Genomic DNA, 1130784 nt, shown 5'->3' on the forward strand with positions numbered 1-1130784 from the left:
AATTATGTGAAAAAGCAAAGGGCTGTGGCAGCTGGGCAAACGTGAACAGTTTGTACTTCAGTTTCCTTATCTGTTAACATCAGATAATATCAACTTTGTGGCTGCTGTAAGTATTACAAGCATTAGCATTTGTAAAAATTCTAGAGTGTCACCTGTAACACAGGGAATCCTATACAGATATCTGTAAGACTTGGTAAAAGCTGAAACAAACCCCTCTGCCTGCTTTTAGCAGTGAGAAAGCTTTGAGCCAGTTCATCCCCCTAACTTCAATTCCTCATTGGTGCCATGGGGATCCTTCTGTGGCCCCACAGGTGGAGCATTGTCTGAGACTGCACATGTGGGCTCATGCCTGGCACAGAATCAGCGGCTAATGAATACTAAGTACTACCTCGAGGTGAATGTTTTAAGTAGTCCCAGATCCCAGCAAGACAGAAAACAAGACTTCAGTAAACGGTGCCAGAGAAGCTCCTGCATATGGCAGCTCCGAATCACCAAGAAGAATGTGTGCCAGCCAGCACTTTAATTTTTACTTAGTTCACAGAATAAGAAGCCATGTGTGTGCTGAGCTCCCACCCAGGTTATTAGAGAGACATATGTAGCATATCAACACAGATTGGCAGGGTGGGAAAACAAGGAGGAAAGAGGGAATACCTGGTGAAAGGTATTTAAACAAGTGAGATGCATTTGGCTCCCACAGTCCTCAATAGCATGTATGCGGGAGTGTTAAAATCGCACAGAGACACCGCTACCATTTTTTTGTTTGAGAATCCGTGTGAATCAGCCGCTCAAAAAAGTAAGAGCGATGAGCCTTTCTATTTTAATAACGGGAAAACACACAAGAACATGAACTTCTGTAGAAAAACAATGCCGAGTTCCTGACATCAATTCTTAAATGCCTGAAGAGAGTAGGATGTTAACATACGTGGGATATTCCATCGTCTCTCTGCCGCACTGTGACAAGATGCGGGGAAGTGACACAATATAATATTCAGACACGAAGCAGAGCTTCTGAATCACACCCCTCTCCCTGTCTGAGTTCAATGCACCTGCTACACAAAATGCCCAGGGCTTGTCCTGGCTCCCCGTGGGCATAAATGTGACTATGATGTCAGGATGATCACCTTGTCTTCAGATGCAGATCCAGCACATGCAGCATGGAAGGGCGATGGATTCTGTCCAGTGCCTGGTGCCACCTAGTCCAACTATACAGATGTAGACAATGAATGAGTTATTCAATGAAATATCATTGGGTTCTTAAATACTTCCACATGGGGTACATGAGTATTCCAGAAGGAGAGTTTAGACCATCTCCATAAGAAAGTGGCTGTTGGAGATACTCGTGTTTGTCCTCTCAATATTTTCTTACTCCAATACGTCATAGCTCCTAGACAGAAGCCATCTTTTATGTCTTCTTGTCTTAAGGACCAGTTCATTCATTCAGTCATTTATTCACTCATTCACTAAACCTCCAAGGAACCATTGCTATGAACCAGGTACTGTATAGCAACAAGAGTTAAGATATGGCTACAATAGGATCTTTGCTCCTGAGATGCTCAAAAGTCTCTTCAAATATCACCTGTTTCATGAGGGGTGGTCACTGCTTCTTGTGAGTTCCCAGAACTCTTTGCACTGTCTCATTAGCTCTGTGTATGATGCACTTATCTCCTCTGCACCAGCCTATGAACTCTTGAGGGCAGAAGGAGGGGACAACTCAACTCTTCATTCTTGCCTAGCTCAGTGTGGGTCACTGGGCAGCCACTCCATTAGTGGGCATTGGGTAAGTAAATGGGAGAGTGTCTAGGTTCACAGTGATGTGTGAGCTTGCAGTGGTCCTGAATCCTGGAATTTCTCACCCAGAGTACCACATGGAACTATTCTCATCTCTTCGGCAATAGGAGGCATTTATACTCATCACAAGAACAAATCATACCATCACTGAGGAACTTCTTGGTGTTGGAAAGTCTGAGACACTGAGAACACAGTACCTGGCATTCCTCTACCAATCTGTCCTTTAGAAAGAGTCTAAATGTTTCTTTTCCCAGTGTGTTGGGGAGTTCTCCAGACTTCATTAAGACATCAGGGTTTTAGTGGCCAAAACAGAACAGATAGATGGTGTGTTACCCTTAACAACAGAGAGCAAAAGGCACCAGTGGGTGTTGAAGCAACCACGGGTCTTTTTAGCATTCAACACAGAGCCAGACACATAAATACACAAGTGATAAACAAGTAGCCAGCAGCCCAGTGTCGCGTACAAGCTTGTTGTACAGATCTGTGCAGGCCTACCAGCCATGGCGGCTTCCCTACAAAAGCGCACCCTCCCCAGTAAGACAGGCAGTTTCTCTGGCCAGAAAGCCTACCATGCATCGCCCCCAAAAGCAAATGCAAAAATCAATGCTTTCCTCTCTGGGATGACCTTTCCCAACCACTCTACCACGACAGAATTTCATCGTCACTGTCGGGCTCTGCGGACTGTGAATCAGGTCCAACCCAGATTAACATTCAGACAGAGGCCTGGGTGATGAATATTTTAATATAATGTTGACTGTTTACTCACATGAATGGAAAGAACTTGCATCTGCCAGTGCCACCTGTGCCATAGAATTGTAGCCCAAACAGCTGTATCCCCAGAGAGCCCAGCTGTGTGGAGGGAAGACAGGACAGGCTAAAGGGAGGGGCAAGTGGAAGCAAGGAAAAGAGAAGGAGGCAGAGTGAAGTGGCTAGTAGGAGGGATTAGGGCGAGGGAAGCGCAGACCAGAGAGATGGGAAGGAGGAACAACATAGAATGAGTAGGTAGGAGAAAGGGATAGGGATGTCAAGAAAAGGGTAGAGATGACAAGAATCCAAGAAGAGAGATTGTAGCAACTCCTGACTGAGTGAAGCTGGTGTCAGATGATGCCAGAGAACAGAATGAGTCGGACTCAAGCCTACAGATCTTTTCTGAGGAATGGGTGTCAGTTCCAGTTGCGGCTATTTATGGCCACTCCATTAAACGGAGTCCCTGATATATCTAATGTCCAGACCTTGTTGCCCAGGCTTTGGCTCAACTAGAAACCATTGCAACTGAAGCAAGGAGAAGGATGACCAACCCAGGAAAGTGGGCCCTGGAAAGGGTGATTCATTCTCTTTCTTCTCAGCAGTTCAGATTTGGGAAGGGTGCTAAAGGGACAGTTTTGGCTGGAAATGGAGGTATCACTCCTTCATTAAGTTTATTTTAATAAAAGGCCAGTAGATGGCTCCGTGAGTATGGACAGAGCCAGCTGCTCGCTGAGGAGCATCAATCAGAGAGGAAAGTGAGTCTCTTCTGATAGCCTGAGATTTATACCTCTCACCTCTTCTGGATGCCTGCCAAATCTATTAGCACGTGGATAACTCAGGTAAGCTGCTCTCCTTCCTTCCCTCCTCTTGAAGGGCCATGATTTTGTTTACTTGTTTATTTTGTAGCCTTTCTGTGTCCTCTTTACTTTTGTCCCTTTCTTGAGTTATACTTTGATTAAGGTTATATCTCTGACAGAATGTGGCTTTTGTACATGGTAGATCCATCAACCCTTTTTCTGGTCATATTCTAGACTCCATGGAACTCCAAGCTTCTCAGAGAGAGATGGTTATGTTTGAGGAAAAGAAAAGAATGGAAGTATCAGATACGGAAGGAAGGCAGGAAGGAAGGCAGGAAGGCTGGAAGGAAGGAAGGAAGGAAGGAAGGATGGAAGGAAAGAAGGAAAGGAGGGGGAGGGAGGGAGGGAGGGAGGGAAAGAAGGAAGGAGAGAGAAAGGCAGAAAGTCTGTACTTTTAGACTTCCCTCATCTGATACTTAGGGTAATTTCTTGTTTTTGCTTCCGGAGGAAATCTTGCTGTAAGCAATTCAACCTATCAGAAAGCACACCTGCATACCAGATGTGCACAGCTGTATGTAAATAACTGCTTGTCTACCTGCAGAACAACCTAAATGGGGGGGGACATGCAAATTATATCATCTAATGACTCTTGTAAATGGTAGAAGCACAGGCACCATTCAAAAGCAACAGATAAGACAAACTTGAACTTTCTCCAGTTGGGGTGGGGGGGGACTAAAGGAAAAAAATCTTTATGGATTTTTTTGGTAGCTCTGTCTTGCTTTGACCTCCAAAAACTTGATGAATTCTGTCTGTTCATTGATCAGGAAAACAAAGTTGGCTACAGAATGACTACAAGGAGGCCTGAGTATGGGCCTATGATCTGATTGTCATTCCTGGTCACCAGCCCACAGGAAGTGATGTTCCCTTATGAAATCTCTAAATAATTCATATAATCAACTATTAATTAAGTTGATCCTTTAAATGTCTGGGCCTAGAATTTGGATATAATTACATAGATGCCTTACTATAGTCGTAAGTGCATTGTTTTGAGGTCTGAATACTTCCACTGACTTGTGTGATCCTGAGACAATTACTGTACTGCTCTGAGGGTCTTTCTTCTCATCTGTGAAAATGAATAAATCATCATAGTTCAGTCTCCCTCACTGACAAGGAGGTAGAGAAGTCAAAAGGTGATATGCTGGAGGGATGTTGTGAAAGAAAGAGGAAAGAAATTAATAGTTGACTTCCTTCTGCGTAGAAGAAGCCTGTGGATCACAGAATGAAAATGTAGTTCTTTTAGTTGAAGTTGGAAAGATGGTACACACACACACACACACACACACACACACACACATACACACACACACACTCGTATAATTTCAGGTTTTTTTGAGAAATGGAAATGATGTTACAGGATTCTTAGAAAAAAATGCAAGACTCTGAATAGAAAGTGTTATTATACACTAAGCACAATCAAATACCAAGGACATCTGGTCTACCATCCCCATCTCTAGCCAGGGTTCTCAATATCAAGCAATTAACAAGAATAGCCAGAGCCTCAGAAAACTCAGGTCCCCCAGGGCAAAGAGACCACACTGAGAGAATGAGATTACCTGGTCTTCCCATGAATGTGCCATTTTAATTCTCAGCCCTTCCTGAGGAAATGCTGCTTGCATTTGGGCTTGTCCAGTACCACAATTTACATGGGGTTTAGGATAGCCATAGGTGACCATAGAACCTCCTAACCTTTCTCCAGACAGGATTCTAGTTTTGGTCCCACCTAACCTTACCTAAGGAACACAATAGTCAATCTTTATGTGAGCTGAGACAGAATACCTGGGGACCTGTGAATTATTCTCTCAGAAGTAGACTTGACTATGTAAGCAAAGGAGAAAGCAAGGACATTGAGCAGGAATTTGACTGGTTCTGAGTTCTATTCCTGCTCTGTCTTAGATGATCTTGGACTGTTACATTTTTCAGGGATGGCTCAGTATGCCCCAATATTGAGTAAGGCTAACTATATTACTTTCTTCCACAGTCATAATTTGGACACTGAGTATCTAAACCATTGTGAAGTTACCAGTAAATAACTTCAATACATTGAAGTTCTCAGGCTGTAATAACATGTACCACTACCTACCCTACGGGAGACTTTAAATTCATTTGCATGTTAGAATCCCATACACTGAAACAAATCCCTTTGTCTCAGGATTCCTTGGCTCCCAGCCTTTTGAGGCACTCTTTCAAAGTGTAGATGGACTTCCTTCATGACTACACTTGTTTTGCCTCACTGTGATAAAAAAAATACCCAGGATGATCAGTTTATAAGGAAATAAGCTTATGTGACTCAGAGTTGTAAGGGTTTCACTCCATGATTTCTTGTTCTCCTTGCCTTTGGACCCACAGCAAAGCAGCACACCACGGTGCGAGCTGCTCCTCACCTCATGACAGCTAGGAAGCAAAGCAAACGAAGGGCTGAGCTCCCAATCCCCTTTTCATGAGATACTCCCAGTGGCCTAACTTTCTCCACCTGGGTCCCCTATCCTAACCACTTCTCTATCTTCTACTATTGCCATTGAGTGGGGACCAAGCCTTTAATGCCTGAGCCTTGGAAGGGCACTTCAGATACAAAATACAACACTTAACCCACAATCCTCACCCCATTCAAGTTACCGGGGACTGGTAAATATATTCCCTCCCTATTCCCTGTCCCTTACCTGAAGTGCCAGTCTTTCATAGTGGCAGATAGAGTCTAGAATTTTTTTATCACATTGGTTTTCTTTACGTGACACATGCACCATCCCAGGCTGGAACTCTGGTGGCAGCTGGGGACCAACCATCTGAGCTCTGATCCAAGAAACTTTTTCAGCAAGACATGCCTGGCAGGCATTTAAAGCTTGTCCCAACTTACCCACAAAAACTGCCAAGGGCCTCCATGAAGCCCCTACCCAGCTCCCCTTAAATCAATTTCCCAGCCCAGCAGAGAAACCAGGCAGCATTGTATTAAATCTATTCCCCCCCATTGCCTCTTGCTGCACTCCCAAATCACATCTGGATTCTAGCTTCTCTTCCAGCCAATATTTAATCCTTGGTGGTAGTCCTTCTCAGAAATATAATTTCATCCTCTACTCTTTCTTCCCCATCAGATTTAGACCATTAAAGAATTTAAGCAAAACAAAATAAACAAGCCCCCCCCCAAAAAAAAAACCCCAGAAACAAACAGTCCTGGGAATTTCCAGTGTCTGATATCATATAACAACGTCTTTGTTCTGTAAATGATTTGTTCTCCAGACCAAATCCATCTCAGAGCCTCCCAGTGATGCACTGCGTGTTCCCAAGTTTTATAGATCTCTCATTTGCTGGCTGGTGCTTACAACAGCCTGGAAGTTCAGGCTTTTAAAAATCAATCTGCCTCTCTGCTTCCTTACACCTCACCTCACAGCTCCACAGAACAGTGGTCTGTGCACCAAAGGCTCCTGGAGATATTATTAGCGCTTACTTTTGGAATCACCCCTAAGCTTGCCAGTAAATGGCTCAAAGCTCCCACCCAAGACCCACATGAGCACACTCCCAGACATCAATGCAGTCTCTTTTCTTTTAAAAAGAAAAAAAACTTTAAACATATGTTTTATTTACAGTAATAAATCTCTTTTCCTATTAAACACTTATCAAGAAAAACTGATATATAGTCACACAGGCTATGAATTTTTCCAAAATTCATCACATACAATATTTATGTAACAAAAATTATCTGCTTAGCAAAGGAAATAAATAAATATAAAGGATACAGATGAGAGAATTATAATATTTATAACTTATTTTACACAGAGCTTTAATTGTTGGAGCTATAAACTTCATCACTAGCAACACAGCCTCTGGAGTAAGATTTCTACCTCTTTCAGAGGAACATTTACAGAATTGTAAATGAGAAGGTCAAAGAACCACAACTAGAATTTTGTGATTCTGTATACAATCAAGAAAAATAATATTAACAGGAAGAATTAAAGAGCACTTTAAATTGGTACCAAAAGAAGTATGCATATATATATATATATATATATATATATATACATATTTTTTTAACTCAGAGGCCTATTGCATACAAGCATAGCGCTAAATACTTTCCTGAACAACAATCACACAAGATCTTCAGTAGCAGACAGGACTACTACCATCCTCATTTTTCATATAGAGTTGAGCAATGAAGGAGTGAGCAACTTGCTTGAGATCATACACCAGGACTTAGTGCAGTCTGGTTAAGATTAGGCTGTCTAGCCCAGCACCTATGGCTCACAGGTATAATCTTAACTACTCTATAGTCTGAGGTCTTAGGATCACGTTTTGAAGTCAGCCCAGGCAAGGAAGTCTGTGAGACTCTTATTGCCAATTAAGCACCGAAAAGCTGGAACTGGAGCTGTGACTCAAATAGTAGAGTGCTAGCTTTGAGCAAAAAAAGCACAGGAACCATGCCAAGGCCCTGAGTTCAAGTCCCAATACCAACACACACACACACACACACAAACAAATTAATCTAAGTTTAAAACCCATAAATTTATCCACTACACAATTCTGCTTTCCTCAAAGAACATCTGGAAATAGTTGACTCAAATGGGGGTTCTTGTGTGTGTGTGTGTGTGTGTGGTATATGTGTATGGAGGGGTATATGTGTGTGAGGGTGTGTGTGTGTGTATGTGTGTGTGTGTGTGTGTGTGTTATATGTGTATGGGGTGTATGTGTGTGTGTGTTATATGTGTATGGGGTGTGTGTGTGTGTGTGTGTGTGTGTGAGACAGTATTGGGGCATAAACTATGAACTCAGAGCTTCTGTCTCAGCTTTTTTACTGAAGGATAGTGTTCTACCACTTGAGTCACATTTTTACTTCTAGCTTTTTGCTGGTTAGTTGGAGAAAAGAGTTTCATGACCTTTGATCCTCAGATCTCAGCCTCTTGAGTAGTTAGGATTACAGATGTGAGCCAGCAGTGCCCAGCATAGATAAGTGTTTGTCAGAAGTACTATATGTGTGTCTGGTAAATACTATGAAACTGGATCAATTGGAACCAGGGTCTTGAAGGCAATCAGATTGCTTGGGTGTGGTTGCCATCTGTCCTGACTTTCACCTTGCTTTCTTTTCCCCAGTAAGGATGCTTTGGGAAGGGACTGATTGAAAAGAAGGAGAAAATTAAATAAATATATTAAATAAATATATAAAAAATACAGAGAGAGGGGATGGGGAAATCATGTAGATGGGTTCAGAGAAAAGAGAAAAGTTCTAGAAGTTGCCAGAAGAAAAGAAAGCAGGCACTGCTTTCAGATCAGATGAGTGTACTTCAGAGTGACCTTGAATAGGATAAGCCAGATTACTAAACTTGGGTTCCTCATAAGAACAGTGGTGATAATATATGTTCCTCATGGAACTTTTGTGAGGGCAAAATACAAAATTGTATGTAAAATGCTTGGCACAGTGCCTGACATATGGTAAATACCCAATAAATGTTAGCTATTACTATTATTAAGTCTGAGCCATTGTAAATTCACAGTGCCTCGCTCAATTTTATTCCCTACAAATAAACATTATTATTCTAAATCCCTCAGCATACAAGATTCTCAGAACCAGTCCTTTTCTATCTTGGACAAGTGGAGAGCGATGATGTATCCAGAAGACTCTGCCTTGGGATTCTATTGGATCAGCAAATGTGATGCAAAGAGCTGGGAATGGAAGGTCTTTAGATTTCTTTTTTCTACCCTCAGTAGTGGTTCACACTTGTAATCCTAGCTCTTTGGGGAGGGCTGAGATTTTTAAGATCATAGTTAGATGCCAGCCCAGCCCTCCCGGCTCTGCTTCGCAAATGTCTACAAGACCCCTTCTCGATCAAGAGTTGGACATGGTGGTGCACATCTCTAACCTACATGTGGCACAAGGCAAATGATCAGGCAGGCAGGAAGCAAGACCCTATTTGAAAAAATAAGCGGCAAAAACCAGGGCTGGATGAGTTGGCCAGTGGGAAGAGCACCTGCTCCGAAAGCAGAAGACTTTGATTTACTGCCACCCACCTCAATCGATGTAATTAGTGACCAATCAGAGAGTGAAAGGCTCTATGGTTAGATGTATATCTTCCCCAACTTCTGCCTTCCCAGTCCTGCGTCCTCCTTGCTTTATTGTTCAGTCTCCAATAGAGACTAGGCCAGGGAGATGTGGAGCTAATGGCTTTTAATGAAGAAAAATGGATTTCTTTACAGTTAGATCTTCATTCCCAATGCCCTTTAGAGTTAGGAAATTTTCCAGTGATGTCAAAAGCCCAGTCCTTCCTATTCTCTGTCCCTCTTTAAGTCAGAGAACCCATCAGCAGAGCATGTTTTTGGTTGGCAGGTTGAGACAGAAGGAAAAAATCAGACACACGGAGCCCTACATGCCAAATGCACCAGTCTAATTTATTCAGACAAGTTTTCATCTGGGTATTTTCTATACTATCAAACTCTGTATCCTTCAGTGAAGACATTTGTCTTAGCTGAATAAAATCTCTTAATGGTTTAATAAAAAGCACTTAACTCAGTTTTCCTAGTTTTATGAGTGCCTTGAGGTCCTTTAGGAGAGCAAACATCTTTGCTGTGATCATTGAGGGAAACATAATTATTTTTCTGCCTTCTGATATATTATTTTCTGAAAGGAACAGTTCCAGAAGCTCATCATATGCTTGCAAACTCTCTGAAGCTCCATCAAAGGACAGCGAATTCTCAGAGATGAATTAAGTGGCGTCCCTTCTTCCTTCTACCACTGACCTACTGGTCCCTTCAAAGACATCCTCTGTATCTTTATTCCTGACTTTGCTGAAATAGCATCCAGGCCATTATCATCACCAATTTGTTCTGTTCAGAATAAATGGAGAAAAGAATCTGGAGGTCAGTTAGAACCAAGTGCCGAGAGCAAAAAGCTAAACAGGAAATTAGGTTAGTAAAAATTTCATGAGGACAAAAACAACTGAGGAAGGGAAAGAAAACTAAAGAGAGGGGGGAAAAGAGAGAGAGAGAGAGAAAGAGAGAGAGAGAGAGAGAGAGCCCTAGACAATCAGGGAGTAAGGAGTAAGACACAGACAGGAGGGAGGACCAGAAAGGGTAGAGTAGAGAAGCAAGGGGAAAAAATTCACTAAATAGAAACTGAGTTGCACACAGCACCTGAGCAGAGAAATCCTGTAGAAATCAGAAAGGAGGAGAGGAAAGAGCAGAAAATGAGGAAGGTAAAAAAGGTCACGTAGGTGGGGCAGGGCAGGAATAATCACTCACAGTGATTGCAGCTGGTTGGAATGGAGTTTCCTAAAGAGGCATTACGATAGTTTTCATTGGACCAGGAAGTAAATACCCTTGCCATATGCTCTGAACTCATTCCAACGCAGCCCACGCCCCACCTCCCATACTATTTTTCCTAAAATCTCTGTGCTTTTACCCTTGTGCCTGAGCCCACGTGACCAGTGTCCACTCCCAGACCCGCTCTGTGTTTTATCTGCAGTCACTCACTTTGTGTGTTCACCATCTGACTTGTCCGCCTCCCCCTGTATCCAGTCAGGCTTTTGAAGGCCAGCACAGTTGCCCATTCATGTGTCTGTTTACCACTAGCACTTGGCAGGGGGGCGGGGGAGGGGTTAGTTTATTGGAGATAAGGGTCTCATGGACTTTTCTACCCTGGCTGTCTTCAAATCACGATTCTCAGATGTTAGCTTCCTGTGTAGCTAGGATTACAGGCTTGAGCCATTGGCACCCATCAAGACAAGATACATTTTGATTTGGAAAATGAAATGGCAAATTTCCCCAGGAGAAGGTGTCAGGTGTAATCTCCATCAAGTGAGAACTTGCCTCTCCTGTATGTTAGTAATCAGATGTGGCCCATGGAACACAGGAAGCCTTGGGGGTGTCTTGGTGCTTGCCCCATAAGTTATAGAAACTAAGAAAACTTATTTATGGTGAGTTTAGCTCCTATAATCAATCATGAAGAGAGCTCAGGAATCTTAACTCCTTCATTTATTATATTATTCATGCCTGGTTAATTCATTCCTACATTCAACTAATAATTCTAAAGTACCAGTCTAGATGTTTGTCTTTTCACTGTATCTTCTCAGCATGCATTTATTTTCACAGGCTTGAGGTGCAAAGTGTTACTGTTCTTTGCTGAGTAAACTTTAATCAGCATATTCCTCATTAGCCTACAGTAACATATAAGCTTATGGTTCATGCAATTCATTTTATCTTTTTAAATTTAATAAGACACAAGCTGGATGGTCATTAAGGGTCTCCTGTTGTGCGTGCAAGAGCTGAAAACAAACATGGATAAAATTAGCTGTGCTTCATTATGCTCAGCAAGGAAAGTCGCATCCCTTCCAGCCCTCATAGTAAGGCGAGGTCTAGGGAGACCTGTTTCTACTTCCTCTGCTTTTCTCTGGCCATGTGACAGAAGTAATGTGACAGTTAAACAAGAAGTCAGTTAATCTGATCTTCTTAGAAGCTGATTTAGATAATCACAGTGCAACCTAATAGACTCCATTCATGCATTCTTTCACTAGACAAACACTTATTGATGTGCCCGAACCCATTCTTCTACCAAGTAATAGCACCCAAAGATGAAAGGAGAGAAAAACTTTATCTTCCTTTAAGCTACTGGGAGCTTACAGGTATAGAAAATGAACTGGCCACTAAATATTGGTGTGTATCTGGGATGGGGTCGGGGTAGAGTGGTAGAAAATATCCACAGGTTCACAGGAGAGTGATCACTCCTTCCATTCGCCAGTGGTCTTAGAACAGAGAAATGCCCATCAGAACAAACATGGCCCTTGTTCCCAATAGGAGGCTCTGGGATGATATATTTGAGATGGAAGAGCATGTTTGTTTCTAGGAAATGTTCCGTGCCAACTAGATTGCCAGGTTCCTGCCTGAGCCTTCCGAATAGAGGTTTAAACTGGGAGATGATTTCAAATCGTCATATTCTAATCAGAAAGATATGCTGTGTTGTAGAACATGTAGCCTAGAGCCGGTTCCTCCGCTTGATCAGCATCCTGTCCCAGAGCCACCCACCAGTGCCAAGTTTGGTCAGGCCTTACAGGGCCTACTTCTCACCGAACGGTGTGTGATACCCCAACAGCATGGACCATCCAAGGGTTGGAGGCTTCACCTCCTCTCCAAGCTACAAGAAGAGCCATTTCTCATTTGTGACGGAACACTCCCTGAATAAAGTCTAGGGAGGGAAAGGAGCACACTGAGTTTATCCTAGCGTCGAATCCCTAGAATTGACCTTTGATAACAGAATATTCCATTTCCCAGATTCTCCTTTCAAGGCTTAGTATTAGCACAGGGGTTAGGAAAACGTGACAGCATAGCCTCACCGTCCAGACACGGGCCTGGCACACTTAAATCTTGTCCAGGGATTTTTACATTGGTTTGGTCACCTCATCACCATTCATTTCTTCAGTCAGTAATCTTTTTAAGCAGGCATGTATTGAAACTTTACCTATGTACAGATACGCTAATGTGGTTGAAAGGATGCAAGGAAGAATGTCCCAATCTCCTTCTCCTAAACTGGATTTTCCTCTCACTGCTCCAGAAACAGGTCACAAACTCCGCCACCAACCCCGCGCCCTGCTCCGAGTTAAGACGGGTTAGTCCACCATGACAATGCAGAAAGCTTCCAGGTGACACTAGCAAGTCATTCCCTGGTAGTCATTAACATCAGAGCAGAAATTAATTTGTTCTGTCAGAGGAAAGCATCCTTAGGGTGACTAAGTATAGAAGCAAATAAATATGAATAAGAAATGGTCCCAGATATACCTCTGGTATAGGGTGGTGCATAGAGACTCAAAGAGCCCGAAAAAAAGAACTCAGGACATCAGGTATTTTGATAAAATAAGGAGATTTTTTTTAAGGGCAGTGTAATAGTGGCTTTGGAGAATATGTTCTGAGTTCAAATGTGGTGTCTTTAATTTACTAGCATTTGATTATTTTTTAACTTTTATGTTCTAATCGTAACAAGTAAAAGTTGTATGTGTTAATGCAGTAACAGTGAGATACACATACGTTTGTATATTGTATGTATGCCTGGGTCAAATTGGGGTAATTAGCATTTTCATCCTTGTATAGTTTCTTGGTGGTTGGAGGCTTCTAGTCCTCTCTTCCAGCTTTGCACACAACATATAATAGATGTGCAGTATTCCAGTGAGCTTCTCTGAGCTTCCTTCTAAAATTCTCATACAGGACTGTAGGAATCAAGTTACATAATGCCACATACTGAGCACAGTGCTAGGCACAATGTGAGCACGCAGTAAGCTTTCATCCAGTCTCTGTGACCCAGATGAAGATCACGCTGTGTGAGGCTATGAGGACCATGAGCAAACTTTGCTGCTCACATTCCTCACTCTCATCCTATGCTCCAGTGCTGGTATCGCCACCTTAACACCTGCAGGTCTGCAGAGCTCCTTCTTCAGTGATCACCGCTGTAGCATGCAACATAGCCTCCAGGGCCTGTCCAGCTTCTGCTTCTGCAATCAGAGAATGAAGTGAGGACCAACCCAGAGGCCTGTGGGCAGAGTCTTGAGGGTCGCCCTCAGTTCTGAGACTACTCTGAAGAGGTTGAGGAAGAAGGGTTCATGGAGACACTATCAGAGCCTCATGCACATGAGGCTGTGGTCTTCTTCCCACATAGCTAGTCTCACTACCCAATCTTGTTCTTTCCAAGGAACATGAAGACAGGAAATAGTAGTTATCTAAAAATCTCACCAGAGTCCTATTCCTGGAGATTTGAGGGGATATTTTTGTCAATGGTTGCATATCTTCCAAAATTAGCACTCCTCATTAAGTTGGCTGAGAAATGACTGGAAAATGTTGCTACCCACAGCAGCTGGGAGAGTTTTCAAGAGACCCTACCAGCCACAAAGCATACCAGCATATGTCCAGGTCTGTTTGGGGGTTCTTAAATCAAAATATCAAAGGCTGGGCTGGGAAGGTGGCTCAGTGGTAGAGCGCTTGCCTTGCATGCATGAGGCCCTGAGTTCGATTCCTTAGCACCACATAACCAGAAAAAAAAGCCAGAAGTGGTGCTATGGCTCAAGTGGTAGAGCGCTAGCCTTGAGCTGAAGAGCTGAGGGACAGCGCTCAGGCCCAGAGTTCAGGCCCATGACTGGACCCCCCTCCCCCCAAAAAAAAGAAAACTTAAAAAAAAATACCAGAAGCTGTGTACTTTATAAAGAAAAGATTTATCGGAATTCTGATTTTGATGGATGGAAAATCCAAGCAGTATGGCACCAACATTCACCATGGGCTGCCTTGGATGTATCACAACACCCTAGCAAAGAAGAAAGGGAAATGGCTGTGTGGAGATGAGGCAAGCATGTGGGGTGGTCTTTATAATTAACCTGGTTCTGCAAGACATCCATCCCTTCAAAGGTGCTGCCCCTGACTTCATTATATCCACTAGTCCTCACCTCTTAAAAGATTCACCACCTCAGCATCATCTCTCGAGGGATCAAGCATATGAACCATATCCAAACCGTAAGAAGAAAGACATCATGAGTCCTTAGAAACCCATGCTTCAGCTTTCTCCTCTGAATCCCTCATTTACAGGTTAGCATAGATAGGTTTTCTTTTAAATCTTTATTGAAATGGTGATGAGCAGGAGGTTGCAGTTATATAAGTAAGGTAATGAGTACATTTGTTTTAAAGTTCCCCCCTCCCTCATTTTCTCTCTCTTATCCCTCTCTAGTTCTCTCCCCCCAAAGTTGTAAAGTTCATTTCCAACTGTGTCTAGTGAGTATCTATGTTGCATTAGTTCATCTTTTGTCTGCTGTTTCTGTGATTTCCTTTCCCTTCCACAGATCAAATAAACTTATATACAAGACACAAGGTACAGAAAACTAAAAGAAACACAACAACAAAAAGAAAACTACATACAAGACATAATGAGAACCCTGATACGCTTCATTGTATATGATCTTATATGCTTAGCAATTGGGTTATTGAGATCTCCTGTTAAGAATATCATATACATATTCTAGTTATTACAAATGAGGGAAATCAAGCAACCTACTTTTCTTTGGATCTGGGTTACTTTGCTTAATATATTTTTTTTCCAGTTCTATTTCCTTATGATGGGAAAATGTCATTCTTTCTGATGAAAGTTCTAACTCCATTGTATCTTCTTGACCCATTCATCTACAGAGGGGCATCTGGGTTTGTTCCACATCTTATCTATGGTAAACAATGTTGTTATGAACATGGTTGTGCTGATAGCTTTGGTATAGGCTTGTTTGTGGTCATTTGAATAAATGTCCAGGAGTGGGATTAACATAGATAGTTGTTACTGTAGCTTTGTCCAGGACAGTGTATGCTATCGATCTGAATAACCCCATGAAAGATGGTGGCTGCCAGAGACCATGTGCCACAGGAGCTAACGGATCCATAGAGAATTTCCAGAGGTCACTAGGATTAAAACTCAGGAAGAGAGGAAGATAGAGTTTACTATACCCACTTAAATCCCACATGAGCAGTCTAAGCATTTTAGGATAGAGACACAAGTAAGTCAAGCTCCACCAAGGATCACTACCTTGTGGGTATGGGGAAACACTTACGCAGGTGCCCCACTCTCCTCCCCCCTGCCCAACCTTTTGAACTAGAGGCTAAATGGCAATGGAATGTTCCCAGGATAGGCAATTAGTGAAACAAGCAGAAAGAGCTTGGTAATTTTCCCAAGACCAACCCCCAGTCAGTGTTTGAATTGTGTCCCATTTCTCCTTCGTTCCATTGCGTTCTGCCTTCTTTCTAAATTCATCCAGCCAAATCTTACCCTACTTTGCTCCCCCTTTATCCCTCTCCCTCTTCCTCTCACACTAAAGCTGCCCCATCTGTGCACATGTATTGACAGTTAGTGTAGGTTTTCTCACCCAGAACAGTGCAGAAATGTGTATATAAATTAAACCAGGAGCTTCCAATTATCTGCTCTGAAGAGAAATGCCCCAAGAGTGAAAAACCCAAGAGAGCAATTCCACCTAACCCCAAACAGTTTATTTTTAGCTCCAGAATGAAATATGTGCCCCTCTATTTGCAGCATATTTAATTGCCCCGTTAGGCTGTGCTATCACAAAACTCCACTGCATTTGCATTTCTTGATCACCCAAGTGACACTAAGCCACCTAGAAGCAGGGTAGGTGGCAGGGGAAGCCAGCTGGAGATTAAATACTTGCTCTGCAAAACTCTACACCTGAATAACCTCTCACCACCTCTGGTGATGATCCATCAAAAGGCTGGAGGAGTTTACAGGAGAGAGTGAAACCCTCAGGGAGATGCAGGAGACTGCGAGCCTGTCAAAATTCCCTCCAAATCATACTTGGATAAGAACAGACTGTGTGTGGCATGTGTGTGACTCCGTGAGATCATCCTCCACCTAATCTCAAATACTTCCCTTTTTGCCTTCAGATCTTCTGTCTAAGCCCTGGCTGATTTCCATTGTGTTGTTCTTATGTGGTTTTTATTAGAGAGTGTGCTTCCCAGGGTAGAAAGCCGGGTCCCCAAGCGCTATGTATGTGTGGCCCTTTGTAAACAATACAAATGACAAAGAGTTGGCTAATGCCAGAGATAAGCAGTTGACATAAAAATCCACATGAAGATGACACCCTAATGAGAAGTAAAAGCACAACTCTCCACGTGGGTTACAGAAAGCAAACACTTCAAAAAGATAAATGTTACAACCCAGAAAATTTCATCAGCAAAAAAAAAAATATTCTAAGCAGGTTGCTGGGAGTATGTGTGGGACATATAAAAATGGCATCTCTCCTTTTACACAGGAGCTAGAAGAGAAAATGTTATTAGAAAGGACGACATATGTGTGCTTCACTGTGAATAAATATGCAATGTCTATATATAATATGCATAATAATAACGCCTCAAATCTATACGATGCTTTCCATCCCAGGAACTAAAAATGATCCATGGTTATTATTATCTCATTTATCCTTGCAGATTTTTTTTAAAGTTATATTTTGCCAGTGTATTACCAAAATATAAAAACATTTAAAAGCCATCTTTTGGCTCTTCTTTCCCACCTTTTCGTTAAACTCTCCTTAAAATGTAGTTAGGGGAAGGCACTGCAGTTCTATTAAAGGATCCTGCAATTTATTCATAGGCCTGGAGAGCAGATACCTCCCTGGTGTTGTTATGGGTCTCGGAAGAACAATAGTTACGAGTTGAGCTTCCAGTCTTCAAATTCCCCCAGAGGACCACCATTTAGAGTTTAGATAATATGTTTTATAAAACTTTCCAGAGGACAGGTTGCACACAAAGCTGTTACAACCTCCTAATGTCTTTGCAAGAACCGGTTAGCAGATAAATTAATCCAATTCCCAGCATGCCCAGAAGAGACTTTTGAATCAAGCTTACTGGTCTTTTTTTAGTTATTGTAAGGTCTGGTTTGGAGAGGATGGGTGGGGAGGAAGAAGAAAACGTGAATTGTTTCAGACAGCTCCCAGGACGATGGCCCAGTGTGCATCCTTCTGAGGCAGGTGCCATATGGGAGGTTTCCAAGCATCAGCAAGATACTGGGAATCGACAATCAGGATCTCATAGGAGTTAGACATCAGGGCAGGGAAGCAGGGTGAGGAACACTAAAGCCATCTACAGAATGGGTCCTCCCAAAATCAAACTAGAAATCCAGACAGTGTTGCAAGTTAGGGAAGCTCTTGGCCATGTATCCACTGAGTCCCAGCAGTCTTGTAAGCTAGACTTTAGAAAGTCCATTTCAGCCTTCACATTGCCAGTAGCAAGCCTGGAAGTTCATTGCCAGAAAAAGAGAAGGCTAAGCTCATGTTACAGACTTGTGAACTGCTGCTTGGAAAATCCATGTGTTTCCTGCCTCCACCCTGTCCCCTCATCATGGCTCTACGCCCCAGGCTGCTTCTACACCCCAGGAGACAGTGAAATGTCTATGAAGACCTCCCTCTTACCCTTCCCAATGGCTACAAATGGATTTGAGTGAGGACAGAGAAGCAGGTTTCCTGGCACAGGTGTATCTCGATGAGTGTGTGGCCAAGAGGCTGACAACCGCCATGGTATTCCCTCAGTCTCCCATCTGAGCCACATTTGGTCCTCTCCTCTGGCTCTTTTACTACCATAGACATCTTTACATCCTTGACTTTAATGTCTCTCTTTTACTGTAGGGATGGCTTTCTCCTTAAAATATCATTTTATTATAGGCCCATTGAAGTTTAGACAGGCAGCCAGATGCTCTGGAAGAATTGCCAGTTTAATCCTTAGATGATTTCAAATTTCTCGTTAAAGCTTGGATTCTCCTTCACAAGTCTGCGGATTGACAAATTGGGAAGGAGCAAGTTTCCTTTTTCTGATTCGAGCAAGGAACCGGAGAGCTTGGAAGCTCTACACTCTATTTAAAGTCATGAGGGGGACCTTCCTAAAGAAGGAGATTTGACTTTGGAGAGATGAATCTGAATCCAAAACATCATCAGAAGAAGGAAAAGAGTTCTAGAGCCAGAGTACACATGGGATGCCGCGTGTTCAAAGGCCCATCAGCAGCATCCAAGACCTGCATCTCTCTAGAACTGTATTTTTCATGTTGTGTAGCAGGAACTTCAAGGAATAGGAAACAAATCTAGAGAAGTATCCTGAGATTGACTAAGATTGTCAAGGACTCTGTTCCAAAGAGCTCGCTTTAATCCCTCTCACCCCACCCTGAAAGCTAGTACCCACTTAGCACACCGTGACACGAAATGCCTACCCAACTCACAGACGGCACCTGCTCACTCCCCAAACACTGAGATGAGGGAGATAATAAGCAAACACATACCCTGATCCTTCCATTTTTCCTTCGACAGAAGTGAGGAAGATCAAGCAAGAATACCAGATGGAAGATGGCCTGTATAATCTAAGAGTCAAGGGAGGGAAGTAGAGCCAGGGCTGAGGGGAAGGCGTGAGGAGTCAGGGGACCCTGAGGCTGGAATGGAACCTGATGCCTTTAGTGATGGAGCAGTGTTGGACCTCTACATGTCTCTGGGCATCTTGCCCTGCCACAGAATGATCAGCTTCACAGTGCTCTTACCTCAACCCCAGACCACTCATACATAACCAACACCGCGTGCTTGCACATGCACCGGGAATTACTCAGACTTAGATGTAACTAATTTAATCCTCACGGGTATCGGTGGTCAGTTCACCTATTCCTCCCTCTGTATAGATGAAAAGCCTGATGAAGAGGCCAACAGCTGGTGGTACTCTTTTGTATCAATGGCATCATTTTTGCCTGTCACTGATAGAGCTCACACAACACCACCTACATTCTATATCTTCTAGAAGTCTCCAGATATCTCACTGGCCTCACTCCAGGGCTGACCTGACTACAGAATGCCCACTCACACCAGTGGATCACCTCCCAAAGGTCCAACTCAGAGCCCACTGCTCTGAGTGCTCAAGTGATGCATCTTGTGGTAAACAACAGAAATTGATCTTCTCACGGTTGTGAAGGCTGTGAGTCCAGACTCAGCATCCTCGTAGGGTTGGTTTCCTTGGGGACATTCATCCCTGGCTGGCAGGCTACTGTTCTTTCCCTGGCTGGCAGGCTACTGTTCTTTTGCTGTGTTTCACATGGCCCCCGGTGTCTCTGGGCATCCTAATCTCCACTTATGGGCCTACTCCCAGCTGCTCCTTAAACTTAACCACCTCTTTGTAGACTTTATATCTGAATATGGTTGTATCCCAATGCCCTGGCGGTTGGGATTTCAACATATACATTCAGAGGAAGACACAATTCAGTCCCTAACAAATCTCTTCTCCCCATCGCCTCCACCGACCTGGTTCACAGTGAAACTTGCTCCCAAACACACATCTCTGAGAAGACTTCCTGATATGGAAGGCAGTGAAGAGAATTGGAAGCAAAAGAAGTCCACCAGTAGCCTGGGTCTTTCCCAAACTGGGGAATTTTTGTATGTGTGATTCCTAAAATGACAGCCCTCTGCCTCGCTGCCACAGAACAACTTGAACGCTGACAGCTCCAGGGAAGACCACAGAGATAAAAGCACACGGGCCAGCCGTAAATCTCCTCGTTTTAATGCACTTCATTAAAACCAGCGTTTTTTATTACAAAGACCTGCCAAAGTGAATATTAGACAGAAATGCATGTTAAGCTACCATTGATCTTTCTGGGTAGATTGTACATTAAAGAGTGTACATTCTCACTCTGTTAGCTGTTCATACATAAAAGGGAAGCAAGAATCAAAAGTGACCGGCTTCATCCCTCTAACATCGCTATGGCTACCCAGTGGGGTTGGGTGGGCAGAAGCAGGCCAGGGACAGGAATCAGCCAAAGCTCCTTCTCAAGGCTTTGCAGACTTTGGGGCACAGGGTTACTTTCTCTGCCCATTCCACTGTCTTTCCTCCATGACTGGAAAGCCACTACCAAGCCAATGTACTGGGACACTCTTTCCAACCTGGTTCTTCTGTTCCCTAGAGAATCTGAATTGTTCCCTTCCTTAGGAACAACAGTTCAATTGAAAGCTTGTCCTGAACAAGGTCTCTCCCATTAAAAGGGCAGTGTTGGTTCCAGGACATAGAGTGTTGCTAGGAGCCTGCTGCTGATTAGCATGTGCATGTATGTTCATGTTTGTGTCACTAATGTGGGAAAGAGTAGAAATCAGAAGCTTAACAAAAGCAAGAGGGAAACACATTTGGCAGCTGGGAAAGAAGCCGTCTGGAGAAATTGTGTGTCTGGGGTTTCCTGTAGCCTGTAATGGAGTTAGGGTTTCCCATCAGAGAGCCAGTCAGGTGATGATCCACGGTAGGATTCCTGTCTGCAGAGACATCACGACTCAAGAGGAGCGAGTGGAGCTTAAGTGCTAAAGGCTAATCCTACCCACATAATTTCTTCCAGGGCCACTGCTTATTTCAAAACAATTTCCTCTTCAATCACTGCAATATTCTCTACTTCTACTAGAAAGCCTTTTATCCTTATATGCCATCTTCTATTTCCATGTAACCTTCCACAGCCAGATGTCCCCACACACTGGATACAGCGATAGACTCGGGGTAAACCACAGCAGGTCCTGCCACTGCTAGTTTAGAAGGGCAGATGACAGAGTTGATTCGCCATCAGATGAACCTGTTAGGGATCAGAGAAGCAGGCACCCACGTGGAATTCAGACTACTTCTTACTCTCTTCCTTCACGATTTCACTCCTTCCTGACTTAGCAGTTCCTACAATCATTACAAATCCACGTTCCGTACAAATTCTTCAACAGGGCAACAAGTACACACTGATATGACCACTAGAACTGTTAAGAACCTCCAATAAAGATTTTTTTTTGTCAGTCGTGGGGCTGGAACTCTGGGTCTGGTCACTTTCCCTCAACTCTTCAGCTCAAGGCCAGCACTCTACCACTTTAGCCACAGCACTTTTCCAGTTTTCTGGTGATTTATTGGAGATAAGAGTCTCATGGACTTTCCTGCCCAGGCTGGCTTTGGACCGTGATCCTCAGATCTCAGCCTCCTGAGGATTATAGGCATGAGCCACCAGCGCCCGGCTCACAATAACGATTTTTATAATCTGTGAAGCAACAAGTGTGACAATTAGTACAGAAGTCCATCAATGATCTCATTGCTCAGAGAGATCTATTAACCACACTCTCCTCATGACTTGTAAGTCAGTTCTTCTATTTCACGAATTGTGGTATATTTATTGCCCGTGTCTCTTTGCCGTCTAATTCTGGGGTGCCAAACAAGAGCACTGAGCCTCCTGGCCTTGCCCATACAGCTGGGTCTTTGATCTACATCTTCCCACCGACCCAAATCCCTAGGGCACCTGATCATCTTTCTCTTCACTTTATCTAGCTTGGTGCAACATTCGGCAGCTCTAACTTTTTTTTTTTAATTGTGAAAATACTGGACAGAGGAGTTACAATTACATGGACAAGCTAATGAGTACATTTCTTATCAAGCATTGTTGCCTCCTCCTTTGTTTCCCCTTCCCATCCCTTCCAATCTCCCCTCCCCCCTTCCCACCCTCCCCCCGCCACACTCCAGCTCTAACTTCTTATTCGAGTATTGTCCTGAAGCACTGAGGTCCCATCTTGTGCCCCTCCCTGTGCCAAATGTTCAGCCAACAGAAATGCCAGACACAACATCCACATCAAGATCCAGAAGATGACGGGGAAGGACGTGAATACGCCATCACAAAGCACAGAGACTCACCCTGTGTTGGAAGGGAGTCTGAGAATACCCAGAGAGTCCAGGGAAGATGCATTCCTTCTGACTGCTGTGACATTGTTTTGGGCTGTTGTATTTCTCTTGCTCTGCTCTATCTACAAACGGTCGTCCTCTGCCGTTTCTTTGAGTGCTAATGACTTCATCCCCACTTTATTCATTGCCTTCTTTTTTCCCACTCCCTACACTTTATTTGATCCAGTCCACTCCCCAAAATCTGACTATCACATTTGTGCTACTGCCTCTTCAGGCTGAGCTCAGCTCCAGACTCATAAAACAGTTGCCTCATAGGTTTCTTAATAAATGTCTCCAATGCAACATACCAAACACTCCGTGCATTTGCTTTACTCCCTACCTTTCCAATTTACTTCTTCTCATAGTTGGTTTTCACATTAATCATACCACCATCCTGGTTATAAATCTCCCTGCCATCTTTGCCTTTCCCATTCCAGCTCATCTAGTGCTCGGTACTGTGTATTTTCCCTATAAACAGTCGCTGTTTTCATATTTCAAAATCACTCACCAGACAACAGCTGATGCCCTCATTCACCAGCTCGTGCTTGGATGGCTGCAGTAGTCTCCAGCTGATCTCTGCCTTCAGCCTCAGAATCCCTTCAGTCCAAGCCGTTCAACTACAGTGACACACATAAAAATATCGGTCTCAGATCTGTAGGTCTCTCCTTTTTAAAACCACTAGACAGATTCTATTTCTTCTAGGATCTTGAGTTCTTTCACTCCTTCTGTCTTCTGGAAGCACTCACAGTCTGATTCTGGACTACCTTCGTTTTATTATTTTCTACTCTTAGCAATCGGCTCCAAGGCCCAGTTTAGCCTCCTCATGTCCACTTTAGAGCTCCTCCCTGTCTTTCTGTGTCCTTTCCCACCACCTGGGGAGCCCTCCTACACTCCGAACTCAACTCCAGGCTTGGTGAATTTCTACTCATTCTTTGAGGTCCTGTCCTAAACTCTGCTGTGCTCTGGATCTTTTCTGACCCAATCTGACATCATTAGTTGTCTTCGGGGTTGTGTGGCAATAAGGCCCCTATGATAACTGTCCGGTTCGATGTCTCCTTGAAATCAGAGACTCTGCCTCATTTGTTAATGAAGCCCTCAGAAAACATCTCAGAAAACCAAATGCATATCTTATATCCATCCCTCTGTACTTTCACTCACAAGTCTCCCGACTCACAAAGCCCACGTTTGAGCACAAAGTCTTCCTGTATCAGTTGTAAGCAAAAACAAACAAAAAAATATAAGCAAGAGCATGAAGTCCTGAGTTCAAGCCCTAATATTGGTGCATGAGTGAGCACATGAGCATACAAACACACATACACACAAGATGAAAGAAGGATTCAGATCCAAATCTATACTTCCGTCCCATCCTTCCCCCTACACCAGGCATCCTCCGTCACTCAAACAGCAACAGCAAACTCACACACCATTGGAAGGAAGGAGAGTGGCCTACTCCCGCACCCCAGATCAAGCCACCCCAGCCAGCCCTCCAGTTGTTCCTTCTACCCTGCAGACTTCTCCCTTGGGCTTTGCACGTCTGCAGGCATGGAGCCGAACACGAACACGAGCTCTCTCTGCTGCTCTATCATCTTGCAAACTTGTATCTAATTTGCCATTCCCTCTCTCCCTAAGGACACATTTGCGTTAGTACTTTAAAGGCAAGCTCCTCTCTACGAAGCAGGCACGAATTCATTTTTCACTAGCATTCACATTATAGGAAATGCAGTGCTTTATATATTAACAAGTAATTTTCCTTGCCCAATGCAGTTCAAAATTCAATAAATGCTGTTTAAGCCTAATTCTCCCACTTGCATGTCAGACAGCAGCCTGGTAGGGATGGAGAGAGAATTCCCACCTATTTCCTTTTTCTCCTCCTTCGTACCCGCTGTACCTCCAGTGGGTGTGAATAGCAATATGATCCAGGTTACTACCACCCCAGGGTCAAGGTGGTATCTTCTCACCCCCACCCCAAAAGGCTCACAGCTGTCTCTCATGATTATCTCCCTCTGCAAACACTAGTGCCACAAACATCTCACCAACAGGCTGAAATCCTACTGAGAGTGAGGCAGCCTCTCTGGGTCAAGTATTACTTAATTCTTCTGTCCTCTTTCATAGAAACCCTTTATGATGTTGCTTACCCCTCAACTTCATTGAGTTACTGTTTGGCAAACCAGGTCAACTTTTCATTTGAACTTAGTTTTGAAGGGGTTAGGGGAAACAAGGGGATAAACTGTTCAATCTTTATCATACTTCCAAGGCTGACCTTTGCTGATGGAGCTGAGGGTGAAGAGTAGGGACAGGAGGAGGCTGCCTCTGATCCCAAATCAGGGGGAGTAGACCTTACCCTTTAGACAGACCATATTTGCCCAGTTCTGATTGCAAGACTCTACAGTTAGGAATAGGAATCTGGGCCTGCTCTCTGCCAGGAATAATAATTCAGTAAAATCTCAATTAAAACTATCTCATAAATCACATTTAATGTTGCCCTGATGGGTCAAATTTAATATGCCAGACTTATTAATCATTTGCCAGTCCCTGGCATCCTAGCCTCCTCCCTTCTGAGGATTCAGGAGTGAAGGCCTACTTTATCCCGCCTCTGCTACAATTTGATTAGGCCTCAGAGAGCAGCGGTCACGCATGTTTGGGACTGTGTCACGTCCTGAATGTGGAGCTTGGTGACTTGAGTACTATTAGAAACTCAAGAAAAGAGAAGAACGCAGATATCCAAATGACTCCTTTGTCTGTGGTGTGGAAGAACATACCAGATGGGGTGTGGGGGGGTGAGGGTATAATATAGAGATGAAGTCACAGGAACTCAAAGTACAGTTTAAAAGTTCAACAAGTTCTCCACAGGCTAAGACAATGACAGGTAGTCCTTCTGATGATGGTCTTTCTGAACATCAAGTATCTGGAAGAGATGACAATAAATAGACCTAAGAAAACTCAATGATGCAATGTCTTCCCATAGAGAACAAGCAAACACTGCCCAGTCCAGGAAAATATGGCCTATGATTGGAAGAGCTTAGTAAACTGATCAGAGCTTTGGGGCCAGGACTTCTTGCTCTGATAGTCAATAACCTCAAGCCTGGAACACTGGAGCCGAGCACACAGATCTGCTGGGGAAGTGGAGTTCCTGCAGGCTTCTCTAGTTGAAACAGAACACAGATGACCCCAGTGGGGAAAGTTAGATTTACCAACCTAGAATCAGGGGTGAGGACTGCTCCCTACGGCATCAGAGGATGCCAAGAGCCAGTCAGTGACTGTCAGAAAAGCTGAGGCTGAAGGATGATTGACTTTGAACAAGAGATGGTCTTGATTCCCAGCACTATGGCTGCTGGGCCAGCCACATCACTGCTCTGAGTCTCAGTTTTCCTACCTTATATAATGGAGTTTCTGACACTTAATTCACAGGATTGTTTTGAGGATTAAAGGAAAAGCATAGTAGATTGAGTGTCATACCTGCCTGTGTTATACTAAATGAACACATTAGCATAGTAATAAGAAGAACATTTCTGCAGAGCAAGACCACAGGTCAAAACTAAGTTCACAAGTACAGACCTAGGTCTAAGTTGGTAAAGCAGGGTTGGGGTATGAAAATGTGAGAGTCAAGCCAAGCACCAGGAGCTCACGCCTGTAATCCTAGCTACTCGGGAATCTGAGATCATGGTTCAAAGCCCATCTGGGCAAGAAAGCCTGTGAGACTCTTATCTCCAATAAACTACTAGAAAACCAGAAGTGGCGCTGTGGCTCAAGCAGAGCATTTGCCTTGAGCTGAAGAGCTCAGGGACAGCAGCCAAGCCCACAGTTCAAGCCCCACGAATGACAAAAAAAAAAAAAAAAGAAAGAACGAAAGAAGGAATTAAGGAAGGAAGGAAAGAAGGAAGGAAGGAAGGAAGGAAGGAAGGAAGGAAGGAAGGAAGGAAGGAAGGAAGGAAGGAAGGAAGGAAGGAAGGAAGGAAGGAAGGAAGGAAGGAAGAAAAAGAAAAGAAAAGACAATGTGAGAGTCAGCATAGAGATAGCTGTCTTAGCTATCCTACAAGCCAGTGCTTAGAAATGGATGGGGCTTAAAGAGCCAGAGGTAGGGGATATTGGAAGATTTTTCATACCAGGTATGAAAGGGGTTGGCAGAGATTGTAGGCAAGGTGGTACAGGGTGAGGGTGAGCTGGAGCTCCTGGATACTTCCCTTCCTTCAGACCTTCCCCCTTCCTTCTTCCTAGTTTCTTTGCATGTATATTTCTGGCCTATTAGTCTACTGGGCATTAGAGGCTTGATATTCGCAATCTTCCTGGAGCTGCACCTGCAGAGATGAAGAGACTAAGAAGGCCTCCCAAACTCCAAGGGAAAAAGCAAGGACCTTGGTACTCTTGAAAGATTCATTTAAGTAAATCTCATGTGGACCCTTGGCTGCTTCATAATCAATATGCATTTGTCCTCAAGTCTCATTTTATGCAGTTGACTGGCACAACAAAATAGCTGGCACTTGTCAAGAAGATATAATAGTCCAGGCACTAAACAAAACATTTCCAAGGGTTGTTTCTTTCAACTCCTCCCTAGCTAGGAGTTTCAAGAGTATTGTTTTCCTGGTTTATAGATCTGGAAACAGAGGTGAAAAGAAGTGAAGGGCCTTGCCCAAGATCTTACAGTAAATAACTAATAGAGCTGAGGTTTTCATCCAACAGCAGCCGAGCTGTGAAGGCTTGGGTACAACCAGATGTCCACACAGCTCCTGTGGGTCTCTTGCTCCTTCCTCCTTTCTCCATGATACCTTACTGCTATCTGGCACATGAGCCTGAGAATTTTGAAGTTTGATCTACCAGCCCATGTAAGCACTGAAGCAAATAACAGAGTGTGGCTTTCCAGACCTGCCTGGATTCAGTGCCTACATAGATAAACACAGAGCAGAATGATGTCTTTCAAGGCCAAAGCTCTCTCCTTCATCCCTAGCCAGAGATGCCACATCGTCTTTCCAGGAGCCAACTAATAGCTACAGCCTTGCATAATTTGCTTTGTTTTCAGTTTCCTTCCCATGTCACTAGAACAGAAGGCCAAATAAATAGGTCAACCGAGAAGGAAAATGACAATGAAAAATAAATGTTCTCTGGGATAATGTTTTCTGGCTAGTGCTAATGCAGAACTAAGGTCCTAGAAGGTCCTAAACAGTTGACATTTCTGCTCTAAAAAATGACCTCAGCTCATCTGACCTGAACTGACCTGAACCGTACAACCTTCCTCTTTCCAACATCTGCTCAGCCCATCACTAAGGGATGGTCCCAGCCACCATGTACCCAGGTGTTGGAACACCTCTGTTCAGGTGAAGCAGGCTCTCCAGCACTCCCTGATTTTCTCATTGCTTCTCCCTGCTTCTCCACTTCTTCTAGTCTTTTTAGTCAATTTCCCATCTTCTGGAGAGCTGGCAGTGTCTTCTACCTTTGTATCATCCACCATCTTTATAAATGGGCTTCTCATTCTTCTTCAGGATTGTTCACATTTTACTCAATACTTTAATTCTGGATATTGGATTTCTGAAATACTGTGGCTGCTAGGACAAAGGTTAACCTATGTCTATTTAACCTGCTGGACAAAATGGATTTGCCCCTCATTCAGAAGAGCTGAATTCAATGCAATTGGAGTTTATCTTGTCATCAAATAAGTCTTTTCCTTGATTATTCCCCTTTGAGTTCAAGCCTTTTTTATTAACTGCTGGGTAGGAAAGCTTTGTGAGAATCAAGGGACCAACTTTTCAGAATTAACAAGGCCATGCGATAACTACATATACTTTTTTTTTTTCCTGCTGGGCTTGAAGTCAGAGCCTGGGCACTGCCTCTGAGGTTTTGTTCTTGTTTTTGTTTTGTTTGTTTAAGGTTAGAGCTCTATAACTTGAGCCATAACTCTATTTCTAGTTTTTTTGATGGTTAATAGGAGATAAGAGTCTTATGGACTTTCCTACATGGACCGGCTAAAAACCATGATCCTCATATCTCAACCCCATCTGTAGTTATGATTACATGAACCACTACACCTGGCTACATGCACGCCAATAGTTATGATTCAAGAATGCTAAAGCAGGTCAGGCCAGAGAAGGGAAGGCATTTCCCCCTCTCTTGGTTTCCCCCAGCTCTCTTTCTCTCTACTTCTGATTATGTATCACCATTGGAGAGCATATGTTCCGTGATTATCTACCAACAACCTTCTTTTAAACAGAATCTCAATTTGGTTCAACTCTCTGGTGACAGTTTAGAAGGAGATTGGGCCTTATTACAGCCCCTGGTAGAGAAGGAAATATACAAATATCATAAACCAATAATAGTATATCTATTTTCTTTTGTAGGTAATTGTCATAGAAATGCACACATGACACAATCCTAGCCAATGAGCTATAGGACAAATTTATTGAACACTGTCACTTTTAAAGAATATAAAAGCGAGGACAGTTGGGTGCTGGTGGCTCAAGCCTGTAATCCTAGCTACTCAGGAGACTGAGATATGAGAATCATGGTTTGAAGCCAGCTTGGGCAGAAAAGTCCCCATGAGAATCTTATTTCCAATTAACCAGTCAAAAAACTAGAAGTAGCACTCAAGTGAGAGAGCACTAGCCTTGAACACAAAGAGACTAGGGGACAGTGCCCAGGTCCTAAATTCAAGCCTTACAATCAAAAAATGAAAATAAAAGGACTAAGCTTCTCTTGCTCACTTACACACTTGGACATTACCAAAGTAAGGGGGTAATAGCTGGAGCTGTGGCAACTATTTGGGGGTCAGGAGGAATCTAAACTGAGAACAAAAGTAGCATAAGAGGCCCATCAAGAGGACAGAACTAACCTCATTCATTGATGATGCATTACAGGGCTTAAACTGGTTTCATTCATGCTTTGACTGGGAACTATTGTGGAGGGATGGCAGAAAAAGAAAAGCTGAAGTTGTAACAAGCAGATACTTAGTAGAGTTAAAAGTTAAAACCAGAGGCTATGATCTCTCTCAACACAGAGGAGTTGGGAAATCCTGGTAGAGCCTCCAAGTGAGCTGTGTAAGTAAATCTAATGCTGTCCTCCCTGGGACTCTTGCTTTGAACTCCAGGCTCTCTGTGAAAATAAATATAAAACCTTTTAAGGCAGAGTTGTGCTTGTGCAATTCATCCAACACTGCCCTTCTGCCCTGGCTCCAATCTGAAAGTTGCTTTGGGCCTGCTCCCTGTGCTAATAAAAATAGAACCCAACTCTGCATTCTGCAGAAACAATTTCTAACACAGTCTATCACTATGTCAAAAAGTATAAAACTACTTTGTTGACCAAGCACGATTCTAATCCCTCCAAAACCCACAGCAGGTAGAATCTCCCACCCCTCCCCCCACATCCCTTTCAGCCATTGCTCAGCAGGTTCTCTGACCGCCTGTTTAGCTCTTGCGTCCAGGGTTCATTTTTGGAAGGAGTGGTGTGATGTGCATGTCATTGAACTCACGCTGTCAGTATGCATTAACTAATATTTAGGGCAGCCTGGAGAATATTCCCAACTTTAATCATCATTACAGTTCCAGAACTGGTTTCCAGCGAACCCAAATATTGAGACTGCTTGTTTTAGTGTAGAATCTAAATATACAAAACTAGCCCCAGATCAGCTCTCGGAGAGTCGTCTGCTGCCAGATAAGAACTCAGGAGAAGTCCTGTGTATGTTATTAAATTGTGCATAATGATAGTGTATGTCTAGAAACCAGTGTTCACGGATGAGTACATCTCTATCTCCCAGGCTATGACAGCTTGTTTGAACCAAGAAGCACATTTTGATTTTCTTTCCCCTTGCCCATTATCAAGATGTTTCCAGTGTATACACAGAATGCAAGGGGACAGACTCCCTGCCTTATTTCTTCCTTCTTTAAGTTCTTTCATTATACCCAGCATCAGGCCGCAACCCTTTTGTTATTGAGCTTACCATACACCAAATTAGTTGTGGATGGTTTCATGCAGTCTGCTTCAGGTAAGTGAATGAATCCATAAAGGACTGGGAGTGCGAAGGTTTTATAGGAAGATGTGACAAAGTCAGCTGGTCATTCTGTGACTACCTAGCATGTCTCAGGGCCTGGGATAGTGCTTTCCAGCAGGATCTCATTTAATTCTCTTTGTCATTCTACATAGTATGATTGCTAACTGCACCTTTCAGATCTAAAAATGAGGGTCTTAGAGTCCATGCAAGCGGCTTGCCAAGGTCATGCTGCTACTAATATGATAGGGTCTAGGGTTCAAATGATGCTCACTTCAATACCAAGTTCTCACTCTCCCTGGCATAGCTCCCTGCAAAGGACTGAGAAGGAAAAGCAAGGGTAAAGATGAAAAGAAGGCCCAGGTAAGGAAAAGAAAATAATAATTAGCAGAAATCAGAAGAGCATTAAAAATCCATAGAGAGCCACATGCTATTACCTCAGTCTGCGATCCTACCTACTCAGGAGACAGAGATCTGAGGATCATGGTTTGAAGCCAGCCTGGGCAGGAAAGCCTGTGAGACTTTTATCGCTAATTAACTAACAAAAAGCCAGATGTGAAGGTATGACTCAAGTGGTAGAGCACTAGCCTTCAGAAAAAAATATTTTAAGTTCAAAGACAATCCTCAGACCCTAAGTTTAAGCCCCAGGACCAGCATCCAAATTTTTTTTTTTAATTTTAAAAAAATCTGTAGAGGTAGGAAATATCCACTGAAAAAAAAATTTAAAGACAGAAAATTAGAAGTAGAAGCAGTAAGCACCTCAAAAATATGAAAAAGTTAGATTTGCCAAGATACGTTGCAGGAAGAATCTATGTAAAAAATGGACATACGAAAAGTTTGGGAAGGAAAATGTAAGGTAGATGTAGAAGCCAAATCTGATGGTTTATGCTGTTATCCCAGCTAGTCAGGAGGCTGAGATGGAGAAGGTCCTAGCTTAAGGCCAGCCCGGGCAAAATGTTTGTGATACCCCCTCCCCCCATCTCAACCAATAGCTGAATTCATTGGTATAGTGCTATCATCTCAATTACAGTAGGAAGTATAAACAAGAGGCTGTTTGTACTAGACTAACCCAAGTCGAGATTGACCCAGGCAAGAAATGAGACCATATCTCAAAAAGAATCATAGCCAAAAGGTGCTGAAAGCATGGCTCAAGTGGCAGAGTAATTGCCTAGCAAGTACGTAGCCTGGAGTCCAACCCCCAATTTCACCTTCTCTGCAAAAAGAGAAAAATGAAAACAAGACAGAAGTAGAAAATCCATCATCTGTCATTTGATGAGAAATCTCTCTTGTCATTTATTTGAGTCGAGAACCAAGAAAAGACTCTGTGACAGATCACGAGTTAGTGCAGGCATTAATATTACCTAATCTTGGCCAAAGCAAATCTAATATTTAAAATGGTAGACAGCCTCTCACCTCTCACAGTGATTCCTTAAATTTAAAGGTGAACCAGGGAAAATAAAACATTTTCCTGGGAGCAAAAAGCTGTCCCTCCTGTGAGGTAAATTACATCTTCCTGGACACTGAGCACTATAAATCTTAGTGCCAGCAAATTGTAACCACCGACTGCCATGCACCCCAACTAGAGGTCAGTGTCTAAAAGAGGCCCTGGATCACGATTCTCCAAAATTGCAGACCCCCAAAGTCTGCAAATCACTTCCTGGGGCTCACAGGTTACCTCATCCTTCCATTTGGGACCAGAGGAAAGTGATTCCTGAAGTTTTGAGTGATTTTTTTTACCCCAGTGAAGTGAAGGAAAACAAACTGAGCAGCAGAAATCATTCTTGGTTAGGAATGTCCCTGACTGCAGCCATGCGAGCCCATGTCCATGCGTGTGCACATGTATGTGTGTCCATGTGCACACATCATGTGTGTACATGTGTGTAGACATCAAGCATCTCCATGAGTGATGTGCATGTATGTGCATGCATGGATATGGATGGATAAAGCATTCTTTGTGTGAGTGTGTGCAGGTAAGTGCACACGTGTGAATGTGTGTGAAGGAGGAGTGTTCCTGTATGTATACAGCCCTGCTTTATCCCTTAAACATATTGCAAAGCCTTAGACTCAAGTCTCTGTAGAAGTTTGTCTAGAGTAGCAACCTTGAATAGAAAAGGGCTGAACTTGGAGTCAGAAAACCTAACCAGAGACTGTTGTAAATAAACACTTCCTCTTAAAAAAAAATTTTTATTGTAAAGATACTGTACAGAGGGGTTACAGTTACATGAGTTAGGTAATGAGTACATTTCCTATCTAGCATGCTTACCCCCACTTTGTTTTTCCCCTACTATTTCTTTCTTTCCCACCTCCCCAACTTCTCCCTATCCGCCCCCCTCTCTACCCCACCCCCAGAGTTGTAAAGTTCATTTTCAACATAGTGTCTTGTACATCTCATTGTTACAATGGGTCAACCTGTATCCTTGTTTCAGCACTTTGTTATTTCCCTTCCCCTCCCAAAGTTAGAAAAATGTATATACACGATGCAGGACACCTTCCTCTTAAGTCTCTTTTGTGCTACTCTAGACAGACAAGTTACCATGCTAATCTGAACTTCAGTCCACACCTACAAATGGCATAACAATCCTGCCCCGTTCTTGTGATGTTCAAATGCTCAAACATCTCTCATTGCTTTAGAGGCAAAGATGGAAAGTCATTAGGTGATAGACAAACTACTAACATTTCCTCAGGAGCCCAATATTTGCCTTCTCATGATCTAATATCTGGCTAGTAGAAGGAGAACCTCAGAGAATGGGGAAGTTCTCTGATAGGCCAAGGTCATGTCCTTCTCCATGGGAGCTAAGGCCATTCCATGGTCTTTGGGGATGACCACTTCCCAGGAAAGCACAGATACACATATATGTGCTCTTTTCGGTCCAATGGGTCTCTTGGGCTGGTTCTGATGCAAAACGAAAGTAGCTAGTGCAAAGCAGCTGAGAATATGACATACAAAGTACTGTTTCTTTATCCGAGTCCTGGCCTCTCTTGACACATATCATTTTTTTTTGTTTCTTTTTTAATTTTGTTAAATTGTCTTTAAGTAGTTGTACAATAGTTTCCATTTAATGAAGCAATTTATGAACACAATATATCTTGATCAATGTCACAACTTCAGACTTTCTCACTCACATCTCCCCTATCCACCCATTCCCTCACTCTCCTTCATTTTGTAGGATGTACATTGGATTCCGGACTGAATTCTCCCCCTCTTCTCCTCTCCCTGGTGTTTTATTTTGTCGAACTTTGCCTTTGTAAGGGACTACATTATTTGAGGTCTCCCTTGAATCTATTGTATCTCCCTTCATGCATTTGCATACACTTGCATACCACTCCATGTCCCTCAATAGACAATGGGGAAGAAAATGCGGTATACATACACAGCAATTTTATATATACAATTTTACTCATCCCTTAGAAAGAAATATATTACCCCATTTGTAAAGAAATGAAGAGATCTATGGGGGAAAAAGTTATGTTAAATGAAGTAAGTCAGGCCTAGAGAGACCAGGAATAATGCATGTTTGCCCTTATATGTGGAAGCTAGATTTCACTTAGAAACTTATAGGCATAGGTGATCTTGTTGCCCATTTCTAGGAGCCCTGAGCTAAGTGACCCTTCCTCCTTACCCATCTTCTGCCTCCCTTCCACACACCTGTGACAGGGCAAAAGCTCCTTACCCCTAGCTCAAGGGGGGAAAAAACAGATTAACCTTTCTGACACTACAGCAAATGTTAACAGTCCAACTTGCCTTTTATAATGCCAATCCAGCCACCAGTCAGTCACTGTCTGTTAGAAATACAGACAATATATGTCAAAACTCACCCACACATGCTGAATCGGAAAAGAACAGTTATTACTGCAAACTCTAGATACATTATTTATCAAATGAACTCTCTGCAGCAGGACTGCAATTCATTTCTACTCTCTTTCTCTGACTCTTGTGGTTCCATTTCAATAGGAGATGAAAGAAACCGTTTATCGAATCTTTCTGGACATTACTCATGCAGCAGAATCCCTGGCCAGGGTTTGAAGTCGGTGCTGTCTAGTGCTGAAATGAAGTGGGAGAAGACTCACCTCTGCCTGTGCAGCCTTCCCGGGGCCCCCCCTCTTCCTTTTGGAACTACAACTACGTCTCCCTTCAGCGCTCCATACTCTCTTGAGATGAGAACCTTCACTTAGAGTTAGGGCTCACAACTTTTTCAATCCATTTTCCATTATCACAAGGTGGGGGAATTTGTTCTTTGTGAGCCTGTTTTGTGTCAAGATTATCTCCCACTTGTCCTCACATTAAAGAAGAGAAGGAATGAATATCTGCGCTGGCTTAGGCTGATAGAAGCCTCAAGTGAAGACCATTAATTTTCAACAGCTTGTTGGCTCCAGGTTAGGAGTTTTGCTGGGTGGAAATGGTGGTGGCAACTGTGGTAGGAAGGTTGTGAGGAAAGGATGGTTGCGGATGTGGTGTAGTGGTGGTGGTGGTAGAGGTGGTGACAATGGTGTTGGGTGTAATGATTGTGGGTCTGGTGGTAGGTAGTAGGGTGCTGGTGATCATGTAGTAGTGTACTGTAATAGAATGTGACGGTATATATAATCTGTCTGAAGAGAATTTTCCTTAAAGACGAGGACAGTTTTTAAAAGCAAATACGGTCAATTCTATTTCAAGTCAGACTTCTAAGAACTTCTTTAAATTTCTGTTCCATCTGTGTACTCAAAGGAGAGTTTACACAATGGAAGCTTCGTTTCCAAGGGACTGCCTGGCAGGCTACGGTCCCTAAGTGCTTTCTTGACTTAGGGATTAGTTGTCCTAAACATCTCCCTAAAAGCCAAATCCTGCTTGCTTTTGACTCCAGGTGCAGCACAGATCCACATCTCCGGTCCACAGTGGCATCCTCCTCAAAGCCTGTTTATTAGGATTAGTTCATTTACCACCTTAATTATTATTTATTTAAGCTTGCATAGGTTTGGCGACCCCAGAAGGATCAAAGAGTCCTTGAAAGTCCTTGTATTTTTAAAATCTCATGCCATTGAAATATAATAATATCGCGATGCATGGATGGGTAGACGGATGGACAGATCAGTGGGTGAAAGAAGATACGATGTTGCCATTTTTCATCAAAATACATGGCATAAGATACCTGCAATAGTCAAGAAATTAGCTTGCACCTAAGCTCTTAGGCATTGAAAGAAAGAAGGAAGGTAATTAGACTACTCCTACTGTAAATCCTTGAGACTTGTTTGAGCTTTGCTCCAGAGTCTGTGCTAATCTCTTCATTTTCATCATCAGCCTAGCCTGTAGGTCGTAGTTCTCCATGCTAGAGATGAAGAAGCTAGGAGCAGAAACTGTGAGTCATTTGCAGTAGAGTCTCGTGATCAAAAATACTAGATTTGGACACAAACAGTAGACTCAAATCCTAACGGTTATTTGGCAGTTTCATGACATTTACTAAATTAGTTCCCGTCTCTAGATTTTAGTCTCCTCATCTAAAATGTGAGGGAATAACACTGAATTGTTTAAGGGGAGATTAAAGAAAGAAAACTTTTCTTGTACACAATCATTAGAAAGTATAATTAATGTGCCAGGCATTGGTGGTTGATGCCTGTAATACTAGCTACTTAGGAGGCTGAGATCTAGAGGAATGAGGCTCAAAGCTAAACCAGGAAGAATATGCCTGAGAGACTCCTATTTCCAGTTAACCAGCATAAAAGTCGTGCTAGAATCAAAGTAAGCAAAACTGCCAAGTGAGAGAGAGAGGCCCTAGTACCAGGAGACAAAAATTTATAATCAACAGGATATTGCTATAATTTTATGCACAACTACATGCATATCTGTGTTTCTTGCCCAAGACCAAAAATAAAGTACTCACTACATAGTAGCTCTTTTTTCTTTCCTTCCTTTTTTCCTGCTTAAGAGCTTCTGGCTTTGTAGTGGTGAAAACAGGTTTGATTACAGATCAGATTAGGAAGCCCATGAGCTCACACATGTTGCATGCAGCCCCAAAACTGACCTGTTCCTCTGGGCACAGAAAGCCAGCCTTGGGCTGGCCCCAAGGAGAAGGTGCCACATGCCCACTTGGATGACCAAACAGGCAGGCTGATTTGGTCAAATAGTTCACTCAGCCACAACTCAATGTCGTACCCCAACATCCATCTACCCATGAACCTTAACAACAGCCAGAAATGACACTACAGTCTCTCCTAGTGCTAGGATTGCTTTCTGTGAGAATGGAGTCCCTTCCAATGTACCCACATGGAGTTACTCATTTCTACCAGAAGTCAACTGTCCAAGCCTTCCCTAACCCCCAGGGGCCCACGCATGGCAGCTCTGGGGGTACATTTCTCTTCTGCTGCTCTACCCAAGTGCTAAAAATTAATTTCACTCTGACAGGGGAAAAGTTAATAGAAGTTTTATTTTTTAATATATGAGGAACCTTAACAGGATTTAAGCTTAATGCTTCAGAAATGGGAAGGAGTGCTGACAATTTATCTACCAGAATCTGCAGACTTTAGTAGGGAGCTAAAGAAATGGAAGAAGTATTGTTTTGGCAGCTAAAGGCAGGATCGAAATGCCCCCCCCCCCCACACACAGCTATTGGGAAAAATCCCAATAGTCTGACAACTCAAGAAATTGACTCATAAATCGCCCAGATCCTCAGTTTCCCCTTATTACTTTGACCTCCAGTTTTCTTTACTATTCAGGAAATATATCATTTCAATTTTTAAGCTATTACAGGGCTTGTCACTTAGAATCATAGAATTTTAGAGCTGATTTCTTCCAGCTATAATAATTTATGATACAAAGCAATGTGGAAGGAAAGTTTATAACAGAAAATTGTACTGAACACAAGTCATATGTTTTGTTCTAGACATGGCTCTTGGCTGTTTTCAAAAGCTAACTTTCAAAAATCACATATGCTAAACATTCTTTAGACCTAGTTGCCTGAACTATTTAATGATAGACTACATTTCACGAAGACCATTAGTTGATTTTACTTAAGAAGTCTTTCACCAGCTACTTACTAAGCATCTACTACATGTCAGGCACTGCTGTGGGCATGTAGGGATAGAGCTGTGGATAAGACAGTAAACGATTGTGGCTTTATGGTGGTCCATGCCTGTAATCTCAGCAGGACAGCAAGTTCAGTGGCTAGCCTGAACTGTATAGGTAGATCCTTTCCCAACACACCAAAGAGAAAAAGGATCTTTGCCTTTATAAAAGTTGCGTTCTTGTGAGGGAACATTTATTAACAAAATAAATGTAAGCTTTATAGCATATCACAAAGTGGTAAGTGCCACGAAAAACAACAAAGAAAAGAAGCAGAAAGAGCCATTGAGAGAGTCCATTTCATACAGCGGGGTCAGGAAGGGCCTTACAAAGAAGTGACATTGAACGAGGACTGTAAGGAAATGAGGGAATGAGCCATGCACTCTCCGGGAATGGAGCACCTGAGGCAGAGGCATCTGGAGCTGCTTAAAGCTGAGGTGGGACCTTGCCTGGTATATTCAAGCATCATCGGAAGAGTAACATGGCCAGCCAGGCAAGTAAGATGAGTGTTAAGTGAACACATGGGATGAAGCAAAAGATGGGACCGAGAAGAGACTACAGGCCTTAGAGCTGGTTTGAGTAGGGTGGCCAGGCACCTTGATTGCGTAAGACAGACCAGAATTAGGCCTGATATCCTAGAAGAATAGTAATAACGCACCTGTTCATTCTCAAATTGCCCCAGCTTGGATAAATAGACTATATGATGACTCTAACTTCTCTGAACACATGGGAACCATGGGAGTTGGAACAGAGTGATGGGACAGTGCTTCTCTTTGAGTGTTCTATTCGGAAGTTCTGACAAGGAGCGCAGGTGGGAGCAGTAGGGAAGCAAGCCCACATGTGACCCAGCTCAGAACGCTGCCTCTGTTCCTATCACCTTGTTCTTACACTTGTCTGGCTGGTGACTTCCAAACAACTCTGCTGCTGTTTCAGAGTCTTTCTGAGGTCTTCCTGGCCCAGCCCTACCATTCCAAATCCTCACAAAATTAAAGAGCGCCTTAATTAGGGTTCAAACTTATTACGATATTTACACATTTTATTTAGTTAATAGTCTCCATGCCAACTTCTGCGAGGCAGGGAAGATCTTCCCTGAATGGCAATATCTCTATTAATTGAAGTTCTAATGTAAGTTAGAGGCTATGAAAATGTTCTTTATTTTCCACTGAATATGCATGTTAATCCTAAGGAATATAATATTGGCCTTATTCTAACTGCCAGTGTAAAAAATCAAAATCCTCTCCAAGCTTGGCACAGATTCTGTGGACAGGGAATTTTAACAAATCCCAACAGGCTGATCAGTGGAGTGGCAGGAGGCAGGAAGAGCAGGCCTGGAGAATGCATTTCCAGGATGGCTTTTTCCCTGCATGTCCAGGATGACTGTGGCTGGAATCACTGGATATTTACCAGAGCACCTACAATGCCCTCCTCAGCACAGTGGCTTACGTGATGGCTCAGAGTTTCATAGAATGAAGAGGCTCCTCTCTGGGAACTTATCCAAAAATCACACAACAAAACTTGTTGAAGTGAATCTCAAAGTGCTGTCTGAATGCTTACATGTTCTTTTCCACCTTGTCGAGCATGTCTGCTTGGAGAACAGAGAATGTCTCCGCTCTATCACCTTGAGTCTAGACCAGCAGCTCTTTTGAGTTTTCTCTCTTCTCTCTGTACTCTGAATGAATGATTGTAATGATGGGAATTTTTCACATTGTGGCAGGAAAGATTGAGAACATTTGGAGGAGTGGGGAGATATTTAGGTTGGGTTCTGTACTTAAATCCTTTTATTTTTTAAAAAATCCTTTTAACTTAAAGACTTGTTCTTATTTCCATTACCAGCCTCAACAGAAAGATAAGTAGGATCATTTAGGAGATGGAGAAATCACACAACTGTCAGGTGGCTTCAACAATGATAAGTTTAAGTGCATACTTTTTCTCTTGGGAGGATGAGAAGAACCAGTAGCCAAGGTCTGGGGAAAGAGGTCCTGCTAACCTCTTCATCAATAATGCCTCCCTTTTGGGGGGATTAAATATAGCAAAACAAAAGTAATTTCATCTTTGGTCAAAAAAAAAGGTAAAGAAAAGAAAAGAAAAGGGCTGGGAAGGTGGCTTGGTGGTAGAGAGCTTGCCTTGCATGCATGAGGTCCTGGGTTCGATTCCTCAGCACTACATAGACAGAAAAAGCCAGAAGTGGCACTGTGGCTCAAGTGGTAGAGCGCTAGCCTTGAGCTGAAGAGCTGAGGGACAGCACTCAGGCCCAGAGTTCAGGCCCCACAACCAACAAAAAGATATAAGAAAAAACTTCAGTTCAGAGACCTGTCAAATTCTGGCTTTGACACAAATTTGCCATTTGTCCCAGAACTCACCTCACCCCTCCGGGATACTCTGTGACTTCATCTCTGCCCTCTTCCACAGCCTTCATATTTTGCCCATCATCCAGCCTAGCTAAACTTGACTCACGAAACACTTCACCAATTACCTGGATAAAGGGTTATTGGACGATTTTGCCCCAATAACAAGTACAATAAGGCACAATATTCTACAATAGTTATTACTACTTTTTTCCCTTCTCAGCCATTCCTTCTACTATGATCCAAAACACCATTACTTTCCCCCCTGGGCTATTATAGTTGCTCTGTTTTGTGTATGTCTATCATTCCTGGGACTTGAACTCAGGGCCTGGTCACTGTCCTTGAGCTTTTGCACTCAAGGTTAATGCTCTTCCATTTGAGCCACAACACCATTTCCAGCTTTTTGGTAGTTTTAGTGCATATAAGAGTCTCATGGACTTGGGTTCCCAAGCTGGCTTTGAACCGCGATCCTCAGATCTCAGCCTCCTGGGTAGCTAAGATTACAAGCATGAGCCACCAACACACAGCTACAATTGCTTATATAGCTACAGTTGCAACCAAACTATTTAGTTGTTCGACTTTCCTTCATCTCCCCTCACTTCTTACTAGTTCTCCTCATGGAACACAGGGTCATCTTTTTTTTTCATTATATTTTGGTAAAATATGCATGAGATAAAACTTACAGTTTAATCATTTGTAAGTGTAAAATTTGAGTGTTAAGTACTTTCACATCATCTGGTTCTATCACCACCTTCATGTCTACATTTTCATTATGCCAAATTGAATCTCTGTACCCATTAAACCACTTTTGTGATCAGCATAATGAATGACTGAATGGTTCCTCAACGTGATATCATGTGTCAAAGTTTCCTTCCTTTTAAAGCCTGAATAGTATTCCATTGTGCGTACCGCATTTTGCATATCCTTTTATCCAACAATAGACATTTGGATTGTTCCCACCTTGTGGCTGTTGTGATAAATGGTGGTACACAGGGTCATCTTTTAAAACTGGAACTCAGTCCTGTCACTCACCCTTTAAAGTTCTCCAGAGCTTAGTACTAATAATAAAATCCCAACTCACACTTCTTTCCCTTGTCCACTGCCTCTCACACCCAGTCCCCTCTTCTCTTACACATACAGACTTCTGACTTCTGATCAGACCTCAAGCACACCAAGCACCTTCTCGTGATAGCCTTTGCACTCTCTCTTTCCTCTAACTGGATGGCTCTCCCCCACAACGGGAACAAGATCCTTTCCTCCATCCACATCTTGGCTGGAACACTTCCTCCTTCCAGGGCCTTCTTAGCCGGGCGAGCTGCAGTCGGCCCATGCATCCATGCAGTCACCAAGTCTGTTCATGTCAGCTACACCCTCCTTTTAGATGTTGTCACTGGTGTGTGTTCTCTCTTCCCTCTCGAACATGGTGCAGGCTGTTTGGTTCCGTGCTGAATCCCAGATCTCAGGACAGTCCACAGGAGGTTCTCTGAATGAGACAAGTCGGAATATCTCATTTGACAGTCCAGGGTGGAAATATAACATAGTGGAGAACCTCTAGAGGAACCTCTGGATGCAAAAGGAACAGAAAGACAGGGGACACCAGACACATGATAGTAGCTTCCATTACATTCTCATCTCTCGTGTAGCTACTACTTCTCTCCCTTGGGCTGTCGCTTTGGCTGCAGCTGAGTGGGAACTGGAAACAGATAAATATAAGGCCTGGCAGAATCCATGGATTCAATCATGCTCAAGGTACATGTCCATGCTCTCCTATGTCAGGCTTTGGGCTCTCAGAGAGCTCAGAGATGGCAGGTGAGACCTCGCTGGGTACGGACAGAGCAATTCTTTACAGAGGTGTAACCTGAATCACTGTACCACATAATATATACAGAGAGAGAGCCCATTAGTCTATGTCTCACCGACGTTCAAAACGCCAAGTCATTTTTCAGGCTTGGCTTGATGTCTCCTTCATCAATAAGAGCTACCTCCCTGCCAAGCTGGGAACAGAGAGCTCTACCTGCTGCCGAGATAGGCAGGCCATAAAAGGCTGAGGAGAATGCCAGCGTTGTATGGGCTCCACATGTCCTCTCTCTTAGATGGGATGGCCTATCGGGAAATATGTCCTCCATCCTAGTTTCACAGTAACAAAATCTGCTGTTGGAGAGGCTCCCCTTCTAGAAGAAACATGGAGCGACAGAAGATCAGTCTATAGGTATGGCAGTATGGTTTCTAGATCACCTCTTTCATCTGACTAGGCGGTCTTGCAATGTCTTCAAACCTCTTTGGGACTGTACAAAAAGCAAATAATTAGGTCAATGATCTCTTCAGGGGAGGGATATGTTATCCCCACCCAGAGCCATTTGGATATTTATAGCATCATTCAAAGGTCATACAAAATGATCAATACAGGTAGATGACCACAGAAGCTCCCCTATCTGCTCCAGGTTCTGTCTCAGACCACAGGGTCACTGATGTGCTTTGGGGGGACACCAAGTGAACATTAGGAACTTTAAGCCTACATGTACATGCTTCCCGCTAGAAGGATCTGTGATTGTCAGCTTCCTCCCATGGCTTCCAGTTGATTCTGCTACTCCAAAGCTCAACCAGCACATGTAGGTCTCTGTGTGTCACATGTGATTTAGGCCTAGTCAGAAGTAGACAGACAAAGAATATGTTCGGCTAACCACAGGACAGTAAATCAGTGAAACTCCTACATGGCCCTGAGAGCAACACAGATAGAAGGCAAAATATGTGCCAGCCAGGGATGAGGATCTCACTTGGTTTAAGAAGGAAGGCGTGAAGAGACTTAGCACTGGTGGTGGTCAGTGGAGCTCTTCCATAGCTTCCAAACAACTTCTGTCACTGGTTGAGGAAGATGAATCCAGCAGACCATTTTCATTTCCCAGAGGAGAGCAATGAACGGCATGGTAGTGACACTAATAACAATTAGAACAAGCAACATTTACTGAGCCCTTACTACATACACACAGGCAGTGTGCAAAACGTTTCTCATGGATTATCTCATTAAATCCTCATAACAACGTTAAGCGGTAAATACATGATTAGTTCCGCATTATGTGTATTGGAATTAAATTTGGTGATATTAACTGAGGTATTTTCTTTTGAGCTCAGCACCTCTCCCTGATCATACAGAGCCAAAGCCTTCCTTGCCCCAGAAACCACACTCTTTGCCCACAAATAGGGAGGATACAAAATCAAGAACACACAACCGCCAATGGACAAAAAATAAAATAATGACACCAAATTAGGCGTTATCAATGTCACAGCAGAGCTTATCAGACTTGGAATCCCAAAAAGACTTAGTGTGAGTTGCTACTTCCTCCAGAAAAATATTTTCTAAATAACAAAAATCTGACTTTCCTTTGTAAGAGTTGAAAGTAGAAGGGATGGAACGTGCCAGCCTGTTAATGGTTTGAATATGAAATATCCGATGACCCCACCCCACCCCCACCCCCGCCAAGCAGGTTCTTAGTCCCAGCTAGTGGTGCTATTTTGAGAGGGTCTGGAATCTTTAGGGTCTAATTGGAGCAAGTAGGTTCCACCAAACAGGCCTTGAAGGTTCTTCCTGGTTTCCAATTCTTTCCTTACCTGCTCTTCCTGTCCACCATGAGGTAAATAACCCCCTCTTCCACATGCTCCTGCTGCCATGATATTTTTACTTCACCTTGGGACCCGAAGCACAGAAAGGAGTGTCACAGCAGAGACATGAATTCAAGAATTGTCAGAAACCCATGAACTAAAATAAATATTTCCTCCCTTGAGTTGTTTCTGTAGGTATTTGGTTAGGGCAAAAAAACAATAACTAATAAAATAGCCATGAACATGGGCTGAGTAGAAGGAAGAATTGGAAAAGGTACAAGTGCCTTTTCATGACTTCTTTCTTGCCATCTCACCTCTAAAATGAAAAGGATAGGGGAGAGAACTGAATAGTTCTCAGAGATCAAAGAAGGAGACAAACCCACTGCTGGTTTCTAAGAAGGAATCACAGCAGTCCCCTCCCTTCACCTCCCTCTAATCCCTACTTCTTTCAGAAGATAAGAAGAACCAAGTTAAGTCTGAGAAAATCCTGACCAGGAGCTCTGCATTTGTTTTCCAAGAAGCAGCTTGAGTAGATTTTGATCCTCTGGAGCACACACTCGCATATACACAGAATAAACGCAGACCATTTGCACTCATATGTCCAGGCCACCCATATCTTGAGTACCTGGGAACTCATAGGCACTGCAGGCTGACTTTCTCCTCTCTTCTCAGCTCACCATGAAGACCAGCTCCCTTTGCTTTGGGCACCAAAATGAGAAAATGAGGGGGGGTTGTTTTGTTTTGTTTTATTATTATTATATAAGTAATTCTGATTTATTGCAAGCTCTATTATATATACTAGAATATGCTATGTTAGAATACGTATCTATATTAAAAATTTAGATAAGCAAAGGGAATAACTAAGTTCTTATCATCTAGATATAGCCACAGTTATTAATTTTTGTGTATGTTCCTATCCATCTATAAATGTATGTGTGTGATTTATATGTTTACAGTAATGTCATTTCTAATTGTTTTTAAAATCAGATGGACAAAAGAAAAGAACCATAAATTAGAGCAACCTTTATTTCAGGAATTACTATAGTCTCAGAAAGCTAAAACATTGGGGGGAGGAGAATAGCCATTTCATGGATGGAAAAGTGTGCTTTGAAGAAGAAGAAATACATTTCAGGGCTTGGTGTAGACCCTGCCCATGGCTCCAGATGCCTCAGCTCTCTGGGTAGCTAAGATGTAATCTTCATCTACAGTGAGGGAACAAGGCTGCTGTTCGTATTGGTGTATGTACCATGCCTTCTTGCAGAAATTCTCTTCTCCAAATCAGAAAGACTCACAGGAAGGGCAAATGATTCATAAGCAAGTGAGAGACAGAACATTTTTAGACTCAGAAAATTTGGGATCAATATCCAAACCGCAGTCTTAGATATCAGCATAAAATTATTTGAGAAAACCAGACACATAGGAACCATGTGTTCCCCATAATGATTCGAATGAAATTATATAATCCAGAACATTCCAAAAGCAAGAGGTTATTTCAAGCAGCAGCATGCAGAGGCTACAGATGTACACTATGAAAACTCAATAAAGGAGAACATCTAATGAAAACAGATATAACAGAACTGCAACCACAGGTCATGCATGAATTATTAACCTCAGGGAGTTTTCTATCAGTTCTGGGAACTATGGATTGCATCTCTGCTTATACAATTTGGAAGATATTGGTTCTCTGTTTCATAAGAGAGAGCTCAAAGCAGGAAATGCAGTTATTTCTTCTTTAAATATATATTGTAATTACCAGTCAGCAATGACTAAATGTTATTATCCATCTGTCAGCTGTTCAGGGACAAGCCATGAGTAAACCTTAGGTTCATATTGTTTTCTCTAGCATAAGCCGTGGAGGGGTTGCAGCATGCACACACCTGTAAAGTGTTAGGAATTTATTGTTGAAATTTCTTTTGAGAGAGAGAGTGAGACCAGGAAAATGAAAACAATCCTTGAACAGGTTTACAGCATCTGTCCAGCATCTTTTGATGAATTCCTGCTACAAAAAGAATAGGATTTCAGCCCTTTTGTTTTACCCATAGTATCCTAAAGTGATGTAGTCCAACAGTCTCCCAGCTGGGGCTCATTTCAGCCATGTTGATCCTCCAAAGTCTTCAAAATTGCTTAATTCTTTCCCAACTTGGGGTCTATGTACCTACTCTTCCCTCTGTCAGAGCCATCCCTTCTTCTCTGTAAGGCTTTCTCATTTTCAAGTTTAACTGTCACCTCCTTGGTAAGACCTCCCTGAGCCTATTTTCTTAAGCAGCTTCTGCTAGTTCCACCGTGCTCCCTCATCCCAGCATCCTATTCTTCATCTCCAGGTCACTGATTGCAATTTAGAGGTGTTTGATTGTGGGTTTACATGCTAGGCTGCATCTCTCCGTGGCACCAGATAGCGGGGACTGTTGTATGTTTACCATGGTAAATTGCCATCTATTTGCAAGGTGTTGTTACTTCTTGGACATAGTATCTAGAGGGAAGATTGGGGTTAAGACTTCTGACACATTTGTAGGAGATCAGAGTCTAGGCAAATCTGCTTATAGACCAAAGGATAAGACTCCCAGTGGTGGGCAAGTAACATTTCCTCTCCCTCTATGACAGGTATACATATATATATATACACATACATATATATATTTAAGCATGCACTCAAATTCTTCCTGATTGATGCAAATCCTTAGATATTTAAGGTGTCCATTAAGTCTCAGTTAATGCATCTCCTTAAAACCCTTCCTTATCTTGTGGGTCTCCTTCTCCTTTTCACCAACTCCAGTTCAAAGGCTCATTTTACCACTTAATTCTATTCTGTAGACACCTTAGCTTTGCATGCTGTTTTATATTTCCTATCAGATTAAAAGTATTTTGATTGAGTTTCTGAATCCAATGTCCTTCAGAGCCCAGAGCCTCTCTGTCCTGAGAGATGTAACTTTAGTGGATACAGAGCTTCATGTCTATGGCCAAATGAGGCTTGCATTCTTCCATGGACTTATGGTTTCGTGAACACTCCAGTGTCAGACTCAAGTCACCTAGCAGTGTAGTCCTCTCTTACAGTCTTCTAGTGATGCTATGAACAAGATCAACCCTTCAATGGAGCACTTACAGAGACAGCAACTTTTCCTGAAGGTCCCAAAAGTTGCACAGGAAATCATACCACAAAGCAAAGAATACTCAGCCTCAGAATCCCCTCTCTGCTTTATTAATATTCCAGTCCTTTTCAACTACTTCATCATCAACCTCTCTTAAGAGCTCTCCGTTCTTTTGCTCCCATCTCTCCCTTCTTTTTTTCCTTCTGAGGAAGGCTCTGATAGGGAATTCCTTTATGAATGGAAGCTGAAGGATATAGTATTAGTGACTCACCCTCTATCCCAGCCGCTTCACAAGGCTTTTTAAAAGCTTCTTATTCCAGACTATAGCCTTACCTTTACATTATTGCCTTTTTACCATGGAGCCCAGCACAGAAGGTGACCAATAACTACTCTCCCAGCATTGACCGAAGGACCCAGCTGGCATGGGAATTCTGGGAGCATTAGTTTAATATGATAGAGAGAAAATTCAATGTCCATGCCTCTGATCTTCCTGCTGTATCAGAGAACAGTATCCTTCCCCAAAACCGCTAAGACTAGTGCCATCCAGAGGCAGGAAATCCATAGGTCAGATTAAAATAAAGTGGCAATAAAGTGACATACAAATATTTAGCTGTAAATGCAGATGGGACCTAACTTAATCAAGCAAAAGGGCATAGCTTTTCTATTACAGCAGAATGTAAAGGCTTTTTATTACTCTGGCAATTGGCAAAAAAAAAGTCAAATGACTTTATGGGGCCTTTTCTAAATTATCTTTATTAATGCATGTAATATTATTGAAAAATTATACTACAGAGTAAACATTCCATTGAGCTACAAGTTGCCTGCAGGAATGGGTTATAAATATACATGGGTGACTATCTTTACAACTCATTCTGCACTTATTACAGCCTTCTAAAACCAAATAACATCAAGCACTTGGAAAGGCATGACTATTCCACAACTAGTATACAAAATAGGTAAATTTTCAAAGTCTAGAAATGCATAAATTGTCTTTAAGTGGTATAACCTGTTGGGGAGTGGTTTGGGGTCCCCATTTCCTCAGGTCCCTCACATCTTTCTGACATGTTGACATTTGATTTTAGAATCCTGTTCTGGCTGATTTGAATAAATATGATCTGGGCAGTTGACCAGACTTTTCATTTTCACATTTATTATACTTTAATACTTGGAAACAGACTAGTTGATAGTGGAGGCATGCCAGTCACTCTGTGCATCTATCCCCATAGACAAAGGCATCTAGTCAGGGACTCCAGACACAGTCTCTCTTCACCTCTCAAGTCAACCATGAGACTACCCTGTCACTCTCCAACTTCCAATGATCCAGTCAATATAACTTTAAAACCCTAGGATCCAACACCAGGGTGTTCAGCCCATCCCTCTCCCAGTCTTCCTGGCTCTCCTCAGACATGACTTCCAGGGTCCTCCTCTTTTCTTCCCTTTCATCTTGTTTCTGCCTAAGTCTCCAACCACTTGGCTGATCTAAGTCAAACTGACAGCACATGTCGTGTCCTAATTTATAAGGCTAGTTTGCATGTCCTGCTGGTTGCTTTTCACAGTGAATTCTACAAATTGGTTGAAGATAGAAACAAGGGAAGGGGATGAGGAGCCATGGGAAAATAAGATGTAAAAAAAAAAAAAAGGGAGATCAATGAAGCAGACTCAGAGTGACTGTGCTGCTTACCTGGTATCTTCTTCCAGAACTCCCACTTGGAAGAAGGTAAATACACATCACAGCAGCCTGGAGAATTCACCACCATCCCATCTGACAGATGCCAGCTTTGCCCCTCTGTTCCTACAGCAGCTAGATCCGGCCTGGGAAGACTTCCAAAAACAAAATATGCCATGCTTCTACATAACTTCTCAATTCCATGTTTAGTAATTCACACTCTTCTTTCTTGCTTATCTACCTCCCTACCACCTCAGGTTTTAGATGTTTTAAAGTCTTTCCTGTGTTCTTCTCTTAATGATATGACATAGTGTATTTGGGAGGGGGTGCGTGCACTATGGGAGGAGTAGATATAGAGAATAATTTACTAGAAACCATCAACCAAGAAGATAAAACCAGAGCTTGGCCATACCCAGGGCAGTTTTAGGACTAGGTAGGTGGGTGCAGTGGTCTCTCTAATACAACTAGAGAGGCTCCTCTCAGGCCCCTCGCCCCAACAGCTCTTCCAATGGTCTGTGTGTTCCTGACTTCCTAGAATCTCTAAATTGGTTAATTTTTGTAAGTGTGTGTATCTAGCAGATAGACATATATGTAGGTATAAACATTCATCCGCTATGTTTATAATGTCTACCATGGTATTTCCTCCGCTGGCAGAATTATAACAAGTGTCTGAACACATTAACAACTCAAAAGTAGAACGAGATTGTATTTTCCAGAAAATCAGAAAAAAAAGTTGTCATTTAGCAGATCTTCTATTTATTCCCTTGCCAATGTGTGCTAATGCCCGCCGCCTACCGTATACTAAGAAGCATGTAACTTGCTGAGGGTACCGATATAACACAGAGATAGGTAAGATGTATGCACTAGCTTCCATTCTCAGCAGATGACTTATTGACTTGAGAAATGGAAACAACCACTAGAGTAATTCTGACCACTCCCGTTTTCCTATCCTTGCTTTCACAGTCGTATTCTCTGCCTTCCCTCTGGTGGCTGGCCTCTTCTCTAAAGCAGCCTCTGTTGTTTGAAGATGAGATCCCACCCTCTCTTGCCTACTCAGGACCTCAGTCCAGAAAAATACCCTCTCCGTTCCGCATCATCTAGTTCCATTTATTATTTTCACCTTGTCAAACCTCATGGTCCATTCTCAATCCCCATTTTATTGAGTTTACGTGAAGAAGCTTTTAACACCAATGACTCTTTCTACCTCATTGAAATATGATTTTTACTTATTAGCAGTGAATCTACTATCTCAATTCCCTTTTCACCTCAGTGGGTGCTGCCTCTCATTATTCTTTGCTGGTCGCTCACCACCACCTATCAATCAAATCTCTAAAGGTTGGTGTGCCAAAGGCACTAATCTTTAGAATACTTTTCTCTTCCTTTACTAGCTCCCCTCATTTCCATGAATATTCACTGGTGGATGATTATCTAAATTTGGATCCTCAACCTCAATTTATATCTCCCTTGAATTCCAGACTCACATAACCAACCTACTCCTCTATATGAGCTCCTGGTGTTCTGACAGTTATTTCAAACTTCAAAAGTTCCCAGATGAGTCTTTAATTTCTTCCTGTTCCAAACATGATCTGCCTCAATCTTTCTCCTTTAATGCAGTGCCACTTGTCTAGTTGTATAAACCAAATGTTTTGGTGCCATCTTATCCCTTTCTCCTTCTCTCTCACCTATTCTTAAATCTATCTCACCTACTCTATTAAATCTATCAGCAAACTTCATCAATTCTTTCCTCAAAATGTACCCTGAATCTGATCAAGACATACCTGCTCCTTCTCTGAGTCAAACCACCGCCATCCCTCATCTCTCATCTATCCCATTACAATAACCTCCTAACTACTCTTCCTACTTCTAATTTGCACCTCTCCCCTAGCAGTGAAGTCATTCTCCATAAACAACCAGACTGGGCTTTCAAATTTAAGAGGCTCCAATAGTTTCTTTTTTTCTGGTCCTGGGGCTTGAACTCTGGGCTTGGGTGCCATCCCTGCACTCTTCAGCTCAAGGCTAATGGTCTACCACTTGAGCCACACACCACTTCTGGTTTTCTGGTAGTTTATTGGAGATAAAAGTCTCATGGAGTTCCCTCCTGGGGTTGGATTTGAACCACAATCTTCAGATCTCAGCCTCCTGAGTAGCTAGAATTACAAGCAAGAGCCACCAGCATCTAGCTCCAATAGTTTCTTATCCTACACTAAGGAATACCTCAACTTTTATCATGACTTTCAAGGCTTTTTTTAGTTAGCCTTGCCTTCCAACAGCTCTCGGACCTTAACATGTACCACCCTCCCTTTTACTTATCCTCTGATAATTCTTAGCTATCCCAAATATTATTTCACCTCAGAGCCTTTGTTATTTTTTGTCTTGAATATATCACCTCTATATAACTAACTACTGGGCTTATCCCTCATTTCTTTCAAGTCTCTGCTTAAATATTTTCTATTAGAGACATCCTCAGACCCCCTAGCAGTTTTAGTTTCTTTTATAGTAATCATTATTTGATACATTCTATTTATAAGTTAATTTCCCCTCTTCTACTATTAGAATGTTAGTTCCTTGGGAGCGTTTATTCACTAAACTACCCCCATTGCCTAAAACATAGTAGACACTCAATCATGTTTTAAGTAAATGGGATTAAAAGCTCATGCTTGCTTTTAATGGGCTAAGAGAGAAAACAGAAATATAAAAATGCGATAAGGCAATTTATAAACAGCAACGAAAGAGAATTTTCTGGAAGAGGCACGCAATTACCACAGGCAGTTGAGGATCCTAGGAGAAAATTTCCTGGAAGAAAAGTACTACAGTCTTCAAATTAAGGAGGAACTAGCTAGGCGAGGTGAATGTGGTTGGGTAAAATCAGGAGAATAGGGAAGAATAATCAAGGACATTTTAAGGAAAAGAGTAGCAAAACCTGGTAGAAACCAGAACACACATACCATTTTCCTCAGCCTAAATCAAGAGGACAACTGCTACAAGATGAGGTTAGAAACCTAAATAGCATCACATCATAAAGTCAAATCTCCATTGTCAAGTTAGTAAGTTTGGAATAGGTGGAAGGAAGACATCTCAAGGTTGTAAGATGATGTGTGTCGCTTAGGAACCTAATAAACTTCTTTGGAGTTAATGTTATCAGGATACTAACCACTAAGCAAATGGTAGGAAGGTCATGGATCTATAGCTTGGTGGGAACTAACAAGGAGCAGTTACATTGCAGGAGGATGGAGTTTGATGTTTGCCAGATCTCCCTCGCTGGCAGTGTGGATGGTGGCTGGGTGGGAAGGAGTGCCGAATCTTCTGAAGACTCACATCTAATTTAGACAAAAGATCGTCACTGATCATGTTCAGGCAAAGAACGAGATTCTCAGGGTCAGTTGATATCCATGTGTTGTCATCATACAAGGTGGAGCGTACCTGGAGTCTCCACTGCTTCCAGTGCTCCACCTCACACCTGCTGTCTAAGACTGGTTTTGAGTGAGACCTCATCAGCTGCCAGACCCTTCCTGGGGAGCCAGTATGTGGATGGATTTTCTTAATGCAATCTGGCTGCATCCTGAGAGCTTCACATGCTGGCTGCCTGAGACCACACACTGAGACACTTTGCAAGAAAATTTAACAGAAGACAGATGGCAAATGTCATGGGGGCCTCACACAACTGAAAAGACAAAAGAGTAAAGAAAAAAAAAACAACAATGCATTGAGGAGCAGAGCTCCTGGAGCAGGCAAAGAAGGAGTCACTTCCTCCCTGACCCTTTACTGACCTTCTGCAGTAGCAACTATGGTCTCCATGACTCAATAGATGAACTTGAGGTTTATAGATTTATGGGTGATTTGCTCCGCATTTCTTCATTCTGAATACTCCTTGAGCTTATTACACCAGCTCAGAATGAACGCTCTAAATTTAGACCCAAACTCTTTTATGTTTCCAAGGGAACTGTAAATTACTTTGTGAACATACATACAACACAGCCAGCGAAATCTACTTGATGAAGCCCTCCCTTACAGTCAGTGTCAAAGGCATCTCATAAATTGTTGCCTTGTGCAGGCTCCTGGACAGTAGATGACAGCCTTAGACAGATTGCCTTTTCTTCTCCATACACCACTTCATAAGAGATTCAACTGGGAGTACCAGAGTTTAGAGGCCCTCATCTGCTACAGCTCAGAATCCCCCCAAATTCCAATATTGTACCCATGAAAGGGTGTATTGGACGAAGAGTAGCCAGCGATGCTACCTGCTGTGTATGATGACTTATCTAAACTGGTGGTGCTCAGCCTGCCCCCAAAACACCATGTCCTACCTGGGAGTGAAGATGAAGGAATCAATGATCTCAGAGGCAATATGAAATGTAGAATGATGTAAATGAGGTTGGGGATCATTTACAGCTGATTTCAACCATAAAAACACAGATTAGAAATAACAAGTGGCTCACTCGACATAGAAATTTCTTTCTCGTGTATCAGAAGTCCAGCTCTATTCAAGTCAGGGATAGTACTGTGGGCATATAGTATTAACATGATCTAAGGCTTCTCCTAGCTTCTGTCTATTCTTCTTAATGTAGATTCCATTGTCAAGCTTACTGCTGGCCCTTCTAAAAGTCCAGATATCATGGCCATGACCCAGTCAACAGGAAAGAGGAGAACAGAAGGGCAAAAAGAGGGTAATTCTCACTTAGTCACTTTCCTGTACATGCAGCTTTCCCAGCATCACCCATAATCCTTTGTTTATGTCTCAATGACTCTACTTTGATCACTTGGCTACTCCTAAGAAGAAAGACTGGCAAATCTAGTCCCAGTGCCTGTGCTAGAAGTGTTTGTTGTTCCTCCTCGGCCTGAGGTCTGGTCCTACTGCAAGAGAAGCTCCATCACCAGAGGAAGTCTTTCTGGCCACCTGGGAGGAAAGGTACCCACTCCAATGTGAGTAGTTTCATTCTGTTCCTTTCTAGAACCTACCTACATCACTAGAGAGGATGCTCCTTCAAACACCCTTTCCACCCCCTCTCTGTAGAAGGAAGAGAAGAGGAAAAGGGAATGTGTTGGCCACAGTAGCATCTTGGAACTTAAGCTTGTTCAGAACAGACTGTGTTCTTAAATCTATTTTTGTCTTTTCACCAACACCAAGCACATTGCACTGTACACATGGTAGGCATTTAATAATTCTTGTTAAATAAATACATCAGCAAAATGTCTATTGTTTCTCAGTACCACACAGTTGAGACAAAAACCTAAGTATTTTTTTAAATAACAAATCTACATGAAACATTTCCAAGGAAAAGATTCAGGCTTTAATGCTTCTCCCAATTGATTTATTTCTCCCTAAAGGTCCATTTGAGATAATCTCCAAAGGAAAAGGCAGAACTGAGAATGTCCAGTGGTGAATGTCACACAGATGATTATGTAGAATGCAGGTCCTGCAGGAAGTGTGAGCCATTCTAATCCTGGAATAGGTACTGCGATGGGAAAAGGCAGAGGATGAGTTCAGATACCTCCCTCAGTCCACATATATCCATGCAAAAATAATGATACTCAAATTGGACCCCAGAGGCACTTCAAAATGCTTGGAGTAGAATTAAAACACATTGTTTTTCTTCACATACAAAATGATTTTTTTACAACAAAATATGAAAGAAACCATTATCGCAATAGTCATTTTCCTCTAAGCAATGACATTTCACTGGGCCCTCTCCTCTACATACACATAAATTGCACCTACAGATGTTGAAAATAAAATAGAGAAAAAAGAGAAACAATTCTAATGATACACACGGTACTCTGCAGGTGTAAAGGCAAAACATTGAGCTGCCCAGAAGGAAGGTGGTTGGAGAGTGAAGAAAACATGGAACCAGGGGTCAGGAGGCCTACACTTTAATCTCAGCTCTCCCATGAAGAGTTGAGATTGTTTCCTCACATGTCAAACTTTGTAAAAAGTCTAAGGTAGTCCCCACTTGCTGCTTTATGAGTCTGCTATTTGGAGTCTGTATCCATTGAAAGTACAATTCTATGTATCTGCCTAGTTCACAGAAAAGGAAATGGAGCCAGCCAGGTTACCCATCTATCAACTCTTAGGTCCGGAGTTCATTTGGAAGCCTAAATTTAGAATCTCTGTGTTTAACCACTACATAATCTATCTGTCTACATTTAGAATCTGTACCTTTATCTATATGACTATTCTAAATATATTCTTCCATCTATAGCTATATCTATCTTGATGATTCACAGATCATATTTGCATGTTAAGGGCTCTGGAACATTTTTCTGCAAAGAAATCTATCGAGTTCTGTTTAATTCTAAGATTTTTACATTATATTTGACACAAGAACCTCCTTCAGACATTTTTCTTTCTTTGCTCAGCTTCTATTAACAAGCGATGTCATAGAATTATTCTTCTTCATATGATTTGCATCCTCTGGTTTACTGCCAGCCCAAGATGGCTTCTAAAAACCCAGAAACCATACCCCAGACCCAAACAATAGGAAAGAAGAGAATGGAAGGACGAAAAGAGTGCCATGAAAATATACTTCTAGGGAATTAACCAAAAATATTGAAAGATGAAGATTTCTGAAGGGTGAACATCTTGAACCCTAAGTTCATTTTCCTACTTTATTTAGACCAATATAAACAAACACAAGTAGAGGACTCAAAATCTAGAGGAGAGCTCTCCAAATTTTCATGTTTAAAGGGAGTTGGCAAATGTAGAAAACAGAATGGATTCTGTCGCTGAAAATCCAATTAGTTGTTTAAGTGATGGAGAATAGATGACAGACAGAAGAGTCAAATCAAACCAAGAATAAACTAAGAATTTCCACTTATGTAAAAATGAGAATAGTGTGATAGCTGGAACTTTATGGCTGAAACCCAATCAATAGCTGGAAGTTCATCCTATACTATATGACCGTCACACTGTAGTGTGTCTTTTACATGGCCAAAATAACTTTCTTAACCTTCCTGAGCCTCAGTTTCCTCATACATAAAATGGAGAGGATAATAATAGTTTCCACTTCTAGGGTTACTCAGAAAATTAAATCCAATGATATGGTTATAAGCAATATCAACTACAAAGCTGTCATCCTCAATAATAATAAACAGGATTTGAAACACAGCCACACTAGTTCACAGAAATTCTCTAAGCTCTGAATTTACCAGACTCATACCAAGAGTCAAGGACACTAGCCAAAAGAACTTCTGCAGAGATTCAGGAGTCCCCTGATCTTGAAAAAAAGTAAAAGGAAGGTCACTGAAGACAAGGGAGAAACAAGACCCAACCAAGCTTCTAGTGCTGAGAAAGAGATCATCTCCAAAAGTCCTCAGATACAAACTCATGTTTTGCACACAATAGCTCACTATTTGTACATAGTAACTGCACAAAAAAGTAGTTGAATCCACTACTTTCCACTTTGTGGTTTAGTGACAGAGGTAGAATTGTCTTCTCCTTAACCTTCCCCTTGACTATTTCCAAAAAAATGAAAGAAAGAGAAGATGTCTATGCACAAATACACAAAAAGAGATTTCTATGCACAAATACAGATATCAACTCAAAGTTCATTCTGCTATGGATGCATTTCTTGATATTGGGAAATGCAGAAAGAGAGAGACAGAGACAGAGAGAAAGGACAGAAGTCAAGGGAGGGAGGAAGGGAGGAAAGGAGGCAGGCAGGAAGGGAGGAAAGGAGGCAGGAAGGAAGGAAGGAAGGAAGGAAGGAAGGAAGGAAGGAAGGAAGGAAGGAAGGAAGGAAGGAAGGAAGGAAGGAAGGAAGGAAGGAAGGAAGGAAGGAAGGAAGGAAGAAAGGAAGTTACCAATACATATGCCCACAAAAACCATGATGAACACTTGATTCTTTTTTTCTTAAGTATCCTCTAAAGTAAAGCTCAATACCATAGCCCCAGCCCCATGAGACTTGAGACATGGCTAGTTCCGTGCTGAGTTTAAGATACATACCAGATTTTGAAATCTTAGTTTTACAATGAACCAAAATATCACACCGGTGGGGTTTATTTTGTACAGATTCTGAATCAAAAGATATTACTTTGGAAGCCAGGAGCCAGCAGCTCACACACCTATAATCCTAGCTACTCAGGAGGCTGAACTCTGAAGATTATAGTTCAAAGCCAGTCTGGGCAGAAAAGTCTGAGAGAATCCATCTCTGAGCCAGGCACTGGTGACTCAATCTGTAATCCTAAAATACTCAGGAGACTAAATCTGAGGGTTCAAAGATGACCTAGGCAGGAAAGTCCATGAGACTCGTATCTCCAATTAATCACAGAAGAAGTTGTAAGTGGTAAAGTATTAGCCTCTGATTAATCCGCTGGACTGAAGGTGTGGCTCAAGTAGTAGAGCATCAGCCATGAACAAAAAAAATAAAAGCCTGAGTATGAGCTCCTGAATTCATGCCCTGGTACTGGTACACACACACACACACACACACACACACACACATACACACACACACACACACACACACACACAGAGATGTGATTTTTGTAATGTAAAACGTATTATCAAAATGGATTTTACCTGTTAATTTTACCTACTTAGTATGGCTACAAGAAAATTTAAATTACACAAGTGTACTCAGTGGCTTGTGTTATATTATTGTGGACAGTGCTACTCTAAAGCAATGATTTCCAAATTGTGAGCTGTGATGTATTCATAGTACATGAAATCAACTTCATGGATTATAACCTGGTTTATTTGAAGAGAGTAGAATACATAGATTAGATTAGAATGCCTGGCATTTAGTCAAGGTAAGCATTAAGCTGTGAAGCTTTGGTTTCAATTATATCTATGTAATTACAGATATATTATTATGTCACTACATAAGTATATTTTTATGATCAATAGAGTGAAAGGGTTTGAACACACTTTTTCTAAATTATCCATGATGAAACAATACTGCCACACATCCCAGCGTTCCAGCATTAACTGTAAAGGCTATGATTTGTATCTGACGAGGGAGATTCAGAGTTGAGTCGGGTCAGTGCCATCACTTTCAAGTTCAGCCCGTGAACGCTGTGCAGCCTCTTCTGCTGTTACACTGATGTAGCTGAGAAAGGCAGCTGCTCTGCCTGTAAATCCATCTGAGCCACGCAAGTCTGGGGGCGGGCATAGAAAGCAGCTGCAGCTGCAACATCCCACCTGGAAGCTACTGGAGCTCAGGTAGATGACTCAGGGAGCAAACGCAGCATCCCTGTGCTGACCAGCCCCGGAGGCAAGCAGCAAAAAAGGCAGAGTAGACCTCAAGTTATTAAGTTTACCCTTGGAGGTATACTTTGTCCTTCAGCACATCCCTTCCTCTTCAGGGAATCCACAGCTCCAAATACTCTGGCTCTCAAGGTAATGTAATAAGAGAAAAGAAACCATTGTACTTTCCTGAAGGCTGTCTCGCTGATTGCAGAAGGCTCTGAAGTCAGCTTCTTTGAAGGACCCAAGGTCCTGCTCTAGGTTGATCTAAAGCCCAGGGACAGCACCTCCAGAAGCCATTGCTAAATAAACCTTGCCTGACAATGGCAAGTCTAGGGCTCACCAAGGACAGTGGTCTTGGAGCCATGAAAAACACGTTTACCAGGTTACTCCCAACTCTACCCCGGATCTATTCATGCCGATGCATTATTCTCACTCAATCCACTCTGAGGGACGATGGGCCAGTGGGGCTCTATGTTCCCAACATATGGAGATGCTGGACAAGTGCTAGTCTTTGCAAAGTCAAGGGCATTGGCAGTGTGGAGGAGTGATGCAAACGTATCTCATGGCTGCGAACTGCTATCATGGTCACGGAAGACCATTTTCACAGTGAGAACACCACTTCAGGACCCGACGTTGCAGATGTTGATGAACAACAATTCTATTCCATGCTCCAAAATTACCCAAGATACTTGTAGCAAATCAGTAAGAACAAACTATTCCCCTGGAGCCCCACAGAGCCCCTCCCTGGGCGGACATTACCAGTTGGGCTACCATTTTTTTTAGAGCACTGTCTTTGTGCTGGGTCATCCTGAATCAAATGTTGAATACCTATCATGTAGTAAATGCTTAAAGCAACCATGTGACATGAGTGCTATTATTACTTCCATTACTTCTGTTATTACAAAGGAGAAAAGGGAGGCTCAGAAAATGTATGACTAGGATACAATCACATGGCCAAAGTAATTGGACTAGACTCCAGGCCTATATAACTCCTACACTCCACATTTATGGCTTCAAGAGCTCTTAACAACAAAATTTTAGCAACTGGTTCTATAAGCTCAAGGTAAGATCTCAAAACAACAGTTCTGAGATCAGTTTATAGTGCATGGGATGAGAATTACTCTCAGAATCTCTCTTAAGGGTTAAGAACACATCTTCCCCAGATACAGGCAGCCTGGAAGATACCATACCCCTAAAAGAGGCTTTGAACTGATATTTGTTTGGTCTCCAAGCTCCTGAAGCTATTTCTGAGCAAACCTACTCTTCTAGCCAGTGGCTTCTGCTTTGCTGAGAGCTTGGTCAATGTCCCTTCCTAACACTTCAAAGCTTGTTTCTCTGGTGGAAAACAGTGTGAAGAATGGAGTCCGCAACTTTCCTTTCCCCTCCATTGCGGTCACTCTGTTTCTGGTTCCTGCCACATCTGTAGCTGCTGACATTTTCCTCCTGTAGAACCTCAGGTCTGTCTGCCTGGCTGAGGGTTGTGCTGTTCAGATTGTTTAGAAAAGACAGAGTTGGGGAAAGAAGCGGATCCTTTTCTCATGTAGGCCTTTCACTAACAGAACTGGCTCATTATTCTGATGGGAATCAAAAAAAATAGTGCCACCCCCAACAAAGCTACAGATCAGACATAATTTCTCACACGTGTTAATGAGGAGAACAGTGGAAAAGCTTGTCACCCTGTCAACACTTGTCGAAGCTCTACAACTGACAAGAGATGTGTGCTTGTTGTGGAGTAGCAGGAAAAATGCAAAAGTCATCTTGAGATGACTGTCTTGGGATCTGCCCAACTCCTCTCTGCTGTCTAGCCAAACCCAGCTTCTGATGGCCCAGCTGCCTGCCTTCTGACATGTATCCGGATTAGTCTTAGACCTGCCTTTCAGGCCTGCCCAACTCCAGGCAGAGTTATTAAGTAATACTTCCCCAAAGATAGAAATCCTGAGAAATTTGTTGGTTTAAAATATCAATTCCAAGTAGAGTGCTATCTCAATTACGGAAATAAACCCACTGGAAAAAAAATGGAATGAAATATAGCAAAATCAATGTCTCTCACTGAATCAGGGTATTTAAAAATACAACCTTTCTGTAGGTTATGGTTATTTTATAATGAATATGTATTGTTTTCCTAATCACAGGGAAAACATTTTCTTTAAACAATATGGACTTAACTGATGGAGTGCTAGGCAATTAGTGCAGGGATTATAACTCCTATGGTGTTTGGCTGGCATGCATGCACTTTGACCCCAGGACATGTGGGATTTCCATCGTGGTTCTGATGATGTGCTTCTTCTCTCCTTGATTTTGATCCTCTGGCTTATAATCCAGCCGTATGACTATCAGTTGATCAGGGCTGTACCCTGGATATGCTACATTATTCTCTGAAGTCATTTTCTGTTTCCCTAATCAAACATTTGAGACCAGAAAAATTATAAAGGATAAAAGTTTATTTGTTTCATACTTTTGGAGTCTGTTTTGCAGGTGTTTGCTTGCAATGATGTGGACCTCCTTGTTGCATCAGACTGAGCATGTGGACAGTTTCAGGTCTCTATTGTTGTTGTTGTTGTTGTTATGTCACTAACAACATCATGGGAATTTACTCTTGTGACCTAATCTGGTTCTATTTCTCAAAAGCCCCACTTCACTGGAGTGTGGGGATTGAATTTCCAATATATGGTCGTTTAGAGGACACATTCAAACCATATCACATTTGCCACCTCAGACTTTCCTAGCCTCAGTCTACAGACCTCGATGTTTGCCTCTAAGGCCTTCCACCCAGCTGCGAGAGCCGGCTGAGTAGCTTTAACTTCTGGGGCCCTTCTATTTCTTATAGTCTCATTTCAGACTTTGGATCACACAATGCAGGAACAAATCAGGAATAATTTAGGAATCCTTGTGATTGCTGAGGGACTGGGGTCTGGGTCTGCATTTTCATCTGCTTCACTCTGGGAAGTGAAGTCAGCGATTCCCTGAGGATTGTTGATCTCCTGCATGAAATAGTGGTGATTCTCTGTCATGGTGGGTCAAGAAGTACCACCACAAACACCACCAAGGGATTTGTCACTCAGAGTCCCCGAATGCCTTCAGTTCTGCTCACTGCAACAACAAATTTTGTAGCCAGTGGTGACACCCTCTCCTTTGCACCTCTTCTAACTCTGAGGCTGAGAGAACTCGGAGAAAGAAAAATGATTTCACACCTAGATTTCACAAAGACACCTGTGGAGAAATGGAAAATTCATGCTTATTTATTTTTGTCTTTTAATGTTGATGATATACATCAATTATTAGCCACTTTATAGTCTATTTTTTTAATACTAGAGATTGAACACAGGGCTTCATATATCCTACCCCTGAAGCCACACTCTCAGTCAGTTATGAAATACTTTCTCATGTACTCAATTCATGTACTCCCACTTCATAGATAAGGAAATTGAGACCCAGAATAGTCACATAACTGTTAAAGCTCCAGAACCCAATGAATGGAAATAGCAGGAGACAGACAGACACTGGATCTCCAAAACAGGAGTGCCCTGCCTATCAGGGTGACCCTTCTCCCAAATCTTTCCCAAGATCCGCCACTGGAGGGAACCATGTAAAACCCAACTCATAGCCACTAGCCTCCAAGTCCAAGAGCAAAGAAGGCCACAGACCACTCACTCCTCCTGAGAAGAGGCCAACAAATGTAAGAAAGACTGGCAGGACCTGACTAATCAGAGAAAGTAGCTTTTTCTGTGAAGATGGACAACTGGCAGGCAAAGACAATTAGGGGATATGGACAGTCTGACAGGTACCAAGATTAGTAATAAGAAACAATGTGACAGGCAGCAACCATCAAGAGAAAGGTGAGTGGGAAGGGTCTATGATCCTCCCTGTTTTTGTGAGATGTTAGCACAGAGGTAGGCAGGACATTTATTACCATAGCTATAACCTCTGCTGATGGCTGTGGGGCCAGTGTTTCCTGGTCCTCTCAGGACTCACTCCAGCAACTGTTTTCCCAGATATCAGTGCAGAGAGCAGGAAAGACAAGCAGGTAATCCTACTACATGTCACCTGAGTAGGCAAAGTGGGTGGAAACTACATGACATATACTGTACATGCATGAGAGAGAGAGAGAGAGAGAGAGAGAGAGAGGGAGGGAGGGAGGGAGGCACAGAAGTCAGGCAGGCTGTTCTTTGGGTTCTGTGCCAGGTGCTGAGACAAAAGATAATTAGTTTATAGACCCTGCCCTCTAGGGATATTTCCATTCAGGGACAATAAACTCCTCCGCAGATAACTGTTGTGATAAGTGTAGTAACAAATTCTACTGGAGTTGAGAGAGAGAAATAATTGTCACAAATTCTTTCTCACAAGATGGCTTCCCTCAGAAGTGGCACTGTGGCTCAAGTGGTAGAGCGCTTGCCTTGAGCTGAAGAGCTCAGGGACAGTGCCCAGGCCCAGAGTTCAAGCCCCATGACAAACACTCCCCCCCCAAAAAAAAAGATGGCTTGCCTACCCTCTGCCTCCATCCCTTCAAATACAAAGGAGACTTTGGCATGATCTGTTTGAGTCCTGACACTTCATCCAGAGCACTTTGATGTTTTATAAGCATCAAAAAGAACCTTGTGCTTCAATTTTTTCATCTATAAAATGGGGAGAATAACAATGATTTGATTCCTGTGAGGATGAAATGACCTAAAATAAATGTGCTTATACAGCTGTCTGACATGTGCCTCAACTCTGTACATGTCAGTAAAAAAAAAAAATCCCTGTTTCTTCATAGTGTAGTCTCTCATGCATATTGCATAGGTTGCAATGCACAACCTCTGGCTTCTGTAATTCTGGTAGGCTTAGCCTGAAGGTGAAGGGGATTTTTCCCTTCTTAATTAAATGCAGCTGGTTTGGGCAAACCCACACACCTGCCCAATGTCTCCAGTCTAGGAAAAGCACAGTTCTCTTATTACTTTGGAAGAAAAGCAATAAATATTCATTGTTGATTTAATACTGCCGACTCATCTTACAGATCGAAAGTTTGGATCATTGTAGGCCCATTTGTGGGTAGGAGCATGTCGGTATAATGTCCCAAAATAATCAAAGGACATGTCACTACCTATCTCCTAATTACCTTCAAACAGTGCCCCTGATAAATAAGGCATGGGAAATTGACAGTCCTTTGGGGAAACAGCTCACCTGCTTTCCATTTAGTGAAGAGAGCTGGTATCTTGCTGAGCAGAGGGAACATTATTATATAATTTCCCAGCAGGAATCTTGTTTGATAATGCAAACTAGGACCAAAAGGATAGCTTGTCCCATTAGGAACTCCCAGGAAAGGGTCAGGTTTTGAGTTGTTGCTAGAGAAATCTGAGATTCTAAAATCCCACCCTCCACCCCCAGCAGGAGAATTGCCAAGTAAATCCCTGGAGACAAAGAGAACAAGGTTTCCCTCTACCCTGACAGGCATGCACCTCACTCCAGGACCAGTTCTGGGACATGGAATCCATGTTAATGAGCTCACCAGCTGAGGTCTTAGCCAGCTACTCATTCAAACACCTGTAAGCATCCTGAAATTGCAAAAGGTAGGACACGGAAAGTATTTTATTTTGGAGACCACATTCTTTTTTATGTGACTGTATTTTTTTAATTCTCCCTGTGAGGAAAACAAACTAAAGATGGTATGAAGTAGATTCTTCTCTACATCATGAATTCCTCAATAGTGGAGATTACAATCAGCAAACTGGATTTCTCTAGCACCAACTTTATGGCTCATAAAAATGAGCCTTTGCTTACTCATCTGTAAAGTGGAGCACTATACTCACCTTACATGTGGTGCAAAACTGATACTCCTCTCACCACAAGGTGATATTTATGAAAACATCTTGAAAACCTTAATGAGCTCTACAAATGCCAGGTGTTCTGCTTCTTTAACTCATTTTAATGCTTTTCAAAAGTGGAAAGTAGAAAGATCAATATGAGAGAAAACGTTGGAACCTTTTCCAGGCCATGAATCTTATTCTCTGCTACAACACAAAACCACACTGAACCATGTCCACTGTTAGGTTAGTTGAAGGCTGTTGTTAAAATGAAAATGTCATGGTTATTTATGGTTTAAGGCCTACCTGTTTCCAAGTAGGTTTTTCAGCAGGCATTAATTTATTGCCAATACTGTGCCTTGTATTATTATGGCATTTCACTGACTGGGAGAAGGAGAAAACAGAGAGGAAGTGAGTTTTAAGAAGAGCTGGGGACAGCAGGACATGCCTGGAGTAAACATCTCTTCCCAGGAAGCCAGGTCAGGTTCCTGCATGCAATATATCTTCAGAGACAAATGCTGCACAGCTATAGTCTGCCAGGGAACTGGATGTGGGTGGTCTGGGGCTGGTAGAAGCTGAGACTTACTATCCATAAGTCCCAAAAGGGAAAGGGAATTGGATGAGAAGTTACAAGAACTTGCAATGAGAATGTGTCATATAGAAATAAGAAGCAGAACTCTCCAACTAAGGAGTACAGCCAGTCCCAAGAAACTTCCCCAGAGAGAGAGCCTGAACCTCACAATCCTCCATGCTATACTCAGGCTGGGACAAGAGCTATCTCCTTGCACTGGATGGGTAGCTTTAGGAAACTAGATGAGGGAGAAAAATGGACAGAGTGGGTAGAGAAGCAAAATGGAGGACTCTGGAATCACAGAGAAAGGATCGGGCAGAGAGGATCAGAAGACTAGGAGGGAATGAGAATGCTGGAAAAAGAGAACTGGGCATTATTTTTTTTCAGGTGTGCCTCCGTACACATGAAACAGTTTGAATTCTATCAGTGGGCATTTTTTAAACTCAAAACGGACTACACATGAATTCTTGGGACTCTCAAGGAGCACTTGGCTTACCAAAGCTTCAGCCATCCAGCCACACTTAGAGTTCACTCAGTGTGGTTTATCAGAAAGGCAGGTGCAGCTGGGTGCTGGTGGCTCACACCTATAATCCTAGCTTCAGAGGAGGCTGAGATCTGAGGATCACCGTTCAAAGCCAGCCCAGGCAGAAAAGTCCATGAAACTCTTATCTCCAATAAACCACCAGAAAACCTGAAGTAGCGCTGTGGCTCAACTGGTAGAGCATTCGCCTTGAGCTGAAAAGCACAGGGATAACACCCAAGCCCAGAGTTCAAGCCCCACGACCGACCAAAAAAAAAAAAAAAACAAAAAAACAAAAGAAGAAAGGCAAGTGCCTGTTAGCCAAATGGTCAATTGTTGGCTTTATTTAGATTGAAGACATTTGAAAATCTCATATTTTACAACTCATATCCTGAACCTAGCAGTGAATAAAATAAGATTTGAATTCCATCAGTACCCGCCTTTTAACAATAATGATCAAAGAAGATGCAGTATAACTTAATGGAGAGCAAAATGCATTTTGTTGAGAAAGAGAGAGGGAGAGAAAAGGAATTTAAGAAATTATGTACTCTTAAGAAAAACAATTCTCTAAACAAATGAGGATGACTAATCTGAGCCTTATCAACAAAGTAACTGCAAAACAAGATAAATGATAAGCAAAGAAAATCTTTTTATTTTTCAAGTTGTAGATGTCCAAAGGTTTCTGAATCATGCCGTGTCCTGGAAAAAAAAGATGACTTTCTCCTCACACACACAGATAGCAGCCAAGGTTTGTGGCATCTTAGCACTGTTCACTCGTGAACACAAACACCTAGTCTACCAGCCAGGAACCCTCTTAAACACAACCTTCCTTATTTGCCATTTACTTTGGCTGCTTTGTCACTGCCCCCTCCTTTCAAATTCTTTCTCATTCTTGAAAAGCCACCTTCTTCACTGGCTTTTCTAGAAGGTCTTGCAGTGGAGATGCTTCCTTCTGCCAGGCCTGGTGAAGTACTTCTTAAATTTATGATACAGTGCTCATTAGGGTCTGCTATGTATTCTTGCTCTATAGATACCCTTCTCAGTACACAGAAAGTTGCCTGAGAGGGCTGGGAAGGTGGCTCAGTGGTAGAGCGCTTGCCTTGCTTGCCAGAGGCCCTGGGTTCAATTCCTCAGCACCACATAAGCAAAAAGAAAAAAGCCGGAAGTGGTGCTGTGGCTCAAGTGGTAGATCGCTAGCCTTGAGCTGAAGAGCCGAGGGACAGCGCCCAGGCCCAGAGTTCAGGCCCCACGACCGGACCCAAAAAAAAAAAAAAAGTTGCCTGAGACCTGAGACTTCTCTAGCCTGACCTGACATCTCAGGAAAAAACACTAGTCCAATTCCTGGCACGCAACCTGTGTGTAATGAAATTTAATTAAGCCAACTGTGCTTTGGATACCAGCACTCTCAGATCTTGCTCAAATTTCAAGTAGAAAAGAATTATATTATTTCATGCATAAGAAGATGTAATCTACTGGCCTATAGTCTGGGTCAGGCTCTGAAACCCATACTTTATACAATGAAGGAAATGACTTCTTTAGATCACTAGAGGCAAACTTCAATAATTTGCCTCCAACATACTGGCCATCTGGAGAAATTAATGAATATCCAGCATCAAAGCAATTGTTTGGTTCCTACTAAAAGAATGGATCCCAAAATAGGTAGGTTGTATAATTTAAAACAGCATGAGTGTGATCATTTAGTGTTGTTAGGTTGGTCTTGTTTTTTGAGAAGATGAATTTATATAATATTCTGGATGTGAGAAATATTTTTTAAATTGATTACAAAGATTTGTTTCAAAAGGGTTTTAAGATCATAAAATCAAGCAATCAGACCCGTGGTTTTAATTATTAGAAGTACTAACCCTCATTTATAAAATGGCCTTTTATAAATTTGTAAATTGCATTGGCCTCTGAGACCCATTGGCTTATGGGTATTAAGCTCTAGATGCAACAATAAGATATGACCAGCCCCTCATCTAACAGGCACACATAAGGTATATACACATCATTTCCAGAATCTAATTTTAATTTAAGCTTTTGTAAAGACTAAAAATGGTCTCCCTAGAGGACAGATTTCCTTATATTTAGCCCCATGGCTCCAATTAATTCTACTAATACTGTACCCTTTGCCCTCTCTCCCCATCCACTCCTCACAACTTTTATCTGCGTTCAGTACCAGCACTCCCTCTAGTCTCAGACATCTCTTCTCCCATACTGAGCTCTGTTCCCCTTTAGGGTGCCTATTGAACTCAAAATGACAGATCTTCAATCTAATACATGCAAATGGACTCCCTTGCCTTGTTCTTCAGTTTCCCATGTATTATTCTAGTCATCTCAACTAGACCATAAGTCACATGAGGGCAGAGACCACTTCTTGTATTCTGAATCAATTTCTCAATCTTTTCTAAAGAGTGTCTTGAGGGTAGGAATAGAAACCATCCATTTGGACTACAGTCCGACCAGCAATTTCTTGCAGAGGAACTTTCTTTGCAGTTTATTACATGGAAAGAAGCAAAAGATGAAAGGTGATGTGACTCTTCAAGAAGAATAATTGAACAGTAAATGATGACATGCTGTTCTCCAAGCTGAAGGAACACAGATGAAAAAACAGATATTAATGATAGCAAAAGGTCAGACTCTTGGAAGAATTTTGACCAAAATAGTGGAGATTAATTAGTAATCCATTATTTATGTCCTATCTACTGCCAAAAGATAGGGGCGGCTGATGGAGGGAAGCTATGAAAACGCAAGTTACAATGTAGCTTGGCTCTAATTTATAGTGTGAGATTAGACAAATCATCCCCACACTTTAAGACTTATCTACAAAATAGAGATAATCCCATCAACTAAGTATTAAATGAGGCCACCTATAGAGTGTGTGTGTGTGTGTGTGTGTGTGTGTGTGTGTAAAACTGTCAAATGTTCTACACGTGGTAAGAATTCTCTGGAGTCTTATAAAAGGTGGATAAACTCTCACCTAAATGGGATTTCTATTTACCAAAATTTATGGAGATATCTAGATCATAGATCGTTACAAGTTTGGAGCTAAACTTTCTATCAGCGGACTTGCAATCGGCATAGCCACCCTAAAGGAAATAGGTGCTCACTGGGATCAAATTCACCCGATTTCTGCCAGTTGTGTTTAAAGGCGGATGATATCACATTCACTTCCAGTCATGAGACCTTTTATTATTCCTTTGCACGGTTCCCCTGATTGATATTCAAGACCCCATTTTCCAGATGAAGAAGAAGTTGCTCTGAAAGGTCAGGTCAATTAGAGTTCTCCAAGTTAGTACAAGAGAGAGCCAGAGGACAAGAACAGAAGCCAGATTCCACATCCTGGCCACTGTAGTTTGTCTAATCCACACTGACAGGAAGCCATGAACACACAGGGTTCACCTCACGGGCCAAGAATTCAATCGACCCCATCAGGTCCTGAACCAAAGGCTTCTTCCAGCAGATTCTCACATGGGGGCACATTAGAATATGGGCAGATCAGAGATGTTGGGCAGCCAGGATTAGTGGGCAGTGACCCCCCAGGCTGACCCAGCCTGCCAGGTCACACCTCTCTGTGTCCTTGCTGTCAGGGCTGGACCAGCCATGGAGTCCTGTCTGCTGGGATGTTTCTGCCCTCAGGTTCTTTTCAGAAATCTGACATGCCCAATAAAGGCCCCATGTCCATGGAGACAGCCAGCTATGCCTTTTCCCGGCAGCCCAGCCCGACTGCCCCCACTGACACAATGGGGCCAGCTGTAATCACATTACACCCTCATCGTTCATAATTACCCTCTTTCTCCAAGTGACAGAGCAGCATCCCAACGGCAGAGAAGGAACTATTTTTAAACTAATTCTAACGAAGACAAAAACGTACAGAAAGAGTGTCATTTCCCACAGATAGGCTTCTGGTTTATAGTCACCCCTAGGGACGGAGTAGGAAGTAAGGTTAGCAAAAGCTAGAAAATCCAAACAGAGCTCTGGCCACCAACCCTCCCCCCCACCCCCCACCAAGGGATCACCTTTCCTTACCCACTACCCACCTAACAATCTATGCTGTCATTTTCTACCATGGTCCACCTCCCCGTGAGGTCCCCATGGCCAGTTGTTTGTTTCTTCCTTCCCTCCTCTAGCTAGGAAAAAAGAAAGGGAAATAGGCTCAAGTGTCACTAGGTCTAAGTCACACCCCTGCCATCTGGCTGCTTCTAGTCTCCTTTGCCCACCTCAATTCTCTTCCCCCTACACCTGGCAGACCTGCGGGCCTAGTGTTCTCTCCTTACTCCTCTGTGTCTGTGAAACGTGATGGTTCACAGAATATTTTTCTGTAAATGCTCCTGTATGTGAAGCAATCAAGCCAGAGAAAAGCATGGAGAAGAGAGGAAAAGAAAGAAAATCCTGTTAGTACTTTAGCTGGGAGTGGGGGGGTAAGGGCTGTAGCTAAACTGGGGTGACTCAGGTTTCCCCATGGGACTCACTAGACAGGAGTAAGCACCTCATTAATTCAGCACCCTATCAGCCTTGAGAATGATCCTGTTATCCACAGTTTACAAATTGCCCGGAGATACCTCTGGTGCTGGCCATGATAATTATATTGATAAGGAGGCCTGAGTGGAGGAAATGAATCAATGGAACCACATGGATTTCCTGAGTATCAATCTATCGAATTACTGCAACTCTCTTGCACTCTCATTTGTAGGGTCATTAGCTATCTGTCTTGCTCACAACTGTTAGTGTATCATTAACCTGGGCTGTATGATCTAGCCCTCAGGGTTATATTTTCTCACCTCACCTGTAGAACTCTCACCTTCTCTCTCACCAGCCTGGTACTCATCTTATTTCCTTCCCGGTTTTCCTTTCTGTGCCTCCCTTCTCTGATTTCTCCTTCTTTTCCCGTCTTAGACTGCGTCAGTAGTGGTAACATAATGCCATGGATTGGAGACTGGGAAGTCTGAGATCAGAATGTTGACAGAGCCTGATAAGGACCTGCTTTTAGATACTAGATGGTGCCTTCTAGCCTGTGCTAGTGGGAGCCATGAGGAAGCTCTCTATAAGAACACTAATCCTCCTCTGCCCTGTGACCCAATCATCTCCCAAGTCCCCACCATCACCTTGGGGGTGAAGACTTCCACATATGAATTGGGAACACAAACATTCAAACCCCTTTCCCAGGCCACTAGTGTGTCTTTAACAGACTGTTGAGGTTACAGGCTTGGAGTCTTGTATGACATGTTTGATCTATAGGAAGACAGCGAGGGAAAGAAAAGAGCCCACCAGTCACTTTTTTTGTGTTTTTGTGTGTGTCTTGTTTTGTCAGACATAGGACTTGAACTCTGGGCCTGGTCATTGTCCCTGAGCTCTTCAGCTCAAAGTGAGCACTCTATTACTTGAGCCACAGCACAACTTCTGGTTTTCTGGTGGTTAATTGGAGGTAAGAGTCTCACAGAGTTTCTCCTGCCTGGGCTAGCTTTGACCTCAGCTTCTTGAGTAGCTAGGATTATAGGCTTGAGCCATCAGCTCCCAGCTTGAAGATGGAGGTTTGGCATCCCAGGCTTCGACCTGCATTCACTACTACCTTCACCAAAGAAAAAGAAAGCATCGACCTCATAGCAAGGTGAGACAAGGCTAGTACAGCACTCCTGGGGACTCCACACCAAGGCCAGACCTTCCTGGGAACTTCTACAGAACTACCCACCGCCATCACTGAAAAGTATGAATGAATGAGACCTCTTGCAGAACAGTTGGCATCCTTCAGTGTGTGGAAAGACAGGAAACAAAGGTAGAGATTAGAGTCAAAAACAAAAAAAGGAAGCTGTCAGGGGCACAGAAAGAAAAGCCATTATTAAGGACTAGATTTTAGCATATTCATTAAGTAGGCATTCAATAAAGCTTGGTTTTTTCCCTTCTCCTCCCTCTGCAGCAGGCTTGAGCTGGAAGAGCTTTCCCATCCTCTTGTTCTGCCTCCCCCAGAAAAGAAAATCTGAGAGGCAACACATCAGTGGCAAGGGCTTGTGGTTGAGCTGTGTAGGGGCAAAGCAGAGTTATCTAGGAGAAGGGAAGGAAGCCAGAGTGAATCATGCAAGACCCTGGCTCTCCATGTCTGCTAGCACAGTATAGCACTCTCCTGGGAAGAAGCACCTTTGCAAACTTCGTCCCAACTCTCTAAGGACAAGGCTTGCTGGTTTAGACTTATTCTTGGGACAAAGTAGGAGCTGAGCACTTATAAATAAAAAGCCATCAGACAGGCTTCCTCTCAGGAGAGAGACACTGAAACAATTTCTGAGGACAGAGCCTGGATTCACAGAGAAAACATTAAGCTAAAAGTCATCGCTGTCAGGAAGCCCTGAATCTGAACCCAGGAGAGGGGAGTGTTGAGATGGAAGGGCGCCGCTGTCTTCATGAGAACAGACCGTGGCCACTAATTAAAGCTGACTGAAAAATGGCCATGAAGATAGACTCTGGTCAGCAAGAACTTGGTTCTCTTCCGGCTCTTCTGCTCATTAAGCTGTGTAGTCTTGGTCAAGCTTCCTGGCCTTTCTTGAAGCTCATTTTCTTCATCTTACATAAAAGCAATAAAAAGAGGACGACTATTAGAACAAAATTGCCTTACGATCCTAGTGGTTATGCACAAGTCTGGTTGATGGATGCCCCCTCCTACTTGATTGAAAGCCCATTTTGATTGGTTATTACCCAAGCATTACTTGTGCCATAAATATCTTGACTCTTAATATCATTTCTCTATAATGTATAAGGTTGTTTCAAGGAATAAGTAAAGTAGTATGAGAGGAGTGCTTAACTCAGTCCATTTACTACAGGTAATTGTTATGGGTTGACTTGAATCCCCTAAATACATCTGGATTCAAGTCCTAACACTAAACCACAGAAGTTGGAAATAAATTCATTATAGATACAATGAGCTATATTAAAGTGAGGTCATACTGGATGAGGCAGGATCCTGAATTGGGTATGACTGTTGAGTTTGTAAAAGATGGCCCTGTGAAACTCCTAAAATCACAATAGATATCAAGACAAAGACTGCAGTGACAAATCTTAAAAACCCATGTCAAGGAATGCCAGCTATCACCAGAAGCTGGGAAAGATTCATAGAACAGATTCTCTCTCAAAGCACTCAGGAAAAGCCAACCCCAACAACCCTTTGATTTTAGACTCCTAACCTTCAGCACTCTGAGAGAATAAAGCTCTGTTGTGTGTAAACCATCAGTTGATGGCAATTTGTTAGTGGCGATGCTGCTATAGTAAGTAGATTCCTAAAACCCACAGAGACCATGAATTTATATAGTTTCAGGAAAGAAAAGACTTTAATATTCATTTTGGACCTATTCATCTCCTCTAACGCTTGACAAACCCTCTTGGGCATTCTCACTATGTAGAATTTCAGCATGTGTCTGAACTCCTTCAGTGACCAGTACTCATTACCTGTCATCCCACCACGGAGCGTTCACTACTAGAAAAGCTATTCTTTACAATGGGTCACGATCTCTTTCCTTGTATACTTCTGTCACTTGATGGAAGCTATGTCTGTGGGACCTTTGCTAGATAAGGACCTAAACACTTAGCATTTGACAGTGCTTCAAAAAATTAGATTCAGAACAAGCCATGTTCTTGTACATGTCAGAGTCGTAGCAAATGCCATCTCTTCCATGTAAAATGAACTTGTACTGTCTTAAAGAATAATCCATTAAGATCAATTTCTATTTTATCTCCTAATAGGCTAGATTATTCTCTAGTGATAAAGCTACCCCCCAATCTGCACTTCAAAAGCCAAAGGATTATTAATCTCTCCATTTTGCATTCTCCCTGACTCAGCAGGGAGACTCTGTGTACTGCAGCTACTCAGAGACACAGAGAGACACAGCAGTCCCCACCTTGAGTGAAGCCAAGTCACCATGGGAGGGAGGAGAGCTTTGGCAGGTGGCCAATTAAATGGACCAGCAGGGAGGGGGATACACATCACTTCCCCTCACTGCTCATTAGTCAGAACGAGTGATAGGGTCTCACCTGACCAAAAGGGAGCTGGACAATGTGTTCTTACTGTACGCCTAGGGACCAGGCCAGAAATGCTTGGCCATCTGCACTCACAGCTACCCTACCTTCTTTGTGACTTTCCCTGCTGCTTTGCTTCAGCAACACCAAGTAACTTGCAGCATCTCTAGCCCTCTCTGGACAGTTCATGTCTTGTCAGCCCTGGTCATTATCCCTTGCATTTTTATCTCCTTTTTGAGTTTCTCAAGGTCCAGGAGTAGGTTATTATCAATATTTAACATGCTGGTGCAATTGGAGTACAGTGACCGTAACATCCAAAAGATGCTGTCAGTGGTGTGCAGGGCTCCTCAGGACCTGGGGCCCAACAGTCTGACTTCATCTCCTCAACTGGCCCCTGCCGTGCTGCTGCTCAGGCTCCCCAGGCCCGCTCCTGCTTCAGAGACCCTACATGTGCTGTTCTCCGTGGCTGGGATGCTCATCCCTTGACATTTGCTCGGCTCATTGTCCCACTTCTGACAGATCTCTGCTTAGCTGTCATCTAGTCAGAGAAGGCTTTCCCAACCTCTCTCAGACCACCGTGCCTCCTTACCCTGTTAAGTCCTCTGCTCTCTTTTCTCTTCTTTTTCTCCACAGAAGTTATCCATTCCTGATACAAACACACAGAGACATATGCAACGTGGTCATATATTAAATATCATATAACGTGCATTAAATTCAAGTGTTTTTGGTATTTATTTTGTCCACTTTACCTTTTACCCTACCACATTCCACCCGGGTGAATGTAATTTCTATCAAAAAGGGCATGACGATAGAAGATTCTCAATAAATACCTATCAAATGAACTATTAACAAAGGAATGAAGATGCTTCTGAAATCTTTATATCCCTGGACCAAAATGCTAATTCCCTGCTTTCCATAGGAAGAGATTTCAAGCTCTTGCAAGCTACGAGCTACTCAGAAATAACAAATGATCTATGTAGGACAGAGCAGAACAAATCCTTGTTTATCCTTTTTATATTCAGATTTATAAAGCTTAAGTTGAAATAAGAAACTCAAATTGTTAACTGACTCATGGGACATTTAGTTATTGATTAAAATCTTAAGTATTTCTCATATCTAAAATTATAGACCTTTCTCTGTCTCCAGAGATTCAGGGTTCAGGTTTGGGACCAAAGTGTAGGGCTAGCATTTTCCCCTTCATTTTCCTGCCCCTTGTCTCCCTGCACATTTCTACCATTTATTTTGAGACCTATTTGTTGGTCATTCGTTCTGTGTAAAAATCTACATGAACTGTTACCAAATATTGTGTGCTGATTTTATAATTTCCATAAGGAAAGAAAAGCTCTTCAACAATACCAACAGGGATTGGAAAATATCAACAGGGTTGAGAAAAACATTTTAATTCAGTGAGAGAGATGGCATTCCTTTTTGTGTGTGTGAAAGGCTGACTATACAGCCTCTCTTGGGATGCTTTCAATGACATTAAGGCAGAGGTAACATCTCAAAAATGGGATGACGTGCAAAGCCTCAGATGAGAAAGGTCTTGGGATGAGCTTACCATTATACTTTGGTTCAGACACGTCAATCCACCAATCCCCAGGGTAGATTAACCTTATCAGATAGGACCAATGGATCTCCATCTCCATAGCATTCTAAGGACCTCACTCATCTTTATTCAAGGGCATGCTAAGGATTGGGATTTGCTGGTATCCACTAGCAGATAAGACATTTCACATGGTAGTCCTTGAACAGCTGAACCAGAATAATTAACCTACTTCTTTGCAAACCACATTTATTGTAGTTAATGAAAGATACTAGGTAAATATTATACAGATAATAACTCAATCATCACTCCTTTCTTACAAAGTAAGTGTCACCGTTATCTCTATTTTATAGATAGGGAACTGAAACCTGGTGAGATTAAGCGATCTTCACATAGCTAGAAAGTGAAGACGGTGAAGGTTGAGTCTAGGAAATATAGCTCTGGAGCCCATGGTCTCAACAGCTCTCATCTTCTCTGTTCCTCTGCATATTGGAAACAGGAACAGACCAGAGTCCAACATATAATGTAATATCTGAATAATAAGGCCTGGTTTTTATGCTAGTCATTCATTTAAGTTACTCCTAATTCAATCAGCCTTAGACATTGTCCAGAGATGAAATTGAAAGGAACAGTGAATAGCTTATGGCTAATGGAGAGGGAGTAAATGAGTTGGAGAAGGATTCAACCTTTGGCTCATTGAGCACTCATTATAACTCATCTGCTTATTTGTCCTTTTATGCATCTGCCCATCCATCCAGTCAACAACAATGTCCTAAGCACTGTCACTATCCTAGACACACAGTTACTATACCTATGTGGAAGATAAGACATTGACCCAATCCATTTAGTAGCCCAGGTGGAGAGAAGCAGGCTCAGGAAGTCCACAGTCACTGCTATAGGAAAGGGGCGCATGGAGGAGTTGGGGGTTAATTCTGCCTGTATTTTGGAGAGATGGGTGAGGGAAAGGACAAGAGAAAAGTGTGTCATGGAAGAAAGAACATTGGGCCCAACAAGTTTTCTAATCTCAGTGTTCCTGAGAAAAGCCCAGAATATACACAATTTCCATCAAAGACAGGGGAAAAAAATAAACACCCTTGGAGCATAGTAGGTAAGAACATCAGTTTGAGGATCGAGCCTACCTTCAAATCTCAACCTCTCTTGGCTTCCATTGTTTCCTTCTTCTCACGCTTACAATTGCTCTTGTTTGGTTCCTTAGTCCTTAATTTTCTAAGTTGCTCAAACTTTACCTTCAAAACCAAAGTGTCTAAGTTTCTCTTTTACATGGGGAATTAAAAGGAAATGTAACTTTTATAGAAACTAATTTTTATTACTATGGATTTATTATTCGCCATGGTTCTTGGTGACTAGGTAACCAACAGAGGAGCTAATTCATTATTTTAGCAATTTCAACAGAAACTCCGAGGAAAGGCACCCTGCAGCCACAGAGCACTGGAACTGTACTAATGAGAAGATTAGAACAAAGTTCAGCTCACACTGTCCTAGCTAATCACAAATGTACCCAAGGATAATTAACAGTCACAATTACCTGGAACTATATTATGTAGCCGGTTGGTTATTCTAAAGTCAAGCTGCACTAGATAGATGAGCTTAAAGGAGTTAATGAACAAGCTATTTTAAGTGGTTGATGGGGCCCCTTCATAATAAATAGCTGGGGATAGAGAAAAGAACATTTAAGACTCCATCATCCCCTTCGTCCCAATTCAGAAGTGAACGGAAGCCCAGAGCTCTCTTCAAAGGAGTAGACTATCCACAGAGACCCACTCCCAGCCCATTAGAGACTCTGTCCACCACGTTGAATAGACTCATGGCCAAAATGGCCTTATGCAGAAGCAGTATCCATTCGCCATGATTCATTCCTCTAGAGCAAAGTCTTGGGACTTTCTATCCGTGGCAGCCATTGCCTCTTCCCAATGGGGCCCTAGAGAATCTTTTTCTACCCATGCTTTCGTTTTGTAGGGTTGGAGAGAGGCTTGTGTCAAAGCACAGATCTCATAGGATGTCTCAACCCTTGATTTCTCTCGCAGAGTCCCACCACTCCACACTGCGTCCTGCAGGCTGCTGTTGAACGTGGCTCTGGCAGAGAGGATGGGAGCAGACGGGGAAACGGTGGTCCTGAAGAACATGCTCATTGGTGTCAACCTGATCCTTCTGGGCTCCATGCTTAAGCCCTCAGAGTGTCAGCTGGAGGTGACCACAGAAAGGGTCCAGAGACAGAGAGGAGAGGAAGAAGGAGGCGTTTCCAATTACAACACCACCAGGAAAGAGCAGCCCATGGTCTTCAACCATGTGTACAATATTAACGTGCCCCTGGAGAGCCTCTGCTCCTCAGGGCTGGAGGCATCTGCTGAGCAGGAGGTGAGTGCCGAAGACGAGACTCTGGCAGAGTACACAGGCCAGACCTCAGACCACGAGAGCCAGGTCACCTTCACCCACAAGATCAACCTCCCCAAAAAGGCCTGCCCGTGTGCCAGCTCAGTCCAGGTGCTACAGGAGCTGCTGAGCCGGATCGAGATGCTGGAGAGGGAGGTGTCACTGCTGCGGGACCAGTGTAACGCCAACTGCTGCCCGGAGAGCGCTGCCACAGGTAGAGTCCAGGGAGCTCACCACCCAGGTGGGAAGGAGAGGGTTGAGGAGAGAGGAAGAAGGACCCCGAGGGAGCAAAACCTAGCATCTCTTTACAAGCCCAAGGTGGGGGGAGGAATGTGGCCCAGTCTGCAGCTCTTTCTTCTTTAGTGAAGGTGTCTGTATCATCTAAATGCAGTCCTTCCCCGGGGATTCTGCTCAGGGATGCTTTACCCTGCTTAGCCAGTTTGAAATACATTAACCTGATTTGCGGGGGATGAGTCAGGTAATGGTACATCGGTTCAGCACGGCAACGTCGATGGCAAGCAGGGAATTCGATGTCTGTCTCCATTCATCTTTGAGTTTTACAGACTGCTGCACTGATATCTACTCATGTTCACCTGAGAGACGAGAGAACGCAAGCACTCTGTTGGCCTTAGACAGCCTTTTGCCCATCCGAATAAATGGTGACTGCTAAGATCTCCAAGGACCTGTGTCCGTCTTCTCCAGCAAGATGGAAGTTTTATCCTCTGCCCTCTTCAGAAACTTACACATATGTTCATGCATGGACACTCAAACACACATTCACATAAAACTACCCTTGTACTTAGAGTTCACCCCGCCTTCCCAGAACCTGTCTTCTAACTTTGTATACCCCCTGACTAGTAACACATATGAGTTACTGTCACTACCTCTCTGAAAGATAGGATTAAGTCTTCAGAACCCCGCTCCTGACTTCAGATCTGATCTATGGCTTCCTTACTTGTGACAGATCCCTTAGATCTAGGAAGTTCAGGGTTTTTGCTTATTGGCTTTTTAAATCAGAACAAGCATCCACCATATTATTTTGGATGCAAGTGTTCACTCTGTAGGGTGAAGGCTTCCTCTGAATGAAGTTTCAGCAGAGGCCGAATGGTCCACAACTCTGAAGTGATATCAGCCCTGGTCTTCCTCCGTCACAGCAAAATGAAGGGAAGTTGTTGAATAATGGGTTTTTTCTCAGTTTGTACACAAGCAAACTGAAGCTGAGAGGAGGTCTAGAAGTCCGGTCTCCCTGAGTGTGACCTGACAGTTACTTCTTAGTCTTTTCAATGGAGCTAGAAAGCAGGAGAAAATTCTAGATTTCTCTGGACAGGGTCTCCCTGCTGCTCAGGAAGGCAGGGTGGTTTCTGGAAGTGGTCTTTTTAACAAACCTCCCACTAGGATCCCTGGAAAATGGGGGAAATATCTCAGAGGATGAGCTTTCTGCAGCAAGGGTGGAGTCGTGTCTTTTCAGGCCATGAGTGCTACAGGAGCAGTAAAATTCACCAGACAGAACTTATTTAAACTTAACCTTCTCAGGGCCAAGGAGGAAGAAGGATGCTGAGCAAGTATTCAGTGTGTGTTTGTTTAGCAAGTTTGTTTAGACAGATAAACTAACCGCTGCAGCGACACTGCTGCCGTTAGAGCAGGGGGGAGACACACGTCGAAACTCGGAGGGACCACAGCAAACAGTAACCTTGATGGAACTTTCCTGAAGCCTCTGAAGTAACCTTGGTGTTGAGTTTTGACGAATCATCAGTCCATTGGTGGCAGGCAAAAGAGGAAAAAGGACTGGTTTGTAGCACGCACTGCCTTTCTCTGCCTCTCTGACCCAGAGCCGACCTACACCCCCTCTGATGCCAACACCTCTTTCCCAGAAGACTGTCCTTAGACTGAGCTCTTTGGCCTGCCCAGTGAGAGGAAAATGGCACTGGATCCCACATGCCCTTGGCCCATGAGGAAGTTGGATCCATGTTGATTCCAAGCACCCTGCAGGATGAACTCCAAGGCACTCTGAATGGGACTTCGCTTGATAAGCAACCTGACTTGGGTGACTTCCTTCCTTATCTCCCCTCCCCACTCCCAGTGTGTCCTAGGAACACCTTCTCAGTCACTTTTACCCGACTCTTCCTTTCAGGACTATGTCTGGGGAATCTAGCCTAAGACATGCTAAAGGCGAGCTCTTGGAAGACGAGGGATCCGATCTCTCCCCTCTCTGCCCTCAGACTGGGTGAACCTATTTATTAGCTCAAACCCATGACAACCTATGTTCAGCTGTACTGTCAGTCACACACACACACACCCGCTCAGAGGCTAAGAGGAGGCTTCTCCCCTGCCCCTCTCTAGCATCCACTGACCTTATTCTCTACCATTCCAGGACAACTGGACTATATTCCTCACTGCAGTGGTCATGGCAACTTTAGCTTGGAGTCCTGTGGCTGCATCTGCGATGAAGGCTGGGTTGGCAAGAATTGCTCAGAGCCCTACTGCCCGCTGGGCTGCTCCAGTCGGGGGGTGTGTGTTGATGGCCAGTGCATCTGTGACAGCGAATACAGTGGTGACGACTGCTCGGAGCTCCGGTGTCCCACGGACTGCAGTTCCCGGGGGCTCTGCGTGGACGGGGAGTGTGTTTGTGAAGAGCCCTACACCGGCGAGGACTGCAGGGAGCTAAGGTGCCCTGGAGACTGTTCGGGAAAGGGGAGATGTGCTAATGGCACCTGCCTGTGCCAGGAGGGCTATGCTGGCCATGACTGTGGGCAGCGGCGGTGTCTGAATGCCTGCAGCGGGCGAGGACACTGCCAGGAGGGGCTCTGTCTCTGTGAGGAGGGCTATGAAGGTCCTGACTGCTCTGCAGGTAGGAAGGGGATCTGACAAGGCCCGCACACTGGGTTTCTCCAGTTACTTGGTGGGGAGGGGAGGTCAATTTTAAGCAACATCATCCCCAATGGGGTCTTCACTTGCTTTCCAAGACAGTTGGCTGGGGGGATTTAAAGGGTGGATCAGAAAAGGTCAGCTGAGAGCTGCACCAAAGGCAGTGATAAGAATGGTGACAAGTCTCTTCTACCCTTGAGGTGGATGAAAGTGGGTGATGAGTCTATCTCCGGTTGCCAGTAACACAAAAACCAGACTGAGTCATAAAGGGAAAAGGTTTGATTTGGCTCACCGTGCTGGAAGCCCAGGTCAAGGAGCCACATCCCATGACAACCCTCTGCTTGACAGCCTTAGGACAGAGCAGGGAATCACCAGACAAGAGACAGAGAAAACACGTGCGTGTCTCCTCTCCTTCCCATAAATCCACCGGGACTCAGTCGTAGATTCCATATCAATCGTATTCCATTCACCTCATGATTTCATTGAATCCTGATTAATTCCCAAAGACTCCACCTCAAAACACAAGTCAGGTCAACCTTCAGTCTCTTAATAACTCACAAAGCCCCAGGGAAGCGCTCAAACCATACCCAGATGGAAGGGGTGACACTGATTAAGATGCATTACACTTGGAAACTGATAGATTGACTTGAAACCCCATGGTAAAACCACTTGAAGACTATCTATCTATACATTATATATGTGTGTGTGTATATGTGTGTGTATATAGCATATCCAAACTAGAGAGTGAGGTCTTGGGACCACCTGAGGGAAAACTATTCTCTCACTCACAGGGATTCCAAGAGTTCCACCAGGGACACCTCCTTCTATCCTTGGTACTTGAGCGATGATAGTTAGTCTCCAAGGCTCTCTGCTTAGCTTGGAGTTTACAGATCGCAAGGTGCTATTAATTTATGAAATTATCTAGTGTCCACAGCTGGAAAGCATTTATAGGCAAGGAATTAAATGCAAACAAGAATGAAATGCTAAAAACATTAAGCAGCCATTAACAATCTAACAGTTAATATAGAACACTAAAAGGATGTGACTCATTTTGTTCCCTGTGATTGTGGTGTAAACAGGAACTGACTTCATGTGTCGTCCACAGCATTGAAACTGATAGAACAGTGGTGTCCTATAATGGCACACTAAGGTGATATATCCAACAGTGGAGAGAGGGAGAGAGAGAGAGACAGTGTCAGAGAAACAGAGAGCAAGCAAGAGAGTACACTAAGGCTAGTTTTTTTCATCCCACATGAAAACAAATTTTGTTATTTCATTACTACGTATTCTCTTCTAAGTCAGTGAATATTGCTGATACATTTGTGCTTTAAAAGGTATAGATGAATTTAAACTTCAGAATGCCCCCAGGGAACTTTTAAAGGAAGAAATAACAACCAATAAGCAATGTTAAATATTTTAATGGTGCAAAACTAGGAATCTTCTAACGGAGAAATCTGGAAAGCCAGCTTTACCAGTCTTCTGTTTTCTGGCATCCTGTACATACAGATTTAAATTAACCTATTTTAAAAGATCAATGGCAATAATGAAATTAAAACAAAACAAAACAATAATCCACTCCTTTGGAAAAAATGTTTTCATGGGGTTTTTTTTCTTATATTAAATTGTTTTCTATATTCACTTATTTCATTTAGTCTCTCAGTTTTGCTTCTTGAATTGGAATACCTTTCCAAAAATATAGTCATTATACCAGTTGTACCAAAGCAAAAGTCAAGCCAAAGTTAAAACCCATTGTTTCTGAATTCAAAACCACCAGGTAGTCACTGCAGGGAAACAAGTCTGAAACCGAACCTTGTTCCCCCTCAGAGCCTGAGGTTCCATGAGGCCCCATTCAGAGGACGCTAAGGGTCAGCTTGGATCATAACTATGTTGATGCTCTCGCATAGCACATATGTTTCTTAATAGACTCAATGTTCCCAGGCCTGCATGGGGGTCATGCTCTTGACCTCTTTTCACAGGGATGGTTCCATTGGCAAAGAAAATATTGATCCCATGCAGGGTCCAAACCGAACTAGTGATAAACTCTCCTGGTCTCATCGGGAAAGACCCAGCAGCTGCCAGTCTAACTATAACCGGATCCAGCCCAAACAATGCACACATGTTACCACCAACACATTATGTCTGTGTTGCTTGAGGGAGACTTCTGCGGTCCCAGATAACTTACTTTCCTGGTTCCCCAAGTATGTGAAGGAGGATAGTTGCATAATCTCCATTTGTTTCTATGGCAACCCAGGAGCCATCTCTCATTACAGGAAGTACTGTTCTTAATGCCTGCCTTTAAAGCCAAATGCCAGAGGTCTCTTCTACAAAGTTATCTGGGTCATTATCTAAAGTGCTACTCTGCTTGCTTGCTCTTCCTGAAGAGGCTGTAGCAGAAAAGGCTGTTTACCTGCTGTTTGGCATTTCTGGCCAGGTGCACACAAGACAACACTTCTGCTCCCATTGCCCCCAGGAATACAGGGTGGGGATGAAGGGTCAGGAAAGTAATAACAAGGAGGGCCACAAAGTGAACTTCTCTATAGGTCATCATTTGCTCTTTGGCAAGGGCAGAAGAAAGAGCTGTCTGTAAGTGGATTTCTTAGCCACAGCACTTGAATGCACCTGAGACAGCATGTCAACTACATTTGACTCCTACCCTTGATCTTTGCTCACACTAGGCCAGGGGACAAAAATCTTTTTTTTTTTTTAAATTTTATTTTATTTTATTTGAGAACATACTGTACAGAGGGGTTACAATTACATGGGCAGGATAATGCATACATTTCTTACCAAGCATTGCAGCCTCCTCCTTTGTTTACCCTTCACCTCCCTTCCCAGCCTCCCCCCTACCCCCCACCCAATCATAACCCCCCCACACACACCGACATTGTAAAGATGGTTTTGACATGACATTTTGTACTTCTCATTGTTGCAACAGGTCCACCTGAATCCTTAAACGACTTGTTCAGGGGACAAAAATCTTAAGCTTTCTGCTTCCATCCTCTGCCCATCCAAGCTAAAGTGGGAAAAAATAACTCATAAATGTGAACACTTAAAACAAGCCTTAGAGGGCTGGGAAAGTGGCTCAGTGGTAGAGTACTTACCTAGCATGCAGGAAGCCCTGGGTTTGATTCCTTAGTACCACTTACACTGAAAAAGCCAGAAGTAATGCTAAGGCTCAAGTGGTAGAGTGCTAGCCTTAAGCAAAAAAAGCTCAGGGACAGTGCCCAGGCCTAGAGTTCAAGCCCCAGGACTGGCCAAAAAAAAAAAAAACCTTAGAAAAAAGTTACTTCTCATTTTGCAGATTTAAAAAGCAGCAGTTCACAAGGCCAGAGAGATTTTCCCAGAGTTAAATAGCTCATTAAGGGCAGAGTACAAATGAGAACCCTGGTAACCCACCAAAGTTTTAGCAGTCTTTAATCCTCTTCAAGATGCTAAGTTGAACAGAACTGAGAAATCAGATGGTAAAGCCTCCTTCACAAAGAAGTAGCCTTCTGATGTAAACTCTGAGCCCTGTCAAATAAGGAGAAATGAGGTACTTATACCTGGGTGAAGAAGCACAAGGAGCTCTCTCCATATCTGGTCCCAGCGGTGAGGTTGATGCGGGAGCTGGCCGGTGAGATCCTGAGTCATCGGGACAAAGGAACTCCCAGAGCAGGGTTTGGAAACAATTCAGAAAGCTGTTCCTTGAACTGCAGTCAGACTTGAGAATGCATCAAGGTCATCATCTGCTTGTATCAGGACTGCAGCCAGCCTTGACCTTTGGAACCTGAAACCACTCACTCTTGGGAACAAACCACAGCATGGAATAAGTTCCCCTGCTCTGACCCCACAAAGGCAATAGCGACACAAGACTTAAAAAGCAAACAGTATGGCCACTTTCTTCCAGCTACAGGGTCTTCCTTTTTAGCAGCTTATTCATCCCCAAGTTTCAAACCTGAAGTTCCAAAGAAAATCAGATTAAGAATGTTTTTTCCCCTCCATCAATGCAGTGAGCCATGACATCCATCTCTTTTATGGTTTGCTTTATAGTTCAATATCATTTCAGTTGATAATGGTTACTGGAAGCCAATGTGCACACTACTGCTAACTTACGTGGTGAGTGGTGATGGTCTCCATTGTGCTACTGCTCACAAATGACTCAGCTGCTGTTTTCTCCATCTATCGCCAAAGCAGTGTTCACCACCAGCTCCAGCCTCAGGCTAAGTTGTCAAGATAAAAACTTCATCTGCACTGCATTTTCACCTTAGAATGCTAAAATGTCCTGCTTAGATCACACTGCACTGCCTTTACTAGCTCTCTTTTCTGCAAGAAAGAATCAAAAAAGGATATTCTTAGAGGAGGTACCACAAGCCCCAAGACTCGGTGACTTGGGATTTGGAAGGGCCCCCTTGCCGTCACTGTGACAGAACTACCAAGGGAACTTAGGGGCCATGTGTTGAATCACAAGAGACAGACACTAGAAAAGTTTTTGTAATGGAGTAGTCTTAGCTCTGAGAATGAGCACCAGGCTAGAGAGGTCACCCTGTAAGATCTTCTGAAGTATTCTTGATGTTGTTTTCTTGGAAAGGCTGTGTACAGATAAAATTAAAGAAGACATCAAATGAGATGTGTAACTTGCTTTGCAAATTGTAAGAGTACGAACTCTAGACATAGACAATTTGGGTTTGAAACCAGTTCACTTTTTTTTTCTTTTTGTCCGTCATGGGGCTTGAAGTCAGAGCCTGGGCACTGTCCCTGAGCCTCTTTGGACTCAAGGCTAGCACTCTACCACTTGAACCAAAATGCCACTTCTGGCTTTTTCTGTGATTAATTGGAGGTAAAGAGTCTCACAGACTTTCTGCTTGGGCTGGCTTCAAACCACACACAATCCTCAGATCTCAGCCCCCTTGAGTAGCTAGGATTTACAGATGTGGGCCACCAGCACCCAGATGAAAACCAGTCCTGTTATGGCCCAATTCCCTAACTTTTGGTACATTCCTCAACATGAGCCTGAGTTTCCTTTTTTGTAAAGTTGAGATAATTCTGTCTGCTCAAATTACCTCCTAGGACTTCTTTGAAAGGATTTTTTTAACTCTATGTAGTTGACATGACTGACTATAAAATGTTATATGAGTGTAACTGGAATCTTTGTACATTAGCTAAAAGGCTTTAGAGTTGTTCTGCCTGGGTTCAAGTGCTAGCTTTTGTGTTTTCTCTGTGTGTGGTCCAGTTTCCTCATCTGTAAAATAGGAGTTATAATAATGCTTAGCCCGTCATGTTGGTGGAGGTCAAAAATGAGATTGTGCTAAATATTAGAAGGTTTTATAAATCTGCTCTTCTTCCTTTGGTCCAGGAATTCTTTTATACTCATTACACCAGCCACGTTATTACTGCAGTTCACGGCTTTAATAATGTCAGAATTACAAATGATACCATCGTAGACAATAGCATGTGAGGGTTTAATTATTCAAATTTCATTTATGCTTCTTTAGTTTTGTAAATTTCTGTAAATTTGATTTTTGTTTCATTTAATATTTGCCATTTTCAATCAAAGGAGGGAATCTAGACAAAGGAGGGAATTTAGACAATGACTGGCTTGAGGCAAAAACCATCAATGCAAATATCTAGCATTACAAGTATGTGCTGCTCATTTCTTGCCTGTGAATCTGGGATTAAAAACTCCTCACTTCTGCCTCTGCAGAGGATTTGAGGTTTCATAGATGAGTGAGACAAGGAGGTAGACACTCTTCACTCTCCAGATTCTGTGAAAAGCGCCTGGCCTAGGCCTGTTTATTTGTAAAGGTGAGAGGGTCAGATTTCCCAGAGGAGAAATTCAAAACCAAAGGCAACTCTTAAGCCTAACTGAAGCTTCCACTATATATACATGTATAAGTTAATTATGATCATTTAAATATTGCCCTGATCTTTGATTTAATGTACGAACAGGTCCAATTACAGACACACTGTAGTTAGCCTCCTAATTAGTCTTAAAGGTTCAATTATTCAGTGCCCACACTACTGGTGAATCTTCCCTTCCCAAGGGAACCATACACAGAAAGGCTGTTTGAATGTGGTTTAACCTTTGGTAACTCTGAGTAGCATTTGAGAAGTAAGACAGGGGAAAAAAGAAAAGCTCTCAAGAAGGCTTCTTGATCGTCATCTCCAAGGTCAAAGCTAATGAAAATTAGTTTAACACGTTTTCTTTCTTCAAAACTCAAATGACCTCTTTTTAAAAGAGGAAATGCTGTAATAAAGAATTACTAAAAGTCTTCATTAGACCAAGGTATGTAAGACTTAGTATTTTGGCTTTTTATAGTTTGCAAAATAACCAGGGATGAGCTTTGATTTGGACCATTTGCCAATTTCCATGGTGTAAATAGTTTGTGTCTGGACAACTTTAAAGTCCCAACATGACATCACTTAATATCAAGCTGGAAACAGCAGTGCCACTGAACACAATTATGAAGTGTTTTCACCAGAGAGTTATCACGAAGAAAAAAAAATTACCGTAAAGACTTAAGTCTCTTTAAAATGCACTAATTCATTTGCCAATCAGCTTTCGCAGTAAGGAGGCAGCCCCAGCATACCCTTCGCTCGTGGCATTCTAGAAATTAGGAGACTAAGCCCAGAAAAGACAAGAACCACAGAGCCCTGAGCCCAGCAGAACTCTAGCCATGGAAGAAGGAAAGAAATGTGAGGGAGAATGTTGAGTCCCGGCTGGGCAAGGCTGTCCTCTGAGCTCATGCTGTCTGTGTATTGCCTCCCGGTAGTTGCCCCTCCAGAGGACTTGCGAGTGGCTGGTATCAGCGACAGGTCCATTGAGCTGGAATGGGACGGGCCGATGGCAGTGACGGAATATGTGATCTCTTACCAGCCGACGGCCCTGGGGGGCCTCCAGCTCCAGCAGCGGGTGCCTGGAGATTGGAGTGGTGTCACCATCACGGAGCTGGAGCCAGGTCTCACCTACAACATCAGCGTCTACGCTGTCATTAGCAACATCCTCAGCCTTCCCATCACTGCCAAGGTGGCCACCCGTACGTACCATTTCCCCATCCTACTTCATCTCCCTTTTCTCCTACATGAGATCATGGGCATTCATGATAGTGGTGTCTTTTCTTCATTCTTCAAGGGTGCCTGCAATTGCTTGCTCTTCAGGGCAAGGGCTTCAGACGTGACCCACTTAGAAAAGGGTACATTATTGAAAAGGCACTTCTTATTAAAAGAGTTTCCAAATTCAGGCAGCTTTTATGAATTATAGAGCCAAAAGAACAAAGAGTAATTATTGAACACTGTGCTCGTTATAAACTCAATTCTGATTAGAAATCAAGTAAAGTATGAGACTTATATGGACTTTGAATCTAGTTAGGGACCCCAAAACTAGGAGATATGAAGTAGAGTGTGTAATTAAAAAAAACAGTATGTTACAGATGAAAGTATATAGCAGAATGAGAAAAAAAATTATTTATAACCATAGCTGACAGTTCTCATAAAGAGTTGACATAAATTTTTCTGGCTTTTTGTTTAGTTAAATATCTTGATGGTCTACTTTAGATAGCCTCAACATTGGTTGAGGCTCTAGAGCACAATTTAGAAAAATTCAATAGAGAGACAGAGAAAGACAGAGAGAAGAGAAACAAGGCATCCAAGCAAGCTAAAATATTCTCCACATAAAGTAGACAGTTTTTATTTTTTCATTTACAACAGGGAAATTTTTCTATCTATGTTGGGTATATTTTATCAAGAGAAAAAAATGTGAAATATTGATTACCAGTTATTAACACTGAATATGCTAAGACTAGAAAGAGTAGGAAAGTAGTGTTGCTCTTTTCTTTGTATACCTGTGAATTTTTAAGTCATTAGGAAGAGCCTGTACCACTCTAGAATTTTTTTGAATGCTGAGAAACTTCAGTGGAGAATTCTCCAGTGTTATGCCCTTGCCAATCCAAATACGCTGCAAATCCTGCATGCACACCGATGTTTGGGTGTCTTATCTGAGAAGCTTTTTACAGAAAAAGGGGGCTGCATCTGATAAAATTCTAGAAAGAATACATCGAAAACGGTGACATCTGAATGCCATAGAGATTTTAGCCAGAGACTGGAACAAGAAGTATAACCATGACAATATAAATTCTAAGAATTCAGAAAAGGCCCTGAGTCCACACATGGAATTTAACACAAAGAATGAGAGATTAGACATGTAGGTCTCAAATGACAGCAAGGTATTTTAGGGTAAGAAATACGACAAGAATCCTAAAACAGAAAAAAGTCAAGGTCCAAAGAATTGGCCTACAGGGCTTCGTGGAGGAGACAGAGGACTTGAACTGACTGAGCTTTGGGGATGTAAGAGAGGGACTAGCAGAGGACCCAGGATTTGCAGAAATCCTCTTGTCCTATTGCTTTTCAGGTGATCAAGTCTTGTGACAATATTGGACTCCTCCTCTGAATGCTGGCAATGTGAATGTGTCTTATAATGATCTCTGTGTAAATTTGGACCTTATTTGTTTGTTTGTTTGATTTGGTTTTAATTCCTCTGGTGCCTGAGAACTAGTTTTAACTATCCACGGTGATGAGGCTGCTTTTCCCACCTTGCTGGGAATGCGTCACCACCCTAAATGTCTGGCCTCCTCCCCTGGAGGCGCTAGACTCTGATCCACAGCAGCATACTGATGAGGTTCCCATCTCTTAGGGTGCTTGTTATGCCAATTCAGGGCATTCCCCCCTCCCCAAGCAAGCTCCCAGGTGACAAGGACAAAATCATGTAAATGCACCTGACACGCCTTCAAGTGGCTTCAGAATCAACCCCTCCTTCCAAGCAAGGAACAGGAAGAAACCTCCACATAGGAAAGAGAAGGATCTGTCTGATCGCCAATGGGAATAGCCCATGAGATACAGCTAAAGTGGGAGCAGGCTCCCTGGAGAACTGAGAAAAGTCACGCTGTCCTATTGCAGGGCTGGTAATTGGAACTTCATTAGGACATGCATACATCCACTTCACTAAACCTGTGCATGTGTTATGTGTATGTGTGGTTGGAGGGGTGGGGTGAAGGTTGGGATGAGCGAGCACAAAAGAGGAAGAGGAAGAGAGAAGATAAAGAAAAGGTGAGTGAGGACAGGAAGGGAGACTAATAGAGGAAAAACAAGAGGGAACTTGGAGAATGTGAAACGAGAAGGAAACGTCTCCTATCTACCATTGTCTTTTATGTATGCTTCTATTTTGCTTGTGTGGATGAAGCCGAAAATTGAGACCATCCCAGATGTAGTGATTAGAGATAAGCAAAACATTTTCAATATACAGGAAAAGCATCCTATTTTTATCCAGAAGTTGGCTTGTCCCACACCATTAGCCTGCCTTCTTTGCACCTCCTTTTTCCTGGGTGTAAAATAAGAACAATGCTGTTAGCCATCATTGCCTCCCAGAATTCCCACACAGCTTCTAAAGACAATATTTGAGTTCTCTGTAAGAGGCCTTTTATTCAATGCCAAGATTTACCCCCCATGGGTACCGAAAGAAAAGCCTGATTTCCTTATTTTAACATTAACATTTTTATGAAGTGCAAAAGTATTATATTTGTTAAGCGTGCACTTACGTTCATGCATCGCCTCAGGACTGAGTACCAGGGCCCCAGAGCAGGGATCCAGTTCTGTCTGTCCCTAGCAGGATGGACGTTGTCTTCCACACTTGACCACAACCACAGCACAGAGGAGGGAGTTCACAAGGCAGCACTAGGTGGCGCTCTCTGCCCCTGCCAGGGATGTCCATGACATTGTCACCCACATTGCTGTGTTCCAGATCTCTCCACCCCCCAAGGGCTACAGTTCAAGGCCATCACAGAAACCACCGTGGAAGTGCAGTGGGAGCCCTTCTCATTCTCCTTCGATGGGTGGGAGATCAGCTTCATTCCAAAGGTAACACTCCGGCTTGTTAGCCGGTTGATTTGATGTATTCATAACCCCAACTTGAAAGCAGGGGAAGCAAGGAAGACACTGCTCAATATCTCTTTACAAAGCCATTAAAGATACAAAAGGGCCTTTTGTGAGTTTCTGGGCAGTCAAATACTTCCCTCTCAAAGGCCTGAGAACTGACTGAAAAGAGTGACCCCAACATAGCAGCTGGCGGTGGGGACTGGTGATGTTGGAGGCAGCCTCCAAGTTCCAGCTCCCTGATGAGACAATGCTAGGGTTCAGAGAATCATGATTTCAGCTCATATGAAAACCAGATCCTGCGCCGAGAATGTGCCTTAGTGGTGGAGTGCTTGCCTAACATGCATGAAGCCCTGGGATCTATTCCTTAGTACCACATAAACAGAAAAAGCCGGAAATGGCACTGTGGCTCAAGGGTAGAGTGCTAGCCTTGAGTAAAAGAAGCTCAGGGACCGTGCCCAGGTTCTGAGTTCAAGCCCCATGACTGGCGAAGAAGAAGAAGGAAGAGGAGGAGGAGGAGGAAGAAGAAGAAGAGGAAGGAGGAGTGGAGGAGGATGGAGGAGGAGAAGAGAAGAAGGAGGAGGAGGAGGAAGAGGAGGAGGAGGAGGAGGAGGAAGATGAGTCCTTGAAAAGCATTGAGTCAGTCACATAGGAAGCCCACAACTTCATTCTTGCATGTGTACCAGGTCACGTATGTGGTTCCAATCTTTCAAGTCTAGAGACAGTACTCAAAACACCTTGGTTTTTTATTGAATTAGTCAAAATCAGTTAATAGCCTATTAGTTAAGCAATATTTCATATAAACAACATTGTTTAGTCTGTGGGTTTTAAAATATGCAAAGATTCCCCTCCACTCTTTTTTTTTTGTCAGTCATGGGGCTTGAACTCTGGGCCTGGGCGCTGTCCCTTAGCTCTTCAGCTCAAGGCGAGCGCTCTACCACTTGAGCCACAGCACCACTTGCAGTTTTCTGGAGGTTAATGGGAGATAAGAGTCTCATGGATACTTTCCTGCCCGGGCTGCCTTTGAAATTCGATCCTCCGATCTCAGCCGCCTGAGTAGCTAGGATGACAGGCGTGAGCCACTGGCTCCTGGCTTGCCCTCCACTCTTTGAAGCAGTATTTTAGTTAAGTAATCCTAAAATGGTTTCTAACTTGACACTTGGTAGTGGGAGTTCTCCAGAATTTGTTGACTTTCCTGATTCTCTTCCTAATTACCACTCACGGGGTAAGAGCTTCCGCCACTCTCCTCTCCTCCGTCTTCATCCTTCATCATCAAGAATATTTTTTTCAGTCATTCATCAAACTTGATGACAAGAGACTAACTAGACTGTAAGTTTGCCATTCTTTTACTCCAAAATTCTTACAGTCACGAACTGCTGGAGTTACAAAAGAGCTTCGAGATTACAGAGTATGACCACTCATTTTGCATTTAGTTTTGTTGCGTTTATAAAGACCAGCCACAGCAAACATAAATGATATATACTGAGATGGTGCCAGGCTAAGGGAAAAAAATCTTGAGTCTCAGTTGCCTTATTCCAGAGCTCCGTCCATTTACCTGGATGTCCTTACTCTCTTACGTCATGGCAAGCCTAACCAGAAACTCTGCAGGAGCATGAACAGATACTGTAGACTACATCTTGTCATAAGGCAACATGGCCAACAAAGAATGGCAGACAACTGGGTTTATACTAAGACACAGAATCATCATGTCATCATGCTAATCAGGAGGAAAACAAATATGCCAGCTTTTCCCAGCTTATATACAATAGGGAAACTTCTAAGTAAAAGGGGAGCTGGGCTGTGCACCCCAAGATCCAATACATAGTGACCTGGAATAAGTGTTCTGATGTGCAGGTTGAACGCACTGGGGACACACAACTAGACTCTTCTAAAAAGACAACAATCAATGCCCCCCAAAGATGATGAATATTCACCACAACTATCAAACCTTGCATCTTCGGCAAGAACCAAAGACTCATGACTAATTTTGATTACCAAAGAAAAGTCAAGCGAAGCCAAAGAAATGTTCTTGAAAATTAGTGCCTTTTGAGCCTGCTGGGAGTCAATCCTGGCCCCAGACACTCAGCTGTCAGCCAGCATGGAGGGAGAAAACATGGCGCCATGTTTAATTTCTAGTTCACCATCAGCGTGCTGCACCTTTATCTTTCTCTCATTGGATTTCTCTCCCAATAACTCTTTTTGCTTTATCCTCTTCTCCCACTCTCAGAACAATGAAGGAGGGGTAATTGCTCAGCTCCCCAGCGATGTTACCTCCTTTAACCAGACAGGATTGAAGCCAGGGGAGGAGTACATTGTCAATGTAGTGGCACTGAAGGAACAAGCCCGGAGCCCCCCAACCTCGGCCAGCGTCTCCACTGGTAAGTGCCTTCAGCCCTGCCTCCTAGAGCAGCCTACTAGGTCGCTTGCAAAACAAGAACTGCAGAACGGCCTATATGTCTTATAGAGAGACATAGGAGGGGTTAGCATTCCTCCCAGAGCTCATATGGAGTGGAGACCCAGCAATGACCCGCTGTAACAGATGCTTAGCTGACCATATCCCTCACTGTTCGCCCTGCAAGCACAGAAATTCCAGAGAGCATTCCGTGGGCAACATTCTCTGTTAAAGTTCCCGGTGTATGTTTTCTGATCATACTCATTAAGAGGCTCATTTGTCAACCTCCCAGTGTTCTAAACTATGGAACCAGCAAGGGCTGACTCATTCTCTCCCTGTATGAGATTTGGAAAAAAGTCAAACCTCAATCTGTTTTACAATAATAATAGCATCCTTCATCATTGAGTTGGTATGTGGATTAAATTAGATCAAGCATACTACAAGTCACTAGCATTGTGCTGAGAAAAGTAAGAATTTAACATTTGGTCCATCCATATATGCTCAGAAAAAAAAATGCTGAGAAGTAAAAGTAATAACTACATAGCCAGCGGGTAGAGTTGAGATGATCAGTACTTCATTCTCATCTTCGTCCGATGAAGATTCTATTTTATTTTATTACTTCTCAGGATTGATCGATGAACTGTGTCACATTACAGCTGAGTGTTTCCTTAGCTAACAAAGGATGTTCAACTCCAGGTCTGTAAATTAGCAATTGTGATGTATACATATGTGACCTCTGCAAGCATTTCTCAAAACTTATAAATAGCATCTAAGTAGCAAAACCTAAGACTGGTGAATATCAGTACAGCTTTATTTTTCATAAACAGAAATTAACACCCTAGGAAGCTAGTCTTAACTCTAAAACAAAGGATCAACTTGGCCAGGAAAGGGAACTACAATACTATGTAATGAGATGTTTATAGATCAGTGATTCAGGCTTTGTTACTGGGATTGAAACTATACAGCATTAGGTGCTGAGGCCGAAGCACACTCTAAAAACATTGGCTTAAAACTATTATGGCATTAGCTTATGTTTCCCTCAGACTGGAGTCCCATGCAGTGTTCCCTGACCCTAATTACTCCTTCTCTCATGATGCCAACTAGAGCAGCTCTGCTTTGTTTTATATTTTGTACAGCCATTTTAGATTTTGTGTTTAAAAAATGTTCATAGGTTGTTGATGGCTCACATCTGTCATCCTAGCTACTCAGGAGGCTAAGTTCTGAGGAGTGCAATTTGAAGAGAGTCAGGGAAGTCTATGAGATTTATTTCCAACTAACTAGCAAAAAAGCCAGAAGTAGAGATGTGGTTCAAGTGGTAGAACAATTGACCTTGAACAAAAAAGCCAAATGAGAGCCAACAGTCCTGAGTTCAATTCCCAGTACCAGAGCATAAGCATGTGTGCACGCACATACACACAGAGGAGTTTCATTAAGAAAGGATTTAAAAAACGTTTTTCTAATCCAAATGGCCCTAGAAGTGATCTGCAGGATTCTTCAGAAGGCCATCAGTAGAGCTCAGTGACCCAATGTGATGCTGGCATTTGACGATCTGATGTTTGGTAGCAAGCACAGCTTTTTCCACTTCTGAAATAGAAGTGGAAAACTTTCCTGTGGCTGATAGTAAAACAGCTAGAAAGACAAGACAGTTCACAAGAGGAGAAGAACCATTACAGTATTGAGAGGATGTAGAGAAGGGAGTCCAACCCTGTCTCAGTCTTACATTTAAGCCAATTTTTATATAAAATTTGAACTAATGTTCCATTTGTAGGCTCCTCGTGATTAAGACTAAAATCTTCTGATCTAGAAATTCACAGTAAAGCTAAGCAGATTACTTTTTTCAATTAAGAAAAATGGCCCTATTTTAATATTTTGGCATCACACATAAAGTCATGGAAAAGAAAAAAAGGAAAAAGAAGATGCGTTCCAATTTGCTTTTTGATAGGATTTGTTTAGGATTTGCCTCAATTGGAAGCAAACTGACTCTTTCTTTATTGTATCTGGGCATTACTACCAAGTAGCCAACCAGAGAGCAAAATCCAGGCTCCCAACCCTGTCTGCTGTTTGCAGAAAACGGCTGTTTAATTATTTCCTTCTGCTAAGGTCTGACCTACACCAATCCCCTCCTGGGAAGTTCTGTGTCCTCATCTGCACTCAGACTGGCTTCTTCCAAGCAGGCCATTTTATGAATGCAAACACAAGACCTCCTGCAGTTTTAGCCCTCTGTGCTACATAATCACATTCTAATATGGTCAATCCATTATGATTAGGGGTTTTTTTCCCCCTAAAGAGTTGAAGGACAAAAGCCTTATGTGGTCATTTGATTTTCCTTGATGCTTTTGTTGTTTGTTCTGCAAGAAGCTACAGTTCACTGAGATCTCCTTTCTCTTGGATGGAGAGACTCATCCATTCATTTACTCAACACTAATTAACTGAGTGTCTACTGTGTCTTAGCCATTATGCTTAAACCTTAGCTAGGAAGCTGTTCACCCATCTCATAATTAAATTAAATGCAATAAAAGAAAAAGGCCTGAGTTATCTAAAACCACTAAGTACAGAATGCTGAAAAGATAGCGTTTGGATGCTTCCTGTGAAATCACATGACTACCTCAAATTTGGAAAAACAGGACTTGCTTTTAACTCCAAACCAGATTGCACCAAAATGGTCTCACCATTTTACTGTGGCTGGTACAACAACCCAAATCCTAAGCTTCATAATAGAATTTCAAGCAATTTCTAGAAAGAGGGTGGAATAGAATTTCTAGAAAGAGGGTGGATTACCTAGGGAATGAGCCACCTTTGAAAAGACGAGGTTCTGAAAGTTGGCCTGGGGGCAGTCTTAAAGAAACCCCCACCCTGGAGACAGACTAGAAGGTGGTCCAGTGTTGACTGCTTATAAAACAAGTGTCACTCAGGATTCTCAGCTAGTCAAGAAAGGAAAATTACCTAAATTTAACTGAAGCAATAAAAGAATTTACTAGGAGGACATAGAGTGTCCCATGGAAACCCTAGTCAAGCCAGTAAGGCATTAAAAAAAATGGAATGTCATTAAATGAGTTACTGTGCATATCTTTCTAGAAGGTCCCTGTGGTCACTCATTTCTAATTCTCTCTTTATATCTGCTCCATGCTCCCTTCTTGCCCTCTTCAATTCTCTCCTCTGCTTTCCTCTTCTGTCTTCCTTTTCACCCTTTCCAGCCCAGATCAGGTGCTCCTTATTTCCACATTAATATAATAAAGAATGACCTCGCTCTACATGTCTAACACAGGCTAATTACAGAACCAGAGTCTCTGGACTACTTCCAAATCCTCAGAATAGTCACATGAATCAACTCCATCCAGATGGCTACTGTCACATAGCAAATACAAACATAGACTGAGCCTACACTTGCAGTAGGTAATAAGTATACTTTTCAAAAAAAAAAAAGTGTATATGAACCCTGCAGACATTTCATGAGTTGAGAAGACCGTTCTTCTTTCCCCTTACTTAGCTTTTCTTGTTCTAGTCTCTTTCTGCATGCCATCATTCTCTCCACCAATAATTCACTATGAATGGGACCCCCCAGGGTACTAGATCCCAGTATACAGACTCTTACAGATGAGCCCTATAAGAGGCTTCAAGGCCTCTTAGGCCTGCCATGCCCTCTGGCTCAGAATCATGTGAGCACCTGTGAGAGAAAATGACCTACAAGAAGCTGACCCAAGGCTGGGGCCCTTTATAATTCCTCTCCCTAGATGCTGTGCTTCATGCCAAAGATGCAAGTATCTGTTGGGTCTGGGCCTGTCTTGGCAGCTGGGTTGACTGGGCTGGAGGTATGGCTGGATAGGAACAACTTACAAATACCTTAGGCAACCAATACCCTTAGGACTCCTTAGACAGCCAAATTGGAGTCGCAGATGTTTAGCCTGGTCATCTTCTAGATCCTTCTTGAGGCTCCATGAAGGCAAGAGATGAGCAGCAGACATATGCCACCCACAGGCTGTGGTCCCATGAATACGTCCAAGAAAGTAATAGGTGTAGGCTCTCTAGTAAGCAAGTGTCAACATTCAAAAACAAAAGTGGCAGCGGAGGCCAGAGGCCTCTCAATCAACTCTACCCTCTTCTCTTCTTCTCGTGCAGTCATTGATGGGCCCACGCAGATCCTGGTTCGAGATGTCTCCGACACCGTGGCCTTTGTGGAGTGGACCCCACCTCGAGCCAGAGTCGATTTCATTCTCTTGAAATATGGCTTGGTGGGCGGGGAAGGTGGGAAGACCACATTCCGGCTCCAGCCTCCCCTGAGCCAGTACTCGGTGCAGGCCCTGCGGCCCGGCTCCCGCTACGAGGTGTCGGTCAGCGCGGTGCGAGGGACCAACGAGAGCAATGCTGCCACCACCCACTTCTCCACAGGTGAGGCCCAGGGCCGCTCCCAGGTGGTACCCTGGCGAGGGGAGTCTGGCGGGTGTGCAGGGATGTGTGCTGGACATCCATATCATAGAAGCTTCGATAAGGGCAAGAGGTCTGAGGGCCTCCTTCTGCTGTCAGTGGATTAGTAGAAAGAAAGGGCAGTGTGTTCCCGTAAGAAGTGCCAGCTCCTCAGCTCACATCGGTGACTTCATAGAAGTTTCTTCTTCCCCTGGGTCTCAGGTTTCCCCTCTATAAAGGACACGTTTGTCCTTTTATGTCCTTATGCATCCATACTGCCAGTGCAAATGGCAACCTTGTAGGAGTTCGGTGAAGCCACCTCTTCCTCAAGACTCTTTTCTGCTGTTTTAGGAATTCTCTGACTCTTTCATGGCCACAGGACCATGCTGGCATCATGAGCAGACAGATCTTCTGCCTGCAGTCCCGAGATTCATCCTGCCATTTTTCATCTTTAACAATAGAGCAACACACAGGAAGCAAATGGACTTCTATGAATGCATCCTGCCTGCGAGGATGACCTTGGTCCCTTCCTAAATACTCTCCAGCAGTTACACCAACAGTCAGGAAAGGCCAGAGGTCAGGATGACATACGTCCTGATTCTCTTAGCGCTCATCAATCTATCCAGCCAGTTGGCCCACCGGACAGACATCACCCAAAGTGTTGGCTTCTTGACACATAGGTCAGCAAGGGCTGTGATCAGATTGGTGATTGAGTCTCTGTTTAATGTAGATTGTCAGTTTGGGTTTCTTTGCCGTAGGGAGATTGTATGTCATAGAGAAATTTCTGTCAACCCCTTAGTTGTCCCAAGGATCAAAGAAAACCAATAGCATCTGTCAAATCTCAGAGCCAGCAACATCTGACAGAGTCAGGGAGAAGAATCACTAATGCATGGTGTCCTTCTTTTGGGTCATAGCTTCAGGGCCTACAGAATGGAGTCAGTCCAGGCATTTCGAGAAAGCTCAAAACTAGCATCCTTGCTCCATGCTGGTTTTGAATCATTGGTAACTAAGGCAAAGAAGAAGACAGAAGGACATCAAAATATCTCCTCAGTTGGGGCATGTGGCTTAGTGTGGTTTACTATGGCTTAGTGTTACAGCCAGATGGACTTGAAAATTGAAAGGGTAGACCTGAGCTAGTATGTCCATGTGAGACTACTTAGAGTGTGGAGGAACTGGTAGGGGTCAGAGCCCGTGGCCATGTGAGAGTGGACAGGCCATCATTTCGGCAAGTCCTTTTTCCCCAGTGAAAAAGAGAGGCGAAGGGTCTTACAATGGGACTGGTTGCACAAGGAAGTTTTTTACACTGGTAAGCTGGTGGGGTTTTATTCCACAGGAGTCCCTTCCACCCCTCGCAGGAGTTAGCCAGTGGAATTTTTCACTGCACACATCTTTCAATCTTCAAAGACTAAGGGTGCTCCTTGGGAAAAGGAACCAAATGCAGCCCATTTCTCTTCCCATCTTCTCCCTCACGTAATCAGAAGCTGTTTTACATGATGAAGTACGAGGAAGGAGGTCCTGTGATGGTCCCTTCTGGGTTTGAAAATTCAAGGTCAGCCCACATGTAACCCCCCCCACACACACACACTCACACTGCTTGCCTGGGATGCAGTATCTTCTATGGGCCACAAGTCCGGCCTTTCTTTCTTAATTTCAAGACAGTTTGTGTTTGAAAAGTGGTTTCTTTGTGCTCCACTCTGATAAGGAGTTTGAAGAGGCAAAAAAAGAGAGAGAGAGAGCGAGAAAGAGAAGAGGATTCTCAAGCAGAAGAATGCAAAGCAACTGCTTGATGTTCAGGGTTGAGGAGACAGAAACAGGATTGGCTAGTGGCCCAGGAAAATTCCAATCAAGACAATTACATTCCACCTCTTCTGAGCTCCCCTTGAGTTCCAATTCGCTGCTGCCTCATTCCCTGCTTCCCCATTGCCTGGTGGACTGGCAGCTGTTGGGTGATGTCCTTCTTAATGCAAGCCTTTGCCTGCACCTCAGACCTGTTCCCTCTGTTCCTGTAGGAGGAAGGAGAAGTAGGGGTGGGAAGAGAGAAGATGCATATGGCTTGGCAGATAGATGTCAAAGCCCAGGGTTAGCAGGTGCTGGTTGAATGATGAAAGGGTACCTAGGCCCTCACAGTAGGGCCCTCCGTCATTTCAGAACTGTGCTTAAATTCAAATTAACCAAAGTGCTTTTCCAGGTGATGGCTTCAACACTAGGAGAGCACTAATTGCACAGGCAATTAAAACAGAGATTTGCTTCCTGCGTGGTGAATGGGTTTGCCAAGGTCTTTGAGCTGCTCTGGAAAGGAAAAAGCCCTGATAAAAGCACAGCAAGGCCAATGATTGGAGCAAAGCCAGCCCAAGAAATCTGGAGGCCAAGTTCTAAACGCTTCCCCTCCTCCTGGGACTGGCTTGCTCCCCTGCAGTCTATGTGGGCATGCCCCTTAAGATACCTAAGTCAACCATCAGAATATGTGACCTGAGTGCCCCCAGACCTCTTTCTATCACTATGGGTTGAATGTGTCCTCTAAAATAGATGTTGAAGCTCTTGGTACATGTGAATGAATTTGGAAATAAGATCTTTGCAGATAGACAAATTAAGACGAGCTCATTAAGGAAAGCCCTAATCTAATATGACAGACTCCTTATCAAAAGGTGATGTCTGGACACAGAGACAGGACACAGAAGAATGAACATGAAAATGGAGGCAGAGGTACAAGCTAAGAAACATCAAAGATCGACAATTAGTCATTAAAAGCTAAAAGAAGGGTGTGTCACTGACTGGCTCTTAGTGCTTAGCAAGACACAATGCTTTCCTTTTAAGACATCCAGGTTGGGGTACCACCTATGACAGCCCCAAGAAGCAAACATGAACATCTAAGCTGCACAGGTTCAGCCCCACACACACACCCACACCCACTTGGCAGTGACTCCCTCCGGGACCCTTCAAGAAGAAAGAAGGCACAACTTCAACCCAGACAGCACGCTCCACCTCAGCCAACACTGGCTTGCAGACAGCAGAGGAGCTTCCTGTCCCCAAAAGACCAACCGTCTTCATCATACCTGTTTCTTATCCACCACACCTCACCTCAGCCGTCCTCAGAGCCCACCAGCGAAATACCAACAAGACTTTCCTAAAGGCCTGGCACAGCAAACAAAACAAAGATCTGATTATGTGCATGGGATTACTTAATGTGTGTTTACTGAGTATCAGCTGGGTGCCAAGCACTGAGACTGTAAAAGAAACCCGAGAGACAAGATCTTGGTTCACATGCATGATATTCCAATGGGGGAAATTAAACAACAAAACCAAGAAAGAAACAAAACATCAGACACTGATGTAATCTTAGTTTCTGAGAAGGCTAAGACCTGGAGGATTGTGGTTCAAAGCCAGCTTGGGCAGCCAGAGGCTGGAGGCATGATTCAAATGGTAGAAAGCCAGATAAACAAATGTGAGGCCCTGAGTTTAAACCCCAATGTCAGCAAAGAGAGGAAGGGAGGAAGGATGGAAGGGAGGAAGGAAGGAAGGAAGGAAGGAAGGAAGGAAGGAAGGAAAGAAGGAAGGAAGGAAGGAAGGAAGGAAGGAAGGAAGGAAAGAAGGAAGGGAGGGAGGGAGGGAGGGAGGGAGGGAGGGAGGAAAAAGGTAGGGAAAGAAAGAGAAAAAGAAGCATACAAGTTTAGGATTGAATAGTTTGGAAAAGCCTTCTGAGTAAATAACATTTTACTAAAAATCTGTATGACTTAGATCATGTGAGTATCTGGACAAGACTATTCTAGGCAAATTCAAGAGCCACAGCAAAGTTCCAGGGGTAGTAATTAACTGTCTTTTAAGAGAGTAAAAGGTCAGTACAATGGAGTGTAATGGATGAAAGTAGAAGTATGACAAGGTAATGGCTGCAAAGAAGTCAGGGAAAAGGTCTCTCAGAGACCTGAAGACCACAGACATGTTTTTGTTGCTGTTGTTATTTGTTATGCTGGTACTTACGCTGGTTCCTGTTTTCATTTTTTTGTTTTTTATTAGTCGTGGGGCTTGAACTCTGGGCCCGGACGCTGTCCCTCAGCTCTTCAGCTGAAGGCGAGCACTCTACCACTTTAGCCACAGCACCACTTCCAGTTTTCTAGTAGTTAATTGGAGATAAGAGTCTCACAGACTTTCCTGCCAAGGCTGGCTTTGAACTGCAATCCTCAGAGCTGAGCCTCCTGAGTAGCTAGGATTATAGACTTGAGCCACCGGTGCCTGGCTGGTACTGGGTTTTAAGCCTCAATACCTCAGGTTTACTGGGCTTAGTTGCTTAGCTGGTGTTCTACCATTTAGGCCTCATCTCCAGCCTGGTTTTTTGCTGGTTACTTTGAAGACATCATCTCACAGACTTTTCTGTCTGTGTTGGCTTTGAACTCAATCTTCCAGTATCCTGAGTAACTAGGATTATAGGAACGTGCCCTTTCCACAGACAAGTTTTAAGCAGAGGAAACCCTTGATTTAATCTCTGCTTTAGAGACTACATAAAAGCCATTATCAGAGTTCACAGTCCCAAGTCCTTCCACAGAAACCTCTCTTGCCATCTCCCTTCGCCTCACCCCTAGTCTGCCAACATGTTTCAGAGATCAGCTCAGTTCCTGCATATCAGAGGGCTTTCAGATGCCCTTCCTGGGGTATGGACTTCAAGACCCAGAAAGGTCAAGTGATTCCATCTCACCTGAGTTCTGAGGCTAAATTTTTCCAGTGTTCCTTCTAGGAACAACCTCTTGGATTACCGACATCAGAAGTGTCTAGATCTTTCCGTTTCCTCAGCATACAGGCCCTATGACCCAAATGCCAAAATCTATTGCTCTCTGTTGCCAAGACATGGAAGTCATTTGCTTGTTTTATTGTCTGGCTTTTGTTTTCTTCCAGTTACGAACAGCACCACCCATGGGTCTCAGCCTTAACCCTAACCCTAATCAGTTGGGTTTTCTTTCTCTAATTCAGTTCATGCCCCATACCTAGACCCACCCCAGTCCCTTTGCCCAGCCTCCCTTCATGCATGAGGACCAGGGGCTGTGCGTGAGGCAGGTCTCCTCTTCTCCAACATACCTCTGCACCCAAGCCTCTCTCTGTACCCAGCTGCTGAAAATAAACCACAACACTTGCCGAATGCACACTATCCGGCACGATAGCGTACATTGAGCGAAGCAATGTTTCTCAGAAAAGTGGGCTGCAGAGACATAAATCTGCTGAAAGATTCCCCCAGTTTGCATCATTAAACAGAACCACGTCCACCGGAAGCCTCTGCTTTCCGACTGATTCTCAGCCTTCTCCTCTTTACAAGAACAATACTTGTCTGGTATTGGCAAATTACCACAGTCCACTCCAGGGTTTGGGTTGATTTTTTTTTTCTGACTAAATGCCTGGTCCACTCCAAAGTGAAGTTGAACCCTCAAAGAGAAAACTATTTGGAAAAAAATTAAGTCACCATATTTTTCAGGGAAGTATGTTACAATCCTTGCAAGTAAGCCTGAGGTGATGGTCAGTCCTGTGGAAGAGACACAACTCTCCGGGGATTATAGGAAAGACTAACACCAGCAGTCCTCTCGTCACCACAGTCCATGGGCCTTAGAAACAAGCGACCAGGGTCCCATTGTCAGCTCTCATCGAGAGCCTTACAGACCACAGCCAGCCAGCACAGCACTTGGACATCTGTTTCCACACCCAGCACCATACCACCCACTTCACATGCATCTAATCTGTACAGCAACCTGGACTGGTAGCCATTAAGTCCTCAGGGGCAAAAGACATGTTCAGGGTCTCCTTACTGTGTCAGAGACCTGAGTCCAAAGCCCAGATTCTTTCAACCACATCACATCCTCTGGCACTACCTTAACTTTCCAACCTGCAAACCTTTATGTCTGTGCAAGGAAGGCCGGAGATGGGCACCTTGAAATCAAGTACCTTCTTTTTGCGTAGGGCTCAAATCTGCTATTGCACTTTGGGGTCATTCTTGGTTTTTTTTTCTACTGTAAAGGTGGCCTTTGCTTTGTTTCTAAGCTTATAACCTTAATTGGTTTGTTTTACCATTTCTAGAACATCATTAAGACTCTTGAGTGGTTCTGGAGACACTATTGATGTCCACCTCCCAAATAAAATCCTCTGGACTATTCAAAGAATTGATCATAGCAGACCAAAATGCTAAGGGACAGCCATGGGTTTCACTCACCTGTGGAGAAGAGGGTCAGACAGTATGGATTCTGACCACAAAGGTTCTTAAAAGTCGGTGTTGCACAAATATCCATTCCTGTGTGTGATGCTGATGTCTGTCTACTTGTAGAGATTGATGCCCCCAAGAACCTGAGAGTCAGTTCCCGAACAGCAACCAGCCTTGAACTTGAGTGGGATAACAGCGAGGCCGAGGTTCAGGAGTACAAGGTTGTGTACAGCACCTTGGCGGGCGAGCAATATCATGAGGTGCTGGTTCCTATAGGCCTGGGTCCTACCACCAGAACCACTCTCACAGGTGAGTAAGGTCTCTCTTGGGGGCATGATGGTTGTTGGGCCTCTATCCTCACAGCTCTCTTCCTAACTTGATCACCTACAACCAGCCCAAATCCTATTGATTTACTCTCTTAAGTACCTGTCTAATAGGTCTGCTACCTTCTACCATCAGGCCATTGCCTAAGCGAAGTTGCTCCCATTTCTTCCCTGGATCATCACCATCACTTCCCCTATGTTTTCTTCAGCTCTGTCTGATCCCATTCTTAACCCCATCAGAATGGAGCAATCAATTGAAAGAACATTACTGATTATGTCATTGTATTGGACAGACATTCTAGGGACTGCCATTGCTGTCAGGAAAAGCTCCGTCCCTCTGCCCTTCCTGGTTTTCCTTGCCTCCCCCGCGGCCTGCCTCCTCTTTAGCCACTGGTGCTCTCTGTATTCCCAGCCTCAGTTCTCTCCCCGTTTTTTAAAATTTTTCTCTTTTTTTTTGTTGGTTGTGGGGCTTGAACTCGGGGCCTGGGTGCTGTCCCTCAGCTCTTCAGCTCACGGGTAGGCTTTACCACTTAAGCCGCAGCACCACTTCCAGTTTTCTGATGGTTTATTGGAGATAAGAGTCTCACAGACTTTCCTGCCACAACTGGTTTTGAACCTCAATCCTTAGAAATGGTGTGCGTTTACAGTGACTGAGGCATAGACTGCAAGAATCCAGTCATAAGGAGAGGGGTTGGCTGTGCTTCGTATGCCCTCTAATAGTTCGAGTTAATTCTAGAAGGTAGTTGAGAGCCATTGAGGGATTTTGTGTTGTGTTATGTTTTGTTTTGAGATAGGGTCACACAACAAAACCAGGTTGTCCTTGAACTCACAATTTTGTAGCCTCCCAAGCCGCATCCCTCTTGAGGAAGGATTGGAAAGGAGTGATGAGATGATACATACAGAGAGAGGTAAATACGGACAAGGACAGAGGCAGGGAGGCAGGGAGTGCTCAAGAGCCTCTTTCTGGTGTGTGGATTGAAGTGGTATCCAAGGCCACAGTCATTTGCCCATCTGGGAAGCAGTCCTTGCTTTCTAAGGCTGTAGGACTCAGCCAGTGTCCCTTCATACTCATCCGAGAAAACCTTCCGGTCAGACCTCCCCAAAGCACGGGACCTACCCAGGCAGGGCACAGTCTCCAGACGGAGGAGGCCCTGTGCATTGTAGTTCTGGGTCAAGGACTGCCTACATGCTTGCAGAGACTTTGAGTAACTTCTGCCTTGTCTTCTTGCAAAAGCATTTGCTATCTTACTAGACAAAGGAGGCACAGTACGCAAGCGCAGCAATCATAAAGCTGTTTTCCTCCACAGCTGAGATCCCCGATCTCTTTGCCAAATTAAGCCAGTTAAAGTTGGTATCCAAACGGCCTTTTCTAGACAGACACACTCGGAAGTAGCTGGGAAGATATGCTGACCAAGCAGGTAACAGGAGTCAATTAGACATCGAAGGGGGCAAAACAGCTGGTGTTACACGACTTGCAGAGAGCTGGAGACATTCACAAAGATTAAAGCTAAAGAACCACTGAATAATACAAGAGGAAAGATCCCATCCCTGCCTACAGCCACAGGATGACTTGGCAATTAGCAGTTTTACAAAAAATGATGGCTATTGTGTTTGTTTATTTGTTTGTTTGGGGCATCAGCTATGCCTAGTCACGTCCTGATTATTATTCTCCACTGCCAGAAAGGAAAAGAAGATTCTCTATTCATTATCTGTCTTCCACCAGGCACTTTCACATAACTTCACATGTCATATTTAGTCTCATGGTTATTGTTAGCAAGACCATTTCACAGATGAAGAACCTGTGGCTCAGGAAGTCTAAAAATGTGTCCAAGTTCCCAAAATTAGCAGAGGGCACAGCTGTAATTAAAGGTACTTCTGAATCCCATCCTAAAGGCTCTCCTTCCTTCACTGCTTTGACGAAAGAGAAAAAACATTTAAAGAACATCCCATATTTAAATGCCACAGACAGATAAGGAAATGATTTCTGGACTTAAGTAGGTTGAACTTATGGAGCATATATTACATATATCATGTAACTTACATGAGAATTACACAGGAAAATAACCTGATTTAAAAAGAAATTGTAGCCATGTAAGAAAATCAAGTACAGGACATTAGTGACAGGGATTGTTTTCCCTCTTGCCACAGAGGAAAAAAAGAAAGGTCCATGTAGAAGAGAAAGAGGAAAGAGAGAGAAGTTTGACTATAGCTCAAAATATTTGTGTTTTCATACCAGGTGCAACTAGCTCACACCTGAATCTTAACTACTCAGGAGCCTGATTTGAGAATCAAGGTTCAAAGCCAACCTGGGCAGGAAAGGTCTGAGACTCTTATCTCCAATTAACTACCAAAAAGCTGAAAGTGGAGCTGTGGCTCAAGAAGTAGAGCACTACCCTTGAGGAAAAAAAAAGCTATAGCACCCAGGTTCTGAGCTCACGGCCCCAGTACTGGTGCATATACGTGTGCGCGCACACACAAATCGTATTTTCTCCATCTCTCCCCTGACTTGGACCTTACCATTCTTCTTCCTCCAAGGCCTTTGTGGGATGCTGAGAACCACAGTTTCATTCAAAGGCTGAGCTCTGTGCAGTGTGCTCAGAACTCAGCTTTTGACCTTGGATCCAGGTTCACCTGTGTCATTTAGGGTGCCTTGCCACCTTTCTAAGCCTCTGTTTCTTTGTCTGTAAAGAGGGGACTGGTCTCATTCTTCTCAGAGTCATGGAGGTTTTGAGGAGCTCAAGGCAATGCTGCTGACCCAGAGGGAGCTCAGCGGAGGAACGGGGTGAAGCAAAAGGGGATGTGGAGATGTGTGAGCCCAGGGATTATTTTAAACGACCTTCTGTGATCAGCATGGGACCCAAAGTGGATGTGGAAGCCAGCATCACTGAGGAGATGTTAGAGGCCTCTTCCCTTAGACCTACTGAGTCAGACCTGAGGTTCAGGGCCCCAGAAAATTCACGGACACATTCGTCGGTGAAAAACACTTCCTTCGAGCATGGGTTTTGTGGTCACCCTCCTCGGTTGTGAGATGTGCATCCTTAAGCAAATCTCTTAAATTCCCCGTGTGTCAGCTTCTTCTCCAGGGACCTACTTCTGCCTCCTAGGGTTGCTGTGCTAAGGAAATGAAGTCACACAGACAACTCTGACTCTTGACGAAGCAGAGAATGCAGCCTGGCCCACTCAGAGCACGCAATACCCACTGGATTTTTAAGAAATTTATTTATTGTCTCTCCAAGCCCCAACCGGGGCTCATGGCCTGTTGGTTTTTTTCCTGACATGCATTCAAGCCTCTCTTTCTCCCCATAGCTGACCTCTATCTTAAAGCAAAGCCACACCTGTCCTTCCTGTCCCTTACAGGTACCCTGTTTTCAATGCTACCCCTGGCTCTTTTGCTGTGAAATCCAGGTTCTTCCTATCTCTGGGAGCTTCGAGTCTTTCAGAGGACTCAGAGCATGCATGCCCCTCTGACCTCCCTGTACCAACCTCAGTCTTGGCCACACAGGACCCAGGCCAGGATCTAAAAATGCCATCAATTCTCTGCACACCATGCCCAGAGAATTCCCTCTGGACTATGAACTTGTTTCTCAACAACAGACTCAGTGACCGCAGTGATTTTTCACTCTGTTCTGCTCGCTTCTGTGTCCTTAATGATAAGGTTTTTTTGAGCCTTGGTCTCTTAGCCTGAATAAAGTCTGCTTGGCCTATGACCCATACAAAGTCCCCAAGGGGGTCCCAAGTGCCACCCGGCTTACAGGCTTGTCACGGCCCCTCCAGGTTAGACGTCGGCTCCATCCACCAGAGACTGGCAGCATACTCTGCCTCCTGACGGTGAGCCATGTATAAGACAGCTGCTGTAGGGGGGCAAGGAAGGGGGAGGAAAGGGGGGACCTTGGGTCTCTGGCTGGGATGTGGCCAAAGACATAGCCTCCCTGCCTGGGGCTGATGTAAATTGTGCACAGTACATTGGCCACCATTCCTAAAGTGACGCCTCTGATCTGTCTTCAGGAAGATGAATGTGACATGTGTTGCCAGGACTGTAGAAGGGTGCATCTTCTGCTGCCTGGACTCTCCCCACAAAGCTCCCTCGTGGACAGAGGACATGCTTGTGGATCTCTGTGACAAGGAAACAAGGATGAAGGAGCTGGCCCAATATGGTGCCTCATGAAGCACTTCCCAGGCAGATGCCTCCTTGTACACTGTACCTCTATCTGCTCATCAGAATAAACACCAGCCAACAGGGTCTCAAGACACTGGGACAGAGCATAGGACTGCAAGAAAACAAACAGAGGCAGCCACACAGGCCAAACTCACAGATGTGCTCATACACAAATACACACATGCTCACACGCAGGCACTCACATTCGCATACCCACACATACTCGCATGTACACACACTTACACATCTCTCATGGTGTGCCACACCACTCTCGTACACATTCATATGCATCATTCATGCATACGCACAAGTCCTCACACACCCCCATGTGGACACACACACACACACACACGGCTGGTGTTTGCAAGCACACCCCAATCAGATTAAATGATCAGCCATTTTCAAGGCCTCTGGTTGCTGCAGGACACGGGGCAGGACCACCTATCAAATCTCTCATTTTGTCCTCAGGGCCCACATGGGATCGAGTATTGGGAAAGTGAGTTCCTCATGGTACATCAGCCAGAGATGTGCTTGTCTCAGGCAGAATCTGATATTCCAGAGTGTGACTAGCAACTGCACATTGACCAGGGCGCTTCAAGTCCACTTCATCCTGCCTGCACTCCCCTGATGTGCCAATGGACAAACACCAAACCCAGAGCCAGGCCTCTGAGGCCCTGTGGACCTTCTCCTTGGGAGGAGGAGTCCAGATGCTGAGCCTGGGGACTCCTAGGCCAGACTGCTCTCAGTTTCCTTAGAGCAAAGTCACAGTGACCCCAAGTGGTCACTCTGGTAAGGTACTCTCTAAGATGGCATCTGTCAAGATGGCAGGAAAGTGGGCAGTGGGCTGCAAAGACCCAAGCAGAAAGGGAAAGAAAAAGCAGAGGGTTCTCCACAGCTCCCTACAGAGCTGAGGGGCCACCCCTCATTTATGCAGTAAGCCTAGAGGAACAGGAACCAAGAGGAAAGACAGGTAGGAATGTCTCAGCTTCTAACTTGGGCTTCTTCAGCAGGGAAGGCTTGTGTAAAGCCGGTTTGAAGCTTGTTTAAAATGAGGTGCTCTACAGTACAAAGGATGATCAGCCACATTCCTCATCAATCTCACTGGCAATAAGGAAATTCTATTTGAGAACTATCCATATTAGTATTATTTTTCTTTTCAACTATGGATTGACAATCCAGATGGGGTTAACTGCTTCCCTTGATCTCACACACACACACACAGAGGTGTCCTTGAAAGCCTAACCCATGGAACCCTGAAGAGGCACCTTCTTATCCGAAAAGAAGATCGTGGAGACCTGAGAACTTAGCTGTCCATTTAACAGGGCAGATGGGTGTTTGTCCGGTGTGACCTCAGAGGACTTTTGAGAGATTGTCTATAAATGTCTCTCCGTGTATGAGTCTTTAAATTCCACCACTGGGAAATTTGTCTATATGGAAGAGGTTGACTTTAGATCTTGGTTTCATGAATGATTTTGCCAAATCCACCTCTACATGTGCTGCCCAGATGAAGAGACTGACCTCAGACTCTGTGGAGTCAGTGTCTTCCATATTCTCCTCTCTGGGAAGGCATGTGTCCGGTGCCCTGGAGCAAACAACCTCCCTATCTCTGGCTTACTGAGACCCCTAGGAGATAAGCCTGGATTTAGAGTTGGAAGGGGAGTGAGTCCTTCTTTTGTCACTATGGTCCTTGCTGTAGAGGTGAAACTTTTCTCATTACCATTGCTTTCCAGCCCTCATTAACCTATTTGCCATGCCACATTTGGGCCACCAGGGATTTCCAGTTTCCCTTCCCCTTTCTTTTGTTAATCTTTGCTAGATTTAAAGATTCAACTCAAGTCCTTGCTCCGCTACACAGTCTACGCTGATCACATCCTGTCTGAAGAGGCTCTTGGCAGTAGAGAATCACTCCCAGATTCCAGTTTGCTTATTTACTCCAGTCCCTGAAGCCCACTTTTAAGAATCTTATGGACAGAGATCAGAAAGAACAAGGGACTTGGTTCTAATCTAGGCTTTATCCTAGAATAGCTTTGTGACTTCTGTCAAGGGGTAGATTTTTCTGAGCTTCTGTTTGCTCTGCTCCCAGAGTTGCAGGGAAGGTACATTAGGTAACATGCTTGGACGGCTAAGAGGCCATGCCTAACAACTGCCCTCTTTGCCATCAGTTGGTTAGATCAGATGGTCAAAACTTCATTTTGTACCCCCTCTTTTTACTAACCTTTTCTTGGCTATCCTTCTAGATTCTCTATTGCATAAAGTTCAGTGCTTGGTATGTCATGAGCATTCGATGAATAATTTATTTGTAGGGTGCAGATTCTACTTCATCCCCTAAAAAGGATCAGGTCTGTTCAGCAGACCAGATATCCACAGCCCACAGCTATGTGCCTGACACAAAAGAAACCCTCAATAATGTTTGTGGAGAGGAGGAGCTGATGCCTTCGGGATTCAAAGAATGGATGTATGACGAAGGGGTTGAAGAAAAGTGTCAGCCTCTAAGCTGAACAAAGGCTGTTCAGTAAGGGCTGGAGATGGTGATTTCCTACGGGATGGATTTTCAGACCTTCTGTTAAGAAAGGGAACAGCCATTTGTATGCTACCACTTGCAGGAGTTGGATGGCAATGTAAAAGGGGCCTTGATAAAGAGTAATGGTGTCTTTAAAGTGAGAAATCCCTGGGAGTACTCAGAATCTGATAGAGAAGTACACTAGCTATGCCTCAGATACATATTTCCAGCACAACTGCATTTTACCTGCCGGCCAAGAAGCAACAATTCACTTGTAGCACACGAAGAAAGCTGCTGGAAATCAAAGGGAAGCAGCAGGCGTAGCCCCATAACCAAGTCCCACTTCTCCATTCCATCCCCTAGACAGGAAATCCAGGAAGAGAGTGCTTTGAATTCTGCTCTGCCGTTTTTGGGGGGTGGGGAGGAGAAATGATTCTGTTGTAAATTATTGACCATTTCATTTAAGCTTCATAAATAAGAAACTCAAATGAAAATGTTACATGTTAGATCCGTTTGGCAACGTATAATTTCTGTCTTACTCCCTCGATCTGTCACCCTTTATCTACAGTGGAGAATTTCTGCTTCATTATAGGCAATTGAAGGTCTCAATCAGATGCCTGAGGGAGGCAGTTTATATCTCAATGGTAATCTAATTTCTCCAACCAAGGACGTACAGAAGACTCACTAAACATACAGACAGAAATAGATATGAGCTTTGAATAGCTCTGGAGGTGTTGCAATCTCTCAATCTAAGAACAGGCATTCAATTCAGCCAGGACACCCAGACTCCTCAAATTGATTGGTTCCCATCAGAGCCAACAGGCTAATCCTGTTCCAGCCAACCAGAGACTGTACACCGGGAGAACTTACACAGGATCACACTTCCAAAGATCACCGACAGGGTGACCTTACTAACTTTCTAAGACTATCAGCAAGTTCATGAACTGACCAGTTCATCTTGTTGATTTTGTACAGATGTCCTAAGTAGTAAAATTGGAATTCTCTAAAATATAAAATTAGGAGCAGACTCAGAAATCTAAACAGAGGATGTGAATAGGCATCTAAGAACTGTCTTCCCTCCTTTCTGACTTTCCAATCCATTCCTCCTCACACCACACACACACACACACACACACACACACACACACACTGAATAATGTTTGTCTCTTCATCTCCTGACAGATCTGGTACCTGGCACTGAGTATGGAGTTGGAATATCTGCTATCATGAACTCACAACAAAGTGTTCCAGCCACCATGAATGCCAGGACTGGTGAGTAGGAGAAGGGTAAAGAAGAAGACCAGGTAGACAGCAGGCCTCAGCATCCACAGAGGCATATTTTGCCAGGATCGGTCAGAAGGCAATGTCCCCTTCCCCTGTGAGCAGGGCCCTAGCAACCACCCCATGCCTAACATCTGACATCTGAGGTATAGAATGGTGTTCCACTTGGTCATAGATCTGTATTTCATTCCCCAGACCTGAAGGACTGTCCAAGGTATGCAGAACAGATGTAAAAAAACCCAATAATTGGTGCAGAAGCAAGCTGTATTTCTATCTACACCAGTCCCTATCAGGAAGAACGTGGCATCCTCAGCCTATATCACAAAACCCTCAAAAAGGTTGTCAAAGAGAAGGCTAGACTTGAACAAACAACCTACTAAATCCAAGGGCAGTAGAAGAATCCACTTGAGACCCTGTTGCTCTAGGTCCAAACGTTTTGCTTCCAAATCCTTGGTAAATTCTAAAGTCACTCTATTGGTTTAGGCATAAGCAGCCTGATCTGGGCTAGGTTGGGCTACAGATTTGGAATTAATACTTGTTTTCCCAAGGTTCAGTCTAGCATAGACAATCTCACGAGAGAAACACTGGACAAAACATGCAGCCTTCAGATGTAGATTCTCATGTGTCTCTGGTTACGAGCCAAAAGGACCTCTGGGACCAGGGCCGGAGAACCAAAGGAAATTACTGATGCCAGCTTTCCCCTGCTTGGTGGTGGCTCCCATTTTTCCCTCGTTGGGTTACTGAGATAGGCTGAGTGATGAAGAACATAGAGAGGTCAAGATTCAACAGCCAGCTTATTCCCAGAGGTGGATGTCTTCAAGTGGGGGGCAGTCTGCCTTTCTGGACACTGTCCATCTGTGTGGAAATCCAACTATCAGAGAAGGTGCTTAGCAAAATATGACAAGCTAGCACCCCTGGCTAGCAGGCTTGCTGATAGATTGAAAACACAGAGGGAGGTCCTAAAGTACTGAGCATCCTGCGGAACCTGTGTAAACTAGGGCACTTCTATTGATCCACAGAACTTGACAGTCCAAGAGATCTCATGGTGACAGCCTCCTCAGAGACATCCATCTCCCTCATCTGGACCAAGGCCAGCGGCCCAATCGACCACTACCGAATTACCTTTACTCCATCCTCTGGGATCGCCTCTGAAGTCACTGTGCCAAAGGACAGGACTTCATACACACTGACAGATCTAGAGCCAGGAGCAGAGTACATCATTTCTATCACCGCCGAGAGGGGCCGGCAGCAGAGCTTGGAGTCGACCGTAGATGCCTTCACAGGTATCAGGGTAGCAGAAATTCGAACCCAGGGGCAGGCATCAATGGATCTTAGTGTAAGAAAGCCATCTAGGTAACCCTCTTGCAAAGATCCATTTCCTTCAGAAAAAAAAAGATAATTAAAAGAGAGGTATAAAAAAAGAAGCGATGGAAGGTAAAATGGTACATACATTAAGAGGGGATGGCTGGAAGTGAAGCGGAGAGGTGAGCAAGGATGCTACATGCCCAAACATGTGTGTCTGCTTTCCCGTAGCCTGGACATCATAATTGATTCTGTCCATCTTTCCTTGCCAGCATTAAGTCAGTGGGTATTTTGAGGATCCGTGGCATCCTTATCAAATTCTCTCCAGGACCGAAGTTTTAAATCCTGGAGGAGTATTATGAATAACTTACAGAGTTATTTTGGTTCTGTCATGACTCATTTTCAGCATAGGTCTTGGGAAGAGTACAGTGGACGGGACTGGGGTGTGGAGAGGTAGGACCTCTGGCCCACTGCCTGGAGACATAGCTCTCGTAAGCAAAGAGAAACGATTCCTGCAGCCAAGTGGCTCGTCTCTCCCAATGGCTCACCATCTCACCTGCATTTCAGCAGCATCTGTCTTCTCCTCTGCTTTGCAGGCTTCCGCCCCATCTCCCACTTGCACTTTTCTCATGTGACTTCCTCCAGCGTCAACATCACCTGGAGTGACCCGTCTCCCCCGGCGGACAGGCTCATTCTGAACTACAGCCCCCGGGATGAGGAGGAGGAGATGATGGAGGTCTCCTTGGATGCTACTAAGAGGCATACTGTCCTGATGGGCCTGCAGCCAGCCACTGAGTATATTGTGAACCTGGTGGCTGTCCACGGCACAGTGACCTCTGAGCCCATTGTGGGCTCCATCACCACAGGTAAGGTTGGAAGACTTGACAGTGAAGGGCCAGTTTCACAGTAGCCCTTAACAATTCCATGAAATTTCAAAAGAGAAATACTCAAGCAGTAGGAAACTACCTCGATGGCTAGAGAGGAGACCCTGAACCATGCTGGAGCAGCTACTTTTTTCTCCTGCTGCATGACATGAGCAGCTGTCATTTGGAAAAGTCGAAGAGATCTGATATCCTGAGGAGGCAAAATGTAAGGGATGGATTGATCTAGAGGTCAGCCAGCCAAGGAGAAAGCCGTGGGAGAAGCCGATCTTCAAAGGAATCCCTAAACAATGAAGAGAAACCTGTTCCTATTCTGGGGAGCCATTTCTGACAGCCAAAAAGGGTCATGAGGCAAATGATGCTCCCTCAGCATTACACAGACCGGGCAAGCAGATGTGCAGGGATTTGGTGTTCAGAGACTGGGATTCATTGGCACATTGCTTGGAAAACCCAGGCACTCTGAGCCGAACAGAGTCATTTACACCACATCATCCACAGGTACAGCCCCTACGGTGGCGTGTTTGTGGGGGAGAACCAGTGTCTTCTGGTAGTTTCCTACAAACTGATGAGAACTCACAAACTGGACCAGTGGTTTAAACATTTGACTGATTCAACCTTGTGATTGCCTAGCAGGATTTAAAAAAAAAGTATACAGCTTAAATGAAATACAATTTAAGAAAGTAGATTTGTTCTAGACTTTTGCTCTGAAATCCCTTTATCGTCAATAGGCAGTTTTTCCAGATTGAACCCAAGGTGGCCACTAAAATATAAGAGATACCAGCAGGGTTGATTTTTCCCAGAGAAGTCAGCTTGAGGAAATATAACTATGCTGTTGCCAATTCAAGACAGAACAAACATATGGACTTAAAGGAAAGTTTCTAGCTGTCCTTCAGATATTTATTGCATAGACACTGATCTAGCCAGCTTGGCTTTGTGCTATTAAGGTGTTCATGAACATGCCTTTGCCCATACCTACAATGTTTCAGGTGAGCCATCAGACAACCTGACTGTGTCTTTAAGGATGTACCATTACATACCAGGGTTTGTCTGCCTCTGAGACACCATTTGCTACTGTCTAAAACGAGGGAAAGAAATTCCTTTTTCAAACTTTCTGTCTTTTTCCCACAACCATCTGGATCTTGTAGGAATTGATCCTCCCAAAGACATCACAATTAGCAATGTGACCAAGGACTCGCTAACTGTCTCCTGGAGCCCTCCAGCTGCATCTTTTGATTACTACCGAGTATCATATCGACCCACCCAAGGTAACAAAGTTCTTTGATTTCTCCAAGATGAATCAGACTTGAAACCGGGAGGAGATTATTATGGGAAAGCTATAACACCCTTGCCCACTGCTTTGCTCCTCTGTGGTGTGCTCCCTCTAAAAAAGAGTGAGTCACGGAGAGCTGCTAGGAAATCCTGCACTCACCAGATCTCTCAAAATAGGCTTGATGACGTCCACCCTGAAAGCTGGCCCTCTGTCAGCAGAGGTAACTGGTCTCCATTATCTAGGTCATTCCAGGAGAAACATACAGCCCTGAAAGGCTTTTCCAAGAGCCAGGGCTACGTGCACTCTCCTGAGAGAGTAAAGTCCAATAGTGGAATCTGGGGATGGCTAAAGACCCAACAGAGCCAGATGGAGCCTTGGGGGGGAAGCTCAGTGACGTGGTTCTAATTTGGCCACTCCAGCCAAGTTATGAGTCAGAGGAAGCTGGCTCAGACCTCACCTGAGTCCTGCCAGTTTGTACACGCGCCTGTGGCATGAATAAGGAAGGTGAAGGGTAGCTTAACTACAAATAGAGTTGGGACAGCTATATAGACCCACTCTAATGACCCACTCCATACCACCTTAACGAACAGGCCAGCTTCTTAGAAAAACCACATAAGAAGTAGCTTATTTCTCTGTGCTCCAAGAAGCCCATAGAATGAAAGGTAGTAACACTCAGCACCATCCCTTCAAACTCCAACATCCCCAGGGCATCAGCTACTTACGGTCCTTCCCACTGCGCGCTGAGCCCACACCCATCTGTGCTTTATGATACAATGCCCCATGTCTATCGAAGAGGCATGAACCAACTGCAGAGAGCGCTTGGGGGCTTTAACAGTGGATTCTGTTCTTCAGTGGGACGGCTGGACAGCTCAGTGGTGCCCAACACGGTGTCAGAATTCACCATCACCAGGTTGTACCCAGCTACCGAATATGAGATCAGCCTCAACAGCGTGCGAGGCAGGGAAGAGAGTGAGCGCATCTGCACCCTTGTGCACACAGGTATGCACAACTCCCTGTTGTCCATCAAGTCAAGGTACAGGCTGAGGACCCGAAATGGGTTTTGTGGTGTCTCTTCCCACAGATAGTTCTGCTTAGTAATAAGAATTTGGGAGTCATCCCCTAAGCATCTTGCTGGCTTGAGTTAGGAATTTTCATGGTGCCTCCAATATAAATAGTACCTGCGTTTCTTTCTGTTGTGGTTATTGTTTGGTTTTGTTTGTTTAACAGTTTTCAACAATACTAAGTTTGAACTTAGGGACTCTAACTCACTAGGCAGGCCTTCTACCATTTGGCTCATGCTTCCAGATCCGTTTTTCTTAATTATTTTTTTAAATAGGGTTGTGTTGTCTGTGACAAGTACTCTTGCTTTATGGTCCAGGGAGGAAGAAGGCGGTGGAGGTGAGGCTGCTCACAGCATGCAGAGCTGTCCTCATGGAAAGTCTCTGTTCTCCAGTGGACCAGTTGGATTATGGGATTCTGATCTCCTCTGCATTCACAGTCAGTTCCTATGTAATGAGCCAGAGAAAAGTGGGGAGGGGGGAGGAGTGACCAGCTCACACTATGAGAGAAAACAAGGAAGAGAAGGCCACCTCCCATGCCTTTCTCTGGGAAAGAGGCTCACAGCCTTTAAGAAGCTCTACTGTCCCTACCTCTTTAGGCTCTTTAGCAACACGATCATGCAGAATTAGCAAAGAGTTGATAGAGAACTAGAGAACACCTGGGCATCTTGATGTTGCTTCATTTCTCTGGATAATGCTGTTTCCTAGATGAGAGAAATGGGCCTTGGAATTCCTCACTACTTTTATAGATTTTTTTTCTCACAAACTCAAAACAGCATTTCTTGGGCAATGACCAAAAAATTCTTTCACAAACATAAAGATTTATTCTTCTAAAGACAACGCAGGGTATTCTGATCTTTCCTAGTTGCCATTTCAATCCATGACTATGGATAACCGTCAGTTGCATTGTTGTTGTATATGGTCTGGCTTCTACCCTTTATATTATCATGATCATCTAAGTATCTGGTCAATAAATGTTGACCACAGTCACATCTAGTAAGCCAAAAGAAGCTGCTTCCCACCTTCCTGAAAACCCTAGAAATTTACGTTACAAAAAAAAAAAAGCAGATGTTTTGTTATTGAAGACAATAGAATGGATTTTTACAGGCTTTCGCCCCCAAGTTAAAGAGTGGCAACTTGGGTCAAAATCTCCTTCCTTGCATTTTGGCCATAAGCAGAAAGACTCTCTTAAGCAGGTAGGCAATGGACACCAACCTAAGCTGCCTTTCGTTGAGTTTAGAAAGAGATATCAGGGCAATTTCTGATAGCTCTATTGTCTTCCCAAGTATCTCAGTTTGTTGTTGTTTGTTTATTGCATCTATAGATCTTGCAACTTTTAGAAATGAGTACTTCTTGAGGGCTTTATGCGTGCTTATAGGAATCAAGAAAACTCTTTTATTTTTGCCAGTCCTGGGGCTTAAACTCAGGGCCTGGACACTGTCCCTGAGTTTCTTTTGCTCAAGACTAGCTAGCATTCTACCACTTGAGCCACAGCGCCACTTCTGGCTTTTTCTGCTTATATGGTACTGAGGAATCAAACACAGGGCTTCATGCATGCTCGGCAAGCACTCTACCACTAAGCCACATTCCTAGCCCCCAACTCTTTTTTAGTAAAAGCTATATGTGAAGAACTCATTGAAGGCACAGCATAATTTTAAAATTGTAAAGTTATTTCCTGGGTGAGTATTACATATGATGAGAGCTATAGCAAGGAAAAAAGCAAAGTGACAACAGCAACAATAAAACCCCTCCACCTTCAATCAAAAACCAGGGGTAGATCAATAGCAGATCACCATTCCTCAGGGAATCTGGACGAAATTTAGGTTGGGCTCATATCTAAACTGTTATAATATCCATTTCTAAAATAAATCCCAATGTTATGAAAGGAAAGCATGTAATAAAGCAAAAGCCTATACCATAGGTAAGTAGAAACAGATGGTCTAATGACAAACAAACTCTGTTCCCCCATCAGACACTCTTGGCCTTCCTCAGCCTGTAAGGATCCCCTGAGCTCTCTCTGAACTGAAAAGGAAACGTACCCTGGACTGAGTGCAGAGTGAGCCTTGGGAGGAGTGAAGCAAGAATTCAATAGCAGCCACAATGCTGAAGCCACGCTGCATCCCATACCGTCATCCCACAAGGCCACACTGAGCTCCTTCTGAGTTCCTGGCCTGAGGCTCCAACCACTTACTGAAGTTCATCAACAGAGATCTTCCCACACCCCTGCGTTTATGAAGCTAACTATATAGGGCGACTTCTATATTTCTTTCTTTTCCAACTACACTTAAATATTTAAAGCAAAACAGAACCACTCCCCCATTGTCCCTGTCACAGTACTTTGTGTGTAAGCGGTTAATGGGGCAGGCGTGATGGCGCACGCTTTTAATCCCAGCTATAATCCTTGGTGTGTGGATGAAGGAGGATTGTGATCCAAGGCCTGCTGGGCAAAGTTAGCATGAGACCTTATCTGAGATACAAACCAAACGCTGAAGGACTGGGGTGAAAGGCTCACCGAGTAGAGCACTCACCTAGAAAGCAGGAGACCCTGAGTTCAATTTCCAGTATCACTAGTCTCCCATAGAAAGAAGTTAATTAATTAAAAGAAAGAGCAAGCAGCAACCGTGGAAAGAACTAGACAAGAAAGGGGGTGCTGGCACCAAAGGCAAGGCAGGGAGGGGCCTCCACTCACGTGACCAGTTCATCCACCCAGCCTCAAAGGCATCATCAGAAACTTGGGTGGTCTGGTGCACTTGCAGCCTGCCAGCCCTCTTACCTTTCCCTGCTGCTCTTCTGTTGCACTCCAGCCATGGACAATCCTGTGGGTCTGACTGCTACCAACATCACCCCTACAGAAGCTCTGCTGCAGTGGAAGGCTCCAGTGGGAGACGTGGAGAACTACGTCATCGTCCTCACATACTTTGCCGGTGAGTGCCTGCAGGCCTGGGACATCAGACAGATGGGGAACGTGGGGGCCGGAGCGTCAGACCAGGATGGTAGAGAAGAGAGACAAACTGGAAAATTTCCCTATCACATCCTTAACCTAAGGGTGGCTCGTGCCTGTAATCCTCCCTACTCTGGAGGTACAGATAGAGATGATCACACCTCGAGGCCAGCCTGGGGACAAAGTTAGCAAGTCACCATCTCAACGAATAAGCCAGATGTGGTAGCAAGTACCTTGTGGTCCCAACTACAGGAGAAGCTGTAGGTAGGAAGAGTAGGGCCTAAGACCGGCCTTGGGTAAAACCACAAAACGCTATCTGAAAATAACTGAAGCAAAAAGGGCTAGGCCATGGCTCAAACGGAAGAATGTCTGTACTCTTGAACTCGCTGAGTTCACACTGCAGTTCTACTACTACTACTAAAAATAATATTAATGCTATCAATAATAAACAACAATAATAATATCTCTGCAGTAAAAACTCTGTAAACTATCAATGATAAGAATTGTCTAAGCTGAATCTGAAAGGTGTAAGAATGCCATGGAGCAAACTGCCAAATAGAGATGTCACACCAGTAAGACAAAACTCAGAATTAACATTTGTCCCAAAGCAAATTTTTCTAAATATTTTCATAACAAAAGAAAAACCACCACCAACAACAACAAAATGAAACCATTACAGGTTTAAGACCAAGCTTGGGGTGGATAAATATATATGAACAGGTGATAAAGAATTCAGATTTGTTGAAGTTCTCTTAACCACATCAAACCTCAAGAGGCTGAACCAAGATGAAATCTTGAATTTCAATTTCAATGTCTTCTTCAGCATCTTTAGTGACCTTATACTGTTTGAAAATGAATAGAGGAGCCCAAAAGTAAAATGTGTTGCATACATCAGATCTTTAATCTTAGGAAATGCATTCCTCTGCTTAAATTAAGTATGAGAGTACAGGATTAATATGGGTAATAGCCAAGAATCTAGAGGACAAAGATACCAGAAAAGAGAAGGCAGGAAGATGTTTTTACTTCAAAAATGGAAGAGAAAGGCAATTCTGTAAGCTAGCTGCAAAGATTATACTATTGTCATATCTTGGAAAAGTGAGATCCAAAAGAGACTATCAAACAAAAGAGGAAAGAAATTAGTGATTACTACATACCAGCATAGCTGAAGTAAGAATAAGTTTTATCAAAACTACTTTGTAAATTTGTTTTTCTTATCTGTTAGCATATTTGTGTCTTAGCAAGCCATTAGAAAACTCTTTATCAGTTCATCCTTTGCTAAAATGGAAAAACACAATAGATTGTATTTGCACTTTGCTGGAACTATAACTGGCAAAACAGCTCTCCTCAACAAACAGATATCATTTACTCCGGATGCTTTAACTTCTCAGTGTTCATGCACACTCCATCCCAACTCTTACCTGCCCTGCACACATCATAACCCTGCACGTTTTAACTCTTGCTATGTCTTCTTAATCCTCTGTGTATTTGCACAAGCTCTCTCCTTCACCAAGAAAGTCTCTTCCTTCAGGGTCTCCCCGAAGAATCCATACTTCAATTGTTAGTTTCAATATTCTCTTCCAACACCTCCTTGATTCCCCTAAGAAAGCCCCACACCTGCTTCCAGGTAACATGCATATAGTTCCATCACAGTAGTTGGCTTTGACTTTCCATTCATTCAACAAATACTTTTTGACACCTCCCCATGGACTATATATGCTTTAAAGATTAAGAATGAGCAGCTCGATATGGTGATGTATGCCTGTAATCCCATCTACAACAGAGGCAGATATCAAGATTATTGTAGGTCAAAATATAGGAAAAAGTTAACAAGATTCCATCCCAACCAATAAGCCAGACATAGTAAATTACATCTGTAGTCTCAACTGTACAGAAAGTATAAATAGGAGGATTGCAGTCCAAGGCCAGTTTCAGGTAAAAAAAAAAAAATGTGAGAACCTATCTGAAAAATAACTAAAGCCACCAGGACTTGGGGGGTCAGAACTTAAAGTGGGCTAGCAGACTTGAGGCCCTACATTCAGACACCAGTACCAAGAGAGAGACAGAGAGACAGAGGCAGAGCTGTATATATTTTTCCAGTTAGTTTGGATCACTTTAACTTTCTTATGTGCCTTTTTATATGCTTAGACCACAATACACATGAAACATCAGGCCTTACTTAGCTTGAAGATGTGTCTAATAAACTTTGTTCAAGTCTGAGGTATGATCCAAATTTACTCTAATTGAGCAACAGAGGGCTTGGCTCTGATCTGATGAACAGTTTTATCAACAGCTTGAATGAATTCTGAGAAGACTTGTGTATACAACAAAATTGATTGACAGAGTCTAAATTCAAAAAAAATATTTTAATAAACTCAAACAGTAATCCAAAACTTAATCAACAAGGCAAAATGCCAAAGAAATAGAAGCAAAGCTCTGGGAACATCCCCCACCCCAACCCTGCCCCTAGGGAGCAAAAAGAAAATAAAGAAAAAATGGGGTGGTGACAAACAATGTCTTTGATTAACATTAATCTCAGCCTATGACAACAATAATAAGTAGATGTCCCAAACCCTATATGAATAAATGGCAAAAAGAAGCAAAGACCTGCCTGTTTTGCATCTTGATGGTTCTCACATTCCTCCAAGGTTTGCATTTCATCAGGGACACTGATAAATTGTCACGTTGCCAGACAAAAGAAGCCAGCATTGTGAAAAACTTTGGAACTATCATATAAATACTATGGGAGGTGGGAGCAGATTTTTTCTAATCTACAGGAGAGAACACTTGAATAGGAAGAGTGATAGGAAGGAAAAGGCTTTTGTTTTTTTTTCTAACTCCAGAGACCTGAACAGACAATATAAAGACAATTTAGATTCCATATAAGGGATATGTTTCATGAGATTTTAAAAAAGAAATGAGAGGAGAGATGCTTGTGTGGAATAAGATGCTAAACTCAATAACCTATAACTTCTGGGTTACAGGTTAGTAAACTTCCAGTGGATAGGTTAATAACCTAATAAAAGCGTCTAACACTGACGCCTGTAAAAATGCCTTTACGTTTGGTAGGCCTTGCCTCCATACTCATTCCTCTCCATACTCATTTCAGTTGCTGGGGAGACCATTTTGGTGGATGGAGTCAGTGAGGAGTTCCAGCTCGTCAACTTGCTTCCTCGCACAAACTATACGGTCACCATGTACGCCGCCAGTGGGCCCCTCACCAGTGGCACCATCAGCACCAACTTCTCCACCCGTGAGTACATGCTCTCTAGGCACCTGGTATCCCTGGAGACGTTCTGTGCATCCTCCAGATGAGTTGAGTGATAGGCTTTCAGCTTTGGACAGTGCAGCTCTGGGCCCTTCTTATTTTGGCTGACTGTGTCCCCAACCCAGTGGAACGGAGCTGTGTCAGTTTCTCCTTCAGTGCTGTCATTTGAACCAGGCCCAGAGAGACTAGTACTGCAAGGACATCTGAAAAGAAAAATCTGACCAAGATTAAGGTGCTGGATTTAGGACAGAGAGTTGCTGGGCTGGGTTATAATTAAGAGAGTAGCAGACAAAGGTAACATGTAGGGAGAAGTTTAAGCAGGCCTGGTGATTGGCTGGGGTCAGGGTCCTAGGCTTAGTCACACTAGAAGACAAAAAACCCAGAGGCCTACGTGAGGAAAGCAGGAGACATTCCCAGGAAGAAAATGGCACTGAACGATTATCTTCTAATCCAGGGGCATTTTTATGCACCTGTCCACACTAGAACTTGGGTCAATAGCCCTGGGGCCACAGAGGTGGGTGTGGGGCCCACTGTGCCTGAAATCAAGCAGGGACGTGCTGGAGAGAAGTACATCCTGGCATTTTTCTCCTGCCTGTAGTTTTGGACCCTCCTACCAACCTGACGGCCAGTGACATCACCAGGCAAAGCGCACTGATCTCCTGGCATCCTCCCAGGGCCGAGATTGAAAACTACATCTTGACATATAAATCCACCGATGGAAGCCGCAAAGTAAGCGTGAGCTGAAAGCCGAGAAAACCCGTATCTCTCCTGTGAGGCCATGTGGAAACTGACCAGCAGAATTACCCAGGGAAATTAAGGGGACGGAAGGAAGCAGTTCACAGAGAACCAATTACAGGTTTCCCATCTCAGATCCACAGCCTGCTGTGGAAGAGAACCCTTGTCTGCAAGCAGTAGATCCGAATGCTGCTCCTGGCTCTGCTATTGCTCTCTACTGAGCCCAGGTGGAACACAAACCCCCTGTGAACCTCCAATGTCTTCTCTAGAGAATCTACCCTGCAACTTCCCTACTGCAGTGGTGTTTCTATATTTTACCACTTCAACTCCATGGTATCATTGGCTCATTAACAGAGCCAAGCAAAGAGTTGGCTACCAAATTCACCAGGCTTTAATGTCCCCCAAAACACTAGAGACAACATGGACATCACCTACAGTAAAGAGATGATTCATTTTGTTTTTTGTTTATTTTTGTTGTTGTTGTTTTTCTTGCCATCAGTCAAAACCAACACTGGAGCACAGATTTTTGCCTTTGTCATTTTTTTGCTTTTGGTGGGATCTTTTTTAAAATGATGTCATTTGCAGAAGTCAAAAATCTTGAATAGATTTCAGCAGAGCTAATAATGGGAGTGGGGAGACCTCGGATTCTGCTTCTTCAGCTTCTTCCTTTGCTCTCAAACAGTCTGGAAACCTCTGGGTTCTGTAATCCAGGTATCTAAATGTATGCCGCGTGCATTTGTGAGATAGGGCCTGGCCTGGATCTCACGTGGGAGCTGTGCTCTCTGCTTCTTGGCACAGTTTTCTCCTTATCACGGGAAGGAGAGAGCTACTGTCGTGCTGACCTAGCTAGTCACAGTCCTGGGATTCCCTCCCCCCCTCTCCTCCGTGGCAGGTAGATCACTCCTCCTCCCCCTCTCTTGCTCTGGCTCTATCCAGGAGCTGATTGTGGATGCAGAAGACACTTGGATCCGATTGGAGGGCCTGTCAGAGAACACAGACTACACAGTGCTCCTGCAGGCAGCCCAGGACACCACCCGGAGCAGCCTCACCTCCACCGCCTTCACCACGGGTGAGGAGAGTCACAGCGCCCCCATGCCCTCTTGTGCATGGAATGGTGTTCAGCTCTGCTGAGGGAAACCTGGGCTAGGAGGAGTCTGTTACGGAAACACAGCTATCTCCTCTTTCCTTCTCCTTTTGCAAGGCTCTGCCTGAAAACCCTTGCTACCCAGGCACGCACAGAAATCAATAACCCAACTTCCTGGTCCTTCCCCAAACACATCCCCCTCCCCACCTCCTCCAAAACAACTAAGCACATCAAGTGAATTATCAGATCCCATCTTGCTCCCATGTTCCGCATGTGCTTCCCTCTCTCCCTCCTCTGCTGCCTATGCTCAGAGACTCGGCTAGTGAAAGCAGCAGAAGCAAACCCTCAATAGGAGATCTACTGCTCTTTTCTATACATAAAGCAGTTCTATCACACTGTAGCTGTAGCTCAGTTCCTAAACAGCTGATAGGGAAGGCCTAGGAAGGGCTCATTTCATACCTGATGAAACCAAGGTGTATAATGATCGAGGCCTTCCTGGGCTAGAGAGTGGCTGGTTCAGAATGTCAGCCAGGCCTTTCTGCTTCTACATCCAGCCATGCTTCCTGCCTCCTTCACCTAAGTCAGCAGAATACTCCAGCTCTGTGGTCTAAGCTATTAATATTCTGGTCCCCCCACCTCCCCACTCCCTCTGTAGTTAGACTTTGAATTGTCTCCTTGCTTCACATTCTAGGGGGAGCGGAGAACAAATAGCTTATCACTTCCCTAAAGATGCTTATCTGCAGCATACTATGGGAGTTGAATGCTTCTCTGGGCCCCAGAGCCTGACCTCCATCCCCAGAGCCAGGTCAGTAGGCTTCTAGCCTTATCCAGGTGCCTTCACCTCAGTGTTCTCATTCTAAATGATAGAGCAGGGCTCTGAGCAGATACCTCAATCCGTCCCCAAGTGGTTCTGTTAGGTAGTGACATTCTGAGTAAGTCCTCTTTCCTCTTCTTTATTATACTTCCCAAGACTTCATTCACAGTGTGCTTTCAAGGAGCATATTAATCAGAAGAAAAGAAAACAAACAGTCTACTGGAAAAATTAAAAATAACCAATATGAGAATTCAAGTGAAACTTTTAGGACTCTTAATCCTGTTTCTGGGGCTGATATCATTTACAATGTTTCAAAGGTGTCTTATTAAGGACTGAGTTGTTACCCTCTTCTTGTTCAAGCCTTTTTCCTGCACATTCACAGGTTAATTAAAGGATCCTTCGGGGTCCTCTTTCCGAAGATTCCACTTGAAAGAGCCACAGGTTGGAGAGTTTTCCACTGGATTAAAAATTCTTTTCATAGAAAGAACACAGATGACAGATACATTAACAGAGTTCCCAATTTGCATATTTATTAGGTCAAAGGAATCATTTCATCCTCTAGATGAATGGATTCCAGTGCTTGTAATATGAGCATAATATGAGCTTTACCTTCCCGTCCTGGTGGGGTAGTCTGAGTAGTATGTCAGGATGTCCCAAGGTTCTATGGGACCCCACAAGTTGGCTTCACTCCAGACCCACCTGGGCTGGAAGGTGTATGAGCTTCTGTGCCCTTCACTGCTACTATATCTCTGCTGTCTGTCTCTGTCTCTCTCTCTGTATCTCTCTCTTTTGATGACAGTACTGGGGCTTGAACTCAGGGTCTTGCACTCACATTGGGCTTTCTTGCTTGAGGCTAGAGCTCTACCACTTGAGCTCCTCCACTTCTGGCCTTTGGTTGGATTGCTGGAGATAAATCTCTTGTATTTTTCTTCAACTCAGGATCCTCCAATTTCAACCCAACCTCCTAAATATCTGGGATTTCAGATGCAAGCCACCAGCAACAATGCTTCTGGGAGAGCAACAGGGAGAGCTAGGGACTCCATAGGATCAAATAAGCCATGGTTAACAACTCACATGAAAACCTGAGTAGAGTCCTAGATAATGGCTTTGTTTCCTGGCCGGTGAGGACTGTAAAGACATGTTTAGGTTCATGTGTTTGTTTGTTTGTTTGTTTTTAACAAGACTACAAGTGACCTAATCTCCTAGGGTCTGACCAGTGTTAACTCAGAAAGGAGAAAACTGAAGGGCTCAATTTCCAAAGCAATGAATGTAGTAACAAACTGGACTGCTTGCTATGTAGCAGGGGTATCCAAAATCAGAAGTTTTTTGCAGGCTTACTGGAATACTCATATTGAAATGTAGGGCACAGATGTACACCAAACTCTACTGGCTTCCCCTTGGAGATTTATCAGTACCCACTGAAACAACCTGTTGCAGAATGAAAGATTCTGGGCAGAAAGAATGTACATGAAAGTACCTGGCATACAATAGACATGATAGACATTGATTCAAGAGTTAGATTCCAGCTTAGAGTTCAGAAAAGGAAATCTCTCATGGAACGAAGCTTAAGAAGAAGATCCTTAGTGCCCCTTGATAGGATGGCACAGGCAAGCTGCAGAATATCATGCCCCAAAGACCCCCAAATCCACCAGGTTCTCTCCACCCCCTGTTTGGATATTTCCCTTAATAAACAGGCCACATAATCCTTTGTCTGTTAATGAGTGATCATTACCTGTGCTGGTCCCTTACTCCTACTCTTTTTACCCCTGCCAGGGGCAAATTTTGTTAAGGATGAGGAGACTATGGGGGTATTAACTTCCTAAGGATGGAGTAAAAATGTTAGCAAGAAGGGAAAAGAGCAAAAATGAAGAGCAGAGTATCCTCACTTGTATTCTCCAGTGCAAGGCTCTACTGCTGCCAGCCTGGAGCCCGCAGGAATGAGTTCCTCCTGCTGAGCAAGTCTGAGAAACACCAAAAGCCTCTGCGACGGCAAACTAGGCCTGGTGTATTTAGAGGCTGATTTCTGTTTAGCAGCTAGTGAACCTTCCAACTTAGTGTTGGTACCTGAGATTTCCAGTTAACAGTGCCTGCTTGTCACTCTTCAGCCCATTTTTGCCTTCGTTTGGTATTCAGATAGGGTCTTGCTTGGGCTGGCCTTCGACCTTGATTTTCCAACTTCTATCTCCGAGTAGCCAGGATTCTACAGATGAGTACCACCAAGCCTGGTTGTTTCTTTGAGATAAGAATTTTGCTAACTTTTTGCCAGTTGGCCTTGAGTCACAATCCTATCTCTTCCTTCCCAAGTAGCTAGGATTGCAGGCGAGAGCCACCACACCCAACCCAGAAGGCTCTTACTCTTTTTTAAAAATATATTATTTTATTGTTATTAAGGTGTTGTGCAGAGGAGTTAACCATTTCATAAGTCAGATAATGAGTACCATTTCCTTTTTGGACAATGTCATCCCTTCCTTCACTTCCCAAGTGTCCTGCTCCCTTTTCTTGTAGGATCCTGTTCTTAAGATCAACTGAGCCCAGCTGCTTATTCTGTTTTTTATCCTTTATCTAATGGAACAACAGAGCTTAAATTTTGGCTTCAAAGTGGCCTCCTCCACTATCAGGCCCAGCCCTGATTTGGGTGGGCCAAGATAACATACTTGATTGGAGCAAATGCTAACCTAATGGTCTGAGAAATAGTCAGATATTAATATTAAAAAAGAGCTGACCTCAAAAACCTCCTTTTATAAGATGCATTCCTTTGTTTTCCTGCCACACAATATAAGCCCAGTTCAATCTTTCCATCCTGTTAGTAGCTTCCTGTCCTCTTGTCTCTGGTGTTTGCACAAAACTCTGAGGGGAATTAAATACAAGTAGTATGGAAGAGGAAAAAAATATGGATACATTATTTATAATTTACTGTCGCCTGAAATTTCATCCAAGGTCTACTTGTCTTTTAGAGACATGAATTTAAATGAGGAAACAAATATTCCCTGTAGAGCAACAGAGGCTTGGTGAAATGATCTTCTGAGGGATAGGTTTCATTGTCTCTTTTAATACCATAAAAAAAGCAAACAAGGCTCGTGCTAAAGCTCATCCTCAGAGACAGTGAACACTATAAAGTGGGTTGCCTTGACCTTAAGGTTAAGTGAGAGCAATCATTTGCAGAGGTATCCAAAGATGAGTAATGACAAGTGCCTTTAAGAAAAACACCTATGCTGGCTGGGAAGGTGGCTCAGTGGTAGAGCACTTGCCTTGCATGCATGAGGCCCTGGGTTCGATTCCTCAGCACCACATAAACAGAAAAAGCCGGAAGTCGGCGCTGTAGTTCAAGCAGAAGAGTGCTAGCCTTGAGCTGAAGAGCTTAGGGCCAGCACCCAGGCCCAGAATTCAGGCCCCACAACTGAAAAATAAAATAAAATTAAATAACATAAATAAACACCTATGCTCCAGACCTTGCTTTCCCACATTCACCTGCTCTGTGGGGCTTTTCAGGAAAATCCTAGGGTCTTTTCTAACACAAGCTTCATTTAGTTTTTCGAAGTTGTGGGAAATTAATGAAGTACAGATTTTGGAACAATAGGCAGTGACTCACAGAAATCTATAGAGCTATCAGAATTTCATTTGGAGGCTGAGTGTGGTGACAGACACCTTGATCTGAGCACAAGGAAAGGCAGAAGTAGGAGGGTTTCAAGTTCAAGGCCAGCCTGGACTACATTCCAGTTGTTGTCAACTACTGTCTACTCCTATGAGCATCACACGGTGCCTCACCAGATGCAGGGCTGAGGGCAATTCTGCTCACTACTTAGAAACAACTTGCATCTTTCTTTCATCAAATCCCGAAAAAGAGAGAGCCACCATCTTTCTTTACGACTTGGCTATGGAGAAGGAAGTAGTCACTAATCACACTGTTTGGAGAAACCATCCCTCCAACATGAATAGATGGATATGTGTGAGATCAGGGACTTGGATTAATCCTACTGCCTAGTTTTCTGCACATCACAGATGCTAATCTCCTCCAGGGTTCTCTATTTTTATTTCCTTTTGCCCCATCCCTTCTTCTACTTTGCATATGCAATCATTCTAAGGTGTCAAATGTGAAGTCTTCTGTTTGTGGTTTTGAAAAATGTGTTCTTGTAAAGTTGCTTTGAGTAGGAATATTTTAAATATATAAATGGTCTTGGATTATAGAGCTCATTCCTCTTACTCATTTTTTTTTTTACTCCACACTGGTTTTAGATCCATTCAAGTTTTCTGCACATAGACGCTCTTTTGCTTCCAGTTATTGCAAAATATGGAGCAATGTGCACCCCTGATCTTTTGCCATTCTCCCCCAAAGATGGGCAGCAGATTACTCCCAACTTTTCCCACCCCAAATAGCACTCCAACCAAATACCTTGAACATGTCCACATAGGGATATAATTTCATTTTTCTCTCTTAGTGAATCAATTTTTTACCAAAATCAAGTAGTAAATAGTCTATTTGTTTTCCATTGATTTGTGGTGCTTTATTATACATTAAGTTCCCATATGTACCTGAATCTGTCTCTGAACTCTACATCTCTTGTATTATTCCATGGTCTATTCAACTATTCTTTTTCAAGAAATACTTTGAGGTTTTATGTCTACAGCAATGATCTTACTGTGAATATCTTAATATATGGTAGAACAAGTGTCTCCCGTTTTCTTTTTCAACATTGTCTTACCTATTTGATGATCCTTAGTATCGTCTCGGTTTATCAAAATTAGATATAATGTTTTTCAAAAGAAATAGTAACTTGAATTTAGGTCGGAATTGTAATATACTTGAGAAGATTTGGTACCTTTATAACACTAACTAACTGTGTAGGTGCATTCTTTATCCAAAGCATTTATCCTTCGGAGGGATGTTTATTGTCGATGATGTCATTTTGGAGTTTTGTTTTAATTGTGTTATTTGTGTCTTTGGCACAGGGTTTAACTATAGTAGACCAGTTAGGGCCTCAAGCTTTCTTTCTGCTTCAACCCCCTGAGTGGAGTTCTGTGTGTGGGGTTTGGTTCCTTCACACCAGCTCCAATTGTCTTTATGGCTTCGAAGTCAAATTTAAACATTTTTTTCCCTATGACTTTTTTTTTTGTTCTTCGATAATTTATGACCATTTTATTGCTTTACGGTTTTATCTAATTTAAAAAAAATATTTTCTAGTTGCTTATTGCTGATGTAGAAAAACACTATTGATTTCTTTACATATTGATCCAGCATCTAGCAATCCTGCTGAACTGGCTTATTATTTCTAATTATCCATTATTCAGTTAATATTTAGGGGAGTGATTTATATCATCTGTAGACAATGGCAGATTGATTTCTATACTTCAAATTCTTCTACCTCTGGCTTATTTTTCTGTATCACATTAACAAGAATGTCCAGAGATGTGTTAAATAGTGACAGTGAGATTAGTTAACCTTGACTTCTTCCTCTACTTATGGAGAATGCAATTAAATTCCATGCAGCATAATCTTGGATAAATCTTCATCTAACAATATGAAGACAGCATATAATTGCCTAATCTTAAACAGGAATGTTAGCCACTTAAATTTGAAGTTTAAATGTTATCGAGGTATGGAATGTTTTTCTATTCCAACCGAAAGAGTTTGGGGAATAAACTTTATCAAGTGACTAAGTCATTTAGTTGTGAATTTTATCTTTTAGTTAACTGGTAAGGTGAATTGCATTAATAGTTTTTTAATACATTTATTCTCTGTCTTTGAAGACATTCCCACTGAATAGTGTTTGTATTTATTTGTTGGTGTGTTTATTTAAACTCAGGGTCTCCTCACTGGCTTGGCAAGTGCTCTTCCACTTGAGCTTCACCTGAGCCCTGTTTCCTTTTGCCTTTTACCCCCTTTGGAAATGAAGCTTCGTGGACTTTCCTGTCTCAGCTGGCTTTAAACTATGATCTTCTGGGTCTCAGCCTCCTGAGTAACTAGGATTACAGGTGTGAGCCTAATACCCTCTTAGATTTGGTTAACTCCTCTTGGATAAACTTTTTGGGGGAAGTACTAGGGTTTTAAGCTCAGTTGCTCTACTACTTAAACCATGTCTCCCATCCTTTTTTGCTTTATTCATTTCTAAATCAGAGTTCCTGCTTTTGCCCAAGATTGGAATACCCACATAGCTGAGATATATATGCCACTACTCCAGCTTATTGCTTGAGATGGGTTCTCCCTAACGTTCTCTGCCCAGGCTGGCCTTGAACCCAGGATTCTCTCTCTTTCTTCACTAGTCTGGAGTAACGTGTATGAGACACCATTCCTGGCCCCAGTTTAGACTTTCTATATATCTACAATTATAAATAAAATTGACCTGACAATATTTTTCTGCATTTGCCTCCTTATTGGGCTTTGAAATCCAGGCTTCACTAAGTTTGTTTTTTAAAAAATGAAGATAGGCAGTTTTTTTTATCTTTACCTTCTTCTAGGTTTTTGTTTTGTTTGTAGCTTTTTTAAGTAACTTGTTTAAAATAAGATATTTGGCCACATCTTTCTACTCTGTCTTAAAAATTATGTATCTACCCAAGTTTGGGTTTTCCAACAAGAGCTCTGACTCTACATGTCTCTAGGAATTTGTTTATCAGACTTTCAGAATTTAGTAGCATACAATTCTTCAGAAGATTTTGTTTCAAATCTCTGTTGTATCCAAAGCTCTTTCCCTTTTAGTTTTCTTCTTTCATCTTCTCTCATCAGTCTTGCCAGTGATATATTTCTCTTGTTAATATTTTCAAAGAACCAATTAATAGATTTAAGATCTACATTCATGTTTTTGCTGTAATTTATTTCTTAAATGTTATTATGGAATCTCTTTATAAAAATCTAAGTACCTTGACATAGTCTCAAACCTCTCAGGAGATCTAGCACTACCTCCCCCCCCTCCTCCATCAAAAAAAAAAACCCTCACTAGATTTTGGCTCTGGACTATTACAGATAAGCTTTCTCTTTTTCTGTTCTTTGATTATGTATAGCCTTTCATTTAACAAAGAAAAATTAAGGCATTTTTCCCAAGCAGTTAATTACTCTTATTTGCCACTCAATTTATTCATGCAGTTACTCGAACTTGTCAATAACTGGTTTTATAAGGCAAATATTCTAAAACCTCATATTCCTGAACATTTTTTTATTTTTTTAAATTCATTACTGATGAGGTTTTTAAATCAAACCCTTACCTTTGAATTACAGTTGATTATGTATAAAATATTAATTCAAATGTTCATTTCTATCATATTTTAAAATGTTCCATTGTCTTCCCAATACACTGCTGCCTTTGAGAATCTAATGCTAACTAGATTCTTATTCTGTGACTGATCTACTCTTCCTTTCTAGTAACTTTTTCTAATGATTTTCTTTTTCTCTCTGATAGTTTCATACTTCATTCAATGGCTTATATTTCATTTCTTTTTACCTTTAGTTTGACATTTCTTTAATCCTTGCCTTTTAAATTACTTTTTAAATTTTCAAAGCTTTATCTTTATTTCTGATACATTCATCTTCATTATTTTTATGCATTTCTCCTATTTTTGTGTTTTTCTTTTTAGGACATATTATAACTACATACCCTGGAATAAATGTACTATGTCTTACTTAGTTTTTAAAAATGTTTTCTCTGTATTCTTTCTTTTCATTTTCTCAGAGAGATCCTCAATCAAATCTTTATTCTTCATATCTACCACAGACTTAAACTATTATATAATCTATATGAAATATTACTGTTTACATTTTTTTGGTCGGTTGTGGGGCTTGAACTCTGAGCTTGGGCGCTCTCCCTGCAGTCTTCAGCTCTACCACTTGAGCCACAGCACCACTTCCGGTTTTCTAGTGGTTTATTGGAGATAAGAGTCTCACAGACTTTCCTGCCCGGGCTGGCTTTGAACCATGATCCTCAGATCTCAGCCTCCTGAGTAGCTAGGATTACAGGTGTGAGCCACCAGCTCCCGGCTTTGTTTACATTTTCTATTACATGTTCCAACCTTTTATTTTCTTATGGCCATAAGTTGAAGTTATCATGTTTAATTTAAATTCTGTTCTAATAATTCTCCATAAGATGTCATAATACTTATGGTCTTGCTTTCACCATACTCTACTCCTTGGTGAGTATTCTGTCTGTGAGCTCATGTACCTTTAGACTTGTCAGTTCTTCTTGCTGATAACAAATACAGTTGAGGAAGACCAAATACAGGTGAGTGACAATTTCCCTTGGGAAATATGGAGCCACAAACCTTCTTTTAATCTACTCTCTTTCTCCTATGATTCTGTTTGGTGTAGCTTTTGTTTATTTTAATAAGAATAGTTTTCACCTCACTGAACAAGTACAAAGTTTTCTTTCTGTTTTTATTTCCTGCCTTTAAATTCCAAGTCGATTCACCAGTGAAATCTCCTTGCTCACTGTAGGGTTTAACCCTAAATCAGTTTTAGAAATATAGTCCTCATACTTTTCAAGTTAATCCATCTCACTTTTGGTGACCTTTGGTGATTTTCAATGAATTGGTCCGTTTCATCTAAATTTTTTAATTTACATGGAACTTTTTGTACCACTCAATAGGACAGAGATGTGTGATCCACCTTTAGGGAGATGGTGAGTTGTGTCCCAAGTCATACAATCTACCATAGGTGATGATGTTACAGAACTAACTTCTCTATTGCTATAGGTGGAACTGGATCTGGCCCACTCTGAATGCTTTCATAAAACCTAATTTTGATTTCCCTTTCATGATGATAAGTGACAAGTAGAGTGCTCACATGCATCATAGGTCTACTGGTTAGCACTTACTTCAGGACTGACACTGTTCTAAATGCCAAGAGTGATCAGCAAGATGAGACAGATGACATCTCTTATAGTTAAAGGGTTCCGGCAGTGGAAAATAGAAAGGAAAGAGGCAATATCAAATAGTGATATCACTTTGTAAAAACTAAACAAGAGTATTGGAGTAAGTGCAGTCATGAAGCGCCAACTTTTATGACAGCTTTCATGTAAGAAGCCTTTCCTGATTGTGCCAGCCACTTCCTCTCTTGATCTAAGGTCTGGGTCTCCTAAGTAGGGTGGTCAGAAAAAAAAATAAAAAGCTCTTCTAAGCTGAGATGTATAAGCCGGGACGTAAATGATGTGAGTGAATACTCTGCAGAAGAGCGCCTCCGGGAGATGAAGCGTAATGACTGAATCTTCTGGGCATGTTCAATCCATTAGTAGAAAGCCAGTGCAGCCGAGGAACACTGAGCTGAGGGAGGAGGACCCAAGACAGAGTCAGCACACCCAGGACTTCAGAGACAATGGGAGACTCTGCTGCTGTGTTTTACTCTGACTGCAATGGAGAAACTGTTAGGTTTTTAAAAAGAGGTAGCCGAGTAAGAACAGCAGCACACACGTGGTATTCAGGTAAGAGGTAGGTTTAATCAGTAGACCTGCTGGGACCAGACCTGCTGGCACTCCACGCGGCTAGGAAAGGCCTAGGAAAGAGAGAGAGAAAAGAGCTTGAGAAGAGCTAGACAAGAGCAGAGAGAGAGGTAGCTGAGTAAGAACAGCAGCACGCACGTGGTATTCAGGTAAGGGGTAGGTTTAATCAGTAGACCTGCTGGGACCAGGCAAGGTTGGCACTCCACGTGGCTGGGAAAGGCCTGGGAATGAGAGAGAGCTGGGAAAGAGAGAGAGGAAAGAGAGAGAAAAGAGCTAGAAAAGAGCAGCGAGAGAGCAGAGAGAGAACAGAGAGAGCTAGAAAAGAGCAGCGAGAGAGCAGAGAGAGAGGTAGAGAGAGAGCAGAGAGAGAGAGCTAGAAAAGAGCAGAGAGAGAGACCGCTCTGGGCCTGGGCTAGGCCTTATCTAGGGTAAGGGTGGAGAAAGGTGTGGCCACATCAAATTCAGATGTGACCTCAGCGGATGCAGCGGATGCACATCTCCACCTCTTCCAGGTGTCCCAGTTGCCTAGGTAACACAGGTACTGGGTGGAGACTTTGCTGTGAGGAGGGTGGAGTCTGCTAGCCATCCAGGAACGGACCTTACATTCCAGCCTTTTAATAATCATGAAATAGGGCAAGGATTCTCTCTGGCTATTTCCTGCTGACAAGGGGCGTCGACAATAGGGGTAAAAGGCTGGAATTTGGTCCCCTCCCAGAGAAGGCTATGAGCAGCAGCTGTCCCTTGGTGGCGTTGAATCCTTAGATGAAGTCTAGAGAAGTCTCATGAGCATTGAGGGGCTGGAAAAAAAAAATACTAGACAGCAAATAAATGGCAAGAGGAAGGACTTGGGGCTGAAAATGTTGGTAGAAATGTCCCTAGCTACTTCTGACATCTGGCGACTAGGTAGAGAAGTCAGGTGACAAAGGCAAGAATATAAATCCTGTTCAGTTAATAGGTAGACAGGTATAGACATTGGATGGGTAGGATTCTTACATTGGAAGGCTTGGGGGCACATGCCAGATCAGATCACGACGCTATTAGATTGTAGTAACATCATAAAAAGATCACTTCCATTAAACAAGGAATATGAGGACAAGTGTAGCCAGAACCACCTCAGCAAGGTGTACACGTTGGAGATAGCGCCATGCCAAACCCTCCACCTGCCGTGCAGAATTAAGAGCCACACGTGAGTGTCCATGCCGGCAACTCCAGGCTGTGATCAACCTAACCTGCCACACCATTGGGCCTGCTGGTATAAGTTAATCCAAAGAATAAGACAGATGATGACCGAACATCCAGTTGCCACTCGAATGCTGTTAACTGATATTTGAGGGGAAGATTCTAGATCCTGTTGCACTTGTCACTGGGTAAAAGGCAGGTGGTCTGCCAAGTCCCAGGACCTTCTCCAGCAGCTCAGTAGAGAAGAAACACATCAAAGCTGCCTAGAGTTCTGGAATTCTCCATCCCATTACCTCCTTAAAAACCTGTTGCTACCTCTCCTGCATCCCCACACGACCTCATGAATGGAACCCTCTATTCCATCTCGTCCTCATAAAATTCACCCCCCACACTGCATTGAGAATGATCTTTCTAGAAAACCAAATGAGTTCAAGGTCCACCAAGAGCCTCTTCCTCCTGTTAGCTTCAGCAGAAAATTCAGCTCGTTCCATAGTATGAACCAATGCTGGGTGCCACATCCATTCAACCCTCTTCTTGCTTTGCAGCCCGTTAAATCTTCCCTCCTCCAGATGGACTGTGTTTCTGCACAAGCTGGAGCCGCCTTTCCCACCAGCTGTGGCTAACTGCTACGTCCGCTCCCCAAATCATATTCCCTTCCGATGAGCACTTTCCAAGCTCTACTTCATCCCAGACCCCACTTCCCAGCCCAACTCTGCCAGCCCTCAGCTTGGCTGTGTGCCCTCCATAATATAGTTCCATCCACCTATGCTCAACTCCACCTCAGAGCTCTTAGAACTCAAGACATACTTACCTGTTTCTCTACCAGAGTGTGAAATCTGAAAGGAGGGACTATATCGTTCTTTTCTTTATATTCCCATCTCCTAGTCCAGCATTGAGAAGCTAAAGGATGTTTCTCGTATGTTTTCTGAATGAATAGTAAGAGACTAAACAGGAAAATGAAACTGAAGATGCTGTAAGAAAAACTACCATGGTAGATTCAGTTCACGGGGGCTGAACTTGTAACTCTCCGTGGACACAGATTGTCCCCAACAATCTAATTGTGGGCTACTTTTCATATAAGGGTCATTCATTTTAACATAGAGGACTAGGTGAGAGTCAAACACAAATCCACTTCCGTGAGAGCAAAAACAATCAAAGTGGTAGTGGACAGAGGAAGTTGCCTGTGATTGTGTGGAGCAACCTCTGCATTTGGTGCAGGACCTGGTGAGGCGGTCCTCAAAGAAAAACATTGATATCATGGTTATAGTCCTCATGCTCAGGCCATTCAAGTGAGAAGCAGGTGGGTGCTCTCTAGAGCTGCTAAGTCTGACCACTTTAAAGACTGTACCCAAGGATGTAAAACAAGTAAAGACAGGGAAGGGGCTGGAAAGTCTCCTCTTCCACTCCCAGCTGGTGGGAGTCCATCTACTTGCACTGTGAGTCACGTAGCTAGCTGCAGTCCACTCGGCATTCAGCCTCCGATGCTCAACACACAAACCAATTTCTGAGCAATTCTTCCAGTCAGTGCCCTGGTCTTGTTGATCTCACAATTACATCTAGAAACACTTAACCATGAGACATTTAAGTGTACGATCACTTGGTGTGGATTTCCTTTTAACATGGTTGTTGCCACAGCCTGTACTTAAAAAAAAAAATATTTCTTCATCGGCCAAACTCAAGTTATAGTATCAAAGGGAAGAAAATATTTCTAGTCATGCTCTTGTTGGTAAAAATTTCTATTAGAAAAATTACTAGACGATCTGTGTTAGGATTAAGGATGACTTTTTTTTTTGGGGGGGGGAGGGTCCAGTCGTGGGCCCTGAACTCTGAGTCTGGGTGCTGTCCCTCAGCTGTTCAGCTCAAGGCTAGCGCTCTACCACTTGAGCCACAGCGCCACTTCCGGCTTTTTTCTTTTTTATTTATGTGGTGCTGAGGAATTGAACCCAAGGCCTCATGCATGCAAGGCAAGCGCTCTACCACTGAGCCACCTTCCCAGCCCCACGGATGACTTTTTGATGATGTTAAATCATATGCCATCCAGACAGCCATGACACCTGAAATCTCCTCTGACAATCTCCTAAAACATATGAAATTCAGAATGTACACACTGAACTCAAAGGGTGCAAATAAATATGTTCTTCATTGTTAGCCATCCGTCAAGAAGAAAGGAATGGTAAAAAGAGGAACACAAGGGTTGAACTCAAGGCCAGATATCCCTCTTCTTCCCACCACATTCCATCTAAATCTTGAGACCATTTGAGATATATCTACTGGCATAAAGAATGTGAAGGAAAAGGAGAGAGAAAGAAAGGGAAATGTGGAAGAAGGAAAGAGAAGACAGAGACAAAGAAACAGAGGTTGGTTCAGTTAATTTCCACCCAGTCATATGGATCTGGGCAGAGAAGGCAGACTGCAGGGCTCCTGGGCACTGTCTGCCAGTTCCACATCTTATCCTTTGTGAGAAGAGAAATACAACCCAAATAGTGGGATTCAATCCCAGCTGGTTCTTAGACTCATTTAAGGAACTTCGATAAGACACCCGATTTCTAGGCCCTACCCACTGGACATTCTATTCAGGAGATCTGTAGTGGGACACAGGGATCTGAATTTTGATAGAATCCTCCACTTGATCCTTATTAGTGATCCTCTGTTTTCTCTTGACTGGTGAGAGGCAGTGATTTGAGTAATTTGAGAGGGAGGGATTTGCCAGTGTGAGGCAAAACTTTGGCAATGTTGAGGAGTGGGCTGGAGAGGAGTTCTTTCATGGTAACTGTGACTTCTTCAAGTTCCCAGGATGTTCAAAACCCATTTGCTGATCCTTGTAGTCTGTAAAAAGCAAAAGGATTGTTGAATATCTTTCCACAAACGCCACTGACTAAATGACAGTAAATGGAATCAATAAACAACCAGATGGCCTTGCAATTTGCCAAGGGCAAAGACAAGTGCACCCAATCGTGCATCAGGCTAACGCACACTTGGTGAACATCTCCATCAACCCACTTACTTCAGGGGCTTAGAAGAAAGAAAGCTTCTCACAGGGCACCATCCGAGACCTTTGAACCCATGCAGCCTTCGGAACTCCTTAGACCACACATTTTTTTCTGAACTTGATCTTATTCCCATTTCCTGATTTTAAAGTGAACTCTCCTTTTATATGACAATTACTCAGATGGTATGTAGAGTTCTCCTTCTCCAGGGTAAGTCATCTCAACTTGCAATAGGTTTGGCTTTTATAAGGCAACTGGTATGTGTGAGCCTTTTTTTTTTTTTTTTTGGTCTCATCGTGGGGCCTGAACTCTGGGCCTGGGCGCTGTCCCTCAGCTCTTCAGCTCAAGGCTATATGTGTGAGCCTTTTAAATGTATCTATAACATAAATATTAACTCATCATCATTAATGTGAAGAGGGCCATAAAAAAAAATTTATTTCCCTGTTCTGAAAGTTTGCTTTCTTTTTCTGTATGTATTTCAATAACATGGATGTTTTCAAGCTGGGGTGTTGTGACAGACATCTAGGTTATTGGGAAGAAGTTTGGGGTTCTGACTCCTTTAAGATGTGGAGATGACTTGATGAAGAAAATCTTCCTCCAGGAGAATGGGGTACCCATGCATAAGGTAGGGGAGCACTGAAGACTAAATTATGTACAAATGTAAAGTGAGACACTCAGGCGGTGAGAGATTGGGGGAAAGGAGGTGTGTGTACAGGTGGATCCAGAGAGCAGGGTGCGGAGTAGCTAGGGCATGATGTCAGTGTTCCCAGACCACGACTGTCCTCTGAAATGAAAACAGTACCTTCAAGAAAGATCAGGAACTTCAGAGAGTTTTAGGGTGTGCCAGAGATGAAACTTAACAGCTTTCCTGCAGCTATGAAGGAAATCAGTTCATAGAGCCAGAACATACACTCTTTGTTTGGTGAGTTAACTATTGGAGGTCTGCGTGCCTATGCGTGCAATGTCAATTAATCCTTCACTGCATAGATGGATGAGGATAGATAGCCCAGATGATTTCCCTATCTTAGTGGAGACAACTAGAACATGTGACTTGGGATCTGAAACTTGAGTTCTGGAGACATGAGTAAGATCTTTCATGCAGTTTTGTGAAATGAGTCTCTGATCTGTACCAATCTGCCCTCATGGGAATTGAGTGAGGCAAGAAATGAAGGTTTTATGGAAACATAAAGTATGTGACCACACTTGAAGTAGGCAGTGTCTTTGCTCCAAACTACTGAGATGGTGCTACAGCAGCAAGTAGGGGACAGTCACTGCTGTCAGGCAGTACTTTGTCAGAAGGACCTTGGGTGAAGTCTACCACCTTCCATCAACTTCTGCCTAACAAAGAATGCTTCACTGGTGACCAGGGTGTAGGACACTAGTTCTGCCAGTAGGGGGCACTGTAGTGCCTGCCACCTAAAGCCCCTCCCCAGTGTCTCCGCTGCTGCCACAGTTCAGACACAGAACATCATCAACAGCGCCATGTTCTGTGTTGGCCCCAAAGATCATCATATTTCCAGAGCACCCAAATACCAGTCCTGGCACAGCCAGCTGTGCCTTTTACTTGTACCACAGGCCCTGAAGTCCCATCAGCCCCTCCAGTGGACTCTGCTGCTCTGCTTCCTGCTTAGCATTCAAATTTCAAATGTATCCCGAAGCTCAGCTCTTCAAGACACATGATTTAAGCTTCTCTTTCAGCTAATTAGATATTGTTCTACAAATTGGGCTGTTCTCTCTGAAAGATGAGCTGCAATTTGCTTCCCTTGCCCTCTCCTTAAACTTAAACTGAACTGTAAAACATGGCCGTTTGATTGTTTAGAACAATTGGGAGATTATTTTATACAGGGAATAGATATTCATCTTGGGGCTAATGCTGAGCTTGTTTTCCGGAATGACTGCCATAAATGAAGACCACAGAGGCTTTGCTGACAGGCCTTTTGTCAGATATAAGCAAAGGCCCTGGGTTCAATTCCCAGCATAGCATTCACAGGCACATATATCCATCCATACATATATATACATATGTGCACACATGTGTACATGAAAGGTGTATGCTGCAGTGATTTTCCAGCCAGTGTATCTGTCACCAACTCCTGAGTAAGCAAGCATCCCTAGAAGGATTGATACATCTTCACCTTGTAAAGGAGGAGACTTTCATTACACCGATTTTTGTTTCACTAATAAACACACCAATACTTAAGGAGGCCAAACTGTTTGCCTCCGGTCAAGAAAATATGTAAGTAGGCAAGCCAGCCTGTGAATCCAGCTCTTTGGTCCTCAGATTCCATAAAACTATCTATTGTCTGATAAATCTGGCATGGGGGGGAAGGGGGCTGGGAATGTGGCTTAGTGGTAGAGTGCTTGCCTAGCATACATGAAGCTCTGGGTTCGATTCCTCAGTACCACATAAACAGAAAAAAAAAAAAGCTGGAATTGGCACTGTGGCTCAAGTGGTAGAGTGCTAGCCTTGAACAAAGGAGGCTTAGGGACAGTGCCTAGGCCCAAGTTCAAGCCCCAGGACTGGCAAAAAAAAAAACCTGGCATCAGTTCACAAGGAAATATATGAGATAATGTAAAGTCAGCACACACTCACTGTTTAGATCCATCAAGAATTCGTTACAAGCTGGGCGCCAGTGGCTCACACTTATAATCCTAGTTACTCAGGAGGCTGAGATCTGAGGATTGTGGTTCAAAGCCAGCCTGGGCAAGAAAGTCCGTGAGACTCTTGTCTCCAATAAACCACTAGAAAACCAAAAGTGGCGCTGTGGCTCAAGTGGTAGATCGCTCGCCTTGAAATGAAGAGCTGAGGGACAGTGCCAAGTCCAGAGTTCAAGCCCCACAACCATCAACAACAGCAAAAAAGAATTCGTTACAGTGCTTGGTGATGTACCAACCCCAAGATTCTTTAAAACCTTCTGTGATCCAAGGGGCTCTAGAGACATGTAGTGGAAGGAAGGATCTTGTCTTGAACTTACTTCTTTTCCCGTACAGGGGGCCGAGTGTTCTCTCATCCTCAAGATTGTGCCCAACATTTGATGAATGGAGACACTCTGAGTGGGGTTTACACCATCTTCCTCAATGGAGAGCGAAGCCAGAAGTTGCAGGTGTACTGCGACATGACCACGGATGGGGGCGGCTGGATTGTAAGTAGGTGCCGCCGCTCTCCTCGCACGCCCACATCCCCAGGCGCCAGTCTGCCCAGCTCAGCACCGGTCCATCTGAATGTCATCACCCTGCCCGTCATCCTTCCTTCCATCCTCACTGCCTTCAGCAGCCCAGCAGCCCAATCATAGATGTCTCCAGAATGAAGCATATGGACATTGCAGTAGCCTGGCTCAGAGAAAGGCCCCAAGATGGCTTCTGCTTTCCCTCCTGCTCCTCCAAGGAGAGTGAATACATACAGGGATTGAGGAAAGGTAGTGGAGGCTCAGACAGGCCCAGAGATCCCTCCAGCTCAGGTCTCAACCTATCATAAGGCAGCAGAGGAGCCCTCCTGTGGGAGATGAATGTGATTGGAGAGCTGCCCGGAGAGGTGGGATAAAGGGCAGAGGTTCGTCTACAGGCTAGCTCTGTCCTTATCTTTCTCTGGACTGCTGGTTCTTCCCTAGAGCAGCTGTAGACTCCAGGGAGTAGCAATGACTAGGAAAAGAGAGCTACCCCTCGCTGACAAGCAACTCTCCTCCACCCCAGCCATGACAGGGCAGTGCAGAGTGAAAGAAAGGACCAATGCTCCAGCTGTCAAGAAGGCCGCTGTGTGAACGTCAGAGCTCCCCAACCTGAGCCTGAGGCAGCCCAGCAGGCTCCATGTGGGATGGAGACCCAACCCTCCGCCCGCCTGCACACATTTCCCCCTCCCGGATTTGGCCTGGTGCAGGGAGGGCTGTTTTTGAATTGTTCACTGGTGGCTGTGCTCCTGACAGCTACTCTTGGGACACATTGTCTTTGATGTTTCCTACATACCTGTGCCTCCTTCTTAAAATATAATTGGAAGTTGAAGCCGAGGCTGATGTATTGGAGGTTAGATGAAATTAGCACTTGAACAGCAGCCGAGATGTGAATGGTTGGCAGTCGCTTTGCCTGCAATAAAAGGGTGACAGCGGACAGTGACTGGGTGATTGGAAGTGGGTCCTGTTCCTTTGGTGAGGAACGCTTTCTGCTACTCTTTATGCTGCCGGAGACTAATTTGAGAGTCCAACTTATTTCCCCTGACGGGTTTGGGAGTCTAATCTGTATCTGAAATCCTCTTCTACATTGCAGGCTGCAAATTAGCATCAACATCACACCCCCTCAGCCTCTTCCCCAGGGGGCATTCTGCCCTTCCAGAGAAGGGCCGCCAGCACCCCTGCAGAAACTGCTCTGTAAATACCCAGCTCCGGTTGGGATATGCTCCTCATCTGGGTATCGTTGTTGTTGTTGGGACAGACCTGGTTACATCCAGTTTGTGTATTATCATTTCTTGTCCTGGGCATCTGTCCTCATGGTCTCCTTTCTCCTCACAGGTATTTCAAAGGCGACAAAATGGCCAGACTGACTTTTTCCGCAAATGGGCCGACTACCGTGCTGGCTTTGGGAACCTGGAAGATGAGTTCTGGCTAGGTAACGTCTGGTTTGTCTTTCCGTCGGCGGGTTGATCTGGCTTTTCTTTTTGCCCATCCCTTTTCTGTCCCCATCTGGGAATATCAGGGACCCGGTTTGCACTGAGCGGTTGACAGCTTGTGAATTGCTTGCAATACCTCTTGCTCTGTGTGGCTCCAGGATTGATCTGTTTTTATCTCATTCTGATGTTTTCCTCTTTGCTCTGTCTCTTCCCATCCTCATTAATAGTCTCGTATGCTGATGGGGCTTGATGTGAAGCAACTACAAAATCAGTGTGCTGCCTGGTAGGGAAGGGTTTCGGGGAGCAGCAGGAAGGCTGCACCTCTCTCAGAAGCCAGGCAACCAGCCAACCGGCCTGCAGGTCAGGCGACAAATGAGGCCAGTCACTGTGCTCAGTTCCTGGGAGAGTGTCATTATCTGACTTGGGAAGGAAAGGGGGGGAAATGACACTGGCATTAGAGGTGATGGGCAATTTCCTAGAGCTCTGACATGGCTGGAGGTTTAGATGGAGCACTGAGCTGGTGTGTGTAGGTAACCCAAGCCCGGCAGCAGTGGAGCCAATCCAGAAAGCAGTCAGTATGACCACCTGCACTGCCCTCTCCTTTTGTTTTCTTTTGTGTCAGTACTCAAGGCCTGGGCACTGTCCCTTAGCTTTTGTGCTCAAGGCTAGCACTCTACCATGGGAGTCACAGCTCCACGTGTGGCTTTTGGCTGGTTTGTCGGAGATAAGAGTCTCATGGAGGGGCTGGGGGGTTAGCCCAGCGGAAGGGCGCCCGCCCGGCACGTGCAAGGCCCTGGGTTCAGTCCTCAGCCCTGGGGAAAAAAAAAAAGAGTCTCATGGACTTTTCTGTCTGGGCTAGTGTCAAACTGTTATCCCCAAATCTCAGCCTCCTGAATAGCTAGAATTACAGGCCTGAGCCTGCAAGTACCAGCACCCAGCTTCCCTCTCCTTCTTAGTGAGACTTTCAAAGTAACTGATAAAAAGAGGTGGAGGGAAAGGCGAAATGATCATGCTCCAAATGCTCGCCTCTCGATACTACCCCCCCCCACACACACACCACCCTCTTATCTAAGTCTCATCGGCTTCTCCTGCACTCCCAGTAACAAACCTCTAACCAAGCTCCCTGCCAACAAGGCCTCTAACCACCCCATTACCCACCCAACCACTAGAATAATACTCCTCAGACTCCTGTAAAGCCATTTGATGACTTTGTACCATTACCAGGTGAATACCAAACCCTTGGCCAAGGTACAAGGCCTCTCTACTCCCACTACACCCAGCTCTCCACCATTAAGAACCTCACCTGCTTATCCTCTGCTGAAGTCCAAACATGGAGACACACTGATGTATCTCTGCAAGAAACGTTCTCCCAGCTAATTGTCCCCTTTCCCCCTCTCTATCAATAACCCACTTACATATACTCAGATTCTCAGATACGTATCTTCCTCCCCAGAACATATCTTAATCAGTTTTCTCAGCCTACTGCCTGTGGGGAAACTGGCCATAATCTTGTGGTCCAAAGCTTGGTCTAGTTGACTTTATCTCCCTCAACTGCACTGTGTAAACTTCTTTCAGGGCAGGAACTACATCGTATTCATCTTTTAAATACTGCTGTCTGTTGTAGTGCCCAGGGGATCATAGATAGCTGAGGCCAATCAATCATAAGAACTTCTTGAATTCTTACCAGATAAACAAACCTGTGTTTGTCAATGAAGCTAATAAAAATATAAGTGAAGGCCAGTTACAGTGGCTCATGCCAATAATGACAGGTATTCAGGAGACAGCAATCAGAAGGATTACGGTTTGAGACCAGCCCGGGAAAATAGCTAGGGAGACCCTCATCTCAGTAAATAAGCTGGGCATAGTGGTATATATCTGTCATCCTAGCTGTACAAGAAAAATAGTTAGAAGAACTGTGGTCCATGGCCAGTTCTGGACAAAAACCTAAGACCCTGTCCAAAAAAATAACTAAAGCAAAAATGGTTGGGAGGAGTATTAGTCAATTGGTATAGCACTTGCGTAGCAAATGCAAGGCCTGAGTTCAATCCCTGGATCCCTGGTTCTGCCAACACACACACACACACACACACACACACACACACACACACACACACCACAGAGCCAAGGTATCCATAAACAGACAAGACTTGCTTCCAAACTGAGTACCAATTTTACAATTTTTGTCGTATTTTGTAAAATATATCAGTGATCACCACTTATTTTTTTATTTAATTAAATCTATGTTTAATGAAATTTTATCTGACCAAAAATGAAAAAAACTAGTTATTATGTGCTATAAATCAAAAGATTGTCTCAAAAATAAAAGCAATGGAAAGAAAGCAATGGGAATATGATTAAACTACATTTTAACACATGGGCTCTAAGCCCACTGCTGTCTCTGCTGCTGCTGCTGCTGAATGAAAACAGAGATCAGAACGTGTCAGATGCTAAATAAGAACCAAGCTGACACTGAGAAGTAAGGTTGAGGTTAGAGTTACGGTTTCTCGTTCACATATTAAGGAAAACTGAAATAGACTTCCAGAAGTGCTTTTCTTGTTCATTGAAAGTTATTTAGTGGCTCATTCCCACATATTTCTCAGAACATCAGAGATACCACCCACACTGGGAAACACCCAGCCTAACCTATGAGCTACTGAGAAAAAGGCAGGTACCAAGGAGGGAAGACAGCTGACCCATGGTAGAGACAGTGAGGGATCTTGGGAGAATAGAAGAGGGATGGAGATAGTAAAGGAAGAAAGTCAAGAATCCTCCCTGTCCCCGGAGAAAAGGTACAAATCAGAACATGAGGTTAGGTTGGTTGAATAAAGACACATTATGGAACTTAAAAGAAAGTTGAAAAGAGAACTCTTGATGTTACAAGTAATACAGAGCCAGTAAGAGCTCTTGAACCGAGCTAAGTCTGGTCGTGTGTAGCTCAGAAGTAATACTCAAGTTTGGGATAACCTTATGACCCACGAAGCATGTCCTGTTGAAGTTTTAGAAACAGAACTGGAAATTAGGATTCTTGTTCAAGTAACAAATGATTTCCAATAATGATGGGAAATCCCAAGTGGCTTCCTGCAGGGAGCTCTTATTCAAATGAGTTATTCAGGGAGGTCCTCTGACTAGGAAGGTGGAAGATTAAATGGGTCTTGGCTGGAGATACAGTCTGCCCAAAGGCGTCTGGGAAGGAAGGCTGAAGTGACACCACTTGGTCAAGGTTATGAAAGGCTGTGAATTGCTGGCAGCTCTGCTCCTGGCAGGATGGATCCACCTGCTGATTAAAGGCCTCCAGACATGATTTCACCAGCAAGCATTCCATCTGCACAAGAGCAATCCAGGGCAGGCTATGGGTCAACAGCTTCAAGATAGCAGTCAACAGCCCTCCTTTTACAATCAAGGCAAAACTTCATGTGCTGAGAAGACTAACGAGGCCAAAAGATCTGGATGACCCCCTAGACAATCGTTTTACTTCTCTGGACACAGCTTCCTCTTCTACAAAACAAAGAGTGGGCCTACATAATCTCTAAATTCCCTTCCACTGTTGCGGTTTTCTTATTCTAAACTGTGGCCCACTCAGATACTAGAGCAAGGCAAGAAGAGCCAGGCTCACTAAACACAGAAACATCAGAAAGATCCCGATCCTCAGCAGCACAAGGAGATTTGTTCAAAGTTTAGGCAACCAGGACAGACTCGGAGTCTCAGAAAAGCAGGTTTGAAAATACATAAGAGAAAATATCACCAAGGGATGTCTGGGCTCTAGCACTCAAAACATAAGAGAAAATATCACCAAGGGATGTCTGGGCTCTAGCACTCAAACTCTGGACTTACAGGAGTTTGTACCTTATAAAATCTATTAGCCCACAGCCTGCTTAGGGGCCAGGCAGAAGACACCTGAGTAGGAATAACTTCACAGAAAGACCAGTAAAGATTATAAAGTGTGGTAGGTGCATCAGACAGAAAGCAATCAGAGTCACAAAGCAGAGGACAATACAGGTGCCCTTCAATTTATGTTAAAGGCTGCATCCCAATAAACCCATTATACACTGAAATGCTGTTAGGTTGAAAATGCATTTAACACACATAGCTTACCAAGCATCATACTTCGCAGTGCAGTACGGTGTAGAGTACAGTCATTTACACCTGTGCTTACGTGCTAGTTGTCACTCACAGGACCAGGAGAAGGTGTTGCCCAGTAATTGATAAACCAGGGAAAGATTAAAATTCAAAGTGCACTTTCTATGATGCACATAACCTTCAGACCATCTTAAAGTTGGAAATTCTTGAAGAAAGTTGAATCATGGAAGTCTCGAAATATCAGTATGCTCTGCCCTGGCTCTTGGAGCCTCCTGGAGGGAGACAAAAGGAAGATGAGTGGAATGAAAGAAGGAAGAAGAGTGGAATGAAAGGCAGAGTTTCCCCAGAGAATACTCAGAAGCGTAGGGGTGCCTGGATCCCTAGGATACCTGGAAGTTCTCCCCTGTGATCCTACTTCTTGCTTTCTTCCACTTACATCAAAGGATTCATACCCTTGTCTTGTTCTCAGGAGAGATGGTGAATAAAGTCAGGTAACCTGAGGCTCAGGGTCTATCAGTTACTGGATCAAGCCCAGATGTAAGGACCTAGAATGTCTGGTAGCACTCTTCAGCAGACTAGGGCTGGGCCTTTTTGCAGGAGAAACTTTGGACTCTGACAGAGTCTCTCTAAGAACAACCTGAGGTGGATTGAGAGCAAAGGCAAATCTAGATTACCTCTCCCTGGCTGCTCCTTCCCTTTAACATCTGTTTTTTCCCCCTCCCATTTCCAAAGCTGCTGGGGACCAGGCTCAGCACACGCTCTGCTCTTCTCCACAGGGCTGGATAACATACACAGGATCACATCCCAGGGCCGCTACGAGCTCCGTGTGGACATGCGGGATGGACAGGAGGCGGTCTTCGCCCACTATGACAAGTTCTCTGTGGAGGACAGCAGAAACCTGTACAAACTCCGCATAGGAGGCTACAACGGCACTGCAGGTACCTGCGGGTCCCGAGCAGACCCGAGGGTGGTGGGCATGAAGCAGGACAAGGAGCCCGTGTTCCAGGCACGAGCTATGCTGTGTTCCTCTGCTACCCAGGGAGGAGGGACAGGGAGCTGGGGATCCAATGGCTCTTGTCCTCCTCACCAGTCACGGGGACCTGACATCAATGTCTCAAGACTTCTGTTTGCTCATCTGGAAAATTGTAGTAACAGTATCTTTCCCCTTCACAGACTAGTCAGAAAAACAATGCAATCAGTGACATGCGACTGCCCTTAACGTTAAAAAATAAATGTGAAAACAAAGGGTTCCTTTTCTTATCTAAATGCAGTGAGAGCAGAACCATCTCCCCTCTGGGTAGAAATCTCTCTTGCAATGGCATCTAGGAAAACCATCTTTGGACTAAGGAAAATAATACAGATTGCCCATCTTCTGAGATGCTCCCTCAGCCCACCATCCTTACCGGGATCACCTCTACCGAGCAGAAGAGCGCCCCCTCTGTCAGCTCTTCGCAATCACGGTTCTCCGTCCATGCTGCTGCTGGGCTCTGCCCTTCTAGTTCTTGCATTCCCTTAAGACCCATTTCATAACGCCTCTTGTGCCAGATACTCTACTGTTTGGTACATGGCATTATTGGCCCTTTCACTACTCCAAATGGAGGGCTAAGTACTGGCGTTTAATTTTAGTAGCATTTCTGGTGCCTTCTTAGAATTAAGAAGAACTCCAAGGTGCTGCCCTTCCAATTACTGCAGCTGCTCAATTATTTCTTTTCTTGGCCAGGTATTGTTATTCCAAAGAGAAGACACACGCTTCTTTGCTATTGTTCATATTCGAGATCACTGGTAAAGGCAATCAGACAAGCCTGAGGCTCCCCAAGAAAAGGTCCAATTTGAGCATAAAATAGTCATTGAAATGGACGTATTAAACGAGATGTCAGACTGAATCATTGAGAAAATAACCGGATGCTATTCACTGCCTAGATTAGAGTTACACCTGAAGAAGAGCCATCCCTGTTTCACTGCAGGAATAGAAGAAGCAAGCTTTCCCCTGCTCCTCTTCTTTATTCTTCTCCCTTCAGGCCCACACTTTGTCTATCCTGGGCCCAGTCCCTGCTGCCTCTCTCTCTTCCAGCCTTATTCCCTGGCAGGGGGGGCCTGCCGAGGGAAGAACTGTTGGACTGTATTCAGCTTTCATGTGTCAGAGGCAAATCCTGCCAACAGGTTGGCTGATCATTAGAAATTAATTATGATTCATTCCTCACCTGGAATAGTGGGTCCATCTTCTTCAGAAGAGGAAAATCTGGGGTTATTTAGGCTGCCCCAAATCTAGCTAACCTCACTCAATGGTGGTTCTGGATAGAACCACTGAGAAGTAACTCTCTATGCAATAAATAGCACCCACTTCCCATGGAAGGGTGCTCAGTGAAGGGTGTCTGGGAGCTTGAGGAGGCCCGTGAAGGTGGCTCATTTGAATTGGATCCCAATTGGAGGGAGGAGAGTGTGACAGGCCAGCAAACCTATACAGAGAGTGAGCTCCGAGGGAATAGAAAGAGCTTGGAGGAGGAGGAGCCAAGTCCTAGACAGCCTGGACACCAAGGAGTAGAAGAAGTTGATCTTGACATAGTAGGCGTGGAGAGCCTTGCCAATCCGGAGGGTTATTGTGGAAGTGGAGTTTTAGGAACATCAGTTAGACAACCCCAAACAGGATAAAGTAAATCTGATAAAGAGCTGCGACCAGCTGGTGGCTGTGGTATTCATCCCAATAGAAGATAATAGGAGCCTTGGCCAGTGTCAGGATTAAGGGAAAGGTATAAATCTAGATGGTGGTCATGAGAGAAATGCATGATTTAGTTAATGCATTAAAGGTTTGAGAGGAATATATGAGGCAGAAAGGGGGAGGGGAACTACGAGGGGAAAGACATAGAGTTACCTGCGGATCATGTCTGTGACAGCAGCAAGCAACATCAAAGTCGAAGCTGGAGAAAATTGCTCCAGGAGAGTAAGAAGAATAAATTCTAGAATTCAGAAGAAGAAGCAGGATGGAGAAGATAGAGCTGTGGGCAGAGACAACATGAACAACTAAAAAGTAAAGAAAGGGTTACTAATTATGCCGGGAGATTAATCCAATAATTTTTTTCAGACAAAAGACATGAGTATGATTTAAGATAAAGAGGAAGTGAAAATGCTAAGAAATGGGAAGGGAAAAATAAGAGTAAGGATTCCTTCCTCTCTTGTCCAGGACCAGGAAAAGAGGACAAAGAATATGTTCCCCGTGATGAAGTTAATTCTAGACAGACACAAAACCTGAATCCTTTGAGGCTGGACAGACAAAATGAAGAGGGTAGTGGAGAGACAATACTATGCTGCTGAAACTACTTCCCGTTGGACGGGAAGGGGAGGCTTCCCTCTAAAATAAAGATGGTCCACTGGGTGTAGTGGCTCGTGCCTGTAATCCTAACTAATCAGGAAACTGAGCTCTGAGGGGTGCAGTTCAAAGCCAGGCTGGGCAGAAAAGTCCATGAGAATGTTGGCTCCAATGGGCTACCAAAAAGGCAGAAGTGGAGCTGTGTGGCTCGTGTGGTAGAGTGCTAGCCTTGAGAGAAAAAAAAAAAAAAGCTAAGCTCAGGGACAGAGCCCAAGCCCTGAGTTCAAGCCCCAAGACTGGTGTGTGCACGCAGAGAGAGCCCAAGAATAAACACATACATAAAGAAAGATGATCCAGTCAGGAGTCTTGTTGGGATGCATTAGAGACACCCAGTGGCCACTGTGGGTATAGCTCCAAAGCCCCTGACAATGCCCCTCCTGGGGAAATGAACCTCGGATGCAGCTAAGATAACGTTCATCCCATAAGTAGTATAAGTTCCCTTGGCAACATTCCTAACCACAAATCCTTACACATGAATGATGGTCAAATGGTCAATTTGTACGAAACCCTGCACAACGTCTCCAGCAGAAGTGCACCGGCCCCGGGTCCATCTGAGAGCACAAGTCCCCCTCGCTGAGCTCAGGGCAGCCTACACCACTTTTGGTGTAGCTGATTTCTCTTCGTCTCTTGAACTAAGATAGGCCTCTTTACATTCTCCTCCTACCAATGCTCATTCTTATCCACCATGTTTGTTTATTATTTACTTATTTATTTTTGTCGGTCTTGGGGCTTGAACTCTGGGCCTGGGCGCTGTCCCTGAGCTCTTCAGCTCAAGGTGAGCACTCTACCACTTGAGCCACAACGTCACTTCTGGTTTCCTAGTGGCTAATTGGAGATAAAAGCCTCATAGACTTGCCTGGTTTTGAAAGGCGAACCTCAGATCTCAGCCTCCTGAGTAGCTAGGATTGCAGGTGTGACTCACCAGCACCTGGCTCCACCATGTGCATTTAATGGTATTTTTCCTCAGTAGCCTGTCAGATGTTTGGCAGTCGTGATCACAGACTTGGTCTCCCCTCTCCAAGTCCACTGTTCCCCAAGATGCACGTCTCCTTTGGCCTGGCTATGATGTGTTCAGCATCTTGTTTCCTGTTGATGGAACCTCTACTTGGCTCCTTTCCTTCTTCACAAGGGCACCACGTTCTTAATGTGGGTTTGGAGATAGGGTTGGTGATGTTGGGTGAAAGCCAGGCTGTGCCCACAGTGGAGACCCCGAATGACCCAAGTCAGCATGGCTAGTTTCTGTCTCCAGGGGAGGAGAGAGGAACCATGAGTGTTCTGTGTTTCGTGGAGGGCCTGGGAAACATCTGAGGGTATTGAGAGTGGTTGTGTGCAACCTTGCTCTCAGCAAAAGGCTGGGGAAGAAGAGGTGGTTTGAAGAGAGCAGCATGTAGATATTGATCACACAGAGTAAAGCGAGGATACGGTCAGCGCAGCCAGGCCGAGGAGCTGAGCAGGACAGGGGTGTTAAGCAGAGGTCCTGGGTGCGGTCACCATATTCCCTGGGAGGGGATCCTGTGAACGCCGGATCTTTTACAATTCTGTCCCAGGTGGAACTCCCATGGATGTTCTTCTTTGCAGGAGACTCCCTCAGCTACCACCAGGGGCGCCCTTTCTCCACAGAGGACAGAGACAACGACGTGGCAGTCACCAACTGCGCCATGTCGTACAAAGGCGCTTGGTGGTATAAGAACTGCCACCGGACCAACCTCAACGGGAAGTATGGGGAGTCCCGGCACAGTCAGGTAGGTGCACAGAACCCTCAGCTTCATGCTGCAGTGTTCATGTGGGGCCTACATTTTCCTTTAAAAAAAAAAAAAAAAGTACTTTGAGAACAATCTATTCTAGAGAGAACAGCTGTACAAATGCTGTGGCACGCCCAGGACGGGGAGGAAGCCCAGGGAAAGAAGGGAAAACGCTTCCACTGGGAGGAAGACCTCAGCGGGAGAGGCCTTGGCCATCAGGAGTGTCCACTGCTATTTCTCATGGGAAGAGCTCATCAGTTCTGGGAAGTGCTTCACAGGCTGCTCCCCAAGGAGAAAACCAGGCCCCGGTTCAGAAATAGCCAAGTAAAGAGACTCTATTTCCCCAAAAGAATGCAAATCGATTCACAGACTAGGCCGGGTGACAGGGAGCCGGCTGGACCCACAGGGACTTTCCCATATTGAGCAGCAGAAGGCCAAATCCAGAAAAGCCCCTTATGTCAGACACCTCCAGATGATTGAACATTTCAGGTGAAAGCTATGCAAGTCTCCTCTTTCAGGAGCGAGAAATCAAACAGATGTCCTCTTCATTGGAGATTTTGAAATTCACCACTACTCCATTCCACAACTGAAGGCCAAAATAGGCAAAGCTGGTAACATGTTCCCAGTAAAGACTCAGATCCTGGGCTAGTTGAAGGAGAATACTGGGAAGGGACTAGGCTCCATTCTCCTTATTGGGAACTCAGCCACAAAACTACTCTTTAGTTGTCGGTAACTACGTTGGCATGTTGGATTTCATGCTCCAGTCATTCCCTTTCTTTTCAAGTAGAGAATTCTGCAGAGAGGGAGGGGTGATCTGACTTGTGCCTCTTTCTTGTACCCAGGGAATCAACTGGTACCATTGGAAAGGCCACGAGTTCTCCATCCCCTTTGTGGAAATGAAGATGCGACCCTACAACCACCGTGTCTCAGCAGGGAGGAAACGGCGGGCCTTACAGTTCTGAGCAGTGGGCAGCCGGGAACCAAACGATCTTTTCTGTCCTTTGTTTGTATTTTATAATATGAGACAAGCGGGGGAGGCAATAGTCATGTGCTTGGCAACATACATATTAAGAGTGTTGGAAGGAAGGCAGGGGCGTCGCAGAGATCATCAGCTGACTCCCATCCATCTGCTCATAGTTTCTGCTGCCGTGGAGCCTGGTTCTGGGACTGCCTTCTCCCTCCTCCACAGTCATCCCTAACTAACCCCTCCTTTCCCATCTAGGAGGAAAGGAGGGAAGCTGTGGACTGCTGAGGGTTATGGTGACAGGCACATGCCTTCCCGGTATTTGTGATCTCATCACAAGCCTTCGAGGGCCAGGTGATCAATCACACCAGCCCAGAGAAGAAACCTCAGCCACAGGACTTGGCCAACAACTTCCCATTAAAAAGGAGGAAGAGATCAACAACCCAAGTCCTTTGCGATGGGCCAAAGATTCTCATCCTCTGTGGTTCCTACCTTTTCCAACCCAACCCATCAGTCCTTCACCAAATTTTATTCACCCTTAGTTCCTATTGGGTTGAAATCTCATTCTCAAGGCAGATACTGTTTGATCCTGGTCTTGGGTTACACAGTGGCTACGTGACCTAGGGTTTCAGTCACTCTTCTAACTATCCGGCCAGTCAGTAACTCTCCTTGATGGTGAAAGGGGGGGAAATTACTTTTTTTTTTCTTTTAGCACTTTGGAGTCATGAATTGAGCAAGGGACAGAAAAGTAAGAAATTAGGGCACCTCCCATAGAAATGACAGTTCACGTAAGAAATAGATCCTCCCCAGTTGCAATTTCTGATCTGATTTATCATGGGTTTTGTTTTGTGACTTGCAAGCGGAAAGCCTTATTTCCATCGTCAGCCAGGCTCTCCTGATGCATAGGCCTTAGTGAGAGACAGAAGGTACAGTTAGATGAACAGCCAGCCGTTCTTCCAACTCGCAGTCCTAGGAGGAACTATAATGTCTGGGCTAGTTGTTTCGTTTCGCTTTATTTTGTTCTGATTCAGTGTGAAAGAGAAATGAGCCCTTTCTGAGGTGAGATCCTGAGAAACGTTTCTCCATCTTCTTATATTATTCAGCTTTGGAAAGGAAAAATGACAAGTGCCAGAGGAAATTACATCTAGGAATCCAAAGGTGAGAGGGAAGGGCGGTGGACCCGTCTCTCACAGGATGAGATGTGCTGTCTCCGCCAGCTTGATTGGATGGGTAAGCTCTGGAGAGCTAGGGACCTCAGCAGCTGGGACCTTTTGGCTCCTCCAAATCCAATGGCAGCTTCAGCCGCCCTTCCAGCATCTGCCCAAACCCATGTCCAAGTCTCCACCCCCCTCTCTGCTCTTGCCCCTTCCCCCAGGCCCAGTTCTGTATAGTGTGGGGTATCTTGGACCTTCAGTTACTGGTGAGTTGTCAAATTTTCTACAAGAAACCACTCTACATTCAAACCAAGCTTTGAAAGCCAGGATGAGACAGTCCCTTAAGCTATGTGTCATACGCTCTTAGTGCGGTGAGGATGGAGTCTGCTTGACATTTTCTGTAGGCACCCTCCCGTTAGCAGGCTCCACGGGCCTGGTGCTCTGCTACGGTGCTGTAATAGAAGTATGACCAGCATATTCAGAACAAGAAGATACAGAAGGCATTTTCATTTCTCAATTCACCATGAGCTTCAAGAAGCGAGGAGGAAGAAAGAGAAGTTTATTAATTGAATAAAATTTAACTAGAGAGTGGGCCAACCATGAAGAGTAGGAAATATACTGAATACATTACTTGAGAGCTGAGGTACAGGCCCAGAGCTGCAATTTTGCCAGCTACATGACTCTGGGTAGGTTGTTTTATCCCTCTGGACTTCAGTTTCTTTGCCTAGTGAAGGAAAGACTAGACCAGAATAAATTCGAACTTCCCTTTGGTTTTAACAGTCAATGATGCCAATCTATGGTGTAAAAATTAGAATAGAAATTGACATTGATGAGAGAGCATAATTAAATAATGAAAATTCTCCAGAAAGGAAGGAAGGTGAAAAGAAGGGAAGGGAAGAAAAGGAAAAGTCACACACACACACACACACACACACACACACACACACACATACACACACACACACACACACACACACACACACACACACTACAGAAAAAGATAACACCAAGAAGAGGCTGAACCGCTTGTGTCTATAAAAGCAGAGCCAGACCTAGGTGTGTCAGTACGGCCCATCTCATCAGAGGAACTGAAATGAAACAAGATTGTATGTCAACATTTCGGATGAAAGTCAAGAAATATCAGTAGAAATCAAAACCTGCCTTCCACTGGAATAGTTTCACCCTATGGAACATTTTTATAAATAGTATCAGAAACATTGCCTAGATTCATTTTAAAGAATTTTAAAGCAAGAAAGAGACTTCACAGATCAGTTCTTTTGACCCTCTATAAAATGATTCATAGATTCCTTTCATTAAGTACAGTGACTTTCTTGTGAGTTTTTTTTAAGCCAGTTTAGGAGACTGTGTTCTACTGTCTTTCCAAGGACAGTGATCAAGTTGACTTAAAGCTTCTGAACACGGTTTGTGTCTTCACTGAACTTCACTGAGAAGCTATTCCTGAGCTTCTTAACTAACTCCTTCTTATTTCATCCATTCAAGCACCTGTGCTTATCCAAGAGAATGTAGGAAGTTATAGTCAGAAAGTGCCCACCACAGTACCTGGGTTGCAGCTTAGTAGTAATGTGTTTGTCTAGCAGGTTTAAGGTGCTGGGTTCTAGCCTTAATACCATAAATAACTGAATAAATAAAGCACGCACCCTAAGCACATTGAATATTCCCATGATAGACTCAGAAGGAATAAAAGTGGAACCATCCCAGAAGGAAGCCTAATTTCAAACACATTAGGATAGATAATTACACCACAAGAAAAGAAAGGAAAGAAAAGAAAAGAAAAGCCAACAAGGACAGAAAACAACTACCAATGGTCGCAATAGATTTGTTGTTTGGAACCAAGAGCCAGGCAGTTCCTGCTCTTTGCATGCTCTGTCCTATAAAGATATGTTTTCCCAACATATTAAAATCATGTTTTCCATGGTTACTTCTGGAAGGTAAAGAGGTCAGATGTGAAGAAGTGGCCACAGGGATGACAAATGGGTGAAAATTGCTGGCTTTTATGAACAGCTGGAAGGGATTCTTGCTCAGAGTGACCACAAGGTGGCGCTCACAAAAATCTAGCCGCCCATGGAAAGGGGTGAACCATCACAGGGGTAGGAAACAGTGGAGTTTCCCTGCTCCCAAGATGGATTTGTAAAGTAGATTTATTTGTACAAGAATGGAAAGTGTAGAGAAAACATTCAAATCCACCTTACCCCTCACGAACAAGGCCCTAACTCCACTGCTGATACGGTGGTGGGATACCTGGCATTCTCTTTCCTTCCACATGGGAACCCAACAGCTCCCTGCAGGCTGCCCATTGACAAACTGGAAGAAGCCAGGCTGCCAGCGAGCTCTATGCCAAACCAAACAAACCTAAACACGTTCATGCTTTGAAAATCCAGTCTCCGAACAGAGCTGTAGATTAAGGGACAAAGGGTCATTATACAATCTTTTCAAAGAGCTCTTTTTAAAGCACCGGTAGGAAAAAAAAAAAAAAAAAAAAGTGTAGGAGCTACTCTTTATCCTCTTCTCTGGATAAAGAAAAATGCAACCCATGATAACAGTGGATGTACCAAGCTGAGAGGGTTGAAAGTGCTGGATTTGCCAAAGTCCCTAGAGCACAGGTTTTCCTTACTCTGTGTGTGTGTCTCTCTGTCTCTGTGTCTCTGTCTCTGTCTCTGTCTCTCTCTGTGTTTCTCTCTCTCTCTCTCTCTCTCTCTCTCTCTCTCTCTCTCTCTCTCTCTCTCTCTCTGCCCCCACTCAGAATTTTAGGAAAAGATCCAGCTACTTAGCCAGGTTATATGCTTTTCTACTGCTTGATTTCTTATTGCTAAGTTCTTAATCAAATTCTTGAGTTCCATTTCTTTCCTCCAGAGCTGAGGGAAGAGGAACCACTTTCCCCTTCGATTTGCATCTCACTGTCCACTTGGAAAACTTTGAAAAAGAAAACTCTAAAAAAAAAAAAACTAAACTCCTTTCCACTTCAATAGTTCAGCAGGAGGTGGGATCATTTGCCACTTGCTTCAAACTTGTCAAACTGTCAGAAGGGTCTTGGGGAGCTCGGAAGCCTAGCCTAACCCTTACCTAACATCCTGGGTGGTCCACTTCCATCCAGGTAACATGGATGAAATGGGGAAAGAGGACTGAGTCATGGGCTGGCTTCCGGGCTGTGCCTGTAACCTCTAGCTAGTCTGCAGGGGAGCTGTATTCCTGAAGCTCTTTCACCAATTGCTTCCCCAAACCTTTGCATCTTTCATAAACCACCCCTCACACATATGATAAAGTTTCCCTCAATGGCAGTGGAGCATTTTGAAAGCTATCAGACCAAATAAGAACTCAAAGACCAAATGAAAACTTCCAGAAGCTGTACAGGGTCAGCAGCGCTGCTGGGCTTTAAGATGATGTGTTGGTGTGGGTTCAGTTCCAACTGGGAAAAAAAAAATGGTTCCAGTTTGTTCTAATTTTATCCAAATCAGATTTGTGCAAGCCAGTGTCTGTGTTCTCCAAACCCTGAAAAACAGAAAGAAGGAAGAATTATATAAATGAAGCAATGGATCCTTATAGAGTAAAAGTAGGCTTTCTATAGCTTATCCTCCAGCACAAATATAAACCAGGCAAAAGAAGCATAATGAAGATAGCAGCACCCGATCCTTAAGTTCTAGCCTGCCCCAAAGCTGCATTCAATCCACATGGGGAAATAGGCAGACACCGAGGCCTTTGCACACCGCAGACACTGGGGGCTTCTTTGCTTGCTCAACTAATCCTGCCTGGATCTCACATTTTCTTCACCAGCATTTACAGCCTGATCTGACATCTCCAGCATTTCTGATTTCTTTTTCAAGGCCACTCCTTGTCTGAACCATGACTTCATTGCACCTGCAGAACTTCATTGTCCAAATGTCCTTGGCACAAACCATCTCTGGACACTATCACATTTTCTCCAAACAGGAAACCCTCTCTTTCCCCATGCTCAATAATGCTGGGTATCCAAATAACAATGCTATTACTCAGACAAACTCAGTCTCCTCTATTAACTTAATAAAACACAGTCCCATTGCCTGGGACTGTGCGGCTGGTCTAATGCTAAATTAGGAGGATCGTTATCTCTCTGTCACTGTGTTAACAACCTCCAAGGAAATCTTACATTGGTCTTTAACATCCTGTCATTTAACACTGGTCTGATCCACCCTGACTCTGGGCACACACGGGAAGCGCACCTTCGGAGACAAAGGGAACTAGAGATGGTCTAACTCCATCCATTCGTTTCATGCTCAAGTAAACCTAGGCCAAGATAGGTTAGGCAGCTTGCCCAAATAACAGAGCTGAGGTCAGGTCTGGCAGAGAATTTTTAAGATTTGTCCTTTCTTAAGCAAAGATTGAGGAAAATAGTACTCACTGTCTACCAGATCCTACTAAAGGCTTGGCACATTATTACTATATTCAATCCTCCCGACAATCTTGAGTGAACTGAACCCTTTCATAGACCTAGACATCAGACATAAGAAGGTTAAGTGGTAAGTCCCCAAGGCCTCTACTAAGGAGAGCTGCAATCTGAACCTCTTTGTGCAACCTGAGGCCTTTGAGTTTTCTACTTCATGAGGCCATTGTTTTACATTTATTTAGCCAGGTGGCCACCATCTTGTATTTGGCTACTATGCTTGAAACAGGACTCACAGTGCTCCTCTGTCTCCCTTCATTTTCTCAAGAGCTTTTGCTTTGCTTTTGCCACTATTCCAGGGATCCTGAGCCCCAATGGGGAGTTCATTCTGGAAGCTTTCTCCTTTCTTTTTAAATTTGGGGAGTGGCAGAGAGGAACCCCAGGTTTGGAGGAGAAGACAGGGACTGGGACACAGCTTTTGGGAACATGGTAGCCTCTTTCCCACCCAACACAGGAAGAATGGATATTCCAGAGTCATCCTTCTCCAACTAGAGCAGGAGCTATGCCAGGGGGTATAGAAGCAAGGAAGCTCAGAATAAATGTGGTACATATTCTGGAGCAGTCATTTCACTATAATGTTTGGGGAGAAAAAGTTATGTTATGGATGTATTCAAACTACTACAAATAGTAGGTAGCACAAGGATCTCCTGAATTTCTAGGCTAAGATATACAGACTACACAAACATTTGGGCTAGTCCTTTCCAAACTCCCAGAGATACAGATACTTCCAGAGTTCTCTGCAGGAGCACATCAGAGAAATGTTTGAGCAAAGAAAGCAGAAGAAAAGAGAAGAGAAATCCACTTTATTTGTTCCCTAGCTTCTTCCTCCGACTCCTTCCCCACCTGCTGTCCCCCCATAGCTGAGGGGGGGGACTTCAAACTCTGCACACTTCGGCCACCTTGAAGAATGTAGGAAGAAATCAATATCGTGGTGGCTTCAGATGCTAGGTCATAACTTCTCAAATGAACCCTTCTCTGTTAGTTGAGCAGTGTCAAGATGAAAAAGGGATAAATTGTCCCATGAGAGATCTCTACTTTGTTGTGACATAGGGCCAGGACAGTAGCAAAAGACATATGTTAAATACAGCACATACTAGGTTCCCATTAAAATGTCAGCTGACAGAGTCCTCCTGGTCTAACCCCTCTGTGCCCTAGAACTAGCACGGGGCTCACAGCTGTAGGGACAGCATCTGTATGAGTCTATTCTTACCACATATTCTTCCTTCCTCCCCCATTGACACACGGCGTCTGAGAATACCCTTACCTGGGGCTTTGGCAGCCGAAACTCGCCCCGGTGTTCTCTAGATTGTTATTTTATGAAATCATAAACGCCAAATCCTCCAGTCCCTCAGAATTTGAGTTTATCGTTTTAACCTTTAACAGCCTTTTCAGGTAAAATAACAAAGACCAATTTACTGACTTTGTAGCTACAATGTACTTGAAAAAACAAAGAGCACTTAACAGAAAATCTGGGGGGCTGGGGCGGGGAAAGACACAAAAGCAAGAAGGAAATGGAGTGCCTGCTCCTCAGGTGACACATGCTGTGATGAGCTAACACAGAATCACACCGAAGAAAGGAGAGGGAAAACCAGCCTGCCCATCCCTTCATGTAGCTCCAAGACTGGAATCTCCTCTGCCTGTTAACCATTGTTAACTAGTATTTTTAGTCCTGGTTGCTTTCAGCTTCTGTATAGTTCCTTTTTTAAAACACATTTTCTATGCGTTAATAAAAGATCCTGATGGAGTGCTGTGTGTTTTCTGAATCCTGTGGGCTATTCTGAAGGCCTTTACGTTTTTATTGTTATTATGAAGGTGATCTGCAGGGGGGTTACAGTTATATAAGTCATGAAATTGACAATTGACCCCTTCTCTTGCTTTCTCCCGGTTTTCCCCTCCCATCCCCACACACAAGGTGTACAGTTTTTCAATGTAGTATCCAGTGAGTACTACTGTTGCCTTTGCCTGAACCTCGGTCCCTCCATTTCTGGGCATGACTTTCTTAATGACTGGTCTGTTTGCGTGTTTTGGGGCACCCTCTCCTGAGCATTTACTAGCCTTCTTCTACCAACCTGTCTCCTCGGCATTATCCCTTTAGACAAGCTCTTCGCATTCCCAATGGCCTTGCTCTCCATGTCCCTCGTCCACCTTGTTCTTGTTCTCTCTCCAGACCCCTAACACTCCTGTATATCTCATAGTCTCGCTCCCTTTCCCTCACCATGCACCATTGAATTCTTCATCTCATCCTTTGCTTTTTACCATCCATCACTGAATGCACCATCTTATTTCTTGCTTTTGCCATCCCCAGTGGGAGGCAGCCTCTGCTGCTCCAGCATCACCCACATGTTGGTCTTGTCTATGCCTATGAGTCCTTGACTCCCCACTGAGATAGTAACTCACAGACGGCCTCCCTGCCTCCTTCCTGCCCTCTCTCTTGGCTCCCTCAACTATGGAGTGTCCAACAGAAGCCTTGTCTGCAAATCTCTAGTGCCACCTATGGATACTGGCTGAGAGTATTTGACAACCCCCAACTTGTTAAGCCTACCACGCCTCTGCTCAGTCAATGCCCTGCACGTGCCAGGCCCCATCACCCTGGTTTGGAGCTGCTCTAACGAATTCTCCGCTAGCCACTCTGATGGTAGTTCTCGTGAACACCTCTTCTCAGACTTAGCCACATGGGAAAACCTACTTGCTTTCTCTCCCAGCTGGTGCAGAAGGTGAGACCAACTTTAACCTCTAGGTTGCATCAGGTAGATTTCAGCAAGGGAATGGTTCCAAGAGGAGAGTCATTTCCAAGGGAAATTTCCATTTGGTTCCATTCCAGAAGCATACAGAGCTTCAAAGTATGGAGAGAACTGAGCCATAGATTGGGCTAAAATCCCATAAACCAAGATGAGCAGTTCCCCCTGCCTTGGGAAGGCCAACACGGCCAGGTGTTACGATGATGGAAACGATCAGAAGAGAATGAAGCAGGAGCAGTCTGAATAAGCATCAGCCTGCAGAAGCAGAGTCAGGAATACTTCCTATTCATCTCTGTTAGCTTCCGGGGGGCACCAAGCAAGGATTGTGAAATGCTCAAAGCCAGAGGAGGACTCTGTTCACGTCCTTTGTTAAATGGAGGAAGAGTAAATCATTTTAAGAAGGGATTGAAGCCTTTCTTTGAAGGGATTGTTTTTCCTGTGTGCCTCTCCCTTGCACCACAAAAACATGGGAAAACTCCCAGTGTCCAGCTCTATGATAATCTACCACCAAAGGTGCTGTGCACAAACAGAACCAACGAGACACTGTCTTACCCCTTTCCTTGGGCCTCAGACCCTTTCTTTCCTTGTTCCTTAGAAAAGAGGTTTCTCTGGGCTGTCAGACAAGGAAGACCCTTGTTGAGAACAGCCACCACATTTCCAGGCACTGTTTTGAAGAAACCACTCTGGATTACATGCATACCAGAGAAGTGACTACCAAAACAGAGATCGTCTCAACTTGAATGTTATCTAGAAAATGGAAACAGATACTAAAGAGATCTCATGGAATTGAGAGGACCTTCAGTAATTAGTGTTTATTCTGAGGGGGCTGGAAGCTAGCATTATGTTCTAACTTAAATGAGTATAAATCACCCATTGCTTAAGACCTCTGGGTGCATTTACAACCATCTGAACACAGATTTAATTATTGCTGTGTTGTGGGAACTAAGAATTGCCAGGGGTAAAATTAAAAGTGGATTATTAAGCAAGAGAAATGTTAGCAGCATTAGTAATCAGTGCAATTTTCCCCATCGTATCTTTTCTCCCACGATGCCCCATTGGCCCTGGAGACCTATGCTGTAGCAGTGGCCAATTTGCCAGTCAACAGTAAGACATTACCACAAAATGATAGCCCTCTTGGCCTGCATCTCTCCTCTGCTGTGACACGTACCATATACCCCATTACCCTGGCTCATAAATCCACACACAAATCCATCTCTGATTCCATTCATCCTTACCACCCACATTCAAAGAGCACCTACTACATACCACACCCAGTGATAGTTCCCGTTAATAGGAAGGTGACTTTAAAGTGCTGCCCTGCAGAAACTTGACATCTCTCTCTCTATTCCCTTATCCTATACTTTTACATGCCAGGAACATTGTTTGGGACTAGTTTGTGTTCAAGTTCTCTGGAGAAACAGAAATTGACACACAAGATTATAGCAGCTGAGTCTTACATTCTGCCAAAGACCCAGGAAAGTCACTAATATGGCTCAGTCCAGCTGTCAAGGGCTAAGAACCAGAGAAGCTGATATTATAAATCCAAGTCCCACAGTAAAATGCCAGTGTCCCAGCTCACCAGGCAGGCAAGAAGTAAGAGGCAAATTCCTCCTTTCTCAGCATTTCTTCTCTATTTCTATCCTCACTGGGATGACACCTTGCCCACCGGGGAAGGCAATGCCCTTTACCCAGCCTGCCAATCCAAATGCCTGTCTCCTCCAGGAACACCCCCCCCCCCACACACACACACAGAGACATAATGCATACTCTGGACATCCCGTGATTGGCAGGTGATAATCTAAACAGGAAAGCCTCCTTTCCGTGGGCTATCCTGCTGATGGGGACATCATACTCTAGAATAAAGATTCTGAAAATGATGGGTCAGTTCTCTTTTGGTCTCTTTCTTCTCCCACCCAATTTTTACCTGACTCTTCCCTCTCCAATCCAGATAGCCCACACATTGAGGAGGAAGGCCCCTTTGCTTCAAAGCTTTTAAAATAGTCTAGGGTAAAATTTCCAACTTATGTTTATGTGTTCCTGAGGAGCTGGAAAGAGATACACAGTGAAAGAGCTCAGTTAATTAGGATGAACGCTGTCATTTCAATATTGACATTTCTTTTTTAAACTCAAACACATTTCAAATGCTTCAAACACTAAGAAAAGTGGCATCCACAAGCTAACAGAACTTTCCCAAAGGACTGATTACTGTAGCATCCTTCTAGAGGGGAGGGGAGGATCCCCAGAGGTCCTGAAACTTTTAGATGTTGATGCCCTTTAATACTTCAAATAGAAATTACTATCATCAGCGATTACCACCAAGCATTTATTCGTAGCTTGTGTGAAATCTTTGGGTCTGTTCTTCACGACAAAACACTGACCTCTTTAAAGGCTGCTGAGAAACAGGTATAAATGACAAGAAATGCTGTTGCAATTAGAAAACTTTAGTATGCTAGCTGTACAGAAAAGGTAAAGATCCACGAGAACCAGTGAAAACCACAAAGTCGTGTATAGATTGTCAGTATTCCAGTATACCTGGCACACTTTTTATGGCTTTCACTCACTCACTTTTTCTGACTTTTCTTCTCCATAAATAAAATTCATGGAGTAATAACCAAAACTTGCATATATCCACAGCTACCCTACACAGATTTGCAACAATGACAACCTAGTTTGTCACTGAAAGGCAACTCGGTAGACCTATGGACAAGGAAGAGCAAGGGATCATTAAAGAAGTCATCGTGAAACTACCTGCTCTCATGACCTATCTCCAGCTCCTCACTTCGACCATTTAAAGATTTTGAGAGACAACCACATCCATTTTTCAGCCTACCCTCTTTTTTTAAATGACCTAAAAGCCAGGCGCTGGTGGCTAACGCCTATAATCCTAGCAACTAAGGAGGCTGAGATCTGAGAATCACAGTTCAAAGCCAGCCCAGGCAAGAAAGTCCATGAGACTCTTATCTCCAATTAAACACACACACACACACACACACACACACAAAAGTAGTGCTGTGGCTCAAAGTGGTAGAGCACTAGCCTTGAGTGAAGGAGCTCAGTGATCACTCCCAGCCCTGAGTTCAAGCCCCACTGCCCACCCCCAAAAAAGACCTGAACCTTAACTCAGTTTTAAATGCTCCTATAAAGCAGAGTTTCAAACCACCAGGGTTACAGACTTTTTTGGTGTGATATATCTTTGTTGAAGAGTTTTGTCCTGAGCACTGCAGAATATTAGCATCATTGTTGGTCTCTAGCCACTAAATTCTGATAGCATCTCCATCTCCCCACCAAGTTTTAACAGCTGAAGATGTCAATGCCTTATGTCCCCTGGGGACAAAATCACCCTCATTCGAAAAACACTGTTGCTGGGTGATTTGCCATAGAATGAAAAATAATTTCATTCTAGACTTCATGGAAACAACATGTTAAAACTCTTCAGCCAGTCCATCTCAGTCCAGAAAACAAAAGGATTCCTCCAATGAAGCATGACATCATTACGGTTTTCTATTAAATTTCTTCTTACACAGTTTATAAATGTTGGAAAAGCATCTGACTGTGTTTGGGTTTGGTTCATTTTCCCCCTGTTTTGGAATTACTCTGGTGTATTTTGAGGGTATGAGATTGGATTACAAACAGGCAATAGAATTTATAAGACGCGCTTACAGAGAAGGACTCTTAACTTACAATGGTTTCACTTGTCATGTCTCTCCAGGAATCAATTAAGTTGCAAATCAAGAGTCACTTGTAAATTAGACCTTTGGCTCTGTTGCTACACCTGGCAGACAAAAATGGATGATAGTGATGTTTGAGATCCTCAAATACCTCACAATCTCCAGTGTCCTGATGGATTTTTAAGAAAGTGAGCAAGGATAAGACTAGCACTGAAGGCAAAATGAAGCGTATTTTTGCTCCAAAATTCTTCCTGAGTGCCAGGTCCAAGATTCTGGACAGGTTTTTCTTAACTGTACAGCTTTTTCTTCACTTTAAGACAAACCATTTCTTAACTTTAAGAGAAGGGAGAAGAGTATGAAAAGAAAAAAGATCATTGTGTTTAATTATGTTGTTTAATTTCTGTGATTTTGAGAATTCCCCAAATTCCCTCCTTTTCTTTAGACAGAGAAAATGTTTGAAGTGATGTAAATCCTTTTAACTTATTTAAGACTTGTTTGATAGTTTATCCTGAAGAACATCTCACGTGCTTCTAAGGTAAGTGAGTATTCTGTTAGTTTGGATTGGAATGTTCTGTAGATGTCTGTTAGGTCTAGTTTGTTTACAATGTCTTTAAGTCTCCTTGGTGTTATTTTGACTGTTCTATCTGTTGTTGAAAATAGGGTACTGGATGGTACAATTAATGCTGTTGAATTGCATATTTCTCCCTGCAATTGTTCTAGTTTTTGATTCATTTATTTTGATTGGTCACTAAAAACATAGATGTTTATAATCATTCTATTTCCTTGCTAGATTGACCTTTTCATCACTCTAAGCTATCTTTATATCTAGAAGCAATTTTGTCTATGAGTGTATCTTGTCTAATATTAGTATAAACTGTAAGGTCCGCTCCTGGATGGTGAGCAGACTCCACCCTCCTCGCAGCAAAGTCTCCACCCAGTACCTGCGTTACCTAGGCAACTGGAACACCTGGAAGAGGTCACATCTGCATCCGCTGAGGTCACATCTGAATTTGATGTGGCCACACCTTTCTCCGCCCATACCCTACATAAGGCCTAGCCCAGGCCCAGACTCTCTCTTTTTTCTCGCTCTGTTCTTTTCTAGCTCTGGCTCTTCTTTTCTAGCTCTCTCTCTGCTCTAGCTCTTCCCTTTGTCTTTCCCAGCCACGTGGAGTGCCAACCTTGCCTGGTCCCAGCAGGTCTACTGGATAAACCTACCCCTTACCCGAATACCACGTGAGTGCTACTGTTCTTACCCCTCTCTCTGCTCTTTTCTAGCTCTTTCCTCTCTTTCCCAGCTCTCTCTCCTTTCCAGGCCTTTCCCAGCCACGTGGAGTGCCAACCTTGCCTGGTCCCAGCAGGTCCACTGAATAAACCTACCCCTTACCTGAAAACCACGTGCGTGCTGGTGCAGTTTTTACTCGGCTACCTCTTTTTAAAAAACCTAACATAAATGGTGCCGTGACTCGGATAAAGGCTTATAGTCAGGAAAGCTGGGATTTCTGTTTTTTTCCTCTTTTTTCTTTTTTTGTTCTTCCCTTTTTGCTCTGAGGAATACCCACAGTTCTGACGGCCTTTTGCGAACCAGTCTGTCTGCTGCAGACACAGCCCATCGACACCATTGCTGGTCTTCACATCCACGTCCACACCACTTCTCTACTCTGGTGAGTGAAACTACTCTACGGCTCTCTGTTACTCAGTCTCTGTCCAGACGTGGCGCCACGCCAGAGAGCTCCTACGGCCTTTAGCTGAAAGGCCGGTCACCTCTGAAGCCGAGGACGCTTGGCTTTGGGGGCTTGGCCATTTCTCTCTAGAGGGCTCTGGGGGAAGTCGGGACGCCGCTTCTGCCTGGTCAGCTCTCCCTCACTCACCAGACTGACTCTACTCATTTAATGGGGTGCTACGAATCACGCCTGAGCCGTGAAACCCCTTTGAAATGTCTCCTGCGCTCCCTGGAAAGCCAGAGAGCCTCATTTTTATGCCATTCTCAGAAGTACAGTTTTTGCTACTGCAATGGTAAATGATCAGAAGTCTGTTTACTTTCGGGCTCTCTTTGCTCTCTCTCTGCCATTCATGTCCAACTTTCCCTATCTCTCCCTTTCTCTTTTCTACATTTTGGCTTATGCCCTGAAGAGTGCGACGCAGGCTGGGTCCCAGGGACCGCCCTCTAGGTTCCCTCTCAAAGGCTAGCCAATGTAGGCTTGATTTATTTGTTCAGGCTTTCTTTGCATTTTTTCAGAAATTCGCCATCTTGAATTCGCCATCTTGGCCACGTGGTGGGTTAAGGGTTTGGCCCCATCTGGCCCTTAACCTTCCACTAAGTTTACTACTCCATCTATTCTAAGGTGCCTTGCTAACAAGTTGCTCTTTTCACAGGCCCTGGTAACAGAGGCCCAACCAGCTGAAATGCTTTGTTAGCAAAGATGTCTAAACGTTGTCGAAATTTTAGGTTTTAAGTTTTGCCTTTTTTGTTTTGTGTTGTGTATTCTACTACTGACTATGTGGTTCTAAAATACTGGGTATATCTGTGCTAAAATTCTCATCACATCTAATGAGTTTCATCATTTCAGAATATTTGTTGGCAATTCTTGATAAGAACCAGGTAAGCTCTACTTATTCTACTTGATCTCCTTGTTGCCTTAATTGGAAATAATAAAGGGCTTTTGTGGCAAAGATTTCAGTTCAAAGCCAGCTCGGGCTAAAAAATCTCTAAGACTCCGCCTCCCAGCTGAACTCTGCAAGTGGTACTATAACTCAAAGTGGTTCAGTGCTAGCCTTGAGCAGAAGTGCTCAGGGACAGTGCCCAGGCCTTGAGTTCAAACCTCCTTAAATAATAGTGGTACTATAACTCAAAGTGGTTCAGTGCTAGCCTTGAGCAGAAGTGCTCAGGGACAGTACCTAGGCCTTGAGTTCAAATCTTGAATACCAACTGGGACAAGCCATCCCAGCAATGAGCACCTAGACTCAGCCAGTCTGGGGAACAAGGGAACATGGAGAAGAGTAAGAGGAGATAATGTCACATCAGCTACTTTGTGCCTGCCCTTTCAAAATTAACCAGAGCCGGGAGGTCAGTGGAAGTAAGAAGCCTACCCAGCCAATGTCTATACCTGTGTAGCTATTAACTGAACAGGAATTTATATTCTTGCCTTTGTCCCCTGACTTCTCTACCTAGTAGCCAGATGTCAGAAGTAGCTAGGGACATTTCTAACAACATTTTCAGCCCAAGTCCTTCCTCTTGCCATTTATTTGCTGTTTAGTATTTTTTTTCCAGCCCCTCAATGCTCATGAGACTTCTCCAGACTTCACCTAAGGACTCACGCCACCAAGGGACAGCTGCTGCTCACTGCCTTCTCTGGGAGGGGACCAAATTCCAGCCTTTTACCCCCATTGTCGACGCCCCTTGTCAGCAGGAAGTAGCCAGAGAGAATCCGCGCCCTATTTCATGATTATTAAAAGGCTGGAATGTAAGGTCCGCTCCTGGATGGTGAGCAGACTCCACCCTCCTCGCAGCAAAGTCTCCACCCAGTACCTGCGTTACCTAGGCAACTGGAACACCTGGAAGAGGTCACATCTGCATCCGCTGAGGTCACATCTGAATTTGATGTGGCCACACCTTTCTCCGCCCATACCCTACATAAGGCCTAGCCCAGGCCCAGACTCTCTCTTTTTTCTCGCTCTGTTCTTTTCTAGCTCTGGCTCTTCTTTTCTAGCTCTCTCTCTGCTCTAGCTCTTCCCTTTGTCTTTCCCAGCCACGTGGAGTGCCAACCTTGCCTGGTCCCAGCAGGTCTACTGGATAAACCTACCCCTTACCCGAATACCACGTGAGTGCTACTGTTCTTACCCCTCTCTCTGCTCTTTTCTAGCTCTTTCCTCTCTTTCCCAGCTCTCTCTCCTTTCCAGGCCTTTCCCAGCCACGTGGAGTGCCAACCTTGCCTGGTCCCAGCAGGTCCACTGAATAAACCTACCCCTTACCTGAAAACCACGTGCGTGCTGGTGCAGTTTTTACTCGGCTACCTCTTTTTAAAAAACCTAACATAAACACTTGGCTCATTCATTTGCTTTACACCTATTTTATTCAGGGAATGTAAAGCATATACCTAGTAGACTTGTGTAATGTCTTCATCCATTTACTAATTTCTGTCTTTTGAATGGAGCAGTTAATCCTCTTCTATTTAATGTAATTAATGATAAGATAGATTTTACCTATGCATGTACATGAATGACTTATATCTTAATTTTGTTCCTCTATTCCTTCCTTACTGAGTTGTTTTTGGTAAAATAGATATTTTCTATGTACTATTTTAATTTAAATGTTTTCCTTTACTGTGTTTGGGGTTCTTTCCTTAATGGCAGACTTGGGGATTCAAATTAGTAGCCATGGCACCCCAACTTGGGTTACGAGAGGGAAAGGAACATGAAAAGAATTTATGAAGGAAAAAGAAAACCCAGGAGAATTGTGATGTCCTGAGAACCAGGTAAAAGACAATTCAAGGTGAGGGTCCCATTACTGACCCTGAAAGCAACAGTTTGGAGAACTGAAGAGGTGGTGCAGAACCTCATAGAGCAGATACCACTGCTAGAGGAATATAGGCCATCCATGCTCATGGGAGCCTAAAGGAAATCAGGTGCAAAAACAAACGGAGGGGTGCGGGAGGCTTAAGAGTCCTTGCCTAAGCTGGGCACTGATGGCTCAGGACTAATCCTAACTACTCAGGAGACTGAGATCTGAGGATCACAGTTCGAAGCCAGCCTGGGGTAGGAAGACTCTTATCTCCAATAAAGTACTCAGAAAAGTCTGGAAATGATGCTCTGGCTCAAGTGGTAGAGCTTTTGAACACAGAGAGGCTCAGGGACAGAGCCCAGGCCCTGAGTTCAAGCCCCAGGACTGTAAAAAAAAACAACCAACTTCCTGCCTCTTCAAAATGGACAATAGAATGGCCCTGAGCAGAGTTGAGGTGTGTTTTCAGTGGTCCGAGTCTTCCCCATCCCCCACCCACCATGAGCAGCAGTTACGTTCTGCTGCTAATCTTTTAGGCATTTTGCTTCACAGAACCTTCCATTTCAAAAAGACTGAAAGGCGTTATAAAAGGAAATCACAGACTACGTACTAATTCAGGAAAATCATGATTTGGAGTCTGCCTAAAACAGATGTGTTTTTGTTTTGGGATTTTTTTTTGTAGTAATGGAGTTTGAGTTCAGGCTGCTTGCTAAACAGGCTCTGCACCACTTGACCTATGCCCCAAGACCTTTCTTTGTTTTAGGTATTTCTCAGATAGTATCTTATAGTGTTTGTCCCGGGCCAGCCTCCAACAGTGAGCCTCCTTCCTGCATCTCCTGGGTCTCTGTGTCCACTATGTCCCATTTGTTTATTAAGATACAATCTCAATAAACTTTTGCCCAGGCTGACTATAATCCTCCCAGCCTTGCCTTCCCAAGTAGCTGGAATTCCTTGTTTGAGCCCTGAGATTGGATTTTAAAAATAAAGAAAAATAGTTCTTTTTTTAAGATATTATCATAGTTATCCAAGGTTTATACTATCTTGAGGCAATCAAGAATATTTGAATCATGTTTTCACATTATTCCCAATTTCCTGTGTAGGAACTGAGGCCAATGAAAAATATACTTAAGTTTTCCACAAGGAATAAACCCTGAAGTAGGAAAATCTTTTTAAAAAATATCATAATGCTCATTCATTCCTCTTCCAGGTTCCTCATTGCCATGCAGATATTGCCACCTGCCTTTAGACAGGTGTTTCTCAGTATTGATAATGTTAGAAGCAGGCAGGAGGGTGCATGGATGCATGTGTTGTAGCGTCATAGGATGCTTAAGGTCATCCTCAGCTTCTACCTCCTCTATGGAAGCACAATTTCCTTCCTTTCCATTGTTACAACCAAGAAATTCTCTTGGGGCAAAACCATACCTCCTTAAAAAATATTCTCTAAAACCGAGACCTGTAATGCCATCATTCAAGAGACAGAGGCAAGATAGTAGTGAGTTCAAGGCTAACCTGAACCACAAACATAAGGAGACCTTATCTCAACAAACAAAAAGGCCAGTCTCAGCTATCTAGCCAATCAGCAAAAAAAAATCTCATTCCAACCACAGTTACCAGTTCTGGAGTAAACACACATCCAGTTCATTCCAAAATACACACAATATCTTAAGTTGGTTTCAAAGAACGAACCTGTAGCCACTCGAGTTTTGTGGTGTGTGGATTGGAGCATTCTTTTTCTCTTCATGAAAAAATAAGAAGATTCTAAATTAAGCTGACATCATTTTTTCTTTCTCCTCACCGTTCCCCCACACACACTTTGGTTTATTCCCTGTTGACACTGTGTATGATTTCTGTCCCTTTTGTCTTGTATATAAGTTTATCTGATTTGGGGAAGGAAAGGGGAATCACAGAAACTGTGAGACAAGGGTGAACCAATTCAGCGGTTGTACTCACTAGATGCTATGTTGGAAATGAACTTTACAACTCAGAGGGGAGGGGTGTGGGTGGTGAAGGTGGGAGAAATGAGGGAGGGGGTAACACTGTCCAAAAAGAAATGTGCTCATTACCTTGCTTATGTAATTGTAACTCCTCTGTACATCACATTTACAATAATTTTTTGAAGAAAGAGAGAGAGCGAGAGAAAGAAAAGAAAAAGAAACAAAAAGAGGAGGAAGGAAGGAAGGAGGGAGGGAAGGAAGGAAGGAAGGAGCTGGGTTCTGATTACATTGTTGTTGCATCAAACGTGATCTGAATACATGAACACATCTTTTTTGTTTAAGCCAGTTCCTGGTGAGTTTTCTGTTATTTGATATTGTCAAAAGAAAGGCTTTAAACCAATTAAGTCTTAGGAGTTTAATTGAAGAAAGGAACATACTGAACCCTCAGAGATTCAGAGAGCTCTACTCCAAATGTGAGCAGCAGCATGTATGGACCAAGAACAGAGATACATTCCAGAAACAAATCAAAGCAATGGCAATAAACCATACCCAGAATAATTATAATTCTTACTCCCAGGAAAAATAAATAAATAAATGCTAGCTCAACTTAAGCATACCCAAGTACAGTGACTGTCTTGAGAAAAGGAACTTAAGTCACCAGCTGGATTAGACACGTTTGGTTGTTTTGGGGTTGTTTTTTTCATGAAACATCATTTTTACTACTGACAGACAAACTATGGAGCTTTTAGATTGGGTAGTTGGCAGACATTTCTTCAGAAATGAGCCAAGTGGGCCTGTCACTTCAAGGAAAAGAATCGACAGTATTTGTAGTCAGTGATAAAATCTGAGCTCTCAAGAGGAAATTAGAATGTTGAAAAACCAATCCACCACACTAAGCTTGACAGCTCTCTGTGCTGAAGAACTTTTCTGATGAGATCAGTATACTGCAAAAGAAAAAAAAAAATCTTGTCATTTTTTGATATTGTATAATAAATACGTCAAATTTGGAAGATCTGCATAACTCATTAAGTTGTTTCTTTCTCCTAAGTTGCTTGTCACTTTCTTGCTGATTTTAGGGGTTACTTTTTTATACACCCTACATAAGAAGCATTTGTCAGTGACATGCATTCCAAGTGTATTATTGTACCTTGTGCTTCCTTTCCACCTTCTTCATGGTAACTTTAATAAAAGCAAGTTCTGGGTTACAATGTACTCGGATGTACCAGTGTTTTCCTTGATGTCGGTCTTGTGTTTGGATCCTGAGACATGAATATATTCTTTCCCATGTAATTTTTGGCAAATTCATGTGTTTTGCTTTTTATATTATAAACTTTCAATCTACGTGAGGTTACTACTAGGTAGAATTATGTGAAATTGCCTATATTTTACTTCTTCTGACCTATAAAATGGCAATTCTACACAGTGCAGTACAACGCAAGATAGGATTCTAGGCCTCATTCTGAACCAGCTTTCCATATTTTTTCCCCCATATAAATAGTACGTCGTCCTGTTACAGCTTATTTGAAAGTCTATCCTTAGCCACTGATCTTCAATATGATCCTATTAATAATACTCTAGTGCAGTCTTCTTGTCAGTCAAAGTTCTACTACCATGCAATCTCAATTATTATGGTTTTAAAATAATTATTGATAGCTACAAGGCAAGAGCTCTCACCTTCTTTCGGATCAAGAGAGTTTGGCTATCTTTGACTCTCTGCACTTCCCAGTACATTTTCTAATCCACCAAGAAAAAAAAAGACAAGACACACTACTGGAATTTTTATTGGAATTGCATTGAATCTTCCAAAACATCACTTTGGAAGAAAATGCCTCTTTACAATGTTGGGTCTTCCAATCAATGAGTAGTCCTCAACTTATTATGTCTTCTTTAATGTCTCTCAATAAAGGATTATGATTTTCCTAAAAGAAGTTTTATATATCTTTTATTAGATTTACTGCCAGGTCCTTTTTGGGTATGCAGTTTGATTTTACAGTACTTACAAGCTAATAAGTCAGCCTATTATTGCTTCTTGTATGCTGGCAGAAGACAGGAGACTCCTGCAGAGATGAAATCTCTATTACTACTGGCACAACAAGCAGAATGTGCACTGGTTTTCCTCAACCCAAACTCCATGGTGGCCAGGGGGAGATGTTATGCACACAGTGAGTTTGCTTTACAGCCAATGGAAGCAGATCTTGGGAGATCCATTGTTCTACTGCCTGTGATCATCAGACTTGCCCTTCTCCCAGAGGAAGATAGCTCACCCTTCATGATGCTTCACTGCAAAAAACAACCATCTAATGTGGGCCAGTCAGGGGGCCTTGAATTCTTGTCAGGGCCTTGCATTCTCGGCATACCCACTGGGAAACATACCAATTGGAAAGGCTCAGTACTACACATCCTTCCTACTTTAAATTGCTGCTTTTGTAAATAGTACTTCACGTAATCTTGTGCTTCAAAATATCTCATAAATTACTGCAACAGTACTTCACATCATCTTATAAATTATTGCCTTTGTAACCATTTCCTTTTCTAAGTGTCTGTTGCTGATCTAGGGAAATACTGAATATCACATATTCTCTGTCCAGGCATGTTACAAAGTCATTAATCTTAATCATCTACCCTAAGAGTCTATGGATTTCTCCATATACAAAAATTATATTATCGAATCGTAAAATATCATCTCATCTATTCTAATCTTTACATTTTTTTTTCACTTTTTTATTGTGAAAATACCATACAGAGGGGTTACAAGTACATGAGCAAGGTAATGAGTACATTTCTTTTTTTTTTTTTCTGGTAACTTCTTTTTTTTTTTATTGTGAAAATACTGTACAGAGGGGTTACAATTACATGGGCAAGACAATAGGTACATTTCTTATCAAGCATTGTAGCCTCCTCCTTTGTTTCCCCTTCCCATCCATTCCCATCCTTCCCCCCCTCCCCCAATCCTCCCCCTTCCCCCCCGCCCCCCCCCCACCAAAGTTGTAAAGTTCGCTTTTGACATAACTACGTGTACATCTCATTGTTGCAATGGGTCCACCTGTATCCCTATTTAAACGATTTGTTTTATTCCTTTTTTTTCCTGCTTTATTTCATTGGCTAAAATCCATAAGAAAAGTGCCACAAAAATGATGAGATAGGATTCTTATCTCATTCTTATCTATTTACCTTAAAGAGAAAACTGGAAGTTTTACTCTTCTGAATTATATTTTTCTGACCCTCCTTTTTGGAAGATGCTCTTTATATACTAAATAATTCCTTCCTATTCCCAGGTTACTGGAAATTTATTATTAGAAAATACATTTTCCTGCACCTATCAAGAATATGACATAATTTCTTTTTTTTTATCTGATAACACTAAACTAAATTTAAATTTTCTATACTGAGACCTTGCATTCTTGAGATAAAATCAACTTCACAGTGATGGACTACCATTTTTATATTGTTAAATTTGATTAACATTTCTTTTTATTTACATTAACTTTAGGTATAAAATTGTCTCCAAGTGTTGCTTTAGTTTCAACTCACATATTTTGATTTGTAGTACTTTCACTACAATTCAGTTAAATATTTTGTAATTTCCATAAGCATTTTTATTTTGAACCAAAAATTATTGCAAGTGCTTTCCAATTCTAACTCAGTTACATTTTCTCATTGATTTCTAGCTTAATTGAATTGAACTCAGAAGACTCCATCTAAATTATTTAGTGCTTTAAATTTTGTTTAGGTTTGCTTTCATGGCTCAGAATACAATCACTTTTGGTAAATATTCTGTGTGTTTGAAAAATGCATATGTTACACTAATCAAGACAAGGATATATGTCCACCAAGCTCAATATTTCTATCATGTTGTTCAAAGATTCTATATTCCAGTTCATGATTTCATCTGCTTCTCAATTACTGGGAAAGCAATATTAAAATGACATATCCACTATAATTATGGGTCAGTCTATTTCTACCTGAAATCCTATAAATTCTTGTCAGAATATTTAAAGTCTTATTACTAAGACATACATAATTTTAAATTTTTTGTACATGTGGACTGAACTTACTATTTTATGAAACAAATATCTTTCTCTCCAGTCAGGATTTTGGCTTTGTTGATCTTAAAATAACTGTACCAGATTCCTTTTGGTTAGAGTTTGCCCAATATATCTTTATGCATTCTCTTTTTTGTATTCTTCCTATACCCTTAGATTTTGGATGTTTTTAAATAGATAGAAATAGCTAGATTTTTGTGTCTTATCTAGGCCATCTTTTTTCTCTTATCTATAACTTTAACTTCTATTTTTAGAATATTTCTAGATTGATAGAAGTGTGGAAAATTTACCACAGACAGTTCCTCTATATCTCACATCCATATTTATATCCCATTGACATCGTGCACAAATGCATGGTTTCTTATAACTCATGTACTAATGTGAATGCATTTTTGTCAACTCAAGTCAGATTTCTGTAGTTGTCACCTGATAGCCTTTTCCTCTGACAGGACCCCATCCAGGACCAAGCATTACATTTATTCACAACGTGTCATTGGACTTTTCTTGGCGGTAATGATTTTTCTGAATTCCCTTGTTTCTGACCCCCTTGACCGTTTGGAGGATTATTAGAATTATGGAAGGTCTCTCCTTTGGGGGGGGTGGGACATATTCCTTATGAGGAGAATAGGAAAGTTTTTATTAGGATGAAATGTCATAGGAACAAAGTATCATTTTTAATCTCGTCATCTTCGGGGAGCATACTGTCAACTATTATTAATGGTGAACTTACTCATTTGGCTAAAATAGTTCTTATCTGGTCTTCCCACTCTTCAGCTATGCCCACCCCTGTTCATAATATTCTTTGTCACTGTCTAGGCCCCACTTAGTTGGTGGTGATTTATGTATCATCTCCTTGAGGGCAAAGTCTCTACATAAATTATTTAGAATCTTTAAACAGAAGAAAATTGTCTTTTATCTCCCATTTATTCATTCATTCAATAATTTATTTATGCATTTACAAACTCATTTATACTTGTTTTATACTTTGAGTTATAAACCAATACTGGTTTTTTACTTTGCTGTTCATATTGCTGTGGCTTGGACACTGGGAACTCTCTTCACAGCTCTGTTTGATCTGCTTACACATGGAGAAGTTTTTCAGTTTGCATGTGTGTTGGTTTTGGTTTTTTTTTTTTTTGAATACTTGCTAGTTTGGGTTTGAATACATTTTGAACATTCCCTGGCGTTGAGATGTTTCAGATTTATCTTTTGAACTCTGGGCCTGGGCGCTGTCCCTGAGCTCTTTAGCTCAAGGTGAGCATTCTACCACTTGAGCCACAGTACCACTTCTGGTTTTCTAGTGGTTTATTGCAGATAAGAATCTCATGGACTTTCCTGCCCTGGCTTTGAACCGTGATCCTCAGATCTCAGTCTCCTGAGTATCTAGGATTATAGGCATGAGCCACTGGGGCCTGGCTTGAGATGTTTCAGATTTTTCTTGTGTACTTCATGTACTAGTCATGGAATCAGCCATTTCTTTATAAAGCTTAGTGGCACTTATCAGATAATGGTATTACTAAGTAAGATCTCAATGAAAGATGTGTTCATTATTACTGGGGTACTGCTCCTTTTAGGCACTTTGTGCTGACAAAGCAAAGAAATGGTGTGTCAATATTAACTCAAATGTACCTCTTTATCTAGATTAGGCGAAACCCAAGTTTCTACTAATGTCTCCAATGCTAATCTTTTACTATATGGATCATTTCAGCTTCATTTCTATGCTTATCTGAATATTTAGAGTCCACTAGTTTGTTAAGACTCCAACAACTTCATCTGTAATCTGCTTAATTATTCAGTTCCAGGATATATACACCATATTACCAGAATTGCTAACCTGCATCACCATGAGAATAGAGTGCTTACATTCAGTTACTTCTGCCTTTAATCTCACGAACTTCATTCATTTCCAAAGCTATTGAAGCCTCACCTTTATCTCCTACTCCCTTCAGTAGGGTCTTCCAAAATAATTTTGTGACACAGTGCCTGTTGTCAAAATTTGCATTCTTTCCTGAGATCTCCTTGGACTCCTAGATAAGTTTGTTCTAAGTTTGTTCTTAATCTTTGATTACAAGATTCTATTGTATCTGTTTTTAAAAAATAAAATAAAATAAACTTCCTATCTCAATGTCTGAATGTGTTTTTTAAAGGTTATCTGTCTATGTCCCTCTCTCTGGTTGCTTAAAAGACTTTTCTTCAATGCCATAAAATTTCATTCAAATATGCCTGTATGTGCATGCTTACTTTCTGCTTACTTTTCTTGGGATTTATGGGCACTGTTGACTAGATTTTCATCTTTAACAGTTGTCTAGAAATCTCAGCTGTTATCCCTTCACACGCTTTTCCTGCCTTGTTTTCTCATTCTATTTCCTACTTCTCTAGATAGCTTGCTTTTCTATTGTACTGTGTGTCTGTGCTGCATTCTGGAAGATACATTCACTGTATTAAGTTCTATATGTTTTCATAAAAACCTAAGGGTCTATGTCCGCCATTCTTTATATAGTTGGACTAATTTTTTCCACATGGATTGTACAGAATGGTTTTACTGCCCTACGAAATCCTCCTGCTTCTTCTGTTCAGCCCAGATTCCCTCTTCCTAATCCTCTGATGACTATTGACCTTTTTATTTTTACTGTCTAGGTGTTTATGATAGCTTCTTTTGCATATATATATATACATATATATATATGTATATATATATATGAGTCTACATGTCTTTTGTGGCTCAATAACTCACTTCTTTTTAGCATTAATGTATGCCGCAGTCCATGGAATAGAGGCACAAGTTAGCTTTTCCACTTGCCCACTTGTGGACATCTTTCTTATGTGTAGTGAATAGAAAGGACACTTACAAACTCTGAGAACTTTTTTGTGAGGCCGTACCTGTTCAGGATGAGTGAGTGAGTGCTGAATGATGCGGTAGACTGTGTTAGGCTTCGAAAGAAGCTGCCAAAGCCTTCACAAGCTCACCGGGCCGGTTCTCATTCCCACCAGCGAAGAATGAACGTCCTTGTCTCGCTAAATCATAGCCAGAATTTTATGTGCTTTGAATTTGTGTTTGTCGCTTGTTTTCCTTTTTTTCTTCTTCTTTTTTTAGATTTTGCCCACTTTGATATGGCGATAGTGGTGTCTCACTATTGCTTTAGTTTTGTGTTCCCAACTTATCATATGCTTATTTCTCAGCTATCTGTCATCTTTGTTCAGATTTTTGTCTATTTTGTAATTGACTTATTTTCTTGTTGGTGAACTTTATGTGCCCCATATATACTTTCACTGTCTTTTTTTACATTTAATGAAACCACTGGTACATTTCTATATTTCTTCATTTAATTTTGTGCATTTTATTGTACTTGTTCTGTTTCTTTTTCTCTCTTTTTGGCTTTTTAAAAAAATTGAGTGAAAACTTTCTCATATATTTTTCCTTTCTACTAGTTTGGAAATTACACACTCTTGTTCTTTTTGTGACTACCACAGACATTACAGCAGGCATACTAATTTATCAAAGTCTGAATTTATTGCCAGGCACCAGTGGCTCATACTTGTAATCCTAGTTACTCAGGAGATAGATATTAGAAGGATCAGATTTTGAGATCAACGAGGCAAAAGGTTCACAAGTCAGTCTCTTAACCAATAGCTGGGCCAAGATGCTGAGCACCTGTTATCCCAGATGCTCACGTGGCAGGGATCAGGATTGTTTCAGTTCCAAACCAGCTCAGACACAAAGGTTCATGAAACCCATCTCAACAGAATACTCTGGGTCTAGTGGAAAGTACTTGTCATCCAGCTATGGCAGCAGGCAAAAACAGGAAGATCACTGTTCAGGCCAGTGTGGATGAAAAGTGAGACTCCATCTTAAAAAATACCCAGATCGTAGGGGAGGGCGGGAGGAGGATGGGAAGGGATGGGAAGGGGAAACAAAGGAGGAGGCTACAATGCTTGATTAGAAGTGTACTCACTAACTTGCCCATGTAATTGTAGCCCTTCTGTACAGCATTTTCATAATTTAAAAAAAAAAAAACCAGAGCAAAAATGGCTGGAGGCATGGACCAAGAAGTAGAGTACTTGTCCAGCAAGCATGAAGTCCTGAGTTCAAACCTCAGCACTGAAAAGAAAAATTAAAGAATACTTTGGTAACACACATGTACTAACACTTTAGTACATGTAGCTTCCTCCTGGCTTCACTATTTTTGTTGTTATTGTTGTTTTTCAAGCTGTTCTTTCTCCTTCCACCTTTCAAGTTCTGGGATTACAAGTGTGGCTCACCAAACTAAGCTTGTATGCTATTTTAATTAAGCCACTTACTTCTATCTTGCTTGTAAGAAAAGTAAAAGCACAGAGTATTATTTATTTGGGGCAGCCAATGAATATGTAATGTTGTCCACGGATTCACCACTTGTCACTCTTTCCCTATGATTGGAGCTTTCTGTGATTACATTACTTCTTTGCTTGAAGATGATCCCTTAGGATTTTCTTAGAGAGGAATCTCTGGCATCAAGCTCTGATTTTCTGGAATGTTTCTATTTTGTTCTTGTTGAAATACACTTTGGGTACAGAATTCTAGATCAGTAGAGTTTTTTCTCCTTCTCCCAGAACATTAATCTTTGATTCCAAGATTCTATGGTTTCTGCTTTTTAAAAATAAATAAAATAACAAAACTTTCTATTTGAATGTCTTAATGTGTTTTTTAAAGGTTATCTGTCTATGTCCCTCTCTCTGGTTGCTTAAAAGACTTTTCTTTATTTTCAATGCCCTAAAATTTCATTCAAATATGCCTATGTGTGCATGCTTACTTTCTGCTTACTTTTCTTGGGATTTATGGGCACTGTTGACTAGATTTTCATCTTTAACAGTTGTCTAGAAATCTCAGCTGTTAACCCTTCACACGCTTTTCCTGCCTTGCTTTCTCATTCTATTTCCCATCTCTCTACATAGCTCGCTTTTCTATTGTTCTGTGTGTCTGTGCTACATTCTGGAAAATGAACTTGCTTGGCCAGTCTTTATTCACCTCTACCTAGTCTGATGTTGAACCAAGTCCTTGAGTTTTTAAAATTCTTTACTATAATTTTCATGCCTAAAACTTTATTGACAGGGCTGGGAAGGTGGCTCAGTGGTAGAGTGCTTGCCTTGCATGCATGAGGCCCTGGGTTCAATTCCTCAGCACCACATAAGCAGAAAAAGCCGGAAGTGGCGCTGTGGCTCAAGTGGTAGAGCGCTAGCCTTGAGCTGAAGACCTGAGAGACTGAGTTTGTTAAGTCAGCTTATTCTCTCACTATATATATTTTTTTTTTTTGTTTCCTACAGATATTTGCAGTTTTTCTTCAATCACAGTAAACATGTGTATTTTGGATTATTAGCTTGTTCATTAGGATAACAAAGTCTTCAGAGGTCCACTTCTGTCTATAAAGCTAGCCATTTTTCATTGTTTAAATGCTCTTTTTCCTTTTCTTTGTAGAATCCTTTGAGGCCTTGGATGAAAGTGGACTTCTTCAGAGAGGGTTTGAGCTTATTTTTACCAGATGCTTGGCATTGCCACTCTGGAACACTTTAAATTCTGACTTCAAGTGTTCTGACCAACCAGGCCACGTGAATTTGACTAGCACATCCACATGAAGGTCAGACCAAGATTTTAATGAGAAGAGGGATTGGGTTTGGTTTGCTTGTTTGTTTGTGTGTTTTCATTTTTAACCCACTTTAGCCTTTTGCTTAAGCAACTTGCTCTGAAATTAACTGTATGTGGAAGAAAGGCTTAGTGCTGAGTCACATTCACACATTTACACCATCTCTCTCTCTCTCTCTCTCTCTCTCTCTCATCCTCCCTCAGTCTCTCTCTTCTACTGTCTGTCTCTGTGTCTCAACTCTCCCCAAAATATGTCTGTTTGACTCTCTTGTTCCTTCTTTGTATGTAAATGTATGTGTTTCTTTCTCTCTTTGTCTCCCTCTCCCTCCTTTTCTTCCTCTCTCCCTCCCTCCCTCCCTTACACACACACACACACACACACATACACACACACACAGGTGCTTGTCCTTAAAATAAACAAAACAAAGATGAAAATTGAAAATCAAGTTCAGCAGTTTTTCAGCCTCAGCCCTCAGGGTAAAACTAGTTTGAGCTCAGCTTCTCTTTCCTGCTTCTTACATTTTCCTAGGTGTTACATTGATAAATCCTTGCTGCTATATTTTACCAGTGCTTCAATGCTTTGAAGACTTGTTAAGAATATGCATTAACTAGATTTTTTAATTGTTATTGGTGGGAAGATTGTTCCAGGTACATAGCCATTAAATGACCAGAAACAGAGCTATTCGTTTTCTAAATATGCAAGTTTGCAGAAAAGAGAGAAGTCAGAGCAAATTCCTACTAAACAAGAAAAAGCAGAGATCTGCAGTTTGATCTTTTCCAAAGGAACTTAAAGAAATACAATGATAATTGCCTTTCCACACACACACACACACACACACACACACACACACACACACACACACACACACACACACGAGAGAGAATTTTAGCCTGTGGAGATTAGAAGGGCTCAATGTCTGTTGGTAGGGCCCATTCAAGCTAGTTCTCTTTCTCTTAAGAGACAGATTTCATTAACTCAGCAAATATTTATAGTATACCTACATCCTGGGGATACAGCTGTGGAAAGAAAATTCCCATCTTTGTTGAATATGAACATAATAAATTTATGATGTAAATGTAAATGTTGCAAGGAGATTCATAGCAATGTCTTTTCAGTACCAGCTTCTACCCAGCAGAGGCATGTAGCACAGCTGGGATACAGCTATCAGTGAATGTCGTATTTCCTAGGGCCAAATCAGCAGGTGAAAAATATAATAGAATGAAAAGGTTTTATTTTCCCCTGAACAGCCAGTGCTTCACAGATGAACCATTATTTTTCTTTTCTCTGAGCTAAGTCTCCTTAAATCTCTGCCCTTTCCACACTGGGTATAATTGGAAGCTACAAGACTACTCAGTGTCCATTTGCATGAGAAATCCTGCTGCAGACAGTCGTGTTTGAGTTTTCTTTTGACAAAATCAGGTGTTCTTTCTTCCTTTCAAGTCTGTATCAAATCACTGTGCGAGGCCTCACACTTAAGCTTGGGAAGTAGCCAGGATGTTGCATATGCATTTGCAGTAAGTTTGAAAATGCCCAAACAAATTAAAAAGGATTTGGAGGTCTTGACCCTAATTTCAAGTTTTGACAATCTGCTTCTATCAGAATGCACATGGCAGAGACAGCCCAGAGCATGTCTGGTAGCTCAGGGCAGGGGCTCCCACCTTTTTACTTGCCCCATGAGCTCACATTTGCTCTTAGAGACCCCAGAAAGAAAAGGAGAGACATTCCTTCCCTGTGAAGGCTTGCCATCATGCTCTCTATGATGCACAGTAGAGAACAAACAGCATACAAGTGCAGGTGCCCTGTGATTACCATTATACAGATGACTTGGCCGGACAGAAAGGACAGAAGGCAGCATTTTGCAAAATGAGTTCCTCCACATCCCTCAGAATCTTCCCAGAGAGGGAAAAATGTAGCTGTTTATCTCTTCCTGGAGTCTGTTCAAGTGCGTTAACATACTACAGATTTTTGAGAAGTTATCTAAACAGGCTAGCTACTATTTTGCTATCAGACTATTTCCCAAACTTCCAAAATCATTTAGGATGGAGTTCCCACCCCCACCCCACCCCTGTCCCCATGACACTGAGCGTTCTATGGAGATCCTTTGGGACATGCCACAAACGAAACATAAACTCATTGTATCTGCGTTAAAAATGGTACGAGTATGAAACCTTGTATTTCCCTCACCCTTTCCAAACCCGTTATTATCTTTGAGGTTTTGATGGTTTTTGTTTGTTGGCATATGTCAGGGTTCTTTATTGCTATCTGTGTGGACAAAGCAGAAGGGGAACCATTAAAAGGCTCTAGAGGGTCAGAAAGACACTTAAATGGATAAGCTACCTCTGACACCCATAACCTCACTATGGGGGTCTATAGAGCTCCAGGGTTGTTTGTTTGTTTGTTTGTTTGTTTGTTCTATTTTCCTAGTTAAAATCCACCCTGGATGGGCCTGATCCATGAATATGAATCCTGTGGCTAAGCTCAAGCTATAAAAAAGACTGGAATGGTGACTTTTCTACAGAGCAGAAAAGACTAACAGAAAATGTCTCAAAGATAAAGTAGGGAAAGGGATTGAATGGGCAACCAAAAAGAATGACACGTGCACTCTTTCCTCAAACATGTTGCATATTCCAATTTCTTCATTTCACATTCAATTACAATGTGTTCTCCCATGCCCTATAATACATATTTTGCCTTCTGTCTAGGACACATGCCATAGAGAACTGAGGCCTCCCAGTCAGCTAGAGAGCATATTAATGTCATTAGCCAAACTTGCTGAAACCAGTAGCTCTGGTTGAAAAGTTCTGACACAACCTCCTGTGTGTATCTTACATATCTATTTAACCCTTCTTCCCCAGTAACCCTTCTGAGCATCATCTATGCATTTGTACTACATTTTCTGGGCCTGGGGTCTGTACTCTGGGCTTGGACACTGTTCCTAAATCTTTGTGTTCAAAGCTAGTGTTCTACCAAGTGAGCCACAGCTCCATGTTTGGCTTTTTCCTTTTTTGTGGTTTATTGGAGATAAGAGTCTCACAGACTTTGCTGCCTAGGCTGGCTTCAAACTGTGAGCCTCAGATCTCAGCTTCCTGAGTAACTAGGATTACAAGGCATAGGCCACTGGTGCCCAGAAATTTTTACTTTTTAAAAATTCTATTACCTTCTATTATTTCTGTGATTTGTAAACAAACAAATAAATAAAGTCTCATACCTGCTACTCATCCCAGCTACTCAGGAAGCTGAAGTAGGAGGTCTAAAAGTAGCAAAATTGATATTGGGAGTTGACCAGGCAACATATATAAGATCTTTTCTAAAAACACATGACATCTTACAGCAAACTAAAACAAAAATAAATACATGCACAATAAATACATAAATAAATGGAGGGCATGGTTCAAGTAAAGTTCAAGGCCCTGAGTTCAAACCCCAGTAGCTCCCTAAAATTAACTTAATTAATTAATAAATAGCCTGGGTTGGTGCTGTGAAGTCTGGCAATGTTTTCCTCAAATAATTCTTGGGATTCCCTGGGCATGTTCAGAGAACTTCTTAACTTCCAAGAAAAACTAAAGGGCTAGGGAACATTCTTCTTGTAGAAAGCTTTCTATCCAAATGAGCCATACATGAGAACCCTAAGCTGGGCTGGGGTCTCCTGGGAAGCACTAAAATTGGTGTGTAGTAGCAGCTATGATACTGATACGCCTGTGATGAGCCCAGCAACAAAACAAAACCAAGGCTTCAGAGGAGTGGGATGTGGACCTGACGTCATTCAAACAAACCTGTGCTAGAGGAGATGTCCACTGCAGAAGGCATAGCTGTAGGGCAAAGGAGAGGACTGACCAACGGGGTTTGACTAGCTCTGCTGTGCAAAGCATTCCTGGAAGAGCTGGAGAGAAGAGAAAGGGAGAGTTTCCATCTGCCTCAGTGGCCTGTCAGAGGCCAGGAGGCCAGCTAGAGGAATCCACAGCATTCAGGGTTGACTGAGGACCCCAGGCTGTCAGAGTTGCTGGCAGCGTCTCTGATTTCAACTGTGAGAAACTGATCCTCCCACTACGGTCAGCCCAAGAGACGTTTGGCACAAAGAAAAGCTCTGAGAGAGGGCCCAGAAATATTTAAGAAAAAAAAATCTCCTGGAAACAAGGGGACTTGTATCTGTCAATAGATGGATGGGCTCTGAGCTTTGGCACTTGCAGTACGACCATACATCTAATTTGAGTTCATGGTAACAGATAGGTAAGATGCAAACCTTTCAGGGAGAAGAACTGAGGTTTCTCATTTAAACGGAGGTACCTTGAGCACCCAGCAAGTAACAAGTATCACATGATTATTGGTATGGGTATGGGAATGGGTATGCATCCACTCTAGTTCTTAATTCCGTAATAGGGAGTGTGATAATGTAGCATATCTATTTGGCTTTTGAACCTACGTCCTTTGGCAGCCTAGACTCTTGGGTAATGAGGTAACTGGGAGCTTGAAGCCCACAGAGAGCTTCCAGAGAGGGGTAGGAAAGACCAAAGTTAAGATTAGAGATTGAGAAAAGGGCCGAAGGTTGAGCAGATCACTAAGGATGAAATCTGTCATGGGCTCATAATGGAGGCTCCATACAAATACCAAAGGACAGAGTCTGGGGCTTCTAGAGAGACTGCCAAGGGATGTCTAGACAGCATTTAGAAGCTCTGTGCTGCTTCCTGCGCACCTCGTGCTATGCATATTGTTCGTCTCTATGCTTTGTTATAAAGAGCAAACGTCATTAAAGTATTTCCCTGAGCTCTGTGAGCCAGTCGAGCAAATGAACTGAAACCATAGAGAAGGTCATGGAAACTGACTCGTGGTCAATGGGTCAGAACCTGGGGCTTTTGACTAGCATCTGAAGTGAGGTATCTCAGGGCTGAGAGACTTGAGCCTTCAACCTGTCATCTGATGCTCTCTCTAGGCAGTAGTGTAAAAATTACTTGAATTATAAGCCATCCTGCTGGTGTCTCCTCACAAATGATTTATGGAATTGCTTAGGGGTACATTCTGATGACTAGAGGTGCTGTGTCTTATTGAGTTTGAGAGTCAGGCAACATTCATTTTTTTCCCAATTCTTTAGGGAGGTAGTGCTATCACCTATGTCAAACATGAGCTTCAGGTGAAGTCTATTCTCTCTCTCTCCCTCTCTCCCTCTCTCTCTCTCTCTCTCCCTCTCTCTCTCTCTCTCTCTCTCTTTCTTTCTCTCTCTCTCTCGCTCTCTCTGTGCACATGCATAGTCTGCTGCTCTATCTGAAAAAGTCTTATCTGTTGAGAATTTCAGCTCATATAACTCTGCAACGATTGAATCATTTTCAAGTCTTTCCATGCATAGCTGATTTGGATAGAAGGTCCTTCACAAAAAGACTGTTCCTTACCTTGTGCCAGAGTATTTGGCCACATGGCTCATCCTTTTGCTATAAGCTTCGTGAAAGTGCAATTCATATCTACTCCATGTTTTTTTTCTTTGTTGGTTTATTTTCTTATTTTGTGATGCTAGGCAAGCATTCTACTATAAAGACCCAGCTGATGGGTAAATGAGAGGGGGGAGGAATGAAAGAGAGAGATTGGATCAGCCATTCAACATCATCAGAGGCTCCAATGATACTCAACACCAACTATTCTCATTACAGGAAAACTCTTACTTTATAGGTGAAAAGTTTTGAGGTTGTGCTGAGAAAGTAATTCATTGCTCTTTCCCTGGTCACTTTCAGATTCATATCCAATTTAAGGATTCACATTTTTAAAAAAAAACATAAAAATAACTAGTTTAAAGATTGGCCAAGGTCCACAAATCTCTAGACTTATTCTCACAAAGTCATCGTAGAAACCTAATGTTGTGTCTAAGTAATCTCCTGGGTGAAAACATAGATCCTTACTAGATGTAACTTGGAGCACTCATGACATTTAAGAATAGGTTGGGAGGTAGCCATCAAGAAATAACCGGTTTTATCTGACTGATTCTTGGTTTCCATGTTCATGCCAATCTGGCTTTTGAATACCATCTACTCAGTGGAACTGCCGTAATTAAAGTTATGCACAACTTCCTGCTAAGTAAAATCTGTGTCCCACCTTGCAGCTCTTATTTCACATAACATGTCTGTAGCTTTGGAGCATCATCTCCTCCAAAGTACCTTCTTCGGTAGCTTCTGTCCTTGCTACTCTTCACTTGCCCTCCTGACAATGACTCTGAATTTCAATTTCCAATCCCACCAACCAGCCCTTCTCAATTGGTTTCTGCAAGAGCATTATGACCTCGCACCTTAAATATTCATTGCATGTAATGAATGAATTCCAAATTTTAGGTGTACGAAATCGGAGTAGCTATCATCTTTGGTAAAGAATTGAGAAAACAATTGTGAAAATAATTTCCTAGTACTCAAAAGGCTGAGATCTGAGAATCGTGATTTGAATCCAGCCTGGGTAAAAAGACCCATGAGATTCTTCTCTCCAATTAAGGACAAAAAAACCAGAAGTGGAGCTGTGGTTCAAGTGGTAGACTACTAGCCTTGAGCAAAGAAGCTCAAGGACAGCACCCAGACCCTGGGTTCAAGCCCCAGACCAGCATACTTACACATACAGACACACACACACACACACACACGTGCACACACACACAGAGAGACACACACATACATGCACACAATGTCCTGTGAGATTTAATTTTTTCCAAGAACCCTTCTTGAGGTTGTTAACACTAGACTCAAAGAATAATCTATATTCTTGATTGTTTCATGAGTATCTCAAAAAATACACTTCCATGCTAAGTCTTATTACCTTCTGCTTCAATTATGTCTTATTGTTCGTAATTCTCTTAGGTTTTCCATTTTGAGAAAGATCATCATTATATTACCAATTCCTCATTGTACATTACTATGCATAACCTATTGATGTTCTACTGTGGAAGAGGAGATAGCTTACTCTTTCTCTCTATTCCCAATCTCTATCCCTCCATCCTACATAAAATTTAGAAGGTTGGTAACATAAACTTCTTATATCTGTTTATTGTGTCTCTGTCTTTCATATTTGTGCCTTTTCTCATGGACCTCACAATCCCTTATTTTGTAAGATGTTGATCAGAGTCACTGAGTCCCTGGGTGGTAATGTGGGCTTTGTGATGGGTTCTCACTGGATTTACACTGGGGAAACCCTCATGGCAATGTGCTTAGGTCATTTTTCTTGGGCTTGTCATATCTCCAGAGAGGGTTCTTCCAATCTCTCCCTTGAGTATTAAGATATGGTTGTCCAAATTCTAAGATTCTGGTGGAAGATGAAAACAGTCTTGACATGTAAATTTTCACTAATTTGTCATCCAGTGTGATACCATTCACATGGTATCTAACTTGACTTTTTAGGAAAATCACTTTCTAGTTCTCTATCAAAGTAGAAGTAGTCATCATCTTATACAGAAGGGGGAAATGATTTGGCAGTTTATAGTTTTCTTTAAAAAAATTGGACCAATCCTCCTGGTTTTATAACCTCCATTATTTCTAGTTCCAGAGTGCCCATAACTTCTGAAGCTGAGATTTTTGTGGGAGTAAGCTCAGGTGTAAATCAGCTCCCTTGTTTGTTTGCCTACTGCTTACTTCAAATTGCAGTTCCTCCAGTCGGCTAAATCAAGTTGTGTTCTTCCATCTACAGCCTTGATTCTGAAAATTTGTAATGGTTTTGCTACCTTTTATGTCTGTTCTTACTGCTTCTGTCTTTATACAATTCCTATTGTAATCCTTTTGATACGGTTTGATAAAGAGGAGCTATAATGCATGTGTTTAACTTTTTCCTTCAAATATCAGCCGCCACCAGTCTTTCAGTTGCATCTTTTGCCAACACTGCTTGCAAATGGGTTCTCCTCAAATATACTAAATTTGTTTTCTCTCTCTCTCTCTCTCTCTTTCACACACACACATACACATACACACACACGCACACGCACACACACACACACACACACACACCTCTGTGTTACTCTACCTGTCTAGACTGCTCTTCTCATGTCCTCTATCCCCATCTCTAATTGGAAAAGAACTTTGATCCAGACATCCCTACTCCCACTGGGACACTTCCAGGCCCTTCCAGGATCCCACACTCCCTCAAGACCTCCCTACCACCCTACCCCAGAATACATCTTCCTGGATGATAAATGCTTGTTTACTCCCCTGTCTCACCTACTGGAATGTAAAGACACACTGACAGCTCTCTCACAGGCTCTCTTCCTCCAGGGATGCCTCTGGCAAAGTGAGAAGGATTTTCACTAAGTGGGAAACCAGAGACTCTGTGAGTTGCTCCCCTAAGGCAATGTTCCAGGCCAACCATTAAACATGTTATTATTATTACTGTAAAAACATCTTTTCTTAGATTAGTCTTTAAAGTTAGATCAGCTGTTAACCGCTCAAGAAATTATGTATAGTGTTTAGTAGAGTCAAAGCGCTTCGGCATTCATCAATTAATTTTGATCATTTATCATCATTAGCTAGCTAATTAAATTTGAAACTGAACCTCCAGAGGAGGAGGACTAATTTAGGAATATTATTCCAGGTAGCTGGCCATGAGCTCCGCTCCTCCCTTCTTCACCTTCCATAAAAAATACTGAGCTCTGGAATGGAACTGGGCCAAGCGATGGTCCCAAGGGTTCTTCCTTCTTATTATGCAGTCCAAGCCCAGTGCTGGTCCTCTCTGGAGCTCATTCCACAAACAGTTACAGCAGAGTCCTCCGAAGTGTCCTAGTCAATGAAATTACATATTTTTTCCCAGTCTAGAATGAAAGGATATTTCTATCCTAAGTGCACACAAAATGTAGAGTTCCTCTAACCTTTACTTTTGCAATAAAAATGGAGGGGGGGGGGGGGGAAATCGTGACAGCTGTAAATTAAGCAAATTTTTAAGTTTTTTATTGTTATTATAAAGGTGATGTACAAAGGGCTTACAGTTCCGTCAGTCAGGTAAAGAGTTCATTCCCTCACTCTCTCCCAGTTTTCCCTCCCATCCCTGCATTTGTGTACCCTTTTGTCCCTCAATACTAAGCAAATCTTGCAGGGTTCAGAGGTTCAGGGATCAGAACTGGCTGCAGTGGGCTTAGTGTTTACATCTCTCTAAATTTATATATGGAAATCTTCATGCCCGATGTTATCATACTCTGAGGTAGGTCATTTGAAAGGGAAATATATTTGGAGCTCTTAAAATATGATGCGTGCCTTTATGGGAAGGTCCCTAGGGGGCTCTCTTCCTGTCTTCTGGCCCAGGAGAGGTCCACACTTAGACTCTCTGAGTCTTGGACTTTTTAGGCTCCAGAACTATAGAACACAAATCTCTGATGCATCGCTTTGACTAGCCTGGTACAATTCCTGTCTGCTTCTCAGTTTCAACTACAGGTCTAAGAAAAAAAAATTATCTCTATGTTTTTCATCTGACTGGAGTAGACAAGAGCCAATAGCAAGAAGAAGGCTGGAGAAGGGACTTTTGCAGCTCTGCAAGAACCTTGCAAGCAGTAAAAAGCCTTCATCATTCCAAAGAAGAACCTACACTTGGTGTTTACACGAAAATCACTGGAATGTTTGCCTCCAAACTCTCACCTATTTGACTATGCCTTGAAAAGGCTAAAACTAATTAAAATCCCATGATCAATAATAAATGTCTGTTGTTTATGAGACAGTCTATGACACTAGCCATAGACTGCTCAGGCTGACTGAGACAATGGTCTTTTCCAAGGGAGTGTGTAAAATGAAATGATAAGGTGGGAGACAGTCCTTTCCGAAGCTCTAGTTGGCGAACTTAGTATTCACACTAATATGGTACAGTCGGGTTCCTAGATTTCCCTTCCCTATGTGTCAGAGGTGTGACCTTTCACCTGCAATTTGTGGGGGTGCTCCACTTCTCAATACAAAAGAAAATGTAGACAAAAATTACCTGGTGTGTATTGCAGCCTACTCCTATGTGTTAAAATTATTATTATTAGAATATTAAATATTATTAAAATTATTAACCACCAAAGCAATCTCTTTTGCTTATCATAAGATGTTGCTTTCGTAGGTCATTAAAGAATCCTTTATCCCAAATGAACCAGAATGGCTTTTCTATTTGTGCCCTTAGGAAAAAAGAGAGGTACAGGTGTTCCAAGATGCACTGATTTTCCTAAAAATATAGATACCTTTACAGCATTCCTACTGAAGATTGCTCATCATAAAGCCTGATTGTGGTACTATTATTATTATTGCATAATATTAAGAATTATGAATAATAACAATTTTGGGGTATTTTTCATATATTATGTTAGAACTTCTATTTTGTAAAATATGTATTTTACCATCTGTACTTCTGTAAGTAATTAAGCTCTGAGAGAAAATAATTTTTCAAAGGTCACATAACCATTTGGTAATATAGTTAAGAGTCTAACTTTGGTTGTCTGATACCAGATTGGCTATAACACGGTAAATCTCAGTCACACTACATTTACTGAGATGCTTCTGAGTACAAATTTAGAAAAGAAAGAAGAAGAAGCAGAAGCAGAAGCGGAGGAGGAGGGAGTGGAGGAGGAAGAGGAAGAGGAGGAGGAGGAGGAGGAGGAGGAGAGGGAGGAGGAGGAGGAAAGTAAAAGTCTGATAGAAGAGTATATTTGAATCGAGGCCTCAATGACATTATCAAAGAACTATGATTCTTTCCCTTTTTCCTTTCTACTACCTGCTTTGTGTCAAATTCCAAGATGCTGTCCCAGTTCCAGACCTCAGATCACTTGCAGAGAACAAAATCTAAAGGTAGAAGAGGTATAACTTCTATAAAGTATCCCTTACTCAGTGAAAAGTCAACTCCCTCACGTGTCTCTTGAGCCACAATTTCATCACAAACTTTCACCTCAGCAATCAGGTGGTAAATTGGATTAGCTTAGTCCATTCAAGATTTAGTGCCCCTAGGGCTACAAAAGGTTTCAGCCACTGCAGAACAGGTAGATGAATAAGATCTGTTATCATAGAGGAGTTCTATATTTAATCTTTTGAGGAACCTCCATACAGCTCTTCAGAGTGGTTGAACCAGTTTACATTCCCCCAACAATGCAGTAGTGTTTCCTTTTGGCCACATCCTCTCCAGCATCTACTATTATTTGTTTTCTTGATAATAGCCATTCTAACTGAGGTGGGTTGGAATCTTAATGTGGTTTTGATTTGCATTTATTTTATGGCCGGAGATGTTGAACATTTCTTCATGTGTCGGTTGGCTATTCTTATTTCCTTCCCACAGAAGTCTCTTTTTAATTCTTTAGCCCACTTATTAATGGGGTGGTTGTTTCTTTTAGGGTTTGTTATTGGGGGGTTTAATTTTTTGAGTTCTAGGTATATTTCTGATATAAGGCCCTTGTCTCTTGAAGGGTTAGTGAAGATCTTCTCCCAATATCTGTGGGATTTCTATTTATCTTGCTAGCTGTGTCCTTTGCCATGCAGAAGCCCTGCAACTTAATGCAATCCCATTTATCCAGCCTTTCTTTGATATGTTGTGTTTCTGGATTCCTCAAAAGACTACACATAGAGCTCCCCTATGGCCCAGCAATCCCACTCCTGGGCATTTACCCAAATGATCACAAACAAGGCCATACTGAAGCTGCCAGCACAGCTATGTTCATTGCAGCATTATTCATCATAGCTAAGATATGGAACCAACCCAGATGTCCCTCGGTAAATGAATGGATCCAGAAAATGTGGTATAGATACACAATGGAATTCTATGCATCTATCAAAAAGAATAACATCATCCCATTTGCAAGGAAATGGAAAGACTTGGAAATAAAAATTGTATGAAGTGAGGTAAGCTAGACCCAAAGAAACATAGGGTCCATGGTTTCCCTTATTTGTAATAAGGGAAATAATAATTTTCAATAATTTATAATAACTTGCACACTTAAGACAGTCCTAGCAGAGGATTACAATAGCTCAATAGCTATGTACACATGACCATATAAAATGATGTTAATCTAAATGAACTCCAAGATATGGAAACAAGAGGGGTTTTTGTTGTTGTTGTTTTATATACTGTGTGAAGTAATTTCTTTTTTCTTTCATTTTTTTCCTTGTTTTGTCCCCTGTTATCATTGGTTTTTATTTGGGTACCCTATGTCGTATATATACGTTTATCTGATTTGGGGAAGGGAAAGGGAATGATAAAGTAGTGAGACAAAGGACAAAGAGTGAACCAATGCAACAGTGATACTCCCAAGACACTATGTGGGAAATGAACTTTATAACTTGGGGGAGCCCAAGGGGACGAAAAGTGGGAGAAAAACAGGAGAGGGGGTAACAATGTTAAACAAAGCAATGTACTGATTACCTTACTTATGTAACTGTAACCCCTCTGTACATCACCTTTACAACAAAATAAAATTAAATTTTAAAACACCATCATCAAAGAAGAAAGGATAAATACTTTAGGACTGACATCCAATGATAACTGCCACTCCTACCATTTAGTTTCTAAAACATCCTGCTATCAAATAATGAGACAAAGCATCTGATAATTGTATAACCATAAATGATATGAAAAACCGTGAAAGAAAGGCCAAATTCAGCACACTTAAACAAATGTAGTGCTAGAGGGAAGTCCACTGATGGAGAAGGAAGAAAACCATTCTCATCTCCATTGCTAACTGGCTAAGTGATACCTATCTTCCTAAACTTGATTTCCACCTTTTTTTTATCTCAGATAATCCTTCCTGTCTCACAGAAATTTTCTTTAATGTCAAATGACTTACTAAGTTGCCATTGCTATAATACGGAAGTCATTGTCCCACTGAATAAGTGGGAAGCAATTTTTTGAGCCACCATCTTACCGGGTGTGGCCCTCCATTTCCTTCCCCTCGTTGGCTCTCAGACAAACACAGGCTTACGTTATAGATTCTCTTCTCCTGGAACCTAGCCTTCAACAAAAGATGTCTGTCAGTCAAATATGAGTGGCTTTCCAGAATGCACCACAATGTCTATCTAACTATCTATCATCTATCTATATTTCTGATATAGATATAGATATAAAGCAATATAAAGCATGCCACATTATAGAATTCCTAGTTATCATTCTCCATTTCACTTCCTTCTCCCTGGTTGCATCCTGTGGACTGAGATTCACTCCCTGACTTTGAGTATTATCTCTTTGACTCACTGTGAGTTGCTGAATCAAATTTCACCACTAGATCCGTCTTTTTGCTCATCTCTTAATTTTTTTTAAATTTATTTAAACAGCTCTTGTCATTGCTTTACCTTCATCCCTATAACACACGTTTTGAACTGCTGGCCTGTAAAAGAGTATATGATAAAACCATCTACAGCTGAACTAACTGGAAGATGAGAGGTCATCTTGATCCTTACCATTCACAGAGAGATCTACAGAGCAGCAGCCATAAAATCATCAAAAACCCTGAAGAGAAATGCAAGTGTCCGGCCATTTCAGAAGTGCTGAGTAAGAGTCCACATGTCAATAAAATCGTAGGTGATTCACCAGCACACTGAACTTTGAGAGCAGCTGATCTAGACCTACGACATCATTTCACAGTCAAGTGACTTCTCTGAGATCCACTGCAAATGAGTGGTTAAACAAGTTTCTTGCTAACTGAACATGCAATGTATTACCTCTTAAATACCCTTGATTCACCTTTACACTCAACTATTTTATCCAGTTTTCATTTTGAAACAAGATGATGGGAATGCCAAGATTTGGCTTTCAAACTCATTCTCTTATACAACAAGTCATATCATTTTGATAACTTGGGTTCAAAGTCTTCTTGCTTTCATTTCATCAGGGTCTTCCTTGATTCAAATAATGGAGTGAATAGTTTGTCTTTTATGTGCTTCTACTCACCTTTTCCTTTCCCGCCCCTCTTTTAAGACTGTACAAATAATTATCAACTTGTATCTCTGTCCAGTATCTCTGCTAGTAACTTATTCAGAATTCCTATACCTGTATATATAAATGAAAATAATCTGAAGCTTTCTTTATATATAGTTTCTGGCTAAAATATTGAAATTTATGGCTGCCTCATAGATGAAGCTGGGGGTTAGAGTTGAGTGTAGGAACTATAGATCTCTTAAGAGAGACATATGGTGGGTTATATTCTATGACTCATCCATATTTTGAACATTTTTAACAAGGCTATCCTGTTTGTAGAACCATATGTTCCTAAAATCAAAAGCAGAATTGTTTCCTTAGATAAAAATATACTATCATGTTTGCAGCTTTGAGACTTCAGGTATTTCATGAAAAGACTGGATGAAGAAAGAAGGGGAAAAGAGCATGCCCCTCCAATCTCTGTTCCATCCCCTACTGCCCGCACCCTGAAGGATATAGTACTAAGCTGCAACAATATTCATCTACCTAAGAGGCCTCCATTAGTGTGCTTCTGAATCTTTTATTTAGTACCAGCAGCTAAGGGAACCTAGCCCAGAAGACCTGGGATAAATGGCAGTACATTCTTGAGATTTTTCCATTTTATTGCCTCAAAAGTAGAAAGAATTGGATGGCTCACGGTCACAGCCGGGCTGTCTGACAAGGCACATGTGGAAACTTCTGTGAATGACTCGCAGGCCTTCCGTGACCTGGAAAGAGGTAGTTATGATTTATGTGTGTGCCGCAAATGAAGGAGAAGACTAGCATCGGTCACTGTGTAGCAAGGGTCTCTATTGCTCTTGTCCTCAGAGGCTCCCTAGTTTAAAATTACTTCTTAACTTCAAGATCAGCCTCCTGGGTAATAAACAACCACAACAAACTGAATTACCCCCATTACCCCCTCCCTCTCCATTTGGTTTGTAAAGCCTACATTCCTGAAAAAAGCTAAAGAATATGCAGGAAGTCTGAAGTACCTTAAAACTTATTGCTCAATGACAATGTTTCCTTGTCCTGATAAATAGGCCAAGTAAGCAATTGTCTTAGAACATAGCCTGCAGACATTAATAAACAAAAGCTCTGCCCATATTATACATTTTCTTTTCCCTGACCTGAAATGTTGCCAGTAACTCACTGAAGTTTCCTCCTTCTGTTTCTGTGCTGCAGGAAAACAGAGGGCAGGAGACAATGCATCTGAGTCCATCTGTATTAGCTTGTCCAGGACTTAACCTTGCTCTGAATTTTTTTTTACAACTATTCAGAAAGTAGACAAGGTCCTCATCTGGGAGATGGGTTGTAAAGGGAGGTAGCAGCCACTGAGAGAGCAATCTCTGAATGGGATTGGACGCCCATCTTAATGCAGCACAGGAGAAAGCGAAGTTGGCATTGACCAGTCTCCTCGGCTCATCCAGACGTTCCAAGGCATGAGGGTGGGAGGAGAGGGGTGGAGGTAGGGAATTCAAAAACAACATTCACCATGACAGCCAGAAAATAAACACAACATTTATTAATGCACATTCTACTTTTATACAAATAACTCCAGAATTGTAAACTTATATTGTTTCCTCCATGCAGACTCATGAAAAATTTTCCTATACTCTGATACTAGAGAAGAATAAAACATCTTGAAAAATAGAAGAGGATGAGAAACATAGAAATTGTGTCAAAGTGATCTCAGAGCTGTCTGTAGACACAATGCTTAGGTCACTCTTCAAGCTCTGAGTTCAAACTACAGAGTGGCCCAAACTATAGACAAATTTGGGAGACTGAACCCTCTAAGAGATACATTTATGCATCCTTTTCTCATTCGTCAAACATTAAGGAATCCTTATTGTGTCCTAGTAGCTGACAACCAAGATATGAATAATTGTTTGTTCTCAATAATAGGGAATGATGATAAAATTAAGAAATGACATCTACCTCAGGCAATTACATAGACAAGGCACTATATATGTTTGTACATGTGTACCTGCATTTGTGAAATAACGCAGTATATACAGGAATCAAATGAGCCACTTTATTGCTGAAGAACAAACAGGGAGGTCGCCAGAAGATAAACCTGGAGACACGAGCAGGTTGTCTTCATTCATTGCATGTTATTTACTGAATACCACAGTCTGGGTAGTTTACAAAGAATAGAAGTTTATTTAGGTTGTGGTTCTGTGGAGGCTGAGAAGTCCAAGAGTGCGGAGACAACATCTGTTTAGCATCTGGTTAGGGCTTTCTAGCTGTCTTATAACATGGAAAGAGACATTACATAGTGAGGCAGAGAGCAAACAAGCCAGAGGGAGCTCACTCTTAGGGCAAAGATTGGTTATCCCAGGATAACCCATTATTCAATAATCCGTGAGTGGATTCAGCAGCTCATGAAGGCACAGCCCGCACGTCCTAATCATCTCTTAAAGGTCCCACATCCAAGCACCACTGACATATAAACTTAAGGAGTAAGTTTCCATGACACGAATTCTGGGAAACAAACATGCAAGCCATAGAACAAAGGTTTCGCCTCTTGAAAAGATACCATAGTCATGAGCATTCAATGCATCCTGTAAATAAAACTTAGAAGCCATGAATGGACATGACATATCTCTGTCAAACTTGACACTGACAAGCAAACGCTCTGCTGTCTATGTGTTGAAAAAGGGAGCAGAGGGAGAAAATGGAGCTTTATTGTGGTTAGAAGAGAAGTAATGGCGTTCCAAAGGGGCAGAGGTGCTAAGAGCTAAGGGAGGTAAGCATAAAGTTAAGAACTGTGTGGGAGGCAAAAGCTGACCACATTTGGTGGTAACTGAACAAGAAGGGAAATGTTCCGGATGACCCTCTCCTGTTTTTCGTAAGGGATTAGTAGATGATGGGGACACAAACCTACCCGAGGTGGATAAGTATTGGTATGAAGGCAGGGGTGGGCGGCTGAGGAGTAGGGATCTTCCTTCTGATTAAAACGTGAAAGAACCACCAGCCCTATTGATGTAGAGGGCAGAGGACGTGGAGGTTTTGAGAAGACACATCTCAATTAAGAAAAAAGGGTTAAAACCGCTTGGGGGACATTAGACAAGTATGTGTTAGCAAAGAGAAGAGGGCTGTTGGTCATCAACAGTCTCAAAAGAAAAAACAAATCCTCAGTTCCTTGGTAAAGAAAGATGGTAACCTGACTCGAACTCAGTATTTGTATCAGTAAGTTTAAGAGTCTTCCATTGACCGATGGCAGATTTCAAAGTGACCATGACTGGTACACCTGCTAAAACATTAATAGCATCATTTATTAATGCCAAGAGAGCTGCTTCTGCCAGAGCAAATAAAACATAAAGGTGTGAGCTTAGATATGAAACAGCGAGGCTCTGAGCAAGAATTGATGTTTCCGCTTAGCTGACTCCTGCTCACTCCGAGGCTGCTTCCCTTCATTTGCATTTCTGCTTTCTTCTCTCATTATGGTCACTATTTACTTGAGAGATGATAGAACCTCTGCTGAGGGTGGAGTATAATTAGCATATAAACAAGATTTTTGAAAGAGCTGGAACAGAGGGAGAGTTTCCAGCCTGCTAATGCCTAGAGACTTGACCCCAAAATAATCAAGGAAAAGTACTCTTGGGCAATCCCCGTCCAGCCGTGAAAGTGACCCTACTTTGCCTTGGACTGACCTGAGGCATGTCACCATTTAACTTGGCTGCATTTGCTCTACCACCAGCTCTCTCACTTGACTTTAATTCTCTAAATAAAGGCGCAAGCAAGTACATTGGACCTGAAAGAAATATGTATGTGGTATAGTGGAAAAAGGGAAGACCTAAAGACGTAGACAAACCTGGATCTGAATACTAACTATCCTGCTAAGCTTAATTTCCCTTGAACTCTGAATAATAAGAGCAGAAGTCACCATTGAAGGTAAGTTGGCAAGAGAACAACTTCTTTACATACATATACAGAATTTCTGCAATTCCTAGCCTCCCTGAGGTCAACCAATAAAATAGTGTGATCCCCAATCTCATATTCTGAGTTAAGAGAAATCTAGCGCTTCTTCCAGAATTTCTAAGATGGGTTCTGATGTTCTTCAAATGTCTACCCATTTCTTCCCCTCCTTTCAGTTTTCTTAGGGTTAAGTTTACCCCCTTCACCTTAGGCTTTCCCTTGGCATCAGTACAGAGCTTTTTCTGAAGGTTTGATAGCTTCAGGTCTAGAAAAGGAAAAAGGCTGAAGTTTAATATCACATATAAAGCCAAAAGAGGATTTGACCATCTTCATCTTCTAGAGCTTATTCTAGGGCTGCCTTGTACCTGGATCCCAGCCTCTCACTGTGGTCTTTCTGCTATTCTCTATTCTCTCAGAGTTCCAGATCCAGAAAATGGACATTTTTGTACCTGCATCTGCAAAGTGCTTTTAGATCCCTTTAACTCACATTTTTCTCCCTGGATTTTGCCTTCAATAATTATAAAGTACACTTTAATATGATTTTCTTTGAGCTCCCCCCTAAACGATATAAAGAATAATATGAAGCTTTGAAATAGAAATTGTCCTTGAATATGCCCAAATCATATTTCTGGTCACAGATCCATCTTCTATCACTAGTTCTGGCAAGTGGAAAGAAAATGAAAACAAAGTGATGCACTTCTGATCCATAACAAACTCTCAGGCAAGAGGTTCTAGTAGTGTTCCATTCTTTAAACACTTCAAACTCATAAAGTAACATTCAAAGATGTGTATTTCTATTCTCATCTTACAGAAGATGAGAGAAGATTAACGGCAATCTTCACAGAGAAGATTAAGATTAGAGAATTGAAATAATTTGCCCAGTTTCACAAAGAAATAGTTGAGTCAAGCCTAGAACTCTGTTTGGACTGCCGCTCTCTCTTGGAAACAAATTACTATATAAAAAGTACAACTACCTTCAGACCATCACACTGTAAGGAGGCCCAGTTATTACTGCGGAGGAAAGAACGTGGTAGACAACATTAAGAAATCAGACCTGGGAGGGAAGCGTGAGGTCTCCCAGCCTGTTGTCAGAACCAGCTGAGTGCAATGAGCAGCTGGTGTTGTCACAGGTGCAGGTGAGGGTTAGTTAGTGAAGTTTCCCTTTAAATGTAGGAACTCCTCGCGTAGGTGAAGAGTTCCTGCATTTAATCACAGAATAAGAATTTCTGGACAAGTCACAATGGTAAGAAAACTTGCTGGAGCTTTATTGAGTAAGTAAGCAAGCAGGCCAACTGACAAGCATCCAGACAAGCAGAAGGGCAAGGGCACACTCTACCAGAGTGTGGGTGCTCTCATGGGGTAGGAGGAGAGAGAGAAAGATAAAAAGAGAGAGGGGGAGGGAGGGAGCGGGAGAGGGAGAAAGAGAGAGAATCCCAGCTCTTTGGCTGCTAGAGGTATTTATAGGATAAAGGCAGGGAATCTGGCGTGAAAGTCATGCAAAGATGCGTGTTTTATCTTTGCTCTAATTACTCCGGGTGCTACTTTCTGAGTTTCTGTATGTTTGGGGCATTTCTTCCAGGTAGGACTGCATCCTGCCATAAAACAGATCCTCATCTTGATTCAAGGAAGGCGCTTAAGCGTTGGGGAAGCATTTCTTGGGAAGGCACACATCCTGTCAGACCAGTGTTAATTCTTGGGGTGAGGAAGACATCCCTCAGGAAGGAACACAACTTGTTATCCATCTTTGAAGCCAAGATGGCACTTCTGTGTGTCTATAAACCATATTTCTGAGTTGCCTTCACTACACCTCAGTTCCCTTAAGTTATCCTGACTCATTTTACCCTAAATGACTTTGGTCCCTTAATCCTGAGGGAATGAAAAGCTCCTGTCATTGTAGTAAGCCGACCAGACCTCATTTTCCCCTTGTCTATCCTGTGTCAGTGTCACATGCAACAACTACCTGGCCAAAACTTAATTCAGACGGTTAACTCTTCCTATTTTCAAATCTAAAAGGTTAGAGCCAGACCATTTCTCAAAGAAAAACTCCTAAAGAATCTACATAAGCAGTGCTAACAAGCAAGCAATCAAATGGCATAGCTCCTCTAGGAGCAGAAGGAACGCTCAAAGGTAGAGAAGATTCTGGTTGAGAATAGGCACAGACCACAGTTCTGAATAGCAATCAAGAATAGCAATAGTGCCGTTTAATGTCACCACTGCTACTACAGTGGTATATGTGGTTATAATGTGTGTGTGTGTGTGTGTGTGTTTACATGCTTATGCCTACAGACCCTGCCAGAAACTTCAGATGGTAGCCAATAAATGTCTTGTAATAGGGAAATTCCTAACTTCACAACACAGAGAGCCATTTCACTTCCAGTATTCCATAAGTTAAAGAAACAGCCTCATTCATGTATCTATTCATCTATTCATTCATGCAGAATGCATTCTTAAAAGCTTCATGCCAAGCACTGTTCTAGGTCCGGTGGGTTTCACCACAGAAAAGCTGTCATAGCCCTGCTCACAAGGAATATCAAGTGTGAGGCTAAGAAAACACATACAAAGGCAGTTCAAAAAGGTATGAAAGAAAAATAGAGTGACCAGGGATAGAGTATGATAGGGGTGGGAAAGCCAGACAGTGTCTTTTTCTAAAATCTTCTCTGGTGAAGTGACTGTTGGGTGTGGTGAGTCATACCTGTAATCCCAAGCTACTCAGGAGGCTGAGATCTGAACATCACAGTTCAAAGCCAGCCCAGGCAGGAAAGTCCATGAGACATTCATGGACTTGCCTCTCCCCTCTCAGCCCATTCTTTCTAGGTATCCAAAGATGGAATGGGAAGGATTGACCCTGCTCCCTATTTTCCCAGCTGCACACAGATACCAGGCAAGCCACCAAAGATAAGTACACACTGCCTGGTGTTGGCAGGGAAGCATGGCGTAAACATTCCATCATGGGCCCAAATGAAAAGCCTCCCACCTCCCTAGATCGCATGGCTTTTTCACTAACCTCTCCGATCCTTGCTCAGACCTCAGAAAACCCAGCTCCTGTCCCAGATCTTTGCACAGTCTCCAAACCCACAGGAAGGCTGTGTCCCTTGCTGCTATCTCTGAATAAACAATCATCTCCTGTAGAAGATGGAGTCTGACCTGTTTCCTTCCTTTCCTTTCCATTTTCCTAACATTTATCTCCAATTAAAACCAGCAAAACAAAAAACAAAAAAAACTGGAAGTGGAGCTTTGGCTCAAGTGATAGAATGCTAGCACTCATAATACCTAAAGGACAGTGCCTAGGTCCTGAGTTCAAGCCCCCATACTAGCATATAAAGAAAAAAGGAAGAAAGAAAAAGAAACATGACTTTTGAGCAAAGACTTGAATGAATTCAGGAAGTGAGCTCTATGGAGGAATGGAGGAAGAAAGGAAAGCGTCTGCAAAGGTCCTAAGAAAGAAACAGGCTTGGGTAATTCAAGGAAGATTAAGAGAGTGCTCATTTGGCTGGAGTGGCGAGGGACAGGGTGACAAGGGAGAGGTATGCAGGGACCACATGGTAGAGAGCCTCATCCACAGAGCTGAGAGTGGGTGAGATTCTAAGGTGCTGTTGGAAGGCATCCAAAAGCTTTGAGCAAGCAGCTCAGACTGCTGTGCGAAGACTAGACTCCAGAGGAGAAACTGTGGAAGCAGAGAAATGGGTTGAGAGGTTATTGCAATGGTGCAGATGAGCAATGATGGTAGCCTGAACCGGATAAGCTATGTGATGCATTTTGAAGGTAGAATACCTCAATTACATACTGATCATCGTTATTCGGGTCAAGTCCTCAGCTCTGAGATTTAGAATTATTTCTTACTTTTTGAACTGACGATTCAATGAGGTGAGATAAGTACTTCATCAATGCCCAGGAAGGTGACACTTGGCATTCCTCCAACTCTACTGCTGTAGTACAGAGATGCAGATCATCAGAACAGCACTGGGTCCAAAGGAAGTCTCCATGTACCAATGCACCACGCCTACCTTTCTCCTCCCCACCTCCATCCCCCACCCCAAAGCACTCACCTAGGTGGACAGATCCAGAACTCATCAGCCAACCATCTAGCTTACTGGATCCAAGCAGGAGATTGCTGCTGACCTCTTCTTTGAGGAATGAAGTCATTGAACTTTTTGGAGCCTGACATATAGTCTCTGACTTGTGGAGCTTATATTTAGGAAAGAGGAGCTAGAACAATAGTGTACAAGAAACTCAGACTCATTGAGGGAGGAAGGAACCTAGATTCGTAGTCATTTTCCTCCATGATTTAACATTAGGAAAACAGGAATAACCTTGGCCATATTCTGTTGCCAGGAAATGAGACAAAGGCACTAAAGACAAAATGGACAGTGTCTTTGGGGACCTAGGATCCTGACTGGGGTCTGAGGTGTGCAGGACTAGGCCATTCTGGTACAGCACATGTCTGGGGGCAGCAAGAGCCTCTAAAAGCCACTAGAAGCGACAGCCGGGCTTTGGGCACAATGCTTGAGATAGAAGCATGATTATAGACAGTTGTAACCTTGGAATCCAAGGCTGGTGTCCCCTAAGCCCAGCAAGGGTAGTCCAGACCTGAAAAGACATCCTGGGATTAATGAAGCATCGTCCACAGTGATGCCATGTGGCATTCAAGAAAGCAAGCAGTATTGGATGGATCCGACCCGCTTGGTTACCTACCTGACTCCCTTTGGACTGAGCCCCTGTTGGTCACAGACAACAAAAGTGAGAGTCTAGACTCTCACTACTTTCTCAGAAAAGTCAGCTGAAGAAAAGAATATTTCACCCACACTCTTCCCCCTGCCAAACAAATGTCCCTGTGCCCAGAATCCTACCACCAATGATGCTGTCTTATGCTTTATGGTTCTTGTGAAGGTCTTACGAGGCAGTGAGTTCAAGGCCAAGGAGCTCCCCTCAGCAAGAATCCTGGACCACACATGTCCTCAGCTGAAGAGAGCTTCCTATCCCAGGAAAAGTAGCAGGACCTCTCAGGCTCTGAGTAACTGATCAGGCCACTGTGTCTCCAGCAGCCCTGGTGAGATGAGCACTCATGGCTGTCCCAAGCAGGCTCTCCAGCCCCTCGCATATACTTTACAGAGAGAGCCCTACTTCTGATCGCAGGCAGCTCTCCACACAGTAGCAAAACCCTCTCTTTGGAGGTTTATGTTCCCAGATTTGCCTCTAGCTATCACCTCATTGTCCTGACACATAACCAGTGCCTCCATCGGGCAAAACACTACATTAAGGCTGTGGACACACCAAGATGAAAGTTCCCACTCTGTCCTCCACCAACCCCCATCCAACACTGGGGAGAAACAGTTCAAAATGGATAGATAAACTCACGATGACTTCCTTAAAGTCAGCCAGAATTACTCCAAGTTCTACCCCTTTCAAATGAGTCCCTTCATGTCCATTTTCATCACACACACACACACACCTACATATAGTAGTTCCAAGACCCCCAATTAATGCCTAAAACCTCATAGTATTGAAACATATATATATATATATATATATATATGCTTATTGTATATATCTGTGTATGCTCATATATTCTATGCTTTTCCTGTCTGTAAATATCCATGATGAAGCTTAATTTATAAGTTAAGCACAGTAAGAGATTAACAATAATTAAAAATAGGACAAGTCTAGCAGTGGGTTATAAATAAAAAGCCATGGGAAACTTATGGGAAAAAATAAAACGTATACATTGTTTATTTCTGGGATTTTCCATTTAAAATTTCCAGGCTGCCAGTGGCTATAATAACTAGAACCATGGAAAGAAAACAGAGGATAAAGGGAAAACACTGTACATATTACAACCATCCCATTGGTTCTATAGCACTGGGGAATCTTGACTAAAACAGACGTGGCAGGCAAGAAAACTGAGGAATATCTGTGAATGTAAAAGAAAGCTTGCCCTCAATAGAGGCTGCATGTCAAGGCAACAGGAACAGGTTTTCCCAAGCTTTGATGTTTTCTCCACGTGGGGGAATGCCCATGAATGTGACACTCTTGATCCTCTCCACCCTTGCCATTGTTTGTGTTAGGTCCTTGTGTTAGGAACTTGGGTCTTTTTGTTACGTGGTGGGTCCTGAGAGAGGTGAGGCTGAGCAGATGACTTCTTAGTTCAGTTGGAAGTACCCTTCAAAAGTGACTGTAGATGCAATCTCTTTGATTTCCTGTCCATACGATGAAGAACAGGTCATGAGGAGATGTAAGTAAGGGGGAAGCCCTTGCCAGCACCTCTGTAGTGCCATTGGATTTTCCACCTCCAAAACAGTGGGCTAAGTAAACCTCTTTCCTTTATGTTATTGTGTCTCGGGTATTTTGTTATGGTAGTGAAAGGCTGACCAATACAACCTCTCATTCACTTGGCTGGTAACAAGAGTTACACAGACTCTTCTTCTTGCTGTCTCCTGCTAGAGCATTGCTATTTATACCTATTTAGGTACCTAGTTAAATCATACCTGGAAAAATGTCCCTTCAGGCTATGTCAGATAGACAAGTCTACCCAAGTCGGTGCTCAATTAGTATCTCACCGTAATAAAGATATAATTTCTTCCCCATCTTTTCTGTCTTATTTCCTGTTCAGAACTGTGGTTGTAGAAAGAGACCCGGGGCCATCCCTTTATCTTGGCTTCACAGCCTTTGAAGTGTATCTGCCTAAGAAATAGCTCTTGATAAACTCCTAACAACCTGAGATGATGGACCTAAATCCAATCCTTCTTGATACTGAGGAGGATTATTATCCTTGGCTCTATCTTATGGGGGTTACAATGAGCAGATAAGAACATGCACATGAAGCATTCTATAAAATCCAGCCCAGCATATAAAAGAAAGGTGGCATTGTTCTTAGGGCTGTTATAAACCTATTGATATAAGTTCCCAAAAACTCACCCATCCAAGCACTCCACCCTAGTGTTTCTAGGAGTTTCTTGGAGCTGTCCTACACAAGCTCAGCCCAACTTCTGAGTAGCTACCAGCTGGCTCTTACAACATCTTCTTTTGCCCATTGGCTAGGCAGTCTGGCATTGTTATGGTCTGAATATAAAATATTCTCTACAGAAGGCTCATGTGTAGAATGTGTGGTGCTGACTTCAGAAGATTCTAGAAACTTTAGGAGGTAGAACCTAGCTACAGGAACTGGGTCATGGGATGGGGGTGGGCAGGGTCATTGGGAATGGGGGAAATCTGTATCCTTCCTGTCTACCATGAAGTGCACTGACTCCTCCACAGGCTCTTGCCACCATGTGCTCTGCCCAAGAAGAGCCAAGCTACCACGGACTAGACCTCTGTCACCATAAGCCTTTTAAAATAAATCTCTCCTCCTCTAAGTGTATATGCCAGATATTTTGGTCTAAGTGATGCAAACGTGGTGAATATGGCAAGTTACAGAGCACAGGCTCCTTCCGCAGTGGTGTTCCAGAGCGTCACCACCACTGAGCTGAAAGGCTCCTGCCTGATTTCTTGTGAAGTTGGCATGCACTTTTTGGGTTCTGTCTTGAAATTCATTCTTTCTCTCCCTCTCTACCCTCCCTTTCCTCCTCTTTTTCTCTCCCTCTCTCTCCCCCTACCTCTCTCTTTCTTTACCCCCACCTCCCAAGTACACAGGGTCAGGGTCAGGACAGCTCTGCCTGACGGGCCCTGGGCTCACACCATCACACTCCAAAGGCACGACCTCGTTTCCAAGCCAAATTGTAACGCTTGCTTCCTGCTTCTGAAAGATGAGAATTCGTCTAAGGCTCCCGAATCCCTGTCTCGCTCCCTGGAACAATGTGCAGAAAGGCCCAGCTATGCATGACTTCCAGTGGTAAATATAGTATACTTTACATTAAAAACAAAAATTAGTGGTTGGGCCAGGCCTTGGTGGCTCATGCCTGCAGGAGGCTGAGATCTGAGGGTTTAAAGCCAGCCAAGGCAGGAAAGCCTGTGGGACTTTTATCTCCAATTAACCAGCAGAAAGCCAGAAATGGAGCAGGAGTTCACGTAGTAGAGCACTAGCCTGAAGCAGAAAAGCTCAGGGAAAGTGCTCAGGACCTGAGTTCAAACCTCAGGCCCAGTGGAAAAGGAAGAGGAGGAGGAGGAGGAGGAGGAGGAGGAGGAGGAGGAGGAGGAGGAGGAGGAGGTGGAGGAGGAGGAGGAGGAGAAGGAGGAGGAGGAGGAGGAGGAGGAGGAGGAGGAGGAGGAGTGGTTAGAATTACTAGGCCTCAGGTCCCTCTAAAGCAGTTACAAAGATGCCCTTCATTCATTAAAAGGGCCTTTTTTCCTCTCCTCTCCTATCCTCTCCTCTGCTCTCTTCTCCTCTCCTCTCCTCTCCTCTCCTCTCTCCTCCCTTCTCCCTTCCCCGTTCCCCCTTCTCTCTCTCTCTCCCTCCCCCCCCTCTGTTCTTTCTCCACTTGAAAGGAGAAAGTGGAGTGAGAGGGATGAGATGTGGAGGAAAGCACCAGCAACTAACAGCCCCAGGGTATCTTTTGTATCCATTGCTCAAGCAGACAATGTTTTCTTTTTCAACAATCCTCAGAGAATGTGGAGCTTTGGTGGAAGGACAGCATTCCAGCATGGAGCAATCCCACCCTGCAGTAACCCTCTACTCAGAGGTCGTCAGAGTCTCTGTGGGTGAGGCCTTCCGGGGCATCTGATGGCAGGTGTCCCTGCAGCTGCCCCTCTCTCTCTCTTTCTGGAGAGAATCTGCTTCCTTCCCAGAGCAGCAATCCACTCACAGCTTCCACCTTCCACCAATGGGAAACTCCCTGCCCAGACATCCCATTCTGTCTGCTAGCTTCAGCCATCTGGTTTCCTTCTCTCCAGGTCATTTGCCAGGGAAAGGAGCAGGGAGGAAGACTGGGGAGTAGAAGGGTGTTTGGATCATGAAAAGTATCCCACAGGGCTTTGTTGTGTTTCTCCCCTTCCCTCCTCCAAAACAAGGGCCCGGCTAACAAAGCCTAGGAATTCCCCTTCACAGGAGAGTACTGTTCCTTCCAGACACAGCCAAGGATGTGTTTGCTTGGACCTCATGATCCATCAGCCCTCAGATGCCTCTGACACCTAAACTTCATCCTGGATGCTGGAGCCTGGCAAGTGCTGTCTCTGCAGATTCCTAAGGAGGGAGGCTATGAGCAAGCAGGATCTTGCTCTAGGCCAAGACAAGATCATACCTCCCACTTACTGCTGGAAGAAACCCAAGAGAGTCTAAGGGGACCCTAAGCTGGGTGGCATTGGGTATTATACTTTCTCCCCACAACCACCAGCTCCATTTTGGCTAAGACAGAATGTTAAATCATGAAAGTAACACAGAATAAATAGCAGCCCACAAACCTAGATATACAGGAAGCATTACAACTTCATGCACTTTCATTACGACGGATTCTGAGTCCCTCCCCCTCCTCCAGTCTGGAAAATCTGATTGGGTCATTACTGTCCACCCTGCCCAGTAGGGTTGTCTGGGGATGCTTATGCTGCACTGAAAATCTGACAAGGCCCTTGCAGCCTTGTGGCTGCCTTCTATATTCTGCCCCCACATGATCTCTCGAATGCCAACCTTTCTGAGACTTCCAACTTTAGGGAGGCCCTGTGAGTCTCCATTCCCCTTTGATCTGTCCTCCTAGAGATCTCCTTGCCTCATGAAATCTTGGCAAGTCCCCAAAGATATCTTTGAGGGACCCTGACCACTAAGTAAAGGTAATCTCTCCATCTCTCTCTTGTCTCCAAGTTCCTGGCCTCTCTCTTCCCATTTAACATTGTCTCTGCAATGAGTGTAGTCTATGAGCTCCAACTGGAAGCTAGCAGGACAATCCTACACGTATGATTACTTTGACAACAAGTGTTTTACATGTGTGAAGTTTTTTTGTTTTTGATTTTTGTTTTGTTTTTTTCTTTTTTGGGGGTGCTGGTCCTGGAGCTCTAACTTAGGGCCTGGACACTGTCCTCCAGCCTCTTTATACTCAAGGCTAACACTCTACCACTTGAGTCATAGCAATGCTTCCAGCTGTTTCTGAGAAGTTGGTTGGAGAAAAGATTCTCACAGACTTTCTTGTCCAGGCTATTTTTAAACCATGATCCTCAGATCCCAGCCTCATGAGTAGCTAGGATTACAAGTGTGAGCCACCAGAGCCCAGTGTATCTTACAGTTAAAAACAAAAATGTAATACTGAGAGATGTTACTTTCAACATTGAGTTCTGGCTTTTCTTGAAAATTTGGAAAATACGGGAAAGTAGATTCCTTCTGATGGAATTTGAGTGTTTACTCATTCTGCAGATGTTTATTGAGCATCTGTTATATACCAGGGGCAATTCTTGCTGGCTCTGGAGCTATGATGGTCAACAGTGGAATTTGCATTTGGTTTTATGTTGCAGAGAGAGAAAAGCACATGTCTGGGTGTTGGAGAGGGCAGGGGAGATGCGCAACCACATGGGAACCAACAAGGGATAAATAAGCAAGAACCTTTCAGATGGTGATAGGAATGCAAGGAAAACATTGTCAGTAAGCAGGTCCTGAAACAATGTGCAGGCTAGGGGATAGAGGAGAGGTGACCGGTGAAGAACATTCCCCACCAGGAGGAAGCATGGCCACTGGACCTGGAGCTCTGATCATTGAGCTGCAGTACTAAGCTCCCCTTTTCTAGGTCTTGTGGCGACATTAGTTTCTCAGTAAAATTTATCACCTGCCTATAGCACTGAATTAACTGTTTGAGAGAAGGTTACGTGTAGACTGTGATCTTGCCTCAGGAGCTTGAACCACCCCCAAAAAAACACCTCTAGAGAAGTAGTTAGAACAAGGTCAGAGATGGTTGGCAGAGCAATCTGAATCACAGCTGACTGGAGAAAGCCTAGGTGGCATGTAGAATGTGTGGGTATTTGTTGGACATTTTCAGAAAGACCAGAAGAGACTGCAAGTAGGGAGCTCAGGCTAGGGAGGATGGTGATAAATGGAGTTTAGAGACCTCTTGAAGGAGAAGTAGGTATGGATGGATAGATGGGATTTAGATCATACATAGAAGAGTGCAGTTGGATACCTAAACAAAAGATGGGGACTTCCTTCAAGAAGTTCCTTTGCTAAGGTATTCAAAGCTGAGATACTCAAGTTCCTGCAAACAAGTACCCGCAGGGCTGTGCGTCCCCTCCTACTTGGCTGTGCTTCCTGCCTCAGCACAGGAAGGAAAGTCCTCATGTGGCCACATTGCTTACTGAGAGGACCTGATAGGTCTTCCTGATGCAAGGCCAAGGGTGATGGTCAAGCCAGGAAAGGGAGAGCTCAGTCCAAATAAAGCCCTGGAAAAGGCTTAAGTCCATCCATTCACTCACTTATTCATTCATTCTACAGGCATAAGTGGATAGAGCTACCATAATAGCCTAAATGTTTGGGGGTACATCTGTGACCTGTATGCTCATGGAGCTCACATTCTAACAAGTGATGGCAAATAAATAATAAGACATTAATAATCAAGTCGATTGTTTGGCACTGTGGAAGATGCCGAATGCCTTTGGAAGACAATGCAGCATGAGACAGGTGAGTTCAGTAGTCCTGGGAAGAAGGCCAGCGACACTTTTAATAGGTGAGAATAAGGAGACATTTGAACAAAAATTGAAAGTCATGCAGAAGGACATCCAGGGCAGAGGGAGCAGCCATACTAAAGACTGAAGTGAGAGTATGTCTGGTGTGTCCCAAGGACAGCAGAGATGAGTGTCCAGGCTGTCAGAAGGAGCCCGGGAGAACGCAAGGACGAAGTGTCGGGGTTGCTGGGTAACGTCATGCGGGACCTCAGACACCGTCGAAGCCACAACTTGTAAGCTATTGCCAGAACTTGTAATCTACCATCAGCCAGGAACGAAATTGCTATGCGCTCCACTCCTCCAGGGCTTGTGCACTTTAATCTCTGTATTCCCCGCACCTGGCATACTATCCGACCCAGTAAATACTTGTTGGATGAATCACTGCAAATGAAGTGCAGTCATTAGGATGCCCCCACGCTGCGGGGCCAGCCCAGGATGCCATCTACCCTCTCCCACGCCCCCACAGCCCTTCCAGCCTGCTGGCACTCCTGGCACATTTCAGTCTCCATGTGGTCCCCACTCACAGGCGGACCCTCGCCCACCTGTGTGTGGGGGCAGGGGGGAGAACACCACAGGTATTTAGGAGAAGAAAGCACAAATTAGATCAGTTACCTCCAGATTCTGAAAACTAGCACTCCATTATTGTTTTGTCTACGTGTGTGGCTCTGTGTCAATCTCCTCCTCATTCACCCTCCCACAGAATCTATTTAACAAGCACCGAAGATCTCCTCAGGAAGGAATTCCTCTGCAAAGTCAAAACACGCACAAGCCACACTACATAGGCAAGGGAGGACAGGCATATTGAATTTTCACTTGAGACAGTACAAGTCAGCATTCTAAATCGGTCCCAGGGCCAGCGACTGAAAGAAGAAAGGAATGATTGGAACCCATCTGATCTCCTGTGCCCTTCTGCTACCATCCCAACCTCTGACAGGTCCTGCTTCATCCATCCTGAATTCCAGGGCCCTACCTAGCTGCTGGGGCTAACTCAGGCCAGGACATTCTTTAAAAACACCACCAACAACAACAAAAACTAACTTTAAACTTATTCTAACTACTACATAAAATTGCACATGTTAATGGGATACCATGTGACATTTTAACCACATATACATTGTACAATATCCAAAACAGATTAAACTTACCTCTCTCTTCCAGCATTCATTATCTTACTATGGTTTTTTTTTTAAAAGCATGGTTTTTTAAAGCATGCAAAATAATTTCAGCTTTCTCAACTGTAGAGTCCATAATTACATTTTAACTATCCCTATAGTCACCTTATTCTGCAACAGCAACCCGGAACGCCTCTTCCCATCTAATTGCATCCACTGATCAGCTTTCCCTCGCTCTCCCTTCCCCTCACTCTCCCCAACGTATGATAACAGGACCTTTTGGGCCATACAAAAAGCAGAGCTGTCATACCCATAGACTAGATATGGCTACCTAGAAACCTTGTAATGAAGCTTTGCAAATGCTGCTCAAATCATCAGGCCTCACCAAAATCAGTATTGGATTCTCCGTGTTGCATTAATGTCTTCTCTCCCTCACATTTACTAAAAGCACACTCGTATGCTCTCTGGCCTTCCCTAGGCATGGACATCACACCAGACTAAGAGCAGGCCAGCACCGGCTGCCCTGCAAGGCCGCAGAAACGGTGCGTCCAGAGTCAGAGAACAAACAATGGAAATGAACAGAAAAGTGCTCTAGAAAGGTAAATGTCTCACACAAACGTTATTCAGAGGTCAGCAGGGCCAGTGTGCTTCTTAAAATATACATCTGTTCACTACAAACCCCCATTTTATGCCTAGGGGAAAAAATCTAATGTCTGCCTTGAGATTTCTGCAAATTGCAAGGTAACCTTATTCCGTTCTCACCTATGGCTCCAATTTCCTGCCCTCACTGAGTTCTTATTCTCTGCTCTCCATAATTCTGGACCTTCTTCACCCAGCCCTATCCTCTCTCCTGAAAGCAATCATTTTTACAAGCACGGCACGTTAGCAGGATTCTTATTGACGGTTTGTAGGTCATGGGGAATGGGTTACATTTTCTCACCGCACAGCAAACAATCTAACATCTGATAGTAGCTGTCCTATTTCTTGAATATTCTCTAGGGATTTCTCACTGGCCATGCCTTAGTGTACAACATGAAGACACCCCTCTCTCTCTCTCTCTCTCTCTCTCTCTCTCTCTCTCTCTCTCTCTCTCTCTCTCTCTCTCTCTCTCCCCCCTCACTATCTTTTTCTTCTTCTTTTCTCATCCCCTCTTCCTCTCTCTCTCTCTTAGGAATTCTTTCCACATCACCCACAGTATCTCTTTCCACTGCTTTGCATAGCTGAAGCCCAGCTATGTGTGCAATAAACCAAAATCCTTCGGCTCCTTTAAAAGCACCAGTTTTCAAAGACAACTGCTCTACATAGATCCCTCTCCTTTATTTCACCAACCTTATGATACCTTAATTCCAATTCATTAGAAGTCAGAGGAAGAGACTTTCATTCCCTTTATAAGCTCAGTGGTTTGTAGCATTCTTTTATCCACTGTTCTTTGGGCTGTAAGCTTCCAACTACATTCATGATTAATACCTTCATGATTACTTCCTTACCTTGATATCTACCCACTGCCAAACAGCATCCACACCACTGTACCTAATTATAAGTAATTCAAAGCTGGGTGTTGGTAGCTCACACCTGTAATCCTAACTACTCAAGAGGCTGAGATCTGAGAATTGTGGTTCAAATCTAGCCTGGGTGAGAAAGTATTTGAGACTCTTACTGCCAATTAACCACCAGAAAACCAGAAGTGGTGCTGTGACTCCAAGTGGTAGAGCACTAGCCTTGAGCATAAGAGTTCAGGGACAGCGCCCAGGCTCTGAGTTCAAGCCAAATAAAAATGAATGAATGAATAAATAAATAAATAAATAAATAAATAAATAAACCAAAATTATTGCCATATAACGGCTGCTACAAATGCTTGTGCCACTGAATAGTCTGCACACAATTGGCTTAACTTTGGGTAATGGGCCTAAGGAAGTTAGGCACAACTTGGAGGTAACTATGAGACTACCACAGCTGCATGCACCTCTGCATGTTCTTCTGAAAGAGCTTATAGCTTGAATACCATGTTTCCAAAAGGTCATAACCACTGTCAGATGGCCAGTGAACTGGCCACACCAAGCTCTGTATCACCATCACCATCATAAGCCAAGGTGGCACAGTAACTTTAGCTTTAATTGGCAATTCGGGAAATAGAAGAGATCACGACAAGATCTAAATTTCCAAAATTAGCCACTATGGGAGCTGTGAAAAATCAACAGGAGTTAAGAACAGAGCAAACAAAATCTTCCTTTGTCAAGAGAGGGAGAGGTTTCTAAAATGTGCTTCAATAAGCGAAGGCCTGACAGCTGATGCCTAGCCCCCAGACATCAACAAAGCCGTTCGAAAGCCGAGACGTTCACTCCTGTAGTTCACATCTGAGAGTCTGGCTTATAATTTTAAAATATTAACCATAAGAACACAGATAAATCAGATATATAGGTTTATTATTTCCATTGGAGAAGGACTTAGCTTGTATAAAACATTTGCAACAAATGAACCCAAAGCTAAGGATGGATGGAAGCCCAGAGCCAATTAAAAGTAAATGGGAAAGCGATTTAAGTCTGAAAATTGAAGATAAGGATTGGCAATTATCCTGTCATCTAACCAAACACACAATTGCTATCGCTACTTCTCTGGGTGACTTGATGTATTTTTAATTATCATATCAAGCATTTGACTCTAGTTAGAAAAAAATGAAATTGACCATAAAAAAATCCAACACTTTCCCCAATCACTCAGAAGAAAAAATATTCATCTGTGCTCACACATGATCTCCACACAAAGACAGGATGGTGCAGCACCACTAAAAATCCTGTCGTAAATTATAAAGAAAGAACTCTCACCACTCCTGATGTGTGTTTACTTCATATTAACTCTCAGTTGAATGTGGAAACGTTTAGCCTTGCCTCATTTACATTGTCAATGGCCTTATGCCAGATTACATGAAAACAAATGAGAAAGAAGGTCCTGTAAAGATTCACTGAGCTGGGCACCAGTGGCTCAAGCCTGTAATCCGAGCTACTCGGGACACTGAGATCCAAGGATCCAAGTTCAAAGCCAGCTTAGACAAGAAAAGTCCATGAAACTCTTATCTCTAATTAAACACCAAAACCAAAACCAAAACAAACAAAAACAAAAAACCAGATGAGAAGCTGTGGTGCAAATGGTAGCGCTCCAGACTTAAGCAAAATATAAAAAGCTAAGGGCAGTACCTAGCCAAGTTCAAGCCTCAGTACAGCAAGCGCGCGCGCACACACACACACACACACACACACACACACACACACACACACACACACACACACACACACACACACACACACACACACACACACACACACACACACACACACACACACACACACACACACACACCCCAAAGTAACTCACCTAGCAGAAAACAACAATTACATTCAGATGTTTCTGTTCTGAACCAACATACATACACACACACACACACACATGTACACCCTTACTGAAGACAGTGTGAATATCTCTGTCACTTGTGGTGCCCAGGGCTGACAACTCCCAACCCTAAAATCCACCTTCATTTCTAGTACTTGTCAGGCCCCAGGGAAACACCTCCCCTCTCCTGCCTGTGTCCTCATGATGGAAGGCAGCGGCATTGAAATGCTGGGAGAGTCTGAGGATTTTTGTCCTGCAGACATTAAACCACAGGGAGAAAGGCTGAGCAGCACAAGTACTTAGGTGTAAGAGAAATGACAAATTAACTTGTCAAACCCTTCCTTCCAGTGTAGTATGATGCTTTTTCCATAAGGAAGTGCCAGGTGTCTATTTTCTTCCTTCTCTTTATATTCTAATCCAAGGCCTTGGAAAGATCCACAAATTATCATCGTTTTTATAACAGATGCTGGAAGCAGCTGAGGAGCCGTTGACAACATTGAACAAATCACATTACCCTGAATTTGTGTATGTGAGTGAAAGACAGTAACTTTTTTTTTTTTTACTGGTAACTCAAAGAATAAAGAAGACTAAAACTACAGATAACTTTTTTTTCTGGTAAAAATGCTTTAACTATGTAATTAAATTCTCAAAAAGTTAAATTGACACTCTGGTTTGTTGGGAGGTTTTGTTGTTTTTGCCTGGGGGGAGGGGAGTTGAATTTGGTTTTGAATTTGGAGCCTCACGCTTGCTATCTGCTAGTTCGGCTAGTGTTCTACCACTTGAGCCAGGCTTCCAGCCTGGCATGTTGCTGGCTATTTTGGAGCTGGAGTCTTGCAGACTTTTCTGGCCTGGCTGACTTCAAACTGCTATTGTCTGTAGCTCAACATCCTGAACAGCTAGGATTACAGGCGCACGCTACCAGAACCCTGTTAAGTTGAGTTTTATATAAAAACTGTATTTAAAACATTTTCATATAACACATACTCTTCCAGGAAGGTAAGGTGCACATACATTGATACATCTATTCCTCCCTTATTAAGTACAACTAAAAACCCTGGAATTGTATATAAAATAAAGACAAGAGGACCCTGAAAGTTAGAAGAATGGCAGACTTGTTAGCAACCTCAAAACCCAAGAAATGGTAGGGTGGTAAGTTTCCTGGGTTTTTTCTATGCCCATGTGTCCCAGATGAACAAACCAGCAACCCAGAAACACCAATGGGCTTAGATCAAAATGACCTCAGCAACAGCTTCTATTGCTCTAGCCAAAGGACTAGGAAAGGAGCAATTTCAAAAGACAGGAAATGTTTTACCCAGTAACCACCAAACCCAGGAGTCTTTTCAGGGCCAACCCTTCTCAGTCAAAATCTATCTCCTTTAAAAGTTGTTGCCTGTTCCTCCCTAAAAGGCCAGCTCAGAGAGAACTAGCCTTGATTCTTCAGTGGCACTATGACTTCCACAAAGGTCTTGGCATCTACCTCCCAGACACCAACAATTTCTCATGCTCTTGAAGTCCCTTAGGCTTTGGTCACAGGAGTAATATCACAGGAATAAATATCCATCTTGCAGTCAGCTGTGTGTTCTTGTCTGAGAGCTCTTGTCAGGTGGGCAGTGTGAATATTTCAGACACTCTTTGGTCATGTTAAGCTGAAACCCCTTTGTAAAACAATTTGGAGACAAAAAAAAGTATAAAATAAATTGTTGATGTAAAAAATAACTCAAAACTGAAAGAACAAATGAGTGCATGAGCAAATAACCATGCTATACCTTATATATTACATATAATGTTATTTTTTACTTTAGGACTTTTGAAAGAAACACAGAGAAAGTATAGCTCACAAAAAAGAGCACTATACAGCAAGAGCATAAACACAGAATAAGTTTGTGGTTGGAATCATGAATATTGTTAGCATATAGCTTTTGAGACTGGGTTAGGTCCTGCAGATTGCTCTTTGTGACTGATGGGAAAAGGTAGGATGTGAAATCTTCACATCCTTTCTAGCTGCCCAGAGAGGAATCCCAGTGTGAGTCCTACTTTTCACATATACAGAAAAATAAGGACACAAAGAGACATTGGAATCATCAAATGGCACATTACAGTTTTATGTGGTCTCAGCCCTGAGGTATTTATCCTCTAACTTAAAGTTTATTCGTTCCAAGTGTTTGTCTTTAGTAAGAGTTGGGTAGTTTAATACAACAAAAGGATAAGATACAGAAAAGAGGGTGGGTTTTAGCTGTGAGTGGCTTGATCCTTTGTGGCTATGCATTCTGTCAGCCTCTAAACCTACTTCCTGATCTCTAACGTATGATAACGCAACATCAACCCATGAAGTGAAGGTGAAAATTAATTAAGACAATGTATGTCAATTACAGAGTGTCATGACTGGCACGTAATAGGCCAATAAATTGTAACTGTCCCTGTCCTCATAATAGGCAATCGATGGATTATAAGCTTCAAAACACTTTCACGTGAGTATTTTTCTCTCTAAAACTGTATTCAGAGCCAGAGTTATAACTTCAGGTGGATACTTAAGAAAAGCATAATATGCATAAAAAATATTATGTGAGCTATTGGATCCTGCAGGGCTCTCAATAAATACTTGCCGACTGACAACTGTGTTGTTAGAGCATAAAAATCACATAGATGAAAAGTGATAGCAGCATCAAAAGGGACTTTGGAATTCACACAGGATAATGATTGCACTTTTTGTTTTTAAAAAATTGGAAATCATTTTTTGAACAATCAAGTTTTCTCTTACAAGCGTAAGTTTAGATGAACACTTAAGGCACTGCACCACGGTGTCCCAAATGCTGGGAAGTTCCAGCAAAATTGCTAGACTGAAGGGAAAGCTGTACAGGTGTCAAGGGCTATGTGTATTTAGGACTTCTGCAATCATTTCCTTCCAATACCCAGGGCTCAAGAGACCCAGCCTCACTATGCACACACAACCTAAGAGCCTACAAGAGCATGCCCTAGAACAATGGCATCCTTACAATGATCCCATGATCAGCTTTACCCTGTTCAGCTTCAGGGTACCACACTACACTCGGAAAAGCCATGATGGAGACACCAGAAGCCCTGGGCTAATATTGATAAGTAAACAGAATAGAGACCTGTCATGTTGGAGAAATGCCAAAGGATATGTAATATATGGGTATGTCTTCTTTGCCTAAAAGATTAAGGAAATATTTCCTAGAAGTAGTAACAACTGACCTAACCCTTAAAAGTGAACAGTCTGGCAGTTCATGTAGCTGCAACACTTTAAATACAGGCTCGAATAATGGAGTGAAATCAGGGAACTGTGGATAGTTCCATAAGAATTTGGACAATTATGAAGGATATGGTGTGTGTCTGTGGGCGTGCATTTGCATAATATAAATGTACCATAGTATCCTTGTTATATATCACCATTCAAGAAAAGTCCATGAGACTCTGATCTCAAAAAGTCAGAGGTGGAGGTGTGGTTCAAGTGGTAGAGCACCATCCTTGAACAAAAATAAAAAGCTAAGAATCAGTACCCAGACCCTGAGTTCAAGCCTCAGTACTGGCATGCGCACAAAAAAAAAAATTATAAAATAATTCTTTTTAACAGGTAGACCTGCTGCAACAATGAGAAGTACAAGTTGTCATGTCAAAAATGAACTTTACAACTTGGGCGAGGGGGTGGGGGGAGGATTGAGGATGGGGGGGAGGAGGGAGGATGGGAAGGGATGGAAAGGGGAAACAAAGGAGGAGGCTACAATGCTTGATAAGAAATGTACTCACTATCTTGCCCATGTAATTGTAACCCCTCTGTACAGTATTTTCACAATTAAAAAAAAAGAAAAAAATAATTCTTTTTAGACATCATTGAAATAACCCTGTGGTTGATTTAAAGTTACAACTTTACAATGTCATCCACTCAATTTCCAGTCCTAAATCTGTCACAGGGTGATTATATATCTATCCTCAGGTCAGATAATTTCTCTGGGCTTCTAATCCCTGTTCTATAAGATGGAGAAATGGACCAGATAACTTCCAAAGTCAGTTCTCATTTGACAGTTAATATGTGTGTCTTTCCTATTTTTAACTCAACACCTAGTTATCTCTGGTCTTTATCCTGACAGAGAACCAATCATATTGGGTTCAGAATGGCTAGTCTCAGAAGGCACAAGAGTAGATTGCTGGCCCAAACACCACTGCTGAGATGAAGTGTCCAGTAGCCCCAGCTGATCACTATCCTTGCCTCCAATTTTAGGCAACTATGTGCCAGATCCACAGTTGCTAAGACAAAGTAGTCATTTGAAAGTCGAGACCTCCCTTGCTCTTTGTGGTTACTTCCTGTCCGGAAACAGAACTCTGAGCTGCAGATGGAGCTTAAAATGACAAACACGTCTAAGAGAAGTTCTGAATTCAACCTGGCTTCACCTGCTGAGAGAGATGGGTCAACACCGGAGAGCCTCTTCTTTTTGTGGGGTTAGGCAGAAAGCACAGTTGGAATGAACTGCACCTGGCATCCCACTTCTGGATGAGCTAACCGTGGAGTGTTCCGGGGAATGTGAAGAGCACCCTGGAGTTGCTGGGTGGGCCCGCAGTAGTGGTTTGAGCCTCCATGGTTGGGGAGAAAGGAGCCCTTGAGTGTTCCAGCCAGTAGGCAACAGATGCAAGGGGGCACAGCTGTGCCAAAGGCCCTGGGGAGAAGCAGGGGCTGTCCTGGGCTAGCCCCTCCCCCCATACACACACCACGGCCTTCTGAAGCAGTGAACACACAGTGTGTGTGTGTGTGTGTGTTCATAAGAGATCATCCGACAGTGGATTTGAGCCCATTGTCCACTTCAGTTTTATCACCCATAAAATATCAGTAGGAATAGAATTAAATAGATTTAGTAGAGGCAATCACTCTAAAGTGTTGGGTGTGTTGATTGACACACTTTTTTTTTTTTGGGTCCGGTCGTGGGGCCTGAACTCTGGGCTTGGGTGCTGTCCCTCAGCTCTTCAGCTCAAGGCTAGCGCTCTACCACTTGAGCCACAGCGCCACTTCAGGCTTTTTTCCTTTTGTTTATGTGGTGCTGAGGAATCGAACCCAGGGTCTCATGCATGCAAGGCAAGCGCTCTACCACTGAGCCACCTTCCCAGCCCCGACACACTTTTTTATTATCTTTATGTATTTGTACAAAGAAGTTTCCATTCAACACATCAGTTTGTGAGTACAACGCGTCTTAATGCCACCCCTTCGATCACCCTCCCGACATCCCTTCAATTTATCAGGTCCATTTTCACATATGTATACTGAATATTATGACTGCATTCTCCTCCCTTTCCTCTCTCCATTTGCCTGTCCCCACCACACACCAATTGTTTTTCTAAGACTCTATTCCAGGGAAGTAATTGCATGACTATGCAACATGTAGGTCAGAAGATGCTATTTGTTGCAGTGTTTGTATAATAGCAATAAAAGGCTGGGATGTGAAAAAAAAGTAATCATGAAGATTAAGTTAGACAATGAAAGCAATAGAGTATCTTGCCTGGCACCTCCTGCTGTGGTGAGACATATTGGATCCTGACACAAAAAGGCATCTGTTGTAATGATCCGTAATAATGAGCCAGTAGTTACTTAACTTTTTACATTTTGTTCACTATGAATTGTCTATATTGATTGTTTTTACTTTTAAATATATTATAGTAGGGCTGGTGAGATAGTTCAGTGATAAACCACCTCGTGTAAGTGAGACCTTGGATTCAGCACTGTAAAACTGGGAGAAAACGAGGGAGAGGGCGACACTGTTCAAAAAGAAATATACTCATTACCTGGCTTATGTAACTGTCACCACTCTGCATATCATCTGTGCAAGAAACGTGAATTTTACAAATAGAATGTTTATATATAAAATGTTTATATTGGATTGCACATTGTAATGCACACCTGTAATCCCAAACTCAGTTTAAGGTCAGTCTAGACTTTCTACAGAGATTCTATCTCAACAAAGACTCTTCATTTGTACCACTTAAATTGTGTACATTTGCCTAAGAACTCAGTGAATATTAAGTGTTACCAATTTACCGCCACCACGAAATGACTGAGGGATACAATTCAGCACTTAATTACCTACTCATTATTAGGAGTCATTGCTCCAATCCCTTATGTCTTGTTTTCCCAGCTAATTTTTATACTTACTAGAATGCAGAACTTATGACTTATCTCTAGAATGGCTAAGTATGTAGAGGCTCAAGTAGGTACTTGCCCACTGATGGCTCATAGCCTAAGGTAGACTGTTTTCCACTCTCCGATTCCCTAATTGTTTCATGCATTTGAAGGCTTTGTTCCATGATCCTTGAGGGCAGGGTGACATCTGGCATTGACTCTGTGCCATAGCTGACACAAAGCTTGGGAGCACAGAATCAAAGTACTGGCAAGAGTATTTGAGCTCATCTAATCCCACCTGCTCAATTTACAAATAAGCCCTTTGCTGCCCAAAGAGGTTACATGATATGGCCAAAGCTGCTTTGGCCATATGTGTAAGTTGGGATGAAATTTCAGGTCTACTAGGTTCTTTACATTCCAGTACTTTGTTGATTTGGGGAGGCAGGGATGATCTCGCCCTGCCTTTTAGTGTCAGTTTAGGGTACATTATATAGGAAAAACTCAATAAATAGTATAGACCATTTACTTCTGGAACTTGAATTTTTATGTAAAGGGAGCATAGAGAATTATTGCCTGGAAAGGTATATGTGAACTTACCATCTCTCCGTGTATTCTAACTCAGAGTGGCAAAGTAATCAAAAAAAATTATATGGGATTTGAAGTTCAAATGGCTTCACTATTTCCTAGCTACATGATCATGAATGAAGAAAAACTTTTTGTTTAATTTGTCTTATTGACAATGGTTCCCACTACAAAAGGTACAAAAGGTTACATAAAACAAAATGTGCCAAAAGGGAGCTGGGCCCGACTGGTTCTCAGCTGTAATCCTAGCTGTCCAGGAGGCTGAGACCTGAGTATCACAGTTCAAAGTCAGCCAAGGAAGACTTTTTATTTCCAATTAACCAGCAAAAAGCCCAAAGTGGAAGTATGGCTCAAGTGGTAGAACACCAACCTTGCACACAAAAAAAATCAAGTGAAAGTGTAAGGCCCTGAATTCAAGCCCTAACCCTGGTGCAAGGAAAAGGAAAAACCATGAGATAGCAGACGGGCTGGAGGAATGACTGAGTTCAGTGGTAGAAAGCCTTCCTAGCAAGTACAAGGCCCTGAGTTCAAACTCAGTATCACCACACAAAGAGAAAAAAGATAGTAGACGACATAATAAATGTTCAATGGATATTAGTGGTCATCACTTCTAAAAGTAAGCTCTAATTGTTTGATGGGTTCTCAGGGCAGATGGGTAGATCACACATATGGGTCTATAATATGCACACATTTTTGTAGTGGAGGAAGCATGGATGATAATGTACCTAGTCCACGTAGCCTCATCTAAAACTCTTACAGAATTATTCTATGAGATCTCAGTCCTAGATGAGAGAGTTCCAGCATCCCTGCTCCTGAAATTTTACAGACTCTGCAAAACATCAGAAGTCCAGATCTGTGGACTCTCAAAAGTGATTTGTCATTAGCTCAAGAATATCTAACCGTAAGTCCAGTTTTAGTTTCACTTGAAAAAAAAACCAAAAAGCTATCTATATTATCAAAGACCCAATCAGTAAACAGAAACTAATATAATATGATACCTCAGTAAAGTCGATTGGCTTCAGAAACCAGTCCTTACACAATTGACTTCACACACGAAACCACATCTTTTTTATTCTCGTCTGCCCTTATCTCAGAGAAAACCACCAAGCCCAAACTTACATCGCTCAACAGGAAGATGGGAGGTAAGAGTATGTGTGCAAAGTATAAAAGTTAGAATTTAAGGTAAAGAACTACACCTGGATATTCCAAGTTTCTAATCAATAATACTTTGCATCTTAGCAATAGTTTTACTCAAAAAAATTAAAATTTTAAATTCTGACTCAAACCCTCCATTGGGCCACACAAAAGCTCTCTCAAAATTTAAGGTTTTCCCAGTGCAACACGGTGTCCTTAATTGGATCATGAAACAAAGAGTATTAGTAGATAAATTGGTGAAATCAATAAAGAATATAATAGGATTATATACCTACTCTGATTCTTAGTTTTGACCAATCCACCATTGGTTACATTGGCTGTTCACATAAGCTGCAAGAAGGGTAAGGTCTCTGAACTTATATTGGCAGCTTTTCTGTAAATCTAAATATATTCTGAAATTTTAAAAACAGAAAAAAATTGTAATCAAGGTTTAGTGGGGACTGTTTGTTTTTGTTTTGCCAAAGAACTTTTATTTGCTGGATGGGAGCAGGGATTATTATTTTCTCTCTCCCAGGGAAAAGTACGAAAAGAATAAATACTTCTAGCCTTTTGCTAGAAGTCAAGCAAAAGATGGTAGTCAACTCCTCTCCCCCTTAGCTTCCCAAGAGGTTAGGAAGGTAAAGAGAGTCAGGAATGAGATTGTAAAACTTCACCATGGAGAGCTCTCAAGCCTTACTGTGGGAGGAGAAAGAAAACAGAGAGGTAGAGACCTCAGCTCATGTCAGGAGCTAGATACATGGCATTTCCCTTTGCTCCCTCCCAGGACACTCCCACAAGCGGCTCCGTGGGCCCCCAGAAGCACTCACAGGAAGCCCCTCAGCAATTGTTCCCTGTCCTGTCAGGCAGGCATCCCTGTGTTCCCTGCCTCCTGAGCTACCCCATGGGTGGCTGAGCCGCCGGATGGTGAGCAGCCGTTTCTCCATCCCACTTCTAAAAGGACAGCCTGCACTCCTCTGGCTTCCTGCCAGACTCTGCCATCTCCGTCCTCATACCCCTTAAAGAATACCCCGCTCATCACTCTGTTGAGAGAAGGAGACAGAAAAAAGTGTCTCAGGCTTACTAGTTGAAAGTGCCTACCTCCATAGGCACTTGAATAGTCTGCCTCATTGTTCTGAGAAATCATCCAGAAGTCCAAGCAGTTAGAAATCATGTCAGTGGACATAAAGTATTCTCTCTCAGACAGCTTTGTCTACTCAAAGATGGCCACCTGGTCTGTGTTAGCTCACTGGTTTTCTTCAGAAGTGGTTGGAGTACCCATTGGGTGGGTGAGTTTGTCATACTTTTTGGTTTCACATCAGAACCTTCTTCCTATGTGTCAGGACTCCTTCCCATGAGGCAGAAGTGATTTCCTCTACAGAAGCTAACAATGATACACGGCTGCTTCAACAGCCTCCCTTGAAACTGGTGGGCAGGTTGTGACCCAAAATTAATTAACTAATTAATTTACTTATTTGCTGGAGCTTATTTAACAGAGCCTGGGTGCTATTCCTGAGCATTTTTTTTTCAAGGCTGGTACCCTTATCACTTGAGCCACAGCTCTACTTCTGGCTTTGGGGTGGTTAATTAGAGATAAGAGTCATGTGGACTTTCCTGCCCAGGCTGGCTTTGAACCACAATGCTCGGATCTCAGCCTCCTGAGTAGCTAACAGGTGTCAAGACAACAGTGGCTTAACCACACCTTAAATTCAAAACCAATGATAAAAAAATAAAAGCCGCAGCCACACCAAATCCATCTGGCAGTGGCGAAAGCTGTGTGCAGCTTACCAGCAACATTGGATTCAAGGGTAGTTTTCAACACTCACTGTCAGCAAGGTGTGGGGACACGCAGGAGCATCTGTGCCCAGCAGGAGCAATACTAGGGTCATCACCGCAAGCTGCGGTGTATTGTTCTTAGCTGTGCCACCCTTTGACCTCCTGGTAATTCTATGAGTTGGGGTCAGCTTCTCCAGCATGATCCCAGGGCCTCGGGTTCAGACAGGTCTTGCACTTTGGCTTAATACTCTACTGTTGCCTTCTTGCAATTCTCAGATATTGTGAACAAGACTTCTCACACTTTCATTTTTCTTCATTTGTGAAAATTGAGTCTCCTTTTCTGCTGTGAGCTAGCTAGGATGCTTTAGGTAAAGGAGTCTTAACTTTTTTATATACATGATGGTCTGGTAAAGCCTGGGAGAAAAAAATTAAATACACACAATAATATTCATAGGGAACAGATTATATAAAAATGGTTCCTTTTTTAAATATGTCATAACATAATGTGTGTATTTTTTGAATGAGTGCATTAAGTGACTCTAATGGCAGGACTAATAACTGCTGTTATTCAGAAGTGGTAATAAGCATAAACAACATTTGGAATGTGTGCAACAACTGAAATGTAATTTTGATATGTTATTAATTAGCCAAGGATTCTTTTGCTCAATTCAAAATAGAAAACATGAAGAGGCAAGCAATATCAACCAACCAAAGCTTTATTGGGCTTATGCTTGGACATAAAGCAGACAGCACAGAGCAAAGGGTTCTTGGATTGGCTCTCTAAGCTGTCAGACATAGTCTTAGACTTGCTGCTGACCCTGCACAGGAACACCTGGTAATGGCACATCAGCCAGGATTTTCCGGTCTGAGATTTGCTCTCAACCTCAAGTTGTACATTCTGCAGAGTGATTAGCTCATGTGTGATGAGTCCTTTGATACTGAACTCATGGAAAGACAGCAGTGGTCAGAGTGGTCAGAGTCAGACATTCTCTGCATATGGAGATAATGCAGGAACGACTCTGTGTTAGCTTGGGGAGAAGCCAGTAGTTCTAAGACCAAGCTATCTGTGGCCACATCTTGTGAACACAGCTTATATCAGAGTATAAAACCTTGGATGTGGAATCAGGGCCCGCTGTGTTCTGTCTCATACCCCTGCCCTCTTAAGAAATCACGGGCCAAAGTCTCCATCTTTTGTAACTATATCCTGCTACATCAGGGACTTTCATAACTATGTCAGGGAGAGTGAACTTACAGTTTCTTGGAGGCATATAACATTCTGGTGGCTGGTTTTAGGACCTATAGATTCCCCTGAAGACCAAATTTAGAAACCACTAAGAACCATCCATGTTGACTGACTGAGGACTGTTGTAACTTTACCGAAAGTTTAATAAAAGAACCAAAGATTAATAATAGTAGCAGTACAATAACTAGAAGTGGACTCAAGAAAGGAAGAAAACAAGTTATGGGAGGTTAGGGAGGACCTCAGGACCTCCCAGATGAAAGTGTCCACATAGCCAATTTACTTGGTCATATATAGCCTTGATGTTTACTTCCCCTTATCCGTTGTGTTTAGTCTGAGTACAGCAGGAGGTCTTGGTAAGTGCACCAACTCTTTCCTGTGTAGCTAAAAGGGAGTCTAAAGCTAGATGGTTATCAGAGCCATCTTGGCAAGGGAGTCTAAAGACTCAGTGAGATCAGTGATGGCTTCTCCGTCATTCTGAGCCAGACAAGCGATGTCCAGGCTAAGATTCTTTGGAATAGCTTAGTAATACATGAAGCTGCCCATTGAGGTCAAGCAACCTGTTCTTCCACTTAGATCTTGCCACAGGATAAATCATGGAGGAAATGTTAGTGCCAGTCACACCTATTTCCCTAGGTTCTAGCCTAATAGTGCATTACCCTGAAATTGTATTACCTATGCCCAAGTAAGCTAACACTTATTTAACAGGGAATAGAAAAGATGGAACTGGGGGGGTCCCCCTCAAAGAGCAATAACTTTGATGAGTGAATACAAAGGAATAGACAGCTCATGGGTGTCCCAAACCTGATGGGGAATTAGAGAATTGAATCTTTTAGAGTGTTGCCTAACTGAAAAAACTGTCATACAGTGTCCACCCTGGAGGCGGGGTGGGGGATGGGTAGATGAGCAACTACTTAACAGTTGCCTTCCCCACCCAGAGCAAACATTGGCTCTGACTATTAGCTTTTGAGTGCATGACTAGATGGGAGTTTGGACATCAGTAGAGAGTACAGGGCTGGTGCTCTGAGCTGGAATCAGAAGTCAGAGGTCAGAACTGAGGCATTTCCCCAGCTGCATGAAGCCTTTGACAGGTTCAACTGCAGCAGAGGCTACAGTCCCCCAAGGCTAGAGGCACCTGAACCTAGAGGTACCCAAGTAATTAAATGTAATTAGTGCCAGACACAATGAAACAGCTACAGGGATGAGTAAAGTCAATGGCAACCGAGTTGGCCGTCCCCTGGGGCTAAGTTGGACAATCAGTGCTACCAGCTTTCCAAAGACCACATGCCCAGTGCTGAAGGCATGGTGTACAGGACTTGTCAGATAGCCATATGGAAGTCCTGGCTGTCTGACCCTAAGGAACAGATGTCATACCCAGCAATTGTAAGGTTATTACCCAAAGTTGAAATTTTATTGGGGGGGGGGGATGATAGGCGAATTATCTATCTTTTGGTTTCTAATTATATGGATATGGGGAGAGGGGTAGCAGGCAGAGATAACAAAAGTAAGATAATTGTCTAAACCCAGCAGGTACAGAGGGAAAGCTTTCCAGGAGACTATGAAAAGCAACAATAGGAAGAGTCTGTGTTATCAGGATAAACATCAGTGATGTGATCACAGCACTATTCATCCATTTCTAGTCCTGACCACCTAAACCAGTAGTTGAGGTCTTCGAGCAGCACACAAGTCTATAAGGACAGACCTATAGATCTGAGGAAGAGATCAGTGAGTCTCAGAAGTCTCTACAATTTCCAAAGACTTTTAAAATCACAGCCAGTTTAAGGAAATGTAAAATATAGTCAAAGACTATTAAGGGGGGAAAAAGCATCCACCCGTTGCAGTTTAAGTAAGAAAAAACATGTCAAGAGCCCTAATTTAAACAAGTTGTTTTTCTAAAATATCAACCAAAACTGAAAGTTTATGATCTAGCACCCAGAACTCTGTCAGATACAGGTCCCTGATATAAACCAGGTACAAGGGCCAGCCATCGTTCTCATAAAAAAAAAAAAAGTAAACCCTATTGTCACAGTGGTTCGAACACAGTCCCACGTCGTCAGGATCTTAGAGGAGAAAATATCAACAACAACCACGGAGGATGTTCAGTGGAAAACATATGACCAGCCCTGTATGTGGTATGAACTTCATAACTGAGCAAGTGGAGATCTATACCAGCTGGGACAATTAGCTATTAGTAATGGGACTTCATTAATGGGAGATAATATATATGACAATATCCCTTTTCTTCCAAAGCCCACAGCAAGCCAACCAAATGGTAAATATTTCCCTTCCTCAACTCCCCAAAGCCTAATTCAGGATTCTTTATTCTAGCCTACACCAGCTCACCATAAATTTGGAGGGCACGTGATCAGAAAATGCCTTCCCAGCTACTCCTCCACTCCCTTCTTTTAAGGAGAAGGAGACTCGAGAGCCCCTTTGGGGAAAAGCAAATATTGATCTGCTCAACGCACTTGAGAAACCTAAGTGTAAAATCCATTTGCAGGTATCTTGAACTTTTTCCAGTTGCTTCATTCTCAGTAATTTCAAATGACTCCTACACATCTACTGGTCTATCTACTACATACACGAGGAAGAGGGTGTTTGAGATGGGGAGGTGATTTGCTCAGGGCCACAAAGAAAGATACCAGAAAAAAAAGACAAGAGGTTTCTTGCCTCTTAGCTCATTGGCCTTTCCCCTGACCGCACATCTGCTATGAGATCATAACAAAGGAAAGGCTGTATCTGAAAGGGAAGTTCATTCAAGCAGATGGACCAAAAACAAGAAACACCCCATCCCCACACCAATGCTAGAGAGCAGGTGTCTGCTAAGGTGTCAGCTCAAAGGGAAAGCAGATCGCCTCATTCTCTGCCTCCTCCTGGGCTGAATTTGTCCTCTCCCCTCCTGCTTCACACACACATAGTCTAGAATTTTCTTGGCCAGAGACCAGTGCAGTTAGTCTTTCCCCTTCCTGTCTGGGAGCTCCACTCATAACAACAGCAGCAGCAGGAAAAGGGCTTCATGAACACGAAAATAAACAAACTTGCTATTTTTAGCAAGGCTGCAGCTGTGAGAGCTTCATTCTTTGCTTTTCACTGCAGCATTCCAAGGGAGCAGACACAAGGGTGGAGGGGTTGGGTAGAGGGGGACTTAGGGGCCAGAAAACTGGGAGCCAAATTTTCTGTTGCTGGACCTAATTATAAGCAGACCACAGAAGCCAATGTCCAGGCTGTTCATCTCTGGAGTCTGCAGGTCTGGAAAATCTGGAGCATGTCCACCAGGAAGCCAGCCCTGCAATTGGACTATTTTCTGGCCATATATAGAAATAAACCATCTTTCTCCAACAGCCTCTGAGCACTGGGTTACATGGTGACTCCATTGGAGGAATGGAAGATGAACTGGGAGAGGTTTTCTCTTCCCTTGGGCTCCACACAGAACCTGTGCTCCTGTTCTCACAGGAAGGTAGATGTAGCATCTTTCAGCCTGTCACCCTGTGCAGAATAAATTTGTGACTTTTTTTTTGCTAGCCCAGCCCTTCCCAACAGCTGATAAGATCAGGAATCTGAGAAAGGTCAAATAAGCTCCAGTTCCCGCCTTCTGTCTTCCAGAAACAGAACTATGTGCTGTCAGAAGCGGGTACCCAGGGCTCACGAAGGAGGAGCAAAAGGTGCTTTCTTACAACCATCCCTGTGGCTTAGGAGAAGCGTCCCCCTGGACCGCGCTCAGAAGGGCCTTGTTAGCCTCGCTCCTTCCATACCCTGGCCCCAAGCCACTGTTCACCATTTCCGTTTCCCACTCATGGACTTTTTTTTTTCAAATTCTTTATTGTGATTAAGTGATTGCATAATTTCCCAAATTTCCCAATATTGTGGGATAGTAATGCTCAGTTAAAGTCACAAACACATTCTAACTTTCATGGGGCAAATTGTCTACCTTGGTCTATAACATCTATGAGTTCTCTGAGCTTTGCGATACAGTTATTTCTTCCACATTGGGTGATACGTACATTTGTTTTGCATAGCGTCCCACTCATTCCCTCCCTCCCATCGCTGCCATTGGGTTGCCTAGTTCATTTTGATCCATGTCCAGTGCAGCTGATGGGTCCCGCTGTTGTATGTTTTTCCCTGATTTCCTCTAGTTCTGTGTCGTCTTCCTGGTTTCCTCCAGTGTGCACATATATACCATTTATGTGATCACACTCATGGACTTTTGATGAACAGTCTAACCATACTTTCAGTCCTTCCTAGAGGCACAAAGTAGCAGACCCTAAGACAAAGGAAAAAAATCACATGCTTTGGGTGTTTATAAAGAACTAAGCACATAAGGAAAGCGTCACACTGGATCGTCCATGCTCAGAGAAGAGTCTAAAGCTCCCCAGAGCTGGCCTTCTAGCCTTGTCTTCATCCAATGACAAACACTTATACCAAGCAAGTTTTTGTCTGCCAGAGGCTGGCTCTGCCTAGAGCATGGAGACAGCTGCCCAGGGAACTTCCTTATTGTGTGACAGGTTCTACTTTGGGCAAGCATAGAGTCTTGTAGGTGGGAGCCAAGGAAAGGTGGTCAGCAGGGACCATGGCTGGGTTAGGAGTCAGGAAGACAAGAAATTGGGTGGGGTGTGAGTTTCTCCTCAAATGGTCCTCATATAAGGACAGCTCTCAAATAACATAGATAGAATATATAATTAAATTATACATATTTAACCCACATATCTGCGCATATATATGGGTTAAATAAAATATAAATATAAATAAAATATGAAATCTATAAATGTATAATGTATTGGTACATATTATATAATTTTATAGTTATATAAATATATTATGTATTTATTTAAATAAGTATATGTATTTTATTTATTTATATAAATTTATTTATTTATATAATATAGTATATCTTTATATGTTATATAATTTTATATTATATATTATAGAATATATATTATATATATGGAAAAAACTTAGCCCTGGCATTAAAACGTTAGCTTGTCTTCCATGGTCCAGTAACACCATATTGCCCAACAATATGGACCAAGCAAAACCAATGGCAGTTAAATCATAAGAGAATATCATAATGTCTATGAGTTGCCACTAGAATGTGAATTGCCTAGAATCTTAGGAAGTCATTAAAGCAAAAGGAAGAGAGGGATTCTAAATCCTCTTTCTAGGTATAGCCCCTTCTACAGCATCCATCAGAGGGTCAGGCAGGCTCTGTGTAAATCGATTTCGCGATGGGTATCTTGACACTGATCAAAGTATATTTTTAGTGCTCATTACTCACGTGTGAAGGCAGGAGCTTGAGTGTATAGTGTTTTTCAACCCACTGGAGTTTCTAATCCCAGTTCTCCAGTTTTTCTTCGTATAAATAAATGTTGCTAAAAGTACTAGATTTACTTTCTTTGAGAGTAGCTAGTTCAGTATCCGAACTCAGCAGTCACCTCAATTAACTACATACAAATTCTAATTCCCTAAGTCTATAATAACCCATACAAAGTGTTACACTGGTTATCTTTGGTTAACAAGATTATGGATATTTTGTTTCCCTCCTTCATAGTTTTCAGGAGAGAAAGAGAAAGAGAGTAACAGAGTGTGTGTGTGTGTGTGTGTGTGTGTGTGTGTGTGTGTGTGTGAGAGAGAGAGACAGACAGACAGACAGAGAGAGAGAGAGACAGAGACAGAGACAGAGACAGAGAGACAGAGAGACAGAGAGACAGAGAGAGAGGAGAGATCATGTTATTTTTAAAAATATTCTACCATAGTTATTTGTCCTCCACACTTTTATCACACTGTGCACAGAGACCTTTTATTCTTTTCCTTCACCTTTAGTGTTTTGTTTTTTTTGTTGGTTTTTTTTTTTTGGTGTTTTTGTTTGGTTTGGTGTGGTGTTTTTTTTGGGGGGGGGCTGTTTGTTTGTTTTTGCAGTACTGGGGTTTGAACTCAGAGTTTCACTGCTTGCTCGGTAGGAGCTCTACAGCTAAGCCATGCCTCCAGCCCAACTTTCTTCATTTGTATTTTCTACATTCTGGTCAACCCACCTTCATCAGCAAAGTTTCAGTTAGTGTTCTACTACTTATTTCTCTTTAATCTAATTGCAAATCTTAGCATTTCATTATAAGCAGTTTTTTACTCTCTGCTAAATATTTCTGTTAAATTATAAACTCCTAAAAGCCATACGATGTCATAATCTACCTAACACAGTGCAGAAATTATGTAGAGATTATAGTCAGAAATGCTCCTACTGGATAGGTAGTTGGATAACTGAATAAATGAGTTTCCTGGGTTTTCTTTATTAGTTTGCTGGTTGGACCACAGTTCTATGCAGTTTCACAAGTCACCACCAGATACTGTACTTTTCTAACTGTGTTGCACACAAGTTATGGAAATAGGTGTCAAGTGTATTTGAAGCCACAAGATACTAAGTAATATCTTCCTAAAACAATAATTCCCTACTCTTCATGGATTCTTTTGATGGGACAAAGGAAGAAGCATTCCCATAAGCCCCTGCTTTCTTTCTGTTCTTTTTCTTTTTCTTTTCTTTTTTTTTTTTTGGTGTGGGGGGGGGGAGGGTGTCGAATGCAGGGCCTGGGTGCTGTCTCTAAGCTTTTAACTCAAGGTTAGTGCCCTACCACTCTAAGCCACAGCTCTACTTCCAGTTTTCTGGTGGTTAATTGTGGAAGAGTCTCACAAACTGTCCTGTCTGGGCTGACTTTGAACCTTGATCCTCAGATCTCAGCTTCCTGAGTAGCTAGGATTACAGGTAAGTCGCCAGTGCCCAGCTGCCCTAGCTTTCATAAAAGTAGGAATTCCTAACAAGGCCAATATGATATTCCACTTCTAGTCTTTGCTTCTAGATACTTTCAAATGACCATTCCACTCACCCACCAAAACATGTTTTTGGAATGCACCATTGCATAATGCAAGTAGAAACTGCAGATCTAGGAGCCAGAACAGCTGCGTTCCAGTCCAGCTATGCAACCACTATGGGCAACCAGACTCTACAAGCCCTGGCTGTTCATTTACTCTACCCCTTAGCAATGCTTGCTCAAATAATATAATGAAAGTGTGAAGCAACTTTGTAAGTGGAAATTTTACAAAGCTTTGAGTGTTGTTATTGTTGTTTTATCCTCCCAAAATCGGATCATTTGATTAAGTCCCACAAATACCTCAAACCTCTCAGTTGATGAAGATGCATAGCAGTGTAGCTCTGAGTTCAGAAAATTGTCTGTTGAAATCTGACTCTAGAGTCAGTTACATCAGACTAGAGTCTCACTTGTTTTTGTTTAATGTTCTGCATGACATGGGTACTGAATACATATACTGAATTATTTAGTATTTATTGTAATCTCTGCTTGTCACTCATCACCCTTTGACAAGGTTTTTACATTTTTCAGTATCTGTTTCCATATCTATTAAATAGTTATGGGAAATACTTCATCGTATTGATAGTTATTTAAATGTATATTATGATATATGTGCAAGTATGATATTTGTAACGATATACATAAATGTATATGCATATAGGTAGACAGGACCTGACACATAGAAAAAAAATAAAGCAATAGTAAACATAGAGAGACTGTACATGTATTTCTACAACCTGGTTAATGAAGGCTACTCATTGTTTTATGATGTTTTTTTGTCTGCTTTCCTTTTACCTGTTATGAAAGAGCCAGCCTAGGGACAGGAAGTTTGCTTGTGGCAACACTCATGTACTGAGTCACTGAAGTAGTTAAGGAAGCAAGTTTCAAAGCTACATTTACTTAGTGGGCCCTTGGGGCAAAGGCTTGAACAATTTCAGCCTTCACAGAAACTTCTGCCAGCATCAAAGCACTGGGAAGGGCAAGCTGGGGTTTCCCAAGAGTATCTCAGACAAAGTGACCAGACATGTTCTACCTGGGCCATGTGAATGCTATAAGAAACCCACACAATGGGCTCGCTCAATAAATGGATAAGTAAATTTCTCCAGAGAAGAACGGATGACCAGGGAAAACACACAGAGAGCCCCAAGGAGAACTCTGTGGGGTTTTCTTCCCTCCCTGACACCCTGGCCATGGAAATGGAATCCAAAATCCCATTTGAGCAAAGTGGATTCTATGTCCCTACATTGGCCCCAAAGCCCTGAAGAGTCGTGGAGCCAAGTTGACAACAACCAGAATTAGTGCTGTAAAAAACAGCTTTAAAGACACAGCCCTGGGAGAGGGGGGAACTGCGAGCCACAAATAGAAAATGACACCTGAGTCCCAGAGGTAGGAAAGGGCCTTCCAAACAGCCACAGGCCCTTGTGTCCAAAGTGGAGAAGATGGGAGGGTATCCCCAGAATTTATAGGGACACTAAAGAAGGCACATGGCACATGGGACAAAAGGGCAAGGTGGGTGGGGATGGAAAAAGAAGACAGGTGGATTATTAGAGGAGAAATCCACGTTCCCCTAATGCCTGCATTGCCAGTTTGGACTTATGGCCATAAAAGCAACAGCTTCCCTGGCATCCGCAATGCAGCACTGAAGACATTTTAGATGTTGCGTTGAAAAGAACTTCCAAGAAGAGCATATTATTACTGTCGTTTTTAGAGGCGCTTACAAAGTTGGAATAATTTATGCTAGAATTAGATAGTTTGGGAGGGATGGTCCGACAGAAATCTAATTCACACACACACACACACACACACACACAGACAACGATATGAAAGCAAACATTCTGTTTGGAAGCCAAGATGAAGCAGTAAGGCTTAGTGAGGTAAAAGGAACAGTTCCACTGCTAATCTAAAGCAATGGCCACAGAGAATATAAAATTACAGGTGTAGTTGTTCCTGTTGACCATGGCTCATGTCCAAGCTTTGCGGAGACCACGATTCTCTGGGCCACAGGAACCTCAAAGTTCACACTGAAATCCCAACCACGTTGAACATTTCTCAGCTTCCTGCACTTTTCAGTTAGCCCCTGCCATTCACACAGTGATCCCAACCCTACTGGAACCCATTGACCTTCCCAGCTTTAGCCACCTCCGGGAGATTATCCATTTCATACATTTTTCACCTGCTACATGCAGTAGTAATCCTACCGACGTGTCCTGAACTTGCCTCATTTACGTCTCTGTCATTGCTTTATTTCCGGGTCAGAGAAGCAAGTCTGTGCTCATCTTATCCCGACTCACAGTCTCATCATTTCCTCTAAACAGCCACCTCCTATCAGCAGGCTTCTTCCTTCTAGTTATCCAGGGTGCTCCTCAGGGACTTTCTCTAGCCTTCCTTTCACCTTCTAGACCTTCACACAACATTCTAGCTAAGAAAACTCCTCAGTGGCTGGGAAGGTGGCTCAGTGGTAGAGCGCTTGCCTTGCATGCATGAGGCCCTGGGTTCGATTCCTCAGCACCACATAAGCAAAAAGAAAAAAAGCCGGAAGTGGTGCCATGGCTCAAGTGGTAGCGCACTAGCCTTGAGCTGAAGAGCTGAGGGACAGCACCCAGGCCCAGAGTTCAAGCCCCACAACCGGATCCCCCAAAAAGAAAAAGAAAAAGAAAACTCCTCAGGTGTAGATAGGAGTAAGATAACGTTCTCAATCTAACTTTTCCCACACCAGATGAAGGGGCTTGTTTTTGTACAGCACTCTATTCTCCTGGATGCAACCACATTTTACAAACACACACACACACACACACACACACACACACACACACACACACACACACACACACACACACGGAATGGCTTCTAGATTCCAAGTTTGTAAACCTACGTCTCCCACATGTAGTTCACACAAGTCAGGTGAAGCAGAACTGGCCGGGACTGCCATCAACCTGCCTGAAACACAGCCTCACCAAGACAGAAGAGCAGGTGAGCCCCTCTTGGGCTTCACAGCAGGCTAAAGTTCGAGATTTCATACTCCATTGGTTCTTCATAGGGAGGGAAGCAACATCTTTTGACCAAAACGCAACAGTATGAAACCAGAGCTCATCAGGTGCTAGTTAGTGGAGGGTGGTCACCCGAAACAGGGGTTTAAATTTCCAGTCTCAGTTCATGAATTTGCTATTTGGGACTTTTCTTTTCTTAATTACATGTTAATGCTCTGTTTCAGTCCATCTAGAGCCCACTAACCTCTTGACCACCTTCAAATAGTCTCAGTGAAACAAGAAAAATAATGAGGGTGAGGAAAAATATAATTGCACTGTGGTTGCCTAGAGCCATTCATGAGTTCACGGGAGATGGGATTTCACTGCCGAAGGAATAACGTGTTAGGTGGGTGTTCTGACCTGTGTTTTTACAGGAGATGCGTCATTCTTCCGGAATGAGGACATCCTGGCCAGATGCCGCTCCTTGCTGCTGTCATTCATCTTCTGAGCACGGTCCAGAACCTGAGACTGCAATCTTGGCAACTTAGTGGGAGTGAATCCACCATCTTGCCCGCCTACAAGTCCCTGGTTTCTCTGCTACAGAAGCTACTGGCTGTCAGTACCAGCTAGCCTTTTCTCCTGATGAACTGAGGTAGCAGAGCTACTACCCTGGAGATAAGCCTCTAGTTTCTTTTTTTTTCCTGCCGTCTCACAGCCGTAATTATGAAGCTCTGAGCTCAAGCTTCTCTCATTTAGCTTCTTCTTGGTTTCCCTTAAAAGTAGCTACACCCCTATCCCCTCTGCAAGAACCAGTCTACTATTGTTAAGCAACGTCATCTGGTTGCACAGATCTGCACATCACCCCTGCTCCAGGGGGGAACTCTTTCACAGAAGCCAATCCTGCTGAGATGATACTAAAAAACAAAGAATTACAACTGCTTGGAATCAAATCTGGGCTCCATTATTAGCTACGACCTTGAGGAAGTCACTCATCTTCCCCACAACTTCCCTTTCCTCATCTGCAAAGGAGGATCAGATCACACCTCATAGATGTATAAGAGTACAACAGTGGGACCCATCAGCTGCACTGGACATTGATCAAAATGAGCTAAGTAACTCAATGGCAGCCATGGGAGGGAGGGAACAAGTGGGAAAGAGGAAACCGCTGATGCTATGCAAAACAAAAGAAATGTACATATCACCCAATGTGGAAGAAATAACTGTATTGCAAGGCTCATAGAACTCATAAATGTTACAGACCATGATAGACAATTTGCCCCATGAAAGTTAGAATGTGTTTGTGACTTTAACTAAGCATCACTATCCCACAACACTGTGACATTTGGGAAATTATGCAATCACTTAATCACAGTAAAGAATTTGAAAAACAAAAGTGAGTAAGATACATTGTGCCTAAAGCTACAGGTGGAAAGAGACCTGTGTTCAAACCTTCTGGCCTGCATTCCAGGCTTCCTATCCTCCCTTCATACCTGTCTTCCTCTGCTCTGCTTAAGGTCCAGAATTTGGGAGGCACCACACAAGGAGGTTAAAAAAAGTGTCCTTATAGTTCAAGTTTTTCTCAGTGGAAACACTCTTCCCTTCCCAAGGATTCTCCATTAAGAGCCAGCCTTCTCGCACCCTACCGACCTATCTGACTACTTGCTAGCTACTTATTTATGGGACTCCTTTATCCCCCCCCCCTTTTAAATTTAAATCCAGTCTTAGTTCTTTCTAAGAAGCTCTCTTTAATATTCCTTTGAAAGAACTTTTTCCCCTCACCCCCACCCCTTTCCCTGACCATTCTTGGCATTTCTGGCTGGGGGGGCTAGCTTTTTTCTTTGGCCTTTGAAGTCAGAAACCGGTTAGCTTCTCCTGGATAAACAGGCGGGGATCTCTGGTTCCTAGGTTGGAACTGTTGGTTGCACCAGTCATTAATGCTCCCATGCAATGGCTGGAGAACATCATGGCTTAGACACAGCCGGAGGAGAGCAAGTCTCAGCCCAGCACCTGGCAGGTACTACCTGTGCCACTGCTAATTACACTCGAGATAGAATCCATGTCCATGTCATAGCAGGACCTCCCAAGATGACAAGGAGGAGGCCCCTGGGTACTGGACAGCCAGTCTGGCCATCACAGCCTTCCCCCACCTGCTGTAACCTTGGAGCGGGCACACCCGCCCCCCAGCCAGGACCATCAGAGCTTCGTGTGGTGTGAGTGCTATCTACAACGTTGGCACAGGCCTTTTCATATGCCAGTGGTCCAGCTGCTCAGAACCTGAGCCAAGAGATCTGAATTAAAAATATATTGAGAGCCAGGCACCGGTGGCTCACACCTGTAATCCTAACTACTCAGGGAGGCTGAGATCTGAGGCTGGAAGCCAGCCTGGGTAGAAAAGTCCCCTTGAGACTCTCATCTCCAATTAACTGCAAGTATGCAAGGAAGGAAGGAAGGGAGGGAGGGAGGGAGGGACAGCAGAGGGAGGGAGAGTAAGAGGGAGGAAGGAAGGGAGGGAAAGGGAGCGAAAAGAAAGGAAGGAAGGAAGGAAAGAAGGAAGGAAGGAAAAGAAGCAGAAGTGAAGCCATGGCTCAAAGTGGTAGAGGGCCCGCCTTGAGCAAAGAAAGCTCAGGGACAGCGCCCGCCGGAGTTCAAGCCCCATGACCAACCAAAAACTAAACCAAACAAAAAGACGGGGAGCCGCGGGGCCTGAGAGGAGATCACGCCCTGAGGACGCGTGGGAGCTGGAGCCGCCCCCCACCCGCACGGGGGTGCTGGATCTTCTCGATTTTTCCTTGGGGGGGGGGTGCACCCCTGGGCGCACACTGCAGTGCCCAGAGGGGGTGCCTCCTCCCTGGTCCTGGGACAGGTGCTGGGACAGGGGGACCTCTGCCCCACCAACCCCGGGCCCGGCCCCCTTCCCAAGCAGGCTGCGGTGAGACCCGAGGTTGCCCCGGGGCGGTTTCGCGTCGGGAATGCCCGGCGCGGGCGCTGCGTCCTGCAGGAGGCGCACGGGGCCGGGCCTGGCCGGGCCGGAGGGGTTGAGGACACGCCACGGCGGGAGGGGCGGGAGGGGCGGGAGGGGCGGGAGGGGGGGGCGGGAGGGGCGGGAGGGGGGCGGGCGGGGGCCTGGCCAGGAGACGGGGCGGGAGGCGCCCGGGCCGTGTGCGCCCGAGCCCGAGTCCCAGCGCGCCACGGCGGGGCGGCTGCGGGGTGGGCCGCTCGGGCCGGGGCGGGGAGGGGCGAGGCGGGCAGCCGGTGGGATCCCGCAGGTCGCGTCGGTGAGCGCGGGGGTCCGGCCGGGCTGCGGGCCGGGCGCAGCAACTCCGGGCCGCAGCCGCAGGTAGGCGCCGCGCGCGGAGCCCCGACAGCGTCCCCGGAGCCCGGGTCGCCCGCACCGATCCTGCGGGACGGCGCGGACCCACGCCTGCAGGAAGCCCTCCGGCCCGACCAAAGGTGAGTGTCAGCACGTTCTGCGGTTCTGGTCACTTCTCTCTGCCCCCCTCCCTCCTCCCCAATAACATTTCAGACTGCCTTCTCTTGAGAAGGAGACTTCCCACTCCTCCCTGGTGAGATCCGTCCCAGACAGACGTGCGATCCCGGGGTGCTCGGTAGACTCTCGGTGTGTAGCTTAACCCCTTAAGCCAGGGTTCCCCGCAGGCCATCTGCCTCTGGGCTGAGCCCACAGGAGCTCCTCTCCCCCAGAGTGCGGGCGTGGAGTCCTCAAATCCAGTGCACCACAGCTGGCACTTGGAAAGGGACGGATGGGTATTCTGTCTCTTACCAAGAAAAATAATACAAATAAATAAAAAGAATCAAGGCCCCAGACTTTCCCCAAAGCATCCTGGGCTCTGATGTTCTCATTGTGTAGAAACCCAAATAGTCAATGGAGCTAACAAACGATCCTAAATTTAAAAAAAAAAAAAAAAAAAACAAAACAAAGTTGGCTAGCGCCAAGGGTGGAGCGGGACCTGTCCACTGCTCCAGCCGCCAGGGGATCCACTGTGACACAGATAGGTTCTGAACCCTTTTTTTTTTCTTTTTGGACTGGCTAAATGGCTACTCTCAGGCTCCCTCCCTCACCTTGGGAGTAGAACAAGACCCGTTTCCCTAGGATTTTTGAGGGCTTTATGAAAATACTGTGGATTTTTATTTAAAACAAACACACAAAAGCTCTGGGACAGCAGAGTTAGGTAAAAGGTTGTTGTTAGCTAGTGTAAAAACCAGCCCTGCCTAACTCAAACCGAAGCAGAGACCAGTACTTGTCCCAATTTAATAATAATAATAATAATTAATAATATCCAAGCCAGTGGACCACTTTCTGCTGAAAGAGGAAACTTAACCATCTCAGAAGCACCTGCTTTCCAGAGCACTTGGAGGACATTCACCTATCTAAAGCTCATAAGAACCCAAAGCTTAATGTATGGAATCCTCAGCCTGAAATCCTATTGGTTAATGGAAGAGCCTTGATTTACATGGAGCAGGACTGAAAATAGCATTGGTTCTTATTCTTAACCTTCTTGCCCCTGGTGTGCAAGTTCTACCTAAAGAATTTGCCCAGGTCTCACTGGCCTTTAATGGGACTCAGCTCCATCAGCCACTTGGCTTGATGTGCCTGCCCCTTGTACAGTAATGAACTGGTAAGGTGGTTGTATCGGAAAATCTGATCCTCCTTTTATCTGAAATTCTTTCTATCCCTACTCTAGATGAAGTTCTGGGAAAGAGACATATTGCAAAGCAAATGTTTCTCCAGCCTTCACACCTTGTTAATTTTCAGCTTCTGGAATGAAAAAAAAAAGGGGGGGGGCTAACTTTTCCCTCAGGACTAAACTCAAGAGAACAACTACTAAACAGGAAATTCAGGCAGAGATTGTGAGGTTTGAGGTTTGGGGTCAGCCCATGCAAAAAACTAATAACACCCTGTTTCAATAATGGGTACCATTGCTTTAGGGTTGGTCACAGCTATGGTGGAAGGCTACAGCCACTCTCCCTGAAAAACAACAAAGACATAAAGAATTGGAGGCATGGTTCAAGTCGTAGGGCACCTGCCCTGAGTTCAAACCCTAGTACCACAAGAAAAGCACATTTATTGATTTTTTTTTCAAAGAAAGAGTATATCTAGCCCAGATAGTCCTTCAATATTACTTTTGCCTACTATAATCTGAAAAGGATAGGCCGGGGCCTTGGTGTTCAAGAGAATGAATACGATATTTTCTGCATGTGGAGAGTCCCAGTCTGGGAAAGAGATGCTACAGAAACAAACTATGGTTGAGAAGAGCAGTGAACATATGCAAATGAGGGAGCAGAACTTCCTCCCCCAGAAACAGCCTGCAAGTCAACACCTGAGAAGTGAAGCGTGAGCAAGGCCTTGAAAAGGATCAGGGTTCCCAGGGAAGGGGGGATTTTTAGACCAAGGGAAAAAACATGAAGTGGGTGACAGATTGGGGGAACAGCATGTACGGGGATTAAAGTGCTTTATCACCGAGGATAGCTCCCTCCTGCAGCAGTGGGAAGGCAGTTGGATTCTTTAAGCAGGGAAGGGCACAGTGAGATTTGTGTTTGGATTAAGAATTAATGAGAAATGGAGGCTGGCGAGGAAGAGATGAAAAGTGATGGCAATGAGGATCTCTACAGCAGCAGTAGAAACTGAGGAAAGGAGGGATGGGGTTTATAAAATAGACTTGAAAGCAGTTCGTGAGCAAGAGAATGTAAGGGAAGTAGAAAGAGGGCAGAGGTTGATTAGAAGGCGTACCATGGTGCCATGCATGGAAATCATAGCAGCTAAAAGAGACTAGATTGGAAAGCAGGCTGTGGGAGAAGGTGGCACTGTGCATGCTAGATGTATTTAATTTGGATAGGCCCAGGTGGAGTGGGTGATTGACAGTTGGATATACAGGTTGGGGACTCATCCAGGGATCAAGGTTGCTCCAGTTGAACCATCTCACCAGCTGTCCTTCAAAATATGGTTGAAGAGGCCTGGTAAGAATGACACCTTCACAATGAGGCTGAAAGGGCTTAACTCTGTCAGTGGTGGTGGCCTGTGGCTATTATTTTCATATCATCTGGAGAGACGGCTCTCAGACTTAAGGCTTTCCCAAGGTGTATGGCCTAGTAACTCCTAAATTGGTGGAGAGATTTCTGAGTTAATGGTGACACAGGTAACACATGACACAGGTAAATTTCTCTAAATGAGCTCATCTCTGGGACTCTCTTCCTTATGAAAGATGAGTATTTAGTTCAGTTATGAGATCTGCAAAGGTTTCTCAGAATGCATACTCAAATCTTTAGTCAGCACACCTGACTTTAGTCAGCCCTGACTTCATTAAAAGGAGGAGGATGACTTGCTCAGGAGAAATCCAGGCCCTTACTGAGTTGTTCTTTAAGTATTGATGCCAAGGCCACGTTCAGATCACAATATAATGTAACTTGCTAGGAAGAAAACAACCTTGAATTTGGTGCTAGACAAATGTTGGTTCGATTCCTGGCCTGTCACTTATGAGCTGCCCTTGAACAAGACTGTGACTCACTCAGCTTCATTTCCCTTGTGTTTGAAATGAGGAAAATTATTACTCACCAGGGCAATGGTTAGAATCAAACTTCAACTGAAAAAGAAAGAACATTTAATGTGTTATGTAAGACTCTATAAAATGTATGGGTTTATATTGTTATCATTATTATTATTAATGACCATTATTACTAATCTTACTCCGTGAAGCTACCCAAGTGGGCTGAGCAGGCACAGGATCTAGGCAGCATCATAGGCCCCAACTTGGGATTTTTTAATTGCCTGAAACATTTTAAGGCAGTAATGATGAAAATCTCCTTTGGTTGGATCAGTAGTGAGCATCAATTCTAGCCTTGTCCTTTTGTACTCCTTCTCTAAAGTGGTCAGATCTCAAAGAAATGAACATCCCACTGATACCCATGCACATGAACATCCTGCTGATACATACCCATGTACCGTGTTGTTCACTACACAAGGACTCTGGGGACATACGGGGACAGAACGCAGTCAGGACTCCACCTGCTAGGCCCGGGTGCATGCCACTTGCAGTGCAGTTAACTTAGGGGACTCTTTCTTTCTAACCCTCTTCAAGGTGCTGGTTAAGGTAGCAGTGGCCCTGAATCTGAGCATCAGTTGGTAACTTAGGTCTATTTTTGGCTTTTCCTTATCCCAGGGAAAAGTGATAGATTCCACCATAGTAGAACTTCACCTTTGTGCCTGCACCAAAAACTTTTAAGTGAACAGAGTTCTTTCTAGTCAAGTCTGACTGTTGGTGAAGAGGAAGTAACCACAGACTCAGAGACTTCAAATGGAAAAACACTTTTGAGATGAGTCAACCCCACCCTTCACTTCACAGACCAGCAAAGGAAAGTTCCGGGAGGGTAAGCAAATACCTTGATCACGCAGTGGTTAATAGAGAGATCAGAATCTGAGTTCCTTGTCTATCTGTTTAGAAATATACCATATTACCTCAGTCTCTAATACCGGACCTTCATGTGCACAGAACACATGTAGGCATTCAGATGTTGGCAAAGAGGAAATGAAAGGCTCTCACTCAAAGGTTGAATCTTTCCGCCGTGGCCTCAGGAGCAAACAGGTGCACAATGATCCTGAGGAGATGTAGATAGAGCTGCTCCTTTAGGACAATTTCCATGCAAGCCCCCATTGCCTCTGTTCCAGCAATTCAATCCTCATACTTTCCTCAGGAGTTCCAGATACCCCTTTAGAACATAGACCACACTTGGTGCCTTAATTACCTAAAACCCTTTCAATGTTTTGTCAAATTTGTCATGAAGATTGATGGGTATAGTAATCTCAGCACTGGGGCAGCTAAGTCTGGAGGACCTTAAGTTCAAGGCTATTCTGAGGGACTTAACAAGACCCTGTCTCAAAACAAAACAAACAAACCAAAAGCCTGTTTGGCCTCAGAGATTAAAAATGTACTGGAGACTAGCCTAAGTGTCAGCCTTACACCTCCAACACTCATCCATAACTCACTGTTTGATGTGAAAGGATTCAGGTGAACAATTGGACCTCGTCATGGGTGCAGTAAGAAAGATAAGGACAGGGGCAAGATAGACTTTTCTCCTCTCCAAACACCAAAGAGAAAGTCAACAGCAATATCGTCTAGGAGCTATATCCCAGGGCTGCAGACCAGCACAGGGGCCTGACAATTCCCCCACATCGGTCTGAACCATCTGAATAGGACATCATCAGGGACCCGAGTGGACACTAAATGCCACAGTACCAGAAGAAGGTGGCACAGAGCCCAAGTGAACGTCACAAAAACATCAGGAAACTTTCCCCAGGGGCAACTCCCAAGGGGCCACACATGGGCCAGATGCAATCTCCGCCCGCCCTCCCCACCCCCCCTGTAAGAGACTAGCACCCACAGTGTAAACAAGTTCCCTCCATGGAGTCTGTCTTTAAGAAATGAAAGAAAATCTAACCATTGTTATCAACTCTTGGCCAAATCAGAACTAAAAGGGTGTTGTTGTTTTTAATTGTATTTGATTGTAAAGATGCTGAGCAGAGGGGTTATGAGCAAGGTAATGAGTACATTTCTTCTAGAGCGTTGTTACCCCCTCCTCTGTGGTTCTCCCACGAACCCTTCCCTCCCCCACAGATTTGCCTGGGCTCTTAACTGTCTATTGCTTCTTCCTCAGTACCCATAAGGTGTTTTTCGGGATCCTTTTCTTTGATTTTTCTCCTTCTCCTCAAATACAACCCTCATTTCAAGATGAATAGGTTTAAGGAAAAACTATCAGCAATTTCTTTTAGGCTTCCAGGAAAATCATAGGAAAAAAATGGCAGAAGAGAGGGAATAAAGTATACGAATAGTGATGATCAGATAAATGCTTCTGTCTATATATTGTTTTGAGATGGGGGTCGTGGGTGCGGAGAGGGGTGTAGAGGCTGTGTCTGGGGGCAAGGGGACAAGCAAGGGAATGGGAGTTCCGTTAGCTTTGATATTAGGGGAGCAGAATGACACACTGGAGATGCTGTCTCTTAGCCTAAATGACAGAGACAATTGAATAAGAGAAGAGAACACTGCTCTTTAATCAGGAGTATACTTATTCTCTCCCAGACTCAAAGAAGATACTGAGGCTATCCCTTTCACCCTAGCTTTTTTTCTTGTTTGGATAGTTGTAGGGCTTGAACTGAGGGCCTGGGCACTGTCCCTTAGCTCTTTTGCTCAAGGCTAGTACTCTAATACTTTGAGCCACAGCACCACTTCCAGATTTCTAGTGTTTAATTAGAAATAAGTGTCTCAGGGCCTTTCCTACCTGGGCTGGCTTTGAACTATGATCCTCAGATCTCAACCTCCCGAGTACTAGGATTACGCCGGGTGTAATCTTAGCTTTTTATGTAATTCCACCAACAGGACAACATGCAGGCTTTCCCTCAGCCAGTGATCCCCCAGATACCCATGGCCTCGGTCGCAGCCTGCCTGCTTCCGTCAGCTACTCACACATTGCCTGAAACCACTCAGCAGCTAAGTGGGGTCAAGGTGACCTTCCCAGCGATTAGGAACCTGGAGGAAATAAAAGGCCCTGTAATCTTTCTGGGCTCCATCGATGTTCAGCATGCATGCTGTGTTCTTAATAGCCATTTATCTAACAGTGCTATGAAGAATTAAGGCATGCAAAGATGGTAGCCATTGCTGTTCCCCACCCCACCCTCACCAGGGTATCTTAAGAGTACAGTACACCGGGCACTGGGGGCGCATGCCTGTAATCCTAGATGCTCAGGAGGCTGAGATCTGAGGATCATGGCTCAAAGCCAGTTCAGGCAGGAAAGTCTGTGAATCTCTATAAACCACCAGAAAACTGGATGTGGTGCTGTGGCTCAAGTGGTAGAGCACTAGCCTTGCTTGAGCTGAAGAGCTGAGGGACAGTGCCCAGGCCAAGAGTTCAAGCCCCACGACCAACAAAATAATAATAATAATAATACAACATTGATTCTCCAGCATTATGCGAGGCAGAATATTCAAAACCATCAGCAAGCCAGGCATTGGTGGCTTACACCTGTAATCCTAGCTTCTCAGGAGGTAGAGATCTGATTTGAAGCTAGAGAAGTCCCCATGAGATTCTTACCTTCAATTAACCACTCAAAAACCAGTCATGGAGCTGTGTCTCAAAGTGGTAGAGCACTAGCTTTGAGCAAAAAATCTCAGGGACAGCGCTGAACTTCACCCTGACCAAAAAAAGAAAAAGCCCTTTTCTTGTTGATGGTGTCCACCCTCCCTCTCTCCCTGTATCTTCCACTCCTGACCTGGAACATTCCCTCCTGCCCCAAGGCCCACAATCTGCTGAGCAGCAGTTGCCAGCACAGTGCTAAAGGTGGCCTAGATTAAAACCTCCAGGCTCGTTGCGCAGGTGACCCACACCATCCCATAATGAAACATCCCCTGGGAGAGGGAGGCACATTTGCTCACAGTGCCACCTAGACACAGGCTGCTCATAGCTCTCCTAGTTTCCAAATTAGAAACTCAGATCCTGCGCTACGGGATGTTTGGACCAAAGCCTTCATTGGGTCAGGAAAAAAGAGCAATGCTCTGCAGGGCTCCGGAGGATACTGGCTGATTTCAAAATGGCTGTGTGCTTCCCCGTGTTGCACAGGGACATGACTGACCTCTGCGAGGAAGCTGGGTGTGGATCCTTTCGGTGGCTAGATGGCTTTCTAATTCCAGACATGGAAAAAACAAACCTCACTTCCAGACTGTCTGGGCCCAAGGAGAAGAACCGTCACGCACATGTGCCACACAGGGAAGAATGTCAGGTGTTTCTGACTGACATTTTCCAGGAATGAGATCTTAGGGATGTGAAAAATATCATTCCTTCAAAATGGGGCCTGAGTGGGAAGGAGAAAAAAACTTTTTTAAAAGTAAAGGACCAGTAATGTGGCCACTACTGTTTGGTAAAAGAGTGGAATGAATGAATACGTACACAGCAACATTTTGTTCTTCTCACATGATCAATAATGAGCAGTGTCGCCTTCTGTCTGCTGTACTACCTACTAGATTTCAAGGAAGGTTAGCATTATCTCCCATACTATCTTATAGAGGTGAAATTCTCATTTCACAGAGTTAATCATTTTAAAGTGAACAGTTCAGGGGGCATTTGGTACATTGGCAGAGTTACACAACCACCGCCTTTATCTGGTCCTAAAACATTTTCAGTGCCCCAGAATAAAACACATTAAGAAGTTTCCTCCTACTGCTTTCTCTGGGTACTTCCTGTCAAAGGAATCACACAGTTTGTGACCATTTGTGACAGACTTTGTTCACTTAGCATAGTGTTTTTTAAGGTTCATACAGGTTGTAACATGGATCAGTGATATTACATCATCTGCATGCATGGCGGTTTGTTCATATGTTGATGGACGTTTGAGTTGTGCCCAACTTCAGACTGTTGTAAATAGTGCTTCTGCAAACAGTATAAGGATTTCCTATTTCCAGTTCCTCTGGGTAGAGAGATATCTGGGGGTGAAATTACTGAATCGTATGATAAACCTACCTTTTATTTTTTGAGAAATTTCCAATGTTTTCAGCTGCTTTCCTTCTTACCATGTTTGTTGGATCAACATACTTATAAATTTTTATTTTTCATAAAGGTGCTGTTTCTATTTGATGCTTTTGATCTTACATTTTAATAAGGGACATTTTCTTGTTTCATAAGAAATATTAAACCCACTGTCCTAGAAATGGAAGTTGTTTAGACAGTTGAGACAAAAAAAAGCATTTGAAGTAAATTAAAAAGCTCTGTGTGTGTGTGTGCATGTGCACGTGTGCACGCGTGTGTGTTTGTGTATGTGGGGCATACTGGTAGCTTGATCTCAGGGCCTGGGGGTTGTCGCAGAGCTTTTTTGCACAAGACTGGCACTCTACCACTTTGGCCACACCTCCACCTCTGGCTTTTTGATGGTTAAAAGTTATTTCTCAGTGTGACTGAGAAGGAAATGACAGCCCACAACAGACACCTTTATGGTTGTGTGCTGGGCATAGTGCTGAGCATTTCACCTACTTCCTCTCATATAGCCCTCTTGAGGGCTCAGTGAAAAAGGTCCTAGTGAAAAAGATACCTGCCCTGTTTACAGATGAGGAAATGGAGCTTTCTACCAAGAGCCCTGTGCTTTCCAGGGCTCCTATGAAGAAACTGTCCCACAGAAAAGCCCTACAGTTGCCACCAGTGATAAAGAAGAAACTGTTCTATTTCTCAGGAACTTACAATCAGGCAAAGAGACAATTATAATACAAGGTTATAAGTGCTGTGACAGATGTGAAGACAGAAGAAGAACACTTGGCCCTACACTTGGTAACACACTTCCCAGACTCTATCATTTTTTCATAAGCTTTGGGCCTCTTGGTAAGGTCTAAACCTCCATCACAATCATTGTATTCCCAGGGTGCAGAATTTAGCTACCCGCTAAATATAAATTAATGAACACGTGACCTTCTCTAATGCTGACTATAGCAGCACTGTTATACGTCTTTCCAGCCGCTGTTATGTTCAGGTTCCATGTATTGGGACCTAGATTTCAACTCAACAGCTTTTACAAAACAGATGTGGCCCAGAGAAAGAAACAAGAACAGGCTGAAAATGGCCTTTATTCTTCTTCCTGCCTCTAAACAGCTCTGTATACGGGAGAAGAAAAGGCAGGAGGGGAGAAGGTTCAGCAGAGAGGCGGGAGGTGTTTTCAAGTGGCGGCATGCAGGTCTCATTTTCCTAAAGAGGAACCTGTGCAGTCACATGGGATCCTAAGCAAGAAATGACCTGGTAAAGTCTCTTTGCAAAATCATAATTTCTCTATTTCATCTCAAGGTCTTATGATTGCTTCAAAGATGTTTTGTTTATAACTACACAGCACCTAAGGCAATTCACTCAGCCAGCAGGGGAAAGAGAGTCCAGGCAAGTCTCACCTCTGTTTTCCAGGGTCAGTGAGATCTGGGCATATCACCTGCTCTTCTCTTTTTTGTTTTTGAACCCAGGCCCTCATGTATGCTCATCAGGCGCTGGCCACCTGAACGCCCAGCCCTATAGTTCTGTATTTTGTTTTTCCGGTTTTTCTTTTTGTTTTTTTTTTTAAGGCAGGGGTAAGCCTAGGGCACCTAAACATTCACAACTTACAGTTCATTAAAAAAGCAGATTAAAAATTACACGTGTTCAGAAATAAAAGGTTTGGAATATGGAATAAATATAACATTTCAACTTAGCTGCTTTTTAATCACAACTGTGAGTTTATGTTGTTGTTGTTGGGGTTTTCCTGAGATAGGGTCCCCTAACTTTGCATGTATTGTTACAATAACACATGCCTGGTTCCGAACTTGCAAGCCTTTTGCCTCTACCTCCCAAGTGACTGGGATTAAGGGTGTGCACTACAAATCAACTACCCTTGATCAGTCCCCTTAGCTCCTCTTGAAGGGAGAATTGTAGGAACTCTTAGGAGGCCTGGTAGCCTTGCTTCAAATGGCAGGAGCTTCCCCAGCATGATTTAGGTTGCATTTTTAACACATGCATTTCTTAAATACCTCTGTGCGTGCTTGATACTGCGCTAGAGTCATGGGGATTTTGTTTTTACAAAATAAAACAAAAAGCAAGCACAGACTCTACCCTCCACAACCTGCCACCACACAGGAGTCCCGCCCACCTCTCGGAGCTTGAAGAAGCAGCTTCTTTCCTGGGAGGGGTCTATCTGAGATCTCTACTCCCTGTGCTCCCATCTCTTTACCCACCACCAGGCTCAGGACTGTGCCATTTTGGAATTCATGGCATCAGTTTTCTCCCTTCTTGGCTGGCCCCCTGGTTGTCTACTCATTTACTTGAACCATGAGCTGCTGCTGCTCTGGGTTGCCACGCTTACTGAGCAAACCCCACCGGTTTCAAAGCCTTCGTATTCTGCCCAGGCCCCAGTCCCATTCCCCTATCCTGCCATCATCTTCCCTGCTTTCTCACTGTGATCTGAAGCTTGCAAAGGTGTGGATAGAGAGGAGAGCTTGAGATGCCAATGATGTTGAATATAGATTACCCTAGTGCTGAGGAGGAAACACGCAGCTCTCACAGAGACATCACTTCCATTTCTACTCCATCCCCCAAGACGATAGCCAGTCAGTCAACCAACATGCACTTACTAGCTTCTAGCGTGTGTCAACATGCACTTCCTAGCTTATAGTGTGTGTGCTAGACACAGGGGATATCCAGAAGGAAAGCTCTCAAATAGCTTTGGGTCTAGTGGGAATAGCAGCCATACTATCAGAAAACAACAATCTTCCACACATTGTCAGGGAGGTGAGGAAGTGGAAAAGGAAAGAGAGTTTCCGCCAGAATTATCTCTATCTAACACATAATTTCAAGGCGGGATAAAACTAGCAGTTCCTCTTTTCTAAGGGTCAATCTTGGCTATAGCTGCATCTGCAGTACTGACATAATGAGAAACAGCTTCCCATGATACACATGGGCTTCATCCCTGTGGTCCCTTCTGGGTCCTGTAGCTCCTCACCATTGGACCACTGCAGCGAACACAAGCCCAAATGCCCACAGGGAGACTAACAGGCCAAGCTAATATTCACTGAACGTTTACTCCGTGCCAAGCACTGTTTAACTATGTGATATAAACTAGTTTTCTGATTTCCCCAACCATGCTAGAATGCGTTGTCTATTCTCATCCTCCTTTTTCAGTTGAGGTCAAAAGATGGTAGTGGTGGGCTGGGAAGGTGGCTCAGTGGTAGAGTGCTTGCCTTGCATGCTCGAGGCCCTGGGTTCAATTCCTCAGCACCACATAAACAAAAAGAAAAAAGCCAGAAGTGGCACTGTGGCTCAAGAGGTAGAGTGCTAGCCTTGAGCTGAAGAGCTGAGGGACAGTGCCCAGGCCCAGAGTTCAGGTCCCATGACCAACAACAACAACAACAAAAAGATGGTAGTGGTGGGTCCAGGTTTTGATCCAAGCTGTTCCAGCTAAAAGCGAGCTCAGGGAGGGTCCAGTGTTGGAAGTGGAGAGCAGCAGGTGGCACAAATCCCAATACATTTATCCCTCAGCCTTCCCATATGCAAACCCTGATCCACAGATTGGTCCACATTTGCCCTTCTTGAGGAAAAAAATAATAATCTCATTTGGTTTGCATAAACCTTGTGCCAATGTTGCTTCACAACTAAGCTAACTTGGGGGTTGGGGAGGTTGTGAAGGACAGAGAGATCACTTTGAAGTAGAACTGTCTGTGGTTACCCAGGGCCTTGTGACAGAATTGAAATCAAGATTATCACCAGATTTAGGACTAGACACAGAGATGCACTGTGGTTGCCGTGGAGGCTGGGGAGAAGGGAGAAAACTGGCTGCTTACTCAACTTTCCTTAACATAATAATTGACCTTCTCCGTCAAACACAAAAAATAGCCCCTAAAAATCCTCAGGACTACTATGTCATCAATCACCCCTCGCCCTGGCCATGTCCCCGACATTCAAGTCATGACACCTTACAAGATATGGAGGGAGAGGGAATTTCCCAGCAGCAGCTCTCTTCCTCAGGCCACAGCCTTGAGAGATCCCTGCCATGTGCCTGGCTGCCCCCAGGAATGCCCTAGCAGCTAGAGTGACTGGCTGCCCAAGAGCCCAGGAAGGGTAGGAGGGAGGGGAACTGGTTGAGTGTTGTCACGGTAACAGGAGAGATTGGAAACCTCCGGATTCCAAGTGGAAACCTGGGACACTGGTACTCTCTTGAGAAGCCTAGACTCTTCTTTCTTTCCTGTTCTTGCTGCCTGAAGGTACTTACTCAAATCTCACCCTCCTGGAAGCCTTTCCTAGATTTCACAGTGAAATTAACAGCCCCATTTTTGCTTCCCCCATTTGTTTAAACTTCTTGTGGGACACTGAACTCATCCTGTATGGTTTTCTCCAATGCTCCACATTTCCCACCACAAAAAGACAATTCCTCCAGTTCACAGGGAAGGGGTGCCAATACCAGGCCTTGAACTGACATCCTGATCTCTGTCCCTCAAGGCTGGCATGCTACCACTTGAGCCACAGCTCTACATCTGGCTTTTTGCTGCCATGCTGCTTTGAACCACAATCATCAGCTCTCAGCCTCCCAAGTAGCTAGGGTTACAAGCATGAGACACCTGGCTGTGTAGTTCATTTTTGAATCCTTTACCCAGATAGCTGGCAGGCAGGTTTTAAATTTCTCACCATATAGCACTATCCCAGAAAGTCATAGAAAAGAAAGAAGGTCTTGGTGTGCCCAATAGGTATCAAAATTGTGGAATTGTGAATTATCAGCTGCTGTAGCACAAGGAGAGGGAAGGGCAAGTCTTGGCTTTCTTGGCCTCAATGGTGTCAATAGTCCAGGCTTAAAAATAGAAGGAGAAAGCCAGCAAAGGGAGCTCTCTCTTTGGGAAAAATCGGAGAGAGCTTTTTGCCTTGATAGTGGTGGTGTCCTCTTTGGCACGACAGCTGGAAATTATCAGATGAAGTGCCATCAATTCAAGCACAGAGAAGTGTCAAGAACATGGCCAGTCAAGGTAGTCTTACAGATGACATCATTATCATCATGATATGGCAAGCTATGAGGATGCCCACTGGGGCCCGCGGTCTTTGCCTGAAAGGTATGTCTACTCCAGAATGCCTAAGAATATCAGGCATGTGAACATGCTGTCCAGAGTAAAAGAGTTCTCCAAACTCAAGACTATCCAAATCCCAAATGGCAGATTGCTTTCCTGAGTATCCCTTTATCTGACGACAGGGCTTCCTGTGAATCAAGAAACAAGTGTGACAGAGTAGTAGGAGCCTTGGCTATTCAGAGGTAGAGGAACTGGCACATTATCTTGCTATATTAGCTGTGTGATCTTAGACAAGTCATTTAATTTTAGTGAACTTCAGAGTTTTCTAAGAAAACATTCATTCCATCATACAGCAAGTCATTCTCGAGACCAAAAGATGTCCCAGATCCTGGGTATGCCCTGATGGGAACAGACTCCAGGCAGAAAGGAAGAATAATGATTTAAAAAGAAATTACCCCAGTGCACAAGCTAACGGATGCTGGCAAGAGAGCACACAGCAGGTTCTCTGACCTTTAGAAAGGTCAAGAACATTTTCCTAAAGGAGCAAAGTTCCAGCTACGATTTTGAGGGTGAATAGTGAACGAGAGACTCCTTCCCGTGGTGGTGATTGTGGGCTGGGGCCAGTTGTGGATTTTAGATGGAGAAGGTTGTGTGAGACCTCCAAGCCAGGGGGGAACCATAACTCTCCAAACCTGAGAAGAGGGGGCTTTGTAAACTGTGGAAGTGGTTAGCTGTCAGTCACTGCTGCTGCTGTTCGGGTGTTAGCGCTGTGAAGAGTGCATTCCACAGACCTGGAACACTCTGTTCGGCCTGTCTGTCTGGGGCCACGAACCACAGTTGTTACAATTCTGAACAAATGTTTTGCTCTTTCAATTACTCACCTGTGAAATAGGATGAGAAATCCCTCCCCTATCCATTACAGTGGATGAACAGGAGAAATATTTGTAGGAGCCTTTAAAAAGAAAATTCCGATGAGTTCTAACTGCAGGGTCTTTTTCCAATCATAAATAACTGGAAGACTGGAGAAGCCATTACAGCAGCCCATTCCTCTATCCCCCACTCCCAAGGGATCAAGAGATAAATAGCAGTTTCCTTCTGATTGGTTTGGTGATATTTCATTTCAGATCGTAATCAGATTTTTGTCTTAGGGAGAAAGTGTGCTATTAACAAAAGAGTTTTATTGTAATTTCTGCAATTACTCTGCCAAGCTGGTTAGGGCAGATTGCCAGGGAGCCCCAAGGAAGGGGCTTAATCCTACCTAATCTCAAATTCTGGCAAGATGTCCCTGTGAAATGATGAGTGCGATTGGATGTGAGCATGTGATCACTGACTGAAACACTGATGCTACTAGGTGTCCTTGGCTCACAACATCTGGGATCTTCCCCCACCAGCATGGGGGACCAATGGGCAGCACAAGGCCCAGACACCCCTGCCACTTCCTGTCATTCCCTCCTACCCCGGAAAATCTAAACCTCATGGGTCTCTTCCTAATAATGCATGCATTCCAGCACTTGCTGATATTTAGTTTAGCATTTCATTACTAATTTGTTTTTTTTTTTTAAATTAAACTGTGCAGGATAAGAATTCACATGCATATTATCATTGTTTGACTTTCACAATGACGTTGGGTGGTGAGTAATGGCCCTGTTATTACTAGCTTCCCGTCTTAGAGATAAGGAGCCCGAGGCCTCTGAGATGGCGTGATTTGCTTTACCTCTGGCTAAGCAAAGCAAGACATACAGTGTTCTGGTTTCATGAGGAAACTCATCTAGAATAGGAACCGGGTCATATGATGATTTCTCCCCCACCAGGCCATGTGGATCACTTAACTAGCACTTCCTAAGATGAAATGCATGGGCCAATATGGGGGAAATCATTTGAATGGTCTATTAGGTTGATGGAAAGGAGCGTTATTAGCAGTAGGAGTTATTTCAAAGTATAAGGAAGGATAATTATTTTTATTACAGTGACTCAGTAAACAACCTAAGGTGGACTCGTGCACATTCTGTGCTGGAGGTAACCAGAAGGCAGCCACAAATGCAGGTACACCTCCCTCTGCTCTCATGAGCAGCCCCACTGCCTCCTGGAAATGGGTGGAATGCAGGTGTCAGAACTTGCTCCACAGGGTGGACATGCTTGGCTAGCCCTGGAAAACCTGGAGTCATTGAACGTCAACTTGAGCCAGGCAACGGGCCTCAGGTCACCACACAGCCAGGTGGAAGGACTGCCCTGGTAGGAGTCGGAGTGGGCTCCACTATCCATTCTAGGTTGAAGGCAAGGAGACCTCCATTACTGGAGCAAATTTTCCAAGAATATCAGTCTACTATGACCACTCAGTGGAATTGAAGATTAATTTTTGTAGCCATATTCCTCCATCTGCCTGGAATGGTACCAAGTATGTCTCTGAATATTCATGTAGTCCCTAATAGCTCAGGTGCACATTTGCATGCAGTATCTGCTTTGACCTAAAGACCCTGCAAGGAGGGATTCACGTGCAGCTGTTTGTGTTTGTTGGCTGACTTTGGAAAGCAAGTGCCTGTGGCCAACATTATTAGAATAGGACTAAAGGACTGAAGGAAAAGCTAGTCTCCCTTCAAGTTATGTCCCCAATTTGCTTCCAAAAACAGTCACACTTGATGTCATTTTCTAGATTTCTCCCCATTCATAGACGAAAAAACTGAGGCTCACTATAGCTGACTGATTTTCCCAAAGGTGTACACAAGTCACACTTGCTTCTCATACCGCAGTCTATTCAGTTTGTGGCTCTTAAGCCGACGATCCTTTAGCCAAGATTTTACTCAGATGAAACTTGCAAAGCATACATAAAGTAAGAGAAAGCCAAAGCCAAAACAGGAGGCGTAGGGCCCACAGACTCTTCGAGAAGGCTAATGCTTATCCCTGGTAGGCATGCATCTGATGATTTTCCTGGTTGTCAAATCAGTCCTGATCCCCAGGACCCTTCCCTGCCTTCTAACTAGCAGGGCGGTTAGGCTGTGCAGGCTGTTGTGTTCTATCGAAGTTGTCCCACCCCACATCCTATACCTTCAAGACCGTGATACCTCCACAGCTTGTCTGATAAGCAAGGTGTTCTGGACTGCAAAGGGGAGATAAAGAACAAGATTGGTGCCCAACTGATATAGCGTTAAGCCCTGAGGGCACACCATAGAGAGCCTAGAAACAAGGTCTCCAGTCTCCTCTCCCACTATCCTGTCCAGCTCCCAGTCACCCCAACAGCTTTCATGAAAGCATCTCAGAAAGCTGGCTCTCCAGGTGTGGACGGAGTAGAGGTGGGGGGATGAAGAGGAACTAAGGCATGTGTGTGTGTGTGTGTGTGTGTGTGTGTGTGTGTGTGTATTTACGGAGCACTCCCCTGCAATTCCCAGCTAAAGCAATTTCTTCCATCCATGCTGCCATATCACGTATTTACAGTATAGTTGACCCCATTATCTGAAGAGGATATTTCTGTTCCACAAATAAAGGGAAAGTTCCACTCTCGGCTGACTGCAGACACTGATGCTTTTTTCCTCCTCTAGGAGAAGAAAAGGTGTTTTTTGAAGAAGAAAACAAAGTTTTTATGAGCACTCATACTAGGATGTGGCTCGACTGGGCATGTACGGAAGTGTGAGCAATATCAGAGTGTGCACTCATAAATTGCGGTCAATGCCTGAAGCCTTGAATAGTGTTAAATCCTAATGTAACTGTGAAGACATAGATATACACACACATATGTGTATAATCACATGTATATGTATATTTTGCATATATGCACATAGATGTTATGATAAAGTTCAATATATAGATTAGTCACAGCAAATTATTGACAGTTAATATGTAGAATCGTTATAATAATCCGTTAATAAAATAATTACAAGAAATTTGGGGTTCTGCTGTGTGGGTCCAATATTAAGCTAAAATGAAGGTTATTTGAACATAAGCACTGCCACCATCAGCCATTGAAGCTGATACCCAGACAGGCCACTATTCAAGAATCTGGAAGGTGGTGGATACAGTGTAGATACAGTGTAAGATACCCTGCAGAAGGAGATGGTTCGTGTCCTGAGCCAGACAGAGTGGGCTAGAGCCAGATGGCAGTAGTACTCAGAATGGCGCACAATTGAAAACTTAAAAGTGGCTTACATATGGAATTTTTCCGTTATTTTTTATGGAAGGCAACTAGAACTACAGAAAGTCTAAACTTGGGTTAAGAGGGCACTCCTGTGCTTGACATCATCTTTAGGAAAGCATTTCAGTGATGGAGAAGATGTTGGTATATTTGAAGAGAGCAGGGAAAGGGTGAATGAAGCAGTAGGGTTGAGGGCTGTTCGTCTCTTTATAAGGTGTACTTGATGAGACTGAATGAATGTCATCTATATCAAAGAAAGAGGATGCTGAAATGATGCTTGACAGGCATACGAGGTAGATCAATAAGTATCAGCTCACTCACATACATGCTCTGCATCATCAACTATTACTTATCAAAATGTTTTTTAAGCCACCGTGAAATGTTACAAATGCAGATTTAAGCCTATGCAAGGAGGAGGAGAAAGTTTGTTCTCCTGTGTAGAAGTTGAGGCCCAAAGCCTCATGGCTCTGAAATACACACATCACATGGCACAATCCACAGAGATGAATTGCTACTGAAATGAGAATATTTCTGCTCACTCCCTGGAGGATTTGGCCTGTGCATTTTAAGCCATCCTATTCCCCCCCCCCCCCACACACACACACACACCAAAAAAAGCAGCATTTGACTTAATTGCCTTGAACTTTTATTAATGTTAAATGAGGGGAGGAAATGGAAAGGAAAATAGAACAATATCTATACTTCTTTCACATTGTATAATTGCATATTTTTGCCACTCCATTAGTTTCCAACAATTCCAGCCTGTAAACCTCTTCTCCACTACCACTGGGAAAAATAAGCCTGTCATTCTGTTGTTGCTGTTAAAGTTTGCAGAACTCTAAATGTCCTTCCCTGGTGTTAAAGAGAATTGTGCAACTTTTAATTTAAGGTTGAGTTTTAAATTGCCACCTGTGTGGAGACCCTGAATCACACAAGTGTTTGGTTGTCCTCTTGATTTTTTTTTCTAAAAAAAAAAACAAAAACAAAAAAAAAAAAAAACCCACCACCTTTCTCCTCCTAGAGGAGGAAAAAAGCATCAGTGTCTGCAGTCAGCCCAGAGTAGAACTTTCCCTTTATTTGTGGAACAGAAAAACACAGCCCCACCCCTCTGGCTTCTAGCTAACATGACTTCAGAGGCTTACACCTTCCAAAAATACAGCTTCACCTAGTCGTTTTACCACACCCACAAAAATTGGCTCCAAAAATCATTGACGAAACAGTTGGGAAGAGTGCAAATGAGAGTCAAGTAACCAAGACCATTTGCTGTAACCATGACTACAAGTTTTTATGAGCACTAATACTAGGATGTGGTTCGATGGGGCATATACGGAAGTGTATATATGTGTGCGCTCATAAATTCTGCCACACTGGAAATGTAGCTACGATGCATAAAATGAATGATCATGATGATGACAATTCATCATCAACACCATGGTGGGGGGAGGGAGGGGAGGGGGAGGGGGGGGGAGAGCTGCATCCGTGGGGGAGGGGAAAGGAAGCTCAGAGTTCTAAGTTTAGGTTAAATTCAGCTTTTTAATACAATCCCTGAGAATACCCCTCACTCGCATTTAGATTGCCATTTTTCCCTTGCTGGCGTCCTTTCACAGGTCTTGTCTGGTCTTCACAACAATCGTGAGAGACAGCCAGGATAGGTAATAACCTCATTTCTCAGACAAGGGAAGGGCTCAGAAAGCTTAACTGATTTTGTCCAAGGTCAAAAGCATGGAGGACAACTGAACTGGAACTAGAATGGGATCCTCGGCTTCCAAGTTTAATATTCTTTCCACCTCACTCCTCGGCTAGCATTTTGTACCGAACGTGGTGGGGGGGGCGGATATCTCGGTATATACTAATTCCTCGTGCAGACATCCCTCATCTTTATCATTCGTCTGATGAAGCAGGGACGAGGACCAGTCAATCAAACTAGAGGTTACAGCTGCTTTTAAAACACAGGCCTCCCTTTTGTCCTCATTTGATATTTTTCCACTGCTACGTGGCCTGCCCTGCGTGGATGATGGGCGCACAGAGAATGGGTAATGTGGTCCCTACTCTTGAGGGAGTTAGTGGGGTGAGGCTGCACGGGTCCAGTGCCCCCTGGGCCAGCTGGGTGAAGGGGACTAGTGACACGGGGAAGACAAGAGACTCAGAGAGAACTTGGGCTTTTTTTTTTTTGCCAATCCTGGGATTTGAACTCAGGGCCTAGGCACTGTCCCTGAGCTTCTTTTGCTCAAGGCTAGCACTCTACCATTTGAGCCACAGCACCACTCCTGGCTCTTTTTGTACATGTGGTACTGAGGAATGGAACCCAGGGCTGCATGCATGCTAGACAAGCAGTCTACCACTAAGCCACATTCCCAACCCAAAATTGGGATAATCCCAAGGGATTATGGCTATGTGGGAAGGTAGTATGGCCAAGTCTTAGGACTAGCTAAAGATTGAGAAACATATATAACAAAACAGCAGAGGCAGAAAGTCAATAAAAAGGAAATGTTCTGGGCGCTTTTGTCATCCTAGCTACTCGGGACACTGAGATCCGTGGACCACAGTTTGAAGCCAGATGGGGCAAGAAAGTCCATGAGACTCTCATCTCCCACTGACCACCTCAAAGGTCAGAAGTGCAGGTACAGCTCAAGTACTAGAGCACCAGGCTTCAGTGGAGAAGCTCAGGAACAGGGCCTGAGCCCTGAGTTCAAGCCCCAATACTGGCACACACACATAAAGAATTAAGAATATCTTCATGTTAAATATGGCTCCTGAATCATGCCAGTGAGCCCTCTGCCTACACAAAGGAGTTTTATGCCTTTTGGGCCCGGTCACCTCTTGTCATACATGCTGGTCATAAACTCTTCCGTCACGTTTCATCCTATTAAAATGTGAGCTCAGCCAGGTGCTGTTGGCTCACACCTGTAGTCCTAGCTACTCAGGAGACTGAGATCTGACGATCGTGGGGGAGGGGGCAGGTGAGCTCCTTGAGGTCACACTAGACATAGAGTCAGGGTGTGGCACACACAGCAGATGTCGCCAGTTAACAGATGAGGGATTGAGCGAGCGCCACAGAGTCCTAGAAGGAAAGATCCAAACACTGAACTCCTTGACCTCCTGAGGCTGGCGGCTGCCTAGCTGAGTGGCTCCAGCAGGATCCCTGTGTTGCGGACAAACCTCCTCCTGCCATTGAGTGGCTCCATGGTATTCACCAAACTCCTTATTCTCTGATGGCCTCCTTGTCTGCACACTGGGGCTAGAAAGGCCTACCTTTAGTTGTTGACTAAGTTGTCTGAAAAGCCTTGATCGCATACAGAATTGAGCCCTTAGTAAAAACCCAGCAAATGGTGGCTTTGGTTTCAACAGATCATTCCCTGTTTCTGTGAGAGGTGATAAGACATTCGCCAAGCTCTGTGTGGAAGCTTTGGCCTTCTGAAGTATCTAAGTCAAAGAGGCCGGTCAGAGGAAAACAACTGAGCATTCTCACTGAGGTGAAGAGGAGAAAGCAGATAGCAAAGAAAACAAGGATTCCCCAGAGAAATAAGACCCGGGAGGGCAGGTGCAGCAGGTGGAAATGAATGGAAATGCAGGCAGCAGGAAGACAGAGAGAGCCAAATGCGTCTACCCCGATTCCCTAGGAGAGGGAAACCTGCCCTTTAAACCCATTTAGTGAAAAAGTGATCATGGTTAGTACAAAGTAACTCATCAAAAGAATGCTCTTCCTTTCACACACTATGAAGTACATAGTAATATACACGGGGAGATTTTTCAAGACAATTGTGAGTACCCACTATGTGAAATTTCCTTATCTCACTTGCTCCACCCAAAAATGCATTCATCCATCCACTTAGCAAATTCTGCCTGCCCCCATTCTACCAGCCATTATGTCAGATTCTAAGGGTCGGATGATGCAGCAGCTGAGCAATATGCCAATCTCACTGTGAAGAGAAGATGCCGGAGTCAAAGGCCTTACATGAATGTATTCAAGCCCCATACCAAACTGGTGGTCAAAGCAAAATTCTTAACTCTAAGTTGTTTTTCACTTTATGAAAAAAGAAACAGTTGAATATTGCCTTAAAGATCTGAGAAAAACAAATATGAGGGGGTTGATGACTTGCTGACAGACCAAAGATATTGTATTGGATCCTCTTTAGCACGGTTGGAATTTTCAGGAAATCAAAGACTCATGCTTTCTAGTAATTCTGCCTAAGAGGAAGCCAAAAGGGACTCATTATTCTCAGAGTCTATAACATGAACCCTTCGGAGACTATGTAATGATGGACGAAAAGAGATAAAGGAAGGAAAGAGGGCAGGGGAAAGGGGAAAGAGGAATAAAGGAATTGAACATTCCAGACTTTCTGTTATTCCATAATAGAAAATTGAAGAAAAAAATGAAAACCCGTTAAGTGTTCTTATTGTTCTTTAAAGACACTGTAACTATTTTCTGGTACCATCTCTGAGAAGAAAGAGAGCATCTTTTACTTTCTCTGTATGCCTAGCATAGCTTAATTAATACTTGATTGATTGAAAGATTGACTCATTTAAACCTGAAGTGAAATGGAGCTTTTTAATTTTCTTTTCTGCTGAACCTGAAATAGAGCATACAGTAATTAGGAAAGAATTCCTTGCTCTCAGAAAGTCCCAGCTACATGGGTTCTTTGTAACCTAACAAGGTGATTATTTAGGAACTGATCAAACGCACCTCACTTCTTACTGCTTTTGTGATAAGGGGCTTTTCTTGATCATTGTTTCCCCCTCAGGTAGTTTTGTGGCTGGAGGGTTGGACTGGATAATGCTACGTGAGTGGGCAATTAGTATCCAAGTCCAGTCACCACTGTGACCAGTGGTCACTTTCTATGCCGTTCGCTGCTCCTGCTCTTCCTTTCCCAGTGACCTGCACTGACCGACTGATGTCTGCTTAAGATCTCACTGTTTTCAGAAGCCCTCGGTTAACTTCACGCATTCATGTGCAAGAGTCTGGGAATCCCAACAAAATCGACACACAGGGGCCCTATTCTCATGGACTTTGTATTGCAATTGACAAAGGCAGGCTTTAAGCATGTACACCACCATGACCAGGGCATTGTGAGAGAGTGAGGATTTTCAGAATGGAAAGAACTACTAAGGCAGTATGACAGAATGGCAAGGTAGAGGTTGACTGGGTTAGAAAAAGCCTATTGTTCAAGTTACCTTGAAGGAAATATGAATGGAAATGCACTTGGGCTGAGACCTGAATATTGTAAACTATTCATAACAAGACCTGAGAACAGATGTGCCAGGCAAAGAGATAAAAGAGGTTTTGAGCAAGTGTACAGCTACAAAGTAGGTGTTGCCAAGCCAGTGAGTCCAAAAAGAAGGCATTCAATACAAGGCTCGAAAAGGAAGCAGGGGGCAGATGATGGAGTGCCAGATGACGGCACCAGGGGAGGAGATGATGGAGGCCGTGTGAAGATGGTGGCACCGGAGGTAAGATGATGGAGGCAAGGGACAGATAACGGAGGTAAAGGACAGATGATAGAAACTGGGACCAGATCATGGAGACAGTGTGAAGATGATGGCACCAGGGGGCAGAAGATGGAGGGAGGAGGCAGATGATAGAGGCAGGGGAGGGTGCAGAAGGGGGCAGGCGATGGAGGCAAGGGTTAAACGACGGAAGCTGGAGACAAATGGTGTAACCTGGAGACAGATTATTGGACACTTGTAGGACATGAGAAGAACGTTAGATTTGTTCACATCTGGTGGTGGGAGGCATGGGGCATAAGCCGTTGGTGGGAACAACACGATCCGTTCATGTTGAGAGAAGGGAGTGGTGAGCTAGCCACAGAGATGGGGAGAAGTGGCCGGGTACGGAATGTGTCTTGGAGATTAAAGTGTATGCGACTAGCAGCTGGGACGGAGGTGCGGATAAGCAGGGGAGAGGTGCAAAGGTACATGGCCGTTCTTCTGCTCAGTCCAAGTGCTAAAAGAACCTATTCACTTGTTGAATATTTATTAGCACTTATTATATGGTAGGCACGAAGCTCGACCTTCAGGTCACACAGCACAGAGCCTGTAGTACATATAAAAAAACAAGTCAACAAGTATAAGAGAATGTGTGTGCGTATATACACACACACACACACAGACACACACACACACACACACACACACATGTATCCCTTTATAACTCTTTGTATTTTTGTAATATTTCAAAAGAAACAAACAATCATAATGAGATCAGGGATCTGGTAGTTAATTGCCTCTATGGACACTCAGAAAAGAAAGAAAGAAATTGATTCAGGGAGGTAATGCAGGAGACTGAGAGCTGGAAAGACCTCACAAGAAGGCTTGAATGACCAGGGCTCCTGCAGGTGAGTGGGGAGAGGAGAAAGGAGAGCACACAGCCCAGGCAGATGGAACTTTGCAAAGTGGCCATGGAAGAGAGCAGGAAGTTTGCGGGGGACTTGGGGAAAAGTGCAGGGGTGACAATGGTGGGAATAATTGAGTCCGGGATGATAGAAGAGCCAGATCACAAGATGCCTGTGCTGTTTGCTAAGGAGTTGAGATTATCATGGAAGTGATACACACACACACACACACACACACACACACACACACACACACACACACACACGATTACGCAGAGGGTGTAGGATCCCATTTAGATTTTAGACAGGTGAACTGAAGGCAGCAAGACTAGAGATCCATTTGAGGACTTGGACAATGGCTTTGACAAATGGGAGCAGCTCTACAGCTCAGGGTCCTAACTCTGCCTCTCTGCTCCCCACCCTCATTCCCACAGGGTCCAAACGCACCCACTCCACTAAGCCCTGCTGCACTTGCAAGGCTGACCCTGGTCCAGCGGCACTGCCTCCTTTCCTGTTCTGTTCCCCTGCAGAACCTCCACGCTTCCTGTTCCTGCCACCAGAGGGCCCTGTTCTTCACTCTTGCCTTCTGCCATCCCTCAAATAGCTCAGTCACCTGTGCCGAGGCCCCCTCATTATCTCTTTTAGAGCACTAAGGAACACCTGGGCTTGTGTTTGCGGTCTTCTCCCTGTACAATGGAAGCAGCTTTCATGTTCGTGACTGTATCTCAAGTGCCTAGGACAAGAACTGACACGTGTTAGGAACTCACTGAATATATTAGCAGAAGGAAAGGAGGAGGAGGAAGGGCAGAGGAAAGGACGGGATGGTACAGAAGTGATAGAGGACTCTTGGGTCCCATTCCACATGCTGAGGTCTGTGGAGAAGATGAAGAGATGTGTCTAACCTCTTACAATTCTGCCTCTGAGTGGTGCCTTTATGTATGTTTAATTCTGAAGTAGTGATAGATGAAATAAGTTTCAAACAGCCTCCTAACTGAAGTAAAAGTGGAGAAGAGGAGAAATACCTTTTAAAGGAGAACTACACAGTGAAAACCATGACTCCAGGAACCATCTTAAAGTTGAAAACGTTGCTTTCTACAAATTTATCATTAGCTGAGGAGGTAATGGATGTCTCTGGTGGCCAGTGTATCTGTTTGGAGCCAAATCGTCAGGGCTCACGGGATTTGCCAGGCTAGGTTCTACTGATTCACTTGATGTTCACACCACCATGTTGTTATCCATTCCATTTTAAAATTAGAAAACCAAGCCCCAGACAACTGACTAACTGAACAGTGGGTGTGTAGCAGAGCCAGCAATCTGACCACGGTATTGGATTCCAGAACCACAACTCTAAAGCACTGAGCGTCAACATCTTGAGCCAAAGCTGCACTCCAAGGCATTGCTGGACACAGCCCACTTTGGTTGTGAGCATTGCCAACATGAGCTTTTTTGATCACTTGTATTGATCAGGTTAGACTGACTGATAATAGCACAAAATCCCCAACTCTCAGTGGCCTCACCCGAAGAAGGCTAATTTCTCATTCATTTCACTGCTAGTTGTGTTGAGCAGGTTGGGGGGGGGGGGGGGCGACACTACTCTACACATCACTTGGAATTACCTTCATCTCTGCTCTCTCTGGACGTGTGGAGTCCTTACCTAGATCTGTCACATCTGGTCAGATGAGCAAGCTGAAAGAAGAGAGGATTTGGGTCCCCCACTTGATCCCATAGCCCCCATGGAAATGTAATAGGGCTGAGAAGGGTTGTCTGGACTGTCCCCAAAAGAAATTGAGCCTCTTGCAAAGCACCATCTAGATACTACATTTTAAGGACATTCATAGGGGAATCCTGCCAAAAATGTAAGCCAAGAGGGACAAGGTATTGGTTCCGACCTTGTCTTCCAGCTGAGTGACCTCCAGCAAAATTTCTACAGATTTCTCATCAATACATTAAGGGAACTCAACCAGGTAGCCCATCTCCAGCTTCTTCTAATCCAGAATGTCCATTATAATACAGAAACAGAGGTATCTTAGCCATTCCTCTATTGATGATCTATTTGTGCTTTTGTTCAAAATTGCAACTATAATTAGAACACCGATTCTTTGAGAAAACACTATTTTCCTTTGACAATCAATAGCTAGTTGTATATCATATTTTCATGTTCCAAGGTGGGAAAGAGTCCCCAATCCTTATTAGGATTAGTTATTTGAAGCAATTAATTAAATTAGGGGAACTATAGATACCTATTCTGGAATGCCAAGAGCCAGGGTTAAATAATAAACCTAATGTCCTACAAGCAGATTATTTTCCATGATCTCACAATGTTTGTACAGCACAATACTTACACTGATTAGAGGCCATCTGAGCATATCAGGTTAGCAAGGTAAACCCCAGCACAAAAATATATATCCAGAGCAGCAGAGTTAGTAGCTACCAAGGAGTTCCACCCTTTGCCCTCCTAGACATGGCCCATCAGACTTAGAAACCTGTGGTATTATCATCATCATAGGATTTTTGCAAGAAAGAGCAGTTTGAGAAGCTGAGACAAGGTTTAAATAGGCAGAATGGAGAGGCCTGGAGATGAATAAAGTTATAAAACACCAGGGGAGAAGGCTTGAGTCAGAGAGCGAGAAAAAGAGAAAGAGAGAGAGAGAGAGAGAGAGAGAGAGAGAGAGAGAGACAGACTATTTGATGGGATTATTTTGAGAAAAAATACATATAGAGAGAGAAAGAGTACATATTTTTAGATATAGATGGAACTAGAGTGAGAGAGGAGATACAGAAATAGAGCATATCTGAAGATATAGCTTATCTATGGATATATAGAAATGTCTGCATACATAGATATAGTTTGAATCTATCTATCTATACATATCTATAGATATCTATCATATAACATGCTTATGTTATATACAATATATGGCATATATAGATATTGTATTATTTATAATAGAGATAGGATATAGATATGTTATCTGTATATAGTATATATAGTATATGTAGTATATATATAATACAGCCCTCTACCTGATAGTTCTTCTGCCCATTCCTAGTGTCTCATTCTCTTGTCATCAATGTCACCTGACTACCATTTTCCACAAACAACTGAAATCATCTCCCATTTTCACCTCTCCAGTCTTTTCTCTCACTTAATAGCAGTGTTCCTTGACTATGTCTCTTCCTTGCTCAACCCCACAGCAATCACAACATACACCAGCTTTAACAGGCTTTCAAGGTGTCCTGTGGGTATGGGTGGGTACACCTGCTCCATGTCACCCCACACTCCTTCCCACCCACTGCTGTGGTCTGCCATGCTGTCCTTTTATGCTCTTTTTCAACAGAAGCAGTGGATCCATGGTTCATCTGACTACAACACCAATAAGTGCATTATTTTCCCATATCTCAACACTTAACAGTGAATAAGCAGTTAAACTCATTGCTTTACATGTAGAGACACTTCACCTGAAAAGGTACCTGTGGGTTGAGTGAAAGATGCCAAGCAAAGCATCTTGTTTGAAAATGCTTTAAAATAAGATCATCTTATGTTTCAAGCCTTTTTGGATCCCTCTGACAGTGCTTTTGCTGTTTTGTTATTCTGATAGTAGCTCAGTTATCTCTATGTAGAGCTTCCCTGACCTCCCTGATGGGTCCCTGTTACCTGTTGGCCTCTTTCAAGGCATCATGGGTATCATAAATAGCACTTATGTAACTGTTCTATATATCTATCCACATAGCCCTCTGATGAATGTCGCTTTCCACACTAGACTTTGAGCATGATCAGGACAAGGATCTGATCTGCTTTTTCCTAGTCAGTCCCCAGGACAGTTCCCAACAAGTAGTGGAGGCTCATAAATCATTTCCCAGTGAAAACATAGACATCTTGATCGTCTTTCCTCTTCATCACTTCCTCCTAATCCTATCCCGACAGAATGAGTTTCCCTTTCTGCTACTCTGCTCCCGAAGCCCTTTACACAGAACTGGGCTGCAGTACTCATAACACTGTGTTGCTATTTTTACTTCTCATCCTTACTAGACTGGGAGGGGCTCAGTCTTTGAATGCATAGGGCCAGACACTTTGTGAGTGTTGAGCAAATGTTTACGACAATGCATTGTGACTGTGCCCGCTCAGAAAGCAGCTCATGTTGTCGGATTGCTCAGAGAAATAATGCTGGTGGAGACTCCCCCACAGCAGGCCATTGTGGAACTGCGTGTGGAGTTAAACCCTTTCCCCAGCCTGTAATTCAGTCCCTCATTCAACCCAAGGCTCCTGTGCCCACAGTAGTGTGTTCCATTTGTTTTTACAATACTTCTTGAACCTAAAAGCCATCCAGAAACATTGAGTGTTAGTTACAAACCTAAGTTCCTATGCCTAACTTAAATCCACTGACTCCGGGTCTATAGGCATAGAGCCCAGAAATTTATACGTTTAGTTCCCAGAGTGACCCTTCCTGGCCAGTAGTCCATGCTGCTATCACCTCGGATCTGTAGGTAGAGGAGATACAGTGAGCAAGGCACAGTGGAAATATTTGAGATTTCCAAGGGGAAATCTTATCCTCCTCAATTTTAGAATAGTCCCGCCTACCTACCATGAGACTGGCAGGTGTGGTGGAAGAATCTCTAAATTCGAACACAGCCCTGACTCTCTCACTCCACCATTCGGTGCTCCCTGGGAGGTTGATCTTAAGATGTCCTTCATGGTCCTTACCCTTACTATCTCCAAAAGCAACCGTTTAGTACGACACAGACAGCACTCTAGAGCTCTGCACATGTCCTTTCATCAATACACAGAAGCAAGGAGAAGCTGATGCTAAGTGGAATGCTCACCCCTTTCTTGGCAAGCTCAGGAAGGTATGCTAGGCTGCAGCAGCAGGACACAACCCTGCAGCAACTCTTGGCTCTTCAGAGATTGGATCAGGCCTTCCTGAGGAATGACCTGCCTCAGTATATTCCCAGGAGTCCCAAAGGCTGGGAGGAAGGCTGGGGCCGGCAGACAGCTAGTCAATCTCTTCAAGCTTTACCTGTGAGCAAAATGAATCTCCAGACAAGGACTGATGTTGCTCTGTTACCCTTCTTCATGCTGTCACTGGGTGCAAGAGTCGAATATGGCCACAGACCTGCAGACAAACCACAAGCCAGAAAGTTTGTGGTGAAGCCCTTTTCATTTGACTGGGTGAGAGGCCTGTGGTTCTTTGGCCGTGACAAATAAAGTTGGAAATGAGGAACGGGTAGAACCAAAGCTCAAGGCTAGAATTAGTCTGTTGTTATTTGGAGATAACCCATTGTGTTATGGATTATGTGTAGGTAGTATATTAGTTTACAAAATGCATGAAATATACTGAGCCTTTCTAATCCTCACAACATCATTACGGGAAAAGCTTATTAGCTTCATTTTGTAGTGAAGAGTCAATAACTTGCCAAGGTCACGCAGGTTGATCGGGGCTCAAGGCTGGGTCTTCAGGCTCTGCGTCACTGTTCCGCTCCAACAACACACACACAGCAGAAAGATGCTTATGGGGAAAACAATGAGTGACTCTCGCTGGCAAAATACCACAGAGAATGGAAGGGAACTCTGCCCCTCTTTTTCTCATCACTCATCCCCACAACCACAGACAGACAGTGCAAGTTGATTGTCACCTATTGTTAGTTTTACAAGAATAATGAATTACATTCCAAACAGTGTCACTGATACTTGAAAGCCAACAAAAAGGCAGGGGCTCCCAGAGTGTATTTGAAGGCCCAGGACCCACTAACTTTTAATTCATACCGCCAAGGAGAGATTTGATTGTTTCCTGGAAATGCTAATAATGCAAAGCTCATAAATACTAATGAAACGTTATAGATTAGCAAAGCTTACCAAGTCACCTAGGGGAGGGGGCCTAGAAGAGAATTCTTAGATTAAAAAATATATATAAAGAATGCTTTTTAATCGAATTTTCCCCAGACTGGGTTCCCGAAATGTTAATGAATACTCTCTTTGGCTTTGTGGAGAGCCAACTCTAATAAGCACCTTTAGGAATGCAGAAGTGAGTTATTGACTTAGCCTGAAAAGAAAGCTATTTATTCAAAGGCTATTTTAGGCAAGGTGGGATGGATGAGTTTAAGACAAAGGTGGGAGGGGCAGGAGGGCCTGGGACATGGAGATAAACACATAATTCAAATGCATGCTTCTATTTCAACCAACTAAGCAATCTAAGTTGAAATTTGCTTATTATATTTGTCTTTTATGACCTGTTCCTTCAGTAATAATAACTCCCTTGGGGTACACAAGGCTCCACAACATCAGGAACTAAAACTTTGTTATAGTTTGCTGAATTCACAACACCTTCAACACAGAGTATGGCACATATAAGTGTATCCAATAAATGTTTGTTTAAATGCAATGAAATCCCTTTCCCCTGTATAACTAATGTAAGGCAATAAAAATGCTCTTTAAAAATGTTTCTAGTCAGGCACCAGTGGCTCACACCTGTAATCCTAGCTACTCAGGAGGCTGAGATCTGAGGATTGAGGTTCAAAGATAGTCCATACAGGAAAGCCCATGAGACTTTTATCTCCAATAAACCACCAGAAAACCAGAAGTGGAGCTCTGGCACTTTCAAGTGGTAGAGTGTTCTCCTTGAGCGGAAGAGCTGAGGGGCAGCACCCAGGCCCAGAGTTCAAGCCCCTGACAGACAAAAAAAAAAAAAAGTTTCTGACTGAAGAACTAAAGTAACTCCATTTTGAGGCAGTAGCCATTTTGTTGTTCACATTAAACTATGAGTGACCCAGAGCTTGCATAAATACCAGGAACTGACCTGTCTGTGCTGAAGATAACCAAAGCCTGCATAAACTCCAGGAACAGAATTGTTTATGTCGAAACTACTAGGTCATAAGTCACCCCCACTTCACAGGTGGTCAGTCAAGATAACCACCCTGGAATGTCCCTAGCCCCAAGCCAATCAGATTTGTACCCGTACCCCTAATCCCATTCACACATCTAGTTGCTGTAATTTTGTAGGTTTTGCCTGTGAAATTTCAGCTCAGGGCCTTCATTCTAGGCTCTGCTGTGTCGGTGTGTAGGACGAGGCCCGAGCTGCAGCCCGCCTGAATAAAGCCTTGCTTTTGCATTTTGGAACGTCTGACTCTCGGTGGTCTTCTTGGTGGTGGTCCTGCAATGTGAGCATTACAGTTGGGGGCTCTTCCGGGATCCCCCCCCCCCGAGACCCCCGAGACCCAGACCCCGAAGGTAAGAAAACAGCGCTGTTAAATTGTCTTGTACTGTCCTTTGTCTGTCTGTTTCACTTTCACTTTTCTTCTTGAGGACCACCGTTCCGACTTGTATTTCATGAAGGGTTGTCGAAGTGGACACACTTGTACGACAATCCTGGAGGAACTGGGAGATGTCCCAGAGCCTCCACTCGTGAGGGAATCCCACCTTGATACTTGTAGGGCACAAGTCGGTTTGGTTTTTGACTGGAACTGACCAGGAGGGCCTCCTGACGGAGGCTCAACCCACCTACCTTGATCTTGGGTCTGCTCCTTCTGTTCCTTCACAGAAGGCAGCAGATCAACTTGAGAGATCTCCATCTTGTAAGTCTTTTAAATATCAGACCTGTGTATATTGCCTTTTCTGTTTTATTGGAATTGTTTTACCTCTTGTTATTTTGTGGACTGAATGACTGATGAGACTGAAAGCCATGGGCAATGCCCCATCAGCCCCCTAGACTTAACCCTAGCTCACTGGAAGGAGGTTAAAGAGGTAGCTTGGAACCAGAGTGTGGCCATTAAGAAGGAAAAGTGTGTCATCTTGTGCAAGTCAGAATGGCCCACCTTTGGGGAAGCTAATTGGCCACCCGAGGGGAGCTTTGACATAGGTAAGATCAGAACTTTACAACGCCTAATCCACTCCCCCGTTTATGGCCACCCAGACCAGGTTCCTTATATAGTCACCTGGAGGGACCTCATTGACAGGGACACTCCAGCTTGGGTTAGGCCTTTCTTACCACCAACTCCCTCCTCCACTCCTTCCCCTACCCCAGTATTCGTTCAAAAGACACAGGGTAAAGAGAAAGAAGACCAGAGAGAAACCAAGAAGGAAAAGAATAAGTTGTATCTGCCTGTCCTCCAGGGAGGAAGCATGGAGGAGGAACTGTTTCCCCCTCCATACTCCCCACCCCAGTTAACTCTACCCAATGTACAAGAGGAGTACTCTGAGGAAGCTGTTCCAGCTGTAGCTGTGCCCTCCGCTCCGGAGGGTCCCACCCAGTCAACTTGCCAGTGCCGAGAAATTACACCTCCTCGTAATTCTGTTGCCCTTCCTCTTCGCCCTATAGGTCCTAAGGATGCAGATGGTCAACAACAGTTCTGATACTGGTCATTTGCTACTAGTGATCTTTACAATTGGTGTACCCAAAATGCCCCCTTTTCTGAGAGACCCCAGGATTTAATTCGCTTGTTTGAAACTATTTTTACCCACCAGCCCACTTGGGATGATTGTAGTAAGCTCTTGCAGGTCCTTTTCACCACTGAGAAGAGAGATCGAATCCGGGAAGCAGCCTGGAGACTTGTCCCTACCCCACCAGAGCACCCATCATGGATCCTGCCTTGATTGCTGCCTATTTTCCCAAGACCCAACCAACATGGGTCTACAATATGGCTGAAAGTAGGGAGCGGCTCATTGTCTATCACCAGGCTCTGTTGGCAGGTCTCAAGGTGGCGGTTTGCCAACCTTCCAATATGGCCAAAGTTTATGATGTTAGACAGGGAGAAAGTGAAAGCCCAGCAGCATATCTTGAGCTGTTCATGGAAGCCTTTAGTTAATATACCCCGTATGATCTTGAGACCCAGGAGTCTGCTCAGATGATTATATTTGCCTACATAAATCAGGCTGCACTGGACATAAAGCGAAAGTTGCAGGCTCTAGACAGACTTGGTGAAAAATCTGTTAGGGATATAGTAGCTGCGGCGGAAAAGGTTTACAATAAGAGAGAAACAGAAGGACAAAGACAGGAAAGGAACGACAGAGAACGTGAAATTGAGCGTGAAAAGAGAGACAGAGCCAAGGAAAAGAGTTTGGCTAGAATTCTGGAACAACACAAGAAGGACCTCAGGAAAATCCTGACCTCCGTGCAAGCAGGAGAGTTTAGTCAGTCTCCTCTCCAAGTAAAGAGCAGAGGCCCAAACCCCAATTAAGAGTGGGGAAAAATCAGTGTGCCTATTGCAAGGAGGAGGGGCATTGGATCAAGAATTGCCCAGAAATAGCCAGGAAAAAGGAGAAAGAACAGAAACTAGGATCAAGAGTGTTGTCAGCCTTAGAGTTGTCTGAGGACAGTGACTGAGGGAGTGGGGGCTCCGAACCCCTCCCTGAGCCTAGGGTAACATCGAAAGTGGAGGGGAATCCGGTCACATTCATGGTAGACACGGGCGCAGAAAATTCAGTATTGCTACTCCTGAGAGGGCCAATGTCCACTAAAACAACATGGGTACAAGGTGCGACTGGCACCAAACCCTATAAATGGACTACCCGAAGAACAGTGGACTTGGGAGTGGGCTGGTAACCCACTCATTTTTAGTCATTCCTGACTGCCCCTATCCATTGCTTGGGCAACAACAAAATGCAAGCTCAGATACAGTTCACAGTGAGGCTTCTGTGACAGACTCAAGAGGAAAACCCGTTTACTGATAACTAGTAAGCTAGAAGAGGAATATAGGCTATACCAGCACCCCAAGCCTGTGTCTCCAGAAAATGAGTGGCTACAGGCATTTCCCCAAGCATGGGCAGAAACTGGGGGAATGGGACTGGCAAAACATCGTTCCCCAATGTTCGTGGAACTCAAAGCTGGGGCCGACCCAGTAAAAGTTCGCCAGTACCCTATGTCACTAGAAGCAAAGAAAATTGTTAGATTTAGGAATCCTGAAGCCCATCCAGTCAGCCTGGAATACTCAACTGTTGCCTGTCAGAAAGCCAAATTCAAATGATTATAGACCAGTGCAAGACTTGAGAGAAGTCAACAAGAGAGTAATGGACATTCACCCAACAGTCCCAAACCCGTATACCCTGCTGAGCTCCCTGTCACCGGGCCATGTGTGGTATACTGTGTTGGATCTAAAGGATGCCTTCTTTAGCCTGCCCTTAGCCCCACAGAGCCAAAGCTACTTTGCATTCACTTGGCACGATCCTGAAATCAGGATAAGCAGTCAATTGACCTGGACCAGGCTGCCTCAAGGATTCAAGAACTTACCTACCATCTTTGACGAGGTGCTACATTAAGACCTGAGTGAGTACCGCTCTAAAAATCCTGAAATAAGTCTATTGCAATATGTGGATGACTTGTTAATAGCAGCTCCAGACCAAAATAGCTGTGTAAAGGGAACGGCTAAGCTCTTAAAGACTCTTGGCAACCTGGGCTATAGGGCCTCCGCTAAAAAGGCACAAATCTATAAACCTGAAGTCATCTACCTGGGCTTCATACTAAAGGAGGGCAAGCGCTGGCTGACGGATGCACGCAAAGAAACTGTGCTAAAAATCCCTGTGCCTAAGTCAGCCAGACAAGTCAGAGAGTTCCTGGGAACAGCAGGCTTTTGCCGGCTGCGGATACCTGGGTTCGCTGAGATGGCCAAGCCTCTATATGAAGCCACCAAAAATCTCCCAGAGTTTCATTGGACTGAGAGATGCAAAAAGCCTTTGAGGCAATCAAGAAAAGCCTTTTGGAGGCCCCTGCCTTGAGCTTACCTGACGTGAACCAGCCATTCACAATATTCGAGGCTGAAAGTAAAGGAATAGCAAAGGGAGTGTTCACCCAGCCAATTGGACCTTGGAAGCGACCAGTTGCTTATTTGTCAAAGAAATTAGACCCTGTTGCCGCTGGGTGGCCTCCGTGCCTAAGAATAATAGCCGCAGCAGCTCTCAGTAAAAGATGCTGATAAATTGACTCTGGGACAAAACCTGACTGTAGCCACCCCATACGCTCTAGAGGGGGTGCTAAGACAACCGCCCAACCAGTGGATGAGCAATGCCCTCATGGTCCATTACCAGACCTTGTTACTTAACCCCGCGCCGATCAGCTTTTGCGTACCTACAGCATTAAACCCAGCTACTCTGCTGCCGGATCCGGATCTGGAAGGGCCCCTGCATGACTGTGAGCAGATCCTGGCCCAAGCACATAGCCTCAGGCCAGACTTGCTGGACTCGCCGCTATCACATGCCGAGCATACCTGGTTCACCGATGGCAGCAGCTTCATTCAAGATGGAAAAAGATACGCGGGCTCGGTGGTCACCACGAACACTGAGATAGTGTAGCACTCCCCCAGGGAACATCTGCACAAAGAGCAGAACTAGTGGCACTAACAAAAGCCCTACAGATGGGAAAAGGAAAGAGACTAACTCTCTATACAAACAGCTGGTACCCTTTACCAACGTGCATGTCCACGGAGCCATCTACCAAGAGAGGAGGCTACTGACGGCTGAAGGAAAGGCCATTAAAAATAAACAGGAGATTTTAAGTCTTATCCAGGCCCTATGGAAACCAGCAAAAATCGCCATCAGGCACTGTCCTGGTCATCAAAAGGAAGTTGATTCAGTAACTAGAGGGAAGAATCTGGCCAACAAGGAAGCGGCCCTCCAGCTCAGAACTGAAGTATTGACTTAGTAGACCCAGGGCCACGAGCTTTGCCTTCTGTGCCTCAGTATTCCCAAGAAGAGTTGGAGTGGATAAAGAAAATTCCCATGGCCCACAAACCCTTGGACAGAGAAGAAAACAAAGACTGGTGGAGAACTTGTAAGGGGAAACTTACCTTGCCGCAAGGGCTGGGTAAGGGGATTCTTAAGAGAATCCATCGGGGCTCTTACCTGGGAACCCGAAGAATGCAGGACTTGCTCCAAAATGCAAAAGTGAAAATTAGACAAGGAAATCAACTTATTGAGGACATTGTTAAAAATTGTAAGGCCTGTCAGCTCACCAATGCCCCCAATCAGCCGGTTACAAAAGGAGCTCACCTCCACGGGGACAGGCCAGGTGTGTATTGGGAAGTAGACTTCACAGAAATTAAACCTGGAAAATTTGGATACAAATATTCGCTAGTTTTTGTAGACACCTTTTCAGGATGGGTTGAGGCCTACCCAACAAAGCATGAGACCGCAAACGTCGTGGCTAAGAAAATCCTGGAAGAAATCCTACCTAGGTATGGCTTCCCATCCACTACTGGGTCGGACAACAGACAGGCCTTCGTCTCAAAAGAAAGTCTGGGAATAGCCGCGGCACTGGGGACGGATTGGAAATTGCACTGTGCTTATAGACCCCAGAGTTCAGGGCAGGTAGAAAGAATGAATCAGACTCTAAAAGAGACCTTAACTAAATTGACCTTAGAGACTGGCACAGACTGGGTATTGCTCCTTCCTTTTGCTCTGTTTAGAGTAAGAAATTCTCCCTATCGGCTTGGCTTTACTCCTTTTGAAATAATGTACGGGCGCCCCCCGCCCATCATCCCTAGCCCTCAGACTGAATTGCTTGCTGATTTGGATGATGCTGAATTTCTGTGTAAGCTTGACTATTTACAGCTTGTGCATAAGAATGTGTGGCCCCAACTTAAAGCTCTATATGACTCTGCTTCTGTCCCTACCCCACATTTCTTCAGACCAGGGGACTGGGTATTCATCCGGAGGTATAACCCGAAATCCTTGGAACCACGGTGGTAGGGACCCTACGTGGTGCTACTGACTACACCCACCGCCCTCAAGGTGGATGGCATCGCCACCTTGGTCCATTACTCCCACACCAGACCAGCTGACCCCTTTGCCCTGGATGAAGACTACCATGGTGAAACATGGGAGGTCTCCAAGCATCCAACCCAGCCACTTCACCTTCGCCTCAAGAAAAGAATGTTAGACTAAATATTGTAATTGTCATCATAACCTCCTTATTGCCTTTTTCTCTGGCTACATTGAATAACCCCCACGTTCCCTATTTGTTGACCTGGTAATCGTTGGATGGAGAAACTATGGAAGTGATATTAATTCGACTCAAAAGGAATCCCCCCTAGGAGTATGGTTTCCTAACCTATATTTTGATTTAGGTAAAATGTTAGGGAATTCTGGAGGCAAGGACAGATACTGAGTGAGGGTGAGGGGATTTTATGTCTGCCCAGGACCTAGAGAAAAGCTGAGCCGGCAGGAATGCGGGGCATAGCCTGGTATTTCTGTAAACAATGGGGCTGAGACCTCCAACAATGGGCCACACAGGTGGGCCTCCAGCTCTAAAGAAAAGGAAGTAGCTAGCTTTGACCCATTCGTACCTAGTAACAATAGGTAATACCTGCTACCAAAAGGGTGAACCTCCTTGCTCCCTTGTAGAGATGTCCTTCACAGACAGAGGCAAGGAGTATACCAGGTGGATTTCAACACACGGCACAGGATGGGGTTTCAAAATATACAAAGGAGGATACCAGGCCCTACTGCAAGCAAGGTTGTTGGTGGCCCCCATTTCCAGATCAGTAGGACCTAACCCGGTACTAAGCATACCACCCATGACCATGCCTTCTGTTAAGCCAACCCTGGGCCTACCTCAGCCAGAACTCAGGGACCCTCTCTTAATTTCACCCTGGCCCCGGGTCCAAGCCACCACCCACGTATACTTTAGCTTCTTTACCTCATAATCAGAATCCCTTAGTAAATTTAATGCAGAAATCCTATATGATCTTAAACCACACTCAGCCTAACCTGACCAACTCTTGCTGGCTTTGCTATGATGTTGCTCCACCTTATTATGAAGGTATTGCTGTCTCTGACACTGTTTCCCAAGCAAATAAGAATGAGTCTTGCAGGTGGAAGTCGAAGGTGGGACTCACCTTAACTCGAATCACCAGCTCAGGTACTTGTGTTGGAAGACCAGGGGAAGAAATGGCCTCTTTATGTAACCATACTACTGACTATGAATCAGGAACTGACTATCGGCTGCCTCCACAAGATGCTTGGTGGGCTTGTTCCAAGGCGGGCTTAACCCCTCATGTACGCTCCACTGTCTTGAAGAATCTTAATGATTCCTGTGTGTTGGTATGACTGGGGCCCACCATAACATAGTATTCAGACCCAGATTTTCCTTTCCGCTTCTTTATCCATTTGGGAAGTGTCTTAACAGTGGGAAACAAATCTCTTTGCAGACCTCCCCACAATAACCTGGGATAAACGTTTAAGTCAGCCTGGGGAATAGCCAAGGATTGTGAGATTCAGAACCCCTCAGCTGCTTGCCAAATGAGTTCATTCCATGCTGAGGAGGAGGACGAGCAATACCTGTAAAATGCTCGCTCCTTAGAAGTCTGGAGCCAAACTCCCCAGGAAGAGCCAGGCCAGCACTGCCAAAAGTCCTGTGGTCTGTGTGTGGGGCAGGGGGGGGGGGGGGAGGGGAGAGATAACAGGACCCACTCCATAATGTTGTCATGCACATTCAAGGAGTTAGTAGGTTTAAAGTGCCTAGCGCCGTGCCTGGCATAGAAGTGCTTAATGAAAGGTAGCTCAGATTACTTCTTCTATGCTTTCAGCCTCTAGGGGGCACAGGGCACATTAGTCATTACCCATGTATACAATGTAAATATTGCCAGTGGAGTTGGGGCGCTCATGCCAGCCAACATGGATAAGACCTGTCTACAACATATTATTCAAAGATTTAAATCTCCAAGGGCCACCCCTGGGGTACCATGTATAACATACCCCCAGCAGGGCTTCACCATTATGCTCAAGTACAAGGGACAGAATCAAGCCTGAATCAACCTGAATTCTGGACCCAGAGTCCCCTGGTGTTTCTGTCCATCCTGTTATTTTATTAGAAAGGATAAAATTCCTCTAGACACTCAGGAGGCTGAGGCTGGAGGAACATGAGTTCAAGCCCGCCCTGGACAATATCATGAGATCCCATTTGAAGACAAAAAATAGATGAAGATGATTAGCAAAATATCAAATAGAATATTCCATAAACTACCATCCTTATCACCCTTAGTTCCTCCGCTTGTCCAATGTCTCTGGAAGAGCGATGCACCCTTGACACAGAAATCTAGTTGCTCACTAAGGCCTCGTCACTCCCGCCCTTTTGACCTCAACTTGGTCATCTTTCTGCGAGAGAGTTGGTCAGGATGATCTCTAATGTCTTCAGCCTACAAAGCATGGATATTTGGGTGGAAGAATGCATGTGGAGAGGCCGAGCAGTGAATCAGAACTGCTTAGTACCAGAACAAGTAACTGGGCCTCGCGGCACACGAAGCGCAGAATGCGCTCCCACGCATGCTGGGTTCAAAGTCGTTTCAAGGCTCCTTTCCCTGAGAGGAAAGGGAAAGATCTGGGAGTGTTTGCCAAAGACAAAGAGAACAGAGGAAAGGGAAGAAGTAGAAAGCAGAGAGAATTAGGCACAGAATTGGGGTGCCAGGAGAGACGATGCGGAAGAGGGAGGAGAGCCAGTGGGACACAAGGAAGAACAGGATGAGATACAACAAAAACTGGTAATCCCTTACGTTAACCTGCCGTCAGCTGTGAGACAGAGACCTTTCACCGGGCCCTCAACCTGAGCATTGGTTAGTGTTGAACAAGCTATGTTCATAGATCTCTTCCATGGGGAGTGTGTGTTCAAAACCTATCAGGTAAGCTTCAGCAGATAAAGGATTGACAAGTGCCACTTGGGCAGGTACAGGGTATAGGAAACCAACTGCTAACCAGAATGCTGGACGTACACACACTGACTCACTCATCTAACAACTGCTGATCACCTACTATGTGCCAGACCTGATACAATATTAATTCTTATGTCTTAAACCCAACACTGTGTGTGTACAGAGTTAGAACTAGTTACCACGTATTGATTAAATGCATTCATTTATTTTGTTGATTGAGTCTCAGTATGACTTCAGCAAACCCTGTGGAAATCTTCCATCCCTTCCCCTTCCTAAGCATAACACCTGTGGTGTTATGAAAATTCTAGACTAGCCCCTCTCCAATGTTCTTGAAATGTCTGTTTTAATCTCTTTAGGTGCCGTCGGTAGCATGCCCAAATCCAAAACAGAAAGAGGAATACATTCTAAGTGGTGAAGATGACAGGACTTGCTGGAGAGCTGAGAATCCTCTGGCCCCACAAGCACCATGGAGAAAATCAGCTTCTTCTTCAGCGCTATCTGGGACACCATCCTGATCAAACACCAAGAGGGAATCTTCAACACCATCTGCCTGGCAGTGCTCCTGGGACTGCCACTCCTGGTGATCCTCACCCTCCTCTTCATCTGTTGTCACTGCTGCTGGAGCCGGCCAGGCAAGAGTAGTCAACAGCCAGAGCGAAACAAAAAGAAGAAAAAGAAGAAGAAAGATGAGGAAGACCTCTGGATCTCCGCTCAGCCCAAGCTTCTTCAGATGGAGAAGAGGCCATCGCTGCCTGTCTAATGAAGCACGAAGTGTCCCAGAGACAAGAGAAGGAACGCCAGAAGTGACAGACTTCCACCCACTGACTACTCATCCAAAGAACCAATCTCATACTTGAGGGTCCCAATGGAGAGACAGAGGCACATGGCCAGTTCTTGCACTGTCTCAGCAGCTACGCACCCAGTAGCAATGCTCTGCTACAAATCCAGGCATGCCTTGCACTTTTCTCTTGCCTACTCCATGCACAAAAGCACAAAGAATACCGACCCATATACCTTATAGGACTACCAAGTATGCACACCTTCCCAATCACACATCTGCAAATTCAGACAACAGGCACGTGGGCAGGGTCATCAAATGGCCACTGAATATATACTTGAAGCAACGCGGTATGTTGAACACACTTGCAGAAATGAGAAGGCACGGCCAGATCTAGCCACAGAGACCCAATTCTGCAACCAAGCAAGGCCCGCATGCACTGTCTATACCAAATGCTACTCTGGATGCACAGGTGTGCTGTTTTGTTCCTATACCTACCTTTTACTGGAAACATGTTTAGACATTCCAGAAATCCATAGCACCCCTACTCTGGTATATATTGAATCAAACACACCAAATTCCTGTGTTTCTGACCTCTTACCTGTGCCTAGAAGTTTAAAATAAGATAGATGGAAATTCATTGGCAGCTCTTGGCTTGCAGCTCATGACAAGGTTCTCATTACCACCGACAGGTGCTTAATGGGTCTGAGATCAATCTGGGATGCTATCTCCTAACCACTCAACAAGATGTCCTTTTTCAAGCATGAGCAAACAGCAGTGACTGCTAAAAAAAAAAAAAAAAAAAAAAAACTATCTGTGGAATCCCATCCATCCGTTTCAGTGAGGCACAGTGGTGTACCTCTGCAGTGCAGGCACAGATTGACAGAGCAAGGAAGGCTGTACCTGAGCTAAGGTTCTTCCGTGTAACCAAAGGTTTTTCAGTCGAGAAGGAATTAAGATAATCACCAGGAGAGTCTCAAAGAAGGCACAGTGGAAATAATTCCCATCAGGTGGTAATGGTTCATGGTATGTTGCAGGTGGGATGCAAAAGAATTAGTTTAAGTAAAAGGAGGAAGCTATAAAAAACATTTACTACAGTTTTCAAGCTCAGGCAAGTGTCACACAGTAGGTACTTAAAACTGTGGTTGCTATTGGAAATAGGATAACGTTAAGGGTAAAGGTGTCATACTCCCCCAAGAGACCCCTCTCACCACCACCAATTGCTGCAGCAGATGAAACTAGTTATTAAGACCAGGGTTGAGTTGATACCTGTTCCCTGAAGTGTGTGAGGCCAGGTAAACAAGTTCTGCATTGAGCTGAGGAGAGCTTTTCCACACCAGACCAAGTTAATCCACTTCCATGATGGTCTGCTGGGCATTCTGGGCATAGTGTGGCCATGTTAGGAAGATGGGTAATTCCCAGCTTGGAAGTGAGTTGTTTCTAACAGTTGGCTTTCAGATCTGCTGGGGAGCTCTCTTGAAATAGTTTCCCGTGGAAGCTGTTCTAGACAAATCACTGTCTCATTAATAACATGGCTAAAAACTATGATATTTACAGTAGCAAAAAAACTTAAATTCATGTTAGGAGGTACTCTCCTTGCCATCTGACTCTCCAGGCCCTTGGAAGTGGGAAGTGTTTGGTGGTGACTTTCGCATCAAGGTCTTCTAACAGATACCATATGAATCATAATTTAGCCAATAGGTATTTTAGTGTCAGTCACAATCTCACCCTACATTTCCTAAACCCCTAAGGTACTCGGGCGCTCTACCCATAAACCCCTTGGCCAGAGAAAGAAGCCCTAATGCTGCACTTCCTTGTTACTTAGAGTGCTGCTTGTGGGGCATCTGGCTGTCCCCTGTTTGTCACGGGATGATCAGCCATCACCCCACATCTCAGGCCTCCTCACCAGGATGCGCCTCCCTTTCTATCCACCACCAGGAGTCCCCCACCTCCCCACCCCTGCCCAACTCCCACCCCAAAATGGATGGCTTTGGAAAGATGCAGAGGCTGATAACAGGGTAGAATGTCAATTGTGATCCGAGAGGGTGGATCTTCTGGATCAGGGACCATTCGAGTGACATGGTTTCCATGGCAACTGGCTGCTGGCTTGAATTAAGACCGCCATCAGCTGTCATTGCCGTGACAAGGCCTCTGTCTTCAGGCAGAGCGTTCCTCCTGTCCCCTCACTGAGTGGACGTGTGCCAGCTCCAGGGAGAAAATCCCCAGCAACTTCTCAGTTGCTCTCATAGCCTGGGATCCAGAAGAACCGATCCCAGGGGGACTCCATTTCCCAGCTGGGTCTCCTGGGCAGCTTTCCTGGAGTGTTAGCCTGGTTGGGGCATGGGCTGGTCTCTCACCCTGTGGCAGGGTAATGGGAGTGCAGAGTTAGAGGTAAAAGAGGGCCTTCCTCTTTCCTTATCTTTCTCAAATGTTTTTTTCTTGCTTGCTATTGTTTCTAACATATTTATAAGATGATTTTTTTGTTGTTGCTTTGTATGTCCCTCCCCCACAGTATAACCCCTGTTTGCACTGTATTTGATGTTGGTATAATTTGGGGAGGGGAAGGAAAAAGAACAAATTGTTTAAATAGGGATACAGGTGGACCCATTGCACCAATGAGATGTACAAGACGTTATGTCGGAAAACGAATTTTACAACTTTGGCATGGGGTGGGGTGGAGGGAGGGGCGGTAGAGATGGGAAGGGATGGGAAGGGGAAACAAAGGAGGAGGCAACAATGCTTGATAAGAAATGTACTCATTACCTTGCCCATGCAATTGTAACCCCCTGTACAGTATTTTCACAATAAAAAAAAAAAAAAGAGGGCCTTCCTCTTTCCCTCCCACTTTATTCCATCGTCCTCTCCAGACGCGTTTCCTCTTAGTTAATGGGGTACAAGAAAAGAGGTATTGTAAAGAAGGGCCTCCTGGACCACACAGGTCCAAGAGAAGAGGTTGCCCCCGCCTGGATATCTGGTCGACCTGTCACCTTCAGACCCAGCCAGAGCAAGTGTTCCTCTCCGTTGCTTAATGGGTCCTCCTTGTTTTCATTTCTTGGAAGGAGAAACCAAAGAACAGAAAGGGCCGTCTCTTTTTCAAGAATAATATATACGCGATCCAAGTTGAATAGTATTTGTCAGTATTTTTTTCTGAAAATTCAGAGACATACATACAAGAACAAGGTATTTAAATAAACCTTTTGAAAATGAAAGACTGTGTCTGGACCCCTGACTGTCAGTTAGTGCCTTCGCATTCGGGGTGACTGGGCCAGTCACCCCTCAGCAGGGACTCTCCCTCCCCAACACGGAGGCCCAGCCCTGCCCCAGCACTGCAGTTCCTCCTGGCAGGGTCAGCGAGCAGAGGACCAGGGACGCGGTTTTCTCAGGGCAAAGCCACCCCAGAGCCTGAAATCCTTAGAGGATCCCACGGCAGGAAAACACACTGATAATCCGCCCAATGAGGCCAGTGAAGGTCTTCTTATGGAAAACGGGAAGAGCAAACACCTGTGCAAAATCAGAGCTCTGGGGTGATACGCTGAGGAGGGAGGGAGCGAGAATCTATAGTAATCCCAGGCATACGGGGTGTGTATGTGTGTGTGTGTGTGTGTGTGTGTGTGTGTGTGTGTGTGTGTGTGTGCGTGTGTGCGTATGCGTGTGCATGTGTGTGTGTGTTTGTGTGTGTGTGTGTGTGTGTACCTATGTATAAATGTGCACCTTTGATGAAGTCAGCCACCGTTTCGCCTTGGTTGGGAAATGAAATGATTCAGACATCACTCCTGATTTCTCTCCTGCTGATGCTAAGCATGCTATTACAGCTCCAAAAGGACAGAAAGGTTCTCTATCTACGTTGTCCAAGATGGTGCTGTTAGCCACATGTGGCTGTTTAAATTCACTAAAATTGAATAGTTTTACAGTTACACCCGTCATATTGCAAGTGCTTAGTAGTCACCACCTCCCCTCCTGGACAGACAGGTGTATAATCTTCTGAGGAAAGCGGTCAGACACTATGCTGGCTATTTTAACGAGGGATTAGAAGGGAAGGCCCGCGCCATAGGTTCACATTTGGCCCTGTCTTCCCCCAAGGCAGGCTATTACTATAGTGCTGGCTGATTCCTGGATTCATATGCTCAAGGCAACCAGGAAACACAGGCTCCATTCAGTGTCCTATCCATTCCTCCAGAATATTCTAGAACTTTCCATTGCAGGGAAGGATGGAGCCCAGAAACCACCTGGGAAGGCAGCAGCTGCCCCACACCTGACAGAAGCCAGAGCCAAATGTCATCATCCCCGCTACCCAGACCCAGCCCACACTCACCAGAGCATTTCCACACCGGGCCCTTGTCCTTGGACCCACATAGCAGCCCAAAGGATTCCTCACCGGCTCTCTCATCTGTCACAGGCTAAAGGGTTTGTTTTTTCCCTCCAAATACCTTTGTGGACAATTGCACAACGTGACATTTGATTTAAGAATGGCAGCACACTGGTCGGGCACTGCGGTTCATGCCTATAATCCTAGCTACACAGGAAGTAAGGATCAGAGAATCGTTATTTGAGGCCACGCTGAGGGAAAAAAAATATTCTTGGGACACTCCCCCCCCCATCTCAAACAATAAAAAGTGCTCAATAAGTGGCAGGTGTTATTAAGAAGAAATAGAAGGAAAAAGTCACAATGAGTATTGTGTCCTAGAAATCAGAAGAGAATAAACTTTCCAAAAGAAAGCAACAGTTTATAGAGTCAAATGATGTAGACAGCCAAGCGGTGGTACCCACTGGAATCCCAGCTACTAGAGAGGTGGAGATCATAAGAATTGTGATTTGAGGGTAGCCTAGGCAAAAGTTAGTTAAATCTCATCTTTAACTAAACGTGGGTATAGTGGAACACATCTGTAATCCCAGCTACATGAGAGGGACAAATGGGAAGATCACAGTCTAAGGTTTCTGTATATGAAAAATAACAGAAGAAACAAGGCTAGTGTTGTGACTCAAGGGGTAACATTCTTGCCTATGAAACAGAAGTTTCTGAGTTCAAATCCAAATGCTGCCCCTTCCCCAAAAGATGCAGAAATAGCTCTAATGAAAGAGGACATCTTCTCGACTTTTTTTCTCTTTGGTCCATTTGTGAACCATAATAATACAGTTGACAATTTGCAGGAAATAAACGTTAAAGTTGGTTAGAGATAGATTCTATTAACAATAACAAAAGAGAACCATTTTGAATGAGATTATAAAGATTTAAGATCCAGGCCACTGTCTTCCATTCCAGAGGGCTTTATGATACATAAAGAATGCTTTCTATCTTCACAATTGATCCACCTTATACAGGAAGAAAACAAGACCCACGGAAGGGAAGCCTAGCGCACAGAAGCCTGGGAGGGACATGATTCTTCACCTTTGTGCAGACGCACCTCCTTGTGGTAGGAGAATTATTAAATGCAACCAGGACTCTTGCTCTGGCTGGTTAAGTCCCCAGTTGGCTCTTACAGATGGTGGGCAGGAAGCCTGTCTGCCACCTTAGCCTCCTCTAATTACACCTACTTTACTCGCTAACATAAAGATCTATTTTCATTGCATTTCCCTCTCTTAGGTAAAGTACTATTACAATACTATTAATTTGCTAATTTTATCCTGATAATTCCAGGCAGTCTCTCTTTTGTAGAATGGGCTTTTATGGGCTAGCCTGGGAACCTAACGTCTCTTCCAGGTAGTGCAATGTTGCCTGATCAACTACCAACTGCTAGCTGGCTGGAAGCTGAGCTGGACGCTGCCAGTTGACTCACCAGACGATGTCACCCATGAAGGAAGAAAAGTGGGAAAACCCATCCCCCAGAAATTCCCTGTAGGGAAGAAAGTAAAGTGGTGCTGAAGTTGAGAGGCTCCTGGTGAGACCATGCTGCCACCTGCTGGCCATGCCTAGGATAGCAAGCCTCTTGGACCTGGGTGGCAGGCCTCAGTGGTTACTGATCATCAGCTATTGACACAAACTCTCTCCTGATTCTCTTTGCTGCCCTGGTGGAGGGCTTAAGGTAATGAACTGAACTTTTTTTTTCCTAGTGGAAGACCCTTTCTTGTGACTGAATAAATTTTGCCGGGCGCTTTTCACCATTTACTTGTTACTTTGCTTTGGCCGTTCTGTTCCTTCATTTGCTTCTTCCACAACCCACACTTGGTCCCTTTTCCTTTGAATCACATTTGTTTGACTCTGTCTTTCTCCCAGCCTCCATAAGTACTTTCTAGCTGTAATAACCCTTGGATTCCTGAGAATTCTAGACTATAAAACAGAGCCCTGAACCTCATTTGATAGACAAACTGTGACCAGGCCCCACAGAACTGCTGCCAAAGCCACCCCGTTCCAAACTCTACTCTGCAATGACTGATGGGAACTTCCGCCTTCAAGGCTCATCACCCTCAGATCCTGGTGACTCCTCCTTAAGATTTCTTCTCTTGTCCTCCTCCCCTGAACCCCCATCTCTGCCACTGGCCAAGAAACTCATTACATCTTTCCTAAGCTATTAAAATGCCCCTAAGCTGATGTGTGAACTTCCATTCTTTCCCTAACCCCACTCCAATCTGCCCAGAGATGATATAGTTTAATGGGTGCAGGGCACAGCTGAATAGAAGTCATCATTTCTAATGTGCTGTAGCTCAGTAGGGCAACCATGGTTGACAATGATTAATTGTGCATTTCAAAGTAGTTAGGAGAGAGGATTTTGAATGTTCCCAACACAAAGATGTGATAAATGTCGGCGGTGATGGATATGCCAATTACCCTGATCTGATCATGACACACCACATACCCATCATCAAATGGCACACTACCCCATTAAATATATGCAATTATAAGATGGTAATTAAAAATAAAAATACCTCCTTTAGAATGTATTCACAATATTGCCACTAGACTGCTTCCAAGATCCATACTATGCCAAGGTTTTAAAACCTTGAGCGGGTGGCTCACGCCTTGAATCCTAGCTACTAGGGAGGCTGAGCTCTGAGAATTGTGGCTCAAAGCTAGCTGTGGAAGGAAAGTCCATGAGACTCTTATCTCTGACTAACTGCCAAAAAAGGCAGAAGTGGAGCTATGGCTCAAGCAGGAGAGCACTAGCCTTGACACAACAGCTCAGTGACAATGCTCAGGCCCTGAGTTCAAACCCCAGGATCGGCACCAAAGTAAACGCTCTGACCCTCCTCCACTGTTCAAATGCTTCCGTGTGGGCTGTGGCTTTCACCGCTGGCTGTGTGTTATCGTCTCCCGAGTCACTTTGAAAAGCTTAGTGTTCAGCCCTCACCTACGACCCACGGAAGCAGTATCAAGCAAGAGGACACATCAGAGCCCACACAACTCAGAGCCACTCAACTGGTCTGACAAAAGCAAGACCTGCGGCCTGAGACTTCTCCCCCAGGCTCTCCCGCCCACCGTCCCCTAAGCTCCGCATACGCCACTCTCTCCTGTCTTTACTCCTAAAAGCATTGGCTCCCAGGTAGGTCTGGTGACCCTTCTTCCATACCTAGTCCTGACTAGTCACTCCCCGCCCCCCAGGGCCCACCTCCCCAAATGCTCCCACAGCCCTGCTGATTCCATACTGTCTCCCCACAGTCCCGTGACACAGAGGGGCTGGTTTTGCTCACCGCTCCCTTGCTCGTGTCTGGCATGGTGCGGCGTATACACGTGTCGTACACAAGAGTACACAATGCTCTACCAATTTTTACCCAATGTTGGTCTGACTTCTGTCCCGGCTCCTCTGGGGCCTGGCTTACTGGTTATCCCTCCTCACTGAGCTCTTGTTTGCTTTGTGTTTTCCTAAATGGGAAGGCTTTCTTTCTGTAAGTTTGTAACCTGGCTCGAAGAAAAGCATTTGGCCTTCTCTGAAAAGCAGATGCACCCCAAAACACATTCCAGGGGCCCGTGCTCAGCCACCCGATGAGAGCAGCAGGGCTGTCACGTGGAGATGTTGTCAGGCACAGAGGTTCGGGCTTGGAATGGTTTCTTTGCAAGCAAATAAAACAAGCTTGGAAAATGAGTTGTCCAGACTTCCTCACCTGCACAGGAGGACCTTCAAAGGCCGGGGGAGTCTCCCACGCCATCTTCTCCCCCTGTGGCAGCATCCATACAGCAAGCAAGAAAATGCAAGAGGCAACTCAGTTTTGCCCACAAGTCTCCTTCAGGGGAGCACTGGAGAAACGCTGGGGTCAACGGATGTGGGGTGTGCACGCTGCAATCTGCGGTCACCAGAGTCCTTCAGAGCACAGACAGCATCACCCCTCTTTTAGAGCTGCTCAAGGCAAGGGCACCCCGCCAGCAGGAGGCCCCAGCCATGAAAGAGAGCCCAGCAATCCAACTTTTTTTTTTCTTTTGTCGGTCGTGGTCCTGGGCGCTGTCCCTCAGCTCTTCAGCTCAAGGCGAGCGCTCTACCACTTGAGCCACAACACCACTTCCGGTTTTCTGGTGGCTCATTGGATAAGAGTCTCACAGGCTTTCCTGCCCAGGCTGGCTTTGAACCTCAATCCTCAGATCTCAGCATCCTGAGTAGTTAGGATTTACAGGTGTGAGCCACTGGTGACCGGTTTACCAATACAACTTTTAAAGGGCACATCTGGCTCACGATCTGTAATCCTACTCAGAAGGCTGAGGATTGCGGCTCAAAGCCAGTCCGGGCTTGCAGATCCAAGAGGCTCTCAAGTCCAATTAACCAGCAAAAAGTCAAAAGTGAGGGTGTGGCTCAAGTAGTATAGCCAGCCTGGAGTGAAAGCAAACAAACAACTAAGCAAGAGCTTGAGGCAAAAAAAACAAAGTCATGGCAAGAAGCTTTGTTACAAACCAAGGCCACAGCCACCATGCTGCTTCCCCAGCCCTGGATCTGAGCCACTTTGCCAAGGCGGCAGATCCCGTCTAAAACACCCGGCACCACCCCTTCCTAGGACTAGCTCAAGAACTCTAAACTGCAGAGGGAAGAACTCTCATCAGCTGGAGGAGATGACTGGGTACTGACAAGCCACACTGAGGAGCCTTGAAGACACATGAGCGAATCCACTCAGGTTCAGGCCCTAATGCTGAACAAAACAACGAAACGTGCCTGGAGCCAGTGGCTCAAGCCTGTAATCGGTCTCAGGAAGCTGAGACCTGAGGATCGCTGTTCAAAGCCAGCCTGGGCAGGTAAGTCCATGAGACTCTTCTCTCCAATGAACCACCAGAAAACCAGAAGTGGTGCTGTGGCTCAAGTGGTAGAGCGCTAGCCTTGAGCTGAAGAGCTGAGGGACAGCGCCCAGGCCCAGAGTTCAAGCCCCACGACCGACAAAAATTAAAAAGAAAAATAGAGTGTGGATTGGCATTCACCTGGAAATCCAACCTGGAGAAAGCTAAGCAATAACCTACACCCCCAGTCCTGAAGGGGAGACATTCATCTTCCGTCCTACCCATGCACCCCTGCTGCGTCCCAAATACCGTAGTTTTCCATCGCCCAGGTGAGCCAGCACAGACAGCCAGCTGCCGCCGCAGTGAAGCAATGGCAGCTTCACCTGCGCTCAGGATCAATGCACAGTTCAAGTGCGCTTACCATGCAACAGAACACAAGGGAACGTTTTTAAATCAAGTGGTTTATTGGTGTGTTTGTTTTCTTGAATAGGAATTTTAAGTTACTTCAATGGTCACTGACTTGACTGTAGAAACCTTCCAAAATGATAGCAAACAATCTGCTACACCAAGAGTCCGGTCTAAGGGCCACGTGGTGCGTAGCTTAGAAAACCTAGGGGGTTGAGCAGGGTGGAACCCAAGGAAAGGCACGTGAAGGGGAGTCGGGGAAGAGGTTGAGTAGCAGAGCCAAATTATTTAAAGTCAATATGCACAGTAATTTATTTGCAACACATGAAGATGAAGATCTGGGAAGGTGAATATGTGAATGGCTGAGGGGTGGAGCAGTGGCCATAATAAGCAAGCCTCGGTTTCCAGCACGCTGAAGAGTAGCGGGAACTGAGCCTAAATGGGCGGCTCAGCCCCTCCATTCCTCCCATAATGCCAGCAATTAAAAGGGGACAGGATTTACACATTTCCCCTCAAAACCTACGGGGTTGGAACTGGAGCAATATGCATCAGGTTGCCTTAGCCCTGGCTCCTGAATATCTGGTTCTTCTTTCTAGAAGGATCGGTATTAGGCAAGCTTTATCTCTAAACACCAATTTCTAGAGCTTTCTAATTGATGAGGCGCTGAGTGATTGATATTTTTCCCCTAATCTAATCTGTCTACGGCTGGGAAACCTTGCAGGTCCAATATCGTCCCTTCATCCACCCATGCGGTGAAACGATGATGTTACTGATTTGCAGTGTGCCCCGCCCCCAGTAGAGATGGGTGAACTGCAACATGGGAGACCTCTAAGCTTCAACGCATGGCGACAGTGTGTTCTGTGGACAATCCCGCTCTCACAGAATCCAGAAGCTATGAGCCACCTCAGTCCCCAGTCGCCACCACCCCGCCCGCCCCAAGCTCACACCGCCCAGCCCCAACCCCAGCTGCTAGTCTCCTGCCAAGATTGCTCATAGGTATCTTCAGAACATTCTCATCTTTCCTCCCAGTGACCTCTTCTTTCTGCCAGAGAAACGATCTCGGCTGTAGCCATGAGGGCGGATTTTCAGTTCCACATAAGGGATGGAGAATTCATGTCCTTTCCACGGCTCCCAGTTCACCCCCTAGGAGAAAGAAAATGTTTCAAGTTAGAGTATAATAGAACCCTCATTTGCCAGGGAGACGTCTCTCTCTCCCTCTCTCTCCCTCCCCCGTCTCTCAGTATAAAACATCTCTCTTCATTGGTGTCTCTCTATATGCCCCCCCTCCTTTCTAGCCTCCTCGCTTCTTCCCCCATAGGATCCGGGACTTGACAATCACATGTGGAAGCACGCGCCCTCTGCTGGGCAGCTGGGTTCACACATGCTGAGAGGACCAGACGGGAAGCTGGGCTCATGAAGGGATCCCGGGATGTGGTGAGGCCAAAGCAGCCACCAAGTCAACACAGAGGTCAACCTGGCCAACAATCGGCAAAACAGTTTCCTCTCACTCTTTGCCTTTCCGAAAAATTAAAGGCAAAAATAAACGTATTAATTGGCCAATTGTGTAAAATCATTTTCAATTTAGACTGTTTAGATATTAGCTCTGGGGGTGACGAATAGGCGGCTCTAAACTAAATTTCATTTTATGTCTTTTGACTGGTGAGCGCAATAATATTTAATTCACTTAATAACCTTGCAACCTGGCCAATAAACAGCCCAAGTGACCAATTTTATGTATTTTAATTTGTGAGGTAAATAATAAACAAGAAGCTAAATGTCTTGCAGACTGTGAAGAGCTCATTAACCAGATGAATGTCTTTTATTAGCAAATACGGGGCTGGTTTAGGGCCTGCTGGCTGCGCATTCCAAATATTTGATCTCTGATCACCAGCGTCTCCGCGCCGTTCCTCACGCTACCACCATAATTCATGAGCTACCTTCCTTGGCGTCCCTAGGGGTGAGTTTCTTCTTCACTTTGAAAAAACTTACACAGATTTGGAGTCCTCATAGCCTGGTGAGGACCAGAGTAACCAAAAATGTACCTGGACATTGAAAGGGCTAACATCTACAATAGTATTGGTATAGGCTTCCTGAAGGCCAGGCTCAGGACCTACCATGGGAAAATCAAAACCCAGGGTGGATTTGTGGAGGGCAGAGGATGCAATTTCGAGAAGCTGGGAGAGGATGCCTGGTGGCTGATAGCATCAAGATGATATAGAGGACCGTGGAGGTTCAAGCAATTATGGATAGGAAAGCTTCAGAGCCAGGACAGAAGAAGAACCTGAGGGGCTCTCAACCGAGGGCATACACAGATACAGAGACAGGTCCAGCACAGAGTTCTGCACAGACTCGGGGTGGCACCAGCTAAAGTGGATCCGAGAATGGGTGTTTGAGCTAAGGCAGAAGAACTGCCTGTTTCCCTGATGAACATGGGACTAGAGAGAAATGATTGTCGTTTCATGAGGAGAACTGCTAGAAGCATGTCTGGCTATGGACTGAATGTGTCCTTCACTAAAAATGTATTTATAATTTGAGACCCTTGCCCACAATGAGACAGGCCTAAGAAGAAAGTCTTTGGTAGATAATAAATTTAGATGAAATCATGAGGACAGAACCCCCCCCATGAGACATAAGAAGAGGAAGAGAATTGTCTTCTCTCTCCCACTTTTTCCCGTCTTTCTCCCCCACTGCACCGCTATAGAGGATACAGCTAGATGTACAAGCTGCAAAATGATAGTAAGCCAGGAAGTAAGGGCCTACCAAGACTGAAATCTGCTGGCACTTTAATCATGGATTGTCAAGCCTCTAGAACTATGAGAAATATACATCTGCTGCTCGAATCCCTGGATCTGCGGGGTTTTGTTATAGCAGCCCAAGCTGATTACAACAGCATCGATGTAGGAACTGATCAAATGGATGTGTGTGACCCACAGCACTGGTCTCTATGTGGCAAGGGTCCACCCAATCGTTCCATTCATCTCCAGTCTTGGAATACAGAGCCTACCGAGCACCAGCAAATGGGCAGGGAGGGCCATGATGACTTCAGAGCTATAAAGCCTGGATCACCAGGTGTCACTAGAAGCCTCAGAAAGAGGAGCCACCAGACTCGCCTGGAGAGTACCCCTAAGGGAAGTGAATGTGGCCAGAGCTCGGGACAGAAAAGATGCTTGCCTGTCCCCTACCTCGCTATGCTTGGTCTCCCCGTATTTGCCATTGGGGTTGGCCAAGTGGCAGTTCTTATACCACCAGCCACCATGATGTGTCAGGGCACAGTTGCTGAGGGCAATATCGTTGTCTCTGTCAAAAGTTGTGAACTTCCATCCATTGTGGTAAGTGAGAGCATCCCCTGTGAGAGAGAAGAAAAGGGAGACGGTCAGCAAAGTCTTCCCAGAAGAGGACCTGTAGGGAAACATCTCGACGCGGAAGTGCCAAGGATCCACTCAGCTATGGCTCAGGCACTCACTGCTGCCTCAAAATGGCCAAAATGAGAGGATGGCACAGGATCTCTTGCTGATTTCTCCAGCAGCCTCAGCAACATTGTCACTTGGAAGTTTCTAATCACATCAAATGTCTGACCACCCCTCACACAAGCATTCCCTCTGTCTTCCTCCCTCTGCATGGCAATCCCTCTCCTCCCAACCAACCAAACCTAAACGCCCTGCTTTATATCCTTGCTTCCATCTTTCCTTCCCGAATCGCTCACACATCCGGCCTCTCTGCCTGCGGCCGCCACTCCTAACCTCTTCTCCTCTCTGTGGGGCTGTGTTAACCCAACAGCCTTCTTTCTCTCTGGCTTCTCTTCTTCCAGCCCTCTGGAGATCAAAGGCTGCATCCCATCCTCTCCATCCTAAATCCTACTTCTGACACGTGGAGGGGAATTGCACCTGCTGATTTTACAGGCTTGTTACTCCAAGGAACAATCTCTGATCCCACAGACCCACCAGGAACCTTCCAGGTCTGGAGTGAATAGCTCCTCCTTCTACAGTCAAACCCTCTCCTCCTAAGGACGAGGATTCTCCTCACTGAGCCTCCTAACACTTTGTCTCTCTGTGTTTCACACACACACACACACACACACACACACACACACACACACACACACTCCTCCTTTTCTCTCTCTCTCTCTCTCTCTCTCTCTCTCTCTCACACACACACACACACACACACACACACACCGAGCGTCTAGAGCCCTTCAGGGACATGTGTACAATTTAGTGCTTCATTACATCCTGTCTGGAATCTGCTTTAATTATTTTACTTGCACTGCACCTATTTCCCTCTCCCATTTGTCATCCCTTTGTAAGTTTACTTTCTCTTTCAGCTCGTCAAAGGCAATAAGGGCCCCTATCAATCATAAGCTTAATCAAGTTCAGTCCCTGCAATAATGGCGCTTACATTTATATCTACTCTCTGAGTTCATGGCTCATCTTCACACGAGTACTCTCACTGGACTCTCACAGGCCCATGAGAGGGCAGGGCAGCTCCCGGTTCCATGAGAAAATGAACTCATAGGGGTTAGACACTGACTGGGTACTTGTTAAAACAGGTTCCACGGTCCACAAATGGCAGAGCCAGAACTCAACTGATCCTGAGATTCTTAAGACACAAGCTTCTGAGAAACTGATTCACCTGTAGCTGCCTTAATCCAACAGGAGACTTCAATTACACTAGCAAAAGCAGGTCATCTCTAATAGCCTACACCAGTAGTTCCCTCATTGTGGTCTTGGGACCAGCAGCATTATAACACCAAAGAACTTGTTAGAATGGGAATTCTCAAGCTCACCTCTGCTCTACAGAACCAGAAAGTACATTCATGGTCAGGGGGTGGGGGGAGCCCTCTTAATGATTCTTATACATGCTGCAACTTTTTCACTCATTCAGAGAAATATATCCTGGACACCTGCTATGCGCTAGCACCTTGCTAGCCTCCGAACATATAAAAATCAGGAAGCAGCAGAAGCTGTGGACCAAGTGGTAGAGCACTAGCCTTGAGCAGAAAAATATTAAGAAACAGTGCCCAGGCCATGAGTTCAAGCCCCAATACCAGCACAAGAAAGGAAGAAAGAGAGAGAGAGGAAGGAAGGGAGGCAGGAAGGGAGAGAAGGGAGGGAGAGAAGGGAGAGAGGGAGGGGAAGGGAGGGAGGGAGAGAAAGGAGGGAGGAGAAGAAAGAAAGAAAGAAAGAAAGAAAGAAAGAAAGAAAGAAAGAAAGAAAGAAAGAAAGAAAGAAAGAAAGAAAGAAAGAAAGAGAGAAGAAAGAAAAGCAAGCAGAAGTCTTTGTTCTCAAAATTTAGTTGGGATGAATGGAGAGGGCAGATGAAGCGCTGGTAGGGCCTGGAGGTATAGCTCAGTGGTAGAATGTGTACTTTGCAAATGTGAGGCCCTAGATTCAATTCCTGTGCATGCTCCCATGCACGTGCATGTGTACACACACACACACACACACACACACATCGTAGCACTTCATGCTTAGGGAAGGTCTCAATTTCCGCCTCCAATTCTGTCATCCCAACAGCAGCTGATTTATGTCTCACGCAACAAAGGCAAGAGATGTGAGCACAGGGTCAGAGAGTCCTCCACTCTGACACACCAAAACAGCCTGTCCTCATTAGTTTTTCCAATCAAAAAAAGCATAGTCACTCTTCCACATATATTTCCTCCTCTCTCCAGACTGCTTGCAGATAGTTAACTACAGCTTGAAATAACACATAATGACTCCCCTCGTAACATCTTCTTAATGAACACAGCTCCTCTAACCAGCACTCCAAGTTCCCAGAGATGATTTCTAAGATCTAGGCAGAGACTTTTGGGGTTATCTAACCTTGAATACTGGTGAAAAAGAAAAATAAAGCAGGGCCCAGCCTATGTGGGACACTTTGTTTATTTTTTTTTGCAGATAGATTTCCTACCTAGTAAGAACTGAAGTCTTTCTAATGTTCAGAGTACAGATGATGACTATATGCACGAAGCAGGAAATAACTTTACTCAGGTCATGGCAGTATTCTGATTTATTTTCAAGCTTATCTTTCTAAGTAAGACAAAGTTAAGCCAGGTGTGGTAGTGCATACCTATAAATTTGCTCTGGGGATGCCCATGTCCTGGTTCTAATCAGAGTTTTAAAACCTTGCAGAGCTACACATGCCTAGTGACTTTTAACTGTTCACCTTCTATTTGAAGGCCTATCTGCTCCACCCCCACTCCTCTCCCCCTGCCCCTCCCACACATGAGCCTTTCCGCATACAGAAGAAAAGCTAAAATTCCTGATTCCACCACTGTAATTCAGGATTTAAAGTAGGAATGGCAGTACCCATGGGAAGACTAGATGGCTGCCTAAATGCTGTGTGATTTCAGTCTCCCAAGGCTTCCTATTAAAAAAAAGAAGAAGAAGCCATCCTCCACTGATTGGCCCTGTTGGCCTGAACAACTTTCAAATGGGAATTATTCCCTAACCACAGTTAAAATGTAAATTAAGTACCTGGGAGGAGGATCATATTAATTCATAAATATGTTGACTCCTTTTCATTCACTTTCCTATTAGCATCAGCTCATTTGTTGGATTGTGTGAAATAGACCCAGAAAAAGAAAAATTTAACAGTGATGAAAGGAAAGGGGAATGAACAGCCCGCAGCCCGCAAGACTGCCCTTGGGAAGTCCCAGAGAGGAGACCAAGAAGGGGGATGTATTCTTGGGGAGACACAGGGGCCAAAAGGACATACTAGCTCCATCAACTGTCCAGAAAAAGGGACGATAAATGGAGACTGAGTGTTTCTCAAGCCTGAGAAAGGCTGAGGCTACCTGATGAGTGTAGTTAAGAATAGAGAAGAGCTCTACTGATAGACACACACACACACACACACAAAAATTACACATCTCTGAGAAATTCTGTATTCGTCATTGGCAAGTCCAGATCAAGTGCCTGCACTCAGGTTCTGTTCGTAGTCATCTGCCGTCAGAGGTCTCTGAGTGGTTGATTTTGAGAAGCCGTCAAAAGTACATCCCGATCCCTTGCTTGCACGCAGCCCTTGCTCTCCCATAGGCTCCTGCAGACCCAGGGAGCTCTTCCCACCTGGGTGAGCCCTTCTTTCTGAGCCAACTCCAGCCTATGTCCTGTAGGGAGCTTCCTCCTGCCACCGACTCCTCAGTTTACCCTTCTCTACTCCCTGGCTCTTCCTTCACTTGCCTGACTGCAAAAGTTACCCCGCATACATTTTTTTAATGCCAGCCCTGGGGCTTGAACAAAAGGCCTGGGTGCTGACTCTGAGTTTTTCTTTTGTTTTTTTGTTTGTTTGTTCTCAAGGTTAGCACTCTACCACTTGAGCCCCAGTTCCGCTTTTGGCTTCTATTGGTTAATTGGAGAGAAGAGTCCCATAGATTTTCCTGCCTGGGCTGGATTGGAACTGTAATTCTCAGATCTCAGTCTCCTGAGTAGCTGGGATTCTCGGTGCAAGCCACCAGCTGGCTTGCCTTGTATTTTTATTCCTCTCTTTACATGTGAGTCTGAGAGAGAACGTGCCTTACCCAGTCAGCTGGTAGCATGTTCCCACAGATATTCCAAAGTCAGAATGGTCTTACTTTGTCTAAATACAGACTTTAAAATGTTAACATCAAAGCAATAAACTCATGACATCTCTTCTTAAATAAAATATTTCCTGGTATAACTCCAGCATTTTAGTCACGATGCTGAATTTTGCTCATTTCCTTCACAATGAACACAGTGTCAACTGGCTGAAATCCAATGAGCAGCTAATGGAGGCTAAAGATTCCCTGCTTTCAGCGAAAGTGTTCATTGCCGTGGTCGCGGCTGTATTAAGCTAATGAGACCTATAGTTCTTATTATTTGAATCAGCACTTTCATTTTCTGTCTTTAAATAGTCACGCGCACACACGCACACACACACACACACACACACACACACACACACACACACTGCTACACAAAGATGACAGCATTACTGAAGCCTAACAAAAATTTGAACACATCATGGAATGTGTCACAGACACTCACTTCCTCAGCTAATTTGTCAATCCTGAATCAATAGAGCATAATAGGAGCATGTGGTTGAGGAATGGTCATTAATTGTAACAACTTGGTTTACCCTCACCCTTGTCCAATAGAACCATTCTCTTCCACGGAACAATATTTTGATCCCCAGATACCTGGTAACCCAATCCTCGAACAACAAAAAGCAAGCGCACCGTGGGCGTGAGGACGCCCTCTTACCTGCTGTGCCCCTGTATTTCCCGACTGACAGCTTATATCGTTCCTTGCTGGAGGCCACTTGGAAGAAATCATACACAGCGTAGGCAGATTCATTGGAAGTCTGTAAATCCGCCCTCACCTCATACCGGGTAGGAGTGCCAGTGGTGAGATTGTGCAGCTTGTCAAGGCCTGAAAGCAAGCAATGGAATTTCAATAGCCTATCAATCTGTGTGTGTGTGTACATGCACGCAGGCATGCACACGTGCACATGCACATGTGCGCACACACACGTGCACTCGCCATTTGCTTCTGAGATTCATAGGGCCAAAAGTCACCTTAGCCTTTGTCTTTTCTGCTAATAAGAGTGAGGATTGCTAATTTCCTTGCCCATTTATTTGTTGGCACTGTTAACGCTAATGACCTCTATGGAAGGGCTCTGTAGAATAGCTCTGCCCACTGGCTCCATCTCTCTGAGACAGAAGCAACTCTATTTATCATCCACACATCTCACAAATAGAAGAGCAGATCAGCTACTCATTCTGAGCCCTGTAAAGAGATCTTGGTCTCAGGCAAACTGTAGATATCATCTACTCCATTAGACACTGAATGAGCAGATTTCATGTTCTGAATTTCGCATTTCCCAACTGATGCTTTTTTGGCTATTTCACTGTCTGAACATCTGCTCCAGAAGAGAGCAGAGGGAGAAGGGGAAAACTAATACCCACAAGGTCTGGCATTACTAGCAGAATCACAGGGGCTGCTAGAAAGTCATCCCAAGAAGAAGCCAGGATCCCAAATCAATGAACTCTTTCTATTACTGTGATTTGTTGTTGTTTTTAAAGAAAAAAAAACTAGGCCCCAGGCAGCCCTAATAGAGCTTAAATACAGACTAAAATCCTACTTCTTCACAGACCCAGAGTGCAATACGGCCTGCCCACGAACATAGCCACATTTACACAGTGTCACTGTTGCTTGGACATCTCTTGGAATGTTGTAGGCTTCCTCAAGCTGCCGGATCAGCTAGTCAAGAGGGCGAAGAGGAAGTTATCAGCCCTCACACCCAGCTCCTGATTCTTAGGTGTCATACCAAGCCAGAACTCTTTCATGGGATCCCCAAAGCCTTCCACATAGCTCCTCCAACGCTTGAAGAAATCCAGCTGCCCGGTGTTCCGTCTCTGGAAGACCTGAGAAAAGAAATGCAAACCTCACTCTGATCTTCTGATCAGATAACTAAGTAGAAGGGGAATAGTACCTGTATTTCCCAACGTGGTGCTGGGAGATAAGAGGAATCTGCATTACATTGACTTCCTCAAGTAGCTCATCTTCATTTTTTAGAAAGGATCTTAATCAGAGATTCAATATATTTGTCTACTATGACAATAAGTGATCTCTAGATGGTAAAACGTACCTAGTACTTCGCAGAGGATTTTTCCCTTAAGAAATTTCAATTATAGAGCACAGAAAAACTCAGGGAAATAGTTCCTAGTGATGGGTTCTAAAGGACAGAACAGACCAGACTTTTGCTAGTTCTGATCTGAAACCTTCAACAACTATTCAACTCAACTGGGACACGTTGTATTTATATGTTGTCTTTCCTCCCCTGCTCCCCCCAGAATTAGTTCACTTCACTTCTAACGTAACAAGCATTTAATATTTATAGAGAAAAAATTCATCCAACAAGTATTTGTTGTGTATCAACTATGCAAAAAGGCACAATACAAAATGATGTACAAAACCAATAAACCAGAAATGGTCTCTGCCCTTGTAGAGCTAATAGATCAGTAAACAAAATAGACAGACTGAGTAATCAAATAAAAGATGCAATTTAACCATGACAAAGGCTGTGAAGGAAATATACAATAGGATGTGAGAACATAAAACAGGAGAACCTAATCAAGGAGCCAGAAAAGCTCCCTTGGGGAAGTAGCTGAGAGATGCAGGATACGTAAGGGGGGGAAAAAACAACAACAAAGAGTCAGAAGCTAGGTGGTTGGGAATCTGGGTTTGGTTAGGAAGGAATGAGAAGGAAGGCTAAAAAAAACGAGCAAGGGTCAGTGCTGGTGGAGCTTTTTAGTAAGTATGGCTGAAGATGTTGGCCCATTGTAAGAGCAATGAGGGTTATTGATGGCTTCTAGGCTGGAAATGAAACTGTTCATATTTACATATTTCTGAGATCCATCTCTAATTTCAGTGTAAAGAACAGACTAGCCAGGAACAAGAGTGGAAGAGAGGGAACTAGTTAGGAGGCAACTTCAATGGACAGGTGACAGAGGACAGTAGTAGTTTGGATTACCTTACCCTAAGGACAGACAGAAGAAGACAGAAGGTAAACTTGACAGGCAGGATAATAGAACATGAGTGGAAAGAAAAGGGAATCAAACACAATTCTTCCCATTTGGCTTCAAAAACTGGATGACCATTCATTACCACGATCATTCAGAAAGGAGGTTCCAAGAAAGGATAGATTTCATTGTCATGAGCTCATTTGGAGACTTGGTGTGAATTCTTTGCATGTGAATGAAGATGTCACCTTGGCAACTGGATGCCAGGGCTGGAGTTCTGGAAAGACTTTTAAGGTGGGAGTGTATTCTCCAGAAGCCCAGAAGGTTTCCTTTTCAGCTTCCCTTGCAGCTACGTAGAAGCCATGTGATTACTCATAGCACCGAGAGTGTCGCTAGGAGGACAGGATAAACAGGTGAAGTCTTCCATGTTCTCTTCCATTACCACATGCCATCGTGAAGGCTACATGTTGAAATGGCAGAGCCACAGGATAGAAGCAGCCCTAAATCTCTGTGTCACCACTTAGAAGTGAAGTGGCTACCAAACCTACAATAGATATTGTCCACGTGAACAAAAAGGTTCACGTGTTAGATTGTTGCATTTGTACTGTATCATAACCCATTCCATCCCATTGAATATGGAGAGACACTGGAACAGACATGGAGAAATCAAATCAGGGGGAAGGATGAGGTAACATGGCAAGGAAATAGGAGTTAAGAAGTGAAAACAGAAAATGATCCAGGATCAAGACTTAGGTATATTTAATAGACATGTGTACAAGGATGATTTCATTGGGGAGAGAGAAGAAGCAACTAGAACTATAGGAAGAAAACTAGACGCTTGTAGAAGCAGAGAAGCCACTGAGAGACATAATGGTCAATAGTGTCAAATACTAATGAGAGGTGAGGGAATGAGAGAGCAAAACTGGTGCTAGAATTTATGCCGTGGGAATGACCAATGACTTTAGCAAGAGAAATGTAATATAATGTAAACATTAGGGAAATGGAAGGGAGAAGACACAAAAGGCTACCTGCCAGGCCTTGGTGGCTCACACCTACAATCCTAAGGGAGACTGGGATCTGAGAATCCCTGTTTAAAGCCAGCCTAGGCAGAAATGTCCAAGAGACTCTTATCTCCACTAAACCAGAAAAATAGCCAGAAGTGGAGGCATACTCAAGTGATAGAGCACCAGGCCTTGAGCAAAAAGGACAATTGAAAGAAAATATGAGACCCTGAGTTCAAGCCCCAGTACCAGCACAAAAAATAAATCAAATAATAAAATCAAATAGAGAAGCTGGTAATAAAATAATAAAATAGAGAAGCTGTTATTTCTCCTCAGAGCAAACTGGATTCTTTTATATGAAGTAAACTTGAAGAGTGCTTATGACCTGAAAACACTTGGGAACACTCCTGGAGTTGCCACATATAATTCCACTTGAGCATAAAAGCCAAGCTAAAGGCTGTCCTAACCAACCTCACAAGTGACTACCGCTTCCCAAAATCTAGACTTGCTTCTTTCTCTCTGCTTAGTTTCCTTTGTATTCATTCAAATACAGATTTCCCAGCATAAAACCTACTATCTCTGCTTTCTGTCAGCGTATGTCCTGAAGTAAAACACGTGATTTTGAATATGGCCAGGAAAAATTTCTAAATCTGTTTTTCTCTGGGAAGAGTGATAGAGGGAGAGAAGAGAAGAACAGAGAAGCCCACAGCCATGTAGAATCTCCCCTTGGGTGCTCACCTTTGACTCCCTCTGAAGCACCTGTCCAGCTGTGCTGGTCCAAGAAGTGCTGAACTATGGCACCAGTGAGTGGATGGGGGAAAGTTCTAGACTTTGAGACCAGCCACATACCCTCCCTGGCAGGAAGTGGTGAGTCAGTCTTTTGCTCCTGACCTTCGGTAAGTTTATTTTGAAACAGGAATGGAAGCGGGTAAGCAAAGTGGCTAGGAAGACTCAATGAGGTGATCCGTGTCCTATAAAAATGTCCTGTATGTGAGGAAGAGAGCTGCTGAGCAGAGTTTAGAAATAATCACGGAAAATCATTACACACTACATTAGCACTGCTGCTCTCGCCCGCCCTTCTTCTCAAGTGTCCACTGTTAACGCTGCCCTGTTCTTTTGGCTTCCTTCTTTCTTCTTCATTCATCTGCTATCATTCATTTATCAAGCATCTATTGAGTGCTGGCTCTAGGGTAAGTATATGGGATGCCATTTTACAGATGGGCAGTCCAGAAAAAGTAACCAGAGTTATACAACTAGTTATTTAGTGGCTGTGGAAGATCTTCTGACCTTTCAGTTAGAAAGTCTGAAAATACCAACTCTGCCAAGTCTATTTGCCAAATAGCACTTCTCTGACTTGAAGATTTATTTCCTAGCAATGTGCCTAGGCCACTCCTTTCCCGGGACTCTTTCTCTTATACGCTGTGGAATCCTAGGACAGATGGAGGACTGATATTTTTTGCTCCATATCTATCATGTCAAATCTTATTTCCACTCAAGGCCGAGCTTAAGTCCAAGCTCACCCTACTGAGGATGAGTGCATTACAAAGGCATTTGCTTTCTGTCTCTAGCCAATGAGCATAGTGCTCAAGCATAATAAGAGCTTTCCAGGTGATTAAAAAATAATAATAATGTTCCAGCTTAGCCAGAGAAGCTGATTCTGGTGCTCTTCACTGTAGACTTAACTAGCTATGTCCTTGGGTAAGTTAGTTAGCCTTAACAAGCTTCACTCATTTAAATAGATCAAGAGATTAATAATGGAGATGTCAGCTTGTTAATCTATCTCCCACTTCTATTCTCAGCCAAATATACAATCTCCTTAGACTAATACAAAGATTGAGAAGGTACATTAAATGCATATATGAAGATGCTACCATGAAACCCCCCCTTGAAGAGCTAATGTATGCTAATAAAGATCTATATTTTTAAAAAATTAAGTTTACCTGGGCACTACTGCCTCATACCTGTAATCCTAGCTTCTCAGGAGGCTGAGAGCTAAGAAGGGCAGTTCAAAACAAGCCAAGTCAGGAAATCTGTGAAATGCAATTAACCACCAAAAAGCAATAGTAAAACTGCAACTCAAGTGGTAGAGTGCTAACCTTGAGTGAAAAAGCTCAGGGAACATGTCCAAGACCTAAGTTCAAGCCCCAGTACCAGTACAAAAAACAAGTCTCTGCTGATTTAAGATGTCAATAGTCCCTTTGTGAAGGATATGATGGGCTTATATCAGGACTTCTACTGTGAGCTAGATCATTAAATCATAGTAAATCATAAAATAGTTACCCCAGAGTTTGTCACATATAGAAAACAATATGTTATTATTATATCTCAGAAAATATGAGTTTGTACTGTATTGTACCAAGGGACCATTTATACCTCTTGATAAGGCATCCTTAAATGAGCCATTCATAATCCAGTCTATTCTTATTTGGAGATGAAAACACTCAATAACACACTGTTTGAGAATAACAAAACCTCCTTACAAATACGTCTTAAGAGAAAAAAAAATTCTTTACATCTGGTTCTATACCCCGGAGTTGTCTATGCCGAATTTACTCAGTGTCTTGAATGACTAAATCAGGAGTAAAAAAAATCGTAAATTGCATTTAAATGCCTGTGGAAAGAGCCTCTAATGCAGCCCTTAAGACTTTCAAGATGGAAAGCAGCGATGGAAATATGTGAGACAGTTAAGTGTTCCCTGATGTTCTTTCCAGCCTCCCAGCGGCCTTGGTTGCCTCGGGGCAAAGCTCTTCTGCTTGTTCATCAGATTGAGCTCTGGCTGCCAGGACTGAGAAGAATTTCCTTAAAAGGATTTAAAAGCTCAAAAGAGGGGCTAGGCTTGGTGGCTCATAGCTGTAATCCTGGCAGATAGGAGGATCATGATTAGAGGCCAGCCAAAGCCACACACACACACACACACACACACACACACACACACACACACACACACACACACACACACACACACACACAAAGGGTGAGACAAATCTCAAAAAAAAAGAAAAGAAAAGAAACGAGTCTGGGGGAAAGAGGTAGACAGGATGGGGGACAAAGATGAAAGGGGAAACTGATCAAGACATACTGAACACACAGACCTGCTAATTTGAAACTGGGTTTCAATTAAGCTGGGTTTGGTGGTACATATCTAAAATCCTAGCTACAAAGGAGGCAGAGGTAGGAAGATCTTGATCCAAAGCCAGCCCCCTAGCAAAAGCCTCTTTCTGACAAATAAAAGCAAAATGGGGTAGGGGCATGACCTAAGTAGTAGAGTGCCTGCCTAGCAATCAAAAGTCCTCAAATTTACACCCTTGGACCACCACCAAAAACAGTCACACCTTTAGTCCTAACTACTCTGGAAGTTGACATTGAAACCAAGGTTCAAGGACAGCCTATTCAGAAAAGTTTGTGAGATCCCTTCCCAAAGAAGAGTTAGACCTGGTTTATCATAAGGAGATCATGCCCACGAGCATCCAGACAGGAAGTGAGACTCTTAACTCAAAAGCAGTCAACAAAAAACAGAGGCATGGCTCAGCAGTAAGAGCACTTGCTTAACAAACACAACAACTGGAGTTCAAACCATAGTACCACCCCCAAAAATAAAAAGCTCAAAAGAAGCAACGCATCATTAGTTATACTTCAGTAACAAAAGACTCTTCAGTCCAAAACAAAGAAACAAACATAGCAGGTGTCAATGACAGTTGTGGTGGTTTTCAAATGCTACATGTGTTCTGGAGAATGTGATCCTCAGGAGAATTCTACAGAGTCTAAAGAACAATTGAAAAAAAATAAAACAAAGTCCAAAAAACAAGACTTATGGTAGGGTGAGACTGCTGTTGGTTACGATGAGGAGTTGCATTCGCATTTATAAAACTGGGCTCTGGGTTTGACTCATGGTCATCTTCATGGGCAGATGGGCAGATAGATGTAGATGGCAAACTTCTAGGAAGCAGAGTAAGTTTTAGTCTGATTTGCTCACTGCTGGATCTTGAGCAAATAAAATAGGTCCTGACACATAGTAGGCACTGGGTATTTGTGTCATAAATCATGGGTTTCCCAGGTATATAAATCACTTTCTAAAGGTTGCCTTGGGTAAATGTCCCCTTCCCTGTGTGAGCTTGGTTTTTCGAGGGCGAGGCTAGACGGATACCAGCATCCTGGCAATGGTCAATTACAGGCACAATGGCAGGAAATTGGGCTTCGGGCCCAAAGGGACAGAATGCTTAGCGTTACAATGGTGCTGATGAAAAGCAGCAGGTACAGCGCACTGGGTCTGCTCAGGTGGAAGACCTCCCATGTCACGCTCTGCTCTGTTATTTTACAAATCAATTCGGAATTTCCCGCAGCCAAGCCAATGGCTGCCTTTCAGCCATCAGGTGCCACTGTGCAGATAATAAGTTTCTTCATTGCTGCTCATCAGATGGTATCATTTTACCCATGGCTGCTCAAGCATCTTTGGCTTCCCAAATCCCAGAGCAAATGTGTAAATGAGTAGAGCCTGAACAGCACAAAATTACACTCTCTTTCCCACAATGGGTTGCAAAGGCACAGCAGGTGAAGGCTGCCTGCCGGCCCTGGACAGGCGCGGAGCCCCTCTATCCGCAGGCACAGAGAGAAGCCGGAGGGAGATGGAAGGATCCGTTTGCAATAGTCAAAGGCAGCTCTTCATATAATTGGATCAGGCACCCAATCCAAGAAGATGCCACGTGGCTGAAGCAGACAACAGCCAAAGAGAAAGAAAAGGTTGGCGTAGCAGGACAATGGGAACATGCCTAACAGTCCCTCTTTCAGACATTAGTCTTTTCAATCAAACCTCCAAAGGTCTTATCCCTGTTCTGTGAAGCTAAGATGTAGAACCTCAGGTCAGAGACCTGAACCCTCAAAAAAAACAAACTACACATTTACCTTGGATGACCCAGGGAAGAACAATGAATTAGAAGGCTAGAGTCCTGAACGCTGCCGCTCAGTCAAGGGCCAGTGAGTGAAGCAGAACTAATAATCCTCTCTCGCTTGCCGTTGTGTGAGGCCCCTGCTTATGAAAGTGCTTTGAAGAGGGTAGAGGAGAAGCAGCAGTCATGTCGAGCATTATCAGAGGATGATGAGCCCTCAAGCCTGCATCATCACCAGCCCAGGTTCAACCAAACCTGTTCTATGACCGAGTCCTAAATTCCATCCTTATAGTGGGATAGGATCACTCTCAAACCAGCTGCAAGCCACCAAACCTCCTCTCCCACAGGCGGCTATGACCAGCTCCTTGTGTGCAGAAATAAGGACCTGCATGGATCCCCCCCACCCCCCAGGCTCTCTGGGACTCACAATCCAGCCGCCTCCATCCGTATCCATGTCACAGTACACCTGCATGGGCCGGCTGGCGTCGCCATTGAGGTAGATGGTGTAGAGGCCGCTGGCAGCGTTGCTGTTCTGCTGCACCTGGGTGCAGTCCGAGGGATGTGGGAAACGGGCATCAACTGGGAGCCAAGCAGAGGGACAATGTCATCAGAACAAAGGCGAGGAAGAGGGCGGGTAGGGCTTTTAGCCCGCTTTTCTATGTGTAGGGCTATTCTATGTGTAGGGCTATGTGTAGGGCTATGTGTAGGGCTTTTCTACGTGTAGGGCTATTTGTTTTGTTGGGAAACTATTTCATAACCTTCTCCTATTTCACTCCCTTCAGCTCTTCAGTCTCACTCACTCTGTCCACCTCCAACACTGCAAATCCCCAATCCACCACTCCCACCCCCAACTCAATCCTCCCACAACACACCTTATTCTCCAGTTCACCCTCCTCCTTAGAGATAAATTCCCTTTGAACCAATAACTTCATCTTCACTTGCCCAAGCCCCTAAAAACACTACCCTAAGTCTGCATCCACTTGCTCCTTCCTGGCTTCTCCAATGAGGATCCTCTAGTGCGCTGTCCCCTCAAGACTGGATCCTGTATTACCTGTGGAGAGGGTGGTGGACACACTCTTGCTCCGGCGATCGCCCTTAAAGGCAACCAAAGAGGCAGGGTAGGTGACGCCCTGCTCCAGGCCTTGCAACTCAAACCTCTGCTCGCCCCTTTGGAGCCTCACCTCCTGCCAACCAACAGAGAAGAAGATGGTGAGGGATTCAGTTTCTTTAGCAGAGCACTCCCTGATATGATGGACAGAGGCCTCCTAGGATTCACAAGGCAGCCCCAAGTCACAGTCCGTGCCAGATACTGCTGTGCTATGCAGATTCAGCACTGCCAAAAGGCACACACCCCGGCTGGCACCAGCCAGCTCTCCGGCCTTCACATGCTGACTATAGCCACAGATGCTAAAAAAGGGAGAGAGAACGAGTCATGGATTATCTGAGAGAGTGGGCAATAGTTGGTATTTTAATAAATCCTCATGAAACCTGCCTTATTTCCTCTCTAAGCTAACTCACCCGGCAGGACTGTCATAAACATTCACTGTCGTAGTGACTACATCCAAGCATCCTGCCTTTTTTGACTTCTCCTTTCTTTCTTCCTTGCTAAGGAAAAAGAATTATAATTTTCTACTCTAGAAAGTTTACAAAAAATATTCTGGCTTTCAGATTCAAGAAGAAAGTAAGACTCTGGAAATAAGGATTAAACCAATTCATTTAATCATTCACTAAATACATGTGTAGTAACACATATGTATTTTAGCCACTTGTAATCTTAGCCATTTGGAAAGATGGAGCAAAAGAATTACAAGCAGGAGGACTACAACTTAGTTAGAATGACAATATTGCATTTAAAAGGAATAGAGAGATGTAGCTCATTAGTAATTACTGAGCTTGTGCAACCCTCAGTTCACCTAGTACCAGGAAAAAAAAAAAAAGAATTACTGAATACCTACCATGAGCCAAATCTTCTCTAAGCATTTTACATCCAATGACAAACAACAAAAACAAAGCTTCTCAGACTTCCTGGAACTTACATTTATTGACCGACAATGAATTTTAAAAAATAGGGCCAGAGGTATAGTTTAGTGGTAGAACATTTTTTTTTTTTTTGCTACCGCTACAGTTTAATTCCCCAGAACCAAGAAAAGGAAAAACAAAGCACGACAAAACAGAGAAACAGGCTCTGGTAGCTCATGCCTGCGATCCAAACTATTCAGGAGACCAATATCTGAGATCAGTGTTGCAAGGCAGCCTGAGCAGGGAAGTCTGCAAGAATTTTTATCTTTAATTAACCACCAAAAAGTCAGAAGTGAAGCTGTGGCTCAGAGCACTAGTCTTGAGCACGAAACCAGTGGTCAACAAGGAACAGGAACAAAGGTTAGTCATTACCAAGAGCCATAGTGTTCATGAATGACTGTGTTTATCAATGCCGCTTGCTCCTAGCAAGTAATCGATAAGGATCAACAGATTGATTGGTAGCTTTCCATAAAGCCAGCAATCAAGCTGATCTGTCTGCGTCAGCTGCTTCACAGAGAGGTTGTAAAATTTTTTTTTAAATATTTTTTAAAGACACCAAGAGAAAGATCAGGAATATGTAGCACCTTCACTGTCCCATTTGGAAACTGATAGGTGAGAATGTAGCCATCGATCTGAGCAGTGGGGGACATCCAGGTCAGCACCCCGCCGGAGTGTGTGACACCAAACGGACGAAAGTTTCTGGGAGGGTCGATTTCTGCAAACAAAAAGTCAGGTAATTATTATTATTGAAATATGACAGAGACGGTGAGTGGTTTTCGGCCATCGGTTTCAGTTTTCTCCCTGGGTATCTTCTCATTTCTTTTCCTCTCTGCAACCAGAGTGAGTTCTGCTTTTCCTGCCTACAAAGCCACTGAGGACAAGATTCCCTAATCAGGGAATAGGACTGAGTGAGCCCTACAGGGAGAGGATTTGAAATCCTAAGACCCCGGAAAATTCCCAGAGAATGGTGAACACTGAGCAGGTAGGTTCTCAGAGATGATGGAGGCCTACAGTCACAAGAAAAAATTGGGAGCCATTGATCTTAAAAGTTCCTGCACACAGAACAGAAGGAGGACTGTGCAAACAGGTGCCTGGAGAAACAACAAAGGCCCAAACACTTACATCTAGACCTGGGGAAGAGGCAGGACTGTAAAGGTAATGAGATTGCTGGCCAACTGATGCCCTTCATCTCTAACAGAAATTAAGCTCACACAGAAATATAAATGTATATCTAAAGTATCTCAGTGAATGACCCGCGATGCATGGTGGGCATAGAAATAAGGAAGGACGGTACTTCTACAAAGAAAGATACTTGTACAAAGAAAGAAGTGTGGAGAGCTGAGTGCGGTGGCACAAACCTGTAATCCTAGCTTCTTAGTAAGTCGAGATCAGGAATCACAGTTCAAAGCTGGCCAGCATGAAAGTTCTCGATGGCGGGGTGTGGTGGTACACACCAGCCAGTCAAGATATGGGGAAAGCATTACTGGCAAGTGTCTGCCATGCCCAGTGATCCAGAGAAGCCCATTTAGGAGGATCACAGCCCCAGGCTTGCTTGGACAAAAAGTAAAATTCTGCCTCATAAAGATTCTACCACTGGACACTGGTGGCCCACACCTGGAATCCTAGCTACTCAAGAGCCTGAGAGCTGAAGATTCTGGTTCTAAGCCAGCCTGAGCAAGAAATGCCATGAGACTTCTATCTCCAATTGACCACCAAAAAAATACAACAACAACGGAAGTGGAGCTGTGGCTCAAAGAGGTAGAGTGCTAGCCTTAAGCAAAAAAATATTCAGGAACAATGCCTAGGCCCTGAGTTCAAGCCCAGTGACCACCGCCATCAACACCAAAAAAAAGGGCTAGAGATACTGCTCAAGTGGTAAGCACAAGACCCTGAGTCCAATCCCTAATACCACTAACAGAAAGAAAAGAAAAAAGAATGACGAGGAAGGAGATTTGAAGAAAAGAGCCATGCTTTTCTTGTAAATACTCCCCCAGAGAGTGTGCGTGGTGATAAGCACATGTACATAGACTAGGAAAATTAAAGCTCAACAGAAACACCAGTCACCCTGTAATAACTGGTCAGACGGCTTTCTTTTTTAACTGAATAAGATATGAATGGAAATTTCCATTTTGAAGAAACATTATCATAGAAGGCAATTTTAATTTAGAACTTCCCCAAAAGACATCTCCAGGCTATTTTCTACCCAGTAGCCTTTCAGCTGAGAACTGAATGAAAGTGTTTTAATAGAAATCAGACAACTGTTGTTTTAAATTAAGTTGTTTTGACGAATTTTTGACTTTCTGTACTATCAGCTTGGTTTTTCTAAAGTATAACATCTGGCACAGATCTTATTCTATTTCTCACATGGGGGAAAAAAGCCTGAATTTCCTTTCATAACCAAAGTGAATTTTTAACCATTTAAAAACCTTGAGTTGTGTCCTATCGTTTCCTTGCCTACTGGTTCCCTGGCCACGGACTGAACAATGTTTATCTTGGTCACTTTCGCATTTCTTTGAAGTCAAAAGATGAGCATTTCATTATTGCCTTTTTAAATGAGGAAAGTGATATGAACAAGGAAAGGAATGGAGAAATGGAGAAGAAAAGAAGGAAGGGAGTGAGAACAGAGGGAGGCACCGGCTACTGTTTGTCTCCAGAGAGTCAGATGGTGTTCTTGGGAGTGTGGACAGGGGAAAGAGGAGCTTTGTTTTTATGTGTGGAGGTTCGTTGGTTCATTACTGATACCAGGGTTTGAACTCAGGACCTCCCACTTGCTCTGGTTGCTTGACTGGTACTCTACAACCTGAGTCACATCTCTAACCTGGCCTTTAGATGATTTGGAGATGGAATCTTGTAGACTTTTCTGCCCAGGCTGTCTGTGAACTATGATCTTTCGGATTTCAATTTCCTGAATAGCTAAGATGACAGGCATACGCTACTGGTACCCAGGTTGTGTTTTCATTTTTGGATATTTTTGTTTAATTTGAAGGGTGTTTTTTTTTTTTCCATAAAACACATATTAATTCGGGAGTTACAAATCTGGCTAATTTTAACAATAATACCTATAAAGAAATTAAGGTGGGCTGGGAAGGTGGCTCAGTGGTAGAGCGCTTGCCTTGCATGCCTGAGGCCCTGGGTTTGATTCCTCAGCACCACATAAGCAAAAAGAAAAAAGCCAGAAGTGGTGCTGTGGCTCAAGTGATAGAGTGCTCGCCTTGAGCTGAAGAGCTGAGGGACAGTGCCCAGGCCCAGAGTTCAGGCCCCACGACCGGACCCAAAAAAAAAAAAAAAGAAATTAAGGTACTGCTAACTCCAGTGACCTCTGTTGGTGCAACTGACTCCAGAGGGAACAAACCATGGCCAGTGCCTCTAAAAAAAAAAAACCCACACATCTCCAGGCTGCACTGAGGCCTAACTGCTTGATACAAGCTGAGACCAGAAACCACATCATGCATAGAAAACATATGCCGCTGGACACCTTTGGTGACAGGCTGGCGGTGGCATAGAGAAACATGCTTCACCCACTACCCGCATCATGAAAGATGCTCTACTTTATTTCATTGCATTTGCCACCTCAGAGTGTTAGCTCAAGAAGGCAAATAAGCAACTACTTTGAGGAATGTCCTCGGGTGAAGCAACGACCCTCTCTGCTCCTCTCCCCACGTGAGTTATGAAGGGAGACTCACTCTTTTTTCTTTTTCGTTTTTGTCCATCACGGGGCTTGAACTGTGGGCTTGGGCGCTGTCCCTCAGCTCTTCAGCTCAAAGCGAGCGCTCACTTGAGCCACAGCACCACTTCCAATTTTCTTGTGGTTAATTGGACCTAAGAGTCTCACGGACGTTCCTACCTGGGCTGGCTTTGCTTTAAACCGTGATCCTCAGATCTCAGCCTCCTGAGTAGCTATGATTACAGGCGTGAGCCACCAGTGCCTGTCAAGACACACACTCTTGGTAAGTATAAAGACTTCTCACAGTACCTGTCAGGGCCTTAGTGTCAGCCTTCTTGCTCTCCCGGGCTCCCTTCTTGGCCCACACATGGACCATGTACTCCACGCCTGGCCTCAGGCCTGTGAGGACGGTGCTGCTCTGATCCTTTGGCACCGGAGCCTCCCTGGTCTCTCCATCAGCAGAGGTGTAGCGCACCATGTATCTGTCAATGTTGGCGCGCACTGGCTCCCAGGAGATGGTGGCTGTTGTCTCTGTCACTCGGTTAGTCACCAGATTTTTGGGGCTGTCAATTTCTTTTAGAAAGATTTAGGGAAAGTTGCCGTTAGAACCGAAAGAGGGTGTCTCATTATTGCATCTTCAGGAGCTCTCTACTTGAGTTAGTATTAATAACAGTGTAATTCCATTTAAAACAGGGTTTTCATGTCCCAGGAAACAAGCCATAGGGATATTGAAACTAGAAGGAACTGGGTCACCTCTTTGTTTATGAATATGGAAATTTTCTGTCCTTTTATAGTTCTTGTCAAAATAAGCAATTAAAATCTAGTGTTGGCCTTCAGTGGTAGAAGGTAGATCTCCCGTAGTAGATCTCCATGGTACTTAGCTATGTTCCACTAACTTTGAGAATTAAGGCATACCTTCTTTCCTTCTTGACATATAAGGGAAGAAAAATGGAAGCCCAAAGAAATGAAGATTCTTAGTAAAGTTGCTGTTGTTTTCTTATGTTCAAACCAAGGCTAGACCCTCTTTGCCTTGAAATTCATGCCTTCCACTTTCTCAAAGACTTTGCTCCTTTCATCCAGCCTCTCCCTCCTGCATCCCTAAGGCTCTTCTTCTCTATCATCAGCCCCAGAAAAGAAAGCTCTAGGCTCTGCCATTCCTCCCCATACCATCCTTTGCACCTTCCAAGTGTCAGGTTTAAGGGAAGGGTCTGCGTATCTTAATTTCACTCACCTCCCATTCACTAAATTCAGCCATGTTTGGCAGCTATCTATACCATACCATTAAATCTGCTAGACTAGGTCACTAGCCACTTCTGCATCCAGGCTCTTGACTAGGTAAAGAAGATCTACTTCCTCCTTGGTTTTCATGACTACACTCCTAATTCACTGGCTCTTCCTCCTCAGTCCTTTGTTAGTAATCTTTATATGTTGGAGTATCCAAAGTTCCCACTTCTCTCTCTTCATTTTTTCCTAGGAGATGTCACCGAGTCTATGGCTTGAAATGCCAACTAGATGTTCATTGTTCCACAGAAGTATCACTTCTGAGCCCCTGGCTTGGATCAACTATTGCGTATCCACACCGTGCCTGGACTGTGTTACACAATCATTAAATATTTATGAAATTAATAAATTATCAGCTAACCAAGGAATTTCAGAAGTATCTTAAATTTAAATATTTAACAGGTTTGACATTCCTTTTCAAACATATACCTCTCAGCCTCTTTACTTTCTTAAGAAATGAATCTGCAGGGCTGGGAATGTGGCTTAGTGGTAGAGTGCTTGCCTAGCATGCATGAAGCCCTGTGTTCGATTCCTCAGTGCCACATACAAAGAAAAGCCAGAAGTGGCGCTGTGGCTCAAGTGGTAGAGTGCCAGCCTTAAGCCAAGGAAGCTCAGGGACAGTGCTCAAGCCCTGAGTTCAAGCCCCAGGACTGAAAACAAAAAAGAAAATGAAACTACAGTCTTACACATGGCTCAGATCAGAAGCACAACCAAGACTTGATTCCTCATTTTCTTCTTGTCCCACATCTCTTCAATCAGCTATTATTATCATTTATGCCCCCAAAATATGGCCTCAGACAGCCTCTTCTTTTTTTTTTTTTTTTTTTTTTGTTGGTCAGTCATGGGGCTTGAACTCCGGGCCTGGGCACTGTCCCTCAGCTCTTCAGCTCAAGGTAAAAGCTCTATCCCTCGAGCCACAGCACCACTTCCAGTTTTCTGGTGGTTAACTGGAGATAAGAGTCTCTTGGAGGTTCCTGCCCGGGCTGGCTTTGAACCATGATGCTCGGATCTCAGCCTCCTGAGTAGCTAGGATTACAGGCGTGAGCCACCAGCGCCCCGCCTCAGACATCCTCTTCTATTTCCACTTCTATCCAAATCATTACCACTTCTCATCAGATTTGACAATGGCCGTTTCACTACCCTTCCCTCTTCTACCCTCTCACCTCTTCCACTTATTCTTGCTACTGTGAAGAGCAGTATTTTTATAAATTATTTTCGTGCAGCATATCACGCTTCTTAATAAATATGCTTTCTCTTTCCCGTATAGTCTTGTATGGCCTGACTCTCAACTGTGTTGCTCCAAAGTTACCAGCCTCTTCTTCAGTTCCTCAACCACCTCATGTGCCACGCCAGTGAGAGAGCACCACAGAAGCCTGCTCTATTCCCCCTCACACCCACCTTCCGCTTCCTCTATGAGCATGTTGTCCAATGGACAGCCCTGCAGTAATGTACGCTTTCTGTACTCTGCACTGTCCAGTTCAATAACCATTCACCACATGTGGTTGTTGACTGAAATACCATTGATCTGACTGGGGAAATGATTTATTTTACTTCATCAAAATTTAAATATGGCCATTTAATTTTACAGGACATTATAGCAGAAGTTACAGCTGGATACATGACCATCCATCTGAAAACCTCATTTCCCAACCTCCCTTGTCATGAGGCCTGGCACTGTGAGATCTGACAGTGAACTAGGGGAAGAATTGATGTGTGTAATATTTCAGTTGTGCTCTAACCTCTCCCTTGCCCCTTCTCATTGGGTAGAATGCAGAGAGGGTAGGTACTATGTAAATGAGTGCAACTCTATGTAAATGAGCAACAACCTACAAGGAGATGGGTTTCCTGTATCAGAGAGCTGCCATCAGGCCTAACCTAAAGGATTAGCCCTTCAGCTGTCCCGTTTCCAAAGAATAGGACTCATTACCTGTGGGAGCCTTTGTGTCAGCCTTCTTACTCTGTCGGGACCCTTTCTGGGCCCACACATGGACCGTGTACTCCACGCCTGGCCTCAGGCCGGTCAGGACAGTGCTGGTCTTCTCCTTCCTCACTGGAATCTCCCTGGTCTCTCCATCAGGAGAGGTGTAGCGCACCATGTACCTGTCGATGTCTGCCTGTACTGGGTCCCAGGAGATGGTGGCTGTGTTCTCTGTCACTTGGTTGGTCACCAGGTTTTTGGGGCTGTCAATGTCTACAAGGAAAAGTACTCATCAATTTGGGCTGTGAACAGGCCAAGGGCCATACTGCCTAAAGTGAGATTCTTTTATGGTTTATCTTTTTTTTTTCTTTGTAAAAAAAGTTGGTGGTACTGGGATTTGAACTCAAGACTTTGTGCTTGCTAGGCAGATAATCTACTGATGAGACAGACCTCTAGGCTTATTTTTGTACTGGTTATTTTGGGAATAGGGCCTCACTTCCTGCCCAGAAAAAAAAAATCACTTATTTTTCACTTCCTTCCATAGCTGGGATGAAAGGCACACACCACCCTACCCAACTATTGGTTGAGAAGGAGTCTCATATGTATGCCCAAACCAGCCTCAAGCTACAATCCTGATCTCAATCACCCAAGAAACTAAGATTGCAGGTGTGAGCCACTAGCTCCCAGCTTGTTTTAATTTTCTGCCTTTCATTTCCTCAGGTAGAAATCCCAAGAGACTAGAATTTGACAACTTAATCCCTGACCTCTATTAAAAACTGTAGAAGATATGTCTGAGGCAGTGAGCAGAGTTAGACACTGAAGTAGACCTGGACTCTGCCTAAAAGGAGTGCCCAATTTTGTGTTCACCACCAATGGACAATGAAGACTTCCAGCATATACTAGAAGATTCTGAAGCCCAGGTCCAAATGCAAGCTCCTAGAAGAAGAAGTGCCTGGAAAAACCTCCTCTTTTCTTCTGTGTTCCCAGTGCCCAGTAAAAGACAAGGCACAGGGCAAGTGCTCAGTACATATTATTAAGTAACCCAGCAAAAAGTAAGGCCTGTTTTCCTCTTCTTCAACAAGCATGGATTCCCTTGCCGGTTTGATAGTGGCATCACTGTACAAAAAGTGGGTAGATACCTCTTTTACACTCCTAAGAAAGCAACACAGGAGCTATCCTATCTCAGAACCCTGACTGACTTACACTTCATCATTCTACAGAGTGAACTATACTGTTTAAGTAACTTGTATCTGGAAGTTTCCATCCATGTCTATTCTTTTGCTACTTACTCATCTTACCTACAAAACTCTGCTCTGCATCTAGCCAAGTTATATCTCATTAATAGAATGAATCACCATTAAAGATTATAAAGTTGGTCTATGTACTATGACCCATTTGTAATAAATTAAACCACACACATACAACCACTATGGCACACGTAAAATCTATATTCATTTTAATAGTGTGTATTCATTGTAGAAAGGGGTTTCATCATAGTGTTTTACTTTGATCATAGTCACACCTTGAGTACTCTTTCTTTTGTAGAATATATATTATTAAGGTCAAACTTTTAATATATTATTAATAATGATGTGAGATTTTCTTTTCATGTTTTGCTCTACTCACAAACTCACTAAGGCACAATAAATACTGTCCAAAAGATTCACAGACTCTGAAGAGAAGCTGTAAATACAACTATCAAAAAGAGTTTAGGTGTGGGGATGTGAGGGAAAAAGTAGGAGAGAGTAAGGGAAGGGGTGATACTGTCCAAAACAGAAATGTACTCTTTATCTGACTTATGTAAATGTGACCCTTCTGTATATTATCTTTATAAAAACAATTTAAAATTTTTAAATAATTTTAAAAAACAAAACAGCTCAGACGCTAGGGTCTGACTATGAAGGAAGCTGGTCAAGGGGAAATGAAACAGACTGTGTAGAGTCAATGTATGAATTGACACTGTCCTGCCCTTCGATATCCCATCCATCTCCAACCATAGGAGGAAAACAAAATATACTCAGTGTAGACAGCATGGCAGGCATTACAGTCACAAAAACGATGTCCGTTACCTGTAGGGGCCTTGGTGCTGGCCTTCCTGCTCTCCCTGGCCCCCTTCTGGGCCCACACATCAAACTTGTACTCCACGCCTGGCCTCAGGCCTGTCAGGACGGTGCTCCTTTCATCCTTCCCAATCAGAAATTCCCTGGTCTCTCCATCCGCAGAGGTGTAGCGCACCACATACCTATCAATGTCGGCCTCCACAGGGTCCCAGGAGACAGTGGCACTGTTCTCTGTCACCTGCTTAGTCACCAGGTTTTTGGGGCTGTCAATGTCTACAAGGAAAAGTGCTGATCAATAAACACTTGTAACAGACACAAAAGAGAGGCTGTTTTACTTGGACTAAGATAGTTTCCTGTTCTTAAGATTTTTCCCATCTTGTATTTGGTTTTTTTATTGTTTCATGGGCATAGAGCTTGTCTCCACAATTGGATTCTTGGATGCCCATGAAGGCAGCTTGAGACAGTGGAATGAGCCACACAGAGTTGGGACTGGGTTCTAGTATTAGCCTGAGAGGAAGAGCTGAGGGGAAAAACGCATATTGGGCTCCAGTCATCAGATCATGAATTTTACTCCAGCTGTGTCACCGGCCTCAACTCACCTCTGACTACACCTTAGTTTTCTCATCTGTAAATGCGGGCCTTATAGATTAAACATATCTTACAGCTACCTTCATGTTTCTGAAGATCTCAGGAAGAAAACCCGACAAGTCTTTACTAACTTTGTGACTTGCAGAAATTATACACTTCACTATATTTGAGGACTTTGCCTGCGAAATGAGGAACCTTGGTTCCTGGTCTAAATGTCTCTGAGGACCAAGTAAATGAAGAAAAGAATCCTCCTTCATTGCTGACGGATATGCAGCACAGTGCACCCACTGTGTTGGGTAGAATGATCCAGAAACTCTACACCAAGATATCTATGTCTCCGTGAAAACTGACATGACATGCTCATCTCATCATTACTCACAATAGCAGAAGAGTGGCGGCAACTCAAGCTCATTCATTGAAAAATGGATAAACAAAAGTGTGTATCCAAAAACGAAATATTCATTTGCAGTAAAAGTAAGTATAGATCCACGCTAAAACATGGCTGAACCCAGAAAACATGCTTCCTGAAAGAAGTCAGTCACAAAATACATATATTGGGAGATGCCGGGTATAAAGTAATTTCCAGTACAGGAAATTAATACAGATAGACAGCAGTCATTATGGAAGCCTGGAAGTACTGAGCACAGGAGTCGCTGGGAATGGACATAAGGTTCTTGTTGCTGGTGAAAGAGACAGTGGTAATAGTTGTACAACTTGGGGTGGAGGCAGGCTCACCAGTAGTGCGCCAGCCTAGCAAATGTGACACTCTGAGTTCCATCCTAATCCTGAGCGAAAATGACAGGAGTCATTTTCACAACTGCTGAATGTGCTCTTGAAGTGGGCGAATTCTATTGTAGGTAACTATGTTTTCATACAGCTGTTCTTAAGAAATGAGGAAACCTAAGATGGAAAAGCTTTAACATTGAGAAGTTATTGTATATAATTGTAACCGTAGGATTTTTAAAGTGCAGTCTACAGTATTCAAAGTAGAATTTGTCTATCAATAAAGCATAAGCCCTCTTGACCTAACACATCACAGCAAAAGCCATTTCCCTACAGTACTTAGCTCATCAATCCTAACATACATGACTTCTTTAAACATTTTCCTTTTCAAAAGGAATATTTTGAGATTGTTCAGAAAGAAAATACAATCGGAAAAACAGTGGATGGATGTACCAAACACCAATAATCGTGTATGGGTGTGCCTGTAGTGGGGCTTAACCTCAAGACACTATGTTCTTGCTTCGTTTTTTTGTTCAAGGGTGGTACTCTACCACTTAAGTCACACTTCTACTCCTGGCTGGTTAAATGGAGATAAGAGTCTCTCTGATTTGTTTGCCTGAGCTGGCTTTGAACCTTCATTCTCAGATCTAAGCTTCCTGAACAGCTAGGATCACAGTTGTGAGCCACCAGCATTCTGCTACCATTATCTTCATGAGACAAAAATACAAGGCTGCTGCAGGAGCATGATGGTATGTCAATGGTCCCAGCACCGAGGACAATGAGGCAAAAAAAAAAATCAATTCTAGGTCAGCATGGACTACACAATGAGTTCCAGCCACTCTGGGATCTGTAGGAAGATGCTATCTCCAAAAATCCAGCAAAACAACAACTACGAGGCTAATAATATGAGATAATGTGCTCTCAGACATTGAGAGACCCAATGGGTACTATGACCAAAGTCTACCATCCCGCTCTTCCATTGATCATTGATTTCTGCCAAGGACCTAGTAGGAAAATTAAATATCTTCCCACAGGCTTACCATGACAGGTATTAACATTCTCAAAGGGCAAAGTTGTTTACCTGTGGGGGCCTTGGTGCTGGCCTTCCTGCTCTCTTGGATCCCTTTCTGGGCCCACACATCGAATTTGTACTCCACGCCTGGCCTCAGGCCTGTGAGGACGGTGCTGCTCTTCTCCTTGTCCACTGGAACCTCCCAGGTCTCTCCATCAGCAGAGGTGTAGCGCACCACATACCTGTCAATGTCAGCCTCCACCGGATCCCAGGAGACACTGGCGGTATTCTCTGTCACTTGATCAGTCACCAGATTTTTCGGGCCGTCAATGTCTAAAGGCAAAGAACTCGTCAATAAACAGGAGTAACAGGCACAAAAGAGTGAGGAGGTTTCCTGTGCTTACATTCTCCTGTCTCGTGCTTGGTTTGTGGTTGTTTCGTGCACAACTTCTTCATCTTCTGCTGGACTCTTGGCTCCTCAAGGAGGTGCACAAGACAGTGGAGTGAGTGAGTCTCACATCTGGAGTTAGAGGGGCTGGGGTCTAGTCTCAACCTGAGAGGCACAGTTGAGGGGTAGGAAGTAGCATATTTGTTGGACTCTAATCATCATGAATATCACTCTAGTTCAACCACTGGCTGACCACAGCCTTGGACAACTCAGCTGCTTCTGACTACACCTCAATTTCCTCATCTATAATATTTGCTGTAGATTAACACGACCTTAGAGGTACCTTAATGTTACTGAATATTTCACGAAGCAAACACCATGAATCATCAGCTAACTATATGAATTTCAGGAACCATGTATCTCTCTGTATTTGGGGATTATCGGCTATAAAATGGGAATATTACCTTTTTATTTTTTCAGTCCTGGGGCTTGAGCTCAGGGCCTGGGCTCTGTCCCTGAGCCTCTCTGTGCTCAAGGCTAGAGCTCTACCACTTGAGCCACAGCACCATTTCTGGATTTTTTCTGAGTAGTATATTGTAGATAAGAGCCTCATGGACTTTTCTACCCTGGCTGGCTTTGAACCATGATCCTCAGATCTCAGCCTCTTTTGAGTAGCTAGGATTACAGGCCTGAGCCAGCGGCACCTGGCTGTATGAACTCCTTTTGCACAGACTCAACAAACTCCTCTGAGCATCAATAAGTGAGGACTTTTTCATTGATGGGCATATAAAATTGTGCTATAGTTTTGAAAACATTCTGCAAAATTAGTTAGAATTATCAAATAATTCAGCAATTCCACTCTTAGCACATGCCTAAGGGAAATGATGACGTATATGCATGCAAAAACTTGAACACAGGAGATGGGAGAATAGTTAGGTGAGAGAGCACTTGTCCATCATGGGCCAGGTCCTGGGATGGCCCCTCAGTACACATATCCCCCCGAAAATAACCTTATACACAAATAGCACCATCACTATTCATAATAGAGAAAAAAGAAGCAACCCAAATGTCTAACAATTGATAAACAAACGTGCATTTCCACAATGAAATATTAATTCACAATAAAAATTAAGTCTTGATATAAGCTGCAGTATGGATAATCCCAGAAAATATGGTTCTAGAAAACATTATGCTTTATGGCAGAAGTCAGTCGTAAAGAGCCACACAGTGTATAATTCCATGTAAAGAAAATGTCCAGAGAAAAGAAACCCATGCAGACAGAATGTAGTTGTTAGCAGGGCTAGAGAGCGTGGGAAGGGGAGTATTCACTCCCATTACTAGTTCTTTTAGAGAGGGACACTGAGAATTATTGTACAGTTCTGTAAATATACTAAGCTAGCTCTATTGTACACTTTAAAGTACACATCCTTTGGGGGCTGCATTCAGGTTTCCAGGCTTGCTAAGCAGGTGCTCCATCACTTGAGCCATCACACCCGCAGCCCTTGTAAATAAATCCTAATGAGGTATAACAAAGGGGGAAACGGATGGAAAAGCCTGCAAATTATGAGCTGTTATTGTCTATAATTGTAAAAGTAGGATCCTCAGAATGGAACCACAGCACACAAAGAATGTATTCACTAAGAAAGCAATAAATCCTTTCCCTAAAATAATTAGGACACATATCCTACCATATATTTTTATGTCTTTTGTTACAAGACAGATATTCTGAGATTGACCAACAAAAGAAGTCCACGATTAGAACAGTGTGAAAATCACCATTAACTACATTGTTTTGTTTTGCTTCTTCTTGAGGCTGAAGATTCACCAGGGCCTTACACATGCTATGCAAGCACTCTACAGCTACATCTTCAGACTATCTTAAATCTTCATAAATGCCAAAATAAGAGGCTGAAAACGAGGACCTTATTATAAAATAATGTGTTAAAAGAATTGAGAGATCGGTGAGTACTATGACAATATACCATTTAGGTCATCTACAGTGATTGCGGTTTACCAGCACCAGAGAAGGAAACCCAAATTTGACCTCCTTTAGGCAAAGGTAATAAATACATGCTGCATTATAAAAGGAGAGTAACAATTACCTGTGGGGGCCTTGGTGGTGGCTTTCTTGCTCTCCCGGGTCCCTTTCTGGGCCCACACTTCGAATATGTAATCCACACCTGGTCTCATGCCTGTCAAGACGGTGCTGCTTTGATCCTTCCCAACCAGAAGTTCCCTGGTCTCTCCATCAACAGAGGTGTAGCGCACCACGTATCTGTCAATGTCAGCCTCTACCGGGTCCCAGGAGACGGTGGCAGAGTTCTCTGTCACCTGCTCAGTGACCAAGTTTTTCGGGCTGTCAATGTCTAAACAGATAAGTAGAAATCAGTAACGGGTATAAAAGACAGACTACTTTGCTCTGTGTCTGAGTGAATTCCTTTTTCTTATGGATTGCTCAATTTTATATGCTGTTATCAACTGTTTCATGAGCATAGACCTCATCTCCACATCTGGACTCCTGGACCCAGAAAGAGGCGGCACAAGACAATGAAAAGAGCACCAGAGCCAGAGAGTTACAGTAGCTGAGTTCTACTGTCAGCCTGACAGGGTCAGGAAGCCCCTTGGGCCACAATTCAGATGCCTCTGACTATATACCTCAGTTTCCTCATCTGTAATATGGGCCTTAGATTAATACTTTGTGCCACCTTTGGAAATAGTGTGATCTACTCAGAAATTCAAGTGATAACTACCAAATAATCAAGCAGTTCCACTCCAAGGCATCTAACTAAGAGAAATATTATCATTCATGCATTCAAAAACTTGTATACAAATACTCGTTATTATTAGCATTGTTATTTGTCCTTTGTTGTTCAACGAAGGACAAACAGACAAACAAATGCACCTATCCATACAATGAATTATCTATTCATAATAAACCTAACATGGATGATACAATGAAGCTGCAGCATGCATAAACTGAAAATATTTTTCTGCCTGAGCTGGCTTTGAACTCGTCAGCCATCCAAGTGCCTGGGATTACTGGTGTGTGCCATCACATTCACTGAAAGGTGGGTGAATGTCAAGCACACAATCATTGCAGCAGAATATATACTACTCAAAGGAGGATGTATTCAGCAAAAAGAAAAGAAAAGAAAAAAGTAGTAACCCTTCTTTTCATCTCTAAAGAAATCAAAAAACCACTTCCTCAGGCCAGGTGTTGGTGGCTCATGCCTCTGATCCTAGCTACTCAGGAGGCTGACATCTGATGACCGGGGTTCAAAGCCGGCCCAGGCAGGAAAGTCAATAAGACTCTTATTTCCAATTAACCACCAAAAGCCAAAAATGGCACTGTAGCTCAATGTGGTAGAGTGCTATCCTATAGCACAAAAGTTTAGGGACACCAACTGACCTTGAATTCAAACCCCAGGATTGGCATGCACACAAACACACACACACACACACACACACACACACACACAATTTCCTTGAACCACTTAACTTACACACAGTAACATCATGCATGGCTTCTTTATATCTCTTCCTTTTTAAGAGGAATATTTTGAAACTGACACTAAGAACATACCGAACAGAAGAACAGTTACTGATCACCATAAATCTCTATACGACGGAAGTACGAGGCCAATATTTGGGGTTAATGTGTTCAAGAAAACTGAGGATGGGTTGATGTGACCACTTCATCGGAACACAAGCCTTCATCTTGATTGTTTAATAAATCACTGATTTCTCTCAAGGTCAGGTAAGAAAATCAAATGCCATTCCATCAGTTTACCATGAATTAGTGTTGCCTTCCCCAAACAGATGTTCATTACCTGTGGGAGCCTTTGTGTTGGCCTTCCTGCTCTCCCTGGCCCCCTTCTGGGCCCACACATCGAACTTGTACTCCACTCCCGGCTTCAGGCCTGTCAGGACGGTGCTGGTCCTCTTCCCCACTGGAATCTCCTTGGTCTCTCCATCCGCAGAGGTGTAGCGCACCACATACCTATCAATGTCAGCCTCGACTGGGTCCCAGGACAGGGTGGCAGTGTTCTCTGTCACTTGCTTAGTCTTCAAGTTTTTGGGGCTGTCAATGTCTAAGAGAAAAAGTGCTGCTTCATCAGGTCTAGTATCAGGCACACAGAGAGACCATTCTCTTGAACTGAGAGAGTTTCTGCCCTTCAAATTCACCCATCTCGTACATTGTTTTTCAGTCATTTCATGGTCAGAGACCTTGTCATCATAACAAAACCCTTGGCTCCTCAGGGGATAGTACAGACAGCGGAACCAAAGCAGGAGTTACAGGGCCTAGGTTCTAGTGTCAGTCTAAGTGGCAGACATGAGGGGCAAGAAATGCTTCGGACTCTGATCACAAGACTTTGCCATAGCTTAGCTATGGCCTTGGACAAGTCAGCTACCTCAGTTTCCTCATCTGAAAACATGGTCATAAATTTCAAGGCACCTTTAAAAATAGTACAGTTGTACTCAAGAATTAAAGTTAGAATTACCAAATAATCAGAAAATTCTACCTCAAAACATATACCTAACAGAAATTATGACATTTGTATATACAAAACTTGCACACAAATGTTCTTAGCATTGTTATTCCTAATAGTCGAAGAGTGGAAATAACTTAAACAGTCAACATAGGACCAATGGATAAACAACTGTCCCTACCTATACAATGAAGTACTCATTCACAATAAAAGTAAGAGCTGACCCATGCTACAACAGGGATGAACTGGAACATACACTTCATGAAAGAAGTTGGTAACGAAAGGCCACATATTAGAGGATCCCACATAAAAGGAATGTCCAGAAAAGCAAAATTAATACAGACAGAGCAGTTGTTACTTATGGGAGGTACTGAGCATAGAGCATGACTGGGAATAGACACAAGGTTCTTTTTGTTGGCAAAATTTATCTAAATAAGGCAGACACCAGTGGCTCATGCCTATAACCGTAGCTACTCAGGAGGCTGAGATCCGAGGATCAGTTTGAAGCCAGCCAGGCAGAGAAGTCCATGAGAATCTTATCTCCAATTAACCAACAAAAGAACCAGAAGTGGGGCTATGGCTCAAATGGTAGATCACTTAGATCACTAGCATTGAGCAAAGAATCTCAAGGACAGTGCCAGGCCCGGAGTTCAAGATCCAGGATTCACACACTCACACACACACTAATTTTAGACATTGGTAATGGTTGTGCAAATGTGAATATAATGAAATTATTAAATTACACACTTTAAAGGGCAAATTAATTTTTTCCACTCTTGGGGATTGAACCCCAGGCCTAGAATATGTTTGGCAAGCACTCTATCCCTCGAACAATAACCCAGCCCTTATGTTTTTTTTCCTAAATTTTCCTGACTTCCAGCTCAAGATAGTCCTGTCTCTGCCTTCCAAGTAGATGGAATTACAAATATGCATAATTCAGCTAAAGGGTGAAGCCAAACACAGGATGTCCAGAGAAGACTATACTGCATTTGGCATACTCTGTTCTAAAGATAGCACAACATAACACACATGGCTTCTGTATCTCTTTTCCTTTACGAGAAGAATGCTTTGAAAGTTACTGCAGTGAAATGCACCATAGAAAAGCAGTGACCAGTCACCATGAATCTGTATAAGAGCCAAGTATGCGGCTGATATTTGGGAATACTGTGTTAAAGAACATGCAGGAATGGGATGGAATGACCACTTTACAACTGGCTTCGTACCCACCAGGAAAAGTCTAACAGATTATTGATTTTTGGTGTGGGTGAAGGTGAGAGGAGGAAAGTCACATCTTCCCATAAGCTTACCATGACAAGGTGTTGTTGCTTTCCCAAACTCTGATATTCATTACCTGTGGGAGCCTTTGTGTTGACTTTCCTGCTCTCCCTGGCCCCCTTCTGGGCCCACACATCGACCTTGTACTCCACGCCTGGCCTCAGGCCTGTCAGGACGGTGCTGCTCTTCTCTTTCCCCACTGGAACCTCCTTGGTCTCTCCATCGGCAGAGGTGTAACGCACCACATACTTATCAATGTCGGCCTCCACTGGGTCCCAGGAAACAGTGGCGGTGTTCTCCGTCACCTGCTTAGTCATCAAGTTTTTGGGGCTGTCAATGTCTGCAAGAGAAAATTCTGATCAGTAAATTCTAGTCACAGGCACAGTAGGGAGAGACCATTTTCTTGGACTGTCAGTGTTTCCTGTTCTTAGGGTTTGATTAGCTCATATTTGGTTTTCAGTTGTTTCATAGACTCCACAGCTGGAGTTTTGGCTCCCCAGGGAGGCAGCGCAGACAGTGGAATGAGCACCACAGCTGGAGTGAGAGGGCCTGGGTTCTAGTGTCAGCCTGACAGGCAGAGATGAGAGGAGGAGGCAGCGGAGACTTCAGTCATCAGGCCATGAATCTTACCCCAGCCTGCCATCGGTCAGTCCTGAGCAACTCAGCTGCCTCTCCCTGTGCTTCAGCCTCTTCACTTCCAAAATCTGCTATTACTTTGATTTTCAAGCTTTTTCAAACATTAATATTCCAGGAGTACATCTACCTGCATAATTTGCTGACTTGTTTTCTGACCTTGTGTGTGCTGCTTCACTTACTTCTATATTTATAAAATCAAGATGTTACAGCTATTGTACAGATCTCTGTGCTTAGATCTGTAACGCAATATAAAATGATGTAGAAAAAATTATGGCACAGAAACACCTGGGATGTAGAAATAGGAGGATCATGGATCCAGGCTGTCCCAGGCAAAAAGTGAAACCTATTAGAAAAATGATTAAAAGAGAAAAAGTGTTAGGTACCTTGATTTCAAATAAAGTACCACCAAAAAAGTAAGAATAATAAAATATTATAATTAAGAAAAGGGATTTTGTGCAAGTTGTGTTTGTTTTGTGTAATGTTCTATGCTTCAGAATGGAAGCAGGAGGATCTCAAGTTCAAGGCCAGCCTGGGCACCTAATGGGACTGTGTCACAAATAAGCAAACAAAAGTAGAAGAAGCATTTGAAAATGTTAAAGTATGCCAACCGTTGCATCTCTGAAGCCAAAGAATAGCCACTCTGTAATTCAAAATGCAATAAAGAGTAAACCATCTTCTATACCTCAATTTCTTCCCTACGGGGAAGATATACAAAACGGGGAGACATTACCAATTTATATCTTATAGAGTTGTTGTAGTCTACAAATGAATAGCGTGTCTCTTATGGCTATTCTCAGCCATGCCCAGTGACTATGAACTCTTTTCAGCAAAGCTATCAGTTTGATGTTTCACTCTACTACACACACCCAAGGTTACCAAAACTGTATTGCACGAAGAAAAATAGTATCGCTTCTTAAATCTAAATATTTTTTGCAAAACTCATTTCCCTAAACTTATTTGCTCAAAGGTCCTTTTATATATGTTCATTTAGGCTTTGACTCCAGGAAGCTTGGTATCTGTATTCCAACCCCTGGCCCACCAGCAAGGCTGGCTCAACAGTTCTATGACTCTGTGGCTAACCAACCATCTCCAGTCTATAAAACTAAGAAGAGTGAGGAAAGGGGTGGGTTGGGAGGGAAGAGTGAGAATGCTGAAAGGGGTGACATTGATCAAGATGCATTATGCTCATAAACTGCTTGGTTGAATGGCAAAGGAAAAAATAAAGCACGTAGTAATACTTCACAGAGGGAGAGAGAGAAAGAGAGAGAGAAAGAGACAGCAGTTAGAGAGGTCAGAGAGTTAGAATTATTTGAACAGAGCTACCCTGTGAGTCCTAGAAGCAGGACCCAATCCTTAAATAAGCGATTTTAGTAGGATCCTGTACAGAATTTGTGGTGTACAGAGTAGAAAAGAAATCTCAAGGGGGTGAGTAGCAATGTCAGTGAAAGGTGGGAGCTTACTGGCATCTAATGGGTAGACACCAAGGATATTGCTGAACATCCTACATGACCCAAGCTACACCTGGGCAACAAATAAATTATCCTACTCAACATGTCAACAGTGAAAAGGTGGAGAAATCCCTTCTAAAGGGTAGGGAACACTGAAGGTTGGTTTGTTGTTGTTTTTTTTAACACATGACTCAAATATCTAAGGGTTAACAGAAAAGCTGGTTGTTTGGTGCCAAGCAAGAGAAGCTATGGCATTGAAAAAAGCCTGTGCAGCCACCCACTGAATGGACAAAGGAGGCATGTCTGTTCTGCATGGACTAGATGTGAGCCAAGCACAGAAGAATCTAGGGTTGTCCTACCTAGAATCACCTAGTAACTCCATTAGTGGTGCTGGAGCACACCCTCTGGCGTCCTCTGGATAGAAGAAGGAGAACAAGAGACCGGGAGGGATAAGCATTTGCCCGCAAGATGATTGCAGTGAGAGATTCCCAGTGGGAAATAAGCACAAAAGTGCTCCAAAAGAGGAGCCAGCTCGAACATTCATCAGGCCCCATGACAGGCCATGCTAAAGTCAAGGAAGGCTTTCCACGATTCTTGGCCTGTCTGCCTTTAATCCCTGACTACTCTTCTCTTCTGACTGGTGGATTTTCCTCCATCTTGACCTTTCACCTACCTATCTTCCCTTCTAATCCCTCAAACTCTTTCCTCAGGACACCGGGCTTCTCCTCACATCTCTCCTCTGCTTGAGTCTAGCCACCCCTCAATGTGTGTTTCCCAGATGTGCCAAACACTAATGCATCCAACATTGCACTTAGCAAGCTGGAAGATTGGTGCTTAAAGTACAAAGAGGAAGGCCCAAGAGGCGTGAGTTCCCTTCCACAGCAGGCAGCTGGCATGCAAATGGACAACTGTAAATGAAGGGGGGCTCCTACCTAGAAATAGACATTTTTGTTACTTAAAAAATTGGCATTTGGGGAACTAGATCCTGGCTTAATTTTAGCTGACAAAACACTGCAATTATTTCTGTCTAAAAAATTCAGCCAAAAGGCAGAAGCAAGCACAAGCTTCATAGGAATGGCTTAAACTGGTGAGCAGTTTAAAAACAAAACGAAATACAAACAAACAAAGATTAATTTGGGAATACAATCCGCCAGTCTGACTCTCTCAGTCTAATAGCTGTTTGTGTTTTCATCCTATTTATTCTTTACCCAGGTGAAAATTTCAGTGTCTTCACAATCATGAGACAGAAGAATGGGGGACTAGACGCAATCACCGTCGATCAAACTTGGATACCACATTATGAGATATGAACTCTAAGAGAAACTATTCAAAGGAAGTGAGGGGTACATGATTTTTATGGAGGTCTCTGGTAAACAAAGTATCTTTGTCCGTCGAGGTCAAAATCAGAAAAACTCACCTAGACAGACCATAAGCTTAGCAATGGTGAAGTAATAGCGCATGCTCTGTTACCTGTGGGAGCCTTGGTATTGGCCTTCCTGCTCTCCTGGGTCCCTTTCTGGGCCCACACATGGACCTTGTACTCCATGCCTGGCCTCAGGCCTGTCAGGATGGTGCTGGTCTTCTCTTTCCCCACTGGAGCCTCCTTTGTTTCTCCATCAGCAGAGGTGTAGCTCACCACATACCTGTCGATGCTGGCCTGCACAGGCTCCCAGGAGACACTGATCGTATTCTCTGTCACCTGGTCAGTCACCAAGTTTTTGGGACTGTCAATATCTGAAAAGAAAATGTTTGGGAAATCCTAAGCTCTGACAGTGCGAGCCACACCCACTACCCCAGTGCCACAACTTCACTGTTATAATTCATGGCTTTCACCTCCCTAAAGTGTCTTCTTAGAAGGACGTGGCATATCAAGACTATCAATTGCATATCTGCTCTGATGTCAGTTAAGTAAGTAATTTGCCATTTTACCAAAAGTTATTTATTGGCAACACTCTAGAAGGATTATCACAAATAATGCCCAACCAGTTCCTAAACACATCTCGGCTGAGCCTGCTATAAACACTGTACCCATACCCATATTCTCCCTCTGGAGATCAAGTGATTTCATGAGCAGCTCGCAGCTGTCAAGGGAGGAATATCCCACTGAGGTCATTCCTGAAGCTCACTGGCAGTCTCACATCATTAAGATTCTAACTGCAAGCCAACCACCGGTGGCTCACGCTGGTAATCCTAGCTACTCAGGAGGCTGAGATCTGAGCATCGCAGTTCAAAGCCAGCCCGGGCAGAAAAGTCTGTGAGACTCTTATCCCCAACAAACCACCAGAAAACCAGAAGTGGCGCTGTGACACAAAGAGGTAGAGCACTAGCCTTGAGCAAAATAGTTCAGGGACAGTACCAGGCCCTGAGTTCAAGCCACACCACAGACCAAAACATTTAGGCCTTTGATATCCTATACACAATCCCCAAGCTCAAAATTCAATTCCAGTTAACCATCTCTGTCTAGTTACCTGTGGGGGCCTTGGTATTGGCCTTCTTGCTTTCTCTATCCCCTTTCTGAGCCCACACGTAGACTTTGTACTCCACGCCTGGCCTCAGGCCTGTGAGGATGGTGCTGCTCTTCTCCTTGTCCACTGGAACCTCCCTGGTCTCGCCGTCGATAGAGGTGTAGCTCACCACATACCTGTCAATGTCAGCCTCCACTGGATCCCAGGAGACACTGGCGGTGTTCTCTGTTACCCGGTCAGTCACCAGGTTGGCAGGGCTGTCAAGTTCTTGAAGAAAGATATAAAAGGAGAAGATAGCTGAAAGTTTCTGAAAGACTAGCACGAACACAGCCAAAATAAGGAACTCAATACATTTGAGTCAGCTATTATGCCAATGGTTGAGAGAACTTAAAGGTTTTCATTAAACAACTGGTCAAAAAGTCAATGAACTTAATGAGTAAAGTTTTCAGATCCAGCTCACTTTTAGAAGGACTCTGTGAACTTTACCCACAAGTTGCTTTTGGATTAAAAAGAACTTGTCTCTACATACTAATTTTTCCTCTAGCCTGGATTTATATAATATACTCCTAATTCCTTTTACCTGAAAGCAAATGTATTTCAATAATTGTTTCCATCTGCTCCAGTATGTTCTTTGGGAAAAAAATATCCTATGAGTAGGAGCTGTCACGTTATTTCTATGTAAAATATCATGTCTCTGGTGAGGAACCAGGAGAGTTTTAAATTAATGCTTGTGGCCTGACCTAGAAGAAAAATCTTACTTGTAGAATCTCCCTGAGTCTCTAGATGGGTAAACTGGGTTAGAGCATGGTCCCCACCATTCCTCACTTGGGACAGGCTGTGTAATGTAAGTCATTGTCTCCTCACCTCCACAAGGACGGAAACATCAGTACCGCCCACCTCCATCACCAGCTAGGGGGAATACTAAGTGACACTGCACAGTGCATGTTTATACGTTATTACCAAAGAGGTATGAATGATCATTTTCTCCTCAAAAGAGCAAACCCTTAGCAAGTCCAAACCCAAGCAACTTGGTAGATAGAAATGATGCCTTTATTACCATGTTTTAAAAATAATCTCCTTAGAGCCAGGCTCTAAGTGGCTCACGCCTGTAATCCTAGCTACTCAGGAGATTGAGATCTGAGGACCATGGTTCAAAGCCAGTCCAGACCAGAAAGTCTGTGAGATTCTTATCTCTAACGACTCAAAAAACAAACAAACAAAAAAAGCCAGAAGTGGAGCTGTGACTCAAGTGGTAGAGCTCTAGCTTTGACCAAAAAAAAATTGAAAAAGCTCAGGGACAGTGCCTAGGCCCTGAGTTCAGGCTCTAAGACCAATGTGTACACGCACATGTTTGCACACAACACCCATACACACACACACACACACACACACACACACACACATATACACAAACAAATTAAGTTTAAGTCAGTTCCTTGTAAAGCTGAACTTCCTGAGAAGCAAATGCATTTCAAACCTGCACACCTCCTCTTGCCAGGCATGGTAAACCAGCTCAGTACCATGTACAGCCACATGCAAAGACTGGTCTTAGAGAGTACGGAGTCAGCCAGACACCAGTTACTCCTAGTTACTCAGGAGGCTGAGATCTGAGGATCGTGGTTCTAAGCCAGCCTGGGCAGAAAAGTCTGTGAGACTCTTATTGTCAATAAACCACTCAGAAAGAGCTAGAAGTGCTGCCTTGGCTCAAGTGGTAGAGCTCTAGCCCTGAGCACAAAGAGGCTTAGAGACAGCACCCAGACCCTTGAGTTTAAGCCCCAGGATCAGTAAAAACAAACAAACAAACAAAAACAGAACACGCTTCACGTAAGGACAAATGACCTAGCTCCTGGGACTCTGAGCTGACAATAACACTCTAGCCTCAACCTACCTTACTGTACCACCTATCCATCTGCCCACCTGCCCACCATGAACAATACTTAAAAAGGTCTACCCTGCCCCATTAGTCTCCCTGAAATTTTTGCATATGCTACTTCCACTGCTAATGGCGGGAGTTCCATTCAGGTGTCACCTCCTCTGACAACCCGATGGGTATCTACTTATTAGGTCCCCACAGCGCCAAGAAAATTTGGTATTTGTAGTACATAACTCACTGTATTTTATGTTTTTCATGGTCTTCTCTAATCAGAGGACTATGAATACCATTGAAGTAGGGAGACCAGGTCTGGCCAGTGCCATCTTGGCCACATGATGGATGATAGGGTCTGGCATCTTGTCTTCATGGTGGGAGAAGGTAAAGCCCTCACCTCCCAGGTGATGGCCTTGCCTGAATCCCTGGAGGCAGAGGGGAGCCCTTGGCTGATAGGCTACTGAACCTGTCAGTCCGGTGCCTAGGACTGGGAGTTTCCTGTGCCCTGCCCCCATCCCAGACCCCATTTAGGCCCAGACCAGCACTGGGGGCCATTACACCATGCCACATGTCTCTGTGTTAGCGTCCTGTCTCCTGTCTTCTGGCCTCTCTACAGTCACCTGGCCTCCCACTTCAGCTCTCCATTGGAGCTGAATTGGTTGATTGGCATTGGTTTTGTTCTTTCTTTCCTCTCTGGCCTGTTTCCTAACTGTATAAAGTGTATTTGCAGACTGCAGACCTTTGTAGCAATTGGCTGCCTGCAGACAACTAGTGCTCCAATAAAGACTCCAAGGTTCGACCTCTCAAAATGTGGCTTCTCCGGGCTGGGAAGGTGGCTCAGTGGTAGAGCGCTTGCCTTGCATGCATGAGGCCCTGGGTTCCAATCCTCAGCACCACATCAGCAGAAAAAACCAGAAGTGGTGCTGTGGTTCAAATGGTAGAGTGCTAGCCTTGAGCTGAAGAGCTGAGGGACAGCGCCCAGGCCCAGAGTTCAAGCCCCATGACCGACAAAATAAAAATAAGAATGAAATGTGGCTTCTCCACTTTTCACTTTACAACACCATATAGACAAGGACCACGAACTTTGCCTTCATCCTCCCAGAGTTCAGCTCCATGCCTAACCACCTCCCCTCCAGTGGCAATACCGCACCCAAACTCACCACAACTCCCTCTTCCTTTAATCCAGCTCCCGCTGTCTGTTATTGTTCCTTTGTTTGTGGATACTGGGGATTGAACCCAAGTCCTTTGCCAATTGAGCTAGGTCTTTACCACTTTGTGCTTGCTTTTGAAACAGGATCACACTAACTCCCTATACTGACCTTGAACTCACGATCTTTCTGCCTCCAGAGTAGGTGGGATTCTAGCTACATACTCAAAAACAAGAAAATTAGAAAGTGTTACTTCGCTCTGATAGGGTTGAATTCCAGCTCAAATAAGTATCCCCTTGTATATGAAATAAAAAGTCTAGTTCTTTCCATTTGTGGTTAAAGGGGGGGGGGGGGGGGGGGGAAATCCATAATTGTGAAATCCAAAATTGCTTTTGCAAGTATCCTCTACCCCTGCACACAAAACTGCGATGCCAGCGACCTCAGATGCACCACATCCATCTTCTCCCTGCCCTGAAGGAGCCTGGCGTGTCTTCCTCTTCTGTTACCTGTGAGCGCTTTGGTGTCCGCCTTCTTGCTCCCCTGGTTGCCCCTCTCAGCCCACACAAAGACTTTGTACGCCTCTCCGGGCTTCAGGCCGGTCAAGACAGTGCTGCTCTGGTCCTTGGGTACCGCCTTTTCCTTGGCTTCCCCGTCTGGAGCGATGTAGCGTACCACATACTTGTCTATGTCAGCCCTCACGGGCTTCCAGGACACTGCCGCTGAGTCTTCTGTCACTTGATTAGTGACCACATTTGTTGGACCATCAATTTCTTCATAAAGAAACACAAGAGGAGAAAAAAATGGCGGGTCAACATCATGGATGCTTTAAATCTAATTTGTGTGACCTAATTCAGTAGTCTACATAATACAAGCTGGTAGGGGAGGTGGGGGTAACTGGCTTCCGTTTAAACCCTACATTGGGACACGCAATCCATTTTTGAATTACTTGAACCCATTAGGGGAAACTCTTAGATTGAACCCTGGGAAGGATAATTCCTTCAAAGTGTTTGCCTTAGGTACCCAGATTGAATTCCTGAAATTCCTCTTCCAATCAAAACTTCTAGCCAGGTTCTGGCAGCTTATGCCTATAATCTTAGCTACTCAAGAGGCTGAAATCTGAGGATCAGAAGTTTGAAGCCAGACTGGTAGGAAAGTCTGTGAGACTCTTATCTCCAATTAACCACCTGAAAACTGGAAGTGGACCTGTGGCTCAAAGTGGTAGAGTGCTAATCTCGAGCAAAAAAGCTCAGGGAAAGTGCCAAGGCCCTGAACTCAAGCCCTACAACCACCACCACCAACACCAACACCAACAAAATCCTTCTCCTGTAGCGTCCTTCCAAACTACAGTTTCTAGATCTGGCACTTTATAAAGTCCCTTTCTATTTCCAAAGAAAAATTTTCAAAGCATAGTTCATTTGTTTCACAACTCATTGTGCATCTATTACATGCCAGGGAATGTAATGCCATTTTGCAGTAATTAATAAAATCCATGCCAACCCAGGACAATATGCCAGTCATATCATAGATGTACATGTAGTTCCCAATAATACAGCCTCAGTTCTTGATCTTAGAAATCCATTGCTAACCCTTGGGGTTTTCAGACTTGATCAGCACTGAGCAGGTACTCAGTACCTGCCAGAGATTCCACTTTAGAGGGGCTCTGCATCTCTGGTTTTGTTTGTTTTGTTGTGCTTTTGTGGGTTTTTGTTGTGCCAGTCTTGGGACTTGAACTCAGGCCCTGGGCATGGTCCCTGAGCTTTTGTGTGGAAGGCTAGCACTCCACCACTTCAACCACAGCTCTACTTCTGGGCTTTTGGTGGTTAATTGAGATGATAAGAGTACTCATGGGGGCTGGGAATGTGGCTTAGTGGTAGAGTGCTTGCCTAGCATGCAGAAGCCCTGGGTTGGATTCTTCAGTAACACATAAACAGAAAAGGTGAGAAGTAGTGCTGTGGCTCAAGTGGTACAGTGTTAGCCTTGAGCAAAAGAAGCTCAGGGACAGTGCCCAGCCCTGAGTTCAAACCCCAGGACTGACAAAGAAAAAAAAAGAGTATTCATGTACTTTCCGATGCAGGCTGGCTTTAGAGTATGGTTCTCAGATCTCAGCGTCCTGATTAGCTAGGATTACAGCTGTGAGCCACCTATCCCAGCACATCTCTGATTTTTGTTCTTTTTTTCCATCTCCCTCACCCTCATCTCTGTCTTTCTGTCTCTCTCTGTCTCTCTCTCTACCCCCTCACCCCTGTTTTGTTTGAAGTTTGAGTTTGTTTTTTTTGTGTTTGTTTGTTTGGGAAGTGCAAGGGTTTAAATTCAGGACCTTGTGCTTGCTTGGCTTGCTTTCTCAGCTGGCATTTTACCACTTGAGCCATATCTCCACATTGCCTTTTACTAGTTATTATGGAGATGGAATGTCATGGACTTTTCTGCCCAGACTGGCCTCAAACCACAATCCTCTGTATCTCAGCTTCCTGAGTCACTAGAATTTCAGGCATGAGCAACTGGCCTTAGCTTTTTTGACATTTTTTGTTTGTTTTGTTTTTGTTTTTCCACAGGGTCTTGCTATGTAGCCAAGACTAACCTCAAACTCACATTCCCCTGCCTCACCTTCTGAAATGCTGAGGTTACTGGTATATGCCAACATGCCCAGCTGTCTACTTTAAAAAACAGCAACAACAACAACAAGCTGGGCGTGATAGCACAAGCCTGAAACCCAGCAGTTTAGAGGCTAAGGAAAGAGATCACTAGCTCAAGGCTGGGCTGGAGTATGGGCCAATATTCTTTCCTTTCTAGCACAGCACATAGTTCTGTGTTATACCACTGTATCCTAAGTACCACTATCATCAATCAGTTCTTATGAAGCCACTACTGATACTGATCATAGTTTGTAAGTAAACTGAAGTATGCTGTGAGAAGTTATTATAATCTGAAATCCAGCAGCAGTAGAATTTGAGAGACAAATGAGGAAAGAAAATGGTCCTGGCCTGTGGCCTCTGGAACACTGAGTATCCCTTGCTGATAAACGGCCACATTCTGTGAGGAGAATGAGCAGGCTCGTAGAGCATGTTCAGGAGAAAACATGCGTAACAATAAGGATTCCCTCCCTACCCTTTTGTCCTCTCTGCATAAGAAATAATTCTGCATTTTCTAAGGGAGGGATGTGGCGAGCCCTCCAAAGGCCCTCTCTCCATCTGGGGAAATTAGGAATGAACTGGGACTAGAAAAGTAAGACTACAAGAACATCCTCACTAACCGGGCATGGGTGGCTCACGCTTGTCATCCTAGCTACTCCAGACGCTGAGATCTGAGGAGCATGGTTTGAAGCCAGCCCAGGCAGGAAAGTCCATGAGACTTATCTCCAATAAACAACACAGAAAAAGTTGGAAGTGGTTCTGTGGCTCAAGTGGTAGAGCACTAGCCTTGAGCTGAAGAGCTGAGGGACGGTGCCCAGGTCCAGAGTTCAAGCCCCAGGACCAACCAAACCAAAAACAAAAACAAAAAAGGAAAAAGAGATGGTCTCTAAGTTCCTAAAAGATCTCTGCCCATTTCCAACAAAGGCATGAATATCCCTCCTCTATATTAGCCTAGTTCTCTCCTTTATTAATCATATTTTAGATTTGTAGCCCATCAACTCCTCAGAGCTGAGAAGCTGACTTGTAAGACAAAGTTCCCAATTCTCTCCTCTTTGGCCAGTGAGGAAAGCCACTCTCTCACAGTACTCTTCGCTCAGATGCTGGTTTATCCTTGGGATGGGCTTTCCTGGCCTGGGTTTGGTAAGAGTAGAGCCAGAAAAAAGGCTTCTTGGCTGTGAATAGGAACTAAATATAGAACATAGCATGCCAGAGTTGTAGGAGACTTGGGAGTTTAGCCCAGAAAGGAGTTGTGACTTCTCCAAGCTCACAGAGCCAATTAGATTCAGAGCAGCCTAGAACTTAGAGCTCTTTGCTCCTTTCCAATGCCCTTTCTCTTAACTGCTTCATTGCTTAAGCCATAAAGAGTCTCTTCACTGTTCTCCGTGGTCATTCTCAGCCTGTAACAAGGATAGTAGCCAAATGCTGAGGTACAAGAAAAGGAGAGCACAATATGATATGGCAGATTGCTAGAAAAGGTCACCTCTGTGAGACAAAACCTCCCCCTCTACCAAGAATGTCAGGGCCATTAAGTACTTTTTCCAGTAGCTGCAGTGGCCTGCCTCCAACTTCCTCTTCACCATACACCTGCAACTTCCTACTTTCCAGACGTTGGCAGCTCTGGTAGAACTTTCTCAAGCCATTCAAAGTCAGAGAGATTCAAGGCAAGATTTGTAAGATTTCGTAGGCCACCATTGAGTACCTATGTTAGAATACTAGTAAGCCTTGTTCAAAGAGATGGAAATTGCAAAACCTGATTATTCCACATTCATGGTGGTCACCTGTGAATTGATCTGTTGAGCAGTAGAAAAATGATGTCAAATGCAAACTCTACAGGGATATGAGGCTGAGGGTCATGATGGATCTACACCACCCATCTGAAGGTGAGTTCACAGAACAGGTCCCTCCTGTGCTTCTGCCTCTTGTGGTCATGTTTGCATAGACCTCCGTAGCCATCTTTCCATAATGGCCACAATGGAAAGTGACCAATCCCTCTTGCTGCTATTCTTCTCTGCTTCTACTTCTAGAAAAGTTCTTGATTTGGATTTGGATCCAAGTGGCAGCTCAGCCACTCATTTGTTCACCCTAAGTGTCTTAAACTTGGTAAGCATTCATTTTCCCATATGTAAAATGGCAATAACAATACTTAGGTTACTGGAGTTTTGGGGGCAAGAACTCCAGCTCCAAGAGATGCAAAAGAGAAAGCCTGGCACCCATCCCAATATGCCAATTAGAGAGATGAGTAGTAATAAAAGGCAAAGAAAGCAGATTTAATTGAATGTAGCCACGCTGGGAAGGACAGTTAGAGGAGTTCATTGTCCCCAAGCCAGTCTTCAAAAGGTACAGACATGCTTATGTAAGGAAGGGACAGGACACATGCATAGTTAAGCAGACTCAGTCAGATGGTGATATTCAGGATCTTTATCTCAGGATTGGTCAGGAAGGTCTGGTCACTGGGAAGAAAGTCACTGGTGCCTGGGGATGGAGGCAGATTTGACTCTTGTCAAAAGATGTTCATCCAACAGACCTGGTATTTCTGGAATCCAAGGAAACGGCAGGACAGAATGACTCAGAGCAAAAGAGAAAGATGAAAAATGGAGGCAGAGATGCTAAGTTTTTGTCCTGCTTTTTGTTATTTGTTGGACATTTGGCAAGCCCAAGTAGTGAGTCAGTGCTTTTAGCAAAAGCAATTTCTAAGAACTTGTTATGCTTGCAATACTATTATAAGGCCCAGAAGTTTCACAGCAGTTACTCAAATTATGGAGGTTGTTGTTATTTTTCACCCACAGTGTTCGGTTGGATGATTGTACATTAGTTCTGAACGTTGACAGTTCAACTTGGAACATGAAGGAGCCTGGAAAGGGACATGCTGGGTGGAGACCAGCTCATTGCCTCTTGGTTAGGGTCAGCCTTCCTTTCTTTTTCTTTTTGCAAAGGGTCTCACTGGGTAGCCCAGACTGGTCTTGAACTCTCCATCCTTCTCACTTGGGGTAGACAGATGGGGAAGGAAATGGGTGCAGGATCACATTTGGGTACATTCTGCCAAACATCCCAATTTAATAGTTCTAAATAGTTTCCTTTGAGAGTGCATTATTGCTTTATGGTTGATTCTGTCTTAAATACACTCTGCTAAAGATGCCTCTAGGTGTGACCACCCATGCATTCTTTGTGGGACCAAGGATTTGCCATCCATCTCCCCAACATTCCTGCCTCAGCCCTTCCAGTATGAGGAAGACAGGCCTGTACCACCAAGCCCTGGCTTGGTCTGCCATGTAAGGTGAAGTCTAGGCCCATCCCTTCTGAAGACATTCGCCAGCCTCAGCTCCCAGCTCTTGAACTTGACCCACTTCTGAAGCTGTGCCTTTCAAGGAGGCATTCCACACTTTAATGGATTGGAGGAGAATTTTCTGTTAGCCCTTTCTTTTCCATTGATATTAGGTTGATAAAAGAAAAATCCTGAGATATCCTCAATTAAATTACAAAGGCTGAAGGTTAGAGGGTAAGGGATGAGGGAAGTTGATCAGCTAACAGCTGCGGGCGAACAAAAATAAGACTGCGTCAGTTGGATGTATCTAGAAACCTTGACTCCAATTCCAGCTCCCTCACTTCAGGGACCACCATGCCCAATCTACTTATAAACTTTCAGCACTGTTAACCCGCCAGGAAGCGACAAGCACTTCTTATGGCTAGCCTTTCTAACTCAAAGCTTTCCCTGCTTGGCATAATCTCATGCCTTTTATCTACAATCAATGTAAAGAAATTATGCTTTCCTTCCCCAAACTGCCTAAAATTACCCTTGGCTCTAGGCCCCTCAGGCATATTTCCAATTGCCTAGCTGCTGGTAGTAGTTAGAGGAACTTGTCCAAGGACCAGCTCTGTCCTTCTGGCTAGCAGCTGTAACAGCTCAATAAACTTTTATTTACATATCCTTCTGTCTCAAGGGTTTTGATTTAACAAGTTCCACTGAGTGACTGGTTAAATGGAAAATCCTGAACTGTGTCCTTATCCCTGAATGTGCTTATACTATTCTTAAATTCCACTGCCTTTTTCCATCTTGTGAAATGCAAAAAAAGAAGAAAAAAAACCTTTGGAGAAAACAGACCCTGTTTTCTATTAAATTAATGAACAGTCTAGACAGGTTTGACAATATTTTTTTACCTTAGAAATTACAGTATCTTTTCATTTTATGTGAGTAGAACACACAGACTTATTTGCAGTCCAATAAAAATATCTCATCCAGCTTTGAGAATATATAATTTGACAATAAAAACACTTCCTGGGTGCTAGTATTTTACTTGGAATAATGTACTTGAAAGGTTAACTAGCAACTCAAGGCTGCATAGCAATTAAATGCTCTGGAAACTCACGTAGAGATGGCATCTCATATGGGCATTGAGGCTTCAGTTGAGAAGCCTGGGTATAGCAGAGCCCAGAAGGATGGATGACGTTATCACTGTGCAGCAGCTGAGATGGTGAGTTCAATTCTCACCCCATAGCATCCTCACTCATCCAACTAGCCATTTCTAGCACTGAGCTGTGAAGAACTAAATTACTTTTTTTTTTGTTTGGTCAATCCTGGGGCTTGAACTCATGGCCTGGGCACTGACCTTGAGCTTCTTTTGCTCAAGGCTAACACTCTACCACTTGAGCCACAGCACCTCTTCCAGCTTTTTCTGTATGTGTGGTACTGAGGAATCAAACCCAAGGCTTCATGCATGCTAGACAAGCACTCTACCACTGAGCCACATTCCCAGCCTAGACCTAAATCACTTTGAAAGACTGACTCAGATTCAAAGATCCCTCCTTCGCTGGCTCTAAGCATGAGACTCCACCTGTTCCACTGTAGTCTAGATTACAGCTCCATCCTGAGTAGGCAGGAGGCACAGATTTATTTCAAGAGGTTCACAATTCAACTTAAGCTAATTGAAGTCATAGGTATGCTTTCCGATTACTTTCTGATTGATCAATTACAAATTACTGATTTTCAGAATTTTGTCATAAATTTTCTCAATATGCAAATTCTAACTCTACCCACACCAGGGTCTTTAACATCTCCTGACATTTCACTGCAGACTGCCAGAGTGTAGACCTCAGGGGGGGAAAAATACAATTCCAATAAGAAACACCATTATAGTTCACTTGTCCCTAGGTAATTTGGAGTTGTGTGCCTAGCTCAAAGATAAAAAACAACTTAGAAGAATAACCCCATGATTGAAACAACTAAAATAAATAGAAATATGTCAGAATTCTGTCCTTTTCCTTAACTCTGAGGTCCTGGAGAAGATTTTCTATGGCAAGAGAGATTTGAAAAAGGAGTTTGCCTCCTCTCCTTTGACCCCCTCCCTGTGTAGCTGTCTCTATATGAAGGGACGAAAACGCCACGCATGAATGCCAGAATTTTACCCACACAAGAGTCAGCTATGAGAAATAAGAGAGTGCAAACATCGTTAAATATCCACAGTGCCACCAAGTAGCTCTTACCAGTCCTGCCGTTCAGGAGAATCGGCTTGCCTTCCAGCCCGCCTCTCATGGGAAAAACTGTGATCTTATAGTCTGTCCCAGGCTTCAGACCTAAAAACAAGCAGGGAGTGTGGATGCGAGGACAGGCTCCAGAGCCCTACAACCAGCCCTGTTCACCTTTGGATCTCTCTTGTGAGGGCGAGATGGGTACTATTCTCTCTGCACAAGACTAACAGTCTAGGCGGAGGAAGAGCTGCAGGGTTGGAACATGAGGGCTCGTGGAAGGGTTCCTGGTCAGGAGAGGGCTGGAACAGGTGGCATGAAGTCCAGGAACCTGCTGTCTCTGGCTGGGCCATCTAGCACTTACTTTCCAGATTTAGTCTTAGCCTCCATGATTTCCTGCTTCTAACAATCAATCTTCTCTCACTACTTTCTATCTCCTCATTGTAACTATTAGGAATAATCTTTCTAGATTCCCCTCCCCCCCTCTTTCCTTTTCCTTTGTCTCTTGCATGAAGTGTGAACGGTGGTTCTTCATAGCACTAATATCCAGGCTCCAGCGGCAAACGGGAAACAAACGCCAGCATGAGAGATGCTTGCTCTCAAGAAAGAATCGGAAGAGTGGAGAGCAGGAGGGTTTGCCATGAAGCCAGCCAGCCGCCAGGTCCCTCATTCACCCCAGCGCGCTCCACAGCCCTGTGCCTAACTGGGTATTCACCACTGCATGTTACTTCTCTTAAAGAGGTCCCTGAATATGCATAGACTTCCCAGAATCCCCTTTTCTGAATTCCAGCTCAGGCATCTGAGCCAGGTGATCCAGGGAGTCCCCACCTCAGGCCCAACATAACCTTACACACACACACACACACACACACACACACACACACACCTCCAAATGGAATGTCTGCACATCATCAAATCCATCCTAAGACAAGAGAGTGCACTGACTAGAGAGGACATTTTGGAATGTCTCAGTGGAGTGCTCTGGGATGTCTGGGAGTGTCTGAAGGCCTTCCAAGTAGGCTCCATATAGGACAGTTTTGGAGTTCAAGTGTGATTTCTAAGGCTTAGGACGCAGTGCACACCCCCACTACCCCAGCATCCACAGCAAGCCCCTCGCCTTCCCAGGGCTAGCTCTTACCCGTGATGTCATATCGACTCTTGGGGTCGCGGCTCTTGGGCACATTCACCTCGGCCACCTCCTGGCCTGTCAAGGGGCCATACTGCAGCTTGAAGTAGTCCACGTCCGTCAGGGGGTTCTCCCACTCCACGTCCAGGGAGGTCTCAGTCTCTTCTGTCACCCAGGCAGTGCCTACCACAGCGAGATCTAGGCAGGGGACACAGAGGGTAAGAGAAAGCCATGGAGAGCTGCGGTCCCACAGGTCTGAAACCGGCCATTGGGTGCCAAGTCAGCTGCTCTTCTTGACACTCTGAGAGCTGGTTTTGGCCCAGGACATAGTCCTTAACAAGGGACTTAGAGCTGCCCATATAGGAACTCTCTGTTAGTCTTCAGATTTTCCACAGAGGGTAGTCTGTCTTCCTAGGAAGCCTCTGTTCCTCCCCTTCTCCCCTGCAAGTCCTGGCAGGTTACGCTACCTTGCTAATTAAACTCTGGCCAAGTCTCTCAGGCCCGTATCCACACAGCCCAGCTCGAGGCCCAGCTAGTCTACACTACTGCTCCCCCTTTGGCTGGCTATGGAGTCCCCATCCTCAGAAGAGACTTCTAAGCCTTTCCACGTAAAGTTGAGGAAATGCATTTCAATTTCTTTTAGTATGTTTACGCTGTAACTAGTTCCTTCTTCCACTTTCCAAATTATAGCCCTTGACTCTCAAATTCTTCTATATGAATTAACCCAAGGCAAATCTATAAAGTAGGTGTTTTTGTTTTTCTTTTGACTGGTACCATGGCTTGAATTCAGGGCCTTGAATTTGCTTGGCTTGCTTGCTCAAAGCTGGAGCTCTACCACTTGAGCCATGCCTCCAGCACGGCTTTTGTGCTGATGAACTGGGGGTGGAGTCTCAAGGACTTTTCTCCCCAGGCTGGCTTCAAACTGCAATTCTCTGACAGCTAGGACTACAGCCATGAGCCACTGGCACTTAACTAAAGGGAGTGCATTTTAACTTGGTCTTTCTATGTATCCTTCCTGTGGTACTCATGCTGCTTTACCTTGTCCTAGAAGGAGTTACAAAAGGAGTTACCACATGACTTTGCTCACAGTAAAGTACTTAGGTTAAATGTTCGCTCTTCCTTCCACTTGGAAAGGAAGGGGTCACTGATAGTGCCTTAAGGGAAGAACCTTTGGAGGGTGACTGGGGTCTCTGGGGAGCACTTCAAATGCCACCGGCTAGATCTCAGACTGATAGAGCCTGTCCTTCAAGTCTGGATTAGGGAAGGTAAGTTCCTCAGATTCTCAGCCTTGCGTCGGTGGGTGGAGACCTTTTTATCCAATGCCAGTGGGCCATTTGTGGGACAGGGAGCACTCGCACAGGCAGGGTATGACTTGGTGATCTCCAGGCGCTTGCGATCTGAGCACCTTGTGGATAAAGAGCCTCTCAGAGCCATTCGTCTGTCCCCTCACCTCCAGCTTCCACCTGACAGAACCCTGGCTTCTGTTTTAGACTCTTCTCAAAGATGAAATTCAAGAGTAGAGTAGCAAAGGTGACTCAAGGATCGTGCAATGAGTCCTGCAAGGCTTCAGAGAACATGGAGGGATTCACAAATGAAAAGGCAAGGGCTTGGTAAGAATGCTCCGATTGGGCTGGGAAGGTGGCTCAGTGGTAGAGCGCTTGCCTTGCATGCATGAGGCCCTGAGTTCGATTCCTCAGCACCACATAAGCAAAAAGAAAAAAGCCGGAAGTGGAGCTGTGGCTCAAGTAGTAGAGCGCTAGCCTTGAGCTGAAGAGCTGAGGGACAGCGCCCAGGCCCAGAGTTCAGGCCCCACGACAGGACCCAAAAAAAAAAAAATCCTCAAAGAATGCTCCGATTATGGGGATGCATACTGCTTGGTCTGAGCTATCCTTGACGGGCAGGAAAGATTGTATTTAACGTGGCTAGGATTAGACAGAATGACAAGCTTCACACTAGAGAGGTTTTATAGGTCTTTCATCCAAGACATCAAGAAGAGTTGCTAAGACTCTCAGAACAGGTGTCCCTGTCTTCCCCTCAGAGATTGGACACTCGCCTATCTGTAGAAAGATGCAATCACCAACAAGAGCAGCTAACCTGGCCTGGTTCTCACCGCTGTTTGCTATTGTCCCATGGACACAAAGCATCTCACAGAATATTAGTATCAAGACAAAACAAGGCCATTCTAAGGCCTTATCTATCCCCAGACACAAACAGGATTACAGCTCACACAGGTGACAGAGCACCCCCACTTCTGACTCGAACACATGGCTTCTTCTTTCCAATCACAGCTCTAGCCTCCCTCTAGTGTGTCTTCTTGCTAGAAATGGTTCGTGAAGATCGCCAACCACAGAATTATCCCCATTTCTGAGAGCATCCGATCCAAAGCAAAACTGTGCTTTCCTTAAGCTTCTCCTGAATTATCTAGCCCAAGTCCGAAATCTATAACATGTCCTTTCTTTCACTCTGTTATTGCCATACCACGCCTTTTTCCACGTGTGCCTCTTCCCATACTGAAAGGAAGGGCATACCGACCCGGTTCAACTACGGGGCTTTTTCTAGCATTTTGGGCTGGAGGGTGCTGACAAAGGCAATCACAAATGGTGCCAAGCCTCCACTGCCAAGCCTCTTTTGACACTTTTCAACACTGTCCTATCCTAGCCCACCATTTTCTCACAATTAAAAAAAGACAGCCATATGTTTCTGCAGTGACCACTGTAAGTCCATATTCCACCCCCCCCCCCCCCCATCAGCCTCTTCCTCAAGGACTTTAGGCCAAAAAGGGGTCGATGTGGGGCATTTTTTTGTTTTTTTAATCATGTACCTGGCACATGGTAAGTCCTTAGCCACTAGATGTCTTCACACCCTTGAAAATTTAAGCTGTTTTAAGAGTTTTCATGGGGAAATAAGGATTTTCTAAGTTGTTACTTAGAAAATCCACCAAGCAGTTACTTCTAGGGGCAAGCTCCTAAAAGGAGGGGAAAATTGTTCATGCTGATATTGAACTCATAAACTTCCTGCTTCAATCTCCCAAGTGTCAGGACTACAGAGGTATGTCAACATGGCTCAAACTTTTTTGTTTGTTTGTTTTCACCTAAAGGCCTTCGGAACAATGTACAAAGAATGAATAAAATGGCATCACTTTGAATCATTCTTTTATTTATTTTTTCCTGATTCCAGGGACTTGGATTCAGGGGCCTTATACTTACTAACAGCTGGCACCCAGCATTTAGTTTTTTGTTCTGATTGACTAGAGATGGAGTCTTATAGAATGTTCAGCATGGAGCTAGCTTTAAACTCTGATCTTCAAAGTCTCAGTCTCTTGAATAACCAGGACTCTCATTATAAAACTATATGGTCTTGACAGCTACCTTTAAGTGAAAGTAAATAGATGATTTACTTTTGAACGCAGGCTAGCTAACCTCAAACTGAGTAAGCTTGGGAAAATGGCCACCTCTATGTCTTCATAAACAACTTTTCCCATCTGAGCCCTCTCTTCCCTGCGGAGAAGCATCTAATTGTTACAGATGGCTTCGGAAGCTTCCCACACATCCTGACCTGAATTTGCTGAATGGCCTTGGAGACTCGGTGAAGGGATAGGACACAGGCATATGCTTTGCTTGTGTGTGACAGTGGGGCCACCAAAGGGACACAGAAGGCCTCCTTGAGTCTCCATCTAGATGCTGGCCACCCTTGGCTTTGAGGACCCGTTAAGCAGGAAACAAGGAGAAGGGAGAGACAACTGGAGACTTCTCCAGAATCGAAGGTGGCTACAGCTCTGGCTTTCAAACCCCAAAGTGGGGCAACAGACCACGCTATACATAGAAGGGTATTTGGGGCCTCTCCTGGAGCCCTCTGGGCATCGGGCCCACCTTACCTGTGGTGGCCAGCAGATGCTGTGGACTGCTGGCTGTGTCTTTCTTCACGTTGCGCAGGGTGACGATGTACTTGGTGCCAGGCATCAAGCCGGGAATCTCGTAGGTGTGCTGCTCCTTGGGCACTTGGATCTGCTTGAGGGAGGGCTCCTCCCCCAGGGGATAGTAGCTGAGCAGGTAGTGGTCCACGTCACTGGTGGGCTCCCAGCTCACCAGCAGGGAATGCTCGGTGCTCTTGAGCAGCTGCAGGCCCTGAGGTGCCACCACTGCGTGCAGAAGAGAACAGGTGTGGAAAGGACAAGGTGTGGGGGGAGGGGGGGGACACTCCTAGCCTGTGAACTCAACCCCAGGATGGTAGGCCTGGGGGAGGAAGACTTAGGTAGGTATATGTGGACACCCTCCCAGGAGGAAGTTAGTAAGTTATAGTTAGGAGTTAATACCCCCACCACCCTGCATGCGTGCATGCACACACACAGCCATTAGATCCCCAGTCAAACCCATGGCCTTCACACCCCAGGTCCCCACACCAGCCGTGTGCACACACACACACACACACACACACACACACACACACACACACACGCACACAGAGCCATTAGATTCCCCAGTCAAACCCACGGCCTTCACACCCCAGGTCCCCACACCAGCCGTGCACACACACTCACACACACACACACACACACACACACACAGCCATTAGGCCTTCACACCCCAGGCCCCCACACCAGCCGTGCACACACACTCACACACACACACACACACACACACACACAGCCATTAGGCCTTCACACCCCAGGCCCCCACACCAGCCGTGCACACACACACACACACACACACACACACACACACATACACACACACACAGAGCCATTAGATCCCCAGTCAAACCCACGGCCTTCACACCCCAGACCCCCACACCAGCCATGCACACACACTCACACACACACACACACAGCCATTAGGCCTTCACACCCCAGGCCCCCACACCAGCCGTGCACACACACACACACACAGAGCCATTAGATCCCCAGTCAAGCCCACGGCCTTCACACCCCAGGCCCCCACACCAGCAGCAGCAGCCGCGTTAGCAAATCCGGCTGGACCCATGAGGCCACGCCCCACGGACGGAGGCCCAGAGACGTGCTCTAGGGGTCCCCACGTGCTCCTTGGTCGCCCCCCACCCAGCCTGGAGACCCGGGGGTGCCAGGCAGGTGCCCCAGGCGCATGCGCGCTGCGGCCTCACCCTGGGCGCAGTCGAGGCCCGTGAAGCCCGGCTCGCAGTAGCACTCGCCGGTGTCGCAGAAGCCGTGGCCGCTGCAGTCGCCGGGGCAGCGCCGCTCGCTGCAGTCCTCCGACGTGAAGTCGTCGTGGCACTGGCAGACGCCGCGCACGCACGCGCCGTGGCCGCTGCACGCGCCGGGGCAGGCCGGGTAGGCGCAGTCGGCGCCCGCGAAGGGCTCGTCGCACTCGCAGCGCCCGTCCACGCAGCGCCCGTGGCCGCTGCACGCCCCGGGGCACGCGGGCCGCTCGCAGGCCGCGCCCTCCCAGCCCGGCGCGCACTGGCAGCTGCACGTGTCCGGGAGGAAGCGCCCGTGGCCGCTGCAGTGGCGGCCCACGTCTGGGAAGGAGGGAGGAGGGAGGGAGGGAGGGAGGGGAGGAGGGAAGGGAGGAGGGAAGGAAGGAGGGAAGGAGAGAGGGAGGGAAGGAGGGAAGGAGAGAGGGAGGGAAGGAGAGAGGGAGGGAGGGAAGGAGGGAGGGAAGGAGGGAGAGAGAGGGAGGGAGGGAGGGAAGGAGGGAAGGAAGGAGGGAAGGAGAGAGGGAGGGAAGGAGGGAGGGAAGGAGGGAGGGAGGGACGGAGGGAGGAGGGAGGGGGAGGGAGGGAAGGAAGGAGGGAAGGAGAGAGGGAGGGAAGGAGGGAGGGAGGGAGAGAGGGAGGGAAGGAAGGAAGGAAGGAGGGAGAGAGGGAGGGAAGGAAGGAGGGAGGGAGGGAGGGAGAGAAGGAAGGAGGGAGGGAGGGAGGGAAAGAGGAAAAGGAGGGAGGGAGGGAAAGAGGGAGGGAGGGAAGGAAGGAGAAAGGGAGAGAAGGAAGGAGGGAAAGAGGGAGGGAGGGAAGGAGGGAGGAAGGAAAGAAGGAAGGAGGAAGGGAGGAAGGAAAGAAGGAGGGAGGGAGGGGAAGGGAGGGAGGGATGGAGAGAGGGAGGGAAGAAGGGAAGAAAGCAGGAAGGAAACAATAGGAAATGGTGGGTTTGGTTTTTTTTTTCCTTTCTTGAAAACTGGGCGGAGGGGGGCGGGGGTCAGGCCTGTAATCCTAGCCACTCAGGAAGCTGCCATCTGAGGATCATGGTTTGAAGCCAGCCCAGAGGCAGCAAAGTCTCAGAAACTCTTATTGCCAATTAACCAACATAAAAAGCTTGGCAATGGAGCTGTGGCTCGAGGGCTACAACACCACACCAGTCTTTTGTTTGTTTGTTTTTGTTGGCCGTGGGGCTTGAACTCTGGGCCTGGGCGCTGTCCCTCAGCTCTTCAGCTCAAGGCGAGCGCTCTACCACTTGAGCTACAGCCCCACTTCCGGTTTTCTGGTGGTTTATTGGAGATAGGAGTCTCACGGTCTCTCCTGCCCGGGCTGGCTTTGAACCGCGATCCTCAGATCTCAGCCTCCTGAGTAGCTAGGATTACAGGCGTGAGCCACCAGCGCCTGGCTTTGTTTGGTTTTTTTTTTAACTGTATTTTTTTTGTCTTTTCTTTTTTGGTACTGGGGATCGAACCCAGGACGTTGCACTTGCTAGGCAAACGCTTTGCCACTGAGCTACATCCCAGCCCGCCACACCAGTCTTGATCAGGAATGAAAAGCTTAAGGGAAGGCATCTGGTTTTTGTTGTTTTGTTTGTGCCTTATCCTGGCGCTGTCCCTGAGCTCTTTGTGTTCAAGGTAAGCCAGTGACCGCTTGAGACACTCCTCACTTAGGGCTTTTTGTGCTTAACTAGAGATCAGAGTCTGGTGGACTTTTCTGCCAGGGCTGCCTTCCAACTGATTCTCAGCTCTCCTCTGCCTCTGAGCAGCTAGGGTTATAGGAAGATTGGTGATTCCTGCGCTTGTTGGTTTTGTTTGTTTTTGTTTTTGGATGATGAGTAAGGGAAACTGGGTGTCTGAGCTTTTCTGCTGAACCAAAGCCTCTGACTTGTAAGATCTAATGTTTCTCCCTTCTCTGCCTAAAAAGCTGCACTGAATCCTTCTCCCGTTCCTTTCTTGGGCGAATCCCCAGCTTCCTTCCTGTGGGTGGTGGCAATTACTTAATGCTTTTCCATGAAAGGCTTTAAGTGCTCCATTTGGGCAGGAGGGGGAAGGGCTCCTAGGAAAGGTGGTTGAGATCCAGGCAGGTAGGAGTTTATCTTTTCCTACCGGCAGAGCTGGACCTAGCAAGGTCCTGTCCTTGAAGCCTGGAGAAGTGGACCTCCAGAAGCTAAAGAAGAGCTCGTCTGGATTATGGGCATAGGGCTGGACCAAGGCGTCTAACCAGGCCTCTTCCTGACCCTGTCCAGCAAGAGTCAGCTGAAGGGCAGCCACTCACTGAACGCCCTCTTCCGTCCTTTCTGCTTCTCAGAATGTACCTTCTTCCCTTCCGAGGGGTGTTTCCAAAGCTGGGGTCTGTCAGGGGATAGTTCCAGGCTGGTTTCTTCCTGGCAGTGTCCCTGGCACCTGCTTCTGTATCAGGCATTTAGGAAAGGTTCTTACTAATAGCAGTTCTTTCAGACAGAAACATCTGTGCCACCTGCCTCCGTCTGGGGAATTTAGGCTTTTAAAAGACACAAGAGCTCATAGAATTCACAAACTGTATAGACCATGATAATGACAGTTTGCCTTGTGAAAGTTAAATGTGTGTGTGACTCTAAGTATCACTATTCCACTGTGAAATAGGTGAAATTTATGTAATCACCTATCTCAATTAAAAGTGAGGGAAGGGAAGGGTTAAGAGAGATGGGTGACAGTGTTGTCAGACACTTTGTACTCATGTACTTGTAGAATGGGAACTTCTTTGTGCAACTACTTAAATATAATTAAAATAAATGAATAAATAAATTTTTTTAAAAGACACAAGAACTGGAGAGATGACCTCTAGAGGTAGAGTCTCTGCCTAGCTAAGCATAAAGCCCGAGTTTCAAACCCGGTACTGAGGGGGGTGGGGGCGGGGGGCAGAAGAAATGTCACTATTTGCAAAATCAAATAATCAAACTGTAGTCCTTTATGACTCATAAAAGTGATAGTTTCCTGAATATAAACTATGTACCAGGAATCCAATTATACCAACTCTAGTCTTCAAAACGGTATTGGTTGATAGAACGATTTCCCTTAGACAGATGAGGCACCTGAAGGAATCGGCCTAAAGTCAGATGTGGCCCTCTTTTTCCTCTGTGTCCACCAGCTCCCCTTTGAGTAGAAATAGTGTCCTCCACTAAATGACCCCCAGGACTGTTCCCAGAGCAGCAGTAACCACTAAGGCATTGCTGCCCAAGTTTCTAGCTGCCCTTGGAGCTGGTACCAATAATCAATTAGCAGGGATGCACCACCAGGCACAGAAAACCCAGAGTGAGTGGTGGGGGCAGACCAGAATCACAGAGTGTTCATAAGGAGCACCTGACACGTAACAGAGGCTCAGTACGTGTTTGCTGAATGAATACGCAATGGCAAGCTCACCTGCAGCCCCGAGGCAGCAGCGCTGAGCACTGCACTGCTCCCTCATCTCTGCCATCTCTTCCTCCAGCTTCTTCACCCGGGCCAGGAGGTCCTGGACACTGTCTGCCAAGTCACAGTCTTTCTGTGGTGTCTGAAGGCGAATGTTGTGCCTGAAGATGAAATTCTGTTCTTCCCCAGCCTCCCCCAGGGCCATGAGTGAGGCCCCATCATCGCTGAGGGACTGCGGGTCGGCCTCCACCTGGATCAGGGCAGACTTGGGAACATCGATCTTGTATGTGTGGCTCACAGTGACCTGCTGATCCTTGCTGCTGCAGCCCTGAGGCTCCGGGGTGGCTGGGGCAGAGGTCACCAGGAGCACAGAGCCCAGCAGGAGCCCCAAAGGGAAGCTGAGTGTCCCCTGGACACCCATCCGTGGAGAGAGGGGGAACAGATGCTCCACGAAGCCTAGACCCAAAGGGAAAAGACACAGAAGAAAACCATGAGACTTGTGGAGGGAGATGGGCATTTCTACCAGACTTTAACTGTCCACTGGAGGTTGAAAAAGGAGCAGAAAGAAGAGTCCATCCTTTATTTCCTGAGGATCCAAGCTCAGAATGCCCTGCCCTGCCACAGTCTATGCTTATACTGCTTGCTACACTACCCGGTTACCTTCTCCTCCCTTTCCAATCTAGGCTCGTCTGCACTTCATTTTTGTTTTTATTATTATCTATTTTGTCTGCACTTCCTTTTTATTTTTATTATTATCTTTAAGTAGTTGTACAAAGGAGTTGCCATTTGCCAGAGCAGTTTATGATACAGGATATCTTGATCAATGTCACCCCTTCCAACTTTCTCACCCATCCCTTCCCTACCCACCCTTCCTTCACTCCTTTCTAAGACCGGAACTGGAAGTCAGTACCTGATGCTTTAGCTCATTGGCTAGCGCGCTACCAACTGAGCCATGCCTTCTTAATTTTGTAGGATCTACATGGAGCAACCCTATTGTGTTGAAGGCCTACTGTCCAGGCTTTGGTCACACACGCACACCCACTCTCTCTAGTCTTTACAGCAGCCCTAATATTCTTTCTTCATAATACCAATAATTATTGAGATCAGTAACAATTGATTTCCCCTAGAGTGCTTGCTATAAAAGAAGCACTGTTCTAAGTGTTTCACATTTACTAATTCATACAATGCTGCATATGAACCTGGGGAACAGAAGACTTCCTTATGAATAAAAATAACTTATTCACCAAGGCCTCTTTACTGCCTCTCCCCCATCTCACCCCAGCTGGAAGCCTGCTCTTGCTCCTAAGCAGTTGGAGAGAACTAGTCCCTCCCTCTTGGTCTCCTGCTTTCGTCCCTCTTGTACACAGCTTTTCTCTTCATTAGACTGTAAGCTTCTGAGGGACAGGATCCAAGGTGGCTTCATCTGGGGGTCGTTGGGAGGCAGGAGCACAGAGTCACGGGCTGAGGGGTGCTGTCACTACCCTCAGACCCATCTCTGTAAAGGTGGCGGGCCAGGCATCCCAGGCCAGGCAGGCCTGAAATGCTGCTGCTCAGCCACCAGGAGGCAGCATCGTCACCACTGCCTCATTCCTCAGCCCAATTCCTTGGTTTCTTTCCCCTGCCCCTTGCTGATCACTGACAGTGAGGCCCTAAATTCAAACCCCAGGAACAGCAAGAAAATACATAATAAAATAATAGTAATGTAATAATATTAAATAGTAAATGTTAGTTGTCAGATTGCAGGACGTGCCAGGCATTGGTAAGGTGCATAGATCCTCATAACCACTGGTCAACAGTGCTGTGTGGCCAGGCGCCGGTGGCTCACGCTTGTAATCCTAGCTACTCAGGAGGCTGAGCTCAGAGGATCTCGGTTCAAAGCCAGCCTGGGCAGGAAAGTCCATGAGACTCTTATCTCCAATAAACCACCACTCAGAAAACTGGAAGTGGCGCTGTGGCTCAAGTGGTAGTGTCAAGTGTCCTTGAGTTGAAGAGCTGAGGGACAGCGCCCAGGCCCAGAGTTCAAGCCCCATGACTCACACACCACACACACACACACACACACACACACACACACACACACACACACACACACACAGTGCTGTGTGAAGCCACGGTTACTCTCCTCAGTGGGGAAGGAAACTCAGTCTTGAGAGGCAAAGCCTCTTACCAGGTGTTGCCCTACCAGGAAGTGGCAGAGTCAGAATTCCAACCCAGATCCATATGATCACAATCTGTGCTTGGTCTTCCTTAATAGGACCTTCTGATACAAAGCTACAGGCGTTTAAAGAAGAGGCTTGTCCCTAGCCATTCCCTTGTCTGTGCAGATTAACTATACACTGCACCCAAGTATGTGCCACTACCCAGAACTAAACAGAAATGCACCTATTTATTTTATTGAGACATAATATTTGTGCAGCAGTATCATATAATGCATGCATATCATGTGTAATGACCAAACCAAAGTATGAGCACTTCTGTCTCTTCAAACCTTAACCATTTTTGTGCTGGGACTTTCCTACTCTTCTTTCCAGTTACTCTGTGTGTGTGTGAATGTGAGAGAAACAGACAGACAGACAGACAGAGACAGGCATTCATATTACATTACTCCGTCTTGGCTCTTTCAGTCATCCACAGCATGGATTCTTGATAGGAATGATGTGCTGTAGCTTTTCTGTGTGCTACCTTGCACACGCTAACCTCGCACACTACAGATGGGACTGGGAAGGGTCGGGGACGTTTCTTATCATCTAGGGATTTGAACAGTGGACAATCAGTGTCCACGCCCTTTACAGAGAGTTGCGCTAGTGGAAGTTTAGGGTAACTAGGAGGTGGCACACAGAGTCCAGAGTCTGACTCTGACCAGGAGGAATTTACAGGTTCTTGGGGGACACCTCAGTGGGAGAGGCAAGACTAGATCAATGACAGACAAGGTTCTGTGGGATGGGGGGAGTGGGTGGGGGAGTTGGTGGGGGGAGTACAAGGAAACAGTTCATCAGGGGTACCCCACCCCACGGCAGGAAGAACTCACAAAGGGGCACCAGACTAGCAGCAGCAGCAGTTGCCATTGCCAGGCATTCAGTAAGATGATGGCAGTACAACGTTCCCCGCCCAGCAGTGGTGTCCATTTTCTCCTGTCCTTGACCACCACTCCTCACGAGCAGCATGGATGTGGCCGGAGGCCCACTGTGCCTGTCGGTGGATTCCAGCCTTCGCCTGCATGGATGTGGCCTAGAGGGGGACTGGTGTTCTGACAGGGCAAATGATTTGCCTTCAGAACAGTGATTCCAGGACCAAAGCAAGCAGAAAGCTTTGGGGCTCTGTGTGGGACTTTGGTGAGAGGATAGAGGAAGTGGGGGAGCTGGTGAAATTGCTATTTTAAAGAGTGCTTCCCAGGGCTGGGAAGGTGGCTCAGTGGGAGAGCACTTGCCTTGCATGCATGAGGCCCTGGGTTCGATTCCTCAGCACCGCATAAGCAGAAATAAAAAGTTGGAAGTGGTGCTGTGGCTCAAGAGGTAGAGCGCTAGCCTTGAGCTGAAGAGCTGAGGGACAGCGCCCAGGCCCAGAGTTCAGGCCCCAAGACCAACAACAACAACAACAACAAAAAGAGTGCTTTCCAATGAGAAGACAATCACACAGCCAATTTTCTACTTGTTATTCAAGCTGGGAACAGAGAGACAGAGACCCAGAGAGCATAGTGCTACTGATTATGCAACTAATGAACACAAGATCTCAGAAACAAACCCAGGTGTCCAGTCCCTGGCCTGGACCCCTGAACCCATGAGCAACCTCAGTCTCCAAAGCACAGTAGCATGAGTGTTTCCACTGTTCAAAATCCTCTTCCCTCGCAGCAACAGAGCCAGGAAAGCCCCAATTTCGCTGCCTTTTCCCACCACGGCTCACTCTCAGCCCATGGCTCATTATTCCTGAGACCACTCAGGAGCCGTGAGTGGTCTAAATGGAGTGCAGATGTTTCTTGAAGAAGTTCTTGAACACATGCAAAAAAAAAAGCCAGGGAGTATTGCCATAAACCACAGCAAGGCTGCCCAAAGCCCCGTTTCCCAGTGGTTGGTTTTGAAGCCACGGAAATGAGAAACCCCAGAAGCTCTTGTCGGAGACCTCCTGTCGCCTGGTCCCCTGAAAAGGAACGAGATGTCCCAGCTAATGCCAGCCCCTCCCGCTCCCCATGGCAAGCTCAGCTTTTCCAGGGCAGTAAGTGTGACTGCTCGAAAGATGAGATGGGGAATCCTCCATCGAAGACTTGTCAAGGGTAAAAGCAAACAAGAGAAGCTGCTGGCGCTCTCTCCCACATGAGGCCAGGGGAAAGCCTAGCTGTGTTTGGTAGCATTCAGAAGCGATGACTTCACCCACTGTTTTCTGTGCACCACCGTATACCGCAGCCAGCTCCCTGGGGAAGGGGAGGGGAGAGGCCTGCAAAGACACCGCGTTTCACCATTTCGCATGTCATACATTTCTCCACGAAGGAGTCACTTCCCATGGAAAGTAGGGGAGATGCTATAAGGAATCAAGGATCAATCATTCCCATATAGGAAAGGTGCATGCAAGAAAGCACCAGAAACCAGATGCCCCGGGAATCGTGTCTTTACCTCTGAGGGGTAGTGGATGAGAGGGGAGGGTGGGAGGCAGAGGAGGAACAAATGAATGCTTTTAGATGGATGATGCCTCTGCAGAGCTCCAGAGATGTCCTGAAGTCTCAGAGCTCTAAACTGGGGCCTCATTTCTTCTTGGTAGCTGTATCTATCCCTGTGGCTTTAATTCCCAGGCAAATGTTCACAGCTCCCAAATCTGCAGGAATCGCTAGGTGGCAATGGCTGTATCAATCCCCTCCTATCTTCAGCTTCCTAGCCCAGAATAGCATGGAATTCCGAGGTGAATTAAATATCAACCACACTACATTGTGTGTGTGTGTGTGTATGTGTGTGTGTGTGTTTACTAGATATAGGTACTTCAGCATTTTTAAAATCAACATTAGTCTTATTGAATCTTCAAAATGCTGAAAGCCAATGGAGAGCATTCTTGGTTACAAGTGCTCAGAGAGGTTAATTTGACTAAGGGCACACAGATAATAAGTAGTACAGCTGGGAGCGCATAGCAAGACTGTCCACTCTAGATCTGCGTTCTTCATCTCTATATTATGTGCTATATATGTGAGGAGGGGAAGAAAAAGTCCCTTCCCCATCACCAAAAATGTAGCTTTTTCTGCCATATGTCTTTTCAGAGAGAGCTTCTTCTGCAAATAAAGGAAACTCAAGGCCTACTGGGTAACCAGGAAAACATGAATGAATCAGAAACTAAACCCTGGGTCTGCACTTACTCCGAGCAGAGTCAAGATGAGCCTTGGAAAAAATGAAGCCTCAAGACCTTCTGTGCCCTGGGGCAGAGACTGGCCAGGCCTTGGTCAGGTTGAGGAGGGACTCTCCACCCCTGCGGCTGGATGACCTGTACGTCCCCTCATTCTCTCCAAAAAACAAGACATACCCTGAGTCAGACGGGGGAAAACATACCACTGCCATCAAAGACAGCAGCGGGAGCCAATTTCTAGCCACTGTTGCTGATCTATGTAGTTATATTCAGGACTGTCTCTGTTCCCTCATTACCTCATCCTGTCTTTTCCATGAACCGCAAGCAAATGAGAAAAACCGTATTATCATGAATTTCCAGTGGAGTCACTTAAGAAGATAGTCTGTCCCCAAAATGATAGGGTGGGCATCCCTGAACCATGAAGGAAAATGTCACAAATGTCACTGCCAAACTCTCTTCACGCTCTTGATCATGGTTCGCCAATGATCCATAACGTAGGCCCCGGTGACTCAGGGCCTTGTGACTTGAATATTTCATCCAGGAGAGTAAAGTGCTCGGAACGCTAAGCAAGCTTTCTAAACATGGCCCACCCTGCACTACATATCCCCTGCATGCCTTCTCCTCCATCTTCCCTCCTAGTTCAAGCCTCCCATCGGCCAAGTACCTCCATTTTATCCACAGCACTGAACCCTCTGCCAAGGCATTGCTCACAGACTGCAGACAGCAAGGTGTGCTCTCTGTGATAGGTTAAATATGGCCACACTTTGGGCATAGCTGTGTCAGTGAAGTCCATCTGATGAGCACCTAGGAAAGGCTTGTCATGACTCACCTCCAAGCAGTATCTCTTTTGCTGAAGATTGCTTTCCATGGAGGCTGCTGGCTCTCTGCCACAGGCAGGAAAGACAAAGCATATCCTCTGATCAGCCTCTCATTTCAACTGTCACTTTCTGAGGCTTGCCACCGGCTCGCTTTGTTTTGTTTCCTCAGCTGAATTTTAATTTGCCTTGCAAAGGTGTGACCTCCGATGGGTGAAAAGGGTAGTCCCTATCACTTTCTTAGCACTGATTGTGTACCAGGAAACACCTTAAAAGCTCCCTCTGAACCTGGGTGCTGATGGTTCGTGCCCATAATCCCAGCTTCTCAAGATGCTGAGGCCGAGGACACCGAGGGCCAAGGCCAGACTAAGCAGATAAGTTTACTAGACTCCCTTCCTGAAACAACCAGCCCAAAGTAAGCCTGGGGTATGGCTCAAGTGGTGGAATTCCAACCTGGCAAGTTCATGGCTCTGAATTCAAATCCTAGTACTGCTTAGAGGACAGGAGTCAGAAGTGGAGGAAAAACTGTCTAACATCAGGCAAATATCTACGTACTCCTAGGGAAGTGAATTACTTCCTCACAGAAACACCTCTCGTTAATGTTCATTGACCAGGTGCGGGTACAATGAGAAGAAAAATGGGATTCAGGACTTAAATCCAGGATCTATCTTTTTCCACGTCCAAGCAACTATCCCATCCCCAGAATGGCCAAGTATAGCTTGATAGAAGATTGAACCCTTTATGCTGCGGGTGTGAGAGAAATCCGATAAGCCAGCATCAGCTGAGTGGTTATGAAGAGACGCACCTCATGAAAACTTACTATTTCCTTCCTGAGCTTTAGCATGCGATTTCCCTCACATGCAAATAACTCCCAACATCCCAGCCTTCCGCTGAGGAGGACAGGCATTGCTAAGAGCCAAGGGGGTATGTTGCTCCCCTCATACTTGCTGGGCACAGATTAAGCCGGCAGCTGGCTGGCATGGTGTGAACGCACTGCGGTGGAATGGGGCAAAGCCTCGGGTCCCTCGGGGATGACAGGCTGAGCTCTCAGCACCGTCGGTTCACAGTCTGGTGGCTCCAAATGCCAATACATAACCGAAGCCAGGAGCTAATCACGTCTGCCGCCAGAGCCAAGAGGAACCAGGACTCTGGAATGAGTGCTGGGTACACAGGGGTTTCCTCGGGCCCCGGCACGATTTCCTCGGCATCTTCTCAGAAACAGACCTCCATCTACCCTACGTTTCTAACCACAGCATAGCACTGGAATGGAAACCCGAAGCTACAAGATGACTTGGAATCATCTACCCCATTCTTCCTGCTTTGGCCATTAGCTGCAGTCCACACACTTGGGGAGAGAGCAAGACTCCCAAGTTATGAGGGGATTTCCTACCCACCCCCCATTCCTGGGAAAAATGACACCACTGCTCACACTCTATTTCTTCCCCGGTCCCTTCCCCCAACACTATGGCCGGCACTGTGAATCTGTAAGTATGCTCCAGTGACAAGGGCGCTGAGTCTTCCCATGGACCCTTGCTCTGAGACCAGTGCTGGTGGCTCACACCTGGAGTCCTAGCTATTCAGGAGACTGAGATGTGAGGATCAGGTCTGAAGCCGTATAGGGGCAGAACAGTCTGTGAGGCTCTCATCTCCAATTAACCAGCAAAAGCTGGAATAGAAAGATGGCTCAAGAGGCAGAGTGCAGCCTTGAGGGAAAGAGCCAAGTAAAAGCACAAGGTCCTAAGGTCAGGTCCCAGTACCAGAGAAAGAAAAACAAACAAGGAATCCTATTCTCTGTCAGTGATCACATGCTATCTTAGGGACACCTTGGCTTCTCCAAGAACCCAGGGCCTTGGACATTATGGTTTACTTGTGTCAAGATATGGATAGTTTGCTACTTTTATACTGACACTATTCTTGTATAAGCAACTAAGTTTAGTGTGTGTCATTGAAACCCTGCCTCGTCTCGTTCATTCTTATCTCCTCCTTTCCCTAGATGTCTCCCAACTGCAGAAATTAATAAACCAAAAGCTAGTCTTCCAAAAATTAGTCTACCACATCTTTCCTGAGATGATTCTAAATGGTTTCTTTGAGGCATAAATGAGGATAATTATACAGAAACTTGGGAAAAAGAAGTGGACGTCTAACAACAGTAATTAAAATCGATACAATTAAACATCAAATAAACATTAAAACCCTTCAAGTGACTTTACAAACACCATCTTATTACACACAAAATCCAAGACAAGTTCAGGTAGCTCATGCCTATTACCCTAGCTATTCAGGAGGCTAAGATCTGAGGATCAGGGTTCAAAGGTAGCCCAGGTAGGAAAGTTCATAAGACTCTTATCACCAATAAACCACCAAAAAGCAGGAAGCAAGTGATAGAGTGCTAGGCTTAAGCAAAAAATATCTCAGGAAGAGTATCCATCCAGGTCCTGAGTTCAAGCCCCGGGACAAGCACAAGAAAGAATAAAACCCACCAAAAAAAACGCATTACAGTTTAATGACAACAACTGAAAGGAAAATTCTAGCTTGGAATTTTTTTTAAAAATGCGCAGATAAGAAATTTCAAAAGAAAAAAGAGGCTTTTGATACGGTAAAGAAGAAAAAAACAAGGAAAGAAAGAAATGAGAAAGACTTACTAGACTTAGAGGAAACACTTCTGGAAATTTACCGTTCCAGGTAGAAACTGCACGCTTGGTCCCCGACCCCAGACTGCCCTGAGCCAGGTAAAGGGATGGCTACATGTGGCCTGTGGGTCCAATACTCCTGGAGGGTGCCGTTCCTAGGTCCCGGGATGTATTTCCTAATTCACATTTATCCTGTGCTTTCTTGGCTTGGAATTTCAGGCTCAGAGCTGATCATCCTTACCTGTGCCTTCCTCCCGCTCACAGACCCTGGCACGCTCACCTGGGAGGCTGCTGGGCACGACTGCCAACCCTACTGCCTCCTTAAGCCGGTCTTCCGTGCAGCGGACCTTAGGGCTGGTCTGGCCCTCAGCTCCTCGTTCCTTGGCTTCCCTCCTTGGGTTTAAATCCTATGTAAGCTAGAGGAGGAGCCAGCCAATGAGGATTCCAGGATTTTCCTCCCTTCCCCACAGAGACTCTGCGAAGGATGAGCAATTCATTTTCTTATTCTAATGAGGAAAGAAAGAAGGGGGAGAAAAATACATTACCTCTTTCATTTTTACCCTGGTTATGCAGCAGCTAAAAATACCACAGGCTGTTTCCACTTAAATGGATCCAGAATAAGTATATTTAAGAAATGTGATTGTTTCCTAGCCAGAAGCTGAGTCTCAGGGTTTGAAAATACATATAGTAAGTCTCTGTGTCCTGTTCCAGGCATTCTGGGACCTATAGCTTATTAATTGGGGGGAGGGGCAGGGAGGGAGCAGTACTGGAGTTGACTACTACTGAGATAATAGGAAATGATCTTTAGTACAGAAAGAAATGAGCAGAGACCCTCCGAGACAGAACCTGCTCTGACCCGACCTGCTCCCTCCATGGTCTCACACCTGTGGGAGAGGCCAGCTCTGAGCAGGAAGAGCAGACCTGGGGCATCAGGACCCACACTGACAACACCCGGCCCAGTACCTCTCACCCACCAGATGCACAGGTAAGGAGAGCAGGGTCCGACAGGGCCAGCCTTTCCCTTTCACCATCAGAGGCTTTCTTCCTTTCCATGAACCAGAACTACTTCCAAGGATCACAAGCTGACATCTACGGCAACTCCCCTGCCATTGCTCTCCTGCCCTGCCAGAAACAGCTTCTGGAAGCAGACCCACCAGATCTGCAGGATGGCTTTCTAGTTCACCTGTGTGCCATCAAATGCCATTGGAGGGGAAAAGGAAAAGGCTGAGGACAGGACACCGTGGAGCTAGCCTCATTGGTTTGTGTCTGCTGTTGTTTGTGTTGCTGCTTTCTTTGTGTTGCTTTGGCTTGGGAATTTGGCCTTGTTTTTTGGGGGGGGGAAAGGAGGGTCTCACTGAGCCCAGGCTGGCCTCTCTCAACACCATCTCATACCCGTGAGTGGCAGGGTCCATCTCTTGCTCTCTTCACTGTTTCTTTTAAATCCTTTGTAGGCCAGGAAAGGAACCAACATGGACTCTGGTATGTTCCTTCCTTCTTGGCACAGACTCCATAAGCATTGAGCAATTCATTCTCTTGTTCTAAGAAGGAGAGAAAAACATATACATCTTCTTCATTATTTTTACTTGGATGACATTAAAGCTTAAAAATAGCTGTTTCCAGGGGCTGGGAAGGTGGCTCAGTGGTAGAGTGCTTGCCTCGCATGCATGAGGCCCTGGGTTCGATTCCTCAGCACCACATAAGCAAAAAGAAAAAACCCGGAAGTGGTGCTGTGGCTCAAGTGGTAGAGCGCTAGCCTTGAGCTGAAGAGCTGAGGGACAGTGCCCAGGCCCAGAGTTCAGGCTCCACGACCAGACCCACTCCCCCCCCCCAAAAAAAAATAGCTGTTTCCATTCAAATGACCCAAAACAAGGGTGCACACATGGCTCAAGCTTGCACAAAGACAGGAGAATGAGCCTCACATCTAGCTGTCTAAGGATAGGGCTCTGAGTTGTGCCAAAGGTGCTTGGAGAGAAGGAGAAATGATCAGAAGTCATGGCTCAGCTGGGCACCGGTAGCTCACGCCTGTAATCCTAGCTACTCAGGAAGCTGAGATTGGAGGATAATGGTTCAAAGCCAACCCAGGCAGGAAAGTCTGTGAGACTCTTCAATAAACGACTCATAAAAGGCCGAAAGTGGTGTTAGGACTCAAGTGGTAAGGTGCTAGCCTTGAGCACATATAAGCTCAGGGACAGAACCCAAGTCCTGAGTTCAAGCCCTGGGATTGACAAAAATAAAAATAAAAACAAAAAGAGATAGAATGGGACATTTGTGATATGAGACCAGTCCAGGCAGAAAAGTTCCAGAGACCCCTTTTCAACCCATAGCTGGGCACAGTAGTGCCCTGTCATCCCAAGTCCTTCCCCTTGGCTTCCGTATGCCTTCACACACCCCGATCATTCCTTGGATGAATTTGTACTTTCTGGCATAGCAGGGTACTCCAGGCTTACCTTTCATTTCTCTCGCAGCTCTAGAATCAGCCATTCATGAGAGGAGCTCTGTTTCCTGTTACTGAACAATATTCATGTTTAGATTCCGGCCCAACATGGAAAACATCACTCTACTGCCTCTCATTGGCCGGATTGGTCACATGTCCACAGACAGCTGCCAGAGGTGGCCTGTCTCTTAGTGGGTACAATGGTGTCCAAGTAAAGTTCAAGAGGGAAGAACAGGGCAGGATAGGGCAGGGCTGGGTGTGGAGCGCTAGCCTTGAGCTAAAAGGAAACCACAAAGGGGCAGTGCCCAGGCCCTGAGTTCAAGTCCCAACACCAAAAAAAAGTGAATTACTTTTAAGAAGAATAAGAATGTCTAGCTGGGATGTAACTTAGTGATAAAGTGCTTGCCTAGCATGCACAAGACCCTTGATTAGATTCCCCCCTCCCTCCCCATGAGACAGAGAAAGGAGAGGAGGAGAGAAAGGAGGAGGAGGAGGAAAAGGGAAAGAGAGAGAGAGAAAGGTTGCTTAAATTTATATAAATTTCTCATACCTTTAAATTGAATCTTCTAGGCACACAAATACCTTTTCTTTTTTTTCAGCTAATTTGAGGACTCGAAATAAGCCAAAGGAAAAAGAGTGAGGTCATATCTCAATCAACACCGCCCAGAGAAAGGAAATCACCATAAGATAGAAGACACACCGAGTTCAGAGGAAGCAAGAATTTAGAGCAACATGAACAAAGACGTGAGCCCCTTCCCCTGTGAAGGATGGAATTATGAAGTTTGGTAATGCAGGCGGAGGTGGGGTTCTTTGGATTTTCCATAGATTCTAGGATTAAGGTTTCAGCTGATGTTATTCATCTTCTGGGGAAGATGGGCTCAGCTGGCCCTACATTAAGGGACTTCTCAAAATCCCTCATTTAGAGACTTTTGGGGCTGGTCACTTGTGAGATGTGTCCGTGCTGAGGCTCCTTAACTTCTTAGAGAAGATGGACCTTGTTCTCCTGTATTGCCCTCACTGCCTATGCAAAGAATAAACTAAGTCACCTGAAATTCCATCATGACACTTCTTGCTCCCCTAAGATACCCAAGGACAAGGCAAATGCCCATACCTGACTTCAGCCACAGTGGCGGGAACTGCCCCATCTTCCTCCCCGACAGTCTTGCCCTTCTGATTGCCTAAGAGAACCTCCATTTTATTTCAGTATCTACTCATTTCCTGATCTCGGGCTTCAGGGAAATCAGAGCCCATTTTCTTTCTGCCCCAGAGAGTTGTTTCTGACTCATGTAAGTCAACAAGAATGATCCAATTGCCAGGCGCCAGTGGCTCACGCCTGTAATCCTAGCCACTCAGGAGGCTGAGATCTGAGGATCGAGGTTCAAAGCCAGCTCAGGCAGGCTCTTATTGGAGAATAAGTCACCAGAAAACTGGAAGTGGCGCTGTGACTCAAGTGGTAGAGCACTAGCCTTGAGCTGAAGAGCTGAGAGACAGCACCCAAGCCCCACAACCAACAACAACAAAAAAAAAAGAATGATCCAATTGCCCTTGCCAGTGGCCAATTCAAGCAGAAGATGTGGTATATTTGGAGTCAAGAAGATGTAAAGGACAGGGTGCTGGCAGAGATCTGAGAAAAAGTTCCTACACACACACACACACACACACACACACACACACACAAGCATGCACACACGTGTTCGTACACAACCCAATGAAGAGATTAATGTTGTCCCATCTGCACAGGATGACTGAAAGTGTCCCAGACACCTTGTAACTACCCAAAAGGAATGCTAGCCAAAGACCAAGAAAACACACTAAAGATGGCAGAGCAGAAAATGGAAGGAATTTGAGTTTTTGATGACATTGCTAATCTGCCGGGTGAAAACCAGTCCTCAAGTTTCCCAACTTCAGAAGTTTCGACTCAGGATTTTATTTCTTAGAACTGCAACCCTTTTAAGGGATTCAATAAAAAACTGACTAATTTCTTGGTAGCAAAAGTACTTATTGACATGCTGCTAAGATCATAAAGATATGTAAGGGGGGGGCTGGGAAGGTGGCTTAGTGGTAGAGTGCTTGCCTTGCATGTATGAGGCCCTGGGTTCAATTCCTCAGCCCCTAAACAGAAAAAGCTGGAAGTAGAACTATGGTCAAGTGGTAGAGTGCTAGCCTTGAGCTGAAGAGCTGAGGGACAGTGCCAAGGCTCAAAGTTCAGGCCCCAGGACCGACACACACACACACAAAAAGATACATAAGGGATTTCAGGAGGAAAGGGAGAGTCATAGCCAGGGATAGGCCATGATTCAGAGGCAGAGAGGTTCAAGTACAAACTGGACGATTATTCTAGTTTCATTGGGCTATCTGGTGGGGAGTCAGTGGTAAGTGTTTAAATGGTTTCAAAGAGGGTATGGACATGTCTGGGAAAGATAGGAGGAAATGTAGAAAGGAGTGGCATTGATCAAGATGCATTGTACTCATTCATAATCTGATTTGTTGAATTGAAACCCCTTTGTAAAACTATGTGTGGGGGGGGGGGGGGCATGGGGCTTGAACTCTGGGCCTGGGCACTGTCCCTCAGCTCTTCAACTCAAAGCTAGCTCTCTACCACTTGGAGTCACAGCGCCACTTCTGGTTTTCTGGTGGTTCATTGGCACTAAGAGTCTCACAGACTTTCCTGCCCAGGCGAGATTTGGACCACAATCCTCAGATCTCAGCTTCCTGAGTAGCTAGGATTACAGGTGTGAGCCACCGGCACCTGGCTACTTATTAGTTTTTTAATGGCCCCAGCTTTCTTGCAACTTCTTCCCTCCAGTATTTGCCTGATTCTTGAACTGAACTTTGTGATTTTTTTTTTTTAGTTAAGTGACCCTATGATTCTGAGTGGGCCTCCCATGACCTTTCAAGACAGCAGAGTCATGAACAAAGACAGAGGCATTGTTTTTAAGTCACTACTCCTCAGAGACATCTGCAATGCAACAATGGAAACCCCAACTAGGAAAATAGTTGAAGGTGAAACAAATTTCAGCTCATCACTTCGTGCAATAGTATTACCTCACTCTAGAATAACCCAGAAAAATATGGCTGGGTCAAGTGATGGTTGTTATTATATCATCTTCTTTTTATTTGAGACAAGTGTAGGTCTAAGGTCCTAAGAAATCATCCAAACTTGAAGGAGCCTGAATGAACTGGGTCTCATTCAGGGTCCTGCTGGAGCGAGTCTCTATTAGGGTTTAGTCTGTCTGAGCTAGTTGGAAGATACATCCTTCGCAGTTTGAATTAGGATGTAGCTGAACTTGAATACAAACCTGAACAGACCCCTTACCTATCAAGGTCTTTTGGCTTGCTTGCTCCCTCTCTCCCACCTTCATAAGCTTCATATTTATTCTTTGCCCATAGGATCATTCTCTCCACCTTGTTGCCTGGAAATCAGTTCTTAATGCAAAGCCTCTTCCAGTGCTTATGGGGAAGTGCCACCTATGCCTGTCGATGTGCAGTTGCCTGTAAAAATAAAAGAATATGCAATTCAGCAAAGGAGAAGGTTTATTACTCCCTTCAAGGCAATGAAAGACCTGGATTCTTCTTCCATCAATATTTTCTCCTCATGAGTCAATATTTTTTGATATCCACCTCACTAGAAGTCAATATCTTCTTATTAATCTATTTTGGCAGTAATAGTTGCTATGAGTGAATCACTGGAGGGCGTGGGGCGGGCAGGCCGGATCACAGGGAGCCGCCTGAGACCCGCACGGCGCACAGTTACCTTCAGGATGCTCTTCATGCATCATGTACCCAGAGTTGTTATTTCATAAAGATCATTATTTTCATTATAACAGCCATTTGCTGCTAGAGACCAAGGAGAAAATGCAGAAAAGTATATGTGAAAAATGGATGTAGCTTACAGAGATAACCACTGAATTCCACCCCCCTACAAAAGCCAGCCTGGGCAGGAAAGTCTGTGAGACTCTCATCTCCAAATAACCATGAAAACACCCAGAAGTAGAGGCGTGGCTCAGTAGCAGAGTATTAGCCTTGAGCAAAAAATAACTCAGAGACAGCACGCAGGTCCTGAGTTCAGACCCCCACTGGAGCATGCACACAGGTGTGTACATGAACACACAGCGTACGATCCCCCAAAAAGATTGAGCTATTTGTCTTTCTATTGTGAAGTCATACGAGTTCTTTAGATTTTCTGAACTCTTGATAGAAATAGGATTTCTGAGTACTATTCCATTATGTAGTTATAGCATATTTGTCTACCTATTCATCAATTTATGGAAACTTGAGTCCTTTTCAATTTGGGGCTATTACAAATAAGTCTACTTATGACTGCTTTAGCACAAAGCATGTGTAGATGTACATTTTCTTTATTGTGGATATTTACCTAGATTTAGAATTAGTTATAAGGACATATAGCAATTCTATTATGTTTAACTTTTAAAGAAACTGTCATTCTTCCAAAGTGTCAGTTACATGTTATATCCATATTCCAACATTCCCAATGCTTGTCTGCCTTTACCAGAGTCACTTTAGTGGATGTGAAGTGATTTCTTCTCATTCTCATTTGCCTTTCCATAAGATCAGTAATGCTAGGTGTCTTTGTATGTGCTGGTTGGGCATTTGTGTATCTTCTTTGGAGAAATGTATACTTAAATAATTTGTTTAAAAGAGTCATTGCTGGGTGTCAGTGGTTCATGCCTGTAATCCTAGCTACTTAGGAGACTGACATCTGAGGATCTTCATTCATAGCCAGGTTGGGCAGGAAAGTCTGTGAGACTCTCATCTCCAACTAACCATCAAAACATCCAGAAGTAGAGGTATGGTTCAGTAGCAGAGTATTAGCCTTGAACAAAAAATAGCTCAGAGACAGCACCCAGGTGCTGAGTTCAGACCCCCCACAGGAGGTGCACACAGGTGTGTACATGAACACACACACACACACACACACACACACACACACACACACACCAAAGATTGAGCTATTTGTCTTTCTATTGTGAAGTCATAAGGGTTCTTTAGATATTCTGAACTCTTGATAGAAATAGGATTTGCAGATACTTTCTTCCATTTTTTGGACTATCTTTTTCACTTTTGATAGTGTCCTTTGACATATAACATGTGTTTGTTTGTTTTTTAATTGTCCTTTGGTCCATTTCTTTTTTTCTTTTGCTATTTGCACTTTAAGTGTCATATATTAGAAACCACTGAATTGTCCAGAGTCACAAGATTCACAAGTTTTGTCCTAAGTTTTTAAAAATAGTTTTAGCTCTGACACGTAGGTCAACATCGCTGTGCTTGCCTAGGATATGGCTGTGATTTGTTTCTTCATTGATTGAACTAATTGGATCAGGGCTTTTTTGTTAATTAATTCTTGTATCATCCAACCAAAACAGATCTCCAGACTTTACAAACGTAAGCACAAAGACCTAGGGATCTCAGTCTTCCCAAAAGGAGCATTTCCAAACCTAGTGGCAAACGAGTCTTCCCTGTGATCTGCAAAGAAACCTGCCTTTGTGGCTGGTGGTGATGGAGCTTGAAGTATTGTTATAAGATGAATTGCATCACCCACTCTGGGTCACTGGACTCTTCTGTGAGGACAACTCATTTCTGCCGGAATGAACTCCTCCTATAGGATTTGAGTTGAGGTAGTCTCATCCTCAGAAGGAAGTGGGTGTGCATCCCCAGTTACAGCTTGGGAAGGAGGGGGAGTGGATGGGGAGTGGTTGGAGGCCCCTCCACTGCTGAGCCAGGGCTGCTGGGAAGGGAAGTTCAGCAGTGTGGGAAGCCAGCATGCATGGGCTTCCAAGCTCCACTGGAGTGCATCTCTTCCTAGTTCCACTCTCGGTGACATCACGTTGGTGGCTTAGAAATCACCTGCTGGGGCATATTTATTTACACCAGGGGAGTGGACAGAGCATGTCTTCACCCCCAAGAGGGCACACGACTGGAAATCCCTTGTTCCAGTGGTTCTGAGAAGAGTTTCCTCTATACCGAAGTGGCTTCAAGGATGGAGACACAAAGGCTAAAAGACACCCTGCCCCAAGACACACTGCAGCAAACGATAGGAGAATCCGACCTTTGTTCTTACCCACTGAGTTACGGTCTCCCAGCTCAAATGTTCTTCCTGAGGCCGCACTACTCATTCAAAAAGAAAAAAGAGCCAGGCATCAGTGGCTCATAGCTGTAATCCTAGCTACTCAGGATGCTGAGATCTGAAGATCATGGTTTGAAGCCAGCCCAAGCAAGGAAATCTATGAGACTCTGATCTCCAATGAACCACCAAATGGCCAGAAGTAGAGATGAGGCTCAAATGGTAGAGTGCTAACCTTTAGCAAAAAACCTCAGAGAAAGCACTCAGGCTCTAAGCTCAAGCCCTAGAACCAGTGTACACACACACACACACACACAAACACACACACACACACACAAGTTTGATTTTCCTTAATAGTCCATGTGTCGGGCCTCCCTTTGCTTTTAGTTGCTGCTTCCTTGGCGGGTAGGATTACAGCATGGCTATACTGTGGCGATTGTTTCAGCCACGAGGAATGATGTGGTCTCACTGTGGTCGCCCATCTGAGACATCTGTGGTGCTGGGAGATGAGTCACGCAGGGCCATCCCCTGTGTGACGGAAGGACAGGGTCCCCACAGGACACCCTTTGAAGTGTACATCCCTCCGCCCGCCTCCTCCCGTCTTCCTCCAGCTCCCTTGTCCCACATCTAGGCACAGCTGTCCCACAAGCTCCCTTGTCTCCAACCCATTTTGTCAAGCCCTGGTTGAGGAAAGGTTGAAAATTCATAGTGAACCTTCCTGGAATAGTTCAGATATTTCTGAATATACAAAAAAAAGTCCAGGGAAGAGTATTAAAAGTAAATCAAATATTATAAGCACTCTGAAAGTTCCTGTGTGTGATCTCTCCTCAGATTCCTCTATGAGAGAAACATTTTCTTGAAAATCTTATTCTCAGGCTGGGAAGGTGGCTCAGTGGTAGAGCGCTTGCTTTACATGCCTGAGGCCCTGGGTTCCATTCCTCAGCACCACATAAGCAAAAAGAAAAAAGCCAGAAGTGGCGCTGTGGCTCAAGTGGTAGAGCGCTAGCCTTGAGCTGAAGAGCTGAGGGACAGCGCCCAGGCCCAGAGTTCAGGCCCCACGACTGGACCCAAAAAAAACAAAAAAGAAAATGCGATTCTCACTCCAGTACAAGCCTTGATATTTTACATCTGTGTACATGCAAGTTTAAATGCAGTTCTTTGATAGACTCTTTGTCTTCATATATTCTTTTTTTAAAATTTGGAGAGTAACAAGCTTGAAATGATTGTCCTTGACACACTGAATTGATACTTAAATTTTGTATCCAGGGCTATCACATTGCAATAATGATTTTAAAGTGTTTGTGAGGTCATACTGTGCTGACTGGCTTGCATGGAACACAGCATGTTCTTGCATAACTGGGTATTTGTACTTCTCAATTAACTTTCTGGTATTTGAGTATGCAGATGTTTCTCATTTCAATTTAGTCAAGTTTATTATTCTTTCCCTTTATTGTTTGTTCTCTTGGTAGCTTATTTAAGAAAGATTTTCCTATCTTGAGGTTCTGAAGATAGTCATCTAGAAAGGCTTACATTTAATGCATTTAGATCTATTGTACATCTAGAATGTACTTTTATTTTTTTTGCCAGTACTGGGGCTTGATCTCTGGGCCTGGGCACTGTCCTGAGTGCTTTTTGCTCAAGGGTAGTACTCTACCACTTGAGTCACAGCACGACTTCTGGCTTTTTTGAGTAGTTTATTGGAGATAAGAGTCTCATGGCCCTTCCTGCCTGGGCTGGCTTCAAACAGCAATCCTCAGGTCTCTTCAAAACTATGATCCTCAGATCTCTGCCTCCTGAGTAGCTAGAATTACAGGCATGAGGCACCGGCACCCAGCCTAGAATGTATTTTTGTCCAGGATAAAGAAAGTGCACTGCCAGACACCAATGGCTCATGCCTGTAATCCTAGCTACTCAGAAGACTGAGATGTAAGGACCATGGTTCAAAGCCAGCCTGGGCAGAAAAGTCCATGAGATTTGAACTAAGCAGGCAAGGCACTGTGCCAGGTAAGAAGATACAAAATGGCCCGTGACACAAGTCTAGCTAATGAAGGAGTTCTGTGAGGCTTTAGGAAAAAAGAAACTTGGGAACAGATACAAAAGGACAAGGACACAGAGGTCTGCAGTTTTAGAAAATCTAGAGCTTCAGGAACTGCAAGAAATGAACATTGATGATCTAGCTGCCTACAGCTTTGAAGATGAAAGTGTTCCAAGGAACATCCTGCTCATCTAGGTACCTCCACAGCCAGAGGGTAAAGGAAACTCTTCCACCTCTATCTCAGGTCAATGCCTCTTTTTGGTGGGCGCTAACCAGGAGCCTACTTGGCAAAGGATTCTGGGAAATGTAGTTCTCTACCTTTCAGCCCCCAAGATAAAGGAAGAGTAGGGAAGGAATGACGAGTCAGCACAAAAGATTTCTATATATAAATTAAAAAAAAAAACATTCTAAGGGATCTAATCTTTACTGAGAACCCAATATACAATAGCACAATCAGCGCTTAAGTAAACGTAGGTCTTATCGTGAAAATCGGAGCTTTGAAGAAAGCTTTAGGTAGTAGCAGAAGCTAACTCCAGCCTTTGTCAATGATGTAATGAAAAAGAGCAAGAGCACATGGAGATGAGAACTCCTACATTTGTTCTCTTCTATTCAGCAAAATCTACACTGTGAGGCTAGACGTGAGACACTAATGGTTTTTAAGAAAAAGTAATATGACTCGGCTTTTAGGGCAAGAAGGGCATTTAGACAAAGACATGACGTGCAGTTTTAACTTCTTGACTTCGGGCAGTAACTTCTTTATCTCAGTATTTTTCAGTACCCTATGATGAGTGGATATTTCACACTTTCAGAATAAAAAAAAGTTCCAAGAAAGAAGATAGACAGTTCAAACTTGTAAGAATATTGAAGAGTTCCTCACGTATTTTGTGATTTGATATTTCTCTGACCTGGATGTTTTATCCTTCCCCTCACCTTTTCATTTTTGGCTTTCCATGTAGTCTTTTTATTTTTGTTGCTTTCCATGTAGGTGTAGATTTTCAATAGGAACTTCCCTTCACTAAAAGGCTACTCTCTCAGACCCGAGGCTCTGCTATCAGCTGTCCATCTCACGAGTATAGCATGGCTTTCTCACCAGATTGGATACCCCATGAGGACGGGTTAATGTGCTGTTTTCCCAGCACAGTAGCCACTACATAAAATATTGTTATTGTGGATTAATAATGGCTTTAAGACACATTAATCTGGAGACAGAACAATTAGTTAGAAGTCAGCTGAGTGCCTAAACTGAAGAGAAGGAAGAGTGATGAGATAAACAGTCACGGAGATGTTACAGAATAGGAATCTTAGAGCCTAGCAACTGTTAGGATCCATGTATAGAGTGTATTTTGGAGGTAGAATATTGGTAAGACTTGCTGATAGAGTAAACGTAGGAATGATAGGAAGAGAGTGAGATTCAGAAGGCTTCTAGAGTTTGGTCCTGAGGAGCGGACATACGATGATGATACAGTTCCCTAAAAGAGAGAACACAATTGTGGGGTGGGGGAGGTTTGAAGACCCCCAAATTTTGGATGAGGAGTAAGGAGAGATTGAAAGCATGGCTCAAGTGGTAGAGCCCTTGCTAGCATCCAAGTTTCAGGTTTTGTCATGGTTTTTCAGGAGGAAGGAAGGAGTAGGGAGAAATGTGTGGTGAATACCAGGTTCTGGTTTATGGTCATTCTCTTAAGCTGCAAGTACTAACGGTGGACCAATGCTTGGGGAGACATATGTTCAGGAGCTTCCACTGAGACCTCAGTGAGATAAGCATTTCTCAATGGAGATAGAGATGGGGCATAGTGGTGTAGGCTGAAGCTATCAGACTGAATTAGAGCATGTGTAAAATTAGAAAGATGAAAAGCCAACATCTGAACACTTGGGACATTGATTTTTTTTTTTTTTTTTTTGGATAAAGAGGTATCCTAATAGGATGTTGAGAGTAAGAATATCAGGAAATTCTACTCTTTTAAAAAAAAAAAATGAGCCATTCTTAGCAAAACAAGAGTTCTAAGCAGTAAGTCTACCTCAGAGTGGCAGAGGAGGAACCAGTTTTTGGAGGTCCTCTATACCCAGCCCCTCCATGAGCAGTGCTGACGATAAGCTATAAATGTAGATCCACTGGCTTTTATGAATGGAGCTTCCTGTCCCTGGAGAGGAATCGAGAAACAATGTGGGTCAGCCAAGGCTCCAGGGACCTAAGACTTGAAGAGAGAATATAGTGAGTGGCCTTTTAAGAATATATTTCTCTCTGGGCGCTGGTGGCTTACACCTGTAATCCTAGCTACTCAGGAGGACAGATCTAAGGATCGTGGTTCAAAGCCAGCCCAGGCAGAAAAGTCCCCAAGAGATTTTTGTCATTCAGAAACCAGAAGTGGAGCTGTGGCTTGAGCAAAAGAGCAAAAGAGTTCAGAGACAGTACCTAGGCCCTGAGTTCAAACCCCACAACCAAAGAGGAGAAGGATGGGAGGAGGAGGAGGAGGAGGAGGAGGAGGAGGAGAAGGAACATATTTCTCCCTAAAACAAGCACACACACACACACACACACACACACACACACACACACACACACACACACACACATGTATTTCTCAAGCCAGGCAGCAGTGGCTCATGCCTATGATCCTAGGAACTTAAGAGGCTAAGATCTGAGGGTTGCAGTGCAAAGCAAGCCCAGGCAGGAAAATCTCCGAGATTCTTATCTCCAATTAACTAGCAAAAAGCCAGAAGTGGAGGTGTGGCTTAAGTAGTAGAGTGCCAAGTAAAGCTTCAAGGTCTTGAATGAAAGCTCCAGTACCAGAAAAAAAAAAAATATATATATATATATATATATATATATATATATCATGAAAATATATGCCATCTAAACCAAATCACCACTAAGTTGAATAAAGTGGAGAATGAAACCTAGAATATCAAAGTCTGTCATTATTTTTGCTTGGTTCTTATAACCAGCCTCTTGGCAATGACAAAGGACAAACCGGCCCCCCCCCCTCCCCAAATCCCACTGGTCTAGCCAAGTCCAAAACCAACTGCAGCTCATCCAACCGCCATTACAACAAGCTCCTCTCATGGAACCTTGGCGCCACATGAACCACGGGGCTTTCAGTTTATGTTCCAGAAGGAGCCATCCAACAAGAGCAGAAAAATGTCTACCATTCCATTACAATGTTCCAGGAAAGAAAGAGAGAGAGAAAGAGAGAGAGAAAGAAGGAGAGATAGAGAAAGAAAGAAAGAAAGAAAGAAAGAAAGAAAGAAAGAAAGAAAGAAAGAAAGAAAGAAAGAAAGAAAGAAAGAAAGAAAGAAAGAAAGAAAGAAAGAAAGAAGGGAGGGAGGGAGGGAGGGAGGGAGGGAGGGAGGGAGGGAGGGAGGGAGGGAGGAAGGAAGGAAAGAAGGAAGGAAGGAAGGAAGGAAGGAAGGAAGGAAGGAAGGAAAGAAGAAAGAAAGAGAGAACGAGAGAGAGAGAGAGAGAGAGAGAGAGAGAGAATGGCCTCAGGCAAGCAGAAAGCAGACATCATGACTCTTAAAAATTGGCAGCCTTACCTTGTACCATGTCCCTGTGGTTTTGGGTGATGTTTAAAGCTAAGCTTCAGAAACAATTACAAATGAAGGATCTGGTTAAGCATAACCACAGCAGGAGACTGCGATGAATGACTCTTTGCAGAAGGCTTTGGCCTGCCTGGCGAGTGTGCGAGCTGTCTGGATGAAGCCACTCCGGCAGATGCCTTGGTGGCTGGCACGTGTCCGGGAGTGTGCACGCCACCGGAGGGTGCACCTCTCTGTGTGGACCCAGAGATGAGCAGTGACTCAGACCAGCCGAAAGATGATTAGTAACTGGCCCTGTGTTGATGAACGTCTGCACGAGACTGCGCTTGGCATAAACACTTAGCAGACACAGAGCGCATGGTTGCTTGCAGAAAGTCCTAACGTTCCAGCCACTGAATCAAGTCAAGGATGCAGAGACTCGGTTGAGGTAAGAGCCTAAGAATCCTGCTTAGGAAAGAAAAGGGAAGAAAGGACAAGGTCGACATGACTGATTATAAGGTTCTCCCATCAAAGCCTTGGCCAACTCGGTCCCTCTAGCCACCCCGTGAACTTCGGCTTGATTCTCTTCAGTGAAAGGTGACTTCATAGGCAGAACTGCACTAGAGAGGAGAGAAAGCACCCCAGCGGATCCGAGTGCGTGGCTCAGGCCTCTAGGCTTCCTCATGATGCTCCTTTCTCTTGGCCCAGTGGGGAGGCCAATGTGTTCTGTGGAATAAAAGAGGTAAAACCAGCCACGAGAAGGTCCCAGATGAAGTCCCAGGTGAGCGCAGCATTGAATCTTACCATGAGTTCTAAGGCTAATAGAATAGTATCAGGAGATAGAAGATATGCAGCCAAGAGGGGATCTCTGCAGAGCTGGCCAGTCCTGTCAGTCTCCAGCAAACACATAACCCTCTGAGGACCCTGCTAGGTGCTGCAACCTGGGATGAATTGGTTTCGAGCTCACAGAGCTCGTGTCTTCTAGGTAAGCAGACCATTACAAAAGTTTGTTCATGTAGTTAGGGCTGGAGGTAAGCCCAGGCCCTGGAGAAAATCTCACCCTAAATAAGACAGGTATATGTAGTTGGAGGGCAGAAAAAATATCTTTTTTGTGTGTACCAACATACTCATAGTACACACTCCATAGTCCCCATGTAATATTTTGCACATGCATAATAAAGGCTTTTTTAGTGATACAAAAATTAGTTACATTTTCTACTTTTTAACCACTTGTGTGTGTGTGTGTGTGTGTGTGTGTGTGTGTGTGTGTGTGTGTGTGTCCCAGTACTGGGGCTTGAACTCAGGGCCAGGAAGCTATCCTTAAACTTTTTCTGTTCAAGGCTAGTAGTCTACCAATTTGAGCCACAGCTCTACTTTTGGCTTTTTGCTGATTGATTGGAGATAACATCAAACTGGACACGAAAAAAATTGACATTTTATGACATGAGGCAATCCTTTAGGGAAGGATACTTGTGGTCTATAATTAGAGAGGGAAATCATTGTCATTACTATCATTACAGACTTTGAGTAGTCGCTGTACACTGGGAGCTGTAAGTTTAAAAAGTGCGAGTCCTTTAACCCTCAGGATGACCGCTGAGGTGAGCAGTGTTACAGGTGAGGACTCCTGCCATGAAACTTGCTCAAGATCGCCAGGCAGGGCTGGGAATGTGGCTTAGTAGTAGAGTGCTTGCCTAGCATGCATGAAGCCCTGGGTTTGATTCCTTAGTACCACATACACAGAAAAAACTGGAAGTGGTGCTGTGGCTCAAGTGGTATAGTGCTAACCTTGAACAAAAGAAACACAGGGACAGTGCCCAGGCCCTGAGTTCAAGTCCCAGGACTGGCAAAAAAAAAAAAAAAAAAAAAAAGATCACCAGGCAAGAAAATAGTGGGACTTAGGACCCAGCAATCCCACTTTTGGGCATTTATTCAAATGATCACAAACAAGACTACACTAAAGCTACCAGCAGGACTATGTTTATTGCAGCCTTATTTACCATAGCTAAGATATGGAACCAACCCAGATGCCCCTCACTAGATGAATGGATCAAGAAAATGTGGTATATATACACAATGGAATTCTATGCCTCCATCAGAAAGAATGACATTGCCCCATTTGTTAGGAAATGGAAAGACTTGGAAAAAATTATATTAAGTGAAGTAAGCCAGGCCCAAAGAAACATAGGCCCCATGGTTTCCCTTATTTGCAATAACCAGTATATGTCTGAGTCAAGCAGAAAAGGTCAGATAAGTTGATGTTAGGGAAATGAACCCTAAGATATGTATTCAAATGTTTTTTTCTTTCATGTGATATTTCTTTGTTGCTTTGTATGTCCCTCCCCCACGGTATAACCCCTGCTTTCACTATATTTGATGTTGGTATAATTTGTGGAGGGGAAGGGAAAAAACAAATCGTTTAAATAGGGATACAGGTGGACCCATTGCAACAATGAGGACGTACAAGTTGTTATGTAGAAAACGAACTTTACAACTTTGCGGGGGGGGGGGGGAGCGAGGGCTGGGGGGGGAGGATGGGATGGGAAGGGGATACAAAGGAGGAGGCTACAATGTTTGATAAGAAATGTACTCATTATCTTGCCCATGTAATTGTAACCCCTGTACAATATTTTCACAATTAAAAAAAAAAAAAGAAAACTAGGACTAAGTCTGCTTGAAAGCATGCAACTCCAACTGCATCCCATACTTGGGGCTGAAAAGTAGGGCAAGTGTGTCTTCCATTTTCACCCTAGTATATAGGCCAACCCCTTTTTAAGCTATGTAATTTCTACCAGTTCATTTTTCCCCCTAAGGCCTCTGTTTCCCTGTAGGGATCGCCAGATTTCAATTCAAAAAGGTTTGCTGAATGTCACTTTTGTCTCCCTTTCCATTCATTGGAAATAAACATATGACATTTTTTTTAAGTTAAAAAAAAATTAGAATGTGGAACTTATCATGTTCTCGACCAGATAGTAGGGTTAGGGACAAGTCGCGATCCTCCTCTACTCTGGCAACACTTGGTGAGGTAGGCCCAGGAGCCTGGAGAAAAGACTGCAATGTGAGAATTCGCTTTCTTGGTACCTGGTAAATACTCATGCATTGGTCTTGTCATCTGCAAATGGAGCAGGGGGGGGGGGGGGGTGCGGGGAGGGGGCCATTCCCACTTCCTTAAGGTACTCAGCAAGATTCACAAACCTGTGTCTGTGTGTGAGAGGTCTGGATTTTCCTAGAGGAAACAAAGATTGCCACAATTTATCCGCATAATATTGTTAGCAAGGACTAGGATCAGTTGTCTTTGATTCTTTGAATCAGAGCCTAGCCTGTTACTACAGAGGACTAACTAAATGAAAGGCTAACTAAATAAAGCAAGAGGAGAAAACAAAGAAGTCTGTGAGAGGATCATATGTGACCTGTGCCATCCCACGGAGAGTAATGTCCTCAGCACATGAGAAGCTACATGTTGCTCATCTTCATTACATCAGCTTTTCCAACTGGGTCACCATTCCCTCTCATTACTGCAAAACACCCCTCCCTTGCCAGAAACAGGCCCCTGCGTTTCCCTAGCACACGAGACAGGATTTACACAGAATCCTGTATTCGATCAGAGTGAGACACAACACAGCCTGACGTCAAACCTTCAAAGACTGACTTTCAAATGGATGACAAGTCTCGTGTCTACTTTGCTGATTAGTGTAATTTGTAAGATTATACCAAATATAATTCTTTCTACAACTATTTATTGAGTTCCTATTATGTGCCAGGGCTGTTTCTGTGAACTAGGGATAAACTCATGAGCAACACTGTCACCGTGATCATCATCACCACCACCACCATCACTGACATCCCTTCTCGTGCGGCATTGACATTCTAGAGAGAACAAGTTAGCATCACCTATAGAAAGAGATTAGTGAACTAGTGCCCTGTAACTCTATGGGAGGTGAATGAATTAATGAAAGTTTATATTCTTCATGTACATTTTAAGGAATATACCGTAGATTTCTCACTACTGTATAGGACAATAATGAGCACTGAGAAGACAGGACCTACAGCTTGAAACCTATAGAGATGGAGTAATTTAAGTCATTATCCTTGTATTTTTTTTCTCCTTTCTTCCAAATACCTATATCTGTATCTCTATATATATGTAGATATAGAGATATATCTACACAGATATATAAACATATCTATATATTGCTATATATCTATGTAGATATATAGCTATAGATCTATATAGACTTATTTATATATAGATAGATAGATATAGATAGATATCTAGATAGATATAGATCTAGATATCGATAGCTAGATCTATCTAGATAGATATATAGAGATTTATAGATAGATATAATGATATCCGAGATATCGAGTAATAGCTCACTATGAATTCCATCTAGAGAAGAGAAACAAAATCTCAAATAAAAACAAGCAGAACTGAGTTTTGTAACGTATTTGATCATAAGGGATCTATTACAGTCTAAGTCTGTACAGTGACAGTGAGAGAGTGGTATATGAGCCTACTCTCAGAGACAAGAGAGGAGGCAATCAGCAACAGAAGAGTATACTAATTCTGCTAGAAGGAATCATGTTGAGCGAGGTAAGCCAAGAACGAAGAGACAAACGGTACATGGTCTCCCTCATAAGTGGATGCTAAATCCAAAAGGTTAGGTGATACGACAAAACTAACAGGACTTAAGAAACAAAGAACTCCCGCTCATCTGGTTGAACCACTACTAAATATCCTCATGCTGCTGATCACAAATATGGTATATAACATGTGAACACTGTTATATATTACAGACTGTGGTAGACAATTTGCTCCAGGGAAGTTAGAATGAACTTGTGACTTTGAAATTATGTAATCATTTAATCACAATCAAAAAAAAAAAAAAAAAAGAACCTCGGGGAAGGGAGGGAGGGAGGGGATGGTAGGGGGAAAACAATGGAGGGGGTAACAATGTTCAAGAGGAAGTGTACTCATAACCTCACTCATGTAACTGTAACCCTCTGTATAGTAGCTTTACAATAAAAAAAAAAAAGAGTATACTAGTTCTTTAAGATAGCACAGAACAGAGATAAGAAAGACATCTAGAAATGCTGTGGTTGAGTTTTTGGTTTGGTTTGATTTTTTTTTTTTTTGCTGGTACTTGAGCTATTACTCACGGCCAGTATGATGACTCTTAACTTTTTCACTCAAAGAAGCACTGTACTACTTTTGCCACAGTTCAACTTTCAGCTTTTTGGTGGTTACTTGGAGATAAGCATCTCACAGACTTTCCAGTTTGGTCTGTCTACAAGCACAATCCTCAAATCTCAGCCTCCTTTTTTTTTTTTTTTTTTGCCTGTCCTGGGGCTTGAACTCTGGGCTTGAGCTGCCCTGAGTTACTTTTTGCTCAAGGAGGGCACTCTTCCACCTGAGCCACAGTGCCACAGCACCACTTCTGGCTTTTTTGAGTAGTTTATTGGACAGTCTCACGGGGACTTTTCTGCCCTGGCTGGCTTTCATCTGTGATCCTCCGATCTCAGCTTCCTGAGTAGCTAGGATTACAGGTGTGAGCCACCATTACCCAGGTTAGAAATGTAGTTTTTTTAATGTCCTTTTCTAAAATAGCAAGATGCAAATTCAGGTGGTTTTGAATAACAACTGATAACTAAGCAGGAGACGAGGCATGTCTAGGGATGTTTCTTTTACCCCGACTGAAGTTAGCATGGAGATTGGGGAGACACTGAAAGGTCACTGCAGATTTTATAGTCCCCAGGAGTCAACTGTGAAGATGTCTTTGACAGACATAAAATGTGAGGGGAACATTCTCTCTTTGCTCCTTCGCAGCCCCCCGGATGGGGCATGGCATAATGACATAGGACTCATTTCTGCTGCTCTGCGGCTCCTCGGTGGCCTTCAGGAGAGAGGACATCCGCCTTGGGCTGACTCATCATCAGGACTCATCCTGTGGCTTTGCAGATGTTTTCTACCCTTGGATTCCATTCTCTTATGGCTCTTGGACATATTTCTTGTCCCCATTGCTACCACAAGTGAGGCTCTTAAGCTAAATTACTAACATTGTGTGTTTTCATTAGGTGAGTTTAGAATTTGGAAAAACAAAAATCAGGAAAAAGGGGAACTGGGGGGGAGAACAAAAAAGGGAAAAATATAGAAGAAAGAAAAAAGCTGCTTTCCTATCCAATGTTCCCCCCTCCCCCCGCACCCCCCCCCCAAATGAAAATCCATTAAGGGCATTGCAAAAGAACATGGTGCGACCTTGTCCCAGTAACCACACAAAACATTGTGTTTCAGCCTGGGCCTCAGGCAGCTGCGAGGGGGCTGGGAAAGCACTGAGTCAGAGCCACAACATTTAAGTGTTGACTTCCCTGGGGTCAGAGGGAAGAGAAGCAGAAGTGAGCGTTCATGTTCCTGCAGAGACAGCAGGAAGAAGGCTGTTGCCATCCTCAGCCTCCACAGAGGCAAAGGATCAGGAACCCACAAGGCCAGGTAGATGGCGGACGCTCTCCTGAGCATTGCAGAGGACGCTTGGCTTTCCACTGATGATTAGGCTTTGTGAACATCACCCTCGTCACTGCCACACAGGGTTTGTTGGGTGCTGGCTCTGTGTCAGGCAACATGCTTGGTCCTTGAGACGTAGAGGCTCAGCCTCCCTCTGTCCTCTGCTTTTGTATCATGTACTTGGCTGTGTTCCAGGAAGGGGATGAAAGCCTCTTACTCTTCTGATTGTCCTCTCGATGATATTTTTGTTCCCTTCTATCTCTGACAGACACCAAGTATGTAGGTTATCCCTGCCATCATTGTAAGTGTGTTTTTTTACCATGCCTGACAAATAGAAGCCAACTTCCTTCTAAAGTACTAGGTTAGCAAAGTCCAAGAACAATAAAGAGAGATTTCTGTGGCAGTAAAGTCCTTGGCCATTCAGACTGACCATGTCTGGTTAAGACAAGATTGCAGGTAAGACTGGATAATTTCCATTCAAGAAATTTCTCTGAAGCCCAGCACTGGTGGTTTGGGTTTCCTATCCTAGCTACTCAAGAGGCTGAGGGCTGAGGATGGTGGTTCAAAGCCAAGTCAGGCAGGAAAGTCTGTGGGACTCTTATCCTCAAATACCTGAAAAAAACCTGAAAAGCAGAAGCAGTACAGTGCTAGCCTTGAGCAAAAACTGCTAAGGGACAGCACTAAATACTCATATGTGTACTCACACTTGCGCGCGCGCGCGCACACACACACACACGAAAAACTTTCAATACCTCTGAGATCTACTACACATGAGACACTCTGCTAGAAGACATAATATATTTCCTTAAAAAAAAACTTCAAATAAACCAATCAAGTACAATTCTAAAAGAGTTGTATGGGAATGTGTCTAATCTCCCCTTCCTTGACTTTGACTTAACTCTAATGTATGTATGCTTACTTTGCACATTTCTTTAGAAATGCAGAATAGCTTAGCCTGTGCACACAGATTATGAGTCACTCCTAAGAGAGTTAATTAGAAGAAGACAAACTTAGAATTGAGAGTTGAAAAAAAGAAGTAAAACAGCTGACATAAGAGGTGGAGGTGTTTACACTGAAAGCCTTGACAAAGCACAGGAATGTAGGTTAAGTAATTCCCCTCAAAATTCATCCACAAAGGTCAAAATGTGACCTTTTTTTTTTTAGAAAACAGAATCTTTTCAGATGTAATTAAGGTAAAAGTTGAGATAGTTCTTGATTAACAGGGACCCAAAATCCAAATGAGATTGTTCTAATAAGAGGAAGAAAAAGCTCTACATCGTACACAGAGAGGAATTCCGGGAGAAGATCAAGGAAAAGATTTGAGGCAGCCACAAGCCAAGGAAAAGCCAAGAATCCCCAAGATCTAGACATAGAAAAACGAAGGTTTTCTGTCAGAGCTTTTGGAGAGAGCATCCCCGTCCTGTTGATATGTTGATTTTGGTTAGCTGTCATCCAGAGCTGTGATAGTGTATTCCTGTTGTTTGAAGCCATCAAGTTTGAGGAATTTTTTTCAATGGTAGCTACAGGAAGCTAGTGAGAAAATGTAAGCCAAGCCCAGGCCTGAAGTGGTAGACATGCCTATAATCCTAGATACTCAGTCCAAGGCTAGCATAGGCAAAGTTACTACAAGACTGAATACTAGACTAAAAGCAAAAGGACCATGGGCATAGCTCAAGTAAATAGAGGGCTTAAGTGTGATCTCTGAGTCCTGCACCACCAAAAATAACTAATGAACTGAACAGTAAACCAGATTCTTAGAACTGAATTTACCTGAAAGAGCAAAGATTGCTTCCTTCATCAAAAAGAGAATTTGAAAGCTAGGTGACAGTGGCTACCATCTATAATCCTGCCTACTCAGTAGGCTGAGATCTGAGGATCCTGGTTCAAAGCCAGCCCAGGCAGGTGAATCTGCAAGACTCTCATCCCCAATAAATCACAGAAAAGCTGCAAGTGGAGCAGTAGTTCAAGTGGTAGAGTGCTAACCTTGAGCAAAAAGGAGCCCAGGGGCAGAACCCAGGCCCAGAGTTCAAGCCCCACAACTGGCAGAGAGTGGGGGGAGGGGGAGAAAGTTGAAGCTGGGTACCAGTGACTCATGTCTGTAATCCTAGCTACTCAGGAGGCTGAGATGTCAGGATCCCTGTTTAAAGCCAGCCCAGGAAGGAAAGTCCAATTAACCACCAAAAAGCCAGAAGTGGGACTATGGCTCAAGGAAGCGGGAGAGCTCTAGCCTTAGGCACCTAAATTCAGGGACAGTGCCCAGGTCCTGTGTTCAAGCCCCAAGCTCTAAGACTGGTACAAAAAAAGAAAAAGAGAAGTAAGTATTATATGCCACTACACGTAAGTACCCAGACCATAACTGAGATGAGGAACTCTGGAAGCTGGATAGAGAGTTAAGATTCATTTGCTGAGAAAATGAATGGAACGGAAGATCATCACCTTAAGCCAAGTGAGGCGCATGTTCTCTCTCATATAAGTGATTGGGGCCTTAAAAAAGACACACACATAAAGCTGGGACTCTTTTAGGGGGTGGCAGCCAGTAGGAAGGGCAGAACAAAAGGAGAGAGTGAAAGGGTAGCAGATAGGACTGAAATACTTCGTATGAATTTATAAGAATAGAACAATGAAACCCATTAAACTTGTTTTCTGTTACCAAAAAAAGGGGCGAGGAGGGAAGGAAGACCAAGAAGAAAGAGTTAAGAGGAGCAAAGTTGATCAAAATAAATCACAATGGAACTCCTTTGTACAATTGATGTATCTTCGTTAAAAGATTTAAAAATAATTAATAGAAAGTAACTAATCTGAAAAGAGCATCAGCGGCTGGGCGGGGCTGTACCTCATTGGCTGATCAGCGGCTGGGCGGGGCTGTACCTCATTGGCTGATCAGCGGCTGGGCTGTACCTCATTGGCTGAGTGAGACGGACCCAGACTCACTCGCAAGCTTACTCGTACTCTGAATTGTGAATAGCCTAAATCCCTTAGGCTAAGGGTGGAGGTCGAGCTAACACACTGTCTGGCCCATTTGAGGCTGGGTGAGGCCCATGCGTGGCCAGCCCTGGTTCTGGCCTATGCAGCCAACCTGCCTGCCACGTCCCAAATGTGGAAAATTGAGAATTCCACCTCCTCAAGTCAAGAGAGCATTGACTATATGGCTGGAAAGTGAGATTCAGAAGCACCGCTCGTATGTGTAGGCTTTGCAGCCAATCAAAACAAGTATGTACGCATTCCCTTAAAACTGCTAGAAGAAACCTTAACATTTAATAAATCCCCAGCAGTGGTTCTGTCCTGGTGAAAATGTGTTTTCAGGACTCTAAAACAACAACAAAAAAACCCTTACATGGGATTGTGTTCCTGCAGGACCTACCTCAGCCGTACCCCACCCCAACCTTGTCTCCACCCCGTGTCCCCTTGACTGACAGAGCCTGGTATGTGCCTTGCTAGTCTCCAAGGAGGCAGATTGACAAACCAGACTGCAGGATAAGTTAGAAAAAGGCTTTGGGAGGAAGACTCCTTGCAGGGGAAATTTGAGAGCTGAGTAATCCCAAGTGGCCAGAGGTGGTAGGAGACGGGAAAGAGGAGGTCGGCTGACCACGAAGATCACATTCACCAGTTTGGATTTTATGTTGTAACGGATGGAAAGCCACCCAAAATGATTCGCTTTCGTGGTTTGAAAAGTTGGCTCTGGCAGCAGGAAAGGGTAGATGTCGTCACTGAAGGAAATAGAAAAGAGTAGTTACGAGTCCTGGAACAGACAGGCCACGAGGACCTGAGCCAAGCAGCAGGAGTAGGAATGGAGACGTCTAAGGAGACAAATCAGAATGGAACGGACAAGATGTGGGCACTCCGTTGGGTGGGATACTTCTCACTTTCTGTGTCAGTACTGGGCTTACCGAACCCCAGACTCCTCTCTCCTCCACGTACCTGCATGCTCTTCACGCACAGCCCTCACCCCTGCTTTCCTTCCAGACGCCCCGAATGTCCTTTCTTCAGATACCTTCTCTCTGGCCCCTCATGTCTTTCAGTCTCTGTGCAAGCCCTTCTCTGCTGGCTTCTAAAACATCGTCTCCCTCCTCCCAGCTCTCTCCAGTGTCACCCTCCACAGTGCGGCTCCAGTCGCAAGGGCTTTGTCTGTTTGTGACTTTGGCTCTTCCGTTTCTCTCACTAGATTATGACAATGTAAGTTCCCAAAGGACAGAGGCTTTGTTCTGCCCACAGCCATGTCTTTCCCCTTCTAGAGCCATCCACAGCATGCAGCAGGAACTCTCAGTAGATAGTTGTTCAAGGAACAGATGGGTGCCCAGGGGCTCGGGAAGGAAGGTGGCGAGTAAGATGCTCTGGTTTCTGGATACAAATGCCCATGCAGGTGCAGGAGAGCTGGGAGCGGGCCGTGGCCAGGGCGGGCTTCCCGGGCCTGTCACCTATGCTTCACCAAGGACCAGGCGTTCAGAATCCCCATGCTTGGTTTAAGGTTCCCTTGCCACTGTCTTGAAAGTCTCTGAGGGTAAGGGGAGGATAAGGTCTCGCTGTATACCCTAGGCTGGTCTTGAACGTGCGATTCTCTTGCCTTAGCCTCTTGAATAGCAGGGATTATAAGCATGTGCCCTGGTGCTCAGCTCACTATCTTGAAATTCTTAATTGTATCCTTGAACTCATGTCTTGGGAGTGAAGTCCAGTGGCACAGTCCAGCATGCCCATGAGCAGAGGGGATGTGTATGCCACCTGTCTGGTGCGCCAACAGCACCGAGTCTCAGCTGACCTCCTGTGTGGGAGAGGTCATTAAGCCTCAAGGCTGATCTGTCTACAACCAAGTAGCCTGGCAGCCTCGGGCCACCGAACCCTGATTCCTACACAGAAAATGTCATGGCATCTGGGGAGGGGTCCCTGTTCTTTCAGTCCTGCTCTACTCATCACTACGCCAGTGGTCGGAGGTGTTGCTGACATGTGCACCTATCAGGAAGTGTAATATGCCAGGGTTGTGGTTCAAGTGGTAAAGTACCTGCCTCGCAAGTACAAGGCCTCAAGTTCAAATCCAAGAATCACAAAAAGAAAAAAAAGAATGCTACTCCATTAGTTTTATATGATAGTACCACCATTCTAGTAAGAATGAGATGCACGGGCAGGCATCCATTATAAAACAGGAATTGTGTAATGTCACTGATTCTGCGAACTATTTCAAGGGCCCTGTAGCTGCACTGTGCACTGCCACTGTACAATGTAGAGACAATTGGCAAAATTCACGCTAATGATTTAAAACTGAATTTTTCTTTATTGAGAATGGCACTGAATGGCAATAAAAGTCCAGGTAACAAGAGAGTCTGGGAGACAAAAAGGGGGAAGAATGTGTCACACTGCACTTTCTTTAGCAGAACTTTCATTTTGCACCCTACAAATTGTTATCATGTTTCCCTGGGACTCCTGCAAAGGAAGCAATCTAATCATCTCTTAACAGTGTGTGTGTGTGTATGTGTGTGTGCTGCAGTTTGTGTGAGGCAGAATGTGTGGCAATAGCAAGAGCTCGCTCGCACGTGGCATTCCTGCCATCTGGTGTCGCATCTGGTATACAGCACTTAGCTCCGAGGCTGGGAGGCAAGGCCTCTGTGTCTGCTCCCTGAGGTGTTAAGCCCACCTACACCCTGTGGCCAAACTAATAGACCAACTTTGCTAGGATTGAAATGAAGATAGATGTGCTTTGGGAACAGAGATTCCATCCACTTTCCATACACACCATTTCAGAGCCAGGGTTGAACATGTGCGTCTGCCTGCCTGTGTCCTTGTGCCTGTCTCCCTTCAGTTCCCCCTCCCCACCTTCGTACTCTTGAATGTCCAAGAGTGAGGTTCTTCGTGTTAGAGATGGAGCTGAAGGAAGAGTGAACAACATGGTAAACACTACTGAATGCTTACCCCTGCTCCCGTGGTGGCAGCTTGGACAGCTCAGTGTGTAAGGGTGACAGAGGAGACTGGCGGAGCAGGCACCAGAACAGTTCATAGTTTAAAATCAATGTCAACATCTGTGGGAGATCAGTATATATACATTACAAGGAAATGGGAAAGTTTATAAAAATAACCTGCTCATTCATCTTTAGTATTTGATTATATCTTTCTAATCTGTCTATCTATCCATCTATCTGACCTACCTGATCAACAGATAACAGGTATAGGGACGTCTATAGATCTATCTGTATTTTAAAAGTTGGAACCCATTCAATTTTTAACTATGACATGCCATTTTTTAAAATTCATTTAACTTCCTACTGTTGGACTTTCATTTGCTCTGACTATATATTAAAAAAAAAATCCCATGGTGTCGTCACACATAAACTCTATAGTTCTTCAATATTTACTTGAAATCAACTCTTCAAAGAGTCATAACTGGGTTAGCAGTATGAACTCTGGAAAAGCTTTTACTTTGTTAGAGTTGTGACTCAGTGGTAGAGCACCTGCCTAGCAAGCATGAGGCTGGGAATCAAGCCCCAGTACTGCCAAGAAGGAAAAAAAAAAGCTCTGCTAATTGCTTCAGTGCTAAGTTATATCTTCCAGCAAGCATATAAAGTTACCCATTCTCCACATCTATGACAGTATCCAATAATTTTAAATCTTTGCTGTACTCCTAGCTTAGAACTTTGTGTGTGTGTGTGTTGCATGACAGCACTGGGGCTGGAACTCAGTTCACTTGGCTTTTTTCTCAAGCTGATACTCTACCACTTGAGCTACAGCTCCACTCTGGCTTTTTGCTGGTCTCAAGTAAACCCTCCTGAGGTGCTGCCGATCTCCTACTCACACAAAGGAAGGAAGGTGCTTTGGGAGGAAAGTCTCACCCAGTTTTACGAAGCTAACATATTTAAAGAGGACCTGGAATCTTATCACCTCAAGAGATTCCTGTCCACAAGCATCATTCAATTATTTTAATCTCTTCGTAAAATGAAAAGCAGCTTAGTAAGAAACTAATGCTGTTTAAGATCTCCAACACCCTACATTGGATAGGAATCTGCTTTGTTCTCATAACTCCATATTGTGCCCATGGCCAAGTGACCACCCTCCCCCAGACCCTCCGATTCCCAGGAAAACTTCACCCCGATCTTATCTGAAGGCACAGGACTCTCGGCATCAGAAAGACACCACACCATAAATTCCCAAACAGTACAAATTCCCCCCAAAACCCTCTCACACTCCACTGTATTTAAACCCTAAAAGCCTCCGTGCTCCTCACTCCTTGTTTCCCACCTGCTAAGTGTTACTTGGAGTCCTTCTGCAGCAATGACTAAAGCCTGTTCTGGTCTGTTAAGGTCTCTGCCTTTTTTTCGCGCCTTTCGTCTGCTTGATCTTTCCCTAACACTCACAGCAGCATGATACCATGATAGCAAGACTGCACTGGAAGATAAAACAGAAAAACAAAATGTGCTATAGCCACGCAGAAGAATATTACTTGACCATAAAAACGAATGAAATACTGATGCATAGTACCACCTGGATGAACCTTAAAGACATTATAAGAAAAAACAAGCTAGTTTGCAAAAAACAAAGATCATATGATGCTTTTCATGTGAGTGGTCAACTTCATAGAGAAAGAAAGTAAAGTGGTGAGTGCCAGAAGCTGGGGACAGAGAGGAAAGGAGACACTCTGTTTAACACAATTTCAGTTTGGAAAGATTAAAAAATTCTAGAGATGGCCAGGCATAGTGGCACATGCCTGAAATCTCAGCACTGGAGGGGCTGGGGCAAGATTTTGGGTTTGAGGTGTTAATTCAAAAAACCAAAAAAGGGCTGGGAAGGTGGCCCTGGGTTCGATTCCTCAGCACTACATAAACAGAAAAAGCCAGAAGTGGTGCTGTGGCTCAAGTGGTAGAGCACTAGCCTTGAGCTGAAGAGCTGAGGGACAGCGCTCAAGCCCTGAGTTCAAGCCTCACGACCAACAACAACAAAATCCAAAACAAAATTCTGGAGATAGGGATGGTTACAACAATGTTTAAGTAGTTAGGACCACTGACACGTGTACTTTAAAAGTAGTTGATGGAAAGTTTTGTACATGTTATGCTTTGACAGTGTCCTCTGAAGTTAATGTGTTCGAACTTTGATTCCCAATGTAACAATGCTGAGAGGCTGAGACTCTTAAGAGGCAGTTGCATCATTCTCCAGTGGATCCCTTATCGCTTTTGTGGATGTGGGTTCTGTGGCTTGAGGGTGAGCTTGTTCTAGAAGTCTGTCTGCCTGCTTGCTCTCATTCTCTTTAACCCTGTGCCTGTGGTACGCCACGGGATAGTGCGGCAGGTCTTCACCAGAAGCAGGTCTCTTTTAGGACTGCAAGAAATGGGTCTTTGTTCTTTATAAATTACCCAGTATTTCATTCCAGCAGCACAAATGGACTAACAGCACGTATATCAGACCACAAGCTTTAAAAAAAAACAACTCCCAATGCTGTGTAGAGATGCTTTTAGGAGGCGGGTACAGTCATGAAAAAATGCAACCCCATCTACTCAGGAGATGTGGCAAAACTGCAAGCTGATTCCAAGTCATGGTCAGTCTGGTTACATGGACGCTAAGACAGTGAGGCAGCATCCCCGGGAGAAGAAAAATTTTAAAAATAAGATAAATGATGCAACTGAAGGCTTGGTTAGTCTTGCAGGGTGGACAGGGCCTGGAGGCCATGTCCCTTCCTCTGTGCCTTACCTTGCACACCCTTGCCTCCGTCTGCACACCTGTATCCTGCATGGGACCCTTCGTAATAAACAGGTAAGCAGGCATGAGTGCTGCACCAGCAGCTTCCCGGACATGAACACTGACACCCCCCAGGGCCAAGGACAGTCCTCCTTCATCTGCCACTACTGAGCCATCTTCAACAAGGCCAGCGGTTTGGGTCCACCTGACTTGTATGGCTTAAACCTGAGTCTTTCCAGCCACTCCTCAGGAAGGGCTGGCCCCAACCTCCGGCTGCTCTGGAGGCCTGTGATGCTGCTGGCCTTCCCATGTGATCTCGAAGGTGCTTTCTGGGTATAGAATCAGTCCTGATTCTAGCGGGAGGGGGAAATCGGCCGGCCGGAGAGCCTTCCCAGGCCGGAAGCCCGAGGCCAACAGAGCTGAAGCAAGAGACTCGGGGGAAACAGGGAACGAAAAGCACCGTAAACAACGTGAGGAGCGGTTCCGGCGGCGGAGCGCGAGGCCCGGAGGTGGAGAGCCCCGGGTGGCCGCGCAGGCCGGAGTCGGCGCTCACGGGCCTCCGCGGGGACCGGCTCGGAGCCAGGCCCGAGCCCCCCCGGCCCCCCCCCCCTCCCCGCCGCGCCCCGCCCTCCTCCCCCGCCGCGCCCCGCCCCGCCCTCCTCCCCCTCCCCTCCCCGCCCTCCTCCCCCTCCCCGCCCTCCTCCCCCTCCCCGCCCCGCCCTCCTCCCCCTCCCCGCCCCGCCCTCCTCCCCCTCCCCGCCCCGCCCTCCGCCGGCGCGGGAGGAGCCCGCCGCGCAGGCCCGGCCCCGCCCCCGCGGGGGCGCCCGCCCCGCCCTCCTCCCCCGGCCCCGCCCTCCTCCCCCTCCCGCGCCCCGCCCCGCCGCGCCCCGCCCTCCGCCGGCGCGGGAGGAGCCCGCCGCGCAGGCCCGGCCCCGCCCCCGCGGGGGCGCCCGCTCCTCGTCCCCCCGCCCGCTCCCCGGGCCCGGACGGCGCCCTCCCCACCTAGAGCCCCACACGGCTGGACCGCCCAGACAGCCCTGGACACACACACACGGCCGGGGCCGCCTTCACCCTCACGACGCCGGGCACCGCGCGGCGGAAAGGAGGCGGCTTCCCGGGGCAGCGGGCGGGGAGGGCGGCGAGGCAGGGCAGTGGGCGGGACGCGGACGGAAACGGACCGGGACAAAGGCCGGGCGGCGCCAGCCCGGCCCGCAGCCCCTCCCCGCCGTTGCCTTTGTGAAGGCCCCAGCCCCGAGAAGCCTCGCGAGAGCACACCACCTAACCCCTCCCTTCCCTCCCGCCGCCCTCCAGACCCCCACGGAGCTCGTTTGTCCGTCGCCCCGCCTCCTGCAGGCCAGGCCCCGCCCCCCACGCCCGGCTATTTCCGGCCGCGGTGTTTCATTTAGGCGGACAATATGGCGGCGTGTAGCGCTGGGCTCCGCTCCGAGGACTTGGCGGCAGGTCAGACCTATCGCTACCAACCTCGCCCTTGGAATTTGAATGCCCAAGTCCGTCAGATATCGCGAGAGTAAAAGCCATAACCGCCTCCTCCCTATGGGCTAAGGTTCCGTTCCTCACCCCGCCCCCTCGAGCTAGGCCCCGCCCCCTCACGCCCTTCCGTTTCCGGCGGCGGTGTCAATAAAGTGGCGGCGGTTGTGGGCAACATGGCGGCGTCCATGGCTGGTTCCCTGCTGCGTGCGTTCCGGCAGGTCAGGCCTGCGCTTCACCCTCCGCTCTGTGACCTGAGGGTCCCCTACCGTGCCCCTGTGTGCCATGGCGGGCCAGCCTCGGGGCGTCTCCCTCCGCCCGCCCTCCCCGCCGGCCCCGCTCGGGAGAGGCGAGGCCGTGTCGGGCTCTGCGGGCCTAGTTAGGAGGAGGAGGGATTTTAAACACGGTCGCGGTAGCTCACTGCGTGTGTGCATGCTAGGCGGAGAGATCCCTAGAGTGGGAAGATGGATGCGGAGAGGGAAGCTAACAGCTTCCTCTGCGCAGGAGGAGGTGGCGGAGCCGTCGACGTGAAGTGGATCTTAAGCACGGGCGCTGCACAGCAGAAATAGAGTGTGGACAGGATGCGTCCGCCCTTTCCCGACGTGCGGGTGGGGTCTGGGGATTGAGTTGGGGCAGGCACTGTAACACTTACTCCCGTGAGTCTCGCTCAACCCGTGGTATCTTTACCTCTGCTTCCCTAGTAGCTGGAGGCTTCCACTTCCAGCCGCCAGTAGCTTTGATTTAAACAGTCAAAAGCAGATACAATTATTTTTAACATGTTTAGCCAGATACATCCAGAATACTACACAACATATAATTAATACAAAAATGACTAGCAAATTTTACATTCTTTTGTCTTATACTTAATACATACGTCAGATTTGCCACCATGAACATGGAAAACCTAGTTCTATCAATACAACAAAGTTGCTTCAAGTTTTTAAGCTGAATGAAAGTCAAGAATTACTAGTTGTACTGGTGACATTTCGAGTGATTACTAGCCATATAGGTGGCGGATGGCTGCTGGGTTGGACAGAGCACATCTATAGTAACTAGATGTAAAGTAGATACAGGTGACGGTAAGTGCGTAGATGTAGGGGGGCTTGTGGAATTTTCTTCCAGTTGCTTGTAATTCATAATTAAGGAGAAACTGAAATTTATCCGCTGAGTGTGAGCAGGGATTTAAAAATGCCACCTGTAGTCCCTGCTGCTCAGGAAGGGTAAGTGTGTTTGTCCTCTGATAGGTTTCAGATTAAATCATTATGCATCCATTCAATACCATATTAATAAATACAATTTCTGGAAGGATATAAAGAAGTTACTAACAACAGATGCCTATGGCTGGTGCGTATCACTGGGCAGGTGAGGAGTGAGGGCAGAGGGAAACTTACCTGTTTGTTTTTTATACTTTAAAAAAATTTTTTTGACCCAGGTGATATTAGCTTAAGAAAAGTTAAACAATTATATTGGAAAGTTTTTGCTCTCCAGCATGTTATTCACATCATGTTATTAATACCACTCTAACAGGTAAAAGTTCTTTATTTTGAATTGGGAAGTCCGTTGTTTTGGGTGTTTTTATTTGCTGGTTTTTGGTACTTACCCACGCTGGTCTTAAACTCGAGGCCTTCCTGCCTCAGTCTCCCAAATGGTAGAATTTCAGATATGTGCCATAATGGAGAGTTATTTGAGTTAGTAGATTTAAAAGTTTTTAAGTTACTAGGTTATAAACCAGAGCCTGGGCCTGGCGATCCTTAACCTTCATAATTCTTGTCTCTATTTCTTAGGTGGCTCCTTCATCAGTTTCAGGACAATTTCGAGGCTACTACGTAGACTGGAAAATGTTTCGGGATGTAAAAAGACGGAAAATGGCCTATGAATATGCAGATGAGAGGCTTCGGATCAACTCACTCAGAAAGAATACCATCTTACCAAAAGATCTGCAGGTTTGCAAATCAAGTCCCTAATATGAAGTCGCTAGCACGGATCACTATTGATATTGTTATGTTGACTTAGCATGAATATAATTTTTGGAGAATAGGGTCAAATACTCCAAGTCAGCATAAGTCCATGAAATTGACATTGGTGAGTTTAGGATTAAAGATAACTGTATCACATCTCACTAGCCATTCAGCCATTTTAATAGTCCCTAGAAAGTACTGGTGAATGGTGACCACACTGAAATTGGAAGTTATTTTGACCCAAGTTTTCTCAACTTCATTCCAGTCATGCAGCTCTCGAGGCATTGGAAGACGTTGCTAATTTGTGGGGCCATTGGCCTAACCTGTCTTCCCTTAGTCCTTGAACTCCCTTACCCATGTGTGTTCCTCATAGACTCCTTTTCTTGTGTTTACTTGAATAATGGGGTACAAACCCCATTTGGTTTGCTGAAGGGTAAAGTCCTTGAATGTAAGTGGTGACATGGAACTCCTGCATTTGACACGCTTGTCAAGCATTTAATGTCATATTAGGATATCAAACATTTCTGGTAGCTTTTCTAGTCTGTTCCTTAAAGTTTACTGATGTAATTATATATTGCATATTAATTCTATTTTTAAAATGCATATTGCAATTTAATGGTATATTAATGAATCTAGCTCTTTCCTCCTTTAAGTATTGACTTAAACACCTTGAATAAATAAATAAATGTGACTTGTAATATTGGGGTTTCCCTTAGGAAGTTGCTGATCAAGAAATCGCTGCCCTTCCTCGAGATAGCTGCCCTGTAAGAATCAGAAATCGATGTGTTATGACGTCCCGACCTCGTGGTGTAAAGCGGCGCTGGAGGCTTAGTCGCGTTGTCTTCCGTCACTTAGCCGACCATGGGCAGCTTTCTGGGGTCCAGCGAGCAATATGGTAATCAGCTTCACAATCTACTGAGCTTTCAAGCGAGCTAGTACTGGCAAGAAGAGACTTTTCTAATAGACAAAACTCTAGTAGTTTTTTTTTTTGTTAGGGGTCCAGTATAGTTGTCTATTTTGATACTGTCTATAGTTATTTTTAAGTTTTAAAAGAAGAAACTTGGGTCTTTCATTCTGCCAATGAATTGTCCTTTCTCTTTGACTTTATGTACTATTGATTCCACATTGTTCTCATATGTAGTGCAAAGAATAGAATAAAAATACTTTCTGTGAAACTTTTGTTTACTGTACTTTTCTTTCAAGTGTTACCTTTTAGTAGCTTATAAGGGTTCTGCATTTTTAATCAGTATTATTTAATAGAACAGTGCTTTTGTATAGATACCCTATCTATAGCAATGTGTAATCTTGGACTGGCTTAGACAGTGACAGACAGGTAGTTTATCTAATGCTCTGCTTCTTAGTGTAATAGCTGAACAAAAGAACCACCATTTCTCTATCTTTAAGGGCCTTCAATGCAAGATGTGCCTCTTCAGTGTCTGATAATCTTTTCACACAGTAAAAGTGCTTTTGGTTTTCTTGGGGATTTTGCGGGGGATGGTGGAGGTTACTGGGTATTGAACTTAGGACTCTGCACTTTCTAGACTGGTGCTGTACCACTTGACTATACCACCAGGCCCTTTTTGTGTCGAGTAATATTTTGTTGTGAAGTAATTATCTCATTTTATACTTGGGCTGCAATCCTGCTTGTTATTGGGCATTACAAGCATATAACACTGTACCTGTCTTGGGCAGAAAAGTTTGAGACTTTATATGCAAAATGACCAGCATTAAACAGGGATGACTCCATTTTCAGCTGAGTTCAAACCCTACTAGTTGTTTTGTTGAAATAGTATTTGCTTTGTTTATAACTAATGAGTAAGAATACAAGGTCACTATCGTACTTTTCAACAGTGTGATCAGCCAATTAATGGAAAATATGTAGTAGTATAGATGAACATACTTACCAACATCAGGAAAATATTCCTGGAGTATGGTACCTTAACCTGAATCAAAAGATGGGATGAAGAAATTGGGAACAAAAGTACAAAGAAACAAAGTCATGATTCATCTGATGATGAAATCAGTTACTTCAATTAGAAATAAGCACTAGGCAAGAAAGGCCACTTCATGGAGGATTTAAAGTGATGTGAAGGAATTAAGACTTACAAGTATATTGTAGTTTTAAGGAATGACATCACCACTCCTACAGATAAGTGATAACCGTGTAGTTTATGACATGAAACGAAGATGACTGGCAAGATAGCCAGTTAGGAGGGTGGCTTTCTTTTTGGTGGTAGTGGCAACCAGGATTTAAACTCAGGCTGATGATCTAACACTTGAGCCATGGCTTCGGCCTGGCTTTTTATTTTGGATATGAAGTCTAGCAAACTTACCTGCCTCATGAGCCTACCCTCAAATCATGGTTCTCCAGACACCAGTTTTCTGAGTAACTAGGATTACAGGCTCATTGAGCCACCAGAACCCCATTTAGAAGTAAGGCTTTAAGAAGAGAGGGCAAAGTTTGAAAGTGTTAATTTAGGAAAATAGACAAGACTTTTGACTAGTAATTTAAGAGGTAGATGGTAGAGGACCACTCCAAGATAGAAAATATAGGAAATTGGACATTTAGGAATAACAATATATAATTGCAGAAGATATATATTGTAATTACCTTGCTAGAAAATGCTTTTTATATTTGCCTGCCCTTTACATAAAAATCTTAATCCTTGGAAATGGAGCTGGGGCACAAAGTGGTAGAGCGCTAGCCTTGTACAAGAGTTCAGGGGCAGTGCCAAAGCCCCACAAATGGGAGAGGTGGGGATTCTTAACCTCTAATGATACCAAATAGTCTTACCATAAAAGTGTTTCTTCAAATTTTGCTAACACTAGTGACTGCATTTTTGTGGTTTTTAGAATTTATCTCATTAGCAATAGCCATATACTCTGTTTTAGAGTTCCCTAGTCTGTTTTAATGCTTGCTTGGTACATATACTGCGGTTTTAAGTATTTGTGCCACTCCAAAATTCATGTTGTATTTCAATCCTCCATCAGTGCACTACAACTCGGACTGTTCATTTGTTAGGTCAAGACCTGACCTTCATAAATGGCTTGGTGGGGTGTTCATCCCTTTTGTGCCCTTCTGCCATATGCAGGATACTTCAAAAAGAGCACCATCTTAGAAAGCAAGCCGTTTATTAAATGTGCTTGGACTTCTGGCCTCCAGAATTGTGAGAAATGTTTCTACTTGTAAGGTACCTAGTCCAAGACACTTTGTCAATAGAAAAACCAAGATGAGTTGAATTTGTTTGAAACTTAAAATTGCTATGGTTTTTCAGCAAAAAAGCTGCAAGTGGAGGCATAGCTCAAGCAGTTACTTTTTTTGGTATGTAGCTCAGGCTGGTCTTGAACTCTCAATCTTCCTGCCTCAGCTTCAAGTACTATAGTAATTACAGGTAATTTCTGGCTCACATCTGAAATATATGTATTCCTATTTCTAAGGCTTTGTTAGTATGTACATCATTGTACTTGTACTTGTTCATTTCACTTTCTTAGCATATTAAAAAAAATCTTGGTTTGTGAATACCAAACTATATTCAGTTAGTCCTCCAAAATAGTTATGTGGCTATTTCTAACCTGCATAGTTCATCTTTTGCATAGTTCCTAGAATTTTGAGTCAGGGTAAGCAAACATGTAATTATGGACATTACCAAATAACTTTTCCATCTTTAAACTTTTTATTCTGTTGCCACGTACGTGTCCCTCCTTTCCCCACAGCTTCAAAACTACGTTCAGTATCTGAAACTCCTGGAGTCTTGCCAAAGAACAGTGTGGTTTTTTTTTTTTACTATTTTCTCAACAACATGAACATCCTTTTATGTTAAAGATCACATACATGTCTTTTTTAAGTGAACTATTCATAATCTTTGGAATCCCAACTTTTTGGAATTCTCAGTTTTTAGTTGTTACATTTTTTCTTGCAATATAAATATTCCTTCCAGGTTTGAATTCAAAAGTAGTTGTTGGTTGCAGTGGAATTCCTCTCATTTCTTCTAGTACTTGTATTAGTTTTAGATCTTTGATGTTTTGAATGTATCCTTGGCTTATCATTTAAATACCATCTTTTCCAGTTTTAAAAAGTGTGGCTCTTAACTGCATTCTAAATCTTCCAATATGTACTCTCTTCTGTTCCACTGGTTTATGTGCTAGCACTATAACTATAAAGGCATTATGTGTTTTAGTATTGTTATATATTGTAACATACAAAGATACTTGGCATTTCTTGTAAAGTTTCTATTGTTTCAATTCTATAATTGATTACTTAGTACACTGTAGTTTATAATACACACATTGCTTTAACATGGAATGGAATGTTCTATAACAACTTTCAAACACATTTGAATTTTATGCAAACTTTTGATTTTAATCTTATTCTTACATTAGTGGGAAGTGGTGTCAGTAACTCACCGGCATGCAACTACTGTTTTCCACTTCCTAGCTAAACAAAAATACATGTAATGTAGCATATTCCTTAGGCAAAATTTATTTAAATGAGACTGCCATATACCCAACCCCTTCTTAAAAAAATAACCAGGATACTAATGAAAGCATCTTTGGAGGAAGTGTTTAATAAGCACATTTTATTTAAATAAATCCTCCAGTAAGAAATGGAGAATTCACTGCCTTTACTTAGAAGGCTGTGTAAATACCATCTGCCCAATCTGTATATGCCAACATTCCATTATTGGAAACACCAGTATTTCCACATCAGTCCCAAAAGGACTTAAAAGTCTCAAAATTCTGGGTCTCCTTTGGCTTGCTTCTCTCTTGATTCCACCCAGGCTTTATTAATGGTGCGTTTCATATCATCATCTCCATCTTCATAAATTTTCTTTAGCACGTTCATTAATCCCTCACTAGGATCTGCTTCAGTGTCATAAGAAGGCTTTCTGTTAAAGAGAAAACACTACAATGGAGAAACCAAAGCATGGAAAGATACAATTTCAAGCTAACTAACAAGGGTTAAGGGACAAGAGAGAGCCAGAGTATACAAGCAATTCACAATTAGCACACAAATTTAGCTTAATGAAAATACATTCCTGTCATAACACAGTACAGGAAAAGAGTGGTCACCAAAATGTTAGACGGTAAATTACTTTTCTGACAATTTTTAATAGTATATATTTTCAAAGTTTTCAAACACTGGCTAATAAATTCATTGAATTTTAGTTGAATAAATAGCCAAATAGCCAATTACCTTTACATTCCTTTCTTGAAACAGGTCTTCATTATATAGCCCAGGCTGGCTTCTAACACAATTCTTCTGCCCCCAGTGGTGTAATTCGGGCCCATGCTACCATACCCTGCTAGCTTTTTATTTAATTAGTACTCATTTAACCCATCAATTGCTAGATTATATACTGGAAATATAGTAACACAGGGTCCTAGACTCAGGTACATCTGTCTAGATTTTAAATTTTAAAAGCCTAACTCTAGCCAACCACTTCCCAAGGGAAATCATAAGTATGAATAGCTACATTCCTCAATGCAGTATACCACCAACTAGCAGGAGAAAAAGCAAAACTGATATAGAAGTATCTGAATATTAAACATGTTAAGGAAAATAAACAGCCAGGTTTTTTTAAATACCTGTAATCCCACTATTCAAGTGACAGGCAAAATTCTCAAGTTCGAATCCCAGCCTGAGTTAGATACCTTGTTTTACTGTCTTTAAAAAAAAAAAAAAAGTCTCATATCTAAGGAATCTTAAATAAAAGAAAAACACACATGGATACAAGAACCTTTCAGGAACTCCTAAAACAAATTATTAAGGATGGGCAAAGTACACTATTTAAAAAAAAAAAAAAAAAAAGGCCAAGTATCTAGAAGCATCAGTGTATCCAGGTATGAGAAACCAGTACTCAAGAGCAGATTCCATGTATTTTAAAAATCAACTTGCTGGTTGGCACCCGTGATTCAAGTCTATAATCCTAGGTACTTGGGAGGCTGAGATTGAGAGGCTCAGTTTTCCAGGCTGGCCCAGGCAAAAAAGTCAGATGCCATCTCAATGGAAAAAGCTGAGTATAATGATACACATCTGTCATCTCGCTATGATTACAGTGAAAAATAGGATTGTAGTGCAGGCAGACTCAGGGAGACCCTTTCTCAGTAATAAATAGTGTAAAGAAGTTATGGTTCAGTAGATAGACTATCTGCCTAGCTAAGTACCAGGCCCTAGTTTAAACTCCAGTACTGGAGGGGAAAAGGACAAAGAAAGTTAAAAGCGGATATATAAGTCAATGAGACTAGTGGACATCAAGAGGCAGACGGTCAAATCAGACTGGGCAGCTCTTGTTATCCATAAAGTGAAACTATAACCTCAGCCAAAAATTAAAGACCTTTAAACAAATGAAAGTAAACTCACTCCTTCTCTTTGCACTCCTTTTCAACTTGAGTCAAGTAATCCCATCGTACATTTTCTGCTTTCTTTTTGCATAAAATAAGAACTGTATCCGTTTTGACCTGGATGTGGAGAACACCACACGGAGATTAGGCATCAACATTTAGAAAATAGTAACTATAAATTAATCAAGCTCCTAATGTGTGTAAGCCTTACTCTAAGCACTAGTAGTACTTTTAAAAAATTAAAGCAGAATCTGAAAATCATCAAAGGGGAAGACTTCAAAACCCGAATAATACCTTTCATCACTAATAAATACTATTAAGAGGAAGTGGGTAAGAGTTGTGGTTGGTAGAAAAAACTTCATTAGGAAGGCTTCTCAGAGACGAAATACAAACAAACAAGATCCAGGAGGAGGACATTCTAGAACAAACTATAAGCAGGTGGAGTGGTTCCAAGAGGCAAAAATTTTGGCATGTTTGAAGAAAAGGAGGACTGAGGTTCAGTTAATTTAGGAAAAGATAATACAGGGTGAAGTGTCTGGAAGGCAAGAAAGGAACATACATTTCTAGGAGTTAGAGTACTTCTTCAAATATGGAACTGTAGGTAAGACTTGCAATGAGAGGCAAGCAAATCAAAATAAATTTTAATATGATTTGTTACGTAATAGCAGTATAGCATAACTATATACTGACTCACTAAACTGCATTCATTCAAACTGAATAGAAAGGATTGACTAAATTAGTGAACAGCATGAATCATGAAAGTTGGACTGTTTGTATACCTTCTACAACTAAACTAAGCACTTTAAGATCTCCTTTATCTATCAAAAATGTACACAGAGAACAGGGCATTGGTGGCTCACACCTATAATCTTAGCTACTGACCTGAGAGGTTCAGAACCAGCTCAGACATTCAAATCTGCCTGACTCTTTATTTCCAATTAGCCAGCAAAAAGCCAGATACAAAAGCTTAAAGTTGTAGAGTACCAGCTATGAGTAAAAATGCCAAACACCTTGAATTCAAACCCCAGTACTGGCAGAAAATAAAAACCAGTACATAGTGTACCCAGTAATACCTACAATTTAAGTATTTCACAGTGCATATACTCTATTTCAGCATGTCATTCCAGTATATGAAATAAATACAATCATACAAATGTGAAAACAGAATCAGAGTTGATGAAGCTGAACTATTCTTATAACCTGTTATCATTCAGGTGCATTGGCAAACTCTTCGTAAAGATTAAGTATAAATATTCTAGGATCCTCGGGCTATAATGACCTGTTTGCAGCTTCTAAGCTTTTCCATTTCAATGTGAAAGCAGCCAAACACAACAGAATACATAAGAACGGTTTTCTGCCAGTAACATTGTTTATAAAACAGGCTGCAGTTTCTGATTCCTGATATACTGAAGAAATTCTAGTTCATCTCAATTCAGCCAGGTTCAATTTAATGAGATTTCAAAATATTATGACCCAAAAAATTATTTTAAAAAGTGAACACTCACTTTTCTTGAACTGCCTTCTACAGAGATGGGCTTCAAGAGGTTGTTCACAATCATGGAGTAACTCTTCCCGTTTAGATTCTTTACCAAAAGATCAAAGGCCCTACAACACAAAAGTGAATATATTATCTGTCAGGTTTTATGAAAGACACTAGTTCTGGAGAAAAGCCACTAGATCCATTTTTGCATGTTTTATCTGGCTATCCAGATTATTTTGACACCTTTTCAAAGAATGTATACAGCAAAATTAATTCTAAATTTAAGCAGAAATTTGAGAAACTACATAGAAGGGCCCCTAGAATAAGGTAATCTGATGGTAAGAACTCACCTATCTGTGAAATGCACCTGCACATTCTCAGTGGGAACCTGATGAACTCCAGTTAAGGTGATGTAAATTTTCACAAACTTATCTGACTGATCCCATCCTAGAAACAACAGCAAAGGTAGGACATGAAATAAGACTTGGACATTTTCTAAAAACAGCAAATTTAGGCTGGGATGTAGCTCAGTGACAAAGCTTAGCAAATGTAACATACCCCAGTACCCAAAAAGACAAAAACAAGTAAAACAAAAATAATAAAAACAGTAAAATATGAAAAACAGAAATGTTAAAACAAATTTCCTAGAGAATCTGAATCTCAAAACACTTAAGTACTATACCCAAAATGAGGCATCTGACCTAACAAAAAGTAGAACTTAAGATTCAATTTCACATTTCTGAACAGAAGGCCCTTGCTCTTTTTCTCAGGATAAAAGTATTAGAGTTACTTGTTTTATTTTTGCATACTGGGAAGAGAACCAAGACCATTTACATGCTAGGCAAGTAATCTACCACTGAACTACATACACTACCAGCCCTCTTTTAATGTTTCTTTTTTGTTTGTTTTAAAGGCAGGTTCTCTTCTATGAGCCCCACTGGCTGCAAACTTGTGATCTTCTTCCTTCATCCTCCCAGTGTTGGGACTATAGATGAAGCACTACTCTGGCTAAAGATTCTAATAATTAAGCTGGGCATGGCGGTACATACCTGTACTCACGGATACTCAGGGAACTAAGGTAGCTTAAAGCAAAACAAATGAAAACAACTTTTCATTAAAACCCGTGGACTAACCTACCAACATCTAATGAATGTAATTTCCACATATACTGGCAAATTCTAAGTCTCTAGCCTATAACAAGTTCTCTCAATATGGAAAATGCTAAAGTTTTACATCAGAAAGCATACATCAAGAGTTGTACCTTGGGGGAAGAGCTATTTCTGCTTTACAGAACTGGATGTACTCTCAAACTATAATAGTCTGTAGCCTACATGATTCTCTTGATATGTGAAGTACATTAACTTCACATAAAAGCATACAACATGGGGGGGGGGGTAATCTGTGCTTTGAAGATAAGAATTAGATGTAGGGAAGCAAGTCATACCGTAATTACTGATTTTCACCGTATATCCAGTCGTAATGGGTGCAACCACAGCAGCTGGCTTTTCATTGTCGACTTGTGGTTTCTTCGGTGACTTCTGTTGCATCTTGTTCTTTATTTCTGTCTCAATCTTAGATTTTTCAGTTGTAAGGGCATCACGTACTCTTTTCCTAGTGGATTTTTCCAGTAATGACTTTACTTCTTCTAGGTCTTTCTGCAGCTGTGTTAAAAAAGTGCATACATTAGGATAAATTAAAAATTAATAAGTTCATGTAATTTTCTAGGATTGAGTTGCAAATCTAATTAGTCTGTTGGATTTTAAGTAACTCAAGTTTTGTTTTGTTTTTAAAAGGAAAACTAATCATGAAGTGACAAGCCTATATCTTCCAGTTTCTTCTTTGTTTCAGAACATTTTGTTTTAACTGTAAGCCCTCTCTGTATATCACCTTTATAATGACAACAAAATCATTAAAAAAAAATAAATTAATGAGGAATGAATGCTTGCTTTCAGTGGCCAGTCCTCATTCACCTTCATTCACTATATACCAAATATACTACATAAAAAAGCTTAAATTTAATAATAATAGTAATAATAAAAATCTGCTCTTAAGAAAAAAGTCTCAAGTTGGGGATGTAGTGGCTCAAGTGGTAGAATGGCTACAAGTGGAAGGCCCTGACTTCAAACCCCCATACTACCCAAAACAAAGCAACAACAAAAATCTTGTTCAGGGCTGGGAAGGTAGCTCAGTGGTAGAACGCTTGCCTTGCATGCCTGAGGCCCTGGGTTCAATTCCTCAGCACCACATAAGCAAAAAGAAAAAAGCTGCAAGTGGCGCTGTGGCTCAAGTGGTAGAGAGCTAGCCTTGAGCTGAAGAGCTGAGGGACAGCGCCCAGGCCCAGAGTTCAGGCCCCACGACCGGACTCCCCCCCCAAAAAAATATTGTCCAGACATTGGTCAGTCTCAACAGTCAGGACTCTAGGACTTGCTTACATTAAGTGCCTGGCCACATAATTCAACACAAACACACACTTGGAAACTGATATTATGCTACAAAAGCCTACGTCTCATGGCAAAATATCACCTATATGTTGTCTTCTACTTTCTGGAGATTGAATCAACGTTTTAATGAAGTTCTATAGAGACACGGCTAGAAAATTAATGGGCTTAAATAATTTCCCCAATTGTCCTGATATGACTACAATAAATGAATAAAATGAATAGAATCTTCCCAAATAATTCACTCTGGCTTAACACTAGGTAATTTGGCTGGAGAACTAGTTTTACATCAAGTCAATGTTAGATTACTAAGTATAAGTCAAATGTTAGATTACTAAGTATAAAGGGAATTTGAGTCTTCAACATTTCTTAATGACCTATTCATTTACCAAAGATGCCTTCATTTCACCCACTTGTAACAGATAATATGGAATTAAAGCCCAGCTTCTGTATATGGGCTCCCAAGAAAAACTCATAGTACTACCCTACAAAAACTTTGACACTTACCTTTTGAGCAGAAAACCAAGATGTTTTCATTATAAGTAATTGTTGATGCTAATATTAACACATTACAAATATTAAAGTGCCAAATGACTTTGTTTCCAGAGTATGGATTTACTTAACAATACAAACAGAATTGTACCAAACCTAAATAAGTAGTTGTGCTTTTTGACTGGAGTAGGAATCTTTTTTTCTAGGCACTCATTCCCAGCACCTCTTTACTGTTAGTTTTGGCTTTAAAGAACGCTGGCAAGTTATCTACTGAACCAACTTACAGCAGAACAATTCCTTAGCTGTTTGCAGATCTGAAACCAAGCAAAGATTTGATCCCTTTGCTGCAGTTTCTGCAGACAAACTTGACCTAGAGTGGCCTTTTAACATCTACTTCTTCCTGTAATTTTCCTTGCCTTCTTGGCATGCATTTGTTTTCTGCATGTAAACAATGCATCTCCCTTTTATCCCTTTGGCATTTCCTGCTTATTCACAGGGGCCCTTGAAAACAAACTGCCTCAAAATGAGCAGAAGACCTGAAGAAACTTTTCAGGAGACACAAGCACATGAACAGATGATCAACATCTTTAGTCACATAGGGAAACACAACAGATGCACAGTAGTGGACTTCATATCCACTCCGATAGGATCATAGTCGAAACCCCCAAAGCACAGGAAGTAACAATGATGAGCACGTGGAGAAAGCAGACTCTTCATAAATTTTTTTTTTTTGGGGGGGGGGGAAGGAAGGGATGTCAGAAATGAGTTTAGGAACCATTAGCACTTACCATATGACCCAGCAATTCTACTCTTAGGAATATCCCAAGGAACTGAAACTGTGTCCCCTCCAAAAAAAACCCCAAAAACCTGTGTACACAAGTATTCACACTAGTATTTGTAATATGCAAAAACAGGCAAACGAATGTGCATCAGCTAATGAATAGAAAAACAAAATGTTCTGTATTCCTATGATGGAATATTATTTAACTATAAAGAATATGCTGATACATAGCACTCCATTAAGAGGGTTTGTCTGTTTCATAAAAAGGCCCCATATCGCATAATTTACTTCCACGAAACACGTGGAATAGCAAATTCAGAGACAAAGTAGACAAATTTGGGATTGCCAGGAGGGGCTGGAGTGAATGGAAGCGTGACTGTGTCAAGGACCCTGGATTTCTTTCTGGGATGAACACATGGTGGAACTTGGTGGTAGACCCACACCACCAAATACACCGAGAACCACTGAAGTGAGACGCTGAGTCCTATCGCCGAAAACCAAGTGTCTCTGGATGTGAGTCTTTTTTAAAAGTCCGTGACTTTAAAAGGACCCACTCTAAACGACTCATACGTACGGCTGCAAGCCATCTTCGCCTCTGGAAACGTAGCCTGGTGACATCCATTATTCATTCTTCTGCATTTAAAGCAGTCTTTTTTTAAAACTCCCTAGACATCCGGCAGGTCACTGGGTACAATCGTACACAGGCCCGAAAGAGAGCAACCCAAGTTATAAGTTCCATTTTGTAAAGAAGCAAACGAAGTCTCCAAGAGAAAGTTCATTTATTTCCTGGCTGAATAAAAAATAACAGCGTCCGTCCATTTCCTGCCCTTGATTGTAACTAACTTTCCGGCTACTGAAAAGGGGAGAAAAGCGCGTGTGCTGGAGGTGAGGCTGGGCGGCGGGGCGCGATGCCGGCCCGCGGGGCCCCGGGTTCCATCCCAGGGCCGCAGAGCCAGGGGAACCAAAGGGTGAAGGAACGCCCGGGGCCGGCTGCGTCCCCCGAGCACCGCTCCAACGGGGTCTCCGGTCAACGGTCTCAGGAAATGGCGACTAACCGCCCAGAGAGGCAAATTCACCTGCCCGGGGCAACACAGCCCCACACGGGGCAGCGGCTCCCCCACCAGGTGAGGCCCCGGTTTTCCGCGAGGCTGCCGGGCCCCCCGGCGGCAGGGGAGAGCGGGAAGGGCCCGGGAGAACGTGGCGGCGGCCGGCGCCCGCCGAGCCCCCGCCGGAGGCGCCCGCGTCGCGGCCCCCGCGGCCGCGGCAGGTGGACGGCGTGGAAGGCCGAAGGGGGACCCGAGCCGCGCGGGAAGCGGCGGGGCTGAGGCGCGCCGGACCCCTTACCTCCTCCAAAGCCGAAGCCATGGTCCGGGCGGGTCAGGCCGAAGGCGAACCCTGCGGCCGTGCACCGGATCGAACGGGAAAACGCCGCCCAGCGCGCGACCACCGCGAGCGGAGACCCCCCCGACCGCCGCCAGACGCAGCGCCCGCGCGCCTCGCGTACGCCCGGCCGTGCGCGAGCCCGCGGCCCGCCCTGCGCACGCGGCGCCTCTAGAACCTTCGCGAGGCCGCCGCCGCCGCCGCCCTCCCGCCCGCCTCGGCCCCGCCCCCGGCCCCGCCCCCGGCGCGGCCCCGCCCTCTCGCCGAACCTCCTAGCAACGCTCAACTCTCGCGAGCGAGCCAGCAGTTCGAGAAGACTGAGGCCGCTTCCTGCCCGCCCCACTAACTGTGCGTATCGTCCTTTGACCGCGTTTGCCCTGCTGCGCAGCCGCGGCGCGGAGCTGCTCCTGTAACCCAGCCCCGGAAATAACGTGCAGCTCTGCGGGGTCGGAATGGGGAGTGGTTAGGGAGTGGGCTGTTTCCGTCTTCTCCGACACCAGGCCGGCCGGGCAGCCATCTTAGGTTAGTCAGCCGCCGCGAGCGGAGGACAAAAAAAACCCCCAGAAAAGCCAGAGAACAAAGACAAATCGCGGGCGGGAGAGGAGGAGAGGCCTCGTTACAGTGAGGCGGGACGGGACGAGCATGGTACGGGCGGAGGATTCCTGAAGGAGACACTTTTAATTTCCAGTGGCTTTTGGCGCGCTGGAGGCGTCGCGCGCCGAGCGTCGCCGACGTGGTGGCGTCATCACCGGGCGGCGGTAAGAAGCGGGGGGGCTGCGTGGCCACGTGACGCGGCTCCGTAGCGCGACCCGGCTTAGCGCGGCTGACCTGCGGCTCCTCTCCCCGCGGCTGAAGTTTGGGCCCCGCCGTTCGCGAACTGTTGAAGCACGCGTCTCCAGCGCCGGCGCCCCCCCTTTAGGACCCTCCCGCGAGTCCAGTCCCCACCTGGGTTTGGATTCGATGTAAGTGCGCCTGTCGACTCTCGGAGGCAAGGTGGCGAAATCCTTGTTCTGGGGACCGGGCTCTGCCTTCCGGTTGCGAGCAGCGCCCGCTCCGCGCCGTCCCCGGCGACCCCCGCCGTTGAGAGGATTGCCTCTCCGGCGGCGTCGGGGCGGCCCCGAGCGCGACCGGAAGCGTCGACATGAGCCCCGCGAGCGGCCGCGGCGGCCGCCACCGGGCCTCGGAGCTCCCGCCCCGAGAGGCGATGAGCGTTCGCGAGCCCGCGGAGCCGCAGGCTGGCGGGCCATGATGGTGGCGGGGGAGTCGGAAGTCCCGTCCGGGCGGAAGCGACGAGCCCGTCCCGCCGCCGCCGCCGCCGCCGCCGGCGCTCCGCCTCACCCGGCGGCTCCGGGGAGAGAAGCCCGACCCGAGCCTCGCTCCTGTGGGTTTCGTGCCGTTTGAGCGAGGTCCCCGGCCCGCTGCCCTGCGGTCGGAGTATTCAAAATGAAAGTAGCCTCTGGCGGGGAGGGAGGGCAGTCCCCGGGAGGAGCCGCTAGGGGGCTCGGGAGGCGCCAGTATTGTTTTTCTGGCCTTAGACTCGGTAACTAGGTGGCCGTACGTTACGGAGAGGTTTCACTGAGCTCTGAACCGAACGCGTGTGCGGATCTTTCTTTGTGGAAAGTTTTAGGGTTTTTTTTTCCTTTTTTTTTTTTTTTGGCCGGTTGTGCGGCCAGGACTCCGGGCCACACTCTCCCTTTAAGATCTTCCGCTCAAGACCCGTGCTCTGCCACCTATTGGGCCACAGTTCCACTTCTGGGTTTTTGCTGGTTAATTGGAGATAAGTCTGGGGGGCAGTTTGCTGGAGGCTGTGTGTGTGTGCGTGTGTGTGTGTGTGTGTGTGTGCGCACACGTACGTACGTACTGGCTTCGAACTTCGAGCTTCCGATCCCACGCCTCCCGCCTAGCCTGGAGTCACGGGCATGAGCCACCGGCGCCCAGCTTCTTTGGTAGTTACACTTAAGGCCTAGGAGGGGATTTTCCAAAGTGATAAAAGTGTTACAAGTTTGGTGGAAGGCCGAGGCACCAGAATCACATGAGCCCATGAGTTGCAGACTAACCCGGGCAACGATAGTGAGCCACCCCTTAGTTCACGAAATAACTTAAGGGCTGTGGGTTTCGTTGAAGTTAGTTGAGCAGAAGAGATAAGAGGTGTCCACGGGGAAGTTAGAGATAATGAATATTAAAAGGGCCAAATGCAGGAATTTAAAAAGAACCAGGAGAAAAAAAATCTGAGCAAGTTCTGCCAGGTTTTTAGTTTTAAGTTACAAGAATAGTGAGACATATACAAGGGTTATCTGTAGTCGGCTTTATGTTAGATGTTAGAAGCTGTGAGCTCCGAATAGGTAGAGAATCAGAAAATTAAAGAAGACCTGATGTTTGGTATTTTGGGTTAGCTCCGGCCACTTGTCTCCATATTTTATAATGGTAAGACTCAACCATGTTTTGGGTAATAGACCCATCCTAAGCCCATTGTCTAATAATTAAGGGTTGCGGTTGGTAGATCACAGGAACACATGTGTTTTCCCAGCTCAGGAAATATAAACCCCCTTAGAAAAACCATTTGTTAGGCTTTTCTGTTTCTGCTGTATTTTAAGCAGGAGTTAACTTTTATTTGCCTTTTTTGGTTCCTGTGACTCCCTAGTTGTTTTTTTTTTTAAACTAAAACCTTTGCTAAACTTCCACCTGTGAGTTTGTGAAATTCTTTCATCTCTTTTGTCCTGGATATTTAGGTCCCCATGAATTGTGTGGAAATTGGGAAGCCAAGTTTTTTGCCTTCTCTACTATTGGAAAAATTCCATTTTAGCTTTTCCCTTTCCTTAGTAACAAATTATACCTCAGTTTGTTTTTAAGTGTCCAACTGATAGCCATAAACTTAAGTACTTAAGAGGGACAAATGCCCCCCCCCCCCCCCCCCCCCCCAGTGTGAACAGCACCTCATTCTTTTTAATTGCTTAGGCTGAGGAATTAGCCTCAGGGCCTATGTCCTATCTTACAGCAAATCTTGCTGGCTTATTTCAGAATATGAGGAATCAAAAAAGACTTCTCACATTCTCCACTGCTACTACCATTCTCCTTTCTAGCCTCTCCCCCCTTTAAACGCTGGTATTTTTGTTAGTCCTTAAGCCCATTGGGTGTTTTCTCATCTCCAAGACTACTATTGCTTTTTCCCTGCCTAAAAGTGACACCGGTCTGGCTTTTCTAGGCTGCTTTAGTTAAGGTTCAGAGAAGCAGAATCTGTAGGGGAGAGAATAAGAAATTGACTTACACAGTTGTAGGAATTAGCTAAGCAGGTCTAAAATTTGTAGGCCAGGTAGACAGAAATGGTATATCATAGGCAAACTGTCCCTTTGAACTGGCTAAAGCTTTTCTTCAGCAGAAGTCTGGGAGGGAAGTACACAAGCTAGATAGAAAGGAAGCCTCTGCTCTGCTAGCTGTTAAGACCTTCCAACTGATTGGGCCCAAGTGGATTATCCAGGATATCTTTCCCTTACTCAAAGTGACCCTGATTAGGGCTTTAATTATATGTGCAAAATTCCTTCACAGCTACATTTGTTTTTTGTTTTTTGTTTTTTTTTTTACTGAATAACTGGAGGTTTAGGCCAAGCTTACATATAAAAATACCATCCTACCAACTGTCTCAGTAATTTCATCCTCACCAGTTTCTGTCCTCCTCTTACCTGTTAAAGTAGTCTGTGGGCAGTTGTGGATGTTGTGTTGTGCTCAGTTCTTTCTCCCCCATATATTTATTAATGTCTGGAGAGACATTTTTGGTTGTCACAATTGGAAAAAAAAAAAACCAAAACACTACTAGCATTTAATAGGTAAGGTCCTTAGACTCTTAAACATCCTATAATGTACAGGGCAACTTTCCCCCCACCTACAATCCCTCCTCCCAATAATAGAACCATCTAGTCCAAAATTAGTACAGCTAAACTGTACTAGAAGTAAGTTTCAAAGATTTGTCTCCGTTTACCTCATTTTTAATCTTACTTAGAATGGAGATGACACAATAGGTAACCAGTAAATACTGATTTAACAACACAGATTACCTAATCTCTTTAGTTCATCCCTAAGTGATTCTTAACCATAGCAAGTTTAGGAAGCAAGCCCTAGATGTTAAGTAATGGCTTTAGATTCTTGATTGCAAATAACGGCTTCTATATTTTATCTGTAAGTTGGGGCTAGTTATTTAAATTCTCAGAGGCTTCTGTTTTCTTTCTTTTTTTTTTTTTTTTAAATTTTATTTTATTTTATTTGAGAACATACTGTACAGAGGGGTTACAATTACATGGTCAGGATAATGCATACATTTCTTACCAAGCATTGCAGCCTCCTCCTTTGTTTACCCTTCACCTCCCTTCCCAGCCTCCCCCCTCCTCCCCTCTGTTTTCTTTCTTATCTATATGGGGACTAGCATAGCTAATAACACTGCTAGGTTAGTAAATGTTCACATAAAAACACAATTACTAAAAATATGTCTTTGTACCATTTCAGGTTAAGAACTGAAAGAAGATGCACCTGGACTTTCCCCGGAGCCTTCTGCATTTTTAATCATCAGGTGGAATCTAGGGTTCTCTGGCCCTAAACCATATTTGTTTGACAAAAGTAGAAATTAGTTCTACCTTAGTGGACAAATTGTTGCCTACCATAACTGTCTCCCATTGAAGGCTTCTGTGACTGCTCTTTAAGCTACAAAACTCTGTGCTCAACTTTGTCTGACATCTGTCCTGTCGAGTGTTCATGATGCTGGGCCCTGAGGGAGGTGAAGGCTTTGTGGTCAAACTCCGTGGCTTGCCATGGTCCTGCTCAATTGAGGACGTGCAGAACTTTCTCTCCAACTGCACGATTCACAATGGGGTTGCAGGTGTCCATTTCATTTATACTAGAGAAGGCAGGCAGAGTGGTGAGGCTTTTGTTGAACTTGAATCACAAGATGATGTAAAATTGGCCCTGAAAAAAGACAGGGAAAGCATGGGCCACCGGTACATCGAGGTGTTCAAGTCACATAGAACCGAGATGGATTGGGTGTTGAAGCACAGCGGCCCAAACAGCGCTGACTGTGCCAACGATGGCTTCGTGCGGCTCCGGGGCCTCCCATTTGGATGCACAAAGGAAGAAATCATTCAGTTCTTCTCAGGGTTGGAAATCGTGCCAAATGGGATCACATTGCCAGTGAATGCTGAGGGCAAGATTACAGGGGAGGCCTTCGTGCAGTTTGCCTCACAGGAATTAGCTGAGAAGGCTCTAGGGAAACACAAGGAGAGAATAGGGCATCGCTATATTGAAGTGTTCAAGAGCAGTCAGGAGGAGGTTAGGTCCTACTCAGATATGCCTCTCAAGTTTATGTCTGCACAGCGGCCAGGGCCCTACGACCGGCCTGGCACAGCCCGGAGATACATGGGCATTGTGAAGCAGGCAGGCCTGGATCGGATGAGGTCCAGCGCCTACAGTGCAGGCTATGGGGGCTACGAGGAGTATAGTGGCCTCAGCGACAGCTATGGCTTCACCACCGACCTGTTTGGGAGAGACCTCAGCTACTGTCTCTCCGGAATGTATGACCATAGATATGGAGACGGCGAGTTCACCGTGCAGAGCACCACGGGCCACTGCGTCCACATGAGAGGGCTGCCCTACAAAGCCACCGAGAACGACATTTACAACTTCTTCTCTCCACTCAACCCCGTGAGAGTTCATATTGAGATTGGCCCAGATGGAAGAGTGACAGGAGAGGCTGACGTTGAGTTTGCTACCCATGAAGAAGCTGTGGCGGCGATGTCAAAAGACAGGGCCAACATGCAGCACAGATACATAGAACTCTTCCTGAATTCAACCACAGGGACCAGCAATGGGGTTTATAGCAGCCAGGTGATGCAGGAAATGGGTGTGTCTGCTGCCCAGGCCACCTATAGTGGCCTAGAGAGCCAATCAGTGAGTGGTTGCTATGGGACCGGCTACAGCGGTCAGGATAACATGGGAGGGTATGACTAGTTTTGTAGGAGCAGTTGAGTTAATTGAATTTTCACAGGCAGCCAGTTAGCAGTGAAAAGCAGTTTATACTAGAGGAAGCTGTGGGACCCATTTTACACCATGAGTTTGTGAAATATAGATTTAAAAATTACTTAGTGTTTTTTCATGCAAACTTTTCTTCTAGCATGTGATATTGAATAAACTAAAACTTTTTTCTTCCACTTTTCTTGATTAACATTTTTGCTAGTATACTTCAGAGTGCTGTTATCTGAGTTCAAGTAGTTGAAGTATGTGCAGGGTGGATCTTCACCCGCAGGAGCACAGTGGGGACGTGTACTTTTTGGAGATCTCAAAGGTGCTAGATCCCTAATCAACGAGCAGCAGTTCTCATGTTTGTTCATTCTAGTTTATACTTTCATTTAATATCTTTTAGGTTAGGTTAAGTTTTAAGTTTTTTAAAAGTTAGTTTTGAGAATTGAGACACAATACTAATACTGTAGGAATTGGTGAGGCCTTGACTTAAAGCTTTCTTTGTACTGTGATTTCCTTTTGGGTGTATTTTGCTAAGTGAAACTTGTTAAATTTTTTTGTTAACTGAATTTTTTTCTTAAAATAAAAAATTTTTCACAATGAAAAAATATGTATATGTATATATGCTATAAACATTAGGTCTGATTTTGTTACTCATATCCTCATCCACAGCTAGGCCTTAGACCTAATCATGTCAGAGCTGCCCATTTTTAAAATCGAAAAGCCTATGTTCTGAAGTCAGTTCTGTTTTTCCAGCACGCCTACCTAATCACTACATCAACACCGTAGTCCTTTGGCATCTCCCAGTTTCCCCTTTTTATTGGCCTGTACAGCTGGTTAATGATCATCAATGTTATTCTCTTAAACTTGGGGCCGTTCCCTGGGCCCTTGGCCATTTTATTACACTTTCCCAGCAAGGCCAGTCCTGCTTAAATTTTCCTAGACATGGTTGGTGACTGGCCATTCCCAGATCATTTTTCTCGTTGGCAGCATTTAAAACAGCTCAAATCTCCCATCCAATTGAGCAACAAAACACTCATGTGGCTTGTTTCTAGCTCTTGTCTGTAGCATCCCCTACATTACCCTGCAGCAGTTCTGAGTAATGGGATTGAATGGATCTGGAAGTCAGAAAAAAGCCGACTTTGCACCCTTGAGGTAAATGATAGAGGGCTGGGGGGATGTAGCTCATGGTAGAGTGCTTTCCCAGAAATGCATAAGGGTCTGGGTTCAATCTAGCACCACCACAAGAAAAGGAGCATCACCGTAAATAACTCATACCAGGGTTATTGTATGTAGTTCTAGTACCCCAAATAAATCTGAGTTTGAGCCTTTTCTGTAAAATTATACTTTCAAACAATGAAACAAACACAACTTTGCAATGAATGTGTTTGGAAAGTTTTAAAGGTGTGAGAATTGCTGTTTTCCCACAGCGAACAAACTAGATTCTATAAGCTTGGGATTATGTAGTTTTTTTCCATTTAAATACTTGTAATTTCTACTTTGTGACCCTGTCTAACGTCTGGATTTCCTTGCAAATAAACATTAAAAGATATGCTTCGAGTCTTCCTTTGGTAGTAAAAATTTCATTTCATGAAGGTAATTAGATACATAAACATGGCAAATATCTTACCTCCTTAGTTGAGAAAACTGGTGAGATGTTAAAACTTCCTGAGTATTTGAGCAGCTGGGTAATTTTATCCAACTTGGGGATGGAATATTAGAAGATCACACAACGTCAGAGATTGGCTAGTGTCCTATAGGGCAGTAAACTGACCTTTAGGATAATAGTTGAACCAAAAAGAAAGTAGGTTTACATTTCCACTTTAGAAAAACACAAGTTACAGTTTGAGATGAACAAAGTCTAATTCCCCCAGTCCTTGGGTGGATGTTTGAAGGTTATGCTACTCACCTTTTTGCCTTGTTTCTAAGTTTTCAATTTTCCTCTGGAAATGGAATGGTCTTTTGTACTTACTCTACCATGCTGGCATCCTACCTCCTCTAGTTACTCCTATCAAGCCCACTTGGGACCTGAACTCAATGGATATTTTCCACGTAATTTAAACCCATATTTTGGTAGTGGTCCTGGGAATGAGATTCAGGACCTTACACATTACTAGGCAGGTGATTTGCCACAGAGCTACCTTCAACCCAAGTGTTCTCCATGAATTTCTCATTACTTAAAATATACCACATGGGCCAAAGGTATCTGTGGTCTGGGTTTGAGCTACAAGCTGTGTTGTTTTTTTTTGTTGTTTTTTAAACAGGTCCTAATTTTGTTCCTAGTTTTTGTTTTGTTTGAGACAGTATCTTCCTATGGTAGCCCAGTCTCCCCTGGAACTCTGCAACCCAGGCTGGCCTTGAGCTCATCCTCTTGAATTTACCTCCCAAATGCTGCAATTGCAGGCAAGTACCATCAAAGACAGGCCAGGTGATGGTGGCTCATGCCTCCTAGCTAATCAAGAGACAGATCTGAGGACCATAGTTCAAAGCCACTTGCAGTAGAAAAGTCGAGACTGTTCTTTCCAACTGAACAGCAAAAAAGCTAGACTGAAGGTGTGGTTTAGATGGTAAAATGCCAGCCATGAGCAAAAGAGCAGAGGAAAAGCACAAGGCCCTGAGTTCAAGCGCTGATAGAGGCACGAAAGAAAGTGGGCAGAATAGGACTCTGCACACTGCCTCCAATCTCTGTAGAGCCCCTAGATTCTGTTCGGGTTAGTCTACCTATTAGTCATTTGAAGAGAGGACAGACAAATTTGGTAGTTGTGTACTCAGCAACAGACAAAGCTTGTTTTCAGAGCAAAAATGCAGATGAACACTATCTGGAAAGCAGAACAGAAATGATTATGGGAAGAGTTGCTCAGGTCCCTAGCATTCTAGTCTCTTGAGCCAGTACTTCTTCAGGCCCAACTATTTGGCTGTGCCCTGCTTCATGTTAATTTTTAATTTTTTGGCAGTACTGAGGTTTGAATTCAGGTTCTCATGGTTACTCAGCTGATGCACTACCACCTGAGCCATGTCTCCACTCTTTCTTTTTGCTGGTTAAAGTTGGAAGTCTAGTGGAGTCTTCTGCCTGGGCCATCTTTGAACCACAATCCTCTGGATCTTAGCCTCCTTAATAAAGTAGGACTACAGGGGCCAGTGAGCCACTGACACTGGCTAAAACTTAAGAAACTAGCTTGAGAAGGCTAATTACTTTTTTGATGGTACAGGGTTTGAACTCAGGGCCTCACACTTGGAGGTAGGTGCTTTGCCACTGAGTCATGAGGGCAATGGGGCGGTGCTGCACAGGATATCATTTTGTGGAATACATCCTAGAGCAAATGCTTTGTGTTTTCTAAATTGACTTGAGGCTGGACATGGTGGTACATGCCTATAATCCCAGTACTGGGGAGGCAGAGATACAATTCAGGGCTAAACAAGACCGTCTCCAAACAAACATGGCAACAACAAAACAAACTGAGTGGACTGGAGTCTAGTGTCAGATAAAAATTGTTATACATAAACACTAGGTTCAAATAATTCAGAATAAAGTCAATCTGAAGAAAACGAGACATTTTTGAACTTCAGAACAAATATTTATTACTACTTAATGGGACCAAAGGGGCAACACAAAGCATTGAAAATGCCACTGGCTCACAAAAACAGTCACCTTGTCACCTTCTTGGTTGCATTTATTTATTTTACAATGTTTCATTCACACATGAAAACAAGATAGTAATTCAAGTTCATAATGATTATAAAAGTAAACATTTGTTGGGACAATGTACAATAAATTGCACATTTCTTCACAAGCATTACATTTACATTTATAGAGTGTACTATGCATAATACATGGAATTAAGGTAACATCTAACTGGTCATTGTTTATAGAGGAAGAAGCTGATGACCAATGTTTCTTTTGCAGTCAATTAGCACTGTCAAGACTAATCAACTCCTTTATTACATTACCTGTTTTCATTACAGATGGTGTGGGAAAAATCATAAGTTTCATAATAGTACAGAATTTCTACTACCTCTTCAGCAAAGGAAAGGTAGGAGCTCGAATAAAGTGAGAACAACTGAGAAATCTTTCTCCTTATGTGAACTAAGAATCCATATATTATGTAAAATACCAAAAATAGAGAAACTGATGCAAAAGGCTATTGGGAACATGTTGGATTCTGGGACCATTTCCAGCTTTATTCTTGTGCTTTCAACACAAGTATCTTTTGATGCAGTTGTATTCTCACACATCAGGTTTCCCTATTTTATTCCATATAGCATATAGTTATTAGAAGTACAATTGGAAGAGAAATATTTTACATGTTAATCAATTGTCAGTGGAAAAGGAAAATATCAAAATAGTTTCTCCTCAATAATGCATTTTTCTTAAACTTTGTAGAATACAACTAAAGATAAACCAAGGATGGGGCATGTAAAAGGGATATATTGAAGATGTTTTTATTATCAAGTAAAAAACTCATTTGGAGGTAAGCTTGACATGTAGTTTTTAAGATGGAAATCGAGAAAGACATACAAGAGAGCAGACTGCAATCATTAAAATCCCATAAACACCTACTTTTCTCCTTACACATTAAAATCAGCATTGCCTGTTGAGATACAGCCCTCACTGGAGTCCTCATTTTTGTAGATTTTAAAACGTAAGGAAGTTGTTAAGGTAAAGGGCCTTGACTATGTCCTAGAAATGCCACTGAACAAAGAACAATGCTTTCAAACTGTTCTAGCTGACCATCAGCACAATGACTAGAGTTTTCTATCAAGTAGTGGGAAACAAGGCCACAGAGGTGTTGGTCTGGCCTTCTAGTTTTTATCACGTTTTGAAATTTCAGTGCATGGTATCTATGTATACAGAAGACTCTCTATACTCTATATAAAATTCCACCTTTCTCTCTCTCTCTCTCTCTCACACACACACACACACACTCACTTACAACTTTAAATCATACAATGGAATTCATTTGTTCTCTTATTTATTTGTAGTTGAACAACAGGATTATTTTAGAGTGTTTAAGGGTAATGTCTATAAATAAAACCAATTTCCATGTAATTAAAAGTGTTCTTTCCCAAATGTTAAAAAAACATATTTTAAATGTCCTCTCAACTCCTAAAAATCAGACAACCACATTAGTGTGTTGATGCACAAGGTTGGTAAGATAGTTAGCAGGCTTGATTTCAGCTAAAGGAAAGGAAAGCTCAATGACTTAAATCAGCTGACCATGTGGTTCTTTCCTAGGTGACTGATAGATACCTTTAAGGGTCTAACTTTATCTTCTGTGCCTTCTCTTCTATATTGTCCTCATTTTCTTCAGATAGGAAATGAAGCCAACTGGTTAATAACTGAAAAAATATTTGGAGAAAGTGGGGGTAGGAGTTAAAAATAAATAAATATTAATACATAGTAGGAAAGAATGGACAGTTTTAGAAATTGAAATATAATAAATATTATTAAATATCCCAAAATCAGTACAACGGTTTCTTTTCTACTTTGTCAGGTAAATTTAAGAAAACGAGTGAGGAAAAAAAGTACTAATTTAATAGCTGAGAGAGGGGGAGATATTTTTTTGTATGAAAAGAAATGTAACAGGCCTCTTTGACATTCCTAGGAATGTCATACCGAACATTAGGTAACTGAGAATATCTTTGCATTAAATTATATACAAATTGTGATATCCCCTGGGGATGAGGCCACCAGCAAACATACACACTGTGAAATCAGCTTAGTTCCTGTCAGCTTTAAAGAATGTGTTAAGTAAGCTTTTCAATAAGTAAAAGCTAATGAACTGAACTACTAGGCTGAGTTTTATTCACTTAATTCTACAGAATTTATGAAAGCAGAAATGATCACTTTTCAGATATTGTAAATACTAGAGTTTTAGAGGAATGTTTTATACAGTGTACATCTGAAGAAATGATAAAAAATATTAGCATGTTCAAAAATTTCCTAGATATTTGGCTGGTTGATATCTGACAGGTTTTCAAGAGAAGAGTTTTTCAGCCGGCTGTGGTGATGCATACCTGTAGTTTTAGTATTTGAGAAGCTGAGGTGGGAGGACTATTAGTTTGAGGCCAGCCTGGGCTCTACCTAGTGAAATCCTGTTCTCAAGGGAGGGGGAAATATATATACATATATATATATATATATATATATGTGAAATTAAAATAAAATAAGTATAAGGAGGAATTTTCAGACGCTAGACAATGAAGGACATGTGGTTTGGAAAACTGCTAGTATAATGTATTATATAAAGAAGCCTATTATATGTCATAAACCAAATTAAAATTTTTCTTCAGTCTTCATTACTGCTGCCAACCCAAGGCAATGCAGTAATGGGCAGTTTAGACACAGGACCGGTACATATACCCCTTTTATCTTTTTAAGAGTTAAAACTGAAGAACATAGGTTTTTCAAACTTGTGGAATGTATGCACCTGGTGATTTTATATAAAGGGGAAGGGGTGGGGTATGACACTGTCCACAGACAAGGGCTCAGCCTATAGCCATTCTATTGATCTCACTTGCCATTTAGGGAAAACAAGCTACATAGGCATTGTGTGGAATACATTTATTTTCAGAAGTTAAAAAGATCTTGTATGACTCTCTAAAGTTCATAACACAGAAATGCATCTTTAATTTAGCTTGCCATCTGAAAAGGTAACTTGCACAGGGCTTCTTGGAATCAAAGCATAAAGAACTAGGAAAGCTAACAGACTATACTATACAACTTACAGAAACAAGGTGTAATTTTCTAGCTATAATATTTTACAAAAAATATTAGCTTATCTAAACCACTATGTAGGGAATGTTAAAGTCAACAACAACACTTGGAATGCTGGGTTATTTTCCCTTTCAGTAAAAGGAAATGAATCTCATGATGAGAGGTATCTGAACAACAAAATCTACAGGGAAAGTATTATTGGACAAATAACATAGATCAAATAACTTTATCAGTCTTATGGACTGGAGATGAAATAAACACAGATGAACAGGATTTCACTCTGAGAACATAAAGATCATTGTAGGATCTATCATAAGCAACTTGTAGTACATACTCCTGGATCGGAGAAAACTCTTACTTGACTCTGTCTAAGAAGGTTACATATCATGTGACTTATGGCACAAAAGAGAAGCTCTCTAGCACTCAGTTTCAGATCCTTTGCAAACAATATGGTTTTGCAAACAATGAAGCTAAGAATGAATATCCCTAAGTGTTACTGTATACAATTCGGTTGGTGTGAATGAAATAGAGCTCTCCAAAACAGCTTAGAAAATGGAGAAATTATTATATAGGCATGTCAAATATAATTTAAAAATATTTCTAACAAATTTTGAACAGCAGCCTTACTTTTTCATAAGTATTTCTATAAAGGTTCTACATTTAGTCAAAAATGTTACAAATCTATTTTCTGTATCTTCTTCTATAGGTACCCAGGGTACATGTTTTTAGGGAGGTACAGAAATCAGGAAATGTTTTCTAATATTTGCTATGATGATGTAAAACTGACCTCAGTTTCCATTCCCATACTATGTTCTTAAATGAAGTTACAGAGCATTCATGTCTTCTTAGCAAGTCTGTCCACATCCAATAATTTGTCACTGTTTCTGTCTTCCAGCCTGAGCATAACAACTGAATCTGAACCATTCTAGACATTTCTGGGCAAGGTTCCCTAAGTATGTAACTCACAACATCCCCCATAGCCTTTACATTTGCCAGAAGTTACATCTGTGTTCTCATCTAGGCCTACTAGGAGTTTATAAGTCCCAGGTAAGGTTTCTGAATGGAACTACAACACCAGAGCCAAAACGGTTTTGTCTTATGTTCATCAAAATCTTGCTTCCGTACCCTCACCAGCCCCGCTATTCACAGTTCTTGGCACTTCATTTCCAGATGAACTCAACATAAAATGAACCAATTATCTTTGGGAACTTTCCAGTGCCTGGTCTGACTTTTCCTTCGGACAGGAGAATCACTATCTTGGGGACCATCTTCAAGATGAATCTTGACAGTGATCATGGCCAGCTCCATAATGTGCTTTATAAGAATAGATACATCCTGAAATGGTACAGGCTCAGGCTTGCCTTTCTTTTTCTTTTTCCTGTGACAGAGGTCTTCCTGTCAATTCACCTTTGGAATTATTAATAGATGCCTCTGTTTTTATGTAAGATAAACTTGTTATTAGTAATGATGTCTAAGTAGAAAGTATTTAGCGCTGAATTACTTATTTCTGACCGAACATCAGGCATATAAAATAATGTGTAATACTATGATGAATCTGAACATGGGCCTTCCACAAAGAAGCTGTAAAGTAAGTATTCAACATAAATCAGATCAACTTAAATAACCCCTTTGAAAAGTGTCATATATGAAAGAGAGCTATTGAAAGATTCTGGCTTGCTTTCTGGCCTTCTTTACGTTCCTTCAAAAGGACACCAGGAAGGATTTCCCTGGGTTTCCGCTGTGTGATGGCTGTGCTCTGTGCTGGCTGGGGCTGGAGCTATGAGCTCTCCTTGGGTGGCGGGGGTGGCAGCCTGCGGCGCTGGCTGCAGGGGCTGGGTGCCTGTGGCTGTTTTGATAGAGTTCAGGGTTTTGCTAAACCAAGAGTTTTTTGCAGCTTGAATTTCATTCATAAGGGCTCCTCTCTGATGTTCAAGTTCCTAATTAAAGAAAGAAAATAATTTGTTATATAAATGCCAATAGAAATAAAGCGCTCAGCCTCTGGAATCCTTCAATCCATGAAGTAGGTTTTCCTTCCTCCAAACCCAGGAGAGGCTGAATTGGCTTCTTAATAGAAGAAAAAAGTTTAGAATTGAAAGAGATGAGATTAGAACCTGTGCTTTCTCTAAGTATTGAAATGAAATCTCATTTTACTCTTTCTCTGTTCCCTGTCACTGAGGTCCCAAACAGTTTAGGTTTATGTTTAAAAACATCAATAACTATAGGGCTATGGGTAAGATGAATTTTCACTGTTAGTATAAGCATGAATGAGCTTCAGTCCCAAAGGCATGGGCTGTGTCCCCAAGAATGTTCAGGCCCAGTGCCGGCAGATAGCTGGTGTTCCCAGTGCAGTCAGGTGGATGCCAGGACAGACCACAGCAGGAGCTCAGATAAAAGAAAATGGAGAATAATGGTCCATCAGGAGCAAGGATTATTTTTCTCATTGGATTGTTCTGTAATATGGAGAGAAGAAGAGGAGGAGGAAGAGAAGGAACAGGAGGGAAGGGAGGGAGGAGGGAGGGAGGAAGGAAGGAAGGGAGGAGGGAAGGAAGGAAAGAAGAAAGGAGGAAGGGAAGGAGGAGGGAGGAGGAGAGAAGGAGGAGGAGGAGAAGGAGAAGAGGAGGAAGAGCAGGGAAGGGAGGGAGGGAGGGATGGAGGGAGGGAGAGAGGGAGGGATGAAGGGAAGGAGGGAGGAGGGAGGGAGGAAGAGAAAAGGAGAAGGAGGAGGAAGAGCAGGGAAGGGAGGGAGGAAGGAAAGAAGGGAGGGAAGGAGGGAGGAGGGAAGGAACGAAGGAAGGAAGGAAGGAAGGAAGGAAAAAGAGGAGGAGGAGGAGGGAGGGAGGGAGGGTAGGGAGAAGCGGGGAAAGGAGGAAGGGAGAGTGAGGAAGAACAGCCCTAAAAGATGAGCAGCAGGGAAAATCTTCATCTTATTTCCAGGATCAGCCACCAAAGGGACCAATTCCACAAGAAAGGACTTGAGCAACAACAACAACAAAAATCTCAGGGTAAACTAAAAAGCATATTCTTAAGTTCTCATAACTAGAGATAATTTAAAAAAAACATTAAGGAAAAACATGAAAAGAAAATAAGTAAAATCATGTGTTTCTATCAATGTTTACAAAGACATGATGGAAGTGTGGCTCTGCAGGGCACAGCAGTAGACAGAACATGCACCCAGCACACACAGCAACGTCGCAGGATGCACACCGAGGTCAGGGAATTCGAAAGTACCAGGCCATGCTGGACCACTAGCTGTTGATTTTTCCTTCTTGGACTTTTATCAAGTCACCAACCTGGATCTTGCACTTGGCTTCCACCAACTGCAGTTTGGTTTGTGCCAGTTCCAGCTCCATCTCCCTCAGCTGCTTCTTGAGCGAGTCCTTTTCATCGTCTGCTTCCATCCCCTGGTCCTCTCCACTTACAGCTGCTGGCTTCAAAGCACCCTCCTTGCTGAAGATGTCACTGCAGTGTTTGCATGCCATCATTTTACCCTAAAATATACAAAAGAGATAACCAACACCCAACTGTTTCATAGTTGAAATCACTTTCAGATACCATGGGTTTTAAAACTCTGATTACTGCCATACAATGTCTCATTTCTGAAGGTGTTTTCCGGTGCTGTGACAAAACTGGTTACAGTTTACAGATATTCCAATTATCCAAAACAAGGATTCATTTTTCATTAAGAATTTCTAGAAAGGTCTTAAGAGTATTAGAAGCTGAGCACCAGTGGCTCAGGCCTGTAAGCCTAGCTACTCAGAAGGTTGAGATCTGAGGATCATGGTTCAAAGGCAGCCAGGGCAGAAAAGTCCGTGTGAGACTCTTATCTCCAATAAACTACTCAGAAAAAGCCAGAAATGGAGCTGTGGTTCAAGTGCTGGAGTGCTAACCTTGAGCACAAAGAGGCTCAGAGATAGAGCCCAGGCCCTCTGTTCAAGTCCCAGGATTGAGGTGGGGGTTGGGAGAGGAGAGGGGAAAGCATTATAGCCTGTCTTTGAAATCTGTTTTAGAAATTTTGTTTTTTGTTATTTTTTTGGGGTCTGGTCGTGGGGCCTGAATTCTGGGCCTGAGCACTGTCCCTCAGCTCTTCAGCTCAAGGCTAGCGCGCTACCACTTGAGCCATAGTACTACTTCTGGCTTTTTTTTTCTGCTTATGTGGTGCTGAGGAATCAAACCCAGGGCTTCATGCATGCAAGGCAAGCGCTCTACCACTGAGCCACCTTCCCAGCCCCTTTGTCTTATTTTATTAAGTATTTTTATAATCTTTAAGTAGTTGTACAAAGGAGTTAGTTGCCCTTTAACAAAGCAGTTTATGTGTATAAATACATCTTGATCAATGTCACCCCTTTAACATTCTTCCCCATCCTTCTATTTGACTTTCTCCTTGCTCTTCTTAATTTTATAGGATATACATTGGATTCTTTTTTTTTTTTTTTTTGGTCATGGGGCTTGAACTCTTGGCCTGGGCGCTGTCTCTCAGCTCTTCAGCTCAAGTCTAATGCTCTATCATGTGAGCCACAGCACCACTTCCAGTTTTTGAGTGGTTTATTGGAGATAAGAGTTTCACAGGGCTGGGAAGGTGGCTCAGTGGTAGAGCGCTTGCCTTGCATGCTTGAGGAGCTGGGTTCAAGTGGTAGAGTGCTAGTCTTGAGCTGAAGAGCTGAGGGACAGCGTCCAGGCCCAGAGTTCAGGCCCCATGACCGGACCCCCCCCCCCCCAAAAAAAAAAGAAAGAGTTTCACAGACTTTTCTTCCAGGGCTGGCTTTGAACAGCGATCCTCAGATCTCAGCCTCCTGAGTAGCTAGAATTACTCTAGTCTTGAGCTGAAGAGCTGAGGGACAGCGCCCAGGCCCAGAGTTCAGGCCCTACGACTGAACCCCCCCCCCCCCCAAAAAAAGAAAGAGTTTCACAGACTTTTCTTCCAGAGCTGGCTTTGAACAGCGATCCTCAGATCTCAGCCTCCTGAGTAGCTAGAATTACCACTGGTGCCTGGCTGGATTCTTGACTGCATTTTCCCACTTCCCAGTCCTCTCTCTTCGTTCATCCACCCCTTGATCCCTTCCCACCCCTTTCAAGTACTCACTTCCTGGTGTTTTATTTTGCTGAACTTTTGACTTTACTTTTCTAAGAAACCATCCTATTTGAGTTCTCCCTTGTGAAATTGATATGTTCTAACAAGAAATGAAAAAAATACTTTTTCTAGCGTCAGAAAGATGTTCATAATTTCAGGTTTTAAATAAAAGTACTTACTGGATGCTAAGTCCAAAACTAAGCATTTTACATTCATAGTCTTATTTTCACTTTCAAAATTATCTTATGAAGCATGTAATGTTACCTCTATTTACCTGGAGTCCAAAGTTTAAATAACTTTTCAATGTCATTAAATTATATGCAAAATTGCCCAGACACATGGTATCAAACCTGTGTGTGGTCAGAGGAAGGGGGTCAGGTCTCAAGAATTGACTGAGCCCTTTCTAACGCATTTATAAGATTATTTCTTTGTTGCTTTGTATGTCCCTCCCCCACAGTGTAACCCCCGCTTTCACTATATTTGATGTCAGTATAACTTGTGGAGGAGATGGGGACAAACAAGTCGTTTAAGGATTCAGGTGGACCTGTTGCAACAATGAGAAGTACAAAATGTCATGTCAAAAAACGAGCTTTACAATGTCGGTGGGGGGGGGAGGGGGGGAAGGATTGGGTGGGGGGGAGGGGGGAGGCCGGGAAGGGAGGTAAAGGGTAAACAAAGGAGGAGGCTTGGTAAGAAATGTATGCATTATCCTGCCCATGTAATTGTAACCCCTCTGTACAGTATGATCTCAAATAAAATAAAATTAAATTAAAAAAAAAAAAAAAAAGAATTGACTGAGCCAACAGTGCTTCTTTTTTGAATTTTTTTCTTTTTTCTTGTTATTGTAAAGGTGATGTGCAGAGGGGTAACAGTTACATAAGTCAGGTATTGAGTACCTTTCTTATTGAACAGTGTTACCCTTTCCCTCCATTTCTCCTAGTTTTTCTCTCCTGTCCCCACCCACAAGTTACATCGTTCATTTTCAACCTAGTATCTACAGAATATCACTGCTGCATTTGTTTATCTTTTGACCCACCCTATCTATACCCCTTCTTATCCTCCCAAATACAAAAAGGTAAAGAAATCAAAACAGCAAGTGGGGGGGGACTCCCTCTTGTTCCCATTTCTTAGAGTTCATTTTGATAAATATCATTTTATATGATCATATGCACATAGATATTGAGACTTTGTGATCCTCTCCTAAGAATATCCTCCTTTGGTTTCACTGTGTGAATGTCTTCAGACTTGTATAATTTATGCTGTCCAAGTGTATATTTTGTCTTTTACTACCCTTTGTGTTTACTTGTAAATTTAAAGGCACATTCTAGTTTCCACAAATGAGGGAAACCATGCAACCTATGTTTCTTTGGGTCTGGCTTCTTAAGAATACCAGTCCTTGTGGGTTACTTTCACTTCTGAAAAAAAAGCAATCACTTTTTTCAAATAAGAGCAACAGAATAAGTTTTACCACCAGAGGGCAGCATATAATGAGTGCCACAGGTTTTCTTTGAAAACAAACCACTAAAGACTTGGCTTCCAGCCAAGTTCTGTATTGCCTGTGGTGTTCACTGTTCAAGAAAGTAATGGGATGACCTTCCTAAGCCCCACACTGAAGCCACATAAATTCAGACACCGTGAGATGTGAGCTGTCAGGTTCCCATCCAAATGCCATAAGGTTCAGAGGCCTCACTGACAATGCTGTTTAACTCCTAACCTACTTTCCCAGCACTTGATTTTGACAGCTCACACCACTGACATGCACATATCTGTGCCCATCAGAAAGATGGTCACAACCCAGGCACAAGAGAAATATATTACGCTTCATAATTTTTTCTTTAAAACAAAATGAGCAAGGAAATCCTTTTAAAATACTCAGGAGACCACATCTGGAAGAAATTAGTTCACAGAAGTTCATGCCTTACCTTTACAACCTCCAGCTCCTCTTTGCTGGCTGCTTGCTGTTTCTCTAGCCTAGTACTTAGCTGGGAACAGATCTAAGGCAAAAAAAAAAAAAAAGTTTCTTTACTAGAAAATGGAATGATTCTTGAAGTATGCAGGTATACATAACTGCTTATATATCATGAAGCTCTCCAGCACATCTGATCCTAGAAGACATTTTGTAAACAAACAGCACTACAACTACTGGTCATTTCTGCAACAAGCAGCAGAAAGCCTGTGTGACAAAGAAGTTTATCTGCAGGTGGCAGGCTCCCAGTGCCCATTAATGTCTAAACACCTCTTTTCCTGGTTACTCAAATTCAAAATGTCGGCAATCACTTTCCATTTCATATCTTGTCTGGAAAAAAATTTACAATCTTGTTTTCCTCTTCTGTTTTCACTGCTAGTTATTTTGGTTTGGGCCCTGTTTCATTGCACACTGACTCTACTATGAACCTCTTACTTGTCTGTAGATCTTCCCCCTTGGTTCTGCATTCCTCATGGTATGAGTAGTGCCAACATCATTTTCCTAGGCAGCCACTTTCCTGCTCAAAATGCTATCTAGAGCCAGGTGTGTAATGCATAATCTGTAATCCCAGCTACTTAGAAGATACAAATGGAAGGATCATAAGTTCAAGGCTAACTTGGGCAAAGTTAGTGAGACCCCAGCTCAAAAACAAAATAAAAACAGAAGGGCTGGAGGTGTGGCTTAAATGGACAACGATATTCTAGCATGCCATAAAGCCATGGTGTTCAAAACCCAGTACTACAAAATTAATTAAAAAATCCTATTTCAGGCCTGGTACCTATGGCTTACTTCGATAATCCTAGCTACTCAAATGGCTGAGATCTGAGGGCTGCAATTTAAAGCTAGCCTAGGAGCAAGGTGGGTGAGACTCTTATTTCCAATTAATCATCAAAAAGCTGAAAGTGAAGCTGTTGCTCACTCAAGTGTAGAGCACTAACCTTGAAGGAAAAGGACAATGCCACAGCTCTAAGGTCAAGCCACTGGACAGACACATGTACACAAAAACCGTCATATTACAAACAAATCCAAACTCTTCAGCCCAGCCCTGACATTTCCAGGCCCCAGTGTACCTATGCTTCTCTCTGTGTTTGAATCTTTAGTCAAACAAAAACATTTTTTGCTCATTGTGGCAATTCCCTCTTTTCACCTTTTCTATCCATCTCCATATACCCGGTCTCACCTAGCCTCTGAAGCACAGCTCCAATTTCTCATACATAGTAAGTTCCATTTCCGCTTACAGTTGCACAGGTATTACCCTCTGCATTAAAAGATAAGCTTCTAGAGAAGAGAGATGAGATCAACTCATCTTTCAGTCCCCTGAACAATCAAGCCTCACAAATAAAAAGAATTAAGTAAACATGTTACTACCATAAAAGACAGTAAGATGGTTCTAAAACCTTGTTTCTAAAAAAATATATCTTCCATGAGTACAAGAAATCCTTTTATTTGTTATTTGTGAGGACCAAACCCAGGCTTTGTACATATTAGTAAGTACTTTACTACTGATCCTTACAAAATCCTATATAAATCCTAATAAAATATATTATATAAAATACATAAAATAAAAAATACATAAAATATATGCATATTATGTTAACTAAATATACTTCCAAAAATAGTATGAATAATGTAGTTCATCCTGCTTATATGCATTATAAATATATTCATGTAACATTTATTTATATCAGAACAATGCATATCCAACATTCTAAGGGGTATTTCTAATTAGTGAGATTAAAAAAGGCTTATTTTCCTTGTACAATTTTTTTTCTTATTTTCTGCAAAAAAAAAAAAAAAATACCACTTCTAAGCAGGAAAAAAACACTTAAAAAGTTACACATCAGATTTCGATGTCCTTTGTGCAGCTGGTGATCTCAGGGAAATCCTCACTTAGATAACATGTCATAAGACACTTCAATTCAGGAAGCCTGGAATATGAATAACCTATTCTGGATCTCTTAGCAAGGAAGGGTCATGGCCATGTCTGGCCAATAGGAGGGACAGAAAGATACAACTGGAGCTGGAACATGTGTTTCGTAGGACCACCCTGCTGACAGAGCTAGAAACATCTTTAAGGAGAGAAAGCCCTCTGTCAAAAGTGCATTTTAAAGTTCATAGTAGAAAGCTTCTAGCTAGCACTGGCCTGCATAGGAAAAAGTATCTGCATTCGGTACTGTGAGAGCCAAGGGGAATCTGATCCACTGGCTACTGCCAGTTCATGCCAATTTCTCGGAGAGGCAAATACTGCCACTAGGAAAAGGATGTCAATGGTAATAATGTTTCCCACTTTAGAAATCGACCAAACATTGTAAATAACCAACAAATTATTTTGATAAATTTGACCTTTCAAGTCCAACCACTGCTTATTTCAAAGGAAGAGAATGACATACTATGTTTAGTATCTCTAAAAACTGCTCTTAAAAATTTAAAAACAAAGAAAAAAAAGAAGTAAAAAGTAATTTTTTTTGTTATTTTTATTTTTGTCAGCCATGGGGCCTCTGGGTCTCTGGGCGCTGTCCCGCAGCTCTTCAGGTCAAGGCTAGTACCCTACCACTAGAGCCACAGCACCACTTTCAGCTTTTTCTGATTATGTAGTGCTGAGGAATCGAACCCAGGACCTCATGCATGTGAGGCAAGCTCTCTACCACTGAGCCACCTTCCCAGCCCTAAAAAGTAATTTTTATAGCAACAAAATGCACAACAGCACATTACCTGTTTATACTCAGCAATAATAGCTGTTGTCTTCTTTATTTCATATTCTGCCTTCTCTAGCTGCTTCCTGAAGACTTCTTTTAGCTAGAAAAAGAAACAGGATTCAGGCAAAAATCTTCATAAATTTACACAAACATCTATATACAAAAGTCTCACTCAGTTTCCACCTACGATAACTGTAATTTGAAAAGCCAATAATGTATGTGTCTTTTCTGTACAGTAGAAGGAATACAAGCAGCCTATTATAAAACTGTTGTGCTTACTATCTAGTTGATAAACACACTGCTCCATTAGTCCATTCATAAGCCAGCATTATTATGAGTCTACAAAACTGCAAAACAGGGCTGGGAAGGTGGCTCAGTGGTAGAGCGCTTTGTATGCATGAGGCCCTGGGTTCCATTCCTCAGCACCACATAAGCAAAAAAAGAAAAAAGCCGGAAGTGGGGCTGTGGCTCAAGTGGTAGAGGGCTAGCCTTAAGCTGAAGAGCTGAGGGACAGTGCCCAGGCCCAGAGTTCAGGCCCCATGACCGGACCCCCCCCCCCAAAAAAAAAAAATTGCAAAACAATACTGAATGCTGGACTTTTTCTCTTGATGTGATTGAAAAACCATTTTAGGCCTTCTCTATACTGCCAGGGCTGTTACCTCTCTGAAGGGAGGGACAAGAGGCTTTGGAATCAGGAGAAGATGGGAGAAGCTTAGAGCTCTTGAGAACAGAAGATTCAGGAAGCGAGTTTAGAAGGAGCTGAATGACACATCATACAGGAACTTGTTACAGTCAGTGAGATGTGAAGTCATGAGTGTATTCTTAAAGTCAGCTATTTTTGTAACCCCACCACAGTAGAATTCTAGGTACAAAAAAGATGAAGAGATATAAAGTAAGGAATTTTATTCTTTTAGGTTGCTGACCAAGCAAATAATCAAATAAGCAAAAACCAACTGGTACTTCATTCTTTAGAAAGTGGATAAACACTAGAGATTATTGTGTTAAGTGAGATAAACCAAACTCACTTGGTAGGACAAATGTAGTAAGATAAACTGGTAAGGTTTTATTCATATGTAGAATCTAGATCTAAAAAAAGGCAGGGGGGTGGGGGGACCCCCGGGACCTGTGGCTCACACCTGTAATCCTAGTTACTCAGGAGGCTGAGATCTGAGGATCACGGTTCAAAGCCAGCCTGGGCAGGAAAGGCCATGAGACTCTTATCTCCAATATACCACCAGAAAACCAGAAGTGGCGCTGTGGCTCAAGTAGTAGAGCACTAGCCTTGACTTGAAGAGCTGAGGGACAGCGCCCAGGCCCAGAGTTCAAGCCCCATGCAAGGCAAGCGCTCTACCACTGAGCCACCTTCCCAGCCCAATGACCGGAAAAAAAAAAACAAAACACAAAAAACTGACATGATTGTATAAAAAGGATTATTTGGGCATAAGGACCAGTGGGTGGGGAGAGAGGGAAAATAAAAGTGTGACAAGAGAGTGATAATTGTAGAGCTACTTTACTTATATAAAAATAGCATAATAAGACCCATCAAAAATTGTTTTTAAACAAAAGGAGGGAATAAAGGGGAAAAATATTAAGAAAGAGTAAAGATAGGGCAAATTTGATAAAAAGTACTTCATATTTATTTCACAATTAAACTTTATTGTACAATTAATTTATATTAATATTTTTAAAAAGCTGGAGGAAAGCAGAACAACCATCAGAGGCAGATATGGAAGACATGCTTACTGCAGCTTGATCAGAAAGAAGCTATGAGGAGCTGGCTTTAAGGGTAGAAAAAGGGGCTAGGAGAAACAGAATACAAGTGACCTTCAGAATACGGAAAATATAGTAAAGTATACTGAGGGCAGAAACAAGTGTTGAGGAAGCACACTGTATCTTTTCCATGCCAGTAAATGTCCATAAAGTTTAAAAAAGAAAAGAAAAAACAGGAGCTGGGTGTGGGTGGCTCACGCCTATAATCTTAGCTACTAAGGAGGCTGAGATCTGAGAATCACGGTTCAAAGCTAGCCCCAGCAGGAAAGTCCATGAGACTCTCATCTCCAATAAACCACCAGAAAACCAGAAGTAGCTGTGGCTCAAGTGATAGAGTTCTCATCTTGAGCCGAAGAGCTAAGGGACAATGCCCAGGCCCAGAGTTCAAGTCCCAGGACCAAGAAAAACAAACAAAAAACTGGTAAAATTTTAAGGACATTAAAAATACAACAACAACAAAGAGCTACATTCTGCATGGCAACATTCATAATTACTGTTATTCTATACTGGCTAATTTACATATTGCCATTTTTTTTTGTTTTTTTTGGGGGGGTCCGGTTGTGGGGCCTGAAGTCTGGGCCTGGGCGCTGCCCCTCAGCTCTTCAGCTCAAGGCTAGAGCTCTACCACTTGAGCCACAGCGCCACCTCCGGCTTTTTTCATTTTGCTTATGTGGTGCTAAGGAATTGAACCCAGGGCCTCATGCATGCAAGGCAAGCGCTCTACCATTGAGCCATCTTCCCAGCCCCTATATTGCAATTTATCATTGGAATCTATCACATTTTTGAAAGTTTTTAACATCTGCTACATCTAAAATTTTTAAAGCAACTTAAGGGCACTGATTCATCTGTGCTTTGCATTCTTCAATTTAAGACATAAACAATGCCTACTCTATACTGATTTCTGGACAGACTTCCTACCCTTCCCTATATCCCTTCCTAAATTAGCTATCAGTCACTCAAGAGCTCATAGTTATCTCTAGAACCACAGGGCAGGTATCTATTTGGCAATAGCTGTGTCTTCATCTGGAATTCTAATGTGGTCCCTTGAAACCACAGGTAAAGACATAACAACAACCAAAGCCATCAGGAAACACAGGGAATTTACAAATTGAATAATTACCCCCTCCACAGTTACGTTTGAGTCAAATAAAACAAAAAACAAAGCCTTGAGCCACACTAAGTATCAGAGACTTTTTTGTTGTTGTGCCAGTCTTGGGAGTTGAACTTGGTTCTGTCCCTGAGAGGCTAGCGCTCTACCATTTGAGCCACAGCTTCACTTTCAACTTTTTGCTAGTTAACTGAAGATAAGAATCTCATGGAGTTTTTCTTCTTCTTCTTTTTTTTTTTTGCCTGGGTTGGCTTCAAACCATAATCCTCAGACCTCAGCCTCCTTAGTGGCTAGGATTACAGTCATGAGCCATTAGCATCCAGCCCAGAGACTTAAATTTTTAACACCCTAATGGGGGGGGAAAAAATCACAGAACATCTTTTATGAATCCTGGCAAGTGCTAAATAACACATCTCTCTTTGTGTGACTTCACTGGAACTTTTTTTCTGGTTGCTAGGATGAAGGTCTTTAAATTGCCTTATATTCCATTTTACATGTAGTATTACCGACCCCTCATTTTATAAGTAAAATTCAAACAAGTTCCTGACAGTAGACGTGTAAGCATTTGTCGGAGCCACAGTCTAATCCTCAGCACCCTGGTGGGATGCCCCGTGAAGAACAATGGGGAAGCAGCTTGGTTTTCCTCACTGAAGCTACAAGCCCCACCTCCTGAGGCAGGAAGTTCCCTGGGCTGCTCCTTTGCCAGGGTCTGTTTAGTCTGATTAGCTACACAATTCACACCAAAGTACAAGGCATCATGGGTCCCCAAAGGATTTCTTTGTGTGCCCCTGGGTGCAGGTCTGTAAGCACTGAGAGGAAGGCTGCCTCCCTCTCTTCTATGCATGAATCAGGAAACCTAAGCCTAACTACCTGAGGCAGGGGCCATGTGGTAAACCCCCACAGGCAGAGACTGCTTACTGTATGTAGGTTTTTAGTTTAGCAAGGCTCATAAACTACTTCAGAAAAGTCAGTTATCTTAGAGGAAATTTTAAGATTCGTCAAAACTCCTAGATTATAATTTCAAGTTACTACACTTAGTGAAAACTCATCACTTTTGCTAGATAGCTCAGTAAAGGTGAATCCCTAAGAAGTTTTCCAGGCACAATCACTGCTTCCTCTTCTAACACCTTGCAAAGGTAATGGCAAGACATAACATTTACTGCTTTTGCATGTCTCTTCATTCAAAATTAACTGATGTTACCTGTTTTATGGCATTAATCAACTCCTGATCTACATATAAGTGAACAGAAAAGCCCACATGTGCCTTCTACCTGGGCAGTCTCTTCCTCTTGCTTTCTCTTCTCCTCCTCAGTCTCCACCAGTCTCTGCTTGGTCAGGAGGAGCTCTTTATTCAGCACATCTGCCTTGTCTTCTGCCTGAAAGCCAAGACATAACATAGCCATAAAGAAGGTGATGAAAATGTGAGTATGCTTTCTCCAAAGTGAATCTCTGCAATTACCGCAAGTTCTGTTCCCTTCTAGATCACTGGGAGGAGTGGGGGTGGGGAGGGGAGGAGGTTGTTTCTTCTGTCCAGCTATGTGCTAGGTACTTGGTATACATTATTCCTAATCTTGATGACAACAATAATAATTTTACATTTAGAGAGATCAAATAAGCTGTCTTATTTGACACATTTAATATCACAAACATGATCTGAATTTAGATGTGAATGACATCTAAATCCATATTCTCTTCATACTTCTCAGAACTGCACTTAATCTGTGTTGGTGGATCTGGTGAGAGCTGGAGCCTCATAGACGCTTCTTACTGGTAGTAACTGGGGAGGATTTGAAGAGTACAAGTGGACAAGCTGGTCTAGGTAACAGATGGGAAAATTCAAGGACTAGATGGTCCACAAGGCTGATCACACAGGTCAGTGAATAGAATAAGCAGAAATGAAGACTAGGAACCTATGACATAAAGATGCAGGTGGGAAACTAAAATTTGGACCAAAAATCCAAGCAGAAAAGACTGCTTTGAGAATGGCCAGGAAGAACGCAAGAGAAAATCTTCTGGTTTTAACTTGAACATACAACCAGAATTAACTGAAAAATCACTTGTGTATATTTAATGTAGTTAACACAGCCTACTTTACACCCCCAGGCTCGGTTCATCTTTTGGGTTCCAGACTCACACTCATATGGCAGAATACAGGCTCTGAGTCCCACCTAGCAGCTGCTCAAGAACCAAATCACTGCCTCTTTTCTTTTTTTTTTTGTTTTTGGGTCCAGTCGTGGGGTCTGAACTCTGGGCCTGGGTGCTGTCCCTCAGCTCTTCAGCTCAAGGCTAGCGCTCTACCACTTGAGCCACAGCGCCACTTCCGGCTTTTTCTTTTTTGCTTATGTGGTGCTGAGGAATCGAACCCAGGGCCTCATGCATGCAAGGCAAGCACTCTACCACTAAGCCACCTTCCCAGCCCTCACTGCCTCTTTTCTAACACCCTGCAAAAAGTATCTAAACCAGCTCTGCTGTCCAGTCTCTCCTATTTCTCTTGATAGCACTGTAATGAGAAGTTACCATGAGTCTTACTTAATCCCTATGAGATAGACACTTTATACCAATACTTTTTATGCCAATATACCAAATAGGACTGCTTCTTAGTCCCTAACGTGCCTGTCAATACAACAATTCAATTCTTAACATGTCTCATATAGGGCTTCACATTTATTATACATGACAATGATTATTAATTTATTTTTGTGGCACAAGGGATTGTACTCAGGGTCTTGTGTTTTCTTAGCACCACTTGAGCTACACAATCAGCCATTTTGCTTTTAGCTTGTTTTTCAGATAGGGTCTCTGCTAATTGCCAGCAATGGCCTGTCTCCAGCTACCAAAGAATTAGGATTATAAGCCTGGACCACCACACTTGGCTTAGATGAGAATCCTTACTGGAATGAAAAAGTAGGTTTCTATAAATGTCAGAGTGGCTATTTGTGGTGACTAATATTCTTAGGTAAGCATGCTGGTAGCTCTTGGTCTAGAAAAGTACTGATAAAAAGAAGGGGACCAGAGAAGTTCAGAGATATGAAAAATGTATGTCACAAATGCTGCTTGTAAATGATCCAAGCATGTCACAGGCTTGCATTTTCCACCCTCTTCAAATGGCACAAGCCATCCTCTTGCAACCCATTTATCTAACAGGCAGCGCCTGTGGGGAATGCAGGGAACAACACAGTCCTTGCCCTTGAGGAAGTTGTCATAGTCTCATTTCTGTGTGGAGGATGACAAATTTACCTGATCTAAGTCATTCCGCAGAGCAATTTTGCTGGTTACCAGCTCGTGAGCGAGGTCATCATTCTCTTGTTCCAGCCTCATGCTGGCCTCCTGTAATCTTCGATTCTCCTTCTGCAGAATAAAGCAACAGCCAGAGGGCAGCATTAGTGTCAGCATACAGGAGCAGAAATGAACAAAGTACTGGTGAGGAAAATCAAGCAGCAACAACAAGGTGAACTTTCAAAGTGTAACAAGGCGAAGGCGAGTGGCACAGGAAGGCAGGTTGCTGCTGTCTGGGAAACAACAGTGAGTTTGGCTAGCAGTGCAGATGCAGGACAATTGCGGCACTCTATCCAGTGAAGCTAACAGTTGACGCCTAGGACCCCCCCTCCCCGCCCCCCAGACAGAACTTCATTAGAAAAAAATGTACCACAGACAGCAAATTTCCAAATGTACTCTCAATCCTTGTGGCTCCACCTCTGACTTCAAGAGTAACCTTAAGACAGAGCAGGGATGACAGCAGACATTTCTTCAGACTGTTTTGTCAATATCAGGATTCAAAATTATAAAGAATATTGAAGAACGTTAAATCCAGAATCAAAATACAGGGGTTTACCACTCTGCTATTAGCTGGTAAATTTTTAGTCCTTGAATAAGAATATATTTACTTTTCTGAACATCTATTTTTGTGTTGTTTAAAACAATAGTTCCTATAATAAATTTCTAAAGGTTTGTTTCATTTTGTTCAAGTGTCAGATTAAAAGAATTTTGGAAAATAAATTACCAAACTACACCCTCCCTCCAGGAAACTCCCAGGAACAATATGAAACAAAGTTATTAGATGAGCCCAGTACCAGTAGCTAGACTTGCAAACCTAGCTACTCAAGAGATGCTTATCTCCAATTAACCAGCAAGAAGCCAGAAATGGAGGAGTGGCTTAAATTGTAGTGTACTGGCCTTGAGAAAAAAAGCTAAGGGAGAGAGCAAGGTCCAGAATCCAAACAGTACTGGCAAAAAAAAAAAAAAAGAACCAAATGATTAATACATGGAGCAAGGTATATTCTTTAGACATGATGAAATTAGTATGCTTATATCTACTTTCAGAATAGTAATTTAGTATCTTCTCTACGAAAATATCAAAAGTGCTTTCTTTGCTACTACCAGTAGTTACTAGGATTGAAAAGAGCTGACAAGGAAAAACTTCAATGAGAAGACCTTCCGGCTTTTAGATTTACACTCCTACTTCTACACTCTGCAAAGGTGGCAAAACCAGACAGAGCCGATAAAAGACAAGACAAATACATGTTTCACACCTACTAGGTGGGGCAAAGTTAATTTTATCTTCTATAGAACTACCAAGAAAGGAGGATCAAATATCTCTTTTTGCCTTTGCTTTTAATAAAAAGGTCCAGAAAACAGATGGGAAGGGCAAAGCCTGAGACTTTCTTGGAGGCCAAGGATCCACAACCAGGAAAGGCCAACATAGGACTTCAAGGATGAACTTATATTTTGACTCTGCCTTTTCTTTTGGAAAAAAATAGTTCAGAAAAGTATGGGAATGTAAATGAAAGATGTCTACTAAAAAAATGGTAGAAACACTGGGGTGTGGCCTACTCAGCAAGTGGGAATTCCTGAGTTCAAACCCTGGTTTCACACACACACACACACACACACACACACTCCAAATCATTTCAATATTAAATATATATATATATATATATATGCAGTAAAATCCAATACACTGCTAAAATATCACAGAAAATAAATAAGAGGGAATATGACATCTTCTAGGAAAAAAAACTGGTAAGTCCTTTTATAACATATAAACAGATACTGTGAATAGTAGATTGTCTTTAGTATTGTTCTTTTTTAATGCATACATGTTTTCCACAGAAATACGTTTGTGACATGATTTTTTTTAATTTTGTTTTTTAAAAAAAAGGCAATTTAAGATTTTAAGTACAGTAGGAAGCATAAAATGTTAACATGAGCAAAAGATGCCTCTTCCTATTAGGTCCTGGTCAAACCAATCATCCTGACTTTCCCTTGTGACCAAGTCACAAAATTGCTGTCCTTACAGCAATTCTCCCAGCAAGCACTCTAGTGGGCTCCTCTTTAGGACCCCTGTAGTGATGGAGATCTGGCCACTCTCTTTCACGTCTTTCCTTAGACTTTTACATAAACGTACTGTTTACTTGGATTAAAAAAAAAAAAATCTGTCCTGTCAGGAATCCAGTTTCCAGCCCATCTGGAAAAAGAATGTACAAATTTGTGGGAGCAACTTAAGACTCACTGGATTCAGTTTCTTCAACCTACACAAGTTCTACTCTGCTATACAAGTATGAAAAATGATACATTAGAAAATAGGAATGCAACAGTCTATCTTTTCCCTCTTTGCCAAAGAAATGGATTTTTAGTGGGATCTAGAGAATTTTTGAACAACTTATGTACTTGCAGGAAATTTAAAAGCTCTAGAGTGAAGCTTTTTCTAGAAACTTTTTCAATAAAATTTCTTCTTGTCAGGAAAAAGGAGAATTACGCAGCACAACTTCAACATTATTTCACAATGCAGACTGCTAGGGTGGGGAAGAGATTTTTCTCATTTCTTGATAAAGCTCTTCAAGAGACCAAGATAAGATTACTTCAATACCAGTTCCAGAGTTAAGTGTCTTGCTTCTCTGAAAATGTATTCCCAGAACTCCAAGGTACAAAATGCTTCCTCAACTATTATTTACATTATGTTAATTTGGCGCAAATGAAATAGCTACCAGGGAAGGTAGCTCAGTGGTAGAGTGCTTGCCTTGCATACATGAGGCCCTGGGTTCGATTCCTCAGCACCACATAAGCAGAAAAAGCTGGAAGTGGCGCTGTGGCTCAAGTGGTAGAGCGCTAGCCTTGAGCTGAAGAGCTGAAGGATAGGGCCCAGGCCCAGAGTTCAGGGCTGATGACTGAAAAAAAAAAAAAAGAAGTAGCTACCAGTTTTTCAGGTTAGTTATAGGCTTCGAATTGAGTTAACCTCCAGGTGAAGCCATATGATGTTTGTGGGAAAGTACCTGAAGCAAGTACTGAAAAGCCTACCTACGCAGTGGTTTCATCAGTAACAAGAGCCTGATGGACTGTATATTACAGAAGCAAAATGTGAGTGTATACACTATGACCTCTCCTTACAACGACTGCCACAACCTGAACCCTTCCTCCCTGATGCACAGGGGTTGGAGTGCAGGTGGGAGAAATTAAGTGTCTGAGGGTCCTTAAAAAGCAGACTGACAGGGGCAAGCAGCTTTTGCTTTAGCTAGCAGCTTCAGTTTGGTGTCTGCAAAGCAAGCAGCCCAGTGGGAAGTATCAGACTCCACCCTGAACTCACAGACAAGGGAAAGCAAGTTACAGGGCCAAAAATGCAGTATCGTCCTCCAAAGTATAAGTCTGAGTGGGGAGGTATCCCTCCAGTACATTGAATGCTCTTGGGTGCTACAGGTTCTGAGATGGGGTTTTCTACACAGAACTTGTCCATACAGACCCAGGGATAATGGAGATTACAACTTAGCTGTCTTTCCCAAGGAGCCAACACTATTTTCAGAAGTAATTTAAGAAAAAGTTTGCCTTCCCACTAGAGAATAGAGTTAGGTGTGATGGGCTAGGAGAAGGAAGTCACCTTGCTTGGCTCATTTTGAAAGGTTGGCAAGGTACACCCATTGGTATAACCTCAGTCAGCAGAGATTTTTACAGAAAACAAGGGTGCCGAAAGATCAGAGCCTGTAAATAAAACAGGAAGACTATTTCCCTTTCTTTTCCAAAAAGATTATAGAGGCACTGGTAACATAAGCCTGAAAACTCCTACCATGCTGTCTGAAACCTACCTTCTCACATCGCTTGAACAAAATATATATCACACCTTTCCTTACCAGTCACCCTCCCCTACCCCCTGCACAGGAACTGGACAGCCAGGAAAGTTTGGTTAGTAACTTTTGGGAGGAGGATACTGCATTTTTTTTTTCAGAGACAGACACAGATACAGACATACACAGATTAAAACTTACCTCCTCAAAAGTCATAGACCAACTACCGTTTTCAATCATAGGTACAAAGACAATTGAAAAAAAAAAAGAAATATCCAATGAAATTGCACACCTACTAATACATTTATGAAATGGCAGTAACAAAAAGAGACATTTGTTAATGCGATTCTTTGTTTTTCCTTAGAATGCCACAGACGCTTAAGTTCTCTCTGTGACTACACACATTCAAAGGAAGAAAGTGTACTTGAGGGAGCCAGTGGGCAAGTCTCAACTCAGGAAAACTTATGCTCCAAACTCCTCCCTCTCTACCCTGCTATTTGCAGCTTGCATGACTGATGAAAATGCTGTGGGGGACTATTAGCAATAGTGTGAGTTGTTGATGCTGCATTATTAAAGCTGGGTAGAAGGAACTTCCTCCTATGACAAGGTTAGAAGCCTTGCAAAATAGTTCATTTTGCAAACAGGCAGAAGAATGAACTTGCTGTGCAGGAAAATGCAAAAGAAGACCTAATCTCAATTCACTTCTTCCTGGAGGCTGGGTGCAGCAGTTCAAGGGATTGTGTCATTTCTTCCAAGATGTGAAACCAGAGAAATGGAGTTGGCAGTTAAAAGAAAATAAACTCAGCTTTCAGGGAAAAAATGACGAGGAAGGAGGAGACTATAAACCATAGCTCAATATTTTGGGTGTGTTGTCTGCTGCTATGATGAATTCTTGGCACATGTTATAAAAGACATTCAAGGGTCAGGAAAAAATGTTTCGCTAAAAGACACAGTGCAATTTTATCAGCAACAACATTCTCAAATCTTACATGCTTTCTTTTGAGTCACTCTTAAATAAACTGATAATCAACATATTGAAAACTTTCACAGTATGTTTTTTTTAATCTACAAAGATAAATGCTTACAGATAACTGTTTAAATCTCTATTTTGTCTGAAAAATGAAAATTGAGGAAGAAATCTTCTTTTTCTCATCACATCCAATTTTACCTTTCCAGTGGAAATTTTTAAAAAATTTAGATGTTAAACTAAAAACCAAATCTTGTCAGTAATGTTGACACTTTGCAAATGAGACTGCAATTCTTTAAGCATTACAAAAACAATCATGGATTATACTTTAGCACAGGGGTTAGAGTAAGGATTTTTGGCTTTGCAGGCCACAAGTCCAAGTTGTACTCATTCTGCCATTGTTGTGCAAAACATTGATAGATGTCAACCAAAAGATGTGGCTGTTTTCCAATAAAACTTTATTCACCCCAAACAGTACTGAGCAGATTTGACTCATAGGCCATTGCTTGTGGATCTTTGCTCTAAGTTCTAGCACACAAACAAGATTTTAAAAAGATGAATGGCCTATAGATTATTAGAAACTTATTAGTGTCAGTTTTCTTTCAACAGGAGGAAAAAAATTTCTAAAAGCTAAAAGAACAGTTTGGAGAATTCTGAAGCTCATCAGTAAATACACTTAGAAATTTCTAATGTCTTTAACACTTCAATGGCCCCTCATATGTTAACTATAACCGAGTCAGTGAATCATCATCATCAGGAATTGTCTTTAGCGCCTTTGTTAGCTATATGCTTAAGAAGCCGCAGCAGGATTCCAGCTTGCATTAAAAAAAAAAAAAATCTTAGAACAATGAATTCATTGTTATCCAAGCTCAAAAACTAAGTGACATCCTGAAATTTATTGTTAAAGTATCATAGGCAGATAGAAATCATCCTTGTGTCCATTACTACTCATTAAAAGTACATTATTTCAAAAAGTAAATATTTCTGAAAGCCAACAAGGGTCTTTGTGAAGAAATAAAGTATAAGCTTATTTTCATTGGTAGAACAATATTTTCTTCCAAGATGGATTTACCTATATTGACTTCTATGCAAAAGGAAGGACCCAACACACAGTGCCTTGTTTGTTTCACAGGTAAGAAATTTAGTCAAGTCAAAGAATATAATAATTTCTCAAAATAACTTGATATGGAAGATGATACAGTATTGCTAAACTTGTAATTGTTTAAATATTTTTACTATGTATAATTAAATGGTATCTGCAAAAATTATGTAGATTTATAGGAATCTTTAAAGGAATCATCTTCTATGTGAATTACATTCTTATTTTATTTTTTGTGGTCCTGGGGATTAAATAAACTCAGGGCTTTCCTACGCAAGCCTTCCATATTGATTCACACACCTAGTCCTGGAATTAGATATGATTTTGTTTTTTAAAGTTGCTATGTCTAACCTACAGAAGGAAGTTGAACATTATACATTTAATTGTACTGAACATGGATAAGTTATTTCCATTAGAAATTTAGATATTTATAATATATCTGTGCCTCAAAACCAAGATTCTTTCTAGGATTTTCTCAGCAAGAACGGATTACCTTTATTGTGCTTTGGGAGATTCACCAAACTTAATTAGCTGTGTTTTTAAATCCATCAGTGTATGTTTTCTGAGAACAACAAAAAAGAAAATACCTTTTACGTATTCCACAGCCCACATTTCCCCCATTTGAACCTTGTTGGTAAATTTACAAACCGAAATACAAGCTAAATAGTAAAAGAACAGTAGAGGCTCTCAGCAGTCATGACGGTGTTCAGAAAGTTTCAAATACAAACTGAGGCTAAGACCAAATAAGTAACACAGTGGGCATATATATGTGCTACCTATCCCTATATGGTTATGTCTCCATGGGTATATACATATGTATCCCTAGGAACAACATATTCTACCTCAAACTTAATGAGAACCACTAAAAATAAATGTACCACTCACTTATATTGGTCTTTTCCCTAAAAATATGTATATACATAGGATCAATGATCACTAGTTAGCTAGAATTTTGACAAGAAAGTCTCTTTCTCACAAGGATGACTTCTACATAGTACTGCAGGTGTGACTTGGTGTTCACAAATGAGGGCTAGAGGCCAGTACCCCAAGAGCATTTTGCTTAGGGATTGTTTTGGGAAGAGTTAATTTATGTATGTATCACAAAACTATGCATGAAAGTCTCCAATTCAGTGGTTTCAGTATATTCCTAAAATTGTGCACCATCACCATTACATAATATAGAACATTCTCACCAGGCTTGCGGTGCGGGAATTGAAATTTATACCAACACTGCTACTTCTTTTTATTTGCAGTTTAAAACTGAAGTGTTAGTTACAGGAAGTGCAGTGATATAACCTGATATGACCTGTTTTAAAAAGAAACAAAAAACACATTTTTACACCAATGTAGCAAGAAGTGAAAGTCAACTCTTCATTGTTGGATTTTTACCTTCAACTCTATGCATGCCTTGAAATACAAGGAAAAGCATTAAACTGAAACACCTCTTAGAATATCTTATTATCTGATATTTATGAACGTTTAAAAACATTCAGTCTTTTTCTCTTGCCATATGGTATGCTATGCTAAGAGGCTAAGAGGGATTGCTATTGACCTGGGGCAAGTTTCTACCCAGTGCCCTCTGGAATCTTCCTATTATTTTTAAGTGTTCACATAAGATGGGTTCCCAGCCTCAAATGTAGGAATTTTAAAATGCTAATTCCTAAAAGAGATCTTATCCTTGAAATACTGGACTTAAAAGATACTAATGGTATTTTCTAAGACATGATGCTACTTTAATTAAACTAATTATACTTACCTTCTTAAACTAGATTATTCACCATCTGAAGGACTAAATCTATTGACAGTTGGAACTATGTGGTCAGTTGCTACCTTGAAAATGCAATTATAATTTGAATAACTTTGCCAAGTATATTATGAAGACAAATACCTAGACATTATCAAAAGAGTATGGAAAGTAGGCACTAGTGGCTCACGCCATAATCCTTAACTGCTTAGAAGGCTGAGATCTAAGGATTATAGTGTGAAGGCAGCCCAGGCCAGGACACTCTTATGTGAGACTCTTATCTCCAATTAACCACCAAAACACCGATGGAGACATGGTTCAAGTGGTAGAGTGCTTGCTCTCAGCAAAAAATGCTCAGAGTCAGCGCTCAGGCTCTAAGTTCCAACCCCTGTGAGACACACATACATACACATACACACAAGGGTATGAAATTTTCTTTTTTTTGGGGGGGGGGGGAGTCCGATCATGGGGCCTGAACTCTGGGCCTGGGCGCTGTCCCTCAGCTCTTCAGCTCAAGGCTAGCGCTCTACCACTTGAGCCACAGCGCCACTTCCGGCTTTTTTCTTTTTGCTTATGTGGTGCTGAGGAATCGAACCCAGGGCCTCGAGCATGCAAGGCAAGCACTCTACCACTGAGCCACCTTCCCAGCCCCCTGAAATGTTTTTTTTTTTTTAAAGTTAAGGTACTACACTTGCACACCATTATAATAACCCAAAAGAAGAAATAAATATAGAGCGTAAATATGCAAATAAGGGGCCACAACAGACTGGGCAGGCAAGGTGGTATGAGTCAGTAATCCCAGCACTCAGAAAGCTGGGTCAGGAGGATCACATCCTGAGAACCTGTCTCAAGAAAAAAAAAGTCACGACATGTGGTCTTAATATAAGTGCTTTTAAAAAAGCATACATCTTACTATTTATTTACACACGTCTACTTGACACTAAAAGGATTTAAGATATAAGTTACAGTTCAGTCCTAGCCCGTGTTTCTTTTTCTGTTTTGAGACAAGTTCTCTCTGTTTTACTCAGACCGGTCTGAGACTCCTGGACTCAAGTGATTTACTCACCTTGGCCTCCCCAGTAGCTGGGATTAGTGGCATGTATCACTGTTGTCAGCACTTGTCTGCTTAAATGTACTGATTTGGACTTGCACTTCCTTCTCTCTTATTTTAAAGCATTCTTCACAGATTTTACTCACTATCATGGTGGTATTAAGAACAGTAGACAATTTTTAAGAAAATCCTAATTTTTTTTTTTTTTTTGCTGGACATGGGGCTTGTACTTTGGGCCTGGGTGCTGTTCCTGAGCTCTTCAGCTCAAGGCTAGCCCTCTACCACTTGTGCCATGGTACCACTTTCAGCTTTTTCTGCTTATGTGGTACTAAGGAATGGAACTGCATGTTAAGCAAGCACTCTACCACTGAGCCTCATTCCCATCCCCTAAATAACAGTTTATCATTGCTATCTTCTAAAGCATCATGTTAGAAGACCTACCTTAAAATGGGACTTATTGAAGGATAAAGATAGATAAGACTTAAAACCTTATCTATGAGCATCCTGTATATTAATATTATTATCTACCATAGCTGTATGTATTATCAGTACTCAAACTAGTTTTGTGAAAAGTTCAGAAGCAATACTGATTGATGTTAGATTGGGCAGTAATTATGGCAGGATATCCTGATACACAGAGATGAACTAATATGCATGTATATGGGCCTTAAGGGCAGGGAATGTGACTTAGTGGTAGAGTGCTTGCCTAGTACTCAAGAAGCCTTGGATTTGATTCCTTAGCACCACATAAACAGAAAAAGCCAGAAGTGGCGCTGTAGCTCCAGTGGTAGGGTTGCTAGCCTTGAGCAAAAGAAGCTTAGGGGCAGTGCCCAGGTTCTTAGTTCAAGCCCCAGGACTGGCAAAAAAAGAAAGAAAAGAAAGAAAACAGAATTACAACCTGCTGAAGAAATACAATAATATTTCACTTAGAAAAAAGTAGGTTGGAAACACTATTTCCTAATACTGTATCCTAGGACTAGTGCTGCTAATTACAATTAAAAAGCTCTATCTTTGTAGATGACACTTTAAAAAAATACCAGGCATTTTTTAAATACCAAAATTAACTAAGATACTCAATTAAAATAATTTTGATTTTGAAACCACAAATGGTAGTTAAATGTGTTGTCGATAAAAGCTGTTTGTGGTAATAAATGTTGCAATAAACACCATTACTGTGCTTGATATAGCTTTGTGATTTTTATTTTTCCTTCTAAATAAGTTTGTATTTGTAACATTGCTACAGACCGAGGTAAGTCTGAAACATCCTTTTGTCAGGCTTGGAAGAGTTCCCCTTCTAAAAGTCTGTGGAAATGATAATGCACAGCTAAGACAATACTTTGCCATTTTCTTTTTTTTTCCTCATTTTTGAAAGTAGGAAGCCTCTTTCTTTCTCCCTCTCTTTTCTCCCAGCTTCTTATGATGAGTCCCAACACAAATGCAACAGCTGGAGTTACCTACAGATATACAAACTGAAAGAAAAGAAATATTATGGTTGGCTACTTAGTCTCCTGAAATGAAGACAAATCTGTCAGGATAGGATGATAAGTCAGTTTAAGTCATCAGGGTTGGACAGAGAACTCTGCTTCAAGGTAAAAACGGTACTTTGCTCTGACAGGCGTCCCCATACCTTGTATCTGTCCATTGGATCTTCCTGCTGCAGCTGACTCTCTCGCATTGTCTGGTATTCTTTTTCATATTTCTTCAGCTTTTTGGTTGGTACCTGAAGGGTTTGAAGAAAAGTATATTACACCAGACCATCACAGAGGAAAAATGTCTTTCAAACAGTTTCCTAGTTCAGTTTCTGGAATCCTAAAAGAACATTCTCAACTCACTGTTGGGGGGAAATATCTAAATTGAAGAGTAGAGCTTAGCAAACTTTCTAGTAGTATATATTTTAGGCTTTGTAACAATCATAGTCATTATCACACCATTCAGGCTCTATAGATATTTCACAAAAGTTGCCATGGATGATAATTAAGTGAACCAGTGTGGCTGTATTTCAACAAAAATTTACAGAAACAGAGTCATAGTTTGTCCATCTCTGTTCTGTAATACTGCTGATGTCCTAATTGTTCTTGTATATATGTTTAATAGTACCATTCATTTTAACTATCTTTAAGTATAATTCATTCAGTTTTCTATTACATTGAAAATAAGTATATTTTATACTTCAGAAATTGAACAATAAGTTAATATAACAAAAAAGAAATTGAAATTTGAAGAAACATAGGGTCACTACTGAATAATAAAAAACATGTTAACAACTCATTGATTTTTTTTTTGCTAAAATAAGGTCATTCTCAAAAGTTGTAGTTTATTCTCTCCTATGAAGAAAATAATCTTTCAAAATCTTAGAACTTTTTTTTTTTTTTGGGTCCGGTCGTGAGGCCTGAACTCTGGGCCTGGGCGCTGTCCCTCAGCTCTTCAGCTCAAGGCTAGCGCTCTACCACTTGAGCCACAGCGCCACTTCCAGCTTTTTTCTTTTTGCTTATGTGGTGCTGAGGAATCGAACCCACTGAGCCACCTTTCCAGCCCAAAATCTTAGAACTCTAAAAATGAACATCTAACCATAACACAATATAAAGGTCATAGAATTTGGCACTAGATGAACCCGAGTTTGAAAGTCCATTATTTGTTTATGGAGTTTGTATTCCCTTAACAAATAAGTATTTAGTCACTTAGTCACAGTGAATGGGCAAAGAAATTTCTACCTCATAAAAGAGGTTGAGGGAATTAAATAATGTAACATAGATAACATAGCTAAAATAAAGCCTATTTAAATTAGTAATTTAAAATTTTCAGAAAATTCAGGGAGAAAGTTAAACCATTTAGTTGCTGGGCACGGGTGGCTCACACCTGTAATCATAGCTACTCAGGAGGTTGAGATCTGAGGATCGAGGTTCAAAGCCAGTCCAGGCAGTAAAGTCCATAAAACTCTTATCTCCAATTAACCAACAGAAAAGCGGAAGTGGCACTGTGGCTCAAGTAGCAGGGCACTAGCCTTGAGCTGAAGAGCTCAGGGACAGCGCCCAGGCCCAAAGTTCAAGCCCCACAACCAACAAAACACACACACACAAGCACACGTGCGCACACATACACACGCACACGCACACACACACACACACACACACACACAAACATTTAGTCAAAATTAATGTATTATAAACCAGGTGCTGGTAGCTCATGCCTGTAAAACTAGCTACTTAGGAGGCTGAGACCCAAGGATCGTGGTGTGAAGTCAGCCTGGGCAAGGTGAAACTCTTATTTCCAGTTAACCATCAAAGAGCTGGAAGTAGAGCTGTAGCTTAAGTAATAGAGCATTAGCCTTGAGCAAAAAAGCTCAGGGAGAGCACTTAGGCACTTAGTTTGAGCCCCAGGACTGGTACAGGAATGCCTGCATGCGCATGTGCACACACATACACATATGCACACACAATCAATTAATGTATTATGTAATCCAATGTGTTTCATGTGACAGATCAAACTTTTACCTTTTCCTTGAACAACCGAAACAACAAAAAAAAATCCTTTTCCTCCTCCTGTAGTGCTGGGGGATCAAACCCAGGGCGTCATGCTTGCTAAGCAAGTGTTCCATTACTAGGCTATACTCCAGCCCTATGTGGTTTGTTTAAACATCAAAGTCTTTCCTTTACATTTAGATCCAAAGAAAGAGACTTGAAAGAAATGATTTTGTTGTTGTAACATTACAAACATGCTACTTTACTGACTTCTTGAGGCATCAGATGATGCAAATCATTTGCCCTCAGGTTGTTTCTTTCTCAGTTCAAAGCATGATATTTAGTAATTAAGTATATATTTGTGAAAGAGAGCTAAAGAGGATAGAAAATACCACATGATTATAATATATTTTAAAACTTTCTGAGAAGAGGATAGTTTCACTTCTATTAAACTTGTCCAATTTGTTAAAACAAAGACACCAGTATCACTCACTCTTCTTTATTACTTTGTCATTTTGTTTCAGGATTAGTGTGAAGAACTAGAATTATCTTCTTATCACAATTAGGAGGTCTCACAATCTTACTCCAAGCCTGAAAATGTAAACTACCCAACAACTACCCAAACCTGAAAATGTAAACTACCCAACAACTACCCAAACCTGAAAATGTAAACTACCCAACAACTACCCAAACCTGAAAATGTAAACTACCCAACAACTACCCAAACCTGAAAATGTAAACTACCCAACAACTACGTTATGAGAATATTCATCTGCTGGTGGGGAAACGTCCCCCAGTCAAACAGGAAGCGAAAGTATTTTCCGGGTGTAATTGAATTGTAAAGCCACTGCTGAATCCTGTCATGAGAAACACTAATCCTTGATTACTCCATCTCCAGAGACCTTCCACAGCACTCTGTGATCAACTAGAGTACAATAAAGGGCACCACCTGCCAACTGTGAGTCTTCTCAGATCAAGATAAACAAGAAACATACACAAGATCATGTGCTAAAGAAATGACATTTTTCTTGATTTTGATGTTGGTCTCAATTTTAATTTTATTTTCTCTCTATATATTCATCATATACTGGGGAAAAAAACAAATATAGACTCTAAAGGTCAAGCAGCAAATTGTTTGGCACTGAAATAGCACTGGAGCTCAGGAAAAAAGGAGGAAGTCTCAGAGTTCAAGTATGTAGCTATGCTTTACTCAGGAACAGAAGGAGGGGATGCAGTTAAAGGTATTGGCAACAAAGTCCATTCCAGCAGCCATTTTCCCATCAGATCAGACATATTTCAATATTTTTGTAACTGGACTACTACACTACTGGATACCAGGCAGGGTAATAGGTCCCTGTGGAACTAGTGTCCGAATAGCTCTAAAATGGATCCATTCATCAACAATGCAATTGCATATCGAAGCTTGTTTCTAGAGATTTCTTCTGAAACTGTATTTTAAAAAATCAAACTGTTATTGGGATTTTACATGTTTTTTTTTTCAAATCAAGTCTGCTATTTATGTTAAAATGTTCATTTCAAAAAAAAAAAACAAGGGGCTGGGAAGGTGGCTCAGTGGTAGAGTGCTTGCCTTGCATGCATGAGGCCCTGAGTTCGATTCCTCAGCACCACATAAGCAAAAAGAAAAAAGCTGGAAGTGGCCTGTGGCTCGAGTGGTAGAGTGCTAGCCTTGAGCTAAAGAGCTGAGGGACAGCGCCCAGGCCCAGAGTTCAGGCCTCTTTTTAAAAATAAAAACAAAAAACAAAAACCCTTACATATCCTGAATAAGCTAACCTTTCCCATCTGGTTGAGATTCTAGGATATTTGGCTTCATCTTGTTCAGAGAAACAGAGCAGGCTCCCAGAACAATATGTTGCTAGGAAACCTTCCAAGCTTATTTATCTTGTGCTGTGGGGTGATACTGAGCATCTACCTGTAATTGGCACAATGGGAAATGGGAAAAAGGATGAGGGAGAGAGTGGCAGGAGAACTGATATGAAACTCTTGTTATTTATGAAGTAATAAAAAGAAAACGAGAGACTTCTGTTTTTAAAACTGCATTTCAGGAGTAAATAAAAATTGTATTTTGTTTTAAAGAATGGAATCTAAAGCTAAATCAAAAATTTTCACACTGGAGAAGAAATAAAGATGGAGAAAAACCTTCTTGTATAAGCACTGTGCTAAAATTGCAGAAACTTGAATCCTGTTTTGGTTTCTGTAGTAATGCTAGCAAAAGGAAAGTATCTGCAGAGATCCTATAATCCTAACTACTCAGGAGGCTGAAATCTGAGGATTGTAGTTCAAAGCCATCGGAGGCAGGAAAGTCTGTGACTCTTTTTTTTATTTATTTCTATTTTTATTTATTTTATTTATTTTTTATTGTGAAAATACTGTACAGAGGGGTTACAATTACATGAGCAAGATAATGAGTACATTTCTTATCAAGCATTGTAGTTTCCTCCTTAGTTTCCCCTTCCCATCCCATCCCCCCCCCCCCCCCCCCCCCACCAAAGTTGTATGTCTCATTGTTGCTATGGGTCCACCTGAATCCCTATTTAAACGGATTTGTTTTTCCCTTCCCCTCCACGAGTCGGGTGACTCTTATCTCCAATTAACTACCAGAAAACAGGAAATGGTTTTGTGGCTCAAGGGGTGGAGTGCTAACCTTGCACTGAAGAGCTCAAGGACAGCACCCAGGCCCAGAGTTCAAGCCCCACAACCAACATAAATATATAAATAAATAAAACCTTTTCAATATGGAGTTTTAATTCAAAGAACAAAAGGTGACTAAAACTGTTTGAATTGAAACAATGCTTTATCTGAGTATCAGTACCAATATATTATTTTTCCCCTTAAATTAAATCAATGCATTTGAAAGTGTATACTTGAAGAGGCATTCAAGGGATCACAACTCCTCTTAAATGTTTACCTAATTTCGGTCCTGTGAACATTTTTTGCTTTTCCAGCACTTCCTATTTGGTTAATTTCAGGAAATGTCCTAAAAAATTCACAAGTGTTTTATGAGTACAAATGATAAGGAGTACTACTAAGAAACAGTATTTAAAAAAAAAAATCATACAGGGCAAGGGATAAGCTTAGTGAGTAGAGCACTTGCCTAGGATGTATTATCACCATTTAAAAAAAATAAGACCAACCAACCAAACAACTAGAAAATAAAAGTGGATATCTAGCCTTTGCAAGTTATACTGTAATGAGTATGCCAGCAATCATTCAAATAGCCAGCCTAGCTCTGACATACTGGAGTTGAAAGTTACATCTTTGGAAAATAATATTTTAAGTTAAAACCAATTGTTTTGAATAGTGAGTTCATGCTGTTCTTTGTCCTCTTATTTAAACTTGTACTAAAAATATGTTATACCGAAATAGTAAGTGTTGAAGGGACATTTGGTGACTATCTAATGAAATCTCTTTCTTTTCTAAATAGTACTAGAATTTGAACTCACTCCTGTACACTTGCTAAGAAGGCACTCAATCACTTGAACAAAAGGCACTAAAACTTTTTATTTTAGATGTTGTTCAGATAGTATCTCCTGTTTTGTGCTCAGACTAGACTAGCTCAGTTCTCCTATGTATTATTTCCAGGCCACCATGTCTGGCTCTTTCTGTTGAGATAGGAATATTATTTCAGATATTAGGTGAACCCAGGGAAATTACATGTCATTAAATGAGGAGAACCATTCTGACTTTACTTGGGAGTGAGATATGAGTACTGCAGAAGAAACAAAGAAATCTGATGTTGGCATGAAGGTAGTGGCAGAGTTTCCTTGGCCAAAGAATGAATGACACTTCTACAAGCTGGAAATGTACTCTCCTAGGAGCCTCTAAACCAGGAATATGGTCTGAACAATATGAGGAACACTCATATTCTTCTGACCTACACATCTATAAAGTAATATACATGTCTTTTTAGCTACAAACCTTGTAACTGTTATAGCATGATAGGAAAGTCAAATAATAACTATTAATTGGACTTATGAAATGTTTCAAACAAAACATAGCTCAAAGTCTTAACCCTTTGGTTGAAAGCAAGATTAAAAAAAAATACACCTACTCTTCATTTAACTGACAGTAAAATACTGTGACCTGCTAAGTTTTATGTTATAAATACAAAGAAACCAAACTACACACAACATATACTAGACAAAAATCACTTGGTCTGGTAGACATGCAGAGTCACATGGTTCTTTGCTGCTGTTGCTACCATATCAATAATAGCAACTGGCTGTGATATTTGTTAATTTGCCATCAGTTCTTCCTAAGGATCAGGACAAACAATATCCGCTGGGATCTTCATTATGGTTTTAAAAAAATGTATTCCTTTTTAAAAATGCCTGTTCAGATTCTCTAAAATGATTTCATGCCCAGCATTTTGAAGGTTAAACTCAGTCTGCTAAATCAAAAGGGCTTTTTCATCTATTTGCCCTATGATCGCACCCAGTAGGTTATAGTTCCAAATCACTTTATTAACTTTATTAACTCCACTTCTGGTAATAGCCTCACCTGCTATTTATGGATGAAAGTAAGCCTTATTCAGCTTAGAAACAATAGAGAAAAGAGTCTAATACATTTAAGAAAAAGTGGAAAGAGAATGATCAGGCAGTATTAAACAGTGACTTTCAATAAGAGGAAAAGAAAAAGCACAGTAATTACTTGTCTTAGCCTTTAACTAGTTGTGCTCAGTCAGATTTGGGAGAAAATAATTACAATAGCATACCAGTTAATTGTTCCTTATAGGAAACACTTGGGATCAGAAATGCTTTGGATTTTGGTATATTTGGTACATTGTGGTATATTTGCAAATATATAGAGAGATATCATGGGTACTCAAGACTAACCAGGAAATTCATTTATGATTCATATATAAACACATAACAGGTGATCTTATACAATATTTTGACTGAGACCTGTTGTATAAAATCAGGTGTGTGTGTGGGGGGGGGGGGGAGGATTGGGTAAGGGGGGCGGGGGGAGGATGGTAAGGGATGGGAAGGGGAAACAAAGGAGGAGGCTACAATGCTTGATAAGAAATGTACTCATTATCTTGCCCATGTAATTGTAACCCCTCTGTACAGTATTTTCACAATAAAAAACAAAAAAATAAAAAAAAATCAGGTGTGGAATTTTCCATTTCTGGCTCAAAGAGTTTTATAATCTGTAGCGTTTAAGATTTAGTTTTCAGAGTAGGGATGCTGAACATGTACATCTAACTTTCCATTTTGATCAGCAGTGATTGGCATTAAGAAAAATATGAGATTATTCATATCAAAAATTTCCCTAATAGTTACATAGTGATAACTTGGAAAAATGGAAAGTAATTCTCCTAATAACCCTATTAGGCAAGGTATTAAGAATTTATAAAAAGGAAAATATTTTTCCCAAGGTTATGCAGCTGATAAATAGAGTTAAGAAGCTCTCCTCTTTAACTGGTGTGCTCTACTATCTCTGGGACCAGAAACCTAAGCCAGAGCACTTAAGAAGCTGACAGTCATAACTAGACAGAGTATCAAATGTGTCTAATTACCACACAGCTTCTTAAAGTGCAATAGAAGGTGATCATAAAAGATATAAGGGTGATCAAGAAGAAAATTTTTGGGGTGGGTCGGAGAGGAAGAAGTTGTCAAAATGACTGAGTTAGGTAAGCTTCCTCATCCCATTAAAAAATCCAGCATTTCCTCTGTGCTCAGAATGAACATTGATTCAGCAGTTAATTATAAAAGCTCTTTGGGGGATGGGGAGGTGAGATGAAGAATCTGTTTCTCTTATTTATGTATGTATGTATGTATGTATGTATGTCAGTCGTGGGGCTTGAACTCTGGGCCTGGGCGCTGTCCCTCAGCTCTTCAGCTCAAGGCTAGCGCTCTACCACTTTAGCCACAGTGCTACTTGCAGCTTTTTCTGTTTATGTGGTGCTGAGGAATCGAACCCAGGGCCTCTACCACTGTGCCACCTTCCCAGCCCCTGCTTCTCTATTTTAGAAATTTAAAAATAATTGATGAATGCAAATGGTAGAAAGGCACTCATTGTTTATTTAAAACAAAAATAAAAAGACTGGTAGACCCAGGTTAATATTTTCCAAAGAGCCTACAAAATGAACACAATAGGCCAAAGATACTATTATGTATCACTCGTGTTCACTACAGAAAATTTCTAAGAATGAATATAAATTATTCCATTTAGTGCGCTAATCATTCAATGAAGTAAAAAGAGATATGAAGTAAAGTGTCACATTTCTTAGAAATTAAGGGGGATCAGGGCTTTCAAGGTAGTCACAGTGACAGCAAGAATTTATCAAGATCTGGACACAAAGTGGATCAGTGGTGACTCAAGTTCTAATAGTTTAGTAGTTATAAGGGACTTGGGAAGAATTACACAGAAATCAAAAAAAGACATCTAAGGAGAGAGATTTTCAATGGATATATGTGAAAATGAACTAGGAAAATGGAAAGGATGAATGATGAAAAGGGAGAGATTGATGAAGATACACTATAACTGACTGTTGAATTGAAACCCTTTGTATAACTACTCTAAAAGATATTAAAAATAAATAAAATGTAAAAAAAGAAAACAGTTTCCTTCTTATCTCATATATTCTTGCTTCATATTTTAAGAATATCGATATTGGTGCCTACTTTATTACAGTGCAGGAACATCACTTTTTACAAAATGAATATAGATGCATTGGAGGGATAGACTCAAATGACTTTTACTGATAGGCATTCGCAATCAAAGACAATCTGAAAATAATTAGTCTGTGCTCTAAAGTAGACCTTTTCTTTGGTGGTACTGGAGTTTTTGAGCACAGGGCCTTCTGTTTGCTAAGCAGGCATACTACCACTTAAACTACAATTCCAATACTTGTTTCTCTTTTTTGGTGCTGGTACTAAGACTTGAACTCAGGGCCTTGGCTCTGTCCCTAGCTTTTTTGCTCAAGGCTCGTGCTTTACCACACCTCAATTTCCACTTTTTGGTAGTTAATTGAAGATAAGAATTTCACAGATGTTCCTGCCTGGGCTGGCTTCAAACTATGATCCTCAGATTTTAGTCTCCTGAGTTGCTAAGATTATAGGTATCAGCCATGAGCATTTGGCCCAATCTTTTCTTTTATCTTTAGGTTATTTTCCTAGATAAGATCTAGCATTTTTTTTTTTTTTTGCCAAGAGCAGGCCTCGAACCATGATCCCCTTGCCAATTTTATGACCTCCCTCTTACTTGGGACCCTAAGTATATACCACCATACTCACTTGGGGCCAGCCTTGAACTGTGTTCCTCTCCATTTCTGCCTGCTGAGAACTTGAGATTATAGGTGTTAGCCACATGCTGTCTACACTGGATATCTTTTAGTTCCCTTTACACCTCCAGATCCTCTCTTGTTCAGGCTTCTGTCCAATAGATGTAGCAATTTCAATGTAAAATTCAGAATCAAAAGGTCTGAGATGTGGTCAGCCATGTCTATTTTTAAAATGCTCCTCAGGCAATTCTGATATGTAGTCCATTAGATAACCATTGCAGTAAAATGCTGAGCACTAGGATGGAAGAAGTCAGAACCACCCTAGAAAGGCTTTTGTGAATTGGCCTATAATAACCAGTTTTCAGGGGAATATTCTAACTTTCAAATAGTCCATTTATTTAAAGAAAGGTTAAAAGAGATTAAATTTAAAAGATTAGAAAGGACTGAATAATATTCTAAATTATTTCAACAATCTCTCTGAGCATTTTAGATATAAGGACAAATTTTAAAGGTACAATCATACTCGTCAAGAACAATTAATTGAGCAATACAAATTCTCTTTGATACTGTCAGTAAAGTAGCTTTGGAATTAAATAGGATTGCATCTGAAACATTTCTCCACCAAATACTACCTATATAACTTCATAAGCAATTTAAGCATCCTCTTCAAAACTTCAACCTCTCTCTAGGGTTCTGGGGTTGGAAATCAGGGTCTTGCTCTTGTTAGACAGGTACTCTACTACTTGAACTATACCACCAGTCCTTTTTTTTTAACTATTTTTTTCAGATAGGGTCTTGCATTTTTGCCTAGGGTTGGCCTTGGAAAATGGATTCTCCTACCATGTTTTTTGTGTAGCTGTAATGACACACATAACACCATGCCTTGTAGGTTGAGATGGGGCCTCATTAGCTGTTGGTCTGGCTAGCCTTGAATGACAATAGTCCTGATCAGCTGGGATTCAGTTGTGGTTAAACTCAGTCTACTTCTTGTATTTTGTAAACGTCTTCTTAAACTGAGCACAGAAGTGACAGTACAGGGCTAATCACTCAACATACAGTTTAAGCCTTACCAAGATGAACTAGGTGTTAACTACTATAACTACTTACCAAACAAGTCTAAGACTTACTTACAAGTCTAAGTAACAAGCATAGGCACCATAATAATGACAGATTCAAGATATGAAAGCTAAAGCTTAAATTGTAATATTTACATAACTATTACCTACAGTGTCTGTTGTCTAACGAGTGTTGGGCTCTTCAACCCAGTTGCTCGGTTAGCCTTATCAGTAGCTATTGCAACTAACTGGGCTACTCAACGATGTATATGCCATTAATACTTCACTAGAAGCTAATGAACCTCAGATACCATAATGCCTTTTAAAAAAACAAACTACAATGTTTAATAGGAAATGTACTCATTACCTTGCTCTTCTAACTGTATCCCCTCTGTACAGTATTTTTACAATAAAAACATATTTAAAAAATAAAAATAAATAAGTAAAAAAAACCAAACTGAACAATTTTACCCTGATTTTTTTCTTGGAAAACTAGAAAAAAGAAGGTGAAATCGTTTCAGGAGTGGATAAATCAGAAGTTTAATACTGGGCAAAGCCTGCTTAAAATTCCATAAAGTCTTAAAGTGGGGAGACTAAAATGATTACTTTCTCCCCTTCAGACTTCTGACAAAAAGCAATGAGGACATAAATCAGCCAGGAGATTTACAGCCAAAAGCCAATTAACTTACAATACTAGACTCAGTAAGCATGTTAACATTTCTTTAGTCCTATATCTTCTTAGCTTATTTCCTAAACTTTTCTTTCTATTCCTACAGTAACTCATAAGTATATAAGTAATGCTAAGCACTTTTCAAAGCAGCAATTGCAGCTGCTGTGGGATAATAACTATTCCTTCCATTGGTTTTTAAATTTATTTATATTTTGCACATGAAAGAAAGAGGGGGAAAAGACATTTAGCCCAATTTGGGCTAAATTATGAAAACTGATTCCTTTTCTCCCTGCAAAATCAAGAAACAATGATAGCTTAGTATACAATATTGGATGTTCTTCTTTTTTTTGGGGGGGGGGGGGAGAAGGGCTTAATAGCTACTATAATATTCCAAGTAAAATTCCAATTTTTTTTTTTGGGGGGTCTGGTCGTGGGCCCTGAACTCTGGGCCTGGTCGCTGTCACTCAGCTCTTCAGCTCAAGGATAGCACTCTACCACTTGAGCCACAGCGCCACTTCCGGCTTTTTTTTTTCTGCTTATGTGGTACTGAGGAATCGAACCTAGGGCCTCAAGCATGCAAGGCGAGCGCTCTACCACTGAGCCACCTTCCCAGCCCTCCAATTATTATTTTTTTTTGGTCAGTCGTGGGGCCTGAACTCTGGGCCTGGGCACTGTCCCTCAGCTCTTCAGCTCAAGGCTAGTGCTCTATCACTTGAGCCACAGTGTCACTTCTGGCCTTTTCTGCTTATATGGTGCTCAGGAATTGAACCCAAGGCCTCACGCATGCAAGGCAAACACTCTACCACTGAGCCACCTTCCCAGCCCCCTAAATTCCAATTCTTAATGAGTTTTAGGTCTGAAATTTATCAATTGAAAATTTTAGTATCATTTTTGGAGGATGACAGAATGACAAGAGCCAGAAATTAAAATCATAAGATAGTATGCATGGTATGAAACCTGACTACATACTGAATAGTACTGATCTGGTTCCAGGGATTGAACTAATCAGATATAGTTCTGAACATGGGTTACAGAAAGCCACTACAACTGGACATTCAGAGCAAGCTAATCAAGCTTATTTAAAACTAGACAATGAGACAGAGAGAAAGAATTATGGGGAGCCAAGTAGGACATTATTTTCTATTAGAATCCAATGAAACACTTACAACAGTGTTTTGTTTTTTTTTTCTTCCACAGGATGCTAAGAGATCTGAAGCAGTCCTTTTATGTTGGTTGTTATTGGCAATTAGATCAAGAGTAGATACATCTCTCATTAAAAATAGCCAGAGTAGACAGAACCCTACAGACATTTATGCTATATGTATATGTAAATCTGTCTTTATAGAGATTCAACTTTACAATATCAGACTACCTGAGAAGGAGAGTTAGAAAGACAGAAAACCTAATGTATCCCAGAAACTCTGAAATTTTTAAAAATCATGTATTCACCAGGGCGTGGGGCTCATAGATGTGATACTAGATACTCAGAAGTCTGAGCTTTGAGGATCATGGTTCAAAGCCAGCCGGGACAGGAAAGACCTTGAGACTCTTATCTCCAATTAAACACCAATTAAGCCCTAAGGGGAGCTGTGTCTCAAGTGGTGGCCTTAAGCACAGAAGCTCAGGGACAGTGCTCAGGCTCTGAATTCAAGCCCTAGGACCAGTTTTCTCTCTCTCTCTCTCTCTCTCTCTCACACACACACACACACACACACACACACAAAATCATCTATTCACTTACTCATTCCACAACTATTCACTGAATATTTACTATGTAACAGGCATAGTCATCCTGGAAGAAATGTACATCACCCCAAAGAGCTTCTTGTTTAGTGAAGGAAATAATTGCTTAAATAAACATTGCACTTACGGAGTAAGTTGGTGCTCTGAAGGAGAAGTAAAGGTGGAGGGTGATTATAGTGGCTCTTACTTTAGTTGCTCCTCTGAGGAATGACAAGGAAGCCCAGTTCAAATAAGTCAACCAGTAAACAGTGGGGAGAAAAGAGCTCCAGCACAGAGAACAAAACATGGCGGGAAACCAGCTCGGGGAAGGAAGGAAAGGAGGCATTATTGAGGGATTGTAGCCTAGATGTTGGTGCAGAGTGAGGGAAGAGTTTCTAGAGCTAAGGAAGTCTGAGAAGCAATCAGCCCCAAGTCCCAGGCAAGCTCTAAGGAACCAACCTCACAAAATGCCTGCTACCTTCTCCTTCACAGTTACCCTCCATTACTGAATATCTGTTGTGCAGCTGAGGATTTGGCTCAGAGACATTTGCCTAGCACAGACAAGGTTAAGCCCAGGGTGCTACACAGTGACCCCACCTATACTGAGAGAAAGACAAAGATGCCAGTCTCAGCTCTTAAGTAGCTTATAAATAATCTTACAATTTAGTCAAATCCACTAAATTCTACAAGAAAATTATTAGCATCATTTGTGGGAGTGTCAAGTCATGAAGATTACTCACTTTGATAAGGAATGGAGAAAGCAGGCAGACCTACAAATTGCTTTGTTTCTGAAATCTATGCTATAATTGTTTCTCATTTATTTGTTTGTTTACTTATTGTTATACACACACACACAGCTTCAAATTGAGTAAAAATGACAACAAGAAAAAGAATTGTCCTCAAAAATAATTATCCATCATTATTATCTAGAGCCAGACTTGGAAGGAACAGCAATATGAAATACACTGGGGAATGAACTTTTGAAAGACAATGATAGATATACAACAGTACTCTCCTCTCATGACAGCATGAGCCTAATATTTCTTATAGGACATTAATAATATATTAAAGTTTATAACAAGTTCCTTGATGAAAGAATTATAAACTATCTTTGTACTGAACACAGCACATGACTTAGTGCCTTGCACACAGCTGACATCTGTTGAGTTAACGAGCACATATATGCACTCCCAAATACTTCAGGGAACAGATTCAGCAGTGAGTCACAGGGACAGGAGGAACCAAAGTGTGACTTCCCAGAATCCAATAAATTTGATGCTTATGGTTCTCAGGGAGGTGGTAGAAACTGTTCAAAACTGCATGATTTCTGTTACCCTCATGCTGTCGTGTTTAGGGGAAAAAATTAGGTAAAAATTTTACAAATCCATCAAGATATTTAGGATAGACTTGAAGGAGGAGCTAGCGTGTAAGTACTGTCATGCAGAGATTTTGCTATTAACCATTCAAAAAAGTGTGTGTGGTGTGTGTGTGTGTGTGAGACAGAGAGAGAGAGAGAGAGAGAGAGAGAGAGAGTTTTTGCTTTTAGGGAGCTTACAGATACTAGTATCGCTTTGAAGATAGACATACATGGGTTTCTTCCACACTACCAGGTAGGAGTCATCTTTGATTATGCTTAGACAACAAGCCTAAACAGTGGTCAACTTCAAGAGTCCTAATTCAAGACTTAGGCTGCTTGACTTGGCAGAACTTTGTTTGTTTGTTTGTTTTGGGTCCAGTCATGGGGCCTGAACTCTGGGCCTGGGCACTGTCCCTCAGCTCTTCACCTCAAGGCTAGCGCTCCACCACTTGAGCCACAGCGCCACTTCAGGCTTTTTTCTTTTTGCTTATGTGGTGCTGAGGAATCGAACCCGGGCCTCATGCATGCAGGCAAGCACTCTAACACTGAGCCACCTTCCCAGCCCTTGGCAGAACTTTATATATGTAATCCATCCAAGGTCAGAAGACCCTGTATAGTATTTCTGGCCAGTCAAGTTTACAATAATGTCTGATGACCTTTATGCCAATTAGAAAACCTGCCTGTAGGAGAAGGTAACAATGCTCACTATGAAATGTACTCATTACCCTGCTCATGCAACTGTAACCCCGCTGTACAAGATTTTTATATTAAAAAATTACAATAAAGAAGAAATCCTTCCTGTAGATTTACATGCAAGTAGGTTAAATTTACAGTAATTATCTCCTAATTAAGTTTTTCAGTGCCAAGCAACTACCTATATTAGAGTGCTACCCCTATTTCATATTAGTGCTTCAAATTTTACTTAACAGTGTATAAAATGAGACAAATACAGTCAGTATGAGCTAGAGTATTTCATGCAAATTACAGACAGTATTACAGTAGAGCAAGACTGTGAGAGGCACAGAGGGACCAGGCATTCCACATGAAGGGAGCAGATCATTGTTTTTCTTTTTTGCTTTCTACTTTCCATAAAGGAAACAGAAGAAAACTTCCACAGGTCAATGCATGGAGTTTCAAAATATTGAGCCTACTAACTATGCCAAGCAATTATGTTTTTCTGGATGAGGAGCTAGATGACCTGGCATAATAGGCTGGAAAGACGTATTGGAGCCAGACTACAGGTGATCTAGGTTGTCATTTGGCAAAAGCACAAACCTATTCTGGAAGTGAACCTATTCAGTGAAGGTGATAGCTCTGAAGTAAAAGACGTACATGGCCTTAACAGGTGTTTGCATTCTTAATATGGGAAGCAATTTGGAAATATTAAAGAACCTAAAAATGACTAAATATTTTTGAATTGTTTCATAGCTTCTAGGATTATGGCAGAATATTTGACATTAGAATTGTCTTTTAAAAGGAAATCTTGTTATTGTAATGTTAAAAAGTTATTGAGCCTTTAAAACAGGGGCTGGGAATGTAGCTCAGTGGTACAGTATTTGCTTACCATGATTGTGGCCCTGGGTTCAATTCCCATTACTGCAAATAAATGGATGAATGAAAAAATAAAACAATAAAACAGAACATTAAAGGCTCCACCTGATTTAAAAATGTTAATCTGGTAATGGAGTGGGTGCTAAATTTAATATAGAAAAAGAAACAGGTAACAACTGAAAGAATATTTAGGAAGTTATAAAAAAACAAACCATGAGCAAAAGCCTTGGTGAAGACAATAGAAGAGGAAAGGAAGAAACCTAAAAAAAAAAAAGAGACCTCTGTAAAGAAAGTCTTTCCTGTTCTTGCCTAACTTCAGTTAGGACAAATGATCCTCTTGCTTGGAATTTGTCTACATGACTCATTTAATAAGCACATGTCTGTGATGAACTTTTCCTGGTGTACAAATTTTCCTAAACCCACTAGGATGCCTTAAGGGAAAAAAAAAATCCCTACTTAAACTTGGTATCTACTTCAGCCTAACACAATTTGGACTGAATAGTTGGTAGGTACCTAAAATATTTAATCAAATAAGAATATTCTAAGTGTGTCATGGTTGAAATGGAATCTGTTAATTACCTACACTGCTAGAATAAAAGAGGCAGATTAAAGCTCTGCCCATATATTTTCCCCCGGTGTGGGTGATAACATGGAACTGCAAAGTGGAGACACAGAAATCTACCTGACATAGGATAGTTTTGTCTCCTAAATGAGAATTTGCAATAACCAATTAAAATAAATGGTGATTTTTTTCCAGATACGCTAGAAAAAGTCCATAATTACCTTTGGTCTGTGGAGTAACTGCTAAAATAATGTATTAAGAATGAGATTAAGTTTTTTTTTTTTTTTTTTTAATACTAGGCACTTGCAATGTTCCTTAAATCAGAACTTGTTTCTTTAATTGTGGAGGGAAAACCATGAGAATAAAACACTATTCATGTTAAATTCTTAACACATACAGTGACGTCCCAGCCGGGCGCTGTTGGCTCACGCCTGTAATCCTAGCTACTCAGGAGGCTGAGATCTGAGGATCGCGGTTCAAAGCCAGCCCGGGCAGGAGAGACCGTGAGACTCCTATCTCCAATAAACCCTCAGAAAACCGGAAGTGGCGCTGTAGCTTAAGTGGTAGAGCGCTCGCCTTGAGCTGAAGAGCTGAGGGACAACGCCCAGGCCCAGAGTTCAAGCCCCATGACCGACAAAAAAAAAAAAAAAAAAAAAAAATACATTGAATCAAAAAAAAAAATACAAAATACATTGAATTATAGTGACATCCCTTTAAAAAAAAGAAAAAAGATTTCTCATTGTGGAAAAAAGGTGAATCAAATGATGCTCTAAAAACGTACTGGAAACAATGTTGCATCTTTTTTTTCTTAATGTGTAGGGCAAATGAAATGAAAATATATTTTAAATTATGCTTGGACACACCCAGGTAAAAGAAGGCCCACGAGACCAGCTTGTTGTATGCTTTGCCCTGAGGTCTAGGTTTCTGGGGAGATATACACACCAAATGGCTACTCTCCTGGGGGTAGGATAACATTTCTATTCCTATTTCTGTGCAAACTGCATTTCAGTTCTCACCTCCCTTCTGTTCAGCCAGTCTCTCCCATTTCCATGGGAACAGGAGTTGAAAGACCTCCCCAGCAGCTGTAAGTAAAGCTAACTCACAGACTGCAGCTGTTTGAATGTCAGTTGAGAGCTGCAAATGACAGTTTATAGCTGCTGTTAAAATTTTTAAATGATGTTTTCCCTAATAAATTCCCCACTGTAATAATTTACTAAGGAAAACTGACTATATTGCTAGTGCAAAACCTAGCCTGTCGCTGTCTTTCAACATTCCAATATCATTTATAATTTTCAAAGGCACACCTGCAGTAGAGATGCAGTAAAATGAGAGTACAGTTGTCAAGCCCTTCTGCTGTCACCAACCACCTCTAAACGGAGGACATGGAAAAGATGCTGAGATGCTAATTAAACTGAGAATGGATGGAGAAAGGGAAATACTATTTGATTATGTATCTATGTATGTGTGTGGTGTGTGTGTGTTTTAGGGGTCAGTAAAAACTGGGGCTTGAACTCCTGGGCCTGGAGCTCTTGTTCTACCTGAGCTCAGTGTCCACTTTTAGTTTTGTGTTGGTTAATGGATGTTAAGAATCTGGCAGATTTTTCTGCCCAGGCTGGCTGCAAAAGACAATCCTCAGATCTCACCTCCCGAGTAGCTTGGATTATCGGCATGAGCCTCCAGTACCAGGCTTTATTTAATCATATTTTATTACAAAAAAAAAAAAAAAAAACTATGCCAAAATTATCTCTACACTAAGGGCTGGAACATCAAGTCTGCTGACTTGGCAAAGATTAACACTTGAGCTTTTGAGTGAATTCTTTAAACATACAGTACTGTTATTCAAACAACTTGGTGCAGAGTTTGCATAAAGGTATCCCTGTATTTATTTAGCTATTGAACTTGAAACAAAGACTGGCAAGAACTTACTTAATCTATTCTATTTCTCCTGAACATCAAAGGGCTGTAGAAGACACATATAAAATGGTTTGTGAGGAAAATGTATTATAATATTTTAGCTCCAGGGCAAATATTCTCATTGATAACCTAAAATTAATGCCATCATTTGAAACATGAAAAAGTTGAAAAAGAAAAAAAATTCTTTTCATTTCACATGTCCATAACTCAATTTTATCTTTTTTTTTGGGGGGGGGTCCGGTCATGGGGCCTGAACTCTGGGCCTGTGCGCTGTCCCTCAAGCTCTTCAGCTCAAGGCTAGCACTCTACCACTTGAGACACAACACCACTTCCGGCTTTTTTGCTTATGTGGTGTTGAGGAATCAAACCCAGGGCCTCAGACATGCAAGGCAAGCGCTCTACCACTGAGCCACCTTCCCAGCCCTCAATTTTATCTTTAAGGTTTTTTTTTTTTTAAAACTCTTTTTAGAAGAAACCCAAATTGTTCTCTTTAACTTAGCTTCAACTCACACATGCCTCAGGCAAACACAAATTCTATTGAATTTCTAATACAATTCAGCAAAATGGTGTCAGGAACATTAGCTAACAAGATAAAGTATTCTAATAGACTTTTTAAAGTCTAAATGAGCTCATTCTTACCACAATTTCCAAGGTGATATTTCCAAGACAAAAATATGAGAATATGGAGGAGCACTAAATTAGGATATCTAGTTTTCACTGTTGACAAAAGAAAAGTCTAGGCCTGTTTATTTCAAGAAAACGTATATTATGTACCTACTTATCAACTAGTGCCAGCTACTGGTAATACCATTATTTATAATTAAGAACTAGTTTTTAACTACTAGATATTTATTTTAATATGGTATTATTTTTGATAAACTACTTTAGTCTTACAAAAGAAATAAAGTGGCTCCATTCTTCACTACAACAAACCTCTATGAATATGAAGGTTATCCAAAGACAGTTTTGGAAATGTCACTTACAATATAATGTAGTATAACATATAAGGCGCAGATTATCACTTGAAAAATGAAAGTGATCTCTTAGAATCTAGGATGGATTATAAACATGGGACCAAAGTAACTTGTAAATTATGAAATTTTCTAATTCTCAATGAAGCTTCTTCTGTATCTTTTTATGAACAAATTTCTACTAGCAAAATATACAAAATAATTTAGTGTTTAGAGCATTTTGTTGCTATAAAGTATGCAGGTAGGTTTCATTAATATACAGGTTCATTAACACTAAAGTTCATTAACAAAGATGGAAACTACTGGGAAACTGCAAGTTAAAGAACATTTCAATTTAATCCAACATGCTTTTTTCCTGCTAAAATTCATCATCTCTTTAGATTTGACATTTTTATCAATTTCATTTTCAGTACTATACTCTGTGCTAAAGACCAAAGACACTGGGCTAATGACAACTTTTTCCTTACCCAGCACACAAGACTTTTACAAAATGTTACAGTGTCATGGTTCTTAAGAAAATCTCACAAAAATGTTGAAATGATAAGTATATACAGTGTATTCAAAAAAAATTCTAATGTTTTCATAATTTTTCAATGTTAATGATTTTCTATAATTAATTGTAAGAGATTATACATACAGATACATAGAGACAAGACACAGTTAAGCTACAGTCCACTTTAAATGACTTACTTTATATCCTAGACTTCGTAAATGTAAGAATGCAGTTATTTGTTGTTGTAGTCTACAAGAGGTCTAAAGAGGTCTGAGTTCAATACCTAGACATTCTCAAAACTAAATAGTTTTGAATTTAGGAACTGAGAATTCCAATACATTTATAAAAATAATCTATGATAATGATAGGAAAATACTTACTAGAGAATTAAGAAAATGAAAAATCAGAACTATCAACCAATATTTCCTTTTGGTTTTTCTTGTTTTTATAAAGGCAAGGTACAGAGAGGTTACAGTTTTACAATTATCTCCCACTCATCTTTTAAGAAAGAAATCTATTAACAGAACCTTGAATTTGACTGGAAAGCATTTTTTCATTCAGGTACTATGTCATATTATCCCTTTTTGCTGACACAAGAGCCAGATTTATGTGGGATATATCTGGCTCTGGAATCTAGCTAATCCAGTTGAGGTGAAAGTTACACTAAACTTGACTTTGCTCTGTTCTCTATAAACACAGTTTTCATTATGTACTCATGCCACTCAAGAAAGAAGTAAGACTTCTGGATAAATTGTTCCACCTCACAGCCTGTTTTATCCACATAAGGTAAGGTTCTAGGTCTATATAGACATCAAACTTCTGATGCAGATTTGTGATATTATAAAAAATATAGTTCATTAATAATACACTTTTTCATCAGATGTGAGAGTGAAGTAAGTAACAACAATATAACTTCCAGGGCTTTGATACTGATGAAACCATCTTTGATTCCTACTCCAAGTGTTCCTATTAAGCCTTAAAAAAGTTTCTAAGCCAATCTGGGAGCCAGTGGCTCATGCCTATACCCAGGAGGCTAAGATTTTTGGATTGTGATTCGAAGCCAGCCCAAGCACAAAAGTCCCCTTAAGACTCTTATCTCCAACTAAAACAAACAAACAAAAAAAACAAAAAAAAAAAAACCAGAAATGGTGCTGTGGCTCAAGAGGTAGGACCCTAGCCTCAAGCACAAAGAGGCTCAGGGACAGTGCCCAGGCCCTTAGAGTTCAAGTCCCACAACCAACAAAAAGAAAAGTTTCTAAGCCAGGGGCTGGGAAGTTGGCTCAGTGGTAAAGCGCTTGCCTTGCATGCATGAGGCCCTGGGTTTGATTCCTCAGCACCACATAAGCAAAAAGAAAAAAGCCAGAAGTGGTGCTGTGGCTTGAGTGGTAGAGCGCTAGCCTTGAGCTGAAGAGCTGAGGGACAGCGCCCAGGCCCAGAGTTCAGGCCCCACGACCCGACCCAAAAAAAAAAAAAGTTTCTAAGCCAAAAAGGGATATAGAAATTAAATTCCTTGATTTTTCTCTAGATGAATGGATTGGGATTTCTGTGGACAATAGAGTGAACACTAAAGTGCTACTGAACCAGATGGCTCTAAATTCTTAAGAATAAAGTCCCAAGGCCTTAACACTTATGAGTCTTCCATATGCCATAATTAACCTAGATACATTATGGAATACGAAGTGGCGACTCCCAAGCATGAGTATCAATCATTAGTATGTCTCAGAATCATGTGGAAGGGTTGTTAAAACATTGACTACAGGACCCCATTTCCAGAATTTCTGATTCAGTAGGTCTGAGATGGAGGCCAAGAATTTCAAGGGGCTGTTGTTGCTCTGGATCTAGGGACAACTCTTGGAGCTCTGCTCTAGTTTCTTCCTTTAGAGTGAATTCCATGCATTTCATTTTTAAAGTTTGTCTTATTTTGTTTGTCTGACATATAGTTTTACTATGGTTTCCCACACTGGCCACAAACTCTTGTGTTCAAATGAGCCTCTTGTTTTAGCCTTTGGAGGAGCTGGGACTACATGTATGCCTCACCATGCCCAGCTTCTACAGTGTGTGTGTGTGTGTGTGTGCTAGTACCATGCCCAGCTTCCAGAAGGTGTGTGTGTGTGTGTATATGTGTGGTCTTTGATTTATGATTGTCCTGGGACTTGAATTCTAGGCCTAGGTGCTGTCCCTGAGCTTTTTTGTTCAAGGCTAGTTCTTTACCACTTTGAGCCACAGCTCTACTCATAGCTTTTTTGTTGATTAATTAGAGATAGACTTACAGACTTTCCTGTCCAGAGCTATCTTCAAGCTGAGATCTAGATCTCATCTTTCTGAGTAGTTAGGATTACAGTTATGAGCCACTGGCACCCAGCTGTACAGTATATTCTTAAGTACTCTTCAATCATCCTATTTTCCTTTGTATTAAAATCCAGGAAAAAAAGATTGTAGGTGACTGGTACTGAAGATGTGAGCACAACAACCATGCAAAAGGATAAATATACACACCCTTTATGGTGTGCCAGAGCACAGCAAAGGCAATTAGAGCATTCACATGGAGTAGTATTCTGACATGGGTGTGTCAGGGACCAAGGCGAATAAGAAAAGTATCTACATAATTCAGGAGAGAAGAAATGACAAGCCTTGTCATGTACCTGAGAACTCACCAAATAAGGACTCAGATTTCTCACTGTTCAGAAAAGGGAGTTATAATAATAGAGACCACATCAGGATTAGCTTTTGTGGTATTGGGCAGAAAGTAGAAGCAACAATATAAAGAGTCCAAAAGCCTATAGCTAGAAAAATACATGACATTTTCATGGGAGAGTACTTTAAAATTATACAACTCTTCCATTCCTAGTCAAATGATCAGAGAAAGAGCCAGCATTACCAGTAATGAAGCAAATTAAAATTATGCTCATTTGAGAATAGATCTTATGAGAAAAATCACTGAATCACCTGTATGATATTCCAGCAGGACATATATCCTAAGTCTAGTGATGAGGAACCAGCAGATGAACTCAAATACAGAGATATTTCACTAAGTAACTGGCTTGAACTCTTGAAATGTATTAACATTGAAAGTTCAAGAAAAATCAAGAAACTGTTCCAGATTGGTGACAGTTAACGTCTTACATTAAGAAGGACAAGTTCTAGATGTCATCTTGAGGTCCTCCCTTGTTTACTCATTCTACCCTGTGTACTACCTTGTTATCAATGATCCAGAACTTAGTGAGTTGAAGGGTTTTGAGCAAATATAGCTCACATCTTCCTACACTGGCAAATAACTACATACAAAAAAAACAAGAAACACCATCACTATTACCAACAAAAACAAAAAATATAGTAATAATATATTATTGTCTAATATATATAACATTATACAATGTATATGTACTATAATATACTATATATACAGTTATATGTACAATGATACATTATTGTATATAATAATAATTTAAATATTACTTTAATGGTTAAAAAAAAGCTAGTCTCAAAAATCAATGCTTAGATACAAACAGGAAGCAGACAAATATATTCAGCAAGAGGCCAGCACATACAGCCTTTCACTTCATATTTCTGTCACTTTATTTTAGGAGTAACCAGAAAGTAATAAAAACCAACACATGGAAAAAATGAAGTTAAATACTATTGGGGCCTTCTGGTATAAAATAGATATCATCTTTTTACTTTGTGCTGTTATTAGAAGACTGATAGCTAGTGGTAAATATCCATCTAAAGGGTCACTGGTTTATTTGGACTTAAGATGGCTGTTGCCTGCCAAACATCTGAATTTGATAAAAAAAAATCTTAATGTATAGAAATACCATAATGAATTCCTTTTATGCAAGTAAAATATGTTAATAAAAAAATCCTTAAAATCTTTCATTAAGAAATGAAACAGAGGGGCTGGGAAGGTGGCTCAGTGGTAGAGCGCTTGCCTTGCATGCCTGAGGCCCTGGGTTCAATTCCTCAGCACCACATAAGCAAAAAGAAAAAAGCCGGAAGTAGCGCTGTGGCTCAAGTGGTAGAGCACTAGCCTTGAGCTGAAGAGCTGAGGGACAGCGCCCAGGCCCAGAGTTCAGGCCCCACGACTGGACCCCCCCCCCCAAAAAAAAAGAAATGAAACAGAGTTAGAATGTTCTAAAAGAAAGTTAAGCTAAAACAATAATGGGAATATATTTAAAAAAGACATAAAGGCTATCTTGAAGGAACTTTAAATGACCAAATGAGGAACAGTATCAGTACAAAACACAAACCATAGAAAATATGTAACACTGAATAAAATAGATTATTACTATGTATAGATTACAAATAAAATATCACCTTACATGAAGAAGAAAAAGCACCAGGGGTTTTTCTAGATCTTTCCTAGTTTACCAAGGTACTCTGCATACTATGTTATATGGATACAAAACCTCCCTGTCTTTCCCCCTCTTTTCATGTATTCCATTGGCTGAGATGACTAATTCTAGTTTGGTACAACCTGGTCAAACACAAGACAATATTGATGGTTCCTTCCCTTATCTCCTTTGTAAAAACATGTAAGTCTTATCAGAGCCAAAGTAAGCTTTGATGAGTCTCAAGAACACTAGCTTCTATTGAACTTCAAAAGCCTCACAAAGCAAAACCTGAAAGATAAATGGTAAAAGCATAATATATTGAAAGTCATTAAAAAATCTTTCTTAGCCGGGCGCTGGTGGCTCACGCCTGTAATCCTAGCTACTCAGGAGGCTGAGATCTGAGGATCGCGGTTCAAAGCCAGCCTGGGCAGGAGAGAATGTGAGACTCCTATCTCCAATAAACCACCAGAAAACCAGAAGTGGCGCTGTAGCTCAAGTGGTAGAGCGCTCACCTTGAGCTGAAGAGCTGAGGGACAGTGCCCAGGCCCAGAGTTCAAGCCCCACGACCGACAAAAAAAAAAAAAAAAAAAAAAAGTCTTTCTTATTGAAAACCTTCAAAGTTAGACTTGTAACTAGAATACTAGAATTTCAATCTCACTGAAAGCAGCAAGGATTCTATATTTTACATTAGAATATATGCAAAAGATATCCCATCATCTTTCTATTACAAATTAAAGGGAAAATATTCATTACACAGGAAAAACAATTTTGTTGGATATACATATTCACTCCCATTACCCAGAACCTAGTCTGGAGAAGACACAAGTAAAGGATAAATGAACATTAAGAGCATTAAGAACATCTACATTACTCATTCTTGTTTAAAAGGAGGGAGCAAGGATGAGATGCTTTTTAAGTGTTTCTTGTTTGTAATAGTTCATGTTGGTTGCCAACTTGATTGGATTAGGCTGGGAAGCACCTAAAAAATTAGAAAAGCACACCTCTTGGTGTGTCTATGGCTGTTTCTAGAAAGGGTTAACTAAGTGGAGTAGACTCACCATGAACATGGGCTTATAATAAAAACTCTGGGTACAGCTGGTAATCCTAGCTACTCAGGAGGCTGAGCACTGAGGACTGCAGTTCCAAACCTGCCCAGACAGGAAGGTCCGTGAAACTCTTATCTCCAATACACTACCAAAAAAGCAAAAAAAATGGAACTGTGGCTCAAGAGGTAGAGTACTCTCCTTGAGCAAGAAGAAGCTAAAGGAAAGTATCCAAGCCCTAAAAAAGAGGACCAGCAAAAAACAAAACAAGAAACACAAAACCTCTGTCCATGCCAAAATAAATTTTGATTTAGATTTATATATTTTCCATTTAAATCTATAACCAGATATACATGACAACTACAGTTAATATAACATAACCAACTTTCACTCACATTTAGACATACTATACATCAAATCACATACAGTAAAAGTTAGATATAAAAGCTTACTATAGCTGGGCACTGGTAGTTCATTCCTGTCATACTAGTTACTAGGTTAAGATCTAAGGACTGTGATTTAAAAGCCAGCCTGGGCAAGAAGTCCAGTAAGCCACCAAAGAGTCAGAAGTAGAGCTGTGGCTCAAGTGGCTTAGCCTGCAGCCCTGAGTTCAAGCCACAGGACTGGAACACACACGTGTACACACACACACACACACACACACACACACACACACACAAACACAAACACACAGAACTTGTATTGTAAGTAATCCAATATAAATGGATTCTATTATGTTTCTATTTCTAGGTCTTAGCTCTTTGAGATACATTTTTCTCTTTGTCCTCAATACAAAAATAGAAGAAAATAAGTACCACTAAATTATTACTCAACAATAATGAAAACAAAATCATTAAATTCTGCTTTAAAATCAGTATGAATTAATCTATTTTCCAAGAGGTACAAGAAACTGCATTACAAGTGAGTGGTGCCATTTAAAGAAAGGTAGTCAGGAAAGGGATGTTCCTTCCATGAAGCCTAGAAGAACATCACCACCTCAGACTCAGATCTGTGGGTGCTGATCCACAGCTACTCTCAAACCCATGAAGACTGAAAAAAAAATTCCTATGGAATAAGTAAAAATGTAGATTTTACTTAAAAAATAAAAAGGAAGACAAGAGGACTACATCAAAATAGCTCTCTTTCGGCTGATTTCAAGAGTGTTTCAACAGCGAAATATAGAGGAAAAACTATCTAAGCTAGAAAGTATCTGCCTGCAGATGCACTGAGTTAGTTTTATTAACTAGAGAGGATTCAGAAAGGTACATCTTTAGGAGGCTCATTAAGAGGAAAGATTATGTACATAAAACATAACACAAATTTACACATAATAGGATGCAATAAACAAATATATAGTACAGGGAGTAAATGCTATATTGTAACTGAGCTAGATTTCTAGCAATATGAACACATTCTTTGCAACTGATAGATAGCTGTATAAAAACACATTTAATATTAATTTATGAATTGCTTTAAAAGAATCTTAAGTTTACTTTCACCTTTGCAGAAAATTATCTCCTTAAGGGCCATAAAGTAATGCTTATATTTCATAAAAGGGAAGAAATTTAATTTTATCTGAGAGTATTTTTCCCTGAAGAATTATGTACCTTTATTTGCTTTAGTATATAACAATAGGAAATCACCATAAACATCAGATACATTTGTGGAGAATACTTCATCAAAGTAGAAGACAATATGAAGGACAACACTGAAGACAGCTGATTAAAACACAAAGACACATTAACAATTAATAATTATTAGTGATTATATTAGTCTGCAGGGGCTTCCAGAACAAAGTACCACTGACTATGCAGCTTAAACAACAGAAATTTAAGCTGGGTGTTGGTGGCTCACACCTATAACCTTAGCTACTCAGGAGGCTGAATGCTGAGGGTTGTGGTTCAAAGCCAGGAAACTCTGTGAGATTCTTATTTCCAATCATCCACCAGAAATGCTGGAAGTGAAGCTGTGGCTCAAGTGGTAGAGCACTAGCTTTGAGCACAAAAGTTCAGGGAGAGTGCTCGGCCCCTGAGTTCAAGGCCCAGGACGAGCATTAAACAAAATAAAACACTTCTGCAAGATAGAGGTCCAAGATCAGCCACTTAAGAGCATTCTGACCTGAAAAAAATTCCTTAACTTCCAGAAACTCGGATTTCTGTATAGGTTTGTTAGGAAGAATAAATGAGATAATCCATAGAAGTGACTATGCCACCGTACCTAGTAAAGAGTTTACACTCAATGGCATTTAGAAAAGACTAGCTCCTATATCCTTAAGCTGCCAAGTTGTCAACAGGCCCAAGTCCTATTGGAAGCCACGTAGGTATTTCAGCTAAGAACTCTAACTGAATTTTGCTTTTGAGATGCTTCACTCCATGTGCCTGGCATAGATGATTCTAGCACTTAGTCTTAAAAGTCAACCCCAAGTACTTGAGTCTATCTTTATGCATTTACTACATTTAACCTAATAAGCACTATAGCTTAGCCTATCTGTCTTAAACATGCTCAGAATTTATATGAGCCTACAGTTAGGAAAAGTAGCACCTAATACAAGGCCTATTTCATAGTAAAGTGTTCCTGAAGGGATCAAAATTCAAAACTGGAAGTATGTTTCTATTGTGCAGTTTCTATATGTGTGTATATATATATATATATATATATCATAGATATTAGAGAGCTATAGATTAATAGAAACAAAGAGGACTATAAAGGCACAAAATCAACCTCCTCATTTTAAAATCAAGAAAACTAAGTCTAGCCTACAGATGCCTGCTGAGTGACTGATCTGGCATATGTATTTGTGTTTTTTTTTTCACTTTTAGTTCTGAGATTTTTCCAAAACATAATTATTTCATAATATGATATTAAATTATAAAGAACATTTACTATTATTCAAACTATGGTATCTTTGGATGAGAAGACTTTGCTTTCTACTTAAGGCCAAGCCTAACTGTATTTCTGGATCAGACAATGTACTCTATGAACCCTAGCACATAGCTGGTTCTCACTAAGGTTTCTTGAAATGAAGAATTACTATGCAAGGTAGCTCAAAAAACTATAAATGATATAGCTTAACCTGAACTGAATGTAATCTAAATTGAATGTAATATTTTAAACTCTACATTTTTAAATAAGTTTTTTATTGTGAAAATACTATACAGAGGGGTTTCAGTAACATGAGCAAGGTAATGAGTACATTTCTTATCAAGCATTGTTGCCTCCTCCTTTGTTTTTCCCCTACCCTCCCTTCCCTCCCACTTCTATAACTGTACTCCCCCCCTCCCCGCTCCCTGCCTAAATTGTAAAGTTCAATGTTGAACAGTGTCTTTCATATATTACTGTTACAATGGGTCAAACTGTATCCCTATTTAAACATTTTCTTTTTTCCCTTCCCCTCCCCAAATTATACTGACATCAAATACAGTGAAAACAGGGGTTATACCATGGGGGAGGAACATACAAAGGAACAAAAAAAAAATCACATGGTACCTTATAAATACGTTAGAAACAATAGCACACTTGTGTCCCTATCTTGGGGTTCATTTCACTTAATATTATCTTATCTGGTCAGATGTACATAGCTTTTGACCTCTTCTGCTTGTCCCAGACATATACTAATTATTGCAAGTAAGGGAAACCATAGGACCTATGTTTCTTTGGGCCTGGTTTACTTCACTAATATAATTTTTTCCAAGTGTTTCCATTTCCTAACAAATGGGGTGATATCATTCTTTCTGATGGAGGCACAGAATTCGTGTGTGTGTGTGTGTGTGTGTGTGTGTGTGTGTGTGTGTGTGTGTGTGTGTGTGTGTGTATGCCACATTTTCTTGATCCATTCATCTACTGAGGGGTATCTGGGTTGGTATTTTTACTGAATAAGATTTATTAAGTTATAACACTATAATTACTCCTACACCATCAATTGCTAAATGCTAGAAATCTCACTGAGGGAAATTTTATCAATTTCCACAACAGTATCTTACACATATATATTGCTGTAATTTTTTATATAGTGTGAAACACAAGTCAATATACACTTTTTTGCATAGGACTATCAAATGGCCCCAGAAACATCTGTCAAAAGACTATTTTTAGCCAAGTGCTGGTAGCTCATGTCTGCAATCCTAGCTACTCACAAGGCTGAGGTCTGAGGACCATGGTTCAAAAGCCAGAACAAGCAGGAAAACCTGTGAGACTCTTATCTCCAATTAACCACCAAAATGCCAGAAGTGGAGCTGTGGCTCAGTGGTAGAGTGCTAGCCTTTAACAAAAATGTTGAGGAGCAGTGCCTAGGCCCTGTGTTTAAGCCCCAGAACTAGACACACACACACACACACACACACACACACACACACACACACACACACACACACACACACACACACACACACACACACACACACACACACACACACACACACACACACACACACACCTATTTTTTCCTCCCATTAAATTTCCTTGGCAGCTTTGTAAAAGCTCAGTTGGCTAGGGATATAAGGGTTTATTTCTGAACTTGGTTTTGCTTCCATGTTCAATGTACTAATCTACCCTTATCTGGCAAAAATTATCATTTTGTTTTATCACCAGCATAACTGGAAATGAACTCATGACAATTACACATTACTGAAGAGAGTAACATGGGAGATAAACAAAAACAAAAACAAAAAAGTTTTATATTCATAGGCCAGGTAACACACACATACACATACACACACACACACACAATTTCATAGGGCAAAAAGTTCAAAACTGAAAAAAATTATAACCACAAAAATAAAGTGTTTTAACAAATTAGAGATTAGTACAGTCCTCAGAAGGCTGAGGAAGGAGGAGCTCAAGTTAGAGGCCAGCTTGGCTGACACGGAGAGACTGAATCTCAAAATAAAACAAAATTTTAAAAAATCCCATAGATTAGAAGAGATATCTTCATTTTTCTCCTTCAATATCAGTTTGTATACACATTCTAGTTTTGATGTGGTATATGAAGTCAATATTCGAGTTTATCCTATCTTGTTATTCTAATACCTTCTGACAGATGCTCTTGCTTTAATGATCATATATACTAACTACCACTTATCTAATCCTACATTCTAGTTGAAGAGAATATGTAAAATGGGAGGAGGTGGGTACATTTCTTCCAGCGAAAGAATTTTTACAAACCAATTCCCTCATTCCACTAGTGTAAACATGTTATTGGTTATATTAGATGGAAAGGCTTAAAAGCATTATCTTTATGTCTCCAGAAAAAATTTTCAATACTAAAAAACAGCCTAAGTATCTTAGTCAACTCAGGCTTCCTTAACAAAATGCCACAGATGCTTGAACAACAGTCATGTGCTCACTACAGTTCTGGAGGCTGAGAAGTCTAACACCGACTGCCAGTGACTGAGTTCTAGTCAGGATCCTGCTCTTGGTTTGAAGATGGATGCCTTCTTATTGCACTCTTTCACGGAAGGGAAAGAGAGGCTCTTCTACAAAGGACATGGACTGTATCACGGGACTCTACCATCATGACCTCATCTACACCTAATTATCTCCCAAAGGCCCACCCTCTAAAGGTCATATTGTAGTGCTAAGAGCTTCATCATATCCCTTTGCTTGTGGTGGTGGTGAACACACAAACATTTAATCTACATCAAGAGAATAACATTCATGGGAAATCAGCATATTATCTCTCCAATTATACTGACATCTCATATGTATTTGGTTTTATTCATGCTCTGCATAACAATGACAGGCCACAGGTACTACACAGTGGTCTCATGAGATTACATTGCCTAGTGATGGTGTAACTGTTTTACAGTAAGTACACTCTGGTGTTTGCATAATGACAAAATCACCTAAGGATATATTTCTAAGAACACAATTTCATCAATAAGCAACATATAACAATATTTATAAATCTGCACAAAGCACTTACATGTAAAAGCTAACATTATAAAACAAATATTTGTGACCCTGGATTACCAAAGTGCTTTTAGACATGACACCAAAAAGTAACTCATAGGGCTGGGAAGGTGGCTCAGTGGTAGAGCGCTTGCCTTGCATGCCTGAGGCCTTGGGTTCGATTCCTCAGCACCACATAAGCAAAAAGAAAAAAGCCGGAAGTGGTGCTGTGGCTCAAGTGGTAGAGCGCTAGCCTTGAGCTGAGAGCTGAGGGACAGCGCCCAGGCCCAGAGTTCAGGCCCCATGACCGGACCCAAAAAAACAAACAAACAAACAAACAAAAAAAAGTAACTCATAAAAGAAAAATACTAGTAAGTTAAAACTTTTGCTCTTTCGAAGACACCAATTAATAAAAAGAAATGCCATGGACTGGAAGAAAGTATTTATAAATCATATGTATAGCAAAAGACTTGCATTCAGAATATTGTAAACAAAGAATTCTCAGGATAACTTTTAGTTGTCTTAGCAGGTCAGCTAAATTTTAAAATAGGCAAATGCAGCTGAGCACCAATGGCTCACGCCTGTAATGCTAGCTACTTGGTAAGCAAAGCTCAGATGCACAGCAGTCTGGCTGGCCCACGCATTAACTCAAAATCCCTCAAATAAACAAAGCAAAATGGCTCAAGTGGTAGAGCACATGCCCAGCTAGCACAGTTATGAGGCCCTGAGTTCAACCCACAGTAACACACACACACACACACACACACACACACACACACACACACACACAAATGCTCTGAACAGAGATGTTCCCAAAGACTATATGTATCTGGTCAATAAAGTACTTAAATAGATGCTCAACATCATTACAAAATATAAATAAAAATATCAAAACCATTGGAATATCCGTGTTATTTAAGATAAGGAAAATCATAATCCTTATACATTGCTACTGGGGATATAAAGTATTACAGACAGAAAATAGTTTGGCAATTCGTTAAAAATTAAACATAAACTTAATACATGACTCACTCATTGTGTTCCTACGCAAAAGAAATAAAAAAATGTTCATACAAAAACTTCTGTGGGGAAGTTCAAAGGAATGCTACTCATAGCAGTAATAAAACAAACCAAAAAACAAGCAACATGTAAAAAGACCATCAGTTGTAAATGGGTAAACAAAATCTGAGCTACACATAGGATAGAATACGATTACACAACAAAAAGGAATAAATTACCCATCTACCATCACAGAGATCCATCTCAAAACTCATTATACTGACTGAAAGATAATAAAAATATTCAAAAAATCATTAACCTAAGTGAAAAAAGCCAGGTACAAAAGACCATACATGAGATAATATAACATTTATATAAATATTTCCAGAGAAGAGAAATGTATAGAGGCAAAGTGAATTGGGGCAATTGAATCTAGATTAAGGGTTGGAATGAGGAGTATCAACCAATGAGAGAACATTCTGGAAATTCACTGAGTAACAAAAACAGTTGAATTTTATGGTGTATAAATTATAAATATCCCCCACAGCATCCAGTCTCAGCTTATTCCTTTAGTAATAATCTTTCCTGAGTTTCAGCTGAGCTCAAGATCAGCTATTTCTGCAGCTTCTGTGGCCATATGAGTAAGTTCAACTGTACACAAAGGCCACATATGCCACTTCATATGCATGCCCCTAAAAGGGAAGTGGTTTGTACTCATTTCCTTTCTTTCCAGGCCAGGAGAGAGCAAGAGCCCTACTTCCTTTCTGGACTCTTAGATGAAAGCAGCTTGTGAGAAGGACATTGGTCTACTGGCCCCAGACCTTCCAACCCTGGACTATATGTGAGAAAGCCCTTTAGATTTTAAAGTAATACAATTACATTGTAGAAAATGAAGAATGAAACATCCCCAACATTTGTTAGCTACAGAGTATCTTAAGCAGCAAATATCTTTATGAACCATTTGCAGACCAGCAATAAAAATGTTCTTATCTAATTACAGAAAAATATATGCAACACCTTCTGTTGGCTTTCAATATTTAAGATCTGTTGTAGATAAATACATTAGAAAATCTCTTCTGGACACTAGTTTTTACCTAAAGCGTATGTATTTAAAGAATGCTCTAGAAAGTGACTAAAGCTTTGCCATTTGCTTCCATCTTTGGGGTGTTATAACCTAGTTTTTGAAGCAGTGTATCACTCACTAGCCACTTTTATTTCACAAAAGCACAGACACTACATGAAAATATGTCCTTTTTATTTTGGCTATAGTTACTCTGGTGAAAATTTAAGATAGTCAAATAATACTTTTAAAAAACTTGCACAAACAGCACATTTACAGATAAAAGCTAGGTATTTGTTTATTTTGCCACTGAGTAAAAAAAAAAAAAAGAAAAAAAAAGAACCTGAGCAAGAAACCACCTAGGGGAACTAGGAGTTAGAATATGCCTTTTCTCCACTACAGAAATTACAGGGTTAAGCTTCATAAAATTTCCAAAACGCAAAGGTCTGCTAAATGTACTTACCCTTTTAGAAAGATTGCATCTCAAAAAAAGATATGTTGTTCTTCAGGCAAAACAAGAGAAATTGCATGCCCTACTTGTCAGCACACATATATTAACTTCTATCTTTAGAAACACAGGTTTATTGCTGTTACCTTACCTGTGTTTCAGTCAAAACCTCCAGGGGGAACAGTTAAAATCCTTACTTTCAGTTAATATTTGATTACACAGTCTGACAAATAAGCATGTAAAGACTGGGCTATGCTGCATACCTTGACTTAGGTCCAAGGACACGCCTGGGCCCTCCATAACGAAGAGGCGGAAGATTTCTCAAGAAGTAGGCAGTAACTAAACTTTGAATACTGATGCTGCTTAATGAGGGTGGAAACAAGTTCTCAACAACAGAGGTCAGTAAAATGGTACATACTTCAATTGCTTTCAATAGTCTCTGGGTGAAAAAAAAATCTCAAAACATACAAAAAATACATATATCCCCAAATACAGTTATTGATAAAGGAATCCCTTCCTGACAATTTAGAAGAGGCAATATTTCAGTTATTTCCTCTTCTATTGATACATTTTTCCATATGGAATGAACTCATCTTGACAGACATAGCTGCCACTGTTCCAAATAGTTTCAGTGTGTCCGCTATAATTTAACTGGTTGTATCTTGCTCTTAAGTCACAAAACATTTCTAGATGTAGGCGTGGTCTTTTCTGAGAACACTAGAGTTTCTTGAGAACAAAAACCATGTATTTGGCTTTTTCTCATATTACCTATAACAAGGCATGATACATCCCCATTTTTATATAAATACAGTTTTAGCTTATATAAAAATAAAACAAGTATGCACTCTTTTGGGAAAATTTGAATTACTCTTTCAGGAGAATGGATGGGAGCTGTTCTTTCTACATTTTCTTGCCGGGTCCCTTTTGTAAGACAAATCTGAGACAATTGGCAAGGGAAGTGGTAAAATCTACAGAACACAACCCAAGCATCTGCCTCATTTGGATGTGAAGCATATGGCTTGTATCTCACCAACACCTGCCAGCCGAGGCCTTGTGCCTTGGACCAATCTTTTATGCTTTCCATTTTATTTAAACAATAAGTTCACAAAAACTTAAATGCTTACTCAAGTCATTTATACTTTGAATTTTCAAAGGCAAAAACCAAATCTTACCTATTTATTCCTTTGACCTACAAAGGCAAAACAAGCTGACAACAACAGGAGCTAATGTGAATAGCATTGCCAGAAAAAATATCAAGAGGAGGAAGTTCCCAAACCCTAAGTTCTGTATTACTTAGAGCCTGGTCAACACATCATAGAACTCCAGGGGGCAGGAAACTGGGGTATCTAGACTAAATAAACCCTGGTCTGGCCTCAGTTCACTCCATTCCGCATGGTCAGTACAAGCGCAGTCAGAGAGCTGTGAACACAAAGCTTCTCCTGCTCAGTCATGTGCAGCTTTGCAAAGCAAGGGAACTTTGACATTTCTACAATAAGTGACTATTCAATTCCATAATGAGAATGTCTGAATGGGCTATTTTCAACGTTTCGAAATGTAGTAAGACATACAATGCCATTACTAAGTAGATGATAGGCTCATGAAATATTCTAACAGTATCGTAAACACCGTCTCAGATTTTATAAGTTTTAGTGAAAAAATGCTAAAATATCCTTTCTTGGTGAATAAGATTCTATTGCATAGAAAGATAAGCTTAGAAAAGGTAGCAAAATTACTCAGCTCACTCAGATTTGCATTACATTTGCTATTCTAGCATTTCAGTACACATCCCCAAAACAGTGGGCACTCATTATTAATTATAAAAAGAAGCTAGAGACATGACTGAGTGATGAAGTAATTGCCTACCATGCGTGAGGCCTTGGGTTTCATTTCCATCACTGTAAAAAATAGGTTTCCTCCTTCTTTTTTGGGGGGAGGGAGTGATATTTAGTTCTTTGAGACAGGGTCCCGCTATTTGGCTCCAAGTAGTGGTCCTCCTGCCTCAGCTTCCGAGTCCTGGGATTATAGGCATGAATTACTATACCAAGCAAGGTTTATTTTCTTTTCTTTTTTGGGAGGTACTAGAATTTTTTCTTTTGGGAGGCCTTGGGCCTGTTAGACAGGTGCTCTACAATTTGAGCCATGCCTTTAACACTTTCTGTTTTTGGTTGTTTTCAGATATGTCTCCAGATTTTGAGCCAAGCCAGCCTTGGACTGAGATCTTTCCATCCCATATCTTGAATGTGTGGGACTACAAATGAATTCCATCAGCCCTGGCTTGTATGTTGAGATGGGCATTACTCTAATTTTTTACATAAGCTGGAAATGTTGGGGAACTAGAATAGAGCCAACATTGAATATTTTAAATGGCAATCAGTTGTGCCCTTTAAAGAGATTGATTTATGCTATATAAATTTCATGTTAAAAAATTGGGAAAAGAAAATCTGCAAGAATCTAATAAAGATAATACAGACAATAAAGAGAATTTAAAATTTCACTTATATGTCACTGTTTTGATGGCCAAAACTCTAATTATGTAGAGTATTAAACAAAAAAAAGACTCGAAAAAACAAAACAAAACAAAAAGAGCCAGGTGCCCGTGGTTTATGCCTGTAATCCTAGCTATTCAGGAAGCTGAGAGTTTAGGATTGCAGTTCAAAGCCAGCTCAGGCAGGAAAGTTTGTAAGACTCTTATCTCCAATTAATCACAGAAAAAGCCACAAAGTGGTGCTGTGGCCAGAAGTAGTAGAGTGCTAGCCTTGAGCAAAAGGAGCACAGGGATAGCACCTAGGCCCAGAAAAAAAAAAAGAATGGCTTTTGTTTTCTACCGTAAGACACAGTTCATAGAAAAATTAAATTCACCGAAACACCCAATCAATAGCATTCAACAACGGGATAAAATACGTATCTAACCTAATGGTATTTTAATCTAAGATTTTCCCCAATGCAAATGAATATTCAGTCAAATAGCTTTATTTTTCCCATCTATCCAAACTGTGACTGGACTGTACGTAACCATCAAACACTTTACTTATTGCCATATCCTTTTTGGAGCCCTGTTGGTTTGTTTGCGAAGGGGTCTTGTTATATAGACCAGTGTAGCTGGATTACAGGCATTGTCACCATACCTTATTCATGTACTCACATTAACAACCCTCTCTTACACCAAAGTAGTGTTTCAGCTAAGTATCTGGCATGACAACAGTTGTGCCTCATTTTCCTAGATAAAATATATTCGGATTTTTCCAGCCTTCTCGCCTATCCTCCCAATGTACCCTTCCCATCGCTGTGAGAGCTGTTCACTGAAAACACGAACTGATATGTAACAATCCTGAGTGACAGGTTTGACCTCATTTTTTAAATCTTTGATGAGTTCAAATCAATGAAAACTTGCACTACACATTTACAGGTGACATTAACACTTTAAATGGAAGATACATTTCCTTCCTTCTTTAATAAGAAGGAAGCTGAGCAGCCTATATCCGAGAAAGCAATTTGCATCTTTCAGGCAGTAGCAATAAAAGTGATCTTTTTATATGAATGAATCAAATTAATGTGATTGTGACAGTTCAGCTGGAGAGCTCTGTAATGAACACTTCAGGTCACATTTTAAAAATGAGAGGAGCTATCCTGATTCTTCACATTTGACGCATACTGTGTAGATGTGCTATCTCAAATTGTTAAAATTGCTGTTTGTCACTATCTGTCAGCAGTACAGTGATGGCCTTCACTTCTCCCAATTCCCCCATGCTAACTGTTAGGATATAATTATGGAAGAAAAATTATTTCAAGCTACTTTAGTGCACTTTCCTAGCAGGAGGATGCATGTGATCAAACAGCATGGCTAACTTGGACACATTTTTAACTCCTGCACCCAAAGAACAGCTGGGAAGAATAGGCACAAACTGTTACAAAATGCCCTACAGTGGAAGACCTATTTATAATTTTAGTATGATTGCAGTAGAGTCCTTCTGAATATGGACAGTGGAGTTCAGTTTTGTGAAACTGCCCATCCTCCCAGGACTTCTATGCTTCTGAGAACAGTGGAGGACCTGATCAGGAAGTCTCTGCTAGTACAGTGCTACAAAACAGAAAAACCAGGACCATAATTTAAACCCACGTAAGAGCTTTGTAGCAAGGTCACTGAAGAAAATTAGTATCCATTTTTGTTTGTTTCTTTGATTGTTTTGGTGATATTAGAGCTGGACCTCAAGGCCTTGTATTCTCATTCAGCTTTTTCCCTCTTGGCTAATACTATACTACCTGAGCCCTGCCTTTAGTTCCAACTTTCTGGAAGTTAATTGGATAAGAGAATTGCAGATTTGTCTGCTAGGGTTGACTTCGAGCCACAATCCTCACATCTTAGCCTCCTGAGTAGCTAGGATTATAGACAGACATGAGCCCCTGCTGGCAACTTCCAATTTTTTTTTAAAAAAAAATGTTTTTGTATTACTGGAGTTTGAAGTCAAGGCCCTGTATTTGCTAGTCAGGGAGGTATTCTGCCATATGTTCACGCTTCTAGCTTTTTTGCTTTAGTTATTTTTCAGACAGGGTATCATCCAGGTTTTTCCATGGGCTTAGCCTGAGACTTCAATCTTCTTAAGGGCTAGAATTACAGTTTGTCATGTCCATGAATGGGATGCTTATTGAGTGGGATAGGGTCTGTTAACTTTTAAACTAGGCTGGTTTTAAACTGCAGTCCTCTTGAGCTCTATCTCCCAAGTATCTAGCACTGCTGGTATGACTAACTAGGCCAAGCCTCATATGTCTCTAAAACTTAGCCATTATGGAAGAGAAGACTTCTTTGTAGAACTCTACAAGAACAATTATGCTATGGTTTATGTAGATAGATAGAAGCATCAATTCTATTTTGCTTCTTTCCTTTCTCCTTAGAAAGGATCACAAGAATCTCTTAACAAGTGTCTTTTGGAATAACTTTGTATTTCCTACATGATATATTGGATTTCATTCATTGCTTTATGGGAATCTGTATTTGGACAAGGTTATCCTAAGTATTTATTATTATTATATAGTTGTACAATAGGTTATAATGTCTACATCTCAGGTTATGACTATAATGCTTCTAGTCATGCTAAGCATTAAATTTACAACTGGCTTCTGTTTTGTGGTTTATGTTTATGAATATGTATTTTCTAAATTTCCCACAAAACACAATATTTTACTATTTAATGAGGGAAAAAACTGTAAGAAGAGACTTTAGGGAATAGACCTATTTGCAGGCTTCAATTTAAATAAACTGATAAAAGCAGCTATTATTTTTGTAGTATGTATTATGATCTTATATTATTTCCTCTATCAAAACCTTTACTATGGGCTGGGAAGGTGGCTCAGTGGTAGAGTGCTTGCCTTGCATGCATGAGGCCCTGGGTTCGATTCTTGAGCACCACATAAGCAAAAAAAGAAAAAAGCCAGAAGTGGCGCTGTGGCTCAAGTGGTAGAGCACTAGCCTTGAGCTGAAGAGCTGAGGGACAGCGCCCAGGCCCAGAGTTCAGGCCCACGACTGGACCCCCCCCCAAAACAAAACAAAACAAAACAAAAAAACCTTTATCTAGCTAGGTGTAAAGGTTCATGCTTGTGATATAAGCTACTTAGGAGACTGGAACAAGAGGATTGTGCAGGCATTTGATAAGACTCAGTTTCAAAAAAAAAGGCTAAAAAAAAATTGAGTGGGGATGCTAGTTTTACATGCACTAGACCCTGATTCAGTCCCCTAAACTGCAATATATGCATACATACACTTACATTTATTGATTTAGAAATGTCATTTACTTAGCATTGTACCCAAGTTTTTGTGACCAACTCCCACTCCATCCCTTCTTCCTGGCCTTCTCTCCAATTCCTGTCAGATGGAACAAGCTGAAATTCCAACATAGTGCTGCTTCTCTCTCCCATATGACTTTAAAAGTGCTGTTTCTTCTGCCTACAGCATTTTCCCTCTCGCAGAATCTGACAGATTGTTTTTGTTTAAAATCATGCTTAATAGTTTCTTCTTTTAAATAGGCACAGATATACATTACTGGTGAGTTAAGTAATTGATATAGATTTTATGGAGAGCATTTTAGTTTTACTTATCAAATTATAAATCTATACTTTTCAACACAGTAATTCTACTCCTACAGATTTAGCCTACAGATGTGTTCATGTGCTCCTGTGAAATGATGATACATAAGATTAATTACTGCATGGTAGTAGAGCTATGGTTCAAATGGTAGAGAGCCTTGAGCAAAAAAAGCTCAGGAACAGTGTCCAAGCTCAGAGCTCAAGCCCCAAGTCCAGCAAGTAAGAAAAGGAAAGAAAGAGAGAGAGATAGAGAGAAAGCGGGGGGGGGGGGGGGGGGAAGAGAGAGGGAAAGGAAAGGAAGGGAGGGGAAGGAGGGAAGGAAGAAAGGAAGGAAGTTAGGAAGGAAGGAAGGGTGAAAAGAAAAAAAGAAAAGTAAGATTAATTATTGCAGCATTACAACAGCAAAATATTAGAAACAACCTGAATACCCATATTTGGGAATTTATTAAACTTACAGAAATCTGAACAATGGAATAAATACTATTCAAATGAATAAATGGCAATCATGACAACATAAAACAACAAATGCTGGTGAAAATATGGTGAGAGGGAACTAATATGTTGTTGATGAGACTATAAACTGTATAACTATTAGGGAAATGAGTATAAAAAGTCCACAAAAAAACTGAAAGTAAATCTACCAGACATACTACTCTTAGACACATGTCTAAATGAATGTAAATCAATACACAAGAGAATACTCATGCTAATTGCAGTTTTGTTCACAATAGTCAAATTATAGAATCAGTCTAAGTGCCTATGAACTGATAAATGGATAAAGAAATGTGGTATAACCAGCTAATGCCAAAAAAATGGTTTTGTAATAAAATTACAGATTGCATCTAAAAAATGTATATCTACACAATGGAGTATTTTTTTAATCAAAAGTCTTTGATGCACAGAGGGTTTGCAGTTACATAAGTCAGAAAAAGAGTACATTTCTTTCTAAACAATGTCACCCCTTTCCTCACACTGTCTGCAAGTTTTTCCCTCCCATCCCCACCCACAAGTTATACAGTTCATTTTCAAAAGTGAGTCTAGAGAGTATCACTGCTATTTTTGTTCACCTTTTGTCCCTCCATTTCTGCACCTTCACCCTCCCAAACAGATAAAGTAACAAACAAGACAAAAGGAAAAGAAAATAAAAACAGCAACAAAAGGACAAAAAACTCATTTCCATTTCCTGGAGTTCATTTTGGTAAATATCAGATGCACATATCTATTATGCCTTTGTGATCCTGTCCTAATATCATCATTCGGTCTTATTCTGAGTGAATGCCTACAAACCTGTATAATTTATCATACCCCACTGTGTTTCTTTTTCTTTTACCATCAAGTGTGTTTACTTGTAATTTTATAGGCACATTCTAGGTACCACAAATGCAGGAAACCATGCAACCTTCCATGTTCCTGGATTGGAAGAACTACCACAGTAAAAATGGCAACACTGCCCAAAGCAATTTACAATTTAATACAATACCCATGAAAATCCCAACAACATTCTTCAATAAAATAGAGAAAGCAATCTAAAAATTCATATAGAATAATAGACTTCAAATAGAAAAAACAATCCTTAGCAGGAAAATATTGGTGGAGGAATATCAATACCAAACTTCAAACTCTATTATAAAGCCATAGCAATAAATGCAGCTTGGTACTGGCATAAGAATAGGTATGAGGACCAATGGAACAGAATAGAAGATATAGCAATAAACCCCCAGACCTCTAGCCACCTAATATTTGATAAAGCCCCTAAAACACAGGCTGTAAGAAAGATAGCCTCTTCAACAAAGAGTTCTGGCAAAACTGGCTATTCACATGCAGAAAACTGATGCTAGATACTTATATATCACCCAGTACCAGAATCAATTCCAAATGGATAAAAGACTTCAATGTAAGGCCAGACACCATGAAAATATTACAAGAAGGGATACGGGGAAAACTAGGACTCCTAAGCACAGGTTAAAATTTCCTAACTAATAATCCAGAATCACAACAAATCAAAGAAAGACTGGATAAATGGGACTACATCACACTGAAGTGTTTCTGAATGGCAAAGGACATAGCTAACAAGGGAAACAGAAAGCCCACAGAATGGGAGAACTTTTTTTTTATTGTGAAAATACTGTACAGAGGGGTTACAATTACATGGGCAAGATAATGAGTACATTTCTTATCAAGCATTGTAGCCTCCTCCTTTGTTTGCCCTTCCTGTCTCTTTCCATCCTCTCCCTGCCTCCCCACCCAATCCTCCCCCCCACCCCCACCAAAGTTGTAAAGTTCGTTTTCTACATAACAACTTGTACATCTCATTGTTGCAATGGGTCCACCTGTATCCCTATTTAAATGATTTGTTTTTCCCCTTCCCCTCCATAAATTATACCAACATCAAGTACAGTGAAAGCAGGAGTTATACTGTGGGGGAGGGACATACAAAGCAACAAAGAAATAATCTTATAAATGTGTTAGAAACAATCAAATGAAAGAAAAAAAACATTTGAATACATATCTTAGGGTTCATTTCCCTAACATCAACTTAACTGACCTTTTCTGTTTGACTTAGACATATACTGGTTATTGCAAATAAGGGAAACCATGGGACCTATGTTTCTTTGGGCCTGGCTTACTTCACTTAATATAATTTTTTCCAAGCCTTTCAATTTCCTAACAAATGGGGCAATGTCATTCTTTCTGATGGAGGCATAGAATTCCACTGTGTGTATATACCACATTTTCTTGATCCATTCATCTACTGAGGGGCATCTGGGTTGGTTCCATATCTTAGCTATGGTAAATAATGCTGCAATAAACATAGTCGTGCTGGTAGCTTTAGTGTGGTCTTGTTTGTAAACATTTGGGAAAATGCCCAAAAGTGGGATTGCTGGGTCATAGGGGAGCTCTATGTGGAGTCTTTTGAGGAACCTCCATACTGCTTTCCAAAGTGGTTGAACAAGTTTACACTCCCACCAACAATGCAGTAAGGTTCCCTTCTGTCCACATCCCCTTCAGCATGAGAGAACATTTTTTACCAGCTATCTATCAGATAAAGACTTTGTATCTAAAATATACTTATAGCTAACTAAGTTATAGCTATCTATCACAAGGACACCAAAAAATAAACCCTCAAAGGAACAACCACCCAATTAATAAATGGGCTAAATAGTTACAGAGAGACTTCACAAAAGAGGAAGTAAGACTGACCAATAGACACATGAAGAAATGTTTAACATCTCTGGCCATAAAAGAAATACAATCAAAACACAATGGAGTATTATTCAGCCATAAAGAATGAAATTATGTTATTTTCAGGAAAATGGATGGAACTGAAGACCATTATGTTAAGTGAAATAAAGCAGACTGAAAAAAACAAATGTCTCATATGAAGAATATATACCTTAAAAAATGAATGACTTGAGTGTATGATGGGGACTTGGGGAAGAGGTCTAGTGTGAGATGGAAGAGTGAGACAGAGACGATGGGGGGTAAATATGACTGAAGTGGTTTATATGTATTATGAAAATAAATTAATGAAGCCCGTTATTTAAAAAGATGGAAGAGATGAGAAAGTGTAATAAAGAGGGTGACTTTGATCAAAGTTCATTATATAGATATATATATAGATAGATAGATAGATATACATGTGGAAGAGTATCACAAGGACACCCCTTAGTACAATTAATATGTACAAAATACATTTCTTAATATATTTTAATGTTTGTTCTTTAATATATATTTTATATATATTTAATGTATCTGTTACATATATATATATATATATATATATATAAATAATACCCCCAAACAAAAATCAAATCAAATAAAACAAACAAAAGGGTTGGCAGAATGGCTCAAATGGGAAGGCACTTGCCAAGTGTGTACATGGCCCATTCAATTCCTACTAACGTCAAATTGTTGAGAATCTCTGGGTCATAAAGACAGACAAGCTAAGATAACAAGGACTGAAGGCATGGCTCAAGTGGTAGTCAATTTGCCTATGGATACTTTGTCCTTCCACAAAAAAGCAAACAGTTTGGGATAACATTGTTGGCTATACCAATTTCACTGGCAAGACTGTCTTTGGAAGGAACAGAAGAGTGACAACTTAAGGTTCTAAAAGAAAAGAAAGGAAAAAGACTAATAGTATCTTTGAATTAATAGTGTCTGATAAGCTGACTATAGTATCATTTTCTGATGACCAATCTGTGAATATAAAATTCTGTGAAGTAAACTATGTGTGTTGCTGAAATACACAGTGCTAGTATATTTTTCATAGCTGCCCTAACCACCATGATCACACAAAGGGACAATACCTTGCTGATATACAGTGATACAAAAGATTCCTTTCTCTTCCCCCAACCTCTGTGGTAAGTGTAGTTTCCTTCCTGTGCTGGAAGTGGTTTTGTATTTGCATTGGTCAATGGGACATTAAAAAAAAAAAAAAAAAAGAATTCTAGATCCAACACAAGGGCTTTTTTGGAGAAAAAAAAAAAAAAAGGGTGGGACATAGGGGGACTGGACCCAGGGCCTCTGAGCTAGACACCCAATAAGCCTAGGTTTTAAAGAGTATTCAAATGTTTCCACTGATACCCTCTGGGAACTTTCCAGCTCTGCCATGATCACATAATAATGAGAGCAAATCCAACAATACTCAGCTATATCCTTCTATGATCAACCAAACTCTCGCCACTCAAAGACTCGGGGGAAAGATTTATTGTTATGTACTACTGAGATTTATGGTTGTCTGCCATGCAGTCATGTTACAAAAAGAAAAATAAAAACACGTTGCCTGATTAATGTTCTCCATTTCTTCTAAAAGGAAATCTGATATCCTAGTCACATTGAACTCTTGTGGCTACTGAGCTACTCCCACAAATGAATTACATGAAAAAAAAAATTTGTTCCCAAACCTGTTTATGTTCATAATAAAAAGAACAAAAACAGAAAATGATTCACTGCTTCTATAAAAACTCTGTGGAATAGTTCATAAAGACTTGATAAATTGAGTAGTAAATTAAAAAGGCATTATGAATTTAATGATTAAATGACAGAAATTCTACCATCAAAAATTTTAAAAGCAAGTTTTTGCTATTAGATTGTTTCACAAATTTAATACTTTGCCCCTCTTAGACACAGAAAGCGGGAAAATAGGTTTTCAGAATAGCTATGGAAATAAAAGCGACAATGACCCTCTAACAAAGGTGATAAGAAAAAATATTTTAAATTAAAATAAATATTTACATTGTTAGTATGTATTTTTTTAATGTTTCTTCTCCTGAGCCAAACCTTTTTTTTTTTTTTTTTAACCAAACCACTATAGTCCTGACAGTCAGAGGTGAAGGCTTCTCTAGTGAAGGCTTCTCTAACAGGTATATGGAAAAAATAAATGACAACCTCCCTCCAGTCAAAATGGCTACTATCAAAAATACTAAAAACATAAAGCACTGGTGAGGATGGGGGAGGGGAGAGAAAATTAGTATTGTCATTATGAAAAGCATTATGGCAGTTCCTCAAAAAATTAAAAATAGAACTACTATATGAGCCAGCAGTCAGTGCGTATACATCCAAGGAAACGGAAATCAGGATGCTAAGGAGACATTTGCAGTGCCATATTCCTTGTAGCACTACTACACGAGCTAAAAAGAAGAAACATCATAAGTGTCTATCAATTGATGAATGGATAAATATAGAACATATATACAGTATTTTCAGCTTAAAAAAAGAAATTAGAAATTATGTTAAATGAAACAAACCAGGCACAGAAAGACAAATACCACTAATGATCGCACTAATATGTAGAATCTAAACAAGCTGACCTTAAAGAAGTTGAATAAATGGTAGTTACCAGAAGCTAAGGAGACTTCAGGATAGAGAAGAATGGGTGGTAAGTTACAATTAGGTAAAAGAAGTTCTGGGGGCTGGAAAGGTGGCTCAGTGGTAGAGCACTTGCCTTGCATGCATGAGGCCCTGGGTTTGATTCCTCAGCACCACATAAGCAAACAGAAAAAAGCTGGAAGTGGCACTGTGTCTCAAGTAGTAGAGCGCTAGCCTTGAGCTGAAAAGCTGAGGGACAGCACCCAGGCCTAGAGTTCAGGCCCCACGACCAGACCCAAAATAAAATAAAATAAAATAAGTCCTTCGTGCTGTTGACTAATAGGGTGATTACAGAGGATGATAATGTACTATGCTAAAACAAAAAAATCTGCTTGAGTTGGGTTTTGTTTTTAACATAAATAACCAATGTTTGCAGAGGTAGATACATTTAATCAATTTAAACATCAGACTATAACATGCACTGCAACATTACATTTCACTCCATCTATAGGTCCAATTTTTATGCTTTTATGATCAGTTAAATAATTCAATTTTTTTTTTTGGTCCGTCATGGGGATTGAACTCTGGGCTTGGGCGCTGTCCATCAGCTCAGCTCAAGGCAAGCATCCTACCACTTAAGCCATAGTGCCACTTCCAGTTTTCTTGTGGTTAACTGGTGATGAATCGCATGGACTTTTCTGCCTGGGCTGGCTTTGAATCATGATCCTCAGACCTCAGCCCCCTGAGTAGCTAGGATTATAGGTGTGAGCCATGGGTGCCCAGCTATATAGTTCAAAATTTTTAAACAAGGGGAAAAAGAATAGAGCTTCTATAATACTTCAGCCTGATAGGAATCCTATGGGCATTATCATGAGGGCTGCAGTGTTATTTTTGTTTTGTTTTGCTGAGAATGTGATTTCTAAACCAGCTTAAAGTCTTTGCATTGACTTTTAATTAAAAAAAATTTTTTTTGGTGCCCATCCTGGGGTTTGAACTCAGGGCTTAGGTGTCCTTGAGCTTTTGTGCTCAGGGCTAGCACTCTACCTCTTGAACCACAGCTTCACTTCTGTTTTTTTAGTGATTAGTTGGAGATAAGAGTCTCATGGACTTTCCTGCCCAGGCAGGATTCAGACCGTGATCTTCAGATCTCAGCTTCCTGAGTAGCTAGGATTACAGGCCTTAGCTACTGGCTACTTTGACTTTTAATAGTACAATAAGATTTCATGTTCAGTTTGGTCATTTGGCGAATGTTTTATGTAATACTGGCTTCTCTAACTAGTTAATAATCATTTAAATGTCTGTTAGCCAAACCTACAATCTGATTCACTAGGTTTTCGAAATACAATGGCATCATGTAAGTAATATCTGAACTACTTCATCTGGCTTAAAACTGCTGTATCATAGCCTGGCCTATAATTTCCCAGCCTCATTTCTTACCAGTTTGTCCTTGCTCATGGGGCTCAAACCACACTGACGCTCCTGCTCTGCCATATATCAAGTTCTACCGTTTAGGGCCTCTCAGGTTTCTTCTTCCTGAGATACTTTTTTCCTGATTCTCTCATAGATGTCATTTGGATCTCAAATGGCACCACTGGGCTCCTCATTGACTACCCAAGGTAAAGACGCCAATTGATCACCTGATGAATTTGATTACAACATTTAGTTTTAAGTCTCATTACTAGTATCACTAGCTAATATTTGTCTTACCTCTCCCTACTGTAAGGTTCACATAGTTATCATCTAATGTTTGTTCATACCTAGATTCCCAGTGCCAAAAAATGCAATAGCATAGGAGAAGATCAATGAAGATTTTGGGTTGATTATTAAAACTAAATAAAAGTATGGGTGACTAAAAGAAAGCAATACAAAAAACCAGACTGGTATTTTCAACCATTATGGAAAAGTCATGATTTTATTAAAGATTATTAAAAATTAACATGCTATATATCAGCTATCCTATAATATATTTTATGTCTTGAGGATTTAGTTACGAATCAACCTTACCCTTACCCCTTACTATCAGAAAGATTATCTTTTCTTGTTTTTTTTTTTTTTTTTGGGTCCAGTCATGGGGCCTGAACGCTGAGCCTGGGTGCTGTCCCTCAGCTCTTCAGCTCAAGGTTAGCGCTCTACCACTTGAGCCACAGCGCCACTTCTGGCTTTTTTCTTTTTGCTTATGTGGTGCTGAGGAATTGAACCCAGTGCCTCATGCATGTAAGGCAAGCGCTCTACCACTGAGCCACCTTCCCAGCCCAGATTATCTTTTCTTAATTTGAAGCAGTATTAATTTACTTATAAAGTCTTGCTGAAAGTTAATCTCCTTTAATTTCAGGATTTTGAATAGGGCTGGATATTTAGGTAAGAGTGTAGCCTAATATGTATAAGAACCTGTGTTTTATCCTCAGCAGCGGGCACACACACACACACACACACACACAGAAAGAGAGAGAGAGAGAGAAAGGAATAATAATAGTATGTGCATATTTCTTACTATGTGCTAGGTATTTTAAGTCATTGATATATATATATATATCTGCAAAAGATACTAACCTGATTTCACTATGACAGATGAAAAAAAAATGTATCTCAGAGCTAATGAGGGATGATGTGGGATTTGACCTAGGTAGTTTGGCTCCAGATCTGCTAGTAAGTTCTACTCTATACCACATCAACTCACAAGACACTTTTCAATCAGTTTCTCTCGGAAGGAATCTGGAGTTGTGATTTAGGGTGGCAACCTAACTCTCTGCATATGGAAGAACTGTAAGTCTGGTGCCACACAGCAGCAATATTCAGTCCTGGGGATGAGGCAGCTGAGGACTCAGGGACAGAAAGATAAATAAAGGAGATACAAAGAGAGAAGTTAATTAGATGGCAAGAGACAAGGAGAATGGCTGCCAGCATCAGACCAGCACCAGCTCTGCTCTCTAGCTGCAAGCCTGCTCCTGCATTTAAAGAAACACAACCTGCTGTCCACATGATAAATTCTCCTTTTTCTAGAAGATAGCATAAGATTTTTCTCCTCCCAATCTTAAGAACCTTAACTCATCAGGCTGATAAGCTAAATGAAAGAAGATTTGGTTCCCTGAACTAATCTGAAATTGATAAAATAATGCCAAAATATATATATGCTAAATAACAATGATAATTTTTTGAAACCAGTAACTATTTTTAATATGGATAAATTTTAATTGGTTTTATAATGCTTTAGTCTATTAATTTTGAAATGTATACTCCATGATGATTTAGAAATAACCATTGATTTTATTGATTGTCCCATCTCTGGTCTATGTAATTGCTCTGAATTTTGTTTTTAATTTGGCTTGCTTAATGAAGTCTATGTGCCAAAGCAATAAGGGGGAAGTACTTACAGAATGCTTATCCACACCCCCCATTTATAGAACAGAGAAGCTGTAGCTGCCAGAAACAGCTCCCTTCCTCGGCCCGCACAGTACTGCTATTTTGGTGTCTGTCAGTTAAGAATATCTATCCATTGCCCAGTATAGCCATGTGTCATCTGGTTAATTGGCTTTTGTTGCAAGACAATGTTCTTACTAGTGATCAATTCTTTTACAGAAACACTGATCTTACATTTCTATATGCCAAACATGATAAAAGCCAAGTGGATCTATCTTCCTTCCTTCCTTCCTTCCTTCCCTCCCTCCCTCCCTCCCTCCCTTCCTTCTTTCCTTTTTATTTTCCCCTCTATTTTCTTTTCTTGGGGATTAATAAATCCAGGACCTTTTGAATGCAAGGCAAGTACTTCTTACCATCTGAGTCATGCCTCATAGTTTCAAGCATTATATGTTGTTTTTTGAGCTAGAGTCTCACTAACTTTGCTTGGGTATTTAACGCTGCCCAAGTAGCTGGGATGACAAGTGTGCATCACCCCACCAGGCTCTCTATTGTATTCTTTTTTTTTTTTTTGTCGGTTGTGGGGCCTGAACTCTGGGCCTGGGCACTGTCCCTCAGCTCTTCAGCTCAAGGCTAGCACTCTACCACTTGAGCCATAGTGCCACTGTCAGCTTTTTCTGCTTATGTGGTGCTGAGGAATCGAACCCAGGGCCTCATGCATGCAAGGCAAGCACTCTACCACTGAGCCACCTTCCCAGCCCTCTATTGTGTTCTTGATACTCACATTTGCATCAAGTTAATACCAAGACAGCCTTCTAGTTTCATAAAGCAGGAAGCTTATACTAATTTTCAACTTTATCTCAATCATTACTCTTTATACACACAATTGTTTCTTCCTAAGTAATATGAATGTATCAACTATAAGTAATCAGCATGTGTGACTTTGTGTCTTTTTTTTTTTTTTGGTGCCTGACCCAAGGATTGAAATGAGGGCCTGGGCACTGTCTGTGTGCTATTCTGTTCAAGGCTGGCACTCTACTACTTGAGCCACAGCTCCACTTCTGGCTTTCTGCTGGTTAATTGAAGAGTCTCATGGACTTTCCTGCCCAGGCTGGCTTTGAACTGCGACCGTCAGATCTCAGCCTCCTCAGTATCTAGAATTATAGGCATGAGCAACTACTGCCTGGTTGGCTTAATTTCTTTATTCATGGTGTCACATTGTCAGGTATCTAAGTTCAAACACCTGTCAACTCTTTTTATCTTCATTTTCTATTTTTCCTAAAAGTGCTGGAGGCATGGCTCAAGTATAGAGCACTTGTCTAGTGAGTGTCTAGTGGAAGACTGGAAAAAAATTTTCCCAAGGGCATTATGGTCCGTGCCTACTCATCACTCTACACTATTGCTTTAGTAATGGATCCCATCTGTTTTGCAGATGGTTTGGCCCATATTCATTGCCTCCTTTTGGTTCCACATTGCCTTTTAGTCCTGAGTTCAGGCATAAGATTTTCTACACCATCTTTAGAGAAGAAAGCTTTAGTTTCCTGTAAGATTGCTATCCTCAGAGTGTGTTCCCTAATCAGAATAATGCACTAGAGTGACCCATACTCGTATACTTTCTCCTTTGTCATCCTCTCCTTCCCCATTAGTATCTTATCTACTCACCCCACTCTTTCCTTTAGACTTCCTCCAAACACTAAACAGTTCTTCCCCTGTGAGAAAGGGAGGGAATTAGCAAGAGCTTTCACTGTCCTAAGTATTTTATGTATGCTCTTACTTGCTACCCACAGTAATCTTTTGAGTTAGTATTCTTGTGTTCCTATTTCGCCAATGAGGAAACCGGAGCATAGTAAAACTAAGTCAGTCCCTGGCAAGTAGTGGTTTTAAAACTTGAACCAGGGACCATGTTACTGTTCAGTATTCCTCCATCCACCCTAGTTATCAATCTGTCAGTTTTTATACAAATAGTCCCCCTGTTCAGAAAAGTCCTACTTCTTCTGTCTGGCAAGCAACTAGTCAGCCTTTGAAGCCATAGCCATCACTCCTGCCTTATTTGGAGTATTAGTTCTCACTGTTTAACTCATGATCATTATTCTCCACTTGATTTCTATTCTACAATGGCAAATAGCATCCTCAAAACATTGCTTTTGCTTCTCTATCTTATGTCTTTGTAGAATGAATGGTACATTCTACTTATATCAGGCATATCATACTAAAGCAAAAATGTCTCTAATATTATATACTAGCCCTTCTGATATATATCCAGAAGCAATGTTTTCATTCTAGCTTTGTGTGTGTGCGCACGCACGCACGCCAATACTGGGGCTTGAACTCGGGGCCTTATGCTCTTCCTGTTTTTATCACCAAAGGCTGGTGCTCTAACACATGAGCCATAGCTCCACTTCCAGCTTTTTGCTGATTAATTGGAGATAAGATTCTCTTGAATGTTTCTTTCAGGGCTGGCTTTTAAATGAGATCTGAGGATCTCAGTAGCTAGGATTACAGGTGTAAGCCACCAGCACCCAGCGTCTTTACAGTTTTTTGTAGATATAAAGATGAAGTAACTCACCAGAATATAAACTGACGTTTAACCTGAAATATTTAAGCTCGCCAGAACATGCATTGATTAGGAGACGTGTTCACTATACATACATTAGATCATGTGCTTTTAAATTTAAATACATGTATTTCAAAGCCTCCTTTGTAACTCAATATATTTAACTGGTATAATATTTTTCCTTTATGTATACTAGTCAGGTACAAAAATAACTGAAATTGGTAATGTAGCATCTGTCACCTGTACTAATTGCTGAGGCAGGAGAATAGCTACAGCCTAGGAATTTTAGGATAGTCCAACACTTTAGAGAGACCTCTATGTCGAAGGAAAAAAAAAAAAAACTACCCACAAATATAACTGGAAATGTCAGCAAAGGTGGTAGACAGGAAAGTTAACTTGTCAAGAAGCCCTGACAGGAACCTTCAGAAATTCTTCTTAAATGCTTCTTATGTGAGCATCTCAAGTTAAATATAGAGATACTTTGTATGGCCTCAGCATGGTGTTGAACACCTGTATCCCAGCAATGAGAAGGCTGGGCAGGGGAATCTTGAGCTTGAGGCCAGCCTGGGCTATAGTTAAGCTCAAAACTGTAAAACTACATATTGAGACCCTGTCTCAATAACATCTGTGTCTCTGCTGTCAGTAAACAACTTAAAAAAAAAAAAACTAAGAAAAGTAATCTGTTAAGTTTAAGGGAAGGCAGGAAATACTATGTCCAATGAAATACATTTTTTTTTCTTTTTTCCCTGATACTTGGGCTTGAATCAGGGCTTATACTTTTACTCAGTTTCTTGTTTACTGCTGTTGCTCTACCAGTTGAGCCCTGCTCCAGCCTAGCTTTTTGCTTCTTAATTGATGATGGAGTCTGAGGGAATTTTGTCAGGGCTGGCTTTGAAGTGAGACCCTCTGGATCTCAGCTTCCTGAGAAGCTAGAATTATAAGTATAAGCCACTGACACACAGCTTGAAGTACCTTTCTAAATGTTTTTAGAGTAATCCTGAATCTTCACTGCACATGACAACTTTTATACTGCTACTAAAATTTTTAGTAAGTTATGCTAGTAGTGATTTCTTGCTTTTATCTGGTTTTCTTAGTAGATTCACTGCTACTCCAGGAATTATTTTTTAAGGTCTGGATGTTATTTATTGATGATAGTTAAAAATATGGAATGCTTTGTGAATTTGTGTGTCATCCTTACACAGGAGCTATACTATTTTTCCCTGAATTGGTACTATTTATTTGCTGCTGAAGTGAACAGTCTGGGTAATTTCTTATTTTTGTGGTATGGATGTCATGGAAAACATATGAAGTCGTAATTGGATTTCCTTATCCTTTTTGCTCATCTGTGATGTAAAGAAAGTTCTGATTTTTCTTACATCCTCTTTCATTTTAAGGTCAATAGTATATAGTTATATTTTTCAAAGTGTGAATCAAGACATTTCTGAAGTTAACTTAGTAGTTCACAACTAGACTTCAAACAATTAAATAGAGTAAACAGCAAAACTAAAAATATATCGCAATAGTAAATATTGCAATAAATTATCCTTCAATCTTGTTTTTTCACTCTTTAGTCTTCACTAAAGATATGAGAAAGTTACAGAGCTACAGATACATAAATTCAGTTCCTATGTCTTACAAACACTGAGAATTTTACTACTCAAGGAATTAAAGTGCCTTCTACTATGAAACAAAGTCCAATTACAGAAATATATATATACATATACATAATTAACCATGTACTTAGCTTCTAACCATCATCTAGAATAGTTAATATGAACTTGGAAAGTATTTCCTAAGTTAGCAATAGTGTCATTTGCTTCACAGTGCAGTAATAACTCAGACTGAGAAGCTATTTACTTTATACTGTTAAAAAAAAAATCCAAGAGGGGCTGGGAAGGTGGCTCAGTGGTAGAGCGCTTGCCTTGCATGCATGAGGCCCTGGGTTCGATTCCTCAGCACCACATAAACAGAAAAAAAGCCGGAAGTGGCGCTGTGGCTCAAGTGGTAGAGCGCTAGCCTTGAGCTGAAGAGCTGAGGGACAGTGCCCAGGCCCAGAGTTCAGGCCCCACAACCAGACCCAAAAAAAAAAAAAAAAAAAAAAATCCAAGAGTTTCTTTCACATGATTTAAAGGATTCTTCTCAAAGCCAAATTGAATACGGAACAAAAAAGTATATTTTGTCTTGGAACAATTTTATTAGAACTTTTCCAGATAAGCCAAAAGCAATTATCCCCAAGACTATTTTAAATTTCAAATCTGAAAAAGAAATCTAAATATTGTCAGAACATTGTGTAATGTAATGTTTCACCACCTAGACTATTTTAAAGTTTGGTATACATATCAATATTTTAGAACCCTTTCATACCTTGAAGGCTTTCTATATTAATGTCCAAATTCTATTATCCCACACTTATATGTATACTATATGCATACATTATCTACAAGTGATCACATTTCTTGGTAAGTACATCATTCATGTGGTCATCATCTATGTGTCTCCCTCGTTTTTCTCCCTTCCCACTCCTATTTGGTTTCTTCCATCTAATTCTTTAAAACTGAACCTATCAAACATCTTCAAAACTGAGGTGACGAACTGGGAAGGTGGCTCAGTGGTAGAGCGCTTGCCTTGCATGCCTGAGGCCCTGGGTTCGATTCCTCAGCACCATATAAGCAAAAAGAAAAAAGCTGGAAGTGGCGCTGTGGCTCAAGTGGTAGAGTGCTAGCCTTGAGTTGAAGAGCTGAGGGACAGCGCCCAGGCCCAGAGTTCAGGCCCCACGACCAGCCCCCCCCCCCCAAAAACAAACAAACAAACAAAAAAAAACTGAGGTGAATATTATGAATACCTAGTGTTCTTATTATAATTCAATACTTATCAATAGTCATATGTCATCTATATCATCAATCCCTCTACTAGCATCCCTTGAGTCTTTGCACACATTCCATCCATAATTATTCAATATTTATTTCTTTTTTTTTCAATATTTATTTCTAAATGATCACTTAAAAATAATCATGTTCTCATGCCTGTAATCCTAGCTACTCAGGAGGCTGAGATCTGAGGATCATGGTTCAAAGCCAACATGGGCAGGAAAGACCGTGAGACTCTTGTCTCTTTTTTTTTTTTTTGGGTCCGGTCATGGGGCCTGAACTCTGGGCCTGGGCGCTGTCCCTCAGCTCTTCAGCTCAAGGCTAGTGCTCTACCACTTGAGCCACAGCGCCACTTCCGGCTTTTTTCTGTTTGCTTATGTGGTGCTGAGGAATCGAACCCAGGGCCTCATGCATGCAAGGCAAGCACTCTACCACTGAGCCACCTTCCCAGCCCCGACTCTTGTCTCTTATAAACCACCAGAAAACCAGAAGTGGTGCTGTAGCTCAAGTGGTAGAGCGCTTACCTTGAGCTGAAGAGTTGAGGGACAGTGCCCAAGCCCAGAGTTCAAGCCCCATGATGGACAATAAATAAATAAATAAATGAAAAAATGTAAAAAATTTAATAATTCCCTTAATATCATAAAATCACTAATTAGTGGTGAAATTTCTCCCTATCTTACAGATGTTTTATGGCTCAAATTATCAGCTGAACAGGTTGATACATTTCATCTAGTTGATATGTCTTTTAAGTCTTTTTAAACTGATTTATGGGTTGACCTCTTGTTTTTTGTCATTGCAAGTTTTTGCTTGAAAAAAAAAATCCCAAACATGTGTCATATTGTTTTTCATGTTCCTCTGCCTTAAATAGAGAAACAGAGTTTCATACTGGTAAGGTTTGGCTGTTAGGATAAACCTTTTCATGCTGTTGCTGCAATTAGTCCTATTAAATATAATGAAGAAAAAGGTATTACACTATGGTGGGGGAAGTTTGCTTAGAAGGTATAGATGACTATCTTTAACTCATTAACCATCATACTGATGTTATATATAGAGAAAAAATAGTTGGAAGAACTTTATTTTTCTAGTATGCTAGGACATGCACAAGAAGACTCAGAGAATGGTAAAAAGCCTTTTTACAAATATTAAATGTAGATTACAATTATACTATAAGTTATTTCCAGAATAGTTCTTTCTGATAATAATTGAAAACCCTGTACTTTTAAATAGCTCAATTCACAAAGATGTTATCAATCACTGTTAGAAATATTCTACTTCAAAGAGACTGCACTGTTATGTTTGGAAATGTAAATAGTTTCATCTAATAAGCATATACACACAAACCAACAAAAGCTTGGGACAAAATGATATTCAGTACTATAAAAGTCCTTTCAATCATACTACATATGAAAATATTAGTCTAACATTTCAATTGTACTACTGATGTACAAGAGTCCTTAATTATGCAAGTAAGTCATTGAAAACCTGAGGACTTTGCTGTATCCTGTAACATAAGCCAATAGCAATCTTATTTTACTTCCAGGAAGCTTTGCTTCAACTGCTACAAGAGAATATCACATCAAAGAAGAAAACAATTCCAGTGTAGTGTGCAGGGCACCACCTACCATAGATTTGGGCTTGCTGATGGCCACCAGACTAGTAAGGAAGTCTTCATCGTGCAGCTGGCTGAAAACATGGGCATCATAGGCTACCATAATTGAGATTTCTTCCATCATCTTGCCAGCTGCTTTTCCACAGCAGCAGCTGCTCCTCCAGCTCCAGACCAGACTATCCAAGGAAAACTACTGCAGTTCAGTGCCAGTGCACACACCCACCTGCGTTGGAGGGGGTTGAGTGTCAAAAATCCAAAAAGAAAAATGTGAAAAAGCAGCTGCTACCACAGGCTTATCTATCCATTCACCCCCAGTAGAAAACTAAGGGAGGTCTCTTATCTATTCAGGAAGTATATGCTATAAACATCTTCTGCATTCTTGACACAGCAGATGGAAAAATTCAGTTCTTTGGAACTCTTCTTTAAACTTCAAAAAATAGAAATAAAGAGAAGTTTCTTAACTTAGATATATCCTATTATCAAGCACCCCTAAAGTCAAAACATAAAAAGTTGATTTATGTTATGTTCTTGAGATTATAAATTTTTGTAATAGTACATTTTCTTACTTCAGTATTGCTACATGAAGATTCTTATTGGAGAAAGTGGATTTCCTTAATGATCTTAGAGCTTATTTTTTCATATTCTTAGAAAATGAACAGAAGACAACCATTTTAATTTCTCAGAATTTACAGAATTCTCAGTGAAGTTAATCTCCTGAAGTATGAAAAAAATTATTTTTTCCTCTTAGAATTTCTGTTAAAAAATAAGTATCAAAATATAAAAAATGGAATAATTCATTTGGGCCAATAATATCAAGTAGTAATCACTTCCCTTTCTCACACTAAAAAGACAAGTACCTTAAACAGAATTTTATGTTATTATTCTATAAACGGTACAGGAGTCTTGCTTATAAACTGCCTCTCTGGATGAATGCTCTCTTCACCTTTTAAATTTAAGGCTGAAGGTTTCTTTTAGTTTTTCGATTAGCAGGCAAGAAATTGCTATAAACAATTTGCTGGTGCCCTACCTTCTGGAAGTGATTTAAAGGTACAATATGGCATGGTAAATAATAAACTATGTTTCAAGATAAAAAGTTTGGAAGCTGCCCACAAGTATCGTTTTTTCTCAGGCTGTCTGAATTGACAAGACATATTACGTATGCTAATTTTACTGAAAACACCAAGTAAAATAAAATTCCTTAATGTTTCAATATTCCTAGAATGTCCTTTAACCAATACTGTTAACTCCAATATTTCTTTATTCAATATTCCAAATTCCCTGTTTTCTTTTTTGTATATAGCTAACACTACAGTACTATGAAATATGCTTTCTGTTTAGGACCAGAAATCAATTTGGCAATGCACGTCTAAAATCAATAGAAACACAGCTGCTGAATGGAATTTTTAGTAAGTAGCAGGATTATGTTGTTTAAATTTGTTTGCTTTTCAGAAACTAAGTAAACAATACTCAGAATGATATGTATAGAATCTATTTTCTCATGTATTCCTAAAGTATCTTTATTTTCCATAGATTCACATGAGTGATTAACTAGTTAGTACCTTGTGCATTTAAATGTGATTAGGAGGCTTGTGCAACTTCTATAGTGTAGATTATAAGCCTTCCCACAGGGAAGGCAAGAAAACATCTATTGCTAATAAACAAGAATGTCTAATAGGCTTACTTTAAAAATGCAGTATTTTAAATAAATTCTCAAGATTAAGAAAGCTTAAGTTTGATCCTTGTTGACGCTAGTATTTTTACATCATTCCTCCCTCTACCATGAAGCTTTGGATTTAAAGTTATTGCATTAAAAAAATTCTACTACAATTTATTATTTCAAAGCTCACTACCCAAGTAAAAAGTAAATGATAATAGGAGTTAAAGCATTATAAGTCACACAGGCAGTTCATACCTTCAAGTTTCTTTTTATCTTTTAAAAGGTACTGTGAATTTCTTCAACTATTCACTAGCACCAGAAGATTTCAGATGCATTTTGCAGAGCAAAAGACGTAAAAGCAATTCCTCTCGCTTTCATAGTCTTCCTTTGGTACACTGACTCAGTGCTTTCACACACTGCTATCTGAACAAGGTGCACTGACAAAGACACCTGTTGTGAGAGGTAAACTTCCCATAATGCTTTACTCCCTGCTGGCAACCACCCAGGGGCAAACAAGAATTATGACCACATTTGAGCAGCTGCCTATGTGCCCAGGGAGAGTATATTGAAGGGAACAATAAGTAATCTTGGTTAAGAACACTTTAACCCAAGAAAAAAAAGCACCAGTGAAAACAACGGCAAGCAGTACCTAGCTGCATATTAAACTCATAAAATCTTTAAGACCTAAGAATATAAGTACAAAAACATTTTTAGAAACATAACTTAGGACTAAAAAGTTTTACATTTACATAAAGAGAAGCTGGCAATTTCAAGCCTTTAGAGTTTTACCAAAGCTTAAATATTTTTAAAAGTTTCTGAGTTACTACCTTTAAATGACTATTCTAACTCACTGAAGTGACTAGAACTAATAGTTCATTTCACTAACATTTTACTTTTAAATCCAAGAGATCCTCTATTTTAGCCATGTACATACATTTTCTTGAGCATTGTTTCACGTGCAATCTTAATTTTTTGTCATTTAAAAATACTTTTGAAGATACTTTCAGAATCTAAGAGGGAAAAATTCAAAGTTTTTTCTTTTTATAACTAAATATATGTATGTAGTTCGAACAAAAAAGTACGTTCTTTGAAAACTGTTGATCTCTTTAAAAAAATTGTATATGTGTTGACTTTTTCTTTGTTTCTAAATACCTTCTCTATAGCCTCAGAAATAACACCTATACCTCTTCAAACTTCAGCAGCTTTTGTACACTGTCTTGTTTACACTCCCTAGCAAGCAAGACATCCTTCCTATTCACCCCTGAATCTGGACTGAGACCCACTGATCTCTCAGAGTTGTTTACACCTGTGTTCCTGCAGTTCTCTACTTAACACCATGCAGCTGCACTGAAAGGATACACACACACACACAAAATTACCTGAGATCAAGATCAACAGGGTAGAGTGCACACACACACACACACACACACACACACACACACACACACACACGCACACACACGCACACACACAGAGAGAGAGAGAGAAAATTACCCGAGATCAAGATCAACAGGGTAGAGTGCAATACCCCTATATAGCCACAATTTACCGGAAGATTGTGTATTAAATGCATTTGGGCCTTCCCAGTAGCCAAATCGATGTCCCCAGCTGGAGCAGGAACTAGCTAGTCCTCTGTCCCAAGGCAAGTCATTTAACTTCCCTAGGTTTCAGTTTCCTCTTGGTCATGTAAATTGAGAAGGACAGACTTGATCAGTGGTTTTTCACCCATGTGACCTATTTCTTTCCACTTAATAGGTTGACTGGAGAATTGTGAATGTGAGAATCCCTTTTTAATCTGTATCAGAATAAAAATAAAGGGTAGCATTAGTTCTAGATAATAAGAAATAAAATTCTCCCAGATTGCTATGTGTCTCAAGAATGTATTCTACATTTTCTACTTGACATTTTCTAATATCACCTTTTTACATGAGTATTCAAAGTATATGAAACTATACTTTTCATTACTTACATTATCATTTATAGTCTTTGTATTTAGAGGCCAACCTAGCTATAAAATAATGTTTTTAAAGCTTTTCTAGATCTTTTAAGATAAGGCAATTTTTATAAATAAAATGCATGTAATGATTTTTAAATGATTTACTGAAAGAGTAACCTACTCCAGTTGGTAATTTTAGTCCAATCATCATCTTTCCTGGACGCGTGTGTGTGTGTGTGTGTGTGTGTGTGTGTGTGTGTGTGTGTGTGTGTGTGTGTGTGTGTGTGTGTGTGTGTGTGTGTGTGTGTGTGTGTGTGTGTGTGTGTGTGTGTGTGTGTGTGTGTGTGTGTGTGTGTTATTGGGCTTTGAACTCAAGTCTTCCACTTTCTAGTTAGGCATTCTACCTCCAAACCAGAAATGTTACTTTTTTAAACAAAAACATACTTGGTTTTGACTGGCTAAAACATACCCTGGTCTTCAGAAAGCATGTATTCTCAAGTGTCAAATTTACAAAGAGCTAAACATCAATCAAGAAAAGCCTATAGGTATAATTTGAGAGTGAATTATGTCTTTATTTCTATGTATAATTATAATTTTTGATCAATAAAATTTTATAAGAAATACAAAAATTCTGAATGAGATTTGGACATTTTTCATTGTCTGTGTTCTCTTCAAATGCAAGAAAAGTAAAACAGTTTCACTGTGGGAACAATGTTTTGTTATCCACCAAAACAGCAAGCACATTAAAAAAATGATCTCATCTCATTAAAACAATTATTTCAGAGAGAGGATGTGAAGAAGCTCTCCTCACCTCTCAGCTTCATCTTGTTGAACATTTTCATCATGACAGCCATAAAATAAGGACCAGTTTGTACAAGGACAAAGCAACCAAAACAGAAATAAAACCTAGAGGGCAAAAATGGTCTCAGGCAGAACTCTGAAGAAAGTCTGCTTCTTCTCCTTGATGAGCCTTACCTAATCATTCAAGAGCATACTTGCAAGTAGTCCAAAATAACTTAATATAAATGTTCATTAAGTGTTCATGAATCACAAAATGGTCATAGGGTCAACACAGAAATAAGGAACTATAAGGAAGACAAATTCTAAGTACTTTTTTTTTTTTTAATCACAGAGAACCAATATTTCAAGCAGGTTTTTAACTACACTTAAGAGTGTACATTATAGCTAGGTGCCAGTGGCTCATGCTTGTAATCCTAGCTACTCAGGAGGCTGAGATCTGAGGATCACAGTTAAAAGCCAGCCTGGGCATGAAAGTCCGTGAGACTTTTATCTCCAATAAACCACCAGAAAATCGGAAGTGGCGCTGTGGCTCAAGTGATAGAGTGCTTGCCTTGAGCTGAAGAGCTTAGGGACAGCACCCAGGCCCAGAGTTCAAGCCCCACGACTGACAAAAAAATAGAAAAAAAAAAGTATACATTACAAAAAGCTGGGGCTCTAAATGGGAGAACAAAAGATGCAAGATATGAATGAGAAACTCTAGAAGTAACAACAGAAGAATGCTTTTCAGAATATTTTGCATTTTGGAACAAGTTAATAACACCTACTCAGTTTTTACAATGAGAAAAGAACAAGTACAAAGATAAATGAAATCTTAGTTTTCTTTAAATTTGTGCAAAGGTAATGCAGAAAACCATTGTTGTAGTGCTGAATTCCAGCCTTTCAAGTTATTATCTTTTCTATCAGTGCTACCTATTGGTTGGCAAATTTAAAACCTCAGAAAACATGGATTAAAAAAAACTATCCACAACACTGAACTAAGAAAATGAAGTGGGACAAATCTTGGCTCAATAAGTACATTAGATAGCTTCCTGCCTCATTTGCATTCAGACAAAGAAGATTTGTAATTCTAACCATTCAGCTTTTCACCTCAATTATAACATGAAAATCCAAAACCAACATATTCAAATTGAATTTGGTCCTAGGCATTCACTGTTGATATCACACAAAATGAAGGTAATTTCAGACACATTCAGAAACATGGGGGTGTTTCACTTTTACCCTTTGTAGTGTAAAAATGAAGTCTACTTACAAATAACTTCATCTTAATTTCTAAAACATTCAATGATTACTTAGGATATCTTGTTAACAATCAAACCAAAGCATTCCACAGGTAAAATTATATTCCCTTTTTCTCCTGATCAGAAGGTAAAGAGTTAGGGTTTAACTGAAGAGCTCACTCACTCTCAAGTTCTCGCAGCCTGGTTGACTCCATTTCCATTGGATATCGATATTAGATAATATACAAGCAGATTAGACAGTCACCTGGCTACAGTCTTGCAGTTCAAATTTAATGAATTTGGCTGGGTGTGGTAGTACATGACTGTAATCTTAGCACTTGCAGGTGGAGGCAGGCACACCATGAGTTTGAGGCCAGTGTGGGCTAGATATTAAGTTCTAGACCAGCCTGAAATACAATATTTTGAAAAAAGAATCCTCCAATTTCTAAAAGCTTATAATGGATATATGAGAGAGGACTACAGAACAATAAAATTTTATTGTAATAATATTTTTTTATTAGAAATTATAGTAAACATATTATAAATTTAATATTTAATATTTGTTATAAATATATACTAAATGTTTTAAGTTAATATATTATGCAATATTTAATTATAACATTTATTATACATTTTATAATTATAATAGCAACTAGGAGTCTAATACTCCCATACATCAGGCATGTAATAATTTTTGTGCATTCCTATTTTAAAAAATACCAGCAACACTAGTTGTGATGATACATGCCTGTAATCTAAATATTCAGGAGGCTGGGGCAGGACTGAGAGTTCAAGGCCTGCCTAGCAAGACACCATGTCAAAAGAACAACAAAAAGGCTAATATCTTTAATCAGTAGTATATCCTAGACACAGAATTTAACTTAATCTTTAGAATACATTAAATTATCTCTTTTATAGATGAGCTAACTAAAGCGTAAAGACTTTCTATGATTTAACCCAATTCTAATAGCTAAAAATAGAACTACTATGATTAAAAAAAACAGGTGTTTCTGGCTCCTGCATACATGCCTTTCACCACTAAATGGTGACAAGAAAGGTACATATCTGAAGTTCAAACACTTGGGATATGGAGAGAAGAGGATCATGGGTCTGATACTGATAATGGGGTTGGGAAGCAATATCCAGTAACTTGCTGTCCTCACTAGCTTCTTGACTACAATGAAAACAGACCTGAATAAATTAACTCTTATTAAACTGGGCAACTGATACAGGAATAGGAAACAAAGAAAGCATTTGTTGTATGGTGATATTCATCTGTTGTAACCTGATCAACAAAAACATCATTACTATAGGTAATCATGTGGCAACAAATAATCTTTCTTTATAATTGCATTGCAAAGAGATTTTCCACTGTTCATTTGTACCTTACAGTCAAAAGAAATATCCTATGAGGTAGTTTAGAGTAGCAGCTTATCCTGAAGCTTAGACCTGCCAGTATACTTGTGATCCGTCTCATTTTAAAGACCATAAGGAATTTGAATTGGGGGCAAATGGGGCAGAAGAGAAGTAAAACACATTTCACATTGGCCCCAGGGGAGCTTCAATTACTCTATCTCTTTTAGTACAACACCAGGGGCTGGTTTTATTATCCCCATTTCAAGGAAGAAATTATATGCCTTAGTAGTGAAGTAACTTAAGGCTACACCAATAGTAAATTAGAGGTTTTGCAAAAACTGAAAAATGTGATTATAAAAGCTTAGGGATTCTTCCCCCCCCCTACTTTTACAACAGATTCATCATTCAATTCATTTCGTGTGTGTGTGTGTGCGCGCGCGCATGTGTGTGTGTGTGTGTGTGTGTGTGTTGGTCCTGGAACTTGAACTCAGGGTCTGGTCACTGTCCCTAACCTTTTTTGCTCCAGACTAGCTAAGGCTCTACCACTTGAACCACAGTTCTACTTACAGCTTTTTCTGAGTAATTTATTGAAGGTAAGAGTCTCATGAACTTTCCTACCTGGGATGGCTTCAAACTTCAGATCTCTGCCTCCTGAGTAGGTAGGATTATGGAATGTGAACCACCAGCACCTTGCTTCAATTCTCTTTTTAATAGTTCATTTCTTAAAACAGAAGCATTTAAATTTCCAAAGCTGTACTTTACATTTCTCTTCTCTTCACATTTTGCTATATTATATCATTTTTGTGCAAACATGAACTGAAAATACATGTTGTAATAATAGTGATATGTATAAGTATTTGCAAATATACATTTAAAAAAGAAAGACTGAGGCTAACTAACAATTTCCCTCCAAGTTACTAATGAGTTCAATACATAAATTAGTCTGTGCTATATAATATATATTGAAGTGGCTTTTTTTTTTTTTTGAGTCCGATCATGGGGCCTGAACTCTGGGCCTGGGCGCTGTCCCTCAGCTTTTCAGCTCAAGGCTAGCATTCTACCATTTGAGCCACAGGTGCCACTTCCGGCTTTTTTTTTTATATGCTTATGTGGTGCTGAGGAATCAAACCCAGGGCCTCATGCATGCAAGGCAAGCGCTCTACCACTGAGCCACCTTCCCAGCCCGAAGTGGCATTCTTTGAATGTCCTGTCCCATGGTTTTTCAGTGATGTCAATAATTTGCTTTATGTTCACTTTCTTTAAGACTCATAGTAAATTGTTTGACTGGCTTGTAATAAAATAATAAAATATAAAAGTGGCCATAGTAGCACTGGCAATTCCAAGAGCATTCTAATTTCACTCATTGGAATGACAGTTTATTTTTATGTTAAATCTAAAGTATTTTCTATAAGAACAAATACAGATGTAGGGGGAGGATAAAGAGGGGAAAAAGGGAAAATTATAAAGATTAAATGTTCAACATTAGCATATTGGCACATCTTTCTATTTACCCCCCAATTTCTTAAAAACATGTATCTCTTAAAAAATCATTATTGGCCAGTGCTGGTAGCTTATATCTATAATCTTGGCTACTCATGAGGCTGCCATCTAAGGATTGTGGTTCAAAGCTAATGTGGGTAGGAAAGTTCATGAGATTCTTATCTTTAATTAACTACCAAAAATCCAGAAGTAGAGCTGTGGCTAAAGTGATAAAGCTTTAGTCTTCAGCAAAAAAAAGCTGAAGATAGAACCCAGGTTCTGAGTTCAGCCACAATATCAAATTTTTAAAAAATCTTTTTTTCTTAAATTATTTGGCATACATTGCTTACGCTTCCCTCCTTCTCTTCTTTCCTTAATTCCTTTTCTTTCTTTCCTTCCTCTCTCCCTCCATCTTTTCCTATCACAGTGCTGAGTATCTAATTCAGGAGCTAGGCAAATGTTAGGCAAGTGCTCTACCACAGAACCACATCCTTAGCCCACATATGCACTTTAATCAGTTAACTGACTATATACCTCTTTAAACTCAACTATGGCTAGTCTACATTGTTCTCTTCACATATGAACTGGCATAAATAAGGTGTGATCACAGCATATATAGTCTTATAAACTATACTTATAGACTATACTATAGAATGCGAACTAGTCTATTATTTCTAGTAACAGTAGCTATCAGTACAAAAATTTTGTTAGGCTAATATCTTATTTAAGATCTTCCATTTAAAAAACATACCTCTGACATATGTTGCAAAATATTACCCCAGGAGTGCTCCCTATAAAAGAAAATAAGCCATAAATTTACCCACAGCAGCTTTGTGCGATATAATTTTAAGGCAGCCATTTTGTAAAGGAGCCTCATTGTAAGTTCTCTTTGCAAGCACAGTTTCACTTTTACTCTTTCAGCCTTCCCTAATATTAAATATGTAAACTGTTTATACTCTTTAATATTCTTACTATTTCTGTATAAGTCAACGTCAGCTTTTATACATCGTAAAATATAAAGACAGCAATATACAAATTTGCTCAAATTTTGTTTTTATTTCAGGGTAGTAAAATAGGAGAACAATAAAGAAACTAGGTCTGAGATTCAGATGATGACTGTTTTTTTCTGACAGAGTAGGAAGTAAACAGCAGCCAGTCTCAGTGATAGAAGACACTGCAACATGACAGCAGCACTCATCCTGTCTAACTACCCTCAGCTCAGATGAGTCTACTGAGGCACTTTTTTTTTTTGTCGGTTGTGGGGGGCTTGAACTCTGGGCGTAGGCACTGTCCCTCAGCTCTTCAGCTCAAGGCAAGCACTCTACCAATCGAGCCATAGTGCCACTTCTGGTTTTCTAGTGGTTTATTGGAGATAAAAGTCTCACAGACTTTCCTGCCCAGGCTGGCTTTCAACTGCGATCCTCATTTCTCAGTCTCCTGAGTAGCTAGGATTACAGGTGTGAGCCACTGGCACCCAGCCCTGAGGCACTTCTTGAACAAATAACCCAAAATAAAACTGTTAGAAGTAATATCAATTGCCTCAATTAAACATCTAAATAATACCCTCTTCTAATACCTTAGTATATACATCTTTTTTTTTTAAAGTACCTGAGTATTAAAGAGCCAATATTACAGCATTTTATATCCCATGAATGAGATGTTTCATTATTTAGCATAGGGTACTCTGTTAGAAAAGAAGAGCAGATGATGAACAGAGCAATATTGCTGAGATACTGAAGGAAACAGAGACATGTTCATGTTTTATGTACTGTTTTTTTTTTTTTTTTTTGCCACACACAATATATGCTAACTACAAAAATGCAGAAATCAGAATTCAAAATGAAATGGCTTCCTCTTGGTTTAAACCATCAATACACATATAGACATTTTCAATACATTAAACCCTGATGCCTTTACAAAGAATAGACCTATTAGTTATTTAGGCAGTTGCTAAGCAATGTCTCTTCTGAAGGGCTAAAGTGCATGAAATTAACAGGCTTCCAGAAAAGATAAGTTGAATGAAAAATCAAGTTCTGCAGAAAGGAAAAAAGCATCAATTTCCTAATTAGACTATACAAATTTTAGTGGCTTTAGCAATAGCAGTTAAGTATTTGGTTTTCCACTAGTACTAGGAGATGGAACTTTCACACAATATTTTAATTTCACTGAAATGGTGATTATTATACCTCGGTACTCAAAAAGCCTAATTAATCAGAATACTACAAATGAAATCAGATCTAATTACTACTACTAACCATGATACCCACACATCTCTTTCTCTAAGAGTATTTTCCTCAAAGATCCAGTTTCAGGATGACCTGGTTTGTCCTTTAAAAGATCTTACTGAGCCAGGCGCTGGTGGCTCACGCCTGTAATCCTAGCTACTCAGGAGGCTGAGATCTGAGGATCGCGGTTCAAAGCCAGCCTGGGCAGGAGAGACTGTGAGACTCCTATCTCCAATAAACCACCAGAAAACCGGAAGTGGTGCTGTAGCTCAAGTGGTAGAGCGCTCACCTTGAGCTGAAGAGCTGAGGGACAGCGCCCAGGCTCAGAGTTCAAGCCCCATGGCCGAACAAAAAAAAAAAAAAAGATCTTACTGAAACATGAAATTATAAGGCTAATAAGGCTAGTGCTTTATAATGCTATTTACAAACCACTAGGTCTCTAATCTTGACAAAGGCATTAAGAATACACAATGGGAAAATAAAAGACAGACCTGGTCTCTACAGTACATGGTACTGGGGAAACTAAATCTTCATGTATAAAAAAATAAAACCATATGATTAACTGTACCAAAACAAAAATTAAATTGAAATGAATTAAAGACTTATTATATGTAGAACGAAGTTCTGAAAGGAAACACAGGGGAGAGCTGATTCACTCCTTCCCCCATGATGACACAGAGCAAAAGTTAATAGGTGGAATATATTAAACAAAAAGCTCTGCATAGCAAAAGAAGCAATTAACTGAATGAAAAGGATACTGGGGAATGGGAGAAAATATTTGCAAGTCATATTGTCTATCTGAATAATCAAAATAGATAAGAAAGTCATAAGACAATAGCAAGCAAGCAAAGAAAATAATCAAAGGACTAAAATAACCATTTTCTCAAAGAAGACTCAATATTACAAGTCATCAAAGAAATGCAAGTCAAAACCAGAGTAGAATGATGACTGTCAAATTCCGAGGGTAGTTACTAGTCAACTGACACAAATCTCCAGTTTTAGTTTGTCCATGTTATGAGAACAGCATGGTGAGTATAACTAGTACTGTACTACTGTATTTTGAAATCTGCTAGGAGAGCAAATCCTAAGTGTTTTTAACACATGTACTTTTTTTTCTTTTTCTTAAGATAGGGTCTCTGTATATAGGTCAGGATTGACTGAAATTTACTATGTAGCCCAGGCTACAATTCCTGATTCTCCTACCTCTCTTATGAGTGCTACGATTGCAAGTATATACCATTATTAGGTTGGGCATTTGGTCATGCTCTCATCTCTCTCTCTTTACTGTTGTTATTATTTTAAATCTATACTAAACAAAATGATGCAGAAGTTATTGAATCCAGCTTTAGCAAATGAGTCAAAGAAAAGAACTACATTTGAGATGAATATAATGGAGGAGAAAATTATGCCTAGGTTGTAATCTTGTAACCAGAATTTATATTATTTTTGCAACCAGTATTCCAGGTGAGCTTAGATAGCAGCTTCTTATTTTATTTTAAAACAGCAGAATCAGGCTAAATGATAGGTCAAGTCTAATTTGATTTGACTCTTTTTTGAAGCATATTGCTATGTAAGAACTATCATTTGTGACATAATTAGTCAATCTCCTACCTTCTTTCCTGTTTTTTTTTTGTCGGTCGTGGGGCTTGAACTCTGGGCCTGGGCGTTGTCCCTCAGCTCTTCAACTCAAGGCGAGCGCTCTACCACTTGAGCTACAGCGCCACTTCCTCCTGTTTTATTTTTATGTGTATGTATATGGAGAGGAAGAGGTCCAGGCACAAGCTAGGCAAGCACAGTACCACCACTGAGCTACATCCTTAACCCTATTTAATCTTTAAACATGCTCAGATGGGATACATAGCCATATAATAGGATACTTTGCTTTTATATTATAATATGTAAATATATTAAAATAATTAATAATTATCAGCATAAACTCAGAACTTCATTATGAACTTCTTCTTATCTATGAAAAAGTAAAATACCATACCTCAGGCATGTCATTTCTTAAGAAATACCATTTTAATAAATGATATACATAAACATATGGCATTTTAATGACTTTTATTTTTTCTTTATGACCTATCAGAATTTTTATCAACAGGATGTAACAATAAGACAAATTTTCAAATATAATGAAAATATTGTATGAACTGCACATAACACACACACAAACATATATACAATAAGTACCATTAAACCTCAGTCTGTTTTCTTTCTTTTCAAAAGCCTTACTACATTGAACAATTTTCTAATTCTCAAGAGCTTGTATCTTTGCTTAGCAGGTACGGAAAATAAAGCCCACAGATGTGGAATACTTGCTTCAGGATTCTCTAAAATCACAGGTGGAATTTGGACTCATTTAGAGTCCCCATGAGGTCCTCTAACTCAGTCATTTCCATCACAGGCCCTAATCACAGAGCTGTTCAGTGGCAAAATTCAGATGGGAATCAGCCCTTGTGACTCTTAAGTAACAGCTCTAAGGGAAGCAAAAGCACAACTTGACTAAGGCCTAAAGGACACAGCTTATTCCTAGTGTTCCAAAGCTAAACCCTAGGAGCTAAATAAGGTGGGAAAAGTTTTTCTGGAGGTTTTCAGACTAAAGGTATCAGAGTGTCTACAAAGCTGCCTTGGTTCTTACTTGCTATAGATCCCAGGACATAGATCCAGAAATGGATCTATGAACTAGGCCCAATGGTAAGTTTCTCTCCCTATACTTAAAATGAAATCAGGCTTCCCTGTAAAACATGACTTTCTATGATAGTACAGAAAAGGAAAAGGGATTATTTTAAAAAACATTTAAAATTTAAAAGAGGAAAAGCACTTACATTCAGTCTACTGTAGCTATAATTCTTTTTAAGTTAGTAAGCTTTATTTCAAATTCACTGGTACAATCTGTAAGAAGATCACTCATTTCCTGGCTGCTTAGGTCAGGTAAGGCTTCCTCTCCTAGTGTTTTCAGAATCACAGCATACATCTATGATATTCTGTAACCTTAACACATATGTTATAAGAAACCTGGAAGTTTGTTGTTTGTTTTGCTGACAAATAATTCATTTATGAAATAAAAATTTTAAAAAACATGAGGCCAATGGTATTAATGTGACAAAACAAAGATTTCTGTATTTAAGAGGCAGAAATCTGTTAAATAAGCTCACTGTGCCATCTGTTTACAATACTAATAGATGTGCTGCAGATGTATTTGCATTGGATTTACCATAGACAACCTACTACATGACCTTTGGTACAGTCATGGGGTCTCATTTCCACACATTTATTTTTTGTGACTATATTGTGCAGCAGCACACCAGACACATCTGTGATTGTCAGAACACAAGTTAAATCTATACTTAGTGTAGAAGTATTATTTAGAAGAGAGACATGCCTGGAAAACAAATCCTCAAGGTGAAAGAGCACCAAGCATGACTTCAGGGTGAACTCTACCATTTCTTCCTCTCCTTCGGCAAAGCTCAAGACTTTGAGCACAGTCTAGCAGAGCAGGTTTGGCTTTTGGAGGAAAACACCTTTAAGTTGAGACCTGAAGTGCTGCTCTTAGGGGCTCACTTCACACAGCTCACTTTTAAGTTCCTCACAATTCTGAAATCTGAACTTACCCAAGTTAACTTTCTTCTGAACCAGTAGCACAAGATAAAACTCACTCAGTAAAAGATGTAGTTTAACTATGTAAAAAGATTACTAGTCTTCAATAAAACAAGCCTTTCTTTTGAGTAGCACTCTTATCATATGATGCAAGTTATTACTTTTCTATAACTTAAATACTAATCAGTGATAAGGCCACTTATGTTTTGGCACACAGCTTTGCTACTCTAAAAGCCTCAACTTACAACAGAATTATCAAAAATATAATAGCATTCCTTTCAGAAATATCTCATTTTAAGCAAAACATTTATTTTCACTTGTTAAAAAAATAACCAAGTTCTGTTAAAAGTGATCAATAGTTTCTTCTAAACAAGTTGATTATCAAAATACAATAGAAACCTGGCTCACACCTATAATGCTAGCTACTTAGGAGGCTGAAATCGAGGTTCCCAATAGGTGGGCTTTCTACTGATCTTGCTAGCTATGTCCTTTGCTGTGCAGAAGCTCTGCAGTTTAGTGCAATCCCATTTGTCCAAACTTTCTTTGATTTATTGTGTTTCTGGGTCTTTATTAAGAAAATTTCGGCTTGTGCCAAAGAGCCCTAGAGTTTCTCCTATTCCTTCCTGTAATGTTTTAAGGGTGTCTGTTTTTACTTAAAGGTCTTTGATCCATTTGGACTCAAGACACAACTGTTTCTGTTGTGAAGTTTTCCATTCAGAGCTTGAAGTAATGGAAACCACAGGAGTGATTCCTACTTGTCAACCCTATGCTCTTTGTAGACTCCAACAGGTGTTTTCTGGGTTTCTCAGGGTTAAGTAAGTTCTAGTATGGAAACTTAAAAGATAAACTATTTTTACTCAGAACAAAGTTAAGAAAATTCTAGAAAATCTAAAGTAGTGAAAAAATGCTGTCATTTGCTTATACTGTAATGATCAGAAATTTCTGTAATAACAATTTACAGTCTAGGTAATCGGAGAAGAATTTTAAAAGGTAAGGGCTTATTCCTTAAGATACTCTTAAGATAGAGTATTGTTTTGTAATATAGACTGGCCAGAAATTTGCTATTTACCTAGAATAGCCTTGTACTCCCATCATCTTTACCTCCTGAGTTTTATGATTATAGGTGTGTACATACTATACCACACTCATTGAGAAAGGCAGGTTTTTAAAAATGTAGTTCCTTGAAATCCTTTAGTGGCTCCAAGGCTATTTTACACTATCTCTTTCTCTCTCATATGTATTGGAAATCCTATTCTTGTTTCTGAGTTGTATGTCTCTCTCCCTTCAGGTCAATTTGGCCTGCCTGGAAAAAAATATATGTATATAAATTGTATTGTTCCTCGGGCATGGGGGCTGTCCCTGATTTATTTTTTTGGCTCAAGGCTATCACTTAAGCCACCGATCCACTTCTGGCTTTTTGGTAGTTGACTGAAGATAAGGATCTCTTGGATTTGTCTGCCTGGGCTGGCTTTGAACCATGATCCTCAGATTTTAGCCTCCCCAGTAGCTAGGATTACAGGCATGAGCAACTGGCACCCAGGTGAAAATATTTTTTTTACCAGCTTTATTAAAACCTTAACTTTAAAATTTAAGCTAACATGAAAATTAAACACTTAAGACAAAACAATAATGGAATCATATAATATGCTCAGCAGGGTTTGCTATGTACAGAACTCTTTCTTTGGTGAGGCACACTAAGAGGAATACTGGCGAAACTTTTAATCTAGTGAGGCAGAATCAAAGAATATTATTCTTAAGCTCCTCTCTCCCCTCATATACAAACTAGTCTCCTCAATGCCAAATTGTGTTGTTAGCATTATCTACCTTTGACTGGACATTCTCTATATCATATCACCTTTCTTAAACAACTGAAAATATGTGTATATTGCTTTTTCCTCTTAAAATGTCACCTTCTTGAGGTGAGCACAATAAAACTACTATTGTTTATTAGTCCACATTGGAATTATAGAACAAACAAGAGAAGTTGAACTCAAAGAACAGTTAATGAAAAACTGATCACAAGTATTTCTGTGTAAATGTGAGAGAAAGTGTGTGTGTGTGTGTGAGAGAGAGAGAGAGAGAGATTGTATATGAGACAGAGAGTTTGTGTATGAGAGAGAAACAGGCAGAGACAGAAAGAGAGAGGTTGGAATGGAAGGATAGGTGACAATTACTGTAAGGTTTCACATGAAAATAGAATAAAAAAAGCAAATCCTTTGGCTAGGTCTTAAAGGAACTTATTGAAATCAGTTTAACCAGTTTAACCACCTGAAAAGTACAGGCAATTTCCAACTGCCCAGGATTAGGTAGATAAGCAATGGCATAGTTAGTTCCTTATTCCCTTGGCAGCAATAATATGCTGACCATTGTCTTCCTATATAGAAATTAACTAAAATATTTGTATCCTTTCCCCATCAATACACATAAAACACACATATTAAAAAAATTCATGACTTAGCTTCTACTTATTAATCACAATTATACATAGCTTCTTCTGACTCAAGACATCTTTGTCTGACTTTATTCTTGTTAAGCATTTGATTTCAATTCCTATCAATCCTACCTTAGATTTTAAATTTCCTAAGAAAGCATATGATTAGTCTACTGTATAGGTATCATCAGTTAAAGAAGTACTTGTAGGGCTGGGAAGGTGGCTCAGTGGTAGAGCACTTGCCTTGCATGCATGAGGCCCTGGGTTCAATTCCTCAGCACCACATAAGCAGGAAAAAAAAAAGCCGGAAGTGGCTCTGTGGCTCAAGTCGTAGAGTGCTAGCCTTGAGCTGAAGAGCTGAGGGACAGTGCCCAGGCCCAGAGTGCTAGCCTTGAGCTGCTAGCTCAAGGCTAGCTAGAGTGCTAGCCTTGAGCTGAAGAGCTGAGGGACAGTGCCCAGGCCCAGAGTTCACACCCATGACTGGACTCAAAAAAAAAAAAAAAAAAAAGCACTTGTACAGGCTATCCATTAGGCCAGCCTTCAAATAGCCTGGTTAAATGTTTACTAAGATATGACTAGGACAGAGTGTTCAACAGTACAGAACATGACTAACTGTACATAGTTTCATAGAAAGGAGGTTCTCAGCAAAGTACAATAGGTGGAATCCCTCAGAAGGGGTCTTCATGTGTACAGATTCTCCTAGGTTTTTCTTACCTAATGTATTAGTTAAGTTTTCCTCAATTCTGATGTCCAATATCATGCTAATTTTACCCATGTCTACTGTTACCAAGAGCACTGTAAAATAGATTGCTCATTTTAATACAACTGAGGAATTTCTTCTTGTTTAAATGTAATGACAACCAAAATAAATAGCCATAAATGGCATTGCAAAAGAAATGTAAGAATTGTGCACATCCAGCTAGAAATTCTCGAAAACAGCTATATCAAACAGTTCCATCTGCTATTTCATTAAGAGTTTAAAGTGATTAATATATCTACTTTATAAAGGGATCATCCATTTATAGGAATAGAGCCTTAGGGAGTTTAGGAAAAATTAAACCTTACTGATAATTAATTACATTTTTGCCACCTAAGACCGCATAGACAAAGTCTTTTTTTTTTTAAAGCACTTATAACAATTTAGAACTGAATTTAGGTTGGCTCATAATCCATATGAAACTAAGTTTTATTAGCAACTTATAGAATAAGAAAAAAATCAGACATCAACAGCTCCATCATTCAAGGGAAGAGGTACACTAGATTCAGAGGTTAAACTCCTACCACTTAAGGCTTTCAATCAGGGCACAGCTGTACACCTCAGCCTGGCCTAGCACCTGCACGCGTTGCTCAATGCTTTAGTGATTATGGCATCTGTGTCACTGGGCCTAGCCATATGTCACTGGGATTAAAGAGGAGGATTTTCCTCAGGCCAGAATATGATCCTCTAATGTGTCTGTGAGTCATACACCCAATGGTTCCTATGTGAAATATTCTTAATTCTTACAAAATTATAAACTCTGCCAACGCTAATGATAACCTGATTTTTTTTAGAGCACACAAATTAAAGAAAATATTCTTCAAACAAAAAGGATATACAGGTAAGATCCTTATATAACAAACATTATAAAATCAAAAAAGTTTCAATTGTCAAATAGTGGCCAGTATGTTATGGGCACATTACAGGTGTAGTTAAAGAAATTCCCTTTAATGACTATCCAGAAAATATACTCTACAATAAGTACTTTTCTGAATAACCTGACCCATACCATATTACTTGTAGAATTCGTCATATTTTCATCTAAGGAGTGAGTAAAAGAATACTGAACAAAAGCAGGGGCGCCGGTGGCTCACGCCTGTAATCTTAGCTACTCAGGAGGCCTCAGAGATCTGAGGATCGTGGTTCGAACCCAGCCCAGGCAGGAAATTCCATGAGACTCTTATCTCCAATAAAACACTAGAAGACCAGAAGTGGCACTGTGGCTCAAGCAGTAGAACGCTCGCCTTGAGCTGAAGAGTGCAGGGGCAGCGCTCAAGCTCAGAGTTCAAGCCCACAACTGACCAAAAAAGAAAAAAAAAAAAAAGAACACTGAACAATACAATACGCTAGCAGCTGTACTGGGTATTCACACATGGATCTGAATTTAACTCAATTCCTCCTCAAAAGAGAAAATCAAGAAAGTCCAAAAATGCAAATAAAAAATAAGAAAATTATGAAAAATATATCTGACCAAAAATTCAGAAGGAATGTTCTGATTTCTATGTGTCCTGCCAGAGATATGCACATCTTCCAACAATTTCTCTCTCAAAATTGTTTATCCTGGAGACTCTATGACATACATCTATCATCAAATGTATGAAAACAAGGTTATTTGTCAGTTTTGATTTATGCTTATTTTGTAACCCACGGTACAGCATCATATGTAATGTTAAAATAGGCAAGTAGGAAGAGGTAATAAAGGTTGACATTAACTGTTTTGTATTAGGGATGCTGCTAGTAGGTAGGAAACAGAGTCTGTAGGAGGTATCTGTAAAAGGAATTACATGGTCAGACAGAGGGAGATTGAAGGTTATTGTTAATGGGAAATAGGAAGAAACTACATTCTTTAACTCATCTCATATCAGGCTCATTTAAACTTTCTCACATCAGAATCTCTGCCATGTGGCTTGATCATTAACAAAAAGAGAAATCAATGAAATGAATGAGAATAAAAATGTGTTCTTGATATCACCTTGAAAGAAGGTTAACACTTTTAGTGTGTAAGTAACTGTATAAATAGTTAAACCACAGAATCTTCACAATTAAAAAAATAAAATTTTAGTTTTAAAGCAATAGACATTTGTTTGTTTATGGTACGGGGATTGAATGCTCAAGGTCTCCAACTTGCTAAGCAAGCACTATAGCACTTGAGCCACACACCATCCCTTTTTGCCTTATTTTTCAGATAGGATCTCCCACCAACTTTGCCAGGGCCAGTGTCCTGCCTCTTTCTCACGACAGTTGGGATTACAAAACATGTGCTATCACATGGGCTTCTTTATTTTTTGATGGTCATGGGGCTTGAACTCAGAGTTTGGGCACTGTCCCTGAGCTTTTTCACTTAAGGCTAGTGCTCTACAACTTTGAGACACAGCTCCACGTTGAGTTTTCTGGGGGTTAATTGGAAATAAGAGTCTCATAGACTTTAGTGCCTGAGCTGGCTTTGAGCCATGATAACTCAGATCTCAGCCTCCTAAGTAGCTAGGATTATAGACATGACCCACTGGCGCCTGGTGATGTGTTTTTGAGATAGGGTCTCAGCAACTTTTGTTTGGGCTAGCCTCAGACTATGATATTCCAGTTTCCTCTCAAGTAGCTGGGTTTACAGTTATATGCCACTAAGCCTGGCCCTTACAATTTTTGATTATGCAACTTTCAGATTTTAGAAGAGTTTGTTGGGGGGGTTCTGAACCATGTACTCATATACAATTCCAAAGTTGCATCATCAACAACATATAGCTTCCAAGGTCACTTTGGGTGCAGATATTCAGCTAGTGAATAAAGTATGGAAGATGTGTAAGATTTTTTTTTTTAATATTCAGACCTAAGAAATAAATGTAAATTACTTTAACTCTCAAGTCTTTCCCTAGAGTCAGTCATAAGACTATTCCTGAGTATAAGGAGCTGGAAAACAGAGCCTAGCTATGTCAACCAAAAAGTTAAAAAAGATATTTGCAGGTACTAAACTTTTACTGGGCTAAGTAAGTAAGATGGAAAAGGGTGTGGCAGCTGCTGAGGGTCCAGACAGTAAGTACTTTTCCACAAGCTTAGCTCTAACTGGGAGGCCTGAGTAGAAATCCTCATTAGCAACCAACAGGGTTCCAAAACACTCTGATTGTTTGATCACTGGCTCTTCATCCCTGTGGATATGGTACTGTTAATTAATTAGTTAATAGATTAAATGATTTATTTTTGTGCTGGTTCTGGGGCTTGAACTCAAGGCCTCATTTTATGGGTTGGTCAGACTGCATGGTGATATTTAGTCATTCAATGAACACTGGACCTCTGGCTACTAGCCAGGCATTACATTAAAAATAACAATAACAAAAATTCTGCTTTCATGAAGCTTGCTTTCTCATTTGCTCTTTTTTTTTGTTTTAAAATCTAATAGGATGATTTAAAATATTTCACATTCCAGTGTTAAGCTAGCATTTAATCAGAAAGTAGTTCCAATAAGCATTCTAGAAACTAGTGTTATTTCCCCTAAAAGGTTTTATATGACAAGTATTAAAAATTATCTTCTGTTATTGAAATTAGAGTTTAATATATGTTATCTAAAATATCTGGATGATATTTACCTCCCTTATGGTAAAATCCTAAGATCCAGTAAACTCTTCACCCTTGATCTTTCAAAATGGTTCTCAGGGCTAGAGTCAGGTCTTGAATTTATTTTGAAGAACTTTTTGTTTTCCTTTTAATGGTCCTGGGTCTTGAACCCAGGGTTTGAAGTTTTTTAGGCAGTGGAACACTGCTTCAGCCACAAATCCAGTCCTTTCTCTTTTGCTGGGGCCAGTCTCAGACCTTGATCTTCCTACCTCCATCCCTCAAGTGGCTGAGACCAGATGTATGCACTAACACTTCTGGCTAGCTAGCTTGTTTGCTAGCCTTGAATCACGCAGCACTATGCCTGACTCTAGAGTTTAGTGGATTTAAATTGTCCTAATGATTATAAAACAAACAATTGTGTCTTCATAATGTTGCATCTGCTAACAACTGAGGAAGTTTGTGTTAGCATCTAGAGCAATTCACTGAGTTTATTAAACAGATGTATAACTTGCTTTTTTTTTTTTTTTTTACTATTTACTAATGATTTTCTTTAAATGTTTCTCCTCTCTCTCTCTCTCTCTCTCTCTCTCTCACACACACACACACACACACACACACACAAAGAAACTAGAAGTTGGGGGCACTTGTCTGATACATGTGAGGTCCTAGATTCAATCCTCAACACTACAAAATAATAATAATGATGATAATAATAATGATGATGATGATAGAAGGAAAACAGATTTGGTGAACAATTAGTTAATCTATCCAACAGTGTCTTTCTCAGATAATGCTTCATTTTCAAATTCATGACAATCTTGTATTTTAGGAATATGAATTTAAATAAATGTTCTATTTATTACAATGAATTTCTACTACTTAACAAATTTGCCTGTCAATGAGATTTACACTGGCTTATTCAATAATGATTTCAACTACATAAAGTACTATAAAAACGCAATAGTTTTAATGTGACATATAGCAAAACTGTATCTATTTGTATTACCTACTTGTCAAACAATATTTCTAAAACAACTCTGATTTCCTTTCAACATCACGTCTTGACTTCCTCAGCTCAGAAGATCTCTCAAGAATCTGAGTCTCAAATCAGATGCTTGGAAATAACCATTTATATTTTACTTATTTTCAAGCCACCAAACCAGTTTATTAGTTACATGTATCCTCTGATCAAGGGTGCACTCTATCACTTTAGCCACCACTCTACTTCTGACTTTTTTGGTGGTTAAATGTAGATAAAAGTTTCTTTCATAGACTTTCCTGCTCAGATTGGCTTTGAACCATGATCCTTAAATCTCAGCCTCCTGAGTAGACAAGATTAGAGGTATTAAAGGCATCCAGCTTGTATCCTTCTTTTAAGATATACCTTAAATCTATGAATTTCTTCCAATTCTCTTTAATCCAAGCCTCTAGATAACATCCACCTGTAGCACGGTGTTCTTCTTTTATATTCTATCTGTTCTTTCTCACTGGAGTCAGGTAATCTTCTGAAAAACCTTCAAAAGATTTACACTGTATTTAAGATGAAATTCAAATTTCTAACTAAGGCCTTTGAGGTCCTGGCTTCATTTCCACCTTTATTTTTCTCTATCTGTATCTGTCTATTTGCTCTTTGTAAAAGGTCAAATGCCTTCCTGACTAAGGGCCTTGCAGAACAGTATTTCTTGTTTAGATAGTTTTTATATATTGATATATATGACTCCAACTCAACTCATACATGTACAGCACAATAGCTAGCAGTAAATAGTGAACAGCATGAAGAAACTGGAAGTTCTTTGCCTCAAGTAAGATTGTTCTTTAATATATCAAAGAAAAATACAAATTTATTTTTGGGCTTCTTCTCCATTCAAAAACATAAATTGTTTTATGTCCTATTTGTTATCATTTGACCTGCTTCTTTCACTTGTTGGTATGTCCTGGAGTGGTCAGGGCTAAGGTGAAACAAGCAAGACCCTGCTGGTTATAAGAATGGTGCCTTAAACTTTATACCATGCAAAAAAAGAGAAACTGTAACTCCTCTATCTAGTATCTTCACAATAAAAAATTAAGACAGAAAAGAATGCTCTTTATAGATTTGCTCTATAAGAAAAGTTATTTTCAAATAAATTAAAACCCATGGTTACAAATACATAGGGAGATCTTCCATGAGAAAACATGATAAGATAAAGAAATGTACTAGCCGGGCGCCAGTGGCTCATGTCTATAATCCTAGCTACTCATGAGGCTGAGATCTGAGGATCATGGTTCAAAACCAGCTGGGGCAGGAAAGTCCATGAGACTCTTAACACTAATTAACCACTAGAAAACCAGAAGTGGCACTGTAGCTCAAGTGGTAGAGCACTTGAACCGAAGAGCTCAGGGACAGCGCCCAGGCCCAGAGTTCAAGCCCCACAACTGACAAAAAAAAAAAAAGAAAGAAAAGAAAAAGAAATTCACTGTTATTTCATTAAAACCATGATTTGTGAAGGGTAGAATCAAATTGTATTCATCCATTCTGAGAGGATGGAAATTGTCCAATACCATATATAAGTAAATGAGCTGGAATATAGCTTAGAATCATCATCATCGCCATCATCATTAAGTAGCTGCACAAAGGAGTTATAATTCCATAAGAGCTTAGAATTTTCCAAAGCAAATACTTTTCCTCCTTGGGTAACTACAAACAAATCACCGTTCTTCCTATCTATAGAGCATAACAGTTCTTTATTGCCTTCCCCCTCTTGCAGTGTCTTCACCCCCATCTGTCTCTACTTTCTTTTCTACTAAAATCCATTATCCACTCTGACAACCACTCTTGCCCAACTAGCCTCATGATCCTGAGGTATGCTAAAGTCAGCAGCTACTAACTCTGGAGTAATGGCTGTTAATATTCAGAAATTATTTGATGCATATGCTAGGTCACTGATAGCTTAAAACCGTCCAGAGAGGGAGTATTTATACCACAGAAATTGGCAAAAGAAAATTTCTCAAAAATCAAGCAAATCAAGCATACCTCCTTTCCTTTCTTTTGTCTCCCACAGTCTAATGATATACCACAGCTCTGGCCTCACTGTACTTCATTAACCCCAATTAAACTCATATATCCTTATTATATCTCTTCTAAGTATTTACCTCATTTTGTAAATTTGTTTATAAATATGATTATGTAATTAATATCTTCCCCACAGTACTGTAAACCCCATAAGTTCAGAGAGCATATCTGCTTTTTTCACAATCTCAGTCTCTGAATTTCATACAGTACCTGGCATATAGCAGATACTTAGTTGAGACATTAGAATTCATTGCGTTTTGTTTTTCTTTGGCAGTTAAAGATTCATCTTTCCTATTTCCCATTCCATCCATTTTAGCCTCATGTCTTCTCCTTGCCCATACTTACTCTCTGGCTTGTTGGCTATCTCTTCCATTTCCCATCCTTTCCTTATAATCTTTTCAAACAATTGCTTCATCTCATTTCTCCACTTAATTATCTCATGTTTACTCTTATAATTGCTGGTTGTTATACAGCACCACTCCACTGAAACAGCTCCCCCTAAAGACTATCAGAACTTTTTAGTACCTTACATGACTTCTAGGAATCACTGACATGATGCATTTCTTCCCATCTTCTTAGTCTTGCCAACTTCTATTACTCAGCCCTTTAAAAAAAATCTATGAATATATCTATTCTCAGCCCTTTTCTCTGTTCACTCTGCACACTCCTTTATCAAAATGCCCTCACTTTTGGCTCAGTTCTTACTTCATATCCACTTATCTGTTGGATATTGATATTTACTTGGGTATGAGTTTGTGAACATGAACCACAAACTTAACATACTCAAAACTGAACTCATTAAGTCCTATTCATGCAATTTGTTTTTGTTTGATTCCTTTCTCAGTGTGATTACTGTCAAGTTGCCTAAGGAACACTGTTGAGTGTCATTACTGGATTGCTTCCTCTGCCCTAATACTCATATTTAATTACTAAGATCTCTTGATTATGACTCTTGCATATCTTATATCTCTCTTTCTTTCTCTTTCTCTCTCTCTCACACACACACAAGCCTGTAGTTATACCTAGATAATGAAGCATATTTAGTATGTCACCAACATCTCATTTTATACTTTCAATCAATTTTCCACACAGCAGCCAGAATCATTTTTTCAAAAAATACAAATCTGATCATTTTCATCTCCAATTCCAAATCCAGATTGCTGCCTCTTTCTCCTTACACCTTAATATCAATCATGACTATATTTAGGTCTTGAACATTCCATGTTTTTCTCATCTATGCTTATCTTCTGCATGGAGCATCCTTTCCCATGCCTAGATACAATATGAATTAAAAAGTCTTCAGGTTTCATCCTAGTCTTTACCTCCTCTTACAGAGTTCCTCAGTAAATGCTTTTCTTTTTTGAAGTTTTCTTTGAAATTAATGATAGACTAGGTAGTTCTAATTTTGCTCAAATTATTTTAGTAATACTAGGTCAATCTATGTTTTTATCATTCACAGATATGACACCTATTTTAATTATAAAGAATAATATTGGGCTGGGAAGGTGGCTCAGTGGTAGAGTGCTTGCCTTGTATGCATGAGGCCCTGGGTTCGATTCCTCAGCAACACATAAGCAGAAAAAGCCAGAAGTAGCACTATGGCTCAAGTGGTAGAGCGCTAGCTTGAGCTGAAGAGCTCAGGGATAGTGCTCAGGCCCAGAGTTCAGGCCCTACAATTGACAATAAATAAATAAATAAAAATAAATTTTAAAAAGCATATTGAGCGAAATCATATATGATTTCTAATATATCTAATATCTGAACTTCTTGAACAGTAAGAATTACAATTCCACCAATTCAACCTAATATAAATACTGAACGCGTAGACAAAAGGAAATCTGATGAAAATTATTTTTAAAAAGTTCAAATGTAATTTGAAAAATGTTCAAATTTGCATGTGACATTACTTGTAACACATGATGAAATCTTCAGGATATACCCAGGTGCCAACCACCTGCATCTCCATCCCATCATGATTACTGCCAACCTGGTTTAATGTGTCATCATCTGTGAAAGGGAATACTATTTGATCTCCCTAATGGTCTTACTCATTCTTATCTAAACAACATCATCATCTTCTAAAAATCTAGACTCTTCCACTCAAAATCCTTCAAGGGTTCCTACCTTCAATGCTTTTAGTGAGCATTCTAACATCTATTCTTACTATTCTTATTTCTTTCAATTCAGGCACACTGTTCCTTAACCTACCAAACCTGAACTGGTCTCAGAGCCTTTGGCAGTTTCCATTTTGTTCAAGCAGTTGCCTTTGCTTGGAAGGTTTTTTCCAGTCATCTCTATGAGTTATCCTGTGTCTCATTCATTTCTTCTTTTCTTTAAAAAATACCTTTAGCACTCATTTTCTGAGTAAGGGCTACCAAACTAATAACAATCATAACCTTTCTCCCCCCAAAAATTTATTTATTATTGTTTTTCTATAGATTTTATTTCCCACAATTATTTATCACCTTCTAAGATATTAAATTACTTATTATGTTGTTTATTGTCTCTCTTCTTCTGCAAAAATGTACGTGTGGGTCTGTTTAGGAGACAAATTTAGATTTATGCCATGGGTAAGAAGAACTCCTAATATATTCCGGACATACAAGAACTATTATCAGTAAATTAGTTTCAAATATTTTAAAAGTATGCTTTCTAACCTAATACCAAAACTTCATATTTTCAATTTAAATTCAGTTAAAGCATTTTTAAGTCATATATATGATATGTGCTAGTGTATATGAAGACATTTGGCACATGTGGGAAGGAAATAGAATAAGACTCAAACTTTTTCATATCCCTTAGATAAAGGAAAGCATTGCATTGGCTAAACAGGCTTTTCTTGCTCTGTCCTAAATAATCTTTAAACAGATGGCAAAGCAAAATACCAAGTCTGCTGTCATGGAAACCACTATTATAGCAGCCCATTCTGGAGCCCCCATCTAGAAGATAAATGTTTGTCACCCGATTGTTACAGTCGGGACCTGCCACCTTTCACCCTAAATTATACTAGAAGGTATAGCAGGCTCTACATCTTTGAATGAGGAAAAAGGGCGAGATTACTTCATATACTTCACCTTAAACACAGTAAGATAGGAGTTGAATACTCTTGTGTTATTCTGTATTAAAGCTATACCTTTAACATACATAAATAAGTTCAAGATCTTACTTTAATATTGCAAGCCTGCTCCATCAATCTCCTGGCATTCTCCTCTGCCCTGTACCTCTTTGGAAGTTGAACTCTGAAAAACTTCAAAGCACCTTCAAAATCAGCCTGCAGAAGATCTTCCTTTGAAGTCTGCAAAACAATCACCAATAACCATCAGTACATTTTGGCCTGCATTCAGAACAAATACATTACAAACATAAATTCTATTTTCCTGAATATACTTTTATAGCTAAGATCTAATTAGTTTCAAAAATGTTTAGAAGGTATTTATAATATTCCTAATATTTAAAACATATTTCTATAATCTAAAAAGAATTATTTTCGATTCTAGAAAGAATCGAAAAGTTAATTAGCACACTGGCATTTAATTTATACTACCTGAAAATTATCACGGCGGATCTTGCAAAATTTACCAAATTATGGCTCTGAGAAAAAAAACAAGGCCTACAGGAAAAGAAAAAGATACAGTTCTCAGCCTGGCACAATGGCTCAAGCCTGTATTTCTAGCTACTTGAGAGGAAAAGATTGAGGGATTGTAGTTCAAGGTCAGTCTGGGTATAAAAGTTCACAAGAATCCATTTCAACCAATGGCTGGGTGCAGCAGCTCATCTGTTATTCCCAGAAACACTAGGAAAATCACAGCCCAGGCCAGCCTAGGCATAAAGTGAAATTCTACCTCAAGAAGTAGATCATCTATCTAGAAAACTTGATGACTTAAGTTCAATCCCTAGTACCACTATCACCAGAGAGAGAGAGAGAGAGAGAGAATAGACTTAAACTAATTTCTGACTTTTGCTTGATTATCATTTTAAGGGTTATAACAAATTTAACTGAATAAAACATATAATCAAAGCCCAGCAGAGTTACATGGGAAGAGAGCTTTTCAACCAAGAACAGAAATAGCTGTGAAAAAAAATAAAAAAATTGACCCAACATCTTAATGAATGCTTATGAAAAGTAAATGAAGCAAACAATTTAACTATTAAAACAATTTAACTTTTAAAAATCAAAACCACTATTTGCAAAATACATTTCCTTGATAAATAACAACCATATGGAAATAAGTGCATAGAAACAAAAAGATGAAAAGTACAAAGCAAAATGTTTACCTGAGTAGTGGGAGAGTAGAACAATAAATATTCTAAGAAGTATAAACAAAATTTGGCAAGTACCCTGATATATAATATAGATTTAGGAAGAATAGGCACAAAGCAATCAAATGAATTACAGTAGATTCATGGAATCTTTAGGTACACTGACTCCAAGGAGACTAATTACTGTTGAAGAAAACTCACACATTCTCAGATTTCAGTACTGTACTATGGATGCTTGATTTGTTTTTCTTATAATACCACCCAATGTCTGCTGAAAACATGCTGCCTTCCAACAAACCAGAAAATTCCTCTTTACCACTGAAGCACCTGAACTTTTACTATGCTTTTTGGGCATCATTTATATTCTGGAAGGCAAATATAATTCTACTTTCATAGAATTAAGAACAGGGAAATACTCAGTGGATCACAGAATAATTTACATACAACTGATGATACACACAGGACTGACCAAAAGCTTCTCTGTATCAAATGAGCTGCATAATAAACACATGAAAATATAGTTTCTGTTTCCTGAATTTTATTTATTATTTTTTTACCTCAACCAGACCCATGTGTAAATAGATTTGCAAATGAAGTGAGCTTAATATGTTTTAAAATTGTTTCTTAATTGTCAAAAACATCACTAACTTGAAAAGTATGGCCTCTAGAAATTACAGAACTATGCACTAGTTCAAAATGTTACTTTATTTAGATTTCAATGTAAAGCTGTTAATACTAAAGATGGCATTTAAAAAAATAGGAAATCAGAAAATTTCTGATTACAATAAGTTCTTAATTCTTGTCATCATCACCCTGGTCCAAGCCATTGTCATTACTTAGATTGAGCCATGACAGTAACTGCTGAATTGGTATCCTTGCTTCTGCCCTTGCTCTCTGAATGTACTGTACTTGTCTTCTTCTTTTTTTCTTTTTCTTTTTGTCAGTCATGGGGCTTGAACTCAGGGCCTGGGTACTGTCAATGAGCTATTTTGCTCAAGGCTAGTGCTCTCCACTTTGAGCCACAGCTCCCCTTCTGGTTTTCAGGTGGTTAGTTGGAGATGAGTCTCAGGGACTTTTTGCCTGGGCTGGCTTCAAACTGCAATCCTAAGATCTCCGTCTCCTGAGCACCTAGAATTATAAGCATGAGACACCAGTACCTGTCCCAGAAACTGTCTTAGATCACCTCACCCTTCCGTATAAAGTCCTCCAATGGTCCCCAGCTTGCTCAGAGTAAAACCCAAAATTCTTCCCAGTACTCCCATGGCCTTCTATGACCTAAGATCCTTGAGATCCCTCCAATTTCCCTTCCAACAACCTCTCCTCCTTTAACTCATTCCTAACTGAAGGTTAGTAACCTTGATGTTTTCTGTCTTCTCAGGAATCTTTACAGGGATAGCAACCTTTTTATGATCCAGACTTCAGTTCAAATGTAGAATGTGAGGGAGGCCTTTTTTAAGAACTTAAATTATTCCCCCCAGATTATCACCCAACACAGAAGCCATGAAAACCAAAATCCAAAAACTTCAGTGTATCTCAGATTTATTTCTTCACTAATAAATGTATATAAAAAACTCCTATAATATTAATAGTATAAATAATATTTATATTAAATATTATTAGTATAATATATTAGATATTATTACAATAAGTAATATTTAACATTTAATATAAATATTATTGATACTTATATAAATATATAAATGCTGGAGAGAATGTTTAGCATGCTAACAACTCACCTTACTTTAGCTGGATGCAGCAGCTACTGGAAACAATAAAAGTTTGAAGGAAGCTCTCTAATTGGAATAGCAACTGCTGAATCACTGGGAAAGTATCCAACTACCAGACATACCACATGCCTCACCTTCCTTTTCCACATGAAGTGCCAGTTCTAATGGTTATCAGTCTGTTAACTGTTTGGAAAATTCAAGATGGGCTGCTTATCAAGTTTATCAGGACATAATATTAGCCTTCACTCCCCCAATTTACTGTCCTTACTGCCAAGGCATTCCAATTTCAAAGGCCTCTGAGAGCACTTCAATTTTCAGGGCATCACTTCAAGTTACTTAGAAAGGTTGTAGTGGTTGGGAATCTCTTGCCTGGAGGCTGAAACTTGATTATCTAATTTTAAAATTCTTCCTAAGGCTTGATTTCAAGCCCAACCTTTGAGCTTACACAAAAGCAGAAAGGTTGTAATCAGCAATGAAACCTCAGGCACCCTCACACACTGGAACTCTATTGTAGTCAAGTTTGGCCATATATACAGACATACTACTTGGAAGAGATTACACTTTCTGAAGAAGTGCTAAACAGTTCTCCCCAATAGGGTGACACTGAAGTCACCTCTGTCCAGATACAGACGTTGTTGTTGTTGGTGCTCCTGATTACATGGCTGCCCAACTCAAGCAGATCATCAAGCAGGGAAGCCCAGGTATACAAAGTATGGAAACTGTATCTTATTTAGTTCTGTAACTAGTTCAACATCTAGATAGTATTCAAGCAAGGCTATAAAGATTGGAATAAATTCACTCCAATTTCAACTCTAGTTAACACATAGTGTTATGTAAGTTTTCCCATTTTTAATGGAAACATTGTCAATCTCAAGTGTTCAAGAATCAAGTAAGTTAAAATAGACAACTGAATTCTGTGAATGCCAAATATTAAGGATGATAGCTTGGTAAACTGCTTCTATGTTGCTGAATTATGCTTAAATACTGATATTTTTAATGTTAACAATGTTCTGATGTCACTGACATTTAATTCCATAAGGAAGGCAGTCTAAATGATAAGAATTCACATTCTTTTCAAAGAATCCCATATAACAAATTTCATTTTAAACAAGCAAACAAAAAAGAACACCAGTAAGAAAAAGTCATGGTATTTTAGAAGATAGGATGAAGTCCTACTTTGATTCTGGTGGGCTTTTCCCTCTAATTTTCTATCTTTTAGAAACTTCCATAATCACTCAGTATCACCTCAAAAACCTTTTTAATGCTATAAGCAGATTATAAGCTTATAATGATAACTCTCAATTTTCTGACAACTGTATCTGAAAGGTTTTCTCTCTATGAAGAAAAGATGAACAGTTCTTGCTCTGCCAATATTTGGAAGAATGCTTCACTAAGAACTCACCAAAAAGCAGTTTTGTGTTATTTTGCTCTACATTTTTTTTACTTATTTTTATTGGTACTAGACATTGAACTCAAGGCCTTACTCATGTTCAGCCTATGTCCTGCTAATAATCTACCTCACAACCATTTTAAAAGGAATATGTTCTTTTAAAATCATAATTTAAAATCATAATCATATACATATATGGGTATATCTATATGGAGAGTTCACATATGATTTTCCAGATTATGTATTTATGCTCCCCAAAAGAAAAGTATTTTTTGAAAAACCTAAGATATAAGTCTTATCATTGATACTCAGCTAACTTTCACATTAGTTTGTCTTTTTTCCTATATTCTTATACACATACTTTATAAAAACATCTTACTAACATTTAAAAAAAAATTGAATCACTGGGAAATTTGTTAAATGCTTTATAAATGACAAATATTATTATAACACTATTAGTCCAAAACATTAGCAATGTTTTCTATGACAAGAAAATGTATTTTCACCCAGAGTTACCAGTCCTCACACGGATTATAAGGATTATAATTTAACTGTTATAATGAAGTTCATAACTGCACAAATACTTTCTCTGATTATTAAGACAGGCTGAGAATATAATTTTGTGCTTATAACACTCAAGATTGAAAACTGTGTCCTTAAACTGGGCATGGTTGCTCACACTTACAATACTAGACACTCAAGAGGATGAGATAGGAAAGAGCCTAGTTTGAGGCCAGTTTCAGGGATTGGGGCGGGGGTTAGGATCATGAGACCCTCTTCTCAACCAACAGCTGGGCACAATAGTGCATGCCTGTCATCCCCCTATATGGGAGGCTGAGATCAAGATTCTTTTATTTATTTTTTTTCCTTTTTGTACTAGGGATTGAACTCAGAGCTTTGCATATATTGGGAATGTGCTCTATTACCTAAGCCACACTCCCCAGCTCTATCATCTTATAAATAAGAACTATTAAGGGATAATTACAAATTAGTCTCTATCAACATCTATCTTTTGATCCCCAAATGTTCTGACAAATCTTTTTTTTGCGGGGGGAGGTTGGTCATGGGGCTTAGACTCTGGGCCTGGGTGCTGACCCAAAACTCTTCAGCTCAAGGCAAGTACTCTACCACTTGGGCCACAGTGCCACTTCCAGTTTTCTGATAGTTATTTGGAGATAAGAGTCTCACGGAATTTCCTGCTTGCACTGGCTTTGAACCATGATCCTCAGATCTCAGCCTCCTGAGTAGCTAGGAATACAGGCTGAGCCACTGGCGTCTGGCTTTGACAAATCATTTTAAAAGATATAAAACATGTTTACTAATTACTTTCTCAAAGGTAACATGGTTTATTCCTTTATTTGAAGGGAATTATATAAGGAGATTACAAAATTTAAAAAATTTAAACAAGTCTCTCCTTTCAAGGAGGTAAGAAGAAATATTCAGAGAGAAAAGTAATATTAAGTATCCTCTACGTTTGTCATGGTAAAGTTGACTGGTACATTATAATAGACACCAGAATAAATTTAGTCCATAAATTTATAAAGGCTCTGCTTCAAGCATTATCAAATAGTATGAAGCCCAAATTTCTACAGAGAAAGTTAAGAAGGTGATTTTGGACTTATTTTAATATACAAATGGTTTTGGAATTTTAAGGGGAATTAGAAATACATATAATAAGCCCTATATTGGGAATTTTAACTTCTTTTAAAAGTTGTAATCTCTCTTCAATGGGCAATCTTTCTAGCTGTTAGTAACATAGATCAAAAGAATAGACCTACTTTCCTTCTGTTATTTCACCTCTGCTTAAAATTAATGTTCTTGAAAAATCCACAAATTAAAAATAGGATATAATGTGATAGCTTAAGAAGTTAATCAAAATGAAACCTTACAAAGGCCAATAAAAGTTAGCTGGAACATCTATTGGATATATTAATATATATATATATATATATACATATATATATATATATATATATATATGCATATGTCAACCCTACTTTTCCTGGATGTCCTTGAGACTCATTGTGGAAAGTACCTAAAGTATCAGTACTGAAACTAATTTTAATATGTAATTATCTGCTAATAGCTTCTTGTGTCATATGGTAGCAAAAGGAAAAAATCCACAAAACAAAGAGGAGAGCATGACTGTGAACAGAGAAAAACCTTTTCTTCCTTTTCCAAAGTTCACACATTTTAGGAGTAAGCACTCTTGTCATGTGACACTAACACCATTTCCAAAGTGTTTTCCCACTGAAAAATTCAGTGCAAAGGTTTATCACATTTTAAAGTGACTTTTTTTTTTTTTTAAAGAAGCAGGGTAAGTAGAAATAGTTCTAACAGCTAAGTGTTAGCTCTAAACTTCTCAGTAGTTTTAGATGACAAATCTTTCCTTAAGGGTCTCTAATAAAAAATAAATTCTTGGGGTTGGGAAGGTGGCTCAGTGGTAGAGCTCTTGCCTTGCATGCATGAGGCCCTGGATTCCATTCCTCAGCAACACGTAAGCAGAAAAAAAAAAAAAGCCGGAAGTGGCGCTGTGGCTCAAGTGGTAGAGCACTAGCCTTGAGCTGAAGAGCTGAGGGACAGTGCCCAGGCCCAGAGTTTAGGCCCTACGACCGGACCCAAAAAATAAAAATAAAAAAAATTAAATAAATTCTTTTAGGGGATCATGTGAAAGAAAATGTAAATGTGATTCTTTTTTTCCCCTTCACTATTTTTAATTCAAATGGCCTTTTCTTCCTGTTATAGTGTTCAATAGGATTTTTCTTTACTTAAAATGCCTTTTTGGAGGCCTAAGGGTCATTTGGAAGAATAGTCTTTAGAAAAGGGAGACTACTTAGTTGATATCTAAGATGTTTTCTTCTCCTGCTTTGGTATTTTAATTTCATCAAAGAAACATGTTTGGTGAGTTGCCCATGGAATTGATACCTTGTATTAATATATACTACAAAGTACTGTACTTGATTTGTTAAGGGGAAACAGTTCTTACTGGCAAGTTGCAAAAGTTCTAAATATGCAGCCTCTGTTCAGTCAGTGGTCTCTTTCCAAGTAGGAATAACAGAGGCCTTATGTTCTAGTGGATTGATGGTACCTCTGTGAATCAGGGAATAATAAAGCAAGCTCAGAGTTCAAATCTGAAAATCTGCCTTGACAAACTGTTATTATTATTTTGGTTTTTAAAACTTGTCTTGTAATTTAAAAACTGAATAGGATTTTTAAAATAAAGAAGTATATTCATATGTTAAATGTGTTTGTGTTAAAAATATGATCTAAAAGAAGCCAAGTGTCAGTAGCTCATGCCTGTAATCCTCATTACTCAGGAGGCTGGGATCAGAGAACCACAGTTTGAAGCCAGCCCAGACAGGAAAGTCTGTGAGACTCGTATCTCCACTAAATTACAAAAAATCCAGAAGTGCAGCTGTTGCTCAAGTGGTAGAACATTAGCCTTGAGCACAAAAGCTCAGGAACAGTGACCGGGTTCAAACCAGAACCAGCAAAAAAAAAATAAAATTTGATTTAAGAGTCACAGAGACATGTCTTCTACATCCATGCATATCCTCTTGACTGGAAACGGAAAGGTAATAATACTACATTCAAGGAGATTCCTCTTAGGACCACTTGTTCAGATTAGACATTGCACATTATTAGCCAGTCCAATAACACAAGGTAAACAACTGTACTTCTTTCTACCTGGTATATGCCCAACTTGGAGCAATAACTCACTGGACAGTAGAGTAGATCCCAATCAACTATCATATTGCTATTTTAAGGGCATGTGATTTCTCAAAATACAGAGTACCCTGAGTCTATCAATCATCTTTTAAGTATAACTGTGTATAACAATTAGAGATTTCTAAATGGCCTCATAGAACAATTCAACATATGGTTTGTACATGTAATGTAAATGACGTTATTACCTACTCTGTGAATATTAGAAAGTTCAAAACAACATGAGGGATACATTATCTTACATGTCTAAAGAGCAATCACACAGACTTGTACAACTACAACATACAGATATATATGGCCTCCCCAAGGGCTCAAGCTTGTGAACCCAACTCCTTGTGGATTTCATTGCTAATTTAATTTTTTTTCTAGTTAGAAGCAATTTGAACTCATCCCAATGCCAATTTGAGTATTCTTAGTTATCAATTTGTGCATTCCTCCAAAACACTGAGAATGTAAATGTCAAGAAGATACTACTGTACAAGATGATTGAAAAGATACCAGTAGATGCTCTGAGCCACAAAGTTAAGTGGTGTTGAAGCCATGGAAATATATTACACTAAATCAGATTCCTCAGCAATATAAATACTATGTTGAACTCTATTTTAGTAGAGTCAAAATTCTTGAGCTTCTAAAGAACCAAAAAAATCCTTTCTAATAGAACTGTGACTCTTCAATTTTCTCCTTTATTAATTACAAATATGATTTAGAGAAGCATGATTTTTGTCCAGGCATTAAAACATACACATTATGTTTTTTTAAATTCTTAGTTAAATAAAAAAAAAACTATTTCTTAAAAATGTCTCCCTGTAACTGTATGCTATTACATACTGTAGCCACTGCATCTAGCTTTATCTTGAAATGATAAACAGACTTTCTTAAGGGTGGGAAATTCCTTCCATACATGGCTAACTTACATGTCTGTCATGGTTATTCAGAAGAGAATTATTCAGAAGAGATTACATTAGCATGCAAATGAATACATAAAGATGGCATTAGTTATAAAGATGACTATAAACAGAAATGAACTATAGTGGAGGAAGATGTGTGAGAGATAAGTTAAATTCAGTCAAGTAAATGCTGTACTATGAGTCTAAGAGAATCGTGAGGAAACAATGTGGAAAGGTATTTTTTTAAAAACAAAATCCTACTCTATAAAACAGAGAATGTCAAATTGTTTTTTTAACCTATTACCAAAAAATGGTACAGGGCTACTGTAGACCAATTATATCACAGAATAGTTGCTAGGTATAGTTCTCAAACCACTAACGAGAAACCTTGCCACAGTGATTGTGGGTATTCACTTTTAACCCTTTGTAGGAAATGAGGAAGGATGATTTTTCTCTTATTCAGGAAATCATGTAACAAGGGAGCCAGGCTTCCCAGACTTACAACACAGACCCAGCATCTTTGATCTGTTTTATAGATACATTGTTAAATCATTTCCAGTGAGAAATCTATGATTTCCTACCTAAGAATATTTAGGTAGTAACGTTCCGCCCCAATCTAATTGGCAAATTAAAGAGGGGAGGTTAGAAAGCAAGCCACACATAGTCTATAGAAGTGGCTATATTTGTTGTAAAATTTAACCCTTTGGAGACATAAATGACAGACTGTCTACATTAAGCACTTGGATATTCTGCTTTCTTGCTGAGTCTAGACAGCCAGAAAAAAAATTTTTTTCCCTCTGCCACAGAGATAATGTCACTAATGTGACTCTAGGCTTGAGAAAAGGGCCATAATTTTCTCCAGCCAATTAAGGAGTGGCATGGACTAGGCTCCAAGCAGCCGCACAGCAGTGGCCACTCAGTCCTTCCTTCTCCATAGAAAGGGGAGAAAGAGAAGAAAACAGATCACAAGCCTCCTCCAGGGCTACATTCTCACAGATTCTCTACAAATGAAGTTCAATGAAAAACATCTCACCGCCAGAAGTCGAGGTACAAACAGCCGATGCCCCATCCCCAGAAGTTCCAGCACTCGACATGCATACTCATTCACCAGCTTGCTCCTCTCGTCGTGCATGTCCTGGGACTTTTTGACAGGAGGTGTGAGCTTAGCAGCTGGGGCTGGGCAGGGCACCCCTTCTTCCATGAGCAATAAGTAGGTATCCAGAATGAGAAAACTGGATCTGTTATCCACAATCTTAACTGCGGTGGAGGGAAGCCAGGCTTACGTCTCCCCAGGAGGATGTACGAAACAGTCTGTGGTGGGAATTGTCAGCTAATGTCGCCACGAGAAAAACATTTTGACTAAATTATCCACTATGCAAGAGCCCTAAAGTCGGCTCAAAAAAAAAAAAATCAAATGCTGGTCTAAATAAAAAAGCAGCAAAAACATTCAAATGGCAAAAAAAGATAGAAGCCAAGAGTGATGCACCAGAGTTCAGATACATGTGTGAAAACAGACAACCATCTCAGAAGCATCTAGCATGTGAGCGTGTGTGCGTGTGTGTGCGTGTGCGTGTGTGTGTGTGTGTGTGTGTGTGTATGCGTGCAGGCAGCAGCAGTATCCAGGAAGACAGGGCAGTTGTGAAGCTGCAAGGAGAAAAGGATGAGCTCATTGCAATCCTTGATTCCTGACAAGCAGCCCTGCTGCTGCTGCTGCTGCTGCTGCTACTGCCGTGCTGCGTGCTGCCTCTTGCTGTGAATCAGTAATGAAGGGGTAAGAAAGGAAGGGGAGGGAAGAGGAGGAGGAGGTAGGTGAATGAGCATGCAGAGTGTGTCTCGGGGGAAAATGCTGTAATAAGAAGCCAATGGTGAGCCATTGGACAGATGCGCTTCCTCTTCCCAGTCCACCTTCAATCAGTGTTAGTCTGACAGCTCATGCTGTTGAATCCTAAACCCACAGACAGATGAACTAGCTTCTAACATGTGATGTCACAGAAAAAATCACATAGCATCCAAAAGGCTGCCCTGATTCACTCTTGCTTTCTAACAAGGAGAACATATAAAAGTCTCATTTTGTTTTGTATGTTTAAAATGGGAAGCTCCAATCCTTGTCAAATAACAGAATCTCTACCAAACATAGGTGGTAGGGTAGATGAAATACTCAGTATTTCACGTTGAACTCGTCTGTTGAACAGACGAGGAAAGCTGAGCATCTAAGAAGTGACACGCCCTCAAGGTGATATTCTTGAGCACTGGTAATGACTTTTCACACCATCATGGTGTACAGAAGCATTTCAGCATGCCAGGAAGGCTGCCCGGAAAGGAAGACTTTTATAAACATAAAATATGCTAAAACATAAAAATCTACAGTATATTATTAATAATGTACATGTCAGAAACTACTGAAGTTGAGATTCTCAAAGCAAAAATAACTTCTTTGATAAGCAGTTAGCTTTTTAAAACATTCTCTTGACAATCGGTGATGGAATAGATCCTTCCTTAATAAGGCTGATAACATTAAGAATTATGCACAGTTTAAATTTTATACTCTTCATGTTTGCTTTATTAATTTCTTTGATGTGAATAATCAGTTGTAGATTGGTTTCATAAATACCACACTAATATCTTTATACTAGGCTTCAGCATGGTACCAAAAAAATAGGTCTAAGAGGGCTGGGAAGGTGGCTCAGTGGTAGAGCGCTTGCCTTGCATGCATGAGGTCCTGGGTTCGATTCTTCAGCACCACATAAGCAAAAAGAAAAAAAAAGCCAGAAGTGGCGCTGTGGCTCAAGTGGTAGAGTGCTAGCCTTGAGCTGAAGAGCTAAGGGACAGTGCCCAGGCCCAGAGTTCAGGCCCCACAACCGGACCCCCCCCCCCCCCCAAAAAAAAAGGTCTAAGAGGTCAGAGCACAATTTTTCTGAGTCTTAGTTCCCTACTCTTACATAAAAAGCTACAAATCTGCCGGGCGCTGGTGGCTCACGCCTGTAATCCTAGCTACTCAGAAGGCTGAGATCTGAGGATCGCGGTTCAAAGCCAGCCCGGGCAGGAGAGACCGTGAGACTCCTATCTCCAATAAACCACCAGAAAACCGGAAGTGGCGCTGTAGCTCAAGTGGTAGAGCGCTCGCTTTGAGCTGAAGAACTGAGGGACAGCGCCCAGGCCCAGAGTTCAAGCCCCACGACCGGCAAAAAAAAAAAAGCTACAAATCTATACGTAATCAAATAGAAATATATTGGCATATCTCTATAATCATAAAGAAACCAATTAATTATGGAATTGAGGCTAAAGTGAAAGAAATAGGAAGGAAGATACCACCTCCTTTACCAAAATAGTATTTGATTTCTCTGTCTAAAATTTCAGGAGGAAAAAAAATACCTTAAAAGCTTATACATTTAAATAATCATTTAGTTAAATGTGATATGTGTGTTTGTATATATATTATATATAGTATATATGTGTATATATACTATATATGATAATATATACTATATATAGTATATGTGTGTATGCTATATATAATATGCATTACTACATATTACATATATATTATATATGTATATTACACACAGATAGCATACATATATGCATAGCAACAGTACCTCTATCTTTAGCCTATTTCAATATGGAAGTTCTGCTTTAGATTTTGTTTGGGAAGACTGTACTACCGGTAGGTGAGAGCGACAAACACTACCACAGACACTCCATGTTGAAGAGTAAGATAGCATTTGGCTTGCAAGAAAAAAAGAGTTCAGTGATTCATTAGCTTACTATTTTTTTGACAATATACTATTTATGTAGTTAGTGTTGTTTCTGAGGCTTGAACTAAGCGACTGAGTACTATCCTTGAGCTTTTTTGCTCAAGGCTAGTTAGTATTCCACCACTGGAGCCACAGCTCTACTTCCAGCTTTTTTTTTTTCGGGTGGTTAATTAAAGATAAGGGTCTAAGGACTTTCCTACTTGGGCTGGCTTTATACGATGATCCTCAGATCTCAGCATCCTTGAGTAGCTAGGATTATAGGTATGAGCTGTCAGCAATCAGCAATGATGTAATTTTTAAGTGGTTAAGAAAATGTTTTAATCTGACTTGTTTTCAAAAACACTTGCAGAAACACTACTTTTCTTATATAAACTAGAATCTAACAACTTCTTGTCCAAAAGGATCCTGGTAAAAAAGAAGCAAAAATGAGTCAAATAATTTTATAATTTGGCTCTGTTTTTCTTAAAAATAATAATATTAGATGAGTTACCCTCATCTCAATATTTCTTCTTTCTCCCAAGCCCTAGATAGTTCATTTGTCACGGACGAGATATAGCAATAAATTACAAAATAAAAATGTGTGTTGGTTCTGGGACTTAACTCAGAGCCAGGGCATTATCTCTTAGCTTCTATTCAAAGTGAGTGTTCTACCATTTGAACCATATCTCCATTTCCAACTTTTTGCTGGTTAATTGGAGATAAAATCTCAAGGACTTTTCTGGCAGGGCTGGCTTCAAATCTCAATCCTAACAAAGACAGGTTGACAAGTGGAAAACTAACAGAAGTTTAATACATGCAGCACGAAGACATGAGGAAATAAGTAATAAGTAACTCAAAGGAGTAATAAGAACTTGAACTTATACATCATCTTTAACAAACTTTGCAGGGAAATGACAGACAAAAGAAAAGGACTTTGAGATGTTTGGGTGACAAATTGTAGATCACCTTACAGAGTTATTTTCCCGTCTTTAGTTACACGTATTAGCTATTTGACATGGGTAAGTTACTTAGATACTCTCTTAGCCTTTGTAAAATGATAACACCACCTTACTTGGCTAAGAGGCTCTGAAATTTTAATAAGCTGTGTATATAAACAAATCTCTCATACCACCTATCATATAGCTAGTACTCAATAACTAGTTTTTCTTCATTTATACCATATATGAGATTAGGAATACATAAAACTATACTGTGCGCATCTAAGCAGTGATAAAACTCATTCCTAGGAGACCATCTACCTTTTTGGTTCACTCTTAAGATACAGATACATTGTACATGGGTACAACAAAGCATCCATGCTTTTTTTTTTTTTTTTTTTTAAGCTAGGCAAGGTACAAGTGCAATAACACAATTCCCTAGTTATTTTTTCTCTCTTCCTTGCACCACTTCTCTCTTTTTCTTTTTTTTGTCAGTCATGGGGCTTGAACTCAGGGTCTAGGTGCTGTCTCTCTTTTTCTTTCTTTTGTCAGTCATGGGTCTTGAACTCAGGGTCTAGGTACTGTCCCTGAGCCTGAGCTCTTTTTGCTATAGGCTAGTGCTCTACCACTTTGAACCACAGCTCCACTTCTGGCTTTTTGGTGGTTAAAGAGTCTCATAGACTTTCCTGCCAAGGCTGACTTTGAACCACAATCCTTAGATCAGTGTCTAGGATTACAGGAGTGAGGCACAAGCAGCCAGGTCCTAGTTATTTCTTTTTTGACTGATAAATGCTTAATAACTTGACACGTTTGTATGATCCAAAAAATGAGCCAGAAAGCCAAGTTAAAAAAATACTGTATATTTTCACTCATATGTAGCAGCTAGACCAAGCTATGCATATTCATGGACATATACCTACATATATATCCATTTTGTATGTAACTACATATAGAGATAGATAGATAGATAGATAGATAGAGCTATAAAGACAGAACATGAATTTAACTAAGGAGCTACTTAGAAGTAGATGAGAAAGGGAAAATTGAATAGTAGAGGGCAAATAATTTTGAGATATAGTTTGGATGATGATGAATACAGTTGAAAGATAATTTACAACTATGAAAATTAACAAGGAAACCCATTGAAACTGTTTTGGAAAGGAAAGAAGGGAGGAAGGATAAAGAGAGAGTGGTAGAGGAGGTAAGACTGAACTTAACATATTGTAAAAAATGTGTGGAAATATAGTAATAATGAAATCCTCCTCTGCATAACTAATATAAGCTAATAACAAGTAAGTCAGATAGAAGTGACAACGAATAGTATCAGTCTCTTGTAAAATACTGAATTGACAGCTTTCTACCATTCAGTTTCTTAATTCTGCCTAATACTATGTTACATGCCTCTGACATAAATAGACCAGATACAGCTTCCAACTTTATAGATTATTCAAGCTACTTGACAAAAAGACTAAATGAAAGTGCAATGAGATTGAACTTAATAAGTCATATTACAGGAAAATGGGTTTCACTAATTTATATTTGGAACTCATACATCAGTGGTAGGAAGTCAAAGAAATAAAAAGGATTCCTAAAAAAATAGTTGTCAAGCCCAGTGCCCAGTGGCTCACACCTGTAATCCTAGCTATTCAGGAGGCTGAAATCTGAGAATCAAGGTTCAAAGCCAGCCTGCGCAGGAAATTCCAGAGTCTCTTATCTCCAATAAACTATTCAAAAAAACTGGAAGTGGTGCTATAGCTCAAGTGGTAGAGTGCTTGCCTTGAGCAAAAGAAGCTCAGGGACAACATCCAGGCCCTGGGTTCAAGTCTCAGGACCAACAAAAACAAACAAAAAACAAACCTGTACAGTTTACCTAGGTGTTTTTTTAAATTTCGTTTTGTTGTTAACTGAGCAATGCCCTGACATCTTATGAAACTTAAGGTCTAACTATTGAAGAAAGGTTTTATTTTGTTGTTTTTACATAAAAGAACATTCCTCTACCCAAAATAATTTAATCATATTCTGAACAGTCTTGGTAGCATAACTGGCACCTGTTCTTGTGGCCAGATCACAATGCAATGCCTTGACTAATGTCAGAGCTTCCTCTATTGCCTCTTTGAAATGTGGTCATTTTGACTATGCTTCCATAACTGCATTGACAAGTAGCTCTAGAGGCTCCTGTTTGTTTCATTGTTGTAATTGTTAGAAAAGTACTATACATAGAAAGTCAGAAATCTGACATTTCTCGTCAGTAGGCTTAGTCATGTATAAATACTTTAAGTGCTTTATTGAGGCATGATTGGTATGCTTAAAGATATAAATATAAAGATATATTTAATGCATATGTGTATTTGGACATAAAATACATATAATGCATATAAATCTACAACTATTATCACTATCAGTATTATAAATTTATTAACCACCTCAAATATTTTCTCTTGTCTCCTTTGACTATTCTTCATTTGTAGTTGGAGCACTTAATATTCTACCATACTTATATGGTTTATATATACTTATGTATACTTTATATATATATCTTATATGTTTATGCTTTTTTTTGAGGGGTGGAGTTCGGTCGTGGGGCCTGAGCTCTGGGTCTGGGTGCCGTCCCTCAGCTCTTCAGCTCAAGGCTAGCACTCTACCACTTGAGCCACAGCGCCACTTCCGGCTTTTTTTTTTCTTTTTGCTTATGTGGTGCTGGGGAATTGAACCCAGGGCCTCAGGCATGCAAGGCAAGTGTTCTACCACTGAGCCACCTTCCCAGCCCCCATGTTTATGTTTTTTATAACAACATTGGATAAATAGAATTTTTTCTCCATGTGACATTAATGATTTGAAAAAAAGGCTTTATTTTCCTCTCTTAAGATAACCATCACTGATTCTGACTCTCTTATATACTGTTGTTCAGAATCCTGCCTGGTGTGCTAAGGACACACTTGTTTAGATGTCTTTCCATATAATATTGCTGTCCACACTGAATAAAACTAGATATGAAAAAACAATTGGACCTTAAGACTCTAGAAAATATCAACTTCTAATGGCATGTTTATCCTATTGATGAAAAGATTGAAGCAGCACATAAGTGACTACTCCCCCAGTCATAAAACTTGCAAGAGGCAGAGCCAGGAAGCCAGGATCTCAGAGCACAGATGCACAGCAGGGAATCCAGCATTTCCTGCACTGCAGTTTGCTATCTTCAGTGAATGGTGCTCATAAAGAAATACTCTTATTAGAAGGACCCTATGCTTCACCATTTTATCTGCACAGAATTGGTCCAGAGCCTGTGCCTACCATCTGCTTGGAAAGAATCTAAGATTCTTAGATTTGAGTTGAGAGGAGTATTGACAGCCTTCCTCAGAATACCCACTTTTAAATATATACTTGTGATAATAAAGCACATCTGCTTCTGAGTTTTTAAGTGGTAAGTACTCTCTTTTTCAAACTGTCTGAGGAGCTTCACCCTTAGCAATTCAGTCCACAGTCCACATAAGAGCTGCTTTCTTGAAACCATTTTGTGACACAGGCTTGAAATGGAATACTACCTTGACTTTTCATCTTCATTCCTGGACAGTAAGTATAAAGCTCTTATTTATTTTCAAGCTTGAGCAGAAGGCACAAACATATGTTAGTAGAAGCTTATTCTTTAAATTTCAAATGGGTCATATTAAAGATATGGCATGTAGGATTAGGCTTTGATCCTCTCAGCTAGACTAGCATTGTGTTGTTTATTTATTTACTTGTGTGTGTTTTGTCATTGTTAAAAATACTGAAGCTAGCCAGGTGCTGGTGGCTCATGCATATAATACTAGTTACTCAGGAGGCTGAGTTCTGAGGATCATGGTTCAAAGTCAGCCCACCAGGAAAATCCATGAGACTCTCATCTCCAATTAACCTCCAGAAATCTGGAACTTTACTATGGTTCAAAGTAGTAGAGCACTACCCTTGAGAAAAAGAGCTCAGGGACAGCACCCAGGCCCTGAGTTAAAACCCCATGATCAACAAAATAAATAAATAAACAAATAAATAAATGACACTAAAAGTGATAAGTTGTGAATTGCTTCTGCCTTCTATGAGCCAACTCCAATTCTTTACTAATTTGCAGTTTCCATCATCTTCGTGTTACACAGAATGCTAGATGCAGTTTAACAGCTGTCACTATGAAAAACATTTTTTTAGTGAGGAGCAATATGGGTCAATATGTGTTAGCAAGTGCATTTATTTCTAAAAAAATGACTATGTCAGGATGAGGACCTTTCTTTAAAATGAACAAGTTATGTTCTATAACTAAGGTGGTAAAAGATACTAAGGAATAATCAACTTAAGCTAGTGTATAGAAACATTGTCACCTAATTAAGAATATACTAAGGGAGTAATGCATTTTGGTTTCTAAAAGAAATGTTAGAGAACACAACAAAAAAGCAAAACCTTATGCTCAAAGAGAAGCATCTGCACCATGGTGGCCTTATTCACAGCTGCCCTCCTTCTTAATTAATATATAATAATCCAATTATGAGTTCAACCTCCTCCTGAACTTCCAACCTGTACATCTATCCTCTTATTGAGTTCCTGAAGTGTCATATACACCTTACCTCAACATGCCCTAAATCACCATTTCATCTCCAATAAAGTTCCTCCTCTTTTATTTCTTATCCTGGCTAATTGTCTCCTGCATCTACCTAGTTACCCAAGTAGACACCTAGGTACCAGTTAGTATGCTCCTTTTATATCCACCTATACCTACTTCACCATTCAAGTCTAGTTAATTCAATTCCTTATTATCTCTCAAAACTATTACTTTTTCTATTACAATTCTGATTCTGAAATCAGTCCTGAAGATGACATTCTAATATCGCTACCATTTACAATATTCAAGTTACTTGAAGTTAATTATACACATATCAGATAATTGTGTATCTTCTTTTGTTCATTTTTTCATCTATTATTCTTTGCGGGGAGGGGGGTTGGGGCAGCTCTGGGACTTGAACTCTGGGCCTGGGTACTGTCCCTGAGCTTTTTTGCTCAAGGCTAGTACTCTACCACTTGAGTCACTCCACTTCTGGCTTTTCAGTGGTTAATTGGAGATGAGATTCTCATGGACTTACCTGCCTAGGCTGGATTCAAACCATGATCGTCAGATGTCAGCCTCCTGAGAAGCTAGGACTATACCCATGAGCCAATGAAGCCTGACTTCATCTATTCTTGTGCCTTCCTTCTAATTCATTTGCCTTTTCTTAATCTGCTAAGACTCAACTCTCAGATCTTACTCCCTGCAGTAACCATTTTCTTAGCCCCCCTGAGCTTGGGAAATGTAGCTTTCTTGTTTGCTTTGTTTTAAACATGCTGCCTTTCCCATAGGTTTGCACCTGAATGAGCGGCCTCACAATCAATGCTTAGGATTATTCCCTCTTGTTTGGGTCATAGGTACCATATTTGTCCCCCAAACTCAGCAGAGGCAGTTACTTGACATAATAGTGTCTATTCTCATAAATATCTGCTGAGATAGTTCAGCTTTCAAAACAGATAACACAACTATTATCAGTGGAAAGTCAGATGACCCTTTTCTGGTTAATAGCTACAACTCATTGTTGGTAGAGCTACTTTTGCTTTCTCTCTCTTTCTTCAGCATTCCAATTCCTAAAGAGAAGCTATACCTAAATGACTCAGATGGTTACTGGTAAGTACTCTGTGGTCTAGATTTGTGGATACAGAACATCATTAAGTGACCTTAAGAATTGCATGCCAAAATGGGCAACAGACCTCCTCATTCTTTAGTTTTTGTGTATCAACTAACATTTAAATTGTTGTCAGGCTTAATTTGTAAATATTAATATGTCTGTCTAAAGAACTACAGGAGCTAACCTCAGAGGGTTAAGTTCCATTGCAATGCTCTAACCAATGAAGTAGGGAAAAGGAGGCACAGGTCCTGCAGGATAAACAGCTCACTCAGCACTTAGTCTTCCTGACACTGTCCTCAGCTACCTCCCTATAAATCCCCTTATATGTAAATTCCAAAAGATTTTTTGGAGGGAGGTAATAGTTCCACTCCCCACTATATCATCTAAAGCACTAGCCCTTGAACAAACCAGATATTCTTCCCACCAATTCTCAGCTAATGAATATTAGCTTCTGAGTGGAAAGTCACTTGACTTGAATCTGGTTTAAATATTGGTACTTTAATATGTTTGAGGTATGTATGTATGTATGTCCTTTAGGACAATGCATCTACTTTCACCTCCTTTCAATGTATATTCCACATATCAAAATGATGTCTCAAAACTGTAGACCAGATAAATTTTCACTTGCTTGAAAGTTAATGGCTTCACACTGTACCCAAATGCAAACAATGCATTACTGCTTATGTCTCTGCTGATCTGGAGATCATACTGACCCAGCCATAGTGGTTTTCTTGGACATATAAAACCTGTTTCACCTCAGGACTTTTTTTTAATTGTCAAGGTGATGTACAGAGGGGTTACAATTACATAGTAAGGTAATAAGCACATTTCTTATCCAACTTGTTAACCCCTCCCTCATTTTCTGTACTTATTATTGCCTGTGATCTTCATATAACTGGATCTACTACATCATTCAACTCCAATTCCATTTGGTTCCATTTGGTTCTCATAACACCATGTTCATTGGAGGGTAGCAACAAAGTAAATTCTCCTGTATTATTTCTTTCAAGACTCTTTTCACTACTTGAAATTGTCTAATTTTTTAGTACATGTGGAAAATATTAGGACAGGATCAGAGTCAAAAGAAGTGATAGCCTTAAGAAACCATTACTGACAAGAAAAAGAAACAAGCACAAGATTCTGGTCATTCATTCATTTTTATCTTAAAATACTGTAATTTTTCAAGACTTTTGAATTTCTTTCAAAGTTGCACTAACGTGCAACTTGAAATACATAGTGCTGCCGGGCGCCCGTGGCTCACGCCTGTAATCCTAGCTACTCAAGAGGCTGAGATCTGAGGATTGAGGTTCAAAGCCAGCCCAGGCACGAAAGTCCATGAGACTCTTAGATCCAATAAACCACTAGAAAACCGGAAGTGGTGCTGTGGCTCAAGTGGTAGAGTGCTTGCCTTGAGCTGAAGAGCTAAGGGACAGCGCCCAAGCCCAGAGTTCAAGCCCCACAACTGACAAAAAAAGAAAAAAAAATACATAGTGCTTTTTCTCTCCCTCAAAGAGGAACACAATACAAAACCTGTGGGTTTGCTGAGGAATAAATCGAGTTACTACTGTGTAGCAGAAGGTAAGTGAGCTTGAACTCTAACCTTTGCCCTTTGCAGTTACTATATGTTATAGCAAGAAAGTTATTCAATTTCATAAAGAAACTGACTAAAAAAAACAGTGTTATTAAAGATGAGGGAATTTGGATTGGAGGCATGGGACAATTACAGATTAATCAAGAAAGCTGGGCAAGCCCTGATTTGTAGCAAAAGATAAAGAAATGTAAAAATACCTTAAAATGCATTCTTTGCTTTTTCCCCCGAGCGAGCCCATTTTTATATACATAAAATAAACAGACTACAGTCTACCTAAATTAGTTTAGCCAGTTAAATGTAGTAATTGTGTAATAATACCATAATTAATAGCAAATAATAAGTTTCCAAAGGTTATTACTAATCTATAATCACCCTCCACTTTGCATCTTGTCACAGAGGAACAGCTTTGATTTTATACTAAATGGTCCATCCATGGTATGTGAGTTTTTACCAGAGGCCTTCAAAAAGGCTCTGGCCACTAATAGACTAGAACCTTCAAAACTATGAGCAAAAATAAAACTTTAGGATTGTACCTCAAGGAACCTTGCTTGGTGGCCAATGCTTGACTCAGTGACATTCTTCATCTGCTCTTTTAAAAATATATTTATTGTTATTATTATTGGTTGTGGGACTTGAATTTAATCTTGACCTTGGTGATTGCTAGACAGGGGCTCCACCATTCAGGAGACCCAGGATTCTAGTCCTCATCTGCTCAATTTTTAACCTTTGTAGTATGTTACTATGTCAGGTAGAAGAGTTCCCACTGCCTATACATGTTCCCGTACATGTTGGTAGTCGCTTTTCCTACTTCCTACCACATCAAGAGGGATCTTAAACTGCTGCTATAAATGAAAAAAAAAGATGTCTGTCTGAGTTAAGGTATAGTAAATATAGTAAGTTTACAACAGAATGTTAAAGGTGAAAGTCATCAAATGCCTTGTTATTCACATAAAAGGATAAAATACCAAACTTGTAAAGATTTTGTATCTTTCAAGTATAAGCAGAGAATTAAGTCACTAATTTCATACTTAGGATTAATAACTTTATGCGTGGTTCTAGGCTCAATCCTAAGGCCTTGTACTCAATAAAGATGTAAGTAAGTGCAATTCTTCTCCCAACCCTTGAGAAGGGGTCTCACCACAATACTCAGGCTGGCCTGAGTTCATGTCTTCCCAAGTAGCTGGAATCACAGACATGTGCTTGAAGGCCTGCTGTTGTTAATGGTATTTTAATATCTTACATATTGAGACTGAGCCTCAATAGTGAAGTTATTCAGTGCAGAACTGACAAAGAAGGACAACAAATTTATTTGGATTCTTTATCTTGAACTTCCACACATCCTTACCCATGTCTACTAGATCCACAATAAATCTCTACTGTGATGCAAGCTCCCACTTCATGAAGAAGTATAGAACTGCCTCAACCAGAAGTAACACATGAAGAAAACAGTTTCGCGGAGCTTTCTTTACATTCTCTGAACAGGAGCTAAGCAAAGTAGGTATTTAAAAGCACTTATTTAGCAAGTAAGGTGTAATACTGTTGTACTGTGCTATCTAAACTCAATCTTCAATACTTAATAGCTGTCAGTAAGGTGAGTAGAGGGGAAAAAGTAGGATATTAACATTGTCTGAGGCTGTTCTTATCACTGACAATTTTAACGGGGAGGTTTTAAAGAGTATGATTACTGAAATAAAACCTTTTTTGTAAGCATAATCTATGGAAAAAGATTTGCATTTCCTTTATAAACAATTAACGGATATTAACCAAAAGCAGGAATAGGATGGCTTCTCTAATATAAAACTTGAAAACAAAGCACAGACCTTTAATGAAAAAAATCAGCACTACTTCAACATTGCTTTTGGTGGGTACCATTTACTTAAGTAGCACAATAGGAAGAAGAATGAGGTTAATTTTTTTATCCTTTTCTGTTCTACAATAATTTTTGGAATCTAGTGCTCTATTCACCAATTCTGGAGATAGAGATATTTGCAGAACATGCAAAAATGCCCTTTCAACTTGTAGAGATCCAGCCAGGCATGATTACAGCCATCTCGAGTAATAGGGCATTTTGCCTGCCAATTAGCCCTGGCATACATTTCAAACACTTACAGGGTAAACAAAGTCATTTTGTCAGCTAAGTATTAAGTGCTGGCCACTACTGCCTGGAATCTATACTAATTGACATTGGGTTACATATTAACAATATTTTTTGAAACAGTCCAGGTTGGCAGCAACTTATGATTTTCTAGTTAGTATATAAACCTCCTCTGCCTCATGATATGGGAATCATCTAGTTCTGCTCTCACCCAAAATATATTACTCTCTCAAAATTCCTAATGAGTAGCACTTTGTGCAATCCTAGATCTCTGTTTAGTCTTTTGACATCTTCCATATTTTGGGTTTTTTTTGGTGCTGTTCCCTGGGCTTGAACTCTGGACTTGGATACTGCTCCTGAGCTTTTTTGCTCAAGGTTAGTGCTCTACCACTTGATCCACAGTTCCACTTCCAACTTTCTGGTGGTTAACTGGAGATAAGAGGCTCATGGGCTTTCCTGCCTGGACTGGCTTCAAACCATGATCCTCAGATCTCAGCCTCCTGAGTAGTTAGAATTACAGGGCTTGAGCCACTGGTACCTGACACCTTCTACTTTTGGTAGCTGGTTCCCATACACTGGGACCAGATTTTTCCCAAACACTATTCTAATGAATAAAAAGTAAGCCTCAGACTATTCTTAAGACATTAATAGTGTATTTGGAGAATGTAAAGACAAACACGAGCAGCTTTTAAATAACAACAACCAAAGACAATATATTAGTGCCCATACAACTGATAGATGGGGAAATTTCACTAGATGTTTGTTTTAAATAGAAACAATCCAGAATACCTTTTAAAGGATTTGGGTTTATGTTACAATATACAAGCCAGGTAGGCTCTGTATTACACAAAGAAAACTTAAGTTGATATGTGAGATAAAGATGCTTTCAGAATGTAGTGCTACAGTTTAGCTCTAAATGAACCCAGTATAATACTCAAGGACACAATGTATAGATGTGCAGATCATAGTCTATATGAATGATGCCCCTAGGAGTTGTGTTATATACAAGTTAACAGGATTACAAAAAAATAATGCTAATGAAAAAACAAAGGCCTCTGAAGATTTTATATTGGGTCAGCAAAGATACAAAATTGAAACGCGTTATTACACAAATTAGGAACTGCTTTTTTTGGAAAGCGAATTGATGATTTCAAAGATGAGAGTTTAATGGAAAACTGCAGAAGATTTAAGGAGTCTTATGTTTTTAGAAGAGGAAGAGGAGGAGGAGAAGCTCTCCAGAGAAGGCAAAGAAGTAAAAGACCTAAAGAACTGTGGAAACCCAGATGGAACCATATGTACAATGATTTTTTTCCCCTGATCAGTCTAACAAGAAGGTTGTCACTAAGTGGGAGGATAACCATGAAAACTTCTGTTTTTATATTCAATCATATGCTGTTTTTTTTTCTCAGAAGCTTCAATTCCTTAAAAAAGCAAGATTAATATTTTACTTTGCTCAGTTTCTACAATTTAGTGCCTATGCTTCTATTTCCTCTAGTTACTGAAATTTCAAGTTGTAAAAGCAACTGTTTTATGAAAAGAATACTTTTCACTTAGTATATTTTTTTTCCAAGTTTTTCCATTTCCTTACAAAAGGGGCAATGTCATTATTTCTGAAGAAAGCACAGAATTCCATTGTGTATATATACCATATTTTCTTGATCCATTCATCCACTGAGGGGCATCTAGGCTGATTCCATATCTGAGCAGTGGTAAACAATGATGCAATGAACATGGTTGTGCTGGTGGCTTTAGTGTGGCCTGGTTTGTTGTCAATTGGATAAATGCCCAGCAGTAGGATTTCTGGGTCATAGGGAAGCTCTATGTTTAGTCTTTTGAGGAACCTCCATATTGCTTTCCAGAGTAGGAGAGAATGAGGGATAGGGTGACACTGTTCAAAAGGAAATGTACTCATTACTTGACTTATTAACTGTAACTCCTCTGTACATCACCTTTACAATAAAGTTTTTTTTTTTTTTTTTTAGGTCCGGTCGTGGGGCCTGAACTCTGGGCCTGGGCGCTGTCCCTCAGCTCTTCAGCTCAAGGCTAGCGCTCTACCACTTGAGCCACAACGCTACTTCCGGCTTTCTTTTTTGCTTATGTGGTGCTGAAGAATAGAACCCAGGGCCTCTGGCATGCAAGGCAAGTGCTCTACCACTGAGCCACCTTCCCAGCCCCTACAATAAAGTTTTAAAAATTAAAAAAAGAATATGTTTAATGTGCAAAGGGCTATTCAGGTAATCTCTATCTTCTCTAGTAAGTTTGGATAATTTGTGTTAAGAGATTTGTTCATATTATTTATCAAATTTATTACCATAAAACTTTATTCCTTCTTTATCCTTTTATCCTTTTTAATTTCTTCTTCTTAATATCGATAATTTGTAAATTTCTAAATTTTCCCCAAGTCTGTGATTTTATTATGTAGATAATCTACCATCTTGATAATGTTTTCTTCTTTGAGCCACTTTGAAATTGTTTTTTCCTTTTAAGATTTCTTTTCTATTGAACAGTTTTTCCATTGTTGCCTTATTAGCTCTCTTTGTTTTATTACAGTGATTGCTTACTTTCACATTTTTGATAATTCAAATCTACTACAGATGAGTTCATTTAGCTTTTGTATGCTATATAGTATTTACTGTAGTTTTTGATAGATATCTGTCTTTTTTACTTTGTTTCATGCTTTAAGATGCTGCTTCACTAACTTTATTGTTTCTAAGGAGAAATCTGTCACATTTATCTTTATTCTTTTTATGTATTTTCTTTTTATCCCACTGGTTTTGAACAGTGTAATTATGATATGCTGTAATGTAATTTTTTCATGTTTCTCTTATTTGGAAACCACCATCCTTCTTGGATCTATATATTTAGAGTTTTCACCAAATTTGGTAAAACACTAGCCATTGTTTCTTCAAAAACATGTCATCCTCCTTACTTCTTCCTTCAGGTTCTCCAGTTGTACCCATTAAAGATTTTGAAGCATCTCACAGTTCACTGATTCTCTTGTTTTTCTTTTAAAATTCATTTTCTTTTTGTACTTAGTTTGGAGTAGTTTTAATTCCTCTGACTTCAAGTTCACAATCTTTTGTTTTGCAATGTTTTATCCACCTTGATCCTATCTAATGAATTTCTTAGTTCTACATGACAGTATAATTTCTGTCTCTTGAGGTTAAATTTGGTTCTTTTTTAGGTCTTTTTTACTCTACTTAGCTTTTTGAACATATGGAATAAGGTTATCATTATAGTATCAATGTCTGTATCTACTAATTATAATATTAGGATCAATTTGATTGGTTGATTGTTCTCTTCACTAGGAAGTAAAATCTGCTTTAAACACACAGATGAAAATGTGATCTAAAAGACAATAAGTTAAGGATTAATGATCCCAACCAGGGATGATTCTCCTCTAGAGACATTTGGCATTGTCTAGAGACATTCCTTGTTACAATTGGAGAGGTGCTACTAACATCTAGTAGGTAGAGGTCAAGAGTATTGTTAAATATCCTATAATACATAGGATAATCACCCACAACAAAGAATCAACTGGCTGCATAAGTCAACAGAAGAGATTAGGAAACCCTGTATAGAACAATAGTATGCAAGGCCAATAGGTTTGCTGATGATCTCATAGAATTAAACTGTATATGTCTGGCCTACCTCCCATCTTTATGTACATAATGTATCATAAAAAAAGAAATGTGGCATGGCCATTTAATTCTTCAAATGTTGCTTGACTCCTTTGTAAAGGGGTTATATCCCCATAATAAACTCATCATAAGTTGAAAGGATCTCTATCATTCACAATTTTATATTATTCACAATTAGGATTTCTCAGCCCCAACACTAAATGAGTCACAATGCAAAGATTAAATTAAGAATATTGCCTATCAGTGTCTCCTTCTCTTTTCCCACCTTTTAAATCACCCACAATTTGTTAGAATGTGCCCTGCCTTTCTGCTTGTCTGTGTTTTTTTTCTTTTAAATTTCTTTTTTATGTATATTTTATTGTAAAGATACTGTACAGAGGGGCTATATAATGAGTATATTTCCTATCAAGCATTGTTATCCCCTCCTTTATCTGTTTGTCTGCTTTCTTACTTACTCAATAAAGCTCTACCAAGTTTTCATACCATAAAGAAAGAGAATATTGCCTATCACTCAAGTTTGTAGTTTTAGCTAGCTTTGTGCATATGATAATATAAAATAATGTTTATTGAAATGAGCTCCAAGAGATGGAAACAAGAGGGTTTGTTATTTTTCTTTTTGTTTTGTGTTTTTTTCTCCTTTGTTGCTGTTTTTTATTTCTGTACTTTTTGTCTTGTATGTAAGTTTATCTGTTTTGAGGAGGGTAAGGAGGAGCAGAGAAATGGTGACACAAAGGGTGAACAAATGCAGCAGTGATATTCTCTAGAAACTATGTTGAAAATGAATGATACAACTTGTTGGGAGTAATGGGTAGAGAAGGAAAAAGTAGGAGAAAACGAGAGTAGAGGTGACACTATTCAAAAAGAAATGTATTCGCTACTTGACTTATATAACTGTAACATCTGTACATCACCTTTACAAAAAAATAAAGAAAATGAACAAAAAGGAGAAGAGATGGACCACTACAAATAAACAAAAATAAAAAAGCAAAAGTTAACTCTATCTAGAAGAAATCTTTTGATCTGTTTACTCAGAAGGGCCTGGAAACAAACGATCTGTTGTCTAAAACAACACTGACCTGATCAATTCCCAAAAGAAATAAAAAGCAAACATAGAAGAAAAGTCCATATTTTATCACTAAAGAAATTTAGGGGTGTGTGAGTGTGTGTGTGTGTGTGTGTGTGTGTGTGTGTGTGTGTGTGTGTGTGTGTGTGTGTGTGTGTGTGTGTGTGTGTGTGTGTGTGTGTGTTTTAATGGCGATAAAATTCCTGGTCTTGTACATACTAAGTAAATACTCTTAACAATGAACTACATTCCCAGCTTATAGGCTTCCAAATCTACAAAGAGCAAATGCTGAAAGCTGTTCAGCATCCTATATGGTATATTCTCTAATTCCATCTTTAAATATTTCCACAGAGTACAATGGATTGTAGTGTAGTTCCTAGAGATAGGAACTTAAAGACAGCTAGATGTGCTAGCCAAGAAATCTCTTCTGCTGCTATAGCAGGGAGTCCTGAAACTCCTATGGACCACTAACTGTGACATGTTTTGCAATCTTCTTTTATTTGAATGGCAACTTCTACAGCAGCTATATTGTTCCTAATACTTTTGTACACTGGGTATGAAATAAGCAGATAGCTTATCACTGGATGATAAAAAAAAATGTGTACTATCCAGATGCTCTTGATGTAAACAGATGCAGCCTAGGAATAAAAGAGGTTGCAGATATTGTATGTCCAGCCTGATAGACTGTGACAGATTATAATAGGTCTCTAAAATACATCTTTGCTTCCTCACATAGTTCTCTTGCAGCTCAGTGTGGCTATAGACCAATGGAACATGAATCAAAGCATGATATTCAACTTCCTTACCATTTGCCTAAAAAGAAATGGGTTGTCATCACTGTTCCTTGAAATTTACCTCCCTGCTAGATTGGAACCTGGATGAGACAATGATTTAGCTTAAACATGTACATGAGGACAATATCCTTGGTGACAATGGATCAAAAACACATACTAACTCAGTGTCAGAATGATCTCATGGAACTAAATCACTAGTTTTTCTGGACACATCTTCACTTCTCTGAACTGGTATTTGTTAGAGAAATTTGCTATTTTATTCATAACATCATGTTTTATGGTTTCTTTTATTTATTCTTTATCTTTGAAAAATAGAAATAAAAATCGTATCACTCAGGGTTACAAACACCACAAATAAATGACTTTGTCAAAATTAAATTCCCTCAAAGGAAAACAACAAAAGACAAAAGAGCAAGCAAGCTCACAGAGTTACAGTTATTGTATATGCAGTAAAGCAAGCTTCTAAGTCTATTCTCAACATATATAAACCAAATATTAAATAAATTAGTTTATGCTTCAGTTGAATTTCTTCTGACTGGTTATACTATTGATTTTCACAGTAAGCCATCAACACTATAATGAGTAAAAGTAGTCTACTTTATACTGGAAAGAAATACCAGTAACTTTTACAGCTAACAAGGGTCTTAAAAATTATTGAGCAGTGACATTCTCTGACAAAAGTCTTTTGGTAATATTTCCCTATGATTAGTTCATACACAGTGATTGATCAGAGTAAAATGGAGTGTGGCTAGAGCATTAGACACTAGTCAAGGATGACTTCATACATCTGAGATGATGAAAAACAGCAGATCAGCAGCATTCAGCAGTCAAGTCTTTTTCTAGCCAGTCAAAAGCAAAGAATATTTTAATTATATGACCATTTCTGACAGCATGTTCATTTTTCTTAGACTAGATTCAATAATTTGTTGATATAATGACTAAGATTCTCTGACTCTGCTTCTGTTATAATCAACCAATGGCACATTTTAATTGGGACAAATATTGTCAGGGGTGCAAGTCTTCAAACTATTTGGATAAAAATCTTTTTCTCTCATAGTATAGTATCAATATCGATTTATAAAGTAAAGGCTAATTTGAAAGGTTTTCCTCCAGTACAATGTGGAAAAAGCATGGGATTCTCTCTCTCTCTCCCTCTCTCTCTCTCTCTCTTTCTCTCTCTTTGTGTGTGTGAAGGGGGAGGTGGCTTGAAATCAAAGCCTGGGCACTGTGCCTAAGCTCTTTTGCTCAAGGCTAGCACTCTACCACTTTGAGACACAGTGCCACTTCGAGCTTTCTGCTGGCTAATTAAAAATAAGAGTCTCACAAACTTTCCTGCCTGGGCTGGCTTTGCAGATCTCAGCCTTCTGAGTAGCAAGTATTACAGGTGTGAGCCATCAATGCCTGGCTTAACCATGGAATTTTGAATGTGAGTGAGTAGTAAGAAGGATAATAATTTCTTCTTCCTGGAATAGTGAGAAGGTTTAAAACACACACACACATACATAGTGATAACTGTACAACAATGCACTGGAAGACCATGGAGCAGAACGCTTTTTAAGTATTTAAGTCAAAATGGTATATTTCATGTTTGAAATTCATGTTCCATATTATACTGCCATAGAATGAAAAAAAATAAAGTGAGAGAGACTAGTTTAAAAGTGCTTAAAACAGTAACAGGCAAATTTATACAGACATGTTTGTACATTTTAGGCACTTATAAGTAGCACATGTATTATTATTAATTTGCTTATTAACTTTAAAACGCATTTAGGAGCTCCTCAACAACTTTTTTTGTTAAGCCAGGTACATTGGTTCAGGTCTATCATTCTAACTGCTCGGGTGGATGCAATCCTCAGATTTTAGTTCAAAGCTAGCCAGGACAGACAAATCCTTGAGACTCTTGTCTCTAATTAATTAGTAAAAAGACAAATGTGGATGTATAGCTCAAGTGGTAAAGTGCTAGCTGTTGTGAAAAACTGAGCAAAAGTGTAAGATCCAGAGTATTATATAAATCTTTAAATTCTTCTTCAGCAATGCAGACAAAGATAAACTTAGGCAAGTATTTAAACAAATGTGCTAATTGTAAGATTTTTATCTATTTATTAAGGGACAGAGATAGTCATATAAGACATACATATAATAGAAGCCAATAGCTCTCATACTTGTAATCCTAGTTTCTCCTGAGGTTGAAATCCAAAAGATCTCAGTTCCAAGCTAGCCTGTGCAGGCAAATCTCAGACTCTGTCTCCAAAATAACTAGCAAAAAGCTGCACTGGAGATGTGGCTCAAGTGGTAGAGCATCAGCCTAACAAGTAACCTAACCAGCAAGCTAAGTAAGTCATGCCAAATTCAAATCCTAGCACTGACACACATATATACATTCATACATCTACACACTTACACTAAAAACTACATACACTCGTGTCTATACTCACACATATATACATATGGCAGTCAGAATAGATTGTCAGTCTGAATGGCAGAAATTTAAAGCCTTAGAAATCATATTTTCTTGCCCTTTTATAAAAAAGGAAATTAAGTGCTAGACAATTTGATTAATCTGTGGTTTCATATGAAAGTGAGTCGGAAGATAATTAAAGCCCTTTATTACCTAGGTCTGTGAATTACCCTCAAATGCACCATAGCAAAAGACCTGCTTCAAATATTTCCCTTCATATTTCTTTTGCATTTCACCTTGCCTGAAATTTCCTGTTCTCAATTCAGTTGTTATCTTCAGCCATTCTTTCTAGTTCCCCTAGACTCTGTCTTTAGAGTACCAAAGTTCCCTTTTTAAAATCCAGGAGACAGAATTAGAACTACCTATTTGTCTGCCTCCTCTATTAAACCCAACACAACTTATGGACACTGAACGTATGCAAAACTAAGACCTGACAATACAGTAGGTCCTCTCAGAATGTTGATAAAAGAAACTAATTACCATCACTGACCTCTCCAAAGGGAAGCAGGAAAGACAGGCACAAGGGCATAGGTGAGACGTTAGCCTTGCACTGAAAGCTTAACATTTTTTAAAAAAGGTTAAAAATAGAGACATTTTTAAGTAAAAGGTTGAAAACTCAAATGAGTTTATGCTGAGTACGTATTTTGATCACAAAAATAGGGCAAGAAGGAAATTGAATTTTTATTATTCTGTCCCTATCAAATGACCTCATGCTTCTTAGGATAGTACTTAGAATATCTTAGGATACTACTTAGAGTATAGTGTGTTTATTCAACCATCCTTTCTTCTTGGCATTTTGAACTGTGTCATAAGAAATAAATATTGAGACATTGCTTCAACAAACATATAATTTAATATATGAATGGTACTCAGAAGACTTTTTACTGATATAAATCCCTAATTCATAAATCAATTATTTCTGAAACTTTGAAATTTCTTAAATATCTTGAAATAGAAGCTCTGTATTTATATTTGTTGGCTTGTTTTAGCACTTACTAGCCTGTATCTTAAATCTAATATACCATGAAAGTGAGGATACAACTGAGCAAAGTTAAAAAACAATTCAAACAACCAATGATGCTGGGAGATGAAACCAAAATAAAAGGATACCCACCTCACAGAATTAAAAATGCTGTGTACCATTATACAGTATTTCCATATCAAGGAGCAGTGCATTACTGCCACCATCTGGAAAGCAGGTATTACTTCACAAAAGAACAAAGTATCCTAACAATGTTAATTTTTCTTTTTTTGTTTGTTTTCAGGTCTTCTGACTTATGATCTGAGCTCCAACTGCATTCTCAACTTCAGCCCTTCTTATGTCACACAACAAAGTACCCAACAATCAAGTTGGTGTATAAATCACTAGGGAAAACTAAAACACCACTTTCTAGTTTCAAAATATGTTGTTCTCCACTGTCTCTCCTCTCTGTAAGTTATTCAAAGTCCTGCACAGAGTGACAGGTAGATCCCCTCTCTCTAGAGTTAGTTCTTTTCAATACTAGAAGAAAGGAAAACGAAAATTATCCTTTGGAAGGTTAAAGCAACAAATAATCACTCCAGTGCTAAGTTATAACCTTTTGTTTGGTTTTTGAGGGTCAAATAAAGTGATTGAGTCTAGAGACTGTTTATGTTGTTATTCGCTACTAATCCTATTTCTCCACTCCTCTTTGGCCATTTGAAGATAGCAATGGTGGATGAATTATGCCTTATGGTTATAGTTTGGATACAGAAGACTTCTCAAAGGGATTATTCCTTATTATCTTTCTTTTCCTCTCTTTTGGAAGAGTTATGTTTCCCTGTGCCTGTCCCACCACTGTATTTTGGAAGTATGAAATTTCATTTTCATCTTTAGAAGGCCTGACACTTTGGTTTGCCCTGACCCTCTGAAGTGGGTTTCAATAGGATTATGTGATTGTATATTTGAATAATGGTGCAGGCTGGCAGGGAATTAAAACGTTGCCACTCAGGAATAAGCAAGACCAATGTCCTGTCCTTTGGATTAAAAGTGGATGTTGCTGGGCATGCATGGCTCACACCTGTAATACTAGCTACTCAGGAGGCTGAGACCTGAGGATCATAATTCAAAGCCAGCCCAGGCAGAGAAGTACTGGCCAGACTCTTAGCTCCAATTAACCACTCAAAAACCAGAAGTGGAGCTGTGGCTCAAAGTGGTAGGGTACTAGCTTTGAGTAAACGAGCTCAGGGACAGACTAGGCCCTGAGTTCAAGCCCCACAATAAACCAAAGAAAAAAGTGTTTGTTTTTGCTTAGGGAACTTTACCCATGAGAGCAAAGAGAAATGGATAGCTTGCTATTAGGCCACACAGTCTTTCTTGTTTTCCCCAGATGACAAAACAACACTTAGTATTAGGTACTAAGGCTCATGCATTGCTGATGGGGATGTGATGGTGCAGCTTCTTTCAAAAACTGTGATAGTTTTTTTTTTTGGGGGGGGGGGAGGGGTCAGGTCATGGGGCCTGAACTCTGGGCCTGGGCGCTGTCCCTCAGCTCTTCAGCTCAAGGCCAGTGCTCTACCACTTGAGCCACAGCGCCACTTCCAGGTTTTTTCTTTTTGCTTATGTGGTGCTGAGGAATCGAACCCAGGGTCTCAGGCATGCAAGACAAGCGCTCTACCACTGAGCCACCTTCCCAGCCCTGTGGTAGTTTCTTGAAAAGATAACTATCGGTTTTTATATATGATCCACCAATTCTAATTGTAGGCTTATATATACATATATATATATATATATTTATATACATACATACATACTAAAGAGAATTGAAAAATATATATGCACAAAGTAGTAGCTCATGCCTGTAATACTAGCTTTTCAGGAGACTGAGATGTGAGGATTACGGTTTAAAGGCAGCTCCTGCAGGAAAGTCCATGAGACTCTTATCTCCAATTAACACCAGAAAACCAGAAGTAGCACTGTGGCTCAAGTGGTAGAGCAATCCCCTTGAACTGAAAAGCTCAGGACATTGCCCAATCCCAGAGTTCAAGCCCCATAACCAACAACAACAACAACAAAAAAGATGTGATTTGATATTACTACAACTACAGCAAATCACTCTTATAGCTGCCTTTTATGTGATTTCTAGCCCAACATCGGTAGATCTAGGAAATGCAGGCAACTTTAAAGCAAACTGAGTAACAGGGACACTCATTACATATCTGTGCTATTTTTAAAAATTACAAATTCATCACCAAGACAAAAGGCTTTAGGCAGTCTTGGATTTGGTTTACTTAACATTCACGTGGGTAGTGGCCACTAGATTAGTACCGAAAACACAGAAAATGCTCAAAAAAGCTAGTTCTCTTTCTGAGACCCTCATCGCAAGAGATAACTTATAATAATCTAATAGAGACTTCAGAAAATCCCACTATAGCTTTACTAAAAATTAGTTATGTTAGGTTCAGAATCAGAAGCACTTTAAACTTGCCCAAAATTGTTTATTTTTATATAAGCATACATATGTATTATTTTACCTGGCACAGTAGATTAAAAGCTAGAAGTCAGTTACTGTTAAATATTTTGTAGATTCTTTTGGCTAGGTAGCAGCTATCAGATCAATGAAGTTCACTTCAATTTGTCCTTATTGGTACTGTCTCTATGAGGAAACTGTGTAAGGATTTATACCAGATAGAGATATAAACATAGCCTACTACAGTGAGAAGGCTTTCTTTCTATCTTATCTAGCTAAACTTTCTAAGATGATGTTTGAAGAGTATCCAGGCATTGCTAGAGAAGGTATATTCTCTGGTAGAACAGCCTTTGTTCATGTGATATGAAGCTTAAAACACTAATAAGTAAATGATAATAAGACAAAAAAAGTCACTATGTCAATTAAGAAGATAAGCAAAATGTTCAGTATTGAGCTGACACAAAGTAAAGACTTGAACTTGATATCCAGAGAGACTGTCTTGAATTAGCCAAAGACAGACTAAGCATTTGTTGAGAATACATGAGCTACCAGAGATATTTTGGAAAAGATTTAATATCTGAGAGTAAAAAAGAAAATTGAACATGATAGAAAAAATAAGAACTTTGTTGGACTACCTTACTCATGATTCTATATTACTTTTAGTCTAACTTATATAAGACTCTGCTTAAAGCAGTACAGTCTTAAGAAATTACACAATAATAATAATAAAAAAACTGTTACCCTACCCCTGCTGAGAGGACATATTAGAAATTGTTTTGGTTTTGAAGTTTTTGAATAACAAGAAAATAAATTCATGGTCAAGATTCATGGCTTAAGACATATAAGCAAATGTTTGTGTTATTTTATTTAAAATGTTTACAAATATTTTCCTGACTTCTACAAATAGCTTTGGCTTAACATCTGCTCATATATAAACACAAAATGATATAATAATTTAACTTTGTAACCAGTAATGAGGAACAGTACCCTATTTTTTGAGCTTCAGAGGAATCTTCTGAGAATCAGGTATATTTAAATGTATCTATAGTTAAGTCTTAAGGTGCGCCAAAGGCATCAAGAGGCCCACCCAAGATAGCTCAGAGATTCTAGAGAATGATGAACAATCTAAGAACACATTCTGAGTTACTTCATGATTGCCAAGAGTAAGTATAATAATGACAGCTAACAATTATTAGTCAGTAACATTTTCAAGATACTACATTAAGAACTTTTATGTATTAGCTTACTTATTATAGCAATTTTAATTTATAGTAATAAATTAATATTTATTATTGTCTCAAACTTATATTCTGAACACTGAGCAATTTATCTAAGATCATGCAGTAGAGCTGAAATTAGAACTAAATCTGTCTGACCACTATGTTTACTGAGGAAAGACAAGGCTGTGTCATTTTATAAACAAAACAATTATAATGGCCAACAGCAGAAAGTCATCTTTAACTGGGTAATTTCACTAGCCCAGTAGCAAATGTCTTACTGTTGCCCCATTGTGAAAGCTGTATTGATATGTTGATATAAAATCCAACAAGGTAATTATAATTGAATTGTATCATAAATTGTATCATAAATTTCTAGCCATCAGAGAAAGAACTGCAAACTGAAATGTGTAGCGAGTTCTTTAGTCTTTAGAAGGCTTTAAAAGCTTTATAAATAATGAAAGTTTACGTTTAGGTATGTCTAGGGATGCAACTATGGTAAAAAGCATTTTAAGAAAACTATTTGGCTGAACAAGTTTACACTCCCACCAACAATGCGCAAACTTGTTCAACCACTTTGGAAAGTAGTATGGAGGTTCCTCAAAAGACTCCACATAGAGCTCCCCTATGACCCAGCATTTACCCAAATGATCACAAACAAGACCATACTAAAGCTACTAGCACAACTATGTTTATTGTGGCATTATTTACCATAGCTAAGATATGGAACCAACCCAGATGCCCCCTCAGTAGATGAATGGATTAAGGAAATGTGATACACACACACACACACACACACACACACACACACACACACACACACACACACACACACACACACACACACACACACACACACACACACACACACACACACACACACACACACACACACACACACACACACACACACACACTGGAATTCTATGCCTCCAGAAAGAATGACATTGCCCCATTTGTTAGGAAATGGAAAGACTTGGAAAAAGTTATATTAAGTGAAGTAAGCCAGGCCCAAAGAAACATTGGTCCTATGGTTTCCCTTATTTGCAATAACTATATATGTCTGAGACAAGCAGAAACGGTCAGGTAAGTTGATGTTAGGCAAAATGAACCCCAAGATAAGGACTCAAATGGTTTTTCTTTCTTGCGATTGTTTCTAACATATTTATAAGGTGATTTTTTTGCTGCTTTGTATGTCCCTCCCCCTTGTTTTCACTGTATTTGATATTGGTATAATTTGGGGAGGGGAAGGGAAAAAACAAATTGTTTAAATAGGGATACAGGTGGACCTTTCATTGCAACAATGAAAGGTACCAGATGCTATGTCGAACAATGAACTTTACAACTTTGGTGGAGTGGGGCGGGGAAGGGGATGGTAAGGGGAAACAAAGGAGGAGGCAACAATGCTTGATAGGAAATGTACTCATTACTTTGCTCATGTAATTGTAAACCCTCTGTACAGTATTTTCACAATTGAAAAACTTATTAATAATAATAAAAAAAGAAAAAAAGAAAACAATTTGGCTTCATTTAAGCAGAAAGCAGATTTTAATGTTTCCTCTAATATCCAACTACAGTAAAAATGAAAGCATATGACATGTTATGGGAAGAAGTACCATAATAGCAAAATTATGGATTTTTAAGAGTAATAAACAACTTTCAAATAAACAGCAATAAAAAAAGAACTGGACAGAGAGCTTTAGGTTTTCTCAGAGAAGTCCTCTTCTTCTGTATTTACTAACCTAGAATGAGTCAAAGGTTATATATAGAACTACTCTAGTTCTAAGGACAAAGAAGTAAGGTAGTCAAAGGACAAACTTACCTTTAGGAGAGCCAAGGCTACATGAAAGATTATGTTCAAACCCTGAAACACAAAAAGAGTGAAAATCAACAGCCATATCTATCTCTGTATATCTTTAATAAAATTCCTAAATCCTTTCATCTTTACATACACTATTAAGTAAACCATGAGATTTTTTTTTTTTTTTTTTTGGTTGGTTATGGGGCTTGAACTCTGGGCCTGAGCACTGTCCCTCAGCACTTCAGCAAGCGCTCTACCACTTGAGTTACAATGCCACTTCTGGTTTTCTGAGTGTTTGTTGGATATAAGAGTTTCACGGACCTTCCTGCCCAGGCTGGCTTTGAACCGCGATCCTCAGATCTCAGCCTCCTCAGTAGCTAGGATTACAGGCGTGAGCCACCGGCACCCAGCAACTACGAGATTTTTTTTAAAAAGGTATTTTCCTTCTCAGAAGTACTTACTGAAAATTTTAGATGCTATTTAATTAACATTCACACGAAGCTACTGTCATTTACAATGGCTTTGCTTTCCTGTGTTTAGTTTTGAGTTATTTCCCTGTGTCTGTGACCTGTAAAAGTTATTTGTTAAATAACAAAATAACTTAAAAAATGTAAAGTTATTCTGGACAGCCGGATTATGCAGTTTAACTGCAGTGGCAGACGAAACAAAGCAAGATGGAGTTCATAACAAGTAGGTAGAATTTTAAGTATCCCACAGGATTTACACTACTGTTCATGTTTTACTGCTTGTTTTAGTGCAAAACTATAGGCAGCAACTAGGAACTATTGGTCAGGCTTTGTTTTTCTTTTCTTTTCTGAAAACCAGAACCACTCTGGTGAAGCCATACTGGAACTGATGTTTGAAGTCTAGGTTCAGCCCAGTGATTCTCAAGAGATGCTGAGCTATTAAATTAAAAAGATATGGAATTTCACACATACAAGACAACAGAATGAAAAATAAGGTTGCCATGGAGTAGGCTGTTTCCTTGATAATGCAAGTCATTATCCATGAGAATATCTTTCAAGTCTGAGTTGACATTATGCATAGGTGTATGACCTATTGAATGTGTCATCCTTTATCTTTGTCATAAACATAATCTATCTGCCTACTGAACATAGAGCTATACCAAATGTACTTTTGCAAAGAACTTTAGATTTCTGCATCCATGATCAAAGGTGATGTTTAGGACTAGAAACTTAATAAGCATTCCTGTTATGGCTTGCTAATGGGAATTTTTACATTTAACTACCAAACATGGCAAGATAGATGAACAATAAAAATATCGATTGGTAGAAATATAAGCTAAACACTTTGGTTTTGGTCAGCTAATTCTTTAGGAAACCAAAGCAACAGAAAGTACAATCAGGATAGACAACAAAAACAGATTGACTTAGTTTCCATTACCATATCAACTGATGATTCTAGACAAGTTATTATCATAATCACCAATTAGAAAAATAAGTACGATTATTTTAGTTTAAGAAAAAGTTGTGTTACAATTAAGCAAACTTTGTTTTCCTAATCTGAGTCTGGATTCTCACCCATTGGCTTTTGCCTAGTTGCTAAAAGTGTGGGATAAGATGAAAAAGACCCTGCTCCCTGCTCTGTCCACACTATATCACTACTACTAGACTGTCACCAGGACTAAAATCAACATGTATCTGGTTCTTGCTTTTCTAATCCATCTATTTTATGCTTTCTGCCATAGCCACGAGGACAAGCACATACCACTACACCTGGCTTTTTTCTTGATATAGAATATTGTAAACATTTGGCTTGGGCTGGCTTTGAACCACATAATCCTTATCTCCCATCTCCTAAGTAGTTAGGATAAAATGAGTGAGCCAATAGCACCAACTTATTAAAAACTTCTTTTATTCAATTATCATAACTCAGCTTTGGGGGAAAATAAAGCCTTCACATAACCTTAAATAAGTAGAATGGAGTGTTCGGTGTCTACTTAAGTAGAAAAATATTTTCAAACCTCTAAATTGTTGGAAATCAGTGAAAAATGGTTACTTTATCAACAAATCTATCTTCAGTTAATTTTTTGGCCAATATTAGGGGGCTTGAACTCAGGGCTTTGCTCAACTGGTGCTCTACCAACATAAGCCATATCCCCAGTCTAACTTTTTGGAGATGATTCATGTAGAGTTTCTTCTAGGGCTAGCTTCAAACTACAATTCTCCATTACTTAAGAGTCCTGGGTAGCATGAATTATAAGCATGAACCACAAGTGCCAAATAAATCTATCTATATTTTAATTACATTAATTTTAATGTATTGTGATTCCCAAAGAAATGAATATTTATAACTAACATATCTGATAAAACTTTTATTTAAAATATAATTAAGAGGTTATATTATAAAAACTTCCCTTACACCCAGGTGCCTGTGGCTCACGCCTATAATCCTAGCTGATACTCAGGAAGCTAAGATCTGAGGATCACAGTTCGAAGTCAGCGTAGGCAGAAAAGTGACTCTTTTCGCCGATAAATCACTCAAATCTCAGAAGTGGCAGTGTAGCTTAAGTGGTAGACCACTCACCTTGAGTACAAAGAGGCTCAGGGACAGCACCCAGGCCCTGAGATCAAGTCCTACAATTGACAAAAACAACAACAACAACAACAACAAAAACCTTCCAGGAGCTGAGCGCCTGTAATCCTAGCTACTCAGGAGGCTGAGATCTGAGGATCGTGGTTCAAAGCCAGCCCAGGCAGAAAAGTCCATGAGACTCTTATCTCCAATAAACCACCAGAAAACCAGAAGTAGCACTGTGGCTCAAGTGGTAAAGCACTTGCCTTGAGCTGAAGAGTGCAGAGACAGTGCCCAAGCCCAGAGTATAATAATAAGGCAGAATAAATAAGATCAAATATTCATGAGATATTTTCTTTGTGACAAGTTATGAGTTTTTTATATTACCCCACAAGAACCATAAAATTCCATTTCATAAAATAGTAATTAAAATTTATAGAAATGAGCCAGACATAATAGAGCACTTGAAGGATTGTGAGTTCAAGGCTAGTCTGGACTAAAATATCAAGACCTTATCTAAGAAAGAAAAAGAAAAACATTCTCAGGGAGAATTTTCAAAACCAACATGGTTCATAAGTACAGATTTAAATACTCTATACTCTAAACCACTAAGTTAAAGAGAATGGTCCAATGCCTAAGTAAATGCCATAATTTGGACCTTAAAAGACCCAAAGGTTCATGTGATAGAGGCCTGCTCCCCAAGAACTAATACCAATGAAGCATTTAAGAGGTGCGGCCTAGTGGGAGCTCTTCAGGACACTAGGGGCATTTCTCTGGAGAGAACTATAGGCTACTATCTTCTTGCCCTCTTGCTTTCTTTCACTTGCCAGACATGAGGTGGGCCATGTTCTTCCCAGTACATCCCTACTATGATATGCTGCCAATTGTAATAGGTCCAAAGCAATAGGTGAATCAGTCAAAGACTAAAACCACTAACCCTTCAAGCCAAAATAAACCTTTTATGTTTATAAGCTGTTGATCGGTCAGGTATTTCTTTTAGTAATAGAAAATGAATAAATGAATTATTTGAATAGTATTTAATGTGTTCTCTAATTCCTAGAGGATGAAAAGGATTCTTTCTATTTAGAGGCAAGCACATTTTCAGGGCAAAGTAGAATGGTAATGCATAGGAAGCTTTGACTAAAACCAAATTCTATTATTTGTCTCCATATTGAAAACAAACATGAAAAAAATAGCTGACGCCTTGTAGGATAGGAAGCAATAACAACTCAGTATGCTGTAGAAAAAGATCACCACCTCCCTCCAATGACAATAGACTGAGATTAGCTCTATGTGCATAAAGTAGTTCTTTAACTGATTTGGATGCTGCTGTTTCAGAATTTAGTCACATTCCGGCAACATCTTTGCCTTAAAGAACACCTACAGATAATTGCCCTCAATTGAATAATTGCTCCAAAGTTCAGATCATAATATTCCTGAGTAGGCCAAGAACTGAGCCCCCGTAATCCTGCATAAAATAAAGGATGACAGTAGTCACACTGAACATTTCAGCTCTGATGAGTAGGCAATCAAGAGTTCAGAGAGCTGACAGATTATGTGAGAAGCTGTCAAAAACTATGCTGACAGCACCTAGAACAACTGCTGAAAAGGTACCATCAAGAAGTGCCAAATCGGGACCGGGAAGGTGGCTCAGTGGTAGAGTGCTTGTCTTGCATTCACGAGGCCTTGGGTTCAATTCCTCAGTACCACATAAGCAGAGGAAAAAACAGAAGTGGTGCTGTAGCTCAAGTGGTAGAGCACTAGCCTTGAGCCCAGTCCCAGAGTTCAGGCCCCACGACCGACAAAATAAAAAAATAATAAAAAAAGAAGTGCTAAATGTGTGTCAGTACTTGGGTCTTTAGAAAGCAAAACAAAAGGGAAGTGCATAGTATGTGGAAAGGAAAACATACCAAGGCGGTAAGAAGTGAAAAAATCCAAAGTAGCCACAATAGATTAAGCAGGATACATGAAGACAGAGGAAGTGGTGTGTTATCACTTTCACCCATGTAAAATATGACATACTACCCCAGAAAGAAGTATGGCCAAATGAGACAGCATATGGAAAAGATACCAAATGAGGTTTAGTGGTTCTAGGTATAATCCTAGCTACTTGAGAGATGGAGATTGGGGGCTCACAATTTGAGGCAGGCCAGGGTTTAAAGAAGTTCATGAGGCTTTTTACCAAAATGGCTGGATAGTGGTATGTGCCTGTTATTCCAGGGTCATGGTAAGCACAAGTAAAACAGCTAAAGCCATTCCTGGCATAACAAGACCTTTGAAAATAATCACTGCAAAAGAGGGGAGAGGTATGGTTGGAGTGGTAGAGCACCTGCCTAGCAAGCATGAGGCCCCAAGTTAAATCCTTAGTACCATAAAAGAGGCGTGCAGTTAGCATCCATTTGATAAATGTCAGCATTTATTATTAGATTCCTATTACTTATTGCCTTCCATTTTTAGCACTTTTTTCCACTCAGTCCACTCAACAACTTTAGTATATAGAGGGAGTATCACCATGCTGTTTTCTGGGCAGGCATGGAGAGACTGACAGCTTTCATGTCCCATCTTTAGAATGTTCATTCTTGAAAGCCAGCTAGTATGTAAAAAATAATCCTTATACCTTCATGTTCTAAGAAGCCAGACAACAACAGGCCTCAGAGGGCCAGAGGATGTCAACCCATAGAGAAAAAGATCTAGGGTTATCGAGGTACTAGATATGGGAGTTAAGGCACCTTGGAGGTGAGTTGGGTAGTCTAGCTGATGCCACATCAATCAAAGATAAGTTATACAGCTAAGACTTTGCCAAATTTCTGACTCACAAGGAACAAAACATACGGCTGACATTTTTTTAAAGCCTTAATTTTGAACATGGCAGCAAAGGTGGCCTTACTATATCCTAATTTGTAGTCTTTTGTAGGATTGCTGAATCATAGGGTAGTTCCATGCTTCATTTTTTGAGGACGCTCTATACTGCTTTCCAGAGTGGTTGAACTAGTTTACATTCCTACCAAGAATATGTTAGGGGTTCCTTTTTGCCCATATCTCCACCAGTATCTGTTATTGTTTGTATTTTGGATGATGTTTTGATTTGCATTTCCCTTATGGCCAATGAAGTTGAGCATTTCTTCATATGTCTGGTGGACATTTTTATTTCTTCTAAGACATCTATTTAGGTCTTTTGCCCATCTATTAATTGGGTTGTTGATTCTTTGAAGCTTTAGTTTCTGAAGCTCTCTATTCTAGATATTAGGCCTCTATTCACCATGGCCAAGGTATAGAATCAGACCAGATGCCCCTTAATAGACAAATGGATCAAGAAAATGTATATATGTATATATATAAACATATATATATATGTATATATATATACACACACACACACAATGGAATTTTACTCATCAGTTAGAAAGAATGTTATTACATCATTTGCAAAGCAACAGAAAGCCTTAGGAAAAAAACCATTAAGTAAAGACAATCCCAGAGAGACAAAGGATATGTTTTCTCTCATATGTGGAAGCTAGAATTAACATACAAATATATAAGCACACATGTCAGAGTATTATTCACAAGCATTAACCAAAATACAGTCAATTCAATGGAGGATTCAAATGATGTAAATTTTTAGATAGTGAATTCACAGCCCAACAAAATGAACATCAGGAACTGGGTATTCAAAAAGAGGAAAGTAAAACCAAGGGGAAGAGAGGAAGATGAGGGAAATACAATCATAAAACTCAATGCATATTTTATAAAGTTAAGAAAACTGAGGTAAGAGGTAAGGCTGAGAGAGATGGCGAGAATGAAAGAGGTAACACTGAGCTTATATACTACTTCATTGAATAGCAACTCCTTTGTACAACTACTTACAGGTAAAACTAAAATTTTTAAAAAATTTAAAATGTAATCTTGAAATAATTTTAGATTTAGGGAAAAAAACCCGTTGAAACAGTTTTAAAATTTCCTACATAACTTTTACTTCGTTCTACCAAATGTAAGCATCTTATGTAAGTAGGAATTAGTTCTACATGTTGTCAAATGCCCCTTACCTACTATCCTTTTTCTGGTGAAGGGTGTGATCCTGAATTTAATTGCTGTATCTCTCTATAACCACATAAATATAAAGAGGCAAGTACTAGGTCCTTTTAAGTGTAGACTTTAGACTGGGTGTGGTAACATGCCCATAATTCTAGCTACTTAGGAGGATTGAATTCAGGCCAGTTCAAGCAAAAAAGCTGGTTGTGGTAGCATGGTACTGTCATCCCATCTACACATGAGACATAAATAGAACAACAGTCTAGGTTAGTCCAGGAAAAAGTAAGACACAAAGTGTAAATGGCTGGGGGTATTAATCAAGGTAAAGTACTAGCAATAAGCAAACAAGCTGAGCAAGAGTACCAGATCCCGAGTTCATGTCCTAGTGTCAACATCAAAACAAACAAACCACTCATTCTTTTAGACTGGCTAAACAGTGAAATTCCATGGATAATCAGTATGGATGCCAACGAAATCCTAGCTACTCAGGAGGCTGAGATCTAAGGATTTGCTCAGGCAGCAAAGTCTTTATCTCCAATTAACTATCAAAAAGTGGAGCTGTAGCTCCAGGGGTGGAGTGCTAGCTCAGGGACAGAACCTAGGCCTAGAGTTTAAGCCGTAGGCCCGAACAACAAAAAAAGTAGTGTTTGGGTTTGAGAAATTTTTCTAGATGTCCACTAGAGGGCGATACTGTAACATTGAAAATCAAGTAACAGCTTTTTTTTTTTTTTTTTTTTTTTTAAGGATTTCACAGGTTTTCATAGTAAGCATTTTACTTATGACGCTGCTCCCTTATATCCCCAACTACTTTACAAATACAATATAAAATATGTCCAGAAAAAATGAAACTATCTTCTCCTTCCTTAGTTTTCTGTATATTTTCCTTTTTTAAAATAGAGCTACTTTATTAACTATTTGCTCATATATAAGCAGTGAATAAAAAAGAATTTAAGAATGAAGAAATGAGTAATAGATACACAAGGGATTGCATATTCACCCTGCTGTGAGAATTTCATTGGTAGTTCCCACTCCCCCACAATCCCAGCTTCCTTACGAGTAGCATGGATATGGAGAAGTTCAAAACAAAATACAACAAACAGTTCCTTCTCAGGGAATTTTCTCAGACCTTATTCTATGATGTTCTCTCTATTTAGAACAACATTCTTCCTCATTTAGCTACTCCTCCCCAGGGTCCTCTAGGTCTGAGCTTAGATTCAAATGCCTTTGAGGAGGCTTTCTGACTTCCACTCAATGTGCAATTTGTAACTATTGTAGTGTCCTGTACATTGTATGTAAGCAGAACTTGAGTCTTTACTGATATGTTCTCAGCATGTAGACACCTTCTGGAACTGATGCTTAATGATAGATGAATGAATGTATGCAATAAAGAGAGTTGTCAGGAACAAGAAAATGTGCCTCAATGAGAAGTAAACCATGAAAGGCTGCTCAAAGCATTTTATTCCTATAATCTTTGATACTGACTACATACTGTTTGCTTGCTGAGCCTTCTTTTCAGAGGCTTTAAAACCTTTAAGAAATGGTTTGCTTAGAAGTAGGCAATATATCCAGCAAGACCTAAGACCTGCCCAGATCAACACACCAGTAATAATAAATACTGTAATGGTCGCCATCACCCCCAGGTTTGTATCCTATTAGGAAACCAGAATATGTGTAGTCATCTCTAGGGACACTTTCCACTCTCCTTCTTCTCCCTCTCCCTTCCCCTCCCCTCCCTCTCTATCTCAGTATAAATGAAAAAAAGTATCTCTGCAGAAGAGTAGGGGTACCTGTATTCTTAAGAACTTTGAAGATATTTCTATCCTGAATCCAGATGGATAGCTTAGCATTGACAATAATTTGCAAGCCAACTGTACATAGTTTTAATAATACTGAAATCTAATCTAATTAATCTTGGTGGGGCCTAGGGCCTTCAGGGGCTTCTAATATGTGGTCAAGCTGGGAATCACTTCACAGTGCCTCTAACAAGTATATCTTAAAATTCTTAAGGTCTCCTTTGTAGTTATTTCCTTGTGTGTGTGTGTGTGTGTGTGTGTGTGCACACGCGTGAGCGCATGTGTGTGCATGCACGTGTGTATGTGTGTGCATGCACATACCAGTTCTGGGGGCCTGAACTCAGGACCTGAGTACTGTCTCAGCCTTTTCCCCTCAAAGTTGATGTTCTACCACTTAAGCCATAGCTCCACTTCCAGCTTTTCTGTTGGTTTATTGAAGAGTCTCATGGACTCCCCTTCTTAGGATGGCTTTGAACTTTGATTTTCAGATCTCAGCCTCCAGAATAGCTAAGATTACATGCATAAGCTACCAGCACTCAGCTCGGATTTATCTCTTAACATTTAAAAGGCTTCAAAAATCATTTGGGATGTAATTGTAACCCCTCTGTACAGTATGTTCTCAAATAAAATAAAATAAAATTAAAAAAAAAATCATTTGGGCTGTCTAAGGTCAAGCTTAAGAATGTGTTACTAAATTAAAAGTGAATTGTAATTACTTAAGAAGTATAGAGCTTACTTGAAAACGATAGAAGTAAGCAATTTGTTTTAAAAATAAGCTTTATATTAATTTATCTGTGCGCAGAACATAGAATCTTCTAGAAATTGAAGGAGAACTAATGAGAATATTAAATAATCTCTCAGGGACAGATAGGGACAGTTAGTACAGATCACATAATGTTATCAAAATGTAACATCCTTAATTATTCGATAAATCTTTCAAACATATTCACATAGGTACTAATTCACTAAGGAAAGAGGATTGGACTTTTCCAGAGAGAGGAGATTAGTACATCATATTTTATTTCTATTACTTACAAAATCTTAAGTTAATTAAAACATCAAGATAATATTACAATCATACATTTAAAATAAATATATAAATTATCAGAAAGTTTTTAACAAAAACATGAAAGTTGAGATACACTACAGGTATGCTGTATTTTAATGTAGCCCCATCAGATCATTTGTCAACAAAAAATTGTTAAGTGATCATCTGGAATCATCTGAAAATATGTAAGCTATGACAAATTTCAAAATGTCTTCAGTGTTTGTGTACACAGGTGTATTTCTATTTTGATAGAAAGGAATTAATTGGTTACTTGAAAATTCATAGACAATGCACTGACATAAATTCAGCTTAATAAAAATACAAACGAATGATTTAAAGTGGTGTGTGTGTGTGTGTGTGTGTGTGTGTGTGTGTGTGTGTGTGTTCCTCTCTCTGCAGTCTTGGGTATTAAACCCAGGGCCTCATGCATTCTAGGCAAGCATTCCATCACTGAGCTTTATCTATCTGTAGCCCTAAATGTGATTAAAATTTGACAGATTACTAGTTAGACTAGGTGGCTATAATGAAAGCTAAATAAGAAAAAATTCAAATCAGAATATTAAATTTATGAAATTGGTGGTAAGAGATTTCAGAGAAAACAGTCTATCAATATTATTTCTTTACTAACCATCTTTTGAAAACTGAGCTAAGGATATGGCTCAAGTGCTAGAGTGTCTGCCCAGCAAACATGAGGCCCTGAGTTTAAAAAGAAAAAAAGAGCTAGGTTTTGGTGAATTATGCCTATAATCCCAGGTACTTGGGAAGTTAAGGATTCAACAGCTGTGGTTTGAGGTCAGACGAAGCAGAAGTTGGAGAGACCACCCCTCTACCCATAAATGGGACAAATGCATGACATAGGTGCATCCGTATCATCTCAAGGACATGGAAGTCAGGCTGTGACTAAGAAGGTTAGGCCATCCCAGGCAGAAAAGTCTATATAACTCTGTCTCCACAAAAGGAAGCAGGAAATGGTGATAGTGTGTGCCAGTCAGGAAGATGATACCCTATCATAAAAATAATCAGTGAAAAACAGGGCTGGAGGCATGACATCTAAGTATTGACCAGCCTAGCCCAGGGACTTAAGTTCAATTCCCAATACTACCAAAATTATCTCTTGAAAATCAATTATTTGTTCATGAACTGCAAATATGTCCTTAAACTTGAGTGCAAAAACATATTCTTTAATTTCTCAGAAACCACATTCATTACTAGACGTAATCACGTAGTGTTTTTGAAACTAGTAATAATTACATCAATCTCAGCATTTCACAAAACTAAAAATGTTTATAAAACACAACAGAAAAAACACAATCTCTTAACTGTAACAAAATATTCTGTTGAGCAATTGATTGTCCTTGAATACTAATTACATTTACAAATTGGCAGTGGTCTGATTTTTACAGCTTTATAATGTTTGCACTCAAGCAATAGGAACAACTGTAACTATAATTTAAGAGTATAGATTTTTTTCTACTTATTCATTCAGCATAGAAAATAAAGTCTACAGCCTCTTCTCAGGTAGCCATAATTATTACTTTCTCTCTCCTACCCTCCCTTTCAGAAAGTGAAAGGTAAATAAACTTCTAGTTATTATTTCAATTAAGCAATAAAATATATGCAGTAAACTATTTTATTTCAGTAATTAACTATCACTGAACATAACATCCATATCAGATTTAATTTAGAAAATTGTTTCTGCCCATTAAGATTTTTTTCTAAGCAATAAATCTTGTTTTAATAAATGTATGTATTCTTTTCTTTTTTGTTTTTTGTTTAGGTGGGAAACCAGGACTTTAACATAGTACCTGATGCTTTGGCCCACTGCCTAGCCAACTGAACCATGCCTCCGAAACCTGGGATTAGTTATTTATTTTCTTCTCTCTCTCTCTTTTTAATGTGCTCCTGAGTATAATCTAATTTCCTGTCTAATTTCTTTCAGGATGGACATTGAACTTCGGCGACTAAGCTGAATGACCTTTTCTGTATGAACATTTCTATGACTGACTGTAACTAAAGGATTCCTTTTCAGAGAATATTGTGGACAGACACGATATACTGTACTCTGAAAATAGGAGTTTGAATGGAATCTAGTTATCAGGGAAAAATAACTGAACATTCAATTCACACACCAAAAAAGTGAAGCCAAGTAATTGCTGTAGTTTATATACTAAGTTACTGTAGCTAAAAGAAAAAGAACTGAGCAAACAGCTGGGGGGCAGAGGCTCATGCCTATAATCCTAGCTACTCAGGAGGCTGAGATCTAAGGATCATGGTTCAAAGCCAGCCCAGACAGAAAAGGCTGTGAAACTCTTATCTCCAATAAGCCACCAGAAAACCAGAAGTGGCAATGTGGCTCAAGTGGTAGAACACTAGCCTTGAGCTGAAGAGCTCAGTGACAGCTCTGAGGCCTAGAGTTCAAGCCCCACAACTGACAATAGATAAATAGATAAATACATACATACATAAATAAGAACTGAGCAACAAATTACCAGTCAAGTTCATTAAGTATTATTCCTCCAAAAAAAAAGAAACACACACACACACACACACACACACACACACACAAAGATATTATTCCTCTTTCTCAATCTTCAAACTACAGATGCAGGGCTTTGTGTAGTAATGTTTACCACTATCCTAGACAGGGTGAAATGTATCAATAATACTTAAGCATTTTGAGTTAATTAGCTTTTATCTTGAATTACCCAAGTTCACAAGTTAAACTTCCATCAGCTATCTTTGAGAAGTAGTGCCTATCTAGTCTACCCTTTCAACACATTCATTAATAGTCACCTTGCAATTCCATGCTGAAAGCTCTTCACTGAACTGGGATGAAAGCGTGCATGTACAATATGGCCACTAATATGAGTCCTACTGGCTTTTTTTTAAAGGTACTCTCACAGAAAGCCTCAATGTAGATACACATACATCTCTTATCACTGAGATTTCTCCTACTCACCTCAGCTCTCAGATCTAAATGTCACTTATTCAAGAGAGACTATTCTTGAAATCTAATCTAAAATAGGTTTCCTTATTTTAAAAAGTCTTGAAGAAACTTGGACTTCTCTTTATAGTATTTATTATAATGAATAATCATATGAATTTTTTGCATCTATTCATTAATCTATATATTCATTAGGCAGTTCACCCCAGGCCAAAGACAATGTCTATTAATTATAGTATTTCTTACAATTATTTCAATGTCAACATAAATTAAGTATTCAATATTCATCATTAAATAATGATTTGAATGAACAAGTAAAATGATATTCCTTCCAGTGAATAACTCTGGTCTCTTAGATGGTGGTGAGCTATTAGCTATTTTCTAGAGACAATCCTGACTTCAAAACAATTTGGAAGCATATGTGGCTCTTTTTCCTGGCATACTTTTAACTGCTGTAAGGACTAGTATCTCTCTTGTCATGTCTGGAATTAGTCATCCACTTTTACACTCTTTTCAATTCCTTTAAAAGGAAATTACCCATAAGTATTCAAACTTTTAATCGCCTAACCGTTAAAAGTCTAGTTATCCTGATAATACAAGCAATACACATATATTATACAGATTTTTTGGCTTACATATAATAAATGACATCATAGAACTAGCTACCAAAGGAAACTTAATCTAAAACATTTATGTGCATTGAACAATGTGTTACCTTCCTTCTATAATATCACAGATATGTAACACTGTTAAGAAAATTTGATGCTATGTCACATAACTCCTTTTTAATTTTTTTCTTTTTTTATTGTCAAGGTGATGTACAAAGGGGTTGCAGTTACTTAAGTAAGGTAATAAGTACATTTCTTATTTTAAACAGTCATAGGGCTTGAAGTCTTAGGGCCTGGGCACTGTCCCTACGCTCTTTTTGTTCAAGGTTAGCGCTCTATCACTTTGAGCCACAGTACCACTTCTGGTTTTTGAATGATTAATTAAGAGTCCCATAAGGACTTTATGCCTGGGCTGGCTTCAAACCTCTATCCTCAGATCTCAGCCTCCTGAGTATCTAGGTTTGTAAACTTGAGCCACTGACAGCCAGCTCTCTTTGTTTTTGAAGTACTGGTATTTGAACTCAGAGCCTTGCTATTGCTCAGTAGTTACTGTGCTGTTTGAACTAGGCCAAACCCTATCTCACATACTCTTGAAGGTACAAGTAATGAAAAAGATAAAAGACACAAGAATAAAATCCATAAATAATTCATGTCTGCATTTATTCTTAATATTTCATTTTAATGGAAATATTATAACTGATACTACAACACTCCTTTTGGCTATCTATGATATATATGTCTAAAAACAGTTTCAGTGACTTCTCACTAATATCTGCTTAGCACAATAGAGTATGCTAAACTCCTGAAGTACAAAGAGTCCTGTTTGTAAAGAGGAAAAGCCACACAAATGTGTTACTTCTCTTTGGATACTTGAGCATGTGAGGAAAAAACTACTTATAACTAAGACAACTATGACTCTATTTTGTAGTAAGTATATATTTATAATTTTCTACTATATAATTTCTACCACACACACACACACACACACACACACACACACACACACTATTACGAGGGCTTGCACTGAGGACTCGGAGCTTTGAGCTCCCCCTCAGCTAGCTTGCTCACAGCTGGCACTCTACCATTCTCTAGCTTAGCTTTTGGCTGGTTATATGGAGATAGAGTCTCATGGAGTTTTCTACTCCAGTTAGCTTTGAACTGTGATCCTGATTTTTTTATAGCTTCCTGAATAGCTATAATTATAGGTGTGGGGCACTGGCACCCAGCTAAATTTTATATGTATTTTAACGAAGGATATACAACTTCAAAGGATTTGGGGGCCATATGACAATTATTATGTCAAGACCACAAAAATATTCATTCATTATGTAAACAGTGAAAGAGTGGAGCTGATTTGGAGTTACTTGTTATTATGATCTTATCTCTAAATTATGACTATTCTCAGCATGCTATTACACTGAACTATAAGAAACTACTGATATTTAATTACTTTTGACTAATAAAAATAGAAAACTCCAATGGTTCAATATCACACAAGAGTCTATCATATCTGATGACCACAATTTGCTTCCTTCCAAAACTGTGTATTAGTTTGATGTTTACAATCAAGGGCCATGACTGGCTTACAAAAGATAAATGTTAGATAAAGACTCAGTCTTTGCCTATATGTATACCATGAGCACAAATGAACATCCAAAGTTCCATAATTTGACAGAAAGAAAAGTGGTAACAGAATACCTTTGCTTCAGAGCAGACCCAGATGAGTCCTGTGAGCCACATATAGTACTGACTGAAGCTCCAGATAAGAAAGAAGTAATGAGAAGAGCTAGAGACATTCATGACCCTCAAAACAAAATTGAGCAAATTATTTGTCCTACAGCAAATAACTGGGTTGATATATAACAAAATCATTCAAATATACTATTCATGTTAAGTGTAAAGTATTTTAAGCTATTGATTATGGACTTTAATGAGTTAAAGAAATAGACTAACCAAAGGAAAAAAAATGGGATCAACCATAAAGAATTCACTAACAAGCTACACATCTCTTTTTCAAAAATGTATTCATAAATACTTTACAAAAAAGTGCTAATTTGATCAAAGGAGTGGTCTTATATTTTCAAGAGATTTTAATCTTCATATTTATAGGATACTATTTGTCATCATATGTCATTTTCTAATATAGATGAAACATCTGAATAAGCTCTAAATATTTTGTAATTAAAACCACAGACCTCACTGATTCTGTTTCACAAATGCTAACTCTAAAAGGTTCACCTTGTTCTTCTCCTAAATCTTCATGACATAAAATATGTTTGTTTTTAATCATAATTTGTCCTGCTGCCTCACTGCTGTGAAAAAGGCTGAGCCAGATACTATTGCTAAGGAAGTTTAGCTGTTAAAATATGCATCTGTTCTCTGTCAGTTTGACTATGTTGATAGACCCATGATAACATCTGAACAAAAAAAAAATTAAACACATCACACCACGGTTTTATGTCCCCAGAATTAACACTAAAACACAGCAATCACCAAAACGTATTTCCTGGGACATTTCTCTCAAGTTTTGTGTTCTCTGAATCCATTACCTTGGACTATTACCTACTTCCTAGAATTTGTCAAACTAATGAATTCGAAGAAATGAAATGGGTGTACTATCTCATTCCTTCCCATCTCACTCCTCTCTCTTCCACAGAAAGGGCAATACCCATACTGTTTAATAAGTCCCATTAAGCCTTAAAGTTATATTCCAAGAATTCCTTGCTGCAATTGCTGTGCAATTGATTAAAATGATCAAAAGCATAGATACATTAGTCTGAATACATCACTATGTATACATATCTTTAACCTTTAGGAAATGAAGTATATTGGTTAAACATGCAGGTTACTAGAGCATAAAAATTTACTAACATCTGAACATCTGTAACACCTTAAAATCTAAATGTTAACTTCACAGATTTAGATTAACTATTTCTTACATATGATGCCTGTAACATAAACAACATGAGAAAAACAGATCTTAGGGTGTAAATTTTTATGTTTAACAAGTACTGGTTAGATTTGTACATTGAAAAAAGTTTGACCTTTTAAAGTATAAAAATTTAGTAGCTTTCAATATATTTACAACCATCACTACTATGTAAATAGCAAATACCTTGACTCTGCCCCTGAAATGGCTATACCTGCTACACCTGTAAGCTGTCACTCCCAATTTTCTTCCATTACTAGTTCTGTTAACTACATATCTACTTTTTGTTTCTTGATTTGCATCGTCTGGACATTTCCTAAGAATAAAACCATATAATAATTTTTGTGTCTAGCTTCTTTCATGTAGAATAACACATTCAAGATACATCCATGTAGTATTTATCTTGACATCATTTTTTATGACTAAATAAAATTCTATTATATGGATGTACCACATATTGTTTAGTTGTTGACTAATGAACACTTGAGGTTTTATGACCATTTATGTGCAACTTTTCACGTGTGATTATATGTTCTTAGTTCACCTGGATGATCATACACCATTTACCAGTTTAACTGAAAGTAAACATCTAAATAAGCCCACATGGGTCAAATTACTGGGCCATATATTGTGTTATATGGTAGTTCTACATTGAACTTTTTCATACAGTTCAATAATTTGGTACAGCTATAACATATGTGTAATTTCTACGATATCAGGGAATAGCACATACTGACATTACTCCACTTGCCTGTAATGAGTCATTACATATATTTCTACATTTAACTTTTCTGGGAAACTTACACACCCATTTTCCAAACTGACTGCACCATTTTACATTCCAGCCAACAATTTATGAAGGTTCCAGTTTCTCTACATTCTATTACCAATTTTTGTCTATCTTATTTATTATGGCCAGTGGCCTTGAAAGTATATCTCATTCAAGTTTGGACTTGATGACTAATAATATTAAACATATTTTCATGGTTTTATTGGCTATTTGTGTATATTCTTTGGAAAAATGACTATTAAGATCACTTGTCCATACTCATTACCTGACTTATGCAACTATAACCCCTTTGTATATTACCTTTACAATAAAAATGTTTTAAAAATTATTTGTCCATTTTTACAATGAGTTGAGTTTATCTTTTAATTGTTTACCTTCCCTTCCCTCCCCTCTCCTTCCTTCCCCTTCCCTTCTCTTCTCTTCTTTCATGTGTGGGTCTCACACATGCCATACAGGTACTCTAACTCTGAGCTACACCCTAAGATCTGTTTTTCTCATGTTGTTTATGTTACAGGCATCATATGTAAGAAATAGTTAATCTAAATCTGTGAAGTTACATTTAGATTTTAAGGTTTTACAGTTTTATGTCACAAATTTAAGGCCTCTGCTCCATTTTGAATTAATTCTTGTATATAGTATTAAGGCAGGGTATATATATATATATATATATATATATATATATATATATTTGTATTCTTTTATATTTCTCTCTATATAGTTATCCCAGAGTCATTAGCTTGAAAGACTATTTCCTTATTGAATTATATTAGCACTCTTGTGGAAAATCAGTTGCCAACAAAACATGCATTTATTTCTGAACTTTCAATTACTTTCCATGGATCTATAGTTGCACACCTATGCCACTGCCTTACCTCAGTTTTGATTATTATAGTTTTGTAGTAGGTTTTGAAATTGCTTATGAAAACTGTCTACAGATTACACTGGTAATAAACAAGGCTTTAGAAATCTAGCTCACTCTGTACATCCTTCAAGACTCACTGGTATCACATCAACTAACACAACTGAACTGTATCTTTCTGACTAGACTTTTAAGAGTTTCTTCTGATATTAAGAAGGAGATTCTCCCAGAATAATATTTGTAAAATTTTTCATGCAATTCATTACTAGACAGAATAAAAAACAATCATGTTGCTTTCTTAATAAACAAGATCTGGAACAAGAATTAGAGTAAACAAGCCTGGTTTCTAAAGGTGATCTGCTTTCCTTCCAGAGCCTGAAAATTTAGTGTTTCAAGACTGACTCCATAGTATTTGAATATGTTCAACACTTTTAATTTCAACCCACCATCAATGAAGTTGTTTATTTTTCAAATTGAAAGCTTATTATTAAAGTATAGTTTGATCCAATTTAATGAGAAAATTTAACATTTTCTGATATTACATACACTTTCATCCTTTCTCAGTTACTTGTTACCACTAGAAAATGACATTTTAAATAAGTTTTCAGGGTAAGGGATTCCAAACACTGAAAATGCACTATTTTTTCTCTGTATTAGAAAATTCTTAGTCATATAGTAATGGAATGTCTGCAGTTACATATAATTACATGTCTGTAATCCTAGTACTTTGTAGGCAGAAGCAGAATGATCACAAGTTGGAAGTTATATAACAAATTCAGGGTTAGCCTGAGTTACATGGCAAACCGTGCCTCAACAAAAACAAGGTCTGGGATGTAGCCTAGTAGTAGGATGTTTGATTGGCATATACAAGGCTGTGGGTACAATCCTCAACACCACAAAAAATGTACATAGACAAATACTCTTGCCTACTTGTCAATTAGTAAACTAAGAGAACTAGTCTATAGCAGTATGTGCCTACTTAACTTCTCTGGGATATTAGGAAAACTAAATCAATTAGTAAGAAACATACTACTAACTTCACAAAAAATATACTACTAGAAGCTTTAATTGCTTTATATAAGAAACAACTAAGTAACTTAAGAAACAACTACCCGATATGACCCAACCTACATCCAATAGGTCAGTGAAGCAAAAGGGAATTGTCCTATTCAACTAGGGAAATTTTTCTGGCCTTACTCCTCAGAAAAGAAGAGCAAAATAAGCTATGCTTCTAGTACATGTTCAAGAGGGAAAATGTCAAGTGGACTTGTACAAAATAAGAGCTTTTTAATGCTCAAATGAGACAACCCAAAAAGCAGGAGACCAGAAGGTCCCATTATGCCTCTTTTTAAACTAACGCAATCAGAAATTCTAGTACTGACATCCAGATACCATTAGTTGATAGCAATTTTAGTACTGGTATGTTGAGATATAATTAAGAGGACCTGGATAAATGATGAAAAGGTCAAACCATTGTTTGGTTAAAATATTAAAACAATGGATGCTTATAACAAACTACCTGAAAAGGGCAGCTGGAACTGAAAACTAGGAGTATGGGGAGAAGCAATTTAACATGAAGAAATCCTGCTATATCAGTGAAAGGGCACCTGGGACATTAGGTCAACAGTTTTGGAATGAGACACTGAAACTTACGCTGAAAATTGTTAAGACTGTAACCTTAAAATGAGACCAAATACTAAGGATGTCTTAGGAGAGACAAAGCTATCTGTTTACTTCCAAATTGGCCAACTTTAAGAGGCATATAAAAGGTAACACCCTGTCTGGAGTAGAACAAGGTATGCAGCTTTTAGTACAGCGTATAAACTAGAAACCTAATAAATAAAGCCTTCCAGTATCATGTCCTCAAATTTCTGAGACTTAGAAAGAGAAGCCTAAGAATTTAAAATTAGTTATGTATAAAACAGGACAGAAAAGTAAGTAACTAACATAATGTTTCATTTTCAAGCCAATTTTGAGTTAATACTATGATAGTTTTACTTCTCTTTTGTAATATAATTTATAAATTAGAGAGGCATTTTCACTAATAATTGCAACAGAAAGTATTGAAAGATCTAGGTGTTTGAGGCTGTAATCCTAGCTACTCAAGAGACTGAGACCTGGATGATGGTAATTTGAAGGCATCCTAGGCAGAAAAGTCTGTGAAATTCCATCTCCAATTAGCCAGCAAAAAGCTGAGTAGGAGGTCAAAACTGGACAGAGGGCAGTGGATCAAGTGGTAAAGGACTAGCTGTGGGCAAGAAAACTAAAAGTAATAAACTTTCTATTCAAACCCCTATATTGGTGAAAAATAAAGTATTAAAAGGTGTTCTCATAACCCAACATACAGATAGATAATGGGAGTATTCAAATACTTCATATAGTTCTGCAGATAATCATTAACATAAAAGTTGTGCATTGCCCTTATTCAAAAGTACAGCATGAAAATGATTTGGGAAAAAAGAAAATGATTTGGAACAATAGCAATCATTTCAACTCTCAGAAGACAACTCCTACATCCACTCTAGAAATGTTTTGATGTATCATATCCTCAATGCCCCTTCTCAGGGGCATTGTCGCTGAGACATTGCCTCCATGTGCAGCTCCTGTTAAAGAGGGTTTCATTCATGTCACTCACGCTAGTCTGATTCCCTAAACAACATAGTAGACAAGAGATGGAAAGTGGCCTAAGGTGACCTCATCTGTGACTTTATGGCTATTCAGGCTTATTTAAAAATTTGTGTAGTATCAATCAGATTCAGTTTTTTTTTAATTGTGAAAATACTGTACAGAGGGGTTACAATTACATGGGCAAGATAATGAATATATTTCTTATCAAGCATTGTAGCCTCCTTTGTTTCCCCTTCCCATCCCATCCTCTCCCCGCCCCCCCCACCGAACCCCCCTCCCCCCACCTACCAAAGTTCTAAAGTTCGTTTTCGACATAACGACTTGTACTCTCATTGTTGCAATGGGGCCACCTGTATCCCTATTTAAAACAGGGAAACAGATTCCGTTTTATCTAAAGGATACATAAGAACAGTGCTAAGTACTGGTGGTATTAGAGTTAAAATATCATACGGATCTTTCTGAAATATTTTAGGGCCTGCACAAAACAAAGCAATGAAGTAGGTTATGGAAAGAGGAGAATACCTGATTCATAGACAGCAATTGCCTGTAGTTACTTTGGCGACTGTCCTTCCTGAGGAAATTAGCTAATCTTTGTTGGATTTCCTATCTTATAATAAACACTACTGTATTTGAGCTACTATATCTAGGCTTCTGTTTCTTAAAATATTTTAACTAGAGTAAAAGGAATTTGCAAAAGTATGCAGTTATTGCTTTTCTTGTAAAACTCAAGAGGTAAGTTATTTTTCAGCCTGTAGAATTTAAATAAAGATGATAAAAAATTTTATCTACTAATTCTTTATTCATTGGATATTTTGTATGTACCTACCACAAGTTAAATATTGGTACACAAAAGACACAGTTTTCATTTTGAACTTTGTATCGTAAACAGGCATTTGGAAAGCAATACAAAGTAAAAAAAATATATAGCTAAGATACCCACTAACCACAGGGTATTATCAGAGAAAGCAAAGGATGGATCCACTTAATAATGGGCAGTGAAGGAAAACTTAAGAGGAATTAGTTTTTACCCTCAAACAGGAATCAGTGTCAGGTAAAGAATGGAGAACATTGGCTGGGATGTAGCTCAGTAGCAAAGTGCTTCCCTAACAAGTACAATGTCCTAGGCTTGATACCCAGTACTAAAGGAGGAAAGACAAAAAAAAAACAAAACAGTTAAAAATAGAAAAAAATGTAAAGAAAAGAATAAAGAACCCATTCTAGACAGAAGGGAAAAAAACATTAAAATGTTTTCAACTTAAAAAACTCTTATGTGTCTGGAATCTGAAAGGCCAGACATAAAGACCAGCAAGGAAGACTGATAAGGATATCGTGAAGAAAAAAGGACAATATTATCATTAAGTAAAACAATGTGAACACATTTAGTAGGAAGCTACTGAAGGGATCTAGCAATGAAGGGCATAACTTGAGATGTGCTTTATAAAATTTGCTCTGGATGCTCTGAAGACCAGTGAGATACAAGGCCAGGTGGACAGACTATCTAGGTTACTGATAGGAGATAAGGCAGACTTAGAGAAAGGAGAAAATTTCAGGCCTATTTTGGAGAATTATAAACTAATGAGTATAAAAGTCTTTTCCAAATACGTACAGCTATAAATTGTTCAGAGGCATACATGTAAAAAAAACAGAAAGGAACTCATGGGAGCAATAAATACTGTATTCTATAGAATGGATCTTTTGAAGGAAGTTTACAGAGTATGCATATAAAGTTTCTAATAATGTTGGCATTGCTTTGTTTCTTAGCTAGATAGATACATAGAAGTTCAATGTATATCTTAATGCTCTAAATAATCAGTTATGAATTTAAGAGGATGCTTAGCTATCTAATTTGATTTTTGCAGATACAGTTTAACTGCTCTGAGGGTTTCTGCAGCAAAAAAAATTAAAAGTAACTTCAGCTATTCCTTTTTCCTTTTTTATGGAACTCATGGTCGTGGGCATGATAGAATCTAACAGCCCTTTTAGTTTTTCCAGTAGCAACTTGCTACCTGGCCTCCCACTTGCAATCCTCCTGCATCCGCATCCTACATAGCTGGGAATGCAGGCTGCATGCCACCAGGCTTGGCCAGTTATTCTAATTCTTTAGGAACTGGAATATTTTTATTAGAACAAAAATGACAAAAATATCTGTCAATCTATAACAACATCAGTATTCCTTGTTCTAGTTGTGAGAACTAAATACACAACTAATACTCTGGGATATTAAACATGTCAAACTTTTTTGAATCTTCATATATTCCTGGAAAAAATCATGGGCCAAGTGGTAGAGAGCCTGCTTAGAAAACATGAGGCTCTGGGCTCGGAAGTTGGCTCAGTGGTAGAGAGCTTGCCTTGCATGCCTGAGGCTCTGGGTTCGATTCCTCAGCATCACATAAGAAAAAAACTGGAAGTGGCGCTGTGGCTCAAGTGGTAGAGCGCAAGCCTTGAGCTGAAGAGCTGAGGGACAGCGCTCAGGCCCCATGACCAGGCTCTGAGTTCAATATCCAGTGCTATCAGATAGTTACATAGATAGATAAGGTTCTGATTTTACTCAAGTAAAATATCAGTTTTTAGCAATAATAATTTTGCCTTATTTAAAAGGATTAAAAATAAAATTCTACTTTCCTGTTACTCATCTTTCACAATTATTCCACTGTATAGTTGTTTTTTTTTAATAGTACTTGAGTTTGAACTCAGGTCCTCATGCTCACTTGGCTTCCTTGCTAGGCTTGCCCTCTACCACTTGAGCCATGCCTCTAATCAAATTTTATGCTGGTTACTTTGGAAAAAGACTTTCATGAACTTTTCTATATGGGCTGGCTTTGAAATGTGCTAGGTGTTAGACTCCTGAGTAGCTATGATTACAGACATGAGTTACTGTGCCCAGAGCATTATATAGATCTATCTATCTATCTATCTATCTATCTATCTATCTATCTATCTATCTATCTATCTATCTATCTATCTATCTATCTATCTATCTCTGTATCTATATCTGCACACATATATGTATAGTTCTCTTTAATATTACATATAAAATCTTTTTAATATGTATAGCATATTTTCTCCTATTCTTAGATTGTCTCTTTACTTGGTTGATTGTTTTCTGTGCTGTACAGAAGCTTTTTATCTTGATGTAAATGCATTTGATGATTTTGCTTTTTTTTTCCCCTGTACTTCTGGGGTCCTATCCAAAAAACCACTGCCTGTACCAATCTCTTGAAGCATACACCCTGAGTTATTTCTCTACTGATTTTAAGTTTTACATTAAGATCTTTGATCCACTGTGATTTTTATAAAAAACAGAATGAGAGAGAACAGTCATATTTTAATCATCTACATATGGATATGCAGGTTTTCCAGAACTATTATTGAAGAAGGTGGATGTTTTTTCTTGAATATGTTTTTGATACCTTTGTTAGAATTAGTTGGCTGTAAAGGGTGAGATTTATGGATCCTTTATTCTGTTTCATTGCCTAGTATGTCTCTTTTGATGCTAATGCAATGCAGTTTCCATTATTATGGCTCTGTTGTACATATTAAAATCAGGTATTACAAACATTTAGCATTATTCTTTTTGATTGACTGCTTTGGCTATTCAGAGTTTTGTGCTTCCATGTAAATTTTAGGATTTCTTTTCTAGTTTTGTGAAGAAAGCAGTATTTTTTTTTTTTTTTTGTCGGTCGTGGGGCTTGAACTCTGGGCCTGGGCGCTGTCCCTCAGCTCTTCAGGTCAAGGCGAGCGCTCTACCACTTGAGCTACAGCGCCACTTCCGGTTTTCTGGTGGTTTATTGGAGATAGGAGTCTCACAGTCTCTCCTGCCCGGGCTGGCTTTGAACCGCGATCCTCAGATCTCAGCCTCCTGAGTAGCTAGGATTACAGGCGTGAGCCACCAGCGCCCGGCTAAGAAAGCAGTATTTTGATGGGAACTAAAATCTGTAGGCTACTTTGGGTAGTTAGATACTTAATAATATCTATTCTTTTTTTTTTTTTTTGCCAGTCCTGGGGCACTGGGCACTCAGGGCCTGTGCACTATCCCTGGGCTTCTTTTGCTCAAGGCTAGCACTCTACCACTTGAGCTACAGTGCCCCTTCTGAATTCTTCTGTTTATGTGGTACTGAGAAATCAAACACAGGGTTTCATGCATGCTAGGCAAGCACTCTACCACTAAGCCACATTCCCAGCCCCAATAATACCTATTCTTATATCCCATGAATAAGAGGAGCCATTTGATCTTCAATTTCATCAGTTTAATAATTCTCACTGAAAAAGTCTTTTTCTTAATTTTATTACTAGGATTTGTTGTTTGTTTGACTGATCTGTTAGCTATTGTGGTTTATTTATTTATTAATTTTTTATTTTTATTTTTTGGTCGTGAATTCTGGGTCTGGGTGCTGTCCCTCAGCTCTTTTACCTCAGAGCTAGCACTCTACCACTTGAGCCACAGAGTCACTTCCGACTTTTTTTTCCTGCTTATATGGTGCTGAGGAATCGAACCCAGGGCCTCATGCATGCAAGGCAAGCACTCTACCACTGAGCCAACTTCCCAGCCCAGCTATTGTGGTTCATATAAAATTTTAGAGAGAAAGTTTTTCTAGTCCTGAATGTTGCTGTTGCTCAAGTTCAAAGTGGCCTATGAACTTCTTTATTAACTAAAGCATTTTTTCTATTCTTATGGACAAATACTACGCTCAGAGTTTTCTGAAACATTTATGTTTGTCAGCATTCTAATGAGGTTTTTTAATTTATATTTTTTATTTAACCTATTCTCTCTCTCTCTGTATGTATGTATGTATGTATGTATGTATGTATGTATGTATGTATGTATGTGTATTGATGGGGTGGGAGTGTGGAGGATATACTAGGGACAAAAGGGGAGAATGTTATGTAATGAATCTATCCTTCAAATAAATTCAGAACACTTCCTTGAAAGGGGAATTATACATGATGGTATTTTATCAGATAATGTAGAGCCATCATTTTCCCATCATCTTGAAAAGGAAGGAGGAACAGGGAATATGTTCTAATTTAAAGGGTCAATGATTTCTTTAAATTTCAGAAATTATCAAGTTACTATATAAAGCTGAATATATTTGGTACTCTAAAAATTGAACTATCTAAGAACTGAACTGACACAAGCTGTCAGTTACCCTGACAAGATTAAGAAGAATACTGGAGTTTTCTTTACATCTTTTGTAAGTAGGTGAAAAGAATGGAGGGGGCAAAACATACTTGAAGAATTATATGAGACACCACTGGGAAAAGAGATAGAATAAAAATTTCCATTAAGACATTGGCTAAAATTTTGCTTTTAACAAAGAAGTAATCTTATTAGAGTGGCAAGTAGTGAGGTGATTAAAAAGTCAGTTAAATGAAAGAAACTGAAAAGTAATTAAAAGGCCAGACAGATGGATAGAGCTAACTGCAGAGAAATATTTATTGGATATGAATCCTTCCACAAAACATGAAAGATAAATATTGTTAGCCTCATTTTAAAAAATCAAGCGCCGTGGCTTGTGCTTGTAACCATAGCTACTCAGGAGGCTGAGATCTAAGAATTGTGGTTTGAAGCCAATCCCAGCAGGAAAGTCCATGAGACTCAACTCCAATTACACACACACACACACACACACACACACACACACACACACACACACACACACACACACACACACACACACACACACACACACACACACACACACACACACACACACACACACAGAATTGGAGCTGTGGCTTAAGTAGTAGAGTTCTAGCCTTGAGCAGCAAAAAAGAAAGAAGGAAAAGAAGAAAACAAGAGAGAAGGAAGGAAACAGAGGGAAGGAAGGAAACAGAAGGAGGGAGGGAGAGAAGGAAGGAAGGAAGGAGGGAGGGAGGCGCACACACACACACACTAAGACCTATATAGATCATCTCAAAATGTCCAATAGTTTAACTCCAACATTATACTGCTCTATGTTGCTTCTTCTAACACTCAATACTTGACTGGAATTTCCTCATAAGGGTTATTTCTCTCATATAAGCACAAAAGTGATTCAGTTTTTAGGTCAAGTCCATAGGCTCAATCTAAATGATACGTGAGAAGTCATGTCAATCTCTTCAATATCCAAATGAGTTTCACTTTGTTGTATATTCATGAACTATAATCTGATCCAGAACCTACTATCAAAAACAAAAACAAATCACAAGACAAACCTATTCTGAATTAAAATGCCTTAAAAGATAAGTTTTATATTGGCTGTTTCCATAACTTGGTTATTGTGAATAGTGTAGCAATGAACAAGGGTAGGGAAGTAAAAAAGGTAAATCTCTGTAATGCTATTTGGCACTTTTACTTAAGCTCAATGTATGTACATTCTAAACCAGCAATCACATTCCTAGTTGTATAGCCACAGAAGTGCATTTCTATGCTCACCAAAGTTTAAGATCATTCATCTCAGCACTATACATAGCAGCCTGGAAACAATTTAAATGCCTATCATAATCAGAATGAAAGAATAGAGTACAGTAATATAGTCCCAGAAGGGGAAAATGGATGAAAATTTCACACATAACAAAGGGTAAAAAGTTAGACAAATTTCATATTTATGATTACATTTAAATAAAAGTGAAAGTCAGGATAGTGATGACTCTTCTGAGAAATAATGGGAGAGAAGGGTTTGTGAAATGCAGATAATGCTCTGATTTTCTTTGATCTGGGTGCTAGTCACATTAGCATATTTACTTTATGAAAAATATCAAGTGCTATGTTAATTTGTATACTTTTAAACTTTTTATATTTCAGTGAAAACTTTCAAAGAGTGCAGTATTTTGTTTTTGGTAGATTAACAGCATAATACACCATAAATGTTAATATGTCAGTATCTCTTACCTCTCTACACTGAGCTTGACAATAAAACAGGATTTCAAAAGTAATTTTTCATTTAATTTATTGGCTAAAAGATAATCTACAAAGAATGGCATTCATTCATTATATAATAAGAAAATATATTTTCTAATTCTAATTTCGAATCTTCTTGCCATCCATTTTCAGCTTAAACAGAGGAATTAACCCAGCCACCATATATTCAGGCTTAAGGAAACATTTTAAATAAAACTACTAATAAGTACTAGTAAGTACTAATAAGTAATAGGGCTTAATAAGTACAAGAATCCACTGTCAAAGTAAAATTATTCAATTTCTGTTAAGGCTATTTCATATTCTTACTATGAGGATGCATGGACAAATCTTTTAAAGTAGGTAGTTTGAAAAAGTATGACCTGGTGATATGTCTTCTAAGAGTAAAGTGTCAAATGAAATCCTTTCCTTTTCATTTTACAATAGGATCTCTGAGAAAAATATTTTGCAGATTAATATTTTGTCAGAATGATAAATTTCAAAATATCAACATTTTCCATCTGAGAATTTCCTATCCTTTCATTTGTAACTGAAAGTCAATCCATAACCATTAAGATTTGAACTGTTTCTTAAAAAGAGACAATATGACAGAAACAAACACCCAGTAGATGATCTATTTAAGACAATGTTACCATTTCCTCTATTAGAATATTTTACCACATATGAAAGAATAGCTTTTGATATAAATATTTTATTAACTACAAGAAAAAAAGGGGCAAAGAGAAAACATAGGCAGGAAGTCAAAGTTTATTCAAAATTTCCTTTGCAAAATAATCCTTGACAAAGATGAGTTAGTGGAAAGAGCAAACATCCTGACGCATACTACAATACTGTTCCTAATTAAGTTGATTCTGAAAAGTTACTTTACTCTGTTACTTCCCTGGAAATCATTATGCTCTGATTATAACCTACCCTGTGTTTTGGAAATCTATGCAACTTCCTTAAACAGCTACAGAGTACAGGTTTAAGCACCAGTATAGGGATTTTATTAATTTTAATGAATCATGGACTCTTTCTCCCACTATGACAAGTTATAGGAAGGCTTACAAATGTATGAAATTTCCATCCATACATCCTGCTGATTATCTTAGCAACTGACATTAGAAGTTAAAGTATTATTACCACATAAAATTTCCTTAGAAATTATGAGTGTAAGGTTCCAAAAGGGCCATAAACCGGTACAGATGTATCACCATTCAAACAGAGACAACATTAAGAAATCATCACTTCAGTGAACTAGACTAGAGCAACAATACTCAGTGTGTGACTAAGAATATTAATTTTATTCCTTTTTTCTACAATGAATTCCATAGAACTAATTTAGTGTGAAATTAAACAATCTCTTTCAGAAAATAATCTGTGAACCATGCTAATATATTTGCAAGCTAATACTACATATAATGCAAACACTGTTAAAATGCCACATTCCCACTGTCTTATTTTCATGAAATACTAACTCTAACTTAATATGTAATAAATGGTGTCCATGAATACTTACTTATCAAAACTAACTTTTAGGGCTGGGAAGGTGGCTCAGTGGTAGAGCGCTTGCCTTGCATGCATGAGGCCCTGAGTTCGATTCCTCAGCACCACATAAGCAGGGGGGAAAAAAAAAGCTGGAAGTGGCAATGTGGTTCACAAGTGGTAGAGTGCTAGCCTTGAGCTGAAGAGCTGAGGGACAGCGCCCAGGCCAGAGTTCAGGCCCCACGACCGGAACCCCCCCCCCAAAAAAAAAAAAAAAAAAAAAAAAACTAACTTTTAGTATTAGCCTATTTTAAGAATACCAGACTCAAATAAGGAAGTGAATTTATTTTTTTACTTTAAAGAGTATAATTCTAGGGTTGGGAAGGTGGCTCAGTGGTAGAATGCTTGCCTAGCATGCATGAGGCCCTGGGTTCAATTCCTCAGTACCACATAAGCAGAAAAAAGCTGGAAGTGGCGCTGTGGCTCAAGTGGTAGAATGCTGGCTTTGACCTGAAGAGCTGAGGGACAGCGCCCAGGCCCAGTGTTCAAGCCCCATGACCAACAACAACAACAAAAGTATAAAATTCTAAATAGAGGAGAGAAGAGCAATTCAAAATACCAATTGGGCTAATCAGGCAAAGTAGAAGTTTAGTACAAATGCCTCAATTTGCTTTAAGCATAATGTGATCATACCATGTTGAATAAGTTTTAGCTCTTAATTTTCCCTCTGGGTTACATTTAGAATGGAATTTTATAAGCTAATTTGTAAGTAAAATGAACAGAATCAATGTATTATCAATCAGCTTCTCTCCCTGTTATATATTCCAGATTCAAGACCCTTTTATGAGCCTAGAAAGTAACTCAAACCTTTTTTTAAATCAAAGTATGTTACAAATGATTTAAATTCTCACTTGCTTACAAAATGTTCTGCAACCTTTAGGTCCTACATAATGACTAGCAAGAGCCCACAAAGCTTAAACACAAATGGTTTCTTTTGTGGCAGGCTGAGAAATAACACTGTTCTTCTTTATACACCTTATACTTTACCTTTTCAAATATTACTTTTGTATTCACATTTCTAATGTCTAAAGAAGGTAATTTAAATGGTAAGTTTTATTTGTTTATTCATTTAGTTATTTAATTATGTAGCTAGCAATATTAGTGTTTGCATTTAGGGTCTTTTGCTTATTAGACAAGTGCTCTACTACTTGAGACACACCTCAGTTGGTTTCACTTTAGTTGTTTCTTAATTAGGGTTCTAAACTTGTGCTTCTTCAACCTCTTCACCATACAGATGCATCACTCCTTGGACACAAGCATGCACTTCCAGGCCATCTTGGTTTTCTGAGATACAGTCTTGTTAACTTTATTTGCCAGAGATAGTCACAAAACACAATTCTTCCATCTCTACCTCCCACATAGCTGGGACTGAAAATTTATCACCTCACCCAGCTAGTCTTTTCTTTTATGGGACAGAAATATTCGTAAAGTTTATTAATTTAAAGCTGATTAAGGTTAAGTGGATAATCATATGTATAAGCTTAAAATGAATTATTCTAGCTGAATAAAGCTATATTTTATGTATATTTACGCTTCCATTAAATATATAACTTCTCATCTAGTAACTTTCATATCACATTGTCACACAATGATGGGCAATAGAAGATATGTATATGAATAGTATTAATTATTACTTTACAAGAGTAAAGAAGGGTGGGTAAACTACAGTTCAATGGTGAAATATATGTTTAACATGAGAACATGAGAACAAAGAACATGAAATAAACAAATAGGAGCAGCTAAAGAATTCTGAAAATTTCAAAAAAACTTTTATATTAGTGAGGATGGCTTAATATCATATGAACAAAGACAATGAAAAAAACAGTATTTTAAGGACACACTGTTTTCTATTTTGCCTTAGGTATGAAATAAAAGGTAGGAGTCACTGTACCTCACAAAGCAGTAAATCAATGATGTGGAACACCATGCAGAGTGGGAACTTGGCAGTAAAAAGAGTGAGGAACCATTGTGATGCATACATATGAGCTTCCAGATTCAGATCACTAAAATGACTGTGAAGGTCCGGTAGCTGTTCCTAAAAGTCAAAGTGAAAAGTATTATTTCTTCCCACAACTGCAATTTATAGCACATTGTCTGATATCACCTTACCTGTAGTCCGCCACTGGCTACATTACAATGCAAATGATGAGAGGAGACGGGACTAGAGCATATGCCAGACAGTTGAGGAAAACAAAAACTTTTTGTGAACAAGAAAGAAACGAAGTTAGCTTTAGCTTGCTTGGCTATTTTTCATTTTGGGGGATATGCATCCTTTGACAGAATTGACCAGTAGTTTGATGAACATCTTGATTCAAGCAGCAAGTCAGAATAGCACTGCTTACATAGCAAGAAAACAATGTATCTTCTTTTTGGACACTATCTAATATCAATGTTATCTGAGATCTATGACACCATTTTAGTATATTTGTGAGTATATGAAAAATTTCAAAGAATATGCAACTATTAAAAAATCTATCCTCAGCACATTAAAAATGGCAAAGTAAAATGATACAAAGGTATAATACATGAAACTACCTCCTGAAAATGCCTTTATACTAGCTTTATTCTTTTCCCAAGTTAAAAAGATAACTGTCGAAAGTGGCGCTGTAGCTCAAGTGGTAGAGCGCTCGCCTTGAGTTGAAGAGCTGAGGGACAGCGCCCAGGCCCAGAGTTCAAGCCCCAGGACCGACAAAAAAAAAAAAAAAAAAAAAAAGATAACTGCCTTTCAAAAGAATGAAAGGCAAAGTACAATGGATGAACATAGCTATGCCTACAAGGGAAGCTATTCATAAGCTAATGTTTGCTTGTTTTTTTATAAAAGACCACAAAAACCAAATCATTTCTTATACAAGATGATCACAAGAAGACATTGAAATATACCCTTCTAGTGCTTTTTTTTTTTGGGGGGGCCCGGTCGTGGGGCCTGAACTCTTGGCTTGCGCGCTGTCCCTCAATTCTTCAGCTCAAGGCTAGCGCTCTACCACTTGAGCCACAGTGCCACTTCCAGCTTTTTTCTTTTTGCTTATGTGGTGCTGAGGAATCGAACCCAGGGCCTCATGCATGCAAGGCAAGCGCTCTACCACTGAGCCACCTTCCCAGCCCCCCTTCTAGTGCTTTAAGTGGGTGTTCAAATGGTCATCAAGCTAACAGACTAAGAAGACTAATAGAAAAATGTGGTTGGGTTTCTTCATATCGCACTTTTACTTCATTTATTAGACATACTTAATTTGACTTTCAAAGCCATCAGAAATACTGACCTTTGATGAAACATGACCTTTTGTGAAAGAAAGGTGAAAGGAGTGTTATGATTTGGATTTGAAATGCTCCTACATAAAGGCTTATGTTCTGAATGCCTTGTCTTCAGCTGCTGGTGCTACTGAGAGGTGGTTGGATCATAAGTCATTGATGATACCTCAGCAATTAATGAGCTCATGGAGTATAAGAAAGAAGAATATAGGCCAGGCACAGGTGGCTCACACCTGTAATCCCAGCTACTCAGGAGGCTGAGATCTGAGGATTGTGGTTTAAAGCCAGCCTGAGCAGGAAAGTCAGACTTATCTCCAATAAACTACTCAGAATAAGATGGAAGTGGAGCTGTGACTCAAAGTGATAGAGGGCTAGCCTTGAGTGCAAAAGCTCAGAGACAACACCCAGGTCCTGAGTTCGAGCCCCACCACCAACATAAAAAAAAAAAAAGAATGTGGTTGGAGAAAGTGACTAGAAATGTATCATTTAAGGGTATATTCTGCCCCTTTCTGTCTCTATGCTTCCTGATTGCCCTGAGGTAACAGCTTCCTGTCACAAGCTCCTGCCACTTTGATGTTCTGCTTAACTTTACATACAAAGCAATGGAGCCAGCTTACCTTGGAATGGAACCTGTGAAAAATCAGCAAAAATAAGTCCTCTCTGCCTTATATTGGTAATCATGGGTATTTTGTTACAATGATGATTAACATAGAAAATATTTTATATATTTATAAATACTTTATATATTTATATGGTAAAGTTCAATCTTTAGAAAGGAACCTACTGTGTGAGTGCGTGTGCGTGTGCGTGTGTGTGTGTGTCCTGGGCACTGACCCTGAGCTTTTCTGCTCAAGGCTAGACTCTACCACTTGAGGCACAGCTCCACTTCTGGATTTTTGGTAGTTAACTGGAGATGAGAGTCTCACAGAGTTTCCTGCCCAGGGTGCTAGGATTACAGGCATGAGCCATGGCACCCGGTTAGGAACCTATTGCTTTTAATTGTTTCAGCTACCCGATTCTTCTGTAGAATTATTTTCCTCCCCACTTGTTATTGTGCTTATGATTCATTTTACATACTTCACCATTTCTTCTACATATTTAAAGTCTTCTATCCTTCTACATTTCATCTCCACAATAGATTAGCACTTTAATCTCACTCTGAACACTTAGTTTTCAACTCCAGTTCTCCCCATCTTTTGGTCTCTAATATTTACCTCCCTCATTAGTTAGCTGATAGCTATCTAAAGGATTTCTCAACAAGTCATGACAATGAACTTCTACCAGCATCTTCCACTCCATTGATGTGCTAATTTTCTTCTCAAATCTTTTTACTTTTTCCCAATAAAGATGATAAAATCATATATTTCCTTCACATTTATTTTGGGTTCTAACAATCCTTTCAAAAAGTTCATGTAAGAGCGCTAGCCTTGAGCTGAAGGAAGAGCTGAGGGACAGCACCCAGGCCCAGAGTTCAGGCCCCACGACCGGACCCCCCCCCAAAAAAAATTCATATAAATATGTTAAGTAGATATACTGTAAATTTAAGATTTCTACCTTTGGCAAAACTTTAAAACTAACCGATAATTCCTTCTGAAAGCTCTAGTCAATAATTTTGCCCTTCCTGTCTTTTTTACTATGCAATATTAAAGAATATGTTTCTCATGTCTATATATTTATAAAAACATTATGAAATCATCAATAATGTGGGATTAAAAAGCTATGTAGAAAAATTTATGTCTCTCAATTATGTATTTTAGGTGTTCTTAAAAAATTGTCTAATTAATCTTTCTGTCTTTTCCAAGTGGCCTCTTGAATTCAAATATGGTAATGGTGTTAATCAGCATGAAAAATATCTTAGCATTTTAATTTTTATTTGGTATCTTCATTTTTCTACAAATAATACTGGTAGAATATTAATTCTAATTTACTATATTTTCACTTCATGTTGCATTGAAGTTGGACATTTAAAATATGAAACTAGTTTTACAAGTCAAATTGATATACACATATATTCTGATATTCAGTATAGATACCAGCCAGAAACCATCTATTTACCTTTTCTTCTGCATTTGATGAAACTTAAAAAGGTTGTTATAGCTCATCAACCTTATGAGGCTTATTCAATAACTCAATAAGTCCCTGGATGATAAAAGTTCTTAATTTTGATTTACCTGCATTAGTCTCTCCAACTGGTAGAATTTGCAATGAAGATCTTCAAAGTTGTTTTTATAGAGGTCTCGTAAACCATAGTCATACATGATTTTCACCAAAACACAGAAAGCTTGTTCCTCTGGCATCTATGGGAAAATATATAAATATATACATACAATCATGAATGAGTAGCATTGAGCCAGAATGTCAATGAAGTCCCATTTTGTTATTAGACCTCTGCATAAATAGATAAAGGCTTGCTGTGAATAAAACCTTTAGACCAAGACTTCTGTAGCAATACATGGGTAAAATTTGTGCTCAAAATCTTGAGTGTTCACTTGCTTAAGAGGATATGATGAACTGTAATTCTATGTATACTATGTCAGCATCATCTATTTATTAGGCTATATATATATATATATATTTTGGGGGGGGTCTGGTCATGGGGCCTGAACTCTGGGCCTGAGCGCTGTCCCTCAGCTCTTCAGCTCAAGGCTAGAGGTCTACCACTTGAGCCACAGCGCCACTTCCGGCTTCTTTCTTTTTGCTTATGTGGTGCTGAGGAATCGAACCCAGGGCCTCAGGCATGCAAGGCAAGCACTCTACCACTGAGCCAACTTCCCAGCCCTAGGCTATATTTTTTAAAACAGTAATATAACCACATGATTTAAAAAGCCAAAGGATATCCTAACACACTCTTCACTCATACCTGCCTCTTTAGGTATTTCCTACACCTCAAGATTACTCTTTGCAATTTCCCCTATGACCTGCCAAAGGAACTAAATTTCTTAGATTATTTTGTTCCTTTTTCTATGCAAAAGATAATATTCTCTCTATATAGAGATCAGTATGTATATATACATACACTTATGTATCTATGTCTATATAGTTACCTTGTTTTTTTCCCCTTAATAAGTTAAAATTATTTCCCTTTGGGTATATAAAGCAGTTAAAAAGTATTCTACTATATGAATATACCGAAGTTCATTTTCTCAGTTTCCTATTAATGGGCACTTGGGATGTTACTTTTTAAAATATCATCAAGAGCTGAAAAAACAACCTTGTTTATGCATCATATTTACCAAGGCAGGGATGGTGTTGAGACATTCCCAAAAGTGGGACTGGTAGCACAAATGATGAATGCAGCTTTAATTTTGAATGACAATATGATACTGCACTCCCAGACTCTTCTGGATATTACTATTCTTTTTCAATTAAAAAAAGTTTTTAAGAAAGGATTTTATGAGTTTCTATCACTAAGATTTAAGAAAAATATATTAACCCTCTAAGAGATATTTTATCTGAATAGCGAAGTATGAACCCAAAAGAATGACTTTCTAAGCTGTGGTATCAAAAGGCTCAAAGAATGTAAATATTCTAGAAATTACATAATCAGACAAAAAGTGATTGCACAAGTTCAGTGTCTGAGGATTAAATATTAAGTACTTAAGCAGATTTCACTCCTGTTGTTTTCATTCTCTAAATATTGTTTATTTCTTCTTTCTTTAAGGATGTCTCAAAATGTTTGGCCTATGTCCTTAGCTATTCAAGTCCACTGGCATTTTTCAGTTGCTATTTACTTATTTAGAATACAAAACATGTCCTTAAATCCTTTAAAATTTCTGTCTTTAGTGCCTCAAGTTGAAGCTGACTTTCACTTTTCTGACTTATTTGTCTTACCACAAAATTGGAAGCCTTAGTCATTTTTTTTAGATCTGTTATCAAGTGGCTATTCAAAAAGAAACTGGCAGTCAGTTAGAGAAACCAAGTCACTCAATCTCTTTCTTTCTAAGTGAAGGACAATTCATTGAATATTTTACTACCTGGGAATTAAAGAAATAATAAGCTTTTATTTTAATGACTATGATTTAAAAAAAAACCCTGAAACAAATAAACAGTTGAAGAGCCTGTGGTCTTCCTACATAGAGAACATAGCTAAGATGAGGGATGGACAAAGGAAGAAACCTCCTCAAAGGATGAGTATAGGTCACTGCCTTAATGAGGACATAGAAGTCCTGTCTAGGCAAGGTAGGCTATAGTATGATATTGCTATTGCTAGCACACAAGTAGAGGAATGGCTAGATCAGGATAAATTATTCAAAATCATTACATGGTAATGACAAATGGACACAATGCTCATTTTTAGGTATGAAGTTTACATGACATCTCTGTCTCTCTTCAACTTCCTTTTCATACACAGAAAACAAATCATTTCAAAGTTTAAACTGATGATCCCAGTCCAGAATCTTTATTATCAAAATAATAATCTTCATTATCAAAAAACAGATTTGCATTTGTGAAAAGGAGGTGGTCTTGGGAATTAGTATTCTTTATATTTATCTCCAGTAATATACTAACGTTTATGATTTTTAGTTAATAAACTCCCATGAAGATTTTTTTTAAACACTAGTAATAAAATGAGTAAGAAGCCAGGCACTGGCTCAAGCCTATAATCCTAGCTACTTAGGAGACTAAGAGGAGGATCGTGGTTCAAAGTGAGCCTGGGCAGGAAAGTCCGTAAGACTCTCATCTCCAATTAACTACCAAAAATGCTGGAAGTGGACTTGTGGCTCAAGTAGTAGAGTGCTAGCCTTAAGCAGAAAAGCTAGGAACAGTGCCCAGACTCTGAGGTTCAAGTTCCAGGACTGGCACACATACACATACACAAAATAGGATGAGAAATATGAACAGTCTTCTGGAAAGCAGAGATGCAGCTTTCTCTTTCTAGTTTAAGGATCAGTGAAATCTATTTAGTGAAAGATCTTTTTAATGTTAAATTATTTAGATACATGTTCTTCAACAAAGTAGTGTTTACAACTTTCATGACAGCATTTCTCTGTGTCTCTGAGAAGAATTCTCACCACTTCCACCTTTTCATAAGTCAAATATTGATAAAGCACCGTTTTCCAGGTTTTCCCTTTAACTAAGGTGGTTGCCGCTGCCTCTGTAATCTCACTAATCTTTAACAGTTCTCATAAATTTTACTTAAATAAAAAATTCTTTGTTGTCTTCTTTAAAATGAGTTTCTTGACATCTCTGAATCTCCAAACTATTACCATTTGTTTATATTATGTCTATTATAGTTATTTGTATGCTTCTAACCTCTATTTTATGTTGCTTTCTGCTACAGATATTAACATAGAGACTTCAAAAATATCAAGTATTAAGTATTTGCTAAAAACTTGAACTACACTGGCATTATGCAATAAAGGCATCAATAATGTAATCATTTGATAACTGCCATGACCACAAGACAAAAATGCAGAAAGTACCAGTAGTATCAGTAGTTTCATAAACACTTACCAAGTACTGGCTGGACATAAGAGGTAGCTAAGCTAAGTGCACCAATATTATCACTTAATATCTGATGGTATTAAAATGAAGAATACAAAAATTTTTTGTCTTACCTATACTTTGAATTAGTTAACAAGCCTGTCTTTAATTACCATAAAGAAAATCAATCAACAACTAAAACCTAACACCTACTTATACTATTAGATCTCATTTTACTGCATGCAGGCTCACTACTTGGTAAGTATTGTGGTGCCTGCCTGTGATTTTTTAAAAAAAGAACATGAATGTAACTATTTCACCTGCTATAATGATTAATGTTTTACTGAACAACAAGATCTAATTTATCATTGATATATTATCCTTAAGTATATTAAAATAAATAACTTAATAGTGTATTTTAAATAAGGTATTAAGTCATAGGAACAGGGTAGGTCTTCAGTAATTAAAATTCATTTTCTTGTGCACCACTCTTGGGGCCTGAATTTGGGGCATGGGCACTATTCCTGATCTTTTGTGCCCAAGGTTAGTGTTCTACCAATGGAGCCACAACTTCACTTCAGACCTAATTGGAGGTAAGAGTTTCATGGATTTTCCTGTCCAGACTGGAGGGGAAAGGAGAGGAAGGGAAGGGAGGGAGAGGAGGGAAAAAAATGAAAGACCCAACCTGATGTCCCACATTTAATTTTAAAGGCAGTTGAAAACTGTAATGGTGGTAAGTAGTCCCTGCTATATTATCCTCCCCTTGTAAATGGGTAAGTTTCTTATTGTAAGTGGATATAACAGCATCTGTTGTGTAATCCTTTTACAATTTAAACTACTAAGCACAAAGCTATTGTTAAAGAATCTGGAAATTTCTAAGCACTGAAGAAGCTTATTAACTTTTAAACCCTGACTTAGAAAAACCAGAAAATTCAAAACTTGGGTTTTGAACACACTCTCATTTTTTTTTTTTTTGGTCCAGTCGTGGGGCCTGAACTCCGGGCCTGGGCGCTGTCCCTCAGCTCTTCAGCTCAAGGCTAGCGGTCTACCACTCACTTGAGCCACAGCGCCACTTCTGGCTTTTTTTTTTTCTTTTTGCTTATGTGGTGCTGAGGAATCGAACCCAGGGCCTCAGGCATGCAAGGCAAGCGCTCTACCACTGAGCCACCTTCCCAGCCCCACACTCTCATTTTTAGTGTCCCTTTTTTCTCTCTTTAAAGTATGTGAAATATAAATGACCATGCATGCTGAATGGACAGCATCTTGAAAGCAGCTGCTCTGACAGTGATTAATATGAAGCCGCCAAAGGATGTCTGGCAGCAAAAAGAAGCAATAGCTTATGTAACGGATAAGAAATTAGCCAGAAAGATCCTAGCAACATATCTTGCTGGCACCTGAGGTAGTGCATTTGATGAAAATTTTAAGCTAGCCTATATTCTACCAGTGAAACGATGCAGGGAAAAAATCTGAGGAAAAAAAATGCCCAGTTAAATTCTGTTATTCAGACTGGACACTGATAGGTTAATGCAATAGGCTGAGTAACAGAATTTTCATGCATGATACTAATTAAAATTAGACTATAGTAGCTTTTTATTAACACTATGCTGACTCTTTAAGGATTCTGAAGGCATATCTACATTTCAGATTATTTTTATATGCCATACCAACTGTGCAATTCTATTAATTTAGAAAGTATGAGAGACTGGACTGATATTTTTTCTTTTCTTTGTCTTGTGTGGGTTCAGGAGGTTTGAACTCAGGGCCTGGGCAGTCTCTGAGGCTTTTGCTCAAGGCTACACTCTATCACTTGAGCCACAACTCCACTTCCAGCTTTTTTGATGCTTAATTGGAGGTTAACAGTCTCACAAACTTTCCTGCCCAGGCTGGGTATGAACCAAGTAGCTAGGATTACAGGTGTGAGCCAACTGTGCCCATGGATTTAGTATTTTGTACATCTTGTAACACATCTTGTACATCCTGTAGAAGCTATTTTATTGGAAAAGCTCACAAAGGCTGGTTTGTCAAGTGACCCTTATTACTATAAGGTAGATAACAAAAAACAATATTTGAATTTTTTAATTCTTAAAAAAATTTTAATACTGTACAGAGGGGTTACAGTTACATGAGCAGATAATGAGTACATTTCCTATCAAGCATTGTTACCTCCTCCTTTGTTTTACCCCTATCATCCCTTCCACCTCCACAACTATACTCCCCCGCCACCTAAATTGTAAAATTCGTTTTTCAACATAGTGTCTTGTGCATCTCATTGTTACAATAGGTCAACCTGTATCCCTATTTAAGCATTTTGTTTTTTTCCCTTCCCTTCCCCAAATTAGAGAAGTGTATATACAAGATGCAGGCTACCGTCATCAAATACAGTGGAAATGGGGAGGAACAAACAAAGAAACAAACAAAAAAAAAATCACATGGTACATTACAAATACATTAGAAACAATAGCAACAAAGAAAAAAACACTTTTGTCCCTATCTTGGGGTTCATGTTGCTTAACATCATCTTATCTGGTCATATGTACATAGCTTTTGACCTTTTCTGTTTGTCCCAGATATATAGGAGTTATTGCAAATAAGGGAAACCATGGGACCTATGTTTCTTTGGGCCTGGCTTACTTCACTTAATATAATTTTTTCTATTTGAGTTTCTAGCTATTTGACTCACTGTCTCAATTTAAGGGATGGGATATGGTATGTTTTCCAAAAATTGTGAATTTGCAATTCAATGAACCTCTCAGAAATCTCAAAGGAACAGATGTGGGGGGAAAGGAACCTTAATACACTGTTGTGGAAATGCAAACTGGTACAACCACTGTGGAAGACAGTTTGGAAAATCCTCCAAAAAATTAAATGTAGAAGTACCCTATGATCAGAGATACCATTCCTGAGTGTTTATCCAAAATATTAAAGGTCAGAATACAGTAAAGATATTTGTACATTCATATGTGAGTATGTATACACACACATACATGTGTAAATACATATGCACATATATGTGTATATATATATATTACATCAAGAAGACTGATATTATGTTATTTGCAAGGAAATGGAATGACCTAGAAAAAAAGTCATGCTAAGTGAACTAAGTAAACTAAGTTTCAGAAAGACAAAGGATGAATTTTTTCTCATATGTGAAAGTTAGATATAAATTATAAAAATGTATGTAAACATGTACACGGTATTATGCATATATAAAACATTAACTAACGTATGCATATGCAGAAAAGAATTCTTATGGTGTAATTCCTTTGAACGAAGACCTCACAGATGAACAAAATGAATACCAAGAAGCTGAAACTTGTGGTTTCGGGGGGGCAGGTGAAGTCAAGAAGAGAGGGTAGATGAATGAAGAAAGGAATGTTGGGCAAATGTAGTCATAATGTTCAATGTACATATGTAAAAATGGAACTATAAACATTGAGAGGATGGGATAGGGTTAGGAGAGATAGGGGAATTATGAAAAGGAATGACATCGATCAAGATGAACTATACTCATAAACTTACACATTAAATAGTAACCCATTTCTGAACCTACTTAAAGATAATAAAAAAGATAAAAAAAATCTCAAAACATATTTTTCAGATAAATTCTTTAATCACAATATTGTAATCAATATATAATCATATTAATATTGAGTACATTTAAATTGATATATTTAACTAATCAATTTATAATATCTTACTATAAACATATAAAATTAAAACAGTACTTTATTATAATGTATTAATAAGGGACAGGTAAAAATCTTTGAATATATATTCAAAGATTACTTTTTTCCAAACAAAGTCCTTAACATGTCATCATCTTCTCATCAGCATGGTTATAAAACTTTTTCAGAAGAAAATGGCTCTGTGCCTTGATGAACACACTCATGAGACGGCTTAAAGTACCCAGTCTCCTGCAGTAAGGACCTGACCATTTCTTGATTCTAGGTGGATTTGACAGTAGAAAACCTCCTGAGAACTTGTGATAAAAAGTGTTTGCTAATCACAGGGTGTCCCAAGAAGATGAGATTTGAAAATATCAAAGAAATGTACAAGACACTATGTTGAAAATGAACCTAATATATCTTCAGGCTCAGGGGAGGAGTTGGGGAGGTGGGGAGGGAAGGAAGGTAGGGGAAAAACAAAGGAGGGGGTAACAATGCTCTATAGGAAACATACTCATTACCTTACTCGTGTAATTGTAACCCCTCTGTACAGTATCTTTACAATAGTATATATAAAGAAAATATCAAAGAAAGAAAATAATGAGAAGATAGAGGTAACTATAAGTAGGTGATAACACAGCAGAGGAAGAAATCAATATCAAAGTGAGATGAAATGAATAATCTCAGTAGAACCATCATATATTTCTATCAGAACAACCAAGTCATCAAAATTAGGATGGTAAGTCTACTAAATGCTCTTCATTCTCAGAATGCCAAACCCAATTTTAATTTTAAGTTTATCAAGCCTGTCTTCTACATTTAACACTATGCACTGTTTTCACTCTACTGAAAAACTGAACTTTAAGGGTTCCACTTCATCAGCCACTGAAATGCTTAGTTTATCCTTCTTACTTGATCTAATCTACTCAAAAGATTTCTGCTTTGATTCTTCCCTGAAAACTAGTCTCCAAAACTCAACTGGCTGCTGGATAGCTCTATTTAGATGCCTCAGAAATACCTCAAATTTAAAACAAAATTTACCAACAACCTCTGAACTTCTTCCATACAATCTCAATGGATACATTTTCTACCTCAGCTAAAAATACCAGTACATTCAGCCAGCCACCAAAACTAGAAAACTAGACCTTTGACCATTCTTTTCCTAATCAATCCACAAAACCAACCTGTTGTTGAATATTTACTAATTATGATTTTCTTCTGGCTCTCAATCTCTCTCGGATTGATTTTTTTTTGTTGCTGTTGTTGGTTGTGGGGCCTGAACTCTGGATCTGGACACTGTCTCTCAGCTCTTCAGCTAAAGGCTAGCGCTCTACCACTTGAGCCACAGCGCCACTTCCGGCTTTTTCTGCTTATGTTGTGCTGGGGAATCGAACCTAGGACCTCATTTATGCAAGGCAAGCGCTCTACCACTGAGCCACCTTCCCAGCCTCTCAGATTGATTTTTTTTTTTTAACCATTTTGCAGTATTGGAGTTAGAATTGAGAGCCTCGTGTTCACTCAACTTGCTTGCTTAACTTTGTTTGTTTAGGTAGCACTGTACCACTTGAACCATGCCTCCAGTCCTGATTTTTGCTGGTTATTTTGGAGGCAGTGTTGGATGAGGTTTTCTGCCTGGAATGGCTTTGGCTTTGAACTACAATTCTCTGGGTCTCAGGCTCCTGAGCTAGCATGGGTACCTTGTTTAGATTGGTATTTCCTAATAGTCTCTCTGATTTTTGTTTTAATTCCCCTCTCTACACAAGTACGACAAGAAATTATCTAAAAAGAATCTATCATTATATTACTCCATTACTTCAAACTAATCAATGACTTCTCATTTGCTCTAGAAGAAAGTCACATTTTTACATGACTACACAAGTTCCATATTGTGGCCCCTGCTTATCCTACCACACCACAGCACTCCTGGATATAGTTCCTAAGCCAACTGTAATTTCATAAGCTCCCTTTGTATACAGTTCCCTTTTATTTCCATACATTGTCTTTTGTTTCTTTTGTCTAGAATTCTTTGCTATTTGTTCTCCCTCTTGTTCTCCCCAAACAAGTTATTTATACCTTGGCAAAACAGCCACTGGCTCCCGAAAATTTTTTCTGAAAGTTCTGGCAAAAGTGGGTTAAATAATTCTATTATCTTACTCAGTGTTTTTTCTTGGCTTCACAAACTGTAAGTGCTCTAGTAAGCATGTATTATTTTTGTCATCAGAAAAATCAATAGAGACACAGAAGAGGAAAAAATAATAAGTTTGTACGTACATTATCTGTGGCCCATCTGGGATTTTAAAGTGTTTGAGAACACAAATTTTAAATGATTCATATTTATAATCCCACTTCTAGCCAGGGCCTCACAACTGATGCTCAGTAAGTGTTCAGTTAAATGAAGGGGACTGTCAAGAAAGGCAGTATATAAAAATAAATCATAGAAAATGTAAAAGACCTCTTTGTCACAGTACACTGCTTCATAGTGGACCAAGTCTGTATATCTGGGCAGTTACATTGACTTCATTATTCTACATTGTTTTAGTTAAAAATAAGTCCAAACAAGTAATTTTTTTTTCTGGGCAGTAAAATTATTTCTATTGAAAAACTGTCCTGTCCTTGACATCAGAACTTTTGCTTTATCACCCAAGGTACACTTTGAAACAGATATGCCATATGTAATTTTCATCAGGTAAATGGGAAATTGGAAGGAAGAACACATCCAAGTAGAAAATAAATTTAGTAGCACCATGCTATTTATCATGTGGAAAATTACTTACATGCAGCAGTAGTACAGCAGCAAGAAAAGATTGTCCTTGACAGTACCCTATATCTTCATCATACACGGAGTAGGCCTAGAGAAAGAAAGTGAAAGGAAATATTGTAAATGCAGAGTTTAACATAAGTATTAGCTACATCCGGTTGCTACAGTGACTGTGGGATCTCTATCATGTTTTCAAACTTTTGCAATTGGTATGCATGTACCCTTAGCACCTTAGGATTACTCAAAGAGATAGTATGCATACAGTGACTGAAAATTCTAGATATTCCATTATTAGAGATTCATATTTAGAATTTGAAAATAAATAAAAGCTCAGATCAATAAAAGTAATTTTAAAAGATTATGGTTTGAGATCAGATGTATGAGCTATGGAGCAAGGGAAAGGGGTAGAGCAGAGTAAGAAAATTGTGATACAATAAAAATGGAAAGTCTTAAAGCTTCCAAAATATAGTTTAGACTGGCTATTTTGAGATAGGCATTTAGAAGTTCAAAGGACCTAAACCACTACCCTGTTTTCCATAAGGCATAAAGAGTAAAAATGGCTCCTTCCATCTATCCTGATGGACAAGGCAGAAACATTGAGTATTTCCTTGTACTTTTTGCAGATCTATGAGAACGTATCATATTACTACATACCTCACAACTATAAGTGCTAAATTATTAATAACATCACCTTCAGACTCCAAAGTTTCCCAGGTAGGGTGGTAGTCAATGGAACCATCAAATCCATACCAGACTCCATGCAATCAACTTTGAGAGCCTAAAGAACCTGGAATTTTTACTCTTTTTTAAAAAGTATATGTTAATAGATTATAATATAACTAATTTTACCCTAACTTCAAGGAATTCATAATTACATGTATTACTCAACTCCAGAAAAGAGTTTGGTATCTTAGAACTGCCACTCTTCTTGGCCTCGGTATCTATCTATTTACATGAATTTTAATTTTGTAAATCCTTTCAGGTCTTCGATTAAATAATCATCACTCAATCAAAATACAGTCATGGCACTATTGTTCTCTTTTATCTTTTTCATTGCTAATGATGACATTATCACAGTTTCCTATAATGAGAGAAAAATAGATCACCAGAATCATTAATAAATTTGAAATAAATTTCCAGAGCCTTATCTAATATAAAAACTGAAGGATCAGTTAGCATCCCCTACTAATTTATTTTTTAGCTCAATGCAGCTACATTTCTGATGGCTAGCTCATGAACGTGGGTGAGGTATGGAAGAATACAGAAAGACTAGAGAATAGAAAGAAAGAATAGAGAAAAACTGAAATAAGGGAGAATGGTTTAATCATCTTTACTTATAGCATTTCCAATAATAATGTACTCTGTTGTTTCTTTTCCAATAAACTCAGTACTCTGAGATTTGTGATGAGAGAGCACAGTGTAAGAGTGACAAACATATTCTCAAAGCTTGTTCTACCGCATTAAAGATACACATTGAGGATGTCTTAAAAGTGTGAGTCTCTGGGCTGGAAAGGTGGCTCAGTGGTAGAGTGCTTCCCTTGCATGCATGAGGCCCTGGGTTTGATTCCTCAGTACCACATAAGCAGGAAAAGCCAGAAGTGGTGCTGTGGCTCAACTGCTAAAGCACTAGCCTTGAGCTGAAGAGCTGAGAGATGGTACCCAAGCCCAGAGTTCAGACCCCACGACCAACCAGAAAACCCCAAAAACTGTGAGTCTCCAAAGTTCATCATGCTTGTTAATCAAATCTACATCATTACGACAATGTTTGATCCTTTTTTTTTTCCCCAGTCATGGGGCCTAAACTTTGGGCCACTGCGCTGTCCCTAAGCTCTTCAGTTCAAGGCTAGCACTCTACCACTTGAGCCACAATGCCATTTCTGGGTTTTTCTGCTTATGTGGTGCTGAGGAATTGAACCTAGGGCCTCATGCATGCGAGGCAAGCACTCTACCACTGAGCCACCTTCCCAGCCCATTTGATTCATTTTTGCAAATATATTTAACATTTTCTGGAAATGGTGCCATTATTTTTGTATCATTTCTGTTACAAGAGAAGTCCAATAAAAATAAAGGCTTATGATATCTCAGTGACTCTTTAGCCTATTCTCTAAATAGAGAGTTGAAGATAAACGTGAAAATCAGCAGCATTAATTTTCTACTTGTTTTATGTTTTGAAGATAGGTTAGAGGAAAAAATGACTTTTCAAGCCTACACTATTGATAGCATAACTTACTATTGGGATTCACTAAACAGTTAAAAATTTGTCAATAGCAAGCTCTCCAAAACACTGTTATGCTTTAAATGGTTTTTGTCAAACACAATCTTCTCCTGTTAAAAAAAACTGCATCTCTTTATACCCTGCTTTTCCCAGCCTGCATTTCACAGATCCTCTAGCTAGATGCTTGTTTGGTCTGACTTTTAAAAACTGTCTGGGCATGACTTCTGGTAATGAAGCACAAGCTTCTATTGGATCAACCTCCTCCTGGTAACGAATTTAAATGGACAAATAGAGAACACAAGCACCGAAGAAATGAACAAAAGTATGCAGAAACTAGAAGGGAAATGCACTGAAAAGAGAATGGAAGCCAAGCGCCAGTGGCTCATGCCTGTCAGCCTAGCTACTCAGGAGGCTGAGATCTGAGGATTGCAGTTCCAAGCCAGCCAGGGCAGGAAGGTCCGTGAAACTCTTATCTCCAATAAAGCACCAGACAACCGGAAGTGGCGCATTAGCTCAAATGGTAGAGCACTAGTCTTGGCTGAAGAGCTGAGGGACAGCACCCAGGCCGAGTTCAAGCCCCATGACCAAAAAAGAATGGAAGTATGTAAAATTTTTATTCATTATACCTTTTGCCTATGGTCAGGCTTCAGTGATACGTGGTGAAATAGTCCCAATGTAGAAATGTACTCATTACCTTGCTCTTATAACTGTAACCCCTCTGCACAGTATTTTCACAATAAAAAAACTTATTTAAAAAAAACAAAAACCTATAGCCTTACTAGCTTAAAGGACTGGAAGGCAAACATAGGCATCTGTAATATCTAGAAAGTGATAGTGGAATTTTAGATAAAAAAGCAACAAAAGGTAAAAATGTATACTTTATGATCCTATTTACAGAAAGTTCTGTAATAAGGCAAACTAATATATACTTTTAAGAAATCAAATCAGACATTGCTCTGGAAAACAATCAGTTTGACAGCAAAGACATAGAACATTTCCATGTCTCAGATGACAAGAGACACACATTTGTCAAAATAATAAAAATAGCCTTCTTCCTATTTGTACATTGCATTGAAAGTATACTTTATTTACCAAAATAACTGTTAACAAACACAGAACTCTGACCAATAATAGATATGTTGAAGTATTCAGGCATTGTATATGGACATTTGTAACTTACTTTGAAATGGCTTAAGATATTAAAATTGATTAACTGAAAAATTGGATAGGCAAACTGATGGATAGCTATAAAATTAACAGAAAGTGGAATATATATGGAAGGTTTATGGATTTTCACTGTACAATTCTTTCAACATTTCCATATATGTAAATTGTCACAATAACCCTTGTGGGAGAAATCTGTGACTATACCCTGCCAGTATCTTCCATTTTGGATTTTAGGTTACTTTTCTGGGCATATTCACTGATGTACTTTATAGCTTCATGCATCAACGTAATATTTACTGAATATCTATTGTGTGTCAAACAATGTGCTTCATAAGGCAGCTATGAAGGTGAAAGGATAGTTTCTGCCCCTCAACTCAGAGTCTTCTGGAAGAGGGTCATATGTATAATGAAAATGTTCATAGTGAAAAAAGTATTGAGGAATATATGGAAGATCAGAAGGCATAAGTGGGGAACCAGGAGAGTTCAAGGCAAGGAGGGCACTGTAAACAAGTCATAGCTGTCTTAGAGGGTGCCAGCAACAGTATGCTGCAGGCCAAGCACATCTACAAAGGCATTAGAAAAGTCTGACATATTAATCATATACCAGACTCTGTGCATGTTAACATTCTATATTCTCATTTAATCCCCAAAAATTCTACTAATAAAAAGAGTGAGGTTTGAAAAGGATTTAGTATCTTAGATAATGTCACAAAGCTAGTAGGTGGTAGAGCCTGGAATTATACCCAAACTGAATACAGAAACTAAATTTTTAGCACCTTTATTATATCATCTAACACTCTCTGTGCAGAATTATTATTTTTAGATATTTATATGTTTGTGTTTATAGAAGATGGAAGGGGCCATATTCTGATCAGCCTATGATTCAAAGAACAATAAACGTAGGATTCTAAATCCTCAAGAAGAAATCATAATCTGATTCTTTTCACTCCAGTGTTTTGGGTTTAGCTAGGAGGATGTTTTATTTTATTGTGGTAATGAATTTTGAAGTAGGGTCTTGTTAGGCAGGTAAGTGCTTTTCTGCTGAATCACTTCTAGCCCCATTTTGTGTTAGGTTTTTGTTTTTTGTTTTGTTTTTTTTATATAGGTTCTTACTTCTTGCCTGGGTATGTGCCTGGCTCATGGTCCACCTATATGAGGCTTCCAATCAGAGCTAGGATAACAGGTACAGATTACTGTACCAAGCTCTCAGTTGAGAAAGTACCTTGTAAATTTTTCTGCCAAGTTGGCCTTAAACTGCAATCCTCCCAAGTAACTAAGATTATGAAAGTGAGTCACCAGGGTGAAGAAGAATTTATCTGTATAATACATTTATTACCATGTTGACCACAGACTAAAATTTAGGCATGACAACAGACAATTTATAAGCCTTAGTCTTGCTGGTACTAACATTTATATATACCATGTAAGGCTATCCTTAATAAATATGGAAGACAGTTGACAGCTACATTCGACCCAAATACTTTATTTTTTGGTACCAGGGATTAAAGCCATGGCAAATATTTATTCAATCTTCTTTCTTATACAACCTTCTTTCCTCTCAATTACTTTCCCACATACCAATCTTTAGTAGGCTGGTACAGTTAATACAGAATGATGTATTTTTTCATTGGACCTAGGAATGGCACCATGCATACTATAACATTTACAGAGAAAGATGAGGGACTTGATTCAAGGAAGAATAAAAGAGAAATCAAAAGATGTTCTCAAGCCAGATGCTGAGGCTGCTATAGCGCATACAATGTAGGTCAGACTTAACAATAGATCCTCATTTGGCTTCCTGGCACTTTGAAAGTAACTGACAGAAGTGCTAATTCACTGGTTTTGATCAACAGTAAAAACTAGTTTTAACTGTGATATATAAATGTTTCTACAAATTCTAATCCAGATATTAAGCTGTCACAATGAACTTTTCAGTACAAATCTAAGGACAATGCTGAAAACGTACAGCAGTAACTCAGAGCTCCTTACTTTGATGAGAGCTTTGCATTTATATAAGTCAATTTACCATTTATTAGACAGACAAAACATCTCACCTGTCACTTATACTGAAGCAGGCCATAACAAATTAAGTGAGCTATTCATTGTATTATTATTCTTGGCACCAATAGTCCGTACGTGAGATATGTTAGAGAAACAGATAAAGTATGCTTTAAGTATGAAATATGTGAAACCTATTTAAAAATGAGATCTGTTCTCATACATTCTGTAAAACAAACAAAAAAGTATATGAAGGAAAAACTATTTTTAGGTAATAATACAATAATCTGAATGAGAAGAGGTTCAGAGGAACAAAAATTACAAGAAACTGGTTGTTTTAAAAAACATAATAAAGGTAAACTTTAAACAAAGATTTTTATATAGCATTTAATTCTAGCTTCTTGGGAGACAGTGATTGGGAAGAGTTCATTTTGAGTCCAGAAAAGTTAATTTAATAACAAAGTTGGAAATGATGGCCCCTAACTGACACCCCAGCCATACAGGATGCAAAAAGAAGGATTGCAATGAAAACTGGCCTGGTCTAAAAACAAAATTAGAACATATCTGAAAATTAACGAAAAGCCAACAGTGCTGGAGTATGGATCAACTGGTAGGGTATATGTCTAGCAAGTGCAAGGCCCTAAATTCAAATCCTAGTTCCACAAACAAAAACTTGTTTCAGTCCTGGGGCTTCAATTCAGGGCCTGGATACTATCCCTGAGCTTTTATGCTCAAGGTCAGATACCCCACAATGGACAAATGGATCAAAAACTGTGTATGTACACAATGGAATTTTACTCATCTGTTAGCAAGAATGATATTGTACAATTTGTAAAGAAATGAAAGACCTGGAAGAAATTATGTTAAGTGAAGTGAGTCAGGCCCAGAGAAACAACAGATGTATGTTTTCTCTTATATGTGGAAGCTAAATTTAGCTTATAAACTTTTAAGTAAATACATTAGGTGGTATACATGTACATGCAAATTTATTAACTGAAATAGTGTAGATTCAAGGGAGATAGCAAATACTGTAATTCCTTAGAAAGGCAAAATCAAAGTTGAGTAAAACAGAACACCAGGAAGTAGGTACCCAAAATGGATAGGGTGGGGATAGACAAAGAGGAGAATGCAGTTGAAGAATCTGATGTGTATTCTACAAAATTAAGAAGAGTGAGGAAATGAGTGGGTAGGGAAGAGGTGGATGAGAACGATAAAGGGGTGACAGGATAAGTTGCATTCATACACTGTTAAATAGTTTCTACTTCATGCAACTACTTAAAAATTTAAATAAAGTTTCTGAACTTCGAAAAAAAAAGAAGAGAGGAAGAAAAATGTTCTTGAAAACAAGACGTGATCAACAGCTTCAGATGTTGCTGACATATCAGTAAGAAGACAGATTTGACCATTAGTTTCTACCTGGAATATATTTTTGTTTTAATCACACTCTTCAGATCATTGATACAGCTAATGATGAAAAAGAGTTCATGAAGGTATAGGAGGGGAGGTATTGGCTATAGCAAATACAAATAAATATTTATGAAAGACTTTACAAAGAAGAATTTTATCGCAAACATAAAGGTAATAACAGTCATAACATAAACTCATATGAGAATAAAATGTCTATCACATACATAGTAAAGTGCTAGATAAATGGTAGGAATTACATTCTGGTATCTAGAAGAATCAAATATCCCATGTATTTATCATTAGGGGAAAACACGGGAGTATTTGGATGGAGTCTCCTCACTACTCATATTTTTATGGATTCTGAGATCCAGTCCTTACTGAGAGGGATATGTTTGCTACAGATGCCTTAGAAACACCAGCTTACCCCAATGTACCAATGTCAATCAAAGACTTTTTCATATCTGAAATTGCATTGGTTCACATTTTGAATATTATCTTAAGAAGTAAATGGCAGAGATATAAATTTTTTAAAAAGTAATTAAGCTTTCTCAAGCACAGAGAAGATAGCCTGATATGGTGTATTAGAACCTCTCCAAGTTAACAAAGCCGTTAGTGTAATGAAGTGGGTGGCTAAGTGTGGAAACTCAGTGTATGACAAGATGTAGAGAAGTCCATACTTTGTGACATATTGGCACAGGGTGTTAGTTAGAGCCTAACAGCAGTAAGGAGAATCTGCAAGCAAGGGGAATAGTAGCAGTAATTGGAGACTGGTAACATGAAGATGTTGCTCAAATGAATGAATATATTAAGGATGACAGACACTAAAATTACTCCTCTGATGCCCGGAACAGAATTAAAAGTATTGTTATGAATCTGCAAGTTTTTAGCACACGTAGGTGGACATAAAAACAAATAGGGCAAGAGCAACAGTGAACAAAAAGGCAGAACAAGACCTCTGAGAATTTTCTCCTCTCTATATAGCAGACAATATGGCAACAATTGTTGAATCAACATTTTTTTAAAGAACTTTTTAAAGTTACCAACAGCTTGCACTAGAGTCTGGGGAGTATTTATTCCAGAAAACCAACTGAATCTTGGTAAGTTCAGGGACTTGGGAAAGGGATGTAGCTCAGTGGTAGAGTGCTTGTATAGCATGCTCAAGGCCCTAAATTCCATCCCAAGCTTGACAAGAAAATAATAAACACACACACACACACACACACACACACACACACACACACACACACACACACACACACACACAAAACCCTAGTCATTTTTGGCATTTTTGACTTGCTTGAAAGTTCCATCTCTTACCCTTTGGGTCTGTGATAACCTTGAAAAGTAATGGCCTGCATTTACAGTGACAACAAGCAGTCTGGCAGCTGTCAGGGAGCAAAACAGGGTTAGAGCTCCTGCTAAGTCTCATTCCCAGAGAATTATTTGACCTGTCTGATGGTTCCAGGGAACAATCTGCATGCATCGCTTACCCAGTATGAAGTCTTTTCCCCAGGGGTATTTGTCAAAAATACTTACAAGCAATTGTTTAGTTCTGTGGCTGGCTTATATAGTGGAAAAAGAATTGGGGCAAACAATATACTAATCAAAAAGCTTTCATTAAAAAGAATATTTCAGAAATTCTCAGAGATATTTCTGAGAGATATATCTAGAGAAAGATGCTTGTCTTTATAGGGCTGTGCAAATGTTCAAGGTTCCTGCATTCTAAGGAAGATCTGAGAAGGTCCTAAGCCTTCACTTCTGGCTTTCCTTGAAACTGTTCCTAGGAGGAAGTGAAGGCAAACAGAGCATACAACTGTCCAGATGAAAAATGGAAAGTCATTTCTAAATACACTACAGAGCTTCTAGACAAAGAATGAGAGACTTACTGGCTCCAAGACTCAGGAAAATCTATTTAATAATTTGCTGATCACCAAGCAAAGATTTAAGTTACTACATCTGACAGATACAGACTCTACCAAATTAGTTTACAAAAGTCACTAACCAAACAATCATCTAAAACAAACAACATCAGGTGAAACCACAAAGACAAAATATAGATTAACAATTCTAGGGACTAAGAGCAAGAGTGATAGAAAGTGACTTCCAATAGGTACAGAGTTTCTTTTTGAAATATTCTAGAGCCAGGCGCCAGTGGCTCAAACCTGTAATCCCAGCAACTCAGGAGGCTGAGACCTGAGCATCACGGTTCAAAGCCAGACCGGGCAAGAAAGTCCTTGAAACTCTTATCTCCAATTAACCACCAGAAAACTGGAAGTGGTGCTGTGGCTCAAGTAGTAGAACACTTGCCTTGAGCTGAAGAGCTGAGGAACAAGCGCTCAGGCCCAGAGCTCAAGCCCCACAACCGAAAAAAAAATTCTAGAATTAAATAGAGGTATCAGTTGTACAACTTCATCAATATAAAATCCACCAAACTGAACATTTTCTTGGGACTAGAATTCAGTATCTGACACTTTCACTCACTGGTTGGCACTCTAACAACTGAGTCATGCCTCCAGCTGCTGAATTGTACTTTTAAAATGATGCATGTTATTATGTTGTGAACTATATCAGAATAAAAAAGAAAAAACATGGACTCAAATGTATGTTTATAACACACATGCAAATACCTCTGTCTGTGTGTGTGTATTCCCTTGCTCTGTCCCATAAGACTATTTGCAAACAAAGACACTCAATAACAATGATGGATGTAGCTTTCACATCTTGGTTTCTTACTATTAAAGGAACAAGGACATTTGGAGAAATGGTAAGTTCTAGAGATGGGACAAAGAAATGAGCATGGAATTTTATGTTTTTCAGCCAAAATGGAAGGCCATGCTCCAAGAATGATAGGCTTATATCAAAAGGACACAACCACAAGCTTGAAGCCCTCCAGCTGGACAGTTTTGGGGACAATTTGAGCACCAAAACAAATGACAGTGAAAGAATATACAAGAATACAAAATATAACAAGAATATAAAAAAATGACTAGTCTATAATCTCCAGACGTGTCAAAGCCATGAAAGGGAAAGAAAGAACAGTTATTCCAGACCGAAAGAAATCTAGAAGACATGATAACTAAATGAAATGAGTGATTTTGAACATTTTCTATAAATAACAATATTTAAACTATCCATGAAACTTGAATGATGTCTAAAGCTTACGTAGTAGCTAATATATGCACATTGATATACTGATTAGGATGTTTCAGTTACATGAGAGAATATCTTTGCTTACCAGAAAAAAATTGAAGTATTTGGGAGATGATGACACATCCTGCTGGCAAATCACTCTCAAAATAGTTCAGTAAAACTAAATTCTGTACCTGAAATTCTCCTGTAAGTCGAAAATTATTAAAAAATATATGCAACATATACATGCATATACACATATACATATGTATATCTACAATTTTCATAGTATAATTTTGGTTGAATCTAATAATAAAACCTGGATTTAGAAAAGGTTATTAAGGTTCTTATAAGCTGGTAACCAGGAGATTCACTGATATAAAATAACCTAAACATTGAAGTCAAATGTAGATAGCTAGATGGACTCACAAATACTCACTCAGAAAGCAATTTTCTTATCTAACATAGGTGCTAAAGTTCCTAGATATAAGTTTATCTTTATATAACACATTTTTAAAGTCTCTTGACAACCATTTAGAAGTATACTGACATATTCTTTTAAAAGAAATATAAAAACATTAACATATAACTAGAATCCATACCTTTAAAGATTTTTTGATGTTCCCATCACAAATGAACTACTACTTAATTATTCAGAACTCAGTTTATATTTTTAGGTGATTAAGGACATGATAGAGGATACCACTCACAAACTATGAAGTGAAAAAAGCAAGAGCCTTTTCTTTAAGGTGTTTACTCTGGTTTATGAATATTAAGTACTCTACAGAGAAGTAAATGTCAGAAATAGAGACATCCCCTACAGTGTATGTGAATTAAAATTTATATTAAGACAAGCATCAACTGAATAAAGACCTCATGCTTAACTTTGGCTGATGTCTTCCAATTGGTCTTGCCAAACTTCCACTCAAAGCACAGATTTCAACATTCCACTAAACCTTCCTTCCTTCCTTTTCCCCATTGGGACAGAACTGGATTGTAGTCTAATGGCTCTTTTAGTGTTTCTCCAACTCTTTCCCTATTTTCTCTTACTGGTATTTTCTTACTAATACTTTCTTATATATCTGAACTTGTATTTGTTATAGGCTTCCCATGGGACCTGAATTAACAGTCCATAGGTAAGAAAAGAGTATGTATGCCACTCAGTATGACTGAGATAAAGGAGTTACCCTTCCCACTCAAAGACTGAACAGAACAAAAAACTTGCATAAAATATCATTTGTAATAATAATCTAAACTTTATAAAGTAATTTTAAAATAGCCTTTCTCACATATATTCAAGATGGTATTATGAGATAGATAGGTAGATAGACCTTTTTGTATATGATGTGAGCAGCAAAAATCTACTTAATAAAAAATCCCTGATACAATTTTATTAAACATAGTGCTCATCTTTTACATGAGAGCTCAGTCCTGTTTTAATCTGTAAAATACTGTGGCAGAGTGGGTAGGAAAAGCTTCAGAGAGAAGATGGGCAACTAAGATTTAGACAGATGGGAAAGAGGAGGAGGACAATGCAAATTCATTCTTCCTGGGGGAGAAAGCAGGAAGAGGTCCACTTAAGGGGGAGGATTCAAAAAACACAGAAAGAAATCTGACTTACAAGGAGGCTTCAACAATATAAAGATATTGTCAACTTTGTAATAATTAGTAAGCAGGATATTTATCTCCATAATTCTATGACATACATAATTTGTTCAGGAATAACCATGAGTTTGTCTAGAATATATAAGCCATTTAACTCTAGCACAGAAACAGGTTTAAATTTTTAAAAATCTTAAGTTCAAAAGGAAACAAGCACATAACAGAAATCCATTTATATGTGCCCCAAAATATTATTAAAATGTACATAGCAACAATATTCTTTATGTTTTTGGGGTTTTGTTTTTTTTTTTTGTCAGTCATGGGGTTTGAACTCTGGGCCTGGGCACTGTCCCTGCGCTCTTCAGCTCAAGGCAAGTACTCTACCGCTTGAGTCACAGTGCACTTTAGGTTTTCTAGTGGTTTATTGGAGATAAGAGTCTCACCACGTTTACTGCCCAGGCTGGCTTTGAACCACGATCCTCAGATCTTAGCCTCCTGAGTAGCTAGGATTACAAGCATGAGCCACCAGCGCCTGGCAGCAACAACAGTCTTAATACCTAAAAGTAAAAAATAATTCATCTGCCTACCAAGGAGAGAATGCATCCTATATTATGAAACATTCCATAGTAGAATTTTATTTAGCAGTGCAAATAATAAATTATTGTTCTCTGCAATAAAATATCTTTTATGCAAAGATCCCTTGTGTTCTGTTTTAGAAATAAATTCTATTTTCTTCCTCAAAGAGCAACACTATTTTTTCTTAAAGGAGTGACTCTAACCAAACCCTTAGAATGTATACCAATCCTTTCACTCTAATTTTATCTATCATAATCCTCTTCATAAATGCACTTTCCTACTTCTTTACCCTAGTAATAATATAGCCATTTCAAATTAGCTTTTCAGCTAAAGGACTGTGGGCTCACATAAACATCAAGGCAATTTCAGGAAATTCTTCTGGGACCAAGAATATTGGGGGAAAAAGTTTAAATCTCTTCAGACATTCCCAAGAGCATAATAAATCACTCACTATGTCTAGGACTGTAGCCTCACTCATCTCACCTTTTCATTATTACAGCCTCAGAAGAAGATATGTATTTAAAAGAAAACCACATCTCCTCAGGTGATTATGACTCACAGGATATCAATGCTATTAATATGTATATTAAAGAGGACAAATAACCAACAAAATAATCCTTCCCATATGACCATATTGATGCTAACAGATATAAAAATGAGTTTGAAGTCATATAAACAAAGACTGAGCATGAAGTTAAATCCCTAACACACAGAGAGAGGTGGGAGAAAATGGAGAGGAGGGGAGAGAGGGAGTTTTCCAATTTCAAGTTAAAATTCCTTATATGTGTGTAGCACACTCGTATGGTTCTGAACAGTTAAACAAAATTCTCCTTGTCAATGAAGTATGTTCTTGCCTTGTTGAAGATAAAATTATGCTTGAACAATTCTAAAATGGCTAGTGTAAAATGATTTAAAATAAGAAAATGAAATAAAATTATTACTCTGAGAGATTAAGATTCATCAGTATGAAAACCGTGTAGTGCCTCTCTCCTACTGCAGACAAGAGATCAATGCACATTCTCCTCTACTCTTAAAAATGTGAAATAGTCACCAATACCTTCAGTGCTGAGGAGACCATCATGAAAAACTGACCAATTATATTTCCTCCCTAGCACTAAACAATGTCTTATAGAAGATAAACTTTTGAGAAAACTAGACAACATTTCAAACAATGACGTGAAGATGTCAGCGTCCCTCACTATAAGCACAGTAGAATCTCTAGTAAATATATCAGATTCTTTTAGTTGAGATACTGGAAGGGTTCTAATTTCTAAGTAACAAAAAGAACAGTGAAAAAAGGGTCAAAGGATAGGGCTAGGATATAACTTAGTGGTAGGAGGCATGGTTAGTGTTACATGGCTATAGGTTCAAATCCCAGGTCACAAATAAGGGGAGGGAGGTTCAAAGGGATCTCTTATACCTTACATGCCATAAAAACAAGTGCACTCCAAGAAAAAAAGAAACATAACCAGAGACTTTATAATTTTTCATGAACAGGTCTATCATCTGTTAAAAATGATCACCATGATTTGAAACTGCTCTACATCTATTTGCCTTGACTCCATAAGTGTTATTGTATATGAGGTATACTTGTACCTCATTAACACTGTCCCTTAAACTTGAAAAGGTCTAGAAATTTTATTCTTTTGGTTTTTACATTGAGAACTATGATCCATACACAATTGATTTTTTCATGAGTGACAAGTCAAAGGTCATTATTTTCATGACTTTAAACTTGACTGGTATTTCTTAAATATTAAGCATAGGAGGAAAAAAGTAAACTAGACCTTCTTACAACTAATAGCTTCTGTACATAAAAGATCCCACTGAGAAAATCAACACAGAAAAAAATTCCGCAACAAATACATTATAAAAACAATTCACCAGGCACCACTGGCTCACACCTGTAACCATTGCTATTCAGGAAGTTGAGATCTAAGAATTGCAGTTCGAAGCCAGCCTGGGCAGCCTGGGATACTCATCTCCAATTCACCACTCAAAAAACAGAAATGAGGCTGTAGCTCAAAGTGGTAGAGCACCACCTTTGAGAAAAAGAGCATAGCACAGCACCCAGGCCCTGAGTTCAAGACTCACAATTGACACCCCTCCAAAAAAAGATTTATACAAGAATACAGAAAAATAAATAAATTAGAATTAGTAAGAGAAAACACAAGTGTAAAACTGAATAGAGGGTAGTTTTGTCATGAAAAAGGATACCCTAATTTCCAAGAAGCATGGAAGTACCCCTACACAACTTCCAAAAATGATTACACTTTAGAAGTTTACCAAGTGTTGATGAAAAAGCTAGAACTCTTATTAGTTGAAATGTAAAGAAAAAAAACTTGAAAATCTGTATGACAGTATCTACAGAAGGAAAATATAGTGTATACATAAGAGAAATACATTTATATGTGCTCCAAAATATTAATATAAAAGTATATATAGCAACAATATTCAAAATACCTAAAAGTAAAAAATAAGTCAAATAAGTCAAATGTCTACCAAGAAGAGAATGTATCCTGTATTATGATATAGTCAATAGTAGAATTTTATTTAGCCGTAAAACAATATTGTTATCTGCAATAAAAATAATTGAATCCATAGTCAATACAAACTAACCTCACGAATTCATAAAATAATAAATAATACTGAAGTTTCATATTATATAATTACATTCTTTAATTTCACTCTTTTTTTTTTTTTTTGGTTAGTTGTGGCGCCTGAACTCTGGGCCTGGGTGTTGTGCTTCAGCTATTAAGCTCAAGGCTAGTGCTCTACCTCTTGAGCTATAGCGTCACTTCTGGCTTTTTCTGCTTATGTGAGGAATCGAACCCTGGGCCTCATGCATGCAAGGCAAGCACTCTACTATTGAGCCACCTTCCCAGCTCTAATTTCATTCTTAAAAGTCCAGAAAGAGACAATATGAATGCAGATAATACATAAGAGAACAGTGGTTTGGTTTGTAGAAAGTAACAACCAGCAGAGAAAATAAAGTGAGATATCTAGGCACAAATTCACTGAGCTATGTACCTTGATTATTTGTGCACTTTATTACATGGGTATTAGATATTATATGATCATAAATTTCCAATGGTGGCAGTAAAGTATAAAATGATTTTGAAGAGACTATCATAAATACAAGGGCTTTAATCCAAAAATACTCTACATTCTCAGTTGGCCCTAGTGGCTCACGCCTATAATCCTAGCTACTCAGGAGGCTAAAATCTAAGTATTGCGGTTCAAAGCCAGCCCAGGCAGGAAAGTCCATTAGACTCTTATCTCCAATAAACCACCAGAAAACCAGAATGATGCTGTGGCTCTAATGGTAAAGTACTAACCTTGAGCTGAAAAGCCGAGGGACAGCACCCAGGTCCAGAGTTCAAGCCCCATGACTCACACACACACACACACACACACACACACACACACACACACACACACACACACACACACACACACACACACACACACACACACACACACACACACACACATTCTACAATATTACAAGTGATTGTAATAAGATAAAATATGTAAGTATGATATTCAATTTGTAATTATTATTAGATATCTCCAGTTTGACTTAAAAACTTTTAAAGAAAAGAAAAATCTTTAAAATCCTTAAGCACTAAAGAGATCATCATGCCAAATCCCCTCAAGAAGTTTAAATCAGCCAGGTGCTGTTGGCTCACACCTGTAATTCTAGCTACTCAGGAGGCTGAGATCTGAGGATCAAAGTTCAAAGCCAGCCTGGGCAGGAAAGTCCATGAGACTCTTATCTCCAATAAACCACCAGAAAACTGGAAGTGGTGCTGTGGCTCAAGCTGTAGAACGCTCACCTTGAGCTGAAGAGCTGAGGGACAGCGCCTAAACCCAGAGTTCAAGCCCCATGACTGACAAAAAAAAAGGAAGTTTAAATCATCATTTACAAAAGAAGATAAACCTGCATGCATGCTGAAATTAAAATAACTTCTTTCAAGAATTTTGAGTAAAATCATCAAAGATGTACTCTTTCTTCATCTGTCTTCTCAGTATATATGCATTTTTTGTCCCTGGAAAACTGTAACTCAAACATTTATTTTTCCAGCAGTGAGTAACTCCAAATGCACTTGTGAAGACAACACTTCAGATGTTTATATGTAGATGGAATATAAAGTCATTTTCTTTGCTGCATTTTAGTATTCAATTTCACAAAAATATTTTATCATTGTGTGGTTCAAATGGTACAATGGCTGCACTGGGCCATGAGTTGAACTCTATAACCATCAAAATGTATTTTATGCCCCCTGCGTTTATGATGCTGATACTATTTGATGCTATTTGACATTTTTTTTGGGAGGGTCCGGTCGTGGGGCCTGAACTCTGGGCCTGGGCACTGTCCCTCAGCTCTTCAGCTCAAGGCTAGCGCTCTACCACTTGAGCCATAGCACCACTTCTGGCTTTTTTCTTTTTGCTTATGTGGTACTGAGGAATTGAACCCAGGGCCTCAGGCATGCAAGGCAAGCGCTCTACCACTGAGCCACCTTCCCAGCCCTTGATGCTACTTGAATAGCAACCCTAGCACAGAAAAAAGTCAGAAGTCAAAATAGCCAAAAAATTCATTTAAAAAATACTATCACCTCAAAGAAATTCTTCTTTATAATAATAAACACCCTATCTAGAAAACAATATAAATTACATGATTGTATTTCATCATTTTAAAATCTCATATCTCATTTGCATTCTTCAAAATTATAAAACAGCTTCATTATTACCATTAAAGAGAAGCTGAAATGCTCTAGATTTTATAATAGATTCAATCTTGTTTGGGTGAAAATATTTTATAAACAGGAACTAAGTTTGTTTTTGTCTTCCTACAAACCATTGTACTTTCAAATTATTAACCTGAACAAAGGTATTGATCTCTCTCTAATATGCTTAATCACCCCCATTAAATTCACAGCAGTAAACTCTTTTTCAAAAATGACTTGTGCTAATCAGAAAATCATTAAAAATTGTGCATAAATCAAACTGCATACCAGAAATCACTTTAATCTATATTATTGCAAATATTTTGGCTGATTACTATGACTGAGTCTTAACATGGAGATGTATATTTAAAGTGAATGACTACAGAGGCAGCATTTGATACAAACAGACCCAAATATAACAAAAAGGCAAATTAAGAGTCTCCAACTCAGAGTTTAATGACCTTTGTATTGATAGCTACAGCTACTACTTGATATAGGGCTTAACTTTTTTTTTTTTTTTTTCAGTCATGGGGCTTGAACTCTGGGCTTGGGCACTGTCCCTGCTCTTCAGCTCAAGGCAAGTGCTCTACTGCTTGAACCACAGCACCACTTCCAGTTTTCTAGTGGTTCACTGGACTTTCTCACGGACTTTCCTGCCTGGGCTGGCTTTGAATTGTGATCCTCAGATCTCAGCCTCCTGAGTAGCTGGATTACAAGCATGAGCCACTGGCGCCCGGTTGAGGACTTAACTCTTAAATACTGTATTTGTCTGTAATGTCTTTGAAGAAAAAAACATCTAAGCAATATTTTAGAATTACAGAAATTAGAACTGGTCAGAAATCAGTCTTATGAGTTCCCACATCTTTATTGAGGAGGCAATCTAAAATGTGGTTGTTTTTCCAAAGTGTTATATTTGCTACTCTCCAAAATCTGCTTCCACTTGGTGGTAGACTCAAAAATTAGAACCAGGGAGGTTCCTCAAAAGACTCCACATAGAGCTCCCCTATGACCCAGCAATCCCACTTTTGGGCATTTACCCAAATGATCACAAACAAAACCATACTAAAGCTACAAGCACAACTATGTTTATCACAGCATTATTTACCATAGCTAAGATGCCCCTCAGTAGATGAATGGATTAAGAAAATATGGTATATTTATACAATGAAATTCTATGCCTTCATCAGAAAGAATGACATTTGTTAGGAAATGAAAGACTTGGAAAAAATTATAGTAAGTGAAGCCAGGCCCAAAGAAACATAGGTCCCATGGGTTTCCCTTATATGCAATAACTAGTATAAGTCTAGTACAAACAGAAAAAGTCAAAAGCTATGTACATATGACCATATAAGATGATGTTAAGTGAAATGAACCCCAAGATAGGGACACAAATGGTTTCTTCTTCATTGCTATTGTTTATTTTTTTAATTGTGAAAATACAGTACAGAGGGGTTACAATTACATGGGCAAGATAATGAGTACATTTATCAAGCATTGTTGATTGCTATTGTTTTTAACGTATTTAAAATGTACTGTGATTTTTTTTTTATGTTTCTCTTGTATGTTCTTCCTCCAAGGTATAACCACTGTTTTCACTGTATTTGATGTTGGTGGCCTGTATCTTGCATATACATTTTTCTAATTTGGGGAGGGGAAAGAAAATAACAAAATGCTGAAATAAGGAAACAGCTTGAACCATTGTAATGAGATGTTCAAGACACTATGTTGAAAACAAACTTTACAACTTGGCGGAAAGGGGGGGTGGGGGGTGTGGAGGGGAAGTTTGGGAGGCGGAGGAAGAGAGAAGGGATGGTAAGGGAAAAACAAAGGAGGAAGTAACAATGCTCGATAGGAAATGTACTCATTACCTTACTCATATAACTGTAACCCCTCTGTACAGTATTTTTACAATAAAAATATAATAAATAAAAATAATATAAATATAAATAATATAAATAAAAAACATAAAAAATCAGATCTAGGTCTCTAGCCCAGTCCTTTCAACTGTGCCAGCCTGTCTCACAATTTAAAATACATTTTACATAGCACATAAATTAGAAAAGAGCTAAATAGAAGAGATGGTATAATATTTTTCCCTCTCTGAATGATCCTCTCAAAATATATTGACCTACCTAATAAGAAAGATATTGAGGGAAAAGAGAAGGACTGTATGGTTTGATTAGTGGAAAATGTTCACCTATTAATTTTTGCCTATGAATTTTATTAGTATATTTTCATTTCAACTCTTCCCATACAAATTTATGTCAACAGAAGAGGCTTTGAATTATTTCAATTTCCTCCCAACTCTGAAAAGGATATTAAGAGGTGAAACTGAAATTGACAGGGCCATTAAAACTTGACAGTAAGTTTTTAACAGTGTTCCTCTAATCTGACAGTTCATATCATTTTTCATTTCACCACTGCCATAGAAAACTTTTCACCTACAAAGTCAGATAGTTGCATGCTTGAAACCCAGGTTGGTTTCAAAACTTACTGTAATTGAAATTCTTCTATCAGTTTCTGCTTGATTTGAAAGCATAATATATTCTATCTTTACCATAGGTTCTACTGATAAAAAATTATCAAAAAATGAGGAAATATATGTGAAAGCAAAATATATGTGAAAGCACTGTCTAAATATAAAATTATTACAATAGATGGGAGGGACTATATGGTTTAAAAAGGTTTGTAATTGTGTTTCTGGTTTAACATATGTAATTCTTAATGTAAACCATTAGATGCATTTCCTTTAAAATCAGAAATAAGACAAAAAAAATGTCTTACCATTGCTTCACTTTCACACTATACTTGAATTTGTGGTCAGTGTGATAAGACAAGAAAAGAATAAGGTTTGGGGGGGGGGGGGAACCGGAGAGGGTGGGGAGATGGGAAGGAATGGTAAGGGGAAACAAAGGAGGAGGCAACAGTGCTTGATAAGAAATGTACTCATGACCTTGCCCATGTAATTGTAACCCCTCTGTATGGTATTTTCACAATAAAAAAAGAATAAGGCTTGGTAAAGAAAATGCAGGACCATCCTTATTTATAGACTTTAGGACAAAGTGGTAGATATAAGACCAAAGTATTATTAGTATTTATTTGGTTCTGTTTAGTAATTCCAGCAATTCACACTGGATCCAAAATCAATGGAAAGTGGCTACAGAATCTTGAGAAAAATATTTAATCCTATATTTCTTAAAATTATAAAATTCTATTTGTGAATCATATAAACAACAACTAATGTTTTCTGGTCTAATCACCAATCTAAGTTAGTATAACAGAAAGAGAAATCATTAAGTATAAATGGTAGAATCCTAGAAAATTTTCCAATAGTGAGAGAGAGGGAGAGAGAGGGAGAGAAAGTAAGAGAGAGATCTGCTGACCTATATTATCAAAGACTATAGTAAAATTATTTTATGTATAAAAATAATATATAAATGTATTGAAGATCAAACTCAGGCTTTGTGTATGCTAGGAAAGCACTCTTCCATTAAGCTACATAGCTAGCAACTCTAAAATAATGAAGTAATTTAATTCTATATATTCTTTACTCAGAAAGGGTAAAGTTGAGGTCTAAAATTCTAAAATCCTAAATCAGGTCATGAGGATTGCAGTTTAATACTATCTCAGGCAAAGGAATTTTCAAAACCCTGTCTTAAAAGAAAAACCTGGGTGTAGTGATCAGTGTGTCACCTGGTTGTGGCATGAAGTCTAAATAAGAGGTCTGCAGTCTAGGCTGCCCTGGGCAAAAAACAAGACTTATTCTTAAAAATATCCACGTCAGCCAGGCACTGGTGACTCATGCCTGTAATCCTAAATCAGCCTCAGCAGGAATGTCTGTTAGACTTTTCTCCAATTAACTGCCCAAAAGCCAGAAGTCGAGCTGTGACTCAAGTGGCAAAGCACTAACTAGTCTTGAATGAAGAAGAAACAGCCTCCAGACTCTGAGTTGAAGCCTAAGTATCAACATGTGTATGCATGGGTGCACATGCATGCACATATGTGCACACAGACCAGAAAGGACTAGAGCTGAGGCTGAAGGGGTAGAGCATCTGTCTAACAAGGAGGAAGTCCTGAGTTCAAATCCTAGACCCTGCAAGAACAATATGTTATTCTAATACTGTAAGCTAGATCCATCTATATAAACTTAGAAACAATCAGCTTCCTTATGATTTTTCATATAATCCAAAAGCTGAGTTTACGTTGAATTAAAAAATGGTAGAAAAAATCTTAATATAACTTTTCCCTTTAATGAGCATATATACGTATATGCTTGTAACCTTCTTTGTAATGTTCCACGTTGTTGTGCTTTTTTGTATTGCGGACTATTGGGGAATTGAACTCACAGCTTCACACTTATTAGACAAGTGTCTACTATTTGAACCACGCCCCCAGTAATTAAACATTTTTAGCTTGATTTTTCCAACAGGGTTTCATACTTTTTCCTAAGCCAGCCTCAGACTGAGATCCTCCTGTCTGCTACCTCCTAGGTAGATGGGACTAAAGATATAAACCACCATTCCTGGTTTTGCTTTTTTTTTTTTTTTTGTCATTATTGGGCTTGAACTCTGGGTCTGGACGCTCTCCTCAGCTCTTCAGCTCAAGGAAAGCACTCTACTACTTGAACCACAGCACCACTTCCAGTATTCTAGTGGTTTATTGAAGATAAGATTGTTTCTAACACATTTATAAGATTATTTCCTTGTTGCTTTGTATGTCCCTCCCTCACTGTATAACCCCTGCTTTCACTGTATTTGATGTCGGTATAATTTGTGGAGGGGAAGGGGAAAAACAAATCGTTTAAATAGGGATGCAGGTGGACCCATTGAAACATTGAGGGGTACAAGTAGTTATGTCGAAAACGAACTTTACAATTTTCGGGGGTGGGGAGCAGGGGGAGGATGGGAAGGAATGGGAAGGGGAAACAAAGGAGGAGGCTACAATGCTTGATAAGAAATGTACTCATTATCTTGCCCATGTAATTGTAGCTCCACTGTACAGTATTTTCACAATTAAAAAAAATAAAATTAAAAAAAGAGTCTCACGGACTTTCCTGCCCAGGCTGGCTTTGAACCACGATCCTCAGATCTCAGCCTCCTGAGTAGCTAGGATGACAGGTGTGAGCCACCAGCACCCAGCCTGGTTTTGCATTTTTTAAAAAACTCAATGATATATCATCTTCCAGAGACTGCTTTATGCTCAGATTTTAAGTTATTGATGTGTTTCTACATCTAAATAATATATACATGTACTTAAGATCAAATTCAGGCTTTGTGCATGCTGGAAGGGCCCTCTGCCAATAGTTACATAGCCAGCACCTCTAAAATAGATTTCCAATCCGTTATCTATTTATAATACTCAAAACCTATTAGATTATAAAACGAGAAGCAAGGGGAGGAAGTGGGAAGAGGGCAAGACTGCCACCTTAAAAGAAGCATTTTAATGAAAGATGTGCCATTTGCAAAATTAAACAACTGTACTTTGTTAGCATATGTAGGCGAGTGCTTTTACGGGTGTTTTAATTTTTAAACAGTAAATATAAAATGAAATAGATTTTTGAGCATACTTCAGACTACCTATTGGCACATTTTTACTACTCCTTAAAAAACTAAACTTGAGTCAGGAGCTTATGCCTCAGGCTTGTAATCCTTACTAGTCAGAAGGCTCAGATTCAGAAAATCTTGATTTGAAGCCAGCCTGGAGGAGGAAAGTCTGTGAGACTCGATCTCAAAAAGCAGGGCTTCTAGACACAGGTGGCCCAAGAATCCTTGTTACTCAGGAGGCTGACCTCAGGGTCACAGTTTAAAGCCAGATGGGGCAGGAAAGTCTGTGAGTCTCTTATTTAATTCTCTAACAAAAAGCCAAAAGTATAGTTGTGGTTCAAATGTTTGAGGCACTAGCCTTGAGTAAAAACGCTCAGGGACAGGACCTAAGTCCAGATTTCAAGACTTTAAGACTGGCACACACACATACACAAAAAAGTGGTAGAGGCGCTGAGAAGGTGGCTCAGTGGTAGAGCACTTGCCTTGCATGTCTGAGGCCCTGGGTTCAATTCCTCAGCACCACATAAGCAAAAAGAAAAAAAAAAGCTGGAAGTGGTGCTGTGGCTCAAGTGGTAGAGCACTAGCCTTGAGCTGAAGCGCTGAGGGACAGCGCCTAGGCCCACAGTTCAGGCCCCACGACCGGAAAAAAAAAAAAAAAAAAGTGGTAGAGTACCAGCTGAGTAAGTAAGCTCAAAGCCCTGACTTCAAACTCTGGTATAGCAAATAAAAAAACAAAAAGGTTACTTTGAATAATTATTTAAATAATTCAATAATTTAATAAATATAAATAAAAAAGATTTTATTGGCTATTTGGGTACTGATCACCTAAGATAAAGCAGCAAATAGTTGTACTGTTTGCTTTCTCTACATTATGATAGAATGTTTGTATGGTTCATTATTTATTAACAATCTCTTCTAGAATTGTAAGAAAAGAATGAGCATTCATTCCTACATTGCTGATCTAACTTTTTGAGAAGCTAATAACTTGTTGGCTAGTCTTTTGACAGTTGACAGAATCTTTTGTATCTAAAAAAGTATTGCAAATCAAGAAGCAGTTTTTTTTCTATGAGTACTAATAACCTGAGAGAAGATTCAAAATAACATGAAAACTGCACAAAGATGTATCAAGTGACACAAATCAGAGTATATGGACAGTATCAGAAAACCTGCTGGTATTCAACAGCAGGCCCCACAAGGATTCGAACACATGCCTCTTGTCCAAAAACTAAGATAAATGCCACATTATCTTTACATAGGATCCGTCATCTGGGACTCCTCAACATTTGCAACCTGGCCTGAGAGGACCTTATTGTCTTCTTCTGTTAGCAGGAGAGCAAACTTAGGCTACAGTATGTCATGCCTCCTTTGAAAAAGTCAGAAAAGCCAGATACCAGTGGCTAATGCCTATAATCCTAGCTACTTGGGAGGCTGAGATCTGAGGATTACAGTTCAAAACCAGTCCAGGCAGGACAGTCCATGAGACTCTTATCTCCAAAAGCCCACCAGAAAACTATAAGTGACACTGTGGCTCAAGTGGTAGAGCACCAGCTTTGAGCTGAAGAGCTCAGAGACAGCACCAGGCCCACAGTTCAATCCCCTCAACCAACAACAACAACAACAAAACAGAAAAAGAAAACGGCAGAAAAAAGGCCACAAGGCAGGCTCTGATAGTGCATGAGCAAGACAAAAATACAGAATAGTTCTAGAAAGACATGAAGACAGAAAGAAAACCTAAAAAATTTTAAGATGTGTTCCAAAAATATAGCACTAGAAATCAGCTAGAAAAAGTGAGGCTGAGGCTACTACCTTGCAGATCTTGTAGAGTGATTCCTGACCATCTCCACCAGTATCTTTGAAGTAATCATGTGCAGGAAATGTCCGGTGAATATCTCGAGTAATAACACTCTCCTGGGCTGAGTCCTAAAAGAAAAAGCAAATCTGACTTAGTTATCAACGTAAACTTTCTTTTCAATTATGAAAAATAACAGTTCTACATTGTAATAATTTCAAACAGCACAAAAATATATAACTGAAAAAAAAAAAACTTCCCTTCTAATCCAGACTCACAGACTACTCCCCAGGGATAAGTGCCATCAATAAATTTTATGACCTCACAGCAAAGATATATGTGTATATATCTATGTTTACATGAAAGGGAAAGGAGGGAGGAAATTTATTTATATAAATTTCCATCGAAACAAACTCTCTGACCCTTTCAATTAATAAAGTTATAGCATATTTCTTTACTAAATCATACAAATTATTTTATTCTCTTTAGAAGTGGTTATGAAAAAGAATGACATAATCTGAATATAAACATATCAAGATTTATTTAATATTCTATTGATCATATCTTTTACATTTTATTCTCTTTAAACAGTAACATAAGGAACATTTTTATACATATGTCTTCCAAATATGTTCAAGAATAGATTCCTGCAAGCAAAACTACAAGGACATGATGAACATATGCATTTTCAAGTTTTGATAGAAATTTTCTAGTTGTCACACCAAAATATACTTTAATATACTTTATATACCTTATTATTTTTGGAAATATAAGTGAAAAACTCAGACCAAAACCATTTAAATAATAAAAAGATGCTGCGTATGGTGACTCACACTTGTAACCCTAGCTACTCAGGAGGTTAGCAAGACCCTTATCTCAATCAATAAAAGCTGAACACAATGATACAATCTTGTCATCATAACTACAGAAAAAGAATAACCAAGTATTGTGGTCCAGACTGGCCAGGGCATAAAAATATGCCCTACTTGAGAGGTAACTAAAGCAAAGAAAGCTCAAGCGTTAGAGTGATTGACTGCTTACGCAAGCACAAGCCCTTTAATTCAAACTTCATTATTCACTCCTCCAAAAAGAATAAAAATACTATCTTCTCCGCCCCTCCTTCCAACTAGGTTAATTATCCAGTCTACAAAACAGAAAGCTATAAGCTACTTTATTAATGTGACATATACTTTAAACATAAATTCTGAGGTCTTTCTAAGACAGATTCAGGAACCAAAGTCTCAATTTAAGTTATAAACCTTATTAAAATGATTACTTATTCACTTGATTTAATTTTATTCCTGGAAATGTTTATTTGTATCTAAATGCTAAGAAAATAGGATAGAACTACTTTGAGCCACTCTGAAGATGGAAATATTTTGTACAATTCATTGAAGCATCAAAGACTACTAATTGCAAATTAAAAGTATTGTTCAATGTCTTGCTTCTGTTCAAACTGAACAAATTCCAACTTATAGGCTCAAATGAAGAAAGAAAGATGTTTAATATATGAGTTACTTTAGTGAGTGCTGCTTTCTTTTCTCTTTGCAGCTAAGTATACAAGAAGAAGCAGGCAGCTGACTAGCACTCAGTTAAGCCAATACTTTCTCTTGCTGCTTTTTTCATTTGATTCTTACTTCAAGCTGGGTGATAATTAGATCTTATATCATGCAGAGGAAGAAAAGAAGCAAACTGAAAAGTTCTAAATAATCTAGCAAATATAGAATATATAAATCAGTTTAGGAGAAATTCTGATGGTTTGTAACAATGGAATACTAATGCTGAACAACAAGGGAGCATTCAACAATTTTTAAATACCTTAAGTAATAGATACAGAGAAAAATTTGTCAAGGTAAATACATTTTGATAAAGAAAATTTGGGTTTGAGGGTTGTCTAAAGCATTCCATACTGTATCAATCCTGTACTGTATACATTCCACAAATACGTGAGTCAAAAAATCACCAATCAGAAGTGGCTCTGTGACTCAAGCACAAAAAGGCTCAGAGACAGCACTCAGACCTTAAATTCAAGCCCCACCCAGGCGCCGGTGGCTCACGCCTGTAATCCTAGCTACTCAGGAGGCTGAGATCTGTGGATCGTGGTTCAAAGCCAGCTGGGCAGGAAAGTCCGTGAAACCAGAAAACCAGAAGTGGCACTGTAGCTCAAGTGGTAGAGCACTAGGTTTGAGCTGAAGAGCTGAGGGACAGCGATCAGGCCCAGAGTTCAAGCCCCACGACTGACCAAAAAAAAAAATTCAAGCCCCATACCAGACCAAAAAAAAAAAAATCACCAAACTACTATTTCTCTTTTTTCTAAAGGACAAAGCAATATTCTCTTCAAAATAATTCCTTTCTCTTCAGAATTATTCTGATTATATTGATCAATTTTTAGAAAAAATAAAATGAACACCAAGGACAAAAACAAGTCTAACAAATCACCATCTAAGTATCTGTAAGGAGCTTCCTATGAAAAATACTTATTTGGGGCTCAGCTTGGTGACACAATCCTGTAATTCCACTTACTCTGGAGGCAGAAAGCAAAGAACACCTGTCTGAGACTAGCCTAGGCAAAAGCACTAGACCCTATCTGAAAGGAAAACTAAAAGATAAAAGGTCTGGACTGTGACTCAGGTGGTAAAAATGCTGGCCTAGCCAACTCAAAACCCTGAGATTAATCCTCAATCCTACTAAAAAGTGTGTGTGTGTGTGTGTGTGTGTGTGTGTGCGCGCGCGTGCGTGTGTGTGTGTGTGTGTGCGCGCGCGCGCGCCTTTCCCAGAACAATCAAAACTGAGAAAACTGAGATAGGTTTTCTGAGAACCCTCCCATAAGTAAGACTTCCCTAAGTCTTGGCAGTTCTCTCCATGAGAAGAGACAGTTATTCCTTCCTGGGCATCTCTTTCATCAATGCCCAGTATGAAAACTTAACCTGTAAATTACTCCTTAGTAGTTAGATGTCTCAGTCTGCTCCTCAGAGCTCAATACAGTGGTTTAATACTTTGTAGCCAGGCAAACTCACTGGGTCAATTTACCATTTTTCATTTAATATCTACAGGATATCAGACTATTAAATTTTGTTAAACATCAGTTTCCTTATTTTTAAAATGGAATATCAAATGAATAGCCTTATTAGAATAAAATAATGTATATAAATTGTTCAGTACATTACCTAGTATAAACTGAATACTCATTATTTCACTGTTCAAATTTTTTGTTAAATTAACATTTCAGACATTTTGTAGTACTTAAAATATACAAGTATAATACAGCTGGGGCACTGGTAGCTCACACTTGTAATCCTAGTTACTCAGGAATGTGAGATCTGAGGACTGCAGTTGGAAACGAGCCCACAGGCAGGAAAGTTCATGATATTCTCATCTCTAACTAATCACCAAAGAAATCCAGAAGTGTCTCAAGTAGTAGAGCACTACCCTTGAACAAAACAAAACAAAATAGCTCAGAGACAGGGCCCAGGCCCTAAATGAGAAAAAAAGAATAATTGTTTTTCTTTTCTTTTCTTTTTGTAATTGCTATCATAAAGGTGATGTATAGAAGGGCAGAGAGGTTATAGTTACATAAGTCAGGTAAAGAGTACATTTCTTTTTGGACAATATGTAATTATTTTCTTTGTGTATTAGAAACATTATGATTATTTAGCCAATTATCTAGATTCTGTGGAATCACGATGTACATATGTACACAAGCACGCGCGCGCACGCGCGCGCACACACACACACACACACACACATACACACACACACACACACACTCCCTGTTCTCAATTACCAATTGTGGTTCTTATATGTCCTAAACTATCGTTGCTTCTAATATAAGTAAAAGTGAGAAATTACTTGAATAAAGTACTATTTTTATCAACTTATCAGGCTCTGACTCCAGACTTTCACATTCCCTATATCCCACAGAGAAAAGATCTGCACAAATATACTCAGAAGGCGGATGAAAAGAACAAGGGAAGATAGCCACTACATTTGCCAGAGCACACATTTCCATCATTACTTTAGAATTTAGCTTCTAAGGATCAGAGAAGAGCTGAAGACGAGGTTATGAAAAAGTCAAATGCCACTGTCACAACTGCATATCTGCATCACCATCAAGAATGTAACTTATAGGCAAAGTTCTTGAGATCATACTTTCTCCTGCCATAGCAAGTTCAGTCATACTCAACAGCTCCCTTTAGACAATAAAGTAATGAAAATCTGTAACACAGATTGAAAAGTTGAATTTTTCCCACATATTCTGGAACCTATTACCATGTAGAAACAAAGTCACAATTCTCTTAAATATCTAAAACAATTAAAAAAACTAAACCTTCCTTGAAAAAAATGACTATAATCTCTAGTGGACAAAATCCATGGTCCAACAGAGGATATAATTGATTTGCTGCTGTTCGGTTTTAAATCAACTCTAAAAGGTATGTTAAGGAGCTTAATTGTTTTTTGATCATTTTACATTTCAAGCTAGCTGTCAAGAGTATCACAGGAGTTATACCAGTACAACTATGACATGTTTGTAATTCTCTTAATTCCTACTAGAAGAGAATCATCAGTGACTTGCTTGTAGTGAAAAAGAAATGAATGCAACATTCAAGTGTCAACAAGTATTAGGAAGACAGATTTGGAAGACCATAGCCTGTTATTTTTATGAAACCATTTCTGGGATGTCAGAAAGGAGAAAGGTATTTTGGTGAGAATTATTACTATTTTACTATATGACCTTAGCTACAGCAGAAGTATAAAATATTCTGACAAATGAACACCTTGTCTCTACCTTGACTTGACATATTTTTAAATGTGTAACAGTACCTTTTCTTATTAATCTTTATCTTCAGATCCACAAAGCATAAGCTGAATTTTAACTTTTAACTACCACAAACAATTCAACTTCGTAAATATCATGCCAACTGTTAAAGTCATGGAAATGCCGATGTAGATCATCGGTAGCCACAAAAGGCAGATAAATGACTCAAACCTAAACTTTTTTTTTCAAACTTAGAATATGCCTTCTCTTCTTACTCCATGGGGATCTTCCTTTAGTTCTATGTTGGATGATAAAACATCACAAACTGGTATGCTTACATGCCCCTGAAAGCAGATGGGCTTGCAGTGATGGGTCTCAGTCGTCCACTTTGATGTTTGCCAAATGTCCAGAAAGCCACAGATGAAAGGAGAAAATTTTTAAGTTTATTCTAGTTTCAAATGTACTACTAAAATTATGACAGAAAAAGTGTAATAAAAAATGGATCACTACAAAATTCATTACTTGAATATAAGAATTCTTAACATAGGATATATGGAGACACATAAATAAACCTCAAATAAATCATATTATGTAAAGTTGCTTCCCAGGAACTGCGCACACTTGCTGCCAAATGTCCCAGAATCAAAGCCTAACATAGAGGTCTTATTCTGTCTTTAAGTGAAGCCACATTCTGTCTCTATGTGAAAAGACATCTTGAGAGAAGGGGCAACAATGGGCATTAAAGGCAGGAAAAGAGTGGAGGTGGTGTATTTACAGGCTAGTCAACATTCATACCTTGGTCCTGAAGAAGTACTGGGAGAGGAGTGGAAGCACATGAGTTGAACTAAACATTTCTTTGGTACTAGAAGACTAGGAAGCACTGCAGAGTATGGAATAGCCTGGATTTCCCAGAGATATCATTGAAGCTAGGTCAAATTCCATAAGATGAATATTTGGGGGTTATTTTTAGACTCTATCTACCTAGTAAATTCACTTATGCCATATTTAAATATGCCTCATTTTTAGGGGTGCTGCTCAGAACTCACATCAATAGTCAGTAAACTATTAGGAGTGGCTTATCTTGTTTGAGCTTTTGAGCTTAGCTTATCTTGTTCAACATGATGATCCCAAGTTCCATTCATCATTTTCTTCAAAATGACATAACTTTGCTTTTCTTTATGATGGAGTAATATTCCAAGTATGTATATATGTATGGATTTGTCAATGCTTGCTTTTATTTCCTGATCTATTAGAGCCCTATTTATCATTGCCTATGCCTACATCTCCAAATGTTTCCCTGATGTCTTCTTGTAATAGTTTCAAGTCTTATATTCATATTTTTATTTATTTTGAATTGATTTTTATACAGAGTAAGAAACAGGGGTCTAGGGGCTGGGAAGGTGGCCTTACATGCATGAGGCCCTGGGTTCAATTCCTCAGCACCACATAAGCAAAAAGAAAAAAAAAGCCGGAAGTGGTGCTGTGGCTCAAGTGGTAGAGCTCTAGTTTTGAGCTGAAGAGCTGAGGGACAGCGCCCAGGCCCAGAGTTCAGGCCCCACGACTGGACCCCCCCCCCCCAAAAAAAGAAACAGGGGTCTGGTTTCAGCCTTCTATATGTGGATTCCACAGAACCATTTAGGATTCTGTGTCTTCTCTCACACATGTTTTTGGGACATTTGCTAAGAATCAGATGACTATAGTTATATGGGCTTATTCCTGGGGTCACCATTTTTTTTTTTAGTACTTAATGAAAATTAGGCTCTATTATAGAAGTAGAGGCAAAGGTCTCTACCCCTATGGATACCCCTATAGTATGCTTTGTTAAAGTGGCGAGGACATTAAATAAATAATTATTCAATGTTGGTTGGATAGTATACTCTCGTTAAAGTGGAGAGGACATTAAATAAATAATTTTTCAATGTTGGTTGGCTAAAATGACAGTTAGGTTAAGGGTGGTATTGCTTCTCTAAATAAATATATAAATATTTAAAGAATGATAATTTAGTCAGGATATAGGTGTGCAAAGGCCCTGGGATGGCAATATACATATCCTCTATGTTGTTCTCTTGTAGTATTCACATCTATTTACAATATGATCCTGTTAATTACAAATAGAAAAACAAATCGTCATTGCATTCCATCTGAATCACATCCTATATGCAGAGCTGCACTGTTCTTTAAGCTTCAGAGCTTCTGTCTAATTTCTTCTGCCTAGATGGCCCTATTTTCCACATTTTTCCCTACTGAAATTCTGTTCACACATTAAGGCTCAGTAGCCTTTTACCATAGTGCTTTTCTAGAGATCTCAGGTAAAAATATTTTCTTTCTTTATTCTCCAATAATATCAAGTTATATATATGTATATGTATGTATGTATAAAACTTATTACACATTGCCTTGAACTAAGACATATTTTACCACCACCAACTAAAGGAATACCTCTTGCCTAGTAGAGATGGACTCTTATAGTAACCTATATGTAAAGGGGTTTGAATAAATGGTTATATGAAAGAATAACAGTGAAGTGAGACTGAAAGGCAGAAAAAGAAGCAAGGAAAGAAGGGAGGGAGGGAGGAACTAAGGATGTAGCTCATTGGTAGAATGTTTAGGATGTGCAAGGAATGGGTTTGATCACCAACACTATAAAAACAAATGAAGAATTTATATTAGTGCTTCAGTAGAAGATGGGACATGCCCATCTGACCAAAGAATGAAAGCTAGGATGGATAATTTTTCCTTTGCTGAGCTTATATCTACTCAATGAAATGCCTCAAACTGTATCCCGAAGAAGAGAGTTTACAAAAACCACCATAAGACAGAAATTTGTCTGATGAGACCTCTATCATAGCCAATGTCATGATTCACATTATTTTCCTTCACAAGAACAAATAGCCTTATTGTTTAAAATCCTACTTTGTCAGTAAATAACTACTTCACTTGGATACAACTTTGGAGCAGGTTAGCATTGTGAATGTCCTGATATACTGGAAAGAAGTATAAGATCAAAGAAGCCTTTTCACAGATTTATAACATGAATATTCTGTTCAAACTTACATTTAACTCAACTTAAGTCAAAACCATTTATAAAGATGGTAAATGGTTACAATTGATACATGTAACCAATAAAAACAACTATGTTCCAAGGTAGTATTTTCTAAATGTCAATTAAGGCTATGATATTGTGGCAAGATCATAATGCAAATGATGGATCCCTCAGACAAAAATGAGATAGTGTAAACCAGAAAGCTTCAACCAATGCAGTGAAATCTGAATGCCAAAGGGAGAGTCTGAGTGATGGCTGATTTTGATTCTTAGAAAAGAACATAGGTGGAGCACTATGAATTGGAGGAACAATAAAGAAGAAAACCTCTGCTTCTGGCACTATACCAAGGTCTGCAGCCACAGCATGTTAGGGAGAAAATGGAAAGGGTATACAGTAAGAGGAGTAAAAGAGAGCTATGCCTCTAAACTTCGAACAGCTATTTCAACACTCCTAACGCACTGCTACCTTTAAAGAAAATCAGGAAACTTGGTCACAAGGAAAATGTAGGAAAAAAATGACATCAAGAGGAAGCACAACAGTATTTCATGAACAGAAGAATTCTTGTTAACTTACTATTCTGTTTTACTGATTTAACTTTAAGAATCAGTCCTTATGAGGAATATATATTCAATTCACTATGTTCAACTATTGTGTGGATGTTGTCATATAGTCTTATAATTCTGTAAGGATTAAAATCTCTGTGATTTGCTCAAACTTTAGGGATGTCAGATAAAATGTTGCACAGGCAATACATTTCTATTAGCTAAATTTGGAAATCCTGTCCACATTACTAATATTATGGTCTTGCAAAAAACAGTAAACTCCTCAGTATTTTCATACACATTTTAAATCTTGTTCTAGTTGCTTTTACATATTTTTGTCTGAAAGGTACCATATTTGATGTTAAATGAATAACAGTTGACTTCTAAACAAGCTGTATTAAATTTTCGTAATAAAATGAACAAGCACTAGTTAAAAGCCACAGATAAGTGCTGTAAGTAGAATCAGAAAGATATGATCTAAAAGTGTAGGAGGAAATTGAGGGCATCTTGATATCAATGGACAGACAGCATCATTAGTAAGAATACCAAGCCCGTGAGGCACAGGAAAACTGAATTGATGAGCTGAAAAACAAGATCAAATTAAGATATAGCAGACTGGTCTGAGGTCCCCTAAGACAGGAGGCAAGGAACAAAGATTCTTCTCAGTGAATAAACAGCTAAAAACATTTACTACATCAACACTGCAATGTAATCAAATGTCAAAAACAGATCAAATAGCATCAGATGTTTTTATTTGCCAAAAATATCTTCAAGATTAGCATAATGACATAAAACTACATCTGAGACCTCTGAATTGTACTGTGTCTTATTAAAGGACAGTTTATTTTTCTGGTATGTATATTATACATATGTGAAGCAGTATAAGGCATCACTTGAAAGTCTTAGAGGATGTGATGGGCTTGGCGACAAGCAACTCATGTACAATTCAGAAAAAAAAGCATAAATTATATATTTTCAACAATTATTTCAATTAAAAATAAATTCATGTTAGCATCTACACTTAAATATTCTTAATTATTTGTCTGAATGGTTTAAAAATTTTATTATAATTTTACAAACTAGCAAGCACTACATGATCTGATTATAATGATGGATATTTGAACAAATAGTTTTTTTAAGTTATAAATTACTCAATTAAAACTGCTGTATACAGTCAAAGAGAAAATTTGCAAGTGAAATAGAACTTTATTACACTAAAGAAACTATTCTCTTCAAGAAAGTTAAGGCATGACTCAAAATTCAGCCTCTTTTAGTAGGTGAAGGGTCTTAAAATCAGAAAATTGACTGTATTTAAAATGTATGCTGCCAGGTGCCTGCAATCCTAGCTACTCAGGAGTTTGAGATCTGAGATCTCGGTTTAAAGTCAGCCCCGGCAGGAAAGTCTGTGAGATTCTAAACCACCAGAAAACTGGAGGTGGCTCTGTGGCTCAAGTGGTAGAGTGCTAGCCTTGAGCTAAAGAGCTGAGGGACAGCAACCCAGGCCCAACAGTTCAAGTCCCATGGCTGACAAAAGAAAAATGTAGACTAATAAGTGACTTTTTATATAGAATTAGTGCTACATAAAGGGAAACATAATACAAACCATACATAATTTAATTTACCCTATAAATTTTGTTTTTGAGACAGGCTCTCCCTATGTGTCTCATGATGGCTTTAAATGCGTATTACTCCTTCCTTAGTCTCCCCTAAATGCTAATTACAGATATGCATTATCACATCTGGCCAAAATTAATTTTAATAACATTTTATTTAACACAATGTATCTGAAATGTCTGCTATCCCTGTAATCATCACTAAAACCTCCTATTCTGTAATCTCTTTCTCATAATGTTTTGAAATATAGTATAAAAATTGTTAGACCACTTATTAATTCAGACTTGCCTTATTTTAAGTGCTTGAGAGTAGTAGCTACTTATACTGGACAGTAAAATTCTAGCTTTTAACGAAAAAGTGACATCCTATGCTTTCAGTCCTTTTGTCATAAATTTTGTTCTTGAAGTGATACAAAACAAAGTCTTTCAATTACAGGAGCAAAAGTAGGCAAGAGGAGAGAATACAAATGAAGTTTGTGGTTTTTTTTTTGGTCAGTCATGGGCCTGAACTCTGTCTCTCAACTCTTCAGTTCAAGGCTAGCCCCCTACCAGTTGAGCCACAGTACCACTTCTGGTCTTTTCTGCTTATGTGGTGCTGAAGTTCATTGAACCAAGGGCCTCATGCATGCAAATTCTATCACCAAGCCACTTTCCCAGCTCAAAATGAAATTCTTAAAACACGTCTCAAGCCTTCTGACTAAACAAAACTAAGAACTGCTCAGCTTTGGCTCCTTCCTTCCTTCCTTCCTTCCTTCCTTCCTTCCTTCCTTCCTTCCTTCCTTCCTTCCTTCCTTCCTTCCTTCCTTCCTTCTTTCCCTCCCTCCCTCCCTCCCTTCCTTCCTTTCCTTCCTTCCTTCCTTCCCTCCTTCCTTCCTTCTTTCTTTTATTGTGAAAATACCATACAGAGGGGTTACAATTACATGGACAAGATAATGAGTACATTTCTTATCAAGCATTGTAGCCTCCTCCTTTGTTTCCTCTTCCCATCTCTCCCACTCCCCCTGCCAAAGTTGTAAAGTACATTTTTTGACATAACGATTTGTACATCTCATTGTTGCAATGGGTCCACCTGTATCCCTATTTAAATGATTTGTTTTTTTTCTCTTACCCTCCACAAATTATACCAACATCAAATACAGTGAAAGCAGGGTGATTTCTTTGTTGCTTTGTTTGTCCCTCCCCTGCTTTCTTCCATTATTTCTGTGGTATACCGAGACTTTTTTCTTTTTTGGGGTGAGGAGGGAAGATACTGGAGTTTAAACTCAGGGCCCCAAGCTTGCTGGGCAGGTACTCAACCACTTGATCCACACCCTGAGCCCTTTTTACTTCAGTCATTTTTCAGATATATCTTATTTCTCTTGCCTAGGTGGGTCAGGACTGCAATTTTTCTGCTTGTTGCCTCCTGCATGGCAGGTGGGGTGACAAGTACATGTCACCATGTCCAGCTTTCTCTGTTGGGATGATCTTGTTAACATTTCGTCTAGGTTGGCCTTCAACTGAAATTCTCCCAATGCCCCAATCATACTAGAATTAAAAGCAAGAGCCACCACACCCCAAGGTTTCTTACAAAGTGACTGAGCCCACTCTTAAGAATAATATTTCTTAGACATGTTTATATGGGATAAAATGAACAAAGGTTATTTTATGACACTGGACTAATAGAGAACCATTCAAAGCACAAATAGGAGAATGGTTTAACAACACATATGAGTGCACAGGTCTCACAAATAACATTTACTCTAGAGATTACCAAAACATTGAAGCAATTTTATTAAATTCAGTATTGACAAGGCAGTGAAATGATTATATTGATACTATTTTATTTTTCCATTTCAGCAGCAAGAATACTTAAAAGCTAGGCTGGGAAGGTGGCTCAGTGGTAGTAGAGTGCTTGCCTCATAGGCATGAGGCCCAGGGTTCAATTCCTCAGCACCACATAAGCAGAAAAGGCTAGAAGTGGCGCTATGGCTCAGGTGGTAGAGTGTTAGCTTTGAGCTGAAGGGCTGAGGGACGGTGCCCAGGCCCAGAGTTCAGGCCCCACGACCAACAAGAAAAAAAAAAAGAATACTTAAAAGCTAATGAATCCAAGTTTAATCTGGAACTCTGTGCCCCATCGTCCCATTCCAACTCTTAATCTTTAGGCACATAGAAGATCAGTAAAAAAGGACCTTTCATAATGGAGTGGTCTTTTCAGAAAGTACAATAGTGAGAAAACATGTGCTTTAAAGTTATCTACATATATTATTTTAAAAATTACTTAATGTTTTAAGCTTTGTTTTGCTTAATTCCTCTGCTATCCTAGCCAAATAATGATGCTAATTTTAAGTGTTAAAATTGTTTTAAGATTATCACTGCCACTTGTTTTTTTTTCTTTTCCTTTTTTCAAAATTGATTTATTTTTTATTGTGAGAATACTATACAGAGGAGTTACTGTTACATGGGCAAGATAACAAGTACATTTCTTATCAAGCATTGTGGCCTCCTCTTTGTTTCCCCTTCCCATCCCTTCCCATACTCCCCCTCCTCCCCTCACTCTCTCCTCCCTCCCCCCACCTAAGTTGTAAAGTTCGTTTTTTGACATAATGACTTGTACATCTCATTGTCTCTGCCACTTGTAATGGTGCATACACACAAAGAATTCAATTCGTGGTAGGTATGATTAAATATGGACTTCTTTTAGCTTTTTCTACAGTCTAAGGCCAATAATTCTAACACCCAGAAGTTAGCTGGACAACTTCTGGAGCCCTCTGATCCTACTCAACAGCCACATCATACCCAAAACATCTAAGATGTCATGGTGAACATGATTGAAGGTGAGCAAATACATTGCCATACCTGGTACTTTTCTGTGAAATCTCTATTAGTTGTTCATAACTGTAACTCACTACTCAGTGAGAAAAGGGCCAGGACAAGATATGCCCTTCGAAACATATCCCCAGTGACCTACTTCCTTCAACTATGCCTCACCTGCAGCACAGCCCATTAAAGCATGAATTCATCAATGGATTAAAACCACTGATGTGGTCAGAGATCTCAAGATACAAACACTTCTTGATGGCCAGTTCTGAACATGGCAGAATTGGAACAAAGCCTTAACCTATGAACCTTTGGGAGGAAAATTCATTTCCAAATGGAAAGTCAAAAATGTCTTGGATATCACTACCTCCAAACACATTGGAATTTCAAATAGCCTTGAAAGTGCTCACTTCACAGAAGATGGGCAGGAAAGAAAAGAGTATTTGACTTCTAGGAAAGGAAATTTTAAGGCAACTGTGAGATTGATTTGTTAAAAAGGGGTTCTAAAATAGATGTTTGGAATAAAGATGCAACAATATAACTTCAACCAAACATGACTATTAAGTGCAATCCCTTAAAATGACCATTGGACGAGGTGCTGCTGGTTAACTAGACGACATGAAACCTTCATTAAGTAGAATGGTCATTTTTCTTTATGGTCATTTTTCTTTAATTTTTAATTTTTTTCTATTTCTTTATAGAAGCACTTAGGAAATATAAGAGGAAAGTTTCTGAAGAAAGAAATTTTCCTGACTCTATAAATAGAAGCTGATATAAATACCTTTTGTGTGTAGAGTTAGAGATTTACATAACTTGAGGATCTTAATAATGTATACAATAATGATATTATAGTTTGCATTGCTACTTTTGGTTATAAAAAGAAAAAAAACAACCTGAAGTAAAGCACATGTGATTTTTTTAAACAATGAAACACCACAGATTGGAAATGGTTGAATTAAAGAAAAAGCTTTAGCAAATAAGAATTAGTTTGTATTCCATGCTATCTCTAAAGAAACTCTTGTTTGTAAACTTGAGAATTCTACATTTAATACTCCATTGAAACTGTTCATTAAGGTTATAATCCTTGCACTATTAAACACAAAAGATATTTTTCAGTCTTCACATCCTGCAAAGTACACAGGGCTTGACAAAGCTAATCAGTTCCTCCTTCTTGAGTCTTCTGTGAGCTCCTAAGAACCTCTTGCCTGATTTTCTTCTCAGCTCTTTCTAGCTTTTCAGTCTCCATTGCTAGCAACTCTTCTTTATATAATTCTCATGAATTCTTATCTGCTTCACCTACTTCTGAACCAATACTCTCGTGCACATAAAGGAAGCCTCAGTTTTAAGGTCTTCAACAATGGTTTTCAAATATCTCCAGCCTCTGAAGTACATTTTAAATCATCTGAGTCTTTTTAACTAGTTGTCTTACAAGTGCCCCAAACTCAGTGTTCAAAAAAAAAAACCCAACAAAACCCCATTTTTTCTTCTATGCATTCTTTTCCAAGTCTGGGTTCATCATATATGCATCCTCTTCCTGATTTAGTGCCAGATCAATTTTAAGCCTTTCTTTTTGCCATTATTGATCTTCAAAATCCGTCATCATTTCTACCTATCTCTTTTCTCTAATTTCAGGAAAAGAACTTCCTTTCCTGAGAATATCATAAATTTATGCTTTTGTCTTAAAAGAGAGATGTTTATATATAATTCTGTACCAAGAAATTCACCTATTTAAAAGGTACAATTAAATAGCTTAGTGCTATTCAGAGAGCTATGTCACTACAAAGACTTGTAGGTTTAAAATACTTCTTTATAGCTTATCCTTGCACCATAAGTCATCATCCCCCACAATTAACCCATCCTTTGTAGTCTTTGGTAGCCTTTACTTTCAGCCTCTAAAAATTTGCCTGTTTATTCTCAACATTTCATATATTCAGAATACAATATGTGGTTTTGTGATTATTTACAAAATAATGTTTTCAAAATTCATCCATGTTGTAACATATATCAGTATTTCGTTATTCTTTATATTGCTCAATTATAGATTCTCCTTTGTGTGGCTATCACACAATATATTTATCTATTTAGAATAATATATATATCTGGAATGTTTCCACATTTTGGCTATGACCATCTGCGTAAAAGTTTTTGTATGGCTGGGCTTTTGATTCATAGGAATGAAATTTCTGGGGCCAACTAGAAACAAAATGTTTAACCTTTTGAAAAACTGTTAAGACTTTTTCTAAAGCAGGTATAGTATTTTCATATACCAAATAGTAGTATATGAGGGTCCTAATTTTCCCATAAGGTAATCAAATTTTGACTATTTGATTATAGCCATATTTGTGGGTATAAACTGATATCTCAATTGTGATTTTGATTTGTATTTTTCTAGTGGCAATTAACACTAAGCACTACTTCCTGTATAAGTGGTATTTATGTATCTTCTTTGGAAAAATATATATTAATATACTGTTAGCTGGGTTTCTTTTTATTCTTGATTGGATATAAAGCCCTTATCAGATATATGATTTGTAAAATTTTTCTCCTATATTTTGGGGTATCTTTTCATTTTCTTGATGGCTTCCTTGAATTCACAAAGGAAAATTTAAATTTGATAAAGACCAATGATCTAGTTTTGGTTTTTACTTTTGATTTCATGCAAAATAAATCACTCTGAAACCCACAGAAATTAAAATTTACCACCATTACACACACACACACACACACACACACACACACAATTATAAAGGCGATGTACAGAGGGTTGCAGTAACATAAGTCAAGTAAGGAGTACATTTCTTTTTTGAACAATGTTACTCCCCTCCCTCATTTTTTCCCAGTTTATCCCCTCCCTTTCTTCTTTCCCCCAAGTTGTTTAGTTCATTTCCAACACAGTGTCTAGTGATCATCACTACTGAATTAGTTCACACTTTGTCCCACAGTTTCAATGCTTCCCCTTCTCTTCCCCAAATCATACATACAAGACAAAGGGTACAGAAATAAAAACAGTGACAAAAAGAAAAAAATTGAAAAAAAGAACCACAAACAGTAGAATAAAAAAACCTCTTGTTTCCATTTCTTGGAGTTCATTTCAATAAGCATCATTTTATATGATCATGTACATGAGCCCTTGTTATCTTCTCCTGATAATATCCTCTTTTGGTCGCTATGAATGTTTAGTAAGGTCCTGTTTAAGTTATCATTTTCAAGTGTAACTTTCTGTTTTTACTATCCATTGGGTTTACTTATTACAAATGAGGGAAAACATGTAGACTACCATCATGCTATATTATAGTTACATCTTCATAAATATATGCTATTCCTCTGCCTAAAAAATGTTCTTTGACTCTTAAGACTGTTGAATTTGTTATTATGTTATTACTCCAATTTGCATAGCATGTAGAAAGTATGTTAAATCTAAAAAGACTAAGCAAATATATTTGAGAAATCAAATTCCTTTTTTATTCCCTGAATAATGAATGACTCAAAGGACTCATATATGTATTTTTAACCAGATAGTTAATATTGAAAAATCTCAAATGTATTATGTCTAAAAACTATGTAACAAAAGTAAAACAATTTCAAATCCTAAGAAAACTTATATTGACCTCAAAAATTATCTTACTTTTCTAAGTCCTTCTTACAAGTTTTTGAAGATCATATTGATCTGTGGCATCTCTTTGAACAAAACAATGAGAAAAGAAGAAGAAATTACCTCAGTAAATACAAAATATCTCTACAAAAAGGTATTTAGTTGAAAGGGTTACTAAATTATTGACTGTGTATTTTCATTTCACCACATCAATGATTTTTCTAGATATCACTTTCCAATGGATTTGCTTGTTTATATAGTGTTAAAATGAACATTTTACAATTATTTTCCTTAATTTATAAGCTTATTATTTAGAAGAAGCAGAACTTAAAAAACATCATATTGTAAGTATTCAATATACAAATGAAGCAGCCTCTGCTTCCGTACTTGTTTCTGATTTTTTTTAAAAAAACGCACAGTACAAGGAACAAAACTAGTCAAATATGCAAGTGTGAATAATTTTAAATTTCTCTATTATTTTATTCTTCATTCCACAATATTTAAACATATAAAAGAATGGTATTGTTATTTAAGCTGTTTCCAGCTGTAAAATGTTTTCTTCCACATTTAATAAAGTGTTGGCAATTGAAAGAAGACAAGATCAGTATGATTGGTTAATTAAGATTTCAAAGAAACTGCTACTCCCTAGAGAGGTGGCTAATTTCTCATTTATAAGCCCATTTATAACTCTAGCTCTGAGAAATGGTCCTAATAAAATTCACAGTTAAGTAGACTTTCAAATGCACTCTAGTCATTAACATTTAGACTGCCTGCGGCTAGAAAAATATTAATATTTGATGCCATGGCATTTTAATTTTATAAATCTGTTTTAGAGTCTTACCAAACAGCTTGCTTTATGTGTTAAATAGATTAAACTGAGATTGTAGTAGCTTGTTTAGAATGACTTCAAAATAGAATATAGTTAGTCAAATACATTTTATGATTAGATTACTAGCTACATTCCCTGTAATAAATGCAGAATACTGTTTTTAAAACAAAGAAAAATTATCAGAAGGTCAATGCTAAATCTATAATGGTGCTGTTGATCATAGTAATAAAAACATAGCACAAAACAGTCACTGTTGTATATACTTTATCATAATGAAACTCTAAAAAGAAATTCCAATACTCTGAACTTGTGCACTTAGGGACCATGAATGTATGTATGCTTTTGCATTAACCATATTCTTTATCAGTTTTCATTCTTGGAGATAGGTATGCTATTTAACAAGTTAAATTTTCTACATAACTTTTACAGATCAATGAGAAAATATGTAACATCAACATCAAGGCTGGATTAATTCAGATGGGCTGAAGATGGAACTTAGTGGTAAAATGCTTCCCTAGGCCATGTGTAAGTCCCTAAGTTTAAATTTACATCATCAAGGAGCCAATCAACATTAAATCTGTCAGGTGAGTTTGTACATAACCATACTTTATGAATATAAAGGACATATACAAATAGGAAAACATTGTATGATAAATCATTTGTAAATACTGTGATCAAATAAATACCTGTTAAATATAGACTTCACTATAGATCTCAACGTAAACATGAAGTTGTTACACTTGGTTGCCAAGAACAAAAATTCCAAGAGTAGATCTGTTTTCAACAGTTTCCCAAATATGAAATTTACATACAAGACTAAGCTTAAAATTTCTACTTTTCATAACTTACTAGGGCTATTTAAGTATATAAATTCAAGGATAAAGTTTTCTTTTAGCTTGTCTTACTTCCTCCTCCTATTCATAGGGGAAACTCAAAACTTCCCACAGTAATTCCTATAGACAGAGTTGTTAACTAATTAGAAGAATCAGACCAAAGACTGAAAGGATAACTATTACCATTTAAAAAATCTGAACTTTACCAACATCTGTACTAACATCTGCAACCTACTTAGGACTATATTAAATGTAAAGTGAATTGATAGAAAAAATAGAAAGACAAGTGATGCCATAAAATATTAATGGAAGAATCTGGATGGTACATATGAGTATTCACTAAAAATCCTTAAAATTTTTTGACATGCTTGACAATTCTTTAGCAAAATACTGGAGGTGCTTAGCACAACATAATCTACTCATAGGCCCTTATCCAAAAGAATAATATACATCCACAAATCATTTGTATAAGAACGTATTTAGCAGCTGTGATCATTAGAAATAGCTTACAGGTCCTTCGTTGGGTGAATGTGTAGAAAAATACTTATCTCCATATGATGACCACTCAGAATGAAAGTAAAAAAGCAGAAGAAAATGGTGATCAGAAAATGAAAGAGGGAGACAACAACAAAAATGTCAAACAGTATCAAAAGTTCAAAAATCATCTAATTTAGAAACAGATCATCTTACTTAAACACCTTGAAATATAGCTAAAATGTCATCCAGGCTACATTCCCTTCACTCTAGTAAAAAGTTCGATTTCTTCGACATAAACAATGAAGTTTGAATCGTAAATTATTTTCATTAGTTTGTCCCCTTAAGTACTAGCAAAAATAAAACATGATCAATAATTAAATAATATAACTACTAACCAGCTGTTGATAATAACATCTAACAGATGGTATTTTACAAAAGAGAAGATTTTGATAGATTTGTCTGAATTCTAGAAAAAGAAGAGAAGGACAAAACAAGCATCATATAAATTATCCAGGCAAAAAGTTACCCCATCTGTAGAGGAAGATACTGATTAAAGAGGTATACAGAATAAAATACCAGTAGTCTAGCAGGATAAGAAAGCAAAGGCCAACTACAAAATGCTGAAATAAAGAAACAGTGATAAAGTGAACAAAAGGTCCCGGCTCATCTAACAGGAATATCTTATAGTTTAGAGATATCAAGCTGGAAGAAATTATATAACATTTTTCTAAGTAACAAAAATCCCTTATCAGTTTACTATCTAGTTGTCTTTCATATGGAAAACCATTATTGATACAATAGAAACATGGGCAATACACTTGGAAAAAATGGAACTACCAATACCTCTTTTCTGTTGTAAGATTCTAATCTTCCAGACCTCAAGCTGGAGCCTCACATGCTTCCTAGGCTTGTTTGCTTACAACCAGCACTCTATGGTATACCACTTGACTAGTGCCTCCAGTCTGACATTTCACAGCTTAAGTGGAGATGGAGTCTTGCAAACTTTTTCTGCACAGGCTAACTTTGAAGCAGGAGTAAACCACTAGTGCCTCGCTTTACATCTTTCGAACATTATATCAATAGCAAGAGAGAAATTTCCTTACAATTTACACCATTAAAGAATTCAAAACTTCTGAGATCTAAAAAGGTTACTTTCATTAATTAAAATCAATATGAGCTTTCAAACATAGATTAATGGAAAATATATGACATTTTAAAGTTTCTCTTTAAAATTATGATGTAGAAAATTAGAAATAATACAGTGCCATCATTTTTATACAGCAATATCTACTCTGTAATAGATGGCAGGAAATAAATGGTTATTTGCCTAAAGTCAAACATTAAGCCAGAATAATGCCAATGAGAAAAATATTTAAATCTTTGGAATTTATAATTACAGAATACTTGTAAAGAAGAACAAAATTATTAACTTCAAGTTCTAGACTAGTAACAGAAAGGTCTTGGGGAAGCTGCTATAATGCAGATAAAGTTGCCTATAATTACCATGTCTCTCATGTATATGTTAATCAGTATTCCCAGCTTTGAAGGCTGGCTACTCAGAGACATTTCGTTTTTTAACCATTTAAAACATTCCCTTGATATTGTTGCTCATATTATTTCACAGAGGAAACAAAAAATAAAATTCTGGACCCTAAAATAAATTTCAGTTAATGTACTATTCACTACTGAGAGTTTTAATTAGTCTCTATTAGAGCTAGTTTTGCATTAATCGTTGCTCCATTAAGCACTTTCTCTTAGCACATTTCATTTGTGTATCAGTGTTATATTATGACATAGAAGATAAAATAAGCTTGAAACCAGTAAAAAGCCATTTCTTATGATTTCTACCTACATCTTCAACATTTCAGGAACAAGGAAAAAAAATTGAATCATTGTGAGGCAAAAAATAAACTATAAGCAAATAGGCATAATATATTATGGAAATTTTAAATCCCAGTTCTTTGAGAAAGAAATACAAAATTTGACATTCAAAGTGCTTGGGGATGTGCTTCAGTGGTAGAGTGCTTGCCAAATATGTGTAAAGTCCTGGGTTTGAGCCCTAGAAGCAGGAGAATTGTGTGAGCATTTGAGCACACACATAAAAAGGAAGGAGAGGAGGAAGAAAAAGAGGAAGGGAAGGAAAAAGAAAGGGAGGAAGGGAAGAAAGAAGGAAAGGAGGGAGGGAGAGAGAAAGGGAAAGAATGCCTTGATATTTAGTATTTTTTTCACAACTTCTGTATTTCATAAAAACAAACATCTCTTACATAATCACAACACAATTACAAACCAGAAAACGATCAGCTACTTTTAACATATAAGCTTGAGATTCAAAGCAGCAATATCTTTGAAGCCGGTTTCAATGTCAAATTAAAAGTTGAACACAGATGGATCACACTATAATCCTCACTACTAAGGAGGATGAGCTCTGAGGACTATGTTTCTATTCAGCCCAGGCAGGAAAATTCTGGGAGACTCTCAGCTCCAGTTAAGTATCCAGAAAAACTGGAAGTAGAGCTGTGGCTCAGGTGGTAAAGTGCTAGCCTTGAGCAAAAACACTCAGGGCCAGCTCCCAACCCTCAGTTCAAGCCCTAGGACAGGCATAAACAACCAAAGAAAGTCAGATTGTGGCAAGATTGATAAATAAGGTACAAGGAAATTAAGAATAATAAATACTGGTAGCGTCAGCTTCAGGAATCACAACAGATCGAGGGAATAAAGATTCAAATATCAAAGTAGCACGTTCATCACCTCCATTCTCCTTTTAGCTGTCAAAGAAATGAAAAGAACAAAGACAGAAGAGGTCAAATATGACCTGTTCCAGAAAGAAGGACCCTCAGGTCACTTGTCTCTGTTTTAGAATAACAAAACCCATCTTAGACATATTTTAGAAGTAAGTTCTCTTTAAACATATAGTCTCAGTGTTTAGAAACTTAGCAATATGAGTAGAGGTTGCTTAGTTACTAGGTGTCTAGATAGGGTACCTAGTATAAACATAAAATGACTCCAGCCTTTTCTGTGTTTTGTTCTTATCCCTAGAGTGTAGCTGGTCTTCAAGGTCTCAGGTATGTCACATGTCCACAATAAGAGAAATAGGAATACCAAGATAGGGACACAAGTGGGTTTTTTTTTCTTGCTTGCTATTGTTTCTAATGTATTTATAAGGTATCATGTGATTTTTTTTGTTGTTGTTGTTGTTGCTTTGTATGTCCCTCCCCCACAGTATAACCCCAGTTTTCACTGTATTTGATGTTGGTATAATTTGGGGAGGGGAAGGTAAAAAACAAAATGTTTAAATAGGGATACAGGTGGACCCATTGCAACAATGAGACGTACAAGTGGTTATGTCGAAAACGAACTTTACAACTTTGGTAGGGCAGGGGAGGAGGGTTGGGTTGGGGGTTGGGATGTGGGGGATGTTGGGATGGGATGGGATGGGAAGGGGAAACAAAGGAGGAGGCTACAATGCTTGATAAGAAATGTACTCATTAGGGGCTGGGAAGGTGGCTCAGTGGTAGAGCATTTAATGTGTTCTCTGGGGTTTGAGCTCAGGACCTGGGCACTGTCCCTGACTTTTTTGCTCAAGGCTAGTGCTCAATCACTTTTGCTACATTTCCACTTCTGACTTTTTTTTAGTGGTTAACTGGAGATAGGAGTTTCAAACTTCCCTGCCTGGACTGGCTTCAAATCATATCATCAGATCTCAGCCTTCTGAGTTGCTAGGATTACAGGCATGAGTTACCAGTGCCCAAATCAACCGTCTCTTAAGATAGTTTCCAACTAATGTATAACAGATCCTATGGAGAGCTCAAAAAGTATAATCTTTTAGAAAGACTAAGATAAAGTCCAGTAAAACCAACACCAGGGAACAGGTACATCCAAAAGGAGGGGTGAGTCCAAGAGGAGGGGGTAGACAAATGAAAGGGGAAAGGGGAGAGAATATAGTCAAGAATTCATTGTATATAACTACAAATGAAGAAAGGGAAGGGAAGGGGTGGGTAGAAGGGGGTGAGAATATTCAAGGGGATAACATTGATCAAGATTCGTTGTATCCATAAACTGCTTTGCACAACTACTTAAATAAAAATAAAAAGGAAGTGTCCCAGTTACACATAACTTTTTTTTTTTGGGGGGGGGGGGGGAGAGAGGGTTAGCAGACACACATATCTACACATTTATCTAAAAAAAAGGTTAGGCAGTGTGGTGTTTACTCTGAGTAACCACATGTCCAGATGAAAATGTTACTACCATGACAAAAAACTAAACATAGAGCTTCCCTATGACCAATAATTCTACTCCTGGGCATTTATCCAATTGACCACAAACCGAGCCATACTAAAGCTACCAGAACAACCATGTTAACTGCAGCATTGTTTACCAGAGCCAAGATATAAAATCAACCCAAATGCCAATCAGTGGATGAATGATGGATCAAGAAAATGAGGTATATGTACACAATAGAATTCTATGTTGCCATCAGAAAGAATCATATTGCCCCATTTATAAGGATATAGAAAGACTTGGAAAAAATTATATTAAGCAAAGTAGACCAGACTCAAAGAAACATAGGTTGCATGTTTTCCCTATTCACAGTAATTAGAATGTTACTATAAATCTACAAGTAAAAACATGGATGGTAAAAGACAACAAATTACACTTGGTAATGACAACTTAAACATGGCTGTAAGCATTCACACAGTGAGACCAAAGGAGGATAGTCTCAAGAGAGGATCACAAATGTTCAGTAGATATGCACGTGACCATATAAAATGATGTTTACTAAAATGAACTCCAAAATGGACACCAGGGTTTTTTTGTTATTTTACTTTTTGTTCTTGTTTTTTGTTTTCCCCCTTTGTCACTGGTTTTGATTTTTGTACTCTTTGTCTTGTATGTAAGTTTATTTGTTTTGGGAAGGGTAAGGGGGGACACAGAAATGGTGGGACAAAGGGTGAACTAATGCAGCAGTGATACTCACTAAACAACATGTTGACAATTAACTATACAACTTGTGGTGAGAGGGACTTAAAAGCAACAAACTCTTTACCATATTTTTTCTTAAAGTGAACAGTTCTAATTAGGTTTCTATCAGTTTCGTCTCCCTATCTTTCTCCCAACCACGGAAGCTTCCCTGAATTACTAAACAATTTATATCCAAGTTTCTGATACAAAGAAATTCACATGCAAGGAAATAAACCTAAGGTAGAATTTCTCCAGCTTGCACTTATAAAATACAGATTTGTTTAGTATTTAAAATTTAACTTCAATGTGCTAGGATAATTCCAAACATTGTCAAGTCCAGACAATGAATGTCTTAAAAATATTATGACATTCAGCTTAATATTAGCATACATAAAGAAATTCAGGGGAGAACAAAAGAGAAAATAGAAACTAAGAAATGCTACAGGCCACAAGAGAAAGACATTACTATAGTTGAAACTAAATAAAAGTGAAGGCAATTAACCAGGAACCAATAAAACAAAAACTCTTGGAATACAGTTAGAGATTATTAAAATTAAAGAAACAAAAAATGTCTAATGTGCACAAATGATATAATGTGTGTCAATGCACAGTTTGACATAGTCATTAAATGAAGTGTAAGAAAGAAGATATGGGGAAAATCTTATGTTTCATTACATGTGTCTCAAGAATGGAAAATATAAGCGGGGTTAGGAAAATAATAGTCTGTCTTCAGTTGCTATAACAAAATACCTGAAGATGGCTGTTATGTAAAGAGGCTTATTTAGCAATATGGAGACTGAAAATCCAAGTTTGGGGAGCCCCATAGGTTCAGCCTCTAGTATGGAAGTATGGCATCACAATGACAGGTACATGTGTCCAAGAGATGACAGTGGGAGAGAGGAGGCCAGAGAGATTCAAGGATCAGGCCTTTTTTTTTTTTTTTAAAAAATAACAATCGTTTTCACAAGAACTAACAAGGGTTATTTAACCACAAGAACTATAATTCCTTCCCAGGGTTATGCCCTATGGCCTGTTGGCCTCATCCCTTACAGGTTCCCTCATCTCTTATTACCACTATAGTGAGGAAGTAGAAGACCACTCAAACCATAGTACATTCCCAGCTCCTTTATGTTCGAGTTGCTTGTCAATAACCTCAGGTTCAGTCTCACCAATTGTTTTGCTGTCTTTAGCTGTTTTTGTATTACAAAAAATAGAAATAAGTGATACTTATCAAGATTGGGTTGGCCCCATCCCAATAAAACCCGTCACCTTCTAATATTCCCTCTCTAATCATCTACCAAAACACTAATCACCTACTAAATGTAACCTCTCTTCAAAGCACTGCCTATAGACTGTACAACAAGGTCCCTCTGCCCTTTCAAGTAGAATCACTAACTAAAGCTGTAGCAATATTTGATATTCTATGGGAAAATAAATGTAATTATCTAAGTGATAAATGTTTATAAAATGGTAAATTTTGTGAAGAAGAGTTATATTATTTTGAAGGAACTGGAAAGCATCTAATCCTTGTCATATGTCCAAAGCAGCTTACCTTGTTTCAGTTCTACAACTTTTAAAGCAAGTTTTATGTTTTGGGGATCAAGATAATTCTAAATACATTAATTAAGATATTTTTCTCCCATAATTTCACAAAAATTTAGCTGAAATTCTAGAGCTGAAATTTTTTTTCGAGGACTTAATTCAGGGTCTCCTTGCTAAGCAGGCACTCCAGTTCTCCAGCTACTCCATCGATCTTTTTGTTTTGGTTATTATTTGAGAAAGAGTCTTAAAATATCTGGGATGGTCTGGCCTGCAGTTATGCCGCTTCCTTGTGTTGCTGGGATGACAGGTGCGTGCTACTATGCCAAACCATTTTTGTCATGGGGCCTTACAATTTTTTTTTGAGGGGAATGTGTGTAGGCTGGACTCAAATTGTAATGTCCTAGTCTCTCCTTCAAGACTAAAGCTTAAGTCACTATGTATGGCTTGAAGTTAACATTTCTAAACAGCAAAAGGTTTTCCAGGGCACCTAGGCTACTTGAAATCAAACCTACCAGGGCACCTAGGCTACTTGAAATCAAACCTAAGTCCCTAAATTACATTTGCTTCCCCAGCTAGGATGTGACTTAATTTAAAAAGCAGAAAAAGCATGTTAAATGGCAGAACAGGAGAGTGATTACAAAAATCAGAATTAGACACAGATAAATTTTACCCTTACAAGCTTCCCTGCCGGAAGTGTAACTCTAGACTAGATACTGTCTGTTCTATGCCTCACTATCATCACCTGTAAAATGGTGATACTAACAATAGTATATCATGGGTCTCTATGAGAATTAAACAAGTCAATACATGTAAAGTGCAGGAGAGAATAGTTGACTTGTCTACAAATGTTAACACATACAGAAGGGCTCAATAATTAGTTTCTAGTTGGCTGATCATAATATATGTGACAACCCTAACAACAAATACATCCAAGGAGGGGAAATAAGTGAGAAAAAAATTTTCATGTGGGTACTTACTAACCTTCTGTTTTTATTTTTCAGAAAAATAATGAAACAATAATTGTTAAATATTATGCAAGAGATTATAAAGATCATCTTTGTACTTTATGCAAAATAATACTCCATCAAGTAAAAATAATCACATATGACATACATTTCTAGGAAGCAAATGGAGTTGAGTGCTTAGCCATCTGAACTCTGATGTCTGCCATTTACTACTACAGGTACAGTTTTATACAAGCTGGAAATATCTCAAAGGGAGGCTACTGAATATGATAAAAATTCTGAAAATACCATAATGTTTTTGGTTGAGGTACTTTTTCTACTGATAGATCTGATAACAGCACTTATTTGTGATTTAAAACTAATATGTGGCTAGAATTAAATCTATAGCTTTGCTTTTCCTGTTTATTCATTTCTGTACAACTGAAGAGTCAAGAATAGAAAAGTATATTCTGTGTCATTGAGGACCCTAGCATTAGGGAAGAATCAAATTAAGTTTAATTATTTGCCTGCATTTTACTGTGAAAACAATTATTACACAGTTCTATCTTTTCAATGTGCTTCTGAATAATGAATTGTAGAGCCAAAAATCAACTGAGTCCATTTCTGGAAATCTAGGATCATCATCCTGACAATTATAGTGTTTATTGTATACCTTTGCTCTAATGTTTTGCATAGCTGACTTGTTTAGTACTACATGGTATATCATCTGAAACTGGAGGCATGACTGAAGTAGTAGAATGCTGTCCTTGAGCAAAAAGGCCATAAGCTCAAAACTTGATATGGCAGACATTTGCATGCATGCACCCGCTCACACACGCACACATGTGCACACGCGCATGTGCGCGCACGCGCACACACATATACACACACACACACACACACACACACACACACACTGTATATTATCCAGACATGTACAGATGAGGAAATACATGCACTGAGATGTTAAATGTTTTAGATCACATTAGAATAGGGGCAGGATTTGAATCCTGGTAGTTTGACTCTAAAGTCTTGGCTCTCTCTATTAGTACCATATATTTTATATCCATATGGTAGCCAAAAGACAAAAGCAAAACCTTTTTAAATTCATACCTAATTTACATACTTGTGCACAGTGAATTTTTTTCACTGGAGCCATTATATAAAACCAAGCATACATTTTTAAACTCACTATAACCCGTGATTCAATGTACCACACAATGTCAAAATACTCTAAAATGCTCCAATATATGGTCAACTTATTTCTGGTAAAAAGCCAGGGAGTCAATATTTTAGGCTTGTGGCCATATAATCTCTGTTGAAGCTATTAATTTCTGGCTTTGCAGCATAAAAATAGTCATTTATAAATGATCATTTCAAACTTTATCAGAAAGCAAAGGGCAAATAGATTGGACGTTCGGGGGCCTTAAATTAAGATAAAATTCACATGCAAAAGAACTCTATTATGGTGAAATTAAACTAAGAGGACTATTTAAAGTTGCTTTACATAATTTATTCAGTTTAAAGCAGTGGTTCTCAACCAGCAGCAATGTGCTACCCAGGGCAATGTCTGAGACATTTTTGGTTCTCATAATTAGGTTAATGCTACTGGCATCTAGTCAAGAGAAGCCAAATGTGCTGCTACATACCTCACAGATCCTTTCCATGATGTGCCCTCACCACAGACCCCAAAACAATGGGTTCACAATTTACAAAACTGTAACCCAAAATAAACCTTTTCTTTTCATAAGTTCATTCTCTTAATTTGTTTCAGTAACAGAAAATTCGCTAAATGTATTGGCAAAATGACACCTTCAAAAATAAGCTGACTTTGTCCACCTCTGCAAATACTTCCAAACTTCTTGAGCCACCCTCAGCTAAAAACTTTCTCAAAGAAGCTATATTTTGATCCAACAATGAAAAGAGACACACATTCTTATCTCCAATAAACTACCAACCCCCCCCCAAAACAAAAAAGAAAAACAAAAAAAAACCCACCACAATAAATCAGAAGTGGAACTGTAGGTCAAGTGCTAGCCTTGAGCAAAAGAAGCAAAAGAGTTCAAGGTCAGCACCCAGGCCCTGAATCCAAGCCCCATGACCAACTAACTAAATAACTAAATAAATAATATTAAAGTTGTGTTAAACACACATACTTTACAAAAATCTGCTTCCTTTGAAAATTAGGATATAAAAATGGTAGAATCCAATTTTTTTAATTCCACAAAAGGAAGGGACATTCTACATTTTTCTTTAACCAGGCAGTACAAAAATTGAATGGGTATGTGCATCATTTATAGAGCACATATTCTGAAGACTGACCACAGAAAACTGAGGAGACAAAAAGGACTCAGTTGCTTTAACAACTCTTGCCCATGACCATCAATGGACAAAAGGGTGTTACTTACAAAGTTGTTAAAAGCAATGAAATCAGGGCTACCTCTTCCACTTATTCCCCAGTAAGACATGTTCCTGTGTACCCTGCCCAGGGAGAAAAAGGGCAATTAGTACTGATAAAATCCTACCTTTCTCAAAAAAAATTTAAACTACTTTGTACTTACTTTAACCTCATAACATAAACTGTCACAGCAACTCATTCAACTGTCACCCACATGTAAGTTTGTATTCTATTTTTAGTTGAACTTCATCTAAGTCATAAAAGAACTGGAAAAATACAAAAGTTCAGTTGGAATGGCAGTTCTGAAATCATTATAGTGTGATGAAGAAGCAAGGAAAGGCAACTCATTACTTCAAAGAAAACAATGAACTGGCTGGCCAGATTGCTGGCTTTTAAATTAAAGAACCAGCTTAAGGAATAGCAAAGTAAAATTTCAGTGTCTCTATATATTCTAGAACTTAATACTTTCTTTGATTTAAAACTTATCACCCTGTATTTTCAAAGAGAATTGTTCTAAAATATAAAATAAGCTTTCAATACTTAAATAGTTCCTTTTCCCTATTGAAAGGAAAAATTGCCAGGAACTGGTGGCTTGTACCTATAATCCTCGGTACTCAGGAGGCTGAGATCCACAGGATCACAATTCAAAGCCAACCTGCACAGCCCCCCTCAAAAACAAAGTCCTTCAGATCATCATCTCCAAAACAAATAACAAAAAGTAAGGCTGGAGGTGTGGCTCAAGCAGCAAGGGTGCCAGCCATCGGACAAGCCAAGTAACAGCCCAAGGCCCTAAGTTTAAACCCTAATACTGACAAAATAAAAATAAAAAATGAAGAGGAAACTAAATTACAGATAATGAAACACTATTAGGCAATAATGAAGATTCCGTACTAACTTGTGTCAAAAGCAAATAATAATATTTCTCTTGAATTACATTTAAAAATTTTTTCTTTAAGTAGTTGTACAATGGGATTACCATTCAACATGTTTCTATAATGCATCTTGAGTGCTACCATCCCTTTCATAATTCTCCCAAACTCTCCCAACCCAACGCCTCCCTTAAATTTTCTTAGTCCCATAAGATATGCACTGAATATTATTGACTGCATTCTCCCCCTTTCCCCTCCTCATTTGTCTACCTCCTTCCCCTTGACCTCTCCTCTGTACATCTCAGCTTCCTAGTATTCATTTACTTGGGCTATGAGTTTTTCTAATGAGTTATGTCATTTGAATTTTCCTCTGACCATACCACACTTTGGTTACTACACTTTGTATGCACTTGTATACAAACCTGTATGTGTTTATTTGTATACTGGTAAATTAGATCCAACTTCCACCTAAGAAAGAAAACCTTTGTCCTTTGTCTCTCTGAGCCTGACTTATTCACTTAACCTATTTTTTACAGGTCCATGCATATGTTTGCAAATGGTAATATCATTTATCCTAGTGGATGAATAAAATTCCATGATGGCTATATACCACATTTTCTGGATCCATTTGTACACTAAAGGGCATCTGGACTATTTCCATTTCTTGGCTATAGTGGATAGTGTAGTAATGAACATGGTTGTGCAAGTGGCTTTACTGCATTCTGATTTGTAATATTTTAGATAAATGCCTAACAGCGGTATTGATGGATCATAGAGTAGTTCTATGCTTTCAATTGTACATCTCATTCTAAAAGATGTTTTCTCTTCTAACCAATGCTTTATGCTATTATCTAAAAGCAATAATTAGCTTGACTTAAAAGTTACTATTAACTCTACTACTGTTTATTTTGATGAAAATCAGTTTTTGTGAATAAGCAAAAGCATAATTCTTCCCACATGAAGAAAAATCCTATTCTTTCTACTTAATTTATCATTCTCAGTCATCTTGGAAATAAAAAGCACATATTTCTGTTTCCCTTTCCCTTTTCACAAAATTCTGCACAAACTGAAGAAAGGGGGAGGGCAAGAAGGAAGGGAGGGAGAGAGGTATGTGGAGAGAGAGAGAAAAGGAGAGAAAAGAGAAAGAAAACAAAATTAAAAGGTATTTTGCTTTGGATTTTTTTAAAATTTTCAGATTGTTCCTTTAAGGAAAGTGATTTAAACACTAACAAAACAAAAGGGCATGGGCTGGGAATATAGCTTAGGGGTAGAGTCCTTGCCTAGCATGCATGAGGCCCTGGCTTTGATTCCTTTGTACCACATAAACAAAAAATAAATAAATAAAATTAGTTAAAAAACAGAAGGGTCAGCCATTAAATTTCCAGATTGTTTTTACCCACACACTGCAATTAATTTTGAACATATTCTCCAAGTGCAAAACCTTACCAATAATTAAAATTCTAAAGAAATGATATTCGTACATGGGAAAAAGTATCAAAATAAAAACCCAAGGTAAACAGCCCAAGTACAAGTGGTTCATGCCTTTAATCTCTGTTATCCAAGAGGTTGAGATCTGAGGATCATGGTTTGAAACTAGCGTGGGCACTAAAGTCCATGAGATTCTTACTTTCAATTAACCACAAAAAAAAAAAAAAAAAAAAAAGCAAAACAAAAAGCCAGAAGTGGATCTGTGGCTCAAGTGGTAGAGTACTCACCTTGAGCAAAAAAAAACGTTAAAAGACGTGTGCCCAAGTCCTGCGTTCAAAACCCACTGTTCTCCCACACACACCCAAAAAATCTACATAAAATAAGGATATAAAGATAAGTTTCCTACACAAAGCACATATCTACTTTAGCATTTATGAAGTTCACTAACATGGTACCATAATGATCCTTTAATAAATATTAACTCAGTGTCTTATATATGGTTAGAGACTGTCATAAAGAACAAAAAAATTGAAAAACAATTCTGAGAAGCAATTCTGAAAAATGAAAGTCTGTTGTCAGTATTGTTCATAATTAAAATAATTTTTCATTTCAGATTAATCCTTAATATTTTTAGGATTAAACTATTCTGAAACTATGAAAATGTAACTTTCAGGGAGGAAAAAGGTTGAAAAAATTGGGGAATTGGAGGTTGTAAAACGAAAGTCATGGAAGATTCAAGATGTTCCAATTGAACTAAGTACTTCAGTTCTCTGATCAGGCACTGACTGCATTTTCTAGCGTTCTCCCATAATAGCAACTACCTAGATTTGACAAACTTCCTCTGTAAACTCAGTAACTAGGCATCTTACTATGCTGGCTGCTATGTAACTCCTGCAGTTTATGGCAAAAGCAATCATTGCTGATTTAGTCCCTGAACTCTGCAGTTCTGAGAGATGCTAATTATCTAGGTTTGCCAAGTTCCAGGCCCTCTCGATCATACCTAATTTCTAAGGTACAGAGAGGAGATTTTCTTCAAATAAATTTCACCCCAAAATGCCATGTGAAAAATGGAAAATAATGGATGGGGTACGTTTATTCTAAGTGTACCATATACATCTATGGAATTATCACAACGGAACTCTCTTATACTGTTAATGAATGCTATTCTAAAAAGTTAAATAGAAAAAAATTATTAAGTACTCTAAGAAATCTAAATGGGGCTCTCATGGAATTTGTATATGATTATGTTTACTTTGACATATGTGTAATTGAAGAAAGAAGCAGCACACATAACAACTCATGATAAGTAATGCAAATATCAATTTAGAAAATTCAAGGTCTAATGAAATAGAATAATGCTACCTGTAACAGTTGTAAGTTCAGAGTGAATAAACAGTGTGCATTTTTATCAGGAAAGTGGCACTTTAATATCCCAAAGTCCAAAGGACAGTGACAAGTATGAATGATTTTATTTAAGACACAGCAATCACATGACCCTCAACATTTGAACACCTACAATCAGAACACCATTTAAACCAAATGTGTAATCTACTAAAATACGTAAGGTATAATCTCCTAAAAACATGGCATTTTATTTAGACATCTAAAAGCTTTAGCTTTCATTTACACACACATACACACACACACACACATCCAAAAAGATTTACAAAACTAAATACAACTGAGTTCTATGGGCAATTATGCTTAATTCTTTGTGCTTATTTCTTTCTTAAGTTTTAAATGATTTAATCTTTAATGAATATTCTTTCAATTGGTATGATTTTCCAACTTTACTGTCCAACCTATTTCCTATCTCTTGGTATTTTGTACATTTTCTGAAGTAGTTTCTCAACTTCATTTTCTTTATGTAACTTTATTACATGGTTTTATGATTAAACAATTTCTACAAACTAATTTTAATTCCCTGCATGTTAAAAGAACACACATATGAATCTATAAAAAATATTGTGTTTGTTTCATTTTCTAATATCCCTCAAAATGTTTATTTTAGCTGTTTCCTTTTTGTCTTTACCCTTTTCTTTAATTATCTCTATAGCCTTCTGTTCTTTTTTCTTTTTGGTTGGTTGTGGGGCTTGAACTCTGGGCCTGGACGCTGTCCCTGAGCTCTTCAGCTCAAGGCTAATGCTCTACCAATTAAGCTACAGTGCCACTTCCAGTTTTCTGGTGATTAATTGGAGATAAGAGTCTCAGGACTTTCCTTGCCCAGGCTGGCTTTGAACCATGATCCTCAAATCTCAGCCTATTGAGTAGCTAGTGTTACAGTCATGAGCCACTGGCACTCAGCCCTTCTGTTCATTTTTAAGAATAGACCAAAAATCTAAGTGGAAGCTGAGTAAAATGGATAGAGCTATTGACAATGGTGTTCACTGGAGAATGGTCCAACTAAGATATTTCTTTGAGAAAAATCTATAATCTTTCTTAGATTTCTTAAAGAAAAATATTCCAACCTCTTTTCTCAACTATATATGCTTCATGATCAATATGTAGAAGGCAACTGGAAAACTAGAAGTCTTAATATTCAACATTCAAAACTTTCATTTACCATCTCTAATTTCAATAGAGTACCCAACTTCTCCATTTGCCTTCCACTGTGGTGTCCAAAGTCCTGACAACCTTATTCTTCCTCCTACAGTGGTATAAAACTAAAATCATTTATACTTTCAGTTTTCTGCCAAATAGGAGAGGCACTGTAACTGAGCTATGTAGTAAGGATGACATTTGGAAAGCAACATTTTTTTTTTTGGGGGGGGGGGGGGGGGTCCAGTCGTGGGCCTGAACTCTGGGCCTGTGCGCTGTCCCTCAGTTCTTCAGCTCAAGGCAAGCGCTCTACCACTTGAGCCACAGCGCCACTTCTGGCTTTTTTTTTCTGTTTATGTGGTGCTGAGGAATCGAACCCAGGGCCTCATGCATGCAAGGCAAGTGCTCTACCACTGAGCCACCTTCGCAGCCCAGCAACAGATTCTTAAATAGACATTAAACTGAATTTTCCTGTGTATTATCCCCTAATATTGCCAGTGTTTTCTGTGCACTGGTGGCTCATACCTGTAATCCTACCTACTCTGGAAGCTGATATCTGAGGATCACAATTCAAAACCAGCATGGGCAGGAAATCCCATTAAACACCAAAAAACTAGAGGTGAAGCTGTATCTCAAGTGGCAGAGCACTGGTCTTGAGCACAAAAGTTCAAGCACAGCACCTAGGTCCTGAATTCAAGCCCTAAAAAAACTGGTACACACACAAACAAAAAAGTTGCCAGTGTTCTGAGTATTGGGGGACAGTAGTATATAAATCTAGGTTTTTGTCACTTTCCACACCACACACCTATACCACTTATCTAGACTACCTAGGTCTTATAAAGCATCTTATCTCCCTTTTTTTTTTTTTTTGCTGTCATAAATTTCTGTATTTAAACCCTTTTCTTAGAGATTATTATAAATCATTCATATCTGCTGGGAAGGTGGCTCAGTGGTAGAGCGCTTGCCTTGCATGCCTGAGGCCCTGGGTTCGATTCCTCAGCACCACATAAGCAAAAAGAAAAAAGCTGAAGTGGCGCTGTGGCTCAAGTGGTAGAGCGCTCGCCTTGAGCTGAGGGACAGTGTCCAGGCCCAGAGTTCAGGCCTCATGACTGGACCAAAAAAAACCAAACAAACAAACAAATAAATCATTCATATCTGAGTTGTGTTCATGTGTTTAATCTGACATGGTTAAGCACAAATGCTTATTCTTTTGGCTATATTTCAAAATGAATCTAAAGCAAAGAATGTACGAAATCAATTTTCAATACCTAATTTTTCATAAACTTCTTCTAATAATGTTCAAGCCACAAAGAAGTGAAAAAATCCAATCAGTTGATTATTTCTCCAAAATAAAACCAATAAACTCCTATGACTGATATTTTACCATGATCTAAAATGAACAGATGTTGTGGTAAAGTTTAAAATATGACTAAGTAATCTGTTAAATTATAATATATCATATTTGGAAAATGCTTTTTATTAGGCACTATTTCAGGAAATCTAGAACCACTTAAAATTCTTTAACAGAAAAAACTTTGTTAATTTCACTTTGTTCTCTAGATTAAAACACTTTTATATATTTTTCAAGACAATGTTTCCTTATATTGTCCAGTTTGGTCTCAAACTCAAGATTGTCCTGCCTCCTAATTCTACAACCTGAGTACTGGGATTGTAGGTGCACCCCATCACAACTAAGATTTAAACACTTGCAAAGTCAGATGGCTAAAGGATAAGAAGAGTCTGATTTATATCATTTTAATTTTGAATACAAAGTTTATCACAATAATCTAATGATATTACAAAATACTTACCAAAGTTTTGAAAAGGAATACTTTTAAAAATACAAAAATCAAATAGGATACAAAGTTATTTTATGTTCTTTCTATGTCAGTGGAAAATGACAAGCAAGAAAAATAAAAAATAGTTTAAACATTTTTGATGTTATTAGATAATTACTTCAGATCAATACTATTTTCTTCCTAATAATTAAAATTCAGCCTGCGTCAGTTGCTATGACAACACTACTTCAGAGAACAATAAATTCCTCAAGTTCTGCTATGAAGGATGCTTTTGGCCGTAAGTCTTTATATTGAGAAAAGGGAGAGAAATATGTAATTTTCTAGTTCATAACCATCTAATCAATACTTGGAATATCTTTGCAATTTATAGCAAGACTTCTGCCCTCATAGTCCTGAGGACTGGGGATTTTTATTTGGCTTTCATTTCCTTATCCCTTTAATAAATGAAAACATTCTCAATAAGAACTCTTGCAGTAGGGCTCACCTCAGGCAGATTGGCTCCAACTATAAATAGTAAAATCTGCCATCTGCCTTTCTATTCTTGTGTTGAATGTAGAGCTGGCATTGTGTTCACACATCACTGGTGCCAGGGCTGATACTGTATAGCCAGCAGCAAAAGAAAATAATAGTGCAAGACAGAGATAATGAAGTGAAGAACAAAATGGTACTACTATAATTAACTGCTGTTTTGATATTCACTACAATAAAGCATACACAATGGTCCTGAAAGCTAAAGCCACAGTTCATGTTAGCCTACTAAATAGGTTTGAAATCAAATTGGTGTTAAAGCCCAGTGATTTTACATCACTGAAGATTAATTAACATGTAAAGAACTGAAGCACAATTGATGATATGTAATGCTCACATTAAAAAGACATTTTTATAAAAGAGATTCAATAAGTGTACAATCTATTCTTTATACTACTGCTATTTTAAGTGGGATTTCTTTCTATAATCATTTGTATTTTCCTAATCTGTTTTAAAGAGATAAGCTTGCTGCAATACTTCTATAACCAGCAGTGAAGAAACACACTATTTTCTATGTTTGACCCTTTTATATTCTCTTAATTTTGGAACCTAAGCAAACTTTAATTTCATATACAGCTCCTAGTATTGTTTGGACAGGTCTTTTGAATCCTCACCTATTGTAAGGGACTATTTTCCTCTTTGTAGTTTTGCTTTTACATATAGCTGACCTGTTTTAAGTAGACAGTGACTATTAAAGCTTTCATTTGTCGGATGAAATAGAAGAGAACACATAGAATACTACTGTCATATTACACACTACTATGTCAGTGATTACTGAAGCTGGTCACATACACAATTATGTTATGGATGCCAAGAGGCTCCGTTTAGTCCTAGAGAATACTTTTATTTCACAGAGGGTACAAAGTGAATGCCATCTCCTTGAACTGTGCAACATGGAGACAATAAATGTAGACTTAATGTCCACAATAAGATGAGAACAGAGAGGACAGATAGTTTTATGATGTGATTGCCAACCCTGGCCATACATTAGAAACATCTAGGGAATTATTTAAAAATACTTTTGCCTGTGCCTTACCCTATGACAGCTAAATAAAATCACAGATTGCATGGGGTGTAAAAAAGTTAAACTCATACAAGAGGAAGAAAAGGTTATGGCAGAGTAATTCGAAGAATATAAATTTTTGATTAGGTATGAAGAATAAGTTCTGAAATGACAAAATAAACAATAAAAGGTATTATCAGTATGGTGAACACAGTTCATAACAAAGAATTTTATTCCTGAAATGCTAAGATATGTGCAAAAATGCACACCTCTTCTTGTTAAATTGTTTTTACTAAAAATTGCTTTTAATTGACACATTAATACATAATGGTCTTATTTTTTAGCCAATTGAAAATGTTCTACATTTCTGAGTTTTAATTTCTAGTATGTGAACTATAAATAAAATTCATACAAACAAAAACTCTTAAGAGTCTTCAACAATTTTTAAGGCATAAAACAGTCTTGAGACCAAGAGCACTGCTGCAACAGACATATAAATTAGATTTTCAGTGCCCAGACTGCAAATTTGGATCCAATCAAAAAACCTGTCAGAAAGAATTGTGATTAAAGAGCAGAGTGTGATTGGAAATGCCCTATGAAAACAAAGAAGGAAAATAATTCTGATCTGGAAGCCAAGGCTATCTAATGTACAAGAACTAGGAAAAGTAAATGACAGGTAAGGACAAGAAGCAAAATACTTTCACTACTTTCCTAGGAGTGGAGTTTCTGTTTTCACCTTCTTATGCTCAGGATTTGGCTACTTAGAATTTACTTTGCAAATCATGACTGGTACTGAAACATTTAAACAAGTGATAGTATTTAACTCATGATAAACACCAGCAAATTTATGAGCTACGATTTACAGCAAATTGCTCTCCCCTATCTCAGGGTCTTCAGTTGCTATACTAGTCTTTCAAGATCAAGCTTCTTTTAGATAGTATTCTTAATTATTTATAATTTATTGAATTTTAAATTTAAAAACATTAGGTTTCATTACGCCATTTCATACATGCATACTGTGCTCATTAATCATATCCACTCACATCCCCATCACCCTCTTGTATCTACCTGCACCCCTCCAAAATAGTCTCCATTCTAGTCTTTCTCTCTTGCTCTGTCTTTAATCAGATGTCACACATGACAGAAAAGGTGAGATTTTTCTGAGTCTGGCTTATCTTTCTTAAGATGATTTCTTGTTCCATGCCTATACCTGCAAAGTACATAGTTTTGCTCTTTGTTATCACAGCGGTAGAGTACTAGCAAGGGTGAAGCTCTGAGTTCAAACTGTGATATAGCAAAAGAAAGGGAGGCAGGGAGGGAGGGAGGAAGGGAGGGAGGGAGGGAGGGAGGGAGGGAAGGTGGAAGGAACTTTGAGTTTACAAGCTGTTGTTACTTGCTACTTTTCTAGGAAATGCTACTGACATGTGTTGATTAATGTAGAAAATAATTTCAAAACTTTACAAGCCCTACAACTGGACAAAAACCAAAATCAAAACACAATAAAACCTTACCTATTCTGACAAACATATATTTCATGTATGTATAGGTTTATATTTATTATTCTCTGAGCAGACAACAATGCCTAGAAACAATGTTCTAGAAATAAGTAGGTTTAACACCACTGTCTCTGTGGTTCCTCAATTTTCCAGGTGAGCTACAAAAATTCAAGGAACTAAAATTCTGATTTGCCTGGCTAAGTCACTATGTATTCTTGGTGGAATATACACATGCAAATGCAAAGATTAGAGGAAGACTACAGACTTATCTGTGGTCATTACATTCTGAAAAAACACAGGCTAATATACTTTGCAAGAGGACAAGTTTTAGAATTCTCAGTGCACTTCCACAAAGGGCACCAAGATGATATATTAGAGCAGAGCAACTGTCAAGTCACAGTAAGAACACACTCCATGTTCTGTACCTATGTCCACTCTGTTACTCAATAAATAACCAAAATTTTAGGCAAGAAACAGAATCCAAATCATGATAAAAAATTGAAAACAAAGCTGAATTTTTGGCTACCAGACATTTTATTAAAGCAACACAATTTCTAGTGTAGTCTTACCAACTTTTTGTGTATGTATTTATTCTCTGTATGTCTCCATTTTAGGACAAAATGGGCTAATTTGAAATTATATAAAGTGTTAGAAAAGACATAATAAGTTCAGCAACCAAACTGGAAACCATAAAAGTGATATTACTACCACTACAACTGTCCCTAAGGAAAATAGCAATTATTAACTATCACTATGAACAAAATAGTAAGACAGAAATGTTATGTCCCCAATGGTAAGTCTTATCTCCTAATAAGCCTACTTGAACGATGGACAAATACTATGAAGAAATTCCTTGCTTTTCCTAACTAATTAGAATTAAAATTGGTTTATTTTTCATTAAAAAATCATCCAAAACACTTCACAATATGATTAGTTGTGTAAAGAAGTCATACACTACTGAAAAATGTCCACCAGGAGAGAAATTAACCAGCCAGGAGAGAAATTAGACAATTTGATGGAGAGTCAGGAAATTTAATCAAATGGAAAAAGCATGCTCTGTGTACTTACCATTACTCCAGTGGCCAAGACAAAAAAAAAAAAAAAGAGCTTGAAATTTTAATTTCTCCTAGGTGGAAATTATACCTTAATTTACTTTAGTTTCAGTGTTCTAAATTTGTGTTTCTTCACACAGGTTTACTTTAATTATAAATGTTTAGCCTCACATGAGTGCCCTAGATTCTTCTATAATCAAAGAAATTGCAAATTTATCAGCAGCTATTTTTCATTGAAAACATACTTTTCTGCCTACATGTTTTGTTGGTAAAAAAAAAATAGAACCAATTCTCTTTTATGATGTAGCCACCTGTATTATGTAAGCATATTTAATTCTTGAGTCAATGCTTTAAAGTCTAAAATATCCTTCGTTCAACAAATTCTTCTACATGAGTGAAACAACGTGGTAGCAATGCTCTAAGTACTTATGTAAATAAGAAATGTTTCATCAGATTAGGAATCAAGTACTCTACCTCTTAATTCCCTAAGAAAATGTCTACTAGCAAAAAAAAATCAGTTTTAACATCAAATGTTCATCATGATTCAGATTCTCTTTCTTTCCTAAAATTTTGATCATTCACTGATTAAGAAAGGGGATATGTATACAGAATATGGAGTATAACCTTACTGTGGCTTGATAATCAACCAACTTAGTGCACTTAAAAATCAGTTAATTAGTATCTTAAGATAAATGATCTGATTATCAACGATCAGCTACATACTTAATACATGTGTGTACATACATCTTAGATATAATTTTATGTCTTTGTTACATACAACAAAAAAGTATGATACAATAATTGTAGACAGATCCTGAATTCATTTAATGAGAATGTTTCCAGGTGTGGGACAACTGACCTTGGATTCATTTTTGTTTGTATGCTTTGTGAATGATAAGGCAAAACTCAGAAGTCCCACAAAGTTCTTCTCAAACTGAAATTAGTCTCTAAAACCACATGTCCATATGTCCTCAAACTTTTCTGTGCTTTCAGTCAAAATCAATTTGATTACAATTTGATTCAAAGGAACAAAATCCACTTAGGTTAAGAAAGTGACATACTGAAAAGATACAGGACTATTTCTTAAAATCCAAAGTCAAGAAGGAATTATCATGTCTGTGATGGTTTATTCACATAAAAGGTACTTTCTAATTCCTTCTTTTATTCATTTATCCTTTCAGTCAATGAAAATATTGAGTGCCTGCTACATGCCACAGTTTGTTTTAAGTTGCTGAGAATAAGACAATGAAAAACTGATTAAAAGAAAGTCATTGTTTCATGAAGCTTATATAATAACATGAAAAGATATGTAAGTGGAAAAAATATAAGAAACATGAGGGTAAAAATACCTTTCAATTTATCTAGAGCAGGGCATGTGTATAAAAGGAAGAAGAGGAGCTAAATTGAAGTAAGTCTTGCAAATAAGGATTAGTTTAAGCAACAATGAAACCCCAGTGGAAGATTTTTTAAACAGGGTAAGAGACTTATCAGAAAAGTTCTTAAGGAATCAGATCTAGAAGGTGAATGGGAGAAACAGCTTATAAAGATCAATGGCAATAATCCCTAGATTCTTTGTTAGAGAACCTATTGGGAAGAGCCTTTGATCTTTCAAATGGAGGAAATACATTTGAGGATATTATGTAAATAGAATGGGTGTGACTTTGATGGTTGGATATGTAAAATTTTGAGTTATTGAAAGTGACTGATGATACAAACTGTATTATAGAGGTAGGAAGGTAGAGAGAATGGCTATCATTCCACTTCAAGAATAAACTTGAGGCAATAGCTAGAAATGCAGTTTTGAAGCACACAGAAATACAGATTTGAGAATTACTGTGTGGTATGGCAATGAAAGATTTTCAAGCCAAGGAGAGAGGAGAAAGAAAGAGGGAGGACAAAGGAAAAGAGGGAAGAACAGAGAAGAGAAGGAAGAAGGGATGGAGGGAAGGAGGAAGGCTAGATGGAGACTGGATATTGAAGGATGTCTGAAGTTACAATTTGAAAAAGTATAATTGATTTGTCAGTCGGAGAAAAACCGAAGGGGTGACACTGATCAAGCTGCACTCTACTCATAGTCTACTTACAGAATTGTGACCTCTTTGTACAACTACCTAATAATATTTTTAATGGGGAAAAAAATGAGAAATCTCAATTTAATGAATCTTGCTAATTAAGGAAAAGAGAAGAAAGAAAAGGGGTAGAGATTAAGGTATTATATATATAGATATAAATATACATAAAGGTGAAATGAAATAAAGGAGAGGCAAAAATAATGTTCCTAATTTGTAAAATGTCATGTAACTAGACAACATGCATATCCTTTCTTCAGCTAGGATAGAGAATGAGGTTTGAAATGAGGTTTGTCTCACTCAGTAGTACCCAATGGGATAGTTTTGATTACAGAGATTTCTAAACTAAGAACTACTACTCAAACATAGGCATTAAACCTAAAATAAAGGTCTCTGAGCAAAAGGTTTTCATCGTTATTCTTCAGGCCTTAATTACTTTACTCCAATACTCTGAGACTAGCTATTTTTACTTAGAGATCTTCTAGCCAGAGATGCTCTAATTACCTTGCCCCGAATAGACTGTGCTCAGCCCTATTTATACAGTGCTTCAAACACTTAAAATTATACCATCTTTTAAAATGATGGTAAATACAACATGACTCCAATTTAATTAAATGCAAAAGCTGGGTTTTTATTCCTAGCAAAATGAACACAACTAAACAAGACTCCAATATTGTACAGAAATAATTAAATAGGCATTGTTTTTATATGAGTGCTACAATTCATTAGAGTCATATAATGTGGTTATGTAATTATTTCCAGAATGAGAATAAAATAGGTTTTCAAATATAAATATGTCACGTTTGTTTGGAAAGGACAATTATTTTCATGATATATATCCTTGGTCTAGATATGTCTCATGGATCCATTGCTATGAATAATTTTTCTGAGGAATGATGTAACAATTTCTCTAGCATACCCCAGGGAAAACATCTCTCTCAAATAGAATACACAATTGCAAATGACATGCCAATTCATCAAATGCCCTCAGCTCTTAAATACATTTTCTCTGGCTAAGGTATCATTTCATTTTAAATAAAGAGTCAATTATTCCAAAGGGAACAAAGGGAAAAAAAAGTGAAAAGCCATAGTAATGTGTAAGAAAATAACAAAGTAAATTGCATAACTATATCAGTACAGAAAAAAATAGGACCTAGGAAGCTAGAGGCCCTGAGTTCAAATGTCTTACTGCCTCTTCTCACTCCTCCCCCCAAGATCAAAGACTATGAAACAAAAGTACATATCAGGGGGCTGGAACTATACTTCAATGATAGAGCACAAGCCTATCATGCACAAGGCACTTGGCTCAAGCCCTAGGGCCACCACCACCACCACCACAAGTACTTAATAGATTTTCTAAATTACAAAACTATATTAAAAAAGATATTCACTACGAGTTGGTAGAATTTAGAATTAAGCAATTAATAGATAAGCAATCTCAGGTCTTGTTTTAAGAGCAGCATACTAAATAGCTGCAAGTTCAGTTAATCTTATTGATTAATTTGTTGGAATCACCCAATAATAATGGGAGAACACTGAAACAAAGATTATAAAACATAATTTGATAAAAAAAACTCATCAATTAGCATATCTAATGTGTAAATACTGCACACATGTTTATGGAAGTCTGTGCAATTTCTATAAATATATGCAGCTGTATTTACATATATATTCATATTATTTCACTTCAAAGCTAAATGATTACTTTCTTAAATTTCTCAGCTACTCTATTACAAAAGACTCAAATCAAAATGTTCAAATATTTTAAAACTGAAATTATTTCATTTTGTCAAGGACAATTTAGAACTTTAAAATCATGAAATGGGTTTTCTAAATGTGATGAAAGAATATCTAGGAAACTAACACAAGCTTGACATAAACCAAGCTAGCTTCTGGGTGATACTGCGGCAATCACTGTGTATAGTTCTGACCTTTGAGACCAAAATCAGTAGGTAAAATTAATTTGAAAGCAATCACTGTCAAAGATACTGACATTATAACCTGTAACTCCCTGTTGTTAATAGAGATACCTAACAATGGATGAAATGGATAGTCAGTTTTTTAGTTAATCAGATCAATACCCAACCTAAAAAGGATTCTTGGAATCTTTTGTTCAAATGACAAGGCTGCTTCTCTTTCTAAGCTGTCTTTGTTGGACTAACACACAGAGAGAAAACTAGCAAGAGAATCTGCAAGTAGCTGCCAATGACAAAAGGGCAAAGAGTAGGAGGGAGAAGCAAAAGGAACATTATCAGAGAACCAGAAATCAGTTTATCAGAAAGAACTGGAGGATTAAAAAAGAAAAAAAGGCAATAGAACTTATATAGCACAGAAAGACCAGGAAAGCAAATAGACAAAGGAGTTACGGAGGAGTATGGGAAGAGAAAGATTTACATAAACAAAATGCAGCAATAAGAAAGAAAAGGTGCAAGGCAGTGGAACACAATATAGTGTTCTTAAGGATATGAATTCCATCAGGCACTCATGCTTGTAATTCTAGCTAATTCAGGAGGCTGAGATCTGAGAAACATGGTTTGAATCAGCCTGAGCAATAAAGTCTGTGAGACTCCAATTAAACACCAAAAAATCAGAAATAGAGCTGCGTCTCAAGTGGTAGAGCACTAGCCTTGAGCAAAAATGCTCAAGGAAAGTGCCCAGTCTCTGAGTTCAAGCCTAAAGACCAGCATTCACGTTCACATGTGCGTGTGTGCATGCGCGTGCGCTCGCGCGCACACACAGACAGAATATAAATTCCAACTTCAAATTCCACATCAAGTTCTTCAATATACCTGATAAAATGAAGAAATTATAAGTAGGTAATTGTGATATGGTATATATGTGATGGAATATTTTAGTAAAGACAATTATGCAAAATTAGAAGTCACTATAATCAGATTGGGCATAGCTCAAGTAGTAGAGCACTTCTTGCTGAATAACACAAACTGTTACTATATTCATATTCAAACAGAATTCAAATAAAGCTAATAAGAGCAGTATAGAAACTTTTGTTTGTTATAATCTTTGGCTCATATTACTTTTGATTGTATGATACATATGGATAGAATAATAAAATCAGTTTCTACAATGTATGGTATAGAGTTTGTATGTATAGCAGGAAGAGGAGTTATAAAATTTATACATAATAGCTAAGATACAAAATGAATATATAATTTCATTCTTTTCCTACAACTTAAATAACATTTTGTTCTTCAGTATCCATTTCCTCTAGTAGCAACAAAAACAGGCAAGGTTGGGTTCAGTTACAAATTTACTACTTGAAAATGATCAGTCTAACCTAGTTTAAAACAATCTCTTTTAGGAAAATAATCACTAAATTAAAAATCTAACTTCTATAAGAAATCTCTCTATTCCTCTTCCTTTCTTGAAACAGCAACTAGGTACAAAGAAGTCCAGGGACTGCATTGTCTTATGGTCATGGTAGAGAAGAGATGGATGCTGGAAAGTTAGGTGTCTTCATATATTGTTACATGTGATTAAAAGCCCTAATTCTTGTATACTAGACCTGTTGTTTTTGGTAACCACTGCTGATGACCTTGAATATAGCTGTAGTTTCTGGTTGGGTTCAGGTACTGTGGCCCCATGCTCTGATGCTAGGCTGTGGCCAGTCTTATAGATTTCTCTATGCCTAGAAGTTAAATGCAATGGTCTGAATGTCCCATCCCAGCCTTCCATGAAAAGTTCTTTGCTTTGTGTTGGTATTAAGTGGTTGGACCTGTTAAGAGGTGATCAAGTCCCTCATTAATGACTAATGCCATAGCAATCAGTTACTACAATGGCAGTCTCCTGATAGAATGTTCAGTGATCTCCTCTTTCTCATTCCTTTTTACTTTCACCATGTGATGTCTTCTGTTATGTTATAACACTTTGTTAAAGGCTCTCACTATATGCAACCCTTCAACTTGGACTTCCCAGACTCCAGAACCATTTGTTCATAATTTACCCACTCTGTGGTATTCTGCCAGCTTCTTCAGACATTCCTCTTTTCACATTCTTGTTGAACACAAATGTTTGTTAACCCCATCACAATCATTATCAACAAATCCTTGCCTCCTGAGGTCAGCCACTGAACAGACAGAGGTAGAGAAATGAAGACACTGGCCAATAGCTCTTCTCAACAGTAGAAAATCCAACTTCTGGTGTAGCACGAATTACCCACGTCACCTTCAGTTTTGTTTGCACTGTGATTAGAGTAAAATTGTATATATATTTTCAATTTTTGTTCTTAATAAAAACTTGAGTGAGGCTGTTTTCGATTTACAGATAAGGAACTAGAGGAAGGAAATTGTGCAAAAATATAAGGTATTCAAGAATATAGAATTCAATGTCATTGTTCTGGTAGGTTAAAAAGGGAAAGGGACTAGAAGATTTACATGCAATTAAATCTCTTTGTATTGAGTTTTGTTCTATGTGCATTTTACCTTAAAACAATTTGATTTTAAATTAAACAACATAAAACACAACAATGCCCTCGACAAGGAACAATGAGCCCTATGATTTAGGCTTTATGGCTATGAACTGTATAATAATGAATGTCAATGATTCTATAGGAGGGAAGAGTGTACCCTGAGACAATAGAAAGTCGGAATACTTGGAACAAAGGCTTACTGCTTTACTATCCCCCAAAGAACCAAGCATATCATCAAAACTAAACAAAGCTTTACTCTGACATATTTCTACTCGATTAGTTTCTAAGACTAGAAGGTGAACAATGATATTTCACACTATACATTTCAAAGGGAAGCAATGTTCCAAACACTGACAACATGGAAAGGTTCCATGGACCACACTAACAGTCATTCAAACTTTATAACCTTCTCTGAGCCATCCAGTCAGTTCTTCTAACTAGGAATTCAAGGGGTAGATAAATGATAGAGGGCCAGGCCATTTACTTACCAAAGGTGGGGCTTTTGTGTTTTGTTTTTGTTTATTTGCAGTGTGTTGAAGATTGAACCAAAGCCTTGCACATATTAGACAATTACTCAACCACTGAGCTAAATCATCAGTTGTTGGTTTTTTTAGACTGAGTCTCTTTGTGTAGCCCAAGCTGGCCTTGAACTCACTGTATACTTTATGCTGTCTTGGAACACCCCATACCCCTACCTCGGCCTCCCAAGTGCTAGGATTATAGGTCTTTGGGCATGAGTGGCAACAAATGTACTGTCTCTGAAGAAATTAAGCATCCCTCGATAGACAGGACTTAACAAAAACACACCACCCTTGGCTTCCCCACTTTGACTAGTTTGTGTACACACCAAAACCCCCTCTCCATTAGTTTAGCAGTGGAATGGTCTCCTAAAATGGCATTCTAAAAGACAAAAGTTTTGGTGGTTACAAATTGTTTTGACTGAACAATCTGAAAGCTCACATTAATAATGAACAGAGGAAATAAATTAGCCTTATTACAACTAATCATCTAAATGGGAGAGCAAAGAATCCAGTGATTAAGATCTTGAAACCAGATATTAACAGGCTAAAATCTCCAGAGAATAATTTTATCTCACATGGAAAATCACTAAACCTCTTGAAAATTTTAACTACTTTATAAAAAAAATTACCTCAGAGGCTCTTTTCCCCTAACAAAACAACAAAAACAGTAATTCACTTGAGAATGGGATGAATATAGTGTCAAGATCTACCAACCAGCTCTATACTGCTTAAAATAGCAGCAAAATAGAACAAATTTCCTTCCCTGCCATGTTTTTATCTTGCAAGCAACAGTATCTATTGGCCCAAGGGAAAGCAGTACATCAACACAAAAGCCGCCTGGCTGAAGGTGGTTGTGGCTTTATCTGCAGGAGTCCATCAACAGACATAAGCCCACTTAATTCTACAAAAACCCTTCCAAGCCACCAACAGAGTATTATTTTCAAAAGGTAGGAAACAGATCAATGCCATTTTCTCTCTAAAAAAAAAATTATACACAGGGAATGTTCTAAATATATACTCTCAAAAATACTAGACTCCTTGAAGAAAAGTCACAAAAAAGAAATGTATGTCCTTGAAAAATAATACCTAACTATAAAATGGAAACTGTCAAGAAGGATGTAAATTCAAATATAAATGTGAGACATTAAATCTTGAGATTACATGTCAACTTCAAGGGGGCAATGTTGTGAGACAGGGGGTAGACAGAATATAGCTCATTTGAGGAACTAAAATCTCTGTTCTTAGAAGAACAAAAACATTCCCTCTTCACCCTCCCACTGGTTCATTTGTTAAAATATTTATTGAATGAACTCCTATTATATGTAGCTGTCTTGTACCACAATGGAAGCATCATCACCTTTTTCTAATTCCATAGGTCGAACACAAGAAATCTATTTATCCTATCAAAGATCCTTGGGATACCTACATGACAGAAAATTTCTTTGTAAAACAACTAGGAAAAAAAACTGCAAAAATGAATAAACTTTCTCTGAGGAGAATTTTCAAAACCACAAAATAATTGGCTTTTTCCTGTTTTCTTTTCTCATTACCTGTGAATTTTCAAAATGTGTACATTTTATAATTCAATAGGTCTGAATTCTGATTTGGGTCTTTCTGAATTAAAATGAAGGGATCAGCAAGGCTGCATTCTTTCTGGAAGTTCTCTGAAGAAACTCTTTTCTTTCCTTTGCTAGCTTTTGGAGTGCCTACAATCTTTTCTCAACACCTTTCTCTTCTGTCTTTTAAGAAAGCATGAGATGAGTCTTCTCATAGCACCTCTCTGACTCTCTTGCTTTCCTCTTCTATTTTTATCAGCCTGTGTTATTATTAAGCACCACCACTATGTGCCATATTCAGAGGCTCCACGGACTAGTACATGAAAATTTGGGGGCAAATGTCATACTACTTATTGTGATACATTAAACAAATATTTAAAGATTTTAAACTATGTACAGCATGGAGGAAGCCACTATGATGTCCTTTCCTAAGATTTATATCTGCTAAGGTATATAAGAAAAGTGTATAAAATCCTACTATCAGGGAAACATGCATTCTAAAATTCTTCCTTTTAGGAAGTAGACAAGAAAAAAACGAGAATATTTTTAGTTCAAAAGCTTAAAGGGAACATAACATATGTAGCAGGCATATAAAGCAGAAAGAGCAGGTAAGATCTGAACAGACAGAGATGAACATATTTAGCTAAGAACAAAGTAACATTTCAGGTTTTCAAGAAACTGGGGAACAATAAAATATAGGAGAACATAATTAACAATTATCATTTATTGTGGAATGAAGACTACCCATTTGACGAAGAATTGAGAATTTCAAGGAGAAATGAATGATTCAAACATAGCAGAGATAAGGGAACAAAAAGACAGAAGAGGTCACTGGAGTTTTAATCAGCGGGTCTTTGGTTATCTTCAAATAAGCCCTCATGGTCAAGTGCTGGTGACAAGAGACAGATTGGAACATTTACAGCATGGGCTAGAAGCATGATCTATAAATAACTTATTTGATAAATGTGTGACTATAGAAAACAAAATGAAAAGAAGACCAAGAAAATAGTGAGATAAAAGTTTGGGGGGGTATACAAATGAAATTGGGCAGATCAAGATAAAAGTAACAAAATCAAAGACAAAGGTTAAAAATCTTAATACCCAAGGAATAAATAATATTGTAATGAAGTTGCTGATAATATCAATTAAGAACTCACATTCTGAAATTTAAGTTATCAGGGAAAATAATGAGGCAGAATTTACCTGATACTTCATTTAACAAATGGACTACTGGGCTATTTCCACTATAATATTATCTGTCTTTATGCTTAACTGACACACATGTAATGTTTCCAGTGAGATTCCAGAAATAAAATTATTAAATCTGTCAGGATAAACTAAGAACTCTTAAATACTCTACCAGTAATGCAATCAACACAACTTAAAAATAGCTTTATTTTTCTTAAGTTTTATTAATGGTTTCCTACATAAGAAAAAAATACATCAACTATTCCAATTCTTAACATATTACTGTTCATATCTCCCTTAAATTTCAAGCAATAAAATATATATTTAGAGAGCACCAGAACTAAATAATTTAAACACACATAATTTAAATATGAATCCAAGTTGAAAGTTTATTTCAGTATGATTCTTTCTGAAAACAGGCTACCCTAAGATCTGTTAAAATGTAATAGTGTCTTTGTCCTTTTTCCCCTCCTGATAACATAGTTCTATGCTTCTATGAATATAATTAAATATCTAATTTCACAGTAAGAAAATATATTGGTCTTGAACTCAGAGAACTACTGCATGTTCCAAATTAGATTCCTATCTGTTGCTATATCTCCAAGGAGATATGAAATAATACTAGCACCAAGGGAACTATAAGGACAAAGATAGTATTAAAAATAAAACCTACATGGTCAGAAAATAACATGGCTATTGAATGAATCAGGAAAAGCTTCCAAATGTAGGTACAAGTATGCATTGGTGGGAAAGGACTGCATATGAGACTATAGAGATGGTTCATAAAACAAGTAGAGCAGATATTGAAGTTTTGTTTTAATTCAGTTCTCCTCTAAAAAGTTAGTTATAAATAACATCTCTGGCTCTGAAGAGGTGAAAATGTTTACAAATCAAGGAGCAGAGACCACTAGCAACCTACAGTTCAAGCATCTCTAGCAGTTCACAGTTTCACCATTATAGGCCATGCTGAGAAAGCACTGAAGGAATGCTTTCCTGCATCCCCTATCAGGTGATTCAGACAATCTGAGTAGTCTAAGATTAGTTGAGCTTTGTGAATGGAAAAGTACCTCTCACTGCTAGAGAGGATGATGATAATGAAGGCCCAGAATTAGTGAACAATTTTGACAAGGATTCTAAGAATGAAGCAAATTAAATTGAGACCGCTTCTGAAGAAGATGAAAACTGAAGAAGCTACTTTCATATCATAATGCTTTTAAAAATCCCTTTATGGACCTGGTAAAATCTAGATCACTAAGATATGTAAGCCTAAAGTCCTTGTATACTGAATGTCTTTCCTGCTTTTTCTCATAGGCAATCATTATTGCAGCTAAATAAGCTGAAAAAGCCTATGAATAAAGTTTGAAAGAAAATTTAATAATGTGTAATATCATTCATTGATTGATTCATTCATTCATTCTGCCAGTTCTGGGCCTGGGTGCTGTCCCTGAGCTTTTGTGCTCAAGACTAGTGCTCTACCACTCAAGCTTTTTGTAGTTAATTGGAGATAAGAAACTCAAAAACTTTTCTACCTAGGCTAACTTTGAATCCAGATCCCCAGATCTCAGCTTCCTGAGTAGCTAGTATTAGATTACAGAAGTTACACCAGCACCTGACTCTCATATTTTTTAATGTAAAATGTGGTGAGGAATAAATGCATGTGTATTATATTTTACTAGCGCTCTTTCTCTCTCCTTTTTCTCTTCCAGCTTTCATTTCTTGTCCTGTACTTAGGATCATTGTTAATTTCTATCATTTACAATAAACTGGTATAATCAAAAGATTTTTGGAAATATGTAATAAAAACACCAAAAATAGTAAGCAAAGAATCAAAATACATTATTAGAGAAAATGATTCAACCACAATGAAAGACTGTTTAGAGATAGGGGAAAAAAGAAAACAAACATAAACAAACTAAAAAGCAAGCAATAGTAAGACCATACCTATCAAAAACTGGGGCTGGGGGCATGGCTCAAGTGATAGAGCACCTGCCTGGTGAGCGTGAGGACTTGAGTACAAACCCTAGTATCATTTTAAAAAATCACTTTAAATACAAGGTAATTACTTTTAACAAATTACCTTATGTTAAACTTTTAAGTAAATGACACAAATGACTGAATGGATTTTTTTAAGTTCCAAATCAGGTTATTAATAAACTAGAATAATAAACTGGACAACAGTCACCTCAAAAAGGCCATTTGGCTCAATATTTTTACTACAAAGATAAATATATGTTAACTGATACTGTGAATTGTTTGTTGCCTTCTCTCCTTTTCTTTTAGACAGAAATAATTGCTGTATGGTCACAAAGCATTGTGGATGTTGCATATCCTTCTCACATAGTACTTAACTATACTTGGTCATGACGGTCTTCAAAACTATCTTTGCACTAACTCCCATGGGTATTGCAGTGGCAGAATAAACCCATTCAGAGAAAGCAGAAAGGAACTTGCTTTTTAAGGACAGAACAGAAAAGGAGTGATGTAATCACTCACTGCCATCCAGCCCTGTCCTTGGTTATAGTCCACTTTAATTCCATTAATTCTGTAATCCATTTTTGAGCACACTACTGTTTGCTTACAATTTTTGAATTACAAAATAATATGCAAATTAGAAAATAAATTCGATAATAACTTTAAGAAGATGATGGATTAATCCTAAATAAAGCTTTTAAATCACTTTGGCTGACATTACACAGTTTGCTGAGCCCTGTATTCTAAATAACACCCACTGCTTCTGGTAAGATTTTTTTAATAACTGTAACCTCTGAATAACCCTTTTGTTTTAAATAATTTGTATGGAATCAAGTATATATTACATAAATATCACCCACATTCTCAAAACAGTAGGATGCGGCAGGTGAAGGAAAAACTTGAAAGTTAAGAGATAACTTTTTAAAACTCACTTTGAATGACATATTTTTAGAATTTAACTACTTTCTTAAACTAAAATGAGAAACTACTCATTAGTTATCTGAATTATTGTTTTGAAATGCAAGAGCCAGCTCTATTTTATATATGGAATAGGCTAGTCTTGAGACATTTGCTAAATATAAATGAATGTAATATTAGAGAAAAGAGGAGAGGAGAGAGGAGGTGAGAGGAGGGGGGGCAAAAGAGGGGAAGAGAGGGGGAGAGAAAGGAAGAGGGGAAGAGAGAGAAGGACAGAGAGAGTGAATCCTGGTAGCAATGTTAAAGAGGCCTTCTGCCACTGACAGACTGAACTTATGACAAGAAAACACAGTCATCTACTTTCACAAGACCTTGAAAGATCTTAAGGAAATGAAAAGTCCAAGGAAATACTCGTTCACATCTCTTACCCAGGTTCCTCACAATAAAGGAATTGAGTGTTCAAATGTTGTAAAGTCCCATAAATTATGTTGCTGCTGAAGACAGAGATAGATAGGAATTGAAACATCAAGATTTGAGTAATGAAAGCGCTAGGTAAGAGAAAAGACAAATTATCTTCTCAAAATTTTCTTCACAGATATCATGAATATAATAAATCCCTGTTTATCCAAGCACAATTTCCCTTTGCTTCATCTTTTAATTTGTGGTTCTGGAGGTACTCATAGATTAAAGTGGTATTTATAAGAGTTACACAGTAGCTGCAAGGCTTTTGCAAAGAATTCATTAATTATAGTTTATCTTTTATTTTAATAATTTATACAAAATTAGAAGCAAATTAACCTGAAATTCTACTTTTTAAAATATTTATAATTTTTAATTTCTATTTGTATACAATATACTCCTATTTTATAAAATATTGACGCTATTCAATTGGTTGAAAACTGCTCTAAAATTTACTATGAAGTCTCATTAACAAAATTAACACGATTAAAATTTCTATAGTATAGGCCTAGTTAACTAATTTTTAGAGCTTTTAGTGAATTCAGTAAATAGTATATATCCTTTAATAATGAATTTAGGTTCCTAAATTTTAGAAAATTGTTTTAGGCAAGAACTTTTCTTACATGGAAGATTAGGAACTTAGTTGAAAATTTCCTCTGAAAAGTATTATGAATAGCTGAGAAATTTAAAAATGACTCATTTCTAGGGTCACTCTGCTACACCATTGGAACCCGAAGTAGAATTCACATCTCGTATCTCTTAGTGATTTCAATTAGTTTTACAGTAGTCATTCCTTGTTCTAAGATAAATCAGAAGCAAACAGGTGAAAAATGTCTAAAGACTTATCAGTCTTAATATTACCTAAAGTTTTTTGTGGCTTACTTTCAAATTCAATAAGCCCATTATACTTGTAAAAGTAGAACAGATCCTCATGCTGATCCATGTGTTTTTAATTGTTTGATATACTAATGCAAGATATGAAACTAAGGTACTATACCAATGACATTTTTAAAGAATTGAACTTTTAAAAACATATATACAATTCCAAGGTGACATTATGAATCACTTTAAAAATATAGTCATTATAAATGAAAATATAGGTAATATTTTCCAAACACAGTCCAATCAATAATTCAACATATGTAAAAGAATGAAAGAAGAAAAGAACAAGGACTGACTCATGTTCAAATGTCTGTGTAGACATGTGTGGCTTATGTGAATTCCTGGGTTAAATTCCCAGTACAGTAAACATGCGCGCACAAGTGTACACACACACACACACACACACACACACACACACACACACACACACACACACACACACACACACACACACACACACTCAGGAATCCTGATTATCCTGATACCTATGACTCAAGTTATATCTCTAGCTATAAGTATTAGCAATTTATCAGAAATCCAACATCCAGGCCTAACTCAGACCTCTTCACCTGAATTACCAAGCTGTTTAGCTGATCAGTATCCATGTTAAACTTTAAACACAACTAATTTAAGCAGATATATCTCAACTTGTAGGTGGCAAATTTATTGACTATAAATGTTTATTATATATAAAACATACATGTCTTGCCCGATATTTCACATATTATTTCACTCTATTAGCACACTAAAGTAGATATTACTCTCCCTGCTTTTACAGATGACAAAATTATGAGCTAGACACATTAAGGAAAATGACCACCATGGTCAAAAGCTACTAAACGGTCAATCCTGGACAAAAATTCATATTATTTCAGTTATACACTACTTCTTTACATGCTGGCTTAGTGAAACAAGTAATAGTTTGACTTGTTAGTTGTCAGGCCTATTTTAAGAACTATTAACTATGTTATTATCATAACATTTTCTATGGAATTCTCTTTGATTAATCAAAGTGTTTCTATTATGCTGGCTTTGGAGGTAGAGTTAGACACACAAAGTTTCAAAAGCACTGATAATCCTGGTTGAAGATATAAAGCAGCTCATGGCTAGGAGAATGATTCAATGTTAACAGATCAAAAATGTAAGATAATACTTTTTAAATACATAATTTCCAAGAAAAATGTCAAAGAAATACATTAAGTTCAATGTAATATTATTAACTACCTAATATATGCTGTGATTTTATCAGGCACTAAGTATATAACGTTAATTTTAACAATATATTGCTTGAGTCTAGGACTATATATGGAAGACAAACATGTAAATATAAAACAAGCACTATGTTTGTAAGCACTATGTTTGCCCAAAATGCCAAAGCAACAACCAATTCTACATTTCACAAGGAGAAAAATAGGGTTAAAAAAAGTCCAGGAAGGGGGCTGGGAACGTGGCCTAGTGGTAGAGCACTCACCTAGCATGCATGAGGCCCTGTGTTCAATTCTTCAGCACTACATACACAGAAAACGCCGGAAGTGGCGCCGTGGCTCAAGTGGTAGAGTGCTAAGTCTTGATTAGAAGCTCAGGGACAGTGTCCTGGCCCTGAGTTCAAGCCCCAGGACTGGCCAAAAGAAAAATAAAAAGTCCAGGAAAATATTGGCCTCTCGAGGAAAGAATTAACCTCTGATCATTCTGGCTCTCACTGTAAAACAAGGAATCAGAAAATACTAATAATTTCTAGGAATTAGTAATTTCTAGGAATCTATTAACATTCTACCCTTGGAACCTAAGAGTGGAATGGCCTACTTCCATCCTCATCCTATTGACTAGTTGAGCTGGTATATTGTTTAAATATGTACAGCAAAAGGTATCTTATTGGCTTTAAGAGAAAGTTCTAATGATTCTCAGATTTAGAATCATATAAATTATATTCACCAAATTACAGTTACTTCAAGGCATCTCTAAGAATCCACAGTCTGTTCAGAAACTACCTATAAACACTGCTTTTATCTTTAGTATAGCTGCATCAACTAAATACTCTTGATATCCTGGATAACATTGTTCTTAAATGCTGAGTGCCTTGAAACTTTCATAGCACATTTCATATACCAAAAAGTAAAAGTCCAATTAAATAGGTTATAGATTTTCACAAACACTGACTTGCTAAAATGGCTCTCTTGGAAATTAAATTAACAGACCATTTGATCTTCAACAAGTAAATATTTTAGTCATGACTACTTTTTAGAAACAAGGCAAAAACTCAATCTCATGGTTAGTTTTAGAGTTCTTGTACAGACTGAATAAAAATTTTAAATTCTCTGTCCTAATATTCTTATCAGAACTAGAAAGGAAAAGGTAACTAGGTTACTCTATACAAAAAAGAAACCAATAATATTCATATTCTGTCATTCGCTGGTAAATCTATAATTAAGAAACAATCTGCTAGAAATGTAGGTAAATAATCTAGAATTTCAAGTAGTATAAAGTAGAATAGTTCTTTAAATCAAGATTTATTATAAAGCAGCCATACATCTTTGAACTTTCTGGGCATTACTAAAGATACTACAAAGCTAACTCTTACTATGTAAAGTGATATAATCTAAAATACTGTTCTATGGTTTGACCCTAAGTATGACAAGGTTTCATTGTATTCACTTGTTTCTCTACCACTGGTCACAAAAATCCTTATAAGTTCAACTGAATCAACATGAGTTAAACTGAAACAGTGATTAGGGTTAAGACTTGTTTCTCTTATTCATAAATTTGATAGTGAAAACAGAGATATTAACTTTTCATTCTAGTTTAAAATATTATTGTGTAGTAGAGTCAACAGTAGACATGACACTATCATCTTTGGAAAGGCCTGCTTAGCCTTTTGCCGGCATCTGCAAACTTGAATTTCAGGACCACTCCCACCATCCCATAGTAACTAAATGCTTCTACAGGCAATATGACTTATGCTAAATACCCACTCCCCTGAGAGTTTAGAATTGTGGTACATACTAAGAAAAGGGTGATGAATTCTTGATAAAAAAAAAAACAACCCTAGACTTCTCTGCACAAACAAATTTCTCTGATAATACACAACTCAGTGATGGAGAAATTGGGCAAATCAATGGGGAGAGACCCTTAGAAGTTTGTGACTGGTTCCTTCCAGACTTCACCCGTGTTCCTTTTCTTGTTATTGATTTTACTTTTTATCATTTTACTGGAATAAACATGGCAATGAAGACTATATACTGATTCTTGTGGGTCCTTCTAGCAAGTTACCAAACTAGAGTAGTTTGGAACCCTCAATGCAATTACACTTTTAAAAACCTTTTCCAACCTTGAAAAACAGGGGTAATAATCCACTTCAACCACAGAAAATCTTTACCTCATCCTTTGCTCTCATGTGTTTTCATACCTATGTTCTATAGACTCTTCTTGTTTATCACTTTCTTTCCCTTCCCACTAGAACCACCTCCTAGTATTTTTTCCTGTTGCTACTCCTTTATCACTTCAAGCTTAAATTATGACAATGGCCTCAGTCTGATTTGGCTTCCAAAACAAGATCACAGAATAAGTAGCGGAAACAAAAACTTATTTCTAACACCTCCAGAGGTTAGAAGTCTGAGATTTTAAAATGTTAGTTAATTTGACTCCTAATGAGGATTCTCTTCCATCCTGTCTTAATGACAGGATGCTGTCCTCATATGGTGAAGAAAGAGAGCTGTGATATCTATTCCTCTAGTAAGATACCAGCCAGCCCTATTACTTAAATGCCCTAACCCCACGGCCTCATTTAACCCCTTACATTTCCTACTGGTATCAACTCTAATATAGTCACATTTATAGCTAAGGCTTCAATATATGAATTAGCGAGGGTAGTAGAAACTTTTGTGCATCATGTTTCTGTGTTCTATAACAAATTCTGCTTTCTACAAGTAGATCAAGCTTTCTAAGGGGCTATCACAGTCAACCAAGATAGAGAGTCTAACATTTAGGGGATATAGAACAACTATTTTATCTGCTTGCCAGAAACAATATCTAACACCTGTATTGGGTTTAAAAGAATGGAGGCTAAAAGAATTAGTTTTTTTTTCCATTAACATGTAATTCTGATTTGGATATGGTAAAATCATTTCAAAAATATAGCTGCCAAGGACTAAATTTCAATTAATACCTATGTTTTTGTTTAATTTGGTAAAATTTCTACTATATGGATGAAGGTATACATCAATGCAATAATCCCAGTCAATTTAAAAGACTTTCAGCACCATGACAGCTAAGTGCTAAGTAGTACTGAATTCAATTACAAAACTATATAAAAACAAACAGCCAGGCACCAGTGGCTCATGCCTGTAATCCTAGCTACTTAAGAGGCTGAGATCTGAGAATCATGGTTTGAAGCCTGGAAAGGAAAGCCCATGAGATGCGTATCTCCAATTAATCACAAAAAAAGCGAGAAGTAGTGCTGTAGCTTAAGTGGTAGAGCAATAGCCTTGAACAAAAAGGCTCAGGAACAGTTGAAATGTCCTTTCATCAAAACATAATCAGTATCAGTAACTCAAGAATTTTTTTCTTTTTTTTTTTTGGTCGGTCATGGGGCTTGAACTCTGGGCTTGGGTACTCTCCCTGCACTCTTCAGCTCAAGACAAGCACTCTACCGCTTGAGCCACAGTGCCACTTCCAGTTTTCTAGTGGTTTTATGGGAGATAAGAGTCTCACGAACTTTCCTGCCTGGGCTGGCTTTGAACTGTGATCCTCAGATATCAGCCTCCTGAGTAGGTAGGATTAGACACGTGAGCCACCAGTGCCCAGCCAAGAATTTTTTAAATAAATGTTAGTCACAGATATGCCACTATGCTAAACAAAATGAACTCTAAGATAAGGAAATGAAAGGTTTTACTTTGTTGTTGCTGTTTTTAAATGTACTAGGTGAAGTTATTTTGTTTTTCTTGCATTTTTTTCTTTTCCCCTCTATAAGTTTATCCCTTGTTGTCACTGTATCTGATTTTGGTACTTGTGTATAGTATATATGTTAATCTTAATTAGGAAAAGGAAGGCAAACAACAAAATGGTGAGCCAAAGGGCAAACCAATGCAACAGCAATATGTTGGAAAAAAATTTTACAATGGGGGGAGGAAAGTGAATAGAAAGCAAGTGAAGGGGTAACAATGCTTGACAAGAAATGTCCTTATTGGCTTACTCATGTAACTGTAACCCCTCTGTACAGCACCTTTACAATAAAATAACTAAAAAAGAAAAGAAAAATGCCAAACACATAGAAAAGTAACCCCTGCTTTCACTGTAATTGATATTGGTATAATTTGTGGAGAGGAAGGGAAAAAACAGATAGTTTAAATAGGGATACAGGTGGATCCATTGCAACAATGAGATGGACAAGTCGTTATGTCATACAAGTCGTTATGTCGAAAACCAACTTTACAACTTTGGTGGGGGGGTAGGGTTGGGTGGGGGGTGAGGGGAGGATGGAATTTCGGGAAGGGGAAACAAAGGAGGAGGCTACAATGCTTGATAAGAAATGTACTCATTATCTTGCCCATGTAATTGCAACCCCTCTGTACAGTGTTTTCACAATAAAAAAAAGAACAGAAATAAAATGGAGACTAAAAGAACAATAAGTAAAAGAAATGTACTCTCTACCTTACAAATGTAATTGTAACCACTCTGTACATCACCTTGACAATAAAATTAAATTAAAAAAATAAATGTTGGTCATAGATAAGCCACTATGCTAATTTGTTATTTTAAAAAATAGCTTATTATACAATGTCAGCATTCTTAACTATTAAATTGGAAATGAGATTACTATAGAGGCAAAATCCAATTTCTAAGGTTAATTAACACAGCTGAGGCATAATACCAATTAAATCATGAATTAAAGCTATGTATAAGTGTAAGGACTGTTCTGTATATTACCTTCCAAAATGCTCCTGAATTTGAGGTGCCAGATTGCAATATATTGAATCAGACTCATTACTTCTGAAAAATTAATTCAGTATGGAGATCTTTGTTTATTGAAGGAGGCTTTGCCATTTACTTCTCTGATAATAAGCAAACTAATACGGATGGTGCATACATATTTTCTATACACTGAAATTATAGGGATTAGAAAGTAAAGGAGACTGATGTAAGCACTGACACTCGAGTCATCTTCTGGTTTATGACAGAGAAGTGAGAAGGTGGATCACTATGAAAAGTTAAAAAGATGCCTACTTTATGGTACAGGGGATGCTGAGTCAGGGCAGTAAGAAAGTGCCTGACAAATGTATAGTGGTTCTGTGCTAGTGATAAAAGAATCAGAATAGACAAGCATCTAGCCAGAGTAAAAAGATGATCACAAATACCTAGACATACTCAGGATATCATAGGAAACTTTGCACTTTAAAATCTGTATAAACTCTTCCCACCCATACTTCTCTTTTGTTTAAACACTATTTCCTTCTACTCTTAATGGGATAGAGATCTATTTGGAGTAAGAATCCCCAATAAAGGCAAGAGTCATTTCAGGAGATAGAATGAATGAAATTGTGTTTCCTTTTACTATTGGTCTATTGAGCAATTCTGACATTCCTGTTTTGTTCCAGTCCAACATCTTTAGAAAACAGTATATATTAGTTTCTAACTAAAATTGATACAGTCAGTACTTTAAGACTAACTTGGAATACAGTATAAGTGAGGCAGAGAGCTTATGCTTTTAGTAGCTCCTCCCCAGAACAAGAGGTATTTCTGGCTAAGTTTCATATACTTACTTTTAAATTTCTAAGTTTAGAGAAATCACGCAGAGCTTATTAAAATTTCATATTTCCACACACAGGTGTTCTCAATTAGGGGACCTTGAGAACAGGAACCTCTAACAAGCAGTACTACTGCTTGTTTGTACTAGTTTATACTTCTGAGAAATGCTGGGTTCATGGTTTCAAGGATTAATTCAAATTAGAGAAAAAATATGATTTACTATAAAGTAGTAATTCTGTTGCTGAAAAGATACTTTCTGATATTTAACAATTATATAATCCATTTTATCATCAATATATTACTATATATAAATGAAAATTTTTCAGCCCAGTATTTGGGTTCATACATCAAAGCAACTCTTACCCAGCACTTACTTACTTTCCTAGCACTAACTCTTACTTTAGCACTTTGTGATTTGACTGTTACAGTATCACAGCTGTATTTTGAGGCTTTTACACATGTAGTTGCTTTTCTGATTTCAGTCCTGCTCTTCTCATTGTTTGCACATCAATATTCTCTATGAATTCTTCCATTTCTTCCAAATTCAAGAAATAAATACCAAAACAACATTGAGATTTCACTTCATCACAGTTAGAATAGCATTATCAAGAAAAGTAATAATAACAGTTTCTGTTGAGGTTGTGGCCAAAAGGCAATGCTACTACACTCTTGGTAAAAATGTAAGTTTGTTCAACCAACTCTGGAAAGCATTATGGAGGCTCCTCAAAAGTCTAAACATAGAGCTCTCCTATGACCCAGCAATTCCACTCCTAGGCATTTATCTAATTGACCTAGCCATACTAAACCTAGTCATACTAAACCTACTCACACAACCATGTTCATTACAGCACTGTAATAGGCAAGGTATGGAATCAACCCAGGTGACCCTCAGTGGCCAAAAGGATCAAGAAAATGGAGTGAATATACAAATGGAATTCTATGCTTCCATAAGAATGATATTGCCCCATTTGTAAGGAAATGGAAAGATCTGGAAAAAATTATATTAAGTGAAGTAAGATCAAAGAAAAATAGGTTACATGTTTTCCCTCATTTGTAGTAATTAGAATGAGCCTATAAATCTACAAGTAAACACAATCAATGGACAGTAAAAGACAAAAAGTTACACTTGTACGTGATAACTTAAATAGGAGTGTAAACATTCACACAGTGGGACCAAAGGAGGATATTCTTAGGAGAGAATCACAAAAGCTAAATAGCTATGTACTGTACATATGACCATATAAAATGTTTATCAAAATGAACTCCGACAAATGGAAACAAGAGGTTTTTTATAGTTTACTTTTTGTGATTTTTTTGTTTTGTTGTTTTTCCCCTTTAGTCACTCTTTTTTGATTTCTGTACTTTTTGTCTTGTATGTTTTAGGGAGGGTAAGTAGAAGCATAGAAATAGTGGAACAATAAACTAATTCAGCAGTGATACTAAGACACTATGTTGAAAATGAGCTATACAACTTGGTGGGAAGGGGTTGGGAAGGGAAAAAAACTGAGAGAAAATGCGGGAAGAGGTAACACTGTTCAAAAAGAAATATACTCATTACCTGACCTATGTAACTGTAACCCCTCTGTGTATCACCTTTACAACAAAAATAAGCAAACAAATAAGATTTTTTTATTCTGTCCAGCCATAAGAATGATAAAAACCCATGTGTCTATCTGTGTGTGTGCATGTGTGTGTGCACACATGTGTGTGTGTGCACATGCACATTCATTAAGAGGTTTTAGATGAGATAACCTGAGACCGGATAAACTAGATGTAAGGCAAAACTATCGCTTGCTGTTGCTAACATTTATTGGCATCTCCTATATGTCAAGAGATTGTGATAGATCATTTATAGTAATTATCTCAAGTGCGGAAAACAGGCCCAGTTATAAGTAAAGCAAGGACCAGAGAGCTTAGGTGACATGTAGTATCATACAAGTGATAAAACAGAATGAAAATGTAAAGCCAGTTCTGAGTCTATATTAAATGAAACGGTGTTTCACTCTCTTTCAGGACATATCATGAAATAATAGAAAATATAAAAGGAAAGAATGAGAACTAATCTTAACACATTAGGTAGAATTAGAGGAGGGTAAGAGATTATACTAAAACTGTGACAATTAAAGGAAACAAGAATGAATTTAGAAGAAATCCTTCTTGTCAAATCCATTATGCTGCTTCCATTTGCACCATCATTGTTACCTCAAAAACAATAGGGATTTAGGCTTTCCATGAGAAACTAGGAAAAAATGTCTGAATAAATGACAAATGATTATAAATAACAGTTTCAACTGATTTTCCAAAATAAGACCTAGTTGAAGAATAGTTCATAGGTAACAGCCATGCAAATGTTCATATTAAAGTTAGGGTGAGACTTCAAACTCTACTATAGAGCCATAGTAACAAAGACAGCTTGATACCGGCACAAAAACAGACCTGAAGACCAATGGAATAGAATAGAAAGATCCAGAAATAAAACCACACCCTTACAGTCAGCTGATATTTGACAAAGGAACCAAAGACATAGAATGGAAGAAACACAGCCTTTTCAACTGGTGCTGGGAAAACTGTGAGGCCACATACAGAAAACTAAAAGTGGACCCCAGCCTGTCACCATGCACTAACATCAACTCAAAATGGATTAAAGACCTCAACATCAAACCTGAAACTCTGAAACTACTGCAGGACAGAGTAGGAGAGACACTTGATCTTATAGGCACAGGCAGGAACTTCCTGAACAGAGTTCCAGGGTCACACAAATTGGAGAGAGAGAGACTCGACAAATGGGACTACTTTAAAATAAAAACTTGCTGCCAGCTAAAGATATAGCAACCAAGCTAGAAAGACAGCCAACTAAATGAGAAAAAAATATTTACCAGCAATATATCAGACAAGAGGCTAATATCCAGTATATTCAGGGAACTCAAGAAACTAATCTCTCCCAAACCCAACAAACCAATTACTAAATAGGTAAGATTACTAAAGAGAGACTTCTCAGATGAAGAGATAAAAATGGCAAAGAAACACATGAGGAAATGTTCACCATCCCTGGTTGTAAAGAAAATGCAAATAAAGACAACACTGAGATACCATCTTACCCCAGTCAGAATGGCCCACATCCTAAATTCAGTCAATGACGAATGCTGGAGGGGATGCGGAGAAAGAGGAACCCTATTACACTGCTGGTGGGAATGTACACTTACACAACCACTTTGGAAAGCAGTGTAGAGGATCCTCAGAAAGCTAAATATTGACCTCCCCTATGACCCAGCCATACCACTCCTAGGCATCTATCCTGAACAACAGGAACCAGAATACAAGGACACATAAACCTCCATGTTCATTGCAGAACTGTTTATAATAGCCAGGATATGGAAACAACCCAGATGCCCTACTATAGATGAATGGATCCAAAAATTGTGATACCTATGTACAATGGAATATTATGCAGCCATTAAAAAGGACAAAATAAAAAAAAAAAGAAAGGACAAAATAATGGCATTCACAGGAAATGGATGGAACTAGAAGAAATCATTTTGAGTGAGGTAAGCCAAGAGCAAAGAGACAAACAGCACATGGTGAATGCTAAATCCAAAACATAGGGGCTGGGAAGGCAGCTCAGTGGTAGAGTGCTTGCCTTGCATGCATGAGGCCCTGGGTTCCATTCCTCAGCACCACATAAGCAGAAAAAGCCGGAAGTGGCACTATGGCTCAAGGGGTAGAGTGCTAGCCTTGAGCTGAAGAGCTGAGGGACAGCGCCCAGGCCCAGAGTTTAGGCCCATGACTGGCAAAAAAAAAAAAAAAGAAAGAAAGAACAAAACATAAGGAGATACGACAAAGTAAACAATACTCAAGAAACAAAGGACCTCCACTCATCTGGTCGAATCATTACTAAATGACTCCATGCTGCTGACATATATATTATACATGTCACATCGGAGGGAAACTAGGAGGAGGACACAGAAACAGGAAAACGGGAAAACATACAACAGTGGGACCTATCAGCTGCCCTGGTCATTGATCAAAACAAACTAAGCAATTCAATGGCAGCGATGGGAAGGAGGGCATGAGCGGGAAAGAGAGAACAGCTGGCACTAAGCAAAAGGAAAGAAATGTACGTATCACCCGATGTAGAAGAAATAACTGTATTGTCAAAGCTCATCAGACTCATAAACTTTATAGACCATGACAAAGACAATTTTCCCCATGAAGGTTAGAATGTGTTTGTGACTTTAACTTAGCATCCGACAATACTGTGAAATTTGTGTAATCACTTAATCACAATAAAAAAATTGCTATAAAAATAATGTTAGGGTGAGCCTGCTGCTGAAAGAGCCAGATACTCTAACGGCAACATTAACAGAAATATACAGTCTAAACATGGTAATGACTAGTCTCACTACAAGGGCAAACTTTTTGTCCTCCTCTTTAAAAATGTCCTTCATGATATAACCATCCAAATAGCTCCAGCACACACCTAACTATGAAGTCTCCATCTTCCTATGTTCATACAGACATTAACAGGTTAGAAGTTTAGCATTATAGCTATTCAAAAGTAACAAAGGTCATGCATGTTCTAGTAGGGAAGAGCAATCTTAATGAGGAGAGATTTACAAACTAAATCATATGGAATTTTAGTCTTCCATTTCAATGTGTTCTTTATAACTGTTATCTTCTTTCTGGTGTTTATCGCAATCTGAATTTGTTTTCATTTGGTATCTTAATCTGGAATACATTTTGTTTACTTTTACTTGGATGCACGCCCTATGAGAAGACAGCTTTTCTCTCATGTTCACCACATTCCAAGTACATTAGTGAATTTCACCTAAGTGTTCATTGAACATTTGATGAAGGGATACAAAAGCAAAGTATTGAAATAGTACGTCTAATATGGGAAGCAGTAACAATAGTTTTTATATACCAGAAAAAGTATAGCAAAAGGGACATTTCTGTGTCTTTACAGTGATCAGCACAACCAAACGGTGCATGTCAAGAATTCTAATTTTGGTTACAATGAGCAAATATCTTCTAAGTCACAGAACTATCCAACAAGTGAAGGGATTATCCTATTTGATATGAAAGGAATCTTCAGTATAGAAGGCAGTCCACACACTTATCTAAAGCTTCTATGATTCACAGCACATAAAGAATAAAACTATACATGGAAATTAAAAGAAAATAGTTATTCAAAAAAGAGAATGAAAAAGAATCATACAATTGCACCTGAATAAAACAGTAAGAAAGAAGAACAGGTCCTCATAGTATTTTTGGAAGAATATTTATTCAATGTATAAGGCTGCAAATTGGAAATCTAAATAAACACTGGTCCCAATGATGGTCAAATGAAAAAAAAAAAAAAAAACAGATGACCAATTTAAAGAAGAAGAGTTGACAAAACTGACTATTATATTTCTTCAGGTCAACTTTTATGAAAGTCAAAATAGGAGGTCTGTCTTGCTAGATACATGTGACCACAGTAAATGTCTTAAGACTAAACTAAGAGAGCTCTATTTTGGAACACTCAACAAAAGCATGATAGCTCAATCTTTGAGATTAGATGGGCTTTCTGTGAAAATATTTAAAGAGACCAATGAATTAGTAATGGAAACATTATAGTAAATTCTAACTTTTGAAAGATTATTTTTGAAAAGTCATCCACTCTTTCATTTATCCTTGGGCATAAATGCACTTAAATAAAAACCCCAAAGGTCATTTCATTAGCTTTCTTTTTCAAAGTCTCCAGTAAAAGGCATTCTTGAAAAATCTTTTTGCAAAACAGTTCCAAAAATAAAGATGTCTGTTTTAAAGCCTTTCTATATTTTAACAGAAATTGCTCAGAAATATCTTCTGACTCGTCCAAAATATTTATCTGGATTATATCAAATTACATGTTGTAAGCCATACCGTGATGCAAAACCATAATTAAGATATGATTCATGAAATTCAAATTATGACTTAGTATTTTAAAGCTTGTATATTCAGTTATACATTTAAACTTTTTGTGGTACTGGACTTAGAGCTCAGTGCTAGGTAAAAGCTGTACCACTTGAGCTGAACCCCTAAGCCCTATTCTGCTTTATTTTTTGGATAAGATCTTACAATTTTGTCTAAATGCTTGTAAACTATGATTCTTCCCAAAAGTCTAAAGAAAGATTTATCCAGATACATACCAAGAATAGCTACAACTGTTGAATAAGAATTGTGAAAGAATCCAATTAAAGTGGATAGCTTATATTAAATGATAGATATAACTTATATTAAATGATAGTTATAGTAATCTTTCAACTTTCCCAAAACAATCTCCATATCTTCCTCATTTGTACAATAGAAATTTAAAAGATAATCAGACTGTGATAATATTTTCAGCTGTGTTGAAGTAGAGAACTACTGGGAAGAAACTTAAAAGACATGATTAATTCCAACAATTAAATTCAACTCAGGACAACAATGAAAAAGCTTACTATATACAGAGCAATTAACAAATAGTGAGTAGTCATCATACACAAACCATCTGGAATGACTAAGAGACATAAAAGATTTAACAAGCAGAAGTAGTTCTGTTAGTATGTCTGTTTCTAAGGTATTCACACTATAATATGAATCCCCTCAAAGCAGTAAACCATTCTTGTTTCCCAGGCTTAGGGAAATACTATGTATCAAAGTCTAACCTGGCATCTCTGGTCCTTAGCAGCTGAAATCTTGATGTCAACAAACATTTCAAAGACATAGTGCTTGTTTTGTTTTGCTTAGAAAAGAACCTCCTCATCTCCCTGATAAGTGGATGCTAAATCCAAAATATTAGATGATACGACAAAATTAACAGGACTTAAGAAACGAAGAACTCCCACTCATCTGGTCGAACCACTACTAAATATCCCCATGCTGCTGATCACATGTTTGGTGTATATGTGTGCACCGTTATATGTTATAGACTGTGATAGACAATTTGCTCCAGGAAAGTTAGAATGAACTTGTGACTTTAAATGAGCATCATTATTCCACAATACTGTGAAATTTCGGAAATTATGTAATCACTTAATCACAATTAAAAAAAAAAAAAAAAAGAACCTCGGGAAAGGTAGGGAGGGAAGGGATGGTAGGGGGAAAACAATGGAGGGGGTAACAATGCTCAATAGGAAGTGTACTCATTACCTTGCTCATGTAACTATAACCCTCTGTATAGTATCTTTACAATAAAAAATACAAAAATAAAACTAAAAAAAAAAGAAAAGAACCTCCTCCAATCTTGACAGCATATCACATATGCAATAGAGGCAGAATGTGATGGAAATAAATTCAAAGCCTTTCTCAAAGTGTAGCACATATAATGTACAATGAAATGGATAATACTGAGGATAGCACTCATAGAGAGAAAACAGAACTGACATAATTCAGTGTCTTAAAATAATACATGGCCTTAAATAAGAACACAGCAACATGAAATAACTGAGAAACTATAAAAGTGAGAAATTATCTGAGCTGAAAGATTTTTGAAATAATAAATTTACAACAATCTTAGTTAAATTTAGTGTAGGAAAGAAAAATGTCATTAGGAAAAAAAACATCTCTGAGCTGATGGCTCACACCTGTAATCCTAGCTACTCAGGCTGAGATCTGAGAAGCATGGTTCAAAGCCAGCCCAGGCAGTAAAGTCCATGAGAGTTTTATCTCTAATTAACCATCACAAAACCAGAAGTGGCACTGTGCTTCAAAATGGCAGAGCACTAGCCTTGAGCAAAAGAGCTCAGGGACAGCCCCAAGACCCTGAGTTTAAGCCTCACAACCAGAAAAACAAAGAAAAAGAATATAAAATTGGATAGTTTTATTCATAATATTTTGTAAAGCGTACTCAATAACATATTTAAAGTATAATTACATTTTAATTGTCTACTTTTAGAAAAGTCCTACTCAACTGAGTAGAAGAAAATTAAAAGAAACCCAGAAACAATAATTATTACCATACCTACTTATATTTGGTAAGAGAACAATAATTGCTTTATTCTCTCTCTCTCTCTCTCTCTCTCTCTCTCTGTGTGTGTGTGTGTGTGTTCAGTCCTGGGTCTTGAACTCAGGGCATACACATTGTCCCTAAGCTTTTTGCTCAAGGTTAGTGCTCTACCACTTGTGCCAGAGCTCTACTTCCAGCTTTTTTTCTTTTTGTTAATTGTAGGTAAGAGTCCCAGCGACTTTCCTATTGGGGAAGGCTTGGAAACGTGACAATTTACTATCTCTTAATATACAGTTTAATACAGGTTGACCCATTGCAACAATGAGATGTACAAGACGCTATGTCAAAAAACGAACTTTACAATTTAGGCGGTGGTGGGGTGGTGTAGTTGAGGAGGTGGGAGGGAGGAGATGGTGGGGGAAAAACAAAGGAGGAGGCAACAATGCTTGATTAGAAATGTACTCATTACCTTGCTCATGTAACGGTAACCCCTCTGTACAGTATTTTCAAAATAAAAACTTATTAAAAATGAATTGTTATATTCATCTTTTTTTTGAGACAAGATCATGTCCTCCTCAGACTCCAGAGTAGCTGGAACTCCAGGCATCCTCCATCACAAGCAGCTGCCAATTTTTTCTCCATTGCTGGAGTCTGAACTCAGGGCCTAGAGCTTCCTTTGCAGGAGCTAAACCAATTTTGCCATGCCCCAGAATTTTTTTTTCATTTACTTATTTTTAATAGTATTGTGTGTTCTGTTGGAATTTCCCTAGAGGGCAATGTTCCTAGTTATGGTTTCCTCATAGGCGGGTTGACAGGTACATGCCATCACAGCCAACCGTTTCATTGTTCCAGATAGTAACCTCCTTGGCCCAATTGGCCTTGAATGAAAATTTCACTATCTGCCTCTCAAGTAGCTCAAGTGGATCAAATGTGATCCACTGTGCCTAGCTCTATTTATGTTTTAAGGATAACATTTAATAGACAAATTATTAAGGTACTACACTTGAGCTTAGCCAAAAGGCCGAGAAGCAATTTATTAAGGTACAAATGATGGCTCTATTCACTTCAATGACTTACAACAATAGTGTATATAATCATATATAAATGTTTGCTTTAATTCTAATGGATAAAATGAAGTGTATTATCAAGATAACTGTGAAGTTTATTCATATTTTCATTAATATACTAAAGTAAAAGAAATCAAAACTTTATGATAAGTTAGACTAAAACAATAATGCTGACCAATGCAAAAAGTAATGTAATAGATAACATGTCAAACACCTGTGATTAACTGAATCAACAAAATTATTTTATACTACTTGATTTTAGGTAAAAAGCAATTGTGGCTCATTTTAATTGCTTTATATTTCTCTAATGAGCTGACACTATGAAAAATAATAAAAAATACTTGCTGCTATAATAAATCTTAGCCATGAATGTAACTAAATCCATTTATTTTCTAGCTTATAAATTACCAAGACCTTACTACATAATGATATGCATAATTTAAATTCTCTTAAGTGATAAATATTTTTTAATTGCACACAAGTTTGGCTCCTAATACTTCTATATTTGTCTCTATTACTTGAATTAAGAGAATAGTAAGTTTTATGTGCAAAAAAAAATCTGCAAATGCTTCAAATAAATAGCATAAATTAAGTAATCATGAAACTGTTGTAGGCAGGTGTGGGTAGCTCACACCTACAATCCTAGCTACTCAGGAGGCTGAGATCTGAGGATCACAGTTTGAAGCTAGCCTAGGAAGGAAAGTCAATGAGACTCTTACCTACAATTAGCCACCAAAAAGCCAGGAGGGAGATGTGGCACAAGTGGTAGAGCACTAGCCTTAAGCAAAAAAGCTGAGGGACAGTGCCTAGTTCCTGAGTTGAAGTGCCAGGACCAACACACACACAAAAAGTGTCACAGTTAACTTTAAATATTTAAGAGAATAAAGTCATCTTCTAGTAATTCAGTAGAATCATTTATATTTGATATAAATATAAATGAAACTAAGAAACTGTGCACTGATAGCTCATGCCTGTAATCCTAGCTAGTCAGGAGGCTTAGATCTGAGAATTTTGGTTTGATGCCAGGCTACACATCAAAGTTCATGATAATCTTTGTCTACAATTAATGGCCAAAAAGTCGGAAGTGGAGCTGTGGCTCAAGTGATAGAGTATTCACTAACCTAGAGCAAAAAGACTAAGGGACAGTTCCTAGGCCCTGAGTTCAGCCCTAACACAGGCATGTGCAAGCATGTGCAAGCATGTGCACCCGCACACACATGCACACACACACACATAAAACCCCAATAATCAAAGAAGCTGATATAGAGTTTTACTATAGAGCAAAATAAAATCAGTTAAATTATAAGTAAAATTATCAATGCAATCATACAGTTGGAGAACTGAGAGAAAAATTCCGATATCCAGGAAAAGGGAGTTAACATAGCAGTTGGACCCTATATCCCCAATGCAAGGTAACACTTTTGTTGTTAAAGATGTGAAAAGTACAAGAAAGTACCCTCAGTGTTGCATCAAAAATTCTACAGTGACTGAAATGCATTTCAGATTCAGTAAATAACACTACAAATTGCTTATGTTAAAGCAAAAATATTTCAAGAGCACCTAACACTCCAAGTAGAAGGTCATCGAGTTTTGCTGAATAATCTATATGAAATAAGTATTGTAGAAATAATAAAGAAAACTATATTAAACCACCTTAATAAGAAATGATAGTTAAATATTATTGGCTAAAGCTATTTATAATTTTAACAAAAGCCATTTTATGAAATATCATAAATATTTTTAAATGATAAGCACTCACTTTAGCAAGACACTAATTTTCCTGATTATAAAAGAAATAAATGTTCATTGTAAGAAGGCTTAAACTGAACAGTAATAAAAAAACCAAAGAAAATCTTTATTAATTTTAGTATTTTCAAATAAACCTATAGAGCTGGGAATGTGACTGAAGTTGGAGAGTGCCTACCTAGCAAACATGAGACACTTTAAATCCTAGTTTCACTCAAAAATAACAAAAATGCAGGCTATCATCATGGTAAGTATCAGACAGAAAATGTCATATCATAAAATAAAGTTATGATTATTTATAATTATTAGAAAAACTAGTCCTGGATGATTTCTATTTAAGAAAAATATTGAAAGGGCAATCCTTTTTTTCCTCTTCTGACAATTTTATTTTTCTTAATACCTATACATTTAGCTATATTTCAATGCATTGTTTAGTTTCTCATAATTTTCTTAATCCTAAAATGTCTACATGCCCTGGAATAACTCATCAGAGCACAGAATTGACCTATTAATATATGAATAGTGATAGTCCTCAGGAAGTTTTTATCAGCAGACTTCCTATGTGTTAATCATCTTTTGTGAACTTTACTTGCATTCAGTTGTATCTTTTTCACATCTGATAATAATAGTAAGGCTGAGGTTGATTAGAGAATTCTCTTTCAAGTCAATATCTTTTCTTTTTGAACTCATAAAAATTATAGTATCTTCAGAGAAAACCAGTTTATTAATCATTTTTCTCTTAAATAATACTTATATATGAAAAATCATGCAAATTTTATTTTAATGAATGAGGAAACTTTGACTGCAAAGAAAAATGGTAAGATATTCCTGCGCAAACCTTTCTTAATATGGCCATCCTAACAAGAAAAAGAATGTTTCAGTGTATTTGGTGTACTAAAGGAAGTTATTCCATAACCTTATCTGACCATCTCATCTCAACATCTGTTTGCTAGGTATTTCAAATGATATCTTCATGAATAACTATTTATGGGAAATAAGCTTTCAGAAATTATAGAACTCTTCTATATTTTAAAACTCTGAAGTTAAATCTAAAATTTGAGTTGAAACAGATTCAAGAATAATAAAAATGTTACTTCTCCAGACCCAAAGAAACATACACTGCATGATTTCCCTCACTTGTAATAACTAGGACATGTCTAGGATATTCTTAGCAGAGGATCACAATGGCTCAATAGCAATATGGATATGACCATATAAAATGCTTATTGAAATGAACTCCAAGAAACAGAAGCAAGAGTTTGGTTTTTGTTTTGTTTTGGTTTGGTTTTTTTGGGTCTGGTCGTGGGGCCTGAACTCTGAACTCTGGGCCTGGGCGCTGTCCCTCAGCTCTTCAGCTCAAGGCTAGCATTCTACCACTTGAACCACAGAGCCACTTCCAGCTTTTTTCTTTTTACTTATGTGGTGCTGAGGAATTGAACCCAGGGCCTCAGGCATGCAAGGCAAGCACTCTACCACTAAGCCACCTTCCCAGCCCCGTAAGAGGTTTTTTTTAATTGCATGGTTTGCAGTTATTTCTTTTTTCATTTTTTTCCCCTTTGGTTTATGCCCTGTGGTCACTGTTTATTTCTGTTCCCTTTGTCTTGTACATAAGTTTATCAGATTTCCAACATTCTTTCTTAAGGAGCCATGTTGAGCACATAGATTACTAAAGTTCATTTAGTTCTCAAATCTAGCTGAATAGATAGGAATAAGTCCCTCATTTTATCGATACAAAAACTGAGCCTTTGAAACATTCAGTATTTTACTTATAGCCCAATAGTTTATGGAAGCCAGGATTTCAGTTCAGGTTTCATTAATTTGTAGGTTACAAAGTCTCTAAACACTGTATAAACTTCAAAACGCTTATAAACTTCAAAACAGCTACATAAATATAGCATCCTTGTGCAATAATATATAACGTTAGGTTGAGTGTCATTTATAAGCAAACTAAATAATTAATATAGAATGGAGTATAATGCCAGCAAAATTACTTATGCTTCTTACAAAAAGAATAGGTTCAAAGTAAGTATTTACCTTGTTATAGAAATACAAATTAAATTATGTAAAAGTAAAGTTAAGTGGTTTGTCAGTTATATATGAAATGCTGTAGAAAATGAAAAACCTAGACCTAAACTAGAACTATGATAAAGCCTTTCTTTTCCAACCTTCCCCTTCAAAAAATTCCTTTCAGAAAGAAATTCTAACATCTTAAAAAAGTTATTCAAGGAAACATTAACAAAAATGAATAAAAGCAACATCAAGAATATACTATGCCCCAGAAGTTCATTCTGATTATAAACTAAGCTGCTAAGTTTTGGCTTAACTGATTGCTATTTTAATTAAATAAATTCACAAGATCAAAGAAAAAGATATCACATGGGAAGAAATGAAGCCAAAGTTAGAGTGAAAAAAAGAAATACAACAAAAACTCGGAAAAATCTTATAGGGAAAAGTCAAACAGAAGTACACAGGCTTGAAGGTTTTTGTCTATTAAAAAATAAATAAAGCCGGGCACCGGTGGCTCACGCCTGTAATCCTAGCTACTCAGGAGGCTGAGATCTGAGAATCGCGGTTCAAAGCCAGCCAGGGCAGGAAAGACCGTGAGACTCCTATCTCCAATAAACCACTAGAAAACCGGAAGTGGCGCTGTAGCTCAAGTGGTAGAGCGCTCGCCTTGAGCTGAAGAGCTGAGGGACAGCGCCCAGGCCCAGAGTTCAAGCTCCATGACCGACAAAAAAATAAATAAATAAATAAGGCAGTGCGAAAGGGTAAAGACTACAGCCTTTGGCTCCAGGCCGAACGAGTGTGCCAGCTTCCTCAATCTCTGTCACTACAGGGTTGAGGGAACTTCAGTAAATTTTTTCTTTACTTTCCTTATCTCTAGACTGGGAATAATAATGTAACCTCAAAGGGCTGTAGTGAGGATTAAAAACTATAACATACATAAAACTTCATATTGTTATTTTTTATGTAGAAAGACCAGAAGAGTAAAATGCAATAATCATGGCTTCTAGCTTTCTGTTTAGAGCACCTACTGGGTTTTTTTTCTATATATATTTATATTCTAAAGAAAAGAAAAAAATTGAATTCCTAAGGGATATGTATAATATTGAACATTTTATTAATGTTATGTGAAAAGTTAGCAATATTCTTTCCTTGAACTAGTCTGCATTGAAAAGGTGCATTTCAACTCATTCAAAATACCCTTGCAAATGGGGCAAGAATTAATACAAACTCCAGCTACTGAAGGCCAACACATTTAGACTTGATTACCAAATACACCCTTACTTCTACTTAGTGTTTCAGTAAGCTGAAGCAAAGTCTGATATTGATATACAGAATACTATTTTGATTACCAAATACACCCTTACTTCTACTTAGTGTTTCAGTAAGCTGAAGCAAAGTCTGATATTGATATACAGAATACTATTTTATTCTTTATTTTAAACCTTTCTTACATGTTTAAAAAATATACAGGGGCTCATTCAGAGCAACTTCAATAAAATGACAACACTTTTACTAATGGACCTCTGAAGTAAAACCACAAACAATGGTTGGTTTCTAGGTTGAAGAGTCATAGGCACATTTCATTAGATGCATTTTATAAAACAAAGAAATCCTAAATGCTGAGAAGAAAAATACTCAGTGGTTTGATACAAATCTTTTGGTTAGGAAACTTAAGGTAAAAAAGTAAAGAGATCATGTTTTCTATTGTTTACACTTGCCTCACTAGTGATTTCCCAAATATCACGTGATTACATCTATACCCCTGGAAATTTATGACATAATTTCAGGTAACACACTAAAAAATAATTTATTCTTTGCATGTGGAAACAGATTATTACAAAACAAAATACTGACCACCCTTACCTGCATTTGATAAATAAGTATATTTTTAGCATCACTAAGAATGCAGCTTGTCTAGTATAAATATCTAAATAACTACATAAAAGTATTATCCTTTTAAAATAAGTTTTTGTATTTATGTTTTCAAAGTTACCAACTTAAACAACATTGATCTATATATTCTACTAAGAAAACACAAGGTATAGATCACAGTTCACATTTTCTTTGCTGTAAAAAATATACTATGTGCAAAGCCTATCACACAAATAACTAGTAGACAAAACAGTAAGCTATAATAAACTTAACACCAAAAGTTAATTTTTCACATTTAAAAATTTATAAAAGGACATTCCAAGTAGCATTAAGAGTGATATGTCATTACTAGGTATGTATCCTACATCTGCATTAGAATTACTTGTGGGTTTTATCAATAAAAAGAAAGCTTCACTATAGCAAAAAAGATACCTTAGGCACATGAACTAATTTCAAAGAAACAAAATAAAAATACTTCCAAAATACATCAAAAATATTTAACACAATCTTCCAAATAGTTACTAACTGGCTTACTGGAAGAAATAAATTATTTAACACTATAAATGCCTTATACTGTAGAGTCTTTCATTAACTAAAATACTTCTGGAATAAGGTACCACAGGATTCAGATAAAGAAAAATGTAAAGGAAAAAATAGCAGGCTGCTAGGAATAGGGGTAAAGTAAATGTCCTTTTACTCAGAAGAAACAAAAATACTATTGTTTTGTTTGTAACAGAAAAGTTGTGATGCAGAGATTATAAAACCATAATAAAAAGGACTGTGTGGCAAATAATACAATGCTTACTGTGTAACCTCCATGAGGAAACTACTAAGGACTATAGAATAGTGGGTCTAAAAGTACTCTTTGAAACAAAATATTATACATGGCCACATACGTTGTATGTACATCGGACATTTTTATAATTTCTGCCAATAATCTCTGCAACAAACACAAAGAGTGAAAGACATGGGAAAGAGACAAAATGAAAGACAAAGACAGAGGCAGAGTACAGTTAGAGAAAGGAGACAGAGAGGGACTTCTCCTGTTCTATAGAAGACTGGAAATACTTTTTTCATCCTCAGTGCTGAATTTTCCCTATTGCTACACATATATATTCACATGCTATGTTTCTCTCATGAAATTACCCTCTTTTTATGCTTTCCCTTAGGTTATTCATGAAAAGGAGAAAAGAAAAACCCCAGATATCTTTAGTCTTGTTCTTCATTTCATAATCAACTATTCACATAAGTAGTTCCCTGGTGGTAAATTTCCAGATGAATCAAGAATACAATTCTAAACCACTGTCAGATTACATTTGATTTAGTACGTAGTTCTCTTCAGATGGAGCAGGAATTGGCCCGTTTCCTAGGTTTGGGGTCTCGTGCTTCTCGATCCTTCACACATATACAAGATGTGCACATTGTCTCAGAAAGTCTTCGGAGGCCTAATCGGAAAACGCTGTTGGAGAGGCTGTATATTACACAGTTACAAAAACTGTTACTTATTGCAAGCCAAGTGGTTAAGAAAGATAGTGTTGGATTGTCCAAGACACGAGAGCTTTCTAGAAGAAAGTAGATAATATATGGGAGCCAAAGCATGTAAAATACACTGGTTATCCTAAATAAAACCATGGCATAGCGACGGTCAGGGCTATGTCCTGTCTCTCTAGAAGCTTCTACCTCATGGCTAGGAAATCTAGCCCTTCGATCATTTATCTCTTTGGTATGTTGACGGCAAATTTTGAAAATGTGGAAATAAGTGAAGCAGACAACAAAGGCAGCAGGAGCATAGAGTAAACAAACAATAAAGCCAGTAAAATAGGCACTGGTGAGCCAAGATGTGGCACACCATTCAAAAATGTCACCGTGGTAACCAGGTTTCCCCCAGCCAAAAAAAGAAGGCAAGAAAATTAGGCAGGAGTAGATCCAGATCAAAATAATACAAATTCTCAGGCGACAAGGGGTGACCAGTTGATTGTAGGAAAGAGGTTTGGTTATTGCAAGATAGCGATCCACACTGATACAAGCAAGGCATGCCATAGAAACACTCTTTAGAACTGAAATGATATATCCAAAAACCTGGCAAGTCAATGACTCATGGACACCTGTAGAGTAGTGAAGAAGAGAAAGAGTAGGAACCAAGCAGCTAACTCCAACGAAGAGATCAGCATATGCCATTGTCTGTATGAAATAGCTGGTAGTATAATGATGCAACAGTGGAGCACAATGAAAGACAAAAATAACTGTTAAATTCCCAGCAATGATTAGAAATGTCAGCAAGACAATAACAACTGTCTCAAAGATGCAGACATCCTCAGCACCGTAGTGACCAAATCCAAGTGGGCAAGCATGACGCTCAGATATATTCACGATGCTGCTGCTGGTGTTCAGGATCTGCCATTCAGTCCACCTGGATTCATTCATGGCTTGGAATTAAAGGAACGTGTAGTCTTGGCTCCAGCAAGCAAGTGCCCTTTCCAGCATCTGCTAGACTCTGCACTTGGGTGTCTTAGAACCTGCTTCAGTAGACAGTGTCAGGGCTTCTGTTACAGCTGAGCGTCCCAGAGTATGCTCAGGTCTCTTCGTCAGCCTTAGCTCACCAGTGACACATCTCAGCTTTGAGGGATAAGGGAGGAGGGTAAGCTACAAAGGTGAAAAGAGGTCTCTGATTAGCTCCCTCCAGTGCTTCCAAGCAACTTCTATTTTTTTTTTTTTTTGCAGACATGAGGCCCTTCTATAGAAAATGATTTACCATGTTGTATAAACTATTAAGTCTGAAAAAATAAACTGCTAAGAGAATAAAGATCTATTTCTCCTAAGAGGGGTAGTTTTTTAGGAATCAACTAGAAAGGAGGAGAAAAAAATTGTCTTAAATTGTCTCAGGATGCCTGCTTCATCTATGACAAAAAATTCACATTTTTAGAATTTAAATAACTAAGATCTCAGCTTTGGTTGGAAAGCTAACAGAAAGTTCATGTGGCAAAGAGTGTCCTTGAGCTCAGTTCAAGTCTGATGTTGATAGGTCAACATTATGATCCATTCTCACTTATTTTCTTAAAGGTAAGAAAAACAATTCTATCAAAGCTAATTGCAAAAGACTCATTTCTGGATGGACACAAAGGAGCAGAACAGAAGTAAAAGACAGATTCTAGTTTTCCCTCTAATGCTCATGAGAAAAAAATATCTCTAGTAGAGAAGATAACATACAATGGATTAGTGGATTAATACCCAAAAATGTGATAAATTTCTGAAATTTTAATCCTGCATTCATTTTGTAAGCAATTAGGTTAAAATAGCTTTAGTCCATTACTAACAGTACTACTAATAGCATTATAATTTATACTTCTTCCCATTCCAAATGAAATCTTTTAACATCTTTAACTAATATCATTAGCCTGATATGCCACCCTCCTTATAATGGAGCATAATAAAAAACATATAGTTCAAAGTAATTTCTCACCTTTGCAACTATATTCATATTTCACATATATGCAAATATAAATGAAACTTAGACAATAGAAACTTTCCTATATACTGAGCTTCTTTCACCAGGCATATTATCATTATTTATTACTACTGTCATTATTTCTAGTAGGCTCCATAACCTATTTTGCTATATTTTCTATTTCTATTAGATGATTAACACATTAAATCACTACTTCAGTTAAGTCTTCTGAAAGTGAAAAATTACCTTGTTTATTATATTTGCAGTTATGTAGCAGCCATATGTTAAGAAAATGTCTCTTCTAATTCTGTATTCTATTTTGAACAGGTATTCAATTAAAACAGGGGCCATTAGGTAGGTTGTGAGATGGTCTTGTTTTTAAAATACCTCAAAACATCAAGATGAGTTTATATCCTCGAGTCTGAAATACTGAAATGCTGGCAGGATAGTCCATCCAAAAGGCTTCCAAGGTCATTGTGGCTTCAGGTTAACATTTGCAAAAGTCTTTTGTAAAGTACAGGCATTTCCAGAGTTTCCTGTCAGTCTTTGTTGTCACAGCTTTTGAAGAAATAGCATGCACTAGAAATAAAAATTTCCTTCAGAAACAATGCAGTAGCTTAATAGAAAGCATTTTTCTGAAAGTTATTTTCTCATGCACCACAACATCATTCAGGGGAGTCCGTCTTCTTTTATAACAGCTACAAGATATTCTTCCTTGTATATTCTTAGTTTCACTTATCACAAAATAGTTCTCTTGTTACAGTAATAAGGTAATGTTTCTCACCTACATTCACTCTTATCAGCTGCTAGGCTAGGCTGTTTGATTCAGAAGTCCGATTTACTGTGATGCAGTTATCAGACGCTGTCAGTAGCTTCTTCACAATTTCTCAGTATTACTGACTCCACCTGAGCCGGAGCCCTGCTGCTCCTCCTCCTCCTCATCCAGAGCTGATGCAGAAGAACTCACCATCAGAAAGGTGACTCGGTCCTCCTGCCCCAATCAACAGCACAGCCAATGGCTACTGCAGCTGAAAACTGTCACTAGGTAACAGTTGCCAGGCACATGCAGGCTTATAGACTTACTCAGCAAGCTCCGATCAAGATCGACAAAAGAAAACAATAGAACTGACCACTCCTTGTAATATGTTAAAGGCATTTATAAACTTATAGAGGTATTCCCACTAACCATTTATAAGGATTACTTCCTGTGAACAGAACAGAAAAAGAAAATCTGGCATACAACTTTAAACCCCATAAAGAATCACAAGGTACTATGATACTAAAAGTCAGCAGTAATCTAATGCTCATTGGCAGAAAAAACTTATTAATTATTAAATATCAGCTAAGTCTTCATCAACTCAAGTCATATAACTATTTTTCTCTATAAAATATATTTATATTTTGATAAATAAAATTTAAAAGTCATCTAGTAATCTTTCCATTTAGTTCCTTCCAAATCCCCACAAAATTGATGTGCTTAAAATATTTACTATTTAGAAAGGAAACACTGGAACTAAAACCACTATATTAAAATCTGTTCAGAAAAATATCTGAGATTAAAGATGATTTAAGAAGAGCACAGGTACCAGAAAACAGTCAAAAGACTGCTTAAGCTACTTCCACACAAATGTGCAAAAAGAATCAAAGGACCTAAGAATTTTGCCATACAATGCTTGAGCTACACCAATACAAGTTTGAAGAAAGCAAAATCCAATCAAATATTTGATACATACCAAAAACATTTTTGCTTATTTTGACTTACATTATTTGTCGATTTAACTATTTCTCAGGTAGGGAACACATTTTGTATGTGCTAGTCCTGGTGCTTGAATACACATCTGGGTGCTGTCCTTGTTTTCACTCAAGACTAGTGTTCTACCACTTGAGCCATAGTTCCACTTCGAGCTTTTGAATAGTTACTTGGAGATAAGAGTATCATGGGCCTTACTGCCAGGCTAGCTTCAAATCAGAACCCACAGATCTTAAGACTCCTGAGTAGCTAAAATTACAGGTATAAGCTACCAATGCTCAGATTAAAACTTTTCTTAAACATGACTTGTGGCAGATAAATGAAGAGTATTAGATGGGGAAAATGCACTCAAGTCAATTTATAGCATACAAAATTAAAAACATAGGTCCCATGGTCTCCCTTATTTGCAATAACTAGTATATGTCTGAGACAAGCAGACGGTCAAAGAAGTTGATGTTAGGCAAAATGAACCCCAAGATAAGGACTCAAATGGTTTTTCTTTCTTGCGAGTGTTTCTAACATATTTATAAGATATTTCTTTTGTTGCTTTGTATGTCCCTCTCCCATGATATAACCCCTGTTTTCATTGTATTTGACGTTGGTATAATTTGTGGAGGGGAAGGGAAAAAACAAATTGTTTAAATAGGGATACAGGTGGACCCATTACAACAATGAGATATACAAGACGTTATCTCATAAAACAAACTTTACAACTTTGGCAGGGGTGGGGGGTGTGGAGAGGGAGCCGCAGGGGGACCTGGGGGAGGGGAGATGGGAAGGGATGGTAAGGGGAAACAAAGGAGGAGGCAACAATGCTTGATAAGAAATGTACTCATTACCTTGCCCATGTAATTGTAACCCCTCTATACGGTATTTTCACAATAAAAATAAATAAATAAATAAAAATTTTTTAAATGAGGGAAAAAAATTAAAGTGCAGGAAGAAGTGAGTTGGGAAGGATGGATGAGAATATTGACAGGGGTGTCACTGGTCAATATGCATTATATTCATAAACTGCTTTGCAAAATGGCAATAAAAAATATGTATGACAAAAAAGTAACTTAGAACTAATTTTAAAATTATTTCAGAATTAAAATAAATCCAGAAACTTAAGAAGAAAACTAGTATTTGGCATGCTTGTGTAAAGGCAGTATCTATAATGCACTATGTACAAAAGCACTGTTATATGCTTGTATATACTTTTCTACATAAAAATCTTAAATCTAATAAGTAGGCCCTACTAAAAGAAAAAGTGGGTAGTAGAAAGCTTAGTAAGGCTTTCCTACAATTATAGGAGTTGAGAAACGAGCAAGAAACACTGTATCTTCTCTTTTTACTGATTATTTCCAATCAAAGATATGTATTACAGCCAGGCACCAGTGGTTCATGCCTATAATCCTAGCTACTCAGGAGGATGAGATCTACTGGAGGTAACATTCTTATCTTCAATAAACTACACCCCCCCACACAAAAAAAAAGAGGCTAGGAGTGGAGCTCTAGCTCAAGTGGTAAAGTGGTGACTTTGAGCAAAAGAAGCTCAAAGACAGCACCCAGGCCCTGAATCCAAATTCCAGGACCAGCACACACACACATGTACACACACACACACACACAAAACCACTGCCCCACAAAGTATTAAGAATTACTTCAGACTTCAAAAAGCTTATACTTCTTCCCATTTTCTACAGTTTTTCAGGAAGATTATGTCACTGGGGTTTATGTGAAATATAGAATGGTAAGTACAGTTCTCATTTCCAGAAATATTTATAAGATACATCTTAGAATGAATACTTTATTTAAAGTTTGAAAGTAAATATTTAAATTTAATGCAAAAAAGCTAAAAAAATTCTATTTTACAGAGTAGCAATTTGACAAAGAAAAATACCTAAAAGCATTCAAATCAAGCAAGATCAACTCTAACATTCTCTAGTACAACAATAAATTTTCAATATAAGTTACATTAGAAAGAACCCACATCGTAAATAAAGAAAAACTAAATACTGAGTTTTACTACCAAACAATGACCCAAACAAACATAGGTTGCATGCTTTCCCTCATTGTAGTAATTAGAATGTGCTTGTAATAATCTACAAATAAATACAATGTATGGTAAAAGACAAAAAAAAGAAAGAACCTAAACTTGAACATAATAAAACAGGATTCTAAACATTCATATAACTGAGACCAAAGGAGGGTAGTCTTAGGAGAGGATCACAAAGGCTCAATTGTGCATATTATCATATAAAATGTTTATCGAAATGAATTCCAAGAAAGGGGCACAACAGGTGTTTTGTTATTTTACTTGTTTTTATTTTTCCTCCTTGTCACTCTTGATTTTTTGTACATTTTGTCTGGCATGTAAGTTTATTTGTTTGGGGGAGGATAAAGGGGAGCACAGAAATGGTGGGACAAAGAATAAACTAATGCAACAGTGATACTCACTAGACAGTACGTTGAAAATTAACCATACAACTTGTGGGGGAGAGGGGTCAGGAGGAGAAAAAAAAAACTGGAAGAAAATGAGGGAAGAAGTGACACTTCAAAAAGAAATATACTTATTATTTAACTTATGCAACTGTAACCACTCTGTACATCACTTTTACAATAAAAAAAATTGAAAACTTGTGATATCAATGACTACAACTACCTCAAGTAACCCGAATTTAAATCATTCTAAAAATATAGACGTACACATTTTAAAAGGCGCTTGGAATAAAAGTATTTCTAAAGTTAGGGGAATTGAAAAAAAAACTTCATTTAAAGGAATTAAAAGGGGCTGGGAAGGTGGCTCAGTGCCTGAGGCCTTGGGTTCGATTCCTCAGCACCACATAAGCAAAAAGAAAAAAGCCGGAAGTGGTGCTGTGGCTCAAGTGGTAGAGTGCTAGCCTTGAGCTGAAGAGCTGAGGGACAGTGCCCAGGCCCAGAGTTCAGGCCCCACGACCGGACCCAAAAAAAAAAAAAGGAATTAAAACACAAAATGATCTGTTTTGACATTTTATTTCTACAAAATATGACTAGAAATTATTTGAGTCTAAAAATACTAAAAATAATCCATAATTGCAAAGGGTCGCAAAAGCTATATAATGCTAGAAGCATTATATAAGCAGTGCCTTTGATCAACTAAGCCTCCTTCTTTCTTTCTACAAAATTAACCTATAAAAAGATTTATTACTTCTAATAATGTAGTTTTCTTCCTTCCTTCCTCCCTTCCCCTTCCTTCCCCTCTCTCCCTCCCTCCCTTCTTTCCTTCTGTTAACAACTAACTTTAGCCTTTTACTTTCTTCTCATCTATTCATTTTTCTACTTGGATTATTAGGGGAACTAATTTATGTTGTGAAGATCTAATAACAAAAGCGCACTAGTGCCATGTATTTACATAGCTCATTACATACAGTAGTCTTTGTTGATACTAAGCATCATTCTCCTCATTTGAGGGGTCATTAGTTGTTTCATTATCATTCTTTTCATAAATATTATGAACTAATTCTCCTTTATTTCAACTTAGGAATGCTATCAGAAAATATCTAAGAAAAGTCATTATTTGAGATTCTCAGATTGTTTCACATTTACTCCTAATAGTAAACTATATAATTTTATTAGATATACCACAAATATCTGAGTTATTTAAATCACAGGTATATTTTATATATTATTGTGATATTTAATGCTGACAGATTAAAAGCTATTTTTTCCCTAAAAATAAGAACAAGATTGTTACCACACCTATGCACTCTGTACTAGAGGTCTCAATCAGTATACTAGGTAAGAAAAAGTAAAAGCCATTAAAGAAAAGGAAGAAATGACTATGTACATAAGGAATACTTAAAAAAGAAATAAAAAATACTATTCAAGAGAACTAAGTTAGAATTTAGTTCTACTTGTTAGAACAAGGAGTAAACTAATATTTTATTTTTTCAGAATACAGGTTCAATACACAAGAGTCATTAATTTCTCACACAAGGAGTCAAATTATAAAATAAACCATTTGTCGTAAATTAATAAAGTAGTGTAAATTTAGCAAAAGGTTTAAGAACATTACCCTGAAAATTGTCACACTGTTGAGACGAATTTAAAAGTCCTAAGTAAATGGAAAAACATTTCATCTTTATAGAAGGTACAATATTGTTAAGGTTATGTCAGTTTTGTCTAATTTTTCTTCTTTTTTAATTTTTGTTGTAAAGGTGATATACAGATGGGGTACAGTTACTTGTCTAACTTTATCAATAGATTCTTGGATGTTTCAATTAAAATCCAGACCACTATTTTTATAGAACAAGTTTCGAATTCAAAAATCTGTATGTAAACATAAAGAATTTTGTATAGCTAAGAAAATCCTAGAGAAGAACAAAAACAAAGTTAGAAAACGGACATATAACCTCATTGCAAGACTTGCTATAAAGTCATCGTAGTTAAAACTGATACCAGCATAGACAAATGGAAGGATGAAAAGAATAAAGGCTATAAAAATAAAACCCAGAATTGTACAGGCAACTAAATTTCAACAAAAAATTCATTTATAAAAGAAAATACTATAGAAGGATATATTCATGACCTGAGTAGACAAAAATTACTATAACAATGTTACTATAATAATGTTTAAAATTCTTTAAAAAGTCATCATTAATAAAATTAACAAGCCAGTAGATTAGAAGAAGGTATTAACAAATAAATGTCAAACAAAAGACTGATATCACAAATACATAACTCACTCTTATGATTTGTTAATAAAATTCTGTTTTTACATCTAAAACAGCCAGGTACTGGTAATCCTAGCTACTCAGGAGTCTGAGATCTGTGGATCATGGTATGAAACCAGCCCAGGCAGGAAATTCCATGTGACTCTTATCTACAATTAACCACCTAAGAACCATAAATGGAGTTGTGGCTCAAAGTCGTAGAGCAAAAACATTCAAGAACAAGCAGCCATGCCATGAGTTCAAACCCCACAGTAGACAAAAAATTAAAAAAAATTAAAATCTAAAACAGTAGTCCCATAGACAATGGGAGTAAAATACAGGTTTTGGTATTTGGGTGAGGGACAGGGAAAGTTATCAATGTTCTATTGTCTAATAGAGTAACAAAAGATAATGAAAATGTAACAAAAGATAATGATACTATTATTATGCACTATTATTCAAAAAATTAGAAAAAGTATGTTGAATGTTTTACTACAAAGAAATGATAAATGTTTCAGGAGCTAGACATGTTTGTACTGAATTTGAACATTATACAGCATATACATTCATCAAAACATCACATAGTACCCTCATAAATATGTAAAACTTTCACATGTCAACCAAGAATAAAAACAGGGAAAAAAGGAGAAAGAAAGGAATTCAGGGAGGGAGAAAAGAAAGATATACTTCCTATTCTGCCTTCATAAACTAAGAATTCTGAACCTAATTTAATGTTTAAACAATAAGCTGCAACCTTCATTGTTAGAGCATTCTCTTCTTATATATATATTCAAGTACACACACACATACACACACACACACACAGGGTGTGTGTATCTGTGTGTGCTTTAATTTCTACAAGTAACCAGGTACTTAAAGTAATAATATATATCAACCAATATTTCTAGCTTTATTTGTATAACAGACGTTTTAAGAGTTTAGAAGCTACATATCAAGGGGCTGGGAAGGTGGCTCAGTGGTAGACCGCTTGCCTTGCATGCCAGAGGCCCTGGGTTTGATTCCTCAGTACCACATAAGAAAAAAACCGGAAGTGACGCTGTGGCTCAAGTAGTAGAGCACTAGCCTTGAGCTGAAGAGCTGAGGGACAGCACCCAGGCCCAGAGTTCAGGCCCCACGACCGCACCAAAAAAAAAAAAACCAAAAACAAAATAAACAAAAAAACAAAAACAAAAACAAAGAAGCTACATATCAAAAATTAAGCTAAGAATTTTTCTCAGAATAAATAAAAGCTCTGTTTGATAAGTAAGAGTCACAGTTCAGTCCTAGGTGGTCAGTAATTTCTAGATAAGTGTGGTATATTTTAGAATGTTTTAGCACTATGAAATACTTGAATTTTAAAATAACAAGAAAAAAAGAAACATCAAGATTTCTTAAACTTACCATTGCTATGAGTTTCTCTTAATTTGTGCAGTAATACATCTGAAAATTAAAGATTTTTATCAACTAAATCCTATAAAAATGAGTATTATATCATGGAATGTTTTTCAAAACAGTCATTTACCTTCAAATTTTGTATAGTGGAAACAGAGGAAAAACTTTAACCGCCCCCTCCCCTCAAAAAACCTCCCATATTAGAAGCAAGGCTCAAGTTGTAGAAACACTTGCCTAGCACTAAGTTCAAATTATAGTAAGACAAAAAAAGAAAAAAAAAAATCTCGAAAAGTCTGCTAAAACTGTGATGAAAACAGAAGAGTACAATCAGATTTTAGATAATAGATTCACATTAAAGAAAATAAATGTTAATTTGAATTCATTTATAATTGAAAGGGATTTTTCCCTTATAAATGAAAATTGCTATTTTTTAAGGTATCTTATTGTTATGGCAACTGAAGTACTAAAAATAATAAAAGAAATATCAAAGTTGTTATAGCAACTAGAATTTTAAAAAGCCATGAAATGTAGAATAATCAAACCTTAACTTGGCTTGTAATGCAACATCTATGACTCAGTTTTTGAAAGAAAACTTGGGATACTCATGCTCAAATCTTTATGAGTTGTATCTAGAATCTAAATTTAAAAAAAAACAACAAAAATTTCATAATGACAGTTCAAATATCTTTTTTCTTTTACTTAAATTCCTCATCATTCTATATACATTTGATAATGTAGCTGCGGCAACTTGTAAGTTTCTGAACTCCATGAAAAGCAAGAAATGATCACTCAATGAATAGCTGTTCAACTGAATTCAACTTTCTGATTGTGTGAAATCTGGGCTGGGAAGGTGGCTTAGTGGTAGAGCACTTGCTTTGCATGCCTGAGGCCCTGGGTTCGATTCCTCAGCACCACATAAGCAAAATGAGAAAAAAGCCAGAAGTGGCGGTAGAGCGCTAGCTTTGCATGCCTGAGGCCCTGGGTTCGATTCCTCAGCACCACATAAGCAAAAAGAGAAAAAAGCCAAAAGTGGTGCTGTGGCTCAAGTGGTAGAGCGCTAGCCTTGAGCTGAAGAGCTGAGGGACAGTGCCCAGGCCCAGAGTTCATGCCCCACTACCGGACCTTCCCCACCCCAAAATAAATGAGAGTCAGCTGATTGTGTGAAATCTATGTTTTTAGCCTTCAAACCAGTGACCTTCGGTCTTTATTGCTCTGCTCTAGAATACACCTTTATTTCTACAATATTCTAAATACTTTATTAGAAGCAGAATGATAACCTGGTTTATATTGTATAACAAAGTATTGTTATGTAATGTTGATGGCAACATTTGTTGAAGCATTTACCATCTTGTTAAAGCCAACTAGTTTTAATTTGTTGGAGAAGAAAATATAAAGAAGCCTCTTGTTTCCATTTCTTGGAGTGCATTACAATAGGCATTGTTTTTTATGGTCGTATGCACATAGCTATTGAGCCATTGTGATACTCTCCTAAGAATGTCCTACTTTGTTCTCAGTGATGCTTACAGTATTGTTTAATTATCATGTCCAAGGAGAATTATGTGTCTTTTACTATCCATTGAATTAACTTGCAGATTTATAGACATATTCTAGTTATTACAAATGAGAGAAATCATGCAGCCTACCTTTCTTTGGGTCTGGATTACTTTGCTTAATATAATTCTCCATTGTCACTATTTTTTATTTCTATACCCTTTGTCTTGTATATAAGTTCATCTGATTTGGGGAAAGGAAGAGGAATCATAGAAATGGTTAGACAAAGGGTGAACCAATTCAACAGTGATACTTACTAGACACTATGTTGGGAATGAACTTTACAACTTGTGAGGGAATGGGAGGGGGGGAATAAGAGAAAATGTGTAACATTGTTCAAAAAGAAATATATTCATTACATTAATTATGTAACTGTAATCCCTCTGTACATCACCTTTACAATGAAATTTAAATTTTAAAAACTGAATATAAAGAGATTTAATATGTAAATGTTACATCAAGTGAAGTATATGAGACCTATCACCACATCACACATCAAGTTTTTCTAGGGAACTAGAAAAGTAGTTTAAACCAGGCATTAGTGGCTCACGCCTATAATTATAACTACTCAGGAGGCTGAGATCTGAGGATCATGGTTCAAAGCCAGCCCAGGCAGGAAAGTTCATTTAATTTCATCTTGTTTATAGAGTCATCAGTTATGGATGCTCAGTACATATTTTTGAAAGGACAATATTTTTATTGCCCCAATACCTTTCCATCAAAGAATACTACTTTACAAATAGACATTACTGACTTCATATGTATGTGTATGGCATATTCAAGATATCAAGTAACAAGATGAAGTGTCAACAGAAAGGAATAACTTTATTTTTATTTGTATATAAGATACTGTACAGAAGGGTTACAGTTACATGAGTAAGGTAATGAGTACATTTCCTATTGTTACCTCCTTTGCCATCTTTTCCTTCACTCTCCACCTCCCCAATTACTCCCCCCCCCCAAAAGGCCAAGTTGTAAAGTTTGTTTTCAACATAGTGTCTTGTATATCTCATTGTTACAATGGGTCAACCTGTATCCTTATTTCAGCATTTTGTTACTTCCTTCCCCTCCCCAAAAGAGAAAAAAACATATACACAAGATACAAGACACCAGAATCAAGTAAGTGAAAACAGGGGTTATACCATGGGGGAAAAACATACAAAAGAAACAAAAAAAAATCACATGGTAAATTATAAGTACATTAAACAACAGCAAGAAAAATAAAACCTCTTGTGTCCCTATTTTGGGGTTCATTTCACTTAGCATTATCTTACATAGTCATATGTACATAGCTTTTCACCTTTTCTGCTTGTCCTAGATATATACTAGTTATTGCAAATAAGGGAAACCATGGGACCTATGTTTCTTTGGGCCTGGCTTACTTCACTTATATGTTTTTTCCAAGTCTCTCCATCTCCTAACAAATGGGGTGGTGTCATTCTTTCTGATGGAGGCATAGAATTCACACACACACACACACACACACACACACACACACACACACAGAACACATTTCTTGATCCATTCATCTACTGAGGGGCATCTGGGTTGGTTCCATATCTTAGCTATGGTAAATAATGCTGTGATAAACATAGTTGTGCTGGTAGCTTTAATATGGCCTTGTTTGTGATCATTTGGGTAAATGCCCAAAAGAGAGATTGCTGGGTCATAGGAGAGCTCTACGTGGAGTCTTTTGAAGAACCTCCATACTGCTTTCCAAAGTGAACAAGTTTACACTCCCACCAACAATGCAGTAGGCTAGTGAAGATCTCCTCCAGGAATAACTTTTTAACACTTGAACCAGAGATACACTAACCAGATAATTAAAAATCTGTTTCAGGAAACTAAAATAACTTTCTGGGTAATTTCATCAAAAACATTTGAGCCAGGCATCAGTGGCTCAAGCTTGTAATCCTAGCTACTTAGGAGGCTGAGATCTGAGGATCATGGTTCAGAGCCAGCCCAGGCAGGAAAGTCCGTGAGACTCTTTTCTCCAATAAACCACCAGAAAACTGGAAATGGAGCTGTGGCTCAAGTGGTAGCCTTGAGCTGAAGAGCTGAGGGACAGAGCCCAGGCCCAGAGTTCAAGTATCATGACCGACAAAAAAAAAAAAAAAGAGCATATTAACAATCTTTATTACAAGACTATAAGGCTTCCTGAGAATACCTTTGTTTTGAAAATCCCTGGTGACTAGCAAAGTGTTTGGGACATGATAAGGGTAAAAAAAATAACCGCTACCTAAATCAAGGTGACTTTTATATGTTCATTCTCTGCTACCAACATTACTGTTACAAAACTGGAGCCTAATCTAGAATAAACAACAGAATTTTTTGAAAACATGAAAACCTGAAGCGGCTTAAGCTAAGAATATAAAGCTTTTTTAAAGAGAAAGCTAAAAATATTATACTTTCTCATCATTCTTGGGTCATGTTATGGGAAAATGAGGGGGGGAAATGACAATCAAATGATTTGACCTACATCTGCCAGCACAACTTTTGCACCAGGCAGTTTCAAAGCTAAGTGGTTAAAGTGATTAGCCAGCACAGGGAACAACTCAGAACACTGAACCTTGGACAGAAATCACTTTTAAGAGACAGAAATTGAGAAAAAAAAAAGAATAAACTTATTATGTTGTTTTTAAGGCATGCCTAAAAGAAGCATGAACATTGCTAAAGTGGCAGAGGCCCAGGAAGAAAGTGCCTCTATTCAAAAAGATATGGGATCAAAGAAGAAAATTTGATTTAAAATGGAACTAGAAGGTTAAAATTGGGATCAGCAATTACTTTGGGTAATTTTGGGCCCACTAAACAGCACAATGCAATAAGATTAAGAAGTCAAGATATAGAACTTCAAAAAAAATGGATGTTTACATATATAACATAACCACATGCATACATATTCATATAGATTTTTAAAAATCCTACTAATCTAACATCTCCACAATGCCAACTTCAATCCTATATTACAGTTTTTCATATGGACTAAAGTTTGGTTACTGTGGGTCTGCAACATGTGTCACAAAATATTACCATTCTCTGCTCTTGCCATTTATTTTATTTTGCTAAATTTGAATGGTGAAATAGCCAGGTATACAACCATTTTATTTGTGATTTACATCAATAAACTATTAGCTTATTACTTACTATTATTTAATTATTTAAATAAAAAATTTGAAGAAAAAAATATAACTTGGTTCCAAGAAGTTTCTTAAAAGCAGATTATTATAAAATTTAAATGTCCTGGGCTGGGAAGCTGGCTCAGTGGTAGAGCGCTTGCCTTGCATGCCTGAGGCCCTGGGTTCGATTCCTCAGCACCACATAAGCAAAAAGAAAAAAGCCAGAAGTGGCGCTGTGACTCAAGTGGTAGAGCGCTAGCCTTGAGCTGAAGAGCTGAGGGACAGCGCCCAGGCCCAGAGTTCAGGCCCCACGACCGGACCCAAAAAAAAAAAAAAAAAATTTTTAAATGTCCTAAAAAGACAGCAGAATTAAATGGGCATTAAATATCAGTACATTATTATTAACAGTATTATCATTTACAATAAGGAAAACATGCACTTAAAATTTTATTCAATAACAAAATTTCTATAGTTGCTTATGGAATAATAAGATAAATCAGCTTTGGGTTCTTTTCTTCTTTTATTGTGTATGAAGCACTTGTAGTGCTTCATACACAATATTATATTGATACCACAGATCAGGGAAACACTGGGAGGAGTGACAGCTAAAGAGGGAAAGGTCAGGTCAAATATACAAAGCCTTAAAGATGACATCACAATGTAGGTGAAGGAACTTTTAGATGTTTAAAGTAAATGAAGTGAGTCAGGTATTAGAGCAGAGATAAGGGATCTAAGATGCAGTAGTGAATACCATGGCCAAGCCTTGATGAGAAATACTGGTTACTAGAGATATTATAGCAAAAGAAGTCTGGGATGTTGCTCAAGTGGTAAGGGACCTGTTTAGCATGTGAAAGGCTCTTAGTCAATGCCTAGTACAAGAAGAGAAGAAGGAAAAGGAAGAAGAAAAGACAGAAGATGAGGAAGAGAAGGAAAGGATGATGATAATAATGATCTAAGTTGGATAAAAGAGATTTAGGAAATAAAAATCAGAAGATTCCACATGCTAGATGAAATGAAATGAAACTGGGAGTCATTCATACTAAATCTGAAACTAAGTCATAACTGGAACTTCTGAGAAAGAGAGCTAATAGTCAAATTCTTAAACAGGCTAGTTTTAATCCACATGATAGGAAGTATCTCTGCTTCAATCTTCATAAGAAAAGTAACTTCAGAACAATCAATTCATTTTTGTTCTTTGTATTTTCTTCAGCTCTTTTCCATCTATAGAGCTAATCTCCTCTGTTCAGATCATCAGAACACTCATTCTATTTTATGGAGTGAGAAGTTGTCCAATTATAGAACCAAATAAAAGCCAATGAATATTTATTTACTGTGTTGTAATTCTGTCTTTTGATAAGTTTCAACTCCTGTTTTTTAAGCAGTCTTCACAGGCAAGTGAAGGTATGCTTAAGATGTATTTGTGATTTAAAAAAAGCTTTATAAAAATTTTGAAAACCATTGATCTATCTACTGTAACTTTATACTTATAAATTTGATAATACTAATTATTTAAATGTTTACATATGCAGAAAACAATCTGGGTACCAAAAGGTAGATGCAAAAATATAAGGGATTTTGATGATAGTAATAGGTTAGAATGACATTTTGCTTAATAACTCCTTTTATAAATGTACCGCCCAAGCTGAATGTCATTATGGGACTATTTATAATTTAGAGCTTTCTGTCAAGATGATTTTATGCCCTGACATGGCATTGAGTAGGCTGAGAACAGTTGTATGCCCTAAAGGGAAATGAAATTATTTGTGTTGCTCAAGAGTAAAGGTATTAAAAAGGCAGGCTTTCTTACAGAACTTCATGAATATGATGGCTGACTATAACACAAAATAAAAATTATACCATCTGAGCAGTAACACATATAATAGGTATTTAGCCAATAACATTGCTTCCAAGTAGAATGAATCTTAGTTATAAATACAACTCTAATTCTTAGAAGTTCCAAATAAACTATGGAAATATGGTAGTAATATAATTTTAATCTGTGTATAAAACAGGTGATAAAAAGCATGTTAGAAATTTTCAAAAGAAGCCATTTATCCATTAGTTCAAAAATGTTATTGTACCTATGAATTTTATAGAATGGATTTTTCACAGAATTGGTTTAATAAATATGAACAGAGTCAAGACAAAGAGTCACTTCTTAGGTAATATGAGCATTACTACACTTTAAACACTGGTCTCATTCCCATTGTTAAGAAAAGACAGAAAATAGGACACAGACTAAAATATGATGTTCTTGTTTTGGTTTACCTTAAGTCTATCAGAATAACAACTATGAGGTTATATCTAATTTGATTCTTTTATTTTGGGAGCTTTCATGAGAATACAAATTTGTAGAGAATTCTAGAAAATCTGTGGCAAATACTATTCATGTCTCAGCCAAATACCCCTAGAAAAGAGAAGATAAACCACTAGCCCACCTATTTATGGAATGACAGAGAGGAAGTAAAAGCTTTTCCTAGTCCTCATTGCCTGTCTCATGTGAAGACAATAACCATCTAAAGAAAAGGTAACAAAGTAGTTTTTTTTTTTATTAAAGTCCTTGAAACCCTGAAAGTTTCACATATACAAGGATGCCTAGTAACCAATGTAGTATGAATGTTATAAACATGAGGTTTGAAACAGATTATTGAAAAACTAGTTGCAGAAAACTACTAAAGAAGGGCAATATACTTCACTACCTATTGGTTATGTAGGTCAATTTTTATGTATAGTAAACATCATATGAAAAACTGAATATGACAAAAATATTCCTAATGTTGTGATATACATGGCAAATAATATTCAGTACATAACAATGTTCCACACCAACTAAATCAACTATTAGAAAGCAGAAAGTTCTATTAATTGCAACTAGGAGGACTTATCCATTCTATTCAAAGTGCTTAATAATAATCCTATGGTTTAGTTCTATAAAAATTCTGACTCCAATAAAAACTGAAATTTTATGACAACAAAAATAATGCCAATAAAATGTTCACCATGCATTGAATATGTGCCATAAATGATGGTAGACACAGGTCAATCATTTGTGTTAAAGATTAGAATTTAGTCTATTATCTTGTGGATGTGTATGCATCCATGAGCAAACCTGTGAATGTTAATAAGATCAAGATATGAATCATGACCTTGTCTTTTTAAAGCGTGTTCATAGCACTTGAGCTACACCCCTAGGTCTACAATATATGCTTCTTTTTACTTCACAGTATCAATAATACACTTTACAGTATAATTTCTAGATGATCACTGCATCGCATGTGGTTAAATTACCATCCTTTACCAGCATCCTATTTTCTATATAGGAAATAAAAAGACAAATGTTGCCCAGCATTGATTTAAAATATGGCCATTGTTAGAGTGCAAATAGCTGAATGGCCTTATAATGTTTGAAAAATATATAGTGATAATATCCCTAAATTTTAATGTTATGTCTGTATTTATCATGTTATCAAAAGCATTTAATAGCTAAGGAAATATTAAAAAGTTAGATTATTGGAAAAAGTAGAGTCTGGATTTTACTCATTTTAAAAGAATGGAAAAGTACAACGCCTAAAATCTATAAACAAATGTCTTGCTAATCCTAAAGACACCAAATCTCAGAATGATGCACTTAAAGATTAGTACTGTCAGATGTAGTGAGTCTTCTCCTCAAACAACACTACTAAAGATAGAAATTTTATCAGACAACATTACTAAAGATAGAAATCTTATCTTTTCTCTAGCCACAGGTTTTTATATCCTATATTCTCAGTAAAAATTGTCCATATTTTCCTTCCTTCATCATGCATTAAATTTACTCTTGAAAGCCTACCGTATGATATACTTTCTTTGTGAATTTCTTTGGTCATGGTTCAAATACATTCTTTTCTTATAAACTGTGCTGACACTTCTTATTTCTCAGATCTTTTGTTTTATGTCCTATATATTCCAAAGTAATGTTTTCCCCCTCATTTTTGAAAAAGAAGGTTAACTCCAAAGATATATTACATAAATGAGAAGTAAGGTAACAAGAGAGGAAAATAGCATTTTGCAGGTATGTAAAATCTTTTTAAATACAGAAATTTATATAGATAAAAGAAAGACAAAGCTATTCTCAAGGGGAACCCAAACTACCTTACAGAAGGGAGATCAGATATACTCCATTCTCTTGACCATATAGCTCAGGTTTTTCTAATTGTTGTATATGGTTGGTTTTTGTTTGCTTTTGGCCAGAGAGAGCTATGCTGGAAACAAAAAAACTCACTGAAGCAGTAAGCACAGCTGACAAGCTTTGCCTTAACCACAAGACTGAAGTCAACCTATAAATTCTGTCCCTCTAAAAATTTCTGTCTCAGGAAATAAGCTGTGTGAGGGGGCAAAGCAGGCAGTCTCTCCTCTATCCAGCTAAATTGCTAAGAGCACCATCCAACCAAGTGTGCAAATAGAAGTAAAACTGACCCTGAGGCTTTCAGCAAACCAGGATGACCAAAGATCTTTATACTTGATTCCAATCCAGTGATCAGGTTGAAGCCACTAAGTAACTGGATCTCTAGCCCAAGACAAAGGGTGGACACTGGAACAAGCCACCTGGCTACAGCTCAAAATACACCACCCAACCCAGTTGTATATGTATAATTGACCCAAGCAATTAATGTTTCACTGTACAACTGAAACAAAGCTGAAGTGAAAATGGGAGAGGCTCACTACAAACAAGCTAGAGCCACCACTAAATCCTCAAGACAGAGAAGCATGATTATGTAACTAATTTAAGGTTATTTCATATAACTTCCATTGGGTCTGTATTTACTCATCAGTAAGAAGGAGTATAATTATTATTGGCCTATCTCATATAGCTAAAACTTAAAAGTGCATGAAAATATTATAAACTATAAAGAGTTATGAAATATAATTATTTTCTTATTAAGAATTTCTCTTCTTCCTCTTAAGAAAGTTGGTTAAATGCTTAAAACACTTCCTCAAATCTTGATTCTTATTAATTAGACACCAAGAGCCGGTGTAAGATAATTCTTACTAAAAGGCGGAAACATTTATAACATATAACTCTCAAATTTGAAAAAATCAAAATTTCAATGCAAAGTGAAAAATACAGTCCTCCTGTCCAAAAACATTAGGAAGTTAGAGACAGAAACAGCAAACATGGATCTTTCTAAGTATGGAATCAAGGTATCTGCATGTTACTAGGTCAGGAAATCAATATTGGAGGAAGGACATACTGCCATCAGAAATTATGGGGACACAAAAGCAATGGACCAACATCTTCAAAATTCTGAAAACAAAAACTATCTACACATCCCTGAAAATATCCTCTAAGACCAAGTACCAGTGGCTCACACAATCCTACTCAGGAGGCTAAGATCTGAGAATTAAGGTTTGAAGATAGCCCAGGCTTTTGGAAAAGTAACCACTGAAAAGCCAAAAGGGAGGGAGGGAGGGAAAGAGGGAAGAAGGGAAGGAGGGAGAGAGGGAGAGAGAGACAGAGAGACAGACAGAGAGAGAGAGAGAGAGAGAGAGAGAGAGAGAGTGTGTATCTTAAAAATAAAGGCCAGCTGGGCACCGGTGGTTCATGCCTGTAATCTTAGCTACTCAGGAAGCTAAGATCTGAGAGTCCAGGCTCGAAGTCAGCTCAGGCAGAAAAGTCCCCATGAGACTCTTATTTCCAATTAACCACTCAAAAACAGGGAATGACAATGGCTCAAGTGGTAGAGTGCTAGCCTTGAGCACAAAGAAGCTCCCATGCCATAAATTCAAGCCCCACAACTGATTAAAAACAAAAAATAAAATAAAGGCCAACACACACATACACACATACACATACACACACACACACACACAAAACTTTCAAATAAAGCTCAGAAAAATTATCCTCAATAGACCCGAACCATAAAAAAGTTAACATTACTATTATTAAAATTATTAACTTTTTTGATCTTAAGGAATGATGATAAAAAATAATCAGATATTGGATCTTGTTCTTCCTTCTGTCATCAGAAGGATTTTTAAAAAATTCCTCCTCTTGGAACATGGAGAACCTGCTGTAGGAAAGGGGAGCATGTGAATAAATGGATATGTGAAGATCACTGAAAAAGCCATTTTTGTTGTTCAGACAAAAGATGCTCTAAAACTGCATCAGTAGCAAACAAAATGGAGACAGCTCTTTGAATCCCAATTATAACATAAAACCTAAGAGCTTTCCAAATCTATTGGACTACAAAGTATTTTGCTGGCTTGTGATGATATCAAAGATGAAGTATGAGTTAATCTTCATATTATTCTGCAATATTTTCCCTAGAAATACATTAATTTCTTTACTTTCATAAAGAAATTTGATAAGCTTCAGTCCACAAACCTGGATCCATATTGGACACTCAAATAAAACTAAGAAGCATAAAAGATGAAAGGAATATGACAAGTGTTAATTGACAGTGAGTTTATAAATGCTCTTGCATATTTAGAAAATTTTATTCCTAATATCTTGCATGTGTACATGTGTGTGTATGTAGGCACACATGTGCACTGTTCCTGAGGTCTGGGTGCTGTCCCTGAGCTTTTGTGGCCAAGGCTAGTGCTCTACTATTTGAGGTATACCTCCACTTCCAGGTTTTTGGTGGTTAACTGGTGATCAAAGTCTCATGAATCTTCCTTCCCGAGCTGGCTTCAAACTGTGATTCTCAGATCTCAGCCTTTTGAGTAGCTAGGATTATACGTATGGGCCATCACTGCCTCGCTCCATACTTCTGACATCTTGAGCAATGAGATACATTTATAAGACATTTCTACCAATTAAATTTGTAATATTCAGCCTACTGTTCAATCTAAACTGGTCTACAGTACATTCAAGAATCCTATCACTACATTTATATCAATGATCAAATAAACCAAGAATACCACTTAAACTCATTTTCTTCTCAGGAATGATTTGTAAATAGTAATGTAAATAAAAACTTCATTTGAGTTAGTATGGTTCATCTCCATAGCAAAGGCACTTGACAGATTGTCTTAGAGGACTGTTTATCACAGTAACTTCCTACGACATTTTCACCCATTTCAAAAAAAGGTACTTGTGGAGGTCATTACAGAATACATTTTAATGACTTCTTCTATCCATATAACCTTAAAAGAGGAAATGCAAACAAGGCTTATCTTCCTGGGAAATAAAATCTTTTATGGTTTTATACGTGACTGGTTGCACAAGAACAAAGATTAATGGAAGCAAAATTTAATTCTTGCCTTGAGTTCTATTAAAAAAACATGTTCCTTGGGTTCCTAAAAATCTTTATGCATTTTGAGAGTTAAAGAAGAGGCCTGAATCAAAAAATGAAAGCAGACAACTAAACCCAAGAGAGAAATATCATTCAAAAGAATCACCTTCTGCTTCTTTGAACCTGACTTTCCTTTCTATTTTTTCTTCAAGTAAAAAAGAAAATATTTATGTTATGTGACTCAGATGTTACATAAAAACAAAACTTAAAAACGTAATCTATTTAATGACACCTTGCTATGTAGCCCAAGCCTCGAACTTGAGACCTTCCTGCTTCAGCTTCCCATGGGCTATGCACCACCAAACCAAACTTACATAATATAAGTTATTTTGGTTTGAATTATATTATCTCATACATCAATCTTTCCACAACAATCAAAAATTATACTATGAACTCTATTACAATGACAGCAAAATATTTAACTATGTTATAGTATATAGTAAGATACATATGACTCTTTAATATATTTACCTTTCTTAAAATGAAGATAAACCAGAAATAACCACATGAATTCACTCAATAAACAATCATTCATAAAATATTTCAGTAAGTGTGGAATCAATACTTACTTCATTTTAACCAAATCCACAGAAAAAAACTAATACATCTTAAATGTTGAGCTGGCCTATCTAGCTAGTTATTTACAAATTTAAAAGCAATAAGGAAATGATAATTGAATATGGAGCAAAGCAAGTCAGCATACATCAAATCCCAAATACTTGAGAGGCAGACATTAGAAAGATCCTAGATCAATGTCAGGTCAGCAAACTGTTAGCAAGACTTCATCTCAACCAATGAGGCTTTAAAAGAGAAGTGCATGTGCTATCATAGCTACTCAAAGGCACAGGTGGGAAGATCACAATCAAGGTCAGCCCCAGGAAAAAATGAAAGACCTTATCAGAAAAATAACTAAAGCCAACAAACACCGAGGGCATGCTTACACATGTAAAGTTTACTTACATTACTTACACAGTAAAGTTCAGGCTTAACAAGAATAAGGCCCTGAGTTCAAATGCCAATAAACACTAAAAATGTGAACAAACCAAGAATCTATTATTAAGAAGTGCTTTAGCAATTAAATCAAGATTTGAAGAAAAGTATGGACTTGGTACTTTAGATTATATTCTAAGTTTAAATACTATGTAGAGTCAAAATGATATAATATTAGTATACATTTTACTTCCATATTTATATATGACTAAACACATCTTGGAGTTCCTTTTAACAGCATGGAATCCTTAAACATGTTTCTCTCAGTTTTCAAACATGATTTACTATTGCAAGCATTCATAAGAGATTGTCTCTATAAAAACAGAAGGAAAGCACAGCCATGATTTAACTGTAACTCATTTCAAAGTATTAATATGCCATCAGAGGAACTCAACATCTAAGAATTACATAGTGACTTAAGACACCATTGAAGCATGATCAAACTGAATAGAAATGGGCAACGGAGAATATTTCCTCTTATGAACTAAGATTATTCAATATAGAGTTCCATTTTAAAAATCAATAGAAATAATATCAAGTACTTTACTGAATCTGAGCATTTGGAGCCATATAAAAGTAGTGTCCAATTTGAGTTTGCTGAAAACATCATTTTGGAGAGATACAAAACTTTCACCTTCTGCTACATTTGCTCTAAGCATTGGTGAGCAACCCAGAGATAGGCAAAGGCATGCCAGTTATATGTTGTGATACCCTGGCATTCAAAAGCTCATTTCTGAAAAGCCAAAAAGTCCCCTTTTAGTGTTTAGACTCTGAAAGTACTATTTACTGATGGAAACTTTGAGAAGCCTGTTGTATCACAATATTTAGAAGAAATATTCTCCAAGCAATGTTCAATAGAAAACATTTTTAAGAAAGGTTAGAAAACAGATAAATGATCAGTAACTCCAGTTTCTACTTCCAATTCTAATACATATTCTACATCTTACCTCTGATTGGTTACTTAAATTCTTAGAATTCTAAATTAAAATGTGATTTGGAATCAATATAATCACAAAAAATAACTATAAATCAACTCTTAATAATATTGAATAATAGACAATACTACTTCAAAAAAGACAAACATCCAAGTAAATTATACAAATTAACACAAAAATCACAAACCTACTCAAAGAAACGCCTAAATAAACATAAACCTGAAATTCAAAACTTGAACTAAAACTATGACTAAGGGACTATTGTTAAAGATACTATCATGTTTCTATCCAACATATCACATACAAAACAGTCAGTGACATTTCCAGGTTAACAACTTTTCTTCCCTTGTTTAAAGAAAGTACAGATTTAATAGAACTGCATCTGCCTATTAAAAAGCAATTATAACATCATTCACAGCATTGCCTTTACAAAGTGTGCCACAAAGTTTATAAACATTAAATTACATTTGTAGTGTATCCTTGTGCACAGGATATATCATCCTAGTCTACAACTGGTTTGTCATAATATCACAGGAGAAACAACTCCCAAGAGGACATAATTGAAATTCATTTCAATCATAATATGAGCCTGAAAGGGGGTGAAAGAGATACAAGGCAGAGTAATAGCCCATACTTACTGTATCTTTCAGTTCTTCCTTTCTAATTCATCCAAATACTTGTCCATTTATAAATTCATGAACATTTGTATATGTATTGACATGTATTATCAAAAAGTACAAGATAAAATTGATACAAGCAACACGATTATAAGGTTTTCATTCGTAGTACATAACCAGTTATGATTGGCAAATTAAGAAAGACTTCATGTAGATAATAATTAGCATACAATCAAAGTAGCCTGGGAAGGAGTATTATGTAATTTATAGGTAATGCACACATTCTTGTAAAATTAAAACTCTCTCATACAGTAATCATTCATCCAGATAGTTATGTTAGCCATTTTCCTCTCTTCAACGTAATTTAAATAATAAATTTACTAGTAGTTAAATTTTTTACCATGTTTTTTCATGATAAATATATATGTGTGTATGTTTATTTATATTTAAATATTTCACATATTTAAATATTGTCTACAAGGATTATTTCTAAGAAGCATGGTTTTGTTATGGGATTTTTTTTTTTTGGTCCGGTCATGGGGCTTGAACTCTGGGCCTGGACGCTGTCCCTCAGCTCTTCAGCTCAAGGCTAGCACTCTACCACTTGAGCCACAGTGCCACTTCCTGCTTTTTTCTTTTTGCTTATGTGGTACTGAGGAATCGAACCCAGGGCCTCAGGCATGCAAGGCAAGCGCTCTACCACTGAGCCACCTTCCCAGCCCCTTGTTATGGGATTTTTAAAAGTATGAAAAAAATAGCAAAATAATAAATTAAAACCAAAATATTCTAATTCCAAATTATTGTTTTATAACTGAAAAGTCTATTAAATATAAAAATCAAGTCTGTTTTAAAGCAGCTTTAATATAAAAATACTTATATTGTTCCCTATACCTGGGACATACACAGTTAAATATGTTGTTAGATGCTGAAATGCAAGTAGCCAAGTCTCTATATAGTTCCTTTCTATAAAACAGCAAGAGCAGGCAGGTGATGAGCAGTTTCCTTTTTAATTAGAGTCATTTCCTGATTAATGAGTCCCAGAACACTTAATGCAAGAATGCACCATGCCTCTGGGACTAAACGTTTCCCCAAGATTAAGCTCAATCTATTTTCTGCTCAAATGGGAAAAGTCTTTTCATGGATAAACTGTATGTAGTTCAATATGAAAGATAAATCATCAGCCTCAATAGAAGACAGTATGTGTATTATCTAGAAAATTCCTTCAAATCTTTACTTTAAGGTTCTGATATATTTTACTCAGAAAATAATTATTTGATAATAGTGATTAATAAAGAGCTGTTACTCTTTGGATTTTTGTTTTATTTGGTTGTTTGGTTGGTTTGATTTGTGTCTGCATGTGTGGGGTGGTGGGAACTGAAATCAAAGCTTTAGTACATGCTACTCAAGTGCTTCACTACTGAGCTACATCTTCAGTCCTCAATTACCCTTTTGAATGAAAGGTGAGATTCACAGTACTGAAGGAAATTGATATTTTGTAAGCATACCAAATCACCCCAGAAAATGCTTGAAATTTGAAATCCATCAAAGTAAAGATCTAAAGACTCTGAGAAAGCTCCAGTAATTTAATTGATTAATAGCTATGAAGAAACAAACCTTACAGTGCCTAAATACTAAGTAGACAAATAGGTAGAAAAATTAAAATAAGCCTTCAATCCAAAACTTTCATTGTACTTATTCACACAAGAATTGAAGATTCAAAATTAAATGAAAATTGCTCCTTTCACATCATTTTTGCAGGTATTAGAAGAAAGCTTCATGATGCTGTCTTCAAAAAATTAGTCATCATTAAAAGATTAAGCAGTTTCATAAACATGTCAGAGATCAGCTTCTCAAAGGGTAGAAGTGATTGAATTCTTCTGACATCAGTAATAATTAAATCTCTTAGGGAAGAAAGTATGCCTACCCAGAATATTCTAATGAGGAATAAAAAAGTTCTGAACAACTTTCACCTATCTCTTAACCACACCTATTAGGAATAAAAATATTCTTATGTAAAAACTGATGTCAACTGTGTGCTTCATGGAAACATTACTGTGAATTTAAATAAGTAAAATTTAATACAGAAGGGAAAAGTAACTAAGGATTTTGACTACATTATTATTTAGTTGCAGCATATTAAATTGACCATACTTAATTCAAATCTAATGCATAAAATAATTTTTTATTTGTCAAAACATAATTTTGTAAAATCTAAAAAACGATCACTCAGGATCAAATAATATCCTAATATGGTATTTATATGTCATCTTTTTGAAGAACTGAATTTTTCTAAGACAAAAACAACCTTAAGTTGACTTAATGGCTTGAGTGTTTTATTATGTGATTTGATGGAAAGAGGAACCAGTATCTAGAAAATAAATTTTTGATAGGTAAAGAACTACAGACTATTTTGAGTATGTGTTTGCATCTTTACATTAACAATAACAAATCTAGTTCTTAAGTAATAAGTAAAATAAACTAAATAAAGAAGAAAACAAAACTAAAGTGTAAAATGTAACTTTTTAGTGACTAGTTCTATCACTATGATTCTACTCACTGAATATGAAGAAAAAAGTGACACCTCAGTTAAACAGGAATGATCTATAATTTTAAGTTTCCTACAAAAAAATTTAAAAAAAATCAAAACTTCTACCCAAATCTTTCAGATACAAGGCAATAGCTAATTAATTTCTCTTTTAATGTTTTTTCCTTTTGTTGCCTTTTTGAGGAGGTTTTTTTTTTTTGGGGGGGGGGGGGGCGGTTGTTACTGAATTGTTTTGTTTTTAATCATGGGGCACTGATCCATAGTTTAGTTTACTTAGTCATTCAACATATACTTATTAAGTGCTAGTGATGGACACTAGGGAAACAGGAGTACAAGATAACACAGCTTACTATTGTATCAGCTTAAAAATAAATCCTGCAACTAAAAAGGGGATTAATCTGAGAAAGGCAGAGAGAACACAAAATCCTGCAAACACAAGACTACAAATAACAGAAATCATTTGCAGGACAATTGAGAAAGGAGAGCAGCTCATATAGACAATGAAGGATATAATGGAGTGACAAGGAAAAATAGACTGTAAAGAGATATAGAAACAGAATTTTAAAAGATAGAAAATAAAAACAGAATAAAAAAGAAAGAAATTAATAAAACAATCAAACAAAAAGCTGAAAAGCAGAACAATCACTAAACATCAACATTCCTGTGTGAAATACTGGTGTTAGTGAAGGAAAGTAGATTTTGATACTTGACTCAAAAATATCTTCTGGCTATAGCCTTCTTCACTAAGTAATAAAAAACACATCTAAACATGACTTTGAATGGAAAAATCAAATAAAAATCAAAAGTCCAAAAAACTCATCATACCATGTTCCAATAAAAATAAATATACTCTTAGAAATATGTTCTAAAGCCAACAAAGATACTATGAAATTGGGATCTAAGAGTATAATCCCAGGCTTTTAAATTTTTTGAGATTTAAGCAAAGTATTACTTTCCTTCTGTCTTTAATTCTATACTTGTAAATTTAACTATACCTGTGTAACTGTACAAATGAACATCAAATCTTGGGGAGAAAGCCAGGTACTAGTGGCTCGTGCCTGTAATCTTTGCTACTCATGACATTGAGATCTGAGAAACATGGTTCATACCCAGCTCAGGCAGGCAAATCTGAGAGAGGCTCCATCCCACCAAAGCCACTCAGCCCCATGGCGGGAACCCCAGAGCTACTAGGGATGCCCACAGAACACCAAAGCAGAAGACCTGCAGGGTACTGGTGCTGATTCCGAGAGCCCAAACAGAGGCAAACCCCAGCGATCACCCCTCGGGCGGAGGCCAGAGGCCCATCTGGAAGGACCCAACAGCATCAACTGAGGCCGAAACAGAGGAGAAACATGCAGAGCCACCACCGCCCAGCACAGCTCACAACCACCTCAACTGAACTCTGATTGCAATGGCAACCAATAATCTACATCACACAGAAACAACAACTAGCTCCAGGGTGAGTACCCCGCGGGGGACAGCGTATCCCTCAAGGGAGATCAGAGCTGGCGGGAATCCCTAGACCCTGTCCCAGACCCCCTACCCTAATACCTGGACCACAGGACCCATTAAAACTGGGAACTGTTAGAGAGCTCCACCAGCCTGTGGAGCACACTTAGCTGGCCAGGTTAGAGCAAGAGCACCCCGGGAAGGGAGCTTAAACGCCCAAGCCAGGAACAGTGTCCTTTGGTCATGACACCCAACAGTGGAAGAAATTTGAACTGTGTACTCCAGGCTGCGTAACCTAGGCGGGATACACAGCAGAACAGGTCCAACCGGCGTGCCCCAAGCCTGGGGCCGGGACCAGGCCTGGGGATCTGGTGCCTGAGCAACACAACCAACTCCTCCCAACTGAAGTCAGAAGCTGAGCGTACGCCTCAGCAGAGGGGAGAAAAACAGGAAACTGCACCCCCTGGGAATCACGCCTGTGACAGCAAAAGACCTGGGGGTTCAGGACAAGAGAAGCCCAAACCCCATCAGAACCCAACCCATATATTCTAGGCTGGGAATTGGACAACACAGGCCCCCAGCACCTGATAATAGTCAGGAGCTCAGGCTGGTAAGGTGGCTCAGCAGTAGAGTACTTGTCTTGGGTGCATGAGGCCCTGGATCTGATTCCTCAGCACCACATAAGCTTAGAAAGGGCCAGAAGTGGTGCTGTGGCTCAAATGGTAGGGTGCCAGTCTTGAGCTGAAGAGCTGAGGGACAGCGTCCAAGCCCAGAGTTCAAGCCCACAACCGGCCAAAAAAAACCACACCAGGAGCCCATAGCAGACTCCAGCATCTGGAAGAGTGCATCCCCACATACGATCTTGCCAAGAGCACCTGTAGGAGCAAACAGGAGCAGTCTAGGCTGTTCAACCCTTCTAAAGGCTCGAACTGCCAGTGATCTACAGCAGAGAGCCGAGAATCCTATGTGGGTCAGACCAGCAGCTGGAGGTCTGCCCCCAACAGAACCGAAATCTCTACCAGCTAGGTGATACGACCAAATTAACAGGACTTAAGAAACAAAGGACTTCCACTCATCTGGTCAAATCACTACTAAATAACCCCATGCTGCTGATCACATGTATGGTATATATGTGTACACATATATAGCCAGGAAGACAACACAGAACTAGAGGGAATCAGGGAAAAACATGTAACAGCGGGACCCATCAGATGCACTGGACATTGACCAAAATGAACTAAGCAACTTAATGGCAGTGATGGGAGGGAGGGAACAAGTGGGAAAGAGCGAACAGCTGATGTTATGCAAAACAAAAGAAATGTACATATCACCCAATGTGGAAGAAATAACTGTATCGCAAAGCTCTAGAACTCATAAATGTTATACACGTGATAGATAATTTGCTCCAGGAAAGTTAGAATATGTTTGTGACTTTAACTGAGCATCACTATCTCACAATACTGTGAAATTTGGGAAATTATGTAACCACTTAATCACAATAAAAAAATTTGAAAAACAAAAAAATCCAACACAGAAACAACTAATGATCCAACAATTCCACTCCTGGCATTTACCCAAAAGATTACGAACCAGGATACAGCAACCAGCACAACAATGTTTGCTGCAGCACTATTCACCGTAGCCTGATGCCCCGCAATGGATGAATGAATCGAAAAAATGTGATGTCTATACATAATGGAATTTTACTCATTAATTAGAAAGAATAATACTGTGCCATTTGAAAGAACTAGAAAGATCTGGAAAAAATTACATTAAGTGAAGTAAGTCAGGCCCAGAGAGACAAAAGATCCATGTTTTCCCTTACAGGTAGAAGCCAGATTTAGCTTATTAACTCATAAGTAAATACATTATATGATCAGCAAGTATATACAAATGTATTCATTGAAATAGGGTAAATTCAAGGAAGATCTCAAATAGCGTAATTCCTTAAAAGTCAAAATAAAACTCAGCAAAATAAAATAATAGGAAACAAGTGCTCGAAATGGGTGGGATAGAGTCAAGGGAAAAAAGTAGAGGAATACAGGGGAGAAGAGGGTGAAAATGCAGACAAGAATCCAATGTATACCCTATAAAATTAAGAAAATGGAGGGGTAGGTAGGGAAGGATAGGTGAGGATTTTAAAAGGAGTAATACTGATCAAGATACACTGAATTCATAAACTGCTTCGGTAAATGGCAATGCCTTTGGATAACTACTTAGATAATAAACAACTTAAAGCAAAAACTGAGTTCTCACATTCACATATATAGTTCTTTTTCATGTAGATGTCACTATAAATATCAGAGAAAAATGAAAGACCAGGGTGAAGAGGATCAACTAAATTTGATTTAAAAAATTATGTTATAGAAAAAGAATTATAGGCAAAGATGTAATTGTGTAATAGGAAACCACTATTCTTATTCTGTAAGAAAAAATAAAAGGTACATTTTAAATTTTTTTTATTTTTATTGAGATTCCACCTCTCCCCAATTAGAATGACCACTATCAAGAAAACTAACAATAACAAATGCTGGTGGGGATGAAGCCAAAAGGGAACTCTATTACACTGCTGGTGTGAATGTAAACTGGTTCAAGCAATCTAGTAAGCAGTATAGAGGTCTCTTAAAAGATTAAACATAGAGCTACCCTATGACCCAGCAATCCCACTCCTGGGCATTTATCCAATACAACATCAGCAAAGCCACAGTAAAGGTACCATCACAAACATTTTCATTGCAGCACTGTTTACCATAGCCAAGATATGGAATCAACCTAGATGCACATCAGTGATGAATGGATAAAGAAAATGTGGTATATATACACAATGAAATTCTACTCGTACATTTTCTTATAGTATCTCTAGCACTACTTTTTTTCTTTAATAAAAATAACTCTAGTATCTGCATTTTAAGCTATTAAGAATACAACGCAATTCTCTTTATTCTTATCCATCTCATTCATTCAACTCATTCATTCATTTTGGGTAGTAAATTCTATAAGCTATAAATTTTCTCAAAAATTTTTTTAGTTTTCAGTTAGATATCAGATCAAATAAGTACAAATAGTACAGACTCAAATGGAATAACTTTATTCTATCAAAAAGTCTCATTTCCTACCACTAGACAAGGTGATAACAGAGAATACAATAGCAACACTGACTCTCAATAAAAATTAGTGTTATTGGCTAACAAACTGCATATAATTTTTTAAGTAAACCATGTAAAGAATAATCATGTAATTTACCACATTTACTGGTCATTTACTAGTAAATTTATCAGTGAAAATTTATCAAATAAAAAATTATATAAGTGATAGTATGACTTGATATTTCAACCCCATGTTCACTAATGTCAATCAATTTTAAGAAAAACACCTAATTGAAACATTTTGTCTGGAGAATTTACAGGATTATAATTATAGTACATACTAGAGACTTTTTTTAGCTAGATGTTTTATTAAAAGCCATCTGCTACAATACTACACTGGAGAACAGAGACAAGACAGGCTTTACTCTGAGTAGTACCAATCATCTGACAAGAATAAACACAATGAGGCTTTCTCTATCCATGTAGTGCTGAAGAAAACAGGGGACTTGTAGAATCTGAAAACAGGTTACTCTTGCTGTTTCATATTTATCATTCCAAAAAGGATTTCTGGCAGTAAATACCAAAGTAATAGCTCAAACTAGTAACCATTTTGTTTTGTGATACTGGTTTAAGCAAATGTTCTCTGTACTTCATAAAACTCCGTCACTTACAAATTTATACTTTTTTAATCAGAAAATAATTTATTTAGTTGATTTTAAAATTTAATGCTCAAAAATTTGAAATTTAAAAAAATTAATGCTCATTACCAATCTGGCACAATAACGTTACAAACAATAGGCATTTAAACATTTTAGACACTAATACTATTACGTAGAATAACATTGTATCATCCCATGATGACCAATGAAGTATTCACTTACAATATCACTCTGATATAACATTTTTTTTGGGGGGGGGGTCCGTTCTTGGGGCCTGAACTCTGGGCCTGGGCGCTGTCCCTCAGCTCTTCAGCTCAAGGCTAGCGCTCTACCACTTGAGCCACAGCGCCACTTCCGGCTTTTTTCTTTTTGCTTATGTGGTGCTGAGGAATCGAACCCAAGGCCTCAGGCATGCAAGGCAAGCGCTCTACCACTGAGCCACCTTCCCAGCCCGATATAACATATTTTTTGAGAGTTTTCATTATATATATTTGTTCCAACTAAAATAACTAGCAACATCCTTTCTATTTAAAAAGAGAATGAGCACTGATCCATGACAGTGGATGTAGGAAGGGAAAAAAAAAAATCAGACTCATTTTACTCTCTAAGGATCTCTTCTTAACACAGGCTAAGTCACTAAATGATAGCTGAGTTATATAAGCCACTTCTTTTATTTCACCACTTGATACATGTCTATAAACTATACCCAACCTGTTGGCCACAGGTTCACTAACTACTTAAAAACTTTAGAATGTAAATTGTGTCTTCAGGTTTTAATCTAGCATACTCCTACTACAGAATTAAATGACTATTTTTCAGAGAATACAAGTCTTAAGTAAGTTTTCAAGAAATATATCCTGTTCCTTTTTTCCTATGTAAACTGAGGCAGGATTTCTATTAAGCAACTCTGTTCAAGCTGAACCATTTCATTAACTAAATTTGAAATCTTACCATTCCCTTAGTAAGAAAAGTCAATTGGTCCAAAGGAAAGACTAACTGCTGCTTGGCCATGACTGTTAAGTGCCAAATAATCAGGCACCTCTTACTGAAAACCTTCTGGGCATCCATACTCTTCCCACTGAGAGATGGTAAATTCAGATGTACTTGCCACCAAAGGATATAAATATACTCTTGGCTACAAGTACTTGCTGTCTTATTTCTACTCCTAAGTGAGAAGAAGAAAGTCATTTTTAGAAATAATGACATTATTCATCTTATTATTTTTGGCTATGATGCAAGGAAGACAATGAAATTAAATATACCATCATAGTTCCTGTCACAGTAATGTTAGGACTAGAATGCTTGAATAAAAGTGCATACCCGAGTGACACAAGTCTAGCAATGGAAGGTCCTAAGTTCAAACTTCAGTACCTCAAAAATAGACTGTAGGTAGGTACGCAGGCTGAGTACAAGATTATATATGTTTTGAATAAGTTATTTCATAATAGATGTCACTACTGTCTACATTAAAAGGCAAAATAACAGGGGGAAAGTAACTACCTACTATTCAATATCCTTCCTTTCTTCATTTAAAATAAAAACACTAAATTTGAGAGTAAATAAGAATATCTTTTTAAAATACTTCCTTTCTTTCCGCAGAGTTAGTAGGTATATGAGAGAATTCGGATCAAACGATATAGGTGGTACTGCTACTGGGGGCTTAAAGGAAAGTTTTTTAATAGTGATAGGCTTGGTTTAGATATATACAAGACATGTCTATTTTTTTGTCCAGACTCATGGGAAGTAAATTCCAAATCTTTTAAATTTCCTAGATAATACAAATATCTTTGTTATTCATGGTGTACCTCTTCACACCAACCACATCTGATATTATATGACTGGGTTCAGACATATCCAAGACCTGTCTGATTTGTACAGGCTCATGAGGTAACTTCTAAATATTTTTAATTTCCAGGATAATACAAGTGTCTTTGTTATTCATAGTAGGCCACTCCAAGCCAATCACTTCTGATATTACATGCTAATAAGGTGATTCATAGTGGTCCCCTACATAGTTTATTGCCCTAATGAGTAAACTCAGAATAAGGGATAGTAAAGACACAGAGATGAATTATTTGATTAAAGGGTTGGGGCTCTGATGTATGTGATATCAGCCAAATCCCAGGAAAGCAAAAAAGGAGTCCAGAGATTTGAGTCCAACCAGGTGCATGATGACACAATCAATAATGACTATACAACTAAAATTCTGGATGTTGAGATGTAGTGGGTTTCCTGCATTAATGATATTCCATATGAGTATATTACCACGCATTAATACCCATCATATTGGAACTCCCTCAGCATCTTATTTTACCTTATACATCTTTTCTTTTAGCTGGTATTATTTCATAGTCTTATGCAATTAGGAAACAAAACAAAACTGTAATCATACTTTTCTGAGTTCTATGAGTCATTCCAGCAAACTGGATCTTCAAATATGTAGCAGGCTGGTCTGAAACCAGAATGACTCTAAAGGACTCAAACTTGTGGGAAGTTGCACAAGTCTTAGCAGTCTGTACTGTACCTTTAGCCTCAAGTTTGGCTACTTTACATACTATTGTTCTTTCCTTTTTTCTTTTCCAAATATAATGCTCAATGTAGAACAACACCTTATGACAAAGTGGCAAACAAATGCCAGGTTTGTCTGACAGTTTACTCAGAGAAATTTAACATGAAACAAATATTCCAATAAGAATTTAATGCAAGACTTATGGTACTTAAACACTAAAATGCTGAAAGAACAGAAGACTGGAAATAGGCTTTCCACCACAGTTAAATATCAGAGAACAAGGAGTCTGATGTTGTCACTCAAGACAGAAAACTGCAGAGAACAGGAACCACAGAATAAAGGCAAGTGATTGGGAATAAAATGCCCAGTGGAAGATGCAAAACTTTAGAATCTGAGCTCATTCCTAACAGGAAAAAAAAATCATCACTGGCATAAAGTAACTCAGCCAGCACTCCAGAAGGAAATTCTGAGTTAGAATCATTAGCCTCCAACTATGATCCATGTATTTCACTCAATGAAAAAAATTATTTTGCTATTCTATATCTTCTTGATCTAAAAGTTTTCTGATAGATTTTTGTGTACTCAAAGCTACCATGTTGTCTGGTACAAATGGTAAATATCACATTTATGAACACACATTGCATCATTAGGAGTTCATACATAATATTGGGAACGATATTCTCTATACCTTTCTCAAAGTTTTGAAATCTTTTTTTTTTTTTTGGTCATGGGCGCTGGCCCTCAGCTCATCAGCTCATGGTGAGTGCTCTACCACTTGAGCCACAATGCCACTTTTGGTTTTCTGGTGGTTTATTGGAGATGAGAGTTTCACAGACTTTCCTGCTCAGGCTGGCTTTGAACAGCAATCCCCAGATCTCAGCCTCCTGAGTAGCTAGGATTACAGGTGTGAGCCATCAGCACCCAGCAAAATTTGAAATCTTAAAAATGAGTCATCTCTCTGCTCTTTTCTAGCTCCTCTCTAGCTCTTCTCTTTTCCAGCTATTTTCTCTCTTTTCTAGTTCTCTCTTAGCTCTTTTCCCCAGCTCCCTCTCTTTCTCTCTCTTTCCCAGCTCTCTCCTTCCCAGGCCTTTCCCCACCGCATGGAGGACCAAGATGGCCTGGTGCCAGCCTGAACGATGAATAAACCTACCCCTTACCTGAATATCACATGCATGGTGCTGTTCTTACTCGTCTATCTCTTTTTAAAAACCTAACATAAATGGTGCCGTGACTCGGATAAAGGGCTTAAAGTCAAGATAGGTGGGATTCCTCTTGGTTTTTTTCCCCTCTTTTTTCTTGTTTGTTTTTACCTTTTTGCTCTGAGGAATACCCACAGTTCTGACAGTCTTTTGCGAACCCATCTGTCTGCTGCAGAATCAGAGCATCAATACCATTGCTGGCCTTCACATCCACGTCCACACCACTTCTCTACTCTGGTGAGTGAAACTACTCTCTAAGGCTCTCCGTTGCTCAGTCTCTGTTCAGATGTGGCGCCACGCCAGAGAGCTCCTACGGCCTTTAGTTGAAAGGCCGGTCACCTCTGAAGCTGAGGACGCTTGGTTTTGGGGGCTTGGCCATTTCTTTTTAGAGGGCTCTGGGGGAAGTTGGGATGCTGCTTCTGCCTGGTCAGGTCTCCTTCACTCACCAGACTGACTCTCCTACTCATTTAATGGGGTGCTACAAGTCATGCCGGAACCGTGAAACCTCTTTGAAATGCCTCCTGCGCTCCCTGGAAAGCCAGAGCACCTCATTTTTATGCCATTCTCAGATGTAGACAGTTTTTGCTACTGCAATGGTAAATGGTCAGAAGTCTGTTTACTTTCGGGCTCTCTTTGCTCTCTCTCTGCCATTCATGTCCAACTTTCCCTATCTCTCCCTTTCTCTTTACTACATTTTGGCTTGTTCCCTGAAGAGTATGACACAGGCTGGGTCCCGGGGACGCCCCTCTAGATTCCCTCTCAAAGGCTAGCCAATGTAGGCTTGGTCTATTTGTTCAGGGTTTCTTTGCATTCTTTCAGAAATTCGCCATGTTGAATTCGCCATCTTGGCCAGATGGTGGGTTAAGGATTTGGCCCCATCTGACCCTTACCTCCCACCAAGCTTACTACTCCATCCAGCTATTCTAAGGTGCCTTGCTAACAAGTTGCTCTTTTCACAGGCCCTAGTAACTGAGGCCCAACCATCTGATGTGCTTTGTTAGCAAAGATGTCTAAACGTTGTCAAAATTTTAGGTTTTGAGTTTTGCCTTTTGTGTTTTGTGTTGTGTATTCTACTGACTACGTGGTTCTAAAATACTGGGCATATAGATGCTAAAATTCCTATCACATCTAATGAGTTTTGTCATTGCAGAATATTTGTTGGTCAGTTCTTGATAAGGAGCAGGTAAGCTCTACTTATTCTACTTGATCTCCTTGTTCTTTAATTGGAAATAATAAAGGGCTTTTGTGGCAAAAATTGCAGTTCAAAGCCAGCCTGGGCTGAAAAATCTCTAAGACTCCATCTCCCAACTAACCTACAAAGAGCCAGGCTGGAAGCATGGCTCAAGACTCTTATCTCTAACCAGCTGAACTCTGCAAGTGGTACTATAACTCAAAGTGGTTCAGTGCTGGCCTTGAGCAGAAGTGCTCAGGGACAATGCCCAGGCCTTGAGTTCAATCCTCCTTGAATACCAACTGGGACAGGCCATCCCAGCAACGAGCACCTAGACTCAGCCAATCTGGGGAACAAGGGAACACGGACAGGAGTAAGAGGAGATGATGTCACATCAGCTACTTTGTGCCTGCCCTTTCAAAATTAACCAGAGCCGGGAGGTCAGTAGAAGTAAGAAGCCTGCCCATCCAATGTCTATACCTGTCTACCTATTAACTGAACAGGAATTTATATTCTTGCCTTTTGTCACCTGACTTCTCTACCTAGTCGCCAGATGTCAGAAGTGGCTAGGGACATTTCTAGCCCCAAGTCCTTCCTCTTGCCATTTATTTGCTCTCTAGTATTTTTTTTTTCCAGCCCCTCAATGCTCATGAGACTTCTCCAGACTTCATCTAACGACTCACGCTACCAAGAGACCGCTGCTGCTCACTGCCTTCTCTGGGAGGGGACCAAATTCCAGCCTTTTACCCCTATTGTCGATGCCCCTTTTCAGCAGGAAGTAGCCAGAGAGAATCCTTGCCCTATTTCATGATTATTAAAAGGCTGGAATGTAAGGTCCACTCCTGGATGGCTAGCAGACTCCACCCTCCTCACAGCAAAGTCTCCACCCAGTACCTGCGTTACCTAGGCAACTGGGACACCTGGAAGAGGTCACATCTGCATCCGCTGAGGTCACATCTGAATTTGATATGGCCACACTTTTCTCTGCCCATACCCTAGATAAGGCCTAGCCCAGGCCCAGACGCCCTCTCTCTGCTCTTTTCTAGCTCTTCTCTAGCTCTTCTCTAGCTATTTTCTCTCTTTTCTAGTTCTCTCTTAGCTCTTTTCCCCCAGCTCTCTCTCTTTCTCTCTCTTTCCCAGCTCTCTCTTTCCCAGGCCTTTCCCCAGCATGTAGAGGACCAAGATGGCCTCGTGCCAGCCTGAACGATGAATAAACCTACCCCTTACCTGAAAAAAAAATGAGTCAACAAACCTCTCAGTAAAAGAACAAATATAAACAGCTATCAAAAGTACATTGCTAGTGATATGGAAAAGGGATCTAATGTCCAGTTACGATATCTGGATATGTTTGACCAGACATCCCATCAATAAAAAGTATATATGTATATATGTATATTTGTAGATATATGAGTTTACATAAACATGTATTTTATTATGCATCAGAGCTACTTTATTAAAATATTAAAAATACCTTATAAAGCAAAGAAATTTATATGGATTATAAAGAAATAAAAATGAGAAAACAGCTTCAAAAAACAGTACAAATATTCAATACTCAGTATGGATCCCCTATGTTGTATAAATTTTCTAATCAGATAAATGTCACATAACATAAAATTCATTTAAAAGTTTACAATGCATTGGCATTTATTATATTCACAATGTCATATAAACATCACTACTATCTAATTGCAAAGTATTTCAATCATGCCCAAAAAAAATGCCACACCTAGTAACAGTGACTCCCTCTTTATTACTCAGCAATTATTAGTGTACCTCTATCTCTACACAGTTGCCTTTTTATTTTTCTGTACTAGTCTATGTAAATGAAATAACAAAATATTTGTCATTATTTTGTGTACCAGTTTGTGAAATAGCATTCTGAAAACATTCTAAATCAGTTTTTGTTTGATTTTTGGTCAGTCGTGGGGCTTGAATTCTAGTCCTGGCCACTGTCCTTGAGCTCTTCAGCTCAAGGCCAGTGCTCTACCACCACTTGAGCGACAGCATCACTTCTAGTTTTCTGGTGGTTTACTGGAGATAAGAATCTCACAGACTTAAAACGAAAAAAGCTGGAAGTGGCACTGTTGCTCAAGTGGTAGAGTGCTAGCCTTGAGCTGAAGAGCTGAGATACAGCGCCCAGGCCCAGAGTTCAGGCCCCACAACCGGACCCTACCCCCCCCCCCCCAAAAAAAAGAATCTCATAGACTTTCCTGCCTGGGCTGGCTTTGAACTGCAATCCTCAGGTCTCAGCCTCCTGAGTAGCTAGGATTACAAGAGTGAGCCACCAGTGCCGAGGCTAAATCAGTTTTTAACTCATAATTTTTATCATTTCTAAACATTATGTACAAAACCCTATGGACACAAATAAAAGTATATCTTTTCAGCTCTAATTATCAATATGTTATCAAAATTAGAATAGAGTGTCAGCCACTTTCAACAGACATTTTTTCTTGAGGGAGTGGTATTAGGTATTAAATCTATGGCCTCACATGTGTTCTACCAATGAGCTACATCCCAGCTTCTCTTAAGTATTCTTATGACTAAATTAGAACTTATATTTTTATACTAGTGTTTGAACTCAGGACACCTCATACTTGCTAGACAGGACCTCTACCACTCATCTACATCTCTAGCCCTGCTAATTCATTGGTTATTTCTGAAATATGATCTTAGTTCCTGCCCAGGCACATGCCTAACACACAATTTTAGGTTTCTCATTGTTACTGGGATGATAGATGCATGCTACTGTGCTCAACTTCTCTGGGTTGAGCTGGAATGTTCTGAACTTTTCTACCTGGGCTGGCCTAGAAACCATGATCTTCACAATCTCAGCTTCTCCCATAGCTTGGGATAACAGGTACATAATCACCCACGTACGAAGTGAAAAAGGGTCTTACAAACTTTTCTGCCTAGGCTAGCTTTGAATCACCATCTGCTCCATTCTTAACCACCTGAGTTGGCTGGGAATATTAACAATAGTTTTAACAATCAATTCCAAATTCCCCTTAATTCTCTGTACAGGTTGTAAATATATCTGAAATTTTCTTATTTCAGATTAAGTATAAATATATGTGTTTTTATGGTAAGACACTCATGTAATTTTCTTTCTTCCTTCCTTCCTTTCTAAAGAACAGAGCTTTATCTTTATAAATAACAGAGCTTTATTTAGCACACGGTTCTGGAAACTGAGAAGTCCAAGATCATAGCATCATCTTCTCAATACCTGGTGAAAATACTCTTTTTTTTTTTTTTTTTAAATTTTATTTTATTTTATTTGAGAACATACTGTACAGAGGGGTTACAATTACATGGTCAGGATAATGCATACATTTCTTACCAAGCATTGCAGCCTCCTCCTTTGTTTACCCTTCACCTCCCTTCCCAGCCTCCCCCCTCTCCCCCACCCAATCATACCCCCCTTCCCCCCCCTCCGACATTGTAAAGCTGGTTTTGACATGACATTTTGTACTTCTCATTGTTGCAACAGGTCCCTGGTGAAAATACTCTTAAAGCATTGTATAACCATGTAGTTTTCAATGACCAAGCAACATAGTAATGTTTAACAAACATTACTTTCAAATATCCTTTTCTTCATGAATTTATTTCCAAAAGTAATTGCTCTATCATGGTTATTTAAAATAATCTCATTTATCAGCAGACACATTTTGAGAAAAATAAAAAATATTATTCTTTAAAATCTATTAATCAGAAAAGATTAAGAAATTAAAAGCTAAAGACCCACATGAAACTGCACAGGTAATATGCCTCCAATGGCCAACCTGGGCTAGCCAAAGGCAGACCCCACGAACCCTCAGCTCTTAGCCAGCAGGAACAGCACCAAAAGACAAAGTCTAGACAGAACCCAAGTGTTTGGCTAGATGGACAAATGCATGGGCCAAGTGAAATGCAACACAGAACCAGTTTGACTGTCAGCAAGGTGCCAGGAAAGAGGAAGAGGCACAGCAAAATGAAGTAAGACTAAGTGTACAGTGACTACAGCCACAGCAGGGATCAGAATGGCCTGGAGAGGGTATGGAAGCTGGAAAGCGGGTATGTTGAAGGCCAGGACAGAGTCAAAACAGCCCAATCTTCCTGCCCCCAAAAGAAAGGCGTTCACTCCAGAATGGAGATCTTCAGAAACTGCTTTCTAGATGCTAAACTCCCTCAAATAAGGGGTCTGAGTAAGGAGTCTGATAAGGGATGGGAATGGGAAGTTGGTGTCTTTGTAGAGAACTGAGGCCCCCAGGAAGCCAAGGACTAGACAATCAAATGATCAGAGTATAAATCAGCCTTTCATCTTTTCTACCACTCTGCTTTGATATTTTATTTAATTTTCCTTTAATGTCTTAGTAAAATTTCTTTTGAAAATTTAAAAAGTAAATAAAAGGAAGAAATTAGCAGGTAAAATCTAAAAGAGATAGCTAACCATCTATTTGGACATAAGCAAAGCAATTTACATTGGAAATGAGGTCTCCTGAAAGCATAAGATCTGGCCAGCTATCCACATAATTTAAATGTAAAGAACAGAAAACTTATTTCACTTAAAAATTATGGTAGAATAACTGAACAATTCTAACTAGAAGTCTTAACTAAAAAGTTCATTAAAAAGTTAGAAAACACTTGTATTATATTATAAATATAGTTGTCCCATGGCAGTTGTAGAGGACTGATTTCAGAACCCCTTCCATAGATGCTCAGTCCATAAATAAAATAGCAGTTATTAACATATCCTATGTACTTTAAAACATCTCTAGATTGCTTATCATCTCTAATCAAATATGAATATTACATAATAGCTGCTTACTGTATTATGTAGGAATAATGCTAAGAAAATTAATATACAGGTTCAGTACAAGCACAATACTTTATATATACTTAATCTGCAGTTCCTTGAATCCACTGATTAAAAGAACTCAGGACACAAAGGAATACTATGCTAATTTGGTAAACAGAAATTATTAAGCCACTGGAATTAAAAGAATAAAACAGAGGCATAAAGTGTTCACTTTTAACTAGGCACTGTTTACCATTATCCAACAAGTGTTTGGAATAACACTTGCAGATGTATTGACTATATAATAGCAATGTATTTTAAAGATATTCAAAGAATTTGCAACTTTATAGGAGCTTTGAAAATCAGAATTTATTAGTCCATGAAAGTAATATAATAAAAAGTTTCCTACCTTCGTGATAAGAATTCGGTATCTATCCAGCATTGCCTGGTTGTCATGACAGCATGCTAGTAACTGCCATACTTCTGCCCTCAGCGCTTCGGGAACACCACTCTTCACCAAACTGGATAGCCCTTTCGGTCGGGAACCAAGGTTACTGTGCCTAAGGAAAGAAGAAAACAAACCATTCACATTTTCATTTGCCACTCCTGAACTGTTACTGCTATAGAAAGCATATTTATTCATTTATATAAAAGTATAAACCTGGATCAGGAGAAAAATGATGAGGGGCATGAAACAAAAATAGTGCTTTAATGTCAACAATGTCTTGACTTTTTTCTGTGTACCATCTTGTTTATTGGTGAGCTACATTATTCCATCTTTGAAAAAATATTTTTCATATTCTCATTTACTCTTTAAATTCATCCTATGAACTTATTCATTACCATGAATGTGTTATAAAATTCAAGCTGACATTTCAAGGCATAAATATAGCCACTTGAATCCCTGAATATGTAATGTAAGAATGTAGGGCAACCTGGCTAGTGAGGTGTCAGGAAATGGTTTTGGAAGCACATAACAGATCTATCAGACCTTGATAGCATCTGCTTCTCTAAGGTCAGAATGAGTTGGTGAAATAAGTGCAAAAAGCAAGCTCCGCAGTGTAGAAGGCATGGAGAATAGATACTTCTGTTTCCTGTCCAACCTATGTCCTGACTCAAAGCTCACTGAGAAGCCCTACAATTGACCACCTAATTTGGAATTCTTTGTTTCACCATAAACCTAAATATGAAGGACCTTCCTGATTTAATTTATCTAAGATGACTTTTTTCTTTGGTTGGTCGTGGGGCTTGAACTCTGGGCCTGGGATCCCTCAGCTCTTCAGCTCAAGATTAACACTCTACCACTTGAGCCACAGCACCACTTCCGGCTTTCTTGTGGTTTATTGGAATAAGAGTCTCCTGGACTTTCCTGCCCGGGCTGGCTTTGAACTTTGATCCTCAGATCTCAGCCTCCTAAGTAGCTAGGATTACAGGCGTGAGCCACCAGTACCCGGCCTAAGATGAATTTTTTTTTTTTTAATAAGAAGAGTTCATTATTATTTCCATTTTGGATTTGTCTTGCTAATTTATTTTGACTTCAGGCACTCCCTAAGAGAAAAACACAAATGTTCTGATCATTACCAGAACCTCTGTAACTATCTTGCTGGAGAAGCAACACATACTTACTAGCCTTATTCCTTCTCAAGGGTGTTTAGAATCAGAACAAGGGCAAATATATCCTGTCTTAAAGTCAATGATTACATTGTAAGAATGCCACTACGTTAACTTGCCATCTGATAAAAAAAAATTCAATTAGAGTTCCCAGGCTTATGAATGGAATTCTACTCACTTTTCCAAGTTGTCTAGCTTAAACCTAAAACAATGCTCTATGACTTTTTGTTCAGACAGTACTTTATTCTTTTGTTCACTTTTGATCTGAGAGCTGACCCTGGTGCGACTATCTGCACTTCAAACCTTGATGATACATCCTACTATGTTATAATACCTCAGGTTCTGAAATCAAATGTTAAGCCTGAATAAAAGTCATGGAATCCACAAAATTGAACTCTCACATAATTGTCTTAATTATACACACTCTTTCATCTCCAGTCTAGATCTGAACTGTGACAGTCCTTTCTGCAAAAAAAAAAAATTGTTCAATATTTTCTTTCCCCCATACTTCTATAAATAGGTATCTTTAAGAAAAACTATAATAACTTAAATTCAGGCAAACTCATCACATTACTATTTTAAATAACTTTAAGATTTATGTCCATTCTGCTTTCAGGTAGCTAAACTTAGATTTAGGTGTTAAGAGAACCTAAGCTGATAGTGTTGACATGCTTAAACCAAACTGAAGTAGGAAGATGTAGCCCTCACAGAACTTACCATGATTAAAGAATATAATTACATTCCTAAGTGACAAAAGTACATTTCAAAAATAATATGTGTATGTTATTTTAAATATACATATACACACTATTTTGAAACATGTTTTTAAACACGTACTAGGAAAAATACGGAAGAACATGCTCCAAAGTATCCCTTTTATTTTGATTTACTGCCTGAAATATTTGCAATGATTTTAAATTCTTTTATAGTCATAAAGTCAAAGTTTCAATTCTTTCAATTTCTCTTATAGATTTGAATTAAAATACAATTGTAGTTTGGAAAAATTAACTAAACAAAATAGATAAATATGTTACGCAAACTAAGGAAAAAAGTGGGGCAAGCACTGTGGTACATTCCTGTTAAGTCCAGCACTCAAGAGGCAAAGGTAGGAGGATCTCAAGTTGAGGCTAGCTCAGCCTTCAGAGCAAGTTCTACGTCACAAAGAACTATGTAGCAAACTTCTGTTTCAACAACCACTCAAAAAAAAAAAACAAGTAGAGAAAGAGTATTACTTATTCCTGAGAATTATAGCTGAATAAAGCATTAGATATTTGGAATTCCCTTAAGTTGCCTGTTCTCCACAACCCAATGAGTTTAATATTATTAAAAATAGTATATGTCACATGAGAGTATCTGTTATGAAATTTGTTATTGCTTAGTCTTTGTTGTAATTTAATGTTTGCTTCTGAGTAACCTTTTGGAAAGAAAAACATGGTTGAAAATACTTCAAACTGTACTTAGTACAGAATGTGAATTAAGTAAAAGCAACAGTATAAGTGTGCAAAGTATTCCCTTTGAAGTTAAAGACAAGATGTTCCAAATTATGACCCCCATTACTGTACAAATATTATACTGTAAAAATTTAAAGGAAACTCAAAGTAATTCATATTACATGTTGTACTGAGATCAGTAAGTCATTGCTGTGATTATAATAGGTAACTTCAGGTAAAAGAAAACTTTGTTAAGCAAAAAAACTTTATTAAGCTTCACATAAGAATTGATTATACTGTCTTTTACACTGCACATAAAATTTCTCAAAACTGTATACACATTATCTCTTTTCTTTCCCTCACTCACTTCTTAACCCAGTTCATCATGGCTTCTCCATTTCTTTTTGAAAAGTTCGCTTGAAGTAATCTGTGACTTCTCTTCATTCCACTGAGTTCAAGTGGCATTTTTCAATCCCCTTGAAGAACTGACTACTCTTTTACTTGAACTTTCACTATTTCCCTCTGCTCCAATGACAAAGCAGTCCTTCTTTATGCCTCTTCATAAACTCAGTCCTCAGTTCTCATGGTTTCTCAATTACCTCTTTCAGATCTTGCCTACAGTGATCTAATTCTTTTACTTTTGTTTGTAGGCACTATTACTTCTATCCCTTATAGTCTGAGCTCTAGAGGCTCAAAAGCACCAGAAAAATCATCATTTCCTAGTCTGGATTCATATGGTTCTCACTAAGTCTGAATTGTTTTCTATACTATTATCCCACCTTCAATAATTGTGGACACAATATACAAACTGAAAATCTAGGCGTTATTCTCCTCATTACTCTCTCCTCCGTATAGTCCATTACTAATCCATCACCAAGTCAAACAAGTCTCATTTTTCCAAACTCTCCAAAGTTGCACTCCTATCCCTCAACTGCAACTAACTGTATCTACCACAGACCTCTGTAATGAAATTCCAGCATCCATTTGTCCTATTACAATATATCTCCAACACAGCAGGCAGAATAATGTGAACAATCAGTTTGATTAAATAAATATTCAGCAGGCTCAACGTTTGTATAATCATCTCCCTAACATTTTGAAAGTGGAAGATATATATAGGCATACATATGCATATATCTCTTAAAATTAATACTCAACTGACACCAATAAACATTTTACCAAGATATAACTCAATTCAATCAATATTCAGCTTCTAGCCGATCCTCATTTATTTGTTTACCCAGGAATAATGAAAATACCTTTTCTTTGCTCTTGAAAACCTAGATGTAATTTATCTTTACAACCTGATGTTAAACAATACACATGGCTCACATGACACTATTGATTAAAAGTCTTAATTTACTGAAAAGCAATTCTGTATGTAATATCTTCTTAACAGGACTAAGCAAATTCCTATGACCAAAGAAAATAATTTGTTTAGTGAAATAATTGCCCCCAACATTTCCAATAAAAAATATATGTACATAGGGCCATTGCTTTAATAAAACATTAACTGCAGCTATCAGAAACCTGGAAATAGAAGACTTGCTATGGAATATAGTGATTTCTGCCCTAGAAACAAGATAGATACCTAATACTATCAATTAAAAGTCGCACATAAACCAAATATCTACTAATTATTTGGTAATCATCTAGTTTTTGTAATGCACGAACACAAATTCAGAATCTGTTTGTTCTTTACTTGTATATTCTAAGTACCTAAGACATACATCTGGCACATAGAAGGCATTCAATATATTTTTGATAAATGGATGAATGCATTTATAAAGTGAAACAAATATGACCAACTATTAAGATTAGACAGAAAAGAATGTTTTTTAAATAATCAAAAGCTGTTATTATTTATCTAGCTGATTTCCTATGTTTTAGAAGGGGATTTTCTTGAAGTTACAATAGGCACATAGAACTCTTTTGTGTTTTCAAATCTGTCTACTTGTGGAGAAAATTTCAAAGGAAGTAATATTTTAAACAAAAGCAGTAGAAATCAAGAGATGAGAAAATCATTGAATGTGACCACTGAGAGGTTGACAATGAAATAGGACAATTTTAATAAAGATACAGTGAAAGTAGGTGGCTAGAAGATATAGAACAACAGTCTGACCATTCAAAAGTTTTCTCTGAAAGCGAAAAAATTAGAACAGAAATTACAAAATGGAGTAGCATCAAGTAAAGCTGGAATTTTCCTTACCCAAAGTGAAACTGGTATGTAAAATTTATACACATAATTAAAAGCATAGTAAAGGAATTGCCTAGCATATGCAAGCCCTAGCATTATCACTCTTATGTTCAACAAAGTAATCTTGCTACCACTTTGTTCAATTTCTAAGTTCTTCATCACAAATTCTCCCTCTCTCCTGTTCTTCCTTTTTCATCATGCTTCTTCCATCTCACTCACTTTCTCTCAATTTCTTTGATAAGCTTTTACTCCTATTTCTTTTTTTATTGTGAAAATACCATACAGAGGGGTTACAATTACATCAGCAAGGTAATGAGTGTATTTCTTATCAAACATTGTTGCCTCCTCCTTTGTTTCCCCTTACTATCCCTTCCCATTTCCCCCCACCGCGCACACACATGCATACACAGACAAAATAAATAGAAAAAGGCTGAAGTGGTGTTGTGGCTCAAGGGGTAGAGCACTAGTCTTGAGCTGAAGAGCTGAGGGACAGTACTCATTCCCAGAGTTCAAGCCCCACGACTGACCAAAAAAAAAAAAAAAAGATGTTTGTATCTACTTGACTTCTCAGTGGACTTGCTAACTACGTTTCTTTGAGTGGCAAAATGAAATTTTAGCTGGCACAGATGGCTCGGACTTGTAATCCTAGCTACTCAGTAGTCTGAGATACCTGAGAATCATGATTCAAATCCAGTTAAGGAAGTAAAATTTGTGAGACTCTTACCTCCAATTAACTACCCAAAAGAGCAAGAAGTAGAGCTATGGTTTAAATGGTGGAGTACTAGCATTAAGCATGCCTGGTGCGTGCATGAACGCACACATGCACACACACACACACACAGAAATTTCATATTCCCTTATATTTGGAAGAGCTTTATCATCATTATAAATTTTCTTATCTCCAATTAAGCATAATTGGATGTAATCCCTAGGTATAAGAAGGCATACCTAAATAATTAGTTTGCTTTTGTTTTTTGCCTTTTAACAAAGAAGTTTATGTGTATAAGGCATCTTGGTCTATGTTATCAACTTCAAAATCTTCACCACCTTCCACCCATTCCTTCCCTTCTATTTCTCAATTCTGTGGTATACACAGGAATTCTTGACTGCACTCTCTCTACTTCCCTGCTTCATTCTTCTATCAGGGCAAAAAAGAAAAAATTAAATATATAACCTAAAATATAGAGAAGTAAGGGAAAGGCGGGTTGGGAGGAGTTGGTAAGAGTGTTGAAAGGGTGACAGTGATCAAGATGCACTGTATTTATAATCTGCTTTGGTGAATGGCAAGTCCTTTGTACAACTACTTAGATATTAAAAGTATTTTTTAAAGAAATTAGCTTATTTTTTAAACTAGGAGCAAAGGGGAAGAAAAGAAACTCTGAAAAGATATTCCATTCCTAAGAGACCAAGAGAGCCTGTATGCATAAGAAAACATAGAATACCTTCACTTGAAAAGTGGAATCCCAAAAGGTTAAGTGACTTGTCCAAACTAGCACTTGTAGCAAGTTAGTGCTACAACTGGCACTCAAACCCAGTTGTTCTGGTTTTTTTTTTTTTAAGAAAGTTTTCCTCCAGAAAATCATAACCCCTTACCATAGATGTCTTAACTGACTAAAGTACCCTAGTCACTGAAAGTTAATTATAGACAAGAAGTTCTCATCCAAAGAAAATTATGTTCCATAATTAATATAGAGAATATCTTTAAGTTTTGTGGGAGTTAAATTGGGATATAACATATTAATTGGAGGTACTGCTCTATTTTGCTATACTAAAAAATGTGTTAGATAAGTAGAAAGTAAGCACCCAATTTTCAATAGTAATAGATCCATCTAGAAGAAAACTCTTGTTCTCCAAAGTAATTGACATGGGAGAATTTATACCACTTTGTAACTAGAAATTATGGGGAAATAAATCCTGATATAAAGAAGAGTTGCTACAAGAAAAAATGGTCCGTATTTCTATGATGTTCTTCAGCTTCCCATAGCAAATAACCTAAGGAGAAGGAAAACATACAATAGAAGACAAACTATGCTATAAAAGTATATACTATCATAATGTCTACTTCCACATACTACATCTACATGGCTGGACCATAAAAATTTGTCATCAGTTCTCTCTCCTATGCAAAATTGAGAGCTACAAAAAAGAAGAAGGTAACATGAGTGCAAAACAATGACCATTTGAAAAGATAATCCAATGGAAAGGGGAAGGGCAAAAAATTGGTTTTAAAAGAAAGGAGAGAATGAGACAAAGAGCAGTGGAAGGCTGAGTTGATCAAATGAAACCCCTTTGTATAATTATTATACACTAGTAAAAGAAATAGTATGCCTTCAAAGTAAAGACACAAGAAATTAGGTAGACAAGTTGTTGGTTGTTTGAACTACTGATGTCCCTTAAAAGCAAATAAAATAAAATTTTCTTTGTTAAAAAGATTAAATCAAGCCAAATGAGGTAGCTCACACCTGTAACCTAGATAGCTGGGAGGCTGAGATCAGGAGAACTGTCTTTTATTAGGGTTTATGAATTATAAAAAACCAACTTAAAAAATTGTGTATGGTGGCATGTGTCTATCATTCCTGCTATGTGGAAATATAAACAGAAGAATTATGATTCCAGGCTAGCTTAAGAAAAAAATGACATGACATGACATAAAAAAATCCACTTAGGGCTATCATGCATGAAGCCCAAATTCAATTCCTCAGTACCACATAAATAGAAAAAGTTGGAAGTGGTGCTGTGGCTCAAGTGGTATAGTACTAACCTTGAGCAAAAGAAACTCAGAGACAGTGCCCAGGTCCTGAGTTCAAGCCCCAGGACTGGCAAAAAAATTATCAATTTATAAAAAATTGGGTATGGTGCCTATCATTCCTACTATGTGGAAGCTTAAACAGGAGAATTATGGTTCCAGGATAAGAAAAAAGTGAGACTATATTTAGAAAAATAATAAAAGCAAGAAGAACTGGAGACATGGTTTAAGTGGGTAGAGCACCTGCCTAACAAAAGCAAAGCCCTATGTTCAAATCCTACTTCTGCACCTCCAGCCAGAAAAAAAGGAAAAGATACAGTTAGCACTGAGCAGGAGGATATATAGCTATAATTTCAGCTACTTGGGAGGCAGAGATAAGAGGACTATGATTCAAGGCCAGAAGGACAAAAACTCAAAAAAACATTGTCTCAAGCTGGATATGGTGGTACACACCTATAATGTCGGCTACTTGGGAAGCAGAGGTGAGAGTATCTTACTAGACTGGGCAAAAATGTGAGATTATGTATCAAACAATATTAAAAGAAAAAGAGTTGGAGGTGTAGTTCCAGTGGTAGAGTTTCTGTGTAGCAAGCAAGAGGAACTGAGTCCATGCTCCAGTACTGTTTAAAAAAAAAAAAAAAAAAAAAACTCAGAAAGTGAAGGTGTGGCTATAGTAGTAAAGTACTAGCTATGAACAATAAAAGCTCAAGGACAGCATCCAAGCCCTGAGTAGAGCCCCAGGCCTGGCACAAATACATTAATAAATGTAGCTGACCCCTTCTTCCTCTCAGGATGAATCCCTAAAAAGCAATAAACTCAACGTTTAGCTCTAATAAACCTAGACTCCAAGTTTTACAATGAGAAAGCACCAGCTTTCTAATCCTTGAAAATGTAACTATATAAGTACTAAATTATAATTCAGGAATCTCTTAGGATGTATACAAAATACTAACATAATGAAAGTCATTTATCTCTCAAGATGATAAAGGAAGTTTTAATTATTCTTTCTTCCTCTTTACTCAACAAAACATGTAAAATTCTGCCTGTAGTCTCTCTTGGACTACCTGGATGCATGAGATTGGATATGCACACATAATAATCAACTGTGTCTTCTATACCTATACTTGTAATTGATGGGCTTTTTGTTGGCAAGGCTTTATTTTACCAACACATGACATCAGGATTATCTCTTTAAAAACTTATAAATACAAGCAGAGAGCTTGCCAGAGTAAGTATAATCAGAGTACCTTTTAAAAAAAAATTCCAGATAAGATGTCCCAAAAAATAGTCAGGCGCCAGTGGTTCATGCCTATAATCCTAGCTATTCAGGAGGCTGAGATCTGGGGATCACAGTTCAAAGCCAGCCCGAGCAGGAAAAGTCTGTGAGACCCTTATCTCCAAAAAACCACTCAGAAAACGGGAAGTGGCACTGTGGCTCAAGTGGTAGAGCACTAGCCTTGAGCTAAAGAGCTGAGGGAGAGCACCCAGACACAGAGTTCAAGCCCCATGACCAACAACAACAAAAACAAAAAAAAGATATCCCAAAATGTAAAGTAATAATTTTAGGCAAAGAACATACTGAGTTACAGTGTACAATTAGTGGCAAAGTAAGTAATTCAAAGAGTAATTTTCAATTCTACAGCACCTTGTAGTGATAATAGATTTGGTAAGGAAAGAAATATATTCCCTTTAGAAATAGGTATTTAAATATGTTGACAATGCAGCTCAAAACTGGCAAATGTAATAATAAGGATATATATCTTCTAAAAGTAAGTTAAATAAGACTATAATAGACAAATATGAACTTCAGTATAAATTATATTTAAATTTTTATGTTTTTAAATTATATTAAGATAAATATTAATTTTAAAGTAAAACTTGTATTTTACTTAAAACACATAGAATTTAATTAAAATAATAAGCTAGTTATAAATATATAAATATAAAATTCTAACAAGAAAATAATATTTTACCATCGTCCTAGCAATTCTCCCCAAGAATATAAGATCTTCTCAGGACAATCCTTAGAAACATCACCTGTTCCACTTGAGAGTTCATTATCACTTTCTGTAGAAGAAACACAATACAAACACTGTATATTACATTACATATTACAGTAGGTAATTTAAAATATCAATATTTTTAAATCAAGCAATATTTTATATTACTGTGTCCACTGAAATAACTGAACTTTTCTTTAATATAATTTATTTTTAATAACTAAATACTTTTAAAGAAATTTTAAAAAATTCACATCCACAGATTACATTTCATTAAATGGTAATGTTTATAATAAACAACTTTATCCAAAGAAAACAATATTAAAAGCCAGTGGATGGGGCTGGGAAGGTGACTCAGTGGTAGAGCGCTTGCCTTGCATGCATGAGGCCCTGGGTTTGATTCCTCAGCACCACATAAGCAGAAAAAAAAAAGCTGGAAGTGATGCTATGTCTCAAGTGGTAGAGTGCTAGCCTTGAGCTAAAGAGCTGAGGGACAGTGCCCAGGCCCAGAGTTCAGGCCCATGACAGGACCAAAAAATAAATAAAAATAAAAATAAAAGCCAGTGGTGTTAACCATTGGGCAAAGTAAGAAGTCATAGACCCCATTCCTCATTTCAACTGTGTTATCCTTTCCCCCTTCTACATGTGGACATATCACCAGATACAGACAATTCCCTTGGACAAGAAATCAAAATAAATCATCCAGCTTCCCTAGCATTCCAAGATGTTGCTTGGAAAAGCCATTCAGTTTCAGTTCACTAGAGGAAAGGGCATGGCTTGACCTCATGAGAGTTTCATATAAACAAGGAAATCTTGGTGGTACCTGCCAGCTGTAGCACCAGATCAGAGAAAAAAGCCAAGCTTTCACCATATCAGAAAGGTTAAGTTGGTTATCTTTAGAACCATGGTGAGAACAATCTAACTTGAGCACTTAAGATTACTAGAATCTACAACCAGCCTCAGAATCACCCAACAATTCTGGGAGGTCCTGGTATGCAAGGTCCTAAAAATCCAAGGAGATACCCATCTCTGTTCATTTTGTTGTTACTGGTGGTGGTGTTGTTTTAAAGAGGGTTATAGGGACTGGAACTGCTTTGATCTAGCAGGTCAATATCCCCTCAACTCTGACAAAAGCTCATCCCATGGGTCTATCTACCCACACAAGACAGCAACATACACAATCTAAAAATATAAAAAGTAAATACCTAATAGCTGTCCAGATCAGTGACTATAGCTATAACCTAAGCTGTAGCAGCACTGCCTAATGGTAGATTCTACACAAAAGAATTGTCTGGCTAGGGAATACATTTTATAACCAAGCTGTTAAGAAGCAATCACACTGCCCAGCCAAAGTAGGTCTACCTGATAATTAAAGCCCAGCCAGTGGTCTCATCAGTTAAGTGGAGCCCAACTAGTACTGCCATCTGATACCTGAGCAAAGGCTTCAGGCCAGTAAGCCAGAGAATTCATATCAAGTACTACAGTATTGCCAGTGACACATCCAAAATCACAAGACAGGCTAAACAGTAAAACTTTATCCTTGCAAAAGAACCTATGTAAAGATCTGAAGAGAGATTATCCCATCAAATGCAAAGGAAACACAAGGACATGAGGATTATGACGAATAAAAGAATTGTGACACCTCCAAAATAAATAATACATCTTCAATAACAGATATGAAGACCTATGAAATGGATTAACAAAGAATTCAAAATGATACTCATAAGGAACCTCACTGAACTATAAGGAAATATGGATAGAAAACAATGAAATGGAAATGTATGAAAAGTGAAGAATAATGACCAAAAAACAGGTGCAACTGAAAAGAATGAGACACCGTAAGAGATAAAACCTTCACATAAAAAAGTTGCAGAAAGAAAAGCACTAGAAAGCATATTTAAAGAAACAATGGCTAGGCAAGACATAGTGACACATGCATGTATTTAGAAGGTAGAGATTTGATATTTTAAATCACCTAATCAGAGAAGTAAAAAGACAAAATGAAAAAGAGTGACAAAAACCTGTAGATGGTATCAGGAACAGTTGAAATCTTCACATAATGGAATTGAAGAAGAAAGAACACCATAAACCATGTGTAAAGAAATAAGGGTGGGAGAGGAAGTATTCACACATGTCCAGCTTCTCAGAAGGTAGAAAAAGTAGAATTACCATTCTACTTGGTGGTAGAAGTAGGATTACAGGGACAAATACAGCTAGAATACTCAATGTGCATATGTGACAAAGAAAGTGGGAAATGTGAAGTAAGTCTAGGGGAAAGAAACATGATGATGGGAGAATGATGAAATGGGTAATTCTGATCAAGAAGCACTAAACACTTAGATGTTTAATCTTTTAAGGAACCTCCATACTGCTTTCCAGAGTGGTTGTACCAGTTTACATTCACACCAACAGTATAAGAGTGTTCCTTTTTGGCCACATCCCCGTTAGCATTTGTTATTGTAGTTTTCCTGATAATGGCCATTCTACCTGGAATGAGGTGGTATCTCAATGTTGTTTTGATTTGTATTTCTTTTATGGCCAGAGATGTTGAACACTTCCTCATATGTCTATTTGCCATTTTTACTTCTTCCTCTGAGAAGTCTCTCTTTAAGTCTTTAGATCCGTTATTGACTAGGTTATTGAGTTTTTGAAGGTTGCCCACTCCCTCCACTCCTCTTCAACATAGTGCTGGAATTCCTAGCAAGAGGAAGAAGGCAAGGGAAAAACATAAAGGGAATCTAAATATGGAAAGAAGTAAAGCTATTCCTCTTTGCAGGCAATATGATCCTGTATTTAAGAAACCCTATGGAGTCCTCACCCAAGCTACTTGAGTTAATCCAAAACTTTGGCAAAGTAGCAGGGTGTAAAAACTTACCCAAAAAATCAGTAGCTTTCCTGTATAACAAGAAGAGTGAGTCTGAAATCAGGAAAGCAACTCCATTTGTAATTGTCTCAAAAAAAAATTTTAAGACCTAGGAATTAACCAAAGATCTGAAAGACCTCTACTTTGAAAACTTTAAAATTCTGGAAAAAGAAATTAAAGCAGACTTAAGGAAACTGAAAAACCTCTTGGATAGAAAGAATTAACATTATAAAAATTGCAATTCTACCCAAAGCAAAATACAAATTCAATGTAATACCCATCAAAATTCCAACAACTTTCTTCAAGGTAAAAGAGAAATCAATCCAAAAATTCATATGGAATAATAAAAGGCCCAGAATAGTAAAAACAATCTTTAGCAGGGAAAACAATGCTGGAAGAATATCAATACCAAACATCAAACCATAGTAATAAAAAGAGGTTGGTACTGGCACAAAGATAGACCTGAGGACCAAAGGAACAGAAGACCCAGAAATAAGCCCCCAAACGTAACAGCCATCTAATATTCAATAAAGGGGCCAAAAACACAGGTTAGAAGAAAAGCAGCCTCTTCAACAAAATGGTGTTGGCAAAATTACATTCAGAAAACTGAAGGTAGATACTCATTTATCACCCTATACCAGAATCAATTCTAAATGGATCTAAGACATGAATGTAAGCCCAGATAGGGGGAAACTCTAGGCCTTCTAGGCACAGGTTGAAACCTCCCAAGAAAAGATCCAGAATCACAACAAATCAAAGAAAGACTGGATAAATGGGATTGCACCAAACTGAAGAGCTTCTGCATGGCAAAGGACATAGCTGGCAAAATAAATTGTAAGCCTATAGAAGCCTACAGAACAGCAGAAGATTTTCACTAGCTATGCATCAGACAAGGCATCTACAAAATTTTTATGAAAACATTCTGATCACATTCTCTATGTAGGCATTTGATAGCTGCAGCATTAATGCTTTATATGTCTTTTCCCCTCTCCTGGAATCCAAGCTCTCTGAATGCTGAAGCTGAGTCTTATTAATCTATATAGAAGGCTTTTAACATAACAATATTCAAGTGGGGAAGTAAACTAGAAGGATTTCTTTTGATTTCATTCAAAAGTAAAGTGGAAGGATTTCAATATTATTGTTTTAAGTTTTAGATTATGTTCATAAGCTTAGTAAAAGGAAAAAAATTAGAGAGAGAAAGATGAAGACTCATAGGGATGGTGACTGAACAGAAGAACATTTCCTCTTTTAACTATACCAGCAGCAAAGGGAAAGTTTGAAGATGATTTTCTTAAAAAAAGGTTAAAAAGACTTCCATATTAATAGTCTCAAGTTCTTATATCCAAGTTTAGAGTTAAAAGAGCTCCCTGAAAGACTATCTTAATTTACATCATAGGATTGAGGGGACAATGATAACTTCATTCTCTTTTCATGAGCATTGTTCCTCATCTACTGTAGTTCCTCTACAGTATATCAGTCCATTTCAAAAAGGAGAATTAACCAGAATGCTCCAGAGAGCATCAATCCATTCAGCAGGTCTCCTACTTTCTTCCATTTAAACATCTGTTAAATGCAAGCAACCTAACTCCCATGACAATGTATAAATTAACTGAAAGTATATATAAAGCACTAAACAGTGCCTAAGGCACACAGGGGTATTCAATCAGTAGCTGCTGTTATTTTTACTCCTGTTATTTTTATTATTCAAGTCTTCATTTTCTGGCTTCATTTTCAAAGTCACTAGAAAACTATTTCAAGTTTTTTTTTATTCCAGGTTAATGTTGTTTCTTATTATCCACTGATTTTGAATATTTAAGAGCAACATCTAATTGTATAAATATACAATTGTATAAGTATAAGAGTATATTTTTACATCAAACAAAATAAACATTCATGCTATTTCAATTAAACTAATTTAAGGTTCCTGTCTTAAACTTTTGCCACTCCTTGCTCTAAAACCCTATTAGCAAGGTTTTTTTCATCGTACTAATAAAAGAAAAACTTCAGAAGTAGAATGAATCAAAATTATAAAATATACATATATACACACATACAAAGATAAACATATATGTACAATTGTTTTTAAAATAAGGTTAAACATAAACATAGGATCAAATAAATATAAAATGTCTTTGTTTTCTTTTTCTTGAGAACCCCTGAGAAAGGGTTTTGCTAAGAAGCATGACCTGGCCTTTAGTTCTCCTGTCTCAGACTACTGAGTATTGAGAATATATGGATTTTTCTTAACTAAATACTCATTAAAGGATTGAAAAATAAAGCAGAGATGAAATGTGATTATGTTTTCACAGCAATCATATTTTTTCTATGTTTTATTCTTTATAGTAAAAGAACTTTCTCTTAATTTTACCCTTCTGTGTATGTAACTGCTTGCTGATAATAATACACACAAGTTCAGGTTTCCAGAAACTCTCTTCCAACCATACAGCAGGTAGGGGAAAAACCCAAATTTTATTAATCCTGCAAAAGCTCAAAGAACACAGATCTGCGAAGTTAACAACACTACCTGTTAATGCATAATAGCATAAAAATATTTCAAAATCAATAATGTCATTTGGACAGCTAAAAATGTTTTTTTTATTTTTACATGTACTTAGAATATATTGTTCAAATAGACACTGATGTAGTTGTCCATATGTCATATATATATCCTATATATGCCATGTATCTATATATCCATATCTGCATATATCATTTGTTAACTAAAGTTAACACAAGGATCATCTTTAATTTCTGAAATATTAATAACATTCCCTACCATCAAAGACAAATGATTATTTATATATAGAGAAAAAGAAAATACTTAAGGTAGAAAAACCATTGCTTGAATAATTTCTTCCCCAAATAAATAATCATTATCATTCTAAATCTACTTACAAATCTCCAATTAATAAGCCCTGTAGGTGCCAAGTAATAAAAACATATCATTAAGTGTTGAAACAAGTCAATGATACTCAAGAGAACTACAAGCCAGTACACCATAACTAGAGGACAATTAACAATATTATGCAAACTGTTTTCTTTTTTTTATTTTTATTGTGAAAATACTGTACAGAGGGGTTACAATTACATGGGCAAGATAATGAGTACATTTCTTATCAAGCATTGTAGCCTCCTCCTTTGTTTCCCCTTCCCATCCCTTCCCAGCCTCCCCCCGCCCTCCCACCCAATCATCCCCCCCACACACACACCAAAGTTGTAAAGTTCGTTTTCAACATGGCAACTTGTACTTCTCATTGTTGCAACGGGTCCACCTGTATCCTTATTTAAACAACTTGTTTTTCCCCTTCCCCTCCATAAATTATATTGACATCAAATACAGTGAAAGCAGGGGTTATACTGTGGGGGAGGGACATACAAAGCAACAAAGAAATAATCTTATAAATGTGTTAGAAACAAATGCATGAAAGAAAAAAAAAACATTTAAATACATATCTTAGGGTTCATTTTCCTAACATCACCTTATCTGACCTTTTCAGCTTGACTCATACATATACTAGATATTGCAAATAAGGGAAACCATGGGACCTATGTTTCTTTGGGCTTGGCTTACTTCACTTAATATAATTTTTTCCTTGGCGCAGGCCGAAATTTTCTTAATAGAGACCCAGAAACACAACAAATCAAAGAAAGGTTGGACAAATGGGATTGCATGAAGTTGCAGAGCTTCTGTATGGCAAAAGACATAGCTAGCAAGATCAATAGAAAGCCTACGGATTGGGAGAAAATCTTCACTAGCCATACAACAGACAAGGGTCTCATATCTAAAATATACTCGGAAATCAAAAAATTAAATCCCCCAACAACAAATCCTCAAAGAAACAACTGCCCAATAAATAAGTGGGCTAAAGACTTAAAGAGAAACTTCTCTGAAGAAGAAAGAAGGATGGACAATAGACACATGAAGAAATGCTCAACCTCCCTAGCCATAAAAGAAATGCAAATCAAAACAACATTAAGATACCACCTCACCCCAGTTAGAATGGCAAAAATCAAGAACTCTAATAACAACAGATGCTGGAGAGGATGTGGACAGAAGGGGACCTTACTTCTTTGTTGGTGGGAGTGTAAACTTGTTCAACCTCTTTGGAAAGTAGTATGGAGGTTTCTCAAAAGACGCCACATAGAGCTCCCCTATGACCCAGCAATCCCACTTTTGGGCATTTACCCAAATGTTTACAAACAAGACCACACTAAAGCTACCAGCACAACTATGTTTATTGCAGCACAGCATTATTTACCATAGCTAAGATATGGAACCAAACCCAGATGTCCCTCAGTAGATGAATGGATCAAGAAAATGTGGTATATATACACAATGGAATTCTATGCCTCCATCAGAAATAATGACATTGCCCCATTTGTTAGGAAATGGGAAGACTTAGAAAAAATTATATTAAGTGAAGTAAGCCAACTGTTTTCTTAATTAAGAGGCTAGCATATTAATTCTAAAATTTCCAAAATCTTTATTTGAATTTATTGTCTATGACTCCCTTTTCAAATATATTGAAAAATATGAAGTAAAGAAGAATCTGGTATATTAATAGATTATAAACACAGACATATGGTTTACTTTTTTTTCTTTGAGAAGTTGCACAAACGAGTTGCCATTTAACAAAATATGAATACAACGTATCTTGATCAATGTCACCCCTTTCAACATTCTTGCCCATTCCTCCCTCTTCTTAGTTTTGTAGGATATACAATAGATTCTTTTTGTTTTTTCACCATTGGTCATGGATCCTGAACTCAGGGGCTGGTCACTGTCCTTGTCACTAGGCTTTTTTGCTCAGGACTAGTGCTCTACCACTTTGAGCCACAGGTCCACTTCTGGTGGTTAACTTAGATAAGAGTTTCACAGACTTTCCTGCCCAATCTATATTTTCTTGATCCATTGGTCCATTGAGGGGCATCTGACCTGATTTCATACGTTGGCTATGGTGAATAGTGATACAATAAACATGGCCATGCTGGTGACTTTACTCCATCCTCATTTGTAATCTTGTGGGTAAATGCCCAGGCAAGGAATTGCTAGATCAAGGGGTAGTTCTATGTTTACTTTTTTTGAGGAACCTCTATACTACTTTCTAGAAGGGTTGAACAACTTTACACTCCTGCCAACAGTGTACTCGGGCTCTCTTCTGGCCATACCCTTGCCAGCATCTGTGAGCATTTGTTCCCTTGAAAACGGCTATTCTGAGGTGAGATAGATTCTCAGCGTTGTTTTGACTTGCATTTACTTAATGGCCTGCAGACCGATGGAACAGAATAGAAGGCCCAGAAATAAACCTACAGACCTACAGCCATTTCACGTTTGATAAAGGAGACAAAAACCTTGGCTGGAAGAAAGACAGTCTCTTCAACAAATGGTACTGGCAAATGGTACTGGATGTCCACATGCAGAAAAAGAAACTAGATCCCTATACATCACCTTGCACCAGCATCAACTCAAAATGAATCAAAGACCTCCATGTAAAACTGGAAACCATGAAACTATTACAGAAAAGAGTAGGAGAAACATTAGGTCTCATGGGCACAGGTAGAAAATTTCTGAGTAAAGATCCAGAAGTACAGCAAATCAAAGAAAGAACTGATAAAAGGGACTACAACAAACTAAAAAGATTCTCATGACAAGGGACATTGCCAACAAACAAGAAAGACAGCCTATAGAATGGGAGAAGATCTTTGCCGTGATTACATCAGACAATGGCCTAATAATCCAGAATAAACACTCAAAACAACAACCCAATTAGTAAATGGGCTAATGAGCTAAAGAGAGTCTTCTCAATAGACATGAGAGGAAAGATATTATTTGGCTCCCATTTTCAGAGGTTTTAGTCAATCATGGAAGGAAAGGCAGATCTAAACTGCCATACAACCATTCTTAGATACAAGAATTCTGAAGAAATGGATTTTGCCAAACTATAGACCTTCTACTACTACTTATGGGAATGAAAGGCCAGAGGCCAAAGAAGTATCACTTTACCCTATGGAGGACAAATTTAAAATACAATAATCCCACACATGGAAATGCTCAATAACACCTACCTTGTTCTCATGGAGAACATCCCCAGGGGCCACTCAGAAACTAGTTTCAAGTACAACATGCTTTTAGGCACTTCAAACTACTGATAAACTGTATGCCCTCTGGTTTTCACCACAGATCATTGTCCAGAACATTTAAACTTAAGTTCGTTGAAGTATGGTTAAGATGCCTTAAGCAAACTAGGTACTAGGTTCTTACACTTGTACTTCTACCTACTCAGGAAGCTGAGATCTGCAGGACTGCAGTTCAAAGCCAGCCTCAGAAGAAAAGTCTGAAAGACGCCCCCCATCTCCAAATAAACAGCAAAAATGCAAGCTGGAAGTGTGGCTAAAGGGGTAAAGTGCCAACCTATCAAGCAAGCCAAGCAAGCACAAGGTCCTAAGTTCAACCCCAGTACACACATATACATACACATACACACACACAAACACACACACACACACACTTTTTCTCTTGTAATACAACTACTGAGGTCAGGCAGTTGTGCAAAGAACCAAATAAATATTTTTGACTCTGTCACATTTTCTTCCTTCTGCGTCTTTGGGCAGGACATAGCAGTGGTTATTTTTAAAGCCCTTTGCAAATGTATAAACTATTCTTAGCTCAGAAGCTACACTTTCAACTTTGGTACCCTTTCAAATTAACTGTTCATTCTGTTTGCTATAAAAATGTAAAAATGGGGGCTGGGGAGGTGGCTCAGTGGTAGAGCGCTTGCCTTGCATGCATGAGACCCTGGGTTCGATTCCTCAGCACCACATAAGCAAAAAGAAAAAAGCTGGAAGTGGTGCTGTGGCTCAAGTGGTAGAGTGCTAGCCTTGAGCTAAAGAGCTGAGGGACAGCGCCTAGGCCCAGAGTTCAGGCCCCATGACCAGACCCCCCCCAAAAAAAAAAAAATGTAAAAATGCCAGGTGCTAGTGGTTCACACCTATAATCCTAGCTAGTCAGGAGACTGAGATCTGAGGATCAAGGTTTGAAGCCAGCCCAGGCAGGAAATTATGTGAGATGCGTATCCCAATTAATCACAAAAAAAGTCAAATGTGGTGCTCTGGCTCAAGGGCAGAAGTGCTAGCTTTTAACAAAAGGAGCCCAAGAACAGAGCCCAGATCTCGAGTTCAAGCTCCAGAAAGAAACATGGAAGAATATTTTAAGTGCTCAATAATGCACTTTTAAGGAGCAATTATTATCATTAAAAGAACTCACAACATGATAAAATATAGAACTACACACTTTACAATGTAAACATAATAGAAATTATTCTCACGTGCCTTAACCAATTTGGAATTAGATTTCATTCTACCAAATTTAAAAATCATATTACTTAAAACAAAGTAGATTTTCTACATTTAAGAACAGAATAATAAAATACCCAAGCATAAAAATGTTGCTTCAGGAACTAATTAAAATGTATATATGTCTAACTAAAAGGTCAATTCATCCTTAAGATGACATGTAAGTTTTATTGGCATAAGACATGCAAGCTTGAAATCTGATGTTAATATACTTTTCAGAATACTGAAGATTTTTCACTCTTGAAATATATAATAGTTAAATACATACTTAAAAATTCATGTATGATTATGTATATAATAAAGTTAGGCCTTACCATAATGTATTCACAAATCTAACATTTTTTATTTTACTTTTTTTTTTTTTTTTTGGTCCGGTCGTGGGGCCTGAACTCTGGGCCTGGGTGCTGTCCCTCAACTCTTCAGCTCAAGGCTAGCGCTCTACCACTTGAGCCACAGCACCACTTCTGGCTTTTTTCTTTTTTTGCTTATGTGGTGTTGAGGAATCAAACCCAGGGCCTCAGGCATGCAAGGCAAGCACTTTACCACTGAGCCACCTTCCCAGCCCCTTTATTTTACTTTTATAATAATACAAACCACACAGGAGGAAACTAATATTAACTGACCATCACACATTTGGTACTTTATTTTTCCTAGATCAAATGCAATCAATACAGTCATATTTCATAATACTCCTTAACTGCCACAATAACTTTAAATGTTTATTCCTACATGAAATATAAACAATTTTAAAGGTAATTTTTATAAAACCAAAATATAGTAGATATATAAATTTTTACTAAATGACTAGAATTAATCATATACAAATATGCAGTCCTCCAGGGCAAGTTAACCCAACAATGAGCTCTGGAATACAGCAATTAAAGACAAGTATGACTCAGTGATCTGCTCCTGTCAATTATTTCCCTAAAATCAGTGACCTTCTATTTCCAAGGCAAACACCTAAATATAGGCTTTACCTCTTCAAATCAGATGCATATATCATATTATTCAGTTCTTAGCTTCACTTTTCATAGCTTACTTCCAGCTAAATCCCCCTGCCTTAAACCTCTGTTCATGCCATGTCCTAATTCAAATCTCTGACGATTCTCCATTGTTTTACATAACTGAAGCCCACACTTTTCCATGGTGCTATTCAGACTTTCCACCATCTACTCTCAGCTACACTGTCTCATAGCCACACTTCAGAGATTCTGTGCTTCTCAATCAGATTTCAACCTATCTAATTAAAGAATTATTGAATCAAATGTCAAAATGCTATCCTTTCTACTTTTTTTTGTCTTTCCTGAGATCTCCTATTTCCCTAAAGAAGAAAGTCCACGAAGAGCTCTAAGCTAGAAGGGGATTCTGTCAGAATCCTCTAAGTTATAAAAGGTCCTAAAAGCTTAGAAAAGACCATAGCCCTGACCAAACCTTTGACTGCAGCCTCATGAGACCCTGAAGAGAGGATCCGCACTAACCATGTCATACTGTTGATCCATAGGAACTGTAAAGTAATAAACAGAACTTGATATGCAGCAACAGAAAACAAATACACAGGGGGCTGGGAAGATGGCTCAGTGATAGAGCGCTTGCCTTGCATGCCTGAGGCCCTGGGTTCGATTCCTCAGCACCACATAAGCAAAAAGAAAAAAGCCGGAAGTGGCACTGTGGCTCAAGCAGTAGAGCGCTAGCCTTGAACTGAAGAGCTGAGGGACAGAGTTCAGGCCCCACGACCGGACCAAAAAAAAAAAAAATTATCCAGCTGAGCAGGGTGTTGGTGGCTCATGCCTATAATCGTAGCTACTCAGAAGGTTGAGATCTGAGGATCGAGGTTCAAAGCCAGACCAGCCAGGAAAGTCCGGGAGACGCTTATCTCCAACAAAACACCAGAAAACTGGAAGTGGCACTGTGGCTCAAGTGGTAGAGCGCTCATCTTGAGATGAAGAGCTGAGGGACAGCACCCAGGCCCAGAGTTCAAGCCTCACAACCAATAACAACAACAACAAAAAAAGTATCTAGCGGGTAAGGAAACAGTATTTAACATGCCTAAAAAATTTATCTAGCATATTTCCTCATCTCTAAAATGAATATATCTAGTAGTATTATAAGTCTGTTGTGAGGAATAAATGAGTCAATAAAGGTCGATAATTTAACCCCTGACACCAAGTATGGGGTAATCAAAAGCAGTGGCCAGGTAGGAGATTTTTTTTTTTTTACAAATGCAGATCAAACAACCCAAACCTCCCCCCCCCAAAAAAAAAAATTAAAATAAGGTTTGTATGAAATCTCCAAGTAATATATGAGCACATTTTTAAGTCTGAGAAGTAATTCCTTTTATCAGTACCTACACAACTAAGTGCTATATAATTTTCTTTTAAAGAAAAAACAAAGCTCATTTCTTTATCTTCCTTCCACCTGAATATAAAAAAATTCTCATTTGCAAGGTTATTCTACAGTAAATGCTGTTTGTGGCTGCCTTCTCTCTAATAAAGAACAAAGACATCTGTGTTTATTACTCTAGTTAACAGAAGTTAATAGTGGACAGTAAATATGAAATCAAAGCAGATATTCACAGTGTTTTAAGCTGGGGATTCAGGAATCTGAGACAGAAGAATCACAAGTTCCAAACCAGCATGAGATAATATTGTCAATAAAGAAAACCTGCTTTAAAAGAGAGAAGGAAGGAAAGAAAATGGGAGAGGGGAGGCTAGGAGAAAACATTTGAGCCAGTCCAAATAAAAAAAAAAAAAAACAGGAATACAGATGATGATAAAACCAAAATGTACAAACAACTATTAAGCTTATTTAATGTAACTGTGAAACAAAACTCAAAATTATTTAGACATGTCATAAAGGACAACATATAGCATTTGCTAATTGTTATCTTCAAAGAGGCTTTTTGAAGGTTTACTATCCATGTTACAAATAACTAAAGACAAGTATGAAGTCAACAAACAGAAAGGCAGTATAAATTCATGTTTTTATAATTTGTGGAGGGGAAGGGAAAAAACAAATTGTTTAAATAGGGATACAGGTGGACCCATTGCAACAATGAGATGTACAAGTCATGTCCAAAACGAACTTTACAACTTTGGTGGGGGTGAGGGGAGAAGGGTTGGGTGGAGGTTGGGAGAAGGATGGGGTTTCGGGAATGGGAAACAAAGGAGGAGGCTACAATGCTTGATGAGAAATGTACTCATTATCTTGCCCATGTAATTGTAACCCCTCTGTACAGTATTTTCACAATAAAAAATAAATAAAATAGTAATAATTTAAAAAAAAAGAAATACCAGTATATATGGAGTTTCAATAGCAGGTCCAATACAGAACAAGTAGAAATATATTTCAATACCAGGAATCCCTGCAGATAAAGACTAAACTTTCTGCTAAGATTCCTTGTCTTCAAATTAATACCTTTTAACACACCTGATTTGAAAAATATGCTTTGTTTCATTTTAGATCTTCACTTTAGGTCTTCCAAAAAAATTAAGTGTAATTTTAGTCATTTTAAGTCTGTACTCCCCTTTTAGTTAAATTACAGGCTAAGTAAGACAATTTAGAATGACTTGAACTTCTAGTTTTGCTTTGACAGGCAAATTGCTAAAAATAATTAAATAAAAGAATACTCCAATTCCCCCAGCACGAAAACATTTCTATGCCACCTCCAGTTCTAACTTTTGATGTTTGCATTGACAGAAATGTCAATTACAGAACTAATAATAAAGTATATTGAAAATGTATGACTGCCTATCTGTAAAAGAAAAGAAATTGTTACTTCCTACTCTGATTTTTGTAACTTTTTTTACAAGGTGATGGCTAATAGATTTTTCAAAAAACAAGGCAATATCTCAAATAGCGGAAAACTGTCAAGAATGGAAGTGAAAAAAATTAAAGAAAAACAAATCTGACGTCTTGTTCATTAGACTGCATATAAAAATAAGAAATTGAGTTTTCAGGTTTTTAATGTAATTCCAGAAAAAAAATCTTTATTTTTTTTTTAATCTGTGGGGTGACAGTTTAAAACATGTACAATGTGAGGGAAATGTCTGGAAGTCAGAGAGGAAAGTACAGGGCCCTACTGACCTTGCAAGTTTTCACCAAGTCTTAAACTGTTCTTTAAAAATGCATAAAACAAAACAAGAAAAGACCACAAAATGCCGCTGAATAAAAATGAAACAAACCTAAGATCACTCATAAAGCCACAAAGTAGGGGTTTTGTTTCCTTCCCATCTCCCCTCTCATTTCTAAAATAAAAACACAGTATTATTCCTAGCTTTATTTTTTTCTTCTAGCAATTTATTATGAATATATTTCTTTAACTTGTAAATGAGAAATATTTCATCACATTTCTTTCTCCCACCTTAGGTTCCTAGAATGGTAGCCTTAAACATTTTAAAGACTTGATTGAATAAGGAGACAAATTCCTTTTCATCATAATCTGATTCCATTGAGTTTTTCCATGTATAATGGATTATACTTAGAAGTTCTGTTCTGAAGATTTTCCTAACTCCTTCCTTCCCTCCTTCCTTCCTTCTCTCCATTCTTCCCTCCCTCATTCTTCTTTCCCATCTCATCTAAAGCAGGGTATGCTGCTGTGGGTGCCATCTTTATGCTTTTCTTATGCTTCCTAGAACTTAATAATGTTGAGACTATAAAAATAACTTCATTTATTATCCATTATTTGTTATCATTCATTTCTTATTCATAATTATTAATGGAGCAGGCAAGATCTCATTGAGAAAGTAGCATTTAAGTAAGGACGGAAAGAGGAGAGAATTAGTTAATCTGGGAAAAGAGATCCAGGCCAAGGGAATAGTAGTACAAAAGCCTAGAAGCAGGAATACACTCAGTGGGTTTGAAGAACAGGAAAAGAAGGGTAGAACTTGTGAGGCAGAGTGGTAGAAAATGAAGTGAGGAGGTAAAAACTAGATAGAAAAATTGTCTATGGCCTTTATAACAATTATGGTTAATGAACTATGAATAACTGAAATAAAAAGCTACCAATTTCTTAAGAAATAATAAAATATAAATAACTTCAAAAGAATTGTATTCAAAAGAATACAGACTACAGGAGAAAAAAAAGCAGAAAACTGCTTTAGAGGTATCCAAGCAGAAATGGAGGTATGCAGACATAAAAAAAGAATCTAACCTCAGAAAGAGGTTAGATTTTTAGATTCCTAGATTTAGAGCTAAAAGATACCACTAGCTGACAAGAGAAGTATGAAGGCATAATTAGATAATCGGATTCCAGCCATTTACACTATTTGGGGGAAAATCTCTTTATATAATACAAAAGTAAAAGAAAGTAAAAGAAAACCACTTAGAATACAAAATTCTGAAGACATTATCCCCATCATTCATCCTGTCCAGCATGAGTTAGAGTCCTGTCTTGTCTCCCCTGAGTGGGTGGGAGCAGAATACTGGACATGGAGACAGCATGCCACACTATCAATTTTAAGATTTTATGAAGATCCACTCATTCTTCTTTGTTAAAATTGCAGCCAACTTTGGCTTTCCCACCCAGGATTATAATCTCAGGCCATCTGCAATACCAAACCAGACTCAAAGAAACATAGGTTGCATGAGTTCCCTCATTTGTAATAATTAGAATGTGCTTTTAAATCTGTATGTAAACCCAGTGGACAGTAAAAGACAAAAAAGTTACACTTGGACATGATAAATTAAACAGGACTCTAAACATTCACACAGTGAGACAGAAGGACAATATCCTTAGAAGAGGATCACAAGGGCTCAACAGATAAGTGCCTATGATCATGTAAAATGATGCTTATCAAAATGAACTCCCAGAATGAGGTTTTTTATTTTACTTTTTGTGATTCTTCTGTTTCTTTCCCCCCTCTTGTCACTGTTTTTGATTTCTGATCTTCGTCTGGATTTAAGTTTATCTGATTTGGGAAGGTGAAGGAGAAGCACATAAATGGAGGGACAAAGGGTAAACTTAATACAGCCGTGATACACTGGACACTATGTTAGAAATGAACTATACAAAGTGGGGGGAGGGCACAGGTGAGAAAAAAAACTAGTAGAAAATGAAAGAGAGGGTATCATTGTTCAAAAAGAAATGTACTCATTACCTGACTTGCATAACTGTATCCCCTCTGTACATCACCTTTACAATAAAACTAAAAATAAAAATGAATAAAATCAACTTGAAAAAGCCAAAAATTCAACACTACTTTTTCTATTAGTGCTCCAGAAATTTTTTTTCCATATTCTGCTCCAAATTAAGCGAGAATTATCCAGTTCCAAAAGAAAACTGTTGTTTTTTACATCACAACGACAAAGCAGTAGAGCCAATGAGCAGAAGAGGAGCTACCTCAGGGACTGAAACAGCAGCATCTCCACTCAGATGAACCTCTACAAGGTTTAGTAGTTTTTCTTGAATAAATGTGTCTCAATTTGTTGCTTGATTCTGGTTATTTTCCAAAGTCTTGAAATGGTTCCTTCTGACAATTTTATGCACTTTTATTTTACTTTGTGATAAGTGGATTTGCTAAATTTCTCACTCAGCCACTCTGCATTAAATACATTTTAAAAATAATCTGCCCAAGTAACCTACTAAAAAATGCCAGAGAAAATATTTTGAATCATTTCTAAATATAGAAACTGCCACTACATTGAAATTACTATTTTCTTTTTGCTGTTAACAGCCCTTTGTTGAAAAGACTTACTCAGGTGGACTTAAGTGGAAAAAGCATTCTAAGCAATGAGCATTTGTAAAGAAAGACACAGAAGTATGTCAGGAAAGTGTGTAGTTAAGAGTTTGGTGGGTGAACACTTCTCTATTTTTAGCTCTTTCTGTTCAACTACAAAGACACTAAAATCTTTTATAATACCCCAAAAATGCCCTCTTTGGTCAGAATAGTGTAGCATTTTTAGTTCAATCTCCTCATCAAATTTCTTTTTTTTTTTTTTTTTTTTTGCCGGTCATGGTGCCTGAACTCTGGGTCTGGGCGCTGTCCCTCAGCTCTTCAGCTCAAGGCTAGCGCTCTACCACTGGAGCCACAGCGCCACTTCCGGCTTTTTCTGTTTATGTGGTGCTGAGGAATCGAACCCAGGGCCTCATGCTTGCAAGGCATGCACTCTACCGCTGAGCTACCTTCCCAGCCCTCCTCATCAAATTTCTTAAAATAATAATTCAAAAACTATTGGTTCACACCTGTAATCCTAACTACTCAGAAGGCTGAGATCTTTGGATAAGCTCAGAGCCAGCTGAGGCAGGAAAATCAATGAGATTCTTATCTCCAATTAATCCATAAAAAAAAAAACATACCATGTGGCTCAAGTGGCAGAGCACTAGCCTTCAGCACAAAGTTCAGTGACAGCACCCATGCCCTGAGTTCAAGCCCAAGGACCAGCCAAAAAAAAAAAAAAAGAAAGAACCTAGAGCCAAATTTTGGTTCTCCTCTAAGATTTAAAAAACTTTTTTTTGTTTGTACATTTTTTTATTGTAAAAATGCTATGCAGAGGGGTTACAGTTACATGAGCAAGGTAATAAGCATATTTGCTATTTTTTTCTAATGCTTTTCTTACACATTTTATGATTGTAGTAGTTGGTATTTCTAAATATTTTGCTGATTAATAAGAAAAATCTGTGGGACATTTGTTTTGCCATTTGCTTCTAAATGTATCAGTTTGTTACAAGTTTGTTTTATATAAGTAAATATCTGTACAATTTTCAAATCTTAAACCTCTAAAGTAATTATCACTGAGTCATAAAATACCTTTCCATACCTCGAATGATAATTAGTAATTTCTCATGAAAAACTCGGGAAATTAACTTAAGGTTTGCCTGTTATCTAAAACATTATTCTGGTTTCCTTGAGATTTTTTTTATAACTTGGCCTTCAAAGAAGTATGTATGGCTTTTGGCAGATACAATCTAATTATCTTATACAAAATATTTTTGTTAATACACTTATTTATATGCTTGGCATCACCCTCGAAAATGCTTAAAAATATGATGAAAGAGCCCTAAATAATGTTGCTTAGAAGATAGTCCTTCATATTACTTATCCATCTTATATTGAATTACAATTTTAGACAGAGGAATATCTAAAATATGAATGTTATCTGGGAGTACAATACGCAGACTATACTTAGAAAGATAATGTAAAAAATATTACCTTTAAAGAGACATATCAATTCAGTGCTTCAAAGAATACCTCCCTTTTGTGTGTTATAAATATCATGAACTTTACAGTAAAAATGTCATAGGCTTCTGTATATCATATTTAATTCATTAATTACCCTTATGACCACAAATGATTTACTGGAGGGTCATGAACAAAAAAGTCCATGAGACTTCATCTCCAAGATAAGTAACACAAAGCAAGGCTACAAGTAGCTTACACTGTAAAACAGCAGCCAGCAAGCAAGAGAAGTAAGTATGAAGACCTAAGTTCAAACCCTAGTTCTAACAAAAAAAAAAAAAAGGAAAGAAAATAAGAACAATACTTCAAATAATCTAATGTTTTGCATAAATAAATGAAAACAACAAGAACAAATTAAAAGTTAACAGAAGAAAACAAAGTAAAAATAAGAAATAGTTTGATATCAATAAAATCAAGTAATGGCTATTGAAAAGATACAAATAAAATTCTTGAACACATTAGATACAGAAGAAATATGCCTCAATATAAGAAGTCAAATATGAGGGCTGGGATGTAGCTCAGTGGCAAAATGCTTGCCTAGCAAGTACAACATCCTGGGCTCAATCCCCAGTACCAAAAAGAAAAGACTCCCCCAAAAAATACAATTAAAAAAGAAGTCAAATATAACAAATTCAAAGCTAATAGCATACTTTATGGAAATAATTTGAATGATTTACCTCTAAGATCTGAAATAAGACAAAGATATCTAACTCCTATTCAACACAGACGCCTAGCAAGAGTAATCAAAGAGAAGAAGGGAAGGGAAGAGAGAAGGTGAGTGGAGGGGGAGGTGGGAGGGGAGGAGAGAGAAGAGAAGACAATACGAGAGAAGAGGAGGAAAGGGGAATTCTAAAAATACTTGAATCTGAATTTTTCATTAAATATTTCCAAAATACTTGAAATAAAATAGGCAGCAAACCAGCAAAGTGATTCTGTCAAAATGAAATAGTTGCATAAGTGGCAGTGGAAACTACGCAACCAAAGAACCCAATAACTAAATTCACTTCTGCATGTAGTAGAATCTAATCTAAGTGGCAAAGACTAGGAATAAACACCTGGCCATATAGTGTGTCCAGAGACAAACACACATACATGCACATCACGCTTTAAAGATTTATAACATGTTTCTAAATAGAAAAATCTGAATTAATTCAACTTCTTACCTTCTTCTGCTTCATCCTCCTGAGGTGACAGTGGACCCCCTCCACTAGTAGGAGTAACAGGTTCTTCCTTGTCAGACTCTCGCTGCAGGCTCACCACCTCATATATTGCATCTCCAGCACTGGAATGTCCTTTTCCCTCAGACTAAGAAAGATATAACCATGTGTGTAAATATAAGAAATCTAAAGATAGCATTTCAATGGTTCATTAAAAATATCTGAAATGGCTGAGTGCAGTGGGCCAAACCTATAATTATAATCTTAGCTAACTGGGAAGCAAAGACTGAGGGATTGTGGTTCAAGGCCACTCAAATTCTTTCAACTCTTTCCCAATTCAAAGCCACAGACTATTCTTTTCTCTCTGCCCATAGAGCATTTCTCTTTAACTTTCTCTATCTATCTTAGATCCTTACCTCAAATATTACTTCTACAAATTGGTTTTTTAGAACCCACCTCTCCATCTACAAGGTAAGTTCCTTATGTGTTTGAGTCTCACAAAATCCTGACTTTTACCACAATAAAATTGCATATTTATTTTTATATTTACTTGTTTAATATCTGCTTAATCCACAAGACAGTTAATTCATTAAACAAATCATGTGGTATGTGACACAAAATAAATATATATCGAAGGACTAGCCAGAAAAACATGGATTTGGGAGTCAAATACATCTGAGTTTGAAATAAAATTTTACTATCTATTAGGTATTCCACATTGGCCAACTTACTATTGGTAAGTTATAGTATTTGTAATAAAATAAAACTAATGCTTCTTTCAAATTGTTAAGTTAGATACAATACTGTGTGTGTGTGTGTGTGTGTGTGTGTGTACATGTGTGTGTGTGCGTGCACGCATGCGTGCGAGCACACGTGCCAGTCCTGGGGCTTGAACTGAAGGCAGCCTGGGTGGTGTCCTTGAGCTTTATGCTCAAGGGTAACAAACACTGTACCACTAGAACAGCAGCTCTACTTCCAGCTTTTTGGTGATTAATTGGAGACGAGCATTTGGACTGTCTTGCCCAGACTGGCCTCTATCTGTGATCCTCAGATCTCAGTCTCCTGAGTAGCTAGGATTATAGGCATGAGTCCCCAGGGCCCAGTTATATATAATACTTTGGATATTGACCAAAGTACCTTGTACAAATTTATTAGTGTTAGGTTATAATATCATACTAGGATTTAAAGTAAAAGGATCTAAAGGACTTAACAGGCATGTGTAGAGAGTATTCTGTAGTATCTATCTGTATTATGATATATTTAAGTTATAAAATATGACTAATTACTGTTTTTAAGAATTCTGAAGTCAGTCCAAACATCAAATATATCTTTTACAGTATGGGTTGGTTAAATTATAAAGTTTCCTCACACTAAAATAAACTCTAAACGTTTTTCGTATGGTATCAAACTTTTTCCAGTATCATCAAATCCAAAGTACAATAAGCTGATGTCTCTGTATATAAATCCTCTGAAGCCATTGGTCTAAATGCTAGTTACAAATATGTAATTAACCGTGGAGGGCAGAGATGATCTTAACCTCAACTATCTACTAGTCAGAATCTTTAGGGTATAATATAGAAATCTGAAAGTTTTTTGAAGAATCACCAGCAATTCTAACACAAACCTGAATTAAGGACAATTGTTTATAAGACCTCTTGTTTTTTAAAATTTTATTTTATTGTAAAGATGCGGTACAGAGGGGTTACAATTACATGAGTAAGGTAATGAGTATATTTCTTGTCAAGCATTGTTACCCCCTCCTTTGTTGTTCTGCTATCCATAAGACCTCTTGCTTTTAATAAAAATGTCTATGCAAACCCTATAACAGAATATACACAATTACGTAAGGAAAAGATATGTCCATTATAGAGATAGGCAAATGCTACGGAGAAGTTTAAGTCAGCAAAAAATTTTCTGGAATGTTATAAGAACACTATAGCTTGTGGGGGGGGGGGGGGGGGTATTCTTTTTTTGTCAGTCATGAGGCTTGAACCCTGGGCCTGGGCACTGTCCTTGGGCTCTTCAGATCAAGGTTAGTGCTCTACCACTTAAGCCATAGCACAGAAAGTCTCACGGACTTTCCTACTTGGGCTGGCTTCAAACCTCAATCCTCAGATTCCAGTCTCGTGAGTAGCTAGGATTACAGGCACGAGCCACTGGCACCCAGCTATTTTTATCTTTTATAAATTGAAATTTTATTTTAAGTATTCAGTTACTATTGGTTATATATTGAGTCAAAACATATATTTTATGCTTTATAATAAAATATATTTTCATTTTACGCTTTTTAATGTTAACAATTTACTTTAAAAAAGACGTTTTCTCCAACTTAAAGAATGATGAAGCTGGTGTCAGTGTCTCATGCCTGTAATCCTAGCTACTCAGGAGGCTGAGAGCTGAGGATTTCAATTCCAAGTCAGACATGGCAAAAAGTCCTTCTGAGCCTCTTATCTCAAATTAACCACCCAAAACCTGGAAGTGGTGCTGTGGCTCAAGTGGAAGAGTACTAGCCTTGAGCACAAAGAGGCTCAGGGACATAGCCCAGGCCCCGAGTTTAAGCCTCACAACCAGGGAGGGGGTAGAGGAAAGACTGTTGAAGCACCCAAAATAAAGAATATCTTTTAAGACAGATATCTCCTTCTAAAGGGATACTTTTCTTTTCCATGTAAAGGGACTACTTGGCTAGGGAATACATGTTAGACTTAATTTACTGGACAAGAATATTAACTTTTGCTGAATCTTGGTTTTCCTAAATAACAAAGACTTTTATTCTTCGTGGGAAATATATAGAAAGTTCTTTACATTCAGATCATCAAGCAAAGTTCTTCACTTCTCATCACTGCTTTTAGGATGTTCTTTCCATTACCTCATTTTAAGTAACTGAAGCTCTGAGGGGTTGGCTGGAGCTTATATTAGCAGTGCTTGGTTCAAATGGTAGCTGTCAAACCTTACCACCACCACCACTACCACACATACACACACAGGCACTAAGTTGCTGCTGTTGCTTCCCTGAGGTTCAACCAAACAGCCAAATCAGGCCTGTGAAGTCAGGAAGAAGGTAGGGTATGGATCAGAGCTGAAATCACACTACCTGCAGTACAAGAGTACCCCAGGATACAGGAAGATAGTGACGGGAATCTGTGTTTGCCCAGCAATCAAAGTGCCCTGCTCTGAACCATTCTGTCAGTGTTGCAGCAGTTTGGTCAATGGACTTTAAAGTGATGTCCTAGAGTACAACCAGGATCTCTTTCAAGTTGTACAGAGATCTACCAAGACCGCTGCTGTTATTCCTGTGGCCCCTGAGACAGGCTTGGTTGTGATCATTACTACCACTGTGCCTAAAGTCCTATCACAAGTTGTAGTGGCTGCAACCTTAGCACTGTCACGTCTGCAAATCCTGTAAGTGCTGTGAAATCAATAGTTATTTCAATGACCCAACTGCACTGTCATGACAATGGGTAGAGACCCAAATCCAGCCACCATAACTCCTACAGATACTGGGAGCCTTGGATATAACTTGGGAACTTCCTCATGTGGAGGCTTGCCCTCACCACTTTCATAGAGATCAACAAATCCCAAGCTGCATATGTGTTGGTTGCCAAGAAGAATTTGCTTCATGGCCACAGCTGTCATGGATGAACTCAGACTCCAAAACTGATCCAAAGGTCCCCACCACACTGCACTCTGTAAGAAACAATTCTCTCATTGATGACAGCTAGGAAAGACAAGCCAAGTATACCTGTGCAGACTGTCATGCTAGGACAGAACGTCTGTAATGAGCAATCAGGGATATTGTGTTTATGAGTGGGCTCACCGTTTTTTCCAGCAGCGAATTATAAGCAGCAATCCTCTCACAAACACCTCCATCAGGCTGGGCAGTCTAGGACTTCTGTACCCTGCATGACCATTCTGTATTGCAGCATAAATCCCAGTAAAGCCTTTTGGGGATAATTTCATTACCTGTTCTTGATTTCTCTCAGGTAGACTGGGCTGCGCTGGCTACACTGAGTTAGTAACACCACTGATGGACTGTTATCCCCAAGAACACCTAGCAGCCAGAGAACTGCATAAGAGCTGCCAGGGGCTACTGTGAGCTGAAAACTCCAGGTGTTGAGAGCACCTAGGAAGGCTGCCAAAAATAGCTGGGAAATCTGTTAACATTAGCTACTGAGAGCCACTGGCACTCAGAGCTTGATGTTCTAACACCAAGGGAGCTTTCTTTGGGATTTCAGATTTTTTGTGATTTCTATCCAGAGCAAAAGGACCCTAAGCCATTAATAACAATAGATGGAGATAGCAAGAATAAACTTGACATTTTAACATTAATCCTATACTTAGCACAGAGCTTCCTGTTGGAAGCAAAGGTGTAAGAACAGGAGCTACTTTCTTCTCCAGCCCAACTCCTTTTCTCCTGACAAAGATTAAAACAGTAACTCAGTACTGAAGGTAAAGTCATAAGATATTCTGAGAACAGGTAAGATTACAGCCTTTGTTTTTTGATTTTATTATTTTTGTTGTAAAGGTGATACACAGAGGGGTCACAGTTACATAGGTCATGTAATGAGTACATTTCTTTTTCAACAGTGTCACCTCTTCCCTCATTTTCTCCCAGTTTTTTCCATCCTGACCCTTTCCCCCCACAAGTTATATAGTTCATTTTCAACGTAGTGTCCCACCATTTATGTCCTTCCCCTTACGCTCCCCAAAACAGACAAACTTGCATACAAGATGAAAAGTACAGAAATCAAAAACAGCGACAAAAGGGGAAAAACAAAAAGGAAAACCTACAAAAAGTAAAATAAAAACCTTATTTCCATTTCTTGGAATTCATTTCAATAACATCATTTTATATGATCATATGCACATAGCTACTGAGCCTTTGTGATCCTCTCCTAAGAATATCCTCCTTTGGTCTCACTGTGTGAATGAGTCCTGTTTAATTTAGCATGTCGAAATATAGGTTTTTGTCTTTTAGCATTCATTGTGTTTACTTGTAGATTTATGGACACATTCTAACTATTACAAATGAGGGAAGGCATGCAACATGTTTCTTTGGGTCTGGCTTACTTCATTAAATATAATTTTTTCCAAGTCTTAGATTATAGCCTTTATCATGACTATAACCTGCCCTTTTCTGACAGGAGTCTCCACTCTTCAAACAATTCTTTGCCTAAAACCAAAAGACTGAAAGATACCAAGTGGAAAACATATTTGTCAAGGAAAAGGCTTCTCATTTAGTTTCTTTTTGGCATTATGATTCCTCTCAATTCATACTAGCTTACCTTACTCTCTTGTTTTTGAGAATTCTCAACTCTGAATCAAATTCTTCTCCTAGGCAGTCACAATAAGGCAACAGAAAGTGCTATATATGTGCTACTTCTTGTTACTGTTTTATAATCACTTGATATATCATTTGGGGACATTAAACAGTCTAGCCCATGGTACTACATGCAAGAAATATCATGCTTCTTTGCAAGAAGCAAAAGTGGCTTATGATCTTATTCCAAGGTCACTGAAAATCTTTCTAAACAATTATAACTGTAGGCATATAATAGCAAGCATTCAATCCTAACAAAACCTCAAGCTTGTCAATATCTTAGGACTTTTAAATTAGCTGTTCTTTTTATTTTATTTTTTCATCCATGGGCTTGAACTCTGGGCTTGGGTGCTGTCCCTGAGCTCTTTAGCTCAAGGCTGGCACCCTACCACTTGAGCCACAGAACCACTTCCAGTTTTCTGCTGGTTTATTGAAGATAACAGTCTCACGGACTTTCCTGCCCAGATTGGCTTTGAACTGCCATCCTCAAATGTCAACCTCCTGAGTAGCTAGGTTTACAGGCATGATCCACCAGCAGAAGTAGCTGTTCTTTTAACATATATATACATATATATATATATAAACATATATATATATAAACATATATATATATATATATATATATATATATATATGGTAGATTTCTTCAAAGCATTTAGTCATCAAGCATTTGAAAATTGCTCAAGGAGAGAACTTTCCTTGACTACCCAGAAATCATTATCCTATCATCGCCCATTGTCTATTTTCCTACCTAATCAATCCTTTCCACATATCCTTCTTGTGTGAGAGAAAGCAAACTCCATAACGCAAGGATCTCTTTTGTGGCATTCACCACTATACACTCCAATTACTACAAGATAATCTGGCACAAAATAAACATTAATAAATGTTCATTGAATAAATGAAGGAGAAAATGAGCAAACAACCCATGTTGGGGATATTATCACCATCTTAACATGAAAAAACTGAAATAAATACAACTACCAAATGGCAGAAAAGGATACTAGCCTCATACCTAGTAGAAGAATCCATTATTTTAGCTTGCCTTTCTATGTCACTCTACAGTCTAAAAATTGATCATAAAATCAACTACACTCACCTACAAAATTATTTCAGTAATAAGGTTGTTTTTCATTTCAGAAAAAGCTTCCAGACATTCTGCTAATGATTCTTACAGTTTAAAACCAGTTTTTCAAGGATGGATATAATGAGAAGAAACCGGCTAACTCAATCAGGGGTATCTTGAGCTCAAAATATCCATGCAGAACATAAAGTACCCAATTAAAAAAAAAATAACATGCAACCTGTGAAGATACATGCCATCAAATTAATAAGCAACGTTTCCCTTTCCCTATGAATTTCCCTGATTCCAATTGATCCAGGAAGCAAATTTAAGTTTATAAACTAAATTTACACTAATAAAATTAAGTTTATAAATTATCAATTATAAATTAAGTTTATCCTTGCTGGTTGAACAACAAAACTTTTACTTTATTTTAAAACCCAGTGTCATTTAGAGTCCTGGAAATGATGCTGTGGCTCAAGTGGTAGAGTGCTTGCCCTGAGCAGAAGAGCTCAGGGACAACACTCAGGCCCAGAGTTCAAGACCCATGACCAACAACAACAACAAAAAAAACTCAGATCCTTGCTTCTGAGCCCAGCTTCACAGCAATATTGTGTCTTGGCATTGTGGTACATACTTGTAATCTTAGTTACTCAAGAGGCTGAAGCAGGAAGATGTTAAGTTTGAGGCCAGGCTAAGACAATTTAGTAAGAACATGTCTCAAAGTCCTAAAAATAAAAAAAAATTACAAAAAAAACACAGATATTACCCTATATGTCAATATATATTCTACTTTCAACTTCTATAGGAAACAGCCACATCTTTAAAGGGAAGCTTTACACTACAGCCTATGTCATTCTGCTGCTGAGGTTCTGGACTGTTTAAATCTTCCTCATGCATATTATTTTTCTTTGGTATTGAATATATACATCATTTTATAATGGTGATTTTTATGTACTTCCTTATTACTATGAAGTAATACAAGAGATCCTTTGCAGAAAAGATCATATTTTAAACAGTATACCTTTACTATGGACACTATCATACTACAGATTCTAGAAATACCCTGTATGTGAATTAAATTGATTGAAGAAATTGTGAAATTACTTGTGCTGATCAATTTTCTTTTTTTTGGGGTCCGGTCATGGAGCCTGAATTCTGGGCCTGGGCACTATCCCTCAGCTCTTCAACTCAAGGCTAGCACTCTACCACCTGAGCCATACCGCCACTTCCAGCTTTTTTTTCTTTTTGCTTATGTGGTGCTGAGGAATCGAACCCAGGGCCTCAGGCATGCAAGGCAAGCACTCTACCACTGAGCCACCTTCCTAGCCCATTCTGATCAATTTTCATGCAGCTCAATAATCCAACTATTATAGAATTTTGGAGATAAAATCTCAGTAATACTTTTAACCCACACTTTTATAATGAGTAAACTGTATTATGGAGATAAATTCTGTTAGGACTTATTTCTTATTATCTATTGAGAACCAGTTTCATCTGAAATATTTATGCTATATGCAAACTCAAAAAATGTATTTCATCTGTTAAACTCAAAATATATGACATTCACCACATATAAGTGGGAGTATTTGATTCCTTTTCAATCAGATATAAAATTCACAATGTCTTTTTAGGACAGATGCTCTAATAAATAAACACAATTTATTATTAGAATTGAAACACGTTTTTTCAGAAAATGTGTTCATCATGACATTAGATGTGCTAAAGAAAATTATTTCAATTATTTAAACCTAATTCTAGAACATCAGCTATTTCAATGTATGTCAATTTGCATTAAAATATGCTATGCTGCCCTCGAAATATCTTGACTTTCCTAATGTTAATGTACATAACATTGTTTAAATTATCTTTAAAATGAACACCATATAAGCATTTTTCACTTGTAACCATGGATGAGGTTGTGTATATTTGCATCTAATTGTCCAGAAAAAGAAAGAATCCAGAATCAGCCATTTCCCCTGCTGCTGCCTCACTTATCCACCTGAGAATGGAACTGTTTAACAGGAACTTCACCTAACCAACTACATCTCCTATTTTTCTGACACTCATGATTCTCTATAATACTCTGTAATTCTTTTTCTTTTTTTTTTTTTTTTTGGTCGGCTGTGGGGCTTGAACTCTGGGCCTGGGCACTGTCCCTCAGCTCTTCAGCTCAAGGCGAGCGCTCTACCACTTGAGCTACAGTGCCACTTCCGGTTTTCTGGTGGTTTATTGGAGATAGGAGTCTCACGGTCTCTCCTGCCCGGGCTGGCTTTGAACTGCGATCCTCAGATCTCAGCCTCCTGAGTAGCTAGGATTACAGGCATGAGCCACCAGGGCCCGGCTGTAATTCTTTTTCTAAATATAACTGGGTTCACTGAGATAAATTTTGCATACTCCAAGTTCCTGTCTCTGTATGTCCATTCCTTCAAGCCTAAGACAACTTTGTGTTCATCAATTTTTACATTTTAGCATCCACAACAAGTGGAAAGAATTTTTACAAAGAGCAACATATTTCATGAAAAAACAGATCTCAAATGATGAACATTTAATTTTATTAATGTTAAATATTAACATTTAATTTAATGTCATCATGAAATAATGATTATGTTGCTCCTTTTCTCATTATACCTAAACAGACCTCTTGTCACATACACTTTCAATGGTGGTAAGTCTACTGTTTTTATTTGTTAAATTTTCAAATAAAAGAATCAAGAAATTAGATTAGTAAGTTACAGCTCACTTGGGGCTACTTGGCAGTGCTTTCCTTAAGCTCCTCAAAAGAAACAGAAGACAGAAGAATGCTGATATTTAATTAAAGAATCCCAAATCAATGTCTTTGTCATCTTGTTTTACTTAAAATGGATATGCTGCTTTTGAAACATAAGCTATAAGAATTTTAATCCATAAGCTCACAATATTTAAAGTTAATTTCCCAGAATCAATATTTTTCATTCATGACAATTCCAGACGTTTATGTTGAAGGCCTGAATTAAATCATCTATTCTTACATAAATATCTGAAGGAAATGCTGTATTATTCAGTTACATTACAACGGGGGGGGGGGGGGGGGGAGTGTTGTACTAAGACACAATCACAATTTTAGCATATGGTACTCTAAGGTGCAGCACTTTGGTTAGTACTGGACATAAAAGTAGAAACAAATGTTCATTCTCACCCTCCCTTTGCTCCTTTTTTCCAAAGGCAAGCCATAGTCAACCTTCCCCAGAAGTAGGTTATAAACTTTTCATTCTGAAGTTATCCTCCTCTTGTCCATAAGAAAGGAATGCCTATATCCTTGACAACACAGATGCCAAAACAAATCTGAATAAAACTTACTAAGCTCCTCCAGTTTATTATCTGATTACACTTCTTTTGTCAAATCACACTTCCACATGACTGTCCAGTCTCAAATCTAGCACAAAAACGCGATTTTCTGTCTCTTTGGGTGTTCATTTATGAAAGCTGCCATATCACATAAAACTTGTATGAAATATATCTTTATATCTTTCTATTGTTAATGCAATTTCTGTTACAAGAGCCTCCACCATTACTCTGGCAATGGGTGAGAGAAGCAATCTTTTCTCCCCTGTAACCCACCTTAATACAATACAGTGTGTACCTTAAAAGAAGCTGGTAGCACCCAATTGTTCCTGATGCCTTATCATTATTTTGGGCTAAACATCAACAGAATATAGAATTGTTCTATAATTAAATTATAGAACAAAACAACATGAACTAATAAAAAAAAAAACCTTACCACTAAAATAAAATGTTAATACTGCATATGTGTACCCAATATCCTTTTTGTAACCCAATCAGTCCTAAATAAACTACAATCAGATTTCTGTCCCACTGTTCCTCTGAAATTGTCCATGCCTTATAGTTTTACCATTGTAGTTCCTTCTTATATACACTAATAGACCTACCTGAAGTAACTATACTGTAGGAATGCTCTCCAGTTAGAAGCTATTTCCTCTCTAATGGTCCCTTCCTCTAAATCTCCTGATTTTAACCCCAGATCTGTGCTTATTCATCTATATTTGTTTGGTTCAATCTTCATTCTCTGTCAATCTTTTAAATCTATTCATTCCCAAGACTGCATCCTCAGCCATGCTCTCTTCTTAAACATTTGGGTTCTAAGTGTTTTCATTTATGTTTCAAGCATTGATCTTTTTTTTTTTTTTTTTTTTTTTGCCAGTCCTGGGGCTTGAACTCAGAGCATAGGCACTGCCCCAGAGCTTCTTCTGATCAAGGCTAGCACTCTACCCCACACTTGAGCCACAGCACTACTCCCAGCTCTTTCTGTTTATGTGGTACTGAGGAATCGAACCCAGGACTTTATGCATGCTAGACAAACATTCTACCAGTAAGCCACATTCCCAGCCTACATTTATCATTTTTAAAATCATTATTTCCCAAGGTTAGGATCAAAATACCCAACTGCCTACAAAAATCTCTACCTAGGAGTACCACAGGAAATTAAATTCAACACATACAAAATTATTCCATCCATTACCCCAAAACTTTTCTCCTTGACATTCTACTTTAATCAAGATAAATTCGATAATCACCTAGTCACCTACAATAATCCTACCTTTAGTTCTCACTTGGCCTTAGCCTGAAAGTGAACATAAAATCTGGTTGGTTTTTACTTTCCAAAAGCCTCTCCCTGTCATCTTTTCCATCAGCCCTTGTCCAACTGCCCTTTTTTCAAGCCATCATAATGTCATATCTTGACTGCACAGTCTTCTTACTGTTTTCATAGTGACTTTTATCAATTATTAATTTAGTGTCATTCACACTTTAAAAGCCTTTAGTAATTCCTCTCCACCTGAGAAAAAAAAAGTCTTCTAAATTCCTGAGTATGGTTATGATTCGAGAGTAATGCTTGGAGAATATATAATTTCCTACACAGTATTACAACAGAATTCTATTAATTTATTCTATTAGTTTATCCAATTACTGTCTCTCACTAAACAACCTTTCTGTATCAACACACTTTAAAAACCTTGGCTTTTTCCTAGGTTCAAATCCTAGCACTGAGAAAATATCATTAAAAAAAAAGAAATAGTAAAATTTTATTAGCATTTACCAAGGGACAGTCACTGTTCTATTTCCAAGGTTAGCATTTATTCCTTATTATAAGTCTTTGGGTAACATAATAACCTTTTCAGAAATGAAAAATACCTTGCCTAAAATTATACAGTTAGAAAATACACAGCAGAGGTAAACAAGGGAACAAACTGAAAAGGTATGGCCAGGAACAGTGAACCTATAATCCTATATACTTTAAAGGAAGAGATCAGGGAATCTCCATTAGGGAATCTCCAAAATTCCAAGCCTCTACAGCAAGGTATGTTGACAAACACATCAGTCTTTCTAAGCTACTGGGAAGCATGATGGCTGGGTGTAGTGGTATATGCCTATTAACTCATCCAAAAGGCACAAACAGGAGGAATACAATCTATGTTTACTGGGGTAGGAAGTGATACCCTATCTCAAAATAACTAAAACAAAAAAAGGGACTAAAGAAGGTAGCTATAGTAGCAGAAGATCTGCTTAGCAAACATTAAGCACAGTATGGAAAAAAAAAACACAAATAAACGGTAAAAAAAAAAATAAACAGATAAACTGAGTGGTCTAATACGAATCCAAGTTCAGTGTGATCAGTAAGTGCTACTTCTACAATTTGTATATGTTGTTACTGTTGCATTAACATCTAGCATTTTAACAGTCTTACCACTACATATTTTACTTACGTTCAGAAAACATAATGCTATTACACATTTGTGCAACATAATTTTATGCTGATGGCACTCAATAAAGGTTTAAGAAACTTAACTAAGTATTGAAAATTACTTCTAAATGAATGTTTCTATGTCAGCAAAATAAAAAATAAATGAAAGTCTTTGGCTTTTCTTCCTCAATACAGGGACACGTAGTGTAAAGCAGAAATGACCTCTTGAGTTCTCTACCAAGACCTCTAATAAAATCTAGCCAAAAGAAAAAGTCTCATTAAACCTATTAACAAAGAAGATATTATGACTGATAAAAGTTATTAAGGCCTACTTCATATGGCCAATGGCATTTTTACGGTACCAAAGATTTATGCCAGTGGAATGAACATTTAATAGTAAAATACCAAAAATTCACTAGTAGCTTTTAAGTAGAAAACTTTTCGGCAAATAGTTTCCAAATAATCCCATATAAGCAGAGAATGCTTCCTCAATCAGTATAAAATATCATTTGATTTTAGCATCTTAGAACCTGTTTTCTTACAGAAATAAGAATAGGTCAATGAGAAGTACAAGTTGTTATGTCGAAAACGAACTTTACAACTTTAGGGGGGGGATGGGGAGGACTGGGGGGGGCGGGGGGAGGATGGGAAGGGATGGGAAGGGGAAACAAAGGAGAAGGCTACAATGCTTGATAAGAAATGTACTCATTATCTTGCCCATGTACTTGTAACCCCTCTGTATAGTATTTTCACAATAAAAAAATAAATAAAAATTTAAAAAAAGAATAGGTAAACTGCCAATGTTTACAATGTTTTAAGTCCTTATATTTCCATTATAAACATTTCAGACACAATGCAACAAATTTAAATAGTGATGTCAACAAGGTTGGTGTAAGGAAAGGTAAGTTGCCTCTACATCATCTTTATAGTAACAATAATTTTTTTAAATATAGTAACAATTTTTTAAAATCTTTAAGTTTTTAAGGCAAAAAACTTGCAATGTGAAATTGTCCAAAATCATTTTCCATTTACTGCAAGCTTTTTTTGTACCAGTAGTAGGGCTTGAATTGAGGGCCTCATGCTCTTACTTGTCTTCTTCACTCATAGCTGAGGCGCTACCACTTAAGCCATAATTCTACTTTTGCCTTTTTAGTGGTTAACTGGAGGTAATAGTCTCATGGACTTTTCTATCCAGGCTGGCTTCTTATATTAATCATCAAATCTCAAACCTCCTGATTAGCTAGGATTACAGATGTGAGTCACCAGGGCTCACCTACATTTTTTCTTTAAAGCATTAAGGTTTAAACTCAGGACCTTACGCTTGCTAGTACATTACCACTCAAGCCATACTCTTAACCCTTTATGTTTTGGTTGTTTTTCAGAGAGGGTCCCACTGTTCTGTCCAGGGCTGACTTAGACTACGATTTTCCTACTCTTCCTTTTAAAACAACTGGTACTTCATGAATGCACCATTATACCCATCTGTAGTATTTCTGGTCAGGACAGGTAGGCTTCATATTTGGACCAGCCAGTTATCTATTTTCCACAACTTACATAATTTGTCTTTAATACAAATTATAGTACTAAAGTAAGATACCATCTTCTTTATATTTAAGATAAATTTAAGTCTGCTTCACATTTAATACAGCTAAACATTACAAAAGAATCCAATTTAATCCTCTAAGTTCATATGAAACAATCTTAGGTAGTATTTTGTTTATGTTTTATTGCTAAAAAAGTTTCATGGTGCTTACCAAAGGCACTCAACATTACCAGTTTCAAAAACATAAAAATAATAGTAATAACTTTATTTACATGTATATACACATATATGGAAAGAAGGGAAGGAGATGAGAAAAGAGAGAAGGTAGGAAGATTACTCAATCTAATGAGCTTGTGAAAAGCTGGTTTTTTTTTAATCTTCTCAAGGAGATAAAATCCCCATCGTAATAACTGACTAGAAGAATGACAACCTATTTCCTATTCAGTTCCTTTACCTTTAGGCACCATTAAATAATACTTTGCCTAAAAATGATGAATTCTTTAATAACAATAACAACTTAAACTAGAAAAAAAAGGAAAGCAAGATAGAGGAATGGATAGGAAGAAGAGAAGGCAAAATAATCTCTTAAAACAGAAAAGACGCTCAGGAGACTACAGCTTTAAATGTTGTTCATATAATAAACATTACAATATGCTGTAAAACCAATCCACAGAGTAATAAAATCTGACTCAAAGCAATGGATATAATAATTTTATGAAATATGAATCTGTGATATGAAGCCTGAGTCAAGATAACTTTTTTAATATAAAAATGGTAAGTGGCTTCTATATTTGCTCAGTGCATTAGAGCATTGTATTGCACATGCTTAGTTATAAAACAGCAAGTATTTTAAAACCTGAGAGTGGTAATACTAACAAAAACAGATTTCCATCATTTTAAATAGACCATTTTGCCATTATTTTATAAAACTGAGACAATGAGAATTCAAATCATTTTTCACTGTTACCATCTTTTACTAGAAAAAAAATTACATATTTTACCTAAAATGCTGCCTAACTTGATGCCAAAAAACTCTACTTTTTCTCATTTAATATGAAAATAATTTAATACTGATACTGAGACAAGATATTGATACAATGTAGATTACCTATTATTGCAAGCAGAAACAACTATGATAATTAGGTATTCCTTGAGATTTTGTTCATATTTTAACTGTATAATCATCTAATATTTTTCTGTTTTGTTTTTTTGGTTTCAAATAATTGCAGATGAAACCAAGAAATGTCATTTATATACATAATCAATATTTCCATTAGGTATATTCATATTTAAAGGTACAATGCAGGTTTTTGTACATAGTCATTATATTAGCTGAGGGGTTTTTTAACTGTGTATCACTGACTTATTTTTCACTTTTTGACTTTGAGTATCACTTAATTCTTTGAGAAAATTAAACTTTTTATGTTGTTACTCAAGGAATGACTTTAGCATGAAAAATGAAAGGTAGGAAGGAAAATATGTCATTATAGTTTACATAAACAAAATGGTCCTACCTGTTTCAATCTCATGAAGAAAGTCTCTGTGAAAGTTTTCCTGCTGAAATACCAAAACCTCTCATTTGCAGGGTACACACGAACTACAGTCTCCAAGAGAAAGCGAACAGGCTCCACCACTTCTGTGACTACCATATCCACTGCCACAGTCATGTACACTCGTTTATCTGCAGTAGAAAGTTTCTGGGGTTTATGTTGGATTTATTGTTCCTCGATCATTTAATAAAACAGCAGTTATTTACAATCAGATTGCCTCCAATATATTTATTTTTAGATATTTTAATTATTACCTTGTTAGTATGTTTTCAGACACTAATGATCCTAATCTTAATCACAGCTCCAAATCTCTCCAAATCAGATCCTTAAAATAATTTAAAATCCAGAGTTTTAGAGTAAAACACAGCTTGTGTTTTTAATTTATTGCCATTAATTAACTAATTTATTTTTTATATGTTTTTAGTCCTGGGTATTAAACACAAAGCCTTGTACAAGGCTCTACCACTGTGCTACACCCCAGCCCAATTTTGTGTGTGTGTATATGGTCTGTGTGTGTCAATGGCCTGACTAGAGCTTTTAGAGAACAGCAGTGCAGTGTTATCAGCTTAACTTCTATTACTATTTAACGTGTCCATTCAGCTACTTCATTCAATCTAGAATCTATGTCAATATATAGTGGTTTTCTACAGTTTCCCATTAAGATGAGTTGATATATGAATTTTATGAACCTGCTTGATATTCATTGGAAATTTTGGATCTATGATACTTCATAATTTTTCATTAGTTTTTATGTATTTTTTAAAACTTTATTTTGTCTGGCACTTTTTAGTTCTTAGTTAAAGAAAATACAAACTAAGACTACCATTAGAAAAAACTTCCAATTATGTTTTTTGTGTGGATATGTGCCAATACTGGGGCTTAAACTCAAGGCTGAGAGCTGTCTCTCAGGATTTTTTTGTTTCAGGCTGGTACTTTATCACTTGATCCACAGCTCCACTTCTACTTTTGAGTGGTTAATTGGAGGTAAGGGTCTCACAGACTTTCTTTCCTGGGCTGGCTTCAAACTGCAATCCTCAATTCCTTTGTGGCTAAGATTACATCACCTGGCTCAATAGTTTTTCTTTTTCCAGACACTACATATCAATCATAATTATCATATTTCTATTGTTATCAAATTCAACATAATTCAACATATCTTTAAGTATTACCCCTGTCAACACAAGAGAATCTAAAATACTGTAGACATTGTAACTAACCTAGAGGACCCTGAAGAGGTAAAAGAAAGTAACACCAGACATAGAATGTCATATTCAACTGCCTCAATGCCTAAACTTCTTCAGTAAAAAATTAAATTTTATTTGGCTTATAAATTATCTGAGTAATGCATATTTTTAAAAGAAATTGAAAAAAATTGGAAACTGTAAAGTTCATAACAACATGTTTAGGTACCACACAAAATGATCTTAAACTTAACACATACTTTGGATCTGAATACTGTTGTAATATAGTATAAAAAAGGCTATTTTAATTGAATAAAAAAAAGAATTATTTTCTATTTAAAGATAAAATATGTATTAAAATATAAAACAGAAATATGTATAACAATAAAATCAGATAAAAGCTACTTTTATAATTTAGTCTTTAATATTTCTAACTTTATTCTTTAAACTTTTTTTTTTTTTTTTTGGTTCGGTTGTGGGGCCAGAAATCTGGGCCTGGGCACTGTCCTCAGCTCTTCAGCTCAAGGCTAGTGCTCTACCACTTGAACCACAGCACCACTTCCGGTTTTTTGCTTTTTGCTTATGTGGTGCTGAAGAATCGAACCTAGGGCCTCAGGCATGCAAGGCAAGTGCTCTACCACTGAGCCACCTTCCTAGCCCCTCTTTAAACTTTTTAAATGGCTTATTTTTCTCTTTTTTGTGTTTTCTATCTAGTGATTACAAAGAAGAAACTTGTAAGCCCATCTCTAGAAATAAACTACTTAGAAATCAGATTGCTAAAATATAAAAAGGTAGATTTTATATAATAATTTTTTCTCTTTCAATCCTTAATTTTACGTAGCCTCACACATGATCTCTTTTAGGAAAATAACAAATGTTTATCATTTTCCTTATCTTCATTAATATATTTCCATTTTAGTAACAAATTATTCCTGTCTTTAGCCAAAAGCCTATTTAGAAACTAAGCTATGTAAAATTAAAGATAAAGAAAATTGATCCATTATATTCTAAATATAAATATTAGACTAATGACAAAGTATTTGTAGTAAGACTATAATCCATCCAATAAAACTTTAAATATTTATGTTTAAAAGCAGATGATACAGAGGCAAAAACATTGGTAATAGATACTAGATAAATTAGGAAAAAATGAAAGCTGATTATTTTACATTTATAAATTTCTATGTAGGGGCTGGGAAGGTGGCTCACTGGTAGAGCACTTGCCTTGCATGCATGAGGCCTGGGTTCGATTCCTCAACACCACATAAGCAGAAAAAAAAAAGCTGGAAGTGGCGCTGTGGCTCAAGTGGTAGAGCGCTAGCCTTGAGCTGAAGAGCTGAGGGACAGCACCCAGGCCCAGAGTTCAGGCCCCACAACCGGACGCAAAAAAATAAATAAATTTCTATGTAACATTACCTGTTAAATAAAAAGATAAGTAACAAGGGAAAAGCATTTCTATTTCTAGAATCCCAAAAATCAAAAGCTAGAATAAATGAGGAATATAAATAATCTATATTTTTAAAGTTAAAACAATAAAGATATGTATCTAGAATGAGTTTGCTTTCACCTTTCATATTCTTCTATCATTCCCACCCAAATAAAACAACTCTATAATAAAACACAAAGCCCAATGCCTTCTACATAATCCAATAAAAATCACTTAACATCTTCTGGGAGAATTCTTTTGAATGATAGGGTTTTCTTCCATAGAAGCACAAAGTATGAAAAAGACCTTCACATTCTAAGTAAGAATATCTTCATCTTAAATAAACATCTGAATTTTTAACAATTTTAAGAATTCACCTTTCGGGGTTTCTTCATTAAGTGCCAGAAATATTGGTGCATTAGGGTTCCACATGCCAGTGATAACATAAGCTCTTCCATCATAGCTCTTTCCCATGGATTCCTACATAAGTTCAAACAAGAATCACTGAGAATATATACATAAAATCACTATTTTAAATTATAGCTTTAAGTGATTCATTTTGTTAAGATTCAAATTTACAGCAAAAGCAGGGCTTTAATTTTTGTTGTAATTTTTCTTTTCCTAACAAAGCATTTCTTTAAGCATTAAATTCTCCTACAGCCTTCTTTAATCAGTTTCTATACACAAACATACACTTCTTGGATAGAAGAAAGCATACCCATACACACTGGACAACAACACTGTGATTGTTATGAAGTTATATTGGGAGTGGCACTGTGGCTCAAGTTGTAGAGCACTCGCCTTGAGCTGAAGAGCTCAGGGACAGTAACTGGGCCCTGAGTTCAAGTCCCACGACCAACCAAAAAAAAAAAATGTCATGAACTTATATTAAACTTGACATTTTCCTGAAGGCTGCAACCAATCTCTATTAAAAACTATAGTACAGAATTAATTGAAGGTAGTTAGACTGAAAGTCTAATCATAAAAAGAGTAGTATTTTCCTTTAATGTTCTAGTTTTTAATATATTCTTAAAATATTAATTTACTCTACAGTAATACAATATCTTCAAACTTATTATCTATGATCATATATTTGTAAAGTTTCATAAATTATCATAAATCAGTATTAGGAGATTAATTCTGGTTTGAAGTTACATAGTTTATTAGCTTCATCACTCTACCCTTAATATTCCTTCATCTTTTCTCTCCTACTCCTTCATTTCCTCTATTTTAAACTTTCACAAAGTCCTTAATTCTTACTAAGAATTAAGTGCATGCATGCGCTAAGAAATTAGCAATTCTCATGGGGAAAAGAAGGCCACATATAGCTGTGCATATGTCTATAGGGAGAAAGGAATAGAGGATGTCCAATGACAGAACATCTTGAAAGTATACAAATATGTATATATGGAAAAGAACAGTATCTCTCTGTACACAGTAGTTTTACAATAAAAAAGTATTTTAACAAAAGAACAGTATCTGCAGAACTCAATTTTCTCATGCTATGAAGAGTACTAAAAAGATCAGACTAAAACAGAAAAAAAAATCTTCCATATTTTTATTATTATTATCCCTTCACAGATGGGTCTCCAAATTACTATAAGATTATGTCAGTCATTTGGTAATTATTATGTATATTTTAATATATTAGCAAGGATTTACTAATTAAATTTTGTAGCTTGAGTTCAGTGATCCTGAATTTCAAAAATAAAGTAATTCAAGACCATTTGCAAAGGAAGTCTACTCAGTATCTATGTATCAATCAATCTATCCAAACACATATATTTATAAACTTCCTTTCTTTCTCTCACCTCTTTCCAATCCCTCCCTCTCTCCCTTTCTTCTCCTCTCTCCCTATCACCCCCTTCTACCTCCCCTGAACAGGAATGTGCTCTGATCCAAAAGATCCCAATCTCTGGACCAGAAATTTTGTTCTGTTTTGAGTTCAAAAAGATGAGCTAAACTAATAATGATCTCTCTTTGAATTAATACCAAGGAATGTGGTAGCTAGCAGAAAAAGCTGAAAGGTTTTAGTGATGAGTTAGGCTGTAACAGGACACATATAAAAGAGAGTTATGAATTATTACATCAGAAAAGTGTTTTAAAAAATAGCATGTAGGAACAGAGTGGTGGCTCATACCCATATTCCCAGCTACAGAGTAAGTGAAGGAGGAGCACATGTTGAAGGTCAAATGGAGCAAAGTCAACAAACCCCCGGGTCAAACTAAAATAAACTAAAGGGCAAAGGAGGTGACTCAACTGGCAGAGCACTTGTCTGGCTTATAGGGGACCCTGAGTTTAATCACTATGCCACAAACACACGCACACATAGTGTAGGAACTAGATGTGGTAGTTCACACTTATAATCCAGCCTTCAGGAAGCTAAAGAAGGAAGATCTCAAGATTAGAATTGTAAATAAAGCAGACAATAAACAAATACACTTGTAGAAATTAAGGGAGAGCACATGTTGAAAAGCAAAAAGAAGGGAATCAAAGAAGAAAGGATAGCGACTGCACAAGAACAAAACCAGTAGAAGAAAAACAGATTTTATCACATGTGTAAGGATTAAATACTGTTTCACAAAACTTTTGCTTCAGTTTTTATAGATATGCACATACATTGTGAGTATACTGGATTACAATTTAAAATCTATGTTGTAACTATGGATTCAGTTTCTAGCATATCATCAATAAATAATCCATGAACATAAATTTTAAATTATTTTCCAGAAGAAAGAAACCAAACTCTAAGTTTTTTGCTTTTCTTGGTGTTTTGCCATTAGTTTCTTAGGTATCAATAGGTATAGGTTAAATATGATTATTTTCACTAGGTATAATGGTGCAAGCCTGTAAGAGGATCATGAGTTCAAGGAACTAGTGAATTAAAGGTAAGCATGAGTTATACAGGCTAAAAACAAAAGAAAAAAAAAACTATTTCCTTATTCCTACACTGTAAGTTCCTTGACCAAAACTATTCTCATTTTGGAAGAAATCTGACTGTTATTAGTACTGAAAAAAATACCAGTTTTTATTTGTATGAATTTATGTAGATGATTATACCAAGTGTGTATGTATACATAAGCATAACAAAACTATCTATTTAACCAAAAAAAGCTTCATTTATATGTATAGCTTATGAAGATCTTAAACACTTATAGATTTATTAAACTAAAAAGTCTCAATGCACCTTGCCTATTAGAAAATATTCACAAAAAGGAAAAGTCAGTACTGCTTAAAAACTGTTCAAGCTGGGAGCTAGTGGCTAACACCTATAATCCTAGCTACTCAGGAGGCTGAGAGCTAAGGATCAGAGTTCAAAGACTAGGCAGGAAAAGTCCATGAGACTCTTATCTCCAATAAAGTACTCAGAAAAAGCCAGAAGTAGCACTGTGGTTCAAGTATTAGAGTGCTAGCCATGAGCACAGAGCAGTATAGACAGAGTCCAGTCCCTGAGTTCAAGCCCCTAGACTGGGGCTTGAAAAAAAAAAAAACTATTCAAACAGGGTTGGGAGCTGTGACTCATGCCTTATAATACTAGCTACTCAGAAGGTACATATCAGGAGGATCCTGGTTTGAAGCCAAGCAGTGCAAAAACAAGTTTGTGAGAACCCATCTAATCCAATACAAAAACGGCTTACAATGGTGCAAGCTATGTGAAAAAAGTACACATTAAGAAGATCAGACCAGGCCAATGCAAGCCAAAAGCAAGACCCTATTTGAAAAACAATAAAAACAAAAAGAGCTGGAGGACATAAGTGGAAGAATCCCTGATTTGTCTTTTATATATATTATATTAATTGGGGAAGGGAACAACAAAATGGTGAGACAAAGGACAAAGGGTGAACCAATGCAACAGCAACACTCAGACAATATGTTGAAAATAAACTTTACAACTTGGGGAGGGGGGTGAGAAAGAGGAAAAGTGGGAGAAAAATGAGGGAGGGGTAAAATGTTCAACAAGAAATATACTCATTATCTTACATATGTAGCTGTATCCCCTCTGTACATTACTTTGACAATAAAATTAAATTTAATAAAAGAAAACAAAAGAAAAACAGGACTAGAGATTCAGTTCAGTGGTAGAGTATTTATTTGTTAAGCCAACACAAGCCCTTAGATTTGATCTGTAGCACTGAGGGAAAAAAGTTCAAAATAAAGATATCACAAATTATCTTTATATATGCATTTTCAGACTATCCAAATAAGTAAAGTAGCAGAAAATTTGTGTCAGTTTGCCATGACCAGCTGCCTGGGTCAAAGGAATATTAGTATTAATTTCTCTAGATGGCAGAACGAAGACTAATTAGAGAAAATTACAAGAAATATTTCACCTGATTAGAAAGAAATAACCTTGTAGTAATCATATATGGTCTACAAGCTCCAATATATGGTAATGAGTTCCTTTTTATTAGATATTTTAATATGTGGTCATTGACCCTTGACTAAAATTATGTCAGGAAGATTAACAACACTTGGTTTTAACAAATCACAACTGTTGATGATAACAAGTACAAACATCTGCCCAATTATTTGTTGTTCAGGTAAGCCCACTTTTCAGAAGCACAAAGGCTGACAAGGCCTTTCATTTTAATGGCACTAAGAAGGAAGAATGCTCCGCTAGCTAGACAAGGGGGCATAAAAATTCAGTTTTATGGCTAAATCTCTGCCAGTGGTGCAACTCTATTTGTTAAACTCTGATGAAAGACCATAATTAGGACCCAATATCTTTTGAAGTTTTTATGTCTCAGTGCCCCTCAAATACTTCCTTGTACTTGCAATTTTCAAAACTCCAAAACGCAAGTGGCGCTGAAGCTCAAGTGGTAGAGCGCTCGCCTTGAGCTGAAGAGCTGAGGGACAACGCCCAGGCCCAGAGTTCAAGCCCCACGACCGACAAAAAAAAAAAAAAAACTATATAGAGCACTCAAAACTCCAAAACACTATGTTTTGCCTTATATAAAATCACATTCATGACTGATAGGTTGTACAGACAGGTGAAGAGAAAGGGATTTTTAAAAAACGTATTTACCTTTTTATATTCAATATAATTGGTTATCTTCATCTGACCTATCTAGGCAGCTTTGTCTACATTTCCATGGCTCACTGTACACTAGAAAGAGCATTTTAACTCATTGCTGTGGTCACATACTTAAAAGGTTTCCAATGGGGCTGAGAAGGTGGCTCAGTGTACAATGCTTTCCTTGCATGCATGAGGCCCTGGCTTTGATTCCTCAGCACACATAAGCAAAAAAGAAAAAAGCTGGACATGGTGCTGTGGCTCAAGTGGTAGAGCACTAGCCTTGAGCTGAAGAGCTGAGGGACAGCACCCAGACCCAGAGTTCAGGCCCCACAACCGGACCCAAAAAAAAAAAAGGTTTCCAACAAAAGACTGAACCCAAAGATGCTAAGAATTGTTTTACTTATGTGTAAACCCCAGCAATTCACCCAATGCTCAGCACATACACAAGCACCTAAAAAATATACAGCATCCCAATAAAACTTTAAAAAATCACTGCTGATATTACTAATTCAAAAAATAAAACCTGACACAGGTGTATAAAACTAATATTTACAAATCATTATTAGAAAGAACAAAATATGCAGTGCCCATTACTACTAAACATAAAAATCTGTTTACTAAATAAGGAACTTTATACTTACTGTATTTCTTATAACATTTCTAATTCACAAAATAAATGTCACTAACTAAAAAGAATCAGAAAATATTTCTGTCTAAAGTTAAGATTCTTGCTGAGTGCTAGTTGAATATAAGCCTAGCTATTACAGAAGCTTGAGATCTGAGGACTCCATTTCAAAACCAGCCCAGGAAGTAAAGTCCATGAGACTCTTCCCTCCAATTAACCACCAAAAATCCAGAAGTAGAACTGTGACCCAAGTGGTAAAGTGCTAGTCTTGAGCAAAGAAATTCAAGCACAAAGCCCAGGCTCTGAGTTCAAACCCGAAGACCAACATAAAATAAAAAAAAAAAATTTAAGCCAAGGTTTTTGCTACTTTTATACCAAATACCAACCCCTGAAAATGTGTTAATCTTTATTGGTATTCCTTAAAGAAATATAGTAAATATACTTTACGAAGGGCAAATAATCAAGGTAAGATTTTTTTTTAAAGAAATGCTTAAAACATCATAGGATTCAAATTAACTATATTTAAACAATCAGTACATTTTAATCAAACAAAGATACTGCATTCACTTAAAAAATATTTGTTACAACTGTACATTTGGTATTTTAAAGAAAAGATATAACATACCTAAAAGAAGTAATTCTGATAACTTGACAAAATTATAAAAGTATACTTTAAAAATATAACTACATCTGCATTTAGTTAAGGTGCTTAAGATTGTCATTACCATATCCAGTAAATGCATATCACTGTTCTTCACATTTCGACCTGGACTTAATAACATTCCAAAACATCTGAAAATAATGAGAAGAAAAAAGGAGAAATCAGGTATCAAGAATACAAAAAAAGCCTTGTTTATAATAGTCATACAATCTGAGCTTTGTACTTATAAATAGCTTTTTGAGAGGAACATCAGAAATAAAAATTCCTCAAGATATACAATAAAATCACATAAAAATAATGAAGTCATAAAAAAATCTCAAAACCTTTATTTTACACATAAAGAATTACAGAATCAGAAACTACCCTAAAAATGGATACAAACTGTATAGTAATGAGATATAAATCAGTTTCTAGGGAGATAAGAGATTTTAGTTGCCTTGAAACTGCTATGGTCAAGACCAATTAAGCCAGTTGTAAAACAAAAGTAAGTTTTTGAAAATAACAAAGCACTATACTTCTTTGCAGACTATCAGAAGCCCCTGACCCTCAACAGTCATATAATATAATATTATATTCTCTGTTTTGTTTATAAATTAGAGAGACTTCATTATTAAATGTGCTCTTATACTAGTGAGGATTTTAACCAAAATATCATTCATATACTCTTATCTACATACTGTATGTAGATAATGCTAGAAAAGCTTCAGGAATCCTACCAACACTACTGCTCTTGTAAAGGATTTTCATAAGCTCTAAAATGCAATTAAACTAAAATTTTTATATTTTCTAGGCTATTGTTAACTAACATTTACAGGTAAGGAAAGTCTAGAGTTAAACAATTCACTCAAATTCATAATCTTATTAAACAGATCTTTAATTCAAGCAAAGTAAATCTATCAGGACATCCATCTTCCAACGAGGTATACCATTTAATAGGGTTTTCAATCTATCTTCCCAAAATGTGATATGCTAGGAAGTGTCTTATAGAAGAGATAGACAATGTAACTAAATTAAACAAAGTTTTTTGGTTTTTGTTTTTTTTTAATTTTCAAACTAGTGGCAGACCTCCAGTCATCTGGTTTTTCTTGTTTTCCAACCACCTAATTTCCTAGAAGTATGGTCTTTTCCCACATGAAAAAGTAAGTGATTGGTCCTAACCAAATGTGAGCTTAAAAAGTTGTTTTAAAAAAAAATACTTCCTGTGGGCTGGGAAGGTGGCTCAGTGGTAGAGTGCTTGCCTTGCATGCATGAGGCCCTGGGTTCCATTCCTCAGCACCACATAAGCAGAAAAAGCCAGAAGTGGCATTGTGGCTCAAGTGGTAGAGTGCTAGCCTTGAGCTGAAGAGCTGAGGGACAGCGCCCAGGCCCAGAGTTCAGGCCCCACAACCGGACCCCCCCCCAAAAAAAAAAAATACTTTCTGTAACTACCTGAGGATGCCTTATTCAATGTTCCCTTGTGGTATCCAAAAGAAATCATGAATATAGTAAAAAAAAAAAAAAAAAGTTGATAAATTACAAGGATAATTTTGAAAATGTATCCTATGCCAATGGAAAAATATAACCTAGTACACAGAATTACTATATTCTAATATTGATAATTTTAATGATTATTCCATACTGCAGACAATGAATAGTCTGTACAAATTAATAATCGATCACACATTTCACTGTACTATTTCTTCTATTTCATCTACTCTTGTCTTAAACTCTTGCTAAGTAACAATAAAAGATTGAATTTTTCACATATGAAAACTGGTCTCAACCGTGAAAATGAGGAAAGATATTTCATACTTTCTTATAATATTGTGCTCCACCTTGCACTGCTCACAGATTTTTAAAGAAATTTTTATCTATCAAAAGGATGTTTTTACATTACGAAACTACTATTCTCATTGTAATAAATTAATAAATATCAAAATAGTATACGTTAAAAATGAATTTTGTTACTTTTCTCAGGTTCCTTGTTTCATAAAATTTCTTAAACACTTCTGGGTAAATGGTTAAGTATATTTTTTTACCAATGTAATCCATTGCTAGGAGCTGTGGGAACCCTCCTAGCTGCAGGAGATTTGACAATGTGTTTGAAGTATGAATGATAATAGCGGAAAACCCTGGTTGAATGGGGTTTTTTCCATCCTGTGTCTAAAAACACAGGATTATGACTATTTGATCTTTATATTGATTCTTGTCAAAAGACAGAGTTCCTATATATACTTATCTTAGTGAGGACATTTCTAGATGCCTTGCCAAAACTGCTTAAGTGCTTCCTGATTTTTTTTTAATCTCCTGTACCTTGGAATGTCTATTTTCCTATAACTCCTCTTAAGTATGTCCTGGGCTAATTTGAATTTATAATAGCAGAGGTTAGGAGAGAGGTTAAGCAGAGCTTAACATTATGTCAGTTAAACTCATTCCTCACCCCAAGGTGGTAACTGGAGTGGTAATTGAAATATTAATTATTTAATAAACAATATTCTGAGATATCACTGAATTTCTTCATCAATCACTCTGGATCTGCTGGTCAGAACCAACAAAGAGTCTTAAAGCTTTGGATTTTCCATAAATGAAAATACTCGTCACCATAATTTGATACAAAACTCCTTTCCTAGAGTTCCAACCAGAAGTGAAATCTTAGAAAGCACGTAGCCCTTCTTTTTTTCAGGACACTTTTATTTTTCACGTAGCCCTTCTTGACATGTTTTTTCTTCTAGAAAACAGGACAGTCACAGTATACAAACTTTAGCTCTTCCAGATCAAAATTACCTAATTTTTTTACTATCAAGTTATTAGTCATTTTCAAAGTACTTCATTAAAACACATCAGGCTTCCTATGGAGACCAGAAATATTTATTAGGAATATGTGTCAGAAATAGATATTATTACTAACACAAACAGCAGATGTGAATAATAAGTAGCTCAATCTTCTCTTAATATCTCCTTGAGTAAAACAGGAAAGCAAACTGCTATCCTACCTGTTTTCTCAAGGAATTCAGTCTGATGGGGAAAGAAAACAAGCAAGAAGGTAATTGCAGTAAGATTAGTAAGTTCTCTAATATCTAGAAATACAGAATGTCAGCAAAGCAGAAAGGCATTCAACATTATAATACAATAAATAGATACCTGACTCCAAATTGAAATCAAGCTTCCTAAGAATATTTCATGCTGTTAATTAAATGTTTTAATTAATAACAAATTAATTTCATATTTATAATTTAATGTTTTAACTAAATCAGCTACTACTACATAATTATATAACCCTCATTAACACAAATGATAAAACTGGGTTTTTAAGAGAAAGTAATTTGCCCCAAACCACAAGATATTAAATTATGGAACTAAGATTCAAGTCCATGTCTATGATTACAAATCTATATCATCTTTTACATCTACCCTGTCACCTCTCTAGATAAACAATGGAAAAGACTATAAACTCCTTCTAAGAATCAACTCAAGGCACAACCTTCAAATCACCACCACATTTCCCAAGTATGAATATGTTCATTATACTAATGCAAAGCTGAAACAAAAAAACACTTGGGATGAAAGTACACTGTAAACTGAAAAGGAGTTAGCAATTATAAATTGTTACAACTATCACTACCATTCAGAAGAAAAAGTTCTACCCTCCATAATCTTTAGTGAGTTCTTACTCAAAATAGTGCTTTAAACAATTCTCATACCAAGATATGATTCATAACAAACACCAAAAAATCAGTATCTAAGATTGCTCTAGCAATATTAGAGCAATTGTAGGAAAAAAAGTGAGAATACTAGATCTATTAATGTCCTGCAATAAATAACATTAGCATAATTTGCTTGACTTTAGTCCCTCAAAGCACTATGAATTCTTTTTACTACCATGAAGACTATAGAAAGCACCAATGAAGTGGGGAAAAAAAGGAAAAAAGAAAGGGAAAGAGAGAGGTAGGGTAAGCGGGCCTGGCATCAATATGACCAATTAACAAGTAAAAACCATAGTCTCTTACTAGACAAAGATTTTGTAGTAAAACTGAAATGTATGCCAGCACAGTGGGATATGCCTTTAATATCAGCTCTCAGGAAGGTGGAACATAAGTATTGTATGTTTATGGCCAGCCTGGGGTACATGATGACAGCCTATCTCAAACAACAAAAAATAAATAAATAAAACCACAAAATCCAGAAAATGAGACTACATGACAAAAGGGGGTAAATATAACTAAAAAAAAAGAAATCTATAATTCGGGTAAAGATTTTCAGAATTATGTATAAAATACTACAACTAAACATTTCATTGATATCCCATTCTTACCCTAACGAGGCTCAAACCAAAAATAGTTAAGAAAGTCTATCATAAAAGCCATTAAGGCTTTCTGAAGTTTTCTCCTTCCTTAAGGATATCAAATAGAGAAAGAAACATATCATCATACACAAGTATTTCTCATTATAAACTACAGTGCAGAACTCTAAAAATAACAATACAATTTGAAACTATCCATGGTGATTATATAGTCAAAGGAAGAAATTATGATTGTTCTGTGACCTCTAAAATTTTTGGTCAAAACTTATCAACTCCACCAAGAATGATGGTTCAAGGCTGTAATCCCAAAGACTCAGGAGACAGAGACAGAAGGATCATTGCTCAAGACAAGCCTGGAAAAAAGTTAGCAAGAACCATCGCAACAATGTGATGTACAAGACACTATGTTGAAAAACGAACTTTACAATTTAGGCAGCAGGGAGGTGGAGGGGGAAGTGTAGTTGTGGAGGTGGAAGGGAAGGGATAGTAGTGGGAAAACAAAGGAGGAGGCAACAATGCTTGATAAGAAATATACTCATTACCTTGCTCATGTAAATGTAACCCCTCTGTACAGTATTTTCACAATTAAAAAAAACTTATTTTTTTTTAAAAAAAAGAAAGAACCCTATCTAAACTGGTACATCCCTGTCATCCCAAAACTCAGAAGGTGGTATAAAAGGATTATTGACCAAAGCTGGCCCTGAAAAAAGGCACAAGACCTTATCAGAAAAAGAAACTAACTGCAAAGGGATTAGAGGTATGGTTCAAGTGGCAAAGTACTCGCTTAGCAAGTACAAGAACCAGAGTTCAGTCTCCAGTACCATAGGAGGAAAAAATAAAATAAAATTTTAGTTATAAAAATGTATAGGGGAATTTTTAAAAGCAAGACATTGACTGAGTCCTCTGCCTCATTGAAAATACTTAGAAGCATTAAAAATTATTTTCCTTGAAATTTTTAATTAATAATGGTTTCCGACACATTTACTGCCTTCTCATATACAAAATAAGCATCTTTTCTATGTCTTGAATAGTTACTGTCCTTTCTAAGTTTCAAACGGCTTCTAACAGTTTGTCCTTAGCATTTTCAATGTTGTATGCTATCTACAAGAGCTCTTGTAATCAGATGTTTCAACAGTCACCTCCTCAGGGACCTTTTTTTTAATTATAAGTATTTTATTTATGTTGACAAGTTCATCTTCCCCAAGCTCCTCTTAACTGCATATCAAGATTCCACTGAACAGGAACATTCCATTGAGTGTCAACACTACCACAGTAATCTATTTCTTCTCTAATCCTACGTCCTACACAAATCCTGAAATGTTATTTCTATAGTGAAATAAAAGTTTTGCTATGCTACACATATGCTATTCATTGTTACTTCCTGCCCTGGTGTCTGGATATTTTCAATTATAAGCTTTATGTTATATTACTTTCAAATTCAGTGAAGGAAACTGCATCACCTCTGTGTAAAATTTCCTTTCAATGTGATAAAAATGCTACCAAAATTGATTGTACTTTTTTATTACAGCCCTCAATCCAAAGTAAAAGTTAAGTTGCTCCAATTCAACCTTAAACAGTTTTCTATTCTTAGTGATATTTAAACAAAAAGATGTTGGAATGCTTTTATTATATTTTTATAATCGTCATACTTTTCCAGAGTGGTTCATATCACTGCTACAATGAAGGCCTATGTCTCATCCTATCTTCATTTTGTTCTTTAATTTCCAAATCTACTAATATCACTAAGATCATAAGCAGTCTCATTTTCAGCACTTGTTAGTCAATTTTCTTTCAATTATCATTTCTGCCAAGTATCACCTAGCTTCAATGCTGGTAGACAAGGAAGTCACACAATTCATTTTGCTGCGTGTGAGCTAACAGGGGACCATAACCAATCACCAACAGACTTGAAAGAAGCAACATGACTGGTTGCTGATCATGTATTTATATTATGACTAATGGACCGAAAATCTAACAGTAAAGTTTATGCTTTATTAACTATAATAATACCATGACCAAAAACTATACCTTAAAGTCAGAAGAATGGTTTTAACAAAGCCATTGTAACATAAATTCATGCATATCATAACTATGCCAAATAAGGATTGCCTATATGTATACCAAAGTTCTAAATAAATATAGCAAAGATTTTGTCTTCCTATAGTGGCAGTCTATTCTCATTCAATAAAATCACCAATAATCCAAAAAACATCATGATTATAGTGGTATAAGTACCACTGGTGGTACTAGGTGTTAATAGATACAACTAGTAATAGTAGCAAGCATTTTAAGCATTTACTCTGTCACTTATTGCAAATATGTCACAATGATTAATTGACTTTAGCCTCTCAACAGGCTTTAAGAGGTAAGTTTAGTTGTAAACTTTAAAATAATAAACTTTAATAATAATAAACTTAAAAAATTAGAAACTAAAGCTCAGAGAAGTTAAACAACTTGATCAATGTCACTGTAGAACTAGGATTCAATTCAAATCCAGATAAGAGGACTTCACATTTCTTGATCTTAACATTTTCACTCTCCTATCTTCAGAGCCCTCAGTAATGGGAAGGAGTCTTTTTTTTTTTTTTTTGGGGGGGGGAGGGGTCCAGTTGTGGGGCTTGAACTCTGGGCCTGGGCGCTGTCCTTCAGCTCTTCAGCTCAAGGCTAGCGCTCTACCACTTGAGCCACAGCACCACTTCCGGCTTTTTTCTTTTTGCTTATGTGGTGCTGAGGAATCGAACCCAGGCCTCAGGCATGCAAGGCAAGTGCTCTACTACTGAGCCACCTTCCCAGCCCAGGGAAGGAGTCTTTCTACTCTTGTTTATTCTTCTCAGGAAGCAAGGTGTATAAACTGGTTACTTCTGCATTCGGCAGACAGAAAGTGTTATTTGTTCTTGAGTTGGATAGCTTTGTTTTACTTCAACAAAATACCAGACCTAATTGACTTGACAAGGGAAATGTTTATTGTGGCTCATAGTTTCAGAAGTTCCATGGTCACTTGACCCTGTTGCTTTGGATCTGTGAAGCACAGTACATAGAATACAGTTCATTCATGGCAGCCAGAAAACAAAGAGATCTGACTGTCTTCCACTAGGCTCCACTTCCTAAAGGTTCCATTAACCTCCCAAGAATGTCACAACAAATTCCTTAACATATGAACCTTTGGAAGGACATTATCAAAACCATCACATTCACCAAAGATTTCCTAGAACACCAGGACAAATTACAGTAAGTCTGCCTTATTTTTAGATTTATTACATAAAGTTTTGACCAAGTAAGGTTAAAAAATAATAAATATCAAAAGAAACTTTGGCTAGGCACAGTGTCATATACCTGTAATACCAGTTACATAGTAGGAGGCAGAGATGTCATGGTTCCAGGCCAGCAGGAAGGGGGAAAAGCTAGCAAGATCCCATCTTGATGAACAAGCCAGGCAGGCTTGAGGGCATGAACCTCTAATAAGTGCTGCAGAAGAATGCTAATAAGTGCTACAGAAGAATGCTGTAAATAGGAGATCTGATCCAGGCAAAGATACAAGACCATATTAAAAAAAAAAAACTGAAAAAGGCTGAGGGCTTAAGTATTAAAGTTGAAACCATAGTACTACTAAAATCAAAATACAAATTTGAAAAATAAAAATTTCCCACAAGTACATAACACAGCTCAGTTTATATGCCCTACATTTCATTAAAATTTGCCTCTCAAAAAGCAAATGACAGTTGAGTGCTGGTGACTCCCATCTGTAATGTTAGCTAAGGAAGCTGAGATCTGAGGATCACAGTTTGAAGCCAGCCCAGACAGAAAAGTACAAAAGACTCTTAGCTCCAATTAAGTAGCGAAAGGTGGTAAATCACCAATCTTAAGCAAAGAAGCTAGGTGAGGCCAAGCATGGGTGGCTCACATCTACAATCCTAGCTACTCAGGAAGATCACATTTCAAAGCCAGACTGGGAGGAGGGAAAGTCTGTGAGACATTTAACTCCATTAAACTACCAAAAAAGCTTGAAGCACTAATCTTGAGCAAAAGAAGCTCAGGGACAGCAACCAGGCCCTGAGTTCAAGTCCCAGGACCAAAAAAAATAAAAGACAAAAAAAGCAAAGTGAGAACATGAGGCCCTGAGTTCAAGCCCCAATACCAATACCAAAGTTAAAAAATTGAAAAATTTTTAAAAAGAAAATGGTACCCCCAAAAGTAGCTAAAATTATGTGCTTCATTTAAGTGATAAAGTGTAATGTTTAGATTTGTTGAAAGGTAGCAATTAAAGTATACAAGTATAATTTTTGTCACAGGAATGTAACCTATTCTGTATGCTTTTATGTTATAAATGATCAGACCTACTGCCTACTGCGTGTTCCATATAGAATCTGAATAAATTTTAAGAGTTTGAAACTCTACACATCCTAAGCAGTCACATATTTTACTCAACCAGAAATCTCCTTGTAACTACATACTCACAGATACCAATGTTCTGCTCTAGTAGGAAAAAATACTGTAAAATTAATGGCTACTATTTCCTAAAATTGACTCTCAGTGCAGAGAATTTAACTAACAGGAAAGCAACAAAAAAGAGATTATATTTTAGGTCATTTTTTTATTTCAAAAATACAACTACCTTCATACCATTTTTGGCCAATATTGCTTCTATTTATTTCTATGTTACCAACTGATCAAAATTTGAAATATGGAATCATAACTTAAAAACAAAATGATAATTTAGCTATTGTCATACGAAAATAAACCAATAAATTTTACAACCCAACATGGTTTAATGACTAATAATTTATTTCTAAATCAATACTTTGCTTTTCCATTCAATTAGAAAAAAATCAATATTATTAAAATGTTCATAGTAGCCTATAGTAGTCTATAGATTCATTGTCATCTCTATTAAAATGATATTCTGTACAAAATAAAAATAAATCTTAAATATAAAAAGATCTCTAAAAGATCAAGCACTCTTAAGTGCCAAAGGCATTATACTATTTTAAAATATATATAAAAATATAACCAAAACAATGGTATTAATCTAAAAACAGACAGATCAATGGAACAGAATGGAGACAAGAAATAAAATCACACATCTATAATCAATTGATTTTCAACCAAGGTGTCCAGAATATCTATTGAGAAAATGGCAATTGGTCTCTTCAATAAATTAGACTGTCTTTTACTGTTTACAAATAGTGAAACAAAATGAATTAACACTTGAAATTTAACACCTGAAAATATGATATACAAGAATAAAACACATGAGAAACACATCATGACACTGAATTGGGCTCAGCTATTCTTAACGGGATCTCAATAGTACAAGTGACAAAAAGTATAAACAAACAAATGACAGTATAGCAAAGTGACTAAGGATGTAGTTCAGTGGCAGAGTGCTTGCCTTGCACGTATGAGGCCTTGGGTTCAATTGTTGGGGGGAGAAGAACCTTTGTACAACTACTAAAAGAAAAAAAAGAGAAAAAGAGAATGTGAGGAAGAGAAAGAAAGAGAGAAAACAAAATTAGTTACATCAAACTAAAAACTACAGGAAAACAACAAAGCAAGAAAACAGGTTACAGAATGGGAGAAGATATAGGCAAGCTATACCTGTGGTAAAGTATAATATCCAGATTTCTGTTCCTTAAGACTCCATGTCCAATTAATCAACAAAATGCTATAGGCATGACTCAAATGGTAGAGTACCAGTTATGGGCAAAAAAGCCAAGTGAGAGTATGAGGCCCTGGTTCAAGCCCAGTACTAGCACACACACACATACACAATGTAGAGGATTTTAAAATCTGATAGCATATACTTCCAAGTTGTTATTTAAGACAGAAAGAGAAATAGCCACCTGGGAGAAGAACAAACAAAAAAGATATATATCTGCAGGCCCGCAATACATGATATAAAAGAAAGAAAATAGTCATCATATCTAAGCAAAAGGGAAGCAGTGTGCCCAGGTGAAAAGCAAACTATAGAAAAGTAAGGTTACATTCAGGGAGAAAAAACATTGACACTAAAAGGAACTGTGCTGATGATAGACTATGAGTTCCAGAGTAAGGATGGAATGGCTAAGGACGATGAGTGGAGATAAGAGATAGGAGTCAAGTGAGGAGAAATACAGAGTCATACAAGGATGACTGTATGATGGAAAAACAGAAATCCTGGACCTTTTACAAACCTGAGGGAAATAGGCAAAACAGTTTATTTCAGTGAAACTGTAAGTTGGAGGTAAAAAGAAGAATCTTTACAGGAGTACATAGAGTTCTAGATTACTCTACTTTCCTTCAGTTTTGGCCAACTAAGGTATTCAAATCAACCAAAGAGCAACATTACCAGAGAAATTTGGACATCTAGTCATCTTCTCACTACTACTGAGAGGAAGAAAGGAGGAAGAAGAGCGGAGTACACTGGTGTGGATGAGGTATTACTTAAAGTACATTAGGAAAAAATAGTCATCTCTATGCCTAAAGATACTCTCAGTTGATATGTTGCAAATTTCTAAACCTAAATATATATTTATTATCATTAACTCATAATTTCATCTCACAAATCTTACTGTTCTGAAAATAATGTCCAAAAGAGCTGACACTTAATAAAAGGCCTTCAATTAGGTAAATATTTCCTTAAGTCAATAAAAGCTATGCCTAGACAAGTACAGAATACAAAGAGGGAATCAGTGACTTTCAAACACTATTTGAGCGAAAAATTACTAATAGCAAACTGCCTCTGTGCTGAAGCAGGACCAGGACCACCATATATTCTGACTTGCTATGAGGATGCCTCACATGCCTCAGGATATAGTTGCACTTATGCTTATGTTTTTCTACAGTAAACTGATAAGAGACATGATAAGCAAAAGGAAAAGGCACGAGGAATGAAATCAGGAGGAAAAAACCCAGAAGAGCTTTTCTCAGTGGAGTCACACAGGATATACTTAATGCTATCCGCAACAAATTTTTTTTTTTTTTTGGGGGGGGGGGTGGGTCCGGTCGTAGGGCCTGAACTCTGGACCTGAGCGCTGTCCCTCAGCTCTTCAGCTCAAGGCTAGCGCTCTACCACTTGAGCCACAGCGCCACTTCCAGCTTTTTCTTTTTGCTTATGTGGTGCTGAGGAATCGAACCCAGGGCCTCATACATGCAAGGCAAGCGCTCTACCACTGAGCCACCTTCCCAGCCCCAACAAGTTTTGACAATATATATTATTTTCCTTCTACTATAAAAGCCCATAGAGATTCAGTGAACCAGGTTTATACTGGGGACTCATCATATAGGTACTCTTCACCATAGCTCCAACCGAAGTTCCATACACCTATTAGGAAAGCATTTATTCTTCATAAATCACATTGCTTATACAAACAGTTCTGAAAATGAGAGAAAAACTCTCAAAATCCAACTTTGCAGAGGCCAGTTACCTTACAAGAAATAACAAGCAGTTATGCTGTGTAGTATTGTTTCTTCTCTATCACACCACTTGGACATATAACTTAAAATTTTAATATGACTTAGGCAGCTGGAAATGTGGCTTCGTGGTAGAGTGCTTGTCTAGCATGCATGAAGCATGAAGCCCTGGGTTCGATTCCTGAGTACCACATAAACAGAAAAGGCCAGAAGTGGAGCTGTGGGTCAAGTGAGAGAACACTAGACTAGTACAGAGGCGCTCAGGTACAAGGCCCAGGCCCAGAGTTCAAGCCCCAGGATTGGAAAAAAAATTAAACATAGAACAGTATTATCTCTGTACAAAATAACAGGTTCCTAGAAGTTCAATTCCATTTCCAACAACTAAATTAGCCTAAGTTTTGGACCATTATCAAAGAAGTTTTCTACAGTATAGAATAGTGAAATAACTCACTCTAAACATATAAACCTTAAATGAAACATGAAAATAACAATTAGAAAAATAGTCTGAGAATAAAAACAATAAATATAGACTAGGAGCTCAGGACTAGTAGCTCAAACCTGTAAACCCACCAATGCGACAGGCAGACAGGAGGATCATAGATCCAAGCCAGTCTAGGAAAAAAGGTTGAATCCTGCCTAAAAACAAACTGGATCTTACCCATGTAATTGTAACCCCTCTGTACAGTATTTTCACAATAAAAAAAAAAAAACTGGGTATAGAGGATTACGCTTTTAATCCTAGCTACTCAGGAGGCTGAGATAGGAGGATAATATTTCAAGGCTAGTGCTGGCAAAAGCAGAAGATCCTATCAAAAAAAAAAAAAAAACTGTAAAGCAAAAAGGCTGGAGATCCAAATGACAGAACACTTTCTTCAAGGGTGACACTCTGAAGTCATCCCAAAACGACCAAAAAAGGGAAAAAAAGATTATTAAACTTTGTAAACTATTGTGATAACAGAAAAATCAGCATAAAGCATAAGATTTCATTTATAAGAAAGATTTTTTTTGAACTTTTGTTAATTAGTTGCCCTGAAGTACTACATAAAAACAATATTTTAGGAAGTGACGCTGTGGCTCAAGTGGTAGAGTGCTTACCTTGAGCTGAATAGCTGAGGGCCAACACCCAGACCCAGAGTTCAAGCCCCATGACTGACCAAAAACAAAACAAAACAAAACAAAATTCAGGTCTTCTTCCTTCTTTCAAACAATCCAAAAACTTTTAAAAGTGTGCGTGTGACGGCAGGGGGGCGGGGGTGCGGGAGGATCTATATCTATGCTGCCATCCTAAGGACAAACTAAGCAACACATACTAGTAAAATAATTATATTTAGAGGTATTTTTTTGTAAGTGTACCAGTCCTAGGGCTTGAACTCAGGGTCTTGGTCCTATCTCTAAGCTTTTGTGTTCAAGCCTAGTACTTGAACCACTTGAACCACAGCTCCACTTCCAGCTTTTTGGGGTTAATTGAATATGAGTCTCATGGAATTTCCTTCCAGGTAACTGTAATCCCAGAAAAATAATGACTAGTTAATATCCTTAGATACTAATTCAATTAGATACTGTCATAGTTACGTCAATCAGGAAAAAGAACATAAAATAATTTGAACAAAGAAAGTTTACTATGAAGAATTAACTATAATGGGAGAATATTAAGAAAAAAAAAAGTATCCCAAGGAAGAGCAAGCATAGGAAGGGTGGGAGTGAGAATCTATTTTCTAGAGCTGGCACTCAGATCTCCCTATAGGGAGCCTGACTGTAGCTATAGAAATTTGCTGGAATGTCCAGTCAAAGTTAAGGCACAGGAAGCCCAGTTTGGCAAGCATGTAAGCAAAGGTAATCAGGGCTCCCACGAACCAGCTCACTAACAAGACAGAAAGAAGCCTATGGTGCAACATATCTATGTTGGGAGGGTTACAAGTGAGACTCACAGAACCAGAACCAAAACTCTGAGCTTGCAGAGGAACTGCGTGCAAAGGTAGAATGCAGCATCACTGGCCCCAGACCTTGTGCAAAGAACAAGACAGCACACAGGAGCCAGAAAAAGAATTCTCTCCTTTCTGCAGTGTCCCTCCAGCTCCCTCTAGTGTCACAACTGAATACTGCTTTGAAAGAAAAGTAAAATCAGAGGTAAGTAGATTTGTAGTCAAGAAGCAATGATAACTGATACACCGAATATTGATATACAGATATACATGATATGCAGAATATTGCTGAAATATCTCTCTTTTTTAGGAATTTTTTTCACTTTTTTTGGTTGGTCGTGGGGCTTGAACTCTGGGCCTGAGCGCTATCCCTCAGCTCTTCAGCTCAAGGCTAGCGCTCTACCACTTGAGCTACAACACCACTTCCTGAAATACCTCTATCTTTTATAATTACTCAGCATCCAGGTTACAAATATAAATTTCTTAAAGCAATGAACTACTACTACAATATGCAAAAGTACTACTACTTACAAAGATTCAATAAAAGCTCTAACAGATTTGCAGATTATACCAATGTTGATTTCCAAAGTGTGAATAATGCAATGTAGTTACATATGATGTTGCCAATGGGGAAAGCTGGAGGAAGTGTATGTAGAACCTCTTGGTACAATTCCAAGTTCCTGTGAGTCTGTAATTATTTTAAACTAAAAATGTTTTTTAAGACAACTATTGTTTTTGTTGTTATTGTTATTGTTGGTGATGGTGGTAGTGATGTTTGTTTTTGCTTTGGGTTTTTTTTCTTTGGGGGGAAAGGGAGACACAGAAATGGAGGGAGGGAGGATGAACAAATGCAACTATGCTATTTAGTATACACTATGCGGAAAATGACCTATGTAACCTGTGGGCAGGGATGGGAGGGGAAAACTGGGGGCAAGCAAAGGAAAGAGTGACACTGCCAAAAAATGTACTCATTACCTGGCTTATGAAATGATAACCTCCCTCCATATGTAGTCTTAGTAATAACAAAATTACATTTTTTAAAAGAATTGTCTTTCTAAGAGCTGAAGACACGACTCAAATGGTAAAGTACCAGCTGGGTAAGAATTTTTTTGCTGAAAAGTTTTGGCCAAGTGTCCTGGTTTTGGTTGATTGCTCAGATAAAACTGTTAGCCCCTCTCAAACTAACCAATCATACACAATTGTGCACAAAAGTTCTGAACAATCATAACAAAGGACAGTAATATGTTAAAGATAAAAACTGAGTGCTCTGCTTACCCAGCAAGCTTGCTTACTTGACTTCTTGTCAGTAGCATATCCTTCTGCAGAAGTAAACTTTACTTTGCCAATTAAAAAAGCTGGGCTGGAGGTATGGCCCAAGTAGTAAAGTGCCAATCAAGCAAGCAAACTAAACAAGCATGAAAACTTAGTACCAAACAATGAGAAAAAAATGGCACCTCGTGCTTTGTTTTTATCTGTAAGATTAAACAAAACAACAGACTATAACTGCATGATGTGTAAAAAAAAAAAAAAAGCTCTGGAGTGTAACAGTAGAGAGTTAAGTGATCAGATGAAATCGAGAAATACTGGGTATTATTAGAAGCATCTACTTCAATACTAGGGTTCTGTGGCTTGGTAGACTAACAGATAGGAAACTTCAAAAAATATTAAGAATTCAGCACATTCTAAACAGACAAGACTGGATATACTCTTCTCAATGCTGTAACTGGAATCTACATTAAATATAGCCACATTGTCTGAGCTACTGCTCTGGGGATCAGAAACCCCTGCACTCTTCTATGTACAATCCCAAAATGCCTCTTTTTAGTGGCTCAGTAGGTAGCTGCCAGAAGAGAGGTTAGTTTAAAGGGGAAGAACTTCAACAATAATCCACTGAAACTTTATTCAGTAAAAAGAACAGTCTGCAGTTCAGAGGAAAGTAGAATACATTTCCAGTGCTTTCTTGGGGAGGACCTTTGACCCACCTGTCAGCATCAGAACTTGTAAATCCATAGCTATGGAAAAAAACTCACAAAGCCATGTGGCTGGTTTTTTTGAGATTTTTAACTCTGGATGACAAGACCATGTCATCCAGATTTTCAGTGAATTAACTGTGTCTAAGTAGTTTATTTAACCAACTACAGCATTTTAAGTGAAAAAAATGAAGTACAATGAAAAGTCACATAATAGTGCTGAGAGTCACAATATGCCTTCTGAAACACAAAAATAATGTCAATACAAGTTTTTGGTAAGGTTTGGGAATGAGCTACTTACCTTTCAATGGCTAGTTCTTTGTTAGAAAGTTGCTGCACTGTAATCACAACTTTCTTCTCTATTCCTTGCTTTAACTTGAAATAAAATTTATCTCTATCCTTAGGCACTGGACTGAAACATTAAAAAGAACAAGAATTACCAATACAGTAATACAATAAAATAATAACATGATCCAGGATTCGAATACAACAAAGTATGTAAACAACAGCACTCTTGAGATGTACTGAACTCATCTTCCCACAAGTAGCAAACTATTTATAGTAAGCAATATAACTTCTACTTACTTTTGAGTTGGATTTATAGGAGTCTTACATTTTATCTCCTAACCAAGATTAAAATAAAGATCTAAAATATGACAATTTCAGTTAATATCAAATTTTAACTAATTTTAATATATTACATATTTAATTTTTTAAGACAATCACATTTCTGATTTAGCTCTTGGTGTAACCAGGAGCACCCAAAACAAAGTGAAACCCAAGGCAAACACAGAAAGAACAACTTACTTTCAGACACGTAAAATTTGAGATGATTCTGATACATCCAAATAAACAATGGATAAAGATACAGATCACAGAAAGTTAGTCAAAATCTAGCCAAAGCCAAACAAACTATTCCTAAAACAAAATATTAATTAAAACAACAAACATAATTTGAACCTCTACTTATGGCACTGGTTAAAGATTTGAGAACCAGACTTCTGTTTTTTTTGGACGCGACCTATGTCCATCCATTGCTATTGACGGTGACTGGAAATATTAGTGTGTAAATAAGTTGTGTTTAGTCAAATGACCTCTGCAGGCACACTCAGAATGAGGTTGTGATCCATGGCAACATAAGAGCATTTCACTGCTTTCAAGGCTTCTTAGGAAGAATTCCCGAAGGCTTCTTAGGAAGAATTCCCGATTCTTATAGCCGGTAGGCCCAATGAGATGTTTCACTTATCTCATTGAACTAAAGAAAAGTAGCTTATCAGGAAAGAAAAACATTCTGAGCAACTTGTTTGCCCAGACACCATTTCTTTATCTGTAAAAATAAAGATAAAACACCTATACAGTGCCAGGTGCTGCTGGCTCGTGTATATAATCATAGCTACTCAGGAGGCTGAGATCTCATGATTTCAAGCAAGCCCAGACAGGAAAGTCTATAACTCTTATTTCCGGGCTGGGAAGGTGGCTCAGTGGTAGAGCGCTTGCCTTGCGTGCCTGAGGCCCTGGGTTCGATTCCTCAGCAGCACCACATAAGCAAAAAGAAAAAAAGCCAGAAGTGGCGCTGTGGCTCAAGTGGTAGAGCGCTAGCCTTGAGCTGAAGAGCTGAGGGACAGCGCCCAGGCCCAGAGTTCAGGCCCCACGACCCGACCCCCCCAAAAAAAACTCTTACTTCCAATGAACCAGCAAAAAGTCAGCAGTAAAGCTATAGCTCAAGTGGCAGAGCATTAGTCTTGAACAAAAACATTAGGGAACAGTATCCAGGTCTGAGTTCAAAATTCAAGCCCTAGTACCCACACCAAAAACAAAGCCAAAAAAACAACCTGCCCAGCAATTTTTGTTAAAATTAAAGACACAAATAAGGCATATAAATGATCACTGAATAGTATGTTTCCTATTCATTGTTTTTGAACTAGAGAAAAAATACACTTCTTTATTTTTGAGTTAATGTTTATATGTAATGAGGGAGATTCATTGTGATATTTCTATACATGCACAAAGGGTAAATTCCTCCAACTATATTCCTATTCTACTTCTCTCCCTCTCCCTTTTTCAAAAAGTGTTTGTTGGGTTCCACTATGCTTTTCTCACTGATCTCCTCCCAGATAGTCCCACTTTTATATCATGTCACAATACCATTACTATCATCAGCAGCAGCAGCAGCAGCAGCATTTTAACCCTATACTCCACTAATGAAAAAGAACTTCAAAAATTTGGCTAAGTTTCACTTATCTCATTGAACTAAAGAAAAATATTTTAAACAGGTATTTTTGGTGCCAGAACTGGGGCTGAACTCAAGGCCTAGGCACTATCCTTTAGCTGGTACTTTATTACTTGAGCCACAGCTCCACTTCCATCTTTTTACTGGTCAATTGGAAACAAGAGTCACACAGACTTTCCTGCCCAGGCTAGCTTTAAACTGCAATCCTGGGATCTCAGCATCCTGAGTCCCTAGGATTATAAGCATGATTAACCAGTGCCTGGCCTAAACAATTATTTTAATTAAGAAAATTTTACTAAAGCAAAAAGAATTGGAGGTATGGTTAAAGTGCCAAGCAAGTTTAAGACCCTAGTTCAAATTCTAGAAAACCAAGAAAAAAGAACTTATTAATAGATATCACTATAAAGAAAATGGAAATTAATATAATGGAATTAAGGGGAAATAATATATTAATTAAAAAAGTCATAAAATTAAAAGAAAATGTATTTATAAAGTGAACAAAAAAAATCCTGTTAGAAATAAAGGGGACAAAATGTTAAGTGATTCTCTATGGCTGGCAAGTTTACATCTATTATACTTTTACCATTTTACTAAATGTTATATAACAATATCAATATATTTTAATCACTAAGAGAGCAATTTAAATATCTGAAAATCATGATAACAGTGTAACAATCAATCACCAGTCAAACATTTACTTACATTGAAAGCTTTATGTCAACACTTCAAGAAACTGTGTTAGTCATATTATATTTTAGGTACAAAATTCTTTCCAAATAACCTCACCTAAAATTTCCTTTTCCATCATCTTCTTTTACCTCCAAAGAAACACTGAAGGTAAACACATCACTGTCAGGGGTTGGAATAATCGAGTCTTTAACATCAGACACTTGTCTAGAAGAACGTTTGAAGGCTGTACAGAAACTATATAAAATTCTGCTTACCTAAAAAAATAAAAGTTGGAATATTATTAGACACAGATTTTTAACTGCATTTTGATATCCTTCTCTCCTAATTTGAGTCTTTAACTTTCATTACAGTATATATAAGCATTTATTGTTTAACTATTACATAATAAAATTTTCATCACTTATGCATTAAAGAAGAGTAGGTATACAACTGCGTATGATAAATGTAGACCACCCTAACACTGTGTTATTATACCTAAAAACTAAAGTCAATGTGAAGTTCAAGAAGGAAAGTAATGCTAAAGTATTCCTCAAAAGGTAATTCAATTTCATAGAATTTTTTACTTGGGGGAAATTAGTAATAGGACATGATTTCACAGGAATGATGCTCAAGTATGTTTGTTTTTAAATACATACTTGTAGTACAAAAGTAGATAACATTAGTATAAACACTAGAATTCAGAAGAGAACTAACATTTAGAAGTTGCAAGTATGATCTAGGCATCCTGAGAATCAAGGGAAACAAGTGTGTTGAGGTCCAGTCCAGAGAGACAATAACCATGACTGAACTCTCCCATCACAAAAATGCATGAGACAGTGGGTGCTGGTGGTTCATGTCTGTAATCCTAGCTACTCAGGAGACAGAGCTGAGGATCATGGTTTGAAGCCAGCCTGGGCACAAAAGTCTCTAAGACTCATCTCCAATACTATTCAGAAAAAGCCAGAAGTGGCACTGTGGCTCAAGTGATAGAATGCTAGCCTTGAGCATAAAGAGGCTCCAGTATAGTACCTAGGCACTGAGTAAAAGCCCTAGGACTGGGGGGGTGAGGTGGGGGTGGTGGCATGAGAAGGATCAGGAAAACAATAGTACCAAGGGGATCCTTTCACTAATGTACAAAATTTTCTTTGAAAAGGATCTCAGCTAGTATCTAATGAAAAAAAAAAACTAAGATTTCCTTGAAAGACACTACTTAGATTTAGAATATATTTATATAAATATAAGTTGTCAGGAAAAACTTACTCTCTAGAGCAAAGAATATTTTAGTCATAATACTTTCTCCCCAATATAGAAAGCCGGGATCTCTATGGTTCCATAGACTGAATGGGTTAGCCTTCCCTTAGAGATTGTACATGTTATTTACTGCCATCAGTCAATAGTGCACAGCCTTTTATCTACAAGTTGCATTTCTATAATGTTACTTCAGTTGATTTTCCATGATAACCTTATAAAGTAGGCCTAAGCAATATCTGGAATATGTCTTGAAAATTAGTAAAGTGGTGATAAATCAAAACTCTTGATTGAAGGCTTTGTAAGGAGCTGCTCTGTAAGGTTATTCAGTTTCCTGCTGTCGATGAACTCCTTTCAAGGAGTTATAAAAACTCAAGCACAATCAATGTATATATATATATATATATGTATGTATATATATATATACATACATATATATATATATGCTAGACTATATGTGTTTAAGTAAGTTCATATTGAGGAACTACAGCATTACTAGAAAATATTTAACTTAAAAAGTGATCTTTCAGATATTTGTTTCTTTCAACTCTAGCATTTAAACATGATAATAAAGATGAACTAATTTAAGTTCACAAAAGAGGCTTCCAAATATACTGTGCTGCTGGACGCTGGTGGCTCACACATATAATTCTAGCTACTTAGGAGGCTGGGATCTTAGGATCCCAGTTTGAAGCCAGACAGGACAGGAAAGTCTATGAGACTCTTATTAACCACCAAAATGCTGAAAGTGGAGTTGTTGCTTAAGTGATAGAACACCAGTCTTTAGTGAAAAAGCTACAGGAAAATGCCTCAGGCCTGAATTCAAGTCCCAGTACTGACATCAAAGTTATAATAACAATTATACTGTAAAATATTGTAATGAATGGATCCTAAGAGAACTACTAAAATGAGGTTAACATCTACATCTTCCCAATGAGTACTCATAAATCAGAGTTTAGCTCATCTTCAATTTCTCTTTTTAATTCCCTCAATTCTAGAGGGCTACATAATGAGCTACAGAACAAAAACAAATTCTAATTTTAGTAATAAACATATATGACAATAACATGGTTTAAAGACATTCAAGCATTTTTCATCAATGTTGTAGTGACACAAAAGTACTAAAATATTCTCACAATGAATAGTGAAATGCTCAGTCTAGTTTATTAGTATTGGATCAATCTAGTGCTACTATGTAGAACACAGAAATGGAACTTAGATTCTAAATATAAATATAGAATTTACATCCCAAATATTAATGTTTGCACACACACATATATACACATATATACATACATATGATTCATACATTTCCCCTAAAGTGGCAATTCAGGTGTGAGCTTGAAGCACAAAGACCCCAAATTTCTTGGCCTAGCCAAGACTTAAATAATGAAATTAATGGTGAAACAAGAGGGTAAATAAAGGTCCTATTTTCATTATTTCATATAGGGAAGTACAGTAAAGAGATTTCTCTGAGTACTGAATATTAACAAATCTTTCACTTTTGAATCAAAATATCATTAGATGTATTTTATTAATCTGGGAACACATGTTTTATAACTTGCATGAAATAAAACTGCCTTAAATAATAGAATTTGCGGGGCTGGGGATGTAGCTCTGTGGTAGCATGCTTTCCTAGCATGCAAGAGGTCCTAGCATCACCAAAGGTAGTGAGAGTAGAATCTACTCAAGTATGGGGATTTTATGTTACTATTTTTGTTTTATTCATACATTCTGATATGAACATTTTCCTGTGTATACATAGTCTATCACATTGAAAATAAGTAATTCTCTATCTTACACAGCCATGCTTTCATCCATTAAGAGATAAGCCTAAACTACACAGCATTTCCAATGACAGATTAATGCTTTGTTAAATTAAGTGATTACTAGTTTTCTTAAAAAGAAAATTTTGAACAATCTCATAGAAATGTTCCTATCAGACTAATTCAAGTTCCAACTTGTAGTGGCACCATATTTATATCACAACATACATAAAAATAGAAAAATATTTTACTGTTACCCCATTATAACCTAACAAAGCAAAAACAAAAAGCAACAAAGGATTTATATTAATATGCATTTAAGACATACATAAAGTCACTCATTTGGTAAGTTTTTGAGTACCTTCTGTGTACAAAGTATTACTTAGGTGCTAGAGATTACAGAAAAGAATGTGAGACCTATATTCAACAAATATAACCTAAATGTGTTGTGAGTAGATAAGAAATCATTAGTAAAGTCAAAAGCAGAAATATTTTCCATGAGCTGAAAAGTTTTTAGATGAAGCCCAATGTTAAGTGTTAGGAAGAACATGTTAGGAAGAAAACAGAATCCAAGAACATGCTATAAATATGACATTGAATATTTCATCCAAAACACAGTAAATAAGGATTTACTTTTAGTCATTTGGCCATGTCCTACTTCCCACCCAAAATAAAATGTTTTAAAATAAAATAATTATATAGTCAACTTCCTTATTTTTCCATATAAGTGAATGAGTACCTTGACATAGTTTGGTATAAATTAATAGGCGCAAATAGAGTCAAACAATATTTATTCTTATTCCCCATCTCTTTTCTAATCCTTTCAATTTCTTTGTGTAAGAAATAACAGCAAAAATGGGCACCAATGGCTCATGCTGGTAATCCTAGCTACTCAGGAGGCCAAGATCTGAGGATCATAGTTAGAAGCCAGCCCAGAAGAAAAGTCTATGAAACATGTATCTTCAATTAACTACCAAAACAACTGGAAGTGGAGTGTGGCTTAAGATGTAGAATGTTAGCCTAGAGCACAAAAGATGAGAGTTTAAACTCTAGGACCAGCACAAAAAAAAGAGAGAGAGAGAGAGAGAGAGAGAGAGAGAAGAGAAGAGAAGACATGGGCTGGGAAGGTGGCTCAGTGGTAGAGCGCTTGCCTTGCATGCCTGAGGCCCTGGGTTCGATTCCTAAGCACTACATAAGCAAAAAGAAAAAAGCCGGAAGTGGCACTGTGGCTCAAGTGGTAGAGCGCTAGCCTTGAGCTGAAGAGCTGAGGGACAGCGCCCAGGCCCAGAGTTCAGGCCCCATGACTGGGCCAAAAAAAAAAAAAAAAAGAGAAGACATACACAGCACACTTACAACACCAGAAGACCACACCAAAGAAAGTAAAAGAATTTAACAAATTCTAAAAAGATGTCAAGGCTTTAGGAATTTCTTCTTGAAAGGTTGTTTGTGAGGTTGAACCAGAGTAGTATTATTGAAAAATAAATTTAAAATCAGCCTGTACCCTTCTCTCTTTCTGAAAACAATATCCAACAGTGTACTGCAGTTCACAACAGCCATCCAACTACATATCATATGTTTAGCAAGTTGCTATTTCCACAAAAGAGATTAAAAATCCTTTTTAAATTCTATAGTGTAAGAATAGGCTGAAATGACAATACAAAGAATGGCAAGGTAAATTTCAGAAAAATGACTATAGATGTCTATGATTCTTGAGACCAATTGGATAATCAACTACACAAAGAAAATTTAAAATACATATGATGTCAAATACTTCAAAACATATCATATTAAAATACATAGAGGCAAAAAAATCTAAACAGCACTTTCTTTGCAGAGGGAAAGGTTTATTGACCGTAATAATATAGTACAATTCTTTTCCCCAGAAAACAGAACCTATAGGAATACTAATAAACACAAAATTGTGTATCTGGATGCATTTGCCGCTGTTGTTTATAAAAAGGTGGGAAGGAAACACATATAAATATGTGAAAGAGAAATATACCAAAATCTTAACTGTAATACAACTTCAATCACCTATTATTTTCTTCTTTATTTCAGTATCTTCCAAATTCTCCAAGTATATCACATGGTGAAAGTTCAAGTAATGTTATTAAATAACAAAGGTATTTATTTAAAATAAATAGAGCTGGCTTTTCCACAAGAAATCCTTTCTATTAACATTGGTTTATGATCATCTTCTCTTTCAGAAACATCATATTATCAAGAAGAAACAAATGTGGAAAAAACCATTCTATGAAAATAGGTATGTGCTAGTAGATATGATGGTAAATACCTATAAGCCAGCTACTCAGTAGGCAGGAAAATCATGAGTTCACGGTCAGCCTGGGCAAAAGTTGGCAAGTATCTTTCTTTTTTTTTTTTATCTGTGTCAGTGTTTGGGGCTTGCACACTGGGCCTGAGTACTGTCACTGAGCTTTTGTAGTCAAGGCTAGAACTCTACCACCTAAGCTACAGCTCCACTTCCAACTTTTTGGTAGTTAGTTGGAGATAAAAGTCTCACTCTCACAGCTTTGCTACCAACAGCAATCCTCAGATCTCAGCCTCCTGAGTAGTTAGAATGACAGTCGTGAGCCACCAGCACCTAGGGACCAGGCTCTATCTTAAAAACAAAAGAATTAGCCAGGTGCTGGTGGCTCAAGCCATACAGCCAAATATCCTATCATGCTATAATCCTAGCTACTCAGCAGGAGAGGATTCAGGTTTGAAGGCAGCCCAGGCAGGAAAGTCCACAGTAGACTCTTATCTTCAATCAACCATCAAATGGCCAGAAGTAGATCTATGGAGCAAGTGGTAAAATGCTAGCCTTGAGTACAAAAGCTCAGTGACAGCTCAGGGATAATGCTCAAGCCCTGAGTTCAAGCACCAGGACTGGAATTGGAAGGGGAAAAAAAAAAGGACTAGCAGTTTGGGTCAAGTGGTAGCTTGCCTACTATGTGTAACACCCGATTTTCAATCCTCAATATTAAAGAAAGAAGAGAGGAATAAGGGAAGGAAGGAGGGAGTAGCATGTGCTAAACCTTTCTCAAATACATTACTCACTAAATCTTATAAAAATCAGCTTCAAGAAAATACTAACAAGCAAACTTCCTATATACCTTCTAAAATAAGGTATTTAGCTAAAATACCATCTCAATTTTAGAAATATTTTTGCATGCTAAAAAAGATTTTCTTTTATATAATAGCATACTGGCAAGCCAAAAAAAAAAAAAATGCTGCATTAAGAATTAAGATCTTATGTCAGTATAACATGTGGAGGAGATGGGGACAAACAAGTCGTTTAAGGATTCAGGTGGACCTGTTGCAACAATGAGAAGTACAAAAAGTCATGTCAAAACCAGCTTTACAATGTCGGTAGGGGGGGGGAAGGGGGGTATGATTGGGTGGGAGGGAGGGGGGAGGCTGGGAAGGGAGGTGAAGGGTAAACAAAGGAGGAGGCTGCAATGCTTGGTAAGAAATGTATGCATTATCCTGCCCATGTAATTGTAACCCCTCTGTACAGTATGTTCTCAAATAAAATAAAATAAAATTAAAAAAAAAAAAAAAAAAGAATTAAGATCTTAGCTACTCAGGAGGCTGAGATTTGAGGATCTCTGTTCAAAGCCAGCCCAGACATTCTCTTATCTCCAATTAACCAGCAAAAAGCAGAACTGGAGCTGTGGCTCAAGGGATAGAACACTAGCCTTGAGTAAAAGAAGCTCAAAGAGAGCACCCAAGCTCCCCCAAAAATTAGATCTTACTGGTGGAGATGTGGGTCATTGGGAGCTATCAGGAGGCTCTGAATTCAAACTCACCATTAGTTCTCCCTCACAAAAAAAAATGTTCAGCTAGGAGCTGTTGGCTCATTCTTCTAATCCTAGCTACTCAGGAGAGTCTGAGACCTGGAGGATCATAATTCAAAGGCAGCTTGGGCAGAAAATACCTCAAGACTCCATTTACCAATTAAGCAGCAAAAAGGAAGGCTGGAGGCATGTCTTAACTAGTAAAGTACCAGCTATGTTGAAGCAAGCTGATCTAGAGTGTGAGAGCCTGAATTCAAGTCCTAGTATTCATATTCTCTCTCTCTCTCTCTCTCTCTCTCTCTCTCTCTCTCTCTCACACACACACACACACACACACACACACACACACACACACACACACACACACACACACAATCTTGTCAGGAATGATGGCATGTGTTATCTTGACCTCAGGATATTGAAGTGGAATGATCCTAAGCTCAAGGCTAGTTTGGGCTACACAGCAAAAATAAAACCACTGACATTTATCATCAAATACTTCAAAATGAATATAACAACCAGAGGGGGAAAAAATAACAAGCTTGTAAAATACAAAACTGAGAGTTCCTTGTATTGATAATTACTTTTAAAACATCAAGGTCTTCTTGGAAGAACTGTTATTTTAGCTTATAGAATTAAAATTATAGAATCAATTAAGCCTCTTTAAAGTATCTTTTCAAAGTTTGTGTGATATATCTGTAAATATATAACAAACAGTGTTTCATCTCTGGCCTTCTTTTTTTCCACTGATTCGGTATTTTTTGTCTTGCAATACTTCAGCAGAAGCCTGCCACATCACTCTTTCTACAAAGGTCACTGACATTAAGATTTACTTCTCATTGGATAGTCCAACTCTTGTCACACATTAAAGAGACCCAGTCCAGAGCACTTGTGTGTGTGTGTGTGTCTTTGTTTAATTCGTAACAAAGCCTGACAGACAGGTGTAAATAGTAAGTCCTTTTTTCCAATCCAGAACTCATTGCTGAGTAGGAGATTGTGGTACATGTGAGAAGGAATATGATTCCTACAACAGTTGGCACTGTGGGAGTTTGTTAACTCACACAGGTTGGCTCTGAGAATATAGTTGATGTAAAAGATAGACAGACAGAGAGAGAGAGAGAGGAGAGAGAGAGAGAAGAGAGAAGAGAGAGAGGAGAGAGAGAGGAGAGAGAGAGAGAGAGGGGAGAGAGAGGAGAGGGAGAGAGGGAGAGAGAGAGAGAGAGAGAGAGCACCCCAATCCAACAAGATCCTACAGAATAATAACCAAGGTAATGAGTCAAGTATGTCCTGAGGCTACAATGGGAAGCCCTAATCCTTGCATCACAGAAAGCCATTACCCTCCCTGGGCCTCTCTTTCTACAATAGCTGGTGCCTTCTGCTTGAAGGGTTTTAGAGTGAAATAGGAATATCACAGTGATAGCTGGTAGTAGCAGTAATGTTGTTACTCCAACTTGACAAAGCATCTTCTTGCCTATAATGGAAAAAATTCTTCAGATATCATCCATGGATTCTGTTTTTTAAAAAAAAGAGGAAAACAATAAAATTAATGGCATTACTACACAGTATGTTCCTAAGTGATAAGAATGTTTATCATTGAGTTCCTTAACTATCAGTGCCAGCTGCTTGTGCTTCAAATACTAAGGACTACAGTTGTCTCTTTACTACAAGAAAGGAACCTCTGGATATCAGATAACCAGAGTTACTTCAGACTAATTACAAGTATAATTATATCTTGAATGAAGATAGAGGAAGGTTGACAGCTTCTCTAAAAGGTCCAAGTAAACCACAATGTAGCTGGAATGTAAAATATATAGCTGACAAATACATTTATAAAATATAAGTGTGCACAAAAATAGACACTTGTAGTTTGTAATAAGAAAGTTGTTTCTGATAAAAAAAAAAAAGGGCTATGTAGCTCTTCAGCAATGAAAACTTCAGTTTGAAACCTAGTTCAATAATCAATTCTCTTAACCTCAGGAAAAACCTGATTATCACTCAAACCAGAAAAAATACATTTGAGAATAACTAGAAAGGTATCAGTAATATGGCTGGACAATGGGCATAAAGTGGGAGTGCTCTAAACAAAGAGAAACATAAGGTCATTTTTATATATAAATACTACTCACGCCATGAGATGTGTGACTCTCATGCAACTGTTTAATCCAATGTCTAGTATAAACTCTCTACTGATACTGGTTACCCTTCATTGAGAAATAATGTCTGATGGCCACTTTCACTAATTTCTTCTATGTATCTCACCACCAGTGCCCCACAACAGAATACTTTCAAATAATGTATTAGAAACAAATTATATATGTGGAAACTACTTTCTCACAATCTAGAATGTACCAAATATGCTCTCCAGAAATATAATACTATTCCATACTATATCCAAAACAACAAAGCCACAAATTTCTAAATTTGTTCTAATGCTTACTCAGGGCTAAAGCAACAAGTAGATTCTATGATCCCAAAAAGAAAATTTCATACCATTACATTTAGAGAAAATGCTTGTAGCAAGGTCCCTTTGGATTTCATTCTAAAGCAGTTTCTCTCTTCAAGAAACAGGTTCTTCAGTTCTTCAAAGTTCATTTCCCTGCTGTTGGGCTCCAATAATCCAGTAGCCATATAGGTGTGTTAAATGATGGCTGCCAACATGAAATGCCAGGACTCTACCATCTGCTTCCCCACCTCTGTAGTAGAGTTTGCATGGACCAGAAAAAGCCCCCCTCATTCATAATACACACATACCTCTTTCAACATACTTAGATCCATTCCTACTGTGTACCAGGCACAATAGCAGCACACTTAATACTTATTTACTGTCCTATCTATCACACCTTTTTTAATAAATCAGTATATACAAAGAAATCTAAGTGCTGGGATAAAAGTGTTTAGATTAAAACCTTCCTTAAAAATAAGACGAACTTTTCACACAAATATGAATCCTGGCATAGAATTCCTATGGCTACAATTTCAATTGTGTGCCTACAGATGTTCAGTTTAGCATTAAACAAACTAGACACCAGGATAAAATCACTGACACATCCATTATGCTTGAATCATACCTGGTATCAGGCTCATAGAGATCTACATTTCTAAGAATTCTCATTTTATAAGCAAAAGTAAACTTTCAAGACTCCTGCTAATACAACGGTTTATTCACATTTCAATGGAAATTTAAGAATAAACATCGCTTCTAGCATTTTTTAGGGACAACTTATATTTTTAAAAGCAAACATACATGAAATCTTGTCCATCTAAACTAACTTATTAATGCCTTTGGTCAAGTGTTTGAAGTACTAAACTTCTATTAGTAAGTTGGTTTTTTTTGTTGTTTTTTGTTTTCTTTTTTGTCGTGGGGCTTGAACTCTGGGCTTGGGCGTTGTCCTTGTGCTCTTCAGCTCAAGGCGAGTGCTCTACCACTTGAGCCACAGCACCACTTTAAACCTCTAATAGTACAACTTATTTTTATACTTGGGAGAAATTCAATGAATACAGAAAGGAAGGATATTACTCATGTATTTAATACCTACTTGATTCTATTCTGTTGAAACTATTTCTTCAACATAAAAATAAACCACATTAATAATTGCTAAAAACTTACTGCCATCTTCAAAGGACTACAAATCAATAGCCCTGTTCTATAGGCATATTTATATTTTTAATTAGGCAAGTTTTCCAAGCAAAATCCAGTCTCCAAGTGATAACCAGTAAGCACATGTGAAAACCACAAAGATCTGTGAAATAATATTGGTGAAATATCTAAGTGAAACCAATATGCAACTATCAAGTACATGAAAGAAACAATATTTTTACAAGCACTTTCCTAAAACCACACGGACTAATCTACTTGAGTAAAAGTATATGAGGTATGACAATATTCATCCTTTCTGACCATAAACAATTATTACTATCATAGTCAGGGAGAACAGTTCATTTGGTAGTGTTTTTCTACTATATCAGCAAAACTTTACGTATGCCCTAACTAAAATATTTTAATGCATGCACATATCAGATTTACCCTTCCATTTTAAGATCTATGCCATTACAAATATTAACTTTGTCTTTAGAAACACTTTTCAGGTTCATATAATGTATTCATATGACAGAGAACAGAAGAATTCAAGATTACCCTAATCCATCTCTAGAGAAAATTGCTACACGATATTATACTTACTGCTTCTTTAATTTCACAGGAAAAAATATGTATCTGAAATTCTTCTGAACCATGGGAACTCTCTGTAAATGCAAAGCAATTGCTCTCCGTTGTTCCATCATGCCCACGTGCGCAGAATAACACCTTATAGATTGGAAAAGATGCTATCTCCAAATTGTTTGATTGGTTTATAATTCTGAAGAACAGTGGCAAAAAAAATGGTAAAATATTATCAAAGACAAATAGCTTTACTATGCTAATATATGACATATAAACAAAAGTATCTTTTTTAAAAAAAATCACAAGCAAAAAAAAAAAAAAATCACAAGCATAAGTACAAAGAAATCTAGAAAGCAAATTATTTTTGTATTGTTGAAAATGTTAAAAAACACACATCTTATCTTCTGTTGTCAATTTCTTTATTATTGAATTTAAGATCCAACTCTGACTCAAAATAACTGGAGCAAAATTGGCAAAATGCATTGTCACTCAACCCTAAAGTCAGGTCTTACTCTGCTCAAAGGAATGTTAGTATAGAATAGCACAGATCATTCCCACATTTGTGGAAAGTCTATTTCCAGAGCAGTATCTATGAATTTATTTATCCCTATTATTATTATTATTTGAGACATCTTTCATCTTACTAAAATTCATATGGTCCGAGGATAGACACAACAACAGAATAGGAGTTGAAAGGAGTTTCTGAAATTTAGAAACAAATAATTCTCTGAGTATCCTTGTACACATTCTATGTGCCTTGGACTGATCTAAGCATTGAAGACCCCTTCAAGATCTCAAACTCAGGCTGGGAAGTTGGCTCAGTGGTAGAGCACTTGCCTTGCATGCATGAGGCCCTGGGTTCAATTCCTCAGCACCATATAAGCAAAAAGAAAAAAGCCGGAAGTGGCGCTGTGACTCAAGTGGTAGAGTGCTAGCCTTGAGGTGAAGAGCTGAGGGACAAGCACTCAGGCCCAGAGTTCAGGCCCCACGACCGGACTCAAAAAAAAAAAAAGATCTCTAACTCCTTGTTTGGCAAATGGATTCTAAATAGATAACATTAAGATATGTTTTTATATAAGAAGTATTTATATAAAATACTTTCCTGAAAAGCTCAAAGCATTTTTTTCAAAACTTTGTAAATTTATCTTGCTATTACTTTTGTACTTTTAAGTTAGCTATCATTCTCTAGATTTTGAACCACTATTACATAAGCTAACTACAAGTTATATGCTCCTTCAGAACAGAAAAGTATCAGTTACAAGAATGTTTTTATTAATTTTTTCTGGTCCTGTGGCTTGAACTCTGGATTTCTGCACTGTCCCTGAACTCCTTTTGCTCAAGGCTAGCACTCTACCACTTGAGCCACAGCACCACTTCCAGTTTTTTCTGAGTAATTTATTGGAGATAATTGTCTCATAGGCTTTCCTACCTGACTGGCTTCAAGCTGTGATCCTCAGATCTCAGCCTCCTGAGCAGCTAGGATTACATGCATGAGCCACCAGCACTAGCTACAAGAACATATTTTTATTTCCACTAATACTCTCCTAAGGCTAACTCTGCAAATACCCTCTTGTAACTAGAAACATAGTCTATAAGCATAATGTTTACTTTATATGTGTAGAGTCTAAATGAATTCTTCTATCTGATTTATTATATATCACCCTCACCACCACTCAAAAATTTAATATATGCCTAAAGAAAAAATATTAGATTTACCTCACAGAACCTTCTGGGACATTTGGCACATACAAAGTAACAGGAAAAGGGTTCTGACTGGAAGATTTCATGGTTGCCATTGCCCGTAAAGCTTCTACTTCATTACGTGGGGACGAAACTTTCATATATCCTAAATAGGTCAGTTTATTAAATAAGACACTATCTTCTTCTGGTAGCCCACTTGGAGAAGATGGTCTGGGTGTAGGTATTTCTGAAATAAAAATAAAAAGAATAAAAACACTCAAAAGTTAATAAAAAAAACTACACAGGTTATTTTTTGCCAAATGCTCAAAAAGAAATGAAACATTTCAAACAAAATTTAGATTTTTCTGTATCTTCATTTCTTCTATTGTTAATACTAAGGCTTAATTCAAAATTCCAGAGTTGGTCATGTTTTAATTTTAAAACTCTTCAAATATTACTTTATTCAACTAATTTCTTTTAAGGAAAGAAAAACTTCAGGCCTTATATGTAACAAAAAAAATGGAATTCAAGTGATTCAATTACAACAAAAGGAAACTATACTAAAGACAGTGTAATTAATGGAAAATAATAGAAATCAAAAGTAAAGTCAGTGAAGATACCATTGGGTACAGATTGTTTCCATAGCTCCACATGTACAAACCAGTCAGCTTCCTAACCACAAGTAAACAATACTAAAATATGGATAACAACAAAAGCCAAGTACATAATTTCTTCTTTACTGGCTTGCTGGCTTCTATGAACTATTTAAGTGTTCAAATGTAATTCTTTTTCTTCTAGTTGTTTCTAATTGAATGACTCTGTTATCTTCACCCAATTCTACTTCTTCCCCATAATAAATTTAAGAGGAAAATAAACTTAAATTCTAGTTATAACATGAAGCAGAGGTCCAATTTACGATTATAGAGTATCTATTTGCATGGTAGTATAACATTATCCCTGCCCCTACCTGAAACACATATTCATCTATCTCCACACCTATACAAAATTAGGCATAGCTGTCTCACTTTAATTACATTCTTGGAGCATCTTCAAATTCTTAGTTATCAGGATTCTATTTTAAAAGATTTTTACAAGTAAATCACAATAGCCATTTATCAAAGTTCCCCAGTCCAAATCCTAGATATATATTAAAATAACCTCACCACCAATTTATCTCATGGTATTCTCACTTTTGAGTCCAATGTACTAAATCATCAAAAGGAGAAATAAAATTCTACAAATTAAACTGAGCATTTTGACACACATCGATAATCCCAACATTCAGGAAACTAAGGAAGAATGATCATGAGTTTAAGGCCAGCCTAGACACAAAATAAGTTCAAAATCATACTGAAAGACAAGGTGAGACTTTGTCTTTAAAAAAGCCAATGAATAAATGGGTAAATAAACTGAACCATTTTAAGTTATAACTGGCCAATCAATATATGGAAAAATGTCAAAACAACCTGGGTGAGATTTCATCTCACCCAGTCAGATTGATTATCATCAAGAACAAATAAAAATAAATACTGGTAAGGAGGATAAAAAGAGGAAAAGGAACCCTTATATACAATTGAGGAGAACGCAAATTTGTGCAGTCACCATGAAAATGGAAATAAGGATGAACATGGGTAATGCGGGTAAAATGGGACATTAAAAAGTATTCAATCAGACTGGGAATGTGGCTGAAGTGGTAGAGCACACTCTTGAGCAAAAGAAGCTCAGGGACAGTGTCCAGACCCTGATTTCAAGTCCCATGACTGGCAAAAAGAAAAAATATTACTCAATCAGCCAGCCACCAGAAGCTCCTGCCTGTAATCCTAGCACTCAGGAGGCTAAGATCTGATGATCTCAGTTCAAAGCTAGCTCAGGCAGGAAAGTCCTTAAAACTCTCATGTCCAATTAACCACCAAAAAGCCAGAAGTGAAGCTGTGATTCAAGTGGTAGAGCACTAGCCTAGAGCACAAAAGCTCAAGGACAGTACTCAGGCCCTGAGTTCAAGCCCCAGGACCAGCATAAAAATAACAGACAAATAAATAAATAAATAAATAAATAAAACCACTCAATCAAAAAGGCAAGAAAATAGAAGAGAAACAAAATAGAAGCCAGAAGGAATAATGAGGAAACAAGGTGTAAAGTACCTACATCCATCTAAACTTTTTTTAAAAGCACATGGCCAGAGGTTGAGGGGCATAGATCAATGGTAGTTTGATTGCCTACCACGTGTGAGGCCTTAGGCTCAATCCCCAGCACCACAAAAAAAAGTTGTTAAATAGAGGAGTTATAAGCATTTTTTTAAACGCCAAATGACAAATATTTTAAACTTTGTGGGTCAAGAGGCAAATCTAGGTTATTCTCTAGGTATTAATCCAATAAGAAAAAAACTTGTACAGATTATTTTAAAGAAAAGCAAAACTTTATAATCTCAAATTTGAATATTAGTGCAACTTTCCTGTGTCACAAAGTATTATTCTTTTTTTGATGTATTTTCAACCATTTAAAAATGTGGAAGAAAAACCAGCTAGTATCCTCTAAGCTACTCAGGAAGCAGAGACCAGGCATATTTCAGTTCTAGGGAAGTTCAGGCAAAAAGTTTACAAGACCCTATCTCATAGTACAGCTGGTCATGGTGGCACACCTTGTCATCCCAGCTACATGGGAGGCTAATGGAGAAGAGTACAGTTCCATTCCAGGCCCAACAAAAAGTTGTGAAAGACTCCATGTCAACAGAAAATTAGGGGTTGAGAGTAGGGCATCCTTGCTATTGGTTAGAAGTGTAAGTAAACAGGAAGACTGTGGTACAGACAAACCAGCCAGGGCAAAACAAACAAACACCAAGACTTTATCTCAAAAAGTAACCACAGAAAGCTGGGCAGAAAAGTTTCGTTCTATCTCCAAAATAATCAGCAAAAAGCAAGGCTGAAGTTATGGCTCAGAGATAAAGTGCTAGTCAAGCAAGTGTGAAGTCACGAGTTCAAGCTCTATTAGTATCAAAAATAGTAGTAGTTATAATAACAATTAGAGCAAAAAGGGCTAGAAATGAGGCCGAAGAAAAAGTACCTGCCTAGTGATCACAAAACCCTCAGCACAAACCACAATATTATACACAAAAGAAAGGTAAGAACCATCCTTAACTGCAAGCCGTATCAAAACAAATAGCAGGATTTAGCCCATAGAGTATAGTTTGTTGACCATGCCTAAACAGTAAAAGACTGAAAGTTATCTACAAAACACACTTAAAAGGCACAATATGTTAAAAAGTTATTTTAACAGAAAAATATAAGTCAGCACTATAAAAAAAACTAGAGGAATTATATCAATATCAGGAAAGATAGGACGCAAAACAAGAAACATTTAACAAGAGAAAGGAGATATTTCACAATAATAAAATCATCAATTCATTGAGAAAACACAATTCTAGAAGAGTTAAGGCAAGATTGCAGATTAGAAGTATCTGCTATTTTCACTCTGTGAATGAGAATACAATGTGTCACAGAATAAAGCAGATTCTGGAGAGAAGAAGGAGGTGACAGGGAGGTAAAAAACTTCAGGGAAATATTCTCAACTGGAGAAAAGAAAGTACTCTGAGTAGCTTCTGGCTCCTACTATTAGATGGGAAATGAAAGATTACAAGATAAAATCAGATGGTCCTGCCTACAAACCACCAACCTAGCTCCAAGAAAAGCCCAAACAATCTGCAAGATTGTTAATTCCACTACAGGGATTTGTGAGGCATTGACTACCCCAGAGGAGTGTTTAGCCTTGGTGAAGAAAGGGATCTTGTGGCTCCTCTTTTGTGGAAAGAAACAGGAAGTTGCCATCTTGAGCCTGGGGCTAAGGAGTAACCATGGCTACATGACTCACAGGACATTTTCTATAGAATCTGGATGTAAGTTAGTCAAAAAAGATGGTTAAGAAGAAGGGAAGAAAGAAGTGCTTGACAATTTCCCTAAGGGAATCTCAAAGGCCGAAACACTGTCAGCTTAGTTTGATACCATAGGCTTAGGAAGGGAGGCTGGGGATTTCCTGCCAGGACAAACAGCAGAAACACAGAAGCTACTGTTGTTATCCATGGAGAACTGAAATGGCAACTCATAAGACCAGGCAGAGGCCACTATTTAGAAGCAGTTGAAACCCCAATAGGCAACACTCCAAACATCTGGTAGAGAAAGAAAGATCTCAGGGATGCCTTGTTGGGTCACAGAGCAAAGGCATTAACAGGCATCAGGGACTCTGAAGGGAGAGTTGAGGGGGAGGAAGTTCTCCAGTGGCTCTACCTTCGCAGGCTAGGAGAGAACTGCTTAAGTCTGAGGCAAGGGTAGACATGAACCTTTGAAGGAAATGTTCTGTTAAGTACTCACTATCCAGGGCCTGCTTCCTGGCTCTCTGTGCTGATAGCCTTCCCATCCAGCTCTACAAAATAGTGGGGTGTTCTTGCATCCCACCCAAGGAAAACAAAAAAAATCTGACCATGTTTAATATATCTATTTGTACTTGTTACTGCTATCTTGATTTCTTTCCTGTGTATCATTTAATTTTTAGTTTTTACTTTTCAGTGTAGGACATGTACCCCCTGTTCCTTCACTTTTCAATTTTGCTTCTCTCTTCTTTTCCTCCAAAGTCATCATATTTGTACCACAACACCTTCCTTTCAATATTTAATTTTGATTCATATTTCATACCCTTTTGATGAACCTTCCACATATATACTTTACTTCTCTCCACAAGTAGAGCAGGTTTTTTTTCTTGCTCATATTTCCTTCTATACCTGTTGCCCTATCACTAATCATTCCTTGTTACGTACATTTTTTCTTAGTAATTAGATTGCCCAAACATCCTTTCTTTTTTCTCTGGAGTTTTGTTGTTGTGTATTAGTTACTTTGAGTTTTTATATTTGCTTTGTTTTTGCTTTTCTTTCACCTTTCTTTTTTACTTTTTTGCTTGTATATGTGTGTATGCTTATTCAATTCTCTTCATTTCAGTCATCCTACCTCAACAAAATTAGCTCAATTTTTCTATTTTATTCTACTTTCTCATTCATCTCCTATTAAGCTTGGTCTTCCCACCTCTTCCTTCCCAATACAACCACACACCTAGATTATTCATTAGTGTCCCCACTGTCTTCTTTCTATTACTATCCTGTTTAACTAAGGTCTTCCTAGACCTACATCTTTGCTTCTATATTCATCTAAATATATTGGAGCAGTAGTAATGACTAGTCTTCATTAGAGATTGCCACAAACCCAAGATTGTTATTTATCAATTGCAATAGTTCTTCTAGCCAAGAAAATATAATTTTAAAACAATATACTTTATTGTCAGAACTTCAAAATACATCAGCAAAACTAAGAGAGTTTGAGATGTTAGCAGAAACAAACAACTGGACCAACCAAGTTAAAGTAATATTTGTTATATATAGGTTGTCTTTCTTATGGGTTAGAACTAAAAATTCTAGAAAGAATATAAAGCAACTACCTGAAAACACATTATGTAAAAAAAAAGAAAAAAGAAAAGAAAACATAAAAGCTGGTCATGATGGCACAGAGCTATAATCCTATCAACTTAGGAGGCAGAAGGATCAGGAGTCAAGGCCATCCCAGTAAAGTAAACCAGACCTTATCCCAAAAATAAAATAAAACAAAAGAGCTGGGGGCATAGCCTAAGTGATAGACGGGAGTGAGGGAAGAGAAAGCAAACCTTGAAGAAGAGTTGCTGAAGAATCAATGAGAGTACTGAGTATTGATGGGTTGTTGCTGATTTTTTTTGAGGGGGAAAGTGTTTTCATTTCGTTTGTGAATTTCATTTTTTTCTAACCTTTGTATTCTAGCTTTAAACTAAGGATGGCCACAGTTGCCAAAACACAATAAAGACCAAAATGGTAAGGAAAAGCTAATCTTTCTGGCCAAAGGACAGGTAAAGTTCATGCAAACCACTGTGGAAATTGCAGTTTGTTGTTGTTGTTGCTGTTTCCTCTCCCAGTCATACTGCAATAGTGTGGTAGTAGCAAAAGCACTTAAAATCTGGGAGAGAAAGGCTTTTCTCAATGGCTAGAATATCAGGCAAAGAACAAGTTTGCAACAAAAACAGAAAAGGAAACTTCCAATATTTTCTCTCTTTTCTCTCATTACTTGTCCTTCAACTTGGTACAGGATAAAGTAATTCTGCCAAAAACACAAAGTGAAACATGGCTTTAAGAGAGAAATCTTCATTCTATCAGAGGAAAAAAGAAACAGGGCCCAAGGGCGCAATGAGTAAATCAGAAAGTCCTGGAGAAGAAAAAGAGGAAAAAGACAATCCCTTCAGTCTGTCTGTAAACTAACGTAAGTCATGGACTTGCTACCATGCTATACATGTATGTAGCAGAGTAAAGAAGTATAGCAAAAGGAGTTAAAAAGTGAATTGAAACAGAAAGGAGGATAGAACTTGTAATCTAGACATCATCAGGTAGATTATATGTTAAAAACAACATGCTTCAGAGAATTGGGAGGAAGGACAGTATTAGAATTTGAATTCAAGGGCTAGTGCTTCATAGAGAGGCATTCTACCACTTGAACTATGTCCCTAGTCCTTTTTTGCCTTTGTGGTTTTTTTTTTTTTTAATATGGTCCTGTATTTCTACCTGGGGCCAGCCTTGGAATACCATACTCTCACTTAGGATGCCCTGAATAGCTGGAGTTAGAGAGGCACACCACCCTGACTGCCTTGTTTGTTAAGACAGGGTTTCAACTTTTTGCCTGGAACAATGATCCTTTTTATCTCTACCTCCCAAGTATCTGGAATTACAGATGTGAGCCACCATACCTAGCCCTCTTCTGGAAACCTCCTTAACTGGAAACTTTCTCAAATATAAAATTTTTGTCTGGGAAACAATCCAATTATTCAATAAACAGAAAACAGAAAAGGAAAAGGGAAAATAATAAACTTAAATAAATAGCTTGAAGCATAGCTGAAGCAATAGAGCGCCTGCCTAGCATGCATGAAGCCAAGTTTAACCCTCAGTACCACCAAAAATAAATAAAATAAAATAAAATTAATAATTTTCAGTTGCTCATCTTAAAATATGTACTATCAGTTTTTTCTAAGAGTTGAATATAATACCTGTGTTAGATGGATCCAAAATTAACTGAAGAGATGGCTTATTTGATTGGCTGGCTGTAACATCTCCAAATGAATGGTCTGAAATCTCATTGGAACTTTGACAATCAACAAGAAGACTACTTTGTCCTTTCTCAGAATCCCTCAAAATCTCTTCCATAGCTTTTTCCAATTGTTCATCACCATTAGAAACTATCTGTAGACAGAAACATAATTCTATTTCAGTCCTATTATAATTTGGGATATTAATTCTGTAAAACTGTTATAATTTCTTCTAGAAAAATTTGTTTCTACAAAAAAATTAAAAATATGTTTATTGAATACTAAGAACTAATGTGCTTATATCACATATAAGAAATTTAAATTCCAAATAATAAAACCCACTAAATGAGAAGATTATTAGTTTCACAAAACGATTCTTTATAAATACTTTGGGTAACTTCCAACTACATTTGGTAAGAGATTTTATTTAAAGAGATTGCTTTTTCTTTTATACCTTTCATTTGGGGAGGAATGCACCGTAAAAGTTATATGATCTTAAAATTACATGCTATTAAGGAGAAAATGGGTAAATTTAAACAGGATAATTTATAAATGCCTTTTAAAAGACAGTACAAACAGTTTATGATTTTTTTATAAATTCTTTGCTAGCTACCAAGGAGAATATTATAAATTTGTTTAAATATAAGTTGACTTCTATTTTTTTCTTAAAAGCAGGTGAAGCATAAAGCCTAAGTAAATAAATGAATTCTTAAAAACAATAATGCTGGGCTAGGAATGTGGCTTAGTGGTAGAGTGCTTGCTGAGCATACATGAAGCCCTGGGTTCCTTTCATTCCTCAGCACCACATAAACAGAAAAAGCCAGAAGTAGCACTGTGGCTCAAGAGGTAGAGCCCTAGCCTTGAGCAAAAGAAGCTCAGGAACAGTACCCAGGCTGAGTTCAAGCCTCAGGACTGACAAAAAGTAAAAATAAAAATAAAAATATAGGGCTGGGAAGATGGCTCAGTGGTAGAGCGCTTGCCTTGCATGCTCGAGGCCCTGAGTTCGATTCCTCAGCACCACATAAGCAAAAAAGAAAAAAGCCGGAAGTGGTGCTGTGGCTCAAGTGGTAGAGCGCTAGCCTTGAGCTGAAGAGCTGAGGGACAGTGTCCAGGCCCAGAGTTCAGGCCCCACGACCGGACCCAAAAAAAATAAAAAATAAAAATAAATAAAAATAAAAATATAGCTATCCAAAAGTTAAGCCACTGATAAGTCTGAAGGATAAAACAATATATTATCAGAATAATGTAATGGATATTCAATTATCTCATTTTTGTACTAATTTCATTATTAGACATATATTAAGGCATCTTTGCTGCTATTCTTAATACTAAGCAAACGCCAGAAAAAATACATAGCACTGCTAACTTACTCCATCCCTGCTTACAGAGAGAATTACGCCTCATACACATATACCTGTGTTTGATTGCTTTCTTTCCTTTGAGGTAGGAAAACTAATCCAAAAAGAAAAGAAAAATGACCAGATCCAAATGAAAAGAGCTGATAAATATATGATATATACTTTCAAAATATTTACACAAGTTTACTGTTAAATCACCTAGTAGAATGTTACAGCTGATTAAAACAAATTTCATAATGGAAACCATCTCTAAAGAAAAAGAAATCAACTTTTATGTAATTGACTTTTAAAACCCGAAGACAGAAACAATTGGATCAATTAAATTTTTATGATTTAACCATTGAGTTTAATTTGCAAACTACCTTTTCTATTTTCCCTTTAATTTCTTCCTTCTGAAATATCAAATTACAGGGTAAATAACCAAAAGCAAAATCTTTAAAACATTCAAATCAAGTAAATAACTTCTAGATAAAGCAAACACTGATTTTTATTTCCTCTCAAGGTTAGTAATTGAGAAAAACCTTAAATTTTTATATACCACCCAAGATAATCTTCAAATAGTTTTAAAGAGAAAAAAAGAGTGAATTAAAATAATGTCATATTAGAACAGAAATAAATACCTTCAGTTGAGGTTTTTCATCATCTTTTGTAGAAGTATCATCAGCATGCTGAGGAACCAAAACAAATTCTTCACTGTTCAGTGTAGCCACAGAATCAGATGACCCACTAACCTTCTGCAATGAAGCTCTGACCTCCATTTCAATTCTTCAAGCTTCTCTTCCCACATCCACCTAGGAAAAACGCAGGGAATAAAAAAACACTATTAGACAAAAACATAAACTACTTAAAATTATAAACTAATGTACTTTTTAAAATGGTTCATGTTGAAGAATATTGCTGGAAAATCATCTCAAATTTAGAGAGGTTACTTTCCTGGACTGCTCCACATAATGGAAATATACTCTCTTTACTCCTGAGTTTATAGACTAAAAGAACCATATTGTTCCCTCAAAACAAACACAAATCTTCTCATTTTCTCAACTAAACAGACTTACCTATAATTCTCTATTTCCCTGAGAGATAGTTTTTGTTCTTTTTAATAAACTTAAGAAATAATAAACACATTACAGAAACACCTAAAAATTCACACAAAAACAAATTACCTTCAGCTTAACATGGTGGTACACACCTATAGTCCCAATATTCTAGAGGCTTGAAGACCACTTAAGTGATCCAGAAACTTAAGGTAGGAGTTTGACAGAGGAAAACTGTGGTTCAAAAACAAATCTATCATTTTGATTACTTTGTTAATTAAATACAAATGCTTTCAAAAACATATCTCTCCAATATTTATCACCTTTACATGTTTTTCCTGGGTCACTGAGCTTAGCTAATACAGAATTCAACAATCCACAATTTTTTTCTTTCCCAGACACATTAATACCAGCTCATAAAAAAGAAAATTTTTCATTCTATCCTAATCCAGCTAAGTTTCGGTAATCAAATACATTATAATTCTGTTTCTGGATAAATCCATACGCTCACAGAAACTTAACACTATCATTTCCTATAGTTCATATATTACCACTTATATATTACTAATATTTACTTTACAAATATATAACTCATTACCTGACTTAACATAACTATAATCCCTCTGTGCATCACCTTTACAACAAAATATAAATGTCTAAAAAAGAAATGTACTACATAACCAAGAATGTATTGTTCCAGGATACCATGACTTAATAAGGAAGCCAGGTGGCCTACTATTCTGAAGTTTACATACAAAGTGAGAGGAAAAAAGAGGTAAGGAAAAGTGTTGATTCCAAAAGAACTCCCAGGATGAGGAATAAAACAGGCTATAGTGATAAAGAGAACCTAAGGTAAGTGTAGAATAATCTTAACGTGGGTAGTAGGAAAGAACTTGCTAAGAAGGAAATATATGAGCTAAAACCTGGAAGACAAAAGGCACTAAGTATTAAATTGAAAAATAAGCAAAAGGGTAATGTGATAGAAAAGCAGAATAAACAGGTGAGCTAAACAACACAGGACTCTGAACATCACAAGAAATTCACACACAAAATTCTCCCAGAAATTTTCTTTTTCTAATTGGGGTTACTCGGCTTTATTGCCACATACAAATCTGGCTGCAATATTTAATGTGAACACTAGGTGGCACTAACACCATTAATCTTGGAAAACAAATCATTTACTCCCAAATTACACATTCAAACATTACTTTCCAACTTTTAAAAATCAAAACTCCCAAGAATGCCAAAACAAAGAAAAGAATTATCTCCTCATGGTCTGTCCAATATTTATTTATGTTACTCATACTAATGTCCTGTTTTAAGAAACCCTTGGAAGTAGATCCATCTATTTTCTAAAGATTTTTCCACTTCACGTGTGTTTCCCAAACTGCAGAATGTGTTAACAACCATGTCTTTACACATCTAGGCTGTACTGTAATGCCTTGCACTTGCTAAGTAAATTGTCACTTAATGTCTGCAGCCATTTTTGCTTTAGTTATTTTTCTACTAGGTTCTCACTTTTTGCCTAGGCTAGCATGGGCCATGATCTTCCTATTCACATTTCCCACATAACTGGAATGGTAGGCATGGGCCAAGGTTCTTAAAAAAATTTTATTGTTAATTTGTTTCCTCAAGCTGGCCTCAAACTATGATCCTCCCAATCGCAGCCTGTCCAGTAGCTACAAATACAAGTGTAAGCTACTATGCCAAGCTGCTGTGAATCTTTTATTGTCAAAATACCATAGCTTTTTATATCCAATCCTCTCCAAATCCTTTTCAGGTCGTTGTTCTTCCATCTGAGTTCCAAATGTTGGAAATCACTTGCCACACATACTAAGTAATGTCTCTAATCATGGATTAAAATAGCATATATGTATATATTTTACCAGTCTCCCATGTTCTATACCAACTCAAATGCTTTCTCTTAATTCATGACTTAGACTCCACCTGTCTACTTCACATTCCCAAGTAAAGATATTATCAGAGGCTGGACACTGGTGGCTCATAACAATAATCCTAGCTACTCAGAAAGCTGAGATCAGAGGCTCATGGTTCAAAGTCAGCCTAGGCAGCCTACCTCTGATTAACCACCAGAAAACTGTAAATAGAGCTGTGGCTCAAAGTGGTAGAGAGCTAACCTTGAGCAAGAGATTGGGGACAGCGCCCAAGTCCTAAGTTTACACCCATGACTGAACTAGTGAAAAAAAAAAAAAAAATATATATATATATATATACACATATATATATATAACCAAAACAGAATTTTTAATGTCTCTTAGAAACTTGTTTTCCAAGCTCCCCATTTGAGTAAATAACCCCATCTTCCACTAAGTTACTCAAACAAGAAATCTGGATGTCACCTTTGAGTTACCTCTTCTTTTTTGTTCTTCCATTCATTAGCAAGTCATAGCAAGCCCCATATCCAAATAAATCCTCTATCTATTCATTTTCCATCATGTCCTCTACTACTATCTACTGCAGAAGTCTCCTAACTATCTCCTACCAGTCTTATCCTCCTCAATCTACTCTTTACCCATCTGTCCAAGGAACTTTTTAAAAGACAGATTACCTTAAACTTCAGACTAAAACCTCTACACTCTAATTCAAATAAAACCCAAACTGGAATAACTAGGACCATTATACTTTTACCCCTGCCACATTCTAATTATAGCTCCTTAATCACAGCAATTTTTCCCCTTTCAGATCTTAGCTCTTACCTCATACCTTCAAAACTGATTCCTTCAAGATTCGGTTCATTCATGCTTTCAATACATATTCACTGAGTCCCTACTATGTACTAGAAGTGACACACCTGAATAAACACAGCTGTCTGTCTTCCTAAAGCTAATAACATCCTAACAGAACACAAAATTAGAATTACATCCTGCAATAAGTACTACAAAAAACTTATTTGATATTTGGCTGAATAAAAATGAATTAGCCATGGAAAGAATTGCAAGAAAAACTTTAACAGAAGTAACAGTAAATGCACAAGTCTAGATAGGAGAAAAGACTTATTGAGAAACAGAAAAGAGGTCATGGTAGCTAGATCATAAAGGATAACACAAGATGAGATATAAAAGGGACAGAAGCAAATGTCAAAACTATCTAAATAAATTACTTTCTTGCCCAAAAACTCTGTTTACTCTACCATGAACTACATTTCAACCCCTATAGTTTCTGTAGCTACAGAAAAGTGAAGCTCTCCATTATCCTCTTCAACTATGTAATCTAAACAAGACCAGCAATCCAGTAAGCCTCCACTGGTACCCAAGAAGATAATAGCATCAACACAACAGAGGAAGGAAGGAAGGGAGGGAGGGAGGGAGGGAGGGAGGGAAAGAAAGAGAGAGGGGGGGGAGAGAGGGAATGGAGGGAAGGGGAGGGAGGGAGGGAAAGGAGGGAGGGGGAGGGAGGGGGAGGGAAGGAGGGAAAGGAGGGAGGGGGAAGGAGAGGGAGGGAGGAAGGGAAGGGAGGGAGGGAAGGGAAGGAAGGAAGAAATTACTTTCAACTTTACATTTTCCATTAAAATCTATAAGCAAAGATATTATATCTGTCTTTGACACTCAGAGTCTTACTAGCACACAGAAAAGTTCTGTGATATGCCTGTTTTAATAGCTGTTAATACATCAAAAGAAACTGGAAGAGATTGAGTATCTCTTCTTTGAAATGCTTACAACCAGGAATGCCTCAGACAATAGACTTTTTTTCTGATTTTCAAGATGTCTTTGGTACTGGACACAAATGTAAATATTCACATGTATTTCTTATATACGTAGTCTTATAGTAACTTTATACATTATCTTTATTGCGACTGTGTTATGATTGAGCCCTATCACATGACATGTGGAATTTTCCACTTGGAGAATCATGTTGGCCCTTAAAAAGATTCTGTTTGGAGCATTTTCAGATTTTCAGATTACAGATGCTCAACTTGTACATAACACACAAAAGCTCTGGACACATATTAAGTATTTGTGACCAGGTATGTGTATGTGAATCTATAACTGCCTACTTCTAAAGATTAGTAGGAATGGGGCTGGGAAGATGGCTCAGTGGTAGAACGCTTGCCTTGCATGCCTGAGGCCCTGGGTTCAGTTCTTCAGCACCACATAAGCAAAAAGAAAAAATCCGGAAGTGGCGCTGTGGCTCAAGTGGTAGAGCACTAGCCTAGAGCTGAAGAGCTGAGGGACAGCGCCCAGGCCCAGAGTTCAGGCCCCACGACTGGACCAAAAAAAAAAAAAAAAAGATTAGTAGGAATTTTAAAAGACAGAGATCCACATAAAAGAACTAGAATTAACTGCAGTTGTTTTAGTCAAAATATTCCATGCATATCCTATGAAACAAGGAAAATTGAGGGGAGGAATAGGGAAGAAATGGGAGAATGATACAGTAGTGATATTGATCAAGATGCATTGTATTTAAAAACCTTTGTACAACTAATGATAATAAAAATATAATTTAAAAACAATTCAAAATCATGAAAAAACTTCAAATTCACAAGATTTTAAGAAAAAATATTCCCTTTGATTTGATGCAAGTAACAGAAAAAAATTTAAAGACTATTTTTCTAAAAAAATTCAACAGATGCTTATGAGGAAAGTTATAGAATGTGGGGAGAAATGTTTTAAAGCCCTTTTTTAAGAAAAAGAGAAAAGATCAGGAAATGGAAATATGGGGATTTTTGGTTGTTGGTAGTGTGGTGGTGGTGTTTGTTTTTGCTTTTTTGTTGTTGTTCTTGCTGTTACCTTTTCTGTCCTTTGAGGGGGATGCGGGCGCACAAAAATGAGGGGAAGAAGGGTGAACAAATGCAGTCATGGTATTCAGTAGACACTCTGTGGAAAATGAACTATGCAAAGTGTGGGCAGAGGGGCTGGGAAGGTGGCTCAGCGGTAGAGCACTTGCCTTGCAAAGTGTGGGCAGAGATATGAGGAGAAACTGATGGAAAGCAAAGGAAGAAGTGACATTGTCCAAAGACAAATGTACTCATTATCTGATAAGCATAACCCTCTGTATAATACCTTAATAATAAGAATAATAACTTTAACAGAGAAAAGACTTTTCAACTTCTACTACACAAGGTTGCAACTAACTTAGGCAGCCTAGAACAAACAAAAACTCAAGTACAGAGGGATGGTTCAAGTTAGGATACCTCCTTATTAAGTACAAGGCCCTGACTTCAAATCTTATTACCATAAAAAATAAGAAAAAAATCAAAGTAAAAATTGATCAAGTACTGGCTTTTATCTACTTCATTTTACAATATTCACAAGATAAATGAAAACCATAAACACTATTAGAAAGCAGAGATTTATGATTTCAACAAAGTCTACTAGCTTATTAATCATTTCTATTGAAAATCCTACCTCAAGGATTATTTTTAGGTGCTTTCTGGTGCTTAAAACAGGCAAAGCATGATAAGCAGTTGTTAACACTACTTCCCACCACCAACAAATTCCAAATCTCCTTATCTCCCATTCTGCTTTTCAGTAAGAGTATTCATAAGAGGAGCATATATTTCTATGATCAAGGAAACTTGAAAAAGCAATATCCAAGCAAGCTATCTTCAGAAGAAGTCATAAGCCAGTATAGTCTGAACAAGCAACGCCAGAAGTACTGCATCCATACTCTTTCTCCCTAGTTCTACCATATTCTCCTAAATAAAAAGTCCATCTACCTTTGTATTTGTCACTAAAATTATGCTTATCCAGATCTCTGAAGGCCTTGTCAAAACACAAAATTACAACAATTAAAATCCTTTATTAGCTTTATTTCCACCCTGGAACTGAATGACATTTAATTCCAAGAAATAAGTATTCCTTATATTTTTTATTGTCAAAGTGATGTACAGAGGGGTTACAGTTACATAAATAAGGTAGTAATGGGCTGGGAAGGTGGCTCAGTGGTAGAGTGCTTGCCTTGCACGCATGAGGCCCTGGGTTCAAGTCCTCAGCACCACATATGCAGAAAAAGCCACAAGGGACGCTGTGGCTCAAGTGGTAGAGTGCTAGCTAGCCTTGAGCTGAAGAGCTGAGGGACAGGGCCCAGGCCCAGAGTTCAGGCCCCACAACCAGCAAAAACAAAAAAGGTAGTGATTACATTTCTTGTCTAACTTGTTTCCCCTTCCCCTTCATTTTTCTCCCTCTTTCCCTCTTCCCCCAACCCCCCTCCAAGTTGTGCAGATCATTTCCAACATACTGCCTTGTAGAATCACTGTTGCATAGGTTCCCCCTTTGTCATTTGGCTCACCATTTTGTTGTTCCTCTTCCCTTCCCTAGTTCAGATAAACACATATGTAATACCCAGAGTGCCAAAATGGAATGCAGTGACAACAGGGGATAAACTGTACGGGGGGAAAAATACAAAAGAAAAAAATTACATAGTACACTGAGAACAGCAACAACAAAGAAAAACCTCTTGTGTCCATGTCTTGGAGCTCATTTCGCTTAGCATCATCTTATATGGTCATATGCACATAACTACTGAGCTAAGATTATCCTAGATGTATACTAATTATTACAAATAAGGGAGACCATGGGACCTATGTTTCTTTGAGTCTGGCTTACTTCACTTAATATGATTTCTTCCAAGTCCTTCCATTTCCTTACAAATGGGGTGGTGTCATTCTTTCTGATGGAAGCACAGAATTCCATTGTGTATGTGTATGTATACACATATAAACATATATATACATATATATATTACATTATCTCAATCCATTCACCATTCATCTACTGAGGGGCATCTGGATTTGTTCCATATCTTTTGTCAGTAGTGGGGCTTGAACTCTAGGTCTGGGCACTGTCCTGAGCTCTTCTGTGAGCAACAGTGCCACTTCCAGTTTTCTCATGGTTAATTAGAGATAAGAGTCTCATGGACGGGGCTGGGAAGGTGGCTCAGTGGCAGAGAGCTTGCCTTGCATGCCTGAGGCCCTGAGTTCGATTCCTCAGCACCACATAAGCAAAAAGAAAAAAGCTGGAAGTGGCACTGTGGCTCAAGTGATAGAGCGCTAGCCTTGAGCTGAAGAGCTGAGGGAAGTGCCCAGGCCCAGAGTTCAGGCCCACGACAGGACCCAAAAAAAAAAAAAAGTCCCATGGACTTCCTGCCCCAGACTCGCTTTGAACTGCAGATGGCAGCTTCTTGAGTAGCTAGGATTACAGGTGTGAGCCACTCATGCCAGCATTATTTTTTTTAGCAAGGTCTTGATTTTAAGACATTCTCAACTTCATACAACCATCATCATTATCTAATTTCAAAGCAAACTCTGTACCCACTATCAATCACTCCCCATTTTCCATTTCCCCATTCCATTTCCCCAATCACTGGCCATCACCTATTTATTGTCTATTTTCTTGTTGCTTTTATTTTTACAACTTTCTAACCATTCCTCACTATTCAGGATACTCTGCGTAGTGAAAACTTACCCACCAAGTGGGCAGGTAACTAACAGAAAAAAAAAAAAAAAAAAACCTCAGCCTTTTCCCTGGAGACAGCAGAAAGCCATCAGGTCAATTTCCTAAATCAATCCATGAGGTATAAGAGTTCCACTCTGAAAGACTCAAACTTTAGAATTAATTAAAGTCTGTTTTTGTATATTTATCACCACTATCATTACTACCAGGAAACAAAGAGTGGTTACTGATGATTGAGTGTTTAATAACCAGTATGATGAAAGAGGTACCAAGCTAATAAGTGTTGACTCAAGCCATACACTGAGAATGCCTATTTTTATATCAGACAAACAAGGTCTTTTTATATTGATAAGTGGTACAAGCCACACTGAAGTTCTCTTAGTCAAAAGCCTCTATATACCAAACAGCATAAAATCTAATATATAAAGCAAAAACTGTTCAAAATACAATGACAAATTAACAGATGCACAATTCAAGAAGAAGGCAACCATCAACAAAGCAAGTACTTAAGACATGAGAATATAAAATGTGGGGTTAATTTTTTTTAGTTTAACTTTTTGGTACTAGCTTTAACTCAGGGCCTGGGTATTTGCCCTTAGCTTTTTCACTCAGGGCTGGTGATCTACCACTGACACCCCTCCATTTCTGCCTTTTTGCTGATCACCTGGAAATATGAGTGGAGTTACATTAACATTTCTGCCATGGCTTGCTTTGAACTGTAATCCTCAAATCTCAGTTTCCTGAATAGTTAGGATTACAACTGTGAGCCACTGACACCTGGCTGGAGTCCATTTTTATGGTAAATAGATATGTACCTAAATCGAGAACAAAGCATTCTAGCCAAGCATAAAGATTCACTTCTGAAAGAATCAAATAACAGAACATAAAAATATCTTCAAAAAGACTGGTAATTTTTAAAACAAGAGAAATTTTTAATGTATTTCACCAAAAAAAAAAATAAAACCAAGTATCAACTACAGTTTACATCAAGTAGAAGGAATCAACTAGTTCCTTTACAGTTTAACACTTCCCAAACTGGACTAGAATATATGTTCTGTCCCATGCACTGCTGTATCCTCAAAACACAAAAAACACTAAAGTAATACATACTGAATGAAAAACAATAGGCACTGTGGCAACAAAGACACCAAAGCTATAGTTACAGACTCCTTTAAATATAAAAATGAAAATACTTCATATCAGAACATAGCCCATTTTGAACTGAAGTATTACAGTTATAAAATCTGTAACAACTTCAGAAAAGCAGCAGCCCTCTAAGATTTATTAAGCATAAAATGTACTGTTAGTCATAAATGAGTACTCTCACAAATTTCTTAGTTTTGTGCTTTGTAACTATATATACTCATCCTGCCTTCCTTATACCAACTGCAATAATCTATATCTAAATAACAAGGAAGGTTTCCTGTTCTTTTACATCAACATTATCTGCCCTAGCAGAAAAAAGCCACGTCTCAGGTCTCATGTACAGCCAAGTACATCAAGTAAAACCCCTATCCTTATCACTACTAAGGACATCTAAAGACTTTCTGTCCAAGAACATAGAAAACAAGTGACTAAAACTCCCTCCCCAGGAAACTTGGAATCTCTAGAATGAAACTCAACCAGCTATACAATTTAGCTAAGCTTAAAGGCAACATGTATTATCTACAGATTTCATACTTTTTCTGCTATCAGTGGATAAAGCATTCTACTATTAAATATCTCATTTCTAAATATTTCCTAAAATATATTACTTATGAAAATAGAAGCTAGCTAGGCACTGGTGGCTCACACCTACTGTTACACCTACTCAGGAGGCTGAGATCTGAGGATGTCAGATCAAGGCCCGTCTGGGCAAGAAAGTCCATGAGACTCTTATCTCCAATAAACCACTAGAAAACTCGAAGTGGTGCTGTGGCTCAAGTGGTAGAGCACTCGCCTTGAGCTGAAGAGCTGAGGGACAGCGCCCAGGCCCAGAGTTCAAGCCTCACAACCCACCAAAAAAAAAAAAAAAAAAAAAGAAGCTAATCAGAATTATTGCTATTAAGCAAGCCTTCCAGATATAAAATATTCTAATTCAATACTTCTTTTAGTCAGCTATTATCTCATCCATTTATAACACAGTATCAACAAAATATGTATCTAAGAAAAACCTCATGAGAAATACAGAACAAAGAATTCAAGTAAACTTCAATAAAGAACATAAAAACTCTAACAAATACAAATAACGATATATAACATAACAGGAGAGCAGAACTCAGAAAAACATTATGTAACTACATATTGTAAAGATTTAAGTTCTCCCCAAATGGATTTACAAATTCACAATTTTAAACACAAGTTTTGTAAAACTTGAAAAAATATTCTAAGCTTTAGGTGGTTAACAATACAAGCCCCAAAACCAAACTGCCTGCACTTGAATCCTAATTCCTCAGCTTAATGTGTTCTACATTTCACTTTTGCACCAATGAAAACAGTATGACTTGAGCACCACTCGGCTGTTACAATGACTGAAAGTGTTCACATTATATACCCACTAAGCATCAATGAGTACCTACATCTGAAAGAAACTGTGAGGAGACTTTTTAAAACTGGGGCATTGGGTACATATTATCAGAGAAAAGAAGAATTAACTGAAATTATGCAATGCTGGTATAAGAAAATACAGTCAAGTCAAAGAAACAGGATAGAAAATTCAAGAGCTTACTATAAATTAGTTTGGTATAAAATAAAGGTAGCATGATTCAAAACACTGATAAAAGAACAGTACTGTGATTTAATGAAAGTATTCCCTCCAAAATTCACACTGAAAACTTAATTGTCCATGCAACAGTATTTGAAGAGTATGGCCTTTGGAATCTGTGCACTTAGAATGTCATCCCCTTCCACCCTCCTCAGAGAATGCAGCAACGAGGACATCTTGAATCACACAATGCCCTCATTAATACCATGAGTGCCCAGGCCTTGAGTTCAGACTTTCCAACCTAGAAACAATGAGAAAAAAAGTTCCTATTGCTTACAAATACCCCTACAAAGGCATATGTATATGTACACATCTACATCTATATTATGAACATGTATATATAGATTACCTAATCTCATGTATTTTGTAACAGCAGTATTAAATACTAAAACATACAAGTTTATTCACAACACTGAAGAAAACAAGAATTATTCAATAAATCAGTTGTATGGAACAAACAGCTATTAAGGGGAAGACAAATTTAAACTTGTCTCTACATGAAACCATATATTCAAAAAAATTTTAAATGATTTTTGGCTTTTTCTTAAATGACTAGGATGAAAAGAATGAAAACTATTTCGAACTTTCACATGGGGAAGAACAAAGGGAGGAAATAATAAAGAAAACTGTAATTAAGACTTGTGCATATCAAAAAACATCATGAGGTTGGTACCAATGGCTCATGCCTGTAATCCTAGCTACTCAGGAGGCTGAGACCTGAGAATCACTGTTCAAAGCCAGCCCAGACAGAAAAGTCCCCTTGAGACTCTTATCTCTAATAAACCACTCAAAAACTAGAAGTGGAGCTGTGGCTCAAAGTGATAGAACGCTAGCTTTGAGCAAAAAAGGATCACAGTTTGAAGCCAGCCAGGGCGGGCAAAGTCCTTGAGACTTTTTTTCTCCAATAAAATTACTCAGAAGAGCAAGAAATGGCTCTGTGGCTCAAGTGGTAGAGCACTAGCCTTAAGCAAAAGAAACTCAGGGACAACACCCAGACCTAGAGTTGAAGCCCCAGGACTGGCAAAAAACAAACAAACAAAAAAAAAAAAACACCTCTACTTCAATGGACACTAAAGAACTGGAAGAGACATGCTTTGAGATTAATGAGATAATTACAGTTTAGTGTGAATCAAGAATAATAGTAGGCCAGAAAACAACATTTAAAATATTTTTCAGAAAGCCAACTAAGACATTAGGCTACACAAATGAAATAGACAAAGCTAAATTCTATGTCTATAATGTGTCTCCACATGTATGCAGAAAGGTGTGCAAATATTTCATCTAATAAATATGTTAGAAAATTATAATGTTTTCTACAAGTCTTACTGAAATCAATCAATTTTTTAAAAGGTAGTTTCTCTAGGAACAGAAATGATTTTTTAGGAGACACAACAGTTTACAAAACACTTGCACGATAGTATTATGAGCTACTAAGGAAACTGATCATCCTTAGTTGATCTATTAAAGAATAATTTATAGCCAGGTGCTGGTGGCTCATGCCTATAATCCTAGCTACTCAAGAAGCTGAGATCTAAGGATTGAAGCAGCCTGGGCAAAAGAAAGTCCACAAAACTGTTATCTCCAATTAACAAGCAAGAAGCTACAAGCAGAGGTGTGGCTCAAGTGGTAAACTACCAGCCTTGAAGGAAAAAGCCAAGTGAGAGTGCAAGGCCCTAAGTTCAAGGCCCAGTACTTACACAAAATAACAATAATAATTAATGATAAAACTTAATTGATCATACAAGAAGTAAACAAAAAATATTCCACTGAAGAAAACAAAGAGAAAGAAAGAAAGAGAGAGAGAGAGAGAGAGAGAGAGAGAAAGAAAGAAAGAAAGAAAGAAAGAAAGAAAGAAAGAAAGAAAGAAAGAAAGAAAGAAAGAAAGAAAGAAAGAAATAAGAAAAGAAGGAAGGAAGGGAGGAAGGGAGGAAGGGAGAAAGGGAGGAAGGGAAGGAGAGAAGGAAGGAAGGAAGGGAGGAAGGAAGGAAGGAAGGAAGGAAGGAAGGAAGGAAGGAAGGAAGGAAGGAAGGAAGGAAGGAAGGAAGGAAGGAAGGAAGGAAGGAAGGAAGGAAGGAAGGAAGGAGAAGAGCAGAGCAGAACCAGGTATAAGAGGTTCATGCTTGTAGTCTACTCAGGAAGGCTGAAATCTGGACAATGGCCATTCAAGACTAGCCTAGCAGAAAAGTTTTCTAGCCTCTATCTCCAAAAACACTCACCCAAAGCAGGGATGCTCAAATGGTAAAGTGCCAGCCTAGGAAGCATAAGCTCTTGAGTTCAAACCTCATTATGGGAGGGGGGGGGGGGGGGAACACATCAACTACTGTAAACTGACATTACAAGAATAAATAAATAAATAGATAAATAAATAAATAAAATAAACTCCAAAGCTTCTCATAAGATATCAAAGGAGAATTCAAACACTAAATAGGATTCCTCAAGGTAGAAAATAAAACCAGCAGCAAGTTAATTGAAATAAAAGGTAATGTCTTACTTTAGAACTCATGCATAATGGCATACACCACTAATCCCAGCATTTGGGAGGCTGGAGAATGTTCCAGAACATCTTGAGCTACATAGGAAAATTATTGTCCAGGGTAAAAACAGCACTGTATTTCAAGGGCAAGTGGTGTATCTCAGCAGCATACTGCCTGCTAATAAAACATGATGCCCTGAGTAAACAGATCCCTGTATAAAAATCTTCAAAAAAGTGTAAAATATTTATTGTCTATCAGTTTTATCGTAAGTGAAAATGTGCTAAGAATTCTAAGTTTCTATGTATGCTACTTTATTTCTCTAAAAGAAACTGGAATAAGTTATGAGAGTTGAAAATCTGAATAAACATCAAACTCTTTGCTAACAGTCTTCATAAATACATACCTACATAAAAGTTCCCTAAGAAACTCTACTGTAACTTCAGATTACAGTGAGCATGTGTTACACTGTGTAGTTGTTTTGTTATATATTTGTCACCGGGCACAGTAAATTCTAAAAGCTGTAATTTGCAAATCTAAAATGAGAACTGAGCTGTCTGATCCTATTGACACTCGTTTCACAACAGACAATAAAAAAAAGAATCACCTGTCACTTTTGATTAGGGGTTTTATGATGTCCAGGCAAGAGACTTTCTAACTTAGTCACCTCAAAAGAGCAAATCAAAGCAGGGCACTACTGGCTCACAACTGTAATCTTAGCTACTCAAGCAGGATGAAAGCTGAGGATCCTGGTTTGAAGCCAGCCAGGGCAGGGAAGTACATGAGATTCTTAACTACAACTAACCACCAAAAAGCCATAAGTGAGGTTGTGGCTCAAGTGAATGAGTACCAATCTTGAGCCAAAAAGCTAAGGGACAATGAACAGGCTCTGAGTTCAAGCCCCAGTACTGGCAGGTATGCATGCGTGCGCACGTGCACACACACACAAAGCAAATGACTCCATTAACCATTCAAAGTCTAGAAATAATCTCCTAAAAGCAATATTTTTCTTTCCAGGATACATGGGACAGATGTCATCTAAAACAATCAAAATAGTGATCTTTTTATCTTGAGTCCAAATTAATGCTTCTTTTATATTAGTTGGCAAAAAATAAATAACAGAGCCAGGCACTGGTGGCTCATATCATACCTGTAATCCTAGCTGAGGATCATGGTTTGAAGCCAGGTGATGCAAGAAAGTCCATGGGATTCTTATGCCCAATTAACCACCAAAATGCCAGAATGAGAGCTGTAGGTCAAGTGGTAGAGTTCTAGTCTTGAGCAAATAAGCTCAGGGACAGCACTCAGGCCCTGAGTTCAAGTCCCAGGACTGGCACTAAATAAATGAATACATACATACATGTATATTCTATTGTACATTTTTATTTTACATTAAATTATTACAAGTAAATATTTAAGCTGCTATTGTAAACGTGTTTTATTTTTTTGCAGTACTAAGAATTGAACTCATATATGCATTCTGGCTGCATAAGCACAATAGCACTAAACTACCACTCACTGATTTTACTTTTTTTTTTTTTTTTTGGCCCATCCTGGGACTAGCGCTCAAGGCCTGGGAGCTGTCCCCTGAACTTTTTTTGTCAAAGCTAGCTTTCTACCACTTGAGTCACAGCTCTACTTCTGGCTTGTTGATGGTTAGTAAGAGGTAAGAATCTCCAAGGCTTTACTGCCAGGCTGGCTTCAAATCACCATCCTCAGATCTCAGCCTCCTGAGTAGCTAGGATCACAGATATAAGCCACTGATGCCCAACTTAAACTTTTACGGGAAAAAGTAGACTTGAATGTAGAGTAAGTACTCAGTTCTGCTACCTGTCCATGTCAGAAAAATCTAGATAACTTGTTTTGCCAACCCAAGAAAATACTGTTGACCTGCATTTTAGACTTCTCTATAATAATCATCATTTGCTAAGTAGCTATGTATTTATAATACTTCTAAAGACTACTAGGTATCTATTATTATCTTATAGATACCAAAACAGGAAGAGAATGGTTAAGTACTTTGACCGCGGTGATACGTGAGCAGATAGCTGAGGCCAAACTCCAAAGCAATCCACCAGATTCCAAAGGGTCTACTCTTTCCACCAAGGAATAATGCCTCTCCAAAGGGAAAAAGGAAAAAGTATACAATTGTAATAGCTAACATTTATGGGTTATTTTTATACAAACATTTTATATTTCATTTCAGTTAACTCTTATGTGACTGAAAGCCAGCAGGAGTATTTTTTTAAGTGAAAAGTGAAGAAATAGAGAAGGTTAAATGAGAAGGTTAAGTAGAAAAGGTTAAACAGAGAAGTTTAAATGTCCAAGGTAGATCGTTTCTTCAAATTTGAAGAAAAATGCCACAGTTATGCATCATAAACATACTAATACACACACTTTCATAAACAATACTGTTACCATTTATTAAGCTTATTATATGGAAGAGACTGTGCTATATACTTTTATTTATCATGGAATCCCTCAAATAACAAATAAACCAACTCTAGAGTTTCAGAAGTCCAACAAATATTATTTTTCAACTAAAGTAGACTTTGTCATTTTCATTTTTGTAAGATAGTTTAAGAAAAAATATTCTATATCCAAAAGACAAACTTCTCCACCAACATCTTAGAAATAGCAATTTATAGCTAGGTGCCAGTGGCTCACGCATATAAGCGTTGAGGTCTCAGGATCATTGTTCAAAACCAGCCCAGGCAGGAAAAGTCCAATTAACCACCAAAAAAATGTAAGTGGAGCTGTGGCTCAAGTGGTAGAGTGCTAGCTCCAAAATCAGCACTATATACATTATATAGTATATTATTTATATAATATACTAAATAATATGTTATTTATATATACTCTGTATATAGAGTAATATATATTTGATATAGTATATATATATATATATATATATTCTCTACTCTCTGTCACAATTATGTGATCTTCCCCCAAGTGTAAAAATATCTAAATTTGTTAACTCTAGTTGCTCATTAGTAAATATATAATCAGAAGCCAGTAGTTATTACTGTTAGCAGTTACTATTTTACTATTTGTCAGCTGCTCTGCCAGAAGCTTTGTAGTCACTAGTTTATTTAACTATTATTTTATTAATTTAAACATAAATATATAGGCTCTTCAAGCCTGGTGGATTATTGGATCTCTTTAAAAATTAACTATTAATGGAAATTAAAGAAGACTTAAATAACTCATTCAAAAACCAGAGTCATGAGGAAACAGAAAGGAGATGGGAACTCAAGTCCACTTCAAAGGGTCAAACTTTTTCTATCTTCAAAGTGTGGAATTTATTATAAGAGATGGAGCTAGACTTCTAGAAGAAAGGAAGGAAGAAAGCAAAGCATCCCTATACTGAATTTTAAAACTGGAATAATCTTGGAAGTGAGAAATTAGTTATTTCTATCTTTGAATTAAGAAACATTTAAACTGGTCTTTTAAAATCCAAGAATATAGAAGAGTAGACAAAAACTAAAAATCTATATAAATGACTGAGAAAATGGAGTAACTATGATGCATTATAACTTCTAAAAAACGATCTCAAAAGTAGATGAAATCCTTCTTCTAAACATACCAAACAACTTTTTTAATGGTTCTGAGGTTTACAAATGACTCATGCTTATGTACTCATGTACATGCTCATGTACTCTACCACAGAGCCACACCTAAGCCCTTTTTTAGTTATTTTTAAGATACAGTCTCACTTCCCACCTGAGCACACACGCCACACCATGCTCTTTTCCACCAAAGAGTCTTGTGAATTTTTCTGCTAGGCTGACCTCAGATCACAATTCACCCAATCTCAGCCTCCCAAGCAGCAAAGTTTGCAGGCATGAGATACTAAACCCTGGATCTAAAGAATTTTTTAATGTGCCTATTACAGATTAACTCATTCAAATATTTACTAGAAGTCTACTGTCTACTTAACATTATAAAATGGGAATTTATACATAAACATATAGGCTCTTCAAGCCTGGTGGATCATTGGATCTCTTTAAAAATAAAAACAGGGCTGAGAAGGTGGCTCAGTGGAAGAGTGCTTGCCTTGCATGCATGAGGCCCTGGGTTCCATTCCTTAGCACCACATAAGCAGAAAAAGCTGGAAGTGGCACTGTGGCTCAAGTGGTAGAGCGCTAGCCTTGAGCTGAAGAGCTGAGGGACAGCACCCAAGCCCAGAATTCAGGCCCCATGACCAACAAAAAAAAATAGTTAATTACTTACTATTAAAATTAAAAACAATCATGTTGGCATTTCCAAGTCAGATTCCTCAACTCCCAGATATGTTATTTAGCCTGACAAGAGTAAATTCTTTCTCTTAGCTTCTTACTGAATGAAAATACAAAATAAAAATGAGGGTATTTCCCAAAATATCAGTATTAAAGTTACAGCACTAGCTTGATGTGACATATCCACAAATAAAAACATTTATCTGAAGGAAGCTAAACAGAAATTCCTAATAATGGATTTCTTAAATTATACTGCATACTTCAGTGCTGCTGTTTACTCTGTTAAAGGTAATCACTGTATTTTTCGCTAGCACATTAATTGAAGAGGGTGCAAGTATGTGTTTCACTTAAGACTGTCTTTAAAACAAGCAATAAAAATAATTTTACTAAATCTCAATGTATGAATACAAATCTTTTTTAAACGGAATGTGATAAAATAGGAACACACATTATTTTTACTGAACATCTGAGTACAGTAATTTCCCAAAGAAAAAGCACTTCTGCAATTATTTGTTATAAGCTTAACTAAGCACCTTCTTATAGAATATCCATTATTCTTGAAAGAACAACTAGCCAGCTATGGTTATAAGTACATCAATATGTATAAGACCTTTTTGAAAGTAAACAAAGAAAATAACTGAAAATAGTAGTTGCCAATGAAAAACATAGCTTACATACAAAAATTAGCTTAACTGCTTCTCCCTAAAGATTTTCAGATGAGACTGATAATAATGCTAACAAATGTGACCTTCTTATATTGTAATATACTCACATTAGGATGATCTACATAATTCAGTAAAACAATGCTTTCTAAATTCAGTAAACCAATATATTTTTTAAATTAGCAGTATTACAAACTATATCCAAGATATACAATGTATAAATAATATAAGACAAAGTAGTGCATTTGAATTATAACAAGGTATAAGGAATTCACTAACATATGTCAGATTTCACATGGCAACTAACCATGAATAAACTTCCAATTGGTATCAAAAATTGTCTTCAAAAGCTATTAAAATACAATCCCTCCATAAGCAATCAATAAAGCCAGCTTTTCCTTACACACCTCAACCTACTTTAATAGAACAAGTGCAGTAGCAAATATGAAAACATCTCTTCTATGAAGCCAGACATCAAAGAGTTTGTGAAATATAAAGTAACACTCTCTTCCCACTAAATTGTTTTGTTTGGGACATAGTTACATCTAATTTTAAAATGTTATTTATGTTCACTGTTTATGTCTGTGCATGTGTGCGTGTGCACGCATGAACATGTGTGCATGTATGTGTGTTAGTCTTGGGGCTAGCTTTTGAGCTTTTGTTCTTAAACCTAGCTAGCTCTCTAGCACCTGAGCCACAGCTCCACTTCAGCCTTTTTAACTGGAGATGAAAGTCTCATGGATGTTCCTGTACTGGCTGGGTCTGAACCATGATGTTCAGATCTCAGGGTCAGGAGTAGCTAGGATGACAAGCATAAGCCTGTTATTTTTAAGTGAATATATATGCATTTTAATTCCTATTATGGTAAGGATCCCCATATACATGTCCAACAATTTACCGTTGTTCATGCATTTCCATTTGCTTTCCTCCACCATCTAGCCACATCCATAGGCTTCAAATCCTCTAAGTTTCAGTTCAATAGCTTTTTTTTTTCACACTCTCCTATTTTTTTGTTATTAAAAGGAATTTAATAACCTTAATTAAAAATTCTTAACAGCAATTCCATCACAGGCCTTGTCAACTGGAAGCAACTCCATGGGGTGGCATCCTTTGGGATGTGATCAAACCCAGTCTGGGACATGAACAGCCACATGGCAAGGAGCTACCTGGAAGTTACTTCAATACAATATCAAAGTCTCCTATTTTTTTTACAGCAAATGATCACCTCCTACTGATTTGCCAATGTACTCTATCTGAACTTTTCTCAAGATTAACAATTTTCTATATAATTTAATCTTCTTTGAGAGACTATTACCTAACTCAATATAGTAAACATAAAATGAAGTTTTGAAATGAAGTCATAAATTTTACAATGTATATACCTTATTACAAAGAACAATAAGAATATAAATGAGTTTTTGAAACTTAAGAATGTGTAGACCATAGCTAAGATATGGAACCAACCCAGATGCCCCTCACTAGATGAATGGATCAAGAAAATATGGTATATATACACAATGGAATTCTATGCCTCCATCAGAAAGAATGACATTGCCCCATTTGTTAGGAAATGGAAAGACTTGGAAAAAATTCTATTAAGTGAAGTAAGCCAGGCCCAAAGAAACATAGGTCCCATGGTTTCCCTTATTTGCAATAACCAGTATATGTCTGAGTCAAGCAGAAAAGGTCAGTTAGGTTGATGTTAGAGAAATGAACCCTAAGATATGTATTCAAATGTTTTTTTCTTTCATGCGATTGTTTCTAACACATTTATAAGATTATGTCTTTGTTGCTTTGTATGGCCCTCCCCCACGGTATAACCCCTGCTTTCACTGTATTTGATGTCGGTATAATCTGTGGAGGGGAAGGGGAAAAACAAATGGTTTAAATAGGGATACAGGTGGACCCGTTGCAACAATGAGATGTACAATCGTTGTGTCCAAAACTAACTTTACAACTTTGGTAGGGGGGGGGGGAGAAGGATTGGGTGGGGGAGGATGGAAAGGGATGGGAAGGGGAAACAAAAGGAGGAGGCTACAATGCTTGATAAGAAATGTACTCATTATCTTGCCCATGTAATTGTAACCCCTCTGTACAGTATTTTTACAGTTTAAAAAAAAAAGAATGTGTAGAAAATTTTAATCACAGATTTAGAAGCCACAAGGCTCAACTTCAGATCTAAATCATAACTCTACAGTGTTTTTCTCAAAGTTCTTTGATATTAAGAAGTAAAGCAGGGGCTGGGAAGGTGGCTCAGTGGTAGAACACTTGCCTTGCATGCATGAGTTTGATTCCTGGGTTTGATTCCTCAGCACCACATAAGCAAAAAGAAAAAAGCCAGAAGTGGTGCTGTGGCTCAAGTGGTAGAGCGCTAGCCTTGAGCTGAAGAGCTGAGGGACAGCGCCCAGGCCCAGAGTTCAGGCCCCACGACCAGACACAAAAAAAAAAAAAAGAAGTAAAGCAAACTACATTTAAAAAATAATCTCCATAAAAGCAAACAACCAGAATCAGAGGCCAAGAACATACCCAAAAGCATATTTGAATCTGCCCGCTGATGGCACCATTTCTGCTCTACTATATCTGCTGGGTACAAATGCATTAGCTTATACCAACAACAGTCAAGATGCAACACTTAAAAATACAATCTCTGTTCCTTCTTCAATAAAATGAGATTTTAGTTATTATTTCTATCCATAACCAAATGGACTTTATGGAGTTCAATTTTCTTGATCTTACAAGCTTCCAGTCCAAACTTGAAGATATTTAACTGATAGATCTAAGTTATATACTCATGCTCTAGCTGATAAAGGAGTTAGTAACAAAGTGTCTACCAATTTCAACTTCTCCAGCAAAAAAGAAGGATCTGTCTCACAACTGGTAGATTTTCCCAAAATAGCAGTATCCCCCTTTATTTCCTTCCTACTACTACCCTAGTTAAGGAAGATCTTTATATTAGTCTTTCTTTAAATTGGTTATAGGATCCAAAGATTCTCCTCTAAATCAATTTTAGTATATGTGCTGCCGAAGCGAACACTCTCCTCTAATCAATAGAAAAATATTGGTGCAGTAGCAATGATTGGTCTTTGCAAAAACTTGCCACAAACACAAGGGCTATCACTTTAAATAGCCTGAAAACCAAGCATCCTCACCCTAGTGAAATAGTCCCATACAGTGTCTTGAGCACTGAAATCCGTTTGTCAATGAAAACCAATCCTACCAATACATACACAACCATCCAGTTATCACTCCATCCTAATAAAGCTGCAAGAAACTGCCAACAGAATGTATACAGGATACTGAGATATGTAAATCACAGCAGAAGATCACAAAATTCATGAAGAAAGCAAAAACCAATAATGCCACAATAAAGGGCTTAAATGAGAGTGAAGAGAAAGAAATCCCAAACAATTAGCTCAATGCCACAACAAGAGTAGTTAATGAAATAAAGGAGATGTTTAAAAAACTCAAAAAGGATCTGAACAACAATAGAATACAAAGACTTGGATGAACTAGGGAAAAAATTCAATGTAGGATATGACAAAGGAATTCAATAAAGGGATAGAACCTTGAAAAAAAGTCAATTTGGGATTCTGGAAATGAAAAGCTCAATTGTCTACATTTTTAAAAAAAAAAGTCAGGGCTGGGAAGGTGGCTCAGTGGTAGAGTGCTTGCTTTGCATGCCTGAGGCCCTGGGTTCGATTCCTAAGCACCACATAAACAAAAAGAAAAAAGCTGGAAGTGGCGCTGTGGCTCAAGTGGTAGAGCACTAGCCTTGAGCTGAAGAGCTGAGGGACAGAGCCCAGGCCCAGAGGTCAGGCCCCATGGCTGGACCCAAAAAAAAATAAATTTAAATTTTAAAAAATCAATAGAAAGCCTAGGTAAAGTGTATCAAGAGGTTGAAGATAAAGTAAATTAGATCAATCATCAAAGATACTGACAATACACCTAGAAGACTCTAAGGAGACTTACAAGACCACTCAGACTTCATCAAAAGATCAAATGTATGAATTATGAGTGAAGTAAGGAGACTGAGTCTAGGCTTTCCCTAGATAAACGGCCCTTGCTTTCCTGATGGTTTCTCTAGAGGGTTTGCTTTTCTGTTAGGTTTAAGTGTCCTCATCTGGTTTGTTTTGCTTCTGTATAATACTTTTTAAGGTTTAGCTCCCAACACCTTGTGTGGTTCTGGCCTATAAAAGGCTTTGTACCCGCTGTTTTCAGAGCTGCTCATCTTTGAGACAAGAGTCCACCAGCAGTCCTCCAGCACTCCAATAATTTGGCCTCTTAAGTGGCAGCTTCTCAGCTTCTCAAGAATGAGTTTCCTTACAACATGAGATGGAGAAGGAAGAAGTAGTCAAAACTAAAGGCATTAATAACCTTTTTTAGGCAGAAAACATCCCTAACCTAACAAAGTGTAATCTGTGTGAAGAGGGTTAGTAAACAAGAAACAGACAAGATCAGAGAATAAACACCCCTAGATATATCACAGTAAAAAGACTACACATAAAGAATAAAGAAATAATATTGAAAGCTGCAAAAGAGAATGGACAAGTAACTTACAATTGAAAGCTTATTAGAATAACAGCAGATTTTATGATATACACTAAAGGCAAGGAGGGCATGAAAACATAACTCAAGTCCCCAGACTACCCAGAAAAACTGTCTATCAAAACTTACGAAGACACCAGGCACCAGTGGCTCACGCCTGTAATCCTAGCTACTCAGGAGGCTGAGATCTGAGGATAGGGGTTCAAAGCCAGCCAGGGCAGAAAAGTCTGCAAGATACTTATCTACAATTAACCACCAGAAAACCGGAAGTGGCACTGTGACTCAAGTGGTAAAGCTTTCACCTTGAGCTGACGAGCTTGAGGCCCAGAATTCAAGCTCTATGACCAAAAAAAAAAAAAAAACAACTGATGAAGAAAGCCAGGCAATGGTGGCTCACTCCTGTAATCCCAGTCAGGAGACTGAGATCTGAGGACCATGATTCGCAGCCCTCCTGGACAGGGAAGTCCACAAGACATATCCAATATACCACCAAAAAGATGGAAGTGCCATCCTTGAAAAAAGCTAAGGAACAGCACCCAGGCCCTATGTTCAAGCCTCAGTATCCTCACAAAAAAAAAAAAAAAGAAATAAAATTTTTCCATGATAAACAAAATCAAATGAAATTCATGACTATTAAAAACCAAACGCCATCACAAACACAAATTTCATAAAGACAAGAGAAAACTTTCAAACTAGCAATCTAATTTGTAAACCAAATAATTTGCTGCCACTCATCTCAAAGATCATAGTACTGTAAACTGATGGCTACTTAGTTTTGCTAGTTAATTGTAGATGAAATATAGCAGACTTTTCTGCCCAGACTAGCTATGGATCATAATCCTCAGAGTCCCAGCCTCCTGGGACTGGATCACCTGCTTCTGGCTTAGTTATTGGAATTTAAGAATAACAGGTATTGTACTACATCTCCTCTACATTCATTAACATATTCAAAATAAGTAACACCAAGCACTTAAGTACTACTATCCCAGTTTTAAAGATAACCTCCTCAATTATCACACAGCCAAGATTCAAACCCAGAGTAGAACAATTTCTGAATTATAAAGAAAACACTTTTATCTCTCAAAAAAAACATATAGTTCAATGCAAGAATGGACATTCCAAGATGCTCTGAGAACACTTATGAATGCTTGCTAACAGTTTATTCTTTCAAACTAATAGGTATACTGACACCTCAACTACATGCTATGCAGAGTAAAAAGATGGCCTGGTTCATGGCTCTCTAAAAATATTTATCCAAGTAGTCAAGAACTGTAATGTCTTTTATAGACAACAAACTTTTGGCCACAATTATATAACAAACACTATACTGAAAGCTAGTCACAGTAGCACACAAGTTTAATCCCATATTTGAGATTACAACAGGTAGATTCTGAGTTCAAAGCTGGCCTGAGGCACTGAGTTCTTCCATTCTCTTAAATAAATAATGTAAATAAATACTACATGTTAGAAATATGATTTACAAGAACCACTGAGGTCACAACTAAAGATAAGAAAACAAAGAACAAAAAAAAAATTTGTCCTGCTGAAAAAGAAAAAAAATTGTTATAAACATACTCTCCAAGAACCACCTGAGTACAGCTGAAAACATGAAAACAAAGAACTGTCTCAGCAAGGTAAAATTTACTTCTGTACATAAGGGTGTAACATTAGCCAAAATCCCAAGCAAGCAAACACAGACAGCAGACAGGATGCACACTTTTTAACCTTAATATGATAGGCCTTGACTCTCTGCTCAAATTGGCTAAGCTCAAATTCAAAATCCACTCAAGATTGATTAATTTGAAGAGGGTTCCATGTATTTACATAACCCTTAAAAGACTATAAAATAAGATTAACAATTTTTTTTTTGGGGGGGGGGTCCGGTCATGGGGCCTGAACTCTGGGCCTGGGTGCTGTCCCTCAGCTCTTCAGCTCAAGGCTAGTGCTCTACCACTTGAGCCACAGAGCCACTTCCGGCTTTTTTCTTTTTGCTTATGTGGTGCTGAGGAATCGAATCCAGGGCCTCATGCATGCAAGGCAAGTGCTCTACCACTGAGCCACCTTCCCAACCCAAGATTAACAATCTTAATTACTCACACCCTCAGCTATTGTTTTTGAACAACCTTAGTTGTGTCTTCATTACTCAAACCCTCTGCTACTTTGTTTACTTGCTGATACTGTCTTAGCAGAATAGCATAAAGAGCCAAGCTAGGAGGCCAAAGCAGGAACATTAAGAAAAATAATTCTCACAAGGCTGACAAAAAAGAAGTAACCTACTTTTATAGAAAAGGTGGCTTTTCTCACAGCACACTAAGCTATGTCCAGTACTGTATGAAATCAATAGTTCTACATATGCCATTTATATATATGTTTGTGTGTATATATGAAAATTAAATAGGTTATTCAAAATCTTTGGAAAAAAATCATTTCAAGTATACAGTTCAGTAACTAAACTAAGTATACCTTATCTAGTTTTCATCCTATTTTATATAGAAAATCTTTCTAACACAAATACTCTAATACTTCAAAAATATATGGCTGTGGTTAATTTTAGATGTGACTAGGCTAAGGAAAAGAGCAACTGAATCAATGGACTGAGACATGAAGACCATCTCTCCCCTAATGAGGGCAGCTACAATTCAACTAGTTGAAGGCCAAGATAAGGCAGAGGAAAAACAAATTCTCATTCTTTCATTCTGTTATTCTCCCTCTGTTCTTTTTTATCTCTCTTCCTTTCTCTTCTGGAGCTAAGATACCCATACCCTACCTTAAACATTAGAACCTCACGGTATCAAGTTTTCAGCCTCAAACCTAGCCATAATATTCTGCTTCCCAGGTTCTACAGCTAAAAGAAATCCTCAGCCTCCTAATGAGCTAAGCCAATTCCTATAAAAAAAAAAAATCCCTTCTCCTATCTATCTACTTATCTATGTAAATATCTATCTCTGTTGGCTCTGTTTCTCTGGGTGAGAAACAGCTGTGAATAACATCCAGCTCTGGGACCATATAAGGCCCAGGAAATCATTTAAAACATGACGGACACACATTATCAAATGAAATACCTCATCTGCCTAGATTGGTAATTCTGTATACCAAAAATGACTTTATAAATATCTAAATGGGACGTTGGCAGATAGAAATAAAAATAAGCTCAGCTACGTGCTGGTAGCTCACACCTGTAATCCTAACTACTTAGGAGGCTGAGATCTGAGGATCACAGTTCAAAGCCAGCCCAGGCAGGAAAGTCCGTGAGACTCTTATCTCCAATAAACCACTAGAGAACCGAAAGTGGCCCTGTGGCTCAAGTGGTAGAGCACTAGCCTTGAGCTGAAGAGCTGAGGGAAAGTGCCCAGACCCATAGTTCAAGCCCCACAACCAACAAAAAATAAAATAAAATAAAATAAAAAAATAAGCAAGCTCTTAGAGAAATACCTAAAGGGCTTTCATTATAAGGAATTTCTCTGTAAGTTTCTGCAGTTTCAGGGAGATGAACAGCTACCACTGAGTCAAGATAGGAAAGCATATACTGTATTTATAAACTGCTTTATTGAATGGCAACTCCTTTGTACAACTAATTGAAGATAATTAAAATATTTTCAAAAATTAAAAATATAGGTAAACATACAGTAACAAATTCCCATGTATCTAAAACATCCCTCCTCCCTTCTTTAAAGTCAACCCTGGAATTTCAGGTAGTGGTACCTTTTACACATAAGGCACATCCTTGGTACTCCATCCTTGCTAGTCTGAACCCATTTCCTTAATATGACTGTTAGCTCTTGTCTCTCATGTCTGCTTCTCTAGCACAAAATTCATATACTTCCTCAATAAATGTATGTGGAATAAAACAATGGCAGAAGGAAACCAAATGCATAAGAAGTCATAGTTATCACACTCCATAAAATAAAAATGACCTTTCATATTTCTAATATGAATTAACGTTCTTCTGAAAATGCACACTCAGGAAATCCAAATTCAAAGAGAAGTCGTAAAAAAGTAGAAAGTACCAATCATGTGGCAAGAAATTAAGCATTTTATTGACATACCCTATAAAATATCTTTTTAGCTCAAGAAGAAAAAAAGGAAGGGACTACGTTACGTTTTACTCAGGCAACTATAAACTTTTGTTCAACCTAAATACAAAAAGTTGACATTGAGCCAAGGGCCAGTGGTTCACACTTGTAATTCTAGTTAGTAAGGACATTAAGATCTGAGAATCAAAGTTTAAAGCCAGCCCAGAAAGGAAAGTCCTTGAGACTCTTAAGCTCCAATTGACCAGCAAAATCCCGGAAGTGGAACCAAGGCTCAAGTGGTAGGGTGCTAGCCCTGAGAAAAAAAGCTCAGGGACAGGGCCCAAGCCTGAGTTCAAGCTCCAAGACTGGCATAAAAGTATTTTTTTTTTTTACATTTAGAGAATGTCTGTTAAAATGGATTAAAAAGCCAAACATAATAGCTAAAACCATAAAATTCCAAGAAGAAAACACACAGAGCAAAACTCCTTGTGTTCACACTAGAAATGGGGATGGTGACTATCAATAAAAACTCAGGTAACAAAAGCAAAAAGAAAGAAATGAAGACAACAGAACTAAATAGCACCTACCTAGCAAAGAAAATATTATATAAATAAGTGGCATACAATGGATTAGAAGAAAATATGTGCAAACTAAATATACCAATCAGAGCTAATAAATAAAATATTTAAAAAGCACACATAACTTAAAAGCCAAAAAAAAGCCAGGCACTGATGACTCACACCTGTGATCCTAGCTATTCAGGAGGCTGAAATCTAAGGATTGCAGTTCGAAGCCAGCCCGGGCAAAAAAGTCCATGAGACTCTTATTGCCAAAAAACTACTCAGAAAAAGCCAGAAGTGGCACTATGGCTCAAGTGAAAAGTGTTAGCCATGGGGGGGAGGGGGGGAGGATGGTAGGGGAAAAACAAAGGAGGAGGCAACAATGATTGATAAGAAATGTACTCATTACCTTGCTCATGTAACTGCAACCCCTCTGTACAGTATTTTCACCACAAAAAACTGATTTAAAAAAAAATGCTAACCTTGAGCACAAAAAGCCTCAAGGACAGCACCCAAGGCCCGGAGTTCAAACCAAGACTGGCAAAAAAAAAAGGAAAAAAACAAACAACTCAATAATAAAATGGACAAAGAATCTGAATATATACTTTTCCAAAGAAGACATATCAATGGCTAACAGGTATGAAAATGTTCAATAATCACTAATCATCAGGGAAAGGCAAATAAAAACTAAAATGAGCTACCACTTCACACTTATTAGGATAGCTATATTATCAAAAAGCTAAGTGTTGACAAAGCTATGGAGAAAAGGGAACCTCTGTACACTGTTGGTGGCAATGAAAATTGCTACAGACATGAATCCCTCTAGTGGGTAATAAAATCAGAACTTCCTAGACATCTGCATTCAAATTCTACAGAATTATTCACAAATATCCTAGAAGTGGAAAACACTACCAAAGCATATCAACAGATGAAATGGGTAAAAAAAAATTGATTTGGGTATTGGGGGGAAGACATAAATTAGTTTTTTTAAGTAGCTCTTTTCCTTATTATCCTAGTTACTAGTGAGACTGAGAATTTTTTTTTTTCTGCAGCATCTTCTCCATGCTAGCATTCCCAAGCCTCTATTGCCAAGGGTGAAGGGACGGGTATGAAGACTTGAACTTAAGGCTTTGTGCTCTCCTTAGATTTATGCTCTACCCTCTGAGCCACAGCTCCACTTCTAGCTTTTTGGTGAGTAAGAAAGAGGTAAGAATCTCACAAACTTCCTGGCCTGGACTGGCTTTAAACTATGTTCCTCAGATCTCAGTATCTTGAGTAGCCATGATTCCAGGCATGAAACCACTGTTGCCTGGCTCCTTTCATTATTATTTTTCATACAAACTGTAAAAAACCTTTAGACAAGGCAGGGAAGGTGGCTCAGTGGTAGAGTGCTTGCCTTGCATGCATGATCTAGGTTCCATTCCTCAGCACCACATAAGCAGAGAAAGCCAGAAGTGGCACTGTGGCTCAAGTGGTAGAGCGATAGCCTTGAGCTGAAGAGCTGAGGGACAGCGCCCAAGCCCAGAGTTCAGGCCCCAGGACCAACCAAAAAGAAAAAAAAAAAACTTTAGACAAAATACACATTCTCTGAGTCTCAAAAGAGCACTAGATTAAGAAACTAAGATGGCCAGGCACCAGTGGCTCACGCCTATAATCCTAGCTACTCAGGTGGCTAAGATCTGAGGATCAGGGTTCAAAGCCAGCCCAGCAGGAAAGTCTAGGAGACTCTTATCTCCAATTAAGCACCAGAAACCAGAAGTGGTACTGTGGCTCATGTGGTAGAGCACTCACCTTGTGCTGAAGAGCTGAAAGGCAGCCGAGTTCAAGCCCCACAACAGACCAAAAAAAAAAGGGAAAAAAAAGAAACTAAGATCTTGTGTTTGATTTATATTGTAAGTACAATCAAGCTATTTGCATTTTACGCACTATCTTTTCCCCATCCCTTTGACAACAACAATTTCTAAGAGTTACTATGTTTACTTTCTTCTAAGTGAAATTCTAAAAAGTTGAAAAATGTCTAAGCTTTCTCCTTAGATCAAAATCTCAGTGGAATATAATAAAGTTAGCACATACCAAAGACAGTGGAATGCATATTCAGAATGAGAAGTAAATAACTGATCAACTAATTTCTCTAATCTATCATTAGATTATCCTTAAAAATTATCAAATACCTTCAAATGGTAGAAATGGCCAATTTATTTTTGTGCCACCAACTGCAACAGAACCAATCTGTTTTATCTACCAAAACTTTTGGTAATGTTGACAAGAAATATAAACGTCACATTAAATGTAATCTTAAAAATTTAAGAGGCCAAGGTTCAATGAAAAATGGGCCCACATAATTCATGCAGAAATTTTTTTTTTGTAGTTTTACTAGTTTGGGCAAATAGATTGTCCTAGGATCCAAATATAGTATCTAATTCTATTTTCCTGTTAACTTTACCAGGAAGCTTGGTTACTATTATAGATATGAGAATATTAAGGGCAAAGAAGATATTCAATTACCATTCAGAATAACTTGATAAAATAACTCAGTAATGGATCTTTGCATAGCAAGTCTGGGGAAAAAAACAAATAACAACATTAATTCAAACCATGACTATGGATAACAGGGAAAATGTAAGACTAGAATTTAAAAATAAAAGACTATATATAGTTCATGAAAGAAGAGCTCTGGGGAAATACAATGATAAATGAATGAGGGAGGTCTGGTGGCAAATAGCTGCTGAACAACAAAAGAACTCTAGAAGAACCTCAGAAAGAATACTGTCTGTCAGCATATGAACAGGCTTCCTCCAATAGTTGATTTTTCACTAAAGTAGAAATGAAATATAATCATAGTTTTATATTAAGATAAATTTACAAAGAAATATACTATTTTAAGAAACACTTAAGCCAGATGTAGTGGTGCTAAGAGAGGAAGGGAGAGGGAAGGGGAGGGAAGGGAAAAGGAGGGAGGAAAGGGGGTGAGGGAGAGACAGAACAAGCATATAACCATCCTCATAACTAATTTATACCATATTATTAATAGAGGGTTTCAAAACAACAAATACAAGTTCTTGAGGGGGAAGGGTGGTATTGGGGTTTGGACCTGGGCCTTGCACTTGCTAGGCTAGTGTGCTACCACTTTAACCATGCCTCCAGCCCAGCTTTTGCTGGTTATTTTGGAGATGGAGTATAGTTGGCTTTTCTGCCCAGGCTAGCTTTGAACTTAGATCCTCTGATCTCACACCCCTGAGTAGCTAGGATTACAGGAATGTGCCACTAGCACCTAGCCAAACACAACATCTTTAACACAGATAAACATTTCCTGATTTATCAAAAGTTGGAGTTATGTGTCTCTTTAACCTTACAAGTGAAAAACACAGGCTTGTATTTGTTTTTAAATGACTCATTTACTCTAGTATTAAAAACTGAAATAGTTTGTTCTTTTTTTTTGGGGGGGGGGGGGGGGGAAGAGTCCAATCGTGGGGCCTGAACTCTGGGCCTGGGAACTGTCCCTCAGCTCTTCAGATCAAGGCTAGTGCTCTAACATTTGAGCCACAGCACCACTTCTGGCTTTTTTCTTTTTGCTTATGTGGTGCTGAGGAATCGAACCCAGGGCCTCATGCATGCAAGGCAAGCGCTCCACCACTGAGCACCTTCCCAGCCCCGAGGCTTGTATCTTTTCTAAAACACTGTTTAACATTTTCATCTCCTGTAGTAAAAGTCTGATTTGAGGACATAAAATGGGTGTAAGAAAAGGCTGAGTAATGCTTCACTGGTATACGAATAAAAGCCATATTTTCCTTTTAAAATGTGATTCTTTCCTAGAAATATGACATACCAAAAAAACCTTTTGGGTTTGAATGACTTTCACATTTGTGAATACTTTACATGGCATTTGCTTTTGGTCACTTGACAAATGTCACCACAAATTTCAGCTCCTATTCTGTGTATATACAGTCATACTCACACATAATTTTATACCTCTGAAAAATGATCATAGAGATTGAAGTCACCAACATATTTTATGCCACAAAAAACTGTAGTACAGTTTTAAAAAATTAATGAATCCTAAGGACCTTAATTTGTGAAATCTAAAATGTCTCAAAAAGAGAAGAAAAAAAGGAACTATAGTGACTTGATTAGCTACTTGAGTCAACTTATGTGAGGTTATCTGGGGCATGCTTCATCTAAACCTAAACTCTTATCATGCTACTTGGAGTGTGCTACCTTGTGGAAAAAGTTTATAGAAGTCTGCTGAAACTTTTTTTTTTTTTTTGGGGGGGAGGGGGGAGTCCGGTCATGGAGTCTGAACTCTGGGCCTGGGCGCTGTCCCTTAGCTCTTCAGCTCAAGGCTAGCACTCTACCACTTGAGCCACAGTGCCACTTCCGACTTTTTTCTTTTTGCTTATGTGGTGCTGAGGAATCGAACCCAGGGCCTCATGCATGCAAGGCAAGCACTCTACCACTGAGCGACCTTCCCAGCCCTACTGAAACTTTCTGAAATGAGATGACAATGTAGTTTACATATCAAAAGCTTAAAAAAATGAAGCAAATAGTGTGACAATGGCACAATTCCTAATGTAGAACCAAGGCTCTTCCCAAAACTCTTGACTTTTACCAACCAAGTAGTTATATACTACGGCAACTTTATGACTAAGATTTCCAAAACTTTTTACAAACTTCAGTGATGAGCTATTAAAGTGGTGGGTGGGGTGTGCATGCGCGTGTGTTTTCACATGGACAACACTTTGTTACCTTTGCAGAAATGGCAAGACAAAGAGAAGCAAGGCTTATAAAATTAACTGTATATCACTTTACTTAGAAGTGTGAAATCTCAGCCAGGTCCGGTGGCTCAAACCTGTAATCCTAGCTACTCAGGAGGCTGACATCTGAGGATCCCAGTTCAAAGCCTGTCTGGGCTGGAAAGTCTGTAAGATTCTGATCTCCAATAAGTCACTCAGAAAACCAGAAGTAGCACGGTGGCTCAAGTGGTAAAGTGCTAGCTTTGAGCTGAAGGACAGCATTTAGGCCCAGAGTTCAAGCCCCATGACCAACAACAACAAAAAAAAGTGTAAAGTCTGTACAAATATAAACGAGAATTGCTTCAGTAAGATTAACAGAAACAACTTACTCTCAGCTTCATTTCTGCCTCCCAATTCTTCTGTGGAATAAGATTAAGTTCCAGTTCTATCCAGTATTTTAGAACATCTTCAATATTGTAGGATATCAAATACATAAATACTAAAATTCCAGAAAGTTCTTGGAGTTAAGATTCCATCAGGGCTGGGAAAGTGACTCAGTGGTAGAGTGCTTGCCTTGCATGCATGAGGCTCTGGGTTCAATTCCTCAGCACCACATAAGCAAAAAGAAAAAAGCCGGAAGTGGCGCTATGGCTCAAGTGGTAGAGCGCTAACCTTCAGCTGAAGAGCTGAGGGACAGCACCTAAGCCCTAAGCCCCACGACCGGACTCAAAAAATAAAAAGTAAAAGATTCCATCAATTCCTTACAAATGGATGTGCTTCACAACACTAAATTCTGAAGCTAGTCACCTTAGCTATGAATCAGCATGAACTGACTTTCTGTCTGAACCAGACCTGCCCAAGAAAATTAAGACCCACTCATTTAGAAATGACATTCTAAAAAAAAATCATTGAAAAGACTCAAAACTGTTTCCTGCTCTGCTAATTTGATGCTGTCTACAGGCTTGTAGTATTTTCTGCTGCAAAGTTACAAGTGTGGGCTAAATTTGTTGTGTGATTTTTGTTGAAACTGTTGTTTATACTATTACTCATTAGTTGTATGTAAAATTAATTTAAGGGATTAAAATCTAGCATTTTCAAATAAAATTTTAAAAATATATCAAAGTGGGTTATAGGCAATAACGTAATAAATGTTTTAACAACTAGCGATGGAGGGGCAATTGTACCATTTGCTGATTTCTCTAGTGTAACTTCTCTCACTATGACCAGTTTCAAACTACACCTTGTTATCACTGAACATGGGACTAGGGGAGAAGAGATATGCACAACTGCTCTTTCAAGTGAGCCTAAGACTACTCAACAGAGACCTATAAAGATAAGGAATATTTCTCAACAGTCTTTTCTTCCAATTTTTTGTGTGTACACATGTGCATGTGAGCATGTGTATTTGTGTGCTGAAGCAAAACACAAAATGCATTTCTTACTGTAACTCACAAAAGTTTAAAAAATATTTAGCTGAACAATCATCTCGTAATACCTTTCATAAGCTTATTCTTAGTTAGCTCTTCATCACAATCACTATTTCTCTTCAAAAATAAGTGCAGGGGCTGGGAAGGTGGCTCAGTGGTAGAGTGCTTGCCTTGCATGCCAGAGGCCCTGGGTTTGATTCCTCAGCACCACATAAGAAAAAAGCCGGAAGTGGCGCTGTGGCTCAAGTGGCAGAGCGCTAGCCTTGAGCTGAAGAGCAGAGGGACAGCGCCCAGGCCCAGAGTTCAGGCCCGACGACCGGACCAAAAAAACAAAAAAACAAAAATAAGTGCAACAGATGCTTATTTATATCACCGGAAACAAATCAATTTCAAGGAGTAGGAATTTCGTCTAGTAAGGCTCTCATCCTGTGTTTAACTCTATGCCTAGTAGCAATGGGAAACAGAGTGTCCATAATTAGAAGAAGAAAGGAAATCTAAGTGATTCTGATAGTTGTATCCATACCCTACTCTACTGCACGGTATAAAGAAGAAGTACAGTAGAAGTGAAGTTTTGGTAGCAGTGAGGGCAGGTACAGTGGCTCATGCCTATATAATCCTAGCTAGCTACTCAGGAAGTATCTAGAAGACCATGGTTCAAGACCAGCCCAAGACTCTATCTCATAAAAATCTGGATGTGGTAATGTGACAGCTATGTGCAAGAATCATGGTTAAGGCATAAATGTAAGATCCTATTCAAAAACTTACTAAAGCACAGGCACTGGTGGCTCACGCCTACAATCCTAGCTATTCAGGAGGCTGAGATCTGACAATCACAGTTCAAAGCCAGCCCAGGCAGGAAAGTCCATGAGACTCTTACCTCCAATAAACCACTAGAAAACCAGAAGTGGCGCTGTGGCTCAAGTGGTAGAGCATTCGCATTGAGCTGGGACAGTGCCCAGGCCCAGAGTTCAAGCCCCAGGAATGACAAAAAAAAAAAAAAATCAAACAAAAACTTACTAAAGTAAAATGGGCTTAGGGACATAGCTCAAACAGCAGAGCATCAGCCCGGCAAGTGAAAAGCCCTGAGTTCAAATACTACTACCACACTTAAGAAAAAAAAGTAATTTTTCAGCTGAGTATGGTAATACACATCTATAATTCCAACATTAAGGAGGCTGAGGCAGGATAATTATGAGTTGGAGTTAAAGACCAGCATGGGCTACATAGACCTTGTTTCAAAAAAAAAAAAAAAAAATATTCCATTGTTGATGTTTCTCAAATTCCCCAACACACTAGCATGTACCTGTCAATGAGACCTTTGTTAATAAGAATACCCTACCTACCTACAGACTGTTTTTGCAATAAATTAGAGCCATGTAGTATTTGTTGAATTGTGAATAGGCAAGAAGAAATAACGGTTCAGCAAACAGTTGTCAAACCTGACATTAAGAAAATCAGGCTTTGGGTAAAAAATAAGTTTGTTTGTTTTTGCTTTTTATTTAAGCATACTAAAGTGAGTGAGGAGCAAAGAAGTATCTTGAATATATTCTTGGCTATACTATATCTATCACAACAACACAGACTGAAACTAGATTTTTTTTTTCATGAGTATTTTTATAAAGAATTGTGTTTTCTATTTTTATTGTTATTTAGAAAACAAAAGGGCTCATTATTGCAAGTACACTAATTAACTGTAGCCAAAATCTAACTATAAATCAACTGAATATATGCCCAAAAATTTCCCAGGAAAATCCCAAAAATTTACACTAAAAAAAAACACCAAATGATAACCAAAAAAAAAAAAAAGGAATGAATATGAACTTGCTATACTCAAGCAACTGTGGTATGTTGTTATTTGAGAAATAACAATATGAAAAGAAAGTAAATGAAGTATAAAAAAAGAATGTTGAGACACAAGTTCTGCTGAATTCCATTAACTCTTCCTTATTAGGGTCTACTGATGTCCACATACTTATGCCCAATTCAAATAATAACTACAAAGTTAAAAATATTCCCCAGGGATGGCACAGGGTGGCACAGGCCTATAATCCCAGCTACTTTGGAGACAGAGGTAGAAGATGGAGATCCAAGGCTGGCTGAGGCAAAAGACATATCTGAAATGCAAACTAAAAGGGAAAAGAGTGGGAGCAGAGCTCCCATTTGCCTAGCAAGTGTGAGGCCCTAAGAATCCCCAATACTGAAGGGGAAAAAAAGGAAAAAAATTATTCCCTTCTTTGAAAAGCTAGAAACCAATCAATATCATTCTCCATAATCTAAATATACAAATACACATGATAACATTTTAAAAAACTGAGGATGTCCTAACAACACAGGCTCAGGTCTAACCTTTCTCTGCTTCCATTCAGCCATGAAAATGTGCATAAGAAAATCTCCATAAAGAAATCTGAGTTGTCTTTCCTTAGACCCCAGAACTGACCCATTTATATAAGTTAAGAGTTACAAGCAGGAGGCAACTAATTAAATCTTATGAGACTAAGAAAAAAAGAGCACTGGGTTTGGAATCCCACAGGTTACAGTATCCATTTTAACTCCCAAACCCCCTTTTCCACTCAATACACTTAAATAATAACAATTCTACTTAAATACAGTAGTAGGCTGGAATATAGTCTCAGTTTTACACTCCCAATATACAATTTTGCTACTTAGCTACTACTCTCTTCAAAGTCATTAGGTTAAAGTCTCCTTGTCTCTCCCACAACAGAATTCCTTGACTACTCCAAAAAAAAAAAAAAAATGGATACAAGAACTTAAATACATTTTGTTTTATTTTGTTTTGAAGAGTTAGCAAGGGAACCCAGGAATCCACCCATGTGAGGCAAGCACTCTTCCTGAGCTCTATCTCAGGACTTTCAACTTTAATGCAATATCATCTAAGAGTTCAAATAAATATACCATAATTAAGCAATTTCAAGTCTGAGTTAAGGCAAAAAAAAGAAAACCTTAAGTACAAGTTTTTAAAGGTCACCAACTTAGAATTGGTGAGCTAAAAAGCATAAAACTCCTGCTTCATATGAAAACAAATAATAACCTCAAATTAAGAAAAAATAATTATCTGAACTGTGAAATAATTCTCAAACATATGAACATTCTCCAAAGATCACAATAGTAATATACAGAAATTTCCATTGAATAATTCTGGCAAAGAAAAAAAAGAAACTTTATGCATTTACAATCATACCTTTTCTGGTCGGTTTTTATGTTTACTGTTTACATCAATAGTACTGGGACCTACTACCTTCTTTCCAGCTCTAAATTACAATGTAATCTACATATATGTTTACAGATAAGCCCTTCACTACTATTTCTCTCAGTTGATTTAGTAATAAAATAATGCTCAGTCACATCTTTGTTCAATGTTCAAAGGGGGGGGTCATTGTGATATTTCCAAATATGTATACATGGTGCCCATCAATCTTACCCCCTTCTTATGCTAGATCACATCTTGAATTGCCTTGGTAAAAATACCAGCCTAACTCAGTCTTCACTTCTGGAACAAGTGAATTTTTAGTATAATCTGATGATAATGTACACATTAAACTCATCTAGCCTTTCTTCTTTGTAATCTCATTTTCAGTTTTATGTGTAATGCTCTACTAAGATAAGAAATCATGGGCCATTTTTCCAGGACTAGTAGCTTGTGGACCAATTGTTTTTCACGGGCAAAATTCAGTTCCCAGAAGACCACAGACTTCATGTCCCTATCATCTGACATCTTCACTAATGAATATTCTATAGAAGTGCAACAGACACTACATGTAAACACTACTTTGAGTAACGTCAAAAGGCCCTCATGAAATTGTGTTTTCTTAACTGTCACAATTATTTACGTCCTAGCATATGTAAGAAAGTTTGAATGTGTTTTTTTTTTTTAATTCCTAAACCTTACTGAGCAAAAAAAAAAAAAAAAAATGTGAACCTTTAAATCAGTTCCCGAACATCCCCGAAATCTGTCAAGCAAGCAAACGGGCTCCTTAACTATTAATGTCATGGGGTTAGCATTTCAGTTTACACGAAACCATCAGTCCTGCCAAGTGCCCAGTTAAATGTCAGTTCGTTTTCTACGATAGATAGATCTGAGAAGTTCTGGGGAAGATACCCAAGCTCCCGCACGCACACACTGGCCCGGGATGGGACCGGGGCCCCGTCAGTTACTCCCGGCCACTCGCGCGGGCCGGTGGCCCCTTTCCACGAGCTGACGCACTGCACAGCTGGCGACCAGTGCAAAGTACTAGCCCGGTCGCAGAAACTTTGACTCAGTAATCGGGACGCCCCACACTCCCAACCTGGGGCCGGGCGGGGAGCGAGGAGGAGGGGAGGGGGCGGGAAGGCCACCGCCCAGGCAGTCAACTTTAACGCGGGGCGTTCTCGGCAGGTAGAGATCTGCCCAAGACACGGCCCGTCCCAGACTGCGAAACCACAAGCATCCGCAGCGGCGGAGCAGAAGTGCCCGGCGTAGGAGACACACCGGGTCACCGAAGCCGCACGAGGGTAAGAAAACACGGCAGCCTCACGCCCCCCCCCCCCGCGCGCCCCGCCTCCGGACGCGGGCCCGCGGGGACGGCGAACTCCGCAGCCGCCGCACGGCCGCGGGCGGCGGCGGTGTCAGGAGGGCACAGCCCGAGGCGCGGGCCGCCCGGCCGCCACCCCGCCCCCAGGTGAGGGGCGCCGCGCCCGCCCGGGCCGCGAACAGCCGCCACCGGAGACCGCCGCGGCGTCCGGGCGGCGGCCGACAGTTCCGAAGGCGCCCGGTATCCTCCTCCCACGGTCCTCCGCATCCCGGTCCCGGGTCGGGCCCCCGCCTCAACCGCGCTCCAGGACCAGCCTGGACGCCAGTACCCCGCGGCCGACGCACACGGACCGCCGCTCCCGGCCGCCGGGCCGCCCCGGGCCCCTCAGGAGGGCCGCCCCCGCCTCACCTCACGTCTCCGCGGACGCTGCCGGAACAACAACTCTGTCAGGCGCCAGGCGTCCTACCCGCCGCTCGGCGCTCGGCGGCCGGGCCCGTCCCGTTCACTCCGCCGCCTCAGAGCCCAGGGAGGGCGGAGGGAGCGGGGCGGAGGGAACCCGGAGGGGAGGGGAGGGAGAGACCGCCCGGCAGGAAGAGGCGAGGGTGGGGGCGGGCTGAGGAGGAGGAGGAGGAGGAGGGGAATCGGGAGCGCGCGCGTCTGGGCCTCTTGGCGCGGCGTGCGCGTTCACGAGGGCAAAGGCGCCTTTCCCCCGCCCGCCGCCGCGGCCGCGGCGCGTGCGCGCGTGCGCGCGAGCACCGCCCCGCCTGGCAGGATTGGCCCGAGAGCATCCAGAGTGCTAGAACCGAACCTGCCGGAGCCTGAGTTGAATGAACCCGGACGCGCGCGCGAAGGAGCGGGAGAGTCCAGCTCCTGGGAAGCAGCTCCCAGGGAGCCCGCGCCCGCCAGCCAGCTCCAGCCAAGTGGACTGAAGTCCCGCGGAGCAGTCGCTGAGTTTCTGAGCGCTCCGTTTGGGAAGGTGGTTTCCTGGCTCAGAAAACCTGGTTTACATGTTTTCCGATCTCAGGGCCGGGTCGTGATCCGGGGAGTCACCTCCAAGAACAGGAACTTTTCCCCTTTATCCCTTTCTGCCCTTCTTTCAAGCTGTGGCGCCTAGTGAGCACTCTGAAGAGACTGAAGACGAGGGAAATGCATGGGGAAAGAGGAGATAAAGCTGAGCGATATTGTGCAGTTACATGGAGACACGGTACCCTCGTGTGCATCTTTTTCTCCTTTGGTACCATCTAGGTAGCTCTTTTTGCTACCAGTAGTGTACTGATGATTCTTGAACTGTGAATATCTTTCTTCCTAGATCCTCTGGCTGTACATTATCTGATATTCCTTAGCACTCCATTCTGTAGGTTTCTGACACCTTATGTATTTGACCTGATCGGTGTTCATCTGTGCAACTTTTTATTGAAGACCTGCTTCGTTCGTTGTTTTTTGTCTTCTGTAATGGAACAGGCCTGATTCAGGAAGTATTCAATAAATGCATGAATACAGTACAGCACAGGTTCATTGTGTCCAGTGACTTGTGCTCTGAGATGACTTCTTTCATTTAAAATTCTTTCTTCCAGCTCCCTTAATTTCCCTGCTCTGTTTTCTCCATCTGTGTCTAAAAGTTAACTCTGAGAGGACATTTGTCCAAAGGTTCCTTTTTCCTAATGGTAATGTCAAGAGATGCACATCTACTTTGTGTCTCCCCTACCTTTCTGGGTGCTTTATTAAACTCTGTATCCCCAGAGGCTTTCTACCCCTGGGCCTGACTCAGTGAGTACTGGAAGTTCTGATGGTATTAATGATTAGAATGACACATCTGTTGACTTCCTGACATATACAAGGTCTATTTATAAATATGAAATAAGAAGATATTGAGACTCTACTAAGTAAAACATCAGTAAAGTTACACTGGGAACCATGAGTATGTCAATACATGGAAAAACCATACTTTCTGTCTTCTGATATCTAAATGGAGTGAAAGTTTTAGACAAAAAGAACAATATTGTAGTAATTTATTGGCATTCCATATGAAACTTTGGCAGAAAAAGAAGAAAGACAAAATGAATTTTTATAATAGAGTACTAATTCAGCCCAGGATTCCCTGAATTCAAATCTCAGCACCACCATAAAAGAAGTAGGAGAAGAAACTGGGAGGCCTAAGTCCAGATCTAATATGGAAACACGTTTTGTTTGTCATGCCTTATACTTATTTTAAAAGTCAAAGCTAAAAATTAGAAGATTTCATATGTATTTTGGAATTCTCAGCGCTCTCTGTCTCTATATTCCCTATCATTCCTTACACTGTTCCATTTCACTGACTTAGGTCTGGATCTTACAAGTTATAATATCAAAAACTGTAAACAGGTTAAATACTAAATAATGAAAGAGTATAGATTATAATATTTTATGGTGTGGAATATCATACTGCTTTTATAATAGGTGATACTGATTGATTCCTGAGCAGACATTTCTAACCCCCGCGTTTCTAACCCCAAGAATTCAAAAGATCAATTTACAGCTCCAAATGTGGGTCCCATTGATGTATGATAATCAGCGTAATATTCTCACCCGACTCTCGGTGTTTGTGGGTCTAAATCAGTCTATCTATACAGAAGACTGGAACTTATGTTTGTTAAGCACTGTCACTGCGGCTGGTGTAATTCAGGGAGCAGTCACTTTGTCCCATGAAGGAAGTCATCCTAACAGGATACATGAAGAGCACAATTTCAACATAAGCTTTCCTCTGTAAATTTTTTTTTTTTTTTTTTGGTTGGTCATGGGGTTTGAACTCTGGGTTTGGGTGCTGTCCCTCAGTTCTTCAGCTCAAGGCTAGTGCTCTACCGCTTGAGCCACAGCGCCATTTCTGGTTTTTCTCGTGGTTTTTTTGTTTGTTTGTTTGTTTTGTTGGTCATGGGGCTTGAACTCTGGGCTTGGGCGTTGTCCCTCAGCTCTTCAGCTCAAGGCGAGCGCTCTACCACTTGAGCTACAGCGCCACTTCGGGTTTTCTGGTGGTTTTTGGAGATAGGAGTCTCACGGTCTCTCCTGCCCGGTCTCTCCTGCCCGGTCTCTCCTGCCCGGGCTGGCTTTGAACGCGATCCTCAGATCTCAGCCTCCTGAGTAGCTAGGATTACAGGCGTGAGCCACCAGCGCCCAGCTTCTCGTGGTTTATTGGAGATAAGTCTTATGGAGTTTCCTGCCCGGGCTGACTTTGAAGTGTGATCCCCAGATCTCAGCCTCCTGAGTAGCTAGGATTACAGGCTTGAGCCTCCAGCGCCCGGCACATTTTTGTTTTTGTTTTCCTCTGTAAATTTTCTTAGCTATTTGAAGAAGTCTATTAAGGCCAGGCACAGTGACTCATACCTATAATCTGTCTACTCTAAAGGACGATTGCAGTTTGAGGCCAGCCCAGAGAAAAAGTTAGCAAGACCCAGCTTAATTAGTAAGCCAAGTAGTAGGGTGCACACTTATAACCCTTACTACTATGGAAGCTGTGAATAAGAATATCACAGTCTGAAGCCAATCCCAAGAGAAAAAGACAATAGATAGAATTTTTTAAATGCATCACAAAGGCTCAATAGCTATGTGTATGTGATGATATAAAGTGATGTTTATCAAAAAGAACTCGGAGAAATGAAAACGACTTTTTTTATTTTACTTTTTGTGATTTTAACCTTTTTTCTGTTTTTCCCCTTTTGTTGCTATTTTTTATTTCTGTACCTTTTGTGTGTAAGTTTGTCTGATTTGGGGGGCATAAGGGGAAACACAGAAATGGTGGGGAAAGGGTGGACTAATTCAGCAGTGATACTAGACACTATGTTGAAAATGAACTATAAAACTTAGGGGAGTTGGGTGGAGTTGGGAGGGGAAAAAAAAGAGAAAATGAGGGAAGAGATGAAACTGTTCAAAAAGAAATGTACTCATTACCTGATTTATATAACAGCAGCCCCTCTGTACATCACCTTTAAAATTTAAAAAAATAAGAATTTAAAAAATGCAGAATCCTACCTGAAAAATAACTAAAACAGAAAAGGGCTGGGAGTGTGTCTAAGTAGTCGAGCACCTGTCTAGCCAAAGCTCTAGTTCCGAGAGAGGGGGGGTTGGAGAGAGAGAGGGAATTTAGTTTCACTTTTTATATAGTATATAGTTCTAAAAGGCAATGATTCTTTTATGGCACTCAATAAAATCCGGACTTTAGGATACTATACAGAAAAAACTACCAAGTTCCTTGGCCCCCAAATTCAGCGTATGAGTTGCACAAATACTAATGTTGATTCTGTATGTTACTTTTTTTTTGGAGTGGAGAACAAGTACTAAGGCTTGAACTCAGGGCTTGGGAACTGTCTGTTAGCTTTTCTGAACAAGGCTGATGATCCACCATTTGAGCCACATCTCCACTTTCAGCTTTCTGGTGTTTAGTTGGAGATAAGAGTCTCATGGGCTCTCCTGCCTTGGCTGGCTTTGAACCATGATCTCAGAACTCAGCTTCCTGAGTAGCTAGGATTACAGTCATGAACCACTGGTGCTGGGCTGTATGTTCATTATTTTTAACATCTTATTGAAGTTACATACAATTCACTGAATGTATTTGAAGTGTAAAATTTTGCATAGTTTGATATATGTATATACCTGTGAAAACATCACCCACAATTGATAAATAACATGGCCAACATCCAAAAAGTCTCCTATGTCCCTTTATCGACTCTGCCTCATCTCCTGCATCTTCAAACTTCCACTGATCTGCTGTCACTATAGATTAGATTGCATTTAAAGTTTTCTATAAATGGAGACTTACATGATGTGCTTCTTGTGTTGCCTTCTGCATTCAGTGTAATTATGCTTTTTATTTCAAGATTCATCTATGAAGTCACACATATCAATGGTCTGTTTCACTTCAGTCTTCTAAGTCTCACAGCAGGAATCCAGGTCCAAGGCACAGGAGCCACTGGGCTCTGCCATCTACTTGGTTTCAGCTCCCTCTAATACTCTTCCTTTGTTTTACCTTCTCTAGAACCAGCGAATTTCCCTTTCTTGCTTACAAGCTTGGGAAACAATATATTCCTTCAACTTTTAAAGTTATTGAAGCATTTTTATAGTTTTGGAAAAGTAAGGAATCATCTCATCAGCTTACTTTACCATATTAATCTAAATTTGTATTAATTTTCTAATAGTGTAAAGGAATTCTTTTTGGAAAGAACTTAATTTGTTACAATGTAAAGAAATTATAGGCAGGGAAGTAGCCTGCCTCACTGTGGATGTGGAATCAGCCATTTTAGCAGAGTTCTTTCTTTCTGTTGTTTTCCCAACATCAGTATGATCAAGCATAGCTTTGGCAGTAAACCCCCAAAGCCCTTGAAGTACTTACCACAGACGTAAATTCTAGGTTTTGAACATAAAATGAATGTTCCTCAAATACATATGTTTTGCAGAAAAGCAGCTTCAAAAAATTACATATGCTTTCATGATAAAGGGAAGAAAATTACCACTTTCTTCATCTGAGTCAAGGGAAATCCACATTCTTTCCCCTATGCCCAGACTCTACTTCAAGACATATTTTTAGTCCCTTTTCCCTTTACCACATGAAAACTGAAAATTTGAAAAAAAAAAATTCTGGCCAAGTTCTGTGACAGTCTATCACATCTTCAAACAAATGACCACCTGGACCATATAGCAAGACCTTGTCTCAAAAAAAAACTTAAATATAAAAGTTAAAATGCTTGAGAATGTGTCAAAAGATTCATAATACTTTGTGTAACATTTCTCTAATTTCAGGAAGATTCTTAGTATTCTTTAATTATTTCATTTATTGAAAATAACAGTATCTTATTGGAAAAATAGTTTATGTCAATAGATTGTGACATTAGTATGTATGTGTATCATTGCTAGTAATTTCAAACCTTATACCAAAATCTAAGTTTAGGGATTATTTTTACTCAGAATTATTTACTAGAGGTATGATTATATTCAAAGTATTTTATTTCATAAGGCAGATAGTAAGCAAATAGATCTTCATTGATTCTCTGTGCCTTTTAGTATATCCTAAGTTGAATAATATTTTTTGTGTTCTGTGTGCCAGTCCTGGGGCTTGAACTTGGCCTGGGCACTGTACCTGAGCTGCTTTTGCTCAAGGCTAGAACTCTATCACTTGAACCACAGCTCCATATATATATATATATGAGATAAGAGATAAGAGTCTCATGGTCTTTCCTGCCCAAGCTGGCTTTGCATCACGATCCTCAGATCTCAGCCTCCTGAGTAGTTAGGACTACAGTGAGCCACCTGCACCAAACATGTAATCATTTTTAATTGAATACTGCCATCAATTTATTTTTCACTTTGAAGATCTACCCTTCACTCTTGCTTTTGTAGAGTTGTATCTCTTTATTGTGTCCTCAAAACACCTAGAACATAAATTTTATAGAGCCTATAACATTTTTTACAGTTTAAATTTGCCATGACTCTCTCCAATAGATGATGAGTTCCCTGAACCCAAAATCATGTCTTTTTTCTAGTACCTAGGCACTCATAAATGTTTATTTTATTAATGGTAGAATGAATATTTGCATTCATAAATTTACATTAGAAGTTACTGTGCCATTATTCTCAGTGAGAATTTAGATAATATAACAGATTACTTAGCTCCCTTATTCTTGACAAAGATTTAGTTTTCTTTGGTAACAAAAATCCTCTCTAGGGCTGGGAAGGTGGCTCAGTGGTAGAGCGCTTGCCTTGCATGCCTGAGGCCCTGGGTTCGATTCCCCAGCACCACATAAGCAAAAAGAAAAAAGCCGGAAGTGGCGCTGTGGCTCAAGTGGTAGAGTGCTAGCCTTGAGCTGAAGAGCTGAGGGACAGCGCCCAGGCCCAGAGTTCAGGCCCCATGACCGGACCCAAAAAAAAAAAAATAAAATCCTCTCTACATAGAGAAAGCAAACATTTAGAAAACTACTCATTTCTAACTAGTACTACCAAAAACAAGGGGGAGGAAGGGGAGGGAAAGGGGCAAAATTATGTTGCTTGCAAGAAAATAGAACTGGAGATCATAATGCTGAGGTAGATAAACCAAAATTAGAGAAAAAATGTGGAATATTTATCCTTGTGTGGAATCTAGGCCTAATAATAGTAATAGTAATATAAAAATAAGGTAGCATTTCGAGGACAACCATAGAAGGGGAAGGAAGAGAGAGATGATGAGGGAGTATGAGCAAAATGCATTATATGTATGAACAAAAACATCATAATAAACCCCAATAAAAACAATAAAAAAAAAGTAACATAGTTAGGGTCAACTTGTTCCAAGTACATTATATGCATATATGTAAATATCATTTTTAAAGGGGGAATGAAGAATGAATATGATCAAAGTATATAGTATACAGATATTGAAATGCATTGTACATTTTGTAAAATTAATATAGTGCTAATAAAAAGTGAAAATACAGCTGGGCACCTGTGGGATCACACCTGCAATCCTAGCTACTCAACAGGCTGAGCTCTGAGGTTCACAGTTAAAAGCCAGCCTGGGCAGGAAAGTCTGTGAGATTCTTATTTCCAATCAAGTCCCAAAAAATAAAAAATAAATTTAAAACAAATCTGGAAATGGAGCTCTGGCTCAAGCAGTAGAGCCCTACCCTTGTACATAAACAGCTCAGAGACAGTGCCCAGGCCCTGAATTCAAGCCCCAAATACCCAGAAAGTTAAAACTACAGTACAGCTAAATATCAAATGATTAATTTACTATTATTTATTAATAGTCCATGTTCAAGTTAACTATTTTATTAGAGATATATTTAAGTCTCTATGCTAGAGATGCCTAAACATCTATCTTCTTTTTCCACTTTAGTAACAGATCCCCAAATTTATTCAGGATTAAAAGGTGCATAGATAAGAGTATAATTTCTGGATTCCCTTGTAGACATAAGCATATATTCTTGCATATAAGAAGTAACTGGGAATTTTTCTTCAAAGACAAAATGAGGCTCCTTTTACTCCCTTTCTTGTCCCCTACCTCCTGGAGCACAGATGTGGTGTTCTAATCAGAAGACATGGTCCAGCCCCATAATAGTGGAATGGTGAGGTAAAAGTTTAAGTCCCCAATGAGTTTGTAGAACCTCTACCCACAATTGAAATACTAACTTCCAAACTACTTTCATACAAGATGAAAAGTTGTATATTTAATCTATTATTATTTACTTTGTTATTTGTTTTGTGTGTTTGTGGTATTGAGGCTTGAATTCAGGACCTTGCCTACATTATGTTTTCTATTACAGTACAGCATCCCCAGCTCTATTTTGGGTTTCATTCATTGAAATTGAACTTAACTATCTCCTGTCCTCAAACACCCATAAGCCCTATCTGAAGAGCATATTCCTTCCTTCTTAAATTATTCACATGCTCTTAGTAGTGAAAGTTAAAATTGTTTAATAATGATGTAATTCCTTTAAACTTCAAAATTCTTACTTGAGAAAAGAATGATAGCTAATGGAAGTTTATATGAAAATTTTACGAATTATTTTATCTTAATAATCATTGAAAGGTTTCTTAAATATACTTGGTTTGAGAATCTTTTTTTACTGAAAATATGCTTCATTTTTCTTTTTAAAAGTTTATTTTTAAAATGAAAGTACTAAGCTTCACAGTTTGTTTGCAACTTCTTATTGTAGAAAATTTAAAGCACACAAAAACAGTGCACTGAACTACCATATACCTATCACCCAGTTTTAAAATAACAATTCATGGCCAGTTTCCATTTATCTGAACTCCCACTTACTATCTCCAAATTCCATTTTATTTTGGAGCAAGTCCCAGATGTCATATCAGTTTATCCATATATATTTCAGCATACTATTCTGCATTTTTGTCTGCCTTAGGAAGATTTAATTTTTTATTCAATGTTTTTATTTTTATAATAAAAATAGTGGTAAAAATAATGGATTTCTATATATTTTCATGTATGTAAAACATGCTTTTATTTTGGTTTTTGGGAGGTGGAATCAAACATTTATTTTGTAAAGTTTGAGTACACTTCATTTATTTTAGGATTCTATTGTAGTGATTAGTGAATGGATCTAATGAAGAAATTGTAGACTTTTATTTTACAAATTTGGACTTGCGATGCTTTTCTCCTACTTGGACTTGTATTTGCAAGTTTTGAAAGGTCATCATCAACTGTACAGTTGATGGTGGAAAATCTGTGTATTCATTATTTGAGCTTGTGTGACTTGTGAGATATAGTCAAAACACAACTGCACTCTTGAAAGTAATTCTGTGGGGGTTTTTTCCCCTGCTCTAAGGCAGAAATTCCAGAAAGTCTCATGACTACTCTGCTTACTGTAGGAAGTAAAAAAATAAAAAATCTATTAAAAAATCACAGAGTTGGGGATTTAACTCAGTGGAAGAGTATTTGCAAATGCAAGGGCCTGAGTTTGGTCCTCAGCTCTGGGGGGGGGGGGCGGGGCGGGGCAGGGGGGGAATCACATAAATTCGACCTCAATTTGATATTTAGAAAGGGAAGCTTTAGAGAAAAGTAATGTGATAGGCTTTTTATCTCTTTCCTGTTAAGTGCTCCCTCCTAAGTGGCTGCTATTAGTAACTCTAGGTTGGAAGGCAGGGTGGGAAAAGAAGAAAAGGGAACAGAAAAGTCTTCACTGCAACCTCTTATTGTGACATGGCTTTGTGCTGTCTGGAAATCATACATATTAAACCTGATTCTTTTTCATATGGAGGATTTTGTGAATTTCTCAGAAAGTCACAGGGTTGGCCACTCAAGCTGTAACTCCTCCACTTTTGTGATACAGGCCATATACTTTCTTCCTCTGGATGCTACTTCTCCCTTACCCTTAGGTTTTTTGGGATAACCATCATGTACTGGTCTTTCTGTTACAGCCCAATTGATATCTCACAAAGTTCTCTTGGTCAGGAGTCAAAGAGAACACCAGATTGGCTTTCTCCCTAGAGTGGTGCATATGTGGTACATAGGAAGCACTATATTTGACAAACTCTGAAGAGGTAGCTGATGCTAATGCAATGGGCTATATCCTCTCTAATACTAAAGAATCCACAAGGCTTTCTTTCTGGTCCTCTAAATTTTCCTAGGGGAAAACAAGCATGTGCTTTTAAAAATACTATTCTTTTCATTGTACTTCTTAGTTTCCTAAGAAGCCCAACTCAGAAAGCCCATTATGAAGGGGCAAACACATTCTCTTTCTTCATATTAATGAGAAAGCAATAGAGCTTTACCTAAAAGAACATAATGTCATAAATGCACTCTCAATTTCCACTCTCTGACATTTGTGGTTTTTAAGAGCCACCTAACTAGTGGAAACTTGTTTTGAAATTTCTTTTCAGTGGCCTGGCACTTCACTCAGAATATCACACCTGTTGCACTCAGCCAAAATTTTCTGCGTAACTTTCTGTTACATTTCTGACAGGTTTAGATCAAATAGCCACATTTCTCTGGGCCATATTTAACAAAGAGAAGATTATAACCATTTCTCAATAAATTAGAACCTTTTCTAATTAGAACCTTATATTAGAATAAAAAGAATATAATTGGTTATAATAATCACAAAGTAAAATTTAGTATTTTTCTCTTTCGAGAGAATGAGAGGATTGTGGTTGGAGGTCAGCCCAGGCTCAAAAGTTCATGAGACCCTTTCTCAGACCATAACTGGTTACAATGATATCCTCCTGGCACCTTAGGCTATGTTGAAGGCTGAGGTCAGGAGGATTGAGGTGCTAGGTGCTAGGTGCTAGACTAGCCTGGGTAAACAAGTCAGTGAGACTAGTGTCCAGAGAAGGAAAGTTACATATAGTGACACCATATCTGTGATCACAGCAAGGACAGGAAGCATAACAGTAAGAAAGTCATGGCTCAAGCACTCAGACCCTTCTAGACGAAGTTCCAGCACTACTAGGCCAGCCTAGCAAGTGGGAGGCACTGATTTCAGACCCCTCAGTACACAGAAAAAAAAAAGAAAGGGAAAAGAAAGAGATGAGATAAATTTAGAAACAAAGGGGGATAGAACTGATAGAAGTAAGAGAATATGATGAGGGTTATATCTGTTTCCCAGAAACAGGAACGGTTATTTCAGCCTTCATAGCAGGAGAGCAGATAAGATGTAAGTAGGTGAGTAGAAAAGCGGTGACAGACTAGGAACATTCTCTTCTTTTCCTACATGCAATAAAAAGCAGTGTCATCAGCTGAGATGGAGAAGGGAAGAAGAATTTTAAGAAGAATGGTGTGGAAGCATCAAATGAGTAGGGACATGCAAAGAATTACTGGGAATCAAGATTCCCAGTAGGTCATAATTGTGACACACACACACACACACACACACACACGCCTGTCCTAAGGCCCTGGGTGCTATCTTTGAGCTTCTTTGGCTTAAGCTAGTGCTCTGCCATTTGAGCCACAGCTCCACTCACAGCTTTTTTTTTGCTAGTTTAGTGGAGATAAGAGTATCACAGAATTTCCTGCCCAGGCTAACTTTGAAGTATGATCCTCAGATCTCAGCCTCCTGAATAGCTAGGATTATTGGTGTGAGCCACTGATGCCTAGCTTTGAAGTCATAATTTTAAATTGTGTCCAGTCAGCTTGACAATTTGGTTTTCCCCAGGGGTTTATATGCAGGCACTGAATTAGAGGAAGTTGTATTTCACCAGCAGATTTGCTATTTTACCAATCAGTGGCCAAATAGAGAAAGGCAAGGGTATTGAGCTTATGAGCTACAAACCATCTCATGAAAGAGTGTGTCTATCACAGATGGCTCTACTTTTGACATCTAGCTATTCTTCAGTTTCAGTCACTTTTAGAAGCAGATGGACCAAGGCTTTTGTATGTTCATTCATTCACTCCTATTACTGAAAACAACTGCCACGTTTTGGCTCAGTTGGGAGGACATGAGAATTACTATTCTGCTTTCTACCCTTGAGAGGTTTTCAACAGTAGGGCAGATGAGACATGCACAAAAATAGTCCTGAAAAACAGACCATATGAGAGTGACAGCACTGAGACAAATAAATGCTATCATTACACAGAGAAGGGATCGTGACTCAAAGGAGAGCAGAATTTTGGAAGATAAAGAATAGAATAAGAAATTATTCTAAGTAGAAGGAATAACATGAGAAAAATATTGACTATAAGAAGGAAAAATGAGCCAAGCACTGGAAATACACACCTGTAAATCTAGCAACTCAGGATGGTGACCTCTTAAGGTTCATTGTTTTAGTCCAATCCAGGTAGAAAAGTTCACTAGACTCCATCTCCAAAATGACCAGCAAAAGGCAAAGCTGGAGTTGTGGCTCAAGTCATAGAGCACCAGCTTGGAGTTCAAACCTAAGTGTCATCAAAAAAAGAAAATGGGAGAAAAGAGTAAGATATTTTAGAGATCATTTGATGGCAATAACAAAAAACAAAACAACCAAATTTAGATGAAATAGTATTTATTTTATTTATTTATTGCTATACAGTGGATCTAACCTAGGGCTTAGACATGTTGGGCCAGGTTTTTATCACAAAGCTATATACCCAGCTTTTAGGTTTTGAGATAGGTCTCATTATGTATCTCAGCCTGTCCTCTAAATCTTCCTGCATCCCTCTCAAGTTCTGGGATTATAGTCATGTATTACTATGTTTGGTAATATTTATTAATAATAATAATTTCTCATAGATTCAAGGACTAGCAGGAAGTATATCTAAGCTCCACAGTAGAAACTGGAAAGTTTTCTTTCTGGAGATACATTTTCTCTCCTTTCTATTTTTCACAATTTTTTTTCTCTCTCTCCCTAAGCTGGTGTGTTAGTTCAGATCCTCTGAGTAAACATATATATATATTTCAGACTATATTTACAGGATAATTTGACCCAGTTTGACCAAATATCCACATTCAAATTAGCTATTTCTAGGGAATATGAGGTAATACCATACTAACATGAAAACTAAGCCTATTGTATAGAAGAATTTAACAATAATGTCTAGTGGTGCACTGGGAGCTCACACCTATAATCCTAGTTACTCAGTAAATTGGGAGCTGAGGATTGCAGTTCAAAGCTAGCCCACGTGTCCATGAGACTCTTAGCTCCAATAAACTACTCAGAAAGAGCTGAAAGTGGACCTGTGGCTCAAGTGGTAGAGAGCTAGCCTTGAGTGCAAAAGAAGTCCAAGAATAGCACCCAGACCCTGAGTTCAAGCCCCAGGACCAGCACCAAAAAGGGGAGAGGGTGGTAGGGGAGGGGACAGCTGATGAGTGGATCAAAAAAAGTGGTAGTTGGGGCTGGGAATGTGGCTCAGTGGTAGAGCACTTGCCTTGCATGCTCGAGGCCCTGGGTTCGATTCCTCAGCACCACATAAGAAAAAAGCCGGAAGTGGTGCTGTGGCTCAAGTGGTAGAGTGCTAGCCTTGGGCTGAAGAGCTGAGGGACAGCGCCCAGGCCCAGAGTTTAGGCCCCATGACTGGACCCCCAAAAAAAAAAAAAAGTGGTAGTTATACACAATGGTATTTTACATAGCCATTAAAAAGAATAATATTGAAATGGAAACAGATTTTTTAAAAGGAGAGACTATTATGTCATTTGCAGGGAAATGGATGAACCTAGGACAAATCATGTTAAATGAGGTAAGCCAAGCTCAAGAAAGACCAATGGCATATGCTCTCTTTCATATGTGGAAGCTAGATCTAAAGTACACCAGGACATGATAAATTATACAAGACTCTAAGCATTCACATACAATGAGACCAAAGGAAGGTACTCAGGACAGGAACACAAAGGCACAGTGCCTCTGTGCCTCTGATCCTATAAAATAAAATTTATCCAAATAGGAAAAATTAATAATGTCTAGTTTATTGAGGAAGATAAACATAAGGCTTATAAAAGGAGTATCAGCACTAGGAAAATATTATTTAAGGGCTGGGAAGGTGGCTCAGTGGTAGAGCTCTTGCCTTGCATGCCTGAGGCCCTGGGTTCGATTCCTCAGCACCACATAAGCAAAATGAAAAAAGCCAGAAGTGGCACTGTGGCTCAAGTGGTAGAGTGCTAGCCTTGAGCTGAAGAGCTGAGGGACAGCACCCAGGCCCAGAGTTCAGGCCCCACAACCAGACCAAAAAAAAAAAAAAATATGTGTGTGTGTGTGTGTGTGTGTGTGTGTGTGTGTATTATTTAAGTTGGAATGAAAAAAACCTGGGTTTAAATCTCAGATTTTCCATATACTCTAAAAAGAATGGAGCAATAATAAGTATGAAACCCATTGAAAATGATCAGGCCTTTTGCAAAACCAAAAGATTAAGGGACAAATATAAGGGTCTTATTTTATAACAATCTCTCAACAGTGAATCACAGAGGAATTAAGCTTTACCATAAGATTTTATGGGAACAGACCAGATGTTTTATGGGATTCAAGCCAAAGTGATATGTCAGCAATTTGATCCAGATTTAGATGTGTGGCTTTTCTGGTGTCAGCTAGACTTCTTTATGCACCAGTAATCAATTTCAGGTTGTGAAGAGGTTTGGCTTTGGGGACTTAGCAACCTGACTTGAGGGAATGGGGATGAGTATACTGTATATATCTCATCCTCCAGCAGGCTAGACCTGGCTTTTTCATGTGGACTGGCAAGGGTCTAAGATCAGGATGGAAGGATGAACTATCTCTTGCAATCTACACTCAAAATTGGTACAATGTCACTTCTACCACATTACATAGACAAAGGCATGTCATCACAAGGCCCACACTCAAGGAACTGAGAAGTTGCTTGATATATATATGCCAATAAAATTGGGAGAGCGTGAGGGAAGGGGTGATATTACCTGACCTATATAATTATAATCCTTCTATATAAAAGCTTTGTAAAAACAATAAAAAAATGTTAAATGTCCATAACATTTTGCACTTAGTAGGTGCTCATTGAGTGCTGGTTGAAGAGCTAAGAAGACTTTTGATGTTAGTAGATATTCATTTCACTGTAACCAATGGGTAAATTTCATCCTTCATCTGCTGTGATCTAGAAATCTCAAACTATACATTATCATCTTTGATTTCAGAACAGTAAATGATGGATGCAAAAAGACACCCAAATGAGAGCCAGAATGATCTGGCTTCAAAAAGGCTCATTTTCTGTTCCTGAGATAGGGTCTCCCTTTGTCATGATCCTCCTTCATCAGCCTCCTGAGTACTAGGATAGCACATGTGAGCCACCATTCCTGACCTCAAAACAGCTCTTCTGAGGAGATCCAGAACACACTGAGGAGCCTTACAAGTTAACTCACAAGCCGAGTTGAAGGCCAGGCATCCATCACTATAGGCACAAAAAGCCTTCCAGGCTTTTTTCTTTTTTGACACTTTCTTCAAATTTTTGAAACTTTTCTAAGATGTAAATGGCATTAAGCACCATGATGGGACTAACAAAAGAAAGACTTAAATGGTGAAGTATATCAAGTGTACTTCTTCATATAGGTATTTTACTTTAAAACTACTGACACAACCAAAATAGTGACTACATCTAGAGCTGTAAATTTTCTTGTGTCTCTATAATTTCTCTCCACTGCCTTTCCTTGTATGGCCTTGTCCTAGGAAACCACTGTTTGCTTTCTATAATGATATATTTACATGCTCTAGAATTTTTTTTTGTAGTTGTTGTGGGGCTTGAACTCTAGGCCTGGATGCTGGTGGCTCACACCTGTAATCCTAGCTACTCAAGAGGTTGAGATCTGAGGATCACGGTTCAAAGCCAGCCCGGGCAGGAAAGTCTGTGAGACTCTTATCTTCAATAAACCACTAGAAAACTGGAAATGGTACTGGGACTCAAGCAGTAGAGCACTAGCCTTGAACTGAAGAGCTGAGGGACAGTGCCCAGGCCCAGAGTTCAGGCCCCACAACCGACAAAAAAAAAAAAGAAGAAAAAAAAAAGAAAGGAAGGAAGGAAGAGAAGGAGGGAAAGAGGGAATGAGGGAGGAAGGAAAGAAGGTTAAATGTAATCAAAGAACAGCCACTGTGTATGTATTTTCATCTATTAGGAGAAAATTAAGCTAAGCAGTTGGCGCCCTATTTAGAACAGATGAGGGTTAAAAAAAAAAAACAGAAGAGTGATATTAATGAATAAAAGATTTAATAATGTTCTGCATTGTAATGTAAAGTTCTAGAATGGCTCAGAAGAACCAAGTTGGGCCTATAATATAAAGTTCTAACTCCATTGTATACCAGGCATATGTTATTGAAAATAGTTTTTTTTCTCCGTATTGACCCTGCACCGAAAACTGTTTGGCCTGAAGTTCTGTATGTGTATAAATAAGTAAATAAATAACTTTTGTCTTTTTCTTCTATTTACAGAACATATAAACTATAATAATCCAATGATAGTCTTTCAGTTTTTTTTTATAATGTCAAAGCTCCCTCTCTATAATCTATGCCCTAGAATTAGGAGTGGAAAGTCCACCCAGAACTCTCAAAACTTCCCTGTGTAATCATTCTGGACCAAAGCATGTGATATGGGAATTGCATTTTGGGGATATTCAGATCAATAGACTACCAGGAGAGGGAGGAGGATGTGGTTTATTATATGTGGTTCAAACAATTCACAGCAGAAAAATGAAGTTGTCTTTTGACTGGGCAGAAAAATCCCTTCCCAAGCAGGAGGAGAGCACAGATGGGTAATCTTGTAAGGATGTAGCACAAGCTCTTTCAATTTCATTCTTCCCAATGTACTAAGAAAAGCAATCCTAAACAAGGACAGGAGCAGCATTTAAGGAAGGAAGGCTTCCATAGAGTAGAAAGCTGAACTGCATTTTAGATTAATAAAAATTTTCACAACCTGTCTAGCAAAACCAATAGAAATCTGGCTAAGAGTTTAGAGAACTGAAGCATTCGTAAGTGAATATATTTTGCCCAAAGAAAATACTGAACATATGGTCTGGCACCTGATTTGGCAATAGGAAACAATATCTGAAATTGGGACTCTAGAAAAAGAAAGGCCATCTGGTCACTTGAAGCATAGCAGGCAGCATAGGAGAAGGTTCTACAGTATGAGAAGAATGAGCAAGGAAAGTGTAAGTACATACAATGAGATTAGACAGATGTCTAATGTCATCAACTTTGATGCCAGCAGCTAAAAACAGAGCTAAGATAGGGACACCAATAAAAATCATGAACAGCTCCTCCTTTCTCTCCGGTGTGACTGATATTAACAGCCTCCAGCAGCAACACCCAGAAAGTAGGCTGTACAACTAGGTGAAGATTGATTTTAAAGTATATAAGAGATAAGGGTCAGCAGAAAAGCGCTTAGGAAATAGGTAGCAAACACTGGTACAGAAATACTGATTATACTCCCCCAAACTCCTATTTTGTGACAAATGTCAGTATCATAACTTATTTCATAAGTTATATGTTCTACCAATAAAAAAGGCAAACGTTTTCATTTATTACTTATTTATTACAGAGATTTTTGGTGCAGGTCCAGGGGCTTGAACTCAGGACCTGGGAGCTGTCCCTGACCTTTTTTGCTCAACACTAGGGCTCCACCATTTGAAGTGGAGCCACACCTCCGCTTCTAGCATTCTGGAGGTTAATTGGAGATAGAATCTCATGGACTTTCTTGCCCAGGCTGACTTTCAAGGGTGATCCTCAGATCTCAGCCCCCTGTGTAGCTAGGATTATAGGTGTTAGTTGTTGGCAGAAATCTAATTTTTAAAGGGAGATCATATATTTAGTATCTTTAAGTTTAAGAGAAAACTGAATAAATAAATTGCATTCAGTTATTACCTGCTTAATTCTTTTTTATATAAAGTAAAAATTCCCAAACATCTATATTCAAAATAAGTAGTTCAATTTGAATACACATTTCTTGACATAAATGAAAATAAAACTTGAAAAACATCTAAGGATTTCTTTTTTCTTTTTTAAATCTTTTTTATTTTTTTTTTATGGGTCATGGGGCTTGAACTCTGGGCCTGGGCGCTGTCCCTCAGCTCTTCAGCTCAAGGCGAGCGTTCTACCACTTGAGCTACAGCGCCACTACATCTAAGAATTTCTTGAGAAAAGAATAAAAGAGTGATTCAGAAAGATTATTAGAGAAGAAATAATTTAAATCATTGCACACATGCAATCATAGCACTCCAAGACTGAGACAGAACAATCACAGAGGAAGCCAGCCTGAGCTATATCCTGAAATTCTGGAAGAAGAGAGGGTGGAGGGAAGAGGAGGAGGAAGAAAAAGAAGAGGAAATAAAGAGGGGGTGAAGGTGGGAAGGAAGGATGGAAGGAAGGAAGGAAGGAAGGAAGGAAGGAAGGAAGGAAGGGAGGGAGGGAGGGAGGGAGGGAGGGAGGGAGGGAGAAAAGAAAAGCAAGAAGAGGAGGAGGGGGAAGGAGGAGGAGAGGAGGAAGAGGAGAATGACTACAAGGAGGAGGACAACAGTCCCAGGGAGGAGGAGGACAGCAGCAGGAGCTAGAATCAGTAGCCCTCACCTTTATTTTTTTTTGGTTGTGGGGCTTGAACTCTGGGCCTGGGCGCTGTCCCTCAGCTCTTCAGCTCAAGGCGAGCGCTCTACCACTTGAGCTACAGCGCCACTTCCGATTTTCTAGTGTTTTATTGGAGATAAGAGTTTCACGGACTTTCCTGCCCAGGCTGGCTTTGAACCGCGATCCTCAGATCTCAGCCTCCTGAGTAGCTAGGATTACAGGCGTGAGCCACCAGCGCCCGGCTAGTAGCCCTCACCTTTAATCCTAACTTCCTGAGAGGTAGTGATCAGGAGATTCACAGTTCATGTCAGCCCAGGCAAAAAGTTAGTGAAATTCCATCTTGCCAATAAAAAGCTGAGCCTGGTAGTATGCTACTTGTCATTCCAGCTAAGCGGAAAGTATAAGTAGGAGGATCCGTTAGGATAGCCCAAGCATAAATCTGAAATCCTATATCAAAACAAAATGTTTTTGAAAGAAAAAGGGCTGAGGCTCAGCTAGCAAAGTGTCTGCAAAGCCCCTAGTTCACTTAGTACCAGCAAAAGAAAATGAAAGAGAATGGAATAGGAGGTGGATATATTCAGGATGATTGCTTTATGGGAGGGGAAAAAACTTACATATGCTCCAAAGACCTATAGTAAGTGGGTTTTTGTGTTTTTGTTTGGATTTTGTTTGTTGGTTTGAGTTTGGTTCTGATTTGTTTTGCAGAGCTGGGGATGAAAGCATCAGGCATATAACTACTGAGTTATATCCCATACCAAGTGGGTTTTTGAGTTCACCACTTCCATTTCCTTGACTTGAACAATTACTCTCGAGATTAACAGGATGTTATTATAATATCATATGCTGTATATATAATATACAGCATGACAATAGATTATGTACTTTAATGTCACATAATAATTATATAACTATGTGATGAGAATAATCCTATACTTAGGTTGTAAAACTTCAGTTATTCTGACCTTTATTTATTATACAGGTTTATTTCATTTCTATTATTATCCCAGAGAAAAATGTTTTGTCTCTTATTTTTACTATTTATCTAGAAGAATGGTTATTTGAAGGCCATAGTATCTGCCAAGAAGAAATGGATTTTAATGGAAGCCTTTTATCTAGGACAAACTTTAAGTAGAGCAGTAATGGACAATGTGTTCTGCACTATTACTCTTCATCTTTCACTCTCACATTAATTGTGGTCAAGTAATTAGAGTTAAGAATTTCAAATCAAGGATTTTGTTTTGTTTACTTGCTACTCACTTCTCCTACAGGATGACCTTGAACAAACCCAGGGTGACCTGAATTACAAAATGGATATGTCTATAATTAATCAAAGATTTAGTTTTTACCAATAGATGGTCAAGAACAAAGCACTGGAACAAGAATTCTGATTTTGCCTTTTGTAATGTAGTCAGAGGCCTTGGTAATGTCACTTAAATTTTCATATGCTGTATTATAGTATTATAATATATACTATGATAATAAAGTATTTATTATATACTATAATGTTATCACATATATGTATATATAATTCAAAACCCCTCTTAAAGAATGGAGTTTTCTGAATGGTACAAGAAAATGTGGTATATATACACAATGGAATTCTATGCCTCCATCAGAAAGAATGATATTTTGTACCATTCATTACGAAATGGAAAGAATTGGAAAAATAATATTAAGCAAAGTAATACAGACACAAAGAAACATAGGTCACATGATCTCCCTCTAGTAACTAGAATGTGCCTATAAATCTACAAGTGAACACACTGGATGATAAAAAGAAAAAAAGAAAATATACTGACCATTGGGGCTGGGAAGGTGGCTCAGTGGTAGAGCGCTTGCCTTGCATTCCTGAGGCCCTGGGTTCGATTCCTCAGCAACACATAAGCAAAAAAAAAAAAAGAAAAAGAAAATATACTGACCATGATAGTGATTGTTCTTGGACGAGGATTATATAGGAGCGATAGCAATGTGCATATGACCATATAAAATAATATATATCAAAATGAACTCCAGCCAGTGGAAATGTGATTTTCCTTCTGTGTTGTTGTTTTTGTTTTCATCTCCCTTTGTCTTGTTTGTTTATCTGTTTTTGGAAAGGGGGACACAGAAATGGTGGGACAAAGGTGAACAAATGCAGCAGTGATACTCACTAGACACTGTGTTGAAACTGAACTGTACAACTTGTGAGTGAGAATGGGAAGGAAAAACGGGGAGAGAGCAAGGGTGACATTGCTAAAAAAGAAATGTACAATTTATCTGACTTATGTAAATGTAACTCCTCTGTACATCGCCATTACAATAGCAGTAAAGAAATTTAACATAATGTCTGGTTAGTACCACTGCTGCATGTTCTATACTTTTTAAATATGCTTTTGCATCATTTTTTGAAATCCATAGTACGCGTATTCATTTATAGATTGAGGAAATGGAGATGTTAGACCTGGGATGTTCTCCTGGGTGTTTTGGTTTGGTTGTTTGTTTGTTTAACTTATGATGTTGAAGATAAGACACCATATAAGGGATAGATATTAGTAGACGAATAAAAGTGATAGAATTTTTAAGTGATATATTTGTTATAAAAATAATTGCCTCCATTAGAAGCAAAGAGAGGAGAATGCTTGACAAATACACCATATTTACTTTTTTAAATTACCAAGTGCCTACAGACTAGAAAAGTACTCAAAGCACCCTGTGAAAGGGCTCCTTTGTTCCTTTAATCTCTTTAAATAGTGTCTGGATAATCTCATAACAACTCTCTGGAGCTGTGAATTTATAGATTAAAAACTGCTGATGTAGAACAGCTATGCAATTAATCATGATACCAGAAATACAAACAGACAGACAAGATGCTTAATTTGGCAGCTCCGTAATTTGCTCTGGAGTAGAAAGAAAAGAAAAATCTCAAGCCTACTCTTTTACAGAAATTCCTTCATTTCTCAACTTTCACTGTCTAAACCTAAATAGAATTCCTTTCTATTTTAAATCTCTAGAAAATGAAATCTGGATTTACACACCATTTTTTTGTCTCTTATCCATCAACACTTTAGTTGAAAACAAACCACACTGCTTGTTAGTTTCAAGTGGGAGAAGCACTTAGGACTTTTATTCACACTTATTCAGCACATATTTATCACAAAAGTTTGGATTAGAGCTGGGCGCCAGTGGCTCTTGCCTATAATCCTAGCTACTCAGAGGAGGCTGAGATTTGAGGACTAAGGTTTGAAGCCGGCTTAGGCAGGAAAGACCATGAGACTCTTTTTTTTTTTGGGGGGGGGGGTCCAGTTGTGGGGCCTGAACTCTGGCCTGGGCACTGTCCCTCAGCTCTTCAGCTCAAGGCTAGCACTCTATCACTTGAGCCACAGCACCTCTTCCGGCTTTTTTCCTTTTTGCTTATGTGGTGCTGAGGAATCCAACCCAGGGCCTCATGCATGCAAGGCAAGTGCTCTACCACTGAGCCACCTTCCCAGCCCTCCATGAGACTTTTATCTCTAAACAGCCAAAAAACTGGAAGTGGAGTTATGGCTCAAGGGATAGAACAGTAGCATTGACAATAAAGCTCAGGGAAAGCTCCTGGCCCTGAGTTCAAGTCCCAGATTAGCCAAAAAAAATGTTTGAATTGGAGCAAATGATCTGAAGAAGTGGTGCTGCCCCATGATTCTCTGCTGACCTTGATAATTTCAAGTTATTTTCCTAGGCAATATAATATAGTACTAAATATAATTATGTAAATATTAAAGAAAAATATGTCATGTAATTATTAAAAACTATATGATCCATCTTGCCTGAAATAAATACTCAAAAATACTTTTCCCTGGCCTGTTTTTGCTGCTTCAGTAGGATCCTACAGAGTAGATAATTCATAAACAATAGAAATTTCTTGCTTGAGGCTAGATAGTTATAAGGTCGAGAGACTGGTAGGTTCATTGTGAGAGACTGGTAGGTTCATTGTCTGGTGAGCATACAGTTTCTACTTCCAATGTGGTGCCTTGAACACTTCATCCTCTGAGGGAGAAAACAGAGTTCTCACATGGTAAAAGACAGAAGGGTTAAGCAGATGAATTCCCTCTGTCAAGCCCATTTTATTTTATTTATTTATTTATTTTGTCGGTCGTGGGGCTTGAACTCTGGGCCTGGGCACTGTCCCTCAGCTCTTCAGCTCAAGGCGAGCGCTCTACCACTTGAGCTACAGCGCCACTTCCGGTTTTCTGGTGGTTTATTGGAGATAGGAGTCTCAGGGTCTTTCTTGCCCGGGCTGGCTTTGAACCGCGATCCTCAGATCTCAGCCTCCTGAGTAGCTAGGATTACAGGCGTGAGCCACCAGCGCCCGGCTGTCAAGCCCATTTTAAAAGGACATCCACTCCCCCGGCTGTCAAGCCCATTTTAAAAGGACATCCACTCCCTCCTATGAGAGAAAAATCCTCAGGACTCATCGCCAAACAAAAGCATCACGGGACAGAGGCCCTGCCTCCAAACAGTACAACATTGGCAATTGAAGGCTCTTCTATTACATTTTGGGTGAGATCTTTCCTTCCCTTCCTTCCTTCCTTCCTTCCTTCCTTCCTTCCTTCCTTCCTTCCTTCCTTCCTTCCTTCCTTCCTTCCTTCCTTCCTTCCTTCCTTCCTTCCTTTCCTTCTTTTTCTTTTTTTTGTCAGTCGTGGGGCCTGAACTCTGGGCCTGAGTGCTGTCCCTCAGCTCTTCAGCTCAAGGCTAGCACTCTACCATTTGAGCCACAGCGCCACTTCCAGGGTGAGATCTTTCTACCTTAAAATTCATGACTTCAATTTGGGGAGCTTTTCTTAAGTTAATGTATCAAGCTTCCTGAAAGTTTTCTGGTTTCTCTCCATGCCTCCTATGAATTAGATGTTGAAACTCTTGAAGTGGTTTTCTGGATTTTCCTTTTTCCTTTCTTATGTTCTAGTTTTTGGTCTTTTTTGCTTTACTCTCTGAAAGATAACCTGAACCTGATCTTTCAACTCTTCTGTGAGTTTCTCATTCATATACAAATTCAGTTGGAAAGAATATTTCTTTTCTTTTCTTTTCTTTTCTTTTTTCTTTGGGTCCAGTCGTGGGGCCTGAACTCTGGGCCTGGGCACTGTCCCTCAGCTCTTCAGCTCAAGGCTAGCACTCTACCACTTGAGTCACAGTGCCACTTCTCGGTTTTTTCTTTTTCTTTTCTTTTTTTTTTTTTTCCTTATGTGGTGCTGAGGAATTGAACCCAGGGCCTCAGGCATGCAAGGCAAGCGCTCTACCACTGAGCCAACTTCCTAGCCCTGGAAAGAATATTTCTTATTTGAATTGTTTATAAATAGCATCTTGTTTCACTCATTTAATAGCTTCTCTCTGTATTTGAAACTTTATTTTCTTCTAAGTTTGAGGGCCTAGTGCTTGCTTGGCTTGTTTGGTCAGCTAACACTTTACCACTTGAGTCATGCTTACAGCTAGGATTTTTCTGGTTAATTGGAGAGGAAGTTTCAATAACTTTTTATGTCTGAGGTGGCTGGGAACTGTGATTCTCTAGATCTCAGTCCCCTAGGTAGCTAGAATTGCAGGTATGAACCACTCAGTTTCAAATTTCTTTTTCTTTCTTTCTTTCTTTCTTTTCTTTCCTTTCTGTCTCTGTCTGTCCATCTGTCTTTCTGTCTTTCTTAATTTCTTTCTGTCTTTCTGTCTTTCTATCTTTCTGTCTTTCTTTCTGTCTTTCTTTCTTCTGTCGGTCAGGGGCCTTGAACTCTGGGCCTGGGCACTATCCCCTGAGCTCTTCAGCTCAAGGCATATGCTCTACCATTTGAGCCACAGCACCACTTCCAGTTTTCTGGTGGTGGTTAATTGTAGATAAGTGTCTCATGGAGTTTCTTGCCTGGGCTGGCTTTGAACCACAATCCTCAGAACTCAGCCTCCTGAGAGCTAGGATTACAGGTGTGAGCCACTGGCGCCTGGTTCAAATTTCCTTCTTGTGTTTATTCATTTGGTTGGTTTTTCATTTTTCTATCATAGGATTTCTTCTGTCTTCTCATTTGCTTGTTTGTTCATATTTAAGAATAGAACACTGAAGGTGGCTGCTGGTGGTTCATACCTATAATCCTAGCTACTCAGAAGGCTGAGGATTTGTGCTCAAAACCAGCCCAGACAGGAAAGTCCTTGAGACACTTAGCTCCAATTAAGCAATAAAAACCCAGAAGTAAAGCTGTGGCTCAAGTGGTAGAGTGCTAGCTTTGAGTAAAATATCCCAGGAACAACATCCAGGTACTGAGTTAAAGCCCTAGGACCTGTATGTGCGTACACACACACACACACACACACAGAATAGAACTTTAAAAACTGATTGAAAATCTGAATATAGATGTCTTAGTTCATTTCAAGTTTCTATAGCAGAATACTAAAACTAAGTAGCCTTATAAATACCAAAAATTTGTTTCTCATAATTCTAGCGGCTAAGAGAAGTCTAAGATCAAAATGCTAGCAAGATGTAGTACCTGATGGTTTAGTATAATATTTATTTTTTGGTTCATAGCTAGTGCTTTCTGCTGTATCCTCATATGATAGAAGGAACAAGGTAGCTCCCTAGCCCACCCCCACTTTTTTTTTGTTAGTCATGGAGCTTGACTCAAGCTTTTGTACTCAAGGCTAGCTAGCACTCTACCACTTTGAGCCACAGCTCCATTTCCAGTTTTCTGGTAATTAATTGGAGATAAGAGTCTCAAGGACTTTCCTGCCCAGGCTGGCTTTGAACCATGATCTCAGATTTCATCCTCCAGAGTAGTAGGATTTCAGTTCTGAGCCACCACCACCTGGCTTGCTAAAGCTCCCTTTAACAAATTTTTTTATGAGAAAACTCATCCCAAACAGAAGGCTCTATCCTTGCTACTCAATCACTTCCCCAAAGCCCTGACTCAATTAATGAGTAGATTTCAACATATAAATGTCAAGGGAGAAACATTGAGAACCATAGCAATATGTCATCTCAGAATTAAACTGTAAGATGATATGCTGGATCATTTTCTGAGAAATCCCTGAATTGGTATTTTTAGCTTTTCTGTTGGATTTGTTTGCGGCCCAGTGAAAAAAAAACAACTTCAGATTTCTTACCTAAAAGGTCTAGAATTGGTTGCCAGTGTCTTGGAAGACAATATGGTAAGAAGACTCAGGACTCAGTACTCAGCAATCAGTACTCAGGATACACTCACATGCCCCCATGCTTAGAACAGAGCTACCTTTTCAACTCTGATGACCCCTAGCCCAAGAACACTATGTTGTAGTTACTCCAAAAAATGTGTGTGTGTGTGTGTGTGTGTGTGTGTGTGTGTGTCTCGCTGGGTGCCGTGACTGACACCTGTATTCCTAGCTATTCAGGAGGCTGAGATCTGAGGATCATGGTTCAAAGCCAGCCTGGGCAGGAAAGTCCATGAGACTCTTATCTCCAACTAACCACCAGAAAACCAGAAGTGGCGCTATGTCTCAAGTGGTAGAGTGCTAGCCTTAAGCTGAAGAGCTGAAGGACAGCACTCAGACCCAATTCAAGCCCCACAAACAAAAAAAACTTCAGTATTTTGTGGAGGCAAAAGATAATTAACAGCATGGTGTAGGAAACAAGGCTGAACGACCAACTTCTTGCTAGCTTTTGCAAATCTTTAAAAATAATCTTCTAATTTCCATTTCCATTGCTATCTCATTGTCCTAGTCCTCTCAGGCCATTTAAGAATTTCTGCAACACAGGTTAGTTTAGTTGTTGCATGCACAAGTTCCTGAATTCAGTTCCCAATTCTGCAAACAAAAGATTTTTTTTTAAAAAACAGTATGGTTTTTTTTTGTTGTTGTTGTTTTTTTTGGGTCCGGTCGTGGGGCGCTGTCCCTCAGCTCTTCAGCTCAAGGGTAGTGCTCTACCACTTGAGCCACAGCGCCACTTCCGGCTTTTTTCTTTTTGCTTATGTGGTGCCGAGGAATCGAACCCAGGACCTCAGGCATGCAAGGCAAGCGCACTACCACTGAGCCACCTTCCCAGCCCAAAACAGTATGTTTTAGTAGAGTTTCAGGAGTGAGAAAAATTAAGTGCACATGTTTTCTTTACTAAGAATCCCGAACTTGCTAATTTACTTATTTGTTTTTACTAGGAGACTAGTGGATCAAAAGAATTTAATCAAAACCAGAGTTATCAGGAAGAACACATCAAAGGCTAACATACCCCCTCCTCTTATTTCAGCAGGCCCTTATAAAGAGAAAAAATAGTGGATTGCTACTCCACATAAAAATGGGCATCCAGCTGGGCATCAGTGGCTCACACCTGTAATCCTAGCTACTCAGGAAGCTGAGACTGAGGATCATAGTTCGAATCCAGCCTGGGCAGAAAAGTCCCTGTGAAACTCTTCTCTCCAATTAGCTACTCAAAAACCAGAAGTGGTGCTGTGGCTCAAAGCCGTAGAGCGTTAGCCTTGAGCAAAAGAGCTCAGGGGCAGCAATCAGGTCCAGAGTTCAAGCCCCATCACCGACAAAAAAGAAAAAAAAGGCATCCATTAAAATATGGGTAAAGTAGAGCACGTCTCTAGTCAGTGGACTATTTCCTTCCACAGAATTGATTTTGATTGTATTATTAGTAAAAATTAATTTAATTTTAATTAAATTAATTAAGGTAATTTTTACTAATAATTTTTTGTTTCCAGAAAAAATGTGCAGAATACTTCTCAAATACTTCCATATTTATTTCTTCAAAGTTTCTCCTATTATTACCATCATTATACTTGATAAAATGATATTCATATATATTGAAATCATACTTTACAGTGTATACTCTGTGTTGGCCAATTTGGCGGTTTTTGAAAATAATTCATAATTTCATTCATCTAGCATTACAGTCTCACAATAAATGGTTTCACTACCATAAGAATCCAATTTGTTCCACCTATTCATTTTCTCCTTTTTTCCTACCCAAACCACTGGCAGTCACTGACTTCCTACTATCTCTGTAGCTTTGCATTTTGAAGAACATCATATTATTGGAATTATATGTAACCTTATCTGACTAATTTTCTTCATCTAAGAGTGTACATTCAAGTTTCCTTCATGTGTTTTCATGGTTTAATAGCTCATTTCTTTTATCACTGAATAACAATCCCTTGTATGAATATACCATTCTGTTTATTCATTTACCTGTTGAAGAAAACCATGCATGGTTATTTCCATTTTTGACAATCATGAATAATGCTACTGTCCATTTTCAAGTATTAGTTTTTGTGTTAACATAAGTTTTCCAACTCATCTGAGTAAGTATCAAGCTGTGTTTTCAGAATCACATGGTAAGACTGATTTTCTTTCTCCCTGCCTTCCTTCTTCTCTCCCTTTTTTCCTCCCTCCCTTCTTTCTCTCCCTCTCTCTTTTTCCTTCCTTCCCTCCTTCCCTTCCTTCTCTCTCTCTCTCTCTCTTTCTCTCTCTCTCTCTCTCCATCTCAACAAATAGGTGGATATGGTAGAATGCATCTGTTCTCCCAGATATGTGGGAAGCATAAATAGGAGGATCATGGTGGAGGCCAGCCAGGCATACACATGAGACCTTGTTTAAAAAGTAACTAAAGCATAAAGGGCTGAGGAGTAGCTCAAATAGTAGACTGTCTAGCCAGTGTGAGACCCTAACTTCAATCTACAGCTCTACAGTTACCACACACACACACACTCACACACACACACACACACACACACACACACACACACACCCCAAAACACCTGCCAAACTGTCTTCCAAGATGGCTGTGCCATTTTTGTAATGAGTGAGAATTCCTGTTGACCCACACGATTTCCAGCATTTGGTGTTGTGTTTTCTATTTTATTCATTTTAATATGCATTAGTGTACCATTTTTGTTTTAACTTGCAATCCCTCATGATATATGATATTGAATTTCTTTTCATATGCTTGCATTCCACATATTTTCTTTGGTTTCGAGTTATTTAAATTGTTCTCATTTTTGTTCATGGTACTAGGACTTAGAATTCAGTATTTAACACTTGGTAAGTAGGCATTCTATTATAGAGGCATGCTTTCAGCCCTTTTTGCTCATTTTTAGAGAAGATTTGTTTTCTTATTGATGAATCTTAAGAGGTGGGGTTAAGAAAATGAGAATATATTTGAAGTACTCAAATTAGAACATTAACTCTCAAAATAAACCGGAACTGTTATGCTGAAATTCTGAGAAAAGATTATGAGGGGACAGTGGCATTCTACTAAATCAGAAAAAAAAAACTGAAAAACAAACTCTAGTAGAATACATGCAGTACTGCTTGAAGAAATATAAGAAGGAACCAAAGTTGGAGAAGGTATGAAATTTTAATTTTCAAGATAAGTTAAGTACCTATGTAACTGTAACCCCTCTGTACATCACCTTTACAATCTTTTTTTCAGGATAGGTTAATTAAAGAGCTAAGTAGAAGACAAGGAACATGGCTTAATGGTAGAGTGCTTCCATGAAGCCATGGGTTCAATTCCTCAGTACCACATAAACAGAAAAAGCCAGAAGTACAGCTGTGGCTCAAGTGCTAAAGTGGTGGCCTTGAGCAAAAAGAAGCTCAGGGGCAGTGCCCAGGCCCAGAGTTCAAGCCCCACGACTGTCAAAAATAAAAAAATAAAAGAGCCAACTGAAAACAACTAAAAGACCCAATAAGTAATTACTTAATGTTGTCAGCACTCATCTAGAAGGAGAGTTTCATGTCTGTGTCACAGGATTATTTGGTATCTCTAAAAAGAGTATATTTTAAAAAGAGTTTTTAGCTGTACACATAGGAAAGCTACCCTGGCTAATTTAAATACCAAAGGTATTTATTGAGTGGGTATTGAGTAACTCATAGAACTGCCTGGAGAACGGGAAAACCGGGCTCTGGACTACATAAATGATGTTTTCAGAAGCACTCAGATCTGTTACAATGAGAGCACCATTCCTGCTGACACAAAGCTCTACTTGTGACAACTTGCACCCACGAATACCACTAACACCACGTACTGGGTTGTCAGCAAATTTGTTACTAATTCTTCAGGAATTGGTTGTGGTGCAATTTTCCATGCCACCAGGGAAAATTATTCTTGGCCCCTTTCCCACTTCAAGTAAAGTTTCATGTGGGGGCTTCTGCTTGATACCACACTGTCACAGTTGCTTTTGCTCTACAATCACAAAGTCTGAGTAGTTACAACAGAACCTATGGCACACAACACCTAAAATATTTACTATCTGTCCATTTACAGGGGAAAAAATTATGAACTGCTACAGTTCAGATTTTAAGTTTCTCCCAAAGGTCCATGTGGCACAGGCATCACTGGAAGATGACAGAGTTCTTAGGAGGGGTCTTCATAGAAGGTCGTTAGGTCATCCCAGGTGTGCCATAAGGGGAGTGTGGGACCCTGCTCTCTTTTCCTTTTTTTTTTTTTTTCTCTTTTGTCAGTCGTGGGGCCTCAACTCTGAGCTTGAGCGCTGTCCCTGAGCTCTTCAGCTCAAGGCAAGCTTCCTGCCACTTGAACCACAGCGCCACTTCCTGTTTTCTGGCCACTTGGAGATAAGAGTCTCATGGACTTTTCCTGCCCGGGCTGGCTTTGAACTTCGCTCCTCAGATCTCAGCCTCCTGAGTAGCTAGGATTACAGTCATAAGCCACTGGCACATGGCTCTCTTTTCCTTTTTGTGTCTCAGCCATGAGTGAGCAGTTTGCTCTACTTTATGTTCTCTGTCGTTGCTATTCACCTTCTCAAGAAGTTTGAGAGCAATAGATCTAACTCATAATGAACTGGAACTTGTGAAGCCTAAGTAGAACTTTTCTCTCTATAAATTATCTCAGGTGGGGCTGGGAAAGTGGCTCAGTGGTAGAGCGCTTGCCTTGCATGCTTGAGGCCCTGGGTTCGATTCCTCAGCACCACATAAGCAAAAAGAAAAAAGCCGGAAGTAGCGCTGTGGCTCAAGTGGTAGAACGCTAGCCTTGAGCTGAAGAGCTGAGGGACAGCGCCCAGGCCCAGAGTTCAGGCCCCACGACCGGACCAAAAAATAAATAAATAAATAAAATAAAATAAAATAAATTATCTCAGGTACTTTTTACAGAAAGCTGCTCACACACCAACCTCTGAGTTAGTGCATTCATCCTCAAGTTATGATGCCAGGTGATGTCCATTATTTCTCTAATCCTTTATTATTTCAGCACAACATTTTGTAGCCTCTAAACTAAATTATAGTGAAAAATTAATTATACATCCAATACAAAATAATGGGAAAATGGAAAAAAAAATTTCAAAGCAAACTATATACATGTATCCACAAATTGACCAATATTAGTTGAACATTTACTATGTATTAGGTACTCTTCTCTGCCCTTTATAGCAGTGAACAAATGTAATGTGTAATAAATATCACTGAGATAGTGATGGGAGAAAAATAAAATACCTGGTTGAAATGGAAGCGTGTTGGAGGGCAACAGACTTGAAATTTGTCAGGGTAATCAGAAAAGGCCTAGATGAGAAATTGAAATTTGAGTAAATCCCTACAGGAGATAGGCTGAAGTATGAGGCTATGTGGGCAAGAACAATTTAGACAGAACAGCAAGCCTGAAGCCTTGAGGACTTGTCTCCGTGACACTGAGAGTACTTGAGTACTAGGTCGGAAGGGTAAGAAGAGGCCAGGTGATGTACAGCAGCTTTTCAACAGCTCACTCGGCCTTTTAATCTCAAGCCCCTGGCCATTGGGCAAGGATACTAGTTATTGTCCATGATTCATTGGACCCTTCTCTTACTCCTGCTTCTCCTCCTCCTTCTCTTCTTCCTCATCCTTTTCCTTTTTCTTTGAGACAATTATTTTTTGTGCGCCCCAGGCATCAAACTCATACCCCCCTCCTCTGCTCTCAAGTGCTTGGGAGACACGTGTGCATCACTTCCCCCAACTTCATGCTTATCTTAGGTCATCTCTCCTGAATAAAATGGATGCTGAGACTTGCTGAAAGTGTCGTTGATTTGTCCTTTCTCTTTCCAAGCTTGTCTTTCAGGATCACTTCTGAATGGAGCTTTTGACAATCTTCCTTCCACGAAATTCACATTTATATGTCCAACTGAAGATTTTGCACCAAGATCCAGGCCCACCTGGGCAAAAAAAAAAAAAATCATGGAATTCTATCTGAAAAATAACTAAAAAGGAAAAGGAAAAGGATTGGGCTATGTCTCCAGTGATACAGTGCCTGCCTACAAAGAGTGAGGCCCTGAGTTTGAATCTAACTACTCCTTAAAAGAAACGAATCACAGAGATTGAAGCCAAATAAATCTATGTTCTTTTATAAAAATTATATCATATATAACACAATAAAACATATCATATAAATGCTATAAATATGATGTATAAATATATAAACAGGTTATGACTTTCTATTTATCCCTTGTAGATACTAATTGAATGAGTATATTTGGTATTAATTATGATATATATATGTATGTATATCTATATATATATATATATGTGTTGGGATGTGTGTGTGTGTGTGTGTGTGTGTGTGTGTGTGCTGGTTCCAGGGCTGGAACATAGGCCAGGTGCTGTCTATGACCTTCTTTTATTCAAGGCTAGTTCTCTACTACTTGAGCCACAGCTCTACTTCCAGCTTTTTCTTTTTCATGATTAATTGGAGATAATAGTCTCATGGACTTTCTACTCAAGCTGGCTTCAATCAGAGATGCTCATATCTCAACCTCAAGTAGCTAGAATTATAGGTGTGAGCCACTGGCGCCCAGCTCTGAAGTTGATTTGTTTTAACTAGACATAAAGTCAAACATCAATACAACTTCAACTGGACGTAGTATGAATAAGACTAGACCTAAGCAGGCCCCAAGTGACAAGGAAGTTATACATTCAACTCGCCTACATTCCCAGCATGCACGTGGGTAATATTTCTTCATGAACTTACTTGTCTAGACAAATATGCAGGAAGATCTTTACAATATAGTATCCTTTGTGATTTCTGTGACATTTAGCTCCAGTAAGGTAATCCCTGAAGGATACTGGGGAAATGATATCTTCCCTGTGAAAGAAGCTTCAAGAAATATAGCTCAGATGGTTGCCTGTCCTTAGCAAGTGAAAGCATTTTATAAGCTAGGAATCTTCCATACCACAAAATATCCCATAGGATGTGATAGTGAATTTTCCATACCACAGTACTTCAAAGAAAAGAACTCTTGTGAGTCAATATTCTGACACTCACTGGATTTGCAAGTCTTATCTTGCACCAGTAGCATGCCTATTGAAAACTCAGTTACACTGCTATCTGGGAATGATGCTATTGAGATGTGAGGCTAGGGTATGGTCCTGAAAGATGGCAATATTCCAAAATATACAGATCTTTTCCCTCTTAGGAATTCAGCTGAATGTAAATGGGATTGTGTCGCAAAAAGTTTTCCTTAATGTCCCTTAGACAGAAGGATCTATTTCTTGGCTTTTTAAAAAAATGGACTTAAAAAACACTTGTAATGTGAGAATTTCATTATGATGTTTCCATATATACTCAGTGTTATTTCTTGATTTTGTCTCTGCTAATTTAGCAGCTGTTGTTTGATTTGGGAGAGACAGTAGTGCAGTTTGAATTCAGGGCCTTATGCTTTCTAGGCAAGTGCTCTACAACTTGAGCTACACTCTCAACCCTTTTTGCTTTAGTTATTTTTACCTGGGTCTGGCCTCCAACTACAATCCTCCCATGTATGCCTCCCTCATAGATGAGACCATAGTTTTGTTTTACGATCACATGCAGCTTATTGATTGAGATGAGAGCAGGTCTCACTAACATTTTGCCCAGGCTAATCTTGAACCATGATCCTCCCAATCTTCTCCAAAATTGCTGGAATCACAGGCATGAGCTGAAATACCTAGCCTGACTTAGCAGTTTTAGCAACGAAGATAAGCATACATGCTTCAGGATAAGAATGCTGTGGAATAGACAGGCAGAAATCTCGTTTTGGCAGAAAAACAAAAGAACACATTATAGGTGAGACAATAAGTCTAGAGAGAGAAGTTTGAAGTCACCAGGGATCAGATGTGAAAATTAAAAAGAAGATTAAGCCTCTGAAGGAGAGTGCAGGCTGAGCAGCCCTCGAAAGATACTGGGAAATCCCAAAGTCAGAGGCGGAAGAGATGGAGCAGGCTGGTGCAATCACAATAAAAATCAATGAGGCATTTCTACTTTTAAATGGCATTTGGCTAGCAGCCTCTGACTCAGACAGTCTCAACTGCTGCCTAAAACACACAAAAAGATGAAGAAAAATGAGAAGATTTATATTAATGTAGAACACAAGAAAGTCTGGCTGCTCATGGCAGGGGAAAAAAATCACTCTCATTTATCAAGCTAATGGAGTTGCATTCAGAGAAACCAAAGCCTGTCTATACTCTGCTTCATGATACAGAACAGATCCACTCATCTGAAAGCAGGTAGGAAGGCTAAGAATCCTTCCCTCACTGTCTGCTCTCTGAATCAGAGAGCCAGTGTCCACATAGTTGCAAACTGAGCCGCTCTTTGATCTCTAAACCCTGGAATCATGCTTTGAGAATTGGTTACAGTACTAGTAGAAGCTGACATCGTTCTATGTATACAAAAGAGTGAAACATCTACAACTGTGTGGGAAAGGAATGAGTAGATAGATAGACAGCGATTATATTTGCCCTGACAGATTTCCCCCCTTATAAATATGGTCTATAGTAGAGTGCTGGTCACAGTGATTTCTGAGATGATAACAAATCATGGATTCCATTGGTTTGGTTGTCAGAGAATCCATTGGCTCCCATGTCTGGGCTGTGACATTAGTCACAATATCCTGTAACAGTATAACATAACTAGGAAAGAGAAGACACTGGAGGTCACTCTGATATTCGAAATATCAATCTGGTCTCTAGCCAGAAAGCTAAAAGTAAATCCAACAAAAACCACATTCCTGTCCAGATGTATGATGAATGTACTTCTCATAGAAATGAGAAGTAAAGGGAAAAAAAGTAAAAATTTAAAAACTGTCCAGAATGCTTTACGGTCTTACTATTCCCTTCCACATTTAGCAGTATGAAAAACTACCACATACTAGTGTGTTTTATTTACTTGGATTAGCATTCTTGGCTCTGTCTCTAGAACCTACAAGCTAAAGTTCCTTTTGCCTGACAACCTTTGACAAAGATCCAGTTCCTAAGTTCATAGTCTCCCTCAGAGTTCATGTTTCAGATTCTTGTTTGCTTCTCCAAACGTCTTGGCAGGGAGATTAGTGTTCAACTCATCCTTTGGTTCCTACCCACAGCTAGTGGTCAACTCTGCTGCCTTGCCCATACCCTGCTCCCATTTCTTGGAAACTTGATCCAATAGAAATATTGGATCTCAATAGGGATATAAAAAGAATATAGAAAAAGAGAAAGAAACATAATCCAGAACATTCAAAAAATTTGCTTGTCTCTGAAAGTGGTTTTCAAAGGAAAAAAGCTGATGTCCTCCATAAGAAAGCTATATAAAACCCTATATAAAACTGAAGCACAGCTGGGCATGGTGATTCATGCCTGTAATCCTAGCTACTCAGGAGGCTGAGATCTGAGGATCGAAGTTCAAAGCCAACCTGGGCAGAAAAGTCTGTGAGACTCTTATCTCCAATAAACAACTCAGAAAACTGGAAGTAGTGCTGTGGCTCAAATGATAGAGTGCTAGCCTTGAACTGAAGAGCTGAGGGACAGAGCCCAGGCCCAGAGTTCAAGCCCCACGACCAAAAAATAAAATAAAATAATAAAATAAAAAACCGAAGGACAAAAAAGAAAAGAAAAGTAGAAACACAAGCTGAGAATTTTGAGATGTCAAGAATAGTCTAGAATATAATTTGGACAGAAGTAATAATAAAGCAATGACAATTGAATAAAAATTCCTAGGCTGGGGGGGGGGGGATTGGGTAGGGGGGCAGGGGAAGCTGGGAAGGGATGTGAAGGGTAAACAAAGGAGGAGGCTACAATGCTTGATAAGAAATGTACTCATTATCTTGCCCATGTAATTGTAACCCCTCTGTATAGTATGTTCACAATAAAAAAAAATTCGTAGGCTGGAAAAGAAAGACAAATATAATATAGACTTAAAGGAGAAAGATCTACATCTAGGCATTCTTGGGGACATGTAAATAACAAAGATATTTATAAGCATCAGGCAAGGTAAAACATTGCTTATAAGTAACAGACAATCAGGTGGGCCTTATTGATAGCTTTCAGTGCAGCAAAGTTTGAAACAAAATTTAGATGGGTAACATTTAAGGTTATTAATTAATATGTTTATATATCATAGCAAAAGAAACATAAGAAACATCAAAATAAAAACATCAAAAAATATTTTTTAACTCTAGAATATATATTCAGCTTACTAAGGAAGAAGGCAGAATGATAGTCCGCGAAGAGGAAGTTGCACTATACAATATGAATACAATATGGCATTAAGCCTATTGGACATCATTCATTTAGTCAGTTAATAGATATTTAATAAGCCTTTACTCCAAGTTAAGCATTGGAAATATAACTATGAAAAAAACGGTATCTCACAGGTATTGGTAAACAAAATCCACTAAGTAATTTTAATCAAATGTGTGCTATGTATTATATAGTAGGAGCAATTGATCTATTTTAGAGTCAAAGAGGCAGCCCTGGAAAAATAACATTTTAGATAAGATATCGATTGACAGCAAATAGCTAGGCAACCAAGAGGAAGGAAGAGATATTTTAGATAAAGTTTGGAGCTCTTCTAGGCCTCAGAAGCAAGAGAACACTTCAAGAATAGAAACATGTTCAAGGTAGTGGGAATTTTGATATCAAACTATTCAGGGGCTAGATTATGATTAGCCATGCTTAAGGGGGTTGGGTTTTATCATGAAAGTGAAAGGGATATATGGAAATGTTAATTGGGAAAGAGATAATCAGATTTGTGGTTTTGGAAAACACATTTTTCTTTGTTGGTAATATAATTAATTGGTCTGTAATAGATAAGTGGGTAAGATCAAATAATACACCTGCACATACATATTTATATATATAGTTTGTAGTTAGTTAATAGAATCAGTAATTAGTTAATGGAATCAGCAGAACGTGATAAATGATTGGACACCAAAGGTGAGGGAGAAGAGTTAAGAGAAATTAGTAGGCCAGAGAGTAGAGCTCAGGGGTAGAGCACTTGTATAGCATCCATTAAGCCCCCAAGTTCCGGAAACTGCAAAGAAAAACAATGCAGTCACTACTAGTTGGTAGCAGGAGCTACTAGACGGATAGTGGTACTGAAAAGGGAGATACTAGAGGAGGACCAAGTTTGGAGGAACATTCAGTATGGGACTTTTTCAGTTCAAGGTACCCAGGAGTCATTCAAGTGATGGGTCAAATAGGACCTGGTCATATGAATCCGTAGCTTAAAAAAATCTGCAACAATGAATTTTGGAGTGAAAAATAACTGTCAAGTCAGGCACCAGTGGCTCATGCTTGTAATCCTAGCTACTAAGATCTGAGGATCACAGTTCTAAGCCAGCCCAGGCAAGGAAGTCTGTGAGACGCTTATTTTCCCTTAACAATCAAAAAGCTGGAAGCAGAACTGTGGCTCTAGTTGTAGAGCACTAGCCTTAAACAAGAAAGCTCAGAGATAGCACTTAGGCCCTGAATTATAGCCCCAAACGTAGCACCAAAAAAAAAAAAAGAAAAAAGAAAAAAAGAACTGTCAAAAAGACTAAGATGAGGGCTGGGAAGGTGGCTTAGTGGTAGAGTGCTTGCCTAGCACACATAAAGGCCTGGGTTCGATTCCTCAGTACCACATAACCAGAAAAAGCCAGAAGTAGTGCTGTGGCTCAAGTGGTAGAACAATAGCCTCGAGCACAGAGAGGCTTAGGGACAGTGCCCAGGCCCTGAGTTCAAGCCCCAGAACCAGCAAATAAATAAATAACATTCTCTTAAATAAAAGAAGTCAGACCCAAAACATTGCATACTTTATTATTCCATTTATGTGAATATAAGTAGGCAAAACTAATCTATAGTCACAAAAATCAGAACAATTGTTACCCGGCGTTACTGAGCAGTATGGTATGGGGAGGAGAAGGCTAAAAGAATCAGATAGAAGGGACTGCAAGAAACTTGTGTTGTCGATGGAAATGTGTATGTTTGTTTTGTCTACAGTGTCTGTTACATGGAGGGCATATTTGTCTTAACTCATCAAATTATACATATATAATATATAAGTATACTATATATGTAATATGTTTTATATATAAATAATATATACTATGTTTACATGTAGTACAAATTTTACAGATAGTACAAATTTTACTGTACTTATGTTTCAATAAAATTAATCATGGAAAATATATTTACATTTTAAAATAGAAAATTTAGTGAAATACTAAAAGTAATTATTAAAAATTGGCTTTGCTGATTTTCAAGAAGAAAGCACTGGGAGAGAATTTCCATGAATTCCTACAAGACCACACCTACTCATCCTACATTTGTATCCAGATATTGTTTTTTTATTTCTAAAAAGGAACTGTCTGTGCTCCTAAAAGCAGCCCAGTCAACTCTTCAGTTCAACATCAGATCTTCTTTCATCTTGTTTCACTTCATCAAGGACATTACTCCGGCAATTCTGTCCTTCTGATCAATTTTACTCTGCTGACTCATTCACATGACTATAGGGTTTGTTCGCATCCTAAAGAGGTCAAGATTCCCTTGACCTAGCATTCTCCTCCAGCTTCTATTCTGTTTCTTTTGTTGTTGTTGTTTAATAAAACTCTTCATAAATGTTGCCTAGATTCTTTATCTGCAAGGGCCATCTATGTTTCTCTTAAACAGACTCCAAGTAATGTTTGGTTAGACATTCAAACTGTCATATTAAGATCATCAATAATCTATTAGTGACCAAATTCAATGGCTGGCTCTCAGCTCACTTATCTATGATTTTTATTCCCCATTTTTTATTTATTTTGCTACAAAGAATCATGGTTTCTTCTTACTTTGCTCCCTGTTCTTCCTTTGTTCGTTTGTCTTTTTCAACCTGATCTCTAAATGATAGATTTGGTCCTTGTGCCGTTTCTCTTTCTTATCTTATGTTCACTAACATCTCGGCTTGGTTGCATCCAATCTTACAGTTTAAACGTAATCTACATAATGACAATATTCAAATATTTCATAAAAAGGATCAGGGCTGGTGTGTAGCTCAAGTGGTAGAGTGCTCATAGTGTGAAGTCCTGTGTCAAACTCCAGTACCATAAAAAAAAAACCTGTACAACTTTGCTATCCTTAAAGAAATGTGAATTCAGTCCATAATAAGATATCACTGTTTATACCAATCATATTGGTTAAAAACAACTTTAAAAATATATCTCAAGACTCATCAAGGATATAGAGGTGTGACTCAAATGGTAGAGTGGCCAGCCTTGAGCAAAAGAGCCAAGTGAGAGCCTGAGGCCCTGAGTTCAAGCCCCAGTATTGACGTGCATACGCACTCACATACACACACACACACACACACACACACACACATCAAGAATCTCTTGCCAAATCTCTAAGACTACAGCAATAATCAATCCCAGCATAGCACAGAAGAAAATTACAAGGTCTACTGAAGGAAACAAAATACTATATACACAGAAAACATAGCAGTTCAAAAACAACTTGAGTTTTTAGGAACGTGGGGGAGCATATTGACAGTATATTCTAAAGATGTAGTCCATCGTGATGGGGGCAGGGGAGTGGTTGTAACGTTCCATCTGGCTAACCCTACTCACATAAATGTGAAGGTCTAATATGTTTGTTCAAGTCCTTGGGTCTCTAAACAATTTGCGTGGTTGGTTAGTGAGCCTGGCTATGATGGTGCCTATATGAATGAAATTGAAATAATATTTTTTTACATATAAGAATAAGAACCTTTCCTAAGGCTTAGGGAAAATGTGTTAGATCTGGTACGCCCACACATCAAACACACTTCCTAAAGGCCTGGAGGTACCTCCTTCATCCAGACATTCCTAAACTGATAAATAGAAAAATTAATCAGTTAATAAAATACATTCGTTATAGCTAGAGATCCTTGAAAAGTTCTATGTTCACTGTACTCTGCAGGTCAGAAACAATGGTAGGAAAGACGGCTGTCAAACTGGGAATCTATCATTTCAATATAACATGATCCAGAAGGAGTCAAGGTAAGCAGAATTTACTCATTAGAGACAAGATAGATGCAATTACCACAGTACACTGCACAGAGGAAACGTTAATCAAGTGTTTTAACACAAGAGATTTCTAGCAGTGCTTAACAATGGCAAGAATCCTGTAAATGAAATAGATGGGTAGCCTATCAAATTTTTCCTTTAGAAAAATTCTAGGAGTGTCTGAGTCAAGCAGAAAAGGTCAGATAAGTTGATGTTAGGGAAATGAACCCTAAGATAAGTATTCAAATGCTTTTTTTCTTTCATGAGATTGTTTCTAACATATTTATCAGATGATTTCTTTGTTGCTTTGTATGTCCCTCCCCCACAGTATAACCCCCGCTTTCACTGTATTTGATGTCGATATAATTTTTGGAGGGGAAGGGAAAAAACAAATCGTTTAAATAGGGATACAGGTGGACCCATTGCAACAATGAGATGTACAAGTCTTACAACTTTGGGAGGGGAGGAGGATTGGATGGTGGGGGAGGATGGGAAGGGGAAACAAAGGAGGAGGCTACAATGCTTGATAAGAAATGTACTCATTATCTTGCCCATGTAATTGTAACCCCTCTGTACAGTATTTTCACAATAAAAAAAAAAAAAAACAAGGGGCTGGGAAGGTGGCTCAGTGGTACAGCGCTTGCCTTGCAAGCATGAGGCTCTGGGTTTGATTCCTCAGCACCACATAAGCAAAAAGAAAATAGCCGGAAGTGGAGCTGTGGCTCAAGTGGTAGAGCGCTAGCCTTGAGCTGAAGAGCTGAGGGACAGCGCCCAGGCCCAGAGTTCAGGCCCCATGACCGGACCAAAAAAAACAAAAAACAAAATTCTAGGTCTTTGGAGAATGCAATTTATGCAATCATTTAAAAATACACAATTGCAAAATTTTGCTAAATTTTGTATTGTCAGTAAATATTAGAAATTTTAAAATTTTTATTTTTTTCAGTTTTAACTTGTACTACAAACTATTCTAGAATATGGATGTTGATCAGCACATGAGATTATTGAAAAAAGAGGAAATATATTATTATAATTTATGTCCTACTAAATATATATGTAACATATGGTCATGTATTATTATTTTTGGGGGGGGGGGGTCCGGTTGTGGGGCCTGAACTCTGGGCCTGGGCAATGTGACTCAGCTCTTCAGCTCAAGGCTAGCGCTCTACCACTTGAGCCACAGTGCCACTTCCGGCTTTTTTTTTCTGCTTATGTGGTGCTGAGGAACCGAACCCAGGTCCTCATGTATGCAAGGCAAGCGCTGTACCACTGAGCCACCTTCCCAGCCCTTGGTCATGTATTATTATATAGACTATGTTAATTAACAGCATAACATGTAGGTTAGAAGGAACTTTTAGTTTCAGTCAAGATGGAATAACTGAAACTTGAATTACCCTTATAACACAACCAAAAACAAAACAAACTAAACAACTAAAACACTGACTAAAATTGATTGACAGACATGAAGTATCTAAGTGCTTTAAAAAATGAAACTTAAATACCATTATTTGTAGTAAAGAATTTACACTTGCAGTTAAAGGTTTTCCCATTAAAACTGGGTGTTGTGGTAACTCCTGCTACTCAAGAAGCAGGTGCAGTAGGATCATGAGTTCAAGACCAGTCTAGGCAAAGGCAACAGGGAGACCTGTCTCAAAAACAAAAAAGGTTAGTGCATAGCTTAAGTGACAGAGCACTTGTCTGGCATATATAAAGTTCTTGGTCAATCCAAAAAGTTTCCCATTAACGTAAAACTACTTTAAAACTATATGCGTTATTTGGTGATTTCTACTATATAAGTAACAATGTTACACAAATACTTTCACAAATTTGGAAAGAATAAAACATCAATGCATTCAATGGGACTAACATAACTCTGACAACAAAAACAAAAAATAACATTATAACATAGAAACACAAAAACTAAGATATGTATGTTTACTGTATGTATTTATTATTATATTTATATTGCTAAGGGTTGGGAGAATAATTGAGCACAGTGGTAAAGCAAACTAAGCAAAGGAACTGAGCAACTATAAACTGAGACAAAACTGAAAGTAATTCCAGAAAGAAAAAAAAATAACAGTCCTCAAATTTAATCCAACTATGAATAATGTCCATATAAAAGTCATAACAAGGGGGCTGGGAATGTGGCTTAGTGGTAGAATGCTTGCCTGGCATACATGAAGCCCTGGGTTCAATTCCTCAGTACCACAAATACAGAAAAAATTAAACCTCAAAACTGAAATCAGAAAAATATTGTATATTTATATGTTGAAAAACAAAATTTACAACTTTGGGAGGGTAGGGAGGTGAGGGGGAGATGGGAAGGGATGGGAAGGGGAAACAAAGGAAGAGGCAACAATGCTTGATAAGAAATGTACTCATTGGCTGGGAAGGTGGCTCAGTGGTAGAGTGCTTGCCTTGCATGCATGAGGCCCTGGGTTCGATTCCCCAGCACCACATAAGCAATAAAAATAAATAAAAAAGAAATACATCTTCCCTACAGAGGAATTGTAATTATTTTTAAAAAATGTACTCATTATCTTGCCCATGTAATTGTAACCCCTCCGTATGGTATTTTTACAATTAAAAAAAAATCATAACAAGCCAGGTACTGGTGGCTCACATCTGTAATCCTAGCTACTCAGGAGGCTGAGATCTGCGGATTGTGGTTGGAAGCCAGCCTGGGCAGAAAAGTCCCCATGAGAGTCTTATCTCAAATTAACCATTCAAAAACCACAAGTGGTGATGTGACTCAAGTGGTAGAGCACTAGCCTTGAGCACAAAGAGGCTCAAGGACAGCACCCAGGCCCTTAGTTCAAGCCCCACAACTAACAAGGAAAAAGAAGTCATAAAAAGTACTGAGTATTCACCTAACAATCTGACTGGGGAAGGGGGCAGAAACAAAGAAATATAAGTATATATGAATCTATGAGTGTGGAGGAGGTAAATTGTAGTGAATGGGTAATATTTAAAACAAAATATCAGGTGACACTGATCAATATTCATTGTATCCATAAACTGTTTTTTGAATGGTAATTCATTTTGTATAACTACTTAAAGATAATAAAATACATTTTAAAATAAATCAAGAAAATATCATTACACACATATTATTTAAAAATACAATGTAAATGCCAGAGAACCAGTTGCAATGCTTAATTTTGTGTCAGCTTGATTAGGCCATAAGGTGTCTTTTTATTTGACTAATATAATTTCTGAGAGTGTCTTTGAAGGTATTTCTAGAAAAGATTAACATTCATATTGGTGGACTCATTAAAAAGATGATTCTTCTCCATGTGGGTGGGCATATGACATACTGTGTTGTGGATCTAATAGAACAAAAGTAGGGAAAGGTTGAACTAAATCTGCCTGATTGCTTGAGTAAGTCTATAGATTTATACTTGCCCTGAGTACTCTTGAGCCTTCAAACCCAGACTGAAATCTGTATCACTGGCTTTTAGACTTTGAAAGTACACCATCAACTCTCCTGAGTTTCCACTTGTATGGCAATGGTAGAACTTTGCTTTTATAGTCACATCAATCAATATTTTACAATAAATCTTATCTTTCTTTCTGTATGTGTTTATGTATATATTTGTAATATAATTCTTTTTTCTTTTTTTTTGGTGGGGGGGTCTGGTCATGGGGCCTGAACTCTGGGCCTGGGCGCTGTCCCTCAGCTCTTCAGCTCAAGGCTAGCGCTCTACCACTTGAGCCACAGCGCCACTTCCGGCTATTTTCTTTTTGCTTATGTGGTGCTGAGGAATCAAACCCAGGGCCTCAAGCATGCAAGGCAAGCGCTGTACCACTGAACCACCTTCCCAACCCTGTAATATAATTCTATACGGATACAGATCCTATTGGAGATTTCTATACAGAGAACCCTGACTATTTTTTTATGGGACATGGGGCTTGAACTCTGGGCTTGGGTGCTGTCCCTGCACTCTTCAGCTCAAGGTGAACACTACTGCTTGAGCCACAGTACCACTTCCAATTTTCTGGTGGTTTATTGGAGATGAGAGTCTCACAGACTTTTCTGCACGGGCTGGCTTTGAACTGCAATCCTCAGATCTCAGCCTCTTGAGTAGCTAGGATTACAGGCATGAGCCACTGACTATTACAACAGCTAAAGGATATGAAATAGTGAGCCCTGGAGAATATAGTGGAAAGGTAGTTTGGGAGGAAGTATGGGAACATGGACTTCATTGTATTATTTGACTTTTGAATAATATATAAACACTAATGTAATGAATTTTTAATTCAATAACAAGCACAGTGAACTGAAGATTTTCTTTTGTTAAAAATTAAATTAGGGCTGGGAAGGTGGCTCAGTGGTAGAGCGCTTGCCTTGCATGCCTGAGGCCCTGGGTTCGATTCCCCAGCACCACATAAGCAAAAAGAAAAAAGCCGGAAGTGGTGCTGTGGCTCAAGTGGTAGAGCGCTAGCCTTGAGCTGAAGAGCTGAGGGACAGTGCCCAGGCCCAGAGTTCAAGCCCCATGGCCGACCAAAAAAAAAAAAAATTAAATTAACTTCCTATGGTATATCCTCTGTTGTTACTGTATTTGATTTTGGTACACTGGTATTGAATTAAGGAAGGGAAGGGGAGCAACAGAATGGAGAGACAAAGGACAACGGGGGAAGCTATGCAACAGCGATATACACAGACTATTGTCTTGTGGAAACGATCTGTACAACTTGGGGGGATTTGGGAGGAAGGAAAAGTAGGAGAAAAGTGAGGGAATGGGGTAAGAAGCTTGACAAGAAATGTACTCATCACCTTACTGATGTAACTGAAACCACTCTGTACCACACCTTGACAATAAAAAATTAAATTAAATTAAAATGTGGACAATAACAATAAAACTTTGCTCCTGTCCTGTTCCAGTTCTGTGACTTTCAAGTTTCCTTTTCTCTGGGCTTCAGGCCCTTCATGGTTTATTAAATAAAGATTACCACTTCACAAGGAAGGCAGAAGAACTAATAAAAAATGATTGATAAGTATAAAGAGATCTGAAAAGATGAGTAATTTAGGGCAAGTCTATTTGGCTGAAAATTATTAGAATGTAAGATATGTAAGAATGATAGAATATTGAGATTTAATTCAGAAATACTCATCTTGGGGAAGTGGTGCTGTGGCTCAGCGGTAGAGCGCTCGCCTTGAGCTGAAGAGCACAAGCACAGCACCCAGGCCCAGGCCCAGAGTTCAAGCCCCACAACCGACAAAAAAAAAAGGAAATATTTATTGCTATTATAAACGTGCTGTACAGAGGGGTTACAGCTGCATAAGTCACGTGACCCCTTCCCTTGCTCTCTTCCCGTTTCTCGTTCCCATCCCCACCCACAAGCTGTATAGTTCATTTTCAACATAGTATCTAGTGAGTACCACTGCTGCATTTGTTCACCCTTTGCCCCTCCATTTCTGTGGCCCCTTTACCCTCCTAAAGACAGATAAACCAACAAACAAGACAAAAAGAAAAGAAAAAGCAAAGAAGAAAAAAAACCTCTTGAACAGGTCTTCATTAAACAGATAGATTCTGTAACTGCTGTCAAGTACAACAATTGGAGTGGCACTCCAAAGCATTCCTTCAGCCAGTAAATATAACACTCAAGACAAAACCAGCCACAATGAAACAAAAACAATAAAGCCAACAACGATTAGACAATTACTAAGTGACAAGTATTCTGCTGAGCCCTTTATTTGCATTACATCATTTAAATCCTCACAGTGACCTGATGAGTTAGATTAGACTCTTTCTCCCTCAAAAAGACAGAACGTATTTTAAAGGATGAGTAACTTGTTTAAGGAAGTGGCAGAGCCTGCATTTAAACTCAGATCTCTTACTCAAATGTCTTAGATCTTGTAAACTTCCAGACTATTTTGAGCAAAACTAAAATTAACATTTGGGGAGAGGGGGAGAAATGACTAAGGCTGCAAAGTCTCATGACAAGGTTGTAGTCTAGAAGACACTATTACTGAGCAGCAGCTAAAGCAGCAAAAGAATGCCCTAGTAAGAATGCTGTCGGGTGGGTGTCAGTGTTTGAGAGGAGGGTGAATGGAGAGGGTAAGTATGAGCAACGTGCTTCATGTATATATATATATATATATATATATATATATATATGCATGCATGAAAATTGAACAATGAAATCAGTTGAAATTGTCTTGAGAAGCGGGGAGCAGGAATACTGGAGAGTGATAGATGAGGTCGGTGCACTATAACAGGCATACATGCATGGATATATGCATGGAAGTACACCATGAATCCCCTTTGTACAACTAATATATATTAATAAAAACATATAAAAGCAAGAATGCCACAGTAGATTGTCAGGTGAGCACTATTACAAAAACCAAAGCATATGTATTCCCAAACATTTATGGAATGCCCTCTTGTAAGTTGATCATTGAATTAAGTATTGGTATCATAATTTTTAGTTGCATAAGATACTTAGAAATAAATAATTTATTGCAGAGTTACAACAAAATCGAGGACCCTTTGTTATCTCAAATGATATCAATAATCAGTGTTTTAGAGGAAATTAATTCAAGAATTAATTTGCTTTGCTGTGCTTGTTTCAGCAGAGGGCACTAGGTGACCTAGCTAGTTTTGAACTTCCAAGTGGCAACACAGTTAATAGGACTGTGTAGGGGACGATGTAGTCATGATTTTAAAGAGCTTATTAAATGTCCACAAATTGGAATAAGCTATGAATCAAAGAAAAAAAGCTTCAAAATATAAACATTGGCAAAATCACTAGATGTTTACATAATTGTAGATCTGCTGAGTAATTCTGTATGTAAAATGATTTTCACTATTGATTTGTAAGTTTCTGTTAGGATCAACAGGAAATGTCATGTAGCACCTAGCACTTAGCAGAGACAAGTAGTAGAATAAGCCCTAGACCAGAAGCCCAAAATAGAGAGTTTGAGAGAACAACTCCTCCCCTTCCTACCATTGCCTTTCATTAATTATGTGATTTGGGGCAAATTACTTAATCCCCCTCCCACACTTGTTAAAAATGTGAAAAGTGTATGGCAAAGTGTTAAATATATAGGTTATTATTAGTATAGGATGAGCCCTGCTGTTAGAAAAAGGTTCTAAAAGAAAAACAAAAGGTTCCAATCCTACATACTTCCTTTTGATTTCAAATTTGTAACATTGACTTTGCAATCTTCCGGCAACTGTATTCTCCTTGCTAATTCAGACAAATATAAAAATGGAAACCTGCAATCACGATTTCAAGACATATTTGTCAGCCTTTTCTTAAGATTTTTTTTTCCTACTAAAGAAAAAACACAAATTAATTCATGAAGATATGCTAAGATACATATGTGTGTGTGTGTGTGTACATATATAGATATATGTGTGTGTACATATATAGATATATATAGTTACTAGTTACTGTTCCCAGAGAAATTCTTATCAGTTTGTATAGAGAAATTTCCCAGCTTTCAGGGATAAAATACATTCAGCTGGTACATTTTTCATTTTCTCAAACACACATAAACATGCACCATTTGAGTGCCTTATTACTAATACAGTCACTCATCCTCACTTCCAAATTGCCCTTATGAGTAATGGTTCCATAAACAAATTAATCGGTTATGATTACATATGACTTTGTGTGTGGGAAAACAAAGATCAAATGCTTAAAATGAAGCAGCATCAATCATGGGAGTTTATTTATGTATTCATTCATTTACTTAGCAGTGCTGGAAATTAAACCTAAGCCTTCGAGTATGTGAGGCAAGCATTCCACCAATGAGTTATATCCTCAGAATGGAAGCCTGCCCACTAATAGTCATAGAACCACTGAAAATTATTAGAACCATGCAGAGCTGCTGGAAAGTTAACATTCTACCAACCTTGTTACTCTCGCTTATGAAATCAATTCTAGTTTGAACAACCATTACATGCCAGCCCATTGGAAAGTGCTAGAGATAGATTAAGGGGGGGGGGGTGGGAAACAAAGCAGAAAATCAGTATAGTCCCCACATATTCATGGAATCTATATTGAAGATAAAGAGGAACCGACAAAAAAAGTGAAAAGAAAAAAAGAACAATTGTGAGTTGGGAACAGTTCATAAAGGGAATGAGCATGTGGCTAGTATAGCAAGAATAGAGGAGAGCATTCTGAAAAGTATTAAAAAATGGTCAAGAAGAGGTGCTGGCCTTTTAGCTCAGAATGGAGGAGAGACAGGAGTTGTGACTCTGCCAGACAACAAATAGCACGTGCAAAGACTCCGAGGAGACAAAGGTCCAGGTGCCTGAGTAACTGCAAGAAAACCAGATAGAGCCCGCCATACAAAGGAAAAGTGACTTGAAAAATTAAGCTGTAGCACACAATGGAGATCATGCTAGGGTTTTTTGTTGGTTTGTTTTGTTTTGTTTTGGTCGTGGGACCTGTACTCTGGGCCTAGGCACTCTGGACACTGTCCCTCAGCTCTTCAGCTCAAGGCTAGTGCTCTGCCACTTGAGCAACAGTGCCACTTCCGGCTTTTTCTGCTTATGTGGTGCTAAGGAACCGAACCCAGGGCCTCATGCATGCAAGGCAAATACTGAGCCACCTTCCTAGCCTCATGCTAGGTTTTATGGTTCACAATAAGAGTTTGGATTCTATTCTAAATAAAAATATGAAGTTGCTGAAATAGTTTAAGCTAAGAAATGGCATGATTGGGTTTGGGTTTTAAGAAGTTAGTTTTTGCTGTAGGAAGAAAGGGTTAGAAAGGGCCACAATGGCAGATAGAATAGAATCTATTTCTATCTCTCTTTCACCAACTGATGAAAGAAGACCAAAAAAATCAGAACAAAGGCAACAACGTTGTCTGTCAATTTTAGAGATACTTATAATTCTACAAGTTATTAGAGAGAGACAGAGAAAACATGAATCTGCGATACTACTAAGGAGAAGACAGGAAAAGGGGAAGGAAACAATAATAAAGGGTAAGTAATTTTTGCATACATTTTGAAAGATGAACACAACTGAGCTAGATTATTTACAACTATGAAAATTGAACAAAGAAAACTGTTTTAGAAGTGGGGAGAGGGAAGAAGGAAAGGAGAATTACAGAGTGGGTGAGACTGATTGAAGCACATTGTGAACGTATGGAAATGTAACAATGCAATTCCCTTCATATAACTAATGTAAGCTAAAGGGACAGAAAAAGAAGTATAAGGCTGGGCACCTACTTTAACAAGCGTATATTTAGTGGGGTGTGACAAGCAGCATACCAGAAGAGCAGTGACACATCACAAACGTCAGTACCACTCCTTCCTCATTCTCCCCATCCCTCCCTCTCAACCTGATTTTAAATAATTGCAAAGGTAGTGTTACTCTAAGGCAAGTCAAAATTCAAAAGACAAAGAAAAGAAGTAAAAAAAAAATACCTTCTAAGTATTCTGAAAACCATGGCATAAACTAATGTGGATATTACACTGGAAAAGATTTTTGAATTTAGACCAGGAATTAATACCCCTAAAAACTAGATCAACAAAATCCAAACAAGAGTTTTGAACTGCTTTAGAAGGTCTTTTCAGGACCCTCTGAGTTGTCTAAGACAACAAAAAAACCCAAAAAACTAAACTAAAGATATCAGCACTAGACTGAGAGTGTAGTTCGGTGGTTGAGCATTTCTATACCTGAGACTCAGTCTCCAGCACTGAAAAATAAAAAAAAGCAGAAGGAGTAACCTAGAGGAAACAAAGATTATGCGGAGAGAATCAATCAAACAAACAAACACTGATATCCCCAGAGAAGCAAGAGAAAATATTACATCCATAAAACAAGAACTTGATGCCATACAAGTGAACATTCATGATAGAAGCAAAATCAAGAACATCCACTCTTATAAATTAATACTTTGAGAATCCAAATAAGGACCTTCAATATATGGAAGATGATTTTGGAAAAAATAAGTAGAACAAGAAAATAGCTAAAAATGAGTGTGATAAGGAAGAATTAGAGAACTAAACCAGATGGATCAACATACAAATGAATACAATTCCAGAAAGCAAGAGAAAAAATGAAACGGAGGAAAAAGTCAGTGGAAATCTTCAAATTGAATTGATGGATGTGAGTTTCCATATTGAAATGGATCATATGGTATGTAATACTATAACAAAAATAGATACAGCCTGGCGTTGGTGGCTCACACCTGTAATCCTAGCTACTCAGGAGGCAGAGATTTAAGGATTGCAGTTCAAAGCCAGCCCGGGCAGGAAAGGTTGTGAAACTCTTATCTCCAATAAACCATCAGAAAACCGTAGCGGTACTGTGGCTTGAGCTGAAGAGCTGAGGGACAGTATTCAGGCCCAGAGTTCAAGCCCCATGACTGACAAAAAAAAAAAAAAGATACATTCAAAGACATAACATAAAACTTCAGAAACTTGAAGGTAATGGAAAATTATGTAAACTTCCGGAGGTAAAAATAAGACATATATGATGGATCACAATTTAGAATAATGTTAAGCTTCTATATGTGTATGTATTATATACACATATACATATATCATATCATATGTATAATATATATCATAAAAAGACATTTTTGAGAACCCATTTCAGCAAATGGCTGGGCTTGGTGGCATGCACTTGTTAGCCTAGCTACAGAGAAAGCACACTATCTGAGTCCAGTGACCTGTTAGTGACAAGGAGAAGCACAAGTTAGAGGATTATAGCTCAGACTGGCCAGGGCATCAAGTGAGACTCAGTCCTGAAAATAAAGCAAAAAGAGGCTAGAGTCATTGCTCACGTGGTAGAACACCTGCCTGGAGAGCTTTAAACCTTGAGATAAATCCCCCAATATTAAAAAGAAAGAAAGAAAGAAGAAATCAAGCAAGATAGAAAAAAAGGAGGGCTGGGAAGGTGGCTCAGTGGTAGAGCACTTGCCTTGCATGCCCAAGGCCCTGGGTTCGATTCCTCAGCACCACATAAGCAAAAAGAAAAAAGCTGGAAGTGGCGCTGTGGCTCAAGTGGTAGAGCCCTAGCCTTGAGCTGAAGAGCTGAGGGACAGCGCCCAGACCTAGAGTTCAGGCCCCACGACTGGACCCCCCAAAAAAAAAGAAAAAAAGAAAGAAGAGAAGGAAGGAAGGAAAGAAAAAAGAAAGAAGGAAGAAATGAAAGAAAAAAGAGAGAAAGAGACAGAAAGAAAGAAAGAAAGAAAGAGAGAGAGAGAGAAGGAAGGAAAGAAAGAAGGAAAGGAAGGAAGGAAGGAAGGAAGACAGACCTCCTGAAGTGGCCTGTGGCTCGAAGTGATAGAGCACTAGCCTTGTGAAAAAGAGCTCGGGAGCAGCACCTAGGCTCTGAGTTCAAGCCCCACTGCCAAAAAGGAAAAAAGGAAAGAAGACATCTCCAACTCAAATGACCTAAATACCCTTAGTGTTGCTTCATGATGAAATACATTGTCATTTTTCTGTGACCACTATGTATGGTACTCATACAAACCTAAGTGACACAGCTTATCATCCACCTACCCCATACTGCCTACTGCTCTAAGAGCTATCACACAGGGTGACGTCAAGCAATCAAGAGGCTTGGTACACATGAGATGAATAATGATGCTGCTGCTGTAACATGGCTGACTCTTTTATAGTAAATGTTTTATAAGTAGGAGGAGTATTTGTAAACTAGCAATAAAATGTGTATAATAGGAAATACATAAACCAGTAATATAGCCTTTGTCATCATCAAGAACTAGTCAGTAGTGTACGTAATTGTGTATGCTATCAAACAGAAGGTTACTAGCATCACAGTAGATTTGTCTGTGCCAACCTCATCGTAATACGTGAGCAATGTGTGCACTCTAACATTCCAACAGTGATGATATCAGCAGACAATAGAAAATTCTTAGCTCCATTATAATCTAATGGGATCACTATCCTACATGCAGTCTATAGTTGACAGTACATGATTATAATTGTACTACGATTGTGGGAGAGTGTTTAATCCTCTTAATTGTAAGTTCCACCAAATCAAGGACCTATTTGTCTCATTGCCTCTGGCACCCAAAACATCCAGAACAGGCTCACTCATATGCCAGTTGCTCGATCAAGATTTATGAAAGAGGTTGGGTGTGATGGGTACACACCTGTAATCCCAACTCTTAGAAGGAGGGCCGAGATCAGGAGAATCACCATTTGTGGCAAAAAAGAACAAGATTTCACTTCAACCAATAATCCAGAGATGGTGACATGAACCAGTGGTCCTAGTTCCACAGGAGACCTAAGTAGGAGAATTGCCAGCTGAGGCTGGCCCAGGCGAAAACCTCAAGATCTTATCTGATAACTGAGGAAATAATGGCTGAAGGTATGTTCCAAGTGGTTACTGCTAGTAAGCATTAAGCTCCAAGTTCAAATCCCAATCCAAAAATGGGAGAAAGGTTTGTAAAAGAAATAATTTCCCCCTTTTGGAGGCAGTAATAGGATTTTGATCCCCAGTCCTTGTGCTTGCTAAGCAGACACTATTGTTGTTGTTGTTGTTATCTTTAAATAATTGTACAATTATTTCAATTCAACATTTCAGTTTATGAGTACAATGTACCATGATCAGTGTCACCTCTTCCATTACTCTAACTTCTATCTATCTCAGCACAATCCATACCTCGTTACCTACATATGAACATTGAGTATTATCACTGTATTCACCCACCATGCCTCTCTCCACACATCTGCCCCCCCCCCCTCCCTTTAAGCCCCATTTCTCTCAGAGAAGATGTTTTTCAGCTTCTGGTACTCATTCATTAAACTTAGGTAAACACTCTTCTCATGAGTCACACCTTTAGCCCTCCATATGTGTATGTATACACACATACAAATACACATATGCCGGGCATGGGTGGTACACACCTCTAACTAGTAGAATAATTACCACTTGAGGCCAGCCTCAGACAAAACTTTGAGACTCTATCTGAGAATTCGTTTTTAAAAAGGGGTTGGGGGTGTGAATAAAGCAGTAGAGCATCTTACCTAGCAAGTGCTGGGCTCCAACTTCAAACTCCGGTACTGCCAAGAAAGAAGTCGAGCAAAATTGTAGTGACCATTTGACAACCTAGTTTTTGTTCTTTTTGGTTCAGAATTCAATGTATAGCTATAGGTTTCATTTGGTAAATGTCCTGATTAATAGCTCATTTAATACCAAACCTTTCTTCTATTTTCATTTGGAGTGATTGTTCAGGTTTTGTCTTTCACAGTATTAATTTGTTTAATGTAGCTTGGACTAGCACTGAACTCCCAAACTTCCTGCTTTTACCTCCCAAGTGCTGGGATTACAGGCCGATGTACCACACCCAGTTTATTTTTGAGAAATTTTTAGAAGTCATAAGAATGACTAAGTTCATAAAATGCAAGCTCTAAAGCAGTTCACTTGAATACTGTGGGCTTATAATGGATTTAAGAAATGCATTAATGGTGATTTCCTTTGCACAACTTCTGATTTAACTTAGCATTATGGCAGTGGGCAGTGTTAAACTATTCCTTACTGTGCAATTGTAGCTATTTTAAATTGCACTGTTGAGTAATCTATGTATTCATTAGGTCATCTTTAGAAACCTGCTGAGCTTTTTAATGGAATGGATTCAACTAATTCCTTAACTTTTGCTTTAGTGTTACATTATGACCATTTGCTTTTCCATCACTGTCTCATTTTTGTTGTTGACTAGCAGAGACAATAAAATCTTCTTCTTCTTCTTCTTCTTCTTCTTCTTCTTCTTCTTCTTCTTCTTCTTCTTCTTCTTCTTCTTCTTCTTCTTCTTCTTCTTCTTCTTCTTCTTCTTCTTCTTCCTCTTCTTCCTCCTCCTCCTCCTCCTCCTCCTCCTCCTCCTCCTCCTCCTCCTCCTCCTCCTCCTCCTCCTCCTCCTCCTCCTCCTCCTCCTCCTCCTCCTCCTCCTTCTTCTTCTTCTTCTTTCTTCTTCTTCTTTTTACATTTTTAAGTGACATCAAATAGTTATACAAGGGGTTTCATTTTAACAACTCTATGCTTCATGATCATAATTATCCCTCTACGAATCTCCCTTCTCCCCCTTTCCAAACTACTCTTGACAAATTGCCTTATTCCATTTTCACACTCAAACACACATACATACCTATTTATGTATACATATATGTATAAGTAATATATATATATATATATATATATAACTTTACCTATATTCATTCTCCCTCCTACTCTTCCCCTCCCCATTTGTCTGTCACCTCCAACTAATGACAATGCTCCAGGAAGAAATGTTTCAATTTCCTGATATTCTTTTTTTGTTAAGGTTTAATTGTTTAAAAGGGTTTAATCATGGTGCTCACATATATATCCATACTTCAGCTAGATTGATCACACATAAAGTCACATATACACACACAATCCTGTATGTGCTCACATATATATTTTATATCTAGCATTCATATATGAGAAAACATGTAACACTGGTCTTTCTGAGCCTGATTTTGTTCACTTAATAGGATGGTTTTTGGTCCACTTATTTCCCTGCAAATGATATAATTTTATTCTTTTTTTCTAGCTGAGTAATTTTCATTGGTTTTATATATACATTTTCTTGATCTACTCATTAGTAGGGTATCTGAGGAGTTTCTATGTCCTGACTATTGAGAGTAGTATTGTAATAAACATGGATGTACCAATACTTTTATTGTATCCTGACTTCCATTCTTTTGAATAAATGCTCAAGAGGGATTGCTGGATCCTGTGGTTGTGCTATTTTTAGTTTTATGAGGATGTCCATACTTATTTCCACAGTGGTTACACATATTTACAGTTCCACAACAGTGTATTATGGTTCTTTTTTTCCTTATAGTCTTACATTTGTTCAGTTCATTTGCCCATTTGTTAATTGCATTTTCCCCTCTCTCTCTCCCCCAGGCCCTCCCTCCCATTTCTACTCACGAGTTGTAGAGTTAACTTTCATCAGTGTCCAGTGAGCTCCACGGCTGCACTTATTCACCTTTTCCCTCAAGTTCTATAACCCGCCACCTTTATCTAGACCGATGCACCTATTTTAGTCTTCCTCTCCTTCCCGGGATGATAGGTACATACCACCATGTCCAGTTTCTTCTGCTGAAATAGAATCTCTGGGATGCTCTAGAACTTTGATCCTACTGACCTCAGACTCCCAAGTAGTTAGGATTACATGTATGAGCCACTGCTAACCAGCTGATTTTTCTCTGCCTGCCTGCCTGCCTGCCTGCCTTCCTCCCTTCCTTCTTTCCTTCCTTCCTTCCTTCCTTCCTTCCTTCCTTCCTTCCTTCCTTCCTTCCTTCCTCCTTCCTTCCTTCCTTCCTTCCTTCCTTCCTTCCTTCCTTCCTTCCTTCCTTCCTTCCTTCTTTCCTTCTTCCCTTCCCTTCCTTTTCCTCCCTCTCTTGCATCCCATTCTCTCTCTGTGTTTCTTTCTTTCTCTCTCTCTCTCTCTCTACTTTCTCTTTTTGTCAGTCGTGAGGCTTGAACTCTGGGCCTGGGTACTATCCCTTAGCTCTTTCAGCTCAAGGCAAGTGCTCTACCACTTGAGCCGCAGCATCATTTCTGGTTTTCTAGTGGTTTATTGGAGATAAGAGTTTCACGGAGTTTCCTTCCCTGAGCTGGCCTTGAACCTCAGTCCTCAGATCTCAGCCTCCTGAGAAGCTAGGATTACAGGCGTGAGCCACCAGCACCCAGCTTTCTCTCCCTTTTTCTTTCTTTATTTCTTTCATTTTTCTTACCTGCTTGCTTTCCTTCTTTCTTGTTATGTCTGTCGTGGAGCTTAATTTATTAAATCATCTTATTGTTATTATAAAGATAATATACAAAGGGGTCACAGGTGCATAAGTCAGGTACATTTCTTTTAGGACAATGTCACCCCTTCTCTTACTCTCTCCCAGTTTCCTGAAGCTTTAACTTAGGGTGCTGTCCCTGAGCTTCTTTTACACAAGGCTAGCAGCACTCTACCACTTCTGGATTTTGGGTGTTTAATTGGAGGTAAGAGTCTCATGAACTTTCCTGCTTTGAACCACTATTCTCAGATCTCAGCCTGCTGAGATTACAGACACGAGCTAGGATTACAGACACGAGCCATGGGTATCCGGTTGATTTTTTTCTTTTATTAATCACTGGGACACTGCCCTTCAAATGGCTGAAGGAATCTTATATTTTCTTTTAGACATTAAGCACAAAAGCTCTTGCAGGACAGCTTTGACAGTATATAAATTAGATATACTTCTTGTGTCTACCATTTCATTAGAAGTGTTAACTCTGTTTGTACTAAATTTTGTTATAAGTCTTACAAGGAGTTACTTTGGGGTATTAAGGTCTACATTCTATTTCAATGCTATATTTGGGGGGACTTTTTGTTGTTTAATTTTTTTGGGGGGGTCCGGTTGTGGGGCCTGAACTCTGGGCCTGGGCACTGTCCCTCAGCTCTTCAGTTCAAGGCTAGGGCTCTACCACTTGAGCCACAGTGCCACTTCCGGCTTTTTTCTTTTTGCTTATGTGGTGCTGAGGAATCGAACCCAGGGCCTCAGGCATGCAAGGCAAGTGTTCTACCACTGAGCCACCTTCCCAGCCCCTGTTGTTTAATTTTTTTAATTATCTTTAAGTAGTTGAACAAAGGGTTTTCATTGAGTTGTCTGAACCCATGGTGGTTACCATCTTTCGTCAATGTTGCTCCAACCAGTCCCTTCATGCACCCTAGTCCCCTAGCCTTGGTGAGCAGAAATGTTTTATGAGTTTTGTCTTTTCTCCAAAAATTGCAACCTTCCACTATCTTTCACCTTTCTCTATCTTTGTTCCCACCCACATTGCTTTTTTTCTTGTAGTTGGTCAATTTGTGACAAGAGTCTCACTATGAAGTTCAGGTTGGCTTTAAACTTAAAATCCTTACACTGCACCTTCTTTGGTCTAGGATTACAGAGTTGTACCACTACACCCAGCCACTTGATTTCCTCTTCTAACATTAGTAACATATCTTTTGATTAAACTCTAGTGGATTCTTTGACTCCAATTTGTAAAACTCAGTATAAACTTTAGAATCAGGTATGTTAATTGCCAATTCTAGTGCTTTGTATATCTTTTTGACTGTGAATTAATAATGTAACTTTTCCAAGCCTTTTACCATATAGTTGGTTGAAAAAGTTGAATAAGAGGCCAGGATATGAAGTAAATACCTAGTAAAGTGTCTGGCACTCATGTTAATAAAGAGTAGGTAATATTATTGCTTAATATTTGGACATTTTACTTGATTTTTTGTGGCATAGTTTCTTCTCACAAATTACCTTATGACATGTATATCTATTTCATAAACTCAATTAAGATGAGTTAAAATTTGGCTTACAAGATTCCATGAAAGGCATGGTTGTGTGTGCCTGTAATCTCAGCATTTAGGTGGATGAAACAGGAAGACTGAAATTTTGAGGCCAGGCTCTAGGAAGGAAGGAAGGAAGGAAGGAAGGAAGGAAGGAAGGAAGGAAGGAAGGAGGAAGGAAGGAAGGAAAGTAGGAAGAAAGGAAGGAAATAAGGAAAGGAGGGAGAAAGGGAGGGAGGGAAGGAAAGAAAGAAGAAAACAAGTAAGAAAGAAAGGAAAAAGGGAGGAAGGAAGGAAGAAAGGAAGGAAGGAAGGAAGAGGGAAAGAGAAATAGAAAGAAACAAAAGATTCTATTAATCATTTTGAAACAACTGTACTGCTGTCAAATTAAGGGACTGGGAATTTCTGCAGTGTATTCACTTCATAGCAATGTTTGAGTTAGAGAAGCCAAGGAAAGAATAGAGTTAAGTGGCAGGTATGTGCAATGCTTATGATATTATTCTATCTACTTGCTAAACCTGGAAATTTTCCATATTAAAGTCTGGAATACAGATGTCCTCCCCCAAAAGAAAATCAAGTTACGTAAGTTTCACCAATCAAAGCATTTGTTCTCCTGTACATCCTTGGCTGTTCAGTAAATCAGCTTTGAAAAGGAAGAGGGCATTTTCTTATAAATATTCTTCTTTATAAATTTTACATTTGTGTTTGTTAAAGAGAATGGCCTAAAAAACAATAGCAAAGATTGAATCTCTCTTGGACTAAATAACTAGGCCTCTCAGCCTGCCCACACCCGAATGCGAAACTCCAGGGAAATCTGTGCAGGAAGCAGTGCCGATGAGCCAGCCCGTGGCACACTTTCTCAGCCTTACTCCTAAATCAAAGCTCCAGTTAATGACTAGGCCTGCTTTGTTGCTGCAGTACTCATCTTGGGAGTGACAATGAGATTGAAGGTATAGCTATTAATAGATTTTTAGTACCTCTTTTTTTTCTGGTGGTATTTATTGCAAAAGTCCAAATGCTAATTGTGAAAACCTAGATAAGTTGTTATTTGGGTATTTTCTTACCTAAACTCCTTTGAAATTTTTTAGTTAAAATCGAAGCCTCCAGCTGAGATTATAGGTACATGCCTGTCATCTCAACATCTGAGAGGCTGAGACAGAAGGACGGATTTTGAAGCCAGGCTGAACTTACATAGCAAGTCTATTTCAGAAAACAACAGAAAAGAAAACAAAAATAAAAACCCTCTTTTCCTGATTAAACTAATTGACCAGTGTGACTGGGTTATTTCTGTATTATTATTTCCCACAAAAAGTTGTGTTTGGCTGGTCTTTCAGGTGATTCATGTACTATATACACATAAAAATTACAGTTCACAAGGTTGTTGTAAGACTTAATTAATGCTTGCTGCATACTTTATGATCCTCAGATAAAAGGCATGAAAATGAAATGTTGTGTGTCTACATAAAACAATAATACTAACGCACATAAAAAGAATGTGGAGAACATTCTGAATGAAAGGTAGACTATCAATCTCAAGTTTTCTTTATTATTGCTTGCAGAACTATATGCAAACAATAATGTTAGAGCAATATAATTAAACTCAAGAGGTTTCTCAGGTGAACATGCAGTTGATAAAAGAAGCTACTGTAAACTAAGGACACACAGCCTTTTTGGAATTAGATGCCTAAATATCAAAAGGAAAGAAACAAAGAATACAATTAATGAAAATGAGGAGAGAAACACATGAGCAGTAATCAAAGAAAGCGGCCTAGAAGCACTAATGAAGATACTGGTCTTGAGAGTCTTTCCCTCTTGAGAAAAACATTTATAAACTAGCTAAAGATAGTTTATTAGAAGCATTTGATCTGATTTTACTGCTCATCATCTTGCATGTGGGCAGGAGAACACAGTTCAAAGAAACAGAAAGGAGGACAAAAGGGGAAAAAAATGGACGAACATAGCATCAGTGGACATAGGAGAAACCACGCTCGTATTTTGAACCCATTCTCCTCTTACCCTCCCCCTAGTGATAGGATCTAAAAAGATTTCTTTCTAAATTATTAGTTCTTCCTGCCCAGTTCCTTCTGCCTCAGTTGGGTCCCTAGGTGTCACAGATCTAGATTACTATAATAGCCCCATTCCTCTCCTTCCTGAACTCATGTGCATTCTGCATGCCCATCTCTTCATGCCTGAATCCCCTTCTGCTTTGGAAGGCCTGTTCTCACCAGGCTCTGCCTATAGTAACTACTTAACTACTTGTTCACTGGCATCATCTTCTAAGTATGCCCTCCTTCAATAATCTTTATATCACTGGCATGTTCTAGGTTTCTCTTCTACTAATCTGGGTTTTGTTGTTGTTGTTTTTGAACCCAGGGCCTGGGCACTGTCCTGAGCTTTTTTGCTCAAGGCTAGCACTCTAGCACTTGAGCCATAGTGCTACTTCTGGCTTTTTCTGTTTATGTGGTACTGAGGAGTCAAACCCAGGACTTCATGCATGGTAGGCAAGCACTCTGCCACTAAGCCACATTCCTAGCCCTCTTCTACTAATCTGTATTTAACCCATTCTTGAAATTTCTCATCATTCCCAAAGCTGTTCTTGAGTATTCCAGCTCTCAATAGTCTTTCTCTTTTCTGATCCGTTTGACTTCTGGTCACTTAGGGTTTATATAACAGGCTTCCATGTTTGTTACTTTTTTCTGCATGATGAGGCTATAACTTCCTAGGAGCAAGAACTGTTTTTATACACAATTGTATCTATTGGAATTTAGTTACTTATAGGGCAGCATGAATGTGGGTAAAGGCTCTATTTGTTTTTACTATCGAGAGGATTTCTGAGACCTGTACTAGTTGGCCCTGCTCAGTCTCTGACAGACATTAGACTTGGGTACCCAGGCCATCAGGCTGTGTTCTCCAGTATAGGAGACGGGATACTTCATTAGGCATGCTCACAGCCTAAAGAAAATACTACCTCCAAATCTTCTAGTTCTCTTGCTACAATTCTACTTCTTGGTTTCCCAGGTTGTCTGATAGCAAGATGAATGAATCCCAGATATAGGGGCTATGTCTATGACATCATGCCTGTGACGTCAGTGCCCTGAGTCAGACTGAATGGTCTTCAAGACATTCATCGTCTCTGGGTAACTATGAAAATCCAATTTTTGGATCTCCAAAGCTGACGCAATGGTGATCTTGCCCCATATTCTGCCTAAGAGGCTGTCAGAGAAATCAGCCCTTCAGCCATACTTCCAAGGCAGCAGTGTGTCCACCCTCGCACTCCCCTCCCAAACCAAAATGAAGCCAACTTCTTCACACAGTTCTGGGGCTGGGAAGGTAGCTCAGCGGTAGAGTGCATGCCTTGCAAGCATGAGGCCCTGGGTTCGATTCCTCAGCACCACATAAACAGAAAAAGCCGGAAGTGGCGCTGTGGCTCCAGTGGTAGAGCACTAGCCTTGAGCTGAAGAGCTGAGGGACAGTGCCCAGACCCAGAGTTCAGGACCCATGACCGGCAAAAACAAAACAAAACAAAACACACAGTTCTCCTTGTCGAGCCATGTTTCTTGATTTGGGCTTCACAAGATAAACCAAAGTCTTTAGAGGAGGACAGCTTCACAAATCATGATGCCTGAGTCATGATGATTTATTAAGTCACTGTGTTAGTCAGCTTCGAGTCACTGTAACAAATACCTGAGCTAATAAACTAATAAAGGGAAATATTTATTTTGGCCCACAGTTTTGAAATCTTTTTTTTTTCTTCCAAGACCAGCCTTGAACTAGGTGTATCTGCTGCTTTTACTCCTTGGCTGTCACTCTACCACCTGCACCACTCTTCCAACCCTCTGTCTTGAAAGTTTTAAGTTCATCATTGGTTTGGAGGCCTGCAGTAAGTTGGCACATCATGACAGGGTGCACCGCGGAACAAAACCACTCACCTTCCCACCAGCCAAGGAGCAAAGAGAGAGAAAGAGATAGCAATTGGGTTCCCACAATCAACTTCAAGGAAACTCTTAAAATGACTTAAAACTTAATAACTTAAAAATGCTTCCCATCATTGGGCACTGGTGGCTCACACCTGTAATCTTAGCTACCCAGGAGGCTGAGATCTGAGGATCGCGGTTCAAAGCCAGCCGAGGCAGGAAAGTCTGTGAGACTCTTAACTCCAATTAACCACCAGAAAACTGGTACTGTGGCTCAAGTGGTAGAGCGCTCGCCTTGAACTGAAGAGCTCAGGGACAGTGCTCAGGACCAGAGTTCAAGCCCTGTGACTGACCAAAAGAAAGCCTCTCACCTCCTAAATCTGTATAAGCTCCCAAGAGCACCTTCCTAAGGACCAAGCCTCAAACTGTATGAGTCAGTCACCTTGGGCCAGTAGCCAATCCCCTGTGCCTATCTGCTGACAAAGGAGTTACTATTTATAAAATGATTCAAATAGTAACTACCATCTAAGTGCTCTATTACTAACAATGATTTATAAAACAAGCAAGTCTTGGGAAACATTATGATAGAATTAGTTTAGACCCAGTCTATTGACTTGTTTTAGTAAAGTAGGAAGAATAATGTGTAAAATTTGTTGAAATGTTGTGAGTATTTGTTCCCTGCTTAGATTTTTTTTTTTTTTTTGGGGGGGGGGTCCGGTTGTGGAGCCTGAACCTGGGCCTGGGTGCTGTCCCTCAGCTCTTCAGCTCAAGGCTAGCGCTCTACCACTTGAGCCACAGCGCCACTTCCAGCTTTTTCCTTTTTGCTTATGTGGTGCTGAGGAATCGAACCCAGGGCCTCAGGCATGCAAGGCAAGCGCTCTACCACTGAGCCCCCTGCTTAGGTTTTTGGTCATGCTTTACCATGAATTTGCTTGTGCATGACAATTGAAAATTATGTGTTTCTTGTAAAGAAACGAGCCTTTGCCCAGCGCAGGTGGCTCATGCTTATAATCCTAGCTATTCAGGAGGCTGAGACCTGAGGATCCCAGATCAAAGCCAGCTGGGGCAGAAAAGTCCGTGAGACTCTTATCTCCAATTAACCACCAGAAAACTGGAAGTGGAGCTTTGGTTCAAAAAAAATAAAAATAAAAATTAAGGCTGGCTAGCGTCCAGAGGAGAAATATAGTTGATGTGGCAGCAATTGTGAAAATAAATTAATACAAGACAGATGAGCTAAATCTGAGAGAAACAGATGTGTCCAGAGGTATCATTGAACCTGAAGAAATACTTATCTCCTTATAAACAAAAACTTCTGACTAAAGAAAGGCCTAATGTTTTTACTCAACTGAACCATGTTGAGGTCTCCAATGCCTTAGTAGATAAAGTTATCTGTAAAGCAAGTGAGCTCTTGGTTAATAACCAAGAATGTGCTTTTTTTGTGAAACTGTCTGAAGGGAATTGAAATACACTGTATCCAATATATTTTTTGAGTGACTTAGAACACTGATGGAATTTTACTTTGGATTTAAATTTTTTGTGTGTGTGTGTGTGCCAGTTCTAGGGCTTTAACTCAGAAACTCTGTTTCTAAGCCTTTTTGCCTAAGGCTAGTGCTCTACCAATTAAGCCACAGTTCCACTTCTGGCTTTTTGGTGGTTAATTGGAGATAAGAGTCTCAGGGACTTTACTGCACAGTCTTGCTTCAAGCCACCATCCTAGATCTCAGCCTCCTGAATAGTTAGGAATACAGACATGAGCCACCAGCGCCTGGCTGGCCTTAATGGAATTTTTTTTTACCACTCTGAATCTACAACATCTTCTGAACATGTCAAACCAAATTGATCTTTTGGGTTGATTCCAAAATCTCTACTAAGTATGCTTGGAAATAGGTTTTTGCCTACCCAGCAATATTGGGTGGTTTTACCTCCTCTTATGCTTTGGCAGAACAGTGAAAATGTCTAGATTCTGGATCCCATCCCAAGGTTCTGCCACTTTTGTGATGTGTAACCTCTGGAAAATCAGCTAATCCATTCTGTTGTTTCCATCTCCTTGTTTGTATTACAGCGATAATAATGCTCTGATTTATAAAGATCTTGTACGAACTTCAGTAAGTTAGTACACTTAGAGCAATGCCTGAGCTGGGGGAGGTGATCCACACTTAAAATCTCAACACTTGGGACGCTGAGGATTGAAAGGTCGGCTGGGCTTCATAGCAAAACCCCGCTTAATAAAGAAAAACAAAAAAGCTGATACATGGTAAGTGCTCGGTTATGATTAATTGCTGTTGATACTTTCACCAATTTATATTGAATTGTCTGTCCAAAATGAGTTTTAATATGACTTATGGTGGATATATGGCTTAAAAACACACTATAGCATATTGCGAGTAAGCAGATGTATCTGCCTTTATGTGATTTTGGTGGAATAACTAATCATGGCGTAGGCTGGGCCTGTCCCTTTCTTTGCTGGACTTTCCTGCTTGTTGGACTGTGGATGAGGGTGGGAGTAGAGAGCCCCTCTTGCTTTTTTTTTTTATTAAGAACTGTAAGAATGTAAAGCTGGGATTTCCAGCCTGTTCCTCCCTGCTTTGTTTTGAGTTAACATACATTTGTAATGTGAGGGGCTTTCACTGAGATATTTCCATCCATGCACACAGTAAACTTTGAACAAATTCCCCCCTCCCCCCCCCCCCCGCTCCTTTCCATATTCCCTTCCTCCCTGTGTGACTACGAAAGAAAATGATGCCATCAAACGAACAGTAGCAAAAAGTCACAAGAGATTCAGAGAGAACTAATGTCTCCCTTCCTAAATAACCCAGTAAAGTTACAAGAGTCAGCATATTCACTCTTACTAGTTTTGAAGTAAGGTTGGCTGAGCCTAAATAATGTCTTGCAGCAGCCATTCTGGTGCCTAGGCAGGAGATAGGGGCTGTCCAGCCAGCTCCAAGGCCTAAAGGTGAGCCAGGCCATCTTTGAAGTGCAGATGCCTGGTTCACTGGAGTGAGCTAGGAGGGATCTTCTTTAGAAAAATGCAGACATCCCAGGGCTGGGATGGTGGCTCAGTGGTAGAGTGCTTGCCTAGCATGCATGAAGCCCTGGGTTCCATTCCTCAGTACCACATACACAGAAAAAGCCAGAAGTGGCACTGTGGCTCAAGTGGTAGAGTGCTAGCCTTGAGCAAAAGAAGCTCAGGGACAGTGCCCAGGCCCAGAGTTCAAGCCCCAGGAATGGAAAAAAAGAAAAGAAAAGAAGAGAAGGAAGAAAAATGCAGATGTCATAGCTGTAGGAAAGCTTTGCATATAGAGAATACTCTGATTCTGTATTGATTGACTCCCTAAATAGCTTGAATCACTTGCCTCTGAGTAGCCTCTAAGTATACCCTATATGGAAGGTTAAGGCCTATCTTTCCTAGATGGAAAAGTTCTGCTGGTACCTGAGTATGTCCATTTAAGGTCTGGCATCTTGTGGTCATGGTTGGGGAGGGTGATGTGTCCCCACCCCCACCCCCCACACACTCAGGTGATGGGCACCTGGATCCCTGGAGACAGGGGTAGGCACTTGGTTGATAGGTTACTGAACCTGTTAGTCCAGTGCCTGGGACTGGACATGTCCTGTGATGCTGCCCCCTGCCCTGACACTATTTAGGGCTGTAGGAGCACAGGCACCAGGATGCCATGCCATGTGTCTCTGTGATCGTGTCCTGTGTCCTGCCTGCTGGTTGGCCTCTGGTCATCATGGCGTCCCAATTCAGCTCTCCATCGGAGCTGAATTGGTTTGTGGATATTGTTTTTGTTCTTTCTTTCCTCTCTGGCCTGTTTCCTAACTGTGTTATGTGTATTTGAGGGCTGCAGGCCTTTGTAACAACTGGCTGCATGCAGCCTGCTAACTGTGCAATAAAGACTCCAAGATTCCATCTTCCAATATGGCTTCACTGATCATTTACCTTACAACAGTTTCAGCTGGGATTGCATTGCTCAATAAAATCGTTCTTGGAGGGGCTGGGAAGGTAGCTCAGTGGTAGAGTGCATGCCTTGCAAGCATGAGGCCCTGGGTTCAATTCCTCAGCACCACATAAACAGAAAAAGCCAGAAGTGGTGCTGTGGCTCCAGTGATAAGAGCACTCGCCTTGAGCTGAAGAGCTGAGGGACAGCACCCAGACCCAGCGTTCAGGCCCCATGACTGGCAAAAAAAAAAAAAAAAAAAAATCGTTCATGGATTTCCCAACATAATTCCAAATTCTGCTTTTTATGGTTTCTTAAGTAATACTACTGCTAGTAAACAATCATCACATGTTTGTTCATGCCTGGCACTATTTTGAGCATGTTACATGTTATAATATGAACCCTATGATAGGTAATGTTACTACCCTTGTTTTATGGAAGAGCAAAAAGATTCAGTAATTTATGCAAGATCACATAAGTGAGGACAGAATTCAGATCAAGGTGATCCAAATCCAGATCCAGATCCATGCCTTTTGTGTTGCAATCATCTGTCAAATGGTCATTGGTAGGAATTATATTTTCCATAGTGCATACCAAGAAGGAAATGCAAACTTGCCCATAGAATACAGGTGTACTAATTTTCAGGGAAACAAAAAAAAGGACATTGCATACTTGTAACTAGTTTCTAGAAAGAGGTATATCAGAAATTGACATAATCAAAGATTTTCTGATACAGGTTTAGTTTCTTGTATATTTTCCCAAATTCCATTCATTGTGTTATGTTCATTGACACTTTTCCAAAGAGAACAGGCATAATCTTCACTTATCTCTGGGGTTCCTGAAAAAAAATTCCCATTCAGTATGTGTATTGTACCCTTTTATTCTGGACCTCATTATATTCTTAATCACCACTCCCTCCCTCTTTGAAATAGCCCTGGAAAAAATACCAAGCTCCCTATTCATCTGATCCTTTAGTCCCCTCAGAATAAATAAGACTCTCGATACTTCTGTTTCCTTTGTATTCTCTACCTAGCCTTTCTTAAAAAAACCATCTCCTTGGTAATTGGGTTATTACCTCTCCTTATTCATTTCCTTTTCCCTTTGGGTTCTTAAAAAAAAATCTCAGTAGTGAATATTGAAAGAGGTGACATTGATCAAGATATATTCATAGATAGCTTTGTTAAATGACAACTCCTTTGTATAACTACTAAAACATCATTTTAAAAATAATTTTTGGAAATAAATATCAGAAGAATCCTTTTTTTTTTTTTGCTTTTCCAATAGCTTTATTCTTAATCATTTCAGTTGTGAATATCACAAATTACATTATACCAAAAATATAAACTAATGATTTCTTTAAATGTGTTACTATATAAATTATGTTAAAAGAAAAGTAGAGAAAGACTATTAATAGTAACTATTATAATTGTCCTCATCAGTATTTTTATGTCTATATCTTTGAGTTACTCTAGTGTCCTTTCATGACTCCATGAGTACTTTTCATAAGGTTGTCCTAGTGGCAAAAATATAATCTCTCTCAGCCTTGGCTTATTCCAGATCATATTAATTTCTCCTTTATATTTGAAGGACAGTTTAGTTGGGTATAAGATTGTTGGTTAACATTCTCCTTTTCCTAGGACTATGAGTATACAATCCCACTCTATTCTGATCTCCAAATTTCTGGTGAGAAATATGCTAATATGCTGACAATCTTAGTACAGACTCCTTGCACTTGAGATGTCATTTCTTCCTTGATACTTTCATGATTCTCTGAAATTTTTATTATAAAATCTTAATGTGGACCTTCTTTGAATTCATCTTACTTGAAATCTATTGAGCTTCTTGATGCTTCTTGAGCTTCATGACTTACTGCCTAATTTCAAAGTTTCAGCCATAATTTCTTCAACGATTCTTTTTTAGGTATTGATATTCTTATTCAACTTTCCAAACTCACATCAAATGAAAGCCTCTTTGTTACCAATTTTAGTGAGCTTCATCAAACCTTCACCTGAGCTATCTGTTTGGTTGACGGCTCTGTGCTCCTACTTGTCCTCTACTATTAGTTGTTTGATACATGTACCTTTCCTCCTTGGGGTTGAAATTCCTTGTGGGAAAGGATGGTGTTTATTTATCTCTGTATTCCTAGCACTTGACAAATTTCACCACAGAGTCCTTTCTCAATAAATGTTTTGGAATTAATAAATGATGGGCCTAGTTTTCAGTTGTGGAATATCTGTTATGTCACAACAGCATCTTCCCTCTGTTCAACATCAGGAGCGCCATTGACATAAAAGATGTTCTGAAATGGAAACTTCCCATGTAAGTGGAAGGATACTTGGATACTCAGTATTGAGTACTGGGTAGATATATGAACAATCTGTTTCTTCCTGCTGCTGATGTAAACCACTGACGACATGTGTATGCTTGTAGGTTCATAGGGAATTAGGAAAGAGTAGGCCAATGGGTACCTGACACAGAAACCAACACACCCTGTTGCTTTAAGCCTTTTGAACTTGGAAGAGTTATTTAGTTAACCTGAAACTTGAATGTTTTGTTTATAATGATAATTATAACCTCTACAGTTAGAAAAACACAAAGATGCTTTTTTAAACTTGTTTCAGATTACTGTATTGGTTACCCAAAACAAACACACTCAGTTGATACCAGGGAACATATGGTTTGCTGGTATACGGGGAAGTTTTAAAAAAAAAATAAAGATAAATTTTAACCACAAGTCTCTGCCAACCAGGAAACAGGGAAAATTCAAGTTCTATAGATCACATCAAATAATAGGAACAAACTTGATATAGGGACTGAAGTGTAACTTCTGAACTGGAAATTTCCTCAAGGTCACACATAAAGCAACCCCTGCACTGTAAACATTTTCTTATGGTTTCTGACTACTCAGCTATTGATGTTTATATTTTTTCATATTGTATCTGTTTCTTCCAGAGAAAACAAAAACAAGTGGCCTTCTAAATCTATAGATTAAATACCAGACAGATGGTTGCGAAGGACTGATGACAAAGCTCACCCCAGGTTCCCTCGCATGAAGCCAGCCAGTCCCTAGCTACCTGATAGAATCAAGAGAAACAAACACATCCATTCATTCTTATGCCTAAGGCTCTTCCTTTAGCAGCCATCGCTGAAGATTTCCCTTAGGAAAAGGCTGTGGGAACAACTGGTTCTTCAAGTACTAAAGCTAGGCTTTAGTATATTTGAAGCATGCAAAAATGTTTATGGAGCTAGCAGGATGTATTGGTGCGTAATTATAATCCCAGCACTCAGGAGAAAGAGGCAGGAGGATCATGAGTTCACGAGTAGTTCAAGACTGGGTTTGATATCTCAGTACCACATACACAGAAAAAGCTGGACGTGGTGCTGTGGCTCAAGTGGTAGAGTGCTAGCCTTGAGCCAAAGAACCTCAGGGACAGTGCCCAGGCCCTGAGTCCAAGCCCTAGGACTGACCTCCCCCCAAAAAAACCCAAACACACACATGTTTGGTGCCATCTGAGCTAGAGAGGCTGAAAGAAAGAAAGGAAGGAAGGAAGGAAGGAAGGAAGAAAGGAAGGAAGAAAGAAAGAAAGAAAGAAAGAAAGAAAGAAAGAAAGAAAGAAAGAAAGGAAAGAAAGAAGGAAGGAAGGAAGGAAGGAAGGAGGAAGGAAGAAAGAAAGAAAGAAAGAAAGAGAAAGAAAGAAAGAAAAGAAAAGAATTTGGTGTTATTATCAATGGCAGAATTGAACACTTTGAGGTAGGGGATGCAATTGTAGGTTTTCAAATGGGATAAAATATGAATTGAAAGAAGGTTCACTCAGTCCACTATCTGTCTGTGACACTGTCTGAGATAATGTCTACAGCAGAGTCCCATCAGGGTAACAGGAACCACTATAAACATTTAAAACAAACAGAATTTGAGGTAAGGGCTAAGTGTTACTGTTAGTATTATGCTCACCTTTGATCCTCAGCTCCACCCACTCCTGGGACCCCTCCCATTCCCGGAGTTCCCACTGTACAGCTGGCCCCTCCCTCTCTCCGCCAAGACCCACCTGAGCTCCCATCTACCTCGCTTCCTATCCCTCAGACCCTCCAGCTACCTGGATAGGGACAAGTGCCATGTGCTCCCTCTTGGGGGAAATAGGGCTCCTCTAATAAACCTTGTCATCATCTTTCTCCTGTGCCTGCCTGCCTCCGCCTGGTCCCCTGGGATGGATGTGTGGGATCCTCCTTCATTGGTGGCCCGAGCGGGGATGGGCTCCCCCGTGGATTTGCTCCCCCCTCCACTTCAGAAGGGGGTTCGACCAGCTGCCCTGGGACCTATCCTGAGATCAGGAAACTTTCTCCTGACCAAGCGCTCTACCAGCCCATCCAACACCGCTAATTAAGTCCTACCTCCAGGTGAGTAGACCAGTTAACCGGAGTTCTGGGTTTGCGATTTCTGTGGCCTTCGTGGGCTAACCGAGCCCCACCCCTGCCGTCTGATCAAAATCTTGGCCAAGTGCCCAGAACTCGACGTTAGGGCCTAATGTGGCCAAGGGCCCCCGTGGAGAAACGAAGGCCACCTGGGCCTTGGAGGGCTGCTGAGCCCCCATCAGAGTCAAATTTGGCGCCAAGTTTAAAACTCCAGTTCTGTGAGCGGGGCGGGCAGGTAAAAGTCCTGCCTGCCTCTGCGTGGCCCCCCGGGGTGGATGTGTGGGACCCTCTCACTCATTACCTTACTCATGTAACTGGAACCCCTCCGTACAGTATTTTTACAATAAAAAAAGTAGAAAAAGAAATACAGCCCAGACTGAATGCCAACTCGTTACCTCCTGCCTCAGTTTCCTAAGTAGCTCGAACTACAGGCATATACCTCCATACCTGGTTATTGCTATGAGTGTTTAAATTATTTTAATTTATCAACGTTTGTGTTCTATGTACCAGTACTGGGACTTGAACCCAGGGGCCCATGCTTTTGCTCAACTTTTGCATTCATGGCTGACACTCTCACTTGAACCACATCTCCAGTTAGATTTCTTTTTCTGGTTAATTGAGGATAAGTCTCATGGATTTGTCTGCCTGGGCTGGCTGGCTTTGAACCATCCTCAGACCTCAGCCTCCTGGTATCTAGTTATGATGTGAGTTACCTGTGTCTGGCTTAATTTGTCTACTTTAAAAAATTAGGCAATGCAAACAAGGCAACAATGGCTCATGCCATCAATCCTAGCTATGAGGAATCTGGGGAAAATAGTTTGTGAGAACTCATTTTTACTGGAAAAAAAAAAGGCTGGAAGTGATACTACCTGGAGAATCAGAGTCCAGGCCACACAGTAAAAAAATGAAACTCTATCTCAAAAATAAGTAGAGCAAAAGGAGCTGGAGGCATGCGTGAAGTGGTAGAAGCCCTGCCTACTTACTCAAAGCTCTGAGTTTAAATGTCAGTTCTACCAGATGTTAGAGATTAAGATGATCTCTGTCACTTGGAGGCAGGTCGTGAGCCAGGTAAGAAGTCTTTATTATAGTAGACTTCTTATTAAAGATGAATATTCCTTTCCTTTTTTTTTTTTTTTTAAGAAAAAAAACTTGAATAAAAGTCTTTTTTAACTGTCCTGGGCCCTCTCAGCTGGATTTCAATGGGAGAGTTCTGACAACTCTACTTGGGCTAGTTTTTCTCACTCAGGTCAGTGATAGGCAATGATGTGGAGAAATATGGACAGCTCTGCCAGAACAAAATCCAGCCTCACAGGGTAAGAGTCGGAGTCCTTGCCTCCTTTGTATTTTTCTGCTGTCATCAATCTGGGATAGACAGAAAGATCTGTCCTACATCCTAGCTATGTGAGCTTATTTAAAAAGTTAACCTTAGAAGCTGGTGCTGGTGGCTCATGCCTGTAATCTTAGCTACTCAGGAGGCTGATATCTGAGGATCTCGGTTCAAAGCCAGCCCAGGCAGAAAAGTCCATGAGACTCTTATCTCCAATTAACCACCAGAAAACCGGAAGTGTTGCTGTGGCTCAAGTGGTAGAGTGCTCCCCATGAGCTGAAGAGCCCAGGGACAGTGCCCAGGCCCAGCGTTCAAGCCCCACAACTGACAAAAAAAAAAAAAAAAAAAAAAAAAGGGGGAGTGGGGGGTGGGGGGGTATGATTGGGTGGGAGGGAGGGGGGAGGCTGGGAAGGGAGGTGAAGGGTAAACAAAGGAGGAGGCTGCAATGCTTGGTAAGAAATGTATGCATTATCCTGCCCATGTAATTGTAACCCCTCTGTACAGTATGTTCTCAAATAAAATAAAATTAAATTAAAAAAAAAAATTAACCTTAGAAGCTTGGGTTTATTATTAAAAAAAAAAGTTCTTAAATGAATTTTATGGAGATTAAAATGAGAAAATATATTTAGATGAGTGTAAGTTATTGAAATTATCTACTTTTCTTAGATTTTTACAGGTTCTATTTTATCATCTTGCGTGAGATCATCAACATAAGCCAATAGTCAGTAAATCTTTTCAGTAAATGACTTGTGAGTAAATGTTTGGCTTTATAGGCCATCCAGTCTGTCACAAATACTCAACTCATAGTAGTTCAAGAGCAATTATAGATAGTATGTAATATAAATAGAATGATGGTCTCCCAATAATACTTTATGAAAATAGGAAGAAAAGTAGTGGGCTATATTTGGCTACTAGGTTGTTATCTGATACCAATTTTATACGGCGAGATCTCTTGGTTTACCAATATCAAGCAAAACAAAAGCAGAATAAGGGATCATTTAGGAAGCTAGGTCAACAGAAAAATAAAGTGCCAAAGAAACTTCTCTTTTTTTTTTTAGCAAGTGACTATTCAAGAACAGTAGGGTTTGGGGGTTTGCTTTTGTTGGTCATGGGGCTTGAACTCTGGGCCTTGGCTCTGCCCCTTAGCTCTTCAGCTCAAGGCGAGCAGCCTACACCTGGAGCCACAACACCACTTCCGGTTTTCTGGTGATTAATTGGAGATAAGAGTCTCACGGACTTTTCTGCCCAGGCTGGCTTTGAACTGTGATCCTCAGACCAAAGCCTCCTGAGTAGCTAGGATTACAGGCGTGAGCCACCAGCTCCTAGCTGAGAACAGTATTTTCAAAGGAGTCCTTTAGAGCTGCAGGCATGGTGCAAGGGGTAGAGTGCCAGCCCTGCGTGGGAAAAAAAAGCTAAGTGAGAACATGAGACCCTGAGTTCCAGACTCAGTACTGGCACACAAAAAAGAGGGGATGGATCATTCAGATAGTGTTTCATGGCTTCCCACATAGTGGAATTTGACATCTCCCAAAGTTGATTTCTTCATCATGATGCAGTATTGTTAGATTTATCCTCTGAGTTTAGGGACTATATTCATTATGCCAATTACATTGTCCCCTTTAACATAGGAGAAAGAAAAGTATCTTCCTTTCTCAAAATAGTAAACACAGAGGAAAAAGTCAGAGGATCTGTTTGTACAGCTACATCTGCATGCATGCATGTGTATGTTTGACTCAGAAGATTGGCAGTTTAATAACCTACTGCATACAATTCCAGAAATGCGGTAATAGCGGTCATTGGATAGTGTGAGACTGTCACGTGTCCCTGAAAGATGGACGAGTGTTGTAATATATATCCATCTCCAGTCCTGAGGCTTGAACTCAGGGCCTAGGTGCTATCCCTGAGCAGCTGCTGCTGCTACTGCTGCTACTGCTGCTGCTGCTGCTGCTGCTGCTTCTCCTCCTCCTCTTCCTCCTCCTCCTCCTCCTCCTCCTCCTCTTCCTCCTCCTCCTCCTCCTCCTCCTCCTCCTCCTCCTCCTCCTCCTCCTCCTCCTCCTCCTCTTCCTCCTTCTCCTCCTCCTTCCTCCTCTTTCTCCCTCCTCCTCCCCTCCTCCTCCTCCTTAAGGCTAATGCTCTACCACTTGAGTCACTGCACCACTTCCTGCTTTTTCTGAGTAATTTATTGGAGATAAGAGTCTCACGGGCTTTCCTGAGCAGGCTGGTTTTGAACCCCACTCCTCCTGAGTAGCTATGATTATAAGAGTGAGCCACCAGCACCTGGCTGTGAGTTATATTTGACTGACTGGATTCTGACCCCCTCCTCCTCCTGCTGGGGAAAGTAAGATCTCTTCTAGTAGAAGGGGCAGACAGTTCAGGTGTTTGAAGTTCCCTGGCTTAATACCCAACAATGCCAGTTAGGGTACGCGAAAGCAGTCTTAAGTTTGGACAGCTGTATGTTCTTCCTTGTGACTTTGCACTTGGGAGATGCTGTGCAGAAGTAAGCACAGTGCATCTCACTGGCAGCTGTGGCACCCAGAGACTAGCAGGACATCACAACCCAATGGCAGCAATCTCCGGAATAGCTGGTGTCCAGCATCACTAACCATGGCGTTGGTGCCCTTCCCAGGCCATTTCAAAGCTGACTTCAGCTATGGTACTGTCTATGTAGGTTCTCTCTATTTCCTGAATTTCAAAACTGTGAGCTCTACTCAATCTTTGTCCAATAAAATTCCCATTCTGTTCAGATGGCCACCGGAGTGGCTCCCATGTAAGAAGATGAGGGTAGGAAACAATGGACTGCAGAAATCATCTACTTTCCATTTCGCTTATAGTTCACCTTACTCATCTTAAAGGACTTATTTCCCTCCCCCTCTCTCTGTGCTCTGATTTTTATGCTCTTACTCCTCAGCACCCTCAAACCCCAAGGGTATATCTGAATTCATTTTGCTTAAACTAGAGTGATGGTAACCTAAATTACATGTTTCCTTCTGTTAACTTAGCTCATTGATTATTCCCAAATAATAAGCACTCCTCTCAAGATCTGATTTGAACTTCTTATTCATCTGCCAAGACTGTTTAGTGTCTAATTTAAGACTAATAGCGCACAGATTTCTCAAAGACAAAGGCTCCATATAAATCTCTTTTAGCTAAAAAGTATTACAAATGCAAAGTACTTTTTATGTTTTTCAATGCCTTTTGCCAACAAGAAATTTCCTAATCAAGCATTTCATCTGAGGTAATCAAAACCTTCCTTGCTAAAACTGCATGCAAAAGGGGTTCTTTTTTTTTTTAAAGTTTGTGCAAAAACATTTAAACTGCCACAATTGAAATATTCATTTACAGTTCTCTTGTGCAGAGATTCTTAACATTGTTTCTATAACATCTCATCAAGCCACAGATGTTCTCTAGAAATGATATACCAAATTGCAAAATTCTCTCTCTCCCCTCTCTTTCTAACACACTCTTCTTCAAAGCCCTGCCTTAAAACCTGCTAATGCCTGGGTTACAGGCATATACTACTATGCACAGTTCAAAACTCAGAGACTTTAAATAACTGCAATATGCCAATCTTGAATAAACCTTTTTTTTTTTTTTTGTCAGTTGTGGGGCTTGAACTCTGGGCCTGGAAGTTTTCCCTCAGCTCTTCAGCTCAAGGCAAACACTCGACCACTTGAGCTACAGCACCACTTCCAGTTTTCTGCTGGTTTTATTGGAGATAAGAGTCTCACAGCCTTTCCTTCTTGGGCTGGCTTAGAACCATGATCCTCAGATCTCAGCCTCCTGAGTAGCCAGGATTACAGATGTGAGCCACCAGTGCCTGGCTTGAATAAATCTTTCTAAATTCTCAGAACAAAATTAATTTGCATATACTTTATCAGACGTAATTACAAATATTTGAGAACTTGTTACATGCCACCTGACCCCACAGATGCTGTGCTGTGGTGATACAACAGTGAACAAACCAGGCTATCTACCTCAGTGGCTAAGGGCTTAGCCAGGAAGATAGAAGGCTTTAAATAAACAATCACAAGTGTGTTACATGTCCTGAAGACAAAAGAACATGAGATATTTAGTGGTGAGAATTGACCTGAGATGGAGAAGGAAGGTTCCTAGAGAATGTGACTATTCAGCTGGAGCCGAAAGATGAAGACAAAAATAGAGGACAGAAACCTTCCAGGCAGAGAGAGGACAGACAGTTATAGGCAAGTTCTCTGAGACAGGGAAAAGAATGGAGTGCTCACAGAATTGACAAAAACTCAGTTTTTTCCCCGAAAAGTACAGCAAAGACAAGGTGTGGTGGCTCATGCTTGTAATGTAATCCCAGCTACTGGGAAGATGGAGAATGGTAGGCTCACAGTTCCAGACCAGCCTGGGCAAAAAGTTTATGAGATCCCATTTCAACCAATAAACCAGGCATGGTGACAAAGCATCTGAATCACAGCTGCTGGGGGGCAGAGGGGGAAGGATTGTGGTTCAAAGTAAAAACTTGAGATCCTTCCTGAAAAAAATAAAATAAAAAGCAATAAAAACTCTAATAGAGATAGAGCAATTAAAGAATGATACACAGTGGGCCAAGAGATGGGAGAAAAACCAAGTGATTTCATTAGTTAACAGAAGAAAGTTTCAAGAAAGAGGGACAATAAAGATCTTGTGTACCTTTGTTTGCCTCTCGTACTTTTCTACTTTATAATTATGGTATAATTTTCTTAACCAAATCTCATCATGTCCCTCCTTAGTCTCTTGGCCCTGTATTTACTCTTAAAATAGGGAATAGGTTTGCCATATTTAGCAAATAAAGATGCAAGAAACCCAGCTAAATTTAAGTTTCTAATTTTAAAAAATGGGTAATTTTTCAGTATATATGTGTTGTGTGTAATGTTTCAGATACACTTATAGTAAAATATTATCTGTAATATAAATGTCAAGTGTTTACTTGAAAAATAAATTAATTTGACATTCTGTCTGAAAATCTATCTTGAAATAAAATTCAGAATTGACTCTGGGGACTGGGAATGTGGCTCAGTGGTAGAGTGCTTGCCTAGTGTGCATGAAGCTCTGGGTTCTATTCCTCAATACCACATCACCAGAAAAAGCCAGAAGTGGCACTGTGGCTCAAGTGGTAGAATGCTAGCTTTGAGCAAAAGAAGCTCAGGAACAGTGCCCAGGCCCTGAGTTCAATCCCAGGACTGGCGAAAGAAAGAAAAGAAAGAAGGAAAGAAAGGAAGGAAGAAAGAAAAAGAAGGAAAGAAGGAAGGAAGGAAAAGAAAGAGAGAGAGAGAGAGAGAGAGAGAGAGAAGGAAAGAAAGGAAGGAAGGAAGGAAGGAAGGAGAATTACTTTGGTTTCCCAGTGCCAGCTGCCTATCTCTGCAACATCATCTTTGCTAGGTTTCCTCCCAATCTCTACACTTTTAGGAGTTTTAAACTGATACTGAGGTTTGAACTCAGGACCTCACAGTTGCTCAACTTGTTTGCTTAGCTGCTGCTCTACCACTTAGGCCATACCTCTAGTTGTTTAAGTGAGGTAGCACCCAAGCCCCATGACCAGCCTAAAAAATTGATAGCCTCTTCAACAAATGATTCTGAGAAAACTGGACATCCATATGCAGAAGACTGAAACTGTATCTGTTACCTTGTACTACAGTAATTATCAACTCAAAATGGATGAAAGTCCTTAATGTAAGACCTAAAACCTTTACACACTGCAGAAAGAACTCTAGGTGCTCATCCAATAAGAGAGAGGATTGACAGGTGGACAAATTGACAAATTGCATGAAACTGAAAACTTTCTGCACAGCAAAGGATATAGTAACTAAGCTAAAAAAAAAAAAGGCAGTCTACAAAGGGAGGCCTCTGCCAACTATATGTCTGATAAAGAGGCTAATATGTGTGGGGAGATGGGAAGAGATGGGAAGGGGAAACAAAGGAGGAGGCAACAATGCTTGATAAGAAATGTACTCATTTCCTTGCCCATGTAATTTTAACCCCTCTGTACGGTATTTTCACAATTAAAAAAAAAAAAGAGGCTAATATCCAGAATATATAAACAGCTCAGAAAATTAAACCCCCAGTTAATAAATGTAAAAAGAAACCAAATAGAGGCTTCTATTTAGCTCACTAATTAAGAAGAATATGTCATTTGCTGGGAAATGGATAGACCTGGAAAAATTGCGCTAAATGAAGTAAGTCACAAAGGACTTATACTTTTTTTCTCATAATGTGGAAGTTCTAAATTATCAACATAGGAAAACATATACCAAGCCAAATTATATATATATATATATATATATATATATATATATATATATATATATATATGCAAACAAATTGACTAAAGTATGGTACATGCAGGGGAGGGTTCCAGTGCTGTAACTCCACTGAACAACTAACAGTTTTACAAAATGAATACCAGGAAGTTGAAACATACTTTGCCAGAGGTGAGGGATAAGGAAGGGCCCACCAAAAGGACAAACAAAGGTAGATGAAGCTAGTGCCCTTGGCTCACGCCTGTCATCCTAACTACCCAGGAGGCTGAGATCTGAGGATTGATGTTCAAAGCCAGCTAGGGAAGTAAAGTCCTGGAGACTCTTATCTCCAATGAACCACCAGAAAACCGGAAGTGGAGCTGTGGCTCAAGTGGTAGAGCACTGGCTTGGAGCTGAAGGGCTGAGGGACAGCGCCCAGGCCCAGAGTTCAAGCCCCACGATGACAAAAAACAAAACAAAACAAAACAAAAAGGTGGGTGAATACAGTTATAATATGCAATGTATACATGTGAAACTGGAGCTAGGTAACTTGAGTGGATGAATGGGTTTGGGGGGGATGGGGAAAATGATGGTAGGGGGTGTCATTGATCAAGATACATTGTATTCATAAACTGACATATTGAATTAAAGTTCTTTTGTAGACTACTTAAAATAGTTTAAAAGCAGCAACAACAATAACAAAGTGCTTTAAATGAATGACTCATTAAACCTTAGTACAGTACATTGTTGGAAGAGGCCAGGACAGTCTTAATTTCTGGGCATTCCATATCAGAATTAAATAAAATATGAAATAAAATAGAATTGTTCCAATTTTCTTGAACCTACAAAACTGATTTCTAAGTTCAAATGTCTATAAGTCATTTAAGCTGTTTGTGTTAAATAATGTGTTTTTAATGTGTTATCTTAGCCCAAGGTACTATATAAAAATACTGAAATTTCATTGTATTATTACAAAATTCCATGATTTAAATAAATTATTCGTTTTAAACAATTTTGATGGGCTGGGAAGGTGGCTCAGTGGTAGAGCGCTTGCCTTGCATGCATGAGGCCCTGGGTTTGATTCCTCAGCACCATATAAGCAAAAAGAAAAAAAGCCGGAAGTGGCGCTGTGGCTCAAGTGGTAGAGCGCTAGCCTTGAGCTGAAGAGCTGAGGGACAGTGCCCAGGCCCAGAGTTCAGGCCTCACGACCGGACCCAAAAACAAAATTTTTTTTTTTGAAATTTGTCACATATATACATGTGTATTTAAAATTTTAACATATCTCAATGTTATTTGTATTAATTCATAACAAATATCAGTAGTAAAGCAAAAATCTTAAAAAAAATTAAGCAGCAAATCAGGAAAAAAAATGAATACACAAGCTAAAAATTTTAAGTCATTAATTTGGGAATAAAACTCATTCTTTTTTTTTCTCCTGCTGAATTTGCACATCATTTTTCTTCTTTTATTTATTTATTTTATTTTATTTTTCTGACAAAAATTTCTAATATTATTAAGAATGAATCTTGGGAAATCCTTTCATTTTACCTTATTTTTAATTAAAATATGAATGATCATTTTTACGAAACAAACTTTGAAGGGTCTGTACCAACTTAGGCACAACTACTCATTTTTTTTAATGATGTTATCTAGGTTGCTTGTAGTGGAAGGCGAGGTACTTGCTTCACCTAAGCAGACCAGTTGGCATGTTTGCTTAGCAACAGTAGCTGAAACCTTCTGTTGTGGAACTTTCCCTAGGAGTGAGAAGAGTGGAGGAGGAAAACTGGGAGGAACAGATTAATCTGTTTTTTCTAGCAAGGGATAGAAGCCTGGTCGTTGAGAAGGGAAGCATTTAGATTAGCAAAAACCAGCCTCACACTATAGAAGTAGTGAAGCTTTTAGCTGCATGCTGTTTCCTGCACGCTGAGTGGATGATCCTAGATGGGTTTTTGTTATTGTTGTTCAGGGTTTTTTTTGGACAGGAGTCCAGGCTGACTTGAAACTGGCATCCTTCCTACCTCTTCCTACCTAGAACTGGAATTGTATGCATGTGATGATGCCTGGCCCGCCCTATTGAGTTTTCACCTCTATGTAAATACTTACAATAAAGTTTAGTTACAAATTAGTTGTGGTAAGTAATTACTAACACAAACGAGGGAACAAGCCTTTTGAAATTTATGAATTATTATTCCTGAAATTTTCCATTTAGGTTTTTTTTTTTGGCTCTATTGTCCACAGGTGACTGCTCTACAGAAACTTGTGGAATTACTGTCTTTAGTAATAGATTAAAGAATGGATTATGGCCTTAGCTCACTTCAAAGCAGTAAATTCAATCAATAGAAAGACAGCGCGGGGCGCTGGTGACTCACCCCTATAATCCTAGCTACTCAGGAGGCTGAGATCTGAGGACCATGGTTCAAAGCCAGTCCAGGCAGGAAAGTCCATAAGACTCTTATCTCCAATAAACCACCAGAAAACCGGAAGTGGGCTGTGGCTCAAGTGGTAGAGCGCTCGCCTTGAGCAGAAGAGTGCTAGGACAGCGCCCAGGCAGAAGACATTAGAGAAGTTGGAATCTTAGTAGCAGGAGGATATTATCAACTGTGAAGAAGTTTTTCCTCAGTAAGTTTGGGAGCGTGTGTGTTTCACAATAATATAAACTCTATCCTTTTCAGTGTTCATTTGACCAAGTTAGAGGCACAAGTTGTTTGTCAGTCGTGGGTTCAAGCCCTCTGGGCCTGGGCGCTGTCCCTGCGCTCTTCAGCTCAAGGCGAGCGCTCGACCGCTGGAGCCACAGCGCCACTTCCGGTTTTCTGGTGGTTTATTGGAGGTAAGAGTCTCACGGACTTTCCTGCCCTGGCTGGGTTTGAACCGCGATCCTCCGATCTCAGCCTCCTGAGTAGCTAGGATGACACAAGCTTTTTGTGTTTGTTTTTTACAATACTTTTCTTGCCATTGCTGATCAGGTATATAACTTTGTTTAGAATTACAAATCCTAGCCAGGGCCTGAAGCGGAGTGTCTCGTGAGGAGTATCAAATGTTGTTTTGAAGACTTTATTTTAGATGATTGGTTTCGAAAGGAGTACCGTTTGTTACTAGCACAACTCCCTGTCTAGCCTGTCTCAGAAGCAGCGTTTGCTGTCTGGATTGTCTTGAAGGTGCCTGTCATTCCCCAGCCCCCCGGGAACGCGCGGCCAGGGTGTCCAGAGGCCGGCTCTTCCCTGGGCTCTGCGCTGGTCCTTCCCACCTGGCTGGCCTCGCCCCCGGAGCAGTGGGGCGGCTCGCCGCCTAGGGAGGGCCTGGGACCGAGGCTTGGCCCAGGCAAGATGGATGAGCCTGGACACAATGGGGAGGAAGGAAAGTAGAAAAGGGTCCGGCGCTGAGAAAGCCGCGCACGGGCCGTGCGGGACTCGGATGCAAAGGACAGAAACGCTCCAATTCGCCCGCCACACCTGGCCACTCGTCCCGCCTGAGCTCGGAGGCCGCGGGGCTCAGTTCCGCGGCTGCAGGCGTGAGAACCGGGGCGGGGCGGGGCCGGGGGGGCGGACCTGGGCGGGGCGCGTCACTCAAGCTCCCAGGCACTGCCACGGGTGACTCAGAGCTTTCCGCCTCGCCCCGCCCTGCCCTCCCAGGGCCCCGCCCCACCCTCCGGTGGCCCCGCCCCGTCCCCAATGGCCCCACCCCCAGAGGGGAGGAGTCTCGCTCTGGTCTCCGCCCCAGTCTCGGGGCGGGCCGGAGTCTGAGGAAGAGGAAGGGGGACGAGGACAACGAACGACGGGGCGGCGAAGGGCGAGCCGGAGGAAGAGGAGGCCGACCAACAAGATGGCCCCTGCTGCAGGAGCAGCCTCGGCAGCAGCAGGTTGGGGGCTGGAGGCGGCGTTAGCGGTGGCGGTGACGGCCGTGGCCCGGCGGCCTAGGACAGAGTCAGAGTCGATGATGGCAGCGGCGGCGACGGCGGCTGCCGCGGCGACGGTGACGGCCGCGGAGACTCGGAGCTGAGAGGAGCTGCTGCTCGGACCAGCGCGGTGAGCGAGCGAGCGAGCGAGCGAGCGGCGTGGGGAGCGGGGCGGCCGCGGCCACCGTCGGGAACAATAGGCGGCCGCGGCGGGCCGGGCGCTGTCCTCGCCCGCCCTCGGCTCCGGGCCGGCGCCGCGGCTCGGCTTGTCAGTGGCCGGCGTCCCTTAGGCCTCAGGCCTCCGCGTGCCGCGGGGCGGGCCTGCCCGGGGCGGTAGGCCGGGGGGGGGGGGGGGTGCGCTGCGGACGCCGCTGTGGACCGGGGGCGGGGAGCGGGGGGAGGCCGAGGGAGGCCCGGGCTGGAGCGAGGGGGCCGCGAGGGGGCGGGCGGGCGCCTCGGAAATGCGGGGCAGCCCCCTCGTCCGTGGGGAGGGGACCGGGGAGGGAGGAGGACGTCTGTAAACAGGCGCCGCCTCGGCCTGCCAGCCAACTAAGACCTTCCTCCCGCAACCCCGAACGGGGGCTTTGACTGGGTCCGTGTCCCCGGAGCCGCGGGAGATGAAGCCCGCAGAGGCAGGCTTGCCACCAGGCTGCCATGGAGAAGCTGTGTTTGCAGGTGTCTTTATCTATTTTGTTCAAGACGTTAAGTGTCACAACCTCCCCCCCCCCCCAAATACAGTGGTTTTCGATAAACCCCTCCAAAACACCCCTAAAAGCATCAGCATCAGGTATGCCCCCCCCCCACCCCAGCCCCCATGGTTAAGGGTGAATTGGAACAAGGGCTCTTTTGGAGCGGTAATAATATAAGTCTTGGCATCCCAGAATAGTCTCTGAAACTGGAAACAAAGGCACTTACGGGCAAAGCGGAAACCGAATTGTATGGTTTGAACCGAACTTTTCCTCCAGCGAGCCTTTTCGTGAATTATTGATGTGTAGCACAAGGGGACTATCATAGGCACAAACGTACTTCTGGAGGCCCTGCTTCAGAAGGGCGCCGCGGTCTGCCCTTCAACTTCTTGTGGTCCTTCTCTTGTTCTGATTCTTGCCTTTTACTAATTTGTTCTACTCTTTCCACCGAGTTTGAAACTATATTTTCTGAAGCATATTTTGTTAAGATTTGAAAACTTTCTAAGTAACTTTGACAGACTAGAAACAACTGTAGTTCTGTTTTGAATGTTTGGGCTTCATCGTGGCAACCCTTTCTTTATGTTTGTGTATTTTTTACTGCAGTCGTATGTGAAACATTAACTATTATTTCTGCTAAGGTTAAAATTCCAAGGCATTTACACTTATTTCCAAGTGAGGAAAAAAGATTATGTTCCACTTTGTACCTATGAATTAAAGACATTAATACTAAACTTGCTTGAATACATCCAAGAAGATTGCTTTCCAGTGTTGAGTGTTCACTTGCATAGTCTATGCAAGGACTTTAGCTTGCTTAAAATTTTTAAAAAATTATCTTTAAGTGTACAAAGAAGGTGCTACATAGTTTGTGAATACAGTTCATCCTGTTCAGTGTCACCCCCTTTAACATTTCAACATTCTCCCCCCTCTTCTACCCACTCCTTCATTTTTCTCAATTTTGTGGTATATACAACGAATCCTTGACTAGATTCCCCCTCCCTTCATTTGTGAACCCCTCTCCTCTTGGCCCCACCCCTTCGTTTGGGTGTACCCATTTCCTAATGTTGATTTTATTGGGCTTTGACCAAATCTTTCTAAAACATTATACTATTTGAGCTCTCCATAGAGTCTGTAATGCTTCAGTTAATTCATTTGTAATCACTTGCATACTGCCCAGGTTGTTTAGAGCTTGTGTTCTGTTTGTGTTTTTAAATTCTTTTCTCTTTCTACCCTCTTCTATCCTCCATTATTTCTCTCTCCCTCTCCCCTGACTCTTTTACCCTCCTTCCTCCCTTCTCGTCCCCCCTCCCCCCATCTCTCCTTCCTCTTACTTTTTTTTGAGATCCAGTCTTGCTTTGCAATCTAGTCTGGCTTCCTCAGGCTTTGATTCTTTCTGCCTCAGCCTCCAGAATTACCAAACCCAGCTTAGTTCACATTCTTAAAAGTGAAGTGTGCAAAGAAAGTAGTTAATAGCTTTCACCCTTTTTTTTTTTTTCAGACAAATTTCTGGTTAGGATTGGTACTTGTCTGCCATCATTAAAGAGCATTGTCAGGTTATGTGAAATAAACTGGGCAGCAGTGATTCCTAGTTCTAGTTTTCGAGTAAGAGTTTATGATAGTAAATAGTAATTGGATAAACATGGAACTTGAACTGTTTTGCTTAAAATTTATAGTGGATGAATATCAGTAAGGCTTTTTATTTTATACTTTGCATAATGTGGATGTTTTGATCTTTTCAATGGTGGAAAAAGAACAACTTCTACATAACTCCTACTAATGTCTTTTTGAGGCATAAGTATTTTAGAAACTTTTTGTAAGTGCTTTAATTTGTCATTTTTTTCCCCATGTTAAATTTTATTAAGTCCATATAATTTTAAGGTTTGTATTGTGATAATGCTTATTCATCTGTGATCCTAAACCTCTTAGAACAATTGTACTAGTTTATGAGTTTGTAAATTTTTTTTTTTTTTGTCGGCCGTGGGGCTTGAACTCTGGGCCTGGGCGCTGTCCCTCAGCTCTTCAGCTCAAGGCAAGCGCTCTACCACTTGAACTACAGCGCCACTTCCGGTTTTCTGGTGGTTTATTGGAGATAGGAGTCTCACGGTCTCTCCTGCCCGGGCTGGCTTTGAACCTCGATCCTCAGATCTCAGCCTCCTGAGTAGCTAGGATTACAGGCTTGAGCCACCAGCGCCCGGCAAGTTTGTAAATTTTAAATGGTTAATGCAGTTTAAGGGAAAAAAATTCATGTGTGTTTTTTTTTTTTTTCGCCAAGGGCTGACTTAATTTGTTATTTTCCTGAAACAAAGTTTTGGTTTTTTTTTTTTTTTTTTTTTTTTTGTCGGTCGTGGGGCTTGAACTCTGGGCCTGGGCGCTGTCCCTCAGCTCTTCAGCTCAAGGCGAGTGCTCTATCACATGAGCTACAGCGCCACTTGTTTTTTTTTTTTAAGTAAGATTTTATTTTTGAAATTGGGTATTGATCAAACTTACAGGGTAAATCTGAGTCACATTTTCAGTTTGAGATGATAAATTTCCTGGGGAATTGTTTTTATTTATTTTGTGTTAAAGCTATTTAACGTGTGATTCCATAATCATATGTTCTGTACCAATGCTTAATCTATTTCAGTTCAGATTTTCTCCAGTAATATTTAAATATTTCCTTACAAGAAGTTTCTGGTGGGAGAGGACATTGTAGCTTGGGAATTAGTTTTGTTGCAGAGTGTAGCTGAAGTAGGCAAGGGCTAGGCCTTGGATTCAGTCCCTGGTACTGTAAAAATAAATACATACATACAATTGCATTTAATGTTCATTATCATTCATATTTGATTCATTAGAAGAGACTGGAGAGGGTAATTTGTACATAATATAAATGACAGGAATGAGAATATGGCTCAGTGGTAAAATGCTTGCCTAGCATTCCTGAGAATCTGAGCACTGCAAGAAAAAAGTCCAAAACAAACAAAAAACAGTTTTTTAGAGCATATCTGTTGAATGAATAACATGTCATTTAATACTAGTTATGCAACAATGTTTTATTGTCTTTATTTTACATATAAAGAATCTGAGTCTAGGAGAAGCTAAGTAATAGCAAAAAGGACACATAATTACTAGGAAGGAATGTGCTTGTATCTAGGTCTTGTGACTGTCACCATATGCATCATTATTATACTTAGAGGATCTTTTGAAGAAGTCTGTTGACAGTTTCCATTTTTATACTGTGAACTATGTTTTCTAACACTATGTTTATCTTTAGTCCTGATTTGCTTTCTGTTATTATTTGTACCCTGTCAGCTATTCATGTTTAAGTCATTTAAATACTTAAGAATTCAGGGCTGGGAAGGTGGCTCAGTGTTAGAGTGCTTGCCTTGCATGCATGAGGCCCTGGGTTCGATTCCTCAGCACCACATAAGCAAAAAGAAAAAAGCCGGAAGTGGTGCTGTGGCTCAAGTGGTAGAGTGCTAGCCTTGAGCTGAAGAGCTGAGGAACAGCACCCAGGCCCAGAGTTCAGGCCCCACGACCGGACCCACCCCCCCCCCCCCCAAAAAAAAAATACTTAGGAATTCATTTAAATACATAGGAAACACTTGTTTTTGTTTTTAGCAGATCTGAATACTGTATATTACAGACTTGTTCTGTTTATGTAGGATAGATTTATGGTATTGCTATAATTGTTTCATGGCTCTTACTATGTAAGCAGTTACTGTACCTTTGAAATGCTTATGACACTTTAAAAATAATGAGTAACATTCAATAATGTTAAAATTGGGTCAGCTAGTGTTTGACATTCTTCATTTATGGCAATTTTTTCCCCCATTTAAGCCACAGACCATTTAGAATTCTGTTGCATTTTTAGTTTTAGCTATTGGAGTTTGATAGAAGTTTGGTGGGTCTAATTAGTTTATTCTTACATATATCTTGAGATTGGTCAGAACCCAACAAAAGGAAGAATAAACTGATAAGTGATCCCTGTTGGGTGAACACTTTGGATCAGGATGTTCCTTGGCTGCGTATTCTGACCTGGTTTAGCTTTGGCCCTGTCAGGATTGAGTTCAGAGGGACTTAACTTCTCAGATTGTCAGCTACCAAAACAGTCACAAATTTCATAATCAGGTTAGCCTCATTGCCTAAAATCCACTCTAATAACTTTTTCTTTTGTTTAATCCTGGAGAATAGGCTGAATTTGGACTAGCATTAGAGGTTATAAGAAGCATTTTGCTAGGCATTTATGAAAATGAATTTTTCTCACTCCAGAAGTTCTTCACATATTCATTATACTTTCAAGTCTGAGTTCTGCCATCTCTAGTAATGTGACCCCTACAAAGATAATTAACCTTAGCACATTATTTGTTTTTGGCTAGAATTGTTTATGTTTACTTCCTAAGTTGAATTTTTTGGTTGTTAATTGTTACTATTGTTGCTATGTAGCTCAAGTTGGCCTTGAGCTTGCTGCCTAGGGTGCTGGGTTTATTGGAATATATCTAGTTTTTTGTTTGTTTTTTATTGAGATACTTATTAACTCATAATGTTTTCCTGATTGAGCTTTGGGGAAACAGTTTTCCCCAAGTTTGAGTTTATCAAACATTCACACTTTTGAACTGATTGAAATAACTGTCATAGAGATATTAACTTTTTTTCATTTTTTGGTGTGTGTCTGTGTATACGCGTGTGTGTGTGTGTGTGTGTGTGTGTGTGTGTGCGTGTGTGCGTGCGTGCGTGCGTGCGTGTGTGCATGTGCAGGCACACCAATATTGGGGCTTAGATTTAAGACCTTGTTCTTGTTTACCTTTTTGCTAAAGGTTAGCACTCTACCCCTGAGTCACACCACCACTTCCTGCTTTTTGCTGGTTAATTGGAGATTAAAAAAAAGTCTCTGGGATTTTGTCTGCCTGTAGTGGCTTCAAATTAAGATTCTCAGATTTCAACCTCATACCGTTAGGGATAATAGGTGTGAGCTATCCACACCTTGCTTCATATTATTGTGATTAATGGTGTTATTGTGATAATTCTATACATGTATATAATGTACTTTGATCATATTCACTTTCTTCTATTCTGTTATTCTCTTCCCCACAACAGTATTCTTTTGAAAATTATCAAGCATTTTAGTAGTATTCTTAACTAACATCAGTATACTCCTTGATGCATATATGTTAGTAATTTTTTCTTACAGTGTATTTTATTTTAAAATCTCCAGGATTTAAATAGTATTTACGTATAGTAGCAATGTGGTTCTTTTTATTTGGTTTTTATATTTTAGGACTTTTTTTTTTTTTAGTTTTTTTTTTTTTTTTAGTCTCTTCCCCATGTAGCCTAGGCTGCTGTTGAATTCGGCGATCCTTGTAGCTTAGTGCTTCACTAAGTATAGTAGATACACTGCTAGAAACTTTGAGGAAAAAAAGTAGAGAATCAAATATAAGTGTAAGGGAGTAAATCTAAGAAAAAATAATGTTGAATAAAAGAATTTGGGCACTGGGCTCAGCTGGGGGGATGGGTAAGTAGAGATCTGTCCTTTTGAGGCCAGCCTGGGGCCAAAACAAGAGACCCTGTCCTTTTTGTTTGTATGCTGCTATTGGGGCTTGAATTCAGAGGCTGAGTGCTGTCCTCTAGCCTTTTCTGTTCAGTCAAGAATAGGGCTCTTGCTGGGCATTGGACGCCTTTAATCCTAGCTACTCAGGAAGCTGGGATCCAAGGATTGAGATTCAAAGCCCTGACAGGAAAGACTGAGATACTCTTATCTACAGTTAACCACCAGAAAACCAGAAGTGGTGCTGTGGCTCAAGTGGTAAGTGCTCTCCTTGAGCTAAAGAGCTGAAGGACAGTGGCCAGCCCCAGAATTCAAACCCCATGACCAAAAAAAAAAAAAAAAAAAGAATAGTGCTCTTGCAGGTGGCTCACATCTTTAATCCTAGCTGTTTCTCAGGAAGCAGCAGGAAAGACTGAGCAGATTCTCTTATCTCCAGTTAACCACCAGAAAGTGGCACTGTGGCTCAAGTGGTAGAGTACTCACCTTGAGAGCTGAAGGATAGCATCCAGGCCCAGAGTTCAAGCCCCAGACCAACCAAAACAAATAGGGCTTTGCCATTTGACCCACATCTCCACTTCCAGCATTTGATGATTAATTGGAGATAAGAGTTCTCAGGGACTTTCCTGTCCTTCCATAATCCTCAGCCTCCAGTGTAGATAGGATCACAGGCAGAAGCCATCAGCACCCAGCCAGAGGTAAATGTTTTTAAGTCAAAGGGGTTTATTGTCCATGTACTTTTGAAAATATACCATTTGGCTTTGCTTTCAGTTACTGGTAATTTATGCTGCATGATTAAGAAGCTAAATTTATGCATGTTGTAGGTACTTTCATATGCTTACAATTTTTAAAACCTCAAAAAGAGATATTAGATTTATTAAAAGGTTATAAAGTTGCACAGAAATGGAGGGACAAGGAGTGAACAAGTGCAGCAGTGGTATTCATAGACACTATTGTTGAAAACAAACTATACAACTTGTGAATGGGGATGGGAGGGGAAAAACTGGGAGAGAGCAAAGAAATACACTCTTTACCTGACTTATGAAACTATAACCCCTTTGTGTATCACCTTTGTAATAATATTTTAAAAATTTACAAAAAAAATAAAAATTTAAGAAAGGTAATTAAAGTAATGGAGAGAAACTTAAATTCAGCTCCGGTGACAATATTCAGCATAACCGTTTTTTCTCAAAAGCTTTACATGGCTGGGTGCCTGTGGCTCACGCCAGTAATCCTATCTACTGAGGATTTTGGTTCAAAGCCAGTGTGGGCAGAAAAGTTCCCGTGAAACTCTTACCTCCTATTAACCACTCAAAAACCAGAAGTGGTGCTGTGGCTCAAAGTGGTTGAGCTCTAGCCTTGAGCACAAAGAGGTTCAGGACAGTGCCCAGGCTGTGAGTTCAAGCCCCACAACCAACAAAAGCAAAACAAAACAAAAGCTTTATATGGCATTGGTAAACGCAAAATCATGTCTTAATGTATAATCATGTTTTAATTACATAAACAATTATCAGATATTTACACTTAAGTAGCAAAGCTTAGTGGTTTAAAACAACCATTTTTTTGTTTACAGTTTTGCGAGTACTCAATTGGACTGGGTCTGGCCAAGTGATTCTTCTGCTGGTCTCCCCAAGTTACTTACATCCCTTCAATCATGTAATCAGATTGAAGCTGGTTGTTTTCAGGACTGCACTAGGACAGCTTTTTGTTTTGCTATATTGTAGTGTAGTTAGTATAGCCAGTTCAAGTAGCCTCACATTTTATGACAGGAAGAGTAGAAACTGCAAGATTTCTTGAGACTTTAATTTTAGGGAACTCTCTTAACTTCACTTCTGTTGCATATAACTTTTCAAAGTAATTCAAAGCCACTCAGATTGATGGGCTGGGAATAAGATACCATCTCTTTCTGGAAAGAGCTAAGTAGTGCAATAAATAATTAAGAAACCTACCACTTGATCCTCACCTCAAATCATCTCTCCATTCCTCCCTCCCTTTGTCCTCCTTCCCTTTCTCTCACCTTTCCTCCCCCTCTCCCTCTCCTTTCCTCCCTTCCTCTCTCTCTTCCTCTTTTCTTCCCTCCCTTCCTTCCAGCCCTCTCTCCCGCCTTTCCTCCCTCCTTTCCTCTGTCCCGCCTTTCTGCCTTCCTATCCAGTACCTTGTGAATGCTAGGTAAGTACTGTATCACTGAGCTATGCTCCCAATTCATAATATGTTTGGAATTCTTCTGAATGGGAGATTTGTCTCTTTTTCATCATTTTACCAGTTGCTTATTCATATTAGACTAAATTCCTTGATACATACTTTATACTTTGGGTTATAAACTTATTTTGTTGCTTAAATTGTCTCAGTTTCTATAACTTTGAACCTAAGTGTTAATAAATAACACTTCGCAAATTTATGTTTTTTTTTCTAATAGAGTTAATAGATCCTATATTTATATCTCTGATTAACTTTCAGTTAATTTTTTCTTTTTTGGTTGGTAGTGAGGCTTGAATTCTGGGCTTGGGTGCTGGCCCTGAGCTCTTCAGCTCAAGGTGAGCGCTCTAACCACTTGAGCCACAGCATCACTTCTGGTTTTCTGATGGTTAATTGCAGATAAGAGTCTCATGGACTTTCCTGCCCAGGCTGGCTTTAAACCTGGATCCTCAGATCTCAGCCTCCTGAATGGAATTACAGGCGTGAGCCACCAGCGCTCGGCTTCAGTTAATTGTTTTATATGGTGTGACCTAGGATTTACAAATTCATTCTCTTACATAGGGCTAGCTAGTTGTCCCAGCACTATTTGTTGAAAATGTTCATCTTTCCCCCCATTTAGTGGTTTTGACACCCTTATCAGTTGACTCATAGACACATTGATTTATTTCTGGACTCTAAATTTTATTTCATCGATCTAGGTCTTTGTAATAATTGTGTGTGTGTGTGTGTGTGTCTGTCTGTCTGTTGGTCATGGGGCTTGACCTCTGGGTGCTGTCCTTCAGCTCTGAGCCACTGGCGCCCCACTTTCGTAGTAATTTTTGAAATCAAGATGATTGACCTCCAACTTTGTTTCTCTTTTTTTAAAGATTGTTCTGGCTATTCTAGTTTCCTTCCACTTTCATTAAAATTTTGGATTAACGCATCACTTTCTACAAAGAATCTAGATTGGCTTTTCCTATGTATATGAATCTTTCCTTTTTTTTTTTGGTGGTACTAGGATTTTGTACTGAGAGTGTGAAGCTTGCTAAGCAGGCCCCCACACCTTCAGCTATCCATTTTAGTTCTTTTAAAAATGTTTAGAGAGCTAGCCCTAGTGAGGATCGCAGTTTGATACCAGCCAGGGCAGAAAAAGTCCATGAGACAATTATCTCCAATCCAGAAAACAGGAAGTAGGAAGTAGAGCTGTGGCTCAGAGTGGTAGAGCACTAACCTTGAGTGAAAAATGTTCTGGGACAGCACCCAGGCTCTGAGTTCAAGCCTCACAACCAAAAAAAAAAAAAAATAGTTTTGTGTCTTTCAGATTAGAATTCCTTTCTGAAGCTATTTTAAGTGGAAAGCTTGCCTTTTTGTTGTTGTTTTTCTGTGCTAGTGATTGAACTCAGGTTTTTGTCCTTCTATACTGCTTTACTTCCTAAATTTGGTATTTGTTTGTATCTAAAAATGTTTTTTTCTTTAAAAATTTTTCTTATTGCTGGTGATGTACAGAGAGGTTACAGTTACATAAATCAGATAAAGTGTTCATTTCTTTTTGGACATCCCTTCCCTTGTTCTCTCTAAAAAAAAACCAAACAAACTTTTTTTGTCTGAACACTGAAGAAATAAGCCACTTGAGTTAACCCTTTGCAGATTTTCTCAACCATTTATCAAGTTCCAATTTTCAGATTTCCTTTTTCCTTTTGTAATACTGGGGTTTGAACCTGGAGCCTCATGCTTGCTAGACAAGTGCTTTTTTTTTTTTTTGTCGGCCGTGGGGCTTGAACTCTGGGCCTGGGCGCTGTCCCTCAGCTCTTCAGCTCAAGGCGAGCGCTCTACCACTTGAGCTACAGCGCCACTTCCAGTTTTCTGGTGGTTTATTGGAGATAGGAGTCTCACAGTCTCTCCTGCCCGGGCTGGCTTTGAACCGCGATCCTCAGATCTCAGCCTCCTGAGTAGCTAGGATTACAGGCATGAGCCACCAGCGCCTGGCTAGACAAGTGCTTTTATACTCAACCGTCCCTAATCCTTTTCCCAGTTTGTTTTTATGCTGATCCTGGGGCATGAACTCGGGGCCTAGGCACTGCCCCAGAACTTTTTCTCTCAAGGCTAGCACTCTATCACTTGAACCACAGCTCTACTTCCAGCTTTTATGGTGGTTACTTGGAGATGAGTCTCACAGCCTTTCCACTGTGATCCTCATATATGTCAACCTCCTGAGTAGCTAGGATTGTAGGTGTGAGTGACCTATCAGTGCCTGGCTTTGTTTTTGCTTTTGTTTTGGTGCTGTTGTTATTTTGGTGGTTTGGGTTTTTTTGTTGTTGTTGTTGTTGGATTTGCGGGGCGGGGGGTGGGGGGGGTGTTTTTGTTGGTCCTAGAGCTTGAACTCAAGGCCTGGGTGCTATCTCTGAGTTTTTTTTTGTGTTCAAGGCTTGGACTCTATCATTTGAGTCACAGCCATACTTCTAGCTTTTTGGTGGTTAACTGGAGATAAAAGTCATGCACTTTCCTGCTCAGGCTGGCTTCAAACTGTGATCCTCAAATCTTAGCTGCCTGAGTAGCTAGGATTCCAGGCATGAACCACCGGCCCGCAGCTACACTGGTTATTTTTAAGATTGGAGTCTCTGTTCTTGCCCAGGTACATACTTGGTTGCCATCCATCTATTTTGGGAAGGAGATTTTTACAATCAAAATTGAATCTTGCTTGGTACCAGTGGCTCATGGTTGTATTCCTAGCTATATTTACAGGAGGCTGAAATCTGAGGAACGGGTTGGAAGCAAGCCAGGACTGGAAACTCAGGGAGAATATTATCTCTAGTTAACCACCAAAAAGCCAGAGGTAGAGGTGTGGCTCAAGTTGTAGACCACTAGCCTTGAGCAAAAAGAGCTCAGAGACAGTGCTTAGGCTGCCCCCTCCCCATTCAATCTTTTCTCACAACATTTTATTACTGGAAAACCTCAAGTGTATTCAAATCTTAGATTATTATTTCCTCTAAGTAAGCTCTGTTGAGAGTTCATCACTAAATATAAAACTTTAATTTATCTTTCATTTTTATATTTTTCTTTCATGCTCTTTGCTTCATTTTTCAAAATGGTTAAAATTTATCTCTTTCCTAATGTGGCCCTGCATGTTGGTTGCTATAGTAATGTTTCAGAGAAGTGGAAAATTAAGTTAAGGTCAAGAATGATGATTTAAAAAATTCATCTCATGGAGATGGAAAGTACAGGTTCCAAGATTGTCTCACACGGTTTTGCTTGAATTAATGTCCTTCCTGGGAAACTTTAGACTCACATAAGATCCATATTTTTAATTAGTATATATTCATCATACAGAGGAGTTTCTTTGTGATATCTCAATAGTGTATAATATACTTCGATAAAATTTACTCTTCCCTAAACCTGGGTTTTAATCCACATCACTAGTTTCTTAGCTTTGGGCTAGTAATAGTATCCAATCTCGAGTTATTATATGTAAAATGAATATAAAGATGCTTCAGAGAAGTGATTTTGTAGAGTGCTTATTTAATAAATTTTTAAAATACTGTTTTTCTTAAGAACGTATAAAATGAACCTGTAGTAGAGATGATAATAAAAATAATTAAAAGCAATGTAATTTTAGCTATTAAGGCTATTGCTGAGCTCTGAAAAATCTGGATACTTTGTTTTTTAATTAATGTATTTAAATTTTGAATCAAGAATTTGAAAACAGATTTTATAAAAGACTTCATTATTTTAATAGAAATATTCAAACTTAATTTATATTTCAAATTGCCCAGTTTACCTTATTTTTTAGTATATATATGTGGTCACACAACATCATAGTATTATAGTTTAGAACTTTGCTTCCAAAGTTTTTCTCATTGTGGTGACTATTAACTTTCACTTGTAAGATGATACAAATTATAGGATATACCAGCCTTAGAATTTGGCCTACTTGAATTTGAATCACAGTTCTGATACTTACTGGCATTGAGTACTTCTCTGTTCTTAAGGCCTTTATTTTTATAACTGTATTACAACATTGCTGTGAAAATTTTTTATCCTAGGGATACTTTTCAAGACCACCAGTGGATACCTGGAACCATAGATAATACTGAGCCCTATATATATGTGTGTTTCTGTATACTTGCAGCAGCATTTCTGTATAGTGTGCTTTCCATTTTCTTTATGCTATGATGTTTCCTTTGCATCACTAATCTTCAGCTTTGGGGCCAATATTAAGTGAGAGTTAATTAAAAACAAGCATTACAATCCTACAATAATCAATCTGATAACCAGGATGGCTATTAAGTGACTAATGAGCAGGTACCATACACATTATAGATCCAATAGACAAAGTTACCTGTGGTCAACAGGGGTTCCAAAGTATACTAAGTGGAAAATTCCAAAATAATTCATAAGTTTTAAATTATATTCTGTTCTAAGTAGTGTGGTGAAATTTGTGCCATCTGGAGATGAGTCATTTCATTTGTCCAAAATCAGGATGTTATTATTTTTATAATTTTATTTCTGTTTGCCCTTGACTGAAAGGATGCTTATTACAGTCATTAAATATATGTGATTAGATATATTTTGTGGCTAAAGATGATATAGTTGTCTTGGAGAATATTTGGAAAAGTGAATATAGAGGAAGATACTTAAAGAATAAAGAAATTGGATGGGGCAAGATAGTAGATTAGAAGCATCTGTCGTTTTTATTTCATGAATGAGAAGAATCTGGTAATACAAGAAACTAGATTTTTATAAGCCCTTACCTAGCTCCCTGACTGGAGGAGGGGAAATTGGCTTGAATACTAGGTAAAGCAGATTGTCTTGCCCATGACTGCCAACTCTAGCTACAGGAAAAGCCCACTCAAGTCAAGCCTTAAACTCAGAACAGGAATTTGTGAGGTGGTGACTACTCTGGTGTGAGAGTTATAAAGAAAGGCTTTCTGTCACTTATATTGGAGTGTGCCTTTTCTTGAGAACGAGTTACTCCAGGAGTAAGGAAAAATTGTGGCTCAAGGAGTCACAGGATTACATACCACAGAATTTGGATAAATGTCAGTCATAGGAGATGGTTGAAGAGTGAGAAGTATGTCTGTGTCCCCAGAAAAGTAAGTATAAACTTCAGGAAGCGACATTGTCAGCATGGACACCAGAGGTGGTAACTTGAGAGGCCAGGCAGTGCTGGGTGATGGAGCCTAGCCTTTTTGACTTCTTGCTGAATCACACAGCAGAGGCATTGGTGTGGCAACCATTCTTTTTGCTCTTGGAGAAGTGTGTCTCTGATTTATAACTCCCTGCAGGGGCATCATTAGAGGTAGCTGAGAGGCCGTAGGCAGCTGCTCCAGACCTGGCAATGAAAGAGCCTTGGGACTCCTATTGAGTCATGCAGCAGAGGCACAGATGAGGCAGAGGGGCTATTAGAGACAGCTAAGAGATGAAAAGAATGGCGGTTAACAGTGGTCGGAGTTGTACACTCATCCAGGGGAGAAACCCCTTACCTGACATGAGGGCAGTAATGAGGCTTTGGCCTCCATTTCAAGCCTCAGTACTGGCACACCAGCACCCCCATATACACACCAAGACAAATAATTACTGAAGCAAGAAAGGGCTGGGAACATGGTTCAAGTAGTAGAGCATAAGACCCTGAATTCAACCCCCAGTACTGACACCAAACTTTTTTAAAAAATACTATTATCTATACCTGTTTAAAATACATTTGTCTTTCTTTAATATGGACAATCACTTTAATTGATTTTTTTATATATCAGATTTTCTAGTATGCATGATCCTGACAAAACAGCATAAATCCTAAGTTAGCACTGAAGAGTTAAAAAGAAGTCACATAGAGTTGTTGCTCTTCTTACTAGTACTTTAGTGGACCCTGAGAAATAGTGAGAATAATATCACAGAGAAATATTCAAAACAATGAATCCCCTGCTCCTTCAGTAGTTTTATGTTTTATTTTTAGCTGATATGCAAAAATATACAAATGTATGTCCATTGATGGGAGACTTCATAATATTTTCAGACATTTATATATTATATAATGTTTGAGTCAGATTAAGCACTTACCATTTTATCACTTTATCTCATCATTTACCATTTTTATGGTTAAATTTTTTAAGCATCCTTCTAACATTTAAAAAAATTCAGTACATTTTTTTTTATTATCTGCACCACAATTTCTTGTTCCTAATTTTAATTTAGTACATATCAGTCTTCCCCCACTACCTACCTTGCTCTTCTTAATAGCCTCTTCTTTAAGATCAACTTTTTTAGATTCCATCTATTTGTAAGGTCATTGTGTTACTTCTATGTCTGGCCTATTTCACATACTATAGTGGTCTCCATCTCACTTCCATCTATGTTCTCTCACATAATAGGATTTCATTCTTTTTATAGCTAAAGAATATTCCACTGAATTTGTATCACATTTTCTTTATCCCCTTTTCAGTTGATGGACACTTAGATGTGTGTTTGTTTTTTCCATTTCTTGGCTGTTGTGAATCGTGTTGTGATGAACATGTGAGTGTAGATGTCTGTTCAATATGAGAGTTTTGTTTTGTTTGAATACCTAAGAGTAGGACTGCTTGATCAAGTGGTATTTCTTTTTTTTTTTTTTTGAGAAATCTCCACACTATTTTCCATAACGGCTGTAATAATTTACTGACAACAATGTTCACTTGTTCCATTTTGTCTACATGTCAGCATCTATTATCCTTAATCTTGTTGATAATAGCCAGTTTGAGGAGTGAGGCAGTATCATTGTGGTTTTGATTTACAATACTCTGATTTTTAGTGAGGTTGAACTTCTTTTCTTCCGTATACCTCTTAGCCATTGTGTATCTTCTTTTGAGAAACATTTCTTTAAATCTACTGTCTATTTGATTAGATTTGTTTTTTTAATAATGAAAAACATATGTATTTAGAATTAGCTAGACTCAGGTTAGATTATTCCAGATTTGTTAACAATATCCCAAAGCATCATAATCAGGAGCCAGTCAAACATATATGCCTTTTTCTCTTCATCAGTCCTCATTAGGGTATGGACCTTGGTAACATTGATATTTTTGAGCTTCTTAATCTGTTTGATCTGCTGCTTGTGGCCTTGGCACATCACTATTGAACTATGTACTGTTGTCTTCTGTCTTCTTCATGACTGACCCTGATCAGAGAACTTGATGATAGCATGGTATTCAAGCTGGGGGCACTCCTGGGGGAACTCTTCCCAAGGTTTTGTGCTGTCTTGTGCCAAGGTTTTGGGACAGTGTCTTAGTGGGTGACACGCATATCTTCTGTTTGTGCCTATGTCACCTTTCAGTATTGCCTCTTAAACTTCAAAGCCTTTGCCTTGGCTATAACTTTGGGAGAGATGGGGGTTACCTTCTTAGCTCTTGTTTCCATCTTGGTAAGAAGATTGCTCAGGTCTGGGAAGGTGGCTCAGTGGTAGAGCACTTGCCTTGCATGCATGAGGCCCTGGGTTTGATTCCTCCGCACCACATAAGCAGAAAAAAAAAAGCCAGAAGTAGCACTATGGCTCAAGTGGTAGAGTGCTAACCTTGAGCTGAAGAGCTGAGGGACAGCGCCCAGGCCCAGAGTTCAAGCCCACGACCGGACTCCCCCTCTCCCCCCCCCAAAAAAAAAGATTGCTCAGATTGCATGCATGTGTGCGTGTCTGTACATGCGTGTCTAAGGCTTGAACTCAGGGCCTGGGTGTTTTCCCTGAGCTTGTGTGTTCAAGGCTTGCTCTCTATCATTTGAGTCACAGATCTACTTCTGGCTTTCTGGTGGTTCATTGGAGATACATGTCTCCTGAACTTTCCAGCCCAGTCTAGCTTCAAATTACAACCCTCAGATCTCAACCTCCTAAGTAGCTAGGATCATAAGCATGAGCCACTGGTGCCCAGCTCAGATTTTTATTTTATTGTTATTGGGGGAGAGGGGTTCATTTGTGCTTCTTTTTATTATTTCTTCTTTTCTTTTTGGGGGAGGATCCAGTCATGCAGCCTGAACTCTGGGCCTGGGCACTGTCCCTCAGCTCTTCAGCTCAAGGCTAGCGCTCTACCACTTGAGCCACAGCCCACTTCCGGCTTTTTTCTTTTTGCTTATGTGGTGCTAAGGAATCGAACCCAGGGTCTCAGGCATGCAAGGCAAGTGCTCTACCACTGAGCCACCTTCTCAGCCCCAACAGGTGTAGTTTCTAATACATGTGGCTATTCACCACTTATTGAAAAGACTGTCCTGTGTGCAATTTAATGTCAAAAATCATTGTCAAAAATCAAAAACCATTGTCAAAAATCAGTTGGTTATAGATGCAAGGTGTGTACTGCTTTACACATGATGACTACCATATTAGCACTAGAAGGTCCAGTGTTACTTGATTCTTGCTAATTCTTTATTCTTGATCCTCTGTTATTGTCTGCTGGTTTTGGTTTTCCAATTTTATTATATTCTAATTTCAGAACTTGTGACTGCTTTCTTAATTACTTATAGTCTATATACATATTGTAGTTATGTTTTATATTTGCTATAACTTTTATTTAGCAGTCATCTTTTAACTATTAAAGTTAGTAAGAGTTAAAATAGGGGTATGTAAGGCATTGCTTTCACACCCCTACTTCAGTTTGTTCTTGTTCTTTTTGATATATGTCCTGCTAGTGCCTTGCCTTCATATAACATACTCTAACTTGCAATCATGTACTTAATGGTATGATTATTTATATATGTAGCAGAAGGAAACAATATAAGCTCTATGTGGACCCGAATGTTTTTTTATTTTCAGTACTAGACTTAAAGGGCAGAAAATTCAAAATAAATCTTTCCTAAAGACAGTAAATACTTTTTGTCATGTAACTAAATGTTTAACTTTTACTGAGAATGCTAAAAAATTTCTAGCTATAATATCCAGGAAAATCCTCTTAAGAGACCAGAGAGTCTCTTAATACTTCATTTCCACTTAGTAATATGTATGTGTCACATTTTGTCCTACACGCATAAAGAAACTAAGAGGAAGTAATGCTATGGTTTATGTTTTGGATGTAGGGTCATAATGAGAACTCCGAGGATAGAAGATACAGATAGGACGATCATTATTCACTGTAATAATTTTTAAAACATTTTTCGCAACATGAATGTTACGTGAAAAGATTTTGTAAGGGCGTTAAGATACTTGCATGCTGGCGTGTACTTCTTTTGGCAGAAGGATCAAGAGTTTGAGGCCAGCTTGGGCTTTATATTGAGACCTTACTTCCAGAAAAAACAAGGAGAAGTTGTGGAGTAAATATAAAAGAAATACGTTTTATATAGATGATTTCATAAATAATATATTTCATTTAGATTATTTCACTATATCTAGGTCAGTGATTTCTTCTCATCCCAGCAGTTTTTGAGAGTCTGATAGAAGAGAATGAGAATAAGCACTTATTATATAAACAGTTTCATGTAGTATTTCTAACCTCAGTGAATACCTTGATATAGGCTAATTATTGTTAATTAGTTTCTGTATTACAAAGAGATTTTTTAAATCTTGTAGAGGCTAAGTCATGAGGATGAAAGTCATTCAGTGAGGCTACTAAGTATACTAAAATGAGAAGTCAACAAATTTCATGATGGAATGAAACTTGTACTTCTATATTTAATTTACCCATATTAAACTGGTATAGATTTTAGTTTCAAGTAGACCTGAGATGGCAGTTGTCCTAAATGTTAACCTTGCTTTTCGTAAAAATAAAAAGCCCAGCTTAGCCTGGTGCCGGTGACTCATGCATGTAATCTTAGCTACTCCGGAGGCTGAGATCTGAAGATGATGGATCAAAGCTGGCCTGGGCAGGAAGTCTGTGAAATTCTTAATCTCCAATTAACCACCAGTAAAACTGGAAGTGGCACTGTGGCTCAAGCAGTAGAGTGCTAGCCTTGATCTGAAGAGCTCAGGGACAGTGCTCAGAGTTCAAGCCCCACGACCAACCAAAAAAACCCAAAAAACAAAAGTCCAGCTTCTTTGGGCTTTATAAACTAAATTTTAAAAAAGTAATTGAAAAGTTCTATTAATTCTCAAAAGGGCCTAAGCAGATACCAATCATCTCATGTTGGAAAATTAGTTAAATTAGAATTACTAATAAGATTTTAGTTTTTTGATACTGAATATCACTTTTAAGTATTAATTGGCTTCAAACTTGGCTACCTTCCTGCCTTAGCCTCCTAAGTGCTAGGATTACAGGCATGTGCTACCATACTTAGCTTTGTTAGTAAGTTATAACATTTTGTTTTATTCTGGAAACCTGTTCAGAAAGTAGGACATCAAATTGTATCAAAATTACTTCTCCCTTGTTCTTATGAACAGCTGAACTATGTCTATGAATATGTCCTGCGTTCATATACATTTTCTTCTTGGTGCTTTATATTCATATTTTTCTGAGTCGTAACAGTTTTAAACTATATTAGCAAGGACATCTTCATTTTCTAATGTTATGACATGTGGCAATAACTAATCCCTGAACTTCAGGGGAAAAATGATTTTGTTTTAAACAGTTCTTGTGGGGACAGAATAATAAGGAAATTCTGTTATAGCAGCATTTCCCTGAAATCAAGTAGTAGATAAGGAAAAATTAAGCTGATAATAATCATTTTCTGCTTAAGTCTCATATTCCTTGAACAGGTTTGCATACTTGCTGCAGTGTTAAGGCTTTTTTCTTTTTTCTTTGTCTTTTCCTTTCCCCCCACCCCCCAGCACTAGGTATTAAACTCAGGACCTCACTTTTCTTTTTCTTTTATTCCCTTCTCCCCTCCCCCTTACAGGGTACTTGAGTTCAGGGCCTGGATACTGTCCCTGAGCTTTTTTGCTAAAGGATTGTGCTCTACAACTTTGAGCCACAGAACCACTTCTGGTTTTCTGGTGGTTAATTTGAGAGAAGAGACTCAAGAACTTCACTGCTGGGGCTAAATCTTAGCCTCCTGAATAGGATTACAGGAGTGAGCCACAGCACCTGGCTTCACTCATTTCTTTATATGGGGTTCTTACATATCCTATAGATCTAAAAATAAGTTTTCACAGACAGATCTGTGACCTGAAATTTTTACTGTTCCTGAATTGGAGAGAGAATCTATAGGTTTCATTGTAATCAAAACGTATTTGCTTTCTGTTCTCCTAGAGATTGTATCCTAGAAATGATGGACATTGGATAAACAAAAGTTAAGCAAGAAGGCTTTTCATCAGAAAAACCGGAAGTGGTGCTGTGGCTCAAGTGGCAGAGCGCTAGTCTTGAGCTAAAAAGCTTGGGGACAGCGCCCAGGCCCAGAGTTCAAGCCCTGCGACTGACAAAAAAAAGAAAGTTAAGCAAGAACCATAGGTGACAAGTATTTTATCGACTATAAATTTATCAATAGATTTAAATACTAATATAAATACCTATGTATTTAAATATTTCTGTAAATACGTAAGTAGAAATACATAAAATATATTTAAACATAGTGCTGGATTGAGGATAGAGGTTATTGTAGACTTTTAAGTGCTCAGGGAAGGCTACTGAGAAGTTGGTGTTGTTAGTAACATTAAATGACAATGAGTGTGAACCCTAATTCAGAGATTGAACAGGGAGAAGCTAGCACTATGATCCAGTGATAGATTATCAGTTGTAAACCAGACTATGAAATTAGGATTTTATTCTAAATATAATGACAAGCTATTTCAAGATTTTAAACTGAAAAATAATGAGACAAGGGAACTGAATGCTCAGAGAACTCCAGCATTTAGAAGTTTTAAGAGTTCAGAAGAATGGCCAGTGAGTTCATTGACATTTTAAACAAGGTTAAAGAACCCAGATACCTAGCAACAAATGGTTCAAGAAAACCTGATATTGTGGGAAATTTCACATAATGTGTGTGTGTGTGTGTGTGTGTGTGTGTGTTGTTATGGAAGCTATTTGAACACACTTGCATATATATAACTAACTTTAGAACTAATAAGGCTGGGTCCCTGTGGCTTCTACCTGTAATCCTAGCTACTCAGGTGACTAACATCTGAAGATCATAGTTCAAAGCTAGCCTAGGGAGCAAAGTCCATGAGACTCTTATTTCCAGTTAGCTACAAAAAGCAGGAAGTAGAGTTGTGGTCAAGTGATAGAATGCTAGCCTTGAGTACAAAAGCTAGGGACAGGGCCCAAGTCCAGAGTTCAAGCCTTAGTACTGGCAAATTAATAACAACAACAAAGTGTTCTCATACCTCATGTATGCTAATAAAGCATTCTACCACTGAGCGACACCGTCTTGTTTTTGTTTTTGAGATAGCTTCTTGATGTGTAGCCCTCCTTCATCAGTCTCTCAAGTGCTGGGCTTATAGGCATGTACTACTATACCAGCTTTCCAGCTCTGTACAATAATAATTAATTTTAAAGGGACCATTAATGAACAGTGCTTCTGTTAAGCAGATTTCCTGTTTGAATCCTGATTTTACCACTTTCTACTTCAATAACCTCTGGCAGTTGCTTAGTGTCTTAGCTTAACATTTCCTGTAACTTGAATAAACGATAACCTGAGACTTCTATTGGAGTGAATTGTAAGGACTAGAGATTGTATGTGGAAGCCAGTCTAGTTAGTATCTGGTACATCACAAAGACTTAATAATAATGTTGGTTGTGAATGTGGAATTAATTTGGGAATGTCTGTTAAGCCATTATCTTTTTATTTATTTATTTATTTTTGGTCAGTTGTGCGGCTTGAACTCTGGGCTTGGGTGCTGTCCCTGCACTCTTCAGCTCAAGGCGAGTGCTCTACTGCTTGAGCCACAGTGCCACTTCTGGTTTTCTAGTGGTTTATTGGAGATAAGAGTCTCACGGACTTTGCTGCGTGAGCCACCAGCTCCCAGCAAGCCATTAATTTTGTTTTGTTTTGTTTTTTGGTGCCAGTCCTGAGGTTTGAACTTACTGTCTCTGAACTTGTTTTGCTCAAGGCTAGCACTCTACCACTTGAGCAACAGCTCCACTTCTGGACCTTTTTTTTTTTTCCCCTCAGTAGTTTAGTGGAGATAAGAGACTCATGAACTTTCCTGCCCAGGCTGGTTTAAAACAAACTGTGATCCTCAGTTCTTAGCCTCCTGAGTAGCTAGAATTACTGGTGCAAGCCACTTGTGCTGCTTCATTTAGTTATTTTATTAGCTATTAGCTCACTTTGTAAAACCCCAGACAGTTGGGTGCTGGTGGCTGATGCCTGTAATCCTAGCTACTCAGGAGACTGAAATCTGAGTATTACTTGCTGTTTGAAGCCAGCCCAAGCAAGAAAGTCCATGAGATTCTTATCTCCAATTAACCACCAAAAAGCGAAAACAAAAACTTATAGTTCAATACTTTTATTATTCTAGACATCAGTTCTCATTTTCAAAATTGCAGTTATTAATAAATTAGTAGGTATTATTTAATATGCTCAAGCAGGAAGTGCAACAAGATGAGTTGCTGATATTAAAGTGATATTAAAGATTGTAGACTGGAGACTGGACTTATGATTCCTTACTTTCAATATTTATTTGGAGTGAAAAACATGATACTTAAGTTTCTTTCTTTTTGTTTTCCAGGTTATATTTCACACTATGTGCTGACTGTATCTACAGAAGATATTTAAAAAAAGATAAACTTTTTTCAAAGATTTTGATTCCAGTGGAATCTTTGCTTTAGATTTGTGTGTGTGTGATTGTGTGTGTGTATGTCTGTGTGTGTTAGTGAATTGTAACTCCAGTAGCAATGCCTGTACAAGCTCCACAATGGACGGATTTCCTCTCCTGCCCAATTTGCACTCAAACTTTCGACGAAACAATTCGAAAGCCCATCAGTTTGGGCTGTGGCCATACTGTCTGCAAGATGTGCCTGAATAAACTCCACCGCAAGGCTTGCCCTTTTGACCAGACCACTATCAATACAGACATTGAGCTCCTCCCCGTGAACTCAGCATTGCTGCAGCTAGTGGGTGCTCAGGTAATTAATTTTTAAAATTGCATATGTATGTTATGTGTATTGTGTGTTCTTCTGGAGTGAAAATCTGTGGAATCAAAAAGACATTGCTTTAAGTAGGTGTAATTCTTTTCTGTACAATTCTAATCCTTTATATAGATGTGGCATTCCAAGGTTTTCAGTCATTTAATAGAAACCTCCATTTAATCTTGGGGTCAGTTTTTCAACAATTCTAGACATTTAGGTTACTAGGTAACCTTAGAGGTAAATCATAAGGACTTCTTAACAAGAAGGAAAATATTCATAAAAACATGTAACATACTCAATAGGAAAGGTGAAGCTGCTTCAGGAGATAGTTACTGAGATAGTAACTGGAATAGAAGATGAGAAAGGTGACAAGAACTTTAGAGTACAACTTTTGGAAACTACTTCTAGAGAACAGGAACAAAAATTCCTGGATATTTAATATGAAAGTAGTTTGGTGATTCTGAAGGTAATACTTTGAAAGTGTTACATAAGTACTCTTTTTTTTTGTTGTTGTTGTTGGTCGTAGGGCTTGAACTCTGGGCCTGGGTGCTGTCCCTCAGCTCTTCAGCTCAAGGCGAGCACTCTACCACTTGAGCTACAGCGCCACTTCTGGTTTTCTGGTGGTTTAGTGGAGATAGGAATCTCACAGTCTCTCCTACCCAGGCTGACTTTGAACCGCGATCCTCAGATCTGAGTAGCCTCCTAAGTAGCTAGGATTACAGGCGTGAGCCACCAGCGCCCAGCTATATAAGTACTCTTAAATTAGAGATCCATATGCTCACAAGTTTTAAAGCCAAGAGAGGCATATTTTTGAGAACTAATAAAACATCTGGATGAAATTACTAATTTGTATAGTATGCCTGAAATCCCTTAAACAAAAGATTAATCTTCCTGTAAATTGCTATCATATAGCAAAGGTGATGTTACATATATTTGAGATAAAAGAAAATTTTTTTCTAGAGTTTTTTTCTTATTTAAAAGGAATGCTTATTTTATAAACCTACTTTGATATTACCAGAACCTCTAAATATCTGCTGAAAGGAAATGTAGTTGATTCTTTTTATTTTCTTTTTGATCTTAATTTTTTATTTAATATGTTCTCTTTTTATATTGAAAGTCTAGTATGGTCTTTTGGAAAGATTTTTAGTCTCATTGGGGTTAAATTTTTAGAAATAATTACATTTTAATGGCAGACAGATTCTGTTAAGAAGCAGTGAAAGATAAGGAATTCAACAAAGTTCCTGGGTACAAAAATCAACATGCAAAAATAAATGAACATTTCTACATGCTAACAATAAACAACCTGGAGAGGAAATTAAGAAGTTTCATCACAGAAACTGAAATACTTTAAAATAAATTTAATGAGGGAAATGTATACTCAATACTGTATAACATGGCTAAAACTGAACATGAATAAATTAAACTTGCACAGATTTTTTTTCCCCTATGAAAGTTATTTCAGCCACAAACTAATGCACTCTGCTGTTTTAATTTCAAAATCAAATGAAACTTATTTGGGTGGAAAAAAATAAGTGAAGGGGACTGGGAATGCAACTCTGTGGTAGAGCACTTGCCTAGCATGCTTGAGGCTCTAGGTTTAATTTCCAAGAGAAAAAAAGGGGAATAATGAAAAGGACTTGAATATCAATTTTCCCTAAGAAAGTGTGTTTATTAACACAAAATGATGGCCACCAACCCAAATCAAAACCAGAAAATTATTACTTCATACTTTCTAGGATGACTATCAAAAATGTAGAAAATAAAAAGTGTTGGGAAGAATATAAAGAAATTGGAACTCATATACATTTTGGTTGAAATAAAAGATAGTACAACAAATATGAAAGATTGTATGGTAGTTTCTAAAAACAAACTGAAGTTGCACTATATAATCAATTGGACTATATAACCAACCCATCAGTTCTGCTTAGGTGTATATACTTGAGAATTAAAACAAAGATTTTTTTTTGGGTCCGGTCCTGGGGCCTGAACTTTGGGCCTGGGCGCTGTCCCTCAGCTCTTCAGCTCAAGGCTAGCGCTCTACACTTGAGCTACAGCGCCACTTCTAGCTTTTTTCATATGTGGTGCTGAGGAATCGAACCCAGGGCCTCAGGCATGCAAGGCAAGCGCTCTACCACTGAGCCAACTTCCCAGCCCTAAAACAAAGATGTTTATACACACATTTACAACAGTATTATTCAGAGAAGCCAAACAATGAAAACAACCGAAAGCATCCATTGAAAAGGATGAAATAAATGTAGTATATTTGGAATATTATTTAGTTTATGAAAGAGAACGAAATTCTTATGCATATAACAGTATGGAAAAATCTTGAAAACAGTCCAAGTGAAATCATCCAGGTACAAAAGGAAAAATATTGAGTGTTTAAACTCATACAATATATCTAGAATAGGCAAAAGTCATAGACATATAAAATAGAATATAGAAGTTACCCAAGCAGCAAAGGAAGATGAGATTGAGGAGTTTATGATTTCTTGGGTATAAAGTTATTTAGGATGATGAAAATGTCATGGATGAAATTAGTGGTGATAAATGGAAAATATGAACATACTTAGTATATTTTACATACCTAAAAGTAGTTAAAATTGTAAATTTTCTCTTTATATATTTTGTCCCAATGTTTTGTAAAAGTAAAAATATACTGTTATGACATGAACTTTGTTCAGAAATACAAGTTTGGTTAAACTCCTAGAAATCAGTATAGCAATAGGATTTTTCTTTAATGTATGTATACCTAGTTATCTCAAGAGCCACAGAAAAGGCATTTGGCAAAATCTTACAGTTCCATCATTAAAAAACAAACAACAACAAAATAAAAAACTAAGAAACTTGGAAAAGAAGGAAGCTTTAAAAAAAAATTTTTTTTTGTCAGTTAATGGGTTTGAAAAAGTAGCAGTAGTGTCCATGGGTGGACCCGAAGGAAATTTCTTAAATTGGGTAGATAAAATGTATGAAAAACTCACTGCTAATGTTAAAATTATTGAGAATGGCAGATTCTTTTTTTTTTTTTTTTTAATTTAATTTAATTTTATTTGTGAACATACTGTACAGAGGAGTTACAGTTACATGGGCAGGATAATGCGTACATTTCTTACCAAGCATTGCAGCCTCCTCCTTTGTTTATCCTTCACATCCCGAGAATGGCAGATTCTAAGACTAAGACAAGAAGCATTTAGAATGAGACTGAGTATCTTGTGCTAGAAAGTAAAATGTTTAAATGCACAAAGTGAGGGGTCCATATTAAAGGCATACAGGAGTTAGAAAATTTTTCAGTGGCCAAAGCTGAAACACTCTCAATGAAATAAATAAATACACTTATTCGATTGTAACACAAAGAATTAAAAAATCTGAGTCTATATTGATGAAATTTATATGGAGGGAATAAACAAATCTCCAATGTAGAATTCCAAAGCAATTATTTAGATACAGTGCCTTAAAAGAGGTATAATGAAAGTATAGACTATGCATAATAACTTTTTTTTCTTTTTTTGGCCAGTCCTGGGGCTTGAACTTAGGGCCTTGGCACTGTCCCTGAGCTTCTTTTGATCAAGGCTAGCATTCTACTACTTGAACCACAGTGCCACTTGTGGCTTTTTCTGTTTATGTGATATTGAGGAATTGAACTCAGAGCTTCATGCATGCTAGGCAAGCACTCTACCACTAAGCTACATTCCTAGCCCCATAATAACTCTTAAAAAATGCAATTAGAGTCAGGAGCCGGTGTCTCATTCCTGTAATCCTAGTTACTCAGGAGGCTGAGATCTGAGGATCGCTGTTCAAAGCCAGCCCTGGCAGGAAAGTCCATGAGACTCTGACCTCTAATAAACCACCAGAAAACTGGAAGTGGTGCTGTGGCTCAAGTGGTAGAGTGCTAGCCTTGATCAGCTGAGGGACAGTGCCCAGGCCCAGAGTTCAAGTCCCACAACACACACACACACAAATATAAATGCAATTAGTTGAGTTGGAATATGGCTGAACACCTGATAGCAAGTACCAGGCTAGTAAATATGAGACTCTGAGTTCTTCTCTCAAAAAAAAAAAAAATGTGATTAGGAGGTTGCTTACTAACTTACGAAGTTCCACGAAGATAGAGTTCTTCTTTTACTTCAGGATGCATAGCTCCATTTCTTTTTATGTGTGTGCCTATGATTTCATTTCATTCAAAGTTCAAGCAACTGTTATTGGAACTCCTGTTCCATAAAATGTAGTGTAGGATGATGACCTAGTAATTAGGAAAAGAGGTATATCAAGAGGATGTATCTGGAATAAAAAGGACACCTGAAAAGAATATACAGCTTGTTTTAAAGATTTTAAATTTTTAGACTAAAACACACACATAGAACAGTTGTGGAATTATTCCAAACTTCTGGTGTTGCATATAAGTGTATAGGTAAGGAAAAGGCCCACAAAACTCAAATCATTATCATAGAGTTCCAGTATAGATACCAGATCTTGAACTTAACTCTCTTTTCAACTACATTGAGGCTCTCCACAGAAGATGCAGGAGGAAAAAAGAAAGAGCTTTTTATTTCATCTAAGGTGAATTATCACCTATGATTTGTCCTTTTATTGTATATTGTACTGAGAAATAGTTGTCCCATTATACCACCACTTTGTTTATAACCATAGTAAGTCTTGTTATTAAAGATAGAAGAATTCATAGTTCTTCCTTATTCACTTATGCAACATACCATGTAAATATAATAGTGCTGAAGAAAGAAGGGGGGGGACCTAAGGAAAAGGAGATAAAACATGAGGAGTGGTAGCTCTTCCCTGTCAGTGACTATACAAGACTCAGCCCATGGCAAATGCTCAGTAAATATACAGTCTTGGAATGACCAGACCGTAAGATTAAAAAAAAAAAAAAGAGTATGAGAACTGATTTTTAAAAGGAAAGTTCAGTTTAGATTATCTCAACTTTTCTCTTAGCCTAAAATTATCCCAAAAGAAGTAAAGTGTTTTAGAGAAACTGTTTAAGTTATTTCAACAAATTCTAATTGACTATTTACCAGACTTCTGAAATTCTGACTTTTATCTCTGTGACACTATGGTTGATTTTGTTTTCTGTTTTGTCTTATTTCCTTTACTCAGATTAAGTTTCTGAGTGAAAATGTGGTAATCTAATATAGTTTGTGATAAAATAGAACTTTTTATGTATGACCTTATTCAAAAAAAAACCTGAGTCTTTGGTTTTTAATTAAAATGAGAAAAACGTATGAAGAACATTCTACAACATACTAGTACTCTACAAACTGTTCAAGTCATGAAAAACAAGGAATGTTAAAAAAAACCGTCAAAGAAAGCTTAAGAGATATATGAATATAAAATGTAATGTGATATCCTGGATGGAATCCTGGAAGAAGAAAGGAAATAATACATTAAATTTGGATTATTAGTGTTAACAAATGAATGGTAACAATGTAAGATGTTAATAATACTGAAAGCTAGTTGCAGGGTAATGGGAATTCTCTGTACTGTCTGCTATATTTCTTTAAGCCTAAAGTCAAATTTATCTCATGATGCAGTAAATATGTATCCAAAGATCACATTTTACTCCATAAATATATAAAATTTAATGTTTATAAATTTAGGAATAAAATTAAATAACAATCACTAGGCTCTCCGTTCCATCCAGCATTAAAAAAATTAATTAAAAAAAAATCTACCCCTCTGTACAGTATGTTCACAAAAAAAATAAAATAAAATAAAATTTTAAAAAAATCTATTAGTAACTTATGACTTTCTACTCAATAGAATTACTACAAAAAAAGAAAAAGTATACGGTAGGTATGGAAAATGGTCTTTGAGAGATTTCCAAAAGATTGAACATAGGAGTTTCCACTCAAAGGTATATGTACCCTAAAAACATATGCACATTAAAAACTGCACAAATGATCATAGAAGCATCATTCATAGTAATGAAAAACTAGTCTTAATATTTTATCAGTTGATGACTACATAAATAAAATATGATACAATCAAATACTGGACATTATTCAATAAAAATAATGATTTGCGCCACAGCCTTTGATGACCCTTGAAAAAATTATGCTAAGCAAAAGAAGAAAATACCTGTTATCTGATTTTATTATTTGATTTATGTGAGAAATACACAATAGACAAATCAGTAGGAGCCATAGAAAATAGAGTTTGGGGAGGAAATGATGAAAGAGTTTCAGGTTTCTTTTTAGATAGGAAATATTTTCAAATTGACTGTAGTGATGGTTATTCAATTATGAATGTACTAAAGATCACTGAATTATGTAATTTGTACCAGTCAATGATATAGCATGTAAATTTTTCTCTCAGCCTGGGGACAGAAAGTCCTCAAACCCTTATCTTAGCATAAGCTAGGCGTGTGATACATGCCTGTAATCAAAGCAATGTAGCAAACTACATATAGGATCTAAGACAAAAATGAAAAATGGCTATCCAAAAGGTAATAAATGCTAAACACTTGCCTGGCAAGAGCAAGGCACTAATGTCAAAACAAAAAAAGTAGTAAGACAATGGAAAGAATTTAATTTCCTAAGAGTTTGATATAAGCACAAAAACGTGTCAGTACATTTGCTGTACTACTAATTGAAACATTTGTTTGGTTTAGTCATGAATACTTAGAATTTTTCTGTGGTCACAGGTCCCTGAGCAGCAACCCATTACTTTGTGTAGTGGGGTTGAAGATACAAAGCATTATGAGGAGGCCAAGAAGTGTGTAGAAGAATTAGCATTGTACCTGAAACCGCTCAGCAGTGCTAGAGGTAAATCTCATTAATTGACTATACTAAGTAAAAATAATTTCCCTGGCTGGGCACTGGTGGCTCAACACCTGTAATCCTAGCTACTCAGGAGGCTGAGATCTGAAGATCGTGGTTCAAAGCCAGTCCAGGCAGGAAAGTCCTTGAGACTCCAATTATCCACCAGAAAACCAGAAGTGGTGCTGTGGCTCAAGTGGTAGAGTACTAGCCTTGAGCTGAAGAGCTGAGGGACAGTGCCCAGGCCCAGAGTTCAAGCCTCACAACTGACCAGGAAAAAAAAAAATAATTCCATTGAGCTAGTGGTGCTAGTGGCTGATGCCTTCTAGTTACTTGGCTGAGATTTGAGGATTGAGATTTGAAGCCAGTCTGAGCAGAAAAGCTGTTGAGATTCCCATATCCAGTTAACCAGCAAAGAAGCTGACCCGAGGATTATGGCCCAAGTGGTAGAATGCTAGCCATGAGTGTAAAAGCCAAGCAAGAGCATGAGGCTGAGAGTTCAAGCCCAGGTTCAGTACACACACATATATACAAATTGTAAGCTATAAGTAAATACTAAAGAATACTTGAGGTAGTGCTAGAGATTGAACCTAAGGCATTATACATGCTAGGCAAGCACTTACCACTCAGCTGTACCCCATATATATTAAATGCTAATGATGTTTATTGTAAAACAAACCTGCTTCATGCTAAGTAATATTACAAACCACATAAAATAATGTAATAAATTTAGAGTTTATGTAATGTTGGGAACAATGAATGACTGTAGATGTAAGTACACTAGTGAAAAAGGTCTTTCCATCTACTCTGCAGAGTCTGTCTTTTTCTCTGGCTTTAGATTTGTATGTAGGAGATAAGAAAGTTGCCATTACTAGCCCGGCACCATGGCTCATGCCTATAATGCTAGCTACTCAGGAGGCTAAGATCTGGGGATCACAGTTCAAAGCCAGCCTGATCAGAAAAGTCCATGAGACTCTTTATCTCCAATAAACCACCAGAAAACCAGAAGTGGCACTGTGGCTCAAGTGATAGAGCACTCACCTTGAGCTGAAGGGCTGAGGAACAACACCCAGGCCCAGAGTTCAAAACCCACAACCGACCAAAAAAAAAAAAAAGTTGCCAGAAAGGGCTTGCGGTGTAACTACGAAAGGAAGAAACCACTAGCAAAGATGTGCTGAGCTGTTTTGATTCCAGTCTTAATCATTAATATTTTCTGCCCTTGTTTTCTTCTGTAATTAAAATTAATAATGAAGTCAGGTGTTGTGGTTCATACCTATAATCTCGGGTACTTAGTAGACAGAGGCAGGAGGACCCTGAGTTTGAGGCCAGCCTGGGCAAAGTTAGAAAGACCCTGTTCAAACAAAAAAAGAACTGAGGGCATGGTTTAAGTGGTAGAGCACTTGACTTATATGTGGAAGACTAGGTTTGATCCCCAATGCCACAAAAAAGTTGTTTTGAATGTTATAATGATTAGTAAATTTACATGAAATAATATTTACGTCGATTGTTGTATAGTTTTAAAAATGTTAACTAAATTTTACTTTTGTAGTTTTATTTTAAATATTCTAATCGGACCCAAAATATATACATAATTCAGAAATCATCAACACATTTCTCCTGGATTGTAAAATTGCACTGTAAGCCCAGAAATAACTTCTTTATTCTCTTCTAAAGGAGTGGGTCTGAATAGCACTACTCAGAGTGTTCTGAGTCGCCCAATGCAGAGGAAGCTTGTGACACTAGTCCACTGCCAACTAGTGGAAGAAGAAGGCAGGATTCGTGCTATGAGGGCTGCTCGATCTTTAGGTGAACGAACAGTTACAGAGCTCATTCTCCAGCATCAAAATCCTCAACAACTCTCTTCCAATCTTTGGGCAGCAGTCAGGGCTAGAGGCTGCCAATTCCTTGGACCAGGTATATGATTCAAATTTGGGATTTATTCTAGGAGTCCTAAAAGTATAGTATAAAAACTTAAGTGATGTATAAACAACTGATTCCTTGGGATTTTCTCTATCATCAAATAACATCCTACTTTACAGCCCTAGCTTGAGTAATTCTGTATATGTTAGGTTTAATAGAGAACTTAATGCCAAAAGTTTTCACTTGGAGAAATTTTTTACTTATTTAAAGTATAATACGTTGTAAAAATAATTTTTTGTTTTGTCCATTAATTGATATTTGCAGAAAACTATTACGTATTACATGAATGGATTCATCTAATCTCTACATGTGATAAATTCTGGTCCCATCCACTTTTTCCTAGCAATGCAGGAAGAAGCACTTAAGCTGGTTCTACTGGCTTTGGAAGATGGTTCTGCTTTGTCACGGAAAGTGTTGGTTCTTTTTGTGGTGCAAAGGTTGGAGCCACGGTTTCCTCAAGCTTCTAAAACAAGCATTGGGCATGTTGTTCAACTCCTTTATAGAGCCTCTTGCTTCAAGGTATGAATTTAAATTTATCTCTCTAACTTGAAAGGAAACAGTGTCTTTTCCCAAATCATAAGTGGTAAAATTTTGAGTTTAAGAAAGTTTATCTATACATTTTCAGAAAAATCTGAGCTGTTTTCTTTTTTCCTATTGGGGTTTGAGTTTATGTTTTTGTTTCTGTTTTTTTTTTTAACTTTAATTGTACAAAGAGGTTTCAGTTCAGCATGTCAGTTTCTGAGTACAGTGCTTGATCAATGTCACCCAGTTTTTCTTAAAAGAAAATCTGAGGATCATGGTTCAAACAGGAAATCCATGAGACTCTTACATCCAGTTTACCACCAAAAAGCAAGAAGTGGAGGTACGGCTTAAGTGGTAAAGTGCCATCCTTGAGGAAAAAATACTTAGGATAGTGCGCAAACTCTTGAGTTCAAGCCCCAGTACTGGCACAAAAAAGAAAAAAGGAAAAAAAAAAATCTAGGTTGTAGATTCTTTGAGTTAAATTCTATTACATTGTTGAGTTTTGAGAGGCATCAGAAGTTTTTCACAGTATTGGAAGATTGAATCCAGAGCCTCATTGCATGCTAGGCAAGTGGTCTACCCTGAGCTATATCCCCAACTTAAATTATTGGAAAAAACTGTATTTCCACTCAGACTGTAGACAGAATTGGTTTGAGAACGCCATTGAAGCAGGAGTAATTTTTATTTGGAGATATCTTCCTGGTTTAATTGTATATGCACAGTCTTAGAGCTCTAGTTACCATTTCAGTTTTAGTATTTTTTATCATGTGGGTGTATTTTCTTTTCTTTTCTTTTCTTTTTTTTTGTCAGTCCTGGGGCTTGTACTCAGGGCCTGGGTACTGTCCCTAGGCTGCCTTTGCTCAAGGCTAGCATTCTATCACTTAAGCCATAGTGCCACTTCCGGCTTTTTCTGAGGAATCAAACCCAGGGCTTCATGTATGCTAGGCAAGCACTCTAACCACTAAGCCACATTCCCAACCCTGGATATATTTTCTTATGTTACAAATTGAATTAGCACTGCTTCAAACATTGCTGCCCAGTGTGTATCATTTATTTTTTATCCTGTTTTATTTTGCTGACTTATTACAGACAAGGTTTCTTGCTTGTCCTGATAGCTATAAGGAAATCCATTCCTAAAATTTCTGCATTCCTTCATCTGATACTATGTGGGAAGTGGGCCTCAGTTTTCCTTCAGGGCTCTGAAGCTGTCAAATCCCACAACTAAAATCACTTTAACTGGGTCAGATTGCTACCAAATCCAGTAACTTCTGTTGTGGTTAGATTAATGTGGTTTTACAGTGTAATTTGTAATTTAGAAAGTCTGCCTGCTTTTAGTACTGATTGTTCTCCATTAACAATACCAGACCAAAAATGTCTAGTAAACTTAGAAAAAAAGGAAAAAGAAATATAGTTCTTCCCCTGTGAAAAATGATAAACCCAGAATACTCACAATGTGAACCTCTGTTAATCCTAACTAAAAGAATTAACAGTGGGCTGAGAGTACTTCAGCAATAGAATGTTTGCCATGGGCATGTGTTGGGCCCTGGGTTCGATCCCAAGCAAGAAGAAAGGAAGGGAAGGAGGGAGGGAAGAAGAGAAGGAGAGAAGAAATTTTTTTTTTGGTGTGTGTGCATGCGCGCACGTGTTGTTATTGTTGCTGTTGTTTTTGAGACAGTTTCACTCTGTAACCCAGAGCCTGGCGCAGAGCCCTCCAGCCTCAGCCTCCTGAGTATTGATTACCATTGTAGGTATGTCAATTGTAGGATGTTAGTTAGGAAGTAACATCCAAAGTGTGTTGAAGACCAAATGCAAACAGCGTATTCTATCTTAATGAATTTCAGTTGAAATAGTGACAGAGTATAATTTTTTTTTTTTTTTTGGGTCCGGTAGTGAGGCCTGAACTCTGGACCTGGGTGCTGTCCCTCAGCTCTTCAGTTCAAGGCGAGCGCTCTACCACTTGAGCCACAGCGCCACTTCCGGCTTTTTTCTTTTTGCTTATGTGGTGCTGAGGAATCGAACCCAGGGCCTCCAGCATGCAAGGCAAGCGCTCTACCACTGAGCCACCTTCCCAGCCCATCATTCCATATATTCAGTTTTCCTATAAGACCTACTCAGAAGATTTTGACATCTATAATGGGAGATGGTTTTTAGTCATCATGATATATTCAGTTTTACCCTTGTTTTTTTGCTTATAAAACAATAATTTGTTACATTAAAATTTGTGTTTATTTATATAAACATACAAATTTGGGGGTTTTCCCCATGATGAGATTATTTGTGTTTTACTAGGTCACTAAACGTGATGAAGACTCTTCTTTGATGCAGCTGAAAGAAGAATTTAGAACATATGAAGCTCTGAGGCGAGAACATGACTCTCAGATAGTGCAGATTGCTATGGAAGCAGGTTTAAGAATTGCACCAGATCAGTGGTCCTCTTTGCTTTATGGAGACCAGTCTCACAAATCTCATATGCAGTCCATTATTGACAAGGTAAAGCTTCTTTTATTCCCTAGCTTCTTAGCCTAATCATGGAGTGTGCGTAATTTGTGATTTGATAGTTTTATCTATTCAACAAATGAGTATTAAGTGAATACTGAATGTCAGGCTTTTATAAATTGGATTCACTTTAAGTATCATGTCATAACTAATAGTATTGATCATATAAATACATGATTAATGTTGTAATGTTGTATCTAGTACTTTTCTACATTATTTTAGATTCTCCTTTCTATTTTATCATTGTCCTTTCCCTTTATTAGTCTGAATTTGTGTTGGGGGAGGACACACACACGCTCAGTATGTGACCATGGAGAGAGGGGGAGGTGACTTTCAGGTGTGCTAGTTACCTAGGAGACACAGATAGTGGACAGAAATTTAGCCAAGAAGAGGGAGGAGTCTGTCCTGCCTTCCCAGGGTAGACCTTACATGTATGTGTTTTTGTGCATCTTGAGCTTTGAAACTCAGGGCTTAGGCACTGGCCCTGAGCTTCTTTGCTCAAGGCTAGCTCTACCATGTGAGCCACACCTTCACTTCAAGTTTTTAATGGTGAGTTGGAGTCTCATGGACTTTCCTGCCTGGGCTGGCTTCAAACTATAGTTTCCTGATTAGCTAGGATTACAAGCATGAGTCCACAGCACTGGTGGATCAGAATATTGTATACAATGTGCTAAGCTATGATATAGATTAATTTGTTAAGGTAATAGATAATTCAGTCTGGCAGTGTAGGGTATGTTTAACTTTAGTAACTTACAAAAATAATCATGAAACTGTAAGTAAATCTTATTTTTATCTTTATTTTTTTAAGTTGCAGACCCCAGCCTCTTTTGCACAAAGTGTTCAAGAACTAACAATTGCTCTCCAGCGGACTGGAGATCCAGCAAACTTGAACCGACTAAGACCCCATTTGGAACTGTTAGCAAACATTGACCCTAGTCCAGGTAATCCCAAGGAAATTAGTGGAGTATCTTATGTGTGTCATAAGTGCTGGTAGTGATACTCAAATTATCTTTTGTTACATTCCTTTAGAATTTCCCAGAAGTTTTCTGTAGAATTTTAATTTTTGCCCCAAATCTTAGCCCTCTTTATCTCATTAGCTTATTTGAACTAGTATTTATTTAATACTTTTAAAATATTATGATGCTCATCTTTCTTGGAAAATAGATTCTCTGGGTTCTTTATGTTTCTTCTATCACAAAATTGTGCTGTTTACCTTTCCTACCTCTTTTTCAAAACCCTCAAAAGAGGTTTTTCTCATTTTGTATCTTAGTTGCATTTCATTGATCTCATTTTTACCTTATTCGTAATATCTTGTTTTTAAATACCCTCTCTTGCACATCTTTACCTTGTCAGTATTTTCCAGTCTCTTTGCCTCTTTGACCTGAAAACACACCCAATCTTTTATCCTGATAATACATCTAAGATATTTTAGCTTCTATCACAGTGTTTGTCCTACTACTGAACAGAAACTCTCAATATTTACTAGTCTCTCATTCCAAAGACTTCTTGTCAGTCCTTAAGTTACTTCCTTTGTCTTCTGCCTTCAATGTTAACTGATAATGTTGACATCTTTAGTATAGAAACTCTTATGTCTTGTACCTGACTTATCCTCTTCAGCCCACAAAGGTATAATTAGTTTGTCCTCTTGGAATTTTATGTTTTCTGTAGTCTATGTTGATAGAATTTTATTCATTCATAGTATCAATATTACCTCTATGGAAATTGACTACCAAAATTCTTAGCACTGTTATTTCTTCAGTCTCCCCTAATCCATTTTCCAAATGCTTGCTGAGATTCATTATTATCTGGTCTGTGTTTCAGATCAGATGATCTTCATTTCATGCCTACTTTTCCAAACCTGTGCTTCTTCTAACTTGCTTTGTATCCTTTCTTTCACTGGTGGTACATAGCTCATATATGAAAGCCTCATTCCTTTCCTCTGAGACTTAATGCTTTACAATTTCCCCTTCTATTCTTCCAATCCAGTCTACCTACTGCTGCAAAGTAAATCACATGTCTGATATTATTCTACACTTAGAAATCGTTAGTGACACAGCATTGCTTGTAAAATAAGGTTGAAAACTCATGATTACAGCATTCAGAACCATCTTTTCATTACCCTATTTTTGTCAACTTACTTCCAAAATTGTTTCAACCAAACCAAATCGGGTATAGTCCTAAAACCATTTCCATCTCACTTTGACTATCCTGAGCAATTAAAAAAGCAATTAAACATATTAACCCCTCTACTGTTCTTGTATAGTAGTGGATAAATTGGCTACTCTGTACTATTTTCACCTTATCAAGTATATACCTCCAGTATCCTCTTTTTCATGTCATCACTTTTCCTTCTCTGTTATAGTATCTCTGTGGTCTGCAAATGTGCTGTTCCTTTTCATCATACTTTTTTCTCCCCATATCTCATCTATCTATCATCATATCTTTCTTTCTTTCTTTTTTTTTCTTTTTTTGTCGTCATGGGGCTTGAACTCTGGGCCAGGGCGCTGTCCCTCAGCTCTTCAACTCAAGACTAGCACTCTACCACTTGAGCCACAGCGCCACTTCTGGTTTTTTGGCAGTTAACAGTGATGTATCTAATAGGCAAGTCTTGCATCTTTACATAAAGCTGAGTAATAACCTCCCCTTTAGATAAGAGACCTGCTCTTGAGTTCTGCTTAGTCCCTGTCACTGTTTTGTGTCTTTGGTACTAATGGTCAAATGACAGTTGCTATCGTTGTCTTTACATAATTCCTTTTCTTTCTGGGTATTTTAGTTTGAAGCCCAAGATTTTAAATGATTTATCCATTCCTTTAAAGTGATAGGTTTCTAAGTTATTGTTTGAAAGTTATATAATTCTTTGATTTTTGTTAAAGAGTGATAGCACTCCTTTATTAGTGTAATATTTGACAAAATATTGAATACCATTATAGTTCAGCAATTTTTAAAAATAATTTATTGTATAGATGCTCCGCCTCCTTCTTGGGAACAGCTGGAAAATGGCCTGGTTGCTGTGCGTACAGTGGTACATGGACTGGTTGATTACATCCAGAATCACAGTAAAAAAGGAGCAGATCAACAGCAGGTAAGAGGGGCTAGTTCAAAATTTATAAGTAAGCCACTATCAGTGTATCTTGAAACTACACTAAAGCCACTGTGGATAAATCTACCAATAAAAAGCCAAAAGAGCTGGGAACCGGTAGGTGGCTCACGCCTGTAATCCTAGCTAATCAGGAAGCTGAGATCTGAGGATCACAGTTCAAAGCCAGCCGGGGCAGGAAAGGCAGGAAAGTCCGTGAGACTATCTCCAATAAACCACTAGAAAACCGGAAGTGGCACTGTGGCTTAAGCCATAGAGTGCTCGCAGAGTGCTCGCCTTGAGCTACTGAATAGCTAAGGGACAGCGCCCAGGCCCAGAGTTCAAGCCCCACGACCAACCAAAAAAAAAAGCCAAAAGAGATAACATGAATATTTTGAAACTCTTACTGTTGAAACTGTAAATTACCATGGTTAACATCCAACCTACTAGGTTTTTTTTGTATGTTTTTTTATTGTAAAAATACTGTACAGAGGGGCTACAATTACATGAGCAAGGTAATGAGTAATTTCCTATCGAACATTGTTGCCTCCTCCTTTGTTTTTTCCCTACCATGCCTTCCCTCCCATCTGTACTAGTTTTGCTTAGTTATTTTTCTGACATTATGAAAATCAATGTGCTAGAGTTAATTCCACATAGGAATTTTTGGTAGAAAAATTCTGTGATAAAGTTAATTCCATTTAAATTTGAGTATGAAATTTCAGTTTGACAATATATTTTACTTTTTACTAATCATGCTGTATTTTCACTGTGTTCTCATATGTATAGATTCTATAATGTCTTTTATACTAGCGGACCAACACTTGTTCCGTTTTATTCTCGAATTTGAACTCAGGACCTTGCACTTGCTAGACAGGTGATCCACCACTTGAGTCATGCACCAGCCATTTTTTGTATTTTATTTTTCAGTAGGGTCTCACATTTTTTGGACTGTGATCCTTCTACCTATGTCTCTTACATAGTTGGGAATACAGACATGAACATTCTTAGCTTTTTTTTTTTTTTTTTTTTTTAACTGAAAATACCGTACAGAGGAGTTACAATGACATGGGCAAGGTAATGAGTACATTTCTTATCAAGCATTGTTGCCTCCTCCTTTGTTTCCCCTTTGCATCCCTTCCCTTCCCCTCTACCCCCCATTCCCAGCTTGTTGAGGTGAAGTCTTAATAACTTTTTTCTGGGTCTTGAGCAGATCCTCCAGATCTTTGCCTCCTGAGTAGCTATGACTGCCCCTTTTTCTCAAATGTTTTTAAATAAAATGTGTCAGTAAAATAAAATTATTTTATTCCCAGTAATTTTAGTTTATCTTCAGGATTTATTTTAGTTTCATAAGAGTTTCCATTTTGTAGTGGTAAGTTTGTAAACTTGAAAATTATTATTTTCGGGTTGGGGATTTAGCTCAGTAGAAGAGCACTTGCCTGGCAAGTACAAGGCCCTGAGTTTGATCCTCAGCTCTGGAAAAAAGTAAAAACAAAAACAACCCCTCCCCCCCAAAAAACCCTCATTATTTGACTTGTATTTGGTAAATATGTACATTTGATTATTTAACATAATATCTTTTCTTTGAAAAGTCAAGAATATAAAAAGTCTCTGCCTAATAAGTAGAATAATGTGAATGTAATTTTTCCTAATTAGTCTAACCACTGACTGGAGCTTTATTTTATTATTAAGAAATAAGAAAAACCCCAAACTTTTAACTTGTGTCATGGAAAATATAAAAATGTGACATCTTCAAAGTATTCCATAAAGTAATAAAATACACTGAATTTGGTTGAGTTTAGTGAGTGTTGCATTTGATACTAACTTCCAAAAACATCTTCCTGCCGTATCCCTGAGTTGTAAATAATCAGTTTAATTTGTAGCTTTGGACATTTATAGGCCCTAGGTAAATGTGTATGTGGGTGGGTGCTTGTATTAGTACCAGAACTTGAACTTAGGGCCTTACCCTCTTGTTCAGCTTGCTTGCTCACAACTGGCATTGTCACTTGAACCATGCCTTCAGACTTACATTTTGCCGATTAATTGTAAATGGAGTGTCAAAAACTTCTCTGCCTAGGCTGCTAAGTGTCAGCCTCCTGATTAACTAGGATTCTAGGCATGAGGCACCAACACCCAACTCCTGAATAAATTCTCTGTATGTGTGCATGAATGCAAGTGTGCGTGCATACACATGCATGCATGTGCACATGTACTGAGCCTTAAACTCAAGACCCGGGTGCTGTCTCTTAGTTTCATTGTTCAAGGCTAATGCTCTATTACTTGCTCCACAGTTCCACTGCTGCTTTTGTGTGGGGGTGATGGTGGGGTGGGGGATGTTTATTGGAAGATAACGGAGTCACATTTTCCTATCCTGCCCTGTGGCTTCAAACGTTAATCCTCAGATCTCAGCATTCTGAGTAGTTAGGATCATGTGAGCCATTGGCACTGGCTCCTTAATAAATTCTTATGCGTAGTAGAGGTAGGGAACTTTTTTTCTGCCAAGATGCATTTGAATAGTATAACATCATTCACAGGCCATACAAAGTTATTATCACAGGCAAAGGCTTCGGGAACTAATGAAAAGCACTTGAGAAGCCTGCTTGTCTGTCCTGTCAGGTACCAGATGATTTTGCTGACTTTATGTGACATACCGGCCAATTGTTCCCCAGCCCTTATCAAATTATAGGGCCTTTGTCATCTTTGTTGTGTTTTTATGCAACTATATGTAGCTATCTGAATGCTATATAAAACAGAATTAGAAGAGTTGATATATTTGAAAGTATTTAACTCCGTTTTCCATGATTAAACTTGGAAAGATCATAAAGGTTTTCTGAGATTTATTCATGAATTTATGCAACTACAAGTATGAAATTAAATATCAACATATCCAAAAAATTCAAACTATTTTTAAGTACTACTTTTTAATTTATTTTTGAGGGGCTGGGAATGTGGTTTAGTGGTAAAATGCTTGCCTAGCATGCATGAAGCCCTGGGTTCGATTCCTTTGTAGCACATGAACAGAAAAAAAGCCTGAAGTGGTGCTGTGGCTCAAGTGGTAGAACACTAGCCTTGAGCCAAAGAAGTTTAGAGACCAGGCCCTGAGTTCAAGCTCCATGACAGGCAAAAAAAATAATAATAATTTGTTTTTTGAACTCTGAGCATCAGGCAGAACAGTTTTTCCAGCACCTCTGCTCTGAGTAGTTTAAGCATTCGATTTAATCCATAAATTATTCACTTAGATTATCAAAATAGTAAACTGGCAACATAAAATCAGACGTACTTGGCTTTTGCTTTATGTGTGATATTTTTATTTTTGTCTTAGCCCCCACAGCATAGCAAATATAAAACCTATATGTGTCGAGATATGAAGCAGAGAGGAGGGTGCCCTCGGGGTGCCAGCTGTACATTCGCACACTCACAAGAGGAACTGGAAAAGTAAGTGTAAAAATTATGAGATTGAACCTTTGGAATAAGGTATAAGTAGAATAATTTGTTGACTGTGAAATACAAAAAGAATAGTTGCATTCTCTTCAATGAATAGGACATTTTTACAACTAATACATTTTTTTTAAGTTTCTTTGGCTTTTATTACATTGTTCTGATTAGACTTGTATTACATTATTCTGGAAACTTATAATTAACAATTCTCAACATGAGGCATTTTTCACTACCAAAAAATCCTAAATTTGTAGTGAATTTTATCAATTTTAAGTTTTTATTAATGTATTTATTAAAGGGCCTAGCAGTTGTAAATTGTTTGTTTTCATTGTTCAGGATGCGAATACTGGAATTTGATGGCCCTAGTTATTTTGGGCTTTTTGGTTTTCCTTCTGTTAGATTTAGAATAGGTGTGCTTTCTTTTACAATAGCATCTGTTTAAATTTGGTCATTGTGTTATATTGTTTGTATTCACCTGCTTTTAAAATAACTTCAACTGTCATTGAACTTAGGATGGTGGCATTTATTGCCATGCCTAGGTTATTCTTTTGTTTATTTTTTTGCTGGTACATACTGGTTTGAACTTAGGGCTTCCTACTTGATCAACTTGCTTGTTCATCTGAGGTGCTACCACTTGAGCCACATTTCCAGCCCTGCTTTTTGATTATTTTGGAGATAGAGTATCAAAGCTATATCCATATTCTCTGATCTCAGCTTTCTCCATAGCTAGAATTATGGGTATGAGTTATTTGAGCTTGGCTTATTCTTAATTTTTAATTATCCTTGGAATACTTTTTAGAAAAAGTAAAATATTTCAGGCTGTCTTCATGATTTTGCAACCATTCCTCAAATAAGTTCTAGAAATTAGAATTTCAACAAATCTTAAAATAAAAATACTACTAACATGATTAGTAATGTTATGCTGATTAAATCACAAAATTCATTGCTGCTTGAGATTTGATACAAAATACACACATATAGTTCTCAGGTTGATGGAGCCATTGGGTTTGGTTTTTTTTCTTTTCCTCACTCTTCTTTTTGAATAGGACTTGTGATTTGAACTTAGGGCCTTGCACCAACTAGGCTGGCACATACTGCTGAGCTCCACTTTCCACCATAGTTTTGGAGTAGGGTCTTGGTTCTTACCTAGGCAAGAATTTCTAGAAAATAATATTAAGTACACTTTATTTCTTGGATTTTCTTATTTCCTTTTAATCATTATTATAAAGGTGATGTACAGAGGGGTCAGTTTCATAAGTCAGGTAATGAGTACGTTTCTTTTTGGACCATGTCACCCCTTCCTTTGCTCTCTCCCAGTTTTCTTCCCTGTCTCCACCCTCAAGTATAGTTCTTTCTTTCTTTCTCTTTCTCTCTCTCTTTCTCTTTTTCTCTTTCTCTCTTTCTCTTTCTCTCTCTTTTTCTCTTTTCTTTCTTTCTTTCTTTCTTTCTTTCTTTCTTTCTTTCTTTCTTTCTTTCTTTCTTTCTTTCTTTCTTTCTTTCTTTCTTTCTTTCTTTCTTTCTTTCTTTTCTTTCTTTCTTTCTTTCTTCTGTTCCTTTCGTTCCTTTCTTTCTTTCTTGTGGTGGTCGTGGAGCTTAAACTCAGGGCTTGGGCACTGTCCCTGAGCTCTTTTGCTCAAGGCTAGCCCTCTACTACTTTGAGCCACAGGGCCACTTCTGGTTTCTTGGTGGTTAAATGGAGATAAAAAGTCTCAGAGACTTTTCCTGCCCTGGCTGGATTTGAACGGTGATCCTCAGACCTCAGCCTTCTGAGTTGCTAAGATTACAGGCGTGAGCCACCAGTGCCTGGCTATAGTTCATTTTCAACACAGTGTCTAGTGAGGACCACTGCTGCATTGATTCACCCTTTGTCCACCCATTTCTGTGTCTCCCCTTATACTTCCAAAGACAGATAAATGAATAAAAAAGACAAAAAGAAGACAAAAACAACAACAAAGAAAAAACTTTTTCTATTTCCTCGAGTTCATATAATATTTTATATGATCAGTGGTACATAGGCTTTTTTTTTTTGGAGGGTCTGGTCGTGGAGCATGAATTCTGGGCCTGGGCGCTGTCCCTCAGCTCTTCAGCTCAAGGCTAGCGCTCTACCACTTGAGCCACAGCACCACTTTGGCTTTTTGCTTTTTGCTTATGTGATGCTGAGGAATTGAATCCAGGGCCTCAGGCATGCAAGGCTAGCGCTCTACCACTGAGCCACCTTCCCAGCCCCTACGTAGGCATTTTACCTTTGTGTTTCTCCCTTAAGAGTATCTTCCTTTGGTCTCATTATGTATGAATGCCTTGTAAAATTACATTGTGTACTGGTACCATATTTTTGATTCCCTCATCTATTATAGGACATCTAGACTGTTTATACAACTTGGCTATTATGAATAGTGCAGCAGTGAACATGGATATGCAAGTCTTGTTACAGTATCTTGGCTTGTGAGGTTCAGGGTAGATGGCCAGGAGTGGTATGGCTAGGTTGTCGGAGAAGATCTGTGTTTAATTTTTTGAGGAACCTCCAGACTGCTGTCCAGACTGGTTGTATTAGTTTGCATTCCACCAGTAGTACAATATGGTTCCTTTTTTCCCCCACATCCCTGCCAACATTTGTTATTCAAATTTATAATGTTGGCTGATCTTACCGAGGTGAGATGGAATCTCAAAAGGTTTGTTTTATTTGCATCTTTTATGGCCAGAAATGTTAAACATTTCCTCATGTGTTTGTCAGACCTTCTTACCTCTTCTAAGAAGTCTCTCCTTAACTCCTTTGCACATTTAGTAATTGGTTTATTAGCTGAGAGGTGTTAATTTCTTGAGCTTCTTGTTTATTCTGGATGTTAGTCTTTTTTTTAGGGGTCCGGTCGTGGGGTCTGAACTCTGGGCCTGGGCGCTGTCCCTCAGCTCTTCAGCTCAAGGCTAGCACTCTACCACTTGAGCCATAGCGCCACTTCCGGCTTTTTTGCTTATGTGGTGCTGAGGAATCGAACCCAGGTCCTCGAGCATGCAAGGCAAGTGCTCTACCACTGAGCCACCTTCCCAGCCCTGGATGTTAGTCCTTTGTCAAATGTATTGCTGGTAAAAATCTATTGGCTATCTTTCTAGTTTAGAAACTGTGTCCTTTTTATTTTGATATAATCCCATTTGTAAAGTCTCTCTACTATTTGTTGTGCCCCTGGGACTTTCCAAAAAGTTTCTGCCTATGCCTCTGAGTTCTAGTGTTTCTCCTACTTCCTCTTGCTATAATTCAGTTTTGGAAATGTCATTGAAGTCTTTGATCCACTTTGAGTTGATATTTGTGCATGGTATCTGCATATGGATGATCAGTTTTCCCAACACCAATTATTGGAAGGCTTTCTCTTTTCCACCATAATCTTTGGCTCCCTTCTCAAATACCAGTTAACTGTATTTATATGGTTTTATTTCTCAGTCTTCTAGTCTGTTCCATTGATCTTTTAGATCAAAAGCTTGGCTTTTCTTTTATATTTAGTTCTTGCCTTTGCTTTTTTCTCTTTTTTAATATAGATTTCGTAAAATGAACAAACGTCTGATTCCCAGAAAACTCTTGAGTGCCTCTTTGGGTCAACTTAATGAGGTGGGGCTGCCTTCGACAGCAATGCTTCCAGATGAAGGTGCAGTGGATCTTCCTAGCAGGAAACCCTCCGCTCTGCCAAATGGAATTGTATCATCAGGGAATGCAGTAACACAGCTGATTCCACGTGGGACAGATGCCAGCTATGATTCTAGTCTGAAACCTGGAAAGATAGATCATCTGAGCAGTAGTGCTCCTGGATCCCCTCCTGATGTGTATGTCATTTTTCGTGAGTTTTAACTGTTTTTTTTTGTTGTTGTTTTTTGTTTTGTCTTTTCTTTTCTGGTACTGGGGATCGATTGCACTTAATAGGCAAGCGCTTTGCCACTGAGGTACATCCCAGCCTGTTTCCTGAGTTTTAAAGTTACTTCTTTGTAAACACAAGTAGAAGGAAGGAGAAAAAAAAACTTGGTATTTTTGTCTTTATTTTGTTGCTTTTACTTTGATTTTGCAGATTAGTGATTTTTAAGAAACAGTTATCATTGGTTAAAAGAAAAAAAAGATTTGTCTTTGCAGAATCTCTCTCGCTTTTTGTTTTTGGTTTTGTGACGAAAGTGCTGGGGCTTAGCTACAGGGTCTGGATGCTGTTTCTGAGCTGCTACTTTTCCTCAAGGCTAGCACTGTACCACTTGAGCCACACGTCCACTTCTGGCTTTTTGGTGGTTAATTGGAGGTCCTGCCTGGGCTGGATTTGAACCATAGTCCTCAAATCTCAGTTTCCTGAGTAGCTAGGATTACAGGCATTAGCCACCAGTGCTAATAATTGCATTTTTTGTAGAAAAGATTGACTGACAGAATAAATTAGTTTTCAAAATATTTTTCCAATATTTTTCACATGAAATAATTTATGTGTAAGTATCTTAACCAGGCATCAATAGCCCATACCTGTAATCCTAGATACTCAGGAGGCTGAGATCTGAGCACTGTTGTTCAAAGCTAACCAAGCAGAAACGTCTGTGAGACTTTTATCTCCAGTTAACCACCAGAGAGCTGAAAGTGGAGCTGTGGCTCAAGTGATAGAGCACTAGCCGTAAGCAACATATTTCAGAGACAGTGCCCAAGCCCTGAGTTCAGATCCCAGGACCAGCACACAAATAAACATATTTTAGAGAACTTAAACTTGCCTTGCGTTATCTTAATCCTTAGGCTGGAATCTGTCCCTAAGAGTATTTCTGCCTTACCTGTGAATCCACATCCTATACCCTCAAGAGGGCCAGCAGACTTGCCTCCCATGCCTATCACCAAACCACTTCAGATGGTACCACGGGGTTCTCAGTTATATCCAGCACAACAGGCAGATGTTTATTATCAGGATCCTCGAGGAGCTGCACCACCATTTGAACCAGCACCTTATCAGCAGGGTAATAATCTTTCATTTTTTTCATTTACATTTTTTAAGAGGTATGAGAACTATGCAGGTAAGAGTGATTACGTACATAGTAGCTTCTTTTAAGTAAATACATTTTTAATACTTTAGATAGATCATTATGACCAACTAAATTGCTTTTTGCAATTATATAATAAATTTCTTTATATATTTATTTTTTTTTTATTTTATTTGCCATTCCTGGGGCTTGAACTCAGGGCCTGCGCGCAGTCCCTGAGCTTCCTTTGCTCAGGCTAAAACACTACCACTTGAGCCACTGCGCCACTTCTGGCCTTTTCTGTTTATGTGGCACTGAGGAATCAAACCCAGGGTTTTAGGCATGCTAGGCAAGCACTGTACCAGTAAGCCAAATTCCAGCCCTCTTCATATATTTATGTAAACAATGTCACTCATCTAAACCATTGAAATTTGCTGATTGTAAGCAGAATATATTCTGACCAGAACTTTCTACATGAATGGAAAAAAAATAGTATGTAGCTGGTAAAAATGCACAATCTATTTTTTCTTTTTAATTATCATTATTTTTCTAGGCACTATAATATATATGAACAAAATGCTACATACCTAACAAAGAATAGGAAACCATTAGGTGGTATGTGTTTGTATACACCTGTAATCTCATCACCTAGATATCAAGTAACTTACATAGTGATACACTCTCTTGAAAAGAAAACAACAAAAATAGAAAACTGTATGCATAGATAGTACATACATATGTGAAAGATTGATTGGTCAATTTTGGTAGCTAGTAATACCTTAAGAAATTGACGGTGGGACTCAAAAGAAATCATTGGAAATTTGAGGAATCAAAAGATATCATAGGACCACATGTTGGGATTACAGCAATGTAACTTGGGAGACTGTGGCAGAAGGATTGGAGGTTCTAGGCCAGCCAGGATAGTGAGAAAACTATTCCAAATAGGCGAATTTGGAGTAGAAAGATTAGCATCTAGAGTTAAGCGGGGAGTTAGAAACCTCTTAATCACTGGGCACTGGTGGCTCACACCTATAATCCTGGCTACTCAGGAGGCTCAGATCTAGGGATTGAGATTTAAAGCCAGCCTAGCAAGGAAAGTCTGTGAGACTCTTATCTCTAATAATAAACTACCCCAAAAGCTGGAAGTGGAACATGGCTTAAATGGTAGAGCACTAGCCTTCAGCAAAAGAAGCCCCAGGGACAGTGCCCCGGACCTGAGTGCAGACCCCAAGACTGGCACAAAAAATAAAAAGCTCTTAATAATCAAGGTATGATTATCCAAGCCTGGATTAGGATGATGAGAAAGGAGAAGGGATTTAGAAAACACACTCAACAAAAATTAGCCATATTTAAAGCTAATGCAATGCATGTAGAGGGAAAAAGTATCTGTGACTTAAGTTTTACATGTATAATTTATATATAAAATAAACTGAAGGATTTAAAAACTGTCAGAGGCAGTACATCTCATTTTTAATGTTTATTGATTAAAGATGTCTTCCGTTTACCTTCTTTGCAAAAGCATATCTTTTTAACTTTGAATCAGTTTCTCTATGTTCAAAAGAATGGTTTTTATTTGATACATTACTAATATATGCAAAGCAATAAAACTTGATTTTTATCTTTCCTTTTTTTGGGGGGGGGGGGGTCCGGTCATGGGGCCTGAACTCTGGGCTTGGGCAGTATCCCTCAGCTCTTCAGCTCAAGGCTAGTGCTCTACTACTTGAGCCACAGTGCCACTTCCGGCTTTTTTCTTTTTGCTTATGTGGTGCTGAGGAATTGAACCCAGAGCCTTGAGCATGCAAGGCAAGCGCTCTACCACTGAGCCACCTTCCCAGCCCGATTTTTATCTTTCTTGTGGCAATCCATTACCTGAGAAATTTCAGCTGTTTTTGTTGAGATGGCCAGTGTGTAAAACTGTATCAGTAGCAGTTCAATTGCAGATCACAAAGCAAAATGAAGCAAAGCTACATTAAGCAAAATGAAGTGTAGGATTTGGGCTACTTAAAATATTAGAAGTAGGGCTGGGAAGGTGGCTCAGTAGTAGAGTGCTTGCCTTGCATGCATAAGGCCATAGGTTCGATTCCTCAGCACCACATAAACAGAAAAAGCCAGAAGCGGTCTTACTATGGCTCAAGTGGTAAAGCATTAGCCTTGAACTTAAGCGCTGAGGGACAGTGCTCAGGCCCAGAGTTCAAGCCCCATGACTGACAAAAAATATATATATATTAGCAGTTAAAGCAGGCCCTCAGGAATGAGCTTCAGGAAAACACTATACAACTAGCCCAAAAGTTAATACATTCCAGTGATGAAACATAATTAGAAAATTCCTGTCCTGATGATCATATAAAATAATATTTTATGAACTGAGCAGTCTTTAGTTGCCATTGTTACTGTTTTTTGTTCTTTTTTCCTTTTGTATTGTTTGTTACTTTGTATTTAGGAGGGTAAGAGAGGGCACATAAAAGGTAGAACAAAAATGGACAAATATAACAGTGATACTCACCAGATACTATGTAGAAAATGAACTGGATATCTTATGGATGGGGACAGGAGGGAAAGATAGGGAGAGAGCAACTGAAGGGAAAAAATTGTACTGATTGTACCTGATTCATGTAACTGTAACCTCTCTATCAACTACACAAAAACAAGTTTTAAAAAAAAGAAAACTTCTGTCCTGCTAGTTCATGCAGAATCTAGAATCTGGAAATTGAGAAGCTACTGCCTAAGTGATATCTCAAAAACTTTAGAGCCAAATAGTAGTTACTAGATCTGCACTAGCAAAAAAAGACCTTTTGTGGGATAAAATGATGGGACCCTACCTTTCAAGCATAAAGAGCCAATCTACTATTGTAGACTATAAATAGATTGTTTTTCAATTATTTTGAAGATTCTTTTGCGGGGGAGTTAGGGAGGGTAATTGGACTAGGGTCTCAGGCTTGAACCCTGCATGTTAGGCAAGTACTGACATACACTTTTGGCCCTAACAATGGCTTTTGTTTGTTATTTCTCATAAAGTAACCTAGCTAAGGTAGAAGAAAGTTCTGAGAATATATCTAGATTATTAATATTTCAGTGTTTTAGAACTTTACAAAGAAGAAACATCCTTATATAGAAAAAATAGATTGGCTTATTATTGTTTCTGGTTCTTTTATTGCACAGGTATGTACTATACTCCACCACCACAATGTGTGTCCCGTTTTGTCCGACCTCCACCATCTGCTCCTGAACCTGGTCCTCCCTACTTGGATCATTATTCACCCTACCTCCAAGATCGTGTTGTAAACTCTCAGTATGGCACACAACCACAACAGTACCCACCTATGTATCCACCTCACTATGATGGCCGTCGAGTATACCCTGCTCAGTCTTATACAAGAGAGGAGATTTTCCGAGAAAGCCCCATACCTATTGAGATTCCACCTGCAGCAGTACCATCCTATGTACCAGAATCCAGAGAAAGATACCAGCCTGTGGAGGGTTACTATCCAGTGGCTCCTCATCCAACCCAGATCAGACCTTCATACCCCAGAGTATGCTGTATTTTTTTTTTCTTACTCCATAGACTTAATTGCTTATTGTGATGTCTTTCTGCTTTTTTTTTTTTTTACAGTAGTGTAACCCTTCACTCAGTTTTTTTTTAAGTTTTATTTTTAATCTTTCCAAAATTTGAGTAGGTTATTTATTTTTAAGACTACTAATAGAAATAAGTTTGTGTAGTTTATTTGGTTAGTTTTATTACTAATTTTATGTCTTGAGAAAATGATGATCTCTAGCCAAGAATTTACCTCTTTGGGAGATCTTGAATCTAGTTTTAGTGTTTTTTTTTTTTTCTTTTTGTTCTTTTAAGATAGGTAAACTTCTAGTTTAAAATATATGCTTAATGAATTTATGTATTCTGAAATTCTTTGTCAATTTTAACTTACCTTTCCAATTTCAGGAACCTCCATATAGTCGACTTCCTCCTCCTTCACAACCCCACCCTAGTCTAGATGAGCTACATCGAAGAAGAAAGGAAATAATGGCTCAACTAGAGGAAAGAAAAGTTATCTCTCCACCTCCTTTTGCACCTTCACCAACATTGCCTCCCACATTCCATCAAGAGGAAGTAAGCACATCATCAGTTTGTGTCCTATTTACCCATTTCAAAGTTATGAAGATCCTGTTTTCTTCCAAGGGTTAATTACTTGGTTTCACAATCAGATCTGCAATTCCTTTAGAACTGATTTTTATATAGACTATATTAGAAGTTAAAGTTGATGTTTTTTTCATAAGGATATCTTATTAGTCTACCATTTAGTGATCTGAGCATCCTTTCCTCAGTGTCATACATCAGTCTCCTTTGTCATCAACTAGCTCTCAGGAGACTAAGGCTGGAGTATCCTGAGTTCAAGGCCACCCTAAACTATGTAGTGAGACCCTCCTTAAAAAGTAGGATTATTACTAAATGTTTGTATATGTTTCTGGACTTTATTCTGTTTTATTGGTCTGTTTCTGTCTGTATACCAATGTCACATTCTCTTAATGTAGAATTAACTTTTGACATGTGTTGGTGTACATTTTCTAGTATTATTCTTCAGAATTCAATATGTTGGGGCCAGAGATTTAAATTGTTTCCTGACATATGTACAACCCTGGATTTGATTGCAACACCTTTAAGGAAGAAGGGAGGAAGGGAAGGATGGTGAGAGAGAGGGAGAAGTTGAGAGAGAATTTTGATTAGGATGCATTGAATATCTAGATTGTACTGGTCAATATTGGTAGCCATTAGCTACATGTGGATATTGTATGTATAAAATGTACAAATTCAGATGTGCTATAAACCTAAAATATATACTAGATCCAAAGATTTAGTATCAAAGAAGTAAAATATTTCATTAATATTTTTAATATATGGTATGTATTGTGTTAAATGAAATGTTATTAAAATTAATGTCACCTGTTTTTATTTTATTTTATTTTTTTGTCGTTCGTGGGGCCTGAACTCTGGGCCTCGGCACTGTCCCTCAGTTCTTCAGCTCAAGGCTAGTGCTCTACCATTTGAGCTACGACCCCACTTCCGGCTTTTTCTGTTTATGAGGTGCTAAGGAATCGAACCCAGGGCCTCATGCATTCAAGGCAAGCACTCTACCACTGAGCCACCTTCCCAGCCCCTGTTTTTATTTTTAATGCATATCAGGTATCCATGAATATGATGTATTCGTCAGTCCATTTATTTGAATGATTAAGGTGTTTTGAAACTATTTTAAATGAGAATCTCTTGAATTCTGGGCCTGGGCACTGTCCCTGAGCTCCTTTTGCTCAAGGTTAGCACTCTCCCACTTGGGCCACAGTGCCACTTCTGGCTTTTTCTGATTTATTTGGAGAGAAGAGTCTCACAGACTTTCGTGCCTAGTCTGGCTTCAAACCATGATCCTCAGATCTCAGCCTCCTGAGTAGCTAGGATTACAGGCATGAGCTACCAGTGCCTGGTTTGAAATTTTATGTTCTATTTGTTATTACGATAAGAAAAGTCTTGTTTGTTTTGGTGCTGGTACCAGGGTTTGAACTCAATGGCTTTCCCCACACTCTTGGTTTATTTGCTAATGACTGGTGTTCTGCCACCTGAACCACACCTTTTACCTCTAGCTTTTTGCTAGTTAGATTGGAGATGAGAGTCTCTCAGGTTTATCTGTCTGGGCTAGCTTCAAACCACAATCCTCAAATCTCTGCCTTCTGTGTAGCTATGATTATAGGTCTGAGGCCCCTGGTACTGAGCAGGCATCTTACCTTTTATCCTCATGATTCAACGTACAGATGAGAATATTTTCAACATATAAACTATTGGCTGGTTACAGTGGTATACTCTTGTAATCACAACAGGAAGTCAGGTCAGAGCCAGCCTAAATTACATAGAGTGACCCCCCATTTCTTTTTTTTTTTTTTCTTCTTAACTCAGAGTGACCCCATTCCTTTCCTTTTTTTTTTTTTAATGCTATTGACAGAGATATGAGTTAACGACTTGATATGTCATCATTTATTATGGACAACATTTAAAATAGTTTTTAATGTTCTTGTTTTCTCTGATGTTACTGAAAGAAACATTGGATTGAATCTAGCAATACTATGGTCTGGTGCATGTTTGCTTAAATATTGCCTTCATCTGATGTAATGATAAGGAATACAGAAACCTCCTCTCAGATCATAGCTTGAGTCATTAAAGGATAGTAAAGTGTTGTTTAAACCTGCCAGTAACAAAATCTGGAAGCTAAAATGATCATTTTTCACTTATACTTTTCATAATCTCCAAAATCTGTTTTGACACTTTGAAAGTCAAATAGCCATCATTATATTGCTTTAGTTTGATGTTCTAAGAATTTCTGTTTTCTCTGGCTTGTTATTCAGAGACCCATTTCTTATTTTATTATTTTGTTTTTTTTTTTCTCCATCTATAGTTTTTGGATGAAGAATTGAAAGTAGCTGGGAAATACAAAGGAAATGACTATAGCCAATACTCTCCTTGGTCATGTGATACCATCGGCTCCTACATTGGAACCAAAGATGTAAAACCCAAAGATGTTATGGCAGCAGGGAGTGTGGAAATGATGGTATGTGTAATGGCTAACTCATAAATTAATACAAATTAAGATAAATTTGTACTCATTATAGTTTAGGCCATTAATAATTAAGCTTTTCTTGAAAGTTTCAGACCACAGTATATACTTAGCATTTGAATTGTATTAAACTATACAGTTCTTTTTTTCATTCAGACATAAGTCTTTTTATATTATCTATACAGAGAAGAGCATTTCTTATATTTCTGAACAATTTCCCAACAGTTATGACCCAACTGGAATTATTTTATGTGTTTTTTTTTTTTTTTTTGCCCAGTCATGGGGCCTGATCTCTGGGCCTGGGCGCTGTCCCTCAGCTCTTCAGCTTAAGGCTAGCGCTCTACCACTTGAGCCACAGCGCCACTTCCGGCTTTTTTCTTTTTGCTTATGTGGTGCTAAGGAATCGAACCCAGGGCCTCATGCATGCAAGGCAAGCGCTCTAACACTGAGCCACCTTCCCAGCCCTGGAATTATTTTATATAATTAATGAGATCTTAGATTTCTTTGCCAGGTATACTATAAGTTTGAAGTTAAAACAACAAAGTTGAATCTAGTGAAGATATATTTCTTGAATCATGCTTGTTAGCTGCTTACTACAAATAAGCTATATAAGATGCTGAAATATATTGTCCTCTTAGGGTTTTTTGTTTGTTTTTGTCAGTCATGGGACTTGAACTTAGGGCCTTGGCACTATCCCTGAGTTGTTTTGCTCAAGGCTAACACTCCACCACTTTGAGCCACAGCTCTACTTCTGGATTTTAAGTGCTTTATTGGAGATAGAGTCTCAAAGACTTTTCTGCCGAGGCTGGCTTCAAACTGATCCTCAGATATCAGCCTCTGAGTAGCTAGGAGTACAGGCATGAGCCACCAGCGCTCAGCTGACATTGTTTTGGTTTGGTTTGGTTTGGTTTTTATTGTAAAGAGGGGTTACAGTTTTATAAGTCAGGTAATGAGTGCATTTTGTTTTGAACAGTGTCACCTCTTCCCTCGTTTTCTCCTAGTTTTTCCCCACAAGTTACATAGTTTGTTTTCAACATAGTGTCTAGTGAGTATCACTGCTGCATTAGGTCCTGTGCTTCCTTACCCTCCCCAAAACAGATAACTTATATACAAGACAAAAAATACAGAAATCAAAAACAGCAACAAAGAGGGATGGAGGGAAGGTAAAATAACAAAAACCTTTTGTTTCCATTTCTTGGAGTTCACTTTGATAAACACCATTTTATATGGTCATATTCACATAGCTAGTAAGCCTTTGTGATCCTCTCCTAAGAATATCCTCCTTTGGTCTTACTGTATAAATGTTGAGTCCTATTTAGTTTATCATGCTCAAGTGTAATTTTTTTTTCTTTTATCATCCATTGTGTTTGTTTACTTATAGATTTATAATAACTACAGATGAGGGAAACCATGTTTCTTTGGCTCTGGATTATTTTGCTTGATACAATTTTTTTTCCAAATCTTTCAATTTCCTTACAAATGAGGCAATACCATGCTTTCTAATGGAAGCATAGAACTCCATTGTGTGTACATATCACATTTTCTTGATCCATTTGTCCTCTGAGGGGCATCTGGGCTGATCCATATCGTGGCTATGGTAAACCAGCCTGTAATAAACATAGTTGTGCTGGTAGCTTTAGTGTGGCCTGGTTTGTGGTCAATTGGATAAATGCCTAGGAGTGAAATTACTGGGTCATAGGGAAGCTCTGTGTTTAGCTTTTTGAGAAACCTACGTATTGCTTTCCAGAGTGATTGAACAAGTTTACAGTCCCACCAACAGTGTAGTGGTATTCTTGTTTGGCCATATCCTCACCAGCATCTGATATTGTTAAGGTTTTTTTTGTTGTTGTTGTTTTAATAATGGCTATTCTAACTAGGGTGAGATGGAATCTCAATGTTGCTATGATTAGCATTTCTTTTATGGCCAGAGATGTTGAACATTTCTTTATATGTCTGTTAGCCATTTTTATTTCTTCTGAGAAGTCTCTCTTTAAGTCTTTAGCCCATTTATTAATTGGGTTGTTTCTTTGAGGATTTGTTTTTGAGGATTTACTTTTTTAGCTCTAAGTATATTTAGGATATAAGGCCCTTGTCTGATGCATAGCTAGTAAAAATCTCCCATTCTGTGGACTTTCTATTTATCTTGCTAGCTATGTCATTTGCCATACAGAAACTCTTCCGTTTGATACAATCCCGTTTATCCCGTCTTTCTTAGATTTGTTGTAATTCTGGATCTTTGGAAATTTCGACGTGTGCCTAGAAACCTTAGTGATTCCCCTATCCTTTCCTGTAATATTTTTATGGTATCTGGCCTTACATTGAGGTCTTTGATCCATTTGGAATTGGTTCTGTTGCAGGGTGATATATTAGGATCTAGCTTCAGTTTTCTGCAGTCAGTTTCAGACAATTCTGCCAACAACATTTGTTGAAGAGGCTGTCTTTCTTCCATTCTGTGTTTTTGGCTCCTTTATAAAGTATTGGGTGGCTATAGGTCTGTTGTTGGTTCGTTTCTGGGTCTTCTGTCCCATTGGTCCTCAGGCCTATTGTTATGTCAGTACTAAGCTGTTTTATTACTGAAGCTTTATAGTAGAGTTTGAAGTTTAGTATTGTCATTCGTCCAGAACTGTTCTTCTTGTTAAGGATTGTTTCTGATATTTGGGATCTTCTCTTATTTCATATGAATGTTTGGGTTGCTTTTTCTATATCATTGAAGAATGTTGTTGGGTATTGCACTGAATTTGTAGATAGCTTTGGGCAGTATTGTCTTTTTCATGATCTTAGTCCTTCCAGTACAGAAACATGGGAGATTTTTTCATGTTCTTAAATCTGCTTTAATTTTCTTTTTTCAGATTTTTTTCAAGTTTTCATATCTTTGAATCCTAGGGGTTTTGTTGTTGTTGTTGTTGTTTAAAACTATTACAAATGGAGTTACTTTCCTGATTTCAGTCTCATTGTTGGTATACAGAAAAGCTGATGATTTTTGTGGGTTAATTATATGCCCTGCTACTTTGCCAAACTTTTAGATAAGCTCAAATAACTTGGGGGGAAGAATCTGTAGGGTTCCTTAAATATAGGATCATGTCATCTGCAAAGAGGCATAGTTTTACTGCATCTTTCCCTGTTTGGATCTCCTTTGTTTTTTTCTGCCTTATTGCTCCTTTTCTGTACCACAATACCCCTCTCCAAACAAAGTGAAGGTGTATATTGACAACAGAATAGATGACATAGAAGGCAGAGTCTCAGGAATCCAAGACAGATTAAATATTATAGAGAAAGAGGAGACTTTTATCCAGAACAAATCCAAGAGACAAAGGAGCTTGCAAGAACTTCAGGACTCAATCAGAAGACCTAATTTAAGACTGATAGATACTGAAGAAGATGAACAGGGGGAAGTGGGGGGAGGATGGGAAGGGATGGGAAGGGGAAACAAAGGAGGAGGCTACAATGCTTGATAAGAAATGTACTCATTATCTTGCCCATGTAATTGTAACCCCTCTGTACAGTATTTTCACAATAAAAATTTTAAAAAAAGAAGATGAACAGAAAGCATCTAATGGGATATCTTAACAGTTTAACAGAATTCTAGCAGACAACTTCCTGAACATCCAAAACGATAGGCCCATTCAGGCACAAGAAGCCTTTACAACTCCAAACAGACCAGGCCAGAAAATAACATCCCACCAACACATTGTGGTCTGCACAGGATCAATAGAGACCAAAGAAAGGATCTTTAAAGCTGTGAGAGAGAAAAGATTGATTACATATAATTGAAAACCAATCAGAATAACTACAGATTTCTCAGTCAAGACCATGAAAGCAAGGAGAACCTGGAATGAATACTGTACCTGGCAGAGCTCTCCTTCATAACCAAAGGACAAATAAAAACAACATAATGAAGAAAAATTGAGCCAGTGCCAGTGGCTCATGCCAGTAATCCTAGCTACTCAGAAGGCTGAGATCTGAGGATCATGTTTCAAAGCTAGCCCAGGCAGGAAAGTTTGTGAGACCCTTAACTACCAGAAAACCAGAAGTGGCACTGTGGCTCAAGTGGTAGAGCACTTGCCTTGTGCTGAGTTGCTGAGGTATAGCTCCCAGACCTGGAATTCAAGCTCCATAACCGACCAAAAAAAAAAGGAAAAGAAAAGAAAAATTGAAAACAATTTATCTCCACCAAACCAACACTAGAGAAGATACTCTAAAGGTGTTCTACATGTAGAAAACCAACAAGAACATGATATTGGCAGAGAAAATGCCACTTACCAGAGAAACAGATAATATAGCAAGAAAAGATGAGGCAAAGCCCCTAAGAAGATGGATAACATGGCAGGAGATACCAAACACTTCTCAGTTCTAATTCAATATTAATAGATGTAATTCTCCAATTAACAGCAAAATCTATCCATCTGTTTTCTTCAAGAGATAACATGTTGCCAACAAAAACGTAGTCTCAAGATGAAAGGCTAGAATAAAATCTTTCAAGCAAATGGCTCCCATAAGCAGGCTGAAGTAGCGATATCAGATATACTTCAAATTAAAATTAGTGTTGGGCGCCAGTGGCGCAAGCCTATAATCCTAGCCACTAGGAGGCTGAGCTCTGAGGATCACAGTTCAAAGCCAGCCCAGGCAACTCCATGAGACTCTTATCTCCGACAAACCAGAAAACTAGAAATGGTACTATGGTTTGAGAGGTAGAGTGCTAGCCGTGAGCTGAAGAGCTGAGGGACAGCATCCAGGCCCAGAGTTCAAGCCCCGTGACTGGGAAAATAAAATAAAATAGTGAGACGGGACAAAGAAGGACGTGACATACTAATAATGGAGTTTGTTTTTTAGTGAAGAGAAATAATAATACCAATGCTATCTAGTAATCCAGGCTTAAAGTATATCAGTATGCTATGTATTATTTACCTTTATATTTTTAAAAGAAATACAATATTCTCCTTTCTTTCCTGTCTAATCTCTCTTTTTTTTTTTTTTCTGCCAGTCTCAGGGCTTGAACTCAGGACCTGGACACTGTCCCTGAGCTTCTTTTGCTCAAGGCTAGCACTCTACCACTTGAGCCACAAGTGCCACTTCTGGCTTTTTTTTTTTATGTGGTACTGAGGAATCGAACCCAGGGCTTCATGCATGTTAGGCAAGCACTCTACCACTAGGCCATATTCCTAGCCCCCCTCTAATCTCTATCTTAAATGTAATGACACTGAATTTCACTGTGCCTCCCTCGGTGACCTGAAACGTCTGTGCACAAATGATCTCCTACCTTTCACTGTGTAGTCCACTTTGTCTTCATAGTCATAATCTCATTAGAGCCATGAATGGTTACCACACCCAACTTCATGCTGCTGTCAAGCAATGTTGTATTGCCTATTTATAAACTTCATATAAATTGTATACTTTAACTTGCATTTTACTCAGCATTGTCTGAGATATATCTATATTTGTACATTTATTTAGCTCCATTTATTTAGCTCATTGACATTAACTGCTATTATCAAAAACAGAATATGAATTACACAGTATATTATTTTCATATAACATGTATTCACTTTTATTAACAAATTATTAGGGCTCTTTTCACCATTATGTACAGTGTTATAATGAACATTTTTCAGGTCTCCCTTATGCACATGCATGCAAGTTATACCTGGAAGTGATATTGCTGGTCAGGCTCTGTGGAACATGCCTGTATTCCCAGCATTTGGGAAGTACTGTCAGGAGAATTTTGAGTTCCAGGCCAGAATGACTTGCATAGTGAGACCCTGTGAGCCAGAAAAATAAAAGAAAGTAAAATATGCTTTGAAATGATTCTTAACCTTTACCATTGTTAATTCTAAAAACAAGTCTGGACTGGGAGTATAGCTCATGCTTGACTAGCACACTGTGAGGCTCTGGGTTCAATCCCTGGGACCATACCAGCCTTTTTACTAGAATGAGATGAGGAGATAAGATTATATGGGAACCCTGGCCTTGTACTTGGTTTACAGAAAGGGTACATTAAAATAACATAAGAAGGGGGGACAGCGGGGGAGAGATGAGAAGGGATGGTAAGGGGAAACAAAGGAGGAGGCAACAATGTTTGATAAGACATGTACTCATTACCTTGATCATGTAATTATAACCCCTCTGTATGGTATTTTCACAATTAAAAAAAATAAATAACATAAGTAATAGTAAATAGAATTAATTACCTTAAACCCCTAAAGAACAAAGATTTTAGCACAGTCTAGATATAGTTAAGCTCCTGAATAGGTGGTGAAAGAAGTCTAACCTAGGATTTTTCAAATGTTAATATGCACACAAGCTCTCTATGGATCTGTATATGTATGTATGCATAGCATGTATCTTTCTATCTATGTATTTATCTATAGCTACCTGTGCTTATATTCAATAATTAAAATATATTTCTTACAATGAATGGTCAGTGGTTTAAAAAAATACTTTATATGACAACCAACAACTAATGTAGACTGCTTGTTTGCTTCTTTATCAGAATTTGGAAAGTAAAGGTATGAGAGACCAGCGATTAGATTTTCAGAGACGAGCAGTAGAAAGCAGTGATGATGACCTCATTCCATTTGGAGATCGACCAACAGTATCTCGGTTTGGTGCCATCTCTCGAACTTCCAAAACAATATATCAAGGTGCTGGCCCAATACAGGCTATGGCACCTCAGGGAGCTCCCACAAAATCTATTAACATTTCAGGTAAGAATCTTAGAATTAAGCTGATTTAGAAGGTTCTTATTTGTGCCTCCCAATAAAACCTTTCTTCCTCATTATCAATTCTTTCAAGAATCTTCCAACGCAGAGTGGGATGTGGTGGTATACATCTGTACAAGCTACTCAGGAAGTGGACACAAAAGTATCACAAATTTGCTTCTGCCTTGAGCAAAATTTGACTTGAAACTTAAAGTCAAAAACAAAATACAAAGCAGGGTACCAGTGGCTTTTGCCTGTAATCATAGCTAGTCAAGAAACTAAGATTGAGAGGATTAAGGTTTGAAGCTAGCCCAAGAAACTTTTATCTCCAAAACTGGAAGCAATGGCTGAAGTGGTAGAGAGCCACGTTTTATAAACTTTCAGAGGTAAAAAACAGGACATATATATGAAAAAGTGAGAATAATGTTGAACTTCTAGGCAGAATTCTGATGGCCTACAAGATTGCCTATCACAAACAGAAAATAAAAGGGCTATAGGCAAAAAAGCATGAAAAAGTACGGCAGTGGAGCGCACCAGCTGCACCAGACATTTATGAAAGTGATCTGTGCAACTCATGGGTGGAGATGAGAGAGAGGGAATGGGAGAGAATGAGGAAACAGATGACACTGTGCAAAAGAAAATGTACTTATTTCTAGATGTACGTAAAAGTAACCCTACTGTATATCACCTCTAAAACAACAATAAAGTAAATTGAAAAGGGTGCGGCGGTAGGAGGGAGATGTGAGTATAAGTAGAAAAGTGCTTGCCTAGCATGTGGGAAGCCTTGAGTTTTGCTCTACCCAAAAATACTATTAGGTAATAGGAAGAAAAAAATCACATAAGGCAGTAACTTCCAAGCCTTTTCTTACAAGAAAGGTAAATATAACCCAGAGAAATATTAGGAGTTAAAAACTAAAATGTCAATGTAAAGATTTTCTGTGTTTTTTCTTTAAATAGCTTTATTACTTTATTAAAATAATACATTCTCAATATAAAATTCAAACAGGAAAAATACCACAATTGACAGTTTGGTGGGGGATGAAACAAGTATCCACTCTCTTTGTAGACATCTGTGTGTGCAGTACATGCATGCCTTTTAGGTTATGTTTCCCTTAGAAGAAGAGTCAAATCTCTGAATTATATCATGTCTCAAGAAATTACTCTCTTATAGATTACAGTCCATATGGAACCCATGGAGGCTGGGGAGGTTCTCCATATTCACCTCATCAAAACATACCTTCTCAGGGACACTTCAGTGAGAGGTACAAGTCCTACATGTTATTTGTACAAGTATTTGAAATTATTGAGTATTTTATTTTTCTGATGAGTAATGTATTCACAAAAGAAAACTCAAATTTTTTATTTCATGTTTTCCTTCTTACCAAAGGGAGAGAATATCCATATCAGAAGTGGCTAGTCATGGGAAACCCCTTCCATCTGCTGAGAGGGAGCAACTACGACTAGAATTGCAGCAACTGAACCATCAGATTAGTCAGCAGACCCAACTTCGTGGACTTGAGGTACCAACTTAAGAGTTCTTTATTCCAAGTGTTTGGGTGTGATTGTTTGGTTGGTTGGTTCTGAGGAGGTTTTGTTTCGTTTTTTTCTTTTGAGACAGGGTCTTGCTATATTACTCCAGGAGACTAAGAATTCACATTCTTCTTACCTTTACCTGCTCAGGACTGCCCAGTTATTGTTTGATCCCAGGCTACCCTCAAACTCAGGATCCTCCTGCCTCTGCCTCCTGAGTACAGACGCATTCAGCTTTCTTGTGCGAAGTTTTAAAGTGTTCTCAGAAGGTTTTGTTTTTTTTTAATTTTGTTTGTTGGGGTTTTTTGGGGCTGTACTGTGGATCCAACACACACAGAAAGGAACTCTTTAACACTAAGCTACATCTCCAGCACCTTTAATGAAGGAATTTTTGAAAGTTACTAATAGGTATCTGTTCTTCAAAGAATTTAGTAATGACTTCAATTCTGAGAAAACAGGTAACCATTATTATTTGAAAATATAAAACAGATTATCTAAAATGTTTTGATACGAACTTGTAGTCCTGATGCTACTTTTCAGTTTAAGGTAAATAGTTCTTATCAGTGAATGATTTTAGCTTAAATTTTTTTAACTATTTTTTTTTTTTTGTCTTTTCTTTTCTGGTACTGGGGATTGAACCCAGGACATTGCACTTGCAAGATAAGCCACTGAGCTACACCCCAGCCCTTAAATTTTTTATTTTGTTTGTTTCTTGTATTTCCTTTACTCGTCAGCTTATATATAAGTAATTAAAAAACAGAAGCTTAGCCAGGCATCAGTGGCTCGTGCCGTAATTCTTGTTACTCAGAAGGGTATGAGGATCCTGGTTTAACTAGCCTGGCTAGGAAGCTCTTCTCTCCAATTAACTACTCCTCTCCCCCCACCCCCACCCCACCAAAAAAAAAAAAAAGGCCAGAAGTGAGCACTCAGTGGAAGAATACTTTTGAGCACGAAAACTCAGGGATTGTGCCCAAGCCCAGAGTTCAAGCCCCACGACCAACAAAAAAGAAAACATGATCCATATGTAATATGAATAATAGTTGTATCCCTGATAGTTACGTTAGGCAGGTGATATTGTCACATCCCCCACCTTCCTTTTTTTTTTTTTAAGGTGCTAGAGTTTCCTATGACCTCTCACCTGCTAGGCAAGTGCTCTGTCACACTAAGCTGTATCTACCATCCTTGTACCCTTTCTTTATGATTGTATATGAGTTTTTCCTATCCTGATGGCACATACCTGTAATCCCAGCACTTAGAGGGTCTAATTCAGTGGGTTAATGAGGTAAGGCCAGCCTGGGTTACATTGTGAGACTTCAAAAAAAAACAAACAAAGGTACATTGCTTACGTCAGTAAGATTCAGATCTTTGTTCCCATAATAAGGTATATTACTCAACTTTGAAGTCATGGCTTTTTACATCACTGTAGTCATGGAGGTAGGATGTCTTTGTGGTTCCGTTGGCTGTCAGCAAGGCAAAAAGAATTACTCATACAGGAGCCTGGGGTGTGCAAAAATCAAGGCTGTTGCTCAGCCTAATGCAAAGAAAGTAGAGGTGTCTCACTGTCAAGTTGTGTAGATTAGTGAAGAATTAGGAACAAGCTAATTGTTTGAGCTTACCTTTCCATGCACTTTTGAGAACTGTACTATTTATTTAATTTTTTAATGTGTATGCTAATATGGGGGCTTGAACTCAGAGTCTTGTACTCTTTTGCTTGGCTTTTTCTGCTCAAGGTTGACACTCCATCACTTGAGCCATAGCTCCACTTCTGACTTTTTGCTGGTTTGTTGGAGTTAAGAGTTTCAGGAATGTTTCTGTGCTAGCTGGCTTCAAATCTCTCTCCGCAGATATCAACTTCCTGAGTAATTAGGATTACAAGCATCAGCCACCAGTGTGCATACTGAGTGCAGTTTTAGAGTTGGCAGCAACAGCACAGCCTTATGAGGAAACTATCCCAAGAAGATAGTTAGTCACAGAAATCAGATTTGGATTCTGAAAAATAAAGCTTCCATATTTCATGTAGAAGCATGTTCACCTTGTATATCTTAAGAGAGCCACGTGGTATGTCTGATAGGTTTTTTGTGTGTGGGGGTTTTTTGTGTGTGTGTATGTGCCAGAATTGAGGCTTGAACTTGGGTCCTGGACCCTGTCCCTGAGGTCTTTCATTCTACCGCTTGAGCCACCAGCTCTACCTCTGGCTTTTTTGGGTTAATTAAAGATAAGAGTCTCTTGGATTTTTTTCCTGCCCAGGCTAGCTTTGAACTGTGATTCTCAGATCTCAGTCTCCTAGGACTCCTAGCTAGGACTATAGGCTTGAGCCACCAGTGCTCAGTTACAAAATTTTTTTTTGTCAGTCCGAGTACTTGAACTCAGGGCCTGGGTGCTATCCCTGAGCCTCTTTGTGCTCAAGGCTAACACTACCACTTGAGCCACAGTACTGCTTCCAGTTTTTGAGTGTTTAATTAGAGGTAAGTCTCACTGGGACTTTTAAGTCTGGGCTGGCTCTGAACTGCAGTCGTTAGATCTCAGCCTCCTGAGTATCAGCTAGGATTATACCTATAATCGGTGCCTGGCTTATAATTGACTTTCAAATAAAAAAAGTAATTCATGCCTAAGATGAAAGTATTCTCCAAGGGGCTGGGAAGGTGGCTCAGTGGTAGAGCACTTGCCTTGCATGCCTGAGGCCCTGGGTTCAATTCCTCAGCACCACATAAGCAAAAAGAAAAAAAAAAAAAAAAGAAAGTATTCTCCAAATTTAAATTCTATATTTTTCTTTTTCTTTTTTCTTTTTTTTTTTTTTTTTTGTTGGTCGAGGGGCTTGAACTCTGGGCCTGAGTGCTGTCCTCAGCTCTTCAGCTCAAGGCGAGCACTCTACCAACTTGAGCTACAGCGCCACTTCCGGTTTTCTGGTGGTTTATTGGAGATAGGAGTCTCAAGGTCTTTCCTGCCTGGGCTGGCTTTGAACCAAGGTCCTCAGATCTCAGCCTCCTGGGTAGCTAGGATTACAGGCGTGAGCCACCAGTGCCCGGCTCTATATTTTTCTTTAATTCAAATGATACTCATTTTATTTTGGGTCCGGTTGTGGGGCCTGAACTCTGGTCTTGGGTGCTGTCCCTCAGCTCTTCAGCTCAAGGCTAGGGCTCTACCACTTGAGCCATAGTGCCACTTCCGGCTTTTTTCTTTTTGCTTATGTGGTGCTGAGGAATCGAACCCAGGGCCTCATGCATGCAAGGCAAGCGCTCAACCACTGAGCCACCATCCCAGCCCTCAAATGATACTCATAAAAGGGATTGTGTTTTACATTCGCATTATTTTTGTTACAAATACCTGGGGAGTAATCCTTTAAGTCACTGTGGTCTAAAATTAGAACTGGTTATTCTATGTATAGTATACACAATGTGTTGAATTGTGTTTGTGTTTGGTTTTCTGCACTAGGCTGTTAGTAACAGGCTGGTGTTACAAAGGGAGGCAAACACCTTGGCAGGCCAGCCACAACCCCTACCACCTCCAAAATGGCCTGGAATGATCTCAAGTGAGCAGCTGAGCTTAGAACTTCACCAGGTGGAGAGAGAAATTGGGAAAAGAACCCGGGAACTAAGTATGGTAAGTATTATGGTGAGAAAAGAGCTGGAAAATAAAATAAAAGTCTTTATAGCTTTAGGGTTCCAGAATTACCTGGAGCTCTTCCAAGGTACTCAGAGATTCATATTTAGAATAATTCTTAGGAAGGTATGCCTCTCTGTTGTTGTTTTTTCACTTGCCTAATTCCCATTTGGTTTTAGTGTATTTGGAAATTCTGAAGCATCTGTTTAGCATACTATATAATTAAATGGAGTGTTTATTCTTTTGCAGTATTATGATATGGAAACATGTATTTACAAAATAACATCCTAGCTTTCACACCCTTCATTGATAACTTTTTTGTTGTTTTTTTGTGCTGGTCTTTGGGCTTAAATCAAAGCCTTGGCATTGTTCCTCAGGTTTTTTGCTCAAAGCTAGTTCTTTGCCACTAGAGGAACAGCTCTAATTCCAACTTTTTGGTGGATAATTGGAGTAAGAATCTGATAGAGCTAGGCACCAGTGGCTCATGCCTGTAATCCTAGCTACTCAGGAGGCTCAGATCTGAGGATCACAGTTCAAAGCCAGTCTGGGAAGGAAAGTCTATGAAACTCCCTCCAATAAACTGCTTTAAAAAGCCAGAAGTAGCACTGTGACTTAAGTGGTAGAGCACTGGCCTTGAGCAAAAAGAACTCAGGGACAGGGCCTAGGTTCAGAGTTCCAGCTCTGCAAACGGGGGTGGGGCGGGGCGGGCGGGGGGGGGGGGGAGGAAATCTCACAGACTTTTCAGCCTAAGCTGGCTTCAAACCTCCATCTTCAGATCTCAGCCTCCTGAGTAGCATGAGCCACCAGCACCCAGCAATGACCACTTTTTGTGTGATGCAATTGACATTTTTTGAGGCATTTTTTTATGTTAGTTTGATGAATCTCCCTGTTACTTTTGTCTTTCTATAAAATTCAATAATATTTTTGAACCATTAGTTTATTTGTATTATGTGAATTTGGTCTATCCCATTAGCACTATTAAATAGAGGATAACTGGCTATGTTCTTCTCCATCAAAGGAGAACCAGTGCTCTCTGGACATGAAAAGCAAGTTGAACACAAGCAAACAAGCAGAAAATGGACAACCAGAACCCCAAAACAAAGTTCCAACCGAGGATCTTACATTGACATTCAGGTAAAGAAAGGAACACTTTTTTTTAATAGTCTTATTGAATATTACCAAACCATACCAGGAAGCATCTACAAAATGTTTGATTTTTAAAATTTTATGTTTCTGAGTATAAGGAGCAAAGAATATTTTTGCATAAATCCAGGAGTTGTAAAACTTATCTCAGGAGCAGACAGTATAGTGAGGAGCATGCTGATAATACTAGCATTCAGGCTTAGGGAGGAATTGAGACTTCAAGGCCAGCCTGTACTAAATAGGGAGACACATTCATGCATGCACGTGCGCATGCATGCACATGCACAGAAAAGGAAACCAAAAAAGTATCCAGAGCTGAATTATTTGACAGTGAATAACTTTTTTCTCCTTGTTTTATTGTTGCTCATTTTGATGTTTGGGATTACACACTCTACTACTAGGTTTTCTACTCAGCACCAACTCCTATTTGGTATGTAATAAAAGTAAGTTATAGATAATTGAAAATTTTGGAAAAAGACAAAATTAAAATGCCTTGTAAGTTGGATATGTATGGCACCTGCCTATAATCCTAGCTACTCAGGCTCTGAGATCCTAAGGATATCAGTTTGGAGTCAGTCTAGGTCGAAAAATCCATGCAACCTCATCTTCAAAATAACTAGCAAAAGGCTAGGCTGGAGGCATGGCTCAAGTAGTAGAGTGCCAGTTGAGCAAGCAAACTGAGCAAGCACAAGAACATCAGTTCAAACCCTAATGCCAGCAAAAAGAAAAAAAAAAAATAGCCAGGTGCTGGTGGCTCACACCTGTTATAATCCTAGCTACTCTGAAGGCTGAGAACTGAGGATCATGGCTTGAAGAGACTTACCTTCAATTAACTACAAAAAGCTGGAAGTGGAGCTGTGGCTCAGAGAGCAAAAGAGCTCAGAGACAACACCTAGGCCCCAAGTTAAGCCCTGTAGGGACTTGAAGGGAGGGAAGGGGAAAGACAACCTGTAATTCTGATATCCAGTGGTAACCAGTATTAATATCTTTCCTAGTTACTTGTTTTTGCAAGCCCATCTACCTACCACCCCACAGACTCTTAATTTTTAATTTGATCTATCATGTGTCATCAAGGATATATGTCAACTATCATGAACAACTCTATGAGAAATTATCGAGGCTGGGAAAGTGGCTTAGTGGTAGAGTGCTTGCTTAGCATGCATAAAGCTCTGGGTTGGATTCCTCAGTACCGCATAAACAGAAAAAGCCAGGCTGAGATGGTGGCTCAGTGGTAGAGTGCTTGCCTTGCATGCATGAGACCCTGGGTTCGATTCCCCAGCACCTCATAAGCAAAAAGAAAAAAGCTGGAAGTGGTGCTGTGGCTCAAGTGGTAGAGCGCTAGCCTTGAGCTAAAGAGCTGAGGGACAGTGCCCAGGCCCAGAGTTCAGGCCTCACGACTGGACCCAAAAACAAAAAAATAAAAAATACAAAAATAAACAGAAAAGGCCAGAAGTGGCTCTGTAACTCAAGTGGTAGAGTGCTAGCCTTGAGCAAAAGAAGCTCAGGGACAGTTCCCAAACCCTGAGTTCAAATCCCAGGACTGGCCAAAAAAAAAATTATATAAAATTCTTATTAAGCAATTTTGAGGTTAAGGTTTGGGCTATTTTAGATCCACATAATATCCTGAGTTCAAAACTATTTCCTGTATTAATAACCTACTAAATTAGAGGTCAGAATCTTTTTTTGTTTTGTTTTTGGGTCCGGTTGTGGGGCCTGAACTCTGGGCCTGGGCGCTGTCCCTCAGCTCTTCAGCTCAAGGCTAGCGCTCTACCATTGAGCCACAGCACCACTTCCGGTTCTTTTCTTTTTGCTTATGTGGTGCTGAGGAATCGAACCCAGGGCCTCAGGCATGCAAGGCAAGCACTCTACCACTGAGCCACCTTCCCAGCCCCCAGAGGTGAGAATCTTAAGCCAAGTTATAAATACTTTAAGGTATGGGCCTTGCAAACTATGTTACAACACTTAGTCTACCCTGTATAGTATAAAAGGAGGAGTAAAAAATATATAAATAAATGGACATGCTGTTAAAACTTTGTCTGTTAAAGGAGGCAACCCAGCTATATGCTAGCATGAATGAGAAGCTGTAAAGTAAAATTTGGCAGCTATTCGTATTTTTTCTTGTGTTTAGTGTTAAACCTCATTGTTTTAACAATTTTATTCTGCTAAATAAATGCTTTTTTCCTCTTTTAGAAATTCCAACTACACTTTTTTCTTTTAACAGTGATGTTCCAAATGGATCAGCCTTGACACAAGAGAATATCAGCCTCCTGTCAAACAAGACCAGCTCTTTGAACCTGTCAGAAGACCCTGAGGGAGGAGGGGATAACAATGACTCCCAGAGATCAGGAGTTACTCCCAGTTCTGCTCCCTAAAATATGGGGAGTCCTGCTTCTCTCTTCTACTCCTAATCAACTTGTGGGGATAGGAGAGAAAGAACAAATGGATAACTTCTAAACTTTTTCTCTAAAGTAGTCAGAGAAATCCAGGAAAAGCACGGAGGCAGTGTGCACAAACACCACTACTAAACACACCCTGCACATAGTTCACATTCATGCATTTTTTAATTTAAAGAAAAAGAAAATTAGCAGTATCTGCAAGCAATTCAGATTAAATTTGTTTTTGTTCTGTGAATGAACTTTATTTTAATAACTTTGGACGCCTTGGATGCAGGGCTTTAAAAAAGAAGATATTATATATACACTCTGTTTGATTAATTGTATGATCTTAATGAAATAGGTTTTTCTTGTATTTTGGTATTATTACATACCCAGTGTATAATTCCTTACCCCCTAGTCCTTTCCATCTCTCACAACCTCATAAAGACAAAATGCACCAGTATTTGTAAGAATTCTGTGGTGCTTGAAAAACAGAGACAGTAATAGATTGAGTTATTAGAAAATGTGCAGCAAACTAAATTTTATTGGCACTTGCTGTTGGAATATTTTTTCCTTTCTGAATCACTAGCTTCATGGATGGATAGAAGGGTTTTTCTTATGACATTGAAAGTTGAAGGGGCATAGTTTCAGCTTTCTAGAGATATGTAATGATTTATTTTTAGTTCCCTGTGTTAAGGCTTCTTTGCATTCTTTTATGTAATCAGAAAGCCTAGTCTGTATTTGCATTGTTTGATTATTTAAGAATGAACTATAACTTGTTAACATTAAAAATACACATTGATGTATTCTCTGTGTTTCGCTCATGGTTGAAAATTTGAAATTGTGCTTTACAAATTAAACTTTTACTGAAATACTGAAATGCCCCAAACTAGGACAATCAACCATGTTTAAAACTGTAAAATATGAACTACCTGAATTTTAAGGAGAGTGTATGAATTGATTATTTGTTGTTCCTTATAATTAGTAGCAAAAACTATAAAAACCCTAAAATCAGTTTTCACAAACTTGGCTTTCCAGCATGAAGAAAGTTTCCTTCTGAAAATAACCCAAAAAAAAGTACAGAGGATTTTTTTTAATTATTTAGTTCTGCTGCACATATTCTGATGCCATAGCTCTATATTTAACTAAGCCCATTTAAACTTGCTAAGTGGGGATTGTTTCATGTAATCACTCTCCCCTTCCCTCTGTTTATCTGATTTTTGGTTTCTCTTTCTAGATTATCTACTAAATCAGAAAGCACTGGTTATGTAATAAGTTTCTGCATTGCTTTGGTTGGGTAAAAGCAAAAGTTTATATATTTTTCTTGTTTCTTGTGTTCTTAACCCTTAACTCCTGCTGAGGTCAGAACAACCTCAGTCTAAGCTCTGTATCCATCATACTGTTAACTGAAACAAGTGCGGGTGGGGGGGTGGGAGGGGTAACTCAGTCCTGCCATTGCCTACCAGTAGGAGAGTCCAAACAGAACACTCATTTGAGTAGCGATTATTTAATTTGCCCAGTCAAGGCACCGTGTTTATATACTATTTCACATTGAATTTGATTATGCCCTACAGACCTGGCTGGTCAAGGATTTGATATACACATATTGGCTTGGGATTCGAGCTTTCTTTTTTATTTAAATAAAAATTTATATATATTATATATATACATATATACATAGCTATATCTGTATATATATTGGGTATGTTTTAAGGATTTCTTCGCATGAGCGCAGCTGTTGCGATAAAATGACTGATTGGGAGGTAGAAGCACTGAATGAAGGTGAGGCATTTTTCATTTGATGCAGACATTTCTCTTTTTAACATACATTCATTTGTTTTTTTATTTAATTTACTATAAACCCTCTTACAGTTATATTTTAAATACTCATTGTTGGGAGAAGGAAAGAAACTTTGGTTTTGTCTGACAGAATGTTAAAGAATTTCCATTTTTCTGCATAATTATACAAGGCAGCATTATTGACCTGGAGCCTTCTATGCAGAGTTGGGCATGTAATCCTAAATCGTCAATGAAATTGATTTACTTTGGAAGTTGGAATTACTCTGGTATTAGAAAAGAACATAAGGTTGTTAATTTGCTGTACCTTTGAAGACCCCATACTCTGGAGAACTTGGTTAGGAAGACAGAAGAGATGTATGCTATCCCATTGTGCCTGTAATTTAGCTATTTTAAATTCATCATTCTGCCTTACCTAATGGAAATTCTTAGTTTTGTTTTCCTAATGCTCACTTTGTAGGTTCAGAAATTCAGTAAAACCCTCAAAGTTTGGGTATTTTTCCCACTTTTCCTTTGTGACATATTTTGTGTTATAAAGAGCTAATAAAAGTAAGTGGCCTATGAGTACATAATTACTTGACTCTGCTTTTTAAAATCAGAATCAGAAAAGCATTGATTTATTTTCCTGGCTTTTAAATTTATTTATGCTTTTAGAAGCATTAAGAAGTGGGGCCGGTCAGTTAGGAAATGTAGTTTCTGTGCTTTTTGAGACAGGGTCTTGCCAAGTCGCCCAGGCTGACCTTGAACTCCAATCCTCCTGCCTCAGCTTCCTGAGTGCTAGGATTTACAGGCATGTACCACCACACCTGAAAATCTTTGTTCTTATTTAAATGTTAATTTCTTTTGAAGATGACTGTGTGCTTTGAACGGAACTTAAAGGTAAAACTTGTACATCTTACGTGAACAAGAACAGTTTTGAGAGGGATAAGATAGTGAATGATGAGCATTATGTTCATGCTTGTTTATTTAACAAAACCAGAATTTTATTGTGGTAAGGAATATAAAAATATTTAATCTTCATTCAAGGTGTCTCTGGAGAGGGTTGAAGATATGACAGGACTTTTAGACTTCATTTCTTGTCTTCATGAGGTTCTTTTGCCTAATTTATAGATATTGTCACAAGATAGTAACTGCCAAGTATCTTGGATAATTTACAGAGCCTGAAATGACCAAAGAACCAGTACTTACTGTTTTTCTAATTAAAAGAAAGTTAATTATAGCTTAGGTTTCTAATATTATTATTTAAATGATTAGATACTATTCTTAATGTCAATTACAAATATTCAACTATTCAGAATATTTAAAAATTGGTACAGCATTATCGTGGGTGACTCCCTTCTCTCATCTTATATTTCATCCCTTCTCCTATTCTTTCCCATGTATTTATTATTTTGCCTAAAAAAGGAAATTTGTAAATTCTTTGCTACTTTGAATATATAATTCCATCAGATTTTCCATAGTCTTCAGCGTTGGAACTCAAAATTTAATTTTTAAGTTTTTCCACAATTGTCTCTTTTGTTTCTGACTCTTTTCCATTTTGCAGTTTCCCCTAGACTTACCCAATCTGTAACAGTAACAGTTTGCTGCCTCAAAACAGAGCATTCAAATGAATTCGCTTAGCCAATAACTTCTGTGAAGTTGCCTTTTCTAATGGTGTTATTACTCAGTGATGCACAAATGTGGTATTTGCCCTACTGGTAGGCAAACAAAGGTCTGGTAAATGGTAACCTGCTGTTTTCTTTAAAGGAGAGCCAAAGACTTGTGCTTAACTCTGTTTTGGTTTTGGGGGTGGGAGGGAGTAGTAGCTGTTTTGATTATGAAATTTTTGTAGTATTTGTGAGTTGATTGTACTGTGTAGATCTGTCTAAAGTTAACTGTTAAAGTTAGCTACCCTTATAAAATACAAAAGGGATGAAAGTCATCAATTTTTCTAAAGCAGTACATATTATCTTTTGCAACATTGTGTATGAATAAGTACTTCCCTGTCCTGTTCCCCTACTTTTATGGAGATGATCTTGTTACAATAACATCTTCTGTATCTTTGTTTTTTCACTTGTGCCTAAAGGACAATATATATTATCAGTATGGTTAAGTCAAAGGACTGAGTCATGGTCTCAAGCATGTTGCTGGTAAGAAATAACCATACTTAGTACATGTAAACATTATGTTCAGGTTTAGAGAAAAAGAGATTCTTTTCACTAAAAGTTGATATGGATGGATGTCTCACCATTTTTCCTCCACTATTTGCTCCTTTTAAAGAAATTAAGTGGAAGATTTTATATAAAGTCTCTCTCTAGAAACTACATATATAATGATGTGTATTATTAAAAGCAGTAGCCCAGTTACTTCTTAGAAAAAATTAGTAACCTATTTGTAAATTAGTGTTTATGTAGATTTTTATACATAAAAAAGTTCAAATGTGTTAAAATTTCAGTTGGTGATATATGGTATTAGTGTTACAAGGTGATCTCATCCCCTGAAAATAAAAATAAAATAGTTACTGAATTTAAACAGATTTAACCTCAGCTCAGCACTGAGCAAACAAGCAATGTACTACTGCCATCTTAATCTGCATGCCTGTTTTGCTGATCTACATCTACATTTATTAAATATCTGCCTTGAACAGGTATGTTTTTAATATTTATTTGTTGCTTCAGCTCATCTTCATGAAATTTTTTAATGAAATGACTTATTGGGAGTTGTAGGTGCATGGCAGTTAATATATATTTAAAATTCTCAATTCACCTTTTCTGAGCCACTTCAAAAAGAAAGCTGTTTTGTCAAAAGGTACTATTGTAGTAATTTTATATTTGGATTTTTTTTATTTTTTTTTTATTTTTATTTTTTTGTCAGATGTGGGGCTTGAATTGGGGCCTGGACACTGTTTTGTTGCTCAAGTCTAGCACTAACATTTTGAGCCACAGTGCCACTTCTGGTTTTCTGGTGGTTAATTGCAGATAAGAGACTCATAGACTTTCCTGCCTGGGCTGGCTTTAAACCTGGATCCTCAGATCTCAGCCTCCTGACTGGGATTACAGGCATGAGGCACCAGCGCCCAGCAATATTTGGAATTTTATTATTTTATTTCTGTGATTGCTGAAGCTGTTTTCCTAACTAACATATTCTAATTGGCACATAAAACTGGCTATAATGTTAATAAAGAATAAGGAATTGACAGTGTCAATTAGTAATGCCTAATTATAAACATGTGCCTAGTAGGTAGGTTTTTCAATGCTCACTGAACTAAATGGGAGAGTCCTTTGAAATCCTGTTGTTATAATTTCCCTCACTGGAATCCGTGTTGTCAGAGCCTCTAGATTTTCAGCCAAACACTGAATTCCCCTAAACTTATCCTTGAGCAAAACACCCTAAAGTAACCTTTATTTTCACCAGAAAAATGAGGCACAATAACCCAAGGTGGAAAACTTAAACCTCAAGACATTGATTTGTCCAAAAATGTGTATTTAGAAAAATAAAATCCTGTGGACTTAGTTATCCTAATTTATAATATGTATATATATATATATATATATATATATATATATATATATACACACACACATATATATATTACTAGATAGATGATTTATTTCCTTGTTTGAGGTCTCACTTTCTTGCTGATTGTTTAGCTTTGTGTTTTGTTTTTGTTTTTTTAAGCAGACAGAGCTCACAAGTCTTTGGCATCCCTGTTAGGTTGTACACTCAAAACATCTTATAACTGGAAACTGTCAGGTGGTTCCCTCACCCTGTGAGTGCATGAAAGGGTCAAGAAAAGGATAGAAACAAATATTGGGTGGATAATCTCTTGATTTTTTTTTTGCCTGATTTTTAAAAAATCACCAGTTATTAGTGTAATCAGTTTTTCCCCATTGTTTAGTTAGCATTCTCACAAATTATGTGAACCACTGCATAAATTTCTCTGTTTGCTTCTCATCTTTACATTCTTTTCAGACACTACTTTGAGAGGGTTTTTTTCCCTAGCTGTATTGTTGCTCAAGTTTTCCTATGTAACCTTTTTTGCATCCTTTCTTATCTTCACTCTTCTGAGAGTAAAACTTGAAGAAAAAAAATACTTTTCATTTTCTTCATTGGTCATGAGCCTCATCATCTTACCCTATGATGAATCTGTGTGTTTTTGAACTCTATGATGAGTCTGTGACTTTCCATGAACAGTGGAAACTATGAATTAAGGTAATGAACAATGTTTTACCCACTTAAAACATTTTCCAGTTGTGAGATTTCTCTTCATGTGTGGGGTCTCTTCCCCTTGCTAGCCCCTGCTGCCCTTCATCCCTGACTATGGTTAATTGGTCTTTAGGCTCATATCAGTCTCCCCGAGACATTCTGCAGTCATTATCACCTTTTTGGGTGGATTTTGTTTTGTTTTGTTTAACATTGATGCATATTTGCTTGGGATAGAGCTTGTGTAATTTACCAATCGTATTGATTGTATGTGATTGTGCCCTGCAGAGGTATACTTAACAAAAGTAATCTAGGTTAGTAAAGGAGCTATGAGATTTGAGTCAGATCATAGGTGACTGAATCACTTACTGTTTTTTATTATTACTATATAAATCAGTACTAGACAAAATAACATTTTTAAAAGATGTTATTGAATTTCTAGCTGTTTTTTCCCATTACCTCAACTTTTGTCCTATTCTTGCCTATCTACCCATCTGCTGATTTTCCAGATTGCTGAAGTTCATGAAATTGTCCAAATATTTCCAGCTTCTAAAAAGTGAAGGCAAGTAGGTGATGGGCTGGAGTTTTACACACTGAGTTAGTCCTTAGCATCCAGCAAATTGGCAAACTGCCTTCTGAAAGGTTTTTTTGTAAGAAAAAACCCCTTTTAAAATAGAATATCTCATCTTTTTTTTAGTCAAATATTCTAGTTTGTCAGCATCCTAAATGAGGTGGGGAAAACAGTAGCAGTGTGTTTAGAGCATCAGAACTCTGGGTCTAAGTACATGTTTTACTCATTGAAGAAATTTGGGAGGATTGGGGCCATCTTTTTCAATTTTGTACTTGTGTGCATGTTGTTTATAACAAAGATACCACATTTTATTAAAATGCTATTTCCTTTTTTTCCTTGGATACTGACTCAGCCTCTTACTGCTCCATATTAGGGTTTAAGGCTCCTGTAATTTGCAGATAAAAAGGATTTATTTTAAGAAGTAGAAGGAGGTGATTCACCTTATGGATTGTAAATATATGGAGGTGTCTACAAGATCTTTATCTGCTTTCTGTCAGCATTTACATTAAATGATAATGAGGAGGAATCGTGTAGTCTTCTTTTTGTAAATGAGTCTGTGTTGTCTTTTTCTTACCTTGGGACAAACTGATAAAAAAATTTACAGAAGCAAACACTTGCCAATTTTCTGTACATCATGAGAGAGAGTGCAGCCGGGCGCTGGTGGCTCACGCCTGTAATCCTAGCTACTCAGGAGTCTGAGATCTGAGGATCGCGGTTCAAAGCCAGCCCGGGCAGGAGAGACCGTGAGACTCCTATCTCCAATAAACCACCAGAAAACCAGAAGTGGCGCTGTAGCTCAAGTGGTAGAGCACTCGCCTTGAGCTGAAGAGCTGAGGGACAGCACCCAGGCCCAGAGTTCAAGCCCCATGACCGACAAAAAAAAAAAAAAAAAGAGTGCGCCTTTTAAGTATACTGCAGCCCATTAGTAGTGAATATATGTTTCTTGAGTTATGAGAGCCAATATTCAATGAGATGTCATGTTTAACATCCAACATCTCTCAAAAAAAATACATTGTTGGGCTGGGAAGGTGGCTCAGCAGTAGAGTACTTGCCTCACATGCATGAGGCCCTGGGTTTGATTCATCAGCATCACATAAACAAAAGCCTGGAAGTGGCACTGTGGCTCAAGTGGTAGAGCACTAGCCTTGAGCTGAAGAGCTGAGGGACAGTGCCCAGGCCCAGAGTTCAAGCCCCACAACTGACAAAAACAAAACAAAGCAAAAACCCATTGTTATTATGGTGGAGTTATAGAGAGGTTATTATTTCATGAGTACATTTCTTTGTGGGCAGCGTCACACCTTTTGCTCTTTAATTACTTTTCTTAAAATCAGGACTGGGGCGGGGGGGGGGGGGGGGGGGGGGGTGGTCCTAGGGCTTAAGCTCTCTCCCTAAGCCTTTATGCTCTCGTCTAATGCTCTTATCACTTGAGCCACAGATCCACTTCCAGCTTTTTTGGTAGTTAATTGGAGATAAAAGTCTGATGCCAGCCAGACCTCGGTGGTTCACCTCTATAATCCTAGCTTCTCAGGATGTTGAGATCTGAGGATCACAGTTCAAAGCCACCCTAGGCTGGAAAGTCTGTGAGAGTCTTACTTGCAGTTAACCACCAGAAAACTGCAAGTGGTGCCATCACTCAAAGTAGTAGAGTGCTAGTTTTGAATGAAAGAGTTCAGGGACAGTACCCAGGCCCCGAGTTCAACCCCATGTCTTCCTGCCCAGGCTGCCTTTAAACTGCAGTCCTCAGATCTCAGCCTCCTGAGTAGCTAGGATTACAGGTGTAAGCCACTGGCATCCAGCAAAATCGGGGCTATCTTTATGCTTGAGCAGAATGGTCTTGTTCTGATACCTTTCCTCAGTCAAAGGATTTGTCTCTATTTTAACTAACTTGTAATTGTCCTGAATTCCTTACTTGTTCATTATTCTTGGCAGACGATACGTGAGTTGATTGTCTCTTAGAAACCATATTTTACTCAACAACTCAGTAGCATGAGAAAGAAAAAAGGCGAGTTGTGATTCCTATAGATTTCTATTTAAGAAATACAGGAATCAGGTTGGGAAGGTGGCTCAGTGCTAGAGCGCTTGCCTTGCATGCATGAAGCCCTGGGTTCAATTCCTCAGCACCACATAAGCAAAAAGAAAAAAGCCGGAAGTGGTGCTGTGGCTCAAGTGGTAGAGCACTAGCCTTGAGCTGAAGAGCTGAGGGACAGCGCCCAGGCCCAGAGTTCAGGCCCCATGACTGGGCCAAAAAAAAGAAATACAGGAATCAAATGTATGCTCTTAGGATCCTGATTCTAACAAAAGAATATACGAAGCCATCTTTTATACAGTTAGGGAAATTTGATTAAGTGTTAAATAATAGATGACAATGCTAGTTGGCTGCAAAAGAAAATGTTATTAAAGATGTATAAAAATGACTACAGTTTCATTTAAGATAGTTTAAATGAAAGTATACATACATTATCAACTTCTCTGCCAATGAATAAGCAGTTTGGTGTCTGTTAGTACCACATATGATGTCAAGAAGCAGCCACAGTAAAGATAGTTGAGACCTCTGAGCTGAGAGTTGGTAACTGCTGTAGTCAGCCCTGAGTGGTTTTAAAATGTAGAGAGAATTACAAAATCAGACCTGTCTTTACCACCTAACAAGGTATACCCTGTTCCATGAGCAAGGACACTGTTGAAGCTGGTTTAAAAAAAAAAAAAAAAAGCCCAATGCAACCTTGGTCTTTGTGTGTGTTTCAATTCCAGTAAACAGCTATCTTCGAGGATTAGTTAATCACTTTGTTTTCCAACATTGAGCTCCAATTAATAAAGGGCTACTACTCCTTTCTTTGAATATCTAGAACCTAAAAAGTGAACATAGGCCAGGCATGACAGTACATCTGTCATCCCAGCACCCAGGAGACTGAGGCAGGAGGATTCTAAGTGTGAGGCCAGCCTGGCCTACATAGTGTAACGCTGCCTCAAACAACAAAAACCACCTGCTACTCAACACCCAGTAATGTACTTTTTTGTGTGGAACATTACATAGATTTAAAAATTTGACAGAACACTAATTTCTAAAGGGTTATTCTATAATGATTTTCAGAAGAGCAAGGAGTACTGAAGGGAAACGACTTTGCCACGCTGGTCATTTCTGGAGTGTGTAACGCTGAAAGTAAGGCCTGAAGAGGGGATGATAGAGATAAATTCCTTGTAATGTGTAGCTTGGGTTAGAAAGGTGAAGATGAGGAAAGGGTTGGTCATTGCAGCCAGAGAAGAAAGTGGCTTGAAAAGAGGCAGAGCCAGATGACGGAGGCTGTAGACCATAAAACAATTAAAAACAGAAGTGGCACTGTGGGTCAAGTGGTAGAGTGCTAGCTTTGAGCAAAAGAAGCACAGGGACAGTGCTCAGGCGAGTTCATGACTCAGACTGGCAATAATAATATATATTAATTTAAAAATAATATAATAATAAATAGCTTACCAGGCCTTTTGCTCCTTCACAAGTTAGGGACTTGAACATCTAGACTGAGGATATTATATCCTCTGCTTTCCCCTAGTGAGCTGGCCTGTTTTTGAGCAACCCAGGGGTTTTGTCTTGCATGCTTATCCCCTTAGCTGAAGTGCATAATCACTCAGCTAAGTAAGTAACAACTTGTCCCCAAGCAGTATCTATTGGCTTTCAGCACTGTCTATTTGGGGCAGGCCACAAACACTGTATCCTAATGGAATTAGTGATCAAGCTCCCATGCTGCATTCATTTCCTGACCTTCATGTCCTCCTCACCCTTCAATTTGGTCATATCTTGCTACTGCGATCCTTGGAAGATGTAGGTTAGAGGCATCAGTCACATAACTAATGCTTCACTTACCAAAATACTTTTCTCTCTGGGCACCAGTGACTCACACCTGTAATACTAGCTACTCAGGAGACTGAGATGAGATCTGAGGATCACAGTTCAAAGCCAGCCTGGGCAGGAAAGTCTGTGAAACTTATCTCCAATAAACCACTAGAAACCGGGAAGTGGTGCTGTGGCTCAAGCAGTAGAGCGCTTGTCTTGAGCTGAAGAGCGTAGGGACAGTGCCCAGACCCAGAGTTCAAGCCCCACAACTGACAAATAACAAAAGAACATACTTTTCTCCCTAGCTTTACCATGAGTTGTTTTCTGTTACATCTAGGACTGTTAAAGCATCTAATGTCCCCTACTCCCTTTTCTCTGTGTCTCTGCCTTTTCCCTTTCTCTGTATTTCTCTTTTCTTCCCTACAATGTCTAATGCACAGGCAATGAGCTTTGACCCTAACTGTATTTATTCAGCCTCTAAGAATACCCTTGCCCGGTGTTTCTGTTCATACACGGTAATAATTCCTTTGTATAAGTTTGTTGGGCTTTTTAAAAATTTCATAATCTTAACTTTCCATTAAGAAGTAATTTAAAGCATTTCTTGTCAGCAAAACTACTCTAGATGTGAGTTTGTTCAAATACAAATGTTTATTGAGTACCCAGTACATTCAAAGTCTAGCGTTGTACACTGCACATGTTCAATAAATATTTGCTATTTTTATTTGATTTCCCTGAAACCAAAGCTAAACTTCCCAACTGCTCAGGACAAATTCCAGTGAGATGCTCTGGGCCTTAGCTAAAAACTGCCATATGATAATGCAAAATTTATTTTGATAAACTGTGTTTCGTCTTAGCTAAAATGCCTTTCTCACCTAGTAAGGTCTTCTTGAAAACTAAGGGGAATTGGCGATTTCTTCTACTTTTTTTTTTGTTTGTTTTTGGTGCTAGATGTTTTTGCAAAACTTCCATGGAAGTGTAAAGCTTTGAGTTACTTAGTAACTACAGGAGCAACTGGGTCCTCTCATTTGTTCCCTACAGAGGTCTTACTCTAGGGTCCAAAGAAAAGAGACAGTGGGCCAGAACCAGATAAACAACTTGCCCAGAAGAGTTCCGACTGAGACAAAGCAGAGTAGGAAAGGAATTATTGACCTGAAGGAAGTTCTGAAAATATGTGTTTGAACTGGGCACCAGTAATCCCAGCTTTTCAGGAGGCTGACATCTGAGGATCAAGGTTCAAAGTCAGCCTGGCAAGAAGGTCTGAGAGATTATCTCCAGTTAAGAGGCCACAAGTGGAGTTGTGGCTTAAGTAGTAGTGAGCCAACCTTGATCAAAAAAGCTAACGGATTGTACTCAGGCCTTGAGTCCCAGCTCTAGTTTACCAGCACATACACACAAAGAAAAGAAAAGAAAATCTGATCAAATGCTATAGTCTTGTCTCCTCATGACTCCTCAAATCAATCCCTAATAGAAAAGCACAGGAAGACTGAGTGTACTCCCTTAAATCTTATTTTACCCATAACAGAGAAAAATAGAGCCCACAGAAGTAAAGAATCCTCCACAAACAAGTTTGTACTTAGAGTTCTTTTGCAATGCTGGGATCAAACCTAGGGCCTCATACATGCAAGGCAAATGCAATCTACTCATAAACTACACCTCTACCCCAATAAAAGTTCTTCAGTCTGCCTCCAGTTCTAGACATGATTAGACATTTCTGTAAGGAACTTAGTTTAGAAACTTTAAATATAATTATTAAAACATTACAGAATATCTGTTTGCCCAGAATATGAGTTTTTTTTCCCTTTGTTAGTCAAGCGAGTTTAAGGTGAATGAAAAAGAAAATAAATTTTGAGGACATCCACGTCTATGCAGTGAGAGCCAAAGGGGACAGTGCCCAGTGAGTGCCAGAAAGTAGGATAGTGGATATATTGGGAAGCACAACAAATAATCGCTCCTTGTTGGGGAAACATGGTTAGGACCTGGTCTTTCTTTCTTTCTTTCTTACTTTCTTTCTTTCTTTCTTTTTTGTCAGCCCTGGGGCTTGAACACTGGGCCTGGGCAATGTCCCTCAGCTCTTCAGCTCAAGGCTAGCACTCTACCACTTGAGCCACAGAGCCACTTTGGGCTTCTTCTGTTTATGTGGTGTTGAGGAATTGAACCCAAGGCCTCATGCATGCAAGGCAAGCACTCTACCATTAAGCCATCTTCCTAGCCCCCTGGTCTTTCTTTTAGGGCACAGAATCCCAGTCTGTCAAAAGTGTAGGGTCCTAGAGGTAAGGGTTGGGGCATTCCAGGTCTTAGGACCAGCCTCATTTCATCATGTGATGGTAGATAGAACCACTGAAAAAGAAGAGCTATTATACTGAATGCTTATGCTGTGTTGGATCTGTGCTCATCCACGATACGCCCCACCCATACAATTCCAATGCCCAACTTAAATGAGTAAATACATAAGTGAATAAAAGATGAGTGATTAAAGAAAAAGGTGCTCAGGAGGTTGAGATCTGAGGATCAAGATTCAAAACCAGCTTGGACAGGAAACTCTGTGAGACTCATCTTTAACCACAAAAAGCTGGAAAAGGAGCTGTGGCTCAAGTGGTAGGTAGAGTACTAGGCTGAGCACAAAAGCTCAGGGACAACACCCAGGCCAAGTTCAAGCTCCAGGACCAGCAAACAACAAACAAAAGGTACCATACTTTCCAGCCAGTCTTTTGCTATTGTGGGCCAGGTTGCATTTGGTAACTTATGGAGGTATACTATGGGGTGAATTTCCCAAAGCAGATTCAGCTCAAAGGGCAAATGCATATGCAATTTTGGTATTGCCAAATTTCCCTTCAAAGAGTTACAACAATTTGCACTCCCAACATCAATGGGTTAAAGGGCCTATTTCATCATGGTCTAGCAACATAATGTCCACTTTAATCTCTTAATTCTTTTTCTTTTTCTCACTATGTAGCCAAGGCTGTCCTTAAATTCTTCATCCTTCTGCTCCCAAATGTTGCCATGCCCAGCAAGCTCTTTTAATATATATGATATATAATGTATGTGTACATATTATAATATAATATATGCATAATATATACATACTAAATATACACAATTATATATTAAATATTTACATATTACATATATTAATATATATTAATTTTATATTTAATTTGTATGTATGTGTATATATCTACATATATATATATATATATATATATATATTACCGAAGTATGTTGTTTCTTTTAAAAGGAGCTACTTGACAATCTTAACTAAGTAATGCAGGTTAGTATCATAGTAATGAAGCAAATAAATTGACAGTTCGTGTACTTCATGATGAATCCCACATTGAGGACAAAGTTACTTGTCATATTACTGCCAAGAAATGGATCACTGTAGTCATGAGGAATCCTAAGACACACAAATTAAAATACTTTCTTCAAAATCAACTGGCCTATACTCAGAAAATGCCAGTCATTAAAGAGGAAGAAAAGAAAGGGGGTAAAGGTGTAACTTAGAGCAAGTGCTTAGCATTTCTGAGGCCCTGAGTTCAATTCCCAGCACCAAAGAGATAGAGAGAGGAGGTAACTGTTACATCCTGAAGGACCAGACAAGTAAATACAACATGTGACCCTCAAGCAGGAAAAAACAACAACAACAACAAAAATCCCTACTTATTTACTTAGCTATAAATCAGAGGTTCCCCAAAGTTTGGCTTAGGAGCCCTGAGAGATCCTATAAAGACCTTTCAGAAAATACATAAAGCTGAAACTATTTTAGTGTATAACTATTTTATAATTCTCACATTTTTTTTTTTTTTTTTGCCAGTCCTGGGGCTTGAACTCAGGGCCTGTCCTTTAGCTTCTTTTGCTCGTCTAGCATTTGACTACTTGAGCCACAGTGCCACTTCTGGCCTTTTCTGTTTATATGGTGCTGAAAAATGCAACCCAGGGCTTCATAGATGCTATCCACATACCCAGCCCATTCCTCACATTTTTTATTAATTTATTCTTCTTACAGAGGCGATGTATGGAGGGATTACAATTATGTAAGTCAGGTAATGAGTACCTTTCGTACCGTGTCTTCTGTTCTTCGCATGTTTTTAGCAAGACTATAAACTAGGTCCTGACATCATGGTGTTTGAAAACTCCTGCAATAAAGTACATAAGTGAAATGATGGAAAAATCAGAATAATATTTATAGATTTGAAAAATAGTACTATATTTCAAATAGTATGATGCCAATGCTATTTCCCATGCTGTGATGGCACAGGGGACTATTCTTGTTTTTAGGAATCACATCTTAACTGTGGAGAGAGGGGTATGGTGTATGCAACTTACTCTCAAACAGCACAGAAAAACAATAATGTGTATTTGTGCACGTGGAAAGAGAAGAGTATAAAAGCAAACATGGTAAAATGCTAGTGTGGGGAAACTGAGTAAAGGATGTAAAATAACAGTCTGTACTATTTACAAAGGTTGAGCTTTCTACAAGTGTGAAATTATTTCAATAATAAAAAACCAAGCCTTAATCTTGCTTGTAAGGTTCTAACAACAATGTCACCTGAGCCTTTCCCCTTCCTCTTCCCGAGCTTTATTGACCAGGCCTTGTGTGTGTCCTTCCCTTGCCTCGATACCCACTTCAGTCAGGCCTCCATTAACACTGGGATGTTTTCCTTCGTGCTAGGTTCTCCTAGAAAGCACCAGAGTCACCATTATATACCCAGGACTGGCATCATGCCTGGAACATATAGGTATTCATGAATTTCCTTCCTTCCTTCCTTCCTTCCTTCCTTCCTTCCTTCCTTCCTTCCTTCCTTCCTTCCTTCCTTCCTACCTTCCTTCCTTCCTTCCTTCCTTCTTTCCTTCCTTCCTTCCTTCCTTTCCTCCCTCCCCCTTCCCTCTCTCTTTTTCTCTTTGTCTGTTGTGGGCTTGAACTCTGGGCCTGGGTGCTGTCCCTCAGCTCTTCAGCTCAAGACTAGCGCTCTACCACTTGAGCCACAGTGCCACTTCCAGTTTTCTGGTGGTGAATTGGAGATAAGAGTCTTGAAGACTTTCCTGCCCAGGCTGGCTTAGAACTGTGATCCTTAGATCTCAGCCTCCTGAGTAGCTAGGATTACAGGCATGAGCCACTGGTGCCTGGCTTCTTTCTCTCCTCTTCTCCCTTTCTTTCTCTCTTCTTCTCCCTTTCTTTCTCTCTTCTTTTCCCTTTCTTTCTCTCCCTCCCTCCCTCCCTCCCTCCCTTCTTTCCTTCCTTCCTTCCTTCCTCAGTGCTGCAAATTGAATTCAGGCTCTTACCCGTGCTAGGCAAGTGCTCTACTGAATACATTCCCAGCCCTACACTTTTTATATTGTTGTCTGTTGTGGGGCTTGAACTCAGGGCCTGGGCACTGTCCCTGAGCTTTTTTATTCAAGGCTAGCACTCTACCACTTTGACCCACAGCAACACTTCCAGTTTTCTGGTGGTTAATTGGTGATAAGAGCCTCAGGGACTTTCCTGCCTGGGCTGGCTTTGAATTGTGATCCTTAGATCTCAGCCTCCTGAGTAGATAGGATTACAGGCGTGAGTCACCAGCGTCAGGCAAGCCCTACACTTGTGTTAATACGTGTTTTTATGGCTCCGTGAATAAATGAATAAATCAAACTCAATCTAAATCCTAATCTTAACTTCTTGGTTATGCATTGAGTGTCTTCTCTGCAGATGTGGACCAGGCCACCTACATCCCTTCAGCAAAGCCTCGTGTCTGCTCGCCCCCAAGGAACCTCCTTCACAGTACAAGCCAGGCAGCTCCTACCAGCTGGAGCAACAGGTCTCAATAGGATATGCTCCCCCTTGACATAAAGACAACGCTTCTGGAAGATATTCATATGGCTCCTTTCTGATTTCATTCTAGTCTCTTTCAAAGTCATTTTGTTTGGGAGACCAGTCCTCGATGGTACTGTGACGCCTCCTCTCCCCACTCTCTTTGCCTTACCATCATTTTCTCCATGACCCTTGTTGACATCTGGTTGGCACTGTGTATACTTTTTGTTTGTTTGTTTCTTTCTTTCTTTCTCTTTCTTTCTTTCTTGCTTCCTTTCTTTCTTCCTTTCTTCCTTTCTTCTGAGTCTCTATGTACACAGGCTGGCCTCAAACTCATGATCCTTCTGCTGCAGCTTCCTGAATGCTTGGGGTTACAGGTATGTACCACCATGCCCAGACTCACTTCTAATATATTGGTTCTCTACATGATTTTTCCCTGTCTCCCCTAGATGGAATTCCAATACCTAGAGCAATGTCTGCTGGCATAGGTAGCTAGACAGGTATTTGCTGGACAGGTGATTTATCATTTGTCTTTGAGAGTGATAAGGAGCCTTTGAGCATTCTCAAGTGCTTTGAGACAGCTCACACTGCACACGAAGTCCTCAAAATGTCCCACTGCTTAGTGAAGAATGCAGACATAGCTTCAGTCAGATGATTCCTTATGTAAAAAGTAGTAAAGAGGTCTCAAAATTTCCTTGAACTTCAAGGAATCCTTAATCACTCAGAAGGTAGCATATGTATCCTGTGAACACCTACAGCAATCCAGTGAAAAATGTCTTTGGCTATTTAGGAAATATAAGTAAATTAATTAATTAATATAGGAAATAAATTAATCTACCCCTTATTTCCATTAGTTGGTTTAATTTAATTTAATTTATTTTTTTGCCAGTTCTGGGGCTTGAACTCAGGGCCTGGGCATTATCCCTGAGTTTCTTTGGCTTAAGGCTAGCACTCTACCACTTGAGCCACAGCATCACTTCTGGATTTTTTTTTTTTGTCAGTCATGGGCTTGAACTCTGGGCCTGGGCGCTGTCCCTCAGCTCTTCAGCTCAAGGTGAGTGCTCTACCACTTGAGCCACAGCACCATTTCCAGTTTTCTGGTGGTTTTATTGGAGATAAGAGTCTCACAGACTTCCCTGCCCAGGCTGGCTTTGAACCTTAGATCCTCAGATCTCAGCCTCCTGAGTAGCTAGGATTACAGGCGTGAGCCACCAACGCCCGGCTACTTCCGGCTTTTTCTGTTTATGTGGTACTAGGGAACCCAGGGCTTCATGCATGCTAGGCAAGACTGTATCACTAAGCCACATTCCTAGCCCTCCATTAGTTTTGATTAACTTAATCTCATTAACTAGTAAAAATAACAATGCACACAAACACAATTTGGTTTATTTGCTTTGAGACTGAGTCTTGCTGGCCCAGGCTGGCCTTGAACTTGAGATCCTCTTGTCCCATCTTCTTTAGTTTGTTGATTACTGGTGGGGGGGGGGAGTGGGGGGGGGGCTGGGGTGCTGTCATTTAGCTTTTTTGCTCAAAGCTGGAACATATAGCTCCACTTTTGACTTTTTGCTGGTAATTGTAGATAAGAGTCTCACAGACTTTCCTGTTTAGGCTAGCCCTCAATGGCAGTCCTGAGATCTTAGCCTCTTAAGAAGCTAAGATTATAGGTGTCAGCCACCTGGTTCCCGGCAGTATTTTTTCTTTTTTTTTTTTTTAAATCAGTGCTGAGACTTCCTAGGACCTTAGGGCTACTAGACAAACACCATCACAGAGCCACTTCCCCAGCCTTATTTTCTCTTTGAGTCATACTTCAAGCCAGGTAAGTTGACTCGAACCTTACATCCTAGATACTTGAGAGGTAGAGCTAGGTTAGCTTAAGTTAAAAAAAAAAAAAAAAGTTTGTAGCCAGGTGCCCGTGGCTCACGCCTGTAATCCTAGCTACTCAGGAGGCTGAGGTCTGAGGATCGCAGTTCAAAGCCAGCCAGGGCAGAAAATTCCTGTGAGATTATCTTCAATTAACCACCAGAAATCTGGAAGTGGAGCTGTAGCTCAAAGTGGTAGACTGCTAGCCTTGAGTGCACAGACCGCACCCAGGCCCTGAGTTCAATCCCCATGTCCGAAAATAAATAAAAAACAACACAAAAAGGGACTGGAGACCTGACCCGGGTGGTAGAATGATAGCCTAGCAAGCCTCAGTCCCTGGGTTCAATCCTAGTACCACCAAAAGAAATTTTTTTTTCTACCTTTGCATGGATTGTTTTGTTTTTACTCACTCTCTTCCCCTTCAAAATGAAAGCTAAGAGAAAAAGAAGGCATTGTATTGAACAGAGAAGCTACAAGTTTCTGGATGTTGACTAATTATATTTGCCTATTTCTATCAGATTAACCAAGTTTGGTTAATTAGGAAAAGAAATTTCTATAAAGTTTTCCTGATCCGGAGATTTGTTAAGCAAGTTTAAATTCATGACCATGTTTTCTTCTTCCTTTTCTATAAAGGTGAGGAGAAGAATGATGACCTTGTGCAAGTCTCACTTTCCCTGGGCCTGACTGAATGTTAACTTCTCTGCTAATTCAATAACAGGGAGACCCAGGCTTTGCTTAACCCCAGGAGCTGGTCATCGGCCTTTGACCTCCGCTCTCCCCTCCTCACCAGCTCCCTCCCCCACCTTGTCCTCTGGACCTCAGTCAGATTCAGAAGAAGGAACAGTTGTCAGAGGAGAGCTTGCCTCAGACCAGGCTCTGTCCACTGACCCAGCCCTGGGGCAGCTAAGCGGCCATGTTTTCCAATAGGATAGGAATGGTGGCTCCTGGAGAAAGGTAAGTGGGTAGACGCCCTCTTTGCAGGCTCGTGTTGGGTTTTCTGACCTCTAAAGAGCTCACCAGGATGACCTCTGGCACCTTTGAAAAGACCAGGCCCTCTCCCTGGTCTTTATAAACGGAGGCTGGGGAGTGCCCCCCCCCCCCCCCCATTTCTCCAGCTAAGGCCTTTCCCAAGCCACACCTTAGGTTTTCTCGGGTCAGGAGGCAAGAGGGATCGTCTTTCTTTGTGTGAAAATTGGCAGTCCAGAAGATGCTGCAAGATGTTCCCAGGGAAATCCCCAGAGTCCGCAGTACATCTAAGAGCAGGCATGGGTGATCCGTCAGGGCCTTCTAATCCCTTTTGGTTCCCCGTTCTCCTGGGTTGTCACACTGCTGAGGATCTCTGTGACCTTCGACAGTCAAAGCCCTGTGCCATTTTTTGGACTGAGATTCCCTCTCTTGGGTGCCACACATGGAAAGCCTCTCCTTGATCTGGGTTTGCCACTGAAGGCTAGAAGTTGGCTGATGTGTCGTTTGTGTGTAACAGAGCTCTCGGGGGCAGCCCATGCTCCAGCTACTGTTTGCATTTATTTTCAAATGTACCTAAACTGGAAAACAGAGGGGAGGTGATCCAGATCTTCTCCTCTCCCACCCCCGCTCCTTTTTATCCCACCTTTTATCTTCCCTCAGTGTCTCCATTTCCCTACCACTCTGCTGCAGAGTTGGCCTCATACCACACAGAAAGACAAATCCCCCAGTGGCCTGGAACTTGGAGCTAGCCCCTTGCTTGCCAAGCAGATTGCCTCCCTGGGTCTTCTCAATGCTCTCTGCTGTCATTTTCACCCAAGGGGAGGCTGAGATGTCAGCAGCCATATACAGACTCCTTTCTTGAGACCCAAAGATCCTGGGCTTCGTCTCCTTCTCATAGCTACAAAACTATTATGAAGACTTTGTCTCTTAGTTTATTGTTCTGGGTATCCTTTTTATTTATTTATTTATTTATTTTGCCAGTTTTGGGGCTTGAGCTCAGGGCCTGGGCACTGTCCCTGAGCTTCCTTTGCTCAAGGCTAGCACTCTACCACTTGAGCCACAGCGCCACTTCCAGCTTTTTCTGTTTATGTGGCACTAAAGAATTGAACCCAGGGCTTCAAGCCTGTTAGGCAAGCACTCTACCACTGAGCCACATTTCCAGCTCCTCCAAATTTTCTTAATTTGCCAATGTTGCTATCACATATTCGTTTGTTTTTGTTTTGAGGCAGGGTCTCAGTCTCTATCTTAGGTTGACATTCATTGCACTAGAGATTTTACTGCCTAGGCTCCTTGTGTGCTAGGATTACAGGCATGTACCACCATACCTGGCTACAACTCTTTTTTTTTGGTCAGTCATGGCCTGAACTCTGGGTCTGGGTACTGTCCCTCAGCTCTTCAGCTCAAGGCTAGCACTCTACCAAATGAGCCACAGCACCACTTCTGGCTTTTTCTGCTTATGTGGTGCTCTACCACTGAGCCACCTTCCCAGCCCTACAACTCATTTTTTTAAACAGAGAGATGAGCTTCTTTTACATTTAATGAACCCTTGTTGGAAGCTATTACCATTTTCAACTGTTGAGTCACAGTGGCTCATAGAAGTCACAAGGACTGTGGTTCAAGGCCAGTCCAGGGGATAAAGTTCAAGAGACACCCCCTTCCCCATCTCAACCAATGTCTGGGCATGGTGGTTCACGTCTGTCATTACAGAGTAAATAGGAGAACTATAGTCTGGGTGGAAATGTGAGACTCTATTTAAAAAATAACTAAAGCAAAAAGGGCTGGGGACATAGATCAAGTGATAGAGCACCTGCCCAGCAGGTGAGAGGTCCTAAGTTCTACCCCTACTACCACTAAAAAACAAAAAAACTAGGTAACAGAAAATGATGAAGGCCGGGCACTGGTGGCTCATACCTGTAATCCTACCTACTCAGGAGGCTGAGATCTGAGGATCGTAGATCAAAGCCAGCCTAGGCAAGAAAGTCTGTGAGGGCTGGGAAGGTGGCTTAGTGGTAGAGCGCTTGCCTTGCATGCCTGAGGCCCAGGGTTCAATTCCTCAGCACCACATAAGCAAAAAGAAGAAAGCCGGAAGTGGCACTGTGGCTCAAGTGCTAGAGCGCTAGCCTTGAGCTGAAGAGCTGAGGGACAGCGCCCAGGCCCAGAGTTCAGGCCCCATGACCGGACCCAAAAAAAAAAAAAAAAAAGAAAGTCTGTGAGACTCTTCTGTCCAATTAACTACCAGAAAATCAGAAGTGGTGCTGTGGCTCAAGTAGTAGAGCACTAGCCTTGAACTGAAGAGCTCAGGAACTGTACCCAGGCTCAGAGTTCAAGCTCCACAACCAACCAAAACAAACAAAAAGTGTTGAAGGCTTCAACTAAGGTCGTGGTAGTAACAGGTAAAAGGACAAGAAAGCTGAATGAATGGAATCTGGGGTCTGACTAAACAAGGAGCGTCCAGGTCACACTCATGTTTCTGAGCTAGATGCCAGGAGACACAGAGTCTGTCTCCCTCCCTCGCTGTTGGACATGCAAAGCAAAACAGGCGTATGGTGAGAATTGTGTTTAGTTGGAGTCTGCAGGTGGATATGTTCATCTCACCAACAGGACGCTTTACATTCTTTTCCTCCCTCCCTCCCTTCCTCCCTCTCCCCCCTCTCTTCCCTCCTCTCTTTCTTTCTTTCTTTTTCTCTTCCTTCCTTCTTTCCTTCCCCCTCCTTCCTTCCTTCCTTCCTTTTGTCAGTGGTAGGGCTTGAACTCAGGGCCTGTGGGCTGTCCCTGAACTCTTTTGCTCAAGGCGAGTGCTCTACCGCTTGAGCCACAGTGCCGCTGGAGAAGCTGGGGTGGCCGGTGGGAACGGGGGCTCCCCGGACTGGCTCACCTCCACCCCGTTGTAGGAAGCTGCGTTTCCTCTCCCTGCTGCTGCTCGGCCTGTGGGGCGGGGTGGCCTGCCACGGGACGTCCGTGGACGACATCTGCACGGCCAAGCCCCGGGACATCCCCGTGAACCCCATGTGCATTTACCGCGCCCCGGAGAAGAGGGCCACGGAGCCGGGGGGCCTGGAGAAGGAGAAGAGGGTCCCCGAGGCCACCAACCGCCGCGTGTGGGAGCTGTCCAGGGCCAACTCCCACTTCGCCACCACCTTCTATCAGCACCTGGCGGACTCCAAGAAGGACGACGACAACATTTTCCTGTCGCCCCTGAGCATCTCCACGGCGTTTGCGATGACCAAGCTGGGCGCCTGCAACGACACCCTGAAGCAGCTGATGGAGGTGAGGCCCGGAGCCCCTGCGCGCCCTCCGCGCGTCTGCGCTTCCAGAAACCGCGCTTCGGGGAGCTGGGGCGCACCGTGCACCCCATGCAGTGCTTCGTGTGCAATGATTCCTTTATTGATATTGTTTCCCATTCCTAGGATCTGTCCCGGAGCCTCGTTGTGCTCCAGGCTAGCACTCTACCACTGGAGCGACAGGGCCACTTCCAGTTTTTGGGTAATTAACTGGAGATAAGAGTCTCATGGGGACTTTTCTGCCTGGAGTGGCTTGGAACCACAATTCTCAGATGAGCCACCAGTGCCCCACTACATGAACCTTTTCAAAAAAGACCTTTCAAGTGTCTATTAGGTATTTTTTAAATGAGGGGAGGCCCGTGGGTCTTGCAAGTTCTCTTTTTAGTCATTCTTTCCATTTCTATATTTATTCATTCATTTCATCAGTCTTTCAGTGCTGTATTGTGCCAAGCAGTGTGTAGGGAAGTAGAAACGTCCTGTTCCAGAAAGGAAAGAGCATTTACCATTTGGTGCGCTCAGGTTCTTGTGGATGAAGATTCTAGGATTCTATACCCAGGGCCCCAGGTCTTGGGAAGCCAAGAAAAGCCTCAAAGATGTGAGAGTATTTTCTGGCTCTGGGAAGGATTTGTCATAGTGAGTCAGCTTTGCCTCTCAAGCATCAAGAAGACTTTTCCCATTCCAGCAGGAAAGCATCTATGTATTGCTCTGAAGCCCTTTCGAGATTGTAGTTGGCATCCCATTTGATCTCTTTTATTTCTGTTTTCTCTTATGGTTCCTGCTCTTTATTTTTCTGTTATCTATTTATTTGCCTTAAAAACATAAGCCAAGGGCTGGGATGCAGCTCAGTGGCAAAGCGCTTGCCTAGCAAGTGCAATGTCCTGAGTTCAATCCCAGTACCAGAAAAATAGACAAAAAAAATACAGTTACAAAAAAAAAAAAACCCCAAACAAGAAACATAAGCGGAGCCAGGTGCTGGTGGCTCATGCTTGTACCAGTTCATAGCCAGCACAGCTAGTCTGTGAGACTCTTACCTCCAATTAAAAACTAGGAGCAGTGCTCTGGCTCAAAGTGGTAGAGTGCTAGCATTGAGTGAAAAAGCTCAGGGATAGCATCTAAGCCCGGAGTTCCAGCCCTATGACTGACAAAAAACAAAAGAAAAAAAATAAAAACATAAGCTGAACATTTATGCTGCGCCGGGCACCGAATCGAAAGAGCGCACAGCCCAGGTGGCTGTGGAGCAGGAGGAACTGGACAGCCCTGTGGTCAACCACTCACCTTGACCATTTCGTTTGTTTGCTCCCTTAGGTTTTTAAGTTTAATACCATCTCTGAAAAAACATCTGATCAGATCCACTTCTTCTTCGCCAAACTGAACTGCCGACTCTATCGGAAAGCCAACCTATCCTCCCACTTGGTATCAGCCAACCGCCTTTTCGGAGACAAATCCCTTACCTTCAACGAGACCTACCAGGACATCAGTGAGGTGGTCTACGGAGCCAAGCTCCAGCCCCTGGACTTCAAGGTGAGTTGAAGCTTCATCCCTAATCTCAGAGTTCTTTCTCTTACACAGAACTGCACTTCGATGCTAGCCGAAGACTGATGAAAGACTAACCACCAATCAGAACCCCTGAAATACCAGTTCTTAATTACAAGATCAGAAATAAAATGATATCTGTGGCTTAGATTATAAAGCCTGATCTGAAAAATAAGTAGATAATGAATTCCTCATTTCATCTACTTTGTTCAAATAGTTTCCAAAGGTTATTCAAGAAGGGAGGATGAATGAAATAATGTTTGGCATAGCGAAATAGAGAACCCAGTTGAATTGAATACAGGTGGTTAAATTTGTTTCCTATTCTCCTTAGGAAAATGCAGAGAAGTCTAGAGTGACCATCAACAACTGGGTGTCCAATAAGACTGAAGGCCGGATCACCAACGTCATTCCCCCAGATGCAATCAATGAGCTCACTGTCCTGGTGCTGGTTAACACCATTTACTTCAAGGTAGTCAAAATGGCCCTGGAGAGACCACAGGGACTTCTTTTTGCACTTCAGCTTATCCTCTTTCATATCTCTGAGCATGTGTAGGAAGATCCCTTCTGAAAAACAGTCCATGCATAGTCTAGGCACAAATATAAATTTGCTGAGAACCCAGAATTTTTGTGATGATGGTTGCTAGGCTCATGTTCAGAGAACTTAAGGCCCAGGGCGCAACAAAGTATGATACTCAGGAACAAACCCAGCATCTCTAGCTGTCAGGTATTGAGTGAGAAACTCATATATAGGAGAATATATATATATATATAAAATGTATATTTATATAATATATAAAATATAACATATATTTATATATTACATATTATATATATATATTCTACCATTAAGTTAATTCCCTTGAGACCTGGGACAAAATGACAGAGTCTACTGAAATTCCTCAGTGGTGATTTCCCCCACTTTCTGGAACAGCCTTTACCGTGACTCCTAGTTACCCATGCCTGAAGCTTCAAAACTTGCAGGCTTACTTCCCCCAGACCTAGCAATGTCCCTGCTATCCGACCATGTTAGATGGCTTCATTTTTCTCAGAGATTCGGGAGTTCCAAAGACGATCCCAATTTGATCACATTTGGGAAGGAGAAGGGAGGAGGGGCAGGAAGACACAGACCACTGACCCTGTGAGGACCGCCAGTGAAAGGTGAATGGATCAGTGGCTTCTGCACAGATATGCATCTTCTCTCCTTTCCCTGTGGCTCAGAGCTTTGCCAGCACTGCTGTTGCCAAACTAGCTGTCCCTCAGGAGAATTCTCCCTCCCCAAGAACAGAGTGGCCTGCATATCCAGAATGCATTACCCTTTAAGTTTACACAATTCACTGTTTATGAGTCCTTGTCTTCCTCACAACATCACAAATGAGAACCTGAATCACTCATACCAAATTGTGTGTAGGTGTGTGTGTGCGTGCCCTTGTGCACATGCGCATGGGTGCATGCGTGCTAGTACTGGGGCTTGAACTCAGGGCCTCATGCGCTCAGTTTTTTTTGTTTGTTTGTTTTTTGTTTTTGCTCAAGGCTGACACTCTACCACTTGAGCTGAAGAACCTCCGGTTCTGGCTTTTTGTTGGTAATTGGAGATAAGCGTCTCATAGATTTGTCTGCCCTGGCTGGATGACTTTGAATCTCTATCCTCAAATCTCAGCCTTTTGAGTAGCTAGGATTACAGATGTGAGCCTCTGGCACCCTGCTCAAATTGTTTAATTGTAGGTCCTTCCTCACCTGAGTGTGAGAATCTGTGTTGAGTCACCTGGGGTTTTTCCATGCCCCAATTTCTGCATCTATAAAATGGTAATTTTAAGCTTATGAGCATTACCCATAGGATTACTGCAAAGACTAAGTGACTGAATATAAAATACCTGTATCTCCAGTGTTTTTCTTATTATGTATTTATTTTTGCTGGTCCTGGGGCTTGAACTCAGGGCCTGGGCTCTGTCCCTCAGCTCTTTTGCACTCTACCACTTTGAACCACAGTGCTACATCAGTTTTTTGTTTTTGTTTTTGTTTTTTTTGTCAGTCATAGTGCTTGAACTCTTGGCCTGGGTGCTGTCCCTCAGCTCTTTAGCTCAAGGCTAGCACTCTACCACTTGAGCCACAGCTCCACTTCCAGCTTTCTATACATATATGGTGCTGAGGAATCAAACCCAGGGCCTCATGCATGTGAGGCAAGCACTCTACCACTAAGCTACCGTCCCAGCCCCTACTTGCAGATTTTGAGTGATAAAAGTTTTTGGATATAAAGAGTCTCACAGGGACTTTTTTGTTCAGGCTGTCCTTGAACTGTGATCCTCAGATCTCAGCCTCCTGAGTAGCTGGATTATAGGCATGAGCCACCTGTGCTTGGCTTATATATACATTATTAATGTAATAACATAGTGAGTATGGACCACATCATTCGCCTATGAATGGTTTTGTTTTCCTGCTCTCTGATGTGTATCTTCTTCCAGGGTCTGTGGAAGTCAAAGTTCAGTCCTGAGAACACAAAGCAGGAGAAGTTCTACAAGGGGGATGATAAGTCGTGTTCAGTGTCTATGATGTATCAGGAAGGCAAATTCCGGTACCGGCGAGTGGCTGAAGGCACCCAAGTGCTGGAGCTTCCCTTCAAAGGTGATGACATCACCATGGTGCTCATCCTGCCAAAGCCTGAGAAGAACCTGGCCAAGGTGGAACAGGAGCTCACCCCGGAGTTGCTGCAGGAGTGGCTGGACAGCCTGGAGGAGATGATGCTGGTGGCACACGTGCCGCGCTTCCGCGTGGAAGACAGCTTCAGTCTGAAGGAGCACCTGCAGGACATGGGTCTTGTGGACCTTTTCAACCCTGAGAAGTCCCACCTCCCAGGTTGGTATCCATCTGCGCCTCTTCTCTTTTCCCCAAGATGCTCTGACCAGAGTGAAAGAATTCAAAAAAGAAGACAAAATAACAAAGTAGCCCAAGATACCGGATTCGGATCCCAGCTGTACTGCTAACTTACAGAAATCCTTGCCCCTTTTGAAACTTTTGTTTCCTCTGTAAAAGAAGGGATCTGCTCTTTGGACCATTGCTCACCCAACCAGCAAGGGCACCTTAAGTGTCTGTATCTGATAGAGGATACAGTCACTGAAATTCACAACAGAGACAAGCAGGATGTGCAGTAGTTCACACTTGCAGTCTAGCTTGCAAAGGCTGTGGTGGAAGGAGCAGGAACTTGAAGCCAAGTCTCTCTAAAAAGACTTGTCGGACTGGGAAGGTGGCTCAGTGGTAGAGCGCTTGCCTTGCATGCCTGAGGCCCTGGGTTCAATTCCTCAGCACCACATAAGCAAAGAGAAAAAAGCCGGAAGTGGTGCTGTGGCTCAAGTGGTAGAGTGCTAGCCTTGAGCTGAAGAGCTCAGGGACAGCACCCAGGCCCAGAGTTCAGGCTCCACGACCGGACCTAAAAAAAAAAAGACTTGTCTCAAAAAAACCAAATAAGCTGTGTACCATTAGCTTACACTGTAATCCTACTACTCCAGAGGCTGAGATCAAAGGATTTCAGTTCAAAACCAGCCTGGGCAGAAAAAGTCCATGAAACTTCATCTCCAATTAGTCGGCAAAATGCCAGACTGGGGGTGTGGCTCAAGTGGTAAGGCACCAACTGTGAACAAAAAAGCTGAGTGAGAGCATGAGGCCGTCAGTTCAAGCTCTAGTATTGGTTGATAAAATAAATAGAGCCGGGTGCTGGTGGCTCACACCTGCAATCCTAGCTACTCAGGAGGCTGAAATCTGAGGATCATGGTTCAAAGCCAGCCCTGGCAGGAAAGTCCGTGAGACTCTTATCTCCAATAAACCACCAGAAAACCAGAAGTGGCGCTGTGGCTCAAGTGGTAGAGTGCTAGCCTTTTGCTGAAGAGCCCAGGGACAGCGCCCAGGCCCAGATTTCAAGCCCCATGGGGGGGGGAGGGGAGAAGAAGATAAGGAAAAAAAAAAGAAGAAAAAGAAAAAAGAAAGAAAATGCTGGAAGTAGTGCTGTGGCTCAAGTGGTAGAATGCTAGCCTTGAGCAAAAAAGCTCAGGGACAGTGCATAGGCCCTGAGTCCAAGCCCCAGGACTGGCAAAAAAAAAAAAAAGACGAAGTATATAGCTCAAATGATGTAAGGCTTTTCTAGCATGTGTGAGGTCCTGGGCTCAATCTTCAGGACCAATCAATCAATCAATAAATTGTAGTTAGAGTATCTTCAAAATAAGATACTTGGACTTTACTGGGCTGACCATAATCAAGTTCTAAAGTTAGCCCTTCTTTTAAAAAAATTTTCACACCTTCTTAAGCCAGGTGCCAAAAAAAGGAAAAGAAATAACCCTTCTTCTTTCTTTAAGAACAGAGACCACTTTACCCCTTTGAAAGAGCTGAAGCATGAGATTAAATTCATGTGAGTAAGCTCGGAGTACTTATTATTTTAATGAGTATTCATTATGGGATCTCCTTAGGTCACGATCCCCAGGATTTCTAATTTTCAACAGAGACCCAAAGACCTCCTGTGGGTGGGAAGGAGCTGGAGCCTTCCATTTCAGAGCCTCCTCTGGTCTTCTTTGCAGGTATTGTTGCAGAAGGCAGGAATGACCTTTATGTGTCTGACGCATTTCACAAGGCATTTCTTGAGGTGAGTGTGTCTTTATGTTTCAAGGCATGGATACTTCATATGATTCACGACTCTGGCCTTCTTGCTGCCCTCATTCTTATGGTATAGACAGATATCAGATGCATGAACAGCAGGATACTACGGGGGAAGAGGCATGTTTCCAGTGTCTTAACTTCCCAATCTGTAGCCCTCTGCTCCATGAGGCCTGCTCTGGTATGGTCCTCTGGTATGTGGAGACCCTCATGGTCTGGCTGGTCTACCCGGTACCCTCCTAGCACCTCTCCTGTAGCAGGACTCTTAGAGGAGGATGACAAAGGGAAAGGAACCACTAAGAAGGAATTCATTTAAGAAAATGGAAAGCTGGGTACTGGTGGCTCACACCTGTAATCCTAGCCTCTTAGGAGGCTGAGATCTGAGGATCACAGTTCAAAGCCAGATTTGAGAGGAAAGTCTATGAGACTCTTATCTCCAACTAACCACCAGAAAACAAGTGGTGCTGTGGGTCAAAGTGGTAAAGTGCTAGCCTTGAGCAAAAGCTCAGGGACAGTGCCCAGGACCTGAGTTTAAGCCCTATGACCATCACCACCACCACCAAAAAGCATTTAGTAAGACTGAAAGGGGACGCAGTTTACCTTTTCCTGAATTTGAACAAAATGGACTGTGTGTGTGAGATTAATGGTAAAGGTTGAAAAGCAAATGAAAGGTAAGAAAGAGGATCTGGTAGCTAGCTGAAAGATGGTGGCTCGTGTCTGTAATCCTGATGAGTTAGGAATCTGAGATCTGGAGGTTCATAGATTGGGGCCTGCCTAGGCAGAAAAGTCTTCGAGACTACCTCTCAAAAAACCAGTCTGGAGTTGTGGTTCAAGTGGTAGAATACTGGCTGTAAGCAAGAAAGCTGAATGAGAGTGTGAGGTTCTGAGAAGTAACTCAAAACAAAACAACAGCAACCTCCCACCCCAGCATTGCTGGTACTGGTGTATGTAGATCACGTGATGGAGAAGTACAGTACTAGATCACACTGCAGAAAATGAGTAAGGTGGGCACATTAAGCTCTCCTGTAATGATTTAACAATGCACACTGGTGTGCTGAGGTCTGAGGAGTTCTACAGTGAAGCAGTGAGGAATCCCAGGGAGCCTTAGGTAACAAGACAGCTGATGGGACTTCTAGTTCTCCAATACTTAACTAAGGGCCAGGATCATTAATCATCTGGGGATCTTCATGCTTGGAAATCTTAGGATTAGGCCTATGCACCTCTGTTTACAAGCTCTTCAGGGATTCTAATGCACAGGTGGAATTGGAAATCATGGTGTGGACTGTTCTTTGTGGAAGCCAAGGCTGAGTGAAAAAGGAAAGGGGTCAAATATTAGGAAGCTTGTAGGATGAGGAGATTGGCAGGCAAAAAAAAGAGAGAATTTATTGTTGTCAAAGAGAAATATTTCAGGGTATGGTGTCAGTAAACATAATTCCAGAGTCCAAGCTCAGTGAGAACTGTTTGGTTAAAGAAAAGTGGAAGGATCAGGGACAGGAGGAAGTCAGGAAGGAGACTCCAGGACCCTGACTGAGCTGAACTCTGTTCATAAGTTTAGACCTAGAATGAGCCTCGGATAGATAACATGGGGGAAAAGAGGGTCAAGAAGAGCAAGGAAGAGGGGGGGAAATCTTCATTAATCAATCAAGAAAAAAAAAAGATGAACAGAGTGATACTCTGCGTCATTAGATAACGTTTTCTGAAAGGAGACACTTTGCTTCTCTTTCAACGTGTGCCAGTTCTACTCTACCAGTCAAGGTCGATACCACTGATTCGGTTTATGGCTCCAAGAAAAAAAAAAAATCACATCTAGATGAAGGGCCATGTTCTTTTCATCTTCATCAGCCTTATTTAGGTCTCAGTAGCTGCCTGGGTTGATAGCTGGGATTTTTCAGCAATCAAGCTCTAGTCTCTTTTAGAGATGTCCCCTTCAGGGGCCCTGTGGGGAATGAGACTGTCTCTAGTGCATGAAGATCTGTTTCAGGGTTGTGTGAGAGGGGCTCTTGCAAAGTTTCGATAAACACATGAGCATTGCATTCAGTGGATCAACGAATAAACACAGAAGGGTTTTGCAGGGAGCCCCATCTTACCCAAGTCTATTTGCTATTGGAAAACCAAAGGCCTTGTGAAGAACTACTGAGTGTGTGGATGATTTGCCTGCCTACGGTGAACCACAGAGTGGCTCATGCAGCCGTTTTGTTTCTTGTGACCTGCAGGTAAATGAGGAAGGCAGCGAGGCCTCCGCGAGCACTGCCATCATGATTGCGGGCCGTTCGCTGAACCCCAACAGAGTGACCTTCAGGGCCAATAGGCCCTTCCTGGTTTTGATCAGAGAAGTGACTCTGAACACTATTGTCTTCATGGGAAGAATAGCCAACCCTTGTGGTCACTAAAGTATTCTCTTTGCATCTCTTCTTATTTCTGTTGGTGAATAGAAGTAAAAATAAATACTACTTCCACCTCACAGTGATGAATGGAATTTACCACCTGAAATGGAAAAGGACAAGCATGCTATTGGGGCACTAGGTAAAAAAAGATGCTTTCAGTGTCTCTTCCCAGGGACCACACCTGGGTCAAGAAAATGAGAGAATTAAAAAAAAAATTACATTAAAAAAAGGAAACAAGGGGAAATGTGGTAGTGCCTATCTGTAATTCTCTACTCAGAAGGCAGGGTCGGAGGATTTCAAGTTTGAGGTCTGCATGGGCTATACGTGAGTTCCAGGCCATTCTGGGATATGGAGACCTGGCCTCAAAACAGAAGGAAAGGAAGGAGGGAGGGGTGATGGAAGAAAGAGGTATGTTGGTATTCCATCCTGAGGGATGGTGGATGTCCTGAAAGGGTAGGGCAGTTCAATTCTCAGTATTTTCATCACACTAAAAACTTCCAACAACTGTTCACGAGTTCATCTCTATTAACAGAAAAGACAAAGTCTGAATATTAAATCATTTATTTCTCAAACCACTCACATGCATAATGTTCTTTTATACAGTGTTAAAATAAAGAGGAAATGCATTTTTATACAAACAGAATTTCAAGTATACATTAATAGACTTTTTAGATTACTAACAAAGTTGCTAAGGTTCCATTCACATTGTTTTTAAAGCTGTTCAACGAGAAAGCTTTTGCTAAACGGCTTTAAATATGTTTATATAAACCCATATCTTAACTCTTTCTTTGAATCTCCCTCCCCCAACCCCAGTCGTGGCCCACCCTCCTGCCCTCCCCGCTCCCCAACACAACAGGGCTCTAGGAGACATGCCACCTCTCCAAGGACTATTGGCTTGTCTTCGGGGGAAGGAGCGAATCTACAGGAGGAGAGTCTGAGAACACCTGCCATGTTAGGGGCGAAGCGAGCTGATGCTCAGGGTCAACACAGCTCTGCGAGGGCCTGCACAGCTTTGTGTTTGACTTTTCATCAGAGAGTCTCAGCCTCCCACAAAACTTCATGGAAATTTCTGCAATTTGGTCAGTAAGACGATAATTTAAGATTAGGTCATTTTTCCCCCAGTAAAGCTTCCAAAGTTAAGAGCAGGTATTTTGAACTTAAAAAAAAAAATTTAGTGGTTGTTTCTTTTTTCCTTTGGCAGGGCTTGGGTGGGGGCAGCTTACAAATGGATGTCACTTTGTGTTAACATTAAGAAACTGGGTTAATTTTACAGGGACTGATAAAAAGTTCTCCCTCTTTAACTCTCCTCCTGAAGCAATCTGGCTTCAGAGCCGGAACAGCCACTCTCCTTAGGAATTAAAGTGCATTTTTTTCAGTAAGGGGGAGGGGGAGAGGTGAAGTTTACACTTACGTGATGGTTAAAGGGGGAGGGGGTGAGAGAAAATCCTATTCCTATATATAGGTATTTATAATTAAGGTCATAATAGAAACAGGTAATCTTAGGAATAAGATGCATAAAGTCAGTCTAGCATCTGTGCTAAGAGCGCGGTCCTCGCTCATAGACTTTTTCGAGGCATCTTTGCTATTAATGGAGTAATTGCTGCAGATAAAAGACACAAATCTCAAATGTTAGATTTTCTTCAAAGGGAAAGAAACAGACTAGTAGGTTCTTATAGTTAAAAATACTCTAACCCATTCCCTTTAAGGGATAACATTTTAGAAATTGATTGTCTTTTTAATAGGAATTCTTCTTGATTGGCAAGTTGTGAAAAATTGTTGTTAGGTAAGTTTGCTGCTTACGAATCTTTCTGTAGCCTTTAGAAACCCAGGAAGAGGCAGGCACAGTTGATTCTGTCAATCAGTATCAACAGAGGGGGTGGTGAAATCTTCCTATATCTCTTTGATAGCTCCCACCAGAGTCTTATTTTACAATTTACTTTAAATGTTTTACTGTTTCTGGGGAAAACTTTACGTTTCCCAACGAGAAGTAAATGCTACATTATCAGCTGTATGACAAAGAGATGGGCTCAAGGTGAGGAGGGGGAACGTGACCTGGATTCTGGCCTCTGAGTCCAGTGTGAGCTGCTTTTCACAGTGACCAGTGGGAAGGCACAGTGCCAGGGACAGGTAGAAGGGAGACAGCTGTCACCCATCTTATAAGCACCATAGAGAACAGCTGGACAGATTTCCTTCAGACCTAGTCCATCTGAAGGAAACCAAATTTCTGCTACATTGACTTTCCTCTCTTTGAACCCGCGACCTTCTCTTTGCCTCTTGGAGGCAGGTTATCAGTGAGTCCCATCTTTAAGTGATGAGGAACCAGGAAATCTAAATGCTCTTCCAATGTACCTCTCCCTTCACTTAGGTAGGCTGATATGCCACAAGTCCCAAGTTGGGATTTTAAGATTTTTAAAGAGGAAGGAAGCCATTGGTTCCTGACTGAACTGGCAAAGCCATGTAAGTTTTGCCATCAGAGCACAGAATACTGCAACAGGTTAAAACTGAACACAGATCACAGCAAATGAAAAGCGACCGAGCTGAGAGAGCACATGTCCTCTGCTTACGGTTTGGGAGTGCTTGCTTTCCTTTTATTAAGGGTAGCGGATGGGGCAGGTAGGGAGACTGCAGTCAGCCTAGCATTTGTTTAGCTGTTTCAGAGAGGATTCCCTAAGGGACCAAGAGTCTCAATAAGCCAATGCATTAGGGCATTTGAAAATGACTTAAGTTCACAGTCCTGGTAGGGAATTCCTAATAGGGATTTTTTTTCTTCTTTGCGCAAAATATACTACACATTTATATATTTATCTTTTACTATTACTTTCCCATGCTTCTCTTCTCTCTATTCTCCAAAAACTTAACATCCAGTGTGGTATAATTTGCATGAAATTAACAATGCTTCACAGTACTCCACAAAGTTCCTCAGCATGAAAACCCAAGAGGCTGCTCTCTGAGAGTCCCAAAGGCTATTGCTTTTCTAGTCTACTAACAAGATGCCTTTGCAAATTTTCTAATGTCCTCTGACGCTGTAGCATTTACATGCTAAGCAACCAGGTCTAATCTACTTTAACATTTTTTCATAGTCAAGGCCAATTCAGTCCTCTGTGCTAACCAGATTTTTCCCTCAACCTACACTAATTATTTGAAGTTCAAATGATCAATTACTTATCGACAATATATGATTTTTTTTTATGGTATCCAGAATACTCTCAAAATAAAGCCTGCTACAACGAACTTGTTTTTAAACACATATTTCTTCTGAAGTTAGAGGTCACTTAGGTAGCTAGTTAGAACAGTGGTTCTCACTTCAATGGTTAATGAAACAATTGTTCCCTTCCCATTACACGTGCAAGGTATGATAGGCAGTTAACAAACTGTCACAACCATTAAAATATCTTTACTACCTAGGGTGAGAAAAGTGGAAAGTATGGGTGTCATTTGGGAATTACTGGGCTAGGTATCTTGACATCCTTGAACAAAGATGCTAAAATGATTCATTTCACATAATATTAAAAAAAATTTAAGCCTTAGCTAGTTCATTTCATTAAGAATCAAACAGCCAAGGAAAATTGAGTCACTTGACACAGAAATCCCACTGAGAAGACAGACTAAAAGACGATCAAATGTATTATGAGCACCTCTTTCAAGACCCTTCTCCATTAATTTTCACAATGCTACCTGTTCGTTTTAAAATAGGAATCACCATAGGCAGTTTTGGGCTTGGCTCTTTTAATACATTCAAGTGTCTATTTCAGCGAGCAGAGATGAGATCTCTACTCAAATCACATATACAAAGGGAAGAGACGCCTAGAGAGCAACCCTTGACCATCTGTTTTGCTTACTTACTCACTTTGTTATTTGGTATAGAGATGGATGACGCGCAGCACCTCCCTCCAGAACTACTCTAAGAAATGGATGATCCATTTGATCACTTAAGCCGTGGCCCACTATCAACCTGAAAGAGAGAGCCATGTCTGGGATCTCAATCGGCATAGTTTATGTGAAGAGAAGGAGCTTGAGGTTAGCCTGCTAAAGACCACAAAGGATTTCCAAGGAAACCCTGACTGCACATTAGACTCATCTAAGCAATTATTTTTTTCTTTCTGGGTGTTGGGATTGAATCCAACGCCTTGCACATGAGAAGCACAAGCTGCACAACTGAACTACACCTGTCCAACCCTTAGAAAATATTTCAAAATTCAGGTTGTTCAACAGACCAATTAAACATGAACGTCTACAGGGGGTCCCAAGCAACATTAATGTACAGCCAAGATGGAGAAATACTGGCATAGGTCAACTGGTAATAGAAATCAGTAAGACCAGTGTTTAACCAAGCAAGAACAAATAAAGAATTTATGGCTTCCTTCAAGAGTTATGAATTTAACATGCGTTATTAAGTTGCCTAGACGTTTACTATATTTTTAAATAAATCATTTGATCAGAACAGGCAGCAACACCAACAGTAAAGTACTGATTTAGGTAAGACTATACCTTAAGTCTGTGTATATCAAGAAACCAGGGGGCAGACCTAAGTCAAGACTCTCGGAGTAAACCATAAACCAGAGGGAAAACTTTGCTAAAGAAGAGTTAATTTCTGAGTTTAGAGTATCAGCATGGCTAGCAAAATAGGAACTAGTCCATGGTTAAACAGAATAAAGTTTTGGTGAATAGATTCACGTGATTTACCACATCATCTCCCAACAAGATCGGTACTACAGTCCAGCAGAAACTATCAGTCACTATGGTTAACGCTCATCTCCTTATTTGGAATATCATGTTGTCTGTGTACCCACTCGACCAACCTAAAGTCGCAAGGAAAACAAATGTTGTAATTATCTAAAACATAGGGAGCAACCTCTAAAAACCTGAAAATGGATTTCTTTTTAATTTCCTCTCCTAACCAGAGAATCCCTGCTTGGACATTACAGCCAGTCAGAGTATTAGAACGTTGAAAAGTGCTCTAAGATAATCTACAAGGCCACAGTCCCTCCTTAGCTCCAACAGACAGTCAAGAGGGAAGGAAGCTGACCAGGCAGGCTCAGTGTACTCATGCCCCCCAAAACTCAGCTGAGTGCTATACTGGAAGACAGCACTCAAGATAGTTCAAGGTTAGGTGGTCACAAGTGCTCACACAGGGGGAATGTTTGGGAGATGAAGCCAGGGAGAGGATCAAGGGGGGAAAGTAAAGCAAGATTTAAGGATATGAGTGCAATAGGTGATATACATACATGGAAATGGGTAATGAAACTCAAAAACTGCTTTAAAAAAGAGGGTGAGGGGGGCTGGGAAGGTGGCTTAGTGGTAGAGTGCTTTGCCTAGCATACATGAAATCCTAGGTTCTATTCCTCAGTGCCACATAAACAGAAAAAGCCAGAAGTGGCACTGCGGCTCAAGTGGTAGAGTGCTAGTCTTGAGCAAAAGAAGCTCAGGGACAGGCCCCCAGACTGGCCAAAAAAAAAAAAAAAAAGGGGTTAGGGGAAAAGAAAGAATAGTGGGAGTGAATCAAGCATTGTATGCATGGGTAGAAATATTGCAGCAACACCCCTTTGTACAAATAATATAGGCTAATATAAAGAGAAAGAAAACAATTAGGTGGTCACCCTAGTGGCATTTTACTACTAAAAATTAAATTGGCTGATTGTACAATAATCTATACAACAGATATAGGCAAAAAAAAAAAAAGACTCTTCGGGGCTAGGGGTATAGCTCAAATCCTACAGTATCTGCACGGCAAGAGCATACTCCCTAACCCCCAAAATATCTTTGGAGTGACTAAAGCAAATTAGGCCATTTGAAAATTCATGTCATGCAAGTTCATGTAAGATATTGGCAGAAGGTTCATTATCAGGAAAATACAATTAATACTCCAGTCCCCCCAAAATGTACTACAAATGACAAGTTAAAAAGAAAGATTAGAATTAAACCATATTTGACATCATTCAAAGGAGCTGAGTGCATCTTTAAAAACAAGTAACAATAGCTGGGTGTACACCTGTCATCTGAGCACTTTGGAGGTTGAAGGTAGATGGCATGGGTCTGAGGCCAGCCTAGCTTACATAGCAACACCCTGCCATAAAACAAAACGAGCCCCTCCCCCCAAGGACTCTACCTCTACTGGATACTTGCAAACTGAGGACCGTGGATAAAACCACCAAGCCCCAGTGTTCTGAAACAGGCTAGGACAAGAAGAACCACACACGAACATTTGCACATGACAAGAATTCAGAAGCTGCAGCCTCTGTACTTTTGGGTCTGGCTTTCCTTTGCTTGTTGCTCAAAGGTACACTTTCTTCAGCCAAGCACTCAGAGGTAGAGGAGCTGAAATGAGTACAGAAAAGAATGGGGCAGACAGTGGCTGCGGCCGAGGAATCAGCTTCTTGCCCAAATGCTACAGGGCAATTATGAGTATGCTCAGTCTTTAGACGGAGGTAGAATATTCTGAGTTGACTTTCCTGCCTTCGTTAAACACCCTTGTCACAGAAACACACATCAACTCACATACACATAGCTGGTCACTCCCAGCGACAGCAACAGTGCAGTGCCACTCCCAGCAATGGTATACCTCTCCCAACAGCTTCTCGACTCTCTAGCCTAAATTTTAGGTCAATCCCCAGCCTCGGTCAGGTAGATACAAGGCTTTTGTTAGGGTTTAAAACATATTTTCACTTTCATACCACATCTGTTGTTTCTAAAGAACAGCTGCACTAAGTAGATATTTGTGGTCTAATATCTTTATAAATAGAAAAGTGCAAGATTTTTTTTTTTTTAGCTAAAATACAAAGTTAACAGAAAGACTTCACATCCTACTATGTCAAAATTTTGATTTTGAGAATCAATAAAACAGTTCACAAAATGCTTCTCTACTATCAAGATCACGATGGTGAGTAAATATATTTATAAACATACGTTTATGAAAAAAGGTATTAGGAAAATAGCTAACTTCCCACAAAAGTTATTTGCATGAACTAGCTTTAGTATACCATTCTGTGTTAATGCACATGCATATACAATTGAATTATATTAGTGTTATTTTCATTTGGCCAGTTTTCCAAAAAGAAAACAAGCTCATTTTTTAAAAAAAATTCAAGTTACATGATTTAAAGGGTTTTTTTTTGTAAAAATACTAGAAATACCATATAAATTTAAAATATTTCTGCTATCTGATAGCCATTCCAGAGGTGGATTTAGCTAACTTCTAGTGACCTCTGTTTTAGCATCTTGGCCTCCAGAGGAAACACCTTTGAAGCTTTGTTCCCTGAATAGCATGAAGTGGTTCTTAACCACTAGAGTTGGGATTCTGTTTCTTTATAGGAAACTCAGTAGATCATCTTCAAATATGTCATCGACATCTGCTTCAAGATGTGGCTAGAAGCAGGAGTCTGCGGGAGAGTTCAGAAACTAAACCTTGGCTTCTACTCACATGGGTTGCTGTAATTGGTTGGAAATGGTTCAGAGGTGTGATGCTGAAAAGATAATCTTTTATTAATATACAAGATTTACTTTTTTTTTTAAAAAAAAATCTTTTTCTCTTTTGCAATTCAAGACCAGAGACCTTACTTTCCATGTAACCATCAAATGATATCAACAGTGTTTCAGAGACTCTGAAGAAGGCCCAAAGAGCTGTAATAAAAATGTGAGGCAGTTCCACAGATTAGCACAATAACGTTTTCATTCCCTGGGACTGTATTTCAAAGGCTTTCTCTGTCACAAAAGGCAGACTTGGAGGTAAGTGGATTGTACCAGAGTGGAAATGAGGATTAAAAAAGAAGTTTTAAGGCTTTACTATTTTTACTCATTAACATTTTTGCCCCCACCTAATTAATTTTCGCACACTGGAACTTCAAACATCTGTTCTCTGGTTATCCAACGACAAATACCAAACGTATCTTTCTCTTTCCTACATTTTGAAGAGCCCTAAATGGAATCTTTGGCCCTGAGTACCCCTTTTATTTTCTGTATTTGCAATCCCTGAGGTCTGACTTAGGAACAGAGATCTCATTATTATATGAGCAGTGAGGATGACCAACAAGAAGCCTTCACAAGTAATTCTCCAGGAATCCACTGCACATGGAACAGATACTCTCAAAACTTTTTTTTCCAGTCGTGGGGGCTGAACTCTGGGCCTGGGCGCTGTCCCTCAGCTCTTCAGCTCAAGGCTAGCACTCTACCACTTGAGCCACAGCGCCACTTTCGGCCTTTTCTGCTTATGTGGTGCTGAGGAATTGAACCCAGGGCCTCAGGCATGCAAGGCAAGCGCTCTACCACTGAGCCACCTTCCCAGCCCCTCAAACCTTTCTTTCCTTAGAAAGTCGATAGATTTGGGGATGATCATTCATAGAATTCTCTGTCATATTTATTCTCAAGGCAGGAATAGCCTATTTTTCCAGTCTAATTATTATAAGTCAGAGGAGTTTAACTAAAGCATCCTAAATCTGATAAATCTTTTCCCAAATAAAATCTTCAATGACCTATGTTATCTGAATCAGAAATTGGTAGCAACAGCAAAAAATGAACACTGGTCAACAGATAAAAGTAGTAGTAAGAATGGGATTGACCGACTCATATTCAAGCACAAACTTCCACCAAAGGAAGAATGGTGGAGGTAGAGAGGGGTCTAAGATAAATAGGTAAACTTTTATTATCTCAATAACATGATCTCTCTAGCCAGACAGTAGAAGGTCCTGCAAAAGTGATTTAGTAGCCACATTTCATCTGTTTGTAAACTTAAACGACAGCTGTCATCTACAGTTATCTAATAAGCTGCTTATTCCTACAGAACATTTTTGGTTCGGCAAATATAATTATTGTGGCTTCACAGCAAATATAGGTGAATGCTTAGAAACCAGAGCACAGTATAAAAATGAAAAAAAAAAGATATCTTACACTTGAGGAAGAATAGTTAATGAGATATGCTCCAGGCATTTTTCTCTTTCTTCTTCTGTATCCTTTATGAACCTCCAGTAGATACAATAATTGGTTTTCATGGCACTAACTGAAGAGTTAAGAAAAACTTTAATGTTACCTGTAAGAAATGAAAGCTGGTCTGAAATCCCTAATATATGTCTTTCATAAAGACATTTATGTGTGAGAATTCCTCTCCTCTCAGATCTAGGCTGAGCATTTACTTTGAGCAATAGTGTGGCTGTGACTTTATGACAGTTCTGGGCTTGGCCTTTAGGAGAACTGGCATCTTCTGCCCAGCTTCTTGGCCTGTGCTGCCATGTAGTATCTGGCTCTTGCGAGGAGAGAACCCACTGAGAGTCCTTGAGACTCAATGGAAAGGGAGAGGAGCCCTGCAGAGCCTGGCCTGCTAGCTCTCCCAACCAAGCTGTTAGGCATGCATTAGATCATCTTGGGGCCTTCAGATCAATCCAATCATCTTCCTTAACTGCTGACTCACAAAGCTGATAGATATGTAACATGACTGTTAAGTCATTTAGAATATTCCACTCCAGAGCAGTATGTAACTCTGCCTTGGTGCTCACTCAATTACTCACAATTAGACCTATCAAATGGACAATTTCTTTGAGTCAGTGGACAATATCTCCAGCAAATATTCACTTTTCAAGTCCACTCAGAAATTAACTGCATAATCTTTTGATAAGATCTCCTAATCATTTACTCTTGGATTACAAATTCCCTAAAAGCAGTACTGTTTTCTGGCTCTTGTGTAATCCCACTCACAGCAGCTCTTTATAAGTACAGGAAGTTAAGGGTAGAGATAGTCTAGGCTTAGCAATCACATGGGTAAATACTGGCTCTACAGCTTACTAGTAGTAAAATGTTGCGATCCTCAGTTTTCTCACCTATAAAATGTGGTACAATTACACCAACTACAAGAGAGGACATAGGCCAGAGATCTGGTATTAAGACTTAAGAGCTGGTGTTCAAGAAGGATTAAATGTGTTAATTAGATCTGTGCCTGGCACACAGGATTCAAGAGAAGCTGGTTATTTTTTTAGTACTGTTGTTATTATCTTGTAAGATCAGTCTCAGGACCAACTGTAGCTATAATAATAAAGCATTTACTAGGCTTTTTTTTGAACTTTTATCTAGTGAAAAGTGCAGGCTTTTAAAAATCATACATCAGACTGTATAAATAGGTTTAGGACTCTCAATGATGGGAAGCTATATCTATGTGTAAAGTCAATTTTGTTATACAAATTCCAAACATGTCCTCTGGTTCCAAAAAGTACTTAGTATTAAATAGAACAGATTCTCTATTACCTATTAGTGAAGACAATAATTTCATAAAATAAGAAGTATGTTTCCATGAGAATCATGAACTTCTGGCAGTGTAGATTAACTCAGATTCTAAGATTCACAGTGTAATAACTGGTGGTTGTAGGCAAGGAGAAGTTGAAGAATTTGGCTGTTGTAACTGGATGATATACTCTAGCTCCTCTACAGAACCCACTGAGTAGGCATGAAAGCAGCAGACATTAGAAAAGCGCTTTTCCTCACTGAATGATCTGCCTTCACTACTTAGCTTTGTTGTTTAAAATTTCCACTATCTGGGCTGTGTTTAGAGGGGAGGTATTTCTATTATATAAATAATGGAAAAGATGTGAGATAAGAATGCTCTAAATACATGTACCCTCAGAGACACGGGTTTCAAGTAACATTTGCCTTCTCAAGCACTTCTATGTATTGCATTTAAGAAAAGCTAGTCTGTCTACACAACAGAACTGGATAATCTGTATAGACATCTTGCAGGTTTTGATACCACTACTCCTGGCATTATTTTCTTTGGAATGTAACAAATTCAGATGTTTCAATGTCTCAAAATATCCAACTCTGGCTTGTCCTGAGGGAAAAAAGTCTGCTTACTCTATAGGTAAAAAGACTGGCCCTGGGAAAAGCACCATTTAAAAATTCTGGTCTGAAGACCAGAAAAAAGACTAAAAAGCAAAGAAGGAAAAGGACCAAAAAATATTAAAGAAGTCATAATACCTGGCCAACTGCAATACTCTGGATGCAATCAGATAAACAGGCATGTATTAATGAGATCTCTAACAGTGATGGGATGATTCAGTGGGCTATCTACATTTCAGATTAATCAGAACCCCCGTTTAATTGGCAAATCCCAAGAAGCCACTATGACCATGGGTATAAATGCTCTAAGACAAGGCAGATCTCACATAGGCAAATGTGAAACTTCTTAGATGAGGATTACCTGTTGTTTATGGTATATATCCTAGTCACCTAGCCTAGTCACCTCGGCCTGTAATTCCAGCTACTCAGGAGGCTGAGATCTGAGGACTGAAGTTTGAAGCCAGCCTGGGCTAGAGACTTTCATCTCTAATTAACCACCAAACAAACATACAAAACCAAACAAACTGGAAGTAGAACTGTGGCTCAAGTTGTAGAGTGCTAGCCTGCAGCACAAATGGTCAGGGGTAATGCCCAGGTCCTAAGTTCAAACTCAGAAGAAACAAAACAGAGTTTATATCCTATAGAACTTACTAATATTCAATTATAAAGTAATTTTAAGAATGAAGAGGTGCCCTGGGAAATGTTATTCACTCACTTTGTCTATGTTGATAGGATCTGCAACAACAGAAAAAAAAATCAGCATGACCTAGAAAATTTTTTTCCAGTAAATGTAACCTGGAAACACATTTGTTATTTCCAAATAGGGAGAATGATATTCTCCTACTGCAAGAGTTTCTATTAACACCCTCACAGTTTCCATTTTCTTCCACATCTGTTATAAGCTATTTGAACACTAAGAGTGAACAGTCACAAAGAAAATAAGTAATGGTCCAATATATATTTAGACGAATTATAGATAATAAGAGATGGAAAGATAAATCTAAGAAGATCGTGAAATCTTCATGTATTTCATTATGTTTGAAAACATCCAGAAGACAAAAGGAAGATTTCACATGTGAAGAGAATGAATTTACTTGAGGAAATTGAAATGAAGATTTATATTACAAGGAAAAAGTGTAAGTTTCTAATCTAGAAAAACACAGTATTTTGGATAAGAATCATGATACCTATTCATAACAGAAATACTTTTTCTAAGTTTCTGTTTCCAAGTGGGAATAAAATCATTCTTGGTATCACTGTGCAAACCAGTTCAAGGTGGCTCAAAGGCGTAGTGAAATTTACTTAAAAAATGTGAATTTGGGCTGGAGTATAGCTCAAGTGGTAGAGTGTTTGCCTACCAAACCTGAGGCTCTGAGTTCAATTCCCAGTTCTGCAAATTAAACAAAACAAAACAAAAATAATTTTAACCATTATTCTATGTAAACAGGATGCCAATTTAATTTACATTATTATTCATGAGAATTACTTGTAAGAATTATCTCATTACAGACAACTACCATCCTAAACCTTAACCTATTTGTACCTCTAAGGCAAAGACAAATGAAATGCCCATTCTAAATTCCCTTTAAGCAATGGAAATCGTGAAAAAAGAAAAAATAAAGCGGGGGGGGGGGGGGGGAGGGGGGGGTATGATTGGGTGGGAGGGAGGGGGGAGGCTGGGAAGGGAGGTGAAGGGTAAACAAAGGAGGAGGCTGCAATGCTTGGTAAGAAATGCATGCATTATCCTGCCCATGTAATTGTAACCCCTCTGTACAGTATGTTCTCAAATAAAATAAAATTAAATTAAAAAAAAAAAAAAAAAAAAAAAAAAAAAAAGAAAAAATAAAGTTTAGAAGGATCTAAGAAAACGGTGGCAACTTCTTTCAAGGCAGTGATTCATGTATGAAAGTATGAATTAAAAACCTTAACCTAACTATTATAAAGGCTAAATACCAGGAGTAACAAGTTGAGAGGTAAATCCTCCAAATTTAATCTAGAAGATGTAAAACTTTTTCTAAGAAATTTCAACAGTAAATACATTTTCAAGCTCTGCAGGGCATGAACTCAACTTTATCATTAGAGTACAAAGAAACCATAAACAGTACCTAAATGAGGGCTATAATGTACTCAGTGGTAGAGTACTTGCCTAATATGCTTAAGCACATGGGTTCAATCGCCAGCACCAACCCTATCCCCAAAAGCCCCAAACAAAACACACCTAAACTAATAGGTGTTTCTATATATATATACACACATGCACACATATATACATATATATACAGATATATACGTATATATACATATATATATATGTATACACATGTATATGTATATGCATATGTATATACTTGCGGTGGCCTTTAGATTTGACTTAGGGGCTATGGTTTGCTGAACTCTGATCTAACTCATAAGCCTTAAGAACATACTTTGGTAAGAGAGAATTTTTAAAACTGTAATTTACCTGACAATTTGTTGTCCCTTTTTTAAAATCTCACCTATCAAAATATTTCAATTTTTAAACTCCCATGTGGCATAAGAGATACATTTTCAAAGACTAATTCTTTCAACAAATAAGTATACAGATAAAGGGAAGAATATATGAGGAAGAGAAAAAAAAACATGCTTTTTTTATCTGAACAAAGGAAAATTCAAAGGTTTTCAGCATTTTTGTGACTTTACACTGTGACTCAAATGACTGCTATCTTAGCTCAATTCAATTTCCTTTCCATTATTCATTACTTTCATTTCTTTGAATTAGATCTAATCAGAAACATAGTTTTTACCAGTTAAATGAAAAACAATTAGTGTCAAGTAACAGCTAAAAATGTGAAATTTATCTCTGACTAGAGAATACTCAGCTATTAAAAATGAAGGTTTGGGAAGTAGAAGTGTGTGGCTCAAGTGGTAGGGTACCATCCTTGAGCAAAAAAGCTAAGTAAGAGCACAAGGCCCTGAGTTCAAGCTCCAGTACAGGCACAAACAAAACAAAACAAAAACAAGAATGAAATTCTGGATTTTACTCTTCTACCAAACAACTTCCAAACCAAAGCCAGACTTCAGATTGTGTAACTGGAGTAGTAGACATGACGTGGAAAGCCCTATTTTGGTGGCAGACGTACAAGAAACTGGAAACTTGCATTAAGAAGAAAAAGAAAAAGAAAAAACCATAAGAAAACTTTCCTTAATTGCTCTCTTTTTTCCAATCTCTATTCTTTATAAATGAACTCATTTTCATGTAGTCAAGATTAAACTCTTTAGTACAATAAGGTGTTATGGGGGTAACTTGCAACTTATGCATACACACAAAAATCAACTCAATCCAGAGGTGAATATGGTTCTGGTAAAAAGAGAGTAAGTCACTAGAAAGAGTCTGTCTGCCTAAGTACAGTGCACTGTCATATTAACGCTGTATTTTTATACTGGTATCACAATTCAGAGTGAATAAAGGTATATTTAGAATAATAAGAGATTAATAGGTTGCCATCTCTCTTCTTTTGTAGAGCATACTGGATAGCTCTGCTATTATGTGTGACTCAATACAGCTCCAGTGTTAGCAATTTCATGTCATTAAGGTAATGATGACCTAGCCCTCACTGCTAATGCAGTTCCCCTCACCAGGTGACACGTACAAGTTAAGGTCTAGTAAGGAATTTTCTGCATCCGTTCGAGTCTATTTAGTATATCCTTCAGAGGTATTCTCCATGTACACATACCAATATGATGTACATAGAACATTACAAACTCCTTTGACCCTACAGTGATGTTAGCTAAGAACTAGAACAATGTCACAGTGAACTTGGATAAGAATCCTGGATAGCCTCTTAGAATAATAATCTCCTGTAACTAAAACAGGGAAATTAGTTCAGAAACTTGGTTGAAAATATAGCCTGGCTTGTACTTTCATGAATTTCATGACTCCGGCTAGGCCAATTGAGAGGACAGAACCAGCCAACAGGATGTGGGGTCCTAGATGACGGAAGCACCTATTCACAGTATCAATACAGTACAAACCAATTACAGGTGAATGCAGAGGGAAGGGAACCCACCAAACAGGCGTAAGATTTCCACATAAACCGGACAGTCCCTACTTCATGGAAGATGTCTGTCACTTAGCCTGGATGGAGTGTTGATAAATGCTGCAAAGTTTCTCTTTATAAAAATTACTGCACTTCGCCATTACAGCTTGGTAATAGTTTAAAAAGCTCTATTTTCTCCTATGTAATCTAAGACACTAACAAAACAATGAAGACTGCTGTGACAAGCATACATGTCAAAAGAAGAGTGGACTTAAATTTTTTTAGGTAGGCTTAAGAGCTCCATCTAAAGAATCATCTTCTGTACTTCTCAGCTCCTTGCCTATTTGGTAATGGCAAAGTCTGTTCACTGAAAGCCTTGATTCCCCACTGAAGTTTCCTTAAGCATTTCAGTCAAATTTCAACTCTACTTTTTTCTATGTCACAAAGCACAGCCAATTCCTAAGATAAATCAAGGAGACAGTTTTCATCCAGTCATGCTGTTATGCAACTCACAGCAGGAAGCCCAGTCCATGCCTCCTAATGACAGAATACAGCTTCAAAGCTACAGTTAAGAATAGGCTCTTATCAAATGGTAGCATTACATTCCTCCAAAAGATGCATTTCTATACTTGACCAGAAGAGAACTTTTCTTTAGTGATAAGAGTGCAGCTGTGTGTGTGTATGTGTGTGTGTGTGTATATATACACACACACACACACACACACACAATTCTCAGATTGCTTAAAGCTACCCTTTGCATTCTAATTTAACACTAAAGTGTCATTCTGTCCTAGCTATCTTTCCTCATATCACAAAGCATTCTCAAGAAAGAAGCACACAGACTAACATTCTCACAAGTGGCTCACCAGAGCAGGGATGACTAGCCCCCTCCCAAACCTCTTTTACAATCATCTATGCCTCCATACCAAAACAATCCCATAAGCCATTAAATATTTAAGTATTACACAAAATCAATCAAGAGAAGATAGAGATTTGTTTTCTCTCTTCTATTTGCACTGGAGGATGCAGGCAACCGTCTGCCTGTAATCCTCATTATTCCTCCTCCTCCCTGCATGCAAGACACAGCATCTAAAGCTGTGCATGTTTGGTAAGTTCTTTCTCTTAGTGCTGGAATAAGAATCTCAGAGAAACTCAGAATTACTAAAAAAGGTCCCTTGAAGTTTTAAAAATCTTAGGAATGATTAAGTAACCAAACCTGATCAAAATTGATCCCGTGATCATTTATTGCAACACAGTTGTGCATGATGTCTTCTGATAAGTGCCCTGTAGTGTATTATTTAAAAAAAAAAAAACAAAGCTCTTGGAGTCACCATCAATTTGCTGATGGCTGGTTTATGAATTCTCATGTTTGTAGACCCGAGACATAGACTTAAGTGAGGTTCTTCATTGGACTAAAAATATAAACTAACATAGAAAGAAATGAAACTGTGGTTGCAGTAAGAAGAGTTTGAATTCTTTAACTATGATATTGCAGAAAAAATGTGTTTCAAACTTCATATAAAAGTTATCAAATATGGAGACCAGTGGATTTAAAAATGTAATCCAGGCTTATTTCACTGAAAAGTGACGTTTCTGATGTGCAATATTGCTGTTATGTGAAACTAGGAGCCACAGGAGGCTGGATGAAACTTTGGTAGTCAGCCTAACAGGTTAATTCACTCTGGACTAGAGCCATTCCCTTGAAACTCAAGGATGCATATAGATATAACTTCATAAATAGCAGTCAGGCAGTTGCAATAGGCTCTGTGCTACTCTGTATTCAACATAAAAACCAGTTCCTTTTTCTGCTCCTCTTTCCCTTAGCACAACAATCAAGCCCCCAAATGTAGCAGTACCTACTGCAAATACCTTGCTGCTCCATTTCACTTCTACATGCCTAAAGTGCTTCCGGTGATGCTGCCCATTAGAATACTGCTCCAAGATGGCTTATGACGTGAAGCAATCAGGCAAAGTATTAGATGCCTAGTTAGGGCAAAGATAATGTCTAACCTTTCAGAACAGTAAGAACCACCAATCTTCATTCACTTTGTTCTTCTGAAATGTGAAGATGCAAGTCTGGCAGGGAAGGGAAAAGGAGGCATTCCTCCTCACTATCACGACTACCTTCTCTTTCTCATTGTTGGTTGCTTTAGATGGCCAAGGCTCCTGTTCCATTTTTTTTTTTTTTTTTTAAAGATCTGGGCAGTAACAGCCACCAAGATGATATGGATCGAAGTACAGTGTTCAAACATGAAGGGTAAATAAATGATCATTGATCAGTTTTGTTTAAAAAAGGTATTTTTTTCTTATAAAGTTAACAAACCAAGGCTGTTGATCCCTGAATTAGAAAGTTGATTTGCTCAATTATTTTCCAAAGTGTGATGTGGGAATGAGGCGGGGTAGAGCTTTTAGTGCTTTTGTGTACTGCTGATCCTCTAGTTTGGCAACATCTTGGAAGCAATCTTCTGGTCTCATGATGTGGCATTTTGTGAATCTAAGTACGAGTCCATGGCCCTGATATGGGCTGCTCACAGCCCAAGGGGAAGAGGGTCTGCCCCTTCCCCCTCACTGTTTCAATCTGGCCCAGTAGTGGACACAGAACCCTGGGCAGTTTCCCCAGGAGCAACTGTCTCTTCCTGTGAAGGTGACTCTTCTTCACCTTGTCCTCGAGATGTGACAGTCGTTTCAGGAGAGATGCTGTGCGGCCCCTCCAGCGGTATACAGCCAGGGTGGTTTTTGCGAAAGTGCTGATTCAGGATTGCCTGGAAGGGGAAGCTTTTGCCACAGACATGACAGTGAAAGGGCTTGTTGCCTGTGTGCTTTCGGATGTGATACTCTAGCTGATCTTTCCTAGTGTACTTCTTGCCACACATACGGCAGACGAATGGTGTGATCCCCATGTGTAAGCGCATGTGACGGTCCAGACTCCCTTTTTGGTTGAAAGATTTGGCACAATAGATGCAGGTAAGACGGGGGTTGTACCGGAACCACCGCTCAGATACTTCCTGCTCTCGGAGATATTCTACATAGCCACTTACTCCCATCATTGCTGACTCTTCTACCTGAAAAATGAGCAAGAATGAACCTGGATCATTAAACATACACGTTAAGAGCAATCGAATCCACTTTTACTTGTTACTAAGCTACATGTGTGTAAGCACGCGTGTATGTGTATGTGTGCGCATGTGAGCATGTGTGTATGTATGTAATACTAGGGATGGAATCCAGGGCCTTTCACGTGCTAGCCAAGTTTGACACCAATGAGCTATATTCCCAGACTTTATATTCTTACTTCTAATGGAAAGACCAACAGAAAATAACAAAAAAAACCCCATATTAACATTAAAACTTAAGAAAAACCTGAAGACATTACCCTATTGACACAAAATGGGAGCAAAATATTTAATTTCTGGCTAACAAATCAGATGCTTATTAAATCTATGCTGATTGCATTATTTTACATGAAAAGGCGAATCTGAACTCAACTGAATCACACCTTGAATCCTAGTCTTATAATTACAATCCAGATAATGAAGTGCTTAGATGGTGTTGGGCCAAAAGAATTTTTTGTGATGACTGCAATGTTCTATAATCTGTGCTAGTCGACATGAAAGCTACCAGCAATATGTGGTTATTGTACATTTGTATATGGCTAATGCAACTAAGGAAGTGAGATTTTAGTTACTTCCAATTAATTAAAGTATCAACTCAAATAGCCACATGATATATAGCTATTATATCAACTATCAGATAGTTACCGAAATAGATAATGGCAAGTACAATATAAATGACATTTATGAGCCAAGTTCTGGTGCTTACATCTATAGTATTCACTGATGAGGCTGAGATTTCAGGATCACAGTTCAGAGAGAGCCTGCGTAGACAAATCCTTAAGACCCTATCTTCAACTAACCAGCAAAAAACTAGAACTGAAAGCATGGTTCAAGTAGTAGAGCACTAGCCACGAGCAGAAAATGCTGAGCCTGAGGCCCTGAATTCAAGCCACAGTACCAGCACATATAGGAAAAAAAATTACAGGTGCTGGGAATGTGGCTTAATGATACAATGCTAGCCTTGCATGAATGAACCCCTGGGTTTGATTCCTCACTACAACAAACACAGAAAAGTTTGGAAGTGGTGCTGTGGCTCAAGTGGTAGAGTGGTAGTCTTGAGCAAAAGCAGCTCAGGGACAGTGCCCAGGCCCTAAGTTCAAGCCTCAGGACCAGCAAAAATAAATAAATACATAAAAATATTTAAAGAAATCAAGGCTGACTTGCAGTTAACTAGAGAAAGATTAATCTAGTTAGCAATTTACTTTGTGTCCTTTTAATTTCTAAATATGTGTTTTGTCTACTTTCTCACATGCTAGCTGGCAGTGTTTATCAGCATTTCAAAAAAAAAAAGTTTATCAGCATCTCAACAAGTTTGGGAAGCAGGATGTGAAGTTTAGGGTTGAACAGTAAGGCTAAGGTTTAAGACATTACTGACTGGTTTTATATATAACACTTCTTTTGTGTCATTCCCCTGTATCATTAAAATAGAAGTCACATAAAGGATGAAGGATTTCCTCACTAAAAAAATCTTAGGTCACCAAGGCCAAAGTATTCAATATTATTATTATTTTGTTGGTGGTGGTTGTGGGGCTTGACCTCTAGGCCTGGGCGCTGTCCCTCAGCTCTTCAGCTCTAGGCGAGCGCTCTACCACTTGAGCCACAGCGCCACTTCTCTCTCTCTCTCTCTGCATGTATGTGATTATACCTATCTATCTCTATTTTTTGGGGGGAGTGTTGGTCCTGGGGCTTGAACTCAGGGCCTGGATGTTACCACTTGGGTCATAGCTCTACTTCCAGCTTTTTTGGTAGTTAACTGGAAAAAAAGAGTCTGACAGACTTTCTTTCCTGGGCTGGCTTCTTAACCTTGTTTCTCAGATCTCAGCCTCATGAGTAGCTAGGATTACAGGCATGGGCTATTGGAGCTCAGGTCCTTGAAAAATATACTTTCTAAAAATGGTATTTCTTTTCTTTAGAGGCAGGGTCTCATTGCATTGCCCAGCTGGCCTCAAACCCTTATGTTCAAGCTCTCCTTTTGCCGCAGCTGTCTGTGTAACCTGAGAGAACTACTCATGAACCAATTCACCCAGCGACTTGGAAATATTTTTTTTTTTTTTGCTGGTCATGGGGCCTGAACTCTGGGTCTGGGCGCTGTCCCTCAGCTCTTCAGCTCAAGGCTAGCGCTCTACCACTGGAGCCACAGCGCCACTTCCGGCTTTTTCTGTTTTATGTGATGCTGAGGAATCGAACCCAGGGCCTCATGCTTGCAAGGCATGCACGCTACCGCTGAGCTACCTTCCCAGCCCTACTTGGAAATATTGAATGCATAATACTACTACCTAGCAATGAAGATGCTGAAACTTGGATTCAAATCTGAGTTCTGTTGTTTATGTAGCCATGGGCAAGTTTTTACTGTATCCCTTTATTTTCTCATCTAAAAATTGAATACAACAACAGCATCCTCATATTGCTCTGAATACTGAATGATTAACGCAATGAAGTACTTCAGATTAATAACTATTAGCTATTAGTATTAAGCATTACAAAAATCATACACACACATATATATGTGTGTATTATACAATGCATATGTATAACATACTACTATGTGAATATTTTATGCCGTTTCCTCCCCATTTGGTAATAACTGGCCAACTTCAAATTTGTTTTCTCTATGGCTTTGAGGGCATATTTCCCTAAAACAATTTCCAAACTTTTTTAAAAATTTTTATTTATTTTTTATTGTGAAAATACTGTACAGAGGGGTTACAATTAGATGGGCAAGATAATGAGTACATTTCTAATCAAGCATTGTAGCCTCCTCCTTTGTTTCCCCTTCCCAGCCTCCCCCTGCCCCCCACAATTTCCAAACTTTAAGGAAAGTATTGTCACACCAATATTGTCCACATGCAGCAAGTATCATATTTTAGTAATCACTGATGAACTATGATCATAAAAATTACACACTAGGGGCTGGGAAGGTGGCTCAGTGGTAGAGCGCTAATCCTGAGGGGAAGAGCTGAGGGACATCACCCAGGCCCAGAGTTCAGGCCCCACAACCAACAAAAATAAAAATTAAAACACACACACACATACACACACACAATCAATCTCATTTTTAAAATTACTACAGTAAAATTACAAAAAATAAAAATAAAAAATGGCTGTCTCCTGGTTTTCTCTGTTCCCAAAGGTGGATCATTTTACTCTTTTTTTTTTTTTGCTGGTCATGGAGCCTGAACTCTAGGCCTGGGTGCTGTCCCTCAGCTCTTCAGCTCAAGGCTAGCACTCTACCACTGGAGCCACAGCCACTTCCGGCTTTTTCTGCTTATGTGGTGCTGAGTAATCGAACCCAGTGCCTCATGCATGCAAGGCAAGCACTCTACCACTGACCACCTTCCCAGCCCCTTATTTCACTCTTATGTGGTAATTTCTTGTTAGATTGTAGGAACAGATGCACAGTCCACATTGATGCCAAGAATTCAATCAGTGCTTAGCTTAGTAACTATTACTTAATAAATAGTACTATATAATGGATAAATTCCATATATATGAATAAGTTCCATATTTTCTAGGTCATACTTAACATGGACTTCAAAGCCATCCCTTGAATTTTTCTTTCTTGTTAGTTGTGGGGTTGAACTCAGGGCCTGGATGCTGTCCCTGAGCTTTTTCACTCAAGGCCACTTTGAGTCACAAAGCTACTTCCACTTTTCTGGTGGTTAACTGGAGATAAGAGTCTTTCCTGCTTGGACTGGCTTGGAATCCCCATCCTCTGATCGAAGACTCCTGCGTAGCTAGGATTACAGGTGTGAGCCACTGGCACTTGGCTCCTCACTCTATAATTTTTAATTATTAACAGAGACTCAAATTGAAAGGGCTTCAAAAATCATCCTATTTAGCAGCACGAGGCATAGCTCAAATGGTAGAGATTCAGCCTCCTTAGCACAAGGCTCAGAGTTCAAACCCCAGTACAGCCACATAAATTTTAAAAAATCATCCTAATTAGTGTATTAATTTTAGTTAAAACTTTTCAAGACTGGAGGTTTCAGTTTTTACTATCAAACTGGGGATTTCACAAGAAATAAGTCTGTATTTAGTAAATGCAGCCCTCTTTGTCTAAGTATTCTCTATGATATTTGCATAATGACAAACTAAACCATTTTTGTACTTATAAGTAAAATTCCCATTAAGACACAGAGGTACATATAAGGTTAGAAAATATTGTCTCTGCTTTCAAGATTTCAATGTAACAGGAAATATAAAAAAGAATACAAATAACAGAGTAACTTAGATGAGTTAGGGCAAAATTAGGAAAAGTGAGAGGCTGGTGATTCAATTCAGTGGAAGAATGCTTGCCTCAGCAGCGTGAGCCATGGATTGATCCCCAACACCAGGAGGAAAAGAAAAAATTATATTGCACTGTGTATAATTGCTATAATGATTTAAGAAGGGAAGATCAAAGAACACTGGCTTAAACAGAAATAGGAATTAGGCATTGAGTAGATCCAGGAAGAACGAGGAATCTCAGATTCAAAACAAAGAGAAAAATAATTTGATGGATTATTACATAGAGAAAATTTACCTGCTTGAGAGAGTGAAAGCTGATGAGTAGCAGGAAAAGTTGAATTAGAAAGATTGTAACCTACGTGGCTAATCAAGTATTTTTACCTTTCATGTGAAAGAGTCAGAAAAATAAAAGACACATGCACACAAAATAGCACATTCGCAAAAATATATAATTTACAAATATATAATACTGGATATAAATTAGTAACTCTACGAATATACATAGTACATACGCACATATGCGCGTGTGCGCAAGTGCACACACGCGCGCACCCACACACACTCACACACATAAAACCAGAATGTAGTCTCGCACGCGCACACACACACTCACACACACACACAAAACCAGAATGTAGTCTAAGTCCTAAATCATCTCCAGGTAGTATTTAGGGGTTAATTTAGGGGTCTCTATGATGAAAACAGAGTTGCATAATATTTCTTTTTCTACTTCCGAAACTCTTCTAGGATGTTCATGGGTATAGAAGAAAAGTAATCATTCTATTTGGGAGGTGAAAATTGGGAGCACTGAAGTTTGATGATAGCTGAACAAAATATTAGCCGGGCATGTGGCACACCTTGGTAATCTTAGCTGTAGGGTAGGCGAGAATGGGATCATGATCCAGGCTGGCATGGGCAAAAAACCTTCTTCAATACGTAACTAAAATAACACAAAAAATGTGGCTCCAGTGGTAGAGCACCTGCCAAGCAAGTTCAAGGCTTTGTGTTCAAACCCCAATATTACAGTATTTTTTGATACAGCTTCCCTTTCTTAGTATATCTGATCATATACATAGCGAAATTCCTTCAACAAATACAACAGTTTCAACAACTACATACCTGGGAGCTGGGCTGCTTAGGCTCATCCATTCTCCCAGGAGATTCACTTCTGGCTCTGTGTCTCTCAGTCATGGGAACAACACTGCCGGACGGGCTAAATCTGTTAGAAAAGGCGCATAAAAGGGACTAACTTCTATTAGTCCAAAGAACTTGAAAAATGGTGCTGTTTCCCCACTTTATCTTATAACTAAGGTGGGAGGATCAAACCAAGCAACAGTAATGGGGAAATAGTGTTTTACAGAATCAGTATAAGGGCTGATTTAAAGGCAAGAAAAGTTTATCCTGATAGATTTTAAAACATACAAAATGACACAGCAATAGCCTATATAAGAAGGTATAGCTACAGCTAAATATAAGCTATCCACCTAAGTTCTGGGAAAAGGGTGAAAGAACAAATGAAAACGGGGTCTCTAATTTGGTTCCTTCTGTGCACCGATTGGATTTTTGGTTGTTCTTTCCCTCTATATCCAGCCTCAGGCTAGACATAGATCATGGAGATGAAAAATCTTTGCCTTTACCTGGTACGACATCCAATACAGTACTTAACACAGGAGGCTTAACAGTATTAACACTGGAAGTCAAAAAGTTCTGTGCTCAAGAATATTTTAATAACAAATGGCACTTGATGGATATTCAAATCAAGACCACCTGAGTGGCTACTTTATACTACTGCTATCTGTTAACAAATTGTTTCTCAAGATCCCCTGTAAACTGAAGTAATAGCTTCTTTACTTCTCATTCTTTTTTTTTAATAAGTTTTTTTTATTGTGAAAATACTGCACAGAGGGGTTACAATCACATGAGCAAGGTAAAGAGTACATTTCTTATCAAGCATTGTTGCCTCCTCCTTTGTTTCCCCTTCCATCCCTTACCTCCCATCTCCACAACTACATCCCCCGCCCCCCCCATTCTTAGTTCTCATTAAGGTCAATCCTGGGGCTTAAACTCAAGGCTAACTGTACAACTTAAGCCACAGCTCCACTTCCAGCTTTTTTTTTGGTAGTTAATTGGAGATAAAGCTCTCAAAAACTTTCCTGTCCAGGCTGGTTTCAAACCACTATTCTTGGATCTCAGCCTTCTGAGTAGCTAGGAATACAGGCATGAGTCAGTGTCACTCAGCCTTCGATCTCTTTTTAAGGGAAAAGAACAGGGAGGGGACTGGAGTTATGACTCAAGTAGTAGAGTGCCCGCCTAGCACGTGCAAGGCCGTAATTCCCAGTACTACCAAAAAACCCGAAACAAAACGATATTACCAATGTGTTAGTAATATTTCTATCAATTGATGTAGATTAAAACTTGTCCTATTTTCACCAAGAAGAAAAATGATAACAAACTCAATATTATTAGAAAGAAAAAAGGGAGACACACAGGACAACTGGCACTGGGGGAAAAAAAGAGGACAGTGGAAGCAGCAGCCACCCACGAAAGACAACAGGAAAGACAGCACTAAAGAACACTGGAAGACATCAGAAAGGTTTTCCCTGTAAATGACCAATTTGAGTACAACAATCACTGATAGGGATATTTCCTCTAATTTTGCAGGTGTGGCCAAGTTAAATGGAGCAACTCCCAGAAGACTCCCTCTGTGCGTAAGAACACACCAAAGGAAGGGCAGTGTGGCTCCAGGCTGACGATCAGCTCCCAGTCTGGAATCGTAAGGAAGCCCTGGCAGTCACTGATGTTAGCATGACTGCACATGCTATTCTGATTCTTGGGAGCGTCTAACTTTACCAGAGTTCTCACACTATAGTGAATACTTCAGGATTAGGAGCTTCTTGCTGAAAAAAAAAAAAAAAGAATGCAAGTTTTGGGGCACACTTCAAGTTTCCCCAATGTTCACTTATTTTGGCTAAGATCAGGTAAAGACGATCATCAGTAATGATGTCAGCATGGCAGCTGTTAGAGGAACAATGCAACTTACCTGTCAACTTCACTGCTTGTTGGCCTAGCCACCTTGGCTCCTGAAGACCCTAAGGTGTAACTTTCCTGTCCTACGGAGCTGTGGCCTGTGGTGTCAATCACCATGGCTGTGACCTCCTCTGCGCTACTCCCATCTTCTCCAGAAGGCTGATTCTCAGGCCCAAGCCATTCCTCTAGATTTTCCGTCTTGATGTGCACTGCTCCAAGAACCCTAACTTCATCATCACTTGGGCCGCCCCGGTCTGCCACTCCTGTCTCCACATACCACTGTCCTGCTCGGTTGATACGAAGAATGGGCTCCCGGCTCTCTACATCAGAACTCTGCTCAATTATCTGAGGGCTGGTAGATTCCTCAGGGGGACTTAATTCTCTGATATCCAGCACAGCACTAACCTGTCCTCGGCGGTTTCCCTTTTGGGTATTATGTCGTGGGCTAAGTGAGCGGTTTAAATTTGGTGTGACTCTGTGAGACTCCGGAGGTCTCTCTTGATGCTTTGTCCTAGTTTGGCTTAATTCTGCTTCCACCTCAGCCACATTGATTTTGAAATGAATGCCCTCCAGGATTTGTGTACATTTATCTATAATATGCTGCATCTGCAGAAAACTAGCAGCTGTTAGGTAACTGATGATATCAGCCAGTTGCAGGCATATCCGCCCTGTGTAACAGAAAGAAAGGAGCTGTTCAAAAACAGTAGGGTTCTTGATGACTGAAATGGAGACAGTACTCATCTCATTCAAGGACATGTGGTCCCGGAAATAGGGGGAGCTGGCAGCCAGTACTACTTTGTGAGCCCGAAAAGCTTGTCCTTGTACATTGACCACAATATCACAGAGGCGGCCCTGCATGCGCAGCTGGTTTAGATGGCTCAGGACAGAGTTGCTGAAGTCAGGGATCTCCAATTGTATGTTCCCACTTTTCTCCATGGTCGTGCCTGAAGGAACAGGCAGGCATTCAACCCTGCTGAAAGAAGAAATGATGTTCTCATTAACAACCTTACTCTCCTGATACTTTCTAAAATATAGTCTGGTAAACATCCTAAACCTTTGAGCATGGAGTACAGCACATGCCTGTGATATCAGGGCTCTGGAGACTGAAGCAGGAGAACCATGAGTTTTAGGCCAACTTGGGTATGGTAGCAAGACTCTGTCTCCAAAAAAAAAACCACATTAAAATCTTGAAGTACAAAGACATACCTTATGTTTAGATATAAAAGAGTCACTCACAGATTATTTTTAATCTAGATTTTACAGCAAAATACAGTGAAAACAGAAAAAAAAGCTAACACCACACTGCTAAACAATTAAGCTATATATATATGTTTATATATATATATGTTTATATCTATATATATATATATTTTTTTTTCTTGTCAGTTGTGGGGCTTGTGACTCAGGGGCTCAGCACTGTCCCTGAGCTCTTTTGCTCAAAGGCTAGCACTCTACCACTTGGAGCCACAGCACCACTCTGCTGTTCTCATGGTTAATTAGAGGGAAGTCTCATGGATTTTCCTGCCCAGGTTGGCTTTGAACCTTGATCTTCAGATCTCAGCCTCCTAAGTAGCTAGGATTACAGGAATGAGCCACCTGCAGTCCAGTTTATATTTTTCTTACTAATAAAGTATAGAACAACAAGGTTCAACAAAAGGGATGATGAGGTATTAATCATACAGTAGCTGCAAGCTAAATATAAAAATTCCTTGACAACTTTTCTATGAAGGAGAAAAGAAAGTTTCTTGAGTACATGCAATTACATACAAATGAATGGATTAGTTATCTCCCAAGACTTTACTACATGCAGCATGAGTTACATTTATTACTTTATAAAGTGATTAATATCCCACATGAATGTAGGCCAGTATTTTAAAGCTTACCAGAGTTCCCACAAAAAGCTTTTGGATATGGGACTCTGAGGCAAACTCTAGGTTAGGAAAAATTCCACCACTCTTGTCAAGACTCAATCAAGATGCAGAGAACTTCTATTCTCCAAGGCTGGCATTCTAGATGTGTGCTGGCACACCTCACTTGATGAACCTTTAATTACCTTTAACTAAAAAATAAAATAAAAGAAAAGAAAGAACGATGCAATAACTTGAAGCCCAGTTCTCAGGAAAAAGTAAATCTGCTCTATCCAAATTCGAAGTTGGGGAATTTCACGGTGGTGATTATGTATTGATTTTGAAAGTTCCCTGGAGCTGGTAGACACAAATGCATTTACAAGCATGGTCCAAACTTAAAAAGACTGCCGTGGTTACCAATCTAGTTTGTATAAATCCCAAGAGGACGACAAGGCTTTCACTGCCACGGTTTCTCTAAGTTTAGATCCCAGAGTGACCTTGAGGAATTCTTCGGGGATCAGCACACACGGGGTCCCCGCCTTGGCGATCAATAGGGAAGTGCAACTACTCCTTTCAAGAACTAACTTTAGCCAATCTGACCTTTTTCCAAAGCGTTATTGTTTGTTTTGGAACTTTTACTCCCGTAAGAGGCTCGGTCGACGCCATCAGGAATTCGGATGAGTTTATTTTGGAGCCTTTTTTGTTTGTTTGTTTGCTCTGTCCGGCAATTCCCCAGTGAGGAGGAGGCCCGGGAGGAAAGTCTTTCTCTAGCGTCGGCCCTGGAGGGGTGAAGCTGGAAGAGGGAGAACGGGGAACGGATGGGTGTGGACGCGGGGAGAGGGGTGCTCGCTCGGCGGGGCGGGAGCCCGGGAGGCGCGGGGAGCCCGCAGCGCGGCCCGGAGCCGCTCGCAGGTGAGCGCCGAGGGCGGGAAGGGGGCGGCGCCCCGGGACGGCCCGGGCGGGGAGGCGCCCGAGGTGGGTGTGTGCTCGGGGTGTGTCCCGCCGCCGCGGGGAGGGGGCCGCCCAGCCCGGGGTCCTGAGGGAGGGGCCCGGGAGGGGGCGGGTCCGGCCGATCCGCCCGGCTCCGGGCCAAAGAGGTGGAAGGTCGCCGGGCGCCGGCAGGGGAGGTGGCGGGAAGCGGCCGGGCGTCCCCGAGGCGGGCTGCAGCGGAGCCCGGCCCGGCGGACCTCGGTGCCGGGCAGCCGGCCCGGGGTGCGGGGGCCTGAGCCCAAGTCTCGGAGCTGTACCTACCTCCGGGGGTAGAAATGGGCCGGAATGGGCCGGAACACCGTCCCGGAAGTGAAACCCCCCGCCCCCTCCCCCGGAGCGGGCGACGTGCCGGAAGGAAATCGCTCACCCTTACACCGCCCCCCTCCCCGCCCCCTCCCCCGTGCTTTCCGTCCTCGCGCCCCCTCCCCGCCGCTCTTCCTCCGGCGCTGGGAGAGGGCGGGAGCGGCGCGGCGGGCGCGCGGCCGTGTCCCCGCCCCGCAGGGCGCGGTCAGGCCGGGCAGGGCCTGGGGGGCGGGGAGAAGATCGGGCCGGAGGAGGGGTTGGAGGGGCGGACGCCGCTGGAGGGCGTGCGTCGTGACGTCACGCAGAATGCCTATATATACGGGCCTCCGGGCGCCATTTCGGTCTTTCGGCGTTGGGAGCTCGCCGCTGCTGTGGAGGTAGGTGTCTGCCAAGGCTGCGAGCCGCGTCTCCAGGCCCTTGGGAGGTGAGGTGGGCTTGGGCCGGTGGGGACGCGCGGGGTGAGGACGGAGTTGCGCGGAGCGGTCGCCAGCGCGCGGGGGCAGCGGGGAGGGCTCGCGCGGCCGCCGGTGATGAAGCCTGTGTTGGTAGGGACATCTGAGGGTGTTGATGAATGCCAACGGCTCTGACGGCGGCGCTCGCGGCCATCGGACTCGGCCTCCCCGGGCGTGCGGGGCCCGGGCCTTGGAATGGGCCCTGCGCACTGTCCCCGAGCTCGAGGCTGGCGCCCGCCATTGGCCACTGCTGCGCTGGGAGCGTTTGGGCGATTGGTTGGGGCTGCCTCCGACCTGCGAAGCTCAGATCGCAGCCATCTGGATAGACGGGATTACAGACGTGTGAGCCTCCGGCGTTGGGCCCGGCTAGGCCTTGGTACCTGCATGGGCGCCTCCGGTGACGGGTAGGCCTTGGAGGCTTTGGAGCACACGGAACCATTGTGTGCCTCAGTGCACAGCGTGCGATGCACTGCTTGTAACACTAGATGAGCACGTCAGTCATGGAAATTGGAGGCGAAAATGGCAGGACGTGAACTGACACACTTTCTTCTTCCCAGAGATGGTGCTCCAAGTGGAGGCAGCGTGGCTTTTGCTGACATCTTACGGACAGGTAAGATAATTGCATAGAAACACTGCTTCTTTGCAAAGCCTGTGATGGAATAAGAGTAGTGGACAGAAAGGATTTCTGAAATCTTTTGCTGAGGCTATGATGTTTCATAGACTGAAGGATAGTAATATAGACCCTAGGGAGTGTTCTAAAGTTGATTTTTTTTTTTGCTTTTTAGTTACCTGTAAAAGGAGGCAGAGAAATGAGGTAAGTTACTGTAGCATCCACATGGCACCAAGCTAAGTGGAAGGGCAAGTGTGCCACAGTGATGACATTATATTTGCTACTCTTGACAGTAAGAATGATGATCAAGATAACCACCATTAATTAACTGAGGCACACAGTATAGACACAAGGGCCATACATAGGAGATTGCCATTGAGTTTAAATACGGCTGTATTTTTGCAGGTAGTGAAGAGCAAGCCAGTCCAGCCATGGGCACAGGTGAGAAAGCTTACTATTCACATAGGAATTTCAAAACTTAAGACATTTAACAACATTGATATTAAAACTTAGTACTGTAGATTCTCCGGCTGCAAAATTCAGCGGGTAAAATGACGATAGTCACCATCTGTTTCTGCGATTGTGGGGCTTTAATAACTACCCCACACAGTAGTACCAGTAATTGACCTAAAATTGTGGAATGGTAACTGGCAGAACAGGATGGAAATGGTGCTATCATAATTTATACAGCACAACTACAGTGCATTGAAATGACTGCCTTTTCTCTCGTTAAATTTCCAAGGCATCATTTTTGCAGCCTGCATGATGATGAGCAAATACTGACTGAACATGAAGGTCTTATTAGCTCTAACTGATTTCAGGCATTGTTATTTTTAGGGGGAGAACCCACATGTATAGCTGTTCTTACTAAAATCCTTTCTTTTAGGTGCCATTTGAGATGTCTACTAGTTTCTAGTAAGTAGTGGGAAATGGACAAGTAGAAGAGCACAAAAGCCAATACTGTGGCATGCCTACTAATAAGCTATTTAACTCCTGTAATCCTGTAACAAATGCTAATGCTGCCTGTGAGCATGCTCTGACTAGGGTGTTTGTAATGATGTTGATCAAATGTCTGACCTGAAATGAGCATGTAGACATATTTTAACACTGAGAAACCCTGAAAAAAGACACTCAGGAGATGAAATGATTCATACCAGTTATTAATGAATTTTTTTTTATTCCAGCTACCTGCATAAATATTGACTGCATTTCTTGCTCTTGGGTAAGAACATTCATTGTTCTTAATATATTGTTTCCTGGCATCTTGTGCTTATAGTTCTAGAATGTATGTAGTATTGACAGACTGAGATGTTTATTTACCAAGTCTAAAAATAGTGGGTTATATCTAATCATAACTACTCTGCAGGCTAAGATAAGATGATCATGGTTTAAAGCCAACCCAGGCAGAAAAGTAATCCTAAGACTTCGCCACAATTAACTACTCCAAATTGGAAGTAGCACTCTTGCTTAAATGGCAGAGCACTATTGAGCAGAAAGAGGCTCAGGGACAATGCCTAGGCCGCGTTAAAGACACAGCTTAAGATACAGTTGATAAAATGCTTAGAATATGAAGTTGATAGTTTTCAACGCTTACAGGTATTTTTCTTTCCAGGTCCTGCATGGAGAGTCAGAAATAAGGTATATAACTAACTAACCTAATGTATTTTAGAGCAAGGTAACTGTTGGTGATGATTTTTCAAGCTAAAACAGATGGGAATCTCTCTGATAAAAGAATGAAGAATAACTTTAAAAACTGAAACAGTGATTAGAGTTTAAATGAAACAATCGGCCTAACAGTCCATTGCTAAGTCAGTGTATTTCTGCAGGTTTATGAAGCATCTGCACTACAATGGTCAGTGCACAACCGAGTTTTAAGTCAAGGACATCGCACTTTTTGTGGTAAGGATCAGCCAGCCATACTGCCTTGTTTGCATGCCCCTTACCAAAGGATGCACCTTTGAGAATAGGCACTCTGCCAATTGCCATGACTTTTATTCATTTGTCTTCTGAAAGCCGATACAATGATGATAACATAGTTCAGCAGACTTAACACTGATGAGCAATCCTAAGTCTTTCGCTCCTATCTGATGTATCTGGCTATAGTAACAATTGAACATAAGTTTGTAGAGACTGCCTTGTCAAATACTTATGGAAATTGATCTGTAAAAATGTCTTCTCCCATAATTTCAAGAATGAACATTGAAGCTGGGTGTGGTGGATTGAGCCTGTACTCCTGTCCTAGAACGCAGTGAAAGATCATGAAAGTTTTTAAGTGCAGTGAGGACTACAAAACAATCCAGCCTAAGACTTGCAGGTTAGTAGGTATATGTTTATATTTGGCAGGATTCTAGGGGTTGATCTGGCTGTTTTGGAGATAGCAGTATTTCTGACAACTTGCGATCAAATCTTGCTCATGGGTTAAGTGGCATAAGTGCAAGTTTACCCAGACCATGTCAGTATAGCTTGGAGAAATAGCCTTATGTCAAACTCTTCATGTCCTGAGTTTAGCCAATGAGACATCTCAAAGTGCATTTCTTTCTTTAAAACAGGTTGGCACTTTCAGAACAGAAAAGGTAAGTCAAATTTATATTGTTTTATTTTAGAATGTAACCAGTGATGTGATGATTCTGCCAAATGAGATAACAATGATATCACATATAAAACCGTTCCATTTTATTTCTGAGGTTACTATATTGAAAAGAACCACATGTGTGTTTTTAACTTAACCTCAGTAACATCAGTAGACTAATTTTTTATTTGATTTCTGTAGATCAGCAAGATTGAAGCTTACATATTTCATAAGGTGAGGACTGAAAGGTGGTAGCACCCTATTTCAGAATATATGATGATCTCAACCTACCTTGAACTCTCTCACTGACTACTTGATGATACTAAGAGATCTGATATTCTGCTTTCTCTTAAGGACAATTCAACTTGAAACAATTGAACTTCAAACCAAGAAATGTGGCTTAAAGTATGTCTTCATTTGCAGGTAGCTGGTGGTCTGCATGTCCTGGAATAGAAAATCAATTTTTAAATAAATTTCTTTTAACCACTTTGAACTATGCTGGACTTTCAGTGTTGGGCTGCATATGGGCAAGACAACAAAACTACTAGATGCTGAAAATGCATTAAAGGAAGTTTAGTTAGAGCCTGGCATAAGTTTGGTCTGCAGGTATGAAGGAAGTATTGGGAGAGTAGTGCTGTATGGCCTTCACTTTCTTGACTTCCATCAAGGGAACTATTGACATTACCAAATGCGTTTACCAAGTATAATTTCTTAGTTGGAACTCACTGACATATAAGACCCGAACTTTTAGGTCCGTCCTGATTTGTGCAACAAATCTATTAGGCTTCTTTATTCTCTTAACACTGAGGTTGAGTAGGTGGATATGTAGACTTCCACTGCTTTTTGGCAGGGCCCTGTGCTAACCTGAAGCACACAACTGATAACCTAGTTAGCTGTTCAATGGGATTTTGGCCTCCAAGTCTGTCTCTCGGCTGCCTAAGCAGGCAAAATTAGAGATGATTCAGTTCAGGTGCCACTGGTGCTTACTCCTACTTGGGATCTGAGATCTGAGGATTGTAGTTCATAGCCACCCCGCAGTAAAGTTCAATTAACCACTAGAAAACAGCGGCACTGGGCGTAAGTGGTAAAGCAACATTTCTTAAACTGAATAGCTCAGGGTCAACATCCAGGCCCAAAGAGTTCAAAACTTGACCAACAAAAGTGCTTCAGTCAGGTTGGGAAGGTGACTCAGTGGTAGAGTGCTTGCTTTGCATGCATGAGGCCCTGGGTTCAATTCCCCAGCACTTACATATATGCAAACAGGCTAGAGGCCAGCTTACAGTTCAGTAAGACCAAACTGGATCTTGGTTGTCAGCATTTCTATAGGGTCAGAACTGGTGTGAGGCAGATTTTTCTGAGCTAGGTGCCCATGGTTCAATCCTAGTTTGATTTCTGCTGGGTGGTGGTGGGCATGTAGGTGAGACTTGAAGTACTAGGCCTGAGCTATCCAATTAACCATGAGAACTGTAAGTGGAATCCTATATTTAGAGCAGCAAAGATCAAGAAGGAAGATCAGTCCTTAGCCATTCCCATCACATGATTTTTATTGACTGCCAGGGGGCAAAAGTCATAAACATGGAACAAGCACTCATATTTGCTACATGTTTTTATCCTAAAGAATAGTAACTCCAGGGCTGGGAAGTTGGCTTAGTGGTAGAGTGCTTGCCTTGTATGCCTGAGGCCCTGGGTTCGATTCTTCAGTACCACATAAGCAGAAAAAAAGCCAGAAGTGGTGCTGTGGCATAAGTGGTAGAGTGCTCGCCTTGAGCTTAAGAGCTGAGGGACAGTGCCCAAGCTTGGAGTTCATACTCCACGACTGGCCCCCCTCCAAAAAAAGTAACTCCAAAAGTCTTGATTGCAATGGGGTTATTTTTTGTAGGTAGTCAAGGTTGATCTTTAATTCATGATTTTTTTCCTGCCTTGCTGCTCATTTATTGGTGCTGTGAATTAGAATGCAGGAGCTTGCCCATGCATTCCTAGTCCTGCAGTTTTTCAGAGCATTCTCAACTCCAGCAAATACATCCTCTTCCTGCCAAGAGCCCCATGAGGGAGGTAGCCAGGACAGATAGACTGGATTTTACAAAAGGGACTAGGGCTCCAGTGGCTCGCATTACTCAGGAAGCTGAAATATGAGGATCAAGGTTCAAATAAAGCCAGTCTTGACACCAAAATAACTAGAAGTGGGCAGTGGCTCAAGTGGTAGAGCACTAGCTCAGGCCCATACAAAAAAGCTATGATCTTGTGACTCATCTCTGATTTTGCAACTTCAGACTTGCCAATTGAAATATAACCATCTTTCACAACTCTCCAAGAATAACTTTCCATAATGTTTCAAACCATAGAGGTAAATTATCAAATTGGATCTTGTTTTTTTACAAGCCAAGGTTTTGCTGATAGTCCTGGCTGCCCTTGAACTCATGATTCTGCTGCTGAAGCCTGGCTGCTGGGATTAAGTGTGGGCTGCCATGCCTGTTTCCTTACTGTGAAGAACACTTGGATTATTTCCACCCAAAGACGACATGCCTGTAGCACAAAAGCCAAAATTCAACTTTTTTGTTGGTGAGGCTGATTCAATGAATCCTTTCCTGCTTCTGCCTCTGTTGGCCAGGATACCTGGATATGATAAGGCCTTAGTTCTTCCACTGGGACAGAATCTGGGGCACTGCTCATGAGGTCATGTCCCCGGAAGGATTTGGGGAAGGCTATGACATCTCTGATGCTTGGAGCTCCGGTGATGAGGCACATCAGCCTATCTAACCCTGTGAAGAAAATACAAAGTGAACAGAAGTGTCTAACTTTGGAAATGACTTAGTTTTTCTGTAAGTTGTAGAGAAGGCTAGGGTGTGGCCCAAATATTAGAACACTTGGCCATGAGTTCAAACCCAAGGACTGCCAGAGTAAATCTTGCAGACAATTCCTTGAACTTAGAGCTCCATGCAAAGAAGGTAAGTGGCCTACCCAGTGAGCCAACATCCACAACCCTATAGAGACCTTTTCAATACTATAAATATGTTGCAGTCAAATATTTTTAGAGGGCTGGGAAGGTGGCTCTGGTAGAGTGCTTGCCTTGCATGCATGAGGCCCTGAGTTCGATTCCTCAGCACCACATAAGCAAAAAGAAAAGCCTGAAGTGGTGATGTGGCTCAAGTGGTAGAGCACTAGCCTTGAGCTGAAAAGCTGAGGGACAGCGCCCAAACCCAGAGTTCAGGCCCCATGACCGGACCCAAAACAAATATTTTTAGAGAACTTGTTTGAAAAGTTCTTATTCTGTGGCACTGGGGTAGAACACTTAAGCTCATAAAAGCCAAACCACTTAAGTTTTGTTTTTTGGGTTTTGTTTTTAGTGCTGGGGTTTGAAATGAAGATGAGCAATTTTGACTTAAGCACCTACAATTTCTATTTTAAAAAAGGAAAAAACACCTTTGAGCTAGGTGCAGGTGGCTTATGCCTATAATCCCAGCAGCTCAGGAGGATTAGCTCAGGAGGACTGCTGTTTCCAGCTAACCCGACAGGAAAGTGTTAAGATTCTTATCTCCGATAAACTATCCAAATCCTGGAAGTAAAGCTGTGGCTCAAGTGATAGCGCTAGTCTTGAGCCAAAAAGCCTACAGAAAGCACAGCTGACAAAAAAAAAAAATCTCACGGACTTTGCTGTCCAGGCTGGCTTTGAGCCTCGATCCTCAGATCTCAGCCTTCTGAGTAGCTAGGATTACAGGAATGAGCCATCATTGCCTGGCTGGTTTTGTTTTAATTATGTTTGCCAATCCAGGCAAGGAAAATCTCCAATAAAGCCAGAAGTGGTCCTGCAGTGCTAGCCTTCAGCACAAAGGCTCAGGGGCAGGGCCCAGCCCCTGAGTTCAAGCCCTAAGACCAGCAAAACAAGCAAAAGAAAATCTTACAGATTTTCTGTCCCTGTTCTCCCAGGATGGCTTTGAATCTTGATCCTGAGATCTCAGCCTCCAAGGTAGCTAGGATAACAGGTGTGAGCCACAGTGACTGACCATGTTGAGTTTTATCTTAATACTGGCAAAATATTTTTTAAAAGTAATACTAGAGTGACTATTTAACGGACCCGAGACACTGGGTTCAATCCCTAGCATAAGCATAAACAAACTAAAAACATGCAAATCCTCATAGAACTTTTACACTCAACTCCTTCCCCCACCGTTAAACTGAAGGTCCGCATTTGCGACACAGTGCTATGGAATGAAATTATAAGAGGACAAACGCTTACCTAAGGCAATTCCTCCATGAGGGGGTGCCCCGTGATCTAAAGCCTGCAGCAGATGGGAGAGCAATTTCACATCTTCCTAAAATTCAAGATACTCCATTAAGGATTGGAAAGGTGGCTCAGTGGTAGTGTGTTTGCCTTGCATGTATGACGCCCTGGGTTCAATTCCTCAGCACCACATAAGCAGAAAAAAACAGAAGTGGTAGAGTGCTAGCCTTGAGCTGAATAGCTGAGGGACAGCGCCTAGGCCCCAGAGTTCAGGACCCACGACTGACCAAAAGAAAAAGAAAAGAAAAGAACATAGATTCTCCATTAAATATATACTTAAGCTATAATAAGTTCTTAGGAAGTAATAGGGAAATAAAGGTTAGATGAGTTAAAGTACTAGAGACATCTGAAGATCCTGGTTTGAAGCTAGTCTGGGCAGACAAATCTGACAGACTTTAACTAATAAAACAGAAAACCAGAACTAGAAGTGTAGCTCAAGTGGTAGAGCACCAGCCTTGAGAAAAACTTTTGAGTGAGAGCTTAAAGCCTTGTGTTCAAGACCCAAGACTAACGGACAAAAATGAAAAAGTTGGAAGTGTGTCCAAAAACAGTTCTCTCATTATACTCTAGGTCAGAGTCCAGGAGGAAGCTTCAACAGGTGCCAAACTCCACCTAGTACAGCTTTTTATTTATAGAGGGCCTAATGAGGTGTCAAACACATCAGTGATTTGTTTGTGTATATGCTGATATTGGCGTTGATTTCAGGACCTGGGCACTATACTTTGGCTTTTTCTGTTCAAGACTGGTACCCTACCACTTGAGGCACAGCTCTACTTGCAGGTTTTTAGTAGTTAACTGGAGATGAGTCTCATGGACTTTTCTGCCTGGCTGGTTTTGAACTGTGACTGTCGGATCTCAGCCTCCTGCGTAGCTAGGATTACAAGTGTGAGCCACTGGTGCTCATGTTGATATTCTTTTCTTTCTTTTTTTGTCAGTCATGGTGCTTGCACTCAGGTCCTGGGTGCTGTCCCTGAGATTTTTTGCTCAAGTCTTAACAGTTTCTCACTTTGAGCCACAGCTCCACTTCTACTTTTCTGGTGGTTAATTAGAGATGAGTGTTATGGATTTTCCTGTTGCCTTAAAACATGATCTTCAGATTTTAGCCTCCTGAGTAGCTAGGATTACAGGTGTGATGGATTTTATTTTTTAATAATGATTTTTTTAAACACTAAGTAATTCTATTCTAATGTGCTGCAGGGCTGAGCTGTGGAGTGATGGGGTACAGCAGAAACTGTGTATTCTTATACTTCTGAAAAGCTAACATTGAACACAATGAAAAAGGCAGGCTGCAAATGGGATGACTGGAGACAGGAGAAAGGTCACAGATCCCTGAAGGGGGGGGTGGGAGTGTCTGCCCTGCTTTGAGCTCTCCAAATCCATCCTAGGTCACACTGCTTAGCTAATCCCATTTATTTATTTATTTACTTACTATTTAGTTTTTGCCTCTTTTGGGGCATGAACTCAGGGCCCAGGTGCTGTTCCTGAGCTTCTTTGCTCAAGGCTAGCACTCTAGCACTTTAAGCTACAGATACACTTCCAATTTTGGGGTGGTTAACTGGAGATAAAAAATCTCACAGACTTAACTGTACTGTGATCCTTAGATCTCAGCCTTGTGAGTAGCAGCCATGAGTACCCCGCTTTTTTTTTTTTTTGGTAGTACTTGTACTTGGAATTGAACTCCGCACCACCACATAATTTTTTTTAGGAACAGAATCCTGAAATATTTTGTTAAACTAATCCTGTCTTCTACAGAATCATCAGTGACATTTAAGTTCTTAGGTCTGTATCTGTATAAACTCTTCTTAAAATTCTAACTGTCCTACTTTCGTATCACCTACATTTACCATGACCTGAAATATACCTAAAGTGTATCTGTGCACTGACATGAAATCTTGAAATTCCTGTTGGCTGGGTGTAGTGATACATGCATTTAGGAGGCTGAGACAAGAGGATCACAAGTTCAAAGCCAGTTTGGGCAATAGGGAGAACTTGTCTCAACAAATCCCAAATCAACCATCCATCCAAACATACAATAACAACTACAACTACAATAATAGCAACATCTCTCTTTTTCTAATATTAGTCCCTGAAAATGACGTAATTTTCCCCCCTTCCATAAGGCCTTTACACATACTAGGCACTGAGTTACATCTCTACCCCACAAATGACTTTTTTTGATAGTATAGTTGTTAGAGAAAGGCTCAAGAGCCCCCTTCAATACCTACTTCTACTTGCTTCTGTGCAGTATGGGTTTGGGCAAGCTAAATAATCTGCCTCAGTATGACATCATCTTGGGGGGTCAGTTGTGGGGCTTGAACTCTGGGCCTGGGCGCTGTCCCTCAGCTTTTCAGATCAAGGCTAGCACTCTACCACTTGAGCCACAAATGCCACTTCTGGTTTTCTATTGGTTTATTGGAGATAACAGTTTCATGGACTTTCCTGCCCAGGCTGGCTTGGAACTGCGATCCTCAGATCTCAGCCTCCCCAGGAGCTAGGATTACAGGCATGAGTGAGCCACTGGGGCCCCGCAGTAGCCATCTTTAAAATGAGTAGAATAAGGGTATCAATAAGTTAACTGTGAGGATTAAATACATGAATGCGTATATAGTACTTACGCAGTCGTTGGCACATAGTAAGCACTGATAAGCAGCTATTACAATCATTTACTTTTGTAAGTCCTAAACGAAAGGTCGCATGGTAAGGTGACACTATTTTTTATCAAACAAATTCTCCATTCATGATAAATACTAACAAATGAATAATAGAACTGACAAAGAAGATTTGTTACCTTTAATAATGTTGCCAGGATGTACTGCTGCAGTTGTGCATCGTGAATTCTGATAGAACCACCTCCTATCTCACTGCCATTTAAAACCAAGTCATAGTGTTGGCTACGAACCTAGAAGAATTCATAGAGCCTTTGAATTAGAGGGAAATCCTGGTGTTCTGACCTGCAGAGTGAAGACACTGTAATTACTTAGAAATAATATATAATAATATATTAACTCTGGCCCACAGTTTTTTCTGGGGCTTCTAGAGTCTGGCTTGGTCCTTGTTCATCTTCAGACAGTGAACTTTAACTTCCTGCTTTACATGTTTTCTTTTACTTGGACATACAGATAGCGTACCTTTTCAGGCTCAGTGTAGAGGAGGTGAAGGTCACTGGGGTGGGGAGCAGTGAATGGGTGGTGAGCTGACTCCAGCTCTGTGGGACTTTCCTCCTTCGGAAGGAAGAGTGGGAAGTCCACCACCCACAGGAACGAGAACTGTGCTGGGTCACGGAGTACCATGCCTTTCGTTTCCAGAAGGTCAGCACACTGCAGTCGTAATTTTCCCAACAAAGAACACTGCAAACAGAAGACACCGACAGTAAGTTGACTTTTGATGGAGAAGCCTAAGACGGCACCAGATGACACAACCTACATCCTGAGGCAGACCATTCTGTGTTAAAGCTCAGCCAGCTCAATTCAATGCAAAGAGCATAGCTCTGTGGAGATTCTGAAATACACTTCGTGAGCTCTGGAGCTCTGAGGAGAAAAGCCTGCCTTGATTCTGTGATCTAGAACAGGTCTTATCAGATCATTTTCATGATGCCCTGAAAGTAGGCAGAGAGTAGGATTAGTCAGTTTTATAATAATTTTTTTTTTTGGGGGGTCCGGTTGTGGGGCTTGAACTCTGGGCCTGGGCGCTGTCCCTCAGTTCTTCAGCTCAAGGCTAGCGCTCTACCACTTGAGCCACAGCGCCACTTCCAGCTTTTTTTCTTTTTGCTTATGTGGTGCTGAGGAATCGAACCCAGGGCCTCATGCATGCAAGGCAAGCACTCTACCACTGAGCCACCTTCCCAGCCCCAGTTTTATAATAATTTTGTTTCTACTCTGTCCCAACGTATTTTATCCAAATGTTTTGAGAGAAAAGGCTGATTCTGAATATGGCCGTAATTTATTGGTAGATATTTATTTAAGATTTCCTTAGATCTTAAAAAAAAACCAAACTTGAGCTGTACAAAGGATTTTCAACTTAACATGTCAGTTTATTAGTACAACGCATTTTGATTGTTGTCTCCCATCGTTCACCCCATGTCTATCCCAACCCTGCCTAGCTCTTCAAGTTTCTTAGTTCTATTTTCACATATGATTTTTTTTCCCCCGCACAGTGAGCATTCTCTACTTGATATTCTAAATTGATCCAAAAGGTTTGTTTCTAATCAAGAAGATGAGGCCTTTATGCCTGTATAAACATAGTTCCTATTACTTGGGGTAAAGAATTCGAAGATAGCCGGGCGCTGGTGGCTCACACCTGTAATCCTAGTTACTCAGGAGGCTGAGATCTGAGGATCGCGGTTCAAAGCCAGCCCGGGCAGGAGAGACCGTGAGACTCCTATCTCCAATAAACCACCAGAAAACCGGAAGTGGTGCTGTAGCTCAAGTGGTAGAGCGCTCGCCTTGAGCTGAAGAGCTGAGGGACAGCGCCCAGGCCCAGAGTTTAAACCCCAGGACCGACAAAAAAAAAAAAAAAAAGAATTCGAAGATACTTTTATAATTCTAACAGGCTAATGGTTAAAATAATTCTTTAGTCCAAAACTTTAAAGCCTTTTTCATGCAAGGAAATCTTTCTTAAAAGGCCAATAAAGGGGCTGGGTATGAGGCTTAATGGTAGAGTGCTTGCCTAGCATGCATGAAGCCTTGGGTTCGATTCCTCAGTACCACATAAACAGAAAAAGCCAGAAGTGACACTGTGGCTCAAGAGGTAGAGTGCTAGCCTTGAGCAAAAGAAGCTCAGGGACAATGCCCAGGCCCTGAGTTCAAGCCCCATGACCTACCCCCCCCCCCCCCACAAAAAAAAAAAAAAAAGAAGGCCAATGAAGGCTGTAGGCCTTCTGGATGGTAAGTAAGGTGGCAGGTAGGAAAAGGTGAAAAAATCTCAGAGGAATGAGGAACAGAGTCCAACCATTCTTTGACAAAGTGCACCAGAGACTTTCAGCCACTTGAAGAGTTACTGATTTGATCTATTGGGTAATAAATGTTTGCTGCTCTCTTTGGCCAACTCTGTATTATAAACTGTGTCCTATTTTTTTCAGAAGGTCTCATAAATATGCTTAATGAATGAACTGGCCAATTGGGATGAGTAAGTGTATTAAGCGCCAAAGAATCAAGCTTTGAGGTCACTGGGGCAGAAAAGTTAACTAGATTCAAACTCCAAAACAAATAACAAAAATAAGGCTAGAGGCTTCAGCCTATAAAGTATATCCTGTTGAAGGGTAGAGACTGAGGCTGAAGAGTAGAGAAGCTGATATCTGAGGATTGCAATTTGAAGCCAGCTAGGACAGTGAAGTCAGAGTCTTATCTCCAATTAATCCCCCCTCCAACCCTCCTTCCCCCCTCCCCCGCAAAAAAAAAAAAAGAAGAAGTGATTAGCAGTTTAAATGTATTCTGATTTACCCAATGCTACCAAAGGGTAACGGTAAATATTTAAGAATGCTTGGCATACATTTAATGTTTAGTAAATGCTAGCTATTATTATTATTTTATGTTAGCCATGGGGCTTGGACTCAGGGCCTGGGCACTGTCCCTGAGCTCTTTTGCTCAAGGCTAGCGCTCTACCACTTTAACAGCTCCACTTGCAGTTTTCTGGTGTTAATTAGAGATAAGAGTCTCAGGGACTTTCCTGCCTAGGCTGGCTTTGAACCACAATCCTCAGATCTCAGACTCCTGAGTAGCTAGGGTTATAGGTGTGAGCCACCAGTGCCCAGCCATGTTAACTTACCAGTAAATTTCAAAACCAGAGCTGGGGGCTAGAAATCTGATCCCTCCACTTACTAGCTATGTTACTGTGAGAAAATTTTAACTTCTGTCCTTCAGTTTTCCACCTATAATTGCTACTCCTGGAGCCTTGACTATACCTAGGGGTGCCTGTGACCAGGAAACCTCCAACATTCTGCAATGTCCCCTACATGTTTAAGCATACCTTATCAACAATAGTTCCAAGTACAAAATTTCCTTCACTTGCAAAACCTTGAAAAGAAAAATATTCTCCACAGTTGATTAATACCATTAACACGCTGCAGAATTCCTAATCTGTGTGAAGAATGCCAGTGGAGACTATAGCTAATGAGAAAAGACTCCAGTGTTTCCTCTTGTTTTGTTTCTCAGCTCTAGGGCTTGAACTCAGGGCCTCACACTCTCAGCTCGTCTACCACGTGAGCCACGCCTCCAGCCTGCTCTCTACTGGTTTATCAGAGATAGAGTCTCACAGAATTTCTGTTGGCTGACCACCAACCTCAATCATTAAAGTCTCAGTCTCCTGAGGATCTAGAATTTACAAGTGTGACCATTGGTGCTTGGCAAAATTCCATTTTTTAATACAGTGCGTTATAAAGCACTGAACGATATTCAGAAATGGAAACAACCCAGTTGTTGGTTTAATTTTCATTTTGTCTTGTTTGTCTGTCTTTGGGAGGGTGGGAGGAGGGAGCACAGATATGGAGGGACAAAAGTACTCACTAGCTACTACGTAGAAAATGAACCTGTGGGTAGGACAGGAGGGAAAAAATGGGAGAGATTGAGGGAAAGGGTGACACTGTCCAAAAAGAAAGGTACTCTTGACCTGACCTGTATACAAATAGAGGAGAGAACGTCCATATCATCTATACTGGGAGGTAATTTTTCTCACCGTTTTCTTATGCTCCCCAGCAGTTAGTAAGACTACATCTTCCTCTTGAATCTCCATTAGTCTGATTAATTCCAATCTCTGATCCTCTGTTACGAGTTTAGCAACTGGTGAATTCCAGTTTCTACTGGCTTTTAGGAATATAGGTAAGACTTCCTGTAATAAAAAGGGTTGTTTACATATTATTGTTATTATTAAGTTTGTACAAAGGGGTTACAATTGCATAATCACATTTTTTTTTTTTTCTGGTCATGGGGCCTGAACTCTGGGCCTGGGCGCTGTCCCTCAGCTCTTCAGCTCAAGGCTAGCGCTCTACCACTTGAGCCACAGCACCACTTCCAGTTTTTTCTGTTTATGTGGTGCTAAGGAATCAAACCCATGGCCTTATGCATGCTAGGCAAGCACTCTACCACTGAGCCACCTTCCCAGCCCCTAATCACATTTTTTTAAAGTGAGATTGATTTATTTCTCGTAGTTCAAAAATTTCTTGGTCCAGCTGGGCACTGGTGGCTCACACCTGTCATCCTAGCTACTCAGGAGGCTGAGATCTGAGGATTGCGGTTCAAAGCCAGCCCGGGCATGAAAGTCCGTGAGACTCTTATCTCCAATAAAAACCACTAGAAAACTGGAAGTGGTGCTGTGGCTCAAGCAGTAGAACGCTTGCCTTGAGCTGAAGAGTGCAGGGATAGTGCCCAAGCCTGAAGTTCAAGCCCCACGACTGACCAAAAAAAAAAATTTCTTGGTCCACTGGAAACCAGTGGCTCACGCCTATAATCCTAGCTACTCAGAAGGCTGAGATTTGAGGATCACTGTTCAAACCAAGCCTGGATAGGAAAGTCCAAGAGACTCTTATCTCCAATAAACCAGAAAAACCGGAAGTGGCACTGTGGCTCAAGTGGTAGTGTGCTCGCCTTGAGCTGAAGAGCTGAGGGACAATGACCAGGCCCAGAGTTCAAGCCCCATGACTGACAAAAATAAAATAAATAAAAATTCCTTGGTCCTAGAAGAAGAGACTTGCCATGAATTATCTCTGTTCTCTCCCTCAAGCCATCAAGATGATGGAAAGGAATTTTTAAAAAGTATTCTCACTATAATGAAAACAAGAAAGAGAAAGAAAATGGGTGGAAAGTAGCACCAGTAAGTTAAAGGTTTCTGTAAACTTTAGACCATTGCAAGTGATGGAGTGAGAAAGGCTGAAGAAGCTAGATTCAAGAAGCTCCAGAGCTTCCAGGACAATGAAAGCTCCAGTGAATACTGGAGGTGGCCTCAGAGCGAGGAGCAAGATTTACCTTGCAGAATCTGGGAAAGGCTCAGGACTCACAAGACCAAGTCCCTGGCATGACAGCCATTTACCAAGCACTGTCAGGAACCAAATATTTTCACTCAGCTTTAAAAAAATGCCTTTTACAAGGTACGGACTGAACCCTTGCATAACCTGAACATGTCTTCTTCTTAACTATGCACAGAAGATCAAGTACTATATACTGAAGTAACTCTGCAGCATTAAAAGAAGACAAGACAAAGCTAAAAAAAGAAAAATGACCTAAAAAATAAAGAACATAATTACAGGCCATGTATAGTAGTTCTTGCCTATGATCCTAGCTACTTGGGAGGTATAAGTACTAGGATTACTGTCTGAAGCTGGCTTTTGACAGGCAAAATGAGATCCTATATGAAAAACAAATTAAATAAAAATGGCAAGGACTAGGTCTCAAGTGGTAGCTGAGTTCAAACCCTAGTATCACCAAAATATCCCTCTACTCAATTATCATGAAAGGATCCTTTCTTTCTTTCTCTCTCTGCCCCCTCTTTCTTTTTTCTTTCTTGTACATTCTTTCTTTTTTGTTTTAAGACAGGGTCTCCATATGTAGCCTAAGCTATCCTGAAACTTGTGGCTCTCCTTGCCTCAGCCTCCCCAGTGCTGGGATTACAAGCACTCACTACCACACCTAGCTCAAAAGTATGTTTCTATAGAAAAAGAGAACTGTTAGTTCTTTAACTTTTATGAAAAGCTCCTCCACCATTTTTTTTTTGGCCAGTCCTGGGGTTTCAACTAGGGGCCCAGACCCTGTACCTGAGTTTCTTTTTGCTCAAGGATAGTGCTCTACCACTTGAGGCACAGCACCACTTCTGGATTTTTCTGAGTAGATTTTATTGGAGATAAGAGTCTCGAAGGCTTTTCTTCCTGGCTTCCAACAGTGATCCTCACATCTCATCCTCCTTAGTAGCTAGGATTAGAGGTGTGAGCCACCATTGTCCGGTAGCACTTTTTTTTTTTTTGGTACTAATACTAGGACTTGAACTCAGGGCCTCACCATCTTGCTTAGCTTTTCCACTACTATAAGAGTCTCACAGCTTTTTCTGCCTGGGCTGGCTTTGAACTGTGATTCTTAGATCTCAGACTGGTGGGTTAAAAGGCTTTTCACTGTACATTAATTTTCACACATTTCCTTTACCCATTTTGTAAACTACTACTTTTATCTTGTTAAAAAATTCTCCTACTGGTCTTTGTGCTTGCTCTTCTCTTTCTTCTTAGGAGGTGGCAATAGGCTGTTTTCATTACATAAATGTAATGTTTTCACATGGTTACGGACAGTAAAAAAAGCTCTGAATTTTCCTTTTCTTTCAAGTCATTATAACATGAACATTTTTTTCCCTATGTTAATAACGCTTTAGGAAACACACATAAAAAGGCATTTTACAGCTGGGTACTGGTAGCTCATGCCTGTAATCCTAGCTACTCAGGAGGCTGAGATATGTGCTTACCTGGTTAAATTGGTCAGCTGCAAACTGTTTAATGGATTCAATGTCTTTCCTTTTTATGTGTTTCTGTCAAAAAAAAAATCAAAGTAGCAATATGACACTAGTTTCATAAACACATTCGAAACATACATGCTTGAGAAAACAGAATCATGATTCACTTACGACTCCTTCAGGGACACAGATGGCTTTGGCCGTTCCCTGGGGCTTGCTAAGTGCATCTTGAAGAAATCTTATCTCTGTCTTTCTGAACACATTGCTGACATCTACAATCTAGAAAATGGGAAATAAAAAAAGGATGAAGTCATTTTTATCTCAAAATATTTAAAAAATACAATTTTAAAGAAGGAAGTAGAGGGGCTGGGAAGGTGGCTCAGTGGTAGAGCGCTTGCCTTGCATGCCTGAGGCCCTGGGTTCGATTCCTCAGCAGCACATAAGCAAAAAGAAAAAAGCAGGAAGTGGCACTGTAGCTCAAGTGGTAGAGCGCTACCCTTGAGCTGAAGAGCTGAGGAACAGTGCCCAGGCCCAGAGTTCAGGCCCCACGACCGGACCAAAAAAAAAAAAAGAAAACCTAAATGAGAAAATGAGGACATAGATAAGGAATTAACTCATCCAAGATGACACAGCTAGGAAGAGGCAAAGCCAAGATTGAACCTAAACAGTTTGACTTAAGAATCACTATTTTAGACAGGTACCAGTGGCTTAAGCCTGTAATCCTAGCTATTTAGACAGTTGAGATTTGAGGATCCTAATTCCAAGACAGCCTGGCAGACAAATCTGGAGATAATATACTTATCTCCAATTAACCATCAAAAAGCTGAAAGTTGAGGTGTGGCTCAAATACTAGTACTAGTCTTAAGTGAAAAAGCCAAGCAAGAACTCAAGTCCAGAGTTCAAAACCCAGTAACAGCACAAAACAAAACAAAACAAAGAACCACTATTCTATATTTCAAATGAAGAAACAAGGAGTATGTATGTACTGTATATAGTAGAGTTTGAATTCAGGGACTCAGGTTTGCATGACTTGCTTACTCAGTTGGAACTCTGCCATTTGAGCCAGACCTCAAGTTCTGGTTTTTACTGGTTATTTTTAGAAATAGAATCTCACAGACTTTCAGCCTGGGCTGGCTTTGAACTTTGATCCTATGGATCTCAACTTCCTTAATAGTCAGAATTACATGCTTGAAACTCTGTCCAAGCAAAACAAGAAGTATTTACATTGTTAGCTATAAGTATGTAGTTATCATTTCGTGTGTATATATATATATATATATATATATATGTATGTGTATATATATGCATGTGTATATATATGTATGTGTATATATATGTATGTGTGTATATATATATATATATATATATTGTTTACATCCTAACAGTACTGACTATCCTAATAGTAGTGACTATTTATAGATCTGGAAGAATTCAATTTTTTTTTTTTTATTCGGTTGTGGGTCTTGAGCTCTGGGCTTGGGCGCTGTCCCTGTGTTCTTCAGCTCAAGGCAAGCACTTGAGCCACAGCAACACTTCTGATTTTCAAGTTGATCATTGGAGATGAGTCTCATGGACTTTCCTGCCTGGGATTGGCTTTGCACCGTAATCCTCAGATCTCAGCCTCCTGAGTAGCTAGAATTATAGCCACCGTTGCCCAGCAAGAATTGAATTTTTAGAGAATATGCAGGGAGTTTTCTGAGATGAAATGTCATTAAGGGATATTGCTCTTCAAGAGCAAATGACTGGTGTTTTTTTTTTTTTTTTTTTTTTGGGGGGGGGCCTGGTAGTGGGGCCTGAACTCTAGGTGCTGTCCCTCAGCTCTTCAGCTCAAGACTAGCGCTCTACCACTTGAGTCACAGTGCCACTTCTGGCTTTTTTCTTTTTGCTTATGTGATGCATCGAGGAATTGAACCCAGGGCCTCAGGCATGCAAGGCAAGTGCTCTACCACTGAGCCACCTTCCCAGCCCTGACTGGTGGTTTAGTAGTGTACACACTACCTTTGCCCTTAAATACTGATAGGTAGGAAGTGGTGCTGTGGCTCAAGTGGCAAAGCACTAGCCTTGAGCTGAAGATCTAAGGGACAGCGCTCAGGCCCAAAGTTCAAGCTCCACAACTGACCAAAAAAAACCCCAAAAAACTGATAGGTAATAATAATCTAAATGAATGTGTTCACGTTTGAGCTCTTTATAGACCAAGGAAAATGAGTAACTTCTAATCATTTGCCTTCTAAGGGCTGTTTTGGCATTAAAAAATTGAAAGAGCAGTTTTCTTTTTTTTTTTTAAATGTAGAAATACAAACTTTGTAGCAAGAATCTTGTTCTTGGGAATGGGTCTTGGAACATAATAGCAAAAAACAGCACTGTAAGGCTGATAATATACTCTATCCTTTCTCCCTACAGCTTTGGCAACAAGAGTAACAAGCTAAGGTAACAACAAAAGCATGATCCAATCTTGTATAACACTTTTTTTTTTTTTTTTTTGTGTCCGGTCGTGGGGCATGAACTTTGGGCCTGGGTGCTGTCCCTCAGCTCTTCAGCTCAAGGCCAGCGCTCTACCACTTGAGCCACAGCGCCACTTCCGGCTTTTTTCTTTTTGCTTATGTGGTGCTGAGGAATCGAACCCAGGGCCTCAGGCATGCAAGGCAAGCGCTCTACCACTGAGCCATCCTCCCAGCCCCCAATCTTGTATAACACTTTTAAATTTCATCAAAATGATTTAAAAGACTTTGGAGCCAAGTGCTATTTGCTCATGTCTATAATCCCAGCTACTCAGGAGGCTGAGATCTGAAGATCTCAGTTCAAAGCCAGCTAGGGCAGGAAATCTTTGAGACTGTCATCTCCAATAAACCACCAAAATAAGCCAGAAGTAGAGCTGTGGCTCAAAGCATTAAGAGTACTGGCCTTGAGCACAAAAATCTCAGGGACAGTACCCAGACCCTGAGTTCAAGCCCCAGGACTGGCATATGTGCATGTACGTACACACACACGTACACACGCTTACACACACACACACACACACACACACACACACACACACGACTTTGGAGCAGAGCAGGGTCCTGGAAAAGTGAAGAGAGTACCTTCATCCCAAAGCGAGTGTCTGGTTTATCAGTTCCATAGCTGCTTAATGCCTCAGCAAAAGTCATAGAAGGAAAAGGAGTAACTACAGGATCTTTATCACTGGGCCAGGAATAGTGGAGCAAACCCTCAATCAAACTCTGGACCCCTGTCTGGTCTACAAAAGACATCTCTATGTCAATCTGAAACCAAAGTAACACAAGGAAAGTAACTTGAATAGTCAAAATATGCATATTTTCAGCTTTCATGATGTCAGTCTTCTGCCTATAAATACTTAATACATGGAAAGGATATACATTTTATTACACACCTGTTTTATGTCAAGAACTGTGCTAATGCCTACAACTACTTCGTGACATATCTGTACTCAGCAAGTAGTAAAGTTAGGGTTGATCCCTGGGCTGTCCAACTCCAAAGTACATGTATATTATAAATATAATATTTATTCATTTTATCTTATTTTTGCCAGTACTGGGGCATCAAGTTAGGGCCTGGGTGCTGTCCTTTAGCTTTTTTGCTCAAAGATGATGCTCTACCACTTGAACCACAGTTCCACTACCAGCTTTTCTGGTGGTTAACTGGATATAGCAGTCTCACAAACTTTCCTGCTGGGGCTAGCTTTGCACTGCCATCCTGAGATATCGGCCTTTTGAGTAGATAAGATTACGTGCGTGAGCCACCAGCGTCCAACTTAATTTATAAATAATTGTAAAAAGGGGGTTTCAATTCAACATGTCAGTTTATGAGAACAATGCATTTTGCTATCATGTCTTTCATCATTCTTCTCCTACACCTATCCTAACCCCTGCCATTTCCCGCTAGCTCTATTTCTAGATATCCAACTCCAATTATTTCATCACACTTAATCACAATGTCCACAGAAATATCAATATACAAAATTATCATTCTGCTTTTCTATCTTGTTAAAAATAACACATTTTTTAATAGTATTGTACGGATATTCTTTTTTTTTTTTGTCGATCATGGGGCCTGAACTCTGGGCCTGGACGCTGTCCCTCAGCTCTTCAGCTCAAGGCTAGCACCCTACCACTTGAGCCACAGGGCCACTTCTGGCTTTTTATACTTATGTGGTGCTGATGAATCGAACCCAGGGCCTCATGTATGCAAGGCAAGCGCTCTACCACTGAGCCACCTTCCCACCCCCAGGATATTGATTCTTTTTTTTATTGTATTCTTAATGTACAAAAGACCATATCGTATTAAAACATTAAGGACTTCTGAATTTCTCTGTTGATCACTACTTTCCTTATGAGAAGGGCACAGGAAAACAACTAAAAATTAAATGAGAGCCCATTAATTAAATATCTGATTGGTAAATATAATGACATGTATATAATGACATGTAATAAGATTTCCTTGGACTTGAAATAAAATACTTGGCTCTAGTATATTTGAATTTGTAAGGGAGAGTAACGACTGCTCAGTACCTGAGTAAATTCAGGCTGTCTGTCTGGTTTTGAGCCTTCATCTCGGTAACATCGAGCAACTTGAAAATATCTGCAATTGAAAAAAATAGCATTAACTAAATCATGAGACTAAGATGACACAATTTTCTCCTTAAAGTCGATGGCAATGCAAGTGATGGAATAAATTCATAGTGATACCAAAAAATGTAAGAAGCTAGTTTTCATCTGATCAGACACAGGGCTGACCTGAGAAGTTACTCTTTTTTATATACTGTTTTCAAAATAGACTCTGACACATTTGGATATTCATACATGAGATTAGTGTGCAAGCCAATCCATGCTTCTTTTCATATACATTTATTTTTCAGTACTAGAGATTGAACTCAGGGCCTCACGCATGCTAGGCAGGTGCTCTACCACTTGAATCATTCTTCCACTCCTATACATAGCCAAATTGAAATGCTGCTGCTTTATGAGATGAGTACACTTGAACCTTCCCTTGTTACGCCATTCCAACTTATCTCCACCTGCTGCAATGCAGCCCTCACTCTGAAGGGCTAGCTCACAATTCTTCCTCTGTTTTCCTGGAGAATGCAATTGCAATTCATATCTTGAGTTATTTAATGGTTTGCTTTACTCACTCTCCTACTCTGTTTTGCTAGTCTCATTAACTCCTTGAAAACAAAAATCTCCTTTTTTTAAAAAAAAATCCTTTGCTACATTTACTAGCAAAAAGTTTTCATCCTCTTGCATAATAAACATTATCTTGAAAAGGTCATCATTTTTGGTGGTACTGGAGTTTGAACTAAATGCCCCATGCTTGCTCGGCAGGATCTCTCCCGCTAAGCCACGCCTCCAATCTTCCCTCTCAAAATAAACTTTAAAGATGATTACTACCAATTTTCAAGGTACAAGTGTTTTCTGAATTCTTGTAAATTTTCTAAGCTTCTCTTTCGATCAGACAATGGGTTTTCTTCATCCCTTCCTTCTTCTCCTTTTATGACAACTAACAGCATTAAAAACAAAACAAAACCTCACCTGTCTAAACCACCAACCATCAGAAGCTGCTTAAATTGTTGAGGACTCTGAGGGAGAGAATAAAACTTTCCAGGCTCCCTGGATGGTACTAAAAACTCCTTGGCACCCTTTTAAAGAAAAAGAGAGAGGAGAGAAATGATTAACAACAAAAATTAAGCCAGCTGAAGGTATACTTCAGCTCATCAATGAAATCAGCAAAGAAATTAATTTCTTGAAGGAAATAAGAGCAGAGTTCTCACAATGATAGAGATAATTTCTCATTTACCTTTTAGTCCCTTGTTCATATATAATACAATTTATTTTTCTTAATTGTACATTAGGATTTTTTTTGGCCAGTCGTGGAGCTTGAACTCAGAGCCTGGGCACTGTCCTTTTCTTTTTGCTTAAGGCTAGCACCCTACTACTTGAGCCACAGCTCCACTTTTGGCTTTTTGGTGGTTAATTGGTAACTAGAGATGAGAGTCTCACTAACTTTCCCGGCTAGGCTAGTTTTGAACATGATCCTCAGATCTCAGCTTTCTGAATAGCTATACTTGAATGAGCCACTATCACCTGGCATCAACAAGAGTTTTTTTTGGTTGTTGTTTTTGTTTTTTGCTGGCTGCAGGGCTTGAAGTTAGAGACTGGGCGGTGCTGTCTTTGAGCTCTTTTTCCTCGAAGCTCCTGTTCTACCACTTTGAGCCACAGCATCACTTCCAGTTTTCTGGTGGTTAATTGGAGATAAGCATCTCACAGACTGTCCTGCCTGTCTGAGCTGGCTTAGAACTGTAATTCTTAGATCTCAGACTCCTGAGTAGCTAGGATTATAGGCAGACACATCAGTGCTTGGCCAAAGAGAGTTTTAAGTAATCAATTCATTATGATTTGCAACTACAGACCCCAAGGGAAAGAAAATTCATTAGGAATAAAAGCTTCTGATTTAAAATACTGATCTACATAATTTTTTCCAATTCTTAAAAAAACACAAACATTACAATGTTTAGGCAATAAGTAACACAAAATAAATAAAGCAAATATAAAATCAGTTTTATGAATAAGAAGACATTATTAGTAAAATTATTTAAAGAACATACATACCCCTGGGGTCCTCTTAAACAATGTTGGGGTTTCTATATCTACAAACCCTATAAAGAGAGCAGAACAGAATTTAATACATAGGAACTGGTCAAATAGTGTCTATAGTACACAAATGAGAGGCTTTTCTTTAACTAGGAATTTGGGCTGCTGCTTACTGATGCTGGTTTTTACAGATCCACGAAAGCTGAAGTTTTGCATAAAACCCAATTTTGTTCATAAAGATGATAGTTCTGACATGAAAAAGTCCTAAATATTTGATGATTTCTTGTCTACTGAAGTGTTCTGGTGTTCCAAATGTTCTGCTAATTACAGATACAAATAGAGCAGGAAAAAACCCAAGTGTGTTGTTTAATTCACAGGAAACTTCAGAACTCCTTATAAATGATGTAGAAACATGATAGAGAATTAAGAAAACTTGGCTGGACAGTTTGATATACACACACTTATAAACCCAGCTGAGATAAAAGGATCAAGATTTTGAGGGAAGCCTATCACACTAATTTCTGTAATGTAATGTGGCCTCCACCATGTAGCTTTAAGATATGGATGCTCAGATCTACTGTGTGCAGTATGGGCAAATCTGAGAAATTTGAGAGCTGAGCTCTATGTGTCCTGACCACCTGCAGTTTTTCTTTAGTGATAATGATCTTTATACCTGTGCATATCAAGAGTCTATTTAGTTCCTGAATCATGCTCTAGGACAAAACACTTGGAAATTAACCTTCAAAAACAACTTTATACACTGAGAAACTTCCAGACTTCTGGGAACATCTGGGCTAAAGGTTAGGAGAGTATAAAATATAGCTGGTGAGCCAGGCGCCAGTGGCTCACGCCTGTAATCCTAGCTACCCAGAAGGCTGAGATCTGAGGATCACAGTTCAAAGCCAGCATGGGAAAGTCCACGAGACGCTTATCTCCAATAAATCACCAGAAAACCAGAAGTGGCGCTGTGGCTCAAGTGGTAGAGCACTAGCCTTGAGCTGAAGAGCTGAGGGACAGCACTCAGGCCCAGAGTTCAAGCCCCATGACCGACCAAAATAAATAGATAAATAAATAAAGCTGGTGAATAAATCATGAGATGTTAAAATAAAAGGATATTCCATTTTTCCTTACCATGCAGATTACAGAGATACTCCCGCATTTTCATAACCACCTCAGACCTCAATCTCAGATTGTACTGCATTTGGGAGCTGCGCAAATCCAAGTACCGATACTGCAAGCGAAGAGCCTCTGTTTTCTAAACAAATCAAGGTTTATGAATGTTCAAAAAGTATTGTCTTTAAATATTTTGAATTTTAGAAAACTCTAGCTCCATCTTAAATTTTAGCATCAAATAGCCTATCGACATGCTAGTCCCCATTTGTTTAAACACTGCCATCCTTAATTCCAATACATTTTTTTGGAGAGGTAGGGAGCAGTGCTGGGGGTTAAACCCAGAGTCTAGTAAGTGCTCTCTGTACCATGAGCTACATTCCTAGCCCTCAATTCTTACTTAGTCTCTAAGTTGGTTATCATACAGATTTGACATATTGTTTTGCTATTCATTATTATTAACATCACTCCTTCCTGTTTAAAATTTGCTTATTTTATTAAACACTTATCCATTCATGTAAGCCCATAATTGACTGAAAAAAAATTAAAGATTTCAGGCTGGGTGAAGGTGACTCATTCCTATAATCCTAGATACTCAGGAGGCTGAGCTCAGGGGATCTTGATTTAAAGCCAGCCCAGGAAAGAAGATAGGTGAGATTCTTATTTTTAAAAAGCCAAAATGGAGCTGTGGCTCAAGTGGTAGGGTACTAGCCTTGAGCACAAAGCTCAGAGATAGCACCCATGCCCTGAGTTCAAGCCCCAGGACAAGCAAAAAAGTCAAGATTTCAAAGATAGTTTAAGAAAATACACCTTAGTAAGAAATAGCTACAGTTTTATCACCTGAATGAGACATTCACCACAAGTGCAGGCAATGCAAGAGATGGCAGATGGAATCTCTACTGTTATACTACTGGGAATATAGTGTGTCTTATTATTTTTAAGGCTGCAAATCACAGCATGCCGCTTTGTGCTGGGAACTTAGGGAAAAAAAAAAACACTCTTCCCTGGAATGCCTTATTTCTTTGTTATTAAAAACAAAATAAGTAAGAAATACCTTCTTTTCTTTCTGAATGCTTATCTTGGGAAAACTACACATTTTCCTTTCAATAGTACGGTCAATTCTATAATTACATTGCTTTTTGTAAGTACTTCCTTCCAAAATGTTAGACAATAGCAACAAAAAATAACACAACCTGTCAAGTCTTAAGACAGAATCACATTTCAACTTGTTGAAAAAATATGGTAGTGGTTGATGGAGTCTTTTTTTGAAGTGGGAGGGAGTATATGGGCTTAACTTCAGGACTTCATGTTCTTGCTCAGCTTTCTTGCTTCGTTGCTAGCACTCTACCACTTGAGCCAAGCCTTTAATGTGGCATTTTGCTGATTAATTGGAGATGTCTTGTAGACTTATCTGCCTGGACTGATTTTGAACTATGATCCTCAAGGACTGTTTCCTGAGTAGTTAAGATTACAGGCATGAGCCACCATCTGACTTGTATACGTACTCTTATTTACTTAATAAATTGTCGTTATTTTGGAAGAATTCATCAAGAAATCGTAGAAGGAAATGGATTCATTACCTTACTCATGTAACTGTAACCCCTCTGTACAGTATCTTTAGCATAAAAATATATATTATAAAAAAAAGAAATTGTAGAATAGAACAATTCATGATACATCTACAACAAAATGTTTAATTTTATAGAAGTTAAACTTTATCTTTAAGGAATTCTGAAAATACTGTCGTTATCATTTTCTAGGCAATAAGAGGGCACCTTCACAAAGTCTTTCATTTCAAAGGGCAGCTTCTTGCAGGCATTCAGAAGTTCAGCTGTTTTAACTTTTATTTCAATCTCACCAGTTGGCATTGTCTTAGAGAAAAACAGAAAAGACCCATTTTAGAAATCACTTTCAGGACCCATGAGCAATGCACATTGTAAAATACATGCCATTTATTTACATATGTAAAGTGTATAGATGGTACATGTGTAGTATGGTATAAAAATTGTGACTATTGCCGGGTGCTGGTGGCTCACGCCTGTTATCCTAGCTACTCAGGAGGCTGAGATCTGAGGATCACGAGATTCAAAGCCAGCCTGGGCAGGAAAGTCTGTGAGACTCTTTATCTCCAATTTACCACTTAGAAATTCAGAAGTAGTGCTGTGGCTCAAGGGGTAGAGCACTCACTTGCCTTGAGCTAAAGAGCTCAGAAACAACACCCAGGCCGCGAGTTCAAGCCCTATGACCAACAACAACAAAACTGTGAATGTTTTTTGATATTTTTGACATAAAGCATAAAAGTCTTATGAGAAATCAGCCAGATACATCATGCATTTGTCAACATCAAATGTCTTAGCATGCACATTACACATCGGTATGTTTATAATACAGATTTTAAGTTCATTTGTAGACTTACTCAGCTTTATAGCCCAGTGTCCAAAAGGTGCTCAATCTATGTTGTCTGAATATGTGCACAGACATTACAAATGCATACAAATAAAAATTTATACAAGCTGGGTGCCGGTGGCTCACACACGTAATCCTAGCTACTCAGGAAGCTGAGATCTTAGGATCGAGGTTTAAAGCCAGCCTGGGCAAGAAACTCCATGAGACTCATCTCCAATAATCCACTCAGAAAACTGGAAGTGCGACGTGTCTCAAGTGGTAGAACACTAGCTTTGAACTGAAGAGCTGAGGGACAGTGCCCAGGCCTAGAATTCAAGCCCCAAAACCGACAAAGGAAAAAAAAATACAATATGTAAACAACTAACTGGATTCTCTTGTCCTGGAGGTCGAGAAATGACAGTCCCAGACACTTTCACCACGGATTCCAAAGGGGCTTCACATAAAATCTTCTTCACAGAGGCAGATGACTACAGAATAAGGAAAATGGTTTCAAGAATCAAATGAACTTTTACAGTAGGATCTCTCAGTAATTCAAAATCTATGATTTAGAAAAACATTAATAGTTACAGCTTATTTGCCATAATATTGAGGCTCAGTTTTTTTTTTTTAACAGAACCTGGTCATTCTACCCCCTCTCCCATTTTGACAACATATAATATGGCAAGGGAAGCTATCAATTAGGAGTCTTCTTTCTTCTTTCCTTCCCATTCTTTCTTTCTGAGACACAGTCTTGTTATGTAGTCCAGGCTGGCCTCAAACTCATGATCTCCTGCTTTACTGAGCACTAGGATTATAGATGTGCACTCACCACACCCAGTTTCAGTTAAGAATTTAAAAGAACTTCCTTAAAAGAATATGAGGGTCAGGTGCTGGTGGCTCATGCCTGTAATCCTAGCTACTCAGGAGGCTGAGATCTAAGCATCACGGTTCAAAGCCAGCCTGGGCAGGAAAGCCCGTGAGACTCTTATCTTCAATTAACCACCAGAAAACCAGAAGTGGCGCTGTGGCTCAAGTGGTAGAGTGCTTGCCTTGAGCTGAAAAGCTCAGGACAGTGTCTAGGCCCAGAGTTCGAGCCCCAAGACCAACAATAACAACAACAACAAAAAGAAAAAGAAAAGGAGAGGAAATTGCCTTACTTGCAATAATTACTATATATATATATATATATATATATATATATATATATATGTCTAAGATAATCTTATCAGATGAGCATAAATGAAGATGCCAAGCTAAATTAACCCCAAGATATGGACAGAAAAGGTTTTCTTTGTTGTTGTTGTTTTTAATGTACTATGTGATTTTTTTGTTTCTTTTGTATGTTCTTTCTCCAATGTCACTGTATTTGATTTTAGTACCTTACATCTTATATACACATTTATCTAATTTGGGGAGGGGTAGGGGAATAACAAAATGCTGAAACAAGGACACAGGATGACCCATTACAACAATGATACTCACAAGACATTATATTGGAAATTATTTTCCTTCTATCCTTAATTCCTTAATAGTTAGGTATCCTTAAGTTAGGTATCCTTAATAGTTAGGTATCCTTCCAGAGACCTTTTTCCTCTCTCTCTCTCTGTGTGTGTGTGTGTGTGTGTGTGTGTGTGTGTGTGTGTGTGTGTGCGCGCGCGCGCGCCAGACCTGGGCTTGAACTCAGGGCCTTTTTGTTCTTATTCAGCTATGCTGCTCATGATTGTCAGTCTTATCACTTGAGCCATACTTCAAGTTCCTAAAATTGTAACTTGCTGTCATCAAATTGCTCTTTATACTGCTAGTAACAATTTGTACTTCTTCCAGGAATAGAGAGTTCCCATTTCCCCAAAATACAGTGTGTTGTCAACCTAATGTGCAAAAAACAAAAAAACATCACATTTCTCTGAGTTTGACCGAATATACTGTGGGTACACACTTTTTGTATTTTCTTTGCTATAATTTCTTTTTAAGAGAGAGGGGTCTTGTTATACAGCCTGGGAATATTGGCTTGCTACATCCACACCACACTTGGCCACTTTTTTGTAACTTTTATGTTCATATTGTGGGTTCATAACTCTACTGGCTCTTCACTCATTTTTAGTAGCTTTTCAGATATTAGTAAAATTAGCCCTATGATATGAATTGCACGTAATTTTTTTGTTTGTTTTTTTGGTTTTTTTTGGGTCCGGTCGTGGGGCCTGAACTCTGGGCCTGGGCGCTGTCCCTCAGCTCTTCAGCTCAAGGCTAGCGCTCTACCACTTGAGCCACAGCGCCACTTCCGGCTTTTTTCTTTTTGCTTATGTGGTGCTGGGAATGGAACCCAGGGCCTCAGGCATGCAAGACAAGCGCTCTACCACTGAGCCACCTTCCCAGCCCACGTAATTTTTTTTGGTATGTCATGCATGAATGTTTTTAATAGTTTTCAGTTTGCATGAGCACTAAACTGCTACATTTAGAGTCTGAAGCTGAGGTGTGATGTGCACTGGGGATGTTGAGGCAAGAGCATCACAAGTTCAAGTCTAGTCTGGGCTATGCAGTGAGCTCTAAACCAGCTTAGGACACATAACAAGATAGCTTCAAAAAACCCTGCAAACCCTTAAACATTCTTATCAAACTGCTGAGCTTACCCTACCCCTATCGTCAAGTCAGCTTTTAGATAATGGCAGGAATATTTTTTAAAATTATTTTTAGGTAGTTGCACAAAGGACTTGCCATAGTAGGAAATTTTTTTATTACCTCATCTTGAGGGATGATAACTTGAACCAGACCGTGGAAATCTCTGAGGACTAGGAAGATGTTCTGCCTGATTAATGAAAAAAATGAGTATTTTAGGATTGTTGCTGAGCCCAAAATTTAAGCAGAGAAAACCAGTAAGGAAAAACTGTATGCAATTTCTTTCTTAAAAAAAAAAAGACATATTCTTCCATTAGCTACATTCATACATTCTGCATATTTGTGCTGGTACTGGGGCTTGAACTCATGGCCTCAAACTTTTGCTAAGTGTTCTATCATTGAGCCAGGCCTCCAGTTCTGGCTTTTTGCTGGTTGGGTGGAGGTAACAGTTCCGTGGATCTGTCTGCATGGGCTGGCTTTGAACCTTGATCCTCAGATCAGAGGTAGCCAGAGTTTATAGACTTGAGTTACTGGTACCTTTTTGAGACAGACTATTTTTCCCCAGCTGGCTTTGAACTTGCCACCCTTTTGCCTCAACTTCCCAAGTAGCTGAGACTGGGTCTACAGCATACACATGCCCTACTATACTATGCCTTATCAAATTGCTTTTTAAATTTTAATTATCATTGGCCACTTATATAATTTTCTAATCTATTATAGATGCCTTATTAATAAAAGTAGATTTAAAAATTTTAAATGTCACTTAGTTGTCTTTAAAAGAAACATTTATTAAATCTGGAAACTTACAGTAAAACCCCCCAAAAATACTTCAAGATATCAGAAACATCTGATTGTTTCTGAAATTCAACAAGTCTCTTCTTAAAAAAAGGGGGGGGAGGGCTGGGATGTGGCTTAGTGGTACAGTGCTTGCCTAGCATGCATGAAACCCTGTATTCATGTATTTCTCATACTGCCTTTAATACGAGAAAGAGGGACAGAAAGCAGGAGACAAAGTCATCTATGTCTGGGCAAATATCTACCCACATGGATACATGTTTTAAGGTCACATAATTCATATATTTTGTATCTTTTCAATATGAATTAATGTATTACTCAGATTTTATCTAGAATACAGAGCAATGCACAACAGTGCACAGTCCAAAAATAAACTGTGCTCTTAAGGCATCACTGTTCATTGTTTAGGATTTACCCTTCCTGAATTTAGACTGAAATAGCTCTTTTGGAACTTCCCAACCAGCTTATAAGGTGTTGGGTGGCTTTTGTTTTTTTCTTGCTGTTTTTATGGTACTAGGATTGTCATAAGAATTCTTTGAAGTTAACCCAAGGTCATTTTAGTCCACTGATTGATCAAGAAACGTTACTATACAACTTAGTAGATATTATTAGTACTTACTGAGCATTATATTATTTGGATCTTTCTAAACAAAAACAGCACTAAAAACTCAGTGACCATTGAGAGTCTTGAAGGAGTTGAAAAGCTTTTTATTCTTCTGACTGTTTAAAAATTAGTAAAGGCTTGGAAATGCTTTGGGAAATGACCACTGTGAATCCTTAAACTGCGTGCCTCAATTTACCTTCGGTACTGAATCCATCCACATAAGGTGACTTCTTGACCTAAGTGAGAAGAACGCAACTCTCCACAAGTGTTGGTCCGGGAAACAAAGCTATTGAATTCTTAAGGAAAAAAAGCAGAAAAAGAAGAAAAAGTTTAAGATGCAAGATTCAAAAATATATTACCTGAAGATTGTGCAAAAATAGATTCTCCAATAGCTTGGGCATTTCAGGTCAATGGATGCTACACAGTAAGACAGACCATGTAATAACAATGTCTTTCACTCTTAAGGATTTTGGAATGATGGTGGAGTAAACTGCTCAGTATTAGTACAAATCCAGTGTATAATCACTTGGAAACTAAACATCCAGTAAGTGTGAAACGATGTTTTAGGCTATTAGGGGCATCAACTAAATGGGGAGTATCTTTTCTATGTGGCTATCTTCTTTTGTTGTTTTTTAATTCAGGAGGAATAAAATGCCCTGTATTATAAGGAATTTAGAGTAAATGAGGAGGAAAAACTGGGAGAGCGAAAGGAGGGGTGACATTGTCCAAAAAAGAAGTGCGCTTTTGTGGCTGTTCTTTTAGTGGGTCATGGGGCCTGAACTCGGGGCCTGGCCTCTGTCCCTGAGCTCTTCTCCTCAAAGCTGGCGCTTGACTACACTGAATCACAGCGCCACCTCCGGTTTTCTGGTGGAGAGTTGGAGAAGAGCCTCTGGGAGCGGCTGGCTTTGAACTGCGATCTTCCGACCTCAGCCTCCAGAGTAGCTAGGACTGACAGGCGCGAGCCACCAGCTCAGTTTTCCCGACACGGTTACCTCTCTGTGCATCACCTTTACAATAGCAACGCTTGTTCCTAAAGAGCGAATGGTGTGTTACACATAAGGCCACGCAGTGTAGGCCGGGGACGCTGTGGAGGTCTTGGCTGTTTTCACCTGGAATTCTCCTGCGGGAGCTCAGCACCAGCCTTCTGGACAGAGACCCGCGGACGAGCTGGGGGGTCCGTCCGACGGGCCGGGACAGACCCCGGCACAGCTGACCTAACCAGGCGCCGAGGTGCATGCTGCGTCCCGAGTCGCGAGAGGCGAGGCCCGCGCTCCCGCGGCGGGGCTGCGCGGTGGCCACGCCTCAGCTCGCCCAAGCTCCGGACACTCGAGTTCGCGCCCCGCGAGCACAAAGTGAAGACAGGATCCGCTTCCACCACCCAGTGAAGACAGGAACTGCAAAGGGCAGCTCGGGGCGCGACCCCACGGCCACGCCAGGGCGCGGGGCCGCTGCCCGCGCGCGCGCCCGGCCTCCGCCCCACGCAAGTTCCCCAAGGTTCACGCCGGCACGACCAGGAAACGAGGAGGAGCGGCCGCGCTTCCGACCCTTCCGAACCGGGCGCCCGAACTCAGGTTCTGGAAGACGAAGAGGAGCAAATCGAAAACACGCTCGACCCCGAACCTGCACGCACGCACGCACACAGACACACTCGCGCGGCACATGGAATTCGGTCGTTCCTCTTACCGCCCCGCCAGCGCCCAAGATGACGGTAAATGCATTCGCCCAATCAGAGCGAAGGTGCCGCCGCCATGCTTACGACGGGCGGAAATTTGAGGGAAAGCTTCGCACCGGTTAAAAGCGGAGAGAGCGACGCCTCGCGGTTGGGAGTGTTGGCGCGAGCGAGGGGCTCGGCCTTGCCCTCAGTTACAATGGCAACCGCAGTTGCTTCACCGGCAGGAAAGGGGAGGGCGGGGACTGAGAGCTGACTTCCGGTTTGGGGCCGCCGAGCCAGTCGGGAGATGATTTTAAACTGAGGTGGGCGCTAAGGCGTTGGTTGAACGGGCGTCTGGCGGGGCTGGTTTCACCAGGGTCCTTGGGGGCCGCAGGCTCGGTGGAGGGAGGGCGCCTTGTGCTTTGCCTTTCCCCTCGGTGAGCAGAAGACCCGTCTTTGAGGAGCCGTCAGGTGAGCGGGAAGGCCCGCCCGGCGCGCGGGCGTGGCGCGGGGCCGGGGAGCCGCGGCCTCCGCGCTGGCGGGTGCGGGTGTCCGCCGGCCGGGCGCGCGGGAACACTCCAGCTTCTCTCACCGCGGTCATTGGGGCGACCCTTTTCTTTTTATTTAACGCAGGGAGCCTGGGTCTCGATGTCGTCTTGGAGCCGACCTGAAGAGAATGAGTCGTGGACCTAGAATGGGCGACCGCGTCGTCCCGGCCCTCGGTTGGTGAGATGCTCTGCGTCGCTTCCGGCCTGGCTCGGCCCTGGCGCACCGAGGATGCGCAAGCGCGGTTGAGCGCTGGCACTGGGCCCCCGGGTGTAGGTATTGGCAATCAGAGTGAAGCGATCACTTTCCTCACGGACTAACCACGGGAGAGAAACAGCGGGGTCTGAATTGTGTGCAATGAACTGTTAGTGCAAGAGGAGTTCCCGAGGGGAGCGAGGGGAAGGGAAATTTGTCTCGTTCTTATCTGTCAGCCGGGAACGTGGTAACCAACCCTAAGGAAGTTGTTTGAGGATTAAATGAGACAATATTTACTAAGGGCTTAGAAAAGCATCTGGAACATGGTGAATGCTTAACAGGTTTCGTCCCAAGTAACAGACTTGGAAGAAACATTCTGTGCAAATGAAGCAGATTAATATATCCTTTTAAATAGGTAATTAAATGTGTCTTTAAAGGCTAATGCTTTAGTGTAAATGCTACTTTAGTTTGCTTGTTTACTTATTCATTGACAGAGTTCATGATCCTCCTGTCTCACCTTCCCCGGTGCTGGGGTTACAGGCCCAGTGGTTGTTATTTATTTACTTAAAAAAATTCTTATTGTGATTGTGATTACATAATTTCCCAAATTTCACAGTATTGTGGGATAGTGATACTTAGTTAAAGTCACAAACACATTTTAACTTTCATGGGGCAAATTATCGAGGTCTATAACATTTATGAGTTTTGTGAGCTTTGACAATACAGTTATTTCTTCCACATTGGGTGATATGTACATTTTTTAAACTGTAATTTTTTGTCTTTTTTTTTTTTTTCTTTTTTGGTACTGGGGATCGAACCCAGGACGTTGCACTTGCTAGGCAAGCACTTTGCCACCGAGCTACATCCCAGCTCGATATGTACATTTCTTTTATTTTGCATAGCATCAGCTGTTCCCTCTTTCCCACTCATTCCCTCCCTCCCATCGTTGTCATTGAGTTGCTTCATTCATTTTGGTCAATGTCCAGTGCTGCTGATGGGTCCCACTGTTGTATGTTTTTCCCTGATTCCCTCTAGTTCTGTGCCCTCCTCCTCGTTTCCGTCTAGTGTGCACATGTATACCATATATGTGATTAGCAGCATGGGGTTATTTAGTAGTGATTTGACCAGATGAGTGGAAGTCCTTTTTCTCTTAAGCCTTGTTAATTTTGTCGTATCACCTTATGTTTTGGGTTTAACATCCAGTGGTTATTTAAATCATGTAGTAACTCAGTAGCTGAGGAGAGTGGGAGGATTTGGTAATAGCAGGAGGATGTGACTCTGGTGTTAGTTGGAATTTATTAGGAATTTCTTTTTTCTCTCTCTCTCTCAGAATTGAGTTTTAAAAGGGAGAGTTTACACCAGGGGACCATTGCTCTTTTAAACAAAAGGAAAAGCTTAGAAGGAGTCAAAATCATAAAAAGAATAGGACTCTTTTCACCAAACACAAAGACTGCTCTGATGAGACGTTCAAGGATATTTCTAAGCCCACCAAAATTACAGCAAGGATAAGACTCAAAAGAGGTGCAGCTCTTTCAGTGTAACAGCAACACCAACCCTGGGTTCCGTGTGACTTCCACTTCTACCCCAGCCCAGCCTCTCCAGGTCCTCCCCCTCATTCAGGCACTCAGAAGTATCAGAATACCCCCACAACTCCAGCTCTAGCCACTCCTCCAGCTTTCTAAGTCACTGCGCTAGACATAACATGAGGTGGTACTTACGTTCTACCTCAAAGCAAGGAAAAGGATAGGAATGCATAGCTGTTAGTCTACACCTACTGAAGTGTATCCTGGGGGGGCTTAATAGAAATGTGACAAGGATCATATCATGGAGATATTTTATACCTGTGAGAAAATTTAAATGTATTGAAAGGATGCATCCAGAGGCTATACATCTGTGGAGTTTGAAAATCCCAGTGAAACTTGGAAGTTGCTGAAGTCAGTGGAGAAGGAATTGATGTCAGGGCATTTACTACTGCACCATGCTGGCACCTTGGCCTAGGTGCCATCTCCAAGCAATTTATCTCTCCCAAGGAAATACTGCTCACACCTTCCAATGAGCTGTTTGGTAGAAGCCCAATTTTGTTGGGCTCATCTAGAGATGAGGTATCATTGTATGCACAAGCCATGGATATAGGTAGAAGTATATAACAGGATAGATTTTTTTGTTGCTGTTTTTTTTTTTAAACTACTGTTTGAATTTGCCCATTAGAAAGGAGGTCTGACTTAATCATGGTCTTGGCAGAAGTATAATGGGAAATAGTCACTTCAGATAGGAAAGCTATTGATAAGCAGAAGCATGGAAATATAAGTATGTTTATGTAGTAGATTGGTGATGAAAATTAGGAGTATAAAAAACCTGAATTATGAAATATCTAACAAGAGAGTTTAGGATTTGTCACTGGAATGGCAAAAGCTTTACAGAAACATCATTTATGTCAAATAGCTAACAGTATAGTACCATTTTTGGAACAATGGTTTACTTTCAGATATGGAAAACTTAATTGTGCTAATGAAAACATTAAATCTCAGAATGGATGACAAGCTGTGGAAAGAAAAAAATTTAGTAGAATGCTTAGACTACATGTTAAAAAATGAAAGTGAGAAACTACATCAATGTATTTAAGGTTTTTTTTTTTTTTTTTTTTTTTTTTTTTTTTTATGTAGACCATGGAGCCTTGTGATTCACCAGAATCAACTCCTAGACAAAATGCCTCCTCAAATCTTAAAGATTACTTTTTAGCTTCCACCCCTTGGCAGAAACGATTGGAATCTGTCAGGAAGCAAACTTCCTTAGTTCAGACCACACCACGTAGGAAAGTTCCTGAGTGTTCACAATTACAGGTATGATTTATATCCCTAAGTCAATAAATGAGACAATCTGAACAAAGTACTTTAATTTTGTTATATTTATAGTATTTTTTTTTACCTTAAATTCAGGGCCTAAGCATTGTCCCTGAGTTCTTTTTGCTCAACTAGTGCTCTACCACTTGAACCACAACTCCTCTTCCAGCTTTTTGGTGGTTAATTGGAGATAAGAATTTTAGGGGCTGGGAAGGTGGCTCAGTGGTAGAGCGCTTGCCTTGCATGCATGAGGCACTGGGTTCCATTACTCAGCACCACATAAGCAGAAAAGGCCGGAAGTGGCGCTGTGGCTCAAGTGGTAGAGTGCTAGCCTTGAGCTGAAGAGCTGAGGGACAGCACCCAGGCCCTGAGTTCAGGCCCCATGACCAGCCAAAAAAAAAAAAGATTAAGTAAAAATTGTTGTTGTTTTAATGAATACACTGTAGCTGATCCACCATCTTGAGCCACAGCACCATTTCTGGCTTTTTCCATTTATGTGGTACCAAGGAATTTAACCCAGGGCTTCATGCATGCTAGGTAAGCACTCTACCATCAAGCCACATTCCCAGCCCCCACCATCTTTCTTGGATTAGACGACTACAGTGAAAGTTGCAAAAGATAGTTGGAGCTGTGAGGTTATGTAAGAAAGTATGCACTCAATTCAGAGGTTAGATCTTTGGCATGTAAAGATCAAAAGTCCAATAATATATTAAATAATTAAAGTGCTATGATTAAAAAAATTAAGTGTTTTTTTTCTTTTATTTTAGGAAACTATTGATCCTCATAAGCTTGCATTCCTTTTGCATAAACAATGGACTTTGTATAGTTTAACCCCACTGTATAAATTCTCCTATACTAATCTCAAAGAGTATTCTAGACTTCTGAGTGCATTTGTTGCTGCTGAAAAGCAAAAAGGACTTGCTGTGGAAGTGGGAGAAGATTTCAACATCAAAGTGATTTTCTCTACTCTCCTAGGAATTAAAGGAACGCCAAGGGACTCGGAAGCATTTCTTGTCCAGGTATATATTATATATCAATACTTGCTTCCTAGAGGAAGAGAATTTTCATTTTCTTGATTTGGAATGGAAATTACGCTATTTTCTTTTCTTTTCTTTTTTTAGTACTGGGGATTGAACCCAGGACGTTGCACTTGCTAGGCAAGCACTTTGCCACTGAGCTACATCCCAGCCCAATTATGCTGTTTTCTTACTGCATTTTAAAATTCTAAACTTGTGACTTTTAAACTATGTATATATATTTTTTGCTTTTTTGGCCAAATTATAATAATAAGTATTGTCAACTTGAGAAGAATTTTGTGTATATGTGTATAAAGTCAGGTTGACTTTTAAAAATATATAAAAGTGGGGCTGTGGCTCAAGTGGTAAAGTACTCTGGAGGCTGAGATCTGAGGATCACAGTTCAGAGCCAGCTTGGGCAGGAAAGTCCGTGAGACTCTTATCTCAGTTAACCACCAGAAAACTGGAAGTGGTGCAGTGGCTCAAGTGATAGAGTGCTTGCCTTGAGCTGAACTGCTGAGGGACAGTGTCCAGGTGGAGTTCAAGCCCCACAACTGACAAAAAACAAAAACTTTTATCAGGATAATTTAAGCTTGTTGGATCTAGTGACTTTCATATTCTTTTCTAAGTTGAGGTTTTTTTTTTTCCCCCTTTGAGGTACTGCCCTTGATTATACCTGTAGGCATCTCTTATTTTGCATTTCTAATATTGGGCTAAAAATCAATTATTTTGTTAACTTTAATAGTGATAAAGGAAGTTAGTACCTTTTTGTTCTTTTTAGGAAATAATATGTCAGATCTTATAATTTACAAATTTATATTTAGAATGCATCATTTAGAAATAAACACTCTTGAACTTAACCTGTTTTACTTTCCATTGTAGATTCTTTCAAAATCTCAATTGCCATCTAAGAACAGAGAAGATAAAGTGTTGTGGACTGGTTGGTTCTGCTGTATATTTGGAGATAGTTTTCTGGAGACTGTTTCAGAAGATTTTACCTGTCTACCCTTATTCCTTGCAAATGGATCAGAGTCTAATACAGCCATAATTGGAACTTGGTTTCAGAAAACCTTTGACTGTTACTTCAGTCGTTTAGCAATCAATGCATTTAATCTTTCCTGGATGGCTGCTATGTGGACTGCATGCAAAATGGACCATTACATGGCTACTACTGAGTTTCTTTGGTCTGTACCGTGTAGCCCTCAAAGTCTGGACATTTGTTATGCAATACATCCAGAGGATGCAAAAGCTTTGTGGGACAGTGTCCACAAGACACCTGGGGAGGTTACTCAGGAGGAAGTTGACTTGTTTATGGACTGCCTTTGTTCACACTTCCATAGGCATTTTAAAATTCATTTATCAGCCACAAGATTGGTTCGTGTTTCAACATCTGTAGCTTCAGCACATACTGATGGAAAAATAAAGGTTAGTTTGGGTTTTTCCTTATTGTTGCTAGGTTTTAAAAATTTATGGTGAGCTGGGCACCAGTGGCTCACGCCTATAATCCTAGCTACTCAGGAGGCTGAGATCTGAGGATTGCAGTTCAAAGCCAGCCCAGGCAGGAAACCAGAAAACCGGAAGTGGTGCTGTGGCTTACTGGTAGAGTGCTTGCCTTGAGCTGAAGAGCTGAGGGACAGCTCCCGGGCCCATAGTTCAAGTCCCACAACAGACAATTTTTTTTAAAATTATGATTGTGATTATGTTTTTCACATTGAAGAAACATTTGAATGTAGGCTAGTTCAAGATAGTAGAAACATTTTATTTATACTTTTTTGGAATGAATTACAGTCTTCAGCCATCTAGATGCAGCTTACTGATGGAAGGACACTTACAATGTGTTTTACACTATACATAGGTGATAATATGAATTGTTCTGTGATAACATGGAGACTGTGAACATTGTTTCTTGTCCAGTTTTGAAATAAGAAAGTAACAGACTGAGAGCCTTAGACTTTGCCTGATATCTCAGCTATTCAGAGGTTGAGATCTGAGGACTGGTGTTGAAGCCAGGCTTGGCAGAAAAGTCTGTGAGACTCCTGTCTCCAACTAACCACCAAAAAGATGGAAGTGGACAGGCGGCTCAAAGTGGTAGAGTATCAGTTTTGAGCAAAAGAGCCAAGGGTCAGTGCCCAGACCCTGAATTGAAGCTCCCAAAAAAGAAAATAAAGAAAATAAAGGAGAAATTTATGTGTGAGTTAAGAATTATAGTCAGAAGCACAGAATAAAGTGTTAACTTTTATTTTTATTTTTTTAAATTTTTATTTATTTTTTATTGTGAAAATACTGTACAGAGGGGTTACAATTACATGGGCAAGATAATGAGTACATTTCTTATCAAGCATTGTAGCCTCCTCTGTTTCTCCTTCCCATCCCTTCCCATCCTCCCCCTTCCCCAAGTGTTAACTTTTCTATCATTGGGAAAGAAAGGAGACATTGTTTTACTCTATGAAGTGATAATCACAAAAAGTATCAGATATAGGGCCGGGCATGTCTTAGTGGTAGAGTGCTTGCCTAGCATGCATGAAGCCCTGGTTTAATTCCTTAGTACCACATAAACAGAAAAAGCTGGAAGTGGTGCTGTGGCTTAAGTGATAAGAGTGCTAGCCTTGAGCAAAAGCTCAGGGACAGTGCCCAGGACCTGAATTCAAGCCCCAAGACTGGCCAAAAAAAATCAGAAATAAACAAGAGTTGGCTCCTATAATATATTTATTTGTATTTTTTCTTCTTAGAATATAATTTTAAAAAAAGGAATATAATTATATAGCTTCACTATACAGCTAGTTAATGTTTCCCGTGGTCTTTTTTTCTGTGTTAGGAGATGTAACTTTTTTAATTAAAAAAATTTGCACATTAGCCAGGTGCAGGTGGCTCATGTCTGTAATCTTAGCCACTCAGGAGGCTGAGATCTGAGGATCATGATTCAAAGCCAGCCCGGGCAGGAAAGTCCGTGAGATTCTTATCTCCAGTTAACCACCAGAAAAACTGGAAGTGGTGCTGTGGCTCAAGTGGTAGAGCTCTTGCCTTGAGCTGAAGAACTCAGGGACAGTGCCCAGGTCAGAGTTCAAGCCCCATGATGGACCAAAAAAAAAAATTTGCACATTTGTTTTTGCCACGGTAGGCAGCTACTCTGTCAATAAGCAATACCTTCACTTCTATTTATACTTATTTCTGGGGTACTGTATAATAATTTGATAGATCCATACAATGTATAATGATCAAATCATGGCAATTAGCATATCTATTCAAGTATTTAGTCTTTCTGTATATTGGAATGTTTAGACTTTTTAAATTATTTTGAAATGGTAAATAAACTGTAGAATGTAGTTACCTCACTGTGCTATAGAACATTAGAACTAATTTATTCTTTCTGGCTGTATTTTGATACCCATTTCCTAAGCTGTCTCTATCCCTTCTTTTCCATATCTTTCCTAGCTGCTAGTGATCACAATTTTCTGTGAGATCAACTTTTTTGGCTTTACAAATTAATGAGAACATGCAGTATTTGTCTCTCTGTACTTAGCAGATTTTAATTCTAATCTTTAGAGCAACCCTGTAATTAGGTGTTTTTAATCCACATTTTATTTTAAAATAGTTAAACTGAGGCCAACACAAGTTTTAATTAAGTGACATATGCAAGATAGGTTGGTGAGAAAAGTCAAGATTTCAGCTCTCATACTGTGGGCTGGTAGCTCATGCTTATGATTCTAGCTACTCAGGCAGCTGAGATCTGAGGATTACATGAAAATCTGAGCAAGAAAGCCATGAGACTTTTATTTCCAATTAACTACCAAAAAAAGCCGAAGTGGAACTATGAGTAGAGCACTAGCCTTGAGCAAAAAAAGCTCAGGGACAGTACTCAGACCATGAGTTCAAACCCTAAGACTGGCACAAAAAAATGCTATACTAGAGGCATGGCTCATAGTGAGAGCACCAGCTTGAGCAAGAAAGCCAAGTGAGAGCAAGAGGCTCTGAGTTCAGGCTCTGGTACTGGCACAAAAAGAAACAAAATGAGACTTGAACTCCATATTGTTAGATTTTAAGAACAAAATGAAGATCATAATTGGGAATCGTAAAGTGTCTCTGCAGAATGCTTTGGGGTGAATCTCAGTGTCTCAAAATTGGAAGACAGAAGAAAGAGAGAGATGGAAAGAAAGAGAAAGGGAAAAGACAAAACTGAAGAATATATTGTAGTATTGCATGTGATAAACTTAATGAACTAAATCTAGAAATTAAACCAATATAACATTGTTACCATAAACTATTTTTTACCATATTCTAATTATAAAAATTTCTTTTCTTTTTTCTTTTTACAGATTCTGTGTCATAAATACCTTATTGGTGTGTTGGCATATTTGACAGAACTGGCAGTTTTTCAAATTGAGTGAGGCCTTGAGTAACCTCTGAATTACGGATCATATATTCTTTTGTCAGTGATTATTTGCTTAGTTGCTACGCTTATAGGAGTGCAAGAGAAATAGGTATCTATCCCTGTGTCTGTTTTCTTCACAGTGCCTTTGGAATTGACCAAATGGAAATGAAGAACCATCTAGAAGGACAATGTGGTTGGTAGTGGATGAACCACAGCTTTACAGTTACGCAGCAGCCACAATACTGTGGGATAAAAAGTGTTCCATTAATTTGTTGATCATCTTTTAAAAAGTAATGTTTATTATATTTATTAGTAGTCAAATAAATGTATCTGATGTTTGGTATTGATGACTTGGACCTTTAAAACCTTTAATATCCCTTTTAAGCATTTTGGACTTGTACTCAGAATCTTTGTCTTCAAAAGACATTTTCTGCATTGTTTTGCTATAGAGAACTAAATATCCAAATTCTCAAAAAGAAAATAACATAATTTTTAAGCCATTGATATTTTTTTTAGTACTATTGGATTCTTATGGCAATGTGGAATTAAATATTTTAAAATGAAGCAGTGTCGTCCTCAGTGTCTTTTATTTTTGGCAGTAGTGAGATTTCGGTAATTTTCAGGGCCTTGAGCTTGCTAGTCAGGTACTCTACTGCTGAGCCACACTTCTTAATCTTCCTCAGTGTCATTTTTATGGGGTCAGTCATGGGTCTTAAACTCTGGGCTTGGGCGCTATCCCCTCAGCTCTTCAGTTCAAGGGGAGCACTCTACCTTTTGAGCCAGTTTTCTGGTTAATTGGAGATAAGAGTCTCATGGACTTTCCTGTCCAGGCTGGCTTTGAATTGCAATCCTTTTAGTCTCCTGAGTAGCTAGGGTTACAGGCGTGAGCCACTGATGCCCAGCTCTTCCTCAGTGTCTTAATGTTTTTTTCCCGGGGTCGGGGGGACCTGGTGAGGGGTGTGGGTGCTCAAGGTTGGTGTTGAATGATGTGTTGTTTTTTTTTTAATTGTTTTATTTATGGTTATTTATGGTTTGTTTTTTTTGGGGGGGTCCTGTCATGGGGCCTGAACTCTGGGCCTGGGTGCTGTCCCTCAGCTCTTCAGCTCAAGGCTAGCACTCTACCACTTGAGCCACAGTGCCACTTCAGGCTTTTTTCTTTTTGCTTATGTGGTGCTGAGGAATCGAACCCAGGGCCTCATGCATGCAAGGCTAGCACTCTACCACTGAGCCACCTTCCCAGCCCCTTATTTATGGTTTTTAAAAATTGTTTTATTTATGGTTGTATTTATAGACCTTAAGCTTGCCTGGCAAGAACTCTACCACTTAAGCCATACCCACCCCCAGTACTTTTTTCTTTAGTTGTTTGCCAGTCCCAGGGCTTGAACTCAGGGCCTGGGCACAGTCCCTGAGCTTTTTTCACTCAAGGCAGCACTCTACCACTTGAGCCACAGCACCATTCAGGCTTTTTCTGTTTATGTGGTACTGTGGAATCTAACCCAGGGCTTTATGCATGCAGGGCAAGCACTCTACCACTAAGCCACATTCCCAGCCCAGTTGTTTCTTTTTTAGATAGGGTCTTGTGCTTTCAGCTAGTGGCTGGCTTTGAACTTGAGATTTTCCTATGTGTATCTTCTGAGTAGCCACCACATCTGACCAATTAGGCTTTTCCTCTAGCACAAAGGATACTCACCAGTAATTAAATACAAATTGTACACGAATTGTAGAGTGGGAAGTGAGCATATTGTACCTCAATGTTAGCTGCGTAGGAGGGTGAGATCAGGATTGATGTTCAACGCCATCCCAGACAAAAAAGTTCATGAGACCCATCTCAACAGAAAAAGCTGGGAGGGCTAGCATATACCTGTCATGCTGGGAAATGTAACTAGTGGGGAATCATGGTCCAGGTTGGCCTAGGCAGAAACAAAACTATCGCAAACATAACCAGAGCAAAGAGAAGCTGGAGTTATGACTCCTTTGGTAAAGTGTCAACCTAGTATGTGCAGAGCTCTTGAGTTCAATCCCTAGTGTCACCAAAAGGCAAACAAAACAGGAACAACCTTCATGTCCTAGTTACTATCGTGCTTTTATTTATTTTTTGTCGGTCGTGGGGCTTGAACTCTGGGCCTGAGCACTGTCCTTCAGCTCTTCAGTTCAAGGCTAGTGCTTTACCACTTGAGCTACAGCACCACTTCCGGTTTTCTGGTGGTTTATTGGAGATAAAAGTTTCATGGACTTTCCTGCTTGGGCTGGCTTTGAACCGCAATCCTCAGATCTCAGCCTCTTGAGTTAGGATTACAAGCGTGAGCCACCAGTGCCCAGTTACCATAGTGCTTTTAAATATATGTAGTCAACTTCCATTTTAGAGATGAATTTTTTATTTTATTTTTGCCAGTCCTGGGGCTTGAACTCTGCCTGGACACTGTCCCTGAGCCTCTTTTTACTCAAGGCTAGAGCCTATCCACGTGAGCCACAGCACCACTTCCAGCTTTTTCTGTTTATGTGGAACTAAGGAATTGAACCCAGGGCTTCATGCATGCTAGGCAAGCAGTCTACAATAAGCCATATTCCCAGGTCATAGAGATGTGTAATCTAAGAGACTTGTATAAGAGATTTGTCCATGTTACATCTAAATCTCCTTTTACTTATTGAGCATAAAATTCTGTTTTATTTTAGAAGTGTTTTTTTTAAATTAACATCTTGTTTGAAATTGCTTATAATGGGCTTATTCTGGAAGCAAAGATTAATTTTTGGAATGGGATTTCAAATATACTAGAAACAGATATTGGGAAAAATTGTGGTTTTTAGAGTCAGACATTCATCCAGGTAATATTAAGCATTGGTCAGTAGGGATAATCCTACAGGTTCTGGTCCTGTAGGAATTACATTCTGTTGAATGAATATAATTCTATAACTGCATACTTTCA

At 39.8% G+C, this 1130784-nt stretch overlaps 13 protein-coding genes, 2 long non-coding RNA genes, 11 other non-coding genes and 1 pseudogene across 50 annotated transcripts; 19 read left to right on the plus strand and 8 right to left on the minus strand.

The window, feature by feature from the left end:
- Window positions 1-79021: 79021 nt before the first annotated feature.
- On the plus strand, window positions 79022-152544 carry Tnr (tenascin R). Its single transcript, XM_042674430.1, has 20 exons — window positions 79022-79102; window positions 85973-86132; window positions 88889-89004; window positions 91247-91397; window positions 95528-95797; window positions 102108-102293; window positions 110146-110235; window positions 111264-111527; window positions 112143-112412; window positions 113573-113692; window positions 114550-114696; window positions 117560-117679; window positions 120803-120946; window positions 121560-121690; window positions 122633-122765; window positions 140168-140319; window positions 141676-141772; window positions 146627-146788; window positions 150793-150956; window positions 151799-152544. The coding sequence occupies exons 1-20, from the start codon at window positions 79022-79024 to the stop codon at window positions 151916-151918; spliced, it is 3078 nt and encodes a 1025-aa protein (XP_042530364.1). The 3' UTR covers window positions 151919-152544.
- A 78810-nt stretch (window positions 152545-231354) lies between these two features.
- Window positions 231355-243261, minus strand: LOC122103683. Its single transcript, XR_006146822.1, has 3 exons — window positions 243248-243261; window positions 235010-235015; window positions 231355-231437 (listed from the first exon to the last, which is right to left on the minus strand). It is a non-coding gene; the product is annotated as an uncharacterized LOC122103683 (long non-coding RNA).
- Window positions 237741-280390, plus strand: Kiaa0040 (KIAA0040 ortholog). Of its 2 annotated transcripts, none has more exons than XM_042674255.1 (2): window positions 237741-237937; window positions 277470-280390. In XM_042674255.1, the coding sequence occupies exon 2, from the start codon at window positions 277580-277582 to the stop codon at window positions 277871-277873; it is 294 nt and encodes a 97-aa protein (XP_042530189.1). In that variant the 5' UTR covers window positions 237741-237937; window positions 277470-277579; the 3' UTR covers window positions 277874-280390. The 2 variants fall into 2 exon arrangements, with proteins under 2 accessions (XP_042530189.1, XP_042530190.1); XM_042674256.1 differs by lacking the exon at window positions 237741-237937 and adding an exon at window positions 268549-268708.
- A 7094-nt stretch (window positions 280391-287484) lies between these two features.
- On the minus strand, window positions 287485-348958 carry Tnn (tenascin N). Its single transcript, XM_042674254.1, has 21 exons — window positions 348550-348958; window positions 345101-345475; window positions 343860-344123; window positions 339998-340183; window positions 338878-338967; window positions 331276-331539; window positions 327758-328021; window positions 326760-327023; window positions 323282-323545; window positions 319543-319806; window positions 317122-317385; window positions 314739-315002; window positions 312679-312942; window positions 309780-310043; window positions 306391-306521; window positions 304839-304971; window positions 304215-304366; window positions 296709-296805; window positions 295643-295810; window positions 290606-290769; window positions 287485-288566 (listed from the first exon to the last, which is right to left on the minus strand). The coding sequence occupies exons 1-21, from the start codon at window positions 348956-348958 to the stop codon at window positions 288426-288428; spliced, it is 4686 nt and encodes a 1561-aa protein (XP_042530188.1). The 3' UTR covers window positions 287485-288425.
- Window positions 348959-388118: 39160 nt separating this feature from the next.
- Window positions 388119-391131, plus strand: Mrps14 (mitochondrial ribosomal protein S14). The gene is made up of 3 exons (XM_042674367.1): window positions 388119-388219; window positions 389783-389941; window positions 390673-391131. Exons 1-3 carry the CDS (start codon window positions 388175-388177, stop codon window positions 390853-390855), a joined length of 387 nt encoding a protein of 128 aa, XP_042530301.1. The 5' UTR covers window positions 388119-388174; the 3' UTR covers window positions 390856-391131.
- A 3370-nt stretch (window positions 391132-394501) lies between these two features.
- On the minus strand, window positions 394502-403016 carry LOC122103825 (calcyclin binding protein). Its single transcript, XM_042674490.1, has 6 exons — window positions 402834-403016; window positions 399223-399439; window positions 398129-398225; window positions 397804-397903; window positions 396318-396415; window positions 394502-394842 (listed from the first exon to the last, which is right to left on the minus strand). Exons 1-6 carry the CDS (start codon window positions 402852-402854, stop codon window positions 394686-394688), a joined length of 690 nt encoding a protein of 229 aa, XP_042530424.1. The 5' UTR covers window positions 402855-403016; the 3' UTR covers window positions 394502-394685.
- A 336-nt stretch (window positions 403017-403352) lies between these two features.
- Window positions 403353-410418, plus strand: LOC122103666 (heterogeneous nuclear ribonucleoprotein F-like). 2 transcript variants are annotated; one of them, XM_042674226.1, is made up of 2 exons: window positions 403353-403391; window positions 407364-410418. In XM_042674226.1, exon 2 carries the CDS (start codon window positions 407610-407612, stop codon window positions 408855-408857), a length of 1248 nt encoding a protein of 415 aa, XP_042530160.1. In that variant the 5' UTR covers window positions 403353-403391; window positions 407364-407609; the 3' UTR covers window positions 408858-410418. The 2 variants fall into 2 exon arrangements, with proteins under 2 accessions (XP_042530160.1, XP_042530159.1); XM_042674225.1 differs by lacking the exon at window positions 403353-403391 and adding an exon at window positions 403424-403831.
- Window positions 410419-412511: 2093 nt separating this feature from the next.
- Rabgap1l (RAB GTPase activating protein 1 like) lies at window positions 412512-879188 on the minus strand. Of its 16 annotated transcripts, none has more exons than XM_042674520.1 (27): window positions 879043-879188; window positions 841023-841061; window positions 840891-840938; window positions 838874-839066; window positions 831812-832022; window positions 830117-830291; window positions 819240-819397; window positions 816525-816635; window positions 800728-800794; window positions 794738-794840; window positions 791718-791884; window positions 776547-776688; window positions 756967-757060; window positions 747419-747569; window positions 629475-629588; window positions 605318-605392; window positions 595623-595748; window positions 592097-592240; window positions 561642-561683; window positions 524362-524490; window positions 441730-441822; window positions 431427-431537; window positions 429461-429565; window positions 425328-425411; window positions 422572-422643; window positions 418872-419069; window positions 412512-417518 (listed from the first exon to the last, which is right to left on the minus strand). In XM_042674520.1, the coding sequence occupies exons 2-27, from the start codon at window positions 841026-841028 to the stop codon at window positions 417273-417275; spliced, it is 3165 nt and encodes a 1054-aa protein (XP_042530454.1). In that variant the 5' UTR covers window positions 841029-841061; window positions 879043-879188; the 3' UTR covers window positions 412512-417272. The 16 variants fall into 16 exon arrangements, 15 of the variants coding, with proteins under 15 accessions (XP_042530454.1, XP_042530455.1, XP_042530453.1 ...); XR_006146840.1 differs by having other exon boundaries at window positions 416383-416394; window positions 416707-417518; window positions 840891-841061; XM_042674521.1 differs by lacking the exon at window positions 840891-840938 and having other exon boundaries at window positions 841002-841061.
- On the plus strand, window positions 445716-445858 carry LOC122104039. The gene has a single exon (XR_006146871.1). It is a non-coding gene; the product is annotated as a small nucleolar RNA SNORA81 (small nucleolar RNA).
- LOC122104017 lies at window positions 493823-493923 on the minus strand (annotated as a pseudogene).
- On the minus strand, window positions 703363-707853 carry Gpr52 (G protein-coupled receptor 52). Its single transcript, XM_042674535.1, has 2 exons — window positions 707557-707853; window positions 703363-706508 (listed from the first exon to the last, which is right to left on the minus strand). The coding sequence occupies exon 2, from the start codon at window positions 706287-706289 to the stop codon at window positions 705204-705206; it is 1086 nt and encodes a 361-aa protein (XP_042530469.1). The 5' UTR covers window positions 706290-706508; window positions 707557-707853; the 3' UTR covers window positions 703363-705203.
- LOC122104031 lies at window positions 826829-826956 on the plus strand. Its single transcript, XR_006146864.1, has one exon. It is a non-coding gene; the product is annotated as a small nucleolar RNA SNORA40 (small nucleolar RNA).
- A 79907-nt stretch (window positions 879189-959095) lies between the features above and the next one.
- Rc3h1 (ring finger and CCCH-type domains 1) lies at window positions 959096-1029021 on the plus strand. Of its 2 annotated transcripts, none has more exons than XM_042674246.1 (20): window positions 959096-959355; window positions 981145-981541; window positions 988200-988320; window positions 989989-990228; window positions 990578-990753; window positions 993046-993246; window positions 994061-994193; window positions 996216-996334; window positions 999648-999760; window positions 1003289-1003570; window positions 1004502-1004716; window positions 1007879-1008249; window positions 1008657-1008824; window positions 1011151-1011303; window positions 1017797-1018010; window positions 1019176-1019266; window positions 1019392-1019524; window positions 1022967-1023134; window positions 1024153-1024268; window positions 1026496-1029021. In XM_042674246.1, the coding sequence occupies exons 2-20, from the start codon at window positions 981311-981313 to the stop codon at window positions 1026647-1026649; spliced, it is 3399 nt and encodes a 1132-aa protein (XP_042530180.1). In that variant the 5' UTR covers window positions 959096-959355; window positions 981145-981310; the 3' UTR covers window positions 1026650-1029021. The 2 variants fall into 2 exon arrangements, with proteins under 2 accessions (XP_042530180.1, XP_042530181.1); XM_042674247.1 differs by having other exon boundaries at window positions 1026499-1029021.
- Window positions 1029022-1045583: 16562 nt separating this feature from the next.
- On the plus strand, window positions 1045584-1057664 carry Serpinc1 (serpin family C member 1). The gene is made up of 7 exons (XM_042674288.1): window positions 1045584-1045624; window positions 1048528-1048903; window positions 1050223-1050438; window positions 1050782-1050919; window positions 1052910-1053300; window positions 1055010-1055074; window positions 1057299-1057664. The coding sequence occupies exons 1-7, from the start codon at window positions 1045584-1045586 to the stop codon at window positions 1057473-1057475; spliced, it is 1404 nt and encodes a 467-aa protein (XP_042530222.1). The 3' UTR covers window positions 1057476-1057664.
- Window positions 1057665-1073606: 15942 nt separating this feature from the next.
- Zbtb37 (zinc finger and BTB domain containing 37) lies at window positions 1073607-1085798 on the minus strand. Of its 2 annotated transcripts, XM_042674453.1 has the most exons (6): window positions 1085763-1085798; window positions 1085112-1085304; window positions 1084548-1084717; window positions 1082678-1083637; window positions 1080757-1080856; window positions 1073607-1075359 (listed from the first exon to the last, which is right to left on the minus strand). In XM_042674453.1, the coding sequence occupies exons 4-6, from the start codon at window positions 1083598-1083600 to the stop codon at window positions 1074871-1074873; spliced, it is 1512 nt and encodes a 503-aa protein (XP_042530387.1). In that variant the 5' UTR covers window positions 1083601-1083637; window positions 1084548-1084717; window positions 1085112-1085304; window positions 1085763-1085798; the 3' UTR covers window positions 1073607-1074870. The 2 variants fall into 2 exon arrangements, with proteins under 2 accessions (XP_042530387.1, XP_042530388.1); XM_042674454.1 differs by lacking the exons at window positions 1084548-1084717; window positions 1085112-1085304.
- A 353-nt stretch (window positions 1085799-1086151) lies between these two features.
- Window positions 1086152-1089928, plus strand: LOC122103743. 2 transcript variants are annotated; one of them, XR_006146827.1, is made up of 12 exons: window positions 1086152-1086181; window positions 1086814-1086866; window positions 1087042-1087070; window positions 1087272-1087307; window positions 1087753-1087781; window positions 1088051-1088088; window positions 1088479-1088504; window positions 1088693-1088765; window positions 1089058-1089180; window positions 1089416-1089439; window positions 1089637-1089669; window positions 1089859-1089928. It is a non-coding gene; the product is annotated as an uncharacterized LOC122103743 (long non-coding RNA). The 2 variants fall into 2 exon arrangements; XR_006146828.1 differs by having other exon boundaries at window positions 1086155-1086181; window positions 1089790-1089928.
- Window positions 1086322-1086400, plus strand: LOC122104026. Its single transcript, XR_006146859.1, has one exon. It is a non-coding gene; the product is annotated as a small nucleolar RNA SNORD74 (small nucleolar RNA).
- LOC122104037 lies at window positions 1086903-1086962 on the plus strand. Its single transcript, XR_006146869.1, has one exon. It is a non-coding gene; the product is annotated as a small nucleolar RNA SNORD75 (small nucleolar RNA).
- On the plus strand, window positions 1087122-1087202 carry LOC122104021. The gene has a single exon (XR_006146855.1). It is a non-coding gene; the product is annotated as a small nucleolar RNA SNORD24 (small nucleolar RNA).
- On the plus strand, window positions 1087624-1087683 carry LOC122104027. The gene has a single exon (XR_006146860.1). It is a non-coding gene; the product is annotated as a small nucleolar RNA SNORD44 (small nucleolar RNA).
- LOC122104036 lies at window positions 1087916-1087981 on the plus strand. The gene has a single exon (XR_006146868.1). It is a non-coding gene; the product is annotated as a small nucleolar RNA SNORD78 (small nucleolar RNA).
- LOC122104023 lies at window positions 1088544-1088630 on the plus strand. The gene has a single exon (XR_006146857.1). It is a non-coding gene; the product is annotated as a small nucleolar RNA SNORD79 (small nucleolar RNA).
- On the plus strand, window positions 1088880-1088962 carry LOC122104028. Its single transcript, XR_006146861.1, has one exon. It is a non-coding gene; the product is annotated as a small nucleolar RNA snR60/Z15/Z230/Z193/J17 (small nucleolar RNA).
- On the plus strand, window positions 1089475-1089553 carry LOC122104024. The gene has a single exon (XR_006146858.1). It is a non-coding gene; the product is annotated as a small nucleolar RNA SNORD47 (small nucleolar RNA).
- On the plus strand, window positions 1089701-1089777 carry LOC122104022. Its single transcript, XR_006146856.1, has one exon. It is a non-coding gene; the product is annotated as a small nucleolar RNA SNORD81 (small nucleolar RNA).
- A 1227-nt stretch (window positions 1089929-1091155) lies between the features above and the next one.
- Window positions 1091156-1118646, minus strand: Dars2 (aspartyl-tRNA synthetase 2, mitochondrial). The gene is made up of 17 exons (XM_042674366.1): window positions 1118353-1118646; window positions 1117440-1117539; window positions 1115968-1116034; window positions 1113618-1113719; window positions 1112622-1112717; window positions 1110868-1110991; window positions 1109755-1109801; window positions 1108678-1108784; window positions 1107661-1107730; window positions 1106215-1106394; window positions 1103306-1103413; window positions 1103147-1103209; window positions 1100384-1100536; window positions 1096843-1097061; window positions 1096503-1096613; window positions 1093670-1093745; window positions 1091156-1092194 (listed from the first exon to the last, which is right to left on the minus strand). Exons 1-17 carry the CDS (start codon window positions 1118477-1118479, stop codon window positions 1091980-1091982), a joined length of 1965 nt encoding a protein of 654 aa, XP_042530300.1. The 5' UTR covers window positions 1118480-1118646; the 3' UTR covers window positions 1091156-1091979.
- Window positions 1118647-1119167: 521 nt separating this feature from the next.
- Cenpl (centromere protein L) lies at window positions 1119168-1128424 on the plus strand. 5 transcript variants are annotated; one of them, XM_042674382.1, is made up of 6 exons: window positions 1119168-1119217; window positions 1119528-1119712; window positions 1122299-1122475; window positions 1123243-1123494; window positions 1124374-1124916; window positions 1127805-1128424. In XM_042674382.1, exons 2-6 carry the CDS (start codon window positions 1119626-1119628, stop codon window positions 1127874-1127876), a joined length of 1131 nt encoding a protein of 376 aa, XP_042530316.1. In that variant the 5' UTR covers window positions 1119168-1119217; window positions 1119528-1119625; the 3' UTR covers window positions 1127877-1128424. The 5 variants fall into 5 exon arrangements, with proteins under 5 accessions (XP_042530316.1, XP_042530315.1, XP_042530318.1 ...); XM_042674381.1 differs by lacking the exon at window positions 1119168-1119217 and adding an exon at window positions 1119225-1119365; XM_042674384.1 differs by lacking the exon at window positions 1119168-1119217 and adding an exon at window positions 1119225-1119365 and having other exon boundaries at window positions 1119528-1119620.
- The last annotated feature ends 2360 nt before the right edge of the window (window positions 1128425-1130784 follow it).

Source organism: Dipodomys spectabilis, unplaced genomic scaffold (assembly GCF_019054845.1).
Source record: "Dipodomys spectabilis isolate Male_0828 unplaced genomic scaffold, ASM1905484v1 ptg000019l, whole genome shotgun sequence".
Classification (NCBI taxonomy): Eukaryota; Metazoa; Chordata; class Mammalia; order Rodentia; family Heteromyidae; genus Dipodomys; species Dipodomys spectabilis.

Bases quoted from the DNA above. Each gene is read 5' to 3' on its own strand.
- Cenpl (XM_042674382.1), top strand. From the start codon at position 1,119,626: ATGCTCTGCGTCGCTTCCGGCCTGGCTCGGCCCTGGCGCACCGAGGAT. The intron at 1,119,713-1,122,298 runs GTAGGTATTGGC...TTTTTTATGTAG, and splicing joins CTGGCACTGGGCCCCCGGGT to ACCATGGAGCCTTGTGATTC. The intron at 1,123,495-1,124,373 runs GTATATATTATA...TTTCCATTGTAG, and splicing joins CGGAAGCATTTCTTGTCCAG to ATTCTTTCAAAATCTCAATT.
- Tnn (XM_042674254.1), bottom strand. From the start codon at position 348,958: ATGGGTGTCCAGGGGACACTCAGCTTCCCTTTGGGGCTCCTGCTGGGC. The intron at 319,807-323,281 runs GTAATGAATATC...TTATCTGTTTAG, and splicing joins CAACACAAAGGCTCCCACAG to ACATTGACAGCCCGAAAAAC. The intron at 306,522-309,779 runs GTACTGTGAGAA...TTTTGTTTGCAG, and splicing joins TGACACTAAGGCCCTGACAG to AAATCGACCCTCCCAGAAAC.
- Rabgap1l (XM_042674519.1), bottom strand. From the start codon at position 841,028: ATGGAGGTCAGAGCTTCATTGCAGAAGGTTAGTGGGTCATCTGATTCT. The intron at 757,061-776,546 runs GTAAGAAGTTGA...TTTCTTCTACAG, and splicing joins GGAGGATGAAGCAGAAGAAG to AAAGTGATAATGAACTCTCA. The intron at 419,070-422,571 runs GTAAGGCATGAA...TGTATATTTTAG, and splicing joins AGGAGCTGGAGGTTGTAAAG to GGTAAAATGATGGCATGCAA.
- Mrps14 (XM_042674367.1), top strand. From the start codon at position 388,175: ATGGCGGCGTCCATGGCTGGTTCCCTGCTGCGTGCGTTCCGGCAG. The intron at 388,220-389,782 runs GTCAGGCCTGCG...TCTATTTCTTAG, and splicing joins TGCTGCGTGCGTTCCGGCAG to GTGGCTCCTTCATCAGTTTC. The intron at 389,942-390,672 runs GTTTGCAAATCA...GGTTTCCCTTAG, and splicing joins TCTTACCAAAAGATCTGCAG to GAAGTTGCTGATCAAGAAAT.
- LOC122103825 (XM_042674490.1), bottom strand. From the start codon at position 402,854: ATGGCTTCGGCTTTGGAGGAG. The intron at 398,226-399,222 runs GTATGACTTGCT...TGTTGTTTCTAG, and splicing joins GGTGAAAATCAGTAATTACG to GATGGGATCAGTCAGATAAG. The intron at 396,416-397,803 runs GTGAGTGTTCAC...CTCCACATCCAG, and splicing joins TAGAAGGCAGTTCAAGAAAA to GTCAAAACGGATACAGTTCT.
- Tnr (XM_042674430.1), top strand. From the start codon at position 79,022: ATGCCTGCAGCGGGCGAGGACACTGCCAGGAGGGGCTCTGTCTCTGTG. The intron at 86,133-88,888 runs GTACGTACCATT...GCTGTGTTCCAG, and splicing joins CACTGCCAAGGTGGCCACCC to ATCTCTCCACCCCCCAAGGG. The intron at 150,957-151,798 runs GTAGGTGCACAG...TCTTGTACCCAG, and splicing joins GGGAGTCCCGGCACAGTCAG to GGAATCAACTGGTACCATTG.
- Rc3h1 (XM_042674246.1), top strand. From the start codon at position 981,311: ATGCCTGTACAAGCTCCACAATGGACGGATTTCCTCTCCTGCCCAATT. The intron at 988,321-989,988 runs GTAAATCTCATT...TCTCTTCTAAAG, and splicing joins ACCGCTCAGCAGTGCTAGAG to GAGTGGGTCTGAATAGCACT. The intron at 990,229-990,577 runs GTATATGATTCA...ACTTTTTCCTAG, and splicing joins CTGCCAATTCCTTGGACCAG to CAATGCAGGAAGAAGCACTT.
- LOC122103666 (XM_042674226.1), top strand. From the start codon at position 407,610: ATGATGCTGGGCCCTGAGGGAGGTGAAGGCTTTGTGGTCAAACTCCGT.
- Serpinc1 (XM_042674288.1), top strand. From the start codon at position 1,045,584: ATGTTTTCCAATAGGATAGGAATGGTGGCTCCTGGAGAAAG. The intron at 1,045,625-1,048,527 runs GTAAGTGGGTAG...ACCCCGTTGTAG, and splicing joins ATGGTGGCTCCTGGAGAAAG to GAAGCTGCGTTTCCTCTCCC. The intron at 1,050,920-1,052,909 runs GTAGTCAAAATG...ATCTTCTTCCAG, and splicing joins TTAACACCATTTACTTCAAG to GGTCTGTGGAAGTCAAAGTT.
- Dars2 (XM_042674366.1), bottom strand. From the start codon at position 1,118,479: ATGCACCTCGGCGCCTGGTTAGGTCAGCTGTGCCGGGGTCTGTCCCGG. The intron at 1,109,802-1,110,867 runs GTAAGGAAAAAT...CTCTCTTTATAG, and splicing joins GTATCTCTGTAATCTGCATG to GGTTTGTAGATATAGAAACC. The intron at 1,106,395-1,107,660 runs GTACTGAGCAGT...CTTTGGTTTCAG, and splicing joins GACAGCCTGAATTTACTCAG to ATTGACATAGAGATGTCTTT.
- Kiaa0040 (XM_042674255.1), top strand. From the start codon at position 277,580: ATGGAGAAAATCAGCTTCTTCTTCAGCGCTATCTGGGACACCATCCTG.
- Gpr52 (XM_042674535.1), bottom strand. From the start codon at position 706,289: ATGAATGAATCCAGGTGGACTGAATGGCAGATCCTGAACACCAGCAGC.
- Zbtb37 (XM_042674454.1), bottom strand. From the start codon at position 1,083,600: ATGGAGAAAAGTGGGAACATACAATTGGAGATCCCTGACTTCAGCAAC. The intron at 1,080,857-1,082,677 runs GTAAGTTGCATT...CTTTTCTAACAG, and splicing joins ACAAGCAGTGAAGTTGACAG to ATTTAGCCCGTCCGGCAGTG. The intron at 1,075,360-1,080,756 runs GTATGTAGTTGT...CTCATTTTTCAG, and splicing joins CTAAGCAGCCCAGCTCCCAG to GTAGAAGAGTCAGCAATGAT.